Source organism: Aptenodytes patagonicus, chromosome 1 (assembly GCF_965638725.1).
Source record: "Aptenodytes patagonicus chromosome 1, bAptPat1.pri.cur, whole genome shotgun sequence".
NCBI classification, from domain to species: domain Eukaryota; kingdom Metazoa; phylum Chordata; class Aves; order Sphenisciformes; family Spheniscidae; genus Aptenodytes; species Aptenodytes patagonicus.
The window spans coordinates 151,402,336-152,555,768 of NC_134949.1; the positions used below are offsets into that span (position 1 = coordinate 151,402,336).

General features: G+C 41.1%; 4 protein-coding genes across 12 annotated transcripts; 2 read left to right on the plus strand and 2 right to left on the minus strand.

The window, feature by feature from the left end:
* Nucleotides 1–696: 696 nt before the first annotated feature.
* OCA2 (OCA2 melanosomal transmembrane protein) lies at nt 697–183,357 on the plus strand. The gene is made up of 23 exons (XM_076328905.1): nt 697–965; nt 21,758–21,856; nt 22,465–22,653; nt 26,164–26,221; nt 27,130–27,202; nt 36,133–36,290; nt 37,961–38,043; nt 38,397–38,550; nt 53,595–53,666; nt 54,548–54,613; nt 55,692–55,748; nt 56,786–56,910; nt 60,517–60,655; nt 70,220–70,352; nt 84,509–84,656; nt 86,292–86,349; nt 87,756–87,864; nt 107,739–107,866; nt 110,376–110,435; nt 110,986–111,090; nt 122,971–123,064; nt 137,714–137,807; nt 183,191–183,357. Exons 1-23 carry the CDS (start codon nt 697–699, stop codon nt 183,276–183,278), a joined length of 2,559 nt encoding a protein of 852 aa, XP_076185020.1. The 3' UTR covers nt 183,279–183,357.
* A 164,221-nt stretch (nt 183,358–347,578) lies between these two features.
* Nucleotides 347,579–679,360, minus strand: GABRG3 (gamma-aminobutyric acid type A receptor subunit gamma3). Of its 3 annotated transcripts, XM_076358900.1 has the most exons (11): nt 679,196–679,360; nt 678,215–678,418; nt 674,616–674,764; nt 660,158–660,225; nt 510,600–510,820; nt 508,206–508,288; nt 404,447–404,584; nt 364,498–364,650; nt 356,496–356,692; nt 354,911–354,940; nt 347,579–349,332 (listed from the first exon to the last, which is right to left on the minus strand). In XM_076358900.1, exons 2-11 carry the CDS (start codon nt 678,265–678,267, stop codon nt 349,054–349,056), a joined length of 1,371 nt encoding a protein of 456 aa, XP_076215015.1. In that variant the 5' UTR covers nt 678,268–678,418; nt 679,196–679,360; the 3' UTR covers nt 347,579–349,053. The 3 variants fall into 3 exon arrangements, with proteins under 3 accessions (XP_076215015.1, XP_076215009.1, XP_076215026.1); XM_076358894.1 differs by lacking the exon at nt 679,196–679,360 and having other exon boundaries at nt 678,215–678,468; XM_076358911.1 differs by lacking the exons at nt 674,616–674,764; nt 679,196–679,360 and having other exon boundaries at nt 678,215–678,273.
* An 8,104-nt stretch (nt 679,361–687,464) lies between these two features.
* On the minus strand, nt 687,465–748,016 carry GABRA5 (gamma-aminobutyric acid type A receptor subunit alpha5). 6 transcript variants are annotated; one of them, XM_076358982.1, is made up of 10 exons: nt 747,994–748,016; nt 745,885–746,037; nt 737,473–737,594; nt 735,577–735,644; nt 735,243–735,463; nt 716,763–716,845; nt 697,331–697,474; nt 691,560–691,712; nt 689,938–690,149; nt 687,465–688,996 (listed from the first exon to the last, which is right to left on the minus strand). In XM_076358982.1, exons 2-10 carry the CDS (start codon nt 745,968–745,970, stop codon nt 688,694–688,696), a joined length of 1,392 nt encoding a protein of 463 aa, XP_076215097.1. In that variant the 5' UTR covers nt 745,971–746,037; nt 747,994–748,016; the 3' UTR covers nt 687,465–688,693. The 6 variants fall into 6 exon arrangements, with proteins under 6 accessions (XP_076215097.1, XP_076215105.1, XP_076215060.1 ...); XM_076358990.1 differs by lacking the exon at nt 747,994–748,016 and adding an exon at nt 747,786–747,796; XM_076358945.1 differs by lacking the exon at nt 747,994–748,016 and adding an exon at nt 747,327–747,419.
* Nucleotides 748,017–749,504: 1,488 nt separating this feature from the next.
* On the plus strand, nt 749,505–903,148 carry GABRB3 (gamma-aminobutyric acid type A receptor subunit beta3). 2 transcript variants are annotated; one of them, XM_076358923.1, is made up of 9 exons: nt 780,234–780,366; nt 780,547–780,638; nt 780,788–780,855; nt 864,072–864,292; nt 869,977–870,059; nt 875,717–875,854; nt 883,415–883,567; nt 887,948–888,192; nt 899,110–903,148. In XM_076358923.1, the coding sequence occupies exons 1-9, from the start codon at nt 780,287–780,289 to the stop codon at nt 899,458–899,460; spliced, it is 1,431 nt and encodes a 476-aa protein (XP_076215038.1). In that variant the 5' UTR covers nt 780,234–780,286; the 3' UTR covers nt 899,461–903,148. The 2 variants fall into 2 exon arrangements, with proteins under 2 accessions (XP_076215049.1, XP_076215038.1); XM_076358934.1 differs by lacking the exons at nt 780,234–780,366; nt 780,547–780,638; nt 780,788–780,855 and adding exons at nt 749,505–749,584; nt 773,166–773,213.
* Nucleotides 903,149–1,153,433: the final 250,285 nt, after the last annotated feature.

Consider the following 1,153,433-nt stretch of genomic DNA (forward strand, 5'->3'; position numbering starts at 1 on the left):
CTTTTTGACTGTTATGCACTAAGTTTTATTATAATCACCATTAATAATCATATAATAGAACCTAATTTTCATCAAGGTTTGATTCACATTTCATAAATACTGCTGGCAACTGCTGAAATGGCACGTTGTCTTCATAAAACTCGAGTACCTGTTCTGCTTAACGAGGGGCCATCAGCTGTGGCAGAGCTTCAGGGTGACTGTGGCTTTCTGAGGGAGCCTGTGGGCTGGGAGGAGAGTGGTGGCTTTGGCGGGGCTGCTGCCACCACAGCCGCCGGAGAAAAGTCGTGTCGTGGTGGTGAAACAGTGCTGTTGTAAGCCGGGAAGGTGTTCTGCACCAGTGGCTGTTGCACCTCTGATGCGGAGGTGATTTTGGCTTATTCTGTGGGATAGGCCAGTGCAAGTTTCTGGGAAATTTATGGGAGGAAATCATGGTAGACATGGAAAAAGTAGAAGACCCATCTATTTGTGTATTTCAGTGGTTTTTATAATGGCTAATTTTGAAGTTGCAGAGAGGTTTGAAATGTTGGAATTATTCCTAGTGGAAATAAACCAACAAGAGAAATATCCAAAGGAGCACAAAAAATCTTCTGCTTGGCATTTTTAACACGTTTATACTGAAGTAAATATTGATTCAATTCAATTGAGTCCTAATATTTTTGTTTTCACTTTCTTTAGGAGAACACCCCCCAGGGACAGATGCACTTGGATAACAAAGATGACAGTACAATATCTAGACAACAAGAGATGGAGCTGAATCAGACATCTTTACATCAAACCAGTTTATCTGCAAAGGCGGCAGCCAAACCAGTGATCAGAAGTTGCAATGACCTGCGGCTGTTAAATGAGTATCCTGGCATGGTAGTGAGTCTTGGAGAGCCACAGACCCCGTGTGAAAAACCAGCAATAGGGGAGGATGGCTGCATTGCTCTGGGGAAGGATTTCACTTCTGTCCCCATGCAGGGAAGGTAAAGAATAAGGACAAACAGAATGTTTTTCCTCCTAATCCAAATTAATTTTTATTTCCTTGCAGAGCAGATATGTATGTTCATTAAGTAAGTGAATGTTGTTTCTCCCACATGGAGAACAGGAAGCTTAATGGGACATCAGAGCAGTGTTAATTGCCATGGGGGGGTCGTGGATCACTGGATTTCTGAACTAATCTCAGCTTTAATAGCAGCCATGTGCCAATTTTTGCTGTGTTTTCAGGATCAGACACATGGCTTTTCTTCCCTACTTGGTGTCACCAAGTGTCATAAAACACACAGAGATAAAGCAGTTTTCATGCTTCACCCCTCATCTCTTTCAGAAAAACACATTGTAAGGCCGTAAGCTGAATCACTACGGCTAAGACTGGGAACACTAAAATGGCACTAATAACACAACTCTGACAGTTGACACACCACATATCAAGTGTACAAAGAGTGTGTGCTCCTTGTGTATCTTCTCCTGCATCAGGAAAGGTGCAGGTTTGGGGATGGGGGTGCTAGTCTTTCCTGTTGAGACAGATACAACATCAACAATTCTATTTGTAAGTGTTTAGAAATATTTTATAGACACCAAAATACTGCAGGTGGCTTTTTAAAACTTTCTTGTTCACACGTTCACTTTGTTAAACCCCTTTGGTAGCAGGATGGAGCACACTTTGCAGCAGCAGCAACCACAGCGTGTGGAAAGCAGCCAGGGTGGACTGTCAACCTTTTCGGGTAGTTTTGAGAATTTGTAGAGGTGACTTGACAGAGCCTAAAGTGAGAGCAATTCTGTACCTAATCTGAGCTCCTGCGGAGCACAGGCCTTGAAATGCTGCCTGGGAAAGTCTGCATTGAGCAAGATGGCTTACACTGCAGTGGTGAAGTGGAGTGCCAGCACAATTTCCAGAACCTGAAGCGCTGCAACAAGTCAGGAAAAAAACATGGTAGATTTCAAAGCCGTTTAATGTTTAAATCAGATTATTTTTTAAAATTAATTAAAATTAAATAAACATAAGAATACAATTTATTTAATTACTTAACTAAAGTGGATCAGAAGTGTAATGCAGATCAGAATCCTGGGTAAGTCTTACCTGTAGTCAGCTAGAATTTGCATCCAAAGAACAGAATTTTCTTTTTATTTTTCTCCCTCCCTCCCTCCTCTTCATGTGGTTCTCCATGGCTGTTTGGGTTGGGTGGGAGGTGCAGTCCCGGGGGCTCTCCACAGTTCTGGGCATGGTGGTCACATCCCTGAATTGCTGGGCAGGGCTGAAGTCTGTCCTGTGCCCCTGCATCTCATTTAGAAGGAAATTTGCTTATACTGGGAGCAAAGGAGGTTTGGGGCATTTTGATGAGTTCCCTGATCTGCGCAAGGGGGAGCCAGCCTAGCTGGATGAGCTTTGCTGCACCCCTTACTTATCTACAGTGTAAGTGTGTCCTATAAGTCTACAGCAAACCAAGTCAAGGTTTTATGTGCATCCGAAAGTATTTCCATCAGAGTGAGAACTGGAAATCATTATAGCTATGCTTTCCAAATATTAAAAAAAATAATCAGATTGACAGCTTGACCGCAAAAGCCATATAAATCCTTTAGAAGTGATTTTTGGAGTATTTGAGGATTTGTTGTGTTGACTAAGACTTTTACCGACAGAATCAAATCTTGTAAAAGTTCTTCAGTTCAGCGTGTGGCGACAGTGAGTTAATGTCATCTTGTTTTGAAAGAGCACGGTAAGTACAACGTATATGTGAGGATGAGAGGCAGGCAGGGGAAGGGAAGGACTGAGTGCATCTGGAGATAAGGTTTTTCTTTTGCGAATTCACATATATGTCTTGCTACAGCTGTTTTTACCAGTGCTATTTACTGTCCTGTTAACAATCCTGGTACAGGAACAAAACCCATGATTGTGTTCTTATGGACCAGCTCTCACCCTTCTGGCTAAATGTCTTCCTGTTATTTTCCAATGGGTGACAGGAATTTGTGTACTGGTGGTACACAACTTACTGTGAACCTATGAACCACAGTTTGGAAATCATGGTCACAGGTGTCAGAGATGAAAAATACTAGAGCATGGGTGAGCCCACCTTCCTGCAAGTGCAGGCAGTAGCTTCAGGTCTTTTGATAACACCATTTTCCTGTTGAGGAAACTGTAGTCACTGTGCGTGATTTAGGGAAGAGCCATCCCTATGCTCCCTTACAGACAAATGCATATCTAATCTTATATCTATAGTAATATATTAGGGCTCAGGGAAGGATCTCCTGAAATTTCTCCTTGTTGATCTTTACCTCTATTGTTCCTCCATATTGATTTTTTTTGCGAGGAGATGAATCTTACCTGGCTCTTCTTAGCATGTATTTTAGCCAGTGTACATTAGGTGCAGCTAAAATACTGATGTGATCTGTGTGACCCCTCTAGCATGAGTAATTACCCTTAAATCATTGGGACTACTCAACAGAATGCAGATAAAAACGTGGATAAACCTTTGCAGACTCATGAGTTGTTTGGTTAGTTTCATTAGAAAGAGAATTAGCTTTTAATGTAAATTGTTCTTTTGCTTGCAAAGAAAACTACTAATGATTAAATAAAGGGGAGACCAAATCCTTTTTTTTTTCTGTAAAGAGGTTCACTAAATTGGCATGTCTGTATGGTTTGTTTTAATGCATCTACTTAACTTAAATTGTTGAATTATCTTTCAGGGACAAGATTCCCAGGTTCTCTAAATTGTTCAAATGTACGCTGAGACAAGTCTTTCCACAGAATCTATTTAACAGAACAGGGGATTTATCTTGGTCGCTAAAACTACCTTTAAGAAAATGTTCTTGAGCTACCCGGGGCTCTTTTCCCAGGGAGATAGATGTCCACCCTATTTTGGACTGAACATTTCCATTTGACTGCAGTGCAATCCTGCAGGTATTTTGTGGTTCGTGTGCGTATTGTCTCGGGCTGCCTGCCTGTCAAAATGCCTTCTCATTTACCTCGTGTATTGAAGAACAGTACCTTCTGACTCCATCTTTTACTGCATTGCCTTAGGTTCCCCGGGCTCTGCATGAGGAGGTCTGGACCATCCACAGTGGTCACTCCAATGACTTTGTCTTTCAGGCAAAAGATGCTTCAGGGAAGCATCCTTCCCCCTGAAATAAGCCTGCCAGCCTTCTCGTGAGCGACATACTTCCTTCAGTCCTGCTCGCTGCGGGAAATGCAGGCGTGTGTCTGGGAATTGGACTGCGAATGAGCTCGTGGCGTTCAGTGGGGAAGCATCTGGCCTAGGTGTCCGTCTACGCTGAACTGCATTATGCAGTGTAGTTTGGTCTATCGGAAAAATACAGGTTTTAAACTAGTGCAAAATGACAGTGAAGTCTGGATTTTGATTTTGCACTTCTCTCATTCTCCTCAGCCTTTAAACAATGGCTCTTTTTCACTACAGTTACATGAAAGTGGCTTTTGCAGTTGATAGACATTGGTCCAAGCCACCTTCCCAAGCCATGCTCTGTGGCTGCATGGGCAGTGCTCCTCAGGTCATCCCTGACACCTCCAAAAGCACAGGCTACTTCCTTCCAACATGTCTCTGCACGTACAGGATATGGCCACAAACAAGGCCCCTCAGTTTCCTTGGTCTCATCAGCATCAGTGCTCCTTCCATGGGAAAAGCCTAACGGCATGGCTTTATATCAACCAAATCTGAAATCCTCCTTTGTGATCCACAGGAAGGGGGAGAAGTCAGCTGTTTTCCGCTTAGGAGTTAGTGAGCCTCAAAGGCCGTCTATAGAAATGAGATGAATAGTAATTCTTAATCCCATGTAGCCAATTACTTTTTGTTGCTATTTAAAACTATGTTACTGAAAAAAGAAGGGCATTAATTGGAATATAAAAGTGGTGGAAGGTGGTGGAAGAGAGGGGTAATAGAGTAACTAGACCCTGTGGCATTAATTTCATATTGCCTTTTGGTCCGTTTCTTTCTTTGATGTAATTGCTGGCTGTACCTCCTTTAGGTGGTCAGATAATGACATTATCTTCTTAGGAAAAAAAAAGGTTGGCAGTCGTGCATTCATTATGTCGTGAACTTTTCATGAGAAATTAGACTGTGAAAGGAAGGTGATGAAACCAAGCCCTAGCGTTACTCCACTGAAGTTATATTTGGATGAATTTGGCCCTGGAATTTGCTGGTCATTTAATATGATAGTCCTTGAAAGTATGTTTCTTTAATCTTTGTGCCTCATTAAGAAGATTCATCTCTGAGATAACAAAAAAGAACATATTTTTTGGAATCTGCTTGAATTTGTGTTTCATCAAGCAAAACTATTTCTCTCAGCATTTCTCCTGTCTCTCAGTTTCACTTATGTAATGCTCACTTATGTAAGAAAAAGTAAAAACAATCAACGAAATCCAACTCTTCCTTTGCCCTGAATCTGTGGTCCCAGGATCGGTGGGGAGATTGGTTTGCAATGAGAAGGTCAGTGAGTTAAAAATATCTATTGAATTCTCGGTTTGCAGCAACACAACGGAAAGATTGCAATTGTATTACCTGTTACTTGGAGAAGCTGGGAGAGGATAAGCTATTGTATAGTGAGAAGTCAATATGAAAGTGAAGTTATCCCTTTAGCAGTGAGGGATTATAAATCTCAATTTTGATTTTTAATTATGTTGATGTATTGCTACTTTTAAAGGACATTTATGAGACTTAGAATTAGATGTCAAGAAGACGTGGTTACTGTCTAGATAAGTAAAATTTATGTGACAATTTAAAAGCTTCTTCAGACAGGGGAAAAAGACTGAGGAAAAAAAGAACTCAAAAACATTCAAAACACATTTTTTGTGTGTCCTAAGACTAATTTTGATCTTTGGCTATTAGAATAAAATGGGATCATCTTCTGTTCAACAGCCAAACAGGGAAAGCGGTCATTTTCACATCATAATTGCATGTTTGTGTAGGAACCATTCTGATTTTTCATGTCAATCACACAAATATTAGAGAAGAGTCCAGGACAGATAGATGACTTCACAGCAAACTGCCACATTCATCATTCTCGTGTGGCTTCTGATGATCTTGCTTGCTGCCTGAATGGTGACACTTCTGGCTTTCCTTCCATTTCTTATCTGTAGTGAATGTTTCTGTGTTTTGATTCCCCGTGAGGATCTTTAAATGCTATGACACTGCAGTGAACAAATAATATTAAAGAAGTTTTAAAGTAATGACTTTACTAATTGATTTAATTTGGTTCATTTGGTTTGTTTGTTGCTAACGTGGAAGCACGTGGCCGCAACACAGCTTGTCATGAGCAAACTGTGTAGGGGCAGGGGACTGCTGAGACTCTCCTAGCTCAGATTACAGCTCCCTGCTGTTGCCCCTACTACGTCACAAAATACCATGCAAAACCTGAAGAACTCAAAAGAAACAATAAGCAGCGCTAGCAAACCTTTAGCTTGAATGGTAGGAAGTATAACAGAAAGACAACGTTACGCACAATAGGCAAATAAATAAGTTATTGGAAAGTTCTGCTGCCCCCTTCTAACTCGCTGTTCCCCATTTCCTGGAAAAAAGCATCGTGGAGTGGTAATGGAAGGAAGACAGAAATGTGGTTGTATGGCGTAACTTAAGGAGAGTGTTTGGCTTCATTTGAGCAAAAGATGTGTGTTCAGCAGAAGATTGATTTTAACTTAGTTTTTGCTGTTAGTGAAACGTACAGACACAGACCTCACTCATGATAAATTTCCCTATATTCAGAGTTATTTAATTTATCTGTTGCTGCGTACTATTCATCATCTCAGTGCTTATTTCTTGTAATTATTCACAGTATCTCACATTGGTCATGTACTCCAATTTATGTTCTGTCATCGGCAGACTAAAACCATAGCACTCCCATGTAGCCACTCAAATGCTTTTTAATTCTGACAGGACATTTTGATAAACAAAAATCCACCACTATTAATTTTTGTTTCTAAGTGCTCTATTGAAAGAATTAGGGGGTACTAATTAACTGCTTCTCACTTTTCCCTCTGTCAGGCTAAGAACTGAACTCAGCGCTCAGTGAAAAACTTGCAGTGTACCAACCTCCAAAGATCAAATGTTTCAGCCGAGTTGCTGTGACATTGCACAAAACTGTTGAATTTTGCAAGCAGCTGCTCGCTTCCTAATGGTTAATAATATGGTTATGTGGGGTTCATCTTCAATAGACCTCTTAGGCCAATTGTGGAAAGATGTAACACACAAGGTTCAATTCTCTTTGGGGGTTGGACTGTTGTTTCTTCATGTAAACCTCTGTTTAAACGGGGGAAGGCTCTTAATGTCAGCAATGATTTTTTTACGTTATAAGATTGAAGGGTTAAGCCAACCAGCCAGACTTTGAAAAGAAATGTGTTGCACAGAGGCAGTCACAGTTGAGCAGGAGGGCATGCATGGGGCTTAAATAGCTGACTTGAGGAGTAGCTATTAATGTAAGATGAAGCAAATAAATAACTCAGTCACTCAGTATCCTTCAATGAAACTTTTTCTTTGAAAAACTGTTGTGTGCTTTGCTCCTGGCCAATGTGCCTATGTGTGGGTGGCAGCTCTGACATACTAAACAATTTGTGGGAATCAGAACTTTGCACTAGCAGGTGGTCAAATTATACTAATTAATAAGAATTCAGTTTTGTCCCAGATTTTCTGCCATGTAGGTGTGCAAAAGTTTTATGTGGGGAAGAACAATTGAGTCTTTGCTGACAGTGACTGGGGAGAAGGAAAACAAAACATTGGAAATCCATGGCCCTCACATGTATCGCTGCATCAGGTGGACATGCGGATAGGCAGTCACTGTGGCGCTGCTGTTGGGCGGTAAATGGTCTGCATGATAAAATGGCAACTTTTCCATGGGCCCAGGCCCTGCGGTTGAAGGATAGAGCAAGACAAAACCTGAAAGTGCAGCCAAAAACAGTTGAGAAAGGGAGTCATGGAGAGGAATCTGATGTTTGACGGTAAGTTTGGACCATTTAGCTTTAAGGCTTGAACCTCAGTGAGCCTGAGGTAGGGCAGGAGCCCATGAACTTTGCAGAGCGTAGGAGGAGAGAGACCAGGACAAGGGCAGCTTGGTTTCACGGTCCAATCAAAAAAGAAGTAATGCCAGTGCGGCTCCCTTACTGTAAATGTCCTGTAGGAGGTGGATGTACAATCTCCACTCTGCTCTGAGGGATAGCAAACACACACCTCCTAACTCTTGAGTATGGGCCACCAGGCTCCAAGGCACTCTTTGGTTTTTTTTTTTTTCTCTTTCAATTTATCACTCTAAATAAATAATGAAACTTCAATTGAAATGGCAACTGTAACTCAGGTGTTCTATTTTCTAAGTAAATTTCTTGATAATCAGCATTGTTTTGTTTATCTTCTCCTCTTGCTGCTTCTTCCAGTGACTATTATTTTGTTGAAAATATAAGGGCCTGAAGGATGAGGAGAGGAAGGGTTTGCAGGCTACTGTCTTTCCTAGCAGTCAGGGTAGTCAGGTGAGAGCTTGGGTAGCTTAGTTCATACTGAGCATTTGCCCAAAAATACTGCCTCAACCTCTGCCCAGGCTACTGGAGAGCTGCTGCTGAGCATGGAGGGGGGAGAGAGGACTCTGAGACACAAGTGGAAGGAGAAGCATCTGGAAGGAGAGATATCAATAAAATGCAGAGACAGTAGGAATCGTGAGAAGGATGAATGGAAACCCTTCCACACGGCTACAGAGGGATACTGGGTAAAGCTGAAACACAGCGTGAAAAACCGAGTGAGAGCAGGGTGTAGTGAGATATGGAGTGAATTAGATAAAAGCAAGTTAATGCCGTGGTTTTAAGCCAGACTCTGATGCAATCAGTCCTCAGTTATGATAAAAAATCCTAACTCCACCCAAAGCTGCAGTTAACAAAAGAGTACGAAACTGTCAGTCCCAAACCTTGAAGCGAGCCAGCCGAGTTAGTGGCACTCCTTGCTTACCCTGTACGCCTTGCACTAGTGAGTACTTGCAGCTTGATCTTCCAAACAAAAATAATACATGTTAACAAGATAAAAACATGGAAGGCCATGATCCCTCAAAAAATAAAACAATCCCACCCTGCAAGGGGTACGGAAAGAAACCTTTCCTTCCTTTCTTTATTTTTTCATAGCTTACTGTTAGGAGCAGATATTTTAAAGCATAGTTCTGCTTGGTGATAGAGATGTGTTTCAGTCTGCCCAACACTTTAAATGTCTCTCCCATTAGAATTAATTAGCATCAGAGTGGTTTGTCCTCTTGTGTTAGAAGCACTGGAAATCATTCCTCAGCCACAGCAAAAATTTCCAGGGTAGTGGTGGTCATACATTTAAGAACTGAAGTTCAGGTTAAATTGAATGTAGTTGATGGAAAAATGGATTAATGCAGATGGAAGAAATTAGCCAGTGAATTAAAAAAAATATAGGGTCACAGTCTGTAGCCTGGCAAATCATATGGCTTTTTTTAAAACCTGCTATTTGTAAGGAGCTCAAGTGATTTACTCTCTGAAATACAGCAAAAGCTGATAAATGAGTCACCAAAATGCTTACAGACAGTGACCAAGCAAGCAATTCTCTGCTTGATAGGTACTAATGGGACTGCAGGGGCAGCCTGCAATAATTGTGCTAATGGACCAGCAGAAGTCAGAGACCACGCAGAGCTCTGTCCACAGCAGGTCGGAGCTAAGTCAAGGACAGCACAGTGAGCTGGAGCCAGGTCTGTCAGAACTGGGTAGGTTCATAATTAATGCACTTAGGTTTCTTTTTTTTTTTTCCCTTTGCACACGTTTCATATGATTTCTTTTGGGCAGGGTAAGATAGAAAACAGATTGGCAGTTACAGCAACTCACAATTTTCAGAAGTGCAGCAGAAGATACTGACTCAGTACTGTCTGTGAATTAGCATCATTCAGAAGCAGCTGTGAAAGGCTGAAGGTTTTGCTCACACTTTCTGAAGTACTCCCTTTTCCATGCTAGTTGGTAAGGACAGTAGACACAGTCCATCTGCCATTCAGTCCCCGGTATCCTTGAGCAGAGTTTTTGTAAGGACTCCCTTGCCTGAAGTGAAGCTCTGGCAATGGTGGAGTATGAAAGTGTTTCTCTCAGATGGCCATGCTGGCAGTTATATTGAACTGGTATGTCTGGCAGGGCATTGCACTTGCTGTTTGAGGAGAAAGAGCTATGCTATTGATGAATTTATTGTAAGAAGTCTAATCCTGGATTAATACAACACTTCCTTGAATAGGGTAGGTAAATATTTCGCAGTGACTTCTCCACCCACTCTTGTGGTCTTATGTAATTTATTTTCTCTGCTGCTTAGAAAACATAAAAGTAAAAGCAGCTTCAAATATTATTTGGTCTTTAATCTTTCTAGGAGTGATAGGAGCAACTCTACCTCCTCAGCTACCTCAATGACATGTGAGCTGCAATCCTCTTTAGGAGTCTATTGACAGCTGGTTCATCATGTGAACCTCTTAGAGTGAAAAGCATGAACCTGAATTTGGGGAAGCTGTCTGCTAAAAGGAATGGTAAACCCAGAATGGAGGGTAACAAGGAATGCACTTCTGTTTTCTCTGATGTGTCTTTGATTGTGTAGGCTAAAACAGCAGGGCTATGTCATAATATTGTATAAATACACAGTTTTGTTGCCTCCATTGACAGCACGTGGTTTCTTTGCCAAGGCACTCTGTGTACTGTACGGAGTGCCTCCCAGTGCTTTCCAGAGCAGGCCAACAAGAGCAAATGCTCTACACAGAAGTGGTACAATGGAATTTGTGCATTTTAGACAATGTTTTCGGCTCATGTCTACTTGGTGTATTGTAGTCTGTACCCAAAAATGAGCTAAGCCAGAACTGTAAGGAATAGTGATGTTTCAGAGTAAAAATTTTGAACATCAGCATGTGGAAAACTATTGTCTTTAACCACAAGTAAAATGGCAACAAGCATCCATTACAAAACTGTTCATAGTTGTATAACAGTATTGAAGAGGACTATATGGCCAGAAGTATTCCTACTAGCCTATTTTGACAGAAGACAGACTGTCCTTGGCAAAAAAGAATGATAGATTGTCATAAGTATTTGTTTGTGTGTGTATCGTGCTAGTCACAATTTTGAACCTATAGGTCTGTCAACAAAAGTTGAAAAAGCTCCATTGATGTCATTAGACCTGTCATGCTTTCCTTCAGTTGGAAATCTGTTGTTTGTGAGGCAGAACACACAAGAGCTCCACATCAAAAGTAGGCAACAAATGTACCTATTTATTTACAATTTAGAGTAGGACTGATCATTTAATTTTCTTGATGTGTCAATCCAACAAACATTTTAGGCTCAAGCAGGCAGGATGAAGAAAAGAGAATTCTGGCTCTTTATACTTGTTAAACACTGTATGAATCTGGGGAGATTTAGGTCATACATATAATGCTTTGAGATCATAAAAATTAAGTATTGACACAAGCTTCCTTATATGTAATGGAATTTATTTACTTGTATGCAGAATTAGTCATCAGGATCCTATCCATGCTGCTTATGTATCTCTTCAGGGATGAGGTCTTCACGGTATCATGGTCTACATCGCATTTAGTCTTCATTAACAGGAAAGCTGCAAGTAGGAGCATACCTTGTCCTATTGACATTACAGTGTTTGGTTATTGACCAAAATAAATATTTTTTCCTTTTCTCTTTTCCTTGCCCTTTTCTTTTTCTTTGGGAGCACAGAATTAGTTTTTTTACTTATGTCTGGATGGCCAGAAATTTTCATGTGTGTGCAAAAACTTATTAACCATATGGCTACTGAGCAGAATCCTACCTTTTTTTTTTTGGTGATCAATGTCCAGGATTTGTTTAGCTTTGGGACATTTCTGGTTTTTAGAACATGCATAACAAATATTATGGCATTTCTCATCAAGAATATGTTATGTCAGGAGCAAGACGGAAGGAAATCACCTCTGTGAGACTATGGAGTAACCAACGTGTCACTCTGTATAGGGCCAAAGGGAACCCAGTGTCTGAGAGAAGAGAGGCTGGCATCTGTGTGACTGGGAGGGAAGATGTACATCATTGCTAGCAAGAAATATGATGTAGAGTTAAACTGTGTTGCCGGAACAAAGCCGTCTGCCATGTAGGAAAAGGAATTTCTTTCTGAACCCTGAGAGCATGATTTTTTTCAGTGTGCAGGAGTATGTTCTTACCTGGAGAAGGATAACAGCTTAAATCAGGAGGAAGGGAAGCTGAAATGGCATCATTATTCTTTGGTTTTGTGATCAGTTTCCCCACTTGGGGGGAGACTTGCTGAATATAATTTGCATGCTACTCAGCGTGAGACAAGGAAATTCTCAGAGTTTCTTTGGAATACATTATTTCTAATCCTTGGGTTTTTGGGTTATTTTCTTTTTTTTTCTTTGAGAATCTAAGTTGAATGTGTTTATGGACTCAGATCTTGTGTTTCAAATTCGTCTCCCATTAGCACTGAATCAAAATTCTGTGTTTTAAAGCTGCTTGTTAACATAAATCAGATACCTCCTTCTCTGACATTGTAACCTTCAGGTACCTATAGATACCTGAGGCCTTTCAAGGCAGAAAAAAAGATGTCTGGTAGCAAAACAGAACCCAACACTGTGGAATGTTTCCTGAGGCTTGGAAACTGCATACGTTAACATGTTACGGTGATCTTAGTGAAGGGCTATTGCAGGGAAGAGCATCATCTTTGTGAGATAAAACTGCATTGATTCTTGAATGTTTTCACTGAATATTCTCCAAACGTGAGAGCAAATATTGTATTATTATCAGCTACTTTTTTATTCTGTTTGGTTTCTTTATTTTGTTCCTCTGGGATTTTCAGTGCTTTAAAATATTTTTGACTCTGATATAACTTGAGGCAGAACGCAATGACCAGTGATGTGGATTTACTCTGTATTGGAAGTTACTTGTTAGGAAGTTATAAGGAAATCATGTTTGGAAGGATTTGTTCATAGTTCTCTTTATTCCTAATCAACACTGAATAACTTTTTTGGTGAAAAGTCTTCTGTACTAAAAAGAGATTTCATCTAAGAGCAAATAAAAAGTACATGAAAAAAGTACTTTTTGGTACACTGTAATATAGATATTGTTTGTGTGAGGCTTATACATTATTTAGTGAAGAACTCTATCTGTTATCTCAAAGATAATTCTCCAGGTTCCTTGTATAGTCAACATGAGAAATAGGGAGAATGAAAATTATTTGAAGAGGTCTCTCTCTTGCCAGTGACCGTAACTATCTTAGACCAGAATTTTAGATGGCAAAAGTTGTATGAATAACCTCAGTGTCTTATGCTCAGCCAGAACCTGAAAGGGAAATCTTAGTAGCTCCATTATAATTAATGAAAAAATTAAATATAATGGAAGGACTTCAATTATAGTGAAAAAACCCCGATTATTTTATCAACTTAATAGTGTTATTTCAATATATGATAGCTATATCTCCCCCTACAAATCATTTATCTTAAAATTTTACTGGTATTTCTTCTCTGCCTACTCTGAGTACTGTGTCTCGTGCCCTAGCTATGGAGAGAATTTTAGCATTTTTGCTGGGTCTAGTCCACTGAGATCAAGTTCTACATAAAGGCCATATAAGTTGTCCTATACCTTATGACTATTTACCAGATATGAGGGTTCTTGAACTTGCCTTGTTTCATTTTACTATGACCAAAGGATAAAATACAAGTCCCAGCAAGCTTACAATAGTTAGGATCCATCATGTGCTTTTTTAAAACAAAGCTTAATTTAATGACAACTTGAATTTTTTAAGCCCTACAGTGGCCTGCTGCTTGCCTTCACCTCCTTTCTCTAACACCTCTCCAGGCACAGAAGCCAGTCACATTTTTTCATGTTGTTAATGAGGTTTTTTTTTATGTCTGTCTGGATTTTTTTTTAACTCTAAGCAATGGAGACACTTTGTTTTTAGTGACAAAGTTACTTTTTTTCTCTAAAAGTTGCAGGTATGAATAACGTTACCTCCAAATTATTGGAATGAAACATATGGAACTTGTAAATAAATGTTTAAAAAAGAAGAAAAATTGCTTCTTCATTATTTCATCTTTAAGTACATCTCACTAATTACTCTTTTCAATCTCCAAAACTGCAGTTAGTGGCATAAGAGTATATTATAGGACTATGCGAGGCCAGAAGCATAATTATGTGTAACAGCCTGTCAGTACATTGCTTGGATTAAGGAAAATTGAATCAAAATTATCCCATCTCATTGTGTAGGAAAATGTTCCCTCATCTGGGAAGTGGTCAACGGTCTTCTTTTAATAGTGCTTCCTTTTCTTGTATCATCCTTAAATTCAGCTAGTCTGAAAGTGAATCTTCATACTTCAACATATATTCTCCCAAACCTTTGAGACTACAATATCATATCACTGTAATGCTTGAAGAATAACCTTCTCTAGACATGGTCACATCATCCAGTTGTTTCTCAGACCTATCTTTCTGTTCATGTTTCCGTCATCCCAGTGCCCCATATTGCATCCTTAAGAGAGTCTGGTCAGATATAAAGTTAAAACTTTAAGTTGTCACCACTTCCTTAACTTTTGAGATTCTTGGAATTGCCTCACAGACTATGAAAAAATTGTGACCCTGCCTTTGTTTGTCATAAATTCAGTCAGCATCAGAGTTGGTTAAGCTAAAAGCCCATCGTGAATGCCAAAGAGAAATGCTGGCATTTAAAAGCCAGGCTTGCAGAATATGCCAAAGTATTACAAGTGCAGCCATGCTTAAAGTGTTGCTGATAAAATGCCTCCCTATAGCAGATTCATTTTTCAGTATGCCCTGCAGCATTTGAGAATAATACCTCCTAACAGGTTGTCTGTGTAATCCATAGAGAAACTGGGGTTTTGGAATTTGGACCACTACCAATACTGGCTACTGCTGCCTATTTCAAACTTGCAGCTTGCTGGCAGTTGCCAACAGCTAAACTGTTTTGGCAGCACCTGCTCCTGAAATGTATTTTCTCCTTCAGACTGTCTGCAGTTTTTGCATGCTCTCTCCTGTAGCTTTCCAATTTTCTTTGCTGAAGCAGAAAATGGAGAGGAGGAAACAGTAGCTACACTTTCTTAGTGCAATTTCTCAGTCCTTCAAAGGGTAGGCTTTTTGGACCTGCCTCATCACTGTGGCCCTACTGGGTAGTCATGAGGCTCTGGGCTGGCCCTGGTCCCCTTCCCCGTCCCATCCCTGCTCCCTCACTGGGTGCTGTGAGACGGGCCCTGGTCAAGGAGGGCATGGCCCTGCCAGACCCACGACCACCCTCTGCTCCTGGCTCCCTCCCATTGGGCAGCCAGCCCTCATGGCGCCCTGACACAGGAATGAAAAATGTGTGGAGAGCAGCTTAGTCCTCTTAGGTAGAGTCAGAGGAGCTTCAGGGCAGCTTAAGGATTAAATACTTTCTTTTAGCTTCATCCACTGCAGTGGGGTCCTGGTGTGTCTAAGTTGTTAACCATGTCCCGATGTTGTCTTGATGAAAACTTCCCCTGACAGAGGCAGGCAAAGACTCTTGAGGAAAAGGCGCTACCAAGTCCTGGAGGTATCTGAAAATTTCATTTTTCAGGGAAGTACAATAACCCTACAAAGCCTGATTTGATTTAAAAAAAAGGAAATACAGAAAGCACTCTCTATTTTCCAAGCTATTTCTGAACTTAAAATTGACCTACTTCTTAAAATAGCAGAATATTGCACAAATGAAGAAGAGACCACTACCACATGCTCTTGCAGGACATGTTCACTCTCCAAATCCAGCAGAAGTGAATGAAGCAAGCACATTGTGTGTCCTATATAAGGAACCATTTTTGTCTTGGAAAAGCTTGGCACACACTTCACTACATCTTTCTTAAACATGTTCTTTATTTGTCTAGGGCCTTGGCATGGCAGACGCTTCTCAATATGACACCTGCCAGTTGGCTGTGCCTCTTGCAGTGTCTTGCTGTCAGGTAGTGCCAGTGCTGCAGTCCTCTGGGGGATCCTGTACAGTCCTGACTAACAGAAAATTAGGAAAGTCAAAGAGAAAATGAGTCTGTATTAAGTAATGCTTTCATTGCTAAATTTTTCTGACATCTTAATGGTGCATGCTTTTAAAAGGTCTAGAGGTTATTTGCCGATTTAGTTGAAGCTACATAAAGCAGTCACCAGAAAATGTCTGGAGCCTGTTTAGAGATGTAAGCTCTGGAGTCTTTGATCCTTCCCTTGACTCTTAGTGTATCAGTTGACCATACTTCATTTGTGATGGGTAGTCATAACAGTTCGCCCATGACGTGCTACCACTGAGGAGAAAAGATGACGGCAGGTTGTGTCTCTGTGTGGGCACATATATATCATGATGTTGACGGATGTATGTGTACAGCTGCTTAGTACACAGTAAATGTTTAAAAGCTGAATGATATGATGTTGGTCAGCACAGTTTGTACCATGTAACCATTGTCCAAAAGTGGACTTTATCAGAAACCGACAAATACCAAATCTGGTGTAAGAATGTGTTTCAAGTGCAGTCAAAAACTGGTATGGGGTTTTCTTTGGGGTTTTTTGGTTGTTGTGTTGGTTTTTTTTTTTTGTAAAAACCTCTCTGTTTTTCAATTTATTTCTGCATTGTGCTTGTTTACAGTTATGATAAGAGTAATTAGTTCAGTACATATGATTTGTATGAATGTTCTCTATTCAGGGAGGATGGTGCTTCTGAAATGAGGCTTTAGCCTATAAGAATGTAGAAATGATAAATTAAAGTCTTACAGTTGTTATTAGTCTCCTGCATGATTAATTATCTCTCATATTCTTACTCAGGCCTTCTTCTCCACTAGGAAAATTTGCTTAAATGTTTATTGTATTTGTTATAATCTTTTGGCTCGGTAGTATTCCCGGACTTTTGTTTAAGAGGCAACCTCACACTTACAGTGATTTTAGTGATTACTAATTCTGGGAAGCATTCTAACTTTTTTTTTCCTGAAGAGATTCTGCTTTTAATGTTTTAGATAGTGAAATTTCCAACGAGTTTTGTTCAAAATGATGTTCTTGCACAATACGTATGCTTTCATATTCACCTCTTCTTCAATTCTGACCAAATCCTTTCTGTAGAAGTGAGAATTATTGCTTTCTGTTGTCACAGAAATAGCTCCTTTACCGATAGTTGCATGCGTGACTTAGCATATGGCAGATGAAGCATTATATTAGCTGATGTTTAAAATGTATGCTTTTTATTATAGGGAGTGAAAACTTAATACATTGTGTGGCATGATTAATCTTTTAAATATAAGGCTAAATAATAGGTTCTAGCCAAACCTAGTGATTATTTTGTTTGCCAGCTAACTAGAATGAGTATGGTCTTTTTCTTCCCCAAGTTCCTGTAGGATGCTTGCTTCTTTTGGTGTCCTCTGCTGTAGTGTATTTGGGATTGAAAGGTTGCTTATTGCTGAACAACAGTTGCTACCACAAAGTCTTTCTTTTCCTTTTGTTTAAAGTGGCATGTGTAAACACATTAAGAAATGCCTGAAGATGTGGTCAGGGGGCAGGTCTGGTGCTCAACGGCAGGAATTGAGTTCTCTCTTTGGACTTCATCCAAAGTGCCCTGAAGACTTTAGAAATTATCACCTGCAGGTAATGGGAGATAGCAGAGTGTTGTAGGCGGAACCTACAGCCCTCTTCAGCCACCGACTCTGAATAATGTCTGAGGAGTCATCAGTCCATCAGTGGAAGCAACTGGAGTCTCCCACATCTCTTCCTTTCCTCTCCTGCTCTCCCTGTACCTCTCCACGTGGCCAGGAGGGCAGGAGAAGCCTGCTTCTCCTTAAACTGCCCAAATGGGTGTAGGAAATTGAAGGTCATATCTCTTCTGTACAGCTGTAGAGAAGTACAAATTGCCACCAAAAGACTGTGAACCTTGCTCATGCATGGGAGCAGTGGCACAGCCACAGATTGTGGGGGCTTCTGTAATAGGTGCCCAGGACTTGCGTTTGGACCCTTGTATTTTTTAATGCTGGGGGTGAAATCCTTCTCCAGCTGCTGTCAGGCAGCTGGAGCTTCATCTGTGGATACCTCCATGACTTGGCAGAACCTGCTGTATCATCTGGGGTGTGGACAGTCCTCCTACAACGCTGATTCCTCTTCTGGGTTACTATGGAGACAGTCAGAAATTGTAATTGCTTGAAAGATTAGCAATGGGAAAGTATGACTTTGCAAGTAACCAGCTCAGAAAACACACACTTCCTCAGAACAAACCTATACTCCTGCAGAGAGAGCCAAAATCTGTATATACAGCTGTCACAGCAGTAGCCAAGTGGTTAAGAACACAATCTTCTCTTTGAAAGGTTTATCTTAATTAAAAAAAACATGCCCAGCTGTAGCAAATGTGAGAATGAACGTGGCCGCAGCTGTGGCTGTACAGGAGTCAGGACATGCTCTTTTTTTTCTGATGTCAGTTCTACATGGATCTTTCTGTATGAGCGGTGCTTTGTAAGTCTTTGAAGAAGTCCTTGTCAAATACTTCTTTCCATAGCTTTTGGTTTTAATTTTCTTGCATCACTTTTGAATGAAAGGGAAATGAGAATGTTAATTTGTTCTGTGAAGATCTATGTGCCTATCTACATATAAATGTATACATGTATAAAGGCAATTATTTCATGTCTCTTCTCATATTTCATGTATAAAATGCTAATGATTTTTGAGTCTGAATCATGAGAGAAGAACACTGGACACAACTGGTGTCCGGCTGACCTGATGATTAGCTCCTTGGTAATGTTGCTGAATTGCTCAGCAGAGATAGATTGCACTCCATTCTAGCATGTAGGTATAACCAAAGTTTCTAGCTCTTTTGATCGTGAAGAAACATTCAAAGTGTAAACTGATCCTAGGTTTTGAAATGTGTTACACTGATATCTTTCCCTTATTTACACCGTGTCATAATTGCCAGCCACTTGCAGGGCTGAGGAGCACCAAGAATGATGCTGAGAGGGCTTTTGAGCACGGCAGACTTGCTGCTCTAGTAACAGGGGGTCTTTGGGCCTTCCTAGGTTTTGCTTGCAGACGATCTCTGTTATCTCTTGATGAAAAATCTCACTAATAATGTTTCTGCAGAAGTATGAGAGGCACAGAGGCGCTTGCATTTGGCTCTCCATTCAGGGATGACTTCCATTTTTATAATCCATGCTATTTTTTCATGATGCTTTTTCAACTTTTCTTTCAAGAGCTTTCAGCCTTCAAGATTCTTTTATGCCCTAATTAGCTTTATTGTTTATATTACTCGCAATCTCTAATTAGAGTAATCACATCACAAGGGAGTTGAGGCTCTTCTGCTTTTTCTCTAATTATTTTTGTTTTGTCAAGCCTGGCTGTTTCCTGCTGCCTATTCTTGTCCATGTGTTTTTACTCTCTGCAAATTGATGTTGTCATGTACTAATTGTTTTCACTTTATCTGAAGACCTTTTCCATTTTTACTGTATTGGCCATTCTTGGCAACCTGTGAAGCTCTACAGTTCCATTTAAAAGTGGCAAGACCTATACCAGCGAGTGAGGATAACAAACATGCAAAAAGAAAGCAAATGGTGGTATCTTTAACTAGCCTTCTGGATCCTTCACTTAAAGTTCTGTCATTTAAACCACCTTCCACCAAACCTTTATCATCTCTTTCTGGTTGCCGTTGCTGCGGTTGCTTTGCCCTTCAGCGCTCTTTGCAGACTGGTCGCTCAGTTACAGTAGCGGTGAAGACTGGCTGAGGTGGGAAAGTGTCAGCAGATATATGTATGCCTAGGTAACACAAAGCAGTGTTGGTATCAACCTCTAACAATTAGAAGAAAATGGAAGTTTTTGTAGAAAGTTTTCTGGTTACTAATCTCAGATTTTGCACGTGTCCTAGGAGGAAAAGAAGAAAAATAAGTGTAGAAATGTTAGTGGTGTGCACAATGTGAGGTTAGATCAGAACAGCATATAGTATATATTATTCAAAGCCTTTTTTGTGGAACAGGTGGCATCATTTTGTTTAACAGCAGAAACAGCTAATTGGTCTTTGCCTGAGTTAAATTTCTGAATGTACAAGTTCAAGGTCCACCATCAGAATTTTTATTAAAATTGTCACCTTTGGATGCAAACTTCGAATGTAGTGGAATGCTGGGATTAGCCAGGAGCATATCAAGTAGTGCTCAGTGAGCACACATTTAAAGTCTTGATAGTGTTTTTGCTGTCCTTATGGATTCCATTTTGTAAAAGCTCTAGGTAATCTTTTACATCTAAGGCTCTGATAAGATTAGAACAGCACTTGCTTCAAAATACCAGAATTTCTTCACTTAAACTTGTTGTGTGAATGATATTCTCCTATTTAAAACAGGAAGCACTTCAATAGCTTCAGAGTATGCAATCACCTCTTCACAGATGAACTGTCAGTGCAATGTAGCACCTGAATTGTAATCTGCCCAACATTTGACCCGAGGTACTGGATAACTCAGTCTAACTCATTCATTCTTTTCTGTTGAGACTGCAAATACGGTGCTTACAGCAGAATTTGAATGAGCGTTGTGGCCACCCAAGGCTGAAAGAACCATATCCAGTTGCTCCACACCTAGCATGGCTTCTGAATGACAACACTACTAAACAAGCAAGCTGAAGCATTAACTGGAGGTTTTAATTTTGCAAAGTCTGAGTTCATGCATACCTTTATAAAATGCAAGAAATTCCACTGTCTTCCATTGTGTTATAAAGGAAAATACACAGATCCTTCTTTCTGGACTAGCCTTATATTTAGAAGATTGAATTACTAGTCACCTTTGTATATTTATTTAGTTGTCTATGATTTTACAATTTCTTTCCCCTCACAGCCCAGCAATAGCAGCAGACGTTTTAGGTTTCCTCTGAGTGTCTCTGGGAGTAATGAGATCTGCGTATTGACTGTATGTCTAGCAGATTTCTTTGGGACTTTCTGATGGTGGGTGGCTGCAGTTTTGAATAGAATAAATCTGAGCGTGTCTGAATAACGGTGGTTTTGATGGGAAATGTCTCTGGAAGAGCCAGGTCTTGGAGAGTGCTCTAAAATGGCTCAATTATTTAATCTCCCCCAGAAGCCTGCCCCAAAGCTAGATCCCTGTGATTGTGCTTGATGCTTTTCAGCTGTTTCTTAAGCTTTGGGATTTATATTTTAGCAAAAGGCTTCTTAACAATGCTAAGCTGCAATATGGCAAGAGGTAGCTTACTCTCTGTTAATTATCTGCAGTGCCAGGACCAAGACTTGACAGGAACTTTTTGGAAAGGATTGTGCTGGAGGAATGAAGTACTTGTATTTCAGATAAGGCTTTCTTCCCTAATACGAAGGGTGCTGAGGCTGTTGTAGAGATTAGTAGATTTCTGGTGATCCGTGTCTCAAATGACATTTACGGGACAGAAATTATCGTATTACTTTATGTTTTATGAAGTATATTAATGTGAGCTTATATGAAAATGTGTAATTATTTACCTTAAGAATTTTGCCTCATTATTATTACAGTGCAGTTGTTCCACTGTAAATTTAGGTGTCTAAAATATGAACATGTGAGTGTCTATTGTTCTTCTGGCATTCAGAGAGAATTTAATTGACTATTTTAGATGCCGCTTTTAGGATAAGATAAATTTATCTTATTTCATGCAGTAGAGTCCCCCATGACTATAAGGAAGTAACTACCATGACTAGTTCAAACTGAATGAAAACCTTAATTTAGGTGAACACTATTCTTAAAGAATATTTAACTAGTTTGATGCACTTGTAGCAAAATATTCTGTAGAACTGTAGTGAATCATTGTACTGCAGATTTACTGTTTTTTTTTTCTTTTCCCTCTCCAAAGAGATCACTTCAATTTTTCCAAGTTATTCAGCTCAAGGTCAAAAAACACTGGCTTTACAGAGAAGACTCCACTACTGAAGGTTTCCTCAGAGGAAAATGGGTGAGTTACTTTCATTTTACTCGAAAAATTTTTTTTCTAAGCTCTCTTCTATTTAACTGTGCATGGTTCGTTCTTGTATCCTGACACCAAAGCTACTGGGAAATAAAGTGAATGTCAGGGCTTGTGAGCAGAGAATTACTCTGGAGGAGCTTGAGTGGAAAGAAGGGGCTGTAAATGGGGAAGGGAAGGATGCAAGGTCTGAGGTCAGAGTGATTAGAGAGCCCTAAGGATAGGCAACTGCAGGTCGTGTGCTCTCATTTCCTCCACGTGGTGTTACATCAGGTGCACTGGAAGACACAGCGGAGCTATAGGCAGGGTCATTATAGGGGGTTTACGCACCAAATCCTGAGGTACATCTGCCTGGTGCATCAGAGAGCTCCTTCTCCCAGGTGCACCTAAATGTCATGGGGCCTTTGTTTTTGCTCCCAAGTCTACCCAGCTGTGTCACCAAGGAGAGCTCAGTCTGTACTGAATAAATCTCTTTCTATGAAATTTTCCATTAAAATCTCTCACAGTGAACCTAAGGATATGCAAGGTCAGCTGCATCTACTATCTGTTGAAATAAACCACTGTTTTGTTTTATTATGTTTACTGAAAATGTGTGACAGGTTGCAGTGCATGGCTCTTCATAATCCAGATTTTACCACAGATGATGATTCATGGGACAACAGCTCTGCAGAATTTGAGCAAAGGTTTCAACTGGGAAGTGAAATGACAAGTTTGTCCAGATCTGCTTCTGCTGAGAAATATGAAATCTTGGACAACCTTCATGTCAAGTTCAATTTATCAAAGATGAGGTCTGAATTCAAACATTCATTTATTTCTTTTTCCTTTTTTTTTTTTTTAATTTCTGCAGGGATTAGTTTTTGAGTATCGATGTCTAGAAAATGATTTATTTTCTGCAAATGAATAAAATAACACTCCATATTTAGGCCGTATCTTGCCATTGGTAGTTTATAAATAAACCCTGGTAAAATTGGTTATAACCTCTACCTAATGATCAATAGCCCCCCACAAGCATCAGTCATAGCACCTATTCTAAATTTGTTAATAAATACCTTCTATATTGCTTTTAACATTTCTTTGAAACCATTTCTTAAAAGCCCCTTGGTTGATTCCACAGCTTTATTCTTCAGTGTTTTGTTGCTTTTATGAAATACTTCAATTAAAATATCTGTCTAACACAGTCTTTCTGTAGTGGTTATAGTAGCTTTTCACATATACACAATGCAAAATCTAACTCAGCATTTTTCTATCTTTAAGTATATTAATATATTTCACTCTTTACCTCAAAGTAGTCTTTTACCTCATTTAGCCATGGAGGAAATTGAATCTGTTAATATATTAAAAGATACCAATGTGATAAGAGCTTAAGTTCAAATTTTCTCAGGATATTTTTGCCTGGGATTTAACTAGCAAACCCTTTAATCTTGAATACTAATTCCCTCTGCCCTTTCCAGAATTTCAACACTTTTTACTAGTTTGGTTTGGCCTCTGCTCTGCAGATTTGCATGGAGCCCAGCACTGCGTGTCCGCATCTCCGTGTTGATCCGCGGAGCCTTTCCAATGAGACTTCCCAATCTGTACGTTGTCTTAGCTCATCACTTCACAATTGTTTTCCTCCTTTCATCGTGCATATGGTATTGTGTGGAGTGCCACTCTCCTGCACTGCTGCTGAACAAATGGAGCAGGAGAATTTCAATGGCTGCAATTAGTGCAATATGAGCAGATGTGAAAAAGTTTGGCAGGCGTCTTTCTTCACGCTCGCGGTAGCTTTCCCTGGTATTTGACGGAACAAAGGCATCAAGCGGGAGTGTAGAATCCACGTTTCCAGTACAGTGTAGGTTTATAATCTGGGAAGCAGAGCAGTTCTCTGGCAGAACTTCCCGTGTAATATTTTCATTGCTATAGTGCGGGTTGTACATATGGGGCCAGCTCCTTGGCTGTCGTAAATCAGCGTAACTCCGCTGAGATAATGAATGGAGCTAAACTGCCCGACACCACATGCAGATCAGACTAAAAATCATTTGGTTTAGAACAGGGGGTGAAAGCCTTCCTAGATTTATACTTCATGCATTTCCAACTGAAGTCAAATAGGATTGTGCTGGAGGCATATATCAGCGCAGGATTTGGCACCGGGTTTGTACTTGCATCGCTGTGCTAGATTAACGCTGTAGGAAGAGACAGATTGCAAACCACGGGTGAGTCACTGGCTGGTCACTTCTCAACTGTAAGCTGTTAAAAGTGCTGCTTCCCTAATAAAAAATGCCATGAAAACAAACAGACAGGAGGAAAAGAACCTTCTAAATTCTACATTTTATAAAATAACCATTTCCAAAAGCTTTTTTATTGTAACTTGCCAGCTCCTTTAGATGAGTTTCTGTTATTTACAGACAAGTGGTTATGAATTTATAAAGGCTTAATTAATGCTTTTTGATTTCTCTTATGTCTTAAAATCAAGTTATTGCTGTTTCTTGTTTCAATAATAATTTGAATTATTATTAGAAATGATAATTTGGTAAGTGCAAACAGAAAATATCAAGTACCTTAAAACTAAACCAATCTAGACTGGGCTTTAATAATTCATAACATAACAGATTCTCAAAAATACTGAAATAGAACTGTAATGTAGAGATGGGGAGAATAGACAAGTAGGATAGAGGATACATGACTAAGCTGGCACTAGGTATTTTCCATAAATCACACAATACCAAAAGAAGTTATCAGTTGTGAGGTGCTGATAATGGCTTTTGTTGTCATTCCTCTCTTTTCAAGCCTTTATTATCCTCTTCCCCCTCTCTGCCACCTTGTTTATCGTTAGAGCAGGGCTACCTGGCGTTTCTGGAAGAAGCCACCAAGCTGGCTTCCCCTCTTCCTCTCCCTTCTCTAGATTTTTATACGGTGCAAAGTTTGCGTAAAATCGCTACCACTTGTAGTTCATAGGATATTGTAGCCCCTTTGTACCAGTTTGTGGCAACATATTTTTATTAGCTGCTGGTTTGTTTTTTTTTTTCCTGCCTGTTTGGAGAATTCTAAAGATGAAGGGATCTTTAGAAAACAATGTTTCTAAAAAATGGGTCTTCAGTCACTTATGCTGTTTTCAGTCGATGAACTCGATTTAGGGACTTATTTCCACTGTGATTAAAAATTATTTCTGACTCTTTTCAGACTACTCTGCTTTAATATTTTGTCCTATAGCACCTGTCAATGCAGCTATTTATTGCACTGTTCTCTTCTCAACTAATTATCCTAGTAACTTGAAATGTTTTCCTTCTTGCTTGTCATCAGGCTTAAATCAAACTTTACATTTGTTATTCTGTCAGAAAAGCAATGTTTGAATGTTTACTTTTGAAAAAATGGAATAAGAACATCAATGCCTTCAATTAATGAAAAGATGTAATAAGGGCAAATCACCAAAAAGAGTTCTGTAAATTAAGACAACTGTGTACCATACTGATGGGCAGCAAGAAAATAATGTTAAGCGTTGCCTTTTATGGTAAGATAAAAAATGGTAATTTAAAAGTGCTAAATCTTAAGATTTCTTACTCGACAGCATGCATTTTCAACATCCACATTTAATTTAGAGTTATTCTTGCTTAACCCACTCAGTAGTAAGCTCTGACACTTCAGAAAATTTGATGGCATCAAATCTCCAGAACTGGGCATTCCTTCAAAGGGTGCAGATGTGCTATGGAAAAAAAATCTAATTTTGCTACTTGGTTTATCTAGCGATGCTCATGAAGTATATTTGGTTTAAAGAGGCACTCTTAAAACCTGGAGATTCTTAAAGCTTGTTCTTGTCTTCAAACTGTCTTTTCCCAACACCTTTCAGGATGTGTATCAGAAGTCCAGTTTTGAGGAATTCATTCATGACACCACCCCTCTATGCAACAAGCTGTGCTTTCTGCTCGGCCATGCCACCTCCCTGCAGTGGCAATGCTCCTTTGCCTCCCTGGGAGAGACCAGGGCGAGCTGATGGGGCTCTGGGTCTGTCGGGGGCCGGCAGTAGCAGCAGAGAAGTGGCTTCAGGTCCCAGCACCAGCTCATGCTGCAGCCCGAGAGGTAAAACCTCCTTCCTGTGCAATGAGACCCGGCTGGCAGCAGACCTGGGGCAGGAGGCCCTTATAGTCACTGAGGCTTCCCAAGCCCCCGCTGACCCTGTGTAGTGGTGTCCGTGCTCTGATGCGGTATATTATCACCCATAAGTGCTCACCATGATGCTTCTGAAATGTCAGAGCTATTAAGAGAACAGAAAAAAAATTGTTTTAAACTAGCCATATAGTAAATACATGTTTCTTACGTTTCAGATGCTGTCTAAAATTCCTGAAAGTTTCAGGCCTTTTTATCTTTGTAGTTGTCTGCTCTGTAAGTATTGAATTAGCAACCCTCCCTCCCCTCCCTGTCCCAATTCCTTAAATTAGTTCAAAATGGGGTGTGATATTTGGTCTTAGCTAATCAAAAAATGTCTTGAGGGTGGGGGCAAGATGGCAAAAAGTGAAAATACTGTGCAGGGCCTTATGCCTAATCAGACTACTGTTTGGTGCGCTAGCCGCCACCCTGGACAATGTGGTAGGGTAGGCAGCTGAATTTGAGGAGGCAGCTTAAACTCAAATTTGTATGTCCTTAATGGTTGCTTGTTGAATGTAGGATGAGTCTTTAGATACTGGATATCACCTGGGGAATGTTCACAGGAAAAACTGTGCCAGGGAGGATGCACCAGCAATCACAGCGCTCCGTGGTGTGAAAGGCCATGAGGAGGTAGGCAGCGCCCTACTGGGGCTGCCAGAGTGCTGCCCTCTGCTACCAAAATCTTCAAAATCAGCAAAATCTTAGACTGCAAGACTTGAGAAACATTTAAAAAAGTTGGAGTTTATCCTTTTAGTTGCTGTGAGGAACCCTTTTTTGGCTAGTGGGGCTTCTGTATCAGAGACAAAATAGATGACACTCTGTATTTCCTCAGAGGTGGGTGTAGCTTTCCATATGGATCCTATAGATCCTTAAGATCACAACTTTGTCCTAAGAGACACTTGGATAAAATACATTGAATATGTGACTTGGGCAGTAATTTTACAGAAGGAATATTAGTCACCCTTGTTAAGTATCCCAGGGCTGCTTTTCAGCTGTGTTAGAAACTTACTTGAAAATGCTGAAAGCAATCTTACAATTTAATGTACAGTTTGAAAGAGTCTTATTTAACTATTTGAGGTAGGCTTAGCAGGTATTTTTCAGTTTTTGTGTTATTAATGAAAGTTTGGGTTTTATCCTTGCCCTAGATTTTATTTGGCGTTTATCCGGATCAAGGTGTGTCCTGGCAGATGTTGGCTGTGTCACCTCTGGAAAGCTTCTGTATCCTTCTTTCACTGAAAAAAAAACCCCACCTCGGAACTGAAGTTTCATTGATAAACTGGTTGAATGGGTGGGTGTTTTCTGTCTTATATCCTGAGAGCATTGGGTGTCCTCAGAGCCTGGGCTGCGTGTAGACATGTCCTTTGATGCAGGCCACAGTCGTGCTCCCTAGCCAAGTCATACTGAATGGCACCTGTCTGGGGCACCTTGTGGTGTCCGTCCAGTCCTTGTGTCCAGTCTCTGCATGAAGCCAAAAGTGTGGAAGTGGGTGGCAGAGCCAGTGGGATCAAGGCCCAGCAAGTAGCTGGGACCATGGCTAGAACATGCACCTGGATGCAGCAACTGCACCCCAGGCCAGTTGTATGCTGTCATCTGTAACATATTTGTAGTGTATACTTGGACCATGATGCTACCCAGTGAACTCCATCAAAAGCAGGAAATGAGATGATTCACAGATATGTTTCCAGAACAGCTTAGCCCAGCTGTATGTATGGCTTTGTGCATCTGTAGATATTTTTCAGTGGAGGTGCAGATTCCTTTACAAATTTTCCATGCAAAATTGCTCAATAGTGAATTTAAGTCCACAGATTGCCAAGAAACTGTTCAAAAGAACAGGCAATAAATAACCCAAAATAAAAATGGTTCGTCGCAGGTGAATGCAGACCTGAACGTGAAAAGTCTTTGAGGGATGAGCATTCAGTTAGTAAACAAACAAACACTTTTGTAAATAAATTACATCTCTTGTTCCCACTATATTTCTAGTTTAATCAGCCAGCTCCACAATCTGCTTGGCTCTTATTTCACTAGTGTTAGATTCACCTATAGATATATTTCACAAGCTCCTGGCAGGTGTCTTGTTTTGAAAAGGTGCAGCAGGATTTAATTTTTGAAATGCTGATTTTTTTTCTATTTAACTGGGCAGTTCCATAGCTTTGATCAGGGAGAGTCCATTTTAAATAGATTTGATTATTAGTATTCTTACTGTTGCCAATAATGACAAAATATACACACCAATTAGTAGGGTAAATGAGGAAGAAAAGGTTAGTGCTTGAGGACCATTTATAATTAAAAGTTGACATTCCTTTTTGGAGGAAAGCAAGTGAACATTTAGTAGGACCAGTGACAATTTCAACTGTAAACTCCCATCGGTATCCTGTTTACATCAATATTTTTGTCGTCCTTGAAACTGTTGTTGAAAGCTCCTATATACGTGTGGTCTCAAACAGCACCAGGCCAGTCATTACCCAGTCTGCCAAAGGAGGGTGTACTGGCAGCAAGTCTTTGAGTTCAAGTTTTAGTCAACTGTCATAGCATAACTTGAGGATTTGCTCTCTTTCCACAGATTTTGGGTTGGAACCATAGCTGCTGCCTTGTACACATTGGCTCTGCAACCAGTTAGTTCTTTCGCTTGTTTCAGGGAAGTGCTGGTGGGACTGGGATTTGAGTACAAACAAGTGTTCTCATAGTTCACATTTTACCTATCACGTCAGGATGCTTTGAGCCAAATAGCTGTCAGACAGTCAGAATATAGCATTCCCCTTTCTTACTTGACAAACCTGGAGCTGAAGCTTCTTAGTTTGTCTCATGTCTGTTGAAAACTGGACGTTCTGTCCCTGTGTTCCTACCTGAGGTCACTGAGCTGGGGAAAAATATGTGAGAGGCAAGCAATCCAGTAAAGCCATGCTTTGCTTTCAAGGTGACATGGTAATTCAAGCAGAAGGGTCAAGGAGAAAGGTTGCATTTCTAAATGAATTTTGGAAAAGGCACAAGCAATTCTGAATGTCATCTCACCGTTGCTGCCAGTCTTCATTTGCGCAGAAGTAAGCTCACATGGTTGTCCTCCACTTTGTTGTGTAGTGAAGAAAGTATTCACCTCTTTGGCTAGGCTTGGGTAATGATAACCATTCACACAGCAGTGTTGGAGATGTGATTTATGCTGGCTGACAGACTGCGGTATTCCCAGTGGACATTAGGTGCTACTCTCTGAATATCTACAAGAATTTCATGGTAGGCTGGCAGGTGTGCTGCAGTAGTCCTTGTCACAAAACCCTTAGAGGTTATTATATGAGACTGCTTTGGGTGGAAAATAAGTCTCTCAGCTCATATGATGCCAAATTATGCAAATGAACACTCCTAACCTCTTGCTTATGCCTCAAAAGCTGTTAAGAAGTGTTGAATGGGTACTAACCACTATATAACCTTTTTTTTTTTTCCCCCCCAAATTCTTTCCTCTCATTTCTGTTTCTGTCCAGAAATGCCCATGCACATTGATATGTCTGTTATGGATGTGTGCTCATGCATACGATGTGTCTGCATACACTAGAAAAATCAAAACAAAGTTGAAATATTTTTAAAATCCAAATTGAGTGATCCCCTTTGGACTTCATATCCTTTGTCATCCTGGTGTCACTTAGATATTTGTGGTTTTTCTGTCATACCCATTAGGTCTCAGGCTTGCTCAGAGGCAGGACTTGCTGTCTCTGGTGCTGGGAGAGACCTGCATCAGCTGGCGTGGGGGTGACCTGCTTTTTCACATGACATCTCTTTAGCACTTTTCCACTTGCTCTAGTTGCCATTTGTTTATGTTTCCATACCATTATCTCTTGTTTGGATTTACTCTAGCTGTTTTTCTTCCCATTATCTTCTTTTTTATTAGCCCACTTGTATGTCCCTTTGCTTTGCCCATCCCCATGAAACCTGGCATGTAGCACTGAGGTGTGTTGGCTGCAGTTTCTGAAAACATCTTGCCTCCTGTGAATTAATAGAAGCTTTTTGAGTCTGTAAGGTTTATTTTTATTTTTTTTTAAATACTGATTTCCCTATTGGCACCAGATACAAATTCAGTGGATTTAGATAGTTTTTCAAAATAGTGGTAATATTGTTCCTTTTTGACAACACTTGGGATTTATTGGCTTATAAGTTCTAGCAGTCAGCTCTCTAATACCAGAAAGAAGTAAGTGTATACTGAAGCCTGGCTAGAGGACCCTTTTCTGCAGGAAGCAAGATTCAATACCCCTATTGATGTAAGTGTGTGAAGCATTTTCAGATGTTTTGCTCAAAGGCTGTATGTTAAGTGGGGACCCTCAATAATTAATAAGATGATGTGCCTTTGGAATGCGGATTATAAAAATTGAAGAAGAGATATAGAGTCTGAATAAATTCCAGCATTTCTTAGTTTAGTTACATGTACCTATTTAAAACATGAACATTTTTTTTTCTGTAACTCTTTGGCCATTCAAACCTTCAGGTAACTTCTCTCCGTTAACTGGTTGACCAAAGAGTGAATGAGAAATATTCTTGTTCTTCTCCACAACTTATGTAAGTTTTCAGACTTGAAGAATCTTCTGAAATGCTAAATATACTCCGTGTTCATTCCTTTGTTTCTAATAACTTCTGCCCTGATCTAAGCAAAATTTTAAATTTTTCTCCAGCAATGGGGAACAGACAGCTGGAGCAGAACTGTGCACTAACTTTTTGAACTGAACTAGGCTTTATGAAATTAAAAAGTAATGGGGATTCATGGATGCTATTTAAGGAATTATGCAATCAAACTGTACGCTACCTCACTGTCATTTAAAGAAGTGTCTGTCTCCCTGATACAGTGCCTTCTTTTCTTTCACTGTACCTGATACAATTGTTGCTATTTCTACACTTTTCAATAGTAGAAATATTTTCTTTTTAGAAGAAAAGATAAATCTTCCAGCACATTTCTGCGCAATGGGTCTCACACCTACCTCATTGAGCTGCGAATTTCCATATTTACTCTGTCCCTGAGAAGTGTTTCAGTAATAAACTTGTTTGCTTCCCTCTCAACCTCTGTACTTGTGCCAGTTCCTGTTACAGGTGAGGGAAAGTTAGATCAGTCTAGGTGAAGCAATTTCATTTTCCTTTTTCAGACTGATTGTCAGAACTTCCTTCTTTTGGTCCTGAAACCTGATAATAACTGGGGAGTGGACTGTGAATTCTTTCTGAGTCTGGCCAAGGATCTTGCATTTTTATAAATACATTTCAAAGCCTTTCAGTCCTGATCTGATTGTTTGCTTTAAATCTTTGATATCTCCTCAATAAAATTTTTTGAGCAAGGGCTGACATTTTGCAAGGTATGTATTTGCAGAGCACCCAGTGTGAAGGGTTCCTTACTCACTTGCTCTTTACGTGCAAAACAGAACTTAATGAAAATACATCATCTCAAATCATGGCTGAATGGGTCTCCGGTCAGTCCAAATCAGACAAAACTAGAGATATCAAATTGACTAGTCAGTGGCCATTTTCACTGACTTACCTCCCTCCTCAGTAGCTCTGAGAGATTTCATCACATCCAGTCCAGGATTAAGATCTCAAATTCAGAAAGTAGATGATGTATCTCAATACCAATAATATGTTGAAATGTACATCATAAGCTAGATTTCTCATTTCATTTAGATTCAGTGGAACTACTTAGAACAATTCCACATATTGAAGTTGATGCGGAGGCTTTAGACCGAGCAGACATAAGATGGGCAAATGTGCTGACCTTATTATCAAATTCCTTGCTAATGTTGCATGAGTTTGAATGATTGGTGCAACTTTGTTAATCACGGAGCAAGAAAAGGTCACTAGAAAAACTTGTAATCATGCCATGACCATCAGTGACACTGAAAATCACCTTTCCCACTCCCTGAACCAGACGTATATGTAGAAAGAAAGACTGTGAGGCAAAGAATATAGTCAGATTTTAGCAGATTTTTCAGCTTCTGTGGAGGTCCTAAAAATGGGTTCTTCTCCCAGGGAGCATAAATTAACTTAATGAATGAAACAGCCTGTCTAATCCCTTTAGTTCTTTTTCCCTGTTTGATCTTTTTTTTTTTTTTTTTTTATTTTGTAACTCTAGTTCTCTACTGTCAGACACTCCTCCGTCATTTTTTCTTGCAGAACACATTTAAAAATCATTTATGTTTGTTGATGCTGTTGGAAATGTACTAAGCATTTTGGCCTGCAGGCAATGTTCAAGCTGCTAAGTAGATGGATGAAGACCAGGACCATGTGCAGAGGCAGGCAAAGAAGCAGAATCTCAAGGCATCATTGAGAAAATGCTGTAGAAAAGAGAGTTTACTAAGGACTCACAAAAATTCTAGAACTGATGGAGCACAGAGAGAAAGGATGGATCCAATGTAGACAAAAATGGAAACAGATTGCTGACACTCCAGAAAGGGGGAAAAAAAAAGTTATGGAGCATTCTTCAGATGGGGAAACCAATAAGTATAGAAAAGCATGTGGTTCAACTTGGTATATGTGGAGGGATGATGTAAAAACAACCTCAAAAGCTACAAACAGGGATAGGACATCAAAAGAGAAAACTACAAAGAGTGATGCAGAAATAACCCCAGTTAAGGACAACATGTAAAAATAGATGCTAAGACCCAGGCAAAATGCCTTGTTTAAAATGGTAATATCCTAGGAATCTAGCATGAGTGACCTGATCATAAATCAAGATCAATAGTACATAAGCATCTCAGAAACTTGGTGAAAAATAATCAATAGACATAATATTCTCAAGGTATGTTTTACAGTAGGCAGAGTAGGTGATACAAGTAGATGTTAAAGAAAGCATAAAGTCAGCTTTCTCAGTAACAGAGAATCTCTGTCAATCGTGGCTTTTCAGCTGGCTCTGTACGTACTGAATTAATGGCATGATGGAGGGTAGAGCAGGGACTCAGTATTTAGGGAGTGACTCATCTCAGCTACACCTGAGTTAGTCATCCTAGGCTCTCTTTATAGTTAATAGAGAGAACTGATGCTTCGCGTGAGCAATTCCTCTCATCTTCGTGTGGTGGTCTAAAATGAAGCAATGAGTTCTATCTTAAAAGCATCCTCTTTTCACCGATTTTAAGGGAGTAACCAACTCAGATGTAGATGTCCACAGTACCGAAGTATAAACTGTGGTGAATGAATACCAATTGAAACGTTTAGCCACTGCATCCCATTCCATCATGTTGTCTACACAAGCTACAAAAAAGTAAAGTGACATGAGGTGACTCTCGCACACCCTTCAATACCTTCTAGGAGCAGCTGGTCAGAAAACCGAGAGCAGAAAAAACAGCTCTTGGTTTAGCTCTGAGCAGTGGACCCAGTCTGGTGCCAGATGTAAGTACAGCCAGCCACTGTGTAATGGTGCACAAAGAATACACAAACCCAAATCCCTTGACAGGATAATTCACAGCAATAATATATTTTCAAGAATGGAACTACATAAAAATGAGGCAGCTTAGCTGAAGTGAAATAAAAAATAACAGCTCTGGCTGTAAACCTTGTCAGGGAGATTTTTTTTGCTTTAAAGGCACACGCTGGAGGCCACATTACAAAAAAAGTTCAGAAAAGACAAAAAGTCCCAGCATGGTTAAGTTGCAGATAAAAGGGCATATTAGAAGTAAAAAGATAGTTTTCCCAAAAGTTAATCACATCTGAATGATTAAAACATAAAGGAAATCACATTCTGGCAATTTAAGGGAAATATAAAACCAAGATAAGGCAGAACAAAAATATTCTGAAGAGCAACTTGATAAAAAAAAAATCGCATTTTGATTCATATAAGCATGGCTGGAGTTTTCTCCTGGTTTATTTTGATTCCACCTTTCATAAAGGCTGTGATCTGATGCAGTCTAACAATGGAATTATGACAGAGTCTCTAATTATTGTTTGGAGAAAGATAACTCTGATGGGATTTCAGATCCTCAGTGCAGACTGGTGAATGATGTTCGGTAGTTCCACTTGCAATCAAAGGAGAATCTGTTTTGCTAGGGCTCTTTCTGATGGTTTTATAAATGCACAGAAAGGAATGGGAAAACTCCTTAAGTATCCTCACCTTTATAGGAAAAGAAGGAAGGAACCACTCTTGAAAATAAGATTTAATCTTTTCCCCCTTTAATTTTAAGCATCCTTTATAACGGCTTCCTGACTGTGTCATCTAGGTAATTACAGGATTTATTTTAAAAGTATTGCTTAAAAGGAAGCTGCCATAATTATATGCACCTGAAGCTTTTCAAGACATAAATTACTGGCTACACTCCTAATAAAAGGCAGACTGTCAAGAGGTGTCCCAAACCATTGGGTTAATGACTTCAGGTCAACAGGCCTCTTAGAAGGTATAATTAATGTCTCTAGTTAAAGGTATAGCTATAGTTCCAGTTGAGACTAATATTATGTATTAATTAGGACACAGAAAAACTGTGATGCCAAATCACACTTAAAACCTTCAGAACCAGAAGAGAACTGTTGTAATTTGTATTTACATTTGCTAAGGGCTGTGTGTGTAAATTCTCCTGACTGGAGTTGGTCCCCTGATTTGTTGCATCTGAGGTTATTTTTTTATCCTTTCCTGTGTGATTCCTTTAAGGAAATAGATGCCTGGGAGGTTCATTCTTAATGAACGGCATGTGAGTGACACTGGTGGTGACTGCTCTGCTTGCCGTGCTAAGTAGGGTGACATTTATATTACTTTGCAACACTTTGGCTGCTCACCTGCTACTACATCTGCTAGGGTCTTTTTTGGGTTAGTGTGAGAGACATCTCTTTTTCTACATCCAGTTCTCCTGCTAGGAATGTGGGCAGATGCAACAACTCTTCTGAAGATGAAGGACCCCTGCATAACGTCACAAAGCTTTCCCCATTAGAGACTGGTCTACCACGGATGGCCTTACTGGGGCTCACTGGGAAGAAGGGCACAGCGCTGCCCTGAGCCCCCTCTAACTATACATGTTTTTTCTTCTCCTGTTAAAATCTCTGAGTTCTGTGGGCAACAAAATGTCTTTCTGAGAAAACTCTTCTGGTAGGTATATGATCTTGTACATTTTTTTGCAACAGATTCACTCTTTGTAGTATGCTCAATTAAATGTCAGATGCTAAAACCATTAAGATACTCAAGCATGTGATTAAGTCGCATGATTTCAACAGAACATATATGTGTAAAATCAAGTCTCTTCTTTTCCCTTCTTAGGATTTTTTTTTTTTTTTTTTGTTGGTGATGCCTTAGCTTTCTATCTGGTCACAGGTAGGAGCAAAACAATGACAATATCACTCTATTATATTAACAAATGGACTGTGAAATGTTTAAAAGCTCAGGCTTTCCCTCTTCCTCAAACCCACAGGGATGCTTCTTTCTCAGCCATGCCAGAAGTGGACTATCACAATACTAAGTTTAAATAGTCCTAGATGTATTTGGACTAATAGAGCCAGACTTCCAATGGATTTGTGGGTCATGGTTGGCTGATTTCTCAATTATAATAGACTAGGAATGTAGTTTGACAGCATCTCGTGCTAGATATCCAAGAGAGAAAGAAAGAAAAAGTAGACAAGGGAGCTGGAGGAGAAAGAGTCTGTGAGTACTCCAACTGAAAGGAGCTTGAAAATATGTCTTTCAGAATTTTGAAAAATTGTGAGTAAAATTTTGACCAAAAAGCAAATCCTCTGGCATGACTAGGATGTTGATTCTGGTTTAGTTTTCCTCATGGTTGGAGCTTCCACGGTGTATTCCCCAGTACAAATTCTGTGATGTTTAAATTGCTGAGCTAATGATGCAGTCTTTCGTCTAGTACAAGCATTTAAAGAGCCTTACTTCTCTGTCTCTCTGTGTATTTCCATATGCTATTTTGGAGCTTTGGTACATCTACAGTGTCAGCTGGAAGCACTGGTGATCTCAAAAGTCACTAGGAAAGGACAGATGTATTTGTTCTGAACCCATAACTCCTGTATCCTTAGGAAACCTGGCCAAAACAGCGCCACTTGGTGAGGAAGTAGACATCTATTTTGTTCTTTTCATAGATTCTTAAGCATTTTAGCTGAAGAATGTGTTTTTCAATATAAGTTGACTAATCTATATTTTTTTTTTTCTGGGATTTGAATGAGCCTTTACTCATTTTTACTGGACATTTACACCTTAACAACTTTATTAACAGCTATGAATCTGACTGATTTTCATGATTCTGCTCTGTTGAAGTTAGACATAGGAGGCCCATTTGTAGCAGATGTAGCTGATCAGCAAACAGAGGAATACATTGTAGTACAAATCAGCCAGACTGAAGACACTGGATCAAGGAGGAGACACCAGCAACAGGTGATGGTCTTTAAATTTTCTTTCACTTTCTCTGAGATGTGTTTTATCACTTATATTTCCATCACCATTGTGTGGATTAAGTGGTCGTGCTTTTCCCTGCTGTGAAGTGTGTCAACATCAGCATTAGAAAACTTACTCTAATAAGAGTAAAGTTACATTTTCTTTTGTCTTTGTAAGACTTCCTTTAGCTTTCTATATTAAAATTTTGTAAAACTTACGCCCCTTGACTGACACTTAGCATGGAAATTCTTGTGTTTAAAATTGGCAACATTTCAAAAGTTGTCTTAGAAGGAAGAAACAAGTGCAAAGTGCCTTTTTGCGCTCACTGAAATACATTTTCATATTTTGCTGCAAATCATTTTCTCAAACATATATCACATTTATTGGCTTTATTTCTCTTAAGGCTTTCTCATTGTTGATGTTGTTTGTAACAAGTTCCTGCTGCTCTCTCCCAGAGAACTCAGGGAAGGAGGATCTTTTACAGCCTGTCATTGTATATCACTGAAAAATAAAAATAAGCTTTATCATTTAATAAATAGCATTGACATACAAACAACTGCCTCTCATTCCGTATACGTGACAGGATGGCCTGCCTCCACCAGTGACAGCACAGCTGAACAATGCCATCAGTATTCCTGCTTTTTGCTAGAAGATCAGTAAACAAGAATTTTGTTTACTGAAATTCTACCATGTTGTCCTAGGTAGGGATAGAGTTAATTTCCTTCCTAGTAGCTGGTACAGCGCTGTGTTTTGGATTTAGGATGAGAACAAAGTTGATAACGCACCGATGTTTTAGTTGTTGCTAGGTAATGCTTACACTAGCCAAGGACTTTTTAGTTTCCCATGCTCTACCGACTGAGAAGGCTGGAGGTGCACAAGAAGCTGGGAGGGGGCACAGCCAAACTGGCCAAAGGGATATTCCATACCCTGTGACGTCATGCTCAGTACATAAACTGGGGAAAGCTGGCCGGGGGGGCCGCTGCTCGGGGACTGGCTGGGCATCGGTCGGCGGGTGGTGAGCAATTGCATTGTGCATCACTTGCTTTGTGTATTATTATTATTATCATCATATTATTATTACCATTTTATTTCAATTATTAAACTGTTTTTTATCTCAACCCACGAGTTTTTTCTCACTTGTGCTCTTCCAATTCTCTCCCCCATCCCACTGGGTGGGGGGGAGTGAGCGAGCGGCTGCGTGGTGCTTAGTTGCCGACTGAGATTAAACCACGACACATGTTCTCTTCATAATGTCTGGGGGTATGATGCTGCTCCTGGGCCTTTCATTGTCTGTACCTCATGTATGTTACTGTTCTTCCTAGGCAGTCTTTGGGAGTGAAACATATTGTTGTCTCTGAGCCTAGCTGCCCGAGGTGCTCCTTATAGTCAATGCAAAGTGTGATTTGGCATCCCCTCTCTGGAGCACCTCCTGGAGGTGTGTCTCACTTCATTGGATGAGTGAGGGAGTGAGGATGAGTTTGCTCCAACCTGAGCGCCTGTAACATACCTAATCAGGTGGAATTAATTTAGGCTGGTGTGTGTTATGCTCTGTCCACAAAAAATTCCCCTAAATGGACAGGAGAGAGAACAAAGAGGAATAAAACCCTAGATCAGAGACATATCACTTTCACTGACTCTTATTAATATTACCAAATGTGACTCTCTTGCAGGTAGTATACAACTGGTCTCTACCCTTAAGTTCAAGAAGAAATCAACAAATCATCACAACGAGAACCTTTCAGATACTGAACAGGTTGGCTAAGAGACTGAGAAATGATCCATTGAAGTAGTAGTTTACATAGACTTGACTATGAAGGAATAGATAATGTTCTAAAAATAATTTATCACTGCCTGTTTCAGAGGGGCAGGAAAGGATGACTTCTTGTTGCTTTTTAAATGGATTTACAAGGCTGGTCTGTACTTGAGTTACTTTCCAAACAATGCTATTTAGAGGGATAGAGTGAAAATGTTTGAAGAGCTGCCTGTAATTGTAAAGTTATAACACATATACATATATTTATAGGTACTCAATATAAAATTAATGCATAAATAAAACTAATGGTATTTCATTCCAGAAATAAGCAAAACTTCGCTTTCTTTCACCAGAGGCACCATCTTCGTAAATATCCAAGCTTTTCTACAGGAGCCTGGAAGTGTTCCTCTCTCCATGAAGCATCAATACCTTCATGCAAACATAGAGGCACAAGTAACAATTGCGTCCATCATCTTAGTAGGTGTCTACGTGCTGATCATACTGGAAGTAAGCCAGTTTTGTACTTTGATTTCATTTTCACCCTACATTGTAAATAGAGCACAAGGAAGGGTTTCATTCTTGGGCTTTAATATACTTTTAAAATGTGCATATGAATCCTTGCTGTACCATCAGTGTTGCTAATGGCGTGAATATGATATGTGCGAGAAAATTGTTCTGAATTGTTCTGAATTGTAACTGATTTTGGCAAGTTATATTAACATTACAGAGATCTTGTGTATTTATCTATTAGGACCTATTAGCGTTTTAATATTTTAACAGGATTATAGTTTGGCTGTGAGAGTGAAAATAAGTCTGGGTTATAAAAGGTGCGGAAAATCTGTTTTTAAGTTAATCATTTTTTAAGATAAGGTAAAAGAAAAAAAGGCTTTGGTTATTCCCCTCTCTAAGGCACTTCAAACTATGAATTTAGTGTACTTTTAAAAGGTTAAACTAAGCACGCTTTTTAATGAGTGACATTTAGAAATTCTTTTACTGTATTATTTGAAGAGGAAATGGAGTCTGTGTTAACATCAAGGGACAGGGAACTTTAAACATATATTGCAACATCATTCCAAAGCTTTGAGGTACCAAACCCGATGAAAATGCGTTTCATCAGCACTAAGGATGGAAAACACGTTAGAAACAGCACAGGGCTCCAACTGACTTCTTTGAACTGAAAACACTGTCTGATTATCTTGAAATAAAGAACAGATATGGGGGGAGAACTTTTTTTTATTCATGTGAGCATCCACACTGTCAATAAATTCTCCAAGTTGAATCACACCTGATTTACACTAGTATGAAACAGAGAAGTGAATCAAATCAAGTCTACAGGTGCTCCATAGTAAATATGTCCAGCATGCTCATTTTTCTTCCACATCCCTTGTGTGTTTTACACTTTTCATCCTGTTACCTGTTGAAATGGTAAGATAGTTGAACACCTTCTAATCAAATATCAATAATGGATGCACACAACATGACAGATGCGTTAGACATTTAGATTATGTCATTCAGCAATGGTGACTTATTTATGAAGGTAAAAATGCCTCTATGTACTATAATATTAAGTGTGGAGGGGCATTGGACTAGATTTTACTATAAATATATGTAGGCATGCAGTACAGCACCAAAATAATCTTAATTTTAATTGCAGCTTTTCTTTTCAAAAGACCCCAACTATGCAACCATTTAGCAATTGCAAAAACATCAGGTTTTTAATGTATGTAAAGGGTGGTTTCATGTTTGCATCCTAGAAAGCTGCTTTGGAACAATTCATGTGTAAAAGGAAATAAAAGCTTGAAACTAAAAAGCAAAGCCAAGGAAAGCATGCATTTTTCCTGTTGTTTCTAAGAAAAAGCTTTAAAAAAATTCAGTAGCTTTTTGTTTCTGTGAAAAGATCAAGGAAAAATTTCTGTTGCTTGAATTCAAAGATAGAAATAGATACAAGTAAACTTTTTTTGAATTTTAAAATGTAGAAAGTCACCCATTGGCATCATGATGTTAGCTGTTTTCTCCATAACATCTGTAGGAATGACAAATGATACAACCAGAGTAAATTTTAAACTAGAAATATATAAGCTGGAAATAACTATCATAGAGACAAAACTTGACGGTTGTTTGGTTTCCTCATGGATCTCTTGCAAAAGATGGATGTTAATGTTGTTAGAATATGTAATAGTGGCTTACCTTATATTCAGTATTTATAACTTTAGTGCCTGAAGTCCTGCTTTCTCAACACATTGCACTCTATTCCATTATCAGTTATCACTGTTAGAGAAATCAATTAGTGCTGCTGCAGGAGTGATCTCTCATGGATTTTCATTTTCAGTGTTGCTGCTCCCCATCTTTTATCAGTCTTTATTAGTTTCCTGTGTTTTATTCGTTATCATTGACAATACAGGTTCAACTTCAGACAGTGTGGACATCCAAACAAGTTTTAGAGCTATATTTTCACATATTTTCTTATAACAATGAAGAAAGAGGAAGCATTTTATCTGTTACAACTCACAAAAGCCATCTGAAGGCGTGCCTCTTGCTCCTCCTGCACAGCCCTTTTCCCCAAACATGTATCGTAGATCTTGTGCCCACAATCTCCTTGACCCCACTGTCCTCATCTTTTAATCCTTCCTTCCCCTTCTCCCCTTGCCCTTTGCTACCTTAGTCACCAGGGAGCATGTGGGAGAACAGGCTGCAAGAGCTTCTGCCTCTTGCAGATACAGATGGTGGGAAAAGCTGATGAAGTAAGAGGTTCCAGTTGGAAAATGAAGTGCATTTGCTGTAAACAGTCATCTTCTCAAAGTTGCGCCACTGTAAAGATACAGGGTAAATTCTGCTTTGAGGCAGCTGTTTGCCTCTATGTTGGCATCCAATTTCTAGGAGGTCAATGCATGTCAAGTACCAGTCCTTGTCGGTGGAGAAGACTTACTGTCTCAGGATGTGCTGTTCTTCAGAAAACACGTTAAGCTGTTGAACATCATTTCTTCAGACATTTATTTTAAGTGTTGTTTCTTTTGAAACTGATTACGTGTTATGTATTCATAAAATACAAATATATTTCTGGTAAAAGAAGATGCATCTTTTTCCTCTTTAATTTCTAATGATTTCTTTTTTATGCTTACAACAAACATGAATGTAGGATTGTGTCTTACTTCACAATCCTACTCTGCCCCTTGAAATTTTGTTATATTGCTTTTAACTCTCTTTAGCTGGACATCTCTTAGTTACATTTTCTGTTTGAAATCTGTGCGTTTTTTCCTTTTTTTCCCCATGTAATCATCCTTTCCTTCAGTAACTAGACATTCATTCTCTTGAAATTTATTTTTCTTCAAATATCGATCAGTTCCCTCTTTGCATTTCAGTCTTCTGTTCCCTCCCCTTCTCCCAGAGGAGAAAGGAGAAAAAAATTCTGCTTCTTGTGGTATTTTTGAATTAATTTAATCTATACTATTTTATAGACTTGTTGAAAACAGTGAAGTATTTCATTTTGTTCTTGGAAGCCTACACTGCACAGGAAATTAAAACAAGTGCATGTTAGGAAAAAAAAAAACCAAAACAGTTTGCCAGGTTTACCTTTGTTGATCTCAGCTCTACCATCTGACCCTTCAGGATTGCTGAGGAACATAGGTAAGGTGGGCTATAAGTATGTTTTCACGTTGGTCTACAGGGACATCTGGTGTAAAGTGCTGATGTAGAGTTCTACGCTGATGTTGCTGTACTAAATTAGTTCACAATGTATTTCAAGATAGGCTCTTTCTAGTTTTGATCCTCAAAATGTGTAGCCTCTTTTGATCGAGAACTTGAAAAAAAAAATTCAAATAAAAAAATCTTAGAAAAATTAATTTTTTACACTTTTCTGCTCCCAACATCTTTGTTCTTTCAGCTAAGAGTGTGTTTTGTCTTTTGCCTTCTTTGATTTCCATTCTTTTTCCAGCAAAACCTTTTTCTATGTATATAACTAAAGTGACTATTTACACCCCATTCACTCAGATTCAATAAGCAGTGGTGTATGGTTGTTCCTGGTGGTACAGCATAGTCACGGAAAAGTCGTGTGGATAAAATCTCATTGTTTCCTCTTTGGAACACAGTAAGATACCTTTGATTTCTCCCTGTTTGCCTGTATTTGTATACACAGAGAATGGGATAATACACTGCTTACCCTGAAAAGAAATCTATCTGCCTATCTATATCTTAAAATATCTGTTAATATTATAAAGTTTTATTGGTATTTAGAAAAGTTTCTCGACTTGATAAAGCTCTTATTAGTAATTATTAACTGCATATTTGCAGCTATGTTGGAGCTGCATTAATTAGAAATATGTAAGGAGGAATGTTAAACATTTATTAATAAAGGCCAGAGCTCATTAGAGTGAATTATTGTGTGCACTTGTCCAATATTTTCCTTTAATAATATATTTGTTTTGTGTTGTGGGTTAAAATGGAGTATTAGCTGTTTATGATACTTAAATGAGCCAGCAGAAACAAATATGGAGGTAATGGCCTTTTAAAAGCTATTTTATAAAACATTTTATTTAGTCAGGAGAAAAGGCAAGATAACATTCATTTTATTAAATAAAAAAAAAAAAAGAAGAGATACCAATAGCACATCAAATGGCAGAAAAACGATACCAGCAAGTATCAGAAATTCTGTGAGAGCCTCCATAGGGCTTGTTTTATCACAGGAGCTATCATTCAGTTTCATGTTCTGTCTTGTAGGTAGCCCTAAGAAAGATCTTGCCAGGATCTTTCAAATGGCATTTTAGTGATCTGACATCTTGAATAATATTTACATGTCTCTATTTCTCCTTAAAACACAAACACTTGAAAGTGCAAGATCTGGCCTTAAAAGCTCTACCTTCTTACTAGCAGGAAGTATGGGCTTGTAATCACAATTTTTATTACTTTAATGGAAATGGAAAGTGTCAGTTTCTCTCCATATTACTTTTCTATTATTAACTATCTTAAATTATGAATAAACATCCCCTAAGCTTAATTTCTTTAACTCAAAGCAGAGTGATTTTTAATAGCATCTAACCAGCAGAAATTAGCTGCAGGCAGCAAAACTTTTATGTGGTTCAGTCTGACCATTTTTCTAGCGTTATGGGCTGGTTGAACCAGTGTTTCCTCGCAGGAAGCATTTTTACAAATGAAATAAGATGTTTGTTATTACTGCTGTCTATGCTCACACAGTCCAGTTTTTGCTTATTTCCAGTAATGAGGCTATTTATTTGCACATGGCAAATTATACTTCAGAGAGGGAATAGGAAAACAGAAGAAATATTCACTGGTATATGAAACATAATACTAAGTGATGGCAATAGACTAATCTTAAGGGAGAATGTTTCCGATGAGGAAAGTCACAGAAACTAGCGATCAGCATCCTCAGCATGGTTTCTCACTCCCCATCCATTCTCATATCGACCTGTCTTTAAATATAGACAGAGAAGAGTGTGGATTAGAGTGTTCCTACCTCCGCATATGACCTACCAAAAGATTGGTAGCAAAGGGACAGAAGAAAATCCATAGCCTTTATTGGAAAAGACGGTGTAAAAAAGAAAATTGTAGCTGCTGCTCTCCCTGGCCTTTGTGGGAGAGAATATATTCCTGCTGCTTTCATTTGCGCTAGGATGGGAAAATTGTGAAGAGGAATTAAAACACTGCTGTAGGAGTTGGCAGAAAATTAGGGGCAGATTATCAGGACAAACCATCTACCCTCTTTGGTGAAGAGTCCGAGCCATACCTCACTGGGCAAGAATAAAAGTTTGCCCTCATCTGCGCTCCTGTCTGGGGGTGGGAGGGAGCAAAGGAGCCCAAGATCAGGGCAGAGCTGGGAAGCCAGTGCTCCTGGGTGTGCTGGCCAGCTTCCAGCAGGGCAATGATGCTCTCCTGCACACTTTTTCTTTCTTGAGAGACTACTGGTCCTGACTGGGGGAGGGAGAAGGCTGCCTTGGTATTGTCTTGATTAGCTGTAGTGTTTTACAGTGAGGTCGAAATGGAGCCAAGAGGTACGGCCTGGAGAGTAAACTTCCCAGCCCAAGGCAGAAATCATAAATGTTGTGGCTCTGGGGATTGCATGGAACCTGAATCCAGCGTAGTGAAACCTAAATCATAAAATCCAGTAGAAAAACAGCTTGAATTAAAATCTAGCTCCCTCTGGAGCAGGCTAGCTGCGTCCTTCCTGGGCAGCATGTGGTTGTGGGTCTGGTTTGGACTCCCCATAACCCTAAAGCACAATTACCATTCAAAAGTGACTCTTGTTCCTTTTTTTTTCCTCCCTCCCCCCCCCCCCCCCCAAGATGAAAATGTGCAATATAATGAGGGCAGTCTTGCAATCCCCGCGAATAATGCTTTTAGGACACAAACTGAGGGTGTGCATTGGGAATAGTATCAAGGCACATGGAGCAGATGGAGGCAGCAAAGTCTGCTGAGATAGGTGCTGGAGCACTGGATTGAACAAGGGGATCCAGACGTGGGGCAGATCCATCTGTCCTGTCCCCCAGAGCGAAATATTCACCAAACGGTACCCTAGGTGTTCTCCTGGAGAGAACCACCTGTGACTGAGCTAGCAATTAAGCAGTATGGACTATCAAGGCTTACGGTCATTCCCTGACTTTCTCTGAGTTAGGAGGTGGGTGTGACCTCTGTGCATTTTGAGAGGCTCAAAATGACTTTAAAGCAGCTGTGCAGGAGTATTACAAGTTGCTCCTTATGAGGAACATTGGATCTCTACCCCTGAGGTGCTGGGATTTCTACCGCTTGGGTAGAGCAGAGCCACTGCCACTAGCAAGGAGGCTCCAACAGGACAGAGCCAGCACCAGTTAGATAAACTACAGTTATTTTTACCTGCCGTAACTGCAATAAAGGAAGTATAAAAGAAGCAGAGTGCTCTAAGACAAGGACAGGATAAGTTTAAATTCAAACAAAAATACAGTATAACAGCAAGCAAAATACTCAGCTGGATCCCAGCTTGATATGTTATAACACCGGTTTTGTATTATTAATCCAATATGAATATTGATTTTACACCGACTATTGCCTGTCTAATTGTTAGATCTATCTTGGTAGAAGTCTGGCTCTGCTCTGAATATGTGTGCTTTAAGGAAAAATATCTTCTTTTGGGTGCTATGGTACTTCTGTAGTATGTAAATTGGCCTTAATTAAGAACTTCATAGGAAAAAATTGCCACTGGATGGTGCTGCTTGCTATTCTAAGGATTCGATAGGATTGTCTGCTTTAAAAGATACTGTGACCCAGGCTCCACTTTTCACAGAATGCTATTTTTTTGAATAATAGGAGTCATATTTTCAACAGTAAGTGTAAAAACTAATTTCCAAATGTCTATTTGCTATTTCCTATTGCCTTTTAAAACTAATTTTGAACTGTATTTTGTTCAATTTGTGAAAGACTGTCAAGCACAAATGTGTTGCCCTGCCTTGCATACTATGTATGTTGTGGGTTGGATTTTTCCTTTCTGTTTGAGACAGGCAATAGAACATTAAATTAGCTTAATTGAATGCTGTTGTTCAGCTTCTACCCTGCCTATGGCAACCAGAGGGGTAGAGAGCCATGAAGTATTAAAATTTTAACAAGGTTTTAGAACACACATAGGCTTCTAATGCACACAAACAGGGACAAGAACCGCTAAGCTTCTTTTGGGGCCTCAAATGATTTCTTCCTTCAGCAAGAGCAAGGGCAAAAGTGAATGAACAAACATGAGAGAGTGTACGGGGCAGGCTTGGAGGGAGATGCGATGGCATGATCTAAAGAGGAAAAAAATTCAGAGAAGAAAACTGGAGTGAGAAAGAGAGGAGATGTCAGGGATGAAAGACTCTCCAGAGGAACTGCTGGCTAGAGCAGAAAGCTCCCTGGTAAAGGTAATGTGAGTGCTGCAGTTTGCCATACTGTTGTTCATAGTGCATGGCTGTAATTCTGTATGGTCGTATTACCCTAATATTAAAAGAAGGCTGATGAAGATTCACACAGGGAAAGTAAAATAGGTTTGCCTCTCACTTTGTGATTTGCTCCATGTAATTTCTTTACTAGAAATTTACAATCTCATTAGTCTTGAGGATGATGAGATAACTGGGGAAATAAAGATGGTGGCATCTTCTTCAGTCTCAGAAAATGTTCTGAAACTGCAAATATAATGAGGGTCTTGTAGTCCCCACGAATAATACTTTTAGGGCTCAAAAACGAGGGTGTGCATCGGGAATGATATCAAGGTATGTGGAGTGGAAGGAGGCAGCAGAGCCTGCTGAGGTAGGTGCTGGAGGACTGGATTGACCCTTGCAAAAGGGTCTTGCAAAAGGGTTTTGCAAGACTGAAATCTTGTTGCCAGGCCAGCCTGTCGATATACAACAGCTCTGGTTGTGTCAGCCCACAGTAGCAGTCTGGTTTATCATCTGCTAGGTAGCCAGGGAAACCAGTACATACACCTCCAGGAAACACCAGAAGGGGAATATACAGTAACATCTTTGTCCTGGTTTTGGCTGGGACAGAGTTAATTTCCTTCCTAGTAGCTGGTACAGTGCTGTGTTTTGGATTTAGGAGGAGAATAATGTTGATAACACACTGATGTTTTAGTTGTTGCTAAGCAGTGCTTGCACTAGTCAGGGACTTTTCAGCTTCCCATGCTCTGCCGACTGAGAAGGCTGGAGGTGCACAAGAAGCTGGGAGGGGGTACAGCCAGGACAGCTGACCCAAACTGGCCAAAGGGACATTCCATACCATGTGACGTCATGCTCAGTACATAAACTGGGGAAAGCTGGCCGGGGGGGCCGCTGCTCGGGGACTGGCTGGGCATCGGTTGGCGGGTGGTGAGCAATTGCATCGTGCATCACTTGCTCTGTATATTCTGTTATTATTATTGTTGTTGTTGTTGTAATTATTACCATTTTGTTTTATTTAAATTGTTAAACTGTCTTTATCTCAACCCACGAGTTTTCTCACTTTCATTCTTCCGATTCTCTCCCCCATCCTACCGTGGTGGGGGCAGTGAGCGAGCAGTTGTGTGGCGCTCAGTTGCCAACTGAGGTTAAACCACGACAGTGTATAAAAATAATTTTCTTACATCAGAGCCATCCCAAAGGTAGAGGCTGGAAAACATCCACCTGTGGCTGTAATGTTATAGATATGGCAGACTTTTTTTTTTGTATGAATCCGATAGAAATATTTACTAGGTATGACACTATACATTTTTATCTCTAGTTCTCATTAGCAATATTCTGAAGTGAGAGGTTATTATTTCAAAACCAGACTCAACTTAGAAGTCAAGCAGTCATTTCAACCCTTGTCATACAGGAACAAACCTTCTTTTGGATCCTCTTGCTAGCATCTGTACAAATGCTGTTTCCCTCCTTCCTTCCTGGCTCTACACTCTTTTCTCCAGCTTTGCTTTTCCCCCAAGTTTCCAAGGCATGAAAATATAAAAGTTTCAATAGTCTTGTTCATCTCATATAGTAAGGACATGTTTATCCTTGCATCATTCGAGGGCTACTTTGAACCAGTTAATTCAATGTTCCATATCGACATGAAGCTTTAGCCCGTCCAGTTTTCTCTACAAACAGCAAGCAGTGATATCGCTGAGGAAGAAAGCTCACAGACAGTGAAAAGATTGCAAATTGTGCACATGTTCATTCAAAGCTTTTGATAGAGCTATGGAGTAACAAATACCTTTGCAGAATCTAGAATCGCCTTATAGATTTTCTATATAAAAGAGGGGAATGAATTAATCAGATAATATATTCACAGAAAATAATTTGATCTCTGTAAGTCTCTCTCTCTCTCTCTCTCTCCCCCCCCCCTTCTATACACTGTTTTACATGTAGACAGAATTGATGTCAGCTGGTAAAACTTAATGTAATTACTTAATCATAGAATTTCAGGGCTATCTTTCTAGACAAAACTCCCAAGATATCCCTACCTTGTATTGCTTAGCCTATTCAGTCAATACCATAGGAATACCATACCATAGGAATAAAAGTGAACTAACACAGGCATTAACCATGACTTTCTCCATTGACACTGAATCTGAACAAGTAATTTGGCACACTATCTGAGTGAAAGCAGGTATTATAGCAGAATGTCATAGATGGGTGCTTTCTTACCTTGGGGTTGTGTAGATGTTCTTCAGGAGTTACACAGTTTGATATAGAATCTAATGTTTCTATTTAAAAAACCCCAAGTCTTTTAGGGTTGGGAATTTGCCTGTAAAAAGCTTATTGAATGTGTATGGAATGTTATTTTCACAAAGTTACAGGGGTCGGACATTTATTGTGCAATTAATAAGAATGCATGTTAGTACTAAAATATGCAGCTAATGTTTCCAAGTCCACAGACCCCTCCAGGCTGTGCTCTTAACTGATCTTGTGCACATATTTCATGCATATGGTAGTACTATTATACTGAATCACCATTGAATTCTTGTGAAAATGAGTAAGCTGTTGGTCCAGGTTTTTTTTTTTTCAAGCAAGGCATACTTATGTACAGTGATGTGGTTTTGACATATTTTGACTTACAAAAATGAGATTAATAATAAGATTTTCTAAAAATTTAACCTAGCGTAGTCTTCTTTTATGATTTGCATGTCTGCATGTATAGAATACATATAGATAGTGTCCTAATCTGCAGACGAAGATATAAATAGCTGTTCTTGCTGTCCCTGATTTTTGTGATGCTTGTAGTCACTTTGGGATCTTTGATGCGCATCATCTTTCAGCAGCTGTTCCCCTACGTGCTTGCCTCAAGGGCTGCTTTAGTCCATCCCTGAATACTGCATCAGTATAAGTCATACTTTGTAAACTATGTCAAGCAACTCCCTTTTGCTTCATTAAAATCCCCACAGAATTTACTTGCTATTGCTTAACTAAGTAATTCTAAGGCAATTAATTTTCCGTTATCATTCATTTTGCACTAGCTGTTGAGACACATCCCCTGCAAGGGGTCCCCATGTGCTGGGAAGAGTGCCCCGCAGCTGAAGAAGCTGCAGAACTGCTTCTGCAGAGCTCGTGTAGGGAGCAAACCGAGGGGAGGAGGGGGAGGAGGTAAAGCATTAGCTGCCATCGCCAGCTGAAGGGGAGGTATGTAGCTACGCTTTCACTAACTGGTAGTGGTCAGACGGTCTCTTTAAGCAAGAGCAAGTGTGAAGAAAATCAAGTAAATATGGCTGGCTCCACTGACCTTCCTTTACAGCTTCTAAATAATTTTCTTTTACCTCCTGGAGCACTGTACAAGATAAAGTGTTTGGAATTTTGAATCAATTTTATAATGCTGTTGCAGTCTACCAAAAGATTTGATGAACTCTGTGCAAACATTCCAAAGCACTTTCAGATAGATAGAGAAATTTAAATCTGGAGAAGGTCTAGGTTGTCTAAATCCAGTTTGCATTATAGCTCTGGAAATGCATATTTTTAATTATTATCAAGCACAAAGACTTGTGGCGTAAATGATTTGGGTTGCTTTTATTTCTTACCTTAAAATTAACTCCTGAATTAAGAGTATGGAAACTATCATACATAACCAGCATTCAGCTCATTGTGTTTATCACACAGCAGGCAAACATGAGACAAACTTTCTACAGATAATTACAAAAAAAAGTCGCTATAGAAGTCTTTCCTAATCTTTGCCCGTTCCGAATTGACCCTATAGCATGACCCTATGATGTTGCTATCACCACACCTATTTTGTTGATGTTATTTTTAATAGCCTCCATTGTTGCAGCTTTGGGTGTTTTCATTACTTATATGAAATTCTGTAAATATCCATTTCCCTTTTTGAAATCTTTTCAGCTCTCAGCCTAGTGATGTCCTGTATCAGTGAGCTCTACAAACGAGTTGTGCATTGTAAAGAGTGAAATCCGGGCTGCATTGTTTTCGGTAGCAGTCTGTATTGAGACAACTGTCCCTTTGTAAAAGGCAAGCACCATCCTTTGCTGCTTCATTAAGTCAGCACTGCTAGGCATTCGTCAGACAAAAATAAAGATGATGATGGTGAAGATGCCCCTTCTGTGAAGAGATTATAAGGTTTGCAGTTGGGTTGGGAGGTGGGGAGCTCTAGCATGCAAACTGATAGACGAAAACCTTTGTATCTTCCTTGTCTGTTCTGCCTTTTTTGTCTCAATGGCCATTGCTTGTTTTTTTACGAAACCTTTCCAGAAAATGAGGCAAGGAACTTTTATAATAAGTGCATTTTACAGAGTGTGCTAAAGCTGACTGAATCATTGAAATGTGGGGATCCAATTGTGGGATGGAAGAAATGAGTGAGAAGAAAATAAGAGGTCACTTTGGCATGTGGCTTTGACAGAATGAGAAGGGCCAGAGATGATGGGAGCATGTGAGGAGGTATTTATGTGCAAGAGGGTGGAAATGGAAATAAATCTCTGAGTTGCTTCAGCAGGCCATAACTGGTTATCTCTGATACCAGAAGTCTACTTACAGTGGCTGGATTGACCAGTGCTTAGGGTTGTAGCCCTGGACTTACTACCTGAGTTCAGTTGCCCTTGATGCTGAAGTAACTTTTGGCCCACCATTTCCTTCTGCTTCCATTCCTAGCTTGTAAAATGAAAACTCTACCCAGTCAGGCTGATACAGCCAGCCCAAATTTATGATCTTACAGGTAATTCCTATTTGAAAGAGAAACTCATTATGAATCGAGATTCTTTCGTTATAATTGTCTTTGCTCACTAGAGAATGCACAAAGGTAGGCACTTTCTCAGCACGAGAAGCATCAGATGAGTACAGATGATTTCTCACTTCATCTTTCAAAATGTCTTTAGAGTCAAAAGTCCACCAAATCTCTCAGCTTTCCTGGGGTTTAATCTCTGTGTTAATTTATTTCTGAGCTCTTTCAATTCTGTACCCGAGCTTTTGTTTATGGATACAGTCTGAGATTCATCCTGAAATGATTTTCATCTTCCTTCCAGGCTTCGAAAGGGTTTGGATCAGGTCTGTACTATTTTCCAAAAGAATAATAATGGAATTTTACCTAATATAATGCCCTCCAAATGTGCATTAAATGGAACTGTGGTTCAGAGTGTCACAACTTATAACCTGTATCTCTTAATTTCTCCATTTGTAAGCTTTTAAAAATACCTTTGCAGATATATTATTTGTTTGGGGTTTGATTTATGTGAAAAGAAAACTAAAGAGTAATCCATTCTTTCCTAAACCTCCCCAAATCTCAACTTCTGAATATTTACATGTCTCAGAGTTTACATAAGTGTGCATTCTAGGCTTTATGTTACTGTACCACTTCCACTTGGTAGTTTGCTGGAATGAAGAGTTGTACATTTGACACGTTTTTTGAAATAGAGCTTTGTACCAGAACAATCTTTGTTCATTCTTCAGGATATACTTTTGTATATCCTTCTTGAAAAATCACCAGAATGAAGGAACTGACAGATGACTCCATTTGTACAGGAATTTTTCCCATCTCTCTACAGAAATTAAAGCAAATTTCACACATAGATGACAGCAAACTCTTGGAAAATAAAAATGCAGTCGACCCAATGTATGCAATTAAGTATACAATGGTGACAGCAAAAATGCTTATGTGGAAATACACAAAAAATCTAAAGCCAATCAAATCTCAGAAAAACCATGATATCTTTCTGAGAACTGCAAAAGAGCTATCTAACGTGGGTGGTGATTAGATGAGGAGAAAGCCTCCAGTCTGAGGACGGCTGAGGATTCCCCAGTAGCTTACCCTTGAACTTATTTTGCCCTAGTAAGAAGCTGATCTCCTTCTCTGGCTGACAACTCTGCTTCGTGTCTTTTATTGGAGAGAACTGTAAGGCCTAATTGCTGCACCCCATCGTCAGCCACAAGAACTATCGAACGTCATCCAGTGCTCCCCACCTTTGCAGAATCAGAAGGGCCATATGTGTGCATTGATATCAAAGCTCTGAAACTGGAAAGCAAAGACGAAACAGTGACTTACCACACACATTTCTGTGGGAGCTGGTGGGAGCTGTACTGTGCTATGTACTTTTAGGTCATTAGGACATAAAAACCTTGGTCTGATCTCCTGCTTTATCACTATGAATAGGTTATTCTCCAGTGCATTTTGAAGAAAAACATAGGAGAATGAGACAGATTTTTCTTTTGACTCCTAAACTAGTCATTTATATATTTATTTTTCTAGTAATTTGGTAAATTGCTTAGTTGTTTACCATTACTGTTAAAAATTTATGTTCAAGGAGAAAAAACAAAGCCAAATCTTTCCTTTTTTCTTTTCCTTTACAAGCAGGCAGGAGGGCCTTGAGATGTCCATATACTATTGTTTCTTATCAGCAAAATATTTCTTATGAAATTAACAGCAAATGAAATATTTCTAGACTGCCTTATTTCTTTCTCAGAAATAATTCTGACTTGTGTCTGAATAATATTTAAACACATTAATAGTAAATGCTGTTAATTAGATTCGGTCTTTTGTAGTGTGATTTTCATTAATTATATTCTTACTTTAACTGAGTTATTTTACACAATCTGTGATCTTCCAGACATGGTGGATTAAATAACCACAAATGAGCACTTGGAGGAAAAAGCACATTCTCAGGGCATGCTTGCTTTTATACTTTCTCCTTGAGAATTTTAAGTGCAATTTATTCATTAGATACATAGACGTGGACAAATGTCCATATACTGTAGTAATTGTTGCAGTATTAAATGAATGTCTGTGTTGTGGTCAGAGGTTTGGATGCTATTTTCAGATGCATTGCTTGTATGCTAGAGAAACATTTGAGATGGAGGAGAAGCACCGTTCAAGGCTGGGTTAGCCTATACCACTGGTGAAAGCGGCTTTTGAGGAACTGAGGAGACTGTGGCAAAGGCGTCCAGCAGATTTTAGCTGAAGTATATGGCTTTCCTGAAGCCAAAACACTTTGTAGAGAAAATGCTGATGTAAAAAAAACACCTTATGAAGGAAGAAAACTGTGTGTGTGTGAGACAGAAAGCAGATGCACAGGCTTGACAGATCTATCTGTGCCCCAGTCCACAAACTGGACCTGGAAGCTCAAAGTCTAGTATGTCTGTGTATGTGTAGGATGCATCTGCCCAAGGTCTGAACTATTTGCTTGCTTTGTAGATAGGAGATGAACAAGTACCTATAAAGAATGAGGTGGATCACCTCCTGGGTATGCATCTTCTTTCCATGGGCTGTGAAGGGAAGCCAACAGGACTAGGCTTTTTGATCCTTAAGTCAGGGAAGATGAATTGCTTTCCTTTTGGGGTCACCCGTTGGCAAATATAAGAAACTGGTGCTGAAGTCCCTTTTCTGCCTTGAGATCAGAGCTGAGACTTCCTAGCAGGGTTTTGCACAGGCATGGCTTTTTTTTTTTTTTTTTTTTTTTTTAATAACATCCCATAGTGAGGCAAAGTAATCAGCCATTCTCTGGTCAGGTCTTTTTGAAGGGAGGTGGGGTGAAATATGGAAAAAAAAACCCAGAAAAACCAAGAAAAGAGTCAACTACAGGAATTTTTTGTCCTTTTCCCTCCTCCTTTTTAATAGTAAGGAGATGTTTAGAGGAGTCTCTGGTCAATTCTTACCCTTTGTTGCAGATTGTTCACAGGACCCTTGCAGCGATGCTGGGCTCTTTGGCAGCTTTAGCTGCCTTAGCTACTGTTGGGGAGGTAAGTTATCAAACTGTACGTGCTCACTTTGTTTCTGGGTATGATATCCTAAGTTTCTGTGTTTGCCCTGTTGTGATTGGGCACATGACAGAGCAGTGTTTTTTAAGAGAGGGAGATGGTAGGGCAGATACTGGGATGGGGAAGCATCTTGGGGAAAACAAGGCAGCCAAGGCTGTAGACAAGGAGAGTAGAAAAAAGTCAGTCGGTGCTATTTTGTTCTGATTTGCAGGAAGCTGAGTACAACCATTTTCAGTTTAATTTAGAGTTACTTTAACACTGTTATTTTCAGTAATGTTAGGTTACCAAGCAAACCTAAATGGAAATACATTGCCTTATACTACCCTAAATAATTACACCTCATGCTTACACCTTCCAATCCTTTTGTTTTCCCCCTGCTTACTCTTAGTTGATATTTAGTGAAACCTCTGATGGATTTTCTCTGTTTTTCTCATAACTGGTCACCGCATCATTGCTACGTTCCCTTAAATTGCCTCCAGTTTGTTCACAGGTGAAGCGGTATGCTTTTGTTCTCTTACCAAAAAGGAAACTGGGGTGTACCATACAATTCGGTTATCTTTTATTTCTGTAATGCTACATAAGGAACAACTAGATAAACCAATAGCCTAATGTAGGCTTTTGATAATGACCCACTTAGGATGCCATCAGTACTTTGAATTAGTAATAATAATAACAATAGTAGTAATCATAACAGTAATAATGGTAATAATAGAGTCCTTTTTGTGTACCTTGTAGGAACACTTATTAATTTCCATCATAGCTTAATTAAATGGTTCATCAATTAAGTGGAGTTTATATTTCATAGCTAATCACAAGTTAGGTGTTTTGTGGCATTCACTGGTAATTGTATTTTTTGATTGCAGAGGCCAAGTATGGTCAAAGTGGTGGAGTGGATTGATTATGAGACACTGGCGCTGCTGTTTGGAATGGTAACTAAAATGTATCTTTTGCTCTAAATGTGCTAAACAATCACATTCAATATAGACATGTTTTCCTTTTAAACATTTTGTTGATTGTACTTTACTGAGACACGTTATGATGAAAACGTGGGCCTTAAGGGATTTATCAAAAAGGAGGATGATCAGACCTCTGAAGGAGCCTTTTGAAAAAGTTGATCCTTTTCTATTTTTTTTTAAAATCTGTAAAATCGTGTTGATAACATACTAAAAACATCCTGGAGGTCTATAAATGGGAAAGACCTGTTTAAGTGCCACTTATTATCACTCTCATTTGTCTTGTTAAGTTTGTTTACTCAAAACCTTCCTCAAATACACTCTGCTGGAAATGTGGTTTTCTTTGTCTTAGTCAGTGCTATGTTTGGAGCCAAAAAAAAGCAAACCAGAAATGGAGGAGAAATATCTGATTAGATTATAGTCATATATTATTTTAATCTCTTTTCCCAGAGCTATTTATGGTAAAAAGAGTTGTCCAAGTGCTATTAAACTCTAACACAAGATATACAATATACAGAGACAAAATTACAATTATCTGTTGCCATTCTGAGCTCTTCTTATTTCCTAACACTGCTCCCTGCTCCCCGCCTTCGCCACAGAAAAAGAAAGCAAAAAAAATCTGTTGGGAGCAAAGATGGAAGGACAGAAAACCTCCCAGAAATGTGGGAAAATGCAAGTAATTCTTGGAGCCGCTATCTTCTGCACTCTGTAGAGCAGTACTGCAGAAAGCAAACACGCTTACTGGCTTTTCTTGATTAATGATGTAAGAAAGATACATTGAGTACTTAATGTATGATACCCACTTAGTCACTACAAATAAGATTCAACCAGACTAGTATGACATTTACAGACTGGTTGAGAACTAAATTTCACCATACGACGCATTAACAAGAGATATCTGGCAGCTGTAGTGGATATCCTAATATGAAGGTGATCAGGTTCTCAGAGCTGTGTCAGATAAGAAGGACTTTTGTCAGGATCACAAACTATATCTCTCTGTTTTTGTGTAATAATTCAGTTGCAAGGTATTCTCTTTTTCTTCATCTTTTGGTAGATGGTTTTGGTGGCCATATTTTCAGAGACTGGATTCTTTGACTACTGTGCAGTAAAGGTAGGCTTGTTTTGGTACTCTTAATTATTACTAGATTAATCAAGTCGGTATTTAATCAGATCTGTTACACCAAGCACTATCTTTGAAGAACCTTTCTTAGGGCAGTGTATACTTACCACATTAGAAATGACAGTGGTCAACTTGTAATTTTGAAAAATCTCTTAGGGATGAAAGGAAGCCCTTAAGGCAATTCTGTTTCTACGGAAGAAAGGTAAAGGCCCTGAGTAGGGTACACAAGCATATGGACAATATAAAGCTAGAGTTATTCCACTGACTTCCCCAGGACTGCAGTTCCACTGTAACTGGAATCTGTATTTATGCCTGGCAGTGGGAGAGAGGAAATATGATAACCGTATCGTAAAGCCTGGCTTTACGATCACACATGAAAAATGGCCACAGACCTTTGCACAGTAGCAGAACCAAAGATTACGTGAAAAGGGTAATTCTGGTGGATTGTTTGTGAAGCAAGTATTACCCATGGTGAGGGACTCCTTCACCTGCTGCAAAGCTTAATTTTCTTGAGAAGGGTGGAAAGAAAGAGAACAAAAGTGACAAGGAGGACTGCTTTGAGCACAGAACCCCTAAACAAAACATGGGTGGACACAGCCCCTGCCTACATAGATGCCCAGTCTGTGTAGCCCCGGCAGTGCTGCTCTGAGGATGGGGAAGGTGTCCCAGCATGTGGAGGGGGTGGGAGGGCTGAACCACGTTAGTCCACCTGGGCTTGCAGGCAGAAGATGGGGGCTCAGCCCTGCTCCTGCCACAGACCCCCTTCATGCCTGGTAGTGGAGCGTGGTGTCTCTTCAGACTTGTTTCTTCCTCTGCATGATGGAAATGTTTGCCCACTGCCACGAAATGTTTTCTTGCTAAATTTATTAATATTGGAGAGGGTGCTGTTGGAGGTGCATGGAGTAGTAAATGCTCTGAGCTCACTGTTGCCTCATCTTTGGTGAAGTTGTTTTATCTATCATTTTTTGAAAACTAAGCTGGAGTGATCTAGTCCCTTAATTTTGTTTCTGTTTGTTTGGTTTTATTAGGCTTATCGATTCTCTAGAGGCAAGGTGTGGGCCATGATTACGCTTCTGTGCCTCATTGCTGCAATTCTTTCTGCATTTTTGGACAACGTTACCACTATGCTGCTCTTTACTCCAGTAACCATAAGGTACTTTATTGTTATGGTTTTGGACTTGGTCTTTTATACCCAGCAATCAGCAGTAGACATGTGGGCAAAATGCTTGTTTGGACTTTTTTTGATCATCTATATGGAAATCAAAACTTCAAATACTCCTATTGTAGTAGGGTAAAGAGCTAACGTTTTCAAAGGGATTGGTTGCCTTTTCCCTTTGTGTTAATAGCGAGCACATATCTGAAGCCTGTTATACTGCCTTGGCAGCTAACTATTCTGGTTTGTCTCTGTATCTGAACTGCAATAGCATATTGCACCAAATGCTCCCTAGTAGATGAAATTTTTCTCCTGTAAGCAGGGAGAATTTTTTAATTAAATCTGCCTTGTCCTTTACTGGCTAATATTTACATACCATTTTAGATAGTAATTCATGTTTTAGTGAAGTTGTTATCCCTTCTAATACTAGTGACAAATAAATTAAAAAAATCTCCAGATTTCAACTAAAAGCTTTGTTTCAGAATATGAGACTCCGAATTTTCTTCATGCTGGTTATCATGACACTGGTACAGCCACTGGTTAATTCCACAATTTGAGATTAGATATTTGGAACTTTTAATAGAGAACAGTGAATTTAATTACTTCAGATTTCTATAAATTAATAACATGTGATTTGCAACTACATTTAATCAATGTGTGATTAGAAATTACTGTTTAACCTGAATTTAACCTGTGTCTGGCCAGGGAAATCTGGTTAATCCAGTTCAGTTTCAGAAAGATCTAGTGTGTTTTTGAAGTGATCCTGAGTGATATAATGCTTGCAGTCATTATCACATTAAAGTACACAAAATTCTATTAAGATATGCTCCCACTTTAAAATGTAGTGTAAAGTAGTAAAAACCAATTTTGCAAGTGGAATTTATTCTAGATTGGGAAACAGCTGGTGAATGAAAGCTCCATTTGTCTTCTGTCCAATTATATTTTAAAAAGATCACTTTGCCTTACTCCAGTCAATAATTTCACCTCTATCAGTAAGCAACACTGGAACTATTAAATACCAGGTTTTCTTTAGCTGTGTTGCAGAATATTTTGAATTAACTATAATTGGGAATGGAGTGAAATCCAGACGTCAGTGCATCATGAACTACTGTTCACAGGCAGAGCTACTGTAGCATTTATTCCATTTTCAAAGAATCATAGAATAGTCCAGGTTGGAAGGGACCTTGAAAGACCATCTGGTCCAACCTTTCATAGGAAAGGGAGCCTAGATGAGATTGCCTAGCACCCTGTTCAGTCATGTCTTGAGAACCTCCAGTGATGGGGACTTTACCATGTCCCTGGGGAGGTTGTTCTGGTGGTTAATTGTTCTCACCATAAAAAAACCTTTTCTTATGTTGAGATGAAATCTCTCCCAGTGCAACTTGTACTTGTTGCCCCTTGTCTTCTCCATGTGGCTCCTTGTGAAGAGGGAGCCTTTGTCTTTGTAGCCACCCTTTAAGTACTGGAGTTTTGTGCTAAATGTATATAAATACTTCAGTTTTATACTAGATGAATTTGTAACACTGAAGAAGGGGAAACAGCATGCGGGAAACAAAAATTCGTATTTGAATCACTATCAAAGGTAAAATAAAATTTTATCTCACCTAGTAAAACCAAATAATTGCCTATTTCTAAAAGCTTCAGGCTGGGGGTCATTTTTTGTTTTTATCTTACTGCCATTGTCTTCAGCCCTTGTGTACACCTTCACTATGTTGCACTGCGCTGTCATTGCCATGGAGATAAAGCTTGCAGAAAATCCTACTGACTCTATGAATATAAGGCTTTATATTTCCGTTAATAAGGCGTAAAACGTGATACTTGTTTCACTCTGCATTTTGTAGTAAGCCGACAAAAAAAAGTTAATAGCTACCCCTTTTTGGCTATAGTTTATTTTCAAGACACTTTGTTATTGGGAACTGGAAAAGGCTAATGGTTTTTCACATGGGGAATTATATAACCAGGGTAAATAAACTGAAGAAGTTTGATCCTACCGTATAGCTAACACATTCTGATGGTTTTATACTTTGGGCTTGGCCTTTCTTGGCGTATGTCAGAGGTTCTTTCTGCAAGCTATCATGAGACCCATCAAAAAGAAAGAACTACTAAAGAAAAGTTAAGGTTATGTTTTGAAACATTTGGAAATCAAGGAGTGATGAAGTTAGAATTACAGTTGTGGTCTCGTACCACAATTGATACAATTGGGCCAGCTGAACTACAAAGTACCCTTTAACTGCATAATTTTATGCTGTTGGGGAAATAGTGTATTTTTGTGCAGTTATTTTGTTCTGGAGTTTTTATGGGCTGACATACGTGTCATCTGACTGTTTTTTCTGAGTTTTAAATTGACACTCGGTGACAGCATAAGTGTATCAAGTTAAGCTTTTGTGCAATACACTCTTTTCTCTTTGAAATATAGGTTTTAATAATATAGACTTAGACTGAACAGTAAAGCTCAGCTCTTCCTTCAGGGAAACCTGTGACAGCACTACAGCGAAAGCAATCCTGAGAAAGCATTCTTGCTGCCCGCTCTTCCCCCCATCCCGTATTAGGTAGAGGGGGCAATAATTTAAGCGTGGCCTCCGTCTTTACACACTGGAGCAACGTTTTGATAAGCCGTGAGCAGGAAAGCAGTCATTCCTTATTCCAAAGTGCTTAGGCGTGACTTTAACTTTCAGCCTTTAATACCACAGCCCAAGTTTGAAGTCAAACATGTACTTCAGAAATGAGAGGATTGTGCGGATCTGTGCGTAAATGTAATTTGTGCAAGTTGAAGTAATCTGTGTGAAGATTACTGTGTGTAAGTGGGCTCTGAGTTGAAATGGATCATGAGGTTACTGAGTCAATCCCAGTATTTGCCAGAGCACTTTAAGAAGCTTCTTATTAAAGAAGCATTTTTCTTTTATTAAAGAAACATCTTACTAAAGAAGCATTAAATACTTTTGAACTGCTAAAAACATTTTGAGATTTTTTTTTAATAATGAGGAATGTGTATTTTCTACTCTTGTTGCATTACAAATAGAAATACTCGTGATCAAGCTTTAGAGAAGGGGAAAAATAGGAGCAGAATAAACCGGATAAACCTAGGCTGAAAGCTGAGGTCTCTAATAGATGATTCATGGCTAATAGGTTGCCTGCGCAATCCTCTACCACTGCTCCCCACAAGAAAGTCAATAACTGATGCTGAGTGCAGAGCCTGTGATTGCCCAGAATAGTTTTCCATAGGTCAGTGTAGCCTGGGGATGATGGTTTAAGAAGTTGTATGACGCTGAAAATTTGAAATGCTATTTTCTGTGTAGTCCAACTCTTGTAATAGTTGATTACTTTTAATGAAATGCTTTTTAAAATGCATCAGTTTTGTAACCATTAATTATTGCATTATAAATGTAAAAAAATCTAACATTTTTACATTTATATTGCTATAATTACTGTAGCACTTATCATGTAGCACAATTAAAACTTAAACAACATGCACACACAAAAATATTACGTTTAAAATCCTGCAATTTTTCAGTGAAATGACTGTATTTTGTAAATTTTATCGATTTTAAGATTTAAGGTAATTTAGTCATAGGGTAAGAGGTTAATTTCATTCTCTTTATACCGCAGGCTCTGCGAAGTACTTAATCTCGATCCTAGGCATGTCCTGATTGCAGAAGTAATCTTCACAAATATTGGGGGGGCTGCCACAGCTGTTGGGGATCCTCCAAATGTGATTATTGTTTCAAAGCAGGAACTGAGAAAGAAGGTATGTACTGCAAGCTGTTTGGCTACTAAAATTAAGTACCGATGTTGACTTATGCCATGTTGAACCTTCTCTTCCCCCAGACAGCCATATAAACAAGAACACAATCTACTTTTTCTGCCACGTTATTTCTTTCTTAGTAGGACTATCAGACAGAACAGAGTGATTTTTTAGGGACAAAATTGTGATGAAGAATAAACTTTTTGATAGGGACTGAGAATACTGGCTTCCTTTTTTTTTTGTGGTGGTGGGGAGGATTTCCTTGTCAATGGCAAAGTGGAGAAGGAAGGAAAACGATGGAGGGCTGTAAAGAGAGGGCAGCAAGTTGGAAAAAAAGAAAAATGTGAAAATGAAGATGAAAATTCAAATCTTTTTTTCAGAATAGGTTTTCTCTCAAAAGTTAAATATATTGAGACAATTTGATTCCTTTTCAGAAATTTCAAACCAGAAATAATTGTCCACACGCAAAACCCCACAATACGAGAGGCTGCGTTGCCCCTGTAGACCCATGTCATACACGACTCGGCTGCGGGCAGAGACTTTGTCCTTCAGCCGCAGCCCAAGGGAATGTGGGGGGTGAGAGGAGAGCGGGGGCTCCTGCCATGCAGCACAGGCCTCAGCTGGCTCCCACCTCCTTCCAACGTCGGTATCCCCAGGCTGCAACGACAGATTTTAGCTTCCAACACTGGGCTCTTCTGTTGTTTCATTTTGCTGGGTGACTGGTGCCAAAGGGAAGGCTACGGTGGCTGGTGCTGGGTGGGACTGCGGGACTCCAGACACCTGCCAGCGGGACTGTCCCGGTCCCACCATTTCCTCCCACCCACATGGCCCTCTCGCCCTGTGGACGGGCAGAGCCACTGCTGGCGGGTGTTCACGTTTGCAGCCTTCAGCTTCTGCATGGAGCTGGCGTTTGCGTGAGTTTTCCATGCTTTCAGCTATCCTTGCCCGCCTGAACAGGAGGGCATCAAGTCCCACTTCTGCCTCTGACACTATGCTCCCCGGTATCCCTTGGTGTGTCACCCGTCTCTGGTGCGCTGGGGGCGGCAGGGAGGCAGTCTGCTCAGGATGCAAGGGGGCAGCCCCTCCTGGGATGGGGCAGCTCTGCTCTCCTTCCACCCCTGCACTGCCACCAACAAGCAGCACATCTGTAGGGACACCAGGCATGTGTTTTCTGTTTTGGCCAGGTGTCATAAACCTCCAAAATAAATAAATTTAAAGGAATTCAATGTGGTGTATGGGCTAGTGTGAAAATACCTGTGCAAGTGGGATGAGGGAATTGTAGTATAAAATTCTAGGTTTTTTTAATTTGGAGTCAATTATGTTTCTATTCCTGCTCCAGAAAAGGATCTCTTCTAATTAACTGAATACACTCAAATTAATTAAATACAGTCCAGGTTGGAAAATGTCTTTGAAAATTCATAGTATTTAATAAATTGAATGTTTGCCTTCAAAATATTTGAAATGTGCTGCAATTAGTTTGTTTGGATGCTGACTTTGGAGACTCTGTAATATTTCTGGCTGAGGATTTGATAGCTAAATTTTACATTTTAAATACGAAATCTGTGCAAATATTTAAAACTTCTTTTCTAAAAGAGAATAATTAGCACCTGCCATGCAGGTCATTTTCTTAAATACCCAGAAACTCACCATCTCTGTAGAACCTTTAGAAGTGGCTATAAACATGGGAAGCAATTAAGCAATCACATTGAAAGGAAACAATTTTACATTTCTCTTGAATGAGATACTGATAATTTTAGGAGGACTGAGATGTATAAATACCTATGCAAACGTGACATTATAGCAAATTCTGTATTTGAAACAAGCACAAAAACTTTCCAAATGTTTTCACTCTGGATTGTTTTCAGATCTTTTGTTGCATCACAGAAATAAGGACGTAATAAAATAGATCAGATTCAACACAGGACCATGGGACTTGTGCTGCTTCTTTCCTGCACTCTCATTTGTTATATCTATATATACATAAATAAAAGAGGGTCAAAGACCTATCCTTGGCTCTGAGGCTGAGTGGCATGGACTGGCTTATGTCCTCACTGCTTAGGGCTCACCCCCTGTAAAGGAGATTTGCCTGGGAGAGTGCTGGCAGGAGTAACAGGGTAAAGCCAGGGGTGAGGGCAGGGAGGGAGCTGGACCATCTGGCCTCTTACAGTCTGTGCTGTTGAACTAACAGCTCGATAGTAATTTTGTCCACCTGCTCCAGCATGCTCTCTTTTATTCAGAAGAGGAAACTTAGTCATTGTTATCTTGTTCCTGAAACTACTTCTAGCAAAGGCTGCTGTGAGGAAGGGTTATATGATCAACCCCAAATCTGCCTCTAAAACGCGTGGGATGTCTGCTATATTTGTACCAAGTAAAATTTATTCTTTTTTTTTTAAAAGTGTTTCAGAGGTAAAAGTTCTGCAACAATGGCATTTTGGAAACAGGCCTTCATGCAGTATCTTTACAGTGTCTATTATGATGTTTTCTACAGAAAATATCTGGTTTTTTACTTCTTTTTAGCATTATGGCCATGTTTTTGCCATTCTAGGAAATTTTTCTCCTTGATATTGTCATTGAAATTCCCCTTTTCATCCTCTTGCACTTCTTTTTCAGTGTTATTTTTGCATAGTAAGTACAGGAGTACTTGGACAAATGCCCCTGTAGGAGGCATTAATACTACATAGTGTATTGCACTATGTAGATGATTGGTTTTTCTATTTTATTAGGTGCCATCAGGAGGATAATTTTACCAATCTTCCTGAACTTTTACTGTTGTACACCAACCTCTAAAAGCAGCCTAGCAAGATATTATGCAAGTTTACACTTTCTTAGGAAACCTTGGATTTTAAATCAATACAAAATGAAGTGCAGCCTTGTTACTTTGGGTGCTGTTATTGGGCTATAGCATTAGAAATGCTTTACTCTTTGTTTACTGTAGCGCTGGAGAGATTTTTCTCCCTAGGTTCTGGGGAAAACTCATGTCATATTAAGACTATTTTATTTAACGTATGTTTGTATAAATAAGCTTTTTGTTACAGTTTACTCATTAAAATGTCGGGATAAGTCTGTTTATTTGTCTTGAGATGCAAATGGATGCCAAAAGGATTTTTTCTTTGTAGCGGTGGTTAATTTATAATACTGACATTTTCCCTACCATCATGCCTGGAATCAGTGGAACATTTGCATAATAGGGGAGGAAGATTTGTTGTACTCTTGCTTGTTCTTAGTTGGAGTTGGAAGAATTCTCACAAAATAGCATTTATGTTGTGATATTAGGCAAGGAAAAGAAGAGTTTTCATTAAGAGCAAATGGAAAACTCATTCAGTGAATACAGAACTTTTTAAAATCTTTTATTACCTGCAGAGTACTGCTACTGAGTGGCCATTGTTAGCAAAATTATATTTTTATCTTGAAGAGATATGTGCTTTGGACTTTGGGAACTCCATTTTTATATGCACAATAGGGCATGAACCGGTTCAAAATGGTCTTTGCTTTCAGAAAGGTTGAACGTTAAGTCCTCTATATTTGGGAACTTCACAAGTATCTACAGTCACGCCTTTGAAATCAGAAGCTGCTTGTGCTCTAAGTTTAGGCTGTCATTACAAGATCTTTAGAGAATGGATGGTGAATAGGTCTCCAGAGCAAAACAATGGTGTGAATATAGTGTGCATTAGTGTATCTAGCTTTAATCTGTCTAAGAGGTAATGATAAGAGCAAAGGCATTTTTAGCATGTGCTAGCCACTGGATTATATCCTCTTATTTACTGTCTTTGTTAGTGTGTGATAAAGGTTGTACTATTAATCTGATGTTTGCTGAGGATTTTGGGTTTTCAGCATCCCACTCAGCGTTATTCCTGCCATTTAACAGGAATTCCTTGGAAAATGGACAGCCATCAGGTTACCCTGTTCTGCCTTTTGGAAACTTTCAGCCTTCATGCTGAAATTTGGCATGATGCAGTATTAGTTGGTTATATTTCATGAAAAAATGTGATACCAAAAATTTATGAATAGAAGTAGATAATTCTGAAAAATGGAAGAGAGAAATTAATTTATATGAATTTATAAAGGTATTTCAAGCACTGGCAGATTGTGAAATGGATTCCCATAGTTTACTAAGCTATTTTTGTTGAGTTTCCTGCATACAAGGTTGTTAAAACTTTTAATCAATTTGTAAAAGTCCTGCCCTTTCTGTCAATGTTTCATTGATTCCTTTTCTCAAGAAAAAAATGAAATCCTAGGTAAGGTATATGAAACAAAATTTATGGGTTTATGGCTGATTTCAGATTTTTTCCCATCTCTGCATGTAGTAATCATTAAAGAGTATAGTGCAAGACAAAAAAGCAGGTTTGTCAGTGTCTCAGATAAGCATTATTTTCATGTAACTGTGTTAGACCATCAGTGTTTTCTGGCTCAGCGACATCATGAGCAGTTCATCCTGAGACAACGTAGATCTCAGTCACTCAACCAGAAGGGATGTTTAAACCAGTGTAGAAATAATAAATTACTCTTGCTCTTCCTCATTTTATTAATTTTAAAATATTAAGTAAAGGGCATTCTGTCTAGAAGCACAATATTTGCTGCTCCCTGAATTGCTGCGCCTAGCTATAATTTTTGCTTTCTCTTTGCTCTAAAATGGCAGGTTTCCTCTGGAAAGGTCTGAGTTACTAGAAGTTAATTTCACACCTCAAAAAGCAGTAAAAAAAAAAAAAAATCAGGATGACAGAAAATTAGTATTTTAGGAAAACTGTATGATACTTCCTCCTAATATGAAATTAATATATTTGACTTTGCATTTAAAACTATAAACCAAGGAAAGATGCCCACTCTGTTTCAGCTCTGGAACTGTAAGCAGTGGAACCTTTAGGCTGTTGTCTTGCTAAAACAAAATCTTTAGATTTTCTGTCAACTGGGGAATGGGAGAAATTTAACACAATCAGCATAGCCTCAAGTAAGGGACATTTGAAACATGTATTGTATTTATCTGATGGACTGAAATCTCCTGGAAGAAAAGTATTTCTTGCCTACTGTGCATGTCAATTCTATTTCAGTCTATTGTGCAAGAAAAAGAAAATCTTCATGAAAATGACGTTGTTGTATGCAGCAGACATGTGGAGCACTTTAGTGTGTTTTTACAATGCTGAATCCTGGCCCCAGCAGTGCAGAGGACTCAGCAGGTATAAAATATGTTATCCACAGCCACACAGGGTATGAATGTAGGTTCTGTGGAGATGTTGCATGCCCTTTCTAGGATGTGGGAAAGGGAGCAGGAGCAACAGATGAAGTAACTGTGCCACCATCTTGGTATCTGTTGTGGTTTAACCCCAGCCGGCAACTAAGCACCACCCAGCCGCTCGCTCACTCTCCCCCAGTGGGATGGGGGAGAGAACTGGAACAGTAAACGTAAGACAACTGGTGGGTTGAGATAAAGACAGTTTAATAGGTAAAGCAAAAGCCGCACACACAAGCAAAGCAAAACAAGGAATTCATTCACTGCTTCCCATCGGCAGGCAGGTGTTCAGCCACCTCCAGGACAGCAGGGCTCCATCACGCGTAACGGTGACTTGGGAAGACAAACGCCATCACTCTGAATGTCCCCCCCCCTTCCTCTTTCTTCCCCCAGCTTTTTATTGCTGAGCATGATATCATATGGTATGGAATATCCCTTTGGCCAGTTTGGGTCAGCTGTCCCGGCTGTGTCCCCTCCCACGTTCTCGCTGGCAGGGCATGAGAAGCTGAAAAGTCCTTGACTAGTGTAAGCACTACTTAGCAACAACTAAAACATCAGTGTGTTATCACATTATTCTCTACTAAATCCCAAACACAGCACTGTACCAGCTATTATGAAGAAAATTAACTCTATCCCAGCCAAAACCAGGACAGTATCCTCTGCTGCATCGTTCTTATCTGTGGTGCAATGTAAACCCTTTAGTCTCTTAAAGTTCTCCAGAGGCTGGCAGTTGACTACTAGTCAGTAGTGTCAGGTGTGAAATCTGCCTGCTCCTTCCCTGGAAACATATTCTGTGTGCTGCAGAGAGGCTGGTGCTCAGCACCCAGCCCAAAGCATCAGGGTGGGCAGTGAACTGTTTTTCACCATGAGCCCATCTGGTATCAGCCATAAAAAGGAGTGTACTTGGTAGTCTTCAGCCTCCTCATGGTTACAGGGTGCAAGTTGTCCAAGGCTAGCGATCGTCAGGATTCATTTTCACTCACTGGCTCTTTTGGATCAATGCAAGGAGGAAATGGGGAGGAAAGCCATGAGTGAGGGATAGGAAGAGAATTGATTCCAGCCTTGCACTATCACAGGCAATACTGTCATGCAGGCTCTTACCTGAAATAAGCATGCTCCATGTTAGAAGATGATTTGTTTCAGTTGAATTCAGCAGTCGCAGCAGAGCGGCATGTTTTCTTTTTCCCCAGGGATCTCAGAGATAAGGAAGATCAATGGGGTGATATTATGAAGTTTAACAAAATCCTGAATCTCAGCCCAGCTACTGTCTTTGAAAAGTTTGGGTAAGCTCCTGGATAGGATGCCAAAAAATCCAGTAGACAATTTTTTTCTCTTGTGATGGTGTCTCCAAATCACTTTTAAGGCTCATCTATGTCAGCTCTTATGTCACGAAGCTGTGTTAATCCTGATGTTTTTTAAGAGTATTGTGATCTCCACCTCATTTAAATTCCTTTCAACTATCAGTCAGACCTGAGACCTCCTTCTTAACCTCAGCATTTTAGTTTGCCTTCTAGGGTGATGTGATTTTCCTTTTCATAGAGAAATTAGTTTTGTGGGTTTCAAGCGGCACATTTCTTGTGCTTTTTTTTTTGTTTGAGAAACTTCTGCATTGTGGCATTTCAGGAGCAAAGCACAATTGGTTTGCTCTGAAATTGGTGTGATATTCAACACCTAGAAGCAAGTGACTGTAAATCTGTGTTTTTTTCCAATAAGCCACTTCCTAAAATTCAAGTTCCATTAACATATGATGGAGACATCTCATATTTAAAGTCGAGAGTTTCCAAGGATTCTTTGGGTTCCTGTTTCTCTTTTTTATTTCCTACATTAGCAATTAGCTTTATGCCTGAGTATCTCTGCGGAGAATTTCTGCTGCTATACTCTGCCTGGTAGCTGGCATCCTTCTTCGTGACATGGGCATATTGCTGCCAGCCTAAGAAAAGCTTCAGGTCCACTGCTTTTTTTTAGACTAGGTTGAATGCAAAAATAATTTTCCTCGTTCTGGTAATTCGAGATTGAGTATATTCTGACCACCTCTAATTACTTTATTGCTCCTCAACTAGCTGTTTCCCAGTCATTCCGTTTTTCAGTGGATAAAATATTTTCCAGTCAGGTTTAGGCATTGCTATTTTAGCTGCTGTAGCTTCAGTGTTTTTACAGCTTAATTCCTTTCAGCTTCCTACCTCTCCTTAGGTCATTTTAGAGACCATACAAAAACTGAGTACTTATTTTCCATACTTCCTGAGCTGCTTAATGGCACATTGTCAATACTTGAGCAATTTCCAAACCAAGGCCCGTTCACCATGCTCTTAAGGATTCTGATTTTTCTGGCCAAAATTTTCTGATTTTTCTCTTTGGAGGCAGCCCATATATAAATTAGATTCATTGTCAATTTTAAATGGCTGTAATTAAGGAAATATACATGGGGGATATGGACTTTATATACTTTGGGGGCAGGTCTTACAAACATTGAGCCTTTGCAGAATTTCAACTATTTTTTTTCTTCTCATTGCTATTTGTAAATTTCCTAGAGTTATGAATGTTGATTTCATCCTTCATAGAAATGTCTCCTGTAGCTCTGAATCCTGACTCGGTGCCCAGAGGCCAATCTTTCTGAGTATTTATAAAAATCGACTTGTAAAGTCTGTCTTGCAGACATGCCAGACATATGACTGGCTGACCTATTATGTAGGCAAACTGAATGAAAATATATTATTTTCCTTTGTGGTATCATATTTTTCTGTCCGATTCTTAAAATAATCTTATTCCAATTCCTGAAGAGTCTTCTTTCTACTTTCATAAAATAAATGGCAGTAGCTGAGTTATAACAAAAGGCCAGTGCATGAACAGGTATACAGTTTCACCTTCTAGTGGCTGGAGAGTAGGAGAGGTAAAGAATCTACTACTAAATAGCAACTAAGGATGATTTTCTTTAGCTCATGAAGCTGAAACCTATATTTTTCATAGGATCAAATTCTAATACCAGGTCTGCATATTTATGTTTGAGATTTATTTAACTGTCTGCAAACTATGGATTTTTTGCAAAAGAGCACTAATCTTTATCTGGCTACGAAAGTTCTTTATGACTTTAATCAGTTTCTTGTGTCGTGTATTTTTTATTATGCCCTGTGGTGCAATGGAGAGACTTTTTTTTTTCCTTTTTTGAACCAGAGACATTTCGGCTGGGACATTTCCACATAAATTATTTTAGTAGGAGGCAATATAGCTGTTTTCAATTTGTCTTGGCATTACAGAAGGGTTTATAGGTAGCACACAGGTATTTGGTAAAAGGCAGGTCACTATCATCCTTGTAGAGACATAGAGGTGTGGCACAGAGAGGTCCCATGACATTCTAGAGTCTCTGGAAAATCAGTGGATGCTCTAAAAATTCAGTTTGGACAACCTGAGCTATCCAGGGCTTGGACCATGCTTTCTTCAAAGCGTCACAGAGCTGTTCTGCTGGGATCACCAGTTCAGACAACCTCTGCCCTGTGAATGTAAGACAGTTCCTTGCTACCAGAGTACTTAGATGTGATCCCCCTTGGAGCTTCATGGACAACTTCTTTTGGAAGTTTGGACAGGCTAGTCACGACTACTTCAGAAAATCCCAGCCCAACGGCTAACCCCGATCCACTACAGTGTGTGCAATATGGAATCATGGAATAATTCAGTTGAAAGGGGCCCTGGAGGTCATTTAGTCCAACATCCTACTCAGAGCATGGCTAAATTGTCACTATTTATTCTTATTGCTTAAAACAGTAGCTTTTTAATATATTCTGCCTAACCTTTTTGAAAAGCCCTTCATTAAAAGGTTTCATTATGCAAAATGTAAAGAAATGTGTCCATTTATTAAGCAGGTAGAAAAATAAACAGAATATTGACATATAATATTTTTATTGTAGAAGAATATTTGTGAATTTAGATGAAATCCTGGTTCAGATAGAATTATTGTAAAAATCCATGTTGTCATCAGTTTAAAACAAAAGCTGGTCATGAAAATTTAACTATTTCTGTGATTCAGTGTGATTTAAAATGAATTTGCAGTGATTTAAGTGATGAAAGTGAAAGTTAATGATTCAGTTTGTTTTTTTTTTCTATTCATGTCAGGCACACTAAATATATTTCAGAATAACTCGTAATGCTATTTTTTAGTTCTCTGAATGAAATTGTAATGTGGCTCGTTTCCTTGAAACAGATGAAATACAGCATATACTGTACTTACTTACTTACTTAATTGCTTTATATTTATTATTGACTGCTAAAGTACATATAGTTGAATACTTTTCCCTGTAGGTAATATAGGAAAATAACTGATTTTTAATTTAGGTTTTCATTTTTATTTCCAGGGATTGGATTTTGCAGCCTTCACAGGGCATATGTTTGTTGGCATCTGCCTTGTTGTTCTGGTCTCCTTTCCTTTTCTCAGACTTCTTTACTGGAACAAAAAACTTTACAATAAGGAGCCGAGTGAAATTGTTGGTAAGTGTGAGCGTGAAAACATTTTTATTACCACTACATTGAATATGTGCTAAATAGAAACTGAGTAGTGCCTACTACACTGTTGTCCTCAGATGGAAGTGCCCACTATCCTTCAGTCTCTGAACATTAATTTTTTAACTAATAATTTAGATTTTATTTTTAGTCATAATATTTTCTGACTTTTAGAAATGGATGTTTTTCTGGTGCTAAGGTTGAGGTGTTGACATGAATTATGAAATATATTCAAAATTTATAGGGATATTTTGCATCATTTATAGCCATTGGCTTGAGTACCAGGGTGTTCTGTACCACAACAGATAACATCTGCTCAAGGTGCTGAGTTCACAACCTAGTTTTAGAAATATCCCAGGTTTCCCTTATGACAGGCATAGTGCACTGATGTATTCCCTCACTGCTGGTTTTCTTCCACTGGATTTTTTCAGCAATCTTTTCCTGGTCTGTGGTCAGCGAAGGACATTTCATCAAGAGTAGAAGAACTTTCCACGTTCTTTCCAGCTTGCCTCTGTGGCTCTTCCAACCCTAAAGTTCCCTGGTGTATAATTTCTATAATTCAGTAGGACTAAATCTATGTCTTTTCTAGGTTGCTCACCTCAGTAGTCTCTAGAAGTCTTGGTAAAGCTGTTTCAATGCCTGTTGAGTATGTCGGTCCCTTTTTGTCTTTATGCTTTTATGCCTTTCTATTCAGTCATTTTGAAGTTTTCATCATTGTTCTCAGGCTTCTGTTTAAGTGGTGAAACCTAATAATAACCCACAAATGTTCACAATTTCTTTACAAAGTAAGAAGTAATTCACCAAGTATAATTTCTTAGCAAGCTTTGTACAAAGATAGTTGAGTATAACTGTTTCTTCCCTGGGACTGGTTTTTTTTCACTTTTGGCTGCAGAACACTTAGGATCCAGGCTTCCACTGACCATGCAACAGAGGTTTTAATGTGCTGTACGACATCTCTGAACCTGTGTGTGTGGTGTCTGTTTAGCATGGGGAGGACAACTTTTCATATGGTTGATATAACTTGGCTCCATTTGTAATCTGTGGAGAAAGATTAGCCCTTCTAAAGACTAATGTAGCTGTCTACAGTAGAACAGATATATTTCATCCTCCAAAAGTTTACTTCTCTCTTTTGAGTATAAGGAGAGTCCAAGGTGACTAACTTGGAGATCTTCATGATAGGTACCTAATTTGGGCAAGATGAGTACCACTTGTAGTGACTTGCCTTGTTCCAGGGAAAATTAACTTTAGGAGTAGGATTCTGTTAAAAAGACAGAATTGACAGTCCTCTCCTCAGTGGATTGTACCATGTCTCTTGAATCCCATTTGATAGAAAGGTCAGAGAAGAGACTTCACTGCTTAGGAAGTTGGCTCTTGTGCAGACATTCGGTTTTGAGGGACTTCAGTGCCCATTCAGCACAAGGCATGCTCAGCCTACCTGTTCACAGCTCTAGGGGCCAAAGTCTTTCCCAGTATTAAGAACTAAAGCATTTTTGAGCTGTTCTAGAGGTGATACTACCTGTTTTCTAAGAGAATTAAGGAGAATTTTCCTTCTATATATTTGCTTGGTGTGAGATACGCATTTTCATTACTGTGCCATTGTACAACAGCTGAGGCTTTCTGCAGCCTTAGAGATTTGATCCCGAGAGCAATAGAAATAAAGCAATGAACTCAGTCCCTAAAATGCCTAGATATTTCCCTGTGACACTACAAAGTAAGATTTTTCAGAAAGCTGTCAAGAATCTTCTTTTCCTACCTTCTCGTACCAGGGCTGCAAGAGGTCTTCCTTACCTGGTAAATAAATCTATTGACTGTATACTTCTGGGTCAAAGAGAAAGATGACTTTATTTACCAATAGACAAAAAAGATAGGACACTTTTGGCTCACCTCAGTTTATACTACGTCAGCTTCCATCCAAATAGCTAGAATTTTGGGTGCCAGGAATGCCTTTAGAGAAGGTAAGTCACTGAAAATTGACAGTGTTAACATGCAGAAAGGGATGCTCTCTTCTCCTAGCCATAAATGTGCCTGAATTTGTCAATTTTAAATAATTAATGTTGAGTTTTGTCTTGTGGGAAGGCATCATTACCTAAAGTAAGTATCCATAAAAAACTTAATAATAAGCTTTGTAAACTTTGTATCACGGGTGAGCGATCTTCCTATTTGTCTGGTCAAAGTTACTACTTTGAAGAGAGGCAAAAAAGTTAAGAGATAAACAATATCCACTCCCAAGTTGTCCCCAGTAGACTACTGAAATGCATAATCTGAACAGGTGGGGAGTTGGCTCATGTTCCTATTGCTCCTTCTCTTCTTCATACTGGTGGATGAAAAACTGGATGTGAGCTGGCAACGTGTGCTCGCAGCCCAGAAAGCCAACCATATCCTGGGCTGTATAAAAAGCGTGGCCAGCAGGTCGAGGGAGGTGACTGTCCTCCTCTAATCCGCTCTGGTGAGACCCCACCTGGAGTACTGCGTCCAGCTCTGGAGCCCTCAGCATAAGAAAGACATGGACCTGTTGGAGCGGGTCCAGAAGAGGGCCACAAAAATGATCAGGGGGATGGAACACCTCTCCTATGAGGGAATGCTGGGAGAGTTGGGGTTGTTCAGCCTAGAGAAGAGAAGGCTTTGGGGAGACCTTATTGCAGCCTCTCAGTACTGAAAGGGGGCTTATAAGAAAGATGGCGGCAAACTCTTTAGCAGGGCCTGTTGCGACAGGACAAGGGGGAATGGCTTTAAACTAAAGGTGGGTAGATTGAGACTAGATAGAAAGAAGAAATTTTTTATGCTGAGGGTGGTGAAGCACTGGCACAGGTTGCCCAGAGAGGTGGTGGATGCCCCATCCCTGGAAACATTCCAGGTCAGGTTGGACGGGGCTCTGAGCAACCTGATCTAGTTGAAGATGTCCCTGCTCATTGCAGGGGGGGTTGGACTGGATGTCCTTTAGAGGTCCCTTCCAACCCAAACCATTCTATGATTCTGTATCAAAAAGCTAAATATAGAGCAAGTTCCTACCTGTTCAGTGCAGGGCTCAAGAATGAGAATCCTTTGTGGAAGAGATCATCTCTGGGAGAGGAATTACCTTTTTGTTGGGGAGGAAAGGAACCCTTGCCACCTCCCAGATAAAACCCTTTGTAATTATGCATCATTATCAAAAATTATTACTTTTCTTTGTTGCCTGGAACTATATTATTAAATCTTTGGTATTCAGCATTTTTTGTAACTTCCCAACTTTCTTATTTAAAAAGAGTTAATTTGCTTTTATTAATTTCTTATTTTCTAATAAAAGCCATATTTTCATGGACATTTCCACGAATAACTAGAGTTATTATATACTTAATATATATATTGTATACTTAAATTAAGTATAAGTAAATTTAAAAGTGCCAGCTTGCAAGGTGTCTTGAGATAAGCAATAACTAAATAATCAGAAAATATATTCTGCCGACTGTAAGCAATTTTGATCCTGACATAATAGCATTATTTTGTGAATATACATTTAAGAAAATAGAATTGTTATTGTTACACTTTAAAAGTTTATAGATGAAAGAAAAGAATATGTTTTGGATTTTTAAGAAATCAAGTATGCATAACGATTTTTTGATTAATTTGAGTAGTACAATTTATTCACTGACATAATATTTTTGTCAGTGAAACACTGTACACTTTTAAGAGGCTAGGATATTTCCCTCAATTCATCTCTCTGTAATCTTTGTTACTTGCAGCTTAGTATGTTCAGATATAGCAGTCTCCCAATCAGTATACCATGTGTTCTTATAATCAGGTGCTCTTCCATCACTGTGAAGCTAATCAGTAGCTGTTCAATTAGAGCAAATGCTGAAGAGCTACTCTTTCCATTGAAATTTTCTGTGAAAGGGGAAGAGAAAGTGACAAAGACAGTTCCATTAGGAGGTAGCCGTCATGATTTGGATTTGCAGAATATGCTCCAAGGTGCTTTCAGGGGTCCTTCCATCTCAGGTTGCAATGATTCTGTGATAACTTCAAATCGCTTGTTTGAAGCAGCTGTTTTAATCAACTAAATACCAGCCTTCCCTCAGCCTGCCCCCAATTAGCAATTAAACAAGATATGTGAGACTTAATTGGTATATTGTTCACCACAGAATTTTTTCACTGTATGCCATGTGCTTTAAGCTTTTTTCTGTTGCTTTGGGCTACACAGATTATTGGGAATGGATAAGCACTAATTTTAACAACAGACAATGCTGTTATTCTGATGATACATTGTCAGATTAATTCCAATGCTGTGTGTTACCAGTGTCTTTAAATTGTTGGCTTTCAGACTGCGTTGTAGCACCTGTGCAGCAGAAAAAAATGCATGTTCCTTCCCCAGGAGCCACTATCTACCTGCAGTAGCTTGAAGAGGGACATATTACAACAGAAAAAAGAATCTGAGGAACTCAGCCATGAGAGAAAAAAATCGAATTCTTTTTAAGAATAAAGGGATATTTTGAGGACTTTTGAGTGTGACTTTCAGCTGATAAACTCATGCCTTGTTCTGTGTGATGCAGAAAAGGATGGTAGAATTAGGGTAGTAAGCTAAGAAGGTTTAAAAAGTATATCTATACTTTCAAAAAAGAATATGTAAGGAGAAATAATCATATATGAGTATTAAGAGGAATTAAAGTTCCTGTTCCCCCCACCCCCTGCCCCAAAACTTGAAACCAAAATTTTTACTTACCTTAAGGGTTAACAATACATTATTTAGTCCCTGGGAAGTGTGACAATACACTGTTATGTCTCAGCTATCAAGATGTGGACCTCAGTGTTTGGGAAGGTTGCTATCCCCAGGACAGCGGGTGGCATGTGATCTAGTGAGAAGTATTATTATTGCCATTTTTGCCAAAGAGGAAGAGCTTTCTCTTAGCACGACAACTGATTTGGCACCAGCTCCCCATTTCTCCTGTGTTGCTTGCTCCAGTTTCTGCTTGTTTTGCTGGCTGAAAGAGAGACCGACTGTTGAAGCACGAGTGGTGATGCCAGGAGAGAGTGGAACACATTATTCCCTCTGGTGTAGCTCAGCGTCTGCAGCAGCTGGGAAAATACTGCTATGGTAGTATGATAGTCAGTATGTAAAGCCTCCAACAGAAGGAATTTTCTAATTAATCATAGTCATGTGTAAAATGCTTAATGTGTGAAAAACACGGTGCTGTTTCCCACAACGTGAAATGTGGTAACCAGATGAGTGAGCAAATCTGTTTCTTTCTTCCATGTGGAGCTTTACAGCTGCTTCTCTAAGAGAAGAAGTGTGAAAGGAGGAGGGGAAAAAGAGGTACAAAACTGGCAGTGAAAAGGTAGAAAGTCTAGAAGAGGAAGGAACTAGGGGAGCGATAACTGGGGGTTGTCAGACCTGTGCAACCGATACGACTATGCTGGCTGCAGACCCAAGATGTCCAGGCATTGTTCCTGAACTTAGAGTAAGTACTGCTCACATCAGGCCTCATTTTGTGTGAAAATGCACAAAGGATGACACAGCTAAGGTGAAGGTAAAGAGAGGAAACAAGGTAAAACCAAAAAACTCATTTAGCACTTAATGTCTGGTGAGTTTCCCTCTCTGTGTCCCATAGTGACTACAAATGTCTGCCATACTACTTTGTGCTGCACACGATTGACCAAGCACAGGCATCGCCAATTGTAACTGTAGCTGAACACAAGGTATAGCTCAGTGCTGTCATTATTTTGTCCATTTTAACCTCCTTGCCTGTCGCAGCTCTGAGATGCCTGCCTGGGGGAATGGTCCCCAGCGCAGGTGGCTGTGGTTAAAGGGTTAACAGCTTTGTTGTTTTCTAAGGGTATGGGATGTCCGGGTGGCCTCTGCATCCTCTAACAGTGGTGCATGCTCCCACGCCACGCCCTGCAGTGTGATGTACAATCTTTTGTTTTAATGCTGGGGAAGAACTACTGTCATGACTTGCAAGGCAACCCCAATGCTGCTTCAGACACTCTGAAACGAACAAAGCCCACATAAAATAATAATAATGTCCAGGGCCACAAGGACACCGCAGGGGCACAGAGGGGACCCAGGGTAAGGTGTTACGTAGCATCAGTACAGCTGTGTGCGCTGCTCAGGGTCAGAGAACAGTCCTTAGCCCTATTTTAGTTAGTAACTTATTTGTAACTGTAAGAACCATTTCTTGCTAGAATCAGTGAGAGGTACATCAAGTACCTAGCTGGATTAAGTACATCAATAAATCTCAATCCTGAGGTGCATCTGTACCTATTTAGGTACTTCACTAACTGCCAGTAAAGCACTATTGGTATTTTAATGTAACTGTTGGAAGTAGCGGGCTGTCCTCACTTGAAAATTGGTTCAGGTGAGAAAACCAGCAGGCAGATTATGCAGAGAATAATGTCCAAAGAAAGGGATATTTCAAGATGTTTTCAAGCATTCAACTCCACGCTCAATCTGGATGGCAGTTTTGCAATATGCATTGCACTCTAGTGTCCTCACCCAAGATGCTAAATTCATGGGAATATATGGGAAGCATTCTTAAATCCTGAAGAACAATGTGGAACAGGAAAACATCCCCCCCCCCCCCCTTCTCTGCAATCCAGTTGTATGTATTAACAATGAATAGTTAACATTTTAACTCTCCTACTGTGGATGACAGCATGCTAAACTAAAAGATGCAGCTTTCTTATGAATTATCTTGGGATCTAAGATCATCTCTTTCTGGTACATATTGTGTCTTTTATTTTAAAGAACTCTAAGACTTTCAGTCTCAAAGGAACTAGGTAGTCTTATGGTCCCTGCAGACTTTGTGTAGACTCCTTTTTGGATAATATATCAGGATCCACAAGAGTCATGGTTTTATGTTTGAAAATGTAAAAAAAAAAAAATCTGTCTTTTATTATTTGCACCTTCAATAGCTCTTCTAATGATCAGGTATGAAAATAAGTGTAGTTTTTTTACTTTACATAGATACAAGATTTTTAAACATTTTAGATCATTTTATGTTTAAAATCCTGTTTATGTCTTTTGTACTGCTTTAGAGTTGATGGAGTATTCCCCTTGGAAAAAGGAAAACGTTAATGTGTTTTTTCTTGTTTTCAGATGATAAAAATAGTATTCTGACATTGCAGAATAAGGGAAATAGGACAATCTCGTATTATTTGCTTAGTGCATTGATAACGTAGCCATTACAAGAGCACAGCTGCTATATTACTTTACCTGCCTTATGCAGAAAGAAAGTATAATACAGTGGCATTCTGAATCAACAGAGCAGCACTTCACAATTTTATGATACATATTTTTCATGGAAGGAATCAGTACAGAAAAATCACCGATGAGAGGTAAAAGCTTAGGAAGCGATACCTCCTGTTTCTTTTGCAGCACTTGTCCCCCTGGATTTTTATATGCATACCACAACTGTGCAATGATTATACAGATATACACTGGTTGGCAAGACCTTGCCTTATCATTAGCAGCGTTTTGGTGAAGCTATGACAAAATTTTTCACTTTACTCTGATGGCTCTGGAGCTCATAAGACCTTCCTGATATACAGAGCTTAAGGGAACAATTTAGGTTAATTTAACACATGCTCTGTATCTGTTTGCTGCAAAGAGTTTTCACTGTGATGATATTTCAAATAAAAGTGTAACCTTGACAGATTTTTAAATTATTCCTGCCATTTTTATTTATGAAAATGAATGGAACTTACTAGTCCCCATTTTTACATTTAAACCAGTTGCTAAAAGATATGGTGAGTCTGAAGTGTGCTTCATTATTTTGCTCTTCATTTTGCCCTATTAAAAGCATTAGATGAGGCACTATCTTTTGGATTATGGGAGCTGTCCTCTTGAGGCTGTATCTTTTAATGATTCTTTTTTCTTTAATAGGACTTTAAAGCCTATCTTTAAGCAACCATCTTTAAATGGTTGCTTTTCTTACACCCCCCCCCCCGTATTGAAAGGACCTCAGCAATAGTTATGTTTGGTGTCAAATGTTTTATGATTGGAATGTATCTATTCACTTTTGAGCAGAGGATAGTGAATTGAACAGAGATTTCTTTAACTGTGAGACTTTAATGGAAAACATTGGCTAAATTGGTTTTCATTGGTAAGTCTGGCAGTCTGACTTAAAATTTTTTCATAGTGAGTAAACAGGAATTATTTTTCTAGATTTCAAACCGGATGAAAATTTTCTGAAACAAACTACACTCAAATTTTAGGTAAACGAATGCTCAAAATACTTGACTCTCTACTTCCCATGACCCTGTGCCATTCACAGTGTAACAGAGCAGAGTATTGTGATGACATTAGGCAAGTGCTAATGAACACAGATGAAACCTAAATATACTCAGATTTCTGCTTTTAAAAGATGGGGAACTGCAGTAGAGGAAACTAAGGGGCAAAACCACAAGGACTGAAATAACTTTGTGGCTTTAAGTCTGACTTACCCGTATCTCAGAGTCCATATCACCTGAGAGAGATCCCATCCCTCGTTCGGGGACAAACCAACTGAAGAGTAATGTATGTCTTTATCAATCATCCTGAAGTGTTATGAGAGATCTAACCCTCTTTAATATCTGCAGATTACTCCATCTGAGCGTTATGTGACCATCATAGAGGTATTAAATTGACTATTCCCTTATAAAATGCAGGGGTAGGCTTGTAGTGTTGTAGATTCTTTCAGTAGCTAAAATTACAGGGGGAAACCCAAAGCACAGTGAGGAAAAATTGCAGTTACATTTTTAAGGAGAAGGATACTTGCAGTTTTGCAGCTTTCTGAACAGCCTGACTCCTGGGGCTGCTACAGCCTGCCCTAGCTTGCCCAGAAGAAAACTCCTGGGAGGTGATTTAGGAGTGTAGCACCATCTGAGCTTTGCAGTTTTCTGCCCAGGCTCCAGCTGCTTTGCTGCAGGGGTGAGGATGTCCTGTAAGTCCTATGCTATGGATGTAATCCCATGCTGGGCAACCAAACTGGCATCAGGTGCCTCGGTGACTAAAGGGGGCCCCAGCTGTTGGACTTTGAATTGAAAAGCTTATATAAATGCTCCGTATTGCTTTATGCAGCATTGTGCAGATTTCTTGCATTCCTTTGCAAGTATTTAGCTGAATAAGGCAAAGTGTGTTTTGTTGCAGTTTTGAAGACCCTGCAATGTTCATGCCTCTACTTATCTTTACCCACGATTGATAAACTGAACTACTCAAAGGAATAAAGACAAGGACATTTCAGGCATTTTTTTCAGAATTACAACCTTATGCTTGTGTCCTATTGAGGGGTGGTGCCTCTGGGAGAGGCATGAATTGTTGAGCTGGAATATCCCTCAAGGTGAATTCTTTCTACACTTGGGTTTCACATTTCTGACTTAGTTTCTGTGCTTTTAAAATGGAGATGACACTTACTGTCTAATAATGCTTAGAGGATTAATTACATAATATCAAGGATTAAAAAAATTACTAAAAGTTATAGATATTACTATTACTAGGTTAAGCTATAATTCATGGTACTTAATTTGCTTTTCAGTTAACATTTAAACAGAAGTATTCTTGTTCTGAGAAGTAAGCTAAGAAAAATAATTGCTTTACTGAAAAAAGTTAAGCTGCAATAGCATGTGGAGACACCCCCCCCCCCCATTCAGAGGAACATGCTTTGCATGTCGTTAGTCACAGCCCACCAGTGCAAACTTGTGTTGCTTGCAAAAAGGTAGGTAATGTATTTAGTGCACTTGCAAGTTAAGAATTGCCATTTTATGATAATTCTTATCACCCCATCAAGGTTGGTCATGCTCTTCTGAGTATCTTCAATTAACAAGACTGGCCTTTTCAGGTTCTGAGACAGAATTAATTACATTCAGTTTTTGAGGATGTCTTCTTTGTTATTGGCAGTCGGGTGGGAGGCAATGTGTGATTACTCTAAGTGAAAATCAATCTGACTATTGATTGTCAGATTGCAGAAAGAAAATGCATTTTTAAATGAAACAATGTTTTCTAAAATGCAGAAAATATTTTCTAAAATGTCACAGCTCAGGTCAGGAGCTGAAACTCCATTAAATTCAATGGGCCCAGGGCGTCATAGCTGTGGTCTCCATGGTAAAACATGATATATGACAAAACAAGAACAGATGAGTAGCATAGGGTTTACATGTTTGCTGATCCTTTATTTGATCCTAGAACTAAGCCAAAAATTATTCTTTTCTTGTTGGAAATGGACTTTCAGGGGGAGGGGGGGGGGAGAAAGAAAAAAAGAAAATTTTTGTGAAATAATAATGCTAGGTATATTGCTGTGGTGCCTTGTGGGCTTTATGAATCTACCATGTTCACGAAGATTTTAGTATCATAATGGGCTGAATTCCCTGACTGAGCTACAGCTCTCCTGTCTTTTACTCCAGATCACTGCATACTAAACTTTGCCTTGCTTATATCACTTCAACTACTGCTGCTACAGTGGCAGTTAAACGTTAATTTATCTGCTTTAATGATAAACTGCCATGAAAGGTACATGCCACACACACATACCATTTCAATTATTAGCAATAGACCTACCAACAGTAGGATAAATTGGTTAGTAGGCTGATCCACCATAAAAGTAACCCCGTGAAAACCCTGCAGATTGGGTTTTGTTGGACGAGTGAGTGGAGTGAGCTCACCCTGGTGTAACATAACCATTAGATTCCCTCTGAGGAGGGGATGGGAACTTATGGACATGGGGAAATGGGGTGCGAGACCTTCCCATCCAGGGGCTGCCAAATGCTGCCCTTATGCTGCCTTAGCCATAATTTCAAAGTGATTGATAAGACCCTGCAGGTGCATTAAGCCCTTGTCTGTAACGTGTAACATAGTATGTCATAAAATATCAGATTCCTGCCTTAAATGGGTTTGCAGATCTGAAATGGGAGAAGTACAGAAAGGCCCAAAGGTTTTTGACCGGGTTCAGTGTTCTCACTGACCTCAAGGGTCCTGCATTATATTTTCTGCAAAACAAAAACTACTGCTAATACATACGTATCACCTGACGCCGTAATGGGCTATTACAATAAGAGTACGCATGAAAGAGAAATAGGAGAAACTTTCTGTGGGATGACCTAGAAAACCTCTTCACAAATTATTACTGCAACAGGAGTCACAGTATAAAAGATGTATCGACTGTTCTAATTTTCAAAGGACATTTTGTTCTGAAGTAAATCCACAGCAGGTTGAACGTTCACATCCTTGGGATGTTTAGAAAACTGATGACTGAACGATCAAGCATGCACTTGCTCTACATAAAGGCAAGATAAAAGCCATGTGAAAACACGCATATATTTTTAACATAGACCAGAAAGCACCAGGCTGACATTGCTGAATCTGGAGATTAGCCCCATGGCACTTCAGACATGGAAAAGGAATATGCAATGCAAGTCGTGCTGCTTTCTGCTCTGCGGGTTTGTTTGTGGCACAGATACAGTGATGCTAGCTGCCCCTTTCTGAAGGAGAGAAGATAAAGATTCTTTGTAGGAAAATACCTGCTGGAGATCTGCATCTTGGTTAGACGATGAAAGCTTCAGCTTTCCTCCATCAGCAAAACCCTTGGTGAAATTTCACTTGGAAAGGATGGAGGGAAATGCTATGCCAGGATGAACAGACATGATCAAAAAAGGTGTTGCAGCAAAAACAAGCTATTGGAAAGCAGGATAGCAAACTGGATAATCATGCTTCACAAGCGTTTGCCAGAGAAAAAGACAAAACCACACACTTTCTCTTGGACTGTTGATGAGAGACACTTTCAAAGCTACAGTCCAATTGACTTGAAAATTGCATGAGAGAGCAGTACAGAAAGGACTGTTCACCTGCTGAAGGGGGTTCTCCCCCTTCACCTGCTTCAATTGCATACAGAAGTTTTTATCTCGTTCAGGCTAGGGCAGCATGTAGGATCATAGAAATATTTCTTTCACCGCAAAGGGCTCAGGAAATTTTTTCAAAGAAAAAAATTTTGCCTGGGAAGTTGCACAGGAGAGTGTGCAAGAAAGCCATGTTCCAATGTTTCTCCATCTAGTCTTGCTCATCTATACGGGAAGGAACAACTTCTCAGCTCATGATTTCAGACCAGTTTCAAGGTGGATGTTATGAGGAGGAAGTTGTCTATTGAAATAGTTTGTTGCCCCATTGACCAGAAACTGTGGAACTGAAGCAGACCCCAAACATGTGGTCACTAGTTTCTTTCAGAAATTACTATTTACAGTGTTTACAAATTCAGAGAGTTAAAATTTAATCTTGCCATCTTATTAAAGAAAAAATGCCACCATTTCTGAAGTTTAAAATAAGTTTTTTTTGCACAGCTCCCATCCACTCTAATCCTCAAAAAGAGTTTTTGTTTTTTTTTTTCTATGGGGAACAGAAGATCAGCTGGTCTGAAGGTTTGTCACTTTCTTATTTATGTTCTGGAAGAGAATGGAAAATCACTGCTGATACAGTTATGTGTATCACAAATGTTGATGGAAAAGTAAATGATGGCCAGGATAAGGTTTCTGCACAAAGTCATGTGGATCCTTTGATAAGCACGACCTATCCGTGTTTTAATATAATTTAGTGTCAGATTATGATCCTGGCAAGAGTCACCAAGTATATTACAAAGTGGTATATTCTGCACCGCTTTGGTATCTGGGGTTCAGGTATGAATCCCTTCTTGGAAGAAAAGCTTTAGCTGAGCACTAGTTGTTTAATAACCTGGGACAGTCATTGGGCTTTAGATAGTGTGAATTTACATTTCTGGCCTTGCACTGTAAAGCTCAGGCAAAGATTACCATTTTGATGGATGTGTGCTCATCTATAGACATGAACCATACAAAATGTGAGTCAATTGCTGTTTTTTGTGTCAACTGTGCAGGCTCTGGACATGCTTACTTTTGCTCTTAGATGTTTGAGTTCTGTCAAGTCTAATTCCCTCTTATGGTCACTCTTTACATGATTCACTCTGTATTATCACTATAAATACTTTGTCACAAAGGAAGAGGGGGAATTAAACATGTTTAGTACTCTTTTTGATAGTAGATACCATGAACCGCTAGGCATTTGCAGCAGTAAATGTTAATATCACTGCCTACATCAAAATGTATTTAAATATTTCTTATGTTATTACATAATTTATTTTTTTATAAATAATGTATATCGTTTGTATACATGGTGCAAAGACTTCCACATCCATTTCTTAGGATAAGAACAAATTGACCAGGGATCTTAAGATATAAAGCCTTGAATTCTTGACATGTTATCTTCAATGACATGAAATTTGAGGGGAACAGAAAAGAAGGGTAAGGAAATATCCTGTTGCTTCATCAGGAAGCATTTGTGCAGACAGTTTCTGAATGAATATTCTGCTCTTATTTCTTTAGTGACTTCCTGGAAAATCCAAAGCTTTTTTTTGGCATGCCCAGTGTAGGGTCCTTCCTGAACAGGAACAAACACCTTTTGGTCATTCTCCAAGGCCTTGACAACACTGGGGAAAAAAAATATCAAAAAGCGTTGGAAATCCTGACAAGATTTTGGAGACTGATTTCAAGTTAATCAGTCTGTCTGAACTTATACAGGATCAGGTATCGTTCAGGTCTGCATGCAGGTGATGGTAGCTGTCTTTATGGATATTTTCAGTGCCTAAGAATTAAGTCCTCTCAGGAAACCTTTAAAATGTTATTAAATGATATTCCATAAGACAGTGCTAAATTTCAGTTTTGCCTTACATTGATAAAATTGCTTATATGAACATAGAGTGAATGGAAACCTGTTGTCCATTCTGAGTACAGTGAAGGGGCATTTGCTGTAATTCCTAACTACAAAGTGACCAGTATCTTGTTAGCAGTACAATAATGTATATTGGCAGTTTATTTTCTGATGAAAAATGAATGTGATACAATTTTAGCACTAAAGCTTGTGGAAGGCATTTGCAAGCGTTCGAAGACAGTACTTCTTTTTCTTTGGAAAAGGACTTTGAGATTAATTTACTTAAAATTTTGAAAAGTTTCTATTTATTTTTCATTCCCTTCAGCTCTGCAAAATGAATGGTAAAAGCAGCTTCCTGAGTGGAAAATTGTTGGGAAACCATCCCAATCATTTTAACAGCTTTGAGTCCAGGGCATGTTACACATATTTTGTGCATCTCTGGTTTCATATGCATTATACCTGCTTTAAGATAAGTGATTTTGCTTCTTTGTAGAGCTGAAACATGAGATCTACGTTTGGAGACTGACTGCACAGCGCATTAATCCGGCCAGCAGAGAGGAGACTGCGGTGAAATGCCTCTTGATGCAGAAGGTGCTGACCCTGGAGATGCTCCTGAGGAAGAAGCTGAGGACATTTCACAGGTGAGTGGGGACCAGCGTGTCCCACGTCCCCTGCTCCGAAACTGGGTGGGGACAAGATGCAGGCACAGGCAGTTTGTTGGACTGGCAGGGAGCTCCCGCTCATCGTAGTCTACAGCCAGGAGTGATAGCGTGGCTTTGTTAACGTCAGGGGTAATATTTCTGTTTGGTCAACGAGCCAAAGGCTTACCTCTAGTAATTTTAGGCAGAGCTGAAAATGAAGGCTTTCAGGGATCTTCTCTGGGACAAGATCTATATTCTTAGTTGTCTCTTGATCAGAGGGTGTTGGGGCAGATATGAAGAGCCACCCACAGCCTCAGTAAAACACAAAGTATTTTAGGACAAAACCGATGTGTAAGGTCTGGAAAATATATGTCAATATGACCCAAATTTCAAGGCCTAGAAATTTCAGGTAGTATTTGGTTTAAAAAGATCACAAATACATCATTAGATTTTTCCTTGCAATAGTGGCTTCAGCATAGTAAAATGCTATAATTTTTTTTTACTGAAAAATTCAAGTGTTCTTCAGTGAACTGTTGAGTTTGAAAAATTTATCACCAGTGAATTGCTGCATTTTAAAATTATTTCATAATCAAATCTTCAGTGTGAACCTGACTGTAGGCATAATTAACTGTTTATGTATAGAAAGGGAGAAGTTTTTATAAACTAGGACTAACAAAAATGCTAAACTTTGTTTATGTTCTGGCAAGAACAACTGTTATGCTATGGAATTTGATGACTGAGAATAGCAGTGATAAGTACTCTGAAAGTGAATTGGCTAAACTAAAGTGAAACTGAAATAATTAATTTTTATTAATAAACATGTTAAATAGGCAGTATGGACAAGGACATGTAAATATATGATTTCTTAAACTCATCTAGTAATAAGATGATTTCTGTTTATATAATTTTTGTGGATATTGTGCACTTTGAATGGAGTGACTCTATTACTACTTAAAGACAAAAAAGGTTGTTAACATCACCTCCTTTTTAAAAGATTATAGCAGATTATTAGACTTTATGACATTCTAAAGAAGACAGTTCTGAAGTATAAATAAAAATTGTGTATTTAATCTTGAAAATCAGGATTCTTCCAACACAGTACATTTACAGCAATGTAAAAATTCATTAGCTCCTGAACTGCAAACCCCAAGGCCTTTTGCTGGAGGGCTGACTATGCTGATAACACGATGAAGTTACTCGGATCTTAAAAACATCATTATAAAATGCAAATGGAAAATATATGTGTTCTGACTTGTTGATGTTAGCACACGACCCTCATTTTATCGCAGCAGGGCATACATCAACTCCTGAAACTATTAAGGGGACTACATATTGCATATAGCCAGATCCTATACTGGGGTCCATGCTCTGGAAGCTAGCTCCTTCCAAGCCTGTGGCACTCCTCATGAACCGAAGGGTTTGTGTATTAGTGGAGCGTGTTACAAAAGTGCAGTCTTCAGTGAATGCTCAGGGGAATTTTGCTGCTGGCCATAAGAAGGCCACGACTCCTTTGTGGTATGAGTTACTCCGTATGGTGGAAAGGGTGATCTATTTGTGATGAGAGGGATTTTTTCCAACACTCTTGGCAGAGCTCTAATTTCATTCCGGAAAAAAACAGGTGTCATTTTCTTTCAGGCAAATTTCACAAGAAGATAAAAACTGGGAAACAAATATTCAGGAACTCCAGAAAAAAGTAAGTAGATGGCAGTTTTTCTCAGTATCCATGTAAGCGGACCTATGCCTTTATACAGAGACAGTGCTTTGAATCTAATGCAAATTTAATAACTGTCATGATAGCAGAAAAGCTGGCAGGCAGGCTGGCTGGCTTCTCTGTGGGATGCGGTTACTGAACCACGTTCTGAGTTTTTGTTAGGTTTTATACTTTTGTTCCTTAGAAAAATATCGTTTAAAGGATCAATAAATGATTCAGCAGTGTTTTCTTAAATTTTTAATCCTTGACCAGAAAGACTCAGAGGTGTCAATAGGTTGTTTATAACTGTGATGCATGACGATAGAGTACACTCCTGCTGATGTACCGAATACCGACTCTAATTTACCACACTGTCTGTGACATGCCTGCTTTATTATTCAAGTAGGGATAAACCATTTGGATAAATCCTGTTCTCTTTGCTGTGCACACATTAACACCGCCTAAGTCTTTATGCTGAAGCTGGGTCTGATGAGATGTAAACTCTGTAGTGGGATTAATTTCACCTAAATTTAATTGTCTAAATGTCACATCCTCTCCACCTCACTGGCACCACTAATGAATCCAGGCCTGTGTTTGGGAGCTCAAGTCCTTGACTGGGACATCACTGTCCTACACATCACATCAAAACCGAACAAAACCAATGGGATTTCTTACTAGGTTTTACACCTTTTCAAGGCATTGCATAAAAGACAACCTTTTTAAAGAACAGAGATTTGCTTGTACTTTAGTAGAGCTTTAAACTTACGTGGAAGACTGGAAACAAGAGAGGGACTTGGGCTGAGAGAAGGTGATTCCCTGGGTTGGTGGCGAAAGTGAGATCAGAGCAGAGAAGCAGAGTCACGATGGAAAGCACTGGGTCTGAGGGTGAGAGCATGAGGAGCTCGGCACAGGGATGCAGGAGCTGGGCACGGGGGTATAGAAGCTGTGTAGGGATTATGGGCTTGGCATGTCCATGAGAGTTGTACAGGAGGCACGAAAGACCTGACCTCTAGGGTAGGTTATAGGTTTTCAAGGCACACGTGCAAAAAGGGTGGTTTTGTCCAGTGTCATGAACCCACAGAGTGCCCGGAGTGCCCTCTGTAGGAGGAATTGCATTTCAACCCTACTTCTGCTGAAATGAAGCTGTGATGGGGGTAGCTGAAGACAGCTGAATGTATGCAGCAGGTGCTAGCTACTTGTAACTCTTACATCACATTGGGCCACATATTCACGTTTTTTATAGGTATGCATGAAAGGCTTCAATTTAAATATTTCTGTCTTTTATGCTGAAGAGGAATATACAATACAAGAACAGAAGTTTGCGCTTCACACGTGCTTTTGTGAACTCTATGCATAATAGATAGCTCCTTCTTTAATACAGTTATGAATGTTTTTCTCCCTGTCTACAGCACAGGATAACAGACAAAATTCTTCTCATCAAATGCCTGACTGTGCTGGGATGTGTTATTCTTATGTTTTTTCTCAACTCGTTTGTTCCAGGCATCTACCTAGATCTTGGTAAGTCTCATAGTTTTGTTCTATCTAAGTAAAACACACACCCTCCCCGCCCCTCCCCCCCCCCCCCCCCAAAAAAAAAAAAAAAAAACAACCCAAAAAACCAAGTCAAAAACAAACCCCAGTTTTTCTGAGTCTGGATCTTTTCAGAAAGCCCTTTCCCAAATGTCTCTGGCCTCGCAATTCCACCAGGTTAATCAGAACAGTAGTTTCTCAGAACAGGTTTTCAAAATGCAGTCACGTCCCAGTCACCCCAGGAGGAATAACAGAGAGTGCTCGTGACTTCATTTTTCTGACTTCCCAATACTAATGAGCTAGCTAAACATTACAGAATGAGCAATTTTGACCTTGGCATCATTGCACTGTAGGTTTGAGTGAATGACCAAGATGCATTATGGAGATCAGAAAATAATCACTCCATGGAAGAACAAAAAAGTAGTCTGGCATTATTTCTTAAGTATAGATAACTTTGTGTAACTTCCAGTCTCCATTACTTTATCACTAGAATAAATCATTTCCCAAAATAAAATCAGGAAGACACTGTATATGTGTGAAATGAAAGTAGCTGTATGCATACTTTCTATGTATATAACTATATGTGTAGATTTTTATATAGATAGTTGTATATCTATATGAGGACAGGATCTGCATATCCTAAAACCAGAACCAAATTAAAGCTCACATTTAACCGCAGGACAGTCATAAAACCTAACTGTGCATTGCCCTACAAAATGTTAAAAATATTTTTTTGGCTGCTGAGCACTTGAAAGTTATCGAATTTCAGATTTATGGTTTTTTCATGCAATCTGAATTCCCCCATGGTGTACATCCATCTCAGTGGCTGAAAGATGCAACAGTCTTGAAGAGGAATAACTCATAATCAATAAATCATTGATTGAATCATCATATACACAGATACTACATTGAAATCAATTTTTATTATGCACAATATAGAGCTAGTTATAGCTGTACAATGGTGATCAAGTTGTAAACAAGACCTTCCATATCTGCTGCTGCCACTTCTGGTGTATTCACTGGCTTAGAAAGGTACCAGTAGCAGAAGGCTGTCTCTCTGCTGGGACCTAGGGAAACACCAGTGTTGTGTATTGCTGGCACCAGTGGAGGATATGGGCTATTGTATCTGGAGAAACGTGTTTTAATAGGTACAGCTTTGCTGCTAAACACATTTGTTCCAGGGACTGATCTCCAGCCCTCAGGCCTTAGAGATGCAGGATGGCTTGTGTCCACACTGCTCAGACCTTGTCCCTTCAGAGCAGACTGGCCGTATCTCCACAGCACAGCAATTGGCCTTGTTTCCTTTTGACACTGTATATATGGGTTAATTAATTTTTAGGTTCGCAGCGAGGGCAGTTTTGTAGCCTAGCAGAGCTGTGTTTTAAGATTATGAGGCTGAGGGCATATGTTGCATTCTCTGGTACATTTGATGGAGTGCATGAAGCCACCAGGGATAATGTTGGAGTAACTGTACAGAGCAGAGAGAGCCAAACCTGATCCAGACTCACCCATGCTGCTGTTTGGGTGTGATCCCTGAAATGAATTGTCTCCAGAACTGCACCTTGGTTTATTTTTATCTCAGATGAAACAAGCTGGGTCGCTGCAAAAGAGTCTGGGAGCAAAGCAACACTTACACAAGGGGGACTCTGGGGGACCAGGACCTTGCTGTGGACTGGGGCTAAGCAGTTATCTAACAGTGTCAATACACCCAGCAAGACCTTGTTGGCATTCTGTGGAAGTCCTGGTGCCCTGGAGCAGTATGAGATTAGGAAAGGGGCCACGTCAGCCAGGCTTTCTTCCCCATTTCAGCCAGTGCCACAGCTGCTCTGGCAGCTTCCCCGTTCCAGAGTATTTGCCATGGAAATGGACGATTTCAGCCCATAAAGATTATTGGCTGTTAAGAAGTTAAAAGGTATACTGATGTATTATTATAAGAGCAAAAGTGCTGTATTACTAAGGTGTAGGAAGATGCAGAAATTGAAGACATTTGAAGGCATTTGAAGTCATGGTGGCTAAGAACATAAGGAAGGCATTCACATCGGCAATTTAAGAAATCAATTTTCACCCTTACTTTTCTGTCTCAGATAAGTGGGCACTGAACCATGTAGGATTTCTTGAATTAAACCCATCTATAAGTGTTTTTGAAAAGCCACAGTCAGTCAGTAAAGACCACATAGCACTGGTTGCATATGCTTCTGGTAAGATATTCTTTCAAAACTGCAAAGCAGTTGGAGTCCATACTAGAAGAAACTTAATAACTGATGATTGTTTTTTGTCCTACTTTATGTCAGTAAAACAAATGAAAACAAATGGCATGGTTGGAAGTGCAGGTTTCTATTATTCACTAGCTGATCTTCAGCTGCAACCTTGAAAGTAAATAGGGGCTGTATGTGTTCTGTATTCATGGCAAACCTGTCAGATTAATGAATAAATGTTATTAAAGCATATACATAATTTCTATTAACAATTAATGGAACCTGCAAACTTCCACTGAGATCTCACTGGTGATTCCTGAATTCCACTATCTTGATGATAGCTGTCACTTATTTATCATTACTGAAGTAGTGCCGCTGTGCGTCTCTATGGATTTTAGTCTTCCAGTGCATGGAAATGAATTTCCTAAAATACAGTACCTCTTGTACTCTGATGGTTTGGGTAAATTTGTTTAATATGTTTTTCTCATAAAAATGAAAGTAGGTTGTAGTTCAGTGTTTAATTTTCTAGCAGAATAATGTTTTATACAGAGGCTGAAGTGTTAGAAATCTAATAACTTTTAATTGCATTTGGTAGAGTGAATTAGAAAGATTATAGAATTCTTTATCAGTCCCAGCCTTGATACAATTTTTCCATTATGAACTTGGAATCATTAATATAATTTGAGGGAACTGACATTTTAATTTAAATAATAAAATTTGCATACTTAGCTGCCTTTTAAAATGCAGAACACTTTCCTATTCTGTTTTCCTGTACCTGTTCATCAATTTATTTAGTCTAATTCTATGCAACATCTATGTTAATGAAAGATTAGTACTGAGACTTTAAATAAACAGATATGGCAAACTTTAAGACTTCTACAGTGCTTTCATTTGGCCCCATGGGATTTTACTTTATTGATAAAGCATCTGAGAAAAGATGACAAAAGATGAAAGTAAAGCCCCTTTGAGGATTGTACCTGGCTCCTATTTTGACTTTAACTTTTAGGCAGGCATGTCTAGAGCTTTGAACTGTAATGAGATCCCCCAAAAGAGATGAAAGATTTTAAAAGTAAAATAAAGCAAGATTTTGTTGAAATTTAAACTAGTTTTTTTTTTTTTTTTAAATAGAGGATGCTCAAAGTGACTGGGTCAGAAAGAATACACAAAATCAATTTATAACCTACTTCCTTCTGCTTCTGTGGGGCAGGTCCTTCCTTTTTGGTTTGGTTTCAGTTGGTTCAATGAGTTGCTGAGCTGCTGTGAACTCTGTGCAGTTCCTTCTAGTATCCATGAAGAGGGACCCATCACCTCTGTGGCCCTACTTTTGTCTGCCCCTCTCAGTGGTCTCTGCATGCAATGCAGGCACCCCACTCCTTGCAGACCTCCTTGCTCTTGCTCCCTTCCACCTCTGGACACCTCTTTCCCAGAGCCAGGCTGAGTAGTTTCTGAGGCAGGGGAAGGTCCTCTTCTCCTTTTAGAGGGTTGCAACAGACTCTGCTGCTCCCATCTTCAAGAAACAAGGTGCAAACCCAAGAGCAAACAAAAGAGAGATTGTCTGTTTCAGAGAAGAGATACTGTCTCTATTTTGGCTGCAGACGGCTGGAAGCTGGGAAGGTATGCCAGGAGAAATGCAATTGTATGTTTGCCTTTTTTGTATATTTATTCCCACATTATTGCCACTACTTCCCTGTTGGAGACAGGGCTCTTGCATAGGTGAACCTTTGGTATTACTATCTACGGCTGATCTCATGATCCTTTGATGAATTAATTATTTATGCAAGAGGACAGGGAGAGATTTTTGGACTCACTGAATTCTTCCATAATTTAGGACTGCTATTTGCTCCAGCCCCAGCAGAAGACAGAGTTTCAAATCATAAACCTTGAGGCAACTATCTTGGCTTTTTTTTTTGTTCTGCAGAGGGGTTATGTCTTCATACTATTGCCTGAGCCCATTATGATGTCTTTGGTGCCATGGATGTCTGTGATCCTTCAGACATCAATGTTAAAGCTAAATACCTTCAGCTGCCCTTAAAATAATCTCAGGAGGAGGTCAAGTATCAGTGGAGGTGATCTACAGCCGTGTCATCTGACCTACTTTAAAGGTCTAATTCATGAAATGATTCACCTTACCCTATGTCACTTCACTTTTTATATGCCAGAAGGCGTCTTCTCAAGCTGTACCAAGTTTTAGTCATAGATACTTAAAACCAAAACCCACAAGAGTTAGATGGATATTTGGCTTGCTAATTGATTATTTGGGGGTTTCACGTCTAACTAATATCAAGTTTGGTATTATTAAACAAAGCAGTTTTAGCAAAAACCCCAAACTTATGAACTTTTAAAAAGTTTATGATTTTATTGTTTTAACTAACTAACGTGATCGCTATGACCTTTCTAGGTAGTAGAACAAGTTCTATAAACCAGCACTCCATGTCACTTCTGTCAGGCAAACATCCTAGGTCTAAATTTTCCCCATTGTCCTTTCTCTAAAGCTAAAATCCCTCAGTATTTACTGACAAAGGTTATCTTGTTTGACGAGCCATAATTTATGTAGTTAAATCTAGTTTCTCTTGGAAAACTCTCTCGTCGTCTATATTCACTGTGGTTTAACTTTGGACTGTGGGCTTGGACTGCAAATTCTGCTGCAGATACTTTAGAGGATCTGAAAGTCTCTTTCTGCAATTTATCTTAACTAGTTACATCTTGAATCATTGAAACATTTTAAAACTGTGACTGAAATAGTGGAAATAGTGGAAAAGTGGAAATAATTGTTTTCATTTAGAATCATAGAATCATAGAATAGTTTGGGTTGGAAGGGACATCTAAAGGTCACCTAGTCCAACCCCCCTGCCGTGGGCAGGGACAGCTTCAACTAGATCAGGTTGCTCAGAGACCCGTCCAACCTGACCTGGAATGTTCCCAGGGATGGGGCATCCACCACCTCTCTGGGCAACCTGTGCCAGTGCTTCACCACCCTCAGCGTAAAAAATTTCTTCCTTGTATCTAGTCTCAATCTACCTTCTTATAATTTAAAGCCATTCCCCCTTGTTCTGTCGCAACAGGCTCTGCTAAAGAGTTTGCCGCCATCTTTTTTATAAGCCCCCTTTAAGTACTGATAGGCTGCAATAAGGTCTCCCCAAAGCCTTCTCTTCTCTAGGCTGAACAACCCCAACTCTCCCAGCATTCCCTCATAGGAGAGGTGTTCCATCCCCCTGATCATTTTTGTGGCCCTCTTCTGGACCCGCTCCAACAGGTCCGTGTCTTTCTTATGCTGAGGGCTCCAGAGCTGGATGCAGTACTCCAGGTGGGGTCTCACCAGAGCAGAGTAGAGGGGCAGAATCACCTCCCTCGACCTGCTGGCCACTCTGCTTTTGATGCAGCCCAGGGTACGATTGGCCTTCTGGGCTGCGAGCGCACATTGCTGGCTCCTGTCCAGCTTTTCATCCACCAGTACCCCCAAGTCCTTCTCGGCAGGGCTGCCCTCAATCCCTTCATCCCCCAGCCTGTATTGAGACCGGGGGTTGCCCCGACCCAGGTGCAGGACCTTGCACTTGGCCTTGTTAAACCTCATGAGGTTCACACGGGCCCACTTCTCAAGCTTGTCCAGGTCCCTCTGGATGGCATCCCGTCCCTCTGGCATGTCGACCACACCACTCAGCTTGGTGTCATCTGCAAACTTGCTGAGGGTGCACTCCATCCCACTGTCTATGTCGTTGATGAAGATATTAAAGAGTACCGGTCCCAATACGGACCCCTGCGGAACGCCACTCATCACCAGTCTCCATCTGGACATTGAGCAATTGACCACTACCCTCTGGATGTGACCATCTAACCAATTCCTCACCCACTGGACAGTCCACCCATCAAATCCATACCTCTCCAGTTTAGAGAGAAGGATGTTGTGGGGGACCATGTCAAAGGCCTTACAGAGGTCCAGAGAGACGACATCTGTAGCTCTTCCCGTGTCCACTGATGTAGTCACTCCATCATAGAGGGCCACTAGGTTAGTTAGGCAGGACTTGCCCTTGGTGAAGCCATGCTGGCTGTCTCGAATCACCTCCCTGTCTTCCCTGTGCCTTAGCAAAGCTTCCAGGAGGATCTGTTCCATGATCTTCCCAGGCACAGACGTGAGACTGACTGGCCTGTAGTTCCCCGGGTCTTCCTTTTCTTCCTTTTTAAAAATGGGGGTTATGTTTCCCCTTTTCCAGTCAGTTGGAACTTCACCGGACTGCCATGACTTCTCAAATACAATGAGTAGTGGCTTAGCAACTTCATCCACCAGTTCCTTCAGGACCCGCAGATGGATCTCATCAGGTCCCATGGACTTGTGCACCTCCAGGTGCCTTAGATGGTCTCGAACCTGATGTTCTCCCACAGTGTGCGGCTCTTCATTCTCCCAGTCCCTGCCTTTTTCCCTTCTGCGGCTTGGGCGGTGAGGCTCGGGCACTTGCTGGTGAAGACAGGGGCAAAAAAGTCATTGAGTACCTCAGCCTTCTCTGTGTCCCGGGTAACCAGGTCTCCCATTCCGGAGAGGGCCCACATTTTCTCTTGTCTTCCTTTTATCCCCGATGTACCTATAGAAGCTTTTCTTGTTGCCCATGACGTCCCTGGCCAGATTTAATTCTATCAGGGCTTTAGCTTTCCTAACCTGATCCCTGGCTGCTCGGACAATTTCTCTGTATTCCTCCTAAGCTACCTGTCCTTGCTTCCACCCTCTGTAGGCTTCCTTTTTGTGTTTGAGTTTGTCCAGGAGCTCCTTGTTCATCCATGCAGGCCTCCTGGCGTTTTTGCCAGACTTCCTCTTTGTTGGGATGCATCGCTCCTAAGCTTGAAGAAGGTGATCCTTGAATATTACCCAGCTTTCTTGGGGCCCTCTTTCCCCCAGGGCTTTGTCCCATGGCACTCTACCAAGCAGATCCCTGAAGAAGCCAAAGTCTGCTCTCCTGAAGTCCAGGGTAGTGAGCTTGCTGTGTGCCCTAAGGATCTTGAACTCCACCATTTCGTGGTCGCTGCAGCCCAGGCTGCCCTTGAGCTTCACATTCCCCACCAGCCCCTCCTTGTTGGTGAGAACAAGGTCCAGTGTAGCACCTCTCCTCGTTGGCTCCTCTACCACTTGGAGAAGGAAGTTGTCATCAACACATTCCAGGAACCTCCCGGACTGCTTATGCCCTGCCGTGTTGTCCCTCCAACAGATGTCGGGGTGGTTGAAGTCCCCCATGAGGACCAGGGCTTGTGAGTGTGAGACTGCTCCTATCTGTCTATAGAGGGCCTCATCCGCTCGGTCTTCCTGGTCAGGTGGCCTGTAGCAGACCCCCACCGTAATGTCACCTGTCCCTGCCCTCCCTTTAATTCTGACCCATAAGCTCTCGGTTGCCTCTCTAGAGAGTGTGTCCCGTCGGCAAATAGGTGCTTCTGTACCTCTCAGAAGGGAGTCGCCTACTACTATCAGCCATTGCCTTTCCTTAGTTGCGCTGGTTGTTATACGGGGGGCAGATGGGGCTACATTACTCAGCTCCAGCGCTTCTCCTGGTGTGACAGGACTTCCTTCTTTGGCCTGCAGAGCGGTGAAGCGGTTCTGCAAGGGCACCTCAGGCTCGGGGGAAGTCTCTTCCTCCTGTGGGTCCTTGCCTTTGCAACCATCCATTCTTCTGCATTATTGGGCCCCCTGCTCCCTTCTGCGTGTGCTGGTGGGGGAGTTTTTTCTGTTTGGCCATGGGCTGCGGGTCCACTGCAGAGTGCACTTGGAACCAGCTATCTAGCTCCTTCTCTGCCTCCCTGATGTTACGCAGCCTTCTCACCACCTCCTGCAGCTCAGCCACCTGCTGCAGGAGGTCCTCCACCTGGGCACACCTTTTGCAGGCAGGTCTGTGCCTGTCCCTGCCCCAGGAGAGAGGTCTAGGCACCTCCTGCAGCCCAAGGTCTGCACTGCAGCCTCTCCCTTCAGCAGTTCTGTCTGCGTGGAGGCACCGGCCGCCGCTGGGGTAGATGGTGCAGACCCCCCAGCTGGAGCCGCGGCCTTTACCCTCAGACGAGTGCCCGCCATTCTGCCTTGAGGGTCGGGTAGGATGAGTGCCCTTGGCCTGTGCCCAGTTGCTGGGTTATGTGTACGCCGAGTCCCCCACTCGTCCCGTGGAATGCCCCTCCTTCGAAGAGGCGCCCTCCCTCGCGAACTGCCACACGAACTGCCGCGCCACGCCCTGTTTGCCCGCCCTGTTGGCAGCGCTCCTGGTGGCAGCGCTCCCTGGGGCTGCCTCGAGTGGGAGTGGGGGGTGGCAGCCGTTGCTCCTGGCCCCGCCCAGGCCTCGTCAGCCGCCCTGGTGAGAGCTGCCGGCTCCCGGCGGGTCTCTGCGCTCCCCTGTGGGTTCCCCGGCTCAGGAAACCGCCCTGTACGCTGTGATCCGCCGCTCCGCTGCGGGACGCACCTGCACCAGAGCTGATCGCCTCTGCGAGTGACCATTTAATTTAAACTGACTTCCATTTCTCTGGTAGGCCATGTTGTGCAGAGCTCCTTCTTATTCTATTGCCAGAGCATTAAAGGAGAAATGTGTTCAGTTTCTGTAGATGCAAAAGACTCCTGCTGTATTGTCACTCCTTTGGATACCAGTTGTCATATTTTCTGACTCACTTCCCTAATTTACAGAAAAATTGTTGGAATTCACATGAGAAATTAAATAGCTTAATTGGAAAGGGCTTCAGCAGAACAACCTCCCCCAAATTATGTCTACAGAGAATGTTATGCAAATTATAGCAAAAATTTTGTCTTAACCTGCAGAATGGAGTGACACCTCAAATTCAGGGAAGTGGACTGGATCTGAAGTTTCTCCCATATAATTTCTCTTGATTTTCATCCTGCTTTTGTTTAAGTGGACATGCACAATTTTCAGCCTACACTGTAATTTACATAGGTGAACCAATAATTATAATAGAGTTGGAACTGAGTGGCACTTGCCTGGTAGCTTGCTTAGTGATGAAGAAAGGGCTGCACTGCCCTAGAAAGCTTCACAAACTTGCTTAAATTTGCTATTGAATCACAGAATGTCGGAAGTTCCATATCAATATTTAATTGGCTTAGAAACACTGAAGCTAGTTCTCCATTACTGCAGCCTACTAAGATTTTAACAACTAACTTAATCCATTTTCTTTTCTGCAACATTTTCAGTAAGGAACTCACTGCAGCAATGATTCTTCCCTAACAAATTTGAGACAGATTGGCAGGGTCAGCATGTGTAAAAACTTGTGTGAGGGTTAGCAGTGCTGTAACCAATGAAAGAAAACTTAAACTTAGAGATCTTTGACTAAATTATTTAATGCTATAAGCTAAAAAAGAACTCATATTGCACAGGTGAAATAAATGTTGTCTGTGTGGTTTTGTTCTGAATGTGCAGCCTAGGAAGCTGCCTAAGAAGAACTCTAACAAGCTTTTCCCCCCAGCTTTTATCTGGGCCCTCGGACAGAGTATGTATGTGCATTTGAACTTGTGCTAAGAGGTTTCTTTAGAATGGTGAAAATGTTTTTAAACATGAACCACTCCCCCACTGCTCTGTGAGAAAGATCCTGCCCCACAGTGTGCAGCAGAATTTCTCGGGTCCAAAAGATTTATAAATGGTCATGGAGAAGGAGCACAGGGCTGAGAAAGGTGTGGACAGATCCCATTAGTCTGAAAGGGGTGTTAACACAGAAGCATCCATAAGGCTTTTATTTTTACACTTTAAAATGTTATCCTGGAACTTTTTTTCTCATCTGCTATCAGTAATAAATAGATTAAACCATGTTGTCCTACTATCCTGTATGACGGTGGAGTTATATAAATCTGATACTCTTTACAAACAATAAAATTATATGTGCAGAAACAAAAAAACTTGACTCTCAAAATTTAAGTGTTTGTACCCAAAGAGAGGGAGAAAAAGAGAAAGTGTTCATATTTTGGAAATGTTTGGTTTCAGGTTATTGTGCAATAATTAAAATGAAAGGTTCATTATAGAGTTACTCATTGTTACTGAGGAGTTATTTTATAAAATGTTTGAAAAACCAGATCAATTTAATAAGCTGGTGTATAATTATTTAGTACTTAAGAAAACAGAAAATCCTGGTGAGACAGACAGCTATTAAGCTATAAAAACTGGTGAATGACACAGATTTAAGAAAGCATAGGCTTAATGCCAAAAGCCACATTGTTAGGTTTAGCACATCTTATATTTCACATCTTATATCAGTATAGCCTCATTGTAAAAAGTGCACATTTGCTCTTTAATTTGTCACTGAATCTAACATTTATCTCCAGATTATCTAGGGTCTGTGATATTAATCAGTTTTAGCTGAGGAGATCTTGTAGGTATTTACTGCTAAATAATGGCTCAAATGATACTGAATTATCAACTATATTTAAAACTGTCACAGCCAATATTTTCTTTTCCTTGTCCTTTTTTTCTCCTTGTATTTTTATTTTATTTTATTACTTTGTAAAGCTTTCCAACATGGCTTCATAAATTAAGGAACCAGATGCAAAGCCTGGGAAGCAACATTTATGGACCTTTTCTATACAGCTAAAAATATCAGCTTGAATAATCTGTGGTTGCCTGGAAACTCCTTCACACATTTCAGTGAAGTAGATGGTTTTGGTCCGCAAAACATTTGGATTAGGGATGCCTTCTCTGTATATGGCAGCAAGCTCCCGCTTTCAAAGTATCAGTGGTGATGTTACGCTTGTGATATTGTGGGCAAAAAGGGGAACATTCCTTATACGTGGAGCTAAGAATTTATTGTTAGTCTAATTAAAAGTTGTATCAGTGTAAACAAAACACAACAAACAGTAATTGTTAGTCCTCTTACGATAACACTAACACAGTTCAAATTATCTAATTAATACAAAACAAAACTCATTAACACTATACAGTTAAAACTGTTGTAAAAAAACCCGGCAAAGAACAAAAACCCAAAATACTCCCAGTATCTCCCCCTTATATTTTGATGTTAGGGTCACCCTTTGATGCTCTGCAGGGTGCTAAGGTTCACAGGTTTAGGCTGGGAGGAGTCACAACGAAGTGTTGATATCTTCAGGTCTTTGCTGGGATGAGCGTGATAGGGTTGTCTCCCTCCTCTTTACCAGGAAGTGAATAGTGTTCATGTTAATGATTTCTTCCTCCCTGTGCTTGGGTCCACTTGAGCCCATTTTTATACATTTTCTAAAGCTTTACACTTCGCTTTTTCAAATTTGGTCTTCAGCTCTCCAAGATATCCAATTTTATCATCTGTGGTGTGTTGTATGTATATTACATACTTGCTTCTTGTGCTTTTTGTTATACCCCTAAAATGGGGTAACATTGACCATCTCCTAAGTTTGCTCTATCATCTATAACTAACCACTGTTGAGTTGCTGATGAACCTGGGGCCTTTGGTACCGTCCTATGCATCCCTTTTTAGCTTCAATTACTGATCCTGTGCACTCGTGTCTGTGGCAAATTCTTTCTTCTTTTATTGTTTTCCATTAACGCTCCACCTACATGAAGCTGTGACATTGCTTTCTGTGACTAAAGTGGTTTCGTTAGTTCCTGACCTGATAAAGGTAAACAGAGCAACAAATTGTAGCATCTGACAAGAGTGTCCAGCCTAACGTAGTAAGATATAGTAAGATTAGATCCATGCTTTTAGGCACTCCTCTTTGAAAGTCCTCAACCCTTTCTGGAGACCCTTCCAGGTCCTCGCAGTTGTGCTTGCAGGGGCTGATCGGCAGCCCTTTCCCCTAGGTGGTATCAGCTACAACTGTCAGTGGAGTTTGGCATATTTGTCCTCATTTAGTGCTCTTCGACTCCCTGCTCTTGCTTCATTCGTCTACTATTTTATCTGTTCTGGCATGCAGTAGTGGTGGTTTAAGTTGTCTAGTATTTTTACACTGAGGTCAAGAAGAGCATTGCATGGGACTGACCTGCTGGCCTCTGAGAATGTAGTATGGAGATTTGATTGCACCACAAATTGTGGTTTTAAAATGAGAATGGACACATCTTTGAGTCACAGTGTTGTTGAAAAAATTCCTGGTACTGTGTATATGAATATAAGTTAAAAAGAAATTTGACAATTATTTTGTGGGAATGATAATGTTGGAATGGAGGTAAACGGATGCAGTCAGCATTGACTTGGACTCAGAAAGTCTTGTCCAGATCTTAGTTATTCCTCCTTCTCAGCCTGACACTTTACTCCTGAAAGTAAGAGAAATCTGCTTTCCATGATCCTTGCAGTCTTAATTTCTTTTAGGATAGTTTTCAAAAAATTCTGCCCTTAAAATTGCACAGTCATCTTTACAAACATGTAATTAAGCGTGGAAAGTATCCTCTGTCCTTGCAGCTGCCCATACACTTGCCGAGAAAAAAACAAGAACCAGTAACAGTTGTATCTGCTAGTGCAGATTTTGTGCTTTATTGCTTACTTCTAGAAAAGTTGACCTTTCCTCTGTCTTGATATTTGCATCTTCTCAAATTATTTTTGGTTCACAAGAGTCAATGAGGCTATGGCAATAGAGCGTGTTTGTTTGTAGTGACCTTTACTGAAATAACTCTGTAAATTTTTTAGACTTGGATTGGTGCAATATATGCAGCTATATATCTGTCAACACATCTTCCCTGTAGATGTAGTGCCTAGCTATAGCGATCTCTAACCAGGGTTTCTTTCTTACAGCGTTCTATCTTGAATGCCATCCTCTCTCATCTATGAAATTGCATTCGGAGAGTTATCAATGTTAGGTGTTGACATTGCAATACAACGGTGAATGTGATTTCTGCATTCTGACCTCATGGTATTACAGCTATGCAACAAAGTCCAGCCCATCCTTTCCTAATGCACATGTGCTTATCTGTGATTACAGAGCAGCTAGTCCTCTGCCTCCTTGTTTTATGCTACACTTCTGGTTTTTAACATCGCAATTACCTTCTATCAGCATAGGTTTCTGTTTCTTTTGCCTTGCGTGGTGTTACAGTTTCCACCAACTTTTTTGATATTATTTTAATCCTCTTGTATTGTACCAAAAATTTCCTGTTGCAGTGCAAGCTGTCCTGGACTGTCACCATCACAGTTCTGTCCCCAAGGAGTAGCCTTAAACTGTGGTGCTATAAATAGCGCAGAACAACTGAAAAGGATTTCTATGAAGCTAAGTCTATGAAAAGAGACTGCTCAAAAGATCAGCAAGTTGCTTTGTAAGAAGGCAACTTTATTAAAAAAAGAATATTAATGATAAAACAGTGCTTATCAGTTAACAGCAAGTATTACTTATAAACATTCAGCATGATTTCAAAATGTACATTTTCAGGGATGCCTGATAAAATAAAACAAAAAGTTACAGAAACCAAAATACAGGACATTTTCATTCACATTCAGAACTACTGATGAAACGTATTCCATGAGTAGAGCAAGCACTACTGGAAATATGTCTTTGATTTAACTTTTTCACCCCAATATTTCTATAGGCTTGCATAAGAGTATAATGGAGTGTATGTTTTACATAACATTAAAACTACAACATAGTATATGATGGACTGGCATACATCCTTAGGCTAAATTTTGAGGGGCTGTGGAGTTAATCAGAATTCTTCTGATTAAGCTTTGGAACACAGTGATGGACTTTACTTCCTCATATATTCAATAACATGCTGTGTAAACAATTATTCAAAGGTAAGCGCCAAATATGTTTTAGCTGGTAAGCTTGTAAGGGACATTGTGGGCTAAAAGGGTTTCTGCAGTTCACAAAAAGTTGCTGTGGCCATTTTGACAAATAAAGAATTGTTAAGATCACAGAAAAAGAATATCATACTTTGCTCAGTGACAAATGTCTAAAAAATCAGTGTGTCCATCCCGTTGTCTGCAGATAGGAGTATTATATTTTCATCTGGCAGAAGGTGGTCTAGCTAATTTTTAAAAAAACTCTACTTATTTTGCAACCACTGTAAATATGTGTCACTGAACATTATGTAGCCTGAATCTTCCTTGCGCTATTACACCTCCTCCTCACTCCCTCTTGTCCTATCCACTACTGCCGCCACAAACAGGTTGCTTTCTGCCCTCTGGAGCAGCCTGGTACATACCCAACGACTTTCCAGGACCCCTTTAATCTTCTTATCTTTGAGCTAAATATGCTGGATTCTTTAAATTTTTCCTCAAAAGTCAACTTTTCAGACGGTTGATTGTGCTTTCTTCTCTGCCTTGGACTTCCTAAAGGGGATGCATCTTACTTACAGTATACCTTCTCAGGGTTTACTAGGGATGAAGAGAGCAGCGGTTCCTTCACAGGATTTACCATTTATAGTCCTGATTCTGTATTTCAGTGGGCCATTAGGTTCAGTTGTGATGCACTGTATTTCTTGAGTCTTTTCTGCAGCAGGACTATAAGGACTATAAGTTGCTTCCCACCCTGGATTTGTGCAGTTGTAACTCTTCCTACCTAAATGTAGTACCCTGCGCCTGTCTTTCTTGAGCAGCATGCTGTTTTGCCCAGGCCAGCATTGAGATCATGCAATGTTATCCTGGCTTTGGTTTTCAGTGCAAATATCTCAAGTGCCATTTCAGTTTCCACAAAAGTGAAATTTCTGTGTACCCTCAGTATTCATAAATTCGTTATTCAAATTCTATGCACGTAAAGTGAACATACAGTGTCTACATGTTCACATTGTTAGGAGGAAGCTTATTATGCTTTTCAGCTGGTAGTAGGTCAGACAAAATTACTTTTACTAAGGAATACAATTTTTTTCTTAATGAGCATTTGAAAGGCCTACAGATTACACAGTAATTTTTTTCTTTCATGTCTTTCTCTTTTACCTACTACCTTCCTCCCACATATTCTAGACTTCTATTTGATTCTATTAGATTGTTTTCTATTTTCAAGTTCTTCTCCTTGATTATTTCAAAATAAGGGTTTTTTTGAGTAGGATTGCAATTATATTCTGCTCATCATGAGCTATTTATTGTTCTAAAGGTGGTTTTCCCTACTGGGTAAAGTGTATGAGAAAAGCAAAGCACTCAAGCCATTTCTACTGTACCTTTTCTCTGGTCCCAAGCAGAAGACATGGGAATGTTTTCTATGAAGAACATATTATAAATTTGCAAGGTGCATTTTATAATAAAATTTCATTTTATTTTTCCTAACTTAAATAGAAACTGTCACTGTCTTCAATGGGTACCATATCAGTGCAGAAATGGAATTTAGATTCAGTTTCTCTCCATGTTATATTTCCAGAACATCAATTGTTGTGAAACAGAGGCACTAAAAGGCAGTGAAGGAAGTGGTCTGTGGAACTATAAATGGGCTTTGCTTTCACTATAGTAATGAGAAGTTATTTTTTGAATGTATTTCTATTTATCTTCCTCCTGGCTATCTTTTGTGGCCTAGTAAGCTAGAAAATAAATGAGCAGAGAAGCCAGTCTTTAAGGTAACCTAGTGCTTTCGATTCTTCAAAAAGGAAGGAATAGCTTCAAATTGAATCCAGGGCAAATGCAAAGATACCCAAATATATAAAACACTGACATAGTATGTTCACGGTCATGAACATACCTAGAAGTATACCTAGAAAGCCTTAGAAAACCTGCCCACTTAGAAAGGCTGGCTGCCACGTGTTTGTTAACTTTGTAGTTAACTTTGACGAACAGTTCAGCAGAGAGCAGTCAGTCAAGCAGTTATGGAATACACTAACTACTGTGGCCTTCAGGCTTCAGAAGAAGACATTATTCTCATCCAGCTGTGGGGTGCTTGAAGTCTAACCACAGTACTAAAAGGCATCATGAATGGAGATTTTGCATGAAGTCCCCCAAATTTCTTGAGAGACTTCCTCCTTCCTCTCCCCTTCTTTGTGCTCCCATCCTGTGCCCTTCCTCTGAGAGATGTGTAACTGTATCTCCTCTTTGCAGGCATAACAAGGAAATCAAATATATTCTGAACAGACTGTGTGTAGACTGAAATAAGCTCTGTGCAGCCAGAACTGGCAGCTGACATGTTTGAGCCTCTGGAGAGCTGTACTTGCTGGAGCACTGCAGGAGGACACATCCTTTGCCCATTCATATTCCCAGGGAACAATATTGTAAGGCAGGGCACTGTTCTCTCATGCAAAACTGCATGCATGGAGCTAATGCATGCTGATAACACTCGTGGTGCTAGAAAATGCCTGGCTCTATCCACCTCTTGTGCAATTCAGTTATATTTCATTAGCTTTAGCGAATAATTGTTATCTCCATATAGCATGTTCAAGTTGACTTGGTTTTGTTTGAGGCAGGAAGGTAGAAATAATGCCAAGATATTATCTCAGATCGTTCCAGAACTATTGAGAAATTTCTCTTCTTTAATTTTTCACTTCATTGTACTTACATACAAAATGTATGTGACAAAATGTAATGTTGTCACTTACATTTGTACAAAATAGCAGTAAAATTCTGCTGCTAAGCTCCTGATCTGCACATATCTACATCCCCTTGCAGTATTCCTCTAACAGGAATTGCCATCATCTTTATTTGTTTAAGGCAGAGTTGGGCCCACTGTTCTTTACTGGAATTCAGAGAGCAGCCAAGATGACAGTCAGAAGAAAATTAGGCAGTGCATTTCCATAACCCTTTTCTTTCTGTTCAGAGAAAATAACTATTTAATTTGCATGGACAGATTCACTTAGTTTTTGGAAAAACAGCAAATCAACTATGCTAGCAAAAAGGCATGGTAGACAGGAACTGACAGTTCTCTCCTCATTTTCTTTTGCTCCTTTGGGAACTCTGGGAGCACTCCTGTCCCTGTGGTTTGTAACTGTTTTTGCAAAGTCTACACACATACCCAGAGTCCGATACACAAAAAAAATTCATATGTTTTCATTTTATGCCAGAATCCAGCATTCATCCTGAGCAGTACAGAGTATTACCACCCTTAGATCAGTCCTGGAGACTCTTTCCAGGGTGGTAAAAATGTCATTCTTCTCAAGAAAATTTGGGACCAGCTATTCCCACCCTGCTCTCTTTGTGGTTGTTTTTGCTCTCCTCCTCCCTGCAGTATGATGCTCATGCATAAGCTATTTTCGACCATGCACTCTGATTAAATCACTTGCTCAACTTGCAGCATGGCAGCGTTTCTGTCTTTGGAGGTGAGCAGAGCTGGCTGTGAGACATGGTTTTTGGATCCAGTGAGGCACTCAGATCAGATTTTAATCAAAATCTCTATTGGGAATAATGTAGGAGCTGAAACTATGAAATTTGGGATAGAAAATTCCTTCAGTTTTCAGCTCTCTGCTTAGCTTTGGCTTTGTTTCCACCTACATAGTGGTATTTCTGCTGACAAATCATTAAATTTCCTAGTCCTTCATACCTGTTTCCTTACATGGATTTCCCTGCATCTCCCTGTAGATTAGGTTTGCACCAGGCTAAAGAAAAAATCTTGAGAGAGCCGCTTATCAAGGAAACAGCAAGACCAGAGTGATCAGCTGTGTCAGAGCTCTTTAAGGAGAAGTATCATGGGGAGAGGAAGAAGTCATTTGTAGTGCTGGAAAACATGGTTTCAGCCAAGCGGAGAGGACAGAAGCCAGGTTAGGGGCATCAAGAATAGAGCTGAACTGAGGAGATGGCACTTGGAGATCCTTGAGAGGAAAGAAATAGGTCATCGGCTGAAGAGTTGGTGTCACAGAGAGCGTTTTGGTTTTGGAGCCAAAAAATGCAAGCAGTATGATTTCACTACTGCACAAATACAACAGCAGAAAATAAAACCACCTCAAAGCATGAAAGCCGGAGCTAGTGTCAAGCTAGTTGATTTAGCTCTCCTTACCAAACAGGCCAGCCAGAGTAACTCCTGAGCTGCTGGTTTCAGCTTTCGGGCAGGTCTGGTTGCCCCACTGCAATATTTTCAGCAGATGTTCCTTACTGATCACAGTTAACCTGAATTTCTCATTTAAAGAGTACAGTAGGTCACTGAAAGCTCCTAAAATGTACTTGAGAGAGCAAAATGTGTTCTTTGATTAGGGAATATTTATGTGACACTGCATAGGTTTTTTTTGTTTTTTAAAATCATTAATGTTTGCAGCGTCATGAACAGGGACAACCTTTGGTCTCTTTATTTCTTCTATATCTAAATAGGATTTAAATGGGATATAGCTTGATTTTAAACTGTTGGATGTTTTTGGATCTCTTTCTTCCTTTAACCTACCAGAAAAAAACACTTATGCACAAGCTGTAAATTGAATGGCCTAAACTTTTATGAATCAGTCTTCTATCTTGGAATTTTCTTGTTACTGTGGTTCTTGAAGACTTTTGGAAAGGGCTTACTTTATTAGTCTATCTGCTTTGTAGCAGGGGCCTATTCTCCCTAAGTTACATTTGTTATTTGATTATAAGCTTGTGACCTAAAGTTGTTTGCCAGCAAAGATTGGTATTCTTCTTTCTTCATCACTTTTTCTGCAGTTTTGTGAATCCATCACTATCCGACTGTGACTATATGAAGTAGCATAAGTTGTATGAGATAGTCACAGCAGAAAGAGAAATAACTTGAAGAGCTGGGAGGCTTTATTTCCATGCCATGAAAAAAACCTTAAATTATGTATCGTAGTATTTTGTATTAAAAAAAAAAAATCTGCTATTTAGGAAAAAAATAGAGAAGACAGACAGAAAGAGGAACATCACTCTGAGGAAAAAAACACCCAACCCACTTTTGTTTCATGTCTGAAATCCCATTCCATTGTTTAAGATTGTGCTGATTTTGGCTGGGATGGAGTTAATTTTCTTCACAGTAGCTCGTATGGGGCTGTGTTTTGGATTTGTGCTGAAAACAGTGCTGATAACACAGGGATGTTTTAGCTATTGCTGAGCAGTGCTTGCACAGAGTCAAGGCCTTTTCTGCCTCTCACCCCACCCCACCAGCGAGCAGGCTGGGGGTGCACAAGAAGTTGGGAGGGGACACAGCCGGGACAGCTGACCCCAACTGACCACAGGGATATCCCACACCATATGACGTCATGCTCAGCATATAAAGCTGGGGGAAGAAGAAGGAAGGGGGGAACGTTCAGAGTGATGGTGATTGTCTTCCCAAGTCACCGTTACATGTGATGGAGCCTGGCTGTCCTGGAGATGGCTGAACACCTGCCTGCCAATGGGAAGCAGTGAATGAATTCCTTGTTTTGCTTTGCTTGCGTGTGCGGCTTTTGCTTTCCCTATGAAACTGTCTTTATCTCAACCCACGAGTTTTCTCACTTTTACCCTTCTGATCCTCTCCCCCATCGCACTGTGGGGGAGTGAGCGAGTGGCTGGGTGGTGCTTAGTTGCTGGCTGGGGTTGAACCATGACAAAGATAAATGTGTCAGAGGAATCAAACAGCTCCAGAAAGCATTTTAATTGTGCAGAAAGTGAGCCTTGCTCAGATAGGAGATTCGCTGATTACGTTCTCTGGCTGATTGTGCATTTGATTTGCATTTTCTCTCAATCAGTTAGCAAAATACATGTCTTAAAACACTTCAGGATATATAGAGGGATCCTGTCTGGAAAGAGCCTGTTTTGCTACTTAAAGTCAGTCCCTCTTCTGTTTTAAAGAGCTTTTCCCTTCCTCTGTTTATCTTCTAGAGCACATAGCCAGTGAGTCTTCAAGGCCCTAAAAACCACAATACTGTAACTTTTACGTTGGTGGCAAATAACAAGTCTGTGAAATGTAAAGTGTTCTCTCTTTTTCTAATGCAGGTTGGATTGCCATGCTGGGAGCCATTTGGCTGCTAGTGCTAGCAGACATCCATGATTTTGAGATTATATTGAACAGAGTTGAGTGGGCAACCCTCCTTTTCTTTGCAGCATTGTTTGTTCTCATGGAGGTAAGATTCTCTGATTTCTAAAGCCTGAAGAGTTACAACTGACTTAAAATGTGAATTATGTTCCTGGGCAGAGGCCTCCTGCAGATTCAATCCCACTGGAATATTGAAGATCGAGTGTAGTCATGGTAGTACAGAGAGAAATTGCAGAGTGGTGGAAGTTGGCTGGACCTCTGAGATTTAATTTTTCACTGTAAGCTTGGTCTTACTCTTTCTCCTTCTGCTGCAGTTGCTGAATGTATCTGACAATCATTTTCACATAAGTGGAATTTTAGTTTCCAGGTTTGTCGGTGGCCTATGTGTGCAGATAGTTTATATGTATTTATGTGTTTGTTTTGCAATTATTTAGACAAGTGATAGGAAAAATAAAAGAAGCAGAATAAACCAGAGTTGAAAAATGCTACTAATGCTGTCTGCTACACGCTGGCTACCAAATGGCCTAAGAGATTTCATGGGAGTATGGTTTGAAAGGATAATATCACTGAATTTCAGTTTGCAATTGTAATTTGAAAAGATATTCAGTATTTGAAATGTCTGGATATCTTGCTGTGTCATTTCTTTGTGTTTGTCTGCTTGACTATTAGAAACAGTCCAGCCATGTTTGTATCCCATTTTATTTACTGTTTGATGCTTTTGTATAGCCCGAGACAGAATATGTTGTGTTAATTGATAATTAAGTAATAAGGCAGCAATGTCAACTGAATGTAACTCTGAGCTCTGGTTGCTGACAACTATGTGTTAAAAAGTTTATTTTAAAGTGTGAATGCAAAGCAATTGCAGAAAAAATATTACAGTTCATTAAAAATACTGCTTTTACATACATTTTAAAAGTCACTTTCATAACTTTTGAGTTGACAAAGCAATGCAGATAGCTTAGAATGAAAATGGTAATTTAAAATTACCAACAAGAATTCATTTCTTAGGAAACTTTTTCCTGGCAAGTTAAAGTAATGAAAAAATGACCATTTTTTTTTTAATGTGAGGGGTATGTGTATGTATTTAAAAGTCTTATCACTTGTTTTCTGCGTGCTGCGTCTCTGAATGTAGATATACCTTTTCTTGTGCAATGCATTGTTAAAAGGAAATACAGTTTCTGGGCCAAATTTAATATGTGGTCATACCCAAACCGCTAGCGTTCATCTGCTGCCTGAACGAGCTGCAGGTACAGGAATTGCCGGTCTGAATGACAGCCCCTTTGTCACTGACATTACTGTGTCTTATACCACACCACTCGGTGCCTTTTAGGATCTTTGTCCATTTCTGTCATGGAATTTGACAGCGTGTGAGTTGAATGGTATTTTTCCACTGATGTCTCTGAAGGGCTCTGCCTGACTGCCAGATGTGCGGCTTATACAGAGTTGTGTTGTGTGAATACTGACTTCTGCGGCTTTGTGTGAGAATGGAGTCAGTAAGTGGGGCATCACGGCTGACTGATTCTTTGTCATGGCAAAAAAAAAAAAGAAAGCAAGCCAACCAGCTTGGTCCAGACTGAACCAAAAATGGTGATTTTGTCTCCTGAGAAACTGAAAAGTCATAAAATAGATATACCCCATTCAACCTGAAAATAGTACTTCATTCTGGACACTTGTAAGGAAAGAAAACAAAACCAAAGTGAATTAAAGGGTAGCTCTCATGAGTTAAAATTCCCCTTTTACCTTGTAGTTTGAGGGAATAGATCATTCTCCAAGGGTGTGAATACTCAGTTTATATTCTCCTGTCTGCCCAAGGAGAGATCAGAGCCATCACCACTAGGCTGGGGTCTTGCTATGTCTTTTTATCCGTGGTAGTAACCATGGTTGTATGGGATGCTATCTGAGTATCCTGTACAAATGGGAATGGCTCTCACAGGGAGGACAGAGCACTCTGGTTCAGGCTACCCCGGGCCCAATGCTTACAGGGCTCGCCTCCTCAGTTCGGGTGCCTGACATGGGGATCGGAGAGCTGGTTTTCCTGCCTTTCAGGTGCTGCTGCCTCTGTGCCAATTTCTGTTCACCCAAGATCTCTGGCCTGGTTTTAGCAGACGGGTACTGTTGGTTTTTTTTATGGGTCTGAGAAAGACGTTTAACGGAAACATGTATTTTGCTTTCTCTTGTCTTCATCTGAGACTGAGCACAAGATGTCTGATTTCATCTGACCTTTTAAACACATGATATACTTTTATCTATATTGTGGTTTTGGGGAAGCTGGTTTAAAATCAGTTGTGTTCAGGTATTCAGAAAACATATCCACTGAAGAATGTCATGTTTAAATTTCAGCCCTTCTCTGATGCCTGTGCTCCACACTCTTAAGTAATCCCACCAGTCATTCCAGCACAAACAACACACTTCTGCAAATACAGCTACCATTTCCTGCCGTGTCTTTTCTTTCTACCAATTGCAAAGTTGGTAGAAACTACATGAGATGAATATCAATATCTTGTGAATAGGAAGGAATTGTATTTGCTTACATCCACTGAAAAACTTGTAACTGCATCAGGTACTCACTAGTTAATATCAATGGCTTCTGTTTTTAGGCTTTGGCTCATCTGCACTTAATAGACTATATAGGAGAGCAGACAGCTTTGTTAATAAAGGTATGTTTAAAATATTTACATTTTTTTAACAGGTAAGGAAAATAGTTTTAGTCCAATAGAATAATGAATAATACTTTCATTTTGAATTAAATGTTAACGATTGCATTCCTGCATCAGCAATATCAAGAAAGCATGTTATACTTTGGCGTGGGTGATATTTAATATGTATATACCTGTCCACAGCCAGAATAAACATAGCCATAAATGCAAATGGGAAGCCTTTTCTGTAGCCTAAAAACCCCAAGAAAATATAAAGATTAAAACGGGAAAATTTAGCGTTGCACAGTTTGTTTCTTGTGTGAAATGTAAGTATGACCATTAGAAATATCAGTCTTTGTATTTCTATTTGTTCAAATTTTCTTGGAAAAAGAACAATATTGTGTTACTAAATGCCAGGCTATTTTCTTTAAGATGCTTTTCCTGTCTCAGAGCCTGAAGGAATAATAAATGTTGATAGATTAAAACTGTGGAGAGCGTGCAATTATGCCATCGGTGGGACAGAACAACACTGATCTCATCAAGGTTGTAATTTGACCTCTCTCAATTCCAGGTGGTTCCTGAGGACCAGCGCTTGGTGGTAGCCATCATTTTAGTGCTCTGGGTGTCTGCTTTGGCCTCCTCCGTGATCGACAATATCCCCTTCACAGCTACAATGGTAGGGGTCTGCGCAGCACTTGCACATCCTCCTCCTGGTGCTGGCAAGGGAGCTAAGCTTGCTGATTACAATTTGCTTTTTTTTTCACTTCTGCTGTGTTGTAGTTTACTTTATCCCCTAAGGTTGAATCATTATTACAAGCTTATTCACACCGTTTAGGCAGCCAGCCAGCCATTGTTGCCAGCAGTCGCAGTTTGCTGTGGAACTAGATCCACTGTTTCAGCTGTATTTTTGCACTTTCCCTTTGTGTTATATCCACATCCGTAGCTGAAAAGTAAAAAGTCACTAACCATCTGCTGCTATCAATATTTTCCCTCTATGCACTGCATAGTTATGCTAATGCTTTTTTAACACATGAACCTTTTATTGCTACCTTACTTATGAAATTAGCTTAAAAACCAGCAAATAACATTAATCATAACAGATACATATCAGCAGCTCAGTTTTAATATCAGAAAAGTATCAAATTATAACAAATTAGGGCATGATCAGTTTTATTCAATCAAGTTCTCTGTTTAAAGTGCAATAATCCATTCATTATACTGTAGGAATGATTCATTGTTACAGCTTGTTCTCAGCTAAGCATGATTTTTTCTTCCATTGTTATTGGGTGGTCATGTCCACCCTTAACCTGTGTCAAGGTTTAAGACACTTATAGGGCATATGATAGGTTGGACAGATTTGCAACTGCTCTATAATTATATGTTAACATGGTATTTTGGTTTGATTACCGTGGTGTTTCCTGTGGAATTATATTGATTTAACAACAGACTGCAAGCAATAGGCATGAAGGGAAAGATTGGTTCAGGATGAGTCACCTCCCAGCAAACACTTGAGGACTATTAAGCAATAACGCAGAAATCTTAGCTTCAAAGGTTTTGCCTCACATCCAGCTAGTCTGTGAAAATTGGTTTGGAGCAATACCAAGAGACACCTGCCCACACATTGTCCAGAGGGTCTTTTACAGGTTTTGAAAGGAACCCTCTTTTAAAGGAGTATGTTTTGGGGAATGGGACTGAAACACAAGAATCTTTTGGGATGCCTGAAGACCACTTCTTTTGTATCTTTGTGGGAGTGAAGTACAGATGGACAGGAAAGGATTCCTTCCAAGATTTTAGACATTTCAAATGTATATCTTTTTCATCCTGTTCTGGGCTGAACCTAAGAGACTGCTACAATTTTTTTTCTTTAAAAATAGGTGGAGAGAGGAGGGAGGAAGAAAGAAAAAGGCAGGCATATTCTCACCTGTGCAAGAGCAGTCATTAGCTGAGGTGTTAAGACATTAACGTGTTATACAGCAGACTAAAGTCAAGACCTAGCATCATCTAACTCAATGAATGGGCTTGAACTTTGGTCTTTGTCAATCTACATTAGAAAATACTTAGAGAAAATTCCTAATTAACTAAGTCCCAAGCTCTTATGTAAGATTGTATAAACTTCCATTTAAAATTCTTTTTGTTTCTTTGGCACTGGGTTCCTACTGCCAAAACAAGCAATATTTGGTTTTGGAAGGCTATTTATTACTATGTATGTCAAAGTTATGAACTCCTGATGAGGGGTATTACATATATTGAACCCAGTTCTTTTGTAGAATAGCTTTTCGCTAATCGGCGACTGAGTGTGTGTGCGTCTGATAAACACAGAGTGCAACAGGTATTTCTTAGATCTCTGTTTATTTATTGACTTGCTATTTACAGAATCAAGCTATAATTATTAATAGCAGAAAACCATCCACACAGCAAATTCACTTATTCAGCCACATAGTTCATTCACACATTCACACAGTTACACAGCTGACATGCTTCTATATATGAGTTTGGTTTCATATGCCTTAGTGATATTGGAGTATAGGGCACCTGCTATGGTGTAGCCATGAATGATCCTGTCCTTTCACTCTGAAGTAATGAAAACAGATATGGAAAATGGTTTTCTAGAAGAAAATCTAAGCATTTTACAGAATTGCTAAGTATCTACATAGACAAATTAGGATTCTTGTTTATCCCAAAACATAAACACCACACATTATCTGCAGTCTTAAGAACAAAACCTAAATATTTTCAGTTATTTTAAGATGGAAATGTTTTAAGGTGCAAAATATTCATGTGTTTAAACATTTTGAACACATTGATGTTTTTCAGCAGCCTTCAGCACCAGCATCGTGGAGAAGAATTCTCCCTTACTAAAACATTCTGAAATTACAGAAATCAGATTAGTTAGTATTTGAAGCTTCTTACCCTGAAAATACCTTTTCAGTGCAACACTGAATTGTTGGTCAGATTCTTCTTTGCTCTAGACAAGAGTAAATCTGGTATAACCTCACCATCAAAAATGTCAGTACCGTATGGAATTAATGTACAGAGGTTGCTAAACTGAAATCTCTGCAAAGATCTCAGAACACAGCAAGTATTTTATGCTACAGAGGATGCTGTAGAAAGATAGTTGTGTACATGAAACAGTGGAATGAGTTTCTCAGGGCACTTAGCTCATCATAGGTTGATTACTTTTACTGTTTCTGTCTTAGTGAAATTCTGTTTGTGTTAAACTAAAATAAAGCATTGGAGCTGCACAAAGACAAAACAGTCTTCAGAGTATCTTCCAATTGCTTGTTTCACGTAATTTGTCCTGAATGCAAAGATCATGAACTGCGCCAAAACAAGATGAGACTGAAAGTTGCTTGATTAACTGTAATCCCAAGACTTTTCCCTTCTCTTTAAGCATTGGAGAGTGAAGATCCAGCTCCCTAATTAAATAGATGTTTATATGAGTGTTTATTGCACTTCATTGCATAAGCATGCCTGGCAATTGTGATAGGAAAATCAATCATTTTTTTGCCAATATGTAAAAAATGTACTATAGCAAAATATTTTGAGTTTGAGATATACTTTGTGGGAAACTCCATGAACTCTGACTGTAAGCAGAAGACTATGTTGCCAGCAGCAAATCTAATATATATAGATATATCTGGGAGTTACTTAAAAAACACCCACAAAATGTTCTGTGCATAAAAAATTAATAAACCAGGAGCTTAGTTATTAAGTCTCACACATTTTAATTCTTGAATGGCAAGGGTTTTTTTCACGTTGGATATCCAGCTTTCTTTGTCTGAAGAATAAATGTGGTGAATCATGTAGTGATGCTCTATGTGTCATTCTATTAATCCTCTGATATTTTTCCTCCTTTTTCAACAGGCTAAACTCACAATGACGTTCCTTGACAGGCAGACTTACTCGTTTTTAAGGCCTGCATTTTCCCAGTATTGTCATTTAAATAGCCATGGATTTCTGCCCTTAGAATGTTAGGTGACATGATTTTATTACCAGTATGCTCTTTAGTTTAATTGACATGTTTTATCAGCCACTTATGCTGGAGCCATCTGTTTATATTTTTCTTTTATTACCAGAACTAAAAATATAGCCATAGTAAATCCTTGTTTTAGCTGAGTTTAAATACTATTTCCTTAATATAGCGTAACAAACAATTTCCATTAACCACCTGGCTGGCAAGGTGACTTAATCTCTGACAGGTCTTTGTTAGAAACCAGATGATTTTTGGCCCACTATTTATTGCCTCTAAAACTATCAGAGGCTTTTCATTTGCAGTACTGAATATTTTGTATGTACCTCAAGTTCTTAGTGCCAGTTTTATTTTCAGATCTTCTTTGCCTTCTGCCCTACCAGAGTTTTCTATGCGCTGCATTTCACAGAATCATAGAATCATAGAATAGTTTGGGTTGGAAGGGACCTCTAAAGGTCACCTAGTCCAGCCCCCCTGCCATGGGCAGGGACATCTTCAACTAGATCAGGGTGCTCAGAGACCCGTCCAACCTGACCTGGAATGTTCCCAGGGATGGGGCATCCACCACCCTTCTGGGTCAACCTCTTCCAGTGTTTCACCACCCTCAGCGTAAAAAATTTCTTCCTTGTATCTAGTCTCAATCTACCCACCTTTAGTTTAAAGCCATTCCCCCTTGTCCTGTCGCAACAGGCCCTGCTAAAGAGTTTGCCGCCATCTTTTTTATAAGCCCCCTTTAAGTACTGATAGGCTGCAATAAGGTCTCCCCAAAGCCTTCTCTTCTCTAGGCTGAACAACCCCAACTCTCTCAGCCTTTCTGCATAGTAGAGGTGTTCCATCCCCCTGATCATTTTTGTGGCCCTCTTCTGGACCCGCTCCAACAGGTCCGTGTCTTTCTTATGCTGAGGGCTCCAGAGCTGGACGCAGTACTCCAGGTGGGGTCTCACCAGAGCAGAGTAGAGGGGCAGAATCACCTCCCTCGACCTGCTGGCCACGCTGCTTTTGATACAGCCCAGGGTACGATTGGCCTTCTGGGCTGCGAGCGCACATTGCTGGCTCATGTCCAGCTTTTCATCCACCAGTACCCCCAAGTCCTTCTCGGCAGGGCTGCTCTCAATCCCTTCATCCCCCAGCCTGTATTGATACCGCTTGATAAGTGTGTAAGACTGGGTCGTAGCTGTCTGCAGAGACAGACCAATCATCAATGATTTAGGAAACTACAAACAGTTTTTTTCTATTAATGCATATTCTCTGCACTTTTCACAAAAGACATCTTTACCACATGCAGTTCTTAGCAAAGTGTGTGTCATGAAATCCCATGGTGTAGAACAGCAATGAATCTGTAAAATAAAGATGTGAATTGCTGTTTCATTGTCATTTTGCACAAATAGACAAAATGGGCAATATGACCTGATGCTTTCTACTGTGCTGCATAGGTATAGGATAAACTTGTCTAAGTTACCCTTCTTGCACAATGGGGGTGTGTGATTACTTGTACAAGTGTTATCTTTGGGAAGCTGAAGCAGCTGAGAGGGCTTCACCCTGCTGTTTCTTATGAGTCTCCTGCCATCCCAGGAGGAGACACTCACTGATAGAGCAGGACCAATGCCGCTCCTCTTTGGTCTCCTCTCCGCATATCCAGGGTCCAGCTAGTAAAGCTAAATCATCATTTCTGCTTGTATTTCAGAAGAAGGTCTTCATAGTTTCAAAAGACGTCTTCCTTCTTCATCTCCTTGACTGGTGGAATGCCATGCTTATAAGAAGGTTTTGTCGCAAAAATAGGTGAATAGGATAAAGGTCTTGATTCAACTTGTTCTTGGGTAATTTGGAGTCTTGGAAAAGAGGCTGTGACAGAAAGCTGTGAAAATGTTAACTCTTTGGTCATGGTTTTGGTTACAAAGAATACAATAAAGAAAGAAAAATAAAGAATCATAGAATCATTGAGGTTGGAAAAGACCTCTAAGATCATCGAGTCCAACCATCGACCCAACACCACCATGCCCACTAAACCATGTCCCTAAGCGCCTCATCTACACATCTTTTAAATACTTCCAGGGATGGAGACTCAACCATTTCCCTGGGCAGCCTGTTCCAATGTTTAACCACTCTTTCAGTAAAGACATTTTTCCTCACGTCCAATCTAAACCTCCCCTGGCGCAACTTGAGGCCATTTCCTCTCGTCCTATCACTTGTTACTTGGGAGAAGAGACCGACACCCACCTCACTACAACCTCCTTTCAGGTGGTTGTAGAGCGCGATGAGGTCTCCCCTCAGCCTCCTTTTCTCCAGGCTAAACAACCCCAGTTCCCTCAGCCGCTCCTCAGAAGACTTGTTCTCCAGACCCCTCACCAGCCTCGTTGCCCTTCTCTGGACACACTCCAGCACCTCGATGTCCTTCTTGTAGTGAGGGGCCCAAAACAGAACACAGTATTCGAGGTGCGGCCTCACCAGTGCCGAGTTCAGGGGCACGATCACTTCCCTACTCCTGCTGGCCACACTATTTCTGATACAGGCCAGGATGCCATTGGGCACTACCTGGGCACACTGCCGGCTCACGTTCAGCCGGCTGTCAACCAACACCCCCAGGTCCTTTTCTGACAGGCAGCTTTCCAGCCACTCTTCCCCAAGCCTGTAGCGCTGCATGGGGTTGTTGTGGCCGAAGGGCAGGACCTGGCACTTGGCCTTGTTGAATCTCATACAGGTGGCCTGGGCCCATCGATCCAGCCTGTCCAGGTCCCTCTGCAGAGCCTTCCTACCCTCGAGCAGATCAACACTCCCGCCCAACTTGGTGTAGTCTGCAAACTTACCGAGGGTGCACTCAATCCCCTCGTCCAGATCATTGATAAAGAGATTGAACAAGACTGGCCCCAAAACTGAGCCCTGGGGAACACCACTCATGACCGACCGGCCACCAACTGGATGTAACTCCATTCACCACAACTCTCTGGGCCCGGCCGTCCAGCCAGTTTTTGACCCAGCGAAGGGTACACCTGTCTAAGCCGTGAGCCGCCATGAATAATATAAATAAATGTGAAAGCAAAATGTTCAAGGCTCTCCATTCCACTTTCATACAAACAGGACTGGAAGGAACAAGGCTTGGGAGGTGTCAAGTAGACCCCCTCTGTCAAGTAGACAACAGAATTGAGATGTGCAAACATCACCACCAGTCTCTTTTAACAAAAAGGGACTGCATACTACAATATAAATGCAGGGATTGTTAGGAGAAAACTAACGGTATGAAATTTAGCTTAGTAGTAATTGGTGTATATAATTCTAGTCTAAAATCTCTCCATTTTCTCCTTTTCAAATCCTTCATTTAAAGTAAAAATTGAGCTTCCTTTCTTTTTGATTGTTTCATCTGGCTTAAATTTTGAGGATGTTCATGAGCTGAGTAGGATGAGAAGAAATATGCTGTCCTGAAGAATCATATTTTTAAAGTCTGAATTAATTTCTTATTAATTGTCGATAGATGACGCTTTCTAGGGAAGGTGGATAATTTATAACAGTAATAAAATCCTATTCCATTTTTAAAAGCTTGCAAAACTGGTTCAAGATTAAAAACAGTGTGAAAGGTGAAAATATATACATTTCCATTTTTGTTCTTTTTATATTTGTAACATATCCTATGTACTTCCACAGTATATGTTATAAGCAAATATTTTCTTTGCAAGGATTGATTTCAATTAGGGTAGTTATATAGACAAATGTGCCAACATCTGTAGACACTCGCATTGTTCTTTGTGCATCAGCTTACATCCTATATCTATAATTTGTATAACACCCTATATAGAATAAAGATTAATGGCTAGCTCTTTTCTGTATCAAGTCTTTGAGGACATTCTCCTTTTTCCAGGTACAATCATTATTTCCTACAATTGTGTTTTCTGTTTTATTGGAGGCAGATAGTCTTACAGTGGTGGTAGGTGAGAGGGATTTGGCTTTGCTCTGTTGAGCTACATCACTCATTTTATCTGAATCCTGCCAATCAAGCAACAATGTGGGGTGGTTCAATATCAAACTTTCCAGCAAAATTAGCAACTTTTCTAGAAGCTAGTCAAAAGATTTATCCTGGTAAGGTTGTTGAAATAAAGGGTATAAGAAATGAAAGCTATTTTCCTGATAAGACATTATTATGCTCCTTCTAATGATAAGGGTGCTGTTTACATAATCTGAAGAAGGAATAATGAAGGAAACATGAGGCTTCATAAGCTTTAACTTTTGCTTTTTTCTCTGTTGAGGGGCAGCACTTCATAAAACTATGAAAAAAAATCTCCATTCCAAATACGTTAAATCAATATGACAAAGGTATTCGTACAATACGTATCCCAGGCAACTATATCTCAGTTTGCAAAGTATCCTAACTTGGAGTGCTTTTGATGCTATTGTAAGTGCCTATGGCTTGAATCAGAGAGAGTTGTAGAACCAATTCAGTTTTTAAAAAACATTGAAAACTACAGTGAAAAGCTCCCTTCTAACCCTTTTATGTTTTGCATTTCTGTTTTTAGCGCTCAGGTTAACTATAAAAGTAGATAAAGCTGAGATTTGAGGTATTGATAGTGCAAGAATGTTGCCTCACACATATGCATGAATGAATGTGGCAAAAAGTGTTAAAGGTGATTTTGGGGGAAAACAGGTCCTTTGTAACGGACCCTGTACATAATCCTTATCTATTTAAAGTACAAATGCTCAGGCAATGAAAAATATCCATTGGCTTTAACTGATTTGCAACATCTCTTCAAGAGTTCTTGCTGATGATCAAGTTTCTTAATTCTCCATTGTTTTTGGAGCAGGAAAGTTCTTAGGATGGAAATTAGAACAATCTGTTTGTCTTATGCTTACTTTTAGATCAAAAGAATTAGATGCTAGTGACTTTTGGAGACTGTGGCATGCAGTTGCCACACAGGATAGCCCATAACGTTTGCAAAAACTTTGGTGTGCTTTATGGATCAACTAAATATTTCTATCTGAAACACTAGAAATTTAACTGAACGTTTTGCATTCATCTTTCATGTGGTTATTCAAAATTGAAACTTATGGTGCAGCATTCCTTGTTAGAAATACCTCTTCTTTACAAGGGATATAAGCATGTTAAATCTAACTTCAAGCATGTGTCAGAGGTCCGTAGGACTTCCATTCCCTTTCTGACTTGTAACTGTTATTCTTTGGCAGAGATGAATTCCTTTAAATAGGGAAAACACCCAAATTTAAGTGTACACCAATATGTATTGCAAGGCATGTTTCAATGTTTGTTCCTTGCTGCAAAACCAGGCATTTATGGGAGCAGAGATTCCTGATCTAGCCCTACTGCCTGTTAATGCACTTAGGAGCATGACATCGCTGATGATAATTTTAACATAGATAATTAATTATTATGAATCCTTTTAAAAAGAATTCACAGTATTTCTAAGTGGAAGAAAAGCAATGTTATGTCAAGGAGATAACAATAACACTGGTGGGGTCAAGTGTGTATTTGGGCTCCTAAAATATTTTTTTGGGTTTAAAAAAGTAAGGAACGGAGATTCAAGCACATTACAGAATTGCACCTTCTCTTGATACATTGCAATGTATCTTTGTGTTTAAAAGAAGACACAGTGAGTTGAAACCTTTGTTCAGTGACTTTCTTCTAAGGGGTTTCTGTGTCTTCAATCAGTAGAGATTTACAGGACACTCAGAGCTCCTGATGCTGAGCTCCTTCACTAAACAGAGAACCAAATTTTCTGGTGGGAGTATTATGCGTATGTGGCTGCAAATACCAAGCAGAGAGTTACCTCATGGACTTTCTGTCTGGGATCTCTATTTTGCTTCTCGCTTCCCCTGTCCTTCACAGTGCCGTAGTTAGGGAGGGGGCTCCTGGAGTGCCATAGGGCTCTGCTTTCCGCAGGGTTCCCACCAGTGGGGTGTGAAAATGGCATTACTTCCTCTGCACTTGGGAGCTGGGTGGCAACAGCTTTAGGACTGACTTCAACAGAAAGAAAATAGGATAATCATTTTAATCCACTCTGCCTACCCACCTTCTCTGTGCTGGGCAGGGCATGCACAAGGAGGAGTCTAATTTAAAAAGGTGTTGCTAGTCTGCATAGTTCAGGATTGTGTCCTGCAACAAGCAAGTTACTGTAGTACATCAGGATACTTGCAAATAATTCTGAGGAACTAAATAATCAGTTTTGGTTCTCTGGTCAAAATTATATAGTATGAAAAAATGCTTTATTTACATTTAGTAAGATGGCTTATCCCATGATTTCAGTATTTGTGTTTAAATTTTGTTTTATGTTGAAACACAACATTGTTTTGAAATAAATATAGAATAGAATCATATAATCATTTAGGTTGGAAAAGACCTTTAAGATCATCAAGTCCAACCACAAACCTAACACTACCAAGTCCACCACTAAACCATGTCCTTAAGCACCACGTCTACACTTAAACTGCCTGGGAAGATCCAGGCTCATAAAAATAACTATAGTCATCACCACTATCAGTGGATCTTTGCTACTTCATTTTTAGAGATCCTGCTTCCAAAACATCCTTTAAGATGCACGAGTGGTTTCTTTTCCTGCATATGTTAGTGCTTGCTGTAGTTTTGACATCAGGGATGGGCTAATTGCAGATCATAGATTCATAGAATAATTTAGGTTGGAAAAGACTTTTTAAGATCATCGAGTCCAACCATTAACCTAGCACTGCCAAGTCCACCACTAAACCACGTCCCTAAGTGCCACATCTACACGTCTTTTAAATACCTCCAGCGATGGCAACTCAACCACTTCCCTGGGCAGCCTGTTCCAGTGCTTGACAACCCTTTCGGTGAAGAAAATGTTCCTAATATCCAGTCTAAACCTCTCTTGGCACAACTTGAGGCCTTTTCCTCTCATCCTATCATTTGTTACTTGGGAGGAGAGACTGACACCCACCTCGCTACAACCTCCTTTCAGGTAGTTGTAGAAAACGATAAGGTCTCCCCTCAGCCTCCTTTTCTCCAATTTGAATTGCATATCGTGTTCTGGCAGTGATGGTTTGAGAGAAACAATGTTTGTGGGGAGAAATGCAATCTTTCATGACTGTTTCATGGAAAACAAAAAGACAAGATGTTGGGCATGCTGAGTCTTCTTCAGGCCTTAAAATAGAAATAGACATCTTCAGGCAGTGTACAATTACAAGAATAATTGTTTAGACATTAACTTATTGAGGTTAATCAATTAGAGGATTTAAGAGGGATGATGAGCACCACTGGCAGGAGGGAGGGGTAAAGGGTTGTAATTCTTCACAAAGCTTATATATTGCTCCATACCAAAAGAACACACACAGTCAATAAAGGTGAGCATCACTCATCCATCAAAGTGAAAACATTTTTCAGGAAGCAGCTGCTCCATCTCTGAGATCATACCCCTTGAGGGGGACCTGTGAAATACATTCAAATGACAACTTAGAGGATTAAAAGTCATAACTCCATTCACTACTGAAAATCCTGGACTCTGAGAAAGCATTAATTTTAAGGCATATCACAGTTATTTCCACAAATCCCTTCCTGCTTGATCTCTCTCTGTTCCACGTTTGCTTATTCTTTCTCTTTCCCTTTCGGTCCCATAAACCTCCGTGCACATTAAAAACAGGTTAATAACATTATCACCTCTCCCCTTGCTAATGACCATCTCTCTACAGGTACTGATTGCACCTTTCTTTCAAACCAAGTGGTTACACAATTAAGTTGAACTCAGACCAGTTTTTCCCAACTAAGGCGAAAGTTGTTTAGCTTTGAAGGGTGTTACTGACTGAGATCTGGTGCTACTAGAAAGCCTGCCTGCTGTATTTTTGGGCTCTATACCAATTGCCTAATGAAGTCTATTATGTCTCCCTACAAGCCTCGTTTGACTTTTCAGGGTTTTATTTTATTTTATTTGCTAAAATGATTAAATGAAATTCATAAAACTTGCAAATATTTCCCAGTGAACTAAATCTACATTACCTGGTAAATATAATGTTAGAATAAAAAGTAAAATAACTCAGCTCTGCTTATGAATTCAGAAGCCTGCCACATTGAACTTTCTCAATTCTTCCCTAACAGATCAGACAATTTTGTTTATAACAAGGATTCAGGAATTTTTTAGTTACTGACACATGATCTACAGCCATCTTGATTGTGAAGGTCTGGACATCTCTTACAGCTGTTTCCAGCAAGAAGAGGGGATATAGCTCTGTCCTTTAGGTTTCAAGAAATGGAGCAGGAATTGATTTATAGTCACTGTCAGTTCCCTGTTGAACTAGAAGGATCTAATGGGAGGCACTCATAACCTTAAGAGATCCTCAGTTTTGCCAGCAGTACCTGTGTCAGGCTTGGCCTAACGTGGCTGATACCTTCTCTTTGGCTTGTGAGACTAGCACAGTCAGTGGGGAAAAGTGAGCAGAGAACAAGAATATGATGCAAAGATACTAATTAAAAAAAAAAAAAAAAAAAAAAAAGAAATATTACCCAAGTTATTCTTCGGACTTACTGGTGTTTTAAGTTGTTTGTTTGAATAAATTTTACTTATATCATGCTGATGGTGGGCTAATGTCTCCTGAATCTCTCTCTCTTTTCTTCTTAAACCACAGATTCCTGTGCTTCTCAACCTCAGTAAAGATCCTGATGTTAACTTGCCTATGAAACCATTAATCTTCTCGTTAGCCATGGGTGCGTGCCTTGGAGGTAAGAGTTTATGTGAGAAAGCTGACATAAGGTAACAGCTATGCAATTATGGCTTGTATAAACTGGCACAATAGGTTCAATGATTTTATTATGCAAAGCATAAGGAGGGCCTGATCCAGCCTCTTTTGACTTCAGAGGACTCCTGGATAAGCATCCCAGTCACTCTCTGTTGCTACAATAGGATTTTTGCAGTCTGTGTTTGAAGACCATATCTGCATAAAGTACAGACGCACAAAGAAGCAGTCCAGATGGTACTTATGGGGTTCTGATCTTTTGTGAGAGAAAATACAAAGATACATTTAGCTTTCAGAACAGAGACCCATCATTGCTCATTGAAAAGATGCAGAAAATATATAATAGCTGAGATCTGAAGGCTTGATTCAAAGTCTGCTGAAGTCACTGGGAGATTTTCTGGCTGGATCACAGAAATGGTTTGAGTATCCATTTGCTGACCTATTTAGCACTCCTCACTCTAAGGAAAGACTTTTTGAAGTCTTTGGGAAATGTACCTCTAATAATGAAAGCTAATAGCCATTCTCCTAGTGCCCATCTTGGCGTTAACTAGGATTTCTTGTATTGTCAGTGTATTAGCACAAAACAAGCAGATGGTTTCATTACTTTTTTCTTTTTTTAATTGAAAATGTACCATGTATGTAATGTAGGCCCAGGATTTCCTCTCTATTTGTTATAACAATAAAGGAGAATAGCCATCCACTAGTTTTTAAATTAATGTTTATAGTTGATTACTTTTTTTTTTTACACTCTGCAAATGGCTTATGAAGGTGTTACAACACGTTTCCAAATAGCAAGTGTCCTAAGTGCAATTAAAGTGTGTAAATTTTTAATGAGAAATAAAGTTAGTATTACTTTTTTACTACTGAGAGTTTTAATGCTAATTACATTGTATTGGGCTGTATTTTGATCCCTAAATATTTAGGTAGTTAGTATAAATAAAGTTAAAATACATAAAATGGTGTTCTGCAATGAATCCACCCCTTCTCCCCCTCCATGCCACTCCAGATAGTTTCCTTGGCTTTACAGAGATTAAAACTAAAACCAGTTTTGTGTGTAATACAAGTTCTGGTTTGTTTATTTAGCTAAGTGATTGCTAGTACAAGTGACCTTAATACCTGACAAAGATTATAGTGATGTAATTTACAGATTGAATTTTAAGAGCATGTTGCAAAGGCAGGACACTTTATACCAAACAACAGTTATTCATGTGAGGAATATATTTTTGTACTCATCATTACTCATCATTATATTGTGACTTTAATCTGTTCCTCTTTAAAACCAGTGATTTGAATAATCAGCGTAACTTTATATAGATGTTTGCCATAAAAATATTATCTTTCCTCACAATTTGCTAATCGCCAAACATACTCTGATTTCATTAAACTTTCAGATTAAAAAAAAAAAAAGCATAAGGAATATAAAGTTGGCCAGATTACGCTGACATATTCTGAGTGGGAGGCACTTCACCAGCCTTGGAGCCTTTACAAATCTCAGCTGATTTTCCTAAAGTATCAGTTATCATTTTAACCCAAATTCTTTTAATTTGATTTGTTGAAGGGCTGCTGGGATTTTAACAGAGACTTCTGTACATATGCAGTATGAGACAAAAGTAAAAATATAAACAGTACCATGGGAATTATTTGAATTAAAATCACTAGAGACCCTATTAATTCTTGTATGTCTGGGCATTAATGGTCAGGCTGACTAATTGGTAGCTGGAAAAATTGTATTGCTCATGGTTTTTTTTATGTACTATCTACCAGTATTTCAATTATGTTTTGACCATGAAGGAGAAGAAAACAGGAAAGTTAAAAGGTACTAAAGGAAATAAACAAGGAAGTAACTTCTCTTGTTTTCTGCGGTGTTCTGACGAATCTGCGTCCATCTTTCTTTTGCAGGAGAGGACATTGAATAAAGTGTCATTGAATAAAGCATTCATTAATGCTTCCTATTCTAGTACATGATGAAATTATGGTACCTCTTGAGACTGAGTTGTATGTAGACCTTCCAATAGTGTCTAGGGAATGCTGCCCTGAAATTTTGGAGGGCAAATGAAGATTGCTAGCTCCAGCAATTTCAGAACAAGAGGAGTTTTAATTGCACTGATTCTATTGGCTCATAAGTTTTAACATAACTTGAAACATGGATTCAACTCAATTTGAGTAAGTGCACAGTCAGAAATCCACCTGTTAAGACTGTTCAATTGTGTAGAACTAGATTCTTTACTGAGCTGAAGAGGTTATAGCTAAGGTATTTTTAAAAGGGTTTTTGTACATTTGACATTTAAAGAGCTGGCATTTGTTTGTCTTTTTATCTCTTTCTTTTTTCATTATTTATAAAAAGAATGTTTTTGAAAAAAAGAAAAAAAAAAGGGAGTGACTGAATTCGTATTTGGAAGTACCTACCTTTTGAGTTCTCGGTTGCTAGCATAGAAAAGTGCAAAAAGTATTTCTTTGCTGCAGTGACTATTGCTGTGGTCCAAAGGGGACATTTTTTGCAGTTTATAGTTTTGCACTGTTTTTCTTTGCTCTATGTTTTCCTGGAGAACAACAGCTGAAAGTCATCATTGCCACAATTCTGCAGAAAGAGGTAACCTCTAGGATGCATACAGCTGTGTTATTCCGGCCATGCAATCTCGGCTGTAGCCTCTACTTGGACAAGAAAGGAGGCAGGACGAGGGGGCTGCTGGCACTTTTCTTACTTTTAACCTTACAGGGTTAAAACCCAGGTGTGAATAAAATCCGTTGTCCACAGGACATTGTGCTAATTACAGCTGTTAAAGGAGTGCAACCCACAGTGTAGTTAAACAGTGAGTTTTCTCTCAGTGGTCCAGTGCTATAGCTATTCTGTCCCCTGGCACCCCTCCTTCAGTCCCTGATGCTGATGGGGCCTTGCACAGTGGAGTATCACTGATTTATTATTCCTGCTGATTCTGCTCAACAAAATCCTAAACTAGTTTTAAAGTGTCAGACACACTGAAGTTATAAACCTAGAAATACTACTTATATTCCTAAACCAACCCTCCTTCTTTGCAATATGAGGGAAAAGTGACAGCCTTCAATAAAACATAAAATGTATTAAAAAATATAATAATTAATATTATGAAAAAAGCACAACTGTAGATCCTTTGAAGTTCTTTTATAGTTACAATAGATCAAATTTGTATAACACTTTTCTATTTGAAAGAATCGAAAAGTCTATCAAGAACCTAATATATGGCATAACAATATAGCAGTTATTTAAGAGGAGCACTATTCAGCTTTGTTTTTGAACTTAATTGTTGTATACAATGTGTAATTGAAACTCTAGGAAAATTTTTTAGTGGAGAGAATATACCTAACTGAGTTTGATTTTAACCGGGACACTGATATTGAGAGTTCCTATTGTTTCTAAAGGAGTCGTTTAATGATGAGAAATCCTGGGGCTCAGTTTTATGTCTTGTGGGTGAGGCAGCCCTGATTTAGATAAGTATTTTGTCTATGGTTGTAAAACTCATAATCCAAATCAAAGGGTGGTATTGTAGCGAATGAGAATGACTTGAGATCTTTCAAAAGGAAAAGGATGTTGCTGCTTTTGACTTTGAAAGGCAGGCAAAACAAATAAGGAAATTTAGGAAATGTATCTCAGTTTTTCTTTGAAGACCTCAGTGCAGTCTTTAGCAGTATTATGCCTCTAAATTGTACAGATCTAGAAGCAAAATACAGCAGGTATTTTGTATGTCTTGCACTAATATCTAATTTACTTTCTGAGTATACTTTGCATTGTTTCTATGATGTTTGCAATGATGGAAATGAGTAACATGGACATAAGCTGTGATTGCTGTCTATTAAATGGCAGTACTACTTGCTTGTTCTTAATGAAGAACTCATTCAGGTGTTAACTGAAAATTTCGGGTTTTGTTGTAGCATAAAGAATAGCATCATCAGGTATAAGCACAAGGAATCTTTTCTCTCTATTGATATTTGAGTGCCCAAACTGTCCTCTTGCTCTTTTCTGGAACAGCCAGAATTTGTAACCTTCTATAAAAACCCAGCTGCTGTTTTCCTTAGCTCTTTCATGACATTCAAACTCCAGGCCATCTTCACGCTTTTTCAGTATCAAGTTCTTAAAGTCCAGCAGTGCTGTAAAATCCTTGGTGTGAGAGCCAGGCTCATTACCAGAGTCCCTGCAGAGAAAGGAGATTCTCTAATCTTTAAGATTACTGAAGATAATCTTCTGTGGCATGGAAGATATACAGAAGAAAGATATGAATGTAAAATGTAAAAACAGCTAAAACCGAGTGTGTACATTTGACAGACGTACCTTTGTCTGTATTAAGGCAGTATCAGAGGCCTGCTTGGCTTTAAGACACTGAGTTAACATGGAAACAAAACCTATATTGAACCTAGTCAATTTTTCTCAGCAATGCCATTTTTCTAAGCTTGAAAAGAGTTATCTTGGCAGACATGCATATATACATGTATGTATGTTATTAAGGGTGAAATATGAAGTATATGTGGTAAAGGATGCCATTTCAGCTGTACTGATGAGGATTTATAGTTTGGATGAATGTTAGATTTTAGAATGGAAGAGAGCTATGTGTAATATGTAGAATTCTATTCTATTTTACATTGATTTAGAAAAAGAATTTATACCAAACATGAAGCTCACTTGGTTATAATGCTTGCATTACTGATGAATTTGAAATGCTTGTATTAATGGTTTTCAATCTGTGTAAAATAACTGCATGCTATAAAGTTCTGCAAATTAGAGATAGGATAATGATCAGAGATGACATCGGAGACTCCTACAAAATGTATGTGGAGTTTTGTTTAATTTTATTTACTTTCTTTGTGCATTTGTTTATCATAAATTACAGAAGGTTCTTTCTAGAAGCCTTGGCCACTTCTATTTTCAGAATAATATGGAATATTCAAACTCATTATGTTGTATAGGTGAGCTGCTGCAATACAAGAATACAGACTCTGCATAGCTGTCATCAGAAGAGGTACATTCAGTTAGAAGGTAGCATTAGGACTATCAGACAGAACAAGACAAGGAAGCTATAGCAGGCTTCAAAACACTTAAGTGCAGAATGTAATACTGGCTTATCTACTTTCCTTCCTCTGCAGACACTTTCCAGCTAATACCCTCTTTTCTACACCTTGAGTGGTGCAGCAGAGAGGAGGACAAAATACCCTCAATCTGCAATATTCTTATTGATTCATATTGATGAATCAGACCCTCTGTATGATGCAGAAGAAAGTTATAATCATGCCCTAGATATTATTTGTACATATATTAATAAATATATGTAGTACAGTTGCAGTTAGTGCACCTAAATGAAAGAGGGGCACTAGCAGGAGTTATGGAAGCGTGTGTATCTAAGTGTGTTTTCAAAAAGACACTTAGACCATAGCAAAATGTAACAGGTAGGCTCCAATTGAAAGTCAATTTGAGTTAAGTTGGAATCTGAATTTAAAGCAACTGGATATTCTAAAATAACTTAATGGAGGGACACATTTTTTTTTTTTAGTAATATCTTGTTCTGCTCAACTTCAAAGTAAGTTGTGATAAAGTTGAATAATGTATTTTTATGCCAGGTGTCTATACATGGAACTATTTTTCAATATTTGGTCCCTAATAGTGCCACATGTGGAGAAGCTGTGAAATGGAGCTGACATAGTTTTAGCCTCTGAATCTAAAAATCAGAGAGAAAAAAGTGTGTAAGCTCGGGCTTGCATGCAGCATTAAAGGCTTTAAATGGAACCTACCTGAATATGTGTTTCAGGGCAGGAGGGAATGGCGTGTCAGAGTACATTGCTGACACTATCCCTCGTTATATTAGTTTATTTTACCCTTGTATTGGGTAACTTGACTTCGAGGAGAGAGAGGACCTTAGTGATCACCTCAGGTTTTATGTCTCTCTTACAGATGTCTGGATTTGAAAGAAGCTTATGGATTTCTTTATGTTGTTAAAGTAACAAGTGCAGGATGTTCAGCAACCTGCCTTATTTATTTCACACTTCTGGTAGAAACGTAACGAACTTAAATTTCACCTTTTCCTCTCATAGCAAAAAGAAAGAAATGAGCATTGAATAATGCAATACTTACAGTAACTGTCCTGCTGGTGGTATAGTACTGGTGATAAAATGGTAAATTTCACCTGATTAAAAGTGTTGGATTGAATGCAGTTCAATGAACTTTTTGGATAAGTTAACTCAAAACTTTGATTTAAAGCATTTTTTTTTCTTTTTCCTATAAACTCCATGTGTATGTAGTTGTGCAGAAACATCCCATTCAAAATGTTTTCAAATGGGTAAAATTAAAAAATGTTGATATCATATGACTGCAATCTATAACATACGACAATGTTGAATGAGTTCATGCATGCCTTTTCCCCCTTACTGCCTATGACTTGAAGTTCCTTGTTATTTTAGGGGCTGTTAATGGTTTAATTTCTGAAAAGCTATGAAGGCTGTCTCCTGTAAGGCTAATCATAGAATCATAGAATCATTAAGGTTGGAAAGGACCTCTAAGATCATCGAGTCCAACCGTCAACCCAACACCACTATGCCCACTAAACCATGTCCCTAAGCGCCTCATCTACTCATCTTTTTAATACTTCCAGGGATGGGGACTCCACCACTTCCCTGGGCAGCCTGTTCCAATGTTTCACCACTCTTTCAGTAAAGACATTTTTCCTCACGTCCAATCTAAACCTCCCCTGGCGCAACTTGAGGCCATTTCCTCTCGTCCTATTGCTTGTTACTTGGGAGAAGAGACCGACACCCACCTTGCTACAACCTCCTTTCAGGGAGTTGTAGAGAGCGATGAGGTCTCCCCTCAGCCTCCTTTTCTCCAGGCTAAACAACCCCAGTTCCCTCAGCCGCTCCTCAGAAGACTTGTTCTCCAGACCCCTCACCAGCCTCGTTGCCCTCCTCTGGACACGCTCCAGCACCTCGATGTCCTTCTTGTAGTGAGGGGCCCAAAACGGAACACAGTATTCAAGGTGCAGCCTCACCAGGGCCGAGTACAGGGGCACGATCACTTCCCTACTCCTGCTGGCCACACTATTTCTGATACAGGCCAGGATGCCATTGGCCTTCTTGGCCGCCTGGGCACACTGCCGGCTCATGTTCAGCTGGCTGTCAACCAGCACCCCCAGGTCCTTTTCCGACAGGCAGCTTTCCAGCCACTCTTCCCCAAGCCTGTAGCGCTGCATGGAGTTGTTGTGGCCGAAGGGCAGGACCCGGCTCTTGGCCTTGTTGAACCTCATACAGTTGGCCTTGGCCCATCGATCCAGCCTGTCCAGGTCCCTCTGCAGAGCCTTCCCACCCTCGAGCAGATCAACACTCCCGCCCAACTTGGTGTCGTCTGCAAACTTACTGAGGGTGCACTCAATCCCCTCATCCAGATCATTGATAAAGATATTGAACAAGACCGGCCCCAGTACTGAGCCCTGGGGAACACCGCTCGTGACCGGCCGCCAACTGGATGTAACTCCATTCACCACAACTCTCTGGGCCCGGCCGTCCAGCCAGTTTTTGATGCAGCGCAGAGTACACCTGTCTAAGCCGTGAGCCACCAGCTTCTCTAGGAGAATGCTGTGGGAGACAGTGTCAAAGGCCTTACTGAAGTCCAGGTAGACCACATCCACAGCCTTTCCCTCACCCACTAGGCGGGTCACCTGGTCATAGAAGGAGATCAGGTTGGTCAAGCAGGACCTGCCTCTCATGAACCCGTGCTGGCTAGGCCTGATCCCCTGGTTGTCCCGCTCATGCCTTGTGAGCGCCCTCAAGATGAACCGCTCCATGATCTTCCCCGGCACCGAGGTCAGGCTGACAGGCCTGTAGTTCCCCGGATCCTCCTTCCGGCCCTTCTTGTAGGTGGGTGTCACATTGGCAAGCCTCCAGTCATCCGGGACCTCCCCCGTTAACCAGGACTGCTGATAGATGATGGAGAGTGGATTGGCGAGCTCCTCTGCCAGCTCCCTCAGCACTCTCGGGTGGATCCCATCCAGCCCCATAGACTTGTGAGCATCCAGGTGGCGTAGCAGGTTGTTAACTGCTTCCTCTTGGATTACGGGGGGTTCATCCTGCTCGCCGTCCCTGTCTTCCAGCTCGGGGGGCCGAGTACCCTGAAGATAACTGGTCTGCCTGTTAAAGACTGAGGCAAAGAAGGCATTGAGTACCTCAGCCTTTTCCTCATCCTCGGTGACAATGTTCCCTCCCGCATCCAATAAAGGATGGAGATTCTCCTTGGCTCTCTTCTTGTCATTAATATATTTGTAAAAACAGTTTTTGTTGTCTCTAATGACAGCAGCCAGATTGCGTTCTAGCTGGGCTTTTGCCTTTCTCATTTCTTCTCTGCATGACCTAATGAGATCCCTGTACTCGTTATCAAAACCATAACTATCCATTGTTCACTTCTGAGCCAGATTTGTTACATTTACTCAGTTTGTGCTTTAAGTAGAGAAATGGAATATGCTATGGAAAGGAAGCCGCACATGTCAGTCTACCTATATCTAACGATGTGAAGCATATGGGTGACTGCACAGAGTTTGCTTTTGAAAATGGATGGGAAGCAAAGAGCTGGCTTCCATCAATAAGTTTTGCTTTGACACTATAACGGGATGGTTGGATTACAGCAAAAAGCAGGGCTGAGAATCCTCACCCTAAAATTATTCATGATTCTGTAGCAAACTCCTGGTTTTAGAGTGAGAGCCCTTGTCTGGGACAAAGCAGTGCAAACGGCTGTGTCTGTGTCAAACTGGGCCTTGCACAGGTGTTTGTCCAAAGTCAGGGAAAAGCTGTTCTAAGGGCTTGTGTTGACATGAAAACAGGGTAGACTTTCTGCTTCTGCATTAGCTAACCAGAGATACAGAGAAGAGAAAAATGCAGAAAGTCTATCAGTTAAGCACAGGTGTAGCTTGTTATCCACTGTCGGAGCACGTGGAGAGGAAGTGGTCTGTAATGCTCACAACAAAGAAAGACTTTTCTGTAAGCAACCCACTCAAGTTTGCTGTTGCACGAGGTACTATCTCCTTTATATTTGAGAAAGTTACTATTTATAAAGGCTGCTCATGCTAGGCCAAATAGCTTTATTAGTGATAATCCCTTCCTCTTGATTTCTCAGAGCTTTGAGTAATAAACACTAATCCTGCCGGGCACTTTGAGGTGATTCTTCAGGCAAACATATTAATGCAGCAAACCGAAGGGTTAGGCTTGCTCTTGAGGGGGGAATACCAAAGAGACACCTGCGAACTAATGTTATTTAGATATAATAGATGTGCTGCTGACAAGTAAAAATTAGCAGCTGAGAAGGAGGCTTAAAGTGAGAGGAAACATGTTATTGATGCAAACTCTCTCCCTTTTTTTGTTTTGATTCTTCCCCAATTTCCCAGCCCGTTCCTTTAGTAAGCTTAATCCATTCTCCCAGCATTGATTTTCAGTGCATTGCAGATTATAGCCACCCGGGCAAACTCTGTTTACTGAGGGAGAGGCTGTCTGAACCCAAGGGAGGTGCATTATGTGTGGTGTGCAGGTTCTGGGTTTGAATTTGACAGTCTCTGAAGGAGCGATGTAGCATAGGGTGATAACTGAACACTGGGTTTAGAAGAAGTAGCTACAAATGGAAGCAGAAGGCTGGAAGAAGCAGGGCTGGTGAATACTGCGGGTATCAAATCAGGCTTAACAAACCTTCTAAACGTCTTCCTGCTTGTAGCTTGTAGCTGGAGATGCAAAGGCACCTTTTAATATGTGAGTTTTGGATCTTTCTTGATAGATTTATTCTTATTAACCAAAACTATTGAATACTTTCTTATACTCTTATACTTTGAGTTGATTTCACATTCCCTAAAGATATTAAAGCCTTGAGAAATATCAGAAAGATACTTTAATGTCACCTTTTCTGGACAGAAACAATAGAAGACCTTCTACTGTGCTTCTGCAATGATTGTGCAAAGCCAGGGCAAGTCTATGGAAAAATGAGTATGATCCATGAGGATTCCTCTGTCATTTTCTTTGTAGCCTAGGCAGCAGCAGCTCTTTAAGTGACATGTCTGTATCTTCCTATGATCACGCTTCAAAGTGAGAATTTTTTTTTGCATTAAGAAAAAGGCCTTTCTTGATTTCATGCTCATGAATTATTAAGCGTAGTTAGTATTGACAATAATGCCTGTAGTCTACCAAGAATAAAAGGCAGAATAGATATGCAGGATAAAATGTATGGCTTATCTCATACATATCACATACTGTTGATATTAGAAATATAATATTTAATTCATTGTAATGAATCCAGTTTCTTAATAACCATCTGCCTTGTGATAAAGGATGAGTTACAGTAGGAGTCATCAAAACAGGTTGCTTATTACAATGTTATTCTTTGATACAGTTCACCTGTGTGTTATTACATTTTGAGCATACAAACAAGCAAGTAAGAATCTTTGCTATGCTTTTTAAGCTTAATTATTTTTAAGATTGAAGATGATGTGAAGATGAAGTCAAGATTGGCTGAAGTCCTAGAAAATGCTTATTCTTCATTTGCATCAACTGGAATGAATTTAACATGTGTAGGTTTCCATATACATTAACCTAGTCTCAAGTTTTCCATGATTCAGAGGTCACAGTGTTGCTGTTTCACTACTGACTTAAACATCTGCAGTGGAGACAGATGTTCCTGGGAGGAGAAACAAAAGTTTGCCTCTTTCATTAATTTCAGCATAGCTTTTTGAAGCCTGCTGAGCCAATACCTAATTAAACCTCACACATGCTCCAAACAAATGAAAAAGAAATGCTGCTCCTTTCACATAACGTTTAAGGTGACAATTTCCCCTCAAGTGAAATTTACTTGGGGAAATCAATTCATTGCTGAAGCAGAAACCCTTTCCATAATACTTCATTATGCGAAGGCATTACTATAGCCCATGTACAGTATAGGACAGCGCATGCTGTTTGGAGATCTCGACTGTAGAATCATAGAATCATAGAATCATTAAGGTTGGAAAAGACCTCTAAGATCATCGAGTCCAACCAGCAACCCAACACCACCATGCCCACTAAACCATGTCCCTAAGCGCCTCATCTACATGTCTTTTTAATACCCCCAGGGATGGGGACTCAACCACTTCCCTGGGCAGCCTGTTCCAATGTTTAACCAGTCTTTCAGTAAAGACGTTTTTCCTCACGTCCAATCTAAACCTCCCCTGGCGCAACTTGAGGCCATTTCCTCTCGTCCTATTGCTTGTTACTTGGGAGAAGAGACCGACACCCACCTCGCTACAACCTCCTTTCAGGGAGTTGTAGAGAGCGATGAGGTCTCCCCTCAGCCTCCTTTTCTCCAGGCTAAACAACCCCAGTTCCCTCAGCCGCTCCTCAGAAGACTTGGTCTCCAGACCCCTCACCAGCCTCGTTGCCCTCCTCTGGACACACTCCAGCACCTCGATGTCCTTCTTGTAGTGAGGGGCCCAAAACAGAACACAGTATTTGAGGTGCGGCCTCACCAGGGCCGAGTACAGGGGCACGATCACTTCCCTACTCCTGCTGGCCACACTATTTCTGATACAGGCCAGGATGCCATTGGCCTTCTTGGCCGCCTGGGCACACTGCCGGCTCGTGTTCAGCTGGCTGTCGACCAACACTCCCAGGTCCTTTTCCGACAGGCAGCTTTCCAGCCACTCTTCCCCAAGCCTGTAGCACTGCATGGGGTTGTTGTGGCCGAAGTGCAGGACCCGGCACTTGGCCTTGTTGAACCTCATACAGTTGGCCTGGGCCCATCGATCCAGCCTGTCCAGGTCCCTCTGCAGAGCCTTCCTACCCTCGAGCAGATCAACACTCCCGCCCAACTTGGTGTCGTCTGCAAACTTACTGAGGGTGCACTCAATCCCCTCATCCAGATCATTGATAAAGATATTGAACAAGACCGGCCCCAAAACTGAGCCCTGTGGAACACCGCTCATGACCGGCCGCCAACTGGATGTAACTCCATTCACCACAACTCTCCGGGCCCGGCCGTCCAGCCAGTTTTTGATGCAGCGCAGAGTACACCTGTCTAAGCCGTGAGCCGCCAGCTTCTCTAGGAGAATGGTGTGGGAGTATCTAGTCACAGCCATGGGACAAGTGCAGTTTAAGTCCTGTTTCTTTAATTTGAAGGCAGAGTTATATTCTTTGTCTACACTAATTTCATTCTGATGGTGAAGTCTGATTGTGCTACACGTAGAGCAGAAACCTCTTATGAAATGTTTGGAGGCTGTAGACTACTGATTAGTTTTGGAATTTAAAATTCCTTAAGTGTTCCTGCCTGACTCCTTTAATAACATCAGCTGTATTCATTTGTTCTGTTTTTGCATTAAGCCACACGTTTTGCGTCTTGGCTTTCGCATGTCAGAGCCTATCAGGAATGCTGATGTTCCAAGTTCAATTTCATATCTTTAAACATGCATTAAAGTAACTAAAATATGCTTTGGGGCAAAGACAGGCGAAGGGAAATGAGCTGTGCAGTTCCTAATGACCAGTGCTAGCCTAGACACCATTTTTTAAAGGTTTCTGGCCCTCTGGTAAGGTTAGTCATCTTTTCTCTCCACACCTGAAGCACATGGCTGGGTACGTGATTCACTGAGTATGACAAGAAGCCTAGGTCACAAATAGCCCTTGGTGTCTCACGAGAATGCTCCACGATGTTTTTATGGTCTGTAGGGATACCCTTCTATTGATGTGCAGTTCCACTAACATCAGCAGAGCTCCTCATAGACAGAGAGGACCTCTGCACCCAGCTCCAGCTCCTTTGCAAGGTCAAAGCCTTAAAAACAGAGCAAGTAGGAAGTAGCTCACCTAGCATAGCAGAGCATCCTGGGGTGAATAAGAATCATGCTTTCTCTTTGAACTCAATTGGAAAATCTTAACTTGCCCACACAAGGGCTTTTTCTTGGAAAGGTTTGGCTTCCATGAAATCAACTTAAAAAAAAAAAGTTCTGAGTGACTTTTTGGGGTTTAGTTGTTTCTCAAAGTTGTTGCTCTGTCCCTAGAAGGACCAGTCAAAAACCTGTATCTCGGTATCCACTGACTCTGGTATGACTTTTAATCCAAACTAGGATCAAAATTATCACAATCAAGCTCTTTCTGCTTCCCTTTTTTTAATTAAAAGAGGAAGATCTTCCTTCCTCCAATGTTTCCACATCACATCTTTTCTCTCCTTTTCCTTACTTCTGAACTCTGTCACTTCAGTTTATCTGAATTTAAGAGTGTTCTATTATTTTTTAAGAATATTTTTAGAAGTCTGCTTATTTTGTGTGCACTTTCAGGTGCAGAAGACCATATGGGTACCATGTGTGAATACTTAGGGGAATAATCCTTCTCCCTTTATTCTGACCTTTTCTTTGGTAAATTGATCTCTGGGTGACCTGAAACATTTACTAAGTCTAAGCAATTAACTGGAGCATTAATTGCCTTCTGATCTGTTTCCCTCAGAGTCAGTCCAGAAGACTGGTCTCCACTGAGCAGTAATGTTTAACAGGGCCAAAATGAGAAGAGTGACTATATGCCAATGGGAGCAAAGGAAGACTTGTGCTTAGAATAATGGATTGTTAATGTAATGATGTATGACAAAAGAGATTACTTGCCATAGCATACAAAAATTTTCCCCTAGATCGCTACCTCTTTTGTTCAAAATTTCAGTTAAGGAACAGAATGTAGGAGTCACTGTCACTTCCTGAGTCATGCTTAAGATCAGAAATATTTGCTGAAGACATCTGCTTTTTCAAGTCAAATATACAACACTTCTTAAGTCTGAAGTATGACTCATGGGAAAGCTATAGAAAATGGGTCAGTCTTTCTGAGCTCTGAATACCTGACTTCTTTACATTGCCACATTGTTGAAAGTTTAGAGAAAACGCAGGAATAAATTAGTTACTGGAAAAGGCTTAGGCGAAAAGAGAAGTATGTAGTTCTTCCAAGAGGATAGATACACATTATAAACATGGCATATTATTTTCCTTTGGTGTGTTCCTCTCTTTAGGGGACCTGTATAATGTAATTTGGTGAAGTTCACTGAATAAAGTTATGTTCTTTTATGAATTAAAGAACCATAGTCGTTTAGTAAGCAAACTTTGTATCTGTGGTGATCCTTTTCCCTTAGCAGAGAGATGTGAAACAGATCCATTCCCCTCCATTGTCCCACTTATTGTGTTTTAAATTTCTGTTAAAAAAAAGTCTTAGCAATTAGTTACCCTCTGTATAAAAAAGACACTAATTTGTCAATGTCAAGTTTGTGTAAGGAAAAAAGGCACCCTCAAACTATCTCATCCTTTGTTTTCAGACCATCTGATGGCACCTTCCTGTATGTAAAACCAAAATCATCAAGTTTATCTGAATGCAAGTCTCTGGTGTCATTTTGACAACTGCTAGATCGGTGTTATGTTCCTTCCCTATTTTTCTGGCTTATGTAGAATCAGAGAACGGTACCAGGCTTATCTTTCAAAGCGTGAAGCTATTTATAGGATGTGGAGATACTGTCTGTATGTTTCTTTTCAAGCCTATGCAACAGAAATTGATTTTTCTTTTCTAACTAGTACAACTTAGGACTTCAGCACAGAATAAACAGAGGAAGGGTAAGAAACAGAGCACAACTATAAACTGGTATTTGTTTTCTGAACTGCAGGTAATGGTACATTGATTGGAGCATCTGCGAACGTTGTTTGTGCAGGAATTGCTGAACAGCATGGTTATGGCTTCTCTTTCATGGAGTTTTTCAGGTACAATTTTGAACTTCTCAACTTAAACCTGTCATTTTTTTTTTTTTCTCTAGGCAAATAATGGATCTTCCAAGGAGAAAATCTGGAGAAAGGGTCTATAAAACAGACCTGTGTTCCTAATTTACTTTTAGCAACTGAAATGTGGGTGGAGGGCAGATCACTTTATTTTTGCGTACAGTGGATAGAATGCATAAAGGTGGTGGGAGCACAGTTTATCTTTAGTTCTGTAGTGATACTAAATTGTTGCTTTGTTGGTAAATGCAGTTTAAATGTAGTTTATCACCTGCACATTTTCACAGACAGTCTGTCGCCAGGAGAAAGTGGGATGTCCCAGTTTAGACTGAGTAGAACTTTACTCCACGATCCAATGAGTAAACCTGTTTCTCTAGAAGCAATTACTTCTTTTGACCAGCTGCTTAGCAGCTATGAGTGAAAGTGTGATGTGCAGCTAGTAACAGCTCAAGTTGTTGTTTAATAATTGTTTAATTAATAATTAATAATTGTTGTTTAATAATGGAAGTTCCTCTGCAGGTCATTCATCAGCAGGTTTTTAAGGGACAAGATGTACTTAATGTACTTAATGCATAAAACAGTTCAATATTTTTCCAAACAACTCCAGTTTTTGAGACTGTGGTTGCAAGGTCTAAATGAAAACTGGCAAATAGAGACTTAGACATGAAGTTAAAGTTTAAAGTGTAGTTGATTTAACTAAAACATAATTCCTTGCTTATTTTTCTGCATATTTAGGGCAAAGGATACTGTTAAGTTCACACCAACATTTTTTTCTCTTTTTTCTTTACATTGTTTATTTTAGTTTCTTAGCTCTATCAACTTTCCTTTATATTGTTTACCTCAAAGCCTTCAAACCTGTGTAATTAATGTGATTAATTATACGGGAGTGTCTGGAGCAGAGCCTATGATAACCCGAAAAAGAAAGATGATCTGAACTGTTCTTTCTAAAATTCTTGCTATGAGCACATGCTGCTCATAGCACAGTTTCTCTCTTCACCCATAGTCTTCTGATGATATGTTTTAGAAAGACAGAATGCCTATCAAATCAAAGTCTTGGTTGTCAGGACCTTTGAGACTGCAGTACAGTCTTACGTAGTATACAGTGATAGCTAACAGACTTCTTGGAAGTCAAGCCCTTGTACAAAAAAGATGGTGATACAGCAATAATGGGCTTGTGGATTGTTCTGTCCATGTTTCGCAGGTGTTCAGCTTGTCATTTGGGGATTTAACTTGTATTTAGCATTAACAATGTTTCTTCTATGTAGATTTTGTAATGGAAACTTCTTAAAGCTTCCATGACACTGACTGAGTATCTAAGCAGAAACAAGGATGCAAAGCCTGACTAGTGTCTTCAGCAGTGTTCACTGGAATGTGTTCTGTGGGAAGATTGAAGACAATACACAGATGTTCTGAAATTACCTTCCATACGTGTGCTTTCAGTGGAAACGATTACTGGGGAAGGCTGTGGCCACTGTGAGCAAAGATGTGAGAACTGAATCCAGAGTGGTCACAGGAAGATAGCAATGGATATTAATTAGCAGAAAGAAAATAAAAGCCGGCTTTTGCTGGTTTCTTCTCAATCACCGAGCAGGTAGATCATGAGCTCCTTTATAATTTGTCTTAGGAAAATATTTGTTTCAGTCGAATGTGCCCCAATTAAATATTTTCTGAGGCTTCTCCTGGCATTAAGAGGTATTATATGTATCCCTTGAGGATTTTGATCCTGCTTACTTTTATTTATGAAGGTTGTTTCAAAGCATGAAGTGATTTTTCTGCATTTCTTCCCTGTTTGCCCAGGATCACTCATTAGGTTTCACATCCCTATTCAGGGTCCTCTGTGGTGCTTCTACCAGTATAGACACAGATTGTTACTCTCTCATCTTGCAAACCCTGTGAGTCACCAGGGAAAAATCATGGATACCATGTATGGGGAGATGATGGCCCTGTGCTGCCTGGCTTTTGCTAAGTTTTATTCAGTGCAACTTGGGCTGGTATTGCTTTGTCCTTCTCAAGTGTCTCTGTGCAGGAAACCCATGACATGTCTGTCCTGGGTGGCATCTGGGGTCATAGAGCACAGTATGCTACTTCCCATACCCTTCCTCACTACCTGCATGCTAAGCCAAAATTATGCAACTATGATTAATGTGGGCTTTTGCTAGAAGCAGCTTGTTTTGCAAAACATGTTTTGACATGGTGGTCTGAGGAGGAACTCTGGGCAGGGTTGCTAAGCACGTCTGGTGAGTACACCTTGACACAGCAGGGGCGGAGAGGCTCTGGAGGCTGTGGGTGCCTAGTGGTGAGAGGCATCATGATGACTCTGTGTAGAGAGAGAATGGAAAAGGCAAGAACCAGGCTCTGTGCCCTGTAAGAGGGCTGATGGGCTCATGACCTTTCCCATGTGTGTCTTAGCGCAGTGGCACTTGGTACAGTTCGAGGTTCCTCTTCTCTTTTTTAAGAGGGGAGCAGTGGCAGCCCAGCTGGTGAGTTGTACAATGCTATTCTGCTGCCCAGCCAGAGCCAGAGGTCACCAGGTGTGATAACTTGCCTCGAATGCTGTGGTCTGACCAGCTCGATGTGCTTCTATCTATCTGGAGTGCCTTCAGCAGAAGAAATCCTGTGCCAGGGGGGTGCATGCCTGAATGACCATGAATACTATAGTCTGTCAGAAACCTAACATCCTGGGGAAAGTCCTCCTTCAAAGCCACATCTAATTGCTTCCTTCCTTGGATCAAGAGTCCTACCTCCCCAAGGACCTGGGGGCACTCATCTCCTTCCAGATTGCTGGACATAGCTGGATGTAAGGGGAAGACAGCCAGCCTTGGTGTCCCATCCTCACCATCCAAGCAACTCAGGCCCATGTGCTGGAAGTGCTGTGCCTGTAAGGAGGTCCCAGTAGGATGGCATTTAGGTGGGAAAAATTATACTGACAAAGGAGGGAGGAAGGCATAGGTCCTCCCTCCCTGTGGTGAAGCACTTTAAAGCAGCCTGGTGTCCAGAGACAGGTTGAGGTTGGTTGAGGAGATACCAGGTCCCAACCATACATGCCTGGCTGCGCGTGTGCTGGCCAGTGTCACCAAGTATCTTACCCAGAACGCATTTAGGTTTTGTTCCCTTCTCCCACATTACCCGTCAACACATGTAGAAACCAGTTCTGTCTGAACAGTGCTCACAGAGGGAACAGCAAGATTGCCTGTGAGAAAAGATCCCTCGGTTGCTATGAATTCAACTTGTTGTTTCTGGCCCTTGTGAGCTTTTCTTGATACTTCATTATGTTCCATTGAAATCAGAAGGTCCCCATGTCCCTTAGAATATACAAATGCGGTAATAAACTTACTTTATCACCATGAAAGTATTTTTGCCTTTGAATCTGTTATAAATGGTGGTAGGGCAACAAAAAGGGGCTTCTACTGGTATATCAGCAGCAAAAGGAAGATTAGGGGACATGTGAGCCTGCCACTGAATGGGAAAATGACCTGCTGACAAAGGACATGGAGAAGGCAGAGGTTCTCAGCACTGTGATCAGCAGCACAAAGTCCAGCTGGAGGTCTCACTCCCCAGGGTGCTTGTGAAGCCCAGTGGTGCCTTCCAAGCTCAGCCATTCTGGGATTCAGCTTTTAACCAGCCCCAGAAATCTGAAGGCAAATAATGAATAACTGCCACTGGGTGATTCATTTGGACCACCTCAAATTCAAAGGAAAGGAAGCAATGTTAAGACAAAAAGAAAATTGAAAGTCCTAGGAAGATCAAGCTCAGAAGTAGCAATTTGCTTAAAGATGCCCTTGCATTTTTGGAATCAGTCCAGCCAAATTACACTCCTTTTCCACCTTGGAAACTTCCTCATCAAACTGTATTTATGTGTTTTAATCTCTCCTTCTGAAAAAATCTTATATGTACCCTAATTATTCATTATCCTTCTAGTAATTCAGAAGGCAGAGCTGAACACAATATTCCAGGCACAGTCCTCTTATTTTTTCCCATTTTACAAAGGTAAGATTAAATACAAAATATGGAGCTATTTGCCTTTTCATTGTTAATCTAGGCCATTTCAAATTCCTGTTTAATTTACTATTCACTGTTAAATCCAAGTCTCTTTCAGCTTTCATGTTACTTACTTGAGTGTGAGTATATTTGTTTCCCCGCGCCCCTAGTTCTTATACTTTTCCTACATTATGTTTCTAATTAACATATCATCAATGGGCAGAGATAAAAGGGAATTCGTGTGCTATGTGATCTAGTAAGTGAATTGAAGGACAGACATAAAGACAAATATTTAAGTGGTAAAAATAGAAATAATTGTGAGCCAGTGGGGTTTGGAAAAGGAGATAGAGAGCAGTGGGATATTTGCTGTACATGGTCAAGGGTAAGCATCAGAACAAACAAATGAGCATTGTGCCTCTGGAGAGAAGAGCAATTTTTCTGGTAGTCTTGACCCTGTAGAAAGCATCAGATGTGTTAATAATATGAAGGCAACTGCTCAGGGACAGCATATATGAGTAAGCAGAAGGCAGGAAAAGATAATATGCGTATTATGATTTTTAGTCTAGCTATCAGAAAAACATTAGATCATAAATAAGAGCTTAACATAAAGGAAAACCCCAAATGTAGGACAATACTATTTCTCTTGGCAAATGGTCAGATAAGGACAGTATAGTCTTGTTGCCTGAATGATTTCCAGAGGTTAAGATAGTGATTTTATATCCATTAAGACTGTAGAATAATCAAGAGAGCTTTGTTTTTATCGAGGAATAAGATAAAAGAAATAGCATTGCAAATGTCTCTTCTAATCTAGATTCTTCATTTTCATGTTAGTTTTTTAATTTTTACTAATATATGTCTGAGTTTGTTTGTTGCAATATAGCATTCCACTAGCTCAGTCCACCCTATGGAATATGAAAACGACTCACAGAAATCTTTTTGTTACCAATGAAAAATTTGGTTCCAGCTTCATTTCGTAAGAAGTTCTCATTGCTGTAGGGGCTTTAATTATCTGTTTCTACTTGCTAATAAAATTGCCAGCTTGATTTTAATTTTCTCTTTAAGGGAGTCATTTATAACCTTATAAAGATACATAGTATTTCAAACATAAAATAAGTCATGTTCCTTCATCCTGTTGTAATTCAATAGCAATCACCCCTGTGTGTCTGTGATACATGATGTGATAAAAAAGAGAATCACAGATAAATGCTGAACCTATTTGACACAAAAAGAAAGTGGGTATTATGGGAAATACTCTAATTTTATTTCAAAGCAGATTTTGGCTGACTGTGAATATATCATGGTGCGGGATATATAGATAAGAGAAGAATGGATTGGATAACTTTATGTAATGGGATAATAATATGAGAGGGATGATTTGATACATGATTAAATCAGTCTGCCCAGAGGAACAGGGTACGAGCCTAAGGACCTAATTTAGATTACAGTGGTAAGGTTAGCTGGGATTGATCCTGAAAGCATTGTGCATTTTCAGGTTTTGCATTTTTCTGTCATTGTTCTCCCTTTCTATGTCATCTGAAGAGCTGAATTAATATTCTCTGTCTTCTCTGGGAGTAACAATAATTTGGAAGTGTCAAAAAATATTGGTTTCTGATATCTTAGGAAAGAATTTGTTTTCATCATAGGATTTGTCTTGGGAGATATTCACAGCAAAAATATTTACAGTAGGATATCCCATTTATCCCTGTTTGAGAGCACTCACCCATAAAGACTGTGAAACAGTGCTTCCTGTGAGAACTGTCATGTGGGAGGACAAATGTGATGTTCTTTGCTACTGCCTGTGTATCCTATTTACACAACTTATTGAAAATAACTGTTTTAAAAAACCATTGGGCTCTGTGAAGCCATATAAAAGTCTCTACCTGATTACATGTTAGACAGCTGTAGTCCTTTTCATTCCTGTTAATTTAGTGTCATTTTTCCCTATTTTCTTGCTATTAACACCACTCTATGCCAAACACTGTTGCTGTTTTAAGGCTGGTTCTGATCAGAATAAAACCAGCCCTACTATTTTGGGTGTGAATTTTGGTGATGGAGACTTCACTTGAGCAATGTGGTATCCAAACACCTGAGCACAATTCACCTGTGGACTTTCTGATCAACTGTGCAGCTCCAGAAGATGGAATTTTGGGGTGTTCAAAGTATCTAACGGAGATTCAATGAACTGTTGAGTAAAGGTTTAATGATGTCGTGGTTTAACCTCAGCTGGCAACTGAGCACCACACAGCTGCTTGCTCACTCTCCCCCCCACCCCGGTGGGATGGGGGAGAGAATCAGAATAGTAAAAGTGAGAAAACTCATGGGTTGAGATAAGAACAGTTTAATAATTGAAATAAGATTAATAATAATAATAATAGTAATAATAATAAAAAAATATACAAAGCAAGTGATGCACGATGCAATTGCTCACCACCTGCCGACTGATGCTCAGCCAGTCCCTGAGCAGCGGCCCCCCTGGCCAGCTTTCCCCAGTTTATGTACTGAGCATGACGTCATATGGTATTGGCCAGTTTGGGTCAGCTGTCCTGGCTGTGCCCCCTCCCAGCTTCTTGTGCACCTCCAGCCTTCTCAGTTGGCAGAGTATGGGAAGCTGAAAAGTCCTTGACTAGTGTAAGCACTGCTTAGCAACAACTAAAACATCAGTGTGTTATCAACGTTATTCTCCTCCTAAATCCAAAACACAGCACTGTACCAGCTACTAGGAAGAAAATTAACTCTATCCCAGCCGAAACCAGGACAAATGATTATGATACACAAGTTAGCTCAATCTCATTTCCCACTGCTCTTCTGATCAGTAAGGAAGAGTTGTTGGTCATGGGTTAAATGTTGATATTTGACATGATAACAGATTTCTTCCATTCAAATAAGTGCAAATGCAACACTTGAGCAAAGCCCTCTCAACAAACACGTTAATGTACAATTCCAATTTGGGCAAGTTTTAACTTTTCACAACTTTTGCTTCATAAAATTTCTATCTTTAAAAATCCAGATCTTGTAGGTTTACTATGTTAGCTTTTTTTCATCTTTATCTTGATTTCCTTACATGTGTAAGGAAAATATGAGAAGTGTTTTTTTTTTTAATAGCTCATTTTAATAATAAATTTCAAATCCAGTTACATATGAAAATCTTTATTTATTAATAATCAGACTTAGGGAACCGAGTTTAACAAATGTAATTTAGATTTTAACATCCTATTCACTATTATGCTAGGAAGGGCAAAGCTATAGACAATTTTAATTTTCAGCTGGTCACTCAACAAAGTAGCAAGGTAGTTCAGCATGTATTCATCTTTCAATATTAGGTTCTAGGCTGTGTTTGTTAAGAAGAATGCCAGTTTTCTTTCAGCTATCCAGGAACAATCATTACAAGATTTTAAATTGTCAATGTTGATCTAATGACTGCTCTCAAACAAACAAATGTTACATTGACATCTGTGGCAGTTGAATGAAGTGAATGCTGCTTATTTTAAACAGTTGCATAGCTTACGTCAAACCCCATGAAAGTAAGTATTCCTGCAATAGTGCAATAGTTTGCAGGTGCAAACCATTTTAAGAATAATTCTGAAGTTATGGGTGGGGTTTTTTTTAATGTTTCTTTTGATTTTATTTAAGGTCAAGAAACACTGTAAGTGGAAATATAAATGACTGTGGTTTATTGTGTTTATTTTTAGGAAAAAGGGGGAAAAATACTATTTTGAGCCCTTAAATATGAGGATATTTCCTTTTCCGACTTGAAATAGGATTTATCTGTATCATGTGAAGTTTTTCATGGAGCTTAAAATGCTCCTATGTCTTTTAAGTAGAGCCAATATCTTTGAATTGTTTGGCCTGTGGACATACAAGTATTGCTTTTTTCTTCTCTTATTGCCGTGAAGTCTTTTGGATTAGCAAACTAGTTTCCAGTAAAGGTAGATGGGATTTAAATACTCATCATCTTACTCAGCTTAAAATAAGGTTATGTGATTCCAGTATTAAAATTTTATTATGGTTTATCTTTTAAAGTCTATGAAATGTGTGTGTTTCGTCCTCTAAGTTTTTGAAAACTGACATTAAAAATGCAATTGCAATGATTCAGTGTTTCATTGGGCTCCATAGGAAGCACCGATCCTCCAGACACATAGACATCACTTTAATATTATGGGGTAACCTCATGAAAGTAGTATCTAATCATAGGATCATAGAAAAATCATAGAAAAATTCAGGTTGGAAGGGACCTTAGGAGGTCCAGCCTTAGGCTCAAAGCAGGGTCAGCTATGGGCTGCATAGAAACAGCACAGCCTCTTAGGGCAACCTGCGCCACTGCCTGGCTGTCTCTATGGGGAAAACGTTTCTCCTCTCTTGTTTCAACTTGTGGCAGTTTTCTCTCACCATCCTGCCATGCACCACCGTAAGGAGCTCAGCTTGTAGGTGCTGGGCGCAATGCTAGTGCCCCTGAAGCTGTCTCTTTTCCAGGCTGACCCAGCCCAGCTCCCCCAGACTCTCCTCAAGGGGAAAATGCTCTCCCAGGGCCTTGGGGACCCTATGTGAGGTCCCTCCGGTTTGTCCGTGTCTTTCCTGTGTTGGAGGACCCAAAACTGAATGCAGTGTTTAGATATGGTCTTACGAGCACTATGTAGAAGGGAACAATCCCTTCCCTAGATCTAAGGCCCATTCCCCTTTTCATACAGCCAAGGAGGCTGTTGGCTGCCTTTACTGCCGGGGTTACCGCAGGCTCATGTGCAGATCACCACTCCAGGGCCTTTCTTGCAGAGCTGCTCCCCAGTCGCTCTGTCCCCAGATGGTGGTGTTGCAGGGGCTTTTCTGTCCCCCTGGACAGGACTTGGCATTTGTCCTTGTTGAATTTTATAAGGTTCTGGTCTTCCCGTTCCTCCAGTTTGTCCAAGTCCTGCTGGATGGTGGCCCTGCCTTCCACCTTTTCAACCAATGTAAGATTATAGTCTAGTATTTCCAGTGCAACTTTGCGCAACTGTTGTGGTATGCAATGATATCCAATATAAGTATTCAAAATGGTGCCAATATAAGAAAGAAACTGTTTGCAAGTATCTGTTTGTGTTGAAATAGGAATTTTGATTCAGCCTCACATGTAACTTTTCTTGTTTGGTCTTCTGTGTTGATCTTATTTAAATTATTTGAATAATTTAAAAAAGACCCCTAAATAGGCCCCAAATAGCTTTCAAATAATAGATCTGACTACAAAACATCAACATTGGTTAATTAGGTGAGGTTTTCGAGCAAGGAAACAAATAATAGTAAAATGTGATATATGCGACAAATTTATATGGCTTAAGGTATAAATTACAAAAATGTGCAATGTTCAATTTGTATACTTCCCGTTCAAAACATTATTAATTGAAGATTGCCTCATAAAATCCTCAGTTTCAAGACTTTCATGCTGAAGGTTCCCAGAATGGCTTAAAAGTGATTATAAATTGTATAGTCCGTGCATATATGTATACATAAAACACATGAAGAAATTGAATTAAACTTTTATTGACATAAATTTTGAGTATGGGTCAGTAGTAGCCAAGCATGAATACTGGTACCTCAAGTGAGTAAAATCATTGTAACCCCATATCGTCAAGATACTTGACTGTGGAATGACTATCAGATACAAAAAATTTTTTTTTTTTTTTTTTGGGGGGGGGGGGGGAAGCAAGCTGAATAATAAACCCAAACAGTATCAAGATAAGAGCCGGATCAACTTTTTTCATTCTCCAAAATATTCTTGTTTTAAATTCTGAAGTGTTGCTCACCATTTAGGAGGTCTGATATATAATCTCTGAATTGCCTTATAGGACTTCAGGATATCTTTCCCTTCCACTAGTGTAAAGCTACTGTTTCTAGCCTCATATGACTACAGCATATTAGCCATGAAATCCAGACTATCTCCTGATATAAATGGTTATGAAAAAATAAAGAGAAAAGTCCAAGCCACCTCTTGCATTCCAAAGTCTGTTATTTGGCATGCATACTGACTCTCCAAAATCAAAAGTTCTCTATTGAACTTTGCTTGCGTGTGTTTCAAGAAGGTGTAGATTGGGGGAAGGTCTGCACCAAATGGGACAGTAACAATCTGTGGAAAAGTTTGTGTTTTTTTGCAAATCAGTGGTTCTTTGGAACTCAGAATCTTTGAGGTGTTCAGAAATTCATAAATTTGAAAGGTTAAATTCAGGAAGATTACAAGACAAGGTCTAAAGAATATTGGTCTGTCATGCAAATGAGTAATGAATATAATTCTAAAAGCTCTTCCCTAAATGTTGCATAGATGCAAACTCCTCACATTTCTGGTGTATTTGCAGGTATACCTTTTTTCCCCTTGTGCAATATTATATGTATACATAATATGCATAAAGTTATCCATTCAGTTCTTGCAGATATTTTTAGTTTACTGACATTACATATCACTAAAGTAAGGAAAACAAATACACATATAAAAATAGAGCATAGAGAGAAAGACTGTTTTGGATCACACTAAAACCAGCTGAGAATTTAATTTTTATTGTTAGCTGAAATGCAGGATACTGGTCCTGGTTTATTCTGAAAAACATAATTGTCGCATCCAGTATGGATGGAAGAATTAGGTTTGTTACTAGAGAATTTATGATCACAATAGTGCTCCTACTAGAGGTACAGGTTATAGGAGTGATCATGTTTATAGAGTATTCTATTAGAAATTGCATGCAGTGGATGTTGTAAGTTACAAACAATATAAAGTAATTTAATGCTTTAAAACCAATCAATGAACAGTGAGGAGGGTGGTAAATGTAACGTATATCTATATTTTTGTAACATTGACCATAACCCATTCTTGGTCACTTTTTCTAAATACAGGCTACCAACTGAATCAATACCTAATAACTTCCCAACAGCACTTGGAATGAAAATAATTTTAACAGTAATGATTTCTAGATATTTTTGGCAGTGTCAGAGAGCGGGTTTGTACAGTTCTACTCCTATATAAACTATTTTATGCAAAAGTTTTGACGATGTCTTGGATTGTGTCTTCCTTCATGGAAGAAGAGACATAAAACTCTCCCCCAATGCATCTGTACTAGTTATGTCATTAGGCTGATACAACCTGTTGGGATAGGAGTCATCTTTCAAGACTTTATATTCATCTATAGTATTCTACAGTGTTAATCTACATTAAACAAATTTGCCCAAGCACACCTGGATAGCATTACATTCCAAGCTTTGTACTTAAAGTACATGGGATGGATTTTTCTCTGTGTACATACTTATAGCTGTACTGAGTACAGAGGGAGTTTAGAAATCCTACACAGGTAAAGTCTGGCAAGATGAAGCCCTTTCTTGTCTGTTACAACCAACATTTTCTAATTTTACTTCATGTTCAGTATGGATGGCAAGGGGAAGCTAGAGAGTAGGAAGGGAAAAGTTAGATTAAAGAAACCGGGAGCTATGCTGAGGCATTCTGGAAATGTGAAGGGACAGTTTTCGTGCAGTCCAGCATGAAAATACTAGTCCCTTTTTCCTGAGAGTGGAAAAGGCAAGGACATAACAGCAATGTCTTTTGGCTTCTCGTAACAGACACTTTTGTAAAGTATTTTGAAGAAATGATATCACATTTTTAATAATAGAACAATATATTCATCTGCTTAGCTAACCTCTGGCCAATATTGCCAACTTTTAAACATGTATAGGCTTTCTTTAACTTCCAATACAGCTAATGACTACTTTCTTCTTGTGCTATCTTCTCCACTACTCTGTGGTACTCCTGTTACCAGAACCCATCACCAGGATCCATGCAAATAGAAAAAGATGCATTCCTATTGTGAACTTTGGCTTGTGTCTGCTTATAGCAAACAAAAATGTTAAATTGCATTCATAGAAAACGTCATACTTGCCTGGCTCATATTTTGAAATGATAGGCCAGCTGCAAAACTAGGAAGAACAAAATTGTAATTTTTTGAGTTCTAGAGAAAAACTTGACTGTACTTGAAGTGACTTAAAGGTGCATGGTGCAGATGTGAGGTACCATGGTCCATCATCCCTGGGTCCTTGTCCCTGAATCTTCCAGTTTGATAAATGGGTTGGAATGTGCTGCATTTCCAATCTGGCATTCCTATTTGCATTTCCTTCCTATAGAAACCGGGGGGGAGGATGGGGGTAGGAGGAGAAGAGGTGAAAAGAGAGAAGGAAGGATGAGGAAGGCCGTTGTGCACCCAGGTCTCACTTCAGGCTGGAGTTGGTACATGGCTAGAACATAGCCCATTTAGAGACTCACACTGCTCATGTTCTTGGAGCAAGGCTTCTTGTACTGCAATTAACACCTAGCTTCTTACTCTTCACCCGTATGTGTCTTGGCCATCTTCTCTACCACCATTGTGTTGAATTGTTAAATTTAATGAGTTTTGACATACAGATGAATATTGAAACACATGAACTAAATCAGATGTGCATCAGGATGGAATGATTCCTGTAGCTAACCCACAGTTAGCTTGCTCTAGGGGTTTGTATTTTAACTTATACATAAGAAATCACATTTCTTGCCTTTTTGTTAGAGCAGTCCTGAATAAAAAAATGATCTCTTCTAAAATGGGAATTTAAACAATATCTGTGAAAGAGAAGTTCATTCTTGCCTTGGCTTGGCATTTGTGAAAGATTCAAAATCTTGTCTGTCTTTAGACTCTAGTTTAATGCTGTTGTTTCCATAGCTGACTTTTTGCATACAACAAGACTGTAAAAATTTTCTGAATGAATTCCTCTTTCACGTTACAGAGCTATGATGGTTGTGACATAAGTGAATATTGCAGTAAGAAAGATATTATTTATTGGCAGACTTTGTTGAGACTACTCCAATGTTTTTGCATATCTTTTTCTAATGATCTGTAAAGGAAGCTGAAGAGAAGTCTTACTACATTTAGGTGGGTGAGATAGATAGGTTTTGGGAGGTGCTTTGTGAAACTTTCACAACATAATTTTTTTTTTTTTTAAATTAACAGAATCATATTTTTATGAAAAGGTTCTTGAAGTATCTCCAAAGCCCAGGATTTTAGTAGCAGATTATGATTTGTTGTGAAAAGTGGATTTGAAAATCAGAATGTCTGCTCCAAAGAACAGTGTAGTGCTTCTTCAGTGTCTCTTTAAATAGCAGTCATGTAAATACTTAAAAAATGAATTACTAGAAAAATCTGCAGAGAACAATTTTTCACTGGTAGGTGATGGAGTTTAAATGAAAACTCTTCCTTTGCTGACATGTCTGGCCATGAGGATTCATATTTTACTGCTACTAATATGGACTGAAATCAGCTGAGAATATTCACCTTTCTAGCAAGCTTTTATAAGGCAAGTAAATTACCTAATTTTTCATTTCACTGAGTTTGATTTCCACCAGATCCTCTAAAACTAATTTGAGTGGTACTGCATCTAAATGTACAGAATTCCATGGTTAGATATAAGATATAATTAAAACAGGTGTTATCCACTTTTACGGGCATCTGGAGTGAAAATGGAAAGACTCTGTAGTTGATTAAACTTCTACAGCATCAAGGCAGGAGTTAATTTGCAGCGTTTCTGCTTTTGCATTGAGGTAAATATGTTTTTGTTAAATGCTAAAAGGCACAAAATGAAGGTCATATGTACCATTATGCTGTTAGGCTTGTCATGATGTGATTTAAAAATTAAAAAAAACCCTGGAACCTATTAAATCAGAGAGATTTTCTGTAATTGAAAGAGGTCAATGCATTATTTTCCTAGATAATTCATCAATGTCAGTAGTGCTAATGAGGATGTGGGCCATGTGTCAAGAGTTAGTGTGTCCATGTCTCTGCTACTGTTGTGGTCTAGCACTTGTGTTGCATTGCAGATCATTAAATGAAAGGTTTGCTAGTGCCTTACAAGCCATGAGTAGGTCCATGTGAGAAGAGAGAGCGTCTATAGTGTCTTCTGAGTGACTCCACTCACTGACGATCATGCCCACCTCATATTGCCAGCTTGTTTTGCTAGCTAAGATTAGAGGAATATTTCTGGCAAGAAGAGAAGTAGGACTGAAATAGTCTTTGCTGCTTTCCCCCACCATGTCTTGGAGCTAACAACTGGATTGAATTTCTTCTTGTTACCATCTCAGTTCATGTAACGCATGGAAAAGGAATGGGTCTGCTTTTGATAGGTCTGGTGCCCAATTGACCTGTGTGCTATGTAGTGGTAAAAGAGCTGTATGTTATACAAGGGGAAAAAATCTAATAATGCAAAATCTTAATCTTAGTTAATTTGGTATAGAAAATATTTATAAAAAGGAGATATTTGCCACAAATGTGGGAAGCCTTTGGTGTATTTTAAACTACAGTGGTAAAATATGATAAGAAATGGAACAGAAACCGTAAAAAAAGAGCAAGTCCCTGCTGTTACAAGTATAGTTTTCTGAAATGTGCAGATTACTTCCAAAATCACATCAGCTATTGTGCCCCCTCCCCCTCTCCCTGTGACCATCAGGGTTCAACTAATCCAGACTGGCTTTATTTTTCACTGGAAACTCCTATTCTCTCTTTAGGCAGGAGATAATCTTGTTACTCCCTTAATTAGGGTACAAGTTGTTTTCCTTCCATGGTATCTGTTATTTTAGGAGTCACCCATCTCCAGTGCTTGATGCAACAGTAAGTAAGTGTTTCAGTGAGGTACAAAGCCCTTTCCTCTCCCTCTGACTTTCTGGGAGGGAACCCATCTTTGTTGGGGCCTTATAGTCAATACTATCCTGTAGGTTAAAACGTATGTTCACAGACAACTAAACAATTTGACTGTTTGTGGCTTGTTACTTGCTCTTGAGTGACACCTGGTCCAAAAGTAGTTAATCATATTGAGGTTAGCTTTGGGGTTGGCATGGCTGAACCCAAGGCTCTCTCTCTTATGCAAAACGTAAAAGCTGTGTTTTCCGTTATTCAGGTGGTCAGATCAGATCCTGTCTTTGGGCAGCCGTGTGTTATGGCCATTCAGGCCAGTGCAAATAGCCCACCCGTAAAGAATGAAAAATGAGCTAATAATAATCCTCCTAAATATTCCAAGTTCTCTGTGTGTAGACTTGTGTATGGAACAGGACTTGTTGGAAGCTTTTTTGTCTTTTTATGCTGGTTTCACAGCCATGTGTATTTCATGACTTTTATATGTTTAAGTTTTTTTTCATCTCTTTTCCTATTTCTCTGTCAGAAAGACAGTGGCTACAGCATATGCTTCTCTTGATTTTACCATTTTTGTTTTATTCCTGCAGTGTCTTTTGGGGAGGTTCTAAATTGCTGCCTTGTACCTAAATTCTTACCTTTCGAAAAGCAAATGCAGAAGCTGTACTGAAACACTGTTATTTAGTTTGTTAAATAGCTGTGAAAATTTGCCTTACCCAGGTGCTGGCTGGACTGTTTGAAAAAATTAATTTGATTGCTGCTCAGATGCTGTCCCCACTATTCATGGGAACCTTGTTTACTGATTTGTTTCATTGTGACTGAGACTTCATGTGTCTTGAAGGGGATTCACTTTGAAATAGACCGAATTATATTTTTACTTCTCCCAGTGTAACGAGGAGCTTTTTAAGTCTGAAAAGTGTGCTTTTCTCAGCAAGAGCAGGAGTTTTGTCTGTAGTGATAGTGATAAATCAAATGTTAAAAGAAAGAAGGTGAGCAGTATAGCTATGAATAATCAAACCAGGGAGAGAGAAAACAAAATTAAGACCATTCCAAAACAGCCAAAACCCAGCAAAATTAAAAAAAAAAAATAAATACTGTTGTATTTCTTAAATGTAACATATCGATGAAGGCTGTTTATAGGAAAGGCTATTTACAGTGACCGGGAGAACAGTCAAATATAGGTTTATTGTTTATGGAGTCCTCTGCTTTTGCTGTTTGAGTGAGAACTCATTGTAATCAGTGGTCTCTTATTTAAATTCAGAAGACTTTGGATTGTTGTTGATAGTGATATTTCCATTGACTATTGCAGCCAGCAGGTGGTCATTAGTATGTTAATAAAATATAATATTTTTTATATTAAACAGTTAAACTGTATGAGAATAAAGGCAGCTTAAATTATGTCTCATTTTTAGACCTATCACTATACAGATTATTTGGCCTAGTGGCTAATATGATGAGAAACATGGCAGTATTCCTGTATAGTACACAGTCTGTCACATTTTATTACTTAAATGTAATATTTAAAAGAAAAAAAAAATTGCTCTTATCTGTCACAGACATGGGAGCAAAGTAGGGTCTTTGGGATCTCTGGGCTTTAATTTTGAAGTTAAAGCCTGCTATCTACAAATTGCGCCTGTTTGACAAGAAAGATTTTCTTTTTGAAGGTTTTACAGGAATATCTTTTTGACAGATTGATTGTGTAAGTCTTCGTGTTGCTCTAATAACTCTTTTTTAATGGGAGAAGTTTAATTGATGTCAAACTCAAAAGTTCAGTGACAGACAATGTGTCTTCTCTTATTTTAGAGGTTAAAAATAATTGACACTTTTGTATGCACAGAATAAACTGCCATAAAAATATTAATTTCTATGACTATTCAGATAGGAAGAGATAGAAACAAATTCAAAATGAGTGGTCAGCTTTTCCTTAAGTTTTGAGACAGTGAATATGACTTTATTAATAAATACAATCAACAACCATTATTGAAATAATTAAGAAAAGCATGATAAGCCAGCGCTTGTCGTCATTACTGTTGCAGATGGAGTAGAATTACAGGTTTTGAATTTTTTAAGTTTTCTGATTATGTAGAAATTTCAAAAATACTTTTCAGGAAAGCAGCTCATTTCTGAACTATTGTAGTATAGAAAAAAGATTAAATTTCTTTTTTAATGCAGATGACTTAAAAAAATCCACCATTTGCTAAAACACACTGCTGTCTCATGTGCAACATGGTTTTCTGACATTGAGAACATCTGGGTGGAGGAGACCCGGAGCGGGGTGAAATGGGATCCTGGGCCATGAGCTCTGGGGAGCTCCGGGGAAGTTGCGCAGGGACAGTGTGGTCTGTGGGTACCCTCGGGGCCATGGCAGCTTCGCAGTGTAATTGAAAATCAGATGATTTACCAACATGAGCAGTGTCTGCAGGCTGTTCTGTCTGGTGTATGTTGAGTAGTAAGACACAGCACAAAAAACTGCATACCTAAACTCATGAGTATGAATTATATGATATTATTTTAAAAGAAGTTTAGCCTGGTTAGTGACTTTTCAGGTCACCTTTTGGGTGAACCTTCACCTCACAGAAGTTACAGATTTTCCCTATGGCTGTGTTACTCCAGAATTTTCTGCATTTTCTTTGTAAACAACAAGACAACTGTTAGAAATAGGATACTTGACTTGAAATGTGACTCATCACACCTGAGTTCATCCATTTAATTCAGCCTATTCATTTATATTCCTTCTGCAGTCAGTGGAGAGGAAAAGGGAGGACTTGTCCTGACATCTTAAAAGGATATCCTGAGATGGGAAGAATTACCTTCTTGAAGTCCCTTTCTTTCAGCTGACTAAAAATAACCCTATACTGTTGTGTCTTAAAGCTAAATAATGCAAATTGTACCTTAGGTAAACCATATATATAGTTAATTTTTAGCAACTGCTAAAACTATAACTGTTGCACTATAGCACATATACAAAAGAAATACTGATACATAACACATTACTTTTACTAATTCCTGATTCATGGGAGCTAAAGGGTAAAACTATTAATTTATCCTGACAATTTTTAGTGGAATTTATGTATGAATGTGGGTATGTCTATGAAACTGAGTACTGCATAGTAACTGAGAGTAATTCTACATTAATATAGTGTATTTAATTAAAAGTTAATATTTCAATTTTTTAATTAACACTTCAATTGAAAAACAAGTAGATCAAACCCACATCAATCTTGAAATAATTTAGTCTTCAAACCATTCTAATGCAATCTTCAAATATTATTGACCAATGCAAGCACTAAATTTTCTGGGTTATTTTTGTTCCAGAAAAGTGTAGAACAAAAAAAAGAATGAATGCACTATTTTAATACAATGTTTATTCTGGTTAATCTTCATGTAACAAAAGTATCTCGATTCTCAAGACAATCGTTTACCTGCAGATGGGATTCAGCTTCAATTAAAATACCTGATCTGATAAGAGCTAATCATCTAAGCTCCCATTGGAGCTCCCAGTGGGGATGTAAGGCTTTATTCACTTGCCTAAACACACCTATTTATCTAGTCCTGTATCCAGGACATCTTCATGGGTCTGATAGATATGACATAAGATATGTGGACCCATGCCATCCTCAAGTGGCAGCTGGAAGCTGAGTGGGACAGTCTTCACATCTCCAAGGGCACTGCATACCTTCATTTAAGGAAACTGATTTGAGCATCTCACAATAGACTCAATGGAATCTAATGTGCGATTTGTCTCATCCTGCAGTAGACACATCTATTCTACACACTGCTTACTCTGTTGACTAGATTTCCCACTGTCTACCGTGGGAACTGAGAAAAAAAATAACCTTCAGATATAGTTCCCATCTGTATGTGCCTGAATCTGGAGCTGAATCCCAGCATAGTTTCTTATTATGCATACACTGACATTGTCCAAAAATTCTTCAAATGAAATGCAAAAAAGAAAAATAAGCAATAATCAAGACAGAAACATATTAACGTAGAAATTATGTACACTGAAAAAATATATACACTGAAAATTTAAGATACTGCAACACATTCATCTGTGTTCATTTTGCTCTCTACTCTATACTCCTTCTCCTTGTCCCTTACTGACCCTCTGCGCGTATCTCTTCCCTTGTTATTTCCTGACCAGTAGCAGGTAGTGTTTTCTTCTCCCATAGAGATGTGTGAGAACAATGAGAAAGGCAGAGATAAAGACCTAGTGCTTCCCAAGCTCCTGAGCGGCTATTAGATCAATGGTCAGGACTTTTCAGCAGGATCTGGCTGAGTCGGCTTCAAATCTGTATTACATCTGGCTAAATAAATGAAAGGGACTTTAAATGGTAACCTCGTTCTTTAGCCAACCACCTGCTATTTCGGGGCTGATGATGGTCTTGTTACGATTTTTGCATTTAAGACGCTGGGTCGCTGGGCCCGGTTCACTGGTGAGCAGAGGACAGCGGGGAAGGCCTTGTTCTTGGGGCAGGAGGGTGAGGCTGAGACAGGACCTCAGCTTCAGCAGGACTGGGCGGCTCTCCTTCCTTTGTATTACTTTCTCTCCCCAAACACTGGAATGACCATAAAAGGGCAGTTCACAGGGGAGTGCAGCCATATGCTGACCAAGGTCTGATTCCTTGGGAACACGGGGACTTGAAAGGGATTCTACTGTGACTTATTGGTGCGGTCTTGGTGAAGATTGTGCATGGATGGTGGCCAGTCACAGTTGTTGTATTTCACTTTACATAAAAAATATATGTGCAGCAAGCAGGCATCATTCGTCCAGTGTATTTAGGAGGTAAAAATGGAAGGACACTGACTTGTTTTTGCATTCCCAAATGTAAAGTATATTTAGTTAACAACCTACAATTCTTTACCAGTCAGCCATTTAGTATGTAGGAAATAACCCTTTTGTTATGTTTGCTTCACCTTAAAATTCTCATCCCAGGGAAAATTTTGAATATATTTTCATGCTTCTGTTGTCACGTACCATATTTTTATTTAAGTTCTGCATTTATCAGATTTAGACCAGAATATATTAAAATAAAAAGCTCATGATGCATACCTACTGCAAATTTCAGACTCGATGAGAATAACTTCTGTAAGAATCATGCATTCTTGATAGACATAATCTGTATAATTTTCAAGTCTGATCATGCATAAAATGGGGACCTTAAAGTTTTATTGGCTAGTGGGAATTTTTGCTGCACAAGAAATGCAAGATTAGCTGTTTATGTGTGTAGCTCATGGAGACACCTGTGGTCCCAGAAGAATTCTTCTCTGTGAGACTCATAATAACTTTTTACCTTTTACCCTGACTGTCCTTTTTAATGGTTCTTTGCCTGGCTTCCTACGTCCCTCGTTAAATTCCTAAAGAAGTGGACTATTATTTTTCCTTAGATGAGGATCATCTAGTCAGTCAAACCCCAGGTATGAACCTAATGTTTGCAGACTTCACCATTAAATAGGACTATTTATGTATAACTTCTTATTTCATTGAAAGCAGCTGACATTTTTCCGTTATCAGAAATAAATTCCTGTTGAAAATGATACAGTATTTTGAAACAAAAGTATTCTCATTGCGATGTATGTGCTGATACTTGTCATAAATCACAGAATTCATAGAAGCATGATGTTTGTTAAAAGGGAACACTTTTTGTCTTTATACACATACAGATATGTATTCCAATGGCAAAGCTGTTAGGGATTTGATTGACATTTAACATTAGAATTATCAAGAACTTCCTGGTGCAAGAACAGTAAATCGAATACTGTCTGGTTATTTCCTGGGGTCTTCATTATGTAAACTGTGACCTTTCTTTACTTTTACCATTGCCAGGACATGTTACAGATAGTTCAGGATCACAAGAGTCATTCTAGGTTGTGACTACAATGAAGATTGCTTTTATTAAACCCAGGATAACTAGAGATATTTCCATTAGATTTTAAAAATTGATGAAAACAATGACTGAAGCACAAATTGGAAGAATTTGAAATTAAGAGCAAGTCCACTCAACACAAGCTCTGCTGAAAGTCAAAAGTAAATCTGAAATTAATATTTTCTTCTGTTCTCATGAGCTTAGTCATATAGATTGCATGACATCATTTGTCTTCATAACTCAAATTCATACTGATGCACAAAAATAAGAAAAGTTCCAGATCGCATGGTTGCCCACTAATATGCCTAATTCTAAGCATAGGAATAGTCCATTAAAATTAAAAGGATACAGGTGGTTTAAGTACTTTGCTAAACTGGGGCCAAAAATATAAATTGGGAAATACATGGGATTTTAAAAATGTTTTTCCCTACATGGTGTGCTAGCCACATCAGTGAAATGTTTCGTTTGGTGGGTTTTGCATAAAAATTGTTTAATGATTCCTTCAGTAATATTTTAGCTTTGTGACCTCCTCAAATAGCCTCCTAAAATGCTCCACATAACAAGGAAACTGTTAGTCAGTAAGAGGAGAAATTTTTTTTCCTCAGTAGTTTCCTTATAATCCTTTCTATATCATTATTGCAGTTGCTAGTGCTGACTCTTAATAAAGTAAATCTTGCATTGGCAATTTAACATGTATAATTTATGATGTTTGCCTGTTCAGCCAGTTTTGTTTTTTAAAAATTTCCTTAAAATTTGCTTCAGCTGGGAAGGTTTCCACATACTAGTGTCCATAAAGTAAGTTTTGCTATATAGGTGCTGTGCTATTTTGGGTTATAAAAATGATAATCTGGAATGAAATCATCTGTTCTTTCTAGAATTTCTGGTCAGGATTTATCAAAAAAAAAAAAGAAGATTTCATTTTTATTTTCCATGAACATTTGATGCAGGAAGTGTAATGCCAAAGTGGTTAATAATAGAACTACCTTTCCATTTAACAGCTGATTTTTCTAACTGCACTAACATACGCGTGCTTACTCGAATTGGCCTAGAACATGCTACTTTTTATGAAGATACAGTTAATTCAGCATCCCCGTGAAAATTTGCCAGAAAATCTTTGGTCCTCATGCAATTCCAGTGCCCCGTATGTGTATCACAGAAAATCAGGAAGTATGTAGTTCACAGTAAACACAAGAAACCCCCTGAAAATCCCTGAAATGTAGTTACAAAATGAAGGCATCCTTGCTTTAAAAGAAGCTCAAATATCCAAGTTTAAACAGGTTTAAAAAGTTGTTTACTACGCTACGGGTGAGTGATGAGTGGGATTGCTTTGCAAGTAAGTCTTAGATAATAGTAGGGGCACTTGAATGTGGTGACAGTGGGAGAGAATGCAGTGGTCTGGCTTATCTTTTAATTTCACTGCCATAAAAGGTGGCTTTTTATAAAGAGATAGCCTGTGCTTTATGCATCTTTATGCAAACTCATAGTGGAAGGAGGGCGTGATTTGACAATAGAAAAATAGGGAAAGGTGACATAAATACCTCCAAATTTAACTTTGTCAGTCTGTTTAAACAATAAAAAAAAAAAGAAAATCTCTTTCTCCTCAGACTGCCTGTAATAAGCTCATCATCTTACAAAATACAGGTAGCAAAGCAGGATGAGATGGACACCTCTGCAGTTTCCATTTGCTGTATTGGCTGCGTCTCCACTGACTGCAGTGAGAACTTAGCCGACTCCCATGTAGATGTCTACATAGTAGGCACCTGAGTTTAGGTGGCTGAGTCTGGAGCTGAATCCCACAGTCCAGGGCAGGTCAGGTGACTTCAGTGTAATGCAGGTGTTCCTGACCTTGATCAGCTGTAGCAGTGTAATCACAATTACACGGCTAATGAAGTGCAATGCAATGAGCTCCATGATGCTGGGACTCGACTGCTGCTGGTACCTCTGCAGATGTAATGCTAGCTCAGCCCTGTCCACACTGTCTACGTTGTGATATGATCTTTGGTGTAACTGTGGTGACATACACCCCAAGAAAGATATTTTGCTGTAAAAGAAAATCCTGCCTTTAATGGCAGCCAGGGCAGAATGTGGAAAACCAACAACCCTGTGTTTTCATGCCAAAGGAATGATTTGATTCATTTTTGTAGAGGGCACGTGCGTCAACAGGTGTACATCCAGGGACGAGCGCCTTGGAGCCAAACACTGAAAAACCCAAACTGGCAGTTTCTACACCCTGCAAGCACCTTCAGAGACAATGGAACAAATCCTCAGACTGGCAGGATACCTGGTTTTTCAGGAGCCCTCAGTGTGGGAGATGGTTGGGTTTAATATTTTATGGCAACAGCTGTTACCACTGTCCAGTAAGCCTCAGGCTCTAAGTGTGCTGATGAACCAGGGGGGCTAGGGCCCATGAGCTGGACTGGCTGAAGCACAGAGAAGATGGAACATGTGCTCTGGATAAGGGAGTTCCATTTCATTCATTGTGCTGAGGTCTATGTCACACACCATTGCTCTTAACCTTTTTTCTGAGATAGATGGAAAAATCAGAGACTGAATTGGTTTTGGCTTTGTTTTGTTGTTGTTTTTGCCAAGGCTGATCCTGTCTCATTTTTAAAAACAAAACAGTGAGGACTGTGATTGCTGAAAGTATACATTGGTGGTCTAATATGTCTCATTTGAAGTTAATGGGCATTCTTCAGTGAGTCTGGGGGAGGGCAGAACTAGGCCAGACCATGCCCTTTTGAAAAACTCAGCTGTTGCTCATGCCTCTTTAAGGGTTAGGCATTTATGGAGCAAATAGGAGTCCTGCTAATTATAGTGTTGAACAAGAAAAAATATTTTCCTTGTGGTTTAATGATATTTCCAGAATCTCTTGTACATTTGTTTTACCTCTTCCTGTGAAAAAGCACGTTTTTTTCTTAATGCAAGCATTTAGACTGTGTGCTGTCACTGTAGGCACTGTTGGATTATATACACAGTTTATAAGATGGTTCAGTAATGTAGCGTAAGCCAGGAGGTGATACAAGAAATCTAATGCAAGAAATTTTCTTCTGCCAGGTGGAGCTGTACCTTGCTGATAGGTGATTACAAGGCTGCTTATAAAACAGCAAACGGCTCTTGGGCCATTTGTCTAACTTTGGGATCAAAATGACCTGGTTAATCTAGCAATATCTGCATCTGTTAGTTGCTGATACCACCTTTTTTTCTTCCAGTGCTTGCTTAATTTAAATGTAATTCACAGAAACAAACATTACCAAATAAGATGCAGGTATATAAATTCACATAACAGAAGTTCACTTCCCCAGGCTGTAGGAGTTACCTCTAAGTTCCTGAGGCTAGCATAATGTTTGGTAACTAAATGGCTCTTGATTTCCAGGATTGTGAACTGAAACAGTCAAGGCAAAATCTTTTGGTATTGCAGAATATTTCGTTGTTCTTTTGATATCAACTGAGTTTGTGGAGACCACTGTGTTTCTTCTGGTAAGCGCTTCTTTTGGCTTCCTTTAGAAACATATTGTGCTTCCTATTTACGTTGTGCTAGTACAAGGTGGGGTTACTGAGCAGGCAGGTTCATGAGGATTGCATTCAGGTGCATGTTCTCAACCCAGAGCTGCCTACTCCACCTGGGTTTGTTGTGCAGCTGCTGTTACCACAGAGCCAAGTTCTTGCCAAGGTCCAGCACAGTAAAAAGGCGGGGCGCTGTAAAAGGGCTGATCAAAAACATGGTACCTGTCCAGCCAACTTGTAATCTGAGAAAGATTGTTCAATAGTAATGAATACAAGGAGTAGGATTCATCTCACCTAATTTAGGCTGCTAAAGTGAGGTGTTTAATCTGCCCTGTACCTCCTGTGTAGTCAATATAAACAGAAGATTAGATGTCATATTGTGTCTGCATGGATGTTAGCTTAGCACTAGAATATCAGTAACTGTATCAAATTGGAAGGTTGGAACAGAAAACACATCTCCTTGGAACTGTAATTTATTTAGCCCAGTTATATAGTAAAAGATAATACGCTACAAATGATTATGGAGATGTGGCAGTAAAACTTTGTGAATGGCAAACAGAAGAACAAATCTCTTTCTCTACCAAAGGTGAGGAAGGACCTGCTACAGACAGGTAGTGGCATTGGTCAGATGTGGGGGATCCTGTGCTGGGGAAATTTTCTTTCTGCTCTTCATTTGCTATCACTCGTATTGGAGCTGTAGCTCTTTTTATACCTTCTTCTTACCTCCTTTGCATTTTAACCATATGTATGGTGTTTTACATATACTGGATACATCTTCTTTGCTCACTTTATTATGCCCTGAAACCAGTTCTGCCTGGCCCTGAAGGCGGTTTCCCTTCAGCCATGAATAATTGACCTTTTGTTATGTGTTTTTGTACATGTGGGACCTCTGTTGTCATCCTGTGCTTGTACTCTTGGGAGACCTTGCTACATGTTTTGGGGACATAGCAAGCACAAGGTTTGTAGAAAGAAGTAACCTCTTTTATCAGACTTACTAAGGATAGTTGGAAAAAACGTGCAAGTTTCTGTCACTGACTGAAGAAAAAAAGAGAAATAGATTGAGGGCCAAGCTGAGGTCCAAAATGAAATCTGCACTTGACTGTGGTAGTTTATAGCTTAGTTGAGGAAAATCCTTTTTTTCAATACATATATATACACTAACATGGAGGAGAGCTACACGACCTGCATTAGAGTGTAAAGCTGACCCCACCAGATGCTGTGAAAATTGCACAAGATTTATGCCCTTTACAAGGAGAAACAGGCAGCAGGCAATGTATATCTTTCTCGTTGCCCCTGCAGGGCTTTTTTTCTTACAGGGTAAACTAATTTCCTTTCCCTGCCATAAATGCATGTACATGCATACCAGGGAAAAGAAGCTTTATGTCTGGTACACTGACATTCAAAAAGCCATTGGTTAAATCTGCAATTGCTTCATATGTTTACATGGACTTTGATGTTCTGTCATTGTACTAGTCAGACTGCGGAATAAGTATCTCCTCACTTAAATGGTTACTAAGATCATCCCATGTTTTGAATATTGTACAGAAAAAATCTAGTGAGTATATTCTTCTGACACAAAGTATGTTTAGTCAGTGTATATTTTGAAGTGCTAGCAATTAGTATGTCAATGCATAGAAGAATTTGAAATACTAAGTATGTGCTGAAGCTTATTATTACATAAATTACTTCAGTGACACTTGTGCAAGTTGTTTATTTCCATTGTAACTACCAGAGCACGGTATATTTGGTGTGAACTAATGATGTAGTTGCATTTAGAAAAAACCCTCAAACACATTTTTCATGTTTAATAATTTCAACCCAGACATACAAGCAGCTCACTTGTTCTTTGTATTTTGGCAGATATTATTCTTCGTCATAAGAATAATTTGACTTTTCAGTTATGAGGTACACCACTGGAATATTAATTTTTGGCTTTGTGAGATTTCTGAACAGTATTCAGAACATGTAACTATTCAGAATACAAACTGCATGCAGAAGTATTATCACTTTGAGCAATAATGATAAATTATTCCCTACTTCAGCAATGTTTTCATGTTCAGTAGGTGTACGTCTGAGTAGTAAACTGATTAAAATGCCCCTTTTATTTGAACTTTGTTAGAGATCATTTATTAAGTCATACAGCTGTTTTAAAATATTTTGGTAAATGGAACTTCACTTTTATATTTCTTATTGAAGTCTGAGATATATACTGTGAGAGCATCAACAGCAGCACACTAGTTAAGATCGCCTTGAAATTTACAATTAATTGTGATGATAATTTTCTTTTTTATAACTTAATAACTGAATTTTAGTTTTTATATTTAACTTAACAATTCCTTAGGGATTGCATGACATTTCAAATCAAAATGTATGCTAATTCATGTAGACTTTTAACTTCACATTTCTTTCTCTTCCCCGTTACCTTCCCACGCTTATAAGCATTCGGACAATAAGTTGGAGACTAGAACTATATAATGTAAGCACATGCAAAGCTAGATCCCTTTCTCTAATCATTCTTGAGTTATATCAAGGTAAGTCTTTGGCACATCTCAAGACCAGTTAGCTACCTGTAACAAGTAAGTTTCAAAAAAAAAGAATGCTTTTGAAAAGCTTTTTGTTCCTCTCTTTCCATCAGAGCCTAACTTTTCATCTGGTTTCCTGTGCAATCATACTGCTGTGAATGTGTCTCTGTGTTTCCCACCTAATAACTTCTGAATGTGCTTATTAAACACTTTTGACAGGGGAGAGGACGGTGGGGAAAGGGGGCTTGATTTCTCAAATATAATTAAAATCCCTGAAATTTCATCAAAGTCGATGGCTTGGAAGAGGAAAAGAAACCCTATTAGTATTCCCACTGAGGGAAAGTGCAGTCTGAGCCCACACTTTACACACTGAAAAAATCCATACAGGTGAGCGTCATTATAAGTTATGGAAGAAAGATTCAGTTGGAGCTTTCTACTTAGACAGAAAGTCAATCAAACTTAAGACACAAATTGGTAGGAAATAAGGTTTCATTATTTTCCAGTGTTCACAGAGGTGCCTGTCAGTAAAGGAAAGATTCATCTCACCTCACTTTTCCATTCTACAGCGTTGATATCTTTATTTCCACACCCAGCTCTCATCGTAGTCAATGGAGAGAAATAACTTTTAGAGGGTGATTCATCATCCTAACACAAACAGCTAATTGAAGTCAAAGAAATTCTGTCCTAGAAAGGCCAGTAGCTCAGATGTAGACTTGTACAGGTGTGTCCCACAACATATATTCTTTTCTCAAATATGTATGAATTGCCTTTGTAAGGATAGCTGTGGTGAAACAGACAGGAGAGGGTGTGGAGTGGTCTTTATTAGAGGTAGCATCAAAAGGCAAAACAAAAATAATTGGGCAACAGCAGGCAGCAAAGCAGAGGTGTCACTCAGCTTTAGGGAGATGCAGAGAGGAATGATTAACGTGGAGGGACTGTGGCCAAGAGCTTCTATACAAAGAAACTGATGCCATTGCAATGATGATTTGGCTAGAGTGTTTTATTCAGCTGCTTATTGTTAATTAGAGTTAAACATAAATTGATCATTTGTGTCTTTGGATTTTAAAGAATCAAGTAGCTGGTCATTCACCCTACTAATCCTTGAAATGAGAACAGAGTGATATGAGTCCAGGTGTGTCTCATGATTTTGAGACTGTACTGAAAATCTCACTTCAGTCTGGATGACATTCCCTAGCTGGAGAACCAAATCTTTAAATCCTCTTGAGGGTCCTGGCTGGTTATTGCCATCACTGGCCTTTCTGATTACTGGAAGATCAAGTATTTTATGGGACGGTGTGAGGCCACCACTGCCTTCAGTAAGGGGCAGAGAGTATGAGCTGTATGCCCAGGAACAACGAGGTTTGAGCTTGTAAACAGCTGGGTGGAACACAGTCCTGTTCTGACAAACTGTGCGTCTTAAGCTGGGGATAGTGAGTTGGTGGGAGAAGGGAGGAAGGGGAGATTGAGAAGGGAACAAGTTCAGTTAAGTAGAGATGATTGTAAGTAGAGAAGAATTAGTGAAGTGCTTGCTCATTTCCATGCTTTTTGTAATTTGACTTGGAGAGATAAAAAGCCAAACTGTCTTAACTCAGTTTCTGTTTTTATTCTACCTGGGAGTTGATATAAAATTCACATATGGTTGGTTGTACTGAGCAAGACATATTTGAATTCTCACATGTGTAATGTCACATGTGCTGGTATAAATAGTTTTTGTTATCCAAAAAAATCCTACTTTTTGCAGCTTCATATAGTTATTACATCAAGTACCAAGTTTCCAGTTAATTACAACATGCTAAATTTGATTAGACAGTCACTATAGTTGCTGAACAAGAGTCTTATTCAAAGATTATTGAAATTAGAAAATGATTTTCTAATTAAATGCGATACTTTAGCAATAACCAGAATTGGTCAGAAAGTGATGGATTGAGAATATTTGCTTGGAGATATTGATGAGGGGATCAAGTGCACCCTCAGTAAGTTTGCAGACGACACCAAGTTGGGCGGGAGTGTTGATCTGCTCGAGGGTAGGAAGGCTCTGCAGAGGGACCTGGACAGGCTGGATCGATGGGCCAAGGCCAACTGTATGAGGTTCAACAAGGCCAAGAGCCGGGTCCTGCCCTTTGGCCACAACAACCCCATGCAGCGCTACAGGCTTGGGGAAGAGTGGCTGGAAAGCTGCCTGTCGGAAAAGGACGTGGGGGTGTTGGTTGACAGCCGGCTGAACAAGAGCCGGCAGTGTGCCCAGGCGGCCAAGAAGGCCAATGGCATCCTGGCCTGTATCAGACATAGTGTGGCCAGCAGGAGTAGGGAAGTGATCGTGCCCCTGTACTCGGCCCTGGTGAGGCCGCACCTCGAATACTGTGTTCCGTTTTGGACCCCTCACTACAAGAAGGACGTTGAGGTGCTGGAGCGTGTCCAGAGAAGGGCAACGAGGCTGGTGAGGGGTCTGGAGACCAAGTCTTCTGAGGAGCGGCTGAGGGAACTGGGGTCGTTTAGCCTGGAGAAGAGGAGGCTGAGGGGAAACCTTATTGCGCTCTACAACTCCCTGAAAGGAGGTTGTAGCGAGGTGGGTGTCGGTCTCTTCTCCCAAGTAACTAGTGATAGGACGAGAGGAAATGGCCTCAAGTTGCACCAGGGGAGGTTTAGATTGGACGTGAGGAAAAATGTCTTTACTGAAAGAGTGGTGAAACATTGGAACAGGCTGCCCAGGGAAGTGGTGGAGTCCCCATCCCTGGGGGTATTTAAAAGACGTGTAGATGAGGCGCTTAGGGACATGGTTTAGTGGGCATAGTGGTGTTGGGTCAACAGTTGGACTCGATGATCTTAGAGGTCTTCTCCAACCTTAATGATTCTATGATTCTATAAATTCTGTATCTCTAAACATTGTTTTGAAAAACAATTTGCAAGAGATCCAAACACAAAGGTAACTTAAATGGCAGGAAGAGACATGAAGTCTGGGAAACTCAGAGAACACTGTCAGTATGAAGCTTTTTCAGTATATGGCATTTGCCATATGAACCCTGACTAATAAGCCTTCTTAAAAGAGTATAGTAATTCTCCTCAGCTTGAGCCTGCTTTATCCTGTGCTTCATGTTTGTTTGCCAAAGCATGATACAGACATTTGGAATTACATCAGAATCATAGTTTTACATGGCATTTAATTTTTTCAAATAATTTGATATTTTTAATAGAACTAGCAAGGTGATTTTCCCTCTGTTACCAAATAATGTGTCAGAAAGACTATCCTGGTGTCTCCCAACATGATCAGAAGAAAGGAGGATTTAATATTTACATTATTTTCATTATAATGCATTTGAAATTAGAACTACTCAAAGGAAGTAGTGCTTTTCATGGAATAGTAAATAGATTTTTATTTTCTTGTGTAAACTAGATGTTATTTCTCACACAAAAGGTGTGGTAGTATTTACTATATTCTTTCCTTTTTTATTGCTTGAACTTAGCAGTGATTTTTGATAACTTTTAAAAATTATTATCTTCCTGATTATATTTACACTCGGGGTATTACATTAATTTAAACAGAACTAATAAACCACGTGAATAACAACTTTCTGATCAACACTTGGAGTTGTTCAACCTCGGTGAGGGTTACTTAAATAGGAGTACTCTAAAGTTTAAGCACATATATAGCAGTTCAATAGGCTAAAATGGTAATAGATATGTAATGACAGTTTTAAAATGATAGTGACTAAGTGCTGCTTTTCTGGGAGAAGGTACAAAACCTATTCCTGAAAAATAGATAAGGTTTTGCAGGTTCTTTTCTTTTATTAGGGATCCATTTCATTCTACTTGCCTTGAAAAAGTCTAGTAAAGAAAAAGGGAAGAATTCATCCTAGGAAAGTTTGAAAAGGAATTATGGTGGGTTTTTTTCCTTTGTAGTACTGTGTAACATATATTACTAAATAATTTTAAAAATATTTGTGGGTTTTTTTTCCTGAGTTTGTTTATTACTAAGCCTTTTCTTTACTCCTTGCTGATAATGAAGGTTGAACAAAAAACTGTTAGAGGCTCAAAACTAAGTGGCATCCATACAGATAAATTGTTTTCCTAGTACTATGGAAATTATCTAAAGAATAGAATTCCTAAAGGTAAAATGGGAAAAAAAACCCCTAAATTATTCCAAACAGTCAAGAAATATTCGTATTCCATCTCTAGCACTGTAAGGATATTAATGTCAAGCTTTTGCTTAAGATTTTGTTTCATAATGCTACAGCTGAAATGCATCAGAATGCATCACTGTACCTTCTGTTTCTAAGACAGGAAATTCAAAAGTTTGTTGACCTTAGCTGAAAAGGCCAAATTCAGAGAAATAAACTAAAATGAATCATAGAGTCATAGAATCATTTAAGTTGGAAAAGACCTTTAAGATCATCAAGTCCAACCTTTAACCTAGCACTGCCAAGTCCACCACCAAACCATGTCCCTAAGCACCACATCTACGTGTCTTTTAAATACCTCCATGGTGACTCAACCACTTCCCTGGGCAGCCTGTTCCAATGCTTGACAACCCTTTTGGTGAAAAAATTTTTCCTAATATCCAATCTAAACCTCCCCTGGTGCAACTTGAGGCCATTTCCTCTTGTCCTATTGCTTGTTACTTGGGAGAAGAGACCGACACCCACCTCGCTACAACCTCCTTTCAGGTAGCTGTAGAGTGATAAGGTCTCCCCTGAGCCTCCTTTTCTCCAGGCTAAACAACCAACCAGCAAGAGACGCAGCATTGCTCTCAGGGAGATGGGAGTGATTCTGCATTGTGCTCCACCCTCCAAAAAGTGCCCCAGTGTGCCGTGAGGGATCTGGGGATCAAGCCGCGTAATGAGTTTGTCCAAGACCCATGAGGGTTTACACCAGTGCCTGAGGCCCTGCCCATGTGGTTTATCTGTGAGCCTCACACAGGCCCTGGATTTGTGTGGAATGAAAAAGTGTACTCATGCATACAGAGCCGGTGTTTCCAGCTCCCTCAGTGCTATCAACCCTTGGAAACAAACTTCTACAGCCCAGTTGATGTGGCCAGGTACTCAGGCCCAGCACTGCCCTCTTGCACCAGATGCAGATGTGGGGGACCCCAGTGTGGCTTGGGAGTTCCCCTGCACTGAGACCTCCAAGTCGGGCAGAGACCAGACCACCAGTGACATCCCCCTTGGTGTGGGGGTGAGCACAGGCAAGTCCTTATCTTCAGGACCCTGAAACACATCAGCTCCATGCAGGTTAACAGCATCTCTCCTTGCACCCAGAATACTCCCCTCCATTAAACACCAGGTCAGAGCATGCATATAAAATGACGCTGGGAAGCTGGCTGGATTGTCACCCTCAGCCTCTCTGGGGAGGAGGCAGAGACAGCTTGGGGAAGGTGCCCTTGTGCCCACACACCCTGCTACTCCCTTGCCTTTTATCTTACAAGCAACATGATGTGGGCAGAACTTCCTGAAGCCCAGGGGAGGCTGGATACATCTCAGCAGAGTCACTACATCCAAGTGTTTGATCCTGTCCTTGGCAGATATGTCATAAACATATCTGAAACAATGATCCTGATGTTTTAGAAAGATAATGGTTTAGTGGGCATGGTGGTGTTGGGTCGATGGTTGGACTCGATGATCTTAGAGGTCTTTTCCAACTTTAATGATTCCATGATTCTATAATTCTATGATAATAATGTGATTCTGTGGTGGGACTTAGGAATGGTTCAGAATCACTTGATGACACTTAAACCAATCATTTGATTGTCCAAGCTGTTCAAAAGAAAATGAAAAAACTAAAACAATAAAGGAGGAAGACTAGGGTGCATATAGCCTTGGTATAAATGGTTGGCCCAGACCACCTGGTCTCCTGCATAACTGACTTGCTGGGGAACTTCCATGACACTCCTGTGTCATGTTATGAGCTAAGGATAGGCCCATGAAGCAATGCCCAGGTGGGTGGCTGGGGCACCCTTGCATTCCTGGAGCAGCAGTCCAGCTCTTCCACTGAAGAGAAGGAGATGGGAGGAGGGAGGCAGAAGTTTGTGAAGCAACCAGCTTAGTTTTCACCCACTTGTTGAAAATATGAAGATAGTAGAATGTCTTCATAATTTTAAAAAATCTAATTATTTTATTCCTGTTTTCCCCTCATTTCAGTCACTCTGTAATCTTTATTGCCAATGCAGGCCTAAATAATGCTCATGGTGGTGTGTGTTACGTGACAACACTGGAACTAATGTGGTCTTTCTCAAAGAAACTTCTGAAAATTTAGTACATTCATTATTAGGAGTAGAGAACTGGAGTTTCTCAAGCTTTGAGCTTTCAGCTTGAAGCACCTTAAGGGTTATCTGTCATCTATAACAATTAGACAGTGAACCCCAGTTGATGTTTCTGATTGACTTGCAAGACCTGTGAACTGGTCATGTAGCTACCCCATGTTAAAACATCCTGCTAGTGGTACTTATCTGCCTCTCTATACTATACTTTTTCTATCTTGTCCATCTGTTAGGTCTCCTCTTTCATCTCATAAGAAATGTTGGTATATATCTGTGACAGTCTGGAGGGATATATTTGTATAGTATTTATTTGTCTAATGCTTTGTATATGGGAGCTTTACCGTGCTGAGGAACTGATACACTTAGAGTAGGATTCACTTTATTTAACCTTAGTTTGCCAGTGCACTTAAAATTAGACCTGTGGTTAATAAATCTTTCCCTGTAGTGAGCACATAAGAGCTCAGATCTGTGGCTTCTCTGGGGTAGGAAGACTTGTACACTGCTGTGCACCATGATGGCAGAGAGGCCTTGGGAGATTCCAGCTGCCCCCTTATTTGCCTTTGGCTGGCATTTCATGGTGGGTTGGGGAGAAGCCTTCACCCTGCTGGAATGAAAATCTCCACTCTCTGCTCTTATCTTAGACTGGGTGGCCTAAAGCATAGGGTTTGTGGTGGAAAGTTTGCTGGCCTTACAACATCAACAACCTTTTATCAGGATTCATCTCCTGAGTTCATAATGAAAACTAATCATTAGTGCACAGGAAACATCCTTCTACTTTTTAATTCAAAATGCAATTACATTGCTCCTTTGTCCCAGTAAACTGCTTCACATGAATTCTTTATCATCACATTATATGGCACATGAATGGGAATCTCAAAGCGGGTAGAAAGAGGAGAGGGGAATGGGGTGGAATATATTCTTTCTTATGTAGCATCTGGCTTTTTAGCAAAGTCCAGGGCTTTTAGAATAGTTGAGAGTGCTCTGTTGAAATTATTAAAGAATTGACTGATTAATCTCTACTGTAAAATGCCATTTTCATTTTATCTTGTGCTTTAATCAAAATAAAAGAGTACGTTGGGGAAAAAAAAAAGAAACTAAGAAAAGTGCCCCAAGATACCATTTGTGAGGGTTGGGATTAAGGACATTCATGTAAATAACATTCAGGCAACTTCCATTCCTGAATCCTCATTGAGAAAAAGCAAGGTAATACAGAGTCAGTAAAGGTTATTTAATTTGAAACATTTTGGAACTAAAATAAATCACAGTTAATTTCTGCCATATCCATTATCGTTGATTTGTTTAGACCATGTAGAAAAATAACGTAGTCTAAAACTTTTTTGTAGATACATTTTGTTTCAAAAATAGACAAAACATTTTATTTTATGAGAAATTTCTATAGCAGAGATTTGCGCTATAAAAAAGTATTTTAACAAAAATGTGACTAAGCCTAAAATTTGCTTTTTGCAGAGCAAAAAGCATATAATCATCAAAAGTGAGTTTACAATATGTTAAATGTTTCATAAAATACAGACACACTAACTGTAAACATTTCTAAACCTATTTCAGCAGTCCTAACACATTCATTTTTTCACAGTAAATCTCACTAGTTTTGTTTAAATCTATCGCATTAGTAGAATGTTTGTATCAGAACCATTCAAACAATTCATGAGAACAGTTCACTACCAGGAATACTGAGATTTGTACTCAAAATCAGTACATGAGTCTCTTAAAGCACTGTCAGACATACTTCATTGGTTTTCTCTTCTAGTTGTCCATGATGATTTTAATCTTCTTAAGCTCAAACTCACAACTACACCTCATTACACAGATGTGTGGGAGAGGAATAAGTATGGCTTTCCCAAGGACCTGAATCAATTTCATATATTTGTGTTTCCTAGATTTTAGAATGGCGTGAAGCTTTTATAATAAAACCAGAAGCAACAAATTGAGGACTAGACTTCTTTTGGGGTCTGCCTGGAGGATGTGGAGAGCAAATATATTGCTAATATACAACGATAGATCCAAGGGTGTCATGAAGTTGTGATAAACCCAAAAAATCACTACCAGATCAACTTGAATCTTTATGTGACACTTTATCATGGCGTGTTCTACTTCTTTAGTAGGCAGGAATGGAACTTACCTGTCTATATAGAACATGTTCCCCTAATAATTAATGGAAAGTCTACTCTGCCTCTAGGATTTTCATATTAAAGCACCAAGTAATGGATTGTTAGGGACTATTTGGGGACTCAAATAGTCTTGGCAATAAAAAAATTTAATTTTGTCATTAATTCAGCAGAAACTCATGTGAATTGAAACTATTTCAACTAAATTTACGAGTAGAATTTGCCAGAAGGTGTGCAGATTTAAGTTTGCAGAATTTATCCCAGCTCTGGTGAATGTAGTGGTAAACAATTTGTCTAGCTGCACATTGGCACTAACAATAAACACTGTGTTTGCAATGCTTTGGTCTCTTTGGAGCACAAATGTTAGAAACAAAATCAAGTATGTTACATTACAAAACCGAGAAAAATCATCTGACTAAAGACAGAGCTAAAATTCAGTCTGTGACATATTCCGTTTTGCCAACATACAGCATATAAGATCACTTGTTTTCAAATAATCATAACAACACTGCCTGGCAAAGAATGGAGTTATTGCTTTGATGATAAACTTCTATTTAGTTTTGACAGCTCACTTTGGAGCTTCATCATTGTATACGGTATGTTTCTTGGGAGTATCTGTTGATGGAAAAGAGAGACAATATACTCTTTTAAATGAACTATACAGAGCAGAGCTGCTTCTGCTCTCTGTTTTCCTGGCTCTCACCTCGGCTGAAGGTTGGTTGGTGCAAGCCTTCTTGGGAAAAGGATTCATCCGACATGTTCAAACGTGGTTGGTTCGCTCTAGATATAGGTAGTCGGGTAGAAATCAAGCAGTGTTGTCTTGGGGCAATCTTGTGAGTTGCTTTGGGTAATTGTATCATTCACATAAAGAGTAACTACATTTTTACTTGAAGCTGCAACTTATCTGTTGGAGACTCTGACAGCTGTTTCATGCAACCCCCCATAATCGAAGAGGAAACAGTCAATGACCTGCTACGCCACCTGGATGCTCACAAGTCTGTGGGGCTGGATGGGATCCACCCGAGAGTGCTGAGGGAGCTGGCAGAGGAGCTCGCCAAGCCACTCTCCATCATTTATCAGCAGTCCTGGTTAACGGGGGAGGTCCCGGATGACTGGAGGCTTGCCAATGTGATGCCCATCTACAAGAAGGGCTGGAAGGAAGATCTGGGGAACTACAGGCCTGTCAGCCTGACCTCGGTGCTGGGGAAGATGATGGAGCGGTTCATCTTGAGGGCGCTCACAAGGCATGAGCGGGACAACCAGGGGATCAGGCCCAGCCAGCACGGATTCATGAGAGGCAGGTCCTGCTTGACCAACCTGATCTCCTTCTATGACCAGGTGACCCGCCTAGTGGGTGAGGGAAAGGCTGTGGATGTGGTCTACCTGGACTTCAGTAAGGCCTTTGGCACCGTCTCCCACAGCATTCTCCTAGAGAAGCTGGCGGCTCACGGCTTAGACAGGTGTACTCTGCGCTGGGTCAAAAACTGGCTGGACGGCCGGGCCCAGAGAGTTGTGGTGAATGGAGTTACATCCAGTTGGCGGCCGGTCATGAGCGGTGTTCCCCAGGGCTCAGTTTTGGGGCCAGTCTTGTTCAATATCTTTATCAATGATCTGGATGAGGGGATCAAGTGCACCCTCAGTAAGTTTGCAGACGACACCAAGTTGGGCGGGAGTGTTGATCTGCTCGAGGGTAGGAAGGCTCTGCAGAGGGACCTGGACAGGCTGGATCGATGGGCCGAGGCCAACTGTATGAGGTTCAACAAGGACAAGAGCCGGGTCCTGCCCTTCGGCCACAACAACCCCATGCAGCGCTACAGGCTTGGGGAAGAGTGGCTGGAAAGCTGCCTGTCGGAAAAGGACGTGGGGGTGTTGGTTGACAGCCGGCTGAACAAGAGCCGGCAGTGTGCCCAGGCGGCCAAGAAGGTCAATGGCATCCTGGCCTGTATCAGAAATAGTGTGGCCAGTAGGAGTAGGGAAGTGATCGTGCCCCTGTACTCGGCCCTGGTGAGGCTGCACCTCAAATACTGAGTTCAGTTTTGGGCCCCTCACTACAAGAAGGACGTTGAGGTGCTGGAGCGTGTCCAGAGAAGGGCAACGAGGCTGGTGAGGGGTCTGGAGAACAAGTCTTCTGAGGAGCGGCTGAGGGAACTGGGGTTGTTTAGCCTGGAGAAAAGGAGGCTGAGGGGAGACCTCATCGCTCTCTACAACTCCCTGAAAGGAGGTTGTAGCGAGGTGGGTGTCGGTCTCTTCTCCCAAGTAACAAGCGATAGGACGAGAGGAAATGGCCTCAAGTTGTGCCAGGGGAGGTTTAGATTGGACGTGAGGAAAAATGTCTTTACTGAAAGAGTGGTGAAACATTGGAACAGGCTGCCCAGGGAAGTGGTGGAGTCCCCATCCCTGGAGGTATTTAAAAGACGAGTAGATGAGGTGCTTAGGGACATGGTTTAGTGGGCATGGTGGTGTTGGGTCGACGGTTGGACTCGATGATCTTAGAGGTCTTTTCCAACCTCAATGATTCTATGATTCTATGATTCTATGCCATAGGGCAGATAGATGGAGAAAAGCCAAAACTTTTATGGGTGAAGCAAAGATGGGAACACAGGAGTACCATACTGTCTTATCATTATATTGGTTTTCCTGCCTTTGGATATCTTCCAAAAGTGACTACAGATGAGATATCTGGGGTCTTGATTTGTCTGTTTGACTCCTGATCCAGCAAAACACTTAAATGTGTTTTCTAAGTTAGGATGCAATTATTCCCATGCTTAAACAAGTGATTTAAGTTTAAGATATTTTTCAGGCCATTGGCTTGTGCATGTCTCTCTCTATAATAGTATCCCACTGAGGCCTAATCTATAGAGCCAGGTAATCTGGATTTGAGCATGCTATATAAATTTAGTAAAATGCATCCCAACATGTGCAAAGGTCTGAATCTAGATTCTTTTACATTCAGTGACAGCAATGAGCTTGACTAAAGTAATTCTCTTTCTCATTTAAATGTGGGGTATTTATGTTGGCCATGGGGCCCTGAAGGCTAAATGTGGAAAGTTACTGGTTTTTCCCCCCTTTGTCACCTAGATACAAGGTTTTGAACACCTTGTGCACGTTGCCAAACTATTAATATGGATTTATTCATTTAAAGGGATATTAGAATCACAATGATAGTGGGAAAAATAACTTCCACAAATTTTTCAGTGTTACTGCTCTTCCCCAGTAAAATGTCACTGTTAGTTCTATCTGTGTTTTCAGGTTTGTTTCTGTACTTCAGCTCTGTTCTTTCCTGACCTCTGCAGGATTTCACCATTTCCTATTGGAACTGTATGTTTAGTTCTAAAAGAAACGTTAGATGCTGTTGTCATCTAATAACTAGTGCCTTGCTGATTTTTTAAATAATCAATTACAGTGCTTTTTTACTACAATTGATGTCTTTCAATTTTTTTTCATGATGTTTCATACAGGTTGCTAGCTTACCGTGTATGAATAGGTTTTGGATAGTTATCAGAGTCACTTGTTCTGACAGTCCTGTATTTCACCTGTTGTACCCCAGAGACCTAGACAGATACTGCAACAAATATTCTATGATAGTCATTTGAATCTGCCAGGTGGAGCTGGCAGACCAACTATTCTCTTACAATGAAAGTTTGCACTTTTTTCTTTAGATAATCAGAATTTTGGAAGGCTAAGGAAAGGCCCATTGCTCATTCTGCATATAAAAGTGTTGAGGTTACAGGAAAACACCTTTAGAAGTATGTTCTAGACTGTGAGAGGCAAAACCTAAAACCTTTACATTTTCTCACTCCGCATCTGATTTTCCCTATCTGAGGTTCACTCCTGGCAGTGACTCTGTGGGAAATCTTGGCATAGACTCAAACCAGATAGAATATCATGAGAAATTATTATAATTTTCGCAATCAGAAGAAAATAGATTATGGGTTTTGTTCTGTGATTTAAATTACACAGTAACTCCTGTGTATGGTAACTAGTAGGTAACCACACTGTAATTTTTATGTAATTCCAGCCTATATGAAATTCACAGAAATTTAATGTTGAACTAATGATCACTTGCAGTTTTAGCCACCTGTTTTCTGAGCTACAACAAGTGTCTGGATTTGAAGGGGTCATGGGCATGTGATAAATGTCTTGAATCTGTTTTCTTTAAGCTGTTAGTAAAGTCCACACTTCCCTTTCAGGTAAACTGAATGGGAATATGACATATATTGACATACTGATGTATGTCAAAGACTTGGAATGATGGAAAGATTGACACAACCAAAATGACAGCAGACTCATAAGGTAGTCTGCATTAAAAGAAAGAGAAAGAAGAAATAGGATGACAGGAAAGTGACCACAGATATAATAAGAACTGAGAAATTGACCAAGAGGAAAATTCCTAGTGGCTTTGAGAGTAAGGCAAACAACAAATTAAAAATCTTTCCTTTCAGTTTCCATTCCTTCCCAAAGCCAAAGGAAAAAGGTAGGGAATTAATCAATAGAGATAATAAAAATGGATTTTTTTTCCCCAAGGAATTCTGAGGTTTTCTTTTTTTAACAATTAATATGAAAAGTAAAAATAAACTTTTCAGAAAATCTCTCCATAGGAGAATTTGGCAGCAAATAATCACAATGAAAATGAACTATATATCTAAGAATGTTAGTACAAATAATTTCTAGATTGTTTTGGATAAATCTGAAAAAATATGGAAAACTTCAGAAACTACAATATTCACAAACAAGTCTTACATTTATAAAGGTAATTTTATCCTCTCCCCTTTTTCCCCCAAAAAAGGATTTCACTCTGCTATGTAATCCTAGCTGAGGTACAGAAAAAGAACTTGCTCACAGAGCTGTACTGCATGAGACTATAACTTATGTAGACCTATATAAATTTTGTTACCTAGTTGAGTTCTGTTCTTTATCAAGGTAAAATTGTCCTATCTTCCATTAAAAAAAACACCCTTCTGGAGTTCAGTTCATGAGGGGTTATGATACATTCTTTTCATTAAGATCCATGAATATTGTGGTTATACCCTTTTGTTGAAAAGAAATATAAATGAGTTACTTTGCAAATCGAATTATGAAACTTCATTAAAAGATGTAACTGTCCTTTCATTCACAAATAACCTTATGTATTTTCTAAGTATATCTACACACAAGTCTCTTTTTTGAGGCTGTTTTCATAGGCATTTAGATGTTCTTTTAAAAATGATCTTGTGATTATCAAACTTCCAGAGCAAAGCATTGCATACGATGAGAGACTGTCCAAGAATGAGAAGAATTATCTGTCATCTGTCCTTTGTTAAATATTTTCTGATGACATGCCAGTCTTCAGGTGTGCAGATGATGCTTTCTTATCCTGTGTTGAATAACAGAGGAACAAGTAGGTGGGTGAGAATCACAGAATGGTTGAGGCTGGAATATTCACATCCATTTATAATATAAATAAAATATTTATATTATGTATAAATAATATTTTATTTTATAATAAAAATGGGATTTATTCCCAGAATAATCATACACCAGTTTCCTTTTCTTCTAAGTAAATACAGGGCCAGAAATCTTGCAGCAAGGCAGGATCAGAAATAACTAGGTCATTACCAATGAAAAGCTTCACTTTCCTTGCTGGTTTTGTGCCCACGTTTGACTTCTAATACGTACTTCACACTTACCTTCACAGAGTTTCATCTTGTTCATTTCAAATTCTCATTTTAATTTGTTAAGAACATGCTGAATTCTGTTCTCCACAGAGTCTGGCATCTCTCCTATGCTGGGGCGATTTGCAAGCTTTTCACTACTGGTTTGCTGAAGTTGTTAATAAGTAAAACTTTGTCCAAGACAAATCCCTGGGGCTCTCACTTGAAATGCTCTCACTATCTCGCACTGAACTAACATCTGCTTGTTGTGTGTATTTAAGCTGTGCGATATCATTTAGATCGCAATTTTACATGTAAGCTTCTAGTACGAAGAGGAGGAGGGAAGAGTGGGGTGAATGCCAGATCCTGTCATCCATCCTTTCCTTGTGTCTGACCCTGCTTCCTCTCTGCAGCGGTGAAAACTCCCTGAGCTGGCTGTGGGGAGTTGGGATGAAGCTTTTGTACCATGCAGTACGTGTGTATCTCCCTGTCCACAGAGAGGGAGAGGGAAGAAAAGGCTGCCCAGTGCAGGATCCATCTGCCCTGTTCCCTTAGTTTGTGTATAAAAATGTCGCATCAGATGCTGTTACAAAATCGTGTAAAAATGTATTTTTATGCCAAAGATGCTAATTAGTGTTCCTTACGAATCTGAAGTTTTAGCGCAGGAAAGGGTTTTATGACTTCTAAACTCTGCTGATCCTTTTTCCTGGGCAGGAGCAACTGAATGACATGCTGCTTTTTGCCTCCAAAGAGTATGCTGAAAATGAATGTTACTGGAAGTCGTTTTTACATTAATTAAAATGCATTTTAGATTTGATATAACTAAAGAAAACATAGATACCTAAACGTTGTGTTGTATGTGGCCTGGGACAGGAGATGTATCTTGCTTTGGGGGAGAGCAATGGGTAGTGTAATAGCATAATAGGCCACTGAACCAACTCAAGTAATCGATTAACTCTGCAGTAACTAGTACTTACTGACTGAGCTTTATCTCCTCTCTCTCCGGTACACAAATTCCACATTGAATTTGATCCAATTACATTAGTGCTCAGGCCAGTGGGCCTGAAATTCAGGCCTCAAGTTGAAGGGTAATCGTCCATGCAGTGAGAATAACGGCTTCGTAGTTGTGCCCTATGTAAGCATCCACACTAAATGAAATGAGGTTCCTCCCCAGACTGGCTGTGTCTGGCTCCAGCTACACATTTGACTGGCACTGTGATAGTGGGGGTATGCTTACAATTCCTGCATGTTTATATGTGGCCCTGTATAATTCATCCATTTTCTTGCACGGACCTCTTCCAAGCTGGAGCTAGCTTTTCTGTTCTCTTTTCAGTGGTTGAGTAGCCACTGAATCTTTTTGGATCCTCCCCTTGCCAGTCTTCATGAAGGCGTTATACTGCGATTCACTGCTCAGCTACTGTGCATCCTCCAGGGAGGTTTGTTAGGTTGCATTAGTACAGGTTAAGATCTGTGCTGTCCCCACTCCTCCCAGTACCAGCTCATTGTTTGCCAACTGTGAGGTCAATAAAATTCTGTTTTCTGTCAAACAGCAGCCGGTTTTCTTATGAGAGTTGTAGCAATCTCCGGTTCACCAGCCTGTCATGTGGATACAGCTGCAGGGAGCATTCATTAGATATACTGAAGGGTGTAGGAGGATTTTTTAGCCATGTTATTTTATTCCTACAGCCATTGCTGGTTTTGCTTTTTTGTCCTATCTGGACACTTTTATCTAAGTGAGATTAGGGAGGGCCAGAGATCAGATTTGCTGAGAGAAGGAAGGAAAGGTTCTGAGAAACAGTTGGCTAGCCATCAAATTAATTTTTTTTTCCTAAAATAATTCCAAGAGATGCTTTAGCTCTGCTATTTTGCAATATAATCAGCTTGATCATAGTTTAGTGACTAAATAATGATTGAGCTCTTTCAAGTAATGAGTCATTCAAAAGCAAGGATCTGACCAGTCAATATAGAAAAGAAATAAAACATCTTCAGTATACTTATGCCTGTTCATATGAACAAAAAAAGAAAAATAAATCCTCCAAATGCACTTCAGACTTTTCAGGAAATATTTGAAAGCTGTGACAGCCCTATGACCCTTTCTAACAATTCTTCATACCTTTCACCACTTGGACATACCCGGTCCTTCTCTCTCCTCTTCTCCTTTCTCCTTTCTCAATTCCAAATACCAGCTGAACATTAATGCCTTTGATGCCAGAACAGTGATAATAACGCCTGTTACCAGAATGGCAGAAGAGACCAGCACACCAGGTCCTAAATCCCAGAAAGATGGAGGAGAAAGCCTCTGGAGCTGGGCATGGGAACTGTTCTTCTGGGGCAGATCTCACAGGCAATATTTGGTCATGGACACAGGGACATGCCAGCTTCTTCAGGGGGATGTCAAGGAGATAGAAATGAGATGATCTGTCAGCCCTTACAGTCTTGCCCTTTGTACATTTCCAGCCTTGCAAAGTTTCCTTTTGTTCTTGGTTTGCCTCTATTTCTATTGGTATGTGAGATGGGCTCACTTTGATAATGGGTCAAGAGCAGCCACAAAGCAGGCATTATGGACAAGCTTGTTCTTCACTAAATAATTCCAATATTTTCTTTAGAGTGTTTGGGTTTTATTGGTTTCCTAGTTATTCTGTAAATTTTATAGGTCAGGGCTGTTTATTTTTGTATGTTTGCAGTGACCTTCATTCATGGTAAAATTCCCTTGACAGTAACTTGAAACAATGGCTGTTAAGGTGAAAGCACCTCTGTTTTGCTGGTCACATCTACGCCTCTCTCGGTCAGCTTTTCAACAAAACAGCAGTGAAAGGAACATGACTCATGAGGATCTCAAGGTATAGAGTAATGTTGCAGCTGCAGATAGAAAGAGCAGACTGCAGTGAGCCATTGAGAGGTTTAATTTTCATTTTATGCAAGTGGTTTCGTACCCTGAGGAAGTAGGGGCCAGACTTAATGGCCCAAGTTGTCCCTTGTAGCTGTAGCTTCCTAAAGAAAGTAGCTATTCATCCACCCAAACTCAGAGAATGGTGTCCTCCTGTCACCTACTAAATGGACATCTCTTCATCGGTGGTCTGATCAGCAATGACAGAGGGGAACAGGCTCGAGGAACCTTCCTGAGGGCTCCTAACAAGCAAGGCAAAAAGGCACAACTAATGTACCCACATGTAATAAGCAGGTCTTACTTCAAGGAAGAGAATAAGTGAAATGCTTATTTCTCTCTGCTTTCAGAGAACATTGCCATGCTTTGATGAGGTTTACAGAAATTCTTGGCTGAACTTCACAAAAGAAAGTACGTAAGGAGGGTCATTTGTGGCATGATCATTTCTCCTCTCAGTTCTCCTTATGATTTTAGTAACATAAAACAAATGAGTGTGATCGCAGCAGTGATTCTTCACAGTCCTTCAGTATCATACAATAATACTTTTAAGTTTTAGAAAACTCCCTTCTTTTCACACATATGGAAGACCTACAAATCTAGCAGAGTAGAATTCGGCCAACTCCACAACATCCTGTATCGTTGCCTGTATACATTGCCTGTATCAGAACTAGTGTGGCCAGCAGGAGTAGGGAAGTGACCGTGCCCCTGAACTCGGCCCTGGTGAGGCTGCACCTCGAATCCTGTGTTCAGTTTTGGGCCCCTCACTACAAGAAGGATGTTGAGGTGCTGGAGCGTGTCCAGAGAAGGGCAACGAGGCTGGTGAGGGGTCTGGAGAACAAGTCTTCTGAGGAGCGGCTGAGGGAACTGGGGTTGTTTAGCCTGGAGAAAAGGAGGCTGAGGGGAGACCTCATCGCTCTCTACAACTCCCTGAAAGGAGGTTGTAGCGAGGTGGGTGTCGGTCTCTTCTCCCAAGTAACAAGCGATAGGACGAGAGGAAATGGCCTCAAATTGCGCCAGGGGAGGTTTAGATTGGACGTGAGGAAAAATGTCTTTACTGAAAGAGTGGTGAAACATTGGAACAGGCTGCCCAGGGAAGTGGTGGAGTCCCCATCCCTGGAGGTATTTAAAAGACGAGTAGATGAGGCGCTTAGGGACATGGTTTAGTGGGCATGGTGGTGTTGGGTCGACGGTTGGACTCGATGATCTTAGAGGTCTTTTCCAACCTCAGTGATTCTATGATTCTATGATCCTGTCCAGTTGTCTGTCTCTGCTGCCTGTGTTTGTCAGTCTAAAGAAAGGTATAAAATCTGGGTGTTGTCTGAAAAGCTTAGTCTGCGGTGAAAAGCAAATAGCTGTTTTGATAGAATAACAAAGTTTTAGCACTTTTACAGCTGCCTGGTGTTTATTTCCAACAGTCCGTTCAAGTCTGTTAAACCTGGTGAGAGGTACAGAAGAGGAATACTAGCTGTATGTAACTACAGATCAACAGGGAAACGATTTAATGAGTTTCAGCCATAGATGAAGTTATAAAGTGCCATACTGCAGTTACACACCTAATCTGAAATGATACACACTGGATAATCTATTCTAATGCTGCATAATTTGTAAGAATTGTTATTTTACCTGTATAATTGCATATTGCCTGGGGAAAAAAAAAACCAAAACAACAAGGCATGCCAGATTCTGTGACAAAGTAAATGGGAAGAGAAGCCCTGAAACCAATGAAATTATGCCAATTTTGACCACCTATCTCTTAAATAGCCCAGAAGTAGAAATGTGAGCTTGAATATTAGACTCCTAGACATTGTCATACTTGCAGTTCATCCATGCTTTTGGCACTGCTATAAGAATATTCAGGGCTTGGAATGGGTAGGATAACTTAAATTTCCTTTTCATAAATTGCTTGGAGAACAAACTATTGTATCCTTATTGATCTTTCCTTTATTTTATTGTTGTTTCAGGTTAGGTTTCCCCATGATGATTGTGTCCTGTACCATCGGGATGTGCTATCTTCTTGTTGCTCATGTCGTAGTAGGTTGGAACTCATAGTAATTTATACTTTCAAGACTCAAAGAACCTTTCTGTTTCATTTAGTTTATGTATCAGAACACTAAGAACACATATAAAAGGAGAAAGATGTGTAAAACCCCAACATATGGTATCAATCAAAATGATTGTCAGCATCAGGTTTGGTCATTCTTAACCTTCTGTTTTGTGAACAATTTGCAGAACTAGACAATCAAAATTAAAAGAATCCATATATTTAATTATGAATACAATTATTGTGCAGATGAAAAGGCATCATCACAAGGGAATATGTTGTGCCTGAAAGTTTGTATTGGCACAATCTGAATATAGTCACAGACGAAAAACTCATTCACAATAGCAGAAGTTCCGTAATTTCTTTTTAGGGCTTAATTTGTCTTTGTCAATGTATTTAGCTATTTGTATTAAAGTAACTAATACTCAAGTTGTAATAATAGACAGTTAAGCAGAAAGTCTGTACACTATGAAGGATGTATCATTATCTACATTTAAAAATAAACACATCTCCTGAAAATGTGCTGTGGAAGGAATTATTATTTTGGAACCGGGATTGTATTCTATGGAGGCTTCGTTTTTCATTTTTAAGCTCCTAATCAGCGTTAAGTGGCTTTTTTTCTTAAAATAAACTAATGCCCCTTTTCTTACGAAAGTATGGGCATAAAATGTGATAAAGCACCGGACATCTTCCATTTAATTATTAATTCACTTCTGTGATGGAGTACTCTAAATCTTTTAATAGGTTAATACACTATATGGAAGAATGAGATCATACTTTGGCTTTGATTTCCTTCTCTCTGATAATAATGTGTTAAACCACATATATTGTTTTGTATAATTGGCTGCCAGAACAGGTCAAACTTTCATTATGAATATTAAGCCCTGTGAGGCATTCAAGGTCTCAATCCCCATCTTCCAATACCTTTGTGGGATTGGTCTGAATTACTGGTGGGTCTGTTTTATCTTGAGTCAGAGAAGCTGGCAACCTGGGGAGTGCAACCCAAGTGAACAAGGCTGAATTACAGGGAGCTGGTAGAGATGATCAAACGTGGCTTTTATCTGTGTTTAGTCCTTGAGAGAACCTGGTAAGTGAGAGAGAAGCAGTATCTCTCCCACAGAGGGTGTGAGGTTAATCATACATCCCAGGTTGTATCCCTCATCTAGATGGCTTTTTTAAGTCTGAAATATGATATTAAGAGGCAAATGGAAATGAGTCACAGCACCCACTCAAAGCAAGGATGGCTCCCACCCCTCCTGGTAGATTCAGCGGTAGCAGAGGAAGCGTGAGGAGCAGGAGGAGAAGAGCTCTTTCCATTTCCCCAAAACCTCCCACCCAGACTTCCAGCCGCATCCATGCTCGGGCCCTCTGGATCAGTGAAGTCTTCTGCGGCGGGGGGGTTTCTCAGCACTGTTGAGAAACCTCAAGGCTGCTCTAACAGCGAGTAGCTGTAGATGATAGGATTTTCTCCCAAGAACCAGCATAACCTCCACTTCCTTTTATATTAAAAAAGTCCACCAAAACCAAAACCCTGCAAAAAAGCCTGGATCAAAACAAAACAAAACAAAAAAACAGATGAGCCTGAAAGTCACTCCGGCGGATAATTTGTCTGAAACTGAATTTGGCCTGTCTTACTTTCAATGTGGACACTTTTTCTTTGTAAAAGCAGTTTGCTCTATAATAACTGGAATTCTGTTTCAATTAAAGAAACATTTATGCTAATCAGCTTGACATTGATCCCTGGTTAAAAATATTCACAAAATATTTTATAGCTCTCAACATTTCTTACATTGGAACAATCTTGGTGCAGTCACTGGTTGTGCAAGAACTGTTGTATTAAGCCCTAGAGAATGCAAAATCAGGCTCTGCTAAAACACATTTGGTTTTATCTGTTTTTGGAGGATCGAGGGTTTTTTCTTTTCTTTTTTTTCACTCATACTATTTAACGTTTTATTTTCTTGCTATTTCATTAAAACACTGTTGGCATGTAGGAGTACAAAAATGAGACTATGGTCCCACAACACAACTTATGAATTCTTTTTTATTGTTCTTTTTAAGGGGTAAAAAGCCTAAATAAAACCTAATCCTGCTCCTGGGACCTTGATATCCTCCTGCCAACCCTAAGCAAACTCATGCTAATAATGTGATCACATTAGCTGACATGAAAATGTATGTCTGCATTTACAGTTTGCTGGAAGGAGGAAGATAGAAGTGCAGCAATTCATTTCCACTCACTCATCTTAACAAATACTCTGAAACACTTTGGAGTGAGAGAAATCTCGCTGGCTTCAGAAGTGATACATCAACAGGACTCAGATGAGATTTTCTTTCTCTTATGTTACTTGTCCTGTCAAAAGAAGGCAAGTAGTGCACAGGGAGTACAAAATCATATTGATCATGCTTTTAGGCAACCAAACTTAAGGCTAAATTCATTCTGCTTCTAGGAAATTTTTTTATGATATACTGTTTTCCTGAGGATTTCCTTCAAATAAACTAGCTTTCCTTCCTTAAACAACCTTGTTGCTTCATTTGCACAGCCAAGAAGAGCTCAGTGAGAGCTCATATGACAAAGCAAATTGTAAAAAGAAGATAAAGTTGTTTGTTTGCACAGGGCTTTACATGAGTGTAATCTAATGTTCAATAACCAGAGAAATAACAGTGATAAACATGTTTTTCAGGCCTCTTGCTGTTGTTTCTCACATTAGCAGACAATCTGCTAAAATGAAAATTACCCAGGTACTTCAGATCATTTCGAGGTAATGAAGTATATTTTTCATTGACTTCCATTATAGTTATCAATGCAATCTGCAAATCAGAAGGGCACAAGTTACAGTGACTACATCCTTGACAAAATTAATGTATAGGATCCCATAAAAATGGAGTGAATTTGAAGAGTGGGTGGAATTTATTTTTGCAGTGAAGTTCTCTCTAAAAGGCTGAACAAAATATTAGTTAATTAATAAATTATGTAGAAGTGTATCATCTTTAGTATGCTCATGGCTGATCTCAGAGGATGGGATTCTCATTTTCATTGACATCCCTTTAGGCTATTCGGTGATGTTTGTTTTAAGCCGTAGAATAATTATAAATGTATGACTACTCTGAGATCCATTTACCCTTTCTGAATGGTGTGAAATGCGGTAAGACAGCAATATATGAATTATAGCACTACAGGGCAATGTAAGCAAAGCCCATTAAAAGAAACCGTCTCCAGTGATGAGCAGGGCAATTACTGAAAGCAAGGAAATAAACAGGGACATACTAGAACTTCACCAAATACTGAACTATCTAGCAAAGAATAGCATTGAGAATGGCCAAGGGTCTGCCCAGCCCAGCATCTGTCTCTGACGATGGGGCACAGTGGATGCGTGTGAAGAACACAAGAGTAGAACAAACATAAAATGATGTTTTCCCAGCATATCGTCCCAGATTTCAGAGATTTCTGTGACACAGAGGCTTCTTGAATGAGAGGTGGCATCTTTATATTGCATTGCACCTGATGGATTGTCCTTCCACAAGCTTAGCCAACTCCTTGCTGAACCTGTGTAAATTCAACATTTGTCACAAGGAGTTTCACAGGTGAACTATACACCATGGGAAAAATATTCCAGCTGTTTGTTTTGAACCTGCCCTTTGCTAATTTAATTTCTATGACACCTCTCCCCCAACACCTTTCCCAAATCTTTTGGTTGTGAAGGGATAACGAATAGCCATCCTTTTTCTAAATCATGATTTTATAGATCTATTTCCAGTCTGGATATCACAGTCTATTTGCTCATTTTTTATGTGGAAATACTCTCATATCTTTGCTCATCCCTTTTTTCACCTTCTGAAGTTTCACCATAGCCTTTTCAAGTTGAAAGGATGAGAAGTATAAACACTAGCCAAGACACAAATACACCATGGATTTACACAGCAGCCTGCTGATTTCTTCTGCTTTTCCATTTTATTCCTAATACTTGTTAAGATCTAATTCAGTTCTTGAACTGTTATTGACAAATAAGCTGAGGAATATATTTTTATAGAAGAACATCTTACAGTAACAGGCTGCATTTCCTGAGTAATAATTACTAGCTCACATTGTTTGGTATGTAAAGTTAAGGTTATTTTTGCTCCTCTGTCTACATTACTTTACAACTGTCCACAGTGAATGTAACAGGCCCATTTTTCCCAGTCACTTGCTCTTGTAAGGGTTTTCTGTAATTCTTTACTATTAACCATTGGGTTTGCTACCCTGAATAACCCATAGACTTTCACATTTAACCTTTTACTTCAAAATCTAGACCATCGGAAAATATGTTGACCATCGCAGAGCCAGACCAACTCCCTCTAGAGCTTCATGGAAGGGGCCATACCCCTTATCCTGTGGTAGTTTAATTTCTTTAAGAGCTGTTCAGCTGGATATATTTACTCTCTATCTTAATTACAGATCAAACAGAAATTAGTGTAAAAACTGGAAATGTTTTCTTGTACTGCACAGTGAGCTTTGTGAACACCTTGCTAGCAGATATTACTGAGGTATGATTGAAAAAATGTTTCTCATTTATATGAGAATATTTGAATTAAACTGTAGGATTTAGAAACACCCAACTATCTTGAAAAAGATATAATGATTTACTCTTTGGGGAATAAGCCAACTCCAGTTTATACCTATAAAAGGAAACTTGCCTAATTTAACGGATTGTTCCACAGCTACTCATAAAAGCTTATTTTAGACCATACTAAAGCTTCTTGTACCATATCTTGGTTAACACAAAGTCTAGTCCTAGAAAGTAATTCTGGTTTTCTTAACAAAAATCAAAATAAAGCGTACTGTTTCTAAGAAACCAAATTTTAAAGGTACAATTAGAAATGAAAATTGCTTGAACACCCAGAAAGAGGAAGGTCTCATCTAAGAAGTCAAATGTTATTTGCAAAGTATTTGCAAAAACTGTCTTCAGACAACTTGCACTGCAGAATTCCTCCAGTGGCTCAGAATTATTTTACGTTTAATATATGGGAATAGGTTCAGAAAGAAAAGGTTTCTATTTCCTGCTGTGTTGCTAGCTTTCTGTGTAACTTTTTATAGTCAATGGATTTGTTTATGTATTTGTTTCCTGATTTTACCCAAGTTTCTGAAGTACTTTAAAACGGTACATTTTCTATATGGATGCTTTGGGCTTTGTAAAAGAAATAAATACTGTTGATCAAATAGCAGGGAATTAGAGTTATATGCAAACACGATCTATTATTTTAAATATACTAATAAAAAAAGTGGAAACATCAGCATAACAGCTATCAGATGGTTACTCCTTACATTAACCACCATTAAAGAATTCATAGGTTCCAAATGGCAGAAAATCAGTGCCACCTGAAGTAGACAGAAAATAAATATGCTGAGCATGAGCCTCTGTGTTTGTTGTAATGAGATGTTAAGAAAATGATTGGGAACCAAGCCAGAAAAAAATAATGAAATAGCTGAAGCATTAAATTAATATTTCTGAAGTGAATTTACAATAGGAAATCCTAGCAATTCAGAATAAGTGCTAACCACCTCAGATGAAGTCAGCATATGAAAATCTGAGTGATTATTAAGGACAACAGGAAATCAACAAGTGTTGGAGATTTATTGAGAGAAGGATTAAAATCTTCCTCCACAGATGCTCTAGAGGAAGAGGATGAGAGAAGAAACCTTTTCTCACGCATTTCTTATTAGGGAGAATATTATAGGATTAGCAATATCCTAGTGTTACTCAAAATAATAAAAAGCAAAAGGGGTTTTGCACTATGTTTAAAGATGATCGCATGCTGTTTTTTCTTTTTTCAGGCTGCTGTTGCAACTTGATAGGCAGCAGTGATTTATTAGCAGTAGTTTCAATTAGTGCTTTGCCTAATGAATCAGTAATGGAAAGAAAGCCCTCTCAAGATGTGGTCTTGGCCATCATTACTATTATCCTGGCTGGAATAAAAGACCTGCTGCTATTTTTAAGAAAATCAACACACATTGGTTTGTCCATGATATATGGGCTGCCCTAACTGTACAAGACAATAGGAGGAAGGGAGCTGCAGAGTGCTAGAAACAAGAGGTACAATCAGTGGGGAGTTACAGATTTTTCTCTTTTTCCTGCTTCCTCCCATGTCTCCCCCTTCCCTCTCGAATTTATTGTCCACTGGATATTTTCCCTTTATAGACATCTGCTATTTTGAACCTTATTCCTTGTTCATTCACATTCTGTTCCTCCGGTCCACCAGCTGCCAAACAACACCCTAACTTGTCTGTTTTGTCTCCAGCCCCTTTCTCCAGATAGCCTTTGCCTACTTATCCTTAATAAAATTTAAGGAAGGGAGGGGGGGGGGGGAGGAACCTCTCTTACTTAACAAACAATGTTAAGGAGAATAGGGAAAAGGGTTATTTTTTCCTAAATTTCCTAATGTTAGTGATGTGCATAGTTAGCAATGCAGTCTCCTTTTTTTTCTTCATCCTTCTATTTAATATATTCACCTATTGCACTTTCCAACCTATAAACTCTCGTGCGCGTTTTATGCATTGGTTGTGAAAAGAGTTACAGACACCGATTTGAAGTAAAAAATTACAGCAAGTCTGGCAGTGCTGGGGCTCATGAACATAAATTGAAAACTTAAGATTCTCTTCAGATTGACTCAGGAGTGTTAATGCTTCAGGATGTTTTGTTTCTCATTTTCTTTCCTGCATTCACTTTTGAGCTCAGATGGCTACAGATTCTAGCCAGTGAATTCATTTATTAAGCTCCCAGAATGTCTGAGAAAAGGCAACCTGTGAAGTATAATTCTTTTTTTTTTTAGTTTTATAATTAAGGAGTAACTTACCTGCTAGATGGAAATATATCAAACTTTGTGCTACAAGTTTGGTTATAGCATGTAGGTTATTTCATTTTGATCCAGATTTTTAGTGGTGGTTAAAGCTGTGGGTAATGTAATCTATTTCATACATTCTCTGTCTTAAAGGTATGTGCATTTCCATAGGCAAATATCAGCCCATGATCTCAGGAAACACATGACTGAATATTTATTTATAAGAGCTGGTTGGAAAAACAATTTTGGGGGTTAATGTGGGCATATACTCTGACCTCTGAGCAAAATGTTTGCTTGTAGAACCACCAGCTCTAGGCCCAAGCAGTGTGACTTAACTGGCCAAAACGTATGTGAAGAAGATATTTTTCTGTCTTGACTGTGTGAAAATGGGAAGAAGTTTTAATGTGAGACCGAAGAAGAATATGAATAACACACTGAGGTTTTGTACCATACCAGCTGAAGTCAATGAAGAGTCCAAATGTAATTTGCTTGAGCTCAAAGACCTCTGTTAAACTACTACATACGACGTAAGGCATGCGTGTGCACAACGTGCACGGTGAGTGCCAGCAAAATCTTGACAAGATACATTCCAGATAATAAATATTGTCATTACAGGCACAGTTTTCAGAGTTGCCAGTAAATAAGGCCACTTGACGGTTCAAGTTATTTGTCAAGAACAAGATTAAGGGAAGATGAATATTAAACACACTGTCACACAATCCTTTCTGTTGAAGAGCTTTAATGCTCTCATGTTTGAGAGACAGATTTCAGGGTTTGAAATTTGTCAGAGACTGAGGTACTGTCACAGACATAGTTTTAGGTGTCCTATAAGAAAAATCCTCCAAGCTGACCTTGTCATAAGCCTTTCAAAAGTCTTACCTGCTGCTTAGGCTGGCAGCTAAAACCTTTAAGACAGCATCTGCAGTGTATATACTGCATCTGGGAGCTGCTGGAGGCTGAGCAAGGCTTTCACCTGAGAATTTACTGCCTGATTTTTCTGACGTGCTGATTAGTCACAGTTGCAAATTGTAAACTCCAAGTTAGCAAACAGTTTTACTCTTAAACTTTCTTTGTCTCACTTCATCTATCCCACTGAAGGATTCTTGTGAAAATAAGTTGAGTGAGGTTTGTGAAATGCTACAAGGATGTCCGTGAGGAAATCTGCAATTCTGATTTGAGAAAGAAGCTCGAACGACATTCAATGAATGATGTGTGGCTACATCATGAATTGATGTAAAGCAACATGCCAAACAGATACTCATAGCACTTGTCGACTAAAGATGGCTGTCTTTTTTCAGGAAAAAAATATGTAATCTGAAAGTGAAAACTGTGTGATAAAGTAGATGAATAAAGGAGCTGCCTTTAACTTGAATGTAAAACTTTTAATTTGGTATTTCTTGACTCTACAGTCTTCGCAAATTCTTTCTTGTTCCTGTGTGCAATAAAATACTTGCTGTAATCTTATTTCCACTGTCAGACTGGAAAAATAAGTAGGTGGTCAGATTTTCAGATTTTCTCCAATGCAGGTTAGATTTGGATATTTGTTTCAAAATAAGGACTCAAAATTAATATAAATATTCTACAGTACCAACAGAAACTGGAAATATTTTTTTTATCAATTACTGTAAACAACTTTAGATAACAACGAAATCCAGAGAGCATATATTATACATTCTGCATATAAACAGACAGGAGATATTTAAGATTTAAATTTGTAGATATTTATATTTTAGATTTAGCATTTGTTATAAGTGTCTTTAAGCTTTTACTATAAGTTTCCCTTAACATAATTAAATTTTACATTACTTTTCTATGGGCCATATTAGACATGATTTTTTTTGTTGCCTTTGTAAAAGATTTATCAAACTTGGCACCTCTGCACTGGAACAATTTTAAGAATCAACCCATCAATGCATTTTTCTATTCATGGGATGGATATATGAATACAATAGGCATACTTGTTGCATACAAAAACATTAAAAGAGTTTGCAAGGCAAACACTCAGGAGCTGGAGAACACCAAAATAAAAGTTATACACCCAAGCTTAGGTTTGTTCCTTTGTGATTTACAGTTAAAAGAGAGCCCTGTGCACCACCTTTGTGATAGATGGCTGCATTTATTCTCTTTGTGTATTGTGGCCTGCAGCAGTCCTCCTTGGATTCCAAATATATGGTTTATGTTTTCTGTTATAATGATTAATAAAGATACCAGATTAAAAAAAAAGCTCAGGCAGTTTCTTGTGAAGCGGCTTCTCCCAACCTGATGTATTAAGCAGCTGTTCTTCAGAGAAAGTCCTTAATTCAGGAAAACATTTTTATTTATGAAATATTTAAATGCATATTTTGTTTTTAAAAAAGCTTCTGTGCTCTTCTTGAACGGTGAAAGACTTACTTAACTGCTTTCCTGAGCTGGGGCTTAGATTGAATATTTAAGATTATTTATCTTGGTACTATTACTTTGACCGTCAGCACTTGGAGAAAGGGAGTGAGTTTGTCCCTGAAAATGTGCTGACACACTGAAATGTGTATCTAACAACCCCGTTTGTACATGCAAATCTAAATTGGGAGGGTTACAAAATAATGTGTCCCCAAAGTACAAGCATTTAATAAAATAAACCTATCTGTCCTGAGAAGTGGGAAGAATAGTCATATCTATTGGTAGAGAAACCATCATAAAATCTTCGGAAACCCATGGGACTAGAGGCAGTGAGGACTGCGTGTAAGCAAAGTTTCAGGGTGTCTGAGAAAGTATGACTTCTCCAAAAAAAGTGCAGCTGAGGATAACAGGTTGTCTGAAGCAGACAGTATTCTTGTTATGTTAATGGGTTTCGTGCTAAAACAAAATCTGCATTAAAGTCCTGGATTTTGTAAACATGCTGTCAACAACACTTTTTATGTATTCACATTATGTTTTGGCTTATTGTTCTTAGTAAAATTGATGCCAACTTGCATTACATTTGATTGTGGAAAGATAAATACATTGCAGCTATAGAACATAAAGGGATTCATACAGTTTTCTCCTCTGTAACACTTAAGGAAAGTAGCCTGCATACCATAAATACACATTTAGCTCTTCAATGTGCTTAAAAGGACAGCGTCTTGTAATCGCAGGAGGTAAGCGGCGGTGAAGACACTGTGTCTCGTTACAATTCAGAGGATGATAGAAGAAAGGGATGGCAAGAGGTTTGTTGCAGCAAACAAGAAATGTGTGCTCAATTTGCAATCTCCATGCCATTTAACAGGGCAGTTAGTCGGAGCTGCTCTCTTTTCTGCATTTCTAGTTGGTCTGTGCCTACCAGCTGGTTGTGAGCTTTTCGCTTCTATTAGCTTTATCGGGGAGATAAATTTATCAGAGCTGCTTCAAACAACACAGCTGTGACATTTGCTTTTGCAGCTGAAGGATGACAAAGCTCAAGGAGGGCAATGAAAGGAGAGAGGATTTCTTCAGTGTGGCTCACGAGCCAAACTAACCCTTCGAGACGGAGCCATCGATTCTGACATGAGACATGTTTGCACCTGCATTTTGCTGGGCTTTGTGGCTCCCCCTCACAGGAGACCTTATTTAGGACTCTGCAATGGATTCTCCCAGGCTGCAATGGAGCAAGAAGTAGGACTTTGCTGTCAGTGTGCTGCTCAGGAACCAGTTCTGACTGGTAGCATGAAAATACCACCCCCATTCCCCAAACAGTCCTGAGGGTCACAGGTCCCAGTGGCTTCTGATAGCAGCTTCATTTCACATGGAATTGTTCCATTTTGCTAGAACTTTATAGTTAGTCATTGCCTCCAGTGACAGCTCAAAACATCTGCTCAGGACAGCCAAGGGGGCCATTGCAGGACCAAAAGCAAACAGCAGCAAACACAAAAAAAGCTCCCTGGAGAAGGCTGATGCAAGAGAAGCACCAGTAAAGTTCTGGCTGCACAGCTCGCTCTGCTTCCTGGAAAGAAATGATTTGAATCATTTGGCCTGCTGGAAGGATCTGCTCTCTGTTGCAGAGGCTATGGGGGGTGGGATGAGGCTTCGTGGCTGTAAGCAACTGCCAGCAATAGTGTCTCTTAAGGCAATTTCTCTCATGCTGCAACTGATATGGAAGGGAAAGGGTAACCGAGCCACAATCAAAAAGCCTGCAGGGTACCCTAGCAGTTATATAGTTGTTTATGTCATTGCAAATGCATATGACATAAAACCCATAGGTGGGTTTTAATACTGATTTTGTGTGGGAATAAATGGTTATACAAAGGAGAAGAGAAGCCAATGAATTCCCTTGTCACCCATACAATCTTGTGCAGAATTGGCTCTCTTACTGTGCGTGCATCTAGGGATGGGCCAGTGTAAATGGTAAATAAAACCAAGGAACTGTGAAGGAAAAAGAAATTCCTGTGGTACAAGGATGGCTCATAGCCTATGCCCATCTCAAGTCCAGAAATAAGTCTAGCAAGTATAATATGCCCAAATGACTATGAGTTGGGTAAACAGCTTTGAGGCAGTACTTTAGCATGCACAGATCTTAGTGCAATCCATATCTCAGTGGCACTCTCTGTTTAGGAGATGTTTTGGTCCCTATTAATTCTAATTCTAACTATTCTGATCAAACTAGAGGGTTTTCTTTCTAAACAACTTTATGTCCTGACCTTTTAGACCTGGCTCAGCTAAGTATCTGAAGGCCTGAAGTGGTCCTGTTGAAAATTTTTGCTAAATGCTCATTTAGCTAGTAGCTTTGGAAATATTGTAGATTTGTGCTACTGTTAAATGAGATTATACTTAGAAACCTAAGCCATCAACTGGAATTGAAATTTAGTTTATTTTCTGGAAACCTAGGAGCTCTTCTGATGAGGTATGCAAGCCAATATACTAACATAAAGTGACTGTCTGCACATACATCTATAGGCAACTCACAAGAGGGGTCAGAGAAAGTTGACACATAAAGGTCTGCTTAGATGTTACCTTTGTCACACTTGATGGCAACACTTTTGTGACTCAAAACGTAGAAGATCAGCCTGTATTTTCTGCCCAGAGAAATCCTGGCTGGCAAATCTATTGTACCTGTGTGTTGTGGTTTAACCTCAGTTGGCAACTGAGTACCACACAGCCACTCGCTCACTCCTCCCTGCTCCCCGGTGGGATGGGGGAGAGAATTGGAAGAGTAGAAGTGAGAAAAACTCGTGAGTTGAGATAAAAACAGTTTAGTAATTGAAATAAAATAATAATAGCAATAATAATAATAGCAATAATAATAATAATAATGTAGTAATAATAATAATACACAAAGCAAGTGATGCACAGTACAATTGCTCACCACCCGCCAACTGATGCCCAGCCAGTCCCCAAGCAGAGGCCCCCCCGGCCAGCTTCCCCTAGTTTATGTAGTGAGCATGACATCACATGGTATGGAATGTCCCTTTGGCCAGTTGGGGTCAGCTGTCCTGGCTGTGCCCCCTCCCAGCTTCTTGTGCACCTCCAGCCTTCTCAGTCGGTAGAGCACGGGAAGCTGAAAAGTCCTTGACTAGTGTAAGCACTGCTTAGCAACAACTAAAACATTGGTGTGTTTTATTCTCCTCCTAAATCCAAAACACAGCACTGTACCAGCTACTAAGAAGAAAATTAACTCTATCCCTGCCGAAACCAGGACACTGTGTTGTAAAGAACCTGTCTTTTTGAGAGAAGGGGAATGAGACTTAACTCTCCTGCTATCCATATCTCTGAGACAATAGCTGGTTAGTAGCCTGATGGAGGAACAAATCTGCCTCTCCAATGGTACCTTTTATCTAATAATTATTAGCTTAGCTGTTACTGTGGTAACATGCACTTAGCTCTATGTGTAAGCTCACTTATTAATGAGTTCAACTCCATTGATTATGCTTCGTTATGGAAATTTCTGTAATATAGGAATGTCTCTGTGTCTGCTGGGCTGGGTTTATTAATACATAATGATGTGATGAAGTGGAGCCCTGTTGCCTTTAAGACTGCCCTACCCAGGATCTCGCTCCAGCTCCCTGCATCAAGACAGGCTTCTGTGGTGATGTGCCTGCTCACACTAGAATTAAAACGGATACTCTGTATTCACTCAGTGTGAAAAAGAATACAATAGTTACAACAGCTCTAACTCTGCTTTGCACTGGTTTGTTAAATGTGATAAATTGATATAAAAATCCCTTTTAGACATGAATACACAGTAAAAGAAAACGAATTAATTAGAACTTGGATTAACTGAACATCAGTGTTTAGTGCAGAAGTGGTCCCTGCTGCTATATAGAAAGCCTTAGCCCTCAAGAGACTGTGACTAAAGGACACCAGACTGAATCACTTAAGTAGCCATGTTGTCAGTAGACATTAATGAAGGTTGCTTTTGCATACTAATAATAGAGACCCTCGTCTGTAACATGTGAATCTTTATTACCCTCTATCTAAGAAAGCAAACCAGCTGCAAAAATATTAATGGTAGAAAGGGATGAGCATAGCAGTAACTGCTGTTCATCTGTGCATGAATTATCTGGCTTATCACATCTACCAAGATGCCCTTGGCGCCCAGGCACTGGTTCAGTCAGCTGAAATCCACGGTGCCTCAAATGCAGTGTAATTGCTCTGAAACTCAAGAGAAAAGAGGATTGGTTTGTACAGCAATCTTGTTCTCTTTGATGTGATTCATAACTGCATTTGAAAATGCGTTCAAAATATATAAATATCGGGTTACCTCCCCAGAGTCAAGTAGACTGCAGTGGATCCCTGTGCAGTGTACGGCTATTCCTGCCATCTCCCTTCAGCGTTCAGTTTACATGCAGTGAAGAGGACCAAAGTTAGAAGCCCAAAACTTTAAGTCTTCCCCCAGAACCTCAACCATGTGTGCGGGGGGCAAACACAATTGCCTAAGCTGATGAGAATATTCTCTGCAAAGTAAATATACCAGAGAAAGTGTGCAGTCTAAGTCTGCATCTGAAGTATCTTGGCATGAGAGGGAACCATGGGAGGTTTGGAACCCTTCGTTTGAAAGCTGAATTTATTGTTTGATTGCAGAAGTGAAACCATTCTGCAATAAAACTTAAGAGGCACCATGAAAATGCTGCTCTGTTGTTACTGTTGAGTAGAATGTGCAACTCCTTACCTCTTTTTTCCAACCTGACCGTTGCTTTGCCTTTGCTGCTATTAGCTGTATTCCTGCCCCGCAGATTTTCCATTTCTTTTACGAACATGCTCTACTGATACAAACATATTTAGATCTACACTGCTGAGTCTATGCTCAGGAGGTTTTACTAGTGTAACTACATAGCATGACTAAAGCAATACGACTTTTGTGTCCTTATTCTTTCCCTGAGGCTGTTTTGTCTCAGATACACGATCATTCAGTCTCACTAGAATTCTCCTACTTTTCCTCCTTTTTATTTTTTTTTAATTTTCCCTTCTAAGATGTGTACATTTCCCATTTCTGCCTTCCATTTTTTCCCTCTTGTTTTATCTCCTAGACTTCTATTTTTGCTTAACTTCATCTAGCTCTTTTCCATTCTTTTTCCATCTGTTGCTTCACTTCTGTCTGGTGAAGTGAAGTCTCTTTCTGGCATTTATTCCCTTCTTCTCTTCTCCCATATATTTACAGTCTTCTTGAGAGTGGAAATTGGCCCATTTTGTTATTTGCTTACTCCTTGTCTTATTTTTTTTAATGTTTCTGGTATCTACTCAAGGTTAATTTTGTAAAAAGATATGCATATTTGATACCTCTGTTTCCTTTTGGGGGAGGGAAGGAAAAGGTGTTACTACTTTTACAAGTCATCTATCACCCTGCCATTTTTTCTATTTCTCTCCTAACTTTGAGGCAAAAGAAGATTTTGGCCACTTGTCTGGTATGGTCTGTTCAACTCTACGTTGTATGCATGGTACAGGCATGGCACAGACTTCTGTCCAAGAATTTCCCAGATCGAAAAATGAGGATGCTACATCTCACAAACCAGTGTGCCACGTTTTGTTGAGTGGTGACAGGTACGTTTATAACACCATTAATCACAATCCTCCCATTGTCTATAAAAGTGGATTTCGGACACCATTATTTTCATATGACTGCCACCTTCCTCCAAAGAGAGGCTTAAAAAGTAGAGAATCTATTTGTGGCAGGACATACATGGTGTAAACAACAAATGCAGCAGTACCCTATAAGCTGGAAATGATCCCAATGGCACTTAAAATAAGAAAACCTTTGTGTCTCACAATAATACAGAATCAAAGAAGTGTCAGCAAAAAAAAATCTTGAGGATATGCAAACAATGCAACTGCAGTCCCAGCAGAGGTCTGTGTTGTCTATAAATTATAAATGCACTAATTAGGATATAATTAATATTAGCTTACTTTGAACCCAAATATAAGTGCTCTAAAACAGTGTGATCTACAAAAGCATATAAGTATTTTGTGACAATGTGATGGCAAGACACAATGTTTAAGAATTCTACAAAGGTGTGTGAGCAACTTGACCACTAAGGGACAAAGAAAAACTTACGTAGTTACAGATAGGAGGCACAGGAAAACATGTGAGCAAATCCTTGTTCACCAAATTGTAAGCAAAATAACATTAGCAAGAGTTGTTAATAAATAAACTTGGTAGTGGTTTGTTTTAAAGTTTAATTCTGGACTGGTTTGTCAGTCTTCTAAACACAGCAATCTAATGAATTGTGTATGGATGCATATTTAGTTGCAATGCAATGTAGCATATTGTGAGATGGATCTAAATGGCTTCTCTGCCTCCAGTCTGAGGCCAGAACAAGCACCATGGAGGTACAGTGTCGAAGTTGCACTGGCTCTGCCAGCTGAGAGAGATGAGATTTGTTCTCCCTTGGCAGAGCTGCCATCCTCAGGGATATCAGAAATACCTCTGTGACCTTCAGCATCTTCTTGCTCTTCTAAGCTTGGCTCTTCTCAGAAGCCAAATGCCTTCAACAACATCTTGCAAAGGTACAGGGAGGAGAAAATATTCACTGTTTGCCTTCCCTGCCTGGGAGCTCTCGGCAAGGAAGAAGAGATTTTTTTTTCTGTTCCATTTGCTGTAACTCCTGAATTTCATGTGAGCAGATGCTAAAGGCCCTGGCCCCCAGCTCCATGAGTATCTCCTTTCCGTAGTTGCCGATGTGGATAATTTTTAATATAGCAATGAATCCAAGAGTTTATTACTGTTTGACATCCAGCTGATCACGGGCCTTATAATCTTTCCAGCCAGGAACAGCAAATGTTGAGAGAGAACAGGGAAGAGGTGGCCCCTGGGGATGCAGCAGCCTTGGGGAGGTGGTGGTCACTGCACCTGGTCTGTGGTTCAGACCCCGGGAAAGGCAACCTGGGGCTGGGGTGGGAAGGAGGCCCATGATGTCCAAGAGGCTCATTAGAAGTAACCAGCTGAGACCTGTGCAAGGACTCAGGGGTTAGGCAAAAAGGCTTCATCTCAGGTGGAGGAGAAGGAAGGAAGGAGAAGGGAGAAAAAAGGTGAGTGTGGGAATTTGTCCTGAGTGACTATCATGTCTGTGAGGAAGGGACAGGATGTTTCTTCAGCCTCCCAGGGCAGGAAGGACAAAGGTAGGAAAGGTTGGGCCCTGTTAGGTAAAGGTTAACCACAGTTCCGAAGGCTTGTGCTGCGGCAAGGGTTTTCTAAGCCAGCAAAAATAAGAATGTGAAGCACAGATAACCTCACTTTGGTGGTTCTTGCATTTCCTTTGGAAACATTTATGTGTAGCTCTTGACGTCCAAGTATAGACCTTTTAAAAGTTTCCACTAATTCAGTCCAAAGAGGCATTCATGGATTCACGGTATTAAATTAAAAGGTGTAGGGTGTGTTTCAGCAATATGGTATTTGTGTACAAATATTCAGCAGTTATGATGAAAATTAATTCCAGGATTAGATTAATCTACATATTCATCTTCAGTTGTCTTCAAAATGGAAAACAAGAACTCTTGAGAAGTAAAGTTAGATCAACTAGCAATGTATGAATATTCTGGGTTTCATTAACTGTTTTGAAGAGTACCATTCTTCTGCTGGAACAGAATCACCTCAGCACTGTTCCTCATATCTTGTATTTTATAGCAATGGTTGGCTTTCATGTGTCTCACTTGCTGCAGCTTGGGTTTTAAATTTGTCCCTTATTCTCTCTTGACAGTATTTGTCTTTCTTTCTTGCCTCATTGGTTCCAGATAATTATTTATACCAATTTTACTTTCAGATTTCTGTAGCCTTGACAGCTTTGCCTACAGGGATGTTTTTCTGTTTTACCATATGGTTTCATAACCACCCGTCTGTTCTTTTGAGACCAGGTTCTTTAATAATTCTCCTACATTGACAGTAAGGGGTAACTCGTGGTCCTAGTCTGCATTTCGGGGTGCTGCCAGTCTTGAGTCCCTTACACTTCAGAAGTGGAAGAATTTTTACTGTCATGCTGCTGATGCTCTGTGGTGGAGGCCAGACTTGTTTAAGCACTGTGACACCGAAGTTTTAGCACCACAGTTTTGGTTTAAATTCTCTGTCGGGGAAGAAAGGAAGACTTTGGCTGCTTACTTAAACACTGCCATTACTAGTTAAATGCTGCCATTGCTACTACAAGAGCTATAGCTCTGATCGCTTCTAATGCTTTGGTGACAAAGCTAGATGGCATTCAGGTCCCTATTCATATCAGCCCACTCTGTAATGAAGGTTTGGACTAGGGGACAGATGTCCATCTCCGCACAATGGGCAATTCTAAGAAATTATAAGCAAGTCAAAATAAGCTCTCCGGGAATTTTCTAGCCAAGCTGGAAAGTGCCTAAGGAGTTGCGGGACCTACAGAAGTCAGAGGACATTAAGGACAGAAATAATGTTTTCAACATGTTAATCCTACCCCTACCGCAAACATTTAAAGCATTTAAGTAGGGGGGAAAAAAAAATCATATCTTTGTTTTCCTTTCTCTTCCAAGAAAGTGGCATGGTGTCTTTTTTTTTTTTTTTTTTGTCACAGGGATTTACCCAGGTGGACTGACTGCTTCATACAGTTTCATAAAACATGACTGAAACAGTCATTTTAAGCCTACTGTTTTGTAGCATAGTTTTGTAGAAGTGGCATAAAGGATAAAGAACAAACTGATCAGTACAGATAGATCTTTTCTGTGAGATAAATGATTCAGAGTAAATGTGACAATTTAATTCTCTAAGATATTCCAAAGTGCCCTTTTCCTCTCTCTTTTTTCTTGTTCTTTACTTTGGTTTTTTTTTTCTTTGAGAAAAAGTAATGCTATTCTTTTTTATGAGAGAATTGAGTTTGGCAGACTGTGATTGCAGATGCTGGCAGAGAAAGGATGCATGGAGGGTATTGGAGCCAGAAGCAGTCACCAACCGAAATTACAATTTCCACACATCCCAGTTCCTGTACAAGGGCAGAGAGGTCATGCAGGTGGGAGATTGCTGCTTCGTCTTTCATCCACCGCTGTGCTGAGACAGGCAGTGGGGGAATACTATAGACATGTTGCTTTTTTAAAGGTGGTAAACCCTTAGCTCCATTACAAATAATGGAAGTTTTGCCACCAGATTTTAAAAAGCCACAGATCTGTTTTCTTTTAATTTTTGTGTTTTTCCAAAGATTTCTTTTGCAAATAGACATTGCTACAGAATCTCATAGGACTGACAGCCTGGAGGTCTTGCACTCCTGTCCTCTGTATGTAGTGGGTTCCCCCAGAGAGTTGCTGCCTCCCTTGGAGATGAGAAACTTCCCTAATACACAGCCTCACCTTACTGTTAGAGGCATCTGTGTGCCTCAGGGGATGCTTAATGCCCTCTGGGAGCTCAGATGAGAGAAGAGACATTTCAAGATGGGAGTATGTCAGTGGCTGGGCAACAGCTGGTATTTTGACACTTTGCTGGGAAGTCGAAATCTTCTGTAGAAATCTTGTCCAAAAAGTGTGTGCATGTACATATATGTATGTATGTGTATATATATGTGCATGTGCATATATATATATAAAAATATGTACATATATATGTATATATGTGTATATCTGCATATAGAATAGGTTTTATAACCTTTTCCATGAGGGAACCCTCTCTGCCCCCATATTTTCCAATGATACGCACTAGCTGCTCTTAGCATGGAATTCAGCTGCAGTTTGCATGACTTACAGACAGCTGCCTGGTATGTCTCTGTCATGATGTCAGTGCACTTGGATGTGTATGGAAAGTGACTGGAACACACAGTAAATTAGTATTGCTATTATTTCTATTATTTGTGTGCTTATATTCTTGCATTCTTCAAAAAAAAAAAAAGGCCTGCAGCATATGTTTCACAATCCCATTTACTCCCATTAGCACACAGACATATTCTGTTTCAAATTGACTTTTAAGACAGACGTCTTATCAAATCAATTTTAAAAATAGTTTGTACCTACCCCAGGGAGATCTGGAATCCTTTAAAGCCTACAACAATTTACATTCAGAAAAAAATGTTCAAGTCAAGCTTTATCAGTTCATGCTGTGCACAGTTCGGTGTGTTCAGAGTGGATTGTAAAAAATAAGAGCTTTGCAACTTGTAGCAGTGTGAACATAGGACTGACACAGTGTTTAGGATAAAAGAACAGCTTCTTTCTCTTAAATAAAAGGAACAAAATCAGTGTTTTGAACCTTGCATCTTCTCTGCTTGATTAGAGGTGTTAATTATTTCAGCATAATCACTGTCTATGTTCACAAAGTGTGGTCCCCTCAGGACACTATGCTACCTCTTATCAGCTGCTTTTGAACGGCACCACTCCGCTCAGCTGGAGTTGTGCTTTGCAAAGCATGTCAGATGGGGTCAATAGATCTTTTCCGTTCCTACTTTACAGCCATGTATCTGCCTGAGTGCTCTTTAGTTATTCATATGCTTTGTGTAACTGGGCATTACAAGAGGAAAAGTAATTTTCCTTCTGCATGTTTTAGTCATACACTGTTCCAACCTTATTTTCAGCTAAGTTTTAGAGAATAATTTTGGGATAAGAGCAGGAAAGCTAATGGAGTCATCTGCAAACCCACTTATAAAGCTTTCCACTGCCTTCCTGAAGTAATCCCAGATGTGTCCTAAAGGATCAAGCAGGGGCTTTGGGCATCTAAGTCCTTGAGCTTCTCGTGGGTGCGGCTACTTGTTGGCAACAGGGAGCATGTGTATTTCCTAAGGGGAGATTCTTTGGCCTTTGAGTCAACAATGTGGTTCATGAGTCTAGTAGAGGGAACAAAAAGAACAGAGGTGATGGGGAACCCAGACTTTTGAATCTGAATGGTATCTTCAAGTGCTGCTTGCTTTCTGATGACTTCTATCTCTTCTTCAAGTCTTCAAGACTTTGCTTTCACCTTTTATTGTACCAAGCCATTGCTGACATTACCGTTCTTCAGTATTCTCCTTGTTTTCTGTATTTCTTCATGCCAAGTAATTGCTTTTGTAGCTCTGCCTCATCTTTTTTTCTTTTCTGCAGAACATGAGCTGTCCTGAGAGAATTCTTTATATTAGCAGCAGAGTTGTGTCCTAGAGTGGATCTTATAGATTTATTCCATACCTGAAAATTACTTTTCACTTTTTCATCTCAAAGAACAATCTCTTCTTCTTTTGCAACACCTCTCTTGAACTAAGTTTTCATGGGTTGGAGTCATTCTCTTTTGTGTCTTTCTGTATCCCTGACAAAGGAAAGTCAAATGTATTTCTCCCTATTCTGCTGTCCTGAATTCTTGTAATGCCAGGTCATAATTTTAAAAGGCAAAACTGATTGGAAAAAAAAAATCTTAAATAATAAATTGTAAATCAAGAGGCAAGCACATAATTTGACTTGCAGTGCAATGTATGAGCATTTCCATCGAGCTGAAACATGATTCACCATTGTCTGCACGCTGAGAGAAATGTTCTCTGGCGCACTCTTGCTGCAGGTCCTGTAATTCATACCCTTTAATAGCTTCATGAGCAAGCTGAAGCTTTTTAAATAATAGTTTGCAAGAATGATAATTGCAGACCTGTCATACAATGGGAAATGCTATAGAGGCGTTCAGTGCACAAGGGAGGCCTAGGATTTTCAGGAAAAAATCATGATTGCCTCTAAGGACAGTTGAATTATGAGTAACTGTTCCATGACATGTCAAGAGAGCAGCTGGAGATCACGCACAATCTGTAGCTGAAATACTTTAAAGGTGGACTGGAAAGCAGAAAACTGGCTTTTTGCCTTTTCCTTTCCATGGTGTGTAAGTTCATTCAAAGACCAGTGGGTTTCTTCTTTTTCTCGTTGCCCCTCCCTTTTTTTTTAACATTCTACACTTTAGATCATTACTGTTCAGTGCTGAAAGATTAGATATTCAGGTACCTGAAACAGTAATGCTATCCAAAGGCATAGTTAGCAGTCAGATCCCCTTACTCCACTCCCATTAACTGGAAAAATCTCTTATTCATATGGGGGAAGTCAGTATTTGAGCCTTTCCTTTAGAGGAAACTGAAACAATTTAGGAAAGCAAGGAACAAGAGGTAGTTAAAAACAGAAGTCATGTGAGCACAATAACGATTACCCTTAGTGTTTTGCAGGTAATATAGTACGATCACCTCTGTTACAAAGAAGAAACAGCTGTAAGGGAAGGTCTCTCTGTAACAGATGAAACATACCCTCCCTCCCTTTTTCTACTACTTTAGGGAAACAGGAGGACAGATGTGGAAAGGAATAGCTTTTTAAACTTTCTAACTCTGGCAGAAGAAATGACATCCTATGGGGCGCCCGGAGGAACGGATACCCACCCAGCTGCTGCTGACAGGGCTGAAGACTGGTCTGCCGGGGAACCTGCTTCCTTCCTTCCCTGGCTGCAAAATCACTCCCCAAGAGGCCCATTTGTCTGTGTTTTTGATTTTCTTTCTCTCTCTCTGCCTGTTCCCCTCCCCCTGCCCCCCTTCCAACTTTCTGAAGCATAGCAAACTCTTTCTTTCCTTCTCTTATAAATTTTGCTACTTGTTTTCATCACACTGTGCAGCAGTGCTCACATATCAGAGAACATCTGAGATTGCCTTGCCATTTCTCTGAGACTGTCTCCCAGTCTCTCCACTGACTTTTATCCCCTCTTCCTTCCTCCCATCCCTGTCTGACTCCAGGTTGTTCTTTCATCTAAAAAAGAGAAGCCAGACACTGTTGAAGACCTGAAGCCTGGGATGTCTCTGACTTCTCTGTCATGCCTGTTAGTCAAACTTCAATCATTTCTTTGTTAGAGCATCTTTTGACAGAGGATTTTTACATAGCAGAATCATGAAAACAGCAGTTATCCCAAATTCTCACTGCATTATGCTTCTGCTGCTCCATCTCCTCCCAGTGATGCAGTCTAGACTATTCCTTAATTTTATGTTCTTCAAAGAAAAGGGAAAAAAAAAAACCCAAGGAAAAAAAAGGATGCTGAAAGACTCAAAGGCCAGGTAAAAATTTCCATTTTTCAGAGTGTTAGCTGTGTTTCTGTCTTTCAAGCCTGCACAAGTTCTGCTGACAGAGTAGTGATTGAGTTGGGTGCAAAGAAGATGAAGAATTCCAAGGTGTTAAAATAAAATAGTTTAAATCATGCATGACTGAAAAGAAGGCAAAGAACAAGAAAGAAAAATATTTTTTTAAAAAAGCTTTGTTTCCAGCAAGTAAGTTAACTTTTCTGCCTCTCACTGTTTCACCAAGCATGTCATGTCTTTCCATGTAAATCGCTTTGGAAAGTGGATGTGCTCATCCAGGTGTAGCAATTTTGGTGGCTCCATCGTGCTGATATCAGTGACATCAGCTGTTTTAATGTTGCATAGCATTTAGGGACAAGCTGCATCTGACTGGGGATATATGGAAGTTTTCATACAGCCTGGATTCCCTAACTGAAAAAATGCCTGAGACAGGAACTAACACTCTCAAAATCTGAAGAAGTTGATCTTCATCAAAAGAATACAAAAAGCATCCTAAATTTCCAATAACCTCCTGAAGAAAGAAGCCTGATCCTATTGTAAATGCTAAGTAACTGACGATATCTTGCTGAACAGGGTTTCAATACAAGACCATTACAAGAATAAACCCAAAATAGCTAGAAAGATTAGTTGCAAATTTATTCAGCTGCTTTTATTTCTGAGCAGATTACGATCCTGATATTTCAAAGTTGCTGAAAAAGAGTGGAGACAAACTCACGCTGGAAATCACAGCTTTTGAAATGACAAGTGGTATTTCTCAGACTTCTGTGAGATGGCATGCACTATTGCAGATGAAACAACAGATTCTGTCATACTAGCAGGTGGTTAAAAGCAGAGCCAAACTCAGTTAAAATTTTGAAAGTGCTACAAAATCACTGAATCTGTTGAAGAATTATTCAAATGATAAGGTGTACATTAGGATCTGAAGTACACATGTTCTGATACTCCCCCAAGCCACCAGCATGCTATTGCTATGAGCCTAAAATTTTGAAACTGGTATTTTTCCAGCTGTTGTTCAGCTCTGTGGACAAACAGCACTCCTCCTATCCCACATTTTAAGGATGGGCATTCTGCAGAAGCAGTGAGTTTTGTTGGTTTGCTGGCTCAGTGACTCAACAAAAAGGAAGAGCAGACAGAATCTGAGAACTTCACTTGGATTTATATAAAGTTTGGACTGAATGTTTACAGCAGGAAGAAATGTGTGGTGGACTTGCCTTTTGTGTGCTTCTCCTGATTCAAGCTTCTTTAAGTTGCACACAGACATTTGTAGTTTCTCTCAACTGTACAGAAATGTAATTTTATTGTCTTTATTAAGAAGATTAATGTAATGACATATTGGGACTGTTGCTTTCCCATCAGTCTTTTCCATACCTTGGCCTGTTGCCTACCATATTACATCATGTTGTATGGTATCTCATAACAAAATGATCCTACGTTAATTAAAATATTTAAAAGGCATTGTTGTGAAACCCCATTATTATTAATTGTCTTCATTTCCATTCAAAACATCAAAAGACAAACAGTTGTTAGGAATGTGTAACAGTGAAATAATACATGTAATCAGGTAGGGTCTGTATTTGGCCTGAATCAAAATAACAAAAAAAAATATTTTGCACGGTAATGAGTCTAAGGCCTTTGGGCAATTATCTGTGATTAATGCTATGTGTAGATTTTCCTTTTATTCCTCTTCCTTTTGTCTGTTTGGCTCACAGCAATTTGCACCTACAGGGGAACTACGTAATCACTGCCTCACTTTCTGCATCTGTAAAACAGGGTGCATACTACCACGCTTAATACCTTTTTTTACAGATGAATGAGAAGTCCTGTGCAACTTTTCTCTTTCTTTTGCTAGCTTTTGCATAGAGAATATGGAGTCTTTCCTGAGTTTCGCAAGAGAGAATTTAGTACTGGGAGAAACTTCTGCTGTAAGACAGACCTCCCTCACCTACCACCAGGAGAAGAAGTTGCTGTCTCTCCCTTTCTTCTATTCCCTTTTCTTTCTGGCAAACAAAGGCTCCCTGGGCACCTAGAATGTAACCAGCAGATGCTGCTGGGGCAAACCTAAGAAAATCTTTCCTTTGGCCACTTGTTGGCAGACATTGTATGGCAGTAGAGGAGTATTCTTTATGCTTCATTGCTGCAGTGATCTGAGCTAACAAAAAGCAGAGAAGACTTGCAGGGCTTGAGCTGAAAAAGACTTGAGAAATCGTGCTGGCTACACAGGGAGTTTTGCACTCCTGAGCCCCAGCCAGTGAGCAGGGGACCTTTGTGATGCCACCTGGTCACCTGGCAGCAGACATACACAAGGAAGGAATCAGAATCATAGAATCATTTAGGTTGGAAAAGACTTTTAAGATCATCGAGTCCAACCGTAAACCTAACACTACCAGGTCCACAACTAAACCATGTCCCTAAGCGCCACATCTACACGTCTTTTAAATACCCCCAGGGATGGGGACTCAACCACTTCCCTGGGCAGCCTGTTCCAGTGCTTGATAACCTTTTTAGTAAAGAAATTTTTCCTCACGTCCAATCTAAACCTCCCCTGGTGCAACTTGAGGCCATTTCCTCTCGTCCTATCGCTAGTAACTTGGGAGAAGAGACCGACACCCACCTCGCTACAACCTCCTTTCAGGGAGTTGTAGAGAGCGATGAGGTCTCCCCTCAGCCTCCTTTTCTCCAGGCTAAACAACCCCAGTTCCCTCAGCTGCTCCTCATAAGACTTGTTCTCCAGACCCCTCACCAGCTTCGTTGCCCTTCTCTGGACACGCTCCAGCACCTCAACGTCCTTCTTGTAGTGAGGGGCCCAAAACTGAACACAGTATTCGAGGTGCAAATACTGGAGCAGGAAGAGTGGCACTGAGGCTGCAGGCAGCCCTGGCTTGTGCCACTGAGGTTCTGGGTGTGTTTTGCATAAAGACCGATTGTGTCCTTCTGGAACCTTGCAATTAATTTCCTTTTAATGGTATCATATTTAATTTTCACATATGGACTTTAAACACTTCATCTGGAGCTAGTCATGCAACCAGTTCCTTGAATAGCTTAAAACACAACTGAAAATTAAGTTTTAGTGTATTTTTGAATTAGCCTAATTTTTGTCTGTTTAATAATGAAGGGAGAATGGGCATGATTTTTGTGCCTGTATGAAGTGGTACATAAATGTTAGAAGGAAACTATAATGCACTGGATCTGACAGTCTGAGAGGTGAGGCTGCAGCAGCTCCATGCCCCAGGTCCAACCAGTAATGAGGCTGAAGATGCCTTCCCAATAGGCACATGCACACAGAGCACATATATACACCACAATATATACATGCATATACATGGCTGGCCATGCAGATCACAGACGGGTACACAGAACACTCACATGAGCACAGGCAGCACCAGCGGCCTCATCCTGCCCCCCTCTCTGGCTGAGCAGGATGGAAAGCCACTAGTAGGAATATATATACGCTTGTACGATGTAGATCGCTCCAGCAGCTAGGCTCAGACACTCAGTCTGCCCAGTTGCTGGATCCTGGCTGAACATATGAGTCCCCAAGGCCACAGCCACCCTCCAGTTGCTGGTACAGACCCTTGAGCACACACACACACACAGACGTGAGACTCACCCCTAGAGACCCTGGCCCCTGATGTCCCTCTGGCAGCTGGCTGGGACTCCCCTGGTCCCCACTGTCTGACACACCCCTGATCTTGCTCTGGCTCCCAGGCAATCTACTTGCTGGCTAGTTGGGCTTGATACTCATTAGCCATCACATCCTTACTCACACACCCACGCTCGCTCCAGCTGTTAAGCTCAGACCCCCATACACACAGAGGGCATGGCCAGACAAGGGTATCAACCAGCCAACTACTTACAGGTGACCAACCTCTTTTATCTCTTACCCCTCTATTTTTCCACACTTGTTCCTGCTCAAATCACCTAAATCCATCACTTCCTCCATTTTTGGCTCCTTCCTTAAACATCCCATAACAAATCTTGTGCATTCCCAAAATGCTTTTCCCCTGCATCCCATCATGTGTCCTACACCCCTAGAGAACAACCTCCCTCAGTCCAAAAGGTGCTTTGGGGTTGAATCCTCTTGGGTTTCACACCTGGGCTGTGGGGCTGAGGCTCTCCCAGGTCAGCCCTGAGGAGGGTCTGGAGAGCGTCTCTTCCTCTGAGTCTTTAATTTGGGTTTTCACCTGCCTTTGTACCCCTGTGCTCCTCTAGGCTTGTGAAGATGGGCCTTTGATGGGCTGATGGTTCCTGTGATGGGCCTGGGAACAGCTGGAGCAGGGTGTTATGTGGGCTTCCCCACTGTGCTCCTTTGTGGGTATGCAGATAAGATTTTATCACATAACCTAACAATAAATATATTCCTACTAGTGCACCACCTTTAAGTTTATAACTCCTCCTCCTCTGCAAATCTGACTTCTTTGAGAGTGTAGACTTTCTCTTCAGACAATACCATGAGCCAAAATTTACAACAGACTAGCTAAATAGTTTAAAGGTAAACCTTCTAAAAGTCATCATTACAATAATGAAGTTTAATAAGTGTTTTCTGGATCATGATTTACTCTCAGCATACCAGGAGAAATATTCTGCCTGCAGTTTTCTACAGATTCAGACTGACAGTACAAATCTGATTCTGGAAACAACCTATAAGGCTGAAGGTTTCTGTCTGAACAGGACCCTATCAACTTCAATGGGCTCTGCGCAGGCTTAAAAAATTCCCTAGAAATTCAGAGGTCATCTGCACAAAGCAAAAGGTCCTGCATGTGAAACTCTTCTTGTGTCCTTGTAAACAAAGTTGCTTACTTTTCTGACATTTGGTCTTTGCCTCAAAGCCCCAGAATCTTGGTTCTCATTTTTTAATTTTCATCATTGTAGAGAGAAGCTTGAAAATGTCAAACCTAGAAATGTGGGAACTTGAATAAGAATAAAAGGAACAAAAATATAGATTCTTTTTTAAAAGATAATGTTATTTTCACACTCAACTCCTCTATTGTTTTTCTGTGGTATGATACATGAAGTCTGGATAGCCGCAAGAGTGTTGTAAAGAGGCAATATAACAAGTTTTTAATGTGAATTACTATTAAAAAATTGCAGCAGACTCCAAGGAAAAGCAATTCAAAAGCTATGAAAACAACATTACAATGAGATGCAAAAATAACAGTTTATTTCAGCTGGACATAAAGAGAGAGTGCTGAGGAAGGAAAAAAAGTAGCTGTTTTCATAATTCATTTAAGAACACGTAAGCCTAAGCCCCAAATCCTCTTGCACTTCCAGCTTGGCATTCTGTAGTTACGGTCCTCAGTGGAACTATATAATCGGTATTTACGCCTAACATACAGAAATAACATTTCAAGGCAGAACACGGAGTAGTAAAATCAGAGCATTTTCAAAGCTCAGTAAATACTAAACAGCTCTTTACACTCAAGCTGTTCGTGTTTCTACAAACTCTTAGGAACATCATTTTCTTTTACCTAATGGCAAGTGGTGCCTAATGATGACTTGACTTGGAGTCATAGCATGTAGTTTAGATGCTGTTTGCTAATACCTTTCTTTTTAGCAAATCTGTGTTTTATAGCAAATGCTTGTGACAAATGCTGTCTCTTTGTTTTATTCAGAAAATGAGTAACTTCTTACAAAAAATAAAATTGAAAACCATATGGGTCTGTAAGCATCACACCAGGAAAAACTACCATTCTAGTAAGCTCCCTGTTTTCTAAAACTTCTGTCCACAATCTGGAAGTGTGGAAATGCTTGGTGTTATTTAAAATTTTTAGTGTCTATATGTCTATAGTATCTAGTACCTATATGTCTATAGTAGTATTAGTATTAGTACTAGATACTAATTTTTACAAGCCACATCACTAAGGGGTAAGCAGCTCCATCAGAGAGGTTTAATACCATATCTTTTTTCCTTGTCTTCTTTTTAAAAATACATTTCTTCCCTCCCCCTTAATGATCTGGGAAGATTAGATGCATGAAGCTATCATAATACATTTGCTAGATGTAAGAAATCAAGCACTTAACAATTAGGATATCTATTGAAATGCCAATATAGCAACAGAGGTGATTTTTTCCATCTCAATTTGTCGTTTGAAAGGTGGATCTTACTGTGCTGTTTCTTATTAAAATGTACCAACAAATAGAAGATGAAATAGAAACTGACAATTTTGTCATATCTCTAATAAGAGCAGCAGTAGGTCTTTTGACTTTTCTGATGTGGAAAAACTTGATCTCAGATTCACTCTTTTCAGTGTATAAGGATTTCATAGAATCATAGAATCACAGAATAGTTTGGGTTGGAAGGGACCTCTAAAGGTCACCTAGTCCAACCCCCCTGCCATGGACAGGGACATCTTCAACTAGATCAGGGTGCTCAGAGCCCCGTCCAACCTGACCTGGAATGTTCCCAGGGATGGGGCATCCACCACCTCTCTGGGCAACCTGTGCCAGTGTTTCACCACCCTCAGCGTAAAAGATTTCTTCCTTATATCTAGTCTAAATCTACCCCCCCCCTTTAGTTTAAAGCCATTCCCCCTTGTCCTGTCGCAACAGGCCCTGCTAAAAAGTTTGCCACCATCTTTTTTATAAGCCCCCTTTAAGTACTGTACATATTTCATGATGTACTGTGTATAAAAATACAAGTCTAGCTTTTACATTTGACCTCTGAAAAGTGGTGATGCTCCTACTACTTAAAGTATAGTTTCCCTGCATTGCTATTGTTCTTTGGGGACAATAAAAGGAGTTCAAAAGGTGTTGTGGATTTGAGGAGGAAACAGAAGCTTTTTGGTGGTGTCATTGTGTCTGTCTTCAGAAAATACTGTTTACTTCGGTTCTCAGGAAATTACATTACCCTGAAAACAACAAAGCCCCAAATTGTTTCTATGACATGCATTATATGTTGAAGAAAAAGAAGTGAATGAGTACCTAGTCTAATTTTTTAAAACTCTGAAAATAAAAGAGTGTGTTTGTAGTTCTCTAAATTTCCCCAGATCAGTGCTGGAAAAAGAAAATGTGCAGTGAAGGTGATCTCATTTGGAAATGACATCCCAGAGATCAGAGGCACTGCCTTGCTTTCATCTCTGCCTACCATCCACTTCCTTTGAGAAACCACGTATGTTCAAATAAAAACATAGGCCAAATCAGTTTTGTGACAGCCAGTCCCTGCAAATGTACATCATCTTCAAATACGCATCGGAGAAGAGAGTTTAAATTTGTGTTTATATCCTAATCCTCTCAGGATAACATCAGAATTATCCAAACACTGTCACTGCCTCTAGGTTAAGTAACAGCTTCCAAACCTGAATACATCTGTCAGTGGCAGATTGCAGCTAACACCACGCAATTGGCACTGTGCAGCTGGAGACTGATTAGAAAGAGCCAAGTGATTTTGCTGCCTAGTTGTTTCCTTTTGTTTGCTAATTAATTAATGTATACATTAAATTAAGAAAAATGCATGGAACTTTTGTGATTTGGGTTGAAATAATCTGTAATTAGGATACATATCTTTTTGCAGGTTTTTCTGTAGGTGTCTGCTGTAATTTCCAGAAGAGTAAAAAAATGTGATTAGACATAACTTTTTTCAATTCCACAATGGCTCCCTGCAAGATTGCTCTTTTGTTTATAGAAGAAATTTATTACTGGACACATTTTTCAAGCTACTGAATTCCCACTGAGAACTAGAGACATTGCATGCCTGCTATTTCAGAAGTCTTCTATTTAGCAGAAGTATTTGGATAGTTATCTACTATCCTCCTACTTTGAGGCTTCCCTATGTCTAAATAAAGATTTCTCCTACACCTAAATCTGCCCGCCAGCGAGCAGTTGCTATTTGTCAGATAACTAACATCAGGAGAAAAAACTGCACAGTAGATGGGTATTTCTTTCAGCTGATAAAATGGGCCTTTATAAACAGAAGCAATAAAGATATCTGATTTTCTCCATTGCCAGTCAAGATGAGGACATTTGTTCAAAGTTAATGTATACTACACAATAAATTAAATACATGATTTTCCTTATCTGAGAAGCTGCAGGCACCATCCCCACTTATGGAGGAACAAAGAGGAAAACCAGAACAGTAGTTTAATTTTGCCACGTTAGTGCTCTCCTGCTTTGTTCCTTTGCCCTCGAAAGAAGGCAGCAAATAGGGGAAGTGTTTTAAAGGAAGTTTGTCTCCTACTTCAGCACGAAACCCACGCAAGAGACTGCATGCAGAACAGATTGCTTTTAAAAAACTAGTTTTACTGCCGTGTACACGTATGTCTCCAAAAGTCAGAATTGAATTCAGTGTCAGTTGGATGCACCTGTACCTGACTAGACTCAGAAGTGCACCCTGCAGGGGTGACAGTACCATGATGGGCAGTGATGATGGAAGGGAAGGCGCAGGATGGACGGAGGGGGCTGTTCTCTGCTGGTGTGGCTGTCAGTCCGTCCATACCTGCTGCCGTAGGTTCATGTAGAAAAAAGGAAGCAGAGCCAGTCTTTCAATCTAGGCCCAAATTAAGGAATTTGCAGTTACTTAGAAAGTAGAAGCACAGAAGATGGTAAACGGGGTTTGTAGGAGCATGAAGGTGTTTGGCTTGCCCTTGGCAACAGCCATGGGATCTTGAGAGATAAAACGACACTCTGCAAAACTGAAGAGCAGTTTGAAATAGAAAAAGGGATTGAAACTTGCCAAGAAACAGGCTACCTGCATCTCTTACGTTGTCTGTAAGCAATAGGGCTGAGCTGCAGACTTCGCAAGTAGCGCTGTGCTTAGACATGGGGGTGAGGGGCTGGATGAGGGCTCAGAAGAGTGGCGCCTGCTGACAGGGCTGCCACTGAGCTGCTTGGCTGGGTGGTTTGGAGGCTGGTGGGAAGGTTGGGAAGGAGACACGTGCCATCCAGGTAGGACATCAGCAGGGCCCTTCCAAGCCATCTGCTTGTGCCTTCCAGAACTTTCAGGGCTGATGCTGCTCTGAGGGGCCTTTGCAGAGCCTTTGACCAAAACACCGCAACCATTCATCCCATCCACCCCATCCACCCCATCCACCCTCAACCCATGCAACCCCTCAGGATGCCCCGTACACAGGTCTTGTAACATGCAGAGCTGGCACAGGGAGCTGTACCTTGACCCAGATCCCACGTCTAGCAGCATTTCCTACTGCTCTCAAAACCCTCTGCGTTCCTCCCAGTGAGGCAGGCAGTGCTTCCCCACTCTCTTGGGCTTCCTTTAGTCCTGTGAGGAGTGGCCAGCTCTTGACCCAGCTGTGCCTGGATGTCTCTTGAATACACAGCAAGTTTTGGCAGGTAAGGAAGCACTCACCCTGTGTACAAGGGGTCCCGCCATTCCTCCTAGGGGCACTGGGGAGTTGTCACCTCTTCCCACCCTGTGACACCAAGTGCCCTTTGCCCAAATATGCATCCTCCCTGTCCTCACCACTGTGACTGCTCCCTCCAGAGTAAGGATGTGCTGTTTCACAGGTAAGATGCAGAGACTACGTTTGCGCTGTACATACAACAAATGAATAGGAGCAGGTCTGCAGACCAAAGCAGATGTTTGTGAAGATCTGAGAGACGCCTTTCAGGGGAGTTTATTTTGGACTAGGTCTTGCTTTCTCTGGTGGACTACATGCCAGTTAGGAGCTGGAGTGGTTTAGGTGTGCTCCTGGCACGCATCTTCTAGTTTACTTTAATCCAAGAGTAATCTAGTTTGTGCACTCTGATGACACTTCAGCAATGTGAATCAAAGCACAACAGGGAAATCTGCTTCAAAAGTGTACTTCTGGTGAAACACCAGTATAGAAGCACTCAAAGAAACCTGGAAGACCTTAGACTGGAAAAGTCGATACCTGTGACCTGGTTGTTAAATGTAGTCCAAAAGCCCCTGAACATCCATTCTCTAGCTAGCCCAGGCCCTCTATTTAGCTTTTTGAAAGATGAATGCAGAGTATGCTAATCCCGTTGAATATAGTAAATTTCCTCAGGGTGACATCTTCCATTGGCAGCGAGTAGTAAGACCAACTGTGCCAAAAAATTGTAATCAAAAAGTTTCATTCAGGAAAGGACATAGAAAAGAACAGAAGGGTTTGTTGACTTTTTTTTTTGCTACAACATACTAAAAACCGAATAAATATTTAGATACAGAAAATTGTTTTCCTTCCTAATACACCCATCATAATTTTATGGGGGTGCTGAGTGCAATTCCTCACAGAAGAGCTCCACACTGAATGCTTTGCATATATTATGTGCTGGGCTTTTCCATAATCAGTCATTGGTACTGGCTTTTCCTTAGCAGACCACAATAAAGCTGAGAGAACAATAACATCTGAGCTGTATAATTGTTTGAATTTCTGATTTGGCCACTAAAATGAAACACTTGCAAACATTTATAAACTCTTCCAGGATAAGGCTCTTCACTTACAGCTGTTACACTTCACATTGCTAAATATTCTTCAAGCTAGAAAGAGGAAGAAAATCTCAGTGCTAATTTAATTAAGGACCTTGCTGAAAAATGGAGGTTTGAATCCCTGTTTGTATGAATATTCATTTTACATAAAGTATAACAGGACATACTCTGCACTTACCTGATAATTTAGGTGTCTTTGGGGATGGTTGCAATCCCTGCTCTGAATCAGGCAGAATGGGGATTTGAATTTGGATCTTTCATGCCTCTGACCAGTGCCTCTGACTCACCAAGCAGGATTCAGGGGCTGTCGGGGAGGGAGAAGAGACAACGACACCTCATTTCCCTTATTTTTGTGTATGGCATCAAAGTCCTGGTCCTTAAAGGCAAAACATTGAGGATGGGATACAGATGTGTAAATATAAGTGTCTAATGCCATTTGATCTGTCTTAGGATAGCTGAACGATTTACACAGAGCTGGGAGATAAATCCCAGGCTGCTCTACAGTGGGGGCCAAGTGGGGTATTCAAGGGGTATTCAGATGGCCCTAGGCACCTACACTAAGGCAACAGAACCTCAGTCTTAGTTTCAGAAATGCAAAACCAAGATACTGATTTTTAGTTTTTTCTTATTTGGCCAAAGCTGAATGTTTACCAAACAAAATATATTCCCCAGTAATCTCCCTGTTTTATCTGATAACAGGTACTTACTCATGTGAAAATGAACAAATTACCAAGACCACTCCTACACCATTGCTGTAGAGGTAAAGAGCAAAACAGATATTTCAGTCCACTGTTTCACTTGCAGGTACCTCTCTAGGAAATAAACACATGGGCAGAAATTCTTCAAATGTCACAGGCGTGCTGACCTTATGAAGCTCTATAAGTGTCTAAAGAAAATGAGGTGGTAGCACAGGGCAGCAAATTCCTCATATAAATGGAATAAAGCATCTCTGTAGCAACCAGAGTGTTCCAGCACCAGCAAAGGTGTGTACTGCACTGGGCTTTCCTAAACAGGCATTTGATGTTGGCACAAAATCACAACTGAGAAGGTAGCTGGATTTTGCCTGTCAGAACGGATCATGTAGTATATGAGCTTCATATAACAATTCCTTATTTTTTTTCAGCTCAGCCATTCGCTGTAATGCATACGGCAGCTCAGACGTATAGCCACAGCCTCCCTGAAAATATTAGCTGAGGTACTTTCAACTTTAGTTAAAACTAGTTTTTAGTTCAACAGCTTTCAACTGTAGTTACATGAGAAAATGGGGGACAGTCCGTAGTTTTAATGCTTAAAAATTCAGTTAATGAATGAAATTACCCTTACAGTAGGGAACATTCTGGTTTCCACACAACAGGCAGGTTGTTTACAGGTTTTTTTTACAGGGCTCTACACAGGTCCCACTGGTGAAGTGCCCCCTGGCAGCGTGCTCAGATGCCGCACGCCCAGGAGCCCTGCTGCTGTCTTTACATGGGCTGTCTGAGCAGCAGCACCCATGCACACTGCTTTTATTATCTGCCCAGACAGGAGAATGAGTTTAGCAGTGGTGTATGCCCAGAGCAGACATTAGTGTTCAGATGGTAGGTATGTGGGTCACTGAATGCAAAGCTTTGCTTAACGCTAGTGGAAGCCAAGACCCGCGTGAACATTATTCAGTTGTATTTTAAGAGAACAACCTCACATGTTTTATACAAGCGTGAAGAAATCTCATGTATTAGAAAGGTTGAGATGTTTTTCCATTTAGTAAAGGAGGCCCCAGACATACCTGTCAGCTGCTCTCTGTAAACTGCAGTTGCTATTAACACCTAAACAATTCTTCATACTACTGAAGTCCTTGGCCTAGGAGGATCTCTTGGATTATGCATATCTTTTGGATTATGTTTTTCTTCTCCCATACTAGGGAGAACTGATGTGTCAGTTTATGATGGGATCATATTATAATCTAAACTGAAAAATGGCTTAAGTGGCCTCTCCTTATCCGCTTTAAAACTCATCCCAGGGTGTCCAGTCAGTTGTTGTTATTGCTATTATTTGGATGTCAATAAGTAAAAACAAAACGTCCTTGTGTTCAGTGCGGCTCACAGATGGGATGGTCTTTGTTTCAGAAAATGGAACAATGCATGCTCACAGGATGTGGGAAACAAAGGATTACTCTTGCTGTGTTACAGATAAAAAACCTGGCAAACAGACAGACTGGGTGACTTGCCTGAGCTCACAGGGAGTCCGTAGGGAGAGCTGGTCTCTTCCAAGACCATTCTGGTCTCCTATCCACAAGTTCATCCATCTCCAAAGAGAAAATTCAGAGCAATTTGCAATGCAGGAATCCAATTTCCATATCTGACTCGTTCATTTCTCTGCTAATGATCCTCTGCTCTCCAAGCGCCTGGCATCATCTTGCATAGTAAGAGAGCTAAAGATAGGGTTGACCTCTAATCTTCCTGCTACTAACGTCAGCTAGCAGCTCAGGGGCAGCATACTGCCTGCATTTTGAGAAGAGAGGAAGCTGTTTTCCACGGGCTTTTCTGATAAGCTCAGCCCAGCCCCACTGACAGGGAGCAGGATCCAAGGCAGTGCCAACCCAGCCTGGACTGCCCCTTCTCTCTTTCCAGGCTTGGCTGTCTTCTGACTGGGTATGAGGACACTGCCTTGGGTTTTGGGGATTATGTCATTATCCTTTCTTTTCCTCCTTAATTCAATATATTGGACCTAATAATTTTTGGCTGCTATTTCTTGGTCTCTGTTACAGTGTCCTGAACGTGCGCTGACAAAGTCTTTTAGAGATTATTGAATATACAGTCTTTTTGATAGATCTCTATTCATTTTATCTCTGAGTATCCCATGATACATACTTATTGCTTAGAGTTTACAAATACTGAAAAAGTTCAGAGCATCTGAAATCTGAAGTCCTTTCTGTAGACTGCATTTTTAGTGTAAGTATTACCATACTGCTACCTTGTAGACTGGCGGTGGGGACTCACATGAGACTCAGAATCAGGTTAAACATGATACCCCGGACACTGAAAATATTTAGTCAGTTGAGAAGGCTTACACTATCTAGCTCAACCTTCTCCACCTCCTTGCACACACATTGCTAGATTTGGGGGAAGTCCTTCTGGCAATCCTATTACAGGCAGGCTACAAGCTGTCATAAGGGTTTGCCTGGTGTGATGTGGTGAGGTGCTAATTATTTTTTCTTGTCATTTAGCAACTCCCCTCTTTCCTTGCTATAGTTACAGCAAAGGAATAAGTCCCAGAAGAACTCTAAGGCTTGGTCTGTGTCCAAAAGGATTATCTTTGCAATGGGATAATCCTCACCATGTCAGCTAACAAGGCTTTAGGTTTGGATTATATTTGCAATGTAGCGCAAAGCAATGATACCAGATCAGAGAATCTGGCCCATTTTGCGTGGTGAGTGACAATTCTGCATATTACAACAGGGCATCTGTCATTTAATATATGTGTGCATACAAGGAGAAAGAAGGGTTTTTGTTTTTATTCTAGCTCATAATGTAGAACTGCAAAAAAGCTTGGCTATGGTGGTGTAGCTGTCTTGACCCAGGGATGGCTGTAAGAAAAATAAGGCTTCAATTCAGAAAAAAATTCAGGAAAGAAAACAAGATTTCTAGTACAAACTGTCTTCATCACATATATCATTTTAGAAGAAGAGCTGACCACTGTGGGCTAGATTTTCTTTCCCAGAATATAAGTTTTGTACTCAGAAATGTAACTGGACAAATAACAGGCATTTCATTCTGGTGACTGAGTAACAAATTAAGAAAAGTCTGAGACTGAAAGAAGATAAACATATATTTATTCATTTATTTATTATTTAAAATTACTTTTAGACATATGTCCCCCCTCAAGTTACACAGAAAAAATATTTGCAAGTCAATCAGAACCATTTACTTCAATGTAAATTAAAGTTTATGCATTTTTTTCTTTTTATTTGCAGGGGGAGAATTATTTACTGCCTTTATATCTAGATTCTAATATTTTTTAATTTATTTTTTTAAACTTCCTCCTGTCTGACATCAGGCCATGGCTTGAGGTCATCTAAAATGCTGCCAGCCAGGTGTATTTAACTCATCTATGAGACCTCGCTTTTCAAATGAAAAAAACAAATAAACTACAGATACTCAGATTTCCCTTTCTCCTTGTTCCATTGGATCTTCTGAGGTGGAATTAAGTCATTCCTTCCCAAATTATAAATACAAGTTTAGAAAGTACTAATGTATCAAAGCTTGATCCATGGCGTTAGATACATATTTGTAAGGAACGACACCATTCTGGCTGATCTGACCTATGGAAAGGCTAGATGGGCATCCTGAGCTCCCTCCGCCTTCCTTCCTCCGTGACTCTTTGACTCCCAGTGAGACTCATTTCTGTTTGTGCCAGGCTCTTCTCTGCACCTTCAGGTCTGCAAACCACAGGCTTCCTGCAATGCATTTGGCTCAAGCCCCAGTAGCCCAGAGGCAGGGCTTTGTATGCTGCAGTGCTGAGCTGGTCACTCTGACATTGTTCATGTCAACACCTGGCCTGGAACATTTTTAGGGACTACAAGTAACTAGGTTAGCTCTCTCATTCGACCTGCTTTTGATTTATCTGCTATGACAAAATGTCCTCAGCAGGGTTCATTTTTTTACCCCAATGATGTATATACACAAAGTATATCGTAGGCGTGAGTACCCCATGTGGCTGACTGAGTGCAGCTGTCCTGGGAGAGCAGAGGTCCATGTGTGCAGTGATTTCTCACAGCAGAGATAGGAAGATGTCCGAGTGACCTGCAACACCACAGTCGCCTGAGTCCTTGCAGCCAGACCACGAGGAAACGTAAGGTGCTATTTATGCTGAAAGTTATGTCTGCAGAAAGGATTTCAGATTTCAAATGCTCTGAACTTTTTCAGTATTTGCAAACCCAAGGATAGAAAAGTAAAATAATACTTTTAAGCTAAGATGAATAGATAAATAGATAGTCAGTGATGCTCAGACTGGTACCCTAGCTCTGTGGTGGCAGTTAGGAGATTATGGTGACATTCAGTGCCCATGACATTTGGTGTTGAAGTAGCTCATGGGAAAACAGCATTCCTGTCTCAAGTGCTTCACAATATCCTGTAGCTTCCTTGAAAATAAAAAATGCCAACAACATATGTCAAATAAATTTAAAGCAGGCTTTCGTTTAATAGCCTGTAATGTGAACACTGACTTCAGGCTTGTTTCTGGGACATCTTCACAGAAGGGTAAGTCATTGGCTAAGCACTGTCCATGTATTTTAGTGGATAATACTTATCAGATATATAACTAAACTAAAAATTAAACAATACGGCATAGGGAAAAGCAGGGAAGAAGGGGCAATTGTCATGCCAGGGCAATCACCTCCTATGAGAAATCTGATACCTGAGTTTAGAGGTGCAAGGGCGTGAGAATAAAAGCACAAGGATAACAGCAGGAGAACCACACAGGAAAAATATCACCACAGCAGTTTAGGTGAAAGATTACAGAGTGAAAGACAGAATACAGAATTGCAAATCTGAGATCTTTAGCATTACAAAGGTTAAGGCACAGTGTGACATTGGGAACTTGAGGAATTTGATGAGACAGTCATTATTCCTCAAAGAAAGAAAGGCAAGATCAATAGGAAAATAAATAGACCACTCTGCAGCTTGACAGGGTTTTACAAGCTCCCCTAATTGCTCAGTTTCCTCCCTTTGCATCTTTTAGAGCAATAACGATACCTGGCTCTATAAGTCACTGCTAAGAAGCCAGCTTGACAACTTCAACTGAGGAATTTAGATTTCAGCTTAGATTCCCCCCCATGGGCAACATACTGCTGCAGGAAAGGGGGGTAATGTTAGGTATATGGCAAATGTTAGGTATATGGCAAATATGCCAACAGCTATGGTTTATGGATGTGGAAGTGTAGCCTCTTTAAGGAGATTTGGAACCAGAATAATTCTGTGGGTTTTAGGTCTTGCTGAGCCTGTGATGCTTTCATGACCATCATCTGCTGTCATGCAAAGGTGTCTCCCTCCACTAAGTGAGGGTCCCAGCTGCTTGGTGAGCCAAGGCTTTAACTGTAACTTACCTCAGGCAAGCTCTTGTGAAGCCTCCATCATTTTGACCATCTGAGGACACAATGAAGAAGGGAAGTATTGCCAGGAGAATTTCTTAACAAGTCAGAGCATCTTTGCTTAACCTGTCCAAGTTTTGTGAAACAAATTTCTCAAGAGAACTCCATGCCTAGTTGCTTAACATCAACAGCTCTAATGGGTATGGAAGCAAAAAATTTGGACTGTTAAATAAGATAGAGTAAAAGAGCTAACAGCCAGGAGTCTGTTTGTAATGCTGCTTTCTTGACAAAGAACAAGCACCTGGCAGAGATTTCTAGCATAAAAGGAACTTGGTAGAAGATATGGAGAGTGGTTTCTCTGGAGGATGACGTGATGCCCTTGGCACAGACTGTGGTGGTCCCTGGCAGTGTGCAGTAGATACTGGTGGGTTTTTCAGTCTCTGGTAATTGAAACGACATTGCTACTACTTCTTTCTTGTAAATATTTTCAAGTTCTAGGAGTTCCACTACTATAAACTGAATGCAGGCAATTTTGCTTAAGAGTAATAATTTTAAAACTGCAATCAACTATGCATAAATTGCCTAAAACCATGCTGCTACTCTTGGTTTCATGGCTCAGTGCTCAAAGTTTGTAAAGAAGAGTGGCTCTGCATTGAAAACCCTTGAGAAATGCTAGTCTTCAATTGCCTATTTGGGAATGACATTAATCACAAAATACACAGGCAGAGTAACCACATAGAAAGCTGTCAGTGACAATAGCATGAATACTCCTAAGGGCTTTGTCCACACAACCTGCATGCTTTTGCATCAATTTAAGTTGACTAATAAGATGACAGATTAAAAGGTTCTTTTTTTCCAACCCCAAAATGCAAACCCAAACATTGCTGCAAAGCTCAAAATTGTACTCCTGTGATTGTGCCTCTTTGGGCCACTTGCTCCGGCATGTTTAGCCACATGCAGAGACCCTGCAAGCAAGGTATACACAGCTTTAAAGGATAAGGCAATTATGTCTTGGCCAACACACACAAAAGATAGCCTGTATTTAACAACCCACATGGCTTGTTATACTCCCCACCCCAATAAGACACTCCAAGAGTGTTTGCAGGCCTGGTAGGCATTAGTCAGGAAGAGAAGGATTGAACTGTTTTGCTGCATGGCATAGATGCTGTTGCTGAGTTGTTCTCGGCCAGCATCTCTCTTTTTTTTTTTCTTTAGGATTTTATAACTTTCCATGCCAGTACTTTCCTTCTTGAATCCTTGAGCTACTAATGATCCTGTCTCAGAATTCTTACCTGTCTGCAATTTTATCTTCCTTATGTCTGCTCTACAGACTTTTTCACAGCTCTTTCTCAAACTTAGCAATTTCCTCAGAAGTCTGAGCCAAGGTTATGCAGCTGGGCCACATCAGTGTGGGGCTTCCCATTCCTAGTACGACTGGACAAGTTACAGAGGGCTACGGAGAGGGATACCTACACCACCTTGCCTTTCATATTCTCCACCAGGAAAAGGTCAATGAAACATGGAATAAAAACTATAGCAAAGACTTTCCTATATGCCAAAATTTCACTTTAGAAAAGCTTCTAAATGATACTTGAAAGATTTTCTGAGGAAAATCCTTTGAGTTTTCCCCGACCACTTTCAAAACAGGATAGTTTGCTGTGACTCATATTACTTCACACTAGTAATGTGGTCCTGAAGTACAGGTGCAAAGTGATTAAAAAGATAAGGAAGGATCCCTGCATGCGAGTTTGAGCCTCTTTCTGGCTGAATATTATCCATTTGTAAACACAGTGGCCTCTTGTGCCCTCCCGGTGTGAGCTAGACCTTGATAAAGATTATAGTAATGTCTCTTCTTCTGCAGAACTGTTTGTGGAATTGAGCAATATTTTAAACCTCACACAAAATCAGAGAGTAATTTGGGTTAGAAGAAAGCTCTGGAGGTCTCTAGTCCACACCCTGCTCAAAACAGTGCTGGCTTCAAAGCTAGATCAGGTTGCTCAGAGTCTTCTCCAGTCTAGTTCTGAAAATCTACAAGGATGGAGATCGCACAAAATCTCTTGGCAGGATATTCCAGTATTTGACAGTCCTCACCATGAACACTGTTTTCCTTATGTTAAGTCAGAATTTTTGTGGCAACTTGTGCCTGTTGCTTTTTGTTCTTTGTAGTGCACCTGAGTCGAGTCTGGCCCCATCTCCTCTGCAACCCCCCTTTACATAGTGGAAGATGGTAGTTAAATCATCACTTTGTCTTTTTTTTCAGGCTAAATAACCCCAGCTCCTTTAACTTCACTTTTTATGCCATGCACTCCAGCTCCCCTCACTTGCCCTTCTCTGAACTCTCGAGTTTGTCAACATTTCTCTTGTACTGGGGAGCCCAAACTAGACACACTACTCCAGAAGCGGCCCCACAGATGATCAGCAAGCAGAATAACATCCCTTGACCTTCTGACTGTGATATTGCTAATACAGCCCAGGATGCAGTTGGTCTTCATCTCTGGGCACATTGCTGACCCACGCTCAGCTTGGTGTCCACCAGGACCACTGAGCCTTCTTGGAAAAGCTACTTTCTAGCCAGTAGTCCCCCAGCCTGTCCTGGTGCATGGTATTATGCAAGCCCAGGTGCAGGACTTTGCACTTGTCTTTGCTGAACTTCATGAGGTTCCTGTCAGCCCACTTCTCCAGCCTGTCAAGGCAGCCCTGCCCTCCAGTTTATCAGCCACTCGCCCCCCCCCCCCCAAGTTTGTAAATCATAATAATTTGCATAAATGTTGCACTTAACCTGTTCTCTTTCCTCAAGTGATGTCAGTAGGAATAGGTAGTACTCCCTAATCACAAGGGGGAAAAAGCAGTCTTGGAGCTTGTGGCATATTTTAAAACTGTGCATTCACATGACTAAGTATAGGGTCAAATCTCCAGTTGTTATGCACTGCCATTATTCCCTCCACTGGCTTTAATTTTTATTTTCTATTGTTTCTCTCCCCTCACTTTTGGATGCACAAGAAGGAAGTGAATGAAATCTGACTTCTTCCAAAACAGTGAGAAATATATCATTTACTTCAGTAGACCAGCATTCCCTTCAATATTTCAGCTCTTTTCTTATAAAAAGACAAACTTCAACTGAGAAAATGCAGTGAAAGAAGAATACATCAGAACATTTTATAGTTTATATTGCTAAACATAACAAAGCATAAAAAGCTTCAAAAATGATACAAAACCACAAGCTTTTTACAATAGAATAGCTCATTTTGCACTTTTATGTTCATTTTGGCTTGTAATTTGCTTAAAAGCCCTGCAGAGAGATGCATTTATGTTTTGATAAAAATGGTTAGCATATATGCTAGTGCACTTAGATTGTCTTGTTTGCATGGGCAATGAAGTTCAAGGTTAATCTTGTCTAATCTAAATGATGCTCACGTTAGATTTTGCCAGAGAGCTGCAGAGAGAGGGATCCCATGTCTGTGCAGTGAAGCAGGCACTTACCTCCCAGATTTCTTAAAAAGAGCATTGTTTCCATATGTTTATATTGTGTCCTCGATTCAACTCAAATGTCAGAAAGCAATTAACTGTTTTCATCCCTGCTTCTGGCTGGATGCACAGGCAGTAGCAAGCTGCCTGGTTTTCAGAACATTTGACATCAAGGGCTAAATTTGCACTTCAGTGCGTGGGATTCATCCCTCTGCCTCCTGTTAACATTAATGGGGATCCCTTCACTAAATCCCCTGCAGTACACTGAAAATCTCTTCCTGTTTATAACTCGGGGTCATGCTGTTGTTTCTCCCTGGATTGTGTCCTGAGGGGATTATTTCCATTTTTATGCCTGTGCTTTCATATAAAATAGAAGATGATTTTAACATTTCCAGGCAGTATAATTTGCCTTTCATGAGTCTCTAGGAGCTTTAAGATGATTAATATGTTGTAGTTTTAATTTCCCTCTAAAGTTGGTCACACCAAGAAACAGTTCTTCTGGCCCCCAAACAAAAAAAAGAATAAAGTACATCCCCTTACAACTCTTTTGTTTTATTGTGAATTGCTTCTACTCCTGCTTCTTCAAGACCTGAAATCCCAGTCTGCAGCTCATCTGGACTGACATTTTGCAAGAGTACCTTGTGGTTCCTGCACAGGCCATGTGCACAGGTCCTGTGTAAATGTACTGCTGGGAACGTCAAGGAGTTTTAACCCCTGGAAAGCACTCCCAAATTTCATAGCATACAAGTAGTCCTTCCGCGGAAGAGCATTGCTCTGCATGTGTATAAGGTGTGTTATTGACTTGTCTTTGCAGCTGGGGGTACATAATAGCAATTAAATAGGGAGTTATTTGGGCAGATGAAAGATGATCACAACTGTCTTTTCAGGGTGGAGAAAAATTGCAGCAAGAGATGAAGTGAGAGAGCTGTGCAAACATTAAGGAGTAAATGCATTAAGAAATGACTGAAACGTCTAGCATGCTGTGCTGGTTTTGGCTGGGGTAGAGTTAATTTTCTTCATAGTAGCTTGTATGGGGCTGTGTTTTGGATTTGTGCTGGAAACACTGTTGATAACACAGGGATGTTTTAGCTATTGCTGAGCAGTGCTTGCACAGAGTCAAGGCCTTTTCTGCTTCTCACCCCACCCCACCAGCGAGGAGGCTGGGGGTGCACAAGAAGTTGGGAGGGGACACAGCCGGGACAGCTGACCCCAGCTGACCAAAGGGATATCCCACACCATATGACGTCATGCTCAGCTGGGGGAAGATATAAAGCTGGGGGAAGAAGGAGAAAGGGGGGACATTCAGAGTGATGGCGTCTGTCTTCCCAAGTCACCGTTACGCGTGATGGAGCCCTGCTTTCCTGGAGATGGCTGAACACCTGCCTGCCGATGGGAAGCAGTGAATGAATTCCTTGCTTTGCTTTGCTTGCATGCGTGGCTTTTGCTTTCCCTATTAAGCTGTCTTTATCTCAACCCATGTGTTCTCCCTTTTGCCCTTCTGATTGTCTCCCCCTTCCCACTGCGGGGGGAGTGAGCGAGCTGCTGTGTGGTGCTTAGTTGCTCGGTTAAACCATGACAGTAGTCCTTTTTGACTCCCAACATGGGGCATGGGGAATTCGAGATAAGGATAGTAATTGGGAGAGGTAAAGGGCAAAACATGGACTGAACAACATTAGAAAGCAGAATGGTCATGGGGAATTTCTGTTGTTGTAATTGTGGTAAAGGGACGAGGGGTAGATTGTGTGTAAATTGTCCACTGTCATTTGGTATTGTGATAATGTTAGTTTGATTTTGGTGTGGGGAATTCTTTTTTGTTGATGTGAGTGAAGTTTGTGAAGATTGTGTTATGAATGTGGATTTTAATGATAATTCTTAAATATGTGATTCACAGAGGTGAGGGGTGGAATGTACTGGGTTTGCGTGGCAAGGTTTTGGTAGCAGGGGGGCTACAGGGGTGGCTTCTGTGAGAAGCTGCTAGAAGCTTCCTGTATGTCTGACAGAGCCAATTCCAGCTGGCTCCAAGACGGACCCACTGCTGGCCAAGGCCAAGCCCATCAGCGACGGTGGCAGCGCCTCTGCGATAACATATTTAAGAAGGTCGAAAAGTTGCTGTGCAGCAGCAATTGCAGCCAAGAGAGGAGAGTGAGAATATGTGAGAAACAACCCTGCAGACATCAAGGTCAGTGAAGAAGGAGGGGGAGGCACATGCCTGTAGAGCAAAAAGAAAATGTTGTGTTCAAAGGCCATGTTTATAGTAGTGAATAAAATGTGCATAGGAACAATCCTGGGCATTGATGTCAATTGGTACTGGGTGGTGTACATCTCTGCAAAGGAACTGTCTTACTCTCCCTAAGCAGTTTGCCTGCCTGCAAACTGCATGCATGTTGGGCATGGTCCCTGGCATGTGCCGGCTCCTGAATCATGCCTGGGGATCATTTGTATCACACTGACTGGTTTGGTTCAGAACAGTCCCAGCATCCACCTATTTAACCGTATAGATGGTTTCACTGCTTATTCACTAGTATAAATATATCCATACTGTTTGCACATATATGTTTGCTAGTTTAGATAACTGGCATAAGAAAAGTAGTGAAGATAGGTTACCTCAGGCTTTATCTGAGGTAGCTGCCAGGGTGCAAACTTTTGACTCCAGGAGCTGACTCTGTATGTGGCCTTCTAGCAGTACATGTTAACACTGAAACTATCCCATCCTTGTTGCTGTTGCTGCCCCTGCTATCTAGATTAAACCTGCCACATTCATTTTATGGTGTGGACAGACCATATGTTCCTTAGAATTCAATTTCCATTTTAAAAATCATTTGGATGTTCAGCTGCCTTAAACTTCCTGAAAGTCAGCAGGGTTTAGGTCACAAAACACTCAGTAAACTCTTCTGCAAATGCTGCTCAGTGCCTTTCACAGGCAGCTGGCAGCCAGGGGAGCAGTGCTGTCACAGATTTCCATGGTACAATAAGCAGATCTCTGTATACGAATTAGGAGCTCACATGCGTGTTGTCAGCCTGCCCTTGCTCACTTATTTCTGTTTCTAACATAGCCCAGTCATACTTGAAGCAGCTTCAGTGAGCTGCTTCTCACATACGGTGCTCGGGACTGTAAAGAACTTCTCGGGTGAGCTTTACAGCCTGTGTTAAGCTCAGTGTTTCTAATTTGGTGTGTAGGCTAGCTCATTTAAGGCTATTTGGGATACGCTTACATTACTCCACAGGCACAGCATGGTGTGCAGCAGAGCCACACATCAAGAGAACATGCAAACAGCTGTCCGTGCACATTTGGATACTTACAGAAGCACAGCTTATCACTCCTGCGTAACATACTGGTTTGGATCTGTCAGTCAGAGAAGGGGGCTTGCTCTCTCCTGGCCCAGCCCTCCCACCAAGCACACTTCCCACCTTCTGTGCGCGTGTAGAAGGTCCCAGGTGGACTCAGGTCCAAGCTGGTGAGATAAGCTGCATGATGTCAATGTAAACTGTAGCCTGCATTTTCATCGGTTCAACCACAAGCTCAGGGCAGCAGAGCAACGCATTCAGTAAAAACTTCACAGACATACACAGGTCATCAGGAGAGTGTTGTGCCAAGGTGAAAATGTGGCTCACTCCCTATCACTTATGAACGACCAGGGAGTCTCTAATAACCATAAATGGCTAGGGCTCACGATTGTGGGTCTCCATAGAAAAAAAAACCACTAGTTTTTAGTTCACTGCCCTATGATAAGTATTAGAGCTTGAGTCAGAAGGAAGAGATGTCTCAGCTGAATGATTCACACCATCCAGAGGCATCCGAAGTATAATTACCCTGGCTACCGGCAGTTCTACTTCTTTAAATAAGGAGTGATGTAGCCTGTTGCACAGCAAGCATACATTTTTAAATAGACAAAAATTATTTAATAATAGAAAGTTTTGTTGTATTTTTGCATGAAAATCATCTCCATGTGTCTTAACTTGAAGATCAGTAAAAGGCTCTAGTCTTTCTCCTTCGCCCTTCCAAACAATCCTTGCATTTTGCAAAAAGTGGAGATCACATACAGGTAATTTTTAAGCCCCAGTTTAAAGGCTAAGAGAGGTGGTAGCAATTATCATATGTATTTTAATGGCTGTCATATTTTTTTCAGTGAGCTTTGAGCCAGACTCATTAGATGGTGGAAAAGGCTGAAGTACAGTCCCCTAAACCCCAAGAAAAATTCACACAGATCTTTCCTTTTTTTGCACGCCCTTGGCATATCAAGAATCACATTTCTGAGATTCGCTGAGTATGTCCCTGCTGGCTATTAAAAGGCACTAGTAATTCTCCAGTTACATCGTTCATTTATGATTGTCTTCCAGCACTTCAGAGCATAATTGGTTTTTTTGCCACGCTTTTCAAAGGACTTGATACCAAGTTTTTTAAAAAAACTAGGGGGGCAAGTTTATGACAGCCATATCCTGATAATGGAACAAGTCTCATCCTCAGGGAGTACTGGGAGGTCCTTTTAATTATCTGCACAACCAGGGTCCAACTGACTGCATTTTACTCCCTTCACGTTTTTCATTCAGATTGTATTCCTTTGGGGCATGCTCATTGCACTCCAATAAATTACATCTGTCAATCTATTGCAAGTGATGTTTTAACACATGGGTGTCTGTAGCACCTACGGCTGTGTCCAGAGTGCCTGCTGTGGTGCCAAAGATGACACCTGCTATGGTATTGAGGCGATTTGAGTTGAGCTTGAGTTGACAGACCTTGGCCAGCTCTAGCGTCAACAAGGAAACCTGAGTTACTTCCAGGCTGTGAGATCTTATGTAGGTAACAAGGTCGTTTGCTTCCTGTGCTCCCTGTGTTCGTGTTTTAGCCTTACAAAGGATGTAATTTAGACACTGGGCCCGTTTTCCTCATGTTTTTTGTGCTGTACTGAAGTAAAGAAAATAGGATCATAGATATAGGAGAACAGGCAGGTTAGGAAACCTTTGTATTTCAGCTGCTTGTGTTGTTTTAATACATTCTTTATTACTTGGATTTTTAAAACTTCCTTGTGATAAAAACAGGAATAAAAACAGGATAAAAACATTTTTTTCAGGATGTCAGTCTACCACTTATAAGTTATCATTTTTAAGGGACTAAACCCACTATTGAGTACTTTTTACAGGTAAGCACTGAAGGAGATTGCTTAGGGGGATACCGACATCTCCTTTACTGGAGATCTTTAGGAACCTCTGCTAGGACTGTCATACGTTTAGCAAGCCCAACTGTGGGGTGAAACAGATAGACTGAACAACCTCTTGAGGTGCCTTTTAAGTCTGTCTTATGTGAGTTTTGTATGAGTTAAAGCAAAAAGAAAAAAAGTCTGTTAGGAAAATGCAGGACTAAACCCAGTGTTTTAATTTTCTCTTGGGTTTAAAAGTCTGTGGATGCAAACCTGGAAAAGGGCATTGGTTATCCTACAAGTTTTAAGTGCACAAAATAAGCTTTGAAAAAGTTGCCAAAATCAAATATTGCCCTTGGAAGACTGCATAGTTTTTCAAAAATATGACATTATAGATCTGGTTACTTCCTTTCTAATGGCTCTGTTTGCAGTGGCTTGAAGATGCTCAGGGACCGTGTCAGATTTCTTAGGTTTGTCATCTTCCCTATAGAGAAAAGTTCTTACTTCTTTTTTTTCAAATACTGGAGTTCTGACATTAAAATGAGATATAAATCACAATATACAAGACATTTTTATGTTCCCTTCCATCCTGCAAGACAAATGTAACCTTATACAACATTGACAGTGAAGTATCCACGTAAGAACAATGGATTCGGCATCTCACAGAAAAGGGACATTTTCCATTTTTTCAAAGGTATAGTGCAAGGCTGTCCACAGATTGTCAAAGGCACATCCTTGCATCCATTATGCTTGCTTCAGCTATTTCCAGAATTATTTAAAGACTAAGATATATTTGCTTTACTTCATTAAAATGCTGGAAATCAGGGCAGCAAGCTCAGAGAAATGCTGCCAATGCTCTCTGCTTGTGCTTCTAAGCCCTTTCTCTGCACGCTTGAGTGAGCTCTGCTTGTTCCCTCTGTTTGTTGTCATTGTTTGTGCTGTGTTTTGGTGGACATCTGGGCCAGGGAAAAAAAAAAAAAGAAGAAAGAGAGGGAAAACAGGTCACAGCTGAATAAAGGAAATGTGTGAAACAATAGCATATGAAGTAACAGTGAATTACATGCTAATTAAATTTCCCTGTATGTTTTAGCTTTATAGCATAGTATATATTATAACATCTGTCTAGATATATTGTCCCCATCACTATAATAGTGATGAACTTACAAACTTTTAAGATTAGGAATAACTATGGAAAGTTATTTCTGGCAAAGGTATGCTCAGTGGAAGTTTGGAAAACGGTAAATAATTCAGACTTTATGGCCCATGTCTGACAAGGAAAACCTATAGCATGGGCATGGACATTTCTAGAAAGTCAGGTGTTCCCATGGACTGCTTAAATCAGTTCTGGCTCAGCTTTGGAGAGAAAGTCTAGTCTTGAAACAGGAGTGTAATTAACACTTTTGCCTCTTGATTTCTGGCTTGTGACATAAGAACTCAAAGAACTGAAAACTCTCACTAGATAAATAATATATAGCACTAGATTCCCGGGAGCCTTTTTAAGATGCTCCTGCCCTTTGAAGAAGAAAAAAATGCAATTAAATAAAAATGAGTTTGGTTGCATTTATTTTGCAACGGAAGATACAAGGCAGCAGAGAACCTGACTCCTGATATTTTCTCTGTTAGAGATGAACAAATCATTCAATCTTGTTCACAGAAAGTGGAAAGAGGTAAAGTCTCTGAAGAACTCACTGAAAGAATTACAAACTTCCAGTGAACAAAAACGTGCTATACCAATAAAGCAACAATTTTCCTTCTTTGCTCTTAGGCCGTTACGGACAGTTACATAGAAGACAGAAGTGGTGTCACAGGACTGATGATCTATTTTTTTCATGTACTTCTGGAAGCTACTCTGAGTCATGCTGACACCTTCTCTTTGGGTTATTATTGCATTGACAAATTCTGTGATACATCAGGATTTTCAAATGGGTCTGTGGAGACACATGCTACATATTTCAGAAACTGATTCATTAAATAATGAGAAAAGCATATTTTCTTAGCATATATTGTGGAAAACCTGTTACAGAAACTACAGTCTCACCCTGCTCATGGTCTGTTTAAACCCATCTGTTCCTTGCACCAGTATTGTTCTTCTGTCTTCCTTACATGTCCTTCTGCCTCTCTGGCAAGCTTTCACCATCATCCTTCCTGGCCTAGACTTCATCGGATCAGATCAATCAATTATTCTAATCTCCTCTCGGATAACATAATCTTCATTGTCCTACTATCTTAACATCTCCTTCTGCACCGTTTCCAAATTCAGTTTATCTTTTCTAATCATAGGTGACAAGAAATGTATGTACTCCGTGAATTGTGTAACCAGTACTGCAATAGCACTTATATTTCCCTGTCTCCTCAAACATCTTAAGATACCATTTCTCTTTATTATATGTAACCTTGCATTGATTGCATATAATTACGGTGTCAGTGACTAGACTTTCCAGAGCTTTGTCCCTGGCTCCCTTCCTACTACAGAGTCCATCTTTTTGTGAGAGATGGAGAGGTGAAACTGGCCTATGTCTTGCAATATTTGTCTTGTCAAATAGAAAGGAATAAATTATTAAGGAGAACTGCAGCTTATAATTTTCCTGGCAAACATACTTATAAAGTTGTGGTGATAAAAGTAATAAAAAATCTATTGAAAAAAATACATCCTAATAGTTTCCAAAAATCTCGCAAACACTTTACAGAAACTTGAATAATAATTGCAGGGGAAAATAGGGAAAAGAGGATGCAGTAAAAATGGTATAATGATCACTTGCTAATTTTGGTTACTCATCCCACTGGCTAATTGACCCTGTGCATATTCCTCTGTGTTAATCACCATGCATTGTATGTCATAATAACTAAGACGACTAGCATTTTCTTATATTGCTATTTTTAGTAGGCTTTACTGGGTAACATTTGAATTCTTTGATAACTAATAAAACATCTTTCTGTCAGAGGAGTTTTACATTTTTTTTTCTTGGCTGGTTAGTTGTTAATTGTCTGTAGCACAAGGAAAATAAAGCCACCTTAACTAGTTATATTATGACTTACATTTGTAAGTAATGTTACGTTTGACTTCCATGTGGAGATTATCTGAAGTTCTGAATGAAATAGATGGACAGTGAAAAAAGTATAGCTGTCTTTCAATGAGATTATTTTGCTTTGATAGTTATGGCTTTTTAGTCAAAACTGTGCAGAATGACTGCAGTTTATTGTGCTCTGTAGACACATTAAGGATGTTTCAACAGACACTGGTGCAAATCTGATATTTAAATCTAACCTCATCTTTAGAATGATATTCTAATTTACTCAAAGTCCACAGTTTCCAGCTGTGTGTAGTTTGTAAGCTGGAGAATGCATTATTGCAACTATATTCAGCAAAAAGTATTCAATGATAGACTTTTAAAAAATGACTGTAGTCCAGTAAAAATAATCCCTTTTGAATGGTGAATCAATATTCACATAGAACTTTGCACTAACGGTGGATCTGTTTCTTTTTTTTTCTATGAATTGAGAAGTCTAGTAAAACCTTAATGAGAATAAAGTGCACACTGCAAAGTTTTTCTAGGCGCAGTTTATATTCTGCAAAAAGGATGGAAACCCAGACCTGATCCTGTGGTGGAAGTGATAAACTGAAATACGGAATTAGTGAGATGATACTCAAGAAGGAGAAAGAGGTTTCAGACTATAAACCCTATGGTAATATATCTCCAACCTTTGCCCAAGTGCCCTGCTTTGGTAACTTCCTCACTCAGAGGTGACCTGCTGGGAGGGCTTCTCAATAGCTCTCCTTCTCAAAGGAGAGACTCAGTAAGGAAAGGTTGTTTTCTGGTTAACGTTGAGAAGATACTTCGTGAGTTAAGGACCTGGGCTGCAAAGTAACTGTTTCTTGAATACAGTGGTTTAGACTGATTGATTGCTACTGTTTGTGAGTTTAGTGATAGTAGTTTTTAGACATATCAATCTCTCCCTCTCAAGATATTTCCTGTAGTGTCTGCAGACCTGCTTGTTTAGTTAACCTACTCCTACATTAATAGGGGAGGCTCAGATTCCCAGACCAGCTTAGCATATGCATATACGCCACATTAGATTGAGTGAATATCCACTCTCTGAGGACTCACCTTCCCTAACTGAGGTTAAATCTAAAATGTCCTTGGTATTCATGGAAGAAAGCACCCTCTTGTTAACACTTTTCTCAAGAGCTTTTCTCTAGAGCTCTAGGCCAGCTACTCTCTACTATCTTTTTCAGCTTGAGCTATCCTGCAAGGTTAATAATTTTAAAAACAATCCCACAAAATACCTGTCTGGAATTCACATACACTTAATAGCATTTCATTAAAAACTGAAATAGATGTGCTGACTTTTTCACAGAAATTGCCTAGGCCACTTTCTTTTTTTAACAAATCATTGAAGAATGGAAGAATGGTCCTGTTATCAGTGGAGACAAGACACAGTGAGTCCTCTGCTTTGTACAGAAACTATAGCATTAGTAATTAGTGGTAATGCATGAAAAAATACATACTGGTTTTAGAAGTTAGAGCACATAACGGTGCAAAAGTTCCTAACTGGGGAAGTTTTGTATGTTGTGGCGGTTGTGCTAAAAACTGTGCATTGGGGAGTTATTACAAATTTTTCCCCTGATTGGTTCTACGTGAAGTACAAACACTTTACTTCCTAAAGTTAAGCAAAAAGATTCCTCTAATTGTGTTGCTTTTGAAAGAACACTTACGCAATTAAATGGCCAGGGAGAAAAAAATCGTAATAACCATCCTTGGTAATAAAGGAATGTCTCTACATAAAGTGTTTCTGAAGAGGCATGCTCCAGGCCAGACAGGGACCAGCTATTACCCATGGTGTTGCCAAGCAACACTACCTTGCATTCTTAAAATTAAAATGCCTCCTCTTTAATTTTGCAGAGCAATGGGGTTGAAATGGAGGGGACACACAAGCCCTTTAAGTGAACAAAGGAGCTGGAACTTTGCAGAGTTACTTATTCTCTGTGTAATTAAATAATATATGAGCATTCCTGTTCTGTAGCACAAAGATTCATTTATTGTGGCCATCACTGTAATGGGTGAGCAGGTGTGTATATCAGATGTAGCACAGCAGTGCTTCTGTATAGATTTATCAATACCAAATTACAAAGTCAGTTATTTTGCAATTGCCAAATTGTTCTCTGCTAGCACAGTTATCTTTCTATCATGTATCTCATACTGGACAGGGATTTAAAGTGGTGATAACAGGTGGCTAACAAAGCAAAGACAAGAACAGCTGATCACCTCTTATCAGCATCATAAGACACCACCTGCAGTCCAGAGGACCTGCTCCTCCACAGGTTTACTCAAAGAAGTCAACTAATGAAATCCGTGGATGAGGGATAAACTAGGGGATGTCACCTAATACCCTGGAAAATAGGGGTGTAAGGAGAAGACTTTCCCACTGCTGCTTGAGGAAGGACAATGTAGAGCTGTGCAGGGTGAAAGTTCAGATGTGGAGCTGAGAGGTGTAACAGAAGCTAGAGATGCTGGGGGAGGGGAACCTCAATCCACCCCACTCCTACCATTTGGATGCCAGGGCCAGCAATAGATGCCCAGAGCCTGGAGAAGGAACACAGGTCAGCAGGAGAGCGCCTGAAGAGCAGCACAAAGGAACTCCAGCCAGTAAGACAGCTTCATCAGGGGCCCAACTTAAATGCCTCTATGCAAATGCACGTAGCATGGGGAATAAACAAGAGGAGTTAGAGACGTGCACATGCCTGCAGGGCTACGACCTTATTGGCATCACGGATGGCTCCTATGACTGGAGTGTTGGGATGGAGGGATACAGGCTCTTTGGGAAGGACAGGCAGGGGAGACGAGGAGGGGGTGTCACCCTCTGTGTCAATGACCAGCTGGAGTGCATGGAGCTCTGCCTGGGGATGGATGAGGAGCCGACCGAGAGCTTATGGGTCAGAATTAAAGTGAAGTCAGGGACAGGTGACATTATGACCTGCTGGCCACGCTTCTTTTGATGCAGCCGAGGATATGATTGGCCTTCTGGGCTGTGAGCGCACATTGCTGGCTCCTGTCCAGCTTTTCATCCACCAGTACCCCCAAGTCCTTCTTGGCAGGGCTGCTCTCAATCCCTTCATCCCCCAGCCTGTATTGATACCGGGGGTTGCCCCGACCCAGGTGCAGGACCTTGCACTTGGCCTTGTTAATCATGAGGTTCACACGGGCCCACTTCTCAAGCTTGTCCAGGTCCCTCTGGATGGCATCCCGTCCCTCTGGTGTGTCGACCACACCACTCAGCTTGGTGTCATCTGCAAACTTGCTGAGGGTGCACTCCATCCCACTGTCTATGTCATTGATGAAGATATTAAACAGTGCCAGTCCCAATATGGACCCCTGCGGGACGCCACTCATCACCAATCTCCATATGGACATTGAGCCGTTGACCACTACCCTCTGGATGCGACCATCTAACCAATTCCTCACCCACCGGACAGTCCACCCATCAAATCCATACCTCTCCAGTCTAGAGAGAAGGATGTTGTGGGGGGCCGTGTCAAAGGCCTTACAGAGGTCCAGAGAGATGACATCTGTAGCTCTTCCCGTGTCCACTGATGTAGTCACTCCATCATAGAAGGCCACTAGGTTAGTCAGTCAGGACTTGCCCTTGGTGAAGCCATGCTGGCTGTCTCAAATCACCTCCCTGTCCTCCCTGTGCCTTAGCATAGTTTCCAGGAGGATCTGTTCCATGATCTTCCCAGGCACAGAGATGAGATTGACTGGCCTGTAGTTCCCCGGGTCTTCCTTTTTTTCCCTTTTAAAAATGGGCGTTATATTTCCCCTTTTCCAGTCAGTGGGAACTTCACCGGACTGCCATGACTTCTCAAATACAATGAGTAGTGGCTTAGCAACTTCATCCACCAGTTCCTTCAGGACCCGCAGATGGATCTCATCAGGTCCCATGGACTTGTGCACCTCCAGGTGCCTTAGATGGTCTCGAACCTGATGTTCTCCCACAGTGTGCGGCTCTTCATTCTCCCAGTCCCTGCCTTTTTCCCTTCTGCGGCTTGGGCGGTGAGGCTCGGGCACTTGCTGGTGAAGACAGGGGCAAAAAAGTCATTGACTACCTCCACCTTCTCTGTGTCCCGGGTAACCAGGTCTCCCATTCTGGAGAGGGCCCACATTTTCTCTTGTCTTCCTTTTATCCCCGATGTACCTATAGAAGCTTTTCTTGTTGCCCATGACGTCCCTGGCCAGATTTAATTCTATCAGGGCTTTAGCTTTCCTAACCTGATCCCTGGCTGCTCGGACAATTTCTCTGTATTCCTCCCAGGATACCTGTCCTTGCTTCCACCCTCTGTAGGCTTCCTTTTTGTGTTTGAGTTTGTCCAGGAGCTCCTTGTTCATCCATGCAGGCCTCCTGGCGTTTTTGCCGGACTTCCTCTTTGTTGGGATGCATCGCTCCTGAGCTTGAAGAAGGTGATCCTTGAATATTACCCAGCTTTCTTGGGGCCCTCTTCCCCCCAGGGCTTTGTCCCATGACACTCTACCAAGCAGATCCCTGAAGAGGCCAAAGTCTGCTCTCCTGAAGTCCAGGGTAGTGAGCTTGCTGTGCACCCTCCTTGGTGCCCTAAGGATCTTGAACTCCACCATTTCGTGGTTGCTGCAGCCCAGGCTGCCCTTGAGCTTCACATTCCCCACCAGCCCCTCCTTGGTGGTGAGAACAAGGTCCAGCGTAGCACCTCTCCTCGTTGGCTCCTCTACCACTTGGAGAAGGAAGTTATCATCAACGCATTCCAGGAACCTCCCGGACTGCTTATGCCCTGCCGTGTTGTCCCTCCAACAGGTATCGGGGTGGTTGAAGTCCCCCATGAGGACCAGGGCTTGTGAGTGTGAGACTGCTCCTATCTGTCTATAGAGGGCCTCATCCGCTCGGTCTTCCTGGTCAGGTAGCCTGTAGCAGACCCCCACCGTAATGTCACCTGTCCCTGCCCTCCCTTTAATTCTGACCCATAAGCTCTCGGTTGCCTCTCTAGAGAGTGCGTCCGGTCGGCAAATAGGTGCTTCTGTACCTCTCAGAAGGGAGTCGCCTACTACTATCAGCCATTGCCTTTCCTTAGTTGCGCTGTTTGTTATACAGGGGGCAGATCGGGCTGCATTACTCAGCTCCAGCGCTTCTCCTGGTGTGACAGGACTTTCCTCTTCTGCCTGCAGAGCGGTGAAGTGGCTCTGCAAGGGCACCTCAGGCTTCAGGGGAAGTCTCTTCCTCCTGCTGGTCCTTGCCTTTGCAACCATCCATTCTTCTGCATTATTGGCCCCCCTGCTCCCTTCTGCGTGTGCTGGTTGGGGAGTTTTTGGCTGGTTGGCCGTGGGCTGTGGGTCCACTGCAGACTGCGCTTGGAACCAGCTATCTAGCTCCTTCTCTGCCTCCCTGATGTTACGCAGCCTTCTCACCACCTCCTGCAGCTCAGCCACCTGCTGCAGGAGGTCCTCCACCTGGGCACACCTTTTGCAGGCAGGTCTGCTGCCTGTCCCTGCCTAGAGAGGTCTAGGCACTCCTGCAGCCCGAGGTCTGCACTGCAGCCTCTCCCTTCAGCAGTTCTGTCTGTGTGGAGGCACCGGCCACCGCTGGGGTAGATGGTGCAGACCCCCCAGCTGGAGCCGCGGCCTTTACCCTCAGACGAGTGCCTGCCATTCTGCCTTGAGGGTTGGGTAGGATGAGTGCCCTTGGCCTGTGCCCAGTTGCTGGGTTATGTGTATGCTGAGTCCCCCACTCGTCCCGTGGAATGCCCCTCCTTTGAAGAGGTGCCTTCCCTGCGCGCCCTCCCTCGTGAACTGCCACGCCACGCCCTGGCTGCTGTGCCACGCCCTGTTTGCCCGCCCTGTTGGCAGCGCTCCTGGTGGCAGCGCTCCCCGGGGCTGCCTCGAGTGGGAGTGGGGGGTGGCAGCCGTTGCTCCTGGCCCCGCCCAGGCCTCGTCAGCCGCCCTGGTGAGAGCTGCCGGCTCCCGGCGGGTCTCTGCGCTCCCCTGTGGGTTCCCCGGCTCAGGAAACCCCCCTGTAGGCCGCGATCTGCTGCTCCGCTGCGGGATGTACCTGCACCAGAGCTGATCGCCTCTGCGAAAAGAGAGATACTTTCTTGGCTTTAGAGGAACACAGGTTGCGCAAGAAATTTGGGAGAGATTTGGGAGAGCTGACACTAATGTTTAGATGTAGAAAGTTGATCTCTTATCCATTTCTAAAGGCATGAAACTACAAAGAGATCCCAGAAAACCCCCAAAAGCAGGGGGTTGGATTCAGCTCTGGATTGACACACTGAATTCCAGGTACGGTAGGTGTCCATATGTGAGACAGATGCCTAAGCTCCTGGGATGGAGCCAGTACAGGAGAGGTACTCTAGTGAGTTATCCATCTCATCCTCCAAGGATGGCTCAGATGCCAATGTTTCATCACCTGAACAGATGTCTTTAGGCTTCTCTGTCTTTACTGATCAGTTCAGTGGCCTAATTATAGGTGATCAAGTGAAGATCTAGATCACCACTGATGATAATGAGAACTTAGACGTGTAGCATACAGGCTGATATCTATGTCATAGACACCTGATGATGTCTGAATCTTAGGCCTAATGCTCCCCACAGGTGATAATTCAGTTGTCTAAACATCAGTACCTGCTCCTGTTCCAGCTCTTTGGAGATATCCATCTGGCCGCTAGGTGCCATTCCTGGAGGATACAGCCCTACACTCACTCCCCTGCCATTTCTGCCAGCCTCACCCACACATCTTGGACAGTGCATGATTTCTAAAATGGTGCTGGATTTTTTTGTTTAGGCAGAAGTCTCCATGGTACCTGGTGCTTTGCTCCATATATACCCTGGTACTCATTCTCTGAGGGTCCAGCCAATGCAATTGTAAAGCAAATGCTGGGATTCACCTCATTAAATTTCAGAGGCTCAAAGTGTAGGAGCAGGTTTCAGTTGCCAACCATATCTGTCTAGGGCCATTTCAGACACCCAGTATTATCTGAGATTTCTGCATAGGCCAGTTAGGTATAATACAGGACCTACAGAAGGACAGGTCTGGAAACAAGGTGAGATAAATTCATAGATTTAAAATTATAATAGGCACCTGTGTTTAGGTAACTGAATTGCATCTTAGGTATCTCTATCTAGGCTAGCCACCCTATACTTCTTTTATAGTCTATAGAGGGAAATAGGCCCTCTAGAAGCATGATGTCTTATCCCAATATAAATGTCTGTTCTGCATAGCTCGAAAGTAGACATGCATATTGTAATTGTCTAAAGCAAGGCAAGATGAATGTTGCTGCAGTTTCCCACTTAGTTTCATCTTAACTATGAAGCAAGGTTGTCACTAGAAAGTGAGGTTGCATCTTCATTCTGTTTTCTGAGGAAATACTGCTTAAGAAAAATAAACATACAGAGTGTATTCTTTTAAAAGTATCAGTACCTGTAGCTTGTTCAAACTAGGTATACTGCCACATGAAGGTTTTGTGAGTGGTTTTGGTTCATGCAAAGCATAGACTAAGAACGTACACAGGATGTTTTCGAATGCAGCTCTAGATCTATTTACTTTAGTAAAGAGGAATAAAGATGTCTGAAAAGGTGATAACATAAGAGTCACCTATGGTTTTCATGGCTATACAAATATTACTATTGTGCCAAATATGCACTGGAGAGGTCAATAACCTCCAAAGCAGTGAGCTAATAAAGCTTAATAGTCTAAGATAGAGTGACATTTCTTATGCTGACGTTATGTCATGCTCTCTGATCCACTGTGTTGCTTGCAGTATTGGTAAAGGTGAAAATTATTTCTGATCTCATTCATCTAAAGTTTGTTTCTGTGATGATGTTTAAGCAAGCTTCATTAGTGAGGCATGAGGTGTGAATAACTGTAAAGCAGTGTGTTTTTACACAGTAGATGGCAGGATTTCCAGGTGTGAAAGAATTGTATTGCCTGAATGTCACAGAATCATAGAATACCTCAAGCTGGAAGGGACCCATAAGGATCATTGAGTCCAAATCCCTGCTCCTTGCAGGACCGCCTGAAACTAAACCATAGAACTAAGAGCATCGTCCAGATGCTCCTTGAACTCTGACAGGCTTGGTGCTGTGACCACTTCCCTCGGGAGCCTGTTCCAGTGACCGACCACCCTAAATTTTCCTTAGATACAGACAACACAGCCATAATTGTATAAGTGGAGGTGACTTCCCACAATAATTTTTCAGTTCTGTCAGTTTTCTTCAGAGCCCTATAGAAAGTAATCTGAGGTTAACACCTTTTCATGTGTGAAGCTAAGCATTTTTACCCTGCCAGAAATTGTTAAAGTATATGGGGGACTTTCATGACCTTCTCTGATTATAAGCTGAAGATCATTACCACATTTTGTTTCCCATACAGCTAACTGAGAGGGATACATCCCAATTGGGAACAGGGTCCTAAAAGTGAAAAATGGTGGGAAAGGAGTGTTAGTGTACCAAAAGTTGAGAGGTACTGTTACAATGCAGCTAATGTAGGAGATAGTGAAATTAATATTTCTAAGAAAGCTTCCATCCATTAACGACAGAAAATTCTCTTGAAATTGTTTTTTGTGCCATGAAAAGAAGACTGATGCATACGATTGATTCTCTTACAACTTACTTGAAATATCTTCTTAGTCTGATTTATAAAATGCACCACATTCTTTGGGTTGGGATGGGACCTTGAGTCTTAATTAATGCCACTGCATCTTGTTTAGAAACATCCTGGGGAGGACAGCTCCCTTATATTTTATTTATATGTTCCTGTTTTTTCTCATTGTCCTATCTTGTCTTGATGGCTTTAATGAAATACTTGGGTGCCCAGTAGAGATAATAAAATGTATGACATTTGCAAATGCCAGGTTAATATACACCTCCGGAGACCCTGTGTATTGTCATTGGCTTGACTGAACATTAGAAGAATGAAAAGCAACTGCTCCTTTCCAGTTACAGTTTATGAACAGTAATAACCTGTGAACAGTGGATACACTGTTCTGCTGACTATCAGGAAATACAGCGTACCTAGCTAGACAGTCTCCTTCTTCACCATAATTCCTGTTAATTAATCTTACAGAAACATACATTTAAAGTTCACCTGTCTTCTCCAATTACTTCTTCCAAGTACTGTAGGTTTTTTCACTTGGCTTTCATAATTCTTAATTTTAAATACAGGGGTCTTTCTGGCAGTTAAGTTTTTTGCTTATTTTCATTAAAAAGAAAATCACAGTTTTCTTCTGTTCCTAAATCTACTTTTCCTTATTTTTTCTTGTATCTCTTTGACAGCACCAGAGGAAGTTTTGTCTTCTCCAGCCTGGGCTGCTCAGGAGTAGGCGTAAGCAGGACAGTCACTTGTGCAGGCTGTAAGAAAGAGACCTGGCTTCTCTGGGTGCATTAATGTCATTCCTTGGGCTGCAAAGGTGATTCCTAGAGTAAAACTACAGACTGAAAAGCCAAAGCTGCTGATCAGGATAAACACTATCTTGTAGTATATTTTTTATAGACAATACTGCAAATCACAGACTTTTTACAGGACAGTTGCTGTTGAATACCTAGAGAGGCAAGAGGAACTTTTGGGGTGATGAGGGAAAAGGAATTTCCATGGCTTCCTGCTGATGGATATACTACAGTGTTGCTGTCAATGTGAACTTGCTGGAAGAGGGATGTGAGATATAACATAGCTTTTGCAGTTTAACATTCAGGAACGTCTGCCAGGTGGTGGAGAAACAGATGTGAATGAAACACTGGAGAGCAGCAAGCATGAAGGAACACACAGGACCTGTCGTTCGGCACAAGGGAGTGGTAAAAATCATAAGACACAGAACTAATGTTGGAAAGAAAGCAAATAAGCTTGGGGAAATAATGCATAACTAAAGCGCCAATAAAAACAGGGATGATCTCAGATACCATTCCCCTTCATGCTGCTGTAAAAATATTATTCTAATCAAGCCCCTGACATCCTTTTAAAGCACAAAAGGTAACTATCATTATCCGTAATTCACACAGAGAGAAATGGAGCAGAGGGATTCAGTGACCCAGGACAGCAGCAGAGGACATTGGCTGGGGGGACAGGATTATAACTCAGAATTCTTAGGTTCCCAACAGATCATACCCTCTTATGCCTGAAAAACAAAACAGAGGAGGATTTGAAAAGACTGCTGGAGGTAGTGATGGGCATTTCCTAACACCTAAGTGCCTGTTTTAGAAGACCTACTCATGTTCTTTTGGCATAGTTTCCTGTTGACAGCTGTGTTTCTGTTCAGAACAGACACAGACCCTGCTTTCGCTGTTGTGTTAATGATAGTCTGTTAGCTGCACAAAATTTCACCATACCATTCAACTTACCAGGTTGGACTGAATCTTGGAACAAGCAAGTTCAATGCCATTGACCTCAAAGGCTTCAGAGCCAAAAAAAAATGTTGGGATTTTCCCCCTACATCTAGAAAAAATGGTACTTCATGCGAATATGTGTTGGTGGAAATGAGGATAAATTTTACTAAGATGGCTCTGGCTAAATCCAGAACTGAAGTTTGCTAAAAAAAAAAAAAAAATTATTGCTATGTCATGTTAATTATACCAAACATTCTGTCTTTGAAAAAGTCCGGCACCCCACTACTGTGGTGCAAAGAAAATTTTGGGAAATAACAACCTTTTCAGGTACCTGCCATGAGTATACTGAGTCCAAATAGTAAATTCAGGGAAAGAATGCAAAATCTGTATTTTAGACTCCTGACTCTGATCTATAAACTGGCCCCCCTAAGAGTGCTTTTGACTTTTATTGATCATCCAAGTTAGCTGATGCAGTGGTTTTTTTTTTTATTTTGATTAAGCAGTTACTTTCCATTCTGCCTGTTAAGTAGGGTGGCATGTTTCCATCCTATTGCAAGCTTTGGGGTTCCCTTGCAATATCCATTAATGAAAAGGGAAAACAGGAACACAGAACTCTATAAGTTTTCCATAGTAGCAAAATCCATCAGTTCATGGAGAGCAAGCAGAACTGTCTGGAATAGATCAAGTCTAAGCAGACTAATTTACATGTATGTTTTGTAGCATTTTGCAGCATTTCTCTTTAGAAAAGCAAACAGCTTTCTTTTGCCTCTGGAATGAATGTAATGATTATGCTCAAGAGTTGAAAAGCCTGGGTAATTAAATTGCATCCAATTTGAATGGTTTCTTATATGACAAGCCGCATCTTACAGAGCTGGGATGAAGAAGCTGTCAGCAAAGTAGGTTCTAACTGCTTTCTTACTTCAAAAGAAGAGGAAAAACTCTGCAGAGGAAGTTCCCCTTAAATTAAAAAAGGCAATGAAATCTGGGTGTCCCCCTGGTACCCTTCCAAAAAGATTACCTTGTGTACAGATAACTCCTCAGGGCAGCAGAATGTGCAGCAAACCAAAACAGAATCTTGGCTAATAAGAGTAACTATTTGAGGCTTCAAAACAACAAGAGCCTTTGGTGTATCTAAAGGTTTGGTTTGTGGGGAAAGAACTGAGAACCAGTGATACAGATCTTAGAAAGACTGGAAAATATGACAGTGTTTGGGGGAAAAGCTAAGTAGCCTGGCTGGAAATGCTGCAGCTGCCTACTAGGAGCTGATTATGCCAATGCATCTCTTGGGATCCCAGTGAAGTGTCACTCAACCTCAGGACAATGGTGAATCAGAAGACAATAGAAGATGTTCTGCAAAACTACTGGAAATTCCACCCTTCTAAAATGGATCTGTACACATGCTCCAGTGCCTACAAACAAACAAACGGAAGGGAGAAAACTGCAAAAGATGAATAAGAATTCAAAGTTCAGCCTCAGTTTTGTTGGCCTGTCAATGAAGAAGCTGTGCAAGGCAGCCTTGTGCAAGGTGGTTGAGGCAGTTCTTCAGCTCAGAAGCTAGGAAAGACTATTCTCGTGTTTATGAAACACATAATGAGCATATTAATGAAGCACAATGTATTCTTCAGCTGGGATGAGAGCACAAACAGTTTGTGAACAGTTAGCATCAAGGCAAAGGTAGGAAACATTCCCAAAAGCCATAGAATCTGTTCAGCGCTGACAGTTTTAAAAGCTGTTGATGCAAGCAATGTGCTGGTTTTGACAAAGTCTGCTTAGGACATCACAAATTACACTCTGTAGTATGCATTGATTCTTATTTCTAGCTTCCCCACCAAATCAAATGAACTGTAATTAGGAAGTGTTTTTAGCTGCTCACTGTTCATCTGCTAAGAAAACTTAAAATGGTTTTTCACTTTCATGTGAAGCTAGTGCTTGTGTGATCTCAAGGGCTAAGTAGAGATGGACCTGTGCAGGGAAAACCAAATTAGTCCCTACCCCAGAGGTGCTCTGCATTTTGGATTAAGGTTCCAGCTTAATGCAAAATTTCAAAATTTTGAAACAAACAACAGTTTCACTTTAATCTTTGTCTGTCAACCCTGAAACATGGCTGTAAAATGAGTTCCAGTTACACTGGTGAGAATCTATGGAGCAGCTTAAGAGACTGTATAATTTGATTAGTTTGGGACTTAGGAGAATCACCACATTCACATACTTATAATTCTTTTCTAATTTTTACTAGTTCTTAATGGCTATGTTAAAATAAAAGTATAAGATCAATTCAGAATTGCTATTCCAGAAGAGCAGCTGGCACACAAATCATCATTATGTTGTGTCATCCAATTTGTTCATCATGCTTAATATACCCTGCATTGCAGTGCCTTTTATCAGCTGTTTCAAAAGCAAACTATATTTTTCCTGTGTTTGAGTATACAACACTGTATCCAGAGGAAATTTTGTCCATGATTCTGCTTCTCTCCAGTATTCATATTCAGAACAAAATGATTTCTCCAAAGGAGACAATCTGAGATGAGAAGGACATGTATCATGACTTTATTATTTTAATGTGTTATGAGCTTGTGAGGGGAAAGCTATTGAAATATGCTATACTAAGACCTAGATGTTCAGTTTAAATTTTCAGTAGTGCTGTTATAGCTACACAGTGAACACCTGGAAAGAGAAAGAACTGGGGATGAAAATGGGATGATGCTGCCTTTACTCCTAACTTGCTCAGAAAGGCACAAGACTTAATAGGGTTTGCCCATGGTATCGCTACAGTGGGCAAAAGATGAAAGAAGGTTTATATTAATTATTTTGTTTGGATCAGAATGTGCTTTTCAAGAAAATCTCTAGATTGTCCCTATTTACCTTGATTTAGCTCATATCCTGGAACAATGCAAGTGTGTAAATTGGATTCCTTTCAAGTGAAACTGAAGTAAAGGATGCTCAACTGCTAATTGTTAATGTGCCTTCAGCTCAGAGGAACAGTTTAAACTAGTCTGAAGGAGCCCTTTCTGAAATGGATATAGTGGGGTTGTCAAGTACTCGGTATCAACTGTCTCTCTACAAGTCCTCCCCTACTGCACTGCATTGCTTGCTAATGAAGCCATAGTAGCAGACATTGTCAGGGAATGGTCAAGGCTGAGGAAGAAGAAAACAGAAGCAACCACTGCAGGCTTCCTAAAATTCCCTAGGATTTCAAAGTCCATAATGCACTTGGTAGAAAGAAATTCACCGCAAAAAATTAAAAGCATGAGATATTAAACAACATGAATCTTGTATGTTCGAGGTGGAAGGCTGGATAGCTCTTCAGTTCTGCAAGAGTAGAAAGGTATTTTGACATGACTGAACGGGTTAATGTTGGGGGTGTGAACTAAAAAGAAACCAAACCAAATAACTAAAAATAATTTCACAGTCTGGTTATAGCACAAATTGTGCATGTCAATAGCTTATCAGTCTAACATGGCTGAGCATGGCGTCTCCCTGCCAGATATGCCTACCGATCATCAAGAGGAAATCTCATTAAAAACACTTATTTGTGTGGGGAACTGAGTTCCTCAGACAAAATGGGACTGAAGAAAGTTTTGCAGATATAGCAAAGCATATGTTAGACAGCATTTGTTTGAACTCAGAGAGACCACACCATCTGTGCCAAACACTGTCTACCCATAGACAGTGTCAGTCACAGGGGGTCAAAGATTGCCAGCATAAGGTGATCTATAAGGAGATAAAAACTGGTTTTGGTATGGATGTTGCAACAGTCTTTCTGTCCTTGGGCTTCCTTAGTAATCAGCAACAACTTAAAAAGGGTGAAACAGTTAAGAGTGAGAGAGTGACTGGTGCCTGGGCCTGAGCTGTGTCTGATCTCCAGGAAAAAAAGTTTACTCATTATCCTTAGGAAAACAAAATATTTCAGTGTGATTAACTTAAAGAATAGGCTGATCAGAAGTCATCCACTTTCATATGGCACTTCTCATACGGGAGTTCAAAATGACACCTCTGAGATTTGTTAATGCAAGAGCTACATGACAGAGATGGGTCAGGCAAATGCTGGGAAGACTGATTTTTCATCATATTTACACTGAATTTTAGCAAAGTCTGAAGGATTACAAGTAACAAATAACATACAGGGGTTTTGTTGGGACTATATTTCCTTCAAAGCAGGTTAGCAGTTTGTTTATTTTTAAGTGTAGAGAAAAGCGGGCTTCATCTCACATTTACATCTGACCTTGTTGTCACAGATTTCCTCTGTAGCTCGGTCTAGGATTGGACATTCTTCAGGATATGATTTTAGGCATCTATTTTAAGATAATAATGTAATTCTCCTTAGAGTTTGCAACCTGTTGGATACCTGTATCCAACCTGTTAGATAATACAGCTACTCCAGTAGGCACTGGGAGGCATGATGCATAAGCACCCAAGCTGGCTCTACACAGAATCAGCTCTTACTTGCTACCTTGGTTTTAGCATCTTGTGAATATAAATGCACTGCTTAACTTTGGACCTGAATTAAGATTTAACCATATGCCCTCTCTGCAGGCTACTAGCTCAAGCACAGAACTGCATTAACACAGCGGTGCAGCTATTGGACCAGAACCAGTACCACACCTCACTCCATCTCCTTTAAAGACTTACCTTTGTGAAAAGCAGTAGGTAGTTGGAGGTAGCTCATTTTGGTCCCCTCCCATCTTCTCAGGGCACAGTTTGAACCATTAATGAACCCAGACCATCTGTGGAAAGACGCAGGTGTCTCTACCCCGTAGGACTTATGTATGCTTCTTCCTTTCGTCAGTGCCAGACTTCTAGTAAGAAACCTAAAATAATTGTTTTATAGCTCTTTATGAGTGCCTTTCTTCACTTATTCTTCATGGCCATGCAAGTTGGTACTGAATTCCCGTTGAGCAGAAGAAAAGCAGGATGTAATTCAATGTTATGTTGATCTTCTAGGCCCTGTTTCATTTTCCTGCAACTTCCTCTCCACATCTCCCAAAGAAGGTGCTAATAATTCATATACTATTTTCAGTGGGTATTGTATATTTAATATTTTATGAGCTGAGATAAAAGGTATTAGCTCTTTGAATTTTAGCTCTTTATCTTGTGGAGAGGGTCAGAGGACTTGCTTTGGCACTCTGGCACTTGTCAGCTGCTTATGATTATCGGCATCAAGTCTCAGATTTGTAGCCCAAACATTTTGCCACAGACCCTTTCAAGCACTGTGCTTATGAGAGTCTTGTAATGCTCCATACCCCATCTGTTGCTCCTGTGTCACCTTTCTCCTTCCTTTCGCCAGCTGGGCACAGTTTTCCTTGTCTCCTTCCAGCCCACCACATTCCTGCTCCGTTCTGTGCTGTCGCTTCTTTCCATTTCCCTCCTGCTCAGCCGCTCTGCTAACCTCCCATGGCCATCTTAGTTCACTTCCCTGTTCCCTGTCACTCCTTGTTGTCTGCTACACCTTCCCACTTATTAAAAAAGGGTTTTTGTGGGGAAGATGAAATGGCTGTAGGCTTAGATGTTGCCTTAGGTGATGTTTTAACACTGAGACTGTTGACACATGTAGTTTTCCCAGTCCCCCAGATTAGCACCCTATTCCGCTTAAAGTCAGGAGATAAGATTACTACACACACACACACACAAAATTGCTCTATACATTTAAGATTTTCTTTACATACACACACTCTTATTTTTTACCTTTTTTCTTTCTGGAACACAACTTCACTATTCAGATATGTTCCCAACCACAGGCAAGAAATATGCTAATTAAAAAAAAAAGTGGATTCTCATTTGATCACTTAGCTGTAGGAGCAGGACTTTAAGACAATGCCCACTATCATAAAAATTATGATAAGATTTTGAAAGCTGGAAATGTAGCTAAAGTACTGAGCAAATGTAACTACTTGTTCATTTTTTTTTTTTCTTTACTTAGGGAAATGGGGTGAGTATAATTGAAATAGTTCACAAATTTAAGATGGAGAGAAATTTCATACTGCGACATAAGGTTTAGCTCTGATTGCCCTGTGTGCATCTTGAAAATGTGTCTTGAATATGAAGTGACCAATGCTCCTGTTGCCATGTTAATGTGACATGCAGATAGAGCACTTCCTAGTGACATGGCAAGACTTCTGTACTATCTCATACAAAGATTAAAAATATTTTTCTTATGAAAGGGACTTTGATGTTTGGATGCTATTTTTATAACTATTCATCAGCTTCTCTTCATACTGATTACAATTTTTAGTTAATATATACAAAAATTGTTTCCAGGCAAGTACTAATTAAAGCTATCTTTATGGACAAATAGGAAAACAGAAAGAAAAACAGTTTGAGTACAGAGTTTTATCTTTAACCCTTTCATACACAACTGGGAAATTGCTTCAGGGCTTCATAAGGCAAAATTAATAACAATTTTTTGTACTGCTTTGTCTAAGGAGTACAACTGATATATATAAACTGATTACAATACCCTAATAATGTAAGTAAATCAGAATTAATATTCCTATTTAAATGGGGGAGAAACAGCTAAGGCCATAGAAAGTCAGGAGAAGTGTCAAAACTCAAAAAATTCTGGGTTCACACAATCACTGTGTCCCACTGCACTGAGGTGCCTATAACCTCATCACGCCTTCATCACAAAAAACATGGTTTTAATTGTTTTAGGCACACATTCTGTTCTTTAGAGTCAGGAATGAATGAGATTCTGAAGCCAGTTCCTAAACCACATATATTGATGTATTCTTCTGACATCAATGAAATTTTAACATAAATTTGAAATACTGAAAATGTTGCCACTCACTTCTTTCAGAGCAGGAATGGGTCTAAAATGAGATTTTCGGAGCTGTTCAAAGCAGAAATTCTGCTTGGTTTAGGTAATTTAATGTCCCACTCTTCTGTAATTCCCTTTTCAATTTTTAGCCTCATTTTGTAAGGAAATGTAGCTTACAAGACTGTGGTGTGTGTCTGTGTATGATCTGGACAACTCTTAAACTATGGATCAAATTCATTCAAGCTGACGGGAGAAGTTTCCTACAGTTATGAAAATAGGAACAAAAGTAGAGAACAGAGAGACCTTAGTTTGTTTTCTTATGGGAGAAAGGCTAAAAAAAGCCCTCACCTCCTTTATTTTCTCATCAGAGAATCAATATATGCTTTGCTATATCATTTGTTCACAATTTTACTCCAGTGTGTTTTTTCCACATCACTTGTTTATCCTGTGCCTGTCAGCCCTTGCATGGGTACACATAAATATGATTCAACACGCTATCTTTTTTCATCAATGAGCACACCCTTAGGTCACACTGAGTTTACTAGGACTTACTCACAGGGTATCTTGAATTAGGTTGGGGTAAAAAGGATACCAAAAGAAGGGGGCTATTTGCCTCTTCTTTGTGCTCCTGAGCGACATGAAATTCAGGTTGGCAATGCCTTTGCTCCAAAGCTATGCAGGAGGATGGCTTGTTAGGGTAAGATCCCCAGACTTGCTTTCAACGAGTTAATGTGGGCGCTGAAAGTGATTTCAGCCACGGCAGTAGCTGGGTTTACCCTGTATGTGCATGACTTCCTGATGCCATGGCTGGATTGCTTTGGACAAATTGGTTTGGACAATCAAATTTGTCTGGAACAGGCCAGTCCTACAAGGCTGGGGCAGCCTGTTTTTTTTTAGATACATTGTTATGGTTGTCTGTGAGTTTGACTTGTTTTTATACTATTGCTTGTACTCAGATCAGTAAATAACCCACAGTAGGCTGTTACTGCAGGTTGACATAGAACCTTGAAATGAGACACCTGAATTTAAATGCTGCCAGTGTTTCAACGTTTGTGGGTATTCACTAGAGATAAAACAGAAATACACATAAAATATAAAACCTTTGCAATTCCGTGTTCTTGGAAAACAATAATTATAATGAAGAGCTTGGTCTTTAATCCAGCCATACTTCTAAACCCCAAATCAAGAAAAATCTTAAAAGAACTTAGCCTTGATCCAGACTGTCTGAATTACATGAAGGCTAAGCATGTGTTTAAGAATTTTGTTGTAATGGAACAACAGCATGCAGCGGGATTGGGCCAATATTTCTCCAGACTACAAATGCAAGAATCATCTTGGCAAGGTCATGATGTAAAAATGAAACCTCAACAAGTTTTGCTAACCAAATGAGATGAAACTAGAAAGTGGAAACAGAACACAGCTATATTTTCATGACACCCCACCTGGAATACTGTGTCCAGCTCTGGAGCCCTCAGCAAAAGAAAGACACGGACCTGTTGGAGTGGGTCCAGAAGAGGGCCACAAAAATGATCAGGGGGATGGAACACCTCTCCTGTGAAGAAAGGCTGAGAGAGCTGGGGTTGTTCAGCCTAGAGAAGAGAAGGCTTTGGGGAGACCTTATTGCAGCCTATCGGTACTTAAAGGGGGCTTATAAAAAAGATGGCGGCAAACTCTTTAGCAGGGCCTGTTGCGACAGGACAAGGGGGAATGGCTTTAAACTGAAGGGGGGTAGATTAAAGCTAGATATAAGGAAGACATTTTTTACGCTGAGGGTGGTGAAGCACTGGAAGAGGTTGCCCAGAGAGGTGGTGGATGCCCCATCCCTGGGAACATTCCAGGTCAGGTTGGACGGGGCTCTGAGCAACCTGATCTAGTTGAAGATGTCCCTGCCCCTGGCAGGGGGGTTGGGCTAGATGACCTTTAGAGGTCCCTTCCAACCCAAACTATTCTAGGATTCTATGATTTAATATGTGTCGAGATGCTATGAATCTGTGAGAAATGCAAGTACATGCTAGGACTGTGTGTGGCTACATGAAATAGGCCATGCACTTTGAATAATTTCTTTAATTACAAAAAACAATGAAATGGTGAACAATTATGATTTGATATATCAACTATTGCTTTAAATTATTGAAGAAATAAACAATCAGCTGAAAGCCTACATACTCAACACTACTTCTGTATCTAGTCTTCTACTTTTTCCTTTGCTATGGAAAATGAATCTTTTGACTTTCACTGGACACACTAACAAAGTGAACTTAATGATTTCTTTCACTTTTAGCCTTATGATCCTTCTGCCAAAATTAGGGTAACTGAAGGTATGTATGATTCACTTATTACCATAGGCATATTTTAAATGCTTTTCTTCCTCAGCCAGTGACAATGTCCTTTCTATTTGGGTCTATGTGAACAACTCTTACCAACATCTAAATCCAATCACTAATATGTTTGGGTTGATAAAATTATCCTGAGGAAAAAAAAGTAAATATAATCAATACATCTGGTTTTGGCAACAGGCTTGGGGCTAAACCCTTAGAGATATACAAAACTCTTGAATGATTCCATTTGTCAATATACTCTTATTCTGCGTTAAATTTGTCCTAATTCAGCCAAGGACTCGGCACTTTTGAAGTCCCTCAGCTCTTCAAAATAGGCTTGATGAGACAGAATTCATATGCAGAGCTTGTGTTGGCTCTGTGTACATAAACATATCCGTCTGGTAGGCAGAAGACCCTGTGTTACTTTAATGTATTACTGCTTGGAGTTCACACGGTCATGAGGACATGTATAGAAACACCCTTACAGTAAGCCATACAATCATTATTTATTAGCCAGACAATCAAATAAAACATCAAATGCTGTGATGTGGCCAATGAAATCGCAGCAGGAGAGTCCTGGCATTCCCTGCTTTTTTATTATGTTTCTTCATATAGTCTATCAAATTTTCAGTAGCAAAACAAATAATTTACATTATTTCAGATGCAAATGCCTTCATTTGGATGTGTGATTTTAAATCTGGAAGCACTCTATTTGCATGTTGACAGTTAATCTTATCTTTAAACACTTTACTGAACTGAGACTTCTGTGGAACTAAAATCTGTCAGTATTTGCTCTCCTCTGAATATGTAGCTGTCCTATACATGTCCTGTACTTACTGAATGGACTGACACTGAATCATGGCAAACGTGCTATGTGGAATTGTACAACATCAATACACACAGCTCACTTAAACTGGAAAGGTCATTTAATTATAAACTTTTGCTGAGGTGAGTATGGGCTTTTGTTTAGGGGATGATTTAAATATTTGCCTCATTTGCTGTAAAAACTATGATTCGACATAAATTGTTGCTGGTAGCTTTTCACTTCCTTTTTATAAATTTTTTTTTAAGAAGTCTTTCCACATTAACCAATAGTTCTTTAAGAATATAATGCACCATTGTTAAAGCAACACCTCATCAAGAGCAGGAGAGCTCTGATGGCCTGTTGTCTTCACAAGCCTTCAAAATTTTCTGGGCATTTTCCCATATGTCTAAAAACCATACAGGTCAATATCCGTCTATCAGTAAGTGGCTGAGATGGTTGAAACAAATGACTTAGTCCTTTTCAAAATCATAGATGGCTGTAGGGTAAACAGCCTATGAATTAAGTGGTCAAAGGGAAGACACAGAACCTGCAAGAACCAATTACCTCATTTTTTTCCTGTAATGTGCCACTTATGTCCAGCTGAGATGTTAAGATGAATAATAATGAGAATTGTAAAAAAAAGTAATTTTATTTGCAGGGCATATTAGCTTATTTTTTTACTGGTTTTCTGCAATACAATTTTTTTTTGGAAGTATGGTGAAGTATAGTAAATCCTTTTTTATATCTGAAAATATACATCATTTCATTAGGGTCAGTGAAAGGACCATGGCAATTTGTCCTCTGACACTCTCTATTCCAGTCTCTCCTGATTTTTAAGTTAGGCACTGCATAGTTAGCTTGTAAAGAAGACATCCTGTGACTCCCATTACTGATGGCTTTGCTTAAATCTATTCCAAAGCTGTAGTGGAAACATGAATCTTAGCTAGGTTGAACATGTGATAATTTGAATAAATCAGCAAGAAGCTGAGCAAATACCAATGTAAAGTTAATTCTAAGATTAGATTAAATATTTTAATGTCAATTATAAGATATATCATTTGGAAAATGTCCTTTTATTAGCTTAAAGCTAAGATTTTAATGTATCTTGTCTCCAGATTGTCCCCACATAAATGATTCTTTAATTCAATAAATTTTTTACATTAGTATGCCTACCTGTCACCTGAATTCTGTGCAGGTTGGGTATATTTTTGTATGAGCAATTATATTATTAATACCAGTGTGGTAATGAAAAATCACATGGCCCTTTGTTGTATACAACACAATGGAAACGGATGCCATTGAAGCTAGTGAAAATGCTGAGACCTACAAGGGTTCAGAGAGAGCCTGAAAGCTGAATCCTTGCAGGGGAAAGAAGGTTATTACTGTGAGAAATTACAGCTCTCCTTTCATTCTCTCTACTGATCCAGCTCCTATTGAAATCAAAGGAAAGACTCCTGTTGGCTTCAGTGAGAGCAGACTGGATCTTTGTAATACCTGTGAGTCTCTGAAATAGAATAAATCTTCCTCTCTCGTTACTTTAGAGCTGGCTAATTTGTAAGTCCTGAGTTCTGCTGTCATCTTTCATGCTGTGCAATCCAAAATATCACCAAAGCAATTGTACAAGCTCCTCCAAGCCCAGCCTCTCAAGTGAAATTGGTGCTACAGGCGAGATGCCAGATGGGGATGCAATGGATAGGACAAGATTTATGGTGCTTCTTAGTGTAATTCAAGGCACAGCTACCAGGAACTGGAGGGAGGAGACAGAGTGAACTGAGAGCAGGCTAAGTTAATTTTTTTGTGAAATTAAAGAGGTGAATTGGAATAAAAATAAGAACCAGAGTGGGGACAGATTATTGCTGATGAGTGAGGAAAAAAATAAGAAAAATTGTTAGTATGTGCTCATCTTTAAACAGAGAAACTACTCCTTGCCATTTCCAGTACAGCACTTAAAATACACGCTGTATGTTCAATCAGTTCCAGCTGGAGTACATGGATATATGCTCAGGTTTGCAAAGCTAACGTGATGTTTAGTGCTTTGTTGAATCAGGTACTAAAAAGGAAACATTTTCAGGACTATAAGACTCAAAGATTGCTTAGAAGAAAAATAGAACGGTGCAAATTACCATCTAAAATCTAGTTATTTAGAATAAGGAGCAGTAACACGAATCACTGGGGGAGAAGCAATGATTACAACCCTCCAACCTATTGCAACAACGCAATAGTAATTCAGCACTGAATTTTAATTCATTGAGAAAAGATATGTGGAGTGGGGAATATAACTTATTCACTAGAATTTCTGTGTGCCTATTATTTCTGCATTACATTGTTAACTACTCTGTAGTGCTTATTGTAAAAAGTGGGCTCCATTACTTCCTCTTAAGTGTCCCTCAAAACACACACAGTTGAGTAAGTTTTAACAAGTGTATCTATTTTGATGGAAATACATTTTGTGCAAAGGTGCATTCAGGCAATATTAGCTAGGGTGATATACAGATGGACACTCTGGATACCTTGCAGCCATATCACAAAGTAAATGTCTAATGTAATCAGTGTATTGCAGTATAATGAATATCAGTCAGCTTTTCCCCCACCTCCTCTCCAGTTGCTGTGCCTCAGCCTTAACGGAAGGAAACCGGAGCCTGTAGGCTGCACAGAAACTCTGGTATAATCCAAGCAGGTTTCCTAACTTGTCCATCTGGGGAGTAAGTTCTGGGTTCATTTTTTTTTTCCCTTAGGGATAGAACTGTTCCTTCTTTTTCCATGTAATCTGTTTGTAAGGCCACGTGTATTTATGGGCATGTTTGTGTCAAGCACATTAAGATAACATCTTTATATATAAAAGGAAAGCAAGAAATGTAATATTTGATAATTTGGTAAATCTTACTGGATTTATTTAAATATGAAAGATGATGACACTTTTCATGGTATATATCTACTGAAGAAAATGTCACTTTAGTTTTCCTTCTGTCCTAGGACACAATTGGCACCACTTACTAGGCATTGTCCCCAGCTGAGAAGAATGCAAGAACTCACCACAGCATATCTGTGGTTATTCTCCATTTCATCTTTTCCTTCTAGCTCTTCAAGAGAACAAGCAGAGGTTAATGTCACCTAAAGAAGGAATTAATACAGGATCAGCTTTATGACAAACATGTCTTGCAGAGCTTCTGCAACTTCATCTTCTCTCCTACAGGCTGATGAAGCCTGAGTGGAGCAGACCATCCCTTGCACTGACAGTCTCCATGCAGTTGACGGTCTGCTTGCCATTATTCAAGTTGCTGGGAAGCCTGTTCCTATAGGCACTGCACAGGGGATACCTGACCACGGTAGTTAATTGGTAAAGGGGAAGATTAAACTATCACTCATGTTAGATACCTCCTATGCAGATGTCCACACCTAAGCCGGTCGTTCTAGGCTCTCTCTTTCATCAACAGAGAATAAAGAGCAGCTGTGGGTTTCATTTGACCTAAAACATTCATGTGGACCATTATTGATGTTTTAACACAAATGAACTTATCCAAATTCTAACTATAAAGGACAATTAAGCTGACTTGCCCAGATAGACATTAATGCTGAACATGCCTACACACGTTCAGACAGACGAAATGCCAGTAGGAATACAATGGACATAGTGATAAGATAGAGCTCACGGTTATTGTATTACCATCACAACTGGTATAATGGCTATTGTTTCTGGGAATGCTATGAAGTTAAGTGTCCTTTCTAGACCCTTCCTACGGGCGGTCTGGATCATTGGACTCACTTCAGGTTATATCTCTGTATCCCCCAGAATGAAGTGGCTGGATTTGCTTTACTGTGATATGTTGAAATATGTTTATATATACATATGTTTGAGTAAGCGTCTTAATAATATAATAATGCTTCAATAATACTTTAAGGAAACAAATCCAGCCACTCCTTTTTGGTGGCGAAGGAAAGAGACACTGATCCAAATAAAATATTTTCTACTCACCAGCTTGTCCGGCTTGAAGGTCACTAGGGAATTACACATGCACCACACAAATACATGTATACAGAAGGGAGAGCAGGGTAACACAGCAAATAGTTGGGAACAGGATTTTGTAAGATGACATGACAGACTGCAGTGATCAGGGGCAGGGTTCACCAGGCAACTGTGCTGACCAGCAGCTTGCTTGCATGCAACTGGCCCCTTTTATGCCCCCTCCTCTCCATTTTCTTATGTTTGTTCCTCCCTCATCCACCTTTATGCCCCTCTTTCCCTGCCTTTGGCCCTTCTGGAGTTTTGCATATTCCCACCATTCCTTTAAATAATCCATAATAATTTTGCTCTTCCCCATGAGACCTGTGATAATCTTCTTTCCCCCTTCTCAGTTACACAGTTCTGGCTGAATCACAAGGCAATCAGATTTTCTTCAAAAGCACTCCCTCGACCCAAAATAAATGTTAGCGTAGATGCACCTTAGCTCCCTAACAATTAAATTTTGGAAAACCAACCTGGACAAATTGAACCCTTTTATGAACACTTTTTATGATAATAAATAGAAAGAAGGCTTTTTAGTGTAAGTTTTTTTCCTACTCCCTTATTTTAAAATTCACTATTTGAGGCAATGGAGCGATTTAATAAACTAGATTTCTTGTAAGAATAAGAGCTGCAAAAGTGGGCCCCTTGGGCTTGAAACTTGACATCTAGCTACCTCAGGGATGTCTAATGTTGAATCCACTTGTCTCTTTGATATTTTCTACCAGGTAATGTGAACATCTGGGAAGTTGCTCAATGCTCTTCTTGTACTGTTTAGAGAACCTGGGCTCCCAAACTTGGTACTTAGGTTTCCACAAGTAAGTGGGAAGCTCAGAAATTTGATTTTTTCAACTCTCATCCTTTCATGAGGTCTTCTGTGGATGTAGCCCTTTATATTTTAATGCTATCATCCACACTGTTCGTATTAAGACGATACATAGAGAACTTTAGAAAACAGAACTCATGAGTCATTACATTTATTTTCTGATTTATATTCATTTTATGAACTTTCTCGGTCTATGAATTGGAAATAATCCCAGAAAATGAATAAATAGATTACTCTGATAGCCGTTTCAATTAAAAAAAAAAGAAAAAAAAGAAAAGAGAATGCATAGTGTAGTCAATCAGGAAATATTATGCTAATTACTGTAAAGATAACAGCTGTTCATACTCTTTAGATTATTAACACTTTCTACACTCCAGCAGGGAAGCATCCCATGCAACGCTAATCTTCCATGTGCAAACAACTGCTGTTTCTTCACAGGGAAGCGGGTAATACATTCTTCTCTCTGACAGAACAATAGGCCAGCAACAGCAGGCAGAACAGAAGTTTTATGACTTTCAAGATTTTGTTAATGTCATTGACACTGCAAACTGTACAATACATATGCTACCAGTAGAAAACAAATGCAGTTCTTCTAAAGCAAAAATCACATCCAGCCTTTTATACATAAATAAATTACTGGATTATGCCAGCTGCTATTCTTTTTTTCTCTTTAGACTTTTCCCTCCTTTCTTTTTCTTTATCCAATTAAAAATGGTGAACACCTAACTTTAGTTCTGAACTGATTTTGTGAAAAGGTCAATTTTTGACTTTATAAATCAAATCTGTAGCCAAATTACTATGGTGCTCACTCCTTCTCATTTTCTGGATTATTGAAGTAACTTCCAGCGTATTGCTACCTTAAATGTTCTGCTCATGTTATAGAGCAGGGAAAAAAATTGTTATTTTAAGGAAAAATCCTTTCCTACCAAGGAAAACTGGCTGTGATTTGGGAAGAGGTAGAACAATGTTTTATCTACAAAAAATATGACTTGAATAGTAAAAAAAAGCCACGCTAAATCTCTGTAATGCAGACTTTGAAAATGAAGTGGTAAGTCCAAGGAAAAAATACAAGCAAGTTGCAGAATTAGCAAGTTCAAGGGCTCTCTGAGCTGTTAGGCCTAAAGAGAGTTTAATTAAAGTTAATTGAGAAATTTAAAGTTGTAAAACCTATGACAAGAAAGAGGGGAAAAAAACCCAAAACATCTAGCCCTGAAGGAAATGAGAAAATTGCATGATAAAGCTGCCCTTTAGTGCTATGTTAAGCTTGTTCTGTGAATGAATCACTCAGCAAGGCGGGTGCTCTGTGTGCTTGCTTTGGCAAAGCTGTAGGAAGGTGCCTGTCTTCTTGCTGATAACCAGCCAGATTAAAAGGTTGTCACCCTCAGCATCCCCCACTCCTCTTCATCCCTCCCACTAGACAGAACGTACAAAATTGAGATTTCCCACATATTTGTTATACAGGCAGTTCCCCCTAACACTGTCCTGTCAAAGTGCTCTGCATCTGCTGTTCTCCCCCCCGCCCCTCTTAGAGCACTGTTCACGTGCCTGAACTATCCCGGATCATTTTGCCTGTGGTGGGGAAGAGCAGCTGTGCCAGCAGAACTGAGGAGCAGTATCTCTTGACAAATTTATGACTTTATAAGTTCTGAACAGTTTGTTTTTCAATTATTTGCATTGTTCACAAACTTTGCAGCTTCTCTGGTACTTCTGTTCATCCTACAGCTAAGGAACATCCTTAACAGTGTGAATCACTCTGGGTGAATCAGCTCTGTATCACTCTGAAGCAAGGCCAATCGTACCCCGGGCTGCATCAAAAGCAGCATGGCCAGCAGGTCAAGGGAGGTGATTCTGCCCCTCTACTCTGCTCTGGTGAGACCCCACCTGGAGTACTGCGTCCAGCTCTGGAGCCCTCAGCATAAGAAAGACACGGACCTGTTGGAGTGGGTCCAGAGGAGGGCCACAAAGGTGATCAGGGGGATGGAACACCTCTCCTCTGAAGAAAGGCTGAGAGAGTTGGGGTTGTTCAGCCTAGAGAAGAGAAGGCTTTGGGGAGACCTTATTGCAGCCTATCAGTGCTTAAAGGGGGCTTATAAAAAAGATGATGGCAAACTTTTTAGCAGGGCCTGTTGCGACAGGACAAGGGGGAATGGCTTTAAACTGAAGGGGGGTAGATTGAGACTAGATAGAAGGAAGAAATTTTTTACGCTGAGGGTGGTGAAGCACTGGAAGAGGTTGCCCAGAGAGGTGGTGGATGCCCCATCCCTGGAAACATTCCAGGTCAGGTTGGATGGGGCTCTGATCAACCTGATCTAGTTGAAGATGTCCCTGCCCACGGCAGGGGGGTTGGGCTAGATGACCTTTAGAGGTCCCTTCCAACCCAAACTATTCTATGATTCTGTGATTCTATTATTTTACTTCACTCCAGCTGGGGACTGAGCTCAAGGGACTGCTAAAACCCAAATTACCACCTCTCTTTACCCACAATCCATGTACAGAAGGACACCACGGTGGTGCCTATCTTTTTCCTCCTTAGTCCTCAGGCTTCATTATCTCAGAGAGAGGTGCAACAGGCTATTTCCTTGTGTGGATGATGAGCTGTTCCACAGCCCATCTCAAACGAGAGGCCACCTTACCTCAGTGTTCATGGGAAACCAGGAAATATAAAAGGATTTCTTATTTCCTGAAACTTTATTTTCCGAGATCTAGGAAAAAAAAGGCTTTGCACTCTCTGTGGTGCAGTATAGGTATCAGACATAGACAAGCTGGTAGTAGGCTGACTTTACCAAGCCAGTCTGAGTTTCTGGGACATCCAAATCAACCCTAATGTACAGGATATGCATATTTCTCAGCTGAACTGACAGAGATTCCTTTCACTGAATCTTAGATGTTTCCAGTGTAGACACCTGAGCTAGCACCCCATGGACTCCTTGACAGGCAATGGGTGCTTTTAGAGCAAAAGTCATTTCAGCAAATGGAATTGCTTAATTTAGGATGAGGTGAAATGAATGACAGAAATAGTTCCACAGACAATAAAGGGAGAATAAAGTCATTCACTGAGATGCAATGTCTGTATTGAATCAGATTAATACCATCTTTTGTATTTAACTTACAGTAAGCTTTGTTCTGAGTTGAATATTAAAATATAGTAGGTGCATCAGCTTGTAATTCTATTTTAGCAACATGATGTGCAGTAAGAACATTTTTAATGCAGAAGAACTTTCACAGAGGTGACTTTTTGTTAAGTATTATCTTAAAATCCCCAGTTCACTCTTTTTGTTTGAAATTTGAAGTGAAACAAGCAACCCTGACTCCTCTAGTTTTAATAAAGGACAGTGCTGTGTTAGAAACCTCTGCAAGGTTTATTTTGTTATAGACATCTGAAGCTCTGTTAGAAAGAGTTTGAAATGAACCCACTCTTAGAAGTTTGCTTGGATATTAAAAATCTCCAAAATTTGAGTGACTTCCTAGCTTCTGTGCCAAGGATTATGTGGTGCTTGATTTTTGAGTCTAGTTCTTTCCTAGCAATTACTGTTTTAACTGGAGTGGAAAATTAGGCATCTGTAAAATTTGTATCTATTGATTACAGTATTGTCCTGGTTTCGGCTGGGATAGAGTTAATTTCTTCTTAGTAGCTGGCATAGTGCTGTGTTTTGGATTTAGTATGAGAATGTTGATAACACACTGATGTTTTAGTTGTTGCTAAGTAGTGCTTACACTAGTCAAGGATTTTTCTGCTTCTCACCCCACCCCACCCCACCAGCAAGTAGGCTGGGGGGTGCACAAGAAGTTGGGAGAGGACACAGCCAGGACAGCTGACCCCAGCTGACCAAAGGGATATTCCATACCAGATGACATCATGCTCAGCATATAAAGCTGGGGGAAGAAGAAGGAAGGGGGGGACATTTGGAGTGATGGCATTTGTCTTCCCAAGTAACTGTTACGCGTGATGGAGCCCTGCTGTCCTGGAGATGGCTGAACACCTGCCTGCCGATGGGAAGCAGTGAATGAATTCCTTGTTTTGCTTTGCTTGCGTGTGAGGCTTTTGCTTTACCTATTAAACTGTCTTTATCTTAATCTGTGAGTTTTCTCACTTTTACCCTTCCTATTTTCTCCTCCATCCCACAGGGGGGAGTGATCGAGCAGCTGTGTGGTGCTTGGTTGCCTGCTGGGGTTAAACCACGACAGTAGTGAAAAGAAAAAGGGGCAGATAGCTCTTGAAGAAACATTCATCTGTAAATATGATATAAACATGTGACGTTGACAAAATAATATTTATAGCACAGAAATCCCAAATAATGTAATGCTACTCATGTTTCACATTTAGGATGGGATGCATAGGAAGAATTTTAAATAGAAGATATTTCTGATATGTATTAGGAATGTCTTTAACCTACATGAAAACTAGAAGCATATGAGATTGATCTTTTTTACATACAGAAAAACACTATGGATATTCTACCAAAGTCATTCAAGTCATGAACTTAAAGATTTCCCTCATCATTTAATCTGTGGGGTTTTTGGCATTTTTTTTGCAATAATCCAAACATTTTCTAATGAATATATACACACTTTTTAAACTTTTAATGGGGGAAAATTAGAACATTTCATGGAAAAAAAAATCACTTGTAAAAGGTTCTATTTAGGGAAAAGTTATTATGTGATGTACAACTTCCCTTTTCTGTAGCCACTCCATGTAACAAAATGCGCGCATCTCCTTCTGCGCAAATGTTCCCACGATCCCCCAAAACAAATGAAACCTCCCCTCCTTCCATCCTTTTTGGTGAACTTGTGTTCTCATGAAAACTTCTTATTATATACCGTGTTCTGCATGTCAGATGGTGCCTATACCAATAGATTTGCTCTGAAACAGAAAAACTTGACAAGAAAGCTTGGGGCATAAAGAGTTTGTGGAACTCCGTATGAATCAACATTTTGTCTGTTTCCTTATACCAGCAGGAGCTGAAAAAAAGCTTCCCAGGTTAGTGAAGGTTGGCATGTGTTGCGTCTGTAACTCTGTGGGTTTTTTTACTTTGCATCAGCTTGGGTTTCCAGTTCACGCATATGAAGCCTATTTTTCTGATGTATATGCTAGCATTCTGTTATTCCATGAGAAATTGGTTGAATGCCTTGGGAAGCCTGGGATGGTTTCCAGTAGTTGTTTATAATTAGGAGCATCTCAAATGGTGGTAGTTTTTCACATCAGTGGAAAATAGGAAAAATATTTATTTTTAGTACTTATTTAATCATCAGCTCTGCTAAATTGTGGGTCTTTTTGGTATCTTCTTTTTCATTTTGTTTATTGTGCATTGCTCTTTTTTTCTGTATTTTTCTCTGCTACACAAGGACGTTGCAGAATTTCCTGAAGGAGGCTGCCACAAGCTATGCCTGTCATAAAACTAATTTAAATCCTCTGTCTGTGATTCCATGGGCTTTGGATCAGCCCTGGAGAAACTGATCTACTTGGAGGAGGTGATTACTTCCACAGCACAACTGATGCTTTACTTGCTGTGCTGATTCACAGAAGGTGCTAGAATAGCCAAAGAAAGTGATTCGTGATGTACAGCTGAGCAAAGCCATAGTCCTCTGTGGGAATCTTAATTGTCATGTTAATAGCTTTTTCTCCTATATTTTAAACCTACAGAAGAAACTGAAACCTCCCTGCAAACTAGCAGGGTCCTGGGGGACACCATGTGAAATAATTAAAGTTTTTATGCTCAACCTCCTGCTTCACACTTCTCCAGTCAGGCCAAAGCTAAATTTTACTATCCTTCCTTGACAAGGGCAAGTGAGGATGCAGACAGACAGTCATCAGTTTTGGACGAGGTATGACCTCATCTAACTCCTCAATCTTACAACATCTCCTTTGCTTTCTTGTAGGAGATCAGGAACCAGAAAGTCTCTTGTCTTCACTGAAGCCAGCTGTAGACAGCACAGACATTTATTGACAGGTTGCATACATACATATACCACATGTGCATTCACTCTTGGTATTTCACCTTCCAGGATAGTTTATAGAGACAGAAAGCCTGTGAAGGATTTTTCCAGACCTTCCCAAAGACCACATCCAATCTTGATCCTGGGAGTGCTGAACCTCTCTGCAAACCTGGAGGGGACCCCCTGGCAACTCATTTTGCGTGGATGCCTGCGATGAGTACTGCAGAGGTCTGTCCTGGGACCTGTCTTGTTTAACCTCTTTATCAATGACTTGGCAGAGGTGGCAGAGTGCATTCTAGTCAAATCTGCAAATGACACCAAGTTGGGGGAACAGTTGATATGCTTAAGGGTAGGGTTGCCACCCTGAGGGACCCAGACATGTTGGAGGGATGCACAAACAGAAACCTCATAAAATTCAACAAGGACAAATGCAAAGACCACATCTAGATACTGTGTCTAGTTTTGGGCCTCCAAAATAGGAAAGACATGGACAAATTAGAGGAAGCTTAGTGGAGGGCCCCAAAGGTGGTGGGGCTGGAGTACTTGCCCCATGAGGAGAGGCTGGGGGAGCTGATCTTGTTCAGCCTGGAGAAGGGATGTTTTTGGGGACACCTAACAGCTCTCCCAGTACCTATGAGGGGTCATCAAGGAGATGGAGCCAGGCTCCTCGCAGTGGTGCTTGGCAGGAGGGCAACAATGGGCACAAGTTGAAACAAGAGAGGAGAAACATTTTCCCAAGAGTACAGTCAGGCAGTGGAGCAGGTTGCCCAGAGAGGCTGAGTGGTGTTCATCCTTGGAATTTTTCAAGACCCAGTTGTGCAAAGCCCTGAGCAACCTGGTCTGATCTCATAGCTGACTGTGCTTTTGGCAGGATTTTAAACTAGCTGATGTCCCAAGATGGCTTCCAACCTGAATTTTCCTATCAGTTCTGTGATCTTCTTTCAGCAGCTTCTCTTTCTAGACTTTTTTTTAAGCAAAATTTCCTAGGCTGCAGCCTTTCCAGACCTTTTAGCGGGGAAGCAGTTTGGATTCAGGTTGTTTCTCTCTATCATTCTCTGTGAAGTAAAGTGTCTCCTGTCATTGGATGAAGAAGAAAATGTGAAAGTCAAATCACCTGACCGTTAGGATGTACAGCATAGATCCCTACATCTGGGCTACTTGTCAGTCAAATCACCTGACCGTTAGGATGTACAGCATAGATCCCTACATCTGGGCTACTTGTCTGGGCTCCCACTGTAACTGATAGAGAGAAAGAGACATTTTTGGGATGACATTAATCTCATCTGAAGGCAGATGTCTAAAACAGGTTGTCTGAATCATGCGTAAGAATGTTTTTCTCCACTGGCTATGTCGGAAGTTTAGATGAATAGCTCAGTTGTAGCTGCATGTAATACAGTTACCCACAGAGCTGAATGAGATCATTCGTACGTGAAATGCCGGCAATCACCCACCGCCCTTTCTCCCTGCTCTTTACACTGAGGGTGCATGACAGACTGAAACCAACTAGCTTCTGAGATCTTTTGCCTTTGCAGGTGATGACATGTGAAGCTCTGTGGGAATAATTCAAGGGTAGCATGAATCTGTTGGCAAAAATGGCTTTTCCCATTGTAGAGAAACCACAAATGGCTGACAGAGCTTCAGAAACAATTTAATCTTGATAACACAAATGACAATTCTCTCATACCTGTCATCATAGCATGAATCAAGTGGAAATAGTATCCCCTTTCCCCTGATTTATATTCAATAGATGACAGCTCATTTTTCAGGGCTTAATATTTCTAGGGGTGGGGGAAAGGAGAAGAAATACTAGGAAACTGGCATTGCAATTATGTACCTTAATCCTACTATCTGAATGATAATCCCAAATTACTCCTTCTCCTCACAGGAGGATCAGGAGCTCTTAGCTGATCCTGCCTCACATTCCTATTTATTAGGTTTGTATACAGTTCCTCTGAGTACTTTTGGTTTGTGAAAGAATCATATGCCAGGGAGCCAGCCTGTAGTTGCAAAATTTCAGGAGGGGGAGAGGAACGAAATTTTAAGACTGAGACCTGAATGATCTTCTACATCTCTTTTACAGGGATACACACACAAGGCTGCAGGATACCTAGGTCATGGGAAATTAATCATGCTATCTCCGGCTGACAGCTCCAGTGATTAGTGTGCAGAGACCTTTCATATTTCAGAGCACCAGCACATTAATCTGATCAATTTAGGCAAGTGACATCAGTTATATACAGTCATATTGTAGCAGAAGCCTCAACTTTGCAGTGATCGGACTATGTTAATTTACTACCTAAGTACATCAATGGCTTAGCAGAAAACTCATTTTTGACTTTGCTAAACAACACACAAGTTCCACTTCTAGTTAGAAGCTTTTCATAACTAGATTCAATCCTGTAAGTCAGAGCAAAAAAAACCAACAACTTTTGGTTGTGTTCCCATTAAGTCAATGGCAAAAACACAGTTTTGCTCTTTATGCTCCTTTCAGCAAGTAATTTATGACTCATGAATTTACTTGTTATTATCTGTCAATATTTTTCTGGCATTTCCTCCCCTCTCCCTACTGTGTGATTTTCTGTGAATAGTTTGTGGCAGATAATGAAGCCACAGCATTTGAAATCAGACTCATTCTGGCCAAAGCTGCATGGAATTTTTCTTCTTTCTGATTGAATGAACATGTGACAGTCAGTATGGTGTGTACCTGAGAGAAAAACAAGATCATTGAAGACGTCACCAGGTAAGTAAGGAGTATGGAACAGGTAGAAGTTTAGAGATGATTAGAAGGATCTGGGACAACTTCTGCAATTTAAAACTTTTTCTTTTCTTGGTCTGAGGCATGTTGAGGAAGGAAAATAGCCTAACATCGAGGTTTCTGGCTAAATATTGGTAGAATTTAAGTGTAATTTTTCATCACATTCAATCACATAATTGTACATGAACACAATAAAAATAGGAGGCATAATTCTGGTTCTGATTCTGCTGATTAGGAAGATTTTTGTCATTGATTTAAATGAAATCAGGGGTTTAGATGAGGTCTTTAAAACTTTCCAAATGCAATCAAGGGGGTGCACATGCAGCACACATAGGAGGTGAAAATGTCCTATGGGTTTGAATTCCTTTTGTGTATGTGTGTTAAATTAAGTGTGCTGAGTCTTGCAAATGTAAGTGATTTCTGCACGCAGTTTTGTATAGGTAGAAATGGATTCTGAAAGACAATTTGAAACTGTGATTTATAAAGTTAAGATTGTGGAGTACTGAACAGAACTGGTTTTCATACTTCTAAATGAATGAAAAGAATGATGTCAGCAGCTGAAAGGTAATTAAACCTAAAGAGCAAAAGATGTAAAATGCAGTTATTGGGTCAAGTACCCAAAGCTGCACACAACTAGGATGTATGTGCAGTTCCCTAAACTGCAAACATCAAAAGAAATAATTGGCCTTATGATTACAATGGCAAATGTCTGAGAAAGATGCTTACTCTTTGTTTAGATTGAAGGATACTGAAAAGCTCTCTCAAAAATTACTTCTATCTACTTAAACAAGATGGCATGTATTTGGTGGCTTAACAATATCTGAAAGGGAAAGAAAGAGAAAAGTTCATTTTTGGGGGAAGTTGCTGTTAGCAGAAAGTTGATTCATGCTAGAATAAAGGTCCCTCTTCCTTCTACATAGTATCTTCTTAACTCAGATAGCTTTTAGGGGTATATTAAGGGAGAACATTTCAGTACAAAACAGGCAAAAAAGGTACCTTTTTTCATATTTCATGATACCCATTTACAAAGTGCTGAGGAACTTCCTGCCTCAGAACAGTGGGTTCTAAAATTTAGGTGGATTCAAAGATCAGCCTGAGAAACTCTGGGTAGAAGAGTCCATTGTGATTAGCTCTGCTTCAGGATGTTCCTGAGCCAGAAATAACTGGGCATGGTGAGACTATTCTGGGAAAATATCTATTCTGTTCTTATAAACAAAAAAAAAAAACCTGTTCTTTCCTTATACTCTTCACTATGTGCTTGATACTGGGCTAGATGGAACTTCAATCTGACTCCACGCAGCTCTTCCCATGGTACGTTTGTATGTGCTCTGTATGGTTCTCCTTTCTTCTTAGATGGAAAAGATGGATTGTTTCAGATTTTGATGTATCCTATGGATGTTCATGATATAGCTGAAGTAGGATCTCCTCCATGGGTTTCCCAGCAGATTTGTTTGAGTTTCATAGGAATTCCTACGGAAAAAATTGTCTGGGGCTCTGAGTGGCATGGTTTTATCCAGCAGATAATGACAACTACCTTAGTTCAAAATAATGATTGCAAACTATTTATTTGGTACACAGTGATAGAAAGGTCTTCACTTTCTATCGACCTATGTAAAAGCTAGTGTTTACCACTAACTAGTATTTCTCTGTTCTGTATAAACAGAGAAGAGCTGTTGATCTTCTTGGGTAATAGACTGGCACTGGGGTGATCGCTGGATGGGATGGGATTTTCAGCAACTAGTCCTCCCATTACAACAGCCACTCCTGAATAATGAAATAATTGTCTCTGCTTGCACCAAGCTTCAGGCTGCTGGAAGTAACAATAAAGTTGTTGTACTGAACTAAAAATTGCCTTTCATTTAAATTTGAGAACAAGTTAAACCAAGAATTTTCTTTAGCAAAAGACCTGGTCCTCAGTTTTCACCCCTTCTTTTTAAAAGAAGTCCCCAGTGTATTTCTCCTGTAGAACAATGCATCCCTAAAAGGTTTTGTCTGATCTCTAGTTCTGCCCATAGCAGATACCTCTGTAGAGATCAGCCATGTCATCATAAAATACTAGTCTGTGCTTTATAACACAGGGATAAGCATTGTTCCCTATAAGCTAGAGAAAATTAGATTCATCATGGGCAGGTGTAAGCATTAAGGATCACAGAAATTCTTGTGCTTTGACACTACAGATTGTCATCTTCTGAACTATTCACTTTAATGTTCATTCCCCTTGTAGCTGCTGAAGAGGAACAGGCACTTTGTTTTCTAAAATAGTAGTATTATTAAGCTACTGTTTTAGATAACTATTCAGGATGAGTTCTTTTTCTTTTTTTTTTTTTCTTTGACTGTAGGAGGAGCTGGGGGTCACTAGATCCCATATGGGTGCTTTAATGTGGTCAGATGAATCCTACCATGTGAGTCTAGTTCTCTCCTCAGAAAATATTACTGCTTTCCTTTCCACCTATGACTCAACAAGCAGAACTGCTTGGCTGCTTTGGGAAAGACAGGTGGCTTTATGAAACAGCCAAATGCAATGATCCAAAAGCTTTGTCTTTTCACCATTCCAAAACAAAGCCATGGCAGTAGAGGAACAACCATGTCCTTATACTGATGAGCGTTATGCCCATGTTGTCAGTGGTAATTCCAACCGTCTTTTTTCTACCAAAACCTGTAGCAGTAGCTGGGAAAATTTGTTCAGATATTGAAGTCAATGGTAGCTGTATCTTTCCTGATGAGGTAAGTGATACTTTTTAATTAAGAGTTGTGTATGTTCTTTTTTGTACTTTTCCCCTAGTAATAATGATTCATTTTTTAAACAAAATTTGTATTTTCAGATAATCAAACTATGCTGTTATCATGTGATTGCAGTACTGTATATGCATAAAAAAATACAGTAATTATTAGAAGTCTCCCTTTCAGGTGAATAGAAAGATTAATACGGATAGGAAACCCATTAATTTGTTAATTCAAATAAACCCTCCCCATAGCCTCCTGATTAATTTAGTCTGTAATGCTCTGGACCTCCTGGAGTCAGAAATAAAGGATCAGTGGGTACTGGGGGTACAAGTGACTTCCATGCCTTTGATTTTATTATTTCACAAAATCCATCCATTGAAATGTACCGTCTATCAAATATAAAAGTCTATTCAGCACAAGCAGTGCTCCAGCAGTGTGGGGCTACCTCCTCCTACCCCAAGCCCACCAGGTCAGAGCTCACTATGTAGGACACCTAGAAGCTGTTGGACATTTCCAAACCCTGCTGTAAGCATTGACAGCTACCCATGCTGACAGATAAGAAGAAATAAAATTGCCTCTGGATAAACACTTATTTCGTGGAAGCTGGAAAGAATAGATTTAATTAATGTTGTGGGCTTAAAGGACCCATTGTTCTACCTGGAACAAAGGCTCTTTGAACATCATCCCTGTAGCAACCATGGCACTCTGAACTCCAAAACGTACTTTGAAAGGTTCCAGGGTGCTCCCCTGCTTTTTCCTGATTTTTTTTAACACTAATCCTGCCAGCAGCATGGCAAAGGGCAGGTTCAACATCCTTTTCAAAATAGATCATTGCTACTCTAAAATTAACTACTGAAGCTGCCCCTGCCAAGTGAAGGTAAGGAGTTGAAAGTCTGAGGGGAGCAGGATGAGATGGAGTTGTGGCTTTGATCTTTATGCAGTCACATCAATTGCATGTGGACTGAGAGCACCACAATAACTGCACTGACATATCCTGCTTGCCTACTGCAGCGTGCCAGGATACTTTGTGGAGTCTGCCTTTTCTCAGAGCAGGTCTGCCAGAGCAGTCCCCTGAAAGTTTGAATCAGAGCTGAGACACCCTCAGTACTTTGTACAGCCACAGGAAAGCACATTCTTACAGCATTTCTTTACAGCGTCAAAGACAGTAGATGATGCTGGTGCCTGCTGTGCATTTATTCCTCTGAAATGCTTCCCACCAGCCTATGAAGATCGGGGGCCTTTGCTCTATGCCATTAAAATCTCAGTATTTACCCCACCACACTACGTGCTGCTCGTCAATTCTATTTACTATAGGAAGATGGCTCTGTCATAACTTTTGACAACAGATGACTTTTCAGAGGCAGAATGAGTAATAATTTGTGCATTTGGGCTTTCAAAACTCCTCACCTAGTTCTTATTCAGCTGCCTTCCTCTGTGTCCTCCCAAGCAGCCGCTATGTTCTCCATCTGGCTTCCTTTGTTACCGCTCCTTGCTGCTGCTGCTCTCAGCTTTGCTGCTTCTAAGTTCTCTGACTCCTCCCGAGTTTGTTGCACCTTTCAGCTGTTGCTGTGATCTCTGGTTGTCCTGCAATAAGTGCGGTTAGGGCTGCCTGTTTCACCTGGAGGAATTCTCTCCAAAGAATATTTGTGTGCCTCAGGAAATGGCATAGTTCAGTAGAGCAGGCAGTAATCTTTCCAGGCATTAATATTAATCCAGGCCTTGGCATCATGTCAACAAGCTGTGCTGCCTGGAAGCATTTTCGCACCGAGGTGATGTACAGCTAAATAATTGACCATTATTTGTTTTCAATGTAATACTTAATTTTAGGTCAGCTGAAAACTGAAAAATTTTAAATGATCCAAGCACCATTTTTTTTTCTCTTCAGTGTGACTGTTAAATAGAAAAAATGAATTATTTGCACAGCCCTACTGAAGATGATATTTTTCACTCTCCCTGCATTATCACCTGACACAAGCAACATTTAGTCACAATTCTAGACTTGGCCATGGCACCATTTCTGCACAGCTGGGACAAAAATCACCTTCTTAATTCTAAATTTCTGCAAATCGTAAGGGAACACTGGAAGACAATAATCAAAAGCCCAAACAAGAATGAGCACTGAGAACTGAAGTGCTGGTTCTTTTACTATTATACAAAGACCTCGTTTTGTGACTAAAACATAATGAACGTGTATTTGGATTAAGTATATTTTTCCCCCAGAAGATACCATAGAAATGACTGCAAGTATTCAAGTGAAACGTGCAAAGGCTTGATAATGTGAGGCGTAGAGATGAGAAGATGAAGGCAGAACCCTTGCAGAGCAGTAAAAGGAGGAGCCAAAAAGGAGAGCAAAGAGCACTTATCTGAAGGATGCATATTAGGACTTCCTGCTATCTGTATGTTTGGGGGGGAAAAAAAAAATGCAGATATAGCTGTATAGCTGCAGCTCTTCTGTGAGCTGATAAAAACAAAGAAATAACTTCTTTGAAAAGAGCAGAATGTTTGTCCACTTTAAATACGCCAAAGTCTGAATTCTGAAGTCCTTTGCATAGGCAAAGCTGAATCATATATTCTTTTGTTTGAGACTACAGAAATAAAATTCATTTTTTTAGCTTGTTTATGCATTTGTCAGTACTTAGTTTTCATTGTTGTGTTTGCAGGAATGGGCCTGAAGTCAATTTCCGTCGCCAGTTTTACATTTCACACGGCAACAGTGAAGGAAAAAATATTTCCGAAGAAGGAAAATATGTTTATAGGAACAAAGAAATAGGCACAGAGAATCCAAGGCAAGAAAACACCTGAAATTATTTTTACAGCATTTTTGTTAAAATGGACTATAATTCCCAAAGAGAATTTTCCTTGAAACAGCAGAATATAATAACGTTATTTTCCTTCTCTAAATAAGATATATAAAGTATGTTACAGCATTGTATGAACCGGACAAGACTGTAGTGAACCTTCTGCAGTAACATCCAGGTGTCCTTCAGAAGTTTCACTAGACAAATGTGAGATGTGCAGGGTGGGCTTCTTCAGGGTGTGCTCTGTGAACACAAGCTCTGAGGGTATGATACAAACTGTGTGGTAACTGAAATAGCAGTTCATGTAAAGCAGAAATCGTGAAGGGTGACTCGTGTACTGTAGAATGGACAGCTCAACTCCTAAAATAAAACAGGGCCAGATACACTAAGTCAATTAACACTGAGTTATTATTGACTCCTACTCACATTGGGATCCCCATCATCATCAGAGCCTCCTTTCGCAGAGCTGCTGCTTACCCAGTAGTCCTTCACCCTTCAGCCCAGGTGGAGTACTTTGGAATCGACCCTGTCGTATTTCACACCATTTTTTAGTCCTTTTTCTTTCTTTCCAATTTTAAAGGTCATTGTTGGTGTCACCAAATACCCTAGGCCAATTTTGACTTTTAGAGTCCGGGTCAATACTTCTTGCAGGGACAGGAAATATTTCTACCACCTTTAGAAAGCATGCAACCAGCTTATACCAGAGAAAGTGGACTGATGTCAAGATAATTAATCTGCATTAGCAAAATCATTGAGCCTGTTCTACAAAATGCAACAATGGCATTATTTGTACAGGGACCACAGAATAACTGGTGGACTGCTCATTTCAGAATCAGTCCCTGTGTTTCCCATTGCTTTTTTGTGTTATATTCTTTGCTGATTAATCTAGGTGTTTTTTGATATTTTATAAATTTGTATTTACAGTCTGTATTTAATTGATTTTACTATTAATAATTCATAAAATGACAAAGTTATCGATCAGTATAACAATCTATATAACAAACTAATGAAAATTTAAAAATATAATTAATAATTGTGAATACAATTGGGGGTCTGGATCACATGACTCAAGCTGTATTTTTTTCTATACTTTATGTGTCCTCACCACAGTGGAATGTGGCATTGCTACCAGAGTGCTTTGATATTTCTAGTCCACGTACATTAGGAATGAATCATATAGAGTTTTTGATACAGGTATATATCTGAATACATTTTTCTTTCTCTACAGCTAGGACATTTGTCTTAGTCTCACAGTGGGAAACCTTCAGACATCTCTGGTGAAATTCCAATGCTGAATGAAATGATCAGCCTTTAAAACTAACCTCAAATCATGACCTGAATGTCACACAAAAGTTTTAGGGAGTGGAATTTCAAGGTAAATGTGATGCTTTTCTAGAAAGCTTTTTTTTTTTCTTTTTAATAATGTGGAGAAATTAAACTAACCTTAATGTAACAAGCTGTTTTTTAAAGGACTTACAATTTTTAAACCACTTTTGTTACTTCTGAGATCTTTGTCTTGGCAATACTGCAGAGTGGAATTTTTTCATGAGAAATTCTACTTCTGTCAAATGGATTTGATGAAAATTTTTTAAAATTGAAATTAAAGTCAGTGGTGATTAGTGTTCTGAGCAGAAAATCATAAACTTTAGCGATGAAAAATTCCTGCTGCGTTTTCTAATTCATTTTTGTGTCACAGTAGCATTGTTCATTTTTTCAAATCTACTACTGTGGTTTATATCTTCCTTTAAATGTGCAAATACTAAAGCTTCCACTGTTTCCAAGCAGATCCACACATGGATCTTCTCTCTCTGCAGTGTCCTTCTGATCTCTTCTTGTGTGATGACTGATGACTAGATAAGAGTATGACACAAAAGGTCCAGGGACTACATCTTCCAGGACAATTATTTTTAAGTGCTGAGGAAAGACACCCAGGACTCTGCAGGCAACTGTGTTTCTATTTATAATCAGCATCCCTTTCTTCAGCCGAGCACTCCAGTTTAAAAGCCGAGTGACGCTTGATGCTACATAAAGCTTTCTTCACAACATCATTAAAACCTTAAAAATCTGCAGAATTTGTGTTTAGACAAATGATCTAGTTAAATCCCATCTCCATCCAAAGTTAGATTAGACCAGTTCTAAAATATTATCTTGCTTCAGCAACAGGACATTAATCCTTTATAAGCAATTGTCTATTGTGTGTGCATTTTACACCCTTGCCTTTTGTTACTCAGAATTCCTCCGTACACCAATGGCTAAAGGGAAGGCATATCAGGGCTGCGTTTATCTCCATGCTTATGGGAATTCCCCCTGAGAACCCTTTGCTCTTTGTGCTGGAGCCATCCCCTATATTTCACTGGGCCAGCACCAGGAAAATAGCAAGGGCAGAGTCTGACACAATACGTTCTTTAGTTTTAAAGTGCAAATTCACTGTTGACAGAACCTGTATTTGAGACGTAGCAGAGGATTGTAATGGCCTCTGCTTTCTACACTCCTTCAAAGCTAAAGAAGCTTTTATTTTGGTGTTCTACTTGGTAAACTGCTGTGGAGTCCATCAACTTCCTCTGAAGTCTGTCAAGCCCTCCTACCCTTTCATCAGTTTTTGTGTTTGTGTTCTCCTGAAGGAGGAAGCTTCACATATTCCTGAACAAGCAATAAAAGGTTACCGTTTAATCCCCTGGACCTCTGCAGGACTAATTTACTTTGCTTGCTGCTTTTTTCTTCCCTTACTCCCCCCGTTTATAATTACATTAATTACATGCATATAAAAATATGCTGCCTCTTTGACATTAATTACTTGGCAGTGAAGATTAATGAACTTTGTAAGATGTTCAGTGTTGCACATTCATACATAGCTAACCTGCGTGGGTCACCAGTATAGTGGGAACTCAAGTAATGACCACAGAAGTTTCCTGTTAGTAGCCAAGAGAAAAAACAACAACAAAACACTAAAAAAACCCACTCCCAAGAAAAATAAGAAGCAGCTTGGTATACAAAATGCTATGCAAAGTGTCTTTATAGGTGAAATTTTTATACTCTGTAGTCTTTTCCCACTAGAATAGGGAGCCTGTAATGCTTTTTTTTCCTACCTTAATGATGCTTAATTTTGTTAAAATTTTGCGCAGGTTTCCCCCTAAGCCTTTAGTCCTTTTCTTCACAATTCCATTTCTGTATAAAGGAGAAAATCTACCACTGAGTGGAACAATGATAGCATTGTTCTTGCAAATCTGTCAGGGTTTTCGCAATTGTTTGACCAGACATACCTTTTCTGAGACAGAAGACATTAACACTGGCTTATTATTAAGACCGGAGCTGCACAGCTAATAGGTGCAATATTAAGAAAGTTGAAGAGAAGTGCTTCAAACGTTAGTGTGACCAAGACCGTTTTCTAATTTCCTCAAATTTACTCTGTGTAGGCTACATTGTCCCTGCTGGGAGGATGTCTTCTGTTAGGCAGCCCACAAAAACTCCACAGGGGCCATTTTCCTGCATCTGCTTCTCATGTGCCGTTGGGGTGCAGAGGAGAAGGTTGGAGGAGCACAAAGGAGAACAAGGTTCAATTCTTCAGGTGCCTGTGGACCCATGGGGAAGAGTTTACAAGCACTGTAAGTTCCAGAAACTGCACAACAAGGGATTACATCTCCCTGGAAACGGGACTGTGTTGGGACATGCTGGATGTCCTGGCACTGCAAGTCTGTAGAAGAATGTCACACAGCATAGTCTAACACAGGCTGTAGATGACTTAGCTGGTGTTTTCAGTCAGTACTGGAGTAAATAGGAGATGTATGTCTGAAAGTGATTACCACCACTGGGCTTCTGTAGTTGCAGTGAAATAGCATAGGGAAAGGGTTAACAAAAGTTATTATTTATATAATATCCTATTCTTTCCTCCTCACAAAAAAAATGTGTGCGTGTGACTAAGTTTATGCATGGGGGAAAATCCCATTAGAGTGAACCACAGCCCCAGTAAAGAATGAAGCCAGGCTTTAGAGGTACTAGTAAGATATTACATGGAAGTTCCTCCAAAGGAAAAAAAAAGTAGTATGATGTCATGACTGTCAGGTTACCTACAGGTAGAAAAATTTTGGCATTCCTGTCTCAAATTCCAGCCGGACATACGTACATGACATGCATAACATGTACGTGTCTACTGAGCCGTTTCAGCCGTTTCATGGTCACAGTCTCTGTATAGTTAATTTCATCTGAAGTTCTGTAAGTACTGCTGTCTGGAATGTGTGGTCAATAAAATTATTCTCATCTAACAATTGAGAATATACGCAAAAGTTCTGCAGGGTCAAGGCACTTTTAAAGCAAAAAATGAGATGTATTTGAAATTCTCTGTGACTGTATTTTGAGACATACAGAAATACATTATACATGTTACTAAGGCTCTTCTCTTAAATTATATCATGTACTAAAATTAAATCCAGCTTTGATGACTACTATGTCATTAAAAGAAAAATGTAAGATGGCCTAGAATTCAGTCACTTTCTGATTAGGAGATTCCTCTGTCAGTTGCTTTTAAAATGCATTTTAGTGTTTACTGCTGTACGTAGCTACTTCACAGTCTTTATTTGTTTCATCATAACAATCTCATGTACTAGGGAAGTTCCATTACTCTGATTTTATCGCTTTGGTACTGAGGAAAAGAAAAGTCACCAGCAAATTGGTGGCAAAGCTGGGAAGTGAATCCCGACTTTGGAGTCTCAGACAGACAAGCTCACAACAAAACTGTCTTTTTCTCCCTATGTATGTGGAGGCACGTACAGGGGCTCATCTCTAAGTACTTGGACATGTACGTTGTCTTTCACAGGCTTGTGTTTTATGCTTGCAACTGGCTATGGGCATAAGTCTTTCCAGGACTAAGCTTTAATACTCAGTGGACTCCATTCAAGAACTAGTTCACTGCGTCACTACCCTCCTTAAGGCTCCCATGAAAGACTTTGCTGTGTACATCTTCCTGCGTAAGTACATTATAGTTAATTATTTATATTTCTGCAGTTCTTTCTCATTTTGGATGACTCATTCTGTAATTGGTAGACATTTTTCATATACAGCGTTCAGGAAAATTATGCTTGAACTTAAACATTGTTAGGTTGAATTGTATAGCTTTGTTTAGCTGTACAGGTCAAGTGAACCAGTGTGATCACTCAAAGTGCAAATGAGTCACTACTTACTATCCCATTGCTCATCATTAATTCCAGAATAACACTGGTTCTCTGTTGTGGGATGGGGAAAAAGGTCTTTGAATTAGTTTGTATACAAATGAAACTCTGATCCCAATAATACACATGTGGTAGCAAGGTTTAACATTAATTATGCACGGAAGGTTTTCAAGATCTGGCCTAAGATCTTACCTCAGAGCATAAACCTACTTTTTCTTAATGAGTAGAGGTATATTTAGTCCAAGTTTTCTAAAATGTTGAGTGTCTCAATTTGTGAGAGCCAATTTGAGCTACTTCAAAGGAACTCCATTTCACATGGGTTGGGCAAGTAATGGCTTTTTGAATATATAAGTCAGGGTCAATTTAGTTGTTTCACACAGGACACCTAGAAGTCTTTTGAATCTTTTAAAAAATTATAGATGTGTTCTTTTATTAGTCCAACATTTAAGAAGAAAAAGAAAATTATATACAGTCTGAGAGAATAAAACACAACATGCTGTATTTTTGTTTCTTCCCTAGATTAAGAATGCTTATAGAGGTAAAGAATTTTCCCAAACAGAACGAAAATCTCCATGTAGTTTATTTAAAAATCCCATTTTCAGAAAGAAAATTGTCAGTTTGACAGAACTTCCTTCTCCCAGGGCTTCAGTAATGGCTATCTGGCAAACAACATACTAAAGACATTAATCAGCAAAACTATCAGTGTATAAAAAGAGCCCACTATATGAAAGACATTGCAATAAATGCAGTCATTGACTTTACAGGTTAACTCAACAAATTTAATATTCAAATCCTACAGCCTAGAAACATGAATTATGACAATTTCTCCAGGTGATGATTTCTCTGATATACACTGAAGCAAAGAAAACCATGTAGGAAACCAACCCCTGCAAATATATTTCAAGTGTAACTTTAATAATTGTAGAATAAGAATATTAATAATGTAAAAGGAAACCACTTCAGAAGATAACATCTTTTTATTTGTTGTCTTGCACTGAAGAATGATTCCTTAAATTTGCGTCAGCAAAAAACCCCCCAAGCATTTGTTGTTTCATAAATCCTAGAATGCCTAGGTTACACACCAGCAACAGAAATAGGAAGGGCTTGATTTCTGAGTCAAGTCCAATATATTCTTCCATCAACAGTATCTTTAGGTAGAAAAAGCCATATTCTTAACCTCTGGACTGGTGACACAGTTTAGTCACCCTTGAGCTGAACTGAGTTTTATGTCATCTCAGATATGTTTTCTTAATAAAGAATAATAACGTACTTAAGAAGTAACGAGAACCTACAGAATACAATAACCTATTTGAGTGTTTCTCTTCAGATGATTTTGTGTGTTCTATGATTTTATATCTGGCTGTTTAACAATTGCCCTATGTGAAATAAAAATGGGCATTGTGACTTGAAATTCATGGCAGTACAGAAGGCCAGCAGAGGGTACTCTGTGATACTGAGATTTTTTTTCCTGAGTTTAAAGCCACAGGGGATTCCCAGGTCAGCTATTCTGACCTGTAGTACATACAGGACAGAAAAGGAAGGGGAAAAAAAAAAAGAATGATAAAAGAATATACAAAATAAGTGATGCACAATGCAATTGCTCACCACCCGTGGACCGATGCCCTGCCAGTCCCCGAGCAGTGGTCACCCATCCACTGGCCAACTCCCCCCGTTTATGTACTGAGCATGATGTCACATGGTATGGAATGTCCCTTTTGTCAGTTGGGGTCAGCTGTCCTGGCTGTGCCCCCTCCCAGCTTCTCGCTGGCAGGGCATGAGAAGCTGAAAAGTCCTTGACTAGTGTAAGCACTGCTTAGCAACAACTAAACCATCGGTGTGTTATCAACATTGTTCTCTACTAAATCCCAAACACAGCACTGTACCAGCTACTAGGAAGAAAATTCACTCTATCCCAGCCAAAACCAGAACGCAGGAGAAGCACCATTTACGGATTGGCCTTCCAGTCACCATTATTTGAATAGTGTGGGTAATTCACATGTCTAAGAAGTGTTTATGTGTACCTTTGCAGAATCCATGAGGATTCACTTGGCAGGTGCTTTTCCCCAGGTCAGCCCAGCATCTGTCTGAGCAGATCTGTCTCAGCATGATAAAGTAGGAGAGTGCATATTATGTAAGTAGTGCAGGTACAGATGGAAGGGAGACGAGGCTGGCAAGACACTGTGCAGCTGGATGATGTTTCATGAATTTTCTTAGGTCCCTATTCACAAGTGACTCACCCCCTTTGTGAAAATCTCAAACCCTTCATAGTCTATTTGCCTGTATCCATTGTGATCCAACTCAAGACTTAAAATAAATTGTGTACATACTAGTACTGTAAAAAAAGAGTGATGGGAAGGAAATTTCTCAGATCAAAATAAGCCTGAAGCTTATCCTGTATATCCACTATACTCTTCCCCAATGCACTATTAATAAAGCAATGAAAAGGGTGAAAATTATATGTTTTGATGGATTTTTTTGCAGTTACTTTCACTCTTATTGTGTTTGTTCAAAATAATTAAATAGTTGTATAAGGCCACAGAACTGTGTCTTTATGCTCAAATGAACAAATAGAAGCAACAATTGTTTAACTTGGCAACTATTGTGTGGCAATGATGAATGTGGAAACAAAGATGCAAGAAACAGGCATTAAAATGAAAGCTCTCTTTCCATCTGTTTGCCTCTTTGTTTAAAAGAGGTTGATATGGGGGCATGGCATCACAAAAGTTAACTGGATTATCATGAATAGGAATAATATTGCTTCTATTCATTTACGTGAGGTCTGCACCTTTGCTGTTCATGCAGTGTGAAGAATATTAGGGTCCCACCCCTGCAGAGTGGGATTCCAGGAGGCTGTGGTTTTTGCCGTGTACAAATGCATGAGGTTTGGTTACCTGTGCCAGGTTACCCATGCAGACAAGGCAGGGATCGGTAATGAGGAGCTTCCGCACTACTTCAAAGGACACCACTTAGTCGCTACACACAGTGGGAAGACTTACAGGTCAGTGTAGCCTGAGCTGACACTCTCTGAGCTATCTAGGAAGGAGCCAGATCCAATCTAGATGCTGTGTACAGTTTTTAGCCTGAGCCAATCAGTCTTGCTGATGTGCAAGAGATGTCATCATTGTTATGATCCTGCATAACACCATATGACTTCTGTGTCAGAGCTAATTTGTGTCTGGCCAGCTCAGAGCAGACAAAGGCAGAGGAGCATGTGTCTGTCTACACCATCCACATGTATATATATATATATATATATATACATCCCTCCATAAAGATGAAAAAGCATACAAAGGCATTGCCCTGTTACAGTAAAATGCACTCCTAGAGAGCACAGTTGAATGGGAAGGATGTACTGAGTACGACTGATGCCACAGGAGTCTCCCCGGGGGCAGGTGCCTCTTAGTTATTTTCATTAATGCCTTTGGAAAGCAGCTGACAACTAAGGAATGTGTACACACTGGACTTCACTTCCTTATATCACTTGTTAGCCCCCCTTTACCCTCACAGCACTCTTCATTCATTACCGTCATTCTTGCCTTTCATATAGCTTTGGACCACATCAATCTTAAAGACATGTTGTCCATAAACTGACAAAACAAAACTGCTCTCAAGTATAGATTAAGTTTAAAAAATCTGCCTGCTGTGTAGCCTTAAAGGCAAATTTAAAGTCATTGCAGAGAGGAACAGCCTCCTGTGTTCTCACCAGTGATACTCCAAAAATGCTCTTTGCTCTCCTCATGGGGATACTCAGGAGTCCTATGAGTCCTGTGGGGACCTGGCTCTTGTTTTGGCTGCAAAGGAAGGCTTTCTGGACAAATTTTGCAATAGTTAAAGAGCAGTCCTTCTTCGAACACAATTTTTACTTTCACATGTTTTAAGGTTTTAATAATGTCTTTTACAGTTTCAGTTCCCATGTGCAAATGTTCATCCAGCTTTTGATTTTCGTCTGTAATTCAAACCACATTTTAGAAGTTTGGATGGGATTCTTCTCACTGAGATTTAGAGGTGGGATTTGGCTGCCCAACCAAATAGGCATCCACTGCAACTTGAGATGCCCTTAGATATCTCAGGCATCCAGGCTGGCAAATAAGCCACAGAGCTGAACTCTTCTGGATCAACAGTTCTAGAATAGCCGAGAGCATGTTAAATGCACTTGCTGACCATGTTAACTTGCATGATATCTGTAGCATCCATCCTCCTGCTGCCAGCGTAAACCTCTGGACTGTGTACTCTAGATAATTAAATGGAGCTGTGATTTTTTTTTTTTTCATCAGGCCAAATATGCTTTTCTCGGTGATTTGGGAGTGCACAAATGATGGTGGAAATATGGATGACTTAAATCACTGAATCAACTCAGCAGTTAGTTGATACTTCCAAGGTGAGACCTGTGCCTGGGTGAGAGGTAATATGTCACCACCCATTTCAGAAGTCACATATGCTGTTTTGTAATGGCATTGCTCCCTTGTATCTACTGTACCTATGTGTTGTTTTATTCCATAGATAATCTTAGTGCAGTTTTTGGTTGCATGTACAGTGTGTTGGAGAATTGTGCTTTTCTCTAATGACAAAAGGAAATCCAACAAAAATATTCAGTTAATGTTATGCAGCAGTAGCCACATCAGTCTGTTGAAGCTTTGTACATATGAACCAAAATCATAACAAGGATATTATGCAGTTAGTTTAGTCCACAGCCTGGAAGTGGTGTAAGAGAGAAGCCTGACTAAATCATCAGTTCTTCACTGACCACAAGCGCAGGAAGAAAGTATCTCTTTCCTCCCCCCTCCTCCCCTCACCTGCCAAACAAAAGAAATTTAAGCAAAATATGAATAGATGAGCATAAGATAAAGGGGGAAAATGCAAAACATAAGCAAAGAATGACAAGAAAGGTTTTTAGAAAGTGAATTAGCTGTGGAGAAAAAAAGCAAGGAAAGCATCAGACTACCGCTCAATAGAAATAGAAAGCAATTAGCAGATGACAGTAAGAAGGTCAGAGTTTTCATTGACTTTTTGGTGACAGTCTTCACTGAAAAGGTTGATTTTAACCAGGTGGCTAGCTTAAAAACCACAAGTTAGAGAACCAAAAATTTGCCCGACATCATCTGAGTGACTGAAAGACTCTCAAAACTGCAGGTAGTTACTTTTGAAAATCTGAAGGAGCTGGAGCTGAGTTAAACTTCCAGAAGACTGGAAAAACACAACAAAAATGCCTGTCTTTTTAAAAGGGGAAGCCCCCCCGCAGCCAAGGAATTATGAGCTTATATAATTTCAATTTCTAGAAAGAAATTGAAATATAATGAAGCAAACCTTGTGTAAACACCTAGAAGATAAGAGAAAGAAAACTTTCAGCAAATATATTTTCTCAAACATATATCAAACCAATCTAATGCAACCCAGTAGCAAGCTCTATGTTACAAAGGCTCTTACAGCTATCTCATTTAATATTTTTGAGGACAAACTAGGAAGATATACAACAGCTCTTAGGTGGATGGACTGATGTTGGAAAACCTCTTGGAGAATAATTATTGAATGTTCCTTGCTAGGTGGGAAGAATGCATTGAAGGGAAATCCACAGGAATCTCCTCTGGGGTTTGTTCTTCAATATCCCCCTGAGTGGCTTGGGTGAGGGACTGCACCGACCGGGAAGGGCGGTCGGAGGGTAGGATCCCAACTCCAGCTACTCAAGGCCCATTGAAGAAATGATGCAACTCAAACAGGGCACATTTCCTCGAGAGCAAGAACCAAGGGCGACCTGCAGGCAGGAGCTGTAGGTTGTATGAATACAGGGTAGAGAACAACTGGCCGGACAGCAGCTCTGTGAATGGCACAGGGATTACAGTGGCACACAAGGCAAACAAGTAGTAATGTTGTGCCAGTGTGATAAAAGATGTGTCTGTGGATGTATAAACAGGGCTGTTATGTGCAAGGGATGTGAAATAATTCTTCCTATTTGATCCTGGTAGTACATGAGTGGACCTGTGAGCAGTGTTTATTACCTAATTTCAGTAAAACATGCATGGTTGGAGAGAGAAGTGCATGGCAAGCGTGATTTGGAAAATACTGTGAATGAGGAAAAGCTAAAGGAAGGCTTGGAGTTCTTTGGTTTAGAAAAGAAATAGCTTAAGGCAGACATGAGATCACATTTCAAAAAATTAGCTATAAAGACAAAGGGAATAAGGTCTTCCCCATATTTTCTGTGAAAAGGACAAAAAGTCATAAGTCTTTAAACATCTGTCAAGACTGGCATAAGTATAGCTGAACCTGCCTTGGGGAGGGGCAGGGAATGGGTGATCTAAGTGCTTCCCAGTCCCATGCTTTGTGAACTATAGCTCTGTATCTATATCTATATTAAGGAAGGCCAAGATTTTAATTTATTATTGATGGTGCAATTTTTAAGTACTTTTATTTAAAATCAAGATTTGCAAGCATAAATAATTGGCAGCATGCATACCTTTTTTTTTGAGCTGACTTAGAGAATAAGTATATAAATTGAGTAAGTCATCATTCTCTTATCTGATCTCAGCTGGACATGACCAGAATCAATGCAAGAACCTGAGTCAGATCTTTAGAAAGGCTTCAATTATTTTGGATTGATTTCATTTTGAGGTGCTACAGTCACACTGTGATTAATGGCTCTAGTCATGGTACAATTTTTCAGTAGAGCTGTCACAGACAGTCCATTTCTAAAGAGAGCCTTTGGGCTTTGTTCTAGAGAACAAACGGGCAGCGCTGACCCACCAAGAAAGAAATTAGTTATAACTGTTAACATTTCCACATATATTTGCCTACCAAATCTTCCCACTGAAACAGATCAGTGTTACCAGCCATTTCAGGTGCTCATGCCTGGATTCTTACCCCCACACACCACATCATGCCTTGCTGATGAAGTCTCAGCTTGAGAGAATCTCTGTGTTGTCTGAGTCAATACGGGAACTTGAATCCACAGTGCTTATAAGTTTGAGTATTGAATATTAGGAATGGGGCTTTTTCAGGGTCTCCTACTGGAGCATCGCACTTTGCATCAGGAATTCGAATGGACAGAGAGAAGGGCATCTGTAATCCCACTGCTCTGTGCACTCACAGGGATGTTAAAGTCCCTCCATGAAATCAGAGAGAAAACTTTTGAACTGAATTGTATCTATCTACTAATCTATCTAGATTGATGTTTATTTTGCCTCTCTGCCATTTGTTTACATGGATATGGTGCTGTCCTTCTGCCTGTGGGTGAAATATCCCCGACTGAGGCATGCTCTGGCCATTCCCACAGAAAGTTCATCCCTGTGGCAGCACAGGTGGAGGAAGGCTTAATAACATTTGCAAAACGTTCAGGAGCTGTGACTGTGCTTGGTTTTTAAAAAGCTCACATATTAAACTGTTGGCCATTGTCTGCCTTCTGGCAGCTCTGTACACACCACATAGCAGCAACTGAAGAATTTGCTGCATAGGATAACTGTCAAGTGATGCTTTGAGATGATCAGTGATGCTTTAAACAGCTAATGGCTTGTTCTGCTGGTGAAGCGGGGAATTTGAATCCTTGGACATTCCTGGTGTCTCTGAAATCAGTCATACATCACTGAGGTGGGAGACTCAGGGCTCTGCATCTCTGCATAGGATCACAGAACGGTTTGGGTTGGAAGGGACCTTTAAAGATCACCTAGTCCACCACCCTCATTGTAAAAAAATCGTCCTTATGTCCAGTCTAAATCTACCCTCTTTCAGTTGCTCATGTTCAATTTTTCAACCCTCAGTATACCCCAGTCCTTCTCCACAGAGCTGCTTTCTATCCATTCATCCCTCAGTCTGTATTGATACTGGGGATTGCCCCGACCCAGGTGCAGGACCTTGCACTTCACCTTGTTGAACTTCATGAGGTTCCCAACTCATGCATCCCCTGGAGGACTCAGGCTTGGTTTGTTCAGTAGCAGTGTTACTGGTGGCTGCTCCAGCTGTGCCTCCTCCAGGTATGCCAGTTAGTGGGAGAAGCAAAGGGCATTTGAGCAGCATGTGTGTTATTTGTTCACAGCTTCTAAACATTCAAGAAAGCCTAAGATAGGAACGGGCTTTAACCTATGTCATTGTTCTTTCCACTTTGAGTTAGCATAAGTGGGGTTTATCTGCTGAACTCTTGACTTCTGACAATGTAACTACCTGTCTAAACTCATTTCATTGTTAAAAAAGAGAGAGGAAGGGTATCTCAAGAGGGTAATTTTTCTTGTTTATTTTAGATGCCTGTCTTGCGTTGCAATGATTCTCTCTGTGAAGGTATCCGCAGGTTAATATTGTGGGACCACAGGTGACTGACTGTTGACAAAAATGCTTGAGTTGCACACATAGTACCTGTTCATTTACACCTTTTTGTCCTTTTTTAATCACAGCCTTCACCTTCACAGTCTTGGTGTGACTTTTTCCCACCTTCTCCTTTTCTTCTGGTGCTTTAATATGTTTCTTATTCTAAGGGTCTCCCAAGATCTGCATTATCCTGAAATATCAGTTGAGTAAGTGTTGCGTGATAGTAGAAGTAGTGTCCCAGATGAATCATATTTGACATACATTAAAATCATGCAGAAACATATAACTAAATTATGACTAATACAGGTATGACACACTGTCTGACAACTCAGGCAAACATAAGTCACTACCTATAAACGGAGACACTAGAATCATCTGAAAAGCAGTTAACTCTTTCAATCTGGAACAACACAACCTGTGTTTATTGATCTCTGTCTTTGTGCACGTAAGGCGAAGGACTGATCTGAGAGGTCTAAGCTCTTCTGTGGATGGCCTGTACTTAGCATGTTTCAAGGCAGCAAAATCCATCTTGGTCTTTTACATCAACTTGATATAACACACGGTGGGTGTGACTGGCCTGGGGGTAGATGCAGGAGAAGCGTGAGCTCTTGGCCTGTGGGTACTGCAGGTACCTGCCTGCTGCACGGGCTCAGCTGCTCCGAGGTGCCCAAGGTCCCCTGGTCCCTGCCAAACAAGGAGACATTCTCAAGCTTTAATGTGGAGCTGCAGTGAGGCAGCACCGCAGGGTATACGGCTGGACAAATAAATTCTTACTGGCCCTGCAAGGAGCATGGCCATGGTGCTGTGGTGCTGTGCTAATTAGCCTCATCTGAGTTAATTAACAGACTTGTAAACTGAACTCAGTCAAGTGGTGCTTTTGCCTCCAGTCCTGGAAGAAGCTCATTAAAAGCCTGTTCTGGGCTCTTTGCACCGAGCACTATTACACCTTCCAGTAACATCCTTCAAAAGGCAGCATCCTAGTGCCAGCCTCTCACTTCCTTCAGTGCCACCAGAGCAATCTGGACTCAGAAAGCATGGTCCTGCAAAGCCATGTGGTTACAGACAGTGGTGCCACGAGAGTCATCAGTGCATTAAGACAGGCCAGCGAGCGCTGTCAGTCCAGGGAGGGCACCAGCATTGGTGTGGTGACCGAGGAGCCGCCTGCAGCGCAGGCTGCCCCCAGCAGCGGGCTTGCAAGCAGCAGGCATCACCGCAGACAAAAGCTGCGGCTTCACCAGAGACAAGAGCTGCAGCTCTGCTGTTCTCTCCTACGCTGTGTGTTGACCTCGCTTGGCTCCAAAGGAAGCAGGTTTAGCAGCAGCAACTGCAGCTCTACTCTGTCTCGACTATTTTTTCCCCTTAAAAGTAAGGAAGTAGTCTTTCCAGATACAGTCTAAAATACAGTCATACGAGCTTTTCTTAGAAAAATTTCAGTGAAAAAGAAAAGGATTAAGGATATCATTAAAGTAAAAGCCTTCCTTAATACCTCATATTTATTAACACAGCCTTAACCGTTTTTATTTTCTTCCTTTCCTGCATTATTAATAGGATTTTTCAAGATTTTTAATGGTAGTCGTCGCTGTGGAGCGAAACAGACCAAAATCACTGTTCAAAACCCTGCACATTTTTTTACCTGTTTGCATGCATCTAGCTGTCATGTTAGCTCTGTTGTGACTCTGGTCCCATCCCTTCTGTTGGAAATAAAGAACTGTAACAACACTTCCAAATCTTGGAGCTGAACCTACAGCTCTCAAGGTGTTTTGCGGCCAAACACGACACTGTTCGCTGTAGCTGTGGACAGAGCAGCACTGGGAGGAGGAGGATTTTCCCAGTGTTATTCAACAGATCAGTTACAGAAACAAAGACAGACTGTTCTGTAGGCCAGTTCAGAGTCACTAGAAGGTGACATTTAATATGCTCTGGACTAAACTTTTTTTAAATGACTCTCTGAAGAGTTTCTGAGTTTCTGGTCAAAACATGAAGGGCGACAACACTGGGTCCAATCTTATGAAATCAGAGAGCATTCAAATAGGCATTTGAATTTTCAGGTTGACAAGTATCAGCCAGGTTACTTCAGCTATCACCAAACTTTGCAATGTGATAGCTAAAGTACCACAGCGGTGCATGTGACCTCTGAAATTTAGACTTGCTCTTTTTTCTTTTTTTTGGTTTTTTTTACTTAAGGTGAAGTATGAAGCTTCTTTGGCTGGTAATTTTCTTCTTTATTTTCTGAAAATCAATGTTCATACCACCTCTCAGGGGGCACATTTTCACAGGGCAAGGACAGATGATGTTTTTAATGGGTTCTGTGCAGCAAGTGTGGCAGAGCTTATTATTATTCTCTCATAGGGTGCATTGGAAAATAACACTTAATAAAAAGGACCACAGGAAGCCAACATCAAGTGGTACCTTTTATTAAATACAAAGCATCTGTAGTTTACACAATTTGGGAAAAATGAAGCTCAGTCTTATCTTTTGTCTATTCCTTTAAATCCATCAGGGAAGAAATTACAAAGCTGCTTAGGGTCCTAAATACAGATAGACATTCCGATCCCCCATGGGCATTTGAGCATTGCAGTGCAGAACATTGCAGCACTTAACCTTCAGGTGCCAGCCTTCATAGAAGCAGTCACCTAGCTGGGGTATCCAGGATTCGTATGTAAAACAGGGGGACTGAGTGTGCCTGGATAAAACAGCCCTATTTGGGACTATAGGCACTTTCTGTAGGAGCTCCAGGGATTTTTTTTAACTGGAATCCACAGTCCTGCTGACATTTGACATGTAAGCCAAGATTGTTTTAAATAAAAAATATTGTGTCATACTACATTCCAGCCTCAGACACGTAAAATGTAGGTGAACCTACAATGTCCACCTTGTGAACAAGATCTGTAATCTCTGCAGGCAGTGGGGATACAGGTAATGCATATGGAGAGCTGTTCAGTTCAGCACATGTGACTTTAACTTCAGTGAGGTGAACAGGTCTCTGTACTTCAAGGAAGTGTGATTTACTTCCAAGTTGAAATCAATTGCTCACTTGTAGATATCCAGTGCCATTTGGGCAGCTCTGAAGCATCCTGCCTGATCTCCAGATGCCCTTCCAGGATGTGTGTGACACCCATCAGTCCTGTGTGATACCTGCCCACGCCTTGCAGGTGTCTCAGGCGCTCACTCCAGAGCACCTCTGATGGCACCAAATGTGGGCAAATGACTCAAGCTCACTGTTGGTTTTTTAGGAACTATGGGAAATCCCACTGGGCCTCCAAATGTTGTCCCAAAGGCTCCAGCCCTTTATCACATCCACCACTGTCGTGGATGGAGTGAGACTGCACTTCATTCGTAAGAGAGAAGCAACAATACTTTATTGATTGAAAACAGTGAGTTAAAGCATGAATTAACAAAGTTCAATGGTAAATGCAACAGTGAACAAGATTCGATGGCAAGGTACACTTGATTATTTACTGCATAGAGGACAGGGTCAGACATTACTGTCAGGGAGACCCTCCTGTTGAGTCATGAGGTTCAGAAAGGGCCCCCTTGCTTTCTAAACTTCTCAGAGAGGAGTTTAGGTGCGGCTGGATCCAATCCTAGTCTCAGTCTTGGTCAACGGTTTATGTCTAAAGGATTATATATGTGCAATCAATCCTTTATATCACTTAGCTAAGATTTCAAAGTTTAGCACGCTATTAGTCACTTACCGAGTATCTGTTGCAGCAAGGAATCTCTCAACCTCGAGGAGTAACCTTGAGAGGCGTCCCTACTCAAGGGGAGATCCTGGCGTGCAGCCTGCTGCCATGCAGGAGAGCTCAAAGGGCTCTTGGGCTGCTCACTATTTATAGGGGTAAGATGGTTGACTCATAGTCGTATTTACATACTGGTAACTGTGGTTAGGTGGGCGTATTTCTCACAATAACCAAGGGCTATTGTGTTGTTATCTGGCTCCAGAATCCACTTCGTTAATGGACGAAGTATCACCATCAGCATCCATTACCATGCCCTTGGTAGTTATCACTTAAGCAGGGTTACAGGAGATAAAGGTCAGGTTGGGCGGGGGAGCACACCGTCACAACCACCCACCCACCCAGATATTTCAGATGCTCTAAGGCATGTCATATGGCACTAGGTTTCTATGTTTTAGCAGCTGAACTCTGATCCTGGTTCATATGCTGTAGGCTGACATGGCTGAAACCTGAATCTAGGGGTCTGAATTTGAATCTGAATCTCACCTTCAGCCTTTTTTTTTTTCCCTGAAAAAGCTGGCTGACAGGAGCACCAGTGCTGATCTCTTCTGAATGGACTGTGCAATTTCCTGCTCCCCCACCACTTCTGTTTGGCTGCTGCCTCTGCTCCTCCCATTGTGGGTTGTTGCCCTGGAAGGCAAAATTTCTGTTTTGAAAAACTAGATTGGTGTTTTCTCTATTCCCTGTTCTCCATTCTCAGCAGATGCAGAGGGTTAACTGCAGCAAGAAGCAAGCATTAGATTCCATTGCTTTAGAGCTTGGATAGGTTGTACATTACAGTACAGTACAGTACGTGCTGACACTTCATATGGGAGGCAGTTAGTTGGTAGCTTGGGTTTTCCTCTCTGTTGAGGGACAGCTGGGAGCAGAGAGACCAGCTAGTTCTGCAGCTCTTTTCTGTTACTACAGGAAATTCTCTGCTGTAGTGGTGATGGGTTCCATTGAACATGTGGCTTGGTAGACTTCCACCTCTTCCAGTTAACACTCCAAAAGAGACCGGAGGGTGACTCCAGCTCTCAGAGCTGTTGTTTCAGTGTCTTTGCAGTATCAGCTGGAAAAAAGGGTCTTTGAAAGCATTTGGGGCACATTTGGAAACTTAATTTTCAAAATGAAGTCTAGGCTGCAATGCAATCAGGTCGGCCCAGGGGTGAGATATGCAACTGAGAGTTATTACAAACTGCGCTGTTTCAGTTGATTGCAAGACAAATCAGGACATTTGAGCAACTCATAACTGTCTTCAGGAGTTTCAGACATTTTGTGAAGAGAAAAACTTCCTCTTGGAACCACTAGCTCAGTGAGCCTGAAATACTTCATTCAAAGCACCTCGGATTCAGCACAGTTCCTCGAGCCAAAACAGGTTTGTGCTTATCCCAGAGCTATAGATCCTGGGAGCAGCAGGGTCAGCACCTTGGCATCCCACCAACAGATCTGCTGTGGGCAGGAGAATACTGACACTCCCTGCAACTGCTCTCATAAATCAACACTACAGCTATTTTTAGCCAAACTGACAAGAATGTCATTTTCGCAGAACAGTTGCTGGCTCTGGAGAATTTCTGCTTCATAGGAAATTTTTATAAAAGTTAGTTTTAATCTGATTTGAATTAAGTTCATATGTCAAAAACTTCCTTGTGCACTGAAACTTCTGTTTTATTGGCCATTCTGAGACAGGAAATCATACTGGAAAAGGGCAGTCTGAGTACAATTGAAATTAATAATATCTCTGCTTTTACCAAGCCATGTCTGCAGTTACCAAGCACTTAGAACCAGTATGCATTCACTCGTTGAGACTGGATAATTCCCTCCTGTTCATCTTATTAAATCACCCAGAGTCAGTCTAAGGTATATGAAAGTAATTGGTTCAGTCTCAGTGGCTTATCTAAAACCATGTATTGAAGAAAAAGTGACTGAATACGCTTTCATGAATTTTATTAAAAGTAATAAATAACCAGGAATCAATTTAAAGAGGACACAATAGTTAAGCCTTCTACAAATACTTCCAAATCAGTCAGGATTTAATCAGTGCAAATATCAAATTATGGTCAAAATAAAATCATGTAACAATTTATCAGCACCACTAGCAGTAAATCCTCAGATTAGTCAAAACCATCAAATGAACAGTGCAAATAATCACTCCTAAATCCTAAAGCAAGAAGTTCAGGGAGGTAACCACTCATTTAGTTCCAAAACACGATCAACTACAGCCGTGGCATAAGCCTTTAGCTGGGTAAATATTTTAGCATAAAAAGCAAATGAGCATAAATCTACATTACAATCTCAGAATCCAATTAATGTTTTCTTCTTGGAAGTTCACCATCAACTACAGCTGCTAATCAGCCTGCTCTTCCTCTCCTCTCTCCCAGGGAATATAAAAGTTACAAGGTATTCTGATGAGCACATATTTCAGCAGTTCTTTCACTGATCCACCACTGACAAAACCCTAGGGAAACCACAATGTTTGATTGGAAGAGAAGGCATTCTAGTTTAGTATGGAAATATTCTCTGCTGCTCTCCTATGCGGCTACAAGGATTCCAAGGAGAATCCCCCCAAAAACCAGAGTTAAATAATTAATGTAAAAACATATTAAACATTTCAGCTTTGGCCCTAGTTGCTATGGGGAACTACCATTGCAGTTAGACATATTTCTGACATTCATTTTCTGAACTGGAAACTGTCTTTAGATTGTTTTTGTCCCCATTTCAGGTTGAAGAATAAGTGCTGTCATTTCTATCAGGGATTTTGGAAGGGAAGGGAGCAAAGTGATAACTGGTGCCTGGAAAGGCACATCAGGCCCCACAGGAACTTAGTCTATGGTGGATGGTTCATCCTTACCCCACCTTGCAATAAATTCCTTGATCCTTAGTAAAATAGGGATGTCACGTATCTGAAATGGGACCTGATGTCAGTATAGTGACTACACTGCAGTCTGTGGCTGATTACAGAAGTCCCTTTTGAAGCCACCCATCTCTTTCACATCTCATGATTTCGACTTCCTTCCACAAACAAAGGAAAAACATCAGGTGAATCTTGGGAAAAAGAATCTAAGATCTGGATTTGAAGTTTCACTTCAGCTTCTAGAACTGGCGGCAAAACAGCACTTCACCATCTGGTGGTCCAGCACAGCATTCGAGCAGCCCCTCCAGAGAGCAGTCCAATAACCCATTCACTCCCTTTACCTCTAGCAAACATCTGTGCACATCTCAGAATAAATCTGAATAGATTTAATGACAACTGTCAAATTAGCTCCTTCATAAGTGAGAATTAGTGTGGGTTGGCTAGCTGCTTGAAGATTAACAAGACATTTCTTACCCTTGAAGGTCACATTTTCTCCCTTCTAGAACCACAGCACAATTTTAAAATGCTAATTAAACTAAAGCCATTGAAGTTTATATAAATGTGCATTTGTATAAAGACCATTTTTCACTTATCCTAAATAGTCTGTTATAGATTATATTCCTTTCTCTTACCACTTAATCTCATTTTTCTGTATGTTTTGTAATCTCTCAAAGGGAGGAAATTTTGGTATCCAAATTAATTTGATTTTAGTATTCAACCTTTAGATGCTTAGCTCCTGCTTTGGGAAATCCACAACTGTGAGGTCTGGCTACTGATGCCTGCAGAGAGATTGCAGTTTTATAGTATAAGTGCTACTAACAGAAGTGAAATGATATACCAGAAGTAGGCGTGTAAGTCCAAAACTTCCTCTCTCCCAAATTCATGTTTTTCACTGCTATCGTATGATTTCTAAGAGCACAGCTGGTCCAGATGGGGTTTAGCTACCCTGACTTTACAGTATGTAATTTTTAATTACAGAATGAATAATACAATCAGGAATATAGAAAAGCTCTGCAGGTAGAGATAAGCCTTTTGCCCTCTCTTTCCATTACTGTGTGCCCTAACCAGTGGACACCGATCCTTTTTGTTTGCTTTCCTGGGAATTCCCAGAATTCCTAATCCTGGGAATCCTGTTATTTTTAACTGCTTAATAGCCAGCTACCAATAGGTGGTGTCAGTGGGGATCCTTCGTCAAACCTCCTTTAACTTCTCTTCTTTCCAGTTTGATAGTGGAAGTGAGTGATGTGAATTACCTGCTCTATGGGCTGCGGATTTCGAACTTTTCTGCTTTAAGAGGTGGGCTACTGTGGAGATGGGGGAAACAGCACCTGCTCATTCTGCCCACAAATGTTTAGGAGTGGGTTTTCAGCTCTGGGTTTTGAATGACAGGAGAAGGGTGCCTTGCAGTCCCAATTCACATATCTAAGTTCTGGGGTGGAGCAAAGATTTCTGACCAATTCCAGGGTCTAGCATTTAGCTGTAGGTTTTTCCCTGCCTGCCCTGAAAATTGTTGGAGCACCTCTAACCTAATGTGCTCTCCATGGACTCAGTAGGAACTGTAGATGCTTTGCATTACAGCTCAGGCTCAGGCACCTGAAAATGTAGACTTGGTAACTTAAAGGCACCAAAGTCTTTTACTGGATCTGGCTCAAGGTGGCTATGAATGAAAAATTGGAATGAAAAGTTTACCAAAGCATCAACATTGAGATGACCGTAGAAAGCAATATAACTTTTGTATGAGCTTATATTTTAAGTGAAAAAGAATTTTAAAGAAACTGAATCAGCTCTAGTGTGGGTTTGTGTCAGGTCCTGGTGCACCACTCAAAATTAAAGTGAATTTTTCTTTCTGTAATATTTCAGTCATGTTTTCCCTCACCAAAACTTCAGCTGAAACTGCCAAGACCCACAGTCCTTGGCAGAAATTACCTGATTTGAGAACATAACGACTGGGTTCAGGTGGGAAATTTATACTGTGGTTCTGTCACGACAGGAGAGTGCTCTAAATGCAAGGTGTTCCATCTTTGTGAATAATACAGACAAAGGAGGAAAACTTAGTCCTGCCATACCAAATTAGATGAATGACAGGACATTAAGTGGCACTGTCCAGATGTTCATTTAAACACATCTGATTGTTTGTTCCTGACTTTTTAAAAAGCACCAGTAGTCATAAGGCAAAGAAAATCACTTAGCATCTACCTGAAAGGTTAAGATGTATCTTTACTGTGAACTGCAAGTACTTACCAAGAAAATATTTCTGGTGGAAAATGACAAGAAAAAGAAAGAGTCCTAGAAGTGTGAGGTAGCCATTTCTGACTGCAAACATTTCTTAATTTAGTTGGACTTTCATTTCAGGCTTGATTTCTAGTACTTACCCAATCACAACTATCAGTCCTCAGTGCCAGAGTGCTATTCTCGAACTACAGTGGTCTGAAGCAGAAGACAGATGGGACAGATACCTCTGCAACGCTGACAGAAGAAGTGGAAACGCTCTGCCGAAGACCAGACTCTTCCCTGCCTTGTGAGCTGGAGCATGTGCTAGCACAGATGGGCAGAGAGGCAACTGCAACGCCTTCAGCTTCCCCAGAAAATGCTCTTCAGCTACCAAGTGTTGCGTAACTCTTCCTAGTTTTTGGCTGATAGAGCGATGCACCAGGACCTGACACAAACCCACATTAGAGCTGCTTCCCATCACCTCTCCACTGTGTTCTCTCTGCCATGATCTGTCACTAAAGTGAAGCCCCAGCTTACTGGACCTTTATGGATCCTCAGAGAAGCTGTGGTTCCCAGCGACAGACACTTACTGAGGTGCTGTTCCTTATTCTTCAGCCAAACTGGGCCACATCCAGAAGAAGTTCCTGCTGTTGGGCTTGCTCCAGGAGGTAAGGAGGTGCTGTAAATCCTTCTGGGTGATATTTGATGCCTGGGAGGCAAGTCTCCTGCAGGCTAACAGCCATGTAATTTCTTTCTCCTGCCATGCTGCAACGGAGGCTTAGTAGTGATGCAGCTACCAGCTGAACCAGGATGTAGATTCAAAAGCCTGGATTACCACAGGCTCTGAAATAAAAGGGTTTTTTTTTCTAACTATATGGCAAAGCGGTTTACATTTGTCAGATTTAATTGAGAGACTGGTAAAATCTGTTAGCACAGCAATGACTCCAGGTACGAACTGAATAGAAGGCATGAATTTTGAGCAGTTTTACTGCAATGTTTAATGAACAGATTGTCCTAGGATTTAAATTGTTATTAATTAAAGACCTCAATTACCAGTAAGTACTGTTTGTCTTGTTATTATAACCATTGCCTGTAAACGGTATCATTGTTAAGTCATGTTCTGTGCCATACTGAGTCATAATATGTAGGAGTATAAATAAAACTAAATAGTGCAACCTTTTCCCTAGGTTAGAAAGAAAACACAATTATTTCATCAATGATAGCAACAAGAAAGGACTGCCAGCTAGGGTGGTTTTGAAAGTATTATTGCTGCAAGAAAAGATATTATAATAGGAAGCCATTAATAGCTATTAGAAACTTCCATCATGATTTCAATATCAACTTTATAGTAACACTTGGACATAGTTTTCTGCAGAAAGAGACGTAGAAAAAGTTCATTTGGTATTGCTCAGTCATTTTAAGTCACAGTTCCCTTACAACAGTATTTAGCTCTCAGCTACACAAGTATAAGGAAGCATCTAGCCTTTAAATTGTCTTTAAGTGAGTTTCCTGTGGAGATAAAACAGAAAGTAAGCTATAAAATCCAATCTTGGCAATGGATTGCTAGACCAGTGGTTCCCCAATGAACTTTGCAGCCACCATGATGTTGGCTATCATTTGGACAGCCATAACTGTTATTTAGAAGTATATATATTTTGTTACACCAGAGAATAGTTACAGAAGTTAATAACAGAACTAGATTAACACTTATCTTTGCACTGAAGTGGGAAACAGTTTTAAAAGTTAGGAACATATCTTGAGTTAGCATATGTCTCCTTATATTGGTCAAAGACAAGAGAAGATAATAATACAGCTGAGGAAGCCTGTGTTGGCTAATATGTAAATCAAAGTATTTAGATTCTACCTGTGCTGTACAGAGATTCATATTAAAAAGCGTCAGATGGCCAGGAGACACATATAAATTACTGCTGGTCTGCAAACCTGGCTTTGTAGAGTTCCTGTGTCTCATACCTATAATAGCTGTTGTGTGTTCCTTGTAAAATAGTGACCACAATAATCAGAAGCCACACTGTGACCACATTATTTCACTGGTCTAGGTGCAGTACCAAAAAAGCTGAATGATTTTTTTAATTTACCTTGATTACTGTATTGGGTTTGTGTGACAAAGTTTTGGTAGTGGGGGGGCTACAGGGGTGGCTTCTGTGAGAAGCTGCTAGAAGCTTCCCCTATGTCCGATACAGCCAATGCCAGCCGGCTCCAAGATGGACCTACCGCTGGCCAAGGCCGAGCCCATCAGTGGCGGTGGTAGTGCCCCTGGGATAACATAGTTAAGAAGGGGAACAAAAACTGTGGGGAACAACAGCAGCTGGAGAGAAGAGTGAGAACATGTGAGAGAAACAGCTCTGCAGACACCAAGGTCAGTGAAGAAGGAGGGGGAGGAGGTGCTCCAGGTGCCAGAGCAGAGATTCCCCTGCAGCCCGTGGTGAAGACCATGGTGAGGCAGGCTGTCCCCCTGCAGCCCATGGAGGTTAACGGTGGGGCAGATACCCACCTGCAGCCCATGGAGGACCCCACGCCAGAGCAGGTGGATGCCTGAAGGAGGCTGGGGCCCCGTGGGAAGCCCACGCTGGAGGATGCTCCTGGCAGGACCTGTAGCCCCATGGAAAGAGAGGAGCCCACGCTGGAGCAGGTTTGCTGGCAGGACTTGTGACCCTGCGGGGGACCCACGCTGGAGCAGCCTGTTCCTGAAGGACTGCAGCCCATTGAAGGGACCCACGCTGGAGCAGTTCATGAAGAACTGCAGCCCATGAGAAGGACTCACATTGGAGAAGTTCACAGAGACCTGTCTCCTGTGGGAGGGACCCCACGCTGGAGCAAGGGAAGAGTGTGAGGAGTCCTCTCCCTGAGGAGGAAGGAGCGGCAGAGACAACGTGTGAAGAACTGACAGCAACCCCCATTCTCCGTCCCCCTGCGCCACTGTGGGGGAGAAGGTAGAGAAAATCGGGAGTGAAGTTAAGCCCGGGAAGAAGGGAGGAGTGGTGGGAAAGTGTTTTTAAGATTTGGTTTTATTTCTCATAAAATTCTGATTTGATTGGTAATAAATTAGGGTTTTTTTTCCCCAAGTCGAGTCTGTTTTGCCGATGGCAGTAATTGGTGAGTGATCTCTCCCTGTCCTTATCTCGACGCACGAGATTTTCATTATATTTTTCTCTCCCCTGTCCAGCTGAGGAAAGGGAGCGATAGACCAGCTTTGGTGGGCACCTGGCATCCAGCCAAGGTCAACCCACCACAATTACAGAGGAACTTGCAAGGTTTCCATAACAGGAGTCTTTGGGAGACACAGTGGAGGCTCTAACTCAGAATAAAATGTCAGTAGAAGAGATCGGGGAACAAATCACAAAATTAATATTAATAAATTGCAAGGTCTTGATGGTATTCACCCAAGAGCTCTCAAAATGTGGAACATTTGAACTGAGGCACAACCTTAAGCTTACAATTGCTTCTATATTACAGTACCAGGCTACTGTGGCACTACTTTTGGAAAGGATTCCAGGTTAGATGCAACGAAATACCGAGCAATAAGCCTATATGAAGAAGACAATTACATGGATTCGTACTAATTACTTGGGAAGAATCAACGCAGATTTTGTAAAGGCAAGTCCCATCTGACAAGATTCCTCACCAAAAGCTCTTAAAGAAGGTAACTTGAAAGAATGGGACATGCCCCCATATCGATAAAGAGAAAGGGGAATAAATGCTCAGGATTCAAGCTGAAGGAAGTAATCAATGAAGGAAGTTATTCAGGATTAAAAAGGTAAGGGTAAAGGTAAGGTATAAAGATAATAAAGAACTGCAGAAGGCCCTAATGACATGGCATAGATGATAAAATAGCAGATGAAACTCAATACACATAAAACATGATCAAAGCTTTGGGACAGCTACTGTGCAAGGAATGACTTAGATAGATACAGACTGTTCAGCCTGAAAAAGAGATAACTGACAAGGTACATATGATACAGTCTATAAACTCTTCGCTGGTATGGGGCAGGGGTGTGGGAAACAATTCCAATGTAAGAACTAGACAGCCTCCAAGTAAGCCAGCAGGAGGAAAATTCAAAACAGTGAAAAGGAGGTGACTCTCTAGGTAATACATCGTTAAACAAAAGATTACAGCAAAGTGCTGAGGGTACTAGCTTACAGGTCTTCAAAGAGTTACCAAATGAAGTTATGGGAGAAGACCCCACAGAATGGTCTGAAATACAAAGACCCCACCACTCCTTCTGATGCTCCCTGGGTCACAGACTCCTGCAGGGTGGGAAGGTTTACTGTAAAAGTCTCATGACACGAGATGCTCCATCATATTCTTGGCCAAGGTGTCTTTTGTCAGTCACTGCTTGTTTTTTATAAAGTAAACAAGCAGGAATGAGAGAAGGGAGTGAAACAGCAGTAAGTAGGTCTGGAGTGGGGGCTCACCTCTTCCCCCAGCCTGGCAATGCCCTCCTCCTGGGCAAGGTGCTGGGGAAGCAGGGAGGTGGAGTAAACCTGGGGGGCTCCAGGGACTGTCTGTCTCGGGAGGTGATGACCAGCCTGCATCATGCCGTGCGACGTGCAGCAGTAATGAGTGATTTGAAGGTGTACCTAATACCAATAAATGAAGATGCAGATATGTAGCTACATAAAATGACATATTAATATGTAAAATAATTTCAGAATTGCAAGCTATTATGCTGTTGCACCAGCATTTGGTGTATTAGCATTTTGTTGAGCTCTGAATTTGTTTCCAGTAAGTCCAATATGTTAAAGCTCCCTGTGTTTCTCAGACTGTTTTGCAATTAAGAACATGGTGGTGTACATGTCTAATAGCTGACAGAAACTGGAATGAAGAGTGATATTTTAATCTGAAATTAACAAAGATCAAGATCCTTTAATGGGTAAAAGAGAAACTGCGCCCCCCTCGTAGACAACAATCACCTTCAGAAAGCCCTTGGTAAAGATATTGCAAAGGTTAAAGATATTTACTGTACAGTATTACATTTTTATTAGATTTTCCCAATTAATTTTAGTCATCAGAGACAAGAAATATAATGTTGCTCCCATTGGTTGCTCCTATTTGCAGAAATGACCAATCTGGAAAGTATATAATGGAAATCCCTTTTTACCTAGTTCTATCTGAGAAGAGAGTGGACAGCAAAAATATTTGGGATTATCTATTAAACTCTTTGTTCCCTAATAGTACATCTTCCACTGGTTTATCTGGTTTAGTTTCCAGGGGTGCCAAGAATGACTTTTGCACTTTTTTTTGGTGGAAAGCCAGACCAAAGTCTAAGAGATTTTTTGACATAGGTTTTCATAGTCATTTAAACTAAATCTTCTTATGCTCAAGGGTAGAGTAAAAGCCACAGCAGCTCCCTATTGTGACCACCTGAATCCTCCTAACACTCATTTCCACAAAACATTTATTTCATACAATCATGGAATCATTAAGGTTGGAAAAGACCTCTAAGATCATCGAGTCCAACCAGCAACCCAACACCACCATGCCCACTAAACCATGTCCCTAAGCGCCTCATCTACTCGTCTTTTAAATACCTCCAGGGATGGGGACTCCACCACTTCCCTGGGCAGACTCTTCCAATGTTTCACCACTCTTTCAGTAAAGACATTTTTCCTCACGTCCAATCTAAACCTCCCCTGGCGCAACTTGAGGCCATTTCCTCTCGTCCTATCGCTAGTTACTTGGGAGAAGAGACCGACACCCACCTCGCTACAACCTCCTTTCAGGGAGTTGTAGAGAGCGATGAGGTCTCCCCTGAGCCTCCTCTTCTCCAGGCTAAACAACCCCAGTTCCCTCAGCCGCTCCTCAGAAGACTTGGTCTCCAGACCCCTCACCAGCCTCGTTGCCCTTCTCTGGACACGCTCCAGCACCTCAACGTCCTTCTTGTAGTGAGGGACCCAAAACGGAACACAGGATTCGAGGTGCGGCCTCACCAGTGCCGAGTACAGGGGCACGATCACTTCCCTACTCCTGCTGGCCACACTATTTCTGATACAGGCCAGGATGCCATTGGCCTTCTTGGCCGCCTGGGCACACTGCCGGCTCATGTTCAGCCGGCTGTCAACCAGCACCCCCAGGTCATTTTCCGACAGGCAGCTTTCCAGCCACTCTTCCCCAAGCCTGTAGCGCTGCATGGGGTTGTTGTGGCCGAAGTGCAGGACCCGGCACTTGGCCTTGTTGCATCTCATACAGGTGGCCTGGGCCCATCGATCCAGCCTGTCCAGGTCCCTCTGCAGAGCCTTCCTACCCTCGAGCAGATCAACACTCCCACCCAACTTGGTGTCGTCTGCAAACTTACTGAGGGTGCACTCAATCCCCTCGTCCAGATCATTGATAAAGAGATTGAACAAGACCGTCCCCAAAACTGAGCCCTGGGGAACACCACTCATGACCGGCCGTCAACTGGATTTAACTCCATTTTCTCAGACACGCCTTTCTGGTCTTTTCCATTAAGTTCAGTAGAACCATTCAGTAGCTGTTTTAAACATGCGTCCTGCTTGCTTTAGCATACTGCCCTTTATGTGTTGGTATCTGTTATATTTAATGTGCCTTTCACTAGGCTTTTCACCGAAGAAGTAGTACCTTGTTATGTCCTTACCTAACAGTCTCTTCTAGCTCTTGAAATACTCATCATACATTCATGTGGTTTATCATCTTCTCCTTTTGCCTAACTATTCTGTCACCTTTTTGACCCAATCATACTTAGACTTTTAAAATCTGTCTTCCTAAGTCAGTGCTTTGCCTGTAAATGCACCTAAAATTAGGATTTCAATCCTAATATGAAATGATGGCTCAACAAGAAGAAGAGGAAGTGCTAGAGTTACAAATAAACACAGCAGTGTTTAATTCATCTACTAATCAGTTCCTTACAATTTTAAAAGATCTAAAACAGTCTGGCACTGAGTGACAGATGTTCAACCACTGCATCCGGGCTCTGAAGACATTGCAGCTGCACTGAGAAGAAAATAGTGTGTGGGCTCTCCCCAGATGCAAATATAATGTAAATGCAAATTTATACACATAGTCAGAGGCTATGCACAGACTTTCGTATGCAATCTCATTTGCTGCAATTCCAATCAATGTGATTCTGTTGGACGAAAATCATGAACACTGGAGCCATTAATCATATAGAAGAAAAGGGTCACCAACACATCTGACCTCCACAGCTCCAACGAATATGAAATGTGAAGGCAGTAATTCTGGATGCCGCAGGATTGCTGATTGCAGAGCCTTCATGCCTCATAGTAATCCTGAGATATGCCATTTATTCTGTCATATCTAATAAGGTCTCTGGCACTTGGTTTTAAGTTCCCTCCCTTCCCCCATCTGACTTCTGTCTGACCAGATCTGTTAGCAAAGAGTCTCATAATACCCCGTGATTAAATTTCACATATGTAAAAAATTACTGATTTCCCAGACACCTACTGATTTAGACAGCTGGTGGTTTTTGTCAACTATATTGCATAGATATGCGATTTGTGTCATTGTGATGAAACTTGTAGCATGACATGAAATATCTCTCATGATGTGCAGATAAACCCCAGATTGGAAAGTGCATGAATTCAAACAGCATTAATAAAACAGGACCATGACTGTTTTATTGATCACTTCTGCTCCAGTGATTTAGCTATATAGTGAATTAGAAGCTAATTATTTTCTTGTAGCACTTACAATGCTAATGAAATATGGACTGCTTGCAAGAAAATTGGTTTCACGCACTGAAGTGATAGCACAATCGACAGGTGCCAGTCTAACCATCAGTCCCACAGAACATCAGGCTAACTTTAGTAAAAGCTCATGCAAATGCTGTTTTTCTCCCTATAAGCTATCTAATGCTAAGACGATAATCTTGAAGTGTGACTGATCTGTTGGAGACTGTCATGCTGAGTCCTGGTGACTTTCAAGTTGACTCTGATTTTGATTTTTGCCTTGATAGTCCTGTTTTTTCTGTTTCATATCCTTGAAGGATAGATGTTTCTTGGAGGCTTCCTAGAAAAATACTCTTAGGAAAAAAAACAAACAAGATGATACAACTGAAAATGAAAAGTATTATTAGTGTCATTTAACTAAAAATTAGAAAGGTAAAATGGCATATGGTCTTCTAGATTACCTATGCCTGTTATCTAACGATCGCCTCACTGCTTGGACATCTCACCTATTTTAAGGAATTGTCCAGGAGGTTGTTTGCCCTCTTTGTGGAAAATTAAATTTGCAGTGATAAGGCCAGTCACAAAGCCCAACTGGCTGGTGCTCAATCTTGCTGTAGTGCTTGCTGTAACCAGCTGTCAAAATTGAGAAAGGCATTGTAGGTTACTGCAGGTATACAATAGCTTGAACATCCAAGGCGAGCTCTTGTGGTTACTGTACCTTCTCAGGGGGCTTGAGGAATAATAATGAAGAAATCTCAGCAAAAACAAGGAAGTCTATTTTTTCCTAACGGATCTGTTAATTTCAGTTTCAAAATATGAGATTCCTTAAAGGGAGTATTGGACAGTCCTCACCCTGAGAAAGTGCTGAGCATTACCTTTCAGAATGCAAGACTTCACTGAGGTTTCTCAATCTGGGCTAAAATTTCTGGCAATCAATACCTGCTAGGAGAAATTTATTCTGGATAGAAACTAACAGAAAGGATGTCTGCACTTTTTTGTTACCTCCTAGTTAGAAGAAATAGATTTTGTGCATAGACTTACTTAACATGTCTAGTCTGCTGTGGCAGGGGGAGTGTTAATAGTGCAACCAAACCCAAAAAGCAAAGTCAATGAACTGAACAAAAAAACCATTAACTGCACAATAGCAAGCACATTACTTTGAGTCTTTGGGGCTGAAAAGTGGCTGACCATAATCATTTAGCCAAGAAACATAGAAAGGGAAGGCATAACACAGATTTAGAGAAAATAAAAATATCAATGGGCTATTGAGGATCATGTGGTCCATATTAAGATCCACAAACCATCTGTGGCACTTCATGCAGTCTTTCTCTATATGCAAGGGAGGTTGTACAATATTACATAATTTTAGAAATGTTTCAATTGTCTCTTGCTAAGAGGAAACAAAAAAATCCAAGATTTCTGCTGTTGGCAAAAAGAGGGGGTGGCAGGTAGATCTCATACCAGAGTGACATCAACTCAAATATTTCTACTAGCTTCAAGCGACACGGTGTCAAAACAGCAAAATCATATTATTCTACTTCAAGAGTCATTTGAGTGCTGCAGCATCCTGAAAATATGCCAGTCTTGGCAATTGGCCACTCAATCTGCATTTTTTCTCGTAAAGTTTCTTTGATTAACTGCAGGGGACATCATGCTTTGAATTAGTCTTTTTAGACAGTGCAGGTGTTTACAAGTGCAAGGTCTATGGTGCTGTGAGACCCATACCTTCAGCCCCTGCATAAAGCAGCCCTACTGCAGGGAAGGCAGGTCACCGAAATTGTGCACTGAATTGTGCACCCCTGGGCATTTCACAGGGCAAATGAATCAAGTGGACTTACGGTTTTGTCTTTCTTGATGTGCATTGAGGCAGTTTCCTCTTTGCATCTGTGGTTTGCGGCCAAATACACCTTTTTGGCACAGAGCGTTCATACAGGAGGAAGGGGAGGGACCATGTACTGCTTCTTTAAGCTCTACCAGAAGCATATAAAGGCTATAAAGAGGTAAGGGAAGCTGAAATTTTAAGTTGAGCAAGAAAGACAACCTGCAAGCCCTCATTTAGGTAAATTTCTTAATTAGAAAAAAAGAGATATTCGATGTTGGTAGGGGTTTTTTTCTCTCATTTCCCCATTAGGAATATTGTATTACTGAAAGTGGCTTTCCTCTCTGATTCCTTAGCCCCAGAAGGTGCTAAAATATTGCTTGAGATTGTGTACAATGTCTTAAACAGAGCAGGAAAAAAATCCTTCAGACTGAGCTGCATCAGAACTCCAGTACATCCCTCTATGGTATTTCCAGCTGTGAATGACAACATATACTTCCCGTCATATTCATCTTTAGGAAACACAGAATTTCTTTGTTACCCATTGAAGATTAGGTCACTCATGCTGCAGATATTCATAATGAACGACTTCTGCCCATTCACATGAAGGTGAAGTCTTAGCATCTTCTAAGAGTATTAGAAGTTAAGGAACAGATACCTTATTTATAAATCCCTGTATTACTGATTTATATTAAACAACAAAGGGACATTTATATGCAGCTTACAGCATCTGTTTTGTCAGTGAAAGGATAAATATTGTTATCAACATTTCAGACTGATGATTTTTCCCAAGAAGACATCCTTTTCCATCACTAACAAGCTAGAAAGTAAAACTGCCTCAAGCTTCATTTGACTGGCAACTTCAGTGGCTTGGTCAAGAGCAAAGTGAGGTGAAAAATTCTGGAAAAAAAAAGCATTACTCTTGGATTTTCTTGAATGCACTGAATTTGCTGATGCTTTGAAGTCAAACTTACCTGCAGGAAAGGCTTGTTCTTTTCAGGAGTTTGTGCTTAGTTTAAGCACCCAGTTGTTATCAAGCTGGGGACTTCAACAGCTGCACAGACTTCAGTAGCAATTGTGGAATGAAGTAGACTTCCATTCTGTTGGGTTCAGTGCTGAGTAGCAATGGGACTGAGAAGAATTGCATGAATTTCAGCTGGCAGCAGCCGGGGCTTGCTTGGTCCCCAGCCCCAGCACACCGCCTGCCAGGCAGCGGGCAGGAGCTTGCTCCCTCTGGAAACCTCAGGGCTCTGTGCTCTCGAACAGGGAAACCCTGTTCTGGGAACAGCCTGTCACATTTGGCTTTTTCATGCCCAGTCCTCACTGGAAAATCTATTGTAAATAACGACGACAGCAACAACAATAATAAAAAGGAATAGGAAAAAAATGCTACTACTCTGTTGTTACCGTTGGTTTTATCAAGCCCTTGATTTTCTGTTGAGTCATACTCACAGTCATAGCATGCACGCACTATTTTAAACAGTTAATTAATTAACTCATTAATACCTCTGGAGGCCCCTGCCATTATCATCACATTTTTAGGAGTTCTCTGTTCAAATCCTTTTGTAATAAATGAATTGCCCATAGAATTCAAACTGTGCCTTGTAGAATACCTATTATTTGTTCTTAAATGTCAAGAGAGGCTTTCCTGGAAGGTTGATTGTGTTCTTCCAGCCTCTGGCAAAAGATTAGACTGTTATAAGCTTAGGCTGTTATCATTAAAGTTGATTATGTTGTGGAAATTTCAGCATCTGACCACATGCTGTTTATTAATATTTTGTACCACTTCAATATTACATGCTTAGATAGTGAATTTCAGCAAATAATATGCTTCTCGTGCATATTCCGGGGAAGCAGAATTTACACTAGAAATAATCTTGGAATGGAGCATTTCTGGTGAATACTGACAATTATTTGCAACAGGAGAAGATCTATCTTTCTGTTGCTGCTTTTCAAGCACCTTTATAAGTATTTCTATTTTTGGATTAAGAACTTGTCTGGGAATATAGTTATGTATTGCAGCCTTAAGTATTAAATCTGATACAAATATTGCTCACTCATTCAAACGACGACAATAAACACTATTCATTCAAGAACTGCAGTTAGCAAACTCTAATAAATATTTCAGATCCAACTCCACCACAGTAGAGTGAAGCAAAATAACTTCCACTATTGTAATTGTTCTCATCACTAAATAAAATCTTGGTATTTTTGTGGATGTGAAAACAGCAGGCTGTCAATCATATTGCTGTTGGCAAAAGATGATTTGCGCTAGTGAATTTTTACACATTTGATGGAATTTCAGGATAGGATAGGTCATAGCTCTCACAAACAACAGAAGATAAGAATTTTAAAGCTCTAGAGGCGCCCCTGTACTCGGCACTGGTGAGGCCGCACCTCAAATACTGAGTTCCGTTTTGGGCCCCTCACTACAAGAAGGACATTGAGGTGCTGGAGCGTGTCCAGAGAAGGGCAATGAAGCTGGTGAGGGGTCTGGAGAACAAGTCTTCTGAGGAGCGGCTGAGGGAACTGGGGTTGTTTAGCCTGGAGAAAAGGAGGCTGAGGGGAGACCTCATTGCGCTCTACAACTCCCTGAAAGGAGGTTGTAGCGAGGTGGGTGTCGGTCTCTTCTCCCAAGTAACAAGCGATAGGACGAGAGGAAATGGCCTCAAGTTGCACCAGGGGAGGTTTAGATTGGACGTGAGGAAAAATGTCTTTACTGAAAGAGTGGTGAAACATTGGAACAGGCTGCCCAGGGAAGTGGTGGAGTCCCCATCCCTGGGGGTATTTAAAAGACGAGTAGATGAGGCACTTAGGGACATGGTTTAGTGGGCATGGTGGTGTTGGGTTGACGGTTGGACTCGATGATCTTAGAGGTCTTTTCCAACCTCAATGATTCTATGATTCTATGATTCTATGATTAGCAGCTCTCTGTGGACCAGATTTCTATAAGTGTATGTGCTATGTACTGAATACATAAATTTTGCATTTGCTTTCATGTCAGTGCCTTAAATCACAAGCAAGACAGGTGGCTGGAATTAATCAGTATTTGCCATAGCACAACTGAATAGAATTTAGAACAAATCTTGGAAAAAAATGACCATAGTTTTTTCTCATTTTCCCCCTAATAATGTCATTACTACCCTTTCTTGTTGTAACACATCTTATGCTATCCATGCATGATAAAAATGCTGAAAGTCTCTCTTTTATCTTATGTCAGAGATTCCAGTAGACATAGGATTAGGGTTTTTTCTGTGAATCAAGGGGGCACTTAGCAGTGTATGGGTGTTCTTACTTACCATTTCCTTTGCCCCATAGAACGCTTATTTCTTTCAGAGAGGTGAAGAACATATTTTTTTCTTTTTTTTTTTCCTCCGTAAAGGCAGGGAAGAATAAGAGATGGGTTGGGTGATGCTCTTTGTAGCTTAGAGGAATTCTAGAGCATTGACAGTATTAATGGCTCCAAATCAGCAAGAGCTCACCGTATCAGTTATAGAGAGTTAAAGCCACTAGGCATCACTAGATCACCAAGTCTGACTTCTGAATAACACAGGAACTACACTTGATCCATTTCCCTCTGTTCTGAGATGAACAGCTTGTATTTAACTAAATAGAAATATCATCAAGCCTTGATGTAAAGACTTCAAAAGATGAAGACATTGCTACCTCTCTCAGTGTTTTCTCACAGTGGTTAATCATACTTGCTTTCAAAAGTTTGTGCCGTATCTTAAACTTGAAGGTCTGCATATTTACACAATTTCCATTGGGCCTTTATATTTTTCCTTCTTTCTGTCCTTATTGCCCTGCAACTTATCAATGCACCAAGCAAAGATTGCCCCTTCTGGGATAGGGACTAGGGATTGGCTATCCCATCTGCTCTAGATGATGCTGCTTGGGCAGGGGGTGGGACTAAGTGATATCAAGATCCATGTCCCTTCCAACCTCAGACATCCCCTGCTTCTGTGAAGTACTTCCATGTGGTAGAGAATGGGCAAGGTTTTCTGGAGCACAAAGTGAAACACTCTCAGCTCAGCCACAGTCACACAGATGCACAATCTGACCTGTGAGTCTTTCTTATGACTCAGGTATATATTTTGGGAGACAGAGAGCCCATGGATTAAAAGCTTAGAACAGTGAGTCAGTTACATGGCTGGATAGAGATTATTCGCCACCTTATTTGACATTCATCCATGAGGGAAAAGCTCACCCATGGCTGCAGGTTTGCTGAGCACACTGGCATGGGACAGGCAAGGGTGACAATGGTTCTGGAAATGAGGCTGTGAATGTGGAGCCACTTTTCAGATGCTACCCAAATGTGAAGGCTTGGCTCTCTAAATGTAGCTTCTGACTGTTTGCAAGCTCACAGGACTGAGTGAGATTTTGGGAAATAAGATATTCTCAAACCATTATGACACTGACCTGCAATTTCCTTTTTCCTAAACAGAAGTCCAAAAGGTCAGTAGCAATATTTTTCAATGAAAGTTTACATTAGGCCAGGGGAAGGGAGAAAAGAAGTAACATTGAAGGGAGAAAAGAAGTAGCATTTCATCTTTGGTTGAGCTGTGAAATTTCTCTTTCACTCCAAAAAGACAAGAGAAAGTCTAAATATGCAATAACTATATAAACCATTCCAAATTAAAATAAATCAAATTTCTGTCATGCTCCATATTGGTCAATATGGTAAGAGAGAATCCATATTTCTGTCTTAATAGATAGTCACAGTTTTTTCTAATGCTCAGCAGGTTATTACTCACACAGTAAGTCAGCAAAGGCAAGGGTGCAGAATATGGTGGAATATTAGTTGTTACTTATTCACAGTAGCTTGTTTCAGGGACATTGCTCACATTGCTTCTAAGTTTATTCCTTGGACTCATTTGTCAAGAAAAATTAAAAACTTACTAAAATTTAAGTAATAAGTAAGGCAAAGACAAGTAGATTTTGTAGCAATTCGGTTAGCATCCATGGAGTTTTCAAAACCAAATGTATCCAAAATTGGTGGGCAAGGACATGTCTTCCCACAGGAGAAATGAACATGAAAACACTGTATCAGAGTTACAACTCACTGACGTTCAACCTATTTGTCACCAACATACTGTAGGGTTCATCACGCTTATGTACGTATATATCCATCGTAAACTTCTACATCTGAGATCCTGTGATATGCAATGGAGAAAAATCGGCACACTCGGGCATTTGAGTTTAAAGGTTCACCCTTGAGCATTACAGGCTTTCCTCCCTGTCTGATATGGGAGCTTAGGGTGACCAGCTCAGACGCAGGTAGCTACCTCAGCTGATTCCCAGCCAAAGTATCTCCACTGCTCATTCACTTCAGAATTTCACCTGCTAGGATAAAACTAACGACATTTTCCTCCTATTATGCAAGCTAGCTAGAATAATGAAATAAAGTATTTGAAAGATGACAAGATGTAATTTAATTGTTAATTACACAACTGTATACATCTCAAGGAACTGTATTGAGTCCCATGAATTTACCTACTTCAGCTATGTAAGAACATAGATTTTGGCATATGATGGCAATATACCAGCTTCTAGGATAAAAATGTATTGTTCATTTTCAATTTGTTCTCATGGATTAAAAAAAATTATAGATTGCATTTGCAGAAGTATGTTATCCATATTTCCATGCAACTGGTGATATAATATAACATAACATAACATAACATAACATAACATAACATAACATAACATAACATAACATAAGCTAACTCCTAGTGAAATCCCAAAGGACTTCTAGCCTGTACAACCCGTAGTTTATTTAACTCCAAATTCTGAACTCTGAGGGAAGAAAAAATATTAAACTGCAGTTGGAAGCCCAGGTAACAGTCTACTTGAAATGTGACAGCTTGGGAACAGGATGACAAATTCTCTCTGAATTTGAAATCTGCCTTGTAAGCTAAAAGATGGAGTACCACATTCTGTGGCACTTCAGGTATATAACAGAAAAAAGTGCGTGTATTAATTCAGACATATGACAAATGTAGGGAAATTATTAGGAAAAAATACAACTTACAAAGTATGTACACACTAATTGGTTTGAAGCTTTTCAGAGTATCTAAGATGGTTTCTACCTTATCAGAAAACACCTCCACAATATATGAAAATTGTCTTCCTATTGTGATTTTCCCACTTACAATAATTCTTTAATCAAAGAACACTGCAAACCAGTCTAACATAACGAGTGAAGAGAGCTGTGTGATTCTTAAAATTTGTGTAGATCATAAAGGCCCATATGTTCTTCATGCAGCACTCTCTCCCTCCATGCTGTACACCTTGCTTGGGAGGGAGTCAAGCAACAGATAACCAAACCATGACTCATGGACTTAGGCTCACTGGTATGAAAGTTTTGGGGGGGACAAAATAGATCCCGAGACCTGAAGGGCTGAATACAAAATAGCATTTGGGGCACTGCCAGTGCTTGTCGTGGATACTTTTAGGAAAAGACTAGGCCCATACATCACACCAAAAGACAGAAAAAATCACTATTATCCAGCTGAGCTAAGTTATTTCAAGGGGTTCTTGTAAATGAAATGAGGGAAGGGAAAATGGGAACCATGAGCACATAACCAATGCTTGGATAACTCTTCAGCACGCACGCTGTTGCCAAAGTGATAAATCTGGGTAGCGAGCAGTTGAGCAGTCAGCAGCTGAGACAAAGATAAAGACAGTCTGTCCTCTAATAGAAAAGCTCCACTGGATACCTATACTACTGTGCAGAACGAAGCAATGATTTGTAGTCCTCATAAAGAAGATTTCACCAGATATCCTTGGGCTCTCAGATACCTGCTGTACATCAAGGTTCCCGCAGATTCTGCTTCTTTAAGTTCAAAGGATTAAGAAGTCCACAGTGGCCACAGGCTCTTCATTCTTGTCAACCCTTAAAAATTTCCCCGTTCTTTCTCTGAGTCTGATAATGCCTCTTTTAACCTCAGTAGCTGCCTTTTCTGCTTCATCTCCATTCACCTTCATCTTCTTCTCTTCAGCTTTGTGAGTTTTCAGTCACACACTGGCAAATACCACTTTCTGAGTTCAGCCATCTTTACATATGGTAATTGTTCCTCATGACAACTACTGTTAACCAATTACAAAACTTTCCTCAAGTGGTGACAGAAATCTTAGGTGGAGAATTAATGTTCATTGGTAGTGCATCCTGAGCTCTCTTTGGTGTGGTCTTCTGGGGGACAGCAGCAAGGGCAATTGCTCTGGACTCCAAGTAATGAGGAGATCCCTTGAACTCATTGTGACTGCAGGGCAAACAGTGGACAGGTGCGAAGGAACAAGCACCCCCATGAATCTAGCTCCAACTCTGCTTTTTGCTGCCTTTCCAAGAGCAGTAAAGAAAAAAAAATTAACAAGGAATCCAGAACATCAAATTAACCATTGATGTGAACAGTAGTGGTCTTGCAGTAGTGGAAACCAAAAGTATCTTGTTTGAGAACTGAGTTCTGGGGGGGAAAAAAGTTCAAAAATTTGGTTGGAATCTTTCCTGAAGCCCAGAACTGTAATTGCATGAAGCTTCATACTTATGTATTTCTACAAATAGCTTAATGCATATGACAGTCCCACAGTTTTGATGACTGCTTCGAAAGCAGAGGACCACAATAAGAGAAAGCTCAGAGAAATATACATGAAATGGGGACAAAATATGTAACAGCTGTGGGCAAGCACAGTTTCTAGATCTGACTGCCCACTACCTACATAATTAACAGCAAACCCAAAAGACGACCTTAGCCAGGCTTCAGACCTAATCGAACCAAGAAAGCCCAAATACCCTCATCCAGTCTGGCCCAATCAACACAATTTGTGCAAATTTCTGCAAACTCAGCCTACTGCAAGATATCTAAAGTAAAGATAGTCTTCAGTAAAGACTATTTACATTCACTTTAATGTGGGATTGTAGAATATTTCACTCCTGACCTATGCTTTTTTGCAAAGTGAAATTGGATGCTATGGGTACGGGTGACAATCACTGAAGTGGGTGGTCCTGGAATCCTGACAGCCTGCTTCTGTATCTGCAGTATAGACATGACTAGTAGGAAATCAAGAAAGTGGTTTTAGTGGATCAAAAAAATATTCTGTGTCTGACTTTGCTCTCAATCACCAGTAAGCCTTGCTCTGAATTTGCAGTGAGCTCCTAAGAGTTTTATATTTATATTACCTGTAAAATCCCTGTGGAATTCAGTGGACGGGGTGCCTCCCACATAGTTTCAATCAGTCTTTGCCTCCTTCCACAGTCAGTGGAGACACATTCAGGAGGCAATTCCTCACAAACTGAAATAGGCATCTAAGGAGACTTAACCCTGCAGCACCAGCTCTCTCCACTGACTGCAAAAAGGCTCTGAGCAACTAGAACAAGTGGACAACTAGCTCTTACATGGCTGAAGTTAAATATTATTATTAAATATTCTCAATGGAGATGAGAGGCAAGACAGTGCTTCATACCATATAAATGCACAGACAATGACAGGATCTGCTAGAAAGTTTAGAATTTCAAGGACATGAATGAAGTAGTGATTAAAACAAATGGGTCTGAGTGGATATCAGAAAATGGTTTGTGATTACAAAAATCCTGGGCTAGTGTCTTTCTAAGGTTATGCATTATCTTAATTATATGCAACACTCTGAAGATATATTTTCTTAGCAGGTGTATATACTTCATCTATTTGACATTCACATCAAATGTATTTCAATGACCAGATACTTGGTAATACAGACTTAGAGAAGCCTATGGTTCTGAAAGTATAAAAAATTAAAGTAACTACTTTCTATGACACATCTTGGCTTTGCAATTTCTGCACAAGAGAAAAAACAACTCACCTCACCAGCACATCCACTCATACTTCCCTGTTGCATCACTAGCACCCCCCAGATTACAAACATATGGTTTACAAACAGACTAGAAATCTGACCAGTGTACTGGAGATGTTTGGAAAGAATCCTTCCTTGGTATATCTAGAAAGAAATTATTATTTCTTTGTTAATTTGTGGTAATTTACTCAGAAGAATCAGACTCCTCTGTGCAGCAAAAGGGGACGTATATTGCTGGTTTTAAAAACTAAATAATCCAGATTTAGGCCAGAAAATCCTGAGAGACATTGCTGATTCCAGTATAACCAGCCACAGCGGAGAGTTAATTACTATGTCGTTACAAGATTATTTCCATTATTCTATGTTGCAAAAAGGAAATGCCAACAGACAGAGCACAGTATTGCTGTATTTTGTAAACATAGTCAGAAATTCTAAAGTATCAAAATTGAGATGACTGCATCCAAAATTCCATTTGCTGTTACAAGTGTTATTTTCAAAGTGGAATATTCATTTTATACATAACAGAAATAATAGATAGACACTCAAATTTGGAAGAAGGGAACTGCATTTTTAAAAATAATCCAAAGTTTTTTATGGATCTAGAGTGCTTAACCACTATGCCTTAAATGGAAGTTTGACACAGAAGTTGCATATTTTTCCTGAGCACACTAAAAAGCTTCCTCCTGAAATGTGCACACATCTTCCTTTTCCACATGTTCATATTCTTTTGGAAAGAACTCTCTGTTCTGAAGGTGAGAGATATATTTTTCATTCATAAAATTATTCAGGCCAAATATCATGGTTTAGCTTTCTGGAACGTACCCATACAGAGTAGGGTTTGCTCATGTCAATTCTGCTATGGTCAGCATAAAGATTACCATCTGAGAAAAAGAAAACAGGTTAAAAATCAGCCTCTGATAAACTAACAAATCCAATACACTCTAAGAAGGAATAAACATTGGATAAGTTGTTGCAGGGAGGACACAAAATAGAGAAGGAAAACAGCAGAAATAAAATGCAACTCCTAATTTTAGTAGTCGACATATGGCGTGGTTATAGCAGTTCTGCAAGTTCTGTTTAACAAAGGATAAGTTCACACAATCACAAGTCTTGAGTTATTACAGATTAGCAACATATCATCTCTCATCTGATATGGATGTTCTCCTTCCACTGAAAATGTCATCACCTACACAAATTGGCATAACTCAGTCATATGGAACCATGTGAGCAAACCTTAAGTGCACATGCTCTTAGGAAGAACAGTCAATTGTTAATTTTTTGTTGCCTGAGTCTAAATTTATAAAGTATCAGTCACGGAGTTGTGCTCATGTCTGTACAAATGAACCAGGAACATACTGTGAAGTGAGATTCATCTGACCTAATGTGGTCACCTACCTAAGCTAGGCATCTAGGCTCCTGTTAGGGGCAATGGAGAGAAATGGGTGTTTCTGGACTGCTATTCACTTCCTTCCAAAGTAGCCATGTAGAATAAGGCAGATAAATCATGCCCCAGCAGGGCCTTTTTCGTACCACTGACTATAGAGACCTGAGGGTGACTAGCTTAGAAGAGGTTGTCACTGTGGACATCTGCAATTAGCCCATCCCTGATGTCAAAACTACAGCAATCACTAACATATGCAGGAAAAGAAACAACTCGTGCATCTAAAAGGATGTTTTGGAAGCAGGATCTCTAAAAATGAAGTAGCAAAGATCCACTGATAATGGTGATGACGATAGTTATCTTTATAAGCCTGGATCTTCCCAGGCAATTTAAGTGCTTGGGAATTACATGCTGCAATACCTCACTTCAGAGTGGTTGGCACTCAGGTTAAAATTGGAGCCTAAGGCAAGACGACCAGAGATTCCCCACCAAGGGCACAGTGTGCAGTAGGCATTTATCTTAAACAGACAGTCTGAAATGTCACACCAAATGGCTGAGATGCATTTGAGCTGCTGCTCTTTCTGGAGCTCAGGCACTTGACTGGGACCTTGAACAAAAGTGCTTATGTCCACTTGGGAGTCAGACCTCTGCCTGCACCTCTCTTATGAAACCACTGAGCTGAGTTCACCAGCCTCTTTGATAACTTGATGGCAAGTATCGTGCTTTTACTCACCTGTGTGTTGTAAGACACTACTGGAAATGTTTGCAAGGAAGATGAGAGGCAACCCTTTGTGTTCAGGTGGATGCACAGCACAGCAGAGAAGAAAAGGTACACGGGACGAGAGAGAAAGAGCATCCACAGTGTAAAAACCCTCACTTTATAAAGATTTCTTCATGCTCCTATGCTTCTGCATGTCACTGCAATCCTACTATGTTAAAAAAAATAATGCAAGGAGAAGCGAGATCAACCACTGGGAAAAAAAATAGAAGCTCAAACTTTAGATGTCATAACTGAGAGTGGGAAATCTGTGACTTTATATATTAAATAATAATAGAAAGTGATAAATGCCTTCTGGAAAATTAAGTGACCTTAGAGGTAATGGTCATGAGATGGCTATCTAATAGTTGCATTAACACTGCATTAATACTTCATTCTTTTATGGAGACAGACTGTACAGTCATGTTGCAGTTAGAAGAATATTTATTCCACGTCTGCTTTATTTAATAGATTTTTTTGTAGAACAAGCAGGAGAGCAATATGATAAGATCCAGACAAATCATCCAGAAATATATATGTATAATCAACAGCAATGGAGAAAATGACAGTTTCTTATATTTCATGCCCCATCTCTGTTAAGCTACAGGTTTCATTTGCTCTCCATGCAAAGCGTTTTTATCTACAGATACTGACTGTATCAACCAAAGCCTAGAAATTATGTTTTTAATAGGAAGTCCAGTGGGATGGGGTATAGGCATGTAGTTACCTAGGGGCATCTTTACAGTCTGCTTCCTTTTTTTAAGATGCCTTTCTCCAAAACACTCCAGTTTCAGTGTTTGGTGTAGCTACCCAGACATTACTTTTGGAAAGCTCTTTGGACAGGATTCCACTGTCATTGCTTTCAGAGGGGAGAAAGCGTCATGGATTTGCTGTGACAGTTGCAGATAGCGTATGGCCTAACCTGAGACGGGAGAGTCATGGGTGGCATGAGCTGAATCAGTGTGCAAACACTTAAGACTAGAGAAGAAAAGCATCCAAAACCAGATGAATTAAACCTGGGCTGTAACAGTTTTACATCCCCCAGGTTCAGTGGTGGATGGTGGGTCTAGTTATATGTACCAATGTATGTTGTCAAAGCTTTTATATGTAAGTAAATTTATGTCTTTTTTGTATTGCTTTTTGAATGGCCCTCCCATTGGTATTTATAAATGCATGAAATGATAATGGGGATTCACGTACCTGGTACTACTGGTAGTACCGCTCTTCCCATACTAGTGACATACTACCTGATGAAGCTTGGCACCCCTCCCTCTTCTCTCTCTGCTCGCCGCGCCCATCCCTTGAAGTGGTGCTGCCTACATGAGGTCTTTACTTACAAAGGTGAGGGAAAGTAAAGTTTGCACTCTTCCTTTCTGCCTTCTCTGGTGACAGTGTTCCTCTTCCTTTCAAGCAAAGCACCAGCAGGGAACAGCTGTGCATACAGGATTCCAGAAAGGGATAATATTGGAGGTGGCAGTCCCATTCCTCAGAGCAAGAAATCCCCTGGGAACATATCACAAACACTTATTGTGATCAGACTAGCTAGCGTAGAAAAAGCAGAGAGAGAAGAGACCTTGGGTCCTCATCTGCAAACATCTGCACTCACACTGATCCCTGTCCAAGGTCTAATAATCTTGTCCCATGTACGAGCATCAGGATACGTTTTTCAGAATCTGTCTCACAAATTTTTTTGGCAGGATTGTTGAGCATGATTATGAAACTTGCCAGTCCCCTTTCGGATACCAGGTGGAAGGCATGAAATCTCAGGAGCTTACTGTGACCATCTATTTGCCTTCTAATCATACCTGGGAAACTGAATAGCAATATATTCTGCTAACTGTATCTTTGACTGACTGATTCCACTTGGTTTATCAGGACACTGAAACAGAACTATTAGACAGAAAGCCTAAACATCACTAGTTCCTTGACTGTTTGCTACAGGTTTTTATGTTAAACAAGGATTTAGTACACTGGTTGTAGTTAAACTTTTGCAGCAAAGAAATATCACTGTCTCTCAAAATCAGTTTGTTACAAAGTCACCTGTGAATGGTGCCAAAGAAGTGCTTACAATTCTACCAATGCCTTTTTTTTTGCCATATTACTGAGTATATATATGGATAAATATATACATATATATGAGACACTAGTCTGTCTTTTAAAAAAAACAACAGTGCCGTTAGTTTATATGCTACACTCCAGGGCCTAATAGAGAGATATAAAATGAAAGTATATTATAAGTAGCTTCCAGTCAGAGATGGACTGAGCAGAATTATGATTACCTCTTTTGTCTTAGAAGGGATCCTCTTCATTTATTTGCAGCACAGATTGGCATTTATTTACACTGCAATGGCAATTCATTGTGAGCTCCTTTTTAATGTATTTATTATAGCTCTGGGTTTGGTTTTCTGCATTACTGCTTTTCTAAACAGCAGTTTCTATCTCTGACAATTGCTTTTTATCTATAAATATACTATACCTTTATCTGTTTTAAGTCTCATTTATTTTTATCTGCGTCTGCTGGCTTGACTCTGTAATGCTGCTATATGCTCTTTTGGACCAACATCAGCAATGCACAGCCGTTATCATTAGACAAACTCCTTATATCTTTTATCTCTTTTATTTTCTCTTCACCTGTTTATTCCTGTTGTATGATTTGCTTGGATAATAATTTCCCATCGTATTCATTTGGTAATGACTAACTGTTTGACACTGCTGCTTCACTGCCCAGATCAACCAAGGCCAGCATTTTAATGCATCTGAATGTCACCGATAAGAGCCCTGAAATGGACATGGGATGCCAAGCTGGCTTTGGATCTTTAGCTCCTCAAAGTGTAATGCTGTAAAGAACTGATGTTTGGTTGCAGTCCCCACTTCTTGAGACAGATTAAATGTATAACTCAAAATAAAAAAGCAAACCTTGCTTAAATAAAGATTCTGTGAGTTGCAAGGCAAACATTATTTTTCATTTCCTTGTGTCTCCTTATTTTGAGATCTCAGGCAGAAAATTGTTGGGAAAACTGTTTTTGACTGTGATGCTTTTGGCTGGGATAGTTAACTTTCTTCAGAGTAGCTCGTATGGGGCTGTGTTTTGGATTTGTGCTGAAAACAGTGTTGATAACACGGGGATGTTTTAGCTATTGCTGAGCAGTGCTTGCGCAGCGTCAAGGCCTTTTCTGCTTCTCATACCACCCCACCAGCAAGGAGGCTGGGGGTGCACAAGAAGTTGGGAGGGGACACAGCCGGGACAGCTGACCCCAGCTGACCAAAGGGATATCCCGCACCATATGACGTCATGCTCAGCATATAAAGCTGGGGGAGGAAGAAGAAAGCAGAAGGACGTTCGGAGTGATGGCGTTTGTCTTCCCAAGTCACCGTTACACGTGATTGAGCCCTGCTGTCCTGGAGATGGCTGAACACCTGCCTGCCGATGGGAAGCAGTGAATGAATTCCTTGTTTTGCTTTGCTTGCGTGCGCAGCTTTTGCTTTACCTGTTAAACTGTCTTTATCTCAATCTGTGAGTTTTCTCACTTTTACTCTTCCGATTCTCCCCCCCATCCCACTAGGGAAGAGTGAGCAAGCGGCTGGGTGGTGCTTGGTTGCCGGCTGGGGTTAAAACATGACATTGACCCAAAAGAAATAAAGGTCATTTAGCATCAGTCTATTTAAATCTTGTTACAGGCTGATTTTCAGGATGCAGTTCAGATAGGGAAGGAATATGCATGCCTCATATTACAGATTGTATACAAACTGGAAGAAGATTGCACTCATCATGAGGTACATGACATATTGCCAGTTCAGAATGGTCTTGGTCCCACAATTGTTCTTCCTATTCATTAATGCATCTATATCAGACCTGTCAAATCATTAAATTGTCATTATGGAAATGTTATTAAATTTGTGATTCATGCCCAGACTTCTGCTTTGTGGTTTCCTCTTCATTCTAGAATGTATGTTTTACTATCAAGTTCATGGGTTCAGCTATTACCAGCTTGGATAAATTGCAAAAGGAAATAGCAATTATTAAACTGTTCTTATCTCAACCCACGAGTTTTCTCACTTTTACTCTTCTGATTCTCTCCCCCATCCCACCAGGAGGGGCAGAGTAAGCAAGTGGCTGTGTGGTGCTCAGTTGCCAGCTGAGATTAAACCACAAGTTAGAAGACAGAAAGGTGCCATCACCTCTTCCCGTTTCTGCCCAGGCTTGCAGCAGGCAAAGAAAGCAGAATGGGTATAGGGGGACAGTGGAGTTTGAGGAAAAAAATGCAGCGTGACTTCCTCCACTGGACAAAGTCTCTTTAAAATTGCACCTCCTCCTGCATCTCCTCTCTGCCCCTGCTTGGGTGGCTCTTTGCTCTGCTCCTACTTGGGTGACTCAGCTCCCCGCAGCCAGGCGAAGGGGCTACCGGGAGGGTCTGCGATCGGCCCTAAGTGGTGCTAGGGGGAGGCAGGAGTCCCCCGGCTGCTGGGCACAGGGCCCGTCCTCTCCTCAGCAAGGGCCTGGTAAAGCGGTTATTTGGTCACTGCTCATATAGCTAACAACGTAGGAAGGAAATACTTGGCAGCAGAGGCAAACAAAGGAAAAAAAAAAATCTAATGACCTGAAGCTGAAAGTGGACATATCCAGAAAGCAAGTATAAAAAACTTCAGAGGGTAATTAACCACAGATTCAGATGATAATAGTTCTGTTGAACTGGATAATTCGTGATATTTTTAAATAAAGATTTTAAATAAAGAGTAATGGTCTGTTCAGAGTCCATCATTTTATATGTGAAGCCTGGATTCATTTGTCCCTTCTACATTATTGTGAATTTGCTAGGTTCAATTTTATCTGCCTTCCTCCCTTCCCCTCTCCCCCCGCCCCCCCGCCAGGTACTTGGTCTCAAGGTCTTCCAGCAATTTCTTGCAATCAGACCTTGACTTTACTACCCTGTATACATAAATGCCATCAAAAAATTCTGTCACCCAGCTATGCACCTCTTCGAAAAGCTCATAAACCAGGTTAGAATAGAATAGTTAGTCCCACACTTTGGGGACCTTAAGTACACTATTTCTCTCCCTGTGGAAAAAACCAGCGTAGGCATAGTTCTCCCATTTAAATAAGAGTTTTCTTCCCTTTCTGATGGGAGTTTAATCCTTGTTTAAGGGTAGGGGAAGGTCTGCTCTGCATCAGACTTGGCAGGGAGGGATCTCTGATCATCACAGACCTTTGTGACCAGCTTCTATTGCCTGTCCTATTCCAGTCCCAGTTACAAAAGACAATCCCCTGCCAAAAGCCTACAAGGCTATTGACATCTGCATTTAAGTCACTCAGTATGTCAACTTGGAGAGGATATTGCACTCACTGTCATGGGATCCTTCACAGTGTGCCTGCTAACAAACTAAATTTGCAGTCACATTTGACTTGACTGATAATATGCTAATGCACTTGATAAGTCCATCTTGAGGTATACTCAAGAACTGCATTTCAGTTCAGGGGCATTAGTGGTTGTGAGATAACTTCTCACACTGCCTTTCAGCTACAGTTTGCTCTATGAGTGGTCCCGAGCAGACAAGTAAGTTTGACATACCTACATGAATAAGGTGCTTCTGAAAAGGAAACAGGTGTGCAGCCACATCCATAAGCACCTGAAAATCTTTCCTTATCCCTGGGAAGTCAGGACTGTAGTGATGGACAAGCCTTGTACTAGTAGGGATTTTTTCCCCTGCCTAAGAGTGACCTAACTATTTAGGAAATTTATCCTCAATACTTAACAAAACTGAACATTAAAGTATTAATTTAATATTAAACTTTTTTTTAAACATACAGCTCAATAAAACTATTGACTCTTCAGATTCAGAGAAAATGTTCCCTTGACACATCTTGTGAAGATAAATTGACATGTTCTTTGTAAATGGGGTGACTATGAGGACAGGTATTAGAAGCCATGTACCATACCTCTGCTGGGAGAAGTCAATAAAACTGGAGGAGGAGAACCATTGATCTAGAAAACCTGTGTTCATGTGAATTATTTTTAACTAATCCAGTGGTAAAAAAACATATTTAGTTTCTAAGGGTACTTACTACATTTATTTCTGCTGTACACATGATTTACCAGCACTATCTCTGTGAGAAAGTCATCTCAAGTTAGGTCATACTCTAACTTGGCAGGTGGAGCTCCGCTCCAGGCTCTGCCTCTCTCCACCTGACCTTGGGCAAATTGTCTGTGCATCAATTTTCTATCCATTCTGCAAATAACCACTGCTTCCCTTCTTCACTTCTCTGCTTTGCCTTTTTAGAGAAGGAGTGTTTCAGAGCTAGGATTGTACAGTTCTACACACTCCTCAGGCCTAGAGGATGAATTAAGTGCTATAACTCTGATATGATTCAGTGTTGTAGAGGGTCTGGTAATATAAATAATAATTACATCCAAAAAAGGATTAAAAGAAACCTTAACACTGACAAATCAAGCCTCTAAACTTAGAACATATAAAAACTGAGATGAAGGCTTTGAGGCCATCTCTTTTTTGTAGCAGGTAGCCCTGCTCAGAGATGAATGAATAAGGTTATGATAGAGGTTTAATCATCAGGTGCCAGGACAGGATACATAAAAAATGTTCAGTGTCTCTTCCAATGCAAGAAATAGGTGGCACATAGCAGATTCAAAACGTACAAAGAAAGGTGCTTCTTCATGCTTTGCATATCTGACTTGTGAAAAACCTTGGCACAAAATGTTAAAAGCTTATGTGGATTCCAAAACCAGCTGGAGAAATCCATAGAAGAGAAAACAATATGGTGGCTCCTGCACTGTTCCCCAGGTGTCCACTGTTGGGTACTGTTGGATTTTTTTAAGTGAGTCTCCTGGACTCTCCCCACCTCTTGTGCTTTGGTTTGCATTGTGGAGCGGTGACAGAAAGCATGAACGAGATTCCTGTTGTATCAGACTAAACAGGATGGTGTCCTCCATGACCGTGCATAAAACACCACAACCACACAGAGGAACTCAGTCCATGACCTACAGCTAGTCTGAAGTGAAAAAGACCCTGAAGTATGTCTAAGGTAGATGTCAGGGCCCTGGCACCAACTGTTTGACTCTGATTGTCCACTCTTGTTGCCTCTCTCACTAATGGCTACCAAGGTGCTGCCTCTGGCAGGTCACATCTGGAGGATTAAAGCTTTTAGTCCTCTGACACACCTCTGCCATTGGAGCTAATTGCAGCAGTAAGTAGATGTCACTCTGGACAGAGGGTCCATGGCTGTTCACCAGGAGGTTTCACAGATACCATTTGAGAGCGGAGAGTGGTTGACACCCGGGTATTTCTGGTTCCAGGACTGTTCTGAAGGGCTTTTTTCTCTCCTGGTCAGATCCTTCTCTTTCACACAGTCATACATACCCTCTCACCAGTCCTTTCACCTCCTCACCCTTGTCTAAATTTTTCTATATCCTGTTTTCTTTCCTTTCCCAGATCTGCCTGCCTGGTTCCCATTCCCTAGCTATGTGCCTTATTTGCCAGCAGTCACAGCTGCTACAGCCTCCACCAGAAGGGCCAAAAGCAAATAGACCTTCCACTCTTCTGACCTTTTGCTACAGCGTATTCACTGTAAATGCTGCATGTAAGAACTCAACTTTTACACCCTACCCAGTGTCGCTTGGTAATTTGCCACCAGAGATGCATGTCTTAGCCAAAAATGGCCCAGATGGCATGTTTGTGACAGATACCAGGGAAATCCTCTCCCTATTTCTGCCCCCAGAGTTCTCCTTCCAAAGCAAGAAACATGATCCCTGGCATCTTGGGGAAAAAGGGAGGAAGTGTAATAAGAATTAAATACAAAAAACATTGACAAAGTACCAGTCTTCTTAACCATACAGACTGCCACACCCTGAGAAAAAAACTAACCATTTTCTTAACTTTTTAAAGAAAGATTGTCACACTGAGGTGAATCCTATGTCTAGAAAATTTCTGCCTACACAGTTAGAAGTTGATGAGTGAAAATGAAGCCTTACAATGGCAAGTGTCCAAATCCTTAACTCTACTAGCCACAGCTGGTGTTGCCTACAAAAATGTAAGGTATAAGCAATCCTCTGTAAGAAGATAGATCCTAGTTTTTTATTGACGCTTTTGTGGGCCTGAGATCATTTAAAATGTGTCAGACTTTGTTTTTCTCCATTAGAAAGAAGCTGACTTGATAAACCTGACAGGTACAAGATTATACATAAATGTGGTTTAATTTTTAATTTTGATTATCTATTTGCTTGTGAAGCTTATCATACCCTTGCCAGGGATGCCATTCATCCAAGCCCACAGGACTTATTAGCGCTTAGCTGGAGCCTTGCAGGAGTCAGAGGAATTACACTGGACCAGAGCAGAATCCCATTTTCCTGAGGGCCACTCCCCCCACCCCACACACAGAGGCACATGCACATCCCGCCACCCTTGTTCAGTTTACAGTGAGCTCTTAAGGAGAAGAAACTGAAGGACCTTTCCCTGTAGCTGAGAAATAGCCATGTTTCAAGGATAAGTCAGGCTCTGCTGAGCACCATATTTAGCACTGAGAAAGGCTGGCTGAGTTCTTTGCTGGCAGAAGCAAACCCGATTTACTCAGCAATAACAGTTCCGGGGTGGGAATGGTGAATATAAGCCAATTCTTTCATATCAGGATAAATATCACATCTCCCTTATAATTTTTAAGCCTAGTTGAACCCCAGTACATACCTGAGTGTAATCAGTTATAGAAGGAAGATCTGGCAAAGTTTGACTGAAATAAATATATCTCTGTCCAGAATGAGAGAGCCGTTAATGAGCTTCCTTTAAGCCAAAGAGAGTTAGATAGAAGAGTAATATAGAATATTGCAGGGGACTTTCTACTGGCTTAACTTATTAACTGATAATTTATTCGCAATCAGTGGAGAAGTCCAAAATAGATTAAATGATTATTCATCTTCAACTTATACACACACATTTGATGATTTTTTTTTTTTCCTCCTGTGGATCTTTCACATCTCAGGTCAGAAGTTATCTTCTTCCTGTCTCAAAAGACAGGAGAAAAAGGATAAGAAAGTAGAATCACCTATAGATGGCAACAGTGAGCAGGATATAGCTCAGTTATATGGCAGCATTGTGACGGTGGGTGAAGGAGGGGCATGTGCTAGTTACGTGCAAAAACACTGAGGCTGATATTTTCAAATAGACCAGGAAAGCAGTGTGCACCCAAGCTGAGAAGTTATTAGTAGGGTATCCTTTAACATTCTTTAAATGAAAGTGGATGAACATGGAAATAATCCAACTCATTTGTCAACACTGTAAATCTCTGTTGTACTTCAGGTGTCAGAGCAAGTCAAAGGCATTTGTCCGGTAGCATGGGTGGCATAAAGGAATAGATGTGACATGCCAGCTTCTTTTTGCTACCTGGTATCATATAAAGGAGTACAGTCCCAAAGCAATTTGGGACCTGCAGAAATCACAGAGGACAGTAGATCTGGAAAGCTCAGCTTTCCTTCCATTCTGGAAATGCTCACCACATGCTAGCAAGTCTTTCATAAATTCAAGCAGCCCCAAAAAGCCTAGACCATTTAACCCAGTGGAAGAGCAGGTGAGAACCTTCCTTCCCAGGCTGCTCTTTGTTGTCCTGGAGGCACCACCACCACTCACTTCTGGATCTATCCCAGACCATCCATTCTCCCAGTCTGCACTGCAGACGTGAAATTTTCAGCATGGCATGGCATTAAAAACCTTACCCCTTAGATAATAATAGAGATGAGGGACTACATAGGAGCCCCACTAGGGTTATGTCATTGTTCTAGAACATCTTTGAAAACGAAGGCATTATTAGGTCATGTTGCAAAAGGAACAAAATAGGCAATATATATATAAATTTTCTAGCCTTAGGTTGAATAAATTCAAAGAAATTGAAAACTTTCTATATTAGCTCATTAACTAACGTTGCCATCCAACACTCATATCTATGCTGGGGAATTGTGTGGAAATACGTGGTAATATGTCAGACTGAAACATGAAAGAAATTAATTTATTATTCATTTATGGCAGGAGACAAGCCAAATAGTATATGTATGACAAGTTCCCAGATCACATGATTATATTTTCTCCAGTAGCACTAGTTGTCGCCAACTGCTAGAGTTCTTCATCTCTAGATGTAGTGGCACTCAAAAACAAAGGCAAGTATTTTAGAAAATTGGATAGGAGAAAAGCTAAGAACAAGGACTTGAAACAATGCAACATTTACGTAATGTATGCCAGAACTTTTCCTTTATTAAAAAATGCTTTCCAGATAAATAACAGGCACTCAAGACAGCCATTATTTTCCTCTGCAATCATCCTTTCATGTAATCTATACAAGTATTCTCACAGGAATAATTACAAAGTATTCTGATGACTACTATTAACAATCAACTGAATTGCATTTCAGAATAGTTCCTCTCAGATTGTGACCATTTAAAAAGTATTGTCAACATATGCCCAGAAGTTTGGAGAGAAAATAGACTGAGTCTGCAAGGGAGGCAGAAAAAAAGAAAGACTGAGCCAGATAATTAAAGACACAGATGCAGCAGCTACATGTATGAAAAGAGGACGAATGCAATTATAGAATTCAGGCTCATGAGGAAGAATTTAATTTTCCAAGCTTCACAAGAATAATCCTTATGAAATCTTCTTAGAAAGAAAAAATAGGGTGCCCTCTTTTGAATTACTTCCAAATTGTGGAAAAAAATTAGGGTAGAATGATAGTTCAAATGGCCATGTTTGGACTTAAGAGAAAAGCTTACTTCATTTAGCATTACAAAACATATAATACCAGATAGTTTTGCTAACCTCTGTCCTAGACTGTGAAGAGAGTTGGCACAAGAAATTGCAAAGCCAGCAAAATGAATGTTGGTTTTTGGGGTTTTTTTTTTAATCTTTTATTTCAGGACTATTTTGATACCTGGAGAGTAGTAGCAAGGAGAAGTAAAAGTGTGGGAGTGAAGTAAGTGATTCAAGGAAGCAGAGATGTCTTACTTTGACATCAGTATTCTACAAAATCTTGGAAGAGATTTCAAAGAAAAGCAACAGAGATACAGACATGAAGTCTAGTGAGAAGTTTAATACCAAAGGTAGAGCTGTTAGTCTGCTCAAACACCTTTTTATTGGTAACATTTTTCAGAGACAGGTAATGCAGTGGGTTAATCCATTTGTACTTAAATAAAGTACTTTATTCGTTGCTCATAGGAAATCATTGGTGGCAATAAAAGAGAATCCAAGGTTAACAGAGTTGACTAAAGCAGAATTATCGGGATAAAAAAAGAAGACCATAAAAAAATGTATTCCTTAGGGATCAGACTTGAAATCATCCCTGCTGCAGATAATAATATTTGACCTCTAGGTAGAACTAGGCAAAAGTCAATGATGAAAAACAAACTTAGTGAGGTATTCTTGAAGCTGAAGAGGGCCTGACCATAATATAAGATCATTTTATCAGCTGGTCTGACAGAGACTGTACGAAATTCAACAGAAGAAAATGCAGAGGCATGTATCTGCAGGCCAACAATAAGAATTCAACTGCAGCCCCGCCCTGATGGCTGCCGCACCACCCACTTGCCTGGGAAGCCCCACCCATCTTCTGGTCAGCTGACTCCACCTCTTTTTGCCCCTGGGGTATCCACCCTGTGATATGTCGCCCTCCGTGTTCACAGCCAGCCCTGTGATTGGCTGCCAGCTGCCCCTCCCATTTTACCCGGAAGGACATCAGAGCAGGAAGGCCTTTCCCGCTGCATACTTGGGGGCCACCATTTTGTTTCAGCCACCGTTTCTACAGCAGGGAGCCACCGTTTTTGACAACGCCATGTTGTTCCCCGTGTTCACAGGCAGCCCTGTGACTGGCTGGCAGGACCAGCCACCCCTTCTGGTTTACCTGGAACAGGAAGCCCCTGCCTGCGTACACAGGTGCTGCCATTTCTGATGATATCATTCCCCACCTGTTTTCACACTGCTCTGAGATTGGTTTGTCGCTAATTTGTGAACACATCATACCCACATGAGCTCAGAGCACCCTCTGACTGGCTGCCCATTTCCTTTGGAACAGGAATTAATCATAGGTATAAAAATACATGTATATATGTCAGAAATCTGCACGTGGCTGAGTGAGGAGGGAGAAGACAGAAAGGTGCCATGATCTCTTCCTGTTCCTGGCCAGGCTTTCAGCAGGTAAAGAAAGCAGAATGGGTATAGGGAGACAGCAGAGTTTGAAGGAAAAATGAAAAAGCCTAGAAAAGCCTGACTGGTAACCAACTCCCCAGTTCAATTGATTGTCCAGAGTTTCATTTCTTATGTGTGAGTAATAGCAATGGGACAAATACAGGCCTTTTCCAGCCATGAGACAGGAATGTATCCCAAGCTCCTAGGGAGCCGAGAATGTGGGATTCCCAGGGTATTCCTGTGGGCAGAGCCTCTGGCTCCTCTCGAGCACCCACAGTAGGGGAAAGGGGGCATAAATGAACCCTCCATGTCCTGGACCTGGCTCTGGGAGGGCATTTGGAGGGGTCACTGGAGGGCAGAGCAAGCAGGTTCCTCGTGTGGTGGAACAGGGCTGGCAGGATTGTGGTGCTGGAAAAAATACAGCAGTCTGCCCTTTCAGAGATATGCTCGGGGCCCCCAAGGCCTGCTCCACACCTTCAGGAAGGGGGCAGGCATCTGGGCACTGCTGGCTCATATGCTGCACATCCACCTCAGTGCTTGAGGTACCTCCTTATGCTGGACCTTCTCTGGAGCTCCTGAGATTTGTGGGACTGTTGCCTGGAGCTGATGGGAAAAGCTGGCATTTCCTTCCATTTTGGCCCGTGAACATCTGGGTCTGTGTCTGCCTGGCTGGAGCAAATGTCACAACTACCCAGCACCTCTCTGTGGCCTGAGATAGTGTCCCCCTTCAAGGGCTTGCTCTGTCCCTGACTTGCTGGGCTGAAGCTGGACAGCACATGCAACCTCCCCATTCAAACCTCTCTCCTCACACAGCCCTCTCCTCACTTCTCATTGATAAGTTAAATAGATTCATCTAGCGAAACTTAGATCTCTACAAAATAGTTGTCTACCAGTGACCTGGCCATGTGGGATTTTTTTTTCAGTCAATCCCACCTTGGCACTCTAAATCATATTTCAATCCTTTGGCCAACCTCATTGTTTGTTTGTTTGTTTGTTTTCTCCAATGTATATACATTGTCTTGAATCATGAGTAATAGAATTTCATACAGAATTTTCAGATGAAAGGGTTGAGTGGTCTTCAGTGAATTTAGAGCAGGTACTGGAAGAAAATATCCAATTAGTCATATCTTGGAACCACCTTCCAACAGTATAAAGGAGAAAATACCTAATTTTAAGATGGATCATGGCTGGCTTCTGGGATGGATGAGGATGACATGGTTGGTTGTAATAAATTTGATCATGATCAAGAAGGTCTCTCCCTGTCCTGTGACTTATTCCCATAAAGACTGTCCTCTGGCGCATGTAACACTGCTATAGCTTCTCTACCCATTGCTCCCCTGCTAAGACATCCAAAGACTTCATTAGCCTTTTGACCACATTTCAGTAGGTAAGTAGGTAATTTTGATCCCTGAGCCATCAACCAGAAACCTTGCAACAGCACCACAGGCAATTAAAAGACAAAGTATGAAAGAGGAAATGCATAAATAGAAGATTGTTCATTAATAAATAGTTTTGATACACTAAGACTGACGTTTCTTAGAACAACTACTTAACAATGTTACTCAAATTTACATCACAATAAAGGTTCAGAATTCAGGTTGTTTAAGAAGCTGAACTGATATTTTTATAGGAGTTTCTTTGGTATTAATTTCCATGGTATCCAAGCACTTCAGAGGAAGACGTGCATGGGCTGTGAGATTGTTCGAAGTGTGTCTCAGGATACTTACAGTGCATTTATTCATTTTCTCACCATACAGCATAGGACATTTTTGTTTAAATGAATTACAGAGCAAAACCCACACAGCTCCAGTCTGAAATTCATTTACGTCTAAATAGCTGTCTACCAATTCCCCCATATAAATGTTTTTTTTGCAAATAAACGTTATTACGTTCACAGACTGTTTAGGCCTAAAGAAACAGTGCTAGATTTAATTTCTTATTTAAGATTTCACCCTCTTTTTTTTGCAGTCTGTGCATGATGAAAGAAATGTGCTGTGATGGTATCAACTTCTTTAGCACCCAGAAGGAACAAAAGCAGGTTTCATCTGTGCTGCTTAGAAGTGCCTTGTTACCATATTTCCTCACACTTTTTATTGTACTATTTCTCACAGTGCTTCTGAGTTAAGGAAATGGCATTATTTTCATTTCGCACATGAAGGGCTAAAGCAGTTTGCTAAATACACAGGTTTGCAACCTGATGGCCCCAATTCCACAAATAATTGAATAATAGACAGGTCTAAAAGCCCAGTTCTGGAAGTGCTATTCACAGTGACTTGGGTGACAAGGTCCTTATATGATAAACAGGAAAGTTTTTTGCACCTGAGCTGGTCTTCATGACAGCATGGACTGGTCTATAAGAAAAGTTCAAGAAAAGCCTGTACCTTAAACTCTGTTCTTCAGGGGCAAAGGCCACCCTGTGAAACTGGAACGCTGTGACTGCTACCCTTTTCTGTGCCCAAATCACTAGCTTCTCTTGCTGGTCTCAGTCAAGTGCCCTAAACAGATCTTTCCTAAGATACAGAAAATATATACAGAATAACATGGCTCATTGCAGCTTTCACTTCAGTGGCCACAGGCATCCTTTACGTCCTGTGTCATGTCTGTCACTGACGTGAGTTCTCCGGGTACTGAATCTAGCTCTGGTTTTCTTGATTCCATTTATATGAGGTGAGAGAAAAAGATATTTCTAGGGCACCTCATTCCAAGGTGAATGTCGAGGGCTTGATTCAGTTGCTCATACATACACATCTAATGTCACTTGAGACTCCCTGGTTTATCTAGGGTTTTCTTGGGTCTGCCAGATAAGACACAGGTCTTCCTGGAGACCTGTGCCCATCTGAAAACAGTGGGAGGCAAGGCTGGCCATACCACTGTGCCCACATTGGCACAGGGTGCTTATGTGTGAGCAAAGGATTTCTACGCTGTGCCTGAGCAAAAGGGTAAAACCCCTAAAAGAGGGTTATTCTTACTTATTTTCATTATTTACAAAGGGAGTTAGATGTCTAGATTAGATTTAGGCACCTGAAACTGGGATCAGTCCCACCCTGGGTATGAGAGTTTTTATTGTAGACTTAGGTTAACAGTAACAATTTTTTAAAAATATTAGATGACTCCTTCTGCAAATGCTTCCTGTTCTGGGAATACTGAAGCACATAGATGTTTTATAAGTCAAGCTCAGTATTTAGCACTATGAAAAAAACAAATAATGAACAAAAACCTGTTGAGGCTTATGAATAAGCAATATATGTAATATTGGTATATCATTAGCTGTAATGTGCTATTACATGCAATATGCGTCTTTGCTACACATATTGTTCTTTGTTTATATATTAAAACAACATCATTATAAAGTATATGACTAAATCTGTAATTATGTATATAGCATTAAAAAAGTTAATACTAATATGCAAAATACTTGAATAATCTAAATGTTCTGTGAGATTAATGACAGGGCTAGAATAAATTTTTCTAGTCTTAATGCATCATTTAAAACCCCCACAGTCTCAGAACAAGGATGTTACAATAGGAATACAATACCTTTCAGTATAGCACTTTATCTGAAAAATTGGTCCAATACTTTACTGAATAATGAAATTACACTATTGACTGGCAAATCTGAAATCATCAAAGAGAATGGAGAAGCACTCTCAACACAGTTACAACACTTGACTTTCAGGAACATTCTCACTGAAATGCATGTGTTGTTTCAAAAAATGTTCCTAAATGCTGAAGTGCTTAGAATTTTTGTAAGGTTTGTGTGAAAAGTACCCACTTTGTCTTTGAGTATATTCTTTTCAAATGAATTTTGATATTACTAGAAGTGTTGAATTTATATTTACTTAACCATTAAGAGGGTATGAGCTGATGAACAACAGTGAAAATACTTCATATGACCCTAACCATGTGCCTCAAGTTTGACTTGAAGAACCTAAACTGAAGAGTAGGAGCCCTGGGTATCTCTGTTGACTCAGCCAAGAAACATATGATTGATGCTGCTACCTACCTATCAACTGGCAGAAACAAGTACTTACACTCCTTCGCCTTTGTCTGTCAGGTTAATTTCATGTAGAGAGTGGGCAAATAGTAATGAGAAAAGGAATTCCCTCCCTCCAGGGAAATGCATGAAAACTATTTTTATTAATCCTTGAGGAGCACTGCTTAAACAAGCAGTGTTACTGTTTTCCAGAACAGAGGGGTGTAGCTCCTGTTTGCTCCAGAGGCCTGTCAAACTAAGTGCCATGGTCTCCTCACATTATGAAAAGGGGGCGGACAAAAGCGGAAAACAGCTCTACTGCAGCTGGACAGCAGTAGAGCAAGGGGGAACCATTACACTGGAGCTTGGGATCAGGCACGGCAGGGCCACCCTTTTGGCAGGCGAGCTTTAGTGGGATAAATTAAAGCAGCCGGTTGCCTCTGGTGAGTCACACTGAACCAGCATTTAAGCAGCAATGGCCATTGTCTGTCTCATACAATTTCTGTAGCAATTATGGCCAGACAGAAGTGCAGCCCTACTCCCTGTTATGCCGATAACAATGGCCACATCCCTGTTTGTGAACGGAGGCTAGTCTCTGTCAAAAGACTGTTGGATGGTGTGTGAGAGAAGTATGAAAAACCATTCCAGCTAGGATTCACATTCACGTGGCTCTGCCAGCTCCCAGTTATTCTTCACATTGTGCCAAGTACAGGATGAAATGCAAGTCAAAAGGGAAGGACAGCTTACCTCTCACTACAGACCATATGGATGTGAGAATCTGCATGCTCTGTGGCTGTGCCTGCTGATCACTTTGCCTCCATACTTCACCGGCAACTGTTTTTCATATGTGACAGTACATTCACAATGCACAGGCATACCCTGTTATCCACTGATAATGTGTTCCTGGAAAGTGTGATGGTTAGTTACTCAATAGGAGGGGAGCCTGTATGCAGGGATTTGAGAAATACACAGAATTTAACCACACAAGGACAGTAACACACAGGGACCGTATGTCAGTATGTTGTGGCAATAAGGTTTTTCCCCCTCATTCCAGTAACACTACTCAAAAAAGCAGTGTCTTGATGGTATGAGTGAAGAGCAAAGACAAGAGGGATGCTGCTGCATAGCCACACACAAGGTTGTCAGCATAATTCTGCTAGTGTTTGTGTGATAAGCAAACAATATATTAGTGAAATATTTAAAATACTGCGTTGTAGCCTACTGTGTCTATTTAACACAAGCAGGTATTTGGCAGGAACGCTTCAGTATGACTGGATGGCTCAGGGTAGTCTTGATGGAAGGAAAAACAGTTATGACAGCATTTAGCAGAGCACAATATGAAATGATTGATGATGGACCACCAAAATGGCAGTAGAAAAATGCCAGAAACTGTGGAGTTGTTCCCCTGAGGTCTGATACGTTCTTAGGTGTGCTGTATAACATGCAGCACCTCACCCTACTTGGGTGTTCCTCAGGTAGAAGAGCTCATTGCAAGTCCAGTAGCAGTAACATTAAAAGCACAAGGCTGTGCATTTTCTCCAGAATACAATTATTGCCTGTTCCACGTCATCTTGTTTTCCTAATTGTTATTGTCTTTTGATCCTCACCCTGTTTAGAAAGGCTTAAGATCATTTAGAACCTAACTGGAAATTGAGTTGGGACACTTGGTTGCTGTGTTACAGAGAACTGACCATGACTTTTCGAGACCACTGTGCTATATGCTTCTTTCTATAGGTACCTTTGGGTATGAAACTGCTGCATGTTGTGGTGAAATCTGGAAATATTTGAGCTGATTCTCTTCAGATGGCTCGAACTGGAGAAATAGTCCAAATCCTTTAGCCCCGAGCTCCCTGCACAGTACAGTAAGTGATCTCATGCACAGCTCCATACTACCAGAGCAAAAAGGCTCCTTGTACTTGTGCTAATGCAAGCAGCCTGCGCTGTGATACTGCAGGTGCACAATGTGCACAATATAATATAGCAGGTACTGTAGACATATTTGTGTTGGTATTTTCCTTTAGTCCTAGGACGAACAGGGAAATCCCCACATCCAGCTCTGTTCCTTCTAACTGCACTATTGCTTACATATGTTTCTTATGCTGTTATTGCTCTGCATTCCTCGGTGCAGCATCCCTGTTTCTGCTATTTAAGAGATAATGTGGGTGGGATTCATCTTCCATAATTGTAAATGTTTATGGCTGGGCTAAACTCCCTTTAGACTCCCTTTATAGATGCTGAAAAATAAATGAACTCTTTTAAAGTATGGTTTATATGACTCCAATTTCAGATGTCTACTTTAAGGTAAGATGAGTTGTGTTCCAGAAGTGTCTGTGCCTCTCCATCAGCTGTAAAGGGAATTTAGATTACTAACTCCAGTGACAGTGTCTACAATCTACATTTGGTCAGATGAACTTTGCTTTGTGTATACTGCTGGGTTGTGGGTTTTTTTTCCATTGAGATTTGATTTGACTGGACTCTTGCAATATAGAAATAGGGATTTATTTTTGCCTGATAGCCACCTTCAGTAACAGTAACTCAAGCAACAGATTGCTTGGAAGGGTCTTTTCTTTTCCTGTTCTCATGGATCTACTCTTGCACCATGGAAAGAGTTGTGGGGTTTCAATTTTTGATGGGGGAGGGCTGAAGTGGTAGTGATCCTGTGGGCCTATACAATAGGGATCAAAGCCCGTGAATACGCAGATTACCTCCCAGGATTATCAACATCTTGGATATCCAACACTTTTAAACCTGAAGGCCCCCCTTTCTGTCTGGGGTGCATTGCTCTCTATCACCTCGCACTTGGGGTGGTGGCAAACTGCAGTCCCAGTTGCCTACATAGAGCTGAGCAGGCAGATCTCTCCTGTCCCGCATGCTGACGTGAAGAGGCTGATAACACTTCATAGATCACCCAAGTGCCTACTGCCTACAGCTTAAGCTCTTCCTGACTTCTGCATTTCTGGAAGTATTGTCTGTGTGCTGGAATCCACTCTGTGACTCTAAGCTGCACTTCAGGAGCTTACATAGATGCAATGTAGACGAGCTCATGCAGTGAATTCGACTATCCTTAGGATATATTCTGCACCAGCTTATTGCTGCAGATGCCACCCTTCACTGCCTCATCTGAGACTCAGTGCTATGTGATGAGGACATTGAACGGTCCTACTGCCAAAAGCCCTCCATCCTGATTTTTCCAGTACCTCTTCCCCGGAATGAACTGTGTAAACCATCCCCTTCCTTGAATCAGCTGCATAGCAGATAATGATTTGATTTGCACAAAGCTGAGATTGTCTGTTTCGGTAGGTTTCTCCATAGTTGTATGAAATTAATACCTGTACTGGAAAGATCTTCAAACGATCATCAGTTTCAATCTAGCTTTGTTCCACGCGTGTAGAACTAATGAGTTCAATGCCTCTATTAAGCAGATGAGTGTAGGCACACAACACAGATACAGTAGCAACCTTTGGGCCAAAGTTACTAGCTAGAAATGTGCTCACTAACTTAACCCCTTAACTTTCCTCTAAGCTTTCCGTGTTCACCTATCCATACAGTCTCCACTTGTGAATTGTTGGCATTGTACGTGGCCAAAGGGGAGGAAACTGCCAAGAAGAACCTTGTAGAGAACCCATTTTTTCACCCTTTTGGATATAACTGCACACTGCACATTAGTTGCAAAACACAAGCAGATTAGAGGTTATTTTATTTATATATGTAACACACAAAAAGAGGTTAAAAATACCTATCTGTTGTCCATCAGTTGCTGAAATGACTGTAGTTATGCCTTTGGAAGATCTAGTACACATTACATTGCATTAGAATAAGGGCTAGAAATGTCATTAATTTGTTAGGGGGTTTTGTTTGTTGTTTGTTTGTTTGTTTGTTTGTTTTTTCATACATTGAAGTATTTTCCTACATTTACAGACACAGCTGAACCACACCGTAGATCCTCTATAAAAGTGAACCTATTACTCAATCACACATTTCAATGTTCAAAGTGAATACTTTTGCCTATTGCAGCCTGGATTTGTGTAGAAAAGTAGCAGGTAGGTTACCCACTAAAAGCAGCTAGGGATTTTCCTTCATGCAACATAATATGTAAATAGTACAATTTACCAATTTGCAAGGGTGTCCTGGTTTTAGCTGGGATAGAGTTAATTTTCTTCCTAGGAGTTGGTATAGTGCTGTGTTTTGGATTTAGCATGAGAATAATGTGATAACACACCGATGTTTTAGTTGTTGCTAAGCAGTGCTTATACTAAGTCAAGGACTTTTCAGCTTCCCGTACTCTGCCAGCGAGGAGGTGCACAAGGAGCTGGGAGGGGGCACAGCCAGGACAGCTGTCCCAAACTGGCCAAAGGGATATTCCATACCATGTGACATCATGCTTGGTATATAAGCTGGGGAGAGTTGGCCGGGGGGCAGCGACCGGTGCTCGGGGACTGGCTGGGCATCGGTCGGCAGGTGTTGAGCTATGGCATTGTGCATCACTTGCTTTGTATATTCTTCTATTATTATTATTATTATTACTATTTTACTTTATTTTATTTCAATTATTAAACTGTTCTTATCTCAACCATTGAGTTTTCTTACTTTTACTCTTCTGATTCTCTCCCCCATCCCACCGGGGCTGGGAAAGTGAGCAAGCGGCTGGGTGGCGCTCAGTTGCTGGCTGAGGTTAAACCACGACAAAGGGGAAAATAAGGTCGGGATGGTATCAGATGCTTCTTTTAAGAATTTGCATAATAAACAAATTTGTTTTATTTGACAAAACTGGGGCAGCAATATACATTAAAAAAATTCATTGACATAAATGACATTTTCAAACTGGGACTTTGCATAGTCATAAAAAAATCCATTTCTCCGGATGGCATTGAGAGGTCTCACTAGGAAAGCATAATGTGATTCCTGACATGGCTTATGTGCTATATTAAAAAAGAAATTGTTTAGAGAATGAAAAATAGTGGCAATGCCAAAGCAGATAGCTTGTATGTTGGTTTTAGTTATGTATCTAGTTGAATATTTATGGAAGAGGTAAGTGATGAAAAAATTCCTTTTATAAAATCATAGAAATATTGATTAGCATGTGGGGTTTTCTGGATGTTATGTAGTTCAACCTGGTGCTTGAAGGGGGACTACCACTGACACTAGGTCAGGCTCTGTCCAGCCAGGTCTTGAAAGCCTCTGTGGAGGGAGCTCCCACAAGCCCTTCCAGGCAGCCCCCTCCTTGCAGCACTGCGTTGTGGAAAAGCTGTTTCTCATCTCCAACCTGAGCCTCCCAAGCTGAAACCTGTGCCCCTTGCTATTTTGTAGCAGCACTGAGAAGAGATTGAGAGTTTGGCTCCAATGTCTTTGTAACTGCCCTTCAAGTAGTTGTAGTCTGCAACTAGAACATCCCTTAGTCTGCTTTTTATCAGTCCAAATGAGCTCAGTTTCCTCAACTTCTCACAGTTCATCTGCTCTAGGCTCCTGACCATCTTAGCAGCTGCCTAACAGGTCCCCTCTAGTTTCTCAGTATCCCCCTTGACCGTGTGGGTGGGGAGGACGTGCCAAAACCAGGCACAGTATGTCATGCGTGGCCTCACCAGTGCTGAGTACAGGGCAGTGATAAATTTCTTTGATCTGCAGGACACATTATAGAGTCGCGTGAGCTGTGGTGAGAGCACATTGTTACCTTACATTCAGCCTGGCAATTGCAGCAATCTTCACTGGCTTCTCACGCTGCTCTGCTAGCTGGTTACCAGCCTGTATTGATGGGTGGGGTTTGTCTGCTCTGGTACAGTGCTACACTTTTTCGTACTGAAATCTATGAGGTTTCTGTCTGTTTAATCCTCAGCTTAAGGGCCAGGAGTGGACCGTTGAATGGTTTATAGTTCACTGGGTTTGAAAGATATTCAGAGATATGTTGCCAATTGCATTGTCAATTTGTAATAATGACAGCATACGTATAGTATGAATCCTACAAGTCCTTGGGGGATTCTGAGTTAGATCCTCTGTATAGTCAATTAAGAAGCATTACAACTTTCATCTACATTTCATCTAGCATGGAGTAGGCGAGTCAATGGGAATTTTGCATTTAACTTTTATAGTCGTCATTGTTTTGAGTAAAGAGTTCTATCAAAAAACGTTGCTCAAAACATTTGACCTGATATTTACCAAGTGTTTCTGGTAGAAAATGCATGAGTATCTTTAAAACAACAGTATTTCATAGTCAAAAATATTGGAAACAGAATGTCTCAGGGTTTGGGAGAGATAAGGTTTTGGCTGAGTATGAACTTTGCCAATTCAGTTTCTACTGAGTTCTGTAGTGCCCTGACCAACAGTTAGATGTATTAAAATCTAATGTTTTCTGATAAAATCTGATCTTTCATTAATGTATTAATGGTTGCTTTCACTGAGGATGCCTGATGGATGAACTGTCACAGCCTCCACTCCTGTGTGTCTTAGGGTCTGCTCCTTCATGTGTTTCAGTAGACCATCACGCTAAGCTCTACAGGATTCAATGCTGTTTTCCCTCCTGGTCATTATGGACGCAGGACTGTGATACCTGGGCTGGCACAGGCTGCGGTGCCCTCACTGCTGTGAAGATACTTAGCGGCAATGCTCTACCCTATCTGACTCAAGCAGTGCTATTTAGTTGTGGAGGGGAAAAGTGGATGTTAGAGGTGAAAAAACATACAGGATAGCAAGGACTCCTTCCTTTACCTAGGAAGGGTGAGAGTTCGCTTTTTTCTTGATTTGCCTTATTTTTGTGGTCTGGTGGATCTTTGGCTCCTGTCTGACAACTACAAGACCCCAGAAAACTTAGCTGCTCCTTAGCAAAGGGTACTTTTTCAGCTCTACTATGATCCATGATGTTGTTAGACTAAGACTTCCTCTATAAAAAATAATCTAACTTCTGACAACCTAGACGCTGTTGTATGTAAAAATGTGTGTCTGTGATGTGCACTGGTTGCACAAAACTAGAGGATGGGCTAATGAAAGTCCCATTGGCCCAGATTTTACTTACATGAAAAATTCTTTTTTTTAAGGCCAGTTCTGTGGCAGTCTGGAGGAACATATAATAAATGATAATAGAAATAAGCAAACATGCAAATTAATAAATAAAAACTTCCACTGGAACATGTTGCTGTGTGTTAAACTTTAGCATATATCAATTATTTTTCACTGCTAATGCAGATACCTTCCATTTCTAAATCAACTTTAAAAATGTAAGGGTTTTTTACTATGGCTATTAACTGACAGTGGTCTTCTAATATCAGTCAGAAGGAAAACATCTATTCCACTTATTCCTTACTTTCTGGATAGCTCCCTGATGTTCAGCTTTGCTCATTTTCCATTTCACAGACTGAGTTTACTTTAACTGAAACTGCCAAGCAGTAATTCAGTTCTTAACTAGATTTGTGGTGGTGAGACAGAGGGTAACATAAAAAGGTAGAACTTATTGGCACAATTCATCATCATACTTTATTGCACGCTCGAGTCTACTGGGCAGGCAATGTTATTAAATTGGAAGATGTATCAGAGCCTTCTGAATTTGGCAGGATGAGCACCTTAAATCTCTGGAAGGGCTGATGTGCTCAACTCACGTTCAGTCCCGCTGAATGGTTCCAAGAATACAGGTGGTGTTCCAGGTTAAGCTCTGCAAGAGAGTACAGCTGGCATTGTGTTCGCACTGTGACAATGGTACGTGTGAAGGACTAATGTGTAGAAGGCAAATAGTCATGGCAACAATTATGCTTACCTGTTGTTCTGGGGAGTGGGGCATAACCACATCTGCTTGGTTACTGCATGTCAAACACTGGTATAACAAGTGTCAGCCACTGTTAGGGAAGTCCAGAATCTATGTTTATTTTTGAGTAGACAGGTCAGTACTAGCAACTAGTTTTATCGAAACACAAATGAATTGCATGTCAAACTAATAAGTGAACAGTGGAGTTCCTGAAGGGAAAAGAGATTTCTTAGTGAAAACTTTATGAAAGACTATGGAGGAATTAGGTATAATTTTTGTTTGTGAAATAAAACATCTTTTGGAAAAAATGCCTTAGTGGTAGGAACATAAAGAAAGCATAAATATAGCAAGGTCAGATAGGGAAATGCCTGTTGTACTGTGGGATCATGAGAAATCTGGGAAGTTTCTGCATTATCTGTGGCCCAGCTGTCAGCTCCAGTGTTACTATGGTCTGGAATCCTGAAAAGGAGTAGGGATTTCACAGTCAGAGTGGGTCGAGACTGGCAATTCTGTGGTCATGAATGTACAGAGGTGGGAATTAAATTGCATTCAAAGAGGTTAAACCAAGAGGACACTTACTTAACAGTAAGTGGCAGCCAAAGAAATTATACTTGTAAAAATACAGAGTATAGTTTTACCAATAAATTTCATTGTGTAAGCGGATCCAAAGAACTAGCTTTCAGTTTGCTGAAAAAGTTGGGATTGGGAAAATTTTGAAATGAAATTTGATTGCAATTTTTAAATTATGAAGTCTTTACATTCAAGTAATTTGTGCTAAAGACACAGCTTATTTCTGGATTTCTCTTTGAATTTTGTAGGATATTCTTCCCACTTCATGTTAGCCCCATGGATAAACCTCACTCTCAAATCTTTTACTTTACTGTCTGCTCATGCTCTCTATTGAAAATATTTTTAAAGGCTCTTCTGAAACTCCTTTCAAGAACACCCCGTCGGAAAGGTAATACACTATGCCTCTTAGGCAGATTTTCAGATGTCTGTTTCTATTTTTTTAAGCTCTCAACTTTCATAAGAAAATACAATCACCAATATATGCACACAATACTTGCATTTTCTGATAATGTGTATTTATTTGTATCCAGAAATACAAATGTTGGGATCAAAATACGAATATAAATAGTATTCTAGACACACAGCCCTACTCTTTAACACAAAGTAAAGTGGAATGGATGTGGTCGATAAGGGAAAGTCATCTGAGAACTTGAAGAGATGAAGCACACGGGTGTTTGACTTTTCTGGTTAGGTCAGTCTGGGGGATCACTAGGATGGCTATCTAACTTAGAATGACATACTGGTACTAATGCTACCTGTATTATTCAAGGCACATTGGGCACATAATTGTACTTTCATTTCACTATGACATCACAAGCTGCACTGCTAGCAAAGAAATCACACACCCCTAAGAAAAACTTAGGAAGGAAGGATAATTAGAAATCTAAAATTTTATTTGTGTTCTATAAGAAAGTTCAATTTGGCACAAAGTTGGCAGTTTTTATGTGATTTCTAAAATTGCACTCACTTAAAAAAAATCCATACGTGGTCATGTCGGGAAAAAATGTTTTGAGAGCAGTATACTGAGAGTTTAAAACAGGATTATATGAGGTGTTTGATGACTGCCTGTGATAGCCACAGACTGGGCTCAGATTCCCTCCAGCCTAGTGTGACAGCCACATGTTGGCCCATGATTTATGGTTTGTATTGCATGTGAGCGTGGATGACAATAAAGTCACAGGACTCCTTAATGACTACAAAAGAGAGTATGGGGGACTGATACTGTAATCTCTCTGCACAAGGGTCCTGCACCTGCGTCGGGGCAACCCTGGCATCAATACAGGCTGAGGGATGAAGGGATTGAGAGCGGCCCTGCCGAGAAGGACTTGGGGGTACTGGTGGATGAAAAGCTGGACATGAACACTGTGGTTCAGAGGAGCACTGTTTTGTGGAAGCTGATTCTGAAATTTTGTTTCCCTTGGAGTACTCTGTCTGGCAGTGGCATACTTCCCTGGTCTGCCTGTGTAATACTGTCAGATGCAATTATTTTACCAGCTTTCCATGAGTTCAACAGCAGCTCACATTTTAAGGGTCCCATGTGGTCTGTAAGTATGGAATGGACTCTGTAGCATGCTCTGTTCTACATTCGTTTGTCAGCAGTTTTTTCAAAATGTCATCAATATTGTTCTATTCATCCATTTTCTAAAAATGTGCAATTTAGAAATTTTGGCATTCATCTGTTTTAGGCCTCACTTTAAGTATGTAAATCACAAATCTCACTTTAAGTACTTAAGTTGCAAATCTGCTCTCCACAAGCTTTGAAGCCAGTCAATGGATAGTCAACCCCGCCACAATATGATCCAAAGCTCATCCTGTTTGCTTGTAAGAATATTTTAACTTAAACCCCTCTTCTCGTCAATGGTCTTGGTTGATGAGGAAGTTTTTGACTCAGACCTGGAGGCCTTTTCTTTAGAACTTGTAATCATAACACAGTCTCAATAACAAGCCCTCACCAGCTTCACTGTGGATATTTCATTCTTTGTATTTTATAATATATTCTGTCAGTACAGCTTCATCTCTCCCAAGCACTGCCATATGCTGAAAGATCAGCAAGTTTGCAGATGACACCAAGCTGAGTGGTGCTGTCAACATGCCAGAGGGACGGGATGCCATCCAGAGGGACCTGGACAAGCTCAAGAAGTGGGCCCCTGTGAACCTCATGACGTTCAGCAAGGCCAAGTGCAAGGTCCTGCACCTGGGTCAGGGCAAGCCCCGGTATCAATACAGGCTGGGGGATGAAGGGATTGAGAGCAGCCCTGCCGAGAAGGACTTGGGGGTACTGGTGGATGAAAAGCTGGACAGGAGCCAGCAATGTGCGCTCGCAGCCCAGAAGGCCAATCATACCCTGGGCTGCATCAAAAGCAGCGTGGCCAGCAGGTTGAGGGAGGTGATTCTGCCCCTCTACTCTGCTCTGGTGAGACCCCACCTGGAGTACTGCGTCCAGCTCTGGAGCCCTCAGCATAAGAAAGACACGGACCTGTTGGAGCGGGTCCAGAGGAGGGCCACAAAAATGATCAAGGGGATGGAACACCTCTCCTGTGAAGAAAGGCTGAGAGAGTTGGGGTTGTTCAGCCTAGAGAAGAGAAGGCTTTGGGGAGACCTTATTGCAGCCTCTCAGTACTTAAAGGGGGCTTATAAAAAAGATGGCGGCAAACTCTTTAGCAGGGCCTGTTGTGACAGGACAAGGGGGAATGGCTTTAAACTAAAGGTGGGTAGATTGAGACTAGATATAAGGAAGAAATTTTTTACGCTGATGGTGGTGAAGCACTGGCACAGGTTGCCCAGAGAGGTGGTGGATGCCCCATCCCTGGAAACATTCCAGGTCGGGTTGGATGGGGCTCTGAGCAACCTGATCTAGTTGAAGATGTCCCTGCCCATGGCAGGGGGGTTGGACTAGATGACCTTTAGAGGTCCCTTCCAACCCAAACTATTCTATGATTCTATGTTTCTATGACATTAGGAGAGTATTAAGTGCCGTATTAAACACTAAAGGGAGCACCTGGGTTCTCCTAAAAGAAGCTCTACAGGCTGGCTTAGGCCTCCAAGTAAAGCTGAGTTACATGAGTGCTTCCATGAGACCAAATAGGCTGTTGTGGCTCCTCTGGCTATTGTCATTCATTACCCAGATAAAAAAATACCTGGCAAATAACTGACTGTATCAGTGCCTGGTTTGCCTGGTTCAGTCCTTGAGAAAGCCTACTCCCAGACATATGAATAAACATAACCACATCTTCTGCTATCTTACTTTGTTGTTCATAAATAGCAAATGATTGGAAGATCAAAATGCATGTTTTGATAGAAAGAAGAGAATTCTCAGGTGTCCAACTCTGAGGCACTGAACTTCATGATGAATTTTATTGTCTAATTTCACATATATTCTAGGAAAACCCTGAGGACTTCAGACGCATACAGACACTGGCTTGAGGACCCACAACAAAAAAAGAAAAAATAAAAGAAAGTAAAGTTTGTAGAAAGGAATACATCATCACAGATCTTGGCTATCTCCCTTGAGGAATGTTAGGAGTCACTAACCAAGTGCTTGAAGTCATTCACAATCCAAAGTCATTTAAAGAAACAGCTGATAGGTAAATTGGATGATTAGAACAATATTTATCCCTAATTCAGGACTTAGGCCTAGACAGGGTTATAGGGTAGCCATATCTCTTTGAGTTATCCACCACAGGTATGGTGTACAAAAATTTACTGTTTAACTTGTCAAAGAAATGCATTTCAAGCGGAGATGATTTTTTTCTGTTAAAACATCATTTCATTTTAGATATAAAAGTTTTGGTTCTAGTATCTACAACAGTGGCCTAAATGATGAGGAAAGTAGATTCTCTGGTTTTTTTTTTCCAGACAAATCATGGATCCCAGGGGAAAAGGTAAAAGTATTAAGGCCACTGAGTCTTGAGGGAAGGCCTTCATTTTTCACATATATACTAGAACCCTTCAAGAAGAGAATGTGGTGAACCATGAGAAACTTGTAGGCATATAAATATAGTATAAGACTAATGACACTATGCTTTTTTTTCGGTATGTAAGTGTAAGTTTCAATGTAAGTTTTCAATATGTAAGTGTAAGTTGAGCTGATTTTGTGCTTGCCAATTGTATAGGTGAAGGGAGAGAGGGAGGGAGGATCTAAAGTGAACTCAGGGGAAAAAAAAAAGCTCTAAAGGAAAAAGAACCTCACCTTTCAGCTGTGGAAACACATTCCCAATGCATAGTTTGTTTTTTGCCTATTTTAAACAGTCTTCTGGGAAGTGACCTGAATGAGGTAAACATCAGCCTTGAGTTTATGCTCTGCATCTCTTGGTGGAATGAAGTTGCTGAGTGAAACAGAAAGGATTCTGCTGAACTGCTGCAATCCCACTGCAGTTTTCTTGCTACTTAGGAATTAAGAAACCTACAGACTGCTTAAAAAATAAAGAAAAATCAGACAAATGCTCAATGCGTAGGTTGAAGACATCTAGAATATTGGTCACACACTGTGGTGCTCAGGAAGAACTCCAGCAAGGTCATTGTCCCTCTTTCTAACTCTCAGGCTGGGAGTGGTATATCCTTCAATATCAAGAAATGCTAAAGGCACTAATGTAAGAGGCACAAAGATTTCACTGTAAGCAAGAAGAAGAATATACCTTGAAAAAAATAATCTAATTGTGTAGGCAGCTAAGATTATGGCTTGCCTTCTCTTAGTGCTTTATGGAAACCCAGAAAGAGCAGCCAATGGGAAAAGTACAGTCTGTTATGGACAGGCTTTACAAGTTGCAGTGGGCGCTTTGTTTTACAGCTTAAAAGGTAACACCAACCCTCCAGATTGTGAGGCTAATGAAATCTGTCTTAAAATATTGAGTCTCCCTTCCCACAAAGTCAGCAAGCAGTACAGCAACTATGGTCTTTCCAGAGCTGTCTTGCACCTGGTCACCTGGAGCATGGGCAGGACAGAGTCATTTTTCTAGATGTATGGTGAAATTTGTTGTAAAAAGGAGGTAAGCATCCTCCCTTTCATGAAATGTCCGAGTAAGGTGACTTGTGATAAATTCATGCAGCAACATGAGGTGCTAGACTCTGAGACACATTAGGGCTGCAAAAGTGTTTGAGATAGCTATCTGTCTGAGTTATTTGGCAGGATGCTTCCAGTTCCAGAAATATCATTTCCTATCAGCTAAAGGCTCACGTGTCATTGCTGTTCCAGCTGATGAATGTGCAAACCGCGAGGTGGATGATTTGGAATTAGCTGTGGGTAGTTGGTGGGAAGAATTGAATAAGAGGAGTGGGACACATAAGAACTGCACAGCAATAAAAAATAATTTCTTCCTCCTCTTTTAGCTTCACTACTCATCGCTGTCTGTGACGACAGTTCTGGCTTTTTTGATTTTTCCTGCTGTAATTTTTATCATTTTTACTGGTATGTACGATATACCAATACACAGTTGTGAGTTGATGAAGGAGAAAATTAGCATCTGAAAGAGAAGAAAGGTTATCAAAGTGCCTGAGGTGTTTTAATCTACAGCCATACTTCTTGATTAGAAAGTTACATTAAAATTGCATGGCATGTGGTGTACTTCAGTTCCACATTACTGCTGGACATGGAGACAGCATAAACTGGCTGCAAGTTTTTATACACTTATTCTTGGAAGAATGGCTGTAAAAGAAGGAGCTGTCAGTATGTTAGGCATCAGGGCCAGAAGAACTGAGAAGAGTGAATTAAGTGTATAAGAACAGTATTCTTATACATTCTTAATTGTCTTGAAAATGCTGCCCTCAATGCAGGAAAACACTGTCCATCAACTTTTAATTGAAGGAGGAGAATAAGAGGTTTGACTTTAGATCCTCCTGGGAAAAGTTGGTTATCTAAACAAACCCTCACAATCTTTTCTGTAACTTCAGAAAGGAAGGAATGTAATGTGAAGATACTCAATTTTGTGGTTTTACTTACATATCCAGATACATTCATTTTACTAGTAATTTGGTTTTGACTTCCTCTGTTCCCTTCCCTTCCTTGGAAGGGTAAAAAGAAGTACTAAATAATGAAGTAGTTGAATAAATGCAAGTCTTGAATATGAAATTATCTGATAAGAAAATGTTCCAAAATGGTGAAAGGTGGTTCTTACATTTCTCATGGGACAGTGCACACAAGTGTTCATTTTTTTCAATTTGCCAAAGAAGCAAAAGAATATCTGGAGGTTAATGAGGATATTCTTACTACTACAGAAGGATATGGCACATAGGTGTATGCAGATCACATTAGCTAGGTGTCTAGAATAATTGCATTTTGAATGATGCAGAGCCTAGAAAGCTTATCTTCCCTGATCTCTACGGTTTTTCAGTGGCTGCCAAAGCACAGAGCAGTGAAGCAGAGAGAGTAAACCAAGTAACTAGGAATAAGCAGAGGAATGCATTCTGGAACCTGCCAGCCTGCGGCCACTCACCTTGCATACAAATCAAATTTTTGCACATAACCCCAGAGTAGAATATATTACACAGTAGAGTATGTCCTCTGCTGTCAGTATAAGAGCAGAAGCCAGTAGTGTCTGGAGATTCTTTCTTGGTTAGGACGGTGGAAAAAAGTGGAATTATATGCTTCTAACTTCTGTTTATGAAAGCACTCAGAAAACAGAGGCAATATGAATGGACTTAGCAGAATCAGTCTGCCAAAGAAGGATCTAATGGGATTGTATGCTTTTAGCAGGAATGGGTAGCCATGAGCAGAAGTGTAAGAAAAGTATATGCTCATCATCTAAAATGGGAATGTTCCACTTCCACACTTACTCCCAGGACATTCACTTAAGTATGCAATTGCTAAATAAACCTCACTTTACCTGTTCAAGATCTAATGGTGGAAGGCACCTTCTTGTGCCTCATCTGTCTCAATACTCCCACCAAAATCAATTGATTGTGCAGAGGGTTTGCAGGATCAGGCCCCTAAAGGATAACTGTTTCCATTCTTTTACTTAGGCTTGAAATATTTCTAGTATTCTTGCAAAATATGGCTGAAGGTGGCTGTTAGACTAGACTAATTCATAATTAGAGACCAGGATATTCAACTTCAACTCAATGACCTTCTTGCACCGCTGAAAATATAACTCTCATCCTTAAATAAAATCCATACTTCCAAGTGCAGGACACAGAGGTTTACAGAGTAATAGATTTTACAGAGTAATTTGCTACTGAGAGTTAGCAAAAACTTCCACATGTATTTTGAAATCAGAAGGTTATCATTGGTTTAGAAGACATCATACTGGGCAGATTTTGCTAAAAATAAGGTTTTGATCCTGCCCCAAAATATTTCTTCTCTGTGCTTCTAATTTGAATTTTGTCAGTCCTTAGAGAAGTGATTCCCCTCCCTCACCTAGACCCAGCTCTGTCTCTGATATTTTAGACAAGTGAAAAACAGAAGGAAGTCTTTTGAATAACTACAGTTAACTTTTGTGTTAGTAATTTCTTTCAATTAAAAACTCAGTGGAAGCACAGAGAAACAGCAATGACAGACAGTGATGTTTCAAAGAACACGACAGCATTTCTTTTCCTTTAGAATTACCATTGCATTAGTTTTTGCTTGTTTGCAAGATTTTCCTTCTGAGGAGAAAAGGAACTGCTCTTCAGTCACATCTACTACTCATTTTTTATCAAATACTCTGTGGAAAAGACACACATTTTTTGAGGTGATAAAAAAATGATCAGGTCCTCCAGAAGAGAAAAAAAATAGAATTTTTTTTTAGGTATGTTTTAACTTTAATCATTTGTAACCATTTGTCATCCAAAGGGTAGTGAAAAGCCACTGCTATTTAGTTTTGAATCTGTTTTGTTTGCTTAATAACAATTACTGAGACAGTCTGTAAAAGGCGTAGTCTAGTTTAACACTGTAAAACTAGCTTTTGAAAACATGGGTAGTTTAAGAATTTAATGGTCAAAAGCTTTAAAAGTACAAAATAGCTTTTTAGGGTAAAAAATAGTTGATAGTTTAGGAAAAAAATGAAAACAACCTTTTTCTACATGTGGCAACTATCCCATGTTTAATCCAAGTGTGACAATTGAGTTCCCGTAATGCACTATTCAAGTAAAAAGTGTTCAGTCTTCAGCTCAGACCCAGGGAACAACTGCCGTGAGTAAGGACTGCAATATTTAACTCTATGGAAGGAACAAAAAATGTCCTTTGGCACACAAGTTTTTCAATTTTGTAAAATAACTTTGAGAGAAAAAACAAGAATGCATGAGAGCACTTTTTAGTAAATTGCAATCTGAAGAAAGTCACATATTCCTAGTGCTATTATATAGTGATTTTTACTCATGGCCTATCAACTATGATCTGCTACAATGACACAAACAAGCAGGAATCTTGTCCTGCTTCGAGTAGAGTACTTTAGAAATCAATGACCATCCTGTGTTTAACCAGTCATAAAAAAGACAGTTAAAAGCTTGAAAAACTGTAGAAGTTATGCCTACAGCTGCCTCAGAGACAGGCAAGTCTTTTATTTATATCAAAATAATAGCTTTCTTATAACTCTGCCTTTTCACCTTAAGTTAAAACCAATATGTGTAGGTAAGTGGCTAACTCCATGAATCCCAGACCTTTGCGGAAAGTAACATCTATGTTTTGATCTCACCAGAGACATTTCTTACTGTCTTTTGGTGGTTTCTCTATAGCAAGCAGAATCACCAATGAAATATTTCCCAAAACCTATGGGACATAGCTCAAGCAAGTTTAAATACAAATGAGTGGTTTCGTTGGCTTTGGCTTATTTGCCAGTGCCAGTGTATGTTGCTCTGAGCCTCAGGGATATGGCAGCATTTTGAAGAAAGTATGTGAATGAAGAACAAAAATGACATATTTAACTTTTGCCTGAATTGTATATAGCTTCTATGCCAAGGGAGAATAGTAAAGATTCTAATATACAATAATTATTCATAAACATCGCTTACACTACAAATTCAGCTGAATTTTGTAAGAATCTTTTCCTTAAAATGAATAGCAGTAAGGAGAGAATTCTTCCATGTTTTTCTTTTTCAGGCAATTACATATTAAAATTCTTCATCAGGCTCTGTGATGGTGAAGGTTAATGTGGCCTTTATAATTTGAGATGAAACTGACCGCGTCCTTCACTTTTTCTGCACTTTCACCATCCCTCCGCGCTGTGAAAACACAGCAGTCTTCACCACTACAGGCAACATTTAAAGATAGAGGTATCCAACCCAGTAGACCAGGTTGAACAGCAGGAAGGATGTAGGAAAAAAAACCCTAGAGTAAGAGTCCAGTTCTAAGATGTCTATGTGAATCCGTCCTCTCCTCCATGAGCCTGATTTACACTCTTCGTAACAACAGAAAAAGCTCTGGCAGTCTTTCCCATCCAGACATTCATAGACGCACGCATCTTCAAATTCTTGCCAGTACATGGCATTGTTCAATGTGATGACTGTAGTTGGTGGTCTCATATCAAGTACAGAATAATTCTGAGGAGAGAAAAAGAAACGAACAATTTGATAAACTTCCATGGATGATGCAGATCACGATTAATAATCATGGGAAAAAATCACAGGAGCTGGGAATAAGAGGTCAATACTATAGGAATTCTAGATTTGGGGAATCATCTTTCTGTCCCTCAAAAGATGCCTTTTCAGATGAACTTCCATAGAGAGATTGTGGAGTGGCAAGTTAAATAATTCTAGGTGTATTTTCTACCTGGGCAACTCAAGCATATATTGCCTAGTAATAATTTTTTCACACTTAGGAGTTCACTTGCCTGTCAGAATATTAGTTGCAAGTTGCTTTAAATACTTGCAGCTACTACATTTAGGAATGGACTCTGAAAAATAAGGAAGACGTGTGTGTGTCCCCCGTTTAATTACAGAACGATAGTATAGCCGCATTCACTGCCTCTTAACTTTACCATGATTTATAAAACAGATATGGTCAGCAACAGATAGTGATGATTTCAGTACAGGATTTCAAAATGCCATCGCTAGGCATGTCCCATTAGTGCTTATTACACTAACCATGCTCAGAAATAGGGCACTTTGATATCATGAATCCACACAGTACCACTTGCGCCTACAGACCTCTCCTTCTTCAATGTACTCCCTATTTACACTTTGTCAGCTTTTCTGTCACACCATTTCCTTTTCCTGAAAGGTGCTTTCTCACGATAGACTCCTCTCTCATCGAGCCACCCATTCCATCCTCACAAGTGTCACCTCCTCCACTGGCATCACTAGGAAAGGTCCCATCATCATCGCTGCCTGTCTGCACTGCCTCGACAAAGCAGACTCCAGCCCTGCCAGCACGGTTTTCTCCACCTCGGGGGCCCTTCCTCTCCCTGTGATTGCACTGAGCATTGCCTTTGCCTGCAGGAGCATGCCGGGTATGTACTACCGAGCTAGCCATGCCTCTGCATCTTGCCGGCATGCATTCTGGAGGGTGCTCTGGGCCCCTGCTTCCACACTTGTTATACAAAACATGCAACGTTTCCTGTTAAAGATCTTGGGGCGTATCTGAAAACTTTCACTCTGTATGTGAAACAGAACAGTGATATGATTGATGTGCCTTAGGAGAAATTTTCCTTTTTCTGTTGACTTTGTTTTCTTTCTACAAATCCTTTGATTTGGCACATGATAATATTACCCATCTCATTAAATTGCTGGTCCCTGAGCTAAGATCTTGATGCGGCATCCCTCTGCTTAGGTGTTGGCATTTCCAACATAGATAACTGCATCTGAACAACTGCCCTATGGTATCCAGCCAATTACTTCTAGGACACAATTCATCTCATCATAAGTAGATGGCTAAAATCTCTCAGGTGCATTGTGCTGTGGACTGTAAACAGATTGCAGTTTAGAAGCAGATTATTACAAATCTATTTGTTGTGAATGACTTTATCTCTGAGATTAGATGACACAAATAATGCCTGCATGGTCTTCTCTCTCATTTGTAAAGTTTCAGGTGGCTGGTATCAGAGCTTTACAATGTGCTGCCACATGGAAAAGGTCTAAGATTATTGTACAAGCCGTCATTTTTTGACTGAAGTACCTTGGAGAGAAAAAAAGCTATGACTAAAGTATACATGGAATTCTGCTATACCACCGTGTCACATATTCATTTCTTGCAGTCCTTTATGAAAAATTCCTACTCAGGGACTGAAATTTTCTATGCCTGGCTACAATATTTATGTTAAAAAGAAAACGTGGTGGGTTGACCCTGGCTGGATGCCAGGTGCCCACCAAAGCTGGTCTATCACTCCCCTTCCTCAGCTGGACAGGGAGAGAAACTATAACGAAAAGCTCGTGGGTCGAGATGAGGACAGGGAGAGATCACTCACCAATTACTGTCATCAGCAAAACAGACTCGACTTGGGGAAAAAAACCCCTAATTTATTACCAATCAAATCAGAATACTATAATGAGAAATAAAACCAAATCTTAAAAACACCTTCCCCCCACTCCTCCCTTCTTCCCGGGCTTAACTTCACTCCCGATTTTCTCTACCTCCTCCCCCACAGCGGCGCAGGGGGACGGAGAATGGAGGTTGCTGTCAGTTCTTCACACGTTGTCTCTGCCGCTCCTTCCTCCTCAGGGAGAGGACTCCTCACACTCTTCCCCTGCTCCAGCGTGGGGTCCCTCCCATGGGAGACAGTTCTCTGTGAACTTCTCCAATGTGAGTCCTTCTCATGGGCTGCAGTTCTTCATGAACTGCTCCAGCGTGGGTCCCTTCCATGGGCTGCAGTCCTTCAGGAACAGACTGCTCCAGCGTGGGTCCCCCGCAGGGTTACAAGTCCTGCCAGCAAACCTGCTCCAGCATGGGCTCCTCTCTTTCCATGGGGCTACAGGTCCTGCCAGGAGCATCCTCCAGCGTGGGCTTCCCACGGGGCCCCAGCCTCCTTCAGGCATCCACCTGCTCCGGCGTGGGGTCCTCCACGGGCTGCAGGTGGGTATCTGCCCCACCGTTAACCTCCATGGGCTGCAGGGGGACAGCCTGCCTCACCATGGTCTTCACCATGGGCTGCAGGGGAATCTCTGCTCTGGCGCCTGGAGCACCTCCTCCCCCTCCTTCTTCACTGACCTTGGTGTCTGCAGAGCTGTTTCTCTCACATATTCTCACTCTCCTCTCTCGGCTGCAATTGCTGCTGCACAGCAACTTTCCCCCCTTCTTAAATATGTTATCCCAGAGGTGCTACCACCGTCGCTGATGGGCTCGGCCTTGGCCAGTGGCAGGTCCTTCTTGGAGCCAGCTGGCATTGGCTTTATCGGACATAGGGGAAGCTTCTAGCAGCTTCTCACAGAAGCCACCCCTGTAGCCCCCCTGCTACCAAAACCTTGCCACGCAAAACCAATACAAAGGCTAATTTAGATCTCTCCAGACGATTTTGGTAAGTGAAAAGAAACAAGTGCTCTGGTTTTGCAAAGGAAACTTTCTCATGTATCAATAGCCTGGGTTTTTTTTGTTGTTGTTTTGTTGTACCAACTGTCTGCTCAGGACAGAAGATAAAATAAATGCCCTGATAACACAGAGAGATTAATCTGGTTGCTTTAATCTCTGTCAGCTAGGAGAGGTCCTGAAGTGACTAGATACCAGGTGAAGGTGGATGGTACCCACTATGTCCTGTGTGTCCTGCTGAGTTGGGAGGAGAGGGGTGCATGCACCATGGGCACCAGCCCAGTACCACCTGAGAGCTCTGGCAAGGCAAGGCACTTCTCAGGTGCCTTGGACAAGGCAGTTCAGATGCAGTGTTAAACATGCTTAATAAAATTATTTCAGACAAGTTATAAGTGTGTTCTCTAGGAGAAAAACAAGGGGTGGGCTACCTGAACATGGATTTACTAAGATTAATAAATTTCACCTTTTAGGTGGCATCACTACAAGGCTGGAAGAGACAAGATGATATCTTGAGAGTCAGAGACACTGCTTATTTTATTCAGTTTATGCCAGAATTTGAACATGGAAGTTGTTTATGTATAGAACAAGGCCCTGCTCAATATCTGTCTTATAGCGAAAGAACAGAAGAGAGAAGAGAAGAGAAGAGAAGAGAAGAGAAGAGAAGAGAAGAGAAGAGAAGAGAAGAGAAGAGAAGAGAAGAGAAGAGAAGAGAAGAGAAGAGAAGAGAAGAGAAGAGAAGAGAAGAGAAGAGAAGAGAAGAGAAAGAGAGAGAAGAGAAGAGGAAAGGAAGAAAAAGGAAGAAAAAGGAAAGGAAAGGGAAAGGAAAGGGAAAGGAAAGGGAAAGGAAAGGGAAAGGAAAGGGAAAGGAAAGGAAAGGAAAGGAAAGGAAAGGAAAGGAAAGGAAAGGAAAGGAAAGGAAAGGAAAGGAAAGGAAAGGAAAGGAAAGGAAAGGAAAGGAAAGGAAAGGAAAGGAAAGGAAAGGAAAGGAAAGGAAAGGAAAGGAAAGGAAAGGAAAGGAAAGGAAAGGAAAGGAAAGGAAAGGAAAGGAAAGGAAAGGAAAGGAAAGGAAAGGAAAGGAAAGGAAAGGAAAGGAAAGGAAAGGAAAGGGAAAGGAAAGGGAAAGGAAAGGAAAGGAAAGGAAAGGAAAGGAAAAGGAAAGGAAAGGAAAGGAAAGGAAAGGAAAGGAAAGGAAAGGAAAGGAAAGGAAAGGAAAGGAAAGGAAAGGAAAGGAAAGGAAAGGAAAGGAAAGGAAAGGAAAGGAAAGGAAAGGAAAGGAAAGGAAAGGAAAGGAAAGGAAAGGAAAGGAAAGGAAAGGAAAGGAAAGGAAAGGAAAGGAAAGGAAAGGAAAGGAAAGGAAAGGAAAGGAAAAGAAAGGAAAAGAAAAGAAAAGAAAAGAAAAGAAAAGAAAAGAAAAAGAAAAGAAAAGAAAAGAAAAGAAAGAAAGAAAAGAAAGAAAAGAAAAGAAAAGAAAAGAAAAGAAAAGAAAAGAAAAGAAAAGAAAAGAAAAGAAAAGGAGTAAAAAAATTGAAAAAGGCTGCTTTCCAAGCAGATCAGACTGACTAGATCTTGACAAAGACTAAGAGTGTTAAACCCTATTGTAATTTTAATTGTGTATCTTTTTCCTTTTTTTTTTTTTAAATTGGGAAAAGGAAAGTGCTGCTACCCATTCAATGTGCCTTATTAGCTTCATCTTTCAGAAAAGTCTGTCCAAGCAGTGACAGCAGTAGCAAGTGTATAAATGCAATGCTTGCTGTAAACCATTCATTGTCAACGAGCAGACTTTCAATGCTATATGAGCTCTTTGAATAAGTCAGAAAACTCATTAAAAAAAAAAAAAAGTGTATAACATTATTTGTAAAAGGTAAGCTAGTAACATGGAGCTAGCAGTTGTAAATTATGACTGCTTCAGCATATCCAAACCAAGAAATGCAAAAGCAATGGTTTAGTTCTGTCCCTGTTCTTATTTGGCTCTGATAGCTGGGAAGCAGGCCATCCAACCAGCTGATTAACTGGCCCTCTGCATGCTTTATATTTATATGTATTATAGTATGTATTCCGGTTTCAGATTTCATAGAACTTAGAGATACAATTTTGTGCTCAGTTTCAACTTTATTTCCGCTGTACATATATAAATAGTTAGCTAGAGGTTTGGGGAACATAATTTATTGCATTTGTAGATATAGTACAACTAACTGTGTTAAACTTGTGTGCCTAAATTATTTGAAAATCCAGCTGAAAGCTTGCTAAAAATTTTACAGATATGCATAAATGAATTATTTTCTATGAAACTCAGTTAAAACTCAGTATAAGTTTATGACATAATTTGTGCTTATTACTTTTTTATACAATGTAATGAGAAACTGCAATATTATATAAAGCAGACACACAAAATTTCGGAGGTAAAAATAACTCACAATATTCTACACTTGACCCTTCTCCCTCCCAAATCATTTGATAAGTCCTTATAGAAAAAGGTAGCTATGTTCCTCTGCCACAGCCAAAAACAAACTGCCCTTTTAACAAAAAAGCAAAACAATATTTATAGTGAAGTCAGGGTAAAGCATAACATAGTGTTACAGCTTTCTTGGGAATTATTGCAAGTAAATGTCAACCATACATTCATGCCTCCATTGCTCTCACTGAATAAAATAGTTTACTTACCATCACATGACCAAAACTGACATCAGGTAGCTTAAATAGAGATAACAAAAGCATTATTCAGAAGAAAACATACTTATTGCTTCATATGCATCTAATGTTTAACAGCATTTCTTAAACCAAACCTTTAAACGCATTTGTCCGTAAAACACTTCATGCTGAGTATTCTATATATTCAGCATAATATTCTGTACACTTTAAAACTGCATGAAACCTCAGCAGAATGCACACCTAGTTTCCATCCACATTAAATCTTTATTCAACCCATTACATTTATTTATTTAGCAAACAATAGCTAAGTGAGCATTTGTTCTTGTGTTAACTTAAATCTCATCAATGTTGCATGCTTTCCCTCATATTCATACACGTCTGGAAATACATCCTACTCACAAAGATACTCATGACTTTTTCATTCAGTTGTTCTATAGGATGGCAATTTTAGTTTGATCATTAGCAAGTTCATTTTGATTGTCTCATACATTTCTTTTGGTAATACTCTTTTGCCTTTTGTGTGCAATGCATTTTTACAAGAAGCTATTAGAGGTTTAATGGAGTTTTCATTGACTAAGTCTATGGCTTTCTAGGCTTTCTCTAATTCCATACTCGTTTCAGCTTTTCCTTCATTATTTCTTCTTTCAATCATTTTCTACAGCTCTTCATTCAATACCTTGTTACCTCTTATTCAGTCATCCTATTCTTCCCTGAATTTAGCCTTCTCTCTCTTCAATTTCCTCCTTCACATTTTTCCTATTTGGCTTTGTATTTCTGATTTCAAATGTCCTTATTTCCTCCATTGCACAAAATGGCATCCAACATCTCCAACTACCGATCTCAAACATGTAAGATTTTCCACTGATCTTGAGTGGACAACCCAATTCCCCTTCCCTATGTTTACACTGAGATTTTTTTCTCCATTATACTGCCCCCTCTCATTCTTGTAGTCAATTCTGAAGTACACCAGGCAATTCTTCCTGCATGCCTGTTTTAATTGATTCTAAATAAACAGCTTTTGTGTGTGTCTGGGTGTTACTTCTGGAAGTGCCTTTTTGGCCAAAAATGCAGCCATGTATAAAACCTTTGTAAATGACCTCCTCTCTTTTTGTACTTAGGAAAAAGCCCCTTTGTGCATAGGGCTAAAAACAAGTGCTGGTTCCCAGTGGAGACATTGAAATCCCGTTTGTAAAGTTCATAAATGTTTCTAGACCTGTTAAGCCATGAAATAGCAGATGCATTTAAATATACATTGATGTGCATATATTTGTATAACAAGCTATGCAATCTGTTTCAGTGGGAGTCCTTTATGACTACCGGCACAGTAATTGGAGGATGAAAGACACGTAGGCAGGGTTGCTGCTTCATGGCCAGCAGGCTGCTTCTGTTAGGAACAGACCTCACTCAACAGGCACATAACTGCTTCTACTGTTACTGCGGGTAACTACTTTCCATCAGCTTTCAGGGCAGATCACACCACAGACTGGGAAGAACTTGGAGGAGTGGAGTATCATGGGATTACAGGCTGTCATTGAATGATTCTCTGCTCTCTGAGCCAGACACATGATAGAAAAGAAATTAAAAGCTCCCATCTTACCGACTTTTTCTTCTTAGTACAGTTTGGTTTCCTGCAACTTGAGTAGTAGTTGAGGGTTGCATACTCCATCAGAGCAGCAAAGACAAATAAAAAGCATACAGTCACAAACAGATCCATAGCGGTGACATAGGAGACGCGGGGTAATGACTTTCTCGCAATGGTACTCAAAGTTGTCATGGTCAATACTGTGGTGATGCCTGCAGAGAGAAACTTGATTTAATTGTATGCAACATCATTTCTCCATGTTGCAGAAGAATCTTTGGAAACAAACATACAAAACAGAAATCCAAAGTGTACCCAAATAATTCATTAATTTCATTTGGTAGCACAAAAAAAAAAAAAGAAAAAGAAAATCAGTAGAGCCAGTGGTATTTTGTAAACAAAGATTTCCTCCGCTGTTTATATTCAACATTGCAAAAGTGACATTCCCATGCCTCTCAATATGCTTTTCCTCATCTCTTCCTTCTTCTGGTCCCAGTTAGGCTGGAGATGGGAGTGAGGGAGAAGGAGAGAATAAAGAAATTTTTGAACAAAAGTATAAAGCAGAAAAGATACTAAACCCAGAAAAATAAAAAATAAGAAACCTAGAAAACAATGAAAGAAACATGGTCTTTTTCACAGCAGTACTGCTCTTGTGAAAAATCTTGTGCTCAAAAAAGAAAAAAAGGGGGGTGGGAAGAAAATAAATTTTGCTGCAAAGTTCTGACCGTGAATTTTGAAAATATGTTTTCACACCACTGTTTCCTTGGGAGTCCTCCACTGCTATTTTCCTTCTAAGTAAGGGAAAACAGCCTCTCATACAAACTTCAGATGTAACCTTAATGGAAATAGCCTTTTGAATTCATACAAAGCATCACATCTTAGATTGATTTAGTAATAATGAATATAATAAATAAAATACTTAGTGTGAAATACCCTGAAACAATAAAGCCAGTCCTAGAATGAAATCTATGGGGTGTCAGTCATTTGGCTGCTGGAAATTCATATAATTTCTCTTCATTCCTGAGGAATAGAAGTCTTTTCATTCCCACTTTGGACTGATGCTTTTAATCATTTGTTATGAACTGCAAGCCTTCTGAAAGAAAAATAAAACTCCTCAATGGCTTGGGAAGAAAAATAAAGCTCTCACTCAAATAAGCCTCAAGAGAGAACCTGCTCTAAAAACAACATAACCATAAGGTAATCTTTCTTTTTATAGTTAAAGTGATATTTTGCGATGGTACACAGTGTTTGAAATGGCAGGGGATGACTGAAATTATGCCTTGTAGTAAAATTACTTCCCACAAACGGCACTCTGGAGAGAAAGAAGTATCTGTGGATTACTTTTGACTACTTTCTGTTTATGAAGGAATGCCCACCTCTGATTCGCAGCGTTTGATAGAAACTGCAGCGATTCGCAAGAATAACCTTCCCCATTCAAACTGACAGAAAATTCCTGGAAAAGCCAGAAGGCAGATTATTGCCTGGGCCTCGACCTTCTTCTGCACTGAATAATAACTAACTGTATTCCTTAAATAGCCACTACACAGAAACAAAAAAAAAAAAGAAAAAAAAAGTTGCTGAAAAACCGCAACCCAATAATCAAGATGAAAGCAATGCTGATAGGAAGCGGGAAATGCGGATTTTGTATGTACCTTGGACATCTAAAAGCTATTGGGAAAATATTTCTGTTTCCTGTGTCTGTTCCTGTCAACTGTGCCACATCCCAATATAAGCACGTGTGGCTGGCATGATCCAGTAACCTCTCCAGACCCTTCAACAGCAGACCCTTCTGTAGCTAGCTGATGCTTTGAAAAAGCTCCAGAGACAAACCCCATGCTTAGCCATTCATCACAGTAGTCAACTGCAAAGATGTGCAACTGCAAAAGGTGTTGACTCACTAGCCTTGATTTGGCCCTTATTAATTATAGATTAATTAGTCTTTCCGCATGACCGTGACTCAGGCCTTGGGAGTCACTAACGTCAGAAGAACTGCATCCAGACTATGACATACTCTACAGTATGAAATGAAGTTCTCTAACATTTTGTAACCCGCATTTAGATTTCTAACACAAATCTGTCCTTTTCAGAGCCACATGTACATGCACCTGCTCTCAGGTATTTTACTACCATTAATAAATTCCTCAAAACCTGTAGTCTTCTTCCAGCACAATATACAGTGTCCTTTTTACCTGGACTCAAGAGCAAGTTTTCATTTCCCTCCCATCCTGTGATAGGATGTCAGATTATTTTAGGACACTTCTTTTATTAAAAGGCAAAAAAGAAATAAAAGAGGCAAAAAGCTTGCAATGCTCAAAAACATTTTTTGCAAAGGTCTGCAATTTTTCTACTGCATGCTGTATTGACAATGTACTATTTTTCCTCTGTTTTTACTGAAATGTATAACTTTGTATTATGTGTGACAAGAAGTATTGTGTGGTTATCTGTAATGACGACCAGCTGCCAAAGTGACTATGGACAGGAAGGCAGAGAAGTGAAAGGAAAATTACTATTAGCCTCTGTACTTAAGTATAGAAGTCCCCAACTCAACCTGAGTCATATATCCGTGCCTTAAGCCTGAATGTGAAATGCCTGCCTGAATCGTGCTTGAGACTGTGAAAACCTAGGCGAGAACTAAGCAAAACCAGCCCAGTAAGCCATGTTGTAAATACCTCACTGATACAGAATCTGGGAGTTTTGGGTAGCTCCGGACTAATTTTAGCTGATTGAAACAAAGTAGGTTCTACTAAATTTATAGACACAGCAATGGTGTAAGATTTATTTTGGTTTTAAGATATTAACAGTGTCTATCCTCAGTCTCTTTGACAACAAATCACATTTTGCTACCAGAATATAAAACATTGGGGAAAGTTTAGCATTATCACAAGCCATCATAGTTTCTGGATTATACGTCACATTTCAAATTATGGCAAGGGCATGAGACAAGATTGCTGAGCACACAGAGGGAAACATCCAAAGGTAAAACAAACATATTTGTACTTCTATTATTTATGCAAAATATTTTTATGATATGAAATCCAATAGAAAAGCAGCGTTCTTCATTTAAGCTGAGGCTTGAACTTGGATCCCAGCTCACACCATAAACAAGCAAGGAGTTTTTGAAATAATAAAAATTCTACCCAGTGTATCAATTTTACATTTGACACATAGGCACAAGTTTTAGAATATTAAAATGAGTCTTATGGGGTTACATACAGAGAGCAAAGAGAAAGACGGTGCAACAGTTGATACAGTTTCGTATTTCTACACATTTACAAGTCGGAATATACAGATATGCATATATGAATAAAACGCAGCACCCATTATTTCCGAAGAGAATATCTAGATTCCATACCCTTAGCTCATTTTATCTCTCATGCTAAGAAAATTCAGTTTGTTGAGTGGTTTCAAACGCAATAAACCTTGCCAGATGAAATTGTTAAGTCTCTCACTTTGGGGAGGCTCATATGGTAAAGTGAGCTTTGCATCTGTTATTGAAATTCACAGTGCTCTCGAACTGTCTGTTTCAACAGAATTTTAATATCAGCCAAGGACAGCTTTGAAGTAACCTGGCTTCAAAATTTTCAGGTAGATAGGTGTAAGTGGGAGCTTACAAGTTTTTGTATAAATACCGTTTTGTGACATTTATGTTTTCTGAGCAAATTCCATGCCAAAGATGCTGTTTGATAAATCAAAAAGAACTGTCTGGGAGATCAAATGATGTAGGAATACATAATGCATGAGAACACTTTAACCTTTAGATCATTGGTCTAAACAGTTATTTAAACTTATGACTGTTTGAAAGCTCCTTACTGGACAACAGTATGCAAAGTGAGGTAGCAGGAGCTTCGCTGTTAGAAACTCTTTTGTCAGCGAGGCTCATTTTTTCTTATTTTTCTAAGGGTGTGTTGATGGGACACTGGGGGAAAGGTGTACTGCTTTTAACCATGCTATCACTTGTTTATAAACTTAATTTCTCCACCTTTTGGTCTGGCACCTGTTTTGATCATTTGCTTGTTTTTCTAGTGAATGAGCTTAAGATGGAATAACAAGGAGAGCAACATTCATTTTTTATTAAACATCATCTGTATCTTCTTTTACATCAACACATTGCTGGCCTTGATACCCGCTGTATTTTTTTAAACTGCAGTTTGAAGTTGCTCTGTAGTAACTGCCTAGTCCTATTACCTATTATACCCATTTTGAAAAAGCAGGGGGAAACTGGGATGAAAGCTTCAGTTTAACTTAATTCCCTTTATCTTCAAGGAAAACAACCTATTCTTTCCCAGATCATAACTTTTCTTCAGACACTTGCTGGCTGCTCTTGACTGTGAACATTGGGAGAAGATCATTTTGATTACTAGAGACAAGCAGAAACAGCAGAGAGCCATTTTTTTTCTCTCTGAATGGACGGCAGAATAACCTGGGATCACAAAACACAGTTCTCATCCAGCACTCAAATTTTATTTCCTGCTTCCCACTGACTCTTCAGGCGGCCTGGAGTAAGTCACGTTGCCACTCTGGGCCTCAGCCTCTCAAAGTGCATGTGAAAAAAGGACTATGATGCCAAGTTTTTAAAGAGCACTTTGATGCCTCTGGACAGTGTTGCTGAAAGGATGCTTACAGTGCCATTTTTTTCCTCACAGCCAGATACACCGATTGCATTTGTTTTTTCCAGCTTATTACTTAGTGTTATTCAGAAAGGGGTAAAGCCTGTCCTTCATGTAACTGAGTAGTTGCCAATAGCTTAGGAAATTACTCATTAATTTCAGAGAGTGAAATATTTCCCTGGTGCTAGCCCTTTACATTAATGCAGCTATACCCAGAGCAGGTTTGGTGCACTGAGTCTACACGTTGTTGCAACTAATTAGTAGGTCAATTTCAGCGGTTTGCCTTTGGCTGTATTACTCACAATTTCACCATGTACCACTATCCAAATGTGGATGTGTGCTGTTGCTCAGACGGATTTATAAGTTGCGTTATACAAGCAGACCTACAGTAAACTGGGAACATCTGCTTATTGCATCCCAAGAGTCAACAGGCCATTGCCGATTTGGGAGCAAGCGGACCCTGCACAAAAAGAGGTGACCCATAAATATATTATTTTCTTGTCATTTGACTTTATTTATAAAAAAGTTATATTTTAGCCCAGTAATTTAATTCTTCCTCAGAGCTTTAGGAGTTAGTCATGATAGTCATTGAATATAGCCTTGGAACATCTCATTTTTGTGTTCTTACTTCAAATTCATGACCTCAGTATATGAATACATTTTTTCTCTGAAGTTCCCGCTGGCTGAGGGGGTGAGGTGGGGAGAGTCAGACTGTTATGACTAATGATCTAACCTACTTCCGTGTCTAATTAATTGGAAAACAGAGCTGTGTGGTGGGGGGAACCACCCTCAGGGACAGGGTATGAACACTGCTTCTGGAAAATTAGTAATGCAAATGGCTACACACCTTTTCTCCCTTTTCTCTTAAGCATTGTGAAGGATGGTCAATCTTTCCTTATCTCCACTGAGTCATCCAATTTAAGAAGAAAGGAGTTCAGCAGAGAAGTACACTCAACTTTCTGGCCACCAGAGGAAAGTCTACACAGTCAGGAACAAGCAGTCGTACAGCTGCTCTGTCCTCACCTTTGTGTCATCTTCATGCTGTCCTGGAGGTGGAGGGGGTCACAGAATAACTGTAAGTCTTAGGGTCCGTCATGTTGCTGGAGCCGCAGTGTAAAGGCACTTTGGCACTCACATGAACGGTGTGAGGACTGAATATTCCTTCCTCGGAAAATAACCTCAGAAAACTGGACTCACATAGAATCATAGAATCATAGAATCGTTGAGGTTGGAAAAGACCTCTAAGATCATCGAGTCCAACCAGCAACCCAACACCACCATGCCCACTAAACCATGTCCCTAAGTGCCTCATCTACACGTCTTTTAAATACCTCCAGGGATGGGGACTCCACCACTTCCCTGGGCAGCCTGGTCCAATGTTTAACCACTCTTTCAGTAAAGACATTTTTCCTCACGTCCAATCTAAACCTCCCCTGGCGCAATTTGAGGCCATTTCCTCTCGTCCTATCGCTAGTTACTTGGGAGAAGAGACCGACACCCACCTCGCTACAACCTCCTTTCAGGGAGTTGTAGAGAGCGATGAGGTCTCCCCTCAGCCTCCTTTTCTCCAGGCTAACATGACACCACATGACTTATAATGGTCAGAAGTGCTACATTTGTTAATTTTACAAACTCCTGGAGCAAATCCAGCAGGTTATGGTTTCGTGCTGACCTCACGCAAAATGGGTTTTAGTACAGAATTATTTGTAAAGTGTGAAACCGTGTTGGCTGCTTGCAGTTGTCTTACTACATGTTCTCTGGGACTTTTATTTCTACTGATCCTGTTGCATAGCTCCATGTCACTGAGCTGCTCTTGGTTTGAAAGGATGCCCCTCACCACTCACTAAGAATTAAAGCTGATACAACCTCCCCCTAGGAAGATGCCTAAGGATTGATAGCAGGAATGGCTGGCATATAGCTTCATTGCTTAAATAAAGCTGTGGCTAGTGAGGGAGTTACACTTAGAGGATATTTTTGGTAATGTATTTCTTCTGTCATTCAGCTGAAAGTTACAAAGCTATTGAAGCATTAGAAGTTTTGGGAGGAAAAATGTTTGTAATCCGGGCCTTGTGCACCCTGAATAGATGACCCTAAGTTTTTTGTATGAGTGAAGGATTTAGAAAATGGGATCAGACTTCTGGACAAGTTCAAAAAACTTAGCAGCTAAAATCTCATTCAGACTGAATGGACTTCAAAGTCTCCTTAGCACTTCTTTTTTATTTTCCCCTTCAGGGCCTTTATGTTAGAAACCACAGCACCTTCAAAATTTGTGGTTGCTCAGATGTATTAGTGCAGGAGAGAGACAGACTGAAACAGGACAAGTCATTTTGAACAACTGTATAAAGACTGCATTGTCAAACAAGGTGTATTCCTCCGGAGATCAAGTAGCGCAGCAGTATCTGCTACTTTCCTTGCAGCAGTATCACCCTCTCCTGGGGACTCAGTTGCTCCTACAAATGCTTCCTGTCTGATTTCAGTCCAAAAAGTCAGGCAGGTCAGTTTTTAATAATTTATTCTTTCAAACTGAAATGATTTAGAGAGTCCAGCTGGTTAACTGGCGATGGTAACAAACTCCAGCAGGAGGAAACAATAAATAGCTGGGAACGGTAATCTCCATGCTTGAAAACAGATATGTAAACCTTGACACAGCCTCCCCTTTTTTACTAGACTGGTAGATTTCTGAATCAGTTAGTATTGGCAGCCCCGGCAAGCACAGTCTGGACTAAAATGTTGGGGTTTCTTCAGTTCTGGTGTATACCTATAATTGCCTAGTATATAGCCCTATGTCCTTGATGCAAGCAAAACCTGCAGGTTTTCCTATAGACATAAGAATAAATGGTTAGCATTTCTAAGTGTATCCTAAAGCACAATGCCAAAATGCACACGCTGCTCCTGACATAAATGAGCTGCTGGAAAACCTATACCAGCGTAAATCTCCACAATCTATGAAAAATATCTATACAACTAGTGTGGAGTTTAACTTCATCACGCAAGCTAAAACACTTTGCATGAGTTAATATTATTATATCCCACAGTTTTCTGTATATATAAGACATAATGCTCTGTAAGGGAGAGTTTCAGCAGGGAAGGAAGCCAGCAGTGTAATTAATTTATTCTTCAAAAATGTCACTAAAATATCATACTGAGAACAAGGAGACAGACATTAATTCTAGAATATTATGGAAAATGGGTGGCAGTGTCATTCCAAAGGGTCAGGGTAGTTTACTTTTAATCACACTGTTAAAGGCAGAAAACCAGAGGCTTCAGTGATAAGTAGATCTGGATCTGCAAGATGTAGTAGCAATAATCCAAAGCATATAGCTAGTGGTCTCTTTGAAAGGAAGCTGACATTTTCAAATGATAGTGTAGAAACGACACAAAGAGAGCAGAAAAGGGAATTATTAACAACTTACCTAATGCTGTTCTTGCTGGTGTGGCATCTTTTTTAATCCAAAAGGATACCCAGGAAAGAACAACTGTTAATATACAGGGAATGTATGTTTGAATAGTAAAGTATCCCATTCTTCTACTTAGGTCGAAGTATATAGTCATGACTACATAATCACCTGCAATAATAGCACAGAAAATAAATTGACATTGTGATGACATACAGACGGTTGCTCACCGAGCTGCTAATTTTTTAAGCTTCATAAAAACACTGCATATAAAATATTTCTTAGTGTTTCGAGAGCACCTGTGCAGCAATGCTCATGTGAAACAGAATTCAAATAAATCTTTCAATTCTAATTTCCTTTAGTTTTAGGTCTCTGTGGAAATGTTCACCTATTTGGAAAGGCAGAGGCTCTCAGTAATCATGCTGGATGAGTAAATTTTTGAAAGGCATCTTGGCTTTCCAGACTTGATATTTCTGGATGGCTCCATGACCACAAACATGAAGCTACTATCATTCACCAGATTCTGTAACCAAGCCACACAAATCCCTCCTTCTGCAAGCTGTATCTTCCCTGCCCTAATTTCAGGCTTGAGTGACTTCTGTTATCTTCTTTTGATATGAATCAGGCAGTAGGGGTCTTTACGGCACGTGTAGCATGCACATGAGTATGCCTTTACATAAGAAGTCATTTACAGACACTAGAGCCTCAATGCTGGCAAGAGAGGTCAGACTGCATACTTTTAAAGGACTCATCATTAAAAATCAGGAGTCTCTTTTTGTCAGCATTCCTCCATTTCAAAACAGTTGTGGTCACTTGCAGTATCTGTAAAACTTCAGAAGGTGAGCCTGGATATAAAGTTTATTATTCTGCTCTGATTTCATAAAATCAAGAGCTCAGTAAGAAGGCTAGTTTATCTCACATTGTATAATTTTCTTCACAGTATCTCTTCTGCTAACCCTTGTGACTCCACAGGGCATAATAATCTGTCCCTCTCTCTCTACCCAGTAGAGGCTACTGACCTTATCACCTCTCTCCTTACTAACAGATCCCTCAGCTTCATAGATGTTAACTATCCTTTTCTCTCAGACAGTCACAGTGATTAACAATAATGAAACTGAACTGAGACCAATTTCTGTACTTTGCTTGAAATATGTTGCTTCCATTTCAGATGTGAAGAAGAGTTTATATGCCTGAGAACTTTTATGGGGTTTGGTCTGACTATGTCAGACTTGACCTAATAAATTATATTGCTTCTTATTACAAACCTTGACTTTCTAGAATACAATATTTGCAGAATGCATCATTTGCAATAGGTAGGTAAGTCTGTCCTGTTACAGCAAACCGTCAGAAGACTGAAGAAATTGGTAGCACAGAGGCATTAATCCGCAAAGGAATGTACATACAACTCACGCAAGTAGAGGCACAATGGGTTCATTAGGAGTTGAGAAAAACTAAATCTTAGTCTTCTAGTAACAGAGAGCATATGAACAAAAGCATTTAATACAGTGGATATTTTGATTATAGCTAAATTTTACATAGAAAAGAAATTAATTCAGTAAAAATAACTTCTACCCAAAGAATCTCTGAAGGCCACTGTAAGATGAGTGAACTACCATAAGCTACAAAGTCAAAGGTAAATAAAAATCCAAGGGTGGGATTTGGGGAGATAAACTTAGAACAATGAGTCAAAAGGAAAAGTTTCTATGTGTTAAGTACATCATTTTGAGATAGATATATTTTGAAGAGGTTGATAAGCCTGTGGGTGCTTTCATCATGCCTCTGTTAGATGAACACGTACATTTTCATGAGTACTGTGGCAGTAAAAAACATGTGACCCCAAGAAGTTGGACAGTCATTTCAGAAGCCTTGTGTATTTGGCATAATGGGGCAGAGCTTTAATGAAAGAGCTCGCTGCTGTTACAAGTAGGAAGTATTGCAGTACATCATGACATAGTGAGCCTTGTGGGCTGTTCACAGCCTAAAGGTTATTTTCATTCCACTAATCTCCAGCACTTTTCTCTGTGCAGGGAATGGCACCAGGGAACTGATGTGGATTAGTAACCATTGGTTCTGCTGGCTTATTTTTAGACTACATCAGCTCCCTTAATCTGGTTTGCCTCACTGAAGAAAGATTTACACCACAGCAACTGAGGTAATTTCACGGAAATGGGAGTAAGGATTTAGAGGCCTTGTAAACCAGTGCTTCTACTGACAGGAACCAACCCAACAACCATGGAAAAAAAGTTATGATAATGTTTCAAACATCGTCTGTCAAGGCAGAAGGATGAGCAAAAAAAGGAAATCAAAGACTCTATAGGAAACATGCCAAGCCTTTACATTTCCCTTACTCAGTTATTGTATCTAGACCTGCACGTCTATGGATAAGCTGCTTGAGAATGGTATAAAGCAAAGCAATCTGCAGACTTCTTGTTGTGTACAATGATATATGATACACACAATTCAAGTACACACAGAGGTCACTGCTCCTCTGAATAGTATCACCGTGATACCCAGCACAGCAAATGAGAGTAGGGCTAGATACTGGATAGAAACATACTGGCTAGTAAGGCAGAGTCCCTGCTTCCTAGGTTTTTTATTGAAATAAACCTGATAAACTGAGAGTGGGAGAAAATCATGGAGCATGTCAACTGTTTTGCAGACAGGAACTGAGGCAGAGATTAAATGACGTAGAGAGTCCATCATCCCATTTAGTTGCAAACTGATTCAGTATCTTTCAGGCAGCATTCATTTCACCTGATTGCAAGCTGAATTGGGCTACTTCTGTGAAGGTGCTAAGGTTATTGTACCTAAATATATTAACCTTCTTAACTTTTAAAGAGTATTTTAGTTATTTTCCTCCTTTGTTTTGTGGTTAAACTTGATGCCTTCATCCTTGAGGACATGCACAACTCCTTCCCCACTTGCTCCTCTGCTGGCTGGCTGGCTGGCTGGCTTGCTTGCTTGCTTGCTTGCTTGCTTGCTTGCTTCCTTCCTTCCTTCCCCTGCTCTTTATTACAACAGAACTATTCAACTTCTCTTTATGCCAGTTAAAAACCTGTCAAGATACCCCTTCTCTGCAGAACATCCTTCCAGCAAACTAAATAAAGGAACCGTGACTCAGTCGAATTTTACAAGGAGCTGCAAATTTCCAAGTATCGAACAAAGACCCATAGATATCTAACAAGCATCCAATGAAAATGAAATCCTAGGATAATGATTGGCTGCATTCATTTATCCACTAACCTGTTTTCTCTTCTGAAATCCATACAAAAATTCTCACAATGAAGAAGAAAGTCCTAGTCATACAGGCAGCAGCTGTGCATACGGGCTTATATACTGTACCTTCTGTGCCATACTCTAACTTATGGGAACATGCTGACAGATAATATACCAAAAGATCCGGAGAACAATTTTGTTCAGAGGAATTAGTGATGCAAAGTGGAAGCAAAAGGAGAATTTGCTGGTTTTCCTACAATACTCTAACCATGCTTAGAGACAGCACAGCTTAGAGACGATGAATGCTGATGACAACGCTTAGTGAATTGCCACTGCTGAAATGCAGAACCTCAACTGGAAGCGCCAAAGTTATGACTGCTGTCAAAGGCAAGTATGTTTCTCTACAGCATGTACTGGATGCATTTTTTTAATAACTACAGTAAATTACAATTTTCAACAAAATTACTACAGTTCTTCTATCCTCAGCCAAGTCAACTTCTGTTGAGACTCCTGAATTGTCTCCTTGCATACAGAAGAGCCAGCATGTATGTGCTATGGCTACTTTCCTCGATGTGCTACTCCAAACTGCATTATTATTATTATTATTATTATTATTATTATAGTATATATACTTCCTTCCAGAAGCAATTATTCTCTATGTATCTAAAAGCACTTGTCTGCAGCTTAAAGGAAAGTAACCATGGTACATACATTTCTGACTTTGTCTATACACACAAAATAATTTGTACAAAGAAACTCTCTTCTAAAAAACCTGACCTACAATTCATTCTGTATGTCCTGCAGGCATGAGCAACTCAAAGGAGACAAAAAGCTTTCAAGCACTCTGCACAGTGCCTCCTTGCTCCTTCGACAGCCTTCAGGGCTCCACCTGCCATTACTGCCACTGCTAGAAGGGGAGCTGGGGCTGATTGTGCGACAAAGCCCCGCAGTGCAGGCAAGATGGGAAAAGCCTCCTTCCAAACTGCATACCATTAAACCAGTGTACTTGGTTTAAAAGTAATCACATGGTGACTTCCTAGCTAGGGAGCTCTGGAATAGCTAATACCAAAAACCTTCACTTTGAAACTCAGAGAGGAATTCTACTTTTTAACAGTTTAAATAATTTCCCAGGAAGACAAACTAACTTTTAACTGAACCATCAGACCATCATTTCACTGAAATAATGAAAATTACCTTGAGGCAAAATAGTGCCCGACCGGTTTTCTATAAATGAGAACAAGAGATGCATCTTGAGGCAGCAAATCTGGAGTAATAGGAATAGTGTAGCAATGCTTCCCATGAAACCAAGATGACTGCTGCCTGTGACCCACAGGACTTGAATTAGTTTAACTTTTCAGTTTGAAAGTAGGACACTATTTAGAACAATAATGATTTTTAAAGGAATAACTGCTGTGGATTTTAATGAACAATGCTAAACTATAGGCTATTTCCTTTGTCTATTGAAGACTAAGGGCATGGTTGACTGAATTGCCAGAATTTTGCCTACACTGCACCAAGAACAATTCCCTTAAAGGTGAAATGTTTGAGCAGAATGCAATTGGTTATTTTAAGAAAATCTTTTAAAAATCCAAAATGATATACTGTAAATAATTTATTTACTCAAACCACACTATACTATCTTATCACACATTTTCTTTTATCCTCCCACTATACTCTGAGGTTAACAAGTACTACAATCCCAATTATCTTAGAAAGACAGAATGACTTTACAAAGACTGCAATATGAAACTACAATGCATGCACAGAGCAATTTCAGCATGTGAGTGAAGGTTACACACTAATTGTCCATCACTAGAATTGCAGAATAATGAGGAGTGGCAGAGTTTATCCATGTTGCTATGAGGGTTTGATTACAGAAAAAAAAGTCCTAGTCATTAGAATGAGGACTCATACAGTATGTCACGAGTATTTCTTTGTTGATCAGCGAGACCACAGAGTGTACACTGATGCATCTTATTATCTTAATAAATCAAATTTACTTAATAGTGAACAAACTATGTTTCAATTCTTCAGTGCTTTTTTCTTTTTTTTTTTTAATTCTATTTTTATTTGGAAGTCAAGAGAAGACCCTTTTTAATCCTCCCATTCACTCTTCACTTCCCTCCAACCTGTTTTCTGATCTTTGCTTCCCAAAGCTCCATTTTTTCTTTCTTGAACTAGGTTTCTCTGCTTTCTTAGTAAGCTGAAAATTTCCTACCGGTTTGGCCACTGCCTATCAGTCATCCAGGACGGTGTCCTTGCATCACAGATGCCTTCATTTACAATTCTTCTCTCTGATATCAGGGTAGAAATGTAATACTTTGAAAACAATTAGCTCAAGCAGGACACCACTCCTGTCGTCGACTACATTGGTCAGACTGTTGACAAAGAAAACCATTGAAAAAACAAATTTTCATCAAAGTCAGTATGTACGGAAGTTTTTGCAAAATGTTCACCAGAGAGGGTTTTTGGAAGTGATGCATGCTATCATGGTAGTGCTGTTGTCAACTGGGGACGTGCAAGTTTCAGGTTCAAGAGGTTGTTTCAGGTTCCAGATTTTGCACAATCTGGAAAGAATATCTCAGCTCAGAATGAGGCAGAAACAGAGACTGTGGTATGAAACCCAACCCTGCCTAACTCAGAGTAGAAATTTTCTTTGAAATCAGACAGAATAGTCATGTGAACTAGGCTTTTTCACATCCCAGGCCATCATCCCAACCCCTCAGAGACATGCCCAGTGGAAGTTCAAGCTATCTTTTTCCTAGCATTGCTCAAATGAAAACAGATGGATCAAGATTTCTTAAAGTACACTGCCTATTACTAACACTTCAGCAGCTGGTCTGTCTGTCTACAGAGCCTGTATCCCATCCTAACATGACTTTCCTAGATACTTGGTCTCCAGCCAGTCCAGGTATGGAGGAGATTTGAACTTTGGAAGATCCAAAAACTGAGCAAAATGGTAGAAGAAATAGCTGAATGCCCTCACAGGTGGTTATGACTCCAAAAGGACCTATTATTAAAAGAGAAAAGGTGAGGGTGAAAACAGAATTTTGCAGTTCTCTTGAGGAGAAATGTAGAAGGAACGACAGTCATGAAAGTATCATTAAAAATGCCTTTATCTTCTTCAGCATCTTTATAAACAATGAAGAAATGCTGAGGACTTATTGCAGGCTTATTCTGACTCCTCCAAAATGTGTCAATCAGCATGCATCAACAGTTTTCACTTCCAGGAGCAATCTTTTCTCCATAGCACTCTAGGACAAATGCTTTCAAGCCAAAAGGAAGAACAAAAAGATCGAGGTCATGCTGTCACTTAAGGGCTTGTCTTAGATTCCTGTATGCTGCTCTGGCATTTAGGTATCTTCATGGTGATACCTACATAACCAAGATACCATGTTTGGATGGGAGCATGTGTACAGTGGAGAAACATGTTTGCACCTCATCCCAAATAAATTGAGCATTCTTGGAGTGGTAACAGGCACTCATTACATACATAATTTCTGCATAAGCTGCATGTTTAACCACACAAGAAATGCATACAGGTCTTCAGAGGTGTCATTTCTATATGTATTGCCATAGTAGCAATGAGACGCCCAGTGACAGGCAAGGGTCTTATATAGTAGATATTGAACAGAGAAAAAAAAGCTTTCTGTGTCCCAAAGATCTGTTTTTGAATTCATAATTTCCTTTGGCATTATTGGGGGTGGGGGGTGGGGGGGTGGTGGGTGCGCGCGCGCGTGTACAAGCACAGTGTAGCCCAGATTTGGCTTTCAGCACTTACACTTGAAAAGAAAATTTTCCAGAAATGCATGCACACCATGAGTGCCAACTCATTGCTTAAGTTTCCCATTATTTATTTATTATTTGAAGAATTATTATTATTATTTGAAGAAGATAATCTAAGACATTATTATATTTGCATGGGCGGCAAACAGGAGGAGCTGGAAGCCATTGTGCAGCGGGAGAGATACGACTTAGTCGCCATCACAGAAACATGGTGGGGTGACTCTCATGACTGGAGTGCTGCAATGGATGGCTATAGACTCTTCAGAAGGGACAGGCGAGGAAGGAGAGGCGGTGGGGTGGCCCTGTATGTTAGGGAGTGTTTCGATTGTCTAGAGCTCAACGATTGTGATGATGATACGGTTGAGTGTTTCTGGGTAAGGATGAGGGGGAAGGCCAACGAGGCAGATATCCTGCTGGGAGTCTGTTATAGACCACCCAACCAGGATGAAGGGGCAGATGTAGCGTTCTACAAGCGGCTGGCAGAAGTCTCTCAATCGCTAGCCCTTGTTCTCGTGGGGGACTTCAACTTCCCGGATGTCTGCTGGAAATACAACACGGCAGAGAGGAAGCAGTCTAGGAGGTTCCTGGAGTGTGTGGAGGACAACTTCCTAACACAGCTGGTAAGTGAGCCTACGAGGGGAGGTGCCTCGCTCGACCTGCTGTTTACTAACAGAGAAGGACTGGTGGGAGATGTGGCGGTTGGAGGCCGTCTTGGGCTTAGCGACCATGAAATGGTAGAATTCTCGATTCTTGGTGAAGTAAGGAGGGGGGCCAGCAAAACCACAACCATGGACTTCCGGAGGGGGGACTTTGGCCTGTTCAGGACGCTGGTTGAGAGAGTCCCTTGGGAGACAGTCCTGAAGGGCAAAGGGGTCCAGGAAGGCTGGATGTTCTTCAAGAAGGAAGTCTTAAAGGCGCAGGAGCAGGCTGTCCCAATATGCTATAAGAAGAACGGGCGGGGAAGACGACCGGCCTGGCTGAATAGGGAGCTCTTGCTGGGACTCAGGAAAAAAAGGAGAGTTTACCACTTGTGGAAGAAGGGGCAGGCGACTCAAGAAGAGTACAGGGATCTCGTTAGGTCGTGCAGAGAGGAAATGAGAAAGGCAAAAACCCAGCTAGAACGCAATCTGGCCGCTGTCGTTAAAGACAACAAAAAAAGTTTTTACAAATATATTAATGACAAGAAGAGAGCCAAGGAGAATCTCCATCCTTTATTGGATGCGGGGGGGGGAACATTGTCACCGAGGATGAGGAAAAGGCTGAGGTACTCAATGCCTTCTTTGCCTCAGTCTTTAACAGGCAGACCAGTTATCCTCAGGGTACTCGGCCCCCCGAGCTGGAAGACAGGGACGGCGAGCAGGATGAACCCCCCATAATCCAAGAGGAAGCAGTCAACGACCTGCTACGCCACCTGGACGCTCACAAGTCTATGGGGCCGGATGGGATCCACCCGAGGGTGCTGAGGGAGCTGGCGGAGGAGCTCGCCAAGCCACTCTCCATCATTTATCAGCAGTCCTGGTTGACGGGGGAGGTCCCAAACGACTGGAGGCTTGCCAATGTGACGCCCATCTACAAGAAGGGCCGGAAGGAGGATCTGGGGAACTACAGGCCTGTCAGCCTGACCTCGGTGCTGGGGAAGATGATGGAGCAGTTCATCTTGAGGGCGCTCACAAGGCATGAGCGGGACAACCAGGGGATCAGGCCCAGCCAGCACGGATTCATGAGAGGCAGGTCCTGCTTGACCAACCTGATCTCCTTCTATGACCAGGTGACCCGCCTAGTGGATGAGGGAAAGGCTGTGGATGTGGTTTACCTGGACTTCAGTAAGGCCTTTGACACCGTCTCCCACAGCATTCTCCTAGAGAAGCTGGCGGCTCACGGCTTAGACAGGTGTACTCTGCGCTGGGTCAAAAACTGGCTGGATGGCCGGGCCCAGAGAGTTGTGGTGAATGGAGTTACATCCAGTTGGCGGCCGGTCACGAGCGGTGTTCCACAGGGCTCAGTTTTGGGGCCGGTCTTGTTCAATATCCTGATCAATGATCTGGATGAGGGGATCGAGTGCACCCTCAGTAAGTTTGCAGACGACACCAAGTTGGGCGGGAGTGTTGATCTGCTCGAGGGTAGGAAGGCTCTGCAGAGGGACCTGGACAGGCTGGATCGATGGGCCTAGACCAATTGTATGAGGTTCAACAAGGCCAAGTGCCGGGTCCTGCACTTCGGCCACAACAACCCCATGCAGCGCTACAGGCTTGGGGAAGAGTGGCTGGAAAGCTGCCTGTCGGAAAAGGACCTGGGGGTGCTGATTGACAGCTGGCTGAACATGAGCCGGCAGTGTGCCCAGGCGGCCAAGAAGGCCAATGGCATCCTGGCCTGTATCAGAAACAGTGTGGCCAGCAGGAGTAGGGAAGTGATCGTGCCCCTGTACTCGGCACTGGTGAGGCCGCACCTCGAATACTGTGTTCAGTTTTGGGCCCCTCACTACAAGAAGGACGTCGAGGTGCTGGAGCGTGTCCAGAGAAGGGCAACGAGGCTGGTGAGGGGTCTGGAGAACAAGTCTTATGAGGAGCGGCTGAGGGAACTGGGGTTGTTTAGCCTGGAGAAGAGGAGGCTCAGGGGAGACCTCATTGCTCTCTACAACTCCCTGAAAGGAGGTTGTAGCGAGGTGGGTGTCGGTCTCTTCTCCCAAGTAACAAGCGATAGGACGAGAGGAAATGGCCTCAAGTTGCGCTGGGGGAGGTTTAGATTGGACGTGAGGAAAAATGTCTTTACTGAAAGAGTGGTGAAACATTGGAAGAGGCTGCCCAGGGAAGTGATTGAGTCACCATCCCTGGAGGTATTTAAGAGACGCGTAGATGAGGCGCTTAGGGACATGGTTTAGTGGGTGGTGGTGTTGGGTCAATGGTTGGACTCGATGATCTTAGAGGTCTTTTCCAACCTCAATGATTCTATGATTCTATGATTCTATGATCATAGACAAATTACTATACCAGTACACAGTGAAAAAAAGAAACCCAATGCCAACAGCATTGTTTGTGCTTGTAGAAATCATGTTCAATTATAAGTATATACATGTTCATAAGCATGCATAATAAAAATCAAATATTGACAGATTAGAGTGTGAAAAGCAAAGACTAGGTCCAAGGCTGTCTGAAGCCACAGATTTTTTAAAGTCAAGTAAGACCAAGACTTTGTCCTAACTTACCAGAACTGAAAGACATTAAGTTAGGGTTTTTCTTCTTATGTAATAAAAAGGAGAATATAATATCGAGGAACATATTTTTACTTGAAACTATCAATTTTTTTAATCACCATCAAAAAATTTGCATTTCTTCTGTTTGTTCTTCCTTAGATAGTGAACTTTCATTTTCTTTGATGCAAGCAGCATTTTCAAAAGATTTTTGTAAAATGACAGCTTTGTTAAATGAACTGTTGCCTGCTTTTAAAAGTTAATGACTGTTTCCAGCACATAAAGTTATTTCATCCTCTGATTTTGGCATTTAGTATTAAATCTAGAAAACCAATGAATTTGTTCAAAGATCTAATTTCTTTGTATTGATTTTTTTTTTCAGAATTATTGGCGTACATAGGTTGTATACTGGAACTTTTCATGAAGAACTGAAATTAAATGCATAAAAGACCCATTTTTTCAACATTTAAATTCATTGTGTCCCATAGTCATTTGAAACCTACTAGTCAATATTTCTTGTGCCCTAATCAATTCATTATATGCCGTACCGGCACTTTCAAAAACAGTTACTTTTGATTCAGCTGTAATCATTTCACTGTCTATAGCTGTAGGCCATATCTTCTGTTAAGTGTCTGGAGTGCTTTGAATGTACTCAGGAGATGGGTCAACATCCATGAACACAATTGACCTCCAAAATTTATTCTAAAAATACAAGCTTTGCAAAAAAAAAATTATTATAGTGTTTGGTGCCACGATGTAGAAAGTTTTGCTTATTTGTATACTTACGTGTTTATATACTTATACAAGCTGTCCTGCCACATACACCTATTCTTTCTTCCCAGTCTCCTCCAACAAAACCTGTGTGAAGTTATAGCATCTTATTCTTCTCTACAGTATTACGAGCATCAGAATTGCTCTCAGGCTGTTCAGGCCTATTATCTTTATGCCTTAGGCATAATGACATTTTCATTTTACAACATGAAATATCATTTTGTATGTTTTTTCAAATGGGGTACTAGTGAAAATCATGGATTTTTAATTTGGCTGTTGTAAGGTACAAGTAAAATTGGAAAATCCTCCAAAAAATGCAGTTTCATCAAGCCACATAATGGGAATAAAAATGTATAAGCAAGACTTCAGTCCATGATTGCCAGTCCAGTTCGATTTCTGCCTTAACAGTAGAAAAGTTACCCACATAATCTCCATTTGCATTCATGCATCAATCTGAGAGAAAATCAATATACAAATATGGTATAGTATGCATGATCCATTACTCACTATTCCTAAGAAGTGTTGCTATTTACCATATATAGGTTTTCTTTTGTGCTTGAAGAATAAAAGTGAACAATAGCAGATGAAGTAAAACCAATAATAAATTACCATAGCTGCCTATGTCAGTGAAAGTAGATGCAGGATCGGAGGGAAAATAAGTGTCATTTATGTAGGAATCTTTTTTTGAGAGGGTTTATTGACGGGGAGCTGTGCAATGCTTTTCGAGCAGAACATTCCTGATGCTCCACAGAGCACCAAATACTGTAGGAGGTCTGAGAACACACAACAATAATGACTCTTGCATTCATTTTGCTTTTAATAAGCACCAAATCATGCCTGGGAACCCCCAGGTTTATGTCATCTGTCAATGCTGATCACTTCTCATTTATTTCTAGGACTGAATTTCTTACTCACAAGAGCTGTTGTTTGTGGGAGGAGGCCCCTTTGTACTGAAGTTTGTTATGAAGTCCCACAGGACTGGATTTGGTGAGCTTGTAATTCCAAAACCAGTTGAAATAGTTTTCAATTAGCTATCAAAAAATCGCATTTCAACATTTTCAAATAGAATCCTCTCTTTTTCTTCCTCAGAATTTAATTTTACACATTTAAAAAAAAATAATAAAAATGCAACATTTTGCTTGACCTGATATTCTTTTTGTTCAATTAAAATGTTCATGAGTTTGTCGTCACCATTGTGACTGTACTGTGACATCTCTTATATGACTGTGGAATGGGGTAACCTTTTTCTTCCTATCCATACTGACATCTAGTCCACATCAACTGTCCCTAACACACGCTCTTGTGGCCCAATTTCACTTATAGTCTTTTGAAAGCTTTAATAGTATCTCACTGTTGGAAGCCCATCCCCATTGATCATGTTGCATTCTGGAAGAGACCATGGTGATTATCTGGTCGCACTTTCTGCATGGTATGAGATCTTTCTGAAGTAATCACTACTGCAAACCCAAAAGTTATGGACGAAGTAGAACATCTTTTAGAAAGGCATACTATCTCCATTGAAAAATTTCCAGCAATAGAGTTGCACTGTAACCCTTGAAGTTCTTTCAATGCTTAATTATTCTCACTGTGAAAAACAAGTGGGTTTTTCTTAGTGCGCGGTCATCTAGCATCAAGTCAGACCTTGAGTCTTAATACATCTTTGCTAGACTGAAGAACCTTTTTTAACCAGTTTTCTTTTTCTCATGCAGGTATTTAGAGATGGTAATCAATCAACTACCCTTTATCCTTCAAGATAAACACTTATGGTCTCCTAACACAAGGAATTATTTCCAGTCTCTAATAAATCTTCTGGCTCTTTCATGCACTCCACAACTTTTCAAAATAACTCTTGAAGTGCAGCCCATCAGAATTAGGTTTATTTTAGTAGCAGCTGCATAAGCATAACATATAGAGATAATATAAATGCCCTTCTTCTAGGGAATAATCTTTCTCAATACATATCCAAGATCTGTGCTTGGTATTTTGGCCATACCTTCAAACAAGGAGTATATTTTAAAATAACTATTAATTGACAAGAAATATCCCAGAGCCTTTAGACCTGCAGCACCCAGAATGGCAGGTCTCCAGTTCTGGAAAAGCAAAATCCATAGGCTTCAATCCTAAATACATGCTTCAATCCTGAATACATGTCCTGAAGTACAGAAATGCCTATTGGCACTTGAATCCAGGCTACAGAGCTATCTGAACGGCTTTCTACCCTGACTTGTATCTACTATTGACCACTCCCTCAGCCTTTGTGTCACCTATAAACTTAATGAGTCTTAATGTTATGATTGCTTCTCCATCATTAACAAAAAGTATTAAATAGCATCAAGCCAGAAGACATAGCATTTCAAAAGAAGGTTCTGATGAATAATGGTTTTTCTAGCTATGTTGTGGATCTTACCAGGTGGTCAAAATTTAATAATTTGATGTGTGCCACAATGATTTGCTTACCACTGTAGCTTCTTAATCAAAATGTCATACTCCATCAAGTGAGATGTCTTACAAATGTACATTATATCACCAGAAATGTGTAAGTTCAGAAGATGATATTGAGCTAGTTTGACAGGAGTTAGTTTCTATGAATGAATGTTTATTGGTGTTAATTATATTATCCTCTACATTTGTATTAAACTATTCCAGGATCAGCTATTCCGTAACTTTGCTCAAGACCAATGCCAGGATGAAAAGCCTGTAATTACTTCGGTCATTTTATTTACAGTTTTTTGAAACAGGGAGGAGAAAAAAAAAAGAAAAAAAAGTGCTTTATTTCCCCTCAAGCCTTCCTTGAGGACTTGTTACAAATGGTCAGCAGTGATCCTTGGTCAGCTCTTTAAACTATTGTTATCAAGTTATCAAAGGGTATGTTAAGTTAAGAAGGAATTAATGAAAAGGTTGTGCTGGGTAAGTGGCTGGTAACATTAGACTAGACTAGACTAGACCAGAATAATTTCAGTTGGAAGGGACCTCCAACGATCATCTAGTCCAACTGCCTGACCACTTCAGGGCTGACCAAAAGTTAAAGCATGTTATTAAGGGCATTGTCCCAATGCTTCTTAAACACTGACAGGCTCAGGGCATCGACCGCCTCTCTAGGAAGCCTGTTCTAGTGTTTGACCACCTCTTTGTAAAGAAATGCCTCCTCATGTCCAGTTTGAACCTCCCCTGGCACAGCTTTGAACCATTCCCACGCGTCCTGTCACTGGACACCAGGGGGAAGAGATCAGCACCTCCCTCTCCACTTCCCCTCCTCAGGAAGCTGTAGAGAGCAATGAGGTCGCCCCTCAGCCTCCGTTTCTCCAAAGTAGACAAGCCCAAAGTCCTTAGCTGCTCCTCACAGGACATACCTTCCAGCCCTTTTACCAGCTTTGTTGCCCTCCTCTGGACACATTCAAGGACCTTTAACATCCTTCTTAAATTGTGTTCTCTATTTTCCACACATAAAACCAGTAAGTGATTACTTGCATTCAAAAAACCTGTAAAGAGTTAGTTTATCTTTTACACTAACTTTCTATCTCACACCAAATTCCTGCGTGCTGGAGACAATGCTTTTTCAGTTAAGAAATTGTAAAGGGTAAGGTTGAGAAATTCCAAGGAATACTAGCATTTGCAGAAGGAGTTTTCTAGCATAGTCTTTCGGATTAAAGCCATCTGGCACAGCTATTTCTCACTTCACATTATAGGTAGATGTGTTTTATTTTTCTATAGAGGTATCTGGTAGTCTGTAACAGATGCAAGTTTGCATTCTGTTTGCTGTTTTATCTGGTAGAATAAAGAAAAATATTGATCCTTATGCATTCACACTTATTTACTTCCAAGACATTTGACAGCTGGAAAAAGGTAATGCCACTTCTGATTGAGTGTTATTTTAGCTCTTTCTTTGCCTACTCAAGCCTTTCTAACTGGATTATTGTCAGTCTTTCTTACATTCCCAACAATGACTATTTTGACTCTTCAAATTTCATTGATATTACCTTTTCAAATATATATTCATAAACAGGCCATGACTATTGCCTTTATTAATTTCCTTAGCTTGTATCTCTGGTATTCATGTAATGTTTTTTCCTTCACATCCCCTAGTGCCTTTGTTGCAATGTGCTGTTAATAAATTAATTTTGTGCTAAATAAATGCTCCCTTTTTTCCTGTTCCTGCTAGCCTTTTTTCTTTAGTATACTGCCCTCCTGGATTATCTAGTCGGTCTGTTCGGTACTTCCCAGTTCCTTTGTGATGAATGAAAAAGCCAGCCTAAATCTCATCCAAATCCAAATATTTCTCATCTGTTCATCTCTATTATGGGTAATATTTTTTGTTTCTGAGCTCCATGCTCAAACTTTCACTTGTTGTTATCAGAAGTATTATCTTCTTTTAGTTCAACTGGCAATAAACTTGGCTTTAACCTGCCAATAGTGTTACCTTAAAATTGTTAAAGACATAAAATCAGAGATTTAGCCCAAGTCTCTTGATATTGCTCTCCTTGCTGTCTCTAAGGTATTGCTTTTGCTTATCGATGAATTCTCTTTATCTGATATCCTGCAGTGTGAAATATTTAAATTACAGGAGAATAACATGCACTGATTTTTTAAGGGGGTCCTATTAAATTACACAGTCAGAAAAACTACCAGTGCTATCCCTGTTGCAAATGAAGAAATACAGCTGTTTTCCCTGAGTACCTTTCAGTAACACCTTTTAACCATTCTCTTCAGTCCTGGGCAAGAACCTGCACATCTTTCTACATCTTCCCTGCATGATCCAGAAAAGGAAGAGTGACCACAAAGAACTGCGGAGAGAAGAAAGGACTCCTGTAAAATTCTGAAGAAAGGGATGAGCAAGATAAGTGGTTCAGTGACACGAAGGTGATATTTCATTCACAATTCATAGTTAATTGTAGAATGGAGCAACTATAGTGCAGGAAGATATCGACATCCACTGATGCCAGAAGTTAATCAGTTTTTGGCAAACAAAAAACCAGTTCTATGTAATGAAGCCAGACCAAACTATGGATTTATTTTTCAACTATGCTAACTTTTTGAAGAACACATGTTAATATCTTTGATTATTACTTTATAGGTTCCAGTTTTCCTCAACTACAAATACCCATGCAATTACCTAAAAATGTATGAGTTTTGGGGGGAGTGGAGTGTCCTTCTGTACTTCAACCCATGAATCACCATTAATTGCCTATTCACATGGGTCTGTGTGAAGAGACCTGTATGTCAGATATGTGCAAATTAAAAGGGAACATGAGATGAATTCTGACTGTAACACTACGGTGTCTTTGAAAATTCAGCAACTTTAACCAACTATTTATAAAAGAACAATTTGGGAATGGCTAAATATGGGAGAATCTATTAGTTTTTAACTATTTAATGACTGTGTTGCTCTGGTGGCTGAATCTCCAGTCTGCACATAGAAGCGAAGAGCAGAGTGTGCGATTTAAGGTTATTTTTTCTCAAATGTTTGTGAAATACTAAGTTTTCATGCATGTTTGATTGAAAGGGCCAAGTCTGTTTCATTCATGTGAAGGGGCTCACTTAAAAATCTGAAGAGCTACACCAGTGGAACAGAATAACTACGGAAAGGCTGGAGGCTGGCAGTCCATCATTCCTGCATACCTCTGGCTGCACTGCTTGTTTTTGGCATGAACAGCCATCGTTGCTGGGCCTCGCAGGCCGGGGACTTGTAACCATGCCCTGCTTTCATTAAACAACTAGGTGTGAACTCTAGCCCAGTGGACGTCCTCTGCTGACTGCAGCCTAAATATTAGTGGTAGCACTTTCAAAAGCACTTCACTGTATTGGAAATCAATGAGGTACAGGTTTCTAAGTCACTTATGCCACATATTTACAAGCTAAGTGGATGAACGTGAGGGAGGCTCTAAGCACAGCATGCTCTGGCACCAGGCCATGTTGTAGCTATATGAATCCCTTGCTAATACTGATGGATTGCTAGTCTTAGTGGGATCACTTGGGACTATTGCTACTGGGCATCTGCAGCATGCAAGGTCCCTCATGACTGCAAGCACAGATTGACCAACAGGGACTTTTGAGAGTTTTCTCATAAGTACATTAGTTTTACATATGCAAACAGAATCTGTCAGTACTGGTCATCTAATGAAAAGAGTATGGGACCTATGTTCTCTACATTTCACTCAGATTAAGTCCTCTGAAGAAGAGAGCATAGAAATGTTTCCATTTCTGAAGGGCTTAAGACCACAAAAATGAAGTGTATAATGAGGTACCTCATTATACCAAAAAAATTTCAATTACATTCTTAATTCAGAGGCTTAAGCCTTAATTCAGAGGCTTAAGGCTCTGATTTTTATTTTTTTTTCACAGCCAGCAGTCTCTTTGCCCTGTGCTTTGCTTCCACAGATGAATCTGAATGCAACATGGGGAGAAAATACCAGATGCACAAAATGGTAACAGGTTAGAAATAACCAGCTCGGGAGATATGATTCAGCCCTGTGAGAAGGAAGCTCAGGAAATTCATAAATAGGGTCCTATTAAATAGCATATACACCTTTGCAACCTGACCACATAGAGAACAGCCATCACATTTGAGACTTACTTTGTCTAAGAGCTACCTGAGCAACAGTCTACTTTGGGAAAGAAGCATAAACAAGTTTTTCATATTTATCCCCAATAACATTACTGATTTTAGAAACCACCAGACAGACTGGAGAATGAAGTACCTTATTTACACAGGTTGGTCATAGGCCTCAGCAAGAGAATTAATATTCACGATGCTTAGTAGGCATCAACCTGGGGGGAAGAGTCAGCTCAAGGAAGAGGACTAGTCTTAAGTTTCACTTCGTGAAGGGTGCAGTAACCAAATGCTGTGGCTGGATCTGTGCTGACAGCACCTGCTTACTGAAAGCTAGCTTTTGACAGTTCAATGATTTGCAAAATATACAATATTTAAGAAGGGCATTAGATTAGACCAGGGTAGAGGTTGGCACTGTGTAAATAGGTGCTTGAGGAGTCTCTGTCAACATGGAGTAAAGTTTGCTGTGTACCTTTGTTCCAATAAGAAGTGCTTTCAAAAACAAACCTGGGAAAGGACCAAACATTGTGCCTATTCCTTTTTCTCCTTTTTTTTTCTTCTTGCTGTTACTGCTCTCTACCGTGAGATCCTATTCCTGTGTGCAGATCATACCTTACAGAATGAGAAGTGCCTTCTAGAACTGAGTTACCACTGATCAATTCCTGTTCATTTATTGATGAGCCTGATTATGACAAGATGCTCCACGTGAAAATTAATACTTTAGGCAAACAGCTTGATTATTTGGATATTAAGATTAGTTTTCCCTCAGTGTGTTCTTTCTTTGACTACATAATTTGAGCCTTGACTACCAGTAATTTTATTCTACATCTAGACCTCTGCTGGGCATTATCTGCAATTTGTACCAGGACTTGTGCCCTGCTCGGGTAGAAGGCTATTGTGCTAAGCCCCTACATGGTTTAGCCCCTGGAATTAGGTTTCTATGGCACTGCCAATGAGTTATGGCAAACTTTGGTTCTTTGTACGTAAATAAAATGTTAATGAGATGCTAATGGCAGGTGTAACCTCCTTAAACTGGCAGTAAATGAATAGGAGAGACTGTTAAAAATAAAGTGCTTGGAAGAGCCTGAAGAATCACTTGTGATGCAAGTAGGTTGCTTTTCCATTAATATTTAAGTCTATTTTTAGGACAAGGACAACAATACTGATACATACCAAATTGAAAATGACAGATCACCTATGAGCAGTGCCTTGAGTTTTTATTTTTTTATGTGTAGCTGCATTTGATCAGCATTTCCCAGAGTTTTTAGGGATGCATGCGCCATCTGTGAAAATGTATTCAGAACTGAATTTTAGCAAACAATACTACAGCCTTGGAGCTTTTACTTTCAGAACTTTCAGCAAGATTACCCTAAAAAAAAGAAGAAAGTTGTTCCACTGGTTAAAGATTTCTTAGTACAATTTCTAAGCTGGTTTGATTTAAACTGTTATTTTTGGCAAGTACTGTAATTAATGATTGACATAAACTAATTGCTTTGGCTATTTTGGAAACAGCACATTTAAATAACCACAATACTGAAAAGATAACTCAAACCAGATTCCTTCTTATTCTGAGAATATCTTCAAATCAATTCAAATATGAAACCCCTAAACACTTCCTTCATGGTTTTCTCCTTGAATCAACCTTCTTCTACCTAGTTTATTTCAGCTGGAGCTGCCTGTCCTCAGGCAGTCTTCATTTCTGTTTCATTATTTCCTTATTATGATTCTTTTCCTACTTTAAGCAAAGAGATATATGCAATTGAGCTCCATCTCAACCTATCACACACTTTTTTTTTTCTCTAGCATACTCCTCTTTAGTCTAAGAATTGCTTTGGAAATTATCACTTCAAGAGTTTTCTATACGTTTGTCCTGGTTTTGGCAGGGATAGAGTTAATTTCCTTCCTAGTAGCTGGTACAGTGCTGTGTTTTGGATTTAGGAGGAGAACAATGTTGATAACACACCGATGTTTTAGTTGTTGCTAAGCAGTGTTTACACTAGTCAAGGACTTTTCAGCTTCCCATGCTCTACCGACTGAGAAGGCTGCAGGTGCATGGGGGGCTAGGAGGGGGACACAGCCGGGACAGCTGACCCCAACTGACCAAAGGGATATCCCACACCATGTGACGTCATGCTCAGCATATAAAGCTGGGGGAAGAAGGAGGAAGGGGGGGGGGACATTCGGAGTGATGGCGTTTGTCTTCCCAAGTCACCGTTACGCGTGATGGAGCCCTGCTGTCCTGGAGATGGCTGAACACCTGCCTGCCGATGGGAAGCAGTGAATGAATTCCTTGCTTTGCTTTGCTTGCATGCGCAGCTTTTGCTTTACCTATTAAACTGTCTTTATCTCAGCCCACGAGTTTTCTCAGTTTTACCCTTCCGATTCTCTCCCCCATCCCACTGGGGGAGAGTGAGCAAACGGCTGGGTGGTGCTTGGTTGCCGGCTGAGGTTAAACCACAATAACATTGAATTTTAATGTCAGAAAATGCAATCTGTTCTTTAAAATAATCATTAAACATAGCTTTTTGATGCAACCAATGGGACCAATGAATAATGCTGTCGCCTAAATACCATCCAGAATGACCTATACTCTTGCAAGATAACATACATGTCTCCATCAGTAATGGCAAACATAATTAGTTCCCATGAGCACTCAGAAATATCCTCCTATTCTCGTGATATCTTTTATGATACTATCCATGAATTATTAATTTTAAGTGGTTTTAATCAATGTCTGCATGATATAATGTAGTAGACAGTATTATAAAAGCATTTCTGATCAGTTCCGTAGATGTGAAAACACATAAACATAAAAGATAACCCTTAGGACTAAGGCAATATATGAAGTTAGCAGCTCAAGATTGTAAAATTATGATTTGGTTAAACTTGGTATATGTATTGTTCCTTACCATCCCACCCTCTCAATCTTGCAGTAATGAACTTCAGCAATAACTGATATTCTTACATCTACTCCATCCTTGAATGGATTTCTCTACAATCCCATAATAATTCAGATTTAAAAAGAAAAAAGATGAGGTGGAGACCAAGACAGTCAGTATTATTTCTTACTACAGACAGGCAGTCCAGGATCTGGAGCTTCTAATCTACCTACCATATTTCTAATACAATAAAAGACTTGGATGGATATAAACAAGAACAGCTCTAAATCTAAGTCTAAAGCTAAATCTAAAGCTCTAAATCTGGCATGTTCTCTTTTCAGTTGTTGGCTGTACATCTTCTCCCTTGTAAGACTTTTCTTGAAGAAAAGTGCCATTCTCTTATGTTAGCCTGTCCTGCTAAATGGGGCTCTTCAGGTTCTCTCGCAGTGATTGTATAGGGTAATTCTTTAAACAGGTTCATGTCAAAAACAGCCGACCACAATGTTAAGAGCTGAAACCTTCCTTTTTGTTCCCTGTGTTCTGCAAGGGTCTTTCAGTACAGACCAGTGCATCGTTAATGCAGATTTCCTTGATTTTCCCTGCAGGAACCTATCAAGTCTCACAAAGCCTGAAGACCTGCCAACAGGGAATATTACATTTTTGGCAGTTCCTTCCAGATAGCAATGAATGACAAAAGCCAAAATGGTCAAACCTTTGTAGTTCTTGCATTTAGGAGGTTGTCTGTTTGTTTGTTTGTGATAAAATAAGCAGCCTCATTTCTTGATTTTCATCCAAAGTTTTGCTAGATTCAATGGCCTCTATTGAATCTATCCACTTCCCGATTGAAAAAAAGGTTCCCCTGAACATTTTCTTTCCTTACTTTATTTGCAGGCCATCCTGCAGCCTTATGGATACCTGAGCTCAGTGACTGATACCGGCTATCATCATTTAGCATCCAATTCCAGAAAAGGACAAAACACAGACATTTTGCCATGGGATCATAAGCATTTTGTTGACAGTGGAGAACCGGTGAGATCTGAGGGTCTTGGACTCCCTTCCAGGCTCTGAACAGCAATGTAGTCTTTCCTCCAAACTTAATATATTCTGCCTCTGTCCAAAGCCTTTTCTCATTCACAGCTCCAACTTTCTAGCTGTTTTATGCAAGCAGCTCCAGCAGGAGTTCACCAGCTTCTCATCCCAGTCCCAGCCTCCTCATCCCTGCCATCTCCCTTCTCCCCTGTGCCCTGGTCTTTCCTACTCTGCATGGCTCCGTTTCCTACCACAGAAGTTTTCTTGTCCAGCCTTCCTCAAGCTCCTTCTCTGCTTTTTCATTTTCCTCCTCTCACAGGCTTCTAGTCCCGTCTTTTCCACTTCACCTCTCCCTGGGTATTAGTGCTCTTGTCCAACCAGTCCCAGACCCTGATCCAAGCTTCCAGTTTCTCCTCACTTCCCAGCTCTGTCTTCTCTTGGAAACTTTTAAGATTGTTTAATGAATTTATTAATGAACTGTGAACAGTAGTGAGGCAAAATCACCAAATGAGGCATGCTTTTAGGTTAATTAAGTTTGGAGAAAAATATGACCTGGAAAAGAGGATTTCTTTCCTCCTGGATCTACAGGGCATTTTTATGCTTCTCCTTCGGTGTGATCTCCTGACCAGAGGGAGCCTGGACTGGGCCCACAAATTCTTCAAACACAGAATGAGGCAAGGTGTTTTCCCTGGAAAGCTGTCATGCTGGATTTATTAACTCTAAGGTACAAGCTCTTCCTTCATGCCTTAACTCACAAGGTGACCACACACAGGTGGAGTGAGGACATTTTAAACTTAACTAGCCCTCTTCCTCAAAATGATTTATTTAAATATAAATCTATTTCCACAATTTTGTATTATTTTAACTCTTTCTTGTTTTACTTATGGAGTGAAATCTTTTGGAAGCATAAAACAAAGCATTAAACAGGATATTTAACTGACCAAAACTGCTTAGAATTTAGCTACTTAAGTGGACAGGCAGGAGACTGCACTATAATCTTACAAATGTCAGGGCAGATCTGTTTATGATTTATGTTGTTGGATTACATATTTAAAAAAAAAGGGAGCAGAGGGCTAGATATCTTCTCGACGCTTCACTTACCATTAAGTCAATATTTCATGAAAATATTTCCAGGTGCTTAAGCATTTGCACTATAAGATTATATCAAGTTTTAATGATGTTTGGGTGGCTGAACATGTTTGATTAATAAAACTGCCACTTTTCATTATTAATGCTAAGGTTGCCAACTTAGTAAAAACTCTGAATTGGAAAATCAAAGCTGGAAATCATCAGAGATCCTATAATACTAGTGTTTGAGGCTGCATTTACATGAAATTGCAGACAGAGAAAACGGTGTTTTATCATCAATAAAAACAGTACATGTTTAATTCCACAGACTCTGTTATAAAGATGTTTTCCTGTGTTTGTTTTTTTTTTTTTTTTCTTTTCTTTAAGCATATTTAACTGGAACTAGATGCAAATCTCAAATTTTATATATTGCAGCTGAACAAGTAAATCTTTCCTCTCCTTGTTTCTTCCTTCAGTCTCCAATTATGTAGATCATTTCATGTTCAGTTTTTGCAGTAAAAAATTGGCATAAATACATCTTTAGTGGGAAATTACTACATTTAATCATATACAGTTAGAATATTCTCTTACCTTTTTATGAAGTCATGCAAATTTTGGTAAAATAATTTTAAATATTACATACTGATTGGCTGTTATCTTTACCTTCCCCTTAAACTGAGGTAAGTTACCACACTAGATTCAAGTGAAGAGAGAACATGTTCCCAATTTCCTCTGTTTCTTCTTGTTTGCCTGTTTTTAGTGGTCTTCCTGTAACATATATCTATCCATAGATCACATTCCACAAAGGTCCCTAGAAATAGTGTGAACATACAAGACAGTCTACCTCTTAACCAGTTTGCCAAATTGACTTTACAGCATGAAAAGCTGCAGGTGTCAGCAGACAAACATAAAAAAAAAAAAGAAGAGGGAAGAAAAAGTTCACTTTTTAATGCGACCCTTTAAAAATAGGTTTGCTTTTCTCTTTTTGATAAAAAGTCATTTAAATATCCAGTGTTGATAACTGGATGTCTCGTAACATGAGGTGGTGGGGAACAAGGCAGGCCAAAGGGAAAAAAAAAAGTACCCCAAGGAAAGCAAATCAGGTTGAAATATTGCTATTTTTATCTGTTGTCAAACTGTGAGTAGTTTGAGTCAGTTCTGATTCAGAATAGCAGTAACCCCATGATCACAGTCCCCCAGCAGAAGAGGACTGGGGAAAGGGAAGGTAAATAAGAAAAAAAGAATTTCTACATTGGAAGAGGGAAAGCCTTTCATGATGCATAATACCAAACTGAAACTTAACTCCTCACTAGGATGTCTTCTGATTGCTTTCAGAAGAAACTTGGTACACAAATAAGGATCACTAAAGCTAGAGTCAATTTCTGGCTTTGTTGACTACTTGCATTTATGGGCAACTCATTTCACCTTTGCTTCTCACTTTGATAGACGTTTCATGACCTTGTGCAAAATTTACTTTGTTCTACTTTTGTCTATCTTTTCCTTCTACAGCAGAAACTCTCTCTAAGGTAGAGGGAATCTCCTTGTCCATGCCCATAAATCCTTTCAAAGTTAACACAATCCTGTAATTTTGCATTACCTCTAGTGCAAAAGCCACTGGGCTGTTTTTCTTAAGATAAAAATTCACTACGAATCAAAAATGCATCTAAGACATTCCGTGTGCTGTGGTTTGCTAAATCATTACAATAACAGCTTTGTGCACTGTGGAATCAACCCAAGGCGGAGGGAGAAAAGCGGAAGAGAGACAGCCTTGAGGTTGTGACTTCAAAACAGAAACAGTCTCATAGACTGCTGTATGCCATGCCGCTACCAGGTGAAGCTGCCCCTGCAGGAGTAACACCCTCTATTTCCTGCACTGCATGTACGTGTCATGCAACCAGACAGCATTATCAATGCTTGCAGTTGAAGTGGTGACAAAAATGTTTCAAGTTTCTGTATGGCTCGTATATGGCACAAGAGAGCGAGTGCACGATGGTCCAATGCACCATGGATGTTGCACAGGGCAGGGAATCCAGTGGAGATGAGAGTCAGTCCAAAGGGAAAGGAAGTGAACTGCTATCCTACAATATGTGGGAAGAACAACCATGAAAGCAGGAGGAAATTCAGGCAAGAGAAGGCAACATTCATGAAGATCCATGCTGACCTTAACCCTTACTTGATGTAGCAGATGGCCAAGGGGAATATACTACCAAGTATGGAAAGTGATCTGCATCGCTGAGTTTGAAGCTGGCAATGCTTGACTACCATCACTCTGCTGACTGCAGAGTGCAAACAGACTGTACCTGGTAAGACAACAGCCACCTATGTGATTCAAAAGGTGACATCTGTTATTCCCGAGGTTCTTGGTTGGCATTACCATGTGGATGAGGGACATAAAGGAGAGGGTGGTCTGTTGATCCTGTTGTTCCTGAAATACTGAAATGAGTTGACCTTTGCAGGGACCTGATTCCTGGGAACTTACTCAATCACTGCAATTGTCCCTGCTCTCACAAAGATCTGCTAATGATCCATGAATCCCTCTTCCTCCTTAGAATAGTAGAATTAGGTTTTTACAAAAGGGAATCCTAGATACTTTGTCGATGTATTTCTGTTGCATTCCAGAACTATTTTCTCATCCTCATATGACTCCTCATTCCAAACACTAATGTTGGGAATATTTCATTAATAGTTCATTAATGAGCTTTCTTTGAGACTTTCCTCAGAGCCCTGGTCCTGCATTGCTCCAGCTCCCTGGATCCCCATGTTGGATTATTTGTGTAGAAAAGTTGCAATAAGCCATACTGATGTGTTGCCAGTGAGGGATACTGAACACTGCAGAGCCCTTCTAAACCCATTGCCTGTGTCCATGTCCAGTTTGGAAAGTGGCAGATAGAAACAGGAGAATGTGCATGGCTCTTATGTGGCATGACCCTCGTTAGGTGATGGTGTCACGCCTCTGGGTAGGGAAAGAATGGCAAGGTCTGAGCTAAAAAAAAAACAATAGCCAACAACAAGGCAAGAGGTCTGTGGCAAATGGTCAAAGAAGAATAAAGGTCTTATTCCAGCATGTGTTCAAATGAAAGTAAAAGCAAAGCCCTAAACCTGCATTAATGGAAGGACAGTAGTACCAAGAGAAAATGGTCTTTGGGACAAAGAAGTGGGAAGGAAAAAAAAAGAAACAAGCAAAGAGGCCTGAAGGCTAGGTGTGGAAAGGCAAGCTGGCTTTGACACATTGGAGTGGAATTGGTATAAAACTGGTCAAAGCAGAGGCAACCCAACATTTTTGACCACATCTAAACCAGCATAGTGAGATTATAAGTGATTGCTACTATTTACAGTGTGTCTGTGGTGGTTTTGATCCAATACCAGGAGCCATAAACTGTACTTTTGTTGAACCTCATCCCATGATTAAAATTTTAAGATTGTAGTTAAGAAACGTGATGGGCTAAAGAAGACTTCATCTCCTTTTTGATTAACATATCGTTCTCAAACTGACCTTGAGTATTGCCAAATGAATTTCTTGTTATTTGTTTAGTATTTGTTGAATAGCTTCAATAAATAATTTAACAATACAATTATTAAAAAGCTCTTTGTGATCTATCAACCAAAACTGCATTGTCTGTGCTTTAGCTGGATGACAGCTTTCCTAAATGGGAGAACAGCAAATGACTTTAAGAACAAAGCAAAACGAAAGCAACAAAAATGACAAACCCAGGTGTTAATGTACTCAAAGATTTATGAACTACATGAATCAAAAATATGAATGCAATGAAAAAATCTTCAACATTATTCTTTTCGTTTTCTTACTCAATTCTACTCTGGTATGACTTATGGCCTTCTTTACTTACAGAAATTCAGATGAGATAAAATGAGATGAAGGCATTTCTGAAATACATAATGCTAAAGTTACTTCATTTTCACTGCCTTTCAGAGTAGTTTTCTGAAGAAAAGTTGAAAATGATAACAGCATCTTACATCTACTTTATGGGATTAGCTTGAAGCTTACAATAAACAGACAATAAATTCATTTTCTGTCTTTTTCTCTAAGCCAGTATCAGTACTAAAAAAACCACTTCCAAATACTAATTGTAGGGTTGTACAAAAATCTTACAGTCAAAGAGAGATTACCTCAAGAAAATGGTGGACTGCAGTCTTCAAAATTCTTTTTTTTTTTTCCAGCAGTAGAAACACTGATTGTCCTTAAGTATGCAAAGCTATGTTTACAATATTCTTCAAGAAATTATTACTTGCAGACGTTGCAACGCTTCAGATCTGATTTTTTTCTTGTCAATTTGTTAAACACTTCGGGAAGCAGTAGAGGAAAATGGGCATTTATGTATGAATTTGGGAACTACAAAAAATGATCACAAGTTACCTTATAATGCAGTGCTTAATATGGTATTAGTAGGATTGAAACTGTTTCAGGATGTTACTATTGGTTCAATCTCAGATAACACTACAAGAGTAAATTCTTCTTTCCTCAGGACGACTGCGACTGGATGTAGAATAATTGCCAGCAGTGCTCATATTTTAGAAATGGTTTTGAATATAGGGAAAAAAAGGGGTATATTAGCAGTTCAATACCAAAGACAATCAGAAGTTACTGAAAACAGAAGCAATGAAAAATGTATATGTATTGTTTGCTATAATTTCTAAACTTCTCTGGGGTTCCCCTGTCCTAAGAAGTTTTTTTGCCATAAAATTGTCAGGTTTTACACAAAGAAATTAAATCTGTTTAAGGTGCAGTTTTATTTTAAGGTTGTGACAATGGGAAAACTTTGTATTATGTTTTAAGAAATCCTCTATTCCTACATGATAGTGTATTTATTAGCATCCTGTAATCCTGTTCTCTGCACATCTCACCATGGATCTGATTTTTAAACACATGATGTTAGAGGATGGGATTAAGCATCATTTGCAATGGGCCTTGGCCTGAAATGAGTTATGAGCCTACCGCTGAGCTGAAGAGGCTTGTTATCTCGGATGACACGGCTAAAATCAAACTTTCTACACCTGTAAGTTGCAGTATAGAATGTCAAGACCAAAACAGCTTCCAGCTACATTATTTGCTGCTAAAGGAAGCTAAAGGTCAGGTCTGCACCCTTGCTAGTGTTCCCTGAGCGTGATGGAAGGAGCTTTCGTCAGCCCAGTATTGAGAGTACTCTTCAAGGATGCACTTCATTGCAAAGGGGATGGTCACATCACACCATGCAGCTTTCCTGCTTCAATGTTCCTGGTGACTTCAAGCAGAAAAGATAGCCCAGGTTTGCTCCTTGAAGGTTTCTGATGATGCCTGTCCCAAGAGCAGACACAGCCTGAAGGCAGCTTGAGTTAAAAAAAATAAATTAATTCCAGGTGTGTAAGCCAGGGGTGACCTGATGTTCAGAGTTTGCTGAGGGGATCCTTGCAGGCACTGTGGAAACCTGTTCAAGGATTTGGATTACTGATCCTGCTGCTCAGGATGTGTCCTTAGAAATTAATCTCTCTATTCATATAAGAATAAGCTCCAACAAGGTTTTCTTCACATTTGAATGTGCTTCTGTCTTTATCTATTGTGTAACACACGCAACATTTACCAAGTTTTCTTCCTTTTGAAGGAAGCATTTAGAAAAAGAAACAGACATGCTCTCTCTCGGTGGAGGAATGGAAGAACAAGGATAAAATAGAGAATTTGAAATGGGAGTGTGTAAATTGGTATTACTACAACAGACATTTTAATCAATGTTTTATATTAATAGACATATGTGTAACAGTATTTTTTTCTGGGAGGTATCCTTATAAAAAAATTGACTAGATGGAGAGAAATTCAAACCAAAGTGGACCAAGACACAGATTAAGACTATGATCTGCAAGTTTGGCTTCATCTTTGCCTAAAGATTTGCATTATTTTGACAACTGTCCAACTACAGTAGGAAGATGTATGGGAATTTCAATACACTTTTAACTTCTTTATGTGCTTCATAGCAACCTGCATCTAGTGAACAATGTATAAGATGCATATTCTTTTTTCTCTTCAAGCCACTTTATAATTCTTCTATGATTCTCCTACTTCATTATTCTAAGAAAATTTCTGTTTTGAACCAATAGTACTGAAGGAATAATTTGGCACACTGTTTATAGTATGCAAAAGACACGCCTGAAGCTGTGGACATGAAAGGCAGAAAACTCTTCAGATGTTTTTTTCACTCTAGCTGTTCCTACTTGTAGGAGGTCTGCAATTAACTTCGATACTGACTTGAATTAGAATGTGGGTGGTGGTTCTGTGCTTCTCAGATGAAAATCTGTATTTTATACTTATCTAAAAATAAGCTGTTCTCCTTTGGTACAACACCATACATTGTTTTGTTCGGGGAAGGGGGGGAAAGGGGTGCTGGAGGGGGGCTGTCCCCAGGTCCAAGACAGTCAGACTTGTACAATTTGTACAAGCTAAAGGAAACTTACTGCAGTTGCAGACACTTAAGACAACTAAAACAGGAGTAGCTGTGGATTGTTTCTGTTAAAGAAAGATAATGTAGATGGTATTGTGAAACCCTTGCATTGGGGGGCAACCTAGATCTTCAACATAGCTAAATGTAGTAGTCTTCCAAATGCCAGTCTTTAGGGGTCATGTCAGAATGACGATTTTAATTTTCCTCTCCACTGAGGATAAATACAAGATGGTAAATTCTGAGAAACAGTGAAAGGTTTTGAAAGAGAGGCTGACAATAAAATGCCCCACTATCATGCAGAATTATCCTATATAAGGATATTGTCTACTATTATAGTTCTACTACTGTTTTATATAACAAGGCCTAAAAGACTAAATAGACTCACTTGCAAGGCTCATACGAGAAGGAGATATATTCAAGAGGATTCATCTGTTCAGAAGCACAAGGACATCTGCAGAACTTAGTAAAAGTCACTTGAGTGTTTTGAGATCCTTGTCCTAATACCACCTTCCTGTACTCTTGGGATTATATATTTTACTTCTACGAAGCAATGAAACTCTGGTCCACACCTTCAGTTTGTCTCAAGTTGACTGTGATTAACTTTCTCTGATGTAATGAGTGAAAGTCTATTTGGTGTCTTCTGCCAAAATTATTTTGTAAACACCACAATGCACCATGACTGATGCCAGCCCAGATTTCTGTCACTGCCAAACTGCCATACCCAAGTGGTTCTCTGTGAGATGCTGTGGTAGCCCTGGTCATGGCAGGCTTCCTTACATTTCAGGAATGCTCTCTCATGTTATCCCATATAATTACTTTGGTTGCATTTGATGAAAGGTTTGGAAACTTGCTAAACACTTATTCTTGTACTGTACCATTTCCTTAGCTATCTGACAGCATAGCTCATACTTGCCAGACTCTCTGGCAGGTAATGGTAAGACACATATTGGCTTCAGTAGGCGGTGGATAAATCCAGCATCAGGCAACTAATCATAGCAGAGATTTTGGTTCTTGCCAGTGTAACTAGGAAGCAGAAGGTGTTGACTGAAATGGAGTTGTTGTTATTATGAACAAGACCTGAATGTTGTGAATATTAGCTGCAGAAAAGGATCCTAGAGGCAAAAAGCCTCTATGACCGCATGGAAGAAATTTGGAAATGTGACCCCAATGTGAAAGAGTAAAGGCTAAATTTAGAGAGATCTTGCTAGCACACAACTAATCTGTGCTTCACTTTTTCTAAGGTATGTCAAATTAAAACCTAAAAAGACACTTAGCACCTTTCTGCGACATGTGAATCGTCGTCCCATTCTGTATCTTAAAATTCTCATTAAGATTGTAGATTCAGCAATGAATAAAATATCCTGTGCAATACTGTGAGTTTTAAATTAAGTACAATTGCTTTGTAGCATCCCTGAGCAAAGGCCAAACCTTCACAGTTTGCGCTAATATAAAACTTTTGTTTGAGCCAACCATAAATCACCAATACAGTGGTGTAATGACACAGAAGTAAGAACAAAAGCCAGAGGTGCTGGAATAGCAAGGCTTGAAAGTTGTTCTCAGCTGTATAAATGCAAAGAGGCTCACAGTTCTTATATAATATATCTTTCCACCCCCATTGCAGTGATATTACTACCAGAAATTGTATCATCAGTCTGCATTGTAGGTCAGAAAATCTCAAGATATGTTTTGCAATTTGAGTCAAAATACTCTGTCTACACTGTGTACCTTTTTAGAAGTAAATACAATTTATGAATCCAATTCTGCTTTGTATCTTGTATATTAAAGACACTTGTAAAGCCATTCTGACTGTAGTCACAGTGTCTCTTCTGTGGAAATACTACCCTCTCTCCCTACTGCTTCGCAGACAGCATGCTGCTTACTGCCTTTACAAACATAGTCCAGTAGACCATGGGTTGTATCTCTAAGGGCCTGAGTATCATGCACATGGCAGTGCAACTTCTCGCTTGGCAATCCCTGGCCACACAATCATGTCCACAGACCCAATTTTGCCATGGCTCGCTGCAGCAAGGCGGGGAGCTGGGCATCTCAGAATGAATCCATGAAAAGCCAGCAGTTTACCACGGTGTCATCTAAGCTGGGCAGGAAAAAGTGCAGATGAGGAGAAGTGGCTGCTAGGAAGGCCTCTGTTGCTATGAAAAATTCACAACTCTGTTCTTTTAAAGTAAGGAACTAAAATCTTTTTCCTAGCAAAACATGGAAGCAACAGCCGCCTTCTGCTTTTTACCTTGTGGCCTACTGGTTAAAGCAGCAGGACATGTGAGACCAAAGTCTCTACCTCTCAAATGAGTGACTTGGCTAGCCTTCATGCTAAATTCTGAGATGGGTTCACCTAGTTCTTGGTATTGCTATTAAATATTCAATCACTCTTTCAAGCTCAGAGAAGAGTTCAGGTCAACAACCCCAAGCTCCAGGTTATGGCTACTGCAGAACAGATTCAACCCTGTTGTCCTCCTGTCCCGGTGAATTATCCTGGAATGGAAAGTGATGTAGCTCCAGCAGAACGGAGCAGGAGATCAGGACTCCATGTACAAAGAGGAGCGACAAATACAACATTGCCAATGTATGAGTGAATGAGGACACTAATTCAAGAACCTCTTAGACATATACAAAACTTCTAAAACATGGAACTACCAGATAAAAACCTCAGCTGAAGAAAAACCTAATGGAAAAAGACTGTGTGTTTTTTTTCCATACAATATGAAAATCTTTAAAAAGGACAACTTGACAACTGGATATTTTTTTAGGGAAAAATCACTTCCCTCTGAAATTTTCCCTTAAGAAAAAAATGCGGGTGAAGACCTGCCTCCGAGTCTTCCACTGTCTAATTTTTTTTACTTTTGCTTTTACCGCAAAGTAAAGATACTTTATTTCTAATCTCTCTCACCATTTGCAGCAGTAAGGGCCTATACAAAGGACAATAAGTATTTGTCTCCACAAGGCAAAGCATAAGAATGAAACCAATTACATATGCAGTTCTGCTGAACTTGCTTACAAAATATGGAGAGGAATAATAAACTCTCCACTCCTCTTGTTCTAAACATCTTTTGTACTATTCGTAAACAGAAGAAGAAAGGTGTTTTTAGAGCATGTTATCCTTAGTCCACTGGTATATATTAATAAGCTGAGCTTTCTCTAGTTTCTGGTGACTGAATAGTTACTCACATTAAATAGCCAGTTTCAGGCTTCTGCATTTCAGGCTCTGTTCCCAGGCCAGCATCAGGGAAAAGCTCCATTAACTGCAGTAGGCTATTGATCAAGTTATAAATCATTCTCTTCAGAAGCTGTCTTACTATGAGCTTTGTGAGACATTTTTGTAACAAGATGGGCAAGTGCTGGATTTGCAGGGCAATATAAAAGTTATGATTCCCATAAGTGTCAGTCAAACTTGTAACCAACAGAGGAAAACACTTTAATAGAGGTATTATTAGTAATCATCTATCTAATTATTACATTTCTAACCTGAGTGGCTAGCGACAAAATTATCAGAATCTATTATATGAAGTTTACAATATCAGTGCAAGATGAATTGCTGTTAAAAATAAAAATTGAAATTTCTTTTAGAGAAACTATGGCTGATTCAAAATATTTATTCTGATCGATTATCATTTGACGTGAATATCTTTTAAAAGTCAGTACAGCCACTGTTGATTGTCTGTGCTAAGCTAGGATTTGATTTATTGCAAATACTGTATCAGAGAGAAAAACTCTGCCAACAAAAAGATTATTGCTAAATCTTCTTATAATCAGGCTAGTTTTATGTTTTCATATAAATTGGTGTTTACTGTCAGAAAAGAAGTCCTACGATATTCCCTCATTCCAGAGATGATTGCAGTGGCAAGGACTTTCAGTATTATTCTGTTCCTCTGAAAGGAGCCAAAGAATGATAGCCAATTCAAATCCAGGCTGTGTATTTGGTGCTGCACACGAAGTAATTTTAAGCTGTATAAACATTCTGGATTTAAAGGTGTATTGGAGTCATATTTCATAATGAACTGTGAAAAATGAACAGGGAAAAAGTTAGAGAGTGAATTTGTTATGTATGCCATAGGTCAGTTCTGTGTGTCAGTACTAGGCATTATTTTCAAGTACTAAGTAGTGTTTTCAGCCTATTTGAAGTCTTAAATGGGATTTTATGTTCTTGCACCGGGTCTCATGGATTTCATTAAGGACAAAGTTGTGGAGAAAGCTGCAGATAAAGAAGAGGTGAGTGAAAACTAGGTTGCAAGTGCTAGTGCGGTGTGCATGTCTGCCTGTGTGAAGGCAGCAAGCAGAGGTATCTTCAGCACTGGAACTGAGGGTTAGGCAAGAAGGGCTTCGAAGGGTGCATTCCTGGTACCTGCTAGTTTGGCAATACTGGAGCTGCTGGCGATGAGGGCCCATGGGGGCAGAAGATGCACAAGGACTCTGAGAAGTTGTATGTGTTTGTGTAGGTAAGGTGAGAAAGCAGAAAGGAGTGTGATGGGGGCAGCAGATTCTGGTGAAGGGTGGCACCTCTGGCACCAACTGTCCCTGTATGGTTCTGTCTACCACCTATAAAAATAAACTTATATTCAGCTTCAAGATTCAACTCAGGATTTTAGCTTGATTCCTAACTTCTTAGGATTTGCTTCTACATGACAGAAACAGATTTTTGAAAGCCCAAACCTGATTTAATGAACCTTGGGAACAAAAGCAAGCACAGTTTGTAGGTTTGCAAGGTCTAAAATTCAGACCACAAATTTCGAGAACCCAGGGACAGCTATGGGGATAATTACATCTACCTGATACAAAGGAAGACCCAACAACCATGAGAATGGGTTGTCTCTGGAAGTGTCTAAAGGCCAGGGGAGGTGTGTGGGATCTGAAGAGCCAGAGAGCAGAGCAATGGAGAATTCTCCCACCAAAACCATTTTCTGTTCTACCTCTTTGGGGAGTGTTAGGCTTTTTCCACACACAAGTGCCGGACACACAGAAGATATTGTCTGGCATCAGGGGAAAGCAGGTTCTGAGATGCTGGAATCCAGCTGCCACTCCACTCATGCCAGGTTAAAAAAAAAAAAAAAAAAAAAAGGGCAAATTCTCTTTCTCCCCTTCTGCACTCACATTAGGAGTCAGGCAGGACAGGATAAGAGGAGGAGGGGACAGTATTTGGAAGAGGAGTGGACACTGTCTGGAATCATGGGAAACCAGAGTAGATGTCTGCTGAGGGCTGTAAACCAAAGCTTAACCATTAAAGCAATTGAGATTATGTGGTACCCTGGCTGAAAGAGGCAAAGCTCCTGCAATGAATACCAGGGAGGTAAAAATAGGCACTGTTTTCAAACGATGCGATGCATTTATCTGAGTCTCCACTTGTCTGCTTCAGGATGCCATCTGATTAAAGACAGTCTGTGCAGCACAGCCAGATGAGGTAGTGTCTGCTGGATCCCACTGAATTTGGTATTTAAGGAAAAAAAGCCAAAATTCACATTTGTCTTGGGAAGAACACACGGATGACAAGCACACTCTGATGTGTCATCAGGACTCAGTGGGACATTAAAAAATGTCAATGACTTCAAAAATGAAAAGAGCTTCATGAATATTCATTAAATAAATGTCTTCAGATCAGTTAGCTGGTACAGGAGAGGGTGTGACTGAATCTGATCATTAAAAACAAACATGCACAGACACAAGCACATTCAGCAACTATGGCATCTCATGCCTTTTTTTCCACTCAGTGTCAGGGCCGTGAGTGCACCAACAGGCTCCAGTTGCCCTCATCAGCCTGTGACCATCTTTCTCTGCCAGCCCCTTGCAACCCCTTTCCCAAGCTGAGGGGCTTAGCTGCCTGCTGTCAACCCTGGCCTTGCCTTGCCAGCCCAATGTCTGGGCTGGGTGGTGGTCCTGCCCTGTCAACAGGGACCTATGGGGTGATGGCTGGACTGCTGGCTGAACCCTGTAGTGCCACCGGGCTGCTTGGCTCATCATTTGTGGGTACTTGTCGTGGGCCCTCTGTGCCTACAGCTAAGTGAGCTGGGAGCATTTAACAGTGAAAAGTAAGAGAAGAGCTGATTTTGAAATGGTTTCTAAAGCCAGCTGTTTTTTGCTCACCTAGTAGAAGAGCTAGGCACATGAGCATCTTTTCCTCTGGATAAATCTCTGGGAGCGTTTTGGTCTTCTGACAAAGTCAAGGAGTATCGGCTAATGCCTGTCTCCGCCTGATCCATCCCTTGACCTGATGAGGGCTCCCCCAGTGAAATTTGGCCTCCCTATAAAAACATGTCTATTCCTCCCTTCTTCTGCCAATAGCTATTTGTGTAGGTCTTTGCATCTTCTTAAAAGACAAGCTTTCTTATTTTTGTTCTAAGGTATTTTTTTACTTGCCATTTGCTGAGTCCCCTGCAACAGAGTATGTACTTTAAATTGTGTTGTTGTTAGCATTGTCCCAAAGAGCTTTATCTGAATCTGTGACAACAAGTATTAACCTTGCTTTGCAGCCCTGTGATATAGGCCTGAAAGCATCATCTAAGCTGAGGTACTTGATGAAACAGCAATTTCAAAATATAAAGCACAATTTAGATGTTGTATGACAGGCAGACTCCACTGTCACCCGTCCATTGTATGTATGCGAAGGTGTACCTTTTTATGGCGGTAGTTATGGCTCCTTATTGGGTTTGGTATTGATGCTTGGGGGTTATTCAGAATGTATGAAATGGTATTTTCTGTCTGGTTCTGTATATTTCATCTGTAACGATCAGCTATTAAAGTTTTTAAATAGGGCACTTTTATGATGTTTTCTATTTCTGATGAATTATCTTGAACTTATTTATGCAAAGGCTCCTTTGGACTGCAAAAATCTCTCAGGCTGAAGGCATCTGAGGAAGAACACAAATAGGACTTGTACGATGCAAAGAAGTTTGCAAGTAAATGAAAATTAGATTCAGTAGCTACAAGGTCTTTGTGTTTATCTAGCAACGTAAAAAAATTGAGTGGTTTAAAAAGAATGAATAGACTTTCCCTGGGGGAGATGTCAGCAGAAAAGTGCAAGCAACACTACAGCTCACTCCATGAACTTTACTCCTTCATAATTCTCTTTTGGTTTTTTTTGTTTGTTTGTTTGTTTGCTTGCTTTCCCCCAAGTATACTTGGAAAGGCTGGGACTCAGAAACCTGAAGTTTACTGCAAACACACACAGAGTGCTTTTAAGGATGATGTTCTGCTTTCTCTCTCCTGTTTTCCTGACCACCCTTCTGTTGGCTGATTTGCAGTTTTAAAATTTGAGAATTTTCTCCTTACATGCCGTTCCTCCTTTTTTCATAGCTCAGTGCGAGGTGGCTTAGCATTGCCTCTACTTTAAGTATCTTTGTTAGCTTTATTTGACGTTGTAGCAAGAAAAGCGCTCTTGCTATAGTATCTGAGTATCTTGCCAGATGGCAACAAGGGAATTCTTCAGTACTTGTGAATTAGTTTGATATCACCTGACAGTGAGAGCTTACTTATGGTGTAAGGTAAAGGTTCATGACCATGGCACCAGCACAGTGATTTCTGCTGTGTATTCCATGTAATCACCATATGCAGTAGATATTTATCTAGTTGTGTTTGTATCTTAGCATGAAATTAAAAAAAAATCCTCAAGAAAAAGCTGAACACCTCTTCCAGATGGCAATTAAAACTTTCTCTGGCTGCCAGATTATTGTAAAAGAGGATAGTCTTGCAAGAGTAAAGCACCCCACTGTGGCAATGCTTTAAGCCATTGCTGGTTCAAGGCAAGAGATGACAACATTTCTCAACTTGCTTAGATTTCAGAAATACAGTCTTTGTGACAGTTGGCTTCCTACTTGTGTACCTCTGAAATTGCCCTAGATTAACATAAATGTTATTTAGATGTCTGAAAAAGGTTTGGAAAGACTGAAAGAATATCAAATAGCAGAACTCTGCTGAGTACTAAATCTACTCATTTTGTGGTGAAAATGACTACCAAGAAAGGGCTTACACAAATGCTGGAAGAACAGCAGTGCGTTGCCATGTGGTCAGTGTGACCTCTCTTCATTATAGCCAGAACACTGCTGAAAAGGAGTGAAAAAAGGCGTCCCTGAACTGGACACAGGTAGGTAACGCTGCAGCAGCTCTCATAATATATATCATGAACACACAATTTAGTGGGAAGTAATAGAGTCATAAGCCAGCAGAAAGGTGTAAGTCAGAAGCAAAAAAAGATGTTAGGGTTTGGAATCCATCTCCTGCTAGTAGAGGACTGCTCCCTGCAGTACCTTTTCTCATACTTTGCCTAGTCTGCTTTTAAATGCCCTGTGTAATAGTAGTTTCCACAATTTCCCTTGGGAGGAAGAGATGATGTTTATACCTCTCTTTGTCAGGAAGCTGCCATTGGTAACCTGCCTGCTTCCCTTTTCCTAACTCCATCTCATTACTCTGAATGATTCCCTGCACAGCACTCTGAATAACGCTGCTCTTCCTTTCTGTCCTGAGCCTGCAAAGGGATGGTGGCTGGTGGGGCCTTTATGGCTCCTGCACGGCTCAGAGGGGACACACACAGTCCCAGAGGCTAGTCGGGGGAGCAGCCCAAAGTCGAGGGGGGTCCTATACCCATAGCGTCCTAGGGGCAGCCCCAGCAGAGTCTCCCTCTTTGGGCAGCTTTAGTGTAAACATGCAACAGAACTTCCATGACAGAACCTGGCATCTCTTTTTTGGCCGCCTGTAGCCCCTGTGGCATGGCTGTAAAGGAGATGGGATACCTGTAGGCAGGAGCTGCTGTCTCTCTTCACCAGAGATTGTCCACGCAGTAGGAAACAGCAGCTTTGGGGGTTCCCTAATTCTCAAACTTTTTTGATAGGGCTACTTGCCTTCAGTAAACAGGCATGTACCACAGCACAGCTGCCTCTCTATCCTACTTGTTCATATATACTTATATACTCACAGCAGGTAGTCACAAAATTATCTTAAATTTTGTCTCTGAGACATACTGCACAGTCCCAGATGGGTTGTGTCCCTCCTCCCTCCCTCCATTTTGGGAATCTTTGCTCTATAGCATAGGGCATACTCAAGGTTTTCCAACGTACCAGTTAGTTTTCCCAAGTCCTGGCCCTGGGTTTGCTCCTGACAGTAAATTCTGTCGATGTTCAGTAGATCTGGCCTTGAAAGTACCTTAAGCGATAGTGAAAATACAGCCAGAGAGTCTATTCTATGCAAACTCAGGTCCATGTGCAAACTCAGTGTTTTATTTTTCACATCTTTCACATATTTGTTGAATGAGAGCCTCTTCTTAGCCATCTGCCGGCCAGAATATGTGGGCCATATGCACAACTTGTTTTTCTACCTAAAAACACAGCTGACAATCTGACCCATACATTTTACATTGTTTCTTCCAAGTTGGTTTCCACAACCTCCTGATAGGGTTGTTTTGGGGTTTGTTTCTTTTTTAGTGTTTGAATAAACTCCAGTTTGCCAACAACTTTCTGCTACTGTGATGCCTTTGGGAGAATAGAAATGTCATGATGGCTCTAGTTCAACACTGCTATTGGGTTTTGCACTCATAAACATGGGTGGGCAGAAGCAGCGAGAGCAGTAAGAACTTGATAAGAACTGGGCACATACTAAAAAAAGCATAGGAAATGTATTTTTCCTTGCTCCACATTAACCATTTACTCACTTGAATGAGACTTCTATAAAAATGGCTTTGTCCTGTGCAAAGAAGAGTTTAATAGATCTCTTTATCAAGTCACTGTCAACATCTTAATATGGCTGACTTGGTAATTCTTCTTGCACGCGTACTTAGCAGTTCTTGATGCAAACTCAGAATGGCATCACTCCAGATATAAGCAAAGCAGAAAGAGCAGGGCTTTCTCTCCTATTCATACCATCCCTTCCAATGAGCTCCATGCCTGCATACACAGATACTTCAATGATTTGCTGTTTGGTACTTGACGGTTATCTACCAACTCCTGGTTCAACTTATGGCTGACTCATATGAGGAATTTGCATTCCTGAGAAACTTACAGACTGCAAGGATTGTATCCATAACAGAAGAGAACTTTTACATGTGTGCTGTTTGCAACATTTTGCTGTGCTAAACTACCAGTCCAAAATATTCACTAAAGCTTTAGTGACTCTTCATTACAAAAATTGCTATCCAGTCCTGAGAATACATTACTGATGTTAGTCCTGAGAATACATTACTGATGTTACTGATGTTAGTTACAACAGCAGTAGTTTCACAGATTAATAATTTTTATTATTTCTATTATTCACAGTGTTTCCAAAAGAATAACGTAGTTCTGCTTACATTTTGAAAAAAATAAATTAGATTTTTCAAAAATTCACCACCAGTTAAGCAGGAAGTTGTTTCTAGCAGGTTCCTTCTGCAGCTGGGAGAAGACTTACCAAATGGTAATCACAGAGCTTACTGCAGAGTCATGTATAAAGTTCAGATATTGTTTGAATTTTATGAGAATTTATCCAGTTCAAATAATGTATTCTATTTAGACATCTTTTTTCCCTATGTTGCTGTTATTATAACAAACAGCAAGATTTCTGAAGAACTAAAATAGGCATCATTAGATTTTAATTACAATCAATTGGTAAGGTCACTAGCAAAGGCCTTTATCAGCTGAGAAATAAAGAGTGCCTTTGAAATATTATGAAAAATACTAAACCTGTGGCTGAATGAATTATTGAAAGTGTCTAATTTCACTAACTCTACCATTGTGCTCAAAATCTTTCTCTTTAATTTATGGTGAAAATATATGTCTCAATGCAGAAATGGCTTAATAAACTTAGCTGAGAATCATATAGTAACTGCAAGTATATAACAAACAGTCATGTCAAGTTAGCATTTATTCCTCGATTTGTGAAATTACAAAAAGAGTAGAGAAGAAGTTATCAAAAATCTAGAAAAAGTCAATAGTTTTGAAGTCTGCACTTTAGAGGTTTTAATATAAACATTGGTTCATATTAAACATTGAACATTGAAATCAAATTGCAGTCAAATGAAAGCAAACTTGGAACAAATATTTTGAGATAATTTGTTTTCCAAAACAAGCACTACCATTTGTATCATTCTTACCTGCAGAGGTTTTCACAATTTCTGAAGTATTTCTGAGACCCATAAAGTCAAACTGATAGAGTCTCCAAGACTTCTGGTCAGCAGCCTCCACTGAGTTTTTCCTCCATCTGTAAATCATTTCCTCTTTAGGGTAGCCATCTAGAAATTAAAAAAATATATATGTATAAAAATATATTGCATTTCAGAAAACAGGTACTGCAAACAGTATCTGTTCACTGATTTAGAGGTATTTGGGAATACCTAAATTTCTGAGCTGATGCTTTCTCAGTGAGTTTGGTGGTATAATTCAGCTAAAGAGTTGTATGGCACATAAAATAGAATCATAATACTGGCAAAACTATGATTTTTCACAATCGTCGTTTTTTTCTGATGGAGAAAAATTCTGATTGGTTCTATCAGAATTAGATCTTTTCAGAGATGCAGTTGATTGTACTAATTTGAGGTCCATACACAGAAGTATACTGCTTTACATATGCTCTGAAGAAGCTGTGCAAACCGATAGAATGTAAAAAAAAGTGGGGAGTGTCAGCGTAGGATGTAAACAATTTAAAAAAACATAATGTTTTAAAAGTGACAATAGTCCTAATGTAGTGTGTGCTACTGTACTTCTGAAATGAGCTCAATACAGTGCAAAAAAAGCAAATTTTAAATTAGTATGGGATTTTAAAAGTGATTATGCCATCATATTACTTCTAAAGGTTGTGGTATTTAATGAGACATCACCTGGTCTCTACAGCTGAAATAGCTTCTGAAAGTCTTCCTTTATCAATTTAGCACTTAGTAGTCATAATTAATCCTCACGCCAATACTTAATTTCCCTTTTGTTAGAGAATGGCGTTTTCCAACAGAAGTTGAACAACAAATCTTCAACCAGCCCAAACCATAATAATAGACCATCTAGAACACAACAGCACGCCCATGCTAGTTAAAACTAGATTGTTCTCTAATGCATAATACAATAAATGCCTATTCATCTAATAACTAATATAGTAGATGTAGATTACAAGGCAAATTAAAAGCCTAACAACAACAATAGCCAGTTAATATAACTGTCTCAGCTGTAATCGGATACAGATAAATATTGATATTTGCATTACAAAATAACTTCTCTGGTCATGGTGCTATTTTCTCGATGTTTTCCTCCTATAAGTGTCGTCTTCATCTTGTTTAAGGTTCCACCCTGCTGGGGCACTGCTATAAGGTGTGCATGGTCTCATTTATCCCTCTCACTAACACAGCATGAAAAATACCCACAGTCCCTCAGTTCTAATCTGTAGAAAATGACTATGTGTTAATTCAAAATGCCATGTTCGTATATTTCCCATCAACGTAAATAAAGAAATAACCCATGAAGGACACATCTGAGTAACAAACACAAACCCTGCTGTTCTCTACGAGAACTCTTGCTGCCGAGCAGATTTCACTGCCAATTCTGCTGTGGCAGTCTTTGAGATTGATCTAAAGGTTAAATTTTTTTGGCTGGCAGATTATGTCAGAGGATGCAGAGGTACAGTGAAAGAAGTCAAGCTTTGCAGGGCCTCCGAGTCTTAGCCCTGCATCTTCTGAAATCTTCTCGAGCCTTGCTCCTATTTGACTGAGCCCTCTGATCACATTTCTGACCAAATAATGTCTCCCTCTAACAGAAAGCCCTACATTTAATCATAGAATTATAGAATGATAGAATCATTAAGGTTGGAAAAGACCTCTCAGATCATCAAGTCCAACCGTTAACCTAACATTGCCAAGTCCACCACTAAACCACGTCCCTAAGTGCCACGTCTACACGTCTTTTAAATACCTCCAGGGATGGGGACTCAACCACTTCCCTGGGCAGCCTGTTCCAATGTTTAACCACTCTTTCAGTAAAGACATTTTTCCTTACATCCAATCTAAACCTCCCCTGCCGCAACTTGAGGCCATTTCCTCTCGTCCTATCGCTAGTTACTTGGGAGAAGAGACCGACACCCACCTCGCTACAACCTCCTTTCAGGGAGTTGTAGAGAGCGATGAGGTCTCCCCTCAGCCTCCTCTTCTCCAGGCTAAACAACCCCGGTTCCCTCAGCCACTCCTCAGAAGACTTGTTCTCCAGATCCCTCACCAGCCTCGTTGCCCATCTCTGGACACGCTCCAGCACCTCGACATCCTTCTTGTAGTGAGGGGCCCAAAACTGAACACAGTATTCGAGGTGCGGCCTCACCAGTGCCGAGTACAGGGGCACGATCACTTCCCTACTCCTGCTGGCCACACTGTTTCTGATACAGGCCAGGATGCCATTGGCCTTCTTGGCCACCTGGGCACGCTGCCGGCTCATGTTCAGCCGGCTGTCGACCAGCACCCCCAGGTCCTTTTCCGACAGGCAGCTTTCCAGCCACTCTTCCCCAAGCCTGTAGCGCTGCATGGGGTTGTTGTGGCCGAAGGGCAGGACCCAGCACTGAGCCCTGTTGAACCTCATACAGTTGGCCTCGGCCCATCGATCCAGCCTGTCCAGGTCCCTCTGCAGAGCCTTCCTACCCTCCAGCAGATCAACACTCCCGCCCAACTTGGTGTCGTCTGCAAACTTACTGAGGGTGCACTTGATCCCCTCATCCAGATCATTGATAAAGATATTGAACAAGACCGGCCCCAAAACTGAGCCCTGGGGAACACCGCTCGTGACCGGCCGCCAACTGGATTGAACTCCATTCACCACAACTCCTTGGGCCCAGCCATCCAGCTAGTTTTTTACCCAGCGAAGAATGCATCCGTCCAAGCCATGACCAGCCAGTTTCTCCAGGAGAATGCTGCGGGAAATGGTGTCAAAGGCTTTATTAAAGTCCAGGTAAACAATATCCACAGCCTTTCCTGCATCCCCTAAGCGGGTCATCTTGTCATAGAAGGAGATCAGGTTAGTCAAGCAGGACGTGGCTTTCAGGAACCTTGTCAGATTGGCTTCATTCGTGGAGAGTCCAATATCTTTTCCCCGCGGTTCAGGAGGGAAGAAGCATCAGATGGCCTCCTCGCCATGCTGTGGCTGCTGTGCCCTCATGCAAGGTGGCGGTGACAGAACCGCCCCTTCCCCATAAAACAGTATCAGGATCACAAGGGGGGCTGCCATGTGGTCTGGGTCCTAATCCTACCTCCTGATTTGCATCCTGATAACGGAGGAAAGGAAATCCTTGCCCTGTTGCACTCCCTACACCAGCTCCCGCTACAGAACTTGTGGCCCCAAGTGTTAATTTGCAGATTTTGTAGCAGGCAGTATATGGGGCCCCTTTTCTCAGGTAAATTTCACCATAATCATTGCAAGTAAAAATGTTTCAAATATCCTGGGAGTAACAAAGACTCTGGTTTTTTAATACATTATTTTAAATTGATCTAAAATGAACTTTTTACATTTTTTTCCAGATTTTACTGAAAAAGTTGTGTCAATTAGTCTTGAATTCAATTTTTTTGGCTTTTTTTTCGTCCCATGGCCACCCCACCAAAAATCCATTACACTGTCAGTAAGCTTGAAAGCTTGCTATCATATTATCCAGAGCATAGCTGTTTATCCTGGCATGAGCAGCATGTAGTCAGGAACAAGTTCATGAGACTCTCATCCTTCAGGATTTTACCTATATTTTTGACTAAGAAGAGAAAGATTCAATTTCAGAATAACTACTTTCAGTATTATTCATCGTCATTAAATAGTAAGCAACTGACTTCAGGAGACCATCATGCCCTTTCAGTAGTAGTCCCCTTAATCCACAGTCACTGACATCTGTTCTTACAATGGTTGGGTTACTTACATCAAAGGAGATAAGTACTAGTGATTCAATGGGAGTTGTTTCAACCTGTTAAATAACTGCTATTATGTTCTGCTTCAGTGCCAGGTGACTTCACTTTTCAATTAATTTAAAAGATATAATGTTTCTTATGGGATAATGACACATCTACTTGGACAGTATATCACTCCCAGGATTCATTTAACTTACAGAATGGACTATTCATGACGGTTCTTCTTTCAGTGGTATCCAATATTTCTTGTATACAGCCTAATTGCTTCTAGCCCTCTAAATGCTTCATTTTAGAAAATATCAGAACTGGAGACTTCAGTACTTCCACAAGAAAGTGCAACCTCTGCTGTTCAGCCTGCAACACAGCTAAGAGTGTATATTATCTATGGAAATGTCTGTTTTCCTTCACTTCCCCAGCATGACAAATGGCAGTAAATTACCTTAAATTCTCGACCTTGTGGCTTCAAGCCATCCATGCTGAACAAATTTCTATCCATCAAGTGTATTTACCCTGTCAGGTTGCTTTAGGTTATGTAAGAATATCCATACTGCAGCAGGGCAAGGCTCCAGGAGGTCCTGGAGGCTTTCCAGTGGGTGCCGGTAAGACGGCGAGGGGGACGGCATGGGAAGAAGACAACCACGACAACCAAGTGTGTGTGTGTGTTCTGTGTTACAGCCATCCAAGTTCTGACAACCTGAGACTCAGGAGCTTCTCAACCAAAGTCTGTGTCAACACCTTCATTTTCCCTCCCATGAATTTATTTGATTGCCTTTAAATTCTCTTATTTTTTAGCCAGATGGTTATTTTGTAGGCTGTGCTGTAGCTATTCGCATCTTCTGCAGGTTTTATATTTATATACTACCATGTCAAAGATTTTTAGAGAGCACCTTGACCATTTGTTTTTTTGTAAGACTGGTACTACATGCCTTTGTGAAATCAAGTCAAGAGCAAACTTGGTTGATGTTATTTCTTTAAGAGCCCAGTAGAAAGTATCCATGTAATACCTCCTGTTTACTTTCACCAAACATAATGGCTTTTCCAGTTAACATAAATGATTGGTACCTTTGTTGCTTTACTCATAGTCTTAAACATATACATTTTCAAAGTGTACCACTGACTTTAACTCCAATAATGCAAACATGGATAAACAATAAATGCACTTTTTGCCATTTTGGAGGTGAACCTATTATAACAGAAAGCCAAATTGTCATGACAACCTGTGAGATTCTGTGGATTTTGTTTCATTTCCTTTTTGTTACTGGAATAATTGAACTCATGTTACCACATCTTCTCACATCACCACCACATAATTTATAACTATCAGGTTAAACTATTTAAACTTCATTCTTCATGTTCATACTGCTTCCCTTTCTAGGGAGACTGAGTGATTTGTGCAGAAGTCTCCACCAAACTGCTGGAAAAATGGTCAAGGCCAGAAACATCTCCAGGCTGGATGAGAGGCATATGCAATCACAAGATAGCTGTGACAATTGGTGTCAAGTGGCCCTGAAGCACATATGCTACAGGAGTCAACACTGATGGAAAATCAGCAACTTCATAATACAACCATTGATGTATCCATTCCTGTTATTGCATACTGCCTGTAACCTTGATTTCGCCAATGCTGTTGTTGGTCTGGGCATCTTAGATCAAAGCTTGATTTCTTTGTTTCACCTTCTTTTCTGTGATAATGTGTCTATTTTAGGAAGTGAGTAGAGATGGGAAGACGATAGCAGGAAGGGGGTCATGACAAAAAGGACACAGACCACTTGAGGAACTAGTCTCTGTAAAAAACCTTCCTTAGAAATGTATCCAAGACATGCAAAGACAGAGAGGCGTGGAAAAAACCCAGCCTCTTTAATCTCTTCAGACATATATTTTTCCCCTCTGTGAAATCAGTTTATTTTACTGTTGGTTCCCCACACTTTGTATTCACATGTAACACAGGCAGACCCATCTTGTAGCAGAAGGAAGAATGCAATGAGGAAGCTCATCTCTCCTTCCTAGCCTTGGAAAAATTTGTATGCTCAGAGCATGCGATGAGGAATTAATGAAAGCAGCAACAAAGCTGAAAATGTGGGGGAAGCAGGCAAGAAAGGATCAGTTCAGTTAAGTATCTGCCAGGGGGCTGATGCTTGTGGCAGGAGTATATATTTGAAAGACATAGCCGGATTCCGGGAAGGTTCTGCTTTTCCAGGGGTGTTAGATATACACTTAAAGTCAGGAGAAAGCGTGATCTGAAAGACAAGCTGTAGCCATCAGCTAGTGGTCAGAGTTTACACCACGGGCATGGAGGGAGTGTGGTAGATTGACTGCTGCCGATGAAGGCTGTCAGGAGAGGGAGGATACCCTGATGCAATTAGAGGCAGGTGATGAGCAGCCCTTTACACCTTACAGCCAGCTGCTTCCAGATATGCTTTGCTTCCTCAAATGCTACCTAGTAAACTCTTCTTCAGGCTAATTGGGAGACGTCTGTCAACACAGCCTCAGTCAGAGGAAGAGGGAGACCCCTGTCAACACAGCCCCAGCCAGACGACGATAATGAAGTCCAAAAATGCACCTTTCTCTGGCACCCTGTTATGGATGACAAATCATATGCTTCTACAGAAGCTGGCTGGGCTTTTTTTCTTGTTAGCAGTCTTTATAAATGCTTCTTTGTTGGCAAGCAAACTGCATTTTTAATCCCAATTTCTCAACATTTTGGAGGAAGATGTTTCTCAGTGACCTATTCCTGTATCTGTCCTGTGTTTGCTCTCAGAAGGTGTGTGTGTTTTGATCTAGGAGAATCCTGGAAGTTCCCCTATTAAAAATGATACTACCTTCGATTTCATGATTGTATGCACTTATTAAGTACAATTAGATGGCAAAAAGAGCAAAGTTTCAGTTCAACTAGTTTAAAGTAAAACAAAATAAAAATTAGGGGATACAGAAAATTCATTATGTCTTTTCAGGAGAAACCCATCAGGGTAGACTGAAGCAGAAGCAGGGAAAGAGAACGGAGACATTTAATTGTTTACTTAAGACCTGTGGAAACCAATACTCGTAATTGAATGCATATTGAGTTCTCTTTGTCCACAAATGAAGGTGACTAGCTTTTCTCTCACTCACTGAATTAAAGAAAAAGAGAAAAAAAAAAAGAAATACTATGAGGTACTTTAAAAGGCAGCTATAATAAAAAAAAAGATAAACGTGAATGCTGTAAAGATAGCTTTACATCCTGAAGTGATTTATTTCAGCAGTTGTAATTAATTGCACTTAGGTGATAACTACAGCAATTATAAACGGTATTCTTCACCTGTTTGCTTGCATCGGTATTTGACACCTTACTAACAGTACATTAGCTCATGAAAAAAAATCAACCAACATAACCATGACTGCAGAATAGTGGATCTAATACTTCCCTGAAGTTAAAAGATACATCTCCCATTAAAAAGAACAAAGTTTTTCTACCTAAAAATGTTCTTTAATATGATTGTGATATCACTTTGGCTAAAAACTAGAGGATCCAGTCACCATCATCAACAGTAATGCTTAATTATCCTTTTACCCAGGACTAATTCTGGTTTTTGAGAGAAGCGCTAGAACGCTGATACAATTTACTGATACATTATATGGTAGCTTAGCTTTTGGGAGGAACTTGCAGCATCAATGCGTCTGTTGGGCATTCAAAATAGAAAGGAGGAAAAGTGAAATGTTGCTGTCAAAGAAGTAAGTCCCAAAAGAAGGATTTTCTGTTAACCAGCTCTTGCAGGAGGTAAACATTTTCCTCGTCTTTTGCTACTCATAGACAAATTGTAATCTTGGCTCGGAGAAAACAGAGAAGAGAACAGGAAGGTGAAAATGAGAAGGGAAAGAAGGAAGGCAGAGAAGAATGAACAGGATTGGACTGAAATGAGAGACAGCAGTTTTCCCTTGAAGATGTTTTGAGATGTGGCATCTCCATGTGCTCACTTTCTGAAAAAAATCATAATTTTCTTTTAAAATCTAACAGACACTTCTCATATAGGGTTGCTATGACTTTGCCACAAAAAGCCCCAGTAGGGAAAAATCCCTGTTCCAAGTATCGGATTCTAAAGGATAGGTGGAATAGCTTGAAACTACATTAAGAAACTAAGGCAATTCTGTTGCATCATCATACCTTTGTACTCTGTCTTTATGTTCACCAAACAATTTTCCATTTGATTCATTTGCAATTGGTACCAAGAGTGATTGTTTTTTTAAAAAATGATTAGTTTTATCATATATTGTCCCTATAATTACACTTTTCTATTGTCTTGCAAATGCCTTCACCTTTTCTGGAAAAAAAACAACAACAAAAAACCCCCCAACCCCCCACCAGTCTCATATTATAGCTTGTCTTAATGTTTTGCTATGCATTTTTATTTATATACTTATTTTTACTGCTTGCTAACAGTTTTATTTGGAAGGCAATTTTCAGAAGCCTCACATGCAGAAATTGCTTTTGACTATCTAGCCAGCAGATTCTCACAAATTATTCCACTGGTAATTAGAACACCTGATAAATGTTCAGATTCCTCTGATTTATCTATATTGCATCCCCATTCCTAACATCATTAGTGGTAAATGGGCTCATCTCATTCTTAGCTTACTGGATATAAATTGTATCTTCTCTAAGGAGTGTTCTTGCACAGATCAGTGTACTCAGGACGTACACTGAAAGCTTGCCTAGCCATATGCAGTCTCGTTCTTGTTTTTTACAGAATGGATACTTCACCCCAACCTCCTGTTCCGTTTTGTATGGAACAACGTGAAGATTTTACCCTCAATTTTCTGCAATACCAATGTCTTGCAGAGAAAAATGAAAGTCCTCAAATATTTTTTTCTAGTTCAGGTTCTCTCCTGATCTGAATGATTCTGGAATATGTACTCATTCTATTCTCCACGTATTTAGATGTTTTCTGCTTATAAACAAAGATGCCAGTGAGAGATAGAATTTCATTTTCTAGCTCCCTGTACTGATTTTTCATTGCCAACATAGCTATTTCATAATGACCTCGAGATGCTTCACATGTGTATCATTACAGACAAAGAATAGCCCAAGACTTTATTCATAATGTGGTTTAGATAATTTTTTATAATATAGACCAAGTCTCATGTTTCTACTGGCTGTGAGACCGCAGATGGTAATTCTAGGTAAGAGGAAATTTTCAGAAATGTATGGCAAAGAGATGGCCTTTCAGAGTCTGCTGGGATCCTGTGCTGCTGCTTTGCCCTGCCCTAGATCTTATATACCATGGCCAGCTCTGCACAGAGATGGGAGGCTTCACCGGAGCACTTGCTGTTCTTTGGAGGATTTGGGGTGAGATTCGATCAGCCAGCAGTCTCGTCCCTTCTCCCTTCTTTCACATGGACTTCATGTGGCCTACAACAATCACTGAATGATGCTGAGAATTCAAGAGCTACGTACTACTGCCAAGAGATCGGCCTCATTATTGTACTGCTAAATATGTACATTGAGTTCTGTAATAGAAAACAAACAGTGCAGAATGAATATTTTAGCAGCTAAGATTTTGTGTTTGATTGCACGAACTCAAGTGAGAAGAGAAAAATCACTTCTCTTTACAGTTTGTAACTGACTATCGAAGAATATTAAGCTGCATGCAAGATTTTCTCATGTCTGTTTAAACATGAATTTTGTGCTGGATGTGCTGAGGGCAAATTTAGAGTGTTTCCCAGCATTTTTGCTGAGATGTGCAAAGTCTGAGTGGCTGCATACTAAGTAGTATCTCAGGCAGATGTAGGTGATGGCAATCACTCACAATTTTCTGTATAGAAGTTGGCTCTTAATTCAGCCTTATGAAAAAGAGGAAGCTAACATCATAACAATAGAGCAGATGAAAAATATTTGGATAAACCAGAGCAAATCAAAGCTCCTGGTATCAGAATTTAAAACCAAACCTAGTTGGGGTTGCTTTGGCCAAATTAGAAAACAAAGCTATAAAATAGCCAAAACGGAACACAAACATCTCAGTTTATTAAAGGAATATCCATCAAAACTGCAATTTTTCAGTCTGCTGACATTCTCTATAGCCAAGACGCAGCCTTCCTCTTCCATTCATTTAAACTGTACTTATATTGAAGATGTTTATTGACATAGCCCTTCTAAAGCAAGTGCTTAAATTCCTTATTGACTAGGATGGACAGCAGTGCCACCAAAAGGTGCTGGCCACTGACTTCAAACACCCCAGCGGGAGTGGAATACCATTCTCTAGAGGACTTTAAAAATACCTTTTTTTTTTTTTTCCTACTGACTATGTAGGGCACCTCAAATTTAGGGGCAGAATAGCTGTGCAAATTAAATGGAGTAAATTCTATCAAAGATCTTTAGCACAAATATATGTCAATCAAATTAAAAATAGCCCACAGATGCTTAGTATCAACTTCAACTATACTGGGTATTACAAGAGAACATAATCTTGCTTTTACTCATTTAATGGCAATAATTAACTGTATATTCTGTGTAGGACTACTAAGATTTCCTTAAGACTATCCTGATGAGAAAGATAACATTGTTTACTTCATCCATTGCTTTGTTAGACAAAGTGCTGAGAAAATGTGTTTTGGCTCATCTGAAAACATATAATGAACAAGCAGAGATTCCGATAGAGACTCAGAGCTCTAGTAAAGTAAACAACACAGCCATAAATAGTCTGGGAAATGAAAGAAAATACACCTGTAAAGTTTTTTAGTCCATGCAAATGGGGAGGAATGGAGAGAACATAATTTACTTATAGGTTCTTCCTTTCATTGACAAGCAATCTATCTAAGCTTTTTATTTCAACACTTGATATGAATATTTTTTTAACACTGAGAACTCATTTTGTGTTTCTCACACGGACGTGACAGTATTTAAAGATTATGCTATACATGCTTAATCCTTATATTCCAACTGCTACTCAATAATTGCTATGTATATGTTAAGTATGAGTGCAACTAAAAGAGGGATAACCATTAGTAGTAAAATGATACAATATTATGATTAGAAGTATACTATTATCAACATGTAAATATAAGTAAATAAGATATTTATTGTACAAAGTATAAAAAAAAGAACTGGCAAGGAATATCCTGCATTTCTAAAGAAAGGCAAGAAGACTTTGTATCCTCATACAAAATAATAATAATAATTGAGTAAGCATAGATTAAAAAAATACATTCACAACTTGAAGGTAGCTGTTACAATGAAATAGTAATATGTCGTGGTTTAATCTCAGTCAGCAACTAAGCACCACGCAGCCGCTCGCTCACTCCCCCCCACCCGGTGGGATGGGGGAGAGAATTGGAAGAGCACAAGTTAGAAAAACTCATGGGTTGAGATAAAAACAGTTTAATAATTGAAATAAAATGATAATAATAATAATATGATGATAATAATAATAATACACAAAGCAAGTGATGCACAATGCAATTGCTCACCACCCGCCGACCGATGCCCAGCCAGTCCCCGAGCAGCGGCCCCCCCGGCCAGCTTTCCCCAGTTTATGTACTGAGCATGACGTCACATGGTATGGAACGTCCCTTTGGCCAGTTTGGGTCGGCTGTCCTGGCTGTGCCCCCTCACAGCTTCTTGTGCACCTCCAGCCTTCTCAGTCGGTAGAGCATGGAAAACTAAAAAGTCCTTGGCTAGTGTAAGCATTACCTAGCAACAACTAAAACATCGGTGCGTTATCAACTTTGTCCTCACCCTAAATCCAAAACACAGCACTGTACCAGCTACTAGGAAGGAAATTAACTCTATCCCTACCGAAACCAGGACATCCACAATGTAATCCACAATAGCATCCACAGAAGTATTAGCATCCACCAATTTATCAGTTCCCAACTTCTTAGGCTAGAAATATACTACAACCTATCCACATTGTCCCATGTACAGAAATTTTCTATCCACTTTCAACTACAAAAGTCATTGTAGTTATATATTCAGCTTACATAGTCCATAGAGTTTGTGACTAGCCTGAACTGTACATTTTCAGACCCAAGAAAATAAAAATTTAGGTATCAACAATGCTTTTTCTGAATTGCCATGAAAGCCATTTCAGGCTTCACAGGAGCTACACCAGCAAAGCCTGTGTGTTTACAGAAGCTGTCAGAAATGTGCTATGCTCAGTCAACATAGCATTAATGGAAGCATTTCCATACAAGGTTATTATGACTTTTTTATAGGTCTTCTCAGAACGCATCACAAATGGATAATAAAAGGTAAAACATCAGAACGCTCAAAACTGAAAACACAGTGTCTTTTTTGAGTATTGCCATTTCATAGAATAAAACAACAATTTGCAGCATAAACTCAAAACTAAACAGAAAATTTCATTAGGCCTGAGACTAAGCAGGGTTAGCTTTTAAAAGATTTGTGAAATAGTGTTGCTGCTGTTAAAAAAAAAAAACATACAACCATTTTTTTGTTGAAAGACTCATTTCTCTGTTTTGCATCGCAGTGTAACTTAACATGTGAACTGACATTAGAAAATCAAAATTAGTTATTTATGACCAGGTTCTTCTAGTCAGGTTTTTTCAGTTTATCAGCTATTTACAAAGAAATGAGTGGCATCTGCTTATTCATGTAGTTGTTATCATTCTATACGTAGATTTATTGTCATTTACACACATTTATAGTCATTTGCACACACACTAAAATTCACAAAAAAATAAGTTTTTATAGCTCTGTAAAGTAAAGCAACAAAGAGATTTCTTTTTTTTGTAGTATTTTGCTAGTTTTCAAGTTTAGCTCCCTAGGACTTGTCTGCAGCTTATTGGCATAGCATGCAAGACTAGGCAACCAAAGATAAATGTTAACATACTTTTTTGTGTCTCATGCTTACAGAAAGAGTAGTTCCTGAAAAGGTCATGCTAAGATGTAATCTCCCTGTTCTTAATAACAGCTCATCAGAAATTATCTGACAAAATGAAGTTTCAGATGAACAGGACACTTGGTTGAGTCTGACATATTTATAGTCACACTCAATTAAATTAGTGAGAGCACTGCACTGTTTTCATTTAAACATCAGCAACAGTGTTATGATGAATTGGTAAATACATTAATTTTGCATTCACTAAATTTGGCCTTCCTCTTCTCTGGAAGCATTTATCAATGCCTTGGTTTGTCATTTACTTTCCAAGCATCTCAGGGCTGTCGCTTCTCTAGTTAATGTCTGTTTTTTTCCCCCACACCCTATAGTATCTCGTTTGCTCTCAGGATACTGCTGATGGAAATTAGCTGATGATCCTGTGTAGTACACCAGTCCAAGTATTCTTCATGTCCTTTTCTCACCTTTTGAGGTACATGTATTGATCACAGCAATCTTTCTGTGATGTGTCTGTGTATCTCCATGCCTTAATCTGTTGTCCAAGTATGTTATTTCAAGCACATGAAGCTGATATTTTGGTTAGTTTTACTTTAGCTCAGCTAAAACACTCTTTCTAAAGCTTCTGAGGAGTCATGCTCTTTTACTGTTCTCCCCAGATACCCATAGTGACTAAATCTCAATATCTTACAGTACACAATAGGGTAAATTCTGAGTCTCCTGGTAGTTTCTTTCTCAATTTCTGGTCCCCGACACTAATCATGATCTAAATCTCCTCAGACGATCAGTTATTGCTCTAAAATTGAAGAGCTGTGGTGGAGGTAAGGCTGAAGAAGCCAACTTGCTAATATTTTTGCCTGATAAAGATATCAGCTGTACTTCTTTCATGCATTTCAGTCTTCCTTGTGCGGTATTCCTCAGCTTCATAGATTCATAGATTCATAGATAGCTTTGCCTGTAGTTAACTGAGAAGTATGAAGAGCAAGTTCTTCAGTACCATGTGTCAGAACAAGGTACTAGCCAAAATAAGTCTACATACATCATTTTGTGCTACTTCATTTTTTGCTAAAGCTTTAAAGCAGCTTATTGTGCATCAGCACACAACACAACTGCCTCCAATAGCTCTGAATCTCCAGACGTCACAGCTCCCCCAAGTCCTTCCAGGGCATCAGGCAGCTGCCACCGCTCAAAAAACCCCAAATGTCATGGCTACGAGAGTGCTCCAAGCTGCAGCCCTGGAAGCCTGGCAGCCCTGTCCCATACAAAGGTGCTTTCTGGCCGTTGGTTGATTCACAGTGAAATTGCCTTTCCTGCAGCAGTTAAAATGGCAATAATGCCAGCTTCGCAAAGCAGTTGCCAGGTTCTGTCAGAATCATTTATTCTTGCAAAATGTGTGCCCATGTTTCTGAAAGAAAATATCATCTGTACATGCAGCTCATGGAAAACCCTTTTTAAAAAATGGGGTTTGTGTGTTTATATTTAGAAAAAAAAAATCACTATAAACCAGTGAGACTCTGTGCACAATCCTATCTGTGAAAAATCCTCTTTTGGAATCTTTGGGAGAGGTCAAATTTCAGTTTCTTCCCAAGTTCCCCATTGTTTTGCATTCTTGTTACTCCTCATACCCCAGCACCAGCCTGAACACTGCTCTCCTGAAAAGTGCACAGATACTATTTCACGGCTATTCCAGGCTCTGTACAAATCATACTGACAACTATTTAAAAAAAAAAAAAAAAATCCCCAGTCAGAAAATCAGACCCTCAGCAGTTTTTGCTTCATGTGTCTCTGGGCCAAGTTACAGTAATTAAATCTTTTTTATCTTGGTTTGCTTAGGAAATGAGGCTTATGTAATTATATTCATTGTCTGTGTTTATGTGCATGTTATCTGTCCTTGCTTCAATAACTTTTGCACCCATTCACCAATTTCATTGAAATTTGACGGAAGAAGGTAAGCCTCAGATATTATATATTCTGTAAAAAGAAGCTCCCAAATGGGAGACATTTCTTAATAATGCCCTCCAAAAAGGAAAAGGCTGCAACCTTATTAAGGATCAGAGAAAGGCCACAGGCACTCATCCTCAAGTCGTGTGCCCTTGGGATATCTGCTTTCATTAGTTTCACTGCTCCTGCAATGAAAAATGCTGCTGATGCCTGGAACACTGCACTACTCCGATGGGTTGAGAGGACTGGTCCCACAAAAAAATGGAGGGGAACTGAGCACCTGCTCATCCAGTCCTAATGCTGCACGCATTGCAGAGCTCAAAGTCTCAACTCTGAGTCTCAACAGTCTCCTGACATTGTCTGTAGTATATAATTTCCTTTGTGTTGCTTTCATTACATATTTCTCCAGCAGCGCTACTTACTTTAGCATCCCTCCCAAACGATCTTTTCCCGCTACCACCCAGTGATTTGGCAGATGCTATATTTAATTGGGCCTTAGACTGCTCAAATGGCTTTGCCCAAGGACAAGTAGGGAATCTCATCCTTCAGCCTACCAGCAGGCAAAAACCTATCATCAAGGAGGCTTCCTGGACACTGCTTTCTGCTTCTCAGCAAGCATAGGTTTTTCAACTGTAATGGCTGACTTTACTGTGACATGCTATTGTTTCATGCCAATTACATTCATCTGAAGATGATTCAAAATGTGCCCCAACCAGACCACCGCTGACACCGAGTCTTCTCCGTTCACATTACCTAGACCCTTTTGGGCCTCTATCTTCATCTTAAATTTTAGTCCTGGATTTTCTTTCCAGCCTATAGCATTGCCTTTCCTTGAAAGTATTTTGGAAGAGGTATATGTGTTAATTATCTCCTGTTTCTCCATCTGTCCCCTACTCTGTCTGGGTATTTAAAACCCCACTGCAAGTGATCTTCATTCCGTTTGCCCATTCACCGAGGACAGATTGCTAAGATGCTAGAGGCAGCTATCATTCAAAACATCACCAGGACGGGAAGCCCAGCTCCAAAACACACAGCCCATGTCCCAGGGGAGAGAGCCCTCACAGAAGCACAGGGTAAAGCGATTCAAATGCAAGGGGCTCAGATGGCTGGTCTAAGTCTTTTAAGTCTTGTACAAGCTTTCCAAGGCTCTGGCACAGGCAAAAGGGTCAGCAGAAACATGTACACTGCTGCCCCAGACAGCAGACTACTGCTGACTTTGCCTGTCTTGATGCTGCCTCTCCTTGCTTGCCAGGAGCAGGCTTTTAAAGCAGGGAAATCAAGATGGCAAGAATTAATGCACGAGTGAAAGAGGAGAGCAAGGAGAGTCCTACAGCCCAAAATACACTCCTTGACTTATACTTCGCATGCCAGAACAACCAGAAGATTATAAGGAGAGATGGGCACAGGGGGCACCATTTCTTTTCTCTTTGGAAGTGAACCCCACTGAGAAAGGAACAGGATAAAGTTCAAGCTGGAATCTGAATATGTTGAAAACCTGTGAGCATGTATTACAAGATCTCCGGATCAAGAAAGGATTAAATTTAGTGGGAGTAAGAGCTCCGTTTCTTGAATGATAGACCAGAAGCTGTTAGTGTCAACTCCAGTAACAATGAAAGTCATGTTTCTCAGCTAAAGAAAGGAGAAGCAGCTCTACCACCCACTCATTACAGCAGTGTATCTAGTTGTACAAGACTCCCTCTCCTAATTGTCAACAGTTCCCTGTTTCCTTTGAGAGGGGTTATCAAAGTCCAGGGCTGCTTGCACAGGGTCCCCACATCTTTCACAGAAAGGTCCCCACACCTTGCACAGAAATTACACCATCTGTAATGAAACCATCTGTCTGCCTGTGAGAAATCCTGCTCCTTTCTGCAAAAAGTCTCCCATGTCTGCTAACTTGGCAGCCTAAATAAACACATGCACAGAATAATAACTGTCCTGGCTTTTCAGCTGGTTTGGCAAAAGAAACTTTCAAAGGAAGGAAACAACAGTAACTGTAATGCTATCACACAGCAAAGCAAACAATGCAGCAGCCCTCCCAGCATTGAAGAAACCCTCCTCTCATCAGTAATACTGAAAAAGGTTCAGTGGACTTCCATGAATGAGGTTGTATGCTAGGTAAGGAGTAAAAATGGGGCAGAAATCCACGCTCGCTACCAGCAGCACAGTTAGGCAAATTTGACTGGCATATGAAACCAGTTGCTCCAGCCTAGAAAACACAGAGCTTTTCCACAGTAGGCTAGGACGAAAGAGCATCAACTCCTGAAAGCACCACCTCCACCTTATATTTCTCTTTCTTGGTTTTTTTTAATCAATAGACATATATAACTTATATTGACTCACCCTTCAGTTCACCACCCCCATATCTGGGTGCAAAGAAGTAGAGAAATGGCATACTGAGGAACTAAATGAGAGAGAGAAATTGCCTCTGCTTTCTGCTGTGCAGTGGTAGAGAGAATGTAGGCTGCTCACTATGCTTCATTTACCTTCGCGAGAACATGAGAGTGGTGCCCGGTATCTTAAGTGTTTATTGGCACCTTTATAAAACTTCGGTATCCTCCTCTCTTCCTGATCGCTCTGTATACACTGCCATTTGCTCCGCAATGCTTCCTGTTGTGATACTTAACTATTTTGAGCCTCTAAGCCATTGTATTATTAAAAGAAAAGTATATATTTCTCACGTTTCCAGAGATGTTAATTAGCATGTCAGAGATGCTAATTAGCTGCAGTGCTTCTCACTTCAGAACAGGATGGCACATGTGAGAGGACACTGTGCAAATGTCCTCCCTCTACGTGAAAAGGCAGTCATAGCTTTTTTTTTCTGGTGGCGCAGATGCTTCTGGTGCTTGGAGACCCCTTAATCTGCTTCTCTTTAAAAAATGTCATCCGGTCTCCGGGGAATTACTTTGGGCCTATATTTCTCCTTACTTTTTGATGAGATTAAGATGTTGGTGAGAGTTATTTATAGGAGGTTATAATGGCTACAGATGCTTTGAAGAGATCGTTTCATAAGGCACGTTTTCCTTTATAACTGCACAGAAGTCAAGAGAAGTTTAAGAGTGAAAATTCACTTTTTCAGACTCAGCATCTCATAATGAGCTGGCAACTGCTGCTCATCTGTGTGATAACGAAGCCAAGCAATGCCCTTCAAAACTGGCTACATTTTGAAACTGAGTTATGACATACGGAGAGGTAGATGTTGATGGGGCTGCATAGGCTGCCTAGCAGATTGCTTCAGCTAGGTGCTATGTCTAAGTGTAATATGAAGTACATTTTAACTACAAAAGGGACCTCAAAGTCTAACCCTTAACGTAGACCGCTTATGGCAGGGTTTGTATAAAACATGAGGAGATAATGGCTGAAGGGAGAAATTCCTTCCAGTCAGCCAAATACTGCTGGATTTTCAATTAAAACTCTATTTAAAAAACAACAACAACAACAAACAAAACCAACAATAAAAAAACCCTGGCAACTTTAAAGGCAGTGACTGACTTGACTGCCTGTTTTTAAGTATCAGAGGAAATGTGTCTCTTGTGTACTCCTTGCATTCTTTCTAAATCCAATATGTAATCAGAACGCTTTCAGGAAAGTGCAGCTGCAAAACTGAAACTGTCCTGTGGCTGGAGCGCAGTGTATTTAATGGCAGAGTTAGGACTCTGGCAGTGATGATGCAGCTCATCCTCAGGAGATTTTTAAGACTTAGTTATGACTTTGTCATGAGATGCAGGGAAGGAAGCGCGCAACCATGCTATGCCACAGCCAGGGCTGGGAAGCCACCGTGTCCTGGTTTCAGCAGGGATAGAGTTAATTTCCTTCCCAGTAGCTGGTACAGTGCTGTGTTTTGGATTTAGGGTGAGAACAATGTTGATAACACACCGATGTTTTAGTTGTTGCTAAGTAATGCTTACACTAGCCAAGGACTTTTCAGTTTCCCATGCTCTGCCGACTGAGAAGGCTGGAGGTGCACAAGAAGCTGGGAGGGGGCACAGCCAGGACAGCTGACCCAAACTGGCCACAGGGACATTCCATACCATGTGACGTCATGCTCAGTATATAAAGCTGGGGGAAGAAGAAGGAAGGGGAGGACGTTCGGAGTGATGGCGTTTGTCTTCCCAAGTCACCGTTACGCGTGATGGAGCCCTGCTGTCCTGGAGATGGCTGAACACCTGCCTGCCGATGGGAAGCAGTGAATGAATTCCTTGTTTTGCTTTGCTTGCGTGCGCGGCTTTTGTTTTCCATGTGAAACTGTCTTTATCTCAACCCACGAGTTTTCTCAGTTTTACCCTTCCGATTCTCTCCCCCATCCCACCGGGGGGGAGTGAGCGAGCGGCTGCGTGGTGCTCACTTGCCGACTGAGGTTAAACCACGACAGTCCCTGGTCTCTTTGGCTGAGGAGGCAGTCACATGTACTTCTAATTAAAATCTGCTGTTTCTGACACACCAGTTCTGTTGGTGGGTGAGAAGGCAAAGTAAAGCCCTGACTCGCTCCCTGTCCCTGGGGTGGAATACAGAAACGTGGCTAGGCTGAGTTTGCCCTCCCTCTCCCTTCTTCCCTGCTTGTGCAGGCAACTCGCACAGGAGCAGAGGGAGCCTGACATCAATCTGAATTTGGATTACCATGCAAATCATACGCTCAGCCTCCATTTCCAGGGGGCTGCAATAGGTCCCCTAGGTAGATACAGATGCTTGATGCAGGGGAAGCCCATGTGCCCATCAAAATTACACCATTGTGATCCTTATGATTGCTGAAATATAAAAAACGCAGCTGAAGTTAAACACTATGGTAGCTGATATTTATAACATACACAGCATGAGCACAGGCTTCTGAATTCCCTTCCATGGGTTTATAAGATGAACATTGCCAAGAAAAGGGAGTTAGTAGAACAGCAGTATGGAAGATATGCGTGATACCAAATTCATATAGCAACAAAACGTCCATAGACTACACATGACAGACTTCTCTAATAATTTTTCTATATCCTTATTCCTCCCACTGTACATAATTCTTTAATTTTTTACTTTAATTTGCATCTCACTAGATATCAATCTGGCCTACTGTGTTTTAAATAATAATAAAAGATAGCACTTTTGTAAATCTTCAAAATGTAGTGCTTTGCTCAAACAGATTGACACCTAGATTAGTATTCTGAGTCAAAAAGGTGCTCCTTTCTGTATTTTTTGTCAATCTTTGCTTTTGAAAAAAAGATGAGGTGGCATTGCAGAAGCATGGTACTAAATTCAGAAACTCCATTAAGTTTGAAAGGATTATCATTGCTTGCATAACAGCTTGTTTCAATGAGATGTCAGATATTGTTTGAAATGAATAGCCTGGCATTATGGCTAGGTGTGATTCAAGCATTAAAGTTTCTAGGTGATCTGAGAGAGATTTTTTGTTTTCCCCTTGCAATGTGCCATTGGATTAACCACTTTTTAAGAAGAAAGCACACTTCCGTAATGGAGAAGCAGATATTTTTGGGGGGTATGTAATCTATATGGCTCAAGGTCTGATTTTGCTTGAGTTTTCTTACTTCTTTCTAGTGAGACATGACATCTCAGAAGACTAGATGTCTCACATCTAGTCACCGATGAGATGTAGCTGAGCCTGGGAGCCACACGGCAGAATGCCATGCCTGTTAGAGCAGGGCTAAATACGATCATCCTCAGGACAGAATGGCTTTTCTTCAAGACAATGCCAATCCCATTCAGTTCCAGTGTGTGTCTCCAAGTTTTCATGAAGGTTTACATTCTTATGCCCCTTCCCCAAAGAACAGATCTCACCAATGTGAGTGTTGCCATTCAGACACAGGGCTATTCCAGACCTTTTCTTCTAGGAGATTCAGGTGTGCAGCAGAAATGGAAGGCATTTGAAATCCTTGTTGCCAAGCATCTTAATTCCTTTATCCATCCCACACCTACCCTACTACCCAGTGGTGATAATCTAAAACATCTCATTTACCACAAGCTTATTTAGCATCTGTGATTCCTTGCAACAACTCTAACAGTTGTCTGGTAGAGAGATCCCTGTCACTTCATGGAAGACTAAGTTATTCAAACAGCTTCCCAGGGTCTAAATTAAAGCTGTAACAACTCTAGGAAAAGACCAGGTGAGTTCAGTGAAAACCTTGCCATCCAAATGGCTGCAGCAGTCAGAAAATAAATACAAACCAAATTAAATGTTAGAACCAACAAGAATGGGAAAATCAGCCTGAAAATGTAACAATTCCATTACAACATACACAGTCACTTGAAACATGGTGCTCATCTCCAGCTGTCCTATTCAAAAAAATTGAGAATAGAGGAGCTGGGAGATGAATGATGGGAATTGCTGGATTCAGAAACCACCTTTGTGTGAAGAGAGGCTGAAAAGTTTGGGACAGTTTATTTCAGGAAAAAAGACAAAGAGGTGTTGACAACGGCTTTCAAAATAATGCATGACATCAGGAAGGTCGCAAAATTGTTTCTAGATGTGTCCCCACAGAATACAAAAAGAAGAGCACTTGCTATTAAATTCAGAGGGCAGAAGATTAAAAAAAAAGGTAGAATTATTTTTCAATGAAGTACACAATCAGACAATAAAGTTTATTGCCCATTGATGGTTATTATCAAAGCTATCATTAAAAAAACCTCCAAAAACAGTAAACAAGCCTACAGTTAAGACACCAGGATGTATACATTAGGAATTTAATGAAATAGGGATTGGGAAAGAGAGAAAGCCTCATTCCCTTTCAGGGCATCTCGACCCTGTACCCAAGAGCATCGGGAAGAAAGTTTCTGTCTTGGGAGGAGTGATGGGGTCACCCACAGGGAGAGGAAGGCAGAAGGGCTACCATAGCTGCTGCCAGGAAATCTACCAGTGTTGATCGACGCAGGGTCTTCCCCTCCTCACCGGATTGCCAGTTTTGGCAGTGCCTTTCAGCTTGAGGTGCATAAAATAGCAGAAATCAATGGTCTTGTCCTTTTATCACCTGGTTAGCCTCTGATATGTCTCTGGCTGCTGGGTGATTAATCTGGGAAAGGTACAGATGCTCGACCTAGCAGTGCTCTCTGGTCCTGGAAATGATGCAGAGATACCTGAGCCAGGTGCCAAAGAGCCACCCGGGCTCTGGGGACAGCCTGGTTTGGAGGTGCCCCAGCCTGGCAGCCTGGAGGAAACGGGCACACGGAGTCCATGGGAAGCCCTGGGCAGTGGGATGCTGCTGCAGGGGGGATCCCAGCATTTAACCCTGCTGAAAGGAGGCGGCACGCGTTGCATTGCCACAGCAGCTCCACCTGGCAGCCCAAACCTTCTGAGGGACAGAAGATTGCTACTGATATTTCTGTTGTGTATCTGCGGCAGCAATAACCAACAGGTGTTTGCCATCTTCCAGGACTCTTCAGGAACTGTAATTTAAGGCAAAAGCAAGACAAAGAGCAAGCACAGATCACCTTGTGATGTGACTGGAGTTTTGATCTCGTTCAGACCTATGCAGAATCCACAAACTTCACATGGACAGCTTCCCAAATTAACAAAATAATTTAATTTTCTCTTGCAGAGTTTCTCAGAAACTTCGGGTATGACCTATTGCTAGAACATGATGCTGGACTAGATGTAGGGTCCAGTTTGATTTAGCAAGTTTTGTGTTTTTAACAAGAGAGTATTTATGTTAATAAAATGCTCCATTTCTGCTGTCCTTGTACACTCATGAGGTGTGAGCCAAAATAATTTTCTTCTTTGCAATATTAAGTAGAGCTAAAAGGGTGAGTCCTTTTCCAAAATAGCTTGGAGACATGTTCATTATTTCAGTGTTCTTCACACTTTGCTGATAATGCATTTCTTGTTTATGTCTGGGAAACAAATATACCCCCTTTTGTATCATCAGTCTGAGATGCTGTTGCACTTCTGCTGAGCTCTCCACCCTGGACACCATTCCAGCAGCTATGTTGTAAATCATTTCTTTGCCTCAGGACCTTATATTTGCAAGGTCAATTGCTGCTGAAATGATGATTACTATAAAGCTGCTATGTATAAAGAGGCTGACAATCACAGTGCCCTTGAGCATTGACTGTAGGATGTGGGCTACCATCCCATTTTCTGCACCAGACAAAACTATAGTTAACTAGTGTACTGTTCACTCTACAGTATGGTCCCAGAGAGGGAAAAACTGAACAGCTGTCCTGTGATTTCATCTCTGGCATTAATAAGAAACAAAAATGTATCCAGAAAAAATCTTTAAAATTAAAGCTTTCACAGACATACTATTGATCCTGGCTTATAAATTCACTTCTTAGATAATTCGAATAAATGCCTCCTTACTGCACATTTTCATATTTGCAGCTGGAACCCAAGACTGAATTCCTTATCTGCTACGGAATAATGGAGTCTAATTTTTACTTTATAAATATAAAGCTGCACAACGTAGAGAAATAAGACTTCAACATTTCACAAGGTAACTGCATTTCTGGACTGACACTGTCTCCTGTTCTGCTAATGTCCACCACAACTTAGCTCTCAGGTGAGCAGAGGGGCAGAGCAGACAAGCACCGGTCCATGGTGGCATGGGAGGCCAGCCTGGGACCTCTCTCCTGTTTTGGGCACAGACTAGCAGGGGAAGAAACACGGAGGAGAAGTGACCGGCTGCAGATTGTCCCACAAGACCAACAACAGTCAGAAGAAGTACTGACCAACAATGGAGTCAGAAGTCTGAGGGCTCTGGTGTCTCCAGCTACATCTGCTACACTGCACTGCTTATCCCAATGGGTTTCTGAATGTACTGCTGCATGTTTGAGATGATCCTTCAAAATATTCCTGTTGTTAGGGTAAGCTTGTTTTAAGGTCCATACACTATCCTGTTCTCTTGACATTCAAGCTCATAGCCTTGAATACGTTGGTTTGTTTGCTTATTGTTAAACTTGCTAACAGTTCTCTCTGTGCATGACCTGGAAACCAGCTTAATGGGCCAAGGCCAACAGCATCACCCTCACTCCTCAGTGATATTGTTGTCCTTTTTTGTTAATAGACCAGCATTTTTTTTGTGCTCAGAATATCTCAAAATACAATGGATATCTCAGTAAGGAAAGCTTAGGCTTTGCCATCCATTGCAACAATTAAATCTGAGGGATTTACATAATGGTAACACATAGTTAATTAAACTTCACTTATAAGAAATAAAAATAAAAAATAAATTATGTTAGCAATCATCTTTCCCTGCATAACACAGCACATATAGTATACCTGGCTAAACTGAACTTGTAGAGTCGTTTCCTCTACAGTTTGGCATTTCTTGCTGACTTATTTTTTTCTGATTAAGCATTAAAAACATGAAGACTAATTTTTCCTCATCAGATTTTTTCCAGCTGTTTCATTAACAATCCACCCAAGTTATTAAGAAACAAGACAGCCAAAACTGGATGCCATGTTCCACTAGTCCATGAGGTGGGACCATGCATGAAAGAACAAGCATTGCACAGCCTCCTCCTAGCTGGTGCCGGGAGCACAAGGGGACTACGGCACTTGTGCAGACCCAGGCACCTCCAGGATCCATTTAGGATGTTGTCTCTGGGTAATACCATTTCACAGACACGTAGCTAAATGACTCCATTTACTCCAGAGTGGCTAAATACTTTAGGACACAGCCCAATTCTAATCACATCAATGTGAAAAGGCCTTGAGACATCACTGAAAAGTTAGTAGCCACCGCTAGCACTGGTGTTGCTCACCAGTCAGGGGCTGGCGGTTTACAGCGTGGTTCCACCTACAGTAGTTTAAGGAAAGAGCTCAGTTACTAATACTACTTTTTTTGTAGGGTAAACTGTAAGGTATTCTCTCAGAGCTCCTCTGCCCTGCATGTTTCCTTGGAAGATGAAGCAAAATCTACACTTTGGTTCAGAAGGAACCAAAACGAGTCAAGGAGTAAGGGCTGCTCTGGGAATTTTGTGAGAGACTATTGAATGCGTGGGATGTCAATGAAAACAAATGGCATCTGGCCTGCTTTTTTCCCTGTGATAATTTCAGAGCAAAAGGATACGGTAATAATGAAAAAATATTGATAGCTGTTCCTCAGTAATGAATTCAAAGTTTACAGAACACAGCAGGGGCTCTGGCATAGCAACGTCGTATTCCTTGAGAAACATGGTTATTACAAAAGTATTAAATTATTTTTCAATAAAATATTTCATACACATAAACACATAAAGCAGCTGGAGAGAAAAATAAAATTCTAATTCTGTCTTTAAACCCCAGTGATAAATGGCTTCCTTAAGGTTCCAGGAGATAGATAAATTTAAAGACATGCTTGCATGCAACCTTGATTTCTGCTATCCTCTCGATTAGGGCTCAGGAATGCCATATTGAAGACAAAATTTAATTTCCATGAGAGGACTGGATGACTCTGGGAACTGATAATGGCACATAGAGCCTTTTGCCTTTGTAAGTTGCTGGTTCAAATAGAGGTCAAACTGTGACTGATCTTTGCTCCCCTCCGATGGCTGTTGGCAGAGGCGATCAGCTGCGGTGCAGGCGTGATCCGCAGCAGGGTGGGAAATCATGGCATACAGGGGGGGCTCCTGAGCTGGGAAGTGTGTGGCACGGCAGTTTGCACCGCAGTTCATGCAGGGAGGGCGCCTCTTTGAAGGAGGGCCATTCCACGGGCCAAGTGGGAGACTTGGAGTACACACAACCCAGCAACCAGGCACCGTTCTGTGACCATCTGCACAGGTCAAGGGCACTCATCCTACCTGACCCTCAAGGCAGAATGGCGGGCACTCGTCTGAGAGCAAAGGCTGCAGCTCCGGCTGGGGGGTCTGCACCATCTACCCCAGCGGCGGCCAATGCCTCTGTCCAGACAGAGCTGCTGAAGGAAGAGGCTGCAGTGCAGACCTTGGGCTGCAGGGAGTGCCTAGACCTCTCTTCTGGGGCAGGGACAGGCGGCAGACCTGCCTGCAAAAGGTGTGCCCAGGTGGAGGACCTCCTGCAGCAGGTGGCTGAGCTGCAGGAGGTGGTGAGAAGGCTGTGTAACATCAGGGAGGCAGAGAAGGAGCTAGATAGCTGGTTCCAAGTGCAGCCTGCAGTGGACCCGCAGCCCACGGCCAACCAGCCAAAAACTCCCCCACCAGCACACGCAGAAGGGAGCAGGGGGGCCAATAATGCAGAAGAATGGATGGTTGCAAAGGCAAGGACCAGCAGGAGGAAAAGACTTCCCGTGAAGCCTGAGGTGCCCTTGCAGAGCTGCTTCACTGCTCTGCAGGCAGAAGAGGAAAGTCCTGTCACACCAGGAGAAGCGCTGGAGCTGAGTAATGCAGCCCGATCTGCGCCCTGTATAGCCCCCCGTGCAACTAAGGAAAGGCGACGGGTGATAGTAGTAGGTGACTCTCTTCTGAGAGGTACGGAGGCACTCATTTACAGACTGGATTCACTCTCTAGAGAGGTGTGCTGCTTACCAGGGGCTCGCATCAGGGATGCCACTGAGAGGCTACCAAGCCTCGTACAATCCACTGACTATTATCCGCTGCTGCTGTTTCACGTGGGCATCAGTGACACAGCCAGGAGCAGTCTGAGGACTATCAAGAAGGACTACAGAGCCCTGGGAGTGGCGGTAACGGACTCGGGAGCAGAGGTAGCTTTTTCATCAATCCTGCTGGTCAAAGGGAAGGGGTTTGAAAGGGCCAGCTGAATCTGGCGAGTCAACAAATGGTTACGGGACTGGTGCCACAGCCAGGGATTCGGCTACTTAGACCATGGGACTCGCTTTGAGAAACCTGGTTTACTGGGGTCTGATGGGGTCCATCTGTCAGAGAGGGGGAAGAGCATCTTTGGTCATAGGCTTGCCAAGCTGGTGAAGGGGACTTTAAACTGAAGTTGCCGAGGGAGGGGAACCTCAATCCACCCCACTCCTACCAGTTGGATGCCAGGGCCAGCAATAGATGCCCAGAGCCTGGAGAAGGAACACAGGTCAGCAGGAGAGCGCCTGAAGAGCAGCACAAAGGAGCTCCAGCCACTCCAGGCAGTAAGACAGCTTCATCGGGGGCCCAACTTAAATGCCTCTATGCAAATGCACGTAGCATGGGGAATAAACAAGAGGAGTTAGAGACGTGCGCACGCCTGCAGGGCTACGACCTTATTGGCATCACGGAGACGTGGTGGGATGTCTCCTATGACTGGAGTGTTGGGATGGAGGGATACAGGCTCTTTAGGAAGGACAGGCAGGGGAGATGAGGAGGGGGTGTTGCCCTCTATGTCAATGACCAGCTGGAGTGCATGGAGTTCCACCTGGGGATGGATGAGTAGCCGACCGAGAGCTTATGGGTCAGGATTAAAGGGAGGGCAGGGACAGGTGACATTACGGTGGGGGTCTGCTACAGGCTACCTGACCAGGAAGGCTGAGCGGACAAGGCCCTCTATAGACAGATAGGAGCAGCCTCATGCTCACAAGCCCTGGTCCTCATGGGGGACTTCAACCACCCCAATATCTGTTGGAGGGACAAAACAGCAGGGCATAAGCAGTCCGGGAGGTTCCTGGAATGCGTTGATGATAACTTCCTTCTCCAAGTGGTAGAGCAGCCAATGAGGAGAGGTGCTACACTGGACCTTGTTCTCACCAACAAGGAGGGGCTGGTGGGGAATGTGAAGCTCAAGGGCAGCCTGGGCTGCAGTGACCATGAAATGGTGGAGTTCAAGATCCTTAGGGCACCGAGGAGGGTGCATAGCAAGCTCACTACCCTGGACTTCAGGAGAGCAGACTTTGTCCCCTTCAGGGATCTGCTTGGTAGAGTGCCATGGGACAAAGCCCTGGGGGGAAGAGGGGCCCAAGAAAGCTGGGTAATATTCAAGGATCACCTCCTTCAAGCTCAGGAGCAATGCATCCCAACAACGAGGAAGTCCAGCAAAACCGCCAGGAGGCCTGCATGGATGAACAAGGAGCTCCTGGATAAACTCAGACACAAAAAGGAAGCCTACAGAGGGTGGAAGCAAGGACAGGTAGCCTGGGAGGAATACAGAGAAATTGTCCAAGCAGCCAGGGATCGGGTTAGGAAAGCTAAAGCCCTGATAGGATTAAATCTGGCCAGGGACATCAAGGGCAACAAGAAAAGATTCTATAGGTATGTCAGCGATAAAAGGAAGACGAGGGAAAATGTGGGCCCTCTCCGGAATGAAACGGGAGACCTGGTTACCCGGGATATGGAGAAGGCGGAGGTACTCAATGACTTTTTTGCCTCAGTCTTCACCAACAAGTGCCCGAGCCTCACCGCCCAAGCCACAGAAGGCAAAGGCAGGGACTGGGAGAATGAAGAACCGCCCACTGTAGAAGAAGATCAGGTTCGAGACCATCTAAGGAACCTGAAGGTGCACAAGTCTGTGGGACCTGATGAGATGCATTGGCAGGTCCTGAGGGAACTGGCGGATGAAGTTGCTAAGCCACTCTCCATCATATTTGAGAAGTCGTGGCAGTCCGGTGAAGCTCCCACTGACTGGAAAAGGGGAAACATAACGCCCATTTTTAGAAACGGAAAAAAGGAAGACACAGGGAACTACAGACCAGTCAGTCTCACCTCTGTGCCCAGCAAGATCATGGAACAGATCCTCCTGGAAACTATGCTAAGCCACATGGAAAATAAGGAGGTGATTGGTGACAGCCAGCATGGCTTCACTAAGGGCAAATTGTACCTGACAAATTTGGTTGCCTTCTATGACGGGGTTACAGCGTTGGTGGATAAGGGAAGAGCAACTGACATCATCTACCTGGACTTGTGCAAAGCATTTTACACTGTCCCGCACGACATCCTTGTCTCTAAACTGGAGAGACATGGATTTGATGGATGGACCACTCAGTGGATAAGGAATTGGCTGGGTGGTCGCACTCAAAAAGTTGCAGTCAGCAGCTCGATGTCCAAGTGGAGACCAGTGACAAGTGACATTCCTCAGGGGTCAGTATCGGGACCAGCGCTGTTTAACGTCTTTGTTGGCGCCATGGACAGTGGGATTGAGCGCACCCTCAGCAAGTTTGCTGATGACACCAAGCTGTGTGGTGTGGTTGACATGCTGGAGGGAAGGGATGCTATCCAGAGGGACCTTGACAGGCTTGAGAGGTGGGCCTGTGTGAACCTCATGAAGTTCAACAAGGCCAAATGCAAGGTCCTTCACATGGGTCAGGGCAATCCCAAGCACAAATACAGGCTGGGCAGAGAATGGATTGAGAGCAGCCCTGAGGAGAAGGACTTGGGGGTGTTGGTTGATGAGAAGCTGAACATGACGTGGCAACGTGCGCTTGCAGCCCAGAAAGCCAACTGTATCCTGGGCTGCATCAGGAGAAGTGTGACCAGCGGGTCGAGGTAGGTGATTCTCCCCCTCTACTCTGCTCTGGTGAGACCCCACCTGGAGTACTGTGTTCAGCTCTGGGGTCCCCAACATAAGAAGGACATGGACCTGTTGGAGTAAGTCCAGAGGAGGGCCACAAAGATGATCAGAGGGCTGGAGCACCTCTCCTATGAAGAAAGGCTGAGACAGTTGGGGTTGTTCAGTCTGGAGAAGAGAAGGCTTTGGGGAGACCTTATAGCAGCCTTCCAGTACCTACAAGAAAGCCGGAGAGGGACTTTTTACAAGGGCATGTAGTGATAGGACAAGGGGTAGTGGCTTTAAACTGAAAGAGGGTAGATTTAGGTTAGATACTAGGAAGAAATTCTTCACTATGAGGGTGGTGAGACACTGGAACAGGTTGCCCAGAGAAGTTGTGGATGCCCCATCCCTGGAAGTGTTCAAGGCCAGGTTGGATGGGGCTTTGAGCAACCTGGTCTAGTGGAAGTTGTCCCTGCCCATAGCAGGGGGGTTGGAACTAGATGATCTTTAAAGTCCCTTCCAACCCAAACCATTCTATGATTCTATGATTCTATGATTCTAAGATTCTATGATTCTATGATTGATTCTATGATTCTATGATTCTGTGGTCCATGACATGAATCAGTCCTTCTCAGCTGCTTTCTGCATCCTCACAGCTGGCACAGTCCCAGCTATTTTGTAGGGTATAACTAAGGTGGAGGTTATACACTTGGCAGCATAACGAATATCCACTGCTCATATTATACTATTTCTATGGCTGGCAGAGAATTTAATTTTCCACTGTTGTCAGCCAAACAGCTTTCAGTAAGACTAAAAATCAATTTAAAACCAATGCCATTTCCTCCTCCCCATACACAGTATAGAATCATAGAATCATAGAATAGTTTGGGTTGGAAGGGACCTCTAAAGGTCATCTAGTCCAACCCCCCTGCCAGGGGCAGGGACATCTTCAACTAGATCAGGGTGCTCAGAGCCCCGTCCAACCCGACCTGGAATGTTTCCAGGGATGGGGCATCCACCACCTCTCTGGGCAACCTGTGCCAGTGCTTCACCACCCTCAGCGTAAAAAATATCTTCCTTATATCTAGTCTATATCTACCCCCCTTCAGTTTAAAGCCATCCCCCCTTGTCCTGTCGCAACAGGCCCTGCTAAAAAGTTTGCCGCCATCTTTCTTATAAGCCCCCTTTAAGTACTGATAGGCTGCAATAAGGTCTCCCCAAAGCCTTCTCTTCTCTAGGCTGAACGACCCCAACTCTCTCAGCCTTTCTGCATAGTAGAGGTGTTCCATCCCCCTGATCGTTTTTGTGGCCCTCTTCTGGACCCGCTCCAACAGGTCCGTGTCTTTCTTATGCTGAGGGCTCCAGAGCTGGACGCAGTACTCCAGGTGGGGTCTCACCAGAGCAGAGTAGAGGGGCAGAGTCACCTCCCTCGACCTGCTGGCCACACTGCTTTTGATGCAGCCCAGGATACGATTTGCCTTATATTTTCACATATACAAAAAAAACCCCAAACCAAGCCATGACTAAATCAAAGATACCTCCACCTCCCTGTATACGAGCTGGTCTTTGAAAGACTATCAGTCATTTCAGTGAACTGTAGATTATTTACCACTGACCTGATGTGGGAGGGGGAAAATCAGTCTATTAGTTGAAAATCAGAAGGAAGATATGTTGTTAAGAAGACTTTTCTCAAAGGTGCTGCTATCAGTCTGAAGAAAACTGACCTTTGTAAACGCTATAGGCTTACATTTTTATGCTGTGGAACAGCATCATATTAAAGGCATGAGAAGTGCAGAGTGAGAGGGTCTGGTGCAGGATCCAATATTCATGAAGGGAAAATAAAATCCAGTTTAAGCCTTTGAATGTTTTCTGTGTATCTTCTTAAGGAAGCAAAATGAGATTTGACTCTGAAAGAAAAGGAAATGGAAGGATGACGTATATCCTCATTCCCCTTCGTGCACTTGCCTTGAGCTGAATCTGCCATCCTGCAGAGCCTGCTGCCCACAGTTACCATCTCACTGAGTGTATGCACAACACCTTGGTGGGGGAGCTTTTTACTACCTTCTATGTTTTTCATGTCCTACCTACAAGATCACCAAACTATAGCTCTCTGTGGTACTATAACTTTGCATAGATGAACATGAAGTCAAAATCACATTGCTGTGGCCTAAATTTACGGTTGTCAGTAACGCTGGCTATATCAATGATTGGCTTTCTGCTTCTTTTGGGCCGTATCACCACTTCGGTCTGCTTCTGTTATCTTATCTGCATAATACATCAACTACAACAACAACTTTAAAACTGTAGTTTTGGCAAGTGGAATTGCCTGAAACACAGCAATGCTGTCATTTTCTACATCTCCTACTGTCTACAGATACAAACACCTACTCTGTTTAGAAGAAAAAAATTAAAGGGCATTTAGTATCTCTCTGGATAAGCTTAATTTTACATAGAAGACTATACCAAAACATTTAACAAGAACAGTTGTAACTGATGTCACAGGTTTTAGAGAGATCAAACATCCTATGGAGTTCCAGGAGGAAAAGGCTGTAATAAATGAGGGATACTTACTACAGTCTGTAGAAAATTGCTGCTTATTTTTCAGGAAATATTAATTAGAAATTATTTCCACAGAGACTACATTTAGGCTTAGAGTGTTTCTTAGTTTTAACGCAAAGCAAACATTCAAAACACCCCTTAAAAGACTTTGGGAAATGATAATTTTTTTTTTTTTTTTTTAATTTTGAATTCATTGAAAGCTTTTTAGAAAAAAAAATCATGTAAACATGATTGATTTTCAATCAAATAATTTTGATCAGTACTTGTTCTAAATTTATTTAAAAATAAAGATAAAACCCAAATGCTCACATGCTAAGGTGTATGCATGTGTATAGTTCCCAGGAAAGACAAACTTCAGCATATACCTAATTTTCAACAGATGAGGTCCCTGGAATACCTCAAGGTTAATCAGAAGTCCAAAAGACTTTGGAACACATTTGTCTGGGTCACAGAGCAAAATTCAGATGGAAGAGGTAAAGGTTCAGCTGTGGAATAATTAAAGCTAGAGCTTTCCCTTGGAAAGGGAAAGACCAGCTTCAGCAGGATGTGGTCTTTTCCCCACCACGCAGAGCTCAGTGGAATCACTGATCAGAGGTATCACTGAACTGATCATGCTCACAATGCTTCCTACATATAATCAGTTGCAAATTCACTTATATGAATAAATAATAATTATGCAAATTTATATAAATACTTGAAAAACATCTTAACACATATTAATGTGTTATGATTAATAAATTATTCTTGATTATCAGCAAACTTTCAGCCTAATGACACGAACCAGTACATTTAATCGGCATTTCAAAATAAAGCACAAAACAGGTTTGGAGATTTACTTCAAAAGATTTTCTTTCATGATTTTTCTAACAAAATCTGTTTGCTTCCAAGAAATACCAACATGAGTAACCTCTTTATATTCAAGTACTGTTTATACAACAATAAAAACTTAACGTCGATGCACATGCAAATGGGAAGGGTTGCAGCTGAGACATGAGATTTCTTACTTATTATCTGATTTTCAGGCATCCAGTTGGAAAGAAAAACCAATGCTGAGATGGCTATGTACAAAAAAAGGTATGCAGTTAGTTTTTCCCAGGTAAAAGTTTTCTTTTATGTACATTAGCACAAAGGATTCATCAACTATTACAAGTAGCATACTGATAAAAATGAAAATATATTAATGAATTATTTTTAAAAGTAAAAGCCATGTTGAAATGTAGGGAATCTCTTTTACATTAATCATCATGTGTCCAGTTCTTCAGTGATGTAGTCAAAACCAAACAAAAAAATCCCCACTCTATAACTAACTTCAAAAGGACAATGTGAGTCTTTAGTTCAACAACTAATATCTTAGTTTACCCTTAGTTCGTGATTCTAGACCTCCTAACAAATGCTTCAAGCTAATTTTGTTGAGGGATATCCATTTTCCTGGTCTGCTGCACAAACAGCTAATAGCACTTACTGATGTTTTTCTTGCTGTACTATCCAAAAATATAATGAATGTAAATAAATGCTGTATTATTGACACAAATGCTGGGGCAAATTTGCTGTATAAGGGTACCTTAAAGGACAGCAGCAGACTCAGAGGATGCAACTGATAGCAATTGCGTAATGTGTGGTAGTATTAATGCAGTCTAATTAATGTCTCTGGGTTAACACTGAGTTTGCTGGGTAAATATATGCCTTCCTTCACTGTAATAGTTAAATTTGGTCCTGAACTCCACACCAGATAGGTATGGATCAGGACAAATTTGGAGCCTAGTGCTCCTGGAACACTGACCATTACCCGACACTGTTCCTGATGAGCAAAGTTTGACTTTGGAAGTTGCTCCCTTGGTTAGGACCAAGGCCAGATTGAGAAGATCTAACCTTTAGTGTCTTGACTGTTTGAATTGTGGCATTCATTTTTCATTGCTCAGTATTGCCCTACGATGGAAGGAGGGGCTGTTACTACGGTTATGCATTTCCTTGTTCTCTGTGTGTTTAGACAGCAAGCAGCACAGAGTGATAGCAGTGCTCTCCAAAGAGGTCTGTTACAGCCCGTTAAGGACCAGCACCTCCATCCACTGTAAGCAGCAGATGAAAAATTTTCACTATATTTCTAGTGCAGCCTGTGATTAATTACACTGATGTATTGGTCTATGGATTGCTCAAGGACGTCTTGAACCTTTTAAAGTAAACAACAACTAATTAATTATTAATTGAATAAATTCATAGAATAAAGAATTTAATGAATTGAATTAATTAGTTGAATTAATAAACTTGAATTTAACATGTATATGAATTTAACATTCATCTTCAAAAGCATCTGGGCTCATGGAAGTGTTCCTTATTGCAGAAGACTTTAAAAGAATTACATTTTGATTGAAGACAAAATGCATCTCTTCTTTTTTATTTGTTGGTGGGGATTATAATAACAAAGACTGTTGCTTTTTGATGAATAGCAAGCCACATAACATTAGGAAATAATTTTAAAATAAAGATAATAAAATATCTTTGTCCTCTGGAGGAATGTGTTATCTAAAAAAATTATTCTACCACTATCTTTTCCCTGTTTTTTTGTTTGTTTGTTTGTTTTTCTTTGCATGACTGCACCTCAGAAAAATCCGTTTGTCTTTTTTCACTGTTAGGGACCAGGTGGTAGCATATATTCAAAATCAGAAAGTATATTTCCTCTGGTAAAAGAGAGCATCCAAGAACATTTTTCATTTGGAGTTTCCCTAAAGCAGCCAAGACACAGTTACATTTTTACCTCACATTAATTTCCTGGCATCCTTTAGGAATGTGTTAAACATGCTATTTATTTGTGAAATCTGCAAATAAGTATCACTCAGTCCAACTAGTCATTAATTATAAATATATCTTCTGCCAGATCTAAGTATTGGATGTTTATGGAATTTATTTGTGCATGTAAGGCAAAGACAGTAAAGCATAAAACTAGTCATTAACTTGAATAGTATGTACTTTTCTCATCTGTTTCCTAACATTTTTCAATAAATTGAAGTTCTTTCTTATGAAGTGAATGATCTCTGTGGAAGCTGATTCCTTCAGCATCCATTTCTCTTCCCTCTCTCCTCAGGGCTTGTATACTTCTTTTGCAAATTAAAATCCCATTTTTCTTCCAAATATTTAGGTCCTTATATAAACGCACGCATATAGTCATTCCATGGAATTTAACTGATATAATAGTCTGAATTAATATTGTGACTTGAAAATGAGCTTTTCTACAGCAGCACCACTGAAAGTTTATGTTAGTACAGATAAACCAAAACTGTGACTTAGATGGAGAATCAGGCTGGTTACCTAAAATAAGATTTCCCAAAACAATCGCTCAGAAGTTAAACTAAAATTGAACCCCTGGGGAGAAAGAAAATGTTATTATCTCTATCTCTTTCTTTTACAGTTTTATGCTTTTCCCCACCTTCTGGTCTCCAGCTAGGATCATGAATGCAAAAAGGTAGTGAAAGAGGCTATTCTAACACCACCTGCTCAGCAGCAGAAACCAATGCTCACCGCACAAGCACAGCTGGTGCTGTAGGAGTTTCAGCACAGGTTTACAAATTGATGAGCATGATGTTTGGGGGACTCTCGTTTTATAACAACTTGGAAAATTCTAGTAAAGCTCTCCGGTTGCTCTGTCAATGAATATAGTCTACACCTGGAGCCAGCCATACGCTGTCAGGGAATACGTAACCGGTACCTAAGTTCTCAAATCAGGAATAATGTGGGTCTGATTAAATCTGGGTTCATTAGGCAAGTTGGAGATAAGGCCAAGGAATTGCTAAAAGAAACAGAGGTAAGAAATACGTCCACGTTTTAATAGTTAGATCTTTATGTATCTCCATCTAGGTAGAGTGATTGCTTTTGTAATTCCTCCAAAGCCTGTGTCTGTCTGAATGAATTAGTGTGGGGAGTTAAGCTGTAAAAAAAGAAAATAAAAAATAGTTCTCAGAGGGTTAGAAAGTTTTTAAGCAATGGAGGAGTTGGGGATGGGAGTGCAGCAGTGGCCCCGAAGTCTTTCTTCTATTCAGGGACTGCAGACAGACAATCTGTTCCCGGGGCATGGGCCAGAGGAGTTGGAGAAAACAGCCAGCACTGGAAGCCGTTTAGATCAAAGAAAAGTCTAAAAGCAGCTAAATGCAACATGTTTCAACCAAAATGCAGGTGTCTGGAGAGTGTCCAAGTGGCGGGGATCTTGCAGAGCTCTGTGGTAAAGGCACAAAGTGGGTTGAATATTTTTCTGAAGTGAAATATTTCAAATGACAATGTTGCCTCATACCAGACTTCTTTACTCGTTCCCCACGCTAAGCATGCAGTGGTTCACAGGTGTCCATTCCGGCTCCCAATTACCCCATACACAGATGCAAGGTGCTGTGTGATTTGCAGTGCTGGAAGTCCATGAGTACCACCCCCCCAAACTAGTCACGTTGCAGGACGTTTCATAGGCAGTGATGCGAGGAAGTTCAGGGAGCTGTAGTGTTCCAATACAGGTATGTCCTTGCGAAGCTCTGTTTGAAAGACTACAACTCCCAGAATATTCCACTTTTTCATTAACTGCTGCAGAGACTTTTGTAAGATGACACCTGCTGCAGGAGAAAAAAAAAATAATGTGGGGAATCAATTGTTAGTGTGGAAAAAGTAATTAGGAAAGTGTACTTCTAAACTGACACTCTAGAATCTGTATCAGGTTGATTTTAGGCGGCTTGAGAAACTGAGATACAGAGGACTTCATACAAAGAGAAAAACAGCAACACAAAAATGATTATTTGTACTTTATGGAATCTCTTTTTCAAAGTTCCAGCTTAGCACCAAAAAGGGGATCCTCTGAATCCCAAGAGCCGAACTCCAAAAAAACCACCCCAGAAGGCAATATTTGGGGCAGACGTAACTGGAGTCTGAATGGAAGAGCTCAGCAACTGTATGGACTTGGGTACACACTCCTCATCCCGGGAAGTATTCAGTGACAAGACTACATCCTTGCGCCATAAGGAGACATATATAACCTCTTTTTATTTAAATATATATATAATTTGGTCTCACCAAATCATGAAAGTCATTTATGCAGTGCGGCGAACAGTGCACTTGAAAGAGGATTGAAGACTTTCATAAACTTCCAGTCCACTGTTCTGCAAATCCTCCCAGTCCCGATCCCCAAATATTCCTACAAGATTATTTTTGCAGCTGTAAAATTTCTTCTTTTTTTTTTTTTTTTAATGCAAAAATAATCTATTGAGGATTAGCTTCCAGCATATACTAAAAGTTTCTGTATCTTTCCATTTCTTACCTAAAACTGAGTGCTCCCAAACAGCAGCACATCTAGCATATCTCTTGCTGTGCAACCACTTCAAATAATTTCCTGGGCCAAATGTTCTGAAGACTGATAATAACCCGTACCACAAAAGAATGAAATACCCGAGGACTTACACTCTAATACTTTTATGATGTGCAACAACATCCCTGAGAGAAGCCTGAAAACAGCACAGTAAAAAATGGAAGCTGCCACACATTGTAAGGTTATGAAACAGATTCTTTCAAACTGTGAATGCCTCTAGCTTCATATTTTATTCAGTATTTAACAAAGGACAGAGGTACTTCCTCAATATGCATGCCAGGCACACCGAGTTTTCTACAATTTTTAGTTTCTCCAGTTCTTTGGATTGGCCCCAGAGCTTCTGGCTGCATCCTGGACATTAACATTCTCCTGCAGATGAGGTTCCTTTTTTTACTGTTATTAGAGAGCAACGGCTTCTCCTTTTCAGAACGCTGTAATCTGCAAAGACTACATCAGCAGCCCAGTGATAGCAATAGTGGCCAACCCATGAATTGTTTGTTACGCTTGACTTCAGTTGACTGAGAAAGTTACGCACAACACTAGATGACAAGATTATCATGGCTGTAGACATGCAGAGAACGATGTGTTATGCACTCTATTTGCATTTGCAATTCGGAAGAACATCTGGAAAGTCAGAGAGGAATACTCTATGGATTAACATGCTCCATACATAAGTCTAAAGTCTATAGTATTGCAGGCTACGTACTAAGGTCTTTAGCCTATGATTCAATTATGGTATAAATGCCTGGCTTGTAGTAAGGAGCTCCTGCAACTGCAGAGAGGGTTCTCCAAGCATGCGAAGAAACGAGCTTGCTTCTGTACATTTCTGAGAGGCGTGGTGTACCTTACTAGTATCAGACAACTTCTTTCAATAGCCTTCCTCTTCAGAGGTCTGCTCTCCTCCCCTCGTTGGGTTCGATACCTGTACCTTGTGGAAGCAGGTATTGAAAAGCCAAAGCTAGAGCTTTACCTTGCCCTAACATGGTCTGCTTTAACGTGGCAGGCTCTTGTACCTGCAAAAGGTCTGACAAGATCTAGCCTTCAGGATCTACCAAAGCTTTATGCTTTTCTTTTTGTGATCTAGCTTTTTCCTGGAACTTAGCTCGAATTGGTCTGGGTGAGAACTGAAGAGAAATCTCAGTTTTTACTCTTTAAAAAGTGCTAACCTTTCAAGCTAAGAATCAGTCATAAGAAAAGAGGAGCATTTCATATTTAAGGATTAAGGATTTCATCTTTTGATCTCACTAGAGAGCAGGAGAAAATTGTGTGTGTGTGTGTGTTTGTGTATCATAGTGCACTGGAGAAGGGCATGGATGGTTCAGGGCATGTGGATGCACTTCTGTCTGGGAAACCCTAGGAAGATATGTAGAAACTCTAACTATGAGCAAGTAACATAGATTTTAATGTTCATCTGTATGATGGAAAAGTAACTTCTAATAACACCAATGATGACTGTTCATGTAACCTGGAATATGTGTACATTAAAGGTCCTCATTGGTGCAGAGTTTACCAAAGTGTCAACAGCCAAAGGGGCAACCACACTTTCTTCCAGCCCAAAGCGGGGTGTAGTCTGAGGCACAGGAGTTCATGTTTCCAACTGCAGGTCTCCTGTTCAGCCAGTGACATGTTGGACAAGAAGGGTATTATGACAGTCATTTGTTACAAACAGAACTTTTTTCAGCTTTCTGAAAAGATAACTTCAAATCAGACTTCAGATTTAAAAGATTTTCTTCCTCCTCAAAATCCCATTTTTGGCATTATTTCACTATATTGTAGGAAAAAATAAAATATCCCCAAATGACTTTTCTACTTTTTTGTGCGGTTTTGTGTATAATTTTACCAAATCTGAAGGCACCTTAACCTTGCTGCTGTTGTCCCTTCATTGTCAGCTGATCTTTTCAGAAATAAATACAAATGTAGATCAGTTATGACATGTTTAGTTCCCATATACATTGCAGAAAGGACAGAAAATAACTTTTACGTGGGTCCATGTGTCTGCTATCAGAATAAGATCTTCAGAAAGGAATTAGCACTAACTTATATTGAATTAGCAACTTCTACCTTTAAAAAAAAGGAAAGAAAATATATGAAAGTGTAAATTCTAGGATCTCCCAATATAATATTAATCTGATTCATCTGCCCCAATTTAGGTATCCAAAACTCAGAGAGCAAATTCTCAGCTAGTCATCTCAGACTATCTAGACAATATTTCTGTGCTTGATTTTAAGAGGTGATTCAGCATGTCCTAAGAGTTTTCTAACATCAAGCATCACATCAATCATATTCTGGAGGTGCACATTTTCCTCCATTTATGAATAGGTGAGACGGACCCCATCCTCAGAGTCCACAAATTCAAAGACGGTAAAAAATTGTATGTTTAAAATACATTAGTAATTTTATTCTCATGCTAGGTCTACCTGTGCCTTAGAACAGGAGACAGTGCTGGATACAAAGTGATTTGGATGCATTTCTGTACATCTATACTGGTAAAGGGACCTGGTTTTGGTGCCAAGGAGTGGGGCCTGCTCTACGGATTAACTGGTGTGGACTGTCTCATGTTCAATACTGCAGGTAGGGAGAAAAGACCCTAGAGCAAATAATCACCTGTTTTTTGTCGGATTTCTCCCGCCTCTATAGCAACTTGGTGCACTCCAGACTGAAGCCTGCAGGCAAAGTCTGATATATGTAAATATAGGCTGGTGGAAATCAGGGCCGGGAGCAAAATAGGGAGCAAACCAAGCTGATGGTATAAGCGCACCTACTTGTTCAGTATTGCATTGCCCCACAGTCCTATAGCAATGGAATGAAAATGGACCTAAAGTCCCATCAGATGCCACCCATCACGTGTACTTTTTTGCAGGAGGTATGCATGCCTTGTCTGGTCTGAGAATTGCACATAGCAGAGGCTTGGTACGTTTAATTTGTTTCCTGCTTCTGTTTTTAATTAGAGGGAGAACAGAAGGGACAGAAGGTGCATGTTCTGTGTCACCTTTTACAGTGGGTTTTCTGTTATCTCTTTGTTCCTGCTGTCCTTATTCCCTGGCTATTTATTTTGTTAACATACAATCTGCCTGCAACCACTTTTTTTTTTTAATTAGCGCTATGTCTGATTTTAGTAGAAAAGCCAAAGAACAATCTGTATGTAGAATAAATCCCTTTTATACTCAGCTCTGCAATACATCATTTAATGCTCTATTTCAGCAATCCTGCTAACAATCACTTGCCTTCATGTGTCATAGCCATTGTAGAGGGAGTAGTAGTGTTACTGTATAATAGGTAGGATGAAATGGCATTTGCAGTGTGGATGGCTTTACTTAGTTTGGGTGACACATGTCCATCCATCCATTCCGCCATCGATCCAACCATGCATCCGTCTATCTACTGTTACGTAGATATAGATATCTGCATCAGTACTGCATTGTATTTCTTTCTTTAAGCCAGTCAGTCTACCTTTTGGTCAGAAATATCTGTAATTTCTCCCATTACTGATTAGCCAACATTTGCACAGTATCTAATCTGTTATGATTAAATGATCTGCTACAGTGTGCAGAACTGGAATGCCATGCTAGAGACAGACATTAAATACCTTTACTGCCAGAAAGCAGGATGTGAGATTTTCAGTCTGCAGAGGATAGAGGAAGAAGGGTTGGAAAAGGAAGAATGTTGGCAGAGGTTCACGCTGGTGAAAGACAATTTGATTTTAAGTTAAATTTAAACTAGGTACATTACCAAGAAAAAAAAACGCCAATCTATATGTTTCTGATGAACGTGACTCCACAGGTCACATTTTATTGGGACATAGAGAGGAACTGACATCTAGGAAAGTTAAAGTGATCAGAATAATTTCTCTTTGACCAGTATAAATATTCAGCCAAATTTAGCACTGGAATCAACTGAGATTATGCTAAGCTAGTGATCAGTCACAATCCTAAGTGTCAGTATTTTGATATACAAGCTGTCAAAGAAAGATTAAAAGTAGTAATTTCCTGCTTGTATTGCATTGCTTGGTGAACATGATCAGGGTTGATGAAATATCAAGCAAAGCGTTTCTTGATGGTGTACAATCATTTTCTCTTTTTTTTTATAAGCCGAAAGGATGGAAAAATGCAAAAACACTTACAGAACATAAAGATATGCTAAGTTAGATGTGATAATGCTAAATTATCAACTTAAAGATGTCAAACTCCAAACTAAACCTGAACCCCGAGTTTTATGAAATTTGACTTTGTAAAATCTGTTACAGATTTCATTTTTGTATTCGATGAAGATGTGAAAGTTTCAGTTACTGCCTAAAGGTAGGTGTGTCTGCAATAAATTATCTTTTCATATACCAAATACTACAAATATATAGAGAATATGAAGAGTACTATCACTGTCAGTGTTTTAATGCATACCTGTTTTTTACAGTGTAAAATAAAAAATAAAGAAATTAAATCTACCAATATGCTACACAAAATATCCTGTAAGATCTATGACTGCATTTATTTCTTCATTAACTGTTTTAGACTCTTATACCGAGGGGCAAAAAAAGCCTCAGTTAAAGTTTCCTACAACTAACCCTTAACTACAGCTCAAGCTTTCTTCACAAAATTCATACAGAAATTTCTCTCGGACTTTTCTTCTTCTTTCTGCTTGATCAGTCCACCCAATAAAGTTACCATATTTTTCAGTTATTGTCTGCCATCTCTTGGTAACTGTTTAAGGCAACAAGCCACCTCCATTAATGACAACACCAGCTAAGGGATGTTTCAGGAAAATGACACCATTTTTAAAGAACACTCAGATAGATATTCATTGAACTGGTGCACAAATGTTGTCATGGCAGTTTTTTTGTCAGATAGAAAACATGCTCCTTCGGCTGTACGCTGAGAAGGGAATATGTGAGTTGAAAGAAAAGTTTGCTCTTTCACATGAACTGAGCTTCTTCAGTGAAAATGTGACTTCAAAGCAAAAATGGAAGCTTGAGCAGCCACTCCAAAGACTGCGGAGATTTGGATGTGGGTCAGTACACTGGTGTTTAGAAGCAATACTCTTTGAAGCATCCGAACTCATTGTATAACAAGCTCCAGGCTGCCTTGCTCATAAATGCACTTCCTCTAAGGGTAGATCTGAGCATCTCCTTGCACAAAGTGCACAATTACCTCTGACAGACAGCACTCTCCTATGTTAAAAAAGAGTGAGTAGCACTTTTCATGAGCTTCAGTGTGTGATGCTACTGTGTTAAAAAGACCAGATAAGAAAAGGCCTTTATTGCTTAACAGGTACAGTCCTCATGAGAATTCAAACTCATTTCCATTGGCTTCACTGACAAATAACTTTTTAATAATGCATGTTCCTGATAGCACAGTAAAGCTCACACAGAAAGGAAAGCTAGAGCTGTGTTTTCTACCATGAGCAACAGAATAATTTAGCAGTTTCCAACTCCATTCCTCAATCATACTGAAAAACAGAATTTCTGAAGGATCCATTTCTGGAAAGAATAAGAAAGGCAGGAGAGAAGTATTTTGGATCTGATGCCAAGATGAAATTGCAGGCTTTGAAATGGAAAGAAAATAGATCTTAATTTGAAAGTTGTGTACTCTTACCACTGTTGTAATACACTTGACAGCTTCTTACAATACTTTTGTCTGGACATTTCTCCAGCCAAAATCCTTTTTTAAATCCTTTATGTTAATGGCATGAGGAACTCAGTACATTGCCAAGCTAGGATGCCTGTCAGTCTGCTTAACAATTTTGGAGGCATTCATACCTGTACAGTTAATAATACTTTTAACTTGCACTGGGAACAAGAAGACAAGGGTTTTCTTTGAGCTTTCTACATTTGAGGAGTTATGTCACACTCCTAACATCTCTTTGACAACACAGAAGTCATTTTTACAATAGACTACTGTGTCGCTTCACATAATGGAATGCAGTAGTGAAGGGGCACTGCTTGTGAGGAGACCTTATTTTCTCTTATCTTTGTATTAAAAAAATGCTTCAAAATGGTTGACAAGAAAAAAAAAAAGCAAAACTTCTTGAGATGTTAGGGCTTTATCTGGTTATGAAACTGGGCTGGACTGTCAGAGCAAATGCATATGCCTTTTGGGTTTTGGTTCATGAGCTATACAGGCAACTACTTTTCTCCTTTGTCATATATATTGACGTATATGTTACATGTTATATTGAAGGACAAAAAAAAAAGCATAAAACCTTTTGCTAAAAGAAAAAGAGTCTCATTTTTATGTGGAAAATCTTCCATATTAGTGGCTGGGATTCCTTACTTAGAGTATTCTGAAATTTTCCCTCAGCTCACATTAACTGCAGTGGGATTCTTGGGTGTTAAGAATGAAGAATATTGCCTTTTTATTTAATTTGTTTAAATATTAATAGAGCAGCCTGGCTGCAGGCCATACAACAAAAAGAAGAAATTGTGACTTCAAAGAAGTCATATTCATAGAGTCATAGAAATATTAATATTGGAAGGGACCTCTGGAGGTCCTTCAGTTCAAGCCTGCTGTTCAAAGCATTGCTAGCTTCAAAGTTAGATCAGGCTAGGTCCAGCTGAGTTTTGAAAATCTCCAGGAACAGAGATCCCACAGCCTCTGCCACAGCACTTGTTCCTGTATTTAGCTACTCTGACAGGGACTTTTTTTCCCTTACAGCTAGCCAGGATTTCCTTTGCTGCAACTTATAATCATTGCTTTGGTCCTTTTGCTGTGTGTTTCTGAGAAGAGTTTGGCCCCAGCAACAACATTCCCCCTTAGCCTCCCCTTTCCCAGGCTGAATGAACTCAGCCCCCTCAGCTTCTCCCCAACCACCTTAGTGGCCTTCAGCTGGACTCTGTCCAATTTGCTGACATCTGCCTTGCATTGAGGTGCCCAGAACTGGCATCACCAGTGAGGAAGAGAGAGGAATAATCACTTCTTTTCATGTGCTGGCTCTGCTTTCTCAATATGGCACCATGTGCAGTTATCACAAGAGTGCACTGACAACTCATGTTCAACTTGCCATCCACCCAGGATCTTCTCTGCAGAGCTGCAACTTAATCAGTCTGTCCCCAGCCTGAATATTCCTGGATGTCCCTTAATCTTCCACCATACCATCAGTGTCAGAATAGGTTTAATCAATATGCTCCCCACATTCAAACATATTCTATATAGGACCAGATATTCCTTAGGCTGTGGGGAAGACCAACCAATCCACTGTCTGGGGAAACTGCCATCTGCACCTACCAGCATGAGGCATTGCTGGAGTTAAAACTGCAAGCAAACCCTATAAGAAGTGTTGGGTCTGAATCCTGCTGCAAGCAAAACGTGTAAGAAGTGTGGTTGGGCCTGAAGCCTGCAGAGACAGGGATAACCAAGACACAGGAATGGGGACACAGGTTGAGCAACAGGGTTTTTCCTGAAATCTCTTAAAGACTTCCTGTCAGTGCAAGATTTCTTGCCACCCTGTAACTCCAGTCTCCAAAGATACTCAGAGATATCTACTGGAGAATCAAAGCGAGGGAGCTGAAGACGTTTCTCCCCACACCTGCCCGTATCATCTCTCTCCTGGATATTGCCTGGATATCTGAAACAGGGAAGTAGAAGGAAGCTGAATTTCTCAGCCACCTAGCTTAAATAAGTAAGTAAGTAACATATTCACTTAAACTGCTGTTAGAGGTAAAATAAACAATAATAAAAACCAATCTCACCAGTATTCACAAGAAGACATTTGTCTAAGCTCTTGTAATTTTGTGCTGTCTGAATCCTGGTACCTTTAGTAGTTAGTTGTCTGTGCTGCCTTAACCTTGTTTTAGCTCTGTTTCAGGAAGAACCAGAGCTATGTTGCTTTTGCATCATGATTCATTTTTCCCTCTGTGGTAGGTAAAGCCTCCTTTATATATATGCTGACAGAATCAAGATGCACTTTTTCAACAGCATCTTCAAGCACTCGGCTGTCAATGAGATTCAGCAAGGTTTCAAAGTATTTCCTAAGAGCAGCTGGAGCGACTGCTGATTGTTTATCTGATTGCCATCCCACATATAGATCTTACACATATATAGAGGGAGGTTTTAAATTAAACTAGCAGGTCATAGTTCCAAAACAAACTGAAAGTGGTATTTCTTCCCCAAAACATGGTTAAACTAGGGGATTCCTTGGGACAGGATGTTATAGATGCTAAAAGTTTACATAAAGTTTAAAAAGCCACAAGAAAAATTATGGAAGGAAAATGTATAAAAGCTATTAAACACAAAGATATCATCTTTAGCTCAAGCTTGTGCTGAAGATATATAGGGAAGAGGAAATATTATAAACTTTCCATTTTTATACTCTTCTCTGAGCATCTGCTCTTGGCTACAGTTAGAAACAGGATACAGAGCTAGAACTTTGGACTGGCCCTGTGTGGCCTTTCTTATGTTCTCATGCCAGTTGCTAACTGCAATACGGCACCAAAAACAGGAACAACAAAGCTGTGTTTGTAGAGCTCAAACTATTTGGAAAGATATTCCAGCCCCTGTGCATGTCATATTTTATGGCAAATCCTGTATACTTCATCTATATGTCATGAACAGCAAATCTGTGAAATTTAAGATCCCGCACAGAATCTTTTGTTCTGAATCCACCTTTATAGTCGATCACCTATGTCAAATAGCCATTCAACCTGTTGGAGAACAGGGGTACCAAATAAAAGCCCTACAGTAACTCTCACTGTTGAGCAGGGTGTGTTGGCACATGGTGCAATCACCATGTGCTTATTTTAGTATAAACATATTTCAGTCATGTAGGTCTACGAAGAGAAGGTTCTTAAGGAATGATTCTAGAAAAAAAATTAGTATCCACTATTACAGAGTTATAAAAGAAATCCATACTCAATTTAGGAAAATGAATTGATTTCTTTGGTTATGGGGAGTGTGGGCTGGAAATACCAAAGCTTTTCTGAAAAAAACTTAAGTTGATTTACGCTTGCAAGTGTTTACAGGATGACATGCAATCCTCCCTAGTATTATATGTGTACTAAGGAATCACAAATTCCTTGAGTCTTGGTCAATCTTTCCCTTCAAATCAGTCTTATTTTACAGGAATAACAAAGCTTTTGCTGTGCTCCTGGGGATTATATATTTGAAATCTGCACAGGTAACTTTGTTTCAGGTCAGGTTTATTTTGCTTTTCCCTCCATTTCTTTCAAAACTTTGCTTTCAAAATGCCTCCTACTGGCTTTAGAAATGTCTATTTAATACATAACTGCTGACAGACTAGCCACTAATGCATTATTTATTATGTAAATCCTTATTACATGCTAGCTTCGACATCCCATCTTTGTGGGCGTGTGTAAGTACTTCATAAAGCACTGGCATTTCTTCTGTAGTTTTGTATTTTATAAAAAATTAAAGCCTACTTGTTAAAAAGAAAAATCCCATAGTTCAGTGATCTGAGTGCCCAAATTATGCAGGATCAAGAATCTCAATCCAGTGGATTCAACAGTAGCCTGCCAAAGTACTTCTAAGCTTTTCACTCACTCTGGATTTTAGCTGCTCTTTGCTCCCATTCTGTGACAAGAGGATAACTTGACTAAATGCAATTTAGGGATTTCTTGTATAAGCTGATCCTTCTTACAACAAGCAATTCAGAAAAAAGACTTTTTCATAACCTGCTAGAATGCCCTACTCTACTTTTTCTGTACCAGGCAAACAGTCTGCCCTCTGAGAATTCAGTTTGCTGCAGAAAGCCATGAAGGACAGTAGGATTTCCCCTCAACTACAAGAAACAGGTCAAGGAGCTACAGCAGTGCTGAGGATTACAGTAAACAGCTCTTGGTGTTGTCTGAACATTTCCACAATTTTTCCTTTAGGCTGATGTTAGTCTGACCCAAGGACTAAGTGCCTTTTTGCAGCTGGAGCATCTTGCTCTGGCGAACTGCTGGAGCACAGCTTTCAGTTCATCTTCATCTGAAAGCAATCTGGTTTGTGAGCTCGGAGATCACTCCATGGTGTCACCAAAGCACAGTAAAGGGAGGCAATTGGGAGAGCCACTTCAAAAGGGAAAGTTCAGCTGATCTGAACCAAAACACTAATGTAGGTGCAGCCATAAATGCTTACCGTAGCACAGTACATAAGCGGGAAAGTAGGCCGTGTTAGCGGATGCATGTTGCATTGCTCAGGCATCCAGTTTACATACCAGAGGTGGCCACTTTGGAAACCTGGGCAGGGGAGCTTGGCTCCTTCTGCTCCCGCTACATACATGTGCTCTGTGCACAGCAAAGGAGCATTTGCTCTGTTCTGGTGGCCCACTTTGCATGTACTTTTGACAGGAATTTTGGGGAGCAAGACCCATACACACATACATCCTTGGGACCCTGAAATGTCCTGATTTGCCAGTGACATCTTGTGACTAGCTGTCCCAGCACAGCCCATTGTAACGTATTGCTAAAAAAAGGATTTACTCTACTCCATGCCTGTAAGTATCACTGGGAGAAGCCTCAAACAAGATCTGATACAATTGTTTTCTAAATCTGTTTCCATTTAATATTTTCAGTAATGACTTGAATCGTGGAATAAAAACCACTCTCAAATTCTGTAAATGACATCAGCTTTCAAAAGAGTTGCAAACACTCTGGATTGGATCAGAGTTCAAATTATATGGATAAATTGGACATAGGATCAGTAGAGTCCAAAATCAACGAGATGCAGCTTGCTAAAAGTAAATGTATTAACTGGATAGCTGTGCAATGGGTGTTCAGCAGCTTTGCAGAAAAAGACATGAACATCATTTAAGACCTATGTCTATTTATTCACTGTACCATCCTTTCTGAGAAATGCAGACAAGCTGCAGAGAGTCCTTCAGAAAAGTAGAGTGAAAATGGGTTCAAGAAGCATGCGGAAAGGATGGAAGAATTTGATTCATTTAGTTTTGAAAAAAAAGAGACAGTAAAGTTTTAGTAAAAGCTACGTAGACTGAAGAATTTCCTCTTGAAGATTTTTTTTTTTACAGCTGATCAAATGAACTTCTGTTAAGGTTGATGTAGGTGTCCTTGACCCTATTTCAATGCAAAGGGTACTAGATGGCCTCTTGAAATTTTCTCCAGCTTTACATTTCTATGCTTTAGTGATGTGAAGCACGACTGCCTTTTATAAAGAGAATGTACTCTCAAAGTCTCCATGCCATCAGACACACTCTTTTCCAGCTATGAAAAGGTGACATTCCTGGGACATAGACACCTGGAGCTGTTAAAGTCCCTGTAGAAGTAGCCACTTAACAGATGCCAGTTTTTTACTCCTCCTCAGAAGTAAGTTCACTCATAGCAATGGTGAGAGAAAAATCTTTCTTTTCAGATGCACATTTGAATATAACCAAGCTGATACAGGCTTTTCCAGGGAGAACAAAAAGTTTTTAAGTATCAACACAATTCGTAAGATACCGAGTCAGAGGAGAATGTTTGGAGGGTGGCTATCGGGGTCTTCTGCTAGCAGATCTTTGGCATTTGAATCAACTTCATTACTGAAGTTACAGGTAAATAAGTCTCTCTTTCATATGTAGCCAGAGACATTTTTTTCTGCTTTTTTTTTCTTAATATCTTTGTTATTCTTACCTAGACATTCACTGTTTGGGTATTAAAATGGTAAGAATTTGCAATGGGGAAAAGCTCAGGAAAGCTTTGATTAAGAAAGTATTTTTCCCTCTCCATCTCTGCAGTGAAACCTTTCTTTCCTGAACAAAACATCTAAGGGATAACTCCCTTTTCATAAGAGATGTGATGTGATCGCAGTCAAGGCAAGGATGACTGTTTGGTGCCACTCTGGTTACTAATCCCTAGAGGGATATTCAGGCTGGGCTATTCAACAGCGTGCCCCGGTGTGCCAGCATCCCTGTAGCCAGCTGACCAGGTTTTGTGTTTGCCAGAGTAAAAATGCCTTATAGGGCTCTGGCAGTTGGGCAGAGTTGCCACGGTAACTGGAAAACATGGTGGTGAAACATCAGCCACATAAACAAAAGCTCTAATAATACTTTGGGAAGTATTTACCTTTTTATCTCCAGTATCCAGTGGTACTGCGGGCTCATTTGTTAAGTATTTTGTGTCTCATAAACATGTTGATATTATTCAGCCTGCAAGGTCTCTAGCTGAGCTTTAGTGTCATTGTCAAGCAGATTTAACTGGCACACTTTCAGAAAAAATATGTATCAGTGCAGAAATTTCACTCCTGGAAATCAGTTTGCAGCCTCATGCATACATTTATTGTGGTACTTTGATTTTGAAACCAGTTTAACCCTGCTAATTTTAATCACTTCACAGCAGCATAAAACTGGAATAATATAGAGCAGACAGGCCTAAACTAGGCATAATCCCCCAATCTATGATTTTGCTGGTTCTTGCAAACAGTCTTAATTTGCACTGCGTATTTAACTTTACAGTTCGGCCATGGAAATGACAGAATACACCTTTACTTTTTGTTGTTTTCTTAGGTACCAGATTAATTTGTGATCTCCTGTGTTTGAATTTGTGGGGCACATTTATTTCAAAACACATCTAGTACATACTATCTGGGAAGCAAACAAGGGGAACGCACTCACTATGACTGCATATACCCCTTGAAAAGGAGCTTCAAATTGTGTGGAATATCCCCATTTAAGGGTGACAGGTTTACATCTTTCCCAAGAAAGATCATAAGAGAAAGTCTGGTGAAAACCACTGCAATCGACTGACAACTTTCTATAAACACAACTACATGGCACAGTTACTCTAAATAGTCCCTGTGAAAGTTCTTCACATACTGCACATTCTGGTTTTATCTCCAAGAGCTCTGTAACCCTTTTTTAAAAACAGACCTCAGAGACGGTCTTTAAACAAGAACAGAGAATATTACTTCAGTAAATCAGGTTTGAAACCATTTTGCAAAGCAGTTAGGCATTAATGAAATTGTTCCAAAGGTCACTAGGTTTAGTTCAATTTCCCATTAAGTGGAGATGAGAGCTCAGTGAATAATTAATAGCAAATGATTGAATGAATTTCATCTTCCCATTGTAGTTACAAGCTCTTTCAGCAAGTCACCATACTCTCAAGGATGGTCGGAAATCATTGTCTTGGTTGCCTCTCACGCTTTTTACTCATGCAGTGTTTGAGCTGGTCCATCCCTTGGCATCACATTGCTAGACCCCACGGCATTTGGGGTCTGCCACATTGCCTCATCTCTCCAAGTTGCGTTCCCTCACCTCTTGCACTGGAAATGCAAGCCAGCAGAAGTACGCATACTGTACCAATGGCAGAGTGTCACAGCTCATCAAACATACCCAAAGGATGAGAATTAACAGCAAAATGGTGAAGAATTCACAGGAAGCTTTTGGAAGTTCTGCAGTTCAGGATCCACATTAAACGCATTGGGCCCCAGGATGCGATACATTTGTTCATTGCATATTTTTTCAGGAAAAGGTTAAAGAAGAAGCCAGATATTTGAGGGGGCTTGTGTGCAGCTTTGAAGTCTAAAAAAGAGCGCTGTGTCACTGCATACCCTGTAATCATTTTTTTTTAAAGCTAAGAGAGCAATTCAGCTGAATGATAAAACTGCTTACCACAGTGATTAAACAAAGAGCACGCAGCATCTTAAGAGCAGCAGCCCATCAAAATCAACAACTTTAGGCTTCAGCAGAGGTTACAAAAGTCTTATGATAAACTGGATAACCATATATACAATAAAAAAAGCTTCCTGAGAAGGAAAGGAGGAGCAGCCTGTCTCTAGCCACCTGCAATAAGTCAGCAGGAACTTCTAACACTGAGTCTGAGGGATGTCATTGCAACATAAACAGAATGTAGATTTTCTTGGTTGCACACTTCAAACTTTGTGTATTATTTAACTGGATTTCTTCCTATAACACCGAACTGTGACCAATTTTAGTGTTCTATCACACTTTGGGGTTTTTTTAGACACTTTCACTACAGATTACCAAAAATGAACTGAATTCAGTGATTACCAAAAATAAACTGAATATTTCTGATAAGATTTAGCATCACAGTAAAGAACATACTGTATTATTTTCTTCCCTATTACATAAAATATGTGCCCTTTCACAAAGGACTGCAAGTGCAGCTCTCTACTTTGCATTTTCAGCTTTTCTTCTATAGGCTATCCTTTGTCTTTGAAGCACATCCAAGAAAAAATATAGTCATACTTTGGAAATTCATTTGTTTCTCCACTGAATGCTAATAAGCCTCTTAAATCATATCTAAAACTGCCTATTTTAGCTAAAGGTAAGTCTCCAAGAGCCTCTCTTGTTTGGATTTGGGTTTTGTTCAATTTTGTTTCTTCTGTTTTATATGCAAGTAATATATATAAAACAAACATTTCTGCCGTACATAATAAAATCTATAATTTAATCTTTCTGACACTATGACCTCACAAGTACATTAATATGGAAGAATATAAAATAACAATTATCTGGTGAGTTTCAAAGGCTCCTGGATTTTGTAATAATTCTGTGCCATAGGTCTCTAATGGCTACATTTCATTTTGGTCCATCTAGGCCAGTGCACTGGGTAGGAGAAGATATTTATCCTCAATGTGTCAAAGTCTTTCGGTTGAGAGAACAAACAGGCCTGTGTTCACAAAGAAATTTTTTACCAATGCACTAGGAATCACAGTCCAAGATGACCTCTAGAGATCCAGCTAGGGATCCTGTCACAGGATGATGGGAAAATCAGGTAATAGTGAGTGGAGAGTCACAATGAAAAATTCCGCAGAGAAGACTTGCATTTTCAGCCTTGCCCTTCTGGATTTAGGCAGTTTTCTCTGGTGTAAGAAAAAACACTTCCTTTCCCTTAGCGTTCTCTGAAGGAGAGTCCCCCCACTTTTTTTCCTTAAAAACTAAGATAAACAATCCTTTTTACAAAAGCTTTCTGGAAGGAAGCTTCTGCTCACTGGCTACTGCAGGGCTATTATTCCATAAAGATGTGGGAAATGTAGGTTCATCTCCCTGGCTGAACAGACAGATCCAAGTTAACATCCTCCTATGGTAGGCTGATGAATTTATTCTTTGTTCTCTGGACCAACACCATATTCACCAAGTAACAAAGCCTGACTGAATGCAGGAATTGACTTGACTCTTTAACTTTCCTAAAGGAACTTTTGGAAATGGAAGTTTACATCTATGGTATTATATTTTTCTTTCCTCACTCACAATAATGTTGGACTAAGAGGGCGAAAATGGAGGAATACCAGTCAAGATACTGAAAGTCCCTGGAATAGTTTACTCAACTTCCCCCTCCCCGTAGGCAGGGTCTAGGGAACTCCTAAACAGAAAAGGACGTGATTTCAGGGCCCTCCTATTCTCCAGACCACTTTGACAAGTGAGGTAGTGACCAAGGACGCTGCACTACTTCTTGCTGGTGGTTTTGGGAGAAGCCTACCCAGCAGATGAAAGAGAGGAGTATCAAATCAGTGTTCCCCAATAAATGTCGAAAGCACGAAAGGTACAGGACTTGGCCCCCACAGTACTAGGGATGCTACTGGGTCTGAGGGTCACTGTCTTATCACAACTGGGAGAAGCAACTTTGTGAGCAGAGAAGTTTCTCTAGACTTGGAAAGCCTGTGAGTGACTGTTTCCAAAACTGTTTGCTAGCATATTTAACAAACGGTGTGTGATGCTCCCTACAAAAGGGATTACTATCTTGTCTAGAAAGATAGGCATGAAACACATCCTTGCACAACTAAAAGCCCCTCATCTAGCTAAATTATGTTAAGGAAGTTGCTATGAATGCTGACTTGAACAGTGCTTTCTTTGCAGAGCATGATGAAGAGCAGGCTCATTTCATACTTGTTGACACCTCTGATACAAAATACCTGAAGCCTGGGCTGGAAAATTTATCAGGAAGTTTTAGTTTTTTGCAGATTAAGGAAAGGCTTTTGTCCTTGAAACACAGGAATATTAATTTAAAGTACTCCCGAAACATGGAGTTTGGACAGCTTCATTCAGCATGGCAAATTCTGTATTCAGAAGGTGTTCATACAGGGATCAGTGCGGAGACAGGGCTAATGGTTCTCTTCATGCAGGCGTAAGACGCCTCTTTGCTGTGGCTCCTCTGGCTTGGCTGTCAGTTGGACTATCATCACATTGAGGCTAATAGTAACAAGATTCTCCTCTCACCATCTAATGACATTTCCTATGGCTATTTCAGTTGTGAGGATGCCAAGAAATTTGGCCCACAGCAGGCCATAAAGGGACGCAGCCAGGTCCCAATGGCAGACTAACATCTCCCTGTTTAGAAGACCAGTGGAACAACCATGAGGAAAGGAAATGTAAAACACCAGGGCTTTATCAGTAATGCAGGTTCAGCTTGGACCTGGAACTGGCAAGAGGTACCATAGAGAAAGAAGAATAATTTGTGAAAAAGAATAGCAAGCTCCTTTCTTCTTCCTAGCAAATGGTTTCTTCTTTCTTTTAGACTTCAAGTCTTCTGGATTTTGGGGGAGTGTCTTCTGCTGTGGGAGCAATTCCCTAGAGCTAGATATTTTTATATCCTTATTTTGATGTTTAATAACTCTTGATGGGGTTTTCTCAATGTCTAGCTGCATGGCTAAGAGCTTTTTGAACCATTTATATTTTTAGTTTCCAGAACACCTGTGACAGAGAGTTTAAAAATCAAATTGCATGGCATACAAAGGAAAGTAAATCTATCTGTCTGTTGAAAACCTGCCTGCCAATAGCTTCACTTGATGCTCCTGAGTTCTTACATTAGAATAAACACAGAGTAATCATTCCTTTTCTCTGGGTCACTGATAATTTAATATGCTGTACATTAGCCATCCAAAACTGTCATGACATCTTTCTACAAATCTGTGATTTTTTTTTTAATAACCCTGAATAATTTGGTAGCATCCACAAATTCTCTAACCTCATTATTCATCTCCCTTTCCAGGTCATTTATGAATATGTTGAATAGTAGATCTCCCTCTGACACCTCACTGCTAACCTCTCCTGTTGTGAGTCCTTGCAATATGTTTTTCTTTGTTTCCTACTTCTTAGCCTCAAGCAATGGCCACATTTCTGGCTATGTCTGGCTTCCCCTCCATACTTCAGTTTAGCCTCAGAATGATTTCCAGTAAACACTTCTAGAATCTTTTACCTAAAAATACCTATAAGGTTTTCTGCTAATATGTCTTGTGACTGTAAGGGAAAATGGGAGTGGGAACTTGCAATGAAGTAGTATTTTATGTTTCATCTACCTAAGTCTCTTTTTTTTCTAATTGCAGATGTGTAAGTGCTGCACTGACAAGGTCCACTGAGGTGAGTGAAACGGCCTATTACCTATGTGATAGAGGAATGAATTTGGCCTGTGAGTGAGTTGGTTATCTAACTAACAGGGCAAGGATTGAGTGATACTGAGGCAAATAACACTAGGAATATCTCTGTTTAAGAATTGTGTCTGGTTTTGTGTTTGAAAAACAACTTTGAAAGCTGTGAGCTAGTTTTGGCTCCAGGTATATTTGTGCCTTTGTTTGCATTTGGAGTTCATTAAAAAAAAAAATCAGAGCAGCAGCTGGGAGGCAGATGATTAATCACAGAGGGAGCTAAGCCTAACCCCCCTGTAGGACCAGCTTTCCCTTAATGCACAACCTTGTTCATGCTGAGTAGTATCTTGCTCTGCAAATCATCCCTCTGAGATTAATGTTGCCGTTAGTTTCAAAAATAAAGCCCCACTGAAGACAGTGAGGTTTGCAAGGTACTTAATCAAAAGGCAATGGGATTATACATTTAGCAGTCAAAGTACAATCTATCCTAGACTATGAGTGGCAATCATCTGTTACAAAGTAGAAAATAAAGCTCACTCTCAGTTTTGAATCATTCTGATGTTCCTATTACTGCTTCTGTACTTGATTTAGATTCATCTTAATATTCTTGGATGAAAAGTTAATTGGTGCTGGATCTGATTCACAGGTGGATCAGATTGCCTTAACTCAGGGCATCAAAGGTGCAGGGTGGTTGATGAGGGGCACTAGCAATTTCAGCCATCTGATTTTAACTTGCCACCACATTTTTGCCAAAGCCCTCAGAATTCATCTGAGCTCAGCTAACGAGCTAACAAGCAGCTAATTATTCCCAGCTACCCTCACTGCAAAATTCCTCTTTTCAGTACACCCAGGGTTTGGGGTTTTTTCCTCTTTGTTTTTATTTTTTATCTTTCTCAGCTCATCCCTTCATTCGCTTTGGGAAAGCACCCAAAGTGCTTTATCCACATATTCAGAAACTTCCTCATCAAGGTCCTTAAGTACTGGAGTCAGCAGGGCTACTCAGCTGCTTAATACAAGCACATACTTAAACACCTTGACGAAGTCTCTGAATTTGTGGATAAACAACCTATATAAGGTCAGATCTTTGATTAAGCTGGAACCAGATTAAGCAGAACAGAGGTCATGCGTGTGTTGTAAAGACATACAAATGCAGGAGAAAACATATTTGAGAAAGCCTTTTTACTTTAAAATTATGGATGAGGAATATGGCATTACTGAGACATAAAATAGGTGAGAGCTTTATGGGGCTAATGTTAGTCTGATTTCCAAGGTAATCAGCTATTCTGTGATCTCCTTCCTCATTGATTTATGGACCCACAGGCCAGTTTCAATCAAATGTAAAAAAAGCAAGAAGGAAGCTCAAACATATGAAATTTTCACAGGTTTCATGAGCCAGAGCAACTACAGGTCCGTGGCCGGCTGAGCCCTGTGCACCCAGACAAGGTAAGACTCTCTCCCATTGTGAGTGTGCCCTAGGATTTGGGGCACAAGCTGAAGTTACTGTAGGTGTTGGGGACAAAGGACAAAGTGTGTTGGAAATGGGGTTTTATTAGCTCGGTGGCTCGTTGGAACAATTTGTTATCATAGCTGTCAGGAACAGGCTGTGCTTAAACAGCATGGGCAGTTGCTAAAACGTAACTAGCAACCCAAGTACTGTACGTTTGTTACAGGGAGTGATAGATTGCTATTTAAAACACTTGCTTTTTAATTATTATTTTCCCTAATTAATCACAGGACTTCAGAGACAGCAATATGATTTCTCTAAGCAGAAGCTACTTTAGGGTTTTAGATACATATTTTTCTATTCCAGCTAAAAGAAACCTGGCATAAACCTGGCGTTCAGTCAGTTTTGGCAGCAAGTTAGTCATGCTGGAAGAGTGACTTACAGAAGACATGCTTATTTGATGTCGTAAGATCCTGTAACTCTCCTGGTTCCCTGTGATTCTTTGTGGTGGAAGATTGAGCAGTACCATTATACGGTCTAGTCAATGCTGGTAGTGAATCAGTGCTTTCTAGTGCTTTATCTAATCTAGTAGTAAGTGTTCTCTGCTTCCAGTGCAGTCATTCACAGCTATTCTATACCACAAATACACATACTAAAAGTATTTGCTCTTTGAAAGCAAGTGCAAGAGCTCGTAGTTCTAGATCAGGAAAAAAACCCCAAAAGACCCAAAACAAAAAACTGTTTAATGTAGCTATTTAGTGAATTCTACTATTCTAGCTACTTTGGTTATTCAGCAGGAATATCTTACTTGGAAATCACCGCTTGTGGTATTACCCTGTGGAACACTAATACCAGACATTAAAAAATATTTGCTCATTATCACACTGCAGATTAACATCCTTGAGGGATTCTATAGAGAGAAACAGCAATCAAGAAATTGTCTGTCATTAAATTATACCTAAAAGATTAATGTATTATGAAGGAGACGGAGACTACATGCGTTCACTATCTTCAGAATCTGCCAGCGGATGCCTGTTGAGCTGGGGTATGTACATAATGATAGATGTTATTTTAATTCCAAAAAAAAGATTATTCAGCTTTTCCCAAAATGCCAGATAGCATGTATATGCCATGGGCAGATGGTAACCCCAAAGTAAACATATGTATGCACATATGCTTTTATAGTCACAAAATGGCTTTAATATTAAAAAATCACTCTAATCCACAAATTCTACTCCTGCACTCTGTGAATGTCAGATTGTGTGATTGCCAAGGGCCTCTAACCAAAGAAAGCCCTACAGAGAAAGTTTTATGATTATTATTTATGCTTGCACAGCACTGGGGGATGGAAAAAATGAAGAATTCCTTCAACAGCCCATTTACAACACTCAATATCTCTTAGGCAGCTCCTCTTGTGACTCTGAATTCAAGACCATTCAGGCTGTGAGGGGTGTACTGCAAAATCTGTGCGAGCCAGTGGTGAGAGTCCTCCTGATGTTGAAATTCTGGCAATGAAAAGGACAGAACAAAAGACTCGATCAAACAGAGTCCATAGTTCTAATTACATAAAAGTTATTAGAAGAAATAAAAGTTATTTTAAAAAAAAAGTTATTAAAAGTTATTAGAAGAATAATCAAAACCGCCAGGAGGCCTGCATGGATGAACAAGGAGCTCCTGGATAAACTCAGACACAAAAAGGAAGCCTACAGAGGGTGGAAGCAAGGACAGGTAGCCTGGGAGGAATACAGAGAAATTGTCCAAGCAGCCAGGGATCAGGTTAGGAAAGCTAAAGCCCTGATAGGATTAAATCTGGCCAGGGACATCAAGGGCAACAAGAAAAGATTCTATAGGTATGTCAGCGATAAAAGGAAGACGAGGGAAAATGTGGGCCCTCTCCGGAACAAAACGGGAGACCTGGTTACCTGGAATATGGAGAAGGCGGAGGTACTCAATGACTTTTTTGCCTCAGTCTTCACCAACAAGTGCCCGAGCCTCACCGCCCAAGCCACAGAAGGCAAAGGCAGGGACTGGGAGAATGAAGAACCGCCCACTGTAGAAGAAGATCAGGTTCGAGACCATCTAAGGAACCTGAAGGTGCACAAGTCTGTGGGACCTGATGAGATGCATTGGCAGGTCCTGAGGGAACTGGCGGATGAAGTTGCTAAGCCATTACCTATCATATTTGAGAAGTCGTGGCAGTCTGGTGAAGTTCTCGCTGACTGGAAAAGGGGAAACATAACGCCCATTTTTAGAAACGGGAAAAAGGAAGACACAGGGAACTACAGGCCAGTCAGTGTCATCTCTGTGCCTGGGAAGACCATGGAGCAGATCTTCCTGGAAGCTATGCTAAGGTATAGGGAGGACAGGGAGGTGATTTGAGACAGCCAGCATGGCTTTACCAAGGGCAAGTCCTGACTGACTAACCTAGCGGCGTTCTATGATGGAGTGACTACACCAGTGGACAAGGGAAGAGCTACAGATGTTGTATATCTGGACCTCTGTAAGGCCTTTGACATGGTCCCCCACAACATCCTTCTCTCTAAACTGGAGAGGTAGGGATTTGATGGGTGGACTGTCCGGTGGGTGAGGAATTGGTTGGATGATCACATCCAGAGGGTAGTGGTCAACGGCTCAATGTCCAGATGGAGGTTGGTGACAAGTGGCGTTCCGCAGGGGTCCGTATTGGGACCGGTACTGTTTAATATCTTCATCAATGACACAGACAGTGGGATCGAGTGCACCCTCAGCAAGTTTGCAGATGACACCAAGCTGAGTGGTGCGGTCGACACGCCTGAGGGACGGGATGCCGTCCAGAGGGACCTGGACAAGCTCGAGAAGTGGGCCCGTGTGAACCTCATGAGGTTTAACAAGGCCAAGTGCAAGGTCCTGCACCTGGGTCGGGGCAAACCCCGGTATCAATACAGGCTGGGGGATGAAGGGATTGAGAGCAGCCCTGCCGAGAAGGTCTTGGAGGTACTGGTGGATGAAAAGCTGGACAGGAGCCAGCAATGTGCGCTCGCAGCCCAGAAGGCCAATCGTACCCTGGGCTGCATCAAAAGAAGCGTGGCCAGCAGGTCGAGGGAGGTGACTCTGCCCCTCTACTCTGCTCTGGTGAGACCCCACCTGGAGTACTGCGTCCAGCTCTGGAGCCCTCAGCATAAGAAAGACACGGACCTGTTGGAGTGGGCCCGGAGGAGGGCCACGAAGATGATCAGGGGGATGGAACACCTCTCCTATGAGGAAAGGCTGAGAGAGTTGGGGCTGTTCAGCCTGGAGAAGAGAAGGCTTTGGGGAGACCTTATTGCAGCTTTTCAATGCTTAAAGAAGGTTTATAAGAAAGATGGCGGCAAACTTTTTAGCAGGGCTTGTTGTGACAGGATAAGGGGGAATGGCTTTAAACTAAAGGGGGGTAGGTTGAGACTAGATATAAGGAAGATATTTTTTACGCTGAGGGTGGTGAAACACTGGAAGAGGTTGCCCAGAGAGGTGGTGGATGCCCCATCCCTGGATACATTCCAGGTCAGGTTGGACGGGGCTCTGAGCAACCTGATCTAGTTGAAGATGTCCCTGCTCGTTGCAAGGCGGTTGGACTAGATGACCTTAAAACGTCCCTTCCAACCCAAATTATTCTATGATTCTATGAAATACAGAGAAGGTATGACCAAAAGTATGAAAAAAATGGTTTCTTTTAAAAACCAATCGTCTCTTTTTTGGTAGTTTGTTGTTTTTTTTTTTTTCTTTTTTTGAATAAAACACATACATTCACACACTCATAAAGAGAGGAAAATGGGAAAAATGGAAGAGGGTGGGACTGAATGAGAAGTAAAGGGTCTCTTCCTTTGCATCTGTGAGGCACAGCTTGCTCTAAAGCTTTCAGCTGAAATGTCATTTAAGAACAATACAAATAGGGCTGCCAAAAGATAAGGGGATATCCCAACACATGGATATGCCATGCTGGTGAACGGACTAATGGCTACCATTCCTGGAAGCAACAGTTTGGTATACATATTACCCTGCTGTAATCATAAACTACTTAAGGTCCAGGGGGAAAAAAAAAAAGTAAATTTGCTAAAATGATGGGAATTATCTTCTTAATTTATTTTCAGCTCAAAGTGGCTCAAGTACTTTATTGTGCTTTCTTCACTACATACTTTAACAAATAACATATATTTACTAGGCTGACGCAACAATTAAATGATCAGTGAGTTGTTAGACTGGCTTTACAAAACTTAAGCAGTACCTCTAATAATGAAATATGACAGACAAAATGTCCGTCAGATATATTCAGATAACATTCCTTAGGTAACTGGTATGGAAATGAAGACTGGATTTAGGGTGCTGGTTTTTAGAGCAAGAACGGGAAACACAGTACAGCAGTTTTTTCCCACTTCAACTTTCTTTAAGAGATGTTGCTTTCAATTTCAGGAGGAAACAAATGATTCAGTTTTGATCTCTTCTAAAATGTGAAGGGAAAAGTTCTCTTTCCCTTACTTCTGTTAAAAACAACTTGAAGTCCTTAATATAGTAGGAAGGCTAGTATGTTAGTTTTCCTCGGCAATCTCTCCACCAAGTCAGCAAGAACTGTCATGGGCTAATAAATGATCCAAAGATGGTAACAGTAATCTCCAGCTGAAAAATAAATACTCAGATAGAACAGTCCTTTGGGAGGTAACAGAAAATAATTGAAAATTGAACATCTCTACTTAAAATAAATTAAACTGTAATTCTTAGCTGAGTCCAAGTGGCTGAATCTGGAGGAGGGTGAGAAATCCAAACAACAAAAACCTATCAGTCTTATTAAATAACAGCACATAAGAGAAATTATAACTGCACTCATTTATTCTGTCTTTCAAATAAAAAATATATAGTTGTTCATCTATGAGACAGATCACATGAAGATGCTGGTGGAGGATTCTCAAACCAGGCTGTAGATGATTTCCAGCAGTCGCTGCCTGTCTAAAAGGAGTTGGACTCCACCAGTGGGAAGGCAGGTGCACAGCACTGCAAGTAGCAGGACCGTGTCGAGGTAGCCTATGTCTTCTGACGGTAAGGAGCAATGGTTCTCTCACAAGGTCCCATGGGAAAAGGGACTAACCCCCCACCCCTGGAGGCTTTCTGGTGTCTTGTCTGTGAGCAACTCCATGGGGTAACAGCCGAGTTCCTCACGCCCATGAAGTTATGTATATGCTTGATTCTGGGATGCTTTCAGGTTTCCAGATCTACATTTGTGCTCCCACTGTGTGACATCTTCATTCCAGGCCAAGATCTGGGCGCTCACCAGCCCCACTTGCACTCAGGTTTTCAGAGAAAGAAAACCCATGGGTATAGAGAGGGCTCTGACATACTGTGAGCAAGTCTCCTAGATAACTGAGCAACCAAAATCCGGGAGGCACTGCAGCTTTCCCCGGTGAGGAAGACTTGATGCAAGTGCCTAGGGGTAAAAGCATGCAAACAACATAAAAGGAAATTTTCAAGGAATCCATACAAAATTTCTGCATCAACAAAATTTCTGCCTCACCCTCCTGAAAGCTGATTGACCAGATCCTTAGCTATCTATGCCTCTGCGTGGCAGTGGTGGAGAACTAAGCCTTCAACTGGAAATCCAAAGTTAATTTGAGAAGCAGCACATGAATGCAAGATGCAAGCCCCAGATATACAGCTGTAAGTATTCAATATCTCTGTGCTGGTACCAACTGAATGGTTATGTTCTTTGCCTGCCCTCCGCCTCCCTCACCTCCAACAGCCAGCAAATGATTGTGCCACTGAAGCCATTTCTTATCCTTCCTGTCCACTTAAAAGGGAAATAGCCTCGGCTAGATCTCCGACCTTATGTTACAGTGACTGTTCTCTCTCAGCTGTAAATACAAGGGAATGAAATGTGATTTCTGTGTTTTAGCTATTTCTCCACAAGTAAAGGCATTCACTGAAATTGTATTTGTGTTTGTGTATATTCTCATTGCCCGTCAAGTTTGGACATGCATAGTAATGGCAATGTTCTTGTTCTAATTTGGTTCCTGTCACTACTGTGACTCTTAATGAATGTTTTGTGCATGGTGTCCCTGCAAATTGCTTTCAGGAAGACGTTTTGCATTTGTTTGGGATGCAAATCAGCCAGGAAAAGCTGAGAGGTATAATACCACCAGAATTGTTAATTTATTTCCCTAAGAATTCAATATAAGAAATCCTTTAGATATTTAAGAAAGAAATAAACCACTATAAACAATATTATGCACTGAAAGAGTGACTTTATACTTGCAGGGCTGTAAGTGAAAACTGCAAGTCATTATAGAAATAAGTGACAGATGAATTTTATTAGTTCCAGTTATTAGACTAAATCATTGCAATTTTTTTTTTTTTCTTTTTTGCTTTGTTCAAAGACAAGTCAGGAGTAATGAACCATAGTCTTTTTAGCATTCTTTATACCTGTTCTATTCAAAGCATGCAATTCACCTGGGAACTTTTGAGAGAAATTCAGATTTTGCACATTCTATTTCTTCACACTATTTGCTCAGTTGTATCCTAGACTTTACAACAAATAACTGAGTAAGAGAATTTACTGCAGAAACACTAAAGAATTTCACCAAATGACAGCTGCCAACTTCCTTCAGTCAGCTGTTCTTCACCTGAGAAACTTCTGAGAAAATATGGCAGTCTTTTAAGCCTTTGTGAAATACCAGAAGAAACATCATTTCCTCTGAAAACTAATGACCTCTTGCCATGCAACATAACCTTTGTTTTTCAGGAACAAAAGGAGAAAAAAATGCCCTTGCCTTCTGAAGCCTATCAGCTGAAGGACGCATAATTCATTCTTACAGAAAGGTGAGTCCAAATACAGCTTATTCATTCATTACAAAAACCAGAGATGTACGTTTCTGTCTTTGCCTGAGCTCCATGTACAGATGACTGTCATAACTTTCATGGTCTTCCTGGGGATTCAAAAGGGGAGATAAGTGTTGTAACTGTAAAGGTGGTGTTCTTCCATAGATGATGGAGTTATTAAAATTGCATATATATTTGTATATTTTACCTAGCATAGGTGCTGTACGGGTAGTTCAGTTTATGCCCACAGTAGGTACTTCATTTGGATACGTGGTTCTTATAGTGCAAACGCTTACAACAGCCATCCCTGAGAACAAACTACATATTCTCAAGAAAAAACACAAATTATTAGGACGGATCCAGCCCCCCTCAAAAGAAATGCTCTGGGAGACAAACAAAAGAAACAAGTCCTAAGAAATCAAAGTTCCCTAAACAGACTATCCAAATGCTCACGTTCACAACGAGCCGCTATCTTTACTGTCACACAGCTGGACTGTTTATAGGGCGGCTGCTGGGGGAGCCATGACTGTGGAAACGGGGAGGTGAACCAGTAACAAACCACCACCACTAGCAGTAGCCTCAGGCAATCTCAGGGTACGTCTACTGGCAGTTAGCTAAGCTCTCTGTTTCGCTCCCACTGCCTGGACCCTGTTTGTCCATATTGCGTGTGTTTACTTCGAGACTCCCCTTTGAAGTAAAACAACTAATGTCCTCTGAAATGAAGATCCGGGACTCTTCCGGATTTGATTCTCTCCAGGGACCACTCCTGTCAGTACAGATAAATGTAGGCCAGGGTTGTCCCTTTCCACATTACGCAGTCTTCCAGCTCCATCCCAGCAAACTATATCCTTGGATACTCCCTACATATTCCCATGTCAAACCCTGGTCATACAACACAAACCCTCTGTTGCAGTCTATATAAATATCATTTTGGTTGTCTGCAACACACACACACATACTATTTCCGATGCTGATATGAAAAAGAAAAAGACCCTTCAGAAAATATTACTTGTATTTACAGGCACAGCAGCACAATACAGGAAATTAGACAGACCAGAAAGAAATGCAAAATACTACGCACCACTGACGTGACTGAAGTTTGTACAGTACCTTTCATGTGCACAATACCTTGCTTTCAGGTACTTAATCCAGACTCCCTACTCCTGGGAGAGTTATGTGGCTACCTTTGAAGTCCAGCAGTGAAATTGTCATAGCCGAGTGAAGTTATAATCCACAAACAAGAGAGAGGGACAAAGGTGTAAAGCAGCACAAGCCTTATATAACTGCAGCTAAAGCTCCAGCTCACCCTCCAAGCATGCCTCTTTGCCACATTTGCTTCATGTGCCAAAGAATATGGCAGTTCAATGTGTAATAGCCGACTGTCCCTGGGAGACTGGTAGTGGAGAAATGGTTTTCCATCCAGACCAACATAGCTTATTCATAGTTAATGTTATCTTAATTAGACACAGTAATTAATTAAACACAATTATTAGATGCAGTAATTAAACCCATTAATTAAATACTGTAGCTTACCCACTTTTCATCAGTGAGTTTAATCTCTTCATACAATCCTTATAACTGAGATGATTTGTTTCACTTTATTCATAAATAGTGAAATCCACCAAAGTGCTAAGAGCAATGGAAGTGCATCAGTTCCACTCCTAACCCCCCAAAGTCTTCTCTTGTCCTTCTGTAATGTGAGAAGTGCCTGAATTAATGAGGTGCTTCTCTGTTTGACTTTAATCCACATTACAAGGCTGCCTGTGACCAAAAGGTGGCTTGGACTAAGAACACCTAAACCTGATTAGAGCCCAAAAACTCTGCGGGGGAACACCTTGCCTCTCAGAGCTCATTTTGGTGGACATTTTCGGATCACGCTTAAGCGATACCAGCTGAAACTGTCAGATTCACATGGCATTTAGGTGAGACTAGAGGGAGGTGATATTCACTTAATATTAGCCTAGAAGATAAGAAAAATTGTGAGAAAATTCCTCCCTCAGTCTCTGGGGAACCAAATCCACACGATCCACTAACTGCAGGATTGCCCCGTGTTGTAGACAGGGTTGGATTGACTAGGACTTCCATGTCCACTGGTAAGGACAGGCCAAATATAACCCAAGATTCATTGGATCAGTCAAGAGTATGGCCTGTGGCTAGGACCGCCTTGTTCTTTGTTCCCACTTTTTTTTTTTTATTTTTCCACTGTCAGCATTATATGGTATGTGGGGATTTAAAGCCCTTGAAGCTGAAGAAGGAGCCAAACCCAGTTTTCTCACCTCTAGGGCAAAAGCTGTTACATGCTAGGGATGAAAACATTTTTGTTCTGTACCACTTGCACAAACTCTATATTAAGTTCTTTAGACCTAATTCAAGAGACTCCAGGGCAACAGTGGCAGACAGTTTTCTGAAGCCCTGGCTAAGACACCTAAAGACTGGAAAGAGAATCAGTCTTTAAACATCCCTATCCTTACTTTGTCTAGCAGCTTCCAGCTCTGAGTACCAGCCTGTGGGGATCCTGTCAGCCTGTGCTGAACTACCTCCACCGCTGGCATGGGGGACCAGACTGCCTGGGCATGCTCTGGACTCCACTGTGGGGATAAGCTGCCTCTTTTTAAACTCAGAAAGACGTCGCTGGATCTAATGCAGACTCTCTGCTTGATTTGAGATGCCTTGTTAGCTAATGCGGAGATGCCTTTGTAACAGAGCATAGTATCAATAGGGACTGGGAACACTCCTCTCTGTCCTAATCAAAAGCGTTCACGAAGCAAAAGGGAATTAATTAAACTGTCCCTGAATTTTTATCTCCCTGAAACTCTCCCAATATAGCACCTCAACCTTCCTTAGAGACTCCTGTCCACGGGCAGAGATTTCCTAACATCCTCCTAACAGGCAAAACTTGTTGCTTTTCCTTAAAATGTGACACGTATTTCAAAGTCACAAATCAATCTCCCTCCATCAAACAAGGGTGCTCCTGGTTGAAAGTTTGAGGGTTACATCTGTGCAGGGAGAAATATTTGGCCAATTTCTTACTTCTTGTTTAATATTTTCAGGCCACCAGAAGCCAAGCAGTAAATGAAGCTTTAAATTCCACAACAATTTCACAAACTTCGTAAAATAGGGATTCAATAATTCTAGAATGGTTCCATGTAATACCATCATCTTTGGCAAACAGAATGCCAACTGTGAAACAAGTGCTGGGGTGTAATTACAGTAGTCATGAAAGGAAAAGCAGCAACAATCTGAGAAGCAATCACAGCCGTGACAAAGAATGTAAAAACTCCAGAGAAAAATGCAAATAGCAAACAAAACAAAAATCCACCACCACCTCAAAGCATCTCCCTGCCCCCCTCCCCCCAAAAAGACCCCACAACAACTTATCTAGGGCCATGCAAGAAACCCAAAACAAAGATACATTGTTGTACAGTATGTCTACTGCACTGTAGCATATGCAAAACACGATCAAGGTATTATCTGGACTAACACGTTAAAAAATTTAATTATGTCTAAATAAAGTTAATGGGCTGGAAAAATGGCTCAACAGCTTAAAATATTTAATGACTTTGAGAGTAGCTTAATTATAACTACATTAATTCTAGTCTTAGCTCATGCATGTTCTCATCTATTGTAGCAGTCATGAAAAAATGTTTGAGTCCCAGCACAGAATTTTTGTTCAAAGAACTTTGCAAAATAATTTTCCTATTTCTTTCTGATCTACTTTCCTTTACAAATCCTGTGTTCCAGCACCCTAAAGTAGCAGCACTTGGAGCTGGTACAATCACGTAGCAGGCACTGCAATACGGTGAGACGCACACCTGTGCAAAGCTCAGGAATTGAAATAGTTTTAGGCCAGTAATGTGCTAATGTGTTGTTCTCCAACAGAAGAGTGAGTGCCAGGGCAGTACACAGGGGGTCTCTCAACGGTGCTTATCAGTGTTTTGCTGCCAAAACAGGAGGTAGGGTTTCACAGGAGTCTGTCCTGGATTCAGTGTTACTCAGTATTTTTACTAGTAGAAAGGAAACAAACCTAAATTAAACTTTCAGATGACATCAAATTCAAAGAAAACTGAACAAACTGGGGAAATGGTTTGAGGAAAACAGGGCATAGTTCATAGGAAGCAACACAGATGCTGAACATGTGATGTTCCACTCTGAGCAGGTTAGAAAACTGAGTTTTCACTTGAACTTAAAAATTTGTAAAGTAATTTGAGACAGGGGAATAACAATAACAGTCTAAAGCATGTGAATTAGAAAAGGCTGTTTAGAGAAGATTATGGAGGGCAACTTCATAAAAAGACAGGTATAAAACAAATAAATCCATCTGCTGCATGGACAGAACAAAGAGCAATGGCTTTAAATAGCACTAGAAGATTTCAGTCAGATATCAAGAAAATAGCGAACAAAACCTAACAGTAAGGACAGAAAGCCATGGGTACAGCCCACCTGGGCAGGCTAGTTCCAGCCTCCACCGCTGAGAGCTCTAAAGAAAAGGCGTGGGGTGTGTTGATGGGGACACCGCACACCTGGTTGGGCTTGACTTTGGACCTCCCAGGCTCCCTCCGCCTCCATTTTCTTCAATAACTGGGAGCTATGGTAAGTTTGCACCTCTCATTTCGTTTCTTGTCTAGAAGAAGGAAATGCGTCCTCCCCATGGAGGCTCTTGAGCGATGCCTTTAGTTTATATGCCGGTTCCCCGCTCAGTACTGCGGTGCCTCACTTGCAGGAAGGGGGCTGCTTGTTTGCGTTTTTTACAAGTTTAAGAAATAAATACTCGAAAAACAAAGAAAGCAACTTTGAACAAAACAAACAAAAAAAAGCCAAACTCATTATAATACAAAGGGCGGGGGAAAACTGATGGATTGTTCTTGTCAGCTCTTTGCTGAAAGGCGTAAGTTTAAGACAGCTACAGTAACAGAAAATGAATTGGCACTTCACACTCCAGTATACTGTGAAGCCTCCAGAGTGCTAGTCTTATTATTTTTCAGATGTTACCACTGAGTCCTTACACATCGGAGAGACAAACAGCCCCTTTCTGAGGCCTACACGTGGGCTGAGTCCTGGAGAAAGCGCTGATAGACAGCTGTATCTGAGCGCTGGGTGGGTGTGAGGTGCACAGGCATTGCCCATTCTCTGGATGTGCAGATCTACTGAGGCATGGTGTGGCTTCTCTCCAGTCCCAACGCCTGGCTTTCCTTCCTTCAAAACCAGGACTAAAAAAAGCTCATTTGTTCTTCCCTTCTGCCCCCAGAAGGAACAGGGTGACGGTGAGGACCATAGCCAGCCTCTCCACTATCGCCGATTTGCTTGTAAACCTGGGCTCAGCGTGGAGCAACGCGCCAGCATTTAAAGTACAAACACTATTGTGTTGTTAGCCTCATCTTTCCTGCACTCCAAGGAGACTGAAACCCTTCTAGAGACATGAGAAGCACACTTGAAGTGGAGACATGACACTTCTTCACATGCTGAAAACTTTAAGGCATAAGAGCTCACACATCACTCGATTAGTGCTGACATCGCTTTTAGATCAATACTTTGGGAAACTGAACATGACTTTTCAAACAAATATTAAAGCTAAGGACTTTAAAAAAGGAAAACTGAGCATTCAATATTTCAGCTTTGTGTATTTTATGTTAGGTGACAGTATACAAGTTTAGGCTAACTGTGAACATTGTTGCCATGGAAATGTAATTTGTAAAGTGCCCCAATACACTGTGAATGAAATGACACCAAGAGACTGCGGTTCAGAGACGAGGACTGTTCTGGAATTTCCAGAGGTTAGTAAAAACAAAAGTCATCAGAAATGATATCGTTATTATTATTTCTTTTTGTACTTGTATCCACACCTGGACAAGCTGCGACACAACTGGGCTGAAGACAGAGCACTTCAGACCAGCAGAGACCAGGTAGCAATCGCTCTGCAGCATGTATGAAGTCCAGATCTGTGTGGGGTTTTTGTTCAACAGACATGGGACAAAGGAAAAGAAGATCCTTCCTTATACTGCTCCCTCTTCACTGTTTGCACAGGTCAAACCAAATCTGACTCCGAGCTGCTGACTTTAAGGGTCTGGATACATTGGCAGGGATTCCGTTTTGCTGTGTTCTATAGTATCATGTACTAAACATAAAGCTTCTGTAAACAGTTTACTGGGCACACTTCGTATTTTACTTGTGATTTGCATCAAGCTGTATTTAAAGGGAAATTCGATTCAATTTTAAGTAAACAAAAACGGCATTTATGGTTATTTAAATAAAAATGCCTCAAATACGTTTTACATAGAAAAAAAGCTTTATTAAAACATGCTCTAAATCTGAGCATAAGCCTTTTGTTGAAGAAATATTATTTGCACTTAGCTAATTGAACAATTTATATCAGATCATCCTAGCCAAGATTTTAGGGCAACTAATTCTGGTCTCCTTGTATCTCAAATTAAAATACTGCATTACTAGATGAAAATAAACATTCCTCTTTTTTTTCAGCTTCTATTCAGTTTGACTAGAAATGAAGCGGGTGTTGAATTGAACAAGATGGATAACCTGGAGAGAAGAGAACCTTGTTTCTGAAGTTATAGGAGCGGTTATAGCTGACAAGGGTTAAGCTTTGACCTTCTGCAAAACGTCAACAATACTAAAAGTTGCCTGTTAGTGAAACTAATGCCAGAATGATTTGATCTTCTTCAAAACTCATCCTCTCTGCCTAACTGTCAAAGCATTTTGCTGCCTTCCAGTACACAAAACACATAACACTGACTGGCACAAACATGATTCAACTATCTTCAAACCCAGAAATAAATAGAATGTTACCTCAAATAAAAAAGCATCATTTAAATCAAGCATACGTTATTTATTTAGACTGCTTCCATAGATTACTCTGCAGTGGAGTACCAGAGATACAGTTGTAGAAAATGTCTATGACTACAGGAGTGCTTCGATTTCTCCCACACAGACAAAGCCTGTTTCTTCCCTCTGCTCTCACACCCACCTCATGATTTACACCTCCCCTGCTGAGCAAGTCTGCACTCCAAACGTGATCAGTGAGGTGAACCTGTACCTGTGCACCAGCAGAGAGGTCTGTAAGCTGTGGCAGAGAAAGGGAGAAGTGACAGACAGCTTAGGAGTGGGAGAGGGTGGAAATTCTTATCCTGGTTTAGTCTGCTCAAGGTCTCGCCGCGTGAAAGTGTCGCCTATCTGACCTACAGGATATATGCGCAGGCACGTGAGCCAGGTGGCGTTGACATACATCACTGCAGGCACCGTGGCATTACAGGAAAACTGGCCTGACTCTCAGAGTTAACTATTACACCCCTATCTAAAAGACGGGCTTTCCACACCCTCTGCGTCACATAGCACAAAGTGTGACCAGGATGTGTCTGCTCCATACTCTCTTCTATCCTCTCTATGAGCTGCCAAGATACTCTTGGTGAAGCAACTCTCTCCATTTATTTATTTTTTTTAATCTCAGTTCTAAGTAGAAATGTGGGAGAAAATAAGCTGAAAGCAGCAGGCCCTCGGGTACTGCCAAAAGTCAGAGCTCAGATGAAGTCAGTGAGGCTGTATTAGATTCATATCAGGCTGGAGGCATGCCCCCTCGGGAGCCTTAACATTTAACTTCCATCATTGTACTGAATACACTGGTAAAAGGCTTAATATTTTATTAATAGTATTTCACAAAGTATCTTAACACACCGTTACACAAAGCAGCAAGATGTTTGGCTCCATCAGCAGAACTACCTCTTGCACACATGTGCACACACGTATTTTACCCACACCCGATACCCACTTCAGAGGCCTTTCTGTTTTGCCCAGTGTGAGAGACGGGGAACCATTCACTGAGTTATTAGCCTCAGATAATGGATCCGTGTGATAACATGTCTCTTACCGAAGTCAAGAGGAGCCGTATGAACACAGGAGGGCAGAATTTGACCTATTCAATTCTTTATTTTCTTGGGTTAGACAGCAACAACAGACATGTCATCACTGTAGAAGAAACAGTTATATTCGCAGAACTCTTTTTTTTAGTATCTCAGCTTTTTACTTAGTGCTCCTTCAGTCTTTCTGTGGCTTTTCCTTTGACAAAGTTCTCTGAGAGAGGTGGTCCCCAAAAACCGGGATGGGAAGGACATTGCCCTTTCAGAACACCTTCCCATATAAATGCATGAATAAAGCACAAGTCACATTTGTCAGCTGGAAGGTTACGGTGAAGTCGTGTGCATGTTTTTCATTATTTGCAGTGAACAAAGGCCCTTCTGATGAGTTGCCATCTTTCACTCTTCCTTAACCAGCAGGTAGCCACTCTGACAGCACTGTGACAGCTGAATCCAGAAACTTTTATTTTATATAATCTCCAAAGTTCAGTATAAGCAGTCCTGTGGTAGGACCTAAACTTCTCTCATCTCCTGTCATAAGCTATGGTTGAGTTACAGTTCATGAACACTTGACACACACTTTGCAGTTATTCAGAAACAGTCACTTTTCTGATTGTCAGATTTTGTTTACATATATAAAAAAATTGTTTGATTTTAGTTCTTTGTTTCCCACCCTCCGAAGTGTAACCTTTTCATGTCAGTTGCCCACAGAAGGTTGATTTTGCATTTACAGAAGACCTTTGTATAGATTAAGGAATACACCCCCTTCCCACTAGCAAACTAACATTTAGGTCGTGAAACACACAGAAAAATGCAAGGGAGTTCTTGGTTACAGTTATGAAAATAGCATAATACTATTATCATTATTGCTCCTGAACACTGCAAAATGAATTTAGTAAATGCACTTATAACCGTTCTGACATACCTGGATAAAATGTTACACTGTTCTTTTTGTTACATTTATACACCAAGAAACTGTGTTTTTAGGAGCTCAAAACACTGTATTGTGTTGTGACACAGTGATGTACTGACGCACACTATATGAGTGCCCTGCCACCATCGCTTGCACTAGTGTATTTCCAACCCATGTGCAAGAGGAGACACACTGCCACTTCATGACATGAGATAAACCAAGGCAGCAGAAAAAAACCTGACCCCTACCCTTCTTCTACCCTCTTGTCGCAGTGCTGATATACTTTTGGGTAAGTGATTAGACTACTGGTATAAATTCAACAATCTTTCACCGAGTTTTAATTGCTTAAGGCTCAGCTTCATGAAATGTTAATCTTTTCCACTTAATATTTACTTAAAGCTTATTATAGTTCATCCTTTGGCACAGGAACTGAAATTAGTTATCTAATTGTCTTTCTGCAGATTTGTATATTAAGCGTGGATTGACGATTAGAACACTCAAAAAGCTGTGATTAATGCATTTTACTGACCAATCTGTATGCTTGGGGAACTTACAATTTGTCTAGCAGTAAATGTAAAGCTCAAAAAGCTTCTTTTAAAAACACACATTAGAATTGACATTCTAGTTCTATGAAAGATCTTTCTCTGAGGCAGCTGATAAAATATCAAAGAATGTTTGGATTGCACAAGTATTACATTCAGTAGGGAAATCCATTAAAGTGGTTATTAAATTCCTATCAGATACCGCTCCAAATACACAAAAAAAGAAATAAAGATAAATCTAGGGACACATTCCATATTATGGGGAACTAAAATGCTTTATTCTTTCAATCAGAATTGTATTTATTCAAATAAGCAGTAACGCAACCATCATAACCGCATATTTTTTGGCTGTACAGATGAAAATCTATGGGAAAACAAAAGTTGTGGTCAGACTGATCCATTCTTATTGCTCTTCCCACCTTCTTAGCTAACTGATAATGGAATGGGTTGAAGTGAGAAGAACCCTAGCCCAGAAAGCAGATGGCTAAATTTAAGATTCCACGCTACATGCAAAGATCACAAATCACATTTTTTTTGTCCCAAGACTAGATATGCTCAGAATAGTTCCACAATATGACTGGATCATGAGCTCAGTGGTGTTATAATTCTGTAGCTTGAGAAACCTACTGACAGCATTTGTTGCTACTACAATTCCATGGACATGATAAAGGTACTGAATTCACAAAAGATAAAAGTTTTTAAGGGTTACCTACAAATAATTTGACTGAAGCATGTAGTTTTTTTAAATGTCTGTTTGCAAAGATGAACAAATAATACATTGTGTCCCTTGAAACTTTCAAACTGCTGTGCTGGAGAAATTAGATTTTTATTTTAGATTGGTTTAAATACTGCATAAACCCTTATCCAAGCATTTTGACTGCATTTCATAGCCAGCTTAAAATCATGCTTGGAGTAATCGTCTATGTTTGTAAAATTTTAAGATCATGCAGGAATGAAAGACAATAGGTTTTACATAAACCTAATATGGCTAATACAATTATACTTAAATAACAAATATGCTCCGAGTTACATCACCTCAGTCTACAAAATCCTCAGTTACACAGAAAACCAGTTAGATTTATCCTTGTTTATTTTACGTACTTATGCTTATTGTGCTTTTCCTAATCTTTAAAATATTAATTTATGAGTTGGCAGAGTTTCAATTAAATTTTACAGTTTAGGGAAAATCCTTATTTTAGCTTTCTGTAAATATACGTGCTTTAATTGTTGCCTAATTTGCTTAATAGTGTGTAATCTGTGGCCAAATGGGTGGATGTTGTTCAGAAATTTTTCTTATGAAATATTCTGCTTTGTTCACAAAAGAACCACTTAAAATCTGATTTCTACAGCATTTACCAGCAGCCTTACTGTGAGAAAATATGCTGCTTCAAAGATGCTGAAAATTTGCTAAATCTAAATAGATTATCTCTAACTCCCGGCAAAAAAAAATGCCTGCAGATGAAATACAGCAATGAAATTTTGTTCTGTAAACATTTGTAAATATGTTTTTTTTAATAGAGAGCTACAAATTATTTTATACTACAAGTAATCTAGTTTTACTTGTGCCCCATTGTTAATAAGAGTTGATGGGATAGATATAGATATAGATATAGATATAGATATAGATAGATATAGATAGAGAGATAGAGATAGAGATAGAGATAGAGATAGAGATAGAGATAGAGATAGAGATAGAGATGGTGGGATAGTGGTACAGCTAAGATAGGCATGATCAAACTCCCAAGCGAGAAATCAAGACTAGAAATCTGTGCCTGATTCATTTTAGCTCATCCAGGCATTCTTGCTAAGGACTTCTCCCTGTAACAATCATCACTCAATGCAGCAATGCTAATCCAAAAGAGGAGGTATTTCTATCACTAAATACACCATTGTGGTTAATTTCTCTAACACATGCCTATTAACAAAGTTTTACCTTTGTTTTGTTTTGTTTGCAAATACTGGAACATATTTTCCTTGGTGGTTGTATTTTATAGCAATAAACCAATGACAAATAAAATAAATTATTATTTAAATATTCTTTAAATATTTAGCTTGCCAAAATAATATTCATATTTTTCTTTTGATAACTACTTAGTGCATGACATTTACATACATACTTATTCTTCTCTAGAACATATGGTGAAATATCCCTCTCTAAATTGCCATGTAACTTATTGCTCTTGCCCCGTCTTTCTTTCAACCGGTGCCAGGACCATCATGTGTTATACCTGAAATTTCCTCTCAAACTTTTCAGGACATAAGCTAAGCTCCCTTGGATGTAACATGTATATAACAACAGTGTAAAACTGAATTACATTTTCATACTGAACTGGAAGGAATACTTTGTTTTGTCATTTTGAAAATAATATCTTGGGATTTAAGTGATCAAGTGGTTTCCTCAAATTTGGACTTTTTTTTCCAAAATATTCTACCATATGAAGGGTAAATATCATTCAAATCTTGGACACTATATATATATATTTATACAACAGCTTGAAAGAAACTTGCAATGCAACATAACGAAGTGTATCATTTTTTAGGTCACTTCTGATATACCCCATTGAGAATTTTTTATGGAAGAACTGCAGCATGTCCAAAATTCAAATACAATTATTCTACTACCTTTTTGAAACAATGTAATGAAATGTCTCACATGTTTACATTAGAAGATGGAATAGTGTTGCACAAATAATCCTATAAACCATGTATTCTGATGCAAACAAACAGAAAAAATAGAAAATTCAGACTATGAATATACACTGAAAATTAGCAGCAATTTTATGACCTCCCACTGTTATTAAGGTGTTCAAGTTAGCCAGGCTTGCAAGGTCATCTGAACAGTATTTGAATCTCTATAATTATGTTACTCAAAGTATGATCTGTCCTTTGCTACAGCCTTCCACACACCCGTAGTAGACTTATGTCCATCGAACACAACATTATCTTACTTATTATGTTCCATTGCATTGGTCTATATGGAATTATGCTATAACAGTGACAGCCTTTGAATTTGTTTAACATGGCTTTCTACTGAAAATGATTTAACAAGCAGTCCAATGCTTTTTGCTAGACAGCTTATTGAATGCTTTGAATAGAGAGAAATTCGTAGCACAGCCATCTAACTCTACAGCAACATGTGCTTAATTCTTAGTTAGTCTTCAGTTATTTGAGACTGCTGTCCAGATCCATGAGTATATTGTGTTAATATGAGCAACATGAAGCCTGAGCCAACAAAACCAAATACTTAGGGTGAAGTTGTAAGGCAACAAAAGTCCTATATTTGTCTCAGAGTGTTATAGTGGCCCATACACCTCCTTTTTAAAATAAAGTCAAAGTCCTGATGAACGTAGTGGTAGTTCTTTTTGCTTCTTCAGTGAGAGACTACATACTCCATCACTCCCAGGAAGAGAACCTTAGCAGAGAAATGCAGTTTCTTCATTTCCAGCAGATTTTTTGTCCATTAAAGTATGTGCATAATTGCAGTAAAAAGGAGATAGAGATAACTACCACCAAGATTATCAAGATCAAGTTCTGTTGAGAATTGCACATGGAAAACACTGAAGAAGTGCAACTAAGGTCATGATGTGACCATAGGGTTTGGTAGAGCAGTACTTTCCACAGTGTTCCACAGGGATCAGTTCAGTTCCATAATAGCCCTAGGGAATATGCCACTTTTTGGGTAAATTGATACAAATTCTATTACAATTTATTTTGTTTTTTAGCAATACCTCTGCCTGTTTGCATTCTGCGAGACAAAGGGATAAATAGATAAATATATATGGGTGGAGGTTAACAGATGACTAATAACCACTGAGTTGCTATCTCAACAATAATTAATTGGTTGAAATACATTAAGATTATGATAGAAGTTTAGCTTACAACTATTCAGACATGAATCTACATACCTCATGAGGTTCAAAAAGGCCAAGGTCCTGCACCTGGGTCGGGGCAAGCCCCGGTATCAATACAGGCTGGGGGATGAAGGGATTGAGAGCAGCCCTGCCGAGAAGGACTTGGGGGTACTGGTGGATGAAAAGCTGGACAGGAGCCAGCAATGTGCGCTCGCAGCCCAGAAGGCCAATCGTACCCTGGGCTGCATCAAAAGAAGCGTGGCCAGCAGGTGGAGGGAGGTGATTCTGCCCCTCTCCTCTGCTCTGGTGAGACCCCACCTGGAGTACTGCGTCCAGCTCTGGAGCCCTCAGCATAAGAAAGACATGGACCTGTTGGAGCGGGTCCAGAAGAGGGCCAGGAAAATGATCAGGGGGATGGAACACCTCTCCTGTGAAGAAAGGCTGAGAGAGTTGGGGTTGTTCAGCCTAGAGAAGAGAAGGCTTTGGGGAGACCTTATTGCAGCCTATCAGTACTTAAAGGGGGCTTATAAGAAAGATGGCAGCAAACTCTTTAGCAGGGCCTGTTGCGACAGGACAAGGGGGAATGGCTTTAAACTAAAGGGGGGTAGATTCAGACTAGATATAAGGAAGACATTTTTTACGCTGAGGGTGGTGAAGCACTGGCACAGGTTGCCCAGAGAGGTGGTGGATGCCCCATCCCTGGAAACATTCCAGGTCAGGTTGGACGGGGCTCTGATCAACCTGATCTAGTTGAAGATGTCCCTGCCTATGGCAGGGGGGCTGGGCTAGTTGACCTTTAGAGGTCCCTTCCAACCCAACCTATTCTATGATTCTACGATTCCCAGAGGTGTCTTCCAGACTTAACCATGCTGTGATTCCTCCCGCTCATTATCACCGTGCAGCCTAAACAGAGGCATAAAATGCCCTAGTAACAATAAACATGTTAGTGGATGTTGAGATTAAAGTAAATTAATCAGAAATGTAGTCTTATTATAGATATGAGAAGAGGAAGGGTTTGTTTACTTTCAGAGTAGATGACCTTCTATTAATAGTGGCAAATACTCATGACACAATGCTCAAGGTACTGCTGAATGTGCTTTATGTTTCTCAAGTACATACAGACTGTGTTTTCATTGCACCACACACACTGTGATCCACTGTGCAGTGGGATTTTCTTCATTTTACCTCAAATTACATTCTCGAATTCATTCCTGCAAAGCAGTGAAAAGTATTCTCTACTAATTTATTGTTTAATTTAGAAATAAACTATTTCTGACTTGTCATATATTCAATTTATAGTGAAAATGTCATTGTGCCTTAAACTAATCAAACCACTTTTAATTCAGGAAGCCAATGAGCATATCTGCTTTCACTCTCTCCTTTCTCTCCAGGTATCGCCCAATGGTTAGGTACAATATTAAACACTCAATGCAGCACTGAAGCACAGGCAAGAAAACTATAATTTAATTAAAGGATTGCTACAGCATTTTAACAGACATATAATTGTTCCCTCACACTTGTGATTTGAAACAATCAGTCTATCCACCATTTATCTCTCTGTGGCCAAGCTTAAAAAAGAGAAATAGTTAAGGGTACTTATATTACTGTTACTAGTTTAATAATAAGTATAGAGGCCATTGTAAAAGGAAAGTGATCATTGTAAAGAACTTAAACATTGTTATTTGAAAGTTTCAGAATTAAAATTAGGCTAAAAAATAACCTTTAATGGCTCTTTCCATCCACACTAAATGGAAGCAATATTAATCTTTGCTCCTTGTTTCCAGCTGAAGTCTTCATTTATGCAACTAGTACAGTAGATACTTCACACTGTCTATGTAAGTAAGCTTTGTGCTGGGAAGTAAAGAGGAGTTAGGAAGGTGCATCCATAGTCTAGAGATGTAGAGACAAAGCAGAAAGGAACAATCAGTGGACTACTGTGCTAATCCAGGAGTCAGGAAAAGGTAGAAAGGGATTCCTGACCTCTCGATTTTCACAAGCATGAAACTACAGGTCGTTTTCCTAGCTCAGATATCTTGCCTACGTGCCAGACTAGCTGAAGCTGCTCTGGAGTTCATCCTCCCGTTTGTGGAGTACCTCCAGTACAAGCGATCAGATAACCAACTTCCCATAAATTCACCTTACGTACCAGTGGCACTTCCACAAACTCATTCAATCCAAAGCAAACTCTGAGAGTTACAATAAATACCGGCTTTAGTGCTGGTAGATTCGGGTATTAAAATGTTCTGTTGAGCAAATCCTGAAGAAGACCTGTTCTTTTTTCAGCGTTCTCTGCCCACACTCTTCAACTGTACAGAGATCATACCTTTGGTTTCCTCTCTGTCTCTCTCAAAAAAAATCGTTCCATAGACCAACCTGGGAATATCCTGATAACCCATTTTAACTAATTGCTTGCTTTTCTTCTAGAAACTTTAGATGTGAGTTCAGTTTGGAAAAAATATCTCTCTATTCAAAACATAGAGATATTGCCATCAATAGTGAAATTGATGGTATCCATGCTCAGAATAACGTAAGAAGAGATAATCTCAATATATTTTTTTGTATGTTCTTGGAAAACTTTTTAAACTATGTGAGTCATCTGAGGAATCACTGTCACTGTGATACCTGCCATGGATTGTGCCTGACTTGAGAACAAGAAGACATCACTGTTCTCGTATACAGGGCATAAACTGAGCAAAATGGAGTTAAGGGGACAGCATCATTAGGAAATACATGCTTTGCAAATAACAATAACATCACTAGCAACAATCTTGAGGGTTTTTTTTTAAATGAAACTGAAAGTAGGAAGCAGCACTAGAAGAGAAGCTTTTAGGAAATATGGACAGGTATATATTGGGGGAAAGTGTTAAAATGTTACTATCTGACAGAGTTTTTAAAACAGGAGATGTTGTCCCAAAGAGAGTTCACAAAAGGTTTCTTTCACACACACACACAACTTTTTTTTTCTGCAAATTGTAAAATCCAACCACAAATACTCAAATGATATTTTTCTACTCCTAATCTGAAATTACAAGTAGTCTAATCAGAATAATATGAAAATGAAACACCACAAAAGGAAAAAATAATGACAAGATTCAGATGATAAAAATTTGCTCAAGGTGTAGCCAATATCATTTTCATTTGCCTCTAATTTTGGATTTTTACTGTAAAGTCCTAAATCAGACAGATTTCAAACCTCCCATTTACGTGCTTTATTAACAAAAAAGCCATTTAACATTGTGCTATCCAGAGATGATATCAAACTGAGAGCCACAGGCAAAAAAGCCCCTTGATAAATGGCTAAATGGGAACAGGCTTACAGTGTTTTGATTTGTAGCAGGACTACTTTTCCCTTATGTACTGGGTTATTAAAATCCATATGCTGATGTATTGAAATAACCTTTTAAAGAAGAAGGTGGCCCTGTTCCTGGCAAAGTTTGACCTTACTGAGACTGTTTCAGCAACATGACACAAAAGGTCCAGTGACGGGGGAGTGGGGACAGAACAGAGCTTCAAACCCCTGTCCATTCTTTTTCCATTCTGCAAATCTGCCTGGTCTCTGTATCAAACACAGCCAGGGTTGTTCAGCATACTGTCGCACATGAAAAAGTATGCAGCTCGCTCAGGCAAAAAGTAAAGTTCCCAGTCTGAAGCATGTAGGTACAGGTTAAATGTGGAAGAAGAAAAAAAATCCAGAAAATTCAACTGTCAAAGTAAGCAGAACAAAGGTTTAACAGCCATGCTCGCTCCTGAGGTCTCTTCCTGTTGCTGATGAAGGTCAGGATTTCTCCCGTCCCTCTATGAATGCAGAATATAGAAAACCTGATGTCTCCCTGATGGCAAGGGAGGATATTGCGGTAAGACACCAAGAGAAGGTTAAAAATAATCTAAAAAAAACCCCTATTATTTAAGTTACTAAATCTGTAAAAGGTAGAGTTCAAAGAATGAGCAAAGAACCCTGATGGCTCCGTGAATTATTTTTCATACCAGTATATAATTTTCTTTACATTAAGTAGAATCACGTTCACTACTTGATGAATTCTCTCTGAATTAGAACACAGTAAGACAAAAGGTTTGCTGATTGCCCCCATGTTGAAATCTGAATAGATTAGTGCTGAGTAAGATGACATTATCTAGTTTAAGAACATCCTCTGCCCACCAGAATATTTAAAAAATACATTTTCCATATACAGATTTTTAAAAGTGAATACACAATGCTTCACTTCAGCCCTAAAGCAGTTTATCCTATTTTTTGGATGAGCTGCCCTCTGGAAACAGCTAGTCTGAACTGACTAGTTTAGATTAGATTTCACCTAGTTTTAGACAGTTATCCCATCCTCACTGTCCTTCTGGACAGTGCAATTTAAGCTTGTGATTAGCTAGCTAATGCCTAAGAAACATGCACTTGGAATCCTTGTCTAATTTTAACAGAGAAAAGCCAGAAGTCTTTCGAGACCATTTAATTAATACACAGTTGAATACTGTTCAAACACCTCTAATGGAATCCACACGAAGCTTTTTTTATAAAAAATACTGATTTACAGGGAAAGTATTTTCTATTAGTAACCTAAATGCGCAGCCAGTTTCCTGACATTCATATAGCCTGATCAAAGGCTGCCTTACTTTAGTTTCTTCATCCACAAACTACCACAGAGTAAGGTTTATGAGACTTGGGCTGAATTGTCCCTTTAGTCACAGGTGGTTATCACCAGATCACCGCTACATGCAGACAAACAGGCATTATTTTTTGCTCCTTCTCACAGCTGCCTGAAGAACTACTGTTACCTCTTTTATGCTTGCTGGTGCGTGTGTGGGGGGGGGAAGGTGCTCTTCTAAAAGCAACACCTCTACATCAGATCAGGACATAGTATTCTGCAAGGCTAGATTAAGCCACAGGGTATGGTTGACACAACACAATGTGAACAAAGCACTGCTACTCAAGTGTTGCAATTACTGCATCCCATTAAACTAAATAAAATGCCAGCTATGAGACACCTAAAAAAAAAATTTAAAAAAAAAATTAGATCAAAGAGTTGAGTTTACTAAAATAAGGTTTGGGAAAAAAAAAAAAAAAAAGAAAAAACCAAACCAAAACCCAAACAACAAGAAAATCACAATATTTCCAAAATCTTGAAAATTTCTTTGGAAGCTCCCATGGTCAAGCATTTTAGGAGAGAATTTCTCTACACTTCTCTATTTGCAAGCTTAGTACCATTGTCATACTTCATGACAGATGGAAAGAAGAAGTGAATGTAAACAGAATTGAAAACTGAGGAGGCTATTTTCATTGTCCAAAGTGGCAGAAATGCAAAGAAAGGAAAAACAACATTATTGATGAAGAACAGATGTGGATTCTTTCCTAGTCTTAACAACCTTAGGGACTTTAAGACTCACAAAAAGAGCACAAATTAGAAAACCAGTGCATATTTTAGGCAAATATATAATATATAGCACCAATATATACATTTGAAGCAATTAAGTTCCATACCTATGAAGAAGAATGGAAAGCACAGTTTTCTATATTACTAATCACCTATGTGGCTGACCAGCTGCGCCTGTCAGGAGAAAACAGAGTTTTCTGCATATAGCTTTTTATCTCAGCACAGGAAGGAAGCGGTCAGGGTCATCTCACATATGCTTATTAGTTAGGGATAAGGTTAACTTCCCCAAAATCATGCAATTGATACTAAAAAGCATTGGATATAGAATAGTACTTTGACACTTTGCATAGACAATGAATGTGAAAATCGCAAACAGATACATCGGATAGAGTAAGCTCTAGGCGGCCCTGCTTGAGCCAAGGGGTTGGACCAGATGACCTCTATACGTCCCTTGCAACCTCAACCATTATGTGATCCTGTGATTCTGTGACTCTGTGATCAAAGTAGGTTTTTTCTTCCACACCCCCACTCAGTGCAATGAATTGTGATTGGCCTGTGAGTATATACTAGTTCAGAATCCATAGATACCTATGGGTTGAAAACACTGCAGAAAAATAGTTCCTGTATTAAGAACAGTGTAGCCACAATGGGTCCTTGTAAAGATCAGGCCAATGTGTTCAGTTCATCAGCTGGCTGGCTGATCCAAAGGACTCATAGTAAGCACCCTTCAGAGCAGCCATCCATTTTATCATGGGCTGTGTTGACTCTAAGAGTTGAAGGATAGTTGAAACACTGATATTCAAGATTAGGTCAACGGCATTTGTCCAGATTATGCTTCCTTACAACAAAGGAACTGACAGATTTATTTTTATCTTGCTATGCATTCATTTTGTATTTAGTTTTAAATAATAGAATGCATAGAAGACACTCATGGAAAAATGGAAATGAAGCGAGAAATTCTTTTAGGATAAATACAACACAAGTGGAATTCCAGGTGTGCGCTTGGTAAGTTAATATCTTGCCCCTACATAACTTCTGACTTAAGTCTTTAAGGCTTCTTTAAGGCAGAAAGAGAAACTGTACGAGCCGGGCAACAGTGATTTGAAGGAGGAACGTGGTTGAAGAATCTCTGACTTCATGGATCCCATGGCTGAGGGTCTCCTCAAAATGGAACACAATGATAAAAACGTTGCCTAAAAGTTAGGTGAATTAATAGGTGCCAGACAGTACTTCCTCTGACTTGGGGACAGGAGGGAGTTTTTTCTTCCTGAACATACATGCACACACAGTTTTTGCTCTGGTTTTTGTCCTCTGGTCTCTGTTTTGAAAAGAGATTTGCCTCTACTTGCTATTCAGAAGAATACTATAGAAATGGAAGTACATATCTGCCAAGAACTATTGTTTATCTTATCAGTTCTTACTCATGGTTCTTGGTTGAATTTGAGATATAGAAGATATATTGACTAGATAAAAATATTTTTTCTGCCACTCAATACAGGACATGACAGACAGAAAGTGATACTGAGTACTGACATATGCCAGAAGTACAAGGATTACATCTGGCAATACGGTGTTTGAGTGACTAGTACTACCTGGCCAGCTGCTTCTCGATATGTTGACTTTTGACTTAGAGAAGATGAAATAACCTTCAATGTTATTTGACATCCAGAAAATCAGAAGCACTGACAGAACCATGAACACTACATTAGGAGTCTGTGAGTTCTCTTTCTAAAATTAACTTAGGCACACAGACTGCTGTGGAAAATGCTCCAGAAAAAAAAACAAAAACTGACAAAAACAAATCAACAACAACAACAACAACAACAACAACAACAAATGGAGTGAAAAATAACTACACGCTAGAGCAAAACCTATGCAAGATATCCAAGAATTTCATTATAGGGAAGACAAGTAGCAGCTGTAGAGCACTGTGAGCCTATATTTAATGTACACCTAGACAGCACCAGTTCTCTGATGCCTGCCTCATCACAGAAAAGCGCCATATTCAGAATGGGAAGGCAGCCGGTGCTTCCTCCATGGTAATAGGTGGCAATTACTATGGAGACCGATGGTCCCATGCTCCCAAATTTGCTTGCTATGCTGATTTTGATATTGTAGGCAGAATGTTTCACCTGTGACAAGCATTGAGTCCATAGGGAAACAGAGCAGAGGTGGCATAGCCAGAAACATCCAGGCAGCAGCCTGAAGGTAATACCTGGTAATATCAAAGTGACCACAGGGTAACTGAGAAAACAAAGAGGAAGCAGATGCAAAGAAGGCAAATAAACAAAGACAGAGAGATGGCAGTAAATGCATGACATAGGACCCATGGAAAATGAGAAAGAAGGAAAAATAGGTGTTGCTGTGGTCCTAATGAGAGTACAATAATGGGATCTTGAGGGAGAGACTACAATCCCCAGGGACAGAACTGGGGAAAAATTTCCACCAGACTTTTTCAGGGGTATCAATTTTTTTGCAAGTTTGTCTTGTGGTTTGGGTTTTTTTTCTGAAAATCCTGTCATTTTTACCTTGTCGACAACTATCTGGGTTGTACACCGTTACAGAATGTTCTTCTCAGTAAAGAGGAAAAAATGTATTGTGCACAATTGCCTTTAAACTTGAAGCAAAGACTTCTGTGAATCTTGACATTCTCTATTGTATTTGCTAACCATCAGGTATTTTTCTCAATTTCTCTTTCAATACTATCATTACTAAAATTGTGAAAAACTGAAGAATATTTTTTGCTATAGAAATAACAGAATAAATTTTGAAGATTTTCTTTCCCGAGCCCCTCCTTTACTCTCTTGTTTGGTTAATGAGGTGGAGGATAACACAGCTGATGAAGACTGAATAGCTGAATGGATATGTTGAATAGATATAAGGAATCTAATTTCAATACAGACCATAAAAATAATAGTTGATGTAGGCTTTTGATGTACATTATTCAAGCTAGCCAAAAAGAAATAAAAAAGCAATTTCTAGTTTTCAAATCTTTTTTTGAATACTGTGTGCCTTCATAGGGAGTATTTGATTTGCAAATGAACTTAAATCTAGATACGAAGATTACACTTACTCTTGCCACTTTCCAAAAAAAATTATTACATTGCCCACCCCTTTCTGTTTCACTGGTATTGCTTGTCAAATATTTCATTCATATGCTGGCACTCGAAATAACTTTGATTGATTTTAGTTTGCTAATAAATGCTTTCTTAAAAAGATTCTAAGATTTATGGCTTTTTTCCCACTCTGTGATATTTTTTCAAATTATTTCATCTCTGTGTTCCCACTGACACATGACGTCTTTTACCCCAGGACACCCAGGTCCTTTTTTGCAAAGCTGCTTTCTAGCCTGTCAACCCCCAGCCAGCAACCCCGCTACATGGAATTATTCCATCCCAGATACAGAAATTGGCATTTCCCTGTATTAAACTTCATTTAAGTTCCTGTCATCCCATTTCTCCAGCTTGTATGAGGTCCTTTTGTGTGGCAGCCTTGGCCTCCAGTGTACTACCTCCCGCCTCCTTAAATTTGGTATCACCCTGAAGTTTGCTGAAAGGTCATGCTGTCTCATCATCCAGATCATTAATAATGGTATTAAACAGTATTGATCCCTGAGAGACACCACTAGGAACTGGCCATAGGTTGTACCACAGGTCCTTTGAGTCAACAGCACAGATCATTTTCCACACAATTTACAATCCATTTATCCAATCCATATCTCACTAATTTGTCTACAAGGATACTATGGGAGACTATGTCAAAGGTCCATACAACATCCACTATTCTCCCCTTATCCACAAAGCCAATCATCTCATCACAGAAGGCAATCAGTTTGGTCAGGCATGATGTGCCCATGATAAATCCATGCTGGATGCTGCCAATCAAGTTTTTGTCCCTCCTCTGCTTGGAGATGTCTTCAAGGGGGATTTGCTTCATAAGCTTCCAAGGGACTGAGGTTATGCTGAGTGGCCTGTAGTTACCTGGATCCTCCTTCCTGAAGACAGGTGTGATGTTGTATTTTTACAGCCATCAGTAATCTGCCTCAATCACCATGATCTCTCAAAGATGATAGAAAGTGTCTTTGCATTGACATTGGCCATTGGACGCGCTCCACCTGCTCCCATGGATTTGTGTATATTCAAGTGGTGTTACGTGCTTCCTAGTTCTGCCTTTCACAGTTTACTTCACAGACCCTGCCAATAGGCTTGGGGACATGGGAACAGTCCTTACCAGTAAAAAAGTGAGAAAAAAAGGCAATGAGTACCTCAACTTGTCCAATGTCCTTTGTCACTAGGAACGCTGCCCTACTGAGTAGCAGGCCCACATTTGCCTTAGCCTTCCTTTTGCTGACAATGTACTTGTAGCAACTCTTCCTGTTGCTATTGCATCACTTGCTAGTTTCAACTCTAGTTGCTCTTCGGCTTTCCTATTTCTGCATGCTTCAGCAATGTCTCTATACTCCTCACAGGTAGCTTCTTCCTACTTCCACCTTCTGTGTACTTTCTTTTTGCGTTTGAGCCCTGTCAGAGGTTCCCTACTCATCCATGCTGGCCTTCTGTCACGTTTGTTTGACTTCCTGCACACTGGAGCGGACTCTTCTTTTGCCCTGATGCCAGATCCCGTTAGTCTCTGACTAGGTTCTTCCAGATACTCCGCATGAGGAGGGCTTAATGCTTAATATGAGACTTACTTATTTGTAGGTATTTGACATTACACAGGATTTTGATTTAGCAGAGTGCTACAGCAATGTACTGAAATGACAACACAAGCACAATATAGCAATTGCAATACGCAGTTGAATCACAATTAAAATGTGATTCCCATTACCAGTCTCCAAATGCTCCACCATCATGATGTTGGACTTCCCCAGTCGCTGGGAAGGAATATGTGTGTTAAAGCCAGCTCAAGCGCTTTGTTCTCTTCAAAGTACGTCTTGTTAGTTGTTCAGTTTTTACACTTTATGTTGGGCTGAGTCACATATGCAATTCTCTACCCTCCATGCTGGTCTGGCTAGCTCAGGAAAACATTACTCTCTACTAATTATCTCAGGGAAGGCTGTTTATACAACCACAGCCCAATGATCCACTGGCACAGCTGTGTATCTAAAACAAACATCACCCTCCAGTCCCCTTTGTGTTGAGATATATTCAGATATCTTGATGATAATTGGTGTTCATTCCTCGCATCCTTCCCTGAGCTCATCACTTTTGCCCATCTCCTCTAAGTCTTCTTCCACTGTAGGGTTTTGTTGATCAGTCACACCTGCAGAGGCTGTCCTTGAAGGTCGATGAGCTCTCCTCAGCCCCTTTGCCCTCCAGGGCAGTCTCTCATGGGACTGGGCCAGGCAGGTCTCTGAACAAGCCGAAGTCTGCTCTCCTGAACTCCAGAGTCGTGATTCCACTATTTGTCTTGCTCACTTCTCATAGGATTTTAACTGTGTCACCTCATGGTACCTTCAGCTAAGGCTGTCTTTGACTCCCACATCCCCAGACAGTTCTTCCTTATTTGTGTGTAATAAATACACCAGAAACTGATGTCCTTGTCCGCATGTCAATCACCTGTGTTAAGAAACTGTCATCAACACACTGTAGAAATCTCTTGGATTGCTAATGTCTAACCATACTGCCCTTACAACAAGTATCAGAGTGCTTCAAGTCCTCCATGAGTGCCTGGGCTTGTGATTGGGCAGCTTCTTCCAGCTACCTAAAGAAGTCTTCATCTTCTTGATCAGGAGATCTGCATCAGATACCTGACATGATGTCACCCATATTGGTCTGTCTTCTGATCTTTAGCCGTAAGCTCTCAAGGTGCTTGTCACTCATTCCCTAGCAAAGTTCCACGTATTTAAGCTATTCCTTTACATAAAGTGCAACCTCTCCTCCTCACCTTCCCAAATCCATGCCTGGAAAATGGGACAAAGTCAATAAGCAAAGAACAGGACCCTGCCAAGAGGCTGTTCCAACCATCCAGTCATGCCACCTGGTTCCAGCACCTAAGAATATACTCTGGTTTTGTTTAGTTAACTGGTAGAGATACAGCCTCAATGTTTTGGATGAACACGTGTTTTGTTCTCCCAGGGTACTGATTGTGGTACCTATTTATAAGTTATTCCACCTTAACAGTTCACAAATGGTTTGACCTGCAGCCAGACCCCCAGATTTATTTCAGGCCACCATCAGCCTTTAAATATTTAATGGTGAGTTAAAAATGTCATTCCTTAATCTGTAGGCCAGTAGTTCATATGACGTTATACAGTGTTATACTTAGGAATCACTTCATATTCTACATCACATGCACAGAGTTGAAATTGAGAGGACTCCTAGGCTGGGACAACATAGAGAGATGGTAATTGGGCGAGATGTTTTTCTTCCAATTAAAAACCAGATTCCCTTTCCTAATACCTAGAAAACTCAATACATTAAGGAAATAAAAACACCAAAGCCAGTGATTGAAGAAGTCCCATGCTTTTCCTTTACTATCTGGCAACTCCAACTGCGTGCTATATAAAAACCCTCTTGGTAAAGCTGCTATTTCACTTAAAAACCCAGCTCCTGGAAACAAGAACAACATGCACATTCCCAGGTTGCCATTTTAAAATTAAGTTTCTAAGTCTCACGGTTGCAGGAAGACAACTGAAAATATTACACAGTGATTACAGACATCCTCTGGAATGTCCTCTCTCACCTGATAGCTTACGTACCTGGCACAACTTTCTTACATTTGGTGTTGGCAGTTCACAGTAAACTAATTAGTCAATGCCTACAGCATCAAGAGGAAAGGCACTGAGGTGTTGGTGACAACCCTGCATGGATTCATGGACCAGCTAGTTTGGCACTCAAAGATTTTTAGCAGATTTCCTATGCCAGACAGCCAAGAAGATATCCACTGCACTAAACTTCTTAAGATTCACCTCTATGCCATCACAGCATGTGAGTTTTGGGTTGGTTTGCAACATACCATGACACCTCCTCCAACCTAATAACCTGAAGTCTTTCTGGCATCGAACTATTAGTGTTACAGACACTTGTAGATGTCTTACACTATCAAAGTGTAACACAGATGTCCAAACTAACACACTGACATCTTATAAACACAGCAAAGACATTAGAGTTTTATTTACTTTTGTACAATCCCCGAGCATATTAATTCTGAGGTAAGGCTAAATGCATCTGATGTTAATGCTCAAGTATTGTTTTCATGAGAACAACATTTAAAAATAAAATGTAGGAAATCCAAGTTATCTTTACTAAAAATAAATATGCAGGTAATATCATCTACAAAACCTCAATTTGTTCATATGCATTTTGTTAGATCTCTGCTCAGTCTTTTTTAGTAGGTTTGTTGTACTTTTAATTTGTAAGATCACATGCCATTCACAATGGTATAAGGACAAAAGAACAGGCAACATTTAAGAAAGTAGAAAAAAAGACCCCAAAAGTGATATCAAACTCTGGTCTAGGTCAAAATCTACTATACGTCAGTCATCACCTGAAAAGTTTATCAGTTATATGAGGAAAGTCACTCCAACTGTTCAATTTCTGGCTTTACATTAAAAAAAGCCCCAACCAAAACTAAACAAAACTCTCTTTAAATTGACTTATCATTAAAAATTAAAGATAAGGAATTGTGAAAAACAACTTCTGTTGTTTCTCTCTTGATTGAGATAGATTAGCAATATTCATTTCATATGTTACTATTCTATAGATGTGATTGCAGTATATCCTATGCACACACTAAAACTGGTATAGTATAAGTTAAATCTTGCAATTTTAATAGTCTTGCTAGGTATAAAATTTCTGTAAGTTTGATATTGAGCATTTTAAAATCCTCCAAGGCTGGAAAGGAAAGTCATATTCTATAGACAGAATGACTTAATAAAAAGACCTTGAAAATACTGACACTTTAATGGAGTACATAAGTACTTTAGGTCAGTTAACAAAGGCCTCTTCAGTTTCTCAAGGCCTTATATAGTTGGAAAAGTAGCGATTTATACACCTGAGTTGAGAGGTGAGAAGAAACTAAATACTATTTCAAAGAACATTCAAAAATCTCCTTGAAAGATTTCTAAAATCTTGTTTCTCTAACTTTAGCGGTCGTTATGAACTTTCTATTATAGGTATTAGCTTTTCCTATGGTTTCAAAAGTGTTTTAAGCAGATTTGGAATTGCAGTCAGTCATTCACGATAGTATTTGTATGATGAGTTCTTTCCAGAACTTCAAAAGGTTTTGTTCTGACCATCTTTGAGAAGTGTGTACATCTGTCTGAACAATATTTCAGTCTCACATTCAGTTATTACAGTTGTCCAGAAATTCTACAGAGGTAAAACCTCCAGTGAGAAATTTCTGCTATTCCCCGCCTTTCTTTATCAGAGGAATACTATGAGAATATTTTTTATAGTATTTCAGCATTTCTGCTCCAAGTTCTGATTAAAGTGAAAAAAATTCAAAAGTATATGATAAGAAAATTACTGGGAAGATAAGTACTGAGGTTTTTTAGTGAACTGTAAAAGCTGGTAAGTTGTTTGAGTAAGGGACAAAAATTTCAGATCAGTTAATTATTTGAACTGATGTTTATGAAACAATTTAGAAAAACAAATTCACAGAAACTATGAATTGTGTGATAGGTATGTATATGGCACTCTGTTATGTCTTTTTTTGCTGAGTCCTGAACAGTAAAATAATTACATGTTTTCTTTCTCTATTTTTTTTTTAGTCTTGGTCTACTTTCTATACTAGCTCTCTATGGTCTCTCTACTTCCTAATTCCAAGCTTCTTGTCACTGTGAATATCTTACCCTGAAATTCAGTCATAGTTCTTCAGTTTTCTAGCCTCTGTGGGTTTTACCTTATATCATCAATTTTTTGGATCTGCCTTTTCAAACGCGGGCATGACTATCCATTTTCCTCCTCTGTCAACATCTGCATCACAAGAAGATTCTCTAGTCCTTAAATCTTCTTCTTCTTGCTCCTGGGCTCCTTCTCTTAGCTCTTTAATTCTCCCTCCCTTATTGTATGTAAATGTCCAGCTGAATGTCACTTGAGACTTGTCGCTCCTATGCAGAGGCCACCCTGACCTTCCAAGCAAGAGATACTCTCTAGGTGTTACCCTTGTGGTTTCACAGGTGGAGCTCAGCCTCTCAAATCCTTTCTGTTTCTTGCCAAAGCATGAAGAAGCTGGAAGGAACATTTTCCCTTGCCAGACCTGAGGAAGGGAATTCTGGCCACAGCCAGCCCACGTGGGAATGCAAAGAAAGGTCGGGTAGGCGGAGGAAGGAAATAGTCATGGATGGAAGACAATAGGATAAGGGGGAAAAAATGGGGAGGGAGAGGAAAAAGAGAAAATGAGAAGAAAGGAAACAGAGGGGAAAGGAAAGAAGGAAAAAGGGAAAAAAGGGGGAGAGGGGAGGAGAAAAGGAAAGGGGTATAGGAGATAGAGATACCTAGGAGGTTTCTGAAGAAAGTTGTGAAAGGTAGGAGGTGATTCAGTGGGGACGGACTAGGTGGCAGAGAGGAGGGGAAACAGATCTCCTGCGTCTGACCTGTGACAAGAACCAGAATTAGTGTCTAATTCAAGTAGAGGGTAAAGAGCTGCTGGAGTCAGTGTCAGAGTCCTCTCACACTGTTGTGGTGTGAATGCTGATAGCCAATGGGTGGAAAAATGAGCTCGCACAGTAGTATGGCAGGAACCTGAAAATCAGTTCCTGGAATCTGCACAGACTGGGAAGAGCTCTAGGGAAATAAAAGGATAAATTCTATATCCTGCTTGACTTTTGAACATATTCCCTGATTATATTAGTCTTTGGAAGAATCCCAAGGTCTTGATCAACAAAAGTTGACCTTGTTTGCAAACAATATACCAGTGATTGCTAGTGGTAACAACCATTGTACAATGAAAATATACAGAAAAAACATCACCATTTCTAATAGGACATACACTCAGTCATTCAGAAAAATAAACTGTGAAGAGGAAGCTGCAACAATTTTCAGTTCTTCCCCCCCTTTTTGGGGGTTCCTTAAGAAAGCTAACACTGAAAACTGATTCTCTTAAAACGTTGTCAGGGAAAGATGGTTTTCACACACACAGATTTTTATCTCCGAATATGAACAAATTGCTCTATAAGAAAGATTGAATATTTTAACATAAATCTTGTTTTGAATGTGAAAAAGATGTTATTATAGAGTCAGTCAGGTTGGAAGGGACTTCAGGATGTCTCTGGTTCAACCTCCCGCTCCAAGTAGGGTTGATACTGAATTCAGACCAGGTGCCTCAGGGCTTTATCCAGTTGTGTGTTGAAAACCTCCAAGGACAGAGACTTTACAATGTCCATGGACAACCTGCTCCAATGCTTGACCGTCCTTCGTGATTTTTCCTTCTATCAAGTCAGAACCTCCCCTGCTACAGGTAATGACCACTGTCACATTACTTCACCATGCACTTCAGTATAGTATCTAAATATTAAAGATTACTACCATGCACTGGCCATTAGTGTGTTTTGCTTTGGTACACACAGTCATGTGAGATACTAGTGGGGAGACACCCTTTGGTGGCTGTAACGAATCACAATGAACATGATTATAACTAAAAGTGAGATTGTCATTCTGGAATCACAGAAACACCTCAGTTTTCCTGCTGAAACTCCCATACAAGTAGTGATTAGTCTCAGTTTGCTTAACTTTTGAAATCTGATAGTACCACAGATCAGGATTTTTGGCTGCCAATTCTGCTAAGCCTTGACATAAGAAATACTGCTATATTTTGCACATAAATCAATAGAAACCTGCAGAACAAATCCTCAAAAAAAACTTTGAGGTTTGCAAGTTGCTGGGAACAGGCTTTTATCTTCCTGTCTTGCGTTGGTTAGACAAGAAAAGCTTTAAAGATTTCAATATGGACTTTGGGGAAAGGTGTTGGGGACAAAAAGAAAGAAAGGAAATACCATGTTATGAAATAGTTGGATATCTCAGTTTCATTCTAATCATAAGAGACATTTATCCAAGAGTTTGTGGTTGCCTTCTCTGGCTGCCAGAGGCAAGCAATGTTGTCTTATTGAAATGTTGATTTTCAGACAACTGCTGTGAAAAAGTACACCGTTCAGATCTCAAAGTTCCCTTGTGTTGAAAGTCATCACTTGCAGACAAACTTCTCCACACTCACTTGGTCTAGTAGCTCCATTTGAAGTCATCCAATACAGGAAGAAAATACCTGTAAGGTACAAACATGCAATTCTTGCTACTTTTTCTTCTTTTTAACTTGAGCAATTCACCTTCCAGAATTAAAACGTGGACAACATTGACTGTTTGCTCTAAATGGTTACCATTTTTTTTTTCCTAAATGAGGTGGTATTTTTGCTCCCTTTCAGATAAACGCATAAGAAATACTGTAAGTGCAAAATAGCTACTGTTTTTCCCTTAGGTGCTATATCTTGAAATACAATAAGCATATTGACTTTACCTTCTGCAGTGAAAAAATCAGAGAGTCAGACATGATTCCAAAACTGTAAAATAGCCAGTGTGTGATCAGGCCACTTACAGGCAAAATGAAAAAGTATATTGAGAACCTCTCCATTGTCCTTTTAAGATCAGATTTGAAACTAAGCATCACATATTCAGGATTCGGGTGCCTCAGGATGTTATAGGGTGGATACTTCCTTCTGTTGAGGACCAAAAGTTCCTAAAATCTTTCACAAAGCTAAAATGTATATTCCTCAAAAAGACGAGTTTATATTTCACAGGGATAACCTCTTTCCAAAGGAAAAAAAAGAATTTGCTTGAAAATTCTTCGACAGCTCTGATGTTCAGCCTTCATCAATTCAGATGGCATGAGATATGCAGAGTATACCATTGCAACCCATGAAGATAATATTAACAGATTTTTTTTTAAAGCATCATTATAGGAAATGTGCATTCAGATGTCAAATCAGTTGATGTAGATAAAGGGAAGACTTGTAAGCATAGCAGCATCAGAGTGCCTCAAGGCCATAACTAAATATTTGACATATGTTCCATCAAGAAAAGTTAAAGGACAGTCAGTTTGTCTGTTTCAGAAGATTTACAGTATGACTTGTTCTTCTTTTTGCTTCACCCTCTTTAATTCTGTGCAGCTTCTTGCATATTGCTTGTTGCCTTAGTAGCTGAGCACCTGCCAGTAATGTAAAGATTGAAAACTATCACATATCTGTTTTCTCATCCTTTCTCATTCTTCTAGGTGTGTCTGTATGTGAGTGGGTGTGTGCAGAAGGATGCATGCCTATGAGAGAGAGAGAAGAGAGATTCTTTTGGTAGGTTTGTTATTGTTATACTCATGTTGCTTGTGTTTTTACTGAGGAAAAAACTGGAGCAGAAGATGGTGAGATCAGGATGGATCTTCTTTTCTATGTTCATCCAGAAATCAAGGACTAACTTCGTATCAGCCTTTCGCACATATTAGTTTCTTCTGTTCTAGTCAAGCAACAGTTTCAGTTAGGAATTTAGATGGCTTTAATATATCCTGGGGCATGGTATGGAATACCTTGAGCTTAGGGACCCAGACTATGAACTTTGTTCATCTTTTTGTTGCATAAGAGGCCCACGTCAAGCATGGAACAGCTCTGATGTGGTTTTCTAGTAACCTGTGTTGCTAAGGATGAAAATAGAAAGATATTGCTGAAGGATCTAAATACTGTGAACTGCAATGCATTCCACTTCCTGATAATCATATTTGTTTTAATGAGGCTCTTGGTTTTTCACTGGTGTTGGTTTTCCAAAGGGAAGAAACACAGATGACAAATAAGGCTGCCAGACTGGGAAAAAGGACATTAACTGGGATGTTCCCTGAACTGATGCACTAGGGGCTGACCAAGCAGAGGAGATAGGTGCAGCTAACCTTGCTCACCAGTGCTCACCAAAAGACATCAATGCAAGTGGCAGCAACAGACAAGATGAAACAAGAAGTCTGATTAAGGTTACATGGCAACTGGTGGAGCCGGAAGAACTTCTGAGCTCCTAGATGCTCCTACCTCCCATCAGGACATAATAAAGTCACACACCAGCCCTCCCCATACTGCCTTGGTTTCCCTGGGAAAGAAACTCAGGCAGAAGGAGCTAGAAAGGACCCTCAGTGTCTTCCTCACAAGCTCTCTGATTTGGCCAATTGCCCCAGAACAGCATGTACCTTTTGTTGAATCTACATGCCTCCTTATGTTTTCTTTCTTACAACTGATGGAAAGGTTTTGTGGAAAACTCAGCTATTCCTGAGCTTTAACAGATTAGTGGTAAAACTGCCAAAAGTCACATTATGAAAAAAATTAAGGAAAAAATAAATTCCTTTATAATATGTATGGCTAACCCAAACATTAAATCATAACTTAATTTCCATTCCACAGAAACAATCTCCGTATTTAGATATACAAAACTGCAGTGTTTCTTAAAGAAAAATCAATTGAAAATCTACATCATATGGGAGAATATAAAAATACTTATTTAAAAAACTAAGTTAAAATTAAATTTGATGTCTCAATTTGTGTTTCTGCTTTCTCCCCTCTCAATCTTATCACTCGTTTGTCTGTCTGAGGGGTTATCTGATAGTAAGAGACATAATCCCAGCATATTTTGTTTTGACAGACATATATGCCACCCAACTATGAAAAAGGATTAAAGTTTTATTATCATCTGTCATATAGCATGCCCATTAAACAAAGTTAATCACCTTTTAAGGAGGCAGACCTGCCCTTCATAGCAAGGGATCCAGCCAGGCAGACCTCAGCAACATCCCTCTAACGGGAGCAGATACACAGGACGTTTCCCTGATTGTCCTCTAGCACTGTTAGCAAAACAGCGTTCAAAGCTGCACAACTGCCTTACTTTCTTCCCTTTCTTAGCTCTGTGGGCACTAGCGGTATGTTTTTGTTTTTCTGTTAATTTTGCAGAAGCGAGAAAAGGGAGGGGCCTTTTCTCATGGTAACATTTCAAGTTTCCAGGCTGCCTTGTTTTTACGGGCTGTGTTAAAGGTATACAAAATTAACAAGACAAGGCTAATGGGTTGAGGACTTGATGTTTTCATCCTGTTTTTTGAGTCTGTTACAAGTAAAACTTTGATAGCTTCTACTAACCTCATTATCATTGGTCAGTCAAGCCTAGACCGTAACAAGCATCAACTGGGCTCTAGCCAAGATGCGTTTAATCTGAGAGTCAATAGTCACTGCTTTTGTTAAACTTCAGTGGCATACTGCAGGTTACCTGGCTGACCTTGGCGACTCTGGTCTTTCCTCGTTCTCCTTTTCTCTCCTCCTCAGCAATTTTACTCGGTATTTATTCTGGTTCTGGCGCCTGTTCAGTTCTTCTTGGTTCTCAAAGTGCCAAATGGCTTCTCTACACTTGGAAGCAATTCTGCAGCAATTCTTCATTTCTCATAAGACACCAGTGAGTTCAAGCACACAGTTCTCACAGTTGGGAGATGCATTAGTGTAACTTTCAGTGTGGCAACTGAGGTGGCCATGGAAGACACCACCACAATTGATTTTTTTTTTTAATAATCTACTCATTACAACAACTAAAGTAATTAGAAAATTATATGTTGTTTCTTCAAAAATATGTCACATATTCTACTAGGGACCTAAAATAACTTGAACCTTCTGGGTTCAAGCAAGCTTGTCTCCTGCCTTTGGAAATGTGCAAATAAGGGTAGGAGAAGGGAACTCTTACAGCTTTTAAGTTGCCTGGCGGTGACAGGCATGTACTTTCATGTTTTATGTTATATTTTGTGATGTACATTTCAGTTACATCAAGAGAGTCTACAAGTAGAATAAACATATGTAGTTATGTCAGCATTTATAAAAATCTAACGCTCCAGAAGAAAGGAACCCCAAATAAGCATATGATGTAACACCTCTGCACACACAATGAAGCATGCATCTTGCAAGGTGCCTTAGGAAGTTTATTGAAGGAACAAGATAACCACCAAAGATCAAAATCTACCCATAACCCAAAGAGGAGCGAGCTATGCACAGCACTGTTAAGAGTTTGGGCATTGCTGACTCTTGATCCACCTCTGAGTGTTGCCTGTAAGAGCAACATCATGCAAGCCATTCCGTCTGCTTTCTTATGTTGAAATAAAAGACCCATAAAGGGGCACTTTTATCTTACTTGCAGACAATTCTTTTTTTATAGAATGGATTGCTATGACTCCCTAGCCGAGGGAGTGCAAAGATTTCTATTCCAGAGCATCCCCACATTGTCCTGTGATGTGATTGTTACAGAGTGCTAAAACCAGTCATTCCTCCTTGTGTTAAAAAATATGATGCAAAAGAGTGTGACTGTCTTTTGATGCTCTGTATAGCACAAAGATGAGCTCTATATGTCGGAAGGTACAAACACAGGGTTGCCAGGAGTTTACAAGTTATGGACCAGCCTGTCCATAAAGATCAGATTCATTTGCAAGTCAGTTATCACATACCTAAATAAGCAAATAACAAGAATATAAATACATAGTATATCATAGGTGTTATATTACATTTGAGGGAGAAAGTTATTTTCTTCTTGCCTGTAGTGCATTTGTGTTACACTGTCAAATGTTTGTTAAAAAAAGAAAAAACAAGCTCACATTGGCACATGATAATATGCTTAAAGGGGTTTTGGCTTCAAGTAAACACTGAATATCATGAGATCTGTGATGAAATCATGGGAACTAACAATGATTGTCACATGGCAGAGACTCCAGGGCCTTTTGCCGATACATTCAGCTGTCAGACTTGCAACCAGCCACCTGCCTTGCTTCAGCGTTTTCTCTTATTTTCTCCTGACATCGTAAGCATAACTTAGTCAGCTACATATATTCTTGCCAAAAAAAAAATGGCTTGCAGGCAGGTTTTGTCTTTTCTAAAATTGTTTTTGGTACTGATTTTTTTTTTTTTACATCTTACTAATAGAAAATTCAGAAAAATAAGACTGGTTGCTTTGAGAAGCTAGACTGCACTTGGGATTTTGGAACTTCCAGTCTCCTTGTTTAAATGTAAGTCAGAGGAGGGGGGGGGGGTCCTATCCCTGAAATACAGCCGCCTATCCTAACCTTCAGATCCTGGAATAAGACCATTTTTTTGGCTCTGCAGCCAAAACTCTCTAGATTGTCTAGAGAGTTTGTGCCATGATGCGGGCCTCCCATCTTCCTCAGGCAACTGTGCAGGGTAAATGGAGACACCAACGATCCTTGGAAGACCACTGCAAAACTGGGGTGGATGCCAGGTTCCTTGAATAGCCTACCATTAATCCAGACAGGAAGAGTTTGCTGGACCCAAGATATCATGAGTTAAGCATTTTAGGCTTCACTAATTAGCACTTGCTGTAATTTTCCTCCAGAGTATCATTTTTGCTGGAAGTAACGGCAGCTGCTGCCTCTCCAGAGGAGCCTTCAATCTTGTGGAGAAAAATCTGAAGAGCCTCTATAAAAGGAACGAGACATTTGGTCTGCTACTAGGCCAAAACCTTAGCTCTTTGTGAGGAATAGAAGAACAAGGGATAATACATGAATTAACCACTGCCATCAACTCTCCTTGATCATCAGGGAGGCAATGGACAACCCTCAACCTCAGGGAAGTTTCACTGCTTTTTCTACGAAACAGAGGTCATTTATGTATTGGTGGCTATCAGATCTAATATCAGATTGTTTTAGGTCTATTAGTCTTGTATCACAACATATTGTATAAATTTGGAATCAGTATTGAACCATACAGCTGCAAATGTTTAGAAAGGTGTCTCTGATATACCCTACGCAATGAGACAGAAGACTAACAGAAAGAGTAGTGCCACACTGATACTTACCATATGCACTACTTTGGCATGAATCTACCATAAATTAGGTTTAGAAAGTGTAACCTTACAGTGAATGTACTTATACCATGGATGAATTTGACCAATTTCATAGATATATAGTACATCCTATTGGAGCAATTAGATAAAAATTAGCAGAACTTCCAAGGCAAACTAACCTGTAAAATTCTTATGAGTCTTGGCTTGGCTATAAAATAGTCATAAAAATCTAAAAGACACTTAAGGCAGTGTCTCTTATGTATTGAGAAATGTATTGAGTCACACACAGAAAAGTAGTAGTGAATTAGCCAGTAGTGAGTAGTCAAGGTATTAGATAAATATTCGACTCTCTACAAAACAATACATTATTTATGTTCGATAAAAAAGAAACACCTGTAGGAAATTTTAGGGAAACCTAAGGAGAGTTAACAGCTGAGCAATACAGTAGCAGATTACACTCAGAATGGCTATTGGAATGAAGAAACAAAATTATTCACATAAGATTATAACATATTTCAAATTCACTATATCCAGGTGTCATTGTGGGTACCGCAGGAAAAAAATGCCTAGAAACATTAATGCTTACAGGTTAACAAAAGCAAAGAAGATCCCTACAGAATCATGCGCTCCTCATAAATCTTTGGAATGGTCAACTTGTCTTTGAATACTGCCTTGCACACCAGCCAAGGTATTTGAAAAAATGTGTAATGAAAACAGTAAAGTCTAAAAGAGGGCAACAGAAATAAGACGATACAGAAATGTCTGTGTATGAGAGGGATTAGCAGATGAACAGGAGGCGGGATTTATCACAGATATGCTTTACATATTGTATTCATGAATTGTCATATATGACACAAGTCATATGCTAAATACAGGGTTTGGGAGGAAAATTTCAAAGGCCAAATTTTCCATAAATATTTTTTCTTTTCCTCTCTATAAGACCTCTCTATATTGAGTATTCTCTGAAAAAGACAGCCTTCTGAAGAGAAGGATGGATGCATCCCAGTACCTTAATTTCTACCTTCCTAGAAGAGGAAAAAGCTACAATACCCAAAATATGCTCATCACAAAACCTGAATCAAGAATTCCATTGATGCCCCATGATCTGGTTCAGCTCATTACAGAGAGCACAGATGGGAAGTTCAGATGTGGATTAAAGCTTTTTCTGCACATTGCAATGCCTTCCCAGCATCTTTAATGAAACTCCTCTTGAGATATGAACATTAAGCTCTGTTCCTTCTGGCCTGTTCTTCATCAGGAGTAAAATTCTGCCCTCAGACTTTATTAATGATTCTGCTGATGATACATGAGATGAAACAAAGCACAGCTCATTCCACAAAACCAGCATTTACTTTTCTAGGCTAGGAGAAACATATTCAAATTGGCGATGACAGCTAGTTCTGTTAGAAAAGTAATGATATGAGGCTCAAAGTACTGATTGCGTATCCATAAGAGGTTTCATGTTCAAAGGGGTAACATTTGATTGAACTGAGTTTATATTTAGAAAGACGGGATCTGTTTCTTTCAAGCCCTATGTTAGATTTGGATTAATTTTTTTTAAATGCATTTCACATTTCCTTCCTTTTTTTCTGCAACACCTTGCATGCTTTTGTACATCATGTAAAAAAAAAAAAAATTAACTTTTAGAAGGCTAAAAATACATGTTTTAAGACCTGGCTGAGCAAACTGGACAATCAATGGCTGGAAATTTTGCTTTCCCCTATTTTCAACTGAACTGAAAACACTTGAATTGCTCATGGACCTTTGTGTGTACATTTTAGTGTTTGCAGTAGGAATGGCATTCCGAGCATGCCCACCTTTTCCTGCCTTGCAGCAATCCTCCAATAATGGGCAACTTGGGCACTGTAAACCTTCTCACTAAGGAAAAGATAAGTAACTGGCTACAAAAAATGTCAAAATTTCTATTGCCTAAATCAAAGGTGCTTTTTAAAATGAACAACAGTGCCTGCAGTTTGATCAGAACAGCAGCAAGAAAAATAAAGCAATGAAAACCCATTAATCAATTCAGTCATTATTTTTATTCTGGCATCTTGCACTGCAGCTCATTATTACTGCATCTGGTAGAGCCTGAAGCATGGCCTTACAGATTGGTTCAGACCTCAGGTATGCAGCTAGCATAGATTCCCACCATAAAGCTCCTTGTACATAATTAATAAGTTAGTTGACCAGATGCTGTAAACAAGGTGTAATGGGTTTGTCAGCTTCATTTTGGTATGGCTGTCATATGCGATCACCTGAAGGAGTGTCATGAATTTAAATTAATCTTGAGCACATGGTTGGGGAGAGGAGGTGAAGGTTTGTTTCTGGGCTGAAAAATGAACACCATGAACAATTAACTGTTGTGCAGGCGTGGGTGCAAACACGTTCACATTATTCTGCAGTGTGCCTAGTCTTTCCAAATTAAGAAAATCGAAAACATTCAACAGTCTCACCAGTGGCTGACAAATCAAAACCAAAACCACGTAGGCAAGCTGGAAACCAGCCACATGGCAAGTCTAATGGAAAAGAGTTCCTTCAAGTAGCTTAGCCACACAGCCACTTTTGCCTACTCTTTAATGTGAAATACTCTCACTCCCTCAGAATAAAAAAAATAGCGGCCATTAGTACAGAGTGATCTCGTTATGCTTCATAGCTACCGATGCATTTTTCTTCCAATGATTTCTCCAAACACTTTTGAATCCTTATAAAACTTTAAAACCCACAGTATCCTATGGTCGGAGTTCCACAGTTAATTGCACTTAACTTCTCACTTCCAGCCTGCATTTTGCTGCCCGTGTCTTATTTGTTTATTCTTAGTGCTGACATCGTCCTTCAGACAGAATACCTCTTCTTCCTTACTGATGTTTATGTGAATCCTAACTACCTCAATAAACCAAATTTTATGGCAGAATCCTGAAATTAAGTTATTTCCACAATGCTCAAATCAGTGCTGAATAGAATCAACCATGTCAGTTTAACATGCTACTTGAGTACCAAAAGTAGCACAGCAGCCTCCCGTGGCTCAGGAGGATAAATTAACCCAAATGAAGAACGACACTGACAGAATATTTTTATGTAGTAGTATATAGTACTTTAAAACCATTTGAAGAAAATGCGATCATACAGAGCAAAATCTATCAAAGATTGCTACACTGGGATCAAGTCACAACATTGATTCTTTCTTCACATTCACAGGGAAACATACATTAGTACCATGCCTTGGCATTGATGCCAGTGCTGTAGCATCTCTGTATTAAGGAATCCTGCTTGCCAAATGTGGTTGATCAAAACAATCTGGTACACGGAGTGGGAAAGAGCTGTCGCATCACATAGCAGCTCTGCATTATGCCATTGGGCTCAACTTTTCACATAAGCAGTGTGCTAAGCGCACATCTACGTAAGGACTGCAACAACAGGCACACACCTACCACGTGCCCTAATATGCCAGATGATTCACCTCATCATGTCACCTGAAGCACATACAAAACATGCACAGAGAGTAAAGAGGTTTCAAATTATTTCAATACTTTCTAATTCCTGTAAGCAAAGAGACTAGAGAGCTCCAGGAACTGTTCTTGAACAAAATTTTCAACAGTAAGGGGTAGGTAGATATAGTAACCACTGTTTGCACACTGAGATATGTCTTTTGTTTATAAGCTGTTTTCTCCTTATCCATCCTGGCAACTGGACCAAGTAGAGCTCAGTATTCCCACCTAAGGAATAGCAACTGTCCCCAGAGCAAGAACAGCGTTAGGGTGTGAATTAGGTGGCATGAGAGGAAAATACTCTAGAAATGATTTGAGATTAGTTTCACATTTCTGAAATATCAAGGGACATTTATATAAAAGGTAAGAAATTTCAAATATTAACCTTGTTCGTGTGTGTGTAGAGATGCAGGGAATATTGTCCAAAATTCATGCTTTTTTGTGCTTGCCTACCGTGGAAACTGCGAAGATTTGTCTGTGTGCTGGGGAACAAACGAAAGGGATGCAGAGGGAAGCGGTGCTGTGCTGTGAATTCTACAACCATTTTTATTTTATTCAAAGACATACATCTTGGAATCCGTAATCAGTGTGTCCCCTCAGAAACTTGTCGTAGCAGACAGTAATAAATCATTCAGGCATTCAGTCAGTCATTCACTTCATAAGTCCCACTGAGTGCCATGTATCTTGGGATTGCTATGAATGTAAGCAACACTGAAAATACAACCGAGTTATGAAATAAACAAGTCACATAGGAGATGTCCTAGTACTATGATAATAGTAGTGCTAAAAGTGTTCAAGGAAAAGAACATAATTGAGTATGAACCTAAAGAAATAAACTCTTGTTATCAACATGACCAAAACTGTTGACAAAACTATAAAACATTATTTTAATATTCCTCCGTGGGTTTTTCCAAGAAAAGAAACTTCCAATCAAGAAACTATAAAGAACGCACATAGAAACTATGATACATTCAGCTTCTGCTTGATCCTATGTAACCTCCATCTCCATAGAGGGTAGTACATGTATGATGGTAATGCATGTATGTTTTCAAGGACAGAAGGGCTCCAAGCTAATAGATCTAAATTAGGAGGAACCTCTGCAAATCAAGATGTATTTGAAACTTTGCCATGGAGTGGAGCCTTCTGAAGTTCACACTGATATCCTCTCTCTTTAAATAAAAGAAACCCCGAGCATAAATTACTTGCATTCAGCAACTGTCTAGCTATTAGGGAATGTAAGGTTTGAAGCGACTTCCCTGTCTATTACAGTTCCCCTTCTTTGGATATTGCTAGCGCAGGACCTATTAAATTTTTGTGGTAGGTTTAATTGGTATCTCTGGACTGGGATTTAATTTTTAACATCACACACTCCTTTCCCAGTACCTCAACAAATCAACAGCAGATTGCCACAAGGTAAGAGTAGCGTTATGCAGTGACTAAAGATAGCTGAGGTGCTTATAGTTCAGTGGCAAGTGTTCATTAGCAGTAAAGCTCATTCAGGAGGTATATGCCTCCTGTTCAGTTGAGTATGCATATATTCCACACATCTGAATTAAACACACCACTGTGTATTTTTGCCCAGGCTCACTTATGTACATAGATCATAAAAAACAGCAATGCAGCGATAAAGTTTTGGGGGAAAGGGAGATGTTTACACTGGCAGATTTTTTTAAAACACTTTCCTGGGGAAAAAGAAGAATACACCCTGGATCAGCTGAAATTAAAATCCAGTTTCTGACTGAGGATCACTGTTTGTATAGTATTCATAAATGGAAATGAATACCCTACTATCACAACAGCATATCTATTATGAAGACATTAAATCGTATTTTTCTTCTATCGTTTTTTAAGAGGTGATGGAGAAAATGCTATTTTCTACATAGAAAGACAAAACAATACATATCCCATTGACTTTTGGAGAGCACAGATCCCGAGTCTTGGAGTTTATCAAAAGAAAAATCTTTAGTGGAGCCCTTTAAAAAATGTTTGCAAAACGTTTGCATTGTGTGACTTTGGATTACAAAACTGTGCAGGTGTACCCATGAGCAGACAGCTCTCAAGCTTTTTCAAATGAATCAGCATGAAGATAACATTTCCTCACAGTAATATTGGACCTCAAGGTTAACTCACCTGACTTTTGTTTTCCATCCATTTCACCAATGTATTTGTTTTGCCTATTAGGTAGGTTTTAAATATATCAACAACACTACATACAATACGACATTGGGACTACTGGACAAGCTGAGCTATAAAAGGAAAATGAGATTTATAGTAGTTACACCATTTACTTTTATTATGGAACAGAGAGGCATTACCATGCTACTTGCTATAAACTCAGATGTTCAGAGATGGCTGGGCTTGTCCCCAAGCTGTGCACCTCTACAAGAAAACTGCAATTTCTATTCTCATTTGCATGTCACATGATTGCATAGATTAACATAGCACAGACTGGCATGAATATCTGCTCCTGCTGAAAGTGTGACTATAGTATCAACTAAAAAGGCTGGTTCTGGCAAAAATATCAGAGTAAATCTACAGAAAACTTCATGGCATAAGTCCATCGACCAGGAGTGCTAGAGAGGAAAACAAAAATCCCCTGAATATTTAAGCAAACCTGAACTTCCTATACCTGTTGTGGAATGGTTGAACAAGCTGACAGAAATCAGAACTGAACTCGTGCCTCTGCATACTAGTCATGTACAGCAATAAGGCATCAAAGCAATACTTACAGCTAGAGAATATCAGTGGACATGAGTGTTCGTCCATTGGGAAATTGTGCAGCTGCAGCTGGCACTCAGCATTGATGGTAAGCCTATGGAGAAACCAAGCGTCTGTTACTACCCATCAGCACAATGGACAGTCAGAGGAGGAGGCAGGGTAACCGTAGGTATCATGCAAGAGGGCTTTGACATCCATAAGTAAGGCCTGAAAGGAAAGGACTATATTTGCAGATTGTTCATTGGCTATTTAGGCCTGATCCAAACCAATAATAGTTATCTAAAAACACAAATAATTTCAGCCACATCATTAAGAGTTTCTTGATCCCAAGAAATCGGCACATATGTTTTTCTCTAGACAATTCATCATTGAAGGACATGGGATGGAAAAAAATATTCTTCACAAAAATAACAGGAAATATGGCTGATGTGGTGGTAGGTAATTCCACAAAATTAAAACTTCATAAAGAATCTTATAAGGCACATTCTCTGCATTTACTTATAGTGTGAACTTAACATTCTTTCAGCTATTTTGGGCTGTCTCTCTAAAACTTAATGAATCTCTGTATGCCATTCCAAGTTGTACAGATGTAACAAACAGATCAGCAGGAACGTCTTCAGCCCTACTTGAAAGCTTGTTTTACGTGATATCCCTAACACAAAGGACACTATGAATGGAGCTGATTTTAAAATGACTATTAAAACCAGATAATCTTCAGTCTGATAGCTTACAAAGTAAATGTATTTACCCAGGTAGATTGCATTAAGTGCTAGTTTATTATACAGTCTTTTTCAGGAAACAGACACATTAATTGCATGCCTGAACTTATGCAGCAAGTGTGGAGCATGAGGTTTCTTTGTTGGCTTCTGTTTTTTCTTTTGTTTCTTAAACTAATTCAAAAGCTAACAAACTGGATGGGGAAAGGTTTGTGTCTCAGATTTAGGATGGCACAGAGAAAACATCTGTCTTGGAGAAGGTCACCTGTGAGGAACTTAACAGTGTTTTTGCACTGACACTAGAAGAGGATTTGCAGTGTTACAGCAGGAGTGCATTCACACCCAAAAGTGGGCAGGGAAGAGGATGGAAAGGCATGGAGCATGACTGAACCTCATACACTTTCTCCTGAATACAGAACACTCATCAACACCTGACAGTACCAGGTTATACAGTAGTTACCGCTTCCATGCCACACCAATTCTGTGTGCTCACTTAGGCCAGATAAATTGTTTTTGAATTACACAATGTTATCAATGAACAATAATCATTCTAACAGCTTCTCCTGTGTAAAAAGGAAGCTGACCTAAGTGGGCAAAAAGGACTCAAAACATCTTTCACAAACTAAAAATGATCGTTCAAACAATCAAGTATTACCCCTTTTTTAGCCGTTTTAGACAAATTTTGCAGTCCATTCAGCAAATAGTTTCTGTAGTGATAGGTATGAAAGTCTAACTACTATTAGGTAGATACTTAACTTGCCCTGAAATACCGAAACAGGACTTAATAGAAAAAACAAACAAAAAAACCCAACAACCCAACCAAGAGGGTATTGGAGTTGACATCCTAATCATCAAAGCCTTTAGCTAAAGGCTACTGGAATAAGCAAGAGCTCTGTCACAGTGGAGCAAGTTCCCAAGAAGGGAAAGGCACTAAAAATGTCAGTAGCATTTCCAGCTGTTTAATTCCTTTCTTATTGTTTGCCAAAGACTTGCTATTGGAGCCCAACTGCGATGCAAGTATGATCAGAATATGCTGAACACAATCACTGAAGAAAATGTAGTGTGAAAGGGATGTTTCTGAAAAAGTTTGCCATGTGGAATATGGCTTATGGCAAAACTCTCTTCTGAGCAATTTGTCTCTTCCGTAAGTAAAAACATATTTTGATTTCCTCAGGCTTTTTTAATGCAAATATATACAGTATTTCTAATACCATACAGTTGATGGTATCACAAAGATTAGAAAAACTAAAAGCCTCTCCTCCAGCAATTCACCCTTGTGATGCGATGTGACAGACTATCTTTCAGAGTGACTTATTTGAAGAATCAAGTTTTGGCATTAGCATGAATCTAGAAATACTTTATCCAGCCCTGCATCTAACTGATCAGAAAAGTTTCTGACAGGTTTTATGGGACTACATGATCCTGATTTTATTACAAGCACTAAAAAGCCCAACTTCTACAATTTAGACAGACTTATTTCCAGTTCTCAAGGTTTCTTTTTTAGAAAGACAAGACTTTGTTTTTTAAACTCTGCAGTACTTACGCCTGAATATTTCAGTATTTGTCAAGCACGGTCAGGTAAGCATCAGGAAGAAAACAGCAGAGGAGAACAAAGACACCGCTGATAATTACTGCTACTATGCCAGAGGGGGGAGAAGCTTTCAGCCCTGCACGCCGCTGAGTGCTCACCTGAGGGTGTACAAGATCTTGCCATCGTTCCATATGCGGAGGAGCTGGTTGGGGGTGGTGATCCAGTGAGCCTCTGCCGTCTTCGAGTTACGAAATATCGTGTCCGGGATCCAGATCAAGCCAACCATGTTGCTGTTCAGAGTCAGTATCTTCATGGTGCTGTTGAAGCGAAGACGGCTATCTGTCCACGTCTGGGCAAAAAATATATCAATTTGATATTCCTGCAATGAAAGCATGATACACAAATTGAAATCAGCTCCACACTTTCCACTACTATTTGGTCTTTGATAAGGTCTATCCGGGTGTAGAGCGGCAGGATACATTCAGGCCAATGGAGAATGTTTCCTTTTTTTACTGCCTGAGGAAATATTTTTTTCCCTTTTTTCTCTTTTTTTCTTTTTCTTTTTCCTTTTTTTTTTCCTCTAGCTACTTTAGAAAGCAGGCCAAACATCTCACTTGCCTTGGTCCTGTACTATAACAATTTCTGCTCTAGCACGTTCTTTTCCGTTGTCTCTAAACAGTCACAGCTACAAGATACAATTTGCAGACTTCTTTGATGTAGGGCAGACTGATAAAAGAGGTGTGAAAGATGAACAGGAGCAACACACGTAAGGTGGAGAATGGTAAATTCCCCTGATTATGGCAATGCCTTTGGGGGGGTGATGTAAATTCAATAAATTAATTGTTCGTTTTCAGGTCACACTACAGCAGAATTGAAAAAGCATGTTCGTACTTCTTTACAGACACCTCATGCACCCCAAATGCTAAGAGCTGAGCGGTTACTAGCTTACTGCCCTGAATAGGCTAATATCATAATTTACATAAATCTCATCCTTTCTTCCACTCCATGTTCACTGCTGCGTTTCTGTAGGTAAGCAGTCATAGCAGGTATAGCTGCAGAAATTAAAATACACATGGACAGGCAAAATATAGGTGAACATACAAACACGCTGATTTATGCATTTAATACCCCATGGAAGAAAGTGTGCAAATAACAGTATTTGAATTGTGAATTCCAGCCACCAGAGATGTGACCTGGGAGAGGTCACATTTGCATTTGCTTATGTTCCTCTCCCTCTTTCCAGACTGCTCTACCGGTGAACCCTGTGGAAACAGCCATCTGACCGTGTCATGAAAGACCCTCTCAGTCTCGCAGGGCTGGCTGCATCCATGACAGGGACGGCATTTGCTGGTGTGACACAAAGTGTATGCTCTACAACACAAGCTAATACAGGGGCTGGGGATAATCCAGAGGAAACCATCTCCTTAGGTCCCCTGGTAGATGCACTCCTGGTATATCTGAGCAAAGAATTAAGGCTGTGTGGAAAGTCTGGTGTGCGGCCTTTGACCACTCTGAACTTGCTTTTATTGCATTTTTGTTTGTCTATTCCTGAGTTTTAAAAGGAGAGGTGTAAAAAGAAATGCTATTATGTATATTGTTTTATTTATGGATAGTTAGAAGAGCTTGTAGTCTGAACTGAGGACAGCATTTTTGCTGAGAGATATCTGGTTCTCCCGAGCTATCACATTTTTGGCAGGTCATCCTTCCAAAGCTGATGTTATAACACCAGGAAACCTAATTCACTGACACTGTAATCTTGGTCCAAAACACACTCTGAGCCTCTCATCTCTAGATGGCAAATGATCATTGTGATAAGTGGTGCTAGCATGTATCCAAATACCAGGTAATAGATCACCTTAGGAATTAAAGCCTAGCCACCAAAGGCATTAAGGACCATTTTTCTTCATAGCCTATCTCACTACCGTTTTTCATTGTATTATTAGCTTTATTTTCTCAGGGAAGCTGACAGATTTGAGTCTGAAGAGACTTTTCTTTCATCTCAATGAGCACAAAGTTGCACATCTCCACACGCTTAAAGGATGCAATATGATGTACACAGAGTACCCTTATTATTCAGAAAAGACCCTTAATTCACCAGGTTTAAGATGGTAGAGTGCTGATCTTGTTTCTTTACACTCAACTTTGTATCATTTTGGTCCTTGAAAGTCCAGTGACAAGAGTTTGGCACATTCAGCTTCTATAGATAAGAATATGCCAGACATGCCTATGGGTTTCTCCAAATGCTGACTGAGTAGAGTTGCTTTTTTTAACTCACATGTGAGAATCAGTATTTATAGAATCAAAGACCGTTTGTATACAGCTGGCTAACAACAGTGCTGTCTTTTTACAGGACAAGTTTTTGCATGATATTCATATTTGTGGTTATTTTATATGAATGCTTTAGTTTGGCTAAATTCAGGAGCAGCCATAATTCCCTTCTAGTATATCGTACATATTTAATGATATTTAGGATTTTAGGATTTCTACCCCGCCAAAGGAAAGGAAGACCTTGAGCTCCATAGTACGGTGTCCTGAGAAGGTACTGCAGCTAGATCTGAGCAAAGTGGGCACCAGGAGCAGTATAGGTGTATCATTGTGGTTTCCATCCAGGTAAACTACTCTGGCTGAGAAACAGATTACATTGGCCTAGAAGCAGGGCCATGCTACCACCACTGTCCAACTCCCATTTTGCATCTCCTTTACTTATTACTGCAACTAGAACATGCCAGCAATGATCATTATTCAAAATCTCTCTGCAATGGGCCACTGTAACTCCATTCACCTTAATAAAAACTTTTCAACTCAAATTAAATGGCTCACAGATCTTCTGAGTGATTTAGTTCTTTAAAAAATGCATTTTTCTTTTTGTAAACTGAGGTCATAAAAGGCAAAGCAACACTTTTAAAAGAAAAGTCAGTCAAAGTTGTTCAAAATTAGTTGCATTGACTTTTTCAACACTTTACCCCTATTTTTTTTAATTTAAAGTGTGTACAATGTTCAGTCAGAATGTACAAACTACAACACAAAATTTTCCCAGTAAAAATAAATGCACATTTCCTTTAAAATCTGAATTGCAATTTCATCCTTTAAATTCTTTCCAGGAATCCTTTTTAGAAGAGGATGTTAGATCAGTACATCCTTTACATTAATCTTTGTAATTGCTTCAGTCTTCAACCAAGACTGAATCTCATACCATAATGGGGTATGATATTCATACATTCACTCTACTAGGAAGGGACAGAGGTCACTTTCGAAACAGGCACTCAGTTCTTCACTTCTAGTGGAGCTAAGCCTGTGCACACTTCAGAAAAATTACCTTTATCTTCACTAACAACAGATACTCGGTTCCCAGTGAAGTCAACAGCTTCCATATACTGCTTTGCACAAAGCTGGGACAGTGATCTCCAATACACAGCATTCAACAAGAAACTGCCAGAAGAAAGGTTTCTATGTTGGTCTCGTATACAGGTCAATGTAATATAATATAATAAATATAATATAAGAAAGGAATGATTTTCATTTGCTAGCTAATACCTGTCATTTTAGATCTTTATGAAATGTAATGATCGCATTAGAGAGTTCAGGCAAGACATCAGGTTTCAGCAAAATGATGCCTCAGATGAAGCAACATCCTACAACTCTAATAATATTCTTTATGTTCTGTTCTACCACTGTGCCAGAAATGTTAATATCCTTCTGATTCTTTCTTTTCCTTTTTATTTTTTTGCAGTAACCATTGACTACTATAATGAACACAGGAAGAAAAAAAAAAAAAACAGCAAAATTTTCAATAAGACTTCTTCCCAGCAGCAGAAAGGTGAAACTATGCTCTCCATGAAATGATGCCAAGGTCATGTACAGTAAAGTGTTCTGTCACTAAGTTTTCTTGCCTTACAGGCACCTAATTTGCCATGCTACCAAAACAGACTCAAGATTTTTCCTACTTATACCACATATTCACACTGTGCCTGGATGCATTAACCGAAGCTACACTCCAGAGCAGCCACACTTCTTAAAAGACATTCTCCTTGAGAAGAAGTAAGGGCCAACCCTAAGGGGCAAATCTACATGTTAACATGAAGGGAAATTCTAGGGAAATCTTAATTCCTTTAGTACATCACATATTTTTGAAATAATATTGAATTTCTCTGATGCAAAATTCAGTTATAAACTTGAAGGGATTGATAGGTGAATAATTTATTATCAATTTTAATAGTTTTCATTATGTTTGACTTTAAAAGTAAATTCATAAAACGTGTTACATGTATAACCTGAATTCCCCACACTTAGAAACTTCATCAAAATGGAATCTGTTTGAGGGTTCCACAATCTGTCCAAAGCTGATTACATAAGGAAAATGTTTTTTTTTTTAAATAAATGAAACAATTTTAGGAAATTGAAAGAGCAAAAATGTGAAACTAGATTATGAGAATGTTTCCAAATCAAAGACTCCTGACATACACAAATAGCTGAATCTCTAACTACATAATATCAGGTCTTTTAGGATATTTTAAATTATCAATAATTTTTACTGTTTCTGGAAAGACTAATGCTTTTCAGTAAAATTAGATCAGTTTATTTGTGTTTTGTTTGATCATATGAAAATATAAAACCTTGTTTCTGGCAGCTAATGTGTACGTCTGAGTGAAATGTCTTTGCTTTCTTTTTTTTTTATCCCATGATGACTAGCTTATGACCAAAGAATTTGTCAACAGTTCTTTTTTGCAACTTACCCTTAAATGAATGCATTATCTTATACATTTTGTCACGTGAAAAGACAGTTTGCTCTACTTGCAAGACTTATTAAGAAACATTCAATACAATCTGAAAATAATAAGTAACATTCTGTCACTGAAAAACTCTCTATCACCTCCAACAAGGTTATCTTTGAAAATGGGATTTTAAAATTGGTGCTTGACAATGCTCACTTAACTTACAAAGTAACTTCTAAAACCAAGAAAACAGATTATGGTCCTTTTACCTGTATAGTATGCAAGTAATTGTCTCATGGAGAACATTTCTTCCCATTCAAACTTTATAAGCTCTCCTTTAAATCTGAAACTTTTGCTGAGAAAAATGACTGAATGAGATGAGGAGAAGTGACAGATATTTTTTCTAAATCAAATGATGATTTAATTAGACGGTATTTTTCTGTTTTGTGGTTATGTACAGAGCAATAAGCTAGAGACGATTTTTCTTTCTTACTTTCTATTGATTTGTGGACACGGGGACATAAGCCAGAGTTAACAACAGTATTAGCTGCAAATAACTGTGCATAGTCAGGGTTCCAGCTACTTTTAGCATATTTTTTACATTTTCAAATATTCCTAATGTGGTTTCATCAGTGCCTTGAAAATCATCAAGCCAGCAGTGAATTATTTGCCCTTCAACTTTGTAGGAATGATTAATGATTGGAAACACCTTGAAAGGTTTGAGGCATCTGTAGTCACAGAGAAAAATACATGCTTTTCAATCACGCCTTTCATTGTTTTCTCCATCAAAAGAGGAGCTAACATGTTGTTGGCAATACATGAAGCTTTTCTCCTGCCATGATGTACCATTTTAGCTGTGGGTTAATCCTGGAAAATACAATTTAATTGGCTGTCACAGTCAGGTGATCTATTTGAATGACTATGGATAATAATGTGGTATGCCCTTGTTGCTTCTGCTGCAGCCTTCTCATTTTCTGCATTTTCACAATTCCTCATAACAACAGTAACAACAACAACAACAACATCAAGAGTCTTGTCCTTGAAAAAAATGCAATAATTTCTCGCATGATACTTTCCAGGTTCTTACTATTGCCTACCAGACAATGCACCATCACCTCAAGACTCTATTTTCCTATACTGTAGGAAGCCTTTGGGCAACTATTGCTATATTTTCTGATCAGTTCAGAATTATTCCTCTAACTCTTCCAAAATGTTATTTTTTTTCATTGTAGAACCTATATCTTGTTCGTTGATGGAGTGAGACTGTCTTTGAATAAATCTATTACTGGGATTTGTATGAGGCTGGTACTCGATCAGCTGAAAATACCTGAATAATTAGAGTCCATTTTAGATTATGATCATTCTGTGCCCTCCGCACCCCTTGTATATCATGCCAACACACCACAAACACCGTTCCCATAAGCTTGAAACTAGTCTAATAAACTGTGTAAGGGACAAAATCTCCTTCAGTTACTAAAAGGCTTGACTTCACCGAAGTGGGCAATTCTATTTCTAATTCTTAAACTGTTCTGGAAATAAGTATTAAACTTCCCTTTCAGTCCAAACTATTCAGTATGAAGTATGCTTAAAAAAATTAATAACACTAGAACCCTTTACATGCAAAAAGCGTCACAGAAATGTTAAGCGTTATGGTTTAAGACTGGGACATGGGACAGAGCTGTTCAGGGAAACAGGAGAGAAATGGGAGGAAAACCTGTGAAGGGTGGGAGTCTCCCTCTTTCAGCCACAGACCACAGGTGAATATGCCCAGAAATGTTCTTTCTTTATGTCCTTGCCATGCTCAGATTAAAAGTACAAAAAGAAGGCTTTAAGATACTGTGTTTTAATAGGAAATGTCCCAAACATTAAAGCAACACCCATGATGTCTGTTTATTTAGTCTGCAATTTGGTGCACTTGAAGAACATTAAGAGAGGGTCATCTTTTCAGAGTTTGAAGTTCATTTTCAATAAAAGAATATTTTTTCCAGCCCAGCTCACCGCTGAAAGGAAAGTTTAATCAACAACTGAATTGCCAAAGGGCTGTCTGATTGATTCAGCCGCCCCTTTAGTTGTGTGACAAAGGAGTGAAAGAAGAAATGCTCCCTGAAATATGGGATGAGTGGTTCCCTCTTCCTGAACCAGAACATTCACACACCTGATGTCAAAACACGAAGAGTAATTCTGGGGAGCACAGGCCACCTTTAGCTTCCCTGGTTCGTCATATCTTGCCCTGGATAAGTGGGCTAGAAAGAGAAGAGAATTGTCCTTTGTTTAGGTGGAGCACCTTCTGAACAGGCTTTTGATCATTTGAAGAGGTACAGGCCGTGCTCATGGCTAGTTTTGATCTTGATGGAAATAAATAGTCCCACAGCAATTGCTGCATGATGTATGCTGTTTGTTCCCCAGATTGCATGGTGTATAGATTATAAAAAGCCAGGAATTATGGTGATTCCAGGAGAGCCCTGGAAGGCTTAAAATGTTACCTTAGCATTACTCCTTGACAGATACTCCTTGTTTTTGCATCACGTGTGCAACTTGCATTCTAGTTTCAAAAATTGGTAAAAATCTCTCAGATATCCTGTGGGAAAGAACTGAGAGTAGTGGAATAGTCTACCGTTTTCCAGTGAAGCCATTTTGAATCCTATACACTCTCATTTTGCGGAAATAATGCAGAAAGAAAGAAATTAAGTCTGCTGGAGAAAACCTGGTAAAACGAACAGCGTATTTCATATGCAGTGTATATTCAAAACCCTTGTGGTATCATCAAGACCAATACAAGCCTTCTGTGAGGACAATAATTCTCACATGCGTGTCCTGAAAGTTTGCATTGCTTTCAGCATGGCTTGGGATGAGTGGAGTAGCACCATTAGGGCTGCCTGTAACTTTCCCTGAAGTAGCTCTGCCAGCGTGGAGCTTCATGTTTTCAGAAGCTGCTCAGGAGCCAAATGGGGGGGGATTTACTTCACACTATGTACAACACTGGGTTTTGGGGCCTAAGGGATGGCATATCATGGCTCACCTTCCCATTCTCCACCAGCCTCCTTTGTTTCCACTCTCCATGCTCCTGCTCCCCCTCTAGCTCCTACCTTTATTCCTAATAGTCTCTGAGAGGTGGAAGAGCTCAGGAAACACTTCCCCACTTTTGAGCTTTTTTCTTTTCTTAATCTGAGTTTATCTTTCCCAGCAGCATTGAGGCTGTACCCTCAAAAGACCCCCAAAATAAATACACGAACCAAAACACAGAATGATTAGGTTTACAGTGGTAGTAAAATATATATCTTTGTAAACTTTCCAAACTGTTTTATGTCTAGAAATACTTTGAATAACTTGCTCTTTTGTGAGAATTTGTTTTGATACTTCCATAAAGTTACAAGCATGATGGTTACATGGAGAAAATACAATGAAAGAAGCAAAGTCAACATTGAGATTGTCACCACGGATATAATGGCTATTCACGTTAACACTGGCAAAATATTTCAGCAAGTAGTCACAATTGTCTCCATAGCTGAAGTAAAAAAAAAAAAAAAAAAAGCTCTTATCACTGCCTCAGCAGGAGTCTCAGAGTAGGAGGATGGAAACTCGCCTTCTTCACTATAGTGTTGCCCTCTGGCTGCTTTAGGAGATTATTTCACTGATGTCTTGCTATTATAAAGAGTGAAAGACAGCTAACCTCACCCTAAGAACAAAACATGCAATTATCATGCAGCATTTCCTTTCCCTGAGAAAACTTTTATCTGTCTCACTGCACCTATTTTGGCTCCTTGGAGGCTAGCTCCAGTCCTGCTGTATTCCAAATAGCTTCTTACATTCAGTTAAAGGAAGGGCTGGAGATGTTTGTCTTGTCCATCCCCAGAGATCCTTTCATGCCTCCTCGCTCTGCACTGATGGATTATCTCTTCTAGTTCAATCAACCATTCCACAATCAGAAACACAGTATGAAATTAGAAAGAATGCAGCTCGGTTTAGAAAACCAGCAGTAGATCTATTCTCTTCCCATCCCTTTTTGTGGAAGACTCTTCATTCTTGCTGAATATTGCTGCTTCCCATTTCTTTTGGGACTCTTCTGTTGGCTTCTGTTTCTCTTAGAGAATTCCCAAAGACATCCTGATTGCTATGATCATGGCACAACTGCACTTCCACAGCCTCTTCTCTTGGTGTGTCAAGAGGGCTAGGGTTCATGTCCTGTTGCAGACAGGGCCTGATGAGATGCTCTGTCTTTGATGAGCCATAACTATATGCTCTTAAACTGGGTCACTTTAGAAAAAGGGATGTCCAAAGCACGCAAGGAAGTCGCAGGGGAAGTAGAGGTGGGCAATACATTGCAGTGGGCAGACTTTTGGTCACTGTTATCTGGTGGGCAGTGTAACTTGAAATGCTAATCAGAATAGTCACTCCTAAGGAGATTGCTGCTGGAATAAACAATGTTGTTGGGATTGACAGAGAAAGTACAATGCCCACTCTGACCTGTAATTTAAGGCTTTACTAAGACTGCAGACAGGTTGGGTTTTATTTGAGAGACACAGAGAGAGAGAGAGAGATTCCAAATGCATAATTCGATGTGGTAAGAAACCAAGGTTGTTAACTTGTGAATTTAGTAAGACAAATGCACAAGGACAAGCTTAACTCCTATGGAAATAGTAAAGAAATAAAAATGAATAATCACTGAACAGACGAAACAAAGAGAAAATTAAAAGTCTGTGGACATAAGTTAATATTAAGTACACTATTAAGGTCTCCTAAGAATACTTGATACCTGAAAAAAATATAAAACAAATTATAAAGATGCTCAATAGTATTCACATATTACAACAAAAGATGTATCAACTTTATAAGCATAGTTCTTGAGGCATTGGCTTATTCAAAACAGAATCTAAACTTCCCTATTCACGAAAATGCACTCTCAGAAACTGCACACAATAAGACTTTATGCACCTAATCCCTGTATTAAAGTGTTTGTTTTAATGATGGAGAGAGGGCCTCTTGGCCAAAGAAGTGGAAGAACATTTTGAAACATGTTTTATGCCATTGGCAAGCTAGAAAAGCAGAGGTTACCATGATGTTTTTATTTGTACTGTCACTCAGTACAAGAACAGCTGTAAAGGAATGGGAGGCAGGGCAGTGGTGAAAAAACAGACACCCGTCTCAGGTTGAAGGATCAGGTACAGTGAGGGTCTCACACAGAATCATGAGTGAGAGGAAAGATGGTAAGGAGCACTTTGTAAGGAGGCAGGTGGCAAAATCAGATGGGTAAAAATCCTGTTCCAACTGCTCCCCTCCAGTGTCATTTTTAGGGTATCTATCTCCTGAGGTTATGTTATATCTTAAGAACCCTCATACCACTCTACTACAGTATCTAAGTGTCCCAGAAAGTTGCTCCCTTACCCTTACAACACTCTGGCTGGAAAAAAACAAAGTTATCACCTTCCTTTTCTTTCTCAGAAGTTGAGATATTGAGGGCATCAGTGTCTTCTCCAGGATTGTGCAGGAAAACTACAGCTCACCAGGGATTTAAACCCCATTCTTTCAAACCGTCTCCCATTTGAAACCATCCTGCCACCCATCAGTGAACATTTTCAAGGGTCAAAATAAATAAATACCTACAATTCTGCATTTGTCGTGCTTTTCCTCAGAAGCAGCACTAACTCGGTGATTGCATCCCCACAGCTGAATAAAGGGAAACTACAAACAGCTTGAACACCTCACACCCAGTCATTCACCTTGCTTCATTGCCAACTGACTTCCTTGCCCTGTTCCTTCCAAGGTAAATCTGCCACAGAGGCAGCTAAAACTAAGAAATGTAGACGTACACCAGTTGGTGCCACTCAGTCTTGGGGACAAGTATTGGTCCCTGGACATCTTTGATTTAGCAGAATAGACATACCCAGGTCACAAAATCTAAATTCATTACAACACAAATAGGATCTAAAAGGAAAGTTTAAAGTGCTGGATGACAGAAATCAAGTAAATAAATGAAGCAACAGTGAGTGAGGGAGTTATATCCTGTATCCACAGGATGTGAATAGGTGTTACTGTCATTAAAGAAAATGATGCACGAAAAAGCCAACTGTGCACAAAGTGGTAGAAAAAGCTCATTTGCAAAAGCCCTCATTTGCATTTGAGGGAAATGTAAATGTTTAACCGCTCTAAAAATGAGAACAAGACTGTTTTGCCACATAGGCACAGAGAGACACTGCAATGAGAGTCTCAGCTGTGCTCAAGCCTTTCTTGCTTTTGGCCTCCAGAGGAGCCAGGGCAGCCCTGCACCCCTCTGCACTGGTGGCTCAGGCAAAACTAGACCCCTCTCTGCTTCTGCATTACTGGAAGCATGCTTTGAGGGGAGGCTGAGACTCCGTATTCGAAATATGTAGCCCCTAAGACTGTGCTGGCTGCCTTCAGCAGGCTAAGCCTAGCCTTCCCACATTTCCAAGCTGAGGACACTCCGGTTCACAGCTTACCTCTTTAGAGGAAAATACAGCAGGCAAATGTCTTCAGGCTTCATCTAGGCTGCATAACACAAGCACAGAGGCATTTCAAAAGGGTAAGTATCTGGAGGCCTATCCTTCACCTCTTGGGCATTTTTTCTTTTATTTTGATCTGGTTTTGTGGGTGGTTCCAAGGTAATCCCTGGGCTCCACTCATCCAGGTCATACTTCCTACCAGGCCTTCTTGTCTTAGGTGGTTTGACACTCAGAATAGCTCTGTCTCCCTTTAAGACCTTACTTTCCAAGCCACAGTTGATCAAATTCCAGCTCCCCCTAGATTTCAGTCCATTCTTTTTTGATATGAGACTAATATTAAATCACCAATTGACATGGGTAATTCTCCATTGTCCCTAGTCTGGAGGAAGAGTCACACCAGATGAAATAGCAGATGGTTGATTGACATTCACTGAGCCATTCAATGATAGCAATTTCAGGAGTCCAGGCTGCTCCTATCAGTTTTGTATGAGCACATTCCTCTTATACTCACAAACTCCATCACTCCCCAGTTGGGGGAATTCAAAAGGAGCCTACCAGAAAGTTTCAATACCTGATATCATTAGAAAAAAAAAAATAACGAAAGAACCTAAACAAGAAGTTGTAAGTTCTCTTTTGCAAAGCTCATTAGGGAAAATGAAATATAGTCATGTAATGATGTGTAAGACAAACTCACTCCCTAACACAGTTTAAACTCTCTCCCTAACTCAACATCTCTTCTAGCACTGCAGGATTAATAGCTGATACTGGAATATAATTTTTACACTATATTAGAAAGAATAAAAAGTAATTCTGCTACTACTTGTGAACTGGTTATACTGTCGTCAACCAAAAGAGATTAAAATGGGTATAGCTGGCGTGGTAAAAATACTTTATCTCCAGTGCAGTTTCACTCTCTAACTAGAAATGAAATAGATAATATATGTAGATGACAACACAGGCAGTCCTGATATGTTGTGCCTAAATCGCCCAGCACAGGTAATCAGAAGTAAGGACAGCCGCATCTCCAAACCCAAGTGAGGAAGGCGCTCTGTCCGTTGCCATGGTAACACTCCCACCTCTGCCCCCCCCCCCCCCGCTGCTGGTTCCCACCCCGTTGCTGCAGTAACCACTTGACATCAGTCCCCCTTCTCCCACCCCTGCATCCCCCGCGGCCCGCAGCCCCGCTTGGACACCCACCCATCCTTTGGCCACGGGCTCAGGGCACGCATTGCTGTCAGCACCGCGCAGCTGGAAATTTAACAGGGGGACATGTAGGGGAAGCACCGGTTTCTCTCAGACAGAAGAGGCTGTGGAGGTGCTGTTGGTTTTGTTTGGATGCACTTATGCTGGGTTATGCTATAGGGGAAAGTCATGGGGTCAGTATAATGCACCCCTCTGCACTGGTGGCTCAGGCAAAACCTGAGCGTCACTTTCTATGGTACTCAGGCTGGTCCTTTGCCCAGCAGTGAATGTCACCGGTACTTAACTCTAGAGCAGTCTTTCTGCCGGTATTCTTTTCCTTGTATTATTTAATGAAAAAAGAGAAACCCAGCCACATTTCTCTAACTCAGTGTATTTTGGCTTATTCAGTCTGCATTTCTTTCATTTCTGAATACTGATCTTAAACTGGTAGAGGTTTTATTTTTATTTCTATTTTGGTTTTGTTTTTCCCAATTTTAGTAAAAGGAAGATGAAAATAAATGTTTTGCTTGGTATCTTACAGTATTTCTCTCTGAATCCTGCTAAAAGTTCACGCACCTTGAACATTTTCCACTGCAAAGAATATAAACTTCACAAGCTTTCCAGCACAAGTTTTCTGAACTTTTCTTAACCACTTTAAACTTTGCCAGATTATTACAGCTCCTTTCACCAGAGGAATAGGACAAATCTTTCATGGTCTATCCCATTGCAGAACTGTAAGTAGCAGACAACTGGAAGTCCAGCAAGAAGACAACTTGGAAGTCCAAGGGCTAACAATGGTTTCCATTTTTAACTGACATCAATACATATTCATGCTGTTTTCTTCACTTGAGCATCTCCAAACTTGGTGCCGTTGTAGCAGGAGAGAAAAGCTCAGTTCTAATTCGACAACAGCTTATGCCAATACAGGAAAAAAGAGATCTCTTTTCTATGGCAATTTTCCATTTCACTATTATTCTCTAAAACATATTTCATAACACCCAGCTGTGAAGTTTTGCTTTAAAAGTGTTTCATGAAACAATTCATAATATACATTTCAATTGCCTACGAAAGGGAAAAGTTATTATAGCAATTTCAATACCAAAAACTAGTCCATTGTGAACAACATGAAAGAAGTGGACATGCTTTTTGCTAATGGAACCCTGTGTGAATCCCTACTTTTTAATTTCCTAGCATAACATTAAGAATGAAAACAAAGGACCCAAAGTACAACTTGTTCTAAGTAGATTCTTCTCATTCTTAAAATGTGGAATGAAAGCCATGAGAAAGATGGTTGAAATTGTTCTGGAGGCAATAATTGCATGAAAAATGAACTAAGGAATGTGAGAATTCTTGAAAGCAGCTATGAAACAACTGAATTTTTAATTATGCATTTTTTAAAAAGCAACCGTCAGTCCTAGTTGATAAATACATACATTTAAGTCAGCTGTCATTAGAGTGAACAAAGCTTGAGGAGCAATCCTAATGCAGTTTATCTCTTTCTCTAAACCCATAAGGAAGAACACTCATCAGAGTTGCAAAATGACCACCTGCTGCAACTTTGCTCATTTGAATTTAGTGACCTTCATAATAAAAGTGGCATTACCAGTCTGGGAGAAATGAATGATCAAATATTAAACCAAAGAATTTTCTCATCTGAACCTTCATTTGAAGCACTTTTCATCTTGTTCTTATTACAATACACAGATTTAGGAGTGCTTCAGAGATGAATGAGACTGAGCAATCACAACAGCAAACACGGGAACTGATCTACCTGATTTTATGTTCTTTGATAATAAGCCAACACTAATTACTCGGCAAGTGAGAAAAAAACTTGAAGATCTACAAATTAAAAAAAAAAGGCTCTCAGGGGACAAACTCTGGGCAGTTGCCAGTGCTATACTGGTGAATGCATCTAAAATTAAAGAAAACTGATCATGACTGTGTTTTAAAGAATGAAGACTAAATGTACAACTGATAGCTTTTTCCAAAGCATGACAATCTTTATCTTGATGAGGGTCAGCAAAGGCAGGTGGACATTCCTCAAAGCATTTATGTACCCAAATCATACTTTTAACAGCTCTAAGAAGCTTAAGTTCAGGAGAACAACTCAGGAAAGCTCTGACCAAATTTGCTGAGGTGCTTCAGACATCTTAAATGCCTAAAGAATGCTATGGAGCAAATTCAGCAGAGTCCTTGTTAGCTGAGGTGACAGGTTAGTTACTCCAGGAGACAGCCTGAGGGGCCTGAGGTGATAGCTGAGGTGACAGGTGATAGCCAAAGGGGTTTGAACCCGGAGCTCCCACATCCCGGAACAGAATATTGCTGGGTACAGGCTGAGGGAGAAGAATGTTCTGGATGGCAGCACATTTCACCCCTTCCGTTGAAGATGTGTCACTGTGTCACCAGAAAGATAAGTTAAGTTTCACACAGCCAGGAGAACAAGAAAAAAAGTTGCTTTGACTGCAATCTACTGCTACTTGCAAAGTTAGCTGAAGAGTGGGAGACGAGTAAGACTTTACACACTTCACGTTAGACAATTACTGGATAAAAAAGAAAAATAACACGCTAAAGCTTTGTCCTTCTACCTTAGTTCGCCAACCCTAAGAAAGCACTTTCTTAGTAGTTTCACAGAGGCATTTAGGGCTATGCAAAAGTCGGTGCTTCAAAGCATGTCCTCTTCCATCAAATGTACTTTTTGTTAATTTAGGTACCTCAGAACTCAGAATAGTGCCCGTTATAAATACTGAAATGGGAATGAATCTCAGAACTTTCCCAGTGTTTGGGTGGGCTGGGAGGCAGTCAAGCGTATGGATTATGTTCCCAGAGACAGGTGATGAATGCCCAAGCCTGGGATGTATGCCACAGCTCTTAAGACCTCTCATTTCAATTTGACAGGCATTGCAATAGATCAGGAAATGTAGCAGAAAAAGGGCACATTTACACCACACCTTGAAAGTTTCCATAATTTTTTAGAAATCAATTATTTCTCATAACAAAGACTGAAATAAAAAAGCCATTCAAGCCAGTTGAGTAAAACTTGATATTTGATACAGTTCAGTCATATTTTTACAGAGAAAACTAAAGAAATTAGAAATAAGGGCACAAAGCTGATGTGACATTAAAATACTTCTACATGGGTGAGAATTCTGAAGTAGATCAAAAGATAGTGTAATCAAATGGCAAACGGCCTAAACTGATCAAGATGAATAGCAAGCAAATGGAAGTAAATGATCAAAGTGTAACAATGCCTGCTTCCACAGATGACATCTATGTTAGAAGTATATTAATAACCTGAAGCATCTTCTCCATTCCTATCAGGGAGCCAAATATTAAATCTATTAATCACAAGCAAGCCCCCACTCCTGCCAGAAATATTTTCACATATGCACCCAAGTGACTTGCACTCCACGCATTGATGGATAAGGAAGGCTTATAATGAACATTAGGAACCGCATGAACAACTCAGCATAAGGTTGGTCTAAATTATACCCCCAGACTTATAATGCTAAAAGCTCCAAATCTGGGAGTTAAACAAGGTTCAGTTTAGATAAATTTATTAGGAAATACAGTTCTATTATGTGATTAAGAGTGTCTACATCAAAATCATTTTAGAATATTGCAGGTGAGGTTCTTAATGTCACCAGACATTATGGGATCTGACTTGTCCCGTTATAGAAATCTATTTTCAGTACATATACCAAAACCAGTATCAATGTCAAGTAAATGACTCAGACCAACTTAATAATCATTGTTTTTATTTCCGTCAAAAAAGCACAGCCATTTCTGAGTATGAAGTTATAATAGCAACATCATCTTATTTAAAGTTATAAAAAAAGGTCTTGCAAACTCTTGAGAGAAGTTCTTGTGACTTGGATCAAGAACACAAAAGTTGCAAGAAGGGCAGCTTTGTGTTAGAAAACATGCCTTTATGTATGCTGAAAATCTGCCCAAACTGTGACCAAAAGAAAATAAAACAAACAAACAAACGCCACACACAAATCACAGTCTGTATGTTCTTGGTAGACATTTTCTAGATCCTTGCAGCTAAATTTCCCAAAGAATCTGTCCAAAATAGACAATTTTCTCTGCTGGCAGTAAACAGGACTTTCTTTGTAATCGTTGCTCTGAAGTGCTGAGGCCTTAGCTACAGAGCAAAAAGCAAATAACCTGTCTTTTCCGACCTGCATGTTCTTTTATTTCCATGCACTGTGGGTGGAGGACAGTTCTTTCAGATTACACCTTAGCAGAAACCAGCAAAACTTCATTGCAACACTCCCAACCAGGTGAAAGAGAAAACTGGGAAAAGAACTTGACTGAAAGAATTTCCATTAACTTTTGAGTTACACAATTTCACTGAGATCATTGCATCACACCAGGTAGTTCAGAGGGTATTCACTCTTTGCTATTTACAGTGGAATATGGCATGGAGAAATCACTGCAATTACGCATGCAGGTATTCCAAAATATATGTATACTACCATGTTGTTGCAGGTAAATACTGACTTTTATAGCAATAAACTGATAAAACTGATAAATCAAACTGAGTAAAATATTGACTGATAAGCACATGGTTTTGACAAATGCTAGAAAATGAGGGATAAAGATAGGACATGAAGAGGTTTCTGAGAAAAATGGTAGCAATTTTGGATTTAGAAAGACCAAAATTTCTATCAGAAAATGCACAAGTAAATTCTTTGGGCTTTACCAAAACAGCAACAATAACTGAAAACATTTATAAAGCATTTTTGCTTCTGCAAAACCTATGGAGACTTCATGTTTGATAAAAGTAAGTTGAATCAATGGTTCCATTATGCATAAACCCCCCACATTCACTCAGATTTTCTTCCTTTTTTTCTCCCAGCATAAGCTAAACATTATTTTTCTTTTTGTAACTGATATTCATGAAGCACAATGGATGGAATTTAAGACACCTATTTAGAATTTTCATCACATGTTCAATTTAGAAATCCAAGTTCCATTCTGAACCTCTTGTGCTCAGTTCTTATTTTTATCAGGGTATTTCTCCATTCTATAAATTCAGTGCATATATCGATGTTCTGTCTCTGGACTAGTGCAGAAATATGCTATATAATTTCTAAAGCTGTTTAAAATTTGTGATCCTCAGGTTCTCAAATAGTGGTGCTTTTTTTTTTGTCTTCTACATACTGAGCAATTTTTTTTTTTTTCTATCTGCTTTTAAATATTTTGTACATCACTGTAACCTAAGTAGGGACTAGTAAAATTGCAAAATTTATCTCAAGACTGCACTCCAGGCTTGGCTATCACTAGACATCTTCCTTTTTAACTTATCAGTTGAAGATAAAACAGTTAATATGTCATTTTACACTAGCACAGCATCTGAATTTGTATGCGTGATGGTTGCACCTCTGTGCTAGAATCAAGCTCTGGCTCAAGCAAAAGCAAGAGTGTTGTTTTAGAGGTCTGTCCTTTAAGAAGGTCTGTGCACCTTCAAACCCCATTGAATTCTGCGGGAGCACAGTGCCCTTAGATGCCCTCAAAGTCTGCAGAAACTCAGCCCTTGAATCGACTATGAAACGGTGCGGACTGGTGTTCAATACCTGCTGCGGGGAGTGTAAAACAGCAGAGATTGCCAGGCCAGGAGTAAGACACTGGCAGAACAGCAGGATCCACAAGTGCTGAGGGAGCTGGCAGATGTGACTTCAAGGCCACTCTGGATGATTGTTGATCAATCATGGTGACTGGGGGAAATGCCCGAAGACTGGAGGAAAGCAGATGTCACTCCTATCTCCAAAACAAGCAAGAAGGAGGAACCAGGGAACTACAGGCTGGTCAGCCTCGATTCGATTACTGGGAAGGTGATGGAGCAGCTAGTCCTGGAAACCATTTCCAGGCATATGAACGACTGGAAAATCATCAGGAGTAGTCAACATGGATTCACCAAGGGGAAGTCATGCTTGACCAACTTGATAAACTTCTGCGATGACATGACTGGCCTGGTAGATGAGGGGAGAGCAGCATCTACCCGGACTTCATTGAGGCCTTTGAGACTGCCTCCCATAAGATCCTCACAGACGAGCTGTTGATGTTTGGGCTGGATGAGCAGACAGCGCGGTGGGTTGAAAACTGGCTGAATGGTTGGGTCCAGAGGGTGGTGATCCGTGGCACGAAGTTGCCTCTTGACAAGAGCCAAGAATTTACAACAACGTATCTGTGCCTTCCTTTGCCTTTTTATCCTGCCTTTTCTGTCATTTCTTGATTGTCAGGTAAGATTTGTATCTTTATGTATTTGCAACAACAGTGTATCTTCCACTATCGAGCTGTTCTTTTATTTGTTATTCTCTTAGACCCCTAAAGGTTAAAGAGCATATTAGAGCGCTGTATTTCTCCGTGTCTGTAGGGAGTAAAGGCAGGATTGCACTTTGTTTTGTTAAACAGTGACTACACTCTGAACAACACTGCCTGTGCGTCATGGTAATTTATTCCCTCTCTCAAATGCTATCATGGAAAAGGGATCTGTCAGTCTCAAACTATTTAATTTCCTTAAGATCAGCTACCTAATCAGTAATATCTATTTAAAACAGCTTATTTGTAGTATGGCTCTGGGGGGAAAAAAAAAAAAGCAAACCCAAACACTACATCTCAGGTGTAACAACATCCTGTGTGTACTCAGTGTGACCCCTTGCTTTGGGACAGAGAGGTGATACAACCATATCAACTCAGTGAAATGTTTCATGTGACAGAATACGACCATTTATCCTCTATACGTTGCTAAAAAGGATTTAAAATATCAGTTCTACTGAGGTGGAAGCTTGGTACAAAATGAGAGACAGCTTTGTCTTAGTTTTCTACATGTACCATATGTATTTTTGATGCAACAAGTAAAATAATTTCAAAGTACTACATAATGATTTCTGACATTAAGGTCTTCATATCAATCAGTACATCTGGAAAAAATGAATCACTATGGTAGGCATTAAATAACTATGTAAAGTAAAAAATGCATAGCTCAGAATAAAACATGACTTTTTTTTCCATTACCAAAGACTCAATTTCAAATTGAATCACCTTGTGAAAAATTTGCCACATTCTTAAAGCAGTGCCTACATCTGCATTTGCAAAGGCAGTGTTACCTCTGAAGCAGTTAATGTCTGATACATTTTCTTGATGTCACTTGTTAGGTTTACTCCAAGCATTCACTTCAGTGCCACAAATTAGAACTGCTCTGTTGCAGAAGCGCCAGCTCGGACAAAAATTTTGTTATCAGACTGATCAACTAATTATATAAAAAGCCTGCTTATCCTGCAAAAGGCAGTCTCCAGAATGCCCTTCCAAACTATCAGTTATGGGTCCTCTGTGGATTAAAAGAAGGGCAGAGTTTTTATAACCGACCTCTCTAGAATGATTTGGGAAAAAATTATAACAAACTCCCTTCAAAACATAATTCACGCAATGGATATGAGTGACCCAGTGGAAATTAGTTTTCCTTTTTCAATCATGAGCCCTTGAAACATTACCCTGCACATGATAACCTTTTCAACAGCAGTGCTACGCTTGTAAAGTCTGTGGCTGAAGAGCACCTCACTGCCTAGAGTGCCTGAGCACCAGATGCCAATGGTGCATGGCAGGTGAAAGCTGAGAGCAGGGATGAACAACTAACAGCATTATATCATTACTTTTTTTCTCTAACAAGTGAACAAAAATACCATCCAGAGCCATTAGTGTAAAAATATTTTTGTGACCAAAACTGTAATATTTGTCCTTTTTTCAAATACAGCAATATCTTTGCTTATAGGTTCACAAGCTCTTCTCATCTGTTCAAGAACGAAGGTCTCCTTGCTCTTGTTTCCCCCATTGTATCTGCAAGACGTAAACTCTACTTATTCAGATATGACACAGATTAATAGTATCAAAGTATCATCAGTTAAAAATTTCCATGTGTACTGGCTACCCGACTGTATACTTAGGCTGTAATCAAATTATACAAACTTGCCTCTTCTCCAAAATCCTACCGGAAGGACTTTTAAAAAACTAAAAATAAAAAAAAAAAACCAACAGATTTTTCCTTAATAAGGATGCGCTATTTGGGTGAAAATTCTTAATACACATCTCCTGACCAGAGTGTTAAAATGCTCACAGAAGATTTATACATAGCTCCGTCCATAAAGATGGAGAAATTCTGCTGATACGATAGGAATAGAAAAATTATGAAAACTACGCATACTATAGAGCTAATTGATATTTTGTATTGGCTGGAAATAGCATGAAAGTTGCAGAAAGAGATGTTGAACCACATATTATCATGTTGAAACTATGGGAGAGATTGATTACTGAGGTTGCAGTTTGAATGCTGCCATTTCCTTACACAAGTGCTTAACTAAGTCCATGTTTATAGTCTCTTAATATATTTATAGATAAGACACTGGTGTTTGATACAAACATAATTTTCCCCATAAGCTTCCTGGAAACTGTTTAAGTGTAATCTGTGATCAGTGTTTTCAGGCTTTGTTGCCTGGGTGTAGGTCCTCTAGCAATAGTTACGCACCATGTAAAAATCTTGCTTTTCAGAGTTGTGAGGCGTCGACATATCACATGTGAAGCAATTGCTGATAACTGATAGAAAAGTGGTGCATACTTCTGGAGACTGGGCTATGCATCTGGCTGCATAAATATGATGTTATGTGCCAGAATTTGGGCACCCAACTTTATACCTTTTGGTCTGTTTAACGCTGAATTAACATATGGAGTCATTTCACTTTATATATGAAGCATGTATTTCAGGGTGTTTCTTCCGTGTCTGTACTCCATTTGGAATACAGGCATGAAGAGAAGTCTAGAAACCATCCAGACATTTTCCTATTTGGGTTATAGCTCTCAGCTGGACTAACAAATAGTGCAGAACTCTACGTTTTAGAGGTGGCAAATGTATTACATGAAATGGGCCAGATAATAAAACACTGAACATTGCTAGGGAGAACCCCGCCGAGGAAAATAAAACTGAATCATAAACCAGCAGCTCCCATGCTCGCCGATGAACGGCAGGGCTGCGGGGAAAGTGGGGGAATCGCCAGAGTGCTGTGACAGCCCAGAGGCAGGAGAAGTCCTGCTCACTGGGGTGGATGTCTGTGACTCTCACTCATGACTGGGAACAGCTGAATTCACAGTAGGAGCATTCACTGCAGGAGGAAGCCCATGCAAGCTTCCTTGGCTGCAGGACAACAGCAGGGAGAAAAGCATTTGAAGAAGATCATACTTGTGTTACTTGAACTGTCAGTTACAGAAGAACAGAATGGCCCTCATGAAGAAATCTGTCTGCAAACCTGTGACATGTTCCTGCTGTAAGCCCTTCTAAAGAAAAAAACATCACCCAGAGAGGTCAGTTGTATATTAGTGCCTAATCCAACAATTTTCCAGGCACACAGTGGTTCCCAAGGCAAAGGAGGAAACATCTTACATTAAATCTTTCACTGGAGTGTAACACCAAGTTTCACTGTACTTGCTGGAGCTGCAGCAATAGGCAGCAATACAAGTCTGAGTTGCTCAGGCTTTGTGCCACACTTTGAAGACCACCACCATCTCCTCAGAGCAGCATCCTGGCAATATAAGTGCTCCCTCTAAAATTCCTTCATTACATTTCTTTCTCATTATGGATCTCTGATTAGCTTAACGTAAGGATTTATCTGGTTCTGAGTTATGATGGAAACGATATATTTTTATGTACAAGACATCACATCATGGAGCTTGTTAACAGAACAGGACTCATCTCCATGGGATAGTCTCATGGAGACTTCCATCTTGGAACTGTTTATTTCCATGAAGGAAGCACACTGAATTAGGAAATTAGATCAGGAGTAGCCTCAGCTGTTTAATTCAGAATTACATCTAGTATGTGTGTATGTCAGTGCCTCTGCTATCAAATATCATTGCACAGTTAGCCAGGGTCGGCCAAAAATTATACTGTCCATGTATTTCAAAGCTCTCAGGTATTAATCATGAATCAGTAAGAAAAAATATCAGAATTGTTCACAAAGCAAAATATTCAAAATTTTTTTTCAACTTTCTAGAAATAGTTTACCCATAATAATACATTAAAAATCTGTCAAGAACATTAAAAACCTCAATAATATTTTGCCAAAACTCCTTTTAAATAGAAGTTATATTCCCTCATAAGGCCTTGATTTAGTTGAATCAACGTTTTCCAGTAGAAAACATTTTTATGAGAAAATTTTCTCCCTGGCCTTAGGAAGCAACGTCATTAACTTATTTGTCCCGTAAATGAAAACTTACAAGGTCACCTGTAGAAAAACTGGGAACTGAATGAGATTGACATCTTCCATATAATAGAAAAAAATACCACCCATTTATCCACATGGCCTACTGCAATCACTATGCCAAACCTTACAGGCTTGGCTGTACCGGTGACACCATCACTTGATAACCGACAACGCCTCCACCCCATCCAGCTACAGTCTGGAGGAGAAAGTTGGAATTCCAAAGCTTGGTATTTTAGGGTTGAAAAACCAGTTTTGTACTTCTATAGCAAAATGTGAGTTATTACGTTTTGTTAACTGGTCCACACTGAGGAAATTATTTTCTTTTATTCTAACCCCTCTAACAGCAGAGGGGCATTCTGAGGCACTAAATTAACCAGCTTCTGAGCACGCACAAGACTGTTCCTTCCAGTTGAACACTATAGGAGTGCTATGTGCTATGTTTTCATCTCTCCCTGAAAAAAACTTATTTAATTTACATAATAAGAGAACCAAACACATAACATTGTTTTTTAGGTTATAAAAGCATCATAACATGCCACAGAATGTAAATATTAGTAACCAATTAGTAACGAGCAGTTAGTTATCATTTCTTCTAGATGAAACAATACCCTTAAGTTATTAAACTCCTGAAGAGATCTGGGCTTGGTCCCCTTTAGTCTCCCTCTCTCACTTTACCTCCTCAGATCTGCTGCTTCTCATGCCAGCTCAGATATTTGCGTAACTGCAGAGCAAGCCAAATCAACTTTTTAACGAGGCAGAATACTATTTTCTGCTATACTGGCAACTGAATAAAGGGGAAACCGTTAGTTCAGATTGTTTACCAGAGAAGCAGTTGCTGCTTCTGCAAGGTAATGTACCTGCAAAAAGGATCAATGCAGATCTCATTCACTCTAGGCCACCACACATCTGAGTCTCAGAGCTGGTGCATGAATCATGCTAGGTCTGCACACCGCAGCTAGTGGGAAGGCACAGCAGCAGTGCCAGACCCAGCTCAGGCGGCTGAAGTTGACGCCTCTGCATCTTCATCGCTTCACCTTCCCCAAAGAAGATGCCCTAACGTCAACTCGGGAAGGTCTGTACTCACACCTTCGCTGAATCTCTGTGTGTGTGTGTGTATGTATATGTATATGTGTGTATGTACGTATACGTGTGCGTTTTTATATATATATATATGCACTGCCCTTTCTCCATCGTTAAAGTAGCACACACTGTTTATTCGTCGTATGGTCATGCACTGCTGCCTCTCACAATAGGCATCTGGAGTTCAAAGACAAATTGACATTGAGTTCACTTTATGTGTCTATCTAGTTTTAACCATCATTTACTTACTGTGGCTTCTGCAAGGTGCTCAGTTATTAAAAATTCAAAACAAATTGTATCAATGGTGCTTTAAAGAATATCATGCTGACATAGCAGGTACACAAAGCAGTAATATATAGCTGCATTTATTACCTATAACCAGAAAAAGCCATCAAGAATGAAAAAAACTAACTATATTTAAAAATAATAAAAGCTACACATTTGCCTATGCTCTCTGAAAAACCTTGAATGGGCTGTGGCTTATGACCAATTTAGAATAATTTACCATCCAGATAGTCTGCACTGGAACAATAAAGATCCCATTTGTTTAGATTTATTTTAACAGCAAGATAATCATAGACTAATCACATATGCATCTTTTTCCCTACTGCATAATATATGTTTTCATTTAGGCAAAATGATAAGAATTTTAAATTCACTGGCCTTAGAAGAATAAGAAAGGTAAAACCAATTATTTTAATGAATAAAAAAGCCTTTGGGTCATTGATAATTCAGATTTCTAACACAGAAAAGAGAAGAATATTATACCATGGATTACAATATTCAAGACAAGAAAACAGTCTGGTATATTTTTATTCTACTGACTTATCTCTGATTTGAAGATACGCCAGTATCATGCTAGGCACCAGTGTAGGCTTTAAAGTTCAACACTTCTAAAAAAAAAGACAAGCATAAGTAAGTTGGCAAAGCTCAAAAGAAACAACCTGAGCAGCCAAATTCAAATTGTTTTCGCTGTCTTCAGACTAAATCTTGAATTACTAAATACTAATTATTAAATTAACAAATATTTATCCAAGATTTAGTTCTGAATGCAAGTGGTTTCATTTCATGCTAATTCGCAGGATTAAGAGGATTGATTTTATGGGTATTTTTTTCAATATCAGAATTTCCTAGGTTGCTTTCCACATCTTCAGCAAATATTATGAGTCAAATGGCAATGGAGTACATTCAGTCATTGGGAATGGCACCAGCTGGCACTGCTGAATGACAGCAGGCAGGAAGGGCAACCCAGGGGACTGGCACTTGGCTAGCAGGTGGAAAGTCATAGCTGGGGACCCTGCTCACCTTTAACAAAATGCAGGGAAGCCTCGTCCTGCAGGGAAGCCTCCTGCAGCAGCTTCACTGGAAGTAAAGCAACACTTTCAAAACAGCAGTGCACAGGCAAGGTATTCATTCAGAGTGATTGATTTATTTTTAAAGCTTTCAGTCAGGAATTATATTCCTCAATGCAGTCCTGCAAGCCCATCTGCAGCACCGTCAGAGGAGGGATGTACAGATTCAGTAAGGCCCTGGCTTTCCCCAGGCACAGCTACCAGCAACTGCTCCTCAAGAGAGAGACCGCGGCCCTTGGGAGCAGGGTCTCAACATGGAGCAGGGAGGGCACAGGGAGGAAGCATCACTCCTGGCCCCTCACCAGGGCTGCGCAAGCGCATGCAGGCTCTGGCCGCAGAGGACAACGGGCACGCCTGGACGACAGACCTCCCAGAACTGGTTACACCTCAAAGGTCTCTTTGCCCCGAACAGCTGGTGGCATGTCTGAAATTCTGAGCAGCGGGCGTAGTTTACCTTGGAGGCTTTCACTGCTCAAACGCTTCTCTCTGATTTTCCAGGAACAGAACAACTCAATGATCATTTCTCCCCCTCAGCTCTTGTGGGTGACCTACGTTATTCATAATTATTTCTCGACTTGTGTGTTTGCAAAACAAATAACAGAAACCATGAAGAGTAATGAAACCTGATATGCAAAAGGACATTAAAATAGATACACATAATAGGTACATATAAAATATAATGGTATCATTCTTTTTAATTAAACTTTGTGGGAAATGAGTGAACTATTCCTCTAACAATATCTTGCAGCTCCGAGTGTAAAATCAGTTAAGTAGCTAAATAAGCATGCTGCTGGAATGGCTGCATCATGACAGACAGACTCGCCTGTGAAAACAATCCTGGGAAGAAGCTGATCATTTTTTTAGTGCTACAATTCATCAGTAACTGAAGCATAATCAGCTGTGACTGGCTGAGGAACCTGCCTGCATGCAATTTAGGAATTCTGGTTAATTATGTAAAATTGGTCAATATTTAATGCCTCAGCGTGTAATGAATCAGCCATGAACTAGCTGAGTCCTTTGTAAATTACTGCCCACTCTGTCTGGAAGATAAGCCCATAGATAATGAAAGACAGAAGTTAACTGAAATATTTAGGGTTTGGATGAACTCTACAGTCAGACCAAAAAAAAAGAAATAAAGACGACCACTTTGGTCCTTATCTGGAAACAGGAGTGGGAGTGGGAGGCACTTGAAAAATTCCCAAAGAGGAAAACAGGGTGTACATTACAGAGCAGGGCTGACAGAAACAAAAGGAATTTGGGGGCAAGCGAGTAAGAAAAGGGACATGCTTTCATTGCTGATTTGGCTGTGGGTGCAGCTAAGGAAAGAGAAACCGACTGCAGAGAGGAAGAAGAAAGGGGTGATGACTGGCAGGAGATGCCAGTTGCTGAAGGGGGTGCTGCCAGGGTAGGAGAGGGCGGAGGGCTGTGGGTTTGTACCTCCAGCCATGAAGGTGGGTTCATGCCATCAGAAGGGAGCTGCGCCACTCTTCATCCACCCCAGAGTCAGGTTCAGTTCCCTAGTGTCTGTGATGAGAAGAAATGCCACAGACCCCAAGGAAAACCAGAGAGCTCAGTTGCACCTAGACCAAGGAAAAATTAAGGAATGGGTAGACGTAGCACCTGTGGACTCAAACACAAAAGCATGGTGGACATCAGGGACCTCAACTGGGGTTATGAGGCTGGGGACGATGGCCTTTGCCATCTCTCACCTCATTAGCAGGAGCAAACAAACGTTCAGTTACTAAACTAAAAGAATTTAATGTTCCACGCAATTTAAATTCTCATTCCTCAAGATCATTAACAGTTTTCTGCAGGGTAGAAAACTGATTAAGCTCCATTTCTACACTGTACTATCAAGTTATTTTTTATTGCATAAAGATGATTTTGAGGATACTATCACTATAGAAACTAGGGCTAAAGGAAGTTCTTTTGCTCTATTGTCCCACTAGAGAAAGCAAAGAAGATGCTCTCTTTATTAGCTGGTAGAAAGGGATACATTTAATGGTTTAAATGCACCATTTAAAGGTTTAATGGTCTAAAAGGTTTAAATGGTTACATTTAAATATTTTCCTCCTGCTCCCCTTTAACCACTTTTGTGTTTGACAATATTGCCTTCAAAAAAGCTTTCATTATCTTCATTTAAGACTGGGGTTTTCCCTTTTCCCCCTGCAGGTTGTTCTGTTTGTATGCATGTGTGTGACCATGCTTGTGTGTCAGGAGTAACAGAGTAACAGACACCACAAACAAAAATCAACACAAAATCCTTTTAGACTGAAGCTGGTGTTGTCTAAACACATTGTTAAACAACACGTACTTTTGGACATGGGAAATCCCAAGATAATGTTCCTTCCACAAAGCTTAAGTTTGTCTTCATGCATAATACACAATTCAGTCAAGATGAGTAATGGCTTAGGAGCAGAATAAAACTGAGCAAATCACATCTTAAATTCTGATATTATTATGCATAGTATAGTAATATCTAGATGCTCCAAGCACACACAGACACACACACACATACGCCCCCATTGTGCCCCCAATTGTGCTAGAGTCTATACCTATACATTGTAAATATATTTCTGGATTCTAAAATTTTTTTGTTTCAGTATACACGGACTTTGGAACGATTCTGCCATTCAGGTACCTTATACTACCTAAAAATGTGAGCACAGCCACCAGTTCTCATTGCTGCCCCTCTTGTGCGGAAAGCCTACCTGTTTTGTGAAGAAGGTGCCCTGACCTGTTTCCATGCAGATCTGAGCACCTTGTTGGCTGCTCCCGGTGCTGCAGCTGCCTTGGACCTGACACAGAGGACAGTCAGGAGGAAGGTGTGAGAGCAGGCAGGGGTGCCAGGAGAGCCTGTACTACGGCAGGCATGCCTCCTGGGTGATCAGCCCCACGGGAAGGCTGACGGTCACAGCCGAAAGGCCACACACCACGGCTTCTTCAACTGCCTCTCAGCTGCGGCTGATGAAGCAAGTGCTCCTGACTCACTCTCCAGCAAAGCCAAACAGACCTTAACCCACCGGTGCTCTGCACGCAGCATCCGAGCGCCGTAAACTGCACAATCACAGCCCAGCTGAGAGGCAAAGTGCTTACCTCAGTATTAGCTTGGGCACAGGAACAAGCCGGGGGCAAATCCCTGGGTCAACCACACCCAAAATGTAGCTGCTGGTCCATGTGCAGATCCCCTCCCAACCTGCTGCATAACAGAGAATACAGATCCCATGTGGACAACATTGATCAGCGAGGATTTTATTCCAAAAGCAATTGTCAAAGAGACACTGATTGAGAAGCCGTATTTATCTTCTTTGGGAGACATCTGTGAATGAAGACTGACTGGAAGTGAACACAATTTCAGTAAGTCAGACTTCCAAAGATCAACCTCCCCATTCTTTATCAACAGTAAATCTTTTAAGACCAAGAAGTTCAACAAACGTAGAGCCACTCTAGCACTATACAAACATCAAACAATGTCTAAGGCAATAAGACGGAGCTGATGAGCAGCGGAGAATGTGCTTGCCTCCTTCAGCAGCTAGTCCTGGGTGACATTATCAAGATAGTTCAGAGTTGATCCGTTTAATGCCACAGACTGATATAATCAGTTTAACTTTGGTTTCCAAAATGCTTAGGTCAATAAAAGTCCCTCAATCTTCCTTAAGTCTTCCTGGAAGCACCTGCAGCATTTGCAACTTAATTATGTTTTTTGCTTTCTGTTATTTTACAGGTTTCCTTTACATAGAATTTTCATGTTCATAGCGGACTAAGACAACACAAGGAAATAGTGTGGACCACTTGCTACCAAAGTAGGTTGCTACTTCCAGGTACCTCTGCACTGAGTGAAGGACTCAGAGTTGACTCGACCAGGAGAAAAGAAGAGATTAGGCTGTGGAATTATGCAGTTATACCATTTTATGTAATACAGAAAACTGCATTGCACCGGTTGATATACAGAATGATAGAATCACAGAATAGTTTGGGTTGGAAGGGACCTCTAAAGGTCATCTAGTCCAACCCCCCTGCAATGAGCAGGGACACCTTTAACTAGATCAGGTTGCTCAGAGCCCCGTCCAACCTGACCTTGAGTGCTTTAAGTGTCTGCAGTGCTTTATGGCAGACCTGAACCCATCCATACAAGAAATTAAATGGCCTACTGAAATTCAATAGAAATCTATGCTTTATTCACTACTAATATCCTGTCAATAATACATGTAGAATAAGAAAATGCTAGCCTGAGAATTACAGAGCCTTCTTAGCTCCAGGAGCAAATTAGTGATGAAACACACAAATTTGGTCCTAATAGATTTTTTTTTAACAATGTTTTGGAATAATTTTTTTAATAATGTTTTGAAGCAGAAAGTAGTGATGTTTCACTAAAAATTTTGTTAAAGAAAATTTAATCTACAGTGTCACAGACAATTCTCCAAGCTCCCTCTATGACCTTCATTTATACTGCTCCCTCTGAAGCTAAATGAATCTCTTGGTCTTTGTCTCGAAGTTACACAGGTGGAAAAGGAAGGCAAAGTGAGGTTAAGTTGATAAAATGATGCATAATTATTTGCACTGGTATAAATGACTTCAGAAGGCACAAGACCTCAAGATACTAGCTATGCAGTCTATACAGTTTGCCAGAGTTGAAAGATTTATTGTTGTGACTCCAGAATAAAAATATTTTATGATTATAGGACGCTGAATATTGAGCATTTTACCCCTCACAGACACCACCAGACTACTGTAAGCTGAATGCGCATGGAATGAATAAAGTATTTTGTGCTGTAAAATAATAACGAACATTCATAAATTAATAGGAACTGCACTCCTGAGGTTAATGGACTACTACCTGGGATTTCTTACTTGTGTGCACCACAACTCCTACAGATCATTTGTTCTTGCACAGATGGATATGTTAACAAGCATTATACAGCTACCCAAGCCAATGACATTTTATCATGATTAGCACTTGTACCAAATAAAAAAACCCCACACTAGCATAATACTAATGCTGCATTTTTAAACAAAAGCTAAGGAAATCTGCAGGAAAACCATATTTGTTCCTAAGCAGTGCTACTTTCAATTACCTGTTTGTGCACACTGACATTTTCTTTTTGAAAATTGTTTTAATAGAGCCCAAAGTAGCAATTTAAAACTGTAATGCACAAATCTAAATAGAGCTGAAAATATCCCGAGGCATTCACCGAGGAGGAGGCTTTTCAAAATCAAATGATACGCCTTTGGCAATCAGAACATCAACAGGTTGAACTCAATGAAAGAAGATAATAGCAAATGACGGGCAGGGGATGGCAGAGCTCCCTCCAACTGAAATTGAATTTGAGTGAGGAGCGATGGGGTGATGTAGCTGGAAACACACTTCCATCATAATCAAAGATCGTAACAGGCAATCACATCAAGCCGTGGTGCTGCACTTGGAAGGCACAACTACAGGAATACTTGGAAGTGAAAGCAATGTGGTGTTCAGCGAAAGACTACACAGAGAAAACACAGGTACTGAGTTCGGAGCTGAAAAGTAGTGCTATTTTGTTGAACAGCAAGACTCTAATGCTGATCCTTCTAGGGTCAGGAACTCAAAACATATACTGGCTCTCAGATTTTGCCTTGTAAAATTCATTAAGAACCTGCACTTGTGAAACAGCTCAGCATCAAAAGAATGGGGGATGATGAATCATTTAACGGCATCCATTCTTCTGTTAAAATATATATAGCATCAAGAGAAAAAAATATATAAGGAAGAATTTCATATTATTACACTTCTACCCCTTCCAAGATTGAGTATTTTTAGAAATATTCTGAAATAGAAAATGTCTATTCAGGATGCAAATGTTTACATTAAAAATTCTTCTTTCAAATATGGCTTCGTACTACCAATTTACTACTCTTTAACAAAGTCTACAGGTTCAGAAGCTTATTTTTGTTTCAGGATTTGTGTTAATTTTGTTCCTTCCTCAGTCATTGGGGTTACACAACACACAAAAAACATCAGGAATGTTTCTTTTTATCCAGAGGCATGACGAACAGAAAACGGTCTCATAGAAAGCCAGCAGAAATCTTTCCATTTTTGTTTTTATTGACGGAAAGATTTTCTTTAGGCAAAGTGAAGTGTTTTAATGTCTTCAATGAATGGCAGGGTTTGGAGAAAATGGAGCCAGATGCTTCTCAGAGGAGTACAGTGGCAGGACAAGAAGAAACAGGTACAAGCTGCAGCAAGGAAGTTTCTGGATAGATGTTAGAACAACCATGCCAGTGTCAAGCACTGGAATAGTCTGCAAAGAGAGGTTTTTGGAGATATTAAAAATTTGAGTGGACAAAAGCTTGAGCAACCTGATGTAAGTTGTCCCTGCTTTGAATGGTGGCTTGGACCAGATGACCTCCAGAGGCCCCTTCCAGTCCATGTAATAATTCTACAATATGAGGTTATCAGATACAAGCCAGACACAACTGTAACTGAAGCTGGCTTCAGAACAAAGGAATTAAGCATGTTTTCTTTAAAGCAAACATTTTTAGCTTTAAAGCAAATAAAGCAAACTGTTATTTGGAGTCCTAGTTGGAGAAATATCTACTCTGGTAATGAATGATTTGTATAAATTCACTATTTCTTGTTAGGATCACTACAAGTCATAAAATTCAAGCAGCCAATATGAGATTTGACTGGCCTTCTTCAGAGCCTAGATAAGCATTTTCTCCAAGCATGTCTGAACATTCAGGATAATATGAATGAGTCATCACGATTTTGGGATTCAGATCCTTTTTCTTCCATCTCCAGTAAAATCCCAAGAGCAAAACATATGTTTTGTTAGTAAGGAATTAAATGTCTCTTTTGCTGAAAGTTAGACATCTGCTTTCCACGTGGGTTTCTTCTCACTTTTCCCCAACAGAACACAAGTTACACAAAATGTACATTTATGTCACTTCTGCACAGAGAAGTGTCTGTATTACATATTATAGGGACATTTACCTGCCCCAGAAGGAAACCAGTATCATTTTGATTCAGACTGTTCTCACTTCAGCTGAACCAGAATGTCCTCAGAGCAATTCCAGAAATCTCCAGAAAGTTACAAATTAAAAATTCTTATGTACAAATTAAAAGATCTTGTGAACCTAGCAAACTCCAGAGCTGGGAAGTCAAAAAGATCTGGCAAGAACTGAGTTACCTGCAGCTAAAAGGCAAGTGGATGGTGTATTAATTTTTAAATAAAATTAAAATTGTGCTTTGAGACTGTCGTAGGCAAAAAAAAAATTGTGAATGCTTATAGACAATAGATAATTGGATGTATGGGGCAGAGGTAAATGTTCAAAACTGAACTTTTGAATTCTCAAGTACACATGTGCAACTTGCTGCGTGCAACCTGTATGGGCTGGTTGTAAATCTTGATAACACCAGGTCTAAACAGAAGTGCTGTATCCTGAATCCTCCAATTAATAGAGACATGAGACAGTACCACCAGTTAGGAGGCTGATCATGCCTTGTGATTCTGGGAAAGCTGGGGGCCATCAGCTGAAACAAGGGCTAAAAGGTGAAGATCCTCAGTGGAGGAGAGATCCTGGTGGTGGGGGAAGATCCTGGAGATCAGGGAGGTGCGTGGAAACAAATGCCGGGGACCCCCAGGGACCTGGCCACTAACAGCTGAGACAGGTCACTAACAGCTGAGGACCTGCACAGCACAAACTGACACAACTTTCTGCTCCACCTTCCCAGACCAGCAGCCATCTCCCTGCTGGGGAGGGAAGCTGTGGCTCGTCAAATACAGCGCTGAGGGGGTGCAAGTGATTGCATGAGACAACCAAATATAATCTTGCTGGTTTTTAAATAATCCTCAGTATCCAGATCTTCTATGGGTTGTTTTTCTCTCTGTCTCACCCATGGCAGAGACCAAAAATAGTAACTGATACAGGCAGCTAGCAACACTTCCTGCCACATGGGAGGCCTCTATCTTATCCTTGTTCTTCACATCATGATACCCCTCTGGCTATGTAGCTATGCAGCAATGTAGCAAGACACAATACTCTATAGTGCACATGACAGAGCAGATCACGTTGCCTTGTGCGCAATGTAATGTCCGAGGCATTTCCCCACTTTCTGTAGCTGAACTGCACTCAACAATGAGGACATTTCCATTTATGCAAGGAGAAATCACAACCACAGGTAATCGGCTGCACCTCTTTTTTGAGATACATTGCTGGCGTCAATTTAAGTTAATAGTTTTCTTACAAAAGGAAAGCAATTGTAGCAGTGGCACTGCTTTAAGATGTGCAGAAAAGCAGCAACACTAAGCAAGAATCAGTGGGAAAAATAAAGAAGAAAGGGGGGAAAAAAAATACAAGTCTTCAGAGAAATAATGGAAGATGGCATGTAGAAAGTCTGTCCTTCCATTTCCATAAGTGCAAGGTAGTAAAATATACTTGTCCAACTATTATCTAGGGATAAAGTAGCCAATAAAAGCACTAGGGCGAAAGGATGAAAAAGGGCAGGTTAGCTGAAAAGGACAGACAGAACTGAAAAGGATTTAGAAGTAATTGAATCTGGTCTCTGCACCAGGACTTCATGATTTTTTCAGGTACTAAGACCAAATAATTTTAATGTGCACTATAGAGAGAACAGCATTTACACATGCAAACGCCATCACCTATATTAATTAATGTTACTCAGTCTCACAAGTTAGTGTTCTCTTTTCTTTCATTTTTTCCCATTTGTGACAGAGTTTAATTGGCACATAAATGAATTCACTGGGAAGCCAAGCTGAATGGCTACTGTCAGCTACAGAATGGCTTTCTGATTAATTAGATACGTTAGCCAATTAGATATGTTATAACTTCACAATTTACTTCTTGTGTCAAACACAGCCTCCATTCCTGAAGGTATAGTTCTGGCAGTTGCCACTAAGTGTCACTGTTCACATAGCCTCAAAAGCCATATTAGCGTGCAAATAAAAGCTGGGTTTGGGAAGGACCCTCTATGGTTGGGTGGGTTTAGGTGTAGAAGGCTCTCGGGTGACATTCTCGTGTCACCGCAGTCAGCTACTGACAACGCTCCAAGCTGGGTCTGCTTCCCATCCCAGGTCACAGACTGGGATCTGCTGGGACACAATGGTGAGAAAGGATCATAGTTAAGGCAGGAAAGTACAAACACTGGCTATCAAGTGGTGAGCAAGAACGCTAACATGAAACAAGAAAATTGAGGTGAGATACTTGAGGTTCAGAAAGGAACAGCGCCTCACACCACCTCTCTGTTGTAACCAACTGCGAGAACATTTCTAGCCTGTTTCAGAGGAAAGTCAAACAGGTTAGCTGAAAACACCAGTCATCATCATCCTGCTAAATAGCAGGACCCAGCTGTGCACTAATTTGGATAAAAAACCCAGCAGTCTGCTGAGGCAAGCTTTTCTTGGGAACAGGGTTCATGTGCATTAGCAGATCCTGTTCTGGGAGTTGAATTAATTCCTAGAAACCAGATATAAACTAGAAAAAATGACATTAATGGTGTTTGACCATCTAATTTCAGAACTGGTATACGTGTGAACACAAATCACATTTACAATGCACCAAAACCAGATACCACCAACTTGTCTACTACAGAGTCACTCTATCCATCTTTCCTCACTTAGAAACACAGCACGGATGTCCGTATGGCCAATAATAATGGTAAAGAAAATAATACTACCTCTGATACACACAATGGTACAGACACTCTGTTTAGACCATTTTTCAAGACATCTTGGACTAACAGAGCCTGCTGAGCAGTGCTGGCTCTACTTACAAAGAGCTGGCAGCCAAGAGCAAGTGAGAAAAAAAAAAAAAATCACCCAGGCACAGCCACTGTTTTTATCACCTTTCTCTGTCTGATAACAGCACAATTTCTTCTAGAAATTCAGCTGCAACTTTCTTCAATATGGGCTGGGGTTTTGATGACATTAGTACTTTTCTACTTATCTAATTCCATTATGAATGTACTCAGACTCAGTTGAGTTATTTCTAATTAGTTCAGTCATGGCAGTTATCTAGATAATACTTTATTCAGTGTATATATAAGTATGTAATCTACCTCACCTATCTTATTCACTTAGGATTTGTGGTGAAATTTTTCTCTCTCCTAATACCTTTTACTTTAACTCCATACTCTTCAGAGCTGACCGTTCTTTCCGTTCGTTCATGGTTTATGCCAGGATAACGTGTTACTGACAACTGATGCATGAAAATAACCAGTCCCACTGGGGTAACAAATAGCATTGGAGTAGTTTCAGTTCGAGCTGTCTTAATGTCTTGTCTTCTTTACACATTAGTAATTTAATAAAGCAGAAAAAATATCTTGCCATTTCAACTGCCAGAAAATCCATTTGCTCTGCAGAAGCTATGTTTCAGTCAGCTTCTCTATACCAATATAGAAATATCTGTCTACGAACAGGAACCTCTTCAATCTCTTTCAGCTCCCTCATTTCTCACCTTTTGGCCTCTATATTAATATTTATGAAAGCCTTATTTTTGGTAGATAGTAAAGTCCCATTTCATAGTATGAAACTAAGTAGTTCTGGGTCATTTTGTGCATCTATTGTCAATGAAGTACAACACTTATAACAATTCCCAAATATTACTTCAACTGTTACACAGCATGTCCCTAATCTCTGAAATATTCTAACTCCATAGTTCCATTGCTCTATTTAGACACAGTTTGTGTGTCTAAATAAGCATGCCTTGGTAAGATTTCCCAGTATCTTATGTTCCAGTCAGATGTTGTTCTGCTCCAGGCTTATTCTAATTTGGGGCCTCAGAGAATATCAGCACAGTCGATGAGCCACATTCATGCAAAGGAAAAAAATACGCAGAAAATGATAAAATGTGGTTTGAGGGTAGGGTTTAAAGGAGCTCCTATGGAGGAGGAACAAGACAAGGTAGACCACAGACCTCCTGTATCTAACAGTGAAGAAGGTGTCGACACCACCTGGTTGACATAAAGAGGGCTGCTTAGGTCTCTGAGTATATTTTCCTTGGCCATGAATTTCACTTAGCCCAGTTGGTAGAAGTCTTTGGTATATTTCCTCATCATCTTTTAGGTGCATTATTCCTCACGTCTTATTGCAGTACACCAGACTTTAATCAAATAATCAGATACATTCATTGCCTGGATGAACTGCAGGAACACAACAGTCTCCTCACCCAGAAGCCATGTCTGAAAGCAGCTTTGCACAGCACTTTCAATTAACCTCTGCTGTTTATCAGCTCCTCCCATTTCCTGCTTTCCAGTCTCTTGATAGCATCATTAGCAACTGGTATTTACATAAAATCTATTATTTGTTTATCTCTCCTGTATTAAAACACTTACAGAACTCATAACAAAATAATGAAAGTGGCTGAAGATAATTTCGGTTCACTTGTTTAGTTAATAAAAAAAGGAAAAAGAGATGATGGAGGAGGATTTTTAAAATACCTCTTTTTCAAGTGCTCTGGTAAGCTTGCTGAGGATGATTGTGGATATCGTTCCAGTCAGCTGCTCTTTTGATGTTTCTCTCACCTTTAAATGAGAATAGCAAATATGATTTTTTTCTTTCTGGTGTCCTCCTGCTCCTTTGCTTCTGGTGGTGAGCAGTTCTTTTCATTGCTTGTCTCTTTTCTATAAAATGGCAAATTTCCTATCTTTTTTTTTTTTCTTCCTGTTAATGTGTTGCTCTCTTACAAGGCTCTCTGGGCAAACAAATAATCAGTCCCCTATAACTTCTGCCCTGCACCTTTCGATCTTTCACACCAGCAGGAATTTGACAGACAGACACTTTACAAATAAAAACTATAGCCTGTGAAAGGAACGCTGCAAAGTAGTTTGGCCTGTTGAACCTGTTGGCCTATTTCTTTACCACTGCCTTCGTAATTATTATGGATCACAGAACACCAGAGGGCTTTCTGGAGGCCTCTAGACAACACAATAAGAGTATAATTGAGTTATGAGATGCAAGGTTAAAGAGATAAGAGTTTAACCTCCTCAGTAATGAACAGTAGAGAGGGGTAAGAGGGGATATTTATTTATTATGGTGAATCCTATCCTACCTCCTCCTCTCTCCCTCCAAGAACACCAGGTGCATCTCAAATGCCTTCAGAGCATCATTAGAATTGGAGCCAGTCTCCTTGCTGGTGTGAGAGAGGGGGCTGCCAACAGACTTAATTCAGATAGGAGCAGAAGTGCAAAAGCCAAGATAGAGGCAAGGCAGGTGATCAGGATATGGAGTTGGGGTTCAAGAGTCAGTGTCGTGGTTTAACCTCAGTCGGCAACTGAGCACCACACAGGCGCTCGCTCACTCCCCCCGCCCCCTGGTGGGATGGGGGAGAGAATTGGAAGAGCACAAGTGAGAAAAACTCGTGGATTGAGATTAAAACAGTTTAATAATTGAAATAAAATAATATAATAATAATAATAATAATAATAATAATAATAATAATAATAATAATACACAAAGCAAGTGATGCACAGTGCAATTGCTCACCACCCGCCGACCAATGCCCAGCCAGTCCCCGAGCAGCAGCCCCCCCGGCCAGCTTCCCCCAGTTTATGTACTGAGCATGACATCACATGGTATGGAATGTCCCTTTGGCCAGTTTGGGTCAGCTGTCCTGGCCGTGCCCCCTCCCAGCTTCTTGTGCAGCTCCAGCTTTCTCAGTTGGCAGAGCACGGGAAGCTGAAAAGTCCTTGACTAGTGTAAGCACTGCTTAGCAACAACTAAAACATCGGTGTGTTATCAACGTTGTTCTCCTCCTAAATCCAAAACACAGCACTGTACCAGCTACTAGGAAGAAAATTAACTCTGTCCCTGCCGAAACCAGGACAGTCAGTCTGAGCCCTAAGTTAACACAGACTCTAAGAAGGAAGCTATGCTAAGGCACATGGAGGACAGGGAGGTGATTTGAGACAGCCAGCATGGCTTTACCAAGGGCAAGTCCTGCCTGACTAACCTAGCGGCGTTCTATGATGGAGTGACTACACCAGTGGACATGGGAAGAGCTACAGATGTCGTCTATCTGGACCTCTGTAAGGCCTTTGACACGGTCCCCCACAACATCCTTCTCTCTAAACTGGAGAGGTATGGATTTGATGGGTGGACTGTCCGGTGGGTGAGGAATTGGTTGGATGATCACATCCAGAGGGTAGTGGTCAACGGCTCAATGTCCAGATGGAGATTGGTGACAAGTGGCGTTCCGCAGGGGTCCGTATTGGGACCGGTACTGTTTAATATCTTCATCAATGACATAGACAGTGGGATGGAGTGCACCCTCAGCAAGTTTGCAGATGACACCAAGCTGAGTGGTGCGGTCGACACGCCTGAGGGATGGGATGCCATCCAGAGGGACCTGGACAAGCTCGAGAAGTGGGCCCGTGTGAACCTCATGAGGTTCAACAAGGCCAAGTGCAAGGTCCTGCACCTGGGTCGGGGCAACCCCCGGTCTCAATACAGGCTGGGGGATGAAGGGATTGAGAGCAGCCCTGCCGAGAAGGACTTGGGGGTACTGGTGGATGAAAAGCTGGACAGGAGCCAGCAATGTGCGCTCGCAGCCCAGAAGGCCAATCGTACCCTGGGCTGCATCAAAAGAAGTGTGGCCAGCAGGTCAAGAGAGGTGATTCTGCCCCTCTACTCTGCTCTGGTGAGACCCCACCTGGAGTACTGCGTCCAGCTCTGGAGCCCTCAGCATAAGAAAGACACGGACCTGTTGGAGCGGGACCAGAGGAGGGCCATGAAGATGATCAGGGGGATGGAACACCTCTCCTATGAGGAAAGGCTGAGAGAGTTGGGGTTGTTCAGCCTAGAGAAGAGAAGGCTCTGGGGAGACCTTATTGCAGCCTATCAGTACTGAAAGGGGGCTTATAAAAAAGATGGCGGCAAACTCTTTAGCAGGGCCTGTTGCAACAGGACAAGGAGGAATGGCTTTAAACTAAAAGGGCAGGGATTTAGACTAGACATAAGGAAGACATTTTTTACACTGAGGGTGGTGAAGCACTGGAAGAGGTTGCCCAGAGAGGTGTTGGATGCCCCATCCCTGGAAACATTCCAGGTCAGGTTGGATGGGGCTCTGAGCAACCTGATCTAGTTGAAGATGTCCCTGTCCACGGCAGGGGGGTTGGACTAGATGACCTTTAGAGGTCCCTTCCAACTCAAACTATTCTATGATTCTATAAGGAAGAGAAAAAAAAAAATCTTAAATAATCAAAAACAGCCTTTGAATTCTGATTATAAAGTCCGTCGTTACTCTCATATTAGTAATAAACTTCATGTATTTCAACAGAATCTAAGGAATAGAATAATCTTACTTTCTTATTTCTGAACTTGCAGACCTATGAACAGTTTCAGAGTTTGCCTAAGGTCCAGTGTAAAAGACAATGAAAAGCACAACACACGCATATATTGCCCTAGGTAAAGTACCAAACTGGAATATGGGAAAACTAGATTCAAAACCCTACTCACAAACTTCTCTTGTCATTAGGACATTCATATACTATGGTGTCTCTCCTTTCCTTCCCCTCTTTTGAAGATTCCTACGTTGAATAAAAGCAGAATTAAATCCTCACTGCAAAGACATAAACTCACATACAGTCCTATTGTAGCTTTCTCTCATATTTTCAACACATCTACACAGACTTTTGCAGACAATGACAACACGCTGTCTGAACTCAATACCAAGATTATTAACCAAAACACAGCTACATGGCTGCAGAGTTTCTGATTCAAAACCAGCTCACATCTGGCTGGTCTAGAGTACATGCAGACCTCTCTTGAATCCACCTGTAAAACTGCCTATAAACAAAATGAAACTAAGACAGGTCTAGAACAAAAGATTTAGAGACGCTTCAGAATACACGATTGCCTGAGATTCGGACATTTGCCTAAGACACCTACCTCTTCCTCTGAATGAGCTGAACGCTTTGTATGTGTGAACCTATGATGTATTTCTTGAGCTTTAACTTAATTTTCAAATACTTTATGTTTCAATCTGAATCATACTACTGTATCATGCATGGAAGCACACTTACAGGACAGCTGATTCCTAATGTGAGCTATGGTCTTGTCCCTTGGGAGCACACAGAGACCTATGTTGAGCTCAGCTGGTCACTGATGTCTCCATCAGCCAAGCTCCTGGGAAATATTCTTATCATTATTACTCTTCTTCCTGTGGGGCAATTGAATATCAAGGCACATGGTCTGCTTCCAAAATCCAAGATGGAAGTTTTCCGAGCAGCAAGGTCCCAAGTTCCCAAGTCATCCTCCATGGATTTGTATGTGAGGGTAATGCTAACAGAGAACAAACTGCTGTTAGCTTTCAAAGTTTGCATGGGTTTATCGATAGAAATAAGGTAGAAAAAAGATCCCCTTTGCCTTTTGGAAATCTGCTTTGAGTAGCTGAACTTATCAAAAAGTATTTCCTTATCATCTAAAGCTAATCCCGGGAAGCAAAGCTAAGAATTTGGATCACTTATGAGGATGGTCAAGGTAGAGAGAAGACTGTTGGCGGAATAGTTCAATTACATAAATGTGGCTGTCATTTACAATTACAAGGCAATCTGGCCTAGGCTTTGAGATCTGGCTACTTACTATGAGCAAACAGCAACAGCATGTCAAAGAGCTTCAGGAAGCTAAAAAGATTAGGAAGACTACGTGAACAGAGCTCAAGTCTCCTCCTGCTCCAGGTCGGTGACCAAAGACTGCATTGTTGGTTATTCTACCACTGACCTTGAGCACCCTCATCTCAAAAATGAGGTGGAGAAGCACAGCACTAACTGGACTGTGAATGCCTAACGGAAAGATTTTGTATCTGCTACCCCAACACTAGGTGACCTCTGTGCAAAGGTCAGTTCTTGGTTCTTTTAACCCCTTTCCTTTGTATTTCTTCCCTGAGCAATTTAGGCAGCTCCCCCTCAGCTTGAGCCACCTCTTCCCGTTCATCATGTAAGGTGCCTGGCCAGATGGCTCAGAGTTTAGGATTACAGCTGATAGCAAGGTGTGAGGGCTTTCACTGCCACACGGGACAGGAGCTTTGCCACTGGGGTGCAGCTGCCAAGGGCTGTGGTATAACACATGGTGATTTGATGATTTCATTTTTACACTGGTGAGGCAAAAAGTCATATTAAAAAAAAAAACCACCACAAAACCCTCCCTCACCTTTGCTGCCCCTCCAATCAGACATGGTAAGAAAAGAAAATCCTATTAAATGGAAAAGCAAACACTTGCCATTTGCTTAGCAAATAGATTTATTTTCATTAAATATACCAAAGAACAAAATAAGCAAAACATCTAGGCAGCTTCCAGACTGCTCTCTTATCTGAGCAAGTTTCAAAAACAGGCCTATAGCCAGCTTTGTATTCAGGCAAATTAAAGAACATTCTCCAGCTTAAACAATATACTACCTGAAGTAGTGTGTGGGAAGACATTTTAGCTTGTGCAAGTTAATTAATCCCTCCTGCTAGTAGACTAAGCTGTGTATAGTCAGTCAGAGGCACAGGCTGAAACACTATTCTGTACTCAGACATCTCTAAAACAGATTTGAAAATCTCTCAGGTCATTTCCCTCTGCTCTGTCAGTAGACAACTCTGATTTACAGATGCATCAGACCTACACCAACTATTGCTATTGAAAAGAAAATGGCTAGAGAAGAGGAAAACCTATAGCAAGTGATTTGGGTAGTTACTTATACAGGTGAAGCATAAAACAAGTCCAACTGCAAGTGTTACAATTAAGCATGAGGATAGATAATTGTGCAACAAGCTTTATTTCTAAAGCCTGACTCCATTTGATTTCCTCAGACACAAACTGAAGAGCAGAAGTCATGGCTTTCCCTCAGTGCACACAAAGTGGGAGGTCCATTGCCTTTGCCATTTGTCCTGATAAACACGCACATCTTGCTTCAGGACAGCATCAGTAACCATTCCTTTCTAATTATCATTGCGATTGACAGAAATATTGCCACTGCATTACAGAAAGGATGCAAACAGCTAAGCAAAACTAATCCCACTGCAGCATATGGGACTTACTCGGGATTACTGCTATTTTTGAGAAAAAATAGAGATCTGGATATTTGCTGCTTGCAAAGACTTGACATCCTTATTTCTTTTTCTCCCGATTTCCAAATAGCCATACCCAATTTATCATCAGAGATTTAGATTACTGTAAATTTACGCTCGGCAGTACTATGATACTGCTGACACAGCAGTAAATACAGCAGCAGCAGTTACAGCAGAAGGCAGCTGCAGCAATTTACACGCATCTCTGTGTTAACTAATAATACAGGCACATCAGACATTTTAAACAAAGGTAGCCATACTGCAGAACAAGCAGGAATGTGGCACACAGAAACCAACATGGGCCCAGAGAAGCGTTCAGTCCAGCAGCTATTATTATTAGCCCTGAAAAGAGCAAGACCTCATCTCTTCCAGATTTAGAGACACCCCTTCAGAGTCACAGCCACATCTTCCTCACTAAGTTTAAATGCAGGCAAGCATCAGAGTTTCAAGAAGAATTTTAGATCCCAATTACTCGCTTATTCTGGTGGTTGGCAGCTTTCACCACAGCATACACCAACTAATGAGCCTATCATTTTGATGAAAGGAGTAATTGTCCCCATCTCGAGCCTACTAGGGGATTATTCTGTCCAGTGTTTGTTGAGCTTTCTAGTTGCTTGCTCTTTGTGTTGTTTTTTCCCTGCCTTTAAGCTTGTCTTTTTTTCATCTCTCCTTTACCTCTGAGGCTTGTCCTTTTCCTTATCTTTGAATTTAAGCCTGACCTTTCCTAGTCTGTCACAATGTTAGACGAGTTCTTTGTCTTTATTTTGTTAGATTTTTATTTCCAGGGCTTTTCACATTTTGCAGCTCAAGGTTTCTCTCAACAAATGAATGCCTTGTCTTTAATAGACCATCTCTTTATCTGTATTATTAAAATTGGTAACAGCAGCTTTATAGGTTTTTTTTTCTTTTTAGTTTGAGTGAAGCCTAGCTATGGGGAAAAGAAGTTCACTCTTTCAGCATGCTCTTCGTTGAGCCCACAGGCACCTTGTTCTCCCAGCTTAGTTTTAACAGATGTCAGAGTCCTAGAAAAGAGACCAACAGCTAGGGAAACACAAGATAAAAGATCAGATAATATTTCCAAGGTAAGCTACATCTGGATGGTGGAACCTGTTACTTGAAAGGTTAAACGAAGTAATAAATGTTAAGCCAACAGATAAAAAAACCCCACAGACTCAAAAAATGCTATGCATTATATGAATATGATTTGTCAAATCACAATGTAGATAGTGTTACCCCAGCCGTTACAAAATCAGCTGGGTTTACAGGCATGCTAGCTAGTCTTGCTAAACCTAGATTGCTTCACTCAAAACAGTGATTCACAGTCATGCCTTTCATTCTTTATTTATTTTTAGTAGTGTCAATACTAATACCTTGCACTGACTCAGAACGGCTTGCTGGAGCCACTGGATTGTCCAGGCTCTCTAGAACTGAGATCAGCTTTTTGTATTCTCTGAGATATTGGCTGCTGCAGTTTTAAATTTCTCAGACTCCTTGGTTTTATTCTTGTACACATGATCATATTTGTAGTGCTCTTTGGTTGTTTTTTTTAAGTGCGATCATGTGCTTTTGTCTAGTGATAAAAATGAGTAGCAATGAAACGTAAAGAGCAGTGCTTCTATTACCACAGAGAAGACAAAGAAGGAAAATAAAAAGGAACAGAGAGCCAAAGTTTAGCGTACCACAAGAACTGTGGAAATTGGTGGAGATTTCTAAGACATGCTTCCTAAGCAGCTGAATTTCAGCATTTCACAGTGAATCTGGAAAGTGAAAAAGCCTTTTGTGTATGGGATTATTTTACTTACTGTAGAATACCGGTTAACATGCTATGACAAAGGAAATCAGTGACAGCAGTACACTGTATGTGCTGCTGAAACAAGGATTGAATCAAGTTTATTCTACAGAAAATTATCTAAAACAACATTATTATTCCTAAATCAGTCAGTTTATTAGGAGAAAGAGCATTTCGTATTTTAATAAGTAAAACCTCATGGTTCTTTTTATGAGTTCTTTATACAGAAAGCAATTCAAAAGACATTTTGCACACTCACACACATGCATGAACGCATGCACCCAGTTTCTTCTATCTGCTTTATATCACCTGTTGAGAGGTTGGAGAAACATGATGTGAGAAAAACCAAGACTCATTCCCAAACCAGCTGAGCTACAAGCCTTAGGCTCAGATGGCCCCACAGCAACCCGTGATTCGAAGACTAACATATCAAATGTTCTGGAACAAACTTGCCCAAATGACCAGACTTCAGTCCAAATCATTGCTTTCATAGTGGTGAGCCGTCAGCACTATGAATGAGTATCCCGCTCCTGTTCTCTCGGGAACTGCATTTTGCAGGATATGCGTTTTTGCACTACAGCGTTTTGCAAGTAAATATCAGAAGCCTCTCAAAACCAACAAAAACAGTAGGCTCAGGAGTCTAACTGTTAGTGCTTTGCATGCAGTCCTACTGAAACACCTTTTTAGTCCACAGTGATTCATAGAGGTTTGAAAATTATGCTTCTTAACCAACAGAAATACAATGATCACTGTGAGTGAGAGATGGTTTGGGGAGAAGTATGTAACACCTCTTCAGCATGGAAGTCCAGCCCCAGGCCAGGACCAGACCTTGCAGCATTTGTTCACTGCAGCAGCAGGAGGATAACCATGAAATGGAGGAGGAAGAGTATTAGCTACCTGCAGAGGAACTTCAGCTGCTCTTGATATAACATCATTTCTAGGTACATAAAAGAAGCCTTGAGTGAAGGAAGCTATGCAGTCTTGGCTAAACATGAGAGGTAGCTGCATTTTAGCATGACAGCAGGTCTAAGTCTGGAGTTATTCATGGATATCACCCATCTGCTGTGTTATCAGTATTTGGTATGAGAGCTTTCCTAACCATCTGGGAAAATGGCTTTTAGTTGGCAATGGACACACGTCTTTTGTTGCTGGCAAAAAGATAACAAGTTTGTTCTTGGCAGAGAGATTACTGCAACATTCCTGATGAAGACATGAAAAGGTATACTTGGTATAGGCTAAAAGCAGTTCCTGATCTGACTCAGACCATTTATGGAACCATATTCCCTGTGCCAGTCTGGGATACCAAAAATAGAAAGGGGCATTTTTTTTTAATTGAGCCTGGGCTGGTCACACAAATTATATCAGAGTGAATTATTACATACCAGATGAAATAATATCCAGGGTGAGTTAATTCCAGGATGATGGTGAATACTAGTGGAGCTTACATTCTGCAACCCTCCAGAGCTCTTCTGTGGTGGCTGATGAGGCTATTTGCTAGCCAGCTGGACTGTATTAATGAACTGCCTAAATATCATGGCAGAGCATGTATTCAGGAGCATGTATTTATTCAGCGTTCCATTCATGTCTGGAACTAGAGGCTTCTGAGCAATCTCTGCTTTATGTTTTGACACATGCTGTGCTAAACACAGCATGAAATCAAAATAAGTGAGAAAACCTCACATAATGTGGGTGCACTGAAGGTTGTTATAATCCATGGTGCCTTCCACCATCTGGTCCCTAGCAGTTCACACTGGCCATATTATAATTGCACAACAAGATGAGATCTGGTTACACATCATACCTTCATGGCTCCCAATTTCTTTGGAAGGAAACCCAGGTGCATGCCAGGATGACAGCAATGGTAAGCTTCTGTAGGTCTCCCACTTGACGTGACGGGAGAAGGGGTCTGGTGCAGAGTATACCTCCCCCACAACATAAGTTCAGCTGCTGAGGATAAGGCAAAAGGTGTCTTCCAAACGTTATGACACAGCTATTGAGATATCCTCTTTTAACATAACAGTCAGCAGAGGAGAGGAATTGAGGCTAAGACTTCTTGGTATGAGCTGCTGCTCTTCAGTTGTAGACTTTTTGGGAAGTGAAACATGGGAACTTCTCAGGTGCTGTGTCGTTCCAGAGAAGGAGGTTGCTAAAGTAAGGTTGTCTCTTCTCAAACTTTAATCTTTTTCAGAATTGGGAAATCTGCTCTATTGTTGACCTGTCTTCATTCATTTGACCACAGGAACAGATATTCTCCACATATACAGCTTTTGCCTTTTGTTTCCCCTCAGATTTTCCAGACATCAGGGAGTTGATCAAATTTCTGTCCTTGAGGCTCAGGTAAAGAAAGGAAAAGTAACAAGTAATAGCTGGGGTTTTCCTGTTTTTAGGGCAGAAAAAATATTTCAGCTGAATCCTGAGTTGGCATAACTGTAAGTCTTCTCCCAGGACTGAAAGTCTGCACAAATGGCACGGTCAGGCATTCTTCTCCACAGAGTGCTGCTGCAGAGAGCCATGGTGTGCCACATCTTAAAGGGGCTAAGAGAGTGGCTGAGTAAGGAAAGTAAGTGAATTGTCCAGGGTGTTAGTGATAGGGTTTTACTTTGCATCTCATGTTGTGATTTTTAGGAAAAACGAAGGCAGAATTAGAAACAGGATGGTTGAGAGGAAAAATGTTAAGAATTGCACATGCATTTAATGGCTGCTTTTCCTTTGGATGATGTGTCACTGATCCCTGTGACCAAAAAACAGAGGAGGTATCCACTTAGGAAACCAAAGGAAAGCTCAACAGGAGGTGAATTAATATTATTCACCAGAATGGTCCCCCTGCCATGAGCAGCTGAAGGATTAAAGGACAAACTTAAACAAAATAACAAAGCAGCCTTGTCTGGTCCCATTGATCCAAAAGAGAGCACTCGCTGTACCTTAAAATCTATTTTGTGTCTCCTGCAGAAAGTGAAAGAAATGGAGTTTTATAATAATTATTTGGAGCCTTAGGGGTTCAGAGCATCTTCTGGTTCACATTACTGCTGCCTTACTACCTGAATGCATTTTCATGTTTATCCTAATCAGTTTATTTACTGTTTGAATGCTATTTTTGATGCCAGGAAGAAATGTCTGAGTAGAATACTGTAAAACCTCTCTCTTCATAAGGAATGATGAAAATCCTACAAAATACTTTTCAGACTGTATTGTAAACCGTATCTGATAATGTGAAAGCTGTATCTCCTAGCAGTGCATTGGACAAATTAGTTTTAAGCTCTACTTGCTCATCACAGGATTTAATATGTGGTTTTATTTTTTAAATCTGACATGTCAAAAGAGAGATGACAGGTAGTGCAAGGCTGCCCCTCAGATGTGAGGCACAGGGAAAATTTCCTGCATCAGGCAATTGAAAGAAACAATATCTGGAAGTGAAAAGGAGGGGAAGAAGAAATATGTGAGTATTTCAAGAATAGCAGCAAAACATCATGATTAGAAGCATGTGAAGCAAGAAAGGGAACTGTGGCAGATGTCAGGTGGGAAAGAGGGAAGATTCCTCTTACCAAGCCATTTGATCACGGGTGCAGTCAGCAAAATAGCTGCTAGGTAATGTTCAAACACTGTGGTGGTATTTAGTAGACACTTACAAAAACACTTGATATGAGTTCTGTGTGATAAAATTTAATTTAGGGTATCTAAAGGTTTTGGACTAGGTGTAGATGTTTTCTTTCAAGAGGTCTTGGGTTCTTTTTGTTGAAAAGAGTGTTATTCCTCACTGATGTCCTGGCTACTACTGAAGTCCTTAGTGGCTCCATTCATCTGGCATTATGCACAATAAAATGCAAATTGATGTTACTTCCAAGCAAGGTCATATACTCCGTTCTCTGTAATAAAAGCAAGTAAAGTGCCATCTCTAGTTTTCTTATAAGCCAGTATAGACTCCCTTACCTTCATCTGGAACTGCATCTTTTTAGCACTGACTTCAGATACATCCTTGTGGTGATGATTATGCTCAAAGGCTTCCTGACCCTTTGCTTCAGAGCACAGGAGACACCAGCAGTGATCAGTTCCCCTGATCAGTGATCAGGCAGGTGCACAGGGCACTCTACACACCTGTGAGTGCCGTAATGCAAACTGCAACACGATGTTTTTAACCCCAGGAAACAAGAACTGGGAAAGGACTCGACCGTAGCAGTCCACCAGCCTTTAAAATGGGGTGCTGGAGGACACCCAGTCAATATGAATCCAAAGAACATCAATGGACTTCTATGCTGAAGGTGCAAAAAGCAGTCTAGAACAGCAGCTGGATAATCCCCAATCTAGGAAGCTCACTAACATAACACCCCGTTAACCCACAATTTTTTACAAAAGGTATCCTTTACCTCTGCTAATTTCAGCATTTAATACACCCTTAACTTCACTCATGCGTGCAAAGGTCATTTCCATACACAAGCCCCTTATAAATTTAATGTGGGCTAACCCAACTTATAACTTAATACAAAAGTAATATCAAAACTTCAAATTAAGTTTGAATGGCGTGAAAAGATCTCAGAAACTAGAGGATATTGCAGATATCCTCTAATGATATTGATTTTCTAATGGAATCACTGAAAAGATGGAAAATGGCCTCCTAGAAAATAATGATGACTTTTTTCGGGAAACAATTAAAGATGGGAATTTAGTGTAGAGTGAATTAAAGCAAATTTATTAGTCCATTGTGGATATGGAATTTCTTGTCATTTCATTGAGATATGAATCATGCGAAATATTAAATGTCCTGAATTTATTCATGGGGTAGTTTAGAGGCATTGCTAGTATTCACTGTTAGCTCTGTAGAGACAACCAGGCACTGGGTAAAGCACACAGCCCCTGAAAAGGATTACCTTTTATCTACTTTCTCTGCCCACTTTAACACAACCAAATAATTTTTAAGTGGAAACGCTTGGAGGAAGCACAGTGTCTACATCAATGGAAGTCATATGCAAAGTGTAAATTTCATGTCTTCTCCTCTGTGTTGTCCTCTGGGAACCTTCTGTATTCACTTGAATCTCATGTGTTATATGTTGGGGAAGGAGGCTGGGAGGAACACGTGACATTCACCTCCTGTTTCTAATGCACAGCATAATGAAAAATAACATAAATGTAGACACCACAATGCATAAAATATTTTCAGTGGGTAGAATTCTGGACTTTACTTCTGCACGAGGAAGTAAAGTACTAATCACAAAGACATTGATTATACCAGTAGACTGAAATACAGTACAGTTTGAATGCAAAACTGTGCGACTAGCCTAAGCACATAGGTTACCTCTATAGTCACTGGAGTTCATCATACCAAGCAGCCATGGATCTGTGGATGTAAGCCTATTCAATTTAATATTAGTGGAAGGACATAACTAAGCTTCAAGATCTTGAAAAGGGCAACTTATTTGGACTGGACAGCTTAAGGACTTTGATGCAGAGGCAGCCTTGAATTTCTGTAAGCCAAAGAGCTCATTATTGGTTCTTGACTAAGATTAGGGTTTCGCAGTAATCAAGAAACTTAGACTAATAATGTATGTGGGGAGGTTGATCTGCAACATTTTCTTCGAGGAATATTACGGCCCCTGCATGAATAAATTTAGGTCTAAAAAATGGAAGTTGTTCTTACTGTAACAAGTCTGGCAAGACAGCTTTTCATCCACTCTCGCCAGATGTTCTAGGTTGCAGCTTCTTTGAAGAGGAGAAAGGAGGCTTTGGCTTTCCTGCCTCATTTCATGGCAGAGTGAAAGTTGGCACAAATAAAAGACACCTGGGTGTCCTGTACGTTCAGTAAAAAAAGAATTGAAACAGCATTTTTTCTTAGGTAGGGACAATACCATAAAAAGTGGTCAGACCAAACAGGTAAACTTCAACAAATGTAAGTAATGGAAAGCCAAATAATAAGATGTCTAGGGAGTCAGACAGTTACAGACACTGCTGAAGAACAGATAAAAAATTAAATATCATGCTTTGAAAAACGTAAAAGTTACAAGTTCTAGTCCAATTGTTGAGCATATGGATTAAGCTCTAAGTGTATCAGCTAAGTTTAATAGCAAGAATTGAACCCACTACTTGGGGTATTATAATTCCATTATCAAGAAGGATAGTATATATACAAAGGCACTGACACCTTCTTGCAGATGTTCCAGAAGTTAGGAGATCGTTCGGGTAACTCGCTGTATAGCTGTAGCCCTAAGCAGTTACATGATTTAACTGTTGTCCATAATCATCAGCCTGCAATGCATGTTTAATAAATTTGTTTATTGTTCATCTGGTATGAAAATGCTTCTGTGTCCACAGACTTGAGGACCAGAAAAGGTTCTGAACCAGAGTACCAGTAGGACTTACAGGAGAAAAAATTTTAACTACTTTTAAGATTGAGCTTTACAAGTTTACGCAATGGATTAAGCCACATGGCTAGATACCAGGAGATGCTTCTACTTCTAAGTTAATTAAGATACCACGCATGTCTATAATAAGCAAGGAAAAAAAAAAAAAAAGCTAAGCTTTAAATAAGCAGAGTTTACCAACACTACTATTAATGCTAACTTTGTACTATATTAATTTTTCAGTTGGAATCAGCCCTGATTACAAAAGATGCCAAGAATTCAACTTGCTTCAATTAATTTTAAGAAAAACATCTTGGAAAGAGACTTGCCAGTTAGCTTGGTCATGTCATCTTTGGAAGTCAGCACAGACTGTAAAAGTATAAAGATTTCACCTCTTACGGGCAAATACTCTACAGCTGTGAAGAATGATTTTACCTTTTTTTTTATTTATAGGATGCACCCACCCATATTTGTAAGTTGATTCATGTAGTTCAAAAGTAGATACATTTATATTTGAAATAGAGACATTTCAATGCAGCTTTTCATTCTTTTTTTTGCACAGCTATAGCTTAAAAATAAGCTAAAATGACAACTAAGAGCCCATCATAATAGATATATAGTATTTTATATGGTATTATAATTTAAAAGATATCTTTGAAAGTAGACTATGTAAATATATGAGAGAAAATCCACACGATGCATATGAATTATCAACCACACTCGTCACAGATGGGATTTTTCAGTCTTCAAAGAATAGAAGAAAAATCCTCTGTTTTAAATAGTGTAAGTTCACTGAAGCTGCACAGAAAAATTAATAGAATTATGAAGAGAACAGCATAATTATTAGGTACACTGTATCCCAAACTATACAGTTTCAAGATTGATGGGAGCCTTAGGGATCTGAAGGCTGAATGGAACGAACTCCCACTTAGAAGTAAGGCAATAATGCAATAACAAAAGGATCATCCTCAGTTCTCTTCAGGATGACCCAGAAGAGATTTAACAAGAAGCCATGGCACTCTTCTCACCATCCACGCTGCCTGGTATGCCGCATCTTTCAGGTCAGATGACAAACCAGCCACTGTACCACCATACCGTCCTCACTCAAGTCACATCCTGGCCACATTCAACCCTTGAGAAAGCGCAGATACGCTTCTATGCTGTTTGCAACCAGCAGTCTGTTTCCTGGGAGCGCTCATATATGTAGGGAAGATCAGGGAAAGCGTTAAGTGGCTGTGAAAGCTTACACAAAACTTCACGTTAGTATTCAGGCAAAATTATTCATATTGCTAACTTAGAAGCTCTTGGTGGGTTTAGGAGCCATCCAATTACGAAACAAACTAAAACTATATGACTTAGCTGAGCAGCCCCAACATGAATAACAAATCAAGAACAGCCACAGAAAATAATTTGTGAGTAATCTGTAGGGTGAAAAGGCTCATATAATAGTCTATACTGAAAAAATAAAACTGATCAACAACTCCATGAAAAAAGCAATGCCTGACAGTAGACAATTCACACATAGAAAATAAAACTAACTTCAATATTGTGTTTGCTGTGAATATCTGGTCTTTTGCTGTTCTGCTAGTGTGAGGTAGAACTGCAGCAGTGCCCAAAGCTGCTACTGCAGCTGGAACACCGGCATGCTCCCTGAGGACAGAAGTAGCTTGATCAGTGCATCTGTGGCATTGTTTAATCTTAAAAGCTCTTAAAACTTTTAGAAGTCACATTTTGATATTCACAATCTACAGATTTTTTTTTCCAGACATAACTTAATTCAGTGCAGTTGAAAGAACCCACTGAAACAAACTTTTTGCTCAATGCCCAAAGGAAATACATTCTTAAATTACTCTAAACACACAATGATAACAAAGAGCATGACACAGTATATGGGTATGCTTCGGAAAATCTGATAAAAATATTTAAAGTCAGTCACTGTACTTTCATGGAACAAAATCATTTGACCACAACATGTTGGATGTGAATGTGTTCTCCACAATTTTTCATTTCCTGACACAACCTTGCAAATGTGAGATCAAGTTATTTTAACTGTATCTAATTTAGTGTGGACTGCTGTGGGGTTTTTTGAGTGTACATATGATGAATAGTTGAGGTAGATGTTAGCCATCAAGGTGCCCCTGAAAATGCTCTACTCTATCATTTTTTCCACTGAACTGTAGTCACTTCACAGAAATAAATACAGCTGGTTAGCTAGATAAACAGATACTATTAATGTGTAACTACAGCCAGCAGTTGCTTCCTTCCCCTCTATTCAGCTCTTGTGGGATGCATCTGGAGAACTGTGTCCAGTTTGGGGCTCCCCAGTGCAAGAAAGATATTGGCACACTGGAGCAAATCCAGCAGAGGACGCTGAGATGGTCAGAGGCTGGAGCACATGAGATACAGGGAGAGGTTGAGACAGCTGGGTCTGTTCACCCTTAAGAAGAGAAGACTCAGGGGGAGCTCTTTACACCGTCTACAACTACCTGATCATAAGACAGAACCAGATTCATCTTGGTGGTGCACAGCAATAGGATAAGAGGCAAAGGACTGAAGCTGGAACATGGGGAATTATGATCACATACAAAGAAAAAATTTTTAACCTTGAGGGTGGTCAAATACTGGGAAAGGGGCCCAGAGAGGTTGTGGAACCACCATCTGTGGAGGTGTTAAAGATCTGACTGGACATGGTCCTGAGCAACCTGATCTGACTTGCCCGCTGTGAGCATGGGGCTGGACTAGATGACCTCTGGAGTTCCCTTCCAACCTAAATTATTCTATGATTCTATGATTTTATATATATAGATATACAGATATGTAAAACAAAAAGCTAAACGTGAGCATACAGAAGTTACTCAAAAGATCAAATACTGAATCTGGTGTTTGGGAGCAGGGAGGAAGAAAAGAAGAGAGCAGATCGGACATTACTCTTTGAAGTGTCACCGTGCCATGAATATAGCCAGGTGACAATTAAAATTTTCAGAGAGATACTAAAAATCATGAAAACAAGTAAGAACTAACAAGACCTTTCCCAGGAGAAGAGTGCAGGCTTTCTAAATATAGGCATTTTTAAATGGCTTATTGCTTTTGGACCTACATTCTCCCACAAAGACCACCAAGAAGGGTTTTAATGCAATTTGAGAAATCTGCACTCTAAATGTGTAGTTCATCTCAGCTTGTCCCATGTAGTGGACCCAAACAGAGGAAGCCAAAGCCACTTAAAATCACACTAGCAAGTTTGAGGATAGCTAACATTTTTTTCTAACTTATACCAGCTAGCCAGACATTTAGGTGGGTAGCAATTTTATTCACAAAATGAAAAAATAAGACAAAACTCTCAAGTTCGCAATATGCACATGATTTCATCATTTTACTCTTAAAACTACCTGGGTAGGATAGGGAAGTGATTGCATTAATATGTAACACCAGACAGCTAAAACTATTCAGCTGAGAACTAAGTTTAATACTGACTGCCTTGAGTGAAAATAAATTTTAAGTCCCCATTTCTCCATCCAGTAAAACAGTATCTGCCTACATCTTTTGTAATGTGAAGGAAATGAAAATACTTAAATAACATAGTAAGGAAAGGAAATGACTAATTTATAGTTTTGTTATTAGTAACAATAAAGCCACTACCTGCTGTTCAGAAAAGTAAAAAATTATATTTAGTAAAGGTTATTCTAAATGTCATAGTATTAAAGCATAATTAAAATCGATATAAAAAAATGCAGATAAACAATATTATCCTGCATTTCTTTCATTTTGCCTGCTAAAAGACAAAATAAATTTCCCAAACAGGTGCTGTTGGACTGGAAATATTTTGGCAATTTTTACTATCAATGGATTCATATTTATAGGAAAATGTTTTGTATTTTGAGGGAGCAGTCTCCTCGGCTATCACTGTGCTTTTAGCACTGCAGATGTCTCTGAATGCTTCCTTACAGCCAGTTGCTGTGAAAATAAGTGTATGCAGATGGAAGTACGGCAAGATGATGCAGAGTTATAGTACCCCAGGCACTAATATTTTATGCACTTTTTAATGTTACTTTTAAAAATTTATGAGCATCTACTCTATTAACCAAGTCCATCTCTATTCTCGGGGGTTAAAGTGTGGCTTTATATACCACAAGTATTCCTTCCATGTGAGTTGGTTTGAGAACCTAGCAACAAAGGGAAGAAGCCTGTTTTCAGAATCCCAATGAGGGATATATCATGTAAGCTGGAAGTAGTAGGTTCTACATTAATTCCTTAAATTAAGTACTGGAAGAAGCATTGCTTCTGTGGTCACTGTGATACCTGAGGTCAGCTGGGTGATCTAAAGATCCTTCTCTCCTTGTAATCTAGTAATGTAAGCATGACTATTTAATTGAGAGTGTCCAACCAAGGCAACAGATACAATATATGTAACAATCAGAAAACAAAAGCAGCTCAGTGAGCCAAAAGCAGCTTCCAGACATTAGTTAAAAAAAGTGAAAATAGACTAAAGACAGACTAACAGCATAACATAAAAAGTCCCGTAAGTATTCTCTCTTCTGTAAGTCCTGTATTTGCCATTAAGCCTTTCCTTATTTATGGAGCCTTTCCAAAGTTTGATTACTCAGCCATATATGCAGAATGTGTAATGTACAGAACTTACAGCAGTGGTTTACTGGTATCTCAGAGATGGGAAAATGGAGGGTAGAAGAGTGGCGTGAAACTGTGCTAGCTTTGAGATATATCCCAGTTCCCCGCTAGTACCTAACCACTTCCTCCATCTTCACAGAATACTTTCGAAGCCATTACGTGGTGTAGCTACAAAACACAGAGGTGACAGCATGGCCAGAATGACTTTTGAACACGCTTCCCCAAACCTTAATTTAACCTTCATTAGCAATTATGAACTGGTTGATAGCTGTAACTCAGTAAAGCTTCTGATGGAACACAGTTTCAAAACATTAGCAGTGGGTGATTTGCATTTAACGGTTACTGTACAACTGAATCGCTACTATTATATTAAAGGTGTAGTAATTTATCACAACACAATTAGCTGAAAAGCCTGGCAATATAAATTAGTCCCACTTCAAGCCACTAAGAAAACTCAAACTCCTACTGAGATTTTATTTTATTTTATTTTATTTGTTAAAGCAGTGTAAAATCTCTTTAAAAAATTCACATGTAATGTCTGCTGACTCCTTAACTCTTTTCTAGGAAGACAGCAGAAAAAAGACACGTCCATGAGAAGCCTAATCCAACATCTCAGTCTCTTACATAATCTCACATCCAAGCATGCAAGGATCACAAGTCAGGCTAAATGAGAATAACAGTTTGCAGTACTCATTTTAATACAATGTCTAGTACTTCTAACAAATGCAGTCATCATCTGTAATATGTCTATGGCAATATAGGGCCATGTACATCTATTTAAAATAAAAAATGGTAAACACTCTAGAGCTATTTTGCCTTCGCATTATACTTATCCATAGCATCCACAGCATTTTGCTTGTATACTCCAATGAATAGCAATTGAGTGTCCAAGTACTTCCAAAGCCTAAATTACCAATGTGTCATCAATTAAGCAAACAGATGGTTTTTTCATGACACATTTAGATAAAAGTCCACATTGCTACAAGTGGAAAGGAAAATGAGGAATATATAATGAAGTGCAAATATATACGCATTGGTTATCCTGCTACAGTGTGTCAGTTGATGCTGAAGCAGAAGGTCTTGCTCTACCCAAGCACCAATTTTCATATGCAAATGTTTCCATTGGTGTCAATACCTACACAGTGAATGCCAATTTGAACATCTCCAATGTGAGTGGCGATACTGTACTAAGGCAAATTGAAGAGTAGACCCAGAGGTGATAGTGCTTAGAATCTTAGAAAAAGAAACCAATAAAAAAAGTATATCTAAAGCACCAGTATTTGCTTGTGGCTTAAAAGTCACTGTAGAAATGGTTGGCATCCTCATTCAACCGTATATATTAGGAAGCTGATGAGATACAACCCGTTTTGTTAATTTGCAAAAAGTCCTGCATACTTAAATAGGCCCCATTACAACTCATAATGAGTTCAAAATGAGAAGTGAAGTGTTGATGGTATTATAATGCTACATAAGGACATGCAGTTCACATCTAGGTATTTGATAAAAGAAACAGAAAAAGGTTGGTGAAGTAAGCCAGGGAAAGTGCTTGCTGACATAGATGTTGTTGCTATATCAAAGACTTGCTGGCAAAAAGGAGGGGAAGTTTCTAATTGAAGAGTTAGCACAGAGCTATGCTGAATGGCAGGTTCTACCATGTCTTCATATCTGTCCACCAATCATCTTGAATAGCTGAAGCCACCCAAATCATGGCTAGCCAATTTTTTAAAAAAAGTCTTTTAGAATACAATCATCCACTTCCAGAAGAATGACTAATCTCCAGAGCAGACATCCCCTTCCCTCCCAAAACTATTTATGAAAGCAAGATGTAATTTATGACATTGTAGTACAGAGTAAGTAATTTCATCATTTCCACGTAACAGTGACAAAATATATAATCCATAGGACTGTTAGGTATAAAGGTAAACCAAGCAACAGGACAGGCCCTGATCAAAATTCCTTTGCAGTGCAAGGATCGTTTTAGACAGAACTCAGAAGGTCTTGTCAATCTTTGACAAAGGTAAGTAGTTGGCTGATTTAGATTCAGAGTGGAAACGCTTGTACACCTGAAAACCTCCAAGGGAGAGATGTGCCTTTAAAAGACAATCTAGAAATTCTCCTCAGCAAAGAATTATATGCTGGGACAGTATATTTGATGTCTCAACAATGGCTGATAAGCTATTAACTGCCTACTGGAAATCTTGAGCAACACCCTCCTTTCACCTCTCAGCAATGAAGGCAGATATTTGTGATTGCAGTTTAGTGTACGTTTGCAGTCAAAGTAGCAGTTAATCACAGATGACAGCAAAAAGCTATGATCGGTATGTAACCACACTGAGAAAGGTTTAAATTCCCTCCAAATAAACCCCTGGCACAAGTGGGACAGAATATTACCCCAGAAAAATTAATGTCTCATCAAGGCATAACACATTGCCAAGCATCCATGTACATCCAGTCATTTGAAAGATGTTCCACGTATCAGACTCTGCTCTGAGGTAATATTCCTTGAAAATACTCCACCAGAGTGTCTGACTTGGCCTCTGTTTTAGCAATATCCTTTCTTACACAAGATAGGTAAACATCAAAACAGCACATAGATTGTTGGTCAAGAGAATTAAAAAAAGCGTATGTAAAGGTATGTGCTGCATAGATTACTTCTCAACTTACCATGCCAGACCTATGATGCCATCTGACTTTACTAACTAGTCTGCTGCTCTTCTTCTTCTATGGCTGACAGTGGGCCAGATGTCCACAGAAACAACAATTTAAGTCAGTGAGTACCTTCCAACTAAGGGAGGAGAACATGCAGAAGAGGCCACTTCTGCTCCCAGAGAACAGCCAACTAACCAGAAATAACAGAGAAGGAGGGGGCAAGTGGGAAAGGACAAAGAAATCAAGGTTGATGAAAATTACAAAAGAAAGGTACTGAAATACCATCAAGATACAGTGAGTGATAAATTTAAAGCAGAAGTAAGAGTAAGAAAAGAGAAGCCTCTCTGAAGGTAAATATCTCAGGTAGGATTCTTCTTATTCAACATTAGCTGTTTACCAAGTAGCTGTCACATGTCAACTATTCACCCTAGGCTACCCTGGAGAAAAACAGGTTCTTTAAACCATTTACAGTCTAGAAGCATCTGGGTTTTTTCCTCCCTTGAATATCCAGGGAGTATAGGTGCCTTTTTCAGAATTTGACATCTACATGTGCGACCTTTGGGGAGGAATCAGACGTATAACTGGCTAGAATGCATACAGTGCTGTTAGAGAGGAATTATACAGGATTATACAGAGGACCACCTTGACTTTGTGCATAGATTTAGCCAAATGTTTTTACCCTCAAATTTATCAAGGGAAGTTGCTTTTGTTTTTTTCTTTTTGTTCAGATTTCATTTTCCCTATAAGTGTATTCTGGGACAGGTACAAATATGCTGCATAATTTTGAGACATCAAATTATGCCTCAACATCAAAATATGTCTTAACAGCTCCGGATACTGGAGCTATGCAGGCATTTGTATTGTTTGGTTAATAATCAATTAGAATAACCTTTAAGCTTTTCTGCATCTGGCTTTCAGACTGTGGTAATTGGTTTGGTCATCTCCGCATTCCAAATAAGCCATTTCCCTTTGCTGTATTTTGAGCCTTTTCAGCTATTTTATTATTTTATCCTTCAGGGAATAGGGTAGAAAATTTCAGGATAGCATTTTCTGCTATATTCAAGGTAACCTACATGCTCACTGCAGTAGCCAATTGATTGTCAGCACTTGATATACAGACATGTTTTTTCCAAGGTCATTCTAAACTTGGAGAGATTTCACCTTCTGCCAATTTAACTAAAGGAAAGTGGAAAAACAACTTTTGTCTAATAAGATGGTCTACCCTTGCAACATTTAACAGTGGTAAATATGACCCTTAGGGTCATATTTTTATCGATATGGTAAGGTCAGAATTTTATCTCAGCAAAAGAATTTTTGTCCTTAAGTGAATTGAAAAAGTAGGCCATCCCCCAGACATCTTCCATGTGAAATGGACAAGCATCAGCTGGAAAACTTCAAGATACTATGGATATCACAAGACATCTTCCCCGCCTTCCTACTTCAAAATCTGGGGGAAAAAATGGACAAAGGAATCAGAAAGGAAGTTAATTTGTATCAGTAAGGAAAAGAGAGGGAAAAATATGCATATATCTAGTTTGTTGACAATACTGTTTCTGGACAAAAACCAGCACTGAAGTTTTTGCATTATGAAGGATCCAGAAATATGGCTGAAAGTGAGAATGAACCATCCCCATGCTTCGCACAGTATTTTCATCAGTCTCCTCTGTTCCTGTAAGATACAGCCATTATATGGTAGTGTTTCTAGGCAATAAGCACTGAAATACATTTACCTGTTGTTTCCAGTCTCACAACTGTAAATAATAGTTCTTAATGTCATATATCTCATACAGTATGCATGTGCTCTGTTTTTCCAAATTTTTGTTCAATAACTCTCACCCTGATATAGCCCATAAATTCACCTCTTTAAGCACTTAAGCGAGTGCCCATAGTGCTGATACAGTTTGCAACTCAATTTTAGTTTATAGAGCAGATCCACTTTATTTCCTCTAAAGATAAATTCTAATTGGTTTTGACTACTCATGCTCTTTAATTAATGACACAGTTTCACACCCATCACAGCATTTCAGAGAAAAGTTATATATTTACATTTCAAGTACAGCTTTGCAGTCTCTATCAGTTCACGTATCTTTGAGAAAAAGCACGTATCTTTTCTACTCCCTCCAAGCACTGTTAGATTTTCAAACATTCTGAGATTTTTTTCACTTTTCTTTAAAAAAAGACTGTAATGTTTAAAAGAGCACTATATACTAACAGTCATAGTCAGATTAAAACTGTGTGCTGACTAGTTCTATTTGTAACACTTGAACATTACTAAAACATAAACTCAGAGAAGGAGAAGGCTTCTTCTATTCTTTCATATTTATTCATACACTTCATGGGACTTTGTGCCCAGCTATTTTCCACCTAGAGTTAGCTAAGAGTACAGTCAGTAGGAACTTAATTCATATTCCAAACAGAAGCACTCTGGAAGAAGCAGAGAATAATAGCATAAAATTTACATTTATGAGAGTGGTTAGGAAGAGTTTACACAAGGCATGCCAGAGGACTGAAGTAGAGTATGCTATTCCATCCCCACCCAAAGGGGAAAATAACCACGGGGGTGTACAATTCACCTATTTTTGATATGGAATTTGTGTAGAAGTGTGAAAGCTGAGGTAAGTGACTTGACTTTGCTGGCTGGCTAACCACTAAGACAGAAATACACTTTGTTGCTGTTGCTCTACTTGAAACGATTTGAACAAATTGACTCTAAAAATCTGTGTGCGACTGACATTTGTCGGAACAAAGCTTAAATGAAATGATTGCTATAGCAAATATAATGAAAGTGTATAAAATGAAAACCAGAGTACACCATTACATTAATGAACTGTTCGGGACAAATTCCCCTTTCTGGCACCTGTAACATAATATGAAGTGCTAAAACACAGCACAGTTTGGGGTTTTTTTTATGTTTTGATCTTGATCAGAAGCTAAAGCAACAGGAAAAAAGAGCATTTTACTATCACAGAAAGTTGTTCTGGCACGAAAGAGATGAAATTGCTATAGGACTGCTGGCCTAGGTAGAAAAACAAGTTTCAGGCAGGATAAAGCCAACATCCGTACCATAAAGAGTAAGATTTATAAACTCATCTACCATTGCACTGGAGAGATCAGCATAATGCTGAGAAAGCCAGCATGCCTTTGCCACAGATAATTAGATTGAGATGGGTTTGCACTTCCAACCAGTGTTTGAGGGCATTCTCAGAAGAAAGAGAATGTGTGTAGGGGTAAGCAAAAGGAACAAACTCCATTAACCCCCAAGACTCCCATTTGACTACTAAAAATACAGAACCGCTCAATCATGCAATAGGAACAGTTTCTACAGAAAAAAGGAAACCTAAACTGATCAGAGTTAAATGACCAGAAATTAGCTACAGGCTAATTTTTTTTTTTTTAGGTAAAAGCGGGTGGCAGACATCTATATTCAACAGATTGTAATACTTTGGTCAATATTGCAAGTGAGAAATGAAGTTGGTGCTTACTTGAGAGCTGTTGGACCAGTTTTGTAAGAAGGAACATATATGAGACAAAAGAGCATCCAGAAGGCAATATAAATCGATGCTATTTTGACTGGAAATTGCTATCAGATCGCAGCACCAAAAATATTCCCACAGTTAAGAAACATAAGGATAGCAGCCACTTGGCGGAAGGCTTGTAGACACTAATCTATTCATACCAAGCAATCTACAAGGAAATGTGCAATGCTATACAACCCCCAGCCCAAAGCAGCCTGGGAAATATTTGCTTTAAGTCTGTCAAAAAAGCCAAATTATCTCCATTCTCCCAGTAACAGTATGTGAGAGAAGACAAACAAGGAAAAGGTGGAGTTTCTCCTTCCACAGCCTCAGATTTGTCTTTTCCAGGCTGTACAGCACAGCAGATGTTGAAAGCCTGACAAGAGAGTCTCATGCTCTGAACTTTTATAGCTTAAAAAAATTAAAAGAAAATCCAACCATCAGATAAAAGCTTACGACATGCCAGGGTGGTCGGAGTGGCTGACAGAAAAAGAATTTGGGAGGCATTTATGCAGCCATTCTTCAGGCAATGGACATAACCGGTGTTTTCAGAGGAAAAAAAGAGGAGCCCCCCCTGCACTAGGGAATTTTTTAGAAGTAATTGACAAGGTCTCTAAACACTTCAGTCTCAACAGGATTGTCAGACTCATACCAAGCTACATAAAAGCTCCACAGATCTGAATTATTTAAGACGCTTGAGTCTTAAAAATCCCAAGGCTGAACAGATCTCCTTGAGATACTTATACCACTTTGATTTGTGTTGATTGCCAAAAATATTAAAGGAACAACTTTGCAGGCTGGAAGTAAAGAAAGAGAAAAAGTAAAAAACAGGAAAAAAAGACCCCTAAAGTATCTAAAATATCGCAGGACTTTAAGAAAACTTTTGTTCTAGTACAAACACAAAGGCAGCAGAGCTCTGCTGCATCAGAAGGAAACCTTCAATTTTAGCTGCCAATCGGCGAACAAATAACACTGGAATTGTTGTAGGTATAACTGATGTGGTTATCTTTATTGTTCTAAACATTAGCTGAACTGGTTGAAACTTAAGCATGCATTTAACAAGTAATACAAAAAAAAATAAACAAAAAAGTGCAAACTTTAAAAAAAAATTTGACCACTTCTAATTATACAGGAAGCAGAAGATACCTGTTTTTCCTTTGTTTGTAATGAAGAGAGACTAACATACTTCAAGTTTACCTGTTTTTGTAATTCATTTTTAAGAGATCCTAAAAATATTACAGAGCATTGAATGAAGCCATATTTACTAAAGACTATGAAGTATTGGGATTCCTTAAACAAAATCCGAGCATAACTCCCTCAGCAGCTGTCATGGACAAAATGGCTAAATTATATCATAGCAGAAACAATAATAGCCATTACTGTTTCTGAAGCCCTTTGCAGATCTTGAAAGCACCACATGTATACAAAGAGGGGAAAAAAGAAAAAAGAAAAGGAGAGGAAAAAAAAAAGAAAGGGAAAGGGAAAGGGAAAGGGAAAGGGAAAGGGAAAAGGGCATCTACGATGTTTATATATGCACATATGTGAGCATATGAAGACCTATATATTTATATATAACTTCTGTGAAACCAAGTTGGCGCATGAAAGTTCAGACTGCAGTCACAGGAAGTGTGTGCAGTGGCCATTCGTTTGTTCATGAAGAATACCCATCCTTCTTGCTGTGCACAAGGTCCTGACCTTGGAAAGGGCTCCCCAGTGTTCAAAGTCTTCGTTAGTGGAGGAGTGTTTTCTGTCAAACATTCATCTCAAAACTAAAACTACTGCTAGAAGCAGTAGCCTCGGTGTGTCTCCTTTATTCACGAGCATGCAGCATTTGCTTAGCTCATAAAAGCTGTATTATGGATCACTGTGGATGAGACTCTTCCCACACTGACATGTTAATGACATCCTCTGCCTCTCAGATGAATTTTTCTTTGGTCTCTACTCAGTCAAAATATTTTATTAACAGCTTTTTCTTCTGGCAATTCAGACTTTAGCCTGCTTTCACTAATACGTACCTGTGGGCAACTTCACTGCCATAAGTAATTGAGTGGATTTAAATGGAGATATTCAAATATTCAATTTCGGCAGTGTACAGACAGCATTTGTGGGATTGGGATCTTTGTACTAACATCAATACCTTTTAATTTCTGATAAAAAATTCTACAGATCTGAATAACTGTGAAGCAAGCGCAGCTACTCTGAGAGCTGTCATGACACAGACATCAACAGCCTCCTCATTTAAGTGCCATGTTACTATATTTCTTATTTTCTTCTTTTGTCCAGATAACCATAAATAAATATGCTTCCATAGGAACATACTACTATAGAAACATTACTTGCCCTGAACTTCTTCTAGGCTTATCTAGGATCTGAAATATTATACCAGAAAACACTTGACAATTTGCTTCTTGCGAGATTTCCACCACCACGTTTCTAGCTTAAGAATTCCTCACCAGCAGCACCACTTCCAGTTCTTCAGTACACTGACCACTCTCAGTACAAAGGAGAAATAAGCAGGGAAAAACTACTACAAAAAGTTTAAATAGTTTCCAAGATTTTAAAAGCTCTACTGATGTACATGGATCTGAGGTGTTGGGGAAGAGCTATATGACCTTTAATATGCTTGGATAGCTTAGGGATGACTTAAGATCCACTACACGCACTTTGCCTCCAAATGTAACCTGCGGCCATGTCCTGACTATGCATCAGATGAGATGAAAAACATGACACCTCCAGGAAGTCAGTAAAAACAAGCATAATCTTATAGGTAACGTGAGGATTGGAACTATGAAGATCCACCTGCCCCGCGGTGTGATCCTAGCAACTGTGATGTAAAAGCTTGCAGCAACTGCAAAGAGAAGGAAAGGGAAATGAGCTAACCCCTTGCCTTGCTCTAACTGTCTTTTGCTAAAAAAGTAGTTCTGTCACTCTGCAGAAAAAAGTAACAACTGAAAGACAGTAGAGGGTATAGAGCATCTGAAGATATCACCGATCATTTCTAAGTAAGATTGTTTTAAAATGAAGTATAAAACTAAAATAAGAATGCTGGATATTTCTTTCCTGTCAGGTGAGCAATAAAATGTATAAGGATGCATTGCATTGTAAATATTATTCACCTTGAACAGCTCCCTCTCTCATAAAGGGAAATTTTAAAGATCAGTCACACATTAATTGGAGAAAAAAAAGAGAATTATCAGTACAACTTTGTTCTCCTTGAGAGGACTAACACAGTGTCACTGATAAATTTATTTCTGTAACTACAGTAAGCAGCCTTTGTTAAAATTGGACTGATATAAACTACACTTTTAAAGCTATCAGTTCTAGAAAATTAAAGCTATGATCTTTGAAAACTGCTTACAATTTTACATTCTCTGGTACATCAGCAGTAGGAAATACTGTGAAGACTATCAAGAGTTTTTATTTCAACCTAGCACAATTTTTTTTTTTTCTAAGTACTTACTGGTTTGCAGAAACACTTTTCTAGCAAAAAATGGCAGTCCAGAAAATTAGTATCAGTGAGCAAGAAAGGAATCTGTCTATATTTTCAGAAATTCACTGCACTGAAACTTTTTGCACATCACTACATAAATCATTGGGCAAACATGCGTATAATTCAAATATAGTAAATCATGGATTCATGTATATGAGTACATCCAGTTACACTTTTAGGACTTACTCTAAGCCCTTGCAAAAAATTCCCATTGCATTCAAAGGGATTTAGATGGCCTTGCTAGCTACTTGCCTGTAGAAGTGTCTGGCTCACCTGCTGTCCAAACAGAGATGCGTTACAGCAGGATAGAGAGAGGCAGAAAAAGAACTGAGTTTATTTCAGAGTGGCACAGAGTGAAACGGTCCTCCACAGGCACATGAGGAAGCTACAGATGAATACACGGACCAGCGAGCCATTCCCACCTTCTCAAATTATTGAGACAAGCTATCCTGCTGCTTGTACTGCTAGAAAAGTACAAGTATAACCATAATGACAATTAAGATCTACCATATTTCGATGACCGTGACCACATAGTATTCCAGATAAACTGAAGAGTATACATTTGCTGGAAAATCTTAATTAACAATTTTGACTCAGGAGTGATCACATAATTACACATGTAAACACTGAAGCTTTTGGGTGTGCTTTTTTATCTCCATTTACATAAGTGTATACTTAAAGTGAGTAGATACTGCACTATTTTCTTCCATGGGCAAGACTAAAAAAGCTTTGAAATCATCACCAGGTCTAGCACACCACATCTGATATCCAATACATTTTGTAAGGAATGTGTCTGATCTCTGGTTTCATACCCAGTGCTGCCACAATCCTTTTAGAAGACCAGCCACGTAGGAGAGAGGAACTCACAAAACTTGAAAATACCCATGTCCTGGTTTTGGCTGGGATAGAGTTAATTTCCTTCCTAGTAGCTGGTACAGTGCTGTGTTTTGGATTTAGGAGGAGAACAATGTCGATAACACACCGATGTTTCAGTTGTTGCTAAGCAGTGCTTACACTAGTCAAGGACTTTTCAGCTTCCCGTGCTCTGCCGACTGAGAAGGCTGGAGGTGCACAAGAAGCTGGGAGGGGGCACAGCCAGGACAGCCGACCCAAACTGGCCAAAGGGACATTCCATACCATGTGACGTCATGCTCAGTACATAAACTGGGGAAAGCTGGCCGGGGGGCCGCTGCTCGGGGACTGGCTGGGCATCGGTCGGTGGGTGGTGAGCAATTGCACTGTGCATCACTTGCTTTGTGTATTATTATTATTATTATTATTGTTACTATTATTTTATTTCAATTATTAAACTGTTTTTATCTCAACCCACAAGTTTTTCTCACTTCTACTCTTCCAATTCTCTCCCCCATTCCACTGGGGGGGTGGCGGGGAGGAGTGAGCGAGCGGCTGTGTGGTGCTCAGTTACTGACTGAAGTTAAACCACAACAACCCATTAATTTCTTTATCAGTGGAAAAAACAGGCAACAGAATGGAGGAGAACACAAGGGAGATCAGAACAGATGAAGGACAACAGAACTGATAATAGTATAATAAAATAAAATAAAGAGAAATATTATTACTTCTTTAGTGGTATTGCAAATCATAAATAAGAATAGTCAGTAATCTGCAAGAACATAGGACTTTCCCAGTCTCTCCCCTCCCCACTCTGAAAATGCCACTTCTTTTTCAAACTTTGCAGTGTAGAAATATAGCAAACATTAATATGTACCTCTATAATTCCAACATATATCATGATAAGTGTAAACTGATGCTTCAAATGTAAAACCCCAAGTGTTTACAGATATAGTAGTAAGAGTTAGAGTGTATAAATAAAAGAAAAAATGGGGAAAAAAAAAAACCAACCCACACAGATCATGTGTCTATTCTGGACCAGTTTAGATGGAAATGAGGTTCAACAAGGCCAAGTGCCGGGTCTTGTATTTTGGCCACAACAACCCCATGCAGCGCTACAGGCTTGGGGAAGAGTGGCTGGAAAGCTGCCTGTCAGAAAAGGACCTGGGGGTGTTGGTCGACAGCCGGCTGAACATGAGCCAGCAGTGTGCCCAGGCAGCCAAGAAGGCCAATGGCATCCTGGCCTGTATCAGAAACAGTGTGGCCAGCAGGAGTAGGGAAGTGATCGTGCCCCTGTACTCGGCACTGGTGAGGCCGCACCTCGAATACTGTGTTCCGTTTTGGGCCCCTCACTACAAGAAGGATGTCGAGGTGCTGGAGCGTGTCCAGAGAAGGGCAACGAGGCTGGTGAGGGGTCTGGAGAACAAGTCTTATGAGGAGCGGTTGAGGGAACTGGGGTTGTTTAGCCTGGAGAAGAGGAGGCTCAGGGGAGACCTCATCGCTCTCTACAACTCCCTGAAAGGAGCTTGTAGCGAGGTGGGTGTCGGTCTCTTCTCCCAAGTAACTAGTGATAGGACGAGAGGAAACGGCCTCAAGTTGCACCAGGGGAGGTTTAGATTGGATATTAGGAACAATTTCTTCACTGAAAGGGTTATCAAGCACTGGAAGAGTCTGCCCAGGGAAGTGGTTGAGTCCCCATCCCTGGAGGTATTTAAAAGACGTGTAGACATGGCACTTAGGGACATGGTTTAGTGGTGGACTTGGCAGTGTTAGGTTAATGGTTGGACTTGATCTTAAGGGTCTTTTCCAACCTAAATGATTCTATGATTCTATGAAAACATCAAGGATGCAAAGAAGCCTCCTCACACATAGATGGATGCCTCGCTATGTGAAGGAAAAGAAACCTCTTCCTTAATTTCAGCGCCAGGGGCCCAGCCTCCAGAAGCCTGCTAATTTCTAGTTTCTGCTAGCAGTTGTCTAACCGTGTCAGGAAGCCCTGCTGAATTCCATGCTCTTTTCGATGCTGTGCTTGGCAGGACCAGGAATGGCTAAGCAGCCAGAAACGGATTTCTGCATGCTTCTGAGTCCCCTGCTGAGATGAGTCCTTCTGTGCTGGAGTGAAACGAATGCCTTTCTAACTCTCAGAAAGTAGAGACCAGGACTGAGGTGTGGAGTCTTACAGAGGCCTCATGCTGATATTTTAAATTTATTTATTTTTAGGCTAGGACAGCTGGGGGGAGGAATAAGAGACATGTTCAGCTTCTCTCATCATTCCAGTCATAACAAGGGTGATGAGGGGCGATGGGCACGTCCACTACCAACACAGTTACTGTGACTTGTTAGCACAAGCTATGCATTGCACCGTGAGCTGCTAATGGGGAGTCTACATCTGTCCTCAAGTGAACGGTGAAAAGAAGGTGCTGTACTTACTCAAGTCCAGCAAAATGCTAAGAACTTGGGTTTTCTTCCTCTTCTGTGTTTACACAACTTCTCTGGTCTAGCTGTCTACACTGTTGCAGCTCCAGCTGTGCTTCAACAACCACACACATGAGAGAGTAGAAAAACATTCTGTGCCTGGTTACAAGTCTTTTCTCTCACCCATAGAAAATCTTAAGACATCACTCCAAGTCTTCATGAATTTCATGCAAAAATCAAAATGGGAAACATTCTGACAACAAAAATTTTAAAGTCAAATATATTGTATTGATTTTTCATTAAGCCAGAGAGAATTTCGGATATTGTGCTATGAGGTCTCCCTACTTGAGTTTTAGGCAATTCTTTCTTGTTTGTCTTTATAGATATGATTAATAGCTAGAGTTTAAAAAGAGAATATCTACTTTTAATTGAGATAGAATTTAAAGAATACCTGTTGTGAATTTGATGATGCCTTGTTATCTGCAAAATATCTTGAGCACAATTTTTCAGGCTCAGTAAATTGCATTTTCTACTCTAAAACACTCAAATAAATATCTGAAGCTTCATAATTTCTAATTTTTCCAACTACCATATTGAACTTATTGTAGTGATTGACTGAGATGGGTATCAATTCTCTTCATAGATCTAATTTTAAATTTTAATTTTTAAGGCCAAGTGGCTTTTAATATATTAGATGGATTAAATTACTTTGTTTGCATTCTCAAATTAATGTAAAACCAGTCATCAACATTCAGATATCTTTTTAGTCTAATCAGAAATGTGCTCAAGTCATCTTTCCTATTGCAGTGTAGCCTTTGAAGTTTGCTAATTATTTCATACTGTCAATTTTCCTGCAATCTGCCAAGAAACATTCATGTTAAAGAGAAGTATTCAATTTATTGATTCACTGGAATAAAAATATTATGTTAAGAGATGCTAATTCAAACCAAATTGCATCCTGTACTGTAAATACCCATTATAACTTAAACATTTTGGTGTTCAAATCACAGAATTAGACAGTATCTGTTTGCTTTAGATGTTCACCAACTGAAACATAGCTAATTGAATCACATAATCATTACTTTCAGAGAGCACGATTGTTCTACCTGTATCAATTTTATTATTTCAGTACAACCCTATGTGGCTACTTATTATCTATACAAAAGTATATGTATATGTGCAGGTAGATATGAATCTACCTCTACACAAACAAGAAAAAACATTACAATCAGAATATAGTATTAATAAAAAGTCTAATTAAAAACCCCCAATATTTTCTTAAGTCAAATTCTGAAATTTGATTAAGCGTTACATAGCTAGTACTCCCACTGACTACTAATGTGCACACTCCAAAGAAAAGTCAAGTATTTTTTTCTGGATTACAACGAAAAAGACATAGTTCAAGAAGCAATGTCAGTAAATGCTTCTTCTCTCCAGTTTTCATCATTAGGTGCTATTTCTAAAGAAATATATTCTAGGGATTGTAGAACAACACATTGATAAAGTACAAAGGCATATTTCACAGTGTCCTCTTGGAATAAGGCTACTTGAAAAGCTCTCAAGGGAAATAGTTTGTCTAGTGTTCGGTATATTATATTTCATCACCCACTCCTCATTTTTCTTACTAGTAAGGATTCATAAGAATTCAGTATATAATAGCTACTAATTAAATAATATTTTTCTGATTTAACAAAAGTTAGTTTAGAAAAAGACTACATTTTAGTTTGCTTTTTCAAATCAATCCCTATTTGCATTTTATTTTCTACAGTCTCTGAACAATTAAGAATAAGGCATAGGTCTACAAAGGGACTTCAGCACCAAAATACCGAATGTTGAAGCAACCTGGCCAGATAGTAGATTGAATTGCCTCATAGACACCCTCATTTCCTATAATACAGAAGGGGTCTCATAGCTGACTGAGCATTGCCTACAGAGAAGGTTAGAAGGAGGACTAGTTTTTTAAACCCTGCTCTTATCAAGACAAAAAGTACTTCATATCATTATAATGACACGTGCATCTATGCAGGACTCACAGCTCCAAAGTTCCTCCTGCAAGTAAACATTTAAAAAGCCCCTCATTTAGAAAACAAACTAACAAAAGAGCTAGTGAGGCAGCTACAAGGGTCACGGCCTTTCTTTCCAAATATGGTAGAAAAGGAAATGGAAATCACCCATAAAATTTATTCTATAAGTCAATATTAAAACCTATATTTTAATATTAATATAGGTTAAAACTATAGCTTTATACAAGAGACTTGAGCTTAATTCCCTCCTCTTCCTTGGACAGCTTGAACCCAGTCTCAGGAGGACAAACAAGTACCAGACTGGACAACGAGATATGTCAGTAATTGATGCTAGTGAAGCTATTAGGTCTTGTATGCACTATACATATATTGCACTCTTCCAGGGAAGGACAGTGCTCTAGCTTAGTGGTTAAGGCAATCACTTGTGAAGGGGGACTGGCCCTCAAACCTTGGAAGACCATATATGTTTGATAAAACAGATGATTATTAGGAAAAAAAAAAAGCATGTACACACACCCTCATCCTCCCATGCTGGCACATGGAATTTGCAGCAACCAAATAGCAGCTTAGGGGATCTAGGTTTTCAACTTAGGTATCTAAGTCTCATATATTTAATTCATTTCCTCACCGTTTAGCTAATATGAAATGCTATCTTGTCCTCTCTTTGTGTTTTCCTCAGTTCAGGTCAGGGACACCTCCAGGAGAATTACTACAGCTGCAGAACTGTAAAATTTGACACAGAAGAAAATGAAGTCTTTTAAAAGACAACATACAAATTGTATACTGAGAGAGAGGTTAGGCACACAATCCACAAGACTTCTTGTGAGTAGAGAATAACAGTCCTCAAGGCAGCAGTTTCAATATCACACCCAATTTTGATGGTCAGTACAATCAATGTCAGCAGTGTTTAACCATCTGCCCTCAGGTCCCTCTTAAAAAGGCTCTGATAGTCCTTGGCAGGTGGTGGTAGGTGGGATGTGAAAACACCAAGATCTCTGGGTCTGTGCAAGCTATCTATGAAACAGGGTATGGACACAGGTGTTTAAATCTTGGGAACGTACTTGAATTCAAAAGGCTCTTAATGGATGGCTCCCATGACTACTCTGAAACCATTCAACGTCGATACAACCAATCATAGTCCCAGCATTGACGAGTTCACCAGGTTGCCTGCCGAAGAGGACCAGGTGATCTTAACCCCAAGCTAAAGAGCAATTTGGCAAAGTCATTTTTAGCTGGAAGTAACCAACGCTACCTTTCCAAGTATACCCAGATCTTTACTTAGATAAGCAAAATTAGTTAAGCCAGACAACTTTATAGAAAAGCCTTGAAAAGTAGCCTACACAGAATTTGCATAGGAATCACATACAGGGTGTGGAAAAGGAGGGCACACAGAAAAGCATATTTCTGATCTCTTTGCCAGCTGTGCATCATCCCGTCCTGGATTTCATAGCATGGGGCAAGGGGAGGAACACTCCACTGCTATGTTGCCCTGTGTGTCAATCTCAGCAGGCACAAGATGCCAAAACTTCACTGAAGTTGTAATAAGAGCATGTCCTGAGGATTATTCAACCTCTAAGTCATATATTCTTTGGAAAATGATTGGAGTGCTAGACAGGACATCAGTTCATTGCTGACAAAAAAAAAAAGCATCTTCAAGCAACGAGTAAGTATTTTTTTTAAAAAACTAGTTAGACTATATGGTGACTGGGAGCACTGGAAGAGAACAATACAGTTCTATGGACTTAAGCTACCTCATGGCTTGCAGAGCCAGTGGCTTTTGAAGACTGTTTGTTAATGACAGTTTGCAACACTGTGGTAAACCAAGGCCTGTAATTTGCAGATTTTATTTTTAGAAATGCTTATTGGAGCACTGTGGCATTGATGGCTATGAAAGAAGAAATAAAAGAAAGTGGGGGGAGAGCCCATGCAGAATTAGAAGCCTTTCAAGTTTCCTGAAAAGAGTTTTTCAGAACAAGAGGTGGGTTGTACGGAGTTTTTCTTCTACGTCTTAGGGGAAGGATGGGAGCCTAAATTCAAGGGCATAGCATATGCAAAGCACATTCGGTGTGAAATGCCTGACATTGTATCATATTCATAAAAAGCTGCCACTAGCAAAATAGATAGCCAAACTGAAACACACATCCCATTTCTATAAAAGGGAAGGAAATATTAGCTAGAAAAACTGATGTCAAGATGAAAAGCAGGCTTTCTTCCAGCTGTCCTTACTCAACACTGTAGTCAGAATCATACCACAAAACTAGACAGTCAGGTCACAATTAACTCTGAATGGGGTCATTAAAGGCAGAAGATTCTCCTTCACAGCTTAATTTAATTATAATTACTGGCAACTGGAAAGCCTTTTAACACTTTTAGAATATAGACTTGTTTTCAACAGTTTCTCCTCTTTGCTAATATGCTCAAGCAGTCATTTTTGAATCGGTTTCTTTCCAGAGCTGACAAGTCCTCCCACAGCTGTTTTTGTCAAGAGGCTCTGAAACCCTGTTAGGTCATTGTAGTTTTGTTTGCTGAACTAGGTGTATTTGTGTTCACTGTTTTACCTCAAATTGTCAATTGTAAAACTACATGCTATCTTAAAAATTATCCTGACATTAGCAAATGCTCCCTCCCTGAGTGCCTGTTGAAAGCCATGCAGTTTGTTAATGTTGCAGTGCAACCTGTTCCCTTTCTTCCGCTTTTTACAATTTCCTAAATACATTAGTGTCTTCCTTGCAAATGTGCAGACATGAGCTGCACTAAACAGCCTTCAGAAAATAAAAAACAATGAAACAAAAAGTCATGAAAAGTAAACCCAACATTCTCCTTTCAAATAGCCACAAGGTAATTCAAAAGCGCCAGGTCAAAATTTACTGGGAAGGCACTGATCGTGGACCTTAACACTCAGCTACCAGCCCAACCTGCTGGATCACCTATTTTCAGCAAAAGGAACTGAAAAATTCAGCCCACTTCCTCACACCTTCTTTGACCTCAAGAGCAATTCAACACTGCAAAAGAAGCAACAGGTTCATCTCTTTATCTAGGTTAGGATCCAATATGACATAATGCGCAACTGCAAATAAAAGACAGCTCAGTCATTGGCAGCACTCCCGCTGTGGTTCAAGGTTTAAGAGCATGCGCAAATCTTTACAGTCTCAGGCTGTAAGTCGCTCACTCATCTCCAGTCCCGTCAGCAGCTCTGTGTGACATGAACTATGGGTTTCTGCATGGTTCATAGCTTGGCAACAGCATTACTTCTAAAACAGCACGGAGGAAGAACATCAGAAGTCCTTACAACTGCCCAGAGACTTCAGGGGACTCTGGAACAAATAATATTCAGCAGCCAAGGCATCAGAACATTTTGGCAGCTTTATTCTCTTTAAATTACAACCTGCTTGTAAAAACAATTTCAAAAGATCTAGCACAGGAGATCTCATTACGACTCTCATCGGTGGCTAGAATAAAAAATAAAAATGAAAAGCTCTTTCAAGACTGAATCTTTTTATTTCTCACTGCAGCTACTATGAGACCACCTGCCTTTTATGCAGTGTTTGTAAAGCCAGTGTCTTAACTGTCATGAAATAGTTTCCATTTCTGTGGCTAGGAACTTTCAGCATCGCTGGGTTTTCCTCTCATTCTGTATACAGAAGTTTGCGATGAAAGCAGTTCTACAATCTCTCCTCCTCTGGGTCAAATCCTGCCAAGTTCTGCCCATACCTCCCATACGGTTTCTGGCATTATGCAGCAAGGCAGCATTTAATTGAGAAAAACAAGAAAACAAAACACACTTTGAAAAATCCTGTTGCACAGTGTGGGGTGCAATTTGTCCTAGTTGTACATGCATCCTCTTCCTGATTCCTAAGCAACATGTCCATGAGTATAAACATAATGAAGGTTTATTATTTTATTCCATGTCGTCCTAAGAAGTTGATTTTTTTCCTCTAGCTCTTTTAAAAGAAACTGTACTTGGGTCAACTTTAAAATTCCTTCTTTGTAAATAACAGTAATAATAAAAAAAAGATTCCAAACTTGTAATGAGCTCTGGGCAGAACATCTCCTTAGTTTGTCTGGAATCCTTCCACTTGGAGTCTGCACTGCTGCGGAGATCAAAGCATAGAGACAACCAAGCTCTTGCGTGCCAGAAGGGTTATAAATTGGTACTTAGAGTTCACGGTAGAATTTGCACCTTTTTTATTTGCCACAAGCCTTGTTCATGGTACATCTTCCTTGTTTTTCATTGTTTCACTCTGCTTAGTCTACATCTTGCTACATCATTCAAAAATAATTGAATGCCTTAGTTGGCAGCTAAAATATCTTTCAAAGTGTGTAAAGAGTCACAAATAAATTTGCCAGAACTGTGCTTTCACTTGCTAAGCAAAACAGCAAAAAACATTGCTTTTTCCATTGAGTTATCATCATTTCCTTCCTTTCCTTCCTGTATCTCTGATCTATTTATAAAGACCTTTATGTGCAAATGGTATTCATCTATCATTAAATTTTTATTCCATTACAGTAGTTTCGAAGGATAAGTAGTTAACTTCACTTCTTTCCTCTTTAATATCTTTTAGACTTGGTAGAAACTGTTTTTAAAATAACAGGTTTCTGTGATTTTGTAAGCTGTCTCTCGCAGTTCTACCACCTCCACCCTCAACAACTCTTGTAACTGAGTTATAAATAAAGAAAAAAAAGTAAAAATGAAATCACAGACTGGATTTCCACTAACTGCAAAGTGATAAAGTAATGGTTTATCAATTATTTAAATCAATGTGAATTCTACCATGATGTAGGCACATACTATTTTCCATTAGGTTTGAGGGGTTTTTTACTGTTATGAATATCTACAATGCAAACGTAGCTCAGATAAAAAAGAAGCCATGCAGTACTTCCAACTGAATAGTATATTTAATTTGAATATGTATAGTTCAAAACAGCAGAGCAACTAGCAAGCATGCATGGAAGTAGTATAAGTAATATTGCTGTAACTGTCCCTACATCAGCTAGCAACACCTTCTTCCACAGTAGTCCTGTTATTTCAGAGGCAATGAACTGCTGAAGTGGGGAATAACAGGACCTAAATTAGTGTATCAGACAGTGAAGCCAGCAACTGGGATGTGCTTCTGGCTTCCCAGTTGACCCTAAGCTCCCACAGAGCAACACAGATGGGCAGCACTTCCTACCTTCTTCAGCTGGCCGGGAAATTACCTTAGTGGCACACGACCCATCCTCAGTTATAGAGGTCTTTATCATCTTAACATTGACCAACATTAAGCCCCTGTATCCTCCCAAATCTGCAGCTGGTACGGAACATGGCACTGCACTTCTCTGGCAGCTCTGGCTGTGGCAAGTACATCAGCTCCCTACATTCACCTGGAGCGGAACCAGAGTGATGAGCTTGGTGATCTTGCCATACCACCTACAAATGCTCTTCAGAGTTATATTTGCTGGATATACCTTTACCAAGTGGCTTACTGTAGTTTGAAAAGGCAGACCCCTACTTTCTCTTGCTTTGCCATAACTTCACATTAGGCTGAAACTTCACATAGCAGCAGCGCTCACCTTCACACAGGAAAGATGCATTAAATGAGCTTAGTCCTCTCCTCAAATAGGACAGCCTAGATGATAAATAGTCTTCTTTTAACATTGAAAGCGGAACACCACATCCAAATACCGTGAAACTAATCAACCTCTAGGCTGAAGAGAAGGGCGGTTCTGGGTGAAGTTGTGAGAGCCCCCATCCTCACTAAACCTCTTTTCAAGAGTATTTGCTCTTTCTGGAGTAGTGATAAAGGAGCATCCCTGAGCAGGGGGGAGAGGAGAAGCCTGTCCTGCTTTCTACTTCTTCTTCCTGCTGGAGAGCAGAGGCAAGGCACGCAGCCCAGCCCCAGGTAGAAGCATAGTAGGGAGAAGCACAAGGTTAGTGCAGTAGATACTGAAATAGCCACGGGACCTATGAAGGTTGGTATTATTTGGTATCTGGGGCTATTTTAAAAGCATTATCACCATTATGCTAAGTACTATAGGACAGTCCAGTCAAGAAGTCCTTGTCTGTCAGGAGGGATATAGAAAGAAGAGCTCTTTAGGTGGTAAAGTCACCCAAGAGGAGCCTGTGCTCTCCTTGACAGCATAACGAGGGAGAGAGAAGATTAACAGCTCTTCCAATAACTGGCCACTTCTTTTATTCCATGTAATGGAAATAGGGGAGAGCACTATTGTGTCAAGAATCTGCTACTCTTGGCTTTTCTCTAATCTGGACCTGAATGTACCATTAAAGTGAAATATAGTATGGCCAGTCCACACCATCCTGGGGCAGCAAAGAACTTGTTTTTTTTTCCTTGTGTTTCTTTCCCATATTAAAAAAGGAAAATTAAGAAATGTTGAGGTACATTTCTTAAACCCTTCCATAGCTGAAAGGGGTTGGAGTGGGGCAGATGGAAATAACCAATTCTTCACTATTTATTAAGTTCTCTCATTGCTTTGACCACTGCTGCTTTGAAATGATGCCCCATTTCAATGGTATATAAAAAATCATATTGATACAGGTCCATCTGCATGAAAATCCTATGTACAGATTCCTCATTGATGGGAACACTATAGGAATTGATGTTATAATTTATTATTACAAATTACTAATGTTTCTAATAGAAGAATGAGGTCTGTAAAGAGAGCTCTGATGAAAACTTTCAGAAAAAAATAATCTTTAGGCCTTTCCTTTCCAAATATAAGCCAACTAAGTTTTGAAGGATAAGTGCAGCTATTTTCCTATGGCAATCAATATATTTTACACAGTTTTCTATGTATTATGCTATGCAACAATCAACTCGGAAACAACTGAGAGAGATTCAATGGCAGAGGTTAATAACCCAAGACAACATCACATCCAAGGCAGCCTACTTGTGCATGTCACAACAATGATGGATAAGCAGTATGAAGGGTGCAAAGACAAAGATTAGGCACTCTATAAATGTGTTTTTATGTGCAAAGTCTACAACTTAAAAGCTTACCCTTTATACAGGTTCAAAAGAATCCTCTGAAAGCAAAGAGCGAGCTTCTTTGAAGTGCTTCTTAATGCTTCCAGCAAAATAGAAGTAAGAAATTAAACAGATTGGGTACTGGCAGGAAAAGGACTAATTAACGTAACCAGATAGGTGGCAAGCTTCAAATTCGACTGTAGTAGCGCAGTGACGTTAGCAACAAAGGATGAACTCATGTACATAAAAAACCATAAGATCGTGACTGAGTCTCTGGATTGATAGCAAAACTGGAGACTACAAAGTGCTTTATGTTCTAGAAGTGCCTGTTTTCCTTCATTGGCTGCAAAGGGATTGCCTCACATGCAAATGGCATGCAACGTTGGCTGCATCCAATTGAAATGGGAGATTCTGATAAAGCAAGGCCAAACTATGCCAATCCATCCCCAGCAAAACTAATATTATGGTGATGTAACTGCACAGATAAAGGATCAAGCAGCCAGTAATCTCACGGAAAAAATCCCACATCCTCATCAAATATTTGCCAAAGGTATCACCTTGTCCTCTGTCCCATTTCAGTCCACATCATGCTTGCTTTTAGCTAACATGTCTATTAACAATGTCAGCAAGCAGTGTGTTGCTCAGCACTCAGATCCCAATGGCGTAGGAGCACCCACTTAACGTGGTCTGATGTTCCAAACACATTCTTCAGGCTCATTGCCTGAGGATGACTGAAAGCTTGAGGTCACAAAGTAAAATCAAAGCTGTATTAAAAAAATCATCCTCATGACTGCATGACTTAGACGCTTACATATGATAACGTAGTCTTTGAACAGCATTAAAAACAGAATACAGTTGTTTCCCGTTGACAAACAAGGTGCAAGAAGTCTGTTAGCCCAGCCCCTGTGCTTTTTATGCCCCATGCAAAGAGCATTAGAGGCAGTGGAAAAGCTTCTGTTGAGTTTGGAGTAAGTACTTACCACAGCAAGAGGTGTTTCTGGGGCAGGGCGAATTACTTTGGTTCAGAAATCTCTCTCATCTTGTCTGTCATTTTTTTTCACCAGTATAATAGCAATGAAGGTATTCAGCGTGAATAGCAAAAGGAAATGCTTGGAGGGGACTTTGGAGCTTTTTGAATCCTTTCTTTCCTCTCCCCAGCTACCCTTCTTTTATTTAAAAGTTATTGAAAGCTGAACTAAGTACACCAGGAAATTTCCAGAAACCACCGAGACTGAGGTTTTCACAAGACCAGAGTCTGGGTATGAACCTCTTTGGGTTACATTGTTTTTAACATCTTGTTGATCGAGGCTCAGTTGAAGCTTCAGTGAGAGACTCAGCAACACACTTACTGTGGTTCACTGACCAGCTTTCTTCATTCTCCTAGGCATAGGTCCTCTTTCATATTCATTTAAAAGGAAAATCTATCTCTACTCCGTACCTTCCAAACTACCATCATTGCTGTACAAATCATGAGTTGTCATGAAAAGAATCAGAAAACTTCCATTTTGTTTCATACCTTGTATCACCTTAAGGGTTTATGAGGATGTGACTTCACTTATTTGAACAGCAATGCCTTTTTATTCCTGCCAGTCTGCGTTAAGAGGGATTTAATGCTTGTTTAATGAAGCCTGGAGGAACAGAGATGTTATTCTGCTTCTGTCCGCTTAGCTCCTTTGTTAGGAGTTATAATATCTCTTACAGAATTTTACCCATTAGTTTTTCAGCAGCAATATTTTTCAGTTTCACGGGAATTACAGCATATACTAATCTTTTAAGGAAAATCTTGCTCTTTGCTCTAGCATGCATTATAAACAGCCTTCCTGGGGGTTTTGTCTTTAAATCTCATTACAATAATTTATTTGTTTTTATCTACTTCCTCTTTGAAATCAGGTATTTAAAAGTGGTGTTTAAAAATTTACTTAGGTGTTTGTGTACTGAAAATTTTCCAATGAGATACACAAATGTTTCTTTTAAATATCAAATACTGTTCAAAAATGCAACTTTAGAAAAAACATTGGGTTTATATAGTATTGAATGGAATATTTTGTTGAATATGTTTTTAGGACTGCCTTATCAACATTAAGATTTTTTTTTCTTCCTTCCCCTGCTTATTTTTAGAGTAATTTGGAGTTCAGTTATATTAGGAGTTGTATTTATATAAACCTTATTTGAGTAATCATGAAATGCTCTCTTTTCTTTTTAATTCTCTTGGCTAGAGCATTTGTGCTATTATCAGTCGTTTCACTGAATATTACAATATTTGATACAAACTGGTATTTCTTAGCTTCAACATTCAATTGAACTGTCCACCCTGAGGGTAAAGGTTTGTCCTTGATAAAGATGAGCTTTCTCCAGGGACGGTTGAAGGCCACGGAGAGATCTTTCAAAGGACTAAAGGCAATAACAATTTGAGCTTTCAAGTTCAAAGAACATTTCTTTGACCCTGTTTCATGTAACAAACTTACAGTAAATGTATGCAGGATAAATTTAATAAAATAAAACAAACAAAATATTTCACTGCACACAGTTCTTCCCTTGGGGTATAGGGAAAAGAATAAACATGTGACAGATGTTAGTCGTTACTACAGGCATGGGGACAGCATGGTGAAGGGAACAGTCTGAGAACCAATGCACACTGCAACTTCTATACGATAGCTATGCAGCATATGTTTCCATTGCCATTCATAGCTCATTTAAAACAAGTTTTATTTCCAAAGCTGGCTTCTTCATTTAGGTCCCACCTCTTGTGTTGAGGGTGGAAAGTGAGGGAACCGGGGGAAGTAAAGTACTCCTTCAAAGACAAAACTAGCAGGGTACCTTCTCTAGGAACTTCCAACAGCAGTTACTGTCCCTCCTCCCACCGCCCTCTTTCACTGTCTTTGGAAACTTTAGTGTAAAAAAACACCCTGATGATGAAACCTGGAAATATTTCTCTCTAGAACTGTCCTACACAGATTCCAGAGCCTCAGTGAAGACAGATTGAGGGGGAGTTGTACTTATTGTTTTAGAGCTACAGGTTTAGTTGGGGAACTCTCCTATTTTTTTTCCAGATTTCACTCATATATATCATGCTGGCTTGGAGTTTCATGAAATAAGTTTTAACAGGGAGAATAAATAATACAAGCCTTTAAGTACTGTCACTGCTGAGATCACAAAGGATTATTCTTCTAAACTGTTGTTTTGAAAAATCATTTTTCTCCTCTTGGACATACATTGTTTCTCTCTGTTACTTCTGTTAAAAGTCCCCATAAGAGTAACAACATCCTTCAAGACTAGGTAAAAACAATCTGTGTTCAAAGCAAAGCATGATCTCAATCTGTAACATCAAACTTTGCAGAGCTATTAAAAATCATGTTCTTGAAGATGCAGCTTGATATTCTTTATTGCATCATTTGGAAAAGGAACCAGTTTTTAAGTGTTACTGAAAAATACTAGAAAAGTGTAATCCAGTTTGCTTTCTAAGTCGGGAGGCTTTTATATCACGTATTACAATTCAGAAGGAACTTTTACTTACTTATAAACATAAAATGTCCACTCCGAAGCTCTGCATACTTTGTGCGCAAAACTATCTTATTTTGGGTTTTATTTACTTGTGCTTCTTGATGGGGAAAAACACCCACATAAAATATGATAATGAAAAACAGCATAATGCATAATCTTGTGTGAATTCAGCTCTTATAAGTCAGTATGAAGCCTTCCAGCTCCCACAGTTGATGGTGCATTACAGAAGGGTCAATATTTCCAAAATATTTTTTAACAATAGGAACTATTAGAGCATCCAAATATTGGCTTGGGTTTCTAAACATAATTGGTTTCTCTAGAAAGGTCGGTTTCTCTTTGAACAAGTTTTAAGAGCGAAATATAAAACAATTTTCTAGAAGAGCAAAACTGACAAATTCCTGATTTGGTCCAGATGGTGTGGGGGTTTGGGTTTTTCTTTAAGTAAATCTATCTTCCATTTCATAATTTGAAAACCTAGGTAAACACTAAATAAATAAAGAAAAAAACTGTTTGGGGGCCTTGTGTAAATGTCTTGTCCAAGGAGTTCTAGCAACTGTTTATGGGACTGATGAGGGTGAACAGGAAATATATAATAAAAAAGCATTCAGGTATAATAGTTACAGGGCTCAAAGCCTCCAAACAATCTTGCTACTTATTTTCTGCAGCTGTCTAAACAGGCCTAACTGCAGTTAATTAAGTTTGAAAGAGTGCTGTCCAAGGACACAGGAAAGAAGTAGAATCACTCTGACACTGAATTCACTCAGATGTAGGATTGTCAGATGTGGTCTTTCCCTTGACAGTGATATTGAATAGATTTATGATGAAATTGCCTCTCACGCTCTCTTGTCCATCACCCAATGTTACACATGATTTCCTACCACACACCTTTTCATGCACTCTTTTGCTTGGTCACAAGGTGAAATCAAGGTCTCATTGAAGATTACTTTCACTGTTATCTTCACTGGCGCCAAAATGGTGCTCCAATGAGACACAATAATCCAAACAGTCTCCTACCACTGTACGAGACAAAAAATAAAAGCCACAAAACCCAGTATTTACAAACTTGGTAGCTGCGGTAAGCATCCATAATGTATTTTCAGTCAACTAAGTAAGTGGATTCCTTTGCAAAAGCTTTGCATTCCTGGGAGATCACATCATGGAAAAAAAATCTTATTTGGTTCCTAGAACTTTTTGAAATAGTTCAGCTTATTAAAAATAAGCATTTAAATTAAACAGCAAACAAACAAACAAAAATTACTATTATACTAACATCTAGTAAGTTGGGCAACTATTTGTTGAAAGGCATATCATCACAACAAATAATAAAATTCCAGGCTTAAAATATCTGAGATGCAATCACAGGACCTTAAACAACGTCCCCTGTATCCCCCACTCTAATGTCCTGTCTTTATCTGTACAGTATTTTACAGTGTCAAATCATCTTTTAATCAATATTATCATACGTGGAGCTTCCTATATTCTACATGAGATCATATTTCTCTCTCTGCAGAAGGCCCTTACAAGAAATTGGTCAAGAAGAAACTTGCAGTGTATAGTTCCCTCCTCTTTCAAACCCAGCCCACAAAGAAACTATAAACATTTCACAATTGTGTAGAGGGTTTTCTTGTTTCCATCATTCCCCACTGACATTGGAATCTCATAGTCTGATGAACAGAAATCTAAATTCCCACTCTTCTTTTGTTAAGAATAAATCTGTAAATTTAAGTATTTATATTCTGTTTTTCTTCAACAGATATTTTGTAATTCTCACCTTTGAATCTTCCAGATAGCAAACTTTTAAGTTAAAAATAATTGAAAGTTAAACGAGTAGTAATCTACGTGGCACTGCAGTATGAGACTTCCTCCACAAGAAAACCCCATAACTTTAATTGCTAGGATATGGTCTCTCTTAGAAAGCAGAGTTTCTGACCTGGCTTCCCATTCCACAACCCAGATACCCCTGCATGCAGAACCTTATCTTCCCTTAGCTTTACCCTGTCTCTCCACAAACCCCTCCTAAGGTCTCCCTCCTCATCTAGAAGTTTGTACAGCACAGATTGCAAGCTTATTAGCTGTAGCTAAATTCTCATTTACCAGGACTAGATAGTTCTCCCTGGACCCTACTAAGTACCACTTTCATTTCCCATCTGTCTCCGGCAGGTAGATTTTGAGCTTTAGCACCCAGTTGCCACCTTTCATCCAAAGCTGCATTTTACTAGTGAAGGAAGCAATTTCTGAGTAATCAGTAAATTAGGCTATAGAGCACTTTGGGATGCTTCTGGATGACAGGTGTTATGTAAAAAGAAATCATTCCCACCAAACCATTAGTGACAAATTCATTATTAGCTGATGGTGGGCTGGAAGTCAAAGTAAAATGAATTGCCACTCACTTCAGTAACCCCTTTAAGTTGTCACAGCCTAAACCAAAGAGACTGTTCTGCTATTTTATGTGAAAAAGGCCGCGTTGGCCATAGCTGTAACTTGGTGGCTATGACTGCATGACAGTCATGCCTGTCCTGCATGACTCAGGACAGGCATGCAGACCCCCTGCAATGCAGCATCGGTCAAAGGGCATCCTTTCAAGTGCATAGCGGCCTTCCCATACAGGGAGGTCCTCCACAGAGCCTTGCATGATCCAAAGGGCAACACTTTTTGGTAGCGGGTGGGCTACCTAGAGCTACCTCAGGCAGACCCTCCCCAGGCGTTCTGCCCAGTATTTTATCCACAAAAATAGTTTCAAACCCTAGCAGACCATATGCACGTTCTCAGTTAAATTCAGGTATAACATCACAAGTTTTGTTTCTTGACCTATTTTTAACTCACTGAATCTCATTACCAGAGTTTCTGATGATTTTCATTAGTTGGCCTGAAGATTTCATCTACATGCGTTAAAAGTCATCTTCCTTCATGAGAGGGAAGTCAACTTGTGTATGTGTGTGTGCACGTGCGTGTGCATGTGCGGTTTTGGGGGTTGTGGTAAGTATATCTACCTAACTACAAAAACAGCAATCCAGCAATTATTCTTTAAAAAGCAATCAAGTTGTTATATTTATGTCTTCTAGCAGTATTTAGAGATCCAAGCTCAGTTTTACTTACCACCACATTATATTATACACGTAGTAATGTATGTTAATAAACTAGGCAATAAATGGATCTTGCATCTAATAAATCAACAAACAAACAAACAAACCCTAAATTCAAATACTGTGTTTTATAGCAATGTAAAGAAAAATTCAAAACTACCTGGGGAAAAAAAAAAGTGTTCATATTTCAAATGGTCAGTGCTGTGCTTTAACTGTGTCCTTGTATGGGAATTCTCCAAGGAGTGTGTCAGAGAAAGAGGGACAAGCTAATGCAAAAAGTTTATGACGTATCACTGCATCTGCAAGTGTGGCAATCTGCAGTCAGGTCCTGCTCTTTGCCCAGACACAATTAAGCTAGGAATCTAATGAATCTTAGCATAGAAATCTGTGTTACATTAAATCAAGTTTTGTAGTAAAGAGGCAAATTACGTTTAAATTAAAAAAGAGCATTGCTTAAAAGACCCAGCAACAAATTTAATATGTCTAACTTTATTTAAAACAAAATTAATATGTCTAACTGTAGACATAGAAGATGAAAATAGAACACCAATGATTGCTGTGTTACTTACTTCCAACAACCTTTACTATTAGAAAACACAAATATATCTTTTGGGAGGCTGCATGTGACATATTTAATTGTTGTTACCCCATCTGAGTCTCTGGAGAACACTAAGTACGAAAGTCACTGTGGCTGAAAATACAAAATATAGCCAATTAAAAGAGTGCACTATTTGCCATTTCATATTTATTACTCTAATGTAATAAAAACAATCACATGAGTTGGCTTATTAAGAATTACAGAAGCAGCCTGCTATAGTCTCCCATCAAACCATGTGAACGACAGGAGTCTAACCTTTATATTTGCAATGGTCTATCCTTTACATTTAGAGCTTATAGTTGAAACTGGTAAGCAAAGATTGCAAGAATGGCATACCAAGAGCTATCATAATTCAAACATAAAACGCATTTCCATACAGCTGAATGCAAAGTCATACATTTATACACATGCCATAAGACACCCTATGCAGAGGTTTTACTTTAACCCAGGAAGTAGTGACTGCAAAGAATGTTGGTCGGGTCATGGTGGACAAGCAACAGACTTTCAGGATGCATAAAAAGATTGACACAACCACTGTGTATATTCACAAAGGAAAATGGGACATTACTCATGACTTTGCAGAGGCTTCTGGTTCCCATATTTTAAATATGATATTGAAAAGTCAGAGCTAATGCAAAGACATGCACAAAATTTGAAGAGAAAGAGGTTAGAGACTATATGGATATCAGTAGCAATGTTCCTATTTTCATTCCCATTGTTACAGAAAGGCTTACTTGTGAAAGCAGAGATTGCTGATGAAGTCAGTGACAGTATTCAGTTGATTTTGAAAGAGAATAATTGTTCATATACACAGAAAACATGAATAATTTAAACTAAAATCTACTTAAAGTTCCAGTTCTGAATGTTACAACACTTAGATTAACAGGTAAAGCTCTAGTTCATCCATACAAGGACTCTTCCCCTATTCACCTTTTCAAAGCATTTAAAAAAAAAAATCCAGAAAACAAAGGGGACGGATTAAAAATAAAGGACAGAAAAATGTTTAAAAAGGACAGAAAAAAGGACAGAAAGACAGAAAGGACAGGAGCAAGATGTAAAAAGATAAAGCATCCATCTGAATATCCCATGCTAAATCTTCTACATCAAAGTTGTGATGGAACTGCAAATATATTTTGAATTCACCATCTAAGTCTTCCTGGAATAAAAAACACTAGACCAGAAACAATCTTTGGAATACACATTTCTCAGACTAAGAAAATCCTCTATAATTTCAGCTGGCATGCTTTCCATGTCATAGATATATTTATGGCAGTCTATTATCCAAACAGGCTGTTTGAACTTCACTCTGTTACAATCTATGACATATTCAATTTTCTACCTTTTCTGCTTTCCACATCAATGGGTTTTATATTGTCTACAAGAGGTTGAGGCATTTTCCTACTGCTCACTTTAGAAGATACAGACAAAAACATGTCCTCTCTTCAAACTAATTTTCAAACACTTCTCTCATAATGCAGACTATTTCCATGACTTTTATTTGCATTTCTAGTCTCCCATAACAATTGAATAATCTTTCCTAGGTTTAATGGACTACATAAAAAGCATTAGTGAGCTCGCAGTTCAGAGACCAAAAGTGTTTTAAAACAGTCCCAAACTATGTTTACAAGTTTCAAGGGAAAATATTCAAAAAGAGCTTGAATTTTTTCCTTAGCTGGAATGATGAATTACCATACTGCACATGCAAATTTTAGCTTTTTCCATATCCGAAATCTGCATGAGAAATGTGTATATATGCAAAGGATTTGGAAGGCATTTTGGAAAATGTGGCACTGCTTGTTATAACAGAAATCATCCTCTTCCTCTCACTTTCATGATTCTTTGCCTGGCAAAAGTTCTTCCAGCATTGACATTTCGGTTTAGTTTTGTAGCTTCATCTAGATTCATGCACGTAGCTTCTTTCTGCTTTACTAGCAGAGCATAAGACAGAGCATGCTTGTAGTTCACCAGAAATAAGGTGATAAAATATCTAATACATCTTCAACACAAGAAGCGCCAATAGTTTTCATACATCCATCTTTGAAGGTAACTTTTTCTATGAATAGTTCAAAGATTTGATAGTTTTTGATAACCCCAGAGACTTTGTAATTAAGATCTCATTTACTATGAGGTAAGTATTTTGAAAATATTCATAACTGGTGGATGAATTCCTGCCCTTTTGGAATCAAAAGAAAGAGCTGCAGCCCGTATTTCAGACTGGTCTTCAAAAAATGATGAGAAATATGTTATGGAATACCTTTGGTACAACCTGCATTTTTGAAACTGTGAAAACTACCAAATGTTTTTAATGGGTGATCTTTACCAGAACATTGGAAATACTTAAGAGCCTTTAATACTAACTACAGAAACATGAGCTAGTGTTTGTTGTAAAATTTCTCAGTCCATGGTGCCATGCATTAGGTAAGTCTTCCACGGCTAGACTTCTTTGTCATTGCACTTTGGGCCTTATTCTGTTCTCGAAGCTAACTGGTTTCCAGAATAATGTAAATGACCTCAGCAAGCACAAAGGTACTAACAGAATATGGACCTAGATTATTATAAAGTCCCAGAAATTTAGAAGGCTTAGTCATTACATTATTTATTTCCCATCTTCTCTCAATTCTAAGAACCTTCTATTAGCCCTGATTGTACTTTAACAGGGAGACCTGTAGGCAAGGCTTAGCTCTAAAGGGCTTTACTTTATCAATGCTCTATAGAAGAGAATTCTCTGTTAAAACTAAAGTGCCCTATAACAGATCCAACAAATTAATAGTAAGATCGAAAGGATAAAGAGGAAACTAATTTAACTCTTTTTCCTTGTACAGTTCACACTTCAAGCTTTTTCTGTTGACATCCCTTCCTGTTCTAAGAGCACTGGACAGACAAGAAACATCATTATAACCTCCTAGAAGCATATCTGTGCTGACAGTGTTGGTACTGTTGGTGCAGAAGGAAGAGTAGCAGTTGGTAGGTGTTTCACTAGAAACTAAGGGAAGTTTTGGCTGTCTTACAGGCTCTTTTCTTCACTTACTCCTATCAACATCTCCCTTGCCCCCAGTAGAAGATCAGACACAAAGGCAGAACAGAAATAGTACCATGTTACACATCATGTTAATCATTGATTCTCACAGATCTCCCCATTTAGTGAACATCTTAAAAATAGTCTAGAATGCTTTCACCACAGTATTTTCAGAGGGATTTCTCATTCTGGGTCCTTCTTTTGATCAGCTTTACCTAAGAATGGAAAATTCTGCTCTGGAGCAGCAGAGAAGATTGAGCGAAGACAAAACCCTTCCTTATGTCCTGTTTCTCTGTTTCCGTGTCAATCCACAGAAGCAAGAGGTTGGGGAGCCTCCAGTTACCCACCCCAGCCCGAAACTCTGGAACGGCAGGAGCAGGAGCTTAATACTGATCAGACTGTCACTGATTCGGAGATCATGCTGCTGTACCAGTGCTTCACAGGATAAACATTGCTGGTTTATCATTACGTAACATGTATGGCACTGAAGCATATATGGGACAGGTGAGGAATGTGAAATGCATAATCTTAGAAGAGGACCTCAAGAGACTAACCAGTTCCTCTTCCAGCACAGGCAGCCTGCACAGCAGCAAAGCACACAGGCAGTTTGCAGGCAGGAAAGCACACCCACTTTGATGCAGTCAGATTCTAGTCTAGTCTTCAAAACCTCTGCTCATAAGCATCCCACCACCTCCCAGAGAGTTTCTTTCAGAAATTCATTGCACTTTAAAGTAAAAAATTCTTTCTAGCAACCAAGTCTCCCTTTCTGGAAATGAAACTAGAGTTTCTAGGACAGTTTGAAAACCAATTCCTAAATGATATAACTTTTTAGTCTTCTGACTGAGGTGAAAACTGTGATGTTTCAGATGAGTTTCATGATGACATAGTGACATAATGACTCTATGAAGCTTTTAAAACTGACAGGAACTAATTTGAGAGAGAATAAAACACATTTTCTAACTTTCCCTTCTAATCTTAATCATTCATCTTTGATGCTAAAAAGAGGGAGAAGATTATTTTCCAAGCTTCTCCTTTCCTAGTCCAATCCTTAGGCTAACCAGATCTCCTTATGGAATTCAGCTAGGTCTTTTGTATTTCACCAAGCCTGCATCTGTGTACACAAGTAAGTGGCAACACCAAGAGTTTTGAGCCACCAATAGAGAGACTCTAACTTTCGGAATTACTGATGAACATAACTGCAGAACAACCTGTACCTACTGTTTTACATGTGCTACTGTAATCTTGTATTTATTCAGTTAGTTTAGCCTTTTTTTTCCCCTGAGAACAGCTTTACTTTCATCGGTTTTGTTATTTACAAATGTTTGCCAAATACTCAGATCTCTGCATCTGGACTTCCTAAAATATTCACTTCAAGCCTGCTTCTGCACCAACAGAAGATGTTGGGAGCTTTAATCAAGAGGATCGTACTCTCTGGCTATCTGCAGGGTGTTATCATCTGCATCACATTAGTTTTGCTCCCTAATTAGGTAAATTAATTCTATGACTAAGAGAAGGTGAGAAAAATCAAAAGCTTTTCCAAAGAGGTAGCATAGGTACTCCCATCATTAATCTCTCCAGGAATACACTAAAGAATTAGAGACTTTTGCTTTTCAGAAGCATTCTTGGGGGCAAATCATTCCCATGAATGTTTGTATACAACTAATTTAAAGGGTGTTTAACAGTATTGAAAGACTTTTAGGGCTTTTATCCAAAGAAATATTCACCCCATGAATCTTCTTATTTCAAAGAGTTCCATATGCAGCAGCAACTAATGAAGACTGATTTTCTATACATCCATATGTGCAGTGGCTGGATTCTCAGGTCAGATTATACTCTTACAAAGTTTTTTATTATTTTCATTAAGGACTCCTTACTGTCTAATAATACAGTTCTTTTCTTACAGACACTTGCATAGTGACTCTCTCTTCTCTACACCCCACGTTTCTGTATTTTTTATGGAATTTGTAAGAGTGACTAAATCTTTGAGATTTTTACACTGTTGTATTAATTCAGTATCAGCAAGTAGATTTGAAGTTATTCTGTGATAGAGTGAATATGAGACAAGCAGAGACATTGCTTCCTCAAGAAACCTGCATAAGAACTATAGCTTCCTCTCAGCACTGCAGCAGAATATAATTTATAAAATACAGGTTTACTCTGAAGCATTTTTAATCTGAAGTACCATGTTGTTCTTAAGGAAGCAACAAAGACGGTTGGCCCAGGTGTGTTCTGCAATTATGTTTACTTCCTCCCCAGCCTTTACATAACAAGGCATCCATGGCACTGGGCAACCATTAGAGGTCTTAAGTCCTAGCATCTGCTTGGGACCCAAGAGTCTGTGATGGAGTATTACACCAGAAATACACTGTTTGCTTAATTGTTTCTCATTTCTTTGGGCCCAAATTCTCTTTTCCTGCATTTCAACCAAAGACATTGCATTTGCATAATCAAAGGAAAAACTTGTTTCTATCTGAGGTCTGTATCAAAGCGGAGCACCTCAAAGCACAGTCTTGAGTTGTTTTAAGGAAAAGCTACAAATGATTTTGACTGAGGGGGGAAAAAAAGGAGAACAGAGGCTGGGTAACTGGCTCTAAGTGGCCCTGCTTGAGCAGGGCAGATTAGACAAGGTGACCTCCAGAGGTCACTTCCAACCTCAACCATTTGGTGATTCTGTGACACTCAAAGAAAAAAAAACAAAACAAACAGAAACAAAAAAGGTTACATTTTTTTGCTTTCGTTCTTCCTATTTTGAAATTCTTCCTTTAAACAAGCTGGTAATGTTTTTCATAGTGAGAATGTTAAAATGCTCCCAGAAAACAAGGAAAGCAAAACACAGCACCAATAAATAATACAAATTGCTTTCATTTTAAAAGAGCCTTGGAACGTTATGAGTTAGATTCAAAAATTTTAACATAATACATTTGCTCATTTGAGCTTATATGTATTTCGATACAGGTAAAAAATGAGAAAGTCAGTGAAACTTGAATATAACAGATTACTATAGCTTTGCAATTGAAAATACTGGCAGTGGACTCAGTACATACACTTGCTTAAAATGAAGAATATAATACTGAGGGTCTTGTAGAAAAACGTATTAGTAAAAATATCCAGGACTGAAATGATATTATTACATATATAAAACTGGTTGCTACTCTGGATGCTAAAGCTGCAGTAATCCCACCACAAAGTTTGGGAACATGTTAGAGTAAGACATTCATCTCAAATATATACAGGGAGAAAAGACCCTGCTTCCAAAAGCTTGTGTTACAAAGGTAAGGGAGAGGATGACAGGATACTGTCGTTGCCCTGGGGGGAGCGTGACTTGCCAATCCTCATACAAGGAGTTCAACAGAACCTGGCAGAACAAATGTAGTACAGAAACATCAGGTCGCTTCAGATACTAATAATACTACCTCTATACAAAAGCCTTCTAAATGTTTGTTGGAAAAATGATCGCTAGAGGCAACAAATACTAGTACACAGTCGTGCACTGAAGAGAGGCCCTAAAAATTGGACTGAAAGTTAACTCTACTTCAGTGGAAAACTGGGAGAAGGGCAGCAGCAGCATCTTTCCAGAGTATGAAAGTGTTTTTGAGGAATCAGAATTCAGAACTAAACAGGAATTTGGATGACAAAAGAAACAGTAAATCATATAATCAGAACCACTACTATTGCACCAGATACATATGGGAACTTAAGAGGTAATCCTGTCACAACTTCTTCTCCCCCCGGTATGAACATACTCAGTTTATGGACTTTAATATCACCATTTGAATTCTACATCTTGGCCCCCTGTCTCTTATGAACAAATGACATTGTCAGAACTACCTGACTGCTACTTAAAAGCTCCAGATGCATTCAGCTCAGTGAAATTTACAGCCTGTATTAGAAGAGAGTCCAGAAGCAGTGTCACAGATTTCTAATCAGCACATATTCTCCAGCAATGAGCATATTATGAAAATCTAATGCTAGATAAAGTCATTCTAAAAATGGACTGCCTAAGATAAAGGTGTAGATACTCCTACTGAGCTGAGTGAATGCATTTGAAAAGAAAGTCATTATTTTACTGGGATATAGTTACTTGTATAGAACATTAGCTTTAAGTTTCAATTCAGTACATGTTTAAGCACAGGCCTAATTTTAGTTCAATGTGGCTGTTCCTCCTGAAGTCATAGATTCACAGGAAATAGCTGTGGAAAGGACTGGATGTTTCACCGTGCCACCCCGAAGTACAAACACACACTGACACAGCTCTGAGTGCCTTTGCACTGGCCGCAGTTCCATAGGAGTACCCTGAGCTTTCACGTGTAAGGTCTAGTGTACGCTGGGAAAAAATTGTCTGGGGTAAATAACCCCAACAAAAGCATTCTTAGCAGTCCTAAAAGACATGTAAATGGCTGGTTGATCCACCTATCGGTAGAAAAAAAGTTGGCCCCAACTCCCTACAAACTGTAGTACTATTTCAGCAAAAGCTTGCTTTTCACAACATTACTGCATCTCTGGGGGGTTAGGCATCGCACAAGAATATCACCAAGAACAATATTGCCTAGGTTTTAATGCTTTCATTTTTCCTGTATAAACCTGTGAGATGTTCTAACAGTGTGCATCAGAAAAAACAACAAACAAACAAAAACCAATCCCCCAAAAAAACCAACCTTTGCCCATAACCTCTGCTCTCTGCTCTGCTGCAGATCTTGACCTATAGATCAACTTGACAAAAAAAAAGTTCTCTCTGCTTTGGATCATACTAATTCCCTGATTGTGAAAAAAAAGATACACATGCAATCAACTAATTGCACATCTTAGTACTAAGCAGTAAAAAAGCCACTTTACAAAAGATTACACATGAATATTTCTACTGGGAGTGAAAAAGAATTGAGTTTTTCAAAGAACATTGGAGGTATATTTGGCATTTTTACAGTAAATTGCATCCAGTAATGATCCTTGAGGAGTAACTATGAATTCACTTTTACTTATCATCTGCGACAGCAGTGCTGCTCTGGTGAGGAACTGCCCCTGCAAGGGTGCCTCTGCTTCTCTTGACACTGGGAAGCAAATTGGAGAATCTTCTCTTGTTCTATCTAACAGCTATATTCTGAGTAACTAATTGGTTAGAAATCCCTACAGGGACTAAAAGTGCCAGCAAAAGAAACAAACACAAAAAATTTTGCATTTAAGCCTGGGCCAAGATTAGGGGGAGATATGGAAAAAAAAATTAAATAAAGACAGTGATAAGATGGAAAAATAAAACTTATTTGAGGAAGATTAGAGAGATAAAGTTCCCATTAGCAGCATTTCGGTAGAAACTACAAAAGAAGCAAATTCTGACAGTATCCTCTTCTCCCTTGCATACAAACAGCTAATGTTCCTATGGGAACCTGCAGTGGTTGAAACTGGGCATACCACAACCAGAACTGTAAAACACTGGGGGTGGAGTTTGCCAAATGCAGCAGTACAGGGCATGTGAAGATCCTAGGTTTTGATTGTCTGCTGGATTCACTTTACAATAGTCTTTTTCACCACTTCATCATTTCAGCGTGGAAAGCCTCTCGTGTCTGCAAAAGTTGAAGTGTGCAAATGGAAAGAACTCATGCTGGGGCAATGCCAGACTTATAAACTGAGTTGGGAATTGTCTTCAGCACAGCACAGAGTTACGTAGGTTTACTTACACATAGCACTCTGAGAAGCAGCTGAGTCAAGACATGTTGTCTCATAACTTCTCTCTTTTTCTATTCTAGGCACTGTGAATATTGTCCAAGCTACAACTAATATGGAAATTCAGAGTCTGGTATTCTTCTTCAGTGCCATTATCATATTTATAGCTTTTTCTAAAGCCTTGAGATTTGCCATCATGTAAAGGCAGGATGATTTTGATACTGCACACACTGACTTAAGTGTGATCACAAGAGTGGTCCTGATCTGATGTCTATCTATTGCTACTGCCTAGATCTTGAAAAAGGGATGCAGATTCCCAATAATATTTTCAGAAGCTATGTAGTTCCTAACTGTCAATGAAACACTGGGAATTAGAAATCTATTAGAAATCTATTCTAGAAATCTAGAAATCAAATTTTCATTCACTTTGGTGCTTCTCTACTTTCTGAACTCATGGACCTTTAAAATTTGGCCCCAAATCACAGACTATTTACCATGAAACAATGTGCATAAGACCTAAAACCATTTGCACTTCCCCACTGCTTTACATTCACAGTCTGGAAGCGCAGCCCATTTAGCCTAACTAAAATCTGTTACATCAATTCAGCTTTTAATTTGCAGTAGCTTTTATTTCCTTAGACATGGCAAACCACTGTTCATCTCCCGCTTGACCATTCAGTAACAAAATTTGTCAGCTTTGTTCTTATGTCATTACTTCCATCTTATTTGACCAGTTAATTCTAATTGCTCTCCCCGTAGAAGCCATTTATAATCCACTCCTCTGAAAAACGCCATCCAGAACTAAAACAAAAACAGGGCATTTGAACTTCCTACTGAGCCCCAGAGTCTGGAGCTGCTTCAGCTGCCATTTCAATGCTTCTAATCTCTTAAGTGTAATTGCTTTTATTATATCAGTATGGACCCAACTGGCTGCCGCTTTTTTTAACCTATTTCTTTCAACAATCACATTTAACCTCCGTCAGTAAGCACAGATTATTAGTCGGAAGCAAGGGCAAAGGCAGCACATTATGATGAGAACAGTAATGGGGAGAGCAAGAATAATCAGTTGCAGGGAGTGTTTTGAAAGTATTTTTCATCCTTTGCCTGGGAATGCAGCAGCCACTCACAGCCACGCCCCATTTCCGACGGGAAGGATTACAGTGACTCCTGGATTTTAAGAAAGGAGCTTCATATTTCTGATCTGATTCTAAGTCGAGATACTGGGAACTAATACGTAAATCATCATCACCCCCATCATCTGTGTGAGGGGGGCCTGTCCAAAGAGTGAGCACTCTTGCCTTACTGAGCAAGCAGAGAGGGAGATGACTGCTGTCACAGACGGCTCGTGGACTGTCTACAGGCAAGAATGCAACAAGTGTGAACAAACAGCAAGAAGAATCAGGAACCTGCTATATGCACACTTCACTGGTTCAGACTCACTGTGGAGGCTTTATTTCATAAATGTAGTGCAAGTTATTCTCCAAGACACCCTCGGTTTTCCTGCAGATACAAAACCCTTAGCTATCTACAGATTCTGACCCCATTCACTAAACATGACTGTTTTTATGAATAGCAAACCTCCTCCAGGCAGAATTCCCTTGTTACTAAAGTGGCATGGGAACAGCCTGCCTTGTCTTATGTTGTCTTCTCACTGTCACTAAGATGTGGAAAAATCTCCAGCAAAGAAGTCTCCCCAGCACTGTAGAACATAGCAACCCCACAGGCAGTTCAAGTGAGCCATCTGGAAATGATGGATAAGTGATAAAAAAGAACAGGCCTGCTTCAGTTTAAGAATCATTTACATTGATAAAATACAGCAGCAGGTTTAAGCTGACTTTCACTCTCTCATACCAGTTTGTGGTAGTCCTAAACCAAAATGCATTCATACAGGCAGTGATCCTGCTTTAACTACAACAGCTCAAAATAAACACACCCAAATTTGAGTTGCATGGGGCAATAGTTTCATGCAAGTCTCAGTAATGTTCCATTTACAGGCCAAGCCAGCAGAAGACTACTGTTGTCCACTACTAATCTGATTACCCCAAACCAAAAGGAAAAATAGTAAAAATTCTCTCCAATGTTGAGAAACAGTCTACAAGCTGAGAGGATGTTGAGAACTTTCTCCCCGGCACCAGTGGTGCTGAAAGAGTTTGATAAACCACTCTACATTTCTTTCTAACAGATGCAAGGTCAACAGAGATGCCATGATTATATTTCCATTTTTAAAGACAAAGTCACAGTTTGGTAGGGTGCTGGGGGCAGGATGGTTGTGGAGTATTTTAAAACCTCACTCTGTCCCATAAATCTGGACACAACCAAGATCACAGTGCCCAGACCAATGGCTTATATACGGGATCAAATCTACTTTGAGGCACTAAATGAGGATTTTAAAAAATAGGTTATGGTGAGCTTGCAGTTCAGTCTGTTTCCTAGCAAATGGAGAGAGAGAAGAACGAGGCTGGGTAAAAATCTGTCCACAGAAGCATCAGGAAAAAGCATTTGTTACATCTGTGTTTGCCAGGTTTAGCTTAATTGGTTTATCACATGGTGCTGTTAGAAGGCTGATTGTCTTTTATAAACTGTTAATGGAAAGCAAGTCTCACGTATTACTTCCCTCTATCAGTAGAGAACAGCTAGAGCTGGAAACTTTGCATAAAAATAAGTAGTTAGACCAACTGAAGAAGCATATTGACAGATCAACTAAACAGACTGTATGGCTGCAGGAGACGTATTACAGGCAAAAGAATTTGAGCATTGGAAATGTCTAGGGGCTAGCTTGGAAACGTGTATCCTTGCTGAGAATCTTCTACAAGACTGATTTTGGTTATTGGGCCTGAGAAGCACATATGAAATTCAGATTAAGTAAAAAAGGAAACTTATTTTACCAAATTCGAAGATTCCATGTCCAATCGTCCAAGCCAAACACTATACTTTTGATAAATGAAGGTTCAACACTGCCCTGACACATTATGCAGACTTATACCAAGTTGAGTTAGGCAGTAACTGCGTTAGACTGCATTAGGAGTCTTTGTTGAGGACACAAAGTGCTTTGATTTAGCATACCGTACATTTTTTTCCCTTAAAAAAAATCTCACATGCAAGTTTCTCCTTGTGAAGAAAAAAAAGAAAGCAAAAAAAGTGTCAGATGGTAGATCATATTGCTGTCACTTTCCTGGAAGCATCTCAGATTTTTTGGCAACAGGCACACTACAATGATATGGATAGAACTTAACCATACACAGTCTAGAGAATTATGCAAGCGGCATGTTATGCATTTACCCATAGAGAGAACTCGTACAGACGTTTGTTAGCAACAGTTAATGGGTTGAGTAGGTGTTGAAATCTCTTTGCCCAAACTGTATTGACTTTTCCACTTAAGTGGAAGTGTTAGCCAAATGAAAATCCTTTCGTATTGAAATGTTTTTGCTAAATAGCTTCCTTTCAGTAAGTCTCAAAACAAATACACATTTATTATTTTAAATTCTGTAAAAATTTATGATAGGAAAAAATTTTCCAGGTAGATTTAGCATGTTGAAAAGAGAAAAAATGGTTTCCCTTAGTTCATATTGCCACTCTTTTAGAAGATTGTACAAGTGTGCTTTGCTGTTAAGCGTCCTCTGTTAGCTATAGGAGGCTGGAGAAAAGAGAGATAAGGAGGTTTTAATTGAGAAGGAAATAGACTGGCTATCAGGGAACCTCATTCCCTCTTCCCTCAAACATTTACACTTCCTCTACTATGGTGGATTATGATGCATATGAACATGGTAACAAGAAGCTGTAATGGAAAACTACTTAATTATATTTGCCTCTTAGTAGATTAGGTCCGTAAAAACTGGAAGGCTGAATCAGGCAAGGTTCCATTGGGGTCTAATCTTGATCTAGAATTATCTAATAGTTTTATTAACCATACAAAAGATAGACACACACACCCCCCAAAAAAAAAAAAATCGGGTGACATCCAGCTGGGAGTGACTTTAAGCAGGTAAAGGACAGAACGAGAATTCAGAATGAACTTGAAAATTGGAGAATATGCTGGAGGAAAACTAGATGAAATTTGATAGAACATATGTAAATTTCCAGATGTAGGTCACTGTCATCAGCTACACAAACAAGAAGGGTACATGAAAAAATCCTTCTGCTTTATGTGACAGTGGTAAGGAAGGCCTCATCTAGAAAATTATTTTGAGACCTATTTTCAAGTATGAAACCAAGATAGGCATGGACTGTCAGAAAGTTCAAAGGGAACATAGAGTAGGATCACAGAAACCGAAGATCTAAAATTTATTAGGACAGACTGAATGAGCTTTGGAATGAGATAAGAGATGTTAATTTGAAGAATAAGAAACTCAGAAAACCTTATAGTCTTCAAGTATATAAAAGGCTGGTGCAATCTGCTCTCCACATTTACAATGCCCAAGGCAGCAAGGGATATTTGAGTTCCTAAGAGTATGGGGTATGAAGCACTGGAATGCAGAGAGGCTGGAGAATCTCCGTCCTTCCATGTTTAATAACTGATAAAACAAGTATTGATATGGTGAGCAGGAAGATGGACTAGATCTCTGATTTCCAGCCTTACTGGATCTCTGATTTGGTGCTGCATGGGCTAGCACTGAAGGGGAGGTTTACCAGCCTGTTGAACTTAGGAGACAAGCATAATGACAAAGGAAATCTATAGGGAAATTAACAGTTCTCACAAAAAGCCTCCTACTCCACATAGCTACATTTATGGCCTTCAACAGCACTGACATTGTCTTCCTGCATGCAGTTCTGCACTCACAACTATTAAACAACGTCTCCCAAAATCTTCCTGGCCAGCATTAACTACTTAGACTACACACAAATGCACCATATTTTCTAAATGCATTTGATTTTTTGAGGTGAAAGGCAAGATCGACAACTGAGGTGTCCTTGAGGCAAAATTCTCCCACATAGAGGCAACTCTTCCCATCTCCATTTTCTGAACCTTACAATTGTTTTGCTGTCCATTCTGCAGTTCAAAAACAGATTATCAAATGGAGATGGCAAGAGGGTAGGCCAAATACAATTTCTAGGACAGGTATGGTAGCATTTAGTTTCTTAACTCATCCTTGCTATGATGCTTCCAGGTTGCCATAACAGCTCCTTGCAGTCTGGTGAGATGGATGAGGAAGCACAATCAGACTGGAACAATTTCAACAAACTGGAAAAACAGAGGAGAGTAGCTTGTCCTCATACAGGGAGACAGTTTAAGAGATGGGATTAACATCACTTCAAAATTACTGACCATTACCTCCCATTAAAGCCAGTTTCCGTACCAAAATTTTGCATTTCTATCTGCACTCAGGTCTGTTTTCGCTTGTATACTAAAGAATTCAAAGCATGCAGATTGTACTTAAATAATTTAACCTTCATTACTTGTCAAACCAGATTCACTATCCCAGTCTGAAGTAGCTGCATTGCTCCAATACCGCATAAAGAGGCAGAAACACAAAGGAGAGAAATAATAAGTGTCTTCTACTGGTTGCTGGTTGTTTCCTGTTTTTGCTTTTTATTGTTATTATTTTATAGATGGTATTCCCAAGCACATTTTTCAAAAAGAGTTAAGACCTGTATTTTTCCCCCAAAATACAGGGAACTGGGGGACTGTTCCCAGTCTGGGACTGGGAACTATTTTATTTTTAAAGGACTTCATAAAAAGCAGCTATGTGTCACTCAGGAGTATGTTTGTCTACTGCTTGTTCCTCACCTAAAATAATATTCCCCTTTTTTATGTTTTGACTTCGTAACAATTTAATCACCTTGCTAGTACAATTAAGTGATGGCATCTTAAAAAATAAAATAAAACATTGACAGCAACAGTCTCTAAGAACCAATGAGCGTAAATGGCAACAGCATTTCATGAAAGAGAGAAAGTGATACAACATATGTAAAAATAGATCATACAAGAACAGTCCTGCAACGTAGCAGTCATTTATATTCAGCAGATCTTTAAGGTGATTCCACCGGAAGAAAAAGTATCTTCTTGGGCCCTCTTGCTGACTATTTTTTTCCTGACTAATTCACTCCACACTAGCAGAACCTTTACACTTCCAAACTCAGCAAGAGGGATTGCTTCATGATTGATGGAAGCTCTTTCCTGGTTTCATTCAGGTAACACATGATCTCTGTCTTGGGTGCTTGGACAAAAAAATTAAACCCCTATTTTAGTTCATTCCATATACATTCTTATAAAAGCACTACATTTTTCATGCTTTTAAAGGTTAAGTAATATAAGGAGATTTCTTTCGACAACATATGCTTTATCTGCCCATCAAAAATGTTAAGCACACTCAGTACTGGCAAAACCTTCAGACTTTTTTCCCCTCTGCTTTCCCATTCTGATCTAAAAACAAGCAGAAAACCCACAAGCTAGCTGCCATTTGTAAATATTTAATAAATACTGTAGGAGAAGGTTCCAAGAATAATTACTTCAGATTATATTTTGCTACACCATAGATATATTCATTGGTTGCAGCACTGAATGACAAACTATTATAAAAGCAAGCCTAAAGCACTGAATGTTTACGCTTGGATGTGATTTGCATGAAGAACAAACACGTTTTACAAGTAATGCAAACAAACTTCTTAGCAGCAAGATAAGCTACAAACAGAACAATCTGAGGACCCGTGAGCAGCACAGATGACTTTGGGTTACAGCTTTTCAGACTCTTGCCAAACTTTACACTGAAACCAATTATTGCTCTTATAATGTCTTCCTAAATTGTAAGAGTTGTTCTACTGATTTCAATTGGAGTCAAGTCAGCATTAGAGCAGCATAGCAACAATTTAAAAAAAAGTCTCTCTTGGAAAAATCTATCAGGACTGAAAACTTTGAACATAAAGCACCTTTCACTAAAGAATCCTACTGCATTCAGAATTGCTGGGGCCCTTTTCTTCCCCTGGGTCACTGGTGTATTCACCCTGACCTCACTTTCGGTAGATAAATGCCATGGAATCCTTATGGAAAATAATTTTTATAGATTCATGGACAAAACCAAAAAAGGCGAGGAGACCTGAAGCCCCATTCAAGTCTCAAAGGTGAAGAGACTTGAGCCCCAAGTGGATGGGCCTTTGAGCAACCTGATCTAGTGAAAGGTGTCCCTGCCCACGGCAGCGGAGTTGGGCTAAGTGATCTTTGAAAGTCCCTTCCAACCCAACCCATTCTGTGATTCTATGAGAGAAAGAAAATCTCCAGAAAGGAAATAACATCTTAGCCAAGATGAAGAGTGGTAGTCTGGGATCTGCTGGAATCAAGCACATAACTAAAGAAGAAAAACATTCAAAGCAAATTATTCTATTAAAAATAAGCAGATCAAAGGAACTTTTCCAGCATCTACTGTATTCTGGTAATAAAACTATAGATACCAACTCATCTGTACGTAGAAGTGACAACTGCAAATGTGAATCAATTTTATTTTCATGGAAGAGCTACAACTCAGCTTTGTTTTGTGCCTACTGCAAATTACTGTTCTAAATCCTGGTAGAGAGGTTCAGAGACCAGAGTTTTCCTGTATCTTCTCAGTTGGTTAATCTTCCCACATCCCCCCTGTAAAAGCCATCAGACCCTGGAAGGGTCTTGCCACAAGCCTTACTTCTAACCTTTTCAGTTACTAGACAAAGGGAACAAGAAGGTGGCTTCCTGATCTCCAACAGTACAGTAAACTCAGACTTTTGTTTCCCATTAGTTCACTCCTGTTTCTAAGTTAATACCTGAAATGAAGTATTTTGGATTTGACTAAATGAAGCTTTTTTTGTTCAACAGAACATAAAACTCTGGGCTTTTGTTTTATTAAAAGCAAAATCATTGAATTTTGTTAATATCTGCAGCAATCTTTCCATTTCACCCAATTTGGAAGCTAAACTGCGTCAATTACTCACATTCCCAACGGGCAAATGCGGCCTAGTTATCAATGTTTCTTAAAAAGCTGACAAACTACCTCTACCAATTAATTAGCACACAGTTTCCATTAAAATGGGTGGACTTGTCATTAAGTCATTAAATTCCTTGGCTACTCACAGTGATTAAAATCCACATCCCCAAAGCCTAGCAGGATATTGCCTGTGTACATCAAGGTGCTATTGCATGAATGACAAGCAATAAAAATAATTTACAGAAGTCTGCCTTTAATCGACCATGCTGCCAGCTTCCCTTTCAAGTGATTGGAGGGACAAGTTACCAATTTAAATTAAAATCTCATGTATCATTACACGAACAGCAGAAATTGATTGCAACATCTCTTGATTACAATCCTGGGAGGATTAGAAGGTTTTGAAGTTTCATAATTAAAAAATGGTACGTCTACACATTTGTCAATCTACCACAATATCAGAACTCCTACTAGGAACCTATGAAGGATTTTTCTTAACAGGATCATACACCTAGATCCAGAAAGAGAGTATTTTAATCAGAAAAAAAAAATTAAAAACAATTTTTAATATTAGTTTTAAAATAATTCCAAATTAAAAAAACAAAAAGCACAAGAAGATTATTAATGCTTTTCCATGACAAGTTTTTAACTAAGTAGAGTTATAAGATGCACTTTTATTTTCATAACACAATTAAAGCCCATTTTTAACTTTTAATAACCTCAATACTTCTCCCATTTTTGTGCCATGTTTTATTATTTTCTTTGTATGCCCCTGTTATGGCTGAACTAATCACGCTGTCCTATGCAGAGGACTGTGATAAAAGTTAATGAATAAACACCTACTGTGCAGAGCTGATTACTAGTAGCGCTAGCTCACAGTAAGAGCACTTTGAGGGAGGAACAGCCTTTATTTGGCTCTCCTTGCTGAAAGCCAGTAGCACCACACTGCAAGTCATCATATTCAGCTGCAGGCAAGTTGGTGGAGCAGGAGAGTCTGAAAGAACCCGACTTCCCTCCAACATAAATTTCTTTGTGCGCTCAAGTGCAGCTTGAACGTCTTTTTGACGATCATAGCAACTGATAGAGATTTTAATTTGCTATGGGCATTTTGATCCCATTTCACATTTCATGGGAAGAAAGGGAGAAGCATCCCTATGTTTCTAATGCATCAGAAATAGGGTGTCCCCACAGACACGCACAGGACCCACAGGTCAAGCATCATACGGGGTTTCACAAGCTCTTTCTTCGTGCAGTAAAGGGCAGACTGCTGGGTCATGTCAGCTACCCAGACAGTTTTCATCAGCAATAACAAGCACTGTTCCTGACCTGAAGAGCAAAACCATCCCTCAGTGACAGATTCCCTGTCTTCTACCAGCAGAGCAAGGATCTGTGACTTCAGATGTAATGATGCCTTAGAAGTTGTGTGTTCGTCTCTTAAGCACTGTTCAGCTGCTACATTCTCACATTTTTTCTGCTGCTATAATGACAAAATTCAGGAGGATTCTGCTAAAAAACAGACAGGTTTTTTTGAACTCCGTAATGTCCTAGGACCAGTAAACCTGAAATTATGATACATGGAGAAATAAGCATATTTTTGCCATGGCATGACTGCATTGCAGCAAGTGTCCAAGTATGTAAGTCTAACACATGCAGGTAAATGACAAACTATATGAGGACTATAATGGAGGATAGACATGTAGGTAAAGATTAGGAAAGGTGTATCTGGAACTTAAACAGTTAAGAGAGGTAAGAAACCTCTCTCATATTACATTCCAGTATGCCAGAAGACTGTCAGAGGATCACGAAAAGCCCTAACCAAGCCAAAAAACAAAAGCAGTGTAATTCTGTCGCAATTGGTACATTCAGTATTGACTTTCAGCAATAAAAGAAAGCATCTAAAAGTTTTATTCTGGATCATAAGGGCACTGTCATTGAATGTCTGTTTAATGGCCAAAGCTGTAGTTCTGGAACATTGTCTTCTTGCAAACATCCATTTAGGGGGAGAGGAAAAATAAATAAACAAAGCACAGCCTCTGGAGGTCAAAAAACCAAGTCAGCCTATTTCAAGAGCTTCAACTACCAAAGCTCCTAAAACCATATTTATTCCTTAAACCGTTTTCCTTCAGTTTTAGCTATCATTGATGCTGCTGGATACATCACCTACTAATACTAAATGCAAATGTTCCAAAGCTACAATTACACCTAGCGAGAAGCTGCAGTTTGGAGGAAATCTCTTTAACTAGCAAGCATGAAAAGTCAGCATTGATCAAAATACAATTAAATGTATTATGCAGGAACATTTCCAAATTAAAGCAGGACTTCCTTAGTTTTCTCGATAAACAGGCTGAACAGTTTTCAAAGCTTCTGTAGTTTCCAATCCTAGATCTGCATTTTGAGCTTCAAACTGTTGTGGTCTAACCCTGCAGGCAGCTAACCACCACACAGCCATTCGCTCACTCCCCCCCGCCAGTGGGATGGGGGAGAGAATCGGGGAAAAAAAAAGTAAAATTCATGGGTTGAGATAAAGGCAGTTTAATAGGACAGAAAAGGAAGGGAAAATAATAATGATAAAAGATTATACAAAGCAAGTGATGCACAGTGGAACTGCTCACCACCCGCTGACCAATGCCCAGCCAGTTCCCGAGCAGCGGTCACCCCTCCCCCGGCCAACTCCCCCCAGTTTACGTACTGAGCATGACATCACATGGTATGGAATGTCCCTGTGGCCAGTTTGGGTCGGCTGTCCTGGCTGTGCCCCCTCCCGGCTTCTTGTGCACCTCCAGCCTTCTCAGTCGGCAGAGCACGGGAAGCTGAAAAGTCCTTGACTAGTGTAAGCACTGCTTAGCAACAACTAAAACATCGGTGTGTTATCGACATTATTCTCATGTTAAATCCAAAACACAGCACTGTACCAGCTACTAGGAAGAAAATTAACTCTATCCCAGCTGAAATCAGGACAAAACCCAACTCTATTTCAAATCCAATTTCTTCTTGCTTATTATAAGTTTCTATCTGGCAATGCATTTGTTCTTGCTCCTGAACATTTGTCACAGATACTCAGTTTAGTCTCGTGGTGAACCAAACAGGACTTAAAACTACAGCAATGAAGAACAGCAGTTGGCAAAACTTGCTGGAAAGTTGTCCTCCATTAAACATGTTTGAGTGACACTAGTAGATCTCATACTGGGAGTGAAAAATAAGAACTACCCCTTTCCACTCCCTTCGAAACACATTGTTTCTTTTTATTTTATGTGAACTTGTGGCAAGAAAAGGAAGTCCAAAGAATTCTTTTAGATAGACATATCGATCAGAAAAAGGAGGCACTGAAACTGAAATGATAGGACAAAATCCTTGCTAAGAGTATTATTTAAATACTCAGTCAGAAATGGGCTGGGGTAGGAGGGGTCGGATTTGTTTTGTTTTGTTTTGTTTTGTTTTACCAGATAAACAAAGTGGTCAATACTTTTTCTCTGTGGGAAAAAAATGAGTCCTTTTTTTATGTCAGAGGCTAGATAAAACATTTGTAAAACTTAATGGATGTTTTTATAATAATTTTAAATTCTTTCTTTGAGCTTCTTTTCAGCTACTTAGAATCTGAAGGTTAGAAAAATTTGAAGCTCATATCCCAAACATGGAAAGACTTCATTGCTACAAATACTAGCAATTATCTTGGATTTTGTATTGCAGATTGTTGTCAGCCGGAAAGCCAAAAGTACTTAAAATCTTTAATTTAATGAAAAAGCTTTTTTAACTGAAAATGGTATTTCAGAAATTATTTGGATCAGTTTAGTTACTATATCCTACCATCTCAATTTCTGTTATGTATAGAAAGAAGAGCATATACTTTCACACAGGAAGAAACAGAGCCTAAGATTTACACAGAGAAAAAAAAAAAAACTACAAAAAAGTTTCTCAACATATTTCTATTGACCACCTTTAGAAATGTCACTACTGTGAAAATGTGCACAAGTATTTAAATAAGTGCATGTCTTCAAACTCTGTAAGTTCAGGAGGTTTCCCTCAGTGACATGGTGTAGTTGTCAGTATCACTGTGCAAGGAAGTCTGTTCATAGCCAGCTTAATGTCACACAAAATTAACTTGCCAATCCCCTTGGATATGCCACTGAAAAAATCCAATACACTGATTATGTTTCCCATTATGAACACAGGATTGTACTGACAAATTCTTACATCTCAGTTTCTCAAATTTTACTGTTGTGTTTGAATAATAGTCTGTTACATGCTATTTGCCACACTCTTAAAGCACAGCAAATCTTACAATATACCCTAGCAGAAATGGAACAGAAAATACCACTTAAGCCTAAAGATTAAAAGTAGCATCTCCTTCACACAATAAAATTTTGAGCTAATACACTTAGCCTATACCCAATTTGCACTGAATATGGCAAATACCTGGCAACTAGCCCTAAAAAAAGCTCATTTCCTGAAAAAAACTCTACCATATTTCATGTGGAGACTTGTGCTGATGAGCAGACTGGGGCACCACTGGCATTTGAAGATGTGGTTTTTCACCAAAGCACTAGAGTGTTCCGTGACTGTCTTGCCACAGTAGGTTTCCAAACCTGTCAAGAAGTTTAGGATAAAGACTGAACTGGAAGGAGAAAAGGGAGGAAGTGAGAGGCATTTTTATGGACTGCGCTGAATTTTCTGTAAAATGAATGGGAAATCCTGCAAAATTAATGTCAAACTTTTGAGGTGCCACCACATTTCGCTCTTTAAATTTGCAGGCAAACACAATGAAACACAGCCTTTCACATATTTGGCACATGCACAGTTAAAAATCTTTGCAGAAGTGTGAAAGTAATCACTGTACTACAAGCAGCACAAGAATGGCTTCAGTTTAGGCAAAGGAACAGAACCTGTGGGTCATTCCTTGCCTCAGTTTCTCTCATGTTCTTTTGGAGCACGTTAAGATATAGTTGACATGTTTCCATCGGTCAAGGTCTCCTTCTTTGGTCTCTTTCCTGCTAATGCCTTCTTTTCCGGAACAAGGAGTCTCTCTCATCTCTTCCTTATCCTCCACTTCAGCCAAACTGTCACCCAATTTCCTTTAACAGTGATTGTTATCATAGTCAAAACGCCCCAAAATGGGCTGTGCAACCTCTTCACCTCTCTGTTCTTCTTTGGCTTGGGTCTTGGTAGAGGGAAACTATTGGTTGCCCGATAATAAATTCAAGCAGGATGTAAATTTGGGAGCTTGGGAATGCTTCCAAGCTTCTGGGTCTGGGCATATATCCTACCTGCACCCACAGTAGGGCAGGACTCAAGCAAATAATAGTCTTTTGCCTAAATCCTGGTGTCTTTCAAAAGGAAACCCATCCACACAGGATGAGTAGGAGTCATAACTTGCATTGACCAGGTCTTTACAGCGCGTAGTCACAGCTTGGCTTAGAAACCACCTCAGTTGAACACATGGTGTCCCAGTTCAGACACCCTCATTGCCTTTAGAGAGTGAAGTCATTAAGAATTAACTTCTCTGACAAGTTCTCTATCTTCTTTCTGACAGGGTAGATGGTATGTGACAAATTCTGTGTTGGTTAGTGGCTGAATAACAGAATATTAAAAAAATTCAACAGTTTCACATCCTTAACTGCACTGAATAAATTAGGCAGAACCCCCTCTCCCAATTCATCACAGGGTTGGATGATCTCTTTTAGCCAGAATCCCCAGCTTCTACAAAGAAAATATGCAGTTAGCTGGCAAATTTTCTTCTCCCAAGTCTGTACTCACATGTAGCTGTAAGCCATCAGAAATAGCTGCCAGACCATGAAAAGATGAGGATTAACCCTCTATGAAATGTTAGTTATAGCAGGCAAACCATTAACTATGGGTGAATTACTGATTCTCCAGTGGTTTCTCTGTGACATTCCACATTCAAACTTTCCTAAATTTCCCTGAATAAAGGTCCTTTTTTTTTTTTAAACAATAATTTATTGTCCTCAGTTTATCTTTTCTCCATTTTAATATTCATTGCTCTATTTTGACAGGATTATTTGCCTGCTGATGAGGACTAGGCTGATCAGACAGACTCTCTTGTTCCTTAGACTTTACCGGTATGTATCATCACTGTCCTAGAAAGTCATGAGTCATGGATTGCTAGAAGCATTGTTTAAGTAAGACATGGAAAAAAAACCCACTATACTACTCATTACACAAAAATATTAATAAATGTGGCCTATAAATAATGCTAAATTGTTGGTCAGATGCTTGGCTGGGAACTGTTCCTACTTATTATTCCTCATTATTTAAACAGAATGTAAAAAAAAAAAAAAAGCTATTCTGAAATTTGTGGTTAAAGCAGGAACCTGTTCAGTAGATGCCACAGTCACTAAGAATTTGTATTTGAAGAGTTAATCTGAAACCGCAGTACCACTCTATCAAGTATGAAAACCGAGTTTCATTCAGTGAAGGCAACAATTTAAAAAACCCCAGTAAAGTCTGATGTTTTCCCTTCTTTAAAATGCTCAAACAATCTTTTCCAGTGCCAATATTTTTTACATCACATTCCTATCAGAATTTTTTTCCATTAGGAAAAAAGGAAGAATATAGCAAGCGTTTGATAAAATTGTAAATTCTTCATGGGAATTGTCCCTAACAACATTGCTTCATCTAGCTGTAGCCCATTGGCTGAGATTTTAACCGGTCTCAGACAGTTTAAAGTCTGAAATTGATCAATAAGTGGTGTCCTTCATGCACCAGCAAGAAATATAATCCTACAGTAGTTTTACTCCTGTGCACTATTATTCCTCATCCTTTCCCTCTTTGGCCCCTGGGAAGATATTGACTCACTGCTAATATTCCATCAGTAAACTGCTATTAAGCCCTGTGGGGCTAGAGTCAGAAAAGTGAGGGCCTTGAGTCCTTCCAGACTTGAAAGAGTGTATGATCAGACTCCTGCTCTCACTGTCATATGCATCTTGTAGCTCAAATCAAGAGTTATACCCACCAAATGCAATGTGAAATAACAATATCTGAAAGAAAAGTTGATATTCCTCTAGGAATTAAAAATAAGTATCAGTCCAATCCTAATCTAATAAATGGATTTCCAAGAAATGTTATGAGCTAAAGAAAAATAAGTGTCTGGGAAAACAATACTTTGAAAACAGCTCTATGTATTATATTACACATTTATATTTCTGACATACTTTCATGCTCTAATATACAGAATTTCATTTTGGAGGTGCAATCCTTTTCAATGCCTTGATTTCAAATTCAAACAAGAAAACATTTTTAGTACATCAATATTTAATTAAAATCTTGTGTGCTTGCACATTTTTTTTTTTAAGGGAAAGAAACCAGAGCTATTTGTCTCAGTCTTTTAAAGCACCGCTGGCTTTAATCAATGAAGTTTTCAGGCTTTTTGATGTCACAGCCATAAGCTAGACATTTCAGAGCCAAATTACGGCTATTGGTCATTTTTGCAAGAGAATTCCAATAATTACCAGTACTTAACCCTCAAAATCAAATATGAGTAATTAATCTGCTGGCAGACTACTAGCCTATGGCATAGACTTCCATTTTCATCAGACACCATTTACATGCATTTACCTCTAACAGTAACAGAAAAGGAAAAACTTTATTAAAAAAAAAAGCAATACATCTTTCTCCAATCTTCTAAGGAATTAAATCTCTCAGAACCACTTTGACTTTCCTGGACACTGACAATGTTTGCTAGCAATCCTACAAATAAAGTGAATATAAATCCTGCAAATAGCTAACAGGTGTTATTATTCAGCACAAGGAGCTTTCCAAAATGAAATTTGTGTCAATCACTTTCTGACTGTCAGTTTCGCTAAGGTTTTGTGATTACCACAGGGGTCTTTGGGGAGAGTTACATGGGATGATAAGTGATTGACAACTGGCTGCATGTATGGGCATTTTCCAAGGGATCTATACTCCATCATTTAACTCCAAATGAATGCTTAATAGGTGCAAATAAGCATGAGAGAATGCCTTATTACTCTATGACCTGCCTCCTAATGAGATGATTTCAAATTGAGGAAATTCAAACCAGAGAAAACAGAATGCGAAGATTAAAGACGAAAGACAATAGTGAAAAACTGAGCTGACAAAACAAGAGTGAGATAATCCAGTTTTACCCTTGCAATCAATAGAAAAGTCTACAGGCTATATTTTTAGACAGTCTTTTTCGCAGGTGGCACTTCAGCCAGAAAGTAGAGAAAGTACAGGGAGTCAAGGTATAATAGTCCCAGGTTTAACAAGATTTAGGCTCTCTGAAAAGAAAAATAGGAAGCAATTTAGTAACAGTCAGTGTCTCGCAAGGCTAGAAGTCTTGGTAATCAAAGAACGTAAGAGAAAATCAGACTCTTGCTCACATGGAAATTAACAGCTCAATCAAACTTAAACTGGGTTTAACTAGTATGTACTGTAATTGGTATTTCCCATTATAGTGCTTAGAGAATGGCACATAACACTGCCTTTACACACGATGTAAATAAGTGTGTTGTAGATACGCACACAGCATTAAATACAGTCACAAAGTCCACTGGTGCTAATGGAAAACAGCCTCGATTTAATCTTAATTCTCTCTGTTAGAGATTTTTGACAGTGTGAAGATTTCTGGAAAAGGCACAAACAAGGCAGTATGAAGTATGAACCTGGATTGTGTTCTCTTTACACTTCATAATTACTTAGTACTAATTCTATAGCAAAAGGTCTAGAAGTTGCTTTTAATCCTTTTTTTCTTTACATTAGCAGTAAACCTTTTCTCTCATATAGCATCAAGGTAGAGTGACCCGGATCGCCTAGTGGACATGCAGAAGCACCTATCACCAAAGGAGGAATGTTCCTGGCAAACACAGAACAATACTACTCCTGACAGAAACAGGTGTCCAAGTGCCTCCTGATATCCTCAGTACCGTAGTAATAAGTCTCTGCAAGGCCCTCATTTGCCAAGATTTCCTCTCATCATCCTAATTCTCTGATGCTACATGTTCCCAGGGGAAAAAAATGGAGAAAGTGGAGGGAGTATTTCGAGCCTTATGGACAAAAAAGTGACAACATAAGAGGTGGTGGGCATCATGGCAAAGAACCTGTGCCCTCGCTCAAACTTTGATCTACAGTATTTTCTTGGCAGGACCAAAAGACAGTATAGCCTAGAGTTTTCAGTATGTTTCTTAAAACAATTCTAAATTTGTATCAAACTTCAACAAGACAAGTCTTCTCTGGCATGCTAGTTTTCATGGCACTAAGAGCAATTAGCATCTGTTAAAGGGCATTTTCCAGGCATTTTATTGAGATTGCAATAAAAACATATAGTGAGTATTGCCAGAGCCCAAATTCTCCCTTCATGGTGATATCACATCCACAGGAGAGAAGAAGAGGCAGAAGGCTGCCTTTCTCACTTGGTAGCCCCAGACAATGACTGTCATAATAAGCAGAAAGTAAAATGAAACAAGCCACGCCATTTGTATTCTTGAATTAATTTTCAGTCTCAACACCGCACTTGCAGTGTTCTGTGTGTCTCATCTCACTGTTGATTGTTAAGCCCACAGAAAAAAACCAACCTATTTATTCTATTCAATCAAGTCCTCAGTGGTGAAAAAGTTATATTATCTAAATATTTGACCTGCAAGACAGCAGTCATGGCATGACACCCTGAAGGCTGTCCTCACCAACCCGTGCCTTCGATGGATAGCAGTACACTCACCATGCAAAATGTTTGGTTGGACACATCAAAAGTTACCAAGGTGAAAAAACACTCGGCTGGAACACTGGCTTGCAATATCCCTGGAAAAAGTGAGTATTTCTCTTTGTTGTAAAAGAAAAACATTACAGATGCACAAATATCCTTATTACAGACAGCAATGGGAAAGAATGTAGAAGCAGTGTATGTCACTCAAAGCTCAGGAGATCAAAGTTATGTAGTAAAATGCTTCTGTGGTTGGCAGCACTGTAACAGAAACAGGGCTGTCAGAGCTGAACCTAATATCTTCAAGAGCCTTTTAGGAGAGGTTGATGAATAAGGAAAAAAGTGAAAAGCCCACTTCTGTTTGTGGAGGAAACCATCCATCATTTGCACTGCAAAATTCTTAAGTAACCTTTTTAGAAAGACCCAGACACAGCTGTGTTTATGCTTTCAGATACATACTTATATTCATCTGATTGTAACAGTAGTAGGTAATTTTACAAATTAATTCATTAAATGTGTTCTGTAGGAGTCTGCTGTCTCATGATACTTTTTTATATCCTTGGTAGAAAGAAAACAATGCAGACATTAGTGTAAAACCTTGCTTATTATTCATAATACTCTCTTCTCTGGATTCCTAGGTAACGAGTGCAAAAATACATCAGAAGCATCCTAGTGAAAAGAATTTCTAATGCATCCTAAGTCTAAACATTACCATCATTTTGAGAGACATTTCCAAATGTCAGAGAGCAAATTACATTTGATGTCAAGCCAAAGCATTTCAGTGTAGAAGCATCACTTTAGGCTTATATTAATAGAACAATCTATTTTAAGAAAGAAACACTACTCTCATTTTACATGGTCTCCCTTGGAGTTTCAGGAATTCAGCTTGGATTTCTCATCATGTTTTCAGTCTAGCTCTTTTAGATTTATAGTTTTCCAGCGATCTATATGGCCATAGATTGTGCTTTTGATTTCAATTAGATAACTTCATTATTTACTGATGTTTCCATTCATGGTCTCTTATAGTACTTCTAAATGTTTAAGGTTAAGCAAATTCCAATCTGTTATCTTATAATTAAACATTAATTCAAACATGAAGGTACTATTGTTCATCTCAAACCATAGCATCATTGCTTCTGGCTTACACGAACAAGTCTGCATAAGTTAAAAAGCTTACTAGCCAAGATTTAGAGATGGCAACATATTTAGTATCATGCTCATTTGAAGTAACTTTTATCCTTGAAAAGCATCCAAAGCTTTTCATATTTTATGCCTTAAAGCATTTAGGCCATCTTTTCAGAATGAAAGAAGCTCTTTTCAAAGAGATTACTGAGACTATTAAGTGATTGCTTGTAGCTGCAAGTTCTACTTACAAGAATAATCCTCCTTTACTTCCACTGCATTCTGCAGCAACAGTAGTAGACAGGGGTGAATTTCTTTCAGCTGCCTGAGAATTTTAGCACCTATATGCCTCTTAGTCAATGAAAAAAGAGATAGGTTAGCGTAAACTGTTCCTTGCAAATACTTAAGACAGGTGTCTAAAATGGATACCTTGAGAGAAATTCATCTTCTCTCTCAATTGGCTCTACAAAGAATCTAGATGATTAGCTTAGATCAAACATCTAGAGGGTTTATAAATGGCTTGGATCTGATGAGAGGCATGCCACCCAAGCGGCTTCCTCTTCTATGATAACAGTAAATCCCGCAGGTCTCCAAGGTAATTAAACCATGGAGAGATGTTAACGTAAATTAACACCATTAGCAGTTATCCAGAGCCGCTCAAACAATGACAAAAGTTAGAATTAAAATGTTATGAAGAGAGTCTTAGAGTATAACAAGCAATATCTGGGACCTACAAGCATAATTATGGGCAGTTGATCAATGCTCTTTGGATGTAGGAAACTGTTCGCATGTGGACTATAAAGTTTGAATTTCTGATAACTAATTAAACAGGATTTACAAACTTATGTATTCACCTCAGATTTGTAGTGCTGGAATACCTGTTCTCCCATGGCCCCTTCACTCTTTTCGCTTCCCTAGGTTAAATGGCCAGTTACTAGAGCAATGTCAGATCTGTGTACTTTCATCATGCCGCTGATTCTGGAGACATGATGGCTATAAGGCAGAAGTCATGGCACCAGCACAGCCCTGTCCTGGGCTTGTTTTTCCTGGGTCCTTCACGTCACAATAGTGCAGGCTGAGCTCTTCTTGTAGCTCCTGTTTTTGTCCTTCATCTCACTTGCTTAAAGAAATTATTTAGGTAGCTTGTTAACAAAAAGGTATTTAATAACATCTTCTGTTATGACTTTCTTTGTTTAGGTACATGTATCCATTCTAGGAACTCTTTGTTATTTATTTGACCCATTTTGCCTTTGAATATTTATGCACACACCTGCACTGAAAGCTACTCAATTTTGCATTGATGGATTTATTCTTCCAGGACTCTCAACTTACGGAGGACACTCAAGAAGTTGATCTAAAGGAGCTTAATGCTGATAGTCTTTCTAATTGCACTGAACTCAAACTCTTAGATGACTTTTGAAAATCCCTGTTTGTTGTATTTATTTTGAGCATCACCTCAAATGATCAAGTGCAAGTATTGTGAACATGCAGAAAGCAGATTAGCTTTTTTCAAAGATTTTTCTTCCAAAAAGCTAGAATTACATACATATACCTACTTTTCCCAGCTTCTTTGTCTCCAACTAGTAAGTTCTATTTCTTTGGCAGGATTAGTGCAACCAGCAATGTCCCCAGTGGGAAGGGGCAGGGGGAGAAGAATCGTCCCCCTGAATCTTAGCTTCATTAGTCTGAAAAGTACCTCACAATCTAAAAATCTAAGAACATTAAGCTATTAGACAGAAATAAAGTTTTTTGTTCATCTGTAGTTCAGACCTTGGAGTATAAAACACAGCAGTGTACAAAATGTCTTTTTATATTGCTAAATAAAGTTACCATGTCTTCTCCTGTCTCCTGTGATGCAATAAGAGTTAACTAACTATAGCACATGTGCAACATGTGCAACATGTGCAATGGATGCTTAATGCTCTGCTACCCTCCTCTCTGGAAATTAGCTGACCGTGTATGTGTTATAAACCTTACGAGATTTCTCTGCTAACCAAGTAGCACGCATCACAACATTCTCCGTGGCCCAGTCATTTGTCATCCAGACCTCACACCTTACCAGCGCACACTGTTACTCCCTTACAATTTTTCCAATGAAATTAAAGGGAAGAGAAGGGTGGATTGCGGGAGCACCATGCATTGGGGTTTTACCTCACTATAGTATTGGGATCTGGCTAGGGCTGTACCCAGACTTGGCAAGCCCACAAGCATTTCTACGTCTACTAGTTTAACATGACTCAAGCAGTGACAGTTCACTACACGAGTGAGATGCCCAATAAGAGAGCCAGCAGAAGGAGCAGTGCCTGCACACAGTTCTTTAAATTCATGTAAGCTTATATAATGGAAGTCTAGTTATGGTTTTAAGCTTTATCAGAGTTTTATTTGATCCAGTATGTATTCTACTACAAAACAGACTTCCTACCGTGGGAAGAAAATCCAGAGCCATTGGTACATGTATGTTCTTCTACAGGTAACAACAGCATCCAGCACAGTATGAGGGTTTCTGACTGGTTTTGGTTGCCTGTTATAATATCCTCTAGACAAAAAAATGATATGAAGCTACCAGCCAGGAGAAGAATCCCACCAGTACCTGTGAGGGGATTCTGCCAACAGTGAGAGCGACAGATCTATAAGTGGAGGTCTAGCATGATCTACGGCTCCTCTGGCTACGCACTACACACAGCCAGGAAAGCAACAGTTCAGGAACCTTCACTAAAAATGTGCCAGCATTAACTGCAGTGCTGGAACGATGTCAGCCTGTTAGTTCTGGGACTGCCAAGCTGGGTTTCAGATTACTCAAGAGGTGACAGAACAGGCTGAAAGGTAAATATGGTAAAGAAAAGAGTCAAGAGGGGAAAGCAGGAGAGGGAAGAAAGAGGAGGAAAAATATTAGGAATATTGTGTTTGGGGGGAAGGGTGAGGAGTTGAAGTTTTTGGGGAAGGATACAATTGTGTCTTTACCCTGCTTATTTTTACCAGAGAAACAGTTGCACAGCATCCCCTCTATTTAAAACAAATGCAGTTATCATCATGAATCCAGAAGCAATTACTGCTGACTTGGAACTAGTTCAGACTTAACACCCTTCCTCTGCCATCTCAGGCTCCCATTTGTTTGTGGGCTGTTAACTGTAGCTGCAATATTGCTGGATTTTACTGCTTGCTGACCACTAAGCTACTACAAAGAACCCAAGAGGTCAATAAATTGTCACAGCTTGCACTCCTCAAAATGTCCTCTGATCTCTGAGACCCTCAAAATCCTAAAAAGTGATCTGCAAAGAAAAAGCACTCCTGTTACTGCTTAATTGATATGAATCAAATTATTTGACCAAGATCTTAAAAAAGATTAATACACCAAGGATAAGGCCAATATGCCATCCTCATTGGGCAATATTACCTCCTGACCTCAATGACATCCACAAGTTGATCAACTTTGAGGGTTTAAAAATAAAAGATACTTTGAATATCTTAATCCTCTGAAAGATATAGCTACCCTGGACACTTTTATTTGTATGCTACTTAAACAGAGCAAAATCTCTTTCACTTACTTGTATAAGTTTATTAAAGCTTATTTTGAGCCTCTGATGCATTTATATAGCGTGCTTATGACCTGACAACACCTGCAGAGCACGAGTATAATGATAAGTGTTTAAATAAAAAAAATCTAAGGTTGTTTTTCTTCAACTTCCCTTTGTTGCATTTACGTTCCTGTCTTCAGCTAAAGACTCAGGCCTTTTCCTATTCAGCTAGATCCTGAATCATCGATTCACTTTTCACTTTGATGAGACTCTCATCTGGCTCAGTAGGACTTGTTAAGTAACGGCCCCAACCTCGGTGCAGTCCCTATGGAACATCAGGCTTGCTTGTGCAAGGTGAAGAACCTACTGTAATCACTTTGGGAAACCATTTATACTACACTGTGTTCGCAAAGCCGGCAATGTTTCAAAGGGGTATTAGAAGGCTGAGAATTGTAAAAGAAAAAACATTTGAATCAACACCTTTTTATCCAACCTAAGTTACAGTAAGTATATAGTTTTGCTAGAACCTTACAGTGGATTTGATATTTGGGCCTGAGAAATAAAAACAATAAAGAAAATTTGGACTTTACCTTAACCTCTATTAAGTCATGTAAGAGCATTTCATGTCTGTTATGCCATTCCTGTCCCACCCACTTAACCATTCAAGTCGCTATGACTAAGTTGACACTGGTAGGCCAAGCACTGCTGAACTCCCACATCCAGGTGCACGTACAGGTGCTTTTCTTCTGACTCCATATTGAGGCAGGACTGAAGTGCAAACCAATTCTCAGCCCCTTGGTCTTGGCTTCTTGCAGGAAGGTGCCAAGGTAATTGAACTGGAGAGGAGCCACAAAATAATCTGAAGAAACCCTTGATTTGGACAATCAAGGTATTTCTGCCACTCCTTCTAGGTACAGACAATATTCAGCTGTGGAGAGCACTAGGTCTTCAGAGGAGGGTATAAATAATCTGTTCTGAACAGTCATATGCCTGGCAGATTTCTCATCTACTAGAGACACATGCACCCACGTACGTGTGTACACACACACACACACACACACACACACACACAAAAGCAGCCTTCAAATGTGAAGCTGAGAACAGAAATGCATCTAGTCTTACATTTCCTTTGGTTAGATCCAGCTAAGTTGAAGCACAGTCTCTTAGATAGGATTCTCTGATATATTTTCAGGGCACAAACACCTCCTGTTATCCCTTGATGGAAATGAGCCTGTGCAGCCTGGTGGCCTGTTGTCTTTAGGCCACCAGGACAACAGCTAGTTCCCCACCTTCCTCAGTACTCTCTCTCCTTCCATATTGGTCAGTAGTTTAATTATAGTTTTTCCCCTCCATCCTCACTCTAGGTTTACAATTCACTCTTCCGGGATGTACAATTGCTAAAAGGAGATAGACTCACAGAACTAAAAGACTGTCTCCCTTGAAAACCAGCAGAGAAAAATACACGTTTGTAGGGTGCAACTGGTCTTATCCTAAATTAGATGTCTATGTTTGATCAAATGATGCCTAATCCCCAAAATACTTATTTCTCTACTGTTTAATACTGCTACTAATTCAGAAGTAGCTGTCAGAAGTTAAATAAGACAAAATCTAACTGAAGTTTTCCATACAAATTGCTCCCCAGTTTTATTGCCGTAGCTAAAAGGGAACTCTAGGCAAAGTGAAAACAACACACATAATTTCCCAAATAATTCCTGAGCACAGCATCTGCAGATGTCCTCCAAGATGTCTGTTGTTCATATTCTTTTCCTCTCCAGAGAGGCATCTAGCTGTTATTTCCATAAATTAGGCCATTTCTTATTCAGTAAATTTCCTTCCTCCTTACCTAGGCAGCTTGAGAAGTTGGATTTTTCTTTTACATGACATGGTCCTCTCTCCTGTCCTAATCCCATGATCAGCAGTTCCTTCATCATTTCCTGACTTTTGCATCTAGAACACTGTCTTCTCTCTTTTGTTTCTGGGAAATTCCATTATTCACAGCTTCAGCCTTAGGCAGAGAAGAAAAACTCTGGTGCTCCTTCCCTCTTCTCCCTTCTCATGTCTCGTCTCTGTTCTCATGTGAACAGGAGCTCCCTTTGTTAAAAGACTTCCATTAGGAACAGAGTTTCAATTTAAAGCAAGTGGTGAATATGCCTTTACCTTCAGTTGTTCAATAATGTAAACAGATGAGTCCTGACTGATGCTATTTAATACATCACACAGATTAACTCCCATGTAATCAATCCACAGACCACTGTGGAATATATTGTACATTTTTTCTCCCCAAGTATTAACAGATGGTTTACATGAAGATTGCCATCAAAGGACTGAAGCCTACAACCACCTGTCTAAACCCCTTATTCTTTAGAATTATACTCAGACGTGATCATGATAGTAAAAGAAAGTGATTTTCAGACATACACAGTCCTGCAGACTCAACATTTTGAGTGAAAGAGCTAAAGTAGGTTTCTTCCCTGGAAAGGGATCATTTGATCAATACCGTTTCAGAAGTACAGACAGCCACAGACTTGTGATCAATTGGAATTATCTTTACATGACCTGGAGAAGATTTCTAAACAAAAGAACCAAGTTCCTGACTACACCACTTCCACCTGCAGAGCAGCGTGTTCTGCTGCACAGGATCAAAGCAAGAGCTGAAACAATAAAGCACCCTCTCTACAGTTCTATCTCACTCTTTCTAACTCAGAAGAGTCCCTAGGAAAAATGAACGTGGGGCAAACTACTAGTCCAATTTGATTACAAGTTTTATTCAACACTGAATGCTATAGCAAAGATGTAATAAATCATCTGAAAGAAATGAAGTTCCCAGAGCCACCATGCTGACGCATATTAAGTTAGATGTGATTCTGACAAATGTTTGACAGTGCATATCAACTTATTCTAACATTAGATTCTCCAACCTGTTATATTTCCTTAGGTCTGGTTTCTTGGAAGCAAATTGTGGGTGGGAATACAAGTTTCTTTTCATATAAACCTGAAACAACATGGTATATAGCTGCAATAAAAAAAAAAAACAACAAAACAAACAAATACTGGGGATTTCTGCAACTGAAAACCTACTACAAAACCAGAAATAAATTCTAGCATTAGGTTAGCTCCACTGTTGGAGGTAAACCCTAACACCATGATGGTTCTCTAAATAGTTAGACTCCTTCAGCTCTCACTCCCATGTTCAAGCATAGTAATAAGGAAATGCATCTGTTTACTACCTCTTTTAATCCACACCACTGGTGTCCTCAGGATGAAGGCCTTACATCCTGCTGCTCAGGATGCAGCTCCTCCAATGTCATACTACAGCACAAAATGGTTCAGCCTTCACACACGACCAGAAAACACAATATAGATTACTGTACGACAACAAACTATATAGATCATTGAAATAAAATCTATCGCTAAGAAAAGGATACACTGAAAAATTAATCCAAACCTAAGCAAGCTCTAACAAATACATCCAGTCAACAAACACAAGTGCTACCAGACCAGTCCTTCAGCTAAATACCCAATCTTTGTGTATTGTTGTACTATAGACATTGATGAATGAATTATGGCCAAATGCTACCTTTTAGATATACTTTAGATTTAATTTGGTTCTCTTTATCACTGTTGAGCTAATGGATGGAGGGAAAAAAAAGGAAGAAAGAAGCATTAGGCTAACACTAGAGTACTTATGGATATAGAACACCCAAATAGTTCCCCTGTGAAAATATATGTATACCTCATTATCTACCAATACTGTTGCTCTTGTTTCTCCACTATTGACAGATTATGACGATCTCCACCTTAACCTGACTTGGTTTGAATAGCCTCACCATAATTGTACCCATCCTACATCCACTGTGTCAAATGCCTACTTACTTACTTACTTACTAGATAATACATGGTACCTACTAGACAACAAGGTAAGGAACTAAAACAGATAACTGTCCTAGCCTAAACATATAACGTACAAGATGCTGTAAGGTATTTTATGATTAAAATCTTGGCACAGGCAAAACATCATAAAAACTCTTCCAGATAACAACAGGTCATCATTCATCCAAATAAGAATGATAAATAGATATTACTGAAACATACTGATGGCAGGCGCTAAAAATTCTTTCCAGGATAGATAATATACTATGTTTTATAGAATGAGAGTAAAGAAAGATTTAAGAAGATAGCAAAGCATCTTACTAGGCTAATTGCAGAGCCTGTCAGAGACCTCTATTCTCCTATATTCCAGTCTGCTGTTTTCTGAGACAGTGTGGCAAAGTAGCAAGACAGACTCATGGCTCAGCTCCAACAGCAAGATCAATCAAACTCTGTTCAGAAAGAATCTAGGAGTATGACCCTAGCACAAACATTAGGATTGTTTTAAATATGTTTTTCTCGGGGTTGGGAAAGGCAAGGCAGAAAGGAAATCTATTCCTTTCTCAAACATTATTTTTCTAATTTATTAGCTGGAGATAGTTTTCAACAGCCAGACTAAATTTTGCATTAGCATTTGTTTTAGGTTGTCAATTCAGGAATACATTTTAAAAGAAGTATTAACTCTTCAGGCTATTTCTATTTATAAGTGAAAGAATGCTTTCAAATAGCTTTTGTCATGAAGAAAAAAACTGAAGTGATATTTTGTAAGCCCACAAGCTGTAGGCAGTTAGTTCTTAATATATGCTGTTCCTCTGGGAATTCAGCGGCTGGGGAGAAGAGGTAGAGAATCTGAAATAGTTTAGGTCTTTTGCCTGAAGAGAGCTGCTGAGCAGGGAGGTCGCTAACTACTTTTCACTGAATGTTTAAGAAGACACATTAGTATTCTATTCTGTTGGTGTTATTATTATACACGATGGGATTTCCCATCTCAGCACACAATATTATTACTATTTATATGGTCATACTGTAACACTTAACGGAATAATACATATTCATATTCTGACAGAATATGCTTGGAATTACAACAGTTTATGAATAGCCTGCAATGTTTGGCAATACGGAGAAGAACACATTCTGGCAAAAGAGTGCTCTCTTCCAGTTTCATTTTTATTAGCAAAGATCATAAAACATCCTGCTCATTAAAATCTGAATAACTTCCACTGGGAGTGCACTTTTCTGAAAGTGTTTTCCTACAGCTGGTGGCAAGATAGATCTGCTGGCTAACCAGAGCTCTAATAGGACATTATGAAATCCACAATGCAGCATGAAGACAGTTGTATAATCAGAGCAACAATTAGCAACTCTGCTAAAAAATCGTAAGGGCTTAAGGACAACTGAGTAGCATGTAACAAACAAAAGAAGCCATCATTGTCAGTCTGAGGTCCTGAATGAAATTTTTATACATTATATTATTGCTTCCATTGCAATGAGGCTAAGAATAGATCCATGACAAAGGCAGCACCATATAAAATGAGACCATAAATCACAGGTGCTAGAAATGCCGTCATTAACTGTAGCACAGGACTCCAGTATGGATTACCATGCCTTAGTTCTCGGTGTTGCTCCAGCGCCCCTCAAGCCCAGGCAGCCATATGATAGATGTCTAGTCTAAGGGGTCTGTGGTACCTCTGCGTCAGGGCTACGAGTGCACTAATAGACCTTACTTGCCCTGATCAGCCTCGCCTGGTACCCTCACCCATGCCCTCTGCCACAGGCCCCGGGGCCTGATTTCAGCCCATGCCAGGGCCACCAGTCCCTGCTTCAGCAACCTTGTAAGAGTGCTGGTGTCCAGCTGTAATGCAGTGGTGCCTCTGCCTGGCCACAGATCTCACTGATCCTGACCCCGACCTGCAGGCTGACATCCCGACCTGGCCTGGGCACAGCCCCATCACCACTGAAGTTTCAAGTGATCACCTAGTTTCAAGATTGTCTGTTACTTTAGGCCAGTCCAGCTACCTCAGTCATGCAGATGACCCAGGGAGTTAACAGCTGATGCTTACGGGAATGATTTGACAGATCGTTACAGGACCTCTCTGGGTGGGACCTTCATACAGTTCTGGAGATTTCCCTCAGGCAGCTCCTGCTGTGCCTAGTCTGAGCAATTTGGGTACTTAAATATGTTGATTAACATCCTAGGTGGAGAATCTGGCATTTTCCTCCAAAGACTCCTCTAAGTAGTTTGTGCTGCGAGATAGATTATATTGGACATAGGTAAGACATTTGCAAATAGTCATTAGAAAGTGTGTTTTGTATGTAGTTGAGATAATCAATATCAATTAATTATGCATGTGCTGGGTGGTCATGGAGGGCCACAGCCAGAGCTGAGCAGAGCAGTGGCTCACAGAATCTCACCTGATACAGACGAAGATGCTGCTGCAGGGACCTTGCAATGGAGCCTCCCATCACCATTCCGACAGTGACTAACTGTCCTGTTCAATAGATTTGACTCCCCATGAGACCATTACTCTATATTAAGAACCCAATAAATTAGTTTGTCTTTCTGAAAAACACTGTCCATGACTCTCTTCGCAACAACTGCATGAAGAACCAGGTAAATATTTTGACCTAGAATTGCATGTTGGAGCAACGTTGATTTGTATAGACGTAGCAGCACGTCCGTATATTCACTAGTTTGCTACACTGGCCTCTCCAGTACTTTGCCTATTTCAGTCAGTTCAGACAAAATGTGTGAAAGTAGATATAAATTAAAATTTCTGTCCTGTTACCAAGGTATAGGACACAAGAAACATGCAGTGTGACACGCTCACTCCTGTTTGCAGCAAAATCTCAGGCAGCTCTGGCTCATTGTTATCTAGCTCCACACACCAAAAAGAAAAAAAAAAATCAAAAACTTTGTAAGATGCCACATTTAGGTGTAAACTCTCCACAATTTCAACCTAAAACAGCAATGGAAAATTCAAAGTTCTGCTTGTACAGAATCTGTTAGTTAAACCCCATTGCTCACACTTAATGGTAAGAGGTAATGCACATTTTTTCAAGTCTTATTTATTTGTGTCAAATACACTACTGGCCTCAGATGTGGGGGAAACAAACTGGCATTTTTATACTACATTGAATTTTTTTACATTAAAAATCCTTACAAATAAACATTAAATTGAAAACAATTCATTATCTATTATTGTGATTTAGTTATAACTATATTGCCAAGTCCCAAAAGAAGTGCTAAAGAAAATCGTGTTATCTAAAACCTTACTGAAAGCGATGAATATTCTTAAGAATCTGTCAAGTTTCTAATAAAATGTAGGTTTTCCTGGAAGCAGATTAAAGATTCTGTTCAAAGTACTTCTATGAGCGGATGACTGTAGACCTACTGTAATAAACCAGACAGGTTGAGGTATTAAAAATGAATGCCATATTTTTCAACCGGAAAAAAAAAACCTGAAGTTAAAAGACCTTTCTTACATCATACTGAACGCTATCACATTGTAAATCTAGAAATAAATAATGGAGCTGTACAAGCAAGCACTGGGGAACAGAAAATTGATTGAATGCATTATTGTAAGTAATTTGGTGATTCTGTGATTGGTTTTGTCACCTGGAATGATGGAATTGGGTAATCAAACTTAGTCCTACATTGTGACTTGTGACAATAACATATAATCCCTTAACAAGCTCCCTCTTGAAACCCACTTACCCCTCCTTAGAGAAGACCATTTTGGTTTCACAGTTCTGACAGTTAGAAATATTATTTTCAGCCCACAAAGAATCACTGCATATCTATAACTGCATATTTGTATTAACTTTGTCCTTTGAACGTCTCCATCCGTGGTGTTTAGCCTCATAAGAGTATACATAATCAGCAATCAAACTTCATTTTACAAGTCAAACTGGCTTACATTGTTCAGCTATACTGTTCTGGTGGAGTTCCACTAGGTTAAACCTTCGGAATATAACCCTAACCCTGCCTCTTCAAACGAGGTGGCATAACCATGTATCAGCTCATTTCTTCTCCTAGTTCTGTCAAAGTTATATTAAAGCATTCTTCTGCTGGAGGGTTTTTGACAGAAACAGGTTAGATAATACATAAGCATCATACATACAGATCTGAACCCAGCTCAACTGCAGCCAAAATAGCTTGTCTAACAACAGCTTTTGTGGATTTTTTTTCCTAGAAAGTAAAATCTCCACCCTCCTTATGATTTTAGTAGCTTTTCTCTGCATCTCTTCCACCTTGAAGTCATCTTTCTTAAAGAGTTTCAGCTGAAGTCTCATCTCACCTTGTACAGTATCACTAGCCCTACCTGCTGGTGGTAAATTTGCCATTTTATGCACCAGGTAGAGAGCGGCTAGTCCCTCGACCCGACTGCCTGTTCGTACTTCACAGTTATTATCTTTATTCCTTCAATCCTCTCAGCTATTCTTCCTTTGCACAACCTTCTCATTCAATTGAGCAGGTACTCATTTAGTATTGGGATCATACCACATTGCCAGTGACCAACAGCCCCAGTTGTCCATATTCTGTTTGTACCTGGCAGCTAAAGTACTAGGAGTTTTAATGTTCTTTGGAAAGTGTTTTACCTTTTGAATTACTTTATCCTCAGACTCTTTTGATAAATGGGCTGGCTTTTCAGTGATTAATCCACTTTCTGCTCTTAACAGGCTCTTGCTGACTCCTAATTCCATTTTACTTAGTTCTGTAGCCCTCTCCTTCATTATCCCTTTCACCTCCATCCCACTCCTCCTTTTGCTTGGGATGAAAGTCAGTTTTAGAACTTTGAAGTAAGTACAAGCCTCTTTAACATTAAATTTCTTGAGCTGTGCAATCAACCTGTCTTCATTAAATAATTCCCTTAAATTTCTCAAATTTTGATTTTTAAAATAAATCAACTGGAAGGAAAATCAAACAGGTCTGAAATTAAAGTTAAGTTGAACTGATGTGCAACCCCTTCATCTAACAGGGTTATTTTTTTTTTTAATAATTTTTTCAGTACATACAAAACCAAACATTACAGTTTTTTTGGCCCAGTAATTATTTAGTAAAGAAGTCAGACAGCTATCACATCCAGGAATAACTGAACTTTATGCTGACCTTCACACATTAGCTGAGAAAACTACAAGCCCAAAAGTGACCAGACTTTTTCAGTAAAAAAGTAAAATTCTTTTAAGCTAACCACTTAATTATGCAGTACAGACAAGCAAAGGTAAAGAGCCGTATCAGATATCATGTGCTAGACTGATAAGAAGGTGGTGCAGAAGATGGTTAACTAAAGACAGAATAAAAATAAGAGTCTAAAAAATAAAGTAAATCTTTAAAACCAAAAGTAATGATTATTTCAAAGAACATTAATGGTAAAATTACTTATACAGGCAGAAATCTTACCTAATTTATCTAAATTGGCAACTGAGTTTCAAGAAAGCAATCACATATGATTGTACCATCTTCTCTTTACATAAAGTAAAAATAATATTAAACAACAATTTGGCACTCAAGTTGTTTCTTCAAGCAATTGCCTATATTATTTTACACCAAATACTGTATTTACACCTATTGAAAAGTTCTCAATAAGTTTTCCATTATAGTTATGGGAAACCTTATCTTCACACATTGATACCATTCCTAGAAAAATTTTTCACAGCATTATTCTGAAAATCTCTATTCATAATAAAACCCAGTCCTAGGAATATATAGGATATCCTATACATCCTATATAGGGAGTTCCTTTAAAAACAAAACAAAAGAAAAAAATCAAAACCTCAAAAACCAACTCTATGAAACAGTAAAAGGGAATTCAAACCAAGTCAGTTCAATCCCTAACATGAATTCATTATGGAGCTACTCCATAGCCAACCAATAAAGCTGGTCTATCTTCCCTTAATAGAACATAACAGCCAGCACTTGTGTTCTAGACAACTATTACCTCGCACTTCTGTAAAACATCTGTTTTCACAAGCTCTGGAGCTGTTGGAAGCTGTTCTGAAGAGACTGATGCCAGTCAGTGTGCCTCCCACTGAAAGAAGGAGGTTTTGTCGTAAAAGTCCTGGAATAACTAGTGGAATGAGCATCTTTGAATCATGCAGCCCATTGCCAGCTTTAGGACTAGAAGGTTCCACATATCACTCAAGTCTCCATTTTAACAGTTTTCCCAGTAAACTGTCCCAGGTCTATGACAGTTCTAGCTGTTGTCACAGAAGGAAAAATCCCCCATATATTTTCTTTTGCCTTTATTGCTTGCCTCAGCTTCTGTTTTGACAGCTTCTCCTTCTCTGTTTCCAATATATCCGTCTCTTCCTCCATTCTCAGTTTCTTCTTCAACTTTGTCACCATGGTCATGTATTTCCACACATTACACTTCCAGTCCAAAAATCTGTCTCTTATGTTCTCTTTTTTGTAGACAGCTGCAAATATTTGAGTGGTACCCAAAACTTCCACTCCATTTTCATCCTACCCTATAAACCACAGCAACATTTCAGTTACATTTTAGGCCTTCATCCTCTCTTTTGGGGGGGGAGGGAAGCTTTGTGGAAAACAAAAAGCTTTCATCAGGTACAAGTACAAGTATGTCCCACAGTTTTAGCATCCAAAAATTTAGGACAACCTTCTTTAAACAAAGCATCCAAAATAAATTCCTTCATCTGCTGAGTTCTTTCATTTTGGCTTCTCAGTTTAAGCCAATTTTTTTTCCTACTAACAAAAGTAATTTAGCACCATAACATTCCAAGGAATCTTACACAGATTCCTGCTAGCATGCTGAGGATCAAAATGCCCTGTTTATTTCAGGTTAGGATATACAGGATCTCATTAGGACCCTATTTATTAGGATTAGATATTGAAAATGCATACTGCTGATCAGATCAATTTAGGGACAATAAAGGTTTGGCAGCCAATGGATCAATCTGTTTAACTGCCAAAGTACGCAATATCCTAATCTGTTGGCATGCAGTGTATTAAAATACCCATAAATATTCTAATGGCATCCTGGCCTGTATCAGAAATAGTGTGGCCAGCAGGAGTAGGGAAGTGATCGTGCCCCTGTACTCGGCCCTGGTGAGGCCGCACCTCGAATACTGTGTTCAGTTTTGGGCCCCTCACTACAAGAAGGACGTTGAGGCGCTGGAGCGTGTCCAGAGAAGGGCAACGAGGCTGGTGAGGGGTCTGGAGAACAAGTCTTCTGAGGAGCGGCTGAGGGAACCGGGGTTGTTTAGCCTGGAGAAAAGGAGGCTGAGGGGAGACCTCATCGCTCTCTACAACTCCCTGAAAGGAGGTTGTAGCGAGGTGGGTGTCGGTCTCTTCTCCCAAGTAACAAGCGATAGGACGAGAGGAAATGGCCTCAAGTTGCGCCAGGGGAGGTTTAGATTGGACGTGAGGAAAAATATCTTTACTGAAAGAGTGGTTAAACATTGGAACAGGCTGCCCAGGGAAGTGGTTGAGTCCCCATCCCTGAAAGTATTTAAAAGACATGTAGATGCAGTGCTTAGGGACATGGTTTAGTGGGCATGGTGGTGTTGGGTCGACGGTTGGACTTGATGATCTTGGAGGTCTTTTCCAACCTTAATGATTCTATGATTCTACTTTTCTACAGAAAAGCATTTCTGCAACATTTTCTCTGGATCTCCCAGACAGCCATATGGGAAGAAGCAATTAGCATGTAGACTATAATGTCCTTGGGACAGCCTTGTTGCCTGCACAGTACCAGGCACTAGTGCTTTAGGATTCCATGACTTTTTAAGGATGTGCTAGATTGGGCATTTGAGTAAAAGGTCCAAACTTGGGAAACAAGTTTGTCACAACTGCACCCTGTTGTCTCTACTCACCTATAAGGAAAGGTAAGAAAAAGTAAAGTAGAGAGAAGAGCAATGAATTGATCAAAATTGTGTAATGAGCCTGGAATACAATCAAAATGGTCCAAGTCCCTTCCCAATGCTCTCTTCCCAACTCCACATCAATTTGTGTGATAAATTTCAAACTAAACTGAACATTCTCACACTTCCTCTGCACTCAGGTCAAGATTACAGTGAAAAGCTTTCAGAAATTAATACTTGGGTTTGCAAATCATCAGTCAAAGTAAAAATACTACAGTTTTAGCCAATTTATGTTAGCTATTTCATGACAGTTTCATGCTTTATAAAGTACCTCTTATTTTTTTGGAATTCTGATGGACATGAGCCAATATTACTGTATTAAAGGATGCCTAATTAAGTTACTAAAACATTACGGCTATACTTGCAAGCTAACCTGCAAACTTTAGAATCTGTTTAGATGAGAGCCAAGTCTCAGAAATCCATTCCAAAAAATAAAAATATTTCAGCTTTTAGTATCTTGTAGCCTGTTATCTACCCAACTTGTTTCTATCCTGATAATTTAATAAAATTGCCCTTGTATAGCACATAGCAATATTTATTAGACTTGCAGATTTTTCTAAAGCCACACAAGAAGCAAGACCAATTTTTCCACATAAAGATGGATAAGGCAACTGTAAAATAAGTTGCTTTAAGAAAAGCAAAGTAATATTAAGCAAGAACAGACTCAAGCAATGGAAACTACAAAAATGAAATACAGTTGAGAAAAATCTGCATAAATTAGCTGAACATACCTTTAAAGTAATACCAGTAGATTTCCAGCAAATTATAAAAACCTCTCTTTCAGCTAGTTTCAAGAATTTTAGATACAGTTCGGAAGGCTTTGTCAGCCTTTCATGCTACTCTTGTACACTCAAAATCCCCGTCGTTATGTCCTACCCTTAAATTAATCTACTGTCTTTTCAAAAACTTTACAAATAGAGCAGCTCTTTATGTTTAAACATCAGCAGTGTTATTAAACCCCCAACAGCTGTTTCCAGCTTTAATCCCATGGAGACAAATTGATGATATCTGCATTGCTGTATGTTTCTGGTGATAAACTGGCAGACCCTGAGAGATAGCCTGCTGTAGCTGGACTCATACATACGTGGAATAAGTTCTGCAGATATTAGGATTTCCTTGGCTTCAAACGGTTGCCTTGGACACAAAAGAGACAGACTTAAAAATAGAGCAGTCTCTACATGTGGATTAGATAGTCAGCATTCTTTGAGCCGGACAAATGAAGATAAATCAAAGCTCAGAAAGGCTGGGAAGAAGCTTCCTTGCTGTTCTGTCTGATTGCTAAATTAAATCAATTGGGGTTGAGAGAATATTGCAATTACTAGTAGCTACACCAGTATTTCCCCAATGGGAAAGTATTCTTTCATCTATAGATTAGTTCAACCAATAAAGGTATTGCACAGTTAACATTTTACTTTTGCTACAGTCAACTTACCAAGCAAGATCAGTTACTGCATTAGGAGGCCATTGACAAGAAAATTCTGAATAATCCCTAGTGAGAGAGATTTTGACAGCCTGTCATGCAGCCCTTTCCCACTCCTCTTCCCAAACCTCAAATTAACTTTTAAAGGATATCAATTAAAACATGTAACCTTCCATGACAGCAATCAGCCACTGTCATAAATATCAAGAAAGGAAGAGGTACCCATCCATTTTTTGCCCCTCTATATAGAGTCCAAAAAAGACAAACCAGTCATGAGGCCCCATATCTGTTCTTTGTGTCTTGGTCAGTCTTACCCTGTAATAACTAACCACACATTGCTAGGTTAAAACTGTGCCACAGAATTCATCACATATTTGTCTGACCCAAGCATAGTCAATTTATGTATTAAGAATGCCTCCTTGATCTATTGTGCGCTTCCTAAAGAATGTAAGTCTTGCTTAGATTAAAGAAATAGTTAAACCCTGATTAATAGCAATGTGAATAACCTAAAAGGGAAAAACAGAATTCTAAGAGGTACCATGAGGCACAAATGCTATGTGAATGGGTTTCCCATAATATGCTTATAGCCAAGTTTATGAGATAGAGACTCAATAAACAGACTATAAAGTGGATGGGAAATTGGCTAGACCACTGGGCTCACCTGGGTGTCATCAGTGGTACAAAGTTCAACTGGCAGCCAGTTACTAGTGTCATCCCTCAGGGATCAGTAGCTCAGTCCAATATTCTTTCACATCTTCATTAATGATGTCAGTGGTGGGACATGTGGCATTCTCAGAAAGTGTGCATCACACCAAGGGGGGTGATTAACATGCTGAAGGACTGGGTCGCTATTCAGAAATACCTTGACAAGCTGGAGAAGCGAACTGACAGAAAACTCATGAAATTCGACATAGACAAATGTAAAGTTCTGCATTTGGGATGAAATAACTCCATGCAACAGGACAGGCTGGGTGCTGATGGGCTCAAAACAGCTTTGCAGGAAAGGACTTGAGGACTCTGGTGGACAAGTTGACGACGAATCAGCAGTATACTGCTGTGGAGACGAGGGCCAACCACACACTGAGCTGCATTAACAAAAGTATAGCCAGTGGGTTGAAGAACTTGATTGTTTCCCTCTGTTTAGCACTTGTGAGACTGCATCTGGAGTATTGTGCCAGTCTGGGGCGCCTCACTACAAGACATTGACATACTGGAGCAAGTCCAGCAGGTGACCATCAAGATCGTCAGGAGACTGGAAAACATGACATATGAAGAAAGATTAAGAGAACTGGATTTGTTCAGCCTGAAGTGAAGGCTAAGGGCAGCTCCTCAGCTACCTAATGGGAGGGTATATAATGAAGACGGAGCCATACTCTTCTCAGAGGCACACAGAGACAGGACAAGAGGCAATGGACACAAGACAGAACACAGCAATTTCCAGTTAGATATAAGTTACATTTTCTTAAAGCATGGCAGTGGTCATACATACTGGAACAGGCTGCGCAGAGAGGCTCTGGAATCTCGATCCTCGCAGATGCTCAAAACTGCGCTGGCTTGAGGCCCTGAGCAACCTGATCTAACTGAACCTGCTTTGAGTGGAGGGTTCGACTAGATGACAGATTTCCAGATGACCAGATGACTAGATTTCCAGAAGTCCCTTCCAACCTAAATTATTCCATGATTCTAAGCATGGATGCAGAATGACTTTTTCCTACTTTTTTCCTATCAGTAGCTACATAATCGTGGTTTTTTGCTGGTGACTTAAAAAGCAAAACACCAACAATTTATTTAATAGTAAGTATTTAAACTTAACAACCACTTGTTCTCATCCAAGGTAAGCCCATGTTTAGCTGATTCACACATTCCTACTCAACTTAGGATTGAAAGCACAAATTGCATTCATGCTAAGGACATGCATAAAAATGCATTCATGCATTGTTTTAATCAAATGTCCAACAAAATGGACAGAGTGGCAAATGACAACAAACAAGATATTGATTCTGACCCTGCAACTGAAACAACCTGTATGCTAGACTGGAATACTACCCAGGTGTCCACCTCTGCTGACTCAAATCTGACTTCTACTTCTGACTACAGAGAAACTGAGTGTCAAAATTCTCTCTGTTCAAATCTAAAGGAATCGCTAGATATACACTCTGCTTTAACCATGATTTTTTAATGTTTCCTATATTTGGTCTATCACTTGAAAAGCCCAGGATTAAAAAATGAAAAACATTGCCTGTGGAAAGGACTGCTCCCTGCTCTTGCAATCACAATTTAAAGATTTCCATTTAAGAAGAAAGAAATTGAGCAGATAAATATGGGAAACCTGAATTTCATCACAGTCTTTTTCAACTAGCTCACTGATTAGTCAAAATCATCCCCCTTGATCCCTTTCACATGCCATTTTTGTAATTGCATGTATAATGAATGAGAGGCCTCTCCTGCTAATATTTTTTCCATGACCACATAAGGATGTCTAAACTGATGAGAATCTTCAATCACATACCTTAAGCAATGCTTTACCGCCCAATTTCCTTGGAGTTTGAATTTTCATTTTGAACGTTTCGGCAATTTCTTAGTTAATCCTGGCCCACCTCGATTTCCACTCCATTTGCACATTGAAAAAATTCAGTAGTTTGTAAAAGCATCTAAACTTCGGATTGATTAACTTGTGTGAACTTTGGAAAATTTTAAGAGTCATCCATCAGTGATTATAATCTACTTCACACACAGGCAAACACCATTACATAGCATAGATTGACATTTGCAGTCTTAAAATGTTACAACTGTAAGCGTTGACATTTACATAAGTATCCCTCATATTTTTAATTTCAGTACAGACTGTATATTAGGCTAATAGTAGGCATTTAATATTAATCATATTTATTAGAAAGCAATTATACAAAGGGTAAAATCCACTACAATTCTCCTGTACACACTGTTATAAATGTCCTATGTCCTAAAGACTTGGTAGGCATGATAGAACAAGGACAGAAAGAAGCTAAAAATCTTGCACAGAATGAGTTATGGAAGAGTAGCCAACTGTGCGACAGTTCTGCTGGAAGGGAGAAATCAATGTTATGAAGACGTGGAGTGGCGTAAGTTAGGAAAGGAGAAGCTACAGGGAAAGGAAAGAAAAGCCAGAAAGAGGACTTTTCAAGGGAAATGAAAGTAAGAAATTAAGAAAGAACTGGAGTAAAGAGGAATTACAGTGAACGGAACCAGAGTAACTCAGAGTAGAACCTTTCCTTTGTAATATGCCATCAGTAACGGATTTCAGTAGCTCTTCCATTCACTCTTTCCAGATGGTATTCTGGTTATATGCTTCTCTTATGTTAAAGACAACCATACTTATGTTTAGCCATGCAATGCCAGCAGCTTGCAGCAGTATCCCTTAAGAGAGACAAAACAGATAGCCAGAGTGTCTGGGCTTTATTTCCACCTCAACCAATGACAGACTGTATGAAACTCAGAAAGTGACTCATTTTCCCTCCAGCTTCCCCCCACCTTTTTTTTGTGTACAGATCATTTCTTCCTCTGTTCATATACCATATCCAGCATGGTGTATCTGGCAGCCTAGATTTCATGCTCTCCTGTGATACAAGAAATATAAAGAAAAGCCATTCTACACTGTGTATGATGTGCTTCTTCACTAGCCCAGCAAAAGAAGGAGATGCTAATCTCTGCATTCATCAGAATGATCTAAATTTAAAAATCTGATCAGCCGATCCACAGAATTAGAAAACAAGTGTTTAGGTGCCTAAAGAAGGATACATGAAAAGGACTAGCTTACATGGCTTCCTACAGCACCATGGAATCAGTTCAGTGACACAGGGGACACTTCGGCTTTTATTGCCCTGCATAAATAAATAGTGTCTTCAAGCATGGCTTTAAGGTTTTATGCAAACCTGTCCATTGTCTGGTCTACAAACCAGCTCTCTCACAAAATTTTTACAGTTACTAATTATTGAGAGATTTCTCCTCCCCTTTAACTAATTTAGCTTTGGTTGCTGCTATTACATACTTAATGTTCCCTCTCAAGCACCAAGTCATTCTTTGCTCATAACAGTCTTTTTATTCTCTTCAGACCAAGAAATCTCAGGCAGGGATTGTATTCCCAGTGTAGCAAGCACTGCAAAAAGCACAGGCATTTTCAACTCAGTGTTCACTAACAACAATGACCTAGCCAATCAATATACAGCTGTTACAAACAAACATAGGATTCTGTGATCTGTAAAGCAAGTGTCAGGACAGCTACTGTGAATTATAAATTAAAGTAACTGCAACTTTATAATCTTTATAAGAGCATGATATAGAAAGGTCCTTCTGGTCACAAAGCCAACTGAGACTATCAGAGCATTCAAGGTGCACAAATATCCCTTAGCTTGAAGACACATCCAGCAATCCCACAATAATGGCAACACTCTCTTTTCTTTATAGCACATCTTTTATTCTCTCCGTCATGAAGCATTACCTGTATTACATCTAGGACAACAACCAATACTTTTTCCATTCATGACTTCTCTCAGCCAGCAGTGACACCTACCTACCTGAATCATTTAAAAAGATTGTACTGTGTCTTGCGTACCTGACATAAGAATAGCCTCAATGTTCCCACTAGTTTTCCCTTGCTGAAGAAAAGGTCTGACAAAATTTTATGGCCACAGCCTATAGAGGGAATAATTGGCAACACTAAATTGCTTATTACAGCACAAGAGATGGAAGACTGCAGGTACAAAGCGATTCTGTCATTTCCTTCCAACATCCACAGGCAAATCAACAAATCCTCTCAGCAGGGCTCTTGGAGTCTGTTAGCTTAACAGCATTATAGCATAACAGGGGTAGAAAGGACCATGTTGCCATGCACCTGATCCATTAAAAACTGGAATCAGGCCACTGGCCTGCACAGTTGAATCACATCAGAAAAAGTCAAACACACTCAAGATTCAAAACCACCTGAGAACTCCAGAAAATATTTCAACTTTCTATATTAAGAGCAAAAGTGGGGATATTCATGAGCAATCAGATCCCTCTTCCTGCTTTTAGAAGTTAACCTGTTTGGCAGGCTTAGCATGACATGCAAAGATATGGGAACCTGATCGAATGGCATTGTTTTCTTGAGGGGCAAGACAGTAATGGTCTCATCTTGGAAATTAATTCTCTTTTTCCTCCACAGAGGAGGAAATAGACAATTGTTTGCATGTAACAGCTTGAAATGTAATGACTAACACTAGTCATTGAGAAACTAGCCATGAAGAAAAAAGAAAAGAAAGAAAATGGAGAGGCGAGGCGAGGCGAGGCGAGGCGAGGCGAGGTGAGGTGAGGCAATGCAAGGGAACAACAAGCCAAGGAGACGGCAACTTTACCACACAATTGTCCTCTGGAGAAAACAAAAACCCCAAAACAACATAATCATATTTACTTCAGAGGCTTTCTAAAAATATACACAATTTCTGAGAGGAAAAAAATGGATTGAGGAAAGCTCAGATGAAGAGAAAAATAGCACTGATCTGCTGAGAATCTGTTGAGAGAAGGAGCAGAAAAGAAGCAGTATTTCATACTGTATTTCAGGTCCTGCCTTTAAGCTATGGATTGGATAGGTCTGTCAGTTCTGGTTATCTGAAGGAAAACACAGAGCCAATCATATCTTGGGTAGAAAAGCTTGTTACACTCAAATTTTTGTTTCTACATGAGCAAGCATTATTGGCAAGTATTATAATCAAAAATTCACTGATTAAAATAAATTTCTGCAAGATGCCTACCATAGAAAATAGAAGATTGCATCTGTAGACTGACAGATTTTGTCCATTCACGGGAATGACATTAAAAATTACAGGCTGATTTCAAAATGCACTAGTTTTAAATCAAAAAGTGAGCAGGGAGTTAATTTACTTGCCAAAAAGCTGTAAAGCCTTACTTCCAACAACTGCATTCTCCTAACATGATGTAGAATTTACCATATGTCATATGCCTTCAAGCAAATTACACTGGACCTCCATCTAATCCTTTATCTTCTTTATTCAAGGAGTGCTCCTTGCTTAACTATATCAGAATATTTAGGGGAAAAGAAAGATTTCTGCTAACCTTTGCCCGCACACACACACCCCCCCCTTCAGTAACAGCATTTCATAAATTATATGGAAATAGATTATGGGGTATTATTTGGGGAGTATCAGAGTGTCTCCCTTCAAAATATGAGCTGGGTTACTTTCCTCATCCAGTTTTCTTATCACTGTGAATTACTTATACTATGTCTTTTTAGTAAATATAGGTTATGTTCCTTTGTCTCTGAGAATCTGCAATAATCACTTAAGAGGGGCGCAAAGTATTCATGGAAATGACTGCAGAGTAGGGGGAAAAAAAAAAACCACCAACCTAATTACCAACCACTAATTACCCAGTTTTGGTAGCATTCAGTAGTAAACTCCTGAGTCCCGTCTCTTTTCCAGGCAGGACAAAAAACCTGATCTTCATTCTCCTACATTCCAACTGAAGGGCCGCTAATTATTTCTTCGCTCATGGTATTTCTACTTCGAGTTCAAGAAATTCTCCTGACTCCTGAGTAGAAAACTGCTCTTTTAAAGGTTATTAGAAACTCACACGTTTTAAATGAGAAATGCCAGTTTACAGTTTATTTAAAAAACAACAACAAAAGCAATCTGCCCGTTCTCATCAACCAGCTCCCAGCACAAAGCTGCCCTTCTGCCCAAAAGCAGGCTGCCACGCTTCTTGCAGGCATATCTCCTGTTGATCATAGCAGCATCTGGGTGAGTTTCAGGTAACTTTTTTTTTGTCCAGTTCATTTGTTTGTTTTAAACTAGTCCTGAAACAGATGTAGTCAAACAACATGCAGGCAATCCATCCTTCGAAAACTTTTTGTCAGGTAACGTGTATGTAGATTCTGCATTAAAAAAAAGGAATTTCCCCCAGAAAGTGAGATCCCTAGCCATTTCCAACACCTCCTCTACACAGATACAAAAAAGCTATGTGGTAAATCTAATATCAATTCAAGCATTTCACCAAAGATGGAACTACACCTGCACCTGATACAGTACCAGTGAAGGATGCCTTTTAAGTCTCAAAGCTACTTTCACTGGCCATCCCAGAAACCCATGACTGAGCTATTAAAGAAATCAAACCACTTTCTTTAAACAGCAACAGGATATGAAGCCTACCTAAATCATGCCTTATTGCAGAAGAACTTATACCTCTCAGCTGCAAAGAGAAGATGGTAAAATGAGGACAAGACAGTGTGTTCCTCGGTTGTGTATGAAAGGATTGCCAACTGGAAGCCCCTGTTTTCTAGTTCTCTTAGGAGAGCCCATGAAGTTTGTAGCTGATGCCAATTTACAGTAAGAAATATAAGGAAAGCCCAGAATTTCATGAAGGTCCTTTCCATCCACTTAGTTTTAATATCTGCCAAGAAATATATGTCAAGTTGGCTAATACTCACTCATCTTCCTAGATGTTTTCTCAGAAAAGGAGTTTCAGAAAAGTCTCATCCTACTCTCAATCTCAGAGGCAGAGATTAAATCAAAAGTTCACAGAAATTTTAGGGGCTCAAAACAAGGTTTTCTTGGGTTTTTTCAGAGTATTTTCTATTAGGTAATATATAATGCCATAGGATTTATATTCAACACTCATCAGCTCAGTCTCTATTGCACTGCTGTATATCAGATCACAGAGTGTCAAATTAAAGTGAGGAACATCCAACTAATAGCCGTTTGAGAAGTTTGCTATAAACATCTTGTCCCTCGTCCTACCAAATTTTCTTTGGCAGAAGCAGGATCTAGTTCTACTGGAGTAGCGTTCTGCTGCTTCAGCCTCAGGACCTACCTGTCATTGCCCTACAAACACCCACTGGTACTGCAATAGCAATACAGAGAAATCTCCTTTAATGAACAGAGTCCCAGATCAGAGAAGGTTTGTGTATGCTGGAGGAGAAACTGTTTTTGCATAAACATAGTGGATTATCAAGAAATGCAGGAAGGCATTATCATGCTTGAGTGTAAGTGAGCAAAAAAGTCAACCGTAACTTTGACTTTTCAATCCCAGTCTTTAAATATAACTTTTGTGAATACTTTCCCAGCTTTTTACGTACAAAACAATCATTACATGCCACCATATCGTCATTTCTGTAGGTAAATAGAGTTCAAAATATTAGCTCCATCACAGCGAGCTCTGTTTGAGCTAAAAGACCATCTTAGCTCCCAGTAACTATTAACTATTGCTTGCCATTCCCTTTGAGGATCAGTAGAGTTTGCCAGTACATTTCACAAAGGTTTGAAGTCAGCGTAAGTATAGTAAGGAATTTGGGGCTACACCTGCACAGTTCTTCTGGGTTAAGTATATCCAGGCCTAAGCCTAGACCGTGTGGTCATCTTTCCAGTTATACACTGGCCCTGCACACTCACTCCACCTTTAGAGCGACTCAGTTGGCTGCCCAGATAAGGCAAAATAGATAGACACTAGTTCATAGCTGATAGCCGTCCCCATAGGCAATATGAATATAACAATCAAGATGCTTATATCCAAACTTGCACACAGCTATGAAAAGGAATATAAGCATGGCCTTGAATTCCCTCTTAGACTTTAGAGGAGTTAATAGATTTTCCCATCCATTCTCCCTGGCATGTCCCTTTTCTTTTCACTCTGCTCTTTCTTTTCACCTCCAATCCTGATTTCTCCATACCCCAACTCTTCAGTCCACTCCTATTCATTACACTCAGCCAGTCCTCAGTCTTCTACCCTCTTCAGAACACCCATGTCTGTCAGTTCTTGTCACACTGATTATTTCATGCATTCCGGCACCTGACACTACCCCTAGCCCCTCGTCCACTGCAATCAGGCAACTCCCTCCTCCATGCTGCTGCGGTGCAGCAAGATCACTATGAGCACAGACACTGTTCTTTCACATCAGCTGCAGCAGCTCAAATGTAAGCTCTCCAGGAAATCTGGCCCACACTCACATTGCAACATATGCAACACAGGTGGAATCAAGGGATTTAAGCTGCTAAAATTGTTTTGCCCTGCAGAGCATGTGCAAACAGACTTGCAGGCAGATTTTCACAGTGACAACAGAAGGCATCTCTGACATATAGGAAATGCACCATTCTCTCTCTCCCTCCTCCCCAGAGCCTTAAAATTTAATGTCCTTTCTAACTAGCATGAGGTAGTAAAATCTGGGGAGAGGCGGAGGGTCACTCACTTTTGAATGCGAAAAATATGCTTCTTCCTAGTTTTGTTTCAGAAATAGTCAAACCACTGCCTGAACTGCTTTTGACAAATAAAAGTTTTGTGATGGATATCTGCTGTTGAAAAGTTTACCCCAAATCTTTACAATACTCAGCTGAAAACCAGTATTTATAAAGAAAAATATTACATAGACTTTCAATTAGATTATAACATCAACCCCAACTACTTAGACCCTTATATCACATTTTTTCTTGTAATTTTATAATCCAGGATAGTTTCACGGGAACACATTACTAGGTAAGGCTAAAATTATCTACAGTTTTCTAAGTAACACTGACCCTGTCCTGCATCTCATCCTGGAGAATACTCAGTTAAAACAACTGGAGATTTAGCCCATGGAAGGGCTTCAGATTCTGAACGAAAATGGAAGCTGAGCCTAAAGTTCAATTAGACATAAAAATAACGAAAGAGCACTTTAAAGTCCAGTTCCTGACTTCCATGTGATACTCGGCATAAATCAGGTCACTTATTTAGGAGCTGACAGATTTTTGTCATGTCCCTCATTTTTATTTAATTAAGTTTTTGATTGCTGGTTTGTTTGTCATTTTATTCAAAGAGTTTTACAGAGACCCTTGTAACTCTAGACCTATGGAGAGTTTAAAATTTGAGAGATGCTAATCTGTTATCACAGCATATATATACGTACAGGCTAAGATATATTAGCAACAGCAAAAAAAAAAATTTTCAGGTGCATGAGACCTAGGAAAGTATGGCTTTTTTTCTGTGTGAGAAGTAAATTGATGTTTATATTTTTCCTGCTAAATAAGCTTATCCTCTCAATCTGTTGATACTGTTTTACTTGCACAATGCCAGCAAATGTAACTGCCAGCACAGGTACTTCTGTACCCAAGAGCTGTACCCAGTTGCTGATTCTCCAAGCACAGTGGGCTTTATGAGCAAAACGCTTTTACTCCATACTCTAGCTGATGGCTTTTCTGGTGAGGTATTTTGAAAGAAGTCACAGTCCTAAACACTGCTACGTCAGCAAAAGTTTCATGCATAAATCTGGGCTAAACCGAAGAACAAGCACGAGTTGACCATTCAATGCATCACCTACCATTGTTCCCATTAGCTAGAACATTCACACGATACCAGTTTAGCCAGACTTTTTGGAAATCCAAAAGAAACTCCTAAATAATTCTTTTATTCTGCCTCTTTGCAGGTGGCTAATCTAGCTGTGCCACAATCTGTCAAAAGCTTTGTGTGCTGGTCCAGTTAGGCAGCTCCCAAAATACAGGTCCAATTTTATCTTTTTAAGGTGTTCTCCTGGGCTTCCTACATTTGTTTTCACTTTCCTTTTCTTATACCATTCTTACAGTAGCATCCAGATGGCAAAGAAATGCTCAGCCATATTTACATAAATACATAAATTTACATAAAACCAGAGAGTTAGAGAACACATTGCTGGGAAAATAATGAAGATAAACTTAGCAGCTTTCAGGTGAGTGCAATCAGAAAATCTTGCAGTCTTTTTTTTTTTCTTTTTTTTAATACACTTTACAAAAGAATGATATAATAGATTATAGGATTATGCAAAAAAACCTCCTAATACGTAACCTTTTAATCTGGAAACAATGAAAAGTACTTAGGAAAAAAGAATTCTGAAAGCAGGAGCCTATGGACTAGCACAGATCAGCACATTTCCATTTATGTTGATGCAGTCAGCCATTTATGTCAGGTGAGAACCTGGGCCCCCTGTGGAATTCAGAGCACAATATTAGGCAGCAGGCAGATCCTTTGCTGCTGTATACATCACCTGTTTATTTAGCCCCATCCAGCACAGAAGAAATTCCCCAATTTACTGGTGTTTGACTTTGCACTCTTCACAATAGTGCAAATTAAAAGAAAAGACAGAAGGCAGTGAGGATCCAATATGTTCTATTACCAAAATGAACTTTGGGTTACTTTGGATCTTACTTTTAGCTTCTCAGTGTGGAATATTTTCGGAGAACGTGGCTCAAATTTATGCCTGGCATAGTTCCATTCACTTCCTGAGAGATTAATTTAGCTCCTTTATTGTTTATGCTGTTTCAGACATTGCACATAGGTATCAGCATAAGTCAGGAACAGAGACAAAATCATTGACTGCATTTACCTAGATCCCCGTGTATGCCCTAATTGAATCACAAGCAAAAATGATTGCACAAACTGAATTTATCCAAAATTGTTAGTCTGATTTCAAACCAGCATCGAGAGGAGAGGCAAGCTTACATTATTCTGACCAAACAATATAGCTTGATAGCTCATCTCAGTGTCTAATGAAGTAACATCTGCATAATGCATGAAGTCCAATTTAGGAAAATTGAAACTGCTTTGCCTTAAAGATGGCCAGATGTTTAGTGAGCATATGATCAAGTGACAATTACACCCAGAGAAATGAAGACCAAGACTGAGGCAGATAAGTAATACAGAAGGAAATTTTTCATTTCCATTTGCAGCGGGGAAGACCAGCAAACAGCTTGGTGATCTCAATTCTTCAACTACTAAAAGCAGTAAAATTATGTAACTGACAATATTAGACAAAAAGATGTTTTATTACAATATAATAATCTCTATAAATTGAAAGAATAAAGTCATACCTTTCTACAGTTCACAATTTTGATTGCCTTGTAATTCAACCTCAATCTATAGGCTGCCTAGGTAACAAAAAAAACCATACTGTGCATGCTGCAGTAAATATACCTCAGGGAAACATCCACCTGAAAAGCCATTTGAAAGCACAGAACTATCAGTGTCTGATATATGCAGTGTGTGTAAGCAGATGGCAGTTATTTCTTTGTCTCAGTTATCCAACGCACTTTACCGAACATGAACTATCAGCCAAAGCTCACTATCCCTTGAGTCCAGTAGCTACTGTTTCCAAGAATGATTCTGAGATGCAAGGTCTGAAAACAGAAGTAATTTATTCTTATTGGGTAAACAATACAGCTGGAAAAAAATCGCAAAATCTTGGGCGCACATGCCCTTTTTCTGATCTGAAAGAGACATCACAAACTTCAAGCCCGTTGAGATGAATATGTTCTGGGTAAAAATAAGTTACATTAATCAACAGACAATAAAGATAAAGGTTAGTATGTACAACTGAATCAGGAAAAGGTGCAATAGACAGGAAAGGTGACAAGTAGTTACCACTTGCAGAGGTTACCAGGAGCACAAATTGTACAAAGACATAAACCCAATGCCACTATTGAGCTTGTGCTTGTCCATATTCAACACAATTACAAAATTTAGTTTCCAGGCTTCTTCTTTTGAAGGTTTTAGTAATCTCTCTTGAGGATAAGGACCAGGAGGTCTGAAATAGCATGCCTGTCTTATGAAATGTTCTCAAAATAGTACCCAACCATTTTTGTCTTTCCTCCTCTGTTACAGTTCACTGTGATGCATCATATTTGTTCTGTTTCTCCCATACAGTCTTCACAGGAACTTCTGGCTTCATAGAATAATATTAATACAGAAGCAGATTACATGACAGTGTAATCATCACTGTGTCTATGTCAAACATGATGAAATGTTTGCATGACCAAGGGTTTCTCCATTTTTTCCAAATATACCTTCTTTATAACAGCTGGCCTAATTTCCTTCCTTCAAACTTTGCTTTTTTAAATCTCAAATCACAACAGGTACAACAACCCTATTATTACAACATATTTTTGCAAGACCAGAATTCCTGTGGAAGAAGAAATTGCCAAGAATTATACAGATTTCTTCTAAATTTCTAATCCCACTTAAATCAAGTATTCACTATCTATGCAAGGAAAATACCAGTGGAGCTCAGACTGATATGAGTATTTAACAACCACTGAAATTTATGGTAAGTTAGGCACTGTAAGAAGGAGCTTGACACCTTCATACCTTTGTGAACACGGTCCTCAATTTGTCAAGTCATATGTATGAGAATTACAACAGGTTAATGTAGCTAAGTATTTAATATCTCCCATGACTAAATTCCCTAAGCACTTTTGAAAATGCTGTTCTCCTTGTAAAATATGCCAAACACAGGTCAGAGAAAGCAAGAATCAGTTATCCCTGCTCCCAGGTCTCCCAAGGAATGCAGTTTCCTAGATAAGCTCCGAGCATACACAGCTAGCCTTGGGGCAAGCACAGAAAACAGTCAGAAAGGAAGGTAGCAGCTTCTTTGGTTTAAGAATCTCACAACAGCCTTGAGAATTTCATCTCTTAGACCCCTGAGCAGTTTCCTTATCTTTACCATTTAAAACTTAAAAAAACACTTAGTAAAATTATTATATTAACATTAAAATGTTTGTTGCTATTTTTAATGGAGTGACTCTACTTCACTGTAATACCTAAGATGTTTAACTAAAACACATCCAAGACTCTATGGTCAAAATTGTCGGCTTCTATGTAGTATACAAAAAGCTAACAGCATTTACAAAAACATCTTCCCCTCACCAAATTTCTTCAGCATTCAAGGGTTGCAAATGTCATTTGTGGAAGTAGGAAGAGACACAAGTTTCTGGAGGCGATAGCAGTTTTAAGGGCAGAAAACAGCTTGTCCAACACAGTATGTATAGCAGAACCACCTGTATCTTACAAGTCTAACGAAAAGCAGATGCACAAGAAGACAGAGGTGGAGAGAGCTTTGAGGAAGAAACCTACAAAAACATATAAAGAACCTAGAATAACACTATTTTTGACCACATAAAAGTCCCTTTTCCAGATCAAGAAAGTAATAAATGAAGACTACAGTGATTTAAAAGGAGAAGAGTGCGTGATGTTAACAAAAGCATCGAGGTGCTGGGATACAGATACATCCCTGCGGTCTGTAGACTTTTTTTAATTGCAGAAACCAAGCATTTGTTTTATTCTTCAGTTCTGTGTAGTCACTCAGCAGAAATTCCTTGTCTGTACCAGAAAAAGCATGTCTGAGAGTACTTAAGAGTCAAGGGACATCATGTTCACCAAAAAAGATGAAGGGAAATGAAATACAATTCTCTAAACCTTATTTTTCAGCAATGAGACAATAAAGGAAATGATATCCGATTAGACTGATGACAAGCTCTCATGTGGAAAAAAATTAAGGTACGTGGGTTCTTCTGGGTTTTATTCATTGTAAGAATGGTGTGAAAAATGAAGGGCATTGTTCTGATATTTAAATGACACTGATGAATAGTATTCACTTTTTACCAACCAAAAAACCTTACAGAAACATGAAGACTCTTCTGTGACCCAATTATGGATTATATGGGGTCACATTGTATGCAGATGTTCCTTCCTAACTACGAGCACATTTATAATGCCACTGGAATCACTCTATGGATGCTGTGATGGCTGGGCCTGCATTCCCAAAACTTTATACCATGAAATTTTACAAAAATTACATTATTTACGGAACAAATCAGCAACATTCATTTGCTTCTTGGGTAAATCCACCACTGAAAGAACTAAGGAAGACCAAACTCTCAAAACCATGGTTTAAACTATGTCAATATCATGCAGGAATCCAGTAAACAGGTGGACACAAAAGTAATTACTCTTTCATGGAGCAATCATGGAAAGCTCAAGCTCTAAAACAAACTTGATAAACGCTTGACTGCCCCAAAACTAAACTGATTTAGGCAAAGAGACCCTCAATTTACCCTAAAGTAATTCAATATCCTTTTCAGAAATTTAGCCATAGCTTTTCTAAATTAACTTTCCCAAATGTTGGTAATAAAGAAAGCGAAGCTATGTAGCACTGGATAGTCAAGGAAGGCAACTGTAACTTTCTAAAGGAACTGTAACAGTGCATACACTTACACTAAAGCCTAGGATCTGCAGGCCCAAGGAATAGGTTATTGAAGTGGGAGAAATCACGCATAAGAACCGGCATCAGGCTGGAAAGTAGCTTCTTTCCATACTTAGTACAAAGGCCACTTCATTCACTCAAAGATGGGGTACCTGTTAGATACTGTAGCAGTGTTCAGCTATGGAAAAAACATGCAGGCCAGCTGTTCTTCAGATCTTTTTGCAATGCCCATTACTGAGCAGATGAGGCATTTCGTTCTCCTATATTACGGAAAGTAAATTGCTCATTTGTTATACACCTTTTGAGACAACACTAAGGCTAAGTCATCCATATTTGACAATCTGCTTGAACTCTGATAAGACAGACCAGCAGACAGAATATCAGTCCATTACCAAAGACTTGTGAGAGAAACTATCATTCCTCCAAGAAGCAAACTGCATTTCCTGCCAATGTAGTAAATTATAGCAATAAGTATTCTGCTGCTACACATCACAGCACACAAGCTTCATTACAGAAAAATGAACATTATGCTAGTCCATCCCATTGCACCTCAAGCAAGGGCAGCCTAAGGCCTTTATCCAAGTGTCTATCAGCTAGGTCATATTTTAGTTACACAACGTGGTGCTCTAGAGGAGACCAAAAGTAGAAGCTGCCAAGGTGATATCTGAAAAAATCAATCCATGCTCATTTTTTTCCCTCCAGCTTCTACTCTGTTTCACTTTTGAGATTATATTAGCCTCTCACAAGTTCAATGGTGGAACAGAAGTCATAGATAGACTCAAGTTTCAGCTTATTACTGCTACCTCCCAGAAACATTTTCATAGCCAGAGTTTGAAGCAACAAGAATGAGTCTGTATGTGAGGTGATTTTGATTTATCAGCAAAAATCCATGCAGCTTGACAGTTTTCTATAATTCATACCTTTTTTATTGTGAGTGATCCAAACTTAATGACAGTATATAAATATGCTCTAGAAAAGAGAATAGTAACTTGATCATAATTTAGCAAAATGTTTAAGTGTATGACTAGTATCTTAGTCCTCGTAAATGAACAGACCCACTCAAACTAAAATTTAATCCAGGACTTGAGTGTTCTTTTAGGTCACAGAGCAAAAAAGAAACTTGTAAAATTTGCAGGGAAAAACACAAACATCCCGAGGCATTCCGTTATTTTAGAGATGATCTGAACTCACCAACTGGAAAACTCACCCCTCAAAAATAACAGAAACCACCGCCCTACACAATTGCTTTACAAATAGATTAGGTAAAACAGCGAGACACAATTAGAAAAAAACACTCCAAGTTAACAATGAACAACAGGATATCAGGCTTGCGCTCAAATAGTGTCCTGCATTATCTTTGAGAAGAAGCCTGTAAAGGAAATATTTGGGGCTACATAGTGGGGTGAAAAACAGATGAAATCTGGATTTAAATTAGCTTTGCCTTATTATGGAAAGATTCACCAGATTATGTTTCTATAATTGCAGATGCTCCAATAACAGTTCCAGCTATCAAGTAAATAGGCATAGAGACTAAAAATATGCTAGAAATTCAGACTTAATTATAAGCTCTGAATAATATTTTAGACAAGTCTCCACATCAAGACTATTTTTTTAAATACCTATCATGTCTACTGGAGAAGCAAAATGAGCATGTGGGGACTTTGAAACTGAAGTTCAAAGAAGTCTATCAGCACATTAAGGGGCAAAAAAGAGTAAAGATTGCTTTTATTCTACAACACTTAACTGAACAAAAGGGAAATACAGAATCCATAAAGACATATGATATAGCCTAGAGAGTGGACACAAAAGAATGAAGTGATGAAACACTCTATGAATTACCTTTTCAGATTACCTGAGAATAAAGAGATGAACATATAACCAGCAGATAACCAATTAATAGTTTTATGAACAGGTAAGTACAGTTTATAAGCTTGTTTCTCACACTGTCTCTTCAACATACTTTCTGTATAGCTGCATTAAACTGAGATTCCAGTTGCTAAAACCATATAGGTGTCAAATTCTTCCTTCACCAGCAACCTGTGCTGCAGCCTCAGATTCCTGTAGCTACTCAGTTAAGACTATATGTGTGTACACACAAACACACAGACTTTGATGCTATTGAGATCTAATAGTCTATGTAATCTCAGTGTGTTTACATTTCTGTCTCACAAAACTACTTCTAGGGGATTCTTTTTTCCCATCAGTTACATCTGGCTCCCACTTTGCATTTTGCATGGTCTCTCTCCTTTTTCTGTTCTTTTATACACAAGCCAGTACTGCTTATCTGTAGAAAACCAGGCTACAGTGAGCCACATTAAGATCTAAGTTTTATAACGCAACTCATAAACCTTTGCTGTTGTTGACAAAAATTAGAGCATGGATTTTAATGCAAAAGCATATGCTTCCTGGACACCATTTTGAATGGGAAGTGTTAAAAAAAAAGACACTGAGAAATGAAAACTGAGTGATCTGGAATTCATACACCTGTTTTACAATATAAAGTGTGGACAAAAAATAAAAACAAGATTGCAGATGAATTTTCACATTTAAAAAACTCACTTAGAATATCCCTAACAGCAGTGGAAGCATGTTCATTATGATTACAGATATAACAAAGTTTTTAAATACAGAAAAGGTTGAAATAAAATCTTACGGTAGATATGAATATTGCATCCTACAAGTCAGGGTCTCTAATGACATTGTAACATGAAATGGCAAGTTGCAGATTTCTGTAACTTACTTTATGAAGAGATGAAAACCAAGAAAAAGGGATATAATATGCACACAGGAAGATTTAATTTGGCTCAGAACTTCCATGTGTCATTTACTTTTAAATCAATCACTTTATGTTTCTTTTAAATCAGTCCAAGCTCACATCCTATTATGTTTTTGATAAAGGACAGGCAGCAAGATATTTATACCATAGATGGCTTTTCTCTGTTAAAAAGCCACCCTAAAATTTTTGAACAGGCATTCAAACATCTCCGAGTTTTAAATTTCAAAATACTCTTGCCTAGTATCAATCATTTCTGTCATTTCATAACATCATGCCATAGCTCAAAATGCTGAAATTACTTTCTTCTTCAAAGCCACTGCCACGTGAGACTACCTCCTAGTATCAATCAGTTCATTATTCTGCCTGCTTTTACTTCTTTATTCTTACACAATTCCCATTTCTTGCTACTTAACATTAGCTTTTTTTAGACTATGCCCCAAAGGAATCTTCCATGTCACAGACAAAGGAAGGGTCACCACTGTCTATCCAGAAAACAATTTTCTATTGTCATCATAAAGATGTTATAATGATGAGTCTCTAATAGAAGAGCAGCTACATTACCTTCTCACAATCACTCCTGTTTTTTCTGGAAAACTTGAGGTTCTAAATAGATATTTTTGAAAGCAACTAGGAAATGAATCACTGGTAAGTCCTTTAGGGGAAGTGGCATAAACCCTCTGCAAACAGTCTGGAATGCAGGGTCAGCCGTATATTCCTGTGGATTATGTCATCTTTGTCACAGAGAACATCACCTTTCCCTTGACTGCAAGCCTTTTTGAACAGATCCCTAACATTTCTTCCCCTTGTGGCACTTCCAGCCTCAGTCTAAGAGGATTTCTTTTTCCTCAGGGCCACAAGTATTCACATACAATTCATCTGAGGTTATCTTTGCTGTAGGTAGGTGTCTGGTAGCAACTGTCTTTTTCCTGATTGTTAAAGAAACAGTGAGATATTAATATTCATACTCAAGTCTAATCACAATTACAACAAAGTTATTGACATCTGAAAAGCTTTGCTCTACAAAATGGGCTTGAACATTCAACAGAACACCCATTGAATAGATAAAGTAAATTATTTTACTTCCTAGGTTTCACCCACAGGATGAAAAGTGCTGATGAAAACTGAGAAGAAAATATACCTGCAGAGTTTGATCTCTAGAGAAGCTCCACATGATTTTCCCTCAGAAGTGCTGCAGATTAAGAAAAAAGTGATAGAGCTAAGGGCTAAGTTTGGAAGTACACAGCAGGGAAGTCCTCCTTGTACATGTTGATGATCTCACTCTTGAAATAGGAGATGGAAATCAATGTAATCATCTTTCTTTTTGCCCAATCAACTACCATCTTGCCGAGTTGCCTTGACAGAATAGCTCAACTTTTAATAATAATTTAGGGGAGAAAAGCTAAAAGCTCCTCTCCTGCTGAGAAATATAGCATATGTAGATTCTCACAAGAATACTCTTTTTTTTCTCCCAGAATACTATTCTAAATTCTGTACACGATTTTCACACACATTCCTCTCTCTTTGAGAGTTCAGTTATATGACAGGAATCAGACTGAAGATGGTCCCTTCCTTCCCCTTCCTCTGCCACAGGTAATTTCCAGCTACTGTTTCTGTTCAGCTCTTTGTGTACCCATGCTCCAGCAGTTCACAGGCTATATGAAAAACTGCTTACTTAAAAATAAATAAATTATTTTTTAATTATTATTTTTAATTTCAAAATTTGTTTAATTTTTTTTTTTTTTTCCAGTAGGGCATCATAGAGCTACTGCGTACTGTAGCCAAACAGTTGAAATAACACAAATGGGGGGAAAAGTAGCTCCTCAATCAGTTCTGCTACTGGAGAGACAAGTTATCATACAGCACCATAGTTTGTAGGTTTGTGAGGAGGACTTCCATCTTCATTGTAAATTTGAGACTGCAAGCTCATTCCTGCTCTCAGGTAAGTTTGGACAAACTCCAAAGTAAAAGAGCAGAAATGGAGATTTTGGACAAGAGTTTGCTATATTTGAGTGCCTAATGTTAATCCCCTATATTGGTAATTAGGTTTGAGAACGGAAGTAAAACTCAGAAGTGCTTAACTAGTTCAGATTCAGTTTCAGTGGGATATACTGTCCACAAGCATATCTGAAACAAGGTCTATTTCTATTCAAAAGTTTAGTTACAGCTTTAAGCACACTTGAGTCCTTAAAACTTCAGGTACCTACATTTTATATTTCATCATTGTTTTATTTATCATTCTGCCCTTACAGATTATACGCAGTTTTTTTCAGCTGTAACCAAGAAATACCTCTATGCCATACATTCATTAACTATCCTAATAAGACCATCTACTATCAAAGAGATACAGTATGCATTTTTTAAATTGGTATCGTGGTGCATCTTTCTGTCGTGGTGCCTTAAGATATCCTGAACTCAAAGTTAAGGGATAAGTAAACTAGTTGTGATTTGACTGTGCCATAATAATCTTCCAAGAACCACCGGTTGCTTCTATTATTTTTATTTCCTTCTTCCTCCCTGAAGCAGTTCCGATCAAATGCTTTCTTAATTATTATTCCACATACACTTCCAGTACCCCAAAATGATACTTACAAGCTAATTCAGAGGGGCAAAGAGTGAAAAGACTTTGAAAAGTAAGCATCCTCACCATTGTCCCCACTACTTTTGAATAGAGTACCCATTCCTAGAGTATACATGAATGCAAGCCAGAGGACCATAAGCAGAATAGATTTTCCGATAAATCACTCCCAGGACAAGTCATTTGGGTACGCAGTCAGGGAAGGGCAAGATAATCAGTTATTTATTAGTTCAAGAATGGAGCAGGTACTCCCATTGCTTGACATTCAGTGCTTCACATGAAATATGACCAATACATTTCACACTCTTTGAGTAACTGGCCAAGTTGTTTCCAGCACATAATTTGTTCTGTCTTTACTTGCCAGTTTTCCCATTGTCAGGGGGCATAGGAGTCTCTGACCACCCAGTATTTGACATGCTGCAATAATTTACATTCTCCCATATACATAGGCAAAACCAAATAATCGGGATGAATGACTACCTTTCAAATTCAGCAGCTTTTGTTCCAAAAATACAAAACATACATGCAGTGCATTTATTAGATTCCTATATGACCATTGTACACAGCAGCCTTTGAATATCATTGTGAAAAAGAGAAAGTCATTGCTTTGAAGAGGTTAGTATAAGAGCTTTAAGTAAATTAAGATATTATCAGGTCCTCCATTTCCAAGTTGTATTAAGAAAAAATTCAGCCTAGTTTACAAAGAGGAATATTGTGCTGAATTCAAACTTGAAGTTGCACAAGCAGCCACAGCAACCCATACCTCCATAGCTACCGGCTACGCTTTTTAAATCTGAATGTGTTTCTGCAGAACTGAGGAATGTCCTGGAGTTAGACGACCACAACAACTGACCAACTGTTATGTTTTGCCAGGTTCACTATTGTCACACTATCAGACAGACTCTTTCAGTTTTTCCTGCCTTTACACATGCAGTACAGCTATGTATAACTTCTTCAAAATTATACTTTAAGGCTAAAGATTGTTGATAACTCAGTGAAAGAAAAGTAACCACTGAAGAGATGATGAATTTCAAATAAATATACTGATAGTACGCAATGACTCTCATTAACTCCACATTATGAAGCTCTGTATATTCGATTGACTCTTGAATCATTAATTCAAGAATTTTCTTGACAATAGCTTTGCTTCATACTTTTTTTTTTCCGAAGATGGCTATTTTACCATTCAAGACCTACCAGCATTTTGTGGTAGACAACACAGAGCATAATATTGCTTGTAGGTTTGTTCTTCTCTTGAAGAGACACAAAAGTCATCTGAAAAACAGAGCTATAGCTGAAAACAGAACTAAATCAGCAATCAAAACAACTTATCCCAGTGGTATTTATTGTCTTTTTCAAAAGCTAGTATTGATGCCAAAACCAGCAGTCCAGATAAAAATCTTTGTTAGCAAGTCACTTACCATATTTATTGATGATACAGGACCAATGCTGTTGACATAAATGTCAACATCAATAACTGTTGGTTTTACTGTGGAGAAGAAAAAAAAATAATATTATTTTGCAGAAAACATAAGTAATCACTTTAAATATTTTCTTTCCCAATAACTGTAAGGTCTACTCTTCAGGTAGAACTACTGAGAAATATGGATTATGTATTTTTCAGGAAGACAAGGTTCTTTTCCTCCTACCCAACAAAAATTGCCATAAATTACAGCCTGTACTACTTCATCATCATGTTCCCCATTTATCTCAGCAGCAATTTGTTAAAGAAACTTTCAGTGCTAAGCATAGTAGCTCAAACTCAAAACCCCAGATGACTGACATGAAACTAGAAATAATGCAGCATATCACTTTTTCCCATTGCCTCAACATGCAGGTCCTTTAGCATGTTTGTTCCACACCAAAAAATCTTTCCAGATTTTCTCATCTCATCAGCCCTGAAATCATCCTAACTTAGAGTAAAATCACTATGAAATCCATTTAGCTAAACCTAAGCAACTCTTCTTTCAATTTAGACTCATTGCCTTCGTCCCACATTGCCTTTGCATTCATTCATCCAAAGGTTTTTGATTTGGTTTAGTCAATGCAGGTTTCTCATAAGGTCTTCCAGGTTTTCAGACTTCCAGGATTTAACAGGCCAGGATAAGCTCTGTACTCCTTTCCTTAGCTGAGGCCACTAGGATTTATCTTTCTTTTAGCATCTTTGATGTCAATGTACCTGCTGAACATTATTCAGAAAGCTCTTACTGGTGACATAGCCTAACTCTAAAATAATGCCACTCTTACACTGAAAGGCATGTTGGTTTTTTTACTTACACTGCCCTCCTTCCGACCCCACAGGGTATACATTAACCTCTAAATTGAGATCTAAATTGGTGCTTTACTTTCTCCAGGATTAGCCGATCCAAAACTAAGTTAGTATAAATCCTGTTCTAACCTGCATCGTCAGAATTTATGCAAACTTGGCCCTAGTAGGCCAACAGCTTCTGTTAGACATCTCCCTTTCCCATAGAGGCACCTTCCCCTCCCCATGGTCTTCAAAAATCTCCAGAGAGCAATTCAAACCACTGAAGTTTGGGAACTATGCTGAACTCAGGACTTTTTTGCACCAATCCCCAAGCCCCCTAGAACGAGGAAATGCAGGTACATCAGCCACTCAAAACTCAAGAGAGCTTTTCTCAGGGAAGCTACCGAGCAGAGAAGTGAGGAACAGTTAAATACCACGGTTCTGTGGGGAGCTTATCTCAGGTGGATAACAGTTAATTTATCTAAAGCTTAAGAAGCCATCTGGCACAAAGCTGAAAATAGACAGGAATCTTCACATGTAAAGATGAATAATTTTTGCCCGCATCCTGAAAAGTTAGATGGTTCTGAAAAAATAGGCAGGCTGGCTTGTCATGTAAGACTTTGGTATGTACATATCATTAGGAAGACCAGATCTAATGTTGCAAAAACAGACATTAAAGTGGGTACAAATAGTGGTTAAAGATGATAACCATTCTCTCTAATTCATTAGGTACCACACACTTCTTTGAATATGGTCGGAACATCCAGGATTATTTAAGGTCATGGTTTCAAATTGTCTGAAATACTGGCTTATAAACTCGGATCTTCCCTTCAGCAAAAGAAAATCTGAACTCAGCTAAACAAGCATAACTGATTAATGCAACTATAATTGTACCCAGCTAATAACTAAATAGGAGTCTAGCAGCTTCTGGTAATGAGACTTGCCTCAAAATGCAGTAATAAATGTCATTACATAGGAATTGGTAATAGCGGGGAACTACAGCTAGCTCTTTTACCAAGATAGCATACATGGAATAAAGGGCTCTGATTTTTTTAGGGCTTATGAACATATCTAGCTGGAAGTTCAACACTAAGGAGTTCTGGTGAACATTAATGGGACTAGACTTAGTGATGCAAATTGGCATGCAATTGAATCTTGGCACGATCAGGAACAAAGCTCAGGACCAGAACACAGTGCTCAGAATCCATTTTTGTTTAATCATTGCAGTTAAGACTATAAATAGATTATGAGATGATAATTTCTCCTGAATGTGCTGGGCCAAACTCTTTTCCAGTGCAAAAAAATGAAGCACTGCTTGTTAATGCTACAATTTGGTCTTACTCACAGTAAAGGTCTAACCTTGGAACAGAAGAAAACTAAGCAGCAGCCATTTCTTATGTCAAATTAAATCAGCATCTAGCCCCAGACATTCCCAGTGAAATTCAAATTAAAAAAATGCAGGTAAGCTATTATATCACTACAGCAACAAAAAAGACTGAAAGTTCCCTTGAATAATATTTTGTTTTCCTAGGCAGAGGCAGAAAATACAATTTTAATACAATTGTATGGTAAATATGTGTTCAGGTTTTGAAAGAAAAAACAGAAGAGTACAGTTCTTGTTGCACATGGTCTCTCATGGTTATAAACAGATATAAACCGGAAGAACCATCAGGTATAAATTTTAGATTTGTTATCATAGGATTTTAATTCAAAATACCACCCATAATGAGGTAAAGATTTTAAGATCACTTCATCCAAAATGCATTATGAAAAAGAAAATAACTGAGTCTTAAAGTTACCACGTCTTATTAGAAAGAACTAACCCTCTAGTCTTCAAAATAAACTGAGTTTCATGGAAGATATAAATAGTTACATTACCAATTATTTCAAGGCCTGCTCAGTTTTTCTGTATACTACATGCATTTGTGAGCACTCAGTTCGTGGACTGATTTAAGCCATGCATGGAGTTGCTGACCTGCAGATGGAGCCTTTTTTCTTGAACTAAGAAAGTCCTCATAGTCTTGTTGATTGAACAACGAAAGTGTTAACACCTCACTAAAAGTTGGCAATAAGATTACGAATGGATACTCAGCTCCAGTACCGTTTTGATATCGGCATCAGCCCAAAATAGTTCTAAAGAGCTGTCAGAAACTTAGAAAAGTTACTGGCAGAACCATGTGTATATCACATGCAGGAGAGCAATTAAAGGTTGTCAACAAATGTACCAACCTTCTCAAAGTTCTTTGAAATATTCTTCAATATATGGTAGTTAACTTTCCCTAAAAGACAATGTAAGCACATCCAAGTAACTGCAGTGTTATGCTGCTACACAGTGCTATCCAAGGTTAGCAACTGCTTATCACAATCATTTCATCTTCAAACATGTTGGTTTTAATTGAGGAGGGGATTTATCAAGCCAATCTTGCAAACAAAACTAAGGTTGTGCCAATATTTAGCTAATAGTCCCCATCTGATCCAAATGCCATGGCTTTGAGACAGACAGAGTGTATATTCCAGTCAGCCTTGTGACTATCACATTGCAAAGACACATCCAAGTGAAATTTGTCCACAAACTTTAGACAGTTCAAAAGACGCCTAGCCGCAGGAGTTGTGAATTCAATGCTGCCTGCAAAGCTCGCTTAAGAAGCCAGGTGAACACTTAGACAGTTAGTGTAAAGCTAGATCAGGTATGTCTGGACAACAACGAAACACAGAAACAGCTAGAATAATGCCCTGATCACAAATACCCATGCAGGCCGACCATAGGATTTGTGTAGTCCTGCTTAAATAGATTTAAACTGGTGAAATAAACAGTACCTGAGCTTGAATCCCATTAAAATCCATGAATTCTTTACTCTTGGACATATGCAAGCTGATCGTGTATGTAAAAAACTTGACAGATAAATCAGGAGAATTTTAAAAGGCTTTTGAGGAAATGAACAAAGGGATTGTTATACAATTTCACAAGTCATGTAGGGAAAAAATCTGCATTAAGTTCCTGACATTTTATTACTTTTATTTAGTACTTTAAATTAACTCGTCCTTTTAAAATATCTCTTAATTTTTGATAGATCTCTGCTATTCAGAATTGATGCTTATTTCATGAATGAAACCACTTTGTTTGCTTCCTACAGAAAGCTTCCTCCACATAGCTTCCTCCACATTTGAAGTGTGTCCAAACAGCATTTATGTTCCTGCACAAATCATAAATATTTAGATTTTTTTTTTAAAGTTTAATGTTTAGAAAGATATTTAGTGGAAGCTCATTTAAACATGAGTAGAACTAGCTGAGCTCTCATAAATTTTAAAATAAAATTAAAATTCATTTTTGTTGAGAGTTAACCTTTCTTACATTGTTCAAGCAACTCCCAGGTCTAAATTACTCTGGTTTTACCCAAAACAGTGGTGGTAAAAATGTTATGGATCAATATACACATATTTATAGAAGCAAAGCAATTAGCACTAGATTTTTAGAAGGCACGCAACCACATAACAAACACAATATGAGCTCTGTTCCAGAAATACACAGCCACTTAAACTCTGCCTAAGTTCCACAAGACTTCTGAACGCAAAAGACTAACAAGATTGGCTCTACGGTAATGAGAAATTTTTTGAAATTACTCTATAATGATATTTTACATTTTCTCATTAGCACATAAATTGCTATTTTTAAATTGGAATAAAGCTGTAATAAATCATTACACAGTTGTCGGTAACCATAGTAGTAGTGATTATAGTGTTAATGTTTACTTTGCCTTAGTGATGATGACTATTAATATTTTCCTACATGACCTTATAGGCGACACCTAATTACCTGTTTGTTCCTGTAAAACCAACTGCTATGCTAACAAGTCACTTCTCAGGGATAACTGTGGTCAGCTAAAACTTCTATATTTTAGGATGAATTACCACATTTCAAGAAAGACGTAGTAACAGAAAGTGTTGAGTCACTATCCCTGGAGGTATTTAAAAGACGTGTAGACATGGCACTTAGGGACATGGTTTAGTGGTGGACTTGGCAGTGTTAGGTTAATGGTTGGGCTCGATGATCTTAAGGGTCTTTTCCAACATAAATGATTCTATGATTCTCTTCTATCATTCTCCAAAGGTATTGGTGAGGAAAATAAAAAAGACTCATTCTTCCTGCATAGAAGAGAACGGGCTTGAACAGATAGAGGTCAAAGCGCTCCACTTGCTACAGCCAGAGAAACTCTGACAGAACTGTCACCCCGATGTTTTAGGATCAAACTACCAAAATGGGACTGTAAATGAAAATCAAAAGGATAATCAAAAATTGGGTGCAGACTTGAAAGAACGTTTGGATGACAGCAATACCAGGATGAGAACACAGTCTTCTGAACAGGGTATTTTATTCACATGCTAGGTTTTGTTGCCATTCTGTCCAGGAGTGTGAATGACAGCATGCACATAAACGGACTCCCTCAATTAACTACAAATCACTTTTATTCTTCACATCCCACCATCACCATCAATCAACCTTCAGCACTTTTACCTTTCATTTACCTTTCCCTAATGCACAAGCTGTAATTTTTCCAGTATTACGTTGTTTGGGAATGAAAACTGTAGATCTTAATGGTTAGGCTGGTTTTACAATCAATCCCTAAAGTTTTCCATTTTTGTTTTACTTATATTCATAGGAGAGGTGAGTTCCTATGTGATATCGTAAGACTGAACAACAATAGAATTTGTTCCTGCAAAGTCTAGCAAGCTAGCAACCAAGGTCTGGATGAACAATAGCAGTCATAAGAAAACCATACAACTGCTGAAAAGAGCAACAGTATTTTAAAATAGTATGTGCAGAAAGTTTTCCTTGTTTAAAGATGACAGAATAATTTATTAGTTTGTGCCACAACCTCAAAATGGCAACTGTAGCACCGTACATCTGCCCAATTTACAAATACTTGCTCAGAACCCTCTTTAATAAAATAAAAAAAACTTCTAAATACACTTCTACACTTGGAAGAGCCAGCATAGTCTAGGTAATCGCAGAAGGAAGGAGAGAGAAGAAAGGGATTTTCTTATGTAATTAATGTCTCAGACTTTTCCTGACTCTAACCTAACTTTCAATCCGTGGTGTCCCAAAAGTCTGTATGCTATACTCCTAACCTCCTCTCAGGTTTCTTAGGTGAAGTTACGGAAAAGAATTGAAAATAAGAACTAGCAGCTGCTACATACAGTTTTGAGTCTGACAGTTTAGATGAAGAGTTTGGCAAACATTAACTGTCAACCAAACATTCCTACCTACAATGCCACTCAAGAAAAATGGCTTGTGTCAAGTCATTTCAGAAATCAATCACTGTCAGGAAATAAAACTCTAAATAAAAGTTACCTGTGTAAATGAATTATTTACATTCACAAAGAGAAGGTCGTATTATAAGGGACCTTGCTGTTAAGTACTTGGGTAAAAGGCCTTCTCTCTCCAGCACAAAACCAGTACACCTTTGTCAACCCAACAGACCACACGCAAGACATACATAAGTATTGAAAAGATACAAGTGGCTCATTAGAAATGAGACAAAAGAGCAGTTTTATCTGCAAAGAACTGTATTACTTGGGTTAAATTATGAGATTAGTTTTGGAAAAACAGAGTGTTTGAATACTGAAATATTTCTATATACTGAAGTACTGTAAGCTTCAAATTAAAGTGTTGCTTTCCAGCATTCAATTTAAATTAGGTGTTCTAAAAAAAAATCAAAAAAAAGAAAAAATCAAACTTGTTAAATAATCAAAAAAATAAAACCACTTTTTATTTTTAAGCAGAAACATTAAATTGGAGGTCTTCAGGGTCACTGCATTGGAATAAAACTTCTCTACATATTCTCATATTCTTTTAGCATGGCTCATTAAGAGTTTTACCTGAGAGAAGGATGAGTAAAAAGTAGGGTGTTTCCCCTGACAGCTAAGAAGCTGTGAATGAAACCAGGTCAGCAACCAAACTCAGAAATTCCCCTTTACTCAGCTCCATGGTTAAGTGATTAGAAAAGCAGAATGTAGGCATGAAAAAACTCACTGTCAACACCCTTTCCTAATCAAAAATGTTCCCATGCTGGATTTTGAAAGAGCCTATGTCTGATGCACTATACTGGCACCAGACCAGGATTAGGTGCTCAGATGCAACCAACCTATTTATTTATGTCATGTTTTAAAACTCAGACATGGACTACAGTTTTCAAAATCTAAAACTGGGACTTTGGAGTAGCCATAGAGCAGTTTGCCCTTCATTTATTACCCTTGCTATTAATATTCTAGAAATGTTCATGGCAAAGTTTGCAGAAGGAAGTATCAATTACTGAAGATGCTGGACAATCAGAACTCCTGCAGACAATCGAGAAATCCCTTCTATCCTCCCACCTAGAACAGAGATTGTTCTTGTTTGCATTGAATAGCAATCCTTTCCTCAGCAATATTCCTCTCCTCGCATAGGTGTGCTTATACATAATGCATAGGAGATGACTGGCACTAAAACAGTCTTCATATTTACTGTCTTACTCATGGAAATGGACAGTTAATGGATTTCCAGTTTGGTGGCTGAATCAGAACAAAAGTTTCCTGAAATAAAGACAAAATCCACTTTCCTCTCCCAAAAGAAGAGAAAGGGAAGTATCAATAAGAACAATTAAAACATTTCTGATTTTTTCATTATGATCTTTTTCAACTCCTGAGCTCTCACTATATGCGGCCCTGTTTCCTATGCAGCTGACTCTTAGCCACAGCACTCCGCATCCTCACCGATGGGTTATTCAAGTTTCTTCTTCCATATAAACCTAAATTAGACTAATCTCCACAATCTTCTGCAGTGCCCAATACTACAGAAGTTGGATCCGGGACTATGGCTTTCCCCTCCTGAATGCTGCCATAATACAAACAGAAGTTACTCCCTCTCTCCTTCCCGTTGTGTACTACCTTTACACATTGGTTAGCTCTCCAGGTACAACTGTCTATAATCAATCTCTAAGTGACAACTCTCTCTCTCACTGCTTCCTGTTATAAGATGTCTGATACTGTCTCTCATAGGCTAGCACAAAAAAAGACTTACAGCAGAAAGTAGTAATTTGACCTTGCATGACAGTTTACAGCTTTCTCTGCACTATGATCTGGGAAATATTTTGATCTGTGAGGCAATAAGCAACCCTCTGTCACCGCATATGGGGAAACCTTGCTGGAGCCAATTTAAAGAGTATCAGGTGCGGCAATCAGCAGCTAGCAAAAATAACTTGACAGCCACGGTTGGTAATAGCCTGTGGTGCACTTCAGGGTTCATTTCTGTGTGGCCTGCTAGGAAGGCAGGTCAGACAGAAGAAAGGTTGTCACACTGCTTCAGAACTCAACGTTTTCATTCAGATTGTGCTTGAAAACGCACATCTTTAAAAAGCAACAGAATAAAAGTTGTGCCCACTCACCCAACAGGTCTGCTCCTTCCATGCACCGAGAAACTGCTTAAATTAGTTACAGAGAGAACTTTTAACTGCTTAAAAAGAGAACTGCTCTTAAACGCTACCAAGCCAGCACAGTAAAGCATGTCAGACAGAACTTAGTCTTCTGTGTTTGCCGAGACAAATGAGCCCACCTATTTCTACCAGCTACACTTGTACAAACCTACTCAAGGTACTGAGAGCTGCACAGCTGTTTGTGAGACTGCTCTGGTCTTGAGAAATTCGGCTAATGGTTATAAAGATACTTGGGGAGCAAAGAAAACCAGCTTGACTCTCAAGACAGCTAGAACTGGTGGAGTCAGAAGATATATAGGCATTAAATTAGGGGGTGTATGTATGTGTGTATATACATATATACACATATATACATATATACACATATATACATGTATGCATATACACTTACATACTTCAAAGTGACTTTATTTGGGCTTATAAATACACAGTAAATACAGGGGACCACTAGAGGCTGTAAGGATCAAATAAGTCTAAAGGATCCAAGAAGAATCCAAGACTTACTGCAGGATAATCAAAAAAAGGAGGGAAAAGAAGTCATTTTTGGTGAAAGCAACTCAGAACACAAGCTGATGAAGCTTTCTTCAACATGTGCAATTCACAGCCTTCCCTAATATAATGATACATTTGAGAAACAGAAGATGCAAACATGCAATACAAACTTTCTTCCTACTCTTTTCTACCCTTTCAGTGAATAATATCAGTAAAATCAGTATTACTCATGCTTGTTCTGTCTCTCCCATAATGCTCTTGCCTCAAGTCTGATTTGATGTCAGCTTGACTTCTTTTTTTAAAGTAAGAAGGCAGGCAGCTTAGAAACCAGGTGCTAGAAAGTATAGGAGAAATAAATTAATACAATAAACTACCACATTTATACAAGACTTCTATTGCATTAAATACAGAATTCGGCCTTTTCAGTTCTGGCTGACCATTACAAGAAGTATCAGTCGAAAAACTTGCTGTCAGCTAAGTAACTCTGAGGCACAGGAAGTTCTGTCTTGTAACTTTCTATTCCTTGATCTGGGTTTTTATCTTACTTTAGCTTTATTTGTAATGTTTATGATCACACTCTACTTTCAATTTCCCTGGGTAGTTTGAGTACACTAGAGTGTAGTCCCTTCTAGTTGGCTTTTCTCTTAACAGCATTATTTTGCTCCAGCCTCCGAAATAGAAATTAACTGAAAGAATTAAACTTTCCCTGGCAGAGTATAAATAACTGCGAAGACCATTGGTACAGCCTGAAATGCAGGGGAAATAACCTCTATGGGTTTTTTCTATGATTTTTTAGGCATTTTTAAAAAATGCTAAACCAGAAATTTATCACTTTCCTAACACCACTTTCTCCCATTAGGAGAAATGGGAGACGTAATGGACAGCAGTTCTGTCTGTTTGTACCTAACAAGTCTGTGTAACTCCTTATTCTAGTCCTGTTGTGTTCCGGGGAAGGTATTTCAAGAGCTGGGGAAAAGGGTAGGTAATCACAGGAAGGCTGGAGAGCAGCTGGTCAGACTGCAGGATGTGTGTTTTAGAATATCCTTTGCACTCAAATTAGAGTGCTGAGGTAACTGACTGCTTGTTAGAGATGCTCAGGGAACGGTTTTGTTCTCTAAAAATTACTGGTGAAATAAAATGTTTTCTTTCACATTAGCAGGTTGAGATAAAGAGGGAAGCTTGGAATTTAGCTCAGCTTATGGACTAATCTTAACATTACTATTGTCTTGTCGTCACTGAAATTTTGGCCCACGTTAGTTATTGCTCCTTAATGAACAAGAGGCAAAAAGATCTTTTCTCTGAGGTAAGCAACCCAGCTACCAAAAGGCAACTCTTAAGACTTAACGCTCTTCATGCTCCAAATGAGTACTGCAGCTCTGAGCCTGGTCTAGGGTGAGATTCTTTTCCTCCCACTACTAAGGTCACATTTCAGAAACCTCTCACATACTTACTTTTTTGATGGGTAAGGTGACTTTCACAATGAAAGAAGAAGATAGCATATTATCTTCCACATGTAAAGCTCACTCAGGGAATGCGATTGGCAAAACTTTCACTTTGGAAGAATACACTGTGACAAACTTTCTGTCTGTTTAAGGCAACCTACATTCCATATGAAGATAAGCACAAAACAATGTAGGGTAATAAAAATAGCTTTTATTTTCCAGGACTCCATTGTGGACTAAGCTGTCCATTAAGGAAGGTGAGAGGTAAGGTTTCATTAAAGTAAACTGACTTTGAAGGAAATATGTTTCGTCATGTGCTATTTAATTAACCTGTGGTTTGCTTCAGTGTTGTTTTCTTTAAAGGTAACTTAAATTTAAATCAGTTAATCAAAAATAATCAAAAATGGCAAAAACCTGGTTTATTAATAGAACCTAAGACTGAGATTTTTCTAGCTGTAATTATCATCATTCTACTCTGTGGCCTGTTGGCTCGCCTGTTATTTCTGTTCTCATTTTATTAATAAAGAGGAAGTAAAATTTCAGGGCCAGAACTTAGTCCTACTAAATGTCAGGACTTAAGCCAGTGTGACATAGTGGGAAAAAAATCACTCCTGCAGGGCAGTAAGCCATACTGCACTTAGAAAATGTTACATATTCATTGAACGGGTCTTCACTTCAAAGGACTTTGAAACAAACTTGAGTACCTGCCCACGGAAGAGATTTTAAGACCTTCATAGTTCAGAATGGGTTTACTTGTTATCTGGGACTGGTGCCTTTTATACCACGCAGCAGATCCATGATTCTCAGCCCTATAACTGTAGCTGGTAAAAAGGGGGTGGAAAAGATGCTTTGTCTCCGTAAAACACTTTTCTTTTTGATCTAATCAGTACACCGGTATAAGCTGTTCAGTGTAAGGTGCTTTCTTGTCTTTTTTTTTTTCAATTCCAAAAGGCATGTATGTTCTGTGGTATAATGGAAAACTGCCAGATGCCACCATTAAAATGAAAACCCACACAAGCTGTGGTATTCATGGAGACAAGAACTCTGCCAAGTGTGTGGCCACGAGGGATGCAGTCAGACATTCCCCTGCCGGTAGAACACTGCTTTGTTTCCAAAGACCAAAGGCCCCTTTTAGCTAGACGGGTCCTGTTAAGGTGTCAGGTTGCTGATAGCCTTCACAGGGTAACTATTTTGCCTAATATTTAGGTTGTTCAAACCACTCTTTCAAAATCCTGGCTTGGAACCTTGCAGGTGATGCCTGTACTGCTGAGTGTAGATTGAGCATGTGATCTGACTGACAGTCATTTACATGAAAGCCTAGGCCAAGTATAGGCCAGCAGGAGAAAAAAAGAAAGGAAAGAGCAAGTCCTGGCTTCGCGTCTTAGCATTGACCTACATGCTCTTTACAGTGGTTTAGATGGGCTGGGCAGGGGAGGAGGACGGAGGGTGGCTGAGTGTCTGTACACGGGAGTTTATTCACTGATGGATATATTCCTGACCTGGAGGTGACGTGATTACTGAAGTACTCAGTACCCATAGTATGGCAAGTGGGCACTCAGAATATGCCTGTACAGTGTCAGGAAGTACCTGGACATACCTGAGCTAGCCAAAACATCAGCTGCCCTGGGAAGGATGAAAGACCACAGAAAAGTCACTGCCTGGGCCAGCATGCACTTCAATACCTTCTATTTGCCACAGCCTTCTCCTTCTCCCCCTGGGCTTTGGTTTGCAAAAGTGTGTTCCCAAGTGATCTAAAGATTGCTATCCTAACCTTTGAAAGTGCAAAGAATTCACTATTTTCCTAGGCTTTTCTGATTGCATTCAGAGAGAAGATAATTTCTTCAGGAGAATTGCTAGTTACCCGCTGTTAGAAATAGTGGCTTTGCAATAAAGGATTGGAAAACCGAGCGAAGAGAGATGTGGCATGAAATGGTGAGTGTCCTTTGTCCTGTGGGGCAGCCGATTTGCTTACAGGCAGCACTGCACAAATGTAAAGGCCCTAATGAGCAGCTGACTGCATGTTAGTCCTGGATTTAACCCTCAGCGTCTTTTATTGGCTGCACTTCTGCTTGATTCTGAGTTACTTCTCTCTTCCTCCACTGGTTCATTCCATGCTTTCTACAAATTCTAAAACATATTATTGTATGCTCTATGTTACCTGGTCCCCTACTTATTTTCCTAGTGTTTTAACTGATATGTATTATGCTTTAACTGATTTGTATTAATACTGGGACCTTCAGGGCAGGAACGCAGTTCAGTTGCCAGGACAAGTCAACCATCTAGTCTGGAGGACAACCTTCTCCTAGATGGAAAGGAAGAAGTGCTTGTGTGTGAGGCACCAGCCAGCAGTTCAGGGAAGTTAGATATAATGCCTGATTCTCTAACATTCCCCTCATGTTCTCCTCGACAAATGCAGCAGCTCCTCAGCTTCAAAAGGGCAATGTTATTTATCTGCATCAAAGGTAGGAAAGGAGGGAAGAGAGACCAGTGAAGGAAGCAGGGATGAATTAACTTCTCTAGCGTCTGAACAACACTCAGCTCAAGTCCTGAAATAGCCAGATTCCTATCAAAGAGAAAAATGGCCTAGGACTGAGATGGTTGATAGAAATAGATAGATGTAGTTGAGAACTGTAAAATCTCTGTTTGGTACGATATATGAGGAGCTGTGTAATTTAGCTCCCTTCTCTAAAACAGGATTTATGCGAGTTTTTGGAGAGACAAAAGGAATTATTTTGGCAACAATGATTTTCCAGTGCTGTAGGATATGTCTGACCTCTACTGATTTTATGGCAACTGACATGGGGACTTTGAATGACTACTTTGCCCCATATAGGCATAACATAATTTAGTCTGTCTGAGGTCAGTGATCTGAGGACACGGTGTACAAAGTAAAATAAAAAAAATTGCCTGACACTTCCTTCCAGATGTTGATATGGGTGGGGAACTGCATTAAAGCACTTCTCCATCAGATATTAAAGATCAGCTAAATCCAGTATGACAAAGTAAGTAGAGAGACAGAGATAAATGTCACTCGGTGTTAAAAACAGACACATCTATCAAATATGATCTTTGCAAATACTATGGAAAAGTAATAGCTATGAAAAAAAAAACCCACAAAAACTTTCTTTCATACCACAGCATAGGTTTTTTCCTGGAACTGTTGTATTAATGTGTAGCTACAAGACACTAATAATTGTAATGGCGAATACATACAGATGGCTCTCGCTTCCCTCTAAACTCACCCAAAGGGATCACCTAGTAAGTATATCAATACATGTGCCATCAGCAAACAGTAGTTTCACTTATAATCAATGGTAGGAATTCTCCCTCCAATCTCTGCAAAAATTTAGGAAAAGCAAATTGTATTAGGTGGTTGTTTTGAGCTTTCCGCATTCCCAGTTCATTCTGAAGTATATGCAAGGTGCAGTAAATGTAAATGACAAATTGCCTCTGATTTCTGTCATACAAACTTACTGTGAAAAAACTGAACAGCAGTCGTGCTATAGCCATTCTGATCTAAGGATGCAAACAAGTCAAACAGGGCACAACCACAAAAGGTAAAAAAAATACTGGTTTGAAACACAAAACCTCATTATACAAATTAAAAAAAAAAAGGAAAAGAAAATGGTTATATGCAGGTATTTACTGGCCCTTATCTAAATTTTATACCTACATGTAGTAGTACTGCCCACAAGACACTTCCATTCTATCAGATTTCTTTTGGAGACGTCTGCTGGTTTGGGAGAAAATCTCCAGAGTTGCCCTACACACAGGCAAATACTAGTGCCTTCTCAGCATTAAGGAACATAATTTCCGTGATCACATTTTGAAGGGAGTAGATGCACATTCTTCTCTTGCTGTGCCCTACTTCTTGTTTTTAATATGCTGGGGTTTTGATCGCTCCTCAGAGAGTGAGTTTTTCATATGCATGGATCGGATGACAAAAGAGATAAGTATGTTCCTAACTCTGCCAAAGACCTGCTGAATCCTTTAGAGCTAGTCCTTCCATATCTCTACACAAGCTCTGTAAGAGGAAACCAGAGTTTAGCACCACCACGTCTTCCCGTGAGAATTAGCATTTTTTAAATATTGACTTGGAAATGAACCTCAGCCAAAAAAACTTAATCTCCACTTCCCAGCCATTTGTGCACACTAACCAAAATATAACATCGTGTCTTTTCTGCACCCATAGATGCTTTTCCTCACTTGTGCAGAAAGGAGTACTTACTTCCAATATCTGGCCGTAGCTTTTTGTCATACTCTCTCAACAGCTTGTTTAGTATGAGAGTCACATCTGTGTCTTGTGTTTTTGGAGCTAAAACCCATTTTTGGTTAGTTGTTCCATCTTCATATTCATCCTCTTCAACCTTTCTAGAACTGCAATAACAAATCAAACAAATAGATGTTATTTTACATAACTAAAATCTGCATTTACGTTCTGGGTAAATCTCCACACTCAGCTGAAGAAGTTTTAGGTATCTCCCTTGGCTTTGCATCTACCCAGCCTTAGGCTGTTTTTGCAACAGGATGTTCCCATTAACAGTTGTTGAGTATCTGTGGATGGGTCGTCACTGAGAATTGTTTAGAAATTGTCTTCTGCCAGTCTCTTAAAAAATTATACTCTGGGAGTTAATACAGCTATCAGAGTAGTATTTTATATCCTGTATTTTAACCAACCTATCCTGACTAGTTAGTTTACAATATACTCTTACGAAGAGCGAGGGTCTGCAGTATTATTTTATTAATACGTCAAGACAACTATTCATCTCTTGCACAAAGGCTAATAAGAGTATTAAAAATTCAGATCTTTTAATACTTCCTGATCATTTTATCCTATTAATAAATTATTATATTCTCTGAATTTCAGAGTTTAATGTATTACAAGGCTTAGAATTAAGAGCTTGCTCCTTGAATTTAAGATGGATTATCACAAGCACACAAATACGTTGCATAAATTAATCTGATTTTCCCTGCAGTTTTAATGACATTTTTTAAAAAACAGTACTACACCAAGAGTTGCGACTGCTTTCCTTCATAGCTGGATTATTTTTATTTTAAGAGTACGCTAATACAAATGTGGTGAAACTACAGTTTGCCCAGAAATCACAGCTAGAGCTATTTTCACACAAGACTAATTTCATTTGTGCGGCTTTTTGTGCACGAGCAGTAAAATGTTGATTTGAAGATGTATCTTTTGGTATCTTAGAAACCAAATCTGTTTGATGTCTTTCGCTGGAGAAAATCTATGACAGTTAAACTGAGATGAAGTTAGCAGGAGAAAAGATAACCTCAGTGGTGGGACCTATGGTAGTAATCATGTATTCCTTTGACCTGCAATTGCCCTGGTGATAACGATACCATTTTGCAACTTTTTTACACAAATGTCAATAATTATGCAAGGTGCAAAGCAATGGAGAATCAGAGGCACCAGCCTTGCTTATTCATGGGATGTGCTACACGCATCAGAGCAACCTCCTTTCTCTCTCTCCCTCTCCTGTCCATAATGACACTAGTGTCTTTTAAAATATCTCAGATGTCCAGAAGACTTGATAGACACTCTATAGTAACAGAAAAAAAAAAGAATACAAGTATAAAAATTTAATCACAGAGCACCATCAACCCTCAACATTGCTTGTAGACCACCGTTCAAGCATTTAACGAAACTTTTAATCGGAACTGCTCTACAGCCAATGCACCCCTAAGGATTAGCCATGAATCACTTAACATGACCTCACATATTGCGAGTGCTCTAGGTACGATTTCTATATAAAAATAATTCTGAAACCTAGCCCCTGAAGATTTTCTACCGAGACAGCTTATATAACCAAGTTGCAAAAGTAGAGAAAACTTAGGGGAAATTTTGAATAGATGAACATTCCTTCCCTGTGAGTGAGTTGCATTTTTTAAAACCTTTATCTTTTTTGTATAATTCACCCAATGAGCATTAAAAAACCCCAAGAGGATTTTTGGGGAGTTTTCTTCTCTCTCAGATTCATGACAAGCCCTGTGTTTTAATACGACAGTTACAGAACCATTCTCAAAGGAGGCACCGTCTCCAAACATACATGGTTGATATTTCAGAGCTGAAACGCTGCAGTGGTGCTGAATTGCCGATAGGAAAGGAGAACAAATCACACGTCTTTTTCTGCTGCACCCACAACAACTTTACTGGAGGCATTCAGACTGCACGTGGAAATGAGAACTGAGTTCAGGTAGGATCAAGATTCCCATTTCAGGGAGCTGCTGCTTTAAAACTGGTCACTTGTAGGAGTCTAAGCTCTGACAGACCTTTTAAATCCCCTCACTCTAGCAGCTTGTTTCCTAGAAAGTACCTCCAGACTATGTAAAGTCCTACCTACCTTCTAGCTTAAGATTGGGGGTGTGAGAGGTTTCACAGTGAATCAGACTAATACACTAGCTACATATTTTGCAAGGTGTTTTGTTTTCCTCCTTAAGAGTTTATTTCACTTCCCTTGCTTGCCTCTACACAATTAGGCTCCTTGAAGGCACTTGAGGTTGCATTTTCACCTGTAGCCTTACTGGTGACTGCTAAATTCCCAGCATATTCCTGCTATCCACAGAAACAAGTGCGGGGTGATGGCAGGCCATTCTCAAATTGGAGACGAAGAAGGGCTGCATGCCTTCCCCAAACTCCTCAGGGGCCACTAGTTTTGCCCCTGTGAGGAGACAGAGAGGAGGCAGTGCATAAACTGCAAAGGAGGCTGGAAAAACCTGAGAGGTTGCAGGGAAAGGGTTTATTTCCTGCAACACATGTGCCCAGGACTTGTCTGGGGGCTAGCATGAAGCAGCCTCTAGTTCCTGTGGGGATTTGGGAGAGAGATGCCACTTGGGTGCAGGGCAGGCTACTGAGAAGGAGAACATGGTTAATAAATTGGGAAGGGGAAGGGGAAGGGGAAGGGGAAGGGGAAGGGGAAGGGGAAGGGGAAGGGGAAGGGGAAGGGGAAGGGAAGGGCCTCTGAGCACTCCTGCAGCCCGGTTTGTGGCGGATCCTGCGGGGGACGCTGAGGTGACACCTTTGCCTGGATTATGCGGCAGGGGCCCTTCCTAGTACCCTGGACAACCACCGGGACCGAAGGCGAGCCTGGTCCAAAAGGTCACGGCTGCAGCTGCCGGCTGTCCCCCTCTGGCCCCTCACCGCCCGCCGTTACCGGAGCGCCGCCGGGGAGACCCTTCCCTCCCCTGAGGGGGGCTCCGCGGCCCGGCCCGGCCCGCCTCACGCGCCCCTGCCGGCCCCCCTCCGCGGCGGCTAACGGCCGCCGGGCCGAGGCGGTTGACGGTAGCCGCCGCCGGCCCCCCTTCAGGTACCAGGGCGCTCTCTCCCTTCTCACGCCGGCCCCCTCCGCGGGGTCCCCAGTGGTGGGGCGCGGAGGGAAGCCGGGGCTGCCGGCCGCCCCGCGCCGTGAGGGGAACCCGGGAAGCGCCAGGTGCCGTCCCGCCGGGTGCCGGGCGCTGGCAGCCGCCGGAGCGGGAAAACTTTCTGCCGGGCCGGCTCGGGACAGAGCCCTCGCCGGAGACCTCCGGCTTCACGCGGGGCCGGGAGGGACAGCGGCGGGGCCGCCGCGCCGGCAGCTCCGGCAGCGGTGTTGCAGCTGGCCGGGGAGCCAGGCGGGTCCCGGGGAGGGAGCGGGGGAAGCCGCGTTTGGGAATAAAGCCCCGGCACGGCGCGGGGGTGGGGGGGAAGAGCCCGCTGTCCTTCCCGGGCGTCGAGTATTTCGCAAACTCCGGCGAGCGGGACTCCAGCCCGCAAGCCCCGGTGCGAGGAGAGAGGAGAGGGGGTGGGAGGAGGCGAGGGGAGTGCAGACTTACCAGGCGTGAAACACCGAGAGGAGGAAGAAAACCGGCAGGAGCTTAGCGGACATGATCTGGGCAGCGCTGGCCAGGTGAGAGGTGCGGCAGGATGAAGGAAATGTTGCAGGATGTTCACGCGAAAGGGAGAATGAGGCAACGAGGTGAAGCTCTTAGCCTCTCTTCCTCTGTATTCTCAGCTTTATACCCTGAAGAAAATACCCCCTTTCACACCGCTCCAGGAAGGGAGGGGGGAGGCGAAAAGAAAAAAGAAAAAAAAAAAAAAAGAAGAAGAAGAAGAAGAAGTGGGACGAGGGGGAAATCCTCAGCGGAGGGGCTGCCAGGGCCGGGTATAAATCAGGCTCCACGGTGTGACAGGTGTTCAGCGGGCACCGAGCTGCGGCGCTTCCCCCTGCCTGGCAATCAGTCGCCGGGAGCAGCGGCGCGGCCCCTCCCGCTCCCCCGGCTGGCGCTGGCCGTGCCCCCCGGGCTGTGCACAGCGCGGCGGAGCCCGGGCCCCGCCGGGCCGCGGGCGCCTCGGGGCGGGGCGGGCCGGGCCGAGGGCGGAGGGCGGGCTGGGGCGGGGGCGGGGGGGAAGGGGCGCACCTCGCCCCCCCCCCGCGGAGCGCCTGTCCCGCGGCCAGCCCCGCAGCGCGGCACGGGAGCGCTGCCGGGGGCCGCCGCGCATCGGAGAGCACCTCGTCCACGCTCCCTGCCCAACAGGTACCCGCCTCGCCGGCAAGGGGGGGAGAGCCGGGAAGTGAACCCTGCCCCCGCCCCGGCGGGCGCGCACACACACACACACACACACACACGCACAGGGGAGAGGGGGAGCAGCAAACTCGCCAGCCGCAGTCAGACGCCAGCCGGCAGCGGGGATTTCTCCCCGCCATCGCCAGCCCGATGCCCCCGAGGGGGCGGCTCCGAGGGGGCTGCGGCGCTCGGCGGCAGCTTCCCCCCGCTGTTTTGGGGGGTGCCCCCACCCCCAAACCCCACACTCACTTGCCGAATGGGGCCCCCCCGGGCGCTGGAGGTGCTCTCTTCAGACGGAGGGAGGGGGCTCGGCGCTGCTTCTGGTCTCGGGGTGGTCGGAACCACGGGCATCCCGATGTACGTGTAGACGCAGACCCATGTAATCGGTGCGGCTCACAGAGGGACCTACAGTACAGTCTTCCACAGACACATAGACAAACATACACAACGCAGCGTGTTTGTGTATGCCTCTGTATCTAGCTCTATGTATGTTTGCATGCTCTGTACGAATGCATGGATATACATATACATGCATAAGTTATGCCTGCAGAACGTAGACACAGAGAAGAGAGAGAGATGCGGTAGACCGAGCTACATGGATTTATGTGTATATTGGGAACTTTAGAATAAATGAGGATTTTCTGCTGTGAGAACTCGGAAATGTGATGGCAGCCAAGTGTGTTCAGGGCAAAAATAGTTTGGGTCTGGACATCGTATGTCTTTCTGCTCCACTAAGAACAGCACAGATGTGATTTTTAGCGACTTCAATTCTCTCCAGGTGTGTGGAGCTTTGCACCCAGGCGTCAGGGTAATAAGAATATTCCCCTTTGCTTTCAGAATCGGAAATGACAAAATTTCGCTTACATGACGGTAATCTGGAAGCAAAAAGCTCTGCTAGAGGTACAACGAGTGATCGTTTTACTGTGGTCAGGAATCTCGGAAGCATAAATTTTTGCTTCCTCCTCCCTTAGACATAGTTCCCAGGTCTGGGGGAGTCGGTTTTAATTATGACATTTTAAAAAAAAAAAAAGTTCTGCTGGAAGATACAATCTTGTTTTTAGAATCACTCCTACAATGATGCCTGGAGAGAGTTCTGTTCCCGAAGTTAGTTACTGAAGGAACGAGACAGCTTAGGGAAAATCCGCTGTGGGCCAGGCAATTAATTCCCAGTCATGCACTTCAGGTTTTTTTCAACCTGAACGTCTCTTTACTCGATTATACAGCAGTTCTTTCGTGTTGACTTTGGCTAATTGCAGTTACTGTGAATTGCTAATAATCACTTGTTACAAGACTTGTGCTCTTTTCCGTCGCCAGCAGAGACATGCAGGTGGACTCCAGGCCGCCTGCTGCCTTGAGAAAATAACGGCCGGAATATCAAAGGGGAGGGAAGGGACGGCAGGAGCTCGGGGCTTGCCTGGATTTCACCAGGAGTAGCTATGCGAACGTGCGCCTTCCTTCAGGCGCGGGCCGGTTAAGCGGCACGCCGATCCGCTGGTGTGAAGTTTGCAGGAACACCGGCGCCGTGGGGCCTGCGGGAGGCGGGACGGGGCGAGCGGGGGGAGCCGCCGCCTCTCACCTACGGGAGAAACTCCCGCCGGTGCCGGGGAGTCCCGGCGGCACCGGGCTCCGCGCTGCCGCCGGCACCGCTTGCACCGCAGTTCGCTGCGGCCAAGAGCGTTTTCAGGCGCCCGCAGGTTTTCCGAAGGCTGATGCTTATGGAAACATCACTTGGGGCTCCGAGGTCGCGGTACCCACGTCCCGGCTCGCAGCGCCTGCGCGTTCGGAAAGCAAGGACGGGAAGCGCCCTGCGAACAAAGCGGGGTTTCGCCATCGCCAGCTGCCCCCGCGCTGGCCACATATATAAAGATGTGCGTATTCTCTCTCTCTCTCTCTCACACACACACACACACGCACAGGTCGGATAAATAAAAGCCTAACCCGTCCCCGGCGTCCCTGCCGGGGAGCCCGGCAGAGCAAACTGCTGGGGAGGTGCTGCAGCGGCGGCCGCCGCCGTCCCGGGCGGAGCGGGCTGCGGCCGCCCTGGCCGGGGTGCTCTGCCGGCAGCGGCTTGGGGCGGGGGAGGCCGGGCCGCGGCAGGGACCGCCTTCCCCTCTGCCACCGCCCGGGTGGGCGGCACAAGTAGGCCAGATGGTACCGTGGCAAAAACACCCGGGGGAGAGACGCACCGGCGGCGATTTGCAAAGAGCGATGGCGAGCCCGGGTCCAGCGCCGCCTCCCGGGCCGGGGAGCCGGGCGCTCGGCAGCCCTGCGCCGCGGGGACCGCCGACCCCCTCCTCTCTGCCGGGGGTGGTTTCCCCGCAGCGGCGGCTCCGCCCGGCGCCGCTCCGCCTCTTCCCCCCGCCCTCCAGCCCCGTCCCGCCCTCGCCGCCTCCTCCCGCGGCGGCGGGATCCTCTGGCGGCGGCTGCGGGAAGCGCGGCGGGACGGGACGGGAAGGGAAGGGGCAGGGTTGTGTGTCCCCCCCCGCCTCCAGCCAGCGGCAGAGCACTCGGTTACCCCTGTTCGGTGGCCGTGGGCCGTTACCGGTGCCGTATGCGGCCATGAAGTCACCCAGCCCTCCGGGAAAACCCTCACAGTATTAGACTGACTACTCCCCCCTTCCCTTGCAGCGTGACAGCAAGCTCCAAGGCTCGAGTGGAGCTTTATGGTTCATTAATTATTGCCTCCTTCTCCTCAGGCTGCAAGGAAAGAGAAAAGGTCCTGATTTTCTTTCTGTTTTCCTCAGTGGGCTATGTGTTAATACCAAAGGAATACTTCAGCACCACTCTTTATTATACCTCATCCCTTGGTCATTTCCGCTTTTCCTCTTTTCTTCATACTCACGTGCTTTTCTCTTAATTTTAAGCATGCTCTCTGCCTTTGCTGAGCCTTTTCAAATTCTGTATTCAGGTAAGCATCAGGATTATCCTGCACATGCTTTAACAAAAGAACATTTTATCACACCCAGTAATAATACTAAAATGTTTGTATTCTTTAGCGCAATAAAATGGATCCACAGTTTGACTTACCTTTCACCACATTTTCACAGAGGATGACTATCTTTTCAACCTGAGGGTTACCAGAAGGATACCTTTGTGCTACTTCGGGGGGGGGGGGGGAAGTAAGAGCCTCCGAAAGCAGCTGTGCAGGGAGCTAGTTGCCATAAATAATGGGGGAAATGCAGAGGGAGGGAATGGGGCTCACAGATCAAGTATCTCACTTGCTAGAACTGGGTGCTCCCTTTCTTGCACTGAACAGGTTCCTGAAATTGTGCACCTGAACTCTTCTGTGATTAAATGTTGAAGGAGAGTCCTCACTGGTGGCTTTCCTGGCATCCCGGTGACTGAGGCTGCCACCTACCCCACAAGCAGCACAGGAGGGAACTGGGGCCGCTCTGAGACAAACAGGGAAGGGGCCGAAACCTGTCTCCTACAGCTCCTGGAGTCCTCCAGCTGGAGGCAGTTTATTCTGGCTGAAGATCACTGTCGCTCCCGCCGGAAGCACTCTGCTTTGTACAAATAACTAAATCTGCCTTGAGGTTGGAAGTTGAACCTCAGACATCCAGACACTTTCTGTGTGCCCTCAACTCTGTCCTTCAGCATGGGGCACACCACTCTCTTTGGCCCACGGGCAGGGTATGGAGAATCTCTCCTGCCGCTGCTGTGCTGCAGCTCTTCAGCAGCGTTGCGTATGCTTGCTTGCAGAAGCACGGGCATCGAGGGCAGGCAGGCCTGGACCTCTGGGGCCAGACGACCCCTGAGCAGTTGTTCTGAGGACGTCAGTAACACCAGCCTGCAGTGAATGAAGAACTGAGCTCAGATCCACTGAGGCCAAGACTGCTGTGAGTGGCTGGTTCCAGCCTTTGTTATTATCTATGTGACAAGTTACGCGGTATTTTTTGTCCTATGTGTAGTACATCAATTTTTCCCACCTACATATGCAACCTATCATTGTCAGTCCAGTGCACTGCAATCTATCAGTATTTCTTAAGAACTCTCCAAATTCATCTAACTGAAATGAGTTGGTATCTTCAATCAATGTTCTTAATTTCCTTTTCACTTTGTTTTTAGCCAGGGCAAATTTAAACAGCAACTTTTAAGGCATGATGACTGTGAGAAATGATAATTGCTTTTGAGGATGGCAATGAAAAGGCAAATAATGCAGTACAGAATGGGACACTTACACTTGAGTCTAAATTAGTGGTAATCCTAGGAAGATCCTTCGGAAGTCCTTTAGGCTTCATAAAATCTAAATTCCATTCTTTCTGTCTTTCTCAAAATTGAACAAATGTCCATAACAAAATAGTGGAAGATGCAAAACTGGTAAGGTGAGGATGTCATCTGAGACTGTCACCATGCAGTGGCCATATTTAAGTGTTTGCAGTGACATAACAACATATAAAAAGCCAGGAAGAATTCAAGCAATTTGATCAAACGCTCCTTTAGAATAATTTAGGTTCCTCTGAACATTTCAGTGTCAGTTCCAATCTGAGGAGCAAGGGTGTTAGGGGAAATATATCCTTATTACAAAGAACATTATCTCCAGATTTAAAAAACAAATAGCTGTGCAAGTGCTACATTCATCTTGTCTGCATAAACTGAATAACAAGGCAATTTCATTCAGTTTTCTTGAAAGTTTAAATTATACATTCAGCAAGAATTTTTGAAAGACAAGATTATTTCATAAAATCCTTTCTTTCTCAGTTTTGTACAAATATGTTTAGTTATTCCACGGAGGGCATATCCATTTAGAAAAAAGCAGAACGCAATTGGAGATAACAGAAGAGAGCTAAGCTTTAGAAAATACATTGTTGCCTAAATTCATCCTTGGAGTAAGCTGGCACAGCTCAAATATCAGAAATAAAAACCTTTTCCATTGTATTTGACTTGTTCTTTCATTCTTAATGGGCACAAGTGAAGAAATTTGGCAGTAGAACTGCACACACTTACTCTCCAGTGCTGAATTGTTGTAATTCACTTTCCAACTCCTTTTTCATGAAATCATACAGGAAAAGCCCAATGACAAGCAATTCCTATTTATTACTCTCTTTGGCCATGACTAAGCTGTGAAGTAGATGTGCCCCGCAGGGTCCCAGCTCACCCATACTGGGGACAGTGACACAGCTCACCCCACTCCTGAAGGCCCAGGCTCCTTCCAGGGAAACCAGAGGAGGTTGATGCACATCCAGATACCGCCCCAGCCTGGAGCAGGACAAGGCCAAGGTGTTTACTTTGAGGCAGGATCTGGGAAATGCTCCCATCTCCCACAGTTCAGATGCCATCAATGAGTAATGGTCTCCCACACAAACAGTTCCACTGACTGCAGAGATTTAAATTGTTAGGTGTTGTGTATTGCGAGGCAGTGGCATTTAAGTATTCCAGCCTGGAATCGATCGGCTTATTGAAGCATCTCCCAAACTATGGGACAACATCTACTGTTCAGGCAGGAGCACACGCTGCGAGGTGGCTTCTTTTTCTTCTATCATTTCAGTTCTCAGCATGGATTAGGAGTGCGTGGGCTTCTCCGAGAAACGTAAGATAGATGGTTTCTTCAGGAAATTTCAACCTGGTTTAGCAAATCCACGATAACAGAATGAGCTCTAATCATTATTTTCTGCCTTTACCTTCAAACACAGAAAGCGACAGTCAATATAACTGGAAGAGATTTATGTATAAAATATCTGTGGTGTCATATGCCTTTGGCAGGTAATTATCAGGTCCTCTACACATCAGGTAAACTCCAATAAACTGTTTACCAAAGTAAAGCAAAGGGCCTGATCCTGCGACCGTGCAACTCCACTGTTTGCAGGTAGTTCCATATTCAGTGAAGGCAAGGAGCCTCTCCATTTAAGTAAAACTGGTCAGATTTAGAGGTCCTGCCACTGAGTCCTGCAATGGACACCGGAAAATGATGCTGAGCCATTCAGGGTAAGAGTCAGGCTTGGGTGTAAGCAAATAAAACAAGCATGGTAAACCCTGCAGGGCAAACAGAATGGCTCTGGACAAGATGCTGTAAAGATGGCTCTGAGTTTCTCTTTTGTGTAAGGAAAAGCCTCACACTGGAGGCTTTTTGTGGAAGTTTGAGGAAAGAGAAAAGCAATTTCTTGTGATTCTTTCTCTTTCTTGTTTTGGGATTCCTGTGTATTCAGACATCCTTTTACCATGCATGGTGTCCTCTGGAGGTTTGCAGATTGCTCATAGTTTTCAGCAGTGTAGTAAATACAGCCTCCATATTATCCCAGAAGCACCCTGGTGCCACTTTCACAAGTACTCAGCGGCCTAAGGGTCTGACTAGGCATTCCTGCACTCCAGCCTTCTCTTGCAGAAGAACATATGTTGAGTAGCTGTACGGGGTTAGGACAAAGGTCTGGATAGCGCAGTATCCTTCCCCTGAAAGTGGCCAGAAGCAGATGTTTTTTGGGAAGAATAAGAGGAACACAGCATGTATATATGATATTCCTTCCAAGTACTCCTCTAGCCTCTAGCAATCAGCATCTCAGGAACCTGATATAGTTTCTATTTAGAGAACTGTGCAGAAGTCCCACGCTCCAGATTGAACTTGAACCCACAGAACCTGGCTTTGGTCAGTGACTGTCCCATTAGTTCCTTAATCTTTGGAACATTGCTGTCCAGTAACGGTTTTTATTTTAAAACCCTTCAACTACCTAATCTTCCTGTGGAAAACCCAAACCCAAACCCAAACCCCAAACCCAAACCCAAACCCAAACCACCATCTTTTTCACGTAACTTGTATGTTTGATATCTGAGGGGAAGAAGTGTTAAGTAATGTTGATATGTATGAACAGAATCCAACTTTACAATTGCTAATATTATCGTAAATAATAATGTGTGATAAAAAAATTTGAGCCTGTGCCACCTGTAGGCTGCGAGAATGGTTGGGAAGAGAATTGACCTTACAGGTACTGATTCATACCTGCTAAAACCATGGTAGCATGTGTACATATGGGATCAAAAAAAGGGCAAGTCATCACGTGGACTATCTCCTGATGCATCGTCATCAGCCCACCCATCATCCTCAGACACCTGGTTGAGCAAGATTAGTTTGGTGCTTTATGCTGTGTCACTGGTGTTGTAAGAGTTACATCTCATCTGTTATTCTGGTGAGACTGGAATTAGCAAGCTGTTGGTAAACTGATTCCTAGGAAGAAGCCTTGCCCATATGTGTTACCCAGCACACATCCATCTGCCATGAGTGTCAATGGCAGGCCCCATCATCATCAACCACAGGAAAGAGCCGAGGACAGTGAGCAAACACTCATATGTAGGGCTGCAGGCAGTCTCCTCAGTGATTAACAGTAAGACCCTACCATGCCGCTCATTTCATGGTCACTTTGCCTTGCCGCAGGACGAATGTGCACTCATACCAAACGGTTAGACGAAAAGTTCCCCAGGTGTGCACATCCCGACTAAGAGCAGTTGTTGTGTTTGCTAGTCCTGACAGCAGATTGGGCTCACCTCTCCTCGACTGGATATTCAGCCTCCAGGAGCCCAGCACTGCATTCATTGTACATCTCTATGGCCATAGAAAGAGACAGAAGAAACTGCAGCTGAGAAGGTCTGTCTTGCATATGCAGAAAGATCTGCTCCCCTCTGCCAGTCGCCAGGTGTTTTTAGCTGTTTCGGAGGTGCTCAGTGAGTGAATCACTGGGGACGCCCAGTGCAATGTTGTGTGCACTTCACTGCACTGCGTCCCTGTTGCACTTGGTGAGGAGATCTTGTTGGCTCCTACCTTTTCGCGGGAATAACCTGCATGCAAGAAAAGAAATAGCCATGGGGCTGTAGGAAGTTTTGCCTTCCAACAGGCCCTGCAATTTTTCACTGTTTTTGATCCCCAAAGGGCTGGATTCCTTGCATTCAGATACCATTATCCCACTTTTAAAAACAAAGAAATGACGAACAAGGAGGTGTGTGGCTGCCCAAAGCCACGTGGGAAGCCAACATGGAAACAGAGATCCAAATCCTCAACTTGGCTCTGGGTAGCACTGTAACTAATAGATGGGCATGCCCCTCCCTCGCTCCTCTTTACCAGCTTCCAGTCACCTGCTCAGTCCCGTGGCTTCTTTGTGGCCACTGAGAATTTGCAAATTTCTAATTCCACAGCATCAAATGAAAAGCTGCAAAAAGGAATAGATGTGTGAAATTTTTTCTTGGCAATGTTTAGGAATGAAGGGGACGAAGAGAAGATACACAAGAAGCCCAGACAGCTCCCCAGTCCTGGACAAGACCCTCACCTCAAAGTGAAGCACAAACTCTCCTTTCTGCCTCGAACAGAACATGGGGCTGATGCTCCATAGCAAAATAGCACCTAATTCTGAAACATCCCGATTCACTGTATTCACTCAGTATGTACCTTTCTGGGCAACAGTGAGGATGCGTCATGCACGCACATGTGATCGAGTGCGTGCGTGTGTGCTTCCCAATTAATTCTTCCAGCTCTTGTGGTGATTTTTTGGTCTCTCTCAAAGGATAACCAGTATAAGAATGACATTTTGCAATCAAATGTTGAATGCATTTTTTATTTAAACATTAAGATTAAATTACAAAAGCTTCTGGAACAAGGAAAGGATGCCAAGAGGAAAGAGCTGAAAACTCAGATTGCATTTTCTCATTCATTGTGAAAGCAAAACACATTGGCAGCAGCAAGGCGTTTTATAGAAAAGTTTCAGATGGACAGTACAAAGACCTTTCTGTCAATATTGTCACTGAAACACCTTGCTGTCATGAAGCACGTCTTTTTTTCTGATCACACTTCTTAGTGTTGGCTGATTGGTTTTCACTGTGGGAAACAAGTAATAATTATTGCAGAATTACTGTAATTCTTTACTGTTAATCTCTGCTAATATAACGCAATCTTCTTCTTGGGAAAATGTCCAAACATCATTTACTTTACCCTAATAAAAATGTCTACTACTGTTGTTAAAAGTTTTATTTGCACAAGTATGTTCCTAATCTATGTTAATTTCATGCAATGCATCTCTAATTTTTGGAATAAATACTGAGAATCATTTGAGAAAGTTCCTTGGAATGCAAAATCCAAACAAACTTCACATTTTCTTTTAAGGGCAAGATTCCACCACCTTTATTTACACAAGTAGCATCCTGCTCCCTATGTTACTTCACTGCAAGCTAGAGGCTCAAGCAGTGAAAATCAGCATAGCCCCATTAGGATTTACTGCATTGTATTAACTTCCAATGAAAATTGGGCTGAGCAGTTTTATCTGTGGAGTAATGCACTACCTATAACCAGTAAAGGTGCTCGAACATAGCCCTACACTTAATAATTTGGCACATTTACAACCGGCGTTACTCAGTAACTTATCAGATGACAATAGTGGAGCTCTTCTGTAAAATATACGTTAAGCCTACATTTGTATGACTGTACATCTGAAGTATAAAAACCACGATATGTAGTACACTTGAACAGTTAAAAAATATAACTTATTTTATTTGTAAACTATCAATGCAAGATACTCAGCAGCAAAGAAGCCATGTTCAATGTCTTCTGATCTTTTATAAAGATCTGTTGCTGTAAGTAATATAATCGTCTCTGAAACATCTGAGGTTACATGTAGAAACAATCAAGGCAATATTATTTGTACATATTATTAAACATGCAAAAAACTTCCTGAAGAATATTGCCCAAATGTAGAAAGTCATCTGGATCCCAAATTTTCCTTGGTAGCATCTGCTTTGTAAGTATGGCTCACGTGGCTTTAAGAGTCCTTCAGTTTATTTTGGAGAATTGGCACCTTTAATAACAGGCTCCCTATTCAAATATGTGGCCCAGTAAACTAAGTTAAAAGTTCCAAACAGCACCGGGAAAATTATCCGGGACATTTTGTCAATCTTACTGATGCTGTTGTAAGTCTTTTTGCTTTCAGCGGGCTTTTCTTCTGCAGACTTCACTGGAGCAGATGCAGCATTTGAGATGACAGATGGGGCTGAGTCCTTTGGCATGTTTGGTGCAGGGGTCATCTTCCCAGTGCTGTAAGTATTAGTTGATTTATTTCCCAGCAATTCGCGCTCTTTTTTCTGCAGTGTAAAGAACAAAACATTAGACCTCAGGAACAGAAAGTGGAGACATGTTCTCAAGATATTAACCCAAAAATCTAAGTACCGTAATCAATCATGCTAACAAATGCCTGTTGGCTATTCTGACTTTGACTCCCAAACAGCTGTTTCTGCCTCAGTTGTATAGCCCTTACTCAGGTTGAACTTTCCCTGACGCCAGAGAAAGCTAAGGGCGGCCGGCCGGACCCGGATCCCACCTGGCGAGTGCATTAGTGGCTTCTTTTGTCAGGGTGACGTGGTCCTGCACCTGCAGAGGTTGCTGCCCCACGGGCCGCTGCCAAGACACGAACCTCACCCTCCTGGCTGCAGCAAGGAGTGTGGCGAAGGGCTCGTTGCCCCTGCTAGCTTGCCCTCTTCGTATTGCTCTTTCAGGATGCCTGCGGGTACGAGCTCTCTCTAAGAGATCATTTGCGAAGAGTCCGTCCTATTCCAAAATTTTCATTTCAGCGTGAAACTAAAAAGTTTGTGTTTTCACAGAACCGCTCTTTTGTCTCTTTTTTATTGGGTCCTGTGGTGGGTCCCTGACTCATGGAGCTCGATGTGAGCTTTGTCATTTATTTGGGAGAGCGCATAGGGAGTGCTCTGCAGAGATATGTTTCATAGTATATGTCTGCAATTATCAGAAGTTTGGTCACTGAAATCCCATGCCATGTGTACTCAATGCCCTATATCCTTCTGAAAACAGTCCACTCCATACAGATGGTGGAGACTGACAGTCTATCTCCATGAAAAGAAGAAGGCATATTTCCTTGCAAATATTCCTCTATAGGAAGGTGAAAGTATGTCATGAGGTAATTAAGTATCTTTTTCACGAAGAAGCTGAAAATTGTCCATTCAGTTATTTGAGCTATGCTGAATAACTGCTTTTTATTCTAGGTATTTAAAAAATGTAAGGTAAGCACCTTGATTTTAGCAGCTTCCAGGGCTTTTTTGCCATCCCATGCCCAACTCCTCTTGGTGAAATAGTTGACTGTTGCAAATTCAATCAATGCAGAAAATACAAAGGCATAGCAGACAGCTATAAACCAGTCCATTGCAGTAGCGTAGGCCACTTTTGGCAAAGAGTTACGGGCACTGATACTTAAGGTGGTCATGGTGAGGACTGTGGTTACTCCTATAAAGGAGGGAAAAAAAAAAAAAAAGAGGCAGAGATCAGTTTGGTAGCCCTTACGAGATCCCTAATGAGTTATGAGCAGGCCCCAATTCAGCACAATACCTAAGAAGGCCACATGAAGTCAGTCAGTGTTTGCATATTACGGTCCGAAAGAGTAAGATACTTCGCTCACTGAGAAAAAATACAGGTGCTTACTTCTGTGGTGTTCTGGTTATCTCTAGTTATAGTGTATCTAAATAAGTATTTTTAAGGGTAACACAAACCCAGCTGTTACATAAACCAAAACCTTACTGGTATTTTATCCCTGTATGCTGATGCATGGTATGTATAGAGTGTCCCTCATTAACTGGTACATCATAAAATCAGTGAGCAACCCGTTTAGCAGTAACCTGCATAATAAAGCGGGATTATGGATTTTATTTTCTCACATGGGGATTTTGTGTATGAGATTGTTGGCTGTTATTGATTTCCTTGACTGTAGCTCCTCCCTTCACATCGGTCAGTAACTGGCAGAGCTGCCACTACTTTCATCTGTGGAAGGATGCCCCCAATAGGACAAAATTCAACTCTCCGTTACAGCTTTGTAAACCTAGAACGGCTACCACCAGTCAGCAAAGCGATGCTGGTACCTGTAGTCTCCCCATACAGCTTGCTGAACTGATTTGTGATCAAAGCTGCTGACTGATTTCAGTAGGTTTGTACAGAAGAATGACTCTTTTAAGAACAGCTGAACAAAGTTTTACATAATAAACTGTTCCCGCTCCCCTCATTTTTCATGTAATGAAAATTTTGTATTTCATCAACCTTCACTTAAGACTGTGTTTACTTTCTGCATTCTTCTAGTGATAAATCGAGTAATTTAAGAGACCCCAAAGGATTTTCCCATGACAACTTCTGTAGTAAATATACATTTTCTAAATGCAAAATCATATTAATTTGTTTGATGGTAATAGAGATAATTGTCACTAATTAACCTCTACATGGTTTTCCCAGATAAACATCTTAAAACAGATAAACAAAATGTCTTGAAGTGAAATCTGTTTCAAATGCTTAGCTAGAGTATACACAAAATATGATAATACGTATGGGTTTTTGTTCTAAACCATCCAGTATTTTACCTGAGTGGAAAAAAAAACCACAAATCGCACCAATCTGATTCTTCTGTCTTCTGTCCTTAACCTTCATATAATTGATGCTTGAGCAATTTCTGTCATATCTTTACCAAAAAAGCCCAGCCAGTGTTTTTAAATGGATTTTGAGTTTAAACTGGAAGAGAACAAGGGAACATCTAGAACATCTCAAGCAGAAATCTCATCTCAAGCATTAGTGCGCTGTGGTTTTGTTACAACAAATCACTTCCACAAGCCAGACCGATCCTTCCCGCGTGCTGGGGGAAAATGGGATACTCACCAAAGACAGTCCTAGCAGGGACAGATTCTCTGTTTAGCCAAAATGACACTTGCGATAAGATCACAGTCATAATGCAAGGAAGGTACGTCTGGATGACAAAATAACCAATTTTTCTTTTCAGATGAAAATGGGCTGTCATAATAGTATATTCGCCTAGAAGGAGAAAAATGTTCACGTGGGTAAAACAAGGGACGCTTACTGATTTAGGGACTTAAACAGGCCAGCTCCACCCCCCTATTTGAGGATATTGTTCAGCCATTCTTAATTGCATGAAAAATGTCTGGATTTCTGCGCTGTGGAAGACCAGGACTTGAGACAGAAGTGCTGCTAGATCCTGCTAGTCTTCACATTCAGTCCCCAAAAGCAGAAGACAATGACTGACTACTTCTGCTGCACTGAAAAGCTGCAGTCCTTTTATGCACCTGGGATGTCTTGATGTTCACAGGCTTAAAAAATCCGTGTTGCTGGCACTGCCTCAGTCCTGCCTGGTTTTGATTCAGTCCTACAAACTGTCTAACCAGAGTAACAATTAAGGCCATCTACTCTTAGAAACCTGATTTAGCAGCAGGACTTAACCTCTTTAGGGCAACTGTTACTGCCAAGCCATCAGTTTTCAAGAATGAGAACGGGTCCAGACACTCCTTGTGCACCACACTTTAGGGGCTGCCTGTCCCAGTGTTAGTGCTGCAAAAATTGCAGCTTTCCACATGGATCCTGGGAGGTCTTGTTGATCTCAGTACCCAAACCCATCAAATTGCCCCTCCAGAAAAAAAAATCCCCTCTAGTGCATGCAGTTTTCCTAGAATTTGGTACATCTTAGCCCTTGGAAAGATAATCTGTTGCTGGACAGACATTGCACCATGTCTTGTTCACTTGTGCAATTAATATTGTACTGCCTGCATGGAGAATTCACTGAACGCTGCCACAGCAGTGCTAAATTCCATGTCTTTTTTATATGCCAAATTCACAGCATTGCCTTAATCTGGCTTTTGTCAGGTCCTCTAAATTTCAATAAAAGCTTAAAAAAATGCACTCCAAAATGGACGGACCAGCTGTCACCTTCCCTAATGTTTCAGAAAAAATCAAAACTTAACTGGTTCTTTCAGACTGTTCCTGTAAAACCATATAGTTGTTACTGAAGGCTATTCATTGATGGTAACTGCTCCCCACAGCCAAAATCTTGCTAGCTAAAAACAGGCTACTATTTGCCTAGGAAAAATAAGAGTAAAACCAAAATGTAAGAATAAAAAACAACCAACCCCTTCAAACCCTAACAGATCTCCACTCACATTGATACCAAATTAATATAAAAGCATGCATCATTCAGCTGGCTACTGATGAATTGGAGTAATGCCTGTTCAGAAAGATATATTGTCCTCCAAGAACAAAACAAATATAGCTATAATCTCAGTTGCAAGACTTGACTGTTAGTCCCTATAGACCAGCCACAAAAGGAAAACATGTAACAGACTGATTCTGCCTTGAGTGAATAGCCCAAGTTGAGCTGCAGCCAGCATTGCTAAGCAGTTAGATTTGGCAGATTATTTCTAAGTGACAATATGGCTAATTAGCGGAGAACAGGTCTACAATGAAAGGGATTTTGCAGGTATAGCTGCGCTGATATGTTATGCTAGAGGAGCTCCATTATTCTGGATGACGTTTACAGACCTTGTATTCCAAGACTGGAATAGCACAGAAATACCTTACCTGACAGCCTGCCTCAATCTTTATGACTTTCTTCTGGAGTCTGATTTTCTGGTGAAACGGTTCCGTGACGAGGGATGTGGAGATGGACAGGGAATGCTGTGAAACTGGGGAGAAAATCCCCGTGAAGTGACATCTAATTCCCTTCCATTTAGTGTAATTTTGAACCAGGGATGCTGAACATGCTGTGGTCTCAGAAGGAACCCCACTTGCTCTTTATTTAGGAGCGTTCAGTTTGTGGATTGCCCATAAAATATGGCAGGAGCAGCAGGGTCTATGTGCCTGTAATCTGTTTCTGAATTGCTACTGCACTGGGATGTGTTTGAGTCACGGTTTCCCTGCTCGCTAAGGAGTGACAATGTGCATTATTGATTTTGACAGTATGCTTTCGGAGTCGGAGTAAAAAAAACCTGCACAGCTTCAGCAGAGAAACAGGACCCCTTTTTTCCTTTTTAAAATACAGAAAATGAATGCCTACATTTGATGGCCCTCCACAGCTGATTTTTTACCTTATCATTTTCTTTAACCTATCAAAGCTCTTGTCTCCACTGAAATAATGGTATCACCTTGATTTTGTACCTGCTCTTCTCCCAACCGATTATCTTCTCCAATTTCCCATGCTATCCCTTTCAAAAATGCCTGCACTGGGAATGCTTCCTCCAGCACACTTAGGGCTTAAGAAAACCCCACAGCTTGGTTTTTAATGCCCTGGGACCACTACTTAAAGTAAAGCTAAAAGCTGCCTGAGTTGGCCTTTTGTTTATACAGAACAAAATCCTGGCTCTGTTGGAGTAGCAAAGCTTCCTTTTACTTCCGTAAGGCCACTGTTTATCCTTAGACCATAAGCTTTCTTGAGCAAGAGCTAATTTTTGTTACAGGTTTATGTAGCACTTAAAAGAGAATCCTGTTCCTGATGGGGTCCACTCATCACTGCACAAAACAATTTTAATAACAAATTTAGCACTAATGAAAAGCCCTAGAGCGGGAATGGCTGCATTTCTTCACAGAGCTATGCTGCTGCGCTGCTGCTGGTCTTAAGGGGCTTTTTATGCTTTAAAAGCTGCTACAGTATTTTTTCGGTATCTAGATGATGGAGTTCTGGAGATCATGCTTACAAATTTTCCAGGATCTTACATGCATTCTTCCATCACCATTATGCTGGGATTCAATAGAGTATTTTAATAAGGCTGGACCAGCCCCCAGGCTTGTTTGTTTACTGGATATACCTGGACTCAGGTGTTTCAACAACTATTCTGGCAAGATCCTGACGTTAGATCTGTGACACCGCAGTCCCTGACCGTGTTGACACGCAGAATATTTTGGCCCACAAGAGAGGCCTGTGTCCTTTTCATAGTGATGCAGGGGAAAGATTCATCTCAAGGAAAAATCAGAATTATTTGGTGCAAAATGAAGGGTTGAATGATTCGTTTATTATTTAAGCTTTGGATATTTCAGAGCTCAGGCTCCAGCTGGCAGAAGATAAAAGAGTGGGTTTTTGTTTTGTTTTGTGGCACTGCAGATCCTAAGTTAGCGATGAGAGATTCTGGGTATGGGGAACAGAACTGGGCAACCATTTGCGGAGAGCAGCGAGATCCACTTGGACCCAAATCCCATATCTGATTGTTTTCAGCACTTGCACCACCAGGACATAACAGATATTGGGCCTGTTGGAAGCCATGTGAGGAGTTAAATATCTTCTCTTTTGGGGGGAATGACATTTGGGGATGTTAGTACAAAAAAAAACCCTCAAACAGGTGGCACGTGTAATTTTCTGTGGCATGGCTAAAATGTTCCCAATTTCAAGATTGGTTGGTGAATTGGGAGTGCCAGGATATTTTTTCTGAGAAGACAGCCAAACTTAGCGGTTTGCCTACAAAATCAGCAGAATCCCAAGGATCGGTGCAGGTCCAGCATTTCCATTTAAAAAAGTCTGCTAGAAAGGAGAACATAAATGTCCTATGACATACACATTTTGCCTATGCAGCTGCAAGGGCTGTGTAGTTTGACTTGTGTGTCAGAAAACCCACAAAAGATCCAAGCACTTGGATTTGTGCAATAGCTATTTGTTTTTTCTTTTCTATGTTCAACAATTCAATAGAAGGAAGAAATGCCTTAGATGGCTGTTCATAAGTAACCCTGATTACTGGCCTCCTACGAGCTTGATGAAGTCCAGAAAATCCATCGCTGACTGATGCTTTCCCTGTGCAAAATCGGATTTTTGTATTTTGCTAATCCCCGGTTACAATCTGTGTCCTGCTCTTTGTGATCCACCCTGCAATCAGAATCCAGCCAGCCCAGACGTAACCCGGGACATTAATATAAAATCTCAACATTGGAAACCAAGCATTTATTAGCCTAAATCTTAGGATACAGGAGGGAGGTGGTTACTGGGCAGAAACTTTGGGATTTGTCTGAAGAGTCCCCCGTTTCCTTGGGCTGAAGAGTAGAAGGAACTTTCACAGGCAAAGCTGCAAACTGGAAGTGGCCTGGAGCTGACACACTGGAGCACTCATTGCCTGGGCTGGATGGTTTTCTTGCTGTGAGGAGCAGGACGAGCTTGTAGGATATGCCCCAGTACATCCTCTGGATCTTTTTCTTGGCAACGATGAAGGCGAGAGGGGAGCTGCCGTTCATTGCAGAAAACAACGCGGCTATGATGGTAAACTGGTAAGGAAAAAAGTGTCTTTGCTCTTTAACGGGAGATAGTGTACTTGTCCTTTTTCTGCAGCGGTGGCTGCTCTGACTGTCTATATGCTTCTCTTGACTTTAGATATCTTTGCTTTAGCAACAGCTTTGTGTCTCCTGAAATGGGCAAGGGAGGGGGTGAAGCTCTATAGGACAGAGACGGTGGTTGTGTTTTGTGGCTCCCCTGTGCTACCCGAGGCAAGCTTTCCCTCACTTTGTCTCCTATTTAGAGAGTAAGCGGCAAGCTGAGCTGCCCCCCTCTTTATTTGCCATGTTTGGACAGCTTGAGCAGAAAGCTTTACGTGCCTTCATGTTTCGGCCCAACTAACTTTGTGTGTGAGTGTACGTGTACCTGTTTTCACATCTCCTAAATTTCCTGCGGATAGTAACAGGTTCCTAACTCGATCTATACCTTGACCTCTACAATTCTGCCTTCGGCTCAGGGCCCATCCTTTTTCGCGAGGGACACAGTGCATCACCAGAAGACTCTGTTGTGCAGGCTGCCCCCTTTCCCCTCCCCAAGCCCCACGCAACCGGCAGGGTTGGAAATCCCCTTTCCCTTCACGGCAGGCTATCTTGCTTCCAGGCTGAGAAGCCCCCACGCTGGATGCCACTAATGCTCTCCAGACGAGTGCATTGTGTAACCTGGTTAAGCCCCTGTCCTGCCAAGCCCACGTGACCCCTGTCCCGGCCTCGACCGCCCCGGGAGTTCCCCCGCCAATGTGCACCCAGGGCTGCCCTTGCATGGGAGCCTTAAGAAGCAGGGGGGCACGGCTCACGTGGGTGCCTGGCCTGGGATTAAAGCTTCTTTGCCTCCCTAATGCTGCCACATCTGGTGCCTCCGCTTGCAGCCCAGGAGGAAATGGGTATCCTCAGGGTTTGCACCTCCTCTCCAGCCACGTGGTCCCCCGGACACGCTGCAGAGCCATGCCACAGCCCCCACCTGCCCTCCGCTCCCTCCCCCACCGTGCGGTTTCATCAAGCAAATCATTTTAAAGCAATGATTGAAATGGATCAAATGCGTGGGTGGTGTTTGCCTCCCAGGGTGGTTCCTCCCACAGGGAAATAAGCCAGCAATAGCGCTGGCAGCCTCAGCAAAGGCGGTCGCCAAGAAGCTGCATGCAGCTTCTCCAGTGCTCCTGTTAAATAGCAGGGGCTTGCATGCATCTTCAGTAACAGCCTTGCGATGTACCGAAGAGCCAGCATATAACCCTTTCAGTGTTTCAGTGCCTCTCCTAAACAGCCAGGAACCTGCACGGGATCTCCCTAACACCCCACGTCCCACAGATGCTTCCTAGCCTCCTTGCAAAATAACCGGAGCTGGTGGATCTCCCCTCCTGCTCCTGCTGTCAGCAACCATAGGGTGGAAATATTCTCCCTACCTGTACTGGTACTGATGTTTTCAGTTCCTACAGTTTGTCCCATCAGGTGGTACTGGTTAAGTCGTGAACCATCTTCAGCCACCACCACAGATGTTGTGGTGCTATTAGTCCACACATAGATCACTTCAGAATTGGGGTAAGCATCTGTCGACAAGGGGGAAAAAAAGACGGTGATGAGTAAAAAACACTGTAATATTTCAGTGGATCCTTAAATGATAAATGGTGGGGAGAGGGAAGAACGGAGGAGTGAGAATGAATGGAGAAAAACAAATAAAGATGATATAATCATGTTCCCATATGCCCAGCTCAAAAAATATTAGGTTGAAGCCTTCTAATATAACAGATGTGTGGGACGGTTTGTCAAAGGCTGGAACAGTGGAGGTATAAATATAATCCATCACAACCACTCGATTTGGGAAAGAGCAGCTCAGACCCATACTCACCTAGCTGGCAGCTCCTAAACCCCAGCAAGCTGCAAAAGACATTTTGCTGAAATCCCCCTTCAAAAGGACTCGGGCACCGTAAGTGCCTGGACAACGGGAACCCTCTGTGTCTCATCCCATCTCCAGGATAAAACACTAAGTGATGCCGTGTGCAAGTGTGGGGTTTGGTGTGTGTGCACTGACTTTGGGATATGTACGCATGGATGAGGGGGTAGGTCTTGCGTGCAGGCAACGGCTGTAGATAAAGGAAGCTGGGATGTCTCTGCCTGTGCCTGTGATGTTGAGGAGCAGAGACAGGATTCAGGGGTGAGACTGCATGAAGAAGAGCAGGAGTTGGGGGGGAGGTGTGTACCAGAGCAAACGGGTGGTGGTGTGGAAACACCTGCACACCTGGAGATGTGAATGTGATAAGATTTCTCCCACATTCATTTGGAAGTCCTAGGAAATAAGGGTGGTGGCAGTACTGCCAACTCATTCCTTCCTCTATAATGTTGCTGTTATTTTTAATGCCCTAACACCTGGAGTAATTATGCTATTATGAGAGAATCTCAGTTTTCTTTTAGAAAGACAGTAAATGCTGGTTTTATTTTTTAAACCTTCTCTGCAGATAGTCTCAAAAAATCCAGGAGCCGACGACACATTTAAATATATTTTATTTAATTTAAGTAGCTCTCACACTTTTTAGAACACCTCGATCATTGAAAGCTTTCAGGTAACATTACTGCAGGCACGTTACAGTAGGCTGGAGTCCATTGTACTAAAACCTCTGGAAAGCAGGCAAGGCTTACTCTCCAAATAGGAGGTGAAAAGCAGCTAGAGTTGGAAGCGGTCTGAAGTCAAATACTAATACCTCACCTTCTGCACTCTGCAACTTGTAAGTTGGGGGCACAGAATGTTTCCTTCTGGAAAAATTCACATCCTAGTTCAATGCAGTCTGTGCAGGAGGCAACACATGGTGGCTTTTGGACTTGAGAGTCAAGGGCAAGAGGTTAGCTTGAAGGATCGTGTGTACTGGCTCCATCAGACTGCAAGTTCTGTTTGCTAGAGCTAGCAAGCTGTCTTGGAAAGCTGCAGCTCCATGGAGGTCTTAAAAAATTTCACAGACAGCGGGTCAACGTGAGCTTCTGAGGCACTGCAATAGCAAGAAATATGCTAAGGTGGTCCCTGGATCCATACAACCAGGAACGTCAAGCAGAAAATGGGAAGTGATCCCGGTTCAGGTTAAGAGCATATGTGTGTAGCACAATGAGCTGCAGATCACTTGGATGCTGGAGCAGGTAGCAGGGAAGAAAGCAGTACCTTGTTTTCACTGTTGTTAATTGTCCTGTGGCATCTGTGGGAAGTGCTGCCAGAGGCAGGACACTAGGCTAGATACACCTTTGGTCTGACTGTTTATGGCTATTCATACATTGCTGTCCACACCTCAGAAAAGATATGGAAATAATGAGGACAGAGAGGGGGAGAGAGTTCAAAAGAGGGTCACAAGTATCTCCAGGGACTGGAAAACAAGTCATGATTTGAAGCTTAAGGAGCTCAATTTATTTAGCTCACTGACAAGAAGCTGAGACACGACTCAAGCGCTGAGTATAGATACTTGCATATAGAAATCTAAAACCAGGGCGAGTTTCTTGTACTACTGAAAAAAGGAAAAGAAAAATTCAGTGCCTGAAAGATGGTTTCAGGCAGATTCAGATGAAGAACAGGACACAATTTCCTAATGGGGGGGGGTGTGTGTGTAGTTAAACAGTGGATCACCTTCTGAGAAAAAAATTATGGACTACTGTCACTAGAAAGATAATGATGGGATGCGATCTTTTTTGCCACATATCTGACAGTTGTTGCTGCCACATTCAGGGCTGGAGCTGATCCAGGGTTTGGAAGTTGAGGATCTACAAATCCTCCATCCCTTGTTAGCCATGCAGCCATGCAGGACTGCCCACATGCCTTCCATGTGTTTGTATTTGTGGCTGTGCAGTAAAATTACTGCAATTACATCTCATGATCCACTTTGAAAGGCTAAGAAGGAATGTCTTCCCTATTTCAAAATATTTGCATGACAAAAAGTGATGGAATTTCACCTTCCCTTTAGAGCTGAAATACTTTCTCATCTCAGAGATGATTACAAGTTCACAACATGTTGTAAATAATTCCAAAGCCAGATCTGGAGAAGGCAAGTAGGAGGAGATGGGTCCATTTAAAAATGTGCTGCAGAAAGCCCTCCTTTTTAAATACTTATTTGGTATATGTTGTTCACGTGCTGATATCCCCAGTGAACGTTGGATTTGTGTAGGCGGATTTGGTGTTGTCAGAGAATTTGATTTTTACCTATGTTACTTCCTATGCAAAAAAAAAGCGTTGGACTTCTTGCTGAGATGATCCAGATGTATCCCACCTCAGCAGTTTCCTGCTGCAAGGATCCCAGGCACTGGGATAATTGGATTTGTCCTGTTTTCTGCCAATGACACACAATAATTCAGCCCGACTAGACGCTTCCCAGTAAGAGCACTGTAATCAAATTCCACTGAAATTGCAACCACACAGGAACATAGGCCTGTAAGGCTTAACAAGTATCCAGACATTTTAGTTCTCTGCTGTGCCTAGCCTTGGGGCACCTAAAATAAATCGGTGCCTCTGCTTTGAATTGCAGCCTTTACTGGGTAGTTAAACACATGCACCGGTACAGGGTTGAAGGCTCCTACTCTGGAGAAGCCCAGCACCTCCTTCTGTAAAAAAATATCTGTAATTCAGACAGAGGCCAGAAGGTGCCAAAACTCCACCCAGATCTTGCAGGTGTGCCCAAGCAATACTTCGTGAGGCTGCTTTCTTTTGAAACCATGGCAGGGAAGGGAGGCTGCCCATCCCAGGCCAGCTGGTGAGAAGAGAGAGCACTCAGGCAGGCAAGAGCAGAGCTTGAGGACAGTCTCTGCCTTAGAGGAGGACTCCAGCCTGCAGGTCCTCTCTCACGGGAAAATATCTGTTGCGAGGCTACAAGACAGAGCTGTGCCACTGCTTGGCCAGGAGTAGAGTATCTATGGGAGAAGGGAGAATAGCCCAGCTAGAAGAGGTTCTCGTGCAGGAGCAGGATGGTTATAGCCAGGGCTTTAAGACACAGTAGTGTGTTAGGTGTGTCCTTGCGGAGCCCACCCCAAACCGATGCAGTATGCAGTGATTTCCCCTGCTCCAAAGAAGTCTGTCACATTAGGAATAATATCAATTTACCCCAGACTAGAGATAATCTATTGTGCAGGATCACATATATGATGATTCTTATCTATCTTCCATGCAAACCTAAGAAAGCATGCTCTGTATTTTAAAAAGCTGTAATATAAGATTTTTGGATTAGCGCCTCCTTTCCTCACTATGGGCCAAGCTCTGAGTGTCTAAGCCTCCTTGGGAGAAAGAGAAGAATTGAGAAAATGTCAAAACATGAATGTGAATGTAAAAAGATACAGCCACCCCCTCAGTCCATACGCACCCTTGAGAGAAACTTACAGCTCTGACGGGAAAAGGCCACCCCATGCGCCTTGGTGTTGCAGCTGAACCACTCTTTTCTGGTCACCTAGATAAATCTCCAGGCAGATAAATCTGTGTACTTGTAGCAGGTAGTTGTCTTCCTACCTCAAACCTTCTGCCACGTCTTTCCAGAAGGCTCAAACTCCAGTTATCCCAAACTTGACTACCAAAAGCTCCAGCTCTGCTGCTGATAACCCATGCAGTATAATTAGACACAGTCATATTGCAAGCTGAAAGTGTGGGAGTAGTCTAGAATAATGTTATTTTGCTATTGGGATAGAGCAGGTGCTAATGAAGAGATGGTATTATTCACTGTCATACCAAACTGCGTAAAAAACTTCCTCCACTTAAGTAAAGCTTCCAGTAGGTTGACTACCAGCCACGCTTGCTGAAGGACTGAAGAACTTCAGTTCATGCTTTCTAGAGTTGTACGAAAGGTTTACTGCTGATAAGGGAATAAGGCCCTCACCTCCTCTACCTGGTACACACAGGAGGGACAAGGAGTCCCCCAAGGGGTGACTGACAGAAAAATGTAGTAGAGGCTGTGGGTTAGCAAGCTGGAAGAATGCTGCTGGTGTTGCTGTAAAAGCAAACTCAAATTCAAAGCCACTGAAAAGCCAAGTGCAACTGCTTGGTGTTTATTCTACTTTAAGCAAGTGGGCTTCTTCTGTTTTTATAAATCCAAATAATTAATTTGGTGTTCTTTACAATCATTTTGCTGGCTTGCCAAAGAAAGGGGGAAGCCTCATTAAATTATACCTTCTCTTCTAAGCTCACTCTTTCAAAAAGAAAAAACAAAAAAGAAAAAAGGTAGCAGCTGAGATGAACAGCTAAAATTAGAGAGAGGTATAATGTTATTAAAAGTGAGAAAATGACAACAGACATTTATTTCTAGCGGACATTTGATAAATGGCTGCAGGCTTATCACCTGCCAGAATGATGAAATAAGTAATTTCTTCTCATATCTGTTTATTGATGAGCAGATCCATTTTTCTACATTCTAACATCCAACACACACCACACAATATAAAAATGGTAAAGTTCTCCCTTGCTCTTCTCCCACCCTCTTCCTGCTCTCCTATGTCTGGCAAGGAAAGCATGACATGGTCTTTCTTACGCCAGTGAACAGAGGGCAGGGGAGCGATCACAGCCAAAGGGAGGAAATACATTAAGACAAAGTCTGACAAAGCAGAGCAGCCAGTTGGTAAAACCTGGAAGATGCCTGCCATTTGCCTTGGCATTGAGGGGTGCCCTGTTTTCCCTCTTTTCATTTGTGAATGAAACAATATGAGCAGTGCAGCATCCTCCTGTACATTCGACAAGCAGTCCACAAGCCGGGAGCCTTCTCCTGCCACTACCCCCACCACAGGGCAGTGGCTGCACCTGTGGCTACTGACAGACACTTTCCCTTCTTGCCTTTCTTTCTCCTCCGCATTGGAATAAACTCCGGGGGAGGGGGGAAAGGAGAAAAAAAATGTTTCTTGGCTCCTTAAGTCAAATAAATCCAAATGTGGACGGCTGAGTCCAAACTCTGAGTCCATGGGACCCAGATGTATTTCTACGACTGATTTTTTGAAGCTATAACCCATGAAAAGAAAATCAACACTGATGTCTGCCAGTAAGTTTTCATATCTGCAAGACAGGGCATAAAATAATTTAGGAAAAAAGAATCCCTCTCCAAAACACTCCCCAAACCCTTTGACAGACCTCACAGGAAGCCATAAAAGCAGTGCCTGCGTAATTAAGTGAAGGCAACCTGTGAAATGTGGGATCTGTGTGTACGGGTGCCCACCCTGCATGCTTGAGTTGCATTCCACAATTAAACAAACCGCTTATCCACAAACCACGGCTGGAACTTTTCGTTCAGACTTACGCTAGTCGGAGGCTGAATTAACTTAAAGAGATACTGTAGAAAGGTGACTTTTGGCTTGTTTTCTATTTTATTCATTACAATTGTGCAGTTACATTCTTAGCCTTTATCATCATGATACTTAGTACATGCCACAGGATCATCAGACTGCCTGATCTTGGGAGTATTGCTAATTCCCATCAAAGCCTGTTGAGCGTGAAAGATGTGCATGAATTGTCAGCTTTTTTAGAAGCTCTAACTGCAATCTGAATAGGCATACAAATATCTATCTTTCTATCTTATATATCCATTAATGTATTCGACTCACTTAGAGGCTGTTAGACAACTCAATAGACATCCAGATTTACAACCTCCCAGAGACTTCTGCAGGCTGCTGCTAAGCCATCATGTACCAGCTTGAATTCTAAGAGTCAGGCTGGGTTTCTTGTGGTTTGTGCACGAATACTTTTTAACCCATTACAAAGCATCTGTCAACGGTTGCGCCTAGGCAACTGAGGCCAGATTTGAGCTCTGTAATTGGAATTACCCATTAAATTGAGTTGATAAGAATGAATGGATGTACAAATGAGATCACTCTATAGGAAGAACTAGTGGAAAAGAGATCTAGTAAAAATGTAATTTTAAATATAAAAATAACAAGACATGGTACTAAATATGCATGGACTGGGTCTAGGGGGAAATAGCTTTTTACAACAGTAAGTTATAAAAGTAAAATAGCAATTTAAACACTAAGAGAAGTGTATTCACATATTCAATGATTAAGAGCCTAAAATGAAGACTTTGCCATGGTGTGATGAATTCTGCTGTTCCAGGGTCATGGAAATTACTTCAGGGACCTGAAACCATCAGAATTAAGACTGATTGTTTAAACTGGCATGAGCTTACAGGGTATGGATAAACAGCATGCATGACTTTAAATATGTGCCACGGACAAGAAGTGTTAACGTGTATAAATACAGGGGATTACAAATTTGCATCACACAGAATCACAGAATGGTTGGGTCTGGAAGGCACCTCTGGAGACCATCCAGTCCCATCCCCTGCTCAAGCAGGGACACCGAAAGCAGGTTTTCCAGTCAGGTTTTGAGTATCTCCATGGATGGAGACTTGCACAACCTCTCTGGCCAACCCGTTCCAGTGCTCGGTCACCCTCACAGTAAAAACATGTTTTCTTGTGTTCAGATGGAATTTAATGTTTTTTAATTTGTGCCTGCTGGCCCTTGTCCTGTCCGTGGGCACCACTGATAAAAGTCTGTCTCCCTCTCCCTCATACCCTCCCATACGGTATTTTTTATACAGATGGCTTAGGTCCCCCTGAGGTTTCTCTTCTCCGGGCTGAAGAGTCCCAGCTCCCTCAGCCTCTCCTCATAGGAGAGATGCTCCAGTCTTTAAATGATCTTTGTGGCCCTGCGCCAGATTCGCTCCAGAAAGTCCGTATTTTTCTTGTACTGGGGAGCTCAGAATGGGACACAGTGTGAGTAGAAATGAAATGCTCAGATTGAAACGTTTTTGGAACAGCACAGTATCATCTAGATGCGACAATGGACGACATCCAAGGAGGAAATTATTTGTGGACTTGGAACAATTCTGGTATGAAAACTGATGACAAAAGATAATGGGACACCATTGGCTGTGAAATGGGCAGTAGGAAGTTCAGTCTTACTAAAATGATCATTTCTGTTCTTCCTGAAGTTACAATAAAAATATAATTTGATAACATAGGCGGTATTTTATGTTTTCCTGATACACAGTTTTATTTGATCTTCTTGTCGGATTCCGCAAGGAATAGAATAGGATGTTCTGAAAAATGTGCCAGACAGGTCTCGAGAGACTTCATTACTAAGCAACACTAATATACTGTACTGATCATTACTAAAAAAAATAAAGCCCTAAGTTAGGTCAAAATGACTCTGTTTCAGAATGTAATTTATAAGTCACCTCAGGAAAAGGTGGGAATAGGAACGTGCTAGAAGTGTCTATGGCTTGGAAATGAAATGGAAGCACAGACTGTGCCCACAAGTTCTGTGAGACACACAGAACTGAAGAGGCCTGTGAAATTCATTTTGAGACACATAGTTTTGTTAAAGCTGTTTTCTTCGGCTTTTCAAAGCAAGCAACAGGTGGAAGGTCCTGCTTAATTTTAGAAGATCCAGTTTATGGGGAAAAGTCTAAACATGACCCAACTTAGAGCTCAAAAATATAAAGCAAAGGAAAAAAAAACAACCTGTATGATTTTGCCTGAAAGCAATGTTGTGATTTTGGAGGTGTGATTCGTGATTAGCATTGGCAAGGCTGTTGACTGCTTTAATACAATAAATTGACTATTTGCAAGCTGGTACACTAAACCACAGTCATACCAATGATGAATGTAACACGAATACTAATGTTGTATTCGTGTATCAGTTGTCCTGATAGTTCAGTCAGACACAGCACCTTCACAGGATGCTATTATACCATTTAAGAAGAGCCCTGAGCTAGGAGCTGTGCAGAGTAATACAGAAGATCTCTCAAGGATGATTGTGGATACAGCAAGGCAATTTGAGCGATGCCACTTAAAGAGGTGTTGCCGCTACGCAGGCAGTATCACTGGTGACAGCATCAGCTCTTCCTTGCCCAATCCTGCTCGCCTATGTGGCCACGGGGGAGCAACCAGAGCGGTGCATCTATTCCCCAAGCACTGGGACCGCAACTGTGACTTTCACTGCTGTAAAATCTGGCAATATAGGCACCTGGATTAAAAACCAGGCACGGCACGCTGAATTGAGCTGGGTGTCCTGGGATAGCAGGTCCTCAGGCTCCACTCAGAAAAAGAGAAAAAAACAGCAGAGAAAAAGTTTTCCCATGGGGCAGCCCAGAGCACCTCAAATGGCAACAGACATGCAGGTTTAGACAACTAAACTGTGCCACCTGTCGTTGAGGGATGCCTGCCACAAGCTGACTGAAAGGGGTGACTAAACAGGGGCTACTGTGGGGGTGCTACACATCCAGGCGCTCCGAGGTACCAGGCAGCACCAGGTCATCTTCCCAAAGTCCCTGCTCTCATCTGAGAGCTGACATTAGGGAGCAGGTGATGCCTTCCTTCTTTCACCTCTTCCCATTTCTTCCTCTCATTGCAGCCAGCATTTATAACACAGCTTCTGGCTTTTTTTTTCAGATTTAGTGGTAGCTGTCTCGATCTAGAACTAATCTGAGAATTGATTTTACACCTCATTTAATGGTGGCTACACAATTGCTTTTCATATGGAATAGGTCAAAATCTGGTATTCCAGCCTCTGATGCTTTCTTTTTTTTCTGTTACGGCTGATATAAATATCTGCTGCAAGAGGACTAGAGCAACAGAGCAGTAGGATGTGCTGGGATGACATTTAAAAATTTGAAATGTCCTGGGACCTTCCTGACCCTCTGGTCTTTGTAGGCCAGGCATATGGTAATTCCAAATCAGTTGGCCAGTTTGAGTGCTGTACTAACATTTAATGAACTTTGAATTTGCAATCACAATATTAGGCAGCTATATTAACTGCTTCATTAGAAAAAACAGCATGGTAATGAGGAAGATGTTAGAGATTTAATTTACTTTTTGCAAGGCAAACAAAAGTACCCTCCAAAGTGTGACTGACACCATTACTCACTTTGTATAGTGCCTTACTCTCTAAGCAATCTTGATTGCAGTGGCCCACTCATTTTGCAAGCTGCTGCTTAATATCAGCAAAGCTAATGCAATCAGCTCTCCTGGAGTTTCTTTTGAGAAATGCAGAGTGAATTTTAGAAAATACTCCATTTGATCTTGTTGTGAAGGATGCCTTCACAAAAGTGGTGTTTTGGGCCACATTCACAGAATGAAACCGTGACCTCGCTGCAATCAATAGATGTTCTTCCCACCCACTTGAGTGGCACCAGGAACTCACCCATCATAGCTAGCCTATCTGCTGATCTACCATTCAAAGCAGCCTCACTTAGAAATCAGTATGACCTGAAACCAGCCAAGAGTGATTGGGACTACTTGCAGAACTAAATATATACCCTTGTTTCTGAAACCAGTCCCTTAATGAAGACATTTACAACTCTCAGAAGTACTGCTACATTAATAACACTGTGTGAATGTGTTAATCAATAGGTATGTAGAGAGAGCAGGCTGAAATATTATTATTCAAACACTTTAATACTGCTCTGAGATTACAATCACTAGAACTTATTCCCTACGCCAGAGGCGCAGTCATCTAAAACTCAGAAGCCGGATTATAGACTCCTGCCGTGGGACGCAGTACAGCCCCGTATTTAAGAGAAGGGGAGAAAACCTCCTGAGGCCGTCGGTTCAAACTGCCTAACCTCAGTGGTGGATACAAGGAGCCTCTCTGAGGCGATCTGTTGCTTACCAGAGGCACTGCCATTTCGCCTGCTGTCTGCCACAGCACTCAGGTGCATGTCCCCTCTTTGGGAACCGGCCCCTTCCAGTCACAAAGACCCCGGCCCAAAGGTGCGCACGGTCTCACCTTCCCTGTTCACAAGCAAAACATCTCCTTATCTACAGCCATCAGCTGACCTATTTTAGTCATCTGCTTTAGGAGGAGATTAACCTGAGCCTAAAAATATCTGCTTTTCTCCCCTGACTATAAGAGGGTGAGAGTGATCAGCTCAGCTGTATATATTTACTCTGCAGAAATATAAATTTAAGAGGGAGGAATCCCAGCTTTGCTGACAGATTTACCGCTGGGATGCTTTCAGCAAAATGGCTAGCTGCTAGCACAGGCTGGCCGTGAGGAGACTTTCAGTGGATATGATGAGGGAACGGAGGAAAAACAGAAGGCCCTTCAGGCCTTCCTTCTTCCCACTCCTCCTTCCCTCACATTTCTTCATGGAAGACAACACGAAACAACTGTTTCCTTTGAAGAATCTTGCTGAGCTGGGACTGCAGCAGCACTAGATCACAGCTTGGGCTAACTTGGCTCTCTGTGTAGGGGAGGAGGCTAACATGGGATCTGGCAATGTAGAAGGATGACTCCCTGGCCCACCACAGACTGAGGTGTAATGAAGGAGCTGCCAGACTGCAAACTGAAATCCAAGTTTCAGCAGTGTCTTGCAGCTTTCCCCCCCCAAAAAAACCCCTAGGAAAGTCATTTTGTCATTAAAGTACTGCAGTAGCACTGGGAGGCTCTAATTGAACCTAGGGACCCATAACAACAGAAGCAATAAAAGCAGGTAATGAACCACTCTATCTTTGCTCAGAAGAGACTGTAATTATTCTTTGCCCCCCTTATCCTCACCTGCAAAATGCAGGTGGCAGAGACTTACCAACCTCACACCAGCATCATGAGAATGATTTCAGAATCGTTTATGAAATGCTTACAAGCCATGGAAACAGCCACCTTAGAAAATAACAGACATTAAAAACCTGGCTTGTAAAGCAGTGAAGCAGTATTTACCCATTTGTCCCATTTACAAATAATATCCCATTTACCAGTGGCATAAACCCACGATCAATGGCTGGCAACCGTAAGCCCTCGCTGTGCCTTTTGGGACATTACATGCCCAGCAATGTCTTTGCAGGTTTGCACCCAAGGGTCATTTGAAAGCTTAAGCACGTTAAGCACGGAGCCTCTGCATGTTGTTTTCTACTGCTGACAACTCAAATTGAATCACTGTTTTCCTGTAATCAGGCAGTTGTGCAGCCTTTAAATTTAGGCTGAAATCTCCAGAGTGGGAAACGCATGCTGATGTTCGTACCATCAGCAAAGCACCTGGATCTCCACGCTGCTCCGCCACAATCGTGTCTAGACCTCTTTCAGGTGAGATAAAAAAAAAAAACACCGCTGAGTATCTCCACACCAACTCCTTCCCCTGCCTGAACTTTTGTTTCCTTGAGCTTGAAAACACCACCGGTCGAGCTTTCCCCCCCAAAAAACCCCTGATGTACGTGGGCCACCTCCCAGTGAAGAGGCTGCTCCCCCACCTCCCAGTGAAGAGGCTGCTCCCCAGGCAGGCAGCACACAGGCTTTCAGCCACGGCCACTCAAGGGGCTCTCTGCAGCTGCTACAAAAGCTGCCACAGGCACCCCGGGGAAGCACTCCTTACCGATACAAAAAAAGGGTTTCATTAAAGGCGATCCTGCCTGCGCGGCGTCTGCTCCGGGCTGGTAGGGAGCCGAGCCCTCGGCTGCTGCACGTCGGCAGAGTCTGCAGCCTGGAGTTAGCGCTGGCTGCGAGACGGACGGGGAAGACAACAGCTTTTTTGGATCATGTGGCAAATGGCCTGTGTGAGCAATTGTTCTTTCTGACTTCCCTTTTTTGCTCTGTTATGAACCAAAGGGGGAAAACTCACTGGCTTCTGAACGGGGGGTGACCAGAAGTAGGAAGTGACTGACCCAGAGCTGGGCAGTGTTTCACAGGGAAGCAATCACACACCCAGAGGACTGGACGGTAGCAAACACCACATTTTTAATATATTTTTAAAATTATCTCAGTGCAAACAGTAACCGTGTATACGTGACAAAGTCTTTGAAAAGTTAATTAACAACAGCGACTGCAAATGCTTAAAGAGGATACTAGCAGTTTCTCCAGCCTTTTCTGGAAAGTCCTGAATGTGTGTCATTGTAATGGATGAAGAAAAACTGACTGATCTGATAGTTTTAGGGAGCTTTTAGAAAGGGCCCTTTTCCCTTTTGTCACATGAAAAGGTATCACTTCTATGGGAAACCTACCAAATGAGTGAGAAGTTAGGGTCATATTCACTTGCAAGTTCTGATGCAGACTAGGGTCCCATAACAATAGCTGCTGCAGAAACCTGCACCATGCAGTCCAGGCCCGGAATCCTACGTTTTAATTTCTAAGTAGATTCCTGTTAAGAAAGCTTTTTAGATCTCTGAAATACTTGAATATTACAGTATTTTCTTTCACGCACCACGCTTGCTGAATGTCCTGCTCTTTGGGAGCTCCAGGCTGCATTCCTCCACACTGACTGTGGGACTCAATGCAAGGACGAAGCTGCTGGCAGCACTGACTGCTCAAAATGCTGGCTGAAGAGGTGTCCATATTGCTATAGATGCATATCTGAAATGATTACAGGCTATGTTGCACCACCTGTGAGAAGGCTTAAGTATCTATTGGTATAACCCATTCCACTCAATGCAGGAGGAACAGCACAGCTCATACAAAATTCTTGCAGAAATGGTAAAGTTGTCTCTGTACTGAAAAGCCCTACTGATTTTTATTAAGATCCTTTGAAAAATGGGACTTCCATTAGCAGAAACAGCTAAAATAGTACCTAGGAGAGATACAAAAGCTCGCCACCAACATAAGTAACACCTAACTAGTCTACAGCAGTGACTGCTTCTTCTGAACAAAGTACAACAGAAGTATGTATTTCTGAGCTAATGATGTAGAGAAAAATGGACTTCTAAGTTACTCTGACCAGGGTACAATATAGTCATCTACATCTGAGCTAGTATTGCAGAAAAATAGGAACTTCTAAAATACGATTCATCTCATCCTTAGGCAGTTATCAAAAATAGTTCTAATGAATCACACTACAGAAGTACTTATTTCCTTTCAGTGGCCATAAAGGGAGTCTAGATAACTAACTGTGACATACTTGTCTATCTAAAATTGTCACATCCTGTCCATTTTCCAAGGCTTTGCTGTTAATGCAAGGCTTTTGATATGGGCCAAACCACCCTGCTCATTCTGCAGCATCTCCACGTCCCAAAACAGGTAAGAGCCACAGAAGATCTGGGGGAGTCTAGGGGAGCCTCGTGGCTTTAGTGAATACCTATGATTTTGTGAGTGTGTTTCAGTCAGGAGTCTGTGTGTTAAGGACTTCTGAACTAAAAGATTTAATTTTTTAAACAACACAGCCCCACGACTAGTCATGTGTTCACGATTTCAAGGAAACTAGAGGCAAATAACAGCAATACTGTTAGGTGGTCTCCACCTCCTCCACTCATTCTAAGGGTTGTATGGAAAATTAGTTCAGGCTAGATGCCTATGCTTTACTAGCTAAACTTAAGTAAAATTACACCCCTGGTCCAAGCTAGTTATCTAGACTGCCTGTCTGATGCTACCACAAGCATCTCTTTCAGCATGCCTGGAGACCTGGCTTCTAAACAGCTAAAAATTAGGGGAGAAGAATTCCAACCAAAGTGGTGGTTGGTAACTGGTGGTAACATGAGGCAGGAGGAGTGAGCAGAGAAACATAACAAACATCTTAGAAATACTGAATTTTAGTATTCACCTAGCTTCACCTTATTTTAGTCATTCAGATGTTCATTGCAATGGAGGTATCTAATTAAGCAGTGATAAACCTTAGGAAAATATAAGAGAAGACATTACATGAGCGAGCAGCACGCATCCCTTGACTTCAAGGAAAGCTTCTATACACTGCATAAAGGCGAAACCTATAATTTCTAAATTAACTGGCTTTTGCCTTAAATTGCAAAATCACAACTTAGTCTTGAACTCGGCCGCTGAGCTTTTCACAGAGAACCTCCCTGGCTCTCTCCATGTGTTCCTTCGTAAAGAAGGCACTAACACTTTCCAGCAGAGTCAACAACCCGTGCTGCCTGTCTCTGCTCTCAGGAATGGACTCAGGAGCCTCTTCTGGCCAGTTGACAGAGATGAGTAACAGAAAAGCTCTGCCTCTACATATGAGAATACAGTTCCAGCTCTTCCTGGGAGCAACCCAGGAAAACCTACCAAAGAGCCATTTCCCCTTTTCAAAGTCTCCTAAAATTAACATTTGTCTTTATTTATTATTCATTTAATTATATTCTTACACAAGACTCCTACCCACAGGTTTTGAGAGGCTGAATACATTCTTTATCACATTTTACTACACCAGAATTAGAGTCTGTTTGGAGGGACTCTGTTTTGAAGTTCTCCCTCCCCACCTGCAGTTCTCCTGCAGCTTCACAGGTGCTAACTGGGGGAAGCACAAAATCAAGAAACCCCCTTTAGGTGCCTTCACCTCAGTGCTATCTCAGCTAATTCTCAGCATTATAGAGAAACTTTACCATCAGGGGAATTTTCTTAAAATACTTTTTCTGGAGAAATTGCTCAGCGGCTGTAGGTGCAGGGATAGTTGGTGAACAGTGAGTGTCTTAACATTAAGTGTTGCAATAAAATCCTGGGATACTGGTGAAGTTACTGTCTCCTCATTACTCTGAGTTCACCAGCCTTCTTAGAGGAAAATAATTTGGGCATGTCTCCTGCTACAGAAATAGCCTGTGCACTTTCCTTTATCAAAGACCACAGCAGACACCATGACTCAGTTTGAGCTGTTAAAAAGGAAGATGTACCTAATTGTGTTAACTACTTTCTTCAGACGCTACGAATTTTACCTAGTGCTGTTTTCTCACAGTCAGAAAAAGTCCCTTTTTGATCTACAGTGATCAACCTTCACCATCTATGTGGCCGAATTAAATCCATCAGGAATCAATGTCAGGCCTGGTTTTCCCCTGCTCATGAGCTAGGGGATCTCATTATTTTCAGAATATTCATTAGACTCTCTACTTACTCTAAAAATAGTAGGGGTTTTTTTCAGCCAAGTGACTAGTGGGCAGCAGATTCATGCATTTATCTGTTCCACAATACAAGATCTGATAACTACATGTACTCAGATACTGTGCCTTCAAGAGACAGTTGCCATAAATAGACTCCACCTTACAGTATTTGACATTGTCAAAGCACTGGTTAACGTTCACTAATAGCAATTAACTAATTCATCTTCAGGGCAACCCTGTGTGCTAGGTAAAACTGATATAATTAACGCATGAGTAAAATGAGGTTTAGGAGTTAAGTCACTCGCCTGGGCAGAGGCCTTCATGGTCTAGTGGATTAGACATCTGTCTCTCCAACCAAAGAAGTTGAGCCTAATCCTTTTTCTGACACTGATTTGCTGTGTGACCTTACAGAAAGTCAATTATCTTCTCTGCCTCAGCTGCCCTAGAGATAATGATGCTTACCTACCTGGTGACACATGGGTGTTTGGAAACTGTACTAAACGATACTTTTAATGTACTCTTAAGGCCTATCAGTGGAAGAGGTGAAATATTAAAGCTTCCTACCTTTAATGTCCTTGCTGTCTTATCTAATTCCTCCTCCCCACAGCAGAAATAGCTTGGGGCTAAGGAGGAATTTCTTAGGCTAAGACACTGCTAGCGAAACTGTGACTGGCATCAGGAAGGTTCATCAGATCCTACTTGACCAGCAAATTTATTTAGAGTACAGGTCAGCACTAGAATTGCAACAGAAAGTTTATTTTAAACTTGGGCATGGAAGAAACCAGCATCCTTCCCATGCTACCGTGAGGTAATGAACAGACTGCCACGGCCATCCCCACTGAGCACCCCTGGTTCAAAGGGAGCGGAGCCTGTTTGCAGAGACCCAAGAGCCTGCACTCATGCACCATGCCCAGTTCCCTTGTACCTTTAAATGAGATTTCTGTGGAATGATTTCTACAGGTGGCCTTATTGCTAGCAGGGATGCAAGTCCAGAGGGACACTACCCATGTACGTGCACATCCCGGAGCAGACCCAACTGATCTTGCCATCTCCGAGCACTGAGGCATAGTACTTAAGAGGAGAACAACTTAAACCTGCTCTGTTCAGTTCAGTAGAAGCTGTCCTTGAACTGGCCTCTAGCCAGCACAGCTTTTCATGACGTGCCATAGGACATTAAGAAGTATTACTTCTGTAGTTGGCATCTGAACTGCCCGGCAGGTATCTAGGCTGGTGGTGTGTGCATGTAACTTCATATCCCTTATATCCCCTTATTCGACCTTGCTTTTAATTATTTCTACAAAATATTCTGTTGCTACATATAACGCTGCCTAGGCCCATAAAATCTCCCACAATTCTAATATAGCAAGAAACCAGTCGAACAGGACATAAGAATTCAACATTTACGTTTATTTCTGTGAGCAAGATTAACATTCCTTCTCTTTAATCCTGAAGGAAATGTCAGGGCTTTTTCTCTTTTGCTTGCTGAATTACAGCAAGTGCAGTGAACGTTCATGCAGCCAGAAAAATAATAACCTGCTCCTGCCTCTGATGCGGCACCGATCGCTTCTTAGCATCCTTTCTGCTGCTGATCCGCCCGTGCGCTGGCTGCTTTGTTTCGCTGCCCTGCTCTCTCCACCCTCTGACCAGTTAGCACTCGTCTCTTCTCTACCCTCCCAGCTCTACTGATAATGTGTCTAACATTTACTTTGATGCTATTCCTTGAGGCTTTTCAAAATCCTTCTTGGAAAAGACCATTAAAAAGAAACCCTTTGGGGAAAGACAGGGAGGAAAGCTAAAGCAGAAGGGGCATGTGCTTGTGTACAATATACCCCCGTAGGCTTTGTCTTGCTGCAAGCCTCAAGATGACTTAATGCAAACCTGTATTGCTGTAAATAGGCAATAAATACTGTATTCTCCTGAAATACATCTGGGCTAATTCAATAAACCCTGACTTATTGGCTGCTACTTGTGCAAACTTCTGCATATTAAATCACAATAAATTACCAATGAGCTGTCAGATCAGTAATACAGATATTCCCAAGGCTGAAAGATTGTCCATAGCTTGTCCCTATATATTTATTTACTGCAGAGGCTACCAGTGTGGACTAGCACAGGCCAAATGGCTCCATGTCTATACACTGTGGAAGAACTTGTGACTATGAACACAGAATGACTTATGACTTATGACTTATGACTAGAACAAGGTGACTTGTAGTAGCTTATAAAATATACTCTAGGATTGTATACTGAGCGTGGCAAGGAGCATGAACTAAAACCGTGTTCAGCCCTCACATGCCTAAAATACAACTTTTCAGTGTTGTTTTTTCCCCGGGTTAAAATTACCTGTGTGCTAATAGGTGATTAATATGTAACACATTTGGCACAAGCAGAACATATAATTGCATTCAGAAGATTGTTGGGTTTTTTCCAATGCTACTGAAGACTGTACTCCTTCTAAGTGTTTGTAATCTGGTAATGTTATCTCCTGCACTTGCATGTTTGGTTTTTGGGTTTTTTTGTCTTACTATATGGAGAGTTAGAACCTGTACCTTACTGCACCTAGTCTACTAAGGCATTGAAGCATCCATTTAACTTTAAGGTTGAGCTTCAGATCCCTGCTGCATCAGGCTCTTTGTTTAAATATGTATTTTTTAGTTTTATATTGCATATTTTGCAAGATTTCATAAAACTACCCAACATCCCAGTTCTATAGTCTGCACTAGAGACCAACAGGTGTGACTTCAACTTTATCTATCAATACAGTAAAGAAGATGTAATACCAGGAAGGACAACTTCTTTTTCTTTTTCATCTTAATTCTTTCCAGTAGCTTTTGTTTAACCTTATATACAAATAATGAGACTTTCCTGTGAGATAGTTTCCCATTTTCAAGTTTGGAATGAAATGGATGGTTTGCATATAATTTTTCAAGTTGAGTGTAAAGGTGTATGGACCTTCAGATTTATATTGGCTTTGCTGTAAATTAATGTTGCTGAAGTAAATGGACACACTTGAATCTGCAGTGACCTTGTAAAATACTGGTGGCTATTCAGATGAAACTGGGTCTATCTGGATTGGAAGAGGGAAGGGAAATCAGTTCATCTTAAGTTTGGTAATTTGGTAATCGTTACTGTAAACAGTGTTTTTACTTAGTATGATCACTAGAAGACAATGCATAGCCAGTGTTAAACCAGGGCAGATACAGACAATAAAGGCAAAGCTTAATCTTGCTAGGATTAATGACTCTAAATTGATACGACTGAAAAAACATTGAAAAATGCTGACGCTAAGGTGGCTTCAGGGACTAGCAAAATGCCTTGCCTGGTAATTTTCAAAAGTCTTTAGAGACACTGATTGCACCTGGAACCTCTGATTTGATTACTGAAATAAAAAATACCTACTGTAGTAGCCTCATCTGTACTTTAATTAAGAACTTTGTATTTAAATATCACCGTCTGATCCCCTGAGGTTATTTTTAAAGTAAGCTTCTGGCAAGGCAGCAGTGTGGTGGATTAGAGGCTTGGAATTGAGGAAAAATCAACATTCAGCATACAGTTTAGAATAATGTGTGCATATATACAAATATGTATGTATCCAACATCATGTAACAAGATACAGGACTGGATTTATTAAAGCCAAATGGAAAGATATTTCTTCTTTTAATATTCTAGATCTCTTTTAATATACGCAATGTAGATATTGCACTGCAGTCTGATTCACGTGAGTACCACAATAGCACATCAATCTGATATTGTCCAATGAAAGCTCCATTTTTCTACAAACATAAAACCAAGTTATCAACTTAGCTGTCTGCATCTACTATTCCGTCTAACAGTGGCTGTTATGCTTGATGTGGATATACAAGACCTATCACCCATCAGCTCACCGTTCATCACGGAGCATGCAAGCATGAGCTGAAAAGCAGCAGTGCCAGATAAAGCACAGTCATGGAAAATGAGCAGCAGGGTAGCAGCAGGGGTGGCAGACTGGGGTGCTAATGAGCAATGTTAAAAGGGGAGGAGAGGGGGAAGGGTGAATGATTCGTACAAGACAAGTCTGAACTTGAAAAGGCAGATAACAACGGATTTTTCCAGTTCTTATTTCAGAAGACAACTTACAGCTTCCAAATTTTAATGGGCAAGCATGTGCATCCATGGGGAAATCTTCAAGCTGCATGGGACATTCAGCAGAGATGGTCAATCTGTGGGGGAATAAAAAGAAAACACATCATTTTTTTTTTGGCGCCTTCCCTTTAGGCCTCTCACTGCAATACATGAGTGCTGACACAAGCAAGCTTTTCCTGAAGGCTCCTTGCTCCTGCTGAAATCACAGCAACCCCCTGTTAAACTGAATGTGAGATAAGCCAGGTGGACCACTGTGTGTGCGTGCTGTAGGCCTTATCTAGTAACACTGAGACACATGAACTGATTTTATGTAAGCTGTTCCAGTAAGATCATTCTTTCTTATTAGTACATGAAGGAACTCCTGTGCTGGAGCTTCTGCCACACACCTTCTTCTTACCTGCTTTGTGTAGATACTGCAACTGGACTAGGAATTTGACTCCTGAGTATAGCATGGTTACAGACATAAAGAAGCGCTGACTTTATATATAGATGTAACTATTTAAATACATAAAAATAAATATTTATAAATAAAAGTATATAAAATAAATATGTATATCCATATAACAAGTCATCTATAAAGTCAATTATGTATCTATATCTGTATCTCTCCTTCTATATATATGACTTTATATAGCACTACAGTTAGTTTTCGTGGAAATCACATTGTATCGGAGCAGTCCAATTGTGAATTACCTGGGTACCTTGTCAGGAAAAAACACCAGGGTCATTTTCTCCAGCATATTGTCTGGGGAAACAATTCTATCCTGGACCGCCCTGCCACTATATGGAAATTCCTGAGTTATAGTGGACATACAGGTAGGGAAGGAAAAACTCTTAGAAAAAAATAGACATATCCTATCGATGTTCTGTATGACTGACAGATGAAGCTGAACACAAAGAAAAGTCCAAGGTAAATTTCTGAGCAGTACAATATCAGCTATATTGATACCAAATATATCAAGAGAGCCAAAGCTCACTTTTCTAGGTGCACGCAGCACATGGCACAATGAGAGCCTGGCTTTGATTAGGTCATTTTGGTATTTGCATAATACAGATGGTTTGCGCAGGATAGCGAGGATGCAAATCTCATTTTACATTATGAATACCCTTATGGCTTTCTCATTTTATGCCGCTATTCTGCCTCAGAGGTGACAGACCAGAGACACTCAAAGCCTCACAGACTGCCCAGTGCTGGGGTGACGCAGGGCTCTGCTGGAGGGCAGCCTGGTTCCTCACCAAACTGCTGCAAAGAAATCCACAACACCCTACTGCCAGAATGCAAAAGTACCCTTTCCCATCACAACAGCCACACGTAGCCATACTCCCCGGCTATATATACTCACCGCTTCCTATTAGCACACCAAAGTGAGTATTCTTGCTACAAGAACTTCTATCCAAAGGGATCGTAAAGGGTAACAATCTGTCCGTGTACAGATGGCACAGCGTTCGGCCAGTCCAATTCAATACAACACAATGATGCCTTGCTGGGGCACTCCAGCTACATGGACAACAAATTGGGGAAGACAGCTCCACTCTCTGCCAATGCACAGAAATTCTGGAGCTTTACCAATAGCTGGAAATGGCAAAATAAGCACAGAGAAATGCAATAGTATCGTTGGCTAGAGATCGTATCATGAGGATGGGCTGGGAAACAGGGAGGGAAAAGGCAAACTGCAAATAGTTAATAGAAAATGTAAAGATAATACAACATATAAAGCAAAAGAAAAAAAAAATCCAGTTCAGAGATAATGTATCATTTGGTAAGAACAAACAGGAAATCTACAATATAGGAAAGAAATGACTGAGGCCTGAGATACCTGCCCTTAGGCAAAACTGTTCTTGGACTTTATTTTTGTAAAACAAATTTTAAAATCACTAAAATACAGAGTTGTCTGCAGTGGAGACTGCCTTTGGACACCAAAGCCAGCAAAGCCACAGTCACTGAGAGTGCTACGTGGTTGAATTTAACAAGCTGGTTCTAGTAGCATCCCATCCAGAACTTGCATCCTTTTGATCAAAATCAGTCTAATGGGTACTTTAAAGCAAGGCTGCCATCCCTCCAGTGCATCGTTATATTTTCTGTACTAAGTATTCCAAATTTAATTTTCTTGATAAATTCAGAAGCCTTGCTCCAAGTGCCATAAGAAAGCTGACGTGTTTTACTGCAGGCCATCTCCTGCCTCTTTGTCTACCAACAGTTCAAGTACGTTGTTTCAAAGGCTGCAGCTTGACAACATTTTAATACACATACTTGTCATCTGCAGACCTCCAAGGAAGGGGTCCCTATATCCATCTTACCAAGAGAGCAGCTGTGGAATCAGGAAGTGAAGGAAGATTCAATGCAGAATTATGAATAAGACCTTCTGTTTCATCTGATCGTCCTATGAATTGTATCCTGCTGCCTGCACCTCTGGAAATAACCCTTGTGTGTAATGAGGAAGGCTGCAGACATTCCTCAACCATAAATGTGGAAGAGAAGTGAAGATGAGGTGCACAGAGACTGTGACCCAGTGGAACTTAATTAAGTCCCTCCAGAAATAATTTTTGCCTATCTTAAATGAAAGGGTAGCACATAAGGCTGGAGGGCACGTGGCTGCCACTACCTGTCTCAGAAGCCGCAAAGACCCTGGTGGTGCCAGGGCTACTCCTGTGCCCCCTCTGAATTCCTCATCCAGCAAAAGGCGGCACATCCCTTAAAAGGATGTGCCTGGTGCAGTCTTCTGGGTCTAGCCCAGGGGTAGGGAGAACCCAGTTTAGCAGCTGCAAATGTGCTGCCTTTCCTTTCATTAACATGAATTCTTTGGATGAAGAAGTTCCTTTTGCTCATTATCAATGATAATCTGCATGCTTTCTTTCCGTGCCTCCATCCTAGGGCCACTCCTAATTTGGCCGTCTTGAACAAATGAACTGGCTATACCTATTTGTTGCATGCTATTCTTAAAAAGTATGTAGCTGAGCCTCGTATGTAAATTTAAAATGCTCAGTGAACACTCTCCTAGCTACCTCTTACAAAGTGTGCATTACCCGAGGCTTGTGAAGTGTCTTGTAATGGGCAATGCAACAGAAAACGTGACTGTGGTTTCTGATACACTGCATAAATGTCACCACCCTGGATTTCTGCAGAGCACTCTGTGCCCAACAGTAGCTGGTTTTCATTACTGTGTGAGGACCTGAAAAATAGAGTCACTAAATTGACTCCTGATTCAAAGAGACTGGGTTTTCTACTGCATACATAAAAAAAAGCAGCACAGCAGCCACCTCTTACACTCTGGGGGCTGGAAGCATGGGTCACTGCATACAGATTTGCTCCTAGGTGCACAGTACAAGCTATATATTCAGATCATAGCTCCAGGAGTCACAAAGAAATTGATATCTCGGTCTGTTCCTTCAAATATCACCTGGGGTGATATTTGCACACTTTGGCTTTTAACATAGTGTTAAAGCCTAGGTACCCTTTGCATACCCTAGTTTACACAGCTGATTATAACAAAATTACTCCCAGTTTGCATTTATTGAAAGAAGAGAAAGGAGACCTTGGCATGCATATATGAAACAGCCTTTGCCTAATCCTTTTAATATGGTCACTCCAGAACAATCTTGCTGTGCTCATTGCAGCACAGTTATCTGAGCTGGAGACAGTCTCCAAACCAGGATTTTTTCTGTCACAGCTCAAGCACTGCTCAAACTGCAGTTCTTTCCAACAGAAGCATTTAAAAGCTTCCCTCCTCCACCATCATTATGTCTTAATAAAAGCCCTATGGGATTAGTTTCACTCAAACAGAGTTTTTGACAAGATTGTAAGTGGCTGTTAAAGCTTCTTTACAATGGGAGGACGAAACTCTGATTTTATTGAAGTTAATGGTAAAATTCTCCGTGACTTCAATGGGGCTGGTATTCACCCAAAATATGTAACAAACCCTGGTTACAGCTGCTGATTTATTATGGATAAAATTTCACTTTCATAATGCTCCAAATACTTACACTGCTATCCAAATGTTAATCAACCAACAAATGCTACAGCATACCTTACCTATCTGAAAAAAAGGTTAGATCTACAAATTATTTCACTTATCACCCATAACTGTACATGAAAGTTCCATCAAAGCTTCATTATGTATAACCTTTACTTTAAGAACATAAAGTGATTACTGATGTTCTGTTTCAACAAAATATACACACACAAGTGAATACCCATCTAAGAAAAGCACAACAATTCAAGCAGCAAATCTTCTTCACTCCAGAAAAGTCACCTTCAACCCTTTCCACTGGAGAATTAAGCAAGACGATGCTTTCAAGAGACCGTTGCTTTTTAACAGGCAGGGGGAGAAGGCGGTGTTAAAGTCAAGGATGTGGCGAGGGAATAAATGCAGATGTTTGGGAGCCAGACATCTGCAGCAAGTGTGCTTCAAGGAGAGCACAAGGCACTCTGACCCGCAAGAGCCCGTTTTAGGGGGCTGCAGGGACCTCCCCGCTGTTCCCATGATTTCCCTCAATGCAAGGAGCATCTGCTCCTACTCATGGGAAAAGAGCTGGGAGACTGAGCAAAGCTATCATCTCTCTGCTACCCTGGAAGTGCAGAAAACACTTTCAGGAGTATTATTATCTGCAGCTGCCAGGCAGGAGGCGAGGGCAGTCACCTGCCCGGGGAGCCAACAGCCGCAGAAACTTGCTTTCTTATCAGCTACTAGCTTTAGTATGCAAACAAATTGAAACAGAGAGCTTTAGGAGAGGGGAGCAGAAAGGCAGAGTCACCAGTGGCTTTTGGGAGAAGTTAACTCAAGATAAGTGTTGAATAACAAGAGTTACTGATGAAAGGGACACAAGGGAAGTTTTGTTGGCTCTGAGGTATTGGGGCCAGAGAGATAAGAAGCTCTTCTGCCTGTTTGCCCTAACCCCCAAACCAGCTCCATCTTCTTAGTTTATTTCTGTGCACTGCCCTTGCCCCTGATTAAAAGGAGCATTTTAATGCTGTGCTTTGGCCCTATCTGTGCTGGCAACCAGTACCCGCTGTGGGGCTCAGGCCAGAATGGGCGCAGAAGAGCCAAAGTACCCTTCCCAGCATGAGGCCAGCCATCACCATTTTCCTTAAAAAAAGGCAAAATGTTTGCTTGAAACTCATCTCAAATCTATCTCAACATCTCCCCAACATGCCAAAAAAAGAGTTAAGTGGATCCAGCCTTACCCAAGCTGTGCCCCACCCAAAGGGGCTGCTGGCTCCCTTCAAAGCGAGGCTTCAGGGTCGGCTCAGACCCTTCTCAGGAGCCAACCCCAGGAGGAGCTTTCCTGGATACCTGCTCCGACAGACCTTGGCAGAACAATCTGAGCCCTTGCGGCATCTCTAGTACGCAGAGTAACAGAGAGTTGCTGGTTTGTTTTTTTTTTTTTCCAACTGTGAACACCTTGATAGGTTTCTGAAATTACTCATTTAGCCTTGACTCAGGATGCAACTACTCACCCCATTCTCCCACTGTGATGTCTTGGGAGCACTTTTATAACCAGTTATTCCTTTCAAAGGGTGTTAAAGCAAGACTTGTTGCAGGCCCCAGCACAGTAAGTGTGTAGTCCAGGGAACTGATGTCTCCCTGTGTTCCTTAAGTATATGAGCATATATATACACACAGACACACACACACACACAGAGATATATATGTGAAGACCTTTCTTGGTTCTGAAGCGCTTCCCATACAGTCCTAACAAACCCTGTGGATGGTGGTGACAGCGGGTTACCTAATGCAGCACAGAAGTGTTAGGATGTGGATACACATTCAGTCATGGTATCAACGGCTGTAAGTCACCCTGAAACCCGTCCCTGGCTGGGTGACTGTCTGCAGCCTGGCTCAGGAGAGAGAAGTGGTTATTCTCGGTAACTCAAACACTGCCTTGCTCAAGAATCTCTGTCACTGCATTGGGTAAGAGGCCAAAATAAGGACTCAAGGCCTTGTTCTGCACCTCTGCGTGGGATGTGGAGGCAGTTCACTGCTTCTTATTTATAACGCTGGTTGTACACTCGTTTCCTTCGGATCCACCGTACAAAGTGAACACAGAATAGAAATTAATGCTAGGAACTGGAGTGAGGTAGTCTGCAGAAATTTCTGCCTGAGCCCATTTTTCCTTCATAACCACTCTGCCAAGAATACCACCCTTTCCCAACTTTCCTGTGATGCTGAGATGTGTTATCTTTATATGACACTGAAATGTGCTTCAAAAATGCCACAGGGAAGGGGCTATGGAAGACGAAGAGCTCCAGTTACTGATGTTTTTGTGAGCTGTGAATATATAATTCAGATGCATGGTGTACTTGACAGCAAAACTCTCATTTTAAGCAAAGCAAATCCTTAGCATAGCTTATGTTGAAGTGAGAAAACAAGTCTTCAATTGCCTAGATTAACTGTGCTGAAGAGTAGGTTATCCTGAGATGATCTGAGGTGGACAGGATTGATTTCAAAAGCTGCACCACTATAGGAATGACCTCCCTGCATGTGGAGTACCTTGGCATACCCAAAGCACACCCTTAGATGGGGGCAGGGGGGATGTTCAGCCTCTAGACACAGGAAGAACTGAGAAAGGCAATGAAATAACCAATAGGACACTTAAATTATCTGATCTTTGGTAGGGATTTGGGGGGTTATAGAAAGAATCACATTTCCAGCTCCTGGTAAAAGTTTATAGTAGAGGTAATACCTTTCAGTCTACAGTATTTCCTTAATATGGATAAAAGCAATGGATGGAGCACTGACTTTATGCTTATCCATCCTTGCCATGCAAGGTGTCTCACGAAGTCCATGAGCAAGATAAAACTTGCTGGAAGAAACTTTTTTTTTTTCATAAAATTTTTTTTTTTTGTTATTTCATTGCCTTTCTCAGTTCTTCCTGTGTCTAGAGGCTGAACATCCCCCCTGCCCCCATCTAAGGAAATACTGTAGACTGAAAGGTATTACCTCTACTATAAACTTTTACCAGGAGCTGGAAATGTGATTCTTTCTATAACCCCCCAAATCCCTACCAAAGATCAGATAATTTAAGTGTCCATTGTTCTATAGCATTCATAGCTATAAAAAATCATATAAATTTTTTATCAGACTAACTGGTGCAGTAAAAAACCCAAGCTTTTTGGCAGTCAACTCCTTCTTTAGGTTCTCTGCCTACAAACCTTACTTTCCTAAAGAAACTTTAGACCAATATGGCTGTGCAGCTATGAATGCTATAGAACAATATCGCACTCATCTACTTGATAGTTTTGCTTAAAAACTTCTCCAAGCTTTCTCTCCTTGCTGGTCCCTTATACATGATGAACTCTCCTTGAAACCCCATGAGGAAGGCCTTCAAATCTCTCCTCTGCAGTAGCTTCTATTTTTACTGAATTCTTGAATTAAAAACCAAAAATCTAACCAGTACTAGCAATGCTGAGAAGCTGATGCAGTTGTTGATGCAGGTAAAATGGGAAACAACATCTCAACCAGCCTACACTTCATTATGGGAAGATTATGGAGCAGTTCATCTTAAGGGCGCTCACAAGGCATGTGCGGGACAACCAGGGAATCAGGCCCAGCCAGCACGGATTCATGAAAGGCAGGTCCTGCTTGACCAACCTGATCTCCTTCTATGACCAGGTGACCCGCCTAGTGGATGAGGGAAAGGCTGTGGATGTGGTCTACCTGGACTTCAGTAAGGCCTTTGACACCGTCTCCCACAGCATTCTCCTCGAGAAGCTGGCGGCTCACGGCTTAGACAGGTGGACTCTGCGCTGGGTCAAAAACTGGCTGGACGGCCGGGCCCAGAGAGTTGTGGTGAATGGAGTTACATCCAGTTGGTGGCCGGTCACGAGCGGTGCTCCCCAGGGCTCAATTTTGGGGCCGGTCTTGTTTAATATCTTTATCGATGATCTGGATGAGGGGATTGAGTGCACCCTCAGTAAGTTTGCAGACGACACCAAGTTGGGCGGGAGTGTTGATCTGCTCGAGGGTGGGAAGGCTCTGCAGAGGGACCTGGACAGGCTGGATCGATGGGCCCAGGCCAACTGTATGAGGTTCAACAAGGCCAAGTGCCGGGTCCTGCCCTTCGGCCACAACAACCCCATGCAGCGCTACAGGCTTGGGGAAGAGTGGCTGGAAAGCTGCCCAGCAGAGAAGGACCTGGGGGTGTTGGTCGACAGCCGGCTGAACATGAGCCGGCAGTGTGCCCAGGCGGCCAAGAAGGCCAATGGCATCCTGGCCTGTATCAGAAACAGTGTGGCCAGCAGGAGTAGGGAAGTGATCGTGCCCCTGTACTCGGCCCTGGTGAGGCCGCACCTCGAATACTGTGTTCAGTTTTGGGCCCCTCACTACAAGAAGGACATTGAGGTGCTGGAGCGTGTCCAGAGAAGGGCAACGAGGCTGGTGAGGGGTCTGGAGAACAAGTCTTATGAGGAGGGGCTGAGGGAACTGGGGTTGTTTAGCCTGGAGAAAAGGAGGCTGAGGGGAGACCTCATCGCTCTCTACAACTCCCTGAAAGGAGGTTGTAGCGAGGTGGGTGTCGGTCTCTTCTCCCAAGTAACAAGCGATAGGACGAGAGGAAATGGCCTCAAGTTGTGCCAGGGGAGGTTTAGATTGGACATGAGGAAAAATGTCTTTACTGAAAGAGTGGTGAAACATTGGAACAGGCTGCCCAGGGAAGTGGTGGAGTCCCCATCCCTGGAGGTATTTAGAAGACGTGTAGATGCGGTGCTTAGGGACATGGTTTAGTGGGCATGGTGGTGTTGGGTCAACGGTTGGACTCGGATGATCTTAGAGGTCTTTTCCAACATTAATGATTCTATGATTCTATGATTGTATGATTCTATGCCATGCCACACATTTCCCTGAGCTTGCATGTGCTACACGTTTTGACTATAATCTCATCAGTATGGACCTTTGGTGGCATGTTCAACTATGTGCTAACTGCAATAAATACAATTGTTCTTGCAGTGCTGTGTAAGACTGAACTATGGGCTTCTCTTTGCCTCTCAAGAGAGGCCAGTCCCAGCTACTGGCAGAACCAGATGGTGAAGGCAATGCCCGGTGCCACCCAACCACAGAGGGGGTCATCAGACACTTGCTTTCAGTGAGAGAAAACCCAAGTACATGAGGAAGAAGGGAGCACAGAAATCTCTCACAGGCACCCTAGGTGATGGAGGCTAAGGACTGTGATGGACACGGCACAGTGCACCCGTCCTCCAATTTTGATACCACCTGTTAGAGGATTTGACTGGTGCAGGTTTTCTGGCTGGCCAAAGGGGCTTTTGTTCCTCCATTTCTGCCTGTCAGTATGGCACACGTTCCCCCTTGAACGAGGGTTACCTAGCTGCCCAGCCAGCCTATTCCTTCCTCCCAGTTCACACCTTTATATTTGTATGGGCAGGCACAAAACTGTATGCAGTATTTTCTATAGAGAAAAATGAGCTGGATTTAGAAAGTAATATGGGGCGGGGGGGACCAGATGGGCAGTACCAGGCCATTTGGGCTCTCTCACATCTAGACTGGGATGCAGAGACACGGGAGGGTAGGTAAGAGGGATTATGATCTGGCAACTCTAAATACAGAGCTGAAATCCCTGGTTATTTTCCGCAGTTCAGACGAATGATCTAGAGCTCCAAAACATCTCACCACAGTTTCCTTTCAGCAACTCGCATTTAACCCCAGCCTCTTCTTATTCACCTCACATTTCCATGTCCAATTCCAGGTCACCTCTCATCAAGATCTCCTGCCTTTTGCGTAACTTCAGTGCTCCTCCACGCCTGTGTGTGAAAGGGGCATGCATCAAGTGATTTGACGATATGCTCTTTCACAGTGAAACATGTGCACATGCCTATTTGTATGTATCCCTATTGGTACATGGAAGAGGTTGTTTAGCCATCCAAGCAGGACATTATTATCTGTTTTTTTTGCCTTGCCTCTGAAATGCCACATGCTCCTGATCAGTACAGCCATGAAGTGCCGGGGAAAGGGGCAGGCTGTGGGTGCTCGCTGCTCCAGGGAAAGACCCCTCCAATCCCTCAGCCTGTTTCACACCATAAACAGTCATTAAACAGGCCTCCATTTACCATCTGTTTGCTATTTATACCACCACCAGTGCTAGCATCTACTACAGTGTAAGCACCTGTTTGCTATCGTGCAACCTGAGAGAAGGAAGGGCCGAATCTCCTAGTAACATTTGACTGTCCCCATGCTAAACCATGTTCAACAGTGCACTTGGCTCCTTCTCTCCACCCAGATCTCCCCAGGACAAAGATGCAGTTATGCAGCTGGATGGGAGCTCCCCGTTCCTATCAAGATCAGTGGGGTACTATTTCCCCCAGGGCATGCACCCCTGTGCCCTTGCACACAAACAGGGACGACTGAGCTGTGCCTACACCTCAGTGACAAGTCACCTTGATGACAGCTTCAGAAGAGACAGAAAAGCAAAAGCAGGTAGAATGGGTGAGATACATATTCTACCACTGGACTGAGCAAACCTAGAGATAGTGGTTTGAGTTTAATTGATGCTGAAATCAATTTGCGTAAGTGATGTTTTTAAGATGCACAGTTAATGGCAAAAACATAGTAGGTATTTATTATTTTGACTAAGGAGGTTTTGCTTATTTTCCTTAACTTTTAGCTGAATCTCCAAGTCAAAACATAGTATTTTTTTACATGGACAGGACACAGGAATGCATCAGCCACTGAAAAGATGACTGTGGAGCAATGAGACAACCTTATGAAGTCTGACTGAGCCATTAAAATAATCCAGGGTTTTATCATCCCTTCTGGTCCTGAAGTTTCCTGGCCCAAATTCCTGACAGGAGTATGCAAAGGGAAGGCCAGCATTGCTTGCAGAAATTCTTTCTAGGCTTTTATACTGGATATTGTGCATATAATGGACACAACCTCAGGATTTTAGCTAGAGCCTGGTGAAAAAGACTTGCTTCATCATTTAGAGCAACCAGATAGAAATAACAGTTTTGAATTTTTTGAGTGATATGAACATGACTGTAAGATACAAATTTGTGTATGTGGCTTCAGGAAATTTTAATATAACAGTAGAAAACAGAATAAGTCAGGCTGAACATCAATATAAGATAAGCTAAGCTAATAAGATCTCGTAGAAAGTAACTGAGGTCTCCAAAGGCAGTGTCTTAAGACTTCTACAGAACAGAATAGACAAAAGACTAGAAACAGGCACTGCCAGTGGACTACTCATTAAATGACAAGCCATGCGCATTTTTTCATCTGCACCATCACACCAAGACATTTTACTGTAGAAAGGCTGAAGAAGCCAAGTAGAAAGGAATGGAATGGGACAATGAAGACTATTCCTACCCATGCCCATTGCACGACTTTACTCAGCTATATATATTGCTGTTTTGATTTGATGAAGCCTTCAGAGAAAGGGAAATTACCAAGAATTTCCCACAGGGTAACTGTGGTATAACACAATCCAGGATTAAGTTCTCACCCCACCATAATATGTTCATCTGATCAGACGTTTCTGAAGCATCTTAGACCAGGCCCTTCCTGTCTTCTTTTCTGAAGTAGCTTGGAGCTGCTCTCCAGCCTCCCTAAGCCCTTTATTCCTCACACACATACTTTTACTTTCTGGCTACCTCAGATTTCTATATCCCAATCTGCAGTACCTTCCAGTTATTCCTGAGTGACCATCATCAGTACCAAATATCCTCCCCAAAACCTTTCTACTCCCATTTCTTGCAAAACCCTATCTCACCTAAGCCCTCAAAGGCATCTTCCTGATCCTCCACCCTTGACTCAGCCACAGGTACCTGGCACCCACCAGCAGCTAACTGGCCTCTGGCATCCCTCGCTAGATACCCCTTTCCTCACCAGCAAAATTCTTGTGCTATACGCACCGCGAGGGCTCTTCCCTTCCTCTAAACAAGCAAAGGCAGGATTGCAATTTATTGGGGTTTCTTGAGTTCCTCCTAAGGTGCATTATATTCCCTCTTACACCCACCTGGACAAAAGTGGAGGACTGAACCCAACTTAAGTGTGCTCACATGTGCAGCACTTGCACAACCTTGGGCTTTATGTTGCGTGGAGAGGAAACTGCAAGTCCTCTGCAACACAGCTAAAGTACCAGCTGCTGCCCAGAACATCCCATAGCTTTAGGTGGCTTTACGCACTACCAATCCCCAAGCTACATGAGTATGGGGGTGGGAAACACCAGTGAGAATAAGTAAATAGGATGGGACTCGTGTGACTAAACACAGACATCAATAGTAACAGCAGTTACCCTATGCTCCTTTTTCTGCCATTGTGAAAAAAACAGGAACCTCCTAAAGGGTGAGTGGAGAGAAATAAGCATCTTTCATACTGAAGTAGATATCTGAAATAATGCAGACAACTAACTCCTTAAGAAAGTCTCTCCCTGCCTCCTCTCCCTCCTCCCTTCCTCCTGGGAGGAATTCTGAGCCAAGAGGCTCAGCTGCAGCCATCAATGTTACAGATGAGTAAAATTAGCTGAGGTGAATCCCACCCATCCTGCCTGGTGCACTCCACCACAGCGTATTTTAGATTACTCGTTGGCAGTCTGAAATTTCAGCACAAACGTAAATGTACTTCAGGGGATGGTATTTCCGATTAGGCAGATGAAGATTTTAATTTCAGACTAAGTGAAATGACTAGGGAGTTCACTGTAATGTTATCCTCCCCAGTAATAAAAAAAGATAGAGTAGCCATAACAATTCTTCAGCATCTACCAGGTACTTCCAGAGCCCCCAGCTGCAGAAGCTGGGACCTGTCTGCAGATTTGGGCAAAGACAGAGTCACCAACGCAGCTGTGCTTTTCTGGGGGTGCTTGAGAGGTACCCATCAGGGCATTGCTTCCCTCCAGTTTCTGTTCAGTCACCCCGTCCCCTCCACACACACCCGGGACATCAGGTCGGCCCTCCTGGTTTGTCCTTATAAAATGGGGGGACCACAAGGGAATCTGGCAGAAATTGTACCAGCTAACCCCAAGGGAAAGATGGGTCTGCCTCTGTGCTCAGCGCAGACCTGAAACCGAAGTTGGACTTTTTGTAACCCCCCAAAGTCCAGGCATGCACCTCCGTCATCCAAGGATGGGCTGGTTCTGGTTTGGGTTTTGTCTCTTAATCAATTCTGCCCTTGCTGTGCAAGTTCCTGTCTCTGTGATGGAGATCTCTGCAGGGCTCAGCCCACTTTTATTACCAGCAGAATAGGTTATTGTCACGGACTCTACACAGGGACTATGTTTGGGCAGGTCATAATTGCCCGTTTTGAATGTATTACACCACAGTCTCCTCCGATGCCTTTCTCCCCCTGTGGGTAACTCCAGCCATGGATTTTTCAAAACAACAAATCTCCGTTCCTTGACGGACAACTTCTGAGAAATGGGGCAACGTGCAATCAAAGGAGAAAGATGGGAACCAATAGGCTCGGTGTTAAAATACGAATCCTGCTGCTATCCTCAGGGAAGGGCCCTTCACTTCGTATATCCCTATTTTCTCTTGCTCTGTCAAAATCTGAATTGATGAAAAGCAGCTGAGAGTCCTTGCCATCACGGCAGTTTTTCATCACTCTGAAAGATTCAGCCCAATGTGAAGAAGTATTTTTTTTTTCTTCCAGCTTCAGGCAGTTTGAAGCTTGAATATGAAAGAAAAGGCAAAACAACGGGGAAAGGAAATGCGTAATTGTATGGCTTGATAGCTCCTAATTAGTTTTGTAATATTTATACAATGCCCAAAAGCATTGCCAGATCCCTTTCTGTAAATATAAATGGATGCATAAATGAAATCTTCCCTTTGAAAGAAGAACAACGTATGCAAATTGAACAGAAATGTTCCCATCTAGACGGCTGGCTAATTGAAAACTAAGGGCTCATTTTAAAGTGTAGATTTGCTGGTCACTCCTTGCTCAGGGCCACACAAGCAAACCTGCATCTGGGAAAGGCTGCCTTCTGGCAAAGGCAGTGCTTGAGAACTCACACATTTTTCATAGAATAATTCTCCGTTAAAAAAAGCTAAGCAAACAAAACCTGGCTTTCCCAATGGAAATCTTGAAAATAGCATCGTATCTTCCAGTCAACTGCTTTTATAATCAATTGCTCTACAGCATAAAATGGTTAGCTTGCTAATGAAGTGCTTCATGTAAGAGCAGACTTTGTTCTAACATGCACCCAGGACGTGTACACTTGCACATACAATTTTAATGCCTGTGTATTCACTACGGAACAGCAAGCAGCGTGGTTATGCTGCCATCAAGTGGATAGCCATCCTACACATTGCTGAATTTTAAGTGTCTTCCAGGAGTGGTAAGGAAAACTGTTTTTCGGGGCTCTACTAAAATTTTTGGAGTTTCTTAAACACTGTACTGACAAATGTCTGCAGTCTCCAGCTGATAAATTAGGCATTTGTAGATTAATGGCACAGATTCAACCGTATACACTCTCAGGATCTCTGGCAACCTTCAGTCTCCATGATAACATGGAAAAAAATGGGAAAAATCTGTTTGTACACTCTTCAGATGTATGACCACGTCGTATTTAAAATCCCAAATTATATCAGATGCCTGGCAGCCCTAGTGGTAGCAAAAGTGGCTTGGGGGTCCTTTCAAAACGATGGCGAGACTGGGGCTCCAAGGAGACTAGGCCTTGCGATGACACAAAAAGATTTTTCAGTATCTACAAGCTGATAGAAAATCATCAAAAATTCCCTATGAACTGCTGGCCAAAAGTTCAGTTATGGTCCAAAGGTTTAGCTCTAGTGAGCATGCTCTACTTCATACAAGTTCTGGGAAGAAAAAAGGCAGACTCGCAGCTTTTCTCTGGCATCCTACAGCAAAGTTTATAAGAGCTTCTGTCTTTACAGCCAATTCCCTCTGAGTGAAAAAATGCAGCTCACTGAGACGTTTTGGTTCTTTTAGCCTGAAAAGGTTGCTTAAACCACTGTCCCCATTTTTCAGAACAGTTTCATGGAACAAACGAGCTTTATGCTTTTTACAACATTTATTTCTCAGATAAGATAAACTAAATACCTTTTAAGTTTTTAAAGGGAAAGAATCAACTTTTTTGCCTCCCTTCACAAAGCTATTTTCTATACAGATTAGGGAAATACAAAGTATATTTGCTACTGCTTTTTTACCACAGTGCTCTTACTAAAAAAAAAAAAAACCCGAACAAAAATAACCAAAAAGCCACTTAAAAGTGGCGATACGGACAATACTCCCCTCTAGGGGCAGAAACAGAATTTGCAACATTCAATTCAGCAGTGTACCATTTGTAAACCGCATTAGCAATATAAAATAAAAAGGGCCTACCAAATCAAAGACAATCGGAATTAAGTCGTTCCCTGCAGAGAACGCTGCTGCCTATGAAATCTGTCTAAAGAGCATGTTGTGTTCCTATATTCATGCAGAAGGGTTTTAATACTGCACATATATAAAAGCCCATTTATTAGATTTCCCTAGCAACATATATCCCATCAACTTCTGACCTAGACAACATATCATCAAATGCAATATGCAAAGAATACATTTTTCTTTATAAGTAAACATGTATCATGAAAATGTATGCACTGACAAGTGCTAAAGCTGGAAGTTTGCTCAGCTGATCATACTCGGTGTATTTGGAAGTCAAATAAGATGGAAGGTCAGCATCGGCTCGGCTGCTTTCCTCCTCTTCATTCAGGCAGCCAGATGCGAGGTTGCAAAAGCAATTCAGGCATCTCCGTCAATGACAGAGGGTCTAATCCTCCCCGCACGGATTACTCCTACGTACAGTCTGGGAAGCTCGCAATTCCTCCTTGGAAATGAGGGGAATGCAGAGCTAACAGAGGGCTGTCTCCACATCCCCAGATCCTGAGAACCGAGCAAGCCTGATGGGAGCTACAGGAGATGGGGCTCAAGCCCTGGCTAAGACCCAGTATCTTCAACCAGTGCACCACCGCCAAGACAAGCAGCTCTCCCCTCAAAAAGCCAGTGCTGCCTATCTTCTCACGGAAAGCCATGCTAGGTAGCGCTGATGAGCTGTTACCTTCGTGGGGACTTGCAAAGGGCGGGGCGGCAGCTGAAGGGGCTGGCTGCATGTCACAGCCACCTCTGCACAGGTTGGGACGGGATCCTCAAGCCACCTCGCGGCGGAGCATCACTCACGCTGCTGAAACGCCCATGACGAAAAACTGCTACCCCTAAAGTAGCACAGCTCCACGCACGTTACAAAAGCAGTCTCCTGACTTGTGTTTAAACAGAATAGCATAGACACTCCTTTATTTTTAAAGTTATTGCTTGCAATAGTGGAAGGCAAGCTATTTAAAAAGCTTTGCGCTCCATTTCTTATCACATACACCATGGTTAGCTGGAATTTATTTCCACACACATGCACACCCACACACAATACCCTACCAAAAAAAAAAGTTATGTTGCCTGTTTTTTAGGTTACAAAAGCATTCTGTGTCTTTCTGTAGCCTACAAAAACATCAATCCGAAAGAGCTTTCCCCCTGTGAAAATCAGGGGAAAAGGGACTAAGTGGGATGATGAGAATGTCTGTGTCAAACCCAAATTTTTCTCCAGCTGCATATGCTGAGCAGGGCACTGTCTCTTCCTCAATATACCTATAGCCTGTGGCACCTAATGTGACAATGTTCTGCCATGGTCACAGGAGAGGCACCTCCACAGAGTAACTCAGATTCAGCGGTGAGCTCACCTAGGTCTCGCTCACCCAGGTCTCGCTCCACTACCTCGGATGGCTCAGCTCATTGCCTCATGAATTGGTGTTTCGCTGCATTTCTTTAACACTGCAAAACCCAGTGCTTGCACAGAAATAGCATGCCAGCTGCGAATCTGCCACACGACGTAATGTTTGGCTCCAGGCTGACTGCGAGCCTGATCTGGACTTTACTCACACAAGTAATTTACACAGATAATTGGGAATTGCCTCTGCAGCAGTCTCTGGAGTGGTACTAGCAGCAGTGAGACTGGTTTCAAGGCCAGCGTTACAAATATTTTTGTGAAAATAAGTTTCTCTGATAGTTATTCTGACTTTTATTCATTTAAGCGTGTATGTGTATCCTCACGTTGTTTCAGTTTATTATTGCGGAGATCACTAACTTGGGGCTAGTAAGAACAGCAGTACACATAGTAGAGAGAAAATGAGGCGGTTTTTTCCTTCTTTTAAACATGACCTCTACTGTGTCTAAGTCTTTTTAGCGCTAGCGCAGTTACAATTGTGATGGTCTAAAGCTGTAAGGACTTACGTAAGGATACCTTACTTTTCCTAAACCTCTTTTCCTTTCAGAAGAAGGGATTTAAGGCTAGGGCCAAAGTAAATAAATAAGTAAAACAGGTCGAAAAACCTGAAATAAAATCTAGGAAGCTGCAGGTGCCTGTGTACGAAAGTGTAATCCCCTTGAGCCCCAACAAGTCGTAACCCCTGGGCCCCGGGAGCGAGCTCGGGGCTCGCCCTCCTAAAGTGCGGCACTGGGTGGCTGTCGGCTCTGCCCCGCAGAGCTGGCCCTGCAGCGGGACGTGGCGCCGGAGGGAGCTCAGCTCCCCCCTCCCTTCGTTGGGGGCTGCCTGCTGAAAACCCAGGCATCTCAGCACCTAACTTCAGGCTCCTGAGCACTTTGCTGGGCCTCAGACACCACTCTGGGCTTGTATGTGAAAAGCTCAGAATAACACTTTGTTGCTCGGTAGGTTTTTTCTTTCATCTCTTTTTCACCTGTTGCCCGTATGACTACGCTCTTGGAAAACACGCCACTGAAGATAGACGTCAGTCTTAATTACTACAGGCTAATTACCTTTAATGAGCAAATTGCCATACACCGATGTGGGATTTGGCCTGAGAAGAATTTCAGACAATCCTCTAACATCACCAATATTAGATCTTATATTCAGGTTATGCAATGATGAAGCTTGACAGTATCCTCTAATCAGATGAGGAGCACGACCCTGAAGATCTGAGACACGAATTTGCTTCTCTGCCAACATAATGTGCCAGCTTTGTTTTCAGGAGAGTACTTGCTAAAGCAGCTTCACAGTGCTACTAGCTTATTTCATTTATCCCTATGATGATTTGCATTTTAGCACTATTAGTGAAATCGAAAAAAATAATAATGAAAGCTCCAAGGGTTCAAGATGTACTGCTCCAGAACAAGATCTCAGTTTCTGGCCTTGGAGACAGTTCTCCTGCAATCAGCACTGCAGCTGCAAATACAAACAGTAAGAGAGAACAGATCTTCATAAAAAAGCTGGACTGAATCATCAAAATCTGTTGAGAATATGCCTTCCATTTAATCAAAGGAAATATTTAAGCACTAGCAGTATTCAGAAGCTACAAATTAATCGGTACTTGTAGGCAGCGATTATGTTTTCCATTTTTCTTGATATTCACATAAATATGTGTGAAAGATTGGTTGCCTGGCTCTACTATGAGTGGAGGAAGTGGCGCTCCCCACAAGTATTAGCAGAGCTAGTCGGGAATCAGCATCCGAAGAAATCGATGCTGGTTATTACCTCATGGTATACAGCAGAGTGCCGTCATCCTCCAGGCGCAGAAGTTTGTTTGGGGTTGTCATGTTGTGAGCAATAGACTTCTTGCCATTGTGGAAAAAAGTGTCCGGGGTCCAAATCTTGCTGGCGAGCAGGTTGTTAAGGGGGAGGCGTTGCATAGGTCCTTTGAATCGCAGCCTTTCGTCTTTCCAGCTTTGTCGGAAAAAAACGTCAATGGTGTATTCCTGGCACAAAGAAACAGTCGAGGTATTGCAGGATCTGAATAGAAGCGATGGTTCCAAAAATGACTTTAGCAAAGTAAATACAATGGAGCTGGGAGCCACGTGCTCAAACTTACCATTTCTGTGTCTGACACAGGACCAAAACTGGTAACATAGATGTCTGTTTTCACCTGAGTTATTCTCTCTGTAATAAATATAGGCTCTGCATTAGTAATTGCTTTAAGATGCAAATACATGCTTGTGATGCATTTCTCTATTAGCAATTTCTGACTCACTCAAAAATCCCCAAAAGCTTGAAATTAAGAAGATGTCTGAGGAGGAATTTCATCCCTGATCAAATGCAGTTGTTGACCTTTGGGAGCCCAGGCTCTCTTCTTATAATCAGTGGAAAGAAACAGGCCCTTCAAGGGTGCAATTCCTCTGACTGACAGGTTTTGATCATAGATCATAGAATCACAGAATGGTTTGGGTTGGAAGGAACCTTAAAGATCACGTAGTTCCAACCCCCCTGCCATGGGCAGGGACACCTTCCACTAGAGCACGTTGCTCAAAGCCTCATCCAGCCTGGCCTTGAACGCTTCCAGGGATGGGGCATCCACAACTTCCCTGGGCAACCTGTTCCAGTGTCTCACCACCCTCACAGTAAAGAATTTCTTCCTAATATCTAACTTAAATCTACCCTCTTTCAGTTTAAAACTGTTACCCCTCGTCCTATCACTACACTCCTTGATAAAGAGTCCCTCCCCATCTTTCCTGTAGGCCCCCTTTAAGTACTGGAAGGCTGCTACAACATCTCCCCAGAGCCTTCTCTTCTCCAGGCTGAACAACCCCGACTCTCTCAGCCTGTCTTCACAGGAGAGGCGCTCCAGCCCCCTGATCATCTTCATGGCCCTCCTCTGGACCCGTTCCAACAGGTCCATGTCCTTCTTACACTGGGGGCCCCAGAGCTGGATGCAGTACTCCCAAGAGCAGAGTAGAGGGGGAGGATCACCTCCCTCGATCTGCTGGCCACACTTCTTTTGATGCAGCCCAGGATGCGACTGGCATTCTGGGCTGCTAGTGCACCCTGCCGGCACATATTCAATACCTACTATAGGATGAGATGAAGTGTATCTTGGAAGGACCTTTTCCCCTCCGCTGGCTTGGGTGATCTGCCCAGTTTCAGACATCTGTATTATAGATGTCCAAAGTTAGGTGAAATGAATTCTACCCTCAAGACTCTAAATCCTTCTGACATCTTTTCAAATCCAGGACTGATTTAATTTATAGGCAGAAATTTCAGAAGTTCATTACATAAGATAGGAGCATCGAGTCCTATTTTCAAGCATCTCTGTGTAAAGTGAGAGAAGGAGAGAAAGGGATGAAAGCAATGTGTTGGTCTCACAAGAGGAAGGGGTGGGGGTAGCCAGATTAAAAAAGGGCCAGGAAGAAACATAACAGATGGTTTACACATGGGTAGAAGATGAGAGAAATCTGGGGGATAGAGAGCTGAAGGAGGGCTCAACAAGGTTAGGATGGCAAGCAACTATTCACATGTTATGGTTTTAAAATAGCTGCTGTAGAGGTTATCAAAATGACATATCAATACAGATTTGCTGTAGCTGTCTAGAAATGGACGGTTTAGGGATCTGTTTTTAACAGAGATTTTTGTCACGGCGTAATTTTATACATGCTGACCAGTGAGGGAACCTTGCAGCAACCTGCTAGCACCCTGTCTCGCTCACCTTAGAGAGTACCAGAAAGAAAAGAAACCCAAACAGAAAAAATGCATCACACGTGCTCTCCTAACCCAACCTCAGTTGACCTCAATGACTGAAAGAAGACTTTCAGCGACCTTTATATTGTGCCCTGTTTGCCAGGAGACAAATCTACTTTCTGGGCTTTGTTTAGTTAATGAAACACAACTCCCTCGCCAAGGCCCGTGCCGACAGCAGGTACCCATTCGGGAGGGCATCATGTAGACGATGGTCCCGCCTAGCGGGGGACCGGCCACGGCAAACGCGTTATCCTACCTCCCAGTCCCGGGCGCAGTCGGTTGTCGTAGCCGTCCAGCAGACCGTCCAAGATCCTGGTGAATATAGTGATGTTATCATTGGCGTCCTCTTTTCCCGATGCTGTTGGCGTCTGCGAGAAGCTATTTTATGCAAATGAAAAGAAACATGTCAAAAGCCATGCTGGCCTCAAGGGGCTTCAGTCTCAAGGGAACTTTGCGACAGAGCCTCCGAGCCTCTGCCCTCTCCTGCCGCTCCAGCTGAGCAGCACGGGGAGCTGTGGCGATTTCACCACTGCTGTAAGCAATCATAAATAGCTCTCCCTGGAGAAGGAGTACCCAAGGAAGGACCCGTGCCATGGAGGTACGGCCCTGGGGCGCTGGATCGGGGGATGCCTGACCCTCTTGCCATAATGCACAGGGAGATCCCAGTCCCTCACGCTGCCCTGCCCCACCTCAGCCCCACCATTTCCCCGGTGCTGGCATGTCTCCATCCCCTGCAGGGAGCAAGGTCAGCTCATGGGGCCAGTAAAAGCTGTTACTGGTTTTTCCCTGGGTTAGCCCTCCAGTCTTTGGGAACTGCATCAGCTGGCAGGGGAGCTGCACGAGCGGCACGGGTTTGCCTGGGGACACTCCTTCAAGTCTGCCTGAAGGTACTCTTTTATCCTTACATGCCAAACAGCTTCTAATTTCCACAGTTTATGTAATTTATTGCGAGAACAAAGGATGAACTCTAACCTTATTTGAGGATAACAAACTCCCATTGCATTCAAAAATCCCACCCCAGATCACTGGGGTATCTGAAAAAACATACCGCAGTACAGAAAACACAGTTCTTCATTCCTCCTCTCTCTTTTGCATAAATTAGTCCTCCCTTGTAGTATGCAAATAACAGCAATGTGTAGTGGGCCTCATTCCATACCTTTTGGGCCAGATTTGTTTTTATTCTGAACTCTTTTTTATTTCATCATTTTATCCATGGCTCAGACCTAGGAAGCTGCTCACAGCTCACGGCACAACTATAACTTGCATTTTTAAGTCCGTTTGATTTTAATTTAAAGATGCTTAGGAGAATCCCCTTTGCCTACTAATGCCTTCGCTTACCTAAAGAACAGACACATAAGTTTATCCATAAGCATGCTTCACCTGCAGCAAACAATGAGCATCTCTTAAGACAGCAAGTTTGCTCACACTCAGTGCTTATTCAAGTTTCAGTCTCTACTGAAATCGCCAACAAATGCTCCAGCTGCGACAGGGCACATCGCCCCACTAGGAACCGTACCCTGCCTCATGCACTCTGCCAGCAGACAGGAATCACTTACACTCCAACAACTTGAACTCGACGTGCACCAGTCACCCAGAGATAAAAAAATAAAAAAAATCCATGTTTATTTACTACTAGTCCCCAGGGAAATAAATCAGTAAACAAACAGAGAACCTCAAAGCATCCCTCCGAACAGCTTGCCTTGCAGAATGCTTGTACCATACGTGTTAGGCTTACCTAACAAAACAGGATTTATACAAAGAAAGACACAGGACCTCAACCTGGTTTTACCTGCACAAGGTTTACACTTAATGGGACCTCGCTGACACCCCTGTAATGGGTCTGGAAGTTTTAGTGACACGAGATCTGGCTCAGGACGAGCTGCTGGTGGCCACGTAGCCCCTCACTGACATGGGGACGCCCAGTCCTGCGCCTGTTCCCTTTACAGCTTATGTGCTTCTGCTGGAGAAGGAAAGGATCGCAAAGCCTCTCGGGAAAGGGGAGCGAGGCTGGGAGGTGGGAGCACGGGTCCGATTCCCAGGAATGCCGAAGCACATGCAAACGCCTGGCTGAGGAGGTTCCTCGTGGCCCAAGTGCATTGCCACTGCTGCGACCCTCAACAAGCTCAACCCTGGAGAGCCCGAGGCCACCAAGGAGCTCCCCTTCACTGCAGGCGGTGGAGGCATAGACACAAATCTTGCCCATTTTTCAGGCCATCCCATCTCTCCGTGATCAAAAGACCAAATTAATTCTGTTTTCTATGCTGTGACCACAACCTCTAGTGAGTAACTGAGGCAGACAACATTGCGGACATGTTTGACTATAATGAAAGACACTTAATCCAGCAGATGTAAACTGATTACAGAAACATTAGACATCCTTGCACACCGGACCACTCAAGACAAAAGACTCCATACTTTTTTGTCAATCGTAATCAAAAGGATTCACCAGGTAAAGGTGAACATTTATAAGCAGCAGCCTAACGAATACAAACGGGAGACAGCAGTTACAGAGTTTTTTCATCTGCAGCAACCATAACTAACGCTTTGGTAAAATCCTAGAATACTATTTTAAACTTTTCTCATTTATTTTAGCTTCTTTTTTTCATAAGAAAGAGAGATGCATCATGCTGTCTGCCTGCTTCACCATACCGATGTAGGAACCCGTTTTCATTTTCCAATGCGTCTGACAAAGAAGCAGAGAGATCAAACTTCATTTCATTCCTACAAGTTTCATGAGAAGCAGTGACTAGACAAGGGGAGAGCAATCTAAATTAGTGCCTCGTTAAGTAAAAATGTGAGGTCAGCAGTCGTCTATTCCCTCTGGCTCGCTGGCTGGGTCAGTCAGCATGCATGTAGCTCAGAAACAGCCTCAGCAAAACCAGCCCACCTCCTCTCTGCTAATTAAGAGATATCGAGGAGACTTGCAGGGTGATGAGGAACGATCCTGGGAGAAAAGGACCGCAGAGGTAAAATGTACGTGTTGCAATGGGAGATGGGAACAAGGGATGCCAAATGCAGAGCCAGGATTATTGCAAAGGTACGGTGCTGGGGGCACAGGATGCAAAGCTTCACTAGTTTCTCTGCCCTTGAAAAAGCTTGCTATTTTTAGTGCTTATGGCTGAATTCAAAGCCAATTGAACTCAGAGGGAAGACTTCCATTGAACTATTTTTGTGGGGATGGGACAAAATATACTCAGTTCTCATAACTGCTCCTCTGAATCTAACAAGAGTAATTGATGCTGCTTCCTTCTATCTCAGCTCTGTACATCTTTCACATGAATAGTATACACACCTCAAATGCTTGAAATACTTTTGTATCTCCACAAGAAAAGCCAATTAATAGAAGGAGAAACGACTGGAGTGAAGACTCACAAAAAGTCTGCACTTCATCTGCAAAACTGCAATCCAATTTAGATTTGGCAGATAGCTTCACCCAAAAAAGAAGGCATCTCATGCTGAATTTCTGAGAAATGTCAGTATCATGTGAAGTTGCAGTTGTAGATGGATTACTGTTTGCCATTAATGCAAACAATACTTTTTCTTTCACAGAAAAGCTAGCGTTTCATTTATATTTTTGAGATTGCTGGTGAAATAGCAACTCAGGTTTTGGAGTGAGTGCTGAGGTTGTCTTTTATGACATGAGACCTTTAAACTGTACTTGCAAAGTTACGTGCATATATTAGATACTACAGCTCTATGAATAGTGAGAAAACAGGTGATATCCTAAATTATTTCCACACAGCTAAAGATTAGGTTTTAACAACATATTAGTAGGTAAGCACATTATTGCCTCTCTGCAACCAAAAATGTTTTTATAGCAGACATTTTCAGTTATGGATAAAAATAAACCTAGAAAAGAACCTTAGGAAAATGCTAAGAAAATTCGAAGATAATTACATTTAAAGCTCATTACTGAACATAAACTAAACCAACCAGGAATACTTCTCATCACATTTATTTACTATTGCAATTTCAGGGCGACTGAAAAAATCAGAAGCCACAGAAGGGGCCCATCAGTGTAAAATGTAATAGCTCTCTAAAGATTCTCAGCTACCTCTTCCGAGGACTTCATCGTTTACCATTTTAAACATCACTGCCTTTTTTGCCATCTAGTCAAAATCATGACAGGTACTATTCATAGCTTAGTTGTAATAAGAGGAAAACGTATGGTAGATATTTCATGATTTTCCCAAAACTTTAAAAAAAAAAAAAGTAAGAGACACTGGAAAAATAACTGAGGAGTATTTTGCGACTGAAAGGTGTATTTTTCTCTCTCTCTCTCTTAAGAGTAGAGTTTCCAATAGCTTGCTTTAATAGGATTGGAATTACACCAGAACTTCAGACAAATTAACGGTTTGTGGAAAAGACAGTGGAGAATGCACTTGCACACTTTTGGATACTGTCAGCTGGCCAGACATCAAAGGATTTATTTTTCTAAGTTAGCTTCTTACCATCCCTTTCTTACAGATTCTTGAGATATGAAAATGCTGATATTTTGTGAATTTGTGCAATGAAGATTCAATTCTTCCACATCATTAGGACAGGGGAGAGGACTGACTGAAAATAATGAAACTTTAATGGTCTTGGCAGATCCTTAAAGAATAATCTAATTCTTTTATTTAGCAAGAGCAGTATGTTACTACCTTCTGGCAACGAGCAATTTGTGAGCAGTGCAATGAAAGCCTGTTTTTCATAGGGCGACGTCTTATCGTCCTCACCCCCTTGCACCTTAACGCCCCTTTCAATATCCTGAATTTCTCCCAGTAATTAAACACCTCCCAGCACTCTCAGCTTCCCAAGTCACCGACCTGCAGCTTCACTAGGAGGCAACGCGTGCCAGGGCTGATCCTGCACCAAGCACGTGCTGGATGGCCTGCAGGTACACACCTGCTATTTGGCCAGCCGGCAGGCTAAGCGAAACAGAGATGCTGAAGTAGCTTTCTGTTCGGCAGAGGGATTGATTGACTGGTGTCTGTCTGCCTCCTCCAAGCAGTTCTAGGCACCCACTTAGTTTTCCAATTATTAATATTGTCTAATGGGTTCAAAAAGCTATCTGGAGACATGGAGAAGGAAAGGAAAACAGAATTATAAAAAAAAAAAAAGGATAAGCATGACTGCATACGCATATGATAATTCTTACAACATCAGTCTTAAAAATATGAGGAAGAACTCCCTAGCATCTGAGAGCACTTGGAAAGGGATAACCCAGCAGAACGAACTGCTTAGGGTTGCAGAGACTAACTTGAAATAACAGTCTGAAGGAGAGGTATGTTTAGCCTAAATAGCAGGATTATGGTCTTAGCGATAAGGACTGTGAGCTAGTGCAAAAGTATGTGAAACTACAGACACGCCACGGACTGAATTCTTCCAGTGTACAGAGAAGTCTTGCGTTGGCTACATTTAATTGGGATCTTCTGTTTTCCGTGTTTCTACTATTATAAATATTATTAGCAGATGGCAACTAAACTGTGGTTACACCAACAACATCCGTCCTCGTTGGTTTCAGCTCTCAGACAGATTTCTGAAATCGCACGTCTAAAATGCAAAGGCACAGGGACCGCACGTCACCAGCACGTCCCCAGAGATGCCCCCGTGGACAGTCTGGGGCTTGCAAAAAAGAGTCAGGATGCAGTAAGGTTGGCTGGCGTGGGGCCGACCGCGTGCTACCTCATCTCAGGGAGATCTCGGTGCAGGCAGTCACCCACCACGCCGACCCTCACAGGGCTGCAACTGCGTGGGCTCCTCGAGGGCCAGAAAGTGCAAGATGCTGGGCAGTGCCACGGCACCCGCGGAGTCTGGCAGGACGGGACCCTGCGTACACTGATTTCCTTCCTCAACTGATGCGCTCAGCCTCACAGCGTCGCTCTTGCGGGCATCAGTCTGAAGGGAGCAGAGTCCGAACTGTTATGCATTTCCGCTGCCCCCCTGCCAGGAGAGCACCCACCTTCTGCTTGGTTTTGTCAGCCTGACCCTGTGGGCCTTGCACTCATCAAACCGAGACTGAATTCAGTGCAATCCTTCACGTAAAACAAATGGGAGGAATCAGCTTCTTGTCTCACCTGAAAATACTCTTCATGGTTATATTTGACTTTTAATTATTCTCTAGCTCTATTATTAATGTTTACTTTCGAGACAATTGTGATCTATCTTGAAACGCTTCAGTAAAATACCTTAACTCATTACAGCATTATACAACTCAAGGTTGAATTCAAGCAAGCTTGAAAAAGCCTTGACTTGTGCTGGGCTGTTTCTGCAGAAGTAGACTCATAAAACTGTTACACCAACAACAGCGGAGGGCTTCGCATCCTCTTCTCGTTTAATCTATATCTTTGAATTTTAATTCAGTGATTTTTCGTTAAACAACTTCTATCAACTATGCTTACAGTCCTTCTCTACTGCCTATTGATGTGGATAACTCTCGATAGTCATTCCACATTTACGTTAAACATTAATCACAGACTTTTGCTGAGATTTCTGAAGTAGCCTAGGAGACTGAGATACATAATTCGTGTTTATTTTACCAGGCATTGTGCATCAAAATCCCCCAAGGTGGCTTTGGCTATGTCAGCAAAAACCGTATTTATGATTTAATATAAATATGGAATGACTATGGAGAATCGTAGACAAATCTCTGCCTTCATCTGTAATGTCCTACTGTATTTTGCTTTTTAATTTGTGCTCATTTGACCAATCACTTTTATCTAGCACATTGCAAAATGTACTGCAATGTAACAGTGCAGTCCAAACACGGATGAAGCTAATGAAGAAGAACCTGGTAGCAACAAGTATTATCAGTATTAGATTCTTGCAGTTAATATACCAGCCTACATGTAAATTGTACCGTTCTGTCCCGAAGAGTCAGTCCCAAAGCACTTAGCAAATTACACTCTGAAACAACTTCTGCCTCTGAAACAGAAGCGCTGGAGCATCCTCTGTCTTTTGAGCAGGGTCAAAATTCAGCCCTAAGGCAGCATGTGAATGGTGCAGCAAATTGGAGCTGCTTATCTCTGCAGGCCCAGACTAAAATTACTAGATCAGAAATGGGGGGGGGGGGGGAAGGTTACATGATGATCTCATTTTAGTGCACAGAAGCTTTTTGAGTAACTCACAGAAAACAAGTGTCCTAGTTTCCCCTAACTGTCCTGTTCTGATTACCTGCCAGGTTACAGGTCACACCGATCCCCACCTGGGACTTAGATTCAGTATTTGCTTTGGAGTCAAAAGGGAGAGTTAAAACTCTTTTTTTGCAGCCTCGCCTATCTAGTCTTCTGTTAGAGGAGTAACACAGTTAAAAGACCCCACACCAAACAGGTCATGCTCACCTATTGCAATGTGCTACCTTCTGCAGGGATGACAGACAATCATGAAGGACTTAAGGTTATAGTCCTCAAGATTTTCTCAATGTGGTAATACTTTGTCAAATTACAATCACGTCAAGACAAGTTTAAAACCAGTCCCACACCACCTATGCCCTCTTAATAGCTATCACAAAGCCCATGAAGAGTTTTGCCTCAAACCACAGTGAAAGCAGGACCAAGCTTTTCCAAGGTGAATAAATCAGTGTGCAGCTCTTTGCATCCTTTGTAGTGTGCAGTCCTACAACCGTTCATATACGCTACTGTGGTCACAGGCTTCCACCTGCCTACGTAAGACACACACTAGAGACAGGGCTAAGTTTTGCTTACAGCATAGACAGTTATCACTCCAAGTTTGGTCTTTCTCCTAGTTCCAATCTGGAAAAAATCACTTTGCTTGAAATCAGAAACTGATTTGCATCTCCATTTTGTATCTTCTTATAGCAAGGAACTGATGGGTGTGCTTGTGAATCAGCACGTTGGGAGGATTCATTTTTTTCTGGTGAAATCATAAATAATTGTTCTCCTCCACAAAGAAGAATCAACCTACGTTTCCAGAGCACTTGCGAAATGCTTTTTCTAGACTCCATTGCATAGCCCGCTTTTGGAAAGTTCTTAAGATCTCTGGGTTTGGGAAAAAAATATATAAATAGGGGTTTTCTGTTTGGTTGTTTTTGTGTTTTTTTTTTCTTCTAAGAGCTATAGTAGGAGTATTTCTTCAATACAGTTTTCAGAATATCACTATCAGGAAAGCATCCAAAGCAAAAATAAGGAAACAGGATTCCTTGCTATACGCTTCAGAGAAACGCAATTTCTAAATATTCTAGCAAGTTTCAAACTCAGCCAGCCTTCTGAGCAGTCACGATCTTAGCTTACTCGCTAGGAGAGCCTGCACCAGCTAGCAGCATGCACTGAGTCCTGCTGTTGCAGTCTTGCACTGCTGCCTATAGCCTGCACCCCCGCCAGGTGAGAGGGAAGGTGCAAGCCCCCCTCATCGCAGCCATGGGGGCAGGGAGCACCGCAGCCCCCGGCTGTGCTACGGCCAGGTCAGAGCACTCAGCAGCTGTAGGCCTGGTCTGAGCTCCCCGTGCCCCCCAAGCCTTCCCGCAACAGCGTTACGGGCATAAAGAACCGATACGAGACAGTAAATTTGAGCAAGAAAGCAAATTGTTCCCTTCCCCCTGACACCAGCAGGTTAAGATGAAATGCGAAGCCCGCTTGTTTTGTTCGGCTGCTCCGCACCGCGCAGCGCCAAGGTTTTTCATTTTCAAAAAAAACCCACAGCAAAAATTCAAACGCAATAGGCAACTCACCCGAAGTGGCTGGCTAAACTCATGGAAACGCAGAAGAGGAAGATGTTTTTAATCATGATAAAGCCAGAGACCATCCCATTGTCCATTCCAGAGGAGAGGAGGAACGCAGGTGGTTGCTTTGGTAAAGGTGCAGCTGCTCACTTTGTTCTTACACTGCAACAATACAAAAAAAAAAGATAAATTATTACACGGACAAACGGCAGGATAGCCGAGTTCGGCTAACATCACATCTTCTGCTATCTGTGTTTTTCACAAACTTATCTAGGCTTATGTAAACATCAGCTGTTTACGTAAAATTGTGTATCTTCAAGGACATGTTTTACCTTCTGCTGACAGCAAACCGCAACACAGGAAAAATTCTTAGTGGCCCAGTTTTCCCCTATATTCGTCCGTCATATAAGTAACTAAAGAAATAGTCACCATTTTCCAAATGCCAATTTCGACCCTTTACCTATTTCAACAACTTCCACACGCCTGCAACCCCAGGGCTGTGTGCAGCCTCCGCAGCCCTTCCTTCCATCGCAATTTTTTTCCCATTAAATACCCAGCTTCCCTTTCCAAAATCCCAGTTGAAATGCCAAGAAACACCTACTGCTTCTTGGAATTCATGCTGCTGATGCACGGCTTAGCAAAAACGGTGTGGGATGGGGGAGTGTGTGTGTGTGTGTGTGTGTAAAAAGTGACCTTCCTCGCAAAGGCACATAAACCTCACGCTAGCACGAAGAATGACAGTAATGTAGCTGCTCCAGCGACTGCCGATTTTCGGATACCTGCCTCAGCGACCAGATCACCAATTTCAGCATTGTGCACTAACGTTTTCCTCTGTGCCCTATGAAAAAAACAAAACAAAACAAAACCCCAAACCCAACAAAGAACCAAAAACAACCCCCAAAAACAGACCCAGAGGGGAGCTGCCTGGATTTTCCACCTGAACCCCGTGCCCCCCGCGCTACACCGCTCAGCAACTTATTCTCCCTACCCCGCCGGCGCAGCAAGGCGAAGAGCCCAAACCAAAAGCCGCCCGCCGGGGCTCCCCCCGCCCGGCCCGCGCTGCCCCGCGGCGGGTCCCGCTCGCTCCGCTCCGCACCGGGCACTGCGGGGCCGCCGCTCCCTTCCCCACACGGGCGGCCGCGGCCCGCCCGCACCCGCCCGGCGGCCGCCGCCCGCTCCCCTCCGCCGCCGCCCGCGCACTGCGCCCCGGGGCGCCGCGCACCGCTCCGCGGAGGGTGACACCTGCCCGCCCCCGCCCGCCCCGCCGCCCCTTCCCTTCTTCCCTTCCCGTCCCCCGCGGCGCCTCCGGGCTTGCCCCCACCCCGCCCGCCAAAGTTTCCCCCCGGCCATGTGCGCGGCGCCGGGCGCAGCGGCGGCCGCCCGGGGGGCTGCGGGCAGGGCTCCCCGCCGCCCTCCGCCGGCCCGGGCGGGCGCGGGAGCCCGGCGCTTACCAGCCGCCGGCGGGGGGACGAGGGCGAAGGGGCGGTGTTTGCCCGAAAGTTGCGGAGCGGCAGCGGGAGCGGTGCGGGAGCGGCGGCGCTGCCTCCCCGCCGCTGGCAGGCGCGGCCCCGCCGCAGCGCCGCGCCCGCGCCCGCGCCGCCCCCGCGCCGAGCCCGCGGCCGGGAGCGCGGGGCGCGCCCGCCCCTCGGGGACCCCAGCGCGGAGCCCCCCGGGAGGGGCCGCGCCCGGCCCCGCCGGAGCCCCGGGAGGGTCCTGCGGCTCCCCGGGCTCCCCGCACCGGCCTCCCGGGAGCAGCCGCCCCTGGGGCAGGGTCCCGGGCGAGGCCGGCCGGCACCGACCCTCCGCGGGGAGAGCCCCTGCCACGGCCCGGCCGCGCAGGTGTCGTGTAACCGCGGGGCAGGGCCATCCGCAACAGCGGGTGAGGCTTGCCCGGTATATGGGCTCCTTACACACAGGCGTGTAAGCATACATCCATACAGCCACCCGTACACACGTAGATCTGTATCTATACTCCTCTTCCGTAGCCGGTGGACCTGATCTAAACCATTCTCTCTCTTAAATGCTGAAGCGGGAATTTGTACCCGCAAGGTTAACTCTTTGTACGTCCTCGTTATTAGACATCCACGGGTTTCATCGGTATTAAAAATTTCAGGAGACCTGCAACAACTTCGAGGTTTCCTTGTGACTGCGTGTAGTGTCATTCCAGAAAAATGGATGCACTGCTCCGCAGCCTCAGTATAGGGAGCACGACGCTGGCCAAGTGTCCAGGTCACATACATTATATGCTGCTCGCAGGTGTGGAAGGACTGGTGCATTTTGAACTATGCAAGAGGTGAAATGAGTGTTGCATAGCCCCAGTTCCTGTGGATTCCTTGAGATGCACGCAACGTTTCGTAGCACGCGCATGTTACATGTGATAAATACGATTTCAATATATACTGCTGTGACCGTACTTCCAAATAATACTCCGAACTCAGTTATTAAATTAACAGACCTAACGAGGTAATGTCTGTCTTTCAGGCAACATTATGGATCAATGAAGCATTTGTCTTTTTCCTATATCCATAAAAAAGCTCTATGGAATTAATCCCTCCACCGAAATCGATACTGATTCTGTAGCTCACTGCCGTAGGGGATGCCGCTAGACGTGTGCCTAGTTCACGGTCTGCACGGTTTGAGTTGAAGACTGGTCCTTATGAATTTAAATTTTCATTTTCTTGGTTATATGCGGTGCTTATCTGCGTTCAGCTTTTGCAGCAATGATTTACGATCTTAAATGCAGAGCCAATGACATACGTTGTTCCTCAGTGACTTCAATAAATACGAAGTTGTGAATGAATGCTGCTGTCGGAATAGCTTTCCCGGTGCTTAAAAATATCTGAGTAAAGTAGTGCGAAGCGCCAGTAGTTTCTCGTGATAATGTTCTTGCCTAGGAGTGTTTAAATCAGATTTTTTTACAGTGCTTTGATTTCCAGTATGAACTATTTACGTCTCTGTATAGGTGATGTTGTAAAAATATGTGATCTTTAACTAATTTTACAACAGAAAGCCGCAGATGTATCGGCCTAGACCTCCCGTGTGAGCGGGTGGGAGCCGCGCACCCCCCGGCTGCTCGCTCCAGCTCTCCGGCGAGCGGCACCGCGCCTCCAGCCCTCTGGCTCGCTGCATCTTCTCCGCGAAGCTGCGCGCCGCGGACCCGCTTCACAAAACCGAAGGGAGCAAGCGTTTAAGACTCGGGGAGGCGAAATAGCCAGAAAACGCAGAAGAAAAGCTCGAGGAAAAAGAAAAGATAAACGAGGACGCGCCTTACTCAGCGAAACGGCGAGCTGACGGACACCGGTGCCACGCAGAAAGCCGCGCTGGCCGTGGAAGACGCCGCTCCGCGCCCGCGCCGCGCGGAGCCCCCCCCCCCGGCCCCCCCGCCGCCGCCGCGCTCCCCAAACCCGGGCCGGCCGCCTCGGCCGGGGGGGTGCAGTTCCTCCCGCCGCCGCCAGAGGGCGGCACAGCTCCACGCAACCCCGCCGGCGGCGAGCGGTGGCGCCCCGGGGCGGGCGGTGGCGCCCGCGGGCCGCGGCAGCCCCCGGGTCGCGGTAGCCGCCGGGCCGCTGGGGCCGGTGGTCGTGGGGGCGCCGGGCAGGAGCCGGCGGGTGGTTCGCCAGAGAAGGGTGCCCGGTGAAGCCGCTGGGAAGCCGCCGCTTGCTGCGCGGCGCCTCAAGTATAGCGAAAAGCAAGCGGCCGGGAGGAAAAGGTATCTCGGGCGTCGCTGGTGGCGGTCACTCCCGCAAGGAAGCGCCTCTGATGGCTCCCAACAGCAGGGTCGGGGCTGGTTCTTTTCTGTAGCCTTGTCTGTAGGGTAGCAGTGTAATACAGATCTGGTTCTGTTTGCCAGCTGATTATAGCTACGGACGCAATATATCTGAAACATGTTGTTCATAACGCAAGGTATTAACTCCCGGGCAAAGGTGCTTTCTCGAGAGCTTGTCAGACGTTAATTGTGTCGGGTTTCGGATTGGATCCCTGCAGGATGGTGGCTTTGACCTGTGATAGCGGAGTTGCAACAAGCAACAGAGAGACCTTTGTATTGAACGTGTCTTCCGCTGTGTGTTTTTTCAGGCGCTCCCTTGTGATTCGCACTTACCCCATTTGTATGCCTAGCCTCCTTGTTCGGTTTTAAAGGATGTGTTGAATTTAGTGTGTGAAACAATTGCTTTTTATTGTGGTCAAGGAAATGTTTTGTTTGTTTGTTTGGAAATGTGTTGGTTGGTTGGTTGGTTGGTTGTTTTCTGCGCTGGCGTTTAGCAAAAGCCGACACAGCCTACCAGAAGCCATTTCATATTTGGGAAAAGTTTTGCGTGGTCCCTCTGACATTTCTCCTCCCCGCTTCATTAAGTAATGTTGCTTATTTGCAGAGATAAATGCATTTGAGCTAGATCATCCTCTATATGGGACTGAAATATAGTACAGGCAAATTGGACTGTGATTTTTACCATGGCACATGTGAGTACTTACACACTTGGGAGCTCACTGGGCAATGCACACCACGTCACAACGCTGTGACACTCTGTGTTGGAAAATGGCCTGTTTCTCCAGCAGCCAAAGGCATCTCTGTCACTGATCAAGCCGGTCCTTCTTCTCCCAAGAGAGCTACGGAAAGCTCATGAAGTTGCGTGGGGGTGTGACATGCTGTGGGTATTGACCCAAGCAGTGGCTCTTCAGGGGCATTCTCTTCTGCCAAAACATTTCACTTCTGACATCCAGGTGGAGAGGATTGCCTGTTTTCTTGAAATCTTCTGCCCTTGGCCTCCTAGCTAAGACTCCGCAAAAGGCAGCGCTTGGGACAGTGATTTTGATGATATAAATCCTTTTCCAATAGAGAGCAGTCTGAATTCATCAGTCATTGCATGAATCCCTAACCATCAGCTAACACCAGCTTGACCACTCTCAACACAGAGACTGGATCTGAACAAAGGGTGAAAGTCTTGTTTCCACTCCTTTCTCTCTCAGTATTTGTAGAGACGACGGTCAAGAGGCTTCTAGTCAGCTCTGGTGAGACACACCTGGAGTGCTGGGTCCAGCTTTGGGCTCCCCAGTATGAGAGAGACATGGACATACTGGAGAGAGTCCAGCAAAGGGCCAAGAAGATTATTAAAGGACTGGAACATCTCTCCTATGAGGAGAGGCTGAGAGAGCTGGGACTGTTCAGCCTGGAGAAGAGAAGAGAAGGCTCAGGGGGACCTAATCCATCTGTATAAATACCTGATGGGAGGCAATGATGAAGACGGAGGCCAGGCTCTGCTCAGCACTACCCACTGACAGGACAAGGGCCAGTGGGCACAAATTAAAAAACATGACATTCCATCTGAACACAAGAAAACACTTTTTTACTTTGAGGGTGGTCAAACATTGGAACAGGTTGCCCAGAGAGGCTGTGAAGTCTCCGTCTGTGCAGATACTCAAAACCTGAAGGGGAACTATCCTGGGAAACCTGCTGTAGCTGACCCTGCTTGAGGAGGAGGTGGGACCGGCTGATCTCCATGGGTGCCTTCCAGCCTCAGCCATCCTGTGATCCTCTAAGCTATAAAAACAGTGTCATCCTGTGAAACCCTGTATTACTTTTCCCAAACTGTTTCACGACTGTACCTGGTAGTGAAATGATACAAATAACCTTGCTGATGTGAGAGGTATTAGAGTCTGATAGACTTTGAAGCATTTGGTGTATTTCTGAATGATAAGGAGGGATATTAAAAGCCTTTTCTTTCCCTCATGGATGCCCACTCTACAATGTTGTGGACACCCATAAAACATGACCAGTGACCTGCATTTCACTTGTCTGACAGGCCATGCTGCAGACAGAGCTGCTTTTAGGACCTGGTGTTTTGGTGGTCGGTTTTGTGCGTCCCAGTGGCAATAGAGAGCTACTTAACGGAGCTTTGTGAAAGGCAGCTGGGGGCAGAGTAATGTTGGGAAGGATTGCTCAGAGATAGAGTTGGTCCCTTGTTGTGTGGCACAGAATAGATCAGTGGTGCCACTGGGAGAGAGAGGCAGGTGACTGCCTGCTCTGTCCCAGCAAAATTCCAGCTGGTTGTGAAAAGCGACATCTTCAGCAAGCGACACCGATGCTTCTGCGTGCTATTTGTTGTGATTCCCAAATCTGCAGGTTCAAAGGTCTAAAAACTTCATCCAAAGCTAATCCTGAGCAGGTTGCTTTCTGCACACATTCAGTTTAGAAATGAACGAAAGGCTACATTTTCTGTTTGGCGGTTTATCCTATCTGTTATGGGCAACCTATGCTTCAGTCCATTTCCACATATTTGGCTAAGAGCTGAACGAACATTGAGGGTATGCCTGAACACCGCTGTCATGGATTTATAGCATGCCCTAAGCTTCATGGTGTTTCTGGAAACCACTCTAGGCACCTTACAGAGGTCCCTACTCTGAGATGAGAGCCTCGGGTGCTGGCAGCCCTATTTTTCAAAAGTGGCTGGTAGGAAATTCAAATGAGTTTGGATCTGGTTTAGACACTTTGCCCCATTAGACCAGGGAAATGATACCTAGAGATACCTCCCTCACCCACCCCACCCCCCCCCGAAGGAGTGGAGAACTTTTCCAACATTTTTCAGTCTAGTGTAAGGTTTTAAATCCTTGGATTAGAGCATTAAAGCAAACACTGTCTGTTACTTACAATGATGTCCCTGTCTTTCTGCATAAAGACACATAAAGGAGCTCCATCTTTTTCCCCAAACCCACCTTGTTGTCTGACTCCTTAAAATTCCCTTCGCCCTCATAGATCCTATCCTCCCTACAGGTTAACCCAGCTGGTCCGGAATTGCATAGTTTAAATTCCACCTATGTGGCTGAGATGAGTGTAACTGTTGAAAGCCTGGAGCTGGTCGGTGAGGAGCACGGGGCCAGGGCCAACGGTGGGGTTCAGGCCTGGCACTGCCCTTGCACTGCTTTTGCAGGGAAGTGTTATGCACAGGTTTTGATAGTTTGCTTGTATCAGTTCAGCTTGCCAGTGAGATAGCCCTTTTCTCCTCTGTCCCGGAAAAGAGAGAATTTCCTTTACACCAGTGGATAGCAATGCAAAGTCAGAGCGTGGGGTCAAACCTGCTCACAGACGTTTTTCGCATGGAAAAATTGAGGGTTTATTCACATTCTTGCCAGGTTCAGATGTGAAATCTTCTCCCTGTTCTTGCAGAGTCTGCCAAAGTCTGCCCTTGAGATACAAACCATTGAAAGCCAAAGGGATTTGCAACACACCCTGAACTGCTAGTTCACGGTCTTAGATTCAGGGGGACAGAAGGGGCTACCTAGCAGCAGTCCCTCCTGCATCACACAGTCCACAAATTTCCACAGCAGTATAAACTGTGACTTTCTGGTTTGCTTTCCTCTTGCTTTGTGAGAATACAGGCTGTTTTTTCTGGGTGTCCATGAACTCTGCAGCAAGTCACGTCCTCCGTGAGTGTTATATCCCATAAACAAGTGCCTGCTGTTACCTCACCTTGAATCTGCCCCTGGTTTCTTCTCCTGTTGGCACAGCGTTTTTAGCAGAGATCAGATCGTGGCCTAGCGAGATTGGCATTGCAAGTAGGAGATTTGAAATAAGGGTATCGCCCAATCAAAGTTTGTAACCCAAAGATCTCTTAGATTTGACGTCCTGGGCCAAATTAACAGATTGATTTAATGTACCTATATGGACATAGTGGACACAGATGTGAAGTTCACATTTTGCCCGCCTCTGAGCTGGACCAATTACAGGTTCCCTGCTTTGCAACCATAGAAATTGTGCTAGTAGTACGGGAATGACAGTGCAAATAGATGTATTTAAGCTTTTTAGCAGGCCTAGTGAGAAGCAGGTGTATTCAAAAGCCAAAGTTAGATGTATATGCAGCAAACAGAAGCGCATTTTGTCTTCTCAGCCTGTGTGCTTACTCAGCAGTGTCAGTCATTGTATCCTGATATTCCCAGGCGATTGCCTGGGGATCTTCCAGTTCTCCAGAATTTAACTTTTAAACATGAAATATATAAACCATACTTTTGCATAGAAAGAAATAATAATGTAAAGGATGAATAAGTGTTCTCCAAACATGTAAGATACTTGTAACTAATGCGTTCAAGTAGATTATTCTATCTTAAACACTGGTGATACTTGCTTACATCTAAAATGTTAGCGTTTTCTGTGTAAACTTAGGGGGGGTTTATTGCACACAAGTGAGTATCAACTCAGAAAACCTCTGAACTGGAACTTTATGATCCTATCATAGGTAAAATACCTTTAGTTAATTTCTTCAAAATGGCTAAATTTACTGGTTAGTATTTTAGCTAGCTAGAGTAGCAGCTGTATCTAGATTTGAAAAATAATGGGTCATTAGGGTCGCATTGTGTATGACCTTTAAGGCCTCTGTCTGGTGATTCGGGTGCCTCTTTTCTGTAAGTATGACACTGCACAGTGCACTCCTTGTGAGGACAGAGCACACCTCTAATGATACAGCTGAGCAAAAAAACAACTTACTCTGTATTCAAGCACTTCGTGGAGAATAACCACAATGATTCAGTTTCATACATATGATTCATAAAGAAAGATTAATCAGGTTTAAACTAGAGCATACAAGTTCTGCATCAATATTCAAGGGTTTATGCATATGCCACTGTACATGTAATTCCTTCATAACAGGAAGGAGAGAACAAATCTTAGAAGGAACAACACAAATTCATTGAACTAAGATGGAAGAATTGATGTTGATAAATTCTTCATTAAGTGTATATTCAAATATTCATAATGGCTGGAAGGTGAGTGTACCCATAGACAATATAGGACTATAGTAACCTTACGTACTTAATGATGTTAAGGACAGAGTATTTGATGTTTAGAAATCGGTTACAGACAAGAGGTTCCAAAATCTATTTGACAGTACATCTCCAAATTTTATTATATGTACATATGTATGTATAACTCTCTCTCACATTTACGTTATAAACTATAAATATTTATGCGTATTGATACATGTATGTACATATCAAGTCTTCCTGTCAACTGGGTTTTGGCTATGTAAATGCTAGGATGAGATTGGATTAGCACGTTTTAAGTTGTTGTGATGAACTTGGGTCTTTTTTGGCTGCTCTAGTTTCCATATTTACTGCAGTTCTCTGTGTTGTTTACATGTGTGCTGGGCATATTGACAGAACTCATTATTTCTGTTTCTGATCAACACAGGTAACTGTCAAAAATACCAACAAATATTTGTTTCCGCTTCTGTAAAATTTTACAAATGCTTTCAAGTCACCCTGTGATGATTCATTATAATAATTAGTTGCTGCTACAAAAAATACATTAAAGCATACCATTTGGAAGGCTGTAGACACAACTTACATTTATTTTAGGATTTGCAATATACTGCTTTTCAGGCTGAATTTATTGGCAGGGGTTAGGTGGGAATAAATGTTCTCGGCAGTTCCAAATCCCATTAAATGTGACTTCTGTTACATAGATTCAAGTGCTATAATTAATAAAATTTCAAGAAAAATTAGTTTTTAAATTGTTCCAGCTAGAATTAACATTTACAGAAATTGGACGGAGCTGCTAAAAAAAAAAATGAAAAAGGAAATAAGCTGAAAATGCCCTGTTTTGGAAAAGATATTGATGGAGATTTTGCAATGATCTATATATAACACTACAGGATGTTGAATATTAATGACTGAACTATAGCAAGCATCATAATATACCACACCAATGCAGGTGATGTCAGTCCTACAGCTTTGTGTGAAAATATTTTGTCAGTCCCAGTGCAGTAGAATTCAGAAAGATAAAAATAATAACATATATTATGTATATCAGTCAATAAGTCAGATCTTCATGTAGCAGAAATTGGCTAAGTGAAGGGCAGTGGAACTACGCCCATACATCAGCTGAGGTTATGCCTCGAGTGTGACCCAGTAATTATGATTCAGTCAATGAGAGTTTGTTTGAATGTGAAGAATGAGATTTGGCACAAATATTAAGTAGGAGCGATTTTTTTGCTTTTGGTAAGTAATTTATTCAATGAAAAATACAGGTGGCTTGCTCACAAAACAACTGCAGAGCAGGCTAAAATTTGGCAATTTGTATTAGTCAATGGAAAAAAAGTAGGGTAAAACACTAGAGATATTGAGCATTTTGATTTTAATATTTCTAAAAAAGTCGGTAGAATGGAAGAGGAGGATATAGCTGCAGAAAGAGTCAAGAACAGCTGTGAGGAATCGTCATACAACCCATACTTCGGATATTCCCTTTGACTGTGAGAAACCCAGATTAGCTCTTTGCTATGGGCAGCCATTATCTTTTTGGACATAGGGAACTTGGTACGGATTTTCCTTGTTCTCACCTTATAAACTGTTCAGTTTTACAGAAGTGATTGAGTGTTCAGTGGGTCAGCTGTCAGCGGAGACGAATACCTGTGTGCCAGCCCTTGCCAAGGAAAGCTTTGCCTGGAGGGAAGGAAGGCACCCTGCCTCCAGGCTGTGTATTTAGGATGTAGCAGATTCAAGTTCAGTCCTGGGTGCAGAGTGTTTTCTGTTTTTGACTACTAGTGCTGTAGTTTTTGAAGGAAGCAAACAGGCATATGAACTGGAGGGACAGCGCGGCATGCTCCGTCCAGGTCCCCAGGCTGCACACTCATTGTGTCTGGTCCTGCTTTAAATTCCACAGCCGCTCCATTGGGTGCAAATTTTGGAGAAACAGGGCTACTTGCCCTTGTAAGATGAGCTGGATTTATCACCATGCCTTTCACCTTCAGCAACTGAAAACTAGTGGATTAGTTTCGCATTTGGGGCTGTATACTTGGGTCACAGACTGCTGGTCAATTGCGTACAAGAAACTTTACTTGCTTGTCTAAACAGTATCACTTGTGGATCCAGGGAGCTAACACCCATGTTAATTTTAGCAGCCAAAGAGTGGGAACTGTCAATGGACATAGCATCTCAGGTGCACAGAAGAGGATCAAAAGAACAGCTTCAAAGAGAAAAAAGTGACTTAAATAAAATATGACTGCTGGAATGGTTGCAGTTTGATCTACTGGTGTTTTCCCAGTTTACTAAAAAGAACAAAACAAGAGCCATCAAATGTTAATCAGATGCTTTTTGTGTGGAGAGCGCTGGGGCAGAATCCTGGGTATGCTCAAGACAGCAGGAGGGAATGAGTTTCAGGTGAATAATCCAAGAGAAGAGACCTTAAGCCTGGCAGTTAGTTTTCCACTCTAAATGTGTTTCATCATAAAGTGCCATTTTGTTGAAATCAGATTATGATGCTTTTATCACAGCTTTTTGAGTTCCAGCATCTGCATGACGGAAAAGTAAATTACCCACCCTGGAACCACCAGCACCCCAGTAGCTCAGGCATTCACCCAGGCGTGGGTGAACCAGGTTCAAGACCCTTTTGTAAACACTGGACTCAAGTATTAGTCTCTTATTGTGATGATAAACCCAATATTCTGGCAGCTGACTATTAACTGTGTGTCTTATTTTATGGATGACCAACTTGGGCTGCCCAAGGCTTATAGAGCACTTGCAGCGGTAGACAAAGTCGGTGAGAGCTGTGGTTTCTCAGCACCTCTGACTGCAAGGCAGTGCGGTCTCCAGTAATGTGCACAGGGTTGCAAGCCATGAATTTTAATCCTTGCTCTGCCACTAATTCAGTGTGTAGCTCCAGGCAAGTCCCCATCTCTTCAGCTGTAAAATGGGAATAATAATAATGGCCTCCTATCTTTCGGCAGCGATAAATTCATCTGCGTTCTTGAGGCATGCAAATACTACTGTGATGAGTAGCGGCCCAGAAAAGACCATGAAAAAATGAATAATTCTGTATTTACTGCAGGCTTTGGGTAGGCAGTAAATAAGGCACTGCTAACTGGCTGGTGAAGATTACTTTTCTAAGTAGCTGCTTATTCAGTAGGTACTGTGTAATCAGTACCTACTTATCCCGTGTAATGAATGATAAAGTGTTCTTTGGGGGAGGAAAAAGGGAGGCAAAGACACATTTCAAGAAAAATCTTAATACTGATTTACAGGAAAGCACAATTAGGATTTCTTTGTCCATTTAGGCTTTAGTGTTCTCCAACTTTAAAGCACTTGATTTTGGCAACCATCATAATGTTCTTCTAAGGCAGTTGTCTTCTGCGCAGGCACATGATTAGGTCTGTAACTTGCACCCTGCCATAAGAGCTTTACTCAAAAATAGCATTTTGACTGTGCATATGTATCCATCCTTCCTGTGCAATTATTTCTGTCTGAAAACCAGGAAAAACAAATCTGCCCTCTTTTTTTTTTTTATGTCTGTTCTGATCGCACCATCATATTCCCATTCTTATATTGCATTTTTCTGGGTTCTCAGATTAGTTGCAGGGTACGCGACCTGTTCAATTTGTTCACACAGTGGCTCTCGCTTTGCCTACACGTAAAATCCCCCCAAAGGGCTCCTCTTTTGACAAACAGATTTTTGCTATTGAAAATATCACGGAAAACAATGAAGACCACTGTACACAGTGGTATGCTAACACTTCAATTCGAACTTTATTATAGTAGTCTGAGCATGTTTATCCTGCAATTTAACTGCTTATTAGACCATTGCTATCACATCTGTGAAGAGCATGTGCAATCCACAAAACAAGCTGCCAAATGTCCCTTTACAATTACGCTGTTCAGAGATCTGTATTGTCATTCCCTATTTTGTATTTGTGTATACGATGTGTCAGTGCAGCAGTCCCCTGACGGCGCTCATTTGAGTATAGTTGGAGTCATGCTTACTTTTCTATACATAAGGAGATCTAAGCTCTGCCAAGACAGAATATGCACAGATTTGTCGGTCTAATCTCCACCTCATTTGGTGATGCTAGATTTAAAATTAGGACATACCAAATTAGAATCGTGATATTTGAAGTGGTCTTGACATAAAAGGGAATCATCCACTGCATAATACTTACTGCCTTTTAATGTGTCTAATAAAGGAGCATCTTTTATTGTATTCTAACTCTACACATTTCTAGACGTTTACTTGATATTCGTATCTGTGATACCTGAGATCTATTTGAGATAATAAGAATATACTGCATAAAAAAAGGCAATATATGACCTCAAAGAATATTTTAAAATTGTATCTTAAAAGCGTGTCTTCTTGCTACTTATATTGAGAACCTTCATGAGCAAATATTTTGAAGCGAATTACTTCCATAAATGTCTCTATAGGCCCTGATCTTATGAACTGCACATATGATTTTTTCTGGGCATGTGAATTCCTTGCAACTGAACCCATATGCAAAGTTATGGCGGTGATTAACTCAGTAGAAAACTGTTTGCAACGCTCTGTCCTTCAGGTTTTTACTTTTCACTTTACAAATGGTGCTACCAGCTATGAGCCGGATACAAACAATAGGCACGGAATTATTGTCAGGGATGGCTGTTACCTCTAGTCACTTATGAATTAAACATCTGCTGTCTCATATTGAAAACGCTTTAAAAATAGTTTGCATATGAAAAGGATGACTGTAAAAGAGATTTCAGCGAGGAAACCTTTAGCTTGTTGTGAACACAGCAGCCTTGCTGCTCAGTAAAAGTTTGCCAGAAGTACATCACCCTTTGCATTGTTGTCTGATAGAACCTGACGGCCTATATTTCTTTTAATATCTTTTGCTTAGTGTTTCCTATTGGCTAGGTCTACGTCTTCAAGACACCCAGATATTAGAAAACACAGCCAAGTAAGTAGAACGTGGATTATCTGAAAGTCAGTTTTCATGTAAGCTCCCCCATGAAAGAGAGGCCAGTTGAAAATGCCTTTTTTCTTTAACCACTGACGATGCTCACTGGAAAAAGTCTCCTACCATTATCTCCCACGAAAACCGTGGCCACTGAAATAACCCTACTATTGAGAGGTAGGAGATGAACATAATTGTAACAAGCAGAATTTCAGCAGGGACCATGCTAAATATAAAGAATTCCGTGCTAGAATATATCGGAATGATTGTAGCCTGCCTGTGCTTGGAGTTAAACGTAAAACTCTCATCTTCCTGGAATAGCACCCTGATGCTTGTAATCAAAACCAAGTTGAAACACTGATGTCTGTTTCTTGTTGTCAGGGAAAGAGATTAAGGGGAAGGAGAGATCACTCTCATCTTTCACATAACAATGTACTTTGAAAAGGTCAGAGTGAGACCAGGGAAAAACTTGAACGGAGGGAGAATGTACCATCTACCACCACTCCAGGACCAGTTGTAATGTAGAGCTGTGAGCCAGCACCACAACCAAGGTTATAATAAGAATGATGCCTAAACTCAGCGAAACCTGTGGTGGCAAGCAGCAGCTGTGCAATTGTGGCTTATTTAACCCAGCTATGACTGCACACACGTTTACGTTTTAAAGACAAGAATTTAATGTGGAAAGGAGCTGATGCTGTATGTTTTGCTGTGTAAGTGCTTTTGTTGAGATGCACAGAGAGAGTTGAACGTGTTTGGAAGGCCAGACTCAGGTGATAGTATTGAAACCTGAGCAATGCTCCATGTTATATAAAGGGCTTGAATCATTCAGAAGATTTCCTATCTTTTAAAAAAGATAACAGATATGGCTGTTACTACATGGCTCTTAGGCCTTCAGATGCCTACAGAAAAAATTAAAGCCTTCCCTGCCATTCTCTCTACTGCATGTAGACACTCCATGATATTGGTAACTTTGCTAATGTGGGTAATTTCATTTCAGTCTTTTTTTTTTTATTATTTTCCTCCCAATCTTTCCTTGCATCTATTTCCCCCGTGGCTAAAAGATTAACAATTAACCTCCCATTAGGGAGGAACGAGAAGATGGCTTCAGCATTATTTATTTATTATTCTTTTTCTTAGCTGGAAATTGAATTATCCACTCCCTATTTAAGACCATTCTAATGAAAATGTCAGTTATCATGAACTAAATGTTCTTTAATAGTAGCAGTACATAGATAGCTAGTAGAGCAGATTAGTAGGAGAGGGAAAAAAGCAAACTCAGGTGTAGAACTGTGCACTTCTACACATGGAAATAGATTAGCACCTTACAAGAACAAGTGGATTAATCCTACAGGACACCCTGCCATGTGGTCAAGTCTTTCTCAGTGATAGGAGGGAAATATTAACAAGGATAGCTGTGTGGTTTGATAGGGCACAAAATTTAGATTGTCTGTCCTAGATGTTAGATAAATGCTTTTCTTGGTAAAATCTTCTGACTTTTGCTAATGAATATATGACATAAAACCCCTAGAACCCATGCTGCCCATGTTATAAAGTTTTCCTGTTATCTAATTCTAATGAAAATGACCCAGCTTCCATATCAGATGGTACATCAGAGTCTTCAAAGATCACTGGGGTTCCTCACAGTTCAGGCTAACCTACTTATTTACGGTAGTTGGTAGATGCTGCTACCCAGTACCACAGTATGGTGGGGTTCTTTCCAAAGGATAAACAAGGTAAATTTGTCCTTCCATTGAATTCATTAGCAAAATGGCTTTTGTACCCGTGCTAAGCCATCATGCAGTCTCCTCCATGTTGGCTCTCCTGAAGTCTGGACTTACGCGGATTTTTTTGGCCCCTTCTCTCTCTCTGAGCTGCACAGATGAAATAAAGACTTGCACCAAATTCTCCTTCACTTAGGATATCACCAGCTCCCTACCCTCTCTCATCCCAGCTCCCTGTGCAGGAATGGCCAGAGTGCTCAAGCAGTTCCCTTCCTCCTTGCCTGAGTTTTCTATATCTTCATACCTAAGCACCCTTCTAATCACTGAAGTGTTAGGCAGCAGTTCAGGGCTAAGCCACAGCTCAGAGACTGGATGCAGCAGAGAAGTTGTGCCCTAGCTTTTAATACTTTTTAGAGAATAAGAAGAGAAGATTCTGGCATGCCAGAAGGCCTGGCATGTCCCCAGATTCAACAGTGCACCCCTATGGCATTACGCAGGCTCACAGCTTTCTGGGCTTAAGGAGGCAGCATTAAGGACATTTCTCAATCTGGGGCGTTCTTTGACTATCAACAGATGAAGTCGCATCAAATTTAAAAATGGTGCCACCCTAAACACTCCGGTTTTCTCACAGTTTAAAGCCGATGGGAGTCTCAAGTGCTTTTACTCATCCATAAGCATCCATAAAAGAGACTTCCTAAGGGAAAGGTTGACCTAATGCTAGCCAGCCCTTGGCACAAGGAGGGTGACTACAACACGTGAGGAGTGTGCGTGCGTGCGTGCGGGGGCACACACATACCTGTGTGTATGCTCCCGTGCTCTTCTAAGGCAGTCGTGCATTTTCCCGAGGCCTGCGTCTGCATTGCACTCCCATTCTTGGTCTATCAACCATCCTCCAAGATGGGAAAATAAAACCTAGCCGTCTTCCACCCTGGCCAAACCCCCAGAAGAGGGCACGTCGTAGGCCTGAGAAGGTGCAGCGTCTGGCACATGTCTGCTGTGCCTGATGAAGCTCCAGGGCTCCCAGCGGGCTGTGCAGCTTACCATAACCTCCAGAGTACGCATGTTTGTGTGAGGCACAATCTGGCCCATAGTTTCATATAATCCCCTTAATTTAGCAGAAAAAGAAAGAGTAAGTTGTTACTCAGAATGATGTTTTCATTTTCTAAGGATTATTGCTTTTTAATTATTGTTCTAAGTGGATTGTATGCGTAAGTGTCAAGGAAAAGAGATTAGAAAGAAATACGACTAAAAAAAAAATATTTATGTTACAAGAGCTAGATTAATCTTTCCAGGAGGGAAACTGGAAAAGATGCCAGAACATACCACATTGAAACGTAGAAGCTGTCAGCTCCATTGGTTCCTCTTTCAGTCTAGCATCAATTACAGTTTATTTGTAGCAATTTCATTTAATACTGAAGGGATCGTATTAAGGAGGGAATAAAGGTTGACAAACTATGTGTTTTGTTCAATTTGCTACTGTTTTAAAGAATGATGTTTTAAACTTTCTGAAAGTTAATAGATTGTATGCATTGAATGAAAAGCAAGAAAAATTGTAAAGCATAATATGACGCTGATTTCTAAAGCAAAAAGGAAATTGGGTCTAAAGTTCAGCGAACTATAGCTTGTTTCCATTACAGACATTTCTACTGAGAGATTCCGTTAAGATTTAAAACTGCTGCTAAATGTACAGACACAATGGCAAATCTCTGTACAGTTATAAGCACATGAGAATGGGAACACTGGATCAGACCAAAATATCCTGTTCAGCCATTTCCCATAGAAACTTACAGAAAGTGAGTAAGAAGAGGGTAAGTACTTACAGAGCCACCAAAAGAGAGGGCAGTTCCCTTGTGCTTAGGAGCAACGAAGGGCTGGGAAGGCTGCGAGAGGGTCCAGCCTCACAGTCCCTCCCGCTGCGGTCCCAATCTGCTCTGGGTCTCTGTCGGAGTCCCCGCTCTCTGCCTGGGGTCCACGTGCCGAAATTTCAAGGGGCTGGGGAGGGCGCAAGGAAAAAAAAAAAAGGCAGGTAGTTTGGAGTGTCCTGGTTCCGGCTGGGATAGAGTTCATTTTCCTCCTAGTAGCTGGTACAGTGCTGTGTTTTGGATTTAGCATGAGAATAACGTTGATAACACACCGATGTTTTAGTTGTTGCTAAGCAGTGCTTACACTAGTCAAGGACTTTTCAGCTTCCCGTGCTCTGCCAGCGAGGAGGTGCACAAGAAGCTGGGAGGGGGCACAGCCAGGACAGCCGACCCAAACTGGCCCAAGGGACGTTCCATACCATGTGACGTCATGCTCAGTACATAAACTGGGGGGAGTTGGCCGGGGGGCAGCGATCACTGCTCGGGGACGGGCTGGGCATTGGTCAGCGGGTGGTGAGCGGTTGTATCACTTGTTTTTCCTGGGTTTTGTTCCTCTTTTTCTGTTGTTTTCATTACAAATTATTATTATTATTATTATTATTATTATTATTATTATTATTATTATTATTATTTTATTTCAATTATTAAACTGTTCTTATCTCAACCCATGAGTTTTCTTACTTTTGCCCTTCCAATTCTCTCCCCCATCCCACCGGCCGGGGGAAGGGTATGTGAGTAGCTGTGTGGTGTTTGGTTCCCGACTGGGGTTAAACCACGACAAGAATAATGAGAAAATTTCTGGTGGTAGAGGAATTAGTATCTCATTTGCTCAAGGGCCAAAATTGCATTCCCTGGCACCCAATGTTCACTGAGAAGTCAACTCCTCCATAACTCCTAAGTTCCAGCAATCTGCAGTTTAGAGTTAAAAGTTAATCTATATTTAATCACATATAATAAATCTACAAATAAGAGTTATGCATGCCAAAATGAAGGGTATGAGGATGTCTGAAATACTGTAAAATGGATGTCTAATTGATTTATTTTGTCTAAAGCACTGTTGAATGTAGAGCCGCTTTCAATAGGGGAAAACACCACTTACGTTTCCTAGAAGTTACAACAAAGTATTGGGTATTAGGAGACTAACATTCTCTTCCCTACCTGCCAGGGAAAGCTTATAACCAGGACTCACGGCATGACATTGATAAATGATTTAATTCCATGGTGTTTGCCCCATATTCCTCAAGTGGGATTTTTAAATGGAGATGAATAACTACTCTCTTCTCTGAGGTTTCAGATACTTCAATTTTACATTGTCTAATATATGTATACACAACATTTGAGAACTTTGAAAGAAAAACACCAAATATAGTTAAAAATTATATTGGCGCCTTTTAGCCCGTTTGCATGCATAGCACCATTTATAAAGATGATGACAAACAAAGCCAGGCAATTTGGAGATTCTAGTGGATGAATAAACACTGAAGGAATACAAATAAATAAAGGGGTATGAATAGATATTTTTTGTTGTTGTTGTTTACTAGTGATAGAGAAGTATTTCAGGCTTATCCAAAACTGTTTATAAAATTCTTGATAAGCTAAGGTGTTGAAATGAGTGCTTTGGATTTCAGCAGTCTTTTTTCAGACTTAAGTACTTCACAGTGTTTTAAAATAAAGATGGAGGGATTTTGAAACATCACTTGAATAAAAATATCAAAACCATTTCATTCTTAAAAAGTCAATGTTTTCTTTTTTAGCAAAGTCAAGAGGAGAGCGAAGAGTATTCCAGTATCACTGGATGTTTTACATTTTAAAAAAAAAAAAGTTTTAGCTGCTCAAGTTCCACCGAGCCCTATTAAAAACACCGAGTTAGAATAAAGCACTACTGCAACAGATGGTGGGATGTCCCAGTATATTCAGGAGACTTGAAGTGTACCTATTCACATCTCCAAAACCTGTAAAATAAAAATGGTGATAGTTCTTCTGATTCATTTTTAAAGCAAAGAACATTTCCATGTTTTCCGATTCATAGAACATTTCCAATTTTTCGTAGACTGCCATGACTATTTAACTACACTTTACAGTTCTCTCATCCTCACACTTGACGTGAAGCAGGGAAAATGCAGAGATGCATATGGTCTGTTACCAGCTTGTTTCTCTTTTAAATCAAAACTTCTGATGTTTAAAGAAGAGTTGTGGATAAAAGAAAATACAGCTTGAGGCTATGATATAATGCACTTAAAGGTCCCAAAGGCAATATTCTTAACATCTACAACCAACTCTGAAACATAACCTAGGAATGTAAATGTTAGGGCTGAGCTCTTAAATTCAAGTTTCCTTGACACACTGCGGGCTGACAGCCTTTGAATTTATAAAGACTTCCTATCTAAACAACCAAAAGAGCTAAAGATCACTTAGAATAATTATTTTGATCTGTACTTACAAAGCAGTAGCAACCTATGAGAAAGTATTACATGTACATATCCAGGTGATTATTTCGTCTGATCGTACGTGTTTTCATCGTCTTAAAATTGTTCTTCCATGCACAATTTGGAGACTAGTTTTGTCTGTACAAGTAGGCAGTCGGGTGTGGGGGGGGGATTCCTAACCCTATTTTATGTATTTGTGTATAACAATATGTACACTCACAATGAGGCTTAGAATGGATCAAGAAATTATTCTTCCTCGTGATATTTTTTCAAATAACTGAAATACTTGAGTATTTCATGGAAATGCCTTCTCTTAGTTTTTTTTCCCAGAGTATTATTTTTTAAACAAAACAAAAGAAAGTATTTTTTTGTTTTCTGTGGGTGCCTACAAAATCCAAGGAACGATCCACAGAAACCCTAACTTCTTTGGAGACCAAGGGCACCGTAAATTTTTGCAGTAAAAGTACCTGAGGGGTACCTAATGGGCCCTGTCAAATAGATGTGCTCATTGGCATGGCTATTACACAACAGCACTGAGTTCAGCACAGAGCATGTTAGCGACACCTACTCTCATTCAGAACTGTCACAATGTTGGGTCAAGGTGACCTCTGCATTTTGTAATACAGGTCATTGAATAACATATCCAATGCCCACTAGGATGCCAGGATGAGAACTCAAGGCTCTCTTCTGCCTCCCGTGTAACTTTGCATGGAAAACCTAAATCCCTCCGTGAGGAGCTGGCCTTTTCAGTCATGAGCCTTTCAGAAGTGACATCAACTATTCTTCATGAATTAATTTTTATTTTACCCAGACTATTAACTTTCATTCTGAAAATGAAAAAATACTTAAAAGAATAAAAAGAAATTGAGGAGTCTGAGAAAGTAGGCTTCATTCTAATTCATAATTTCTCCTGCCACCAAAATTGAAATGCACTCCAATATACATTAAAGGTGCACAATCCTTGTACCAAGAAGTAGATCTCATGTCTTTTATAATACGGATACTCTTGTCGAACATATATTCTGGTCTGTGAAAGTGTAAAGAGTTTTCTTCTACAAGATTTTATGAGCACTAGCTGCATCTGAAAGTTTTTCTTTCTGAAAAAAAAATGCACGTGTTTTACAACAGCACTCCAATAGCTCGGGCGGGTTGAAAGGAACACTGGCAAACTTTTTATCACCCTGGCATGTATGCAAGTGCTTCAGGGAATGGAAGAACAGAAATAAAAATAGGCAACTGAATTTCTGAAGGAAGAGAAGCAAAATCAGTGGTTTATTTGTGGAGAGTATAGTAATGAAAGCAACAGGTCAGTTTAAGATCTGAAAATTGTCTTAGTGCTGGGTCACAGTAAACCAGAAATATGTATTTCTGATCACATTGAACATAAAAATTCCCATACTGAGTTAAGCCAAAGTTGCATCTAGTTTGCTGTCCTGCCTCTGGCAATGGGCAGTAGCACATACTTTGGGAGGAGCATAAGAAACAGGACAGATAGAAAGTAATTCTTCCTCAGGTATAACCTTTCCGTTTCAAGCAATCTGAAGTTTATGGACTTCCTCAGCCAGAGGGTGCATTCACAACATTGATTTTCATAGCCATTGATGGAGCTCCTTTTCATGCATTTGTCTAATGGATTTTTGAGCCCATTTATAACTTTGGCCTCCACAGCTTCCTCTGGCAAGGAGCTCCACAATTTAATTATGCATTGTGTGAAAAAGGACTTCATATTGCTTGCTTTAAACCAACCGCCTGATCATGAGAGTGCTCCTTTGTTTTTTATAGTATGAGCAATAACAAAAAATCATTTAGGCAGTCTATGACTTCACATTCTGTGCTATCTCTCCTTCCTCATCTGCTTTCCAGACTTGAGAGTCTCAGCCTAAGTCTCTTTCTTCCTACCAATGCCATTTCATACTTCTAACCATCCCTGTAGCTCTTTCCTGTACCTTTATCTAGCTCTCAAGCTCTTTGAGATGGAAGAGACCTGCATGAAGTTTACAGGATGTGGGTAGACCGCAGATTTCTACAACACTGTATGGATCCTGTTTTGTTCTATTAATTCCCTGGTTGTTCTTAGCAGTTGTTTACCTTTTTGACCTCTGCTGAGCATGGAGCTGGGACCTTCACTGGACTATCTGCAGTGACTCTGAGATCTTTACTGTAAGGATAATGGCAAATTAATGCACCGCTGGAAATAGAATGCATTAAAAAGAAAAAGAAAAGAAATTCTGTGGACTAAAATAATGGTATAAAACCTACTGGATCTGAACTAGAACTAGACACCTTCAAGAATATCAGTGGTTTAAAATGTGAGTAAACAGGTGTCTATGTCTCAACATATTCTCACTTCATCCTTCCTACCTTGCTCTTAAATGCTGATGAACAGGTTTGTAGACTTGCTAATTCATTGGCATGTTTCTGAGCAATGCTAAGCTTTCCAGCTCTGGCTGATGTCAAAAGGAGTCAAGACTGGCTAGCCCTCATAGAATTGGACCTGAAAAGTATTGTTCTGGTAACTGTTTATACTATGTGACATTGTCACTTCCATACTCTTTGTGGAGCTTGATGCTGGGAAAAATGAATTTCTAGAGAGGTTATGGAAGATCAAGGATGCTATAATGTCATCATAATTACATGTAACTTGGGCATCAGCATTACATAAAAGCATATTGAATGCTTACTTAACATAACATTTGAATAAATCATGTTTAAAATCATGTTCACAGAAACATTTATTTCAGCTAGAGCCACATAGTTTAAGCTTCTCATACATAAACATTTTTGGCATTATTTATGAAAACTTGGCTTGCATCCACTTAATTTGTACTTTAAAAAATAAGAGATAGCTATGTGAATCTCATATTTATAGCAGAAACCTCCATCGTCTGCTGCTTACTGAGGTTTCAGCAGATCTACAATGGTAATTCAATAACTGTGTCTATAATATCCTGGGAGTTTTAAACACAGTTTCCCATTTTTGCATTTGGCATTTCAGTCTGTACTTTCTTACTTTTCTTGATAGGCTTCTAGGTGCTAAAAATAATTCCTTAGTGCCTGTCACGCTGTGTGACGATGATGCCCTTGAATACCTAACCTGGTTAGCATGGGTTGAACCTCCTAGGAAAAGGGAAAGTAGATTTTATTCACTCATTGGTGTGGGTGCCTCACTGCTTCTGAGTTTCTGGAGGGGCGGTTTGCAAGGTGGGTTGAGCAATCCTAAGGTAGAAGCCCAGAGGCAGCTGTTCCAGGAAGGTTTACATTGAGGTTTTGCATCTAGCTGTTATAACTAATAGTTATTGCCCCAAAGCCATGTAGTATGGGCTTAATTTGGTCTCTATTGTGTATGCTGCGTCAATCAACAAAAGTATTTTCTTCACTTCGAAATGAAAAAGGCTCAAATATAGTAAGGTGTGCATTCTCCAAGCCTGTGGGGAAGGAGTTTAGCATCACGTTTGTTTTTCTTCCTGTTTGTAAATGGCTTGTGTGAGGTGTACAGACTTCTTTCCAGAGGAGACAAAGAAAGTATTTTTTCTCAATAGTGGCATTCCATGTTCAGATGCTTTCAGAATCTGAAGCTGAAATATCTCACTTTCTTATTGTTAGCATTATCTTCCAAGCTAAATATTAGCCTTTGTATCTATATTTTCATGCTGAATCATTTTGTTAGATACATAACACCAAGAGTGCTTGTTAAGCATTCTGTGATTCACTAGCATTGCTTTGTGTCCTGGCCTTAATCCAGAAAGGGCTATTACATTTCACCCTCCTAAAGACTATTGTCAAACGAATATGATATTTAACTTAATTTCTGCTTTTACATGATCCTGTAGGATTTAAATGTGTGACACAAAGTGATGATCAATGTTTAATATTTAACTTCCATTTAGTTAAAAGACTAGCAATTCCAGAAATATAGTACTAACTTAACAGCTTTCCTGTTTCTTTGCTGTCCACTTTGCATTAGCAGAGATACTCTTCATGGAGCTCCAACCTAAAGACACATAGGACATTTTGGTCTGAGAAGCTTTTGGAGGGCAATATGCTCAATGTACCAAAAGAGATCTAGCCTTTCTCCCCATTAAATCACCATGGATGACATTTATCTTATGCAATATTACATACCCAAAAGTTAGGCGTCTAGCTAGGTATAGGCTATGTTCATAGCTATTAGGTACTTCTGGAGAGTGATTCATCTACACTAGTTTAGTCTTTTTCAGCTTTTGGAGTTTCTTTCAGTCTTTGGACTCGCTTCGCCCCCGCCCTGCCGTAATTATTAAAGTAGCCTATGGTAACTGGCTCAGACTTACACATTTAATTTCTGATGCTTATATCAGCAAGGAGGAACCCCAACCAGAGACATTCTGAGTCATGGTATCATCCAGAAATTGCGCAGGCTTTAAAAAAGCACACAAAGTTCTTATTTTGCGGTTCAGGGTTGTATGGGTTGTTCATGGTATGTTATCCTCTGTTATGTTGAGTAAGCCTTCAAGAGAGCTAGGGGGAAAAAAAAGGCGAAAATACGAGTTACTATTTTTGTTACTTTAATAATCCTAAATGCAAAACATTAGCTCTTTCTAGCAACAAAAACTCCACCAGCAGCAATACTGAAACCATATGCCCTCCATTTGATTTACCATCAACGACTGCCTGGCTGCACACAGAGCCTCTCTGCTTAATAGTGGCTCTAGGCAAGTGTATCTATAATATTCAAAGCAGTTTTGTTCTTTTATTAAAGTTGTGATAAGAATGCAAAGCATTTTAATGGGAATAATCAATTATATAATGATATTCATATACAACAAAGTGCTTTTAATACAAGTACTTTTAATGTGGCGCTTTTGTGATGGGGGAATTACTTTTGCAATACTTTCAGAAGCATGTCTTCTATTGGTGCCAGGCAGACAGCAGCAGTAGGAGACTTCTGTAAGAGATGAACTCCATTTACTCGTCATTCACAAGAAGGCACTTTTCAATGCAGTGACCAAAGGATTTTACCAGTCTGCTGAATAAGAGAATTTCAACATCAAGATGTGTCTACATTTTTGTAAGAGAAGAAAAAAACGGAGTGCATTATCAACCTGAATAAAAGCCCATTGTGAAACTAACTTCAACATTTAAAAGATGAAATTTGATTCTTTCCTGTTACATTTGCCTAAGTGTTTTCCTGATCTTCCTTTGCTGTTATCATCTCTCTTCCAAAAAAGAAGCTAAGTTAATTCTATCCTGCCACTGGCATTTTTGCTGATGGATGTCAAAAGTTATAAACACAAGGTGGCCATACAAGATGGTTTGCACTCTTTTGAAAATTTTAATAAATATATTAACAGAAACTGTTAATGCAAGTTTCCTTTTATCATATGGGTATGCATATATTTAGGTAAGGGGATTGAAAACAGATAGTTATTCCATCTATATTGTACATGTTCTTTTAGATGTGGCGCCCTCTTCCACCCGTAGCTAATTTGCTATAAATCCCGTGCCAGTTGTCACAGTTACAGGGTGAGCTGACTCTGTCTCTCAGGTATCATTGGCTATGTTTGGGAGCATAGTCCTAAAGGAAGACAAAGGCTGAGCATGCTCCCTGACTCTCTGTATCCAGCCTCTGCAAATGTAGAGTGCTTGCTCCAATACCTTGCAGCAAGCGGCCATGTGTACTTCAGAAAAGAGCCCAGCCATGTCCTCGTCTCAGTGTTGACCATGTGACTCTACCAATATGAGATACGTGACTATAATCAGGGGATATATTTGGGTCAGTGTTGAGGCTTCAGATGCCCCTTCTCTGCTCTTCCTCCTCTCCTCTCTCCTTTGCTGAGTTCAAGAAATTACCCCAAGCCTATACTGAGTCACGGTGGACCAGACAATTAAGAAGTGTGGACACTAGACAAAACTGTACTTGAGAATATCAATCAAACCACAAAATAGCATGCTCGGGTGTGGTTGCAGGCATGCCATACTATGATCTTTAAATCCAGAGCAACGTGACTTGTGAATCCGGATGCCTAGAACTATCAAAAGAACATAAGGCATTGTGAAGTTTGGAGTAGCATTCATCTGAAGATTAGATGTAGGTGTCTACATGAGAACTGGGTACCCCCATTATGTCAACAGAGATCTAGTCAACTCAGTTGATGGAGCGTATGCATAGAAAGCTGGGGATCCTTCTCTTGGGTGGAATCTGACCTGAGAGGCTCAGCCCAGTTCCCATACACAAGCATCCTGAGCCATTGGGATGCTCCAAGGTATCTCCCTTGGACTCCAGTTACGTCTCCAGTAGAGCGTGGGTATTGCATAGGTCCTGTGTTGTAACTGGCAGCTCTGTGCAGTGTCCCAGGTAACTCAGGGCATCTTAAATGGGCTAGATGGTGGCATCTAACCTGAGCCCTACCCAGCCCTACCAGTTCTGTTTTAGATGGCTGGCTATTTCAAGGGGATCCAAGACATGAGAGAGGCCCCACATCTCCCTACCCAGTGCACAAGGGAGTTGGGCATCCACAATACTCAGCTGTTAACATCCTTTAGCCAGTGCATATTTAATGTAAAATGCATAACCACTCCAGGAACAGGGACCAAACCCGGGATCTCGAAGATCTTAAAGGTCTTTTACAACCTAAACGATTCTATGATTCTACGATTCTGTGATGTACCTTTCCCATGTAAGTGGAGCTTAATGCATTCAAACTCAGGATCATTTACCCCATGCTTTTAGTTGCTTCTCTTTAACATCTCTAAGCAGACAGGTAAAGTAATGCACAGAGACATAAATCAGACTGTAAGATACAAATCAATACTCATTATGGAGTGCCCCTTACATTCATCACGCCTTCTCAGAAACTACGTAGCTAAAACTTATATTTTATTGCTGATTCCAGCAAAGCCAACACATTTCAGACAACATCTCCTCTTGCTCTTTCTTAAATCAGTAGCACTATTTCAGAAGAGTCCTTTGTTCCCACCTGTTCTGAAACCGTCCAACAAAAAATTTCAGGTAAAAATCTCTTTTTTCTAGTTAAAAAATGCAAAATGTATTCTTTAAAGTCACATGGATTTCAACTGAAAAAGCTCAAAAATATAGACTTAAGCTTCAAATTTTCAATATGCCTTTTTTATATGAACCTCAATGTTTAAACACACATAAAAGTATTCAAAACATCAGAGATAAAGTATTTCATTTTACGTTGAATACATTGCATTAGACTTCATTGTATTTTTTTAGTTTGGCTTATAAAAAAGTGATGAAATAACTGAATTGGGTAACATTCATCTGGATCAATTAGAAACCATTTCTGAAAATTATTCACATAGCTCTATGGAAACCATATTGTTGCATTGTGTTTTTCACAAAAGCAGTGACTATTTTTTTCCTTTTTCATTTCTTGGCAACAGAGTCATGGATCTATAATTAAAAACCCACTTAGACAATTTCCAAAAGATTATTACAATCTTGTCATGTCAGGGGTTGAACAAGTCAATTTATAGATTTTTTTCCCCCATCCCTAGATTCTACAATGATGGTCTGAAAACCTTCAAGGCCCTAAACTATGTTTTGTTTTGGTAATGGACACAGGGCATGCAAATGATATTCTCTTTCTCTCTTTTTAGGAATGCAGTTGAAGAACACAAAAAACTATACGCAATTTATGACACAAGGTGAGTAACAAAAAGTACTTTGAAAATGTGATTATTATCTGTAAATGGAATGTTAACCCTTTAAAATGTTAAAAATTATTATTAACATTTATTTAAAAATATTTTTTTTCCTGAGCCTCAAAGTAATCTTCATATTAAGGCACAATGACAAATATTTCAGATCATCGTACACAAAATTCTGTATCTGCCTAAAAATTATTCCTCTTTATATATAGTGATTTCCCTTTGTATACAGTGCATATGACAAAGAAATGGAGTGACACAGCCAGCTTAATTTACGTGATATTCCACAGATGGAATAAGGCCCACAATCCTGATCTGTGTATCATGAGCTTAACCGTGGCTGCTTCCGATGCCAGTGTTTGGGGAATGAGAGCGAAGGGCTAGCTGGCACAGCCTTGGGAAAAGAGGATGCAATTAAAAGGACTAAGAGGCACTTCCACCAGCAGGGCACTGGGTCTTGGCAGTGCACGGCTGTGGATACAGCCTCTATATAAACACACCTCCACACTCCCCACACTCTGAAGCGTTTCCTTTCCCCTCATCCTTCATGGACTGTTTCCTCTTAAGGGCACTCCTTAGCACAAGTAAAAAACCTACTCAAAGGATAAGAGCAAGACATACATCACTTTCACTTTATTCTACCCATAGCTTTTTCTTTGTTACCCTGGATTATCACTTCCAGAATTCTTCCTAACTTAGCAAATCAGGATTGATGCCAAATCATTTCACTGCACTTCCTTCTCATTGCTTATCCTGTTTTATGTGGGAGTGTTTGCATGTATAAATGGCTTTCTTTTTTCCCCCCAGTGTTTATTCTTTGTCTTTCTACTTTTCCACCGTTAAAATTCAAAGGGACATTTGGATGAAAATGTCAGGAACCAACATCTCTTGGTGTTTTAGCTAGTCCTTATACAGACACATCAGTTAGGATCCTGACTTGATCTTCCTTTAAATATACATAGCACTAAATACAAGCAATTCAAAAAACTTGCGCTTGTCTTCTTCACTCCGTATAATCTCCTGCACAATGAGGCTTGGGTCTTGACTTGGAATTCTGGCTGCTGTAGTAAAAAATTGCATAAACAATAATTATCACAAATGAGACTCATAAAGTTATTGATAAATGTGAAAACACAAAGAAATGGGCTACATCCTTCTATTTTTATCTAACCTTAAAGACAAAAGGTAACCGCTGCATACTGTTTTGTTAAGAATAATGTGCTCCTGACAGAGGGATTTAGATGAAAACTCTTAACAAAGAAGTCCTATGTAAAATAGCTCTTCCTCAACTGCAGTTACAGTAAAAAAAAAAATCATAACTCAGTCACTTGTCTGTTTTTCTAAACACAGACTGTGTTTTCATCAGGACAAAGACTTAAAGAATAGTACTTCTAAAGGGCCACAGGCTTCTCTAATGTATTTGTGTTATTTCAGTGCATAATCATTAATCTTTATGATGAAAAAATGTGAGTTATAAAGAGCCTTGATTATTTCTTCCTCTGTCAAAGTGTCAATGGATTTTTATTTTGATGTGTCTGACTCATTATGTGCATAATCTAGAGGTTTTGCCGCATAAGGAGTGGAATATTGCAGGAATACTCTATTAAATTCATTCAGATAATGCAAATTTTTGTTCTATTTTCTTGAATATGAAGAAAAATAACCATTTGAAAATTAAACAACAGTTCAAAACAATTTGGGTCAAGCCTCTTATTAAAGGCAAATTTGTCCCCATTACTCATATTGATTAATACCTTATTCTTTATGTGGCCCACTGAAACATTCAGATCTCCACTACATCAGAACCGTTAACATAACAACGTTAATATTTCCATACAATTAAATGAAAACCAGCAAATTATGCAACGAAAGCAAACGGATTCATGCAATGCTGTTTGCAATCTGCCTGACAGAAATGGGGACAGTGAGTATAAACTCGTTGTCAGTTATAAGCTCAGCATAAATGGTTGAGTATTACTCAACATCTGCAAATATTACATATGCTTTCTGATAAATATACATAGTAGATAAATATAATATTGTTTTCCTCGCATAGTATGTCCAACAACCACTGCTCATTATCTGAACAGGCAAAACACAGCGTATGAAACTGTCAAAGCGCAGAGTATTCCCTAAGTCCTGATGCTGCATATCTACTCTACAGCATCCTCCTGTCACTCCAAAACTCTACTTCTGCTGAGATACTGTAGGACAGAAAGTAAGAAAGTTGAGCTTTCTGAAGGAAATACGAAGTTCCCGTTCAATGGTACTTTGGAAAAAATGGTCCTCAACTTCTGAGTTCATAAAGTAAAAAAGAAGTCAGGCTTGGGAGAAAAAAAAAGAGTTGAAAATTTTCTTGTGGATTTTTTCCCAGCCTGTTTTATTAATTACACCTTCTCAGCAAGTTAAACCAGCAGGCTATTAAAATTGCTGCAAGGCAGAATAGGTAAGCAGCAGCATGGGTCTCAGCCTAGTAAGATTAATGTCCTGCGTTCCTCAGAAGATACCACTTCAGCTGTAGCAGCAATTCTTCCCACTTTTTTTTAGTTTCTCTCTCTCTCTCTTTTGTATCTCTGAACCCTCTGTGATTGCAGTTTGCTTCAGGATAAGACTGGATCTTTGTCAAAATCAGTTAAATGACAGACAAGGCAGAGGAAAATGAAAAAAGAAAACGTTCCGATAGGTGATTCTGACCTCAGCGAGTAAGTTGGGTTGTGTTCATTTTGTCGGGTAAACCCTCAGTACAACTTCCCAGTGCAAGAGCTCAGTGATGTATTGCGTGGTGTGATCAAACATTTCTTCCCTGATTCTCAAGCCAGTCTTTCTCCTACAGTCTGGTGACTGATAGTGGTAGTACTGCAAATGCATCAGTTGTGAGCAGACCTCTCCTCTTCTCTAGCCTTCCCGTCATTGCCTCCTCTTCTGTATCTCCATTAGTACTGACAATGATGAAGAAAACTGGAATTTGTTCCAAAATTTTGAGTGGCTCCTCATTCCACTCCCACTGCCTTCAACAATTTCTGTCCTTTAACAAAGGCTGAGTGTGCTCTGTTCCAGCTCCTTCTGAAAGGAGATGATGGGTACATCTACATAGCATTTCAGTGCAGATCAGGACTGTGCTTGTGAAGTGAATCATTTGATCATTCGATCATTCCCACTTACTGTGCTTTGGTTCACATCTCAGAGAAGTCTCACAGTACACAAACTCGACTCCTTTGATACAAAACTAAGGTGGAAAATGCACCCCAGCATTACACTGAATGTGGTCCAACTGCTAATGAGCATCTGGCCTATGGGACCAGATTAGAACTTTTCCTAAGGGAAAAAAACCCCCAAAACAAAATGTGTATGGTGTGGATATCAGGTCCTCAGCAACAGCAGTTTTGCTCTACAGACCAGCCTCGGTGCTTGCTAACCCAGACATAGCTGATGAATCCGTTGTAACCCCACTCACCCCAAGGACTTCTTTCACGTGTAGGCTTGGCAGGTGTATTCTTCCACACGTATTTGCATCGGCCCAAGGACAGTCCTTTTGCTCCTTCCCACATAATGCTTGCCTTTGCAGTTTAGACTTAGCCATGTTTGAAGTGGCCTTTACCAATATTGGCAATGCTAAGGAAGAAAAGAATATCGCTATGCTTACCTTACTGAACGAAATTTGATCGGGAGCATAGATCTTAACTGTCCAGTGGCCCGGAGGCTGGAACATTCACCAAAGTAGTAGAAACGGTGATGAATTTTAGCCCCTGAACTACAACATTTGAAGTCTCATCTTTTACAGGGATAATTTTACTGGGACAGAAAGACTGTATGTTGGAAAAAGAGCAAGAGTGAGAGTGAGCAGTGACGAAGGCACCTAAGGGGAGCAGAGAATCGGGTTCCGTTCCTTACACCACTGAACGTTGATTTATTTTATCCAGTAATTAATTCATGATTTACTGGATTATTTATGAAATAACAGTACTTCATAGATAAAAGCCAAACCACTAGGCCACAGAGTCACGTTAACTCTTTCCCTCTCTCCCCTACTTAGCTATTTGCTGAAAAGTGGAACATTTCAAACAGAGATGAAAACCTTACCCCGAGGTCCTGTAGTCTGGGCTGATCTCAGGAAATACATCCTTGGGATTTTCTTGGATGGAGAACCTGCAGGTTCTGGCTGGGGGCTTTGCTTTAGTTGAATAAAAGTGCCCAGACTCCTTCCTGCCATGCCTTGAAATAACCTGTTCGCTTTTTGAAAGGAGACATTTAGGAGCCTAATTCCAGGAGAAAAGTCAGGGTGGTGAATTTTGGGGCAGGACAAGGAGTCTATTTCTGTGCCCATTTTTTTCCTGTTGGCCACATTAAATAGCTCCCCAAAAGTCTTTGCTTCTATTATTTCCTTAAATGCTCTGCACTGTGCAGGGCTTTGCAGGGTCTTACCCTCCAGACCGTTGCCACAGAAGCTCTGTTCCGAGTCTTTCCTGCGGACAAAACCCCACGTGCCATTTTCACTGTAAATGCCGTATCACTGAGAAGTCGAGATGATTTTTGCCTTTCATGAAATTAATTGATAATTTGTAATTTTTAACGTCTTTCAGTTACTGCTAAGCCTAATTGAATCCAAAGTCCCAAGGAACAAATGCTCCATAACCCCCTAACTACTTCCTTGCCCCATCAGCTCCAACCTGGATTATCTTTAAACGACCCACAAGTAAATGGAAACGGTTGCTCTGAAAGATGAAGAAGACAAATACTTAAATGAAGTCATAAAATATGACAGACTGTACAGCACTGTTGATTCATTCCTACCTCAGATGTCTTTCCAAAGTACCAGGATAGCGCATTAATCTGAAGTAGTGTTCTCTAAAATATTTTATTTCTGTTATAAAACCGACAATCTATTTAAGAAAAGTTTTTAGTGCTTAAATGTGCTTTTAAGCCACGTTAAATTCTTCATAAGAAATATTTTCTTCAGTGTTAATACTTTCTTTCAGCACTTATGGGGAGAGAACTGAGTTGGTACCCTTCCCTAAATTCACTTTCTCTGAAGTTCTTGAAAGAACTAGTATTCAATACTGCCCATCCCTAGCATTAAAAAAAAAATCAGGATCCGGGGCCTTCAAATAACTTTTTTTAATATATATATGTATTTATTATTTGACTTTTCATTTTTGAGCCCTTGAGTCATGTATGCTTTGTGTCACAATTCTCAAGCTTTCATCATAAGCCTTATTAGCTTTTAAATGAAAGCTAAGATTTTCACTTACTTTATAATCATAGTAATTATGGCACTATTAAAAAATCCAAATATTGCAAGACTTAAAATGAAATCACAAGATTGGGCAACACTCAGTTTCTCTACTTTTTCCCTCATTGCCTATAGTGTTTTATATTGTTTTTAAAACTGAGCCTGCTCCTTCTTTTATTGGAGCTTTATTATTAACTGCAACGGCAACAAGGTCAGGACGTACACCATGGATTGCACTTGTCTTTCTTTTCAAGAATTTGTTGCGGAGAGACGAAAAGCCATCCATGCTTTCCCACCTGTACACAACACCACAGCATTCCTCAAGTGCCCATCCTTTTCCTAGCAGTTTCTCTAAGGGAAGGGGGTATGTAGAAGGAAAAACAGGTGGTAGGAGAAGAAGTGCGAAAAAAGACATTGCTTTTCTCCCTTGACTAGTGAAATGTTGTGCTCTGTCATGGACCAGCGGCCACCGATTGCAGTGTAACCAGAATCAGGAGCTGCCTAAGGGCATGTTTACACCATTGGTAGAGCATGGTGAAGAGGTCTGGCATTGAGAAGGAGCTGGCTCTGGAATGAAAGGCAATATAGCCAAGTCAGCGTGCTTCTGTTTCCAGGCCAGTTAGCCCTGCTGAAAGGACGAATTAACCTGGAAGGAGGTTAACAATAGTAACAACTGTGCTGTCTCCACCCCAACCAATGTTTTATACAAAGTTAAGAGCACCCAGAAGCTCACAGGCAACACAACAGAGAGCCGGCAGCTCTCACCAGACGTCCCTTTGGCACCAGCACAGTTTCCCTTCATTACTGTCCTGCGTAACAAGCCTGGCTATGCACGCTTTGAAGCCAGCGGAGGTTTTGCCTGGCAAAACATGACGATCTAGATTTGTGCTGATGGCATCCTCACAGGCATGGCTGAAGGGGGCCTCAGGCCCAGTACCTGTACATGCACACTGCACCCCTGGCCGTGGCAGGGACCCCCTCTGGCCCTGTGTGGCTCGGGGCCGGGCTCCCAGGCCAACTCCCTCTCCTGCCCCAGCGGCCTCCCACCTGGCATCACTCCCAGGACACACCAAGGGGCAGCTGGGCGCAGTCACCCCGCCTGGGGCAGGCTGAGGGGCAGGGGAGGGCGGCCTGCCCCAGGGCTTAGGCCAGGCCTGTGCCCCCTCAGCCCAGCCCAGCGTCGGGCAGCCCCCTCTCATCCGGCTCCAGGGGTGTCCCGGCGGGCTGCCCAGGCACCGCAGACCCGCTCCCACCCCGGGGATCCCCTCGCCCTCCCGAAGAGAAGGAGCCGGCTGCGGGGAGCCCCCCGCGGGGGCTGCGAGGGGGCACCCCCGCCTCAGAGCGGGTGCCGCGGGGCCGGTGCCGTGGCCGGGCGGGCGGGCGTGCCCCGAGGCGGCACCGGGGGAGCCACCGCCCCCTGCTGCCGGCACCGGCGAGCCCCGCTCCCCACGGCGCCCCTCCTCGGGCTCTCCGCCGGGAGGGACGGCGGCGCCCTGCCCTCCCCTCCCCTCCCCTCCCGGCTGGCGGGAAGGCGGCAGGGCGGGCGGCGGCGTGTGGGGACGGCGGGCGGAGGGGAGGCAGGCGGCCGGGCTCCGGCGGAGGGCGGCTTCCTCCGGGGCTCGGCGGCGTCCGGCCGCGGGGTGGGCGCAGCCGGGTGCGCGGGCGGCTCCCGCGGGCGGCCGGGCAGCGGTGTTGCGGCAGGGGGTGGGGGATTTTTTTTGGGGGGGAGCGAGGGGGGGACGGGGACTGTCGCCTCCGCCTCTTCCTCAAGCGGCAGCCGGGGCAGCCGGATCGCGGCGGCGGCGGCTGCTGCTGCGCGGAGGGAGTGCGGAGCGGAGGGATGTGGGGCTTTGGGGGAGGCAGGATCTTCGGGATCTTCTCCGCTCCCGTCCTGGTGGCCGTGGTCTGCTGCGCCCAGAGGTAGGAGCCAGCGTGCCCCGGCTGCGGCGCGGGATGCGTTTCGCCAGGGGAACAAGCTGATGCGCTCCCCCCCCCCCTCCCCCCCCGGCCCTGCTCCCCTCTCCCGCCGTCGCCCCCGGTCCCCCGCGCCCCGTCCTCTGCCTCCCCCGCCCCACACCCCCTCGTCTCTCGTCCCTACAGTGTGAACGATCCCGGCAACATGTCCTTCGTGAAAGAAACTGTGGATAAATTGTTGAAGGGCTACGACATCCGCCTCCGGCCGGATTTCGGAGGTGAGTCCCCCTGGCCGGGCTCGCCGCCCGGAGCTCCCCCCCCTCGCCCCGGGGCCGCCGCCGCTCCCGCACGGCGGAGCCGGCTCCCGCGGCCCCTCTCGCCGCCAGGTCGCGGAGCGGCGGCGAGTAACGGTCTGCTCTGCCCGCAGGTCCGCCCGTCTGCGTGGGGATGAACATCGACATCGCCAGCATCGACATGGTTTCCGAAGTCAACATGGTGAGTAGCGGGGGGTGCGGCCAGGGCCGGCGCCGGGGCTGCCCCCCGGCGGGTTACAGCCGCCCGTTCCCCCTCCCTCCATCCCTCCGCACGAAGTCGCTGCTGCCTGGGCGGGCGGCGGCCGAGCTGCGCGGGGCGCCGAGCGCTGCCCTCTCCGCCTGAAAACTTTATTTCCCCGGAGACGCGCTTTCCCCCTTCCCCCCTTTCCCCTCTCGCTGCCGGCGGCCGCCTCCGCGGGTGTGCGTGGCCCGGCAGAGCCCGGGGGTGCCGGGCCGCCTGACCCCCTCCTCTTCCTCCCTTCCCCCCCCCGGGCGCCGCCGGCCGGAGCTCGCTGGGGCTCCGCCGGGCCACCGGCACCTGCCGCGGCCCCGCAGCCGGCGGGATGCGGAGCGGAGCGGGCTGACGGCGGCCGGCGGGGCTCCCGGTGGCGGAGGGCCGCGGCTGTCGGCATCTCCTCGCTTCTTGCGCCGTTCAGGGGGAAAAAAACCAGCCCAGCTTGTCGGTGGGTAAACTCTGACATGTGCGAGCGTGTTAATTATTGTTGAGCTTCTAGAGCAGGCGCAATTGCGTATGGACTTTGGAGGAACTGTAAATTTGCTTCGCAAAGTGATACTGTTCGGGGGCTGTGAGGTTCACTGAGGAAAAGGGAGGTGTTTAGTGTGTTTCTGCGGTTCAGTCCCCTGGTCTGTGCAGTTCAGTAGTTTGGGGTTGGAAGGTAGAATTGCTGTTTCTTGTCCTAATCCTAAATCTGAGGTGGATTTTTCATGTTTCTGAGCAAACTACTTGTTCTGCCGTATCTCAGATTTTTTCCTTCTATTCTTCTTTTGCAAGCCTGAGGTAAAAGACCAGCCTACTCTGTAATGCTGTAGTTACATTTATGGCATTAAAAATAATTCTGCACGTTTGGAAGCTGAGCTCTCTTTTAGTAAATACAGCACCAACACCAGCACTACCCCTCCTTCAATGCACTGTTGCAGTGTTACAAGCTGGCATAGCTTGGCTTTATACATGATCTGTGTATTTTCATTAACCCTGCCCCTTCTTTTACCCACTCTACCCAAAATTCTGAGATAGAAACTTCTTACTCTGCTTCCGATCTTTCACAGAGTGGTTTTAACAGAGATACAGTTACCTGTTTGCAGTTAGAAGGGCCACCAACGTCTGCCTTTCTACTCATTCAGGAGAGACAAACGAGATAGTTCTTATTTACAAGAGTTCATTTTAGGCTTCCTGCAAATTCAGGCAGCTGGAGAGACACCTCGTGTATTCCACAGGCTCTTCTGTACCTGTAGGGTTGCTTCTCAAAAAAATGGAAGCTGAGTCTTTGAAGAGTAATTGAAAAGTCTGACTTCACTATCCCCACTGCCACCTTCCCCACCTTTGGCTATGCTCCACACTTAGGGAAGCACTACATTATGCATTAAATTAATATATAACACTTTGTGTATGTGAAGTGCCACATAAGCAATAAATACCAGAGAGAGGCAGACTGGGACTGGAAAGAAAATGAGGGTATGTATGGTGCTTTTTGTGCTTTTTTTTTTCCTTTTCCCCAGCTGTGGGAGAGCCTGTTAGGTTTAAATAACAACTTGTCCAACCCACTGTAGCAGGGGTATAAGGAAAAGTAAGTAATTACACTGCTTGTTGTGCTGCTAGACTGGGTAGTTAGATCTTGAATAAGGCAGGAGCTCCTCAAGAGGATGGGTGCCCGCCATTTCTCCCAGACAGTGAGCCAGCATAACAATTACTTCAGTTTCTAGCTGCCCCACAAGTCAGTGCCCGCTGTATTCCGCTAGTTGCCAGAGCTCTAAAGAAGTGAAGAGTTTTTTTCCGTGCCCTCTGATGGGGCAATGCAAAGTCTGAAAAATATCAATACAGATCTTGCAACAGAAACAAATATGTGTTTCTGAAGGGAATTGCTAAAGTACTATTGTTACAAAAACTGTATTAATTTACTTCAGCAAAAATGGGCAGAAAGGGCTTCTGGTTGGTGAACACTTTACTACAACCGGAGTTTCAGCTGAGCTTGTCTCTTCTCCCTGTGAAAGAAGTCATCTTTGACTAAGCACAGCTGTATTCAAATACTGCCTGAATTTATTACTTCCACTCATTTTAGGTAACTTTATACTAATCTGCAAAGATTCTTGAGTAAATATCAGGAAACGGTGAACAAGGATGAACAGAAGGAGCTTTTCAAGATTACTGAAGTATACATTCTAAGATAGTAATTTGGCGGGGGAAAAAAACCGGTCAGTCAGTTAGTTTGAAGACCTGAGGCATAGCTGTTGAACTTCATGCTGGTTACCAACTAAACTTTTAATCTCTGACATATTCTTTCATTTAATTCCAAGCAGATATTGTGAGCATTGACCTTTATCCTCATCAACTATTGAAATGTCTTACAAGAATTTCTCTCTATGAACTGTGGTAGTATGGACATTAATTCCTTTGATTTAAATCTAGACATTGGTGTAACCTTTTATAAATTAGCTTGTTAAAATTCATCTCTATATTAAAAATAAAATAACCAGAGAATTAACATTCTTCAATTTTATGAATATAAATAAAAAGTTATTACAGCACGTTTTATCATACTGCCTTCTAGGCAGCCTGTAATGTAGCTTTCAGTGTTGTGATGACAATTCTTTGTAACAAGAATTACAGCTTGTATCATACTCTTTTCTATTCTCAATCAAACTGTAGGCTTAAATATAATATATTCCACTATGAATCTTCAGTTACTAGTTATTCATGCGGCTTTCCAGCATTTTAAATATTTATTTGTGTATTTTTAGTCTTTCTGTTGAAAATTATTAAAGATCCTTTGCCCTCTGTACATCCAGACTACCTGTAGCTATTTTTTAGAATAGACTTATTGAATAGTGATGTGCATCTTCCTCAGACTACGTGGAACAGTTAACATTTTTCTTTACTTTTGATGCTGAAATGCTAAGCTGGATCAGGAGGACTGATGCAACTATCAGGACTGCACAGCATCAAATTGTTTTACTGAAAAGTTTTAAATAAGCAATTTCTATCTGATCTCATAGCATCTTGAAAATATCGAGTAGCATTATTGAAATTGTTACTCTGCTATACTGTTTACATCATACTGAAAATACTAAACGTTTATGAAGTAAAAATAATATACTCTGATATTTATACTTTGAGTTATATATGTGGTAGCAAGAATGAATTAATGAAATTGAATGTAAGAAGTGCATTTTTCAAGGAAGGGCTGCAGTCTGTTAATGACCTGCACATATACACGTGCATATATATGTGTATCTCCATATGTGCTTTATTTCCCTGCTTTACCTGTGCCTGCTTTCCCGTTACTATTTGCCTATTTCACAAATTATACCTGTAATTGGGTACTTAACCACCTACCTATTTTTGTGCATACATCCAATAATTGCATTTAAAACTGCTGTAAATGCATGTAAAAGGTACATTAATGTACATCTCCAAACACAATGCTAATCAATAATAACAGACGTACTGAGAAAATTCTGTAAGTCATTTTACAAATAAAGAGTATGGAAGATTACTGTTGTCATTGCAATAGTTATAATTTACCATTTTACATGATTTGGGTTGATTGTGTTCTGTACTTTCTGTGTTTTAGAGGTATGTTTTGCTTAGAGAAAAAAAAATAAATGGTTCTCGTGCTTTTTACTAGTTTGTCAGCCTGTTTCCGATCAGACAGTATCCACAATTTGTGAATTTGTATAGTCCGATTCTTGTTCAACATTTGGTCTGTGAATCAAATGCGTTAGTTCCAGGCATATAATTTTCAAGCACCCAAATACTCCCATAGCTTTTTATCCTTAGGAAGTTAAATAATCAATACATTGAGCCTCCAAATAACCCCCTCTTTAAACTCATCATTATAGCTGGAATAAGTGCTATTGTTACAAATAGTACAAATAGGTGCTGTGTTTTCATTTTCCCATTGTTTTAGGATGTGTTTTATAGTTTGTGGGAGGTAAAGCTGTAAAGTGGATAGAGAAAACAAGGGGATCAGTGCAACAATGAACCTTTCTCTTTAGAGATAATGTTTTGCAGAGAATAGTACAATCTCCTGCAAGGAAGGAAACTTGTGCTACTGCTCTCTAAAGCGCTGTCTGCATTCTCTTTGCATATAGAGGGGACTTCAGAGCTGTTCATCCAGGGTTTTTCAAAGGCCCTAATTTCGATAAAGTTAAACTCAAACTAGCAAAACGCAGGAGGCATCATTGCATCATTGGCTATATAGTCATCCTGCTGTTTTGAGAATACTGTACTCAGAAAATTAGTTTGACATAAAGTCAGACCATAAAACTTACGAGTTGTTGTTTCTGAAAAAGATGTAATCTGTTCTGTGCTAACACTGTAATTTTTTATTTTTACATATGTTCCATTATAAAACTGCAAGTACCCATATGGACTTCATTGGGTGCCTGCTGATTTTCAAAGCAATTTTGACGTCTTTCTGACAAACTGTGTTTTAGTTGCTGCTTTAAGGTCAATTAAAGTTCTTACTCACCGAGGGCAAATATTGTCTACCTTCCTTAGATAGTGATTCATAAATGATTAGTTTTAGGTGAATTAATTCGTACTTCACCTGAAGTACCGAAGGTGCAGAACCTTCATGCTTCTGTGGATGAGTTTTGTCACGTCTTAACTTTAGATGTCTAAAACATGGGGTGGGATTCAGTTCTTGTTAATTGAGATGTATACAATTAGATGTCTAAATGTGAGCTGGATTGCTAAGCTCTACAACTGTAGTTAGTGGGGATCTAGAACAGAATGTGGCTGCTTAGGCAAAGGTGTCTACTGTCACTTCGGTTGCATGGTATCGTACTTGCCCTCCAATTTCCAGTCCAGGTTGGTGCAGACCTCTTGCAAGTCCTCTGCCTTGTCTGTGTGCTCTGTGCATATGTGTTAGACATGACACCAGCTCCTGAAGTTTAAACAGTTGAGTTTTATCTGTGTCAATACAGGCAATGGAGTCCAGAGAACTATTTATCTTAAAATAAAGAAGACACTTGAATAGTGCTTCTTAGATATTTTAGGTGCCTCAAGGTATCCTGTTTGGACTCCAGCTGTCCCTCCAGAAGGGTAGGGGACTCCCATAGATCCTGTGCTGTACCTGCCAGCCCTATGCAGGGGTCCTGCATAATCCAGGGCATCCAAAATGGCACCAGACACCCTTGCTTAGGTAAGTGAATTGTTCCCTAGGTGTCATTCTCCAGGCTCCCTCTGGAATCAGGAGGAGGTAGGCACTAATTTGTAAGAGATATCTTAGACATCTGCATGGGTTCTTTTTTAAGATGGAAGGATTCATCTTTCTGGGAGGCGTCCATCTTTCCTGAATGGCTATGGAGAGAGCCAAGGCAACTTGGTTAGTCTTCAGGTGGCTGCAGCTAGGCATGGTGAAATGTAACCTATGTTTCCTATTATAAATGTAGCTTATATTTCCTGCCATAAACAGCTACTTTATAAATACTTTGCAAACAGAATCTCAAAGGTACCTCATGCAGGAAATCATAACTGAGTTGTGATATATTTTGCTTTGAAGATTCAGATGGGGAAATTAAATGAGTTGTACTAATAGAGTGATTGCATAATCATTTTTATTGCAAACACAAGTTTTCTAGGTAGAAGAAGATTCATGTGTGCAGTGCTTATAGCTTGATCACAAATCACAAGAGTATAAAATAGAATATATAACTTTATATACTGATTTTTGCTTTTATATATTTTATAATTTAATGTACGTAGGGAGGCTAGTAGATCATACTAAATAGATAAGGCAGATAGACCATATAAATCATTTTGTGTGTGTGTGTATACATATATGTATGTGTTTGATAGATAATATAGGGGAAAAAAAAAGGAAGGAGAAGAAAGAAATACTGCCCAAGCAGGGAGGCATCTCCTGAAGCCAGCATAGCCCTGCAAAGAGTGGTATCACCGTGCTGGTGGTGAGCCAGCAGCCATCCACTAGGAGAGGGCAGCAACGGGTACTGCTCCTGGAGGACAGTCTTATCTTAGCAGGTTACCTGCCCTCTAGTTGCCAGCTGGCAAAAAGAGCATCCTTCCTTCTAATCCGCTTGGCCCCATCCGTTTTTCTTCCCCGGGACAGTACGCGTGAACTCCCCCAGCCTGCCTCACTGTCTCTCCACTCCTGTCATGTTTCATAGTTCCTGTTGACAGAGAGAGAAGTGCTTGTAGCAGACGGCGTGATAGGAGAATGACTCCTGTTTGGCCAAGGGAATTGATGACAGGCTTCTGCTTATCCACAGAAGAAAGCGGCTGTTGTGAAGGGGAAGAAATACCTGCTAATGCAGAGACAAGGAGGTAGTTAATGTTGCTGGGAGGTGGCAAGAGGCTTTTTAAAAGCCAACTCCAGCTGCCAAGGTTGAATCATCCTGACTTGGATGATGAAATAGATACAATCTGTGATGACATCAGTCTGGAATAACTGCAAACATTTCAGGGGGCAAAACGGGAATTTGAAATGATGTTTACAAATTAGAGGAATGGCCCTAACTAAAGAAGGGGCAAGCACAAAGTGCTACATTTTGTAAGGAAGGAAGAATCCATTACTTAAAATGAGAAAGAATTGGCAAAGCAGCAGCACAGAAAAAAAGGATGTGCAGGTTTTACTGGACCAGAGTCTGAAGCAAGTGAAAAAGTTAATCCAAGTCACAAGTGCAATACAATTGAAAAAAGACCTATCTTATGCTCGGGTACATAAATAGAAGTGTCATTCACGAGTCACAGGGATTTCTCTGTCCACCATTAGTGAAGCCTGAGCAAGAGTGCTGTGTCCAGTGTTTTTGCACTGGCTTGCAGGGAGATGGAAACAATGGAAGGTGGTGTAAGGAAAGGAAACAAATGTTTCTAATTAAAATAATTAGAAAACAGGCCGTATGTGGCAATGTTGCAGTAAATGGGTTTGTTCAGCACTGAAAAATAGGTTGGAGAGAGGACATAGATTTCCCAATATGTAGGAAGCTGGTGGTGAGAGGATGATGATGAGCTGCTCTTTAGAACCAATTGAAGTAAGACCTGAATAAATTAATTAACTGATTTCAGATTAGTTTTCAGCTAACTAGATTTGTTGTAGCATCTCCTTTGTTGCAGGTTTTCAAGAAGAGACTAGAAAAATAGCTCTTCCAATGGTGTTGCTCTTGCCTCTGGAAAGGCTGGGCTAGCTGATGCTTTGAGATCTCTTCCAGCACTGTATGTTGTGAATCTGTGCTCTGATTTAATTATAATTTCTGTCAGTGCTCCCCTGAGTTGTACACACAAGCATGTCTTGGTGTGGTTTCAGATGCCCCTGCTGGTCTCGTGCTGATGCTGCAGAAGATCAGGAGTCTCCCATAGGTCGTTTGTAATACGTGCCAGTGTCATAAGGATATGCCATGCCATCTGAGATGTCATTAGTTACCAACGTTGTGTATGTATCTTCATCATGTTCTTGGTATCTTTGCATTGATTGCAACAGGTATCGCATGTATGTCCTTTCAAATACACTGGTCATAAAAAAAAGAGGCGTAAAGTACAAGGTCGGGACTTCTGTGCTTGTAACCATGAGTAAATTTTTACTTCTGTTGACAGCCTTTCATTATGCCCAAGTAATGAAGGAATACACTCAGTTAAGTTATACAGCAGTGGAAAATTCACAGAAACTTTATGGTTTAATACCTACTCTATGCCTAGCAATTTTTCCCTTTCCTTTGAAGACAGAAGAAAAGAGAGAAAGGAAAGAGTGTTATATATATGATTTTTATTCATGCACGGAGTGCTTATTCAGATAATTTAATGTCTGTAGTCATACAGAAAGCTTAGCAATTTGATAAGACATGGCAGACAATCTCATGCTTGGCAGAAGACAGCATACAAACGCAGGAACATCCATGACACATCTGACTAAAGGTCCACCCAGCCAAGTGTCCTGACTCTGATACTGGCTGGTAGTGGATGCCTAGGGAAGAATAAAGTAAACACGTGTTAATACTTCTCTGGTGTACTCTGCAACCTCCCATGATTTGTAACTTGAGACTTCGTGAGTCTTAAGACTCTCAGAGAGAGTACTTTTCATTTAAGTGTCACCAGAGCATTAGGATCATTTAGCAATGATACACTTCTCCCCACAATTTTCATTTTCATAAAGATTTGATTATATAAAGAATTTAAACTTGGGTAGTATCAAGTGCAGTCCATCAATACTGAAGGATAATAAAAGCTTTCAGTGGAAGAGGTTGAGTAATATTTAGTTACAATTGGGGGTTTTAGCTTATCCAGGACAAACTTTCTTTTTCCTCCCCAGAGTCATAAAAAATAGCTGGAAGAAGAATAATTTCAAAAGGAGAGTTCATTTAATATTTGTAATTGAATTTCACAGTTCCTTATAACTACAGAGATTGCAAGGAAAAAATCCCCAAGTCTAGGCATGTCTAATTCATTATTCACTATTACGGATTTGAACCGATAATTTTGGCAAAATAATTTGTTCTCTCAGCAGTTAGGAGCCGGTTACAGGTTGCTGTGATAATGTAACCTGCAATGTGAATGTAATATTGCATACAGCAGAGAGGGAAGGTAAAACAGCTGTGCTGGGAGGTCTGCAGTTACACTGGATAATTGGCAGTTCAATAGCAGTTAATGACTTTTTTCTTTATACTAATATGAATGTTGAATTTTCATTAGTTCATGGGTATGTCTCCGTGGCACAATACAGCACTCTGCAGAGATGCCAGAGGTGCCTCTGGTGCAGCTAGTACAGTTTCTGGGAGCTGTGAAGTTAATGTCAATACAGAGCTCTGTACAGGATGGTTGTATCAGTGGGACTTAGGTCCTTGACTACGGCTTGTTTCACAAGCTTTAAATAGGTTATCCAGCGTATGACCAGCATCCAGCCAGAGCTGATCATCGGAGCTCCCTTTAAGAGAGAGAAGCACTTCCATAAGACAGTATTTTTTGTTCTAAGACAGGTATTTAAGACAGTAAGGATGACTGGCCCCCCAGAAGTGCCTGTCTAGAAGTGCTAACAGGGTAATGGGATGGAGAAGACAATGAGAGGAGTTGACTGTCCTAGGATAGATGCTCAGTTTTTAGTTAATGTTGGGATGAATTCCACCTATTGTTCCTCCTTAACCTGCCTTTTCGAAGGTAAGTAGAAGACTCTGCTGAACTGGTACGCAGCTTATCTTTAGCAGCACTAAGTAAGGTTACATTACCCAGCAGGTTAACGCATGTAAAATTCTGTATACAGTTTGAACTATGGAGGGTTTTTGAGGTAGACTTTGTGTGAGTCTTGAATTGAACTATGCGTAGGACAGAGAAGGTAACCTTTAAAAGCAAGCTCAAATCCATGTGATTAAAAATAGCTCATCCCTTGCTCTTTTAATTGAGATGTAAGATAGCCCCACTGCCATACTCTGCTGGTCTGTTAACCCTAAAGTTACTTGAAAGGAAGAGCTTCATTCCTTTGAGTCACACATGGCTATTTCCCGATCACATGAGGGATATTTTAACATCTCCCATTCAAGTGGTTACTTGAATCATAGGCTTAGCACGTGAGCTCATTGCTTAGGTATAATGTCAGATGTTGAGGTCTAATCCAATTCACATGCCACATGAGCTTGGCTGGGCAGGGCCCTCCACCCTTTGGGCCTGGGCTGGTACAGAATTACAGAGCTGAGGGCTTCCCCTTCCAGGAGCTGAGCTTGGCTATGCAGGGAAGCTGAGCCCCTCTCATATTTTTCGGTGGGAAATAAGTCTGGAAGAGTAAGAAATTGAATCTGCCAGACTTAGAATGCTAAAATGTAAACTAGTGGAAACCATTTTTCTACTTAATCAAAAGTTATTTTGTAAGCAGATAGCTATTTTTTGTGGTGGTTTCTGATGCCACTGTGCCTTTTAAAATGCACTGAAATTTTGAAGCTGAAAATAATAGACAATACAAAAATGCATTTAAATTCTGAATTTTAAAATACACCAGCTCAGGATGGGAGTACTGAGTAAAATGCAGTAAGTCTTGTTATTCATTAAAGTTACAAAAGATGAACTTAGGCCTTTTTTTGTAATATAACACAATGACATGTCTGTGTTTCTCCGCACCAGCAGTGATTTGCTTTAGCTTCTGACCTCCCAGGATATTCAGAAAACAACATTTGGCCTTTCTAAGCATTTTCCAATCATGTAAAACAGGCTTTCTATTTGGATAACAAAAACATCTCCCAAACCAGCTGGAACTTTGCATAGGAAAATGTTTGCAGGACTTGCAGAATAGATATGACCGTTGATTTTGTTTTCAAAAGGACCCCATAAGCTATGGATCTGCTAGATTTAAGAGTTGTGACGCTCCTGATAATCTGTAGAATGTCAAGACTTCTGTGCTTGAGCATGATGCCTGAGCTCAGGCATGCACCCATCATATGTTAATCATTAGCATGGATTTGGTCCAGCATTTTCCCAGATGATGCTTGAGTACTCTTTGGAGGTTAGCACATGGCCAGGTCCATTCCCAGTAGGCAGCTTGGATGCAGCTACTTGTGCTGTGAAATAAGTTGATCTAGATAGAAACAAGCTGTGCCATGCCACACCATGCCATGCCACTTGTACTTCAGACCAGAAAACTCCCTGGCGCATTATTTGCTAGGCTAGATATATCCAAAAAGTGCAATTTGTTGCATCCATGTGAAGTTATGTAGTCACCCTTTCTAGTGGGAGAGCTGCGACTCTCCAGAGGGTGATACATCCTATCTGACTGGCAGTACCTATATTAGAAGATAACTCATTGTAGAGAGCTTGTTTCTTTCCATTCTCTGTACAGGGAACATGGCTTGGGCCAAATGCCCATCTGTTATGATTCTGGACGTAGGTGAAGTGAGTGCCACCTGCATGTCCTCTTGATTCTGCTCTGCTGTCAGAGCTCTTTGTTTCTCTTTGGGAATGTGTTTTCTAGAGAAAATAGGTGGACAGATATTCTCTGCACACTGGGAAACCACTGTTGCAAACTTGTTTCTCAGGGACGAGCTCTGTCTCTTGGTCTTGCTTGGCTTCATACCCATTGACAGTGACTTCCCTCACAGTTTGAAAGCTGTGTGTTGAGCTGCATCACAGAGCAGAAAGCTCTGGTAGATGGGCGACAGCTATCAACGAAGAGAAGAACAAACTTGAGGTGGCATCCGAGCCAGCTACACTGGGCAGCTAACATGCACTTAAACTCAGATGGAGATGTTGTTCACCTCAGTTTAGGTAGATAATGGTCTTTCTGTGGAGCATTTCCAGAGTACTTACCTCTCTTCATGAAAACAAACTGAAGAAAGTACCAGAGTCCCCTACGCAGCCTTCGTTAGGCACCTAGAATATAGGTGCGAGTTAATTGCCTAGATGAGGTGGACTGGACTTCACCTTTACCTCGTGTGACAGAGAAAGCAGTTGTCCTTGGGCAGTACGGGATTACGGAATGTGAAGAGAAGTAGTTAGCAGTACCTGTGTGTTTGTGTGATGAACGAGAGGTGATTAAGAGAAATCAATTTTAAGGAGGAAATATCTCATTTCCTTTTAATCAAAAAATGGTGTCTCCTTTGGCATTTCTTCCATTTTTTTCCAGGAAAATGGTTGAGCTAGCTTCGGAATAGATTAGCTATTTTAAAAATGTTGATTATCTGCCTACAATTCTTTTTATAAACCCTCCCCCTTAAATGGACAGAAAAAAAAAAAGAGGAAGAAAAAAATGGGCAGTGAATTAGAAAATGCATTTAAGATAGTTGATGAGCTTATCTTTCCAGTAGACCCACTTTAGTCGCATGCTCATATATTATTAACCTGATTGTAAAGTACTGCATCAAGGTTGATACTGTACGTCTTTCCCGGCACACCCATTTATGTGGTGTTAGGTGCCTTTTGAATTGGATGCTGATGCTGTAATTTGGAAAGGGAGGCCAGAAGTTTGCATAAAGTAACCTTGTTATCCATTAGTGAAGTATTTCTTTATCTTTACATTAAAAAAAAAAATAATTTCAACCTCTGAAGAAGATCCCTTTTGCTTAGCCTTCCTAAAGAAATAATCAAGCCCTAACGCTCGTGATGTTATCCCTTTCCTTCATTAGTCACATCTAAAAGGTTCTAATACATAATCTTGCCTTATATTCCTCTAATTTACCCACAGAGACACAGGTATAATGACATTTAGTAACCTGCTGGCACAAAGGCTTCTATATGTGCAAAGTGGTTTAACTGAAAAAAGAATTATTCCACTCAGATAAGTGTACCTATTAATTTGACTGCTGGTGCTCACTGAACAGCTGTCTTTAAGAGAGAACTCATACTCGTTTGTTACTACTTTTCTCTAAAAGTCCCTGAATGATTTTTTTTAATAGCTCAAGGAAGTGACCAAATCTCATGAGACTCCTGTATGAATCTTTTGCAATTTTTCTCTCTTCCCTCTTGACTCTTGATTATCCACATCTATTGTGCTCTGAAGCAGGAGGCTGCATTTTCTGATTGTTATTTTTCTAAGGGGTGCAGTCTTCCAAAAAAAAAAAATCTATTGTAGGAAAACCAGATCCCTCCCTCTCCCTGAAAACACTGCTGAATTAAACAGAATACAAATGTAGCTTGCTATTTTCTGGCACACAATTAGCCAGTCCTTCTGAGCTTGAAGGTAGCTGATGCTTGCTACTGCATAGCATGGTAATAAATGCATTCTAAAATTCTTCGCAACACTATATGCTGTTTGATTATAACATTTGATTATAACATTTACAGAGCAATGTTGAATGTCACATGTACCCTACTATGTGTGGCATTGTTGAATCCCCTGTGTCTCTTTATACGTTGATATGTTATTGTGACCTCCTTCATGATAATAAAATCAAAGCAAACCTGAAATAAAATGTTATGATGAATCTATACTTAATGGCAGACCATTTCTAAGGAATTCGATTAAAACACAGCAGTAATGCAGTAACAATGCTGAAGATTCAGAAGATGGATTTAGTTAATTGCTTCTAGAGGACACAAAATGAAATACTACCTTTCAAAGATGAGTGATAAATCTTCAGATATATGGAAATAATGGGTGTGAAGAATTGACTAGATGTAATGTTGATGAAGGCAATCAAAGGATGAAAGTGTCAGGGTTACTTTCCAATCTGTCGTCGAATTGTGGTCATCTATCACTGCAACCAGATTTTGTCCTAACTTCTACCGAGACTACTAGTATATTTCCATCTTTTTCTCCCTGTTGTCCCTTGTGGAATCTTCATGTCTATTACTTTCCGGTCATCTTTTTGTCAGAAGTGCGATATTTTTTCATCAGTTCTTGCAGCACAACCAACCCACTGCCACTTAGGCTTTTTCATATTCTTCAAGACACCCTTGTCTGTAGCTGGCTACCACGCCTCATCGCTCAACGCTCAGCTTCAAATCCTTTTCTGTGTCTCCTTTTCTACTAGTGTGGCATGGCTGTCAGTACAGGCATGTTAATATCTTTGAAAACAGGAGGTGCTTATTTTTAATGATACTGTTATGCTATGTCTTATTTGTTTATTTTGACTCTAATACCAGACATTTGTGCTGTAAAAATAAATATAAGAAGGGTCAAATCTTTAGAAGACTTGAGGGACCAGACCTTTGCAAAAAAATCCTCTACCTGTGCTTTTGCTGTAGTGAGCCATACTATAAACCGTGGCTGTTTCTAATAGAGAACACAGGGAAGGAAGGGGGGGGGGAATTGTTCAATTTTTAGATTACTGTAAGATCGTAGTGGAGTGAAAGTTTTATTTTATTTGGTTATCATTGCTCATCAGGGACAGGGTATGTTTATTGTTCTTCACAAAAACCATCGGTAACTAGGCAGTTACTCAGAAGGAGCTGTAGTCTCCACGTGATCAAAAACACGTATTCAGTATTCCTCCAAGACACTTATTTTATTGATTGACTGAAAAAACTCCAGAGGAGACTATTTTACCATGTTATGTCATATCAGACTTCTGAGGAGCACATTTTCCTTTTCCTTCCAGGGAAAATACAGTGTCAAATTTGGCTATTACATGCAGTGGTGCAATTTCAGTGGTGTCAAAGAGAAGGGGTTTCGGCCCATCTCCTGTCGGCTGTCACACAGACTGGCAGAAGCAAAGCAATCCAGTGCTAATGCCAATATCCTGACCATCAGCTTATCTCATTGTGTCTTCAGAGGATGGCACAAAAACTACAGACACGCAGATCTTCACGCCAAGAGTGGAATTTTTAAGCAGTTAGGTATCATAGCCTGAATTTTTGGGTGCTTCAAAGGGGGAGAAGTGGCCACACCTTCCATCCTGTGTATATTCCCCAAAAAACTAGGACCACAGCATTGTAAGTATTGGAGAATGTGTTAAAAGCAACAGAAGAATTATATATAATTACAAGACTAAATTCTGAAAATACTTTGAATCTTCATTTCTTTGAAAAAACTTATTTCAAAGTTACCTCTGTTGATCGTGCCATGATCTGTACGAATTTTAGGTCTCGTTCTGCCCTCTCCTTGTTTCTAAAACCAGCAAAACATGTAGCAGAACTGCGGCTGGTATTCAGTTCAACATCTTCATACAGATGCAAACAGTGTTACTTACTCCTTAGCTTTGCAAGAATATTGGCTGGAGTTCTCAAATGCTGATGTGTTTCTAAAACTTGCCCTTTTGCATTAATCACTCTCCGGCTTATCTTTGTTGCTGTTAATCAGGTGTTCTCTTTAGTGGCCGCCAACTGTAATGCCAGTCATGATTCATGCTGATATATTGTCTAGTATTCTACTGTAAGTTTTATGTATGAAAAGGGGCTTTTTTAATCCAGAGGTCTGGGAAGTAGCCAGATTCTTTTCTGGAGTCTAGCTGTTGGTTGTTGTCTCAATGCAAGAGAGTAAATAAGAAGCTGAGGATTCCCTTCAGGCAAAAAGGAAGAAAAACGCTGTTGGAAATACCTTCCTGGAGCTAATACCCACTTTCCATCTAGGTGGGATATGGAGAGAAGCTTGTCAGGATGAGCAGAGGGCAGAATTTGTGTGCAGCGGGGTCCGTTTGACATTTAGATGACTCGGCAGCGTTGTATTTCTGTAGTCCTTGCTCTGCTGCGGTTCATGCTGGGAGCTGGCTCAGTCTGGCCACTTTGGGATCAGAGGAACAAGAAGCTGATTTAAGACAACTTTTCCCATTTTTCCCTTCAGCTGTTCTGACTGTAAGCTCTACCTGATGAAGAGCCAATCAGTACATTTTCAAAACATTGTTTTCTTAATACTGGTAAAGCAAAACTCCTGGTGAAAAATACAGAAACTGAATAAAAAGGTTTTTTTGACTCAGTGTCTGTTGTCTACCAGCAGGTCCCACACCATTTTTTTCCTTGGTTTCCCTTCATGGGGATAAACATACCAGAACATTGGACACTGATAAAAGGGGAGAAAAATGTTTTATTAATTATTCAGTAATCTCCAGAGGCTCAGTGTCAGTTAGAGTTAGTGTACACCCCAAAGAAATTATTAAAGACTTTACAGTTCAACAGTTACTGCTGGACCACGAAGAAATAGCCCCGGGAACTGAATTTCCCTGACATGCGCTTGCGCGCGCGCGTCTGTGTGTCTGTGTTTCTTCTGCCATCCCACCATGACTCTCGGCTCCTTCTCTCGACTTTTACACAGAAAAGGCAGGGGACACACACATACAGACACTGCTGCCAATAGGCTACTTCACGACAATTTTGGAAAATGTTCCTGAGTACTGGAAGTCCAACCAACCCTACCAATAAATTCTTGGAGCGCTTCATGGAGTGGTTTTGGCCCCTGCCAGCTGGTGCCCCCTCAAAGGCTTCCCAGGCGCTGCTCAGGAGTCCGCACAGGCCAGAGGCGCTTCTGATACCCAGCTAGCCTACAGCCACCCCTCTTTGGAGGGTGAGAAAGTCTGATAGTAAGGACTCGAGATGTTCTTGCCAGATGGCCTCAGTGCCAGAGTATATGTTTAATATTCTAGTCATGTTTAATTCAGTAGTAGAGACATAGCCATAGAGTCTCTTTGAGAAATTTATACACTGACCTGTAGGCCTAATAAATTCAGCTTTTTTTTGTACCAGATGTACTGGCTGTACTGCATTGAGCCTTATTAAACATCCTCACTAAGCCATACCTGTTGAACTTTTAAACGAAGGTGAATTCTCAGCAGGAATTCAGAGCTGGTGAAAATTCCCCACAGTTTTCTGTGACAGAAGGCTCCAGTGATGTTTGCAGTTCAGCTTTTCCCAAAGAAATTTTTTCTGAAGGGAAATGCATGACTACAGAGTCAACAAGCCTCAGACCTATAGCTGATGCTGCACCGGCAGGTTGTCCCTGTTGGGTGCGATGGCCAGCTGTGTGGATGCCACCACCCTACGCTTTTCACCCTTGGCACCATTAGAGCCTTTCTGTGATGCAAACTTTCCTTCCACTTTCCCTTGTAGCGCTCCGAAGAAATATTTGATGTTCAGTGTGCATGAGAGATGAGGGAGAAAATGTCAATAAAGTTAACACAGATAAAAATTTGTTTGATGTGTACTGATCAAACCAGGTGATTTTTTTTTTTTTAATGCTACGTAGAATTATTTTGCAGACTTTATGTTAACAAAAGTGGGAAATTGTCTATTTTGGAAACACGTCAGTGGAGAATGAAGCCGACTGACATCTCCATTTATAGCAGCAATCTGTAAGATTTCCATTAAAAATGCCTTCTCCGCACTGAGCTGATCAGACCTACCTGCGTGCTCTGCAGGCTGACCTTCGAGCTGCTCATGTGGTCCAGAAGGTCTGATTCTGCCCAAATGCATCTCTTCTCTAGTGAAGAGCCTGACAAGTGAAATGTGGGCAGGGATAGATAGTTTACAAAACCAAGGTACAATACTGTACATCTGTAAGGGGACTGATTACCAGAATGTCATGTTAACCATGCAATTGAAATAACTGTGGAAATCGCTTTTCATTGATAGGTCTCAAAGTTCCATCTAAAGGGGTTAAATAGTCCTGGGGCCACAGGCAAGCGAGGAAGCATGTCCTACATCCTTCAGCAGACCAGTGACAGACCCTGCTTTCCAGAGATCTGGTCCAGTTTTTGGTGACAAAGGCTGGTACCGTGCAGCCCAGTAGGTTCAGATCTGCAGAATGCAGCTGGGTGGCTGATGTCCACATTAAATGCTTCTGCTGGGAGTTTGCTTTGTAGAAGTAGTTCTGGTTTGGTTCAGTGGGCTGCATAACAAGTTATAGTTGGAGCTTTAGGTGTGCACCTCAGGTTTGGGTCCCTCCAAAAGGAGTAAAGTTGACATGCTCCCAAACAGCTTTATAGCGTGAACCAAGGTACAGTAAGGGAGAGCCATTGGGAGATTCACTTCAAAAGCACGTTCCCGATTTGAACTACAGTGCTAATATAGATAACTCAAAGCAACTAGTTGTGAAGTGATGTCTTCATCGTTATTCTGATTTCTCTGCTGTTTACGAGAAACAGTGGTAAACAGGTGTAAGAATTGCTGTATCAGCTCATACCGAATGTCTCTTAGCCCAGTATCATACCTCTGACTGGGGCCAGTATCAGATGTTTAATGAATAGCACAAAAAAGTGATACTTCCCTGGAAAAATCTCCCAGCCTCCATGATTTTCAGTTCAGGGATATCTGTGGTTGCAGTTGGTTTCTTAATGCTTAAGCTAAGGGATATTAAAATAAATGATTGTGCTGATTTAGCTAATATGCACCTAGATAAAGGATATCTCTATATATAGTTTTTGGCCACATTTTTCCTTGTAGATCATACTTTCTGTAACATATTGTTATAACACGCATCATCATCGTCGTTAGTTGCACTCGTTAAAGCCCCGAAGCTGTCCAGTGTTAATCACTGACATTGCAGTGAAATCTACTTCCGTGCACTCATGCAGATTTCTGGAAGTTGCTTGATTTCACCAACTGTTTCCTCTGAATGCCAGAAAACTTCAATGTACAAACAGTATAAAGCAGCGTGTGTCTGTCTGCGACTGTAAAGGGGAAAAACTGTAAACTCTTGCCTAAATTTCTGGACTTCTCCAGTCTGGAAATCTCAAAGCAGCAGTTCATTTGCTTTAAATTGCACTAGTCCTCAAAAATCTTTCTGAAGGAATGTTTGAATTATGCTACTGGGAATTCAAGAAGAGAAAATCCGAATGTCTTTGGAAATTCAGTCATGGGTTAATTTATGTCTGAGACTGCTTTTCCTGAAGCTCCTTTTGCCTACAGTACTGAGTTCTACAGTATAAGGTATAGAGGAGTGTGTAATCCCCGAGGTGAGAGTTTCTGATAACTTCAATGAACTTTAAAAAAAGAAACTAATACATTTTGAAAGCTGTTAAAATCTGTATTTCTTAATGCAGAATAGGAACTGAGAGCAGATGCGGTGTTCTTTCAAGAACTCCTGACTCCTCCCTTTCCAAAAAGGATAAAGCTTCGGAACTAAGTAATTGTGAAATCTAGGACAGAAAATCGAATAGAGATCAGGATTAAGTATTGCATCTCTTGAAATGGACAATACAATTTTTATTGCGTCATAGAAAGGTGGAAAACGGTATTTTTCCTGTGGTCAGGGCATGCTTGAGGTATGGCGCCTGGAGACACACCCGTATTCAGGAGTTGGTGAGGAGTTCCCAGGTGTCTCAGGTTAGACATAATCTGTGGTTCCCACTACACACACAGACCTTTCGCTGACACACAGTCTTAACTTCTCAGTACGTACTTGCTCACGTTCTTCACCTCAGCATCTTCGTCACTGTTATCTACCCTGGAACCAGTACAGGGTTTTCCAGATAAGTCAATCATTGTAGCTTCAGGTATGCTGAAGAGCAAGAGGAGAATGGAGAGTGGGCAGACAAAGGGAGAAGCTGATCCTCACAATACTTTTCTCAGTCTGTTGTGATGCTGCAGACTGCTCAAATTCTTCTCTAGGGGCTTTGGTCTTCCAAGACTATTTTGGCAGAGTGACCGGATGGTGCAAGAGAAGTCACAAGTGCCTATACGTTCTCCACCCCTCCTCAACAACAGCCGTGAGCTGTCAAACTCCAGTGTGGATTCCTGCTATGCTCAGATAGGCAGACGACAGACTCAAGGTGCCTTTTGAGGAATTAGAGCTCTTATTCTTGCAGGGTACGAAGAACCCCTGTAGAAGCCTTCCAAAAGAAGTCTGGAGTGTAGGGGAGGAGGACACCAAGTAATAGACTTACTGTGATGTGAAGTCTTCTCTTGAGGCCACTTCCAGATGCAAACCATTAATTGAGCTGTGTGGGAACCAGACCGTCCACTTAATGGCAATTTTATTATTTACACATTTGTTTTGGCATAGATTCAACAAAAAATTAATATTTAAATATTTTCAATAGAACGTATTTTAAAAAATATTTCTTGGGAGCAGCCAAAATGTTTTTTATCATAACGCTGATTTTTTTTTCAATGTAGTGCTAATTAATATGAAACTATACTGAAATATTTACTGAAATACTGCAACAAAACATTGATTTTCTTCAAACAGTTTTTTTTTCTAAATGACATTTTGTCAAAATCAATATATTCTGGCAGACAAAGTATAATTTTGATGCCATAGTACTTTTTAGCAATGTGGAAACAACTACAGTGCTATTGGAATAGCACTACTCAATAGTGCTAAGCGCTCCTAGCAAAGTAAAAGGGCCTGTGTAACAAAACTGGCATCTGTGTGCCTGCTGAATCTCTTTAGTACAAGTGGAAAAATAAAGACTTAAAATAGCCTTTGTTTACTTACTACCACGTAGGAGCAATGGCAGAGCTAACTCCAGGAATGCAGAGGCATATTAAAGCCTGAGCTTTCAAGTTCTTACTTTCACTGTTACTTTAGACAGCACAGGTAACACCACTGTTTTAGCACATGATGATCACACCTTTGCTTTGTAACTATATTCTATGTCATGCTCTAGCAAATCTCTGCTTGAAATCAATTTATTACATAGATATGCTTGGTCATTTATTTGTTTATTTATTTATTCATTTATTTATTTGTTAACTTTTTTCCCAAAGAGGCTTCCATGGAACAGTTGAGTCCTTCACAGTGGGATCCAGTTGCATCAGGTACTTCAGAGAAGTGAACATTACATACCTATTAAATATTTCTCTGAAGATTTATGGTTACAGTCAATTCTGACTGACTAATCTCAAAAGATAGGGTGTGAATATACCCTATCAGGCAGACCTTTATGATCCTTTGTAAAGTTACATCCACTCAACAAAGGTCTACTGATTTTAGAGTATTATTTGCTCTATTAAGTTAGCTGAATGAGTATATGAAGAATATGTGGGTCAGTATTTGGTCCTCACTCTGGACAGGGGCAGATGCGAAGGGATGTTACTATCTTTTGCCTGATGAAGTCTAGGATGAGAGGTGTAGCATTGGGACTGGTTATACCAGCCAGCGGTGCATGTACAGGTGTAACAGTGAATCCTTAAACACACAGTAAGCTGGTTGAACTGAAGCAGAGCCTGACTAAGTGTGTTTTTCTACACTGGGATTCTAAAAGTCATTGACTGATGCATGCTTAGATTGGGCTATTAATTCCTAGGTAAGACCACGGCTATCGCAAAAATCACAGAAAGCCCTAGATTCTCAGGATAGACTGATTACTGGGGCCGTACTGGGATAATTTCATACTCCTCGAGATCCTGCTGTCATGCTTACAGTCCAAGCTCAGGAAGGTAGCTCCAGGTGCGCGCAGTGATGTGCATTTGTAAAGACCATGTCATTGCATTAGAGTGATTGCCACTGGAGCAGCAAGTCAGCTTTAGAAATTACTCTAAAATAGAGACTGAATCTCCTGTTTGATGCATAATTTGCCCATTTATTTTTGTGATAGATTCATTCAGTAGGTTTTTTTACACTTTAACCATCAGAGAACATATATATTTTATAACCTCACTAACATACGTAGCTATATATAATTGTGAATTAGAGTGAGGAGGGAAGGAAATACTCCAGTTGAAACTGAAAGCCTTTCTTGAAGTTGCAGCATTTTCAGTGCTGTTTTCCAGTGAGACTGCTTGTAGCAAGCAATGAGCTGCCTTCTTGCAAGAACGTCCTGAATTGTTGCAGAAAGTTTTTTTCCTCTTTTTGATGCTGACACATGACATGCGTCTCAGACGCTGGCCTGCTTCCTCTGTCATGCACCCCATACAGGTGACAAACTCGTTTCTTCGCTGAAAGCATCCCATGACCCAGCACGTGTGCCTCTATCCGCAATACTTCACTTCTGAAGTTAGTGATACTGTGACGTTTTATATCAATTGGGAATTAGGGTTTTTTTTAAAATGCTGTATATCATCTCCTGTATGAAAATCAGATGGTATTCTACTATGCTACATTTCACTAGTTCAGTTTAGATTTGATGCAGTAGAACAAAGTTATGGATCTAATTAATCACCCCTCTGTAGAATGCCCAGGTTTTGTTCAGGTTATTGTTTTTGGCAAGTGTTGCATTTTCTTCCTTTGCATGTGAAATAACTTAGTGTCAGGGTGGCATCACTTAACCTTTATTAGTTAGGTATATGGGGAAAATAATCTGTTTAAATTGACTGGAATGACAATTGCAAAACACATCTTAGGATCAATATTTTAGAAACGTGTTGATTTTAGAATCATTTCGCAGACGAATAGGCAAAAATCCCAACTTCAAAAATGTCTCTGTAGTGGCTGCTAAAAACACATTAACATAAAAAATTATTTCTTACAGTTTTGACTGTATCTTAACCGATGCATTAGATTTCCAGTACTGTGTGCATGTTAGGATAAAAATAAATGTAAAAATTATTCATGTAATAGTGCATAGACAAACTTGTAATTATTTATAACTTGTTGATTGCTTAATAGAACATTAGTCATCTGAGTTTTCATTTTATTTTCCTTTAAGTTATGTCATAATTTTAGAAACAAACAAAGACAGACTTCGACCATTTTACATAAATGTGTCCTGGCCTGTTGTCATTTAATTTTTCAAAATGACATTTTGTTTTTTGTACAGATTGTCTTTCTGCTTGAACAGTTCATATGCACTTTTGTAGTGTCTGAACTGCTTCTCCTCGTAAGGTAGGCATTTGCCTCCGAGGTACAGTCCTGTGTTGCACTCAGTCTTCTGCAAATCCAGTTAACATTTTAGAAAGGTAAAATCATGGATAATTCTGTGTTCTCAAAAAGGAGTCAGTAAGATGAACCAACACTAAATGTTATATTGTTTCACTCAACACTGTTTTTTGTTCCTGTGCATTAAAAAATACTGTTTTAAAGAGTATCCTTCTTTCAGACCTGTAGTGCTAGTAAAACTAACTCCTGTTTCCTTTCCCACTGTGAGCATTTTTTTTCCAAGTACTTACTTGGATAAGATTATAGGATTAAAAAAGTGTTTATTTTGATATGTATTTCCTTTTACCAGAGTTGCTGCGTATTCTTTAATAATAAATTGGATGACTGCAAGCAAAATGTAGAGGAGTAGCACTGAAAAAAAATTACTTCTTCCTTTCTTTCATGCAATTTCACTATTTATTTAAAGTTTTCAAAACCGGCTGTAGACTTTTACTTACTAACATGTTGCGGTTAAAACTCTAAGGTATACTTTTTCATTGTTTTTACTGCAGAGACTGATAAAAGTAATAGCAATTCTAACCTTCTCCCTTCTGTCAGTTATTTTAGATGGTCTTTTGTACTTGGAGAGCTCATCATAAATTTCTAATGCTAGTGTCAATGAAGTTTGTTACAAGTTCTTGTACTGCAGTGACAGGTAGTGCATATCATAACGCAGCGGAGCGGCCACTGAAGGAAAAACCCTGTAAATAAGCTGTGAGTGACTTCCAAACTCCCAGAGCACCCCAAAGAGTCTCTGGAGGCTCTGGGTAGGTTTTCTGCTCTGTTAATTAAAAACGATTTCTTCAATGTAGAGAACCCACCTTGATGATAGTCATAAATTCCTAATCCCTTTGTTGTCATCTGTTAGAAGTGTGGATGATTTCTGACTAGAATTCTTCGTTTTGGCTTAAATGTTTTTATCGTGTTCTTGAGTGGAAGTATGAGCAAATGCAGCTTCACCTTTTGGGAACAGAAGCTATTTTAAAAGATAAAGTTGTCTTGCTATTTTTATTATTTTCTATATCATGAAGAAGCAGAGAAATGAAGAGTCAGGGAAAAAAAATAAATTATTCTTCCTTCAATACTAAATCTACTGCTTCCACCAGAAATTAGATAGAGCTTGAAATACTTACTGTCCCCCCAGAGCCACTAGATTAAGTCAAATTGAGATGACTTAACTCTCCCAGTTAATGCATTTGAGAAATGGCAGAAGGAGCTGGTCACTCCGGTGGTGTGAGCGGCACAGGTGAGGCGATGAAGGACTGTTCCCTCCCGGGAGCCTTCCCTGAGGACCCGCCGTCAGGGGACCAGTGCCACTCTCCACAGGCTATGGGATGTTGCAGCAGCTGTGGTCTTTTAACCCCTTTTCCCTCTTGCTGACAGCACTGACCCCTGTACCCGCTTCAAAGAGAGATTGCCAACTGCCGAGGGAAGGAAAAGATAAAAGAAACATCGAGTATGCACTGGGTCAGCGTTTTCAGTATTCTCTGGTCCATTGAAACATGCTTAGCCTCTGCAGGAGGGCAGCCCGAAGGCCCACAATTTGTAATCTGGCTGCAGGAATTTCCTTTCGGTTCATCTATTGAAAACCGCCTCGGAAATGACAGCATCCTGGCTACCCGGTCATGCTTTCGCGGGAGTCCTTTCTGCTCGGTTTGTAGCGGCATTGTGGCAGAGCAATGCAGAACGGATGGAGAACGAGGGGGGAGCCTCGCCAGGGCTGTTCAAACTGGCAATGATGTTTTAAGGCCTCGGTTCAGCATCGGTGTGAGGCACACTCTGGTCAGCAGCGTTAAAGGCAGTCCTGATGTAAAATGATTTGCTAAATAAAAGTGGATAAATGTGCTTTTCTGACTTGGTGTTGCAATTGGGGAAGAAACGCTTTTTAAAGGATTTATTTGTGGAAAAGTTTAATGGATACACTTTCAAGATTCATGGTCCATTTAAAAAGACAATTTGATAAATGACCTTATAAAGATAAAGAGTAAAACACTTTATGAGTAAAGCCTTATTTTTCCCTTACGTTGTTCTCATACTTGGCTAGTTCAAGTGCAGCATCATTCTTACGTACAGTATTAACTGGCATTTTGCTTTATGTCACATAATCTTTTTTACATTTTGAATTTTAAAACCAGAATGAACATTCTGTAGGAAGATCAGAAAAGAAAGTCAAAATACTTGCTAATAATTAATTAGAAATTGTTTACTTCTCAATGAAGGAATGGCGAATTGACTTAAGGTTTAGGTGACCTCAGATCAAGCACAAGAATAGTTTCTCTGACCACCTGATACACTCTAAATTAACACCCTAATCCTGAGATAATTTCTGCTTGTAGTGTACAGATATTGAAAAGATAAAGAGCAATTCAGAGTCGTTAGAGGAGACGTAATATACACATACTGTACGAATAATCTGTATGGCGGTGGTTTAGAACAAATGTGAGGGAGAGGCGGTCAGTGGGATATGTTAGGCTGTGGAGGAGATTTACAGTTAACTAGTGGAAATCTCCATTTGTAAACTGCATACCAACATGCTTAGGAAGAAGCGAATTGAAATCATAAGTGACAGGATTAGCAGGATCAGTCAGTATCTTTTGCCGCTTCCAAGATATGTACGTAAACAAAAAAAAAAAGTATCTCACTTCATTCAGCAGGATTTTTCATATTTGTTTTTTGTTCTTTCAGCTCTCGTAAGATAGTCTGCCTCATCCTCTTTTCCTGTGCACCTTCATTCGGTTTCGACTGGTTTGTGTGTGGGGGTTGCAGGTGAAGCAGAGTATGGTCTGCACTTCTGGCTGGCTTTGGCTTCAAGGCTGAAGCATCAGTAAATTTCACCCGTTTATTAAAATTGGGAGTGAAATCAAATGAACAGCAGCAGACACCTTAAAAAAAACCTAAGGAGGGTTCTGAAGCTTTAGGGTGGTCAGTCCAAGGCTGTGTCTGAATGTCAAGACCGGAGAGCCCAGGTCAGCAGAAGCTCTGGGGGAGATGATTTGCACAGTGTGTTTGTAGATGCTTGTCAGTACCAATGTATGGGGAAACTGGATAGCATTCCGATCTTTTAGTTTACTAAAGTCACCTTTTAAGTTTGAATAATATAATTTTGGGTGTACATACCTCATTTGAGTAAAACGTATTTCTTCAACGCCATTGTGATCCTTAGCACTGCCAAATGACTGAGAACGTAGAAGTGTTAGACCTCTAATATTTGCCTTTGAGGAACTGATCCAACACTTGCTGTCTTCAATACATTTTTGAATCGGGGTCTAAATCATATCGGTGACATGATCTTAACCTCCAAGAACTCGTGTGGAACCGGGGCAATGCGAAATCTATACTCACTGCTAAATGAGAGAGCCAACGCTGGAGCGGAGGGCTGGGCTGGGCAGGGATCACCTGGCAGAAGGCGCAGTGCTGAGCGGGAGGGCGGCAGTGCTCTGGCTATGGCATCTTGAAACTGATTGCAAAGCTGAATTGTATTAGTGCTTGTCAGATATAAAGCCAATTTGTAAGGCGTTTTGTTGCTCTATGGGTTTTGAGCAGTGAGGATTCACTTTTTAAAGGTGTTTCTTCTGCAGCTGTAAGGGCTAGAAACTTCTAAAAAACCTGGAGTTCTTCTGTAATTTATATGACTCCAAAACCAGAGTTTGTTTCCTGTACCTTTCCTTTTTATGCTGAGCTCCTGTGTAAAGGTATGTACCTCTGAACAGAACTTCTCTAGTCCAGAAGAGTATATGCCCATAAGCATATAGATGGGGTAAGAAATCAGAGGGAGGTAGTCAAGACTGAGAAGCAGAATTGCAGGGGTGAACTTGGAACAGTTCATTATACATAAAAAAAGAAGGAAAAAGTGTTTTCTAAAAATCACAGGAGTATGATAGGATTTATTTTTCCCTGAATTTTCAGTGAAGCAGACATTATTTTTGATTCTTCTCTCATGAGGTTGGTCCTTTAAAAAGTCTTTATGCAGGGCCCTACAAAGTCCTTCTTGACGTGAATTTGGAATAATGTGAGTAAGTCGTAAGTGACTGAAAGAAGCACGTTATACAGGCTCTGTAAAGTAAGTAGTAGCTAAATTTCTTCAGTCTACCATCAGGCCTTTGTATATAATGCAAAGTTCATTTTTCCCTTCTGGTAGGGGGGTGGAAAGATTTGATTATAGAAGAGGATAGTCCTGAATTTTCTAGCTGTTTTACTTACCAGCTATGTGCCCAGAGCTCTCAGAGGTATTTCTAGCTGTCTATCTACAATAAGCATATCTGAAAATGTTGGAGAAGAAAGGAGTCCAAATTATCTGGAAGATACCATGATTCATTATTCCTCTGCCCAGTGAGACCTCTCTGGCCAGACAGCTCTACAGCTCAGCCATTTCATTTAAATTTTCAGACACTTCCTAGAGAATGGCAACAAGACGGGTTGCATTGAAATTCCTTGACCCATATGTTATTGAGAAAACACAATAAATAATTCTCCCACTGTTTAGTATTTTTATAGGGAGTTGTAATGTCTACATGGTGTTTATCAAGAGTATAGACAGAGTAGTTTAGCGTCATTATTACCTGAAACCTGGCTACAACGTGGCATACTTTAGTTTGAAAACATCTTTTGTTATAATTGAGAATTTTATTTGCATATAAGAAAAGGCTCCCTTTTCTTCAGACAACAAAACCAGATTAAGAACCGATAACTGCCTGTGTCATGCATATTTAGAGTCAGTGTTTACCCTTCAGTGGGCTCTTCAGTGTTTGTCCACTCAGTGGACTGCTAGTCATTTAATTGTGTATTTATTGAACAGATCTGAAATGATACAATATGCAATGAAACTGGGTTGGAAGTTGCAATCCTACTATATTTGTTAATCACAATTACTCATTTTAAGTTATTTGGATAACAGATAAAGCATAATTAAATTGAATCAGGGTTGAAGGCATGTTTAGGAAAAACTTGGCTGTTGCAGTTTAACCCCAGTCGGCAACCAAGCACCACCCAGCCGCTCGCTCACCCTCCCCCCCCAGTGGGACGGGGGAGAGAATCGGAAGGGCAAAAGTAAGAAAACTCGTGGGTTGAGATAAGAACAGTTTAATAATGGCAATAAAATAAAATAATAAAAAAATAATAATTTGTAATGAAAAGGAAGACAACAAAAAAAAGAGGAACAAAACCCGGGAAAAATAAGTGATGCAACAGCTCACCACCCGCTGACCGATGCCCAGCCAGTCCCCGGGCAGCGATCGCTGCTCCCCGGCCAGCTCCCCCCAGTTTATATAAAAACTTGATGGTGTTAGGGTACACCAAAAATGAAAAGCTTAAGGGAAGGGAGAACAAATGTGGCCTGGGTTGTCTGCCACTTTGAGCTCTAGTATAATTTTACCAGGACTACTTCAAACCATTTATTTGATGTCTGTCCCTATTTCTTTGAAAAATAAGGGATGGGATGATAGCTGCTGGAAAGTTGGAAAAGATTGTGCTTGGCGTTTGCAGAGGTTTCAGTCTATATGGAAAGCTGCTGCCAAACCACTTCACAGCCTGATAGATTCTAGCATATTTAATTAAGGTAATTGATTCTATTTGGGATAAATTCTTTGATTTGGAGAATGTAGAAAAAACTATTTTAAACTTTGTGAGTTTCTACATATTAAGCTGATCAAACTGTGAAAGTTTACCTCGGTGATCAGAGTACAGGACTAAGGCTGCTTTTGCAGTTTAAGGAAGAGAACTTGAACATAGCCCTCAATTACTGATGCTCCAGTTTTAGAGTAAAATGAACCTTCTTTACTTTTACTGATCCTATCAGTGCTGCTGCACACTTTCAAGGGATGGATCACAAATTCCACTTCACATTTTCACATGCTGAGGTGAACAAACCCACTTTAGTGAACATCAACCTGAATTACTCGTGATAATGATAATACCTGTCACAACTTATGATTTTAATGATTTTGGAGTTGGATTAAATGTGGCAAATATTTCACCTGGGTCTTAAGTACAGAACTCCTGCCCTCCATTATCGTACTGAGATGTATAGTAGGCTTTTATTGAATGACTGCATGGAAATAATGCTTTGACTTACCCTGCTTATGCCAGGCTGGAATTTCGATTAGTTAAGATGAAAATGTCTTCTTGCCTACTTTGCCTTTGTAAAAGAGTGTGTAAAATAAGGATTGAGTGCTTTGAGCTATACGGATGATTCTGTAGTATTTGTACTGCTTTTAGTAATGTTGGGATACGGTACCATCATTTGTATCCTCATAAAACGTCATTAGGTATTGGATGTTTGCCTTCAAAAATGTTCAGCCAGAGCTGCCTTCTCTTGAGAAGTCTGGCAGTGGACTGTGAAGTGGAGCATACTCAGTTCTCCTGCTGCATCGCATCCCACAATATTTTCTTCCTGAAATGTTTAGTAATGTTTTAATGTTTAGTTAGCATTAAGCTAATGTTTAGTTTAAACTAATTAACATTACTTTAATTAATTTAAACTAGTTAACATTAAACTAATGTTTAGTAAAAAAAGCTGCATACCGCAGGTGAGAGGCATCAAACCACTTACCTATGTTCTTGAAAATATATTTAAGTGCCTAGCCCTGTCCAGTTTAAGAAGATGTTGGCTGACATGATATGCATGCCGAAATGGAGTGAATGATGAAAAAACTGTGTGGTAAAACTTGGAAGTTCTTGGCTGTCAATACTGTGTGCAAGCCACTGTCTTGAAGTACTAGACATCTCAAAACCCCTTTTAAACTTTATGTAATTATAAAAATGTGCAGTAATTTCCTCCACAGCTGAAATACGGCTACCTAGCTCCATAGGATATAGTTTCTTGTTTTGCACTTGTAATAGCTTTTGGCTTAGAGGACACTCCAAATGAATGGTGCAGTATTAGTATAGATACGGAAGATAAGTTTCTAGAGAAATCTCCTGTATTTCTGCTGCAGTGAACAAAAACTGGGTTAAAAAATGATCCTAGGGCCCCTTGCCTTTTTTCTTCATCTTTGTCTTCATCTTCTTTGCCACCTCTGCCTTCTCGTATCATCCACTTTCTTTCACCAGAATACTTCTCTGACATTTTTGGAGTGCAGTTTTTCTGCTTTTTTGTTTTGTCAGTTTCCTCCCTATTGGTAAAACGCCAGAGTGTTTTTCTACTAGAATTTTTCAGACTTTGCTGTTCTGAACAAGGCAATGATAGAGCGTTAATGTTTCTTTCCTGCAAATACCCCACATTCAGAAACAAAATTGGGAGGCCAATAGCTTGTGCTACATTTGCAGCCATCCACTTCAACATGGTGAACTTCCTCAAGTCATCCAAACCAAAACTGGCTGGAGCAGGCTATATTCCTCCGTGAAGTTTAATCTCAGTGGGACTGGTGCTTCTAAAGGCATATCAAAACACGCAGTGGCTGAGCTTATTGGAATGATGGTGTCACCGTCCTGATATAGCTGTTGTGTTTCCAGGACTGTATCGCTGTGCCATGATGCAGTCCTACTGCTGCACCATGGGCATGAGAGCTGTCTGTGAGACCTTTTAACTCTCTGTTCTCATTTGTACAGTGTATTTGCTGGATTTACTGAATCCTCCTGTGTGTCACCTACCACACAGAAAAACCCGTCATGTCTAAACAATTTCTCTCTTGCAGTCCATCAGATTACTTGCGAAGGCAGACCTACTCAAACAGCGCAGGTAACTTGAATACATAAGAATGCAGTACATTGCTTATAGACACTAAAATGACCTAATCAAGCAGATCTTGATTTGCCAAATTTTATCTGTCGGCTTTCACTGACTGTCTACCTGGATGTTAAAGACACACCCCTGGCACACAATCAGGAGATGAATCTGGGATCATTTTAATTGTGAAGCTGATCAGGAGGTGCCTGCCCAAAATACGTCAAACAGTTGGCATTGTATGCGAGACCTTTGATTCTGGAAATGACACTGCATTTTTGTCTATTTGCATGCCCATATCAGATGCATTTTGACTGGTATCTAAAATAACTCTCAAAGACTGATGGTTCCATCCTGTGGTAAAAAGATCAGAAGTGAGGTTCCTGAGCTTTTGGAGAAGGCACTGTTTATTGCACTGCACCGTTTACCTGAGCAGGCATTGCTTATATGTATACTGCTGCTGTGTGTGCCTTCTACAAGCACTGAAGCAATTTAAGTTTTGCCCATAGAAATGCTCTGGGCATAAGAACATTAAGCTTGCAAACTGGAAGTCATGCCTTTCACATAATGATTAATAGTACAGTAGGAAAAACAATGTCTCTACCAGTCTTTGGCTGATGAACCTTAATTTAAGAGCCTGCTTCTGCCCTTCTAATGCCACTGGTTAGTAACTTACTCTTGGTTCTCCTAGTGGATGGAATTGTGACTCCATCATATTCTGCTGTTGCAAGGGATGGCATTCAGTAGCTTTGATGGTACTTTCCCATTCTTTATTCCTACGCTTGTAAATCTGCAGTGAATTTATTTAAATGCAGCCAGTATTTCACCCGTTTACAGAGTAAAGGACTCCACCACGCCCTGTATGCATCATGATTAAGGTTAGGAGGATGTGGTCAGTAAGGAGTTAAATAACAATTTTAACCTTCAGGGCTAGGGCTGCACAGAACAGCATTCAGGCTGAAATTATTTGAATATTTGCTAATCTTGCTTAATTGCTGCATCTCATGAAAAGTGTTCCCTTCCCCCATGAGACTCAGCTCCAAAATGCTGAAAATATCTTCATAGCAAAATGTCAGCAGGCTAAATTAGCCTAGACAGACAGTCCTATAACTGCAGCTATAGCCTTGAAGTAGTCTTCAAATAACCAGGCTAGGGTTTCTTTAGAGATTGTTTGTGTGTTGTTTATCCTCACACATTATATTGTGCCACATAGGGAAACCCCAAGGTTTTTAAAGCATTCTTCTGATACAAATCATGGTTTTCCGTTCCAGAAACAATTGTCCTAAGCTTGTTTGGCTTATCAGTCTGATCTGTACAACTTGGGAAACGAATCTTCAGTAGCAAATGCTTCCATTAGTTGTTCTCAGCCAATCCACAGATGGAAAAACACTGGATGAACTGTAAGGAATGATGTTTGTTTAATGACTGCTCGCTGTTGAGAGTGCCCATGTGGCAGTAAATGAGTTGAGCTGATGAGATGCACAGACACCTGTACAGGTTTATGTGTAAGAAACAGTTTTTGCAGAACATTTCATGGTGCATGAGCCAATGTGTGCTGCTGCATCCTTCACCTTGCACACCGTTCCTGCTCGAGATCTTGCTTGTAGCTGGGGAGCTTCTCTGGTTACCCAGCAAAAAGGTAAAATCTGTAAATCATACCCTTCTGCGATTCAGGCATCCCATTCCAGCTGGAATGGTGAGGTTAATGCCAGCTCAGCAGTTGCACGAATGAAGACGGATTTTCAAATTAGAGACACGAGTTTTGACAAGGCTGTGTTCCTTCGTAGGTGTTGGAATTTGTGTTGGGTATTTTGCTGATCCATACTCATGATGCTGATGGATTGCTCTAACCCATCTTTTTGCTGTTTCTGTTACCTCAGCATTATCACTTTGTGATTTTGATATTTAAGGTGGCTCAAATTCTATAGGACCTTCTAATGTATACGTCAGGTAGCAAAACTGTTATATCAGAGATTTTGCTTCTCTCAAACTTTGTTATGCTGTGGAAATCCCACTTCTCTGTGTCATCCAGTGCAAGTTTTAAGTAGTCAGGAGTGTGATTAGACATGGCCATTGCCATCACCTTCTCTCTGCATTGACTGGAGTCTCTATTACAACTTTTCTGTCTCTTCTTATTTCCCTTTCCCTGACTCTGCATACTGTGGTTGAAATGGTCTAATTTCCATTCTGATATCAACTGTCTACTGTAGCTTTCTGCACAGCCAAACACCGAACTTCTTAGGGATCAAGAAATCAGACCAGTAGTCAGTAAATTATAATACAGTGCTGCTCTCTCTATTACTTTACCAGGACATTTCACAAAAATTTACACAAAAATAATTCACCCAAAAGAAAAAAACTGAAAAGAATTGTTAGCTAACACCTGAATAATTGCAAATAGCTTGGGGATGTGTTTTTAAGAAAACAAATTTTCTGGGATTTTCTTAAATTTTCTTCCAATTTTTTGTAAGTCAAATCTGTGTTTTAGTGAAAGATAGTATGAGATTTCACTTTGGAAAGAGAGAGACTAGGATCTGATTCTGATATTCCTACCTTCACTGATTACTCCTTTTACATTTGGGGTTCTAGTGGATTGTGATAGGCTTACTGTAGCAGAATGAAGATTCTAGAGTCTAGCCTTCCCTACAATTTTCTTAGGTAACTTTAGCAAGTTTGTGCAATATAATATAACCCTTATGTGATACAATTTGCATTAAAAGATTCCCCCCACCTGTTCCCACGCACAGACAGACCTTTGCTCGCTTTCCTGTTCAGAATATAAAGAGTGTCCTGACCGTCACTCTCTGTGAAGAGTTTTTCCAAATCCCATTAGGAAACTTCTGTTTTGTAAAAAGAAAAAAAAAAAAGTGAGATAATTTTTGCCCAGATAGTTTCATTCCTGCTGAAAAAGACTTCTTTCTCTTTTTTGGGTATTTACTTAAACCCAGTGTTTGATAGTAAACACTGAAGTGCTGCTTTCTTTGTATTCAGCTCCTAATGATCCAGAAAGTATCAATCACGGAAACAGTTATTAAAATTCTTAGTCAGTAGATGTAATTTAAGAGACCCAGACTGTCCAGAGGGCAGTAGACAGATTGCTCTTAAAAATGCAAGACATGTAAACTAATTTTTGCCAGCAGTTAATCAATAGCACGAAAAGTAGAAAACTTCTGACACAGTAATAAGTTTAATTATTGTTCTGTTCATTCTGGTAGATAGAAGTTCCTCTAAATCTGTGTTGAAAGCAACAGAGTTTCATATATTGCTACAAAATTTTCTGGGCCTGTCAGATCATGGCTGATCAGATTTTTCTTTTTGGGTTTTGGGCTCTTCGCCGCTTTTGGAGCTGGACTGTCCCCAGTGCATTTGATGCTGTTTAATGCTATAAATGCACAGTGCCTAATTTTCCTTTACTTTTTAAACATCCTTTTGGTTGTTTAACACACAGAATAGTAAATATTATATACTTTAAGAAACACTCAGTGATACTCATGGAATTTGTTTCTACTGGTTATAACATTCATTCTCTATTTTCCTAATACAAGTATGTGTGTGTATTTGGCTAATCCTTTTCTTCTTTTTTGGTTTTAAAGGGTAGATTGGGATTGGCTACATGTGTGCACAAGGGAATTAAGTGGATTGTAACAACAGCCTTTCAGCCTTGGCTATGCTACCTGCCTATCTTGTTGCCGAATCGGAGGTTGCAGGGGAAGCCAATAAGTTTCCAATTAAATTGTGCCAGAATGCAGAATGCTCCTTACAGATTACTCCCACCCTTAAAAATGGGACGCAAGGAGGCAACTTTGACCCTGGAAGATTTGTTGTGGGCAAAAACGGCTGCTGTCATGATTATTGTGATGCGGGAGTGTGTATGCGTGCCCTAACTTTTCTCAGTATTCAACAGAAAGGTGTAGTCCAGCTAGGCAGTTGCAGGGAGACGAATTTATTCCAAGACTGAAATGGGGAACCCGAAACATAGCAGAATAGCAACAGGCAAGGTTTTTACATCACAACAGAATGATAATGGTTTAGAACATAAGAGTCTTCAAAACAGTGGGGGGGGGGAAACACAAAACCCCACAGTGTGCCTTTATAGCTTACTAAAAACAAAATATCAGAAAATCCTGCATGATAATCTCTCTATGACAGCTAAAGGAGATTGACTTGGAGCTTCAAGGAGCACCTCAGGTAATTGCAATTTCTGCTGCATACAGATTCTTTGCTTATTTTGTGCTGCTTCAGCACTTTTCAAAATAAAGTCATGGTCACTTAAGTGAACATATGTAATACAACAGATTTAGTTGATGAATTGGTCCAAAGTCTTCCCCGTGTATATTCATTGGAATTGCGCCACAGATGAAATTGGTTCTTTTTTTTTTTTCCCCCTAGTACTGAATTATATTCTGAGTTATTATTCTGCATCAAAAGGCAAATGCTAATAATAGCAATCAGCTTGCTTAGTCCAACATCCTAAGTGTGTTAGTGGCATAATGATTTCAGCTATTGTGCTTTATCAGCAATACGCTTGGAGACTGTGCCACCTGAAGAGTATATAGTATAAAGTAACACCACTGGCACACTAACATGAAGAATTTTTAGTATTCCTTAAATGTACAATGTTTTAAAAACTATTAAACGTGAGATTGTTCTCATTCAGTCCCTGACTCACTTTATTAACACCAAGATTTGCTTGAAGAAATTGCCAATAGAAAGATTTGCTTTTTCACTGCTGCATTAATCTAAGATTCTACGCATGGCTTAAATTATACATGATGGAAAAGAGAGAAGAGTAGAGAAATTTAATTAAATTAAATGACCAAGTTGTCTCAGTCCAAACACATTTGGTCAAAAACTGTGCCAGCAATTGCTGTAGCAGTGTTCAGGCTGACCCCAACTGAAATACAGCTAAAATGTACTGTTTGAATTTAGAAAAATAGAATTAAACCAAACAGAAACCCCTTAAATAAAGACCTGGTGAATAATATTAGCAATCAAAAAAGAGTTTACAGCTACTAGCTGAGGTTTTGTTTGTGGATATCATAAGGACACACACTTCTTGATGGAGTGCCTTGCTATGAATTCTGCAAAAGACTTGCAGGGAAAGATCCACAAAGATGCATCATATTTTTCCAGGTTCCCTGGTGACCAGCACATTGCCCATCTACTAGTTCCCCTACTACACATTCAGGGGTGTTAGGGCACTAAAAGGTTTTGCCTGAATGCCCCATTACTCATAAAAACAGATCTCCCCATACATGCACAAAATGGTTATTCAGAGTTTTCTGGCTCTTGCTGTCTCAGGTGACAGTCAAACTCTTCTGTGTTGCAGAGTTACATATCCTTTGTTGAGCTCATCCTCCATCCCAGACTGATGCCTAAAAATAAGGCTCTGGAGGCAGTACTTTTCAGATGGGATAATGTATGTATTCTACATATTTCATCTGTATCTTACATATTCTTCTAGCTACTATTTTGTAAAATGAAAAAAAACCCCACCCCCCAAAGCCTTAGGCTCTATTCTTTTCCTCTCTACTTGTTCATGAATAGACCTGTATTTTTGTTCACTTTTATTCTTACTTTTTCTTCAAGGTTTATCTATCTTGGATATTTTATTATGTTGCCATTAGAAGTGTTGTGATGCTTCGGTGCATCAATGATATTTTCTTTGGTAGGAATTTTTATCATGAAACACACATGAAACAACGTAAAGGAAGATAAAAAAATCTTCCATTGTGTGTTTGATATCAAAACTGTTGAAAATAATGATTTATCTTAGTAATCCATTCAAAAGAAGCCAGGGCCTGATTGCTTAACATATACAGCCCTTCTGAATTTAGCGTTAGAGAAGCAATACCAGAATTCACAAAAGATTTAAAAATTAAGGACCAGCCCTTCTGAATTTAGTGTTAGACAAGCAATACCAGAATTCACAAAAGATTTAAAAATTAAGGACAACACATTGACATCTTCTTTCAGGGAAAAGTGGACTCACTGCTCCGGGAACTGAGGATGCCGTATCCGCAGTATTTTCTCCACTGGCAAAGGTGGCTTTGCTGCTTTCTCCTTCCTGTGGCCCCAAGTACTTCTCTCACCTTCGCCACAGCTGTGCAAGGCTGATGGTCGTGGCAGTGCAGTGCTTTGTCCAGCTGTGTCGATTATTTTTTCAACTAGTGTGCTGCACAGAGAAGCTCTATATCCATTGCATTGGCACAACCAAGGGACAGCATGCAATGATAGAGAAATATGGATACAAAAAGTTGAAACAAGCTTTTAGAGGTGTATGGTGTCTTGTATGATTTCAATTTTTGGGTTTTGGTGGGTTTTAGTTAGCATGAGAGGACAATCTTCTGAAAGCTTCCCAGAACTGGGATCCACCATCTTTAGGAGTTATGTTTTCTGGCTTTCCCTTCTAGAAATAGTCACTGCTTGGGCTTAAGTCCTCCCTCAAAATTTCCCTTAAAGGTATTTCTATTTTTAAATCCCATCCTAATTACAGTGTTATGAGGGCAACAGATCTCATTTCCTTGTTTGTTACTGTGTTGTTGTCCTTGCTTGAGGGAGTTTTCCTTTGTCACATACAGATGCTTTGGGCATATGTCAGCTGGCTAGCCAGCATTATTTTTCAGTTTGGGCTGTAAACACAGTGTTTACACTAAATAACTGTTCCTTTTCCCAGGAGAAGAAGTTGGTAGTGCTGAGTTGCATTATTATCTCTCAATAAATATGAACTAAGTCCGTGGTTTTCCTGACATACACATTCAGAACTGATCATCATGGAAAAACATAAATCTGAACAATCACAGTGGCCATCACTAGCTCTTGGTAAAGGCGAGACACAAGTGCACACAAAAAAAGTGGGGTGATTGTGCCCTTAGCTCAAACAACCAGCAACTGCTCTTCCTGAGGGCACAGAGCTGCTCTCACTGAATGAGAAGCAGCATAGAATCATAGAATCATAGAATAGTTTGGGTTAGAAGGGACCTCTAAAGGTCATCTAGTCCAACCCCCCTGCCAGGGGCAGGGACATCTTCAACTAGATCAGGTTGCTCAGAGCCCCGTCCAACCTGACCTGGAATGTTTCCAGGCATGGGGCATCCACCACCTCTCTGGGCAACCTGTGCCAGTGCTTCACCACCCTCAGCGTAAAAAATTTCTTCCTTATGTCTAGTCTATACCTACCCCTCTTTAGTTTAAAGCCATTCCCCCTTGTCCTGTCGCAACAGGCCCTGCTAAAGAGTTTGCTGCCATCTTTTTTATAAGCCCCCTTTAAGTACTGATAGGCTGCAATAAGGTCTCCCCAAAGCCTTCTCTTCTCCAGGCTGAACAACCCCAACTCTCCCAGCCTTTCTTCACAGGAGAGGTGTTCCATCCCCCTTACCATTTTTGTGACCCTTCTCTGGACCCGCTCCAACAGGTCCGTGTCTTTCTTATGCTGAGGGCTCCAGAGCTGGACGCAGTACTCCAGGTGGGGTCTCACCAGAGCAGAGTAGAGGGGCAGAATCACCTCCCTCAACCTGCTGGCCACGCTGCTTTTGATGCAGCCCAGGATACGGTTGGCCTTCTGGGCTGCGAGCGCACATTGCTGGCTCCTGTCCAGCTTTTCATCCACCAGTACCCCCAAGTCCTTCTCGGCAGGGCTGCCCTCAATCCCTTCATCCCCCAGCCTGTATTGAGACCGGGGGTTGCCCCGACCCAGGTGCAGGACCTTGCACTTGGCCTTGTTGAACCTCATGAGGTTCGCAGGGGCCCACTTCTCGAGCTTGTCCAGGTCCCTCTGGATGGCATCCCGTCCCTCTGGCGTGTTGACCGCACCACTCAGCTTGGTGTCATCTGCAAACTTGCTGAGGGTGCACTCGATCCCACTGTCTATGTCATTGATGAAGACATTAAACAGTACCGATCCCAATACGGACCCCTGCGGGACGCCACTTGTCACCAGTCTCCATCTGGACATTGAGCCGTTGACCACTACCCTCTGGATGCGACCATCTAACCAATTCCTCACCCACCGGACAGTCCACCCATCAAATCCATACCTCTCCAGTTTAGAGAGAAGGATGTTGTGGAGGACCGTGTCAAAGGCCTTACAGAGGTCCAGATAGACGACATGTGCAGCCCTTCCCGTGTCCACTGATGTAGTCACGCCCTCTAGCACCAAGTGACCGTACTCACAATCCTGCATTCCTGTTTTTGAAGTAAACTTTATTGGTTAAATCCACTTGCCTGGTGTCCTAGGTGGTTTTACTTCACTAGTGGGTTGGGCTGAGGGTAATCGCTGTTGAGTTGCTGAGTTACAACTGGAATCGCAGGACTTCAGTCACCTGTGATCATCTGTCCATCCACTAACTGTCTGCCTAAGCCAATTGCTTTTAATATGTTATTCTTTTCTACCATTCCCTTTCCTGTTGTGCTCCCTCTCCTCTGCCATTTTTGCCTTCCCACTTCTTTTGTCATCCTGCCTTATGTATCTATATATAGAAAACATGACAGTCTCTCTCTGTGACACTAATATGACTTCTGTGGACGTCGTGCTCTCCTCTCTGCTTGTTTTTTTTCTTTAACTTTTCTTGGTATAGTCAATACTTTGGTTTAGCGCCTGGCTCAGAGACTTCTGGTGTGGGGTCCTGTTTTAAATTAATCCTGTAGTGCAGTCTTAATACAAATCAGTGACATAATTAATAGTGTCTTCTGAATTCTGTTGTGATGAGCATTGCGTGTAAGTACCATGCATTCAGCATAGCAGAAGAATTTTTAAATGGGCAAAGAGAGGTCCTTAAAGGATAAGCTGGAAAAAAAAAATCTTTATTATACTGTTGTACAGTACTGTTGTGAGAAATTGGTTTACAAGGAAATTACACCAGTGTCTTTAAAAATTACAATTAGTATCACGGAAACATTACTGACTTCTATTCACAGCACGTAACAATGCCGTTGTCTTCAGGGAAAACCTTGTATTTATTCATTTTAATAAATAGAACCTACTGGAATAAAATACTCTACTATCAAGGACAAATTATATGTATTTTAATAGAATTTAGCATTTAAGAAATGTATCAGGTAAAATCAAATCTATGCAAAACATGTAAATAGATGATACACATTATACTTATAACTGTTTGACGAGAAGTAATTTTTGAGTATAGTGAAAGTGATGCTTTCATCTGAAGAAGTCATTTTTCTTGAAAACTAAAAATAGCTTCTTATTCAGATAGATTATCTAGCTATGTTGCATGGAAACCATTTTTCTCTATTACTGTACTTATGTAACACTGGCTTCAGGCTGAAAAGCACAATTGTATTTTTGTTAAATTAACAGTTTAAGGTCAGGTTCTTTCTCCCTCTGCTGCTTTATAGATACGTGCAAGTCTTATTTCATGTAACCTCTGTGCCTTTGTGTGACATACTGAGCTTCTGTAACATAATGGAAGGGTTCACAGTAAAACGCTGTGGAAGGTTGACTTCCATCTTCTGCCCTTCGTCAAGTTGATGTAAGTTACAGCTTCTGTTGTGAGCTCTTTGTGGATCCCAGAGGATGGTATTAGTGTAAAAATTTAAAAGTTGAATTTAAATAACTCTGTTTTGCTGTATCACTGATGAAAATGAACCCGTTTTGTTCTGGCAACAAAGGATATCACGGAGTTACTGAACTGGGTTTTATTTTGTTGGTGGTTTTTGTGTTGTTGTTCCACATGAATAGCTTTTGGACAAACCCAGAGCTGTTTGGATAACACACTTTTCAGTGCTTTTGAATCTTTGAGTTTTAGTTGTATTTAACACTCAATTTCCTCCTCTTTTAATGGTCATTTCACTGTGAGTGAAATACTTTTGTATTACCTTTAGTTATTGAAATATGTTCTGAACTATGATTTTAGCTTAATAAGGACTGTTTCCTCTAGGAATTTTTTTCTGTATATTTTCTCTGCAAGACACTGGGACAAAACATTTGAAGAGGAGTTTTCATGGGTCTGGGGGTTCTCTATACTACTTCATGATTTTCCATTTCCCCTGCTTTTCCCCCAGCCTTTGGAGAGCTTTGTAAGTCCACCTTGGCAGTTACTCAGTGTTCCTGCCGTCTCCACGTATTGATTTCTGCTTTCTCTCCTTGCAGACCTTCAGAGATACAAAGCTGTAACAAATAAGACTCTGGTCCTCGGTGTTTATTAACACAGCGTCCGTATCTGTAACTGCTGTGATATGCTTTTATTATAGATGAAGAGATATTTCAGACTCAGGGTTTGACTGGGTAGGAGCGTATGCCCTCTGAAGAAAAGAAAAATGAAATCTTTGTGATAGTGACTTGGAAGTGAACCGTTTGACTAAGACAGAGTGTCATATGAAATGGTGCTTCTCTCCATGAAGCTCACCTTGGCTGGAGTGTAAGAACAGGGTAGCTGTATAACGAAAAGACTGCACAGAGACTCTCAAAGAGAGCCTAGGTTTGTTCAGAGATCATAAATGGGTTCTACCTGTTTTTTTTAAAAAGGAACTCTAATGTGCGAATTTTGAGATGTTATATGTGTGTTAGCTGAGGTTTGAAATCCTTTTTTCCCCTCTTTTTAAATATCTGATTCCAGCATCCCTATAAACATACATTTGGAAGCCTTCTGCTACTGATCATAGTTTCCCAAAAAGGAAAAACCTGCCCAGGTGCCACAAGCTCAGTTAGATGTGCCAGTTATCAGCCATTTTTTTCTACGTACAGCTGACCCTTATCACAGCCTGTGAGCAGAAGCACTGCAATACCTCCACCTCAGAGAAAGGACTCCAAGGCGTGCCTTGAATGCTGGTCCCCAGCGTCTTGTTCAGGGGCCTGGCTGGTAAGCGCCGTGATTATTTTCTGGTCTTCGTAGCATCACCTGGAAGAGCTCTTGGGTCCATCTCTTTAGACCTAAGATGCAAAGGGCCAGATGTGCTATACCCTGTGCAGCATAGGGTGCAAGCCTCGACATGCTAAATCTCTTCCAGTTCAGTGGGATTACATTTTTCCACTGCAAACCTGAAGGAAGCTTCTCTGATTCAGGCACTAGTGTCGTCCTGAAAATGTCATCTTAAGGCACTGACGGCTATAAAACTTCCTTGCCAGTTGCCTTGAAAAATGTGTCTCTCAGCAGGGTGGAAGAGAGCTCAGTTCCACCATTTTAACAGTCCAATTACTCCCTTGTTTCCTCCAAAGCTGCGTTCGCCTGTAGTTAAGCATAAGGATTAGGACTCCAAATCTTATATAGTCATTTTGCATCCTTTAAAAATCTTTCAAAGCTCGTGAGATTCTTCTTACTTTCCTAATTACCAACAAATAATATCCCAGAATGCCTTTCTGCTTCTTCTAATGGCCCTTTTCAGCTACATCTCACTTCAGATGAGGTTTGTTTGAAGTTGCCAGAACAGACAACTTTTGGAGATGCAACATGGCAAAAAGTGCTAAGAGACTCTTCAAAACATAATTAACACCTATTTATCCTGAGTCTTGTATCTTACAAGTGGCTTTACCAAGCACTCTCAAATTTGGGCCAAAGAAAGGTCTTCTAATGAAAAATGTCTGCCATCTCTGAAAAAGAAACGAGCATTTTGTTGTGTTAGGGGTTTCTTTTGGTTTTGTATTTTGTTCTGGTTTTTTTGTCTGCTTGGGGTTTTTTTTGGAGGATCTAAAGACTAGAGGTGGAGTTGAGAACGCTGGAAGGAAAGCAAAGAGCCAAATGGTGAATGAATTATCTTCCTCTCTTCTATAGCAGGACATGCTCTAAGAAGTTGAAACTGTATTTCTAATTCTTCGAAGGAATAAGGTATATGATCGAATGAACAAATCTCACTGAAATGTTTTCCCTATTATTAGAAGAAAATCTCAAATGCATAGCTTCTTTCCCCTAAAAAACAGATTAAAAATACCAAATCAGAAAAGCATCTTAATTGTGCAATTTCCTTCAGCTACAGAGCTTTTAGTCCCCCTGCATTTTCCATTCACCTATAGAGAGGCAGCCTGACAGGACTGCTGTGCACAGCTATTAGGTTTAATTGCCATGGCTTTACTTTGCTTTTCTTTAACCAGAACATGTTTGTGGCTAAAAATACAGCTATTCTTTTCTGATGTAGATATAGCATCTCTAGGAGCTTAACGGGTTACATACTGTGTGCCAGCAGAATAATGATTTATAAAATACTTACAAGGGAGCAACTCTATTTGTAGGGAAGCTAAGAGTTCTCAGCTGGGGAATTGTTTTAGATGGCCAAGCCCTATTTGTGTGCTTTTTCTTTGAATTTTTACTCTGTAGTCCTTCCCCTCTTCATCCCTCATCTCCTGTTTCTTTTTTTCATTTAAGAATTTCTTTTTTGGCAAATGATACATTTCGATGTTACAGGAAGGAACGATGCGGATCTCATTAAACATAAATGCTCAGATAAAATTAGATGATTACTGTTTCACATTTTATATGCCCTGGGTAAAGAATAGAGGACAACCCACAGAGCAGAGGCGAAGACAAATACGAACGGTGGTGCCCTGTCCTGTGCCCCCAAATGGAAGACTAGCTTGCCAACTCACCACTTTGAAAGTGAGTACTCTAGGCCAGCTACCTATACCCTGCTACATCTATTGCAGTTGACAGGCTGTTTCTCCACTGATTTTGGCAAAGTGAACTCAAGGTTACTATGCAGTGAACGTGCTCTTACTGAAAGTAAACTAAAATTTGCTAGCAGCAACACTCCATCACCACCTGCCAAATGTTTTTTCTTTCTATTTGTTATGGTAAACTAATTATCATATCAAACAGCTAGACTTCTTTTTTTTCCTCTGAATTCTTGTTCACACAATGTGCTTGATCTCCTCTTGCAAGCTGGAGTATGCCAGAAAAAGAATGACTTTGTTTTCTACTAGAATATAAACCCAGTAATACAATGTGCAGAAAATAATGTGTAAAACTCCTCGGGGTAGCTCTGTGCCCTGGTTCTCAAAGATAATAGAAATATTAATATTGTCATCTTAGATATCAAAGATGTGGGCTGACCTATGGGCTGCTCATCAGTAGCATAAAAAGTCATCTTTTCTTTGGATATATAGGTATGTATCCATATAGTTTTAAAATACAATTTTCATTCCTTGTGAAGGGAGCAGAACTAGACTGGTAGCCCCGAGGGTTGCAGTCTCCTGCTACCAGCAGTCAGTCCTGTGCCAGGAGGGGAGGCAGCCGAAGGGGCCTGATTCCTAGGCGTAGCAAGGTCCCCTTCCTGGAAGCCAAGCCCACCACCCCTGTGGCAGGGAAGGGTATGACCCGCTGGTGCCAGCTCGGCCCCAGCAGCACGAGAGCGGTTCTGCATCACCCATCTGCTGGTGGACCATGCTCTCCTGGGAATCAGCAGCTTCTCAGCTGGGAGCCAAACTGAAGCGAGAGTCACGTCTGAGGAAATACTTTGGTTTATTCTTCTGCAGCTGCTGATGTGATAGAACACTGTTAGCTGAAAAGACCTTATGGCCAAACCCAGTTTATTTAAAGAAGACCTCCATTAGTTTATTGATCACCATGTCATTTGAGTTAAGTACATCATAGCAAACAGCTAGATTGAAAAGAGTAGCCAGCAAGTGGCACTCCCGTCTCAAGGTACAATTCAATCATTTCTGCTTGAGAATTATATCCTTAGCTCTTAGATACTTGGCTGAATGGTACGTGCTTTCCAAAGGTCTTACTAGCAGAGGTTATCCTGCTCTTCTGAGAGAGTTTTTATCCTCCTACATTCCTACATTTATCCTACTCCAATTCCAGCAAACAACCCTTTAAATCCAGAATAAAATTCACATTCAGCATTTTGTCTGTGGATTTTCAAGTTTTAATTTGATTAAAGATTGTGATGTTAGCATCCTGAAAAGCAGCACAATTACACAGGAGGTGGAGAGCCAGGCTGAGATCTGCTCAGGAGCTCATTTCAGAAGCCCAGGTCTCCTGGAGTGCCAGCAGGGGTATTGGAGGGGGTTTCTGTATTATCGCTCTCCCTAGGCTGGATACAAAATCGCACCTATCTTGTGACCAATGCAAAATTCTCCCCAGCCCCTGCTGATACAATCCTATTTGTGTCTGGAGGAAGGCATGTCTGAGGGCGAAGTGGTAATTTGTTCTCTATGACTCTGACCTCCCAGCTGAGCTTCCTCACAAGGGTGTAATTTCGGCCTTATTCATAGAATCATAGAATAGTTTGGGCTGGAAGGGACCTCTAAAGGTCATCTAGTCCAACCCCCCTGCCAGCAGCTCACTTAGGTGTGTCTTCAACCTGGAGCATGTATGTTGTCCCCTTTGCTTCTGTGTGACCTCTGCCCCCGCATAAAGTTAGGAATGTACTGAAATGTTTTGGACAGCGTGAATTTATTTAGCCAAGCTTAAAAAAAAAAAAAGTTCTTAATTAGCTCTCAGCATTGGTGCCTTAAGCATGTTTGTGATGTGCTCTTTAAGACTTCATTAAGGAGAACAAAATATTTCATAGAAGCTGTGAACCACACTTGATACGGGACTGACTAGCTCTTGTAACCTGCGCTTGGATTGAGACAAATTACTTGCAGTGCAAAGCATCTTAGCTGTCTGTTTTTTCATGCTCTTTCTAAAACTAAACACATTTAAAAGTCTCTAGAAGGGAGCTTTTCAGCCAGTTAGCACATTATATCAATAGGAATGGTAATTGTTATTGGTTACTCCATGTTTTCTAGAGTGTTTCTACAGATTTTCATTTTGCAGCTATTACAATTACACTAATTATACACATAAATACACCCTGCACTTGTAGACAGATTTCTTTTTGTTTGAAGAATGTACATACTAATGGGGTCTTTTCAATATAAATTAAGCCAGCTTGAACCATTTACAGTTATATAATAGACCTTGCCTACGAAGCTTAGCATTTTGGTCTTGATTATAAACAAGGATATCTGAGAGTACACTCATTACTCCTGTGAAGCCTCCCTACTGTGAAGAGGGAGTGTAGTTTTGTTTGTTTAGATTTTTTTAAAGTTTACAATTAGATTTAAGCCAATACAAATTATCTGTAGACATATTTGGGTAGAAATGCTATTCAGATCCTCTTTTTTCCCCTCCCAGACGTTAGAGCCAGTGAACAGCAAACATTTCTAAAGTTTGTTGCACTTGTACCCTTGTCTACAAACAGATAAGGAGAATGGGCATAAGATACCAGTCCAAGTGGCTCCCTCCCTCTCCTCTTCCTTTCAGAAACAGGGGAGCGTACCCCAAGTTGTAAGTAGAGAATTCATGTTAGAAGCCTTAAAACTGCTGAGCTTAGCATGGGGAAAAAGAGGGACTTTAAAGTAGTCTCCTCTTGCTTCCTTTCATGCTTGGCCTTCAAAATGTCCACCTCTCTGCCAAGAACAGGAGGAGGGGAACAACAAGAAGAGTGTGCAAAGATCACGGAGAGGGAATAGATCGAGGCTGCAAAGAAGCAGGATGAACAAATGATTAGCAATGGGCTGTAATTCCAGCAGTTGGTCATCTGAAACAGACTGGCATTCCTCTCCAGCAGAGCCCTGCATTGAATAATTAATAATTATGTCAGAGACACAGCAGTTAAAAAAACCAAACCACAAACAAAAACACCCTCCCCCCCTCCCCACGTTCTAATTGTGCTGAATGTGATTGGAAGGATTTCTTCAGCATTGGCTATTACTAAGACAAGCTACCATGCTTGAATTTCTTTCTTTCCATTATTACCAAAGAATTCTCTTTGTACATATGTGATGGTTAAACCCTCTCATGAGTTGTCTAGCCTAGGTCTGAACAAGCACTAGCTATTGTCAATATATTTTTATTTGATCTTTGGTGTCATTTGGATCCAAAGGTTTTGGTTTCCTTGATCAAGACTCAACAATACTTAGATAAATACGTAGCCCCAGGCTTGCCTTTCCATTCATATTCCGTGTTTGTTTAAGGTTACAACTCATTTTATTTCTTCTCTTTCTGCTTGTAATTGCTAATGCATCTCTACAGTAAGTTTGTAAAACATGTCCATGTGTGATACAAGCTTACTTCAGTGTCCTTTAGTGACGTTGCTTTTCCTTTTCTGTTTTTCCTCACATCTTTCTCATTTTTCCTTCTTCTTTTTTTAAGTACAGACACTCAAGCAAATTTTTTCTGCCAGTAAGTCTGAATTCAGAACTGTCACATTGGGAATCCCACCACTGCCTCCTTCTTCCTCTTCCATTACATTCGCTTTGTGCGTTTTGTCTTCTGGAAACAGCTGTGTCTTTCGTGGCTGGTTTATTTTTGTATTTTATCAGATTGCTCTCTACCCCTCCAAAGGGAGCTGTCCTCATCTTCCTCACCCTTCTACTCAAACAAAAATGCCCATACCTTTTTTCATGCAGTTCTCCATCATGGGTAAGGTTTCAGGCTGCTCGTGACCCGTTTCTGCTGGAATGCCAGTGAGAGACCTCTAATCAAGTGCATTGAGAGGATGATGGCATAAGAATAATTGACTATTATTTTAATGCGCAAAGAAGTTAGAGTAACAGTAGAATTGGTTGTATTTGTATTTCTTCCCAAACATCCTTTTGCATCTCAGTATGTCTTTTAGAGCTTGAACCGTACAGAATGAAGACTGTATTCATGTCTATACTGTACAATAGCTACCAAATACAGCCTAATCTAAACCAATACGTTCAGGTGCTGCTTTAACGTTGCTTTTTAATAATAATAAAAGGAGACTTCATGTAGCACTAAATACTATTTCAATTCCCCATTACTGCTTGCTGCTGTTATACCTCCCTGGCTTTTTTTTCCACCTATTGCCATTTAAAACAGGGAACGCACAGACTGTGGGAATGGATGTTAACATGCAAATTCAAAGGGAAAGTCACTTGCTCTGTTTAACATTATGAACTGATGCTTTAAAAATTATCTGCTTCAGTGCTAATTTTACCTTGTGATGGAAGTTAGGCTTTAAATATGTAAAACACAATGAGAGGGCAACAGCCACTATCAGTAGCCTGGAGAAGATGTCTTGTTTGCCTCAGAATAATTGCGTGACCCGCCTCTTAAAGCCAGGTCTGTTTAATTACCAAACTACCTAGAAACACAGGAGAGCGCTGCAGAAACCAGCCAGTGGTTCAGCTGAGGAGGAGCTGCAGGAACTCCTGAAGCTTGGAGGGAGCTTGAGGAAAGGCAGTGTCCTTTTAGTTCACGAACGTTTTTAGGACTGTAGACACCTAGGAGCCCAGAAACTACTGTTCCAAGATTCTGCTGAAAGAAGACAACTGAGTCCAAAAGACTCCGAAGACAAAACTGCTATCATGTGAATAACGTGTGGCATAATACGGAACAGTCTGTGGAGGGCTTTACAAGGTATGTGCTAACAGTAGTAACATCTTTCATGCCCACCAACATGTATTAACCAATACATGTTCTATATTGATTAATAAGAGAAGGGCAACTCCTAAATTCTGCAGAGGAATTGACTTGAAGAAAACCAAACAGCCCTCTCCTCCTCCCCCTCCAGTACTATTTATGCATAATGGATTTCTTTAAACAGTCCAAATTTCATGGTTCGGAGAATGAAGCCTCCGTGGACTGTGCCACTACTACAAGAAAGAGACGGTCAGTATCTTTTCAGATACAGCTGTGGACTTTAGCTAAAAGGCTGTTACTTAAGTCAGAAATAGCAATTGTAGCCCATGCTAATTATATTATGCACACTCCAACAACTGATAGCCATTGACCTGTATGGAACATTTCCAGTTACAAACTGATTAAAACTGCTACAGGCAATCGTTCTGTTTTACGGGGAAGCGCTGTTGCCTGATGTAACGACCTGACCAATGCGAAGCAAATGCAAAGCCCTCTAAGCAGAGCGGTACAAATATAGACAGCCAAAAGGCCGTGCACTGTATGCTTATCAGCTGTGAATGCTGAGAGCAGGTTTCACAGCCATGAATAATCCTTAACTGGCTAGTCATCCTCAGCACATTCCCATGTAGCTGAATGTACAGTGGCTAGTTTATTTCTGGGCTGAACTGGATACATTTTCAAAAATATCTTCGTTTTCCGGGTGGTGCAAGAAGTTACATTTATGTCCTATTTTAATTTGGTAAGTGGGTGAAAACCATCAGTGGAAAGTCATTGCTCTGCTCATGGCAGCTCAAGCACTTCATGTCTTCCTCCAGCCCTTTGCTAGTCCTGGGTTAAAAAGAGCTGAAAGATTGGGGACCCCACTTTCTGGTGTATGTTTGTGTGTACAAAAGGTGTGTCCCCTTTCCTGCCAGTAGTCCTTGGGGAGTTTTATGTAAAATGCAGGTATTTACATAATTAGGATACACATTTAAGGGCCACTAAACACGAGAATGTAACTATGTTTGACATACTGTAGAGCCCTGAAGGCTTTAGAAACTTAGATCTGCTGTATCTGAACAATGTAGTTGTCATAAATTGATGTTACCCTTCCTGTATCTACATTTGACAGCATAAACCAAAGATTGCCATATGCTGCGTGCCACGCACCAAGACATGAACATTTATCCAGGTTGCTTTGGTTCTTTGTAAGCCAGACTTCTATACTACATCAAGGTGATGTGTGACTTTCCCCGCGCCAATGCTGCAGTGAGTGGTTAGAATGAATGCATTTCTGAATTACCCTTTTAATTGTCTCTTTATTATTTTCAAGATGCTAAAATTCAGATTTTTTATGCTTTTTTTCCTGTGGTGCATTTCTAAATAAATAACTTTATTTTTCCATTTTCTTACCAAATTAGAAAAAAGAGTAAGGAAAACACATGTAGATCATTTAAATATTAAAAATAGGTCTATAATGAGGAATTCTTCCTTATCAGTGTTTTATATTAAGTGATAAAAACATTTGCTTGAACTTTCCAGACACTAATTATTCTTCTTGGGAAAGGGAAAATTGTTACAAATGGTCAGGTTTTGCTGAGTGTTTCAAAATCCAGCAAAGGTAAGTCAGAAGGAGGCAGACGAGCATAGCAGTAAACAATAATGAAGAGTCTGACATTCTTGTTTGCAGTTCAATAGTTTCCATGCTTCCAAGCTCAATATAAGTCAGATCAACTCCCTTACCTCGCTAATCCTTTCAAACCACTTACATTACAGGTAACTGCTGCTGTTGGTCAGAAAAGCAGGAAAGCAAGGCGAAGGCATGAATAGCAGGAGAGGAAAAGTTAAGGAATTTCAGAGCTGTTGGGAAACAGTCAGGAAAAAGTTAATATCCCTATCTGTTTTCTGTAATATCCCCGTCTGTTTTCCTTTACTTGACTGGACCAGCTAGGATTTTATTTAAGTTAAAGGAGGATGTACACATTTGGTTGTGGAGTCTAATGGATGATGAAGTCCCAAGCGAAACAAATGGAGAAATTCAGGCCTGTACAGAGGTATCGGAATGGGGCAGTGCCCCTTCCCCATCCCTGTTCAATCAAAACAGATTCACAGTGACCCACATGTCACGTAAACTCTTTCTGTTTGGTTTTTTTTTTTTTCTTTTTTCTTCTTTATCCCCAAGAGGGTTCTGGCCCGTTGCTATAACAACTTCGTAGCATCATCAGAGTACCAAACACAAACAGCTAACCATGGAGCCTCAGTTCACCCCCTTTCACTGTGCCCTCTGTATCCTTTCAACAACAGTTTTACATAATGTGCACCAAGGATTCATGCAGGCCTCCACACAAATTAAAGTTTCAACCAGATAGCACTCAGCATAACTGTACATCCTTCGCAGCCTTTCCGTGTTGCTAGTTGATGGTTATTAGAGAGAAGGTTAGCATTTGGCATATGATTTTAAACAAATGAAACAAACAGCATACATTTGCACTGTGAAATTTAATTACATTATTGTGTAAATTGGATTATTTTTTTTCTCCTATATCTTAAGTTATCTGGGCAATAGCTCATCCAGCTATAACTAAATCCACAAACAAGGGAGAATGAGCTGCAGGATTATGCAAGCCTCATGCTTGGGATTTACTACCACCGTGTCACTGGAAAACAAGCAGTGAAGTAGCATTTCCATGGCTGGCATGAAACTGGTACATCTTTTTCCTTGGAGAATCTATTTCAGATTCCAGAAGTACTATATTTTACTGCAGCAACGCGGAGATAGAGAGGTCTTAGCTTTTCAGAAATACAGAAAATGATGTAGCAGCCCCCAACTAAGAGAGTTGGCCTGCTACTTTCCTTTCCACAGAGGGTCTCAGTTTGGCTGGGCAGAAATTGTCTTCCCTCCCCCAACACCAGGGAGAAACAAATGCAGACCATGAATTAGTACTAGCTCACATGTGGAAATACATAGGTAGACTCCGAGGACCTTCCTGTTAAAGAGGAAGATGCCACAGTGAGCCTTTTTCAGCCATTTCCCTTCTTCAGAATCATTGTGTTCCAATAGATGTGGAACATTGCTCTTTATGGGATTTGAAAGAAAGGCCATTGAAGATCATGGTCTCTCCCAGTATATCCTTTGACTTGTAAACCAGTTGGATTAGTTTTCTTTCTAATTTTCTGTTTGGTCTCTATAGGTTTCTTTTGGAGTGGTGATTTTTTCCGTCTCTACATATATTGAAATTAGACTTGTCTTTTTTTTGTGTGTGTGGGAAAAGTGAGATTGATTCAGAAGGCACTCATTAGTTTCCAAAGAAAAAAAAAAAGACTATTTAAGTCAGAATAATTAAATAGAAGAGGTTTCATTTTACTTTATAGGCCTTCAGTGGCACCCTTATGCATGGACAAGTGAAGATCAATTCCTTTCTTTGTTGAGGTGGGATTTGACTCATTTACCATTTGGAAGACATAACCACGAGCATAGCTTACTCGCAGGTGGGGTCCTGCAAGTCTCTCCCATTTGTCAATGTTGTACTTGGTGTGTAACACTTGGGTGTTCACTGGAGCAGGAAGAGGAGCTCATTGTAGAGGTGAATGTCCTAGCTGCCTGGTGACAGAGTTAACTTCACATTTGCTTCCTAATGGCTCCCTGAGTATTTGAGTATTTTAAACCTAGTGGAAGAACAAGAAGCCTTAAAGATAGGAGTGGCTTAAAGGCATTTCAGAATACCCTTCAGAATACCTCTGGCAGGGACACTTGCCTGAGAGATCTGAATTCAGATCTCTACAACTAAAGCCAGCTATCATCCCTGTTAGATGTCCTACTGGATAAAAAAAGTAACACCTCCCTTTTTTGCTTTCCTTCCTTTTTGTTCTGGGAGTAGTTGAAAGTCTAGCTTTCCGCTTCTGTTACTTCGTATTTAAAATGTTTGAAATGGCTGGTGATATTAACTATTGTCTCATTAGCATCCTTTCTTATAGTCACTTTATAGTTGGTTTGATTAATTCCTGTTGGAGATTCAAGAGATGTAACTTGTTGGCCTATATGCTGGCGTGGGCGGTCTCCCATACATTTTGGTACTGGAACAGAGAAAGAGGCAGAGCAAGAGCTGCGTGGCTCTCGCTCTCCCACCCAAGTTTGGGTGGGAAAGAGTATATGGATGGAAGTTCAGTTCCAGCCTTCCCAGGCGTCTGGCTGACGGAGCACAGGAGGAGCAGCAAGAAGCAGCTGTCTGCAGCGGAGCACCTGCTGCTGGGAGTCACTGGTCTCCTCACTTGGAGGTGATACATAGGGATGTTTCCTGAGCCTGAAATAACTACCTTACACGTAGACCATGGAAAAAGGCAAAGTGGGGCTCTGAAGTACCATCTTGGCATTTCCAATGTGTTGGTATTTCTTGGTTCTCTTGCTGAATTGTTAATAAAAATGGTTAATTCCATTGTTGTATTTTTTTTGTCCCTCAGCACAAGTGACCTACGTTTTCTCACACATTTTTCTGAATTAAGAGGTACTGTGTTAACTGCTGAGTTTTGAAGAAAGAGGAAGTAGGGAGAAAGGGCAAAACTATCGCCCATTTAGTGTGGATAATCCGAGCAGAAAAATGTTCACTTGTAATTTTACAAATGGTTTTCTGATCATGTCTATAAATCATGCCTGTGTAAACAAACCTATGTTTTTACTTAAAAGCAGATTGCTTCTGATCATATACTTTGCACACTTCTATCAAAATTGTTCTAAAAGTCCTGCTTAGCTGTATTAATTTTGCCTTCTGTCCCTGCTGGGGTAGCTGACCACAAAGAAATTACAGCAATACACTTCTCAGTTAATGCCTAAAACATAGGAATCCTGCCTCCAGGTTTGTTTGCATCTGCTTGTTTGTTTGGTTTGGTTTTCCCTGGTACTGTTTATAAGTGGGTGATGAACACTGACGTGTATTTGTCTCTGGTTTGCCTGAAGCCTTCAGTTTGATCTACAGGTGCTTGAAGAAGCCCATCTGGCATCAGTACAGCAAGCCTTCTGATGTTAACCTGTTTTCCTGGGGAGGTAAAATTGCATCCTAGCTTCTAATGTAATCTACTGGTATTTAGGCTGGTCTTGGTTTTCCCTGTGTGTTTGAAAACAAAGGTACAATTCAGGTTCAGTCCTGCCAGTTGCTGTTCCTGTCCATAGATGCTCTGATGCAACCCACGCATCTGCATGTTTTACAGCAATGTTCCAGATTTGTGGTTGTCTGCCAGCCCGCTCTGTGCGCTGCAGACAGCCTGGGAACCCTGTGCAAGGGGACAGAAGCATACATCAGGGGGATGTATGACTTATTCTTGGGGGCTCTTCCAGAACTGCCCTGTACTCTGATGTATAGATTCTGTGCATACTCATTCACAGTTTGTTTTCAGATGGAACAACTTGCTTTGAGTCCTTCTTCTCTCCAGAGAACCAGTGAAAGCTTCCCTTACCTGTGTCAAGCATATGTAGTGTTGTACGGCAGCGGTTATACTGTGGCTGTAGTGTGAGACAGCACCAAACCAGGCACCGTTATTTTCAGCTTGTCACCCAGATCAGCCTACGTGCGCAGGAGATGGGTTACGAACAGTCTTCTAAGCTCTCCCACTGGAATACTCTATGTGGACCTTCTGATTTCCTTGGCTACAATGGCCTGAATCTTACTGAAGTTCCTTCCCTCCTTCCCTATCTCTCTCAATCTCTTGGCAGCCACCAGCAGAAGTCAACTCAATGCTGAACCTGTTGCAAGCCAGAATCTTTTGCAAAATCTGTACGGCAGCTTTGCCTGTAGAGGGCCTCTTTCATGCTTGTCTTCTGTAACACAGACGTATCCTTCCAGTACATTTATCCTGAGCAAATTCCCCCAGCTAACGTACTCGGGAATGGCTGGAATGTCTTTTCCCAGTTTCTAAAGGTCACTCCCATGGGATGGGCTTCTTTTTATTTCTCCTCACTGGATTTCTTCATGAGGATGCACACAGTTGATACAGTATTGGGCATACTTTGTCCCAGAACTAAATCATATTGCCTTTTTCAAATCCCATAGTTCAATCAACAGCTCTTCAATAATTGTTGTCAAAAAATTAATAATATGGAAAATTGCCTTAGCTGGACAACAATTTGCGTAGAGTATAATTTTGCCCTTCTGTTTAAAAGCTTGTATCATACAGTTTTGCTGCTATCCATCCAACATTTCTTACATCAAGTTTTAATGAATCTGTAAAATGAGTGATGTCTGACAGATACATTTCTGCTATTAATTTGCTTAATTAATTTGATGTAGAATTAATGAGAATGACTGACTCTTTTCCTGCTGTTCTTGTTGGCTCTGCTTTGTGAGTTTTCAAGGATTACTTCTGTACACAAGAGACGAATAGGATATAAACACTCCTGTATTCTCCAGATATACATATGCTTGAATACTTAAACTTGTACCTTTTATCTGTTTTAGGTCATAAAATAGGTAGCAACTGTAATACTGGTACAATTAAGTTATATTTTGATTCCTCTTCGTACTTGGAAAAAGCTGGAGCGCTTCAACCGGAAGACCACAGTTGCACAAGCACAGATGCCAGGCATGTAATTCTAGAAGACAAATTCTGCACCAGCAAGATTCATTCTTCTTGAAGATACTATTTCTAGCTGGTCATTTACTGTACATATAGAGATATTAGGAACTGATATGTCTACCTGTTCAAGGTAAAATCCTGCCTTCTTTGAAGACTTTGGCAATGAGCCATTCAGGAAAGTGAGCATTTACCCTATCAGTGTTTGTATTATCAAGCATTGTTTATCTGGAGGTGTTTACAGCTTTGGGAGTTGAAATTCCCATTCTGGTAACTTTTTTTGAGGATGTCTGGGTGGAAAAGTTGTAAATGAACATCATAGACATGGACTGAAAAGGAGTTGAATCAGTTAAGTATTTCTTGTCATCTTTTATCTCATTTCTGTTTTGACTCATTTATGAAGAAAAAATGAAACCCTGATAGAGAAACAGCAGGGGCTTCTTCTATGACTAAGTTAGCAAAATAGAACAGAAAGTGGGAGAAGTTACACAGGAGGCATGAAATTTGTTTGACATCAGAATTTGTGGCCTATGCTTTTGCCTGCTACTTGTGACTCAGTCGGCTATTTCAGTCTAATATCTCCGCAACTTTTGCTCATCTCTTTTTTTTTTTTTTTTTTTTAAATCTGTATTAATTTTGTAGTAGAGAGGGTTGGAGTCCTTTGCTCAATTACAGGTATCTAGTGTCCCTTTAGGTGCTGCAGGTATTCCATCTGGCCTCCAGGTATAGTCCCAGGAAGGGAGTGGATCGTCCGATGATCATGTGTCCTCTCTGCAGTCTTGTGCAGAAATCTTAGATACCCAAGAGGAGTAGGTTTGTGTGTCTTGGTAACTGAATCCTGCCCACAAGTACCAAAGGGACATGTGAATCAGCTTCCAGGCCAGCCGAAGGCACCATGACAAGGTGTTGTGAAGCACAGGACTCAATACACCGAGATCTGCCAGAGCCACCAGAGTGCAGAAATGCACTAGGCTCCAGGAGAATGAATTTTAGTGTCACAGAGATCCATTCACCTCTATATATTTACACCTGTTGTAATGAATTTCTTGGCAGGCAGGTTTTTTCCCACATTGTGCCTCTATTATGGAAATACTTGCTTGACATGATGATTATTAAGTCCTTCAGGCAAAGAGTTGATTTCCCTCTGGAAATAAAAAGAAAGCTAGGTTGGGCTTAGGGTCTGATGGCGAGTTTAAATTTGTTCTATAATGTTAATCATTTTATTAATGTTTGTTCACTTAGCCTGTTATTCCCTGCAGTAAATAAAAAAGGGTTTCTAATAAATACGAAATTACAGCTTAGATAGTTTAACAAAATTCAGCTAATGATTGTGTGTACAAACAATTTATTTACCACCTTGGGATGGAAATTTAAGAGTGTATTTGTAAGATGACAGCAACACACCAATGCTCGTCCAGTAGTCGGTGAGTCTGTCTGGCAAGTGCAACTGCCAGAAGAAATTCTAGATGTAGGTGTGTTATTTCTTGCTTTATTTCTACAAGCAAACGTGTCGTGAAAATTTTATAGAGGCATATGGTGTACTAGAAGAGGTTAGTTATCTGTTTACTATCTTGAGTGGTAAGTAGACAATGGATAATCCTATTTACAGAACATTTGGAGGCAGCAGGAAAGTGAAATATAAAGGTTTTTCTAAACCTATTATAAACAAATATCAACTCTTCAGCTCTAGAAATATAATGAGGGGCTGAAATGGACAAGAGTTGCTTGCAATTATGTGGTGAAAATTGGAACAGCAAGACTAAAATTACATTTGCAGTAGACGTTCGATTCAGATTCTGAGGTATTTAGTTCAGAGGTGGCTTTGTTTCAACCCTAATTAGTCCCAAGTTGAGTAACTTGCCTGTAAAAACTGAATTGGTGTTCATACGGGGTGCCTAAATTATGAGTGCATTTGTCCTAGGTTGCATATGCAGGCAATGGAAAGAGAAGTGCACCTCCAGAGGCTTCAGCTTGCCTAAGATCTAAATGGCCCTCTAGAGTAGCTTGTCTTTCTCCACTGGCCTGGGGCAATTACGCAGCTCACTCATGTAAGTGCTTAAAATTCAGCGGGATCAGCCTGGGCATAAGGACTTACGCTGTCTGAAGAAGTAACAGATGTTTTCTTTTTCCTGTCATTCATGAAGAAGAAAATGTGGTCATCATGTAGCCTGTATGGACAGAATCACTGTCCACACAACAAAATACAAGATTGGCTTCATTTCAGATGTTTATTATAGTGTGTAGTATTTCTTTCCTTGGAAGATTTTGCACCTTTGATGTCCAGCAATATTTGGTATTGTTGGCTGTGAAGGAGTTTTTCAATGATCACAAGTGTTCAGAATATGGAAGCTGTAACTGAAATACGCAATCGCATCTTTCTGCTGAGAAATGATCGCCCGCCTGTGCTCGGGAGGGGCCCAGGGCTGGAGAATTAAGAACATGATACACTAGCACTAAAATACAGCAAGAGTATCCTGGGTGAGCTGCTCATGGGGCACCATTCCTGTTGTCATCCAAAACCCACTTGAGTTTCTTTTCATTGCCCTCACTGTATAATGGCTCAAATGATGAACTTTGTTATTTTTGATAGGAAGAGAAAAAAGAGGGAAGGGGAGAAGTGGAGCAAGGAAAGGGGGGGGGGTTAGGGAAAGAGAGGGGAAGGAGAGAAAAGAGGCAAGTGTAAAGGAAAAAGAAGAAATGGTTTGGAGTGGGAACATTTTTATTATTATTAAGTAGGCAGCAAGCTACTAGAAGGTTCAGAAAATGGTGTTTTAATCTGGTTGCCTAAAGTTGCCAAGAGTTCAGTTCATGAGTCATCTTGTGTCAAGTATCCAGTAGAGTGAAAATGTTCTTTTTCTTGAAAGATGTGAGATGGTTTACTGTATTGCAAGGTCACAAGCTGGTGTTTGGGTGCCAGATTCTGAGAGCTCTGAAAAAACAAAACCTTGAGCATTAAATGAGCTATAAGTAACACACTGAAAGACACTATAGTGTGGACTAGAATTATTTTGTAAAGAGCCACTGAAAAAATCTTAAGAAATCCTTCCAAAATAAGTACTGTTTATTTTGTTCGTGCAAGAAAAAAAAATACTTACCCACTTTCTAAGTTAATTTATCTCATAATCAATATTTACATTCCTAGATTTGAACAGGCTTTCTCATATTTGTAATATTGGTATTTCAGAACAAATGTGCTTCCATGACTACTTTATAGATTTCAGGAAAAAAACTGTTTTGTTTTTATGTATATATTCTTTCAAGTGATGTGTACACACAGCGCAAGGATTATAGATCTAGCTGAAATTATGTTGAATTTTTACAGACTATAAGTAAACAGTGTCTGTTGGATAGAATTTTCTTTTTATTTTCGTTTATAATTTGTTGTACTGTCTCTTCATTAAGAGTCAAAAAGGAAGCAAAATCTCTTACTAATCATTGCCACTGATTTTCTATCCTGTTTATATATGTTGTCATTTGTTTTATGAAAGACAAAGGGAGAGCTTGTACTGGCATTAGTAGTAAGTGATTTACATAATTTACTAGTAGTCTCGCTATTCGTATCTGTTGTCAGATCAGCATTGCGTACCGGGGAAACGTATCCTGGTTTCACCATGGTGTTTACTGGTGACCCCAATTTACCCAAGTTATTTGACATATGGGTACTCTCTTTATCCCTGTCCTCTTTTTGGTGGGTGCTTGGGCTGTATGTACTGCCAATGAGAGCAACATCAGCAAACCAACTGCTGAGGACAGTGTGAATATTAAAATGTTTTCCAAGACAATAAAAGTGTTCTGAAATAGTTTTTCTGCAGCTAAAATAGTTTCTTTTCTGCAAAATTTCTGAGCATTTTCTAAGGCCCAACAGTCCACAGGCAATCAAAGATGGATGCAAATATGTGTAGGAGTACAGAAGGGAAAAATATGAAGCATTTTTGTCATAGGGAAAACTATGTGGCAGGAACAGACTCTTTGAATTAGTGCCAGCCAGATTATATTGGTAGACAGAGATCACATAATAGTCCAAAGCTACCAGAATAGGACAGATGCAAGGAAGAAATGTGTTTATCTCATGTTTATGGGGATGCAAATGGTGTGCACTTGTGTACGTCAAATATCCTCAGAAGCATGAGAGTGGCTGCCCGTGGAGTTTGGGGTTGCTTCTTCACTAAAACTGACATCATGGAACTTTGGCAGTCACTCTAGTTTGATTAATGTAATTATTTTTTTTTTAATCTAAATAGAGTTACTTTTTAATCAAGTTTGCTTTAATATTTTCATTGAGCTGATTTATTTGAACAAGCGGACAAACAGATACCAGTTAACAAAGTCATTACATCTTGTTGCACACCTTTATTCTGCGGCTGCTAATACTGCAGATTTATGTTGGTGACAAAGTAAAAGTGCTGATGGGAAGGTGAGCACTAACAAATGCAAAAATATTGTATCTGTAGTGCACAATATAAACTGCGTTACTGTTTTTTTAATGAGAAATGCAATAAAATCTGCATAGCAGGCTGACAGCTCTGCTGTCCTTGGCTATCACATACATCTCCCTAGCTTTAGCCAAGCTGTATCATTGCTTTTATACAGATATTCATTGTGTCAGCTGACATTTTACTGCTTTCTATTTTTTGCAGCCTAAAATGGCAGTCACTGATTCTGAAAGAAAGAGGTGTTTTCACCTGCTACCCCCAGCAAATACGTTAAGCTGAAGAGGCTTGCTATTTCTAAGCAGACAACTTCTTGTTAAAATTCATTTCATTTCTAAAGATAATAATAATAAAATCTTGTATGAGCAAGAAATGAGCAAATCTTGGATTTTAACCACACACTCTAGTTAGTTATGGGCTGATGTTTTCCTGAATTGGAAACACTGAGAGGGTAGCGCAGCTCTAGAAATTAGCTGATTCAGCCTTGAGTTCAATACACAGGCAACTGGGAACTCATTTGTTTACCCTTTTTTTTATATCATAAGTATAGAGTAACAATCTTTCTTTGCTCTGCATCCACAGGGCGTCAATTATTTTTACTTCAACAGTGACTTAAATCTCAAAAGTTCAAGTGAAAAATACAGGTTTTACTAAAAAATATTTCAGGCATATTAAAATACATTAATACATAAATAGCCTTTGAGCATGTTTCTTTTCATCTTTTCCATACATCTGGTGCTTCATAACGGGTATTCCGGACAGAATCAATTTTGTAAATACTAAATAATGCAATTGTTTTTGTGAATATTAGTTAATTAATCATTAAAGCTGTAACAGCACATGTGGATATTACTGTGCTGAGGTACACACAGTTTGGTAACATACAGGGTCTTTCTACCTTTTTGGTGAGAAAGGCAAATGAATGAGTTTGGTGTTTTTCGGTCCAGTCATGGTGTTTATTTACAAAGGAAGCACGCAAAGGCAAGAATATATGCAAAGTCCTGTTTTCCTGGTCACACTGTGCATAAACAAGAGGAATCTCCCTTGTGTTCAGAAATAAGTTGGTCATTGCCACAAGCACGCTACCCCAAAAAAATCCCCTGTGGGTCTTGGCTTTCTCCCAGGGCTGCACACGCAGCATTCTCCTCATGGATGGTGCATTTTTACTCTGGTCCTTTCTTCCTTTCATATATATCTTTATAATGAAACTAAGTCTCCATCATCTGCATTTTCAAACTGTCCTCGGACACTGATACGATACATACCTTTTCTTGCTGAGCTGAATGATGTGTAAGGTGCTGTCCTCCTGGTATTTCGGCTATTTCCATTCTTTCATTGGAAGTCTGGCTTCTCTGGTAAAAGCATACGTGCGCAAATACTGTATCTCCTTTGGACTGAAGTACTTGCCAGGCTTCTTAAGGATAGTGCATTAGAGTTTGTTTTTTTTTTCCTCTGGCATCAGTAAAGGCATATGACAGATAAATATTTTTAGTGTCAATCTCTGTTGCACATGGGTGTCATTCTGTGTTCCTTTTATTTATACTGGCTTAAAACGTGTCAGCTAGTGGCACTGTATCATGTGATGGTAATAGATAATCAAAATATTTACATCTTATATTGCCGAACGAGGGAGAGGACAACCCCTCAAGCCAGTCTGTCTGACTTCATTGCAACAGGGCATTTGTATTTCCAAATCGTTTCCATCTCTGCTGCATGAATTATTTCTATGCTGTAACTAAATTGTACATGTACAAAAGGGTAAAACTCAGTTGTAGTGAGTTCTACACTTCTGTGAAGCGGTTTCTTCTTGTGGAGTGATAGCTATGCAAAATGAATGGGGTTTCGTCATTATCGTTGGAGGCCCTAGTAACAACTGCACTGCATGTTTAAACAAACGTTAGGGCTGAAGTTGTATGGTTTTATGATTGGGCCAGTTTGCTTCTGAGACAGAAAACAGCAGAGAACTTTGGAAGTTACTTAGTAGTTTAAAAACTTTAAGAACAACATTGCTGGACCAAGATTGCTGAGGATTTTCTGATGAAAATTTTCTGGTAACAACTTCACAGTTAAAGTGATCAGTGAAGGGAAAGTGTGTACACTCCAGAATATTTTTTGAAGTACTGTGTTTAAAGAGTATGTTTTGAATAAAGCATATCAACTTTTTTTCCTGCATATGAAGAATAAAAGAATAAAATGTTCAATAAAGATGCAACATATGAAGAGTAAAAGAGTAAAATATTCAGTAAAGATGCAATAGTCAGAATAGAAATTTCCAAAAATTATTTTTAGAAGGGAGTTTTAAAAATTGCTTAGAAGTTTGAGCATCCTGGGAAAGTTGTGATATGTATTGTTTACGAGGGAAACAAATAAGGAAATACAATGACTGCATGAGATTAGTTTGGTTGCAATCTATTGTGATTCACTCCTTACTAATGAATATTTTAATTACTCTCAACCGTTATCCTGAGGTTCCTTTGAGGAACTGATCTGAAATCTATATAATTCAAAGAAAAGTCTCCAAATGACTTAGTGCCATTTCCTTAATGTTGTATGTATAACTATCCAGGTAGTTAGCCCTGAATGAACTGCCTCTCCCGTGAATACCTTTCATTCTGTAGCACAGCATTAAAACGCACAGCAATATCAGCCCGTGGAAGCTGCCAGAAAGAGAGGGATCAGTAGCCAAGGTTACCTTTTTTTACGTGCATGTAAATCTTCGAATAAAATGCAGAATGCTTTTGGCTGAACTTTGGATGTCTTTCAGCTTTCCTGTTCCTTCTGTCTGTTGAATTTATGGGCCTGGTAAATTTGAGCCCGGGAGGCTCAGGTCTTATGTAAAAACCTGAGCATATTGAGGAGATCGTTAGTTTTTAGGTAGCTTCAGTGATCTCAATATTTTTTCCAAGGCAGGGAGTTATATTTACTACCTATGGGGTTTGGAGAGGTTTAGATTAGTGAGCTTTAAACTGGTTGCATCTAACAGTGAATAAACACAGTTGATACACAGAAGTATGGCAAGAGCCAACACAGAGTAACCAGCAAAGTTCCCAAGACCAGCCCTGCAGAATTGCATGACTGTTTGTTATTCACAGCTCTTTTATAAGGAAGAGAGATGCTTATTAAAACACATTCACATAAATACAAGTGCTGGCTTCTGGAAAAGGATTGATTCCAACACCTTAAAATGTTCTATTTCGGTTTCTGCACTGTTACATCTGTGTGAATTCAGACTAAATCCACAGCAGGGAAATAAGGAGGAATCCATTGCTCTGGTCTGATAAAATTGTAACAACAAGTGTAATCTAAAAAGCACATAGTGGCAGAAACAAGTATGGGGGAATACATTTAGAGGAAGAAATATGATTTCCGTGGAAGGAGGAATGCATTTAAGAGCACAGACCAAATCAGATATACTCAGAAACAAAAATATGGCAAAGAGGATAAAGCTCCAGTGGCGTAGACCATATAATGGATGACTGTAGGTGGAATACTGAAAAAATCAATGAATGAAGAATTTGCCTGAGCACAGTTTATAGAACGAGGAAGAAATACCTAGCAGGCAGAAACCAGCAGAAAAAGCCAGTGTTTGCCCTGAAAGGAGGGAAGCAGACATGTTTAATTCTGGGTTGTATTTAGTCTTGCACCATAGCATTCTACACAAATCATTATTTTATTGTTTACTGGGAGAAACAGTACAGGAGTACAACCCCGTCGAACCTGTGGAGTTCTAATAGCATCACGTTAGCTGAGTCTGGCCCATTATCTGTAAATTGTCTCTCTGAGCTCAGTCCAGAATCTGAATCACACAAAAGACGTATTTTAAAATGTGCAGCTTTTCTGCTATGACTCTGTTCTAGAGAATGCTTATCCAGGCATGGACATGCCATGGGTCTGGTGCATTAAAGCTATGAATATGCTCTCATCCTGTCTAAGTACAATAGTAACCGTAGTTACATGTAAGCTGCACGCTATCACTGTTGTTGCAGGTTTTCATCAGTATCTCCTCCTTTTAATGCTTCCTTTCAGTCAAAATTGAACATAATCCTTGAACGCAAGAATAAGCATATTTAAAATAAAACTGTGATAATGCTAACATGGTGACATAGAAAGAGTCTGAAAGCAGCAACTGCTTATACCTGGGCTGTAACTTACACCCTGGTTTTCCCAAGTGTCAGGGTGCCAAACCAGAGCTTTACCTCTGCTTTGTGTCTTCTTTCTTCATCATCCTGTCTCATGAGCTCTTCCCTGTGCATCAGTCACACTTGGATCCTGATGCTGGGGCATCAGTCCACTCCTGGGAAACTCCAAAGTCCAGATCACAAAAGCACATGGGTCTCCAACTCCTATTTACCGACCTGCCACGCCACTTAAACTACACCCTCAAAGCGGGCTCTTGCCTCCCTTTCCCATACTCCTGGGCCTTTACATCACTTTTTGGTGAGGCAGCCCATCAGCAGATGGCATTAGGCATATCCACATGCTGCAGAGGTGCAGCTTGTCACTGTCATCCCTCCAGTATCATTAGACCCCATGCACGTGGTTTCACACGCTCTTGAGGTCCGTGTTTCGGTTTCCAAATGCACACTGATGTGTGTGTGAAGTATGTGCTTGAATAGGATTAAGATTTGTAAATAGCTTTGTTGCTTTAGCCCTAAGTATACTTGAACAAGTCCCACAACTTCAGGTTTAGTTCAGATTTTCTGGTTTTAATGCTATAAATCATCTAAACATAATAATTAACACTGTAAACCATTCGGAGGTTGTAGCGAGATGGGTGTCAGTCTCGTCCCAAGTAACAAGCAATAGGACAAGAGGCTTCAAGTTGCGCCAGGGGAGGTTTAGATTGGATATTAGGAAAAATTTCTTCACCGAAAGGGCTGTCAAGCATTGGACCAGGCTGCCCAGGGAAGTGGTTGAGTCACCATCCCTGGAGGTATTTAAAAGACGTGTAGATGTGGTGCTTAGGGACATGGTTTAGTGGTGGACTTGGCAGTGCTAGGTTAACGGTTGGACTTGATGATCTTAAAGGTCTTTTCCAACCTAAATGATTATATGAGTCTATGATTCTAAAATAAACACTTTGAATCTTTCATTAGTGACGATTGTCACTAAAGACCAATGCGACCAACGAATCAGATCAAGATCAAGTAGACAACTGATGCTTCTAAATATAATACTTTTTTCTAATAAATTAGAAAAGTTCTGATTCATTTATTTTGATTAATTCCCATTAAAATTCGAACAATTTATTTGATGAGAGCTTTGGTAAGGAGTTTAAGCTCATTAGTAATTTAGGAGCCTACATCCTAACTGCACCTAGGCACCTTTGAAAAAAAAGACCTGTTACCTATTTTTTTATACAAGTTGGAGTTTATTTTAGGACTTTCTGTGAAAGTTTAATGCTAAATGATGAAGAAGTGTGGCTGGGTGGTTCTTGAGGCAATCAACTGTAAACTGTCCTAGATTACGTCTGAACATGGAGTGTTTCCTTCCCTAGGATCAAGGTAAACAATGCAGAAGCATTCTGACTGTATGTTGTGCTAAGACGTAGGTGCCTACGTTCCCTTCATCTTCTACTACTCAGTTTGAAAGAAATCAGTGTACATGGTGCAGGGAGAGAGTCATAATGTACTCCATTTTTCATGTCACTGAGCTAAACAAGCCAGTGTTTTACTCAGAAGACAGGTTCTCTTTTCCTTTGGACTTTTATTAGGCTTTCTCTACATCTTTTCCAGTTTAAGTTTTCAAGGAAAGGTGTCCAGAACTTCACAGAGTATTTTCAGTGACATTATAACTGGTATCTTGCGCAGTGGCACTGCTACTTCCATCACCTGCTGCATGCTAGGATTACAATAGTATCTTTCACATATGTGCTTCACTAGTAACTCATAGTACTCTTGCAACCACCCAAAATACCCAGCTTCCATGCTTCCTACCAACCGATCAGCTAACGTTGTTGTCATTCTTAGTCCCTAGGCGCATGACTTTCCACTTCTGTGTTCCCCAATTTCAAACCGCTTCATCCTCTTTGACTGAAAGGAGACCTTAAGTAAGTAGGAGTAACTGGAGTGTGTCCTGAACATATGACAGTCGAAGAAATTCTAGGCTTATGAAAGGCAGGGGCTAATTTCCTACATTTTTCAATATAATTTGTATTTGTTATTACTGGAAACACCCAGATGACATTACACTTTGTAGTCATTTGAAGAATATTCCCGCGAAAGAAGGTCAACCAGTTCTTAAAACACAAAGCATGTAAAATAAATTCTTGTATTCCAAAAAAAGCAATATTACCTACTGATATTTTTTAAATCCATTTTAATTAAATTAGCCTGCTAGAATTCATGGCCTCGGGTAAAGGTTTTGAAACAATAGCTCCAAGCAGGGACTCTTCATGTATTTCAGATGGCTTGTGAATGATCAGCAAATTACTTTTTTGAAATGGTAACATTAACCATAAGCCACTAGCTTTTAAAAGCCTAGGTAGGAGAGCCGTGTTTCTGAAAATAGGAGTTAGTGTGACATGAAGACACTGGATGTTTCTCTCATGTACACTACCATGGAACCAGGATTTAAAGTCTGCATGCCTGCACATACAAATCCATGTATAATCTGTGTATCTGGTACAAAAGATAAGTCCTTTATATTTGTATTTAGTTATTATATTATCAGGGACCCACTTTATGAATCCATTAGAATATTTCTACCATGTCATGTTATTCTAATAATAGCACGCACATCAATAATTTTAGCAAAGGCCTTTTCCTAAGCATAAAATAAATCACTTCACTGGGGAACAGGGTCTGAATTCAAAGAAAGTAAATTCTTTTATTAGTGTAAATGCGTTTGTTACAGTTAGTTGTAAAAGATAACCAGTCAACCATTGTCGTGGTTTAACCCCAGTCAGGAACCAAGCACCACCCAGCTGCTCGCTCACCCTCCCCCCCTGGGTGGGATGGGGGAGAGAAGTGGAAGGGCAAAAGTAAGAAAACTCGTGGGTTGAGATAAGAACAGTTTAATAATTGAAATAATAATAATAATAATGATAATAATAAAATTGTAATGGAAAGTAAAACAATGAGAAAGAGAGAAGCAAAACCCGGGGAAAAAAACCCAAGTGATGCAACCGCTCACCACCCGCTGACCGATGCCCAGCCAGTCCCTGAGCAGCGATCGCTGCCCCCCGGCCAACTCCCCCCAGTTTATGTACTGAGCATGACGTCACATGGTATGGAGTCTCCCTTGGGCCAGTTTGGGTCGGCTGTCCTGGCTGTGCCCCCTCCCAGCTTCTCGTGCACCTCCTCGCTGGCAGAGTATGGGAAGCTGAAAAGTCCTTGACTAGTGTAAGCACTGCTTAGCAACAACTAAAACATCGGTGTGTTATCACATTATTCTCATCCTAAATCCAAAACACAGCACTGTACCAGCTACTAGGAAGAAAATTAACTCTATTGCAGTTGAAACCAGGACAACCATGTTTTTCAAATGCATCCATTTCCATCATTACGACCACATTTCTAAGAGCTTTTTTCCCAGTATAGCATCAGATGTTTTAATGTGCTCAGCATCCAGCAGCTTCGACTCTGAAGGCGAGCTGCTGGATTTGGAACCATGTAGAAAAGCTGGCCATATAGGAATGAATTCTTTGTGAGATGAACCTGGACAAATGTGAGAGAGCGAATGTAAAACTAGGTTATATCCTGAAGTACAAATCGCACATACGTTTCGTTTCTGAGTTTGAGATACAGTCTACTTTTTGTTGTTGTTTTATATAATTAATGATTTGGTAATTCTATTTCCGCTAGTAGCTGTTAATTGCAATTCTAATTAGAAAAAGATACAAACTTCTTACAGTTGTCACAGAAACTAGCTAATTGTGTAGAAAAAGTATCTGTTTGCATAAGTAGGAAGAGAATCAAAATTCACTATATTACAGTAAGGTGGATGAATAATTTATAAAATAAATAAAATAATATTTATTAAAAAATAATATAAATAAAATCATTTATAAATTATTTTTAGCTTGTCCACTGATCTATATTGGCATGCAATATGGTTTTAGGTACATCTTTCTCATCTAGCAGAATTTGAAGTATTTACAGGCTTTGTACCGTGTAGAAAATTTGATATTTGCTTATGAGCAGAGCCATTTTGTCTACATACTGTGAATAAAATCAGATCATTTAATAGTGAAACAACATTCTTAAAATTTAAACTGCTAAAAGAATTTATCTGTGGATTGAATAGATATTTTAAAGTCAAATATTTCCTTCTTTACTGGCATGATCTGTGCTCGTGTGTATGAGAGGTGATAACCTAATCAACTTTGCAGTTGGTGTGAATAGTGCGACTTCTTGATTTGTTTGAGATTATGTTGCTCTTGCAACAGTTGTCAAGAGTTCAACTTTTCCTGATCAAATCACCCTAGAAACCCGTCACACCCTCTTTCTGCAATACATTTTTATAACCCCAGAGAGTCCAGAGACTCTCCAGCGTGCTGCCACGCGGAGAAACAGCCTCGCCAGGGACAGGGCAGACAGCATGGCAGTTGCATGGTAGCGGCAGCCGGCCGGATGGCAGCAATTTGTCCCTGGGCACGGCAGCGAGTCCAAGAGCTGCGCTGTCAACAACTGACCCAAAATCCAGGGCTACAGATGTAGATGAGAGCAGTGGAGAGGCTGCACGAGGGGCTATGGGATTGGAGGTCCCAGTTTGAGGAGACAGACATAACTGAGTGGAGAATCATTCTGCAGTGGATTTATAGTTAAGCTTCTGTTTCCTGACATAGACCAGAAATCTATGTAATTGTTGTGTTGTGTTGAAAAGGGTCAATGCACCACTTTAATTGCGGTTTTGACCAATTTAAAAATCTTTCAACATGTAAAAAACACTGAAATAAAATGTGAATGGTGTTGCAGTTGGAAAATAAGGTCAAGAATATTACCCCTATCAATCAACATAAATTGGAAAGAACACAGTTCTGACTTTGAGCTCCAAACTAATTTAAATTTCACAGAGACTAAATATATGTATCATCTTCAAACAATATTTTCACTTGGAATAATGTATCTCTTGTGTTTATTTGCTAACTTCCCAACTATAAAATAGACATTTTAGCTCTCTGATTCATTGCCATGTCATTTGCTTCAAAGGCATTTTACCCCTACTTCACAAAAATCTGATTTTTTCATGTTCTTATTCATGCTATGCATATACAAGTATCGGAAGGTAATAATTAGACACATCTGCTTACATTTGCCAGGAGCAGATGTTAGACAAATTAAAGTGAACGTAACTATCACTCAACATCATTAAAGAAGCAACTCTATAATAATTTCTGAACTTTGACAGGCAGTTAAATATTCTACATTGGCATATTTATGCTATTTGCAAAAATCTCATGTACAAAATTATCTTCCTATGCAGTTGAATCAAAAATGAATTGTGTATGTGTTCCAGCTCACAACTTCTACTTCCTTTCCCCCTGGAACGATAAGTTGTCGGTCCCGACGGCAATTCTTATTAACACCACGGGACAACCACATCAGCTCATGAACAACGCAGCAGAGTGCTAAATGACTTAATAGCACACTCCAAGAAGATAAGGACATGAGAATGGCGTTATGAAGTTAGACCAGAAGTCCATCTTTCTCAGTTTCCTGTTTGCAACTGTGGGTAATGGTGAAGGCTCAAGAAGAGTATAAAAGTAGGATGAGACTAAATTGTGGTATTTCTTTGATATTCTCCCAGCATCAAACTATGAAACTGCTCAGGGGCTTCCTGGGACCTCTGCGTATTTTTGGTGTCAAGCAGTGGGTAAGAACTGCCCGGTTTAAACATGCACATCCACACACATATGCGTGAAAACAGAGTATCCTTGCATTTGATTTAAGCCCGACATCTGGTAATCTGTTTTGCTGCTCTCTGTTTCTTACAAGTGAGGAGCTGTGAATAGCTGTTGGCCTCCTCCACAACATTATTATAGATATCTGCAATATATCGCTTAGTTGCTTCTTTTCTAGGCAGGAAAGTCCTTGCTTGTTTAGTCTGTCTTTATATGGGAGATGTTCTGTGCCTTTCATTCCCCTTGCTGCAGTTCCCGGTACCTTGTTATATACTCTGTCCTGTTGGGGACGGGGACCAGAACCGCACGCAGTATTCAATATGTGAGTAGACTAAAATGATGCAGCGCAATGATTTTTTCTTTTTTCTATTTCTTTTCCAAACAGTCTTAACATTCTGTTTGCTTATTTTCACTTTACAGAACATTGAACTGATCTCTTCATAAAACTGCTGATTAATACCGCAACTTTTTTTTTCCTGAGTGGCCATAGTTAGCTCAGAACCTACCACTTGGCCCATAGTTAGGACTGTTTTTTTCCCATATGCATTACTTTGCATAAGCATTGAATTTTATCTATTTTATCACTCAGGCATTCAGAATGCTGCTGTCCTTCTGCACCTCCTCACACTCACATCTTCCGGTTTTACTATTCTGGGAAATGTTGTAGCAAATATAAGCACCTTAATGTGCATCCCCTGTCTATGCCGTTTATGAGGATGATGACCAGAATGGAGTCCTGCACAGATCCCCCCGTTCGGGTCTGCAAATGACCCCTGCTGTTGTGAAAACTGACTGCTAGGCTCTGTTTTTGTTTCTTGTCTTTTACCTGGTCATTAATCCATGGCAGGAACTACTTTCTTGTTCTACGAGGCTTTCTTTAAGACCAGTTGATGATTTATAATAAGTGTTTATGCCTTTAGCGAATTATTGCTTATGTGTTTTTGGCTTGCTTTTCTATGTTTATCTTCTTATCTATCTTTTCTCCTTTGGATGTGACTTCTTATTGTTGAAGTGCATCTTTTTACTTTTAATAAAATGGTTTACCTGAAATTTTAAACATTCTGGGTTTTGTTTGTTTGTTACTCAACAGTTATTTTTGATATACAGAAGTTTGTATTATGATGACTATAAGCAATCTTTTCTCCAGCTTGGAAACGAGCTGCCTCATTTTTATGCAATTTACTTTTTGAAATTAAATACTGTTTTTATGTCATTTTAGACTTTTCTCGGTTTTAAAAGATGATTTCCTAATTCTGTCAGGGTTATGGAGCAGTTGTTTGATCAAAGCATTTTGACCCATGACTTGCACATTGCTCAGAACCAAGTCAAGAGTGTCTTGCCTTGTTTCAGCTTTCACCAAAAGCTCCTCCGTGAATCAGTCATTTGTGGTGTCATTTAGTCTCTGCGTCCCGCCCCAACCTGACATTTACCCAGTCTATGTGGGGGTGATTGAAGTTTCTGATTACTAATTGTTTTTTTGCTGTCTCTTAAATCTCTCTTGGCACCTCACTGACACCATTGTCATCCTGATTAGGCAGTGACAACTTATTTCTAATACTTACGTAGGCCTGGCATCTTAATCCATAGAGATAATGTGTAACATTCAGTACAGTTAACTAGCTGATGCAAAGCTTTCTTTAACATACGCTACATCCTTTTTCTTGCCTATGTAGTTTGTTTTATGTTACATGTTTCCACTGGCTGCTTTCCTTCCATTGAGTCTCTGATGCTATTAGGTCAATATTCTCACTTAAAACTAGGCATCCTAGTTCCTTCATCTTATTTAAAAACTTGTAGCATTTCAATAGTAGCATGTATGCATTTGATCTGGTTGTTTATTTTTCTGTGCTATCTTTACATGGTATTTTTGGGTGCAGAATGAGCTTAACTTGTGTCCTAATTGAGTTTTACCAGCTTCTGTCTTATTTTTTTCTCAAGGATATAAAGGTTTTTTAATTTCACCCCTCTATGATTCATCCCCCAAGACAGATTTTCTTCTGCACCTGTTGGCTTTCCCATAGTCTTTAATTCAATCCCCTTCTCTGGTAACCTTCCTGGTTTTTAGTTCCAGCAGCTTTACCTGAATCCTATTTTTGCTGTACAGACTTTGTACAAAGTTTGTCCAGTTCCTGATGAATCCAAATCCTTCATCCCTACGCCGTTGTCTGAAGGACTGATTCTCCAGCCAGCATGAAAAAGCACTGCCAGAGCAAGAGCAGAGGTAGATGATCAAGGATATAATTTTTGTATTTGAGGGGGCAATCTGATTATCATAACTGAGGTGCTCTGCAGAATACTAGTATCTGCCTGAAAGCAGTGGTATATAATGTAGCTTGCTGTCGTGGTTTAACCTCAGCCAGCAACTGAGCACTAACACAGCCACTCGCTTACTCTCCTCTCCCCTGGTAGGATGGGGGAGAGAATCGGAAGAGTGAAAGTGAGAAAACTTGTGGGATGCGATAAGAACAGTTTAATAATTGAAATAAAATAAAATAGTAATAATAACAATAATAATAAAAGAATATACAAAGCAAGTGATGCACAATGCAGTTGCTCACCACCCGCCGACCGATGCCCAGCCAGTCCCCGAGCAGCGGCCCCCCCGGCCAGCTTTCCCCAGTTTATGTACTGAGCATGACGTCACATGGTATGGAATGTCCCTTTGGCCAGTTTGGGTCAGCTGTCCTGGCTGTGCCCCCTCCCAGCTTCTTGTGCACCTCCAGCCTTCTCAGTCGGTAGAGCACGGGAAGCTGAAAAGTCCTTGACTAATGTAAGCACTGCTTAGCAACAACTAAAACAGCGGTGTGTTATCAACGTTATTCTCATCCTAAATCCAAAACACAGCACTGTACCAGCTACTAGGAAGGAAATTAACTCTATCCCAGCCAAAACCAGGACAGTATCCACCCCTTATTCTATACCATCTACATCATGCCCAGGTCCCACACTTTCCAATACATTTCCATTAATCACCACCCTTTTTCCTGTTTTTTGATATATATACACACAGATATCATTCCCTTAGTCTATGGGCCATCTTTCTAAAACGTTTGTTTAGTGCATGACTTTGGGCTCCATCTGTCATAATAATCTTTCAGGGCAGGAAAGATGGTATGTGGTGTTGGATTATTTCATGTTGAAGTCAGTTCTGGTACCATCATCACTGTACTTTGCTCGGTTTCATTGAAGTTCATTCTTCATTAATCTGGGTGATCCTTATTGTAATACCATTGATATGGCATATAATATTATGTAGTAATTAACATCATACAGTTCAAATCATTGGCTATTCTCACCCAAAATGAAATCCCCTTGAGGTACACATCGGACTTCCCCATTCTTCCACGTTATCCACCAAGTGCACCCAGGTCCTTGAGCAAAAGCAATCCCATGGATGGGTCTGCCTCTGCCTGAGGCAGGAATAACCCAGACTGTCTTCCCCAGCATATTTTATGTGCACATTTTTGTGTGCACTACAGGGACTTTATCCCCTTTTACAGTACGTAAAAGTTTTGACTGGGCAGGGCCAGCTTGATTGGCAGATCCCCGAGTGTTGACTAACCAGGTGGCCTTTGCTAAATGCATATCCCAATGTTTGAACGTCCCGCCACCCATTGCTCTCAGCGTAGTCTTTAACAGTCCATTGTATCGTTCAGTTTTTCCGGAGGCTGGTGCATGTTAGGGGATGTGATACACCCACTCAATGCCGTGCGCTTTGGCCCAGGTGTCTATGAGGTTGTTTCGGAAATGAGTCCTGTTGTCTGACTCAATTCTTTCTGGGGTGCTATGTCACCATAGGACTTGCTTTTCAAGGCCCAGGATAGTGTTGCGGGCAGTGGCATGGGGCACGGGATATGTTTCCAGCCATCCGGTGGTTGCCTCCACCATTGTAAGCACGTGGCGCTTGCCTTGGCGGGTTTGTGGGAGTGTGATATAATCGATCTGCCAGGCCTCTCCATATTTGTATTTTAGCCATCGTCCTCCATACCAGAGAGGCTTTAACCGCTTGGCTTGCTTGATCGCAGCGCATGTTTCGCATTCATGGATAACCTGCGCAATAGTGTCTGTGGTCAAGTCCACCCCTCGATCACGAGCCCATCTGTATGTTGCATCTCTTCCTTGATGGCCTGAGGTGTCATGGGCCCACCGAGCTAGAAATAATTCACCCTGATGTTGCCAGTCCAGATCCACCTGAGCCACTTCAATCTTAGCAGCCTGATCCACCTGCTGGTCGTTTTGATGTATTTGTGTAATTTGATGTAATTAACTCTATCCCAGCCGAAACCAGGACACTTGCTCATGCTCCTTTACTCAGCCACATTTCGTTCACACAAAGGCCTTCTGGAGAAAATGACTTCTTGCCTCTTAAATGCACTTTGCTGCTTCTGAGGTATTTGACAATAGTAGATGAATTAGGTAAGTAATTGAGCAGTGGTTATAGGCTGTACCTGTGGTAGGGAAGACTCCAGTTCTTTAAATAACTGGTCTGTGTCTTTACTTCTGAATTTGAGGAACGCCTTTGAAATCAGTGTGTCCACCTAGCACAAATTTATATGAGTAATTTTGCTGCAGGAGAAGCATTGCATACATCAGAGTAAATGTCTAGTGAGGGAGAACCTCTTTGTGTGAGGGAGGTATATAAACCGAGTTTTAAGTTCTCAATGTTTTCACCAGATTTCCAAGGAAATAAAAATATTTGTCTTCTGTCCTTCCAGCTGGTACCACACTAGGAGGAATGTCACAATACACAAGTAGCCCCTTCTACATTCAGTTACTTGAAGCAAGCATATGGCAAAATACATTCACAGTTTTTTATCTTTGCAGGTATCTTGTATTGCACATACGTGTTGATGTTGGAAAATAGCCTACAGTAGCCTTGAGGAAAGTATTGTTAGATCATAGAACCATAGAATCACAGAATGGTTTGGGTTGGAAGGGACCTTAAAGATCATCTAGTTCCAATCCCCCTGCCACAGACAGGGACACCTTCCTTTAGATCAGGTTGCTCAAAGCCTCATCCAGCCTGGCCTTGAATCCTTCTAGGGATGGGGCATCCACAGCTTCCCTGGGCAACCTGTTCCAGTGTCTCACGACCTGCGCAGTAAAGAATTTCTTCCTAATATCTAACTTAAATCTACCCTCTTTCAGTTTAAAACTGTTACCCCTCGTCCTATCACTACACTCCTTGATAAAGAGTCCCTCCCCATCTTTCCTGTAGGCCCCCTTTAAGTACTGGAAGGCTGCTACAATGTCTCCCCAGAGCCTTCTCTTCTCCAGGCTGAACAACCCCGACTCTCTCAGCCTGTCTTCACAGGAGAGGTGCTCCAGCCCCCTGATCATCTTCATGGCCCTCCTCTGGACCCGCTCGAGCAGGTCCATGTCCTTCTTATGCTGGGGGCCCCAGAGCTGGATGCAGTACTCCAGATGGGGTCTCATGAGAGCAGAGGAGGAGAATCACCTCCCTCGACCTGCTGGCCACACTGCTTTTGATGCAGCCCAGGATACGGTTGGCCTTCTGGGCTATGAGCGCACACTGCCGACTCATATTCAGTTTTTCATCCACCAGTACCCCCAAGTCCTTCTCTGCAGGGCTGCTCTCAATCCGCTCATCGCCCAGCCTGTATCCATGTTTGGGATTGCCCCGGCCCATGTGCAGGATCTTGCACTTGGCCTTGTTGAACTTCATGAGATTTGCACGAAGAGGAAAGTAACCAACACATTATCCACTACAGGATCAGTTTTGCTCTAAGTACCCTAAGTAGATACAAACTCCTGTTTGTGCCTGCTGTCATCAGAGAACTTCGCTTTAAAAAATCTGGCTACCGAAACTGGAAGTTTTGAAGATTTGTGACTAAATACATGTTTCATGTCGGTTTTTTAGACCATCCTGTTTGTGGCTTCAGGAGTTGAGCAGCACTGCAGTTTGAAACCCTCCTCATCTTTCTTTATGCAGTGACACATTTTGATTCCCTGATTCCAAAAGCTATTAGCAGATCTTTGCAGGGTGTTCAGATCACGTGCAGGAGGGGAGACGATCCCTCAGCAAGACACTTTCCTTTAAAATCACTCACAGTGTAATTTTTTAAACAGCACTGGCAAGGGACACGCTCTTTTCCACTTCTTTCTCAAGTTTCTGTACAGCAAGAGGTTTGTATGTGGGTTGAATATCACGTATGCTTGTAATAGTTCCTCTTGGATGCAGTGTTTGGCTTTTTTTACCCATTTATTTATTTTGTGCTTTATCAAGTTTTATGAACATAGCTGTGGCACATGATGAGTTTCTCCTACCCACAGTAGTGAGTTTTTAGCAAATGCATTGTTTTCCTTTTGACTTAGCATGCATCCCAGTTTTGTTACTGCAAGATGTAAAGTTGGATTTAGCGTTACTGATAGAGTGAAAGGGCAAAGTGAGGGAAGCTGGTGGCATAAGTAACGTGTCTGGAGGGAAGGGAATAGGCTGCGCAGGGCAGTTCACCGATCACCTTTCCGACTCTGCCACTGCAGAGAAATCTCGTCTAGTTTATGTCCTTACTCAAAAATGAACACATAATATCCTGGTCCCAGTGAACGGCCCATTTACATATAAAGAGTCACAGCTGCTGTGGACACCCTGTCATGGTGTCCGTAGTGGCGGGGGCTCCCCATGGAGGGCGGCAGGGCAGGGCCTGGCAGCCAGGGCCCATCCCACCTCCAGCCAGGAGCAGGGCAGCCGGGAGCACTGGGGCAGCCCCAGCCCTGGGCATCGGGCACCTCCATGGGGATGGGAACGGGCCAAGACCAGGCCGGGACATGGGCCTGTGGGTGGGTTCGGCCTGGTGGAGCCCATGGCTGGGCAGGGCAGGCCTGTGGGGAGCTGGAGGCCGGCCCTGCTGTGGTGTTGCTGGGGCAGGGGCTGACGGCCCCGGGAGGCTGACATGGGGTCCTGGGCTGTGGGCAGGGTGGAGGAGCCCTGGAGGGCTGACATGAGGTCCTAGGCTGTGGGCAGAGTGGGGGGAGCCCCAGGGGACCAGCAGGGCCCAGGGCCAGCGAGGTCTGGGGGTGCCCTCCAGGCCTGGCACACCCAAATGGTGTGTGCCGCGATATTGAAAAATACACAGATCGTGTTTCAAGTTACGTATTTTAAAAGCATTTGATGGCCAATGTGTTCTCACTCTCTTTCTTAAAGGGCATTTTGTTCATGGTGTCTGTCTTGAATGGGATTTCCTGTAAGAATATCTGGTGGTTCAGATAATCACAGACAGCAAGTAGAAACTTGGGTGTCAGCCTTGCTGCTCTACTGCCAGTGAGATTGGCTGGCTCCCAGAGTCAGCAAATGAATAGGTTTGGAGGTGAGAAAATTTAAAAAGTTCTCCCCACAGTGGAGTAAATATTCCTTTTTTTAACCAAAAAGTGTGGATGTGAACAGATATGTATTTCAGTTTTCATTCAAGGGCATGTTTCCCTTAGCTCTCTGTTCCTAAATATAGTTTTGATTTATTTGTTAGCTCTGGAGTGATTAAAAAAATATCATACAAGTTCTGGAGTGCCTTTAGAAAGGTCTTTTTACAATTCTATGGTGACAAAAAGACTGTAGACTTTTCAATCTGATATACAGGTTTACTGAAAATTGTTTTGGATGGTTTTTGTGTTTAATCATAGCAAATAAGAGGAGCATGGAGCTGTATATTTATGGTCACAGTATTTAAAACACATCTGTGTATGCCCAGCTATGGAGGCTCTTAACTACCTCCATCCCTGCTGTCCTGGAGCACCTTGCAGACACTAAAAGAATTATGCATGCAATAATGCTTCCTAAGAAATAGGAATACCTGAACAAATACGACAAATAATATCAAATTTTAGGGCTTTCTTTGGGTTTTGTTTTTCCTTCCAGATTTTTATTGATAATTCAAGTAATGCCAAAGAGAGAAATAAGTTGATATATTTATGGAAAGAACAAAGTAGAAGTTTGAGAAGTCCTTCATTCTCTAAAATGGTTACCTGGTAGGACGCAAATTTTTAGCCTCTGTTCATATCTCATAACTGAAAAAGGAACCCATAGCTTTAAGATTTTAGAGCACTAGCTCATTTCTCTAGCTCACTCGTGGCACATCCTGCTATTGTGTAGGAGGCACAAACCATTAGTTGTCAGTTCCCATCTCTCTAAGGTCAGCTGCCTCTATCGTGGGAACCAGCTGACAGCTGATAAAGGTTGATTTTTTTCTTCCCTGTAGGTTGTTAGCAGGATTTCAATTAGTGCAATTAAGTGTACCTGTTTTCTTGAGGTCCTGTCAGCTCTAAAATAAATAAATTTGTGCTTCATGAAGCAAGTTCAGTGCCTCACTGAGCCTAGGATTATTTTTCTTTTTTGTATTTTTTTTTTTAAGGCTATTTGGTGGGTTTTTTTCTGACTTGATCTCTTTTAGAGTTTTCAAGTATAGCATCTAAACATTTGACATTTCTATTTCTATTCCTCTTTTTTAGGAGGGCTTCATCAGATGTTGAATTTTATGTTGTATCTGTCCATCGTCAAGTGGATTTTGATTGCCATTTGCCACATCATCATTGGACAGATCTTCAGGGGTGTAGTGAAAGACTATACTTCTTTTAGCTAGCTTTCTGCCACCAGATCAGAGAGTATGATACCCTTGATGTGTAAAGGTGTATGTTAGTTTGTCTTTGATCAGTTCTTTGGGAATAGAAACTCCTGATTACTGAGAAGCCAATGGTGTTGTAGTACCTGTGATACTCTGAATCAGAGAAGGAATATTTAAGTATTCTCCCCCCACCCCCATCTGTCAGGGATTAAATAGCCCAGACTGACTTCTTATTGTCCTGACTTACGTCCCTGAACTGAAATATTTGCAGGAACTTTCTTCTGTCTCTCTCCGTATTCGCCTGCCAAAGCTCAGCCCAAGCATTTGCTTCCTTGTCAGTTGGTGTCCTCTGATGTTCGGATGAGAGAACACCCCAAGAACGGGAAGGCATCCCCGTCAGTTTGTTGTGGGCAGAGGAAAGCATAAAGAGAAAAGCCAGTACCCAGCTTTTGAAGAGTAAGCTCCGGTGGCCACGGCAGGAAGGTGCTGTGGGGCAGTACCCACCAAGGGTGCCCAGTTGCTCCCTTCATTCCTGTTGAGAAGCTTCTCTTCTGTTGCAGTGACCACCACCTGTCCCTGAAAAGCTGGGGAGAAGCTGCTTTGGCCGGTTGCTATGTCAACCATGCTCCTTTTGCCTGCAGAAAACAGAGCGCTGGTTGGTATGGCAACCCTCCTCAGAGCACCCAGAGATGCTCGGTGGGGGACAGGCTCTTTGGAGAAGGCACTGTGGTTGCGGTGGAGATGGAAACTCTTGTGCCAAAGGGTATGAGAGGGCAGGAAAGACCCATGCAAACACACATTTATTTGGAAAACTTTATTTTGTAGCATCAAATGGTTTCTTGAAGGCTAAATATTTCCTTATATCTATTTATAACACCATCCTTGTGTGTTTCAGTAGAAGAGGAAAAAAATCATGGTAATTTGGTACGAAGGATACCAAGACGACATGGATATATGGAGGGTCACAGTGAAATCAGTGTAATTGAGCTGCTTTAGCATAGCATTTTCTTAACAGAAGAGTATTTTAGCCACATGCTTGGGAAAACATGTGCCATGTTTTCAACCGGTCATTATTATAGGGTTTTTGAGTGGTGCCAGAGAGAAGCCTGGATCAGGATCTTATAGGTGAGATGAATCTTGAGTGTAGACCAAGAAACGTTAGAGGAAGGTGCTTTGGTGGAGTAGGGGGGGTGTGTGTGTCTGTGTGCATGCACAAATCTCCTTCACTCAGGCTGCTCATCAGCTACATCTAACACCAGAGGGGTTCTAATTGGGCAGTTTTCTTGTAAAAGACTTTGCAGAAGAATAGACTTTGGTGATTTTCTCCATTCACTGACAATTAAATAAGTAATGTATAGTTTAGACATTGGGCAAATCAAAATGTCAACAGGTAAAATGTAATGTAAATTTTTCCTTAATAAATCTTTAATAAAACTTTTTTTTTTTAATATGAAAGTTGTCGAGGCTTTTAGAAAATTTTGAATGCTGAGGAAAATGTTGAAGTGATCATCTTACACAACTGACTAGTATTGCTGGTAAATTCTGACTTCCTAAGGTTAGCCTTTCTGAATATCTTTATTATATTTATATTTAACTATGTGTATTAATGTGTGCATGAATCTGTTTCTCAGGTCTCTTCTGTGTATAGTAGGGGGACAGATTTACAGCTATGTTGTCAAAGCATAAGATTCATGAGTTTGGCTTTGCAACTCACTTTGTGCTTATTGGGAAGAATGTAACTCAATCATCAGTGCTTCAGAAACAGCTCCTTATACTACAGCAGCCATATCTAATTTTTGAAATTATATGGAAGGTGAGGGAAGGGACCTTGAAGTTATATGGAGACTAAGGCATGGATTTTCAACATATCTGTTTATCCACTGAATGAGTATTTACTTTATTAACTCATCAAAAATAAATAATCCAAAAGCCGATGGTAATAATCACATTTGTCTGTTGGTCAAGAAAACCAGGATGTGAATTTACATCCAAATGCAAATCTAAAATAGGAATCTGCATTTCAGGTAGATACAAGGCTGTCCTCCCAAGTAGTGGAATAGTTGTTTTTTGTATAACTTTTTCCAATATTTCCAGTAATTTTCAATATATTTATTTATTTTGCATTAATATTAACTGCCATATTAACAGTATTCCATCATAATTATTAATTATTGTGTTCTATCTAGCAGTCATTTTGAAGAAATACAACATTTTTACAGCTAATGGAAAACTTTAACGTCCTTGATACATAACACACTAAGACTGTAAACAGTGATAGTCAATTTTAGAGCATTATCGCTGCTATAAGGCTGTGAATTTTATTTTGATGAACAAACTATATTTTAAAAATTGTCTTTCCTTTTTATTGAGTGCAGGAGGAAAAAAGCTAAAGATTACAAACCCTGTAATAGAAAACAAATTATTGTTTGCTTTTAAGATTACAGCATATTAGTATTTATTGTTCATTAGTCCTATAGACAACACATTAGGTACTGTGCAGTAGCATACTATAATACATTCTGCCTGTCTGAAGCGGCGTTGTAGTTGTGCTTCCTACATGGTATGTTCAGTCTGTGAAGAGAAAAATACCATGTAGAAAACACTTAAAAATTTTTGTGTGTGTGATTAGCACCATATAATATTTGTGAGTCTCTGTAATTCTTGCTTAACATGTTTTGAAATCACAGACAATACACATGAATAATACAGATATATTATGCTCTATTTAAGTTGTGATATAGGCCTATTTACCTTTGTATCTAAATTCCTTCCCAAGTATTATCTACTATTTGAGTTTTTTCTTTTATTTTTTTTTTCCCCCAGGGAAAACTATGTTGAAAAAACACCAGCACACCTTTCTGTGTGCCTTTCCTTACATTAGTGGCGTTGTTGCAGCGCTAGAAAGTCAGGGATGTTTGTCACCGTTCTTTATCCTTGTAGGATGTTCCATGGTCTTTGCATACACAGAAGAAAGCACATGCTGCCTGTGCAGTCCAGCTTTTCCCATTTTGAGGACATTTCTCCTGTACTTCAGAAGCACCGTGTTTGTCTTTCTGTCAGAGCTTTGAGTGATTTTGTTACCATTCTCGACCTGAAGCATCTATTACTGTGAGAACTGGAGAGGGAAAAGGGGGACCTTGGATGTGGCATGGTATTGTATGGGGAAAAAAATATGATTTATGGAGGCCTTTGCTGCTGAGGAAATTGTCCACTGCTCTGTGCGGTAGTTAGAATTTCCTAAAGCTGGCAGCTCTGCATCATCTTTGACATAATAGCACCCTAACTGTAGTGGGATTAATCTCTTCTAGCTTCAGACATCTACTCTCTTGACCTCTATATCAGAGCTAGTCATCATAAGCTCCCCTGGAGGAAGGTAGCCCTTAATAAACTTTGTAGGCTACTTACCCGGGGGTAGAAGTCCATTTTCTCATTTTACCCGACAAATACCTAGTGCATTTTTTCCAGTCCACAATCAAACCATTTTTGCATTTTCTTCTGGAGTATAGAAAAGGGGAAAACTTCCTTTATGGGTACAAAGCCTAGCAAATTAGCTAATCAAAGAATGAGAGCTGACATCGTCATGGGCTTTAATAAGCTTAGTTTCTGCTGGTGGTGACTTTGGTAGAGCCACCCTAAGGAACTGGCCTTTCCTGCTCATTTTATCGCTCCTTGCACAACCAAGCAGTTTCAGTGCAGTTCTAATATGAGTTTGCTGCTGCTTTTTGCTTTGAGCTTATCAGAAAAAGTGTGATGATGAACAATCATGGTTCATTTTCTTTCTTTCTATCCCGACATCTTCAGGGCAGGTCAGGCTGACAGAGCACAAATGTACAGTGATCCTTCAAGGTGTGTGGTAGTCTTGGGCGCTCTATTTCTGCCACGTCTGTTGTTCAAAGTGAAGAGAGTGGGGTTAGGCAGATGTGTCAGTGCATCTGGGTAGTATACTGCCGTTGCAGAAGATGCTGTGTGAGCATTTTCCTTAGTAGATACCAAGCGAAGAACTGGGAATGAGCTGATACTTTGCATGCAATAATGTACTTTTTTTTTAAATAACTTTTCGGGGTATCATTGCTTTCAAGACATGCAAATACAGTCATATACATTAGAAGACGTACAGACAGGGTTTTTTTTTAATTTAAAGTTAAGGTGAAATAAGAAGTGAAGGTTAATTGAGAAAGCACTAACGAAATTTGTACCCTAATTAGAGGATGTATTTCGGAAGTTTGTCTTTCGGTCAAGACACTGAAAGTTCTTGATGTTTGCTGGATGTGGCTGTTTCTGTGTGCAATTTGTAAACTTTTTTCTCTGTTGTTCCCTGCCATAGTAAATTTTAGTTAAATAAACAAATAAAATGGCAGACTGTTACTGCTTGTGTTGTTACATATGTTTTACTTCGCTAGTTAATAACTCTATTCATTAGCTGTTAACATGTATTTTATCTCAAGCCAAAGGAAAAAGGAGCCTAGCCTAAAGCTGTCTTCTGCTCACATGTACTGCTTCTCTCCTATTTTAGGGCTCGCCGATTCACTTCTTTCAATGCTGTGCAGTGCCACCCCGTCTCTTTATTTCTGTTTTGCATTATTTTGTGCATGTATTGTGCATTTATACATAGTGAGCTTTTGGTGTACTGCTCATGTGTCCACAGCTTTTATAATCCCCAATTCCTTGACATTATAGAAACCATTATAGAAGGCAAACACATAGCAGATTTTGAACATTAATAGAAGCAAACTTTAATTAAGGCGAAACGGAGCCGGTAGAGGATATTCGTTCTAATGCATCAGTGTCAGAAAATTGGTTGCAGAGAACATGAGGAGAGATGCAGTCTTCCTGACGTGCTAGTGGGAGCGAGACAGCTGCACCCAGTGTAGCATGTACCTCGTTCAGCGATGAGCAGGGATGATTAGTCCTACTGAAGAAAGCTTCCGACAAAGAGGTCAGAGTGCATTCTCCTGAGCAGTCGTGTTGGATTTGAGTTTTGAAGAATGAGCTTCCTTCCAGGCAGTTCCACATGGGCTCCTTTCTCCCATCACCGGGCCCTTTTGTTTCCAAAGGTCTCCTATGGGTTTCCTAAAACAGGAACAACTTGTCCTTGATATCTATAATGATTTATTTTTCTAAGCAATTAAAATTGATTTCTTAAAGCTATGGCAGCTCCCTCATTAAAGAGAATGAATCACTGAATAAAAAATGCAAAGGCTCTGAGTGTGAAAGGCATGCTCAAGTTTCATTTGATTTCAAGGAAAGGCTGTAGGGCTTGAGAGAAGCAGGGCAGGATCAGTGCCCGAAATTGGGTTGTCTCCACACGAAACCCATTACAAGAATGGACCGTTCCCAACAGCCGTACTTAGAAAGCCTGAGCATCCTTTTCCCAAACAAGCAGCAAGCCTGAGGGGTTTTGCATCACCAGCTTGTAGAACCAGATGCAAATGTAGGTATCCTGTGGCTTGCACACCTGCTGCTAAATACTTAAATGTGTTTGGAGATCACATAAATTTCTTAGTGTTTTGTGAAGAGTTTCATGAAGAGTTTTATCGTTTAGAGCACTTCTGTAATTTGAAAATCAGAGTTTTAATGGCCTGTACTTACCATCTCATTTTTTTTCATTGTTAAATACGGCAATATTATCACACCTAAACCCAGTGTTTTCTTTAATTCTAAACATTAATTTCCATATATAAGAAAGTATTATTTTCAGAAGTTCACCTTTTTTATTTCATGCATAAAAACAGGCTTTCTAAAAATGAAAATGTCCTTCCACACTTTGAAAGTTATGAGAGAAAGAAAAGACAAAGGTTTTTCTTTCCTAACAGGAAATTTTTCTATTTTGGGGGGGGGGGTGTCAGTTTTGTTGTCGCTTAACTTTAAAATGTTCCCGTATCTTACTTTGTTTTAATAATACCATGAAGTTAATGAATGAGGCCTATTGTCTAAGACTTTCAAAGTGTTTTGATATAACGTTATTACAACATGACCGAGTCAAATTAGCAAATTCTGAAATGAAATAAAGTATTCTAAAATGGATGTTTTAGGCTTCTGTATCCATGTTTAGGCTCTTATGCTAGTGTTCACAGCTCTTAGCAGACACCATGAACCTTAACTGACAAAGTTATGAAAACAAAACATTGATTTTACTGCAATTTACTGTTCTTCTAACTACCGATGTAGCCTGTTGATGAGAAAATCTTTATGTCAGTGCAAGATGCAGTCTCACAGAAAGGCACATATATGGACAACATCTTTGCAGCTTATTTTTCAGATACAATTTTGCATGCTACTTCAAAATACTGTGAATGTTTTTCCATTCATCTATCAGTTTTAGAAATGGGGAAGATGGCAGTATTTACCTATTACCTCGTTTATCATTCCACAAACATCATATCGGGTAGTTGTCAGGGGGACTAAATGAAAGAAATGGAGGAGCAGGACAAAACATACCAATAATAGCTTAATTTCTTAAGATTTGAAATGCTCCCTTAGACTAGAGTGATACTTGAATTATTAGAATTATTTAATAAGTGATAGGAGTATTTAATGTTTTTATTAAGCTTTTTTTTTTTCAAAAAAATATTTAAAATTAAAGTAAGCCAACAGCAAAATAAGCTAGTGACAGGGAAAAGAAATATTTTTCTAGTTGCGCCAAGTATGATTGACTGTTGTGCTTCTCTTTTTTTCCTTACCAGGATTACACTTTGACTATGTATTTTCAACAGTACTGGAGAGATAAGAGGCTGGCTTACGCTGGCATACCTCTCAACCTCACGCTTGATAACCGAGTGGCCGATCAACTCTGGGTGCCTGACACTTACTTCTTAAATGACAAGAAATCATTTGTGCATGGCGTTACCGTGAAGAATCGAATGATTCGCCTTCACCCGGACGGAACGGTGCTTTACGGCCTCAGGTCTGTACTTCCATGATGAAGATTTAATCACTGTCGTTATGTATTGTTGATATTTGTTTCCTGGTACAAGGTTATTACAAACATTGGGTAGTGTATTATGTAACCTTCCCTGTAACTCGGAAAGATGCCCATAGAAAAAAAATTACACACTCAATGTTTCTTAATTTTGCCAGAAGCACCTTCAGCCAGGTTTTATCTGCTTCTGTAGAGTCATCATATCTCTGGAAAGCCCGGTGGCTATAGGAGGCAGAAAGGCAAGCATTAATTGTAAACCTGAAACTTTTGTCCAAAATACAGGCAGTAAGATTGAACGTTGGTGCTTGTGTTGTCTCTTGATGTGACTGTAGTCTATAAAGAAAAAGCCGCAAGCAGCCTCAGTTGAATGGAGTCATCCACAGTCAAGACCGTGACTATGGGTACCTTCAGTGATTTCTTCAAACAGGGATCGGCACTTCGCTGTGTTATATTTCAAACCAGAGGTACAAAGTGACCTTCAATTATCCTACTTTCTACATATTTTAGGCTGGACCTGTGTTTTCTTTGTTTTCTGTCATAACTTCTATGGTTACGAATGCTGAAAAATCCTTCCCTTAATAAACATAATTACACTAGCAAAAATCTTAATGGACAACTCAGTAGTATCATAAAGTTGCTTTCTTTGGACACGTTATGCCATTTGCTCCAGTGATTTAAACTGTACCAGCAAAACAAGTCTTTGCCAGTGAAAGCTCCATTTCCATCATCAGAAGTTTCTTGTATTTTTAAGCATAGTTAATGCTCAAGACTGCTGCACAGACGTAGTGCAGGATAAAGAGTCCCTAGTATAAAAATGAATGAGATCTGAAAAGTGGTGCAGGTGGATTATATGACTAGTTTACCTGCTTGTGTTTTTTATCAACAGTTGAACTTTTTAAATGACTGGGGTCTTGGTCTCTCACCTCTTTAACTCCTATTACATATCATGTATGGACTATAGTTGGATGATTCTTTCTAGACAAATTAAAAACAGACTCAGCGTATTACGAAACTTGAAAGACGTTTAGGATGTTCAGGAAATGTTGTCTCTATAATTAACTGTTTTTAGCAAAAGGAGGCTTTCATCTCGCATGCTATTGACCCAGTGTGGAACACTGCAGGTTTAGGATTCTTTTCACAAGTAGTTAAATGTCAAAAAATAATGCAAGATATTTTTGTTTCCTTTATCTCAAGAACCATGCCCACAAGCAATGTAATAAAAAAGTGATGGAGATTAGAACTCTTGTGATCGTAATAATGTATAGAGGTCTTTCTGTCACACTCTAAAAACATTTGGAGTCATTCAGGTGATGATTATCTGTCATGAAATAGTGTATTTGAAGAAGTTAGCTTCCTCTTCTGCGAAATGTAAATATCCACAAGCAAATTGCATTTCACTTGATAGTATTTGCTTAGCAGGGATTTCACCAGCGGCTGGTGTGTGGCACACTTCTTTCCCCTGAAAGCACGCAATATCCAGAGTCAGATATCCATGGGGTGAAGCAGCTGAGTTACTTAATGAAGGATAACTGCCTGAAATTAAATCTTGGCAAAATATAGGACATTGTGATCAGAAGGACGAAAATATCTGAGCCTTAGCTCCATTGATTCAAAGACTTGAGCTTTGTGTTGCTCTACCGCTAGCCTATCTTCTTCTGTTGTGGCTTCAGAGCATCCCGATGGCATTGGCCTCAAGCCACAGTCTGGAGACAATGATTCCTCCTGTGGGCTGAGACCAGAACCTGGAGTTTTTTGTGCCACAAAACACAGGGTCACTGAGAATAACAGGGGAAATTTTGGAGGGTTGCAACCGATCATAGAATATCCACGGAGCAAAGCAGTTCCTCAAAAAAGATATAACGAAAGTGATCCCGAGGCCACACTGGCTCTATGTTCTCTTCTGAACAATATAGAACTTATCATAGTTTTGAAACACTTGACCTTCAGTATCCAAGGTTTCTCTCTACTTCAGAGAAAGCAGTTTGCTACCGCAGCAGAAGTCTATGAGAGTGGGGGAATGGGACAGTAGCTTTCTGAAGTTCAACCCATTTCTGGGAATCTTCTTCTTTGGGCACAGTACTGACTTTGTTCCACCTTGTTCAGAACAATATACAAGACATATGATGGTACCACAGCTTTTTTTCATAATACACCAAAAAAGAAAGAATGACTTTATAGACTGGGGCAAAAATAGAGTCTTTCCGACTGCTTGTGTGTTTGCCATATATACTGCCTTGTTCTCAGGCAGTACAATACTAAATGTTATAAATAAATAGAATGGAGGAATATATGTATTTTATCTGAAAGGACTCATGTAGTTATCACCCGTATATAAAACATGATGGACGTTTGCAAGGTGAAAAGGTTAGCTGTGATCAGTCAGACAAGGCAACCGCACTTATTTCTGTTCTTTTTTGGATGAATGTATTTCTGTATCAAAATAAAAAGAGGATCAAATTAGCCATCAGGACTGTGACCTAGTCACATAAGACGTATTTATATTGCTTAGACTGATCTATATTGTAAACTTTTGGGGGACAGAAAATATCCTTCTGTCAGTTGTTTGTGCAGCACCTCCCAGCACATCACAGGTGGGGTTTCTATACAATATAGCAATATAATCAAAGGCAATCTGCCCGGTAATAAAGTAGCAGAGGAGGGTAAGAGAAGCTATGTCCAGAGGACAGATAACTGGAGTACGGAATTTTAAACAATTAAAAATATTTCCTTTGTGTATTGCTTTCACCCAAAATGTATGTGTGTCTGTGTACTGCTTTATCTTTGTCTGGCTCGTAATTGTTTCTCTGTCACTGCTGTGATGATGAGTTCTTGAAACCTTGTTGCCCTGCTGTGTCACCAGCATCCCATCCCATAAAAAATAAACCTGCTCTTCTCAGGAGCGTGCACAAGCCTGAGCAATTAACATTTGCTTTTGGTGAGCATTTGTGCAAGTTAAATTTGGTTGCTTGAACGTTCATTCAGGAGGGACCTCTGAGCACTCAACTTACCTTGAGTAAATGGCATAAATCTGTTTCTATCTATATCTAGCAGTATCTTCTTTTGTAGTAGATATTTATGAAATTAAAAACATACATTTTGCTGTAGTGTAAAAAGTTACTTGAGCCAGAATGTGCAGTTTCTCATACTGGAACTTGGAACACAGAACCACTATGGTATGTGAACAGGCCAAAATAAAAATACATTCCTTAAAAAGTCATAAGGCAATTAGTAAGTTGAATACAAGTTTGCCAGCTGCATAACTTTCAATAATTCTGTCAAATTAATAATTTGTAAGTGCATGTTTTCTGTATGGCTGGCATTTAAAGCTAGTTATACAACATGATAGTTAAGGTCCTGGTACCACACTCCCTCTTGTATCAACTTAGCTCATGTGGATTGTGCTGCAGGATCTTACATGAGCCCTAGGTTAGCGTAGGTGAACGTACTGAAGCATGGGATAGAAACCTCATAGCAGCAATGCCCAAGTGCGCCTGCTTGTTTTACTTTGAGCACAGTTACCAGTTGACTCAGGAGCAACATCATTTGATTGCACAATCTGTATGGCTTTGTAAAGCTGATCAATGCTAAGACCTTGTAATTTAAAATGTTCATCAATGATCACAGATTTAAGATGTAAGTTTTCTCCTCTAAGACTCTAGGCTTAGAGGTGAAAGGTCCTAGTTTTATATGCTTAGCTAGAGCTGCTAGTAGTCATCATATTGAGGAGACATTCATCTCCATAATTAATAGCCCTGTGTCTAGCACCGTGCTTGAGGGTCCAGAAGGGCACTGCAAATGTTGACTGCAGAGAAGACGTCCCCCTAAACTGCAGAGCAGCTGAGGAATGGCTGTTTGTAAACTATTCCTGCCCGCTGGGACGTGTGTTAACAGAGGAACCAGAGCATCTCCCAGCAGGCAGCTGGAAGAAGGTTGACCTAAGTATCCTCCTCTTACACAATGCTTGGTACCTGAAAGCCTGTGGGACTAACATAAGGGTATTCAGAGGACACCCAGAGTGAACAGCAGTGGCAAAGACATGATCATGGCATAGATAAGGCTGGGAATGACAAAGATCAGCTGTGTGCCTTTCTCACTGGCTACTGGTAGGAACACAAGTGAGAAGATATGCTGAGTGACAGATCCTTGAGCTTTTTCCTCTCCTAGCTCATCCATTGCCTTTGTGCTCATACAACTGCCTCTCCCTGTGCAAAGAAATTCTAATATTTTCTTCCAAGAGCACCTTCTCAGTCAGAGAAGGGTGGCCTCTGTTGTCCTATGAGATCGTTGTAATGGTCTTAATCCCTTCCTTTGGATATTATGTGGTTAACCGTCTGAAATAACCTATATGTTAAGTATAAGCTTTCTTTTGTTCCTTTTTTGGGAGATTGGATAGGGCATTCATAATAGTAACAGCGGGTTTCCTTTAGTGTGAAAGAGTTGAAGAAAGGCACCTAACTACTTTTCTCCTATTGAAATGTTGCCCCTGAATTTTGAAGTAGTTTACCAGATTAGAAGACTGTAATTTCAGAACGTTAAGGGATTAAAGAGAAAGTTTCAAAATGGAGAAAACACATGGACAATACCTTAACATTGAGGGTTCCAGCTTTTAGAGGTACATTTAAGGCATTTCCCCTCTTCTATTATTAGCATAAATTATGACCAGAATATTATTTGTTTAGGAACTGTGTACAAGGTCCATCTCTTCTTTATATCAGAAAAAGATCAGTAAGGACTGGACCTAGTCAGGCCCAGAAGAGAATTTAAATGTGAAATTTATATGAAGCCATTATAAAGAAAATTATGCATAATAATGTACATACTCTTGATGAAGGCTGTGATTCAGCAAAACACTGAAATACGCTGAAGATTAATCATGAGCATATGATTAATCTAAAAGCATATGATCTGTATAAAAGTTAGTACAAATATATAAATCCATTAATTTAAAAATAAAGTACCAATGCTGTGTGAAGCTGTTAATACAATTGTTTTGGTTGTGCATGTGTTTTCTTGACACTCCTGATATGCAAGAGCTTGATAAAAAATGCAGATTCATCAATAGTGAAATGTTTTGCAAATTAATCCTTAGTGTGCTAAATTGCCTGCATTGGAAATAGAGAAGCAAAAATATATTGTTATTTGGGGAGAAAATTTAAAATTCAGTATGGTGCTTCATTACAAAATCCTCTTTAATTTACTTTTGGAAACAAGAGAAATATACTCAACTTTGAAATTAAGCCTTTTGCTGAACTTAGGACATTGTTTCAACATTTCAGTTTTTTTCTAGAGCTGCCGCAAAACCAAGGAATCAGTTATTCACACAGCTCTAATCATTTTGACATTTGTAGCAGACTTTTTTCACTTCACATTTTCTGATATAAAGTCATATTTTTGAATCTCAGCAAATGTTTGTGTAATATTTGCATACGCGGATAGGTCCATTGAACCCCAGAGGGACTGGTTGCATAAGGATAAGTCACAGTAAGTTGTTCCTTTGCAGTCAGTGTAACCGCTGTTGTATTAAGCTGCTGCTCCATGTAAAACTATGGACCAGATTCTCAATTATTGTAAGCTATTCTTCAGAGAGTTCTCACTTTGAAAAATAAATAACAACAACAAAACCTGGATTACTGGCTGTACAGTAATTCTATTTGATGTTTGTATTTCAGAATCACAACCACTGCAGCTTGTATGATGGACTTGAGAAGATACCCATTAGATGAACAAAACTGTACTCTGGAAATAGAAAGCTGTACGTACATGAGAAAATGCATGTAAAACCTAGTTCAGATGCGGGGCAGTTTTCCTTTCATAGAACTGTGTAATATTTACACTGGTGTCTACCAACACTATGTGAATCATAGGATCATAGAATCATAGAATCGTTTAGGTTGGAAAAGACCCTGAAGATCATCAAGTCCACCATTAACCTAGCACTGCCAGTCCACCATCAAATCATGTCCCTAAGCACCACATCTACACGTCTTTTAAATACTTCCAGGGATGGTGACTCAACCACTTCCCTGGGCAGCCTGGTCCAATGCTTGACAATCCTTTCAGTGAAGACATTTTTCCTAATATCCAATCTAAACCTCCCCTGGCACAACTTGAGGCCATTTCCTCTCGTCCTATCGCTTGTTACTTGGGAGAAGAGACCGACACCCACCTCGCTACAACCTCCTTTCAGGGAGTTGTAGAGAGCAATGAGGTCTCCCCTCAGCCCCCTTTTCTCCAGGCTAAACAACCCCAGTTCCCTCAGCCCCTCCTCAGAAGACTTGTTCTCCAGACCCCTCACCAGCCTCGTTGCCCTTCTCTGGACACGCTCCAGCACCTCGATGTCCTTCTTGTAGTGAGGGGCCCAAAACTGAACACAGTATTCGAGGTGCGGCCTCACCAGTGCCGAGTACAGGGGCACGATCACTTCCCTACTCCTGCTGGCCACACTATTTCTGATACAGGCCAGGATGCCATTGGCCTTCTTGGTCGCCTGGGCACACTGCCGGCTCATGTTCAGGTGGCTGTCAACCAAAACCCCACTCTTCCCCAAGCCTGTAGCGCTGCATGGGGTTGTTGTGACCCAAGTGCAGGACCCGGCACTTGGCCTTGTTGAATCTCATACAGTTGGCCTCGGCGCATTGATCCAGCCTGTCCAGGTCCCTCTGTAGGGCCTTCCTACCCTCGAGCAGATCAACACTCCCGCCCATCTTGGTGTCATCTGCAAACTTACTGAGGGTGCACTCGATCCCCTCGTCCAGATCATTGGTCAAGATATTAAGCAGAACTGGTCCCAGTACTGAGCCCTGGGGAACACCACTTGTGACTGGCCGCCAACTGGATTGAACTCCATTCACCACAACTCCTTGGGCCCGGCCATCCAGCCAGTTTTTTACCCAGCAAAGACTACGCCCGTTCAAGCCATGACCAGCCAGTTTCTCCAGGAGAATGCTGTGGGAAACAGTGTCAAGGGCTTTACTAAAGTCTAGGTAGACAACATCCACAGCCTTTCCCTCATCCACTAAGCAGGTCACCTTGAAATAGGAGGAGATGAGGTTAGTCAGGCAGGATCTGCCTTTCATAAATCCATGCTGACTGGGCCTGATCACCTGGTTGTTACATGCCATGTGATGGCATTCAGGATGATCTGCTCCATAACCTTCCCGGGCCCCGAGGTTAGACTGACAGGCCTGTAGTTCCCTGGATCCTCCTTCCGGCCCTTCTTGTAGATGGGCATCACATTTGCTAACCTCCAGCCAACTGGGACCTCCATGGTTAGCCAGGACTGCTGATAAATGATGGAAAGTAGCTTGGTGAGCACTTCTGCCAGCTCCCTCAGTACCCTTGGGTGGATCCCATCCAGCCCCATAGACTTGTGTGTGTCTCAGTGGTGTAGCAAGTTGCTAACCATTTCCCCTTGGATTATGGGGGCATCATTCTGCTCCCCGTCCCTGTCTTCAAGCTCAGGGGCTGGGTACCCAGAGAACAACTGGTCTTACTATTAAAGACTGAGGCAAAGAAGGCATTAAGTACCTCAGCCTTTTCCTCATCCTCGGTGACAATGTTTCCCCCCGCATCCAATAAAGGATGGAGATTCTCCTTAGCCCTCCTTTTGTTGCTAATGTAGTTATAGAAACTTTTTTTATTGTCTTTTATGGCAGTAGCCAGATTAAGTTCTAGTTGGGCTTTGGCCCTTCTTATTTTCTCCCTGTATAACCTCACGACATCCTTGTAGTCCTCCTGAGTTGCCTGCCCCTTTTTCCAAAGGTCATAAATCTCCTTTTTTTCCTGAGTTCCAGCCAAAGCTCTCTGTTCAGCCAGGCCAGTCTTCTTCCCTGCTGGCTCGTCTTTTGGCACATGGGGACGGCCTGCTCCTGCGCCTTTAAGATTTCCTTCTTGAAGAATGTCCAGCCTTCCTGGAATCCTTTGCCCCTCAGAACTGCCTCCTGAGGGACTCTGTCAACCAGTCTCCCAAACAGGCCAAAGTTTGCCCTCCGGAAGCCCAAGGTAGCAGTTCTGCTGACCCCCCTCCTTACTTCTCCAAGAATCGAAAACTCTTATCATTTTGTGATTGCTGTGCCCAAGACAGCCTCCAACCGTCACATCACCCACAAGTCCTTCTCTGTTCACAAACAACAGGTCCAGCGGGGCGCCTTCCCTAGTTGGCTCCCTCACCAGCTGTGTCAGGAAGTTATCTTCCACACACTCCAGGAACCTTCTAGATTGTTTCCTCTCTGTTGTATTGTATTGTCCAGCAGACATCTGGTAAGTTGAAGTCCCCCACGAGAACAACGACTAGCGATTGTGAGACTTCTCCCAGCTGCTTATAGAATATTTTGTCTGCCTCTTCATCCTGGTTGGGTAGTCTGTAACAGATTCCCACCATGATATCTGCCTTGTTGGCCTTCCCCCTGATTCTTACCCATAAACACTCAACCCTATCGTCACCATCATTAAGCTCTAGACAATCAAAACACTCCCTAACGTACAGGGCTACCCCACTGTCTCTCCTTCCTTGCCTATCCCTTCCGAAGATTTTATAGCCATCCATTGCAGCACTCCAGTTGTGCGAGTCATCTCACCATGTTTCCGTGATGGCAACTACATCATAGTTTTCCTGCTGCACAATGGCTTCCAGCTCCCCCTGTTTGTTGCCCATGCTGCGTGCATTGGTGTAGATGCACTTCAGTTGGGCTATTGATCCCACCACCTTTTTGGGGGGAGAAGCCCTAATTCCTACGTGACCATTCTCTGGCGCTTCCGTGGTTTCTAACACATCCATAACCCTTGCGTCTTTGCTGCCGCATGGATCTCCATCCCGTACCTCCACTGAGACGGCAGACCAAAGGACCTTGCTAGCACACCATCCCTCAAACATTGGCGTGCTGCCCGCAGGCTTATCTCTAGCGAGCCTCATTTTATCCCTTTCCCCCTTCAAATCTAGTTTAAAGCTCTTTCAATGAGCCCTGCTAACTCCTGTGCAAAGATCCTTTTCCCCCTTTGAGACAGGTGTACCCCCTCTGTCACCAGCAGGCCTGGTGTCATGTAGACTGACCCATGATCAAAAACCCCCAAATTCTGCCAGTGACACCAGGCTTGGAGGCAGATATTGATCTGCTGGCTCTTCCTGTTTCTTCCCTCATCATTCCCTGCAACTGGAAGGATAGAGGAGAAAATACTTGTGCTCCTGATCACTTAACTAGTCGTCCCAAGGCCCTGAAATCTCTCTTGATTGCCCTCGGACTTCTTGTTGCAACTTCATCGCTGCCTACCTGAAAAATCAATAATGGATAGTAATCTGAGGGCCGTACCAGGGTAGGAAGCTTTCTCTTCACATCTTTTACCCAGGCCTCAGGGAGGCAGCAGACTTCCCTAAGAAGTGGGTCCGTTCTGCATATTGGGCCTTCTGTTCCCTTCAGAAGGGAGTCTCCTATGACATTGACCCATCTTTTTGTCTTTATGGAAGCAGTTTTGACACAGGGTGTAGGCTGACTTAACCTCGGCGACCCCTCCAAGCTAGATGAACCATCGTCCTCGTTATTGTTCGGTTCCACTTGCAGAGCCTCATACCCATTATGCAAGGGCACCTGGGAAGGTGGGGTAGTCACAGAGGAGACGCACATGCTGCGCTGGGCAGGAACTTGTCGCCGTTGCCCCCTATCCCTTAAGTCACTGTGTTCAGCCAGGCGGAGAGAGTACAGGGAGTCCTCCGTATCATGCGTCCTGTCTGCCTGCTGGGCCTGTCTCAGGGAAGGCAGGGTGCGATTCCAGTACTCTCTCTCTCGCTCGCTCTCCTCAGCCCACTCCCCTCCTCCCCGAGCTCTGTCACTAAGTGGAGGAGCTCCTCTCCCTGGGCGCAGCTCCCACAGGTGTGCTCACTGCTGCCCTCCGGTGCTGGTGTAAGAGCAGGGCTCACCCTGCAGCCTGACACCTGGCTGGCAGCATGTTCCCATCGCAGCTCTGCCTGGGCAGCTGCGTCAGTCGTGGTGGGCGCAGAGCTTAGAGAGGCCATGGCTTTCTGTCGGGTGGATACCATTGCGCCCTGGTTGAGCTGGCAGAGCTTCAGTGCCCTTCCTGCACGCCCTTCCGCGCAAACTGCTGTGCAAACTGCCACGCCACACCCTTGCTGCCGCGCCACGCCCTTGCTGACATGCCACGCCCTTGCTGACACGCCACGCCCTGTTTGCCCGCCCTGCTGGCGGCGCTCCTGGTCGCCAGCACTTCCTAAGGGCTTCTTTTATGTGTGTGTGGGGCTTGGCTGCCGTTGCTCCTGGCCCCACCCAGGTCCCGTCAGCCGCTGTGGCGGGAGCTACAGGCTCCTGGCGGCTCTCTCGGCTCCCCCTCAGGTTCCCCCGGTTCAGGAAACCCCCCTGTGCACCATGCTAGAGCACTCCGCTGTGGATCCTGCCGGCACCGGAGCTGCTCGCCTCGGCAATATGTAATTATCACCCTTTGGATTTTTTGTTTGTTTCTTTGACTTTTTTAAAAAATATAAGGGGTCATCCATTTCTAGGTGGATGGATACACTCTAGAAAAATGGGTTTAGGACAGAATGAAGTAATTTATTGTTCCAGGCTGACTTGGCAGAGGCAGTGACTGGATGTTTATCTTCAACACAAGAGAATGAATGTTCATATTTTAATCAGATTCATTTTCAAGAGAGCAAACACTGTGATACCATTTTCTTTCAGTATGCTTTATGGATGGTCTTGCCGCAGGACCCCCTTGGGCTTTCAGATTGGCCCCATTTATGATTTGCAGTTGTGTTCCAAACAGAACCAGATTCTCTATTCCACCTAGTCATATCCTAGGATTGCAATATTCAGATGTATATTTGCGCTGCAAGAGTTCCTGCTCCATTTCTGCTACTGGCTGGAGATTGTGGACCATATACCGAAATTACTAGTATATATGCTATATTCAACTGCAGTCTTCCACTACAGAAGCTAATGGAAATGGTGCAACTCATACTATTTAGTGTGACTTGAAAAGATCTGCCCCAATTATGTTTGTCTGTATTCACTGAATAATCCACCTTCTTCTGGTGCTTATCAGTGTAAATACACACTTGGTTTCAGTGCTAAATCTGTATGATGTCTTAAAGCATGCTAATCTGCAATTTTGCAGATTATTGGGTAGCATTTTCTGTCTTGCTGGGGCCATTAATCCTCGTGTGAATTTTATGACAGTGATACCAAAACAAACAAAAAAAAGAAAACAGTATTTTGCCTCAAATTCCTGTGCAAACTGTAATGGCGCAGCTCTTTGGGAGACCTTCCCACAGGCATACAGAACAAAATACCATACACCACTCCAGCTGTTCTGATTTTTTCATTATCTCAAATGACAAACTGTGTTTGAAGCTACATTTGAGTCTGCTGGTATTTCTGACTTAGTCTCCTGCTTTGCCTGCAGATGGCTACACAACTGACGACATAGAGTTCTACTGGAGAGGTGGAGATAATGCGGTCACTGGCGTGGAGAGGATTGAGCTTCCTCAGTTCTCCATTGTGGAATATAGACTGGTGTCAAAGAATGTTGTCTTTGCCACAGGCAAGTATTGTCATTTGCCCATTTAGTGTCTAATTTCCTTGTGTATGACAATTGCTGTTTTATTAATCATAATTAATCATTATTAATCATAATTATATATAGTCTGTGTTGTGTGTTTGGCTAAAGAAATTACTTACTTGATAAAGCCTGGAGGCAGGAGTCCATGAAATAGCATTTCTTGTTTATCTTTCTTTTTCTTGTGTGTGTATGTGTGATACTTAACCAGCCACCTAAATATCTATGGTCTAAACAAATATGAAGTCATTCACCTCTGAATCATCAGTTTAAATGTAGCCTACAGGGTTACTGATCATACATAAGTGTATTTTGGCATACTAGGTCAAAATGCTACCGTTTTTATGAACACCTCCCTGCAACTTTTCAGTGCATATTTTTTTTGTTGTTGTATAGTGAATGTAATGTCTTTTATATCTTTATTTGCACTGATGGGTATATAGTACTGTATACATAGCCAGGGCTTTTGTCATCATTGTTAAGATGCTAAAATTAAATCCCTGGGTTTTCTTCTTGTTTCCTTGAAGATGTAATAAAAGTTACTGGTAACTCACATCATGAGATGCCTTCAGGTGACAAAGCACAATGTTGATTTACATTTTTAATGTTAGACACCAGCATAGGAAAATGTTGTTATGTGTGACAAGACCAAAGCAACACAGAAAGCCGTCAGCAAGTGTGGGGCTGCTATTTGAGACCTCCAGATTTTCAGTACTCTTCAGACCACAGGAGTGTGCTGTTCCGTCTGTCCCAGCGTACTAGAACAAATGAAGCACAGCTCTATTATGTTTGTAAGCATCACTTCACCCACTCTTTGGACACAGCATCTGTTTCAAAGTACACAGAAATGCAAGTTGTATTTCAGAACAAAATGTAAATATTGCTGGGATTGAAATTAATATGAGGGGGTTTGCCAACTGCTGCTGTTCTTGTTTATCATTGTGAATGGAAGGGTGGGGGTTTTTTTAAAGAGAAATCAATACTCTAATCCTATATCCCTCCATTCTGCAGCCAGTGTCACCTTTGGCAGCCAGGGCTTACCTGCTCCTCCACAAGACTGGACATACTTTTGTGGAATGGCTCTTTGGACAACAGTGAGAATACAGAGAACTTATTCGGGAAGTTTTTATGACAGTCCAAAGCCACCTTTTAGTTCCGTATGAAATGCTTCAGTAAAGACATGATTTAGTAATTCAGAGATGAGAAAGATTTGTTAAATTCAGGAAAAAGAGAAATCCAAAGAGCTGTGAGGCAAATATGAGAGAGAATGAAAACTAGGAGTAGACATTTATATGACTGACCAAATATTCAGAATCATAACAGTTCTTTCCAAAAAAACTTGTGGAAGGAGTAAAAAAGTCTCGTACTTCAGGGTTTAAGACATTAGGGAGTAGGATGAGACAGTCACAGAGAACAGACTACTCCATGTTTCTTGTACCATTTTCTGAAGCATATAATGTGTGTCACTGATGAAGACATGATACTGCATTTACTATTATTTTGGTACAGGACATTATGAAAATGCTTGATTAATTACGAAATTTTGTGACAAGTATTTCCATGCAGGGGAAACATCACATTTGTTTCTGAAAACCACATATTTAATTGTAAATCCAAAGCATGCTAGTGAATCTGACGGATAAAGTCAGCACACACTTTTCAAATTTCTTCTCAAGACCCTACTTTTTTATCGTCCTAGGAATTAGGGCCAGTTTCTACCTTTTTGTGGAAAATAAGTAAGGCGTGCTTTTTTTTTTTGGCTTTGAGGTTATTGACGTCTCAAGGGAAGATATTAGTTCTTTGAGAGCCGTATCTCAGTGAACATTTCAGAGATTTCAGTACTAGTGTGCTTTGATTGTATAAAACTAAAAGAAGACTTCAGAGTCATGTCATAAACAGCTTTTGGAGTAGTTATTTCTCCTATCCTCCGTGAGGAACAGTGCTGTATAATCTTGTGTAACTTATGCAAATGGAAAAATCTGTTCCCATAGTTACTACTGAGAAGCAGCGGTAAGCATGAGAAAAACCCCATAGATAATGACATAAAGCTGTGCGGGGCTGCAAGAATACTGAAGGAACTATATGCATGTTGAAGCATAGCATTGGAGTTAAAAATGATCTTGCCAAATCAGCAAAATTGGTCTGAAAAGAAGTATAAAAGTCAGTATGGACAAGTGCAAAATACAACATTTATACACCTAATTATTCCTATCCAAATTCAGGACAGGGAATACCAGGTTAGGCCAGAGTTCTGTGTGTAGAAATCCAGGGGCTGCTATTGATCTCAGACTGAACATGAACCAATTACATCTTTTTTTGGGGAAAAAAAACCCAAAAAAACCCAAATCCTACAAGGAGTCTGACTTGCATTGCTAAGGCCTGAGCTGCGTATTTGTGGTCATGGGTAGTACTCTTCAAGACAGTCGTGGAGCAATAGAAGAGGGTCTAGGGAAAATTAGCAAGTAGGAAGTCTAGAAAATGGAATACATGAGATAGCTGGAGAGCCAGGTATGATTGTGTACTTTAAAAAAGAACACTTGATGGGAAATAAAGTCTTCAAGTGTCTAGAAGGCATCGGCAAAGACATGGGGAATAGCCTGTTCTCTTTATCCATGACGGAAAGAAGAGAAAGGAGTATTTAAATTGCTGTGAAGAAGAAAAATCTGGTTTGACTATCCTTCTAACACCAGCTGAAGGCCATACAGCCTACCATAAGATATCTAAAATGGCACTGGATACCTATGTGTCAGTAGCTGAATTAAGCTCATAGTCAAATGATATCAAATCAGTGCTGTCAGTGGAGCCTAAAGAGCTATTCAGCGCTTGAACACCTCTATTCTGTCAAGTGAATAGCTCTTAGGACACTATTCAGTTGCCTAAACATAGGTATCTGGTGCCTCAAGATGCTGTAGAGCATCCTGCTTAGCAGTTAGGCTGCTGTTCCGGAGTCTTATAGTCTTGTGTCCTATGTACCAATCTAGTGCTTCAGTATTAATTACTTAACTAGTATTAAGTTCTACTCTTCAGTAGCCTAAGGCATCTCAAATAGCATTAGACACCTCTGTATAGGCAATTAAATCACACCCTTAGAATCAGCTGGCTGTAAGTCTAGATCTCCGTGGTTTACACTGAGAGCTTATGTGTCATCCATGTGTAAATATCTGCATGCAAACACCTGAAATTTAGTGCCTAGACCTGTGAGCTGAATCCACCTCCTAAATGTTTGTTATCCAGAAATGCTAAAAAACTGAACAGGAATGGGGATATGTAAAACACCACCTAAAAGCTTCAAGATGCATAGCAGTCAGAGTGAGATTAGCAACAAGTTGGTAAGAGGAGGGTAATCTTAAAAGATTTGAAAATTAATTATGTGCTGTATTCTGAAAGATCAATCTGTAAAGTACATTTCCAATTAGCCGAAGAACCTTCCCAGAAGAACAGATTAAAATAAGAATTCTGTAACTGACCAACTCTGTTATCTTGGTTCATACTTGGATAAAACAGCAAGAGACTAATTTAGCCTTGGAGCTAGATATTTCAGCTTGCTAGCTTTTAATGAAATTGAAACAGAAACAAGTAATTACTTTTTACTAAGTCCCCAAATATATGAAAGAGGAATATTTTGAGCTCAGTTATTGATTAAGTATTTGTTTTCATGCGTGCATTCTCAATACTATTGTTAGATTTAAATACTTCAGGCCAAATTCTATTATTCCTGTACTATTTAAATTAGCTCATAAACATGAACATGTTATATGAGATGGGAGAAAGGGTAACAAATCTGGTCCCTGAAGAGCAACACTGTTCTTTAGGCAAAAAACAAATTTTGATGGAATGTTAACAACTACAATTTCCTGGTAATTAATCTTTAAATGTACTGAGCCTTAATTGAAGAATCGTTATCCAAGCATAATCAGGCAAGTAACAGTGTAATTGTTGAGCTCACCAAGAAAACTATTTTTATTAAATAAATTATACAAGATGGTTCCTTCTTAGATAAATAAAGATCTGGGCTTACAATCTTTGTTCTATGCAGGTTAGGACCCATCTTTTTCACTGAACTTTGGCCATCCAGACAAAGAGGGGGAAGTAAGTAGGGGAAATAAGGAATGTTCCTTCTTTTAATTCTTTTTTTCCACAGATTCCTGTGGTCTCTTTGCTGGGGGTGAAATAGAGCAGAGATGGCAGGCTGGAGGCAGGGCCAATAGATCATCTGTGAAGGCATAAAAGCAATACAGGTGAAAGTAATACAAACTTTTGTCATCTCAGGGAGAGCTACCTAAAGGAGAACTCTGTCTGCATAGTATGAAAAAACAAGGCTACCAATTCATGTTTCAGTTTCAACCTGAACTATACAAAGACCAAATTATTCTGAAATTTCCCGAGATCCAGACCTCCCAATAAAATTTGAGCTTGGAAAATCACAACAAAACAGGATGACATTCTATTTACCTCTATGAAACCGAGCAATGTGTCAACTCCAGGAAGCAGCCGTGATGCCAGCAAGACTTTTGGTTAGATTGCCCAGGAACCACAGACCTTCAAAACCTATCCTGAGACTTGCAGGGCTGGGATTCATCTTGCTCTAATGTAAGGTGAATATAATTTCAGTGTCTATATATGAACTAGGTGTCTTAGTTGATGGGAATCTACTCAATACGGTCTGTGGAGTCTGGAGACAAATTCAGTCCACCAATAGGAGTCTATTTTAGGAGAAGATGGATAATTCTCTAGGTTTCATTTACTAGATTGAGTAGATGAACTGACTCTCCTGTAAATGTAATTGGAGCTTAAACACCTAGCTCATGTGTATGCAGTTCAAGTGAGTCGCTTTATCAACTGCTATTTGAGATGGCATAGGGCAGCCTTAGTCTCCAGCTGCTGATCAAAAAGATGTAGGGGCTATGTCATATCCACCAGCTGTGTGCTGGTGTCTGAGATGTCATAGGGCATCTCAAAAGGAACAGTGTACCTTCAGATTCACAACTGAATCTCTCTGTTGCAGTCCAGCTCCAACTCTAGAGCAGGAAGACAGACAGCACTGACAGCCCTGGCCCTAGGTGTGGTTCTTAGAGTTCTATCTTCTAGCTTCAGGACAAAGAACCTGGTGTTTGAAACAACTTTATGTTGACGTCTCTGGCCTTGAGGCAATCTGTCTGGAGAGTCCACCTCTAAGGCCAGGTCCCACTAGTTTCAGTAATTACCTTATCTCATTAGATGGAGATGGTGATGAGGTAATGGATGATGGTCACAGGTGAAGCATTCAAGATAAATGTTTAAACTTTGCTCTGTTACACTGTTTCTCGGTTCAGGATTTCGTTACTGAACATTACTGAAATACGTGACACCTTACTTCTCTCCACTGTTGACACATGCCTCCTCCATCCACACCATTTTCCCTGCTTTATCAATAGCAAAGTGCTCTCTTTCTTCTTTCTCTGAGGTTCCCCAGTGCGTCCAGGGTCCTTGGCGCTGGAGCAGCCCAAGAAGAGGCTTTGATTCAGTGATTCAGTTCCACTGAACCTTCTTGATTGAATCCTTCAGACTATTTATCAAAGAATCAGTATTTTATGGGAGATTTTCCAGTCATCACCTCTATCAATGATATTCCACAGACACCCAAACCTGGACAGGACTTTTGGAAAGGAAGAGATTTATAGACAATCCTTTACGTGGGTGGTGTATTATATGAAATAATTTTCCTCAACAGAGCTTTATAAAGATTTCTGTCTGATGCAATACTCTTATTGCAGAAGGGTGATCAGGTCTGCTACATTTTTAATGTATTTCATGATGGCAGGGTATGCTCCTGTTTTATTTACATAGTCTGCAGACACAAGGCCATGGAAACCCTTTCATAAGAAGCTCAATGAAAAAGTTAAGCTTTGTTAGCAAAAAAGCAGGCATGGTTTCAAAGAGAGAATTTGTCTTTTGAGGTGAAACATTGTTCATTGGAAAATGAAGATGTTAAGCAAGCTAAAGTCTAAATGATTCTTTGCTGAAAATTATATTGACTGCTTTAGACAGCAGAAAACCTTGGTCTGATTTTCATGATGAAATAAATTCTTCTGACTCTACCAATATTCCTCTATTGGTGAAACTAGAAGGCATTTCATCGTGGAAAAAATTACTACTAATTGAAGTAATCACAGCAACCAAATAAATCTACCAGATACTTCTTTTTCCAGTGATGGTTCTTCTGAGATTGTTTGCTGAAACAGTTAAGGATAGTTGCATAAAGTTTGATACTCCCTGGATGCTTCTGCTGCCTGGAAACAGTGTAGCATTTTTTCTGTCATATGACTCAAAGTATACCTAACTATCAGGAACATGATGAAGAGAAATCTGCGGTTTTCTATTCCTTCTTTTGCTTTCTCTCTCAGGAAATCCATCATTCTTGTGTATATGGGCAAATGTAATTTCTTATGCTCATATGCGAACATATGAACATAATTTAAAGGGAAGTCTGTAATTTTTTGTTTCTAGATGTAATCTTTCATATCTTGCACATACTTGCATTAGAATGGGAGGCATGTGATCTAATATCTAGTTGGGCCCTCAGTATGTTCAGAAATGTTTTTTAGGATGTTGACTGTAACTAGAGATTTTAGATGAGCTATTAGAAGTAACATATCTAAGACTAGTAATGCAAACACTGAAATCATGGAGCTAATGCTGTGCAAATGACTACCTTTTTCTTGTACAGCTGTACTCAGTTTTAATCCTGTCTGCATTTGGTGAAAGAAGTCACAATTTTTTTAACTGTTTGAGATTTCTAAATACATAAAATATATTCAGTAAGATTAACACCAATTTTGAAATACACCAGTTTGAAGTTAAATAATAAAATGCTTTGTTTGAAACATTGACATTGAGGTTATTTTTTTTTTCATTATTTTTTGCTCCAATTGTAACAATTCATGACTTCTATAAATATACTGTATATATATACACGTACATATAAAATCTTTTTTTTTGCTTAAAATATTTTTGGAAGAAAAATTCTGTCCAGCTCTAATTGATGTTAGAGGCCTTTGGATCTGGTCTGAAGGCTTTTCCTCACTGGGATTCATTACAATTTATTTTTGACACCACAGGTAGCATGTTTCTCATAGTTCAGATGTAATTAAGAAATGCCATCTCATGAACAGCTCTTCCATGTAAATACAAAACTATGCACATTACTAATCCTCTCAATATAAATACTATACATAAAACTATGTATTTGAATAAGCATTTTACTTGGAGACCTAAGCATCTGTTTTTTAAAACTAACTGGTGCTCACCCATCTGTTCAATAATCTAGAATAATTCACTCTCTCTTTTCTTCCCAAATACAAATTGCTTGGATATCACTATATTCACTGCAAGATTTCTTTTAATACCAACCAGTAATACAGTGAAGGCATTTTCCCTACTGTTCTGCAGATGTCATACTACCCCATAAAATGTGCATGCTTTAGTTTCTACGGAAACTGAAGACAACTCTCTGCAAGTGTCTTTTCCTCAGTATAAATAACGCTGTTTTCCCCTCCCTTTCCTCAGGTGCCTATCCAAGACTCTCACTGAGCTTCAGGTTGAAGAGAAATATTGGATACTTTATTCTTCAAACCTACATGCCCTCCATTCTGATTACCATTTTATCATGGGTGTCATTCTGGATCAATTATGATGCATCAGCAGCAAGAGTTGCCCTTGGTATGTGCTAAGAATGAGTGGGACATTAAAATGTCAGACTGAATGTAGCCTTCGGAGGTTGTTAAAGACTGCAACGTGATGTCAGTGTTTTGATATTCCAAAATCATTTACGTCAAAATCATGTCATTCAGTATTGCCTCAAAAGTGATAAGGTTTCCCCTGCACGCAAGAAAGTAGCTACCACTAAATCTCTGACGTGAGCTGCTCATACAGGTCCCAGCCTTGTTCTCATCAAAGTTACTGTTGTTGTCAGTAGCTTCAGCAAGGGGACCAGCTCCAGAATCATACTCCAAGGGCTTGAGCATGGGCTTTTAGTCCAGCTCAGTGTGGGAAGACAAGTGTGGCTCCAAGCCTGCTCCTGAGGTCCTGGGTGCTTTAACTGACAGTGGCAGGAACAGACCTCAAGAACCATGTGCTCATTCAGAGCGCAGGGGCATGTCAGCTACGGACCGTGACATCCCGGCTCACCCTCAGAATGCGTGGTATGCTAAGTGCATTTTTATGACAGCTTAAAGTGCCGTTTACCTCATGGCAGAAAAACATGGATTTGACACAGATTGGTGATCCCAGTCCAAGACCTTTTCAGATCAAAGTATTGTTTAGATAAGCGAAGGTGGCTTCAAAATATCTCACAGGAAATATTTCATCTGTTACAGAAGCATACTCAGGGATAGCTAGAGACAAGGAATATTAAATGGATCCATAAATAATCCTTATGACTACTGCTGCCTCTCATCTCATCCCAAATCCTGTCTTCAACCCTGTGCTTCCCAATAGCACATACCTTCCTTCCCAAAACTTGACAGTAAGCCTATGCTGTATAACTTCCTAGTGTGCTCTCTTCTCTTCTTAAAACAGACACATATTCCCTAGTTCCCTTATTTTTCTGATGTATACCACAGCAAACTGTGACTCCAACCCATGCCCATGAGATTCCCCTTCTCTGAACCTCCCAAGATCCCACATACCAAAGCAGGCTGGGCAGCTACATGTATACCTTTATGCAATGTAATATTACATCCTAGCATCTGAACTTGGATAATTGAAGATATTGTAGATTAACTGCAGTTACTGTACAGTAATTCTACAGATACTGTGGATTAGCTGGTGCATATGGGCCTGACACAATCTGGCATTACCACTCAGCAGCTAGTGCATGTTCAGCAGGTTGCAGCTAAGTAGTAGCTTAATGGGAGGTGGGACATAGAGTCCAAACAGCTCTGATGTATATATAAATGAACTTCTGGATACCAAAGGTCCACCCTGGAGACATTATGACCGAGTGAGGGGAGCACTTCAAACACATCAGTCAGCATCTAGATTTTTACATGCCAGCCAGGACTGCAGAGAACAGATGGATAGACAGAAGTTACCAAACCCAGTGACATTCCACGCCCTTCTATAATGAGTTCACACAGTTTTTCCTTGTTTAAGGAACAGGACTGTCTCATGTGGCCTATTTCTGTGTAGCACAAGTTCATCAAGTACCATACTGTGATAACACAAATATTAGAATAAAAGCCGGAGAGTACATTCAAGGCAAGCTCAGGAGTCCAGATGTTCTATTTCCAATTGGTGGAAAGTCCTTTTCAGAGGACGAAAATCCATCTAATAGGTTCTTCTGCGAAAACAATTGGTGCCTTGGTGATTATGTCTGTGATGTTTGTATAATAAAGTTCAGTACCATGGGTCTAATCCTATGTTCCTTTGTATAGCCACTCTTATGAGTCTGAAGCTGATACAAAATGGTATCAAAGTTTAAAGGCAGTATCGCAACTTTGGACATAGGTAACTGGCTCTGAAAAGCTCAGTTCACAGGAGGATAAGGCCTGCTGCCTTAGCTGTTTGTTAGAGGAAGAATTCCCTGTGCAGTCCTTAGAGACATAGAGACAAGCTTTTACTCTACCCCTGGAAGAAGCCTGTGTTCTCTGAAAGAGCCTGATTCTAGTTCATTCACTTCCATGTTTTGCTCCTGTCCCTGGTCCCTCGCCACACACGCCGTCTGTGCTCCAGCCTGCGCTGAACCAAATAGTTCCCTCAACAGAGAAACACAGGCATGGAGCAAAGGCCAGCTCATTCCAGAGACTATGTGCTAAAGACACTGCAGATAGAGGCTGATATAGGGCTGATCTCAAGAGAAACGTTCAAAACCATCAATTCTGTTCAAAACTGAGCTTTTGCTAGTTAGCCCTAGAAGTTCCTAAATTCAGTCCTTTGAGTGAGGAGAAAAATAATCTCAAGAGTTCTCACTCTTGGGAAGGGCTATAATCACAAGATTAGCCTGTTTTTATATGATAGGTGAGTGTCAGCTGCTTCTCCTCCAGCTGTGCTTTAAAATAAATTATCGATCTTCAGAAGGGCATTTGCCTGCAGGGTGTCAGGATCTCCCAGGGGACGTATTTCCTTTTGGTTAGCGTTAGCCACCTTTCTATTCAGTGTGCTTAATCTTCTGGATCACCGAGAGAGCCACCAAACTCTCCCCATGTGGTGTCTACGGACTTGCCTCTGGAATCTAGATTACAGCCTGGGAACAGGCACCAAAAATGTGGACATTATAACCCCCACTGGGCAGGCTTGTACGTCCCTTGTGACCTAGGCATTGGTAAGCATCTGTGGGATGATAGTGAGATGCCAAGGGTGTGTTAAAAGGAATCTGTGAGATTTCTGATACAAGAATCAATTGGATCTTAGCTAATTCTTTGAATCCCTTACGGGAAGCAGCTACAAGGAAAGAAGCTAATTCAGGCTAGAGAAATCTCTTGGGCTGCAAATGTATGATAGTGTTTGCTACAGTCCTCCACCCTTCTCACCCCTGTTCCTTGTGCTGGCATGGAGGTTTTCTAGAGACTTTGTCAAAGTTTCTTTAGGTAAAAGTAGTGTGTCAGCCATACTCCTCCTTCTACTGCAGAACTGGGTGAGTTATACCCAGTACAATTTTTAAATAAGCTTGTGCTGTGGGTGTCTCCGCTGTATTTCAAGCCGTGAAACATCTGACATCAACACACGCTTGTTTCACAGTTTAGAGGAAAAGCACTGAAAACCACATGACGCTGACCTTCTAAATATACAAAATATTTGATACAGAACCTCGTAGGCTACTACTACAGTTCCCTGGAGTGACACTGTTTACACCAACAGCTTGATTTTGAGTTATATTGTCTTTATTTCTGTCTCTTCAGGTAAAAGAAGCTGCGCTTTATAACACGGCAGCAATTTTCTTTTGTTCTTTATTTTTGTTCTGCCTGCGTTTTAGTGACTACTTACAAGCTAGTGGTGTAATTATGGAATCAGAAAATAGTAACGGAGGGGACCTATTAGAATGGCTTGCCTCTTTTACCAATGTAGTCTTATTCCACAAATCAGTGTTTTCAGCCACCTGTGATTTGTGATTCCCATGAAATTTCCAGCAGAGATACAGACCCTGCAGTTTATTGTGAATTCAGGCAGACTTACAATAAATTTGCTTTTCTTACCAGCTTTTCAAAACAGTGTTCTGGAATATATTTTCAGGTGCTATATCCATCCTTAGGTAAATAAATGAGGGTTTGACATACCTTATAGATTTTCTAGGTACTTCATTAGTGTCCAGTCGATCACTATAAAAATGCTGCTCTCCCTCCTTGGCTTTTTCTTTCCACAAATGCACATACCTGTCTGCCTTTCGGTGCTCATCTCACTTCTTTCTATGTAAAAATTAGACTACTGCTCTAAACCAGTCATCTCAAATCCCTCTTCTATATAGTCCTTTCCTGAAACAGGTGTCTAAAATAGATGGGATGAACTGCTCTAGAACAGTGCCTGTCTCTCTCCATCTGCTACAGAGGGCCCTACAGGACTAACTTCAACCAACTGCTTAACTCTTAGAAATTTAAAACTGCATGAGAGGAATCTTTCACCATCTATACGAACGCTCTGCCTTAATATGTACGCATGGTTTTATCTGTCCAGTCCTCTAATTAGTTTTGTTACTTTTTAAAAACTTCTAGCCATTGTGTTGAGCAGCACAGTGCTGTAAGAGCACACCTTTTAATGCTTGGCAGGCTATTTGCCTTCCTGTCACAGATCAGTTTGGTCTTCGTGGAAGAGATCCTCGGTACGGCTACACTGGCTTCCATGAAGCTGTTGTTAACTCCCAGCAGTGGTGCCAGGTCTCCTTGTTAGCTGTTCCCCCTGATCATATGAAGGGAATGTTGTAACAGAATCATAATGCATCAAGCTTTAATTTTACTTTCATTTGCAGTGATGTCACCTGAGAGATACCTTTCACAAATTTTTAAGCTTCTTCACACTGACAAGGCAAATTTGCCAAAAAGGAAAATAAAATTGAAGCATGATCTGCTTAGAGTTGTAAGGTATGTGCTCTTTTTTTTCTTTGTGTAGGAATTACAACTGTGCTGACTATGACAACAATCAACACTCATCTGCGAGAGACTTTGCCTAAAATTCCGTATGTTAAAGCCATTGACATGTATCTTATGGGCTGCTTTGTATTTGTCTTCTTGGCCTTACTTGAATACGCCTTTGTCAACTACATTTTCTTCGGAAAAGGCCCTCAAAGGCAGAAGAAACTTGCAGAAAAAACAGCAAAGGCAAACAACGATCGCTCAAAGTTTGAAGGCAACCGGGTAGGATTCTTTAGTCTATATATAGCCTCTCTTTTCTTTTATTACAAAAACTAACTGTGTGAAATAAACAAAAAAATCATGCATAAAAACATCACCAACCACATCTCCTTTTTGTGGGCAAACTTTGGCATTTTTATATTCAAGAACCTACCTAGAAGAATATATTTAGGCATACAGAAATTGAAGTGAGCATGATCTGTATAACAAGTAACTGTAAAAAGAAGATAACAATGGGAGTGCAGCTAGCTTGAAAATAAAGGCCCAGATCTACAAAGGCATTTATTTGTTTAAATCAAATATAATTTAATTGTGATTTTGTTTAAGTACCTACGTAAGGGAATCCAGGATCTGAGCATACTTTTTCTCACTTCACTTAGAGCAGACACATTTAGAATGGAAGAGAACAGATAAGGGATTAGTTCTGCCATGCTAATTAATTGGCCAGCTTAGCTGAACCGCTGTGTGTGGCATTGTCATCTGCTGCTGTTTAAGACCAGCAGAAAATTATGATTCCTAGAGAAACTTTCAGATTGATTTCTGAAGCACAGTATTGGCATGGTCTGTGCTGATTATGCTCCAGCCTATTTCCTTGCCTGGAGCATTACTTCATCCAATGAATACCCTTTTCTTTTCCCCTTTGGAAGAAAAATTCAAAGTATTCAACACTATATGATGTTAGCAAGCCATGTCAGTTTGAACAGAACACCTTTTTGGCTTAAATGCTCCCAGTGAGGCTTTTTCATTCAGTTCTGTTGAGTAAGACTGTTTTTTCTATCGGCTATAAATTAGAAGAGTTCATAGTGACAAAACTACTGCCTGTTTATTAAATACCAGTATCATAAAAGTAATTTCAAGCTGTGTTTTTGATCCTAATGATTCTGTCTGCTATGGCAAATGTAATGCAGAACTACACATAATTATTGACACTCATATCTGTGAAATAATTTTTGAACCAATAAACTCATTTTTGTCCACTATATTATGAAACCAAATTCTCATCACAGTTGGCAGCACTGCTTAGGACTAAGCTAGCAGGAAGAATGAATTCCCTTTCCTGGAAAAATAAATAGTTACAATAATAAAAAAAGCAGATGGGGAAAAAAAAGAGTATCAGAATTGAAAGCAATGGAGAAGATTTTAGCTGCAAGCAGGTAATGCAGATGTATGCACTAAGGTTCAGTTCTCCCAATGGAAACCATCTGGTGAATCTCATCCATTTAAATGATTTACATAATTCAGTACAAGTCTTGTTAATGGCCCCAATAGCACCCCATGCCTGACTGTTCTTCTATCTTGAGATCAATTGGTCTATATTGTCAAAAGAAGCATACGAACCTTAACTAATGAAAATGAGGGGTTTTCATACCCAGATCATGTCATTTTTATATCCCAGATCTGATCATACCATATACCAACCCTTTTTTTTCTCACTTTTGACCTTTTCTTTCCGGACCATCCGAAGCAAATATCGTGGACTTTTCTGACTTTTCTGCTGGTTTAATATCAACCATGCATGAAGGAAATTAGGCTACAAATTCAGCACACCAGAGCTGAAAGAAGAGCGTGTTGCTTTGTCCCTTGTAGTCCCAGCTGTGAAAGGGAACTCTGTATGCTTTGTAGAAACGCATATACTCATACTGACTGTGAATATTTGCTGTTCAAATGATCTAGGATAAATAATGAGGTACGGTCCCATTCTCTGCGGAAAACATTTTGTCTCCAGGCCTCAGCTGGTGAAGTCAACTGAGCTTCGTTGCAGTCACTGGCTTCAGTGCCTTCAGAGAAGCAGTGCCAGCATACAACAGGAAAAGACAGGGACATTAGGTAGAGTTGATCAGAAATCTTCCTTTGAAACAAAGCATAGACAGAAAATGCAGATTCAGTGAATGTAGGATGTCAGATCTGAATTTCTGATTTGAAAAACACTGGCAAATGCAAAGCAGAGGGAATTGCTCAGAGCAGGTAAGAGGTCCTATTGCCTTCGGGATGAGCAGCACAGGGGAAATCCATCTAGCAGATCTACTTTGGACAAAGTTTACCAGGGCGTCCAGACACCGTAGCCCTGAAGAAGGAAAATGGTTGCCATGGTTCTGGATTATGCCCACCGTGTACCATACTGTACAGGCATCCATGGATGTAGCAGGACAGGTGGTCATGCCAGACTTTTTTTACATACTTGCCGTGGAAGACAGTACCTGAAAGCTCTGCAGCCTTGGCTCTGACCTCTTCTGGGGCAGTAAAGAGGCATTAACTTCCAACCTGTTCTTTGGTGGCTCTTGAAGATCATTGAATCTGATGGAAATAGCGGCTGCTTGGCGTTTGCTTGCTTCTTGCTTTAGAGTTGGGACTCAGGGGCTGGATGTCCTGGGAGAGGCTCACAAACTGGAGGGCATACTGCACAGTAAGGGAGGCTCAAAGCCACAGGTGAAGACTACCTTGTGCGAGTTCAATGACATTACTGTCATCTTCATTTTGTTGAGGCTTCAGGCTTCCATGGAGTGTATTTCCATTCAGAAAGGGAAGGTTTCTAATCCTGGGAAATATTTCAAATCTCACGTGATTTGGGGCTGAGCAACATTTTTAAAGAATGGGAGAGTGCCTAAAAACAGGCAGCCCCCTTTGCAGCTATTGCCATTATTTGATGACTGTCAAAATGTACGCTGTGCTGGAAAGAAGATTGAAAATGGTTGAGATATAAAACTGGAAGAAGGCATTATTTTTAGTTTGTCTCTAAGACTACCATTTTGAGTTTATTTGTGTTGCTGTTTTGTTTTAGTAATTGAATTTGCTTGTATACGAACCATGTGCATGAGCTCGCTGTCATTGATTTAGAGTGCTAGCTCAGGGCACTAGAAAAAAAAACAACCAAAAACCAAACCAAACCAAATAAATAAATAAACATTAGCCCATTTATTGTCCACATCAGATGCTGTAACTAGTGGGTATAGTGACAGAACAACTCTGTGCTGTATCAGGTCCAGCTGACAGTGCTCAGGCAGGAGGGGCTGCGGTGCTGTGGAAATCACTTGTTTGTGTCGGGAGGCAGCACTAGCAGAGCAGAGGCAGCACAACATATTGCCTGGCGTTCAGGCCCTGAGTTTGAGCATTGCTCTTACGGTACGCGAGACTGGGAGTGCTGCTGAGGCAGTGTCTGTCTCTCCGGCAAAGGGAACAAGAGGAGAATGAGGGAAAATGCCACATTATTTTCACTCGGGAGCATTTTAGACCCTGGAACCCAGTAGAACCAGGATGGACACTGGTATTGTAGTTCATTTTTTACATGTCAGAGAACTGAAGTCTGGCGTGCAAGCTAGCAGGCTTGGTTATAAACACTCCTCTTACAGTAGCAAAAGGGCTTTTCATGCTTTCCTAGTCTTATTTGATTGTAGAGCAGGAGAGCTTTAATAACAAAAATGTTCTAGGCCACAAAATCCACAGATGTGGGTATGTTTGTGTTTTATTCGGTAATTGCTTTGCAAAGCAGCCACTGTTCATGCTCAGTAACTCTGCTTTCTAATGCATGCATTTGCATTGTCCTGCATCGGAGGTTACGGGTTTGAAAAGCCGAAAATGGCACAGCCACCTCCATGTTGCTGCTGCTGCTATGTACACGCCTCTTAAACACCAAGCTTTTAGGCACTTTTCTTTGAGTTGTTCCTGATACGCTGCCACTGAGGCTTGCTGTGTTGAGGAGGGCTCCACCAGCTGCCGCCGCCGCCAAGCTGCCTGTTGGCTTCACTGCTCCGGTTATGGCTTTCTGTCCAGCTCCACCCATGTGTTAAAGCCAACGAGCCCAATAGCTCCTGGACTTAGAGAAAGAAGAGCCCTTGTAGCATGCAAACAGAACAGCCAGTGTCCTCACATTGCAGAGGTGACAAAGAAAAGCAGTGGGGAGAGGAAAACTCTGCCCTGTATTCTCCCGTGTAGCACTGCCGAAGGTGGGATGATGACTGAGGCACGTCTGACTAAACTGAATCTCTGGAAATGGTTTCAGAAGATTCAGAGCTGGTGATGAGATGAAACCTGAGAGAGCCTTTGCAAATGACTCATCTGTGGATCAGCAGCTGACTACAAAGAAAATTTCACACATAGCCGTCTCTTCTTTTGACTGCTTTTGCATCGTATTTTATTTCAGATAATGCACTGTAAATAGTATTCCTCGCTGAACTTTTCCAGCCTTTTCCCAATAAACCACAGTTACTGGAGATGAACATAGGATGCTCCTTTTTTTGTGTAAACAAATTTTCGTACACGCACCAGTTTTGGATTGAAAACTCTCTCTTGAAAACCTTGATACACTGGTTCATATATAAGAACAAGCTCTAGGCTAAAGGAAGAACTGAATCTTCATTTTTCATAAAATATTTATTCTGCCCATGGTATCGGTGCCTAAATTAAAGTCCTCTGTTTGTGGAAAAACTGTCAGAGAAGAATAGGTGGCCTGTAAAAATGTTTTCCCTTGAAAATTGATCATCATTGTTACGGATCAATTCTGTTTCTCCTGTTTGCATTGGCAGATTCAGGCTTCATTTGTAGCTCTCCGTGCACTTTCAGTTTTGCTACATAAATTGTTTCTTTTAAATAAGGCTCAGGTACAGCCTAATTTACAACTAAATCAGCATGAGACAGCTCTAAGGCAATCCTGTTCTCACTTGTTGTTCACTCTTGTGAAGAGGCTACTGGCATAATCAGCCGGTGAACATGTGTTTTGGACATTGCTCCTTCTGGGCCAATCCACAGAGGTTATGATTTGTTACAGGTCCCTGCTAAAAATATTGCTTCTTAGTTCAAGCTGTGGCAATTCACGTTTTCAGTTTGGTGGGACCAAAAGTTCAGCCCCAGGGTATCAATCAGGAGGGTAACTATCACAGAAGCTTATTCAAGCTTCAACCCCCTGTGGCTGTCAGACATGCGAGAAGAGCTTCCTTTGAACAAAAATAATGCATAACCCTTTATAAAAAGGCCCTTCTTGTCAGGCAGTTCCTGCATGTTTTTTTAGCTCTGGAGATTCCTGGCTCAAACCCCCGCTGTCAGGCCAAGGCGGCAGCTTCCCACCAGGCATTGCTGAGAATAGAGGCTCAGGCCACTTACATCTACTTAGTGCTTTTAAAGAATTGTTAATTGTAGCAACCGTTCTCACAAGTGGGATTTTATTCTGAGAATGAATATCTTGGCTGCTGTGGCAGAATTATCACTCAGTTTAAATCGGGAAATATGAGAATAGCAAAGCTGCCAGTATTCCTCTGTGCATCTTCATCTTTCCCGGATACTTTTTTCGGTGCTGTTTTGAATGGTGGGATATTTCTGAAACATGAGTGTGATGAGTAGGTGCCAAGTTTTGAAAAATATCTGTCAAGGGTGATGAGCACAGTTCTTGTGGGAAGAACTCTTGTCCTGTAGCGCTTACAATGGGGACAATCAGTGTGCAGTGGGAGAGTCGTGTGTCTACTAATTTTGTTCTACAGCCACTTTGCACAAGTATGAATGGTGCAAATCCAGAGATGGTAGTAAGGATTGTACATGCAATCCACAGTAGAGCCCAGAGATTGTAAGAAACCATAGACAATGTAAAATACAGGGGAAGGGATGACCACGCATTCGTTTCCTTTTCTTCGTCCGTTCAAGTATACCAAGATTAATTGTCAAACTCTATTCTTACTTGGTAGACAGTGATACTAAGATGCAACTTCCTAATTTTTTTTATTCTTCATACTTTCCTTTTTTTTCAAGATCTTTCCATCTTCCCAGTTCTGCTGGCTACCCTGGGTTCATCTACTAGGCTGATATAACATAATTGTCTCTTTCATTTTTTTGTGCTTATTAATTAATATAAACATATTACAATGGTAGTGAGAGAAGTATCAACTTTTAGACTCAGGGAGAGCACTCAACACTATCATTTTTGTTGTGCTTGCAGTTTTAAATTATTTTTAAAATATCCAAGGCATAATGTGGTCAATGAATTTTGCTTTAAGTACAGATAACACTTAGGGCCTGATCACGTACTGTTCTACATGTTGGAAAGCCATTTATACGTAAGCAAAGAAGATGAAAACTGCTACGAGGTAGGTTGCCCCTTGCATAACCATAGATGCTTGCACCAGGGCGGATCAGGTGAGAATCAGGTAGCTGGGGTCTAGTTTACAATTTCCACCAAAAATAATTTCCATTTTATTATAATTTTAAGGGGAGGTCTATTTTGTGGGATAATGTACTTGAATAGTAATTTTGCTGTAAAATAATGCAAGACTAACTACAGAGACAGCTTTTCATGCTGTTATTTAAACCCACTATTTGCATTTATATTGCTTCATATGATGGAAAGTGTTTACATGGTGTTTAAAAATTTGAGATTGATGAACTCCTAAACATACCTATAGGGTTTGAGCAAAATGCTTCCTTTCTTTCTTTTTGTGTAGTAGAGTGAAAGACTTATGAGGAAAAAGAGATGTCATTGTAAAGTACTCCTTTAAATTTATGGAATATTAAACAGAGCACTAAATGAACCTGAAATAATTTAGACACTACCTAATAGTAAATCAAACTTTATGGTAGTTTCCCGACCCTAGTAAAGTGTTTCCAAACTGACATTAAAGCTGAAGTTTTCCAAGAATCTTGATTGAAGAAAGGTCTTCAACAGCAGCTCTTGGCTTGCATTTCTTTAAAAATATAATACTTAACATCCAAACGAGCCAGTATCTTGTCTAAAATTAAGAAGTGGATTCAGGACTTTCCAGGTGTAAAAAGGGTGTTGAAGTTTCATATCTACAACGTACAATCCAAGTTGAGCCTATTGGAGACGTGGTAGTCCTCCAAGAGCAAGGACCAGAGGTTCTTTGTGAGCCTTATCTTAATTCTCCTCTTTCTGGCTTCAGTTAGGTAAGTTATGCTCCTTTTTGTGTGATGACATTAGGCTGCTAGTCTCCTTGGATTTTTTCTTTGTACTGTAACATTTATAGTTCAGAAATGGTGAACCTTCAAAAGTGAATCTGTTTTTCCGTGTATAAAACATCTCACAGCATTTCATGCTTCTCAGCCTCCAAATGGAATTATGTGAGATTCAATCACTTCACCCTGGTGCAGGAGCTGTAGTTGTTCAGAGGTGGGAGAGATGGGATTTGATTAAAATTGATTCTGAAATAAGAGCATCAGTCTTGCATATTTGGATCCATGCTGATTCAGCAGGGACTTAATTAATTATTTGGTGCTCAGCTGTTTCCAGCTGCTTTGATGAGCTCACTGGGAAACACTCCATGGAAACAACCAGGCCTGGCTTGTGTCAGGGAGGAGGTGGGAGCACCGGCAGTGGAGACCACAGCGGGGAAACGGGAATGAATGGCTTCAGTGGAGCCATGGTCAGGCAGAAAAAAGACTACAAGAAGCACGGAGGCCCAGGGAAACAAGGGAAATCTTTAGGTTAAAGCAGGATGGCAAGGAGTAAGGGGAAATTGGCCAAATACACAATGTCATCTCTCCGATTTATGACAAGGTTCGCGAGCAAAGCCTGGCGTTAACGTTTTGGGGAGAATTTCCAGTGCATAGACAGTGACATTTCTGAGCCAGGTGAAAAAATAATATTCTAAGGCTCATAAGGAGTAAAACTAAAGTTTTATCACAGACATTGGCCTTGTTCATCATGTGTAGCCATGACTGTAACCAGTTCAGCTGCTTTTCTTAATCTGTATCTGTACCTGGAATAACAGTTTCCCTGGAGCCACCAGTCTGCACTCATGGAATCATAGAATATCTCAAGTTGGAAGGGACCCGTAAGGGCCATCGAGTCCAAATCCCTGCAACTCATGGTCACTCATGGAGGATTTTGCCTTATCTGTATATTCAGGCAAACATGAGTCGACTTGCACAGGATACCCTGCCATTATTGGTTTTCTGCTTTATTCATTGAGAGAGCTTGTGTACATTTGTCAGTCATTTAAATCATTGCTTAAATCTTTCAGAAGACATGCTTATGTGCAAATACTTTTTAACATGTTGCATGCATTAAGTATTCATACTTCAGAACATTACCTTAAGATTGTCACAAAGCATTCGTATATATTGCTCTAACTTTGTTGAGAGCTTAGGTGGTTTATCCAAAACCTCTGAAGGAATCAATACAGTTTGCAGGATTAGGTCTCAAGAATATCTGCAGACCAGAAGCCTGATTTCAGTTTCTGCAGACCTCTTCTTCTCTCCATCTGCTCCTTCCTTGTATTTGACATGCAAGTCTGTTGCTCTATTAACAGAGAGATGCATTTCAAAAGTATGTTTCCAAATATGTCTCATTTGATATTTTGAGAAAATATATGCTGTCGTACAACCTCATAGGACATCATGGTATGTTCAGGCAAAGCATTTACACAAATGTTGCAACTTTCTTGACCACCTTTCTGGGTTGATTTATAGATGCAGTGATGAGCAGTGAAAAGTGGCAGCAGCATTGGCAGATCAGAGGCAGAAGCTACGTTAGGGTGGCATGTAAGGTTGGCAGATAAGGTGAAGCAGGCTATGGGGTGTGATGAAATAAGTGGAATCAAATGAATACTTTCCTTGGGCAGGAGAAGCCTGAACACATAGATGTACCCTCCAGGTTACAAGCTTTCAGCTGACACCTCACCTACAAAAATCCAGGACTCGGTGTAGAAGGACAAAGCACCCATGGACAGGCTAATATCTGTATATATGTAGGTGGCAGACAGAATCGGGAGAGATCAGGAAGCCCCGAGGGAAAGAGCAGCTGACATCTGTGGTGGTGGACGGAAAGGGAGCAGAGACCTGCAAGGGGAAGGCAGTGCTGTCAGGGTGGAGCCCAGCAAAATGGTCTCTGCTGGGGCATTTTTAGTAAGCTGAAGAACATTTCTCAAAGCCTGGGAGGAGATGGGAAAGGAGATGACATGTGACGCCGTGGGGGCCTGGATGAGAGATTTAGTTTTAAGCTTCATGAGGAAAGTGCAGATTGTGGAGATATTTTACACAATGCTGTTACAAATCCTGATCATAATTTGTACTCTTTGTGAAAAAAAAAAAAAAACCAGAAAACCAGCTCAGTTTTTTTCAGAGACCACCATAAGTAGTGATGATGTCCATGGCTGTATTTTACAGCTGTGTGTATTCCCTGGTTACAGATACTGCTGAACAGCGTGAACTCATTTCTACAAACCTCAAGCTCGTACTTTTGTACCCAACGGGTTTCTGCCATGGGGAAAATAAATTCTTCTTAATCACCGCTGAGGCTTCTCCACCCCATTATTTTGGTTCACGTTGTTTATTTATAGGCACTCATCAGCATAATGTACTGTTGCCTACAACAGCAGGATTTGTTGGATACCTTAGGATTTTTTTTTCTAATTGCCTCTATGTCATTCATAGCGTTTTATATTCTTTTTCCATTTGCAAGAAGCTTGGCAAAGCATTACTGATATACTATCATAATTGCTTTCACTGAGAAAAGATAAGCTGTAGCATCAATAATTGATGAAAGAAACATCCATTTTACAGAATTTTAACAAGACTGAAAAAAGCTAAATGCATATGGACAGACACATAGCTATGCATACTTTTAATGCATCACACAAAGCTTGCAAAGGACGTGGTATTGGATGACTGTACAAACTTCAAAAAGGCCATGATGATAGTGTGTTTTCTCAGCCACTTTTAAACAGATGCTTCTAGGATGAGATGTTCAACTGCTGCGCAGTTAACACAGCTAGATCATGTGGCAGGTTAGAAAAATGTATTAATTGCAGGATGAATTGTGGATAAATAAATTGTATACATAAAACTGGAAATTATCCCGTATGCCATGATTCACTGTCTATTTCTGACATGGGGAACAGAGTTCACTTGAACAGTCTCACACATGCGTTAACTGGCTGAAAATACCCACTACAGAACGTTTATTTTACATTCAGATGTTATTTTCCTTTCCCAAAAGCAGGCAGGAAAATTGGAGCTGATCCCTGCATCAGCTGTCTTCTCTGCCTGTCCTCCAGCATGCAGGGCATGGGGCACAAGGGGATGTGGTGCCCCACTACTGAAGCTACCAAATGCTGACTAAGGCAGCATCGTTTGGGACTGCCCATCAGCGCCACTCATGGAAACTGGAAGTTTTTCTGGATTGAAGGAGCCATACCCAACTCCGCGCTGCTCCTCCTCTATCGGTACTCAGGGGGACTAGAGAGTCTGGACTGGAATTTAAGGACTCTAAAGGATCATAACCTTCCATTTACTTACTAAAAATGGCATCGCATTGCTCACCTGTGCTCAACACTCTGCTCACCGCCTCTTGGATATGGAGGTGGGAGGGAAGAGTGCCACCTGTTTCCTCTGTTCAGCAGCTTTCGTCCTTGTCTAAGTTCATTGCTTTTTAAGATCACTTACCCAGGTGGAAGAGCCGCACAGTTAAGCATTGCCATTATTGCAAAACTGTGCAAATGACTTTGGAAGAAAAAGCTTAAGAGAGAAGTTGTAGATAAGCTCTGTGATTCCGAAATAGAAAATTGTTCAGCAGGTCAGAACTATTCTTGTGATTTTAGCAAACTTCACATGTAGGTAGCAGAGAGAGAATCCATCCCTTACCCTCTCCCCCCACCGCCAGCAACGTAGAGATTTCAGTGAACTACACCATCCTTTAAAACGCGGCTGATTTAGAGGGAGAGGAAAATGATTGGTTTTACCAAATACGGTTTTGTACTGGATGTTGGTAGTATGATGATAACCCTGTTTATGAAAGTTTTTAAGTACTTGTCTGATTTTAAGCAGCTGAGTAGTGCCATTTTCTTCTAAGATTATCACATGCTTAAAATGAATACATGCTTTCTTCAAATATATATATGGGTTTGGAGATTTAAATACACCCACATTCTGCTGATAGAGGTCAAGTCTTTTGAAACAATTTATATTTCTGTTGTTGCCCCCTAGGTGGATACCCATGGAAACATTCTGCTAACGTCGCTTGAAATTCACAACGAGGTAGCAAGCAACGAGGTCACCACCAGCGTTACGGATGCCAGAAATTCAATGATATCCTTTGACAACTCAGGAATCCAGTACAGAAAACAAAGCTCACATCGCGAAAGCCTTGGAAGACGTTCGTCAGAAAGAACAGGCTCCCACAGCAAGAGGGGCCATTTACGAAGAAGGTCTTCACAATTGAAAATAAAAATCCCTGATCTAACAGATGTGAATGCCATCGACAGGTGGTCAAGAATGGTGTTTCCATTCACATTTTCTCTTTTCAACTTAATTTACTGGCTATACTATGTTAACTGAGTGACTGAACTTTTTTAAAGGACTTCAATTACAACAAGCGAAGTACTACTTGCCTACAGAGTTTATATATATATTTATATATTAAAATATATATATATATGAACTTTTACTATGTAGACCATACTCATGTATGTGTGAATACGTATAGCAAAGAATTGTGTGTATATAAAAGCACACACTGCAAAGCAAAAGTATATGTATGCACACACACATGTACACATTCGTTCTGAGGTTATGGACACTTTAACATAGAATGCACTTCAGAGGAACTTTTTAAATCGAAAGGCAGGTGTCGTCAAAACAACAAGCCTTGAGAAAGTAAGTGTTGTATATTATCACTACAAAACTTTGATTGTCATAGAAGTTTTCAAACAGCTGTAATCGTGTATAAAGTCAGTATTTAGTAACATTGTTTGTAAATGCTGCCATACACGCTAATCATAAAGTGGTAGAGTTACACTGGTAAGTTTAAAATAAGTCATTTATATTGCCGATCCATCAACTACAATTTCAGCAAGCCAAATTTATTTTTCTTTGCTAAAATGTCTTGGGTTTATAGATGTCATAATACATTTGTTCCCAGTCCTGAACGGGCATCGTTTTTAATGATCTCTTGCTTTCTCTTCTGCAGTAAGCAAGCTGATCGTGGGAGTGTTGCTCTAGGTCTTTGGAGACATACACATGTTCATAATATTTCAAACAAGCATTTTAAGTGTCCATCAACAGCAAAATGAATCTTTTGTAAGTACTGTAAATGTACAGCACATTTTCCTTCCCTTGGACTGGTTCCAGCTGCCATGTCATTTTGAAAGAGAACAGCACATTTTTAGTATAATTTAGCTGAGAATTCAACTACTGTCAATGTGTTCTACATCTGCTGTAGATTTAAAGATTGTTATTCCAGTGAAAGCATAGAAGATGTCTCAGGTTATTTGCTACTTCGACATGAAACCATCTAGCTGTAGCCTTTTTTAAATATCCATTCACATTATTTAACATTCTTATAACATTGTATGTTAATGTAAAATATATTTGCATAATATGCATATAAGTATATTTTCTCAATATTTTTCTTCCCTGTGCTTGCTATCGTGACCGCATGCTATGTCATATTTTTGTTTCTGTGATGTTATAACTTTTTATTCTCTAGAATTGAGCAAATAGAGCACTTCCGATACTTTGATTCTACTGGAGCATTTTCATATTTTATTTATATACTGAAAGTATACATACAGTTACCAAGCTAGTGTGCTGCAGTCACAGATCACAAGCGATAGCAAACAGTGTGTTTTGTTTCACCATCAGCTATGTTCAAACATATCCTTCATGCAAATGTGACCACTTTGGTTTTCATCCCAATTTGTTCCCTCACTAGGATCCCACCTTTTTTCAGTCTAGTAGATTGTAGTTGTCAAGGTATGCCAATTTCAGATCTGTAAACTTAATTTGTTATTTATCAGAACTAAACCTTTCTAAAGAAAAGAAGATATATTTTTTGTAAACAGTGTTTCTATCATGTACATTCACAAATAACAACAGATACAGTAGCATAAATAGATCTAAAAAAACAATTCAGGCGTGGCCCCGCCAGTTCTCTGCACGTAGAACTCCTCTGGACATCGATGGGAATTTTTGGCAGATAGAGAGCTTTGGATGCTAGTTAGAGACGTCTGTGGGAGAAAAATGTGTGGATACGCATCTATCAAAAACACCAAAAAGGGATGAAACTGAAAAGGCTGCCTTGGCTCTGTAATGACTCGTGTTCTCGCTAGTGCTTGATTGATCTGTAAGTAGAACAATGATACTTGTGTTGCTGCCATGGTTGTGGTTTAACCCCTCAAATTAACTCTACCCCAGCCAAAACCAGCCCAGCCACGTACGGTCCGTTACTGTTCCCGCCCCTGACTATTTGCAGCTGAGCTGTGAAACTTTGCTCTGGGCTGAAATTCAGCATAGACGAACCTAGGTTGCAAGGTCTGTGTTGTAATCCCGTCCTCGGGGCTGCTCCTTGAACCGGAATGGGCTCCCCACAGCTGCCTTGCAGCAAGGCTGCGAGGCGATCCCCCGCTGGTAGCGTTCACCGTAACCCCGGCTGCCAGCGTGTGCAGGATCAGCACCGCAGTCCTGCTGCATCCTTGGCAGCGGCGCAAAGCGGCTGTAACTGCAGTTTTTAAGCACTGTATCTGCAGACAACTCTACGGTATGAAGAGCCTCAAAGGAACCCGTATAGCTGGAGCAGAAAAACTTGGTTTTTAAAAGCTCCTCAGTATTAGCTCCCATTGGTAAACCACAGTGTATTATGAGCTCTCTAATATCTCTTCAAACTGTGAAGGGATTACAGAGCACATTGTCGTCATTATAATCAAACTAACTAAACAATTAACACCCTCCCAAAGTACATATTTGGTAGAATTGTTGAAAAGCCCTCCCAAGTTTTTATCCTAATAACAAAATATAATTAAACAAAAATTCTGATTTTAATAAAACATAAAACCGGTAGGCTTTGTTTAAAAAAAATTACCCTAATGAAATAATCTTCGAGCAAGTCTTTCAGTAAGTGCCCTAAAGAACTACCCTGAAAAATGGGATTCAAGAAGAGAGTGGTCCCACCCTCATGATTTAATCACAGTTCTCTCTTTTCTTTAAGCTCCAGCTCCTAGAAATCATGTGGTCAGGCAGAGATCTTCAACAAGAAGAAGAGACTTTTTAGTTGTGATAGAAATGTGTACTCCAACTCCCACTGAAATCAGTTCACCAGTGGCTTCAGCCAGGATTTTCAAGCAGATGGAAAATTACTGTCTGGCCAGAGCAAAGAGGCAATGTGCATTTTCAGGACCCTGCATGGGCAAGAGAACCGTGTCTCTGAGTACGCTCCCCCTCTTACCCTTTGCACAGCTGGAGGGCAGTGTGGTACTGCAGCCCCTTTCATGAAAGCGTACTCCCCACCTTGCCTCTCATCGCAAAAAGTGGGCAGTTGCACATTTCAGCTTTTTCATGAGATTCCATATTCATCAGTCTAGCTGAGCTCCATGGGGCACGAGCAGCTTGAACCTTGAACAAATCCAAGTCTTGGTTGGACCTGAAAAAAGCCAGGAAATTCTCACTTAAGGTTAACACTTCATCTTTAACACACATTTTTGTGCCTTTTTTTGCCAATTCCCTTCCTCCAGTCCCAGCACCGCTTCTTACACGCAGACACACACACACAACCATGTGTTAAAAACAGTGTTTGCCTTGACCTCCCATTTTCTGGCTCTTGTCCCTTTACGCTAGCTGCAGTGTATGATTTTAACCATAGATGGCTTTAAGACTAAAAAAGGTAATTTCAACCAAATTGCACCAGAGTAATGTATTTCATAGCTAATTAACTCCTTTCTAACTCAACATTACTATAAATAGCATTTACTCATCATTTGTTTGTAAAAGGCATTAAAAAAAAAATGGAACTATCTTGTGTTATAGCCCAAAGGGTGAATAAACAGTAGAAATATTATGGTGGTTTAACTCTAAGTTGATTTCATCCCATTGTAAAGATAAACTAAAACCCAGTCTTTTTTGCTGAAGGCACATCTATGTATTTTTGGTATTCTTCAGCAGTGAAAAAAAAAAGAACAGTAAAATGGAATGATGAAGAGATGCTTTATGAAAATATTGATGAATGAATATTCATTTATTAAAAAGGATTTAAAGATTAATTGCTTCCTTTTTTTTTCTGGGGATGGAGGGAGTATGACGACTGTGTGTTTGGCTAAATTTTAATGTTTAATTACGTGTTAAATATCATGTAATGGTTAGTCTTACATAATTTCAAAGAAAAAAACACATGAAAGCATTTTCTTATCGACACACAGGTAGCAAAAGGGACTCTTAAGCATTGAACTACTATATTTCCTAGTGTTTTCTATGGTAGATTAAGGAAAAGGAAAAACTACATCCATTGACTTAGCAAGTTTCTTAATGGCAAACCAACCTCCCTTCAAGCTGGGGCATTGCCTGTTAAGAGCAGAGTTTGTCCTCTGCTTTATATGAAAGCTCTACCTGCCCAGGAGGCAAAAGACCTTTTGATATCAAAACAAGACAGTGGTGTCCTGTTTATTTGTTTCATTAATTGAATCATAAATATTTCAAAACCAAACCAAAAAAACTTTCTCCAGCTATGCTAATTGTATCAGGAGTGCTCATTGTGTTCATTACACTTTTTATTGCTAAGTATTAGTAAGTTTATTTAGAGGAGTCAGGGTACAGACAGATTCCAAGAGGGGTTTTTAAAGTCATCTTGACAGGAGTTCACCAGCCCCTTCCCCCAAAGCCAAAAAATACCCTGAAGATTTGGAAAGCAGACCGTCCTTAAACACAATTGCCATGCTTTGCGTTGGAACAAGCTGTCGCACGCTTGCTTAAATCTCATAGTAGCTAATGATACATGTCACAACTTTTAGGAGTAGATAAAATATTCAGCACCGTAGATGTGATTGCAAGGCTTTTGCAGTCAACAGAAAGGCTCCCTCCGATTTCGGCACGTTTCTGCTCACTTTTAGCAACCCTTCCCAGATCATGAGTAACATCTATGACCTATTCCAGCCCAGCCCGTATTGTAGAGTAGGAAAAATTTATGATGTACCAAGCTTAGTTTTGTGATTGGGAGTATCTGGTAAGAGATGTATTTCTTTGCGTATTTTGGAGCTGATGTATGGATAAACATGATCAATTAATTGCTTAAGTACTACTCATTATATTAAAGGAGTTCAGGTTCTACTAGAAATGATTGGCTATCTTCCCCAAATAAATATGGTCTTACTAGTATCAAGACTATTTCCACAGGTGTTGGTTTTATAGTCACGACTGTCAAAAGAGCAAATAGAAGCAGCACAGCAGACATCTGAAAACTAAACTAAAAGCAGTGGGAATCCCAAGGCTTCTCTGAACTGTTTTTGAACAAAGAATCTCTCATAAGTGACTTCAAACTCCTCCAAATACAGGGTCTGAGCTTTTCTAAAATTATGTCAGATTTTAGGTGTTTAATTTATGTGGTTCTTACAGCTTGTGAGGGCCTGACTTGTGGACTCGGACATACGCCTTCGGAAAATTAAACCCTTGGGCAGCTTACCCAACATACAGCATCACTTGTCATACTTGAAAACTAGAGCCATGTGGATGGGATATGCAATAGTACAAAAAGAAAAAACTACTGCCCCTAAAATCAGCCAGAGCTTAGAGATTATTGCCTAATTAACTGAACTTTAGGTAATGCTTAAGCAAGCACAATATCTGCTTGGACAATGTCCCTTACCTTTGCAATGTGCTATGCGGTATGCCTCTGTCCCAGCATTGCAGCCTAATTTAGAGTAGCAGGTTTTGTTCTTCCCTAGAAACAGGGGAAAACCCAGAAAGTGGCTGCTCAGGCCAAGTTTGCCCCTGCACTGGCATACCTCCAGCGAGGCGTAGGAGGAGTACCTCCCTGGGTTTTCCCTAGGCAGGGCTCCCCACAGCCTCTCAGGTCCCTGCTCTGAATCCCTCCTTGGAGGCACCGATCTCTCTCCTTTGACTCCAGAGGGAGCCTTAGGCTAAACTCTGAATTATCCCCCAGCTTACCACCAGCAGTTGGCTTCTTTCAGATGTTATTGCTCCTGCTGCAAGAGCCTGGAGATAAAGTAGCTATTATCTTAGCTGGCAGAAGGCACACCGGCAAACAGCACGTGTACTCGGGGCTATCATACATCATGGTAAGCTTTAGGTTATTAATTCTAATATTGTATTTAAATATATTTCAGTTCATGTTCTAGCCTTCAAGAGTTAGCACACTAGTCTCCAGGTGCTGAATGCTTTTTATATGAATGTACTTAGGAGTCTGGGACAGAGCATGGGGAGTTTTCTGAAGACTTTAAATCCATTCAGCAGTACTCCTCTGGGCATTTCCTCTGTCCTTCATCCATATCACAGGTCAGAGTTTACAATGCCCCTGCGCTAGGTTAACCTCCCGTCCACAGGTTACCGAGAGCTCAAGCCTGCAGATGTGTGCTGCCAAGTGATGACTTGCTCAGCTGTACCATTACATCTTCTGCTTGTTAGAAAATGTCTCGCAGATCAGACGCTGTATTAGTCTAACAACTAACTGCTGCTTCACACTTCCTCCATCTAAAATGCCAGCGCTGCCACTAGAGACCCCATTTCCCCATCCTTTGAAAATTACTAGGAAAAGGGGAATTTGCAGGCTGTCGGGCAATTAAGAACCTCTCTCCGTGCACCCAGGCTCAAATTTTGCTTCAGGTTACACATTTAATCCACAAGGACAGAAGTAATTTGGCACAAAATTCTTCCTGCCTAGGGCTACTCTTAAGAGTTTGCAGTCCAAAACACCAGCAATGTAGGTAGATGCTGAAGTATTTAAAATTGCTAGCAATGAAGTCTTTCTGTCTTTTTTCTTCCGGAGATATTTAATGTGAAAGGCACAAACAATTGCAGGAGCAGGAGCTAGCACACGGTAAATCTCCCAGCGCAGGCAGCCCTAGAGCTAGCCTGGAGTCAGGCACTTGTGCTCTTCTTGCTTTCGAAGGTCTTTCTTCTTGGCTGAGCGGCTGGGGAGTTTTGATGGAAATTCCCAGCTCAGCTGAGAACAGTCCCGGGACATGACCCAAGCACCCTTCGGGCAATTGATCTAGGCATCTGCCTCTGACGTAAGGAGCTGACAAAAGCACTGCATCTAGCTGCATCTTAGATGGAGGGGAGCCTCCTGCCATGAAAAGGCTTTGGGTGCCAAGCAGATATCTGAGTGCCTTCAAGGCATGGATTCTCCCTAAGCTCTGTGTTTCCTGCTGCTGCTCCTGGACAGTTGCACATTGGACATGCTGCTTTACCCTTCAGAGCTGTCTAATTCCCCTGCCGCTGCAGAGGACACATGGGCTGAATTTGTGCCATCTCACACGGCACATTTATCTGAGGCACTCAGTCCCTCAGTCATTGTAGACCCTATTTATAACCAACAGAAATACATACTATCATCCCGAGGGCTATTTAAAGCCCATATCTGGAGTACCAAGCCAACATTTGTAGTTTTAATTCTTTGACTGGCTGCAAAGCCAGCCTCCAGAGAAACTTGTGAGCAACAACAGAGGGAACTGCGTGCACAGCAGTGCTGCTGCACGGTGCTCTGCAGCTGGAGTTGCCGTGCTTGAAGTTTGCAGGTGGCAGGGAGCGCAAGAGAGAAATAAGGCCAGATAAATGGAAATAATTCCTACACTTGCCTAAATTTATAATGTTTTGGACTAAACTGTTTCAGTTGCAGATGACAGAAGACATTCTGCGATGTGAGTGATCCCATATCACGGTCAACACTTCGTCCCGCTCGCTTCACCTTCAGTATTGGTGGGAGCAAAGTGTGGGCTTACAACTTTGGCTGGAAACTCAGGACCACGTTGGCTGTTGGGAAATAACTTCTGATTGCTTATTGGGATTGGAAAACTGTGACATGACTTCATTTGCAAATTGGAACAACTTCAAGACATGTTTTCCTGTGAACTTAACACTCCTGACTTTGCCTTATTCTAAGCTGGAAACGTATACAACTGGACATAGTGCAAAGTATTAATAGTGAAACAATCTAAAGGGTACTCATAACCTGCCATTACTGCTTGGGCATTATCTAAAATAATGTCAACAATTACATTTGCAAAGTATGCTTAGTTTACAATCACACTGATTAGGTATTCTATATGGGCAGTACATATAGCATACTTCCATGTATCTCATTTGCTTTGACAAGGCAGGTTTTGGTGAAGCCAATGCTGGAACAATTTCCTAATGACCTCACTGATGTTAAATTTCTCTTGATCATCATTTCTTGCAGACCTGTAACATTCTGAATGCAGATGACAGTTTTGACATTCACAAAGATGTAGGTTTAATTATCATCTTGATTACTTGAGCTGGAAAGCCAGATGCCTAAATATCATGAAAGGTCGAGTAGAACAAATCCTGATAGTTGGTATCTTTCGGTGTTAGAAACTTTGCTTGGATTGGAAGGTGACTTAAAAAATAATAACAAGTAATTGGAAAATCAAGGGCTTTTTTCTTTGCACAGCTCTCTTCCTGCATGAAGAGCTGTTTAAACATTGTTTAAACAAGAATCTAGTCCTAAAAGATGCAGGAATTTGAGCTGGAGTGCCAAAGACATGTAAATTACCTCAAATAAAAGAGAACAGAAAGGAGAGGTACCCAAGACACCAAGATATATAAAGATCTGATAGTTTTTCCCAGTGTCCCATGGTAGGTAACACTTTATTATTGAGAGACTCACATAAAGCACAGCAAGCGTCCTCTTTTATAGCAGAGAATTTGTCAATATCCTTTACTTTTATGTGCATGATTTATAAATCTATTTTCTAAAGCAATTTGAGGGTTGTAAAATCATACCATTATTTAGTACACAGCTCCTCACGGATTCTGGTTTATCAACTGTTAGGTAAAGAGTGGAAAAAACATCTGCTAATCACTCATTAAACTAGAATAGATTCAAACAAATGACTGCTATTAAGAGTCCTGATCCAAAGCCCATTATAGTCAACAGAAAAGCTCTCGGAGGTTTCGACAGGCTTTGCATACCACCTGAAGTTAATATTAGCCAGACTGGTGGAAAATACACATCTTAATTGATTATGTAAAATTCAAGACATAAAAAAATGCCAGAACTTAAGGCATCTATGGGAAAGATCAAAATACAGTAGAGGACTGAAACCTGAAGTTGCAATAGCCGCAGGGGATAGAAATTTGTGCGATCTTAGTTTAATCGAGTATATTGTGACTGGTAAGGTGACAGATAGCTGGATTGCATTTTCGTTTGTCCATGGTTGTCCACAAAACCCAGACTTGCCCCTTAGCAGCAAAATGCCAAACCAAATAAAAAACCTCTAAACTACCCCAATAAAATGGAAGCTGAGCACCTCTGGCAGGTCAGATGGCCCTCCCCACCTCCAGAGGCAGGCTGACGTCCTACTGCAACAGATCGGTATTCTCATTATTTTTTATTAATGCAAGCACTGATATCATAACATTAATAGTGTTATTGGTATTTAATAGTAATATAGACTTATTACATGCTTTGTTGAAAAGGAAACCTTATCTAAGAGCTGACGGTGTTGAACCAGGTTACTGTAGCCGAAGCTATGAGACAACTCTCATTTAGGAAGTGAAAAAATTTTGCCCAGAAACTGCTTTCAGATGCACGAAAGTGAAAAGAGGGCCTGATTCTTGTGCTGCTTCCTGCCCACTGACACCAACCTGGCAGTCTGAGGGTGAGTTACTACAGGTTTAAATGAGGACGGAGAAATCACGACAACTGGAAAGGATGAGAACCTCCAATGCGGGAAAGCAAGGGGGGCTGCCGTCACGCTGCCGATAATGTAGCAATTTTGGAGGAATTTCTGTTTAAAATTTACGTGGCCCATTTGGAGTTCAGTGCTGGCTGGCATGTCAAATGATCTTGAAAAAGCATATTTAGTAGCTTCAGCTGTAATAAGAAAAGCTGTTGATAACCGCTGAAGCACCGTCTTCACGGACATACACTTTTTTCCATTGTAAAGTGATTGTAAAACATGAAGGTAAGAGCTTCAGGGGACTGTCTGGATGAGGGTCTGATAGCTAGCTGTGGAAATTTTCAGTGCACTCAGTCCTATTGATATCTGCTAGCTAACAAAAAGGCTGCCAGCAAATCCTGTACTTATTTCCATTTTCATTGGCTTTTTCAAGAGCAAGACCTGAACATTGGGAGCATCCTGCCTTGTCAAAGCCAGGCAGCCCTGTCACTCTCTCCTTTTCATGCAGTGATCAGGCTCTACCTTTAAGTCCCAGAGATTGCCCCGGTGACTCCAGCCGAAAGGGTGCTGGAGACTCTTGATGCTCAGATGGTTAGGAAGCTCTCTGGGCTGAATGTATTTATGGCTGATTTCCCCCCCCCCTTTTGTTGTTTTGCCAAAATTGCCCTTTAGCTCAGATAGCCCTTCTCCATCTGGTGTTTACTCTTTTGATATGTTTCTAGAGAGAAATCACATCTTTCTCAACCTTCACTTTGCTGAGATAAAAGATGTTCAGCTATTTTTAGTCACATCGTGCTCTTCTCTCCCCTGTCCACCATCTTAGCCTTTCTCTCACCTGTTGCAGAAAAAAATAATAATAATCTTCTTTCTGGATCATAAATGACCAAAATATTATATACTGTTCCTACTGTCTTTATCCCTCTGGATCACGTCCTCTCTTGTGTTGTTTGGACACACTCTCCTCATAACCATTGTCAGTCTCTTCCCCTGCCCAGCCCTTAGCTCATTTATTTCCAATCTTCTTTTGTGTCTCTAATTCTCTTTTCCCTGTGCTATCCACTTGCCTTCTGATGTAAGGAAAGGAATGTGTGTTAACACATATTACAGGGAAGGAGAAGCCCTGAATTAAAGGTGAAGGGAAAGCTTGCATTCCATCTCACCGATGAATAATAGAGCCCAAGTCTTCTGTATCTTTCACCCAGCTCCACTGACAAATAAGGCAAGAAGAGGTTTTGAAGCATAGAGAAATCCAGATATTGACAGGTGATGGGTATTTTCTAAGGCGCCACATTTCCTCCGCAAGGTCCTGGGGCTCAGGCCTAACACACCCTTGTTACGGCCCGAGCACTAACGCTGGCAGGAAGAGACCTTAAACACTGAGTTATCTCAGGATTTGAAACTGAAGCCACTGTCCACAGGTGAAGCAAGGTGCTTGGGACAGGGCTGTGGTGGACCACAGCACCTACTCTTGCCAGCTCAGCTAAGCATAAAAACTGCTCACAAATGTTGTTCTTAATAACCACCCAGGGAAAAACGGCAGCAACGGCAACAACCAAGCACGGAGCAGAGTGGTGCACTGTGCTTATAACAAATTGCTGGTGTCTCCGGTTGCCCGGCGTGGGTCGTGCCCCGTGGGCTAGCAGCCGGCAGCCCGCCAGAGCAGGGGTGTTTCAGAAAGCCGAAGGAGCTTTCCCACTGATGCAGACACATGTTTTAGAACACACCACTGAATACTAGCTGACATTTTCTAAAATGACTAAAATGCCTGCCCTTTCCTTTTCTTTTTTTGGTACTCCACTTGCAGGGCTGCACAGAGACCTGCTTTCCAAAATGTCCCTGCTGAAAGTCAGATCCCATTCAAGCCCCAAGAGAAGCTGTGATCCCGCAGCCAGTCGTGACCTGCTGGCTCTAGTGCAAAATGGGGAGATGCTTGGTTTGACGGGACAGAAAGAAGCTGAAGACAAAGCTAAGGACAAGGGTCATTTAATGTGGAGACCTGATCCGTGAGCAGCTGTTGAATAAGTAAATTGCCAGTGTCAGTCGCCTCTATGCTGAATATCTGTTACTCCCCAAAGGTGTCATGGACTGACTGCTATGCCTGGGTTTGGGTGCACCAATGCTCAGGACGAGCTGGAGGCACCTCTGTAAGGAAGGTGCCAGTTTTGGTACTGACGGCTGAGGAAGCTGGGGGAAAGAGGTGATATTTATTTGCAGTCCCGCTCTTTTATATCTCTTCTAGCCAAACAAAGTCTCAAAGTCTCTGTCTTTGTCAACAAGACAGGTGGGGAAGATGGGAAGAAAACGTCTGGCCACAGCTCCCCTTCCTGCAGGGGGATGTGCTCTGAGCTCCAGGGAAACTGATGGATGTCCATCCCCAGAGACCTTCATCTCCCCTTCATCTCCCTCCAAGGAGAATGCTGAGCACGGGTGAGGGAGTTGGTGAGAAGGGGGCAGTGAGGGGAGCAGCAGGATGCCATCCCACCCTGCGTGACGGGAAAAGCCTCTCTGTGGCTCTGGGACTGCTCTACAGCTGATCTTAATGACGCCTGAAAAGATGCTCTGTAAAGGGTCGACTGCAATACCAAAAGCAATTTGTATTATTAAATACATATCTTGTTTGGACTCCAGTTCTTTTAGGTTTTCCAGTTATACTGTATCAAGGATGAAAGCAACCTTGAAGAGGCAAAAGTTGAGCACTACGCTAAAATTCGTTCTCATCAGAGCTGTTACTGGAGGACAAGAGGATTGTTTATGTTTTTTCGCATAACAGAGTACTTGTCACAGCTGCAGTTGTGGGCTTTTTTAATCTAATTGCTGACTTGGAATGCAAATGACTGTAAAATTTCACAGACACATTTTAAAAATGCAAATTGCATGTGATGGCAAAGTAATTTTCACGTACTATTTTTCGTTGCTCATGAGTAGCATTTTTTGTTTGTCTGGGGATTTTTTTTGGAAACTTCCCAGGCAGTTAAAATGCCTAGCTTAAACTATGGAGATACATCCTTGACAAATACAAATGCTTGTAATGTTAGGGACATACTTTGCACATATTGAAGAGCAAATATATTACAGATAAGCATGGTCTCTGCAACCTTAATTCCCATTGCTGTATATGAATTAATGCAGTAAATTGCAATCCACGTGATTTTTCCTGCAGCATCAACATACCAGCATGGGCCAAAGTTTTAAGAACTGTCTGGCTAAATTGTCTAAATATTTGAAGCTGGTAGGGATGTCTGGATGCTCAAAAACTTCAGTCAGAAGCCTGAAAATGTAAATTTGCCCTCAGGAGCTGGGAAAGGCTCTGTGACGGTGGGGTCGGGTGTGGGTGTGCAGTTTGGACTAGGCAGCTACCCTATGGTTGCCTGCAGCTGTTGGACTGGATGCAGTGATGCTGGTGGTCCCTCTCTTTCTATTTTTAAAGATCTTGGCCTTTAATGTTTGTCCTAGAGTGTAGCAGTGTGCTCGCTCAAAAAGTGGGATGAATCCCAGTTGTTGGAACAAATTGCTCTCGCTGAGAACAAAACCAATCAGTTATTAACATAACATGCCAGTAGGAGGCTTGCCAAAGTTGATTTAGGCCTCCAGGCGATAATGCTGTACAAATAGCATTAGATTGCAACTAAAAGCCTGAAACTGAGGAACAGGAGAATTGCAGAGCAGAGAGTAGCAAGCAGAGAACTAAAAGAAGAGGAGGACATAAGAAAGATCTGTAACAACATAGCAAGTTTGTGACTTCCCTGCAAAGACACTCTGAAAAACGAGCTAGCACGTCACGGCCACAATTTTTGTATGCGCATCCAGTGTACCCAGGAGGGGCTAACTTATTTTCAGAGAGAGCTGCTCTGCAATTTCTCCAAAAATCAGATTACTGGAGTCTGTCTCAGGTTGGGATATCCAATAACAGGCCCCCAAAATTGCTTACTACCTTAGCTGAGATCATAAAAGACCAACCAGAAATCATTTACACACAAATATAAACTCAAAGTGAATCAAACTACAGCCTTGTTATTAGCAACTTAACATGGAGTTTTGCACCCTCAAAATTTCTGTTCCTCCTGATGGACAGGAGCTGATTTTCAGATATATGTTTTAAGGTTTTGTTCAGTGGGTTCTTTAATACACAGCAGTGCTTAGTCAGTGGATCTAGGATATTTTAAAGATATTTTTGGGAGGCTTAAAGAAGGATTTAGCTTCTGATTGCTGAAATCTGATATCTGATATATATACACACATACAGGCAGGAACACTCAAAGGGAGTTCCTGAGAAATACCTGCACCGAGCTGCCTGTGATTTTTCACCAACTGGAGACAGCATGAGCTCTGAAACTGAGAGCAGAAAAAATATGACTCCACAGCTCTTCACAGAGTCTAACAAATCCTTCTGAGAGGCAGAGCTGATGAGCTTGGCGTAGCTTCCTTGTGGCTCTGAGATGGAGACCCAGGCTAGTACCTCTAGCGCCGTACAGCTCTGTGCTGTGCCAGCACACAGCTTGGGTCACTGCTAGTTCAGGCATATCTACACCATGCTCCATTGCATCATGTAAACATGCCCTTCATGTCCCTTCTGTTACTCTCTGAATGGTGCAAAGTACAGTATAATCAGTTGCATAAAGATGGAGGTATAAATAACAACAACTGAGTAGGAGAACATTGCAATTAATCACCAGAATGCAGGCTCGATGAACTCTGTTGTCATTTTTAATGAACCATACATTATAATTAGAGACACCCAAGGGGAATTGTAAGCGCTTGCCAATGCGGAGATGTCAAGTACAAGAGTACTGCATCAAGAGCTTGTTCTCACGCCATTTGTTTGGCTGTTTGAGATTTCTTCATGAACAGTGAGCTGCATCTCAGTGATGGCTAGAAAACTGAGCGTGGAAGAAAAGAAAGTGAAAAAAGAAACCAAGAAAAATAGGTCCAGACTATTCCTTTATATTTCTGTAGGGCTGCGTGTGGTTCCATAGAGTCTGCAAGAACTGTGAAAGTAATGCAGAAGAAATCCCCCTGTGGCATCCAAATTACAGATACATCTCAAGGGTGGGGTACCACACCATACACCAGCAATAGAAACATATTTCCCTTTAATATTACTAAACTAATACTGACATACCTGGTGTTACAGTAGGGGATATCAGAGTGAACAATTCTGCACACCCAACTCCGAAGAAAAGCAACGTCTGCACAACTCAGCTGTGTGTGATGGAGTCGGATACACACAACCTAAGATATTAGTTATGGTCAACTTTGATGATTCTTCATGTGATTACTTATGCGATCCGTGTACAAGGTTAATTGGTTTTCCCAGAGATGGTTCCTGTTTTCGTTAATTTGATAACCCGTCTATTCTGTGGACCATCCATCAATGTATACTTTTTCAGACAGCCTATTCTTCTGTGGATCATTTCCCCAGATAATCTGCTCGTCTGTGGAACATCCACCAAATTACGTTTTACTTCAGGTGCAGCTTAACAATATTTTAAGACATAGCAACTTCCTGGTATTTTTCCAAGTGCGATTCAGGATAGATTTAATATAATCTTGGTCACACATACATCCTCCCTTTAGAGTTCCCAGATTTCTCAGGGTCCCTAGAAATTAGACTTACATAGCAATAGGAAAACAATATGTATGCTATTATGTTACATTGCTGTACTATATATATACTTGCTTTACTTTATATATATACTTACTATATACACAATACAAAAATGTATTTGTATATGTAATATTCCACAAATATGTATATATACCTTTCTGTCATCTTATTACTAAAATCTCTAATTAGGGCAAAGTTATCAAACTTTGTTACCTACATTCATTTGATTGTTTTCAAGCTGCTACACCTTGGATGGCATTTCTAGCAGACTTTCAATCATATTTAAAAGACATCCTGACATTTTGAAGAGTAGGGGAGTAAAGCTACCTCAGGAGTTCCCATGAGACAGCTGGTGGTTTGATTTGTTTAGTCAGGCAATATCTATAAGTCTAATACATATACACTAGTGTTCAGAGGAAGCAGAAGATTGTTGAGAGCCTGAAGTAAGAGCCTGACAGCATGGTTAAGTGCTTTTTTCCCCTTGGAGATTACAAGTTGCATGAAATGTGACACAGACTAGTCTGAGCTAGGAGGGAAATTCAAGAAGGCCGGAGAATAGAAAAACAGCACTTTCAAGAGCCTTCCTGAATATTTATCTTGTTTGGGATATATCTGAGATCATCCTTAGGGTCAAAGACTCCTGCGCATCTAATTCAAGAAGTTAAACATGGTTTAGTGCTTTTTTCCCTCAGAGGTTCCCTTTCTTCAGTTATGTGTCTGAGAAGAGCCATCAGGCATCGCCCAGAGATATTTTTTTTTTGTAAGCAGATGTGAGGAATAGGAACAGCACAGTAGTGAGCTTTTGTTTGTGATTGAAAGGCAAATAAAGATCATAGGTGCACACAGCACTGCTTGAGAAGCATGATACAAAAAGCCACCTACCATTAATCTCCTTTCTCGAATTTTAAGTTGTTTAGGCACAGTCATCTTCGATTTGATGGACAGCCCAAACTGTTTGAATTTAAGCAGGAGGGTCACAATTCTCCTGCCTTTACCTGTTGGCATCCAGAGGTACTCCAACCTGTAATTAGAGAGAAATCAAATCTAAAAGAGGAAAAGGAGGAAGGTAGGATGTGCCATAAAGAGAAAGGTGGATAGAGGTAGTCCTCTTGGTCACAGGCAGTCATCACGCCTATCCACACAGTGTCAGGAGATATTGTCTGGCTGTATTGACCTGGAGAATGATTTTGGAGTGGGCTTCCAGCCCAAGTACAGGTTGTGCTAATGAAACAGAGCCAGTAGCAGGTTTCCATTATCCAGGGAAAACAGGGTTTTTTTACAGAAAGAGATAGATGTTGCTTAAAATGGTGGTCACTGCTCCACATTCGGATAAACTTTGGAGTCCTAAATGCCTACTTGTAGATCAAGGGGAAAATGGAGAAGCCATTTTATACCATTGCGGCAAAATAGCATTTTTTGACATTTCCAGTTAATGCATTTTTTACAGAGGCATTGAACAGAATTTTCCCTCTGTGTATGTCTCTTTCCCTTTCACACACATGCTCTTCTTACATAACGTGAAAATTATAAACCTCCCAACGAGTGGAAGATCCCAACAATACCATGGGAATGGTATGAATCTGCTCCCACCCAGCTGAAGTGAGCATTGCTGTTGCTATTGTTGTTTTCTGTCCCCAAACTGCTCTTCATTTGTGGTGGCCCTGGAAAGGAAGCATGCAAAGATATACGGACCCTTAGGAGCAAGAGACAAATGACCATATGGCTACATTTTGTAACTAGATATTAAAATTGCTGGTTCAGAAAATCACTAGCTTCCACAGCTCATGCATGGTTACAGAAGATTGTGTGACAACATTAGAAAGCAATGCCCAAAGACTTCTCCACTGAGAAAATGCTGTCTTCATGTCAGCACAGCACCACTGACTTCATTGGACTCGCTGTTGATTTGCACCCCTGTAACTCAGAGAAAAATTAGACATAGTGGGGCAAGAATATAATAATAAAAAATAAAAACAGCAAACAAAAACCAGATAACAAATCACAGAGGAGAACAAAATGTACATCATTGATGTAAGAGAAACAGCTGTTGTCCAGGTTATCCTTAAAGTATAGATGGCCTGAGCTTCCTCTTCATCTGGATTTGAAAAATTACAGAAAAAAATGAATCCACTGCAAAAATAGCAGTGTGAATTCCTTGTGCCCGTTTCCAACATTTTAAAATTGCCCAAGTGTGTTACACCTTTACTATACTGCTGCAAAAGAAAGCAATGATTCTGATTGGGGATCAGCGCAGTCAGACGAGCATTTGATGCCCTCATTCCCAGTGACATCCAAGGATGTCACTAGACACCAGTTAGGCCTGAAGCTGGGCCATCTGTGGTGCAAGTATCAATGCAGAACACTTGTGCTTTCGGTCATTTGTCCCTCTGGAATAAATAACTTTGTTCCACAGCAAAATCAGTGCCCAAAGGAGAGGCTGCATGAGACTTCCCTAATGAGGGTCTTCTGCTCTCCGTGGAGTGGAACAGTGATTTACTTCAATTTCTCCTTGCTCACTTAGGGTACCAATGATCGTCATCCTTTATTTTCTTGCTATTGCTGTTATTGACAGGAGGGAAGGTGATTTCTTTATTTTTTGTTTTGCCCTTCAACAATCTGGAGAATGGCTACTTGACTGCAACAGGTCACCCAAGATTTGAAAAACATAACATGCCCCTCTCGGTTTCAGTTCACATGTGCTGTCTCTCACCAAAGTGTCTCAGTGTCTGAGACGGGGGGAAGGAATCACTTCTCTGCCTTCATCAACTCACAGAGGAGCTTAGGTAAATAGCTTAGAGCAGATCACTAACTTCTAGCTGGAGAGGTGACCACCTCACCTTCCTCATGTCATCCCAATGCTTGGCACAGAGTGGGAAAACAGCCAGAAAACAGCCCAGCTCTGCCTCATCTTCAGGCACAAGAAGCTTCCTGTAAATACATTTCCAGCAGTCCTTGAAAAAATGGATTTCGAGTTATATCACAGAATCAGCATGTAAGATCTGAGATCAAAACAGAGGCTGAGCATGTGCTTGGGTGATCCTGAGCTACCACAGCTGGCAGGAGATGCCCAGGATCCCCTTGGGGCTGAAGACTTTTTATAACCAAAGTACTTGCCAGGATAGTCTCTCCTCTGATACTTCCTACTCTCCTTGGAGGAGAGGAGGGAATAGGGCAGGGTTAAACCGGTATTTGTTGGGACTCTAACTTGATTTAGGTGCCCACATTGTTTTACTAGGCACTCACTGTACCTAATCTGCAGAGGTAGACTTCCTCTCAAAGAACAATTTAGAGTACCTTAGTGACTCTCCTCCTCTTATTTGCCCTCTGGACATGCCCTACCTACTCTGTTTTCTTCATAGGAAGAAGAAAACAGAGTTTCTTCAGACTCAGACACCTGATGGTAGCTATTTATATCTCTGAAGGTCACTTCAGGAACCCACTGATTAAAGATGATGTATCAGTTTCATAAACACACTCCAGTCCCATCTGTATCTATAGCATATCTGTGCCTTCAGTGATAGATGGTAATTCTGTAATTATTTATCTAATAAGTTGTAAGGCCATAAAGGCTAGAATACATCCTACTGCAGAGGAGACAAAAAGATTTTATTGAATAAAAGCAATTGCAAGATTTGGCTGTGTGCAATATTAAAAACATAAAGAAGCCATCTGTCTTTTCTTCATGGAGAACGATTTTGTGTGCTATGCAGTCATTAATGATGCACACTGGAAGAGTTTGCTATATTTGCTCGAAGTGAAGCTAGCACTGTGCCTAATGGAACACCAATTAGGGTTCCTAGAAGTCAAAATGCTGTGGAAATAGATAAATGAGTTACCTAGCTACAAAAAAACATACCACATTCATGCATTCCTGGTATAGAGAAACACAAGCAGCAGAATGCGAAAGCAATATTTTTTGAGAAAATCCTCTATGCCCGCCCCCTGCGTATGCATGTTTTTAGCATAGGTACACATATGCCATTCACATATATCCTATACAAACCCAGTAAGTAGGGTTCCATTTGTCGTTCACTTGAGGAAGCTGATGGAACAGTGTTTTGCTATATCTACCTACATAAGCTTACATACATACACACACAAACTGTGTATATAGACTTTGTAGAGGTTAAATTCAAACATGTGAAAGACTGAGCAATAAACACCTAGTTAAAGCAAAATCTATAAACTGTTTAAAGGGCATTAATGCTCCAAACTCTTACAGTAAAAATAGACGTCATTATGCAGCTCAGTGTATACTGCCTCTCATTAACTTCAGCGCTGGCTTACATGCAACTCGTGAAGCTAAAATAAGACTACTATCATTGCCAAAAAAAGCACCCATGAGCTGGGAAAACTAAAATTTGCTTGTGTAATTTGAATGTAACACCTCTCCTCTACTGTGTATGCCTTATGAGAGTTTTTACATGTTCAAACACTACTTTTCCATATGACACTGGCAACATTCAGTATATATGTCATCAAAGACTGACCTACACCTGCTTCTGACACTGCTTATCTTTGAGACCATTAAGCCTGCAAACAGCATTCTTTCATATTTTTTTTAACAGTAGTTTTGCATAAAGCCTTCAGAGCTTTTTGAAAGACACAAATAGAAGAGAAACCCAAGGCTCCTTTATGTACCATCCTGTTGACACGGGTTTGGGCAATCCACAGGGCTGGCACTTTTAGTTGTTTTGCCTGGGGCTGGCAGAGGCCCCCACAGCAGCAAGGGTGCTGTGTCCCCACCTGCAGGCACCTCCACCAGACGCGGTAAGGCTCGCACTCTGTTGTTGCATTTCACAGCCATATGTTGACAGCTGGAGAAGACCGACGCTCAGAGTTTGGGGATATAATTCTCCGTGTTCTTCCATATGTCAGCCCCAAACCTGAAACTGTCAACATGTTTTCACCTCAAGCCTGCTCTCCCACTCACTGACCTCTTCATCTCTACCTCCTCTTCCCCATCCCTCCAGAAGCCACAGTCCCTTCAGCAACACATCGCTGAATCGGTCTCCATTTCTGTGAGCTCCCTATCCCTCTTCCCGTCTCCTCACCCTGCGACACCCCGTCTCCTGCTCTGGGCTGTCGGCTTTCTCTGCCCCAGACCCTCCTCTGGGGGACTACTACCCCAGACCCAGCTCTGGGGACTACTCCCAGGCTTCAGACCTCAGCTTCCTCATCAGTCTTAATATTCCTGGCTGACTTTAACTGAGTTTATATATGCACCTGAAGGGCTCTAAGGCTTGTGCTTTCTTAAGGAGAAAGGGTAACAAAACCGCAGTCTATCATTTTTTCTCAGAAAACAAACTCACAAATAATGTGATGAACTCATGAGAGTTGGCAGCAGTGAATCCTATACGTTGCTGAGGCCTCTGAAAGTCACTAAAACTCGGTAAAATACTGAGTGTTACACTAATACACAGTAAAACGGACCACGCTGAAGAATTTTGTGAGCTGGCAAATACATTCCCCCTCCATCAGAGGAAATAATTCGCCTTGCAGACAGGACAGCAGGACCTTCCCCCACACCTCATTTGCCCCTCGGCCTGAGTTTTGGAGACCGTCTAACCAGCCAGCTGAGACAAAAAAGAAGAAAGGAAATGCTTTAAGAAGAGAAGAGCTACAGTAACTCTAGAGGACTCAGTCTGACCTGAGGAAGGGCTCACATTTGATTTTTTGTTTCTAGTGGTGTTTGCAAAGCCTTAGAGGAGGCTGTTGTGCCTCTGGCAGTTGTTCCTCACGGTGATGCGGAGCTGGGGAGAGGCTGGCTCTCGCTCCTTTGAAGCACATGAAGTCTTAAAGAAATGGAGCTATAACTCCTCCTTCTGTTGCTTGTTTCTCCATTACTTTCTGAGGAAGAAATTAGTTTCCAGTTTAATTTAAGATAGGGGCGAATAAAGAAAAAATTAGGGGAACAATAGGAAATAACATTGTGTCATTTCAGAAGGAGCTGTGGACCAAACGGAACAAGGTTTTGAAATCCCCTGTTTCTTTCTTTAAAAAAATCTCTTCTAGTGCCCTGTTGAAGTACACCTGTTGAAGTACTGCTCTATCGTTGTTGGTAGTTGAGAGGGACTCACAGGAGAACAGAAATTTGAAGTAGGAGAAGGCAAAGAAGTGGATAAATGAGGCTGACACCAGCAGAGGCTCAGCGAAGAGCTGAGAGATAGGATCATGACTCTCAGTGATAACCAATGAGCCAGGGAGAGAGAGCGGCCCGGGAAAGGATCTAGCTTCCTTTGCTTGCCTCACAAACTTGCAAACATGCCAGAAATTATGTCTTTCAGACATAAGGAGAGACGAATTTTGGATTTCAGGGTGGACAGAGTATGTGTTCAGGACTAATGTAGTTACAGTCAACCTCCATGAACGAGACAAGAATCCTGAGGCTGAATAGAGAGAAACAGCAAAGGAGATGGTATCTATCTTTTTGAGATGATATCTATCCTTGGATTTTTAACCTCTTCTTTAACCTGTGACAATTGTAGGTCAGCTCTTTTTCCTGTGTATTCCCTGAAATTGTTCCAGGAAAAAGGTAATCTCCTCCTTAACCTGGAGAAATAAACCTTGACTGGCATATATCCATTTCCAGTGATTTTGCCTAGAGGCTGTTTCTTGGAAATGGTGCAACATTGGCTTTTATGCCTACCTCAGCTCACCAATGTGGCTATGTCCCACTCTCCAGTGCTATCACTTATTTGAGAGTATCCAGCTACACTACACTTTCTATTACCAGCAATATCAGAGCAAGAATGGCTTGGAGGTCACGTTAAATCTGAGCAAATATACTGGGGGCTGCCACCTCCTGCTAAACAGTCTGGCCCAAGGATGGGCTATCCCATGGTGGTGGGGTGAAGGCAGAACAGTTTGGAAAACCTGAGGAGGAAGACATAGAAGAGCAACTGTAGCTGTGATGTGCAATGATTTGGGAATTGTTTTTGTCTTTTTCTCAAATATTTGCCTTCTCCTCAAACATGATAGATCTTCCTTTTTCTTTTTTTTTTTTTTGAGTCAATCTTCTCTTTTTTGCTTCTTTTCTGCTCTTTTCTCATGCCGTTGACACCATAGTACTGATTTCGGCTTTGAGGTGCAACAAATGTAGTCTTCAACTTCTGTCATTTTGATGTATGACTTTTCAGATTCAATTTAAGATTTTCTAAAGACTTTGAAGAAATTAATGTGCAATTCTATAGATTCAGCAGAAGCCTAATGCAACTCCATATTGCAGCCTCCCTGCTGGTCACTTGTGGATGCTGAAAGAGTTTCTTTCAAGACATACCTCTTCCATGCTACACCATTCAGCATGCTTGTACTTTAGCCCAAAATGCTTTCTGTTAATATGAAATCCAGCTAGTCTTTTACAGCTTGTGATGTACCTCATTTGGTGATACCTTATCAGCATTACTGTAAAGAATGGGTTTCCACTGAATGCCCAGAAATGGAGGATCAAGCTAAAGTATCAGACTCAGTCCTCAGCAGAAAACACCTGGTGATCCTGGGACCCAGACCAATATAATGTGGTCTCGTCAAATCTGATTCATAAGCTTGATGTCCCTATGAGCTGGAGGCATGCACTTAACAATGACTGGGAGAGGCAGTTAGAAGTTAAGTGAAACAAAGCACAGTCTGACCCTGAAGGGCACTATTAAGTATTTCGGTTTGCTTCCACAAACATCAGAATGACAGGATGAAATATTTTAAATAACCTAGCTTTTGGCTTTGTAAGCTTGGTCCAAACTTCTTCTCTCTTTTAGAAGCAAGCTTGCTCTCCATCCATACTCTTCCACCAGGTGTCTCTCCCCTGGCCTTTCCCAGGCTACAGTAACTTTAGCAAAGGTAAAAAAATCTACGTTGGCAGACAACTTGCACTGCTAAAAATAATCTCCCCTGTGCACTGAGCAGGTGGGGCAAAGGCTATTCAGAATGTGTACGTATTGATCCTATCATTCACATGCCAGAAGTAATTGCTCCCTCTGAGCATGTTTATAGATCTATACTAACTCCTGGTTTCCTCACAGCATGTCAGGACTGAACAAAATCTTTCATAAATCTGTGTGGTTTCTGGAGCATGTGGAGAGCCACATAAGTTCTGTGGCAGGTCTGGCAGAAGCTGACTGCCTGGGACAGACTCTTCTGATGGCCAGTGCTGCCAGGAAGCTTCACAAACAGCTGGAGGTGCAGCAGGGACCCTGTGGATGTGCCTCTCTGAGGGCTCACAGGACCACTGACATGCTAAGCACAGCAGTTTGCACTGCAGAGCTCCTTTCAAGCAAGTTTTCGCCCCCTGTGGTTTTTTTTTTCAGGGAACTGTGATCCTAACCTCTCCTCCCTCAGTTATGCTCCAGGTTCAACTATGGTTTCCTGTGAGGTTTAAAAACAGTTGGAAATCTGGAAACAGATTTTTTTTTTCAAAATCTGTGGAGAGTTTACTGTTAATCAGACTTTAGTCTCGTCCTGGCTGACTTCTGTGAAAGGCGAAAAGTCTCCTGGTCTCTCCATTCCCCACATTGGACTGAAACACACTTTTCTGACATTTCTCACTGTGGACGGCAAGAGCAGTCCATGACCTGTTCCAGTTCACTAGTAGCGTTATAGTATGCAAAGAGCCAGCCGCTCTCATTAGTGCAATGTGAAGTACTCTTTCTCAGTGCTTTTATCTCTACAACTTCCTCCGTTCCTTCTCCGCTGTCTCCACAAGCTTGAGCCCCGCAAAGCTTGTTACTGGCAGAAATGTGGAGCAATTAGCCTCAAAGCCCAGCTCACTCTGGCTATGTCTGCAGAGCTAGATAAAAGTTGGACAAAGACTGACTCCTTGTGCCATAGCCAAATGGGAGGTTTATAGTGCCCTTACAGAAAACTTATTCTGAAGATAGCCAGTCCGAGGAGGTCAAAACAGGGTTAGGGAATAAGCTAATAGTTAAACAAAAAGCTTCAGAAAATATTAATTTAAATTGACTTCCTCATCCCTGTATGCATGTTTGCATGGTCACGTACCCGTGACCAAAAAGAATTGTGTGTTGTTTTGGCATTAAGATAACAAGTTTTCCTACCCTTACTCTCCTTCTGTTGGCAAATGCCAACAGTTCTCTTGGATAACGCAAGACTCTGCTCCCCTCTCCCCCCGAATGCCTAAAGCCACAGTAACAGAGCCTCTTGTGAACCAGCCAAAAACATGTCCCTTGGCATGTTGCTCTAACTCACTGATTCAGCCTTTCTCAACAGGGGACACGGGGCATAGTACCTGACATGTTGATGCGACAGGTGGCAATTAGACAACACTAGGACAACTGCCAAAAATGCTGCCTGCAACTGTGTGACCACTGAGGATACACATTGTTTAATCAGTAATCACAAAGCAGGAGCACCTTGAGCATTTGATAGCTTCATAGGTGTCTCCTTCCTGCCAGAAATGCTTATATGCCATGATCTAACTTCAAGTCTCAATTGAGCTCCTGGGAGAGGTTTTGCTGCAGCTTATAAGGTAGGATTGAGAATAAAGAATTTACTTGCCAACTGCTTGTAATTGTTTTTGAAACGCGAAACATTAATTGTTGAATTCAGAGCTGCCGTGGCTGCCTGGGAACACTGACAAGTGGGGAACCGCAAGAGGCAAGGAGATGGCAGGTGACACCGGTTCAGTTGCAGCTGGTGCACTTTCTGCTATTGCTTTCAGCACGCTGTCTGTAGGAAAGCCAGAGGCAGGAAGGCACAAAATAAAAATCAAGAGGCAGAAAGAGAGTCAGGTTTAGGGGCAGGTAACCCAAGCAATTACACATGACCAGGTCTGTTGAGGGACTAGTTAACCTCAAGCAAGTCCAGTCATTGAGTGTGGGAGAAAGAGGGAGGGTTGTGCTCTTTAGTCTATGCCTGAGCCCCATAAGTGTAGCATAAATGTAAGTGAAGGGGTCAAAGTATTAACTGAGAAATTAGGTGGGAGAGAATTAGAAGGGTTTCCACCATTGCTGTTTCCAGAGCCAAAGAGATCCTGGCACTTGTTCAAAAAGAAAGACGTCCTAACCCCAAGCCCAGCAAACTTCCCCCTGCTAAAAAGAGCAGTGATAAATAATTCCCCCTCAAGAAATGCAGCCTCGGTGTGATAAATTAGTATCAAAATACTTGTTAAGCACCTTGCTGTAAGGGAGGGGGTTTTGCTAGGATTTTGTGTGAAGAATTAGATCAGATGAATTATTGCCGAACATTGAGGAAAACTGGAAGGGCCAAATGATCTCATGCTTCTATATTTTACCTTAAATTACCTGTTTCTGGTTTCCTGTTTGGACAATTTTGGCATGCTAACAGTGTGATAAGGATGAAGGTGGCTCTACTGACAGAAGGCTTACAGGGACAGACAGGTGGAGAAAAGGACCAAAAATGCAGAAAGAGCCTGAAGTGTGTAGTAGTTCAGGTATACATGTCATTGCTGAAGGTGCTCAGGTATCCCCCAATTTCAAGCACAGTGTCACTACAAGCCAGAACAGCTCCTAATATGGCAAGGATGTTCATGTGAAGTACATGGTCAGGAGACAAACTGGTGAGTGTGTATGTGTGCCAAGTACATACCTGTGCTTTGAAGCCACTTAGTAAGCATGTAAGGCAGAATATGCAAAGGACGGAGGGCTGGGACACTTGGGAGCCTAACAGCCGCCCACTTAGGTAGTAACGGCAATTGCTTGGCCAGCCATCTGTCAAATGTCGTGCTGCCTTGCTGCTCACTACATTGCCCAAACAAAGCAAATGTGAGTGGCAGTTCTGGTGTTGTGCTTGTGCTGGGGGAACTTAGGCAGACACTGAAGGAGAGGACGAAGTTTTGGCCAAGAAAACCACTGAATTGGAGTGCAGAATGGATGCCCACGTACAGCAGCGTGTGCTGTCCTGAGGAGGAGACAGCATGGGGACTGGAACTGGTTTGCTCACAAACATCAGCAAAGACACAGCATAAATATAGAATGATTAGGAGCCATCATGGCTCAGACCAAAGTCCAACAAGCCCCGGATTTTTACTCCACAGGTAGTCAAGAACAGAAGAACAAAGCATGCAGATGGGTATCTCCCCAGAAGAGTCTCCCAGCTCCAACCTGAGAGGCGGGGGCATCCTGAGCAAGATGTGGTGCCTGTTTGTGTAGCAGACTTTAAGGACTTTTCTCTCAATTTTTCCAGCTGCTTTTGGGATCAAAGTAATCTTAGATTCATCATAGAATCACAGAATAGTTTGGGTTAGAAGGGACCTCTAAAGGTCATCTAGTCCAACCCCCCTGCCGTGGGCAGGGACATCTTCAACTAGATCAGGGTGCTCAGAGCCCCGTCCAACCTGACCTGGAATGTTTCCAGGCATGGGGCATCCACCACCTCTCTGGGCAACCTGTGTCAGTGCTTCACCACCCTCAGCGTAAAAAATTTCTTCCTTATAACTAGTCTGAATCTACCCTCTTTTAGTTTAAAACCATTCCTCCTTGTCCTGTCGCAACAGGCCCTGCTAAAAAGTCTGTCCCCACCTTTTTTATAAGCCCCCTTTAAGTACTGATAGGCTGCAATAAGGTCTCCCCAAAGCCTTCTCTTCTCTAGGCTGAACAACCCCAACTCTCTCAGCCTTTCTTCACAGGAGAGGTGTTCCACCCCCCTGAGCATTTTTGTGACCCTCCTCTGGACCTGCTCTAACAGGTCTGTGTCTTTCTTGTGCTGAGGGCTCCAGAGCTGGATGCAGTACTCCAGGTGGGGTCTCACCAGTGCGGAGTAGAGGAGGACAGTCACCTCCCTCGACCTGCTGGCCACGCTTCTTTTTATGCAGCCCAGGACACAGTTTGCTTTCTGGGCTGCGAGCGCACATTGCTGGCTCACATCCAGCTTTTCATCCACCAGTACCCCCAAGTCCTTCTCGGCAGGGCTGCTCTCAATCCCTTCATCCCCCAGCCTGTAGTGATACTGGGGGTTGCCCCGACCCGGCTGCAGGACCTTGCACTTGGATTTAGGGATGTGTTCAGTCTTCCCAGTATTTATTTTTCCAGGATGGTTGTGCTTAACCTGTGTGCAGCACAAGAGGCAGAGCTAACTGAAATACCATGGAGTACCATACAGTCTTTGTGACTATTTCAGGCCATGTTAAATCTATTACCACATTTGAAGAGGTTGAACTTTGAGAATCATCCTGAAGCACTGCACATTTGGATTTATTTATAACTTGTGCAAACTGGTACTATGATAAATGTGTGACTGCAGGAAAGAGCTGAGGTTGGCAAAGGTATTTTCTATATCTGTCTCCCAAAGAAAGTCTTGTATATCTCTTTGTACATGATTAATTGTTGTTGCCTGAGCTCTTATAGAAGACCTATAGCTGAAGAACTGTGAGGTTATTATATATCCATTTAATTCTACCTCAAAACCCTACACTTCCATGGAAAGTACCTCACAACTTATCTGTAGCTCCACAAGTCTAGATTTCTTGTGGCTTTTCTTACTCTCTGGTGAGTATAAATTTGAAACTTTAACAAAAGTAAGTGTGTTTGAGCAGTTTGGGAGAACACAGAAACAGGAGTAAATAAAGCACGGTATTTATGGCTTTACAGAGCACAGAAACAGTCACTTTATTTTATAGTACAAATTGGAGCTTGTTCTGCCTCAATTGTGCTGAGGACCAGAAGGCTAATTTGTGAGTCAAATGTGTCTTTGTTACACTGACGAGTGCTATCTTCCCAGGCCAGCACCATGCGCCGCACTGTCACATTATTTGCCTAGAGTAACTGCAAGTCCTGTCTCCTGGCCTCCACATAATGTGTAATATTTATGGTCACAAAGTAAGCCTGGTGGTTTTCTGATGTCTGGTCCCCCGTGCTCTCACTGGTCAGACCAGCTCTGCTTGTGCGTCTCAGGGACCTATTTGTGCTATTGCTGCCAGATAGCTGATACAGTTGATTCCAGACATTTTCCCCTTCCCCCTGCCCTTTTTCAGTCTCTTATTGGGAACTAGAAACTCAGTTGTCCTGACTTTGCAATGATCTGCTCCAAGGTTTCCCCAGACAGAAAGCAGTATCTTAAACTTGACAGCTGGGCACAGAGGTGCTGTGGAAGCAGGCGCTGTGGAAATCACCCAAGCCAACACTGCGCAGCTGCTTTGCTGATAACTTACATTGTCATGTTCCCACTCAACAGCAGAACCAGATCCTTCCTACACACAGTATGAAGACCCCACCCATGCATCGCCCCCCAAGGAAAGAGGTTACTGGGTTATGAAATGTGCTTTTAGCTAGTCTTGGCCCACATTTTTCATCACGTGACAGCATTTCAGTCAGCTACAGGAAGGCAGGAATTTACTTACTAATTTACTTACGGACATTCATCTTCTCCATGTCTGTTATCCTGGAGGAAAACTGGAGCATGGTGTTGATAGAACAGCCCCGAGTCTCTCTCTGTTTCTCAATAAAATTTGTCAATCAACTCACATCGTAGTGAAATTGAGATGTGCAGTGGTAAATGGAATGCAGACAGTACACTTGGGCAAATGCAGATTTGTGTGGCTAATCAGTTAAACTCCCCTCTCTTTCTGCAGTGATGAGATAGTTTCTCTTTGTTAAGGGAAGTCCAAACACCAAATAGCATTGAGGCTTCTCTTGTGTGGGGGCAGGCTGCAGTTCCAATGAAGATGCAGCATTGCAGACATATGATGGTAAGTGGAAAATTTCTTTATAATCATGCTTGATTAATTTTGCTGTTCATACTGAATAGTACAACTAAATCCAGTATCTGGTGCTGTTGAGATAACTTGTTTTGCCCATGGATGAAGTAGTTTTGTGATCTACATCCAGGAAAACTTTCAAAATGTGTTTACTAACCAGCTTTGCTGGATCATGGCTTGAAGATACACATGCTTTACTAAGTGTAATTTAAAGAGAATGCAAAAACAGATGCAATCACCCTCCTCTTCTGGGAAATTAAAAATAGATGTATTTCCTAGTCTTAAAATATTTCAGGTAGAATTCAACTATACCACATGATAATAAACTCCATACTTAGTGTTGGTTGGCTTAAGAGAATGGCGTTTGTTAAAATGGCATGATTTTATTAGGAAAAATATTTTTTGATGAGTTGCTAATTTGTACAGATGTTGTGTAACAATGTGTATGTCCTGAAGGTGAGACTGCGTTACGTATGTTCCAAATAGGCTGAATCCACCCTGGCAATATCATGATCAGGATTGTTCACTGAATTAGGCTTGAGAGTTCACTGAATTAAGCTTGTAGATACTGCTAGATTCTAAATTTAAGTTGGGAAAAGTTACTGTGGAAATATAAAACAAACTTTTTGGAATGAAAGCCACTTGTGAAACAAGTTTTTCACCTCTAAGAGAGCAAGCTAAAAGTCACGGTGTTAAATAGAATATGTAGTCCTTACAAAATCCAAATGGTCCTTATTATCTCTACATCATTAACATCTACATAATTTTCATTCTCATAAGCTATTTCCTAAGCACTATGGGCTCTCATTTTCTGATCAGCAAAACTGGCTGCATTCAGTGAAATACTATCATGCTCACACTTGGGATAAATTCTGCTCAGGTAATGAATAAAATGTATTAGGCTGCTATCGTACTGGTTCCCCAGAGAAAGCTCAAGGCAAAGCCAGTATCTAATTCACCACTCTAAACTTCTTGCAGCAGCTTGTAGCTTTTACTAGTTAGAAGAAAAGCCAAAATTAACTTGCTACTTGTAACTTCTATTTTTGAGTGTTTTGGAAGTCAGATGCTGCCCCCCCAAATTATTCATGTAAGAGATGATTCAAACTGGGACGAGACCATTGTTATCCCAGCTTTTGATACCATCACTCCAGCATCACTGTGCCCCTTGACACAGTCCTACAGGATGATTCAGCCATCTGCATGTAGACACCAATCCATTTAGGGTGATGGTTGCAACTAGGCAGTGGTGGGGTGGGAGAAGGGATTTGGTGTCACATATATTTTGATTTCTGTTCTTGCTAAAACTGATGGCAGGATCTTTATTTGCTCTCAAAGTCCACTAACCAGCCAGAGTTTATTTATGGAATTATAGTATTGCAGGGACCAATGTAGCAATGTCCTACACAACCAGGAGAACTCTGTAAGCTTGACTGGATAGCATGTGATTGCCATGACTCAGAAAGTCTGCTTAACCCACGTGGGCAATAAATTCCTGATGCTGAAGGCAGCCTAAGTGATCAACCAATCTGCTGGCTTGGTGAGACTTGCAAGCTAAACTTGTCCGCAGACTCATCTCTCAGATTTCTTACAGAGACGCCAGTTAAGCTATCAGGAAGTGGAAAAGACCTGAGCCAGCATTTTTTTTTATTCAACTCTCACTCCTTTTGGATAGCTGCAAACAGTCTCTAATCCCTCTTATGTGTTGGGCTCACCAATAAGGCCAGAACCAGGTTTAGTAGCTGCAAAGGCAGGGCTGAAGTCATCTTGCTGATGTCTACACATCCCTGTCCCATCCAGCAGAACTTCTGTCTCACAGAAAATGGTGTGGCAGTTTCTGGGAGCTCCAGTTCCATTGAAAGGGCTGTGGACAGTGTTGGAGGAGATGAATGGGGGTCACAGCATCAAAAAGGGATACAACTGTGGTGACAAAACCATTTTTGGGTGTCCTTGGGCTAGTGCAAGTTGCAGGCTTTTTTTAACACAAGCAGCTCCCTATGTTATTGTATCCTAAATGTCACTATATTGAATATGCAGTATTTCACAGCCTTACAAATATTGTTTCAGAAGGACAGAGGCAGCTTGTGAATCACCAAACTTTATTTGCAAGCTGATCACAGTTTTCATGTAAATGGCATTCTCTTAGCATTTGTCAGTTCGGTTAAAGCTGAGAGAAAATTGTCTTGCCAAGCTTTATCAGCATGCCGTCTCCCCACTTACCTCACTTGTCTGCCTTCTGCTCCCCTTTATCACAGCACCTGATTCACTGTGCAAACTGGATGGGAAATGACAGAGCCTCAGCCATAAGCTTGCTTGGCTGGAGTGACATTTCTTGTGAATGACTGTAATGCAAGTGGCATTTACACGACAGCATTTTGAAAAGGCAACAAATGATGTAGTGCTGTCAAACAACCTTTTTTTCCTGCATTAAAGAAGGATGGACAGTTACCATTCACTATTTGACTATCAAACTACTTCTGTTTAGAGTCAAAACATCTGCTGCCTTTATATCGCTTGATTTTGCAATCTACTTATCCCTATCTGATTAAGTGCTTGTCGGAAGCTGGTGTTGAAAGTGATGTGGTTTTATCACATCATTCCCCCCTCTGAGATTCAGAGACGTGATTTTTCTATTTTTCAGTAGGAAAAGGGAATGAAGTATGTTGGTCTGAGCTGGGTTCAAGACTGAACCCAACCTAGAAGTATAGGGTCACTTGCACTCATAGACCACAGTCAAGAACAGACTGAGATGGCTCCTCTGGCTCAGACCACAGACCAAGCAAACACGCTCTGCCTGTGCTTGTCCATTCAGAGGGACAGCTACATTACTGCACCAGGAGAAATCCTGAATTCTTGCACGAAGGTGTGCATTTTAGCAGTGTCCTGGATTCACTGCAGGTGTGACTTGGCCTACATCAACCCTTGTGTCCGACTTAGAATCATAGAATCATAGAATAGTTTGGGTTGGAAGGGACCTTTAAAGGTCATCTAGTCCAGCCCCCCTGCCAGGGGCAGGGACATCTTCAACTAGATCAGGTTGCTCAGAGCCCCGTCCAACCTGACCTGGAATGTTTCCAGGCATGGGGCATCCACCACCTCTCTGGGCAACCTGTGCCAGTGTTTCACCACCCTCAGCGTAAACAATTTCTTCCTTATATCTAGTCTTCTAGTTGACTTCTTGTCAACTGTCCATGGAAAGGAAATCCGAGTACTTACTCAGGCTGAAAAAAAAAAAAAAAAAGATGCCATGCTCCAAACATATGTTGATCTAAAGGCTTGGGATCCAGGACCAGGCTGCCTCAGGCCATATGCATATGGGGAAAAAATGGTATTCTAGTGTCTAACTAAGCTCTGGATCCACCTCTGTAGGCTTAATTCTTTCTCCAGTGATTTAGCCAAGTTTCATAGCAAACATGTCACTATGAGAGCTGCAGTAATTAGAGGGCTTGGAGCTGCTGCTGTAAATAGAATTTTACTCCAATCGTTTTTCCCCATTACACTGGCAGGATTAACCCCTGCAGAAGGTTTTATCAATCATTTCCTATGACAGTCTCTAATTCTCAGCTTCCTTAACCACTGCTGTATATCATTTCTTGACATGTAACTAATTAGGAAATGACATGAGAAAGACAGAGGCCTATAACTTGGACATGTGCTTAGCGGAACAGAGGAGTTGCTCAGTTAGGGCCTTAGCTTCTTGATTACTTAATATAATCTAGAGGGAGTATTGCCCCAACTATATTTCTATGCAGGTATGTGTGGTAGGACCTCTACCTGTGAAAGCAAAGATTCACAAGTTCAGCATCACCTGAGCTCTTCCTAAATCTTGTTGCTGCATCAGTTCAGCTCCCCAGACTAACATCTGGTGAAGGGATTTATTTTCAGATAAGTCACGTCTTCACTCTTTTCAACTAGGGCATTTAGAAGAGATCAAAATGTTATACCTCCTACTGCTAACATGCTAGTTACAACTCTTAATCCAGTTCTTTAAACAGATCTGACTGATTGGGTTATTCCATTTTATTAAACTTAAGGGATGGGCATATGATGAAACAAACTTAATTAGTTCCTGGCAGCCTAAACCTATGGCAACTGTGAGAAAAAATGCCTTAGCATTTCATTGTCATGGCAAAGAAGCTGTGAGCACCTGTAATGTTGCCTAAAAGAACTGATGTTGGGAATGCTTCTTTGGAAATAAATCCCATGGGAGAGGGAATCGATGAAGAACTATTAGAAGCCTGAATAATATTAAAACATAAAAGAAGACAAGGTCATATCTCTAAATATTAGCTTTCTTTGCAATAAATATAATTCTCTGAGGGCACCAATCCATGCATGCACTGGGGAAGTGGGGAGGAAGACTTCATAGACGTGGCAACTGACCAAGATGAAGGGTGGTGTGGTCACTAAGGGTCTTGTCGTCCCCCCAAAAAATGTTCTTAGTCCTGCCAGGTGATTTGACATCTGTGTTGCCTGTATAATCTTGTATACTAAATACCTACATATTTATTTTCTAGCCCTCATTGTCATAATATTGATGCCCCTCGCAGCAGTATATTCTCATCTCCACCCTTACAGTGTCTGATGGTGAAATGAGTCAGGGAGGCCTACAGGTTTTTGAAATAAGGGCATTTTGCAGCTTTGACTATTTAACTGTAATAAAAGTCTCAGTTTCAGCTGTCCCAAGTATTTATGCCAGCATTGCTTATACTGTTCCAGGAAGTATACCAATATAGTTGTATTCTCATTTGGGCTTATGTCAGCATATCTATATGTTGCTTTAAAAAAGTCACACAGCCAACTGGCAGTAATCCACACTGGTTAGGAAGTCCTGTCATAGAAGAGGACTAAGTCTACCAAGACTGGGAAATACGAGCACAGAACAAAAAACCTAATCCTTTCCCCAGACAGTTCATACACTACGTGCAGAAAACCAGCTAACATATCCGGTAAATGAAAGAGCTGTGCTGCAAAGGCACTGGAGGTATGGCTCCAGCACATCAGCAGGCTAGATGTTGTCAAGCAAGGTCTTTGCTATCTTCACAGAGAAAGAGACTGTGAAGGAGGAACTGAAAGACAATCTTGATGTAATTTTGCAAAGGTTTACACAGGACTATGTGGAAAATGTGGGTGATGCCATAGGCTGAAAAGAGTTGCGAGAAGTCATTTTGATAGCGCACAGAGCTAAAATGGAAAGGCAAAGATATTAAGATCCTTGAAAGAGATGACAAGTGGCCTGTGTCTGATAAAATAGAAAAGAAAAAAAGCTAGTGAAAAGCTTCCAAGACGAGAGTAATATGATCAAAATTAATGACTCATACAACAGCACTTTGCAGCAGCAATCTGAATGGATATGCGAAGAGAGGGATTTGCCAAAGCAGATGAAAACAATTTTGTACTAATAAAGATGTAAGATAGTGAAAGCCTGGATGAGAGTCATAATGTGTAAAGGAACTTTTGCAGAAGGAATCAACAATATTGAACCATGACCAGAATGTGAAAAGCTAGAAAATGGAAACACTACGACTGAATGATGAGCTGGCAAGATAGTAGGGGTAGCCACAATGAGGCAGAGAAACATTGCCATGGAGGAAAGAGGTGTGAATCCACAGCTCGGTTTTAACTCTAATAAGCTTAACCTGATGACTGGAGCTGCCAGATACAAGCCTGAGTCTTCAGACAACGTGCTAGTTACATGTGGTCACTTGGCACCTTCCACAGAGGAAGAGGCCAGCTGTTCATTAGCAGATAAGCTGCAAAGGCATTTATTGCAGGTGTTAACAGAGCAGACAACAGCAGAAGAAATATCAGGTTTTGTTAAAATATATGCATATTCTTTTCACTGTGTTTGTGCCTGGGATATTAGCAGGATGTGGACATAGTTTATTAGACCTTATTCACAAAGAAGCAGGCTGTGACATCTAATTATCTTAATGTGTGGCAAAGGGTAGATTTGTACTTCCCCGTGCAGAAATACTGCAAATGGGCCAACTACAGAAATGAAAGGAAAATTAAAAGCAGGGTAATTGCCTCAGATGAAGTTCATACGCGCACTATTGCAGTAGTATGGAGGAAGGTAGAAGAAAGGTAATTAGTAGAGAAAGAAGTAATTCACCATAAATCACTGCAGAGTACTGGTCTCAGCTGAGGCACCCCCATTGTTCACCCAAGGAAATTCTGCTGTGGGGACCAAACTGTCCGGCTGGTGCTAGACTGGGGAATGTATCAGTAAGTAGGAGTGGAGAGAGAGCAAAGTGAGTGCAACAGACATCAAGGGGAAGAGAACGAGGGGAGCTTGGGCATACGAATATCTGAATAGCAGACAACCGTAACATCCACAGTATCATCTAAGGAGCAGCCTGAAATATATGGCTGGGAAATCCATTAGCTCATGGACAGGAGCAAAGAGCTGTGACAAAACCTCTTTCTCTGACACTGTTATTGGTGGTTACTGATACAATTACCACTAACAGAGAACAGATCAGTTAAAAAAAGTCCCTCTTCTGGGAGAATAGGGGTTTCTAAGAATCTAAGGCATTTTGACCAAGTCTCCTCCTCAATAGTTAAGATTGAGGAGCAAGGGGTAGAAGGGTTATTTACTGTCTTTTCTCCCTCCTCCTCCTGACGGAGTTGGAAGTCTTGACACACATCATGCTCACTAGATATGTTAGTGGAAGGAAGGTCTGCAAATGTACGTAATCTTTTTTCTTCTGGTTAAGCCTACATGTCCGGATCCTCCTTAGTACCTAAATGACAACCCAGTTTATTGAGACATGAGCAACCCACATGCTACACAACCTTGTGAACAGGGTTGGACTTTAACTCAGATCACACTCCTACAGGCACTGTTGACTCAAATCCACAGTGATCTGTGGCTAACAGAGACCATACAGATATGGCTACAGTGCCCTGCCTGCTCCTGGAAGGAGACTGGAGTAGAGTAAGGATCTCCTGCTAAATGGCAGTGATGTATCTGAAGAGAACATGGGGTCACCAGGGCAGTCTCTGCCACCAAAAAGGCCTTAGAACATGTAGCTCTTCAGCCTTGAAACTTTCCTACTCATCTGAGCAGGTAAGCAGCAGGCGGAGAGACAAAATTCACATTTACAGATTACATATGTAGATGGGAACAAGAACTGCTATGCTCAGATGAATCCAAATTTATGAGATTATCTGTTCTGCTATCACCCCAAAGAAGTGAAAATAGTTATTTTTATTCCATTTTACCTTTCTTTTGATAGAACAGCATTTTCAATAGATTGCACTGAACCCCCAAAATCTTTTCTGAGGGGTGATGCTGAATTCAATGGTCAGGCTTTTCCTCACTGTCTAGCTCTAAGGTATTTCCATAAAGAAGCAGGCAAAAGGAAAAAAAAAAAAAAGCCACAAAATATTTACTAAACACTGATGGGAATCAAAGCACTCAAATCTTAATTTAGTCAGATTGTAGACTGTAGTTTAAGGAAATAACATCTCAGTTTTATTTTCTTGATAGACTTGGCAAGTAAAACCTGTAATTTAGCGAATGTTAAACAAATTTATTTAAAATATCAATCATACTAAGCCTGAGCTTACACACACAAACCCATCATTAACACAATTACAGTTGTGAAAACTGTAAACATTACCATTTAACATTAACTTCCTAACAATCAAGAGGTGGAAATGTGAAAATTAGCTTCCAATTTGTCACTCACAGAGCTACATTTGATTCAAAGTCTTTTGTGGATACCTTAAATCATATTTCAGTATGGATTATAAAATATATATACCCTTAGTGAGACAACCTTCTAAGCATTCCTTCCTAGCATATATATAAACTGCTTCAGGTCTAAGCCATCTTTTGATACCAATAAGAGCAGTTTTAGGGTACTCTAGCAGGTGTAATTTAAACAAACCGAAGGTCTGTTTAATACCATGCCATCTCCAAGCTGCAGAAAGTCATTATACAATAGCCACTTCTTCCTAGTTTCCCCTACACTCTGTCCTCTGTAGTAGAGTATCTGTGTTTCACTGCGGGATACAGATGCTCAAATTTGTCCACCCTTGCAGCGTTTGCTCCCTCTACGTGCTCTCCAAAGGGAGCTGGTGTTGCAGAGGGGATCTAGCCCCTTCTGCACAGCTGTGGAGAGTTCCCAGAGCAGCAGAACCCTCTGCAAAGGGAAGCCAGATTTGGAGATCCTGAAATATGGGTACCTCTTCTTCAACCCCACCCTGCCTCTTCAGTCCCACAGGGATTTCCTTCCAGTGGGTGCACAGCTGAGCTAAAGGCTCAATGAAACCTGATATGTGAATCTGCAAATGCTTGCTTTGAAAACCTCTGCTTGGCTAGGTACTAAGATGTAGATTTACTGTTAAATCAATGTTTTGTAGCAGCAGTCTCTCTGCTGAGTCTCTGTAATTTGGCATGGGATTCTTACTGAATGAGACTTTGTCACTTAAGGGATGGTCTCTGTTCTTACATCATTGCAAAGCAATTGGAACTGTGGAATTGTGCCAAAATCCTATGACGTTTTTCTTCTAATATGCTTCATTTCACTGAAAAAGTTACGGCTTCCTTTTTATTTAAAATAAATCTTGTTTGCTTTTGTAAACAAAGCAGATTCTGGAAATGTGAATACCTCATACAGGCAAAAGCAATGTAGATTGTAACTGAGAGAAGTAAAAAATGCTTACACATACTTGGCTTTCCACACAGTTGTCTCTGTATTGCTATACTTCCCTGGTCTACTGCTCGTGGGGTAGAGCCAGCTCCCCACTGCTTTTGCAGTTTTTCTACTGAAAAACTAAAGTGGCAAACAAGCCTTCTGTACCTTGTGGGAATAGGAAACTAAGAAATGCTACTTTTGAGAATGACCCGAGGTATAAGTATCTGCTCTCTGGCCTGTTTAAAGGCTGGAACACCAGAGCTAAATCCACAGAGCTAAAGAAGCGTAAGAGATACTTTTCTTCAGGACTAGCAAAGCAAGAGGCTGAGAATAAATACTCCCTTGTGGATGAGGTGTGTATGCTATCTGGGACTAAGACACAAACCACACTGAAACCTGGGCAGTGATTACCTCTCCTTTCACAATGCTGTAAATTTGGAGTGTTAGAAGGGAACTTTTGTGTGAGACACCTGAAGATTTGAGGAAGAAAAAAGAAATGTGAAAATGAGTGACATTTCACAGAAATTCTGCTTTCAAAACAGAAATATCTCCAACAAAACAAAGGCTGTGAGCCTGTGGTATTGTTCATGATTCTGATAACCAGGATGAGGGATCCAAAACTGGCACTGCTTTTTCCTTGGAAACCTGATTTCTCCAGCATTGCCTCTTTGACGTTCATTGACACCATTAGAGGCCATAAAGTCAGTGAGGGCAGATGGCATCTCATCTACCCTAGAGGTGTCAAAGTTAGGTGGCTAAGCCTGGGCCAGTCACAGCAGGCTTCTTTTACAGTTATTAGAGAAAAATGGGCACCTCCAGAGATGGTTTGCTTGATCTGTCTTGGACAACTATTTTAAGATAAGATGAGTGATTTCTAGAGACACTTTTTTCTTTGAACCAGCTTTAAAAGTATTACAGGTGTCCAGCTTAGATCTTTAGCTGCCAAAGTTGGGGTAGGCTAACTTTTTCAGTAACTCAGCCAGTTTACATCATTGAGGATTCAGCCCACTTAAATCAAATATCCTAGTATGAAATAGGGATATTAAATCAGGATAAGGAAGGTGTGTTGTAACCAGGAACAATTCCCTCTTAAGCCAGGATGTTGGGAACACCAGGAAATGGGAACTCTTACTTTACAGTATGGAAGGGAATGAAAGGGCCCTTGAAGCTACAGTCCTTCCAGTAATACTGAAGAGGTTTTACTAATTTCTCCCTCTTCCCCAGAGTAATTTGAATCCCAAATGAAGTTATATTGCTATGTTTCTAACACCATAAGGCACTTACTGTATCTTAGGTCTTACATTATTTTGACTTTTTGTCTCACGCTATTTCAAGCTAGAGTAAACCTATTCTCTTCACTTTAGCATTACTGGGAGGTTTCTTCCCAAACTCACCAAGTATATGCATTGACTTCAGGGAAAGTTGAATGAGTCTCCAAACTCCACTGCCTGCGCTGAACTGGGCTTGGTGATGTCACCTAACCATAAGGAATCCAGTGACATTTGGGAAAGAAATCCTTATGGGCTGTCAGATACGACACAACGCCTTCCTAGGTTATCTGTCTTAGAAGAGATTCATGGCTCTCTGCAGTGGCAGCCAGGTAACTTTGAACATTTCAATAGCCCCTGGACACCTATTTTTAGGGAACTATATTCCACCCCCATACTCTGTCACCGCTGTCTCTTCTGTTTCCACATGCTAAGCAGCTTTCAGATGCTGTTTCCTTGTTTCTGAGAAAAACATGCGAGGCAGCCAGGAGAAACCCAGCAGAGAACAGCATGTGGAAAGAAGTCAAAGCACAACATTGGGGAGCAAGATCTTACTTCAGGGCGTCCTGAGGTTTTCCCTGTTTGTAAACAGGTGCTGCATTTCAGGGCATAAGCACAGCAACATATGCTCTTCTACCTGTCCTAGTGCACAACAGACCGCATTCATGGTCATAAGGCACAGCTTATATTTGTTCTGGTGCTGATATTGATCCTGAATGTATAGCTCACTGATTATCAGTTAAATACATGCCATAAATTAAAATGCTTCAATCCCAGTTCAATTTACACCAACTGAGATAAGCTTTTTTTTCCCATCACCAGGAGGCTCTGTCATGTTCTCTTCACCTTTATATTCACTGTCTCAAGGATGGATTATGAAACAAATAGGTATTTATCTGAGAGGGAGGCTCAGTACTGTACTCAGCCTTTTTTGGTACTTCTCTTTCTTCACACATCTTTAATATGTGAAATGCCTTATGCTTTCTTTTTATGTGCTCTATTATGCCTTCATATTGACACATTTTTCTTTCCTTCTCTACCTTCATGAAGCTTTTTGGAACAAGAGAAAGGCCTTGAGGAAGAGTCCCTACTTCTTTTCGGATTCTTTTCCTGCTAATCCCCTTTCTCATGTCTCTCACATATATTTCGGCCGGGCCCAGAGAGTTGTGGTGAATGGAGTTCAATCCAGTTGGCGGCCGGTCACGAGCGGTGTTCCCCAGGGCTCAGTACTGGGGCCGGTCTTGTTCAATATCTTTATCGATGATCTGGATGAGGGGATCGAGTGCACCCTCAGTAAGTTTGCAGACGACACCAAGTTGGGCGGGAGTGTTGATCTGCTCGAGGGTAGGAAGGCTCTGCAGAGGGACCTGGACAGGCTGGATCCATGGGCCGAGGCCAACTGTGTGAGATTCAACAAGGCCAAGTGCCGGGTCCTGCCCTTCGGCCACAACAACCCCATGCAGCGCTACAGGCTTGGGGAAGAGTGGCTGGAAAGCTGCCTGGCGGAAAAGGACCTGGGGGTGTTGGTCGACAGCCGGCTGAACATGAGCCAGCAGTGTGCCCAGGCGACCAAGAAGGCCAATGGCATCCTGGCCTGTATCAGAAATAGTGTGGCCAGCAGGAGTAGGGAAGTGATCGTGCCCCTGTACTCGGCACTGGTGAGGCCGCACCTCGAATACTGTGTTCCGTTTTGGGCCCCTCACTACAAGAAGGACGTTGAGGTGCTGGAGCGTGTCCAGAGAAGGGCAACGAGGCTGGTGAGGGGTCTGGAGAACAAGTCTTCTGAGGAGCGGCTGAGGGAACTGGGGTTGTTTAGGCTGGAGAAAAGGAGGCTGAGGGGAGACCTCATCGCTCTCTACAACTCCCTGAAAGGAGGTTGTAGCGAGGTGGGTGTCGGTCTCTTCTCCCAAGTAACAAGCGATAGGACGAGAGGAAATGGCCTCAAGTTGCACCAGGGGAGGTTTAGATTGGACGTGAGGAAAAATTTCTTTACTGAAGGAGTGGTTAAACATTGGACCAGGCTGCCCAGGGAAGTGGTTGAGTCACCATCCCTGGAGGTATTTAAGAGACGTGTAGATGAGGTGCTTAGGGACATGGTTTAGTGGGCATGGTGGTGTTGGGTTGATGGTTGGACTCAATGATCTTAGAGGTCTTTTCCAACCTTAATGATTCTATGATTCTATGATTCTATTCATTGGACACAGCACCTTCTGTGAACAGAGCAAGGCAATGCTGAATGCAGGCTCCCTCAGTTAGCTGGTGGGGTGTATTCTCCTGAGGCTGAAGGTCTAAAGGAGTTAGGAAATCCCTTCAGATTTGGTGGCAAAGAAGGAGACTGCCAAATTTTCTTTCCATGACCTTGTAATTCTTAAGCTCAGGGGCACAAGACCAGTGAAGCTGATGAGGACAGCCAACAGACTCCTATTTCTTGATGGTTATGTCCATAATTTAAGCTGAATGGCCAAGATTTTCTGAAGGCAGATTTTGAATCTAGAGATGCCCTTAGAACATCTTTTGATTTTTTGATGATGGGGGCATGATCTACAAGATTAGCTTTCTGAAAATAAATCCTTTAAGATGTTTCTAATCAGGCACAAACATACTGATCAGGTACATGGCACAAAGGATCGTTTAAAAAATATTTGAAAATACATATGGCAGCTTGAGGGTAAGACAAGGGTTCTAATACCCCCAGGTGGTATTTTCTTTGTCTTTTAAATACTTGTTATCTATGAATGCAATAGAAAAGGACTTTGTTGGCAAGTAACAACTTCAACTGGATTCTTAACAGGATTTTTCTGTCTTTCAAAGAGTATATTTCTTTTTTCTATCTCATTCACCAGCATATCCTCAGCAGATATAAATCAATAGAGCTTGAATTACATTCCTGGAGCTATGCTGGCTTCTGTCTCTTGGGGATATGCTCTACAGCCTCTAAAACTTTAAATGCATAGAATACAGATACTTCTGGATTATTAAATTAATGGGAAATATAGATTCACTTTGGAGGCAATACAAATCCAAAACGAGAGCCAGACATCAGAATTTCAAAAGCTCATGACTTTCTGAAATGATTCATAACTCAAAGAACATGATCAGTTTTCTTCAGACTCTGTTGAAAGTTGTTGGGTTTTTTTTTTCTGTCTAGAAAATAGAACCATTTTGTAAACTGAATGTGTGAGGAGATGGATTACTCCATCTCTTCATAAAAAGAAAATATTATTCATAACTTGAGGAAGGTTCTTGAAAGATAACATTTAGAAGACATTGTTCAGAAGAAGCTTTCTTTGTTTTACAGAGTTTTTTTGGTCAAAATACAATTTGCTGAGCTGTAGGAAGAGAGTAAAGAACATAAACAAAACGCAAGAATTCTGCATTTTTTTACCTTTTTTTCCCTTCATTGCCCAGTGACAGTGACAGAATTAGGTAAATCAAGACTTTACACATTAACTGGAAAGAAAAAAATAACTCTGTGGCAAGTTCCAGAATTGTTGGCAGAAAAGTGGAACAGGGGGACTAGATTCAGAAAGAGAAGGCCATTGGGAAGGGACTGAAGCAATGACTATCAAATAGACTGAGGAGTGAAATACTTTGTGTACTGATGCTTGCTAACATCATGCAAGTCACTTATAATGCCAACAGCCATGCACAGAAAAAGGGGCAATTCTACTGTGCAATCTGCCAAATCACAAAGATCAATTTTGTATTTTAAGCCACAAGAACCCTACATCATGTTTTTAGGAATAATCTAATAACTTTTCTGTGTGGTGTTAAGATGCTTAACTTCTTAAAGATTCTTTTAAACTCTTTGTTTTACTGGAATGGTTTACCTTAACTAAAATGCAAACATGCATTACTGCAGTCCGTACTAACACTCAAATCCTTTTTCTTTTTCCCAAATGGCTATGCAAATCTTGGTGAGATTATTTAAGTTTGTGAAAATCAGAAACACTTAGTATTTAGTGCTTCCACAGAGTTCTTCATCTTGAAGGAGGACAGCAGTTATTAACTCTCAGAAAATTCTTGTGAAAAAAAGTATATCCTTAAGGAAATTAAAAGTAAGCACATAAATTCATAATGCCTTTCTCCATGAGAGCACACTTTCAAACCTCTCCTGCCAAGTGCTCTTACTGGAACAAAGTTAAAGTTTTTGTTGTGTGTGTTCTCAACAATCTGAAAAAAAGTGACTGAAATGAGGGCTAAACTGGTCAGATTTGCATTAATAGACCTGAGAGAATATCAATTACCACACAAAATGTCCTCTGGTTCTCACACTGTCACTGAGTTTCCAGCTTGGTCCATTACTGAGTACCAGTCTGGAGATAGTATCACAGATCTTCAAGGGTAACTAAAATGCAGTAGCTGTAAAAGGAATAAAAGTATTTGCTTGAGCACAATTGATGACTATTTATTCCGTTAACATAAACGGTATGAAAAGTTTGCATATTTTCAGAATTTACTAGTGTGTCAAGTCAATGAGGGAGGCGAGGCTGGCACAGTAAAGCTTATGTTCTGTCTGCCACTTCAAAACATTATCCTATATTTGTGCTGAATAAAAAAACTCTTCAAACTGTAATTTTCTCCTCCCTTCCTATTTTGGCCCTAATTTCTTTAAAAGAGCAGTAGGATCTAGCTATACAGAGGTATAGCAGAACATCCAATGAGGAAAGTTCCATGTAAGATTTTTTCTGACTGGTCTCATTTTGCATTTGCAGTCTGGTCTATCCATAAATCTCTTTTAAGGCTAGATATAGGGTAGATACACATGCATGGTCAGTGAAATCAGGTTCCTGAACTGTTCTGTCCCTCAAACTTTTTGCTGTGCCTTTGACATCTACATTGTTGTTTTTCTGGCTGTGGTAGAGAGAAGGAAGAGATATGGCAGAAACCTTGTTCTAGAATCTCAGAAGGAAGAAGAAAGTAGAAAACTGATGACTATTCAATGAAAAAAACTACTGGAAAATAGTTATGCAGGCCAGCTGCCCACTTCAAACCCTGTAGTCAGCAAGGGAACACTTCCATAAGTAGGTTTAGATATGAAAGTCCTAGGTGACTCCCTGGGTTTAATCAGGCACAACTGTTCCTTTGCTACCAACACAATGCAAAGTCCAAAGAGCAAAGACCTACGATAAGGGCAGCACAACTTGCTTGTAGTGTTGGGCAACCTGGAGAAACAGATAGCCCCTGACACCTGGATCAGATGGCAGTGGGGTATGAATCGCCTATCTTCATCTCGACTGTGCAGCCAGCACCAGGCTGCTGTTGTCCTTAGAATCATGTATATACATACATTGCACAGCAGGGTAACAAGATGAGAGTTGCCTAAAACTACAGGGAGGTCTTTTTAGAAACATGGTTTCAAAAGTCTGAACAATGGCTTCTCCCTGACCTCAAGGGCTGGGACAGAGCTAACGAGGGCAGCAGAAATGTCTGCACAAAGCCCATTGTTAAGAGGAAACAATATAAATTAAAGAAATGGCCAAGTTTAAAACCAATGAAACATGCAAGGAGAGAATTCAGTTCCCTAAATGCCTGGCAGCCAGGGCCCATCCCACCCCCAGCCAGGAGCAGGGCACTGGGGGGCACGAGGGCAGCCCCAGCCTCGGGCATCGGGCACCTCCATGGGGATGGGGATGGGCCGAGGCCAGGACATAGGCTTGTGGGTGGGCCTGGCTTGGTGGGGCCCATGGCCTGGCACTGGCCCAGAAAGTGCAAAGCTAAAAGAAATCACGGTAGATGCTGGCTGTGGTCTCCTTCATTTTTGTTTTTTAACCTCAGTTTTCTACCCTGGTTAGAATACCTACTTGACAAGAATGGAAACATGGATAAAGCTTTAAAATTAATTGTATTGTACATTTTTTTAAATGAAATTGCATTGTATTGTACAGTTGTACAAAATTGTATTGTGCTTTATTTTCAAGAAGTACTTCTTGAAAAAATAATCCACCTGTGAGAAGTTGTCAATTCACAGTTCTTGTTTTTGAACTTATTTAAAGCTAATTTGTGGCTTATTTTCATTACCATTTGATGGTTACCTTTCAGCATTCATGCAAAAGGACAGTTGAAACTTAACAAAAATAGTGCCCAAACAACTACTGCTATTTTAAGAAATATTGGGAATGAGGCTTAACATTGCTGACATCTGTGAATGAGCCTGGAAAGCAAGGCAGATTCAGTAAACACCACTGGTCAGAGATGAGAAACACTCTCTGATTAAGCATATAGCAAAAAACATCAACTAGCTAAAATTAGTATTTTATTTAGCTGAAGACTATTTCATGCCTAGGCAGTAGATAACAACAACATTCCTTTAAATTAACATTCTGAAAATCTGTGTAATTTCCTTCTGTTACAGTGGTCTTAAAGACTGGGAAGAAACATCATCTAGTGTATCTTGAATTTAGTCAGTTCAATAGTGGGAAAAGCATTGCACCTGGAAGAGCCAACTACATCATACAACGTAGGGTGTATACACACACACACACACACACACACACACACACACACACACTGATTGTGTTTAAAAGGGACCCGTGGGTTAATAATGACCTGAGCAGCTGCCAGGGCACAGCAAGAGGCAGCTGCTCTGACAAGGGCAGGGCACCCAGGGTGGCCATGGGGCCAGCAGGACTGTGCCCTCACCAACCAGGGACTGTCCTGTAGGACCCAGCAAGGGAGCCAGCCCAGGGATGGTGACTGGGGTAAACACAGAGCCATGTGGCTGCTCAGCATGGCCATGGTGTCAGGGCAGGGCTGAGGTCCAGCTGGGAAGTCAAGTCTTTAGGTCAGGGTCAATAAGATACATGTCCATGTGTAGCCATACCGACAGCAACAGCACAGGCAAGGACAAGGAGAGAGGGCATGAGCTCAAATGCAGCTCCAAGAAAAGGGGAGCCCCTGGCGAAACTTCTCCCAGATCTTTCTGCCTCAGCTCTTTCCCAGCAGTGTGGTCCCAGGTTACTCAGCCAAGCCGTAGCAGAGCTGGCCTGAACTCATGCCGCCAGACCCCAAGGAGGGGGAAGAGGTTACAGAGCCTGTTGGTGGACACAGAGCCCCAGTCATTACACTTTGACTCTAAGGTATAGTAGTAAGTCAAAGCTTTCACTCTAGTCAGGGCTCAGTAGGGTATTAGATCTACTTTAGTCAACATCTTCAAGAAATATGAAGGGGAAGGAAAATGCTCAGTAGAGAAACAAAAGTGATTAGATGCCTAGAAAACTTGCTGCATAAGGAAAGATTGCAAGAATGGCATTTTTTAGTTCAGAAAAGTGGTATTCGTCAAACATATAAAACAATACCTGCAAAAAAAGAAGGGAATGAGAAGTCCTCCGTGCCCATGTGGTTGAATAAGAAATGGATGAAAATGCAAAAATTATGTGAAGCATTAGGAGAAACTTTGTCATCATGCAAACGGTTATGCCCTGAAACGATACATACTCCAGAACAGAAATTTTTTAGAACTGGATGGCCTCTTGAAAGCTTTTCAAGGCCTTGTCTCTGTATTTTCCCTAAAAATACTCTGACTAAATGCTTTCACCTAGCTTTGGGGTCTCCATTCTTGGGTCTCCATTCTCTTCTCCAGCAGGTATTGGAGTTTTACCATGTTTCTATAACTTCAAGACTGGAGATTTTACTTACTTTTTGGCAATTTTTGATTGAAATCCCTTTAGTAAATCATACTTTTAGATGCAAATCCCACTGGGGGAACGGAAGGGACATTTCATTCTTAATGGAAACATCTAGCACTATAAGCATTTTGAGTCCAAATATCATTTTGACATAGTTATTCTTGTATGTTTTAATTCAGCACCCAACAGGGTAGGGATCAATAGCTGCCCTCATTTGCTGTTTGTCTGACAACACAACACATCCCTTAGGGGTGTATGCTTAAAGTAAATGATGTTGCTAAGAAACCCATTAAAGTATGTTGTTAATTGATGATGAATAGCCTCCTAGTTATTGGGAACATTTCTTACCAGCTCTGTTTCATGTGGTGTGCAAATGAGACAACATGTACTGGTAGCTGCTGATGTCAATGACACTGGTTATTTAAGAAGTGCACACAACAGGGAATGAGAAAGGCCACAATTATCAGATAAGGAAATTGCCTTTGTTTGCTTTGATGTTGGTAACATTATTTGTGTGACATCACAAAACGCTGCATGACTGAAAGGAAGCGAGCGAGAAAACAGCGCAGTGAGATGGCCTGACTTCTTGCAGTAAACATTTGTTTCCTTGTCACAGTCTTAGGAGCAGAAGCTGTTCTCTCCCCAGTTGCTATCTATTCTTGGAGCAAGGTTCTGAACATTAAGTGTGTGCTCTGGCTAATGTTAATTTTAAAAAAATACTTTCAGCCGTATCTCCGATGTAAACTACCCTCAGAACAGATTTAAGTGGGCTCTGTTGCCATGATTGTCCTATACTTGATAGAAATGTATGATGAAATATACTCCATTAGAAATAAATCAAACATAACAGTTGGTACTGTCCTGCTCATTTCAATAGGTATCCTAAGGCTTTTCCATGTTACTTTTAAAACCATGGCCAAAGGTGCCCTGCATTCTCTTAAGTAGGATGCAAGCACTGAGAAAAGGTGAGGATTGCTCAGCAAAACGAAGAGCAGCATATAGAAGAACAAAAGTATTGAATGTTGCTCTAGTTAACAGGGTTTCTAGGAAATGCTGGAAGGGAAAGGGCTTTATGGAAAATGTATGGCATCTGAAAAGGGAGCAGCAGTGTATTTTGCCCCTTTTCTGATTTTTTTCTCTGCTGAAACGCTATGAGCTGTAGAAGAGCTTGCATAAAGACTGAGTGATGGATGGTACCTTGGGAGCTCTTGCAACATGTCCCCTCACTAAACTGCTTCTTGCTGAGAGTTGGGCATAAGTAACAGGAAAAGAATCACATGTTTTTTCCATTTTAAGCATTGTGCACTGACCAAAGTGGAGATAGGACAATGGGTAGGCAGACCTTTACTCTGCTTTGCTGTGGTGCAGATTCTTATGCTGGCCAGATGTCCCCCTTCTATACTGTTATAAAATGAACAAAGAAGCTACAAAAGATGTTCCCTCGAAAGACCAGCTGTTGTGGGGATAAGTGTGTGCCCAGAGGTGCTCCAGCAGAAAATGCTGTTGTGCTTAGGCCCTTGCCTGAGGGTAATGGCCAATTCTGGAATGAAACCAGCTGCCATTGACAGGGGTTGCTCAGCCATGTGAATGAGACTGCGTAAAGCATCTGTATTTGCACACATATTCTCCCTACTCCTAAAATTCTTCTGCTTTTCACAAGTTGCCTCCTACACTCCAGTTTTGTTATAAGAGCTGTCATATATATTAAAATATATAGTTTTAACATTTTCACAAATGCAGCTACCTAACTTCGTTCACCTGGCCTTTCATCTGCTGAATATTCACCAAGCCCTAGTTTGGCTCTCAAAATCTTTCTAGGTTGTAAATTGTTATAGTTAATACAGAGTTCATCCAACAAAATGTGTTGTTAATCAATATTCATTGTTTTGCTTTCAAAAAACCTACAAGTTACACAAACTAGAAGCAGAGAATAGAACAGGATTTAAATGAAACATGACATAAATCGTATATACACCTGTACCAATGTTTTCTCACATAGAGTATTCTGACAGCTTTAAGAATACTGTGTGTCTATCTCAGGATGTGTTGGCCAAAGATTTGTAAACAAAAATGAGACAAGTTTTAAGAAATTATCAGCAACTCATTTTATCTTTTCTGCATGTCCTTATCCCTAGTTTTAATTGACATGAATTGTTTATTCCAATCTCATCTGTAAGAAAGTGCAGTGAAAAGGCCTAATAATAAAACACAAAACGTTTCATGTAAATCTTTTCAGATGGCAAATATTATGTTGAGGAGCACAGGAGAACACAGCTGTGAAGTAAAATAAGAAAGTTTATTTCTGAACTAAAAAAAGAAAGTATGTTGATGCAACTTACTACAATCTTTTTGGAAAGGGAACTTCACTTTTTAGGCATTTCTTTAAGTTTACAAAGATTAATAAATTTAGTAATCTAATCTTAATAAAAGACTTTTATTAATTCTTTCAGAAATCATGGAAATTTTTGAGATTTGTTTCATTTTATTTTTAGCAAGATTTGGGTATTTGGGAAGGATTGATACTGAATGTTTAGATGGCTCACTTAAGTGTTGGCTTATGGAAGCAGAATCAGCATTGAATGGAGAGTAATCGATCCTTAATGCTAAGCAGAGAGGATGTTGGAGGGTTATTAAAATCCTATTGGTCATTTATGTTACTTCCAATCTGTCAGGTTTTTTCTGCAAAGTTCAAGTTCTATGATCAAGAATATATATTTTTGTAGGGCTGAGCCTTAAAAAGCTAACAAGAAAACTGTTAAATTATAACAGAGTGGACACATTTTATAGCATCCTTTCAATCCTCCTCCATATTGAAAAGAAAAAGGGTACAAATATAATACATTCAGTATTTCAAAATAAAAAATAATAATTGTTCAAGAATTCCCCAAGAAGAGCCTTTATAGCTCTTCCCTATGACAAATTTATTGGATCGGTGTGTCTGACAAGCCAACACTGTCTGTCTACCCAAAGTAGAAGTTTCTACATTCAGTGACTTCTTCCAATGCAGCAAAGGCAAGATCAGAGTCACCTGGATCTCTGCACTCAGTCACTTCAGTTAGCATGAATTTTCAGGGTAAGCTCTGGGGAACAGGTGGGACTGCTACTACTGAGTTTGTGCACAATGCCCTGCTTAGTATTTCAGGCGTGTAAGGATTTTTTTCTATATATGGAGAAGTAAAAAGATCCTAGTTACTAATGTTTTTTTAGCATCTGAAGGATATTTTGCAGATTTAGAACGCATCAAAAATTTGTGTCCAGTGGCTATTGCTTTTGTTTCTGCTTCAGACAGAGCAAAATTCATATCACTTTCAAACTTAGCATCTGGCAATCTCAAAATAGAGACTGCACATAGAAGACAACGGTCCTGTTGTCCTGTAACTTCATGAAGTTCCTTACACTAGGTTGTATTAACTCCAGAAAACTACTAAAATCTACTTATGAGGATTAATTGTAATTTACTTCTTTGACAAAGTAGTTTATTGATTAAACTTGGTCCTGAAGCTAACATTCCATTCAGAGTAAGAGCCTGCGGTAACCACTTACCACAATGAGAAATTTGTTTCACCATGAACACATAAGGAAAAGCTTTGTAACTGAAAGATATTCCATCCTTTCCCGTGGCCTCTTCCCTTGAAACAGGTCTTATAATATGTGTATCAGTCCAAGTAAGTCATTGTCGTGTTTAATCAAAGATTAAAAGAAAAAATAATTTCATCATCCATCTCCCCTCAAAGATATCTTTGGGTCAACAGTGTAGGAAACTAAAGTTGTTAACTAGATGATGAAGGAATTCTGCCAAGAATGGTACATGACTGCTCCCACAAGATCTCCAAATACCACTAATACTTTCTTCAGTAAAATTAATCCCTATTCATTAATGCAAAACACTGAGCAAAATCTGCATGCTTTAACCTGACAGCAGAGCCAGTTCTGACCACACAGCCTTTACTGCATGCCAGGCTTGGAAATTTGGGGGTTAGGAAATTCAGCTTCTTACAAAGGTTTTTGCATTCCTTTCAGTTACTGCCTCCTCGTTTCTGATCATGAAAAAAACCCTCATTTTCTAGGAGCTGTGGAGGTATGAACAGTTGCACACACACAGCTCCAATCTGGAGAGAAGGGTGCAGTAGTTGCACATTTGAAGAGAAGCTGTGAAGAAGGCTTTCTTCGTCAGGAGGCAAAAATGTTCAGTCAATGTGGTTGGCCAGCAAGATGCAATGTGAAAGGTTCCGACTGCCAGCCCAGGTCTGTGGATTTCCTTCACTCCCTCTGAGGGCTGCTCGCTGACTATGAATTTTTGCTGTTCTTTTCTTTTCTAAATGGAAATTTAAAGGCAACCTGATGCCCATTAAAATTAACTCTTACACTTCTAGTGGAACTGCACCTAAGCTGACATAGTGAAGTGATGTTGTACTAAAGATATTTCTTTGTAATGAACTTTAATTTTTTCTGGGCCTGGCAGTATCAACTTGCCTATAAGAAGTCAGTGAGGAGACCTTAACTGCCTGAGTTCACACTCAACATTCAGGTATAGCTGTGAGAAGCTAATGAAAAGAGAAAGACCCAGTGAGTGCCACTGCAGTATAAACAAAAAAACCCCCCTTTTTTAACAATTGCTGCAAGTAAGTTTTTTTGCTATTTTTCTTCTTAGGGAAGTAAAATGTAAAATAGTACAAGGGAGAGAGTATAAAACAGTAATCCACTGAATGCTTGTGTTTCTGGTCTGACTTTCAACATGTGTCAGTTTGGCAACTTCTGTTGACTTTAACAGAGACATTTGAAAGTAACATTTTCAAGGGCATCTAAACAACTTAGGCTCCTAAGTCTTGGTTTAAAACTTTCAGTAGTCTACTGGGATCGTAAGTACCTTTGTAAGCCAATCACACTTAAACTCCTAAGGTCTGACCCTAAAAAAGGGATTTATGTGCCACAGTAAGAGCTGTAATACAATTATGTACACGGCTTAGGTACATGGCCCTTGAGACTGGAAACACGAACAACGTGTTAAGAGAAGCGGCTCCTTCACCGGGAGGTGCTGGACACACAGCTCAGCAGTGCAATGGCTGCACAGCACCTTATCCAGGCTACCAGGCTGGAGAAAAAAATCCATTTGGGAAAGATCTGCTTTGAGATGCCTCTGTGTTATCCAGTTTGTTTGTTAAGGTTGCGCCACAGCAAAGCAGGAATTCAGAATTCACCTGGGTAGGAAAGGCCAAGCTGAGCCTTTCTCCAGCAGAATGGTGGGACACAGCCAGAAGGGAGGAGGCCAGCAGATGGTTCAGTTTCACCCGCTTCAGCTGCTCCCTGGTTCACTTTCAGTGCCCACACAAGGTGCGTGGAACAATTTCTAATACCTTACTTAGACACTGAAACACTGCTAGGAAGGGGGAAGCGTTAGCAAAGCATGTTCTTGCAGGAACATGTCCAGTGAATGAGTGCTTATAAAATGACCTCTTTGAAAAACTGCACATACACCATGACAAAAAGTCAAAACTTGTAGCAAATAAAATGCGTGTGCCATTGGCCATTGGCCTTGCTTCCCCCCATGGTACCTGGTTTGAGGCAGCCAAGGCTGTGCAATGTGCGCTATACACCGAGGTTGGCAGGCTGATACTGAGAAGCTGGCTGTTCGCTTTGCATCCCTAAATTTGTTTTTTCCCTTTTTTCTTTTGTTAGTACCAGAGCTTTCATGCCACTTGTAATTTTTCTTTTATTGTTTTCTCCACAGCTGCTAAGAAGATTCCTATGGGGCTGAGGCCTTCCGACGAGCAAGCTAGCAAGCCACCCACCACCATTTCCACTTCAGTCTTCCCTTCTAATGTCCTTTGCCTCACTGTCTGACACATTGCAAGCTCTTACTTTCCATTTGTACCTCAGCAGAGCCGGTGAAAGTCAAAGTATGTAACTTACATGGCCGTGACACTGCATCAGTCAAGTACGCACAGATCCCTTGCAGGCTTGTGACTTGAATGAAAGGATAATAGTTGTTCTTAAATCAGCTAATCCACTCATATTTTGGGGAAGGAGTCCCTACTTGAAAATGCAGTGACCTACTTCTTCCACGGCTAGGATTTAACTGTTGCCAGTATGTAGTTATGTTCTGCTCCATTCAAGAGAGTTTACATGTGTAGGGGGATGATGAATTTAAACCTGTTCCTTTTAGACATTTCCTTTTTTATTTTATAAATATTTGCTTTCAGAATATCATTTACCCTCGACTGCAGCAATTCAATGAAATCCTTGCTTGTCCTGCCACCTGCCACCATTTGGCTTAGCACATCTGTAGAACTGTTCCATAAATATCATCCAATAAATAAACTTTTATGCTACTTCAAATTCTACCAGCTTGCTGATACATCTCTTTCAGGTTGTAAGTTCTTTCTAACAGTAATTCTCATTTTCTAAGTAAGTGTGGTGGCTAGCACCAAAAGCCGTAGCTGGCTTTACTGATGCTCACTCCAATGCTCTCAGTGATTCTGTCCCACTGATTCCACCACCCAGGGATCTCCTGGAGCACCCCATTGCATCTGCTCAGCCCCCACGCTAGGCTTTCCTCCTTGTAAGAACCAACCTCATGAGGCAAGTGGGCATACATGTGCCTGATTTTGTCCTGTCACCGAGCTAGGTGACCCTAACCTGGACCAGGAATCAATGGCAAAAATAGTCATACTATGGATATAGTCCAAGGAATGCGATCCATGCAGGTTCACTAGGCACTGTTAATCAGAAGTTATTAACTTCCAGTGTAGTATCCCTCATCCTTAATTACTTTTCCCTTCTGTTTGAGAATTCCCTGTCTCAGAAAATGGACTTTGGCATTTTGGGGGGTAATGGTGTTAAAATAAGTACATAGATAAAAAGGATACAGAAACAATCTTTTTCCAGCCCCCAGATATGTTTTTTTTTTCCCTACATAATGTTTGCAATGGGTATCACTGCATTTAAAGATAACTTCAATAGCTACTTCATGGCAAAATTTGTCAGAGAAATGTAACCATTGTTGGATGAGCATTTTAAGCTTGTTCTATTATTTCTCTTTTCTTAATAATGGGAAGTGGAGGAAAGCAGGGCTGAAATTAAGTGCTATCAACTTTTGAATCTGGTAATGTTGGTGTAAGATAGGAGTCAGGCCCCACTGTTAGTTACATCAAAGCAAAGCAATGAAATTTTCATTAGCCCACAAGGTTAAATAATTCACCAGGAGGAAGGGGAACCAGGAGAACAACTTCAGCTCAGCCAAAACTCTTCAGCCTCCCCAGCACAAATCTTCCTTTCTCCTGAACTCACACCCCAGGAAAAGAGCCTTATCCTCCGACAATTTTGTCTATAGGATGGAGCATGCTCTTCACTTCTGCTGACGCTCTTCAGCTATGCACAAAATGTGTTACTCTTCAGGGGCACTGAGACTGAAACCCAGCTGGTCTGTGTCCCCAGTGCTGCCCTAAGCAGCCAGCTGGAGGGCTGCCGTGGTGCGAATAGATGGTCCTGGGTGTATTCTAGTGCTTTGAACAGAGTGGAAAGGCTGCAAGCAGAGGTTGAGAGGAAGATGCTGTGGAAAATTGCACGAGTGTGTTGAGCCTGCTTTCCTGGGAGGTCAGCGAGGAGGAACTGAGACATCCAGAGGGGATCTGCAGGCCTCTGAGGACATCGGAAAAGCAACCTCAAATCAAACAGTGAAACCCAGATTAAATTGTTCGGCAAATGCAGCACCAACCTGACATTAGAATACTAAAAGAACATATGTTTTGGCAAAAAACCTCCATGCTAAGAAAAAGAAAAAAGCTTTCACTGTAAATCTGTGGTGAAGTACCTTGGTAATATCTTGCCTCCATTTAAGTCAGCACTGGAATACCTGTCAGACCATGGGGGTCTTCATGGGAGTAAGGAAAATTAGCACAGACTTCAATTTCACAAGACTTGTAGTAGACACTGAGGCCCCATTTTAAGGAACTTGCAGATGTGTCTCAAGGGGAAACCTTTTGCAAGCATTTGTCAGACAGCCGCTGTGATAATCGAGGCAGTGCTGTGGCTCCTCTCATGTGTATCAGGCATTATGCTTTCTGCCACTCCAGACGCAGCTATTTTACCTTACAGACTTACAAAGGGTTATTGATTTAAAGCCTTTACTAAGGCTCACAAGAGGTTAATATGATTAACTTCATTCAAAAGAATGTTGTCATAAACACTTACTAAAATTCCTGCTTTTTGTGCATGCATTTGTCAACCGGAAATTGGCAAAAATACAAAAGGTGATGATGGAAATTAATTTCCCCGAAGAAATCATTAAATCTTCCTCCTCCCTTTTCTCCCCCCATCTGCACCTCCCTCTTACTTCATGGGCTCCAGTACTGGAAGCTTTTAATTGTCTAGACTGTCAGGTTTTGACATCTTAAGCTCCCCTGATGAGCCCGGCATCTTAGAAGCATAGCATCTGAATACTAAACACTGCACCTCTTGGATAGCTGTTATGCACAAACCAGCTGCAGCTGGGCCCCAGTTTGCATCAGTGCTCCAGTTTACATGTCTTAGCCCCTCTCCTGCTCTCCGTGGTATAGATATGTAGCTCCACCAGCTTCCCCAACGTCATTCTCTTCTCTCTGATTTGAAAGTCAGGATTTCATCATCTGCAAAATTTACCTGTAACAGAAAACCCAGGCAGCCACAAAAGCAAATGTTGTTACAAATTGTGCACTGGTATCAGTGTATTTCTGGTCAGATTGGCTTGCACCACTGATATCAACAGAGTTTGCTGGTTTTCACCAGAACAGAAGCTGGTGTGCTGTGCTTGTACAGACTATGTACTGCTCAGACCTGGCAGCCTCTTCTTCCCACTGGGAACACCTAGAGTCAAACCCATAAATTTTTACTCTAGATGATACCAATCAAACCTAGATAACATGGGTGCCACTGTGTTATAATGAAATCTAGACTGGTTGAAATGAGCCTGGGAATCCCCAGGACTGGGGAGGCTGGGAACAGCATAGCTATATGTATGAAAGGAGGGGGGTAGCCTTGGCCTTACAACTACTTTCATGAAAATGCTTATGGGAGAAGAATGAAGAAACATCCTCAGAATAGAGAAGCAAGCAACTGCTTATATTTGGTTGACTAAATGCAGGGGTCAGTTACTAATTACCCTGCTTGTTTGATAGGTACTGCGTATGCAGGGACTGTGCACCAGCTGCGCTGCTATGAAAGTTTGGAGTTTTCTTTCAGGGCTGCACTTGGAGAAAAGGGCCATTGTGTGAGGCCATTGCACTTGCTGTCTCGAAGCAAGACTCTTTAAACAGCTCTTGCATAGTCTTGGAGGTTAGATCTGCCAGAATAGTGCCAGACAAGACACAAGGTTTTCCCTCTGCAAATTACAGAATTATAAAGGACTGAGTTGCTTCTCTGCTGTAATTTTCCTGTATTTCCACAGACTTTTTTTTTCATTAATGATAGCATAACTATTTCCTGGAAAAGGCTGTTACCTGTAAATGTAGCTGTGAGGTGCTGGACTAGCTGCTGGCTGTGCACTTACGTCCATTATAGAGATACCTGGAGGGCAAGGTGAGTCCTGCTGACATGTTTTTCTTTCAAAATCAATTACAGTCACAAAAGAAATGAAGAAATGAAAGAATATAAAAAATTATAAGTATAATGTTAAAGTAGTGGCTGCTAATGGTGCTTTACCAAAAGGGAGAGAGACTCTGCTTGTAACTGATTCAGCCCAGGAGGATGCTGCAGCTGTACAGAGGCACCAGAAACACTCCATGCCTGGGTCCTCCCCATCCCAAATACGCATGCATCCTCCAAACCAGGCTCTTCTGATATAGCATAAAGCTGCTGTCAGCTGCTTTCAGTTGCTTATGTAGATCATTTTGATAAGGCCACAGTTTATGCAGCCATAAAGGCTCTGTGGCAGCAGTCCAGGCTTGGTGGAAGGAGTCATTCAAGGTGACACCAAATGTGTCTGGGGAGAAATACTTCCTAGAGTCCTTGGGAATCTGGACAATGCTGGGTTGTACTAGCTGCTCCCTGGCAAACCAGTAAAGAAGCACAGGGCAGAAAGACAGATTAGAGCTACCTTCCTCCAGTCATTGCTAAATATGCACCTGCTTGCTTGCACTTCCAGGAGTTGCAGCCCACTGTCTCCCTCTGTGGACAGTGTCTACTGCAGGGCTGATGAGTTTGCAATTCTAATGTGGGGTTTTTTTTATTAAAAAAGGGACCTCATTTACTGTGGAGCCAAGAGTGTTATTTTGGAACAGCTTACAAAGACCCTGTAAGGATGGCAGTATAGACTGAGATGTTTATTTGCAGACCTTTCTGATGCCACAGGGGAAAACTGCTCAGTTCACATGGTTTGAATCAGATCAGAATTGAAACAGTTTATTGATTTATTAATGACAGATCATTGATTCCCAGTCCATGAACCATATATGCAGAATCAATATTGGTAATGTAACAGGTAAACCACAAAACTAGACAGTTAAAAAATGTTAATAAACACCTACAAATTTCTAAATGCCCTTCTATAGCTGACCCCAGGAAGTTCTGATCTTACACACGCACGCACGCGAGAGATGTGGCTGTTCTGGCTGCATGTCACCCCTGCTGCTCCCAACACCCCACAGACCTCCATGATGGTGAGGAAGCCCCCACGGGTCCACAGGCACACCCTGAGGTGTGGGTCCCTCTGCACTGCACCCACACGGTCACCCCCTCTGGGTCCTGTCTGCATCCCTGTCCCCTGTCCCCAGGGAGGCTGCCTGGGCAGGGGCTGTGGAGACACAGGGCCACCAGGGTTTTCACCGATGCTCTGTTCCCACCCCAAGCACTCTCTCCTCTGATACAAGTATTTTATGTGTCTTTTATAATAATTTTCAAGCCAACTTCTTTGTTTCAAAGGTGTCTGTGCAACTCCCTGGTTATCATTTAATCCAGCAGACAGTCATTTTCCTCTTTAGCACGATGCCATCCGTACAGTTAGGGCGTTAGACCTACACACACAGGCGTGCACGCACGCATCATTTACTGTCACATTTCTGTCTTACCTGCTGTTGCTGTCCAGGCCATTTCCCTTTTGCCATGGGAAATGGAGGCTGTGTGAGCACGATCATGCCTGATGGCATAACTTATCTTTCCCTTCTGAGCAATACAAACGTTTGAAGATTCAATGATTATGCAATAGTAAATGCCGGCAATGTGCTTTTTTCGCTGTGATATCTATTGTTTTACAAATATTTTTCTCCTAGAACTAAACAGAATAATTCATGCTTGACTGGCCTGTTTTAGCTGTGTTGCTGCCTTCTGAATTTTTTCGGTTCCATTTTTCAGAGGCATTTTGGAAATACATAAAAGTCATTTTGCATAGTTAGAGCATTTGGATTCAAAATGTTAACTTTTAAATAAATCAGATGAAAACTTTTTTATTCTGAAAAGAAAATGAGCTCAGACTTTTACCTGAATCAAAACTTGCAGCTGAAAATGTTACCTCTAAACTGAATCTGAAAACTGAAAAGCCTTTGGTTTCAGTAGTTGAGAGGACTTTTGCTATGACTTACAATAGTTTTCATTTTCCACTGAGAATGCATTTGTAGTGGTTCGTTTTGACTCACTGCTGTATTTAGTTAGTATTTCAAAGCAAAGGAACCTCTTCTGTGATTTTCTTCCTGTCATCCCCGTTACCACCAAGGGCAGGAGACATTACTTATCAGCCAGCCCCAATTACAGTCAGACATGCCGTGTGGGACTCACCTGACCCAGACGTCCAGATTTACACTGTAGACTTTCATGTCCTGGGCTTATCATCAGCAGAGAGAAGCAGGCTTTTCTATGTGTGATTTAATTCATCTTAACATAGATGTTTAAAGTCAGAGGAACCAAGCTCCAGTGACTCTAAACTGAGCCTGGGAAGACATGATCACGTGCAGACATCGACACCACAGGCTTTAAAAAGTTAGGTGAGATGACTCCAACTTACAATGTCAACCCACTGCAGCTCACATAAATTAACACCACGGTGGAAGGAAGGAATGGAGGATTTAACAGATAAAAAGAAAGTCTCTGGTGCTCCAGACGTGAGCAAGGTTGATTTGAACACCACAAGAATGTAAGCAACGTTCAGACTAATCCATCCACTACTATCCCTTGACATCACATAAATAAGAGTGTAAGTCACAGAAGTCTCAGTGACTTTACCAGGAAAGATGCAGTCTGTTCACCTAGCACTAAATTTACTACCATAGATTTCTTTATCTCTGTCCTTTAGAAGATGTGTGTCTTATACCAATCACTACGTTAAACATTTAAAGAGTCATCACCTTTTAAAACAGAGCCAGTTATTTTTGTTGCTTAAATAGGAATGGGGAGCTTGTAAATTGCTAGGCTCTTGTTTCATAGTTTGAGTGTACTGAAGCACAGCAGAGATGTTGTATAAATCAGAGATGAGATTGAACGCTCCTTTGTAGTGCATGGAAAGAAATCACATGGACTTCATTGGGAGCTTCAATTTGGAGATGGATACTGAAAATTGTATATAGCCAATAGTTCATGTCAACTTCTAAAAGGCAAGGATTACATTTTATGTCCAAAACATATTGCACACAACATAAGGTAACTCTTCCAGACCTTCTTGTGAAGGGTAAAGGTAAATTCACTGCTGCACTAGGGATTGGTGGCTACCCTGGTACCCATGGTCATGACCTGATGATGTTTGGTGAGAACAGAGGGCAGTCCCAGCTACTCAGTGATTCTTCAGGCATTACTGCTAAACTTCACATACTCAAATTTTCATGTTTCATCTGGAAGCAAGTATAACATCACTGCCAATGCATTTTGTGGGTGTTGTAGACTGTTAAGGAAATAAGTATCATTTTATATATATATTTTATATATATTGTATACATATTTAAGCACAAGAAGGGGGAGAAGTATTATAGCATAAGGTGGTTCCTTAGTGAGGTGGGTGCAAGCAAGCATGATGGGTGACGTTTATGTCATTTTGGATGCCTACGAGTTGTCTACATCAGCTAGCCACCTCAGCTGCCTTTATCATCAACATAGAGAATACATCATTTAGGGCATGATTTCACCTGGCCTACTTTAACACCTTCCTCAGGATGAGAGTGGTATGGCCTTAGGAATGTCTGTACCTTTATCTTTTAAGTGGTAGTTCAGGTGTGGGCACCTACACTGTAAATATAGATTTGATCAGGAGAATACCGTTGGTCAGCTGAATACCCGCTGTGAGTGTGCATTTAGGAAGAAAGAAGATAATCAATATAGGAAAGGGGAGATGCTACTGTAGAAAGTAAATATTCTCAGAAAACTTTAGGGAGAGTAAAGGCAATATCACTGTGTAACGTGAGTGAAGGATTGATGTGATTTTCCTATCAATACATGAGAAGAAATGAACAAGAATATGGAAGCAGTCTTCTCAGCATCAAATGTGAGTAAGACCAAAAAAAAATCTCCACTTCTGGTGTCAAATACAATGAGGAACCACAGAAGACTGAGCAAAAAATTATTTAAGAGACCGAAATAAAGGCCTGTTAGAGTGAGATTAAAAAAACCTCAAGTGCACAGTAATATGGCATATGACAAAAATTATGACAAAATATTTGTCATAAAGGAGATCAAAAAGTGACTTGATTGCAATATTTAAGACCCACCCCAGGAAGAAAAATGTTATGTATGAAAAGATTCCTTAATCTAATAGGGAGTAATAAGTACTAGTAGCTAAAAGCTGATATCAGACACATTTAAATAAGAAGTCAGGTGCAAACTTTTAATTGTGAGATGAAATTACTGAAAGACGTGGACCCTTTCAGACTAGCAGATCAAGCCCTTTCTGTTTGGAAGAAATAGTTTAGTTAAATACAGACTGTAGTGTTCAATTTGGGGACAAAGGGATGGGATATAACAGCCTTCTCTCCAAGATAGAGCAAGACTTGTGGCATCTCCAGGCTCTAAAATGTCTGAAGCTCCTTGGAGAATGGAGTCAAATTATATTAATTTACAAACAGTTTTCAGCTTCTCTTGGGAAGCCTAAGTGGAGAAAAAAAGGTTTTGCAAGTAGAAAAACATCACTATTTGCAAAATAAGAATTAATACAGTTCACCTACACATCTGCAAGAGAGGAAGAAGCAGGAAAATGGTGCATATACATACTGCAGATCATGACATTCAGCAGGAAAGTGGTTCACAGCCAAAAAATTTACTCCTGAATTTCAATTTTGATGGTGTATTATGCAAAAGAATATTAAGAAGACAATGATCATTTAGAAAGATTAAGATATTCATGGTAATGTCTTTACAAGCTATAATTTAAGGAACAAAAAAGGCTCCAGGTTTTCTACGTCGCTTTTTTTTTAAGCGGCATTAAAATGTAAAATTAAAGGAGCCCTCATTTTTTTAAATTGTTCTACTCTTCAATATAAAATTATCATTCCTTTTCTGGGGAATAAGAACACACTTTCTGTTTGTCAGCCTGCTTTCATGGGTGCCATTCAAAACGTCACTGTAATAATACCTGCGTTTCTTCTTATTTGCCTTATCTCACTATATGTAAGCCTTTCTTTCTTAGGTCCATTTGCCACTGCAGCTTATTTGGGTCTTCAAGATGTGGGGTGAGAGAGACCTAAAACTAAAAATTGTACCTTAGCAAACCCATTTGTTCTTATGGAGGTGCAAAAATGAATGCACACAGAAAAAACGAGATAAAGCAAAGTGAAAAAAATTAATGCTAGAAGCACAGAAGCACTTTAACCAGTTTCCATTGCAAACTGCTTGTTCACCAGAGAATCCTAGTTGTCAACAGAAGGGGATACGCACTAGAAGTAGGGGAAATTAGTTAGCAGGACTGTAACTCAGTAACTCAGCTGCAAGTTGTGCCCATTTCCTAGGTACAAGAGTTTACCCTATCCAGCACTAGTCTCGGGAAGGGTGTGCTCCAGCCCTTTCCGCTTTTCTGCCCTCTTTTCATAGCACCACAGAATCACAGAATATTTAGGTTGGAGGGAACCCTTGGTGGTCATCTAGTCTAATATCCCACTCAAATCAGGTCCAGTCAGACCACATTTCTCAGGGTTGTGTCCAGCTGCAGTTTGAATGTCACCACGGATGGAAATTCAACAACCAGTCTGGGCAACTTCTTTCAAAATTTAGCTACCTTTTCCTTTAAAATTTTCCCCTACACCTGGAATTTCCTGTGTTTCAACTTGTGCCCATGACCTCTTGTCCTGTCCCTGCGCATCTCTCAGAAGAATCTGGCTCAGCCTTCTCTACACCTCCCTAGTAGGTCAGTAGAAACAGTAATAAGTTCCCCTGAAAGAGTTTCTTTTCCAGGATGAACAAGCCTCTCTCCCTCAGCCTCTTCTCATTTGTTGGGTGCTCCAGCCTCTGACCATCTTGGTGACCTCCACTGCATTTGTCCCCGTATGCCAAAGCCTTGCTTGCACAGGGGAGCCCCAAACTGCACAAAGTTCTCCAGATGTGGTCTTACAAGTGCTGAAGAGAGGTGAAGGATCACTTGCCTCAATCTGCTGGCTAATTGTATTGCTAACGCAGCCCAGTATGTGGTTAGCCTTCACGTAGCATAGCTAGCCGGCACAGCATAGCTAGCTGGTCGAGGGAGGTGATTGTGCCACTCTACACTGCACTGGTGCAGCCCCAACCTCAAGCACTGTGGTCAGTTTTGGGTGCCTCAATATATGAAGGACATCAAACTATCAGAGTGTGTCCAGAGGAGGGCGACCAAGACAGTGAAATGTCTCGAGGGCAAGACTTATGAGGAGTGGCTGAGATCACTTGGTTTGTTCAGCTTGGAGAAGAGAAGTGGTGACCTCGTTGCAGTCTACCACTTCCTCAAGAGAGGCAGTGGAGAGGGAGGTGCTGATCTCCTCTCTCTAGTAACCAGTGATAGAACACATGGAAATAGTATGAAGCTGGGTCAGGGGAAGTTCAGATTGGACATTTGGAAAAGGTTTTTCACTGAGAGGGTTGTCGGTCACTGGAACAGGCTTCCCAGGGAAGTGGTCACGGCACCAAGCCTGTCAGAGTTCAAGGAGCATCTGGATGACGCTCTTAGTCATATGGTTTAGTTTTGGGTAGTCCTGCGAGGAGCAGGGAGTTGGACACCATGATCCTTATGGTTCCCTTCTAACTCAAGATGTTCTATGATTCTATGATTCTATGATCTCTGCACACTGCTGACTTGTGGTCAACTTCTTGTCCAGCACAACCCTCAAGTCCTTTTTTGCAAAGCTGCCTTCTCGCCAGTTGCCCCAAGCCTATAATGATACATGGGACTATTCACCCCCAGGTGCAAGACTTTGCATTTCCCTTTGCTGAACTCAATGTTCAGCATCTTTGTGAGCTTCCTATCAGCCCATATCTCCAGCACGTCAATGTGCCTGTGAATAGCAGCCCTGCTCTCTAGCATACCAATCACTCCACCCAATTTAGTGTTGTCCACAAACATGCTGAAAGGGCATGCTGTCCCGCTGTGCATATCTCAAATAAAGACTTAAAAGGGCATTGGGCAAGTGCTGATTCCTGAAAGACATCACTGGTAGCTAGTGACCAGTTGGATTTTCTGTTGCTGATCACAATCCTTTGAGCTCGGTGGTCCAGTCTTCTGTATATCTTGTAGTCCACTGGTCCAAATGATCTCACCAATTTGGCTGTAAAAATACTACACCAAAGACCTTGCCATGGTCAACATAAATGATATTTACTGCCCATGGCTCAGAAGGCAACCAGGTTGGTCAGGCATGGTTTGCCCTGGCTCTTCCAGGTCACCTTCTTGCCTTCCATGTGCTTGGAAATGGCTTCCAGGAGGATTTGCTCCACCACCTTCCCAGGAACTAAGGTGAGGCTGACATGCTGTCCTTCTTGCAAATGACTGTGACAGTTGACTTTTTCCAGTCATCAGGAATCTTCCCACATAGGTGACCAGCTTTAATTTAGTTTAGGAAAAGAGGTAGTGAAAGTCTTGGCTCATTTTTTTTAGGGTGTTGTTTTGTTTTGTTTTCAAAAGTGTCTGTCTGTTCTTAGTTCTTACAGTTTGGTTTTCTCAATTCACTGAAGTTACTTCTTGCTAATCCAGCTTCCAAAACATTGAGAAAAGCAAGCAATGACCAGGGATGTTCATTCCACATTAAAGAAGGTGACATTTTGGGGACATGCACAAAAAAATTCTGAAGACTCAACCTTAAAAGCAGTGGACAAGACATTTTAAACATGAAATATCATTTAAAAGTCAAATAGAAAAAAATGTAAAATCTGGAGATAACTGTAGATTCCTTCTCTTTTTTTTTTCATCTTACAAAATATCTGTCACAAAATTTCTGGCAGCTATAGGAGAATAAGAAAAAGCTTCTTTTATGTCCTCAGAAACCGTCCTATTCTCTTCATTTCTCTTAGCAGCATATAAACTTACTGGTGCTTTAACATCAAGGTACATAAAGGCAAATAACCTTCCGAGTAAAATCCTTTCATTATTTTTCTTTGTATAAATGATTCATGTTCCCTTATAAACCATGACTGTAGAACTTTGGTTCTTTCAAAACTTTTTTATAGACTTAACTCCAAGGCATGGAGACTGGGTTAGTGAGACTCATAACCAGCACCAGAGTGTTTGTCATCATGATTTGTCGCTACCTCAGGTGAAAACTTTGAAGTTAATTGGTTCATATTTAAACCATGCTTTGAAAATGCAAAGTTCAATGGTGTTTTTTTCCATAATGAGGTCCATTTCTTACACTGACTGATAAGCAGTCAGTATAAAATGATGGGCTCTTAAATCTATGGGAATTGTACTTTGTGAGAATGACTCTGATTCTCATTATATTGATTTCAGTGGGAAAACTTTCACTCATTTTAATGGGAACAAGACCAACCCTTGCTGAGGATTTGGAGCCAGTCCAGTAAAGATCGTAACTATATGAAAGGGAGGTACAACTGCACATTAGCTTCACTGCTCGGGCTCCTGTTACCAGACTGTGAGTCTGCAAATGGTCCTGCCTGAGTGCATGGGAGGAGCTGGGTACCTGAGACTGCCAAACATCTGGAAAGCCTTCGCGCACAAATATTTGCCTAAACTTCACATTTTGGACCATAGGTAAGGATTATTAAGCTCTGTTCATGTAGATCCCAGAGCCCAAATTTCTTCCTAAAGGAATGCTGCTGCCAGCAGTTTTCTAAAGAACTGGGCAGGACACACTGCTTTTAGTGGCAGGGGCTACAGATCCCCCTTTTTACCATAGCCAAGCAGTTAGAGCAATTAATTATGAAGCGGAAAACCCAAGTTCAGTGCCTTGCTCAAGCATGTCCTGTCCATTGGGCCACAGGTCAAAATATACAATCTTCCATGGATTATTTGTAACTATGAAGTGAAAATGAGGGAGGGGTGGCAAAAGAAAACACAAATTATTGTAAGACAGTCTTTATCGATGCTGTTTTTCTGTTCCCCAATAATTTAAAATAAAACCTGTCTTGTGGGACAAGTTTAAAAGGACAAAACAACATGTTCTTAAAAGTTGTCATTTCCAAGAATTATGATAATGACAGAAGTACAAAATTGCAAGATAAAAAGTGCACCCTAATAGTGCTTTTATTTCTTCAATTCTCCTGCTAGTTCTTAGATATATTTCAGAGCAAGTCACTGTTCTGAAGCACTCTGACACTTTGGGAAGGATTCCAGGACCCAGTCATAGATCTTTAATGCCACTTAGGTGCCATGGGATAACTCCCTTGTCCTCCAGCTGCCACTCCAAAGGCAAAGCATCTCCAGTCTTAGATTTGCCAATCTTGCACAAGTGTCACAGCTACATCAGGGTCTAAAGTGGCCTGCCGGAGGCCAGGCATGATAAGGCAGGTAGGCAACTAAATCCCACCCTCTATCGCTGTCAGTTTGTCTAAGCACGTTCAAAGATCCATCAGGAATTATAGCTATGGCTGCGTGGAAAGCTATCAAAGCTACAGCGCTGCATCTCCTCATAAGTTCTTGAGCCTCTCAGAGGAAAGGAGCATGCATAGTGCAGTGCTGTGCAGAGATGTCAGCTCAGGACCCAATCTCGGTGCGGCTGCACTAGCGTGCCGCTATGCTTCAAAGCCAGTTAGTGGGGCTTCATCAAGCCACATGTATGCAGATGGATTTCCCCATGCTTCCCTCAAATCTTCCTTCACGTAACCTGTGACTTAGCCTCAAATGTGACTACTTACAATGCTTGTAAGGTATACTAAAATCACTGTTTTGAAGTGCATTCCAGTGCATTATTTCCACCAAAGTAATTTGCTGCTAAGATTACTACTTCCTTCCTACCACGAGAAAAACAAAATTTATGAGATGTAAAGAGAACATGCAAATTGTACATGATTCAGTGAAGCTTCTGCTTTAAATGAAATATCCAAATAAGCTTTGAAAAAGCTTGTTTTGAATGCAGGTCTGAATTATCTTTCCCCTACTCTGCATCTATCCTGCATGTCTCTGAAGATCAAGTTTCTTTTTACGGGTTTCCTTTTCTGACTCGTATGATTGCACTTACCTGGAACATCTCTCCTTTTCAAGAGAGAAGGGTATTAAGTGCACAAAGACTTTCAGCAGCGAGTAGCTGGGATGGGTAGGAACATAATCTATTCACAAGATATGACTTTTTTTTTTGTCCCACAGGTGACTATAACTAGTCAACGTAGCTGTGCCAGTATTTACTTTAGATGCCACTTCACATTTGCTAATACACGTCCAGTTATAATCAGTTTTTATCGCACTGGTAGGTCTCAAGAGTTCTAAATTTCTGCAATGAGAATACATGAAGAGATATTTGCTGCCTTACTGTAAGCACTCACAATAACTGGATCAAAAGAAGTCTAAATACTTGCCTACATTTTGGTTAAAGACCTTCAGAGAAAGAAGTGTCCTGCATTTTTTCTCATCATCCTGAGACTCTGTTGTTGCTGGAGCCTCTAGAAATACACTCAACAGTGGAGCTCCCTAACCTCAGTACTTATGAATAACTCGATAATTCCCCACATGCTGGTGTGCCTTTTGAATTTGGCTTTTTGATCCTCCATGACACCATTTGAATAAGTTACTAGGAATCAATGATAAAGAGTATTTATTTAGTTCCATATTCTTTTTTTTTCTTTTTTTTTCTTTTTTTTTCTTTTTCTTGGAATGAAACCAAAGGAAAAGTTCTTTCTCAGACATGTTAATTATTTTCAAAGATGGAATCTCTGAGTAAAAGCACTGAAGAAGTGTGACTAAATCAGCCTGCACAAAATCTTTAAATAACCCTGTTTAAGGAGACCAGGAGGACTGACAAGTTTTTTGATAACAAAGTCCCACTCTAGCAAAATGTGTGTGGTTTTGCATTTATTTCATGCAGGTTATGTGCTGTGAAGAGATGGTACTTGGTTTGGTCACATCCAGTTGTAGATCATAGTACTCATTCCTCATCCGAATGACAGTCTGATGATCTTTTCATGATCTAGAGTTGATGATTCTTGGTTTTCTCATTAGTACCATAGTCAAGCTGACTCAGACTGAAAAAGCTGTAAGTCAAGCACTAGGAAATCTGACAAAGATGGCATAGATGACTTATCATCAAGGGAAATTTTTTTTTTCTTAATCACCTACAGTTAAAAATGAACACACAAAGGTACACCTGTAGTGCCAGTAAATGAGTGCAGTTGCAGTACAAATTATGAAGAATAGAGTGTTGCCAAAAATTCATGCAGAGAAATGAATCTCTTCCTGATGGGTATCATTTTCCAAATGGGCTCTTGCATGCTGTTGTGGTTTGAATTATGAGTTTCATGCAGATACAATCTGCAGTTCAAGTGCACGGGCTGGTGAACAGTAGCTGCTTGTCTAGAAAAAAGAAAACAAGTGATAGCCTAGCAAATGAGTATTGTAAATTTAAATTAACAGAGAGGTTGTCTGCTTTAATCTCTGAGTGAAGGGCACATTGCTTTCAAAAATATCTCAGTGAAAGAAATAACTCCAGCAGAATTAAGTTTTTGACTTATAAGATCTGTGAATGTAACTTTGAGAACTCAAGGAATTAAATCTTGCTTGTTGTTGATATATGAGCTGCAAGGAAACTCTCTTAAATGTCTCATTATTTACAGAACTTGTAAAATAATGTCTAGGTATGAGTCTTGGTCACTAACTCCTATGTAAGCTGTTCAAACTGTTGCAATGATTAGCTAAGACCTGATGATATACTTCTGTATCTGATAAGATTAATCAGCCATTTGGGAGAAGGTGAATTTGAAATTTATTTTTCACAAATTAGATCTTACTGATTTTTTAAAATCTTTTCAAAAGGAAACAAACTTCGTGCAATGTCTAAGTAAATAGTTTTCTGTGCTATGGCCTTATGTCTTTCTCAGTGGGGAATTATCAATATGTATATTTGGGACTTTCACAGCTACCAAGGGTACAGTCATCTCGGCAGGCAAAGCAGAGCAATAACACAGCCTCACCTGCCTGCGCTGCCCAAAGCTCCTCCTTTGTGCTGCTAGCACTGTTGATGGAGACCACAGCTCTTCCCTGAGCTCTGCAATACTGTGAACCTTCCTCTGCTTCCTTGTGTATTGCTTCCCCCTCAGGTAATTTACACTGGTCTTTTTTTCTGGTTTATAAGTACCAGAGAGTTTTATTGGACAGCCTTTTAAAAATGATTAATGAAGCATTTTCTGTACTGTTATAAAAGGTCGTCTAACTTTGTTTTTCATCACCATAGCATCTGAAGTACTTCACAGTCTTTTTCCTCATCTTCACGATTTCCCTCGGACAGGGAGATGTGCCATCATTCCCACCTTACACCTAAGGAACGAAGGCCCAGAGGGGCCAAGTCCTTGCTCTGCTGAAGTACTGAGGTACCTAAAACAGTCTTTGACAACATGTAGATGTCTGAGCTTAAAACTATGACCTATAAAGTCCCACCTAACCGCTCTGGCATCTGCAGAGGCTGAGGTGTTTACTCGCCAGATTTGCTCTTGGTGTAACACTCTTCTTCTGTGGGCACTTCTATATTAGGATTTTAGTTCAGGCAGGAGAGCACTTCTGAAGCTGCTCTGGCTGTCCGTCTCACCGTGCTTCATGGAGCAGTCTCACAGCACTCAAGGCAGATTCCTTTTAGATGAACTAAGCTGGGACATGTATTACCAAATGCTTTTCAGCTGGTAATGGTCACTGAGTCCATGGGCTGAGGCTAGAGTCAGTGTAAGGAAGAACATATATATAGTACGAACATCAGGTCCTCCACACCACCTATCTCACTGTACAAATCTGTTCCTTTTAGATCACACTATTTGCTAGTGTAGACACAGTTTGTAAAGGTGATGGGTGCTGAGGTCTTTACAAGGGAGGTCTGACCTCATCTGAAGTCATCCCATGATACCAAGTTTGATATACACGCGCAATTCACTCTGACAGCAGTGAGCGTGGCACAAAAATGAAATACAGTGCTATAACATAATTTTCAAAACTATGTGACCTTTTCTCTAACAGTGAACCTATATTAGTAAGATGACCCAGGAAATGGTGCACATGGGTTCAGTGACCTCTCAGTCTCACAAAGTTCAAATCCCCTTTTTCCAGACAAAATCCATTACTGATTTCATTATAGACTGAACTGGAAGGTGGTAGCTGTGGTGCCAATAGTACCCAGCCTTGCTGTCAAAAATACTCAACTATTCATGAGAGCATGTTTGTATATTTGATTGTAGCTGGGACTGGGACCACCTCCTTTCTGAGCCTTCATGCAGGAACTGGATTTTTCTTTTTCTTGTTTTTGACCCTAGTGGCAAAACATGAAAATGCTTTAGGTGGTCGAATGCTGGAGAAGCTCCTGTCAGACAGCAGCCCTCACCACCTCCCTGTTGAGCCATCTTCACTTCACTTAGTAGAGTCAGTTCTTAAATTGTTTGCTGCACAGAGATGCAGCTTGAACTGGATGGCAGAGGGAATACTCCTCACCTCTTTTTCATGTCCAAGGCTTCTGGCTGCTATACTTTCCTGAGGAGTGAAAAAAGCAGGTTTGAACTAGTTGACCTATGCTTTCCATCAGCAGGATAACACCCTGCTCGGTGTGTGCGTGTAGGAGTACCCCTTGTGTACAAACCCCACAGAGCAGACTCACTGCCAATACTCTTCCTTGTAACATCTTCCAAGGAAAAAGGTGTTCCCTCAGAATTACTGACAAGATTATAAGATATTTTCTCTTATTACTTCTTTTTTTAGGATGATGCAAAGGAAACATGTTTTTAACCTTAACCATCCTTAGAATTCACAGGAAAATTATTGGTCATCAGCTAGCCACCGGAGGAGGTTTGAATTTGGTTTTTGAAACCTCAAACCATACCAAGTAAAACGTTATCTTTAGAAGATAAGTTACCTTCATAATACTCGTCTACTCTGCAGCCTAATGGTGTAATTATGATTGATTTAATTTTATTAAGTCATCAAATATTCTATTTCCTTTCTGAATAGCTACAAAAAAATGCATAAGGTCTTAATGCGTTGGGATAGAATAAAAACAAATCAAAGTGAAGAACAATTCCTGAGATTTATGAAGCTGTGGTACTACTTCAATTTTAATAAAATATAGCCAATGACAAAAAAGAAATAAAAAAGTATCTAATTATAATTATATACAATGTAATTGTGCACATTATAAAAATGTAAAATTGTATTAAAAAAATGATGGTTAAGCTAGGCATATAATCACATCTCCATTGAAATAACCTTGGTGGATAAAATGGAGTTGGCATTCCAAACAGGTGTCAAATGGAGAGGAATATTTATTTTCCACCAGCATAGTTAATTTCAAGTGTTTTTTTCATGTTTTGATTCTCTCATCCTATTTTCATAATTTAACAATATCAGCCTTTGCCTTTCCCTTTCATTTTTTTTGCATTCATTCAACAATAAGGTAGAATATACTTCAAATTAGGGACTGAATTAATCTCATCTTAACCTGGTTAGCTACAAGGCGAATGCCTATGTTTGAGCAATTGGCTTGGCTCCACTCTAGTCAATAGCGATCTAGTCAACACCAGCCAATGGAGTCTAGAGAGCAACTCATTGCAGTCTAAAATAGCCACCAGGTAAACCATCCTTTACATACCATTCCTTATGTTTACTAGACATCTGTCAGCACTAATAGGAACTAAGAGAGCTCAAAATTAGCCACCAAAGTTAAGCAAGATGAATCCTATCCCAGGCATCTATTCTCTTGGTCCTTTACATTCATCAGCATCTATGTGCATATGTTGCTGTGAGATCCCTTTTTATAACAAGGTTTTTCTTGTTCTTACCAGTGCAATTTATCAGTTCTGCGTTAGCAATACTTTTTAAATGATTCTCTGGTCATATGTTTTATGTGACTTTATTTCACAGCTTACCATAAACCATGCGACATGCGACATTTATATAAGTTAGTGCATTATAATGACTTTGGAAATTCTTTACACCAATAATTGTATTTAAGTCTAGGCATGTCTTCCAAGACACTTGTCTTAAATGCTTATATAGACACTCCATTTGCTGTATAGAAAAAAAGATCAATGACTTCAGATTGCTAAGATGCATACGCATTTTTGTAAATATTTGCAGCCTGTGTTTCTGGCTTCCTTCCAGTATTTTGTACTGGTCCTGTTTGGGAAATATTTCATGTTCTGTAGCAACATGCAAGAGACTGTGCTTAGAAACTTGCCTTTCAGTTCCCTTCCAGAGGGGTTGTTCATTCTTCTCTTCTAGTACTTATCAGCCCTGCCCTATTGTCAATCACAGGTTTTAAGTCTGGAGGACACTCCAGCTTCTTCAACTCTAGAAAAAAAAAGGCTGAAAAATACAAAATTAATATTGGTAGTATTAGTCCATCCATATAAATGAGGGTTTCAAATTAGACCATCAGTATGCATTGCATTGACCTCAGCTCACTAAGTTATGCAATTTATCTTCAAATTATTCAAGGTTTCTCATCTTCAGAGGAAAATCTGGCATCTTAGTCTGCCTCCAGGAAACACCCAAAATCTTCACCCTGCCCGTTATAGTTCAGACTGTGTTTGTGCCTTATGGGCAAGAGTATGATTTTAACCATACTGATCTTAAAAGATGGAGATGTGCTACTTATCTTCTAGCAAGCAAGGAGTCAGCCAGCTGCTGATGCATGTGTCATATAGGTATAGAGACTAGAGAACCAAACCGGGCAGAAAGCCCAGTCATTCCACTGGAGTAAACAAGAAAGCCATAAAAACAGCTGCCTCATTGACAGGAAGAAATCACATTAGAAAGTAGATAACAGAGCAGTAGCTTGTAGCCCAGGCAGGGATTTGGGTTGTCCTTACTTATAAAAGAGTGTTGTTATCTTTTTATTACCTGTTCATGCTAATTTTTGGGAGTGGAATGTCCCAGGGAAAAACATGCTTGATCTGACACTTAATGCTAGACCAGATGGATCTATCATACAGCTTACAACTCCTTTCTTTCTTAGATTGCTACTGTTGTCTTCCCTCTGTTGTTTTACCACACTGTGCTTAACTCCTTAGCACCCTTTCTAGCCCTTTTTTCTATGAAACCCCTCCCGTTTGTCAATGTTTTTCTGGCAGTTTGGTATTGGTTAGAAAGCAGTCAAGGTGCAGTAGATGAAAGGCCTGCTTCTTTCCTGCTTCATGAATCCTCTGGGTACCCATCTCCAAAATGACACTGGATTTTTATCCCATCATATTGCATTAGAGACATGGGTGTAAATCTCTGCTCACTGTTGCCTTCCATCTTTCAGCATTAGAGCACTCCAGTGTCTTTTCTCACACAGAGAATATTTATGATGAAACTTATAGTTATACTGCTCACTGTATTTCAGAATTACATTTTAAAGTGCGGGTGAATAAGACGACATGAAGTAAGGAGGGAAAGTAATGTTATCCCATTATGCTTATAACCACATAGGGGTCTGCAAGTGAGTAACAATCACTTCATATTTAGTAAATCTTGCATATTGGTCATAGAGTATAAAACTGTTAATTTTAACATGCAAGTTTTATAAATGTAGAAGTCCTGAGAAAAACACAAAGAAAAGTCTTATATTCCCACTATAGAATCATAGAATCATAGAATCATTAACATTGGAAAAGACCTCTAAGATCATCGAGTCCAACCATCAACCCAACACCACCACGCCCACTAAACCATGTCCCTAAGCGCCTCATCTACATGTCTTCTAAATACCTCCAGGGATGGGGACTCAACCACTTCCCTGGGCAGCCTGGTCCAATGTTTCACCACTCTTTCAGTAAAGACATTTTTCCTCACGTCCAATCTAAACCTCCCCTGGCGCAACTTGAGGCCATTTCCTCTCGTCCTATCGCTTGTTACTTGGGAGAAGAGACTGACACCCACCTCGCTACAACCTCCTTTCAGGGAGTTGTAGAGAGCGATGAGGTCTCCCCTCAGCCTCCTTTTCTCCAGGCTAAACAACCCCAGTTCCCTCAGCCGCTCCTCAGAAGACTTGTTCTCCAGACCCCTCACCAGCCTCGTTGCCCTTCTCTGGACACGCTCCAGCACCTCAACGTCCTTCTTGTAGTGAGGGGCCCAAAACTGAACACAGTATTCGAGGTGCGGCCTCACCAGGGCCGAGTACAGGGGCACGATCACTTCCCTACTCCTGCTGGCCACACTATTTCTGATACAGGCCAGGATGCCATTGGCCTTCTTGGCCGCCTGGGCACACTGCCGGCTCATGTTCAGCCGGCTGTCGACCAGCACCCCCAGGTCCTTTTCCGACAGGCAGCTTTCCAGCCACTCTTCCCCAAGCCTGTAGCACTGCATGGGGTTGTTGTGGCCGAAGTGCAGGACCCGGCACTTGGCCTTGTTGAATCTCATACAGTTGGCCTGGGCCCATCGATCCAGCCTGTCCAGGTCCCTCTGCAGAGCCTTCCCACCCTCGAGCAGATCAACACTCCCACCCAACTTGGTGTTGTCTGCAAACTTACTGAGGGTGCACTCAATCCCCTCATCCAGATCATTGATCAGGATATTGAACAAGACCGGCCCCAAAACTGAGCCCTGGGGAACACCGCTCGTGACCGGCCACCAACTGGATGTAACTCCATTCACCACAACTCTCTGGGCCCAGCCGTCCAGCCAGTTTTTGACCCAGCGCAGAGTACACCCGTCTAAGCCGTGAGCCACCAGCTTCTCTAGGAGAATGCTGTGGGAGACGGTGTCAAAGGCCTTACTGAAGTCCAGGTAGACCACAGCCACAGCCTTTCCCTCATCCACTAGGCGGGTCACCTGGTCATAGAAGGAGATCAGGTTGGTCAAGCAGGACCTGCCTCTCATGAACCCGTGCTGGCTGGGCCTCATCCCCTGGTTGTCCCGCTCATGCCTTGTGAACGCCCTCAAGATGAACCGCTCCATAATCTTCCCCAGCACCGAGGTCAGGCTGACAGGCCTGTAGTTCCCCGGATCCTCCTTCCGGCCCTTCTTGTGGATGGGCGTCACATTGGCAAGCCTCCAGTCATCCAGGACCTCCCCTGTTAACCAGGACTGCTGATAAATGATGGAGAGTGGTTTGGCGAGCTCCTCCGCCAGCTCCCTCAGCACTCTCGGTTGGATCCCATCCGGCCCCATAGACTTGTGAGCATCCAGGTGGCATAGCAGGTCGTTGACTGCTTCCTCTTGGATTATGGGGGGTTCATCCTGCTCGCCGTCCCTGTCTTCCAGCTCAGGGGGCTGAGTACCCTGAGGATAACTGGTCTGCCTGTTAAAGACTGAGGCAAAGAAGGCATTGAGTACCTCAGCCTTTTCCTCATCCTCGGTGACAATGTTCCCCCCCCGCATCCAATAAAGGATGGAGATTCTCCTTGGCTCTCTTCTTGTCATTAATATATTTGCAAAAACCTTTTTTTGTTGTCCCTAACGACAGCGACCAGATTGCGTTCTAGCTGGGCTTTTGCCTTTCTCATTTCCTCTCTGCACGACCTAACAAGATCCCTGTACTCTTCTTGAGTCGCCTGCCCCTTCTTCCACAAGTGGTAAACTCTCCTTTTTTTCCTGAGTCCCAGCAAGAGCTCCCCGTTCAGCCAGGCCGGTCGTCTTCCCCGCCCATTCTTCTTATGGCGTACGGGGACAGCCTGCTCCTGCGCCTTTAAGACTTCCTTCTTGAAGATCGTCCAGCCTTCCTGGACCCCTTTGCCCTTCAGGACCGTCTCCCAAGGGACTCTCTCAGCCAGCGTCCTGAACAGGCCAAAGTCCCCCCTCCGGAAGTCCATGGTTGCGGTTTTGCAGGCCCCCCTCCTTACTTCACCAAGAATAGAGAATTCCACCATTTCATGGTCACTAAGCCCAAGACGGCCTCCGACCACCACATCTCCCACCAGTCCTTCTCTGTTAGTAAACAGCAGGTCGAGCAAGGCACCTCCTCTGGTAGGCTCACTTACCAGCTGTGTCAGGAAGTTGTCTTCCACACACTCCAGGAACCTCCTAGGCTGCTTCCTCTCTGCCGTGTTGTATTTCCAGCAGATGTCCGGGAAGTTGAGGTCCCCCACGAGAACAAGGGCTAGCGATTGAGAGACTTCTGCCAGCCACTTGTAGAACGCTTCATCTGCCCCTTCATCCTGGTTGCGTGATCTATAACAGACTCCCAGCAGGATATCTGCCTCGTTGGCCTTCCCCCTCATCCTTACCCATAAACACTCGACCGTATCATCATCACAATCGTTGAGCTCTAGACAATAGAAACATTCCCTAACATACAGGGCCACCCCACCGCCTCTCCTTCCTCGCCTGTCCCTTCTGAAGAGTCTATACCCATCCATTGCAGCACTCCAGTCGTGAGAGTCACCCCACCATGTTTCTGTGATGGCGACTAAGTCATATCTCTCCCGCTGCACAATGGCTTCCAGCTCCTCCTGTTTGCTGCCCATGCTGCGTGCATTGGTGTAGATGCACTTGAGCTGGGCTATCGATTTCACCCCCGGCATCGGCATGCCACCCCTAGGCTCATCTCTAGTGAGCCTGGTTTTATCCCCTTCCCCCTTTGAACCCAGTTTAAAGCCCTCTCAGTGAGCCCTGCCAATTAATGAGCAATGATCCTTTTCCCCCTGTGAGACAGCTGGACTAAATATAAAATAGCTGGACTACATATAAAATGTATAGAGGGACAAAAGAATGTGTCCACCTTCCCTAGGAGTCATTTCACCTCAGTTTATCTATCTAAAATGTATGCATCCATTTTAAACCTGGTTTTGGGTCCCTGTTTTAGCATTTAGGAAAAAAAAAAAACACCTTTCTAAGATGTGGGGTGAATTACCTTCTGGAGGTGCCTGTTTTTTTCCTCACTGACTATAGAAATAGGCTGTTGAGATGAGTCATCTGTCCTAATTCAAGCATCTGAAGGTTGATCTACATCTGACCTGCTTGCCCTGTGCTCCTTTTATGGTCACTGTAGAGAAGCAGGCCTCCTCCACAATACAGTTCATCTCGTTCTTAGTGTCTGAAGTAGGTCAGATGAGCCACTTTCTCAAGATGTCTTTTTCTTTCCACTTACAAGAAAGAGTTACTTATTCTGAAATAGACATATGGAGTTTAGATGTCTCAAATCTGGTCAGATGAATTTTGTTTGTTTGGGTTAGATGACCTCAGACTCTTCCCCAGTGCTTACAACCTGAAGTGAAGACATCAATGTTCAGAGGAGTGGGAGACGTCTGTGCCTCCTGGTATGCATAGGCATGGCACCTTGCAGTTCCTCAAGCAAGTGGGCTTCAGAATCCAAGCCCACAGCGCTGCTGGGAAGCTGGATTAATTAATTAAGCAGGACAGTATCACACTATCTATAAGCACAAATACACTGCTTCCAGCCAGTGTCTGACTGGCATTGTGGCGTACGGACAGTGTAGGCACACCAGCTCCTTCTGAAGCAGCTTAGGTACCTCCATCATGGAGCAAGACTAGGGACAGATGTGACTTCTAAATCTGCTGCTGGAGGTGAGAAGTGCATGTGGGGTAATAGGTAAACAAGTGAGTGCATTGCACGGAAATTGGGAAGGAGGACTTCACATCTATTCAGGCTTTCAGATTGTAGTTATTGTTATGTTACCAACCTTTCAGGTGACGGCAAGCAGTAATCCATGAGATGAACTCTGTGAGAATTTCCTACTATTAAACTGCACACTTTAGAGTGGTTGAATTCTAAGATAAAGCACATCAAAGACCTCTAAATTATTTTGCAAAATTTTCCATGTGGCTACAGAAGTTCTTTAAAGTACAGTTCATTTCTATCCTCTCTGTGGTCATCCTTTTGGAAAGACCAGCTAAGACATCTTTTTCAAGAAGCTCTTTTTATTTTCAGTCTTTTGTGAGTCAGTTCTATTATAATTCTGCTCCACCATACATTTTTTCCTAGAGCCTTTTTTTTAAATAGATCTATCTTTTTCTTTTTTTTAACTGCATGATGTCCTTCCCTTTCCAGTCTTGCTCCATCTGATTAAAATTACACAGCTTGTTTCAGAGGCTGGATCCAGTAATTGGCTTTCTAATGTCATCTGAATCCTTCCCTGCTCCTCCATACAGTCTGACTCTCCTGCAGAACGGTCATCTTTGTTTCATTGCTTCCCTTTTATGGTCTCTCCCCTGTAATGGTTTGGTCTGACTTTCACCTTTGAGCATGTTCTGAAGCTGTAATATTGCTGTTGGCTTAAATCTTATTTTGTTTTTCATGATGAGAACTTCGTAAGCTGATCTTTGCAGTAAGAACAGACATCTAGCTGCTTCCCTGCAGGTTTTGGCAAAGGCGGAGAATGGGATGCAACCGATATTCCACTCCCAAATCCACCTCTAGGCCTCAGTAGTGTAAGAAAAATTGGAATGCTGCTGCCCCAGAGATGGGGAGCTGTGCTACCTGTGACCATGGGTGGAGGCAGTCGGGCCAAAGAGGTGTAAAGGGAAAAGAGATGGACAGCCCACCAAGAAGAGGCTCAGGAGCCTTGTTACCGTGAGAAGGAGACAAGAACTGCCATACATTTATTCTGTATCTATATGAATGCTTGTTTAAAAAGGTTCCTACTTATTATTCTGGGCAAACCAAAGAAACGGCACAAATAAAGGTAGCAACATCCATTCAAATAAGCTATCTTCTAAAACTCTCAGGAGAGAAAAAAAAAAAGAAAATCTCATCATTTTTACAAACCCAAGGCAAAATGATAAGTCTTGCAATAGACTTTAAAGCTCAGTCTTTCTAAAGGGGAAAAAAGAAAGCCAGAAAGCACTGAACTGACACCCTGCATGTTTTGGAGCATGCCAGAACACAGTTCTACTCATTGAAATATGTAAAACCCTATAAATACCATCTATATAGAATATAATAAATTCAAGCATTAATTTCCTACAATGGAAACAAAAGCACTGACATAATATTGTCTCAATATCAAATGTGAATATTTTTTGGGTGTTTGTTACTCTATATGATACTGAACTCGTTAATCTTTTAAAGCTGTTCTCTTTGGGCCTCCTTATTTGGCTGATACATTTATTACAGCATTATTCACTAGCAGCCAAAAATACTGTAGTAAGCCTATTGTAGGTTTTTATAGCTACAATCATTCTTCTACAACATTTTATTCTTGATAATAAGAATAGCTGTAGTTTTTGACAATTAAAAGCTGCGCTGGATGCATGTTTTCCCTTCACAATGCTATTGATTTCAATGTGTCACTGGTAGTTCTGCCTACCATCTCTCCTCCAGTTTGTCTTTTTTCTGTCCTCAGGCTCTACTACGTCTACCTGATGCTGTCTTTTCCAGTGCAACTCTCTGGAAGAGTTTGCATCTGCCAACAACAGGGGCAAGGTTCATGAGTGCGGTAGGGACTGACTTAAGAAACTCCTCGCACTTCAAGCATCTTTTTGGGGAGGTGGCAAAATCCTTGTCCCCTTGGAACTGCCCACATGAAATCACTCATTCAGTAATGGTCTGGTTTTAGAAAATTAATTCTGAAGGAACATTCCGTACACCATATATTATGAGTGCAGACAAGTAGCCGGCCACCAACGAGAGAAAACAAAGTATTTTACTTACGTAAATCAACTCTCTGATTATTCTCATATAACCTGTGGGCAAAGCCTCTTTCTGCCGTGCCCCAGAGGATGCTCTGCCCCGTATCCTTGCTTAGAGTTTACCCTGTGACTTTACCCCTGCATTGCCTGGGTTACCTGTTTCTGCAGGGCAGGAGCAGTTAGGAGCTTTCCAAGGACAATTCTGTGTGGCGATCTGTTGTTGTCTCTTCCCACCACTTTCCAAGACCTGCATATAAAAGACCAAGTTGTTTTAGTATCTTTACACAATTCTTGCTAATCAAGAGAACTGCCTTTTTTACATGTTTGGTTACTGCTATTAGATCATGCTTTTACTCTTACATGTGTCTGCTTGCCTTCCTTATCCGAGATAACAATTACCAGCCGAATTCATTAACCATTTACCTTGTCTTCAAATAAAAATTATTGACAGGCCCCCATGACATTTGTGAAAAGCGGTGTTTATGAGTGAACTTCAAAGGTTCAAACCCTAGAAATGCAAAGTATACCATTCGATGAAATAATATTTTTAGCCTTTTACACTTCAAGAGTCACTCTCAATGGTAATTTATTTCTACAGCCTTCTGTTCATATAGCAGCTCTGTGGTAAACAGAATAAACTTGTCTCCCATAAACCTTAGAGTTCCTGTTCATTTATATTCCTTTCTAGGAGATGGAGGAGGCTGGAGGGAATGTTATAGTGGCACAACTCTGCCAGAAGCTCAAGAATTAGTTACAAATACTTTCTACTTTCCAGTAGTCATCTGTTCCATTTTTGAGTCCCTCAGACTGTGTCAGCAGTCATAATGTTCATAAGGGAGCCACATGGCATCACAAGAAAAAGGGAGGTAAACATGCATCATCTGTGTACAAATAAGCTGAACTTCTTTCTAGGTAGACAGACCAGTAATAAAAAAACCCTGTCTGAATCTTTAAACCAAAATGCTATTATCCCATTTATTATCCCCTTTTTCCTATTTTGCTAATTCTAAAGAGGGATTATTGTTCCTTTACTCAGGGGAAGAGTCTCTTACTTCCCCAGCTGAGAAGGAAATTTAAATTTAACTTTAAATTTAAAAAATAATTTAGTTTAATACTGGAAATTCAACATTTCTCTAGCTGTAGAGAACAATGTAAGTGTCACTGGACCCTTTGAACTTACATATATTGCGTGTATTAGGCCACTTTGCAACCCTGTCTTATTGTATGTGAGAATTCAGCTCTGTTACTTTTAAAATAAGAGAACAGCATATTGTATGTAGCTCCATAATGATTAATGATGCATTTCCTCCATCATGATTAATGATGGAGGAAAGTGATTCTATTCAGTCAAGTGTGATTCTTATATTTGAATACACTTAAAATCAGAAATACCTAAACGAGTCACCCATCTACTTGGTCTCGTACAACCAAACTCCAGGAAAGAAAACTGATCCAGCTGATGAAATTCCAAGTGCAGCTTTTACTTTGAATGGAGGTGAAGAAGGTCTTCTGGCACTGATTGCATCTCAGTGCTGCTGCTTGAGCCTTTGTTCATGGGAATGGAAAGAACATCAAGCGCACTTGGTTTCTGGCTGATCCTGTTACTTAAATGAGGTTCTGCTGCAGTTCCCTTGGTTGAACAAAATGAAGCAGAGCTTTTTTTCCAGCTAACTACTGTGCTGTACTGTGGGGGTGAAAAGCGGCACGGACTCCGGCAGACACGGCAACCAAAGACCTTTATTGCTCTTTGTTAGCATCTTTTATAGCAAGCAGAAGTGTACACGCGCTACCTGCAGCTTGCAGATAGGTTATAGCCTTGTGTTCACGCGCATCTATGCTCTAGCAGATTGGCCCGTTCTTTCTGATCCTGCGAAATGCCCTCATGGTCTTTATCTTGTTTTTCTCCTTCCAGCTGCACATTCCTTTCTCCGTTGTTTTCTGCTTAAGTGCCTTGTCATGCCAGGTGGTACAGTGTTTGCTCATTAAAATCAAACTCAGGAATGTCCGTTAGTGAGATTCCCATCCCCACATCTCCCCCTTTTTGTTTTACTAAAAACACTGCTGAAACAGATCTTTCAATCATTTTTCGCATACCTTGTAACAGACACGGCACACAAACCAGGATGCAAAGGAACATTACTAAGCATAGCCCTCCTAGCTTGGCTAGTCCTTTTAACCAGCCACTTAGACCCCATTTCCCGAATAATTTATCCAACCAGTCCCAGGGGTCTTCCACTCTTAGCTTCTCTACTCCTTCCTTCAACATCTGAATGCTGCGGTGAATTGATTCCGAATGATCAGATAGGTTCATACAACACATTCCCTCCAACTCTTCACACCCATGGCCTTGCGCTAAAAGCAAAAAATCTATCGCTGCTCTATTTTGCAAAGTAGCATGTCGTATAGAATCTACATCCATTAATAATCCCGTTAGTGCTTCAGAGGTTGCATTTGATTGTTTCGCTAGCCAACATCCTAATTTATTTAATGTGACCAAACTCTTTGCTGCTGCGACACCTGGAGCCAAGATTGCAACCGCAGCTATAGTGTTCCGGTTCCATAGGTCAACAGCATCATCACATTGTGAAGTGTAGGCATGTGCTCTGCGCTTACCGCGTGTCTTAGGGGTGCTCCTCCTGTGGTCTAGGATCATAGATGTGTTTGGCATTAGTAGAGTTAATCTTCCCAACGAACACGGCCCACCTTTAATATGAGAGGGAATGCCAGGCCAGGCTCAGGAAACATTGGCCCCTGAATAATTGAAATACAAACACCAATCCATTTTTATGGACCCTAATAGCTCGAGTTCCTGAGGTTCTATTGGCAAGTGATTAAGATGTGGTAGGCATCCATCCCAATTGTCAGTGGCGTGTCGTCCCCCCCCGCAGGCCTCCTTGAAAGGACTAATCAGGCCCAAGTCCCAATTATCTAAAGGAAGCCCCACTAGGCAGGTAGAAAAGGGGTTACCGGGGGAAGATATCGACAGGCAGATGGAATCCTGTCCTGTCTGATTGGCCAGAGTTACCCAAACATTTTCCTTCGGCTGTGAGGGTGCCCATAACGCAGCAACCGCACACAGTGATACTAGCCACAAGACACCCCCCCATACTGGCGTCATGGTTTACGTTCTCTTTTTGTTCCGTTTCCACCCAAGTCGTTTGTCACACTGTCGTTTGGTACTTTCCCAGTCCGTTTCCCACACAGTCCACAGCTGGGGGACACAATGTGATCTCCCACACACTAGCTGTAGATTCTGTGGTTCGGCGTTCCCGGTGGTATTCCCTTTACACCTTGTGCACCTTCCCGCCCGGAACTGAGAGTGACAATACCAGGTTTTTTTTTTTTTTGCAATTATCACATTTGCACAAAGTCCATGCGTGATGTGTTGATCCGGGACACTGGACGCAGGGAATTCCTGCCACCTCTCGATCATCCAGTTGACTGTTCTCTGCTGCCTGGTGTTCCCAGTCCACAGCTAATGGCAACCCACTTGGTCCCCTATATACCCCGGCACGGCCTGGTCCACTAGGTGGTTCCCCAAATATCGAATGAGATACTTTGTGTAAGTCCCAGTAATCTACTTCAAACCGTTGATGCATCTGTGGGCTCCTTGGGCTCCTTGTCCAGATACGGTCGAACGCAGCGGGCAGGAATCCACCGGGGTCCACGATCTGTGGAAACACAAGCATATCCTCTCCCCCATGTTATAAGATCATAAGGGCCTTCCCATTGGCTATTTTCCAATGACTTGACCCACACCCGAGCCCTTTCTCCTACTGGAGAAGCTGAGTTACAAGATGTAAAGTGTCTCGCTATTACTGTGTTAGGGCTGCCAACTGCTGTCCTGTCTTCCCTTATTGTAAGATGATTTAACACATATATTGCTTTATGGAGGCGGGCTTGCGGTGATTCCCCTAGCATTCCCTCTTTTTGTTTTTGTAGTAGCTGCTTGAGAGTGAGATGAGCCCGCTCAACGATACCCTGGCTCTGAGGGGAATAAGGGATACCAGTGATATGTCGAATGCCCCATTGTGCCAAAAAGGCCTGCGTTTTTGCGCTTATGTACCCGGGCCCATTGTCCGTTTTGATCTGGTGTGGAACCCCTAGAGCAGCAAAGGCCCCTTTCCAGTGCCGTAAAATATCTTTGCTTTTTTCTCCGGTCTCTGCGGTCGCCCATAGAGCTCCGGAGAATGTATCGATGGAAACATGCACATATTTTTGTTTGCCAAATTCTCCGATATGAGTAACATCGGATTGCCAAATCTGTAGGGCCTTTTCTCCTCGGGGATTTACCCCTGTTTGGGGTATGGGAACTAATTGCTGACAGTCAGGACACATTTGTACGATACTTCGTGCCGTGTCCCAAGTCAACCCAAATTGTCGACGCAGCATTCGGGCAGATTGATGAAAAAACTCGTGCGACAATCGGGCTTGTGTAGAAATGTCTGGTACAGGGACTGTCCATACAGGGGCAGCGAGACGATCAGCTCGCGCATTCCCTTCTGATATAAACCCTGGGAGGGAGGTATGACTCCTCACGTGGAGCACGTAATACGGGTTTACGCGGCGATTCAACAAGTCCCATACCTGTTTGAACATTAAAAACACTGGTTCGTTATCAACTTCTTTGAGCCAAGCCTTTTCCAAGCGCCTGACAACGTTGGTGACGTACTGAGAATCAGTAACCAAATTTAATGGCATCTCCCATTGGCGAAAGACCTGAATTACTGCGTATATTTCCACCAGCTGAGGACTTCCTACAACATGGTGAACTTGATGTTTCCATTCCCCTTTTTCACACCACACTATAACTGCCTTACCTGTTCGTCCTGATCCATCGGTGAATAAGGTGGGTCCTTCGACAGGTACCTCCTTACTCAACGATTCAGGAATTATACTAATTTCCTCATTAAGGGAGAATAATTTGTGAGATGGATAGTGAATTAGAATTTGTCCCTTAAAGTTTTCCAGCACTATCTGTAGTTCTAGGCTATTAGCCTCACACCAATTAAGGTGGTCTTTAGTCAGTGGGAGATAAATTGTTTTAAGATCTGTGCCCGTTAATTCCAAACATCGCGCGCGTCCCTTTCGCACAAGCATCGAAAACATTTCCACCCTCGTCACTATCGTTTTTGGTGCTTGATGCGGCAGGAATACCCATTCAATGATGGCTAAGGGATCCTGGGTACCCTTGGTGTCCCATTGGCCTAAGAGGCCCACTGCTTGTCGGGACTGATTTAGGACATACAAGTTAACTCCCAATCCTTCAGTTACGCGTTGTGCTTGCCTTTCGGTAAGCGCCTGTGATATTTTTTGTAGCGCTTGTTTGGCCTCTGTCGTTAATTCTCGTGGAGATGTCAACTCAGGATTACCCTTTAACAACTTGAACAGTGGGTTTAACATGTCATTATCTATTCCCAGCAATGGGCGTACCCAATTGATAGTCCCTACTAGTTTTTGCAAGTCATTCAGTGTTTTAATGTTAGATTGCAAGGTTATGGGTTGGGGCTGTATCGTATGTTCTAAAATCTTCCACCCCAAGTACTTCCACGGGGCTTGCACTTGCACCTTTTCAGGAGCTATTTGCAAGCCGTATGTCTTTAACCCCTGCAACATATCTTTCATAACTGTGACGAGTTCCTTTGGGTCTCGTCCGGCGATTAAAATATCGTCCATGTAGTGATAACAAATTAAGTCAGGATATTTGTTTCTTATGGGTGACAACGCACGCGCAACATACATTTGACATATTGTGGGACTGTTTTTCATGCCCTGGGGCAACACCGTCCAATGATATCGCAACCTAGGCCCTTGATGGTTTACAACTGGGAGAGAGAAGGCAAATCTGGGAGCATCTTCCGGCGCTAAGGGAATCGTGAAAAAGCAGTCTTTCAAATCGATAATCACAATGTCCCATTGACGAGGTATCAATGTCGGTGAAGGCATACCTGGTTGCAATGTCCCCATATCTTGAATCACGGCATTTACTTGCCGTAAATCATGTAGAAGTCTCCATTTACCACTTTTCTTTTTTATAACAAACACTGGGGTGTTCCAGGCGCTGGTGGTGGGAACCAGATGTCCTTGACTCACTTGCTCGTCCACCAACGTTCGCAACGCGTCGGCCTTTTCCTGTGATAGGGGCCACTGATCCACCCACACTGGCTGATCGGTGAGCCATGTGAGTCGAACGGTGGGCCGAGCGCCAGTGACCCCCGCTAAAAATGTTGATGCGGATCAGCAGTGCCAATCACTAGTCCCCAAGTGCTCAAGACATCTCGTCCCCACAGGTTTAACGGCGCAGGAACCACAAAAGGTCGAATAGTTGCAACCTGTCCTTCCGGGCTTACAATCTGTATTAAGTTGGCACTCTGCCTGGACATCGACAGGCCTCCGATTCCCACTAGCCCCGTGCTGACCGGGATGGTTTCCCATGATCCAGGCCATTTTGCAGTACTGATGATAGTAACGTCTGCCCCTGTATCTATCATTCCCTTCACTACCAGTTGTTCCGGTTTGCTGCCTTTATTCTTTAGAGTGCAGGTCAAAGTGGGCTGAGTTCTTTGGACAAGCTGAGTCCAAAAAATATTTGGTTCACCTGTGGACCCAAATCCACCAGCTCCCCAGGAAATAGGATCCCGATTACGAACCATACTCTTAAAAGGAACTAGCTGTGCAATCCTACTTCCAGCTGGAATAAATACTGGAGGAGAGGGGGTCCATAGCAACGCTTGCAGCTGTCCCGTATAATCAGAGTCGATAACCCCAGGTAACACAAACAAACCCTGTATAGTAGCACTGGACCTCCCCACCAATAGGGCACTCAGCCCCTGGCCAAGGGGGCCTCTCACATTGAGGGGCACCCTGTGCACAGTCTGATCGTTTATAGAGAGATTGGTGGCTGTGGAGACATCCACTCCGGCACTGCCGATGGTTCTGGCCTTGAGGTGATCCAGGCCTGCTGAGACAGCGGTCTCATGGGGTTTTGGGGTTGGGGATTTTGGGGTGGCATTTGTGTCGGTGCGCGCCCCCACCTCGTGCTCGACTTCCCGTTTCCCGACAAGGGTCGACCGCGGAGATCGTATTTCAACCGGCATTGATTAACATAGTGCCTCCCCTTGCGGCAGCGTGGGCAAATACCAGGGGGCTGCTGAATTCCTTCTGATCCTCCCTTCTGTACAGGATTCTCAGGACATTGCCATTTAAAATGCCCCGAGTTTCCACAGCGGAAACACGCTTTGTTACCGGGACGCAAGGCAGCGGCTACACAGGCTGCAAAAACCTCATTCTTATGTGTAATTGAACCCACACGATTGCACGCATCAAGCATGTCTATTATGGTCGGATTTCGCAATGTCTGCAAGACTCTTTTACAGTCCTCATTGGCATTTTCTATAGCCAATTTCATAAGCAATGCCTCTTTGGCTTCAGGATTTTGTATTTGTTTTTGAATAGCTTCTTGGAGCTTGTCGATAAAATCCATATAAGGTTCGTTGGTCCCTTGCTTAATGCTAGTAAAGGATTTTACCGGTCGTCCTGTATCAGGGACCTTTATCATTGCTTGAAACGCAAGGTCTGCTGATTGTCTTAAAATTTCAGGCGCCAGCCGTGCCTGCAGTTGCGGCGTATTGATAGGGTCCTCCCCCATTAACTGAGCAAGTCCCGCGCCCCGTAGCGGGTCTCCCGCTCGCCGTTAAAAGCAGTAGCCAAATCAAGGGGAATTCCCTTTCGTTTTAGCCATGAAAGCAATAGGCGGAGGGTATAATCATCATACTTAATTCCACACTTTTCTAACAGCTTCTTAATAGTACATAGTATAGATTCCTCCTCCTTAGTTAGTTGCGATCCCATTTTAAGTTTCCCAGCTGCTCACCTCTGCTCCGACGAGGCGATGATTCAAAGTTCCGGCTCCAGCTCTTTCCTGAGACTGCTCTGTCTCCCGCTGGCTATGACTCGTTCAGCTGGCTCCCCACCGGTGCTCTGTTCCAGCATTTTCGCCCCACGTTGGGCGCCATTTGTGGGGGTGAAAAGCGGCACGGACTCCGGCAGACACGGCAACCAAAGACCTTTATTGCTCTTTGTTAGCATCTTTTATAGCAAGCAGAAGTGTACACGCGCTACCTGCAGCTTGCAGATAGGTTATAGCCTTGTGTTCACGCGCATCTATGCTCTAGCAGATTGGCCCGTTCTTTCTGATCCTGCGAAATGCCCTCATGGTCTTTATCTTGTTTTTCTCCTTCCAGCTGCACATTCCTTTCTCCGTTGTTTTCTGCTTAAGTGCCTTGTCATGCCAGGTGGTACAGTGTTTGCTCATTAAAATCAAACTCAGGAATGTCCGTTAGTGAGATTCCCATCCCCACACTGTACTGCCAAGAGGCCCCTATCATAGTAAGAGAACATTTCTGGTGTGTCTCTAGGATATATTTTATGGATGAATTATTAGTTTAAAACCCAGCCTGCTTTAACAATTATGTATCAAATTGACTTTCTATTTACCTGATTTGTAACTTCCAAGAGCTTTTCCCAACTTGAACAACATCATTTTGAAGTGGCACAATGATACTATGTACAGTTGTGTATAGTAACAGCTCATGAGCCCAACATGTGTACAGGTTTTCCATAATTTTCACGTATTTCTTATGAAATATGGTAAAGATTTTTTTATGATAAAGACATTAAGAGAGATTTGATATAAAAGATCCCTTTCCTGATAAAGACTATGCAGTCCCTACAGAAGGGTGTGGGGAAGAGGAAGGAAAAAGGCTAAGGTTCAACAAACACTGGAAAGTTGTTGCTCACTCAGTCTGCCACTCCTCTTACTTACACTGATGTAACTGAAGTAGGAAATACAAATTTGCAAAGAAGCTGAAAGAATCTAATCTATAATACAATATTGGGATACATTTCGTAATGCAAGCACACTGCTTGCTTCTCTAGGATCCTGCAAAGATGTTAGCATATGTTTGTGCCAACAGGAGGACTGGTCCAGCCATCCACTCAGGACTGGGGCATTAGCTAAACGCAATTAAAATTTGCACTGTATGCCTTTATTTTCCAGCACGTCTTCTTTTTAGAAAACTTAATGATGCAGTATGTATGAAAACAAACTCATAAAGAAAGTAGCACATTTCCTGAAGGTACCTAATTCTTCGTTATTGAGTAACCATCAATCCCAAATGCACAAAGAAGCTGGAGGCAAGAGGAGGGGGAAGAGTGATAGCCAGAGCAGTGGAAAGAAAGAGAAAAACAGCTTCAAGGGACTGAAGAAACTGTTTCATGGATTTCCCTTCACTGGATGTATGCAATCACAGGAACCATTGTCAGATACACACTCTAGGTTTAAAAGTTCAAATTTCCACAAACATTTTGTGTGTGTATGGTGCAGCAGAATACTTCCAGGAAAACCTGAACCTAGAAAAAAAATCCTTGGTGGAGTGGGATGGTGAAGTACAGGAGCAGGCAAGGGACTTCAGCAATCACATGGAGATTTTTAGGCAGTCATAAAGCTCAACTTCTAGGGCACACGGTGGGGTGGGTGCTACACACTAATTAATGGCTCTTGCAAATATCATCTTTTCCAGCTACAGGCACAGCATAGTCCGGAAATTTCTGAGGAGAAGGGTATAGACTTTTTACATCCAAATATTTGGGGCATTTTAAGAACAAAAGCAACCATCCTGCAATAAGTACCCAAAAAGATCCTGGGCCACTTTTTTTTCCCTAATGTTCTCATCTAGGACAAAATGGGCATATAATATTATATGGAGAATCTTTTCATTGCCTTTAGTGTACCTTCGGGCTTTTCTGTTGGACCAAGATTGACTGTCTGTTTACAAGTGAGTTATAAGACAAGTAAATATACTGCAGATCACATCTGGGTTAAGATTACGGAGGTGGCTACAGAAGCTGATAAATTATTTTTTGTACTGGAGAGCAATACAGGATGCAATCCAGAAGCATAATTCATAATGTATTAATATGTAAGTCTTAAAAGTGAGCTAGCAAGAGATTTACAGGCTGAAGCTGCTCTTCTGCTACAGCATGAGACAGCTTCCAGAGCAGCTTCTGTAAACACAATAAACGGTAGCTGATTCAATATTGACTGATGGGGCTCAACACATTCAGTTTCAAAAGGATGTGGAATACTGAAAAAATTGTTTGGCTTAACAAATAAGTGGTAGAAGCTTTTGTAGACACACAGCAAATAAAAGAACTTAATTGCAAACCTGGTTGTATATAGAGAGAGTACTGGGCTTCGAATTTCATCCAATAATGCTCTAGTAACATGCTTATGTTTTAAAAGGCACATAATGTTCTTGCTTTCACCGGTTTTGTTTAGTTTCTGGGCAGATCTGACATTGCTGGCTTTAATTCTTGAACAGAGTGTTCATTTGTTTTCAGAGGTTATACAAAATGTTACATATATACATTTCAAAAGAAATAGTATTAATTAAAATGCCAATTTCATCTATATTTTAGCACTGGGTCGTATTAAGTTAATATGCAGGGGCTGTAAAAACTTTTAATAAGAATATTAAGAGTGAAAAATTCTTTATTTTAACATGTCACACTTCCCTTACCAGCTTCACTGAAATCAAAGAGGATCTTTCAGTGAGTAATTTCTCAACATTATGAGAGATGAGTTTGTAATCTAGCTTTGGTCAGTTCTCATTTTAAATAATAGGGTATCAGGAATCTCTGGATTGGTTTATGGTCTAAGCACTGAATGACTTGTGCAATTCTTCTGATATTGCGCCAAGGAAAATTTAATGAAAAGAATTAGGTAAGCAGTTTAGAAACCGATGGTGTAAAGACAAGTTGCAAACTCACTCAACCAGTCAAGAAGCCGGGCTAAGGAAAAGGGACTGGTGCTATTCAATCAATTGATTACATTTCATTTGGACTATGTCTATACTAGTAAATAAAAATGCTAAGGACCACCCTCAGGCATTGAGGCCAAATGGCACAGAAGAGCCCAAGTGCACACTATTAATGCTCTTACTTCCCAAAATACAGTGGCTGCATGCAAACCGCCCTTCAGGAATGGTTGCTTGGCCATGCTGTGATCTGAGCTGTGCCCAGGAATGTGGCCCAGACTGTGTCAGTACAGCAAGTCTCATTCCAGGGCCTGGCAATGCTTTCTGGCACCGATTAATTTGATAATGTTGAACTAGCTTTGTAGACCAGAGATAACAAAGAAGGAAGTATACTGTTTGGAAGGCTCTTCTCTTCATTCCCAACTCTGTCACTCCATCACTGGCAGTCAGGATCTCCAGTTTCAGCCCCTCACCAAATTAGGGACCAGGAAGCCTATCCCCCAGCCTGTATCTAGATGCCTCATTTTCCTGAAGTTGCAGTGGGTTGAAGCCTGCCTAGAAATGGACACCTAAATGTCTTAGAAGGACTGAACCAAGTTCATTAATGTGGCTAGTCGCACAACAAAACTAATGAAGCAGGAGTATTGTGATGAGTACAACTCCTGAGCAATGCAGAAATCAAAATAAACATTTTAAGGCCAGATGAGACCATGAGAACATTCAGTTTATCATCCTGAAATGGGTTTGCCTGTGACGCTTTTTGCTTGAAGGCCTTTGAACAGGTAATGTGTACACTCTAACAATGCTCATAACTTGCAAAGTCACTAAGTACCTAGCTCACACATACATAATATTTTTTTGTGTGAGGGCTGCAGAGAGGTTTTCCAGGTCTCCTATAATGTGCTTACATGTACTTTTGGAAACGAGAGGAGGGAAAAAAAGGTTCCAACTGTGAGTTTTATAATGAAGTGAAGAGCCTCTTCTGGTTTCACTCAGCTGTATAATGAGATGATCCTGTGTCTAATCACAGAAGAAGAAAGAATGAAATGTACCTACGTCCTGTTATGTAAGTTGCTTTATGGCTGATCGGATATGTGAAACAAGCAAAATCTGCTTTTATCTGCTAGAATAAGCTGTTGCTCATATATGTTTGAAGTTATTTCTCAGTATTTTGTCCAATGATGAATGTTTAATTATTAGGCAGATGTTATTGTGTTCTGTTTTTGTACAAAATCATCCTTAAGGGCTACAAAATGTTTGTACTTCACCTTTTGTTAATTTTTTCTTCAAGCTTTTCAAATAATTCTGTGAAGACTGCCAGTTTATTTGAGTAGTAAACAGTCTTACCCATGATTTCAAGCTTATTTTCTATGTATATATATTATAGACCGTATCATTTTCTCAGTTATATAGGAACCAACTCATGAAGTTCAGTGAAATTACACCCATGAAGCCAAAGAGGTATTTTTGTAAGTGTACTCCTACAATTAAATGCTCCCGAAAACTGCCTCAGCTTAGGGACACCCAACTATCCCCCAGTGGATTATTAAAAAACGAATACTTAAACAAAAATACTTCGGTAAGTGCAAAAAGAAAAGATATTATTTTTTCACAAAATTTAATACTTTTTTTAAACTGATGTGAACAAAAACCTTTCAAAGAGAAAACAGGTAAGTCCTGAATCAGCAGGCAATGCTATTAAGCTAATGCAGTTAAGTGCAGGCATTAGCGAGACACCACAACGTGAAAGCTACAGCAGACACAGTATAAATCACTATTTTAACCGTATGAAATTAGTTATAAACTGACAACATGTCACTTAATGTGCTTTTGCATATCTAACATTTTTGCAGATTGATTACATAAAGGAGTGAAAATAATTATAATAAATGAAATTCATACCCACTTGAAATTTTATGTTTTTGACAGAAAGTCAAGACAAACATTTCATTTTCTGTATCTTTAAAAATTGAGTTCTTGGCAAAGTAAGTTTGACAGCTATGAAAGAAGTCATTATCCTCATTATTATTGGTTTGCTGGATGACACCATGACATCCTATGACACTTTACAGAGGTTTTAAGATGTGACAGACACTGCCCCAAATTATTTCCTATCTAAACTGAGTCTAAAGGAAATACACCAAAGAAAGGCAAAGGAATGGAGTAGAAATAACATTTATAATAGCTGTGGCCGGTATACCCAGAAAGGTTTGAAAGAAGGAGGTGGCATCAAGGTGGACTTAATGCTACTAGAGCAAAAAGGGACCTCATCCCTGGTATACAGTGAAATAAAGGGGTGAGGAAAGAAGACCAAACAAAGCCAAGAATTCATGAAGAATAGCTGGACACAAGGACAAAGCGGGGAGGGAGCATCCAGATGCAGATGCAGCTGGCTTGAAGCTCATGTGGGAGATCCTGTAAATAACTGCTGCCTGCAACGCCTGCACTAATGTGGAAACCAGCACTGCTCTGAGTGGAGGCTGGACCAGACGACCTTTGGGGATCTCTCCCAGCCAAAATTAATGTGTGATTCTGGTAGCCTGTCTGGTAAGGTCTGCCAGCCTGGTCTGTCATATGGCAAAGGCTTGGGAAGGCAATGTGACGTTAAGATATGGTCCTTCTTCATTTGGCAGATCCTATGTAGCTGACTCTCTTGCCACTATGTACGTTTGAAATTTCTGAAAAGCTTCTGAACACCTGATAACGACTAAACATAGATGATCTGGTCTGATAATGAGTGGATCTCAAAAGTTTGGCAGTTTGATGTGATTTTTACACTCCCCTAAAAATGCAATTGGATACTGTCATGAGTGGGGGAAACAATATTTGTCCATTAATTGACATGTCTGGAAAGAGAGAGAAGGTGACGAGAGGGAGAAAAGAAGAGAGCAAGCACATCTTAATCAGTCTTGTAAAAGAAGATGTAACTTCGAAGGCTATCTAAATGATTCTTAATCATTAATAATCTCAGCCTCTCAAATAATATGCAAAAGCCTCATGCATAGTTGCAAGAGTACAAATCTGACACAGAAATCTCCTTTCACCATCTCTGCACTGCAATGTATCTGTAGGCCTGTGAGGTTTTTAATAGCTGTGCCTTATAACAAAGCAATTTAATCTCCATTTTGCAGCTAGAGAGAGTTGAATTTTAGCAACAATTTGCTCATTAGTTCTGCACTGTGGCCTGCCTCTGCCTGACGCTGCACTCCCTGTGAATTTTTATTGTTGTGGTATTTATTTGGTCATAATTATCTCATCTCTACCTACGCCAACCTGTCAGAGAGAGTGTTAGTTTTTCTTTACTGATTTGTAATTCTATTACGCAACCCATCAGCAGCTTGTTTCCGATTATTGCAAGCAGTACGCTCTTCTGGTAGCAGCTGTTAATATTTGCCCCTGCTTTATTAAGCAACAAGTACTTGTTACTCACCCATAATAATGTGGAGCTAATAATGTCATCCCAGACTGCTTCCTGGGAAATTATGTTCTCCCTGTTCCCTTTCTTTATTTGTATAACATCAGCCAGGTAGTTAACCAGCTATTTAATATATCCATCATCTTGTCAAGTCACAGGAACAGAGAAGGCTCAGCAGACATGGCAAGAGGGATGCCGAGAAGCAAAGATTGCATAAAAAACTCTCCGGCGGGGTTCACAGCCCATAACCAGCAGGGAGATCAGAGTACCTGGGGGAAGTCACAGCTTATGCTAAATGGAGGGATGTTGTCCACCATGGTGCAGCCAAAACCATGGGTGTGCAGGACACCTTTTAGACTAGTAGATCCCAAGAGCTATCTAACAGGGAGGATGTTTTGAGAGGGGCAGTGCCAGGCAAAGCAATTTGTCGTTTTCTTTTAGGACTGCAAAAGGCCGAGAGGGAAAATTTTAGAGAGATTTATCAAATATTGGCAAGCTACCAGTTCCCTTTTAGGACTTGGGTTTTTTTTTCCTCTTTCTTGATCAATGCCATTCTTTGGACTGCTGGAGGATCTCACCCCCAGTCACAGAGAAAAACTTAGTTTTCTTTGAGATACCAGTGACTGTTAAAGGAATGGTGCTAGTGGCTGCAGACAGGATTTCATCTCTACGTATTCATTCACAGTTGCTGTTATCACCTTTGAAGAGTATTTTTACCAGAAGTTTTAAATTTCTGACTTTTTAAAATTATCTGTTCACACTCCAGATGTCTGCAGATGAGAGATTTCAAGCTAAGCTACTGAGATTGTTTCTAAACATCTTTCTTCCTAGGATGCAGAAACCTTTCAAGTTACATTCTTCAAACCTAATTTTTCAAGTTATGCTTCGATAGCATTCAAGGCAGTGGAACTGATGCAAGTGTTCATTTGAAAATACTCAATTCTGGGAATTTCCCAGCTGCCTTCTGGCCGAGTGTCCCATTTCTTTCTCTTCTTCACCCTGTCTGCCCCCCAGTCCAGGAGGAGCTTGTCCAGATAGTGATTTACACAGAGGTCAAAATCTACTTGTATTAAGATTTACCTTTTAATGTTACACATCTTTTTACATATTTTTAACTTCTAGGTGTTCAAATGTCAAGATTTTAAAGAAGAAAATTGTTATTTAAAGTTGTTAAAGTTCTTTCTTTCATGAAGGAGTTAATGTATGGATAAATCCATTACATTAATCTTAGTGTGTATTTCTGAAGTTGCCTTAAGCACCTTTCACATCATAACCTCAAGTACTCTCCCTTTTGGACTGTGGCAGAAAACCCTCAGAAGCAGGAGAGACATCCATGAAGGCCACGAAACTAAAGTTCATCAGAACTTGAAAATGGGAAAATGAATGAAAAGTAGCTTTTTGTACCTGTCTTCTAGTTATGAACGACATCTGTTGGAAGGAAAGTATCAGTTCTAGAAAGAAGTGAGCAACCAGGTCAAAAGATTTTTTTCCCAAATGTAATTAAGTAATAATTTCAAATTGAGTTGCTCTCTTCCATAGAGAGCTAAAAGTTTGGGATACATATTGAAACTCAAGAAAGCGCATGAAAAATGACGGTGTCCCTCACCCTCTGTTTTGCTTGGTAGAAGATTTGCCTCTGACGTCCATTTTTGTAGTGTCAGTCCCTAGAGATGTGATTGAGGGAAAGCTGAAAGTGATGTGGCTGCCTAAAAATACTTAATAAGCAAAAGCTGACTACTGAGTTTATTAAAGTGTTGAGATCCAAGCAATGCCTGCAGTCATACTCAGCACTTAGAAGAAAACCAGCTTCCTATCTCAAAATCCTATCTTAACATATCCCATTCAGAAAATCTTGTCTTAAATATAAGAAGCCTTGGTCAAGTAGAAATCAACACTTTGTGTTTTGAACAGTGGCAGCATAAAGACGGTAAGTCTGAAGAGAGATTCTGTAAAGCTGTGGAGGTTTATAGCCAGAAGCGGTGGGATGAAATTAGAGTGAGAAAAGTTAAGCTGCACATCACAGAAGGTCTATTAGACTGAGACATGCATTCTTATGGGAAATGGTGGAAGATCTACTCTCTGGGACACTTGGTGCTGGAGTGAACTCAACTTGAATCCTCTAGGAAATGCCTTTTATTGTAGGGAATGCAGAATTAGCAAGGCTTTGGACTAGATGACTGAATAAGCCTTTGCAATATCTAATTGCAATACTTATATGAAATAGTCCATAGAAGGAATGCAGAAAGGAAAGAAAGGACGAAGGAGAAAGTGCATGGTTGAAAAGCGGAATCTCTCATCTAACATTTCCAGACTTGGTGTAAAGATGTGTCAGTGGGGTACTGACCTTTTTTCTAGCTAGACTAAAAAGTTTTCCTTATTGAAAGCTAGCAAAGGACAGGTCCCTCCAAATGAGTTTGCTTCCTCAACATCTTACAAGGAAATTAAGGAATCTGATGTTTTGCCGCTCCACTTCCTTTTGTTGTATTACATGATCTCCAGGACTGCTACATACCTTGAGGTACTTTTAGCACTCGTTAATAAGAGTTCTTAAAATAGGTTCTAGAGCCAGCACTTTCATCACCTTCCTTCAAGTGTCACGCTAAATATTCACTGAATAATTAATTCAGCAGTTGACATTATGTCACAAGCAGTTATGAATATGCAATAAAATGTTGGCAAAGCGGTAATTTGGATTTAAAAATCTCACTGTAAACATTTCCAAAAAAAGGAGTCTTTATGCAATAAATAGGAGTACAAAAAAGTGAAAGGATTGTAATTGTGAACGTGTGTCGTTTACACCACTATGACAGGGGTGGGTGACACTCAAAATATTCTTAAAGATCTTAAATGCAGGAAAGGTTCTTTGCATATTTTTATGTTACAGCCATCTATTTATCTATGGGTTTAACTGACCAGCCTTTCTAAAACAGGAATTTGTTAACAACACTGGCAAAGTTTTCCTGGGAGTGTTTGGTAGAAGGAGTTTTACAGAAAATCTACAACCAGGACCCCAAAATATTTGACCCTCAAATTGTGCTGGGTCTTATTTCAGGGCCTAAGGCCTAACCTTCTGTTCACACATCTTATGAAACCATCAAACTTCGAAATGTATGTGCATCACTTGAGCTCTAAGCACTGCAACTTCTAGAGACTGGGGGGTAAGGGAGATAAAAGGCACATAAAAGCCCTATCAGACAGACAACTGGTTCAAACAGAGGAACTGCCATTTCTACAGTCTAACTTCATAGTCTCTGAACCCATTTGTAAGGGCAGCTTTTTACAAAAACCTCACATGCTTTTTCTTTTTTTTTTGCTCCCTCAACATTTGATAAAGTTTTTGTCCTCAGGCTCCTTGGCTCAGATTCCCCACCTCACTTATCTCTGGGCATTTAATTTTGTCTCCTCTGTGAGGAGCCCAGGTTCCCAGTATGGCCAATTAAAAGGAATTAACTCCTTCAGGGGCTATTCAGCGCTTGGGAACTGATTCACCCTCCAGTGAGCCTGGGTGAATGCCCATCTTATTTTGGGCATGCCAAAAGCCGAGGGAAATTAACTCAGAAGTGAAATTAATTCTTCTCCCTCCCTCTGCTCTTGCTCTGTGTGTGCTGTGTGAGATTTGGAGTACCCTTGTATCTCCTTGCAAATGTGTCTTCTTAACTAAGAACAGAAAGGCTGTGAAGACAATTTATGGGATGCTGCGTTTCCCCTGGAAATGTCCTCATGTCACTGTGGAGTGTCTGAGATGTGAAGCCTGAAGTAAAGCAGACAGAAAGTCCCACAGAGATCTGAGCCATCATTCCTGGTAAATATTGCAATACTTGGTATGGCTTGGTTCATTCTAAGTATTTTGATGAGACTCGGGTAACGTGTTGGAAGGTGATGTGATGAAAGGAGCATCCAGAGAGAGACACAGCAGGTGCCTCAGGTGGAGAGGCTTTTCCTTTGCCCTTCCTGAGGCTTTTCACTCCCTTTCTAGAACTGTGACTAGAGAAGGAAGTAATATATATGAACCCTAATTCCCTGTTTATTTTCTTAATAGTATAAAGATGACAGAAGGTCTTTAAAGAAACAATGTGAGAAGGAAAACAGAGTGAGGAAATAAATTAGACCTACATCTCTCTTATTCCATCTCCTTCTCACTGTGGAAATAGGCGTTAGTTGTTTTGAAAAGTCAGATAAATGGTGCAGTAATTTATCTTTTTTTTAATCCACTCTGCAAGCTAGCTATGAAATAGATGTAGAATATTTAGCTATATATAGACCAGGTGTGAGTGCTTGTTCTAAAATGACTCTCTCCCTCCTCTTTTGGTACATAGCAATCAGAAACAAATGATACATTTTACCAGATATGAAATTCTAATTAAAGGAAGTAGGAAAGGGGTCAGTTAACAAATACATCAAAGTGCTTCATGCAATTCTTTTTCTCTCCCTGACAAGAGTTTTAGACATTAATTTATGCTTATGGTAAATGATTTGTATAAAAATCTTTCTTCATGAATTATGGACAAATAAAAGACGCTATTGAGGTTGGTTTTTTTCAAAATTCATCCTATTTTAGTCAACTTTCCATGACATTTACTGTTTGCAATATGGCAGTGCCTAAATCCAAGCCACAGACCACAACCCATCATGCTGGGTGCTGTCAGACAAAGTTAAGATGGTTCCTGACCCATTACTTTATGTTTTGCAATTTGAATGGGCAGACTGTTTCCTTGGCTGTTTAGATAGGGGAGAATGGAAATTCTGGGGGGAAAATGCCTGTTTTGGTCAGCACAATAGACTGATGTCTTGATTCATACCTACTCTCTGGCACTGAGGAAAGGTTGCAGGAAGTGAAAGCCACAAAAATGATGGAGGAGACAAGCAGAAGCACTTCCTTGCTCTTTCCAGAAGACAGCAAGAAAGCATTTTCCAGAAGCACCAAGAGTGAGACTCTCTTCCCATGGGGCTGAATCTCTGGGATGGACCCTTGGAGGACAGAAATTCAGCTCCGCGGAACCCGCATATGTTTCCAAACACAGAAGCCTTCATTTCATGCTGCAACAAGAATCTCCTTCAGGCCACAAAGAGGCAGAGCACATCAATGCATTTATTAGTCCCACTGCACTAGCACTCACAGATTTGCTCAATAAAAATGGACTGCCAAATCAGTACTTCCCTTTGCAATTTTTAATGGTTTTCTGTTTCTTTTCAAGTTTTGTTCATAGACAGAGAGACTTTTCCATTTAAGGCAAGCTGTTCAGGGCCACTAGCATGCTGGGTACCAAGACACAGAACTTCTGTCAGTCCTTGGCATGTCCAGGTCCTCCCTGTTTTTAGGGCAATATTAGCCAGACAGGTTGTGATTAGTGCAACTAGCAAGCTAAGCTAGACAGAAGAGCTGTGCATCTCGGTAGTGATTGACATATGTTTTAAACTCTGAAATTGACCTCCATCCTGGTTAATGACAACATTTCCAGTGATTTGAGCTGGGCCATAATTTCAGATCCAGCACCTGAAAAGGGGAACGTCAACTCTTCCTAGGAACATAGGAAGATTTGGAGAAGTACATACTTTTCCTTTCACTGCTATGTAACTTTTCTACAGCAAACCTTTGCACAGTATCGCCAGCAGCGTTATAACCCAAATAAGGTTCACTCTGACACCTTTTCTAGTTGTCTATAATATGCAAACCTGTTGTGGTTGTTTATTTTGTGAATGCCACTATAAATTCAAGGCTCCTACAAAGAATTAGAAGTTACAAATTATACCAGTTTACCTAAACTACTGTGTTGAAGCCCTGTGATTTGTGGACCATGGGTGCTTGATGGGAGCACCCACATTTTTGGAGATTATGTAGGTTATGCAGTAAAAATAGATGGTTCAATTATATTGTGGTTGTTTGGAAGAACTCTAGTCTCAAAACATCTGCTTCTCCCTGTTTCCAGATGGTTTTGCAGATGTCTAAAGTGTCTACAGAAAAGTGAAAATAGCTGTAGCTTGGAATTTTTCAAAAACGAGATTTTTTTTCCACCAGCAAATGTTGATTCACTTAAAGATTATTTCTACAGAAATGTGACATACTGGACAAAAATATGTCAGAGAGCATTCCTAGGTTCAGTATGGATGATTTTGATAAAAAAGTAGTAGTCCCAACACAGAAACTGACAGATTTTGTTCCATAACCCAGTGCTGCAGAAAAAGTTATGTATAATTATTTAATATATAACCTAGTGCTAGCGAGAGCCCTAATGATCAGGCTATTGACAATTGCCTCTACCCATCAAAAGTTCCTGGAACAAAAACTCATGACAGACTTTTGACGTATTGTGTAAGCAAAATATACTGTTTTTTTTCTCCAGTCCAGTGCTAGCTAGCTTGGAACAAGGAGCTGGTTTTGATGCCTTCGGACAAGGCAGGAAAGAAAAGCCTCCATCAAGGATACCAGTCAAGAAAGGAGCTGGAAATACTCAGCAAATGCCAGAAAGGGGCCCAGCTTCGTTGTACTTAAAACAAGGCAAAAGAAAACAAAAAACATTACTACCAACTCAAATAAAATAAATAATAATAATAATTCATTCAACACATATAATTTGTGACAGTGTAAGCCTGCAATGTAAAATTCAGATTTCTTGCTCTGCCATATTATGATGTCTTTGGTCCCTGGGAACTGGACTTGAACTCCCAAGCAGCTCATCTGATCTTTCCAAGTACCCAATCTACCAGCCAATTCTCTGCATATTGTCAGAAAAGGTGTGAATTTCTCTAACCTTTTTCTGCCTTTCTTTCCTGGGAATAGTGACCTCCAACATTTCACAGTCTCACTTAGCCAAATTACATGCCACATATAGTTTCTCGTTCATTTCCACCTTGTCACTCAGGCTAAAATCAGAGCAGCCATTTTGCTGGTAGCTTCTTCCCCCCAGGCTTTGGATATGAAGGTTCTTCAGTACTTCTCTATTATTATTTTTTTCGGCTAATAAAGTTACCACAGAAGTGTTTCATAATGGAGACAGGATGGTATTTGAAAGCTATGCTGGAAAACACTCTTGTTGGATGTTGTCCGTACTATATAAAATTGAAAATCCAGGAAAATAAAATGAAGCAGAGATAAGCAAAGTTCTTCTACATGGAGAATTGTTCAAATAAGTAACAATGACTTATCCTTATGCCTCAAGTCAGAATATTTACAGAAATGTGAAGACTTCTGAAATGAACGTTGTCTAAAATTCCAGCATACTGAAAGGCAAGTGTAATAGAAAATAGGTTTTATAAGACTAGTTCTGTTTAATAACTGTATGTTCTTTGAATCAGTCCTCCAAATATTGAATTTCATGAAGACCAGCTGAAGAAAAGGAATACAGATACTAATGGAATAACAGTTTTAAGCAACAGCAGTCACCTGGTTTCTGCAGCATTATCTTTTAATTATATTTAATCTATATGACAAACAGAGAAAGGAGACCTTGAAAGACTGATTAAAAGAGAGAAACTGTGCTGCAGATGATACAATGACTGATTGTTGAGGTCCACAGTGTAATGAAAATATTGATGCCCTGGTGTGGGTATCTTTGCATAAGCACAAGCAATTGAATTAGTACTTCTGAAAAAGTTGCTTTCCTTGCAAGAAGTTTGGTTTTCGTCAGCTGGGGTGTGGTAACCAACTATCTTCCTTGGCTGTATCACTGTGAAGTAAGATGGTTTGCTGTTGATTATCTAGTGTCACAACATCTATTTCGCTTACCACACAATTTTAATGTGATTCAAAATGCAAAATGTTGCATGTCACAGATGGATGAAATCTGATATTCCACTAACAGTTCCATTAAGACTCTTGTTGATTTAAATGATCAATTTTACTTTATGTTCCAATGGGCTTTGAAGGCCAACATGATCAGTTGCTACACCTTGGCTAGGGAACAGTGCCTTCCAGCTATGGGGTTGTATCTGGATTATTTTTGAGCACGCCCCTATATACTGAGACTTCGGTTATTCTTCCAAAACGGGAAAGAAAGCTCAACCAGTGACACAATGAAATTGCAGAATTAATCCCTGGTAGAAACCCCCTTGGAATCAATCCAAAGGCTTGCTAACCTCAGAGAGCTTCAGTTTGGTCCTAACTAAACACAGAAACCTGTTCATCGCTCAAAAAAAAGGGCAGGGGGGAACCCCACTCTACTACAATTTAAGTAATTCTTCGCATTGCACCGTGATTCAGCATTATCTTCCTAGCCTCCAAAGACAGAAATAAGCAGGATGTCATCAGGAAAAGGATCATCTCAGAAAGATGAACAGGTTTTCTTCCAAAATTTAAACATTTTTTTCTTTCCCTAATCAGTCCTATGTATTTCATGCATTATTATTTGGTTAGTTTCTTTGAACATCACTGTTGATTAAACAAAGAAATGCTCTTCTGCAGCTTGATACAATGCTTCATAATTTTGTGTATTACTGGCTAATTACAGCTATTACTAGCTAATAAAGCTATCGTGAGTCTTAAAACTTGTATACAAAATAATTTGCAGACCAAAAGCGTGCGAACTCTACTGTATAAGTGCAATGCACCTTCATTTAATGTTACTTACACTTTTGCTTCATGAAAACTGACTGAAAAATGTGGACTCACAAGCTGCTGCACTGGATATGTCATTGTTGTGCAACTCTAAGATAAAAGAGATTGGAAACCCTTAAACCAGGCTGCTGCTGAATTAAGTTCTCCTTAGTTTGGAGATTCTTTTTTTTTTTTCCTGTAATTTATGTATCTACATCCACTGCATTTGCTGAAGACATTAAATATTTAATTTGTATTTGATTCTTCTCTCATGGCTGGAGTTCATCAGCTACCCTTACTTGGAGTAGGGTACTAAAGCTAACACACAACATGCATTTAAAGGAACACTCCTGTAGCCTTGTTACTGGAATGTGAGTAATTATTAACAAATGGTAAGGCAAGGTTTCTTTCTGCTTAAATATTATTTGGGCTCAATTACATGATACTAAGATGAACAGGTCATTAACTTCGCTAATCTATTGTTTCTAGTTTTAGCTGAGCTCTGTTCATCTTTTATTTGAGCTCATTTTCTTTGGCTTGAACTTTGACTGTTATTTGATTGAAAGTTAGCTTCCATGGAAATTACTGAGGGGACGAGGCCTTATACTCCTGCATACATCCCTGAATTCAATTTGATGTTAACTTTTGCAGGGCATTTTTTCTCTTTCAGGATACTGTGCCATGTCTGCAGTGTTCAAAAGGAGTCTCTAGGACCCTACTCTTCTAAACTATATTTATATTTATGCTTATGGCCTGAAAAGGAGCTGCTGTTAGGAGGAAAGACTCAAAAAACAGTCACATGCACAGGATGGTGGGAATGGGGAGGCTGAGCCCCTTTTCAGCCAGGGGTTCCATGTGGGGAAGGACCCCGTGGGCTGAGAGCTGATGGGGCAGCATTGCTGGGAGCAGGGGCTAGCACACAGCAGTTGGCCACTGCTGGCATAATTCAGCTGAGGGCAACTTCCCTGATGCTGATGTGGGGCTCTGCCGCAGAGCTTCAGAGACTGTGGGGCTGCTTTGGCATGAGGTGGCTATGGGAAGAAGCACTGCAACTTCCAGTACAGCTCCAAAGCTTCTGGGAGGAGTGGGGAAACAAGGGTTAATGGGGGAGGCAAAGCCCTGGTGCTGTGCCCATCCCCAGCCTGGTAGATCTAACTTGCTAGAAAGGATCCTGAGGTCACCAAGTCCAGTCTCCGGGTCAGTGTGTGACGTTGCTGAGAAGTTAAATGGGATGGATAAAAAAATTTGTTAAACAGAGCATCTCTAACAAGGTACAAAAATATCATATATTGCCTGGAACTGCCACCATCGCATGCCAGTGTGTTTGGCAATTGAAAACAAATTGCAATCCAAATGCATTTTTCAGCTAGCTTTCTCAGGCAGGAAGATTCTTACATGAACTACATAAATTTTTACTGTGGAAAGGAGCAGTGTTTCTGGGAAACAGGGCCTGCCATGCTTTTGACTTTAGAACTCGTCATCTCTCTAAAAGGAGGAAATGACTGCCTGGTTGAGATAATTACACACAGTGCCTTTCCCATCACCATGAAATATGACTGTCGATGATGTATGTGCCAGATAAGAACGTATGAATAAACACTTCCCAAATAAATCACTCGGCGACCATCTGAAGTTCCCTCTTCATCACTGCAATGACAGGCTGGGTACGAACCTGCAACCCAGAAGGGAATACTCTGGCCATGTGAATCCCTTCAATGCTTTGCAATCAACTTATCACACCCTTGGACCTGTGCAGGAAGTGCCAGCACCCTCTGATAAAGACCTAAGCCGTCCTTCTGATCATCTTTGCTTGTCTAACCTAGAAGGCACTAGAATTCAACCAAATGTTAGCCTTCAAAATGTCACAGAGCCTAGTGATTGCAAGAAAATGTAAAGACTACATGGATTATCCTTGGATGGTACTAGAGGTGGAGACAGAAGGAAAAGCCATTCCTAATCTGTCTTACCATAGTGGTGCCACTTGCAAGAAAAAATTCAAGACTGGAGGAAGAAGGGACTTGCAGGAATGTGATGCTGTCACTGTTGGTTGGCCATGCTGCTGGGACATGAAGCTGAAGTCTTTCAGGCAGGGAGGAAAGGGAATTGATTGCTCCCAATTTCTTGCTAGGCACTCTATTAGTCTGCTATATAGATTGCTAGTTCACTTATTAAACTGATATATGAAAAGAGGTTCTCCCTTTTTAAACTGTGAAAAACTGAGGGAATCAGCCACACACTCTCCCTTCACCTCATTTGACACTTTGAACAAAAGAATACAGCTACTGCCTTTGGGGGTCTGTGCTTTCCATCCAGGGCCGGCAAAGACACCTGACTCCCAGAGAGGACCAGGATTTCATCTTTTTCCTTAGAGTTTCCTACTGGCTACTGCCCACTGATCATGCTGACTGCAGGCCTGCTACAGAAAGCTTGCTGCCTGTATTTCTTCTGGCATCTCCACTCTCCCTTTGTGTGGCACAGACACGTGTGGCATGCCATCCAGGCGGCTGGGCTGCACTGCAGTTTGTGAGCATCGTCACACCCCTCTTTCAAGACTCCAGGTGCTTTTTTGTGTCTAACTCTAAAGCTTCACACCAGGAGGCAATATTTACCGGGCAATATCCAGAAGCAGTTCTGTATAAAAGTGATGCTTATGTTGGTACCACCAAAGATTATGGGATTGCATAGAGATTTACCTTTGTAGAGAAAACTCAGATTTTGCATGTTTTGGTGGCTTAAATAAATAGAGAGGGAGAGAGAGAAGGGAAAGTGAGCAAGCACTGCCAACAACAGCCTAAAAAGAATGTTCCAGTCAAGGGGCACACCTAAGTAAGTCGGATATAGAAAAGAACCTCTGCCAGTTTTCTGTCACTGTTTCAGAGAGATGTCACTTCAGGTGACTCACTGGAGCAAGCCAAAAGTACCTGCCTGATTTTCAGGACTTCACAGTTTCCGAGTCCCTTTTCTCTCACCCTACTGCATGTTTTTCCTCTTTCCCATGGAGAACTATAGCAGCATGTAATGAGGCATGTTTCTCATCTACTCCTAGCCCTAGGAACCCTATTGATCTCATCAGTGTTAAATTAGCCTTGATAGCGATATGGTATTTTGGACACTACTAAGCTGCAATGCTGCCACTTCCTACACAAGCCGTGGGCTTTGTTTCAAATGAACACAGCAACTGACTAATCAATACTGAAACGTTATCAAAACCTGCCTCCTGATAGCAGGCTTTCACAATGCCCAAGGACTTTTTTTTTCTTTCAGTTATACAAAAAAACATGCTTTTTTTTTAGTGCTTTTACTGCCGCCTTCTGGAGCCTTGTTTTCTCCCTCTGGCAGTCCACCCTGTTCCCACACAGTCTCCTGGCTCTGGTTGAAATTCCCCCATTCCTGAGCCCAGAGGGATCCCAAACTGGTCCAGATCCCCCAGGGAAACCATAGCGGGCTAACTGCTTCCTAGGGTCTAACTCAAACACCTACCTATGACTGGCATGCACAAAATGTTCCCCACTCCTTGAAGGGGTCTCAGTTTCCAGGTCCCTGTTTGCCTGCTTCCAGACAGCAGACTAATGACGCATAAAGCTCCTTGAGGGCCTGCCAAAATAAACATGGCCATGGCATGCTTCCACCATCTACTGGGTCTACTCAAAAGTTTGTTAGGTTGTGTGATAAAAAAAGACTTGCAAAAGGAGCAGGGAGGCCCAAAGGTGTGTGTGGGGAGCCCCATTAAACCCATGGGGGCCAGTGGAGTCCCCTGCCCTGGCCCTTCCTGGGTGTCACTAGGAGCAGCCACCCCATGGGCTGGGTGAGACCCATCAAGATGAGTCCGTGGGAGAAGCTCTGCCCGGGTCACTTGACAGATGGGGGGGGACTGCCTGCAGGCACGAGACTCTGTGTTGGGGAAGAGCATTTTGGATGGGATGTTTAGAGGAGGGAACAAAGGTGGTGAAAGGGAGGGATCAAGGGATACTGGGGAGGAACAAGCATGGGAAAACAGAGGGAAAATGGGATAAAAGGGGCTGGTGGTGTGTAAGTGAGTGCTAGTCAGTTCATGTGTCCGGCCATGCCTGTGCTGGCCAGTGCAGCCTCTCCTGTCTTCTCATTAAACTCTGTTTCTGATGGTTTTCCTGGGCAAGAGCTCCCCATCCCCTATGCCCATGTAAGGGAGGGCTGAGCAGCCACCCTGCTGTAGGGCCAGGACCATGGGGCCAGCACCAGGGAGACGGGGTGTGCAGGCTGTGGGTGCATGTGCAGGGATGCAACCACATCCGAGTACAGGCCAGTGAGGAGTTGAGGGGCTCAGGAGCCAGGTGTTGGGGTGGACCCTGGACAGAGACGGGGCTCTGCCAGCTGCCAGCTAAGGACACCCAGTTGTGTGTATGTTGGGGCGGGCTGTCTGTCCTGCCCATTATAGCTCCTCCACTACCATACAAAATGAATCACTGACATGCTCAAATGAGAATGGGTGGATGCCTCTACAGGCTAATTGTTAAAGCAATCCGGTATGGGGGAGGACTTGTGTCCTGGGCTTCACTCTAATGATGGGCTTCACTCTAATGAGTGTGTAAATACATGGTATAAATCAGAAAAGCTTAAAAAAAAAAAAAAAAGAGTCCCTTTGGCTTACACATCGCTAGTAGATAGAAGCGGGGGCATTCCTTGAAACATCCATCTCTCTTCAAGATCAGATTAAATTTGGACTAAATTATCCAATGTCCAGTAAATGTTGATTTAAAAAGGAATCGGTAAAAATGAAATCTTACCTTTAAAAAGGTATGAAGGAAATGCTAACATTCTTCAGCATTGTCAGGTCTTTAAAACAAAGGTCAGACTGCTTTTGTGATTTATAACTACAGGCATTAAGTACCTAACTGCAGAAGAGGATTTGACACTGCATCCCAAGCAGCACAAGGTGTGTTCCCCTAGCCCAGAGGGTCTGATGTGGGTTTCTTAGCTCTCCTCAGCACCCTGGGCACGCTCTCTGCATTGCATTTTCTATGAATCCCCTGTTTTAGCACCTAGCTCTCCCTCTGTGTTGAGCCGTGGCACCAAAGAGGCATTTGTGAAGCGCGCCAGGGAAGCATGTGCCTGCAAATGTGCCTTTGCTTTCAGCTGCGCACAGGCTCAGTCCCCTCCAGAGGGGAGAAACAAGCTTTTCCCAGAGAACGATTTACATCACCCATATCATGCTTTTGCTTTGGCTCACCTTTAGGGAAACCAGCTTGTCTCCATCAGGTGTAGAAGGAGCCCTGTGATTGCAGCCCCCTCCCACTGGCACATGAATTTGGAGGCAGAGGGAGGGACGGCTGTCCAGGTGCTGCATGTGTCACTCACACACCCTCACCCACAAGATATGCCACGTATAAACACTCTTGGCTAGAATGTCACCCTGTCTTTACCATATAACTTTGCTACAAGATTTTCTTTCCTACAAGATTTTCTGTGCTATGAGGGTTTTTCGATTGTTTGTTTGTTTTTTTCTACAAGATTACTAATCCTTTCTACAAGATTTTCTTCAAGAACAAAATCAGCTTTTCCTAGCATTTCTCACTTAAAGGAAATATTAGAGAAAAAAGTTTCAGCTCCTCTTGTTTGCCCTTTGGGATGAATTTTAGTTGCTTCTTTCCTTGTTGAGTCTGGTCCTAAAATGTGCTGAAGGATCCCTTCCAGTACATAGAAATGTAATATATAATATATAACATATATTATTAACATATTAAATATGATAAAGGAGGTATGATATGTGATAAATTACATAATCATACATCATATAACAGAATACACAATATACATTATACATTTTATGCTATATGTCATGTTATAATGTGTATTATTTAATATATATTGTGTATTTATGTGTTATTTATATTTCTAAAACTGCAAGTTGTGGAGATTTGCACTTTGACGTTTCTCTTCATTTTTTGCTATTTGAAAAAGTAACCTCTTTGAAAACAGTCATGAAGCCAGAGTCATGAACAAAGAGCTGCTTTCACTTAGAATGAAGCAAAACTTTATTAGGGTGAGGGAAGAATCAATCTATTAAGCCATCCTGTGTCTGTTGCTGCTGTGCTGACACCCTGCGCAAGTTACGTCCTTTATTGCACCACCATCATCAAAGCTTCCCTGTTTACACAGGGAAGCAAGTAGCCAGCCCTCTGTGCATAAGTTTTGCAGCCTGCCCCTATCTATTGACTCCGGTTTTGGGGTAATAACACACATTTCTGTAGAAGTTTTAAGCACTCTTCTGCCGATGAGGCCTCTGCAGTGTTGACCTGTCAAACCAGCAAACCTGTACTGCAGCCAGAGTGTCCTGGGTTTGTTATAATGTCAGGGGTCTAAAGTGGAATTTTGCTCGATCAGGCCCTGTTCCCTCTGCTAGCTGGCAGCATCCCTCGCTAGTTACTTCCCAAGAAAAAAACGGCTGCGATCAAGGTGAAGATGGGTTTTGGTTCCAGAGAAAACAGGCTTAAAAATTTCCCAAACGTTGTGCCAACTTCAGACTCCACCTAATCACACTTTACAATGAAATTTTATTTCAAACAGTGGAGGGAACTCCAGGTATGAAGTGTCCTGAGGAAGAAGAAAACGCTCTTCTCCATCTACACTTGTACCTCTGGCCTTCTGAAAGTGAACAAAAGGCTTAGCTAGATTTTCTTATTTTGATTTAATTATAGCTCTTGGAAACACTTTTTTCTGTAGTTATATAAAAAGTTAAGCTTAGCATTATCTTGTTACAAAAGTGGGGAACTGTAAAGCTGAATCAATAAGATTTTAAAAGCTGCTATTTAATTAGTCTTAGCTGATTAGACAGACATTTTATTTTATAGCAGTGCAGCCTGCTAGGATTAAAGGGCAATAATATCTAGATATATTTTCTGATAATAGTTTTGTCCATGTATGTGTTATAAGCACACCTACAGATGGCAGGCAAGAAAATGAAGTTATGGGAGGACGGTGAATTTACCTACTAAAATGATGACATATGACACAGCATTTCTCCACCCTATCTAAAAATTGGTTTGACTGGTCTGTGTTCCTGTCCTCTTTGTACAGCAAGACTTCTAACACAAGAGGTCTTGGTCCAAGCAGCACAGTGAGGCGAGTCATTAAAAGGATAACTCTAATAGTCTCTGTATTACAGCCTCCTGATCCATGAAATAGATTCGCCTTCTACTGTTACTCCAATGCAGCTTTTTACAATAAACATTACTTACAAATAGTGGTCAGATTAGCAAATGTATTATGCCTGAGAAGACCACCAAGATCTTCAGACGTGGCTGTGATGTTCAGAGTGAACCAGTGGTAGAATATGAAAGAAGATTTACCTTTGGATAACTGAGAGGGTGAAAAGATCGCTTAGCACATTTTCCTTAAAACACAAACTTTTGTTTGTGTTTTGCCTACCTAATGCTCTTGGGAAAAAAAACACACTGGTGTCATTTGTGCCAGAGGTTTTTCAAATATAATATGTGGTAGCAGCTGGGCAAATCCAAAAATGCAGCTGCTACAATTTATAAATTAGTGCAGTCCCCAGTGAAATGAGTCAAATGATTTAATAACAAACTGCTGTTTGACGAGTTACCTTACAAAAAACCTAAAACATTGTGAGAGGAGTGTTATCCAGCACAGCCTTCTTGCATCCTGCATAAGGTGGGGGCTTGGGGACTCGATCTTTAATTCCCATTCAGACAGGTCACCTTTTTAAACCAGCAGCCTAGTAATGGTATAATTTTGCCAGAGCCTCAGCATATACTGTAGTCCATACACCAGTAAAACTCCCTTTCATTTCAGGAGGAGTTTTACCTGAATATGAAAGACAGTGTCATCTTTGGCCCTGCTTTAGGAGAAGAATAATTTTTATAGTCTACTAAATCCCTTTCTAGGTTAAAATAACTCGATTGCAATTCTAATAAATGCTTGATTATGGAGGCTGGAAATTTAACATCCATGCCAAGTAGACAAAACTGAATTAAATTTACAGAGAATAGATGTTTTCAGCATTACAGTTAGCTTTTAACACAGAAGCTGTATTCTAGGAAATCCAGATTATCATTGGCACATAGTAAGTGCCTGGGAGGTGGAATTATCCCTAGTATACCCTTACCATGAGGTTATTCAAAGCATAGTTTAGGGTCCTATTCTTGAAATCAGCTGAAGGTCCTCTCCAACAGCTTTTGGAGAAGGGAATTTTTCATTCATTTGGGCTTCAGGGCACAAAATCAGTAACAAACCTGAGCAACACGTACTTGCAATTCCAAAGTCCAAAGTCAAGCCTGGGATTTCACTCTCAAATCTTCCCTTTCTCTGAGAAAGAGAGTTCTCTGCACTGCCCTCACTCCTCTCACACTTTTGAGATGAGTTTTTGGGACCAAAACGCCTTCATAGCAGTTACCGTGGCTGCCAAAGACAAGGAAGAAGCTCAGTGCAATTTCATATAGAAGTCTCAAGACCTGTTCAAGAAAGCGCCCAAAAGAACCCAGGAGAAAGTTCTGCCTTAGGAAGTGGACAGGACAGAGATGCCGTCTTTGTGCCTGGCCCAAGGGCTGTGGCCACAGAAGTGGTGTTGCCAATATAAAGCTGAACAATGTGTGGGAATAAAAAGACATCTGCAGCAAAAGTAAAAATGGAAATATTGTAGTGGGTTTTTTCTTTTACAAGGGTCTTAGCTTTAAACTGTGGAAGAGTCTATCAAGATATTAATTCCATACTATTTGAAGAGTCTCTGATACTGTTGGTCCATTTTTTACTTTTTACTGGTGGAACTGTAAGACAAAGGCAGGGTGTCACAAATGCACTTCTGTTGCAGAGCTTTTGCATCTGAGTTCCCCATCTTCTATTGTGCAATGACTGAGAAGAATTTTTATGGAGGAGGAAATGTAAGTAGTTTATAAGATTCCTAGCTAAGGTAATAAAGTGGGTTCGAGGTGAGCCACAGTCTGTCTTTGCTCCCCTTTCTGACAGCTGTTTCAGATATCCCCAGTCAAGTTTTGAGCAGTGCAGATTTATTATGCACGTTATGGGGAGGGGGAGGCTTTGGATACTGGAAGGCTGCAGATACTGGAAGGCTACAGAGTAAAAGAGGATATCCTGAGAAAATGGCAGGGAGCAGAAAGGGGAAAGAGAAGGATCCCCAGTGCTACTTACCTTCAAGATGGAAATCCGCCACAGATTTTCAGCCAAAGGAAAAGAATGAAAATTAGTGAGAAAAGGAGGGAGAAAGACAGGGAAAGAGAAAGCCCTGCACTAATCCTCTCAAAAAAAAAAAAAAAATAAAAATTACAATGACCCTTCTCTGAAAATTTTAATATTATGAAATTTGCTGGTATCATTATCTGTGATTTGAATCTGTCTTTCAGCTGATTCAAATGAAACATTATCACTATCCTTATGGGACTTTCCTCCACCTTGCCACATAAGAAGCATTGGTTGGAAAGGAGCTCGTCAATGCACGACGGAAACAAAAGTGCTCTTGTTCTTCTCTATTCACATGCAGTCACTGGGGAAAGAGAACATGTACAGCAACAGTGCAATTCCAGGACAGGAATTGCCTTGCTGTCCCAGGGCACAGCATCCTTTCAGACGTCATCTTGCTAGTTACCTGCACCAGCCCTGCGAAACCGGCAGAAATATCAGTCTGCTCCAGACTAAGACTCTTGCAGTGTTTAGCTTTCCCTGTAATGAGGGCACTATTGAACAGACTGACATTCAAAGAGGTGTGTGAGCAGTAACATCTTGTTACTCTTCCAGCTAAACACTATCCACCACCACTCTGCAACTGTTAGTTTAGTTATCCAGCTGAGTTGGTAGCTAAACTGTCTTGCCAGCTAGCCTCCCATCAAATGCTTAATGAGCCCGAATGAAATCCTGGTGGGCACAGACACCCCACTGGTTGTCTGTGGAAATCAGCGGAAGGAAAGCCTCAGATCGCTTACACTGTAAATAGTAGATTGCTGGATCACCTTAGCATTGTGAGACACTAAAACATGAAACATCATCCATACCACACTGATGTCTGTTAGCTCCCCTCTTTGATCAAGGCTTACTTAGAGCATAAATATGTCTAACTGACATATGTCTAGCTTGGGCTTTCAAGTCATGTATCATAGTGACAGCCCCAGCAGACCTCTGGAGCACTGTTTGTCACTATTCTGGAAACCCTAACACTGCCTGTGGTTAAATGACAACATGCCTGCTTGACCACCTTATATCATCCAGCACTGACAGCTGATTTGCTGGAGTCAGATAGCAATGCTAAACTGTTTTTTTTTTTTCCACTGATAGGGCTACTTACTTGCCTGACCTGGAAACAAAGGGAGAGAACTAAGTCCAAGAAGATTATAGCCTTTCTCATCAAGTATACCTGCAGTCACAGCTGGTTGTTTCAGGTCCAGATGGCTATGCAGACCCAACACACAGTGCTGGGAGAGCTGAGCGCTCACTGAGTAGATGTGAGATCCACAGCTACAGAGATGTTTACATCTTAGACCTACAGCTGTATGACCTCCTTAGCAGGGCAGGTAACCATCTTCTTTGGAGAATATCCTTTTGAAATGCTCTCCACCATATATCCAGCAGGGCTATGACTACAAAGCATGACAAGAATGATGTTAGCTCATATTTGGGTGCCTGCATCCAAGACAGTCCTAGTGGCAATAACAAGATAGGCATGAATTTCCACAGGATTTAGGCAGCAAGTGGCTAAACCCAGTGAAAATCCCAGCCAGAAAAAGTAAGCTGAGAAGAGGGTTAATAACTAAGAAGATAGTTCATCTGAAATGTCAATAATGTAGGGAGTCTCCGACACTTAAACACTTGTGCTATGTGATTTAAAAATAACAATAAGCATATTGTTAATGTGAAAATATAAGTGCAACAGTCCACTGCCTAAATTCTTAGCTATGCCCTGACAATAAAAACATTGTACATAATAGTAAGTCATGCCTTACATCACCATTGCAGGAATGGTGAGGAATGGAAAGCCTTTTCCTCTAGGATGAGAGTAAGGGTGGGATCTGCTGTACAGAAATACAGTACAACACATTTCTGTACATCAGTGTAGCTGGGGCAGCTGTTTACCAAAGGGGTTAGACAAACCCAAGCCTGTTTTACTGGTGAACAAGAGCTGTGACACTACAGCAGCACAAGATTGCAGTTATAGCAGTAAAAGGGAGCTCAACATAGGCAAGGTAAAGCCCCTTGCCTGGTGATCCCTGAGAAGTGCTGAGATGCTCATGCTGCAGCTGCAAGAACGAGGCAGCACAAATATCTGCTGAATCCTTCAGGGTCTGCAGTGCTGGTGTTCAAGACGCCTGTCTATTTTATACAGATGATAGTTGGGACAGTAGCTTCCAGATGAGGTATGTTGTAAAGTGTCAGAAAGCAGGGTGCAACAACTGCCCTCCCCCCAACTGTCCACCCCCTGGGTTTTCCGTACAGAGGACCATCATTCAGGACATACTTACATTCAACCTAATAATCAGTAACAACAATTTTACTTTTGTCATGTCCTTGAGAAGTAATATGATTATTGCAAACAAACAAAGTAAACACCCTTCCTTAAGGAAATGTAATTTGGACATCATATCCAAATGAATAAATCATTCCTGAAAGGCAGAAGCAATATTACTGTTGAATTAGTGCTGGATGTTCTTTTGTTAAATTGTATACAATCAAAGCAAGGTGCCAAATTGCCAACTAACTCTCTGGAGGTCGATTTTTAAATTCACGGATGAGCTAATGCATTTGTGGCAGTGATCATAAAGGGAGGAGTTCACCTTGCATTAGCCTTGACTCAACTATAAATCTACAATGTTACCAGAAATAGATGTCCTATTTCTTGTCATTGATCTGCAAGCAATAATTTAAACATTTGCAATGTTGAGCCTTCCAATTGCCCGAAACATCTCTCTCCAAGGAATGCTCAGCGCAAGGACAGGGACTGTAAAAATAAGAGCATCTTCAGTAAAAACTGGGAACCTTTGGCATCCTGAAGTTTCTCAAAAGTCTCATAAGTCAATGAGAATCAAAACTGAATGATAAATGGACATTGACAAGGGTCAAATGAGGGCATGACAGAAGTAAAACAAGTGTATGCTACATTATAGTATTGGTGGGCAAAAGAAATTAAAAGTAAAAGAATTCTGCACGACTATTAAGCAAAAAAGCTGAAGAAATTGCTATAAAATTAACTGATTTATTGCCTTATCTTTCAGTAGAGCTAACATTACTATAGAGTCATTCACTAATAGAACAATCAGAGAAAGTTTGTTCCACTTGAAGCAATGCTATGTGTTTCCCTGAAATTGATATTTTAAAAACAATATGTATGGGCAATGAATGAGTCACCAGTTATGAAAAGTTGTATTCATTCAGGTGAAGTACGTGGCAAATCTCAAGGAAGTGGTTTCAAGGCTGTAGTATGACTGAACAGACATCATTTGTAGGGGAGATGGGAGAGTGCAGAGATTAATTTCCAGACATGTTTGCAGTAATTCATAAGTGCATATGCAAACTTCTTGCCTGTTTCTTGTGAAGTGCTCTCCTTCCTAACATGTGGAAATTGCTGTTAGATAGCTAATTAAATAATAATATTAAATAATATATTAAATAATTAATATAGCTAAGTGCAATATGTCCAAACACCAGAGCAAGAGGTCCGAATACCAATGTGAGTCTTGAGGTGTTTTGAATTCTATCATTCTTAATTTAACTATTTCAGACATCATTTCAGAGAGCTGATGCAACAAGAAGCATGAGAAATCCTGCAAGCAGTTTATTGCAGCATTTTAGTGAGTTTTAAATCTCATAGTTTTTGTATCAATTTGGATATTTGCTGTTCTTTATAATTTCATTTTTTCTATAATCTGCAGTAGAATTGTGCTAAGCAGTCCAGGGCTGTTCTGCTGAGGCCTTTAACTGAGGCAAATAAATAGATAATGATAGAATTTTTGAAAGCATCGTGAAATTCAGCACAATTTTGTGGTGTTTCATCATGAGGCCAATTACGAACATCAATGCTGCAGGTCTAATGACTACCTGATTTCATTTTTTCAGTTTGCCTTTTGTAGCAGTGGCAAATCAGTAGAACAAAACTCTCTGCCTTCTTGTTCAGATACACCTGGAATCTAGCACTTTGCCCTGTCAGCTTTTAGTAGCCTGTAATTTTAAATCAAATTACTTGTTAATGGCTTCTGTATTGCTATTTCTTTCATACAGTTTTTTTCACACAATAGAATGAAGAAATGTCCATGTATGCAATGGTACATCAATTGTCTGAATGGTCCTAGTCTACACTTAAATTCCTCTCGTGCTCTCTTTAGATGTAAATGCACATATAAATTTGCTGTGTTTAAATTCTCTTCTAAAGTGAGTAATAATTGCACTATTTTTATATTGGAGGAAGGAATAATTCCCAGTGGCTGCTCTTACCTCCGAGGCAAATGTGCTCCACGGGGTGCTCCCTTGGTGGTGTTCTTGGGGAGACCTGCAGACTGGGGGATCAGCAGGAGCATGCCCCTGTCCTTCCTTGCCCCCACACCTGGGCTCCACCTAATGAAAATTCAAGCTCAAAAAACCTGGATAGCTTTGAGGACCCAGATCTTATCCACATGTCCTGGGACCAGGAAACCCCATCCAGGACCAGGAAGCACTCCCAGGCCTCAGAGCTCTGGTGGAGTCAGCAGAAGCATTTCTCAGAGGAGAAGGTACTCAGTTCATTTTGGGAAAGGCAAAGCTCATGCTGACATAGACTCAAACATCACTGCTGGCCATGTTTGCAAGTAGTACATGACATTCTGATGTAGTTTGGCAACACTTGTGTTCATATTTCCTAGCAAAGGTTTATGATCTCAGCATGGCCTTAAGAGAAACAGAGAGGTTTCAGTCCTTTCATATTAATCAATAGTTCAATGGAAAAAGGAAAATTTCTGAGCATGGCTTTTATATATTCCATAGATGTGAATATCATCTCTTTCTACAGGAAAAGCTTGATCATGTTTTATAAAAACTTGTGTGAATTTTTCCACTGCTTTGGAAGGGATTGCTTTGGATTTCCTGAAACATAAATTCCTGTCTGGGACTGCTGAAAACATCCTACAGCAGGCCACTGAGGACTAAGTTGCCCTGATATAGACTTCATGCGAGTTGCAGATGGTTAGAATGTCTTTAAAACCAAAATCATAGAATCATTAAGGTTGGAAAAGACCTCTAAGATCATCGAGTCCAACCATCAACCCAACACCACCATGCCCACTAAACCATGTCCCTAAGCACCTCATCTACATGTCTTTTAAATACCTCCAGGGATGGTGACTCACCACTTCCCTGGGCAGCCTGGTCCAATGTTCAACCACTCTTTCAGTAAAGAAATTTTTCCTCACGTCCAATCTAAACCTTCCCTGGCGCAACTTGAGGCCATTTCCTCTCGTCCTATTGCTTGTTACTTGGGAGAAGAGACCGACACCCACCTCGCTACAACCTCCTTTCAGGGAGTTGTAGAGAGCGATGAGGTCTCCCCTCAGCCTCCTTTTCTCCAGGCTAAACAACCCCAGTTCCCTCAGCCGCTCCTCAGAAGACTTGTTCTCCAGACCCCTCACCAGCCTCGTTGCCCTTCTCTGGACACGCTCCAGCACCTCAACGTCCTTCTTGTAGTGAGGGGCCCAAAACGGAACACAGTATTCGAGGTGCGGCCTCACCAGTGCCGAGTACAGGGGCACGATCACTTCCCTACTCCTGCTGGCCACACTATTTCTGATACAGGCCAGGATGCCATTGGCCTTCTTGGCTGCCTGGGCACACTGCCAGCCCATGTTCAGCCGGCTGTCGACCAACACCCCCAGGTCCTTTTCCGACAGGCAGCTTTCCAGCCACTCTTCCCCAAGCCTGTAGCGCTGCATGGGGTTGTTGTGGCCGAAGGGCAGGACCCGGCACTTGGCCTTGTTGAATCTCATACAGTTGGCCTCGGCCCATGGATCCAGCCTGTCCAGGTCCCTCTGCAGAGCCTTCCCACCCTCGAGCAGATCAACACTCCCGCCCAACTTGGTGTCGTCTGCAAACTTACTGAGGGTGCACTCGATCCCCTCATCCAGATCATTGATCAAGATATTGAACAAGACCGGCCCCAGTACTGAGCTCTGGGGAACACCGCTCGTGACCGGCCGCCAACTGGATGGAACTCCATTCACCACAACTCTCTGGGCCCGGCCGTCCAGCCAGTTTTTGACCCAGCGCAGAGTACACCTCTCTAAGCCGTGAGCCGCCAGCTTCTCAAGGAGAATGCTGTGGGAGACAGTGTCAAAGGCCTTACTGAAGTCCAGGTAGACCACATCCACAGCCTTTCCCTCATCCACTAGGCGGGTCACCTGGTCATAGAAGGAGATCAGGTTGGTCAAGCAGGACCTGCCTTTCATGAACCTGTGCTGGCTGGGCCTCATCCCCTGGTTGTCCCGCTCATGCCTTGTGAACGCCCTCAAGATGAACCGCTCCATAATCTTCCCTGGCACCGAGGTCAGGCTGACAGGCCTGTAGTTCCCCGGATCCTCCTTCCGGCCCTTCTTGTAGGTGGGCATCACATTGGCAAGCCTCCAGTCGTCCAGGACCTCCCCGTTAAACAGGACTGCTGATAAATGATGGAGAGTGGTTTTGTGAGCTCCTCCGCCAGCTCCCTCAGCACCCTCGGGTGGATCCCATCCGGCCCCATAGACTTGTGAGCGTCCAGGTGGCGTAGCAGGTCGTTGACTGCTTCCTCTTGGATTATGGGGGGTTCATCCTGCTCACCATCCCTGTCTTCCAGCTCAGGGGGCCGAGTACCCTGAGGATAACTGGTCTGCCTGTTAAAGACTGAGGCAAAGAAGGCATTAAGTACCTCAGACTTTTCCTCATCCTCGGTGACAATGTTCCCCCACGCATCCAATAAACGATGGAGATTCTCCTTGGCTCTCTTCTTGTCATTAATATATTTGCAAAAACCTTTTTTTGTTGTCTTTAATGACAGCAGCCAGATTGCGTTCTAGCTGGGCTTTTGCCTTTCTCATTTCCTCTCTGCACGACCTAACGAGATCCCTGTACTCTTCTTGAGTCGCCTGCCCCTTCTTCCACAAGCGGTAAACTCTCCTTTTTTTCCTGAGTCCCAGCAAGAGCTCCCCGTTCAGCCAGGCCGGTCGTCTTCCCCACCCGTTCTTCTTACGGGACAGCCTGCTCCTGCGCCTTTAAGACTTCCTTCTTGAAGATCGTCCAGCCTTCCTGGACCCCTTTGCCCTTCAGGACCGTCTCCCAAGGGACTCTCTCAGCCAGCGTCCTGAACAGGCCAAAGTCCCCCCTCCGGAAGTCCATGGTTGCGGTTTTGCTGGCCCCCCTCCTTACTTCACCGAGGATTGAGAATTCCACCATTTCATGGTCGCTAAGCCCAAGACGGCCTCCGACCACCACATCTCCCACCAGGCCTTCTCTGTTTGTAAACAGCAGGTCGAGCGAGGCACCTCCCCTTGCAGGCTCCCTTACCAGCTGTGTCAGGAAGTTGTCTTCCACACACTCCAGGAACCTCCTAGGCTGCTTCCTCTCTGCCGTGTTGTATTTCCAGCAGACGTCCGGGAAGTTGAAGTCCCCCACGAGAACAAGGGCTAGCGATTGAGAGACTCCTGCCAGCCGCTTGTAGAACGCTTCATCTGCCCCTTCATCCTGGTTGCGTGATCTATAACAGACTCCCAGCAGGATATCTGCCTCGTTGGCCTTCCCCCTCATCCTTACCCAGAAACACTCAACTGTATCATCATCACAATCGTTGAGCTCTAGACAATAGAAACACTCCCTAACGTACAGAGCCGCCCCACTGTTTCTCCTTCCTCTCCTGTCCCTTCTGAAGAGTCTATACCCATCCATTGCAGCACTCCAGTCATGAGAGTCACCCCATCATGTTTCTGTGATGGCGACTAAGTCATATCTCTCCTGCTGCACAATGGCTTCCAGCTCCTCCTGTTTGCCGCCCATGCTGCGTGCATTGGTGTAGATGCACTTGAGCTGGGCTATTTCGCCCCCAGCATCGGCATGCCACCCCTAGGCTCATCTCTAGTGAGCCTGGTTTTATCCCCTTCCCCCTTCGAACCTAGTTTAAAGCCCTCTCAATGAGCCCCGCCAATTAATGAGCGATGATCCTTTTCCCCCTGTGAGACAGCTGAACTCCATCTGTTGCCAGCAGGCCTGGTGCCATGTAAACCTCCCCGTGACCAAAAAAGCCAAAATTCCTCCGATGGCACCAGCCCCTGAGCCACGTGTTGATCAGGTGTGTTTTCCTGTTCGTTTCAGTATCCTTCCCTGCCACCGTAGGGATTGAGGAAAACACTACCTGTGCTCCCGATCCTTCAACCAGTCGCCCCAGTGCCCTGAAGTCCCTTTTGATCACTGCAGGACTTCTCTCTGGAACCTCATCACTGCCAGCCTGTATAACCAGCAGCGGGTAGTAGTCGGAAGACCGTACCAGACCAGGGAGTTTCCTAGTAATGTCTCTGACCTGGGCCCCAGGGAGGCAGCAGACTTCCCTGTGGGATGGGTCCAGTCAGCATACTCAAAGCCCAAGGTGTTCATAATACAGCTCTGTGCCCAAGGAATGCAAGAATATACTAATAATAAAGAATGAAACTTTTCAATTGCTTCTGATATATTTTTTGGCTCAACGCTGACGTGGCTTGCAAGATAGTTCAAGGATCTTTCAAATGCGCTAGCTAAGTACCCAACGTAAAGTTCTGCTATGACCACACAGCAGCTCTTATTGCAAAGTTGTATTTCACAAATATAAACAATTTCTACTTTTAGCCAGACATGAATTTAAATTTAAGGGATCTTTCTATAAATAACATGTAATCAGCTATGAAATTCATGCTCCACATCAGAAACAAAAGGCTCCCTTCTTTAAAGGCTACTCAGTACCTCATATTTAATGCTCAATACATTGCTTATTTAAACAAAGACAGAACACACCCTACTTGCACACGTTCAGCTAAACTTCACCAACTTTCAGTTTCCTTTTGAAAACCACAATGTCTCATGATTCCACTGTGACCAATTAGGATGACATCCCTCAGCTTGGCTTTGCCATTCAATAAACAAATCTGATGTTTAAGTGTTCCCAGACCTCAACATGCTCTGAAACTAACTATGGCCAGCAGCAGTTAGTATAAAAAAATGTAGAGTCCAAACCCACCAAAATGAATCACTTTTGGACAAATAATAAAGAGGCACAGTTTCAGTTTTTATCCTTTCCAGGCATGGTATGTTTCTAACTACAACAACTATTACTCTCTAGAGTGATATAAGCACTATCTTGCCCATGACAATGAAGTCCCATTTTATAAAGGGAATACAAAAGAATAGAAGCAGGCTCCATTCTAGAAACGTACAATACAGCTGCTACAAAAACAATGATCAGATTCCCAAGGCACTCACTTTTGTACAGTTGTCAGCAAGACACAGGTATGCTACTACATGGCTATCCGTGAAGGCTCATGAAGTGATAGAAAGGTTTAGGGATGATGCTATGTGCAGGATAAAGTATGATATAGCTGTTCCTGCTAACATTTCATACCTGTTACCAGCAGGGAATGCTGGCACAGGAAGCCAAACATAAAATCAGGATTAAGAGCAATACTGAATTCAAAGGACCCTTAGCAATAGAAGTGGCCCAGAAATCCAGGCAGCGCAAATTATAATCAAGATGATTACTGTAGCATTTTACCTCAGACAAAAACACCTGGGCCAGGTGCATGCCTTACACATGTTTATGTCAACTTGACAAAGGCTGTTGCAAGTGAAAGATCTACAGCAAATGCTATTCTTCCTCCTTCAGGCACTGTCCGTGTTGTTGCAGGGAGTTTTTTCCTCCCAAGGAGCTTTGAAAAGGAGTTTTCAGGAGATGCCTCAAGTCAGCTGGTCCCTTTTCTTCACAAACTTCTATCTGGAAAGGGAGGCATCAATCAGACCATTTCGGCTTGTTAAGTTTTCCTTCAAACCCAGTAGTTCATGTTACTGTCAGTGATTCTGTAGCTTAGTGAGTGTGGATACACACAGTTCAGAGAGAGGGGAAGACCCATATTATACTATCCCTTTTGCTGCAGCTGATGGGTGAACTTGGCAAGTGCCGGAGCAAAACTGAATGGCCTAAAACAGGAGTTTGCAGTCAGCTGCTAAGGGACTTGCAAGAAACTGTTCCAAAAGGGCTACACCACAGCTCACGAGTGTTTGGCGCTCCGGTCTTTTGGCTGTGTTTTCCTTCTATGTCCTCTAGCAAAAATGGATGGCATTGCACTGTTTATTTCCAGGGCAGGTTTACCAGATAGACAGGAAAAAAAATGGTCAAAATGAATCACACCAATGGTTCATGTCATCACTCCTGGCTGCCCACAGAAGGTTCTGCTTCATCTGAGGATTTAATAGTACTTCTCCTGTCCTCTCGACACATCCATTTTAGATAAGAGAAAAAACTAATCTAAAAGATTTTTTTTGTTACCTGGCAATAAATTCCCTCTGTTTTTACTGTTATACCGTTGGTCTCCTTCATAGTTTATTATATGACTTGATTTACAGTATTCATAATGTCACTAAATAGACTGCAGCTCTGAGCTGTAAATATTGAGGTATGTGGCTTCTTCATTTATAAAAGGAGTTGATGATGAGTAAATTGGATAAAGTGTTGTAGGCTGCAGGAGGTGTGAACTGAAGGGCTATCAGTCTGCCTTCCTAATCTAATCTTAATACTTATCACTCTGCTAGAGAGAAGTCGCCTCCCTTCACATTATCTGCATTGCAAAGTTTTTAAATTGTTAACATTTTCACTGAACAGTTATATTGTCCCTTATTTACTATGAGAGGTGATGGGGAGGTATGAAGAATGTAAAAGTTGACCAATGTCAATAAACTTGCTGTTAATTTGAATGGGGAGAAGAAAGCCAGACATAAAAAGGTATTTTCCATGACTTATTTCAAACTCTGTCCAGAAAGAGAGAAGCTCTTAATTTTAGTCAAGATTTACTTACATTACAGTGTATGTTCCTATCAAAAGCACGAGGAACTTCTTTATTTCCCAGAGAATGGCCATTGCATTCATCATTTTCAGAAGTAACTTCATACTACAGTGGTGACCATCCCTTGCCTGGTATTAGTAAGGGCTCCAAAATATTTAAAAAAATGAATGAGAGAAAAGAATGACAAAAATTTTGGCCTTACTGGATTTTAATGCCCGTTTTAAAAACCTGTGGAGACAGACACTATATGATGATGTGAAGGGCTGTAAAAGTCTTCCAGCTACTGGTCTAAGAAATGTCACTAATGAGTAATGCATCCATCTCAAACTTGTAATAAAATTTTTACAGCAACCCATACCATTATAGGTTCTTTTTAGCTACATATTATCTGTAGTTCTTCGAACCGTCAGCCAACACTGAGGCTTTAGAAAAAGTGGGCTTACAGAAATTGGGTACCATTTAGCAATCTTATGCCAGCAGCTACTGACTGGAAGAAATCATTGCACACAGTGGGGAGGCAGCTTGGAAACATCCTGTTTGGATATATGCTTTGCTCTCTTAAAAAACACTGGAACTTGAGAGGCTTGACTCAAATCGCCACCATCCCTGACAGACCTCTTAACCTCTCTCTCCTCCGGCTCTGCTGCACAGCAAGAGTAGCAGGATCATTAAATGACAAATGGAAGTTACTGCTCCATTGAAATGGAAACCTGCCGCAGAGAAAGTTCATCTTTGATTCAGGTCGGAAAGCATGCTTGAGGATGGTTTTCAACACGGAGCCAACAGAGCCCATGAGCGTCAAATAGCCTGCAGAGCATCTGTTGCAGCACAGCCACAAGCCAGGCCAGAGCTAAGAAATACGTGGACTAGGACATGCTATCTAACTAATTTGGAAGCTAACCTTCCCTGCTTCCTTTGCCATAGTTTCATTCCTTTTGGAGAATCCATTAAAACTTCAGAGGAAGTGAGGAAGGAACGAGATGTTACAAGCCTCTTTGAATTGTCTTGGGCTGCTCTCTTGTCAAAATTAAGTTAGACAGATGTGTCGAGAGCAATTCTTAGGGCTGGCTCTCTCCAAAGATTTTCAGTAGATACCATTTTTTCTCTGAAGGCTGCTTCAGGATCTACACTGTTCTCTGTTTTTTGGGTGCCATGTCAATCAAGGGCTGTATTTTCTGATTGCATGCTGAGCTAGGGCTGCCCAGCATTCCCAGGCTGCGCTCAGGACTGTTCCAGTTCTCATCCCTTTCTCTTTTTCCCCCCTACTTCTTCCAGAACTCTTGTGCTGACTGAGAGCAACTTATGACTTTTATAAAAGTATAAAGCATTAAGTGAAATAAAAGGAGGCTCTTAGAGTTTGAGAAGTGGGAAAAAAAAAGAAGTAAAATAATAACCGAGATGAAGTACAGCCAGGGAGAATGTGATCAATTACTGTTTACAATATAGTTATTAAATGGGAGCTGGTCAGCTAGCCCAGCCAAGGCTAACAAAGTTTTCTTTTCTTTCTAGGCCAATGCCTGGAGTCAGAGGGTCACTAATCTATCAGATTTTCTGGCCTAGTGAAAAAAGACCAGTGTGTGGGCAGCAGCAGTCAGAGGCGGAGAGACAGTGACGTACGGCTCCAGGGCTTTCTTACCTCTTCCTAGCTGGGGTTAGGGAATTTGGATCTGAACCGAGAAGAACTCCCCAAATTGCGAAGAAGTACAAAGGCAACACTGTTGAACACCCTCCCTCTGCCATTGAATAAATACTGCACTGGTTTGAAAGAAATTGCTTTGGCTTCCCATGATGAGAACTTAGACCTGTCAAGCCCAGGTGAGCCCACGAGGGTAAAGCAGATGAGGAGCAGGGACTCTGGCAGTGGTGAAGTTCCCCATCAAGGGACAACACAAAAGAGTGTTCCTGGAATGAAAGGGTCAGATCCATAGCTCAGACTTTTCCTATCTCTTTGAAATGTCCCCATCTTAAATAATGTTGTCAAATATGTCTGGCTACCAGTGCTTGTCTAAAATAACTTTATTTTAGCAGCAAAGGAAATCATATCTATAAATAAAGGAGAGATTGACCCATCTCACTCAAATACATAAGGCTTGTCCAAAAAGAGCACTGTAGTATTTCAAATATGGGTTAAATTTACACTGAATTAGTGAAACTGAAACAAGACATTTGCATTGTCTTGAGAGTTATTTACTTCAGTGGTGCTTGAATAACTCAGAAACAGGTTAAGCAGGGAAAGGGAAATGACCATTAAATTGAAAGATGATACACACACTACTTAAACCAGACCAAATCTGTGTATATAGATGGAGATTTAATAATTCAGATTTCTGTCACATTTTAACACTTAACCCGGGAAAAACCTCTGGTATGCCAATTACCTTTATTGCATTTTTACAGTTAGTTAATGTGTAGAGGTAACAGTGGAGTCTGTATCTGTAAAGGCTTTATTTTCCCTTCTGGCAAGAAAGCTGTGATAGAAACAGAATTTCTCCTATTTTGTGTGTGTGTGTTGTGACACTACCTAAGCACCTTGTGAAGAAAAGCATTATTTAAAATCAGTGTTTGCTCTGCTATATTTACAGAAAGCCATGTCCTCTCAGTCCCCTGTTAATTCCCACACCCTGTTTTTGTCTGCATAGGCGGTCAACCTTTCACAGCACCCCAAAGGAATACACCTCCTTGGCTTTTAAATGGATGAAATCAACCAAAAAAATTGCCTTTCCAGCTTAAAAAAAAAAAATCATGAGAGGAGCACAATGAGAACTTCATGCCTTGTGGAATATAATTACAACTGTCAGGAGCCTCCTGCCATGTTTATGGGATTTGAATGTTCATTATATAACATCGCTACTTAAAAAGCAAGAGACTGGCTGTGCCAGTGCAGCGATGAATGGAAATATGTCACATGGCATGTACACGTAGAGAAATGTGCATGCATTTATAGCAATAAAAGCAATTTAAGACGAAAGGAAGGCAGAGGGGGCAGAAGTCTGGCAAGTCATAAAACCAGAAGGTTTGGTGGGACAGCTCGTACTAACCACAGCTGCCCCTTCATCTCCCTGTGAAAGCCTGGACACTGGTGGGCAAGGGATGAGAGTGGCCGTGGACATCCCTTAAGGAAGGACCTGAAGGGTTTTGTCAGGAGGTACCGAGCTCTATGTGACCTGGCAGTTTTAAGGCCACCTGCCTTCCCCAAGCAAGATATTTTGGTGCACCTGAGATCTGTCCCAGGGGCTGCCAGAACAAGAATAGCATTATACGAACAGGGCCTGCTCACCTTGCGTAAGAATTAGAGCTGGCACGGGGGCAGGTTACACCTGGGACTCCTTGTTGGCTGCACCTACGCTACAAAATTTGTTTGCTCTTGGAAATGATTTTCAGCTCCTGGCCAAGTAGCGTGGAGCAACTCAGAGCAGAGTGCCTTGAAGTCACCTCCAGAGAAGAGCAGCCAGGTCCACATTGTAAAGCACATAGCCCGGGGTCACTCCCAGGCTGCGTGGGGTATCCTTTTAGCCATCAGGCACAGGTATTTTTTTATGTGCAGTTTATTGTAGATGCAAATTTCTGAAATGACGTGGGCTGTGTTTCAGCTCATCCAGATGATATTTTTATCGCATGAAATACTGGGTATGCAAGGTATGTCCTGGGGCATGGTATGAGGCCAGGTGTGTATTTGGAGGTGCAAAAATTGCTATGATAATGTTGAAGTAGGTTGGGCAGAGGGAGCCAAAACTGGGACTGACTCTTCCGTGCTGCCCACTGGAAGTAGTCCCTGGGCTGGACTTCCCTCAGAAGCAAACCCAGGGTTTTTTTTTCATTTGTTTTTATTAATGGGAACACATCAGCTCATTCCAAAAGAGAGTTCCCATAAGCAAATTAACATTTCTGCAGCATGAGCAATTACGGGGTCCGTTCACCCAGGGGTGAACTAGGGAAATAAATTATTAGACAGTGTAGAGGTACCAGCGATTCTGATCTGGCTCCAATAATATATTTACTACATCTTTCAATTACATTTGGGAATATTAAAACATTCTCAGTTAACTGTTTCTTGCCCAATAATATTGTTGAAGTAGGAGACCAAGGATTGTCACACGCATATGTAGGGTCTCCTTCAGAGAAGGACAATAAGAAAATACCCCTGTAAAATCAGACAGTGACTAGCTGTGTCCTGCCTGTCTGGCCTTGCCAGTGGCTTTCTGATTGTCCAGACCAGGACACAACATAGATCTCATCCAGGTCTCATGGTTCATGGTTCATCTCTGGTTCATGGTTTAATTCAGATCCTTTAATAAGGAATCAGGACAGAGCAGGTGCAAGGATTGAGATTGGGGAAGGAGGAGGGCTCTGATGCAGTAACAATGGCGTTTTCTACCAGAGGGAAGTTCTTGAAACAGTTTCCCATTAACCAGGCCATGCAATCATTCCTATGATATTTGTGGTGTAAGAATATTTTCCCTCTTTAGTATGTTTTTGGCAAAAGTAATCTTTACTACTATCTGTTTTTCTAAGCCCAAATATTTGTTACTCTGAAACCAGGAAATGTTGCGTCAATTTATGAAGCAGAAGAGCATTATTCCTTTCTTCTCTGGTGTTACATACCATGCTTTAGCATGCTTAGCTTGGTTCACCCTCCTAATCTCTTGAACCACATACAAATTGTTGTGTTGTTGAATAATAATATAATTAGCCTAGGTTAGTTCTCAGGTTAAATGAGTTAATAAAGACAGAATAAAGACATAAAAAGTTAATAAGCTAGTTAGTAAAAAGACATACAATAACTTTGTAAAGAAAAAACCTCCCAATGCATCTATCTAAAAACAGTAAAAAATTGTTCTGTGATACGTAGGCTGAGAGATGTGCCAACCATTTGATGGTTTCCAGGCTGCTCTATCTGTGTTACACACTTTGGTAAAAAGGCTGCACTGAAAGTGAGGGAAGAACAATATAAGAAAGAAGAGGGTGTTTAGGAGCAACATACAGCCCTACCTGTTCCCTGAAGGAGTCTATGCATAATGACTGCTGCACAGCAGCCTCCTGAGAAATCTTCAAAGATCCCACACACAAAGCTCTCCTGCTTGTCTGTGGTACAGGCAACATCTTCAGCTGGATAATTAGAGGGCAACATGCTGGCAAAGAGTCTATGTAATCTATATAACAATAACATTAAGAAAAAAAGTCAACATTCTGGGGACTATGACAGTGATCAGGGCACTATAATTGCTATAATTAAAAGCAAGGCAAATATTGCAGGGAAAGTAGGTCACTCTTCAGGCTGGCGTATCCCTGATGCAAATGGAAACGAGATAAAAAAGATTGTGTAATGTGATCTAAAGCAGACAAAACCTCTGTTGTTCTGAGGTTGCTAGAGACCCTTCATTAAATGCCTTCGGTTTTTACATGCCCTCCTAGCAGGTGACGTTCTCGTAAACAGAGTGAAGCTGTTGCAGTCTCGTGCTAGGACTATTGGAGGAGCCCATTGTAAAATCCAGTAAGTGGAGCATAACTAAGACCTATTTTGTACAAGAATGGTTTTAAGGAGGCTACGGTACTGCTTATTTCAGAGCTGGTGAACTTAAGTGCTGTTGTTTTTCTGACAGTAGCTTCAGCCAGTGAATTTTAACACACGTGGCTTTGCACTTTCAGACACATCGAGGCTCCAGCCAGTATTTAACATCTGTATGAGCCACCTGAGAATGGGTTTCTGAGGAAACGAGAAAACAGGACGTTTCCTTGCATCATCTCCAGCACCACCCCAGCAGCACACTGGGGATAACCCTGTCTCACCTGCCATCGCTGCCTCCCCTTCTCTGCTCACCTTCCTCCCACTAGCTTCTCCCCTTGCACAGGTCTTGCCCAGCTTTTACAAAAAAAACTCAATGAAAGGAGTGGTTTATTAATGTGAAAAGTGGTTAGAGATTGCTGTGGCCCTACTGCTCAGCCCATGTAATTTCCATCTTCTTTTGCCCTCTCTATCTTCCCCCAAAACTATCTCACCACCTGACTTCTCCCCATGAAAATTTACTTTTTGTCTCATCCCTACAGGCAGGTAATTTCCCCCCATGTGCTAACCCAGAAGCGTATAAATGCTGGTGGATCCAGACATTATCACCATGAAGCCCTTTGCGCTGTTAGCCTCACCTCTTCTTCCAGGCTTTCGGGTGGCCCCTCTTCCCCACCGCCTTATCCTGGGCTCAGGGTTGCACACTGAGCACTGAGCAGGAACTCTGCCCTGACAGCAGTTTTATCCTCCCCTGTGACAGACTTTACCAAAAAGTGTGCGGGAGATGTCTGCATGCACTTCAATGCAAAAAAAAAAAAAAAAAAAAAAAAAAAAATCATAAAGACATTTGAAATATTTATTTTAACTTTTCAGGAAAAAGATCTCAACATTTCAACAATCCTTACATTTACCTGCTTTCCCATGCCACTGCAAAATTAATTCTACACTGAATTCAGGGTTACAAGAATTTTTTCAGTAAGAGGAGGGTATACTTAAGTCTAAATTGAATTCATTTGGGGGAATTAGCTAACTGGGAACTTTGTTCCTCTTAATTGTAAAGATTCATTGATATCCTTGGACTCTTTCTCTATGTATCTACCTTTATTTTAAATATTTTGTACATTCATAATTTACCTAACAAAGTGATAGGAGTCACAAGCATGTTTCAAAGTGTACAGATGTTTTACCTTCACAAATAGAACAACAAAGTCATTTCTCTGGGTCACTGTGAAACAATGGGCTTGATTTAGTCAGCATCCTGTAATGAAACTATTTAGATAATCAATTCAAATTAGTGTATGGAGCTTCTTTGGTAAACTACTGGGTTATTAACCTTAAGGATGTCAGTGTTTGGGGTTTTTCTTTTTCCTGCTATCAAACTCAACTTATTAGTGTCTAAGGTAAAAGTCACAAGTGCATTTCACACTGAGAAGTGTATTAATGTCCATAATTAAACACAGCAACCATGTAGCACAATGTGGGGGAATTGGGAAGTTGGCTAAAATTTAGAGATATACTGCAAGAACAAATTGATCCTACTAAGCTTTTTCCTAAAGGTCTCTTTGCTGTGATTTGGATTAACACACTGAACTAACAGGAACATATAAAGGTATGGAAAGAATTGATAACTGTAATTATTTTGACTACACCTGTGGAAAATATATATGTTGCAATGCCCTACAGTAAAAGGCACCCATAGGTAGAACTTGAAAGTGCTAGCTAAATGTGTTGGGTTAACCTGGCTGACTGCTGGATGCCCACCCAGCCGCTCTCCCAGTCCCCCTCTTCAACAGGACAGGGTCAAGATAAAGGGTACATCCACCTACTGCAGCATGGGGTCCTCCACGGGCTGCAGTTTGGATATCTGCTCCAATGTGTCCTCTGTGGGCTGCAGGAGGACAACCAGCTCCACCATGGTCTCTCCAGGGGCTGCAGGGGACTCTCTGCACCGGTGCCTGGAGCACCTCCTCCCTTCTTTCTTCTCTCACCTTGGTGTCTGCAGGGCTGTTTTATTCCTATCCTATATTCCTGTTAGCTACAGTGCAACGGCTTACATGTACATCCATGTTTCCTCTGGCAGTCATACACCATCTGCCTATCTTCTGCTTATGACTTAGAAGAAGTCTAGAATACATCATATTCTGCTGTTTTTCATAATCATTCCTGACTCTGGTGAGCATTTAGGACAAATTGATTTCACTGTGGGAAGAGCTCTCCTTATAAATCATCTTCCCTATTAAATCTCATAAATCTTGGAGTGAAATGGACACTGATAGAACAATATTCTCTGCAAGAAAGAATATCCAAAAGTGTTACTACTCCAGACTTGAAAATTTAGTTATTTTCACTGCTTGTAGTTGTACCGACTGACTAAAGCCAGGGAAAAATGAAGACGAATGGTTTAAAACAGGACAGTGGAAGAGGACAGTTACAGGACACCAAGCCTGACGTCCTTCATTGCTCTGCCAACAGAATCTCACAGGTCCCACACAGAGCCTGGGAGTCCGTGCTGGAACTAGAAAGTACCTCCAAAAGACTGACAATATATCTATATCCCTTGGCAAATCATTTTATGGTAATTGTACCCCACCTTTCTAATCACATCCATTTGAATTCCATTAGCTGCAATAAGTCTTTGTTTCTCGGTATGTCTTTTCCATTAGTGTATTATGTTCCAGCGCAGATATTTACAGCAGGTGATTAAGTTGCCTCATAGTGTCCTTTTTAGTGTCTCACTGAACATCATTTGTCCATATTTTGATTCATTCTTGTAACTTATCTCTGAATGCTATACTATTTTTCAGTGTCTTTGTTAACTTAGACACACAAAGAATGACAAGACAAAATTATTTGGTTTAGGGACTTTCAATTGATAGTCACGCCAATAAATTCAGCACTAACATTTTTGGGGACCAGTCGTTATCAACTATGTCTTCAAGTAGCTGGATAACTGCAGTTCAGAGCACAGCAGTGAATCATTAAAGTTTTTTCTAAGGCAGTTTATGTAGGATAATTTTAGCACAAGACCAGCTTACCTCTGAATTCAAGAATGAGGTATTTGTAGAAAGTTTGAGAACATCTTCATGATGGGCATATTGATGCTTCTGCCAAATTCAGGTGCAAAGGCATTAGCCTGCAGGTAAAGGCTCAGGTTGGTTTAGTGGCTTCTGAAGATCACCAGCTGATTTTATGCCACATAAATTTGTCATCATACAAATGAATTTACTGCTTGAGGACACAGCAGGGAGTGCTTCCTAGGAGGAAGAACTCACAAAAGAAAGTAAATGAGGAATCACTGAGAAGGAATGAGGAGATACCTGACGCCTTAAGCCAGAGCTGTAGGACTCATGTATCTATTTGTTAAAATGGAAAGTAAGCACTGTGTTAAGTGTACACATTCCACTTTGTTGTAAGCATTTAGCAGGGCAGGACAGCCTAGGAGCGGCAGGTCTGTCTGGAAGAAAAATATGAAGAAGCAGTCAGGGTGCATGCCTTTCCAAGGCTGATGCTCACAAACTTTAAAATTGCAGATCTGAGGAAGCCTGTCAGATATAAAATCCTGTTCACTTGACTAGTCCCACAGGAACATCAGTTCATTTGGCTAAATGGATTTGTGTTTTCTAAATAATAATCTCCAAAGTCTGACTGCTGGTTAATGTGCTTTCCATGTCATATTAGTCATTTATGGGCATTTGGTTCTGGAGGGAAGCTAGGGAGAGGAGATGAGCTCCTGAATGTTTGTATGGAGGCATATGTTTAATCATTACATTTGAGAAACGGACTTGAAGATTTTCAGTTTAAGTCAAATAGTTTTCATATTCTAAGGTTAAATGAGAACACTTCTTTCTCCAATGGTGCTGTCTAAAAATCAGTCCTTGGAACATAGTATGCTATTTTTGCATGAATAAGTCTTCTATCATCCTCTTCTGGTGATAACCAACACATTCTACAAAAAGATAACAGAAAAAACAGAATCAGTAGACATGTTGCATATTGCAGTAAGCTCTGTTGCAGCCATGCCTGTGCCTTGCCATGTTCCTTGACGATCCTGACCTGCCGGCTTAACTTCCCAGCTTGACCTCGGACCTGCCTCATCACCATGACTTGTTTGGTGACCTGACCCTTATTAACATTGCCAGACCTTGTCTGCTCCCGCTGCTTGTGACTGAGGCCATGGCCCACCTCCTGCCTCCCCTTCACTTGAGGAGCAAGCTGCCCTTGCTGCTCCCTGGCTTTGAACAGCTGATGTCTATCTGCTCTACTTTCTGTTGGGAAACACTTTAACAGTAAGGTATTCAGTTTCCATAGGCATTCTTAAAGAATAACACAGATCAAATGGAAAGAGTCTAGAAAGGAGTAACAAAATAATCATAGGTCAAGAGAACCACACCAGCAGGAAGAATTGAAAGAAACAGGGTCATTTAGCCTACAGACGAGAAGAGTCGGAGGAGCAGTCTAAGTATATTTAAAGGACCGCACAAACAGGAGGAGAATATTCTGTCTATACATGTGATGGATAGGATAAGAAGTAAGAGGCCTTATTAGCAGTAGGAAAAATGCAAGTTAGATTTGCTAAAAAGCTGTCTAATGATATTGACAGCAAAGGAGTGGAACAGGTTGCCTGAGGAGACAGTGGAGTTTCCATTTTTGTAGGTTAGACGAATACTCATCAGAAACAATGTACATGTACTTGATCCTGCCTTGGGATGGGGATGGACTATGCCATCCTCTGAGGTCCAACTGAGGACTGCTCTTCTGAGTCTGGGTCATTTCTTGTCCATAGCTCAGTGCTCCTTTTCTGCAACAACCCACCCGTCAACAAGTTTTCTTTTACATGGTCCTGCTCCTTGCTGGAACTGTTTGTTCATTACTGAAACCCTGACTTTCTGAAGACCACTTATGTACAAGTGACCTTTTCCTCTTACAACTGAGGTGAATTTATTGAGCTAGATTATTCTTTCCTTCTTAAGGTAAGGGAAAAACCAGGTGAGGGGAAGAATGCTGAACAATTTCATAGGAATTATGCTGCCTCTCAACTGAAAAGTAACATGTTAGATGAAATAGGCCTGGGAACTTCTGTATTTTTGAAGGCACAATCCCTGCATCTCCCATTTGCTGACAGCTCCATATATAGTAGTAGCTGCATCTATCACAATATTTTCAGTGCATACTGTGATGTGTGACAACTGCTTAATAGTATATACAAGCTGTTATGGCTGTCAACGACTGAGACATAATCAGGGTTGTCTTATGGCCTCTTTTCGCTGATTATCTTGGTGGAAGCAGCCATAGCAAAGGCAAAAATCCTCCTTGGTGAGTAGCCTTCTGCCTTCCCAGTGGAACATGCTGCTCTTCACCACCACACTGCAGCACACCACTTAGTGAAGGATGTGGGCAGATTTTTCTGTATCAATGTTTAACTAGGTAGCCCCACTATTTAGAGTCTGATCTTCGAGGTTTTGCTCAAAGGAAGCAAAGACTCCAGGAAAAGTCTCCAGTGAACAAAGAAGAATCTTTAATTCTAACAGCTGAAGATCTAAGTTTGCTCCACTTTAAGCAGGATTTACTGTGGAAAAAAAAAAAATCATAGTACATAGAGCTCCAGAGAGCTATAATTCAAAACAAGCAAAAGTGTACAAGAAAAAACCGAACTCACACAAATGCAGCAAGACAAGCAGTACCTTCAGTGGTTTTTCTGCATAAAAAGAAACCTTTCAATGATTTCTTGTCTGGTTAAAAATCGTTTTCAGCACATATTAGCAGCAATGTTTCTTTTCTGTGCTCTACCACTAAGGGCTATTCCCCAGAATGGAAGCATTCAGAAAAGTGATAAATTCTTTCCCTGATCTCCAGTTTGGAAATCTGAAGAAACCAAAGTAAAATGTATTGGAAGATACACGTCTTCTGAAGCTGAAGCATCCATACTGCTTCCTCTTTTCTTTCTCTTCTTTCAAAACACAACTCAGACCTACTCTCATTTAGCCTCTTCTAATTTAAGTTGGAGGGATTTCTTCAATGTCTATTACAAAATAAATGTTCTGTCTTCCACAATTAACAGGGAGCACTGGCCAGTTGCCCAAGTAACTAATCAACATGAAACTTCTATCAAGACATACTGCAAAGGATATACACTATCTTGTGCCAGATTCTGTTACTACTTTTAAGGTGATAAGATGAAATTTCAGCCACAAATCTGTTTCTTGCTATTAAGCTTTGTCTCATTTGAGAAGATAACTAACATCAAATTATATTTTGAGAGTCCAGCAAGGAAATGTTTCCTCATAGAAGTAAGTACTGTACAGTTATCTTCACTTATTGCTACCTTATCCTTCAGATGAGAAAAAAAGAGTTCTAGTTTAATTGCACAGCAACATAGCCAGAAATAGACACAGATAGTGACATCTGCACCAGAATTTCTCAGGTAGTCTAAAAATTTCCAACAAGTGAATAGTACTGTAAGTGGTTCCCTGCTTGGTAACTGGATGCTAGACCACTTTCCACTGAAGAAAATTTCAGGTGCTTAATAACATCTAATTCATCTCCTTTGCTCTATTTTCTGTGTTTCCTTAGCAATCCAGGCTACTAAAGATCTTTTTATCACCCTCCACAGGAGCATTCAGTTCATTGATCCACTTCCAATTTATGGAAAAAAGGGAATGCGTGCTCCTTCTCATTTTTTGGTGTAGAGACCCTTCAGCCTAGAACCACATGAATTTCTTATCGCCCCCTCGAAACTGGGAGTGACAGTAGCTGCAGCACTTGCCAGGCACACAGGGTAAGCAGCCTGAATGTAGCCTTTTCTAGACCACAGTTTGATTTTTGTCTTTGTGTCTTACTCAAGAAACAAGATTTCTAACAGACCCTCTTTCTTGGCTTCTTCTTCTGTAAGATGTGCTTTTTGAGAAGGGGAATTCATTAATGCCATTAGCTGCATCCTGTAAGGCTCCCTGATAAGCTATAAGTACATAGTCCAAAGATGTTGGGTTATGCTGTCCCTAGAAAGGATGCCAGGTGCTCCCTTTAGCTTTGGGTGTCTTCTCAGTTTTCCATCTGCTCCAAAGCAATCACTGTATCTGAGAGGCACACTGAGGGCTTAGATGTATGGGTAGTCTAGTTATTTGATGGCTCTTTGGATTTATGACAAGCTTTGAACAGTTATTGCATATACCTCATTGCTATTTTCTCCCAAAAATAAGTTGTTAGAATTTTTTACCGGGCAATACTTTACATCAGAGCATGCCAGCACATCTGTGCCGATAGTCAGAAAAAAAAAAACATTCAAACCAAAAATACCTGAACAGTTATTTCCCCTCGCAAATCTCCTTGTGGCACTCTGCAGTCAGATCCTGCTCCTTCTCCAAGCCACTGCTCTACTCCCCGATGAGAAACCATATTTTGTTTGGGTAGCAGACTTTTTTCCTCAAGGTGCGCCAACGTCACCGACTTACACTTCAGTAGCTGGTGACAGCAGTGTGCCCGCTGGCTCCTGAGGATTGCAGCTGTTTGTACTCTTCACTGTTCAAACTTAGATGTGCCTATGGGACCTTGAGAAAAAATGTTTATCTGAATATCTGAGGCTGTGTTGTAGAGTATGTCATCTAATTTCAACACCGTGGTACGCTGGCTTCCCTAGGAGGCTTTCTTAATGTAGTCTTATTGCTCGATATACTCCAGTGGTTGCAATGCACTTAGCTCACTGGGAATGTGGCAAAGCAAAACCACTTGAAAACAAACACTGCTCGTCATTGACGGGGAGAGGAAGGGGCACGTAAACACAGACCATGCTGATACAACAGGATGGGTCAGGCAGCCTTTTCTGTTTCAACGGCATTGGAAGCCCCCCATTAACCAGGCTGCAAATGCTACCTGGTCCATCCAGCTGTGAAGCAGGTGGTGGTCAGGGCCTGTCTACACCATTCAGTTGCCCTCACTGGGGACAGAATCCAACATCAGTGCACCGGCTGAAGGGGCCAGCTGGTCCAAGCGCGACTCAAAAAAATGAGGATCTCTTCTTTTTGAGGAGACCGGCAATGCCATAATGGCATCACCCCAAACATTTTCATTTGACGGACATAAAAAAGAAAGAAAAACAGGTAGACAGGGCTATTCCATAATGATGCTGCTGCTGCTAACAACCATGTATTGAATCAATGTATCACTGCAGGATATTGCCTCCATAATACATTGCATCAATACATCAACAAAGCCGTGTAACTCTGATACTGCACTGTGCCATAAACCATCCTCCCATCACCAGCTGTAGAATTTATTGATTAGCAGGATGGATAACTGGGAGGAGAAACATACAACTCTCAGGATGTTTTTGCCTAGTGTTTAAGGAATATGTGGAAAACAAACTTCTAATTTCCTTTTAAAGGAACATGTGCTGTGTCTGGGAAAGAGGAGCAGCCTCAGATCTTTCTCCCCGGTCCCCGGTGTGCTGCCATCTCTGCAGAGGAGCATTTCCCATCCCCATGGCAACGGGAGGAGGAACACAATTTGGCTCTCCTCGAGGACCTTCTCCATAAAGCTGCCCAGAGGTTTTGGCTTCCCGCAACCCACGTGGCAGCGCTGGGGCTCCCCTTGGGATCGGAGCTGCCCTGGGACACCTGAACCAGCTCCCCTCAAAACAGAGTATTCCTTTCCAGCACCCCACTTGTTCTCCTGAAAATGACTAAAAGTAATAAAAAGCATTTTGGCGGCATGTTTGAAGGAGAGCCCATCCCTCCTCCCAAGGCAGCAGCAACAGATGGAGAGGGTAGGGCAGGGGGAGCCTGGCTCCCAGCTGGTGCGTGGGCAAAATACGTGCTGGGACAGCTGGGCTGACTGCGAGGAAGCTCCTTGCGGTGGCACCCAGCTGAATCGGTGCTGGGGGCGTGGATTTCAGAGCTCCTTTACACCTTTTCTCCCCTCTTTTCTCCCCTCACTTCCAGACACAAAATCTTATTGCCACTCTTTCCATCCCTTCCCTTCCACCTTCCAGCAGTCCCACCTGCCCATATAGAGCAGCTATTATTTTTCCTGTGAAGCAATGAGGATACCTGCCTGCAGTCTCTTCTGCCAGTCCACCTAACAACATTTTCTCCCTGGATATTTCACCCTTTTTGTCTGATCTGGGGCCTGGAGGAGGATAATGTTTTCCATCAGGTCTGAAGGAAATAGCACAAAACTGTAAATCTTGGATGGTACTCCCTAACTATGTCTCAGAATAAATTATATGAAACAAAAATGATCATTGAAATCCTGACTGGCAGGAGATGACAGATCCAATGGTCAATCTCTGACATATGTGAACGATAAAATCAGTTCTGTGGGAGAAAAAGAAGACACGCTTTGGGGTGCAGGAAGAAACAAGGTGATGCAGGTTTCAGACCACTGCTACGGTACAGGGAGATGGACCTTCCTGGTGGAAACACTGGACTCCAATACCACAACATTGTCCTTGAGACCTTCTTAAACATACAAGTAAATCTTTAAAAATGAAAATGCCAAGGAAAAAGCCCTAACTATTACCTGGTAATGAGCATATTTTCCAGAGATTCTCTTAACTTTTCCTATGACCACAGATGTTTTTACTATAGAGTACTCCCTCTCCAGACTGCCAGTGTCTACGCAACTGTTCACAGAAATGCCGTGCTTTTTCTTTTAGGAAGAGAGGATGTATGCCAACGATCAGGTGGACGACTTTCTCATCCTGATACCTGGGGCCAAACAGCTTGTGACTAAAACCTTTCAGAAACATGAGTTCTGAGTGAAGAAGGGTAGTCATGATTGCTCAAAAACTCCACCTTCCTCTAGGTGAAGCCAAGTCTTAGGACTATTTTTCAGAACATTGGAGAAGGTTGGAATAGGTTATCCTTCCAGATTAGTAAATCAGCCATTAGGTGAATGGCTGAAATGGCAGAAAATTAATAAGAGGAGGCTATTAATGTGGACTAAAAAGACAGTTAAAGGAAATTTATACAAAATATCTATTCTGAAGTAGCTTCCGATGCAGGACCCCCTTAAATGAAAAGAACACAATCAGAACAAATCTAAAGAGTGTGTGAATAAAATACAAATAAAAAATATAGTCAAAAGCCAACAAAGGAACAATCAAATTCCAAACAAGTTTTTGATTATTATGTCATTGGTAACTAACAAACAGCAAAATTAATTAAATTGTTAGATTAAATGTTTTCATTGAAATAACTGAAATAACACCTTACTACTTATTAATACATCTTATTAATTTTCAGAATAATTTGTGTTTCTATATTTATTTTCAAAAGTATCAATCTAAGGCTTTTATGTAGTTTGACATTTTTAATATTTAATGCTTACAGTATTTTCATTGACCAAAATTTACTAGAGAAGACATAACTTAGTAAGATATACAAATTTCCAGCTATTTTGTAACATTTGATATTCTTTTTATTTTTGGCAGCAAAATATTTGGTCCCATTATGTCATCTTGAAATTTAAATCTAATTTGAAATGGCACAAATTTAATATATTTCATGGTCTGCTTTTATGTATTTTTATAGTTTCAATGATTAACTTTGCTAAATGGCCATTATATACTTCCTTAGGGAAAGTATCTTTTCATGTGCTGTTAATTCCCTGATTTCTGTATCACAATACATGTTCTCAGCAAGGAAGAGGAAGTTACATCAGCTTCTGTCATCATGCTGCTTTGTTCTCAAAGTAGTGAAAACAGTACTCAACTGTTTTCATTCCAGAGACACAAAATCCATCAGCAGGTGTAAGAGGACATCCTTTGAGGATCTCAGTAATCATCTAGCTTCATTTCCTATTTGTGTGTTTTTGCAGACCACAGACGAAGAACGATAAATAAGTCTACCCCATCTCTCATCCTCAAACCCCCAGTCTGGTCTGTGGCTCTAACCCAACCTGTGAGGCAACAGGTCAGCTAAACCTGATTTTTGTTGACAACATCCCTCAGGTGACAGCAAGGGCTTTTGAAAAGGCTCTTGTATTTGCTTAATCTTTGCATATACTTCCATGGAAATGGATGCAGCGTTGTAGTCTGCTGGTCGCACCAAACTTAGTTTTAGTTCATGAGTTATGACCACTTTCCAATTCCCCTCCAGATATACAGGTGCGACGTAAAACACACTTTTCAGTTCATTCAGTTCATGCCTGATTAATTTCTTGGAGAATGGGGCCATGAATTTTTAACAACTCTGCAAACATAAAAGTAAATAATGTATATTCTTTTTATTCTTTTCTATGCAATTTGACGAATGAAGTTGTCCCTGTGCTCCCGACAGAGGGATCTTCACCAGCTCGGACGCTTGCTCTGCATGCCAAGGCAATATTTCACGCTGCTGCTGTAGTCAGTGACTCCCATTATGGAGAGAACAGAAGAAAGGTTGACGTCCACTCTCCATTCCAGGTTCATTTTTCCTTTCTGACTGTTGGCCAGAGGAGAAGGGAACATTATGACTTTTTTAACTACTCCAGACTACCTGGATTCCTTGTTGCCTTCAGAGCAAAGATCCTTGAAAAACGAAACTTCAGCTAAACTGCTGCTGCTGAGGGGCTCACAGGTTGCGGTTTTAGCTAAGTCCAGTCTTGCTTATTTTTCTCTCTCACCTCTCTTGAGCTACACCTGCAGCACCCAAGCCAGTAAACTGCTTCCCACTAACACATCAGATGGTAAATACGCTACCTCAGATTTTATCAGAATGTGTGCAATTGAGTGTGAGGACAGGAGGAACGTGCAGGCGTTGGTTCTGTTGCTTTATGTACACTCTCTGGGTTTTGTTTAATTTCATCCCATTTTGGAGTTCCATGGGTTAAAAGTAAGCTGAGCTGGCACCTGCTCTGCAAATCTGAAAGCAGCGTAAGTGTAGTCAAGGCCAGTGCTAGCTTCCTGTGAGATTTAACTTCTTTTTCAATCTACATCCTATAGTTTTACCAGAATAAATAAAAAAAAGACCCAGTAAGTGTTTTTCTGACTGTAACCACTTCTGCTTTTTCTTTCCGTTAAAGCTGTGGATTTATGTATTTTCTTTCCAGCAACTTAATCTGAGCAGGACTTATATTTTACCTTCACTATTCTACAGCTCAGAAAGTACTGTCACTGTTTAAGAGCTAAAAATGATAATCCTATAGCAGCCCCCAGCCATTATTATTTTCACTGGAATGTAGTTTTCATTTTTGTTGCCTTCTAAGATATGAGTTATTTCTCTGAATACGTGTGCATGAACACATTGTCTCAGGGAAAAAAAAAAAAACTGCTCAGAGCCAAAAGTTTAATTTAAAGGTGTTGGTTGATTTATTAACAACATGTTTCTGGCGCTCCAATCCCACGTGCTGGTCACACTCACATTCCCACCTGAGCTGCTATGGTTTTCCCTGCCATTTCGTCCCAGCTGGGCTCAGCGTATAGACCACGGTATGATGGGAGGAGGCGGTGTGCAGGCTACTTTCCCATGACCGCACCGGGGAACTGCAGGAGCTGAGGAGTCAGAACATGCTGGTTTCTGCAGTTCCTCCAACGGGACAGTAATTTCTGGCAAAGAGCAAGGGCACAGGCAGTGTGGCAGCTTCACCCACGAACCCCCAGAGCTTGGCCACAGACACAATAGCCTTTTAAGGGATGTTCAGATCCTGGATTCCGAGAAGAAACTTTCTCCAAGACACTGCTTGAGGTGCACTGAGAATTTACTGGAGTTAACTTTCCTTTTATCTCAGCACTGTTTTGCTATGACCTCCAGGGAATGAGGTAAGCAGAGCAATTGAAAAACAGAACAACATTATGGGTAATGCTGCAAATTACAGTTTATAGAAACCTAGGATCTGATTAGCAAGGGCCTAATCTTTAGCACAGGAGAAATTCCAGTAAAAAACAATCTGTATGCTCAAGTATCCTGCTGAATTTGAGTCTTGGTGTCTATTTTTTTCCTGTTGATCGATATGTATCCTGAAATTTGCTGATCACACTCACTGCAGGACACCAACACAGAACCTAATCCAGCCTCACAGAAAGTTTATGTCCCTTTTCAAATCATCAATATGTATCAGAGCCACAACAGTGATTTTATCTGAAAACTTAGTTTATCAATTAATTTCCACATTTATATATCTGTGATAAAAGCTCTCAATAGAAATTCCTGTCAATATTTTAAAGTTGTTTCTCCAGGTGTAAGCATGGAGCTGACCTCGTCCCCTCCCACTTACCTACAGACTGGTGTTACTAGGGCACCCAAATAGCTGTTGTTCCAGTTATTTGCAATCAGTCAGGGCAATTAATCTCACCTAACTCTCGTCGCCTGGAAGCTATTCTGGACACAAACAATGTCTCATGATGAGGCTCACTAGTTAATAATGGGAAAGAGACCCTGTGGAGGTGTCTCTCTCTCCCTCCAATGACAATGGAAAGAGTCTAGATACCACTTTAGATACTTTATGTTTAAACAGCTTAAACAAAACAAGACTATGAAGACTGGGAACCAGTGTCACCCAGACATTATCATTAATGAGCTCTATTTCTAAATCACATGCATTCTGTCTTCCCGTCTCTGAAATCAGTAGAAATTTTATTCTGATTTCAATTGAGCTAATGGAAAATGACTCCAATTAAAAGCAAAAAACCCAAAACCCTTGCCTTCCCTTGTTTCATTTGGTGTTAGCGTTATGGCTGGAAAACAGTAATCAAGTACAAAATTCAGCACCAGTTTTTAGAGAGTAAGGTGTCTACAGTATAGGTTATCTATGTGTGAGTTGGCGTTTAGGCTCTCGTTACAGTCAATGGACATGAGATTAATACAGCTTAACCAAAACAAGACTAACATCGGTGTCAGCTGAATATCTGAGCTGTGTAATTGTCCAGTCTAGATAATGGGAAGATTCAGTTGCCTAAATATTGGTGCTATATTAGGTATATCCAGCTACTGCTTCAAAAATGATCAGACCTCCCAGAAGTCCTAGATGTCTTTGATACCCCAAAATATCTCATATGGCAGCAGGTGACACATTTAGGTAAAGAAGTCCCACACCATTGACTTGGACACCGTTGGCTCTGCTGGAAGCTTAGGCACATATTGACACCCATATGCAGACACCTGAACTTCGATGCCTGTAAACCGGAACAGAAGTGCATCCCATTTTATATGGATAATAACATGCTGTATCATTAAAACTTGAATTTGCCTTTATTTCATTGCTGTCTTTAGCCTCCCAAAGATTTGTTTCTGTCCTTGCTTCTCGATCGGTGCTACCCATAACTCTCCAGGAGGATGTGAGTCAGGTCTCTCCTCCCAAGGACATGACTGCTGGCAGGCTAATTTGTCAGGGAGGGGCTGGTGAAGCCAATCAATCCAACCCAAGGATTTGTAAACTCAGGGGGCTGGCAGGGATACATTTATAGACCTCAAAGTTCAGCCCAGCACAGACCAGAGAAAAGATCATCAGGAAGCATTATACGTGTTATATCTCCATGCAAGGATGTTGAAAGAAACAAGTAAAGGAGCTCACAGAAATGCTTTTTCCCCCCATAAGCCTGTTTCAGAATATAGAATGCTTCAGATGTTAAAAATGTGGTTTCCTTCTTGTCACTGTGATAACATTAGCTTTAGGTTGATAACTGCTGCCGCGTGACAGCTGGTGCAGACATCAGTTGGAATGCACAGAACATAAGTTTGTCATATAAGTTTAAGCTAACCGATCATTCATCTTGCTATAAAATCTAACCCGGTCATCTCCCGTGTGATATCTGGCCACTGGAATGTTAAAGCCGCTACAGCAGCATCTTGGCTAATTGCATCCATCAATAAAAACAGATTCCACACAAAAAGGCATCAATTAAAACTATGAGACTATAAGAAAACAGTCACTTTTAATGCATCATTTATCACAACAACCTGGTGTTCTTTTCTTCCACAATTTTTAGAACTCCCGTTGCCATAACAACCGGATGCAGCCTTTACACAGTGTGGGCCAAATCCTGCCCTTGGTGACACAGATGCAAATTCAGAATAACTTTGCTGAAATGCCTGGAATAAGAGTGATGCAAATGCAGCATAAGAGACACAGAATGGGACCCACTATCTCCTTTGTGTAATCATGTTCTTCTTCTCCTTCACCTTGTCAGGAAGACAAGATGTTTTTCTCTTCTACTCTGAGTAAGCTCATAATGTAGTGGAATAATCAGACATAATGACAGGTTAAACCACAAAGGAGTGTTACATCCTAAGTACCATATTAACTTAAATTTTAAATTTGTATCTTAACAGTTATTTAAAGTGCCCAAGGAAAGAAGAAGTCTGAGATAGGAATACATTCTCTCTATTCAGAGGCTACATCTAAATCATATAATATAATGAATATCTTGCCCAATAAGAAGACATAACAAAGCGTAAATTCAGACTTGTTCAGCTAAACAGAAGATACACTCTCACAGAAAGAAATGCATAGGAGGGTCCTGGGTCTCATTACCTAGAGCAGGGCCCCATGCAGACAAATCCTGTCTATTTGCATGGAACTTATTTCAAAGACATCATCATATAATGTTCTCAGACTTGCCACTCTTCCCAAGGAAACAGCAGGAATTCACTGCCACATCAAGGTCTATGTATGGATTACTACGCCTAAAGAAAGCAGAGTCCAGGAGGAAATTGTGGGTCTATTCTGTCTTAATTGTTCTATAGAAGCATCTTCCAGACTGCCAACCAAATAACATTTTAATTAATTATAATAGCAATCAGAAACCCAGTTGAACAAGTGCTTTGGACCTTGGTAAAGCTAAATCTGGAAGAGTCATACGCTAACGATCGTTTTAACCTCCATTCCTGTTACAAAACCAAGTGAAGCCACCAGGCAAATTCTGTAGGTAGGTTGGAGAGAGGGATATGCAGAATTTAAAAGGCAAGGAATTCTTTACATGCAGTCCGCACACCTAACCAGCCTGCACAATTCTATACAGTAGAGATACATTTCCCCTATTAAATTCAAAAAGTACGGAGCCGCCATCCTTGACAATAGCTCTTCACATTTTAAGGCTTTCTCTGGATGAAAGGATAGCCAAACATCTACAAAACCTAGCAGCAAGAAGGGAGGTGACTTGCTACATTCAGAGCAATCTTAGAATAATGTCATTTTAGAAATGAATTTTGCAAGCAAACCTAATAGCAGGCATTACTAGTGCTCATATGTGACTCTGAAGATTGATGCATCAACATTGCACTGAGGCAGTAAAAAAGCCTCAGAAAAACAGGTTAGCAAAGTTTGTTACCCAATGAAAATGCAAGATCATAAAGTAAAAAAACGTGCCTGGCCAGGACATCAAGAGGTCAATTACTTTGTCTATCTGCCCAAACACAAGATCATCTGTAACTACATCATTCCAGATAGCTTTTTATTCAGCTTCCATTAAAAGACCTTCAACAAAAGAGGCTTCACAATTTCCAGCCACTCAATTTCGATGGCTCGTTATCTTTATCATTAGAAGGCTCTATGGTGCATTTGAGGGTGTGATTCTAGCAGGGATAGTTATTACCGCATTATCTTTACTGCAAGCTCAGGCATTAAGAGCAGTGAAACCGTATCAACACAGGCTGCATTGGCCAAGCTTTGACCGCATGTCCATTAGTAGCAACAGAAGCCCAGTTTTACTGGTATTTATTAAAACCAACTGATCTGCTGTGAGTATTTTGCTCCCACCGCCTCTCTTCCAGTACAGGTTTGATTTTATTTTCTTTGAGGCCGTGTTGTTTCATAGTTCTCTTTTTCAACTGCTCTGGCAGATGGTGAATACCATGGTTTCCAAGCATTTCTCCAGATATTTTCAGGTTGATTCGGAATCAACTTGCAGGTGACTGACCGGTGCTGTACTGCATAGTGTGTGTACTACTAGAAAGCAGGCAAAATAAAATTTGACATCACTAGATTTCTATTGTTTTTAACCAAATAATTATTTTCAGAAGCTTTAACAAAATGAAAAAAAAAAATCAAATGAACAAAAATATTTAATCTGTTGGCTGTATTAATCAATTCCTTAAATGTTCTTTCCACTGGCTTGGATTTCTAAAAGCTCATAAGATGTCCATGAATCAATTCATGGCAGATGAAATAGTTCTCTCATGTTTCATGGCAGACTAATTTCTGTGAGTCTGTGCAATGAGCTACACTGTATTGTACCACAAGAGGGAAAATGGATAATTTCAGAAAAGTTGAGCCTAGATTGGGAACCCTCCTTCAAAACATTAGAGGAGGGATGTTAAAAGGAAACATCCAAGCACAGAATCAAATTTCATAGAGGTACTGGACTAGATGTGAACCATCTCCCACAGTGAGCCCAGTCCTTCAAAGAAAACTCTGAATATCAAAACAATAGTGGAAGACCAACACAACTTTTTTATAGTCTAAGAAAATGCCTAACTGATGGCACATTGCTGGCATTAACATGGGGATAAGGCCCCATTGGCAGCAAAATCTCTTCTTGGCATCTTACACATGCAGGGTGGTAGAGTGCCCATGCTCCTGCCTGCTGGGTAATTTTACCAGACCCAAAAAGGATGTGCAAAGAGTGAATGTAAATGGCAGTGAGTGGAAAGATGATGATCCAAGATAGTTGCTGCAGAAGCATCTGTTGGTGGGGTCTTCATAACAGGCATGGTAAAAACAAGGTCTGCACTTGACATTGCTGAGTAAAGTTTGAGAATAGAAACTTCACCTGTGAAGAAAGAAGCCACAGAACCTGTTGAAGAAATGGAGAAAACATCTTACAGGGGAAATTTAAAGACATCTAAAAACCTAACACCAGGTTGAAATTCCTATGTTGGGGCTTTGACATCTGAATTTCTCTACATACTCAACAGGGGCAGGGAGAGGGGAATCACCTCTGCAAGGCAACACAGACCTCCACAAGCCTTAAACCATCACCTGAAGATACCTCTCCCTTCCCTTTCATCTAGAGAAGAGGTAAGGAACCTCTTCTGATAGGCATCTCAGTTCCAGAGGGATATGCTCAGGGAACAGAGTCAAACCTGCATCACTGACCAAAAGCACTGATTTTATTACAGTGTAAGTACTTCCAGAGAAAGAAAATAGGAAGTGCAACAGAGTTCTCCAAATGGAGCAGAAAGACACCGCATAGACTGTGTGCCATGAGGGTGATTCACTGCTTGAACAAACTACCAAAGGCTTTTTAGTCCAAAAGCCTCAGAGGCGCTGATCCTCTAATGCTCGCCGAGTATAACACTTAATGCAGTGGCACCATTCTTCGTTGGTCATTAGGCACTGCTGTAATAAATGTGATGAAGGGAATCTTTATTTTATAATGCTTTTAAAACCAAACCAGAAGCCAAACAGGAGTCATTACTTTCTGTACAGCAGCAGCGAGTAAAATGATGTGACCTATAGATTAGAGGAAATAATCAGTTTGGAAAAAAAAAAGAAAATTAAAGAATCATAGAAAAGATGTCTGGAGGGGATTTCAAGAGGTCCTCTAGTCTGCCTTCCCTTCCCAAGTCAGGATCTGCTGCTTCTTTTGACATTCCTGAAAAATGTTTATCTAACACCTACTCTTAAAGACTGCTACTAATAAAGAATTCACAGCCTCTGGAGACAAACTATTTCCCAATTTAAATTGAAATTCCCCTGCAGCAATTTTAAATGGTTCCTTCTAGCCCTAAGATCTATACACATTTCCCTCTTTTTATTCCCCTTCTTTTGAACCCTGCTCCCTATTTCAAGGAACGCAAATCTGAATAAGACAGTAATATACTTATTTATACTCTTCACAGCCCTCCTGAAATCAGTTGCTTCCAACAGTGCAAAACTCAGTATGTAATTAAACCTGTAAGGTTCTATCTTAATACCGAAATAAAGGTATAATTTCATACAGACCTGTTCTTTATGCCCATCTTGATATCTGTTATGCATTTCTGTTACAATTTGTTCACCATGTTTTATAATGTCAAATGTTTTATCGCCTTCTCTCTCTGAAATCTAAGCCTTCAGTGATTTTCTATTACAACAGAATTTCTCTTCCAGATATTTTTTTTTTTAACACAAAATGACTTTCAGCTGAACTTCTTTATATGGCCATCTGCATAATTACTATGACTCTTACTGAACCAGCAGCTTGCGGATTATTAACTGGATTCTGGTCCCCCTGGTATCATTGGGAGTTCTGCCATTGACTTCAATGGAAGCAGGACTAGACCCCCTGAAAGAGCCTTATTATTGGATAACTCAAAGCTCTGGTGAGAATTGACATTGGTATATTGACAACAGCTTGCTTCTTTTTTTAATTTAGAATCTCTTAATTGGCTTAACCAGCCACTTTGTTTTGTGTGATAATTCTGTATCTGAATGCAATTTTCTATGATTAAATGTTTCCTTCCTCAATTGACATACAACAAGAATGGTAAGCAGCTTTCAAGCAAAAGGACAAATTCCAACTTGGATGCTGCAAAAGCATCTTTTCATACGCCAGGAATCTCTGGGTGGAGAAGGAAACGTGGTAGATGAGGGACTGGATGGAGGGAAGTGTGAGGAAGATAGAATTCAGGCTGGGAACTGGAAGTTCAAGAATAATTAACCCAGTCTATTTATCTTCCAGGTTTGCGGCTCAGGCAGAAACAAAAAGGATTCAAAAGGCTGCACCTACACTCCCTGCTCTGGGCAGATGCCAGCTTCACAGGTGTGGGCTCTTGAAGCCTCTGTGATTCAGTGTAGTGCTATTGGTTTACACCAGCCAGGGATGGACAAACAAAGGCTGGTGAACAGAAGACATTTGCTACCCGAGCTGAAGTTCAGGTCCTTCATAGACAACAGGTGAGGAGCTCCCACTCACAGTTCACTGGAATAGCCCTTGGCTCTGCTCCCACCTGCCTTGAGCTGCTCTGGCTGATCTCCTCATTGAATTAATCAGATTTAGGTCCTCTGCCCTAAAAGACAAGCCAGCCTTCATCGCTCTCATAAGAACAGAGGAGCAGGCAGGAGAGTGCCCTCACCATGACATAGCTGCAGTTTCCTGAGGAGGGGAGATGCTCTGGCCCTCTTGGAGAGAGGGGATCCAGGCTGGCTCCGCAGGAGCAGGCTGCGGATGTCCAGATGAGATTCAATGGCAGGCGCTAACGTTCAATTTGTCTTTCAAAATCCAAAGAAATTTATTTTCTTTGGACTGGGCTCAGGTTTCTCCCTGTGACTGGCATTTAACTACTTTAACAAGGGAAATTATATTTGTTGGTCTAAAGGCTCTAGGGTGCCTAGTCAACTTTTTTTTTTAATGTTACCTTATTTTTAACTTGATTTGCACCAGGGAAAAACATGCTCCAGAGCAATGCTAGATCCAGTTTGCATTGTTTTCAGCTAGCCACATACTGGCCAAATAGCTTCTAAATCATCCATATGCTATCTCACTTTTTATCCATAATTTACTCTGAATAGATTCAGGAATACTTGCCCCAGTCATTTCCCAGGCAGTGGTCTGGCAAGTGATTCAAAAGCAGTCATGGTCATCATTTATTCAGATTACAAACAGGGAAGCAATTTAACAATTGCTCAGATTTGGGAATTCTTCAGACCACTTTGCTTGTTTTTTTGCTTTTACTTTGTTCTTCTTTGAAATAGATCCATTCTGGTGTTTGTGACACAGAAAAATAATTGTCACACCAGTCTTGAGACACATAAAAAACTGGAATTCTACATCCCCCTGCTGGAAAGATATCTTGAGTATGCATAAGGCATTACACCACCACCTGATCCTTGCTAACCTGGCAGTTTGGAAAGCAAAACAGACTGACATGTATTGAATTCCTCCACTTTCTCAGCTCAGTTACTGAGGAGTCCACCCACAGGAATCTCTTTTAAAGAAACAGACCATTTTTACTTACAAAATACACTTGTCATGCAACAGAGAACAGGATAGCTGCAGATTCTGTTCGGTAGAATCTGACAAATTAATGCCTTTACAGAGTAAAAAAAAAAAAAGTTAGAAATCAGAGCTACCAAATTAGGATGATAAAATTGCCTTCAAAATCTTTATGATGGAAGAAAAATCCCGTTAAGTGAATCCTGTATGCTTAATTAAACTTAATTTTACAACGAAGTATTTTTAAATGGCTGTCTGTTAAAAGAATAAGAAAGCTGGGTGGTTGGTTTTTTTTTCCCCCAAAGATACTGCTGCTGTAAGGCGTTGTGTTAAGCAAGTTGTGACATCCATCAAGATGAATGTGTTTACATGCATACCTGGTGACATGGTTTGAAGTGGTATATTGTAGGTATAAAATCCTGATCAAACTTACCTACAGTAAATTTTTGTGCAGTAATTGTATTTCTTTCTTCCTTACTAAAATCAGAGCTGCTGCCTGGAAGCGTGCAAGCATTTAATTTTGTCACATAATTCCCTGAATTTCAGGCCATGGCAAGTAACACTTTCGGTACACGTCAGCTGTCAATTCCCGTTAGAGCATCTGGCTATTACATGGTTTAGATGTAGCTGCCTGACGATTAATGCTGTATGTTGTGAATTCATCACTCCAAAAATGGCAGAAGAAATTGAACAGTAAGGATTCTGTATGATTAACTCAACCTGCAAAATGGTATTTCTGAAAGCTTTATCACTGTGCTTGCTTTTGCTGGAGAGAAGCACAGCACGCTCTCTAGGCAAGTGCCTTGGAGGAGTGGAGATAAATCTCTTCTGACCAAGTGAAGAGAGACCTCTACAGGTGTTTGTTTTTTTCAGTCCAAAGACCTTTGGAAGCTGTTCCCTGAAACTCAAAAAAGTTGTTCCCTGAAAGCAAAAGATGTGCCCAGTGTTCAGCTGCCACGTCAGAGGAGATGGGAGAAGACCCTGACCATGCTCCCGAGGGGAGTTGTGCTGCCCTCCTCGGTGGGCACCTATGGTGCAGTCCCCCCTGGGCTGCCATGGTGCTGCCCTGGGGACCTCAGCCGCATCGGTGAGACGTCTGTATAGGGGGATGTGTAAGCAAGCGACCCCCAGACGAGCACCCAGCGGGGTGGGAAGCCATGTTCTCCAAACATGTACAGGGCTGTTCCTTCCTGGGGCAGGGTGTGCTTGGCTCTGCAGCGGAGCTAATTAAAGGCCAGACGAGCTTGTAAACAGCCAGCTTCATTATGCTTCTCTATGAGGCATACTGGGACTCAAGTTACTTATTATTATAGCTGTTTTGGAGTATGCACAAAGGCCCCAGAGACAGCAAAAATAGAAGGAAGCACACATTCCTACAGTTTTGCAGCACGCAATTTCTGCTTCTTCTGAGGAGCTCAATCCATTCCATAGGTAGCAGCCCCTACTGACAATACCCTTCGCTGCTTGAATAGCACAGTAGGGTGTAACCTTCATGCAGCTCTTTTTGTGTATTTTGGAAAGCGTGCTATCTTTCTCCATAACTGATGTTTATTGACAGAACTAAAAGCAGCCTAATGGAAAGCATGAACTTCATTTACAACTGTACTTTCTGCACCAGTCTTCAAATTGTTCTCCTCTCACAGGTATCAACAAGACTGGCATAGCTAAAAACGCCGGCAAATAAATGAGACATGTAAGAGAATAGAAATGCTAAATGGTATTTCTCTGACAGGAACTAAAGGCAGCGATTGAAAGCAGAGCTAAAAGCTGCTGACCCTTTACAGCGCTTCTGTGGTCTGGGTGCAAGAATAAAGCCTGTAAGAATCTCATCAGCCTCCTTTCTAAATTTTCCCAAGATCACTAGGTTTTAATCTCTAGATGCCAATGTTTTTCCAGAAGTTGTAACTGGGCACAGATGCTACAAAAAGTTAAGGCCAAATTAGGAGCAGTATTTACTTTTCATAGTAACTACTTGTGCCCTGAAAGATCAGTATTCTGAAGTTTCTCATGCACAAACAGGATCGATGGGTTGCTGTTGGACACTTCTCAGTCATTGAGAGTAAAAACATTTATTGATGGAACCGCATACTGGAGACTATTGAAAACTAAATGTTCTGTTGCAGAGAGAAAAGATGGAAAGACAGTACTCCAGGGAAAACACAAACTAAGAAAAAAAGATAAAAAATAAGCCCTGACTTACAAAAATGAAGAATACAGAAAGCAAAGGGTTTTCTTTTTTCTAAATCTTGTTTTCTCATCAGTATCTCCGCAGGCTCCATAGTGGTGCTATTCCTGTGCACACACACTGCCCTGGATGATATTTGGAATTGCCATATACATTTGTACGCTATTGCTGACTGTCTAGGATGTGGCTGCGTTGAACAGGAATTCACAAGACCTCTGTTATAACAACTCACAGCCATAGCATTGTCTGGCCTTGAGCAAGCTGCCCAACAAATCCTCCACTCGGCTGCTCAGCTGTAAAATAGAAGGAACAATTCGGCCCTGGCAATGGCTGGTTTCTCTTTTCTTTTGTCATCTGAAGTTTTTAGGAAGGGCATTATGAGCACTTAGATAAAGGTCCTTGTAAACTTCCCACAAATTTAAATACCAATCAGTAAACAAGGGAAAAAATATTACCATAATAAGATAATTACATTAATATACTCCCTGGTCATGGTGCATATTTACAGGTACGCTATACTATGTAGTACCATGTTCTCACAGGCTGTTTTATTTTTTAATGAGTTTGGCTAAGTAAATCACTCTGCCACACCATCGTTAATCACAAAAGCAGCTGGAGAAAGCCAGATCTGCTACCGTTTAGAGTCAGGTCTCGAAAGAAGATAGGGGCTCATGCACGTGGACCCAAACGGCTGACCTCGGGGACCTGCAGGCACAGGCATCCCCTGGAGCACCCTCAATTACAGTACTAGGGAGATACACCACATCGGAGTACCCTATGGACTGTCTGCAATTACGTGCCATATGTCACTGGAAAAGGTGTGATAGGATCTTTTTATTTCATATCATTCAGAAAATGCCAGTTTCCAGTCTACTTAGGCTTGCTGCTTCTTTCTTGTGCTGCATCTGTATTTCCTACCTCTCTCTCTCAGGCCTTTTTTCAAGCAAGAGCATGCACTAAGCCAGTGTCGATGTGAGTGCATAAATCTGCTGTTTTCCTACTCATGAAATTTGCACTGCCAGACTCTGCCTGTTTTCAGGGCTGGGAAAGCTAAATCAAAATAGTCACTGTAGCACACCATGCTAAGCACGGGTATAGCATATTTCATGGTAACAGTTTACCTGGCTGCCTTCCTTCGAAAGAGGGCTGAAATTGTCGTTTTTAGCAAGTAACTGCTGATTTGGGTTTGTTAGCCCCACCTGAGTGCTAGCAAACAGCTGTGCTGGCCCATACTGAGGATAGGTGCTGTGAGGAGGCGGCAAAGGAGCTGGGCACCCAGTTAGTGCTGTGCCTTTTACAGCACAGCATAGGTGAGGACCAGGTGTCTCTCAGGCTTTTGTTTCCACCAGCCTAATGATAAGCTGCTGGAGGGTTTGAAACTGCTCCATCATGACAAAGAAAACTGTATTCAGTGTCCTCATCTATCTATGCATGATGTCCCTGCCAGCAGCAGGGTTTCGATGCACCTGCATATTTCATCATGCAGCAACACTTCTCCAAGCCAATGTGTTGGCCAGTGGGTATTTATAATGATATAATTATTCATCATTCAGATAATTCAGTAATTAATTGTACACTTCTTGAAATTCTATTACTTGATATTCATGTAGGTCCACTCATTCAAGCCTACCCTTTCCATAAATGTCAATGCAATGCTTGAATTCATACTCCACGCCTTTCTATTCTTGTACTTTTTGATTTAGTTGCTAAAGGTCAGCAACAAAGTTTTTAGCATCAATAGTGATCTAAATATAGGCCCCTACATTTAAGAGTGGCATGCACAAAAACCCTACTTAAGTGCGTAGGTACTTGAAAGACCAGGGATGTCAACGTTTTGCATGGCTTGAGACATTGTTGTGGCTGGGCTGAGCATCAGCCTCAACACCTGCTTGAAACTGAAGCCTAAGTGGGATACATGCATTGGCCTCCTAGTGCCTATATGTCCTGAGAGGCCCACTCCAGCAGACACGTAAAGTATGTCCAACCATTCTGATAATGTGACATTCAGTCACTTACATTTACTGGTGAGCACCTCAGCTAACAAGCCAGGAGTTACCCTGAATCTGTTTCTCTATAATTCAAATATATCATGTCAGCTATCAGCTAGCTGACTGATTATTTAAATGAATTATACTATGATATCCTAATATTTATGCACATACCTAAAATCTTCTCCTTCAGAGGAGTTCAGCAATGACATGAAAGCTGTTGTAATCAACCAAGGGAGTCAACAGCTAATAACACGTGACAGCATACCCCGTCCCAGAAAGCCATTTCACCCAAAGTACCCTATCCTGTGCAAACATACTCAGTGGCCATTGTTTCTGTTTCCTGTAGGGATTTAGTAATGAGCTGCATTTATAGATATCCCTTATGTGGTTGTATAGAACTATAATTTGCAAAGTCTATGCTTTTCAAAGGTTTTACAGTTTAAACCTCTCTAGCCAGTTGTCAGGGAAAATGTCATCTACTGTGGCTAAACGACATGTTTAAAATCCAATTACGTATCAGCCTGGCCATATTCTCTTGTCCAAACCACAGTGAGGAGCAGAATTAATGCTCAAGCAGATACCATACTATTATGTAGAGGATCAGAGGTCTGCACCTGTTAAAGCCCACAAATATAAAAGTGTCTGTAGTAGTTAGAAGTGTTGTGCATTTACATTGTAACTGAAGACCTAAAACTACTTCAACTGCAGTGTGGTTAACCACTGTTATACTATTACACAAAGCGTATGGGAATGCTGTGCCATCCAAATAACCCATGCTCATATCTGTCATCCTTTAGGTTTACTGTCATATGTAGAGTCATGACTATAACAAGAAAAAGGTTATAAATCTTGTGCGTTTCATATCTCATGACAAAGTGGATCGATCTGTCTGTCTATCTATCTATTGATTGCTCTATCTATCTGTCATGTTTTAAGGACCCAGTAAACAGAACAAAACAGCCTGAACCCTAAAGTCAGGTCTCTGCTACTTAAAGTTTACAATAGAAATGTGAATCAGAACTGCAGCCCTAAGAGGGGGGAGAACATGAACTCAGGATTATGCCTGGTCATAAGAAAAGACAAAAAAAACCTCCAAGGGAAAGGATATTCTAGCCTGATCACTCAGCCTTGTCCAGGAGCAGGAACAACCCAGCTCTGGGAGCTCCCCAGCACATGCCAAGCCTGGGGCAGGTTGCAGAGGCTGGTTTGGGCTGACCTGGAAAGCCATGGCAATGTTGGAGCAGCACAGGAATTTTCTTAATATTAAGCATAAACTCAATAACTTTGCTATATTTTTTGTAACTTTATTCCATAGTGGCAAATCTGTGTTTTCAAATCATAGAATCATAGAATAGTTTGGGTTGGAAGGGACCTCTAAAGGTCATCTAGTCCAGCCCCCCTGCAATGAGCAGGGACATCTTCAACTAGATCAGGTTGCTCAGAGCCCCATCCAACCTGACCTGGAATGTTTCCAGGGATGGGGCATCCATCACCTCTCCGGGCAACCTGTGCCAGTGTCGCACCACCCTCAGCGTAAAAAATTTCTTCCTTATATCTAGTCTCAATCTACCCCCCCTTCGGTTTAAAGCCATTCCCCCTTGTCCTGTCGCAACAGGCCCTGCTAAAGAGTTTGCCGCCATCTTTTTTATAAGCCCCCTTTAAGTACTGATAGGCTGCAATAAGGTCTCCCCAGAGCCTTCTCTTCTCTAGGCTGAACAACCCCAACTCTCTCAGCCTTTCCTCATAGGAGAGGTGTTCCATCCCCCTGATCATCTTCGTGGCCCTCCTCTGGTCCCGCTCCAACAGGTCCGTGTCTTTCTTATGCTGAGGGCTCCAGAGCTGGACGCAGTACTCCAGGTGGGGTCTCACCAGAGCAGAGTAGAGGGGCAGAGTCACCTCCCTCGACCTGCTGGCCACGCTTCTTTTGATGCAGCCCAGGGTACGATTGGCCTTCTGGGCTGCGAGCGCACATTGCTGGCTCCTGTCCAGCTTTTCATCCACCAGTACCCCCAAGTCCTTCTCAGCAGGGCTGCCCTCAATCCCTTCATCCCCCAGCCTGTATTGATACTGGGGGTTGCCCCGACCCAGGTGCAGAACCTTGCACTTGGCCTTGTTGAACCTCATGAGGTTCGCAGGGCCCACTTCTTGAGCTTGTCCAGGTCCCTCTGGATGGCATCCTGTCCCTCAGGTGTGCCAACCAAGCCACTCAGCTTGGTGTCATCTGCAAACTTGCTGAGGGTGCCCTCGATCCCACTATGTAATTGATGAAGACATTAAACAGTACCGGTCCCAATGCGGACCCCTGCGGGACACCACTCGTCACCGATCTCCATCTGGACATTGAGCGATTGACCACTACCCTCTGGATGCCACCATCTAACCAATTCCTCACCCACCGGACAGTCCACCCATCAAATCCCTACCTCTCCAGTTTAGAGAGAAGGATGTTGTGGGGGACTGTGTCAAAGGCCTTACAGAGGTCCAGATAGACATCTGTAGCCCTTCCCGTGTCCACTGATGTAGTCACTCCATTATAGAAGGCCACTAGGTTAGTCAGGCAGGACTTGCCCTTGGTGAAGCCATGCTGGCTGTCTCGAATCACCTCCCTGTCCTCCATGTGCCTTAGCATAGCTTCCAGGAGGATCTGTTCCACGATCTTCCCAGGCACAGACGTGAGACTGGCTGGCCTGTAGTTCCCTGGGTTTTCCTTTTTTCCCTTTTTAGAAATGGGGGTTATGTTTCCCCTTTTCCAGTCAGTGGGAACTTCACCGGACTGCCACGACTTCTCAAATATGATGGAGAGTGGCTTAACAACTTCATCCACCAGTTCCTTCAGGACCCGCAGATGGATCTCATCGGGTCCCATGGACTTGTGCACCTTCAGGTGCCTTAGATGGTCTCAAACCTGATGTTCTCCCACAGTGGGCGGCTCTTCATTCTCCCAGTCCCCGCCTTTGCCTTCTGCGGCTTGGGCGGTGAGGCTCGAGCAGTTGCCGGTAAAGACCGAGGCAAAAAAGTCATTAAGTACCTCCGCCTTCTCCGTGTCCCAGGTAACCAGGTTTCCCATTTCATTCCGGAGAGGGCCCACATTTTCCCTCGTCTTCCTTTTATCCCTGATGGACCTATAGAATCTTTTCTTGTTGCCCTTGATGTCCCTGGCCAGATTTAATCCTATCAGGGCTTTAGCTTTCCTAACCCCATCCCTGGCTGCTCAGACAATTTCTCTGTATTCCTCCCGGACTACCTGTCCTTGCTTCCACCCTCTGTAGGTTTCCTTTTTGTGTTTGAGTTTATCCAGGAGCTCCTTGTTCATCCATGCAGGCCTCCTGGCGGTTTTGCCGGACTTCCTCATTGTTGGGATGCATCGCTCCTGAGCTTGAAGGAGGTGATCCTTGAATATTACCCAGCTTTCTTGGGCCCCTCTTCCCCCCAGGGCTTTGTCCCATGACACTCTACCAAGCAGATCCCTGAAGGGGACAAAGTCTGCTCTCCTGAAGTCCAGGGTAGCGAGCTTGCTGTGCGCCCTCCTTGGTGCCCTAAGGGTCTTGAACTCCACCATTTCGTGGTCACTGCAGCCCAGGCTGCCCTTGAGCTTCACATTCCCCACCAGCCCCTCCTTGTTGGTGAGAACAAGGTCCAGCATAGCACCTCTCCTCATTGGCTCCTCTACCACTTGGAGAAGGAAGTTGTCATCGACACATTCCAGGAACCTCCTGGATTGCTTATGCCCTGCTGTTTTGTCCCTCCAACAGACATTGGGGTGGTTGAAGTCCCCCATGAGGACCAGGGCTTGTGAGTGTGAGACTGCTCCTATCTGTCTATAGAGGGCCTCATCGGCTCAGTCTTCCTGGTCAGGTGGCCTGTAGCAGACCCTCACTGTAATGTCACTTGTCCCTGCCTTCCCTTTAATTCTGACCCATAAGCTCTCAGTCAGCTCCTCATCCATCCCCAGGTGGAACTCCATGCACTCCAGCTGGTCATTGACATAGAGGGCAACACCCCCTCCTCATCTTCCCTGCCTGTCCTTCCTAAAGAGCCTGTATCCCTCCATCCCAACACGCCAATCAAATAAACAAGTCATTTTATCTCTCAATCTTGCTTAATCTGACTATGACTAGTGCAACATTGGCTTGACACGACACTCTCTCTCATTTGTTGACATCATTATTCCAGAGTGGAGAAGGGTGTCTCTGGCCCACTAAACTGTGAGATTCTCAAAAATGTCTGGCATTACCAACCCCTGAAATGCAGATGTTAGCAAATTTTGAAAAAGTGTCTTTCTCGGCAGGAGTCAGCTTGAGTCTCTTCAGCAAGCGGCAAAATAATGAAAGAATGAGATATGTGAGTCACTGTAAGATGAACCTGTGAATGCCTGGACCCTCACAACTCTTACTTTCCTAGCTATGGATTTTTTATAAAACTCATAGAAACATAACTGTGTTTGAGACACAGACCCCTCCCTCAAATGAGGGAAATGTGCATGGACACACAGATCTGCATAACTTTTGTTTCCTGGGGAAACTGGGATGTAAAACACAGGAGGAAAAAAAAGAGAAAAAAAAAAGGCAAAGTAGTGCCTTCTTTTTGTGCAAACATGTAGCTGTTACTGAAATGTAATGGAAGACGACCACACTCAACACCTTCATCAGCGAACAGGGGACTGGATCCATTCAATTTGCCAGGCTTTGGAGAAGAGAAACTCTCTGCTCCTCCTTCCCCCTTGAAACTTTACCAAGACTGAGAAGCTCAAAGAACCACAGAGAACATAAAAGAAAAGCAGCTTTTTAATGAAATTTTTCCTTGGGGCATTAATTTTGTACTTGCATTCCCAAGGTAATTAGATGTAATTTTACCACTGCCTGCGTGCCTGTCTCTCTCTTGCCTCCCAAACATTGTCTGAACTTTTTGGTCTATTTCAAGCAAATCAAATCTGATTAAAAATTGCCAAAAGCCTCACGGAAGCAGATGGCCAAGGGGGACCCCCCTGAGGTCCTTCCTGAAGAATAGCAGCAGGTGGCAGGGCGGGGGATGAACCACCCTGTGCTCAACTTCAGGGGATTCCTTCGTGGGTGCACCATGATGCCAACCTGCTGCACCTTGCACCTTCTCAGGCATCTCCCTGACCAGCCAGGGGATGGGGGGCTGCAGAAAAGCAGCCTTTGGTGCTGCCACTTATAACTCTTTCCTATCCTGGTGTTTCATATTTCCTTATTACCATAATTTTTTACCTGGACTATGTTTATCTCTAGCTGTAACCATTTGTTTCCGATCTCCTGGTTCTTTAAATAAGGCTAATGTATTACTGTCTGAATAAGTCTAAATGTATTACTGTCATTTTTGCTATTATTACTTTTTTTTTTTTTTTTTTTGGTGATGTAAGTTGCAGGCATAGCTCTAGCCACTATATGACTGCTTAATTTCAAGTAAAAATGTACCTAAAATAGTTTCTCTTTTCTCTTTTGGAGCTTATGAGTTTCTTCTAAATTATGAATGCTTCCAGCCTCTTTTTCATTTAAGATGTAATTTACTATCTGAATAACATCAATTTTCTGTCAGTTGTTTCATACCGGAGTTCTAAAGTCTCACAAAGAGTTTATCCAAGGCTTAGTTTACCAAGCTGTTTTGGCTATCTTTATATGAAGGTCAATGGCCAATGGTCAATGGCAAAATTCCTTGTTCGCTGGCTCCTACCTTCAGACAGAATAATATGCTTTTGGGCAAGGGGAAATTTTTTACCCTGAATGATATGGCACATGTAAATCATGTTTTTAATAGGCTTAGAAACTCATGTGATTTTCCTTTAGGAACACGAAAATGTTTCTGCAGTGGAAGTATGCCAGGGTTACATCACGTTTCAGGCAAGGGGTTCCACAACATTTCAAATGAGAATTTCTAGAGAGAAGCGTTGGCAGAGGGGTCCCAGGTATGGGTGTGTTACTGTCTCTCCACTGAAAAGAGAAAAGGAAAGATTTAGAAAGGTAACAAAATCCAGGAGTATCCCCAAGATGGAGTGCCAATGCAGTCATTTTATGGCAGGGCAAGGGATTGTCCTCCCTGTGCGCAGAGGCATGCATCTCACGCTGGATGCTACGGAGAGGAAATGCCCCAACTGAATGAAGCCAAAGCTGAATTTTCCTCACAAATGTAGTTAAGGAGACTAATTTGATTTATATCTGTCCTACTTCATAGTCAAATACACATTTCATTATTCAAATATCCCCTGCTCAAGATGAGGTATAACTGGGAAGGAAGAAATGCTGACTAAATGGCTCCACAATTGCATCTGTTTCTTGTGAGCAGCTGGTGGCAATGAACTGTTATTAATTTTATTATGTATTTTGTAGTTGCCAGAAGCAAGTTGGACGCAACGCTCTAAATAACAAGGTGTATAGAATAGAAATGGCTTCCCTGTTATTGGCTGCATCTTCTCAGTAAAGGCTCTTCTTCCTCTCCCATTTTAATCTGTGTTAACAGCCAGTGAATATTCCTGTCATTCTCAGGATGCCAAAACAGTCCCAACTCTGGAATTCTCTCCCATGATCCCACATGGCTGGACCACCGAGATCAAACATTAAGTGTTGCAGGAGAAGCAACCTACTGCTCCTCCTTTCTGTTCTTGCTTTCCTCATGTAAAATTCAGTCTTTCCAATGCTCTTTTTTATCATCAAGACCAAGTAGTACATACTGCAGAGACAGTCTCTACACTACAAAAGTCTTGTGTGTAAAGCCTTCAGTGATTTCATGCCTATGATGAATGGCCTTTTAATACATTACTGGATCTGCAGAGATATTTAGGATACTCCATTGGCCCCTGAAGAGAAAAGGTGACAGTAAATGCCAATTTTCTTCTGGTTTTATTTCATACCCAATGGACTATGAACTGGATTGGAGTCAATGAAACATGCTGGAGTATTGTACAAATCAAGCTGCCTATGCAGAAATAGGACATGTACAACTTTCTTTTCCTAACAAATTTATAAGCTAAAAACTTTTGGGTTTGTAACGTGTTTGTGTGGATCAAATGATCCATTTAAATGGAAAGGAGGAAGATAGCCAATTCATTCAATAATAGTTTGGAAGCACAGTTTGGTACTTGGTTTTGAAAGCTGGTGTATTAGTCCAGAGTCACAGAACTGAAGACATTAACAGGTGTCCAGTATGATACCAAACTCCTACAAAGCAAATAGGATTGAATCAATTTTTTTTCCTCTATTTTTCTCATGATTGTAAATAGTTACAGACACACAAAGACACTCAGTTGATCACATTCTTTTATTCTCTTGTGCATTAAACTCTCTGTGAGTGAATGTATACAAGCAAGATGGACTCTGGGCCAATGTTTTGACAGTTTCATCATTGTTTCAATGGAATGAAGCTGCTGGAGTGAAATAATCACGGTACCCTCATCAAATTTTGAAAACAGCTATCTTCTTTTAAGTTTTGAACAGGAAAACATGTTGTTTAGACAAGAGCCTGTAATCACCGTCAACATCACAATTTCACTTTTTTTTGAAACAACAGCAAGCAGCAAGAGAAAGAACTCCAAATAAATTTAATAATAGAGTCCAGCTATGTGTCTCACCATGGAACTTGGATTAACTCAGTTCGTCCTCCACCTCAGCAAGCAGTTTGGAGCTATGGCAGGCGAGATGGAAGAGATGAAAGCGCAAAGTACAGCAGTACTTTTAGGCCAGCAACAGTGAAGGCTATTAACAGGGCATCAGAAAGCCCAACGGTTCTGCAACGAGACTACTGGGGGTGGTGGCAGAGGGGTGAGGGTAAAGCAACACCCTGCCCCATTCCTGGAAAACTGCTTGCATTAAGGACCAGAAGGTTTAAAAGCAGACAGTTCATCTTTGTACAATGCTTCATGATTAAGACTGAAAAAGTAATTTTGCAATGAATAGTGCACTTGATTAATTTAGCTCTTTTTCCTGTTCACAGAATATCCAGAAACAGCTCACAATTACCTCTGATTTATTCATTGTTGGAATTTACATGGCACATCTTGTTGCAAGTCTTTTCAGACCTCTTTGGACTGATTCAATATGAAATTGAAACCACTTTGGTTAGCTGAAACTATCCCAAATCATACAGGATTGCTGTTGTCCCCTGAGTGGATTAGCATGACTCATAATCAAGAGAAGAGTTTACAGAAAATCTCGAAGGAGTTCAAGCTTTCAAAGAGCTGTGTAACAAATGCTCTGTCCTAAGCTGCCTTCTTATCCCTCACGCTGCTTCCCTAAAGGGGCACTGCCTAGTGTCTGCCAAAAAGGCATCTCTCTGTAGCCAGCATCTAGCAGCATCAGTCCCAAAAGGATCTTTGTCCCTCAGTGGAAAACAATTCTCTTTCAGGAAGTCCCCAGCTTCTTCTACAGAGTAGACACCGTGTGAGTATGCTTGTGCACTTGCAGAGCAATTTTCCATTCTCTAATTGCAATGGCTATGCCCTAACTAGAGCATTCAGAGTGTTTCTAAGCTCCTAGGCCCAGGCTAGCCAGCCAAAGTGAAGTGGTGTGAAATGAAATGGTCCTTGATTGGGATGAATGGACAACAGGATTTGGGAGGGACACTGCTGTATGCACCTGCAGCTAAGTCTAGGTTTACTCTGTAGGACTTCCTCATACAAATCAGTGTTTAAGGATAGAATATTAAGCTTAATTTAGCCTGCTAAGGCATAGAAATTCCACTGAAAAATCAAAATAAAGTTATGAAAGGCAAAGAATCTAATGCATTTTAAAGGTCATGTTTGATTACCAAGTTTCTTCTGAGTGTGCAGTTTAAATTTAAATATTATATGTGAGATGAAAAAATGGAGTGACAGTCCTGTGGTAGGAGGTATTGTCAGAACATGAATGGCTCATATTATTGTCTACTTGCCTGCATCATGGCCGCAAAATCTGACAAAGTTAAAGCACAATTTTGAGATCTGTATCTATTTGTGGTTTTCAGATATTAGGCAACTTGGATTCTATCACCTCCATTTGTGTTTTGGTACAATCATGGCCAGAAATTCCCATTTCTTTCCATTTGGAACTTGATTAGTTTCAGCCTCTTGCCGTTGGCTCAGTGGATGAACGATCTCTACAGCACCAGCAATCGCTTCTTCATGGAGGTACTTACTGCATTGGATCAAATCATCTCTCAAACTACTCTTTGAAAAATAAATAAATTGAACTTCTTAATTCCCTTGCTGTGGGAATCAGGCTTTCTAGATTTCTTGATTATTTTCAGTGCTCTTTCCTAAGCCCTCTCTAACTCCTCCCTTCTTTGCCAAAAGGTAAACACCAAACTTGTTTAAATAGTGAGACTTTTTTTTCATCAGTACCATAGATAGAGATAATACCATTTTTTCAGTCAGAAGGAATTTATTTGAGTCAAATTTTCCTCCTTCTTGAAAATCCATAGATTAAAAGTCATCACTGCATCAAGGTTTAAATGCTGAAAAAAATGGAAATTATTCAAAAAAATACAAGGTTGCTATAATTCTTAAACTGGGGTTTGAATTTACTAAAAGAAGGAAATGAAAAAGCAGGAAATCTTGCAAGCTGATACTGATCCCAGCTTCTTAGACAGATTTTAGGCAGCAAAGAACTGATATTTCTCATCTCACTCAATAAGTAAGCCTGCTTCCTCCAGAGGGACTCCTTTCTGTCCTAAGAAAAACTGTGTCAGTTCCCAAATATTCTCCAAATGTTTGACACAAAAGGGTAAACTAAGGACAGAGATCTTGCTGTAAATTACTTTTTTCTCTCTTTAGTGGCTTTAAATGAGATGTTTATTATCGCCTTAACATTCTTGCAGAGGTTTAGTTCTGTATAATAGCAAAGCCAGTAGTAAGTTAATTAAAAGAGCTATAATGTCTGAAAGAAGTCAGCAGGTTTCTATGGGTTGCTGATCAAAGGGAAAGTGGTTCTTTTTTAATGGTGTTTTTTTCTTGGTCTTTTAGATACAGTATGTCTCTGTAATCACCTACAATGTTTGCCATGATGACAAAATCAGATAAAACCAATCATTTAAAATAAAATAAGGTTGGAAATAGAATTCACAAAAAAAAGCAAACCATCAACTTAAGAAAATCAGACCGGTAATTTATAAGAGCCGCCACAGGTCAGTCTAGAACCATAATATTCTGTAATCACGCCACCCCAATGACCTAGGTTAAGGATGAGTAATGAAGAAAAGAAATGATGTGGATCAGTAATGTTCTTTCACTTGAGTGGTAGTGATGTATTCATGTAATAATGCCGTTCAAGTCAGTGAGATGAAGCTATGGCTATATAGTACTTGAAATGCAGGGAGCTGTGTGCCAATGGTATCCCCCGATCAGTTATCAAGCTTATGTGCACATAGATATTTTTAATGTCCAGATCAGTGAACTATTCGACTCTGACCATACGCTTACTTTACTTTCACGTAATTGCTTTTTGTTTGTGTCTTTAAAGAATGGCAGCATTCAATGTGATCTATATTCTGAAGGAAAATGAAGAAAAATTTTTATTCTTCTCCATAATGCCTTAGCAAACTTTTTTTAAAATACATATACTCTGGAAATATCTATACTCTGAAAGTTTCAGGTGACCTAAATGTTTGTCTCCTATGCTTTAAACTACCCTTCCTGTTCAAGTGTGAATGGTTTTCTGAAGTACGGGGATTTTTTGTGGGGTGGGGGGAAAGAGAAGGTTGTAATTGGTCACGCATATTAACAATGGACAAAAAGAAGAGGGAGATATGGCTAACACAAAGACAAAAGAGAGGTTTTCTTAGCTTCCTGTAATCTTTCCTGTGAAGACATTTATTGTATTAAAAAAATACCATTAATGTGTATCCCGAGGTAAGCTATAGCATCAAAACCCACAGACTTCTGAATTTTCATTTTCATCTCTTAAACGTATATACACCATTGTGTCTGTCTCACCTACAAAATATAGGATATTATCCCTTTTACACAGATGTTTCAGTAAACACCTAGGACATTTCTGACAAAGTACTTTTTGCTGTTTCAGGTAAATTAAAACTTTTGTAGAGAGATCTTAATTTGAAAAGTTTTCAATGGGAAGACTCTGAGGTCAAATTGGGCACAGAAAGAGAGAAAACATTGTTTTAAATCTATGAATCTGACTTCTTTTATCTAAAAAAAGACATTTCAGCACAAGTCATGTTTTGAAAACACTCCAGATGTTTACTGGTTTTCTGATAAGAAATGAGGACAAATATGAAAGTCTGAAAGGTCAGAGCAAGAAAGAATTATCAGCCTCCATGCACTTTTTATTTTGGAGTCAGTAGCATTATAAAATGTTTTGCCGCTAAAACCCCTCAGTGATAAGCGTTTTTGATGTGCCATACTGATTGGGCAGGAGAGCCAAAAGATGATGAATTTGACACAAATATTACATGATTCTTTTGTATTTTCTGTAAAGAACCTGAGGCAATTTGGTTTCCCGCACAGTCATCTTAAAATGTAAACCTATTTTAAGTCAGAGTGTGAGAAACAGAACTTAGGCAGTAAGAAATTTTGTGAATAATTTTTCCCAGTAAATGTAGCCCTATTTTGCAGTGATAGAACCTGGCAAATTAGGCTGATTTTTGCTAATCAACTCCATTTCCACAAATATTCACCAAGTTATTTATGTAAAAACAATTAGCCTGTGGTGTCTTTGCACACTGTTCACTTTGTTCATTACTCACACACTGAGATGGGCACTACATGATATAAATGCCTCATTGACTCTACATTGGGATACTTCTTAAAAAGCTAAAAAATGTATGATTAACAATAAGAAGGAATAGCAAATTATGATTAAGGAACATAGTCCCTTCCTTGCGTGATTATCCTTGATGGCAAGAGAAAATGGGTTTCATACCAACAGCAAACCAAATACCTGTGCTGAAGATAATTTTAGAAAGCACTTGCAAATAACAAATATTTAACCTGGAGGAAAGAAGAAGGTCTTAAGAATTCATAAATATTCTTAAGGTTGGTACTGGTGTCTTTAATGAGTTTAGATTGGTTAATTTATTTCAGACTTTGCACTGATTAGGAACACTGACTGAAATAATACCTTGTGGCTAGACCGCGCTGGCTGAATAATAAGCCAGGCTCCTGCCATGAACGACACAGTCTTAAGTATATCTTAAAGCTTTTGGCTGCATCAGGCAGAAAAACACATACAGAAATGGAGTTATTCTGGAGTAATTTATGAATACTGTATTTTGATCTACATAAAAGAGTGTTCACTGCAAGAGTACAAGAGGGCTGTCAGGAGAATCAGGCAGCGAGATAAGGAGAATGGCTAGAACTAAGGCATAACTCCAGCAAATGTTTGTGGGCTTTTAAATCCCTGACTTTAAAATTTTTACTTCCTCAACAGACAGCCCACAGTAACAGTTTGTCCAGAAAGACCAAATTTTGTGAATTCACTGTAAGGGAAGGAGCTCTACTATAGCCAGTAAAGGGTCTCAGGTAAAGGAAATTGTTCAGAGAAACTCAGTGAAGAAAGATACCTGCTTATGCTTCAGAAAATTAGCTGATATTTGTAAAATCTCTGCATATTTATCAGTTCTCTAGAATCGTATACATAGAATCATATATCTCGTAATCATCTAAAATCCTTCTCTTTCTATTTGCTCGCCTTCTGGGTGAGCATGGCTAATGCACGCACAGCTCTGTGGCTCAGAGTAACGTCATGTGAATATCCCAGGTACAATAAAGACATACACACCGCCTGCTCTTGAGATGCCTCAGAGAAGGCAGAAAAGCAGTTACCCTGGGTCACAGATACTAGACTATCAAGGTGAATGGGGTTTTTCTGTGAAATTGTAAAATTCCTGCTTAAGAACTAAGTCTTGAAAAATGCATATGTGTTCTTGAGCTTAGAAATGAGCCTTACAACTTCATTTATTTGAAGAATTGCAAAGCCATTAAAAGTGGCACTGTTGAAAAAAAGGATAAGGAACTTTCCATCCAAAGCTGTTTAATTCTTCTCCTCTGCATGCAAGCAACTAACTCTCCTCTATAGCTAAGAGAGGTGGCATTTTGCTATCATATCTTATGCCAGTAGTGGGAACATAGCCAGGGGCAGCATGAAAAGTAGTTGCCTAATTTAAAGTTCCTAACAGCTAATAATAAATAAGTGTTCCATATATTATACCAGTGTACTTTCTGGAAAATGTCCACCCCTTTCAGTCAAACTGCACACAAAGGTCCATGCAACAAATATCATAGACCTTGCTATAAAATCTGTAAGGAAAATCCCCTCCCCCGGGCTTTCTTTAAGAGTAATACTTCTGTCATTGTGTAGGTCATATTATACCCACAGTTTCCAGCAATGACTGGAATAGGTAATTCTTTTTAGACCCTCCTGATTAGAGCCAAGGAAACAATACGTGATTAACATCCCACAAGAGCCAGTAGCAGCATGGAAGGCAGAGATTGCAGAAGCCAGGTCATGCAGAGGTCTTGGTGACAGAGGTGGAGCAGACCTAAAATCTTCATCATATGTTGTTGCAGTCCAATTACTGTGCATTTTGCTACTAAGCTCAAAACAAAAATTGTAGGCTGTGACAGAAGAACAAGGCTAGGAAAAAAAAACCTCGGGAAATGTAAACCTTGCAAAATGTACTGAGGAAAGTGCAGAAGAGAGCATGCCTTGGCACCCAAAATAATAAATAGAAAGATGCCACCACACAAGAAAACACACACCTTTCCCAGCCTGTTACCTGGAATCGGAAACATCACCTTCCTGGGCCTGGTTATGACAGTGTTGAGCACTGCTGCACTTAAGGATTCATTTTACTTTATGGAGACTTTAATGTGACTGCTCATATGTGGAACCAAAATTAAAGCATTAGATTGCTTAAGAGCAATTGCTGGATCAGAAGCAAAGATCTTTGCAGGTTCATGTCCAATTTGTAGACCAAGCAGGGCATGCTGATAAAAAGAGCAGAATGGTTTCCATCCTGCAGAAAGAAGGTGTAGATTTTCTGCAAATTAAGCAAGTTAAATGCCTCTTACAGCAGCTTCTGATCAGCTTTCAGAAGCAATTGTTTTTCCAACAAGGTGTGTTGGGAATTTGGCTCCTTCCGTATTGCTCCTCTCCACGCCCATGTTTTAAGGCTTTTGCACAAGAAATTCATTGTGCTGTATGCTATCACAGTAGCATCCATAGGACATTTGGAAGCAGCTTTTGTGGGGAAGCAGCTTTTGTAGTGAACAGCTGCAGTTAGATCCATAAGCTCTGGAACATACTGTCTGTCATTAATTTGAATATAGCAATAGGCAAAGTTAGAAGGCAGGCAGCTGAATATTGCAGTTTGCCAAGGTATAATCTAGATAGCCTCAGCACTATATCCAGGAGCTTCCTGGGAGCCTTTGGGTTGGATGAAAAACCTCTTCTTCCACTTGCATGCATTTTTAGATACTTCTAAGTTGCTACTCACGGTGGCACCTGTTGCTGTCTTGAGTCTCCTAGAAGCCATCGGTATAATTTTAGTGCCCACCACATAAAATCTTATACCCAGAGTAGCTTCTTGTATTGGGTTTGTGTGGCAAGGTTTTGGCAGCAGGGGGGCTACAGGGGTGGCTTCTGTGAGAAGCTGCTAGAAGCTTCCCCTATGTCCGATAAAGCCAATGCCAGCTGGCTCCAAGACAGACTTGCCGCTGGCCAAGGCCGAGCCCATCAGCGACGGTGGTAGCACCTCTGGGATAACATATTTAAGAAGGGGGGAAAAAAACTGTGGGGGAACAACAGCAGCTGGAGAGAGGAGTGAGACTATGTGAGAGAAACAACTCTGCAGAGACCAAGGTTAGTGAAGAAGGAGGGGGAGGAGGTGCTCCAGGCGCCGGCGCAGAGATTCCCCTTCAGCCCATGGTGAAGACCATGGTGAGGCAGGCTGTCACCCTGCAGCCCATGGAGGTTAACGGTGGAGCAGATATCCACCTGCAGCCCATAGAGGACCCCACGCTAGAGCAGGTGGATGCCCGAAGGAGGCTGGGACCCTGTGGGAAGCCCGTGCTGTAGCAGGCTCCTGGCAGGACCTGTGGACCCATGGAGAGAGGACCCCACACTGGAGCAGGTTTGCTGGCAGGATGGGGGACCCATCCTGGAGCAGTCTGTTCCTGAAGGACTGCACCCCGTGGAAAGGACACATGGAAAGGACCCAAGCTGGAGCAGTTCATGAAGAACTGCAGCCCATGGGAAGGACTCATGTTGGAGAAGTTCATGGAGGACTGTCTCCCATGGGAGGGACCCCATGGAAGAAAATGGAAAAATGGACCCCATGGAAAAATTTCTTTACTGAAAGAGTGGTTAAACATTGGACCAGGCTGCCCAGGCAAGTGGTTGAGTCCCCATCCCTGGAAGTATTTAAAAGACGTGTAGATGAGGCGCTTAGGGACATGGTTTAGTGGGCATGGTGGTGTTGGGTTGATGGTTGGACTCGATAATCTTAGAAGTCTTTTCCAACCTTAATGATTCTATGATCCTATGACCCCACGCTGGAGCAGGGGAAGAGTGTGAGGAGTCCTCTCCCTGAGGAGGAAGGAGCGGCAGAGACAACGTGTGATGAACTGACCGTAACCCCCATTCCCCGTCCCCCTGCGCCACTGTGGGGGAGGAGGTAGAGAAAATCAGGAGTAAAGTTGAGCCCAGGAAGAAGGGAGGGGTGGGGGGAAGGTGTTTTAAGATTTAGGTTTTTATTTTCTCATTATTCTACTCTGATTTGATTGGTAATAAATTAAACTCATTTTCCCCAAGTTGAGTCTGTTTTGCCCGTGACACTAATTGGTGAGTGATCTCTCTCTGTCCTCATCTTGACCCACAAGCCTTTTGTTGTATTTTCTCTCCCCTGTCCAGTTGAGGAGGGGGAGTGATAGAGCGGCTTCGGTGGGACCCTGGCATCCAGCCATGGTCAACCCACCACACCTGTCTGCATTCGAAGGAGCAGAGAGGGCTGTAGGGGTAGGTGGATGAGGAATCTAAAAATAAACCCTTTCTCTATACGGAGGAGAGAGTGCCGTAGCTCCCTTGCCCTCCCTTTCACCAGCGTTTCCTGCTGAAATGCTGCATTCGTGTCACTGAGATTCAGTGCCAAGCCGAGCATTTGCCACCTATATAGGAGCTTAAAATAGCACAGAGGCTGACAGAAATACCTTGAAGGCTGACAGAGGGGTGTTTTTTTGATATATTATACTCTCTTGTGGGAAGTTTTTATTTATTTAGAATGATATAAGCACCCTGGGGAGGGATATGGTTTAGAATTACTCTGGTCTGACCCAACCACAGTGTGTCTGAAATGCAAAGTAGCACTGAGCTCTCCCCAAGGGTCTGGAAATGGTGCGGCTCTATTGAATGATAGATTTTCAGCAGTTCTCCTGCATGGATCCCACTTGGTTGATGTAATGCTGATTAAAGCAAGCACATTTCCTCTACAGCACTCTCATTCATCCTTCCATAGCCACTTACTGCAGAGACCATGCAGGCTTTTAATTATTTTACTAAACAGAGAACATTTTTCTTGGAAGCGCATCATGAAATTTTAATGACCACACTTTTAATTCCAGCAGAAAGTCCTCAAATAGCAGCAAAGCCCGTGTGAAATACCACAGAGGTTTTAGCTTTCCTTCCACAGCACCAAGAAGAAGGTGGGAGCCCCAGAGTTATACATAGCGCTGTTATTTTCCTCTAGTCATAAACCCCAAGGCTTGTCTTTGCATACAGGGAGGCAAAGCCTGTTTTCTGGTGCTGCCATGGCCATGGGCACCCCATCACGCTGTCCTCAGCTCAAGCACAGCTGGAGAAGAAGCATGCCTGTACAATGAGGTATCTACATCTCAGACTCATAGTCAAGATTACAAGTGGGAGGATCTTCCCTGCTCACGCCATGACAACACGCTAACACTCCTCCCCAAACAAAAAAAGCATTGAGAAGGGTGATAATAGATTTTTTGCCACATACAGAAATGTCAGACGCTGTGCTCCAAAGTGTGTTGGTGAACTACATTGTACCCAGTGTAGGACATGGTAGCTAGTAATTTATGTTCTCACCGTGAAAGTGTCGCTGACAGACAGGTGCTTATAGAGCCAACTGGGCAGTCATGGTCTGCACATAGACTTTGCAGTCATACCACTACTGTTCTTTGCAATGCACTTCACTTTGCCTATAAGAAAAGGTCTAAAGATTTAGATTTTAATCCCAATGTGGATTATTTGTTATCATTCACTGTCTAATAGTGGGTAAGATATGACTATATTTAATTGACATATAAGTATCAGTCACTTTCTGTACCTCTTCTACAAAATACATAGAAAAATCTTACAATTTATTTCAGTTCTCTCTACTTTCAGAAATTTTTCTGTAGCCTTGAACTTTCTTTCCTTTTCTTCTTTCTCTTCCAAACATTTTCCTTCCGCTTATGTTCTCTGGAACGGGCTGCACCAAAATAATGAACTATTCCAGCTCTGAAACTGTTTGCACTTCAGTGTATGACTAAGGAGCAACTTGCATTGCTGAGAAACTGGTGTAGTGCAGGAATAGAAGGACAAAAAGGGGAAGGGAGGGGGGAAGGGAGGAGGGAAGGGAGGGAGGGCAATTTCCAATATCTGCAGGGTTTCTACCTCTGGCTAACTGCTCTGATAAGCTACCACTGGGCATTTTTTCCATGCTCAGTGACTCGGTAGAAGTCCCTTTCCTTCCTCAGTCTGATCATTTTCAGTTAAACTCTTTGAGAAGATAAAGAGGGGAGAAAAGGAAGGAAATGGCCCTTTTTTACAACCAAACAAGAATGAAGCTTATCCTGTATTTGGACTTCCTTCTAGGAGGTAGAATATATCTCCAGTCAAAGGCAGCTATCTGGCAAAAAAAAGAGCTCCTATCCCTGGGTAAATTCATCTCAAAGCTGGAATCGTTCTCTGTCAGCAAATTTTGATTCAATAAATCAAGAAATCATCAAACTCAGAAAGGTTTTCACAAAGATGACCCAGCATATTAAGTTTCTGCAGTGCTTGGTGGGAGGATGCACTTGTGAAGATGCAATAAATGAGGTGAATTAGCTACCAGCTGAAGTGAATTATAGAGAGACCTTGGTAGAAATTCAAGAATAAAAAACAAGGTGAAAAATAGAAATCTGAGAATTCACACTTTGCTGTATTAAGCAATGAAAATTAAAATGTCCTTGCATCATTCCTAGGCAGCTTAATCCTTTATTACTAATAAATGATCTTTCATAAAGGCTTTTGAGGTGGACAGAGATAACAGTTTAATCATTTTGATGAAAAGCCAAGATTTTCCATCTTCAGAGTGCTAAAATATCAGCATACACCACTAATAATGAACTTGTTAATCATTAGCATCCCTCAAATATAATGGGAATAACACTTTTCCTAAGAGCTTGCAAAAGAATTGAGAAAAAAGCAGATGGTTTTTTTTAGGTTAGACCTTTTATAACTAACTTTATTCATATTTTAATGAGTAATATATGAATAAGTAGATTTTTAAGTTAACAAATGAATATTTAAAGAAAAGAGAACAGAATAAATTTGTCAATCAAAAGTCCTCCAAACCCAGGTACATGCTCCAGGCGTGATCTTGAAAACATTTATGCACATGAGTAACTCGTGACTCATGAGTCATCCCAGCAAAGTCAAGGGTACTAAATTAACCTTTCTTTGAGGAATGCATGTTAGGATGACAGTTTCTATTCCACCCAAGAGTGGAAAAGATAAACATCTGCGAGGTAGGGGCCTAATACAAGGTCATCATCTAGGCTTTTTCTCCCGAAAAAAGATGGAGGGGCTGGGGAGCAGCTCTGTGGGAAAGGCCTTGGGATGGTGGCAGGCAGCACGCTGAACGTGAGGCCATGGTGTGCCCTGGCAGCAAAGGCAGCCAACAGCACCTGTGTGTATGAATAGGGGCATGGCATATAGACTAAGGAAAAGGACAATCCCTCTCTATATGGCACTCATCAAGCCATATCTAGATAGAGCATCAAGTTTTGGGCCCTGCAACACAGGAAAGACATGGACAAACTGGAGGGAGCTTTTGGAGGGTCCCCAAGGCAGTGGAGGCTGGAGCCCTTGGCGTATGAGGAGAGGCAGGGAGAGCTGGGCTGGTTCAGCCTGGAGAAGAGATGGTTACAGGGGCACCTAACAGCCCCCCAGTGCCTACAAGGGGTCATTGAGGAGATGGAGCTGGGCTCCTCACAGTGGTGCAGGGTGGGAGAATGAGATACAAATGTGCATAAGTGAAATGAGAGAGTTTCAGACCGGATATAAGAAAAAGCTTTTCCCCCATGAGAACAGTCAGACAGTGTAGTAGGTTGTCCAGAGAGGTTGTACAGTCTCCCTCCCTGGAGGTTTTCAAGACCCAACTGGACAAATCCCTGATCAAGCCTGGTCTGATCCCATAGCTTACCCTGCTTTGAGCAGAAGGTTAGACCAGGTGACCTCCCCTAGCTCATTTTCAACCTGATCCTACAATCCCATGAATTACCCACTGTTGCTGAAATCATGTGAATGTTGGATTCCCTCCTTCCTTATGCTTGGCTGTTACTAGTGAAGAAATGGTTCCTTTTTTCCTATCTTTCCCCATAAATTGTTATGTTTTGTCCTCCTAATGTAGCTCCCCAAACCTACTGACTACCACGCAGCCTGGCCTTGATCCTTCCATAACAATAAGCACTTACCATGAATTACTGCTATTACTTTTTAAGTCAAGGATGCTGCTATCCTGGCATATCACATCAACTGCAAAACAACATAATCAACAGATCTTTCTGTTTAAGAATCATTTAACCATCTCACTTTTTTAATTTTCCCAGTAAAATACCATGATAAAAGGATTATACACATCAGCATGTGAAGCTGCGTGTGTGACCTCTAATATAATACTTTTGTATTGATGACTAATTTGGCAGGAAAATGCACCAGCACATTTGTAGCGAGTGAAGGAAATCAGGATGTATGAATCAGGAATCACTTTTATTTGTGTTTCATATGGTCCCCCTTACACAGGCTACCCAAACACAGGCTATTTTCAGTTACCTAAGGAATTTATGTACCAAGGTCTCATTCCTGTGGACTAAACACTGAGCTCCATTATAAATCTAAGAAAATCCCACCTCAGAATCCCTTAGATATCAGAACTGTCTGCAGGTATAAGCATCTCCATAAGGGTCTAACTAGAAACAAGAAATGGTCATGGTTAGGAAACCTTATAGCCAGCCTGGCTGGGGCACCATGTCAGGCATTTGACTCCTATAGGCTGGGAATGGGCAAGGGCTGCAATGGGAAATGGTTATATCTTATATCCAAGGTAAGCAATGACTCCTCTTCCTCTGCCCACTTTTTAAAAGCAAAGTAGCCACTGAGGCTTTCTGTGGAGGGTCAGATTTTGCATGTGCACGCGTGGTACCATGCAAGGTCCCACAGAGGACTTGCGCTCTGCCGAGTGCCTGGCTCCTAGGAGGGTTTAGGCAGGAGAGATGAACATATGCACTCTAGCTAGGAGAGCATACTGAAACCTGAATTGCTCAGACCTGAGGGACTTTGGCTTTGGAGTCAAAGAGGGATATGTCCAATGAGTTTCAGCAGCTCTGAGGTGGCTATGGAGCAAGCCATTCTTACTTATAAAGGTTCTGAGGTTTTATAACCTCTTAAATACTCATGCTTTCTAGATCTGGCCCCAAGTCCATTAAAAATGCTTGCAGCAGATTTTGGGGATGGAAGACATGTTTTTGCAAAAATAAAAAATTAAAAAAAAAAAAGGAAAAAAAGAACTTTCTGAAAGAAATGCTAGAAAAATATCTTCTTCAGCTATTTTCCTGCAAAAAAGTTCAAGCTAAGATCTAGATAATAAAAAGAGCAGGGAACTATCTGAAGGAATTCTCAGCTGGTATCTTAATAGTTACAAATACTCTTATTTCTCTTGCAAGATGCTAGCAACAGTTGCAAACTGCTTCTTCCAAATCAGAAGGGCGAGAAGAATTACAAAAGAGGACAGATTTAACCAGATTTCACCCATCCTGGACAGATAGGAAAATCCAGTGCATCTCTGTTCTGGATACCATCAGAAGTGGTGAAAGGGACTGGTAAGTAAGGAGAGAGGAGAAGAGGAATATGCTAGGACTATTTCTTCTTACAGTACTGATATCTTCTGTGCTTTCCAGCTTTCTTTTGTGGTCATGTTAGGAAAGAAGGAGCTCTAGAATCAGATGTTCCAACATCAGAAAGTCAGCTAAAATAGATTGCTGTCCCACTGCAAATCTTCTTATATACAGACTAATTTAATATCTACAAAAGTTAATGAAATCTGAAGTAATATTTGACATATGTTTTAAAATCAAGGTGAGGGAATATCTTGCTGACCAAGTCTTTGTTCTGTGGTTAAGTGCCCATGACTATCCTTTGGAGAGCATTCAAGAAACTTTTCTGTGTAGCCTTCCCAGTACAGACCCATATTAAATGAAGGATTATAAACCTGTCTCAGTAGATGATAGGGAATAGCCAGACTTGTTGTCTGGCCAGTTATCTTTCTGGTCATTCTCCAACTCTTAAAAGCAACCATAGTAATAATATGGACTTGCCTCCCTCTAATATGATGATGACTCAGAGGTTTTAATTATCTTTACTAAATGATACAAATACAACTGTCCTAAGATAATTATGTAGCTAGACAAGATGAAGGATGGATAAAGAGTAGCTGCCTGAGCCAAACCTGAGTAAGTCAGGTGAGTGGAAGAACATTTTCTGAAGAATTCCCAAGCCCACTGTAGGGTCCTCTTTCTAAGTGCACACCACAGGTAGTCAGGTCAGGTTGTACTCCTTTAGTGTCCTGGGTGGTTCCCTATTGCTGTATGCCCACACAGCAGTGCCCACTCATAGTCACCTGCTGAGGCCTACAGTACTCTCTTATTTCCACCCCCATGATGATGCAACCTTACCCATCATCAGACGTTGACCGATACACATCACGTGATGACCTGCCCCCTGCTAGCAATGCAACATTTTTAGGTCCACAACCTTATTCATTAGGAAGTTTGACATGCAACAAGTGCATCTCCTCAGCTACCTTAAGTACTTCAGAGTTTCTCAAAGAGCATGGAGTCATATTTAAAATGACTAGCAGTACCTTTGACATAATCCTTAGCTTAGGCCTAAGTTATGTTCAAGGCTAGTTAAAGCCTCAGAATGACATCCTTAGACAGCTATTTTTGTGGTGTGACGGAACTCTACAATGATGATGAAGGCCATATAGAAGACAATACTTTTGCAGGGGTCAAAACAGTGGAAACAAATAATCTTGGGAGCTAAGGAATATGACCTTTCTTACCAGCTCCTGCTTGAAAGACTGAAAAGATATTCTCTGGAGTGTTTGCAACATTTCTTGGGTTATTATGGGATAATGAGGCATGTGTTACCCCTGAACAGCATGAAAAATCCTCAGTGGGCCTTCTGCTGTGGAAACTCAACCTTTTCAAAGTTGCAACTAGTCTACAGCCAAAAAAGAGTCTAAGTCATAAGTCTCTTGCAAAGGCAGATTCTTCTGAACATATTAAGAAAACACAAGGGCAAGGTTTTCTTTAAGCTCACTCAGGAACTGATTTTGGTGCCTTCACTAAGAAATACCCTTCCTCTGGTGAAATCCCTGTATTGTAAGTTAGTACAACCCAAAGCTAAACATTTGCCCCAACATCAGATACAGAGCTGAGAATGATGAACTACATAAATACACATGAAGGTTCTTCGCTTTACCCTCCCGGATATGCTTCCTAGGTGCTTCATGCTGTGGCAGTTTTCATCTGCTAAAGATATGTCCTAACACTTAGAAATGAACAAATGTAGCTGAAATAAGGCTTCCTGAATAACTTTGGAAGTTGTAGAATATAGTACTTGACAGAAGTTGCACAAAAGCTTTAAAATTTCATGTGTTGTACTTACTTTTCCGTGTCTATTCTTTAGCCAAGGAGCTTGACAGAGTTAATCCACATGGCATTTCTGATGTTCATGAGCACCTTTTTTCAATACTGTTAGCCCATTGTCTTCTTTCTCATGTCATTTTTTCAGATGTGAACAAATCCCTATTCTGGTTTTTGTTTTCTCCTTCATGTTATATATGTAAAGGAAGGAAATACTTTTTTTCCTGCTATATGAAATAGTTAAAAACATAACACTGATAATCCAGAGTCTGTAAACAGACACTAACCAATAAGTCCACCTTCACCACAGGATAATGCTATTTAGCGATTAACTGCAAAGTTGTTTGTCAGCTGTTTTGTGACTTGTACATTTCAGGTTAGCCTCACCAGAAATTCCTTTCAAACAGACAAGGAAACAGACTCCTCCTGTCTAGTTCCACCACATCTTCAGCAATATCTGGTCTCCAGAACTATCTGCCGGGGTAATACTTTGAGCATGGCAGCCCAAAATGGAGCCTGGGTAGAGGCAATGTGGAACAAAGCCCTTGGAAAGGACATTCTTTAAATATTTCTCATGTAAACCTGCCCTGTTCTTCTTCTTCTCCTCCCCAACTTTACAGCAAGTATACATTTTAACGAAAATATAAAGAAAAGCAATGGGCTGAAGTCCCAGAAGAAGACAAACCTATAGAAAACCATTGACTCTGGGACTCTTGCTCTAAAAGAGCAATCCATAATGATGCAGCACATGCACAAAGACTTAAAAGATTGTAATCTCATAAACTTAATATAGCTAAGAGCAGCCTCAAACCTTGATCAGCACGTAAAGGCTTCTTGGTTCCCGGTGACTGCAGGGAACAAGCGCAGCAATTGGAGTTTAGTGAAGCATAGAGGAGGGCCGACTGCATCCAAGTTCTCTGGTCCTGTGTCCCTGAGCACAGGAGGCGTCCCATCCACGTTGAATACTCTTCAGATGTTGGACGATCCTTCTCTTGGTGGCTGATGCCATTCTAGAGCTATATTTTAGCAGTAATAAAGCACAAAGCCACCACATTATCCTTCAGAATCAGGCAGAAGCAGGAAACAGGTAGAAAAGTCTCCATCAGTCATTGTCCTTGTAGCATACATTTTGGAGACAATCTGAAGAAAAAGGTCGGTCTAGATAAAAAATAAAGATGCCACATCTAAATCATATTTTTAAGCTGAAAATCTCTGCCTCCCCAGATAGTTACAATACTCTTACCACAAAGCAGAACAAAATTATATCAAGGTCAACTTCACAGAGTGGGTTTAAATGGTAATTCTTATTTCTCACTCGAGTTTTTTGAAGTTTGAATGTGTCATTTATGCTTGTGTTGTAATGAGCAATACAGAAGGATTGAAATGATTGAAAATTACATGATTATCACTGTAATTTAGCACTCAGTTAATGAAGGCTTGAACTGTTACCCATATTGCCATAGTGCAGTTAGCAGGTATCCATACTGAATACAGTTTACATTTGCAAGAAACTGAGCTAGCAGTAAAGGTTAATCCACTGCCATATAAACATTTGATCTTGCAGTGATCCCATTAACCTTTTTCGTATGCAAAGATTAGGAATAAGCAGCTAGCAAGATACTAACCTTATTTAAAATTGCAGAGCTGTAAGTACCCAACATTTTTTTTATTCTTCCATGTAGGGGCAGAGGTTTAAAGGCTTCTTCCACTTCCTCCACAAAGCGATCAAGACCAAAGTCTCACAGGTTTTATTAATGTATTAAAACAATGTTGCAATCAGCAGTTCTGTGAAGCCAAGTCAATTTCAAAAAAAAGGAAGTTTTCATCTCGATTGACTTGGGTTTGAATCCTATCCTGACTACAAGAGTGAAGAGGGGTTTGGAGGTTCCTCTGAGTGGGCTCTCCAGCACTCTCTTTCACCAAGAACGTCAGTAGGACTCATCCCACAGTCAATAACCGAACCTCTCAGCAGTGCGGGTAGGAGAGAGATCCTCCCTTTGCGGGTCCTAAGGGTGGAGATGTCATGCCAGGTTTTATTACATTAACAGCTAGGAAGTTTCCAGTACTCGTGTCTTCTCATTAATGAGACTTATCTGCTCTCCGATGGATGCACTCCAGGCAGCAGCTTTGTCGTGAGCTTTCTAACTCTGCAAGATCTCAGTGAAAAATAAATGCAGTCAACAGTTGCAGCTGCAAAAGCCAATTCTGGTGCTGAATGCAGTAGCTTAGATGTCTGCACATGCGATTACAGGCTTACTGCTTCCAGGCAGAGGGGAGACCATTAATCACAAGATCGTAGAATAAGTTAGGTTAGATGGGGCTTCTGGAGGTCATCTGATCCAACTCCTGCCCAAACCAGGGACTACTTCAAGGTCAGAGCAGGTTGTGCAGTACCTGTTGCTTCTATGATATTTTTCCGTGGCATGGAATGGTACACAGGGATGAGTAGTGTGACAGTAAAGTAGTGACTTGGACACTGAGAATTATGGTGGATGATGGCTGTGAAGGATGGTCCTACATTTCTATACCCTACATTGTTTGGCAGTCTATCTCCATCTTCAAACCCTAGAAGGAAGCTAGCACTAATTTATTTGCATTTTCTTTAAACACAAACAAACTTTTTTGGCATGTTGCCCTAAGAGGTCAGCTTCATTATTTCAGAAGGAGTAGAGCATCCCAGGTAAAAACAGTGACAATAGTTGCTAAAGGATGAATTTTAAAACAACAAATCATTTCAACCCTGGTAATAACCTATAAACCAATACTGTGGTTGATTTCTGAATAATAAATCTAATATTTTTGTCAGGAAAAAAAAAAGATTAGATAATATGCACCTGTGTTTTACAGATTACCTGAATCAGCTTTTATGGTATGAAAATAGAAATTATTTGCAAAAGAGGCTTTACATCTTCTATGAGTTTGTGCAGCACCTAGCACAACAGAGCTGCTCCCATAAACAAAAGCCAGAAATAAATAAACTCTGGAGTTTTCGCAGATATTTTCTTCCATGTATTCTCTCACCTTTGTGTTTCAGTAAAAACATAGCTACCATAGACTATTCTGAAATCACTTAACTGCCTTTGAAGCCTGCTCGGACCTTAAAGAGACGATGGCAAGGTGAACTGCCAGGGCGTCGCTGAGTCCCTGAGCAATTCCAGAGAGCAGCAGTGATAAACGAGACCAGCCCTGTGGCTGCTGCCGTTGGAGTCCCGTTCGGTGCAATGCCCCCACGGCCGTGCAAATCCAGTGATGGGGAAACTGACTCCAGGAACGCCGATGCCGCTGGCTGAGGGCAGCTTCTGCAGCCAGCATGGCGGCAGGGCATCCATAAGCAGTGGCTCCTGAACAGTGGCAAAGAGGCGGCAGGGGCTGCTGCCACGGTGGTCCGGCGCTGCCGTGTTGCGACCTCCTGGGTGGCTGTGTCTGGCAGGCCTTGCTGCCACACAGGGACTTGGCAGTGCTGCCCGTCTCTCTGCGTGAAAGGAGATGTCCCTCCATATAGGCAGTCCGTTTTGGTCATGCTCTGCCTTCATTTATAATGTTAGCTGAAGCATATTTAAGATGCCACTGTTGCTCAAAGATGGAAATCTGCAATTAGGTTTGTTTAATGACAATTATTACCACAGATCATGGTGACAGTGTGGATAGAAATCCTTACCATTGCTATGGCTTCACCAAATGACTCATGTTTATTTCTCTGTTATGGCAGCAGAAACGGCAAAAAAGTAAATGTCTGTACATTTTAATGGGCTTGGCGTAGATAGCAATATATTTGCACTTGCATCTAGCTAATATGCACTTGCTAGACTGCACACTTTATAATCTGCAACAGAAGCTGGCAGCCTCTCCCCACCTCTCAGCTAAGATTTAATGGAAGGTACTGCAGTCTTCTATTAATAGCATCATTTCTCCTAGCTACAGCGCATGAGCTAGCTAGCGTACCATGAAGAATTGCCTTAGTACAGCAGATAGAAAACATAGCATTGTCATAAATAGCAAATCAGGAATGACAACATAAATGAGCTGATCACACCTTTTGACTGATTGCACATTTCCATTTGCTTATCTACTTGTTAATTTGCAAATTTAATTATTTTCAAAAGAGTTTCTAATCATTACTGCAAATTAGTGAGCTACTGTTGCATTACACATTGTTAGACCAATCTGACTAGTAGGAGCAGAATTAAATAGCAGAAAATAGTAGAAAATTAAAATGGAAAAAGAAATAGAAGTTCTTATAACAAGCGTAAGATTACTGCACGTTTTCTCATCATTCAAAAATAACAAACGGCAGGAACAGCCTACACTTTAAGATCTCTTCTGCAGGAACGGATGCCCATTTGATAAATATTTGTCACCTACCCTTGCCTTTACCCCCCAAAAAAGCAGGGAATGATATATCCTACCGTGAATGTCAATGCTGACATAATCTGTAGCACTTCTTAAGTTAGAAACCACCTCTTGGATCCTGTCTTCCTTGGTTATCTAGCCTGTGGTCATCTGTCGGTGACATCAGGCCAGGTTTTTAAGGAAACATTGGTCAAATCAAAGCCTTATCAAGAGCAAGTAGTTCTTGGTAATACATCATCCAGGCTGTAAAAAGTCCAGTAGTGTTTTGCAACAGAAATAATGTCACATCAGGAGGGCTGGCTCCGGGACATGAGTTAAGCCCCAAGCCCCCTTGGCCAAACCAGGAGGCAAGCAGCCCTGCTATGTTCAAACGGAGGTGAGGAGGGCAGGCAGCTGCCATCCCGTGCACACCATGTTGTGGCTCACCATGGTGTCCAGGACACCCTGTAATCCCACTGTGCTGGTTTGGGTGGGTCAGGTGCCAAGTCAGGATCATCATCGGCCAGAGGTGAACCAGGCGGCCACCCCAAATCACCAGTGTAAACCATGCTGCTATGCATACTTCGCACTGCCACCATGGCCGCTCCGCTGTGGCAGGCACTTTTTTCAAAGGATTTTATAAATTGCCCCATCAAGGCAAACTGCTGGTTTACTCATCTACCAGCAGGTTTGTGTTGATGAGGCTCCACTGGTGGTCTAAGACTGCTGGAGTTGAGGGGGATCCCCTTGGTATGAAATGCCTTGATGACTAAATACCAGTAAAAGGCTTGTCTAGAAGCAGATCATCATCTCTCCATTCTGCAGAAAATAAAGCTAAGCTGAATTTAATTTCATCTGTGAGAAAGGGATTAAGCATCAGGGTTTACAGGGAACTGGATTCTCTGATGCTGCAGACGTGCTGCACTGGAAATATTTCTTGGTGGGTCCAGTTAAATTTAACCTGATTCTTCTATCAGATTCCCCGGGATTATCTTGGATTCCCTCTTTCAGGGAAAGTGGCAGGTCAGCTGGCTCCACGTGCAGGTTGCTTCCCAGCCCCAGACCCCTTTCCAGCCAGGGGACTCAGATTTGCAATTCCCTTTCCTGCACATCACTCTTTTATGTTTCCTCTTCTGCTTATTAAACCAGATTAAAGAAAAAGGCTAATGCTGCAGGCTTTCGTGATGCAGTTATTTCGGCCAGGGTACAAACAGTACCGAGTCTGGAGTGTAAAATTGTGCCTGAAAATTTCTCTTATTTTTGTGCTATTGTTGGGGGTACTCTGGTGCCTAAATTTAAGCACATAATATAAGTGACTGAGAAAGGAGCCCAGTCTTACCTAGTTCATTATATAGTTAATAGAGGACTACAGGTACGAATTAGATGTCCTGACTAACATATATCTTTCTGCAGACCATACAAAAAGCCATGGAAGTTGACAACCTAGTTGCTCACATCTAACATGTTAACACTAACACTGTCCTAATCTTATGCTCAGACCTCATATCATTCCTGACAGACTTTTATTTAATTTGGTTTTTAAGGCATCCTTTGATGGATAATCTGTACTTCCCTAAAAAGCATACTCTTTAGCATGACTGTTAGAATACTTTTTTTTTCTAAAATGAATCTCCTCTGCTGGTGTTTAACCCTATTTTGTTTGTCCAGTCCACAGTTATGTCATGTCTTTCATTTTTGCAGCTACATTCACATGGTTGGAGGCTGTTTTGACATCCTTATTCAGTCTTCCTTAGACTGACAAACACTCAGGTTCCTTTAGTCTTTCTTCACACACCACATACATCACTTGTTTGACCTGATTAGTCTTGTCTTCCTCTAAATTGTTTTTAATTTTTACCCTCAGTTTTCTTGAGAAGCCATACAAAACCAGGATGCAGTCTGCTTTCTGAGACAGCTCTTCTGACTGGAACAAGGGAAAAATCACGTCACTTGTTTTACAGCTAGCATTGCCTGCTTATACACTCAGAAGAAAGTTTGCATTTTCCACAGCAGTGTGATGCTGGTACAAAGCACCCCCAGGTAGCAGCATTTCATTGAAACCACATTTCCTTTTCTGTAGCCAGCTGTGCTTTGTCTTCTGTTTTAGCAGTTAGTTGATTATTCCTATGGTGGTACAGAACTTTTCACCTTTCCTTATTGAGTAGCACCCCATTTATTTCACACCGGTTTGTTGCATTGCTCCATTTTCCATGAGCACTCTGAGGTACGGTCCCAACCTCCAGTGCGTTTGCTATCCCCCTTCCCTACCCCCTGCCACCCCCCAACGGGGTGGTGTCTGCCAGTTTACTCTCTCTTTCTCACATCTTTTAAAATATTATGGGAATTATTAAATAAGATCAGCTCCAGGGCAGACCCCATCCCGGGTACCGGGGATTCATGCTTAAAGGTCCAAATCTTAGACAGCCACATCAGACGGCCTCAGCAAAGCGGGCTTTTTCAGAGAGGGTTTTACCTGGTCTGTCCCTGGCGCCTCTCTCCGGACCCATGAATCCTTCCAGGGTGCATGCTGCTTCCCCGTGATTTCAGGGGTGGCCAAGTGAAGGAATTAGCTTGGACTGAAAGCTCTGCTCGTGATGCCCTGACTGTAGCATACAGTTTCCGCCTTCAGGAACCATAAACTACAGCCCCCTCACCACCACGTCACCCTACGTAACCCCACCAGGGTGGCCTCAGCCCACGACCATCTGCAAAGGCGCCTCTCCAAGGGCTCTTGGGAAGGTGGACATCGGGAGCACGTGCCACAGCAGGTCACCCAGCCCCCAGATTACGTCTGCAGCCATAGGCTATAGGCCAGGATAAATGATGCAGCCTGCAGGCTCTGCCATTGCATGTAAGAAATTCAAGTGACCACCAAAAGCCCTAACAGAGTCAAGATACATGATCTATCACCATTTCCCTTCCCTGTGGCCTGTAACCCTGCCACAGGGGAAAACCCGTGAGGGCTGTACCCTGGAGCCCCAGTCAGTGTGAAGTTACAACCCCCTCCTTAGAGCTTTGCTTTGTAATTTCTAATATATTTTACCCTGGCTTTTATTTTTCTCCTTTCATGCCTTTCAAGTGATCTGCTTCAGCACTGGCTCATAGCACGTCAGTACTGCTATTAGGTAACTGTGTCTAATGAATCTCAAAAGCCTAAAAAGGCTTTCAAGAGGCCTCATTTTTTTTACAGAGATGAAGGGGCTGATCAGCTCTTCTGGAAAAATAAGATTTTTGGGAAAAGGGGCTCTGTCAAAATTACTTTACAACTTATTTGCTTTTTAAACAAAAATAAGCCTTTAAGTAAACTTGTACATTGACACAGCGTGCTGCTTTCCGAGTTGTTTCTTTTCTCAATATTATTACAGAAGTGGACAAAATTGCTGGTTTTTTCCTCAGCCACAGAGGTTGCTTTTCCTAAAAATGTAGATGTATTCTTTCACAAAGGCATAATTTCCAAGCTAAAAAATATATGTACGGGCAAGGAATAAAAATATAAATCATAATGCAAGGAGAACCAAGAGATGAATTATTTCTGTAATCCACATTTCTGATGAATGTGATGCATACTTTTCTGAGCGACTATAGCTGTCTTTTTCCCTGGTAATCATGGCATAATGCAAGCCTCTCCATTTAATAACAGAAATTAATAGAACATTTCTTTCAATTAGGCATATGAAAAATGCATTTCAAAACCAAGCTACCACATGGAGTTCAGCTTTTAGAGCTGGAGAGTGTGTGATCTTAATTCTTCTCTCCTTTGCTAATTCAGTTTACATAAATTCAGCTTATATACCCGTTAATCCTGGTCACTCTGCTGCTCATCCCTGAAAAGATTTTCAGCAGAAGCATCACACACAACAGAAGAGTAGGAAGAGAGCGTGAATTAACACGGGTTTCCTAACAAGGGTGGATTTAGAATCATAGAATCATAGAATCATTAAGGTTGGAAAAGACCTCTAAGATCATCGAGTCCAACCGTCAACCCAACACCACCATGCCCACTAAACCATGTCCCTAAGCACCTCATCTACACGTCTCTTAAATACTTCCAGGGATGGGGACTCAACCACTTGCCTGGGCAGCCTGGTCCAATGTTTAACCACTCTTTCAGTAAAGACATTTTTCCTCACGTCCAATCTAAACCTCCCCTGGCGCAACTTGAGGCCATTTCCTCTCGTCCTATCGCTTGTCACTTGGGAGAAGAGACCGACACCCACCTCGCTACAACCTCCTTTCAGGGAGTTGTAGAGAGCGATGAGGTCTCCCCTCAGCCTCCTTTTCTCCAGGCTAAACAACCCCAGTTCCCTCAGCTGCTCCTCATAAGACTAGTTCTCCAGACCCCTCACCAGCCTCGTTGCCCTTCTCTGGACACGCTCCAGCACCTCAACATCCTTCTTGTAGTGAGGGGCCCAAAACGGAACACAGTATTCGAGGTGCGGCCTCACCAGTGCCGAGTACAGGGGCACGATCACTTCCCTACTCCTGCTGGCCACACTATTTCTGATACAGGCCAGGATGCCATTGGCCTTCTTGGCCGCCTGGGCACACTGCCGGCTCATGTTCAGCCGGCTGTCGACCAACACCCCCATGTCCTTTTCCGACAGGCAGCTTTCCAACCACTCTTCCCCAAGTCTGTAGCGCTGCATGGGGTTGTTGTGGCCAAAGGGCAGGACCCGGCACCTGGCCTTGTTGAACCTCATACAGTTGGCCTGGGCCCATCGATCCAGCCTGTCCAGGTCCCTCTGCAGAGCCTTCCTACCCTCGAGCAGATCAACACTCCCGCCCATCTTGGTGTCATCTGCAAACTTACTGAGGGTGCACTCAATCCCCTCATCCAGATCATCGATAAAGATATTGAACAAGACCGGCCCCAAAACTGAGCCCTGGGGAACACCGCTCGTGACCGGCCACCAACTGGATGGAACTCCATTCACCACAACTCTCTGGGCCCGGCCGCCCAGCCAGTTTTTGACCCAGCACAGAGTACACCTGTCTAAGCCGTGAGCCGCCAGCTTCTCGAGGAGAATGCTGTGGGAGACGGTGCCAAAGGCCTTACTGAAGTCCAGGTAGACCACATCCACAGCCTTTCCCTCATCCACTAGGCGGGTCACCTGGTCATAGAAGGAGATCAGGTTGGTCAAGCAGGACCTGCCTCTCATGAACCCGTGCTGGCTGGGCCTCATCCCCTGGTTGTCCCGCTCATGCCTTGTGAGCACCCTCAAGATGAACCGCTCCATCATCTTCCCCGGCACCGAGGTCAGGCTGACAGGCCTGTAGTTCCCCGGATCCTCCTTCCGGCCCTTCTTGTAGATGGGCGTCACATTGGCAAGCCTCCAGTCGTCTGGGACCTCCCCCGTTAACCAGGACTGCTGATAGATGATGGAGAGTGGTTTGGCGAGCTCCTCCGCCAGCTCTCTCAGCACCCTCGGGTGGATCCCATCGGGCCCCATAGACTTGTGAGCATCCAGGTGGCATAGCAGGTCGTTAACTGCTTCCTCTTGGATTATGGGGGGTTCGTCCTGCTCGCCGTCCCTGTCTTCCAGCTCAGGGGGCCGAGTACCCTGAGGATAACTGGTCTGCGTGTTAAAGACTGAGGCAAAGAAGGCATTGAGTACCTCAGCCTTTTCCTCATCCTCGGTGACAATGTTCCCCCCCGCATCCAATAAAGGATGGAGATTCTCCTTGGCTCTCTTCTTGTCATTAATATATTTGTAAAAACAGTTTTTGTTGTCTTTAACAATTTGCAGTGCTGCGCTGCATATGAATCCCTGGGTCTCGTTCCCGCTTTGGGCAGTCTCTCCTGTTGAAAACAGGAACTTTCCACAGCAAAACCTCAATGAACGGGTGAGATGCAGCAAGATGGTTTTGTCCACATAGCAGCTAAGCAGTAACACCACTGAGGATGCCTAATGTGGGGAGGTGGGACACATATTTTCCCCATTCACTTCTTCTGCCAACAGACATTCAAAAAGATCACTAAAAATGGAAATTTACCTGCTTTCTCGGTTGAGATTTGCCAGCAGGTATGTGCTGTGAAACAGGCTTTCCTGCCTTCAGGACATACCCCGATAACAGTGCTCCACTTGGTCCTAAAAGAAGAATTAGGATCCCATTTCCATAAACCAGACTAGCAACTGCCTGTGGGCTTGCCACTGATTTCCATGGAAGCAGGATCGTTCTCCACCTAAAGTATCTCTACTCTGAGATTACTAGAGAAATAGTACTAATGAAGATTTTGCTGCAGTGGTTTTCTGTTACTGGTGTTATTAATGATTTATTTTGATTATTTCATTAAAGTACTGCATTATAGACAACACAGAGACACAAAAGCTAATCTAAGGACTCAGCAGGAGGTTAAATGACCACTGATAATTAACTGCTCCTCTTTTAAAAGGCCAGGGCTTTGAGGATCCTCCTGGTGAGGAAGAGATGAGGAGAAGAGGCAGGGCTTCATTTTAATAAATTAAAAGGGGATGACAAAAAAAAAGTATACTCATCGCTGGTTTGCTACAGTGTAAGCATTCAAGGGTTTCTAGAGATCCCTGTGTCATTATGAGGGATAAGCCTTGAAGTTTAGCCTGAGTTAAACCATCTAAAGGAACTGGTGCATACTCTCTTGATCTGTAATGTTTATAGGCTCTGGAGAGGGAACCACGCGGGGGAGAGATTTAAAGCCTCAGATGAGCAAAACCTTGCAGGTATATGCTTAACCTTGAGCACGCTCTTCTCTTTAGGAAAGTGGCTGAGCATTTCCTTTTAATCTCGTTGACATTTTCTAAATCCTATTGTCTTCCATGGAGCCCACAGGTATTACTTAAGGAATTTGCTGAAGAGTCTTCACCCTTCCACAGCACTGCTGATTCTTGAGCTTCTGCTAGCTCCACCAGCTCCTGTTGCCATTCCCCTTTTAATATTTCTATTTATAGGGTTTTTCAGGTGAGAGGCCACCATTAAATCATATATTGATGGATTTATTTTCAGATTACTTTATTTTGAGATCTCAGATGCACTCGCTACGATCTTTCTAATACATACAGCAAACCATCCGTTCCACCACTGATTTATTTTATATGATGTCATTAATGTGTCTCTAATATATGTGTCCTCAGCTGCATTATTCCTGCTCTGTCTGAAGAGCAGCTCAGGGCTGATATCACTTAGCTGAAGAAAACCTAGACTCCCTCCTGTGAGCAGGGAATAACTCAGGCTCCTAAACACCCAAAAGCATTTCAAGAAGATGGTTGAAGTCTGAGAGAGTCCAGCAAGGACTCTGCTGGCACATTTCTGCCTAGCAGAAAGGCATGGTGCTGAGTCCTGCCAGTTTGTTTGCTTGTCCCTCTGTCTTCTGCCTGCTTTGCCAAGACAAGGACCTGGAGATCCCCATTCGGGTCCCAGTTGCCTGGGCACTTTCCCACTGGGGCCTCCCTGGTTTCCAGCTCCCCTTCAGCCTACACAGCAGAGATGTTGTAGCTAAGCCATCTTTTCCATCTTTTTCTGTTTCACACAGAAGTAGTGTCATTGATTTCCATGTCCAAAACCAAGACAAAGCAAACAGAAAGTCCCACATTTTGGAGTGCTAAAACTACGCTTGAAAATATGGTTTCCCCAGCTTCACAAGTAATAATGAGTTATGCTTTCATATCTATATCCTAAGCCAACACTACTGAAACATTCATCAAAAGGCTAGTATGGCAGGGCTTTTCAGCCCACCAGGATATTCCCCCCAGCTATGTACTCAAATTACAGATGCACACTATAGCATGCAGAGAGTACGTTCATTGGAGTATCATTCAAAGAGAACGATGATGGGGGAGAAGCTGACAAGAGAAAAGGATGAGGGCAGTACATTAATGAACTCTCCTAAATCAGTGTGTGTAACCATCTAGCCTCTTAAAAAAGACAGCAATCGGCACCCAGAAAAATAACTCATTGCAAAAGAGATGTCTCTTTTTACAGCTGCGGTTATTGCTTTGGCTGCATGGGCATGGTGTGCAGTGTATTTAGAGATAACATCTGACAGATTTTTTCTTTTCTGATAAAGAAAGTGTATTTTAGTCAATGGCATTGATTTATTCCTTTCCTTTTTTAAGTAGGAAATTGTCATTTAATCAAGATTTTCCTGTCAACTCAGAGGTAAAGTAATGAACTATTTTATTGACATGCTTTTCCTTGTAATAGTTATTAGCAAGCTCTCCATTTCATTGTCCAGAATTCGCTTTCCTGTACTACTGTCTTTTTTTATTACATTTGTTTTATTTTGCAGCAGTGAGCTAGTTATAGTTTTATCAAAAAAAACCCAACAACAACAAAACCCAGCAAATTCCCAAATATATATGAGTCTGTGGTGAATGTAGGAACTGTTTTTCTTCCTTCACTTAGAGCAGAAAAATTATGCTGCAACAAGAATTTCAGTAATTAATTGGTACAAGTGATTTTCACAAACATGCTCCTGCTGTGAGACCTTTTGCCGCAGATTAACTTTTACATCCACTTCAGCCAAAAAAATAACAACTAACAAGCAGTTTAATAACCTCTCTCCCCACTCCACCAAGCTGTTCCTGCAATCAAACTTTTTATTTTTCTATACCCAGCCATTGTAGGAAAATGGACCGGTTGTGAAGAGGTAAGATACAATGCGGTAGAGTGTCGATTCTATTTTTCTGTTTGTGTTCTCGGTAAAGGTTTTGGCACGTCCCTGCTGTTTCTGATGTAGATTACTGATTCGTAATGGGACTTTGCAGTAAGATGCTGGCTCATTTTCCGTGTGGTTAAAATTGCTTCATGATATTTCTCAGAAGAGCACAATGGGGATTAGAAATAGCAGTAACATCTCACTTTTGGAGATCTGCTGGTTAAGTGTCATTGTTCTGGAGTCATGCACGCCCTCTGCCCAAAAGCCAGATTCTGCATGTTGCATTGAAGAGGCGTCCATATGTCTGACCTTCGTGCGCAAGCGGAGCCTCCCCCTCCCGCAGCCTATAGCTCAGTGGTGTCCTGGCCGCATCCTGGCAGCCAGACGTGGTCATAGCTGCCCGGGCACGGCCCTGTGCCGCTGCTTGCTCCCCACAGGCAGGGGGGCAGGTGGGAAGCTGGGAGGGTTTCTAGGGCTCGGTGAACCAGAAGATAACCAACATCACTCCTGGACTCTGTGCCCCAGGGAATGCATATCCACTCCTTTGGAGCACACACAGAGCACACAGTGGAGATAAAAGTCATCTTCATCAAAAACATTACAATATTCTCTGCTTATCTTAAGGTCTGATCTGCCAGAGAGAGGTGGAGGCTCTTGGGTGCTATTGGGACAGGGTGTCCTTTTCTAGGCCTTTGAACTGCAGATTAAAGCTCAAAAATGTGAAGTAAGCAAACTCCAGAAGTCCAGAAAGCACTTGCTCATTAAAAAAACCCAACAGACCAAAAATCATTTTTAAAAACTTACTGAGCCAGTCCCGTTACTTTGGAAGGGGCAGATCTTGACTTTTGAATGACAACTGTGACCTCCCGTTAACCGTGACAGGGAAGAGATGGTCTCCTGACCTTCCCCCTCTGCACCAGCCCAACCTGGACCATTCCCCATGCTTCCAGCGGAGCCAGGATTTCACCCAGCCTCCCGCAGTGTTTTCCTGTGGTCTTGTCTGTGCATTAACAAAAGGGCACAAGTTTCTATTCAGGGCAGAGAAATCTTTGGTGTAGCTTCTAGTTGCACAGGAACTGATTAGTGACCTAATAAAAAAATAATTAAAAAATCAATGGAAAGATTCCGATAACTCTTCAGCACTCTGTATACTGTCAACAGGATATCTTTATGTAAATTGTTGTTTTAATACTTTTAATGTAGATTGTTGTAGATTGTTTTTTTCCTTTCCCTTCCTTTCCCTTTTTCTTTTCTTTTCCTTTCTTTTCTCTCCTTTCCTTTTCTTTTCTCTTTTCTTTTCTCCTTCTTTCTTCTGTTTCACCTTACTATGGTTTTACTTTTGTTGCCTGAACCACAAGGATGTAAAGGCAGTAGAAACAATACGTGTTCTGAATTTTCCTAGAACAATGACTTGTAGATTCAAATTACAATACTCTCCTTTTCATATTCAGAACCGAACCATAGACTGCCTGAACTGTGTAAGCAGGAGGAGACACACACCTGACTCTGAGGTGGCCTCTGCAGCATGCGTGTCAGATACCAGAAGATCTTCTCCTCTCCTGTCAGCACTGTTGCTATTCTGGCATTGCAGGCAGCACCGGGTTCAACACAAGCGGAGGTAAACGGTTGGTCACACCAGCTGCAGTTCAGCTACAGAAATCCTTGCCACAGGATGCCGCAGATGCTAAATGCATCAGGACAAGTGCACTGAGGACAAATGCCACTTCAGGTTCACAAAGTTCCTAATTCTTAGATTATTGGAGCCTGGGAGAGTACTGAGGAGGTATGAATACATTTGCCTTGTTCTTATCTTCCTAGGCATCTGCTGTGGACCACCAAAAAGGCAGAATATTGGGCTAGATGGACTATTCTTGTGGGGGTTTTTAATGTTTAAGCAGCCAGGCAAAAAGAAAGTTGACAGTCCTTAGAATGTGAAGTCTTGCAGCTTCTGGCAGCAGGTTCATCAGGGTCGATGTTTCCCAAATGGCTTGCCGCGTGGCCCACCCAGAACTTGATCTCCTTGTAACACTGCGTGGAGAGTTGCAGGATGTTTAGTTTTGATTCCAAATGTGAAAGAAAGCAAATATCAAACTCCTCCACGAAACAGAATTACCCTTCTCCATCCAGCTGCATTAACTATTCATGACTTCGCTGAGCACAGAATTTCATTTCACATTCCTTCAGTGAGCTGCTTCCCAAGTTGGGCTAAACATACCGCAAGTGCTACAGAAACAGCCTTAGAGCAGCATGTCTGCACTGCACAAATATTTCAATGGTTTCTCCTCTGCTTCCCAATGTCAACAGCACTGCCAGAACAAGCCCAGTTTGGTATACCTGCCCTAGGATCTGTCATCCCATACAGCTACCTCATTATGAAACATAGCTAACCATGAAAGACCCCACGCCAAAGAAATAGACCTCATCTGACTGGGTAAATGGGACTGATCTGTGCTTTAAACAACATCTCAAGCATACTTGCAGTCTTGGAGGGTATCAGGATTGTCTCCTGGCTCAGAAAATGGGCCAGGAAATGCCCCACATTACGTGGGCAAGAGCTTGTTTTCCAAGGACCATCCACAAGCAGCAGGTGCAGCAATGCAGGAGGAACCTTCTGAGAAATGAAGGGGAGCTGGAGATCTAGCTGGGATTTAGTTCGATCTGGTTTGAATTTCTATCATTCAGCCCTTCTGTGAGACATTTTGCAGCCTCCCTTGTGTAAGGCAGACGTCTGCACCTTAAAAAAACGTTGGTAGAAAAGAACATTGTGTTTAGGAAATGCAGATTTCCAGCAAATCTTCTGAAAACAAAACTTTCCAAGGTAAGAGACCGAAGTCTTCCGTTCAAGGTCTGTGCTGCAGAAGTCCAGTGTCTCAACATGAACCTAACAGTGTGCCAGAGGTCTGACCAGGGAGTGTCTTACCCTCAGTATAAAACGTCCATCCGTAACTCCCAGTCTCTGAATTCTTTGCTGAGAACAGAAAGCAAGTAAGCCAATTAATCTGTGTTATAACATGTTAGAAGATGTTTATAGGAATGATTTCTAAACTACACTGACTTGATGAAAAAGCTTTTTATCAGTACCAACATAGGAGATGTCTGAACCATTTGCTTGGACCTAAAAGGCTTGGCTTTGTGCAGTAACCTGCTTATCTGGACTCTCTGTGCCCCCTTAGGCCTCTCTGGAAGGAGGACAGCTGAGACCCTAAACAGACTCTGCTTTCAAGAGCCAATTTCTCTTCCTTCTGCATGTTACACTAGCTCTCGTGTTTTGTTATCCTCTTCCCATTTGTCTTTTGAGGACGTATCTTCCACCCCCTTCTTCACTTTAAAGCCTTTCCCTCTAATCCTGCTAGCAGAAGGTTATTTTCCCTCTGGATTAATTGGAGTCTCTCCAGCCCACACCAGCTCCTCTTTCAGAGAAGCCTCACATTACATGAATCCAACATTTCTTCTGCCAAAAGTTTGTTTTCAAAATCCTGCTTGTTCCTTCTTTGCATTCAGTATTCACAAGACTCATAAGAAAGTCAGCTGCAGCCCTCTCCCCCAGTCTTATTCTTCCCGTGAGGCTGCTATTTGTGTCACCAGTAGCAGCTGATGAAAAGCAGCCTTTCCTAGGTGGGACTCAAACTGTCCATCCTGATAGCCATGCCTTCTTTTACGTCTTTTTTTGTTTGTTTGTCATTACAAGCAGGCCTGCCTAATTTGAAGTCGCCTTTCAGGAGCAGCTGCTGTTTTGCTGGCTTCCAGATGGTGTCTCTCAGATTCCGGTATCATTACCCACTTGCTGTCCTTCATCTTCATCTCCAGTGTTTCTTCAGGGAGCAGCTAGAAACACACAGCAGCATCTGTCCATTAGTTCTAGCTTCCTTCCCCAAAATGGTGTATCTCTCTGTATGGGCCATTCTCATATCTCAAGCCGCTTCATGTGGGAACCTTTCAAATCCAACACTTCCAGTTTGCTTTTCTAATGAAAATGTGAATATTTGTACCTGGGTCTTTGCAGGCAAGAAAAAACTGTCCTTAATCACACCAGAGCCACCACTTTGTCCATATTGACAGCAAAAATGCTTCTCCCCTTCTGATTCTTTGGTTTTGCAGGAAAAGGGGACAGCGTACAGCAATGTGGGCACCAGCGAGGTGTGTGAGCAAAGCTGTCAAATGGGGACTGATGGCTCTGTGACCTCTTTGCAAACTGCACCTCAGACAGTGGCACCTGAATTTCCTCTCTTTCACAGAGTGCTTAAAACAGCATGCTTTCAGTGGGGTTTCAGACTCATACACTGTATGTGTGAAGTGTCACTTCTTTCTTCACACTTACATATGGAGCACAGCCTTCGCACTTGCTCACTGCATGTGGATTACAAGGTCTGGCTTGTGGCTGTGTCCAGAAATGGATAGGTTTCAGCCTTCTCCAAAGGGCCCTAAACTCATTAAAATCAACATTGCCCAAATAGTAGTTACAAATTGAAATACCTCTGTGAATCTAGACCTTAGGTACTGCGCTCCTTTTTGTGACTCACAATAGGTGACAGGAGAGCAACTTATGTCTTCCCTTCTCCAATACATACATGTCTCACAACAATGAATTTATCAGTATCGCCTTTTGTAACTTTAATATCTGCCACTGTAGTTTGCTCTGGTGTCCTGCCTTCTGCTGCTGCTGGCTGGTTTCTTTGCTTTTTGTCTGTAACTCAGTCCATTTCTTTTTTCTAAATGGCTTTTTCTATTGCCCTGTCATTAAAATCCCACTGAACTTTCCTGTTGTGCATTAAGCAATGTGACTAACTTAAGCTAATTCCCAGTAGATATTCAGGTCTATTTGTCCTAATTCTGTAAGAAAAAGACTACGTGATATTCTGACACCATCTAAATATGCCTAATATAGTGAAGAATGTGGACGACATTCACCGACCGTTCAGCTCCCATGCCTGAATTTTCAGTACCTGCCTCCCACGCCTGCTAAATTCCTCTTTAAGTATAATTTGTTTTGTTGTCATTTTATTTGTTCTGGCCTTTCGCATCCCAGAACAAGAGGTGAAGGCCAGACCCAGTTAAGACTCCTGCATCCACTAAGCAAGAGCTGCTATATTTAACTTCTTGGTGCCTTGTTCCTGGTGAGTGAAATCCAGAAGCAGGCATTCACCGGGGCTGGTGGGCATCTCGAACCAGCAACTCCAAAAGCCCACTGCGTGCGCAGACCCAGAGCTGGAATCAGCTTTAGACCTTTCCACAGCTGGGCTAAGGGAGGGGAGACTGACCTAGAGCAAATTGACCCTCTTTTAGGTGCTTCAGACCTCTCTTTTCTATCTAACTCATAGTTAATAAGAAATTCTGAAGAGTAGCAAAAACAAGCACAGCGCGGAAATGGTGCCTCCTCTTTTTTTTTTTTTCCCCAAACTCATATTAGGTTTAGGGGTTTGAGTCCCTCCCTGTTCCTGTTTCAGTCCCATGAATGCAGAGGCTTGTATTCCTTCAGGTGCAACAGGAAATAAATGCTAATATTTTCAGCCTTCTTGGTCTTTCAAGTCATAGAACATGTAGTTCTACACTCCTGCAATATTATATTTGGCAAGGTCTAAAGCACAATCACAGCCCATAAATGACAAAGGAAAAAGGATTTGCGATTAGACATTTCTGAAGGCAGAACCCAGCCATACATTTTGGAGGTGCTTGAATTTCACAGCTTTGCCTTTTGAATATTCAGCATAAATTGAGGTCCATTTGAGAAAAATCTCTGCTCTATTTCACTTTTAATCATTTGGTGAGCTGGAACCAAAAGTAAAGTTTGCTGGTTTTCGCACAATCCTCTTGTCTTGGTTTAACCCTCCTGCAGCCCAGTGCTATTTCCATTTCTATCCCATTCTGGTCATGATATTTTTTACTTCAAAATGGAAAACAATCTTTTCCAGCAACATTTAACGGAATTGCAAGCAACAAAATATCCGTTTTTGAGGAGTAAACCTTTTCCTCTTCAGCTATTTAGGGCACACCGTGGAGGATCCTAACTGGAAAACAGAGAGAGTGCTGTGCAAATTTTTGATAAACGAAGCATACTTTGTTAACTTGGATTAGAAATGTTGATTAGATTCACCAGCGAGGTTTGTTTCCAGTGTGAGACCTTTCCATAACACGTGTTCATTATGGGGAGGGTGATGACCGAACTCTCCGTTCACATAGGTTTCTATTCTGTGGCTATATATAGGCACAGATTAATTCAGAGGGACCGAGGCTGTCTTTGTGTAGTCTGTGAACTGTCTGGGCCTGAGCCAGCTCCACTCCGGAAGATGGAAAGCCAGGTTAAAGTGGAGCTATGTCGAAGCCAGTAAGACCTGCTGGGAGCTCTACTCTACCATTGCTGTCACCTTCTGGACCTGAGCTGGCTTGTGTCTGCCTAGCCTGGTGCACAAGCAGAGCCATCCAAGTCTTGGATGTCTCCCTTCCTCCAGAAGAAACATAATCCATTACGGGCCGAAAGAATCTGCTGCAGAGTTCAAGCAATGATCAGTACTGTGTGCAGAGGGCAAATCCTCATTTCTGATGAACAAATAAGGAAACAGAAATGGCTTGTTTGCGTACCCAGACTGCGCAGTGGAAACACATCTCTTAATTCCCAGCGCAGCCCTCGCAGGCATGCACTGCCCTGGGAAATGAGTTGGAAGTTTTCAGCCCAGCAAGGGAAGCCCAGGTATCCCACGTGGGAGAAGGAGGGAATAGGTCGCCATGCTCCAGCTATGTCAAACCACTGCTTGCACTCTTCCGTTAACAGTACAAATGCAAGGGACAGGGTGCCGGCAGGTAGACCCGCACTTGTCCTGAACAGCAGGAGGGTAGCAGGAGCCGCAGCTATTTCCCCAGCAAAACAGCCTGGCTGGCTCAGAGCTTGCTGCAGCATCCCCCCTCCAGCTCTGTGAAGCTGGTGATGGCCTCCAGAAGGATATTCCACAATGAATCCAGGCTTCAAAAAACAAAGGCCGGAGAGCTCTATGTGATGGGGAACACGAGGCTGGAGGAATCCCTGCCTGCCAATAAGGGCAGACAGCTGCCCAGGGGAGAACTGCAATTTTGGCAGGAGCTGCTGGGTAGTAACTAAGAAGCATTTGAATCCCTGGTGTAATTGCACCACATCCAGCAGAGTAAAATGCAGGTTATTCCCTCTTGCCTAGTACATTTAGGCTGTAAAAACCTGTGGAAGAGATTGCTACCAGGTGACCGTACACAGCATGCTGATCTACAGCTGCCATCATACTCATGATCAGAAATCACAGGCGGCTGAGGGTGAGGGCTGCCTGCAGCTCCACGGGGCTCTCAGAAAGAGTGCTGCAGTCCCACCGGGCAGTCAAGCAAACAGCCATCTCTGGATGAGGACATGGCCACTGTGTCATGGGCAAGCTTTGCTACTCTTCAGCATTCGTACATTTGTTGACCAGCTTTCATCTGGCATGAAGGAGCAGTGGCATGCATGCCTGGGCACCGGCTCTTTGGTTATACAGCATTTAGTCCAACCCTTAGTGAAAAGCATTGGCTGCATTACACATTTGCCAGTGCAATGACTGAACACAGCCAGAAAAGACCAAGTATCAAGTCTCACGGCTGCTCTCTCAGGTACCTGTCATGCAACTCCTTCCAGGATCCATCTTAGCAGTGATTAGGGGTTTGGGTCCTCTCTCTTCCTCTTTGTATGGTGAAGGCACACAGGCTAGATTCTTCTGGTCTGCTCTTTTAAGCCTCCCTTTACCAGCATGGCAGCATTTCCAGCGCCAGCGTGGCATCCCTCTTTCTCTTGGAGTTCCTCTTACTTGAACCTTGGTGGCCATGGCTGCATCCTGTGTCCCACATAAGGTCACACCAGAGGCCTGTACAATAGCATTAATACTTCCTTCGCTCTTCAGCCAAACTGGGATGCCAATATTGTATTCAAATTATTTTTTGGCTTTTGCTACAAATCCTTCATTTAGTTTTCATGCAAGAAGGTCATTAGAGACAGACTCTCTTGCTCTGAGATATTTTCATTACATACAGTAATAATTTTGATTTGCCTGACTGTACAAGGTCACAGGCTTGGATGGTAATGCATCCTCAGAGCATATGACTCGCAGCGTACTAGAGAAGGATGATTTTGTGGCTTAGATATTGATCTGAACAAAAGGGTTGCAATCGCACGTAGCTGAGCTGGGAAATCCTGGGAGTGCCTGAAGCCACAGGGGACTCCCAAGACAGCAGATAAAGTTCAGTCATCTCTCCTGGCAGCAAGATGCCCGCTATACATCACGCCACCTACACATCCCTTGAAGCAGACATTGTTAAGGTCCTCGTAGGGAAGACCCAGACTGTCGTGACCTTGATCACAGGGTGGTGTCACTGGGACAATGATGGTGTAGAGATCTGGGCACAGAGCACCAGAGCTGCCCTCACTGCAGGCAGCAGCACTGCGGTAAGGCAGGATCCCCTGTGGGAGTCCCAGGTGGCTGGAGCAGGCAGGAGGGCAGGTTGGGTGATGGTGGCCACTGGGCGAGCCTACAAGGGACAAAGATCCCACTGCCAGCTCTGCGGCAGGCCTGCTGTGAACATCTGGAGAAGGTTGCCAGCAACAGCAGTGAACTCCAGCTGTGATATGGGCCAAAACACACCCCCACAAACACGGGAGAAGGCAGTTGCTGCTCTGGGCACAAGCCAAGGTGATGGTGAGGGGGCACAGCACGGTGGTGGCCAAGTGCAAAGCGTCTTTCACCTTGAGTCGTAGGTGTTTCTCTTCTTCTGCATAGAGGCTCATTTCATCCAGCTTTTTCTAAAGTAGTCAACTTTTTTAAAGTGCTTGGTTTTGTTGGGTTTGTGGGTTTTTTTTTAGGGAAGTATTGGTATTATACCTGGAGGATGTACTAAACTTGCCTGTTTGTTGGAAAGATGCAGCTGAGTGGCAGATAAAATTCCCCAGTGGATTTCAGGAAAATGCTTTATTGAAAATAAAGTTGTAGACCTTCAGCATTAAAAAAGGAGAAAAAAAAAAAATCAGTCATGGTTCTTTTAGCAGGATTCCTGTAAGACAGCAGAGATACTATTAGTAAAAGAAAAGTATCAGCAGAAAAATGTTCACAACCTAGCGCTGATGATTTAAGAGTAGTCAGGGATTCAGCAGACATTTTAATGTGCCAGCAGCAGAAGGCTTAAAAATAAAAAAAGTTTGTGATTTAAAGGGAAAGTTATCAATGTTAAAACATCACTTTGTGTCTCACTCACTTTTTCTCTTTCCTGCTGGGTCTCTCTCTCACCTGTGAAGTGCAGGAGCAGTGTTTTTCTTCTTTTTTCTTTTTTCCTTTTAAGGGAAAAATGGGTCTAAAAGAGAGCATGTTCACAGTCACGGGGTGAATCCTACCTCCCACTAGACACGTCTTTCCTGGTGGTGGTTTTCCTGGAAGGGGCAGGTCAGACAGCCTCCATGCTGCGATGGCACAACAGGGTGCTCCTGCTGTCCCTGCACTAGTGGGCAAAGGAAAATGAAAAAGCCCTTGCTGATGTTTGCCAGTTAGCGGCTATAACCAAAGATGAAGATTTCCCCTGTAAAAATGACATCTTGAACTGTGCTTTGTCTGTGAGGTCTTAGTCAAACACCCTCCTGGCTCAGTTTACCTTGAGGTGACCACTCCAAGGCCACGTTCACTGCCTGCACAGAGCAGTACCTGCCGATGCAGCCCAAAATGCGCCGTGCCTGCACCTGCAGCTGTGCACGCTGGCACATCCACCTGGGCCACCATCAGGAGAGCCAGCGGATCAGCAGACACGTTGCACGTGCTGCCGTGGGCAGTGGCCAAAGGCAGGGTCCATACCCGTGGAGGACGGAGGCGTTTGCACACTTGCCATGCTGGTGCGGGGCCATGGGGCGCGCGGAGCCTGCAGATGGTGCTATTTAATTGTTAAAATTACTCCACCTCCCCGTCATAACCGCCCACAGGCTTTACTTTCGCCAGAGCAGCACTGGCACTGCAGAGCTGCAGCCACTCAGGGGTGCGATCCAAGCAATCCACAGGGGCAGGATCTCACTGGTTAGGCAACATGAGTGGTAAATCACCCTTTGCTGTGACAACGCAGTTTCCTCTTCCCGCTCCCTGAATAGAGAAAAAAAAAGCACTATCAAGAAAAGGCCAACACCTGCTGACGTGGCGTGAGCACAACTTCCCCCAATTCAGCTGGAGGGGGCTGCCCCCTTGCAGGCAGTGAGATGCAGACATATTTTAGCAGCTCTCAGATGGGGTTTTTGGACCCCTCCTCGGTGTTTGTAGATGCACACACTAAATCCTGAGGTACTCCACTGTTGATAAGAAGTGCCAGTAGACTATAGACAAGGTTGTCCACAAAAGCAGAGGAGATGGATTAGTTTAGATAAAACTTTCAGATTTGTAAAAGCTTAGGACACCTGTCAACGCCAATTTCTTCTGCAAATCTCCCAGCCTGCCTGAATCCTTAGTCACCCAAAAGTAACTTTAAAACCTGGCCCAGTCTGATCCCTTCTGCGCAAACACTCTACTAGCCCAAAAATGATCTCCTGAAGAACTTCAGCTTGGCTCCTTGTTCTGTCCTTGGGACATGGCCACGCCATGCGGCCCTACGAAACACCCCTCACTTACCGGAGGTGCAAAGGGCAGGACGTGCAAAGGATCCTCACAAATTTCAGAGCATAAATGTCTGGCTTCTTTCGCTGGGGCTCTGTACCTTTAAACCACACTATCTCCGCTGCAGTGCTTTTCTGCAACCTTTTAGGGAGAGGGGGAGAGGAGGAGAGAGCAGGCAGGATAGGTGGGGAAGGGAAGAGAAGAGAAAGGAAAGCAAAAAAACCCAGCAACCTTTGGTATCAAAAGCCTGCCAAGCTGAGGGGGAAGAAAAAGACAGAACTGGAATGAGGAAGAGGACAGAAAAGTCCTGCAGGGTGAGATAAAGAGACCCGGAGGTGAGCTCTGATGAAGGCGTGTCAAAACTTCAGGTGCTTTCCAGCATTTGTAAACTTATTTGCAGACATGATTTCATTCTTTCTTTTCAGAACATGTGGAAGGAATAATTTGCTAAGCTGAAAGACATATTTTATATCTATGACAAGGCTCCTCAAATCCAGCTGAACTCAGTATCTCTCAGACTAGCACCACATTACCCCCACTTTGCAGGTCTTGTTGACATTCCCTGCAATGTCCTTGTATCTGCTGGTGCTCAGCAGACCATCCCTCCTCACTGATCACAGGTGTAATCCCTCCCCGTCCTGGAGGAATGGGGCTTCTCCCAGCAGCAAAAGCAATTTAAGGATCTCTGATCCCCTGCACTGGAGGTGCTGCACCACTGTCACTTAATCATCCTCTTTTTAACACTTTGCTGCCTTGACTTTTGAACCCTTCCCCTCTATATGCACCCCAAGTGGTCATGACCCAACATCTGAGAAACAACTGAGTAGTACAACAATAGCATTGATGTTATTCTAGAAATGTTTTTTTAATTGAAACCTCACTGACATCTGTATTAAAACATGACTATCCCCTGAAGTAGACAATAGTCCAGATGAGATAGGGACTGAGACATTGCACCAAGATACCTTATGGTATGGTGATAAGTTTGTAATCAATCAAATTAATGCATCTTAAAAACTTGCCACCTGTCAGCTGACAAATTTCATTAGCTTATTGTAATCCAACCGTAAAGTAAAAATAGGTTAAAGCCACCAACTTTGTCCTCAAACATACCCCTCTTGATCTTCATCTCACAGATCATTCTGTGGTCCGTCATTAGCAGAGATGTGAAAACCTGTTGCTGAGTTAATTAATTGCTGAGGTGAACAAATTTTAAAGCCATTAAGAACCTCAGAGGATCCTATCCCCCCAGCTTGCAAACTATCGGGAGATGATGTGAAATGTGCATTGACTTAACCAGTTATGTGATAGTGTGAAGCTGACACACAAGCACCTTCCACCTGATGACGAATGATGAAAATGTAGCTTGGATCTTGAAACTACCAGAGAAAAAAATAGTTCTGCTTCAGGCCAGGAATGCAATTTTTCTGCAACTGGGAGAGAGCCAAATGTGTTTGCATTATCACTAAAAATGCCTCTCTACAAATGTAGGAGGATTTTCAATTCACATACTTTTCTCCCAGTGACAGTCTCCCAGAGGGTTGAAATCCAGAGCTGGCCAGATTCCGCTTATCTCCATTGCCCGTACTTACTGTCCTCTGTGAAAGGTTTTATTTTCTCTCCTTCCCACTGCCAGATTGACTGAACAGACTTTTCTGAGGTCTGTGGAGGAAGTGTTCAGCACCCTGGTTTAAATGACGAGGCTATGTGAAATCAGTGTAGCCAAAGGAATGGGTTAACAGTAAGGTATCTGATACGTCCCAGGCATTAATGGCAAAGGGCAAAACATTCCCCTACTGAAATTTTAGGATTCTAGGAGTTCCTAGAAAGATCTTTTCTTGGAACAATGCTATTCATTATCTTTTTTATTAGTACTACTTTCTGGAAGGAATTCTAAAATAATTTCTAGTAAAAATGGTGAAGTGATATATCATGATGAAAGCAGAATATTTATGTGGGAAAGCTCGCCCACATTCATAAAGGGTGGTCAGGTAAGTATCACACATAGTCATATTCAAAAGTATGCCTTTAGAAATACAAATTTTATCCCTGCAACCCTTACAGTGTAAAAAAAAATATTCAATATCGTGGGATCTTTGGACAATGATAATACTTTGGGGAACATGGTAGATAATAAAATCACTACAAGATTCAAGGGCAGCAGGGTGGCGAGGAGTGTAGATCTGGAGGCATGAACAATGGATAACAAAAAGGAACAAGTGTCCTGGTTTTGGCAGGGATAGAGTTAATTTCCTTCCTAGTAGCTGGTACAGTGCTGTGTTTTGGATTTAGGATGAGAACAATGTTGATAACACACCGATGTTTTAGTTGTCGCTGAGCAGTGCTTACACTAGTCAGGGACTTTTCAGCTTCCCATGATCTACCGACTGAGAAGGCTGGAGGTGCACAAGAAGCTGGGAGGGGGCACAGCCAGGACAGCTGACCCAAACTGGCCAAAGGGACATTCCATACCATGTGACGTCATGCTCAGTACATAAACTGGGGGAAAGCTGGCCGGGGGGCCGCTGCTCGGGGACTGGCTGGGCATCAGTTGGCAGGTGGTGAGCAATTGCACTGTGCATCACTTGCTTTGTGTATTATTATTATTATTATTATTATTATTATTATTATTATTATTATTACATTATTGTTATCATTATTGTTCTTTTATTTCAATTATTAAACTGGTTTTATCTCAACCCACGAGTTTCTCTCACTTCTACTCTTCCAATTCTCTCCCCCATCCCACCGGGGCCGGGGGCGGGGATTGAGCGAGCGGCTGTGTGGTACTCGGTTGCCGACTGAGGTTAAACCATGACAACAAGAAGGTGGTGTTCCCCTCTCAAAATACAGCATTGTAAGGCCACCCTGGACTACTGACTGCCTGTAAATTTACTCTGCCAGTAAATTTCAAGCACCCCGTGCTACCCGTTAGCACTGAGGATGGCTGGCATGAAACTGTCCCTATCCATGCGCATAAACTGTCTTAATTTCTAAACCACGGTGGTTGCAGACGAGCTGCCTGTTGGGAATGGCCACTGGCTAGTGCTAATCCCAAACCGTGCTCAGACGTTGTCTAATCTGAACCAATCTGTCTCATAGATCCAGGCCAAAACTGCACCAGAGCCTGTGCTAACAATTTAATGCCAGGAGCAAGCAAGTTCAAGCACCCAGAAACATTTCCTGGTTAATTTACTATTCTAGATGTAGCCAGTGTGTCTAGGTTTGATAGATGCATTGGGAGGGTGATGTTGAAAAATGGGAAAAGGCTCAGAAGAGGGCCACAAAAGCAATTTGTTGCCTATAAAACTTAGTGAGGTGCTCAAAGAGCTCTATTTATTAAGTTTATTTAAGGGACCAAAAGGTGTTGATCATGATCTATAAGAACCCATATAGGAAAAAGATTTCCTGTAGACAACTACCCTATACTCCAGGAGTTAAAAAACATGCTGATATCCAGAAGCTAGGTAAGTTCAAGCTCTAAATAAGGTGCATTTTTAACCATTAGGGGAATTAACTATAGGACAAATTAACAAGTGCTCTGATGAATTCTTCTTCATGTGTGATCCTTAATTTATTTGTTTCCAAGAAACATCTTGTGGATACAACAGATGCTTGGGGGCTCATAAGGAAACAGTATCTCAGTTTCTTTGACTTGTGTTATACAAAAAGCCAGGCTAGATTATTGTACTGGTACCTTCTGATCTTGAATCTATGATTTAATGAAAAAGACACTGTCGATACAGTGAGACTTTATTTAACACTTTAGAGAAAGTATAAGCAGGCAGAATTCCTGCTAGATCTATTAAAAAAAAAAAAGAACCAGAAAAAATGTTGCATGTGTACTTGTAATACACGCTATGTAACCAAACAGGAGCAATTTAGGCAGAAATTACTGTCCCTTATAGGTGCCAGCCACCAGCTGGAATAAAACTGCTGTGAAAAACATAAGTCATTCTTGACATAGCTGTGCAGAAACTACCTGGTCTTATCGATAGCAACATGTTGCATCTGCCCTTTCTAACTGTCTAAAGAAGGCGAGATCCACTCTACCTGGCACCTATGTTTCACTGAGAGCACCGGAGTTTCCTTGCCAAGGAATTTTGCGGGATCTTTGCCCAAGAGATGTTTGCATATCCCAACCCAACCCAAACATAGCATGAGGTAATTGGCATGCTCTACCTTACCCGCAGATATAAAAATACAACCATGATCCATATTATTGTTGTATAAACACAACAATAGCTGAATTTGGAATAAGTTTTCTGCTTGGATAAGAAACCGATGACACAGATGGGTTTCCTTACAACATCACCTTACTCATGAGGCAAAGGTACAGAGGGGAATTCACTGGAAGGAGTTAGAGCAGCAGAGCTCCTACCCAGCCCTTTTCTGTGTAGTGGTTGTCTTCCCCCTAACACGAAGGGAAACAACTGGAGAGACTTTTGGCCCAATGACCAACTGCTGTTTTCTTGAGTAGCTGTGGGAACAAAGCTACAGGCACCCAGTGTTGTCCTTTCCCAGGTCCTCATCCCTGACCCACAAGAAAACCTGTGGTGATGGCAAAGGGGAAAGCCCACACCTTCACTTCTCCCATGTCTCAGGTCAGGCAGTGAGATGTGGGTATATTCTGCACTGCCCACGTAACTTCTGCTCCCCTTCAGGGGCACCACCAAACCAAGTATCTGTCAAACCCACCGCAGGGTCCTATCCAGACTATTTGCAAAGCATAGTCTTTCTTGCTAGCCACCACCACCCCCCCACCCCCCCCCCAGCATCTTGAGCCTTGGCTTTGTGGGACAGGAGATCTCTGGGCTGCCATCTAGCCCCAGGTGCCACCACTGTTTGCAAACACTGGAGTTGCAAGCAAAAGGCATTTGCAGCTGATTTTGCCATGCTGAGACATTGGCTGAATGCTCCATGGACCTATTTGTTTTAGAGATCTGTAATCTTTGCTTTCCAATTCTTTAATAGCAGACATTGAGGTAATGTTACAAAATAGGTATTGATCTCCAAAGTTATTTGGAGCAACAAAATCGAAACATGAATGAATAACAGCTGAAAACAGGTTAGCAAAAAGAAGTTTGCTGGGTGATTTCTAGATGAAAGCCTGGAAGAAATACAGTTCATGTCCAAAAACCTTAGGATCTAAGCCCAACCACGGAGTGCAGGAGGCAGCAGCAAAAGCACGGAGATCACTCTTGCACAAAGGAAAAGTGAGAGAAGAAAGCCTCCAGACAAGATATGGATGAGAGATTTACAGTATATGTAGCAACCCTGCGATCAGTGGATTAAAGGAATACAGCTTCAGCTGTGTTTCCCCTGCCAGAAAAGGTGACAGCATGTTCAGGGAGAAGTGGCCGAAGCTGGCTCCCTGCTGAGAAATCGCGGTGATGCCGAGGCACAAGGAGTACGTACCCAGACACAGTCAGTCAAAGTCAGCACTTCAAAGCGTCGCACCTTCTGCCTTCACCTGTGGGGCTGATTTCCACTACACATGTCAAATAGACCTACGGTGCCTTTTACCCCTCCCAGTTATGCAGCAATAAAGCTATCTAGTCAAAACATACTTTTCCTCACAGTAAAGAAATTGCCTCTGTGTCAGCCTTTGCTGAGAAGATATTCAGCTCATTGCAAGACATGTATCTCTTTACACAGACAAATCATTTATCCCACTACCCAAATTACCTCCACACCAGGAATTAGCTGGGAATGTAAATATCCTGCCTGCAAAACTTCAAACGTAAAAATGGGGTGGAGAAGGGGGGAGAAATCCCTTCAAAACTTGTGGGTTTGGAATGGTTGGATTATATTAACCTGGTTATTGGGATTCCTCAGCTTGAAGCAACACCCCTCCAGGAGAAAAGGTTTCTGTGATACTGCCTCCTGGCTCTGTGTGCTTCTTGGGCATGCACCCTCTGTCCGGCACTTTATAATGACGACAAACCCCCATGGAGATTGAAAGGACTTTAATGCTGTAAATAGCTTTTTAAAAATGAGATTCCTCTGAACGTTTACATGTTCAATTGGTGGAAGGTGTCAGGTTAATGATTCATTTAGAATAACAAAAAGCCACCTCAGATGACAAATTTTCATCCCTTATTTCTGTAGCTGTCATTCATATTCATATTCATATTATTGCACGGAACAAATCCAGGGTTTATCTCCACAAGTATTTATGATTTTTGTAGTTGAGTGTAATCTACTCAGTCAGTAATTAAATATCCTAGTTTATACACAGAGACATTTTACACTTCGCATTGTGTGACTTATACTGTATAGGTTGTCTTTATTTTGTTTCTTATTCTTTTTTCTTGTTGTAGTAGGTGTCTAGGGATTGCCCGATGCCTTCTAATGTTGTATTATGGAGAAAATTATTTCTGATATTTTCTAGATAGTTATTTAGGTAAAATAAAACCTATACTGAAAAATAAGGAATTAACCTCTCAGCGTTAACTTAGCATGAAATGGTTGATATTTCTCAGTAAGTAGCCATTAAAGCACCCTAGTCCCAAGTAGTGCAGTAGAAATAATAGAAGCTTTGCAGCATGTTTTTTTAAGATATTTTTAGTGTAAATTCCTAATACCCGACAAATCCAACTGTAAAACAATATTAAATTACTAGTGTGTCAGTCGAGAAACAAGCTCCATCAGCCGGGGCAGCGTGAGTCAGCACCAGAGGAACTTCAGCTCTTCTCTGGGGAGCTCCACGTCGGCACAGGGCACCGAACTTCACAGCTCCCTCCAGAAGTATTTTACCCGCATGCAGCAGCACAAATTGGTGGCCAAACATCTGTATTCCTCCAAAACCTCACCCTTTTCCGGGATATATTACATGCATTTCAAGGTGTCAGCCACACGGCTTCTCCAATGCATCTTTCACACAGTCACGTACCACAGAAGTTGGGTGTTTTGCGGCAGGCATGACAACAACCTCCACGGACACTGAGGGCACCCTCCCGCGGTCACACTCAGCCAGACACTGCTGCTGCCCCACCGTCCCCATCAGCCTGCAGCATCCCCCAGCGGTGTGTCAGCGCCGGGAGAGCTACCAGCTATTTACACGGCCTGAAACCCAGCCTGAAAAGATGGGGGTTGCATGTTTGTGGTGTCTCAAGGAATTCCAAGTCAAGCCCAGCTTAGCAGTTAAAAGAACAGGGTTTTAACAGCCTCCCATCTCCGCAAGCTGAGGCGGGTTTGTGAATAGCTGTGTGTATGAGGCTGAGATTATTTATTGGCTTAAGCATCTTTCCCAAGGGAACTGGATAAAGAAACTTTGATGGGGCCATACGTTCTCAGACAATGCAACATTTTATTTTATTCATTTATTGTATTCATAAACAAGAACGCCTCATTAACTGCGCAAATGAATTTCCTCTCCAATTATGTTTACCTTTTATTATATATTTTAATATAGAAAAACAAGTAAGCACTGACATAAAATATCGCACTGTTGAACTCTCTATTTATCTAAAGTATTTTTTCCAAAGTTCTTCTTTGTGAAGCCTTAAAACATTCAAGTTTATTCCTCTTCAGAAGCAAATCAGATTTCAAAATCTTCAGCAGACTGGAACATCCATCCTTCTAACTACTGGTAATATAAATTCTGCAAATACAGGACTATTATTCATCACAGAGCTCTCTTAGCTCTGCAGAAATGAAGAAAATAATTTATAAAAACACACACATAAAGCAAACCCATGTCTTAGAAAGTCTGTGAGTACATGAGATAATATCATAGGCTTAGACCCACTCAGGGGGAAGATGCTACTCGCACACATTGATGTTTCTGGCTGTTACCTTGAGAACAACAGAGCAAGAGGGTGGGATGGGGGCTAAATTTTCCCCAGATCTCAGAATAATCTCTTTGGAGTATTTCTAGTATTGTCCTAGACACGATCAGTTAAAGATACGAGAGGCAACTCTTGTAGGGAGAGATAATCTAATTTGTTAGAACTCTTGCTATTAGATCACCCGATTTGCTGTGACAGTGTCCTCAGGAAAACAAGCCAGTAACTCTTCCTGGGTGTTGCCTTCCAAGTGTGAGAGTGTGAATCTCTATTATGCTCCTTCTACGGACAGGGACTGGGCTGGGGGGGAAGCGACTTGTTAAAGATGCTGCAGCGAGTCAGTGGAAGGGCTGTCAGCACCCAGACCTCCCTCTCGCCTGCTGGTTTAGCAGAAGCCTTTACTGACATCCTTGTAAAATTAAAACCTACAGCCTCATTCCTTCAAGGAGTTACAGACACACTAAACTTCGGGCGCAGAAGCGGTCCCATTAAAGCCAATATGCATACTTGCATGCTTCATGTCGAACATCTTTTTCACAGAAGCCCCAAACCGGCCCAAAAATCAAATCCAAGTTTAAGAGACTGTACCCAGAGCAGTGTCACTAACTGTGGACATCTATCATTGTCCCTCTGCTCTGCGCCGCCTGCCGTGTGATCCGCTGACAGGCTCTGAAGCACTGCCTCTGGCCAAAATGATGTTACTTGGGGGTGCCCCCCTCCTGGCTGTTTGAAAAGCTTTAAAAGCTGGAATTGCTATCATGCAAGGGCCGGCAAGGGCTCTGCAACACAACAGGATGGTGAGATTCCCCCTTCCATCCCCAGGTCTGGCAGAAGCCCCACCTCGCCAGCTCTGAAGCCCGCTGCCAAAGGTATCGACCACTGAAGCTTTGAGTAAAAGTCGTGGGAACTCTGGATTTGAGTAAGGTGACAGTATATGCTTGAACACGTGTCTATCTGCATTTCTTATGCTTCTGGGCAGCTATTTCCTGCATAGGCTGTTATTTAAAATAACCGATAGAGATTTTAGACCTAAAGAGCTATATTTTTTTACTTAAATTTAAAGATATGCAATACATCATTAAATGATGGTTAATGGAGAAGTAGAAAAAGAAAACACATTTAAAGGCATCTTCTGTGTGCCATTAGTGATTCTCTTTCAAACTTAGATGTTATGAGTCAAATTTTCCTTAGCTGAACCTGACTGGTAGTTAATGAAACTGAAACCATTTTGGTCATGTAAGTCTAAATGCATTTGTGAAGCTCAAATGTTAAGGTGCAAAGTCTTCTCTGGCTATGAGCTTCCCTGGGGCAAACACGGATATATTTCTTCATTTGTGAGTAGGAAGGAATTGATGGATAAAATTCAGATGGGCACAAGCTATGCTACCTCATCCCCCAAAGTTTACAGGAATCTTTTCAGCCACTGTACAGCATAGTAGAGGAGAGATTTCTCTCTGTTTTCTTTCTTCACCGACGCAGGGGGGTAGACCTAAATTCACAAGCCAAATCCACCTACACATCTGCACTCTTTTTCTTTTCAAGTTATATTTTCTGACAGTTCTAAATTTTGCTACAAATAAAACTCACCTGAAACTGAGAGTTGTATTCATTTTGGACTTTTTTTGTGCCCAATCCACTAATTTAAAGCAGTTTGGGTACAGCTTTATTAGCATTCTGTGAATTACTTTGTTGTGTAGCAGACTGCAAAAAGAGCAGTCTGAAGGATGCATTAATAATAATAAAGTTGATGCTGTGATGTGATAGTAAAAGGTGGTTTAAGCAGTGTTATTTGGGGTAATTATAATTAGCAGTAGCCATTTAAAGGTCCCAGCGTGCATTTTGTAAGGGTAGAAATGTTAACCCTAGTGTCTTGGCCAGTTTCCAGCATAAGCAATTACATTCTTCCCACAGTAGTTAACAATCCCTTGTTGCTTCAATTGGATATGGTATTCTTCAGTTTCTCTCTGAGAGCTGTTGAGCTGCGTTACCGGCACTGTTAAACGGCTGTTGCGTTCCAGCCGAAAGGTCCCAATATTTTAGTTGTAAATGAAGTGTTCCCTGCTTGTAAAACGCTTCTGTAGAGTAGTCTCAGAGCACTGCATAAATCAATAAACAACAGATGCACTTGATATTGTACACTGACTTGAGGGCAGGATCAAAAAACAAAAGGGAGGAATGGTACTGGCAGAAGGGTAACACCAGGGTATGAATAAAACATGCGCACCTATCCCCATGCAGGGTACACAGCGGGGGGAAAGGGCAAAGGCAGTTACAGTGGGCTTGGTCCTGGAGGAGGAAAACAAATGAAGTCCAGAAACACTGATTTAGCATTGAATCAACCACACAGTATCCAAAGGGAGCTTACTCCAGCTAATTTTAGGCATGGAAATAAGGACAATTAGTCCCCAGACTCCCTCTGTAGTGAGTGACAGAGAGAAGAGAACTTCAAAAAGCAACATGACCAATACCAATTCCTTGTGTTTCTATGAGATTCCTTAAATTGGCTGATTTCTTGCATGGGTAGTTACAACCTTGCTATCATGGTTAAAAGTCCTTCACAGCTGCAGTTAGGTAGGATGTTCCTCAATTTCCAAAGAACCGCTTGAAGAAATCTTCCCACAACCTAAGCAGTTCTTGAATACCCATCCTATATCCCATGGGTGTTTTACAGCAAAATAATAATGACTACATCCCAAGAGATCTCTACACAGACAAGTATTAGTTATAGCCAGGATAAGAATGAGTAGAAAGGACAGGGTGTTAGGGACAAAATGTCAACAAGTATCTCTGTTTTGTCTTGGCAACCTGGATCACCCTACTGAATAACCTGAACGCTTGTCCTCTGTCCACCTTTCTTCTACTTTTCTACTTTTTTTTTTTTTTTTTGGTGAAAAATTGGAATTCCATAATTAGAAACATCCAGTTGTGGTTTTGGACTATATGTAGAAGAAGGAGAGGAACACTACCAGCAGTTAATCTGTGAGGTCTAGTTTATTGCTGGGGGCGTGGTGGTAAGGGAGTCCTAAGGGGTTTCTTTCATTTTCATAAAATGTCGTGCTGTTGCAGGAAAGCTACTGATATGCCTATCAAACCATCCCCATCCTTACTATCTGGTGCTTCCCTGTCTCTTTTCCCCTAATACTTCACATCCCCATCACTGGGCTTTGAATATTTTGGGTAGCTCCTCTTTCCCCTCACCCTCACAAAAGCCACCTGGTTAACTGTCCCCTTCTGTGTCACAGTTGAAGGGTAAGAAACTGAGCTATAGGTATGGGAGCTTGAGCTTCATGTTGTTGTTTCTTCTTAATAGAAATATTACTGAGAGGACTTCTGACCAGTGGGATTCAGCTGAAGTGTATTTGAATTGTATCGGACTGTGGCATGAACCCTCCAGCCCATGAGGGGCAGTTCTGCCATGTTCAGCTGGAGCCTTCAGACAGACCCATAGGGATACACGTTCACAAAATAGGTTTCTGTTGACCTCACGAGACTGGCAGTGGGATCCCAAAGCATAATTAGATGTCACTCTGAAATACAAATTGTCCAAATTCAAACTCATTAGCTTAATTCCTGTGCTGGAAAATCCCCTTTATCACATTTTGTGTGTTTTGAAGACTTCCTCTATAACCCTATTATTTTCATCTTCGTGAAACTTCTTAGGACTGTTCAGTGAATTACAGACCAGGATTTGTAACCTGACTAACAGACGATGCCAGCTATGACCATACTTTGTGCTAGGTGACATCACTTTTAGTTGGGCCTTATATTTGCCTTCTACTTCAGATACTGGGCATAACACATTAAATATTGTTCTCTTATGATCCATCTATAAGCCATTGCCCCAACCATCCGTTTAGTATTATAACCCCGTTTGAAGGAAAAACTGCTACAGAGGACAAGCAGATCTCAAGAAACGAACAGTGTCATCCAGAGAAAGGAAGGCAAGTGATGGAAAGCAAAGCTCCAGTTTATTTGTATCTTTTAGTGATGCAGACAAGATGAAAATGGTTTGCAATAGGCCTGCTTCCTCCTCTCCTTCGAGAGGAATAAATGGGTCTTTGAAATTTTTTCCCCTCCATTCCTATAGTTGCAGAAATAGGGGTTTATTCAGGACCTGAGGAAGATGGAGGGGGGCGTTAATGCAGAAAGAACAGAACACTGATTATAACATATCCCAGAAGTCCATTTGTCTATTCATTCCAATATTTGTAACTTCAGTACTTACAGGAAAGATGAACCCTTATGCCCTGGTCAACAGTGTGTTGAATGGTGTGGACAAAGAGTACAGGAAGGGAATATGAAGATGAATTGTAAGAAACCAGTTGCCCATCCTTTCTGTAGGACTGTAATGTCCACAGGTGGTTACTGCGCCTGTAACTGGCCAGTCCCCTCTTTGGAAGAGCACGGGCAGGGTCCTGCTACCCCTTTAGCTGGCAGATCAGTCTAGGTGGTGATCCACCTCCACCTTAAGGAAACAGAGAAACAACAAATGTTCCTGTTGTAGTACCTGCTGCTGTTGCAAGCAGTCATGAGTAAAAGCAGGATTTTGCGTGATATTTTCTTTGAGCTTGACTGAAAGTTAAAACTCAGGATCAGGGAAGAGTTAGGGATGACAATGAATGCCTCTGAGGCTGAGGAAATGGGTGAGCTGTGTCATATTCAGATGTGTAGTTGTTCACAATTCTCTGTGCAGTTAGGTAATAAATACACAGGAAGGGTGCGTCTCTACTCCAGAAAACTTGTGTGGACTAGTGATAAATCACAGCAGCATCACTCCATTCAACAATTAATAAGAAGCACATTTAACACTGAAGAGACAGCAGAATGGGAAGGGATGCAACTGGGGAAAAATCCTTCTATTTTGGAAAGGAAACAAGGGATGTTCACATTACCATGCAGGCATTCCACACACACAAAACTCCAATAAACTGCAGATTTAATTCTGCGGGTCCCATGATTCAGGCCACAGCAGCCCTAGTGCCAGAGCTGTATATTACTGCATCCCTCAGCAGAGCTGGCTCAAGCTGCAGTGACGTGACTGGCTTGCAAAAGGTCACTGCCAAATTAGCGAGATCATGCAGCCTTGTCATTTTACTCCAGTATGAGCCAGAGCTGTGCCACTTGCTGCCCCACGCTGCATCTAGCCTGCTCCCCTGCAACCTCATACACTGCCAGAGTTCTTCTGTTACAATGAGTTTTGCAGTGTCTGTGTGGTTCTGCGTGTGTACTTGATCTTCAGGCAAGATGGAGGCTCAGACAGGACTGCCTTACCTGGATGCCCTTCACCTGAACAGTAGTCCTGAACAGTATCTATGACACCAGGAAGAGAAGACAGCTGGTGGGACTTTGACAGGTGGGACCAGCTGCTTCTGTACCAGCATGTACCACTGAGGTTTGGGGAAGTCTTGGCTAATTACTTTATGGGACACTCGTTGGGGCTGCTGGTTATAACTCTGAACTGTGCAGAAATGAGAAGGAAGCAATAACAGTCTTTCTGCATACCCTGCATTTCTTGCTATGTTCAGCTGCATCTTCTTTTGTTCCAGGCTTTCTGCAATCCTTGATATCCCATCCTCAGAAATAACCATCTCATCACTGTTTAAGTACAAGCAGAGATTACAAAGATTTAATGAAAAGAAAGTGGAAACCATGGGGGGGGTGAGAACTTTGCACCTAGAAAACATGAGGAACACAGAGCAGCGGGGGAGAAGGAAGTGAGGCAGTTTAGCAACTAGGACTAGAAATCCTGATTATCTTACAGTGTTTCTTGCATCATCTCACCTCCATTACTCCAACATATCGTCTGCGGCAGACTTGGTGCTGCATTGCTGACTTGGTCTAGAAAATGTGGCTGGAGAGGATGACTAAAGGTATGAGGGATATCAGGTGCTGAAGAGACAGGGGCTGACTTTCCTACGCACAGTGTTATGCCTCCACCACCTGAAGTGTCTCTCAATGCCCGTCCCACTTCACAAGTATGGCATACAACAGCAAGAGCAGAAACCTCTGCTCTGAGCTGTGAATAGCGTTCACCCAGAACATGCTCCCCATGGCCGACCAGGCAGCCCCTTCTTCCCCCAGTAAACTCTTACTGCTGGGCCACCAGAAAGCAGCCAGCCTCCAGGATGAGGTGCACACCTGGGCCTTGCTGTGTGGTTTCAACCACAGGTTTCTATTCTCCTCAAGCAAGAAAATGAAAGCAGTCACAGTCCTCCCCCCACCTGTGCTCCTCCCCTGGGCTATTTTAGGACGATTGCAGCCAGCACCTCTCTGCTGCCTGGGCTAGCTCCGTAGGCAGCGGTCTTTTCTGCAAAGGTCTCACTGCACGTGACACGTGTGAGAGACAAACAGGGACAACATGCACCAGCTGCCTCTGGGCACTTTGGGGCAGTCTGATTCCCAGCACGGGCAGAACTGGTCTCCAGACCAGCTCTCCTGGGGCAAAGACTCTGGACAGCTGGGCAGGAGGAGACCTTAGCAGGGAAGCCCATCCGTCTCAGGCCTGGTACAGGGAGCAATACAGCACCGTGCTGAGCTGCAGTGCAACTGTGTGACCTATGATACATGAACTGAGGCTGAATGAACGATTGGTGAGGATCAGAAAGTGTTAAGTACAGGCTCAGGCTAGTTTCACTTCATCAAAGCCTTTTTCTGGTCAAACCATCATCGTTGCTGTGCCTGGATGTGTACACACACACACACACGTATGTCTGCATTCAGTTTTTTTAATTGCTGCTATGTGCCTCTCGCAACACCAGCCAAAGGAATATCTCTGGGACCAGGGAGCAGCTGGATTTCCCAGGAATCTGAGGCTAGAGGGCCAGGCAGACTTTCCCAGAAGATGTTGGGGATCAGCAGCTGGAATGGGCCTGGGAAAACCCTCCAGACAGGTAAGGAGGTACAGGTGCATGTGCTGGGGCAGAAGAGCATTGTTGTGAACCTCCTGGCCCTAGTCAGAGATCAGAAGCTATGTAAACAGGAGCAGTTGAAGAAGTAGCAGAGGTATCAATGCTATCATTTAAACAAAATGCTCGAAAGAGGGTAGAGAAAACATGGGAAATGAGCCTTTTACCTTGGCTGGCGGCTCTGCCCTCAGTTTTAGGACCTTCCTGTGGACACCTGAGAACTAAGGAGACACCCAACCAATCCTTGCCTTCTCTCCCTTGGGGCTCTGATCCTTATCCTTGGATTTTCCTTTTTTTGGCGATCAGGTGGACTGGCTCTGTTCCTAAAGCACCACTGAACTTGGGAACAGGCCCCTCCTCATCTTTCAGGCTGCAGTCAGTCTTGCTGTAGTACAGGCAAGCTTTCCCTTCCCTGCTGCCAGACTGGCCGCTGACAACATCAGTCTTCTTGTAGGTCCTCTAAGGAGAGGTGGCCTTCTCTCTATGCCATTCCCTCTCTGCCCCTGCTGAAGCATCTCTGCAACAAGGGTTCAGAAAGTGGCGTCTTGCTGCAAAACATCCTTCCTAGAGCTGTGGCAGGCCTAATACTAATACCGCTATCTCTATCCCGTCTGGACTCCATTGGGCAAGAGTGGATCAGGAAGATAAGAATGTTGTATATATGGTGTGGAATGGCTTGCATTGGCAATAAGGTGTTGTTGCACTAGGTACTTTGGAAAATCCAAAGTCTTTCAGTGGTGCAGAAGTCTAATACAAGACAGGAGGTCTCATTCAAAGAAAGGCAACCAAGGAAAGGCACATTGCAGACATCAGCTGCAAAGCAAGGTTCAGTGCAGACAGCTGTACCTAACAAAAGCCCAGTGGAGGCAAATAGCAAAAAGAAAGTGGAAGCACAGGGCTCAGAACCTGCAACAACTGGAGGGCATGATCCTGGGTGGCAATGAGCAGGAGCAAGAAAGAATGGCAAAAGCTGTTGCAATGACTGTGGATGTTTGGATTTGGACAGGCAATACTGATCCAGTATAAAGTCTACTAACAGAAAGTGAATCCATCAAAACACTTTGAACACATTTGAAACTGGCAGAAGGAGTTTATATACAACTGGCATTTTGTATTGTAGATTCAATTCAGTTTTGACCGAGTACTAGACACACTTGAGTTTTAACACATCATCAAACCACATTCTTACACTGTTGAAATATGCATATATACATATATATGTATGTACACATATATAAAACAGGAGGCATCCCCACCCCAGAAGTCAGTGGCCTCTGAAGCCAGATACTGCAGCTGCCTAGTAATGCCTGGCCATTATCTTCAGTAGATGGAAATATCCTCTCCCAAAAAAACAAGCAAACCTACACTCTGCAAGGAAAAAAACCCACTGTGGAAATCAGTTTGAAAGGATGTTTTTTAATAAAAGCATTGTAGGCTACAATAAAATACCTAGAGGCTTTGTTAGAAGGCCCCAGATACATGTTTTTCAACTAGTTACTGTAAGGGAATGTGGACAGCACTAGCAATTATGCTGCTGGAGAACCAAAAGTAACTTTCTGTAGTTTGGATGCTAACTTTGAGTTGCAGAAATACAGGCAGCCACACCAGGAGGAAAGCAAGCATTTGATTTTATCTTTGTTGTATGCATGCTATTTTGACAAATTTCAAGACTGTTTGGGGAAAAGATGATTTGATCTACCTGGATTCTCTGCCTCCATGTAGGTGTCATTTATTTTTGCACTGACAAAATTTTTGTTCATTTCTGCCTCTTGCTGTGATCCTGATGTGTAATGTGTGCACCACACTGACTTTGAGCTTATGCCATTCTAGGCTAAAGAAAATAAGGAGCAGGTGGAGTGGCTGAGTGGGCTACTGAAGATGACTGAGGGAGTACAAGGGCATAAAGATGGTCATCTCTTTATAATGAAAGTTTTCAAGTTTGATTTGTGGACACTTAAATGTTTTCAGGTGGGAGGTTTCAGAGTCTTGTAAATTGAATGTAAGCATACTGACAGTAGGCTGGCTTAGTCCGCTTTGACAGATCCTCTAAGAAGCAGTTTGCAGGTTCACAGAGATACCTTGACCACAGATGGAAAACTTCTGCTTTACAATACGGCTTCATTACGTCTAAGTGGGACAACCTAGGACAGATGGGCACATGCATGCTACTAAGTGAAGCTCAAGTTGCCACGTGCCCAATTGCAAGAGAGCTGGGTTAGCTGCAAGACTGAAAGTTGAGTGTCACTGGCCCTCCTTGACAGCCTTGCATGCTGCATAGGTTGAAGCATAATTTGACTCAAGGGAGGATCTTTTGTGTGCAGATAGGGTGGAGTTTGGGTCAGATTCACTACTAAAATGAAACCTTGGCGCTTGGCAAGAACTACTTTTTAAGGCTGATACTATCATTACCTACACTTCTGTTTGACATTTTCTTTTACCAGAAGCCTACTGAGAGGTTGGGGTGGAACTTTTCTAGGTCTCTGACACCAGTGATTGTGGTTTCATGTAGCCTGTGTTTCTCCTCTCTTCTGGTGATGGATGGCAATCCAATTTCTATGTCACTTTCTCAGTGAAGCTGAGAAAATTATGCAATCAGTAAAATTCATTACCCCAAGTAGTTCAGTTGAAGGGATCATGACCCTAAATTTATTCATTAGTTTAAATTGTCAACAATTTTCCGTAGCAATTGATTCCTTGACCTGCAAGTGGTCAGGAACTGTCAACATATGCAATGTGAGGTTAACACTTACTGAATTACAGCAGTTATGCTTCCAGAGAGTTTCTTCTTTCTCCTGTGCAGAAGGTGTCCACTGGTTTGAGAGAGACTTCCTACGGCTTACCATCGACTTCAGCTGTAACAAGATCATTCTGCCTCAAAATGGGAAAGCCAGTGGAACCATGAGTGTTCTCAAAACAGAAAGATTATTTTCAAGTCTAAGTCACTGATGAATGACCTTTAGTTCATAACAAACCACCACAACAGAAACAGTGAGTCTGAAATCTAAATTCAAGATGGTGACTTAAAATAGAAAGCAATTTTGTGCTACTGAAACATGAATTCATTAGGACCTTGCATGTAAGGGTGTCAGCAGGTGAACAGCTGATGAGACTATCCCAAAATTTTTCAAGACATTTGGTAATGACCACCTTATTTAGACAGGAGAGCTGCTGGACAAAAATTCCTTTGTTTTGAAATTGATACATCCTCCTCTTTCCAATCTCACCTTCACGTCCATGTCAGACAAGCGAAAACCAGCCTTTGTGAGTGTCAGGAGCCACAACAAGACCAATGGGCCAGTGTCTGGTCTCCTTTAGAAGGCCTTCCAAATAGAGAGCAATACGTCCGGTCATTTTTCTTGAGTCTAAGCTAGTTTTGGCCTGGTTAATTTTACTGACACCATCCACCTGGTTTCCGCAACTTGCTGGGAAGCTGTGTTCATCCTCTTCTACCCATCCTCTGAAATTTCTCTGCTGTCTGAAGTGCAACGCTGGTGTAGAAAGGGCACGAATACAAACGTGGGTGCTTTTTCTGCAGCTCAAGCCTGTTGTTCCTCAGGCTATGGAACCACTTCGTATATGGCAATAATAGACTGCAAACATTACATGTACTCTGACAGCTGTAAAACCACATTTCAGAGATACAAATTTTTTGTAATTCATATATCTTTTCCCTCCTCCTACATACACATGTTTTGTCTTTTGGTAGCAAAACGGGGCTTGCAGTCTATGTAAAAGCATTGCTCACTAATGCTCTGTGGCAGGATAGCATATGACACATATTCAGTAAGTACACACATATCTGCTCCCTTGGTGTGGAGCAAATCAGGATTCTCAGGCAGGGATGAGGTTAAATTACTCTAATGGCAAAGGGAAAAACATCTAAAAGAGAACAAATCTAAAGTGATAGTTTGTCTCTTGCACAGCGAGAGGGATATTTAATTGCTGCACACATAACTGCATGCTTTTCTGTTCTCGTAAAAGGAATAACTTCCTCTGACCAGAAAAACTTAGAAGTCCTTCCCCAGGCAAGACTCGCAGACAGTTGCAGAGGGAAGATTTGACCCTCCCTGCGTGAGGTGAATAACCCATCTAATTCTCCAAGCAAGGGAAGCACACATGAAGCAAGCCTCTCCCCCAAGACTTAGTTGTTCTCTTAAATTTCTAGAAATGTTGATGCTTTGGCATCACGTCATAGTAGGGCATAAAGATATACAGATTTCTGAGCAGTGTTCATGCCTAATGTTGGAAATAAATAGGAGAGTATTATTGTCCTGGTTTTGGCAGGGATAGAGTTAATTTCCTTTCTAGTAGCTGGTACAGTGCTGTGTTTTGGATTTAGGATGAGAACAAAGTTGATAACACACCGATGTTTCAGTTGTTGCTAGGTAATGCTTACACTAGCCAAGGACTTTTTAGCTTCCCATGCTCTACCGACTGAGAAGGCTGGAGGTGCACAAGAAGCTGGGAGGGGGCACAGCCAAACTGGCCAAAGGGACATTCCATACCATGTGACGTCATGCTCAGTACATAAACTGGGGAAAGCTGGCTGGGGGGGCCGCTGCTCGGGGACTGGCTGGGCATCGGTCGGCGGGTGGTGAGCAATTGTACTTGTGTATTACTTGTGTACACCGCCAGCGGGTGGTGTACAAATTGTACTGATTGTGTATTATTATTATCATCATATTATTATTATTATTATCATTTTATTTCAATTATTAAACTGTTTTTATCTCAACCCACGAGTTTTTCTCACTTGTGCTCTTCCAATTCTCTCCCCCATCCCACCGGGTGGGGGGAGTGAGCGAGCGGCTGTGTGGTGCTCAGTTGCCAACTGAGGTTAAACCACGACAGTCCTTTTTGGCGCCCAACGTGGGGCTCAAAGGGTTTGAGATAATAACAGATTAACCGGAGTGTATTAAGGAACTTGTATCTGTTAGTAGTTGTGGGTCACAATGTTGGTTTCTCTGTTCTCGATATTGATTTGTATAATCTGCATCGCGCTCTTTTTCCTGCTGTACATGTTAAAGATTGGTGTTGGGTTTTGCAGTTTGCTGTGGTCTGCAGTGAATAGTGATGTCTCGCTTGTGAGGTTTGTTTTTAGAACATTGACCTTGACGTTAGTGTGGTATGTAAATTTCGCAATGAAGCCGTTACTGTACCACGGAGACCATTTCGTGGAGACAACTAGCAATTGCAGTAACTTTTCTGAGAGTTTTTTTACAGAGGAAATACAGAATGGCAGTGTCACTACCTTCTTCTATGATGTTTCCTCCTTCATTACAGTAACTTTTCAGTATTTTGAACATCCTTGGGTAGTTAAGATACTTCTATTAATACTTCTTGGGAATATTGTTTCGGTTTTGTCTAAAGTTGGTAAGCAATTTAAGAATATCCTCCAGAGATCTGCCCCAAGGCTGAATAATTATGAGTGGCAGGGTGTGTGGGACAAGATGGGCAAGTACCTAGGCCAATGGGCACCCCCAGTGTTTTGGAACTTCACCCCTGAGCAAGTGTGGAATCCTGAAGAGTTAGTAGAATATTTGGAAAAAATATGCTGTCACCCTGGCAACTCCAGAGAGATGCAGATCATTGCAACGTGCTGGGGCCTGGCCCATGCCTACCGAGCCCTGTTCAACACCATTCAGTGCCCTCAAAGGGAAGAGAAGGTCTCTGGCTCTGACAGTAAAATGACACGCACTGCGGCCACTCAGACCCGGGCAACATGCCCTGTGGCTGAACCAAAGAACCAGCCTGTGCCGGTATCAGTCGCCCCTGTACACAAGAAGAAATCTTGGAAGCGAAAGTCAGCTCGTTTAGTAAGGGAGGAAGAAGCTTCTTCTAAAAGGGAAGCGGAGGAAGAACTGTACGAATACCCTGGAGAAGGGCCATCACGAGAACGGGAGGAGGAGAGACGGCCGTTGATCAGGGAGGAAGAAGAGGAAGAACTCATAAATGAGGCAGTGACCACCTGATCTCTATCCCTGAGTGAGCTGCGAGATATACGAAAAGATTTCAGCCGTCGTCCAGGTGAGCATATTGTCACCTGGCTGCTCCGATGCTGGGAGAATGGGGCCAGTAGCCTGGAATTAGAGGGTAGGGAAGCCAAGCAGCTGGGATCCCTTTCTAGGGAAGGGGGCATTGACAAAGCAATTGGAAAAGGGACACGTATCCTCAGCCTTTGGAGGCGACTCCTGTCAAGCGTGAAGGAAAGGTATCCCTTTAAGGAAGATGTCATATGTCGCCCAAGCAAGTGGGCCACCATGGAGAAGGGTATCCAGTTTCTGAGAGAATTAGCTGTGCTGGAGGTGATTTATGATGACCTGAACAATCAACAACTATCTAAAGATCCAGACGAAGTCAAGTGCACACGACCCATGTGGTGGAAGTTTATAAGGAGCTCACCATCGTCATACGCCAATTCATTGGCAGTGAAGACCTGGAAAGATGGAGAGGAACAAACAGTGGATGAATTGGCTAGTCAACTCCGGCAATATGAGGACAGTCTCTCTTCCTCGCTCGTCTTGGCTGTGGAGAAACTGTCCCAGGAGTTCCAGCAATTCAAAGAGGATAGGTCCTACTCCCCACCTGTATGGACCAATATCTCGGCTATTAGGAGTCAGCGTTCTTTTGCTCAAGAGAGAGAGTATAAAGGGTACACACCACGGGGCACCCTATGGTTTTACCTGCGTGACCACGGAGAGGACATGAGGAAGTGGGATGGGAAACCTACTGCAGCCCTAGGGGCACGGGTACGTGAATTGCAAGGGAAAACAATCACAGAAAGAGGTTCTTCCAGGAAAATTGCTGCTCCAGTTTCCAGCAGGCAGTTCCCCAGGCAGAGCAGAAGGGCTGATCTTACTCTTTATCTTAATGAAGAAACTTCTGACTCGTATGTACAAGAAATGAGAAACGAGTACTGTGATGAGGATTAGAGGGGCCCTGCCTCCAGCCAGGGGGAGGAAAGGGACAACCGGGTTTACTGGACTGTGTGGATTCGGTGGCCTGGCACATCAGACCCACAGAAGTATAAGGCTCTAGTAGACACCGGTGCACAGTGTACCCTAATGCCATCAAGATATATAGGGGCAGAACCCATCTGTATTTCTGGGGTGACGGGGGGATCCCAACAGCTAACTGTATTGGAAGCCGAAGTGAGTCTAACTGGGAATGGGTGGCAGAAGCACTCCATTGTGACTGGCCCAGATGCTCCGTGCATCCTTGGCACAGACTACCTCAGGAGAGGGTATTTCAAGGACCCAAAAGGGTACCGGTGGGCTTTTGGTATAGCTGCCTTGGAGGCGGAGGAAATTAAACAGCTGTCCACCTTGCCTGGTCTCTTGGAGGACCCCTCTGTTGTGGGGTTGCTGAAGGTCGAAGACCAACAACTGCCAATCGCTACCACCACGGTGCACCGGCGGCAATATCGCACCAACCGAGACTCCTTGATTCCCATTCATGAGCTGATTCGTCGACTGGAGAGCCAAGGAGTGATCAGCAAGACCCACTCACCCTTTAACAGTCCCATATGGCCAGTGCGGAAGTCTAATGGAGAGTGGAGACTAACAGTAGACTATCGTGGCCTAAATGAAGTCACGCCACCGCTGAGTGCTGCTGTGCCAGACATGCTAGAACTTCAATACGAACTGGAGTCAAAGGCAGCCAAGTGGCATGCCACAGTTGATATTGCTAATGCGTTTTTCTCAATCCCTTTGGCAGCAGAGTGCAGGCCACAATTTGCTTTCACTTGGAGGGGCATCCAGTACACCTGGAACCGACTGCGCCAGGGGTGGAAACACAGCCCCACCATTTGCCGCGGACTGATCCAGACTGCACTGGAGCAGAGTGGAGCTCCAGAACACCTGCAATACATTGATGACATCATCGTGTGGGGCAACACAGCAGGAGAAGTTTTTGAAAAAGGGAAGGAAATATTCCAAATCCTGCTGAAGGCCGGTTTTGCCATAAAACAAAGTAAGGTCAAGGGACCTGCACAGGAGATCCAGTTTTTAGGAATAAAATGGCAAGATGGACGTCGTCAGATCCCAATGGATGTGATCAACAAAATAACAGCCATGTCTCCACCAACTAGCAAAAAGGAAACACAAGCTTTCTTAGGCGTCGTGGGTTTTTGGAGAATGCATATTCCAAATTACAGTCTGATTGTAAGCCCTCTCTATCAAGTGACCCGGAAGAAGAACGATTTCAAATGGGGCCCTGAGCAACAACAAGCTTTTGAACAAATTAAAGAGGAGATAGTTCACGCAGTAGCCCTGGGGCCAGTCCGGGCAGGACAAGATGTAAAAAATGTGCTCTACACCACAGCCGGGGAGAATGGCCCTACCTGGAGCCTCTGGCAGAAAGCACCAGGGGAGACTCGAGGTCGACCCCTAGGGTTTTGGAGTCGGGGATACAGAGGATCCAAGGCCCGCTATACTCCAACTGAAGAAGACATATTGGCAGCATATGAAGGGGTTCGAGCTGCTTCAGAAGTGATCGGCACTGAAGCACAGCTCCTCCTGGCACCCCGACTGCTGGTGCTAGGCTGGATGTTCAGAGGGAGGGTCCCCTGAACACATCATGCAACTGATGCTACATGGAGTAAGTGGGTCGCACTGATCACACAACGGGCTCGAATAGGAAACCCCAGTTGCCCAGGAATCCTGGAAGTGATCATGGATTGGCCAGAGGGCAAAGATTTTGGAATATCGCCAGAGGAGGAGGTGACGCATGCTGAGGAGGCCCCAACGTATAATGAACTACCAGAAAATGAGAAGCAATATGCCCTGTTCACTGATGGGTCCTGTCATCTTGTGGGAAAGCATCAGAGGTGGAAAGCTGCTGTGTGGAGTCCTGTGCGACAAGTTGCAGAAACTGCTGAAGGAGAAGGTGAATCGAGCCAATTTGCAGAAGTAAAGGCCATCCAGCTGGCTTTAGACATTGCTGACCGAGAAAAGTGGCCAGTGCTCTATCTCTATACTGACTCATGGATGGTGGCAAATGCCCTGTGGGGGTGGTTGCAGCAATGGAAGCAGAGCAACTGGCAGCGCAGAGGCAAACCCATCTGGGCTGCCGCATTGTGGCAAGATATTGCTGCCCGGGTGGAGAACCTGGTTGTAAAAGTCCAGCACGTAGATGCTCACGTACCCAAGAGTCGGGCCACTGAAGAACATCAAAATAACCAGCAGGTGGATCAGGCTGCTAAGATGGAAGTGGCTCAGGTGGATCTGGACTGGCAACATCAGGGTGAATTATTTCTAGCTCGGTGGGCCCATGACACCTCAGGTCACCAAGGAAGAGATGCAACATACAGATGGGCTTGTGATCGAGGGGTGGACTTGACCATGGACACTATTGCACAGGTTATCCATGAATGAGAAACATGCGCTGCGATCAAGCAAGCCAAGCGGTTAAAGCCTTTTTGGTATGGAGGACAATGGTTGAAATATAAATATGGGGAGGCCTGGCAGATCGATTATATCACACTCCCACAAACCCGCCAAGGCAAGCGCCACGTGCTTACAATGGTGGAGGCAACCACCGGATGGCTGGAAACATATCCCGTGCCCCATGCCACCGCCCGGAACACTATCCTGGGCCTTGAAAAGCAAGTCCTATGGCGACATGGCACCCCAGAAAGAATTGAGTCAGACAACAGGACTCATTTCCGAAACAACCTCATAGACACCTGGGCCAAAGAGCACGGCATTGAGTGGGTGTATCACATCCCCTATCAAGCACCAGCCTCCGGGAAAATTGAACGATACAATGGACTGTTAAAGACTACGCTGAGAGCAATGGGTGGTGGGACATTCAAACATTGGGATACGCATTTAGCAAAGGCCACCTGGTTAGTCAACACTCGGGGATCTGCCAATCGAGCTGGCCCTGCCCAGTCAGAACTTTTACGTACTGTAGATGGGAATAAAGTCCCTGTAGTGCACATAAAAATATGCTGGGGAAGACAGTGTGGGTTATTCCTGCCTCGGGCAGAGGCAGACCCATCCATGAGATTGCTTTTGCTCAAGGACCTGGGTGCACTTGGTGGATAATGCGGAAGGATGGGGAAGTCCGATGTGTACCTCAAGGGGATTTGATTTTGGGTGAGAATAGCCAATGATCTGAATTATGTGATGTTAAGTACTAATTATAGTTATAATAGTTATACTAATAATACACAGATATACTAATAATACTAATAATATTATATGCCATACTAATGTTATTACAATAAGAATCACCCAGACTAATGAAGAATAACTTCAGTGAAACCAAGCAAAGCACAGTGATGATGGTACCAGAACTGACTTCAACATGAAACAATCCAACACCACATACCATCTCCATTTTTCCTGCCCTGGAAGATTATTATGACAGATGGAGCCCGAAGTCATGGACTAAATGAACTCACCGAATGTTTTAGAGGGATGGCCCACAGACTAAGGGAATGATATCTGTGTGTGTGTGTGTATATACATATATAGAAAAAAAGGGGGTGGTGATTAATGAAAATGTACTGGAAAATATGAGACGAGCATGACGCAGATGGTATAGAATAAGGGGTGGATATTGTCCTGGTTTCGGCAGGGACAGAGTTAATTTCCTTCCTAGTAGCTGGTACAGTGCTGTGTTTTGGATTTAGGATGAGAACAAAGTTGATAAGGCACCGATGTTTTAGTTGTTGCTAGGTAATGCTTACACTAGCCAAGGACTTTTTAGTTTCCCATGCTCTACCGACTGAGAAGGCTGGAGGTGCACAAGAAGCTGGGAGGGGGCACAGCCAAACTGGCCAAAGGGACATTCCATACCATGTGACGTCATGCTCAGTACATAAACTGGGGGAAGCTGGCCGGGGGGGCCGCTGCTCGGGGACTGGCTGGGCATCGGTCGGCGGGTGGTGAGCAATTGCACTGTGCATCACTTGCTTTGTATATTATTATTATTATTATCATATTATTATTATCATCATTTTATTTCAATTATTAAACTGTTTTTATCTCAACCCACGAGTTTTTCTCACTTGTGCTCTTCCAATTCTCTCCCCCATCCCACCGGGTGGGGGGAGTGAGCAAGCAGCTGTGTGGTGCTCAGTTGCCAACTGAGGTTAAACCACAACAATTATAAAACACCCACATCATTGCTAATGGCTCCTCTGTACTTTTAAAGAAAGCATCTATCCATTTTGTTTCAGTTCTGACTATTTTGTTAATGCATTGATTGAGAGAACATACATCACCTATTAAAAAAAAAGTGCTTTGCACATAACATCTCCTTGCACAAAACATCTTTGATTTGTAGATCAAATGGATCGAGTTGCTCATATCCCTGCCTTGAGGGCAGTGTTTGTTTAAGGACATTGCTTGGGTAAAATGTTATGGTGCAACCTAGTGCACAGGTAAATATGTAGGACTACATGGTTCTCTTCAAATTAAGGTTTCTGAACAAGTCGATACGTAGTTGATCTCGCACAGTCTCAGTATGCTCTCCTATGGATGTAAGAAACAAATGCTTATAAAAAAATAAGTTTCCACAGTTACAGCCATGAAAAGAATATACAGAAAAAGGAATGAGCTTCCTTGATTCTACATAACAAGAGAGGAGCAGCTGAAGATTACTGGGGTAAGACTGATAACTGGAGAACATTTACCTTAGCTGATCTTTGGGAATCAATGAGTGGCACCACTCACACACCCACACAGAGTTCAACGTGTAGAAGTATATCTGCCACAAATATCAGTGAAACACTCAGTTTAATGTATTTCTTAAGCACATGAGAACTGACAAGGTGTGGGGACTTGAGTTGTCCTGGGAGATGGTCAGAGATGGATGGTTCATCTGGGCTATGCTAAGCCATAAAATTATAGTTTAAGAACTAATTTCAGGTTTTCTCCACTTCTACCTGAGATAGGGCATTAAAAAATACACTTTTCTATTGCATTTCTGGATGCATTAGAAGTCTGAAATGTAAAAATTTGCACTACTTAGCCTGTAAGTGCCTGATCATTAGAACAGATATCACAGGGGCAGCCATCTAAATGAAGCTGCTGGCAGAGAAGGAAAAGGAGGCTGTATCAGAAATTCTCTCTGTCATCCTCCTACAGGAAGGGTGCTTCAAAGTAGGTTTCTTTTTTTTCTTTCATAAAGGAAGGTCCATTTGCCCAGATGCTTTGTCCTTCACCACAGGTAGGACACTATGTTTCTCCCAGTCCCAGGACTCTATGCCTGCTTGTTCATCCCCAGATGCTCAGGCCACACTATCGCCCAGCCAACAGGTTTCCTGGTAAATTCACCTCTTACAATAACTTGCTGAAATACACAAACCTAGAGATCAACCTGGAAGAAATCCTGAATATTCTGCTCTGTAATAGCCACAGGGGACAGAAATTTTATTACAGTGGCGTGGGAATTACATAACTGCTTTTAGGAGCTCTAAACTTGCTATAAAAGTATCACAAGATAAATCTGCACGTGACTTGTTTCCATAAGGATTTAGCATTCCTATTAAATCATCCACTAATTTAATCCAGCTACCTGGAGTGAATGCTAGGACTCATTCTGCACATCAGTGGGCGGGTGGTGAGCGGTTGCATCATTTGTTTTTTCCTGGGTGTGGTTCCTCTCTCTCTCTTTTGTTGTTTTCCTTTTCATTACAATTTATTATTATTATCATTATTATTATTATTATTATTATTATTACTACTACTACTACTATTACTATTTTAGTTATTGTTCTATTTCCATTATTATTTATTATTATTTATTTCAATTATTAAACTGTTCTTATCTCAACCCATGAGTTTTCTTAGTTTTGCTCTTCCGATTCTCTCCCCCGTCCCACCGGGAGGGGTGGGCGGGGAGCAAGTGGCTGTGTGGTGCTTGGTTGCTGACTGGGGTTAAACCATGGCTGGGTGGACCCAGCTGTAGGACCTGACTGGCATCCAGACTTGAACAGGCTGGGTTAGCACCACGGGAGTACCTAGCTCTGCCCACAGAAAAGAAATGCACCAGCTGTCTGCAAGTGGGGGTGAACGAAAGGGTCATTTTGAAAAGTAAATACAAAAATTCCAATCACAAAGTGAGCAGCAAGAGGCGTGGACGAGGAGAGAGCAGCGATGACGCCTCTCCCTGCGGCACACTGGTGCCCCTCCGGGAAGTCAGGACAGGAGCAAGGGTCCCCGCCGGTCCCCCTCCCCAGGCTGGGCTGGCTCCCACCTAACATGCTGCTTTGGTGGATGTCTGCGGCCGGGCAGGAACCATCCCAGCTGTGGGGTTGGGAGCAGGGTCTGAGCAGTGCCCCCTGTGCCCGGTCACCACAGGCCCATTTTATAGGCAATGGGCAGTTTATGTTATGGGTTATCGGAGTCTACAGGGGGCTGAATCGCACCTCAAAGGCATTTTTCTATCACCATGGGCCTTATAGGGCACCTGCAATGTCTGTGTCTGCTCACATGAAAACAATATTGGAGCCCAGCCCAGCCCTGATTGTGGACTTTCTGTTTTGCACATAAGTGACACCAATTTCGCCAATAAAATCTTGCCAATAATGCACCAAGCATCTCTCTCCCCATCCCCATCACCCTTGCAGTGCTGTGGACACCTCCCCAGTCTGCCACCAAGCTGCGCTTCTGTGTCCACAGACCTCTTGGAAAGGCGAGCAAATCCATGGTGCAGGGACAGCCCAGGACAGCAGGGATGGGGAGGTTCAGAGAGGGTGAGAGACAGGCTTCGGTCCAGAAGGCGTCTGGGGGAGAATGAAGCACATGGCAGCCTGTCCGGAGAGAGGGGAGAGCTCTCCACCCTTCCCCTGCCATGTGAGGGTCTGCATTTTAAGTCAGCCATGGATTCTGCTGGAGAGCAGCTTTACCCCTTGGCCCCTGTCACGATCCCCCATAGTACTTTAGCACATGAAAGAAGAGCGAAGAAGAGCTGCGGGAAAGCCAGCAGAGATTGCTTGAGCAGCTATGCAGCCTTTTCTGAGACAGCAGGGAGAAACTAATGCATGAAGATTTCCCAGAAGATAACAAAAGCAATCTGGCTATAAGAAGGTCCAGTTCCTACACATTAAAGGCATTTTACAATTGTAGGTAGCTTCACTAGCAATTCACAGATGCAAGAAGTTGCTCGTATACATGAACATGTGCAGAATGGGAGCCCTCCTCCTTTTCACAAACCGACCCATACGCAGGTTGGCATATGCTTATTTTGTCAGGGTTTGCAAGAACTTGGCCAGTACCAAGAAACGTTTGGCAGCAGATTTGCTCGTCTTCTGTGCTCTGCATTGGGTCCCAGTTCCTCTATAAGATTCCTTTTTTCCTTGCCTTTTTCATGCATCACCACCTTTAATTTAGGCAAAGAGGTTTTATAAGGAAAGAGAGGCTTTATCTGGAAATCTCAGTAAAATCGGTGCCCTTTGAGCAGAGCATATTAAGTGGGGAAAGCGGTGGGGCAGGAAGGCAGGGCGATTCCTCACCCCTGCAGAGGCGCAGCAGTGATGGGCAGGGAGGATTTGGGGGGGTGCTACTTAAAAAAGCCATGTTGCTCCATCCATGTGGGAAACTGCTCAGCCTCCACATTCACTTCCGAGCACTTTCTGCTGCCTGCTTGTGATAAACGGAGGTCTCGGGCTGTTTCCTTGCACTAAGGTGCACCACAGCAAAGCACGGGGCACAGGCAAGCTGGGGTCTGCCAAAAAAGCTGAAGGCACCAGTTAGTACTGAGGTTGCACCAGCCCGCTGTAAAAAAGAGCAAGAGCATCCCTGAGCAATGCTCCTAGATCCAGCTTCCCCAAACCGCAACCCCCTGCCTGGACAAGCCCTCCCTTATGCAGGCATCTTCTAGTTCCTCTTCAACTTTTAATACATGGAGGCTTTTCACACGTGCTTTTAAATAAAACATCCGTGGCTGTGTATAAGCAATCCACATCAGGTGCCTGGTAGACTGGAACAAGTCCTTCATGGCTTTTTAAAAAAATACTGAAAGCAGCAGCTCTAATGGCGCTGATTATCATAAACGCTCAGGCCCTAAAATCCTAACTAAAACACTTGACAATTAAGCAGCTCACACTGTGTCACTCTATGGTCTGATTATTTTATTGGGGTTTTGTTTCATTTCTAGTGAAACTGTTCTTTGAACTGTAGATAATTTTATCCAATCTGTTATTTACTGCAAGTGCAGTCTCTAGACCCAGATAAAGTCCATCTGATACTTATTACTGGTTTCATTTGCACTTGTATATTAATACCTTGGGGACTCACTCGAAATTTTCTTAGTAGGGTATTTGCACTGAAATATTGTTCAGCTTAAAATTCAAAAAAGTGTTTGTGATTAAACTGCCTGCCTTTTGAACCGGTTCCCCGGAATAAAGTTCAAAGATCCTTAATGAGACACAGTAAAAGGTTGTAAAATACTCCATTTGAGGGTTACGAATGGAGACTGCTACCAAATCACAGTCACCGTAATTAAAGCCAACAGCTGTGCCTTGTGTTTGCATACCGATTTAGGATAAATAAATATTTCTGTGGAGAATGACTCTTGTTCTGCTTTCCTGTGCCACTCTCCCGGGTGCCAGCTCCTTCCCTTTCCTTTCAGCCAGCCTTGCACCTCCCCTTCTTGCCCTCAGCTGGGTGATTTTTCAAGCAGTCGCCCAGCATGAGGAAAGTCTTTGAGCAACCACTGAGAAGGAGTAGGAGAGCCATGTGCTCTTCAGCCAGAGAGGGGAGAAGGACATTACTAAAACATAAGGACCAGATAACAGCTATGGTCTCAGGAGGGGATTGGCTTCATCTAAATTTATCGTTCTAGAAGTTGCTGCCTTCTCTAAAGCAGTCGGCTGGCGTCCTTCTGCAGCCAACGGGGAGAGTCAAGGCACAGTCAAAGAAGGATTCCTCTGCAATCAATGTCTAAGACTGGTGGGAAGATTCCCCACTCCCAAAGGTGTTTATCTCTCCCCACTGATTAGGATGAAGCCTTGTTCTAGGTGGCCTGGGGTATGACTGTGGACACGAAGCTGGGAGCATCCCTGTCGTCACGCTAGGTGAGGTTCCCTTCCAGTGCCTCTGATGTATGAGATTGTGGCACAGGTCCAGCTATCCTCCTCAGAGGGTAGTGAAAGAACGGAGGGAGCAGGAACGGTGGACATTAAAACAGCATGCAGCAGCACTGCACTTCGTAGCTGTGCAGATTGCAAAAGTCACTTTGCCTGTAGCTTACTTCAAGAGCTAAGGAAGCCAATGGGCATGTGACAATACTGCTGTAGTCTTCTTATGCACCCATGAGTTCAGCACAGGGTGTGAATTAGCTTACAGTCATTCCTGTAAAGGCCAAAGGGAAAGCAAATTGCCCTTTGTTTCTGCACCAGTTTGCATTTCCCTTGCTCAGGATGGCATTCCCACAGCCGAAGGAAAGGAAACAGAGCAAGCGTCCAGAGAGCAATGCTTGCTTTTCTCCTGCAAAGCGCTGCCCACTCTTTCCCCAGCTGCCAGAGAAATTTAATACCTCCCTTGTGCTGTGGCCACTGGGCTGCATAGCTCAGGGTGACCTTTAGCAGTCCCCTGCGAAACAGGTGGAAGTCACCTGTCAGAGGTGGCCACCTCCACCCCGCTCACCGGAGCACAGGCCTAGCAACTTTCTGTCAACTCTACATTTTCTGCCCATGTTTTGGAGGACTGTCCAGCTGCAGCTCAGGCCCAAAACATTTGCTTAGCAAGGAACAAGCTTCCTCTACCTGCTGGGCAACCAACTGCAAGGCTCCCGCCAAAGCCACCCCTACCAAACCCCACCAGTTAGACGCCCGGCAGCCTGAGGAGTGGACTAGCATGCCCAGCAAGGACTTCCCTGTCTTGAGAAATGCCATCAGCCTAGCAGGGGTCCAAAGTTCAGCTCAAACTAGGTGTAAACAAACAGGGCCGGGCCGAGGTCCCAGGAGGGAACGCCGTGGCTGCTGCCAGCATTCCAGCACAAGCTGAAGCACTTTGAACATGCCAGCAACCCTGGCAGCACCCCACGGCTGCACATGCCCAGCGAGTGTCTCAGGCACTTCCCCAGTGGAGCAGGAAACCCTTCTCTCAGTACCGCTAACAGCCAGCAGCGCGCACAGACAACACGATGCAGGGTGCAGGACATTTAAAGCCACCCTGAGTTATCCTAACCATGGTGCCCACTTGCTTCTGCAGCTCCTTCTCCAGAAGGATACTGCTTGTTGTGCAACTCTTTACATTCAGTATAGGCAGAATGAAAAGCCTGAAATTTCTCTTCCAAACCACTCAAAGGCTGAAAAAGAGTCTCACTTTGCCATCTAACCATTTGGGAGCTAGAGGGCTGGCGGGCAGAGCTATCTTCTCCTATCTAGTTGTTGTCATGGGGCTGCAGAGGAAGAGTGTTGTGTGACATCCTGACCTATTGTCCCATAAAAGAAAAGTTCTCCTCAAATTAACTCACTGCCCCTGCATGAAAAGTCAGTGCCATCAGTGTAAACAAAGAAGAAATATGGTCTGATTTTCTCTGCATCACGTTTTCTCAGAGAACAACCTGAGAAAACACTGAGGCTTTTATTCAGTAGTCCTGACAGGCATGTGCTGATTAAAATAAGAGTGTAAAACATTCTTCTCCATTGAAACCCTTCTGTGAAGGAGCTATTTATTCATAAGAGGTTGCAGCTCATAAAAATTTGAAGGAAGAAGGATTTGGTGCTTTACAACCAAATTGTTGTAAATGTTAGGGGACCTCAGAGCCCCAGGGACACCAATGATTTGAAAGTGAGGGTGAATGTAGAAATAATCCAAGTTGACTGAGCAAACTACAGCCTTCCTGCACTGTCTATGGCATCATCACTGGTGCTTCCTTTCCCAGGGAATTACTAAGACTTAAGGAGTTGCATCCCACTTCCCTGCATCAGCTGAGATGCTTTTTCCCTGTGAATTGCAGGGTGAATTTCCTCTCCTCCTCAGAAAGACTAGACGCGCTCCAAGGGCTGCCTTTGTCCTCACCACAGAGCAAACCATCCAAGCATTAGCAGTGCTTGGACTTATGCCTGCACTCCCAGAACAAGCCATACAGTTTGGCTATGACGAATGGTGATACTTAGTGCAGGTAAGCATGTATGTGCGGATGGGCGCCGTGGGCACATCGGGGACAGCTGGTAGCTCTGTGCACGCTTATATTGCACGGTGAAGTTCAGAACAGAGATCCTTAGGCACAACACAGCCAGCATGAAGTGAGTAAGGTTTTTGCATGGTGCTGTGCTATGTCAGAGAGACATCACTTGGGGTAATCTTGGCTGCTCTTCTCCACGTGGCAGTATACAGCGTACACTTGCTGTCAGCCATGCCTTCACATTCCTGCCTAGCCCAGATGCTCTCACTACAGGCTTGAACAGATATTTTTATACAGTTCTGGGCTGTGTAAAGTTCCTTCTTTCAGCTCCCTCCCCACCCAGAACCCAAAGAAGAGGCTGAAGAAACACAGAGGGTCAAGGGGTCAAAATGCATGTAGTATCAGGTACAGTGCTTACCCTACAGAGCTGTCTTAGGATGCCACTGTGGAGACCGTGTGCTGTTACTTTTTTTCAGGGAGCAGAAAAATCTGAAAAATGCAGGTGTTTTCTAGTATAACCAGCTCTTTGGTGCCCAAAGTGGACCATAGCTTCATGGAGACAGTGGGGTCTTCAGTGGGTGAAGCACAGGTTTGGGCCTTGAAGGGAGGGGTCTGGGTTCTGTCCTTGGCTTTATCAGCATGCAACACATAGGTCAAGTCCTAGCTTCTCTCTGACTCAGTACCTTCTCTCAGTGAAACATGGGTGATCATGGTTTTTAGCAAAACTCTTTCATACATACTTGTGAACAGCCTTATACAAGACCAAGATGTTAATGTGCTAGCTCTGTTCTGGGAGAGAAATCATTCTGGTGATTCCTCTAGACCGTGTCTTACTGGTTTCAGGAAAAGACTGCTCAGTTTAGGTTTTGTGTGGCCTATCCGAGACAGTACACAGAGAAGAGCGAGGCAAGGGCCCCAGCACTTCTGAGATAGCTCACCCAGGACCGCTTCCTCCTAGGGGCAATGCCGCTGCGGTACTGAACAGGGACGGTAGAGCAGGCTTCAGTCCAACGCAGTCTGCTGCTGCTGAATGACGTGTGACAGCTAAGCAAGGACGGCTACCTGGAGCAGCTGGACACGGAGGTGGGGAGAATGATGGCATCAGTTCCCTTTTTTCCCCTCCTCTCCCCCCATTCTGCCGTTAGTCTGTGCCTGGATGTTGAGGTTCTGGATCTGTCAGGATTTTTTTTTTTTTTTTAAGAAATCTGGGTTTTGGACTTCTGCCCCTTTGTTGACTGATGAAGGTGGATGAAGAAGTATGGGATTCTTTGCAGCACATCAGACAGTGCTGCAAGCCTTTGCTTGGACAGCTATCACTTGAGGTTGACAATCTGGCAAGGACAGACTTGCACAAACTTCCATATTGTGGTTAAGGCTGTGATGTATTAGGTAAGGCTGTTCTCATCTAGCTGGCTTCAGCTTTGCTTACATCTCTGAGATTACACAGATGGCACTGACTTGCAATCCGCTCCAGGCTGTATCTGTGAATGAGCTCCCAAAGTGGTATCTGTAGAGCTCCCTGATGACTTTGGCATCTTTGATCACCAGGTGCCATCACCTGTCTGCCTTCCCCTGAGCAGGGATGCCTTGCAAGGACAGTTGGGTTTGTTCCTTGGAGATCCCAAAAGGCCATCAGCGATACAACCAGGTTTAAAATTTTCAAAGCTGACTAAGATGCTCAGCCAAGCAAACGCCATTCACTTCAGCTGGGAACTGCTATTAAATCCCCAATTCACACTGAACAGTCAGGGCTGTTAAGTAACAAATTAATCAGAAATATACTTTAACCTGCTAGGCTCCTAAAACGTTATGTGGCTGCTTTTTTACTATAACAGGTCTCTGCATCTTCAGATAATTGTGTTGGAAGAAATACACCGAAGCCACACTTGCAGTGCTCAGGTTATATTGCCACTCTTGGAAACTGATGGCTCTGTTTTAAATACATACACGCATGTGTGCACACACATATACAATATATGTTATATATAGATATATACCCTGTCTAAAATGGGTTCATCCTGAATTGTAACAGAACCCACTCTAAAATGCTGCATCATAAAAAAGCAATCTCTAAGCAGACAGAACTATAGAAATAAGCCATACAAACACTTTGGAGATCAGGTGGCACCAATGTGTACAAGTTAAAACTTTCTGTACTATGCAGCATTAGAAGAGTGGGAATAAAAACATGACTGACATCTGAAGTTTAAAGATAATGGTGTGTTATTCTTTGATTTTTAACAAAGTAAAGAACCAATGCCCACACAGGCAGAATGGCAAATTGATGCACTAACTTTTGGTTTCAGAAATAATTGTTTTCTCAAACAGCACTGAAGACTTAGATATATAAGTACTGGTAATACATGTATATATGTATATGCACCGGGAAGAATTAGTGGGCATTGTTTTTACTGTGTGCATGATTAGAATCTATATGGCAAGCCTAGCCAAAACAAAAGAAAAAAATTAAAATGTTAATTTGGAGCTGGTTTGCCGTTTTTAAGGTAAGGAAAAGAGCGTGAACTGAAAGCTGGGGTTCAACACAATTTAAAACGCTCTGACCCTTTTCTCCAAAGCCACGTTGGGCAGCTCAGTAATCCCCCTCCAGGCCTCTGTGAAATGGCATTGGCTATTTTATGCAGCGGCTGACAACTGAATCCTTGTGGGGATTCAAGAGAGCTGCCAAAACCCTAGAGAAGGTGCCCCTTATTGCCTGGCTTTAAGAGGCATCTCATTTCATGTGGTAGTTGTTTTGATCCCCAAGATTCGTCCTGCACACTTCCGTAGGGAGCACAGGTACCCCACACAGGGAAACAGACCACATCACTTTGGCACGTTTCTGGACTCCCCCTTTTCCCATGCAGTCACAGTAAACAATTATCGAGAGGCATATGTACCCGGTTTGCGGGAGCAGTGCAGCTATGTGCAATAAGTAACACACATCCTTTCCACTACATGTTCAAAGATGCTTGCATCTGTCTCTGTGCAGATCTCACTCTGACCCCAGAAACTATGCTGTTGCCTTCAATTGCATGTTTTCTCGCTCAAGTCTGCATGTGGGACACAGCTCAGTCCTGTGATGATGTTCCTGAACTTCTGGACTAGTAGAGAACTCAGAATTATTTATCTATCATTAAAAAAAAAGTGACTGAAACAGTAACGAAGTATTTTCTATAGGTTGGCTTCCCACTGCAGACCAACTCAGCAGCAGCGTTTGTTTCTCGTTAAGTTTCTGTGGTTTATTTTCTTTAGCTCAATGGATAACCAGACAGAGGAGGGTACAGAACGGAGCTATGGTCTCTGAATGAATCACGGTCTCAGATATCAAATCGTTATCCCGTACTAAGTCTCCCTGCTACCCAGACCTCTGCTGTAACAAACTGAAGCCATCGTTTTTAATCTGTGATCCTTCACAGTCATTCCTGTGAAGGTGCAATCCCATATAGAAATTTCCCAGATGGACTGCTGTAGAGCTGATATATTCATTTATTTTTCTTTGTAACCAGACCCCTCAGCAGTAAATCCACAAACAACAAGGACTGAGGTTTCCAAGCAGTGAACCAGAGCAAGGTGTTTCTGTGGCATCCAGAGTAAGAGGGCAGTCAGCTCTCCTCTCACCAAAGAAGGTGACAAGGCAGGAACCATTTTTAGTGTTCATAGAAGACAACTCCTGAAGTTGATAAGCACACAGGGCAAGCAGGCTGAATGACAGAAAATCTTCTCTTAGATGGTGCTTATTTTCAATACCATTATTCCTTCACTATACTAGCTGTGGAAAGCATCTTACACCAATGAGTATTTCCACTCACCCTCTTTCCAGAGTTTTTCTACATGCAATCTCCATACACTTACCTGGACATTAAAAGTTACCTTCTTTTATCACCCGATATGGCCAACTGCATGGATCTGCAGATCTTGCCATTGACAGTTTATTGCCAAATGCATTTGAGTCTGTTTGGCCCCAGCTAGTTTGATCTAGAGTTTACTTCTGATCTACTTCAGTGCTAGCTTGGTTATCAATATCGGAAAGTGCTCCAAGTCATGGAGACATGCCTTAAAGGAAGGCACAAACACAGTATTACATCACCCAGCCGAAACGCTATTGAACTACCAACTTGGTTAAGCTCAGAGAGCTTAAGATCAGAGTTGAAAATTATATTCTTTCTTTCAGGCCCTGTTCTGGCTAAAATGACATTGTACTAAAGCACTTAACATTCTCTTCCACGCTGAAGGGAACCACCCTGTTCACTGCCTCCCTGTGTGGCTTCACTTCAAGCTACACAAATTTGCTCTTCCTTGTTTGCTTTGGAAACTCGTTGGCAGGAAGCCATCTCCAACTGTACATGGCATCTGGAGCTCGGGCTTTGATTCAGTGTGCTTGTCTCACACTACTCTGGATGAAAAGGGCAGCTCAGTCAAGCAGGTATTTTCTTCTTCAGTTCCCAGTACCATGACGGCAGCCTCCTTCTCCTTTTGTTCAAAACATATCCTTAAAAGATGCATCTTCAGATTTCTGTGAGGATCCCAAAGGGAGAGGCAGTTAAACTTAGCTTCTTTATCAAACTCCAGAACAAACAACTTAACGCAAAACACTCAAGTTTGATGACATGCAGCAGCTGCACTTTTTTTAGGCACTACTCTTAATTTTTCATTCAACCTCTGGTAACCGAATTAAAATGAAAGAGAAAAATGCCAAGAATCTAGAAATAATGTTCTTTCAGAGCTTGTTCCTATGTATTTTTTTCAGCCTGGTTTCTAAAGGACACAAGACTTCTGCAATCTTGTTGTATCTGAGTGTTTGGTCCTGTGTATCCCCTTGTTCCTTACCACACCCCCCCCAAGTCTTGAACCACTTAGTTAATTTGAATCAAATTTGATATGAAGATCAAACCCACAGTGATACTAAGACCCAACCAGTTTTATGGGAATAGGCTACCAAGGAAAGGGAGAGAGCATTAAAAACACACCCATCAAGGGGAGGCCCCTAGCATTAGCTCAACCCACCAATCACAAGAAATCGCACATGATAGAGAGACATTATGAATAGCCCACCTCAGAGAAAAAAAACTCAGATCACTGCTTCTACTTTATTAGACACCTTAGAATCCAGCCACGAGACACAAGTCCCTAGGCAAAGCACGCTTTGCTGCTGGTTCTGCTGCTAGAGCTGCTCATTTGAAAACAAGCGTTAAGAAAATTTCTCATTCCTTTCATCCGTGTGACTCCTTTGACCTCGCTGGATTCCAGCATCTGCATCTATCCTTCACTCTTTCAGGCTCATTTCTTTACCTGATGCCAGCTGATAATGGTTAGGCGGGTAGCAAACCAGATAAGGCTCATTTCTTTCCCCAGTGCTTACCACTTAATGAGGGGCAAACCAGACGAAAAATGTACAACATAATCTATGTTCACAAATTCTGCACTCAGATATCCTATGTAAAGAAAAGGTGCTACGTGTTTATTAAGGGTAGGTGGAGCCTTTCCCATATAATTTCTTTTTGCAGGATTTTTCTAAAACAGCACGCCTTTTTGAGGAAAAAAAAATTAAGTTTTCAGGAAAATATTTCCTTTGCATTTAGCTTTTCCCCACACATTTTTAATTATTTCTGAGTCACCTACCCCCTTTCCAGCTAACACTTGCTTTGTTACCATCTTCTGTTCTCTTGCACATTCTTTGGCTGCCTTTCGTGCCTGTTATTTACATCTCGACTTCAAACCAATGCATCTGTCCCGCTCTTAATTCCTGGGAAACTCTAGTGCCACAGCTGAGCTTCCCATGTAAAGATTTAATTTCTGGGCAGCACCTTGCTCACTGGGGCTCAGGGGTGCACCTACATTAGCACTTCAGATCCAAAGCGTGCTTTTGGAGCTAATCTCCTGGCCATCCCCACCAACCATGCTTTTCTTGTCATACCGCTATGGCCTCTAATGGGCATTCAGACCATGGGATAAAGCTAGAACTAGTCCAAAGTAAAAATTCCCTGCAATGTGCCCTGTGTGGGTGTCATTTCCTCAGGACCAACTGTTTTGCTCTACAAATGCATTTTAACACCACCTTTTCCAGTGATAGTAGACACCATTGAACACGAGAGGAGAAATTGCCCCAGAATCTCTGAGGAGCGTTTCTATAATTTCAATGCATCACTGTTTATAACTAATCCAAGCGCACCCTCAGCATTTTTTCTCTGCTCATTTGACTTGTTTGATGTACATGAGGGTGAGTTTGCTGGTGCCTGAGCCCATTTTGTGACTAAACTGCTTTCCAAGTTCAAGTTCATTAATAACAGTCAGATTTGAGATTAATCTAGCTGAATGGGATCCAGTCAGGCTGGGAGGGTTAAAGCTACATTGCCTTCGTGGAATAAAATACAGAAAGCAAAAAACCAGTTTCAAAATTGAGGTTAGCTCTGCAGTTTGGGAATGTAAAAATGGCACCCTTGTTCTATATATGTTGAGTGTTTATGGGTAAGGATGAGGGGGAAGGCCAACGAGGCAGATATCCTGCTGGGAGTCTGTTATAGACCACCCAACCAGGATGAAGGGGCGGATGAAGCGTTCTACAAGCGGCTGGCAGAAGTCTCTCAATCGCTAGCCCTTGTTCTCGTGGGGGACCTCAACTTCCCGGACATCTGCTGGAAATACAACACGGCAGAGAGGAAACGTTCTAGGAGGTTCCTGGAGTGTGTGGAAGACAACTTCCTGACACAGCTGGTGAGTGAGCCTGCAAGGGGAGGTGTCTCGCTCGACCTGCTGTTTACAGAGAAGGACTGGTGGGAGATGTGGTGGTCGGAGGCCGTCTTGGGCTTAGCGACCATGAAATGGTGGAATTCTCGATTCTCAGTGAAGGAGGGGGGCCAGCAAAACCGCAACCATGGACTTCCGGAGGGGGGACTTTGGCATGTTCAGGACGCTGGTTGAGAGAGTCCCTTGGGAGACAGTCCTGAAGGGCAAAGGGGTCCAGGAAGGCTGGACGATCTTCAAGAAGGAAGTCTTAAAGGCGCAGGAGCAGGCTGTCCCCATGTGCCATAAGAAGAACGGGCGGGGAAGACGACCGGCCTGGCTGAACGGGGAGCTCTTGCTGGGACGCAGGAAAAAAAGGAGAGTTTACCGCTTGTGGAAGAAGGGGCAGGCGACTCAAGAAGAGTACAGGGATCTCGTTAGGTCGCGCAGAGAGGAAATGAGAAAGGCAAAAGCCCAGCTAGAACACAATCTGGCCACCATCAATAAAGACAACAAAAAAAGTTTTTACAAATATATTAATGACAAGAAGAGAGCCAAGGAGAATCTCCATCCTTTATTGGATGCGGGGGGCAACATTGTCACCGAGGATGAGGAAAACGCTGAGGTACTCAATGCCTTCTTTGCCTCAGTCTTTAACAGGCAGACCAGTTATCCTCAGGGTACTCGGCCCCCTGAGCTGGAAGACAGGGACAGCGAGCAGGATGAACCCCCCATAATCAAAGAGGAAGCAGTTAATGACCTGCTACGCCACCTGGACGCTCACAAGTCTATGGGGCCGGATGGGATCCACCCGAGGGTGCTGAGAGAGCTGGCAGAGGAGCTCGCCAAGCCACTCTCCATCATCTATCAGCAGTCCTGGTTAACGGGGGAGGTCCCGGATGACTGGAGGCTTGCCAATGTGACGCCCATCTACAAGAAGGGCCGGAGGGAGGATCTGGGGAACTACAGGCCTTTCAGCCTGACCTCGGTGCCAGGGAAGATGATGGAGCGGTTCATCTTGAGGGCGCTCACAAGGCATGAGCGGGACAACCAGGGGATCAGGCCCAGCCAGCACAGGTTCATGAGAGGCAGGTCCTGCTTGACCAACCTGATCTCCTTCTATGACCAGGTGACCCGCCTAGTGGATGAGGGAAAGGCTGTGGATGTGGTCTACCTGGACTTCAGTAAGGCCTTTGACACTGTCTCCCACAGCATTCTCCTCGAGAAGCTGGCGGCTCATGGCTTAGACAGGTGTACTCTGCGCTGGGTCAAAAACAGGCTGGACGGCCAGGCCCAGAGAGTTGTGGTGAATGGAGTTACATCCAGTTGGCGGCCGGTCACGAGCGGTGTTCCCCAGGGCTCAGTTTTGGGGCCAGTCTTGTTCAATATCTTTATCAATGATCTGGATGAGGGGATCGAGTGCACCCTCAGTAAGTTTGCAGACGACCCCAAGTTGGGCGGGAGTGTTGGTCTGCTCGAGGGTAGGAAGGCTCTGCAGAGGGACCTGGACAGGCTGGATCGATGGGCCGAGGCCAACTGTATGAGGTTCAACAAGGCCAAGTGCCGGGTCCTGCCCTTCGGCCACAACAACCCCATGCAGCGCTACAGGCTTGGGGAAGAGTGGCTGGAAAGCTGCCTGTCGGAAAAGGACCTGGGGGTGCTGGTCGACAGCCGGCTGAACATGAGCCAGCAGTGTGCCCAGGTGGCCAAGAAGGCCAATGGCATCCTGGCCTGTATCAGAAATCGTGTGGCCAGCAGGAGTAGGGAAGTGATCGTGCCCCTGTACTCGGCCCTGGTGAGGCCGCACCTCGAATACTGTGTTCCGTTTTGGGCCCCTCACTACAAGAAGGACGTTGAGGTGCTGGAGTGTGTCCAGAGAAGGGCAACGAGGCTGGTGAAGGGTCTGGAGCACAAGTCTTCTGAGGAGGGGCTGAGGGAACTGGGGTTGTTTAGCCTGGAGAAAAGGAGGCTGAGGGGAGACCTCATCGCTCTCTACAACTCCCTGAAAGGACGTTGTAGCGAGGTGGGTATCGGTCTCTTCTCCCAAGTAACTAGCGATAGGACAAGAGGAAACAGCCTCAAGTTGCGCCAGGGTAGGTTTAGATTGGACGTGAGGAAAAATGTCTTACTGAAAGAGTGGTTAAACATTGGAACAGGCTGCCCAGGGAAGTGGTTGAGTCCCCATCCCTGGATGTATTTAAGAGACGTGTAGATGAGGTGCTTAGGGACATGGTTTAGTGGACATGGTGGTGTTGGGTTGACGGTTGGACTCGATGATCTTAGAGGTCTCTTCCAACCTTAATGATTCTATGATTCTATCAAATTGACTGACTGCATAAAAGGCTGGGCTGGGTTCTGTTGTCTGCTCAATCTTGCAGCAATTTGGATGATCACACATGAGGCGAGTTACACAAAAGAATTAAAAATGACTGTCAGAAGGCCAAGCTCTGATACTGGTACACTACTTTTCTGTTACACGTGTGATACATTGAGACCTAAATTCTCTTGGTTTCACTATCACTGATTCTGACACTCGTTGGACTACAGTGATACCTAAGTGAACAAAACCAATCTCAGTAATCTCTGGGTATTCTTGTTTTTGTTTTGTTTTTCATTTGTCAGTGCTGTGATATTTCTGTGTAATGATATTAATGAAGTTACAAGGCTGAAGACAAGATATGAAGAGACATCAGTATTCTTCAGTGCTACTGCACAGAAAAACAACAAACTCCTAAAAGCACTTACTGTGGTTCCTTCTCTGAGGTTTATTCTGTTTTAGATGGAACTAGAGTCTGTAAGTAACAATTCAGCAAATCAAATTAATGACATCGAAAGGAATTACAGAGGCATCTGGGTTACACATTCATCTAACCATATATGAGTTCCCCTTAAATGGCACTTTATGTTTTTGCAAATTGAATTAGACACAATCTCATAGTGTACATTAGCAGGAATTAAATACTGAACTAGTTCCAGAGAAGCTACACCCCCAACATGCCCCCAAAACCATTTTATTGATGAGTATGAAACAGTTTATGTAGGCTCAACGATAGTCCATGCATCTTTATTGGGATCAGTGAATTTTACATGGGAAATAAATCACAATTATAGCAAACATGAATGCTCACCATTCTCTGACCTCCCCAGGGGCTCATGAGGTTAGTTCTGGCTTGCCACTGAGATTCACATAATGTAAAAACCAGACAGGAAAGAGATTTTTTTCTGGCTTCAATCACAACAGCATACAGTTATGGACTGTGAGCCAGGGAAATAGCTGCGAGACAGAAACACTCACGACAGGTCCTTCTCCCTGAAGCCATGCCTGCTCACTGTACGGCTTACGACAATTTGGCACAGTTGCTATAATTAGCTTGCACTGACTTGGAGAAGTTACTTTCTGTTGTGGCTTTTTTTTGTTTGGTTGCTTTGGGGGTGGTGGTTTGTTTTTTTTTTTTTCAGAAACCATCCATGTAGTCTATGTTTACAACCCTTAATATCCACCAGCCAAGGAGTACGGAGGGGCAAGAAGAACACAGCAGCTGGCCTCCCCTCCTGCTTTCCACCCCTGTACGCAGGTGTCATGCTCACTATCACCACATTCCAAAGTTTAAAAAAATACAACTCAGTTTGCTATGACTGTGAACGAACTGAAACAAGCGCCTGCCTCCCAGCAGATGATGGCCACCGAAAGAGGGGAAGTGACCTTTTCCGTTCAGAAAGCCCCTTCGATATAACTAATGTCTGCTTATATCAAAGCCCACTGTGCCTCCATTCTGGTTTATTTGTTTTGCATTGGACTGGATTACGAACAGATGACCACTGCAAGGAAATACTTAAGCTGGGAAAAGAAAGAGCACGAAGAAAAAGGTGCTTCAGTCAAGATGCGCGAGTCAAGGCATTAACTGAAGTGAACTGGAACTGGAAGGTAACAAGAAGCATCTGGTGTTTAATGTAGCCACAGCAATTTTGTAATTAAAGGAAAATAGCTACTGTGCTGAGGCTGTAAATATCAAGGCGCTCTGGCCTACTTATCGTTCTAAATCACAGACTATTGCCAAGCTGGCAAAGCTGTATGGACTTTAACGATAACAAAATAGCTTGTGTCAGCATCCACTGACTTTGGTGGAGGTGTCTGACAGAAGTGGAGGTGTGCTGCAGCACAGCCTCCGTACCTTGGGCAGGAGGAATTACAGGCACGGTAGAAGAAAAGACAAACGCTGATTTCTTTGCCCTAGCCATGCCCTGCGAGAATATGAGAGCTTGAGGGCTTCCTAAGTGCAACAGTTTGTTCCTTGAATGGCATTTTTTCCTTCTGGTGTTTCTGGTGTGGGCATAAAATATTTGAAGGAAGGGGGAATTCTAATAATGTCCTGTCAGACCTATTTTAAAACCAATGTGGTCAATATTCTGCTCTTTATACCGATCTAAAGGAATTCAAATCAACACAAGGTTATAAGTAGTTATTAGCTGTCTGACAGCTTTTCCTCCCAAACCTCGTTATGGGAATCTGCTCCAAATGAGGCCATTCATGCTACATTGCCTCTTACATAGACAGCCTTGAATTTTAAACATTTCATTTTCCTTTGTATGCCTCCGCATCGCAGCCAACATCTTGCACAAAAACGGCTATATTCCTGCATTATCAAAGCAGATCCTGGGTGATGTATCGGAGGAATCGTTAGCTCTGTCTACTCTTGTCAGTGGATTAGATTCATACGTACATGTCTACTGGTGGCATTTCTCTACAAAAGTAGCTTTCTGAACATTTTCTTCCCTATCTCTGTTTGGACCACCACTGCTGTACATTTCTCTGTTCTCACTGTTGTTCGCTAAATCGCCACGTCCGTGACATTATTATTAGTACTACTTTGAAGCCAGTGGTCCCTGTGCATGCAAGAGGAGCAAAAGGGGAAAAAAAGCAGAACCTTTTTGTTTGAAGTATTTGTGGTGTTTTCTCTGGACCACTGTGCGAGTTGCAATTCTCTCCGGACTTCTGCTGGGTGCTCAGCTGGCTTCTGTGCTCTCCTGTCTGTTTTCTCCTTATGTTTACAGGTGACAAACCACCAGTTTGCGTGCACCAGAAACTGATTTGCTGTTATAGCTGCCTGAAGCTCTGAAGCTCTGCTGCTCCACATGCTGCCTCCAGACTAGGTGTGGTACAAACACAGCTGAAAACTATTTCATAGGGCTTAGGTACCAGCTCATGTAGCAGCCAGACGTAGCCACCTGGGGTGTTCCCACCCCACCTTGTCCCCAGTGCTTGCCACCACTCCTCTGCTGAGGCTGGTTAGCAGAATAAAGCACCAAGGACTACCCTGATGCATCAAGACAAAGGCTGCTGCTGGGTGGGGGGCCGAGTTACATGACCAGGCTGCCGGGTGGCGGGCTGAGTTACATGCCCAGGCTTCACACTGAAGCACTGCTCAGCCATCTCTGCTTTGGGGCAGGTGACCTACAGCAAAGGAACAGGGACAAGAGGCTGGGGGAGAAAGGAGCAGCACAAATGTCACAGATGAGTGCCTTGTATGAGCATGAGCGCCTACGTGCTCTAGCAGTAACTATGTTTTTATATTAAATCTCTTAGGTTGGCGTAATGTGGTACTGAAATACAAACTAGAGGTACTGAAGAAGATTAAGGACCCTTTGTGCAACATGCTGTTACACTCATCCACAGCGAGAGGTGGTCCCCGTGCCAGGCAACACCTAAGGAGCTAACTAGGAAATGAGATGAAGTGGAGAACTGGGTGGACCAGGGAGACAACCCAGCCGCGGGTAGACCCTGTCACTAGTGACAGAGCAAGGACATACATCCTCGGAGTGATCCATGGTGAAAACAAGGAACAAGCAACAACAAAAGTCTAATAAATTGTTCTACAAAACCTCATGCACTGCAGTGTGCGGGTGGGGTTAGGTTCAGAACCTGAAAGGCAGAGTCCCCATTTGACCTACAGAGCAGGCACAGGTTAAAAGCAGACTTATTGGAAACTTCCTCGACCAGAATTATTTAACCATGATCCAGAAGACTCCCCTTCTTGGCGAAGGCCATGCTATATCCTGCTGTCCTTGAGACAGGCAGGTAGTTTGCAAAGCTTGTTCTTGAAAGTGAGGCAGCCTATAAATTGAGCAAGGATTCCATTTTTTTAATTCTGCGTGCATAAAACGCACCTGGTCACTAAATCTACTTTTAAAAATCACCCGCATTTTTTCCAGTGAAGGAAATGTTGGAAAAGAAATCTCAGAAAACGAGGCATTTTTATTATGAGGTCTGCCACACTGGATGCTAGAAAGATAAGGAAGCTGCACTTTCACTTCTTAGTCTAATGTCATTTGCCAATTCTTCCAAACGCCATTTATGTTCACTTTTAGCCTTTGACAGAAAACTGGAGCGAAACTTTAAATATTCACTATAAATTATTATTCTCTACATTATTGGTTTTCAAAATAACATGTATTTGTAGGGATTTATTTCTAGCAGCAAATTCAACTATAACTTAACAAATATGCGTAAGCAGTCTTTCTTGTACCAAAATAAGCATGCAGTATGCAAAAGCTAATCCTCAAAAATCTATCAAAAGTTTGCTGAATTGTCCAAACTTGCAAACAACGGCGTATTGGTAGAAATGGAAATATTTTTTATTACTGAAATCTTTGAAAAGAACAGCCTGCCACAACAGACACAGGCAATGAGGACGAATGAACTGTGTGGCTGGATGGAGTGCACATCTTCTATTCTGGATAGTTATTTTAAATGGAAAACAGACAATTTAGACTAATTTTGTCCCTGGTATAAATCTATTAGCATTAATGGTGTTGTGACTACTTCTACCAAGCGCAAATTTGCCCATATCTCTTACAGACAGAACCATTTAACTGTGGTTTTTAAGGCTGTTAGCTGAACTAGCCACTTTGGGAAGAACAGGTGTAAGGCACAAGCTGTTGGGGGCTTTTCCTTCAGGAGAAGGGGAACAAAGTGAACTCACCGAGTTCAAGAGAAACAAGGGACTGTGAGAGAGAAAAGGAGGCCAGATCCTTGCAGCCTTCAGGGAGAAGCAAACTGCCTCATGGCTTGGGTTGGATTGATGAGGATGAGTGAAGTGATTGTGGTAGATGGTAAAACAAGGGAGCTGGGAGGAAGAAATGGAAGAGAAAAAAAGACTGCTTGGGGAAGGCCGGATGTGTTCAGAGCTAGTGGCCATGCCTGCAGCCCTTGGGGGCCAGGATACCAGTGCAGCGGAGCTGGATATCTAGGGAACAGGGAAAGGCCCTTCCGTTTTGGACCAAGGCCAAGCAGCTCTTAGACCAGGCTGTGCTGGCTGAAATACAAAAATGGGTCTGCGCCTGGGCATATTGAAGGAAAGTTCTCTATTGAACACGGTAGGGAGGAAAAAGTAAATTTAATACAAGCTCTTCCTTCTCCAAGAAGAGGAAAAAATCAACCCAAAGCCAGATAACCAGTTTCTGAATCTGAAACTTGCTAGGGCTGCAGAACTGGTGCTGCTTGTGGGGTCCATGCCCAGTTTCCTAAGAGCATAGGAGAGGGAGGAGGGAGGACTCTCGGAAAGAGGGATGACAGTTTTGAACAAGTATCTTTCAGCTTGACTACAGGTCCTTCAAATTGTCATATTGTGGCTGGCTAGTGTGGACGTTAATGATTCAGACATTTCTAGGACTTCCTCCTAAGGTTTCAGGAGCTTTGTCCAGCCTGTCACAACATTAAGAATTTGGGTATGTAGCAAAAATATATGTTAGTGTGGATGAATGTTTCATTTTTAATAATGGTAATGGAAAACCTTGTTAACGAACCCTTCTGGAATAGCTCTGTAACGGCCCCCTCAGCCACATCATTGTTAGTGGGCAATATTTGCTCCTTAGCAAGACTACGGGCTCTGCAGCAGTTCACTGGAGGCAACTATAAACTCTGAACTTTCTCTTCAATATTATGTGCCAATAATTCTGACAGATTTTCACAATTAACCAAAACCGCTTCAGGGAACCCAGTGATAAACTCCCATTTAGATAGCAGCAATACCAGATTTCTTGCATCTGCACATTTTTCCAGTCTTCTGAGGAAATGATGTCTGGAATAAGATAAGTGCGTTACCCATCATGCTGCTTACACGTTTTTCCTACGCCTTTTCCTATGTATGGCTTCTGTCATAGGTAGCATGACCAGCGATAAAAGACATTCATAGCACAGGGCTTTTCCAGGGTAGCTTTTGGCTGCAGTTTTGCTTCCAGCCATACTATCCGCATTCGGACACCTTGCACTGTGTCGAAGCAGACGAAGTAGCTTGAGACTATGGGACAGGTAAATGGCAGTAGACAGGTCTAAAGTGTATTGTTTTTAAGTGGCTCACTGCTCAGAATGAAAAATGACACTGGGTATTCAAGTGTGAGCCAAAATAAATCCATTTTTAAATGGTGATGTCTCTCGCTGAACACAAATTGAAGGACCATACTCTGACAACGGAGTACAGCCACCTACTTATGGCATGTCAGGATAGCAATAAGTGACTCACCCGCCCACCTACACTCCAAGGACACCAGGGCCTGATGTCTCTATCACGAAGTTGTCACAACACTGAATTTAGACAAACAGTTTTTACTGCTGCCCACAGTCTGTACAGTACTCACCACTTGTTCACTCTTCCAGGTCATCAACTCCTAAAATATCTGAAGGTGAAAATGAGTGGGAGTGACATGACACAAACACTTCCCTTTATTAGTAAGCTTGTACTAATATTTGCTTTAAAATCTGTTTGTTGATAAATGCTAATTAAATACCAACTCAAAGCTTTATTTTGACCCTCTCTTGGGACTCCTTAATTTGCAGGGCAATCAACAAATCCCACCTAATGTTTTCTGTAAGGAGATTAAAACCACCACTAGGGGAAAAAAAAGAAGAGGATTTTACATAGTGGGAAGAAAGTGGAGAGAAACATCTGGAGCAGAGAGATTATGAGAGTTCCTAGCTGTGCCATCAATTTGTTGATGATGAGAAAATGAAGCACGGCAGTGGCTTTTCCATGTGATGGTCAATGAGCTTCAGAGAATATTCCATCTGCAAAGAGATTCAAGAACTGGTTTGTCTGACAAGACATCAGCCAGTGCTTCCTGAGCTTGCTTTATCCTTTGAGGAGCAGGTATCTGCCAGGGGCTAGCGCACTATCTAATTTTGCTGTGTGTTGCATGGACATGGGAATTAGGGTGAATGTTGTCGGCAGGTAAGAAAAATTACTTTCTTGGTCCACTGTGGGGACAAAGAAAGCTAGTCAGGTGGAGAAGAGAATATAAAGGGAAGAAAGGAAAATCATGGGTTAAGTGGAAGTGTGAAAGGACAAAATTTCAGCCTCAGAGGCTGCTTGTATAATAATAAATCAAATGGGCCAGGGTCCAATCTGGTCTCTGCAGGCTATTAGGACGGTACTGTTCACATTTGAAGAGCTAAACCGTCTCCTTCATAATCCCCTCCCAAATACCTGGTATATATTATGCTCCAAACTATTGGCCAGACATTGCCTGAAAGACTGGTAGGTGGCACAGACCAAAACAATATTGGGGACCAAAAATTGAGCTAAAAATTAAGCATTCCAGGCGATTATATGCTGGTGCTTGTGCCCAAGGTTTGTTTCTGCTTTGCATTTAAGCATGGAGGAGTCAAAGAAGACAGAGTTCTGCCCCAAGGATGGCATGCGGTGCCCTTACCCACAGAGAAGCTTGAGGTGAGGGGGAACAATTTGACTGAACTCTGTACTATCTGCATAGTCGCTCCATCTGTTTTATCAGTCAAATTGAGTCACCTGACATTTAAATAACATATTCTCACGTAAGTTCCCAGTCTCTCAGAAGAACCTCAAGGCTTCATGCACACTTGCTAAAAGGTAGGATCTCAGCCCCTGCAATCAGTGACCACTGCATCATGGCAATAGCTGAACCCCCTTCATGAAGCATCCTTCAATTTCTGGGTTCTTTACTCAGGAGTGATGTTAATTCCTCAGTATACCAGCACAAGTGTAACCCCCCCAGGGCCACTCTGCATGCACAGCAGAACCAAAAGCTCCTCTGTCCCTTTGATAGGGTGAGACATCTTTTCCTTCCCAAATTAGCTGCCCTGTGGTGAATGGAGTCTTAGCACTGAAGTTGAAGGGTTACTATTGAGGTCCGATGGCATTGCCTAAATTGTTGATCATTTTGGTATAAACAGCCACCAGCAGTGGAACCACAGCTCAGGTGTGGGTGCTTCTTCTTGCCACCCTCTCCCCTTAACAACAAAGCCTGAACTTTGGGAGCTGGGGAGAGGTTAGGTGGTTTTCATTGGTTTTAGGCAGAGCACAAAGAAGTATTGTAGGCTTTGAACTAGTTTGTTCAGCAAAAGGCAGGTGATAAAAAATAATAATCCTTAAACCCAGATACTCAGATTGTGTAATCATTTGAGAATTTCCGTTTTCCTTTAAAAACTAAAGCAGGAATTTAGTCCTGATTGCCTGAAAATGAGTCCCAACACTCCAAATACCAGATGGCAAATAAAGACCCAAATGTACTGTTTTTCTTCTCTACATTAGAGGGGCTTAGGGAACAAAAGATTCATTTTTATACGCCTTGCATTACCAGTCTGATACAAAAATGCTCATATCTAGGCAATAGGAAGATAATTTTCTGAGGGCAGGCATGAGGTAGTAGAAAGTGTGTGGAGAATGTGACAGTAAAGATCAGACTACACAGAATAAATGGTGGTGAGGTGAAATACACGGTCTTGGATATGTTTGAGAGGAATGGTACAGGGCAAAGCAGGACTATGGGTGAGGAAGTGGGCAGAGAGAGAGCCAAGGTCATGGTGTGAGTTTAGGAGGTATTCTTATTAACATTGACCTGTGGAGTGCAGAAAGCCAAATATATGCTATGAGTGTTGTATGAAGTAGTTTGGTATTGATAGGCTATACTCCAGCAAAGTGTTCATACTCCAGTTGCAGGTTAGACTGGGAAAACTCCACTTCTGCTGATAGAGCTTGTTGCAGCCCTCTTGAGGGGAAAAAAAAAAAAAGTCATCCTCTAAAAGAGCACTTTTGCTGATATGTCTTAATCCATACTAGGGGTTTCTGCTGGCACAGCTATGCTGGTTGCAGATCACACTTCAGCACTCCCCTGATTGATGTGCATACCTTGCAACAGTTTGTCATGCTGATCTGGCCAAGGTCTGTGCTAGAAGAGAGAGAGTCAGAGGACCAGGCAAGGAGGATCGGAGAGCAGAAAAGTAGAGAGGTTTTTGTGTTGCAACCAAGCAGAGAGTGAGTAATAGTGGAAAGAAAATCAACATATTAATAATAAACAGTACTCACCACGGTTTATGGGCTGGACTTCTAATTTCAGCCATATAAACTTGGAGATTTTTTTGTTTAAAAAAGAGTATCTTTTTTTCATTGCTGTGTTAGCTGTCTGGTGTTTTGTTGAAAGAGAATTATAAGGTATATCCTTTCTTAATATGAAGATATATTCGCTTTTAAACTTGAAAGGCAGCCTGTGGTTGTTGAATGTATGGGTCTTTAAAAATCATGGGCTAGTGCTTCATTACATGTAAAAATTCCTTTATTTTGGTCAAACATTGTGTTGCCATTGCAGTTCTCCTCCACCCTTTAAATTTATTATGCTGGCTGCTCTTCAGATTTCTTCTAACTACTGTTGATACAGCACCCTTTCACTGGCATTCCTTCTGGTTTCCCACGTATTGTTTATTTAAAACATTAGTTATCTCAGGGCTAGTGCTTTTCTTGCAAGGCATACAGGAGCTTGAGTTGCAGTGTGAAATTACTGCTGTGGCTTAATGAATGTAATTGATTCAACTGAGGCAAGCAATGCACTACTGAAATCTCTCAGATTACAGTATCATTACTACACACTGTACTACATCTCTATATACTATGCAGAGATAGATCCAGTGTGTGTATGCACAGACTATGTGTATACATACAATGAGTGCATGTATGTGTGTTTATATTGTATACATATGGTGGGTGCTGTAGAGTATATATAGCCTATTTATGGTCACTTTCAGTCATGCAGGGATGAGTAGTGTTACCTGATAATATAAAAACACAGACAATAAATACCTGTTTAAATTAAGGCCAGCAGGGAAGACTGGAGTAAGGAAAGAAACATGGATCACTGAGACTGCTGACAAAGCAGAAGTAGCAATTTCCCGAGCCAATAAGCCAGCGCAGCACCATGGAAGTACTGTTCATGGGGAACCGGTTGGAACTTTCAGCTTCTGGACAGCAGGGAGGGAAGAAATACCCTTTTTTCCCACCACTGAGAGTTACATCCAAATCAGAAGAATGCCAGCACTCATCTTCTGTTTTTCCAAACATGGGAATAGCTAGTCGATTATAAAAAGCCTCCCCTCCCATTTTAATATACAGTCTTTGATGTACAAGCTTCTATTTATTGTGTTAGTGAATGCTGAATTAGAAATCATCTTTCAGATGTTTCTGACATACATTCCCCGCTGGTACCTAGCTGTATCTGATGCTTATATACATTCCACTGCCATACAACCTTGACTAGCTATTGCTTGCTGCACAATAGAGAGATCTACAGAACAGCAAGATGAATCGCTATACCTAGAGAATACCAATTTCACTATTACACCAGAAAAAAACAAATAACGAGTGTCTCTGAGTCTTCATGGGTTTTTAAACTGTTGAGAAATTCTAGGGAATTCATGAGATCTCTTGAACCGTCTTCAGTAGAAGCCAGATCAGGTCTATTTAGCACTGCAGAAACACTTGGTTAGATACTGTTATTAAAAGCAGGTCTCCACTGAAGTTCACTATCTTTAGTAGGCCAAAAGTTTGACTTATTTCTTATGGTCAGTGGCACATAATATAAACACAGACAATACGTTTGACGTATATCACAGTGTTCTTAAAGTATGTGGTCTTTTAGCAGTCTGTGCTTGGAATTTTTAAGGGAGTAGCAAACAACTGTATGGTTGGATCTTGGCATTCAGCACTGAACTTGGGCATAGGTATTAAAAGCAGAAGTAGTCAGGAGCTTGCATTGCTCTATTACAAGGAATTTTCTACTTTTTGCTATATTATTTTGTAGATAGTCTGAATTGGTCCCAAACCACTCCTTTACTTGAAGTATTTTTCAGGATGCAAGTTACTAAAATCTTGAATTTGACAGTTGCTCTGCTAATACAAGCAGACACTTTAAGAAGTCTGCAAGCTGGCCAAGCAGCTAGAAGGGCCCCAGGTACCAGGGATGAGTGCTGCGGAGTCAGGCATCCCAGACCTTAGGGCACCCCTTGCCTCTGCGGCAAGTGGAAGAGCAGACTGGGCAAACCTCCCCGTAAGCAGTATCACGAGCCTCGTGACAAACCCAGCAGGTACCACAGAGAATGCTGCCTTAATTTCAGCAAAAGCTCTTCAGGCTATTAGGTTTCAGATAAAGCAGTCAGGCTCAATGAACCAGAATTTTTTCCGATCAGTTCTCCTTACAGATGAGTTCCCCAAAGGCGGGAAAGTCACCCTTTCACTCTCCTGCTGTTGAGGTTTTTTCTTCCTTTTCTTTTCAAATCTTGTTGTTTACAGCCCATTTACACCATTTTGTACTAAGCCTGGCCATTCTGAGTCAGTGCTAGGCAAGAGACAATCAATCAGCGCTGGCCTAGACCTGCAGCAGACTAAAATAGGCACTCGCCTTCCCAGGAGAAAGAGCCTGCAACCACCCCTTTTCTCTGCGTACCCCGTATCCAAGCTGAATGGGAGTCTTGTTTTTGCCCTGCATAGTCACAAAATCCAAAGGCGAATCTGACCGTAGTGACTAGCCAGCAAACCATGTGGTAATATTGGTTTGCACAACTTTCTCTTCAGGCAATCCTGACTAATGACCAAATTAGCAGAAGAGCCCCAACTTCCCTTTGTTAACTCTCCAGTGAAGGCATAGCTCCCCTCAGACAACTGCTTGTAAAAACTCATTCAAGCAGCTCTAATTAGCCTTTTTGGGAGAAGTCTTTAAGAAACTTAGATATAGCAAAATGTAAGCATGATGGGTCATTAAATATCTCTTAATTTGAAGAGACACCCAGTTTAGCATTCAGGAACAATATCCTGAGACAGTATTTTCTTTTAGAGAGATGTGAAACTGAGGTTTTGACTCTGTGTGCACAGGAAATCCTACAGCAGCTTCTATAAGAGCAGAATCATTGCCAAGCGCTTGGTGTTAAAAATAGCCAGGATTAAAAAAAACTCACAGAATTGCTTTAAGAATCACATTTTTTCCCAGAACATAAACTTATGTCTTTTTATATTCTCCTATTTATTTTCTGCTTATGGGGTTCCTACTTTCAAGCTTTTTCCAACCACGGTTTCTTGCCTTAGCGAGTGAAGATTGTTGCAAGATCCCATTATACAAGGATATGCAGTTTTAAGAACAGCAACAAATATTGTGAGACTCACCATAAAATAGCAAGAGTTGGCAGCACCGCAGTAAGGATATTAACTTTCGTGTCCTCCCAAACTGCAGTTTCTATAAATAGTGTCTGTCTGCTTTTACTCCTTCTGCAGTTAATTACATCAATTTTCCTGCATTTCCTCTTCTGCAGTGTCCTGCATTTGCTGTTCTGCAGTGAATTGGTATGTTAGCTGATGGACTGAAGCAATGCTTATGCGTGTTCCCTAGTAAACACCTTCGACATTAAGCTGTTGTAAAAAAAAAAAAGTACTGCTGCAAGTGGGGAGGTTAAGTGGGTAAGGAGCTGTTTCTGCTTTCCCACTGCAGAAAGGGGCAACCTGCCACTGTGTATTGTATTTTTTGGCAGGTGTGCCAGGCACAGCTAAGTGGCCACAGGATCATGACATGGCTGGGGTTTCTCCTGCATGCGTCTCCAGCTGTGTGTGCCCCGTCCGGTTCAACCTTGTCTTTCACAGTAGAGAACTCGTTGTTCAGTGCTCTGGACTTGCTTGGGCAAGACATTAAGGGGGAAATTCAACTCACCCAGCTTTGGATACCTACCAGAGAGACACCTTCCTCCGTGCTAGTCACTTACAATTTCTTCTACAGTCAGTAGAAGGTGGTAAGTGCTTTTGAGCGTGGGCTTCACCTGACCTGTTTACCTACTGACCCACTTTAGGATGTTCTTGGTGCCCTAGAAGTGCCGGTCTCTCTCCACCAATGGCGATGACACTTTTTCAGTTATTTGAGATCATTAGAGGAAAGTTCCAGATCTGAAAGCTCTAAATGCTGATCAATGGCTCTAAATGGTTAGTCCTTACAACTCAAATATTACTGGTCATTAAGTATCTGAAGAGTGGTATTTTCCACAAGTATCATGCCTATAAGCTAACTACAGCTACTTCAATGCTTTATTTCTTTACTTTCCAGCCTCTGCTACACCTTGACTAGTTTCTTATCTAATTTATTATACAGTAGTACAGATTTCCAAATCCTTTGTCACCAGTCCCTGTGGCTCCACAGGGGCCAGCCAGCTCATTTGCCGGGAATGTGCACGCAGACAGGGTCACAGAGTGGACATGGGTGTTCAGGTGGTGGAGGAGACAGGGCACCCCTCTGCTTTCCGGGCAGGCTTCTTTCCACACAAGACACCGATCAAAGGTATGTATTCCACAGCGCTGTAGCCTCCTTCCCACTCCAGCACCCCATGTGCCAGACACGGCCTGTTTGTGAATCACAGATCAGGCTGAACACCTGGGTCGGGCTCATGGTGTGGTGGAGCAAGGAGATCCTGCAACACGTAGCTGCAGGATGCGAGATGCAGGTGCCCTCGGGGCACGGTAGATGGGAAAAACATTTCAGTGAAATGCATGCAGAGTGTGAGAGACTTGCTAGGTCCCCGTAACATTGCTCTCACTTCCAAAGGGCAGAAGCTGTTCCTCAATAATGTCTTACCATTGCACTGAAAAGGTCTAGCAGGTCTGCTCAGGCCTGCACAAGATCCACCTCCCTTAATGCTGCAACACTGAACATCCCTTTTTGTCTTTCACACGTAGCTCCTGCTCACCTTGGGACCCAAATCTCCCCTCTCTGGCTGTTGAGGAACTAAGTAATGGGATTTGGAGACTGCTTGTTGCATATACGCATATATGCCGCTCTGTGTGCATGCATGTGTCTGTGTGTGTCTATGTATCTCCTGCAGAATGGAAGGAAAAGAGGAATGATGCCATTTTGGCTGTTGTCTCTCCTCACCCAGTTCTGGCATTTTTAGCAGGCTGTTCACACTGAAAGCCTCTTGCCTTCTTTCTGCTAGTTCAAAACATGTATGCCTGTCCCCTTTACAGAGAGCCAGATGGGATATGTCTCATCTGTAAAGGGCAGAACAGATTTTGTCTGATGTATGGTACCATGTCTTTACAGCTATTTTTATAGCTCTCAAAGTCCTAGATTCTAACTGAGGCCTCTGGGTGGTTCCATAATATTAAGCATACTAATATTAAAATAGGTCCTTTGGAACAAAGGCGATTCTTTATAAGAATCAGGGGTAATTTGATAGATGTTTGTGATTCATTATAAGAATCAGAGGTAATCTGATA

Bases quoted from the DNA above. Each gene is read 5' to 3' on its own strand.
- OCA2 (XM_076328905.1), top strand. From the start codon at position 697: ATGCACTTGGATAACAAAGATGACAGTACAATATCTAGACAACAAGAG. The intron at 107,867-110,375 runs GTAAGATTCTCT...TTCTGTTTTTAG, and splicing joins CATTGTTTGTTCTCATGGAG to GCTTTGGCTCATCTGCACTT. The intron at 137,808-183,190 runs GTACAATTTTGA...TTGTTGTTTCAG, and splicing joins TCTTTCATGGAGTTTTTCAG to GTTAGGTTTCCCCATGATGA.
- GABRG3 (XM_076358900.1), bottom strand. From the start codon at position 678,267: ATGTCCGCTAAGCTCCTGCCGGTTTTCTTCCTCCTCTCGGTGTTTCAC. The intron at 660,226-674,615 runs GTAAGTACTCCT...TCTTCTCCACAG, and splicing joins GCTACGGCCAGATATTGGAA to TAAAACCAACAGTTATTGAT. The intron at 508,289-510,599 runs GTGAGCACTCAG...GTTTCTCCATAG, and splicing joins AAGATCTTGTACACCCTCAG to GCTTACCATCAATGCTGAGT.
- GABRA5 (XM_076358982.1), bottom strand. From the start codon at position 745,970: ATGGACAATGGGATGGTCTCTGGCTTTATCATGATTAAAAACATCTTC. The intron at 697,475-716,762 runs GTAAGTTGTCTT...CCTTGTCGACAG, and splicing joins CCCATTAAAATTTGGAAGCT to ATGCTTACCCCAATTCTGAA. The intron at 688,997-689,937 runs GTGCTTACCTTA...TTTACACTGCAG, and splicing joins TGGAAGCTGCTAAAATCAAG to AAAAAAGAGCGCGAATTGCT.
- GABRB3 (XM_076358923.1), top strand. From the start codon at position 780,287: ATGTGGGGCTTTGGGGGAGGCAGGATCTTCGGGATCTTCTCCGCTCCC. The intron at 780,856-864,071 runs GTGAGTAGCGGG...TTTCCTTACCAG, and splicing joins TGGTTTCCGAAGTCAACATG to GATTACACTTTGACTATGTA. The intron at 875,855-883,414 runs GCAAGTATTGTC...CCCTTTCCTCAG, and splicing joins GAATGTTGTCTTTGCCACAG to GTGCCTATCCAAGACTCTCA.